This window comes from Pseudorca crassidens, chromosome 19 (assembly GCF_039906515.1).
Source record: "Pseudorca crassidens isolate mPseCra1 chromosome 19, mPseCra1.hap1, whole genome shotgun sequence".
NCBI classification, from domain to species: domain Eukaryota; kingdom Metazoa; phylum Chordata; class Mammalia; order Artiodactyla; family Delphinidae; genus Pseudorca; species Pseudorca crassidens.
The window spans coordinates 17,107,728-18,261,160 of record NC_090314.1 but is presented as its reverse complement, the minus strand read 5'-3'; the positions used below and the strand labels follow the sequence as shown (position 1 = coordinate 18,261,160).

Sequence of the window (1,153,433 nt, the reverse complement as noted above, 5' to 3'; positions counted from 1 at the left end):
CCCCTACCTCCTGGCTTGAAGGAGGGTACTGTCCTCAGCAACTCACAGAAGACACTGTCAGCCTTTGATAAACTTGCTGGGTGAGTCCAGAACAGACCTCTCACCTCCCTGAACACCTAATACCAGCAGGCTAGAGAGCCACATGTCTAAGGTGTCTGTGACAGCCAGAGAAACCCACTGTCTATTCAGCAAACACGTGTGGGTGATTATCTGTCCCATATGCCTCCTCCACACCAGGGAATACTATGCAGCCATCAGGAAGAATGTGCCAGCCCCGGAAGACTCAGGTGGAAGCCAAGATATAGGAAATGGAAATAGCAAGGTGCTGTACAGTACGTTACTTCTGAGATTAAAAAAAAAAAGGAATATACCATATGTTTGTACACCCATAGAACATCTCTGGAAGCATACAAAAGAAAATAGTGACAGTATTGCATGTGGTGAGGAGCAGGAAATGGCTGAGGACAGGGTGGGAAGGAGAATTCCTTTTTGTAGTGTTTTCTTTTGAACCTTTTCATTGCTGTTTCTTATGTCTGTATTACCTAAAAAAATGACAATCAGAAGAAGACCCTTCTCCTTAAGGAGCTTAGGGTGAAGGCAGACATGCAGACACTTATCAATACAGTATTCTCTGCTCGTTGTTATCATGGAGATGAAGACAGGGTAGGAAGGGACTATAGGCGAGAAGTCATCCAAGTCAGCCTGCGGGTGTGTGAGGGATTTGGGATCATCATAGGGAACGCTGGAACCTCTCTCAGCTCAGCCTTGCCAGGGCCTAAAGTGCACAGTGAGAAGGGACCCGCAGTAGAACTGCAGGAGCAGACAGAGGCCACAACGCCTACCGCCTTGTGTGCCAAGCTAAGAAGTTGCGATTTTATCCTAATGGGAAATAGGCAACTATTAAAGAATGTTCAGCAGGGGAGTGACTTGTTCAGATTTGCTGTTTAGAGAGAGGATTCTGGCAGGAACACGGAAGGATAGATTAAGAGGGGCAAGGATGGGGTGGAGAGACTGCTTATGAGGTTAATGCAAGAATCTAGGTGAAGGAAGGCAGGTGGACGACCTGGGGCAAAGGGAGTGGGGATGGAGGAGAGGGATGAAAGCTGAGACATGCAATAGGTCTGAAATGTGTATGGAGACCACGTACAGATCCAGCTTTCCTGCTCTTGGTTTTCTCATGCTGGCATCCTCTGCACATTCTTCCCCAAACACCCTCAGCACCCGGCAGGATGGGTCTGCAGGGGCCACTTCCTGGTCGGCCTGCCTGTCTCCTTGCCCCGGGCTCCAGCTCCTTGGCAAAGAGGTGCAGAGGAAAGAGAACAGAAGCCTCTCCCTAGTCATTCAACTCCCAGGTAGGTCTCTCTTATTTATTCCGTGCTCTCTCTCTCTCTCACGATTCGGGTGCTCTCATTATTTCTGAGCTGTACAGCTTGCTGCTTCCCTGGCTTGGCTCTCCCACCCGTGTCTGCAAAGTGTCAATCAAACCATCAGATGAGCAGTTCAGCCTTACATCCTCCACGGCTCTGCCCCAGGACACAGCGGCAATTGCTGACACATGGCAGCGGTGTAGGGCTGCTGGCTCTCCCTTTAGTGGTCTTCCGACCCAGAATGGGTGTTAATGGGGAATTTGAGGAGATCGTTTCTCTCTACCTGCCCCTATCAGGATGGCCACAAGGATGGGCAGCCCTGAGAGAGAGGGGCAGCCTTCAGAAGCCGGTTTGCTTTTCATTTGAAGGTTGGACCATGGCCAGTGTCTGCTTTCAGAGGAGTCGTTTGAAATTCTTAACAAGAAGCAGAATGCTTGAGTCCAGGAATCGAGGGCAGGCTTGTGAAGTAGGGATGGGGAAATGGAGTTGTTATTTCTGAAGTTATATTATATTAAACAAAGAAGATGTGGGATACAGAGCTGCTTTGTAGCTTCCCTGGAGGACAAACAATAAGAAATGTCGGGGGATGGGGTGGGGGGGGCAGCTGGGGAAAACTGAGATTAGAACAAAAAAAGAACTTCCCCAGGCCCCAGAACCGGTGACCGGGAAGATATGAAGCATCTGCTTCCTCAGGGGATTTCTCCTTATCCTTTTACAAATTATGAATGGAAGTGCAATTTTTACAGAATACGGGAATTAATGAGTATTAAGCTCAGTCACCTTGCCAAATTCTCTTTAGATCTTTGACACACACACACGTAACTCATGGTTGTGATCTGTGTGTGTCTATTTGTGTTCTGCTTCTCTTCCTCAGTATGATTTCATATACACAGGTCTGCGGAGCCCTCTGTCCTCACACTTGTCATTTTGAATCCTACCCAGTATTCCATTGTGTCGACGGGCCAGAGTTTGTTCAGCTGTCCCCTGTGGCTGGGTTGTTTCCCATTTTTTTATATTATAAAAGTGCAACTAGGAATGTCTTCATACAAATGTCTTTTTCTTCCCTTGGATATTTCCTTGGGGTACAGTTCCCCAAGTCGAATTTCTAGGTCAGAAGGTTTGAACCATTTTACCACCCTGGAGCTCTCCAGAAAGCCCAGACAATCTGAGTTGCCACCCTACTCTCTCTCCGTCCCCACTGTACTGACAGATTTTATCATTTTTATTTACTTTTGCGCATTTCATAGGCACGTAATTGTACCTTGAAGTTATTTAATCCCCATTTCTTTCGTTGCTAGTGAGACTGGGTGCATTTCCACGTGAGGATTTATAGTCTGCTTCTCCTTTGTGTAAACTGTTCATCTCCTCTGACATCTTATCAAGAGAAATCCGAAGGCTGACCTTATATATTTATATCAAGCCTTTACATACTTAAATAGTCCACTTTTCTCAGTTATGTCTGCCACTTTTTACCGTAAGGAAGCTGTCCCATCGGGAGGTGGATGCTATCTTGTCCCATGTGGGTCAGGGATTGGGGAGAGTTGAGGTGACTTCTGGATCCTAGAGAAATTTTTTTCAGAAGAAAAAGAAATGCCAGTCGTATGGTACCCTCTCCCTGGGCCCCTATCTTCCTAGGAAAGGAAGCCTGGGCTGAAAGAACTGCTAGTTGCCAAGGCCACTCTGGAGGATTCTTTGCTAGGGCTACGCATCTTCCTAGGGTCACATGGATGTCCTGATCTATTATTTTCTCCCACTCACAGTATGGCCATGAGAGAAACAGCAAAATATTCAAATCAGAATCATCATTACAAGTCTGACTACTCCTTGGTATAGCACGGGGGTTAAGGGAACAGGTTTTGGAACAGGCAAACCGAGGTTCACACCTCAGTGCATATGTTTACCAGGTGCGTGGCTTTGGGCAAGTTATAACCTCCGTAAGCCTTCATGTCTTTGGCTGTGAAGTGGTGTTTCAGTTATGGCTGCATAAAAAACTACTTCAAATCTTAGCGGCTAAAAACACCAACTGTTTTATTCTATCTCATGATTTTGTAGGTCAGGAGTTCAGATGGGTCTTGGCTGGATGAGTCTTCTGCTCCACGTGGCATTAATTGGGTCACTCAGTGGTATTTAGCTGGTGGCTGGGCTGGGCTGGAGGGTCCAAGATTGCTTCACTCTGGCTCTCCATGTAGTCTCAGGGCCTCCCCATGTGGTCTCTCCAACAGGTGGTTGGACTAACATGGAGGCTCAGGGGTCCAAGAGTGGGTGTTCCAAGACAAGAAGAGGAAGCTACTTTTAAGGCTTGGGCCAGAAAGTGTCCCAGTGTCACTTCCACCATATTCTATAGGTCAAGCAGTCACAGAGCCTGTGATGGGAACAGTGACCAAGAATTGGGAGCTATCTTTAATGTGACAAAAGTAGGGATAAAAATATTTACACCTAGGACTGTGAGGATTAAAGTAAATAATGCATGAAGAGTTTGATTTATCGGGAAGCTAATGAAACTTCAACCACAGGGCTCCTTAATTGCACAATCTCTTCCAAATCCTAGCACTTAATTTTGTATTCACAATTTTTCTTTTCCTTTTCTTTTTTCTTTCTTTCTTTCTCCTTCCTTCCTTCCTTCCCTTCCTTCCTTCCTTCCTCCCTCCCTCACTTCCTTCCTTCTTTTCTTTCTTTCTTTCTTTCCACCAGGTCTTAGTTGTGGCCGGAGGCTCATCACTTGCAACTCCAGGGCTCTTTAGTTGCAGTTCACCAGCTCCTTAGTTGCGACACATGGACTCCTTAGTTGCAGCTTGTGAGATCTAGTTCCCTGACCGGGGATCGAACCTGAGCCCCCTGCATTGGGAGCACGAAGTCTTATCCACTGCACCACCAGGGAAGTCCCTCTTTTCCTTTCCTTACAGAGGCCCCCCCACAAATTGTATGGGAATTAGGCCTGGGCTTCCCTGGTGGCACAGAGGTTAAGAATCCGCCTGCCAATGCAGGAGACACGGGTTTGAGCCCTGCTCCGGGAAGATCCCACATGCCGCGGAGCAACTAAGCGCCTGCACCACAACTACTGAGCCTGCGCTCTAGAGCCCGCGAGCCACACCTACTGAGCCCGTATGTCACAACTACTGAAGCCCGCACGCCTAGAGCCCATGCTCTGCAACAAGAGAAGCCACGGCAATGAGAAGCCAGTGCACCGCAACGAAGAGTAGCCCCTGCTTGCCGCAACTAGAGAAAGCCTGTGCACAGCAACAAAGACCCGATGCAGCCAAAAATAAATAAATTAAAAAAAAAAAAGAATTAGGCCTTACAAATCCCAGCTCTGTCCCACATGCATGCAAGAGTACTCATTTAGCACACTGCCCTGCACAGAGGGAGCCCTCACTCCAGGGGCCCTCACACCCTAGGCAGATGCCTGGTCTGTACCCTCTAGAATCTCCAAAGGAAATCAGGCTGGAGAGAGGGAGGCCAGCAGGGGGAGGCAGCATTCCGGGTGCCCAGCTTGGTCTAGGAGGCATTGAAATTCCAGGGCCGAAGGCCTGAGACAAAGATCATAATGAGACAGGAAGGTGGCATAGGAAGGATCCATTTGCATGACAATAATTGAGCCAAGAATAGAAAGCTAGAGGGATGCAAGGGTGAGGCTGGCAGCTGAGCCGGGCTAAACCTCACAAATCATACTACCCAGCTCTGCTCCGCAGGGGAGGCGGGGGCTCAGCCCTGTGCCAGGTTTTGGGGGTTGGGAGGAGTGGGGAGAAGGACAGGGCCCAGGGAATTGTGGGAATGCTGGCCAGGTTGGACTTTGCTTTACTCCTCCTCCTTCAGGCTGGAGCCCGCCTCCGCTTGCCTTCTCCTTTGTATGTGGTCTCTGAGGCTGTAGGGCTAACTCAGTGGGCAGGATGGCTGCTCAGAAAGATCTCTATGACGCCATTGTGATTGGGGCAGGCATCCAGGGCTGCTTCACTGCGTACCACCTGGCCAAACACAGGAAGAGGGTCCTCCTGCTGGAGCAGGTACCGTGTCCCCTCTGCACTCCTGACCTCAGGGACTGTCCCTTTCTCCTCCCCCAAGAGGGTTTTCTGTGGGGTGAAGGCCAAAGGGCCTGATCTTCACAAATTCTATGCAATTTGTAACTTAGCTGCCTGGTGTGTTTCATGACAATGTAAAGAAAGTTCCACCCTCCCTAAGACCCAGTTTGGGTTTCTAGGCACATTTCCTCCTTTTGCTGCCTCCCAGATCCTGCTCTTGACCAAGAAGCACCCCAGACCCCATTCTCTTCTTTCTTCCCACCCAGTCTCTTCTGTGCCAAAATGGTTGTCCTGGCCCAGAAAAGTAATCAGTTCTGCTTTGGGTAACCTTAAATAGAGATAATTTGCCTAGAGGGAAAGGCTGATTTGTCAGTCTAGGAGGTAGGATTCTTCCCTGCATATTTCTGGCCTCTCACCCTGGAACCCAGCAGAAGCTTCTGTTTTTTCTGCCACCTCTGGATAATAGCAGCCTCCTTGTTTGATACACAGGAAATAAGACTTAGGTATTTTTTTTTCCTTATAGAAAAGTGACCCCATGAAGTGCAGGCTACTGGCCACTGTACATAGGCCTGGGCCCTGTATATCCGCAGCCTTCCCAAGGCAGGTGCACCCAGCCCACCTTCCAAAGGTTTCTACCCTCCCATTCTGCCTAAATCTATCCAGGCTGGTTTTGGTTTATTCTTCTTGGTAATGAGCTGGATTGGTTAGAAACCTTTTTCATTTCTCTATCAGTTTTCTCAAAGCCTGAGGGATTCCTCGTCCAACCTTTCAGGAAACACTCCATCTTTTGCTAAATCTCAACATGGTTCTCTTGTCCTGAGCAATCTGAAACTACAGAGAAAGAGTCAGCATCAGTTTTCTTGTGCATAAAAATGAGGAGCCTAGACTAGAATGATCTCAAAGGTTCTTTCTGCTTCTCCATGAGTCTAAGTGGGGCAAGGTTGCAGCAGGATGACTGAAGACTAACTCACAGAGGGACTTCGGGAAGTGAATGATGTTAGCAAAAAGGATGCCTGAGTTAGAGCTACTGAAGAAATTCTATCCTGAAGCCAAGTCAGTAACTTGGCCACAAAGGGAGACTGTATGGAAATATTTGAAGAATAAGTGTTCCTTGTTGACAGCACATGATGAGTGGGCTCCGAAAGGGGAGGGGTGACAGCTGCAGTTGTCTCTTGTCCTCCTTCTCCAGTTCTTCCTCCCGCACTCCCGAGGAAGTTCCCATGGGCAAAGCCGGATAATCCGAAGGGCGTACCCTGAAGACTTCTACACCCAGATGATGGCTGAGTGCTACCAGATATGGGCCCAGCTGGAGCATGAGGCGGGAACCCAATTATACAGGTTGGGTTGGTGGGGGAGAATCCCTTGGATCGTGGGGCTCAGCACCTGGGGGTGCTTTTATTATGCAAGAGGGCGGTGCCAGGAATACCTGACATGCAACGGAGGGACATGGGGCCTCCGGAAGTGCCAGACACGTGGAAGCATTCTGCTTGCTGTCCTCATGGTCACCCGACAGGTCCAGCTGGCTCTTGACAGTCTCTGAGTTCCAGGGCTGGGGTTAGACCATGTGTCCAAGGCTTGCAGAGGTTGTTTGGGGAAAACTGCTGGAAAGACACTGGGCAGATGCTCAGAGCTGGAGTTTGTATCTACATCTCCGTGGAACCGTCAGAGAACCTCTCAGGGCAGGGATTGAAATAGAGGAGAAGGCCTCTGCCTGATTCTTTATATTTCTACTAGTATCACAAACTTTAATGCTGGGTCTTCTCCCCCAGAACAACCCTTATAAATCCATTTGATTCTCTGAATACCTCCTCCCATAGGAGCAAATGGGGATGCTCCTCAGGCTGCATTGCTGACCAGGGAGTGAGCCTGCAGCTATTTCTCTGTTGCCTGCATGGCCTTCTCTGACCCTTAAGACCCCCCCTCACTGACCTTTCAAATATTCATGGGGAAGAAGGCAGACAACCCAGGAGGCAAAGAGAACTTTTACCAACCATGCTACCATCCCTCCCGCCTTCTCTGTGGCTCTTAACTGAACTTCCTACAAAACCACTGCTCGACCCTACAGGGTGGCAGTTATTTTAATGGCCAGGAACCAAGAGGTTACTGTTCTGTTGCAAAAACACCATTAACTTAAGAACAAAGTGAAATCCATTATGCAAATACAGCTAGGGCAGCTAATTACAGATTTATTCCAGACGCAGCTAATACACCCAGCACCCAAATAAAGGAGCATGTCTTGCTGAGGCGTGGCCTGGCAAAGGAACCTCTCTCTGTCAGCCATCTGTGAATACTGCTGAGTATCTTGTGTTAAAAGAACTGCTGAGGCCTTAGAGGGCACACTTCATCCCAGCAGATAAGGAGGCAACTAGAAGATGTTTGGAAAGTGTCTGGAATCTTTCAGAGGGGAGACAATTCTGGAGTCAGACAGGCTTGAATTTGACTTTGTGCTCTACCTCTTACCAGCTGTGTGACCTTGGAAAAGTTTCTGTACCTCTCTGCGCCTCATTTTTCTCACAGGGCTTTGTGAGGATTAAACGAGACTCTTGGCACTATGCCTAGCACTTTTGAATAAATGGCAGTTCCTGCCACTTATTCTGGGTCAGCTGTATCCTATCTCCATTGAGCAAGGGGGGAAGAAAGGCAGAAGGAGACAGATGGGATGCAGCAACCATGGACATCGAGGGGAAGGGCTGCTGGAGAGAGGGAAAGGGACCCTTGGATAGGAGAATCTCATAATCTCACAATCCCTCTCTTTGGCAGGAGGACAGGAATTTGGAAGGGCTTTGGAACCAGGCAGCGCTGGCTCTAGATATCATCTTGCTCTGACATATTTAGCTGTGTGGTTTGGAGCAAGCTGTCTAACCTCTGTGAGACTCAGTTTTCTCATCTGTAAAGTAGGGGTAATAATATCTATTTCCTGTGTCTGTTGTGAGGATAAAGTTTGTAAAGGGCTTGCAATAGTGCCTGACAAATCATCATCATCATTATCATTATCACTGCGTGTTTTAGTGCTTAGAATGAGAAACTAAGGCTGTTCTAAAAGTACTTGATCCATGTTAACTCATTTAATTCTCCCCACAAATTCATGAGAGGGTTGCTACTGAGTAGTCAGGGTCTTAACCTGTAGTGCAAGTCACAGAATTACTCAACTTTCAGTCTAGAACAGGGTTTGTCAAACTTTTTCTGTGAATGGCCACATAGTTTTACAGGCTTTGCAGGCCATATGGTCTCTATTGCAACAATTCAACTCTGCCAGCAACTCAACTGTGCCATTGTGAAAGCAGCCACAGATAATATGTAAACAAATGGGCATGGCTGGCTTCCAATAAAACTTTATTTATGGACACAAATTTCAGATAATTTTCATGTCATGAAGTATTCTTTGGGACTTCCCTGGTGGTCCAGTGGTTAAGAATCCGCCTTCCAATGCAGGGGACGTGGGTTCGATCCCTGGTCAAGGAACTAAGATCCCACATGCTGCAGGGCAACTAAACCCGCGTGCCACAACTAGAGAGCCCGTTTGCCGCAACTACAGAGCCCACATGCTCTGGAGCCTGCATGCTACAACTAGAGAGAAGCCTGTGTGCCACAATGAAAGATCCCACGTGCCACAACTAAGACCTGATGCAGCCAAAAATAAACAAACAAATAAATATTTAAAAAAAAGAAATATTCTTCTTTTGCTTTTTATCAACCATTTAAAATTGTAAAAACCATCTTGGCTTGTGGGACAGACAAAAACAGGTGATTTGGCCCCTGGGTCATCGCTTGCTGCCTCCTGATTTAGGAAATACCACAAACTGGTTACCTTGTCCATCCCCTGTTTCCAAACAAGTTCATGCCTAAATCATCCCAGGTCAGAAGGCTGCTAACATACATTTAAAGACTGGGACATATCATAGCTCCTCTTAAAAGACTATCCCTATGCTTTACAGCCCCAATTATGGAAAATGAAGAGTAAAGTGAATGTTCTTTGAAAAATCTTTGAAGTTCTATATAGTGCTAGGCATTATTATTGTTGTTGTTGTTGTTATTATTAGCAAGTCCTTTCTTATGGCCAAACTAATTTACTCAGGCACACTAATTTATTTGGTTCTTTTACTTAGTAGAGACACAGAACAGATACTTCCTATTCCAATTCCTTTAGCTTTTGTTCCTAATTCTGATTTTCTAAATGATTCATTAGCTGTGTGATTCTTATTCTCCTAGGTTCTTCTGGAAGAACCAGCACAATATCATAATTGAACTGATAAATATGAACATATTAACTTAATGATATCTGATGATGATTTAAAAAAAAAAAAACCTTCAGGAGTTGATAAGGTGGTTGTCCAATTCTCTTCATTCTGTTCTGCTGCTTCCTGTGACAGAGGCATACTAAATATGGGTGGCTCAGGATATTTGCATATATTCTGGGAACAGACGATGACACATGTGTCAGATCACAAGGTCTGAATCTTTTGTGATGTGTACAGCCAGGATGCTGATACCAAGAGCAAATCCCAGCTCTGTGGCCCATCTCTTTCCTGCCCCACCTTCTCCCTTTGAGTCCTACTATCTAGCTCCTGACCCGGGCTGCCCCTGCTTAGCTGACAATATCAGACAAGATCACAGCCGTAGGCAGTACAGCTGCTGCCAGAACCTGGTGGCCCCCTGCGCAGCTGCTGCTTCCTGTGTCTGCGAAGTGTCTGGCTTGTCAGCCACATCCCCTCCCTGGAGCAGTCTTTGTTAACCAATTCCACCTCGGCCCACTGAGCAGAAGATGAAACGCCAAGAGCTCCTCCCAAACCAACAAAGACAGCAGCCATTACCAAGTCCCTGTTGGAGTCTCTTCCCCAAGGTGACTCTGAGAGCTGGCTTTCCTGGCACTTTTAACCCAGAGCGGGGAAAGCTGGAGCTTGGGATGGGAGATGGCAGATGCAGGGAGAGCTGTCTGCCCCTCCCAAATCCTCCCCACTCCATCCTGCCTCCTGTCCTGCTATAGTAACTGGTGGAAATCCCTCATCACCAACTCCCTACATCATGTCTGAGGCTTTAGTTGGGCCATAGAGAAGTCAACAAGGCCCTTGGGAGGAATCTTCGATTATCTCTTCCTAGGGCCGGATCCAGCTAGGGTTGGGAGGAAGGCACAGTTAGTACCAAATGCTCTGAAGGTGTTCTGGGACTTGGGAGCTGCACTCTTTCCAGGGATCCCCAGCACCCCGGCCTCACTACAAGGTGCCGTCTTTCTAGACCAGCCCTGACCGCTCATTTCCTGGTCTTTTTTTTTTTTTCCTGCAATGCCCTTGTCCCTTCTCACCCTCCTCCTCCTCAAACTTCGTAGCCTGGATCTGAGCAGAAAAAGAGGAAAGGGAGGCCCAGAGCATAGGGGTGAGAAATTGATGCAGAATGAGCAGACTGTTTATTGGGATCTAGGAAAAGCCATTAAGAAAATAAGTACTTAAATGATTTTCAATCTGCGCATGGAAGTCATCTATCTTCATACTGGGGGAAAAAGGCCCGTTCTCTGATCCCGGTTTTGATTGACTGCTTTCCAGTTCTCTAAGCATCTCCCACAGGAGCCTCTCACCTATTTCCCATAATGACAGGCCTTTGCATTTCCAGGCAGTGTTTTACATTTATTTCCGATTTGCTCATAATGGTCAAAAATCTCTCTCCGATCCAAGGCATTTCTCTGGCAGTGCATGGTTTCCCTCAGGCCAAATGGTTCAGCTGTGATCCACGGAAAATGAGAATTTCCCAAACGCACCTCCGGACTAAGGGAGGGTCCAGCATCACAAATTCAGATGGAAAATTTCCCACTGTTAGATCAATATCTGGGCTGAGAAATAAATGCCACAGGGGCAGAGAGCTGGAGCAAAATGATTACAATTGGCACAATTACATTCACCAGCAGAATCAACTTGCTGATTACTCCTAGGGATAGGGAGCTCCCGCTTCATCCACCGCAGGACGGCTTGGGAATTAGAACATCACTCAGCATTTCATAATTCAACAGATTTGCCCGTTGCTTTGGCGTGAGTTCATTTCCTCCATATAGTACATTCCTGAAAGAGGAGTTCTTATTTCAAGGAAAGAAGGAAGGAAGGAAGGGAAGAAGGGAGAAAGGAAGGGAAGGAAGAGAAAGTAACTGAATCTCAGAGTATGTGAGAGACCAAGGCTAGTATATTGCAGGCAGAGGTTAGAATATGCTGCTCTGGAATTTCCGGGCCAGGGATCTGACATTGTGACTGCTAAGGTGAGGTCTTTCCCAGAATTCTACACAGCTACAACCTCATCAGGTACAAAGGGCTCAAGAACGTACGCTTGGGTGCCTTAATTATCCTGTTGACCAAGGAGTTTACTAGGCAAATTTTCATTAACTGAGAACCAATCTGAAGTTCTTTTGGGGCCACAGGAAAAAGACAGTCTGCTGGCTAGTGGGGGTTTCTACAGCATCTTTCCTCTGTTGAGCTTTGAAGAGGCAGAGGCGTTCACTGCTTTCTCACCAGTGGTGAATGCTGGGTAGGCGGGGGCCATGGCAAATGGATTGGGCATGCTGCGTGGCTCTGTGTACTGACACTGGCCCCAGGGCCCGCTGTGTCCCCACCCCCTCCCAATCTTCTCTTTAATCCCCCCAACCAGATAATGTGGGATTTGGAAGCATGTAATATCCATGAGACTCCATTATAGGCTATTACGAGCTTTATATACAGTACCTGGGGGATGTGTCGGGCTGATGCTTGTCACTGTGGCTGCTGAAACCGAGAGGGACTACAGGAATGGTCCCAAGGGCCAAAGTGACCCTTCTATTGTTTTGATCAGTTACCCCCAAAAGGGAGCTCTGATCTCTTGTGACATAGAGATGGAAAGCGTTAAAGAGAAACAGCTCTCATTCTCTTATGGTGGAAGAAACACAGAGGGATGTATAGGGAGAACAAAAACATTAATCGCTGAATTAATTGCTGGAGTCCTAAGAGGCCATCTCACCTACTGGGGTTTCTGCATGAGGGCACTATTGGCATTTGGGTGGGATCTTCCTGAGCATTGCAGGTTTAGCATCCCTGGCCCCTGCCCACCAAATGTAAGTGGCAACCCCCAGGCATTGTGACAAGCAAAAATATGATCCATGCCATTTCCACAACTCCCCTGGTGTGGAACCACCAACAGTCCAACAGTCATGTGTTACAGAGGAGGAATCTGGGATCAGCGAGCAATCAGACCAAGGTCACAGAGGGGATGCTGGGACTGGACCCAGAGCCAGAGCTCCCAACTTAGGACCCTTTCCACAAAACAGGCAGCCTCTGAGAAGGAACTGAGAGATAGATCACAAGAAGAGACAAAACATTATATGACAAGAAAAAGGAACAGGGAAAAGAAACAGCAGGGAATTGGGGAGGGGAAAAGGGATAAAGAATTGAGATCAAAACAGTGAGTGGGGTCAGGGGACTGGAGGAAAGGGAAATCTTATCAAGTTCATTGAACATTTACCACCTTCTAGGTGTGGAGATAAAAGAGGACTTAGGGTCTCTGACCTCAAGGGCAGGATGGATCCTGATGAGGGAAGATGGAGGGATAAGCAAACCAATAGTGAGAGCCAAGGGCAGACTTGGGGTTGGGCTGGAAACCAGCACAACAATACTGGACTGTTACAACAGAATGTAGATGTCTTTGCCTGTTTTTTGAATGTGAGGCCAGGACTCCCCTTGATGCCTGGTCTGGGCCCCTTGCTGAAAAATGACAGAGAAGGCCCAGGGCCCGGACGCAGACTCTCACTCAGGTGTCTTTTTTTTTTTTATAGGCAGACTGGGCTACTGCTGCTGGGAATGAAGGAGAATGCAGAATTAAAGATAATCCAGGCTACTCTGTCTAGGCAGGGAGTGGAACACCGGTGTCTTCCATCTGAGGAACTGAAGCAACGTTTCCCCAATATTCGGTTGGCCAGGGGAGAAGTGGGGCTCTTGGAAAAGTCTGGAGGAGTTCTCTATGCTGACAAGGCGCTCAGAGCCCTTCAGGTGATACCGTGCAGCATTAGGGGCACTGCAGCTCCTGCTCTGGGCATCCTGGGTCCCCATCAGCCATCCCCTGATGCCCAGTTGGATGACAGCCTTTGCCCTGCCAGCTTTAGTCTTGACTTTTTGGACTGGGCAGTTTTATATACCCTGCTAGGCCTCACAATATGGGAGAGGAGATCTAGATTCTGTCCTCTCTTTTCTGCACTCGATGAAGGATTCTTTGTCCAGGGTGAACCACATACATAACTGATTTGCCCTTTCCTGCTCCTGCCCTTTCAGGATGCAATTCGACAGCTAGGAGGCATAGTGCATGATGGAGAGAAGGTGATGGAGATAAAACCAGGGCTACTGGTCATGGTGAAAACCACCTCCAGGAGCTACCAAGCCAAGAGTTTGATCATCACAGCAGGTCCTTGGACCAACCGGCTCCTCCGTCCCCTGGGCATTGAGCTGCCTCTCCAGGTAGAGGGAGCTGAAAGCCTGAGAGGTGGTGCTTAAGAAAAGAAGCCTTGGACCCAGATGGACTTGAGTCTTCCATCTGCCACTTGCTAGTGGATGACTTTGGGCAAATTTCATTCATCTTCACCTCACTTAGCCTCAATTTTATAACCTGTAAAGTGGGGACTAGGGCTGTTGGAGAATTAAATTAAATTTTATATATATATATATAAAACCTAAGGAGATGGCCTGGCCTATAGTAAGCACTCAATAAACATGAGGTATTATTAACTCCTGGAGAGAGAGAGAAGTAGGCTGGATGCAGTTTTGGGAGAAGATTAAGAATAGGGGAAGAGACAGATTCAGCAATTTTTATGCATCATAACATAATGTAACATGTAAATGACATAAGAATTGAGTGAAACAAAGATGGGTGAGTTAATCAGGGCATCTGGGCTTATATTAAAGGGCTACGGGACCCCAGAAATGCTTTCTCCCTTCATTTCCCACTTCTTCTTCCTGCTCCAAGACCCTGCGGATCAATGTGTGTTACTGGCGAGAGAAGGTTCCCGGAAGCTATGGTGTGTCCCAGGCCTTTCCATGCTTCCTGGGCTTCGGCCTGGCTCCTTACCACATCTATGGATTGCCCTCCGGAGAGTACCCAGGGCTGATGAAGGTGAGCGGAGAGGCCAAGAGAAGGCTAATAGGGGCCCAGGCAGATGTGGGGCAGCTATTCTAACTTTCCTCTCACCAGACTCCCTCAGATCCCAGTGGGCAGGAGCAGGAACGGACTTCACTATTCACTATGCGCAACACAAGACCCCTGGCTGTCCTGGAGCCCTTCCTTTGCAATCATAGGGTTGGCGGGGGAATGGACAGCTAGGCAAACTCATGTGGCAACAAACAGCATCTGTCAGGACTGGGGAAGGCTGGGATGATGGATGGGGTGCATTCTGTGTACAACCTGCCCCCCTGGGTTGGGGGTGGTGTGCAGGAGGCCAGCCATCCCAGCTCACACTGCTCTGATCGGGAGCCAGGTCTGCTATCACCACGGCAACAATGCAGATCCTGAGGAGCGGGACTGCCCTGCAGCTTTCTCAGACATCCAAGACGTCCACATCCTGAGCTGCTTTGTCAGAGATCACTTACCTAACTTAGAGCCTGAGCCTGCTGTTATGGAGCACTGCATGTACACGGTAAGGGTGTGGGCAACTGGGCCAGGCTCTCTTGCAGCCCTGGAGAACAGGGGAATGAGACAGACTGGCCTTGTGCCGCTCAGGCTGGACTCTACCTGACCCCTGACACAGTATGTGACTTGAAACAAATGAGCTCATTCCTGCGGGTCAGTTCACCTCCACCAGAGAGGGCCCACTAGAGGTTATTCGTATTCTTTTTCATTAGGAAACTAGGCATACGTCTGGCAGTCCTTCACTATATTTCCCAGAAGAGCTCTAAAAGAGTTTTTGGCAAGATGTTCTAGTTGAGCAGGCCTTAGGGACAAAGAGAAGAGACAGATGTCACCAGGGCCTGAGGCGTCTTCGCTAAAGTTACTTTACACGCGTTAACTGAGCACCTACTGTGTTCATAGCTCTACATGAGAAGAGACAGATGGACAAATGAGAAAGACTGGCGTACCCTAGGGCACTGGCATGCAGAAAGCATTCCTGTGCCCCATTCCTATTCTTTCTGGAAAGAAATCCAGCTGAGTCTCCTCCCCTCTGAGCCTGCAATTCTTCTTCCTCCCTCTATCCTCAAAGGACACAGGTGTGATTGTTTCTTTCTAGAACACCCCTGATGAGCACTTCATTCTTGATCGACACCCAAAGTACGACAACATTGTCATTGGTGCTGGATTCTCTGGTGAGCCTGAGCAAGGGAAGACGGGGTGCCTTAAAGATGACCCACCTCAGTGCCAGGCAAAATGGTGTTTTTCATGCTTTTAGTTGGACAGAGAGGGGCCAAAGCATAGACCTTGAGTGTATAAGGGGGTTAAGAGGGGCTATCAGAGAAGAAAGGGTTCTCACGGTGGGAGGCAACTTCCAGCTTTGGGATGCGACCAATGGGGAGGTTAGCTCTATCTGGGGACTGTGTAGGGGACGTCCAGGGAGTCCAGTACCTGTCTCTGAGGATGCCTGACCACCTGTTCTCCTTTCCCTAGGGCATGGGTTTAAGCTGTCCCCTGTTGTGGGGAAGATCCTGTATGAATTAAGCATGAAATTAATGCCATCCTATGACTTGACACCTTTTCGAATCAGCCGCTTCCCCCGCCTGGGCAAAGCCCACATTTGACTGGCCAGCTGCTTCCCTTCTGTGCACAGGAGCTCGGAACAAAGCCCTCTTCTGGGAAAGACTTCTCAGAGGAAGGAAGTGTCTGTGAGATGTTATCCTTTTTTCTTGCCCCTCTTCAGTTCCCCATAAACACCAGCTGATTGAATTTACCTTCTTTCCCTAGCCAGCTCCCCAATCCCACACTTTTTTTGCTTCAGAAGTTAAATCAGATATTTTATGATCACAGAGTAGCAAGGACCTTGAAGCTGGATCTCTCAATAAGGAGGGGGCATAAGGACTGGCTCAGGAGACCAAAGCAGTTGTTAAAATTCTCTTCATGGGGGCATTTGATGAATTTGGGATAGATTTGACTAAGGCTGCCTGGGGGAGAGTAAATAAGATGATCTGTAGACCACTAAGGCCCTTGGCATTCCTGTTCATAAAACTAGAGCCACCCTCTATCACAAACTCCTGTAAAATTTGGCTCATCTTGGGTGCACAGTAAATGTTTGTTGCAAAAAATGTGTTGAACAAACAGATAAGTAAATGACTGCATTGCACGAAAGCCTGTGGTGGGCTTTATTTTCCATGTGACCTTATTTCTTATAGACTTTAACTGTCTAAATTAGCACCACAGAATCCATTACCCCAGGACTCCTTGGGGTCTTTATCCCCTCAGTGCACCACACCCTCTTTCTCTGGATTCTTTGTTTGGTTCTCATCCTCTCTCTGGTTCTATAAAGATGCTCAGCTCCCCAGTCTCTCATTAAGGTGTATTGTCAGGTCTTTATGAAGATGGAGCTGTTCTACCAGAAAGGAAGAGAGAGACACACTCGCTTAGAAACCCTGTTCAATGTTTGAATGTTAAATGTGCCATTTTATTATCATTAGGATTGCTCCCACTTAATGAAACGGCATTAACACCCAGTCGGCTGGCCTCCTTGCACTAATTGCTTTGGAAGGAAACAGGCTCATAACTGCCCCAGGGTGGGTGGAGGGGTGAGAGGTGTAAATAGAGACTCAAGCAAGGCTGAGTGCACTCAGATGAAACCCAAGCAGGAGCATTTCTAGACAGGGCCAGTTTGACCCAAAAGAACAGGAGTTAAAGTGCTCTGGGGAGAAAAAAACTGGGACTGGGTGGGGTGGAAATGTTCGAAGGAATCGCTGAGAGGGGAAGAGTGGGAAATGGAAATAAGAGTAAAAATATTCCCAAAGGAAATAACAACACAGAGGAAATTACTCTTCAATTGCCTTATAGGCCTAGGCACATGGATTAGTACTGATTTCTCCTGGGAATTATAAAAGCCAGCCAATCCTGTCAACCCCATGCCAAGTCTGCTTCTTGGGTGCTCTCACTTAGTTCCCTGAACCACAGCCTCTGTAAAGTGGGAATAATCCTATCTGTAAAACGGGAATAATACTATTGATACATTCCATGGATCAACCTTGAAGACATAATGCTAAATAAAATAATCCAGACATAAAAGGACAAGTATTGTATGATTCCATTTGTGTGAGCTACCTAGAGTAGTCAAATTCATAGAGACAGAAAGTAGAATGGTGGTTGCCAGGGGCTGGAGGGAGGGGGGAATAAGGAGTTATTGTTTAATGGGCACAGAGTTTCAGTCTGGGAAGATAAAAAAGTTCTGGAGATGGATGGTGGTGATGGCTGCACAACACTGTGAATGTACTTAAATGCCACTCAACTGTACACCTAAAACGGTTAAGATGGTACATTGTAAGTTATGTATATTTTACCGTAGTAAATAAAAAGGGAATAATAATACTGACCAACTCTACAGGAGTGTGTGAGGATCCAATAAGATCATTCATTCATTCATTCATTCAACACACAAATATTTGTTGAGTTCTGCTGTGTGCCAGGCACTGTGCTAGGCATGGTGGATGTATCTGTGAACAAAACAGAAATCTCTACTCTTGTGGTGTTTACAGTTCAGTGAGGAGAGGACATGTTAATAATACGTATAAATAAATTGTATTGTACATTAGAGGGTGACAAGTGCATTGGGGATAAAACAGAGCAGAATGGGGAAGGTAGAGAATGCTGGGGGAGGGGCTGCCCTTTTCAATGGTGGTCAGGGTAGGACTCATTGAGGAGGAGGCATTTGAGCAGACTTGGAGGAGAGGGAGTGCACCATGCAGATACCTGGAGGTCTGTAAGAGAATGTGGTAAATTGTAAAGCAAGGTACCGTGTTATTACTGAGAGAGAGAAAAATGCAGTACAGAGAGGGATCAGTGTAAGATCCTGCCAGCTCCCAAGCTGGCAAAGTTGGGGAGGAAGGATGTTGGGAACCTCTCTCTCCCTCTCATTCCATGGCTGCCCGCAGCTCCCTCTGCTCCTGCTTCTCTCAGTGCCACCCTCCTCCCCCAGCCAGCTGCAGCTCCCCTTCCAAAATATCCAGTCTTATTCAGCTTGCCGGTGACAGCTAAAGGAGGGGACAAGTGTCTAGAGGAGGCTGAGAAAGGACAAGTGGGGGATGCTGACAAGCCCTGCCTGGGCTGGCAAAGTCTCTTTAGAAATGAGCCAGTGTGTCCTAGAAACAGAGTGCAAGCAAGGGCAGGGGCAGGGGCGTGTGGGGTGGGACGGGTGTGTGTGGGAGGGATGAGGTCAGGGAAGAGTGGAGAGAAACAGGAATTGGATAAGAAGAGACTGGCAATGTGCAGGCCAAGAAGGCAGGTGAGGACCTGCAGGGGTGCTGCACACAACCCAAGTGGGAGGAACTGAGCATTTCTTACTGAGCGTGGGATGGGGTCATAGAGGGGAAGAAGGGATGTAGGAGATAGAGTCTGTGGATATGGAGAAGAGGACTAGACATTGTAGATGGGCTCGGAGGACAACCTGAGGGTTTTGGTAACTTTGAAGGATTTGCCAAGCAGACCCACCAGCGTTATCTCCCTGCCTACCTTCTGCTTGAGTGTGGCCAGGCATCCACTTTCAGGCCGACCCTACCTACCTTCAAGATGGGAGAAAATCAAAATAAATCAGGCAGGCAATAAGAGACCTCTGGAAGGGCAACTGGGGTCCTCACAGGCTGCAGGGGAGAGATAAGGGCAGCGAAGAGAAAGAGGCGGGCATGGTTGCCAACCAGACTAAGGAAAACAGAGGCAGGCTCAAAATAGATTGGGGTTGGGGGAGGGAGGAGAGGCAGCCCAGAAAAGAAGGGAAAGCAGAGGCAATCGATGCCATTGCGACTCTGACCCAATTCTTCATTTCTCAGCCTCATCATCTGAAAAATTAGGGGGTGATGGGGAAAAAGGGAAAGACTGAGGAGAGTCAGGGGAAAGTAATTTGAGTCCTAAGGCCTAGGCAATTGTGGGGTACAAGTCAGTAATCCCAATGTGAAAAAGAGGAGGTATATGGTGTAGTCAGTACGAGTTAAACACTAACCAGAGTTTGGTATCCCAGGACAGGTTTAAGAGCTTAAGGAGTGTGATTGTAACTTGGAATGAGGTTCACCTGTCTAGCAAGGTAAGTGGCAGCAACAAGGACGAGTTAATCTGGGGGTACTAGGCTGGAGTGACTTGATGCTTGCATTTAACTTCTCAAAAGAGTGATTAAAGAGAATTTGGTTATTGGATATTCTATTTCAGTGGTGGGCTTCCCATGAAGCAAGAGGGATTTAGGTTAGAACTCGGGGAATCCATCCCACTAAGTAGATTTGTGAGATATTAAAACATGTACATAGCACTGCTTAGGGTATTCTTTCCTTGGAAATCTTTAAAACCGAGAAGCCCACCTATTTGGGTCTGTATAGTCTTGCCTGAAGGCCAGGACCTCCCAACAAATCTCTGGAAGACTTCTGGCTAGAGACGAGGTAGGGTCTGAGAAGAGATTCTGGGCAGGGAGAATGAATGTAAGCACCTTGGAGGAGAGGTGAGGCATAAGGCAGGCTGGATCTGTCAGGCAGGAAGAAGCAGCAGGGACAAGGGGCAGGAGTCTAACAAGCAGGACCCAGTGGCATTTACATAACTTTGAATAATGAATAAGCCCAGCTCTGGGGCTCCTAGTCAACATGCTCATCTGCATCTTTATTAGGCTTTATAAGTGATTCAGCTCCCTACCCTTTCCCCCCAGCCCCTGCCCAGCCTGCCCCAAGCATCGGGTAGTTGATTGCTCATTATTTTAGACTAGATTTGTTTCACCAACATTCAGTGAGGCATGGAGTGGGGGACACAGGAGGGAGGAATAAATCCAAAAGGCAGGTGGAGCGGAGGGGTAGGGGAACGAACAGAAGCAGCAGCCACAGGAAGGCAGGCAGACGGCTGCGAGCTAGGAACGTGGGCATAATTCTCTGAAATGCTCCTGAGGCCAGCATCTTCAGGAGAGGAAGGTTTCTTAGATTCCCCAAAATGTGCTGGGTTCAAGTCCCACTCAATCCCCTGTCTCCCTTACATCTGTTGCCAAGCCCCCAGCAGGCTTCTCTCTCAGCTCCAGTGCAGTGCTGAGCCACTTGAGCAGCCAGATGAAAACTGCCCCCAGGGAAGTTCTCACTTTTTCCTGAGGCAGGAATTTTGCTATTTTCATGAAAAAAAAAAAAAAAATCTACTATGCTTTGCAAGGCCAGAACAGGCACCAGGCATATATTAGGGGAGAAAGTGATAGGAACAGGCCTACGTGGTATGTGAATTTGTAGAGAAGGGAATGCTTGTGTCCATAGAGAGTTTCAGCCCATCTGGAAAGAAAAGCCTGGAAAAGATGGGCAGCCCTCGACTCCTCCAGGTAGGCATATTAGGGCCAACTGCTCTGGTCTACTGGCAGGAGGCAGAAGAAGTATTTAAGAGCCTGGACGAGGAGTTGGCAGGAAACTGGTAGGGGGAAAGGTAGAGCACTTCTCAACCCTGGCTGCACATTAAAACCATCAAGAGAGCTTTAAAAAATATGATGCTTGGGCCCCACCCAAGGCCAATTAAATCAGAATCCCCGAGGGAGAAGGCCTTGGGCACAGTAGTATTTCTTAAAAAGCTCCTCAATGATAGGACTTCCTTGGTAGTCCAGTCCTTCTACAGCAGGGGACATGGGTTCGATCCCTGGTTGGGGAACTAAGGTCCCACATGCCGTGCTGAGTGGCCAAAAAAAAACCTCCTCAATGTTGTTTGGATGCTGATTTGAACAAACTAACTTAAAAAAAATATATATATATATATATATATGTAAAATTTATTACATTATTAATATTTAAAATCAGGAAAATTTAAACACTGAATATTTGGTACTAAGGAGTTATTGATAATTTTTTTTAGGTGTGATAAGAGTATTGTGATTACATTTTAAGGAGTCATTTTCTTTTCTTTGAGGGGTAGATACTAAACAAATATCTTCATTGTAACAAAGTGATATCATATCTGGGGTCTCCTTCAAAATAATCCAAGGGAATGGGGAAGTGGGCCAGGTTCAAATGAAGCAAGATTCACTGTGTTGAAAATTGTTGAAGCTGTTTGGTGGATAAGGTTCATTATACTATGTTTTTTACTCTTTGTATACAAAACAAAAACAGTTCCTTGAGTGTTTCTATTATACAGCAAGGTGAGAACCCCAGAGCCAGGCATTCAGCTGGAAATGGGCCACCATGGCACCTCTGTGGGCACAACCGACTTTAAGGAGACCAGGTTTGTGGGACCCTAAATGATAGGTGAGAGCCCTGTCCTCCAACGCCCTAGGCTTCAGGCAGAGTCACAGGGACCACTTGTGAGGAACCAGAGCTGGCAGTCAGAGATGCACTGGGGGTGTCCAAAGGGCCCTTCAGGCTTCCTCCCCCACCCCAGCACAGCCTCTGGGGACTCAGGCTCTATGCACCAGGCCAGGAGGCTGGACCAAGGGGAGCCGCCTGCCTGCGGCACCCAGAGCAAGCAATCAGCCTGTCTCTTCTCTCTCAATCCCTGCCCTCTCTCGATTGACTCCACAGGAGCCAGGCCCCCATCTCAGCCGGCAACACCCCCTCCCCCCCGCAAGCCGTCACCACTGCTTCCCAGCGCTGTCACCCTCCCGACGGGCTCATCTGCCTCTGTCAGGGAACATTAGCCCAGCAGACTTCATCAAGGACGTGAGGGGAGGCTGAACACCAGTCCACAGAAGTATGGGCACCCAGGCAGCCACCCCCGGCGGCTGCCGGCAGAGCTGTCTGAGCTGCTGAGAGATTCGCGGGTAGCTTGATCTCATTTGCATATCACTTCTTTAACGAACACATTCACAAGAATCCCAAATTCTCAGTTTTCTACTCTCACCGACAGATTGGATCTCCTCACACTTGTCCCTGACACGGATCAACCATTCCCACGTTCTCCACATGCTCTTGAGAAATAACTTCCCGCCCTGCCGAGGTGCAAGGTATTCCCTCCCCCACCCCGCCCCCCCCTCCGAACTCAGCCCCGCCCCCATAACTCAGCCCCGCCCCCGCCCCACCTCCACCGGAGCAACCACCAGCTCCACCATCGCGCTCAGCTTGGGGCTCGCTCTCTCTTCTCCGCTCCATTACCTTCCCCTGATGGCCTCTAGGGGCTGGGCAGGGGAGAGAGTTGGAGGGGGTCTATTGAAGAGATTTTTGGAATCTGTGCCTGCGTATCACCCGCTGCCATGAGTTATTTCAGCGCCGATGTTTGTCTCGAGCTGATTATTCCAACCCGAGAACAGGTGGAGCAGCCTGTGGTGGCTTATTCGTCAGCCAAGGCCATCTGTTCCCAACAAGCTGAGATTTGTAGCTGATTTCTACTGGGGAGCAAGGAGTGGGGGCGGGGAGGGAGATGAAGATCACCTCCAGGCCCCAGGAGACTTACTCCTCCCAGACCTTATGCGAGGTCTGAACCCCTAGTCCTCCCCTTCTAAAATCAATACCTTCTCATTTTCTCAGAGAACTCACCGGTCAGTTGACTCTCTGAAACAGCGAAAATACTTTTTCCTTAAGGGGCTAAACCTTCTTAGACGGAGTCAGGTATGAGAAGCAGGAATCCATTAGCTAGGCACAGTCTGGCCATTGGGTCATGTCCACCCTTACAGATCTTAAAAAAAAAAAAAGTATATAACCATAACACAAATATCCTAAATGACCTTCTTGACTCTCAGCTTCTCCTCACCCCACTCCACCACCGGTCCCTTCATCAACACGAGTCTCCTTGCCTAAACCTGTCACCTGCAGGGCTCCAGGCTGCATGGGAGGCCATGACTGGATCCTCTTATCTCCCCCTCCCCCACTGCTCCTCTCCCCTAAATACCCTGTTCAAGTTCCACCCTCCAATCTGTTCCTCTTCCAGCTTCCATTCTCAGCCATGCCAAGAGATGCCTGCTGCTTTAAGAATGGCTTTCCCTGAGCAAGGGATCTAAGCAGTTTCTAAGCAGCTTTGCCACATGGTTTACCCCTCCCCGCCCAGGGCTACTATTTCTATATATGCAATGCTGGGAAAGACGCTACTCTTATAGTCACACTAATATGACAATTGGGGGCCTTCTTTGGTGTTTGACACAGATACACATCTGTACTGACTTAAAAGAAAAATTGTATGAAAACTTTATTACAAGCACAGATATTTCATCTAGAATCCCACACCCCCAAACAAAGCTATTTCTATTTTTCAGCAGTCTCATCTAACGTTTATCTATTTATCTGTTTTCACATGTACTTTTGTTATGTGTACATGTTCCCTTAAGAACCCATTCAAAGAGCTTAAGACTGCTTCACTTTCGAGTTGGTTCTCTAGGCTTATTTTGCCAGTGCCTGGGAGCGGAAGCTCCTTTTCTCCTCTTAAATCCTGTCCAGTGGCTCAGTATGTGGTTCACTGGAAAGACAAGCCCCCACAGATGAGCTCCTGGACCCTCAAAAGCAGGCCATGGACCTGTGCTTCTAGTGCAGAACCTTCCAGGGCAGTGCCACTCACTAGGGTCAATCTCCCTTGCTCTCCAGAGGACACTATTCCTGTGGGGGCCAGAAGCAGCCCTTAAGCAAGGGTGCCAACCTGTAACTGATGCCAGTCCCCAGGATTAAATATAAGCCACGAGGCCTATTTCATCATGTACAGTTTCATATTTGCCTCGTCATCAGTTGTTGACCTGTCTTTCAAAGAGGTAAAATTTCTGAAGCTATTGGCTGTATTCCCGTACCAGGATTTTTTTTTTTTTAATTCTCCACTTTCAAATTCCCTAGTGTCCTTTCTTCCGCAAATCCTTTTGCTTCTTTTTCTAATCTAGTCAGATCGTAGATGTGGCACAAAACATATAAAAATTTATTAAAATGTGGAAACTCTTTGACTCTTAAACCACCGCAAATATAATTTGCCTGGATGGTGTCAAAACTTAATATCCTTTTTGAGGTTGTTTTTTTTTTTTTCCATACTGTCATAGCTGACTTTTGATATCTAAAGCAAATTCTATCCACGCATTTAAGTATTCCGCTGGGAGATTTATGTCACTGACTTCAATTGCAAAGCACACATCCTTTTCGGAATCTCCCTCATGTACATGACCCATCACTGGGGCTGACGCTACAGAAGATTCAAGTTCTCTGTAAAATTCCTTCTAAATAAATCTAGCATCCTTGTTAACTTCAAAATGGCTCCTGCTCTGGAAATCACTCCTCCCAGATCAGATCCCAGAGAATGGTCTGGATTGTTCCATTGTACTGTAATGAAATTAGATTGAGGTGAATAGAGCCTAAAATACGCATTCCAGGCCATGTGGAACTGTTATTCATGTTGTTGGCACCGTTGTTGAAACACAAATGTGATCATGTATGGGGGATGCTCTGAGAATTGTTAAGGAGCAACACAAACGTGAGGTTGACATTCCCCCCCCCCAAAATTGTCAAGAAGTGCTTCCTTCCTAAGGGCAGGCCTTGGTGAATACCAGGCACACAGTGATTTGAGATGAGGATCATGACAGCAATTCTTGGCCTTCTCGCCTCCCCCTTCACCCTCTGACAAGGCCAGAGTAGCTCAAAGACGCCTGGCCAGTTGCTGGAACCAAGCTGAGGACCCTGCTAGGCCGGATGTCACCTCTCTGGGCCTGTTTCCTCACGGGGACAATGATACTTCACTGAGTTGTGATAAAGGTTAAATGAGATGTAGGCAAAGTGTGTAAGCACTGGGGACATAAGTAGGTGCTCACCATGGTTATATTGATTTTGTCCTCCTCATCCTCTGGGTCACTACTGACAGGCCGGGCAGGCCCCTCAGCCCCAGTTGCTACACAGCTTCAGCTCCTGCTGAGGACTTCCAGTAGCCCTTAAAAGGGCGGGGAACAGTATCGTCGGGTTGCTGCGCGAGGAGACCTGTCCTTATGCTTCTGGAATCCTTCAAGGGCAACGCCGACGGGCTCGGCCCTGTCACAGGCTCAAGGACCTTTTAAGGGGCATGGCTTCCGGGAAGAGCGCGGGGGCGGGTGGGGGACGGGGCGGGGAACCTCCAGACGGAGGCGGAGCCAGAGGTTCCGTGCTCCGGAGGCCGAGGTCATGCAAATGAGATATGAATATGCTAATACGCCCGGGTTCCCAGTGAACCGGAGGGTGCTTGCCTGGCCAGGCAGAACCAGCCCGGAAAAAGGAAAGGAATTGAAGAGGACGCGGAGGCGCGTGGGGCTGCTGGACGGAACCAAGCCCAGACAGCCCTCGCGCTGGGAGAAGACGTCTGTCTTCTCCCGGCCCCACTTGCGCCACCCATCGGTCCCCTCCGGCTCCTCACCAAGGGTGATAAAAAGGTGGGGGTGAGAGGTTCTGTTGGCAGCATTGAGGGGCTCTGTCCGAACCTAGGATCCAAAAGATTCTTGCCAGCAATTCCACCTTGTTTTACAGATGGGGAAACTGAGGCCCAAGCGGTCAAGGCTCTTCTCCAAGGTCTCAGTGCTAGCGGCAGAAGCGCTCAGTTTAGCAGGTTTTATTCGTCTGGTTTTGTTTTGCTTCCACTAGGGTCGGGGGACACCACTTGGTAGGTGAAAGAAGCAGCAGCCCCAAACGTGGCAGAACTTGGTACATTACTAAGCATGTCCTGGACTGCCCACCAGGCTGGAGGATTTAGAAAAGAAGACTTCCTGGGGAAAGATGAAAGGCGTTGGGGGTGGCAGCCAGTAGCAGTAGCAGGCAAGTACAAATGATCATAGACTGGTCTGGAATACGTTGCTATGTAAAAAGTGTCGCAGCTTCCCTGAGAACCAGCTCAGAGGAAATGAAAGGGGAACAGAAAGGATTAGGGTTAGATTTAAGGCAGCACTTTCTCCCAGGGGTGATAATGGGGCCCTTTCTTCAATGACCAAGGAAGGTTGTGGACTCACCCTGTCCCTCCCACTTCTGAGGCCTTTGGGAATCCATCTCCCTCCAGTCCCACACGGGCCTGTTTGGAGGACAGGAGTGAATGATTGACTTTGAAAAGTCCCCATCACTCAGGTAGGAGATCCTTCGCCTGGATGGGCCTCCTGGGCTCTTTGCTGAGGGTGAGGACAGCAGACGGATGCGCTGGCTCCAGGGCCCTGGGTGGGGAGAAGCAGCAGTCATGGCATCTCTTGCAACACACTCCCTGCCAAATGGATTCAAATTGGCTTGGATATGAACATATGATTAAAGGAGAGGCGCGATTCATTTATCAGGAGAGATTAAAGAGCAGCATCTGCGCAGCCTAGCTGGGGGACAATTAAGGAGCAAATTGCTAAGTGTCTGTGCCACCAGGCATGGGGGTGGGGCATGGGGGAAGGGCAACTGGGATCATCTGCCAAGAGGACACAGGACAAAAGGAGGTAGTTCGGGAGTCACCATGTGCTGCTGTCGTCTCTGGGCACAGACTGGGCACCATGCGGAGCCTCACAGGGTCCCCCCCTCCCAATGCCTCTTATCCAGGATTCAGAGCAATCCTGAGGGTCTGAGATTAGAGAGGAAAATCTAGCGAGGCGGCTTTGAGCGTGGCACAGGGACAGATTTGCTGCCTGTTTTGTGGGAATCACTTACATTTTAGGGACCAGAGCGACCATGAGTGCACAGGTGAGGGCAGGAGCTTATAGAGCTCTGAAGGCATACCCCAAACGAAGATGGGCTCTGATGGCCTTGCAGGTCCCTGGACTTCCCTGAGGAGTTTGTGCAGAGGGAATTGACTTCCTCCCAGCCTGGAGCCCAGAATGCTGGCCGAAGGCCTTTTGCTGAAGCTTGGAGAAGTGTTGGTCATGTGAGGTGATGTCCAGCTTCCCCAGACAGCCTGTGGAGTTCCCTGCCACCGCCTCTATTTCCCAGCCTCAGGGCCTTTGCTCAAGTTCTCCTTTCTTCCCAGCACACCTATCCCAGCAATATCTACCTGTGGAAGTGCTATCCTTTCTTCAAGCCCCAGCTCAAAATACCAGCCCCTTTTAGAAGCCTTCCCAGTCCCTCCCCACCCTCTCTCAGTGAGAGTGTCTCCCCTCATAACTTGCCCAAGCAACTTCTTTGTCCTTTTATGTCTCATGTAATTATTTCCAAAGGGATCTGCCCTAACCCTAACACATGAGCCCCTGGAGGACAAACACTATGATGTACTCCTTTCTACTCACCCAAAGCTTGCACATATTAGATCAGACACACATATTTTTTGTGTTTAACTCCTCCACTAGAATATCCGCTTCTTGAAGGAAGGGACCTCACCCATCCCCAGCACTTAGAAAAGTGCCTAGACCATAGCGGCAGTTATGAAATATTTGACTGTTGAGTGAATGAGCAGATGAATAACACATATTTTCCGACTTGAACAAAGCCCTCCGCCCCAGGGAAGGCTATTAGAGGTTGATGCTGGGACTTTCTATCAATAATTAACCAAAGGCCTGAGTCAGTGTGGGTGAGCAGAGTTGGGATCTTGTCTGTAGGTAGCAGGGACTTTTGTCACACTAGTTCCTGGGAGGAAAAAAGTGCACCGAGCTATCTGAAAGCAGGAGTAAAAGATGTGAGTGACAGAACTGAACATGAGGAGCCAGCAGTTTAGAAAAAAAGTGACTTCACTTTGACTGCCTTCTCTATTCCACCTTGGGGGCAGCTTCTTTTGTTCAAGGTGCAGCCACTTCACACTTCTCTCCCATTCATTTTGGGGATGACATTTCCCCCTCTTTCCCTTTCTTGCCCCTTTCTGGGTGGGTGACATCACCAGAGCGTCAGCATCAGGCCTGTCTGATCCCCTTTCTTGCCTACCTGTCCAAACCAGAGGAGCCTGATCGGCCAGCTGTAAATACTTCATGCACGCAGGGATTATAACTGGTCACATTACAGAAGGTAGAGGAGGAGGAGGAGGGAGTCATTTGTTTCTTGCCCACTGCCTCTCAGCTGTCAGTGAGGGAACCACGTGTGGACTGGGGCATGAAGGCGGAGACTGAGCAGCGTGGAGAAGCCGGCAAGCCCAGCCTATTCAAGTTGCCCCGTGGCCAATGGGGTTGGAGGACAGAGAGAGTTCTGCCAAGTGTTGATCAGAAAGTCATCTTTGGGATGACTAAACTTAAAAAAAAAGAGAGAGAGAGAGAGGAGATAGGATCTCTGTAATTGGCAAGATTTAACAATCAGAGGGACCTCAACATTCCCAAGTGGAGGCCAGGGTAGGCCAAGGCCTGGACGGCTCTGCCAACCTGAATTACAATCCACGGGCTCTTAAAATAAAAGGTGGGGTTTGTGTCTTCCTTGACCAGCCCTCTCATCCACTGCCTCCGCCTGCTCCAGAGGACCTGCCAAGCTCTCTGAGCAGCATTGGTCTGATGTGGGAGCAGGTCAGGGATGAGGGTGATTCCCCCAGGTCCCCACCAGGGTCCTCACTCTGCTCCCCTGTGACCACCCCTGGACTTTACCTGAGCCTGAAGGAACAGGCAGGAAAATTGGCAGAGCCAGGAGAAGAAGGACATTTATTTCCATACATCAGGTAAGCGGGGAAGAGAGCACAGCCCAATGAGTACAAACCAATTGCAGGAGAGAAGGGGAGACAGCAGATGGGAGCGGCACCAGGCACTGCCCTTGGGCCCCCGTCTGGTGGTGTTGGTGGGATGATCTTTAGGGTGGGAGCTGGGACTGTCAGTCTGCATGTTGTCATGTCTGGGATAAGTGTGTGTGGGCAGGGCGACTGGAAGAAGAAAAATGACTCAGGCTTAGGACACAGGGTGAGGACTCGCATCTAATACACACCAGTACCGACCAAAGCTTCCATCTTCAGTTTTTCTGACCACAAGCCCTCAACCCAAGGCCTTCCCTCTCAAGCTGAGCTTGTGATCCAGGCAACTTGGACAGAGGGGGAGGGAGGCAGTGCTTGGATAAGCCCTGAATTGGCATTAGGTGGAATGGGTTTACTCTTCAATGGGTCATTGCACTTAACACACTGATGAGACAAAGAAGGGTAGGGGCTAGAAGTTCTGGCTGGTACAGATGCACCCCCGTCTGTGTAGGCCTGCTCAGCTCGAACCCAGAAGCACCTGAGAGCCCCTCCCCACACGGACTCTTAAGAACCTGGGCCCAGCTCTGCTCACGGGTCTCTCCAGCTGCACAGAGAAAGGACTGCTCTCTTAAGAGTAAAGATGAAGCTGAGGTTCCCCTAGTCATTCCCGGTGCGGGGAGGCGGGCCAGCTGCCACCACAGCCCCCTCCCCCTCTCAGGGATGCAGCTGTGATGGAGAGGTTGGGTATTTAAATTAAAAAGTAGTAAGACAGCAGGCACTGAGAAGAGAAAGCCCTCCCCCAAGTCATGGGGAAGGAATTGCTGTTCCCACCCCAAACTCCTCCCCATGGACCCAGCAACCCGAGAATGTCCCAGTAGGCAATCTGTCCACCGTCCCTGAGCGGGGGGAGGGGGCTGAGATGGAGGTCAACTTGCCGGCTCTATGCAGTGCCAAGCCACTTGCCATCCACGGTGGCCCAAGGCAGGAGCAGAAAGTTCTCTTTTCAGAACTGCTCTTCCCTCCACCTCTTCCACGTGGAAACGTCAGATACCCGCAGCCTGGGAAGCCCCCTGACCGTAGAGGGTCGGGTGTTTCCCATGCAGATCAGCAGTCAGGTGGGGGAGACCCGTGCCCCGCCATTTCCCGGGAGAGGTGCCGTGGCAGCAGTAGCCCGTGGGTGGGAGGGGTGCACACCACTCCCCTGGGCTATGCGTTGGTCTCTGTCTGCTTGGCCTCTGTGTCGCTGTCACTCAGATAGTTGTGGGAGTATCGGGGCCTGGAGGTGCTGTCGAGCGGGTCGTGCTCATCATCTGACCGGTCAGGGGCAAGGGACTTCCAGTAGCTGGTGGGGCTGCAGGGAGAGAGGAATGAGGTCACAGAGGAAGGATGCTCTTTACCTTCCGCACCAAAGCCTTTGGTCCTGGGGAGGCCCCCCAAACCCTGTCACAAATTGAGAAGTAGAAGACTTCCCTAGCTTCCCCAGAAGATACTCAGAGTAGTAAGAGAAAGGAGCACATTGTTTTGACTCTGAAACCTTTTACAACTCCGAGGAAAGCAATGCTGAAGAGCAGTGGGTCTCGAACTTGAATGTGCATAAGAATTGGCTGCAAGATCCCCGGGTTCTTCCCCTGAGAAGTTTTGATTTGCTAGCTCTTGGGTGGAACCCAGGAATTCTGCATTTTCAACTCCCTCCCCAGAAGATTCTGATACAGGCAGTCCATGGACTGCATTGACTTGGAGACTGCAGGTCTGGTGATTACACGACTACAACCTGTCTTAGTAAAGTTCCTCCCAAAAAGATTCCTTCTAAGAAGGATGGGCTTTCCCCATTGAATACTCCCAGATCATAACCCTTCTTCCTGATCAGATTTTCCTAAGGCCGGAGAGAGTTTCTGCCCTTGACCATGATATCATCTACTCACAAGGAATAGAGACTCAGGATGTAGGAGCTGGTTAAGACCTCTGTTTCAGGGTGGCATAGTCATCCCTTTCTTGGTACCATAATCCAACCCCAAGGCTTTCATCAGGCCAGTGGGAGCCTCTCGCTCTCCCCTGACCAAGATATGAAGAAGCATTACTCCCTGGATGGAGCAGACTCATGGCGTTGAGCATGGATGGGATCTCATTTCCACCTCTAGTCACCTTCTCTTTTCTTTCTTTTCCAAAGTCTTAGAGCAGCCTTCCCCTGCCCCTCCCACCTCCACTGCCTCTGCCAGTCCAAGTGCACTGTAATTTCAGCAATGTTGGAGAAAATGCAGCCCGGGGTGGCTCCACCCCTACCAGTGCCCTGCACTCAATGGGCCCCTCCCTGCCCAGTGAGCTCAGGAACACAGCCCTGCTTCCAGATCCTAGAGAGCTTCTGCTAGGATAAACAGGAATCCTGTGATCCCACTGTCTACAATTCTGATTTAAGAATCTGAGGAAGGCCCTTGTTTACTAGCGCTTTCAAAGTTCTTCTATCTCCAAACCAAAAGAGGAGGACACAGCGTTCTGCAAGAAAGAACCACATGCTCAGGTTTTCCAACTGTGTTGAAGAAAGGATTTCATCACTGAGTATTTCCTGTGATGTGAGACACTGTCTTAGGCACTCTGGATGTGCTATCTTATTCTTCACCACATGAAATGGCATGAGGAAGCTGGTTCAAAGAGACGAAGCACCTTGCCCAAGGTCACACAGCCTGTGTGTAAATCTGAACCTGGGACCTTAGACCTCAAAGCCTTTTGATGACTCCACCTTGCTGCCAGACCGCTGACCTGAGGAGAAAACCAGATGAAACCTGCATTCTCCCCACTGGCCTGGGCAAGAGCCCAGGGGGTGTGTAAAGACAGGTCTCTCTTTCTCTCTCCCTGGGGAGATGGAACAGTCTGATAGAAGAGCTTGTTCAATTATGCAAAACGGTTTAGGAATGGGGCAGTGTGGTTAATAGTTATCGTATTTCTCATGAACGAATTACCATTTTTAAAGGAATCAGAATAGCACAGAACACATTTAATATAAACTAGTCTGAACATAAATGAGTTTTACTTTGATGGGCCAAAGGCACTTAAGGACTCTGGGACGTCTCAGGGACAGAATTATAAAGCTCAATGATGACTGTGCAACATAGAAAAAACTGGGGTTATTTTAGCTTTTGGATTGTTTTTGAATTGTGAATTAGCGGGAGCCTGATTTTATTTTCATTTTTTTAGACAGAACTTCTGGGCACCCAATGCTAAGGTCTGCTGTTGGGCAAAGGAAGGAATGGCTCTGTGGAAAGACAGTGGGGTTATTTTGTGGGGAGAGGGGGGGTGAGGCAGGTGCCAGGGCTGGGACCCGGATGCAAATGGGGTGCTCCTTTCCATCCTCCCACCTCTCCTCAGAGCGGAGCTGCAGACCCCACTTCCATATTCCTGTGCCGGCCAGGCAGACACCTGGATGAACGACAGCTGGGTTTCAACACTGTTCCGTCCAGATGCTGGGTGCAGTGGCAGAGGCAGCCGGGAACGCTAAATGCCACGCCTTTCTCCCCTGCTCTGTGCAGCCACGAGACACCCCTGCTCCCACCCTGGGTGCTCTTTAGCCAGCTTCCTTTGCGGCTTCTACAGGCACAGCTGTCAGAGAGTCAACAGCAGGCAGCTGGCCCCCTTCCCGGGGGCAAGAGTCAGGGCTGCAATGCGAACATTTTAACCACATTGTTTCAAAAGCTTTCCTCCTCACAAGCCAGCGTCTCCTGCTCAACACGGTCACAAACGATTTGGTGCATAAGCTAATTCCCACTGGGCGAGCAGCCCCCTCCCCTTGCCTTTGCTACGGATGCTTTCAGTGTTCTGCATGCTTGCAGAGCCCCATCACCGGGTGGGAAGTTAAACTGCCCCCACTCTTGGCAGTTTATTCACCCCAAGCCAGTTCACGCGGAGTCCAACTAGGTCCTCCCTCCCCTGGACCTTCTCTGCCAGCTCTGTACTGGGTGGCTAGCTTCTGGCTTGGTGCCCACTCTGGCCGCAGTGAATCCAATCCTTGCTGGAGGTGGCAGTGTGTAGGGTTTCAGGACTACTCCTGTTTTCCTGGTGGACAAGAACTGTGCTGGTGGCTGAGGGAAGAAACAGGCTTTCTGTGTTCTTGTTCTTGCTGGGTCAAGGGTGATGACGGGCTGAGTCACTGGGGTCTGAAATCCACCAGTTGCTGGTCGGTGTGGGATGGCCTGCCTAGGCCCACATCTCCCTCTTCAGGTACTGGTACCGTGCTCAGAAGGGCCTGGCCCTCTCTGCTTTCCAAACCTCCTCCCATGGCCCATCAGCTGACTTCCCGTGCTAGGGGAGCAGGGCACTCAGCAGGGCTGCGGAAGGAAGGGCTGAGATGGTAGACACAATATTATGACCCCTGCCTTTTCTCACTGTGTACTGACAACAGCTCCCTAGTGCAACTGAGATGCTTCCTACTCTTCCCAGAGCATCCTGCAACCATCTGCCACGTGGAGGGAGTGACAGAGCAGGGGTAAGCCCAAGGGCTTGGTTTCTGAGCCGCTCAGCGCCCACAGAATCTGAGTTGGCCATGAGCCTGGTCTGGGTTCAAGTTCCACCTCCCCCATACCATCCCCTCAATCCCATCCCATCACCATCTCCAAATAGCTGCAGGTAACATTCACTTCCATGGGCTCCATTCCTTAAAACAAAACTGGTCCCTTTTGGTAGAACCCTGCCCAAGCTGACAGTGTGCTTGGGCAGCTGCTCCACTGCACAAGAGGCCCACTAGCACGCGACAGGTGTGTGTGTTAGTTCATGCATCTAGGAAACATTGCCCGTGCCCCAGGGGCCTGCGCTCTGGGGTCATACCTCCTGAGAAGCAGCAAGCTTGCCCTGGGAGGGTACCATGCCAAAAACAACTTCACATAACCAGGGTGATCCAAATGTCACCGCCCACCAGGGAAACTGGCAACAATAGTATTCCTGTGAGTCAGTCTTCGCCTTTCTTCCAAGTGGGGGTGTGGGCATAAAGGGCCTAACAGCTAGATCTCCCTCCCACAGGGAGAAGGCTGGGGGAGGCAGGAGAGCCAGGAGGGGGCTGTCACTCAGCAGCTGCTAATTTCTATTCATTAAAACTTTACAAGATGAGCTGAGATGAGGTGACGCTCATGTGTGGGCTTCGGGTAGGAGGGGTGGGGAGCGAGTCAGGCATCTCCAGGTCTGCTGCAGGGTGCGGTGATGTGGGTGCTGCAGCCCTGTAAGCCTTGCACTCTTAGGCTTGAGACGCATGCCAGAGAGGAGGGTGACATTGCAGGTGGGGGAGAGCTGAGCAAAAGGCCCCTTAACAGCTGATGGCCAGTGATGTACCAACCCACGCCCGGGGGTCAGCTAGAGCCCTTTCCTGGGCCCAGCATGTCAGGGTCATGGACGGAAGTTCCATACGGGTGCTGCCAGGCACACAGAGGAAACATTTTGCCCATGTGCTCCGCCTTGGGTCGTATGGAGGAGTAGTTGAGGGCAAGCTGAATAGACTCCATTCAGATCGTGGCAACATCACTTACCAGCTATGTAACCTTGGCAAATAACTTAACCTCCCTGAACCTCAGCTTCTTGTTCTATAAAATGGGGCTAATCAGACATTTGTTGTGGGGTTAGTGTGAGGATTAAGTGAATAAAATATGGCACGTATCTGGCGGGGGGTGGGGTGGGGGGTGGTCCCTGGCCCAGGGTTAGGACTTGATAAGTCGGAGAGGTGACGGACATCACCAGCGAGTTCAGCTGATTGGGCTCAGGGCTCAGAATGACTAATCAGCTCAGCTGGCCCCCGCTCTCTGAGGTAGCCAGGAGGCTCTCCGAGGCCAGGCCTGCCCGCGAGGAATGCAGGAAGGGGCCTGGGTGGTGGCGGGTGGGACGTTAGTTCACACCAAGCGGCACACACCATGCTCTGCACTCCACGCCAGGTGCTACCTACTGCACTAGTCGCTCTCGGGACGGTACAGGTACCGCATCATCAGGCTGTCCACCTCTTTCTTGCGCTTCTTCTCCTCCTTCCGAGACTGTCGGCGCGCCTGCCCAGCCTCCTTGTCCTCCGCAGCCGGGCCCTTCTTCACGCTCGAGCAGCTGTGGCCTGAGACAGTGGAGCCACTGGATGTCGATGAGGAGGACTCAGACTCCGTCTCTGTTCTCTTCCTTCTCGATTTGGACTTCTTCTTGCTTTTTCGAGAGCTCCCCTTCTTCCGCCGCCTGTGCTCCGAGGAATCTTCGGAGCTGGAGCTGGAGCTGCTCGTTCTCTTGCTCCGGCTCTTCCGGCTGCTGCGGGACCGAGAGACGTCCGCAGCAGAGGCTGAGCGGCGGATGCTGGTGGCTCGTGCCGGGGCGTCCAGTTGGGCGCTCCGGGTACTTTGGATGCTCTTCCGGTCATCCTCCTCAGAGTCAGGCTCCAGGCTGCTCCGGTGGAACGGGACGGGCTTGTAGCTCAAGACCTCATGGATGGCAGCCTCCAGGTCTGGGTCTAGGTAGGAGTGACGGCTGATGGGGCGGACACTGGAGTCGAGAGACTCGTCCGTGGCGGAGGCGGAGATGCGGGGCTGGGGTGGCACCGACAGACTGCGGGCCAGGGATGGGTAGCTATACTGTGAGCGGGCCTCACTCAAGGCCACACTGGCTCCATCGTCCCAATCGTCCAGGCAGCTCCGGCCCAGGGACAGGTGGGAATCGGGGCTCTCCCGGCTGAGGGCTGAGACCCGGCCCAAGGAAGGGCTGAGGGTCCTTGACAGGCTGTCGAGCCTCGAGGTGCTGCGGCGGGAACCGGGGGAGCCTGACAGCGAGAAGCTCATGGAGGAGCAGGCCCCATCCTCGCCGGAGCCACGCTGTGTGGCCGAGGAGGCCCGGCTGACGGCCGCAGAGATGGCCGAGGCCCGGTCAAAGTCTGAGCCCCACGGCTTCTCCAGCCCCCGGCTAGAGCAGCCCCTGACCCCGGAGAAGACGGAGCCACATTCCTCAGGCTCCTCGGACTTCCTGCCCAGGCCCGGCTCCTCCCTGGGGCCCCCGCGGGCCTTCCGGGAGGGCCTCTCGGGGGAGGCTGGCCGCTCGCTCAGGGTGGTGAAGAGCGAATCCTCATCCCCAGTGCCCCCGATGGAGTCCTTCAGGGTGAGCCGCTTCCGATAGCTCAGGGAGCTCAGCACAGAGGCCGGCCTCTCCTCCACCCCCTTGCCCTCCTTCCCCAGGGTGTTGAGGGCAGCTCTGCTGTGCGGGGGTGAGGCCAGGGAGGAGAGAACCAGGAGTGGATTAGCAGCAGCAGAGAGAGAATGAGAGAGAGAAACAAGCATTAAACATAGAGAATAAAGACACCGGGGGAGGGAGAAGGGAGGAGAACTTGGCAGCAGCCCTGGCAAAGTGGCCGTGAGAGCGTCGGAGGAAATGAAGCAAAATAATTTGCGTCAGTGAAAATAGCTTCATGGAGAATGTCATGTAAATTAGACTATTGTTCTGTTTCATCACTTTTTCCCCTCGCAAACGTTTAGTTCAATTTATTTCATTGTCAACTACCTGGAGCCTGGTGCCGGGCCCTGGTGAACGGCAGTGGGGCGGGGAAGGTGGCATTATCTGCAATAACAAAATGTTGTTTGGCCGAGTAAATTAAACCAATTAGAGGGGGCTGCTGGGTGCTTGCGGTGAGGGGCTGGACTTGGGAAGGGGCCTCAGGGGAGCTGGAGAAGGAGAGGGATTACTTTTTCTACCCAGCTCACCCAGTGCTCTCTGGGAGGAGTGGAAAGGCGAGCCCTGGGGGATCAGGACGGCTCTGAATTGGGAGGGCGGAGTCAGCAGGGAAGTGGCCACGGGAGGGGTGGGAGCAGAGGACCCCGGCTGGCCCGTAGGTGAGGGATGGGAATTGGAGACCTGGATTTCAGGGGTAGCTAGCTGCCTGTGTGATCAGAAGACTGTGACTGGGCTGGAAAAGAGGGGAGCAAGTTCCCCCAGTGGATGGGTGTTAGCAGAAAGCATGGTGGAGGGTGAGTGAAGAGACCAGAAGAAGAAGAGAATGGGCAGAGAAAGACAGAAATGTGTCTGTAGCTGTGACAGGGAAGTCAGGGGAACTGGGGCCTTTTCTGCTGCTATTCCTACTAAGACCTCAGAGGTCCACAGCCAGCCCGGACTGGCCTTGTCCAGGGTGTGGGATCCAGAGTCCCCCCTGCGCCCCATTTCAGTCTTGATTCCAAGGGCCCAAACCGTCAGGTAGTTCGTTCAACATCTGTTGAATGAGTAAGTGGGGATGAAGTTAAACCTACACCAAACCAAAGCCCTGAAGCCCGGTAGGAAAACATTACCTCGGAAAATTAAGGGTGCCGCAGACCCTGACTAAGAAGAAACCAGGCCTCCTGTGCTCACCCCATGTGCCAGGGGCAGGCCTGGGCCCCTCATGCACATACCAGGCAAGAGAGAGACGCAGGTGGCGTGAGGCCCACCCTCTTTGGGATCAAGGCGCTGCTCATCCATCCCTGGGGCACGAGGTGGCCTTTCCTCCCACCTAAGGCCACACGCTCACCTAGAACTCTTCAAGCTGCCATCATCGGAAGCCGCCTTGGAAGGCCCCTTGTTTTTGGACAACCATGACTTGACCCCGTCGACCCGGTCCTCCAGCTCTGAGTCCACATCTGAGTCCCCCTCGCTGTGGGATGAGGAGCAGAAAGGTAGGCAAGGCTGGGAAGAGGTGATCACCTGGTGGCCCAGGAGGCAGCACCAAAGTGGCAAAGCAAGTTTGTCTTGGGTGGGGGTGGGATGCAGGGCGGCATGCGCATCAGTGAGTCAGAGAGAACAAGAGAAGTTAGACGGAGGAGCGCACCATCCACAAGGGCCCTGCCCCGCTCAGCAGGCCACATTGTGTGACAGCCACCGAGGAGACCCTGAGGAGCACGGAGGCATCTCCACCCCACTTTCTGTGACAGGCTGCTGTGCAGCCAACCAATCCAGTGAGAACGACAGGGAGACCGTCCCTTCATCGATTACAGCTAAATGGCTTTTGGTTAAAAAGAGGAGTCCTGGGCCCTTCAGCTCCTCCCTGAGGCCTATTCTGCTGTTCTTGTCTGCCTGTTCCCAAAAATGTGGCTACAGCTGCTGCCACTTTCCATGCCTTTGCTGCAAGAGCTGGGCTGCTGGTGATGGAACGGAGAATAGAAGGGCTTCGTTATGACTTCACGTGAGCTTGAACCCGGAGTCTCCTGAGCTGATGCAGTGCCAACTCGGGCACTACAGGCCATATCGCAGACCCATCCTGCGACTCCCCTTGGCCCTTAAGAAACAGAAAGGACAAGGCAGGGACCGCAGCATTTCCCGAGGGGTTCGTAAGAGATTCAAGCTGCACCTGGAGATCCAGTGGGGCCCAGAAATCCCAGACAAGAGCTCTGTCTCTCCCAGTCTCCTCTTCCACCCTCAGGAAGCCTCCAGCTCTTGCTCCCCCAGGGCTTTTTTCTGGCCAAGCTGGCCTGAGCCCTCTCGACTTGCAAGAAAGCCCAAAGGAGTCAAATTCTGAGGCTGGAATCACGGTGACCTCCTCGCACAGCAGCAGGGGCTTGGAGATATAGCTTCTGAGTGAGACTGCTTCTAGAATTCTGCAAGATGTCTGCTCACCACGTTCCCTGCTATGGATATGCTAGGATTGCTCCTTGATATAAATCTCCTTTCATCTGTGTCAACAGGAGCAGCCCCATTCCTGATTTATGTTCTTGAATAAATAGCCACACAGGTGTGCACGCGTGCGCGCACGTGCGTGCGGGTATGTATGCGCGCGCGCGCGCGCACACACACACACACACACACACACACAAGAAGCCACCAGGCTCTGTTCTGGGGGTGAGACAGCATGACTCGTGGGGAGGGGAATAAAGAAGCACATTTTATGGGCTTCCGTCAAATACAGAATTATAACAAAGACCAGGCTGGCTGATGCCCCGGTTAAACGGGAGTTTAGCAGACAGCCCCGAAACGGCTAATGCAAGCCCTGTGCCTGTTCGAGCCTGGCAGATTTACTATGGTGCACAGGCCCTGTGGAACGCCAGTACCACCTGACTTATACACCCGTGCAAAAAACCTCCTTCTCTAGCTTCAAAGCCTGTAATTTATCACCGCTGTTCATAACCATACTGATTGTCATTAGAAAGGAGGTGCTGTATGCATTGCAAAATCTATGTCTACATGTTAAAAGCGTTTCTGTATAAATCTCCCTTAATACTGTGCTGTTTACTGCTTTCATTAGGGTTATGGCAACAACAACTGTATCTCTAAGTAAATCGAAACATTATTTTTCTGGCTGCCTTAGCACACTCGCTCAATAACCTGGAGCAGGGGCCCAGAGCTGCTGAGGAAAAGACCCCCTCTGCCGTCAGCAGGAACCCGGCTAGGACTGCAGGCCCTGTGTGCCTGCATGAGTGCACGCTGGTGTGTGTGCGCGCGTGTGCAGTGGTTTAGAATATGATCTGAAATGCGCATTTTGTCAGTCCTCGAAGCTCCTCCAGCCCAAGGATGGCAGGGCTGGAACACACAGGGGACAGACAGTCATGGGCCCAGAATATGAATTTGCCTCCTGACATTCAGAGCAGCGAATGGGTTGAGAAGCTGGCCTGCCCGCCCTTGCCTTTCCTTTAGTTTCAATCCTATAGAGAATGTTTGGATTCTTTTCCTTAAATAATCAGGCCCGTAAACAAACTCCAGGGGCAGGCAGGCTCGGGGGGCAGTTGAAATTTTAAATGGTCGGAATTAAACCTCGCGTCAAATACAATTTATGTCCAGGCTCATGTGCTATTAGTTAACTGGGAGCTGAATCCCGGGGGAACAAACAAACGGAGACAGAACGGCAGGGGATATTAACTGCGTGTGACAACCGGGCTCCAGCGGCCCTCTGTCACTGTTACACACTATTACATTTATCATTAGCTCTCACGGAGTCCTTTGCGCTGCTGCCAGCCCATCCTGGCCAGGGGAGGAGGCCTGCCAGGCAAGAGAGAGTGGGGGAGGAAACCCAAAGCGGCGCTAGAACAACCACCTCCAAAGACCAGCCCTGTCGGACCTGAAGGAGGACAACCCCGATCTGCCTGAGGGCCCGCACATCTGCCCCAGCTGCCCAGCTCCCACCCAGAAAGAAGGAAACGGACAGGGGGTGGATTTACTGGGCTTCCCGCCACCTGACTGACAGCAGCACAAATGCCTGGGGCCTCCTTCTGCCCAAGGTGCCTGCGGAGAGTAAAGTAAACACATCTGGCTGTGTTCCCTTCCCCTGCCTGGATGCTTTCTCCCAACAAGTAACTGTTAGACGCCCCTCACCTTCTACCCTTGTCTGCCAAAAGAAGGTGGCGGACCTTTCAAAATGAAACATACCCACTTCTTTCAGGCAGCTCAGGCTCCAAAGGAGCCCAAGGAAGGGGAGAAATCCAGCCCAAACAGACTTTTCCCCAGAGAAAGAGGCCGGGAAGCGGCTACACTTGGTTTCTGATGGGGCAGAGGCGGAGGCTCATGAAGGCAGGCTGTGGGTACCACCCAATGAGGCTGAGCTCTCCTTTCTTTTTTTTTTTTTTTTTGCTGTACGCGGGACTCTCACTGCTGTGGCCTCTCCCGCTGCGGAGCACAGGCTCCGGACGCGCAGGCTCAGAGGCCATGGCTCACGGGCCCAGCCGCTCCACGGCATGTGGGATCTTCCCGGACCGGGGCACGAACCCGTGTCCCCTGCATCGGCAGGCAGACCCCCAACCACTGCGCCACCAGGGAAGCGCGTGAGCTCTCCTTTCTGACAGAGCCCCCAACCTGCCGACCAAGGATGTGGGGGCCAGTGAGCCTTCCAGGTGGAGTGCACCCTTGTTGCCTGCGCTCTACAGGGCGCGGCCTGCCCCCTCGCCTCCCTTGGGACAGAGTGAGCCGTGTTAGCATGAGGGACTAGCTCAGAGGAGGAGAGGAGGCTGTGTGTCCACATGCGACATGCAGCAGGGCGGGAGCCCAGGGTTAGGGGGAGGTTAGACACCACGCGAGGAGAGGCAGAGAGCGCGTGCGCTCCAGTCCTCACGGTTTATTCTTTCTTTTCTGATACTTTGTCACCATGTCCTGCAAACTGGAAACAGAAAGAAAATGGTGGGCAAGGGGGCCGGAAGAACACAGAAAAGTCAACCAAGGTGGACCCCTCAGCCGAGGACCCCTCCTTCCTCAGCAAGACGAGGCTCTGGCTGGCTGAGACCAGGAGGTGGGACAGTGCTGTCCTCAGAGGGAGGTCCAGGCCGCCTGGGGCACCACTCCCCTGCCCTAAAGGAGCAGGCTCCCCGGGCCTCCCAGGAGCAGGATGGGGCCTCGGCCTTCAGGTGGGATGGGGGCAAGTCTTGGGGGGTCTGCTCAGGGCAGCCTTGGGAGCTTCTCCAGGGTCTGATCCCACCCCCACTGCCAGTCTGCCTGCCTCGAGACTTCCTCCTCGGCCTAAGACTACAAATCTCTATGCTAAACCATTCCCTGGGTGGGTCTTACGTGAGGAAAGCTCTGGCACGGTAACAGGGCACCAGGGCCCTTAAATCTCTGCTCTCCCCAGAGTGGGGCAGGTGCCATCAGAAATGCAGCTAAACGGGGGAATAACTCATCTTCAACGGGCAGAGCTGGAGAGCCAGGTCCCTGGGAGGCCTGGGGAGAAGGACAGGGAGGAAGTGGCGGGAGGGGGGGGGTCTCACCCGGGCAGCAGCTGTCCAGCCCTCAGCTGCTGCAGGACAGGGTCCATGCTGGGGTCTGGCAATGAGGGGAGGGTGGGCTGGAGGCTCAGTGGTGGGGAGACCCAGACTGCAGCTGTTCCACATGGTCTGGAGGCAGTCAAGAGGGCCTCCGAGCCGGCCACGGTTGCCATAGAGGCCCCTCACCTGTTGATGAGGTCCTCGTTCTCATCACTCTCCATCTCGTCCTCAATGGCGGCCTGCAGGTCCCCGATGCGCTTGAACGCCAGTTTCAGATCAGCCTGCAGGCTCTGGTTAGCAGCTTCCAGACTCTCCAGATCCATCTCCTAGGAGGGAGAGGGGGCAGTCCAGTCCACAGGAGGGCTAGTCTCTCGCCCAGCTGCCCCAGAAAAGGCCGGCTTCCAGTCTCCCTGGGCCAGGCAGCAGCGACGTGGGTGCCGCTGAGAACCTGCAGAGCTTTGTCTGCTCTGCTGTTGCTGGGCTGTTGAGGCCTGGCCTTGCCTGATGGAGACTCCGGTACCACCCTTGGCCCCTGGCCTGCCCTGAGGCTTTGTGGGCTGTGTTCTTGACATGTTCTCTTCCCTCTAATTCTGGTTTAGAATTAAACCATGCTTTCTTTGCAGCCCACCTCCACAAGCCCACGGGTGAGGTGTGTGCTTAGCAGCTTCTCAGAGGGCCGCCAGCCTCAGGCCTCGTGGGTAGGGGGCATTACCAGTTCATGCTTCTTGCGGCTCGCCTCGGCCTCCTTTCTGGCAAGCTCGCCCATCTCCTCCTTGGTGTCCCGGAGCTGCCGCTGTAGCCGCTTGTTCTGCTCCTTCTCCCGGTTCTCGGCCGCCGTGCGCTGATCCCGTTCCTCAGTCAGCTTCTCCATGTTCTCCTTGAGCCGGCCGGCCAGGTTCTGGACAGGGAGGTGGGAAGAGGGACCCATCAGCCAGGCAGAGAGCGGGGTGTGGCAGAGCTCCAGAGTCAGGAGGCCCGGGTCCAGCTCCGGCTGCCCCGCTCACTGGCTAGGTGGGCAAGCCACGAAAGCCCTCGGAGGCGACGTCCTTTGTCCTTCTGTGAAAAAGGGAGAATAACACCTATTCCCCAGGGGTCTTTTAAGGCCCGAATAAAGTAATGCATGTGAAGGGGCTCCGGAAGATGAAAAGTGCTATTATCATCATTATCACCACCTAGGTCGGAGGAGAGCTCTGGCTAGAGTCTGGGCCTGTCCACACTGATGCCGTGTGCGGGGCCTCCACGGGCAGCAGGGTTTCCCTCAGAGACCCTAAACCCAGAAACTCCAAAAGCTAGGGCCTGTGCTCAGAAGTAAATGGCTTTACTGAGAATTCTGGATGAGGAGGAGACTCAACAGTTGTCACATGCCAAACACAAAGCCATTCCTCTAAGCCTGATGAATCTCTCTTTCCCCCGAAACGTGAACACATTTTTCCCTTCTGCGCCATAGGACGCTGAGCAAAAAAAGCCCCGGAGATTGGGGCAGAGCGTGAGGGAAGAACGCTGCTTCTGGTTCTAGTCCTTGCTTCTACCACTGACTGGCCGTGGGGTCGCCACTCTCAGCCCCCAGTCTCTATGTCTCTAAAATAAGGCTACATCTCTAAGGGCTGTATGTGTTTAGCATTCTGTGCATCTAAACCACGGTACTGCCTTTCTGAGCAGAAGGGAAAATGAGAGAGTTGAGGAAAGGGACTGGGGCCCATGAGCAAAGGAGGCAAGTGCAGCAGGTCTGTCCTATTTTACATCCACCAGACCAGTGGCCTCCTCTGCCCCTTGATAGCTTCGGGGCCTTAGGCAACCTACTTAACCCTTCCTGTGTGTAAAACGTGGATCAAAATATTACCAAGGCAGAAGGTGGACTATTACTAAGTCTCCTTCACTCTCTCTAGCTCGCCGGAGGACTGTGACCCTGTCCTGGGAGGTCCAGCCATATTTTCTTCGAAGGTCAAGGGTACTAATGCCCTCCGAGGCCCACTGCCAGCTCCATAGTCACCTATTTCCATCCCCACCCTCTCTCCTGCTCCACCGACTCAGGGGTTAACGGGGAGGTGGCAGGGATGTCCCTCAGCACCCACCCATGAACATACTTCTCATGAAGGCCTGTCAGTGCTCAGACAGATGTCTACATGCTTGGGATGGAGGAGGAGAACTTAAAATAGGATGAGAGGGGTGGAAACCCGGAGAGGTCATTCTGCTGGCCTCTTTCTTCCTACCTGCTCTGCTGGAGAGGGAGGGGCCGGAGCACGCTGGCTTCAGGAGAGTGGAACCGAAAGGATTAAATGCGGAGGTTGGAGATTACAGTTGGGAGGAAGGAGGGGTGGAAAGGGAAGATGGAGGTGAACAGAAAAAGGAGAAGGGTCGAAGGGAAGAGGGTGAAAAGTAGAGGGAGAGGACAAATGGGATGGGGAGAAAGGAAGAAATAGGTCAGGGTAAGAAAGGGAATGAGACTGGGGAGAAAATAAACAGAGGGAGAAGAAAAAATGGGGCCAAAATGGAGGAAAATGAAGAGGGAAGGAGAAAAGGCAGAGAATGCAAGCATGGGAAGAACTGAGGAAAAAAGGGAATAAAAAACGGGAGGGAGAGAAAGAGCGAGCGGAGAGGCGAGAGGACAGACTCCAGCCCTTGCAGAAGTGGCGCCACCCGCTGCATATTTACGACCCTGCCCGAGAGCGAGGGAGGGGACCGGCGGGGGGAGTGCACGGTGGAGGAAAACATGAAGACGAAAAGCTAAGCTGCTCTGGTCCCTTGGCAGAAGGCAAGCACAGGGTCAGAATGTAAAGCGGGCTGGCTCCGCGGTGCCCAGAGAGCAGGCCTGGCGAGCGGGGGAGAAGGCACCCGCCCCGTCAGCTGGCCCGGCAGCTTGGCAGAGGCCTCCGTGGAGCAGAGTGGCTGCGGGCCTGCCGGGCCCTGCTGAGCATGCGTGGCTCCAGCCGCTGGGGCCGCTCAGCCCTGCCTGCTGAGGACTGGACGGGGAAGTGTGCACCCACCTCTAGCCGCTTCACTTGGGTCCTTTCGAACTCCAGGCGTGTCTCCAGCTCCCGGATCTTAGCTTCCTGCCTGCTCACCAGGGACCTGTCCACCATGGACTGCTCCAGGAACTCCACTTGGCTCTGGAGGGCTTGTAGCTGCGGGGTTGGGGGGGGGGGCAGGAAGGGAAGAAAGAACTGAGCCTGGAAAGGGAAGGGGCAGGTTCTCTCTCTCCCTACCCCCCAGCAAGATCACCATGGTGACTAGAAGGCTGAGGGAGGGAGGGATGCACAGGGAGGTGGAAGGATGGGGCCCCGAGCCAGGGGCATTCCCCACCCGGCCCTGCGCGGGCACAGATTTTGCCCTTTGGAGAGAAAAGAGAAAGCTAAGGACCAGAGAGGGCATAGAAATGTGAAATGAGGCAGCTGAAGCCGTCTGCTATGGCGACACGGCTGCAAGCCTAGGCCTCTGCGCTTGCTGACGCTGACTGACGGCAGAGAGAAGCACGTGCTCGCCTGTGAGCTTGGGAGTTGGTCCCCCACACAGTGACCCTGGCACCCTCTCTCTGCCAAGGGAGACCCTGGTCCCCACCTTCTCCTGTAGCTCTTGCTTCTCTTTGTTGGCTTCTTCTAGCTGAGCCTGGAGATCATTCATCTGAGCCAGATCCCGGGAGGCCTGGGAAAGGAGAGGGTGCGAAGCAGGATCCCCCATGAGCACCAAATCCATCCCACCCCACCCCTCACTGAGGCCAGGGCACACAGGCACCATGACCCCCCCGAAGAAGAGGCTGTGCCAGGGACCTAGAGGAGGACCAGGGGACGGTGCTTCTGCAGGGTGCGGTGGGGCACTCCTGGGCAGGGTACCTGAGCCACGGCTGCCTTGTGCTTCTTCATCAGCTCATTCATGTCCTCCTGATCCTCCTCCAGCCGGCTCTGCATCTCATTCTTCTCACGCTGAAGGCGGCTCAGCTGCTCCTCCAGCTGGACAGAGGCGAAGACAGATCAGAGAGCATCAGGCCTGGCCTGCCTGATGGCCCTTGGTGGAAAGACTGAACCTCCCTAGGCCTCCTCCAATGGGACGGGGTGATGATAGGGCCAGGTCCACCCGCTGGAGGAGGTTCCAGGACCAATGATGCTCAGGGAACTGCCTGTCCTGCTGTGGGCCAGGGAGCTGAGGGAAAAGGGCTGTCTCTGCAGCTCAGGCAGACCCTGGGCTAAATGACAGCTGCTTTCTGACAGCTCTTTGGAGGCTAATGAGAAGGCAGAAAAGGTCTGTCCAGAACCAACGACCCATCATCCTAGCACTAGCGTTCAGGCCCTAACCTGTGCGCACTCTGCCCCCTTCAGGCCACAAGGAAGGACCCCTCAAATCTGTGAAACTCTCCTGGCATGTTTCTCCTGGGACTGCCTGCTCCCTGGCCATCCAGCGCCCACAGCCAAGTCCACTCCTGGCGGGGGGAGGAGAAGAGACAGCCAACAGCAGCTTCAGGAAATGAATGAATCTATTAGCCTGTAATTCCAAACCAAAATGACTGCGCTGGCTCCTTCTCTGCCCCATCCATCTTGTTACCGGGACGTGGGGAGCTGCGGAAGACTCCGCCAAGAAATTTATTAACTCGGATTTAAATAAAATGGTAATTTTATAACAGCCCTTTTTAACACAATTAAGGAATTTGAATTACTCACCTGAAAACTGCTGAGGAGCATAAATGTCACGGGGATAAATCAAGCCAGGAGATTGGCATCTCTCAGCAGTCAGGTGACTGGCTGGGGGGCCAGGGAGCCCAGAGCCAAGCCCAGCCTCCTCCCCTGCCCCATTCCCCGCCTGAGGAGGTACCGATGGCCGTATCCCAGTAATGAGCTTTCGGCCGATGGATGGGCCGTGGGAGAGGTGGGGAATTAAAAGCGAGGCATTAAATAAGCGCTCTAATTAGCTGCCGCTTGGGCTTGTCAGTGGGCTGGCCAGGGGCAGGGGAGGGAAACGGAGCCATCCCATCTTCTTATCGGTGCTTCTGCTAATCTCTAGGTACCTGTTTACATCCCTCAGCCACATTTGCTGCCTTTATTTATGGTGTCGGGGCCTGTGGCCAAGCGCCCACAGACAGGTGGTTAAACAGGGAGATGGGCCCTTGCTGGCTCCCTCCTCCACCTCACCCCCTCCCAGGCCTCTGCTCTGAGTGGGGAGAGGCAGAGGAGGGGAGGCCCGCTCTTGCCGCAGAAAGCCCTGGCGTGAAGGGACCGGGCTGGGGAATGAGCCCTGTTTGGGGTAAAAGCAGCCACTGTCACAGCTCCATTCTCCCTCAGCCCCCCGAATCTGGCCCGGCACACCCCGCATCCTCACCGCCGTCTTGGCTTTGGCGATGTCGTCAATCTGCAGGTGCAGGTCTTCGATCTCCACCTCCATTGCTTTGCGCGCTTTCACGGCTGCTGCACAGGTGAACTCTGACTCCTCCAGCTGGACAGAGAGCCACCCCCGCCCCAGGGAGAGACGTCAGCCATTCCCTGGGGGCAGGAGGGCTGTGCAGGAGGCTCGCAGGGGAGAGAGAACCCAGGAGCTCTCCTTCTCCCCTGTTTACTTCAGACCCCAGGGCTGTGATGTGTTGTGTGTGTACCGGCATCTCCTCCCGTGACAGGGGTGGTGGATGCTGAGCCCGTCCATACCATCCGGGGCTTGACAGTCATGCATATCGCATGCGCAGACCCTGGGGAGTCTGGCTTCTCCCCACTTCCCTGTCACCTCCCTTCCCGAGGACTCAAGAACCACTGACAGGGGCAGGAGGGAGAGAGAGAAAGCTGACGGCTTCCTGTCTGCAGGTACCTGGTTCTTCAGCTGGGCGATCTCCCTCTTGCTGGGTGCGTTGTTCTTCAGGTGGTCCAGCATGATCTGAGCATCTGCCAGCAGGGCCTTGGTGCGTTTCAGGTCCTTCCGGAGCCGCTTCTCTGACTCAAAGTCTCGCTGGTTCACCTGGGTGGACACCAGAAGCTGGGGCTCTGGGCTCTGCCCCGGGGCCTCCTCCTGTCTTCCCCAAGCCCACTCCTCACCCTACCCTCACTCTCAGAGATGCCTAATGAGCAATGACAGAGGAAGTGCCAGGATTATGCCAGCTGGTGAGAAACCCCAGTGTGCAGGGGATGTGATCACCCATCCCACAGGTGATGACAGCGGGCCCTACGGAACCAGCACCCCTCCTGTTCCCAGCTCTCCCTGCGGCAGCCAGCAGTCTCCACTCACCTGGTCACTGAGCGTGGCCACCTTGTTCTCCAGCTCCCGCTTTTCCCGCAGCACCTTCTGCTTGTCCTCATACTCCTCCTCGAGCTGTACTTCCATTTGCTTTAACTGGGAACAGGGGCCCGTTCGTCCCTTCAGTGTCTGGTGCCAGCTAGCCCCTTCCCTGCTGGATCCTCCCACCCCACGAAAAGAGTGGGGCGGCGCTGAGCATGGATGACCCCAGAGGGGCAGACCCTGAATTCAAAGTTCCTAGGGTTTCAAAGCGGCCTGGGAGGGAGAGGAGGGACGGCAGGCCATGCACAGGGGCCCAGGCCCGTGTGGGAGCCCTTGCTCCAGAGCCCTTGTGCCTGCTTCTTGGCACAGAAAGCAGGGGGCATTAACTCCTCAAGGGCCTGAGCTTCTCTACAGACCCTGAGAACACACATCCCAGCCAATGCCAGGATCCCGAGCAGAGATTCCTGGTCCTGAATAGCAGTGGAAAATGGTGTGGCTAAGGTAAAGAAACAGAAAAGCCCTTACTTCAAAGCGGTGATGGGGGAACCGGCATTTATATTAGACAGGTAAGCGCCCATTGCTTCACCTTTTTCTGACACGACTGCCGGGACTCCTCCACCTCCTCATCCCGACTCTCCATCTCCTTGGAATGGGTCTGCCTCATCCGCTCCATCTCCATCTCAAGCCGCAGCTTGGCCTGGAGGTGGGTGGGAGTAGGGACTGGGTTTCTTTCCCAGTAGCACCCTGACCCCTCCCCACTGCACCCTCATGGGCCGCTCTCCCCAGGCTTGGGAGCAGGGAAGGTCTCCCTTCGCTCCCACCTTGTTTCTATGGCAAGTGGCTTCTCCAGAGAAGCTGAACTCCTTTCCTAGATGTCTGGCACAGGCCCAGAGAAGGCTGCTGGGGGTGGGGGCAGTCCTGCAGCTTTTCCACTTGGCCTCCAGGCTCTAGCTCCCTGAACTGACACGGTAGCTCAGTGGCAGGCTGGATGGGCTCATGGCCTTCCTGCTGCCATGCACTCTGAGCCCCTCACCAGTGGAGGTCAATTAAGATCTGTTCTTGTGGAAAGTACCATGAAAGCTTAATTATCTTCACACTGTGGTTGGCACGGATCAGGTGCTCCCTCAATACTTTGTGAATAAGAGAAGGAATGATCGACTGAATTTGGGATCTTGTCCTCCTCTGGCCCACACCCCAGGGTAGCTGTGGGGACGGCAGCCAAGCCCTCAGCACCTGCTCCAGCATCTGGATGGTCCCCGCCTGCTCATCCAGCTCCTCCTCCTGATCCTTGACCTTGGCCTCCAGGTCTCGGAGCTGTTTCTTGACCTTGGCCAAAGAGGCCTCATCCTTGGACTCTTGGGAAGAAATGTCCTGGAGCTCAGCCTCCAATGACACAACCTTCTGGGTGAATCCCGCAATGTCCATGTCTTTCTCCTGGAGCAAAAGAGAAGATGAGGCTGGCCCTGGGCTGGCCCGAGCCTGTGACGGGGTTGGGGTATGGACGATGGGAAGCCCCACGCACCTCCATCTGCTGCTTCAGGCTGAAAGCCTCGGCGAGGAGCATGTCCTTCTCCCGCTGCAGCTTCTCCCGCTGCAGCTTCTCCCGCTGGGCCTCCTCATGCGCCTGGGAGAGCTCACTGTCAAACCTGCGAGGGAGCGTGGCCATGCGGCTCCGTCAGATAAGGGAGGAGTCCAGGTCTCCAGCACCCAGAAGCCGCCCGGAAGTGGTGCCACAGACGTGGACAGGACCCAAGTCAGGGGGAATCATGCAGCCTGAACTTGGGGCCAGTGGTCAGGTGGCATTCAGGGGTTGCAGGTCAGGCCACCTAGGCCCTGCTGAGCAACCTGGTCTGGGATGGGGTGGGTAGGGATTTCATCACACAGGTCCAAGGAGGCTTTTCACCAGATGGGGCTGAGAGGGAACCACAGACTGCTTCCAGGGAAGAGGTGGACAGACTCTCCTCTGGCATTGTCTCGACCTTTTCCCTTTCAACAGATCAAAGAATGGGAAGAGGGACCAGGGTGAGGGCAGAGCGGGCATCAGAATGGGTAGAAATGGATGTCCTGCCGCGTCTAACTCACTTTCTACAGTTCAGTCTGGCAACTTTAGATAGAGCAGCTGGCTGCTGCCCCACCTCTGAGCACTAGGCCCTGGCCAGGCCCACCTGCTCCAGCAGCACCCTGTCACCCCCAGGACACCCCACACCAGGCTGGAGGCCCCAGTCCCACTGTGCCCGGCTGGCAGCGTGCTTCAACGGGCACACGGTCCACGGTCGGGGGCCTCTTTCTTCACTTCTCCACTTCCCAGCCTTCCATTTCCTGCCCAGTGACGCTACAGAAGGAGCAAATTGCTGAAATTCCTCTTACCACCTTCACTGAAGAGCTAATCGGCTTCAGGTCAAAAACTGGACAGCTCATCCCCATCCCAACTCCACATCAAAAAAAAAGTAAGAAAACTCCGGGCAGCTGAAACCTAATAAGGTGCCCAGCGGGGAGTGCAGTGAGACGGTAACTAGGCCGAGCTGGCACTGTCAGGGGGGTGCTCTGAGCGGGGGCGGGGTGTCCCGCTAAGGGTGTCTGCCACTAAGTAAAAGGGAAGGTGGGGGTAAAGATGAGAACTAGGGAAGCAGAGAGTCACAGAGCTGGGAGGGAGAAATATAAGGCCTTCCTACCTCCCCCCACTCTCTGCAAAGCAGCAGCCTGGCAGGCCCGAGTGAGCCCAGGAGGCCAAGGGTAACCCTGGGTCACTGAAAGGACTCAGCCCTGCCGTCCTCACCCCCAGGGCGTGGGTGTAGGGCTGCCCCTTCACAAAGGCAACTGGTGCCTCTGCTGAGAACCCGACCCCTGCAGCGGGGAACCGGGTGCCGTTCCCACCCCCTGGGGCACCCTGCTGTTCCCAGGGTGTGAGGGTTCCTCCCTGTTACTAATAGAGGCATCCCATTCCCATCCCCAGCCAGGGAAGTTAATTTAGATTGGATTTTCTCCTGTGAGGGCTACACCTGCCCCCCTTTGTGTCATTACATTTACCATAATGAGATGGAAGCGGCACGATAGTTTAACAACATTAGTCAGGAGAGTGTGTTTGTGTAGCTGAGGCAAGGGAGAGATGGGGAGCCGGGCGAGGGCAAGAGGCAGGGCCGCCGTGGAGAGGTTCCTGCACGGGCTCTGGCTGACACCCATCCTTCCCGGCCCCAGGCAGGGTGACAGCACATACTGAGGGGAGCGTGTCCAAGAGCGAAGCCCTGAGCAGGCCGTCGGTGGGGCTGTGGTCTGCGTGCTCCTTAGGAGTGAGACTCTGACTCACATTCCGGGATGAGTGACCATGCAGGCAAAGCCCCTGGCCAAATTCAGGCCCCCTCTTCTCTCCTCCCCGGAGGGAGGCAGGGAGCCCTGTCTCGTGCTGCTCTAGGAAGTCCTCTGTGTCCAGGGCAGGGGGCCCACCCACCTCCTCTGCTTCTTCTCCAGCTCGTGGCTGCGGACCTGCTGGCCCTCCAGGTGCAGCTTGGTGTCCTGCAGCTCGGCTGCCAGCCGCTGGCACTTCTTCTTGAGCTGCTGCAGGGCCCGCTGGCTCTCATCACTATCTGCCTGCAGGTCTCCAAGCTAGGGGGCAAGATGGGGTGCAGGCTCAGCAGCCATTGAGAGGCCCAGAAGTACTGGTCAAAGAGGTGAGGAGAAGGGAGTGGGTGGATGAGGGGGAGACGTGGGGATGGGGGATGAAGTCAGGGTCGTCCAGGGAATCTAAGACACTCTTAACAACAGCTTGCCTTTGGTTGTCCCCCGAACCGAGAGGCGAACATGTCAACCAACCCTTCCCCGTTGCTCCCAGGGCCTGCCTGGCTCCGGCCACTCCCTGGGCCAACACGTGGCGCCAAGCCCCTCCCAGCTTCTCCCAGCTCCTCCTAGGCACAGACCTCCGCTTCTTCCACCAGACTCACCCGCCTCTCCAGCTGCCTTTTGCTCTGCTGCTCCACCTCCAGCTTGTCCTCAAACTCCTGCTCGAGCCGCTTCTTGGTGAAGTCCACCTCCCGCACCGCTCGCTCATACTTCAGGCGCCACTCGCCACCTGTGGGGTGGGGGCAGACAAGGGAGGACCGAGCTGCTGAGAGTCCCTGAGAAGGGGCCGAGGGGACGAAGGATGGGGCAGCAGGTGGAGTCAGCTGGAGGGACTCAGAAAGGTCCCTGGAATGGTGGCTTCCTCCCAAGGCAGAAGGAGCCACTAGCTGGGAGAAGCCTAGAGAGGGTGATGTGGCCACGTGTGCCGTCTTCTCCCCAGGGACCGGCAGACCGTGGTCCTCAGACATCATCATTATCATGGCTGTTACCGCCCTCCACGATAATCGCCTGCACTTACTGGCACCTCTACTTTCTCATCAGTTTATTTCACGTAGCCTTAAAACAGCCCTACAGACAGGAGACAAGGGGTGTGGTTCCCTAGGGGTGGGCATCGGAGGTTGCCACTCAGGCCACTTCCAAGTCCTCCAGCCTCTGACCCACCTGTGTCATCATCATCCACTTCCCCGTTGATCTCAGCTGCCCGGATGAGACGGGCCTCCATCACTTCCATTTCCATCACCTCCATTTTCTTCTTCAGTGCATCATACTGGGTCTGCAGAAGAGGAGGCTATGAGGTATGCCGATCCCCCCCTCGCGCAGTACCACCCGCGCCCCTGAACCACCGAGACCACAGTCCTAAGCTTACCCGGGGCAGACAGGGGTGCTGGGCTGGTGGCAGAGGTGCCACCTATCATTGGGGGAGCAGTGGGCACTAGAGTGCGGCAGCCGCTAGCACGGTCCTGCCCTCACCTGCAGCTCCTTCATCTCCTTCTCAGCCCGGAGCCTCTCAGCGGTCTCCGCGTCCAGCAGCTGGGAGGCGGACTCTCCCGTGTTACGTTCATCCGTCAGCTCCGATGTCAGCTCTGAGATCTGTAGTTGGGGGAGGGAGTCGCCACCAGTTGAACTGCCTGCCTCACTCAGCTGGAACAGCAGTGGGGGGCCTCCTGGGCTGGGCGCCCTGCGGAGGTGGGCCGGTCAGTCTGGTGCTGGGAGGCACTCACCCGGGTCTCCAGCCGGTCACTGCTGAGACGCAGCTCGTTCCGCTCCTTCTCCACCTTCTCAAGCTTGCTCCTCAGCTGCTGGATCTCTTCCTAGGGTGCAGTAAGGCGGGCAAAGTGAGCCAGAGGCACTGGGAGAGGTTGGGGCCCAGGAGCTGCACCCTTGGGGTGCATGAAGCTGGTGAAGCTTGGGCCGGGACACGAGGGCACTGGAAGCCACTGCCTCCCTGGGGCTCCATCCCTAGACCCTTCCCCGTATGCTGAGGATGCTTGAGGTCTTATCCTAAGAGGATACCTAGGGGCTCAGCCAGCACCCCAGAGGGACGCCTTCTGTTTGCTGGGCATAGTTCAAGGATACCAGCTCTCTGGACTAAACAAAGGAGCACTTGGGAGCCCAAGACAAGCTGGCAAAACTCTTGCCCACGTGGATCAACTACAGCCCTTCCCTCCCAGCAGCGTGGCTTTCCCAGGCTGTTACGTACGTCTTTGTTCCGGATCTGCTCCTCCGACAGCTGTACCTCAATGAGGGGTCGCACCGTGGTGAAGAGCTTCCACCAGGGCCAGTCCTTCACCCCTTTGTTCTTCTTGATGTTCTTCTGCACACAGCGAATGGCCAGGTCTTGGATCTAAGTTGGGGTGGGGCGTGGCACACAGCAGGCTCTCAGTCCTGAGCCCACCAGGACCCTCCCCACCACCAGCTCAGCTGTTGGGCTGCTCCTCTGGCCAACTGACCCCGAGTCAAACACTCCCTAAGCCACCCCTTGCCCCCAGCCTCCCTCCGTTCCTTAGAGAGTGGGAGGCAGACAGCCCGGCCCTGGGAGCACCGCACTGGGCGCTAACCGCTCCGCCCTCATTAGGAATAACTTTGTCTGCTTTATTTGCTGCCTGATTATTTCCAGCACCTTGGCCGAGATGTGCTCTAAAACCTAATCTTGCTGAAACACAAGAGTCGGAGGTACTGGCTGTTTTATGGACCTGCTAATAAGAAAAGGAGACGCTGACGCAGCTCCTTAACCCTCACGGAGCAGCCTACGATCCGGAGCCCACCTTTGCCCGGGCCCTGCTCCCCACCACCCTAGCCCTCGGACCAGGCCACACAGCCCCATCGCTGGGTACACGAGCACTGTCGCTGGCACCAGGGAGCTGCCCATCCCCTGCCCTGGCCCAGGGCACGCTGCCCCGGGACGTCCAGCCTCTTCTCCCCCAGATAGCGATAACTCACAGCCCCACGACCTCCTGCCCGCACGTTCCCTCGAGTGTCCCTCCCCCACCCCCAGGAGCTCAGCTCTGCCCATCTAGGCTGAGGAGTGGGACGGGGATGGCCCTGCAGCAGCACCTTTTTCTTCTTGAAGTGCTGACGGGCCAGGTAGCCCCTGCAGGCTGCCTGGAACAGGGTCAGGTTCCTGCTGGTTTGTTCATCCCGCTGTTCCTCCAGCCGTGCCAGTGTGCCTGCCCGGAAGAACACCTGTGGAGACGCGGGCCAGGTGAATGTGGGAGCCTGGGCTGGGGGCAACCCGGTGGAGGAACGAGCAGCTGGCACAGAAAGCCAGCAGGCCCAGAACCTGGCCCTTGGCCTGGGAAGAGGCTGAAAACCCCAGGGTCTACGAGGAGGGAGGAAGAAAGAGGCTGAGGGAGGAGGGCCAGGCTGGGGGCTGGGGAGGCTTTGGAAGGGGAGGAGCAAGGTGGGAAAGAGAAGAAAGGAGAGGGAGGCCGGAGGGAAGGTATCTGGGACAAGAAGGACGTGAAGCGGCGGCCGGTCATATGGGGAGGCGCCCCTCAGCAACACCTATGGTGGCTTCTTCCCCCAGGGCTGCCAGCAGCACTGCCCACGCCCCTGTACCCACGGCCACTGCAGGCCCGCCACGGGCTCCAGCCGCCTCTGGCCTCCAGCTGCCTGCGATCAGGCAGATGGTGGTGTATGTGTTTAAGAAGGAAAAGGCCCAGGATGCAGTGTGCAGAGAAGGGGGAGGCCGGGGAGTGGGCCCCTCCTCTGCATCCTCCCAGCTCCGTTTCATGTCGGACTGTCTCCTCTTTCATGTGCCAACACCCTGCCCCCACACCCAGGTTTCATCTCGTGAAAGAGCCAGTGGGGTGGGTGAGGGTTGGCCCAGGCGAGGGACCTGTCACACGGGTTTGGGGGCCGGAGGGCAGGCGTGAGAGGAACCAGCTGGATGTCCCCACACCCAGCCTTTCCTCTCACTCTTTGGTGCCCTGAGCTGGGACTGGATAAAATGTTCTGTGCTAAGAGAAAAAGAAGAGGGGGAATCGTCAGGTGAAAAAAAGACTAGTATCCTTGCAGAGGGCAAAGGCCATCTAGGTATACACCACCTCCACCTTGCCCAGAAGACAGAAAATTCCCTTTTGTGGGGCAAAGAGAAGATGTGAACTCCACGGGAAACATTCAGAACCGATAGGCACGGCGTCCCCAGGCCTCCCTCCAGGGAAGAAGTGGGGAGAGAGCCCGCACTTTCTGCTGAGAAAGCTCCGCCTCTGGCAGGAACCTAGTTCCCCGAGGCTGGCCTGGGAGAAAGCCAGCTCAGTCCTCTGCAACACGCAGGGCTGAGCGCCTGGGATCTCCAGTGGGTCTCGAGCCCTACCTGAGCCTCTGTTTCCCATGATGCGTGAGCCTGAGATTCCACAGGGGGTGTGAGAGACCCAAGTCCCCCGAGAGGGTGGGCCAACATGCTAGTGGTCAGTCTGACTAGGCAGACGTGAGGTGTCAGGGAGGGGGATGGAGAAAGGCCCAGAAATACACTGAGAAGCGAAAGGATGGTCTGGAGTCTAGAGCAGTGAGCCTCAAACCTCTCTCAACCTCTGTACATTTGTGGGGTTGAGTCTTTTTGAGTATCAGGTGACATCTCAGGGCCGTCTCTCCCCGTGAAACACACCTATCCATACACGTTTTACAAACATCAGGAAGCTCTCAGACACCCAAGCTTCCCTGCCTGAACCCTCAGGGTCCGGTGGGTTCAGGTTGAGACCCCCTTTCCTCTGAAGCAATGGGACACACACACAGGGAATCCTCACTCACCCGCCAGTACTAACCACAGCCCAGAAGCCCTGACACTTCTCTCCCAAACCAGATGTCAGCAAGCATCTGACTTTGCCCCTAATTCTGCTCTGAGCGTGAGTGGGCCCTGGGGTTCTCCTGTTTCAGCCAGGCACCTGGGATGATGCAGAGAGTCGGAGAGGGCAGCTGGGAAGAGGACCAGTCTGTGCAGGCCTTCTTCTACCCAAGACATACCTTGGAGGAGGTGCCAGCCCCAGGGCCAGCCAGCAGCGGCTCAGCCTGCCAGAGTTGACAGGAGCCCACCCAGGGAGAGAGCAAGAGGCTGCAGTGAAAAATCTGACTGCAGGCCTCCCAGGGAGGAAGCTCAGCTGGCCGCTCCTGAGCTTAGAGACAGGTGGGGAGGAGGCGAGCAAGAAGGTGAGCCAGACAACGGCAGAGACCAAAACCAGAAAGACGACATGGAAAGAGGCTGGGACCACAGAAGGCACAGAGGACAAGGAAAGAAGCAGAAAATAACAGATCTGAAACCAAGGAACAGGGACCAGCAGGGACAGCCACGGCCCAAAGGAAAAGGATAAACCAGGGACAGCGCAGACGAGGGCAGAGGCAGGGGACAGGAAACGGATCCCCAGTGAGCGAGGGGGCAGAGGAACCAAAACCATGACTCAGAAGCAAAGCAGGGAGAACAGAGCTGACAAGCAGTACGCAAGGCTTTTTTGCGAGCACCCCCTTCCACCTCATACTCCCACGCGTTCCTTCCCTCTCTGCTGACAGATAGACAGTCCAGAACCCTCCCGGTGGCTCCCAACTGCTCTCCGTCCCACCTTGGCCCTTGAAGCACAAACGTGGATGCCACCTGTCAAGCCTCCCAGTCTCGGGAGAGAGGGGTGTCCAGGCTCCCTGCCCCGCGGGAGGGACGCTCGGCTGGCCCTCTGGTATGGAGCGACGCGGCAGACTGGCACCTGGGGCCGGGTGTGCCTGCCTTTTCTGCACGACGTTCCATTCAGGTGAGGAATTCGGCCTGTTGGACGGGTGGTGCCGGCACAGCCTCACCAAGCCCTGCTTGCTCTCTGGGACCCTGGCAGCCCCAGACGACTCACCCAAGGAGGCTCTGCCTTCCTGCCTCTCCCAGCTCTCCCTTCCGTCTTCCCCATTCCCCACACCAGGACTCAGGCCAATTCTGGGCCACCTTCTGACCCACTCCCTCCTGACATCACAGAGGTGTTCCGTGCACTGAACAAGACAGTTATGCAGAGGGAGGGAGAGTCAAGTTTGCTGCAGCTGGAGTATTTTACTTCCTGGCCCCCAGCCCCGAAGGGGGCAGCTTGAGAGGAAGGGCAGCCCCAGAGTGGCTGGGGGGGGAAGGGGGCTGGCGGGGGCAAGACCCAGCAGGGGCCCCAGGAGACTCCTGAAGTTGGACTGAGCAGGGAGAGCAGGAGGGGAGGGGCAGCCACGTGGACAAGTGTGACCAGAGAGTGAGAGCGGCCGCCTTCCTGTAGGGACAACTCACCCGGCTCAGGCCCATGCAGCAGCTGCTCTGCTCCAGGTCCAAGGACTCCAGCAGCTCCTCCACCGCCTACAGAGAGATGCCTCTGTCAGGGAGCCCACCCGGGGACTCCCCACCTCCACGCAGGGCTTCTCCCAGTCCCTCAGCCCTTCCCGTCCTCCGTTCAGTCCGCTCTTTATTCAGCGAGCACGTTCGGTGGCTTCTGCAGCGTCAGGCCCCTTGCTGGATTCCGGGGATATAAAGATGACTGCGAGAGGAACACGCTATCTTGTTGGGGAGCGAGACAAGAAAATTGGTGAAGTACACAGAGGAGGAGGCATCTAAGCCAGACAAGGGAGCTGTGGAAGGCACTCGGAGGAGGTGTTGCTTGTGCCGTCTTTAGATACAAGTAAGAATTAGCCAAAGTAGGGGTGAGGGCATTTCAGGCAGAGGTACTAGCATGCGCAAAGGCCTGAAAGCATAAGGCAGCAGGGAGCACCGAGGAAACTCCAAGTAGTTCAGTATAACTGGAGGGTGGGGCGGGCAGCAGTTAAGGGGCGAGTAGACAGGTGGGCAGGGGCCAAAGGACGTGAGCCTGTGTGCTCCGAGAGCCCCTGGAGGGTCCTCTCGGGGAGAGGCACGGTCAGATTTGCTCTTGATAGAAATCCCACTGGCACATGAGTGGAGGATGCAAGGACCCCTTAGGCAGGAATCCATAGGAGAGAAGGCTAGAGCCTGACCCAAAGGGAGGAGAGGAGGGGGAGATGCGAGAGACCTTAAGGAGATGAAGCCTTGCCCGATGTGGGGGGGTGGTTAGACGAGAGGGAGGAAGCTAGGGACACATGGAGGTTTCTGACTTGTGTAGTAATTAGTTACTGGTGCCATTCTCCAAGGTAGGCAATACAAGAGAAAGAGTAGGTTTGGGAGGAGATATAATCAGTTTGGTGTGAGCGTGCAGAGTTTGAGGTACTATAAGGGCGTACAGGTAGAGCAGCCCAGAAAGCAGCTAGATAGAAATGCACGTCTGGCGTGGGAGGGAGGCCTGGGCTAGAGGCATTGATCTGGGAGTCATCAATATATATGCGGTAATTGAAGTGATGGGCATGAATGAGGTCGCCCAGGAAGAGGGTATAGAATAGAAAACAACGGCCAAGGAGGTAGTCTTAAAGAAGAGAGAGACCTTTACTTCAGGGGGGTGTGAAAGACGGGAAGCTTAGAGGGACTGAGAAAGAAAGAACAGAGAGACAAGGGGAAAACCAGGAGTGGCATCAAAGAAGCTGAGCAGAGAATGTTTCAAAAAGAACAGAGCTGTCAACAGTCACATGGCAAGAAGCACAGAAAAGTGCCCATTAGCTCTGGTAACATGGAGGGCTTGGGAGGACAAGACCGGTCCCAGGTGTCAGGGGTGGCAACCAGGCAGCTACCGGTGGAGGAATGAATGGCAGTGGAGCAAGGGCAGCAAGAGGAGACTAAGTGTCGATGGTGCAGGGCACGAGGGAGGGTTGATGGAAGGCTCCTTTCTGAATGTAATGTCTGTGGAACGTTTCTCCACTGAGAGAAGAGCCGGCAGAGGAGAGGCCGGAGGAACAGGAGAGAGAGAAGACGTATCGCTGATGGAGCAGGTCTCCAGAGAGGCCAAAGGGAATTGGTTCCAAAGCACGGGAAGAAGGGACCGGACAAGGGGAGGGAGGATACTTCTCCCACCCAGACAGGAGGGCTGGGGAAGAAGGAGGCACCTGGAGAGGAGTGTACAAAGGCAGGAGGAAGTTGGAGCCTCGATTTTATCAGCGTTTGGAGGCAAGGTCGACTGCTGGGAAGGTGCAGTGGGGGAGGATTTGAGGAGAAAGACGGAGAATGGAATAGCAGAGAAGGAGCTCGGAACAGGGGCCAGGTAAGGATGGAGCATGTGGAAAATGGGGCCCAAGGGTCCAGTGAGCCTGGAGACTACGGACCTATAGGAATTCAAGTCCCTGCAGTTGTATAAATTTCTCCCACAGCCCTTTGGGAGCCCCAAGCCAAGGAGAGCAGACGTCCAAAGGCGGCCCTTCAGGGCTGGGATTGAGCAGGGAAGGTGCTATGGGAAGCTCAGGAGAGCTGAGGGTGAGGAAGGCCGAGTGACCGGAGGGCAGGACCACGGCGTCGAGACTGAGAGGAAAAGGAAGTGAAGTCAGAAGGGAATGGACAGAGCAGAGAAAATGGAGTGGGGTCCAGAAATGAGCGGTGATGATGGAGTCATAGAGCCGGTGTCCTGAGGGAGGGGTCAGATGCACAGGTAGGAGGCTGTGGTGAGAGATTTCAGGAGCGGAGAATTTCCAGGGATGATGAGGCGCTGGGTGTAGCCATGAGGGCGAGGTGGGAATGGAGGTCAAGGGTGAGAGAGAAGGGGGTGTGGGTGGGTCATGTATAGCCACACCAAGGTCACCCTGCACACTGGCAGGTCCCGGATGGAGAGGGTAGGGAGAAGGTCTTTGAGGCCTCCATCAGTGTGGGTCTGTGACTCGGGGGGCAGCAGGAGGCAGGGGGCTTCCTGCCCTGTCCTGCACAGCATTCTCTCTTTGAGGAGAGCCGTCCTAAGGCCTGAGATGCCTTCCAAGTCAGGCTGAGTGCCTGAGGCCAAAGCACAGTGCAGGAGGGTTCCTCGGCTCAAGGAGCCCTTTGGCTCTCTGAGGAGTTGCCTCTGGGGGTCAAGGTGACAGCCGAGAACGGCAGGGAGACATCCCTTCACACAGCCAGGAACTCACCAACCTGGCTGACAAGGGGCCTGCCCTGGGAGCCTTAGGCTCACCCTGGCACCAGGAAGGTGCTGCCACATCAATCTTCCTCCAAGGAGGGATGCCTGCCCCTCCCCTGGACAGCTTCCTGCTGAAGGAACTAGGTCCTGGTGTGGAGGTCAAGGCTGAGGGGCCCAGGTGCTACCAGTGGGGCACCCAAAACACTAGTTCTAATCTGCCACCTGGGAGGCTCTTGGGTGACTGTCTGGCTCACCGGAGAGCAGACACCCTCAGCTCGGGCCTTTAAAGCGGGTGGCTCTCCTGTGATTCCTACAGGCCGTCCGTGCCCCGGGCTGCCTTCCCCCCACCGCCACAGCCTGGCTGCCATGTGTCCCTGGCTTGGCCCTGGTTGGGCAAAACCAGGCACCTGACCCAGGGCCAGCCTGGCTCTCTCTAGGGGAGGAAGGGCAGCTGCCTGGAGGGGTCTGACCAGAGGGAGGAGGGTCTGGCGGGGCCGTGGGGACCCAGACCTACCCGCTTTTCATCCACCACAATGTAGTTGCGCCCGTGTTTCTTGGTCAGGTGCGGGGCCAGGACGTCGAAGCGGCGGCGGAACTCAGAAAACACCATGTGGTCAGGGTAACCTAGGGAGAGAGCGGCCCGGAGCCAGGACCGTCAGCCTCGCCTGCTCCCAGAGCCCCCAACAACCACTGGTGCCCAGGCAGTGTCACCTGAAAGCGAATAGACTGCGGGGGGAGGAGAGCCCGCGGTCGAGGTCGCCCCGGGAAAGGAGAGTGGAGAGGAAGGAGGCAGGGGCGACGGACAGGAGGCGGGAGGACAACCAGGCTGCCCCACGCTGGGACTGCGGGGATTAAACAGGGAACAGGTTCTTTTAGAAGGAAGCAACTTCCTTGTCGGTGAGGATGCAAACGGGGGACGGCTGACCACCTGGAAGGAATGCTATGGAGGTAAGAGCCTGGATGACCCCTAAGATGCTTTCTAGCCTCCAGGTCTATGACTCTGTGATAACCCAGAGAAGGATGTCTTGAGGAATTAATAAGAAAAAAAAAAGAAAATAGGGCATCAGAGAATGGCAGAGAGGAGAAGTGCGAGGGCTTAGGGTTGGAATCCTGCCCTGGTTCTTGCTATCATGTGACCTTGGACCAGTCACTCAACCTCTCTGAGTCTCGGTTTCCTCGTCTGTAAATGGGGGCCCTACCACTTACCCCACATGGTAGTCATGGTGCTTAAATGGGAAAATGTGTAGAAAGCACAGGTTGGCTCACTTGGCGGGTGTTCAGAAAGGGCTCCCTTCCTGCCACCTTCCTGACCTTGGGCCCTAGGCCCAAGGTGACCAAAAAGGCTTGTAGATTCCCTTTCCCTAAAGAGTGTTACCTCTAACGGAGATTCCCTACTGTCTGGGCTTGAGGCTGGGGCAAGGTCAGGATTGTGGCTAGCGAGAGGTTACCCTGAGGCACCCCGAGGACACCAGAGCCCACGGCAGTGGACCAAGAGACCCACTCCTATGGAATCACAGAATTTCAAGCCAAAAAGAGGTCTTACACCGGATATAACTCAGCCTCCAGACGTGGAAACTGAGGCCTGAGATGGGGAGTGACTGGCTTGCTCAGGGTCACAAAGCCTGCGGCTGGAGGCAGAGCTGGATTCCAAACCCAGGCTCCTGACAGCCCGTCGGGGGCTCGCTCCACCTCAGCGGCCTAGCTGGCTCTGGGAAGCCCTCCAACTGCGAGATGGGGCTGACGCATGTGCCTGATGATTGAAACAGGAGGTGGGGGCCACTGAGGGGCCAAGACAAAGTGAGCTATTGATTGTATCTGAATTGCAATTAAATTGATGGGCCAGGATAGCAGGTCCGGACGCCTGGCATCTTAATTAATCATCAGCGCCATCGATGGTGGCTGGGGGCTGGGGGAGGAGAGGGGGTCTGCTGCGGCTGGCCTCATCGATCTGCTTGTCTGAGTAAAGCACATTGATTTTGGTTCAGAGCGGTAACAATCTGGTTTTGAAATAATAAACAGCAACTCCTTACCAAGACGTGGGGACAGATCGATGATTTATTTAGAGCAGGGCTGGGAGCCCGTTTCCTAGCTTTGGCTGCTAAGGAAGTGACGGTGCCCCTGTGGAATGCCTCAAGGGCACCTGGCTGTGGGTCGGTGGGAGCCTGCATGCTCTTCTAGCTACGGGAGAAAAGGGCAGAAACCTGGCGATTCATAACTTTTCAGGCAAACGAAACCCTACTCAGAAACTGGTCTGTTTCGGTCAAATCCTGCTCTGCCACTCACGCGCTGTGTGACCTTGGGCAAACTACTTAACCTCTCTGAGCCTCAGTCACCTCATCTGGGGATGATACTAGTACCTACATCTCATGAAGTTGTTGGGAGGATTAAACGAGTTACTGTGTGGGACGAGTTTAGAATAGTGTCTGGTATACCGTAAATGCTCTAAGGATGTTAACCACTATTGTTATCGTCCTGTCTGGCCCCTCGTCCAGATGGGTCCGTAAAAAGGGTCTGTCTGACCTTTCTTGGGAATTCTAAGTTCTTCAGAAAGATTTAACACTTCATTTCTCATTGCAGGGCTGGCCCACTCTTAGAGGCAGTTGCTCCACAAGGACACTGAGTCTGCTGCTGTGGGCAGAGCTGACCTGTCCAAACCAGGGAAGGCGGGAGGAGGGAGCTGTGGGAACAGGGCATGTGGGCTGGGCAGGGGAGGGGATGAGGAGGGCTGGAATGTGGAAGGGAGAGGATGGTCAGCAGGCTGGCAAGAAAAAGAGAAAGGAACAGACTGGGCTGGAGAGATGCACGGAGAGACCCCCAGAGGAGGCAGCAGCAGAGATGAGGGGGATCTAGGGCCAGTCGGAGATGGGGGGGAGCAGCACCCCTCCAGCCCCACAGGCCCTGTTAGGGAGGTGGGGAGGGGCAGGGGCAGCTCTAGGAGGGAGAGGTAGGAGTTGAGAGGGAAGGGGCCCCACCTTGGCGGTACATGCGCACGGCATCAAGCAGGCGGGAGCCTCGAAGCTGGGCGCGGAGCAGGGGCACGTCCAGCTGCAGGAGCCCGGCCTCGCAGTGGTCTCCCGGGGGCAGGTCCAGCTCACTGCTGCAGCTGACTCTGCGGGAGTGGGCAGAACGGGGCTCCCCCGCCCAGCCCTCTGCCACAGGCAGGAAGCAATGCACGAAATGCAGCTTTGACTTCTTGATGGTGTCAATGAGGGCGTCCTGCCAAAGGGGAAGGGACAGCCTTCAGTGGGCTCCGACAGCCCGAGCCAAGAGACCAGGGACTGGCGCCAGCGTCTCCACTCTGTGGCAGGATGGCAGGTGTCCCACCCCTGGCTGGGCAGGACATGCTAAGCCTGGACAACCCTGCTCGTACTAGGCCCGGGGGGCCACGCACAGCGGGTAGCACTGCAAGAGGACCCCACCAGCAGCAATCAAGGTGAGTGGGCTGCCGAGTGGGCACTGGTGACCGGAGCGTGCCCAGAAGGCCCTGGCCCCCTGCCAGCGGTCGGGAAGCGCCCCAGGGCCTGCACTGGCACACTCACCACCTGCAGCCTAATCTGGATGCACAGGGACTTCTTCTTGACGGCCGCCATCCCTGTGGTGAAGGTCTTCCGCATGCTGGTGGCCCGGCGCAGCGCCAACTGCGAGCCGCCCTCCAGGCCCGCAATGGAGCCTGAGAGCACCGTGGCGCTGCCCGCCCGGCCCAGAAACAGGTTGCTGATGATTTTTCTGCCAGAGGAGGAAAAGGAGGGAAAGAAGTCATATTCAGGCAGCAGTAGAGGCCGTTCCTCTTCCCAGCTCCTAGGTCACCGTGGCCAGGGGCCTGGGCTATCTGGGCTGGGGCTGCACGTCTCACACCCGACAGAGACACTACAGAGAAACCCTCAAACAGCAGGAAGAGAAAACCGGGGTGGGTGGACGGAGTGGTGTTCTTACTTCTGGGAGTCCTGCAGGAGCCGGGGGGCGTTCTGGGTGGCCGGGTTCTGCTTGGTGTAGCTCAGCCAGCCGGCCGTGTTGTACTCTACCCAGTTGGTGCAACGGCTGTGGCCCAGGAGAAAATGGTGCGCTTTGCTGCTGCGCAGGAGGGGGCTTTGGCCTGAGGGCGGGGCAAGCAAGGTTCAGGTCATCAGGGCACAGGTCCCCCAAAAGCCCATGGACTCAGTGAGCCCCCCAGGCAGTGCCAACTGGACTCATATATACATAAATGGGTTCTCAGGAGAGGAAGCAGAGGAGCTGCCCTCCAGGGGTACCACCTACCTTTTCGGTCACCTTCCTGGGGGCCATAGTAGGAGAAAAGGCGCTCCAGGAGGTCGTCCTCAGTGGCCCCTGGCACCAGCACCTCCTCTTCCAACAACCATAGCAGGCCCTTCGCCTCATCCGTGTGGGCCAGTGAGCGAACCTATGCAGAAGGAAAGAAATCCCGCAGTGTCACATGGAGCAGTGTGAAGGGGGCTAGGACCTGTGGTCCCGACCGCACACCATAAACATGCTACACAGATACACACGCTACAGCTCCTGCCACTCATGGCTGACATTCTGTGGAGCAGGTGGCCAGCAAGGAGAAAGAGGGGCCAGAAAGAGATCAGAGAGAGAAGCCCACAGCACAATATGATTCCTGGGACCTGTGTCCTAAGTCCCCAGAGACTGAAGGCTTCTTATTGACGCCCAGAGCCTCTCCTCCATCCTCAACCCCTTGGAGATCAGGGGGGCTTGGGTGAGCCCCGCGTTGCCCTCACTCTCTGGGCATCACCTCCCACGCAGATAAAAGGAGATGAGGTCTTTAAGGCCCTGAGCACAGGGCATGGCCCAAAGGAAGCTGTCAACAAGAGACAGCGGTGATTAATCCTGGTTCCCCGCCCGAGAGGGGAGAACCCAGAGAGGGCTCAGAGCACTGCAGGTGGGGTCACTACAGGGTCCTAAACTCAAGTGCCAAAAGCCTAAGACAGCTGACTTAATGGCTGTGGCAGCCAACATGGGCAGAGCTGGGGCGCCTGGAGAGCAGGTGTCCCCATCTAAAGGGAACAGCCACCACTCAGGAGCAGCCAACTGCTGTCCCGGAAGAACGGTGGCCTAGTGTCGGCAAATCCTCCAGCTTTTCAAGAGAAGGTGGAAATACTGAATTCTGATGTCTAATTCCCCACGCAAGCCAAACAACCAAGGGTGAAGGTGCCTTTTTTACGGAATTCCCAGGTCTTCCTTGGGCAAGGAGGACTCTGGCCTGGCCTCTAGGAACTGGGGACAAGAGAAGTCAGAGAAGTACCCTTTTCCCTCTCTGACCCAAGCTGCCCAAGGGAGTCTGTGTGCTGACCAGGAGGACACAGAAGGTGGCCGAGGACCGATGGGCAACTAAGGCCCCCGAGCAGCTGGAGCTGTACGGCAGGAATGAGCAAGAAGCCACTGGATGGTGAGTGGCAGGCTGGGCACTGAGGGGCCCCCGTGCCCAGAGGTGGAGCTGCCCGATGCCAAGGCCCATCAGAAAGGGGAGAGCAAAGGAGGGAAGGGATGGCCAAGCCCCATTCAAACACACTGTCTGACCCACCGCTGCTGCTAAGCCAGCCGGGTCAGCTTGCCCACACCTCCTGGGAACGGCAAAGGCTCTCGGGGGAGGCCTTGGCAGGGGCCTAGGTGTCAGGAAGAAAAGCCAGCTTCCCTGGGGAGATGTGGGACTTGGGCACTTTAAGCCCTTGTCTCAGGGGGACGCTCGCTCTCCCGGGGCCCCACCCCCTGGGCCAGGGCCTTCCCGCAGGGAGGCGGGGGAGAGAGAGGTGGGACTCAAAGCAGAGGAGGGAGATCAGCAGCCTGGCAAAAATGCCAATTCTCCAATAAAGCGCCTTATGCAGCTTCCCTAATTGAAGACAATGGCCAAATGCCAGGCGCTCGCCGGGCAGCCAGTCCCCCAGGCGGCAAGGTGCCCAAGACGCTTGCCCAAAGGGTGACAAGGCCCGTCCCCAGACTGAGCGGCGAGGACTCACACCCACACAGCCCCTCAGTGGGCATTTTATATCTGGGTACTGTTTCTGTGTTTGGGTGAATGCCACCTCCTCGCCCTGCTCTGCTAGGCTGCACCGGTCCTCCGCTTGGGGACGATGGGAGGGGATGACTGTGTCCTCTGGGTCCAGCCAGGCCCTCACCACTGAGGAGGTGGTAACAGGGCTCCTGGCAGACACACCGGAGGCACGGCTGGGACAGGGCCTGAGCTCAGACACCCGTGGCAGGTGCTCCCCACTGCACCAGGGCAGAAAGAAGTACCACCTTCCCGGCCAGACTGGCTGGCAGCTGAGTGAAAGGGCGCACAGCTCGGAAGCGCTTGGTGTCTGGGCCTGACTGCTGGGCCCCCCAGCCCATCGTGTCCCCACGCAGCAGCAGCTCATATGGGGAGGGCTCTACCAAGGGAGAGGAATGGGAAGGGCAAGAAAAGGCCAGCCCAGGCCCTCCCTGGAATTCCTACCAGGGACTGATGGGAGGCCTGGTCCACGGCGGCCACGGAGTCACCTGTGGCTGGCTCCAGGTCGTCAAACGCCAGCTCGATGTTCTCCTAGGAGGGAAGGTGGGGAGGTAGTGAGCACGGGGCCGTGTGTGGGGTGCAGCCCTAGGAGCAGGCCAGGTGGGGACGCTGGGGTCAGCAAGTCCAATGTCCCATCCGGGCAGGAGCTCCCCTCCAACAGCCCGACTGACAGATGCTCACCACCTCTCAAGGCACCGCATCGTGTCTTCGGACAGCTAACCTTCTCCTAACCTCCTTTTACAGCGAGCTAAAGTCACGTACACACTCCTGTTACTCCCACCTGCTGATCAGGCTGCGTGGAGTTAGCCCACTCTCGATTTCACACACTCATCCTTGAAATACTTGAAGACAACCGTCATTTTCCTCCTGAATCTTCTCTCACCCAAGATAAATATTCTCCCCAGCTCGTTCAGCTCACCTCCACTTGAGGTAGGATTTCCAGATCCATCCGGGACACCCTTTTATGGGGGCAGAGGGCCTAAGTAATCAGTCACCATACCAACAGCTCAGGAGACAGGGAAGGCCAGGCCCGACACACGTGGAGGCAGGAACTGCACGGTGGCAGTTCACAGGGCCTAGGCAGGTGCCTTGAAGGTGGGCAGAGAGGGGCTCCCAGGGACCCTGAATGCATCTTGGGCTTCTTGGAGAGCAAACTCTCCATAAAGAAAGAACGTAGCCTGGGCAGGAAAAGCGTCCTGCTCCAGAGACCACAGGGGGACATAAAGTCAGAGAGTAAAGGGCTGGGAAGGGAGCAGCCAGAAGGGAAGGGGTACCTTGCTGCATCCACAGATGCCTCCCCCCCCGCACTGAGGGTGCCAAGGCCAGAAGGTGAGCCTGGGGGCGTTAGGCGGCAGGGGCAAGGTCAAGCGCTACCTCCTTGTATCTTTCCAACTCCTGCGCAAAGGTGCGCTCATGGAAGAGCCTCTGCAGCCGGTCCTGGGTGTAGTTGTGGCACAGCTCCTCAAAGGAGGCCCCGCGGGCCGACCCACCCTGCTCAGGGTTCTGGAAGCCGGGAGTGTCCACAATCATCATAGAGCAGAGTGAGTGCTGGCTGGACTTGAGAGCCCTTCACAGGGAGAGCCTGGGTCAGAGCTGCCCAGGGCAGTGCCCCCGGTGCCCAGGTAGCTCACTCCGCCCCCATCCCCATCCCCACCCAGGTGCCCAGGACCCGTGGGGAGGACGTGCCTCTCCTGCCTGCAGGGACAGTGAGCTCTCTGCTGGTGGAGGATGGCTCTGCCTCGGCAATCACACAAGCCCAAAGGCATCAACCCCACCTTCGTCAAGGCAGCAAGATGAGAGCTCCTAGGCCCTGCCTGGCACTCACCTGTTCACCAAGGAGATGAGAAGCGTGAAGAGTTCGCTGTAGAGGCCGGACGCCATGCCCTCCAAGCACTCCAGTGCACTCAGTTTGGGGCCTGTGGGCAGGAGGGTCAGTTCTATCTCCAGGTCCCTGGGACTCCCCACCTGGGTGTGCTCCCTACCCACCCAGGCCAAGGCAGCATGGGGCCCTGGGGCTGGGCCTCTCCCTCTAATGGGAGCATCTATTCACCTCAGGAGTTTGCCCACCCCAGAGATGGCAACGAGCCCAGGAAGAGGCCTCCAATCACATCCAGCAGCTAAGGGGCTCGGGTACCTGTGCCGTCCCCCAGGCTGCTCTCCTCGGGACCCTGGCGGAAGGAGGTGGAGCGCTGCAGGGTGCCGCCCTGGTGCTGGTGCTTGAAGATGGCCGAGGAGAGCTCTTCCAGGCTGCAGCCCAGCAGGTACGCGGCCTTCTGGGCCCACTCGTGGCGGGCAAACTGCCTGCGCCCAGCTATGGGGTAGAAAAAAGGACCTGACGTCGTGGGTCTTCCTCCTTAGACTGTTTGCTGACCACTGTGCCCTTCAGCTCCCTTGCGCCCATAGCACTAGGGAGCAGGCATCTTCCAGAGGGAAAAAAACGAGCCCTGATGACACCAGCAGGGCTTCAGGCAAAACAGGAAGAGCCAGCAGCTGCCAGCGCTTCCTGTGTCCCTTGGGGTTGGAGAGAACGAGCAGGTCCTAAAAGAGGAGGTAACTCCACACTGCGGCCACCAGAGGGCTCCCAATCAGCTGCAAAAACCCCTTTAGAGGGCTTGGCTCCAGGCGCCAACGTGGGGAAGGACAGAGCATGAGCCAGCCCACCTAGGATGAACACAGAACTGCCTGTGCCTGGTGGGGGAGTATCAGGAGAGCACTGGCGTCTCCCCCTTCCTTGAACGCATTAGGACCCTCCCGAATGCGTCCGCCAGGCGAGACCGCAAACATCCACGGTGGCCCAACAGTGGAGAGGCGAGAAAAAACTGCGGGGGAGAGGGAACAGCCCACGCGGGCAGACGCGCCTCAGCCGACACGTGTCTAATCGCGGCAATTAGGGAAAGCTAACAAGAAACAAGGTTTTACCTTCGGCAGCTTCTGTAAGGCAAAGGACCAGCATGCAGCATGCAAAGAAAAACAGCATGTTAGCAAACAGTCATCAGCTGAGCCTGCCAGGCCCAGTGGAAGGGCCCGTGGGGGTGGGGCTTTGGAAAGATGAGCAGGAGAGAAAACACAACCCCATTCAGACTCAGAAACACAAAAACACACACGCGTGCGCGCGCACACTCACAGCCTCAAAGGAGTATGTTTATGGATGTGATCACACTGACACACAAGGGAAGAGACCTGCAAAGACTTTCTATCACACACACATGTGCACACACACACACACACACACACCCCGCCGAAAATACTGGAAGCTCTGAGGAGGTAACAGACACTGCTCAACAAGGTCCACGTACTGACGCACCCAGAGCTCTCCACCTGCAGGCAGCGCTGAGTAGGGTTACAGGAAACCTGCACTGTTACCTCCTTGGAGTGAAAGAACTTCCTCAAGACACAGCCACACAGCCACCCACCTGCCCACCTACAAGTGTGGAGACAACTTCTTTAACTCAGAGTCTGCTTCCTCTTTGGCAGGGATGTAACCTGCTGGGATCATAAGGAACCTAACACCCAGACGCATGTTCCTCCATGCACCCGCCCACCCTCCCACCCACCAGCGCTTCCTCACTCCTGCTGACAGCCTGGGGCCCTTCACATCCCAGAGGAAGATGAAGCCAATGCCCAAGGTGCTGTTCAGAAGCAGCATCCCTTTCCCTGAACCGGAGGAGAAAGGGGTGAAGAGGAGCTCAGAGCACCTGACCGTCAATGGAATCTCAGAGGAAGGCAAAGGAGCTCTTCCAAGCCAGACCAAGCTCCAGCCCTTCACAAGACCCCAAGCACTGATGCTGAAGCTGCAGCCCATTCAATACCACGGTGCCTGCTGCCCCCTAGTGGCCTCTACCCTGACATGCAAGAGGAAGAGGCACCTACTACCAAACCAGTGGAGAGAAGGGAAGACTGAGGGAAAACTGGCCTTGGGAAGCCCCAGGAAGCAACACACCCTTCCCCACATAAGCCCCATGGAGGGCATCCTGAGAGATTCCAGGATCTGAATGCAAAACAGGTAGAAGCAGCTATTCCTGGGACTCTGAGAAGCCCCACTGCCAGTAAGCACCCTCTCCACCCTCAACCCTGGGGCTTCTCCCAGGCCAGTGTCCTCTGCTATGATAGAACAAGCCCAGCCCCCAGAGAGAGCCCAGGGCAAGCACCAAGAGGGGGCAAGGTGGCCCCTACACCCCAGGACGGGGTCAAGGTCAGTTACCCGCTTGCTCCTCGGGGGCCTCTGTCAGAAAGGGAACAAGAAGGAGAGTTATTCCAGGGGGACTGCTCTGAATTCGTGCCCTTCTCTTTCCTCTCAGCCTCCAACCCCCAAGCCCCCTGCTCTTCACAGCGCGCCCGGTCACTGCCACCTCAGTCCAGGCCTCTGACCATCCTTAGCAGAGATGCTTCTCCGGGGGTTTGGAGACTTCTGCTCTGATGAAGGGGACGGGGAAGAGGCACAAGCCAAAGAGGGGTGTCTGATGACAGGTGTGTCTGCGCTGGGCCAGGACAAACTGGGAGTGGACTGGGCCCCCACCAGCTCTCCCAGGTGACCCGCTAGGCCCGTTACCTTTGGTGGCGCCTGCAGCCCCCAGGTGGTAGATGGCAGCCAGGATGAGCCAGCAGGCTTTCTGCTCATCGGGGGAGATGCCCAGCACCTTCATGGCCGCCTGGAGCTTGCTGAACTGCTGAGCCGCCTTCTGCTTCTCCTCAGGCTGCAGCGACAGATGGGCACACTGGCAGCAGATCTCAGAGGGGCTGTCCCTCTGGTATCTCCCATGCTGCTGGAGCATCAGGGCGGCCAAGCTAGAGGACAGCCGCCCGGCCTGGGCTGGGCTCCTGCTACTCCCATGAGGCAGTCCAGGACATTCCAAGCTTCTCCGACCCCAAGGCCCAGGGCTGCCCACCCGTCCCCAGAGGCCCCTCACCTTGGCCAGTGGTACAATCCCAAACACATTGTTCTCTGCCAAGTGGTTCAAGTGGAGCTCTGTCCTAGGGGTACAAACGAGGCATCAGCACAGCGCTTGGTCCCCACGCCAAGTCCATCTCCCTGCCGGGCTGGAGACAGAGACTCCGCTTCCAGACTCAGTTCTGTCTGCCCATCATGCCCTCCTGTCAGGCCAGCTGCTACGGCCTTTCCTAATTGGCCTGGACACCAGGCCAGAGCACTGGCCTCCCTAGGACAGGTCACAGACAGGCCCTGGTGAGAGTGTCCAGACAGACCCCTGGAAGAGAGCAGGCAATCTGCCTGAAGGGTGAGTCCAGCCAGGACTGAGACCGTGCCCTCAGTGACAAAGAGAGCTCAAGACAACAGTGCCCTGGGCTGCTTGCTCAGCCTTATCATTTATCCTCTTCTCAGTGGACACAGACAGCAAGCCCGAAGGTCTAAGGGAGGAGCCTGGCGGAGGAGCCAACGTGGATGCAGGGAGGCCAGCATAGAGGGCACTGGAAAAGGCTCGGGCTTTTGGCCCCTGTGTGGACTCAAACACCTGCTCAGCCCCATACTAGCTGTGTAACTGCGGGCAAGCCTCTGACCACCTGCATCTCGGTGTGCTTTCCTCTCCAGATCTGGCTTCCCAGGAGCACAGATCCTAGCTAGGCCCTGGGAACGCTGAAGGGTCAATGGTGCCCCTCACATATAGCCAGGTCCCCCATGCCCGGGGCCAGGGAGCTCCCGCCGGGCAGGGCCTATGGCTCATTCATCTCGCCATCCCCAGGGCCTAGCTCAGAGCCTAACACATGGCAGGCGTGAAAGAAACAACCGGCATGGGATGCAATCAACTGGCAAAGCCCAGGAGCTGTCAGTGGTGGGAGCCCAGAGCACCCTCCTTGTTCCCTCTGTCCCGTCTCACCTGAGGGTACCATCCCCGCAGGCCAGCAGGTAGTAGAAGATATTGAACGTGGCCTCACCGGCTGGGCGTCGTGCCACACGCAGCTTCTCCAGAAGCATCGTCTGTGGCACAGCATAGAGGGTATGTGGGCAAGGAGGCAGTGCCAGGTCAAGCTTCTCCCACCCACACCAGAAAGAACCAGGCCCATGGGAGCGAGCGGCTGCATCTGATTCTCCAGGTGCTCAACCAGCGGCCAGATCACCTCATGGTCAAACCTGGGGCAGACACCAGAGCCAGGGAAGAACACAGGCCCTGCCACCCCGCCCAGCCTCCAGGCACAGTCTTCCTGGGGAGCTGGACACTTTGTGGTGAGAGACTTCATTAGCATGGAAGGGAATCAGCCTCAGCTGGGCCTTACTTTACTGACAGGCCAGTCCTGCCTGGGTGAATCAGCCTGAGAGAAACCCCCGAGCAGGGGCCAGGGCCCCAACTAGGGTGTGGGCAACCCCAGGACGGGCAGGAAGCTGAGCCGTGCCCCATCCAGGGCAGGAGGCACAGGGGGCAGAATGTGGAGGCTCAGGGCAAAGTAGGCCAGCCCTGCCGGGCCCAGGGTCCATTTCGTTAGGGAAGAATCCCAGGAAAATGAGGTGCAGGGGAGAGTCTGATTTCTAGGGCGTGAAATCAGGCAGCCAATCTCTTACCACCCTGAGTGTCCCCCCACCTGAATGGAGGCTGAGGCCACCTGGCCGGCTTGGTCAAAGTCCAGGGAGAGGATCTGGGAGAAGCGGGTGGCGTTGCCGTTCATGATGGTGGGGCTGTTCCCAAAGGCTTCCAGGAGGGTGTACAGAGCCTGCCACTTGTCCACTGCAGAAGACAGGCCCAGGGCCCATCAGGAAAGCCACGGGCAGCTTGCCCCCAGCCACAGGCTCCAGAGGCCCAGGGCGAATGGGAGGCCCATCCCATGGCTGCTCCTCCAGCACCCGAAGGCCCAGGTACTTAGACAAGACTGCTGAGGATCGAGGGGCTTTGTGGACACGGAGAGGCCAGGGAGAAGAAGAACTGGCACCTCGGCGGGGCCTCCATCCCCACACCCCTCTCCAGCCCATTCTGTTTCCCCAGCTGCCCCTGCCTCACCAGAAAACACCTTATTCCCGCTGGTGCCTGCGATGGTGGCCAAATATTGCACCAGATGCTGGCAGCTGGTGGTCTTGCCACTGCCACTACTGCCCAGGAGGATGATGGACTGGTCCTGACGGCTCATCAGCATTGCCCTGTATGCGGTCTGAGCCACGGCATAGATGTGGGGGGCCATGTCCTCCCGCCGACACCCCTTGAACATGTGCATCACCTTGGGCGCGAGAGGGACGGAAGGAAGGGATAGGCGCTCTTAGCTGGCTCCACACGGACAGCCCTCACCCCCAAGGCCCACATCTTTCTGGGCTTTTCACTCCAGGGGAGCCAGAAGGTTCTGAGGCTAAGGTCACGCATGGAAATGCAGATACCAGCCCAGTCCTGGCCTCTGTGAGGTCGGGGGAGGGCCTTCTGTCTCCACCCCTTGAAATGACTCCTCTTCCCAAGGCCACTGTGAGAGTGGACAGGAGCCCCGTGGGATGCCAAGGGGAAGGGGTGGAGTCGGGGAAAGTGGGCAGGGGGGAGGGGATAGAGGGGGCGGTCTGTGGGGCCACGTGGTAGCTGAGGGGGGCTGCACCTTCTCCGAGTACACAGCGGGGGCCCCCCGGGGGCTGAGGACCAGCAGGCTGGGGCCGGCGTACGTGTGCAGCAGGCTGGCGCCATAGCGCTGGCGCAGCGTGTGCAGGACGCTGGACTCATTGAGGTACACCAGCGAGGCCAGATCCTCCAGACGGTCGCAGGAGGGAGCATTAGCCTGTGTGACAGGACAGGCGGGCGGGCACTGAGGAACAGATCCAGTCTGCTCTGCCAGCGGACAGCCTGCCCAGCCCGGCCCCCCTCCTGTGCCCTCCACCAGCCTCCTGCAAACCTTCTCTACGTCATCCTCGTCCACATCCAGGATGGCTCCATCATGGTCTAGCTTCACGCGCACCTTCCCCTCGGGCAAGCTGAGCTCCTTGGATTTGAGCTGAGTGGCTGCAGAGCAGGGACAGACAGACAGACATGGGCCCGGGAAGCCGTGGCAGCCTTCTTTGGGCCCTTCATGGTCCTGCCTTCTCCCCACTGTATCACCAGCCTCTCCTTGCTCACCACTCAGGCCTCTCCAGACCCAGAGGCCCACCCACCACCCAGCCCTGAAACCAGAGAGGCCCAGGCCCTGGGTCTCCCCAGACTCACCCAGTGAGAAGCCATCCTTATGGACCAGCCACACCTTCTCTGTCTCATACCAGGCCTCCTCAGCTGCGATCTGCTCTTCTGTCTTCACCTATCAGAGGGAGGGGAAGAATAAAGAGTCAGACCCTGTTCTGGAAAGCAGACAAGGACAGCAGGAGAGAGGAGACATGTGAGGGGAAGGGCTTCCGGATGAGCCACTGGGCGAGGGGGACAGGTGGGTGGCAGACACAGAACGGGAGACATCAGAGATATCAAAGGAAGAAGCTGGGGAAGCCAGGAGCTGGTGGCGGGTGGTCCTGAGGAGCCCTGAGGACAAGGACACAGAGCTGGGGACCCTGACAGCCCTGAGGGTCTGGAAAGACAGGGACACATGGAGTATGTGCCTAGGAGAGAGCAGATCCCAGGAGAGCAAATCAGCAGCCACCCTCTTGCTCCCTCCCTGCAAAGACTGTATGATCAGTACCCCGAGCCTCCAGCCCTCACCCTGGGCCACAGCTGCTGTGACCTTACAGGCCTGGCTTCTCCATTCACCCACCTAATAGGCCCTCCTTCACCAAGCTGGGAAAGGGCGTTTCCTCAAGATCTGAGAATGTCTTCCAAGGGCTTCAGTACAACATGATGGGTGAGTCCTAGCCTTGACACTGGTCTTCCCTCCAGAGGATGCTCTCTTGGGCAGGGGCAGTGCCCAGATGCACATGCTAGCCTCCCTGCTCCCCCTCCGTGCCTCCTCAGAAGGAGCACAGACCCATGGGGACGTGCTAAGGCCATACAGGGGCATGAAGCAGCATGGCCAGGGACATGAGGCAGGGGCAGGGGTAGCAGTGCTCTGTCAAATACAGGAAGAGACTTGAATGCCACATGGATGGGCATGGGAATGGGTATAAAGGGGCTGGGAGCCCCCAGAAGCCCAGGTGGTCACCGATCAGGAAGAAGCATTCACGGGCAATGTCAGGGTGTAGGGTTGCCAAACCTGGCACCCCTAAGAGACCTGAGCTGGTCAGCAATGGTGCCTGGGGGAGCTGGGCAAACAGGAGCGGGGCCTGGCCCCCATGGCCCATCAGGCTCCTTTTGTCATGTGGGCAACGGGGCAGCAGGGTCATCCAGTGTCCTTTGGTGGGTGGACGGTCACCCCCCACATGAGCAGCCCCCAAGCTAGCCCCATCCCCCAACTCTCTGGGGATCCCCAGCTGCGAGGTACAGTTAGTCTCCTAGGGTCCCCCACCCTCATGAAACCGACCTGGGGCCAAGGCGTAGACACTGCTCTGTGATACTGACCCCCTGGGTGAGGGATTGGAAAGGACAAGAAACAATAATAACAAATACGTTATTTGTTACATTTCTTGGAGCTGAAAGAAAAAAGATCTGGGTTCTACTCCCAGGTTGGATTCTGGCTTCAGATAACTCCCTCTCCCTCGCTGACAGCCCTTCTGGGCTATAGAGTCAGAAGGCTGACTTACACAGCAGGCTCCAGACTTTGCATATCATGGGCCAGTGAAATTACCCCTCAAATAGGAGGATCACTATGGGGCTGTCAACGTTTTCAGTGAAGACATCCAAAAAAGGCTAGTTCTTTATATGTGAAAAAATTAACTTTATAAAACAAAATTCCTTCTTTTTTTCAAATCATGAGACAGGGGAGCCTTTGTCTTGAATGGGCATGTTGTATGGGTCCAGGGTTTGGAGACTGATGAATAAGGTGACATCAAAGGACCATGGCCTCCAGCTAGTTCCTTTAGAGCTAATCTGAAGACAGGTTCCCATATTGGCCAGCAGGGGGAGACAGAGGATGCGCAGCTTCAGGCTTCAGAGTGGGGAGCGGGTGGGGGTGGGGGTGGTAGGGGTTCAGCCTTTCCAGCTTTCTCTACCCAGAGGGAGCAGAATTGAAACACCTAGAAACCAAAGCTCTGGCCAGGCCCTTGGGCTTCTGTGGCTAAGAACCATGCGCCACAGAGGCCAAACTGAGTGGCGACCCTCAGTCTAGACACTCCTCCAGGGCCTGACACAGAGCTGCCCCATGTCCAGCTCCCGGCACTGCCTCCCCCAGGGGTCCCCCCAGATACCACGTGAGGTGGGAGCCAGAAGGGGAAAGAGGCCTTACACTCCAGCACAAGGCCCGGGCACAGACGCCAGCCCAGGTACCGGCCGGGGGTGGCAGGTGGTCACCAGAGGAAGCGGAGGGCTCCTGAGGGGGGCAGGAGTACCCTACCTGGCTGTGGGCAGGAGAGGCGGCCTCAGGGTCCAGCTACCAGCAGCAAGCAAAGAAGAGAGAGAGAAGAAGAGGGGTGAAGACAAGCAGGCCGTTGGCATGTCCCCTTCAGCAAGCACCCGGGGCCAAGTGGAGGGGAGAGGGGCGTAGCACCAGGAGGTGGACGGTAGGAGGGCTGGCCCGGCAGGTGTACTGTACCTAGTCAAGGAGAGGCCAGGCCGGGAAGGAGAGGCCCTGCTTAGTGAAGAAACACTTGGTACCGTCAGACTCCTCAGAGGAGATGCTCTGATAAGTCATTCCCTGCGGCAGGAGCGAGCCGCTCTGCCTCAGGCTACAGTCCCTCCTGGGCTGGCCATCCAGTCCATTCTGAATTACCCTCCTCTTCTGTGTTGCCAGACCAGACCACCTCACCACACCCAGGGCCTGGGACCCCTGGGAGCCTCTGGCCTTATCTCCAGGGCATTTCCCAGCCCAGCTCCCCTGTAGCCACCGGACCCCCGTACAGGCTGCCCCTGGCCTCCAGACACACACCCAAGGGTGCCACTCCTCAGGCCAAGGGCGGCCCTTCAGAGCTGTCACCCCTGCCTAGCTCATCAAACAGGACCACCAGCAGCCCCAAGCCTAGGACCCCTTCCTCAGACTCCCACTGCACCCCTGCACCACTCCCACCCCATGGCAAGCAGAGGTAGCACCACCCATCCAGGTCCACCTGCCAACTGCCCAAGAACCAGGGGACTGTGGACAGACCCGGTGGCCAGCCTCGACCTCCCCATCTTTGTCTGGTTACTTAAAGGCCTTTCTGGAGAGGAAGAGGAGTCAGCCAGGCCTTGGACCTTGCCTGTTAGAAATGGGCAAGGAGTTAACAGGCCCCACCTGGGACTGGAGAGCCAGGGCATCAAGAAAGGGGAGTGTCTTCTCCCTGCCTCGCACCCACGAGGCCCTGGAACCAAGATACGCCCTCCGGGGCAAGAGACTGGGGCCAGAGAAGGGGCTGGATCTCTAGCCAGAGGGGTCCCTCCCACAGGTTCCCTGGAGGAACAGGCCTCACTGTGCGCAGACCCTCCACAGTGCCCTTCTCTCATTTCTCCAAATGGGAAGCCCATGTGAGGGCCCCCAGGCCTCCAGGGAGCCACACTTCCACTGTCAGGTGGGCCTACACACACAGACACACACAGTCTGGCCAGCAGCCCCAGCAAAGAGGAGACCAGGGACTGGCAACCACACGTGAGAGGCGGCATTACAGGAGCTGCGAAGATCCTCTCAAGCCGCTGGTGGGCCTCCTCTGCGGGGGTCAGCTGGACGTCGGGGGCAGCTCCTGCCTAAAGGTCAAACCACTATTAGTCCCGGCCTGGGGAACTGGGGGCACAGCACACCAAGCTTCTAGCTCAGGAAGCCACTGGGATCCCCGTGGGTTAGTGGAATAGGGTCAGGGAGGCAAGCCGGGCACCAATTTGAGTTTTTAAGCTCTCAGATGAGAATAAAAACAGGTGCCTGGGAGTTCTAGGGTTAATTCTTCCCACCACTTTAACCATTCCAGCACCAGGACGGCCTGTTCTCACACGCATCCTCTGGCCCCTGCCCTGGGCCCAGGCGACAGGTGGCTGAACTCCAGGTTGGGGCCCATCTCAGCCCCAACTCCACCAGAGTGAGAGGCAGAGGGACAGGGAGCCATAGGGAAGGTAGCCGGCCCAGGAACGGGCGCGTGACGCTCTCTGGCTCCTTGGAGGTTCTTCTTAGGGGCTAGTGGTTCGCCTCACACCAAGACGCCCCTGCCAACTCCTGTGTGCCAGGAGGTCCCTTCCCTGATGCGGAGTGGGCCAGGAGGGGTGAGGGAAGCTGCCGCCTGCTCTCTTCTAAGTTCTGCAAAGCCCGGGAAGAATGGAATGGGGAGCAGGGCGAGTCTGAGACCTTAGGAATCCTAGCAGGCAGCAGGCAGAGAGGAGGGCCTCTAGGGCCTGGGAGACAGGACAGGTCTTTAGGTGGTCCCCTGCCCCACTTCCCCCGACTGTACCCTTTCAGCCAGAAGGAGCACGCAGGAGCACAGAGAAGCAGTAGTGAGACTTGACGCGTCGCTCCACCCACCCACCCACCCAACTCCTGAGGCCCCAGAAGGGTCCACAAAATGGGAAAGCTTGAAGAGAAATGCCCCCCAACCCAAGGACCAGCCAAGCAGGCATGCCTTCCAAGGGAAAGGGCTGGACAGATCATCCTTGGCCCTCCCCTGTGCCTCTCAGCCTCCTGTCCCACCCAGAGGGCACTTTGTGGACAGACAGGACCGCCGATACAAAGGGGACCCACTGTGCTCCTCCGCCACCCAGGCCCAGAGCTCCTCAAGAGTCCTGCTGCCAGAGGGACAGCTGGCCAGGCCTGAAGAAGTAGTGATGGCGATGATGGTACCAATAAGCACTGTTACCAGCATCACTACGGATGCTACCGTTTACGGAGCACACACCACACCAGGGATCAGGCTCAGAGCATTCATTCCCTGTATCCTTTCTAATGCTCACAGCAACACTTCAAAGTAGGTATTATCCCTTATTTGCAATTCTAAAATCCAAAAAGCCCTCCAAAACAAAAGACTTTTCCTAACGGTTTTGGTGGCAAAACCTGACTGTTTAATCCACCCCCCCCCCCCCCCGCCTGCAGCATGAACATTCATAATTTTCCTGTGGGAATATTAATGTGTTTGGTCACGAGTTGCTGCTCATTATGTACATTGCATGACAGTCTCAAATATAAAAAATCGCTAATTTCCAAAATACTTCTGGCCCAGGGGCTTCAGAGGAGGGATGGTAGACCTATGTGATCCCCACAGGACAGATGAAGGCTCAGAGATGCTGAGGTCCCACAGGAGTGAGTGGCTGGGGATGGGATGTGAGCACAGGCCACCTGACCCCAGAAATTCTGTCTTTCTACCCTCTCACTGATCTGCTAAGACTCTGATCCTCAAGTTGGGATCTGGAGCCCCAAGCTGATGCCATGTAGCTGGGGGCCAGGCCCCAACTCCCTGGCAAGTGTGGAAGAGCAGCAGCATGCAGTTAACGGGTCCCCTGGGTTCTGGCATTCGGTGAAGGAAAGCCGTGCAGCCCTGCCATCGGCACGTGGCCCGGGCCCAGCTTCGCCGTCATGCGGGGCCTGTGGAAGAGCCTTGGGAAAGCTGGCTGCCAGTCCTCAGGTGAGGGTGGTAAGGGAGGGTCAGAGGTTAGTGACACACTCAGGTACCTCCTGCTGCACGTCAGGGGCTGGTGACTTGTTCTGTTGCAATCCAGTGAGGTTTGACTTGAGGTTCGGGTCGGCGGAGCCTGGGGCCGCCAGCTCTTCCGACTGGGCTGGGGAGCCTAGCTTCTCTGAGGCGTCCACTGTCTCTGGGGAGACTGGTTTCCCCGAGGAGCCTGGCTCCTGGCTGGAGGGCTTCTCCCCCTTCCCGGGAGCCTGCCTGCTACGTGGCCTGTGGTCCTTGCCCCTGCCCCGAGACATCAGGCTCCGCAGGCCCACGGAGAGCTCATCCTTGGCGGCCTCCTTCTCTGCTTCGGACTTCGGCCGAGCAGGGGGAGTGGGAGTGGCTGTCTTTTCTCCCTTCCTGCCTCGAGCTGGGTGCTCAGGAGACCTGACCCCTCTGCCCGCAGGTTCCTTGGCGCTCCCAGGCTCCTCGCCAGGCAGCACCTTGCTCACCACCTTCCTCACTGCATTCGCCACCCTCTTCCGGGACAGGCCCTGGGCCTCCTCGCTGGGGCCTTCCGCTGAGGCAGTCCTCGGGCCGTTCATGGCGAGTGTGGATGCAGGGCTCTTGGCTCTCTGGGGAGTCTCTGAGGGTGCAGGGCTGGTGGAAGGCTGAGGACTCTTAGATGGGCCACTGCTGCCTTTTGAGCTGCCCTCTAGCTACAGTCACACAAATACAGGGAGACATTAGCATCAGCCCGTGTCCCTGCCCGCCCCACACAGAGGAAGTAAGAGGTGTTACCTCACATCTAGTCGTGGAACAGACCTTCCATTCATCCAACAAACACCACAAGCTCCAAGAGGCCGCCCCAGGAAGCCCTCTTTCCATCTTCCAGATAGAACAACTGCATCGAAGAGTTTGGCTTCTCTCTCCCATAAAGCACAGCAGGTCACCTGCTGTCCATCTCCAGGCTTAGCAAGGAGCGGTGAGAGGCCAGCACAGGGTGCCCAGAGGCCCATGAGGTACCCCAGAGTTACTGGCTTATGTCAGGACAGCAACTAAGCCCGGATCCCAGGAAGCCCGCTCCCTCACAGCCCAAACATAGCAGAGACGGAGCATGGTGAGGTCAAACACCAATTCCTATCATCAATCCTGGGCCTAACTCTGGGGCTTCCTGCCTTGGTGGTCCCTGGTCCTTCAATCACCCAACTTCCTCTGTAGTCAGACCCAGAGCCTGCCCATCCCAGTGAAAACCGTAGTTAGGAAGTAATTCTTGGCCCGCAGACATGCCAAGCCTCCTCCCTCCTCACTCCTCTGGGTTGAGGCCACTGTCTACCTCTCACCCACACCCTCCAGAGCTGCAGAAACCCAGTGCTGGCCCAGGAAGCTTCCACCTCAGCCTGCTTTCTGCCAGTCTCCCTGCAGTTTTCCTTGTGCAAACCTCTCAAGGGCTGGAGGCCTCCTAGCTCCCAGAGTGCACGTGGAGGAAGAGGTGGCAGCTGCAGCACTCAAGCGACCACAGCTCCACCCTGTCTAGGCTCAGCCAGCCTCTGGGCACCCAGGAGTCCACTGGAGATGCTAGCACACTCTGCCTGGTGGGGACCGTCTGCGGTCGCGAGGGACCGCCACTGGGCAGGCCCGGCTGGCTAATGGCAGGGCAGTTTCCTGCAAAGCCAAGCCACATGGCCTGGGAGAGCCAGGTCAACCTAGGGGCTCCTTGCTGGTCAGGCAGTGCCCTGCCACTAATGAGCTGTGCTTGAGTCCTCGTTCCCCAAACAGTGACCTTGGTTCTAGGGTATACCTGGCGGCCACCTCTGTTGAAATGCAGGAGGGCGCTCACAGAGCGGACAGACCTCTGGCTGCCGTGTGGACAGAGACCCACGTCCTGAGCAGAGCTGAGCCAAACGACCTCAGCCCAGGCCTCAGGTACAGGGTGGCCCTGCTGCAGGGGTGGGAAAGGGAGGCCTTGAAGGGGCCTCTTCCTCAACCTCTTGGGCCAAGAGTGTTCAGTGGCATGTCAGGGCCCTGCAGAGCTGCCGTGGCCCCAGCTGCTGGGCCTTACTCCCTGCCCCCCACTTCTGGCTTTCCTCCCATGCCTTCTAACTGAAGCTCATGTTGACAATGACAATGATGATGATGATAGTAACTGCTAACACTTAAACGGAGCTTATTATGTGCCAGGCAGTCTTCTAAGCACTTTACACATAATTTCCCCCCCAAATCTGGCATTCTCCAAGGCCCCTCCTTCACCAATCTCAAACATATCCCCTTGAAATCACCCTGACCTTGCAGCACTGCTTACAGATCAGGTGGAAGCCATAACACCTGGCTAATCAAATCTCCACTCAAGTAAGGGGTGTGTGTGGGGGGCGGGGGCAGGCACCACGTGGGGTAACGAAGTACAGATCTGTTTTGTGATCCAGCTCTGTTCCCGAGCCCTGGGCACTCCTGCCCGCTAGATCAACAGCAGCCCTCGCCTGACTACACATCTCTGGACCTGGCTATTCTAGAACCGTGTCCCCTCTCTTGCCTTAAAAGTGTCCAACTTTATTCAGGGTCTCTGTCCCAAGGCAGAATGACTTGGTGGGGGGGGGGTAGTGGCACTGCACGGCTGGGGCCTGCCTCTAGGTCACCCGCGCTGAGCAGCTGACAGGGTCTTGGGAAGAGACAGCAGCAGCTGCAGTGAAACCCCTCCCTGCCCTTGGCTTGTGCCACCCAGAGCAGGACGGACAGTCCCAACAGCTGAGCTCTCATTTGTCTGCCTAGGCCTCTCCAGCCCCAAAGAGTTCAGGAAACCAGAACTATAGGTAGGAACTAAAGAGGGGGCTTAGGGAGAGGCCCCCAACATGCCTTGGCATTGCCATCTCCTTCACACACACCAGGTTGGCATCACACATGCTGCACTTTGTCCCTTTACTGCAATTCCCTCTAGCCACCCCACACGGGAAGAGGCACCCTGCCGTGCCTGCCTGCTCCGTGGAACTGCCTCCCAGACTAGGCCTGGGCTTGTGGACACAACCCACCTGGACACACAACTCTCTCTCTCATACACACACACACACACACACACACACACACACAACACACACACACACACACACACACACACACACACACACACACACACACACACACACACGTCTAGGAGAAGCACTTACAGCCCCTTCCTCCTTGGCAGGAGGACCAGGCTTCGGCAGAGTTTTGTCCTCCTCTTTAACCTGAGGGAGCAGACAAAGAAGTCACTTTGCAGGTCAGAGGTCAGGGTGGGGAGACCCAGCACTAAAAGCACAGAAGGAAAACATCCAAGCAGTCGCTCTCTCTGAGAGGCAAGAGCTCCTGAGTGCTTGGGAGTCCTGGGCCTATGGACTTGAGCAACAGATAGCCTATCCTGGGGTCAAAATTGTCCAGTGACAACTTCAAGAATGAAGTCTCTGGGGGTGGTTAAAGCCAAGTACCCTTTGCCCTCAGTGACCAGCCACGTGACCCACCCAGGCTGCCTAAAGAGGTCCACCCATGAGGGCGACATCATGGCCTTGGTTACAGGGTAGAGAGAAACTACAAGAGCCATTCCCAGCTCAGACAGGAAGTGGTCTGAACAAGAGCCTCCCTGACCTAGGGACTGAGGAGGAGGGAATGACCCCAGCGTGGGGGGCCGGCTGGGCCAGCAGAGCTCAGTGTGGGGTAATAGGTGGTCCCTATCAGCCTGGCTCAGGCTTGCTTCTAGGTCCGTATGATTTCCCTCAGCACAGAGCCTGCGTGCCTTCCCAACCAGAGCGCTGAGCTCTGGCTGGAGGCAGGAAGTCGGGCAGAGGCGGGGATTCAGGAGGCCAGATAACTTCCCAACCTCAGACCCACAAAACTCTGCCAACCATGCAGCTGAGGGAGGCAACCCCAAGGTTCGGGGTGGGGCGTGGAGGAAGGAAAGATGCCTGGGCTCTGGGGTTTGTGCCCAGCCCGGGAGCTGGTTGGCCCAAGTCAGAGGGGAGGAGTAGAGTCAGGGCCAAAGGGCAGAGACCATAATATATCCGGAAAAAGGACAGACAATATGGCCGCTCTGATGGTTCTTTCAGCTCAGAGCCTGGCTCAGAACAGACCCAGAGGACCCGGCCTCAATTCTGGGAGAGGCTCCTCCCCTCCCCCTCACCAGCATCTCTTCCTCCAAAAGCTCAGGCAGTCCTCGTGGATTTCATTTCTCTTCTTTCCCCAGTCACTTAGGACTGTAGGAAAAAGACAGGTCTGCCACCAGCCCTACCCCATCCTCAGCATGACTCCTTCCCAGCACAGGGGGCAGGAGCATGGGAAGGTGTCCTTGATTCCTAATGGAAAAGATCCTTTGAAACTCATCCAAAATCATTTTAATCATCCACCTGGGGGGACTCTCCATTTGCAACCAGGGTCCATGGCTAATTTTGAGCTCTGATTAGCGGTGCCTGGGGCACTGACCAGCATGACAGCCGCTGCAGTGCTGAAGCTAAGAGCCCACAGAGCTTTTTACAATGGGCTCAAGCTTCAGCGTTAGTACACAGTGCCACGGCCAGAGGGAAAACGGCGATTACTCATCAGAGTGGACTCCACGACTTTAGAAATTAGGATTGGAGCGGAGAAAAGGATGGAGAGGAAAGGAAGAGAAGTGGGAGAGTCTAGGTCTGCACCTGCTGCCCCTACAAATGCCCATCACTGCCCACCCCACCCCCCGCACCATCACACCGTGCACGAGCTCCCAGACACACAGGTTAGAGGGACAGCAAGTGTTCACACCCAGACACACTCATTACTGCACGCAGTGCTGTTAGCTCGGGCTCAGGGATGGCCCAGATTCCAAGTCCACTCCGTGTCCTTCAGCAGCTCCAAATCTGTCCTCCTTCCACTGGCTCAAGCTTGGGACCTCAAGGGTCGCCCCCCCAGTGGCAAGGCATTGAGGGAAACAGCGGCTGCCCCCTGAAATGTGTGGGACACTAGACCTAGCTCTGAGCTCAGCTCTGGATTTAGCCGGAGGCTGACTCACTGCCCCACCCCCACCCGAAGGGTTCTGTCTGTTGTAGGTCATTGCCCAGCTGGGGACTGAGCACAGCACAAAGGCACGCCCAGGTCTGCAGCCTGAATCACCCTCTGGCCCCAGGTGGCCCACTGGCCTGGTTCCCCTCTCTTGGCTCCTCTCCCCCTATCCATCACAGCCCCCAGACTCGGGGAGACCCAGCTCTGAGGCCTCAGAGCCAAAGCCATTCCCAGCGGCCCCTTCATAGCAGCTCACATTCCCAGGGGTGAGTCAGAGCAGCAGCAGTGGGAAGGGTGTGAGGGGTTAACTTGGAGGGGCACCAGTGGGACAAAAGGCAGCTCAGCTCACCAGAGGTGGAGCTCAGGGGAGGAGCATGACTCAGCGCAGGAGCCCATCCAGACAGAAGAGTGAGTTCCTGGACCCCCTGGTCATTCTCCTCGGCCCCCAAATACACACACATGCCCCAACCCGTCTCTAGCTTCCAAAGCTCCCACTCCCACAAGCCAGTCTCCTGCCTGCACACACCATGCCAAGCACATAAGAAAAGCATAAAGAGTTTTGAAATACAACTTTCCTTTTGCTCCCAGAAGGCGAACCTTGATGAAAAGGCCATGGTGCCGAAAGTAGCCCGCACTCTGGGCCAGAGAAGAAATGGGGGGCAGGGTCTCCCAGGGACTTGGAGTCTTCCTAAAGGCCAGGACCTGCCGGGACAAAGACTGTGGGCAACAGGGGAAAGGAGGGATGCAGTGGAGGGGGAAGGATTACAAAGCTCAAAAGGTCAGAGAAGGAGTAAGGGATAAAATATTAGAGAAAAGAGAAGGCAAGGTAACGTACAGAACATCGACACAGCCCTTGGAAGCTGTGCGCCCTTGAATAAGCCACTTCACCTCTCTGGACCTCTCTGTGGAATTAGGGGATTGACTAGTCCAGGTGATGGTTAAAGTCCTTTCCAGGTCTGGCACCCTAGGAGGCTGGGTGGGTGGTGAGAGGCACGCAAGCCCTTAATTCAGTGAACCAAAGCTGCGGGCCTGGGAGCCAGGAGGGGATTAAGGAAGCTGCTCTAGGACTCCTGTGGCTTTGCCTTTTACCTGTAACTCACCAGCACCTGCCAGGGGCAAGAGGCCTGGAGCACTGCACAGCTGCCCCGTCTGGGGGTGAGAAACTAGAGCGGGTCCTCTTGAAATTCAACAGGCAGAACTGGCCTCAGCCCAGGGAGAGGCTTCATCTCAAGAATCCGTTCAAGTCAGTGGAGTTAAAAAAACTGGTTCATTCTTATTCTTACTTATCCTGAATGAATAGCGAAAAAACAGAGAATGTTTTGTTTTCAGTGAATTACTTTAAATTTGCTTTGTTGATGTTTCTATCCTATTATCCAGTTCATATGCTAGGCTTTGTTCTTTTTTTTGTGTTTTTTTTTTTAAGAAGATGTTGGGGGTAGGAGTTTATTAATTAATTAATTTATTTTTGCTGTGTTGCGTCTTCGTTTCTGTGCGAGGGCTTTCTCTAGTTGCGGCAAGCGGGGGGCCACTCTTCATCGCGGTGCGCGGGCCTCTCACTATCGCGGCCTCTCTTGTTGCAGAGCACAGGCTCCGGACGCACAGGCTCAGCAGTTGTGGCTCACGGGCCTAGTTGCTCTGCAGCATGTGGGATCCTCCCAGACCAGGGCTCGAACCCATGTCCCCTGCATTAGCAGGCAGATTCTCAACCACTGTGCCACCAGGGAAGCCCCAAGTTTGTTTGTTTGTTTAATTAACTCATTCGTTCTTTGATGTCCTGCTCCAGTTCTCCTGTGTGTCCAGAGAGCAGCCCATCAGCCTCCGGCTATACGGACACCAGGCCGTTCACACCTGGGCCTGTTCCTCATGAGCATCACTGAACGCAAACATAGGTTTTTCCCTGGAGGAAATTCTCTCTGTGGCTTCTGTGCAAAATTGCCTGGATCTTTCTCCTCTCTTCCTTATCACTAGATTTTAACTAAGATTTGCTTAGGATCAAGAATAACCTATCTTTGGGCTTCCCCAGTGGCGCAGTGGTTGAGAGTCCGCCTGCTGATGCAGGGGACACGGGTTCGTGCCCCAGTCCAGGAAGATCCCACATTCCGCCGAGTGGCTGGGCCCGTGAGCCATGGCCGCCGAGCCTGCGTGTCCGGAGCCTGTGCTCCGCAACGGGAGAGGCCACAGCAGTGAGAGGCCCGCGTACCGCAAAAAAAGAAAAAGAAGAATAATCTATCTTTATCCAATACAGAACAGGTAAGCAACACAGTCCCAAAGATGGTGGCCATATCTCTGGCACAGTCCCCTCAGAGCTGAGAACTTACGGTTCTCAGCAAGGGTGCCTGGGAGCCAGAGCCTCTCTTCCCTGACCTGTTCCATCTCTGGAGAGTTCAGACGTTTCCAGCAACATTAATTACTGAGTATGGAACATCTACAATGAGATGGGCCCCGTAAAAATATTTAAAGTATATTTTCGTACGTAAATCTTATGACAGCCTCGTGACGTGGGAATTATTATTATTCCCACTTTACTGATGAGGAGAAAGACTCAGAAAGAGATTAAGTCACAAAGCTGGTAAGTGATGGAGCTGGGATTTGAACCCAGGTGGCTCTGACTGCAAGCTTGTGCTGCTCCCTTGGAGGCCCCCCCTTTCTGCTATGTTAGGCGGGGTCAGAGGGGCTGAGTCATCCTTAGTAGCCAACTCTGGTTAAGATCTGCGTCCGCGTTGAGGTTCAGGGGGTCTGGGTCCAGCCACAGCATGGATCGATAATGTGGAGCTTACTAGCATTCAACGTGCCCAAACTGAGTTTCTGGACTTGCAAAGGAACCACGACCCTGCCATTCTCTGAGGCTCTGACCACCTCCTCCCTCTCTGGCACTTCTGGCCTCTTCTCTTCGGGGAAGGGAAGAGAAACCAATGCTCACCAAACACTCACTGTGGTATCTGGCACAGTGGTAGGCGCTTTACGCTGTCTCCTCCTCCAATCCTCACAAAAACCCACTTTCTAGGTAAGAAAACCGAGAAGGCGAGTACCTTGCTGAGGGCCCCCCAGCTGGTAAGTGGCAGCACTGGGATTCACACCTAGGATGGATCTTGGGGGGCTGTTTGTGTGTCTATAACACTCCCCGGACTGTGATTTCCTCACAGGCAGGACTCTGTTTTACTCATCATACTGTGGGCACTAAATAAATGTTTGCTGCCTGACGGTCCTGCAGTGGGGGTTCTCTGTACAAACCTCTTATTCCCATCTGGTCTCTTCTGTCAGCTGTAAACTACGGAGAATAAGACTTGTTGATCCTGATTCCCAGGGAGGTGGGGAAGACAAGGGAGGTATAATCTCTAAATGTAGCAAGAATAAGTAGATAGTAAACCCGATTGCCATGGGGATGAAGGGAGGGCAGGACACTCTGAAATTGCTTAGTAGCTCTTCCTGGAGCCAACAATAGCCATGAGATGCATCAGCCTCTGGCCTGGCTGTCCCACCTTCAGGAACGTATAAGCGACGAGCTGACTTAAAGAAAGGAAGAGAAAGAAAACCTCCACAGGCCGATACAAAAATGCACTGTCTATAATAGCCCTAAATTGGAGATAATTAACTCCCTAGAGTTAGGGAGGGGTTAGGTAAACTATGTTACTTCAGTACAATACACTGTTGTGTTGCCATTTAAACGAACAAATATGTGGACAATGTAACCATATGGAAAACTCCTCCTAAAAGAACAGTGATTCAAAAAAAAACTAGCACCTAAATAGAAAGCAAACAGTGATCCTAACAACCTTGTAAATTGTGCAAATTAGACATAATAGAGACATTTGGTATTTATTTTGTTATGTATTTGTCACTTACTATTTATTTCTCTTATAAAGATGGCTAAACAGTCAATAAAAAAGAAAAAGCAGAGGAGATAACAGCTAAAAGCATTTGTTCTCAAAGAGGAGAAATCCAAGAAATGTGCTAGGGACCCATCTACCCTCAGCCCCGAAGGCTTCCAAGGCTCAGGGGTCTGGGTCAGGCTGGGTTTTACCCTCTACATCGTGAGCAAGGACCATCCACCCTTCACTTATCATCCTCTGTGCCCCGCACAGGAGGGTACAGGTGCACAAATGCCCCCAGGGGGATCGTTCCACCCAGCAGGCACCCCTCAGGCATGGAGTGCTCAGCCTGGACAAGTGTATCACGGACATCCATGCCAGGTGTCCACCCACGGCAAGCCCCCGAGGGCAGTGGACACCCTGAGAAAGACTGCCTAGGGGAAGAGAAGATCCTGCTGCCTGTGGCCAAGGGAACGTGGCAGCTCTTCCCTCTACCAACTCGCACACACACGCTCCGGGCTTCTCATGGCATCCTCCTCTCTCTCCTTTCCCATTCGAACACAGAAGGGAGCTCCCACTTGACCCTATCCCTGCCAGTCCTAGCCTAGCACCGACTAATCTAAGGATGTGGAGGAGGATGAAGGTGCAGGGAAGAAATAACAGTAAGAACAGTTAGTCTTTCTTGAGCATTACTGAGTGCCAGGTACTGTGCTGAACGCTTTACACGCATTACCTCATTTAATCCTCACAACATCCCTCTGCAGTAGATACTAGGATGATTCCTACTTTACAAATGAGCAAAAGGAGGCTCAGAAATGACCTGCCCAAGGTCTCACAGCAGCGAGTGGCTGATTGGGACTTACGCCCAGGTCTGTCCTCCAGCAAGAACCTCAGAGGCTCATGTTAGGGGATGGAAGGAAGCCCTGCCCCCACCTCCCTTGGTTCACCTGTGCCATTGTCCTTCCATGACATCACCTGCCAGAGCAAGAGTTTGGGTAGAAAGCTGGGGTTTCCAGAGATGGCCTCTACCCCTCCAGCCACCCATGACTGGAATAAGCTTTATACAGAGCCGCTTGGGAGGGTTCTGCAGGGAGTGGCCTAAAGGCCATGCTGTCAGAGAAGAAAGGGGAGAAGAGCTTGGCAGGGACACCCTGGCCCCTTTGGTCCAGCCTCCAGCGAGAGCCCCCCCCCCGCACCCAGGGCGGAACAGAAAGTAGCCAAGCGCGCGGCCACTGTCGGCCAGGCCAGCCTAGAGGAAGCAGGTGCGCTGGGATGGCTTCCTGCTGCCACTGCAGTTGCAGAAGGCCCGGGCTTCCTCCTCCAACGGCCAGACCTGCTGGAGGCCCCCCCTTCTCTGGGGATACTCACTGCCCCTCTGCAGGGCACTTTGCCAACTGCCTGGCCACCGGCGTGCATGGCCCCAAGTCTGCGACCTGGTGCCGGGACCTGGAGGCCCAAGGTGGGGTGGGTTATAAGCTCTACCAGGAAGCACCCACTCTCAGGGTGAGAAGCCTCTCGGGCCCCACCCCCAGCCCGCCCACACACGTTGGCGCTGGCGCCAGTTTTGTGGCTGGAGCGGGGCAGTCCTTGGGCACAGGGAGATACAAATGCTCCGAGGCACAGCTCAGGCTCCTGATACACCTCCGCACCAGGCCAGCCCATACTCGCTGCCAGCTGCTGACACAACTGAAAACCTTACCCTTGGTGGCCGGGAGGGGCGGCGTGGGGGAGCGGAACGGGCTGGGAGGCCGCTGTGTCTCTCCTCACTTGCTTTTTTAAGGAACTTACTCTCCAAGATGCCATCTGTGGCCCTTCCGAGTGTCCGATCCACAGAAATGGAGGAGCCCATGTTGAGTCCACTCTCGGGGACAATGAAAGGGGGATCCCTGACAACTCCAAAAGCCACCCCTCTCAAGCCCCTCTCTCGTCCACCAGGGGGAAGCGGGGGTGGAGGGCCATGCTGGCAACGCAAAGCAGGGACAAGACCTCCCAAGTCATGAGTCAGGCCCGGGAAGCCCTGCCCCTCGCCTCTGAGAGGTAGAGGCTGCGGGGATGGAGGATTCTCTCCCCACCAAGGCAGCCTCACGCCTCCCTCCCCACCTACTTCAGCCACCTCGAAGGAAATAACAAAAAGTCCCCTCCTTTCCTAAATGAGGAAACAGCATGAGGAGCCTGGGACATTTCCGGGGTGGGGGGTCAGAGGGACACTCACCCGCATAGCCTGGCCTGGAGCAGGCCAGAGCAAGGAGTCTCCTCTCCGATGCTGCTCCGTTAGCAGCTCAAAATAGCACTGGCAGCAGCCCCGCCCCTGTTCCCCTCCCTCTCTCCAGGCCCCTCCCGCCCAGAGCTGCCCAACCCAGGCCAGAGCCAGTAGGAGAGAGTGAGAGAGTGAGTGGCCTGGAGGACTGCGGGTACCAGGTATGCCGGGAGGAGAGGGTGATACGGCACGCGTGGAAACGACGGAGGAGGCTCTTGGAGTGAGGACGTGGGGTGGGGGGCAGGCAGTGTTGGAGGGTTAGGGGCAAGGGACGCGGAGGGTGAGACTTTCCGACTGACACACACCCAGGCTCCCGACAGCTGAGCTGATATGGCCCCTAAAAATAGCAGAGGAATTTGAGACCTGCAGCCCCCCAGCCCCACAGGCCAGAGTCAAGACATGCACATGCGCGTTCACGTGCATACACACACACACACACACACACACACACACACACACACACACCAGCATGCATGAACACTCGATCACAGCACAGCGCTCCTGAGAACACACAAATCATAGGCTCACCCCAGCCATCTAATTACTGCGGCAGAGGCCAAGACAACCACTAACGTCACATCCAATACAACACACAGGGCCCACTGCCCACTGTGCGCAAACACAGCCATCCTATAAAGTCCTGCTAGAGCAGAGACCCGCACCATCAGTCTGAGCCCCACTGTGGCCGCCCCCCTGTAACAAATACACCGGGGACGTGCATAGGATCAATCGCACGCTCTGCGTAGACATCCCTCCCACACAGCCAGTGACCGCACAGGCACAGAGGAGGGTGGGGTAGGTGGCGTGGGTGGGGTGGGGTGGGTGGGCCTTGGCCCTGCAGACAGAGGAAATCTTGGGTGTCTGGCGGATGAGCGAGGGCTGCCAGTGAGAGGCCAGCATTCCTCGTGAAGAGAAACCTGGCCTGGCTCTTCAGTTAGCACCACAGGGTGCCCAGACCAGGGCTGGGGACACCGGTGAGGCTGAAATGGGAGATGGGCGCAGGTGGGAAGGAGCCAAAAGACAGGTCTTTTGAAGCTGTCTCAGAAGCTGTCAGCTCTGCAGCAAAAAAGGAAACAGTGGTTGCCTCCCTCTTCCTCTCCAGGAAGAAAAGGGGTGGGGGGGGGAGGGGGAGGGGGAGGGGGAGGGGAGGGGGAGGGGAGGGGAGGGGGAGGGGGAGGGGAGGGGGAGGGGGAGGGGAGGGGGAGGGGAGGGGAGGGGAGGGGGAGGGGGAGGGGAGGGGGAGGGGAGGGGAGGGGAGGGGGAGGGGGAGGGGAGGGGGAGGGGGAAGGGGAGGGGAGGGGGGGTTGCTGAGAAGCCAGAGCAGAGCTGTCTCCTAACCAATGCCCAACAGGGTGTCTGGAGACCCCAGGCCTGTCACCCTGGCCGGTCCTGTGAGCCCAGCAGGTCCTGTAAACAGTATTACTTTCTCTATGAAGAGGTTGCTAAGCACTGCCCAGGAGGACCGAAGCCCAGCTCCTCGTGAGTCTGCTCTCTAGGGAGTGGTGTGTCTTCCCGGGGAGATGGTCTGGCCCTTCGGGGGCACGTGCCATGTCACAGGTCTTCGTACCTCCAGTGCTTTCTTGACACAGTGATGCCACTTGCCTCAGTGGCACACTGAAATCCCCAGTGGGACTTTAAAAATACCGATGCCTCGATCCCACCTCTTCCGCCTAGTTTCTGAGTTAATTGGTCTGGGAGGGCGGCCCGGGCACTGGGATTTTTAAAAGCTCCCCCGGTGATTCTTACATACAGCCACAGCTGAGAGCTGCTTGACTGCCAGGTCAACGTGAGGCCTAGTGCAGAGGTGCCCATTTGTTATATCAATGAGAGAGTCAGTGAATGAAGGAATGAATGACTTAGCTGTGTGACCACGGGCAGGTGACTTAGACTTCCCTCATCCGCAAAATGAGGATTATGCCGCACTGACTCTCTTAGCATGAAATTGGTGAAGTCTCAGTCAGGGAAAGGGCTTTGGTTTTCAAAATGTGGTCTCCAGACCGACAGGATCAGCATCACCTAGGAACCTGTCAGAAATATAAACTCTAGGGCCCCACCCCAGACCTACTGAATCAGAAACTCAGCATGTTTTTATGCTGAGTTCTTACCAGCCCTCTCTAGGTGATTCTGAGAACCACTGCTTTAAAGGAATTATTCACACTGTACTGCAGTTAAGTTAGGGAGGCCTTCAGAGCCAGACTGCCGGGTTCAATCTTGGCTCTTCCATGCAGTAAACTACACGACTTCACTCTGTGCTTCCGTTTCTTCACCTATTAAATGGGGGAAATAATAGTGCCTACTACATAGGGTTATTGTAGGGATTAAATGAATTAGTACTTGCAAAGCCCTAAGAACAGGGTCCAGCCCCTATGTTTTCGATAAGTTTTAACAGTTATTATCTATCTGTGATCACTGGGGTGGGGGAGAGGCATCACAAGCAAAATTTTCAGGTAACTGAAGCCCACCCTCTTTAAGGGACAAAATACTTTCTCTTTTAAGTAGTTTTCTAAATTCTATTACTATTTCCAGTCATAAAAATAACAAACATTTTATAGACTCTCTTTCTTTGGTAAAATACTCTGAACTCATCTCTAACATCTTAAACTCTGACCTCCCGACTGACAGCCTGGCTTCTGCCCCACCAACACCCCAAACCACTCTCCAAGGGCACCAGCCCCGACTCGGCACCGCAGTCACCCTGAAGCCTCGGGCTACCCCCATGTTAGGAAGGCCAGACGCCCTTTGTGTCTGTGTATCTGCTGCTTAGTTCTTTTGTCCCCTGCCCCTGCCAGACCATCGGCTGTCACTCTGCCTGTCAGCACGCCTGTCTTGCGCAGTCTCACCTCCTTCTAATACGCTGTTTCTGCCAAAGGCTGTAAAGCCAAATAACCAAGCCTGACAGAAGAGTCCAGAGCAGAACACGTGGGATGTCAGCGAACACACAGCCTCTCCTGTGAGTGAAAGGCCTGGGTTCTCACACGCAGACTCAGTGTTCTCTACGCTGGCTGCTTGAGGGCCTTCGAGGCTCACCTGCCATTCGGCAGTGCCCTGGAAGATGACTTCTGGGTGACCGAGTGTCACTTCATCTGCACAGTCTCGTCTGACTTACTAGTAGTAACCGTGGGCCCATCCGTTCCGAGTTTCTACTCAGATGACTAGATCCTGTCCATTCTGTCTCTGGGATGCTTGGTGTTACTGACGGAGACCATCTCAGGGCATTTCACTTCCCTTAGTGAAAAGGGAAACCTCTTCATTCAGAGGGGGAAACTGGGGCCCTGGCAACCCACTCAGCTTCACACATAATCACCATTAGTCCCTCTGCTGCTCAAAGCTCAGTACTGTCTCAGGACCTGGTCCTTAAGCCTGTCCTATGGCTCTGGGGGCCACGTGGTCACTCCCACAGCCAGCCAGACCACCTCCAGGCACCTCAGCCTCCCTCTAAGGACAGCCACAATCTGGGTCCTCCTCAGCGCTTCACCCTCACCTTCCTCTCACCCTCGCCCTCTCCCCAGCACTCCAGGCTCTCACTCTCTCAGGAGGATCTTCCCACGGCTCCCTGCCCTCATCTCCCACAGAGCCTTTACTTATGAAAGTTTCTCCACCAGTCCCTCCACCTTCCCCATTTCTCAAAGTCCATCGTGAGTTCCACCTCCTTCATGAAGCCTTTCCCAAAATCCAAGACCTGCGTGGTAACAGAGTGCAAAGTCTAAATCCCAGCTCGGACTCTTTCTTGCAGTCTGACCTAAGGGAAAGTTACTCGATTTTTTAGATTTTCCACTTTTTGCCTTATAATAGTACACTTACCTTATGGGGTTGTCGTGAGAATTAAAAAAAAATAAATAAATAATAGTGGGACTTCCCTGGTGGCACAGTGGTTAAGAATCCACCTGTCAATGCAGGGGACATGGGTTCGAGCCCTGGTCCAGGAAGATCCCACATGCCGCAGAGCAACTAAGCCCGTGCACCACAACTACTGCCTGCACTCTAGAGCCTGCGAGCCACAACTACTGAGCCCGGGCGCCTAGAGCCTGTGCTCGACGGCAAGAGAAGACATTGCAATGAGAAGCCCGCGCACCGCAACGAACAGTAGCCTCCACTCATGGCAACTAGAGAAAGCGCAAGTGCAGCAACGAAGACCCAACACAACCAAAAATAAATTAAAAAATAAATAAATTTATTAAAAAAAAAAAGAAGTACATGGAAAGCACCTAGCATTAGGCCTGGCAAATTGTCGGTAGTGATTCAATTATTATTAAAAACCAAGGTGTAGTGAAAAGAAAAAAACCCAAAAAACCCCCAGTGTTCACTGTCTATACCTATACATCAGCACATATGCATGGTGGTTCTTGAGTATACTCGACACGGTGCTCTATTACATACAGGGGAGTCACATACCATGTGGAATTAGATTCTAAAGTCAGCATGTAAGGCAAAAATAGAATATAGTCAAAATTACTCTTAAAAATCCCTAAACTTGCTCACAAAGTATAGTACACATGGGTTTGTATACACCATTCTATATATCTGAAAGCATAATGTATACAGTCATGTACAGCATTGAATAAAAGTATACAAAATACAATGGTTATAATTTCAGACTACAGTAATATATAGTTTCCTACACAACCACATACAGGTATCCTCCATTTTTTGAAGGTTTGTTTTATGCCACTTGGCTTTTACGAAAGGCATACATTAGTACCTGTTTCCGATAAGCAAAAGAAATCTGAAGAGGATTTTCGCTTTTACAAAAAAATCCTAAGAACAAAAATAGTGTCCAGTGTTTGTTTTGCAGCAAGCGTTATAGCGGCAGGACACATGCCAGGCAGCACTGCCAAGCTCCTTCCCCAGGAACTACACTCAGCATCTCAGCATCAAACTGTCATAGCTTTGGGCTACCCTGGTGGCGTAGTGGTTGAGAGTCCGCCTGCCGATGCAGGGGATACGGGTTCGTACCCCCACGTGCTGCGGAGCGGCTAGGCCCGTGAGCCGTGGCCGCTGAGCCTGCGCGTCCAGAGCCTGTGGTCCGCAACGGGAGAGGCCACAACAGTGAGAGGCCTGCGTACCACAAAAAACAAACAAACAAAAGAGACTGTCATAGCTTTGAAGTGAATCTGTATGTGTGCTTTATCTCGATTTTTAAAAATGCATCCATTAGCAAAATGTGCCTTAAGGTCATTGCTTCTTTACTTTGCACCATTTCAGCTTCCAAAAGGTTTCACAGGAACGCTGTACTTTCGGATTGCGGGGGGGAACTGTAATTGAATTTATTGAAGTTTAATGAGTATATGCCATGACTAAACTGATGTTTTGATGGTAATCTATTTGTGTCACGTGTTTAAGCCTTCTCCCCCTGGAGAACAGGGACGATTTCCTACTTCCTTTAGATACCATCCTACTCCCCAGAACCAGGCACATAGTAGGTGTTCAATAAATATCCATTGGATTTAACTAACTGATCTGAAAGGTACATGTGTAATTAGCCACGCAGAAAAGAATGGGGAACAAAGGAATATCCAGATTGAGTAACAACTTCAACTGCTCTGCTCTCCCACATTGGTAGTGTTGGGTGAGTGAAAGGGCCTTGGCTCTGTTTCCCGCACTGGGTTAGGCAAAGTGGTTAAGCAGAGCTGGGAGCAGGCTAGACAGGAGGCTCTGAGGAGTAAGTCGTTTACTCTTGCAACTAATGATGATGTGTAATACCTCACGGTGAACACTGCGGGGAAGCACAATGCCTGTTTTGGGGTTTTTTGTTTTTTGTTTGTTTCATCCCCTTACCACTAGACTGTGAACTTCTTGAGGCTGGTTTAGAGGGAGGTAGTTTGTAAAACATTGAGACTGAGGTTCTAATTAGCATTTTAATGAAAGAATACTCCTCTGACCCGATTTGTCTTTCTAGTTCCCCTTTAAATCAAAACTCTTAAAAGAAAAGGGGGCGGGGGTATAAACACTGTCTCCATAAATGGATACTAATTATGTAGTGCTTGTGTTATGACTAATTTGCAATGTATAAAGTGTCACTAATAGAACTCTTTATTTAAGGAAGTTGTTTCCAGCGCTATGCTCTCAGGGCTGGGGAGGGCCTGGAGCATTTATTTATGCTTCCTGGAGACTCCCCACCACCAGACAGATGCATTCTTCGGGATGATCTGTTCAAAGGTTTCTCAGCACCTGTGCCTTCCCTCTGTTGGCAAGGATTAGCCTTTATTACCTTTTTTTTTTTTTTTGGTGTGTAAGAAATGTCTTCTCTCCTATAAAGTAACAGTGTAAGTGTGTCAGTAGACAGTGACTGGTACTCTTTGAGATACCAAGGTTTTTTCTGAAATTTTACTGGGCATCAATAACCAGTGGATCCCAAAGGAAGGGAACAGACCCTCTTGAAGCCTAGGGATGGCCGCAGGGAGGGGGAGGAGGTCTGAGGAGAAACCCGCCGAGACCAAAGGTGCAGGCGCAGGGATGGGCCCAGACAACCATGCCCAGGAGTTGCCTCGCTGGGTTGCGGCCAAGTCAGCCCCCGGCCCCGCCCCCAACCCCTGAGGCCTACGCTTCCTGGCCCCAACGGGCCCCGCCGCCAGCGCAGGGGCGGAGTCGGGGGCGGGGCCCGGCCGGCACATGCGCCTGGAAGCCCGGTGTGCACCCGCCCTGTAGTGCCGCTGGAGCCCGGCAGAGGGCGGCCGCCCCCTTCTCAAGGGTCAGCCGGCGCCCAGGCCGCGGGATAGCACCTCCTTGGGGTCGCCCTGCCGGCCCCGCCCCCAAGAGGCGCCTCCTGGGAGCTGGAGGCTGAGGGGGGCAGAAGCGGCAAGATGGCCTCTCCCTTTACCCTGGAGGGATACGTCCAGAAGAGGCAAAGATGAGCTCGGCGCAGACTTTGCTTTCATCACTGCTCCATCCCCACAGCCCAAAACAGTCCCTATGTATAGCAGGCACTCAGTAAATGCTTATTGATGGACTAAAATGGATGAATGGATGACTTCATGAATAAACAGAAGACTCCAGGGATGCCTTGAGCCTGTGTCGTGGGGAGAGGTCTGGGACAAGCAATCCAGGAGGGTCAGTGGGCTCGGAGTGGCCAGCCCCACATCACTGCCCCAGAGGTGGTTACTGAGGCTTTGGGCTCCCCCTGCCTTGGCACACCCAAGCCCCTGCCTTGGCACACCCAAAGGTTTGCTCAGAGCCTGTTGACACCACACCATCTCGTGGGCACAGAGCCCAAGCAGGGAAGTCTGGGCTTGTCCTCTCTGAGAAGACCAGGAGACCATCCCCTCGAAGTCAGGTCCCAGCTGCCTGCGGGGACGGACCACCTGACTGGTGGCTCCAGTAGGCCTGCTGCTCCCTGAAGACTCTCAGCTGCTGGGGATTTCCTCCTGGCCCCCGGGGACTTCCAAACTGCCTCTGCTTGCCAAGCTCCCACAAGGCCCAAAGCCAAGGGCCAACCTTGAGGCTGGTTGTCCAACATCCTCCACCCTCCTGCCCCAAATCCCACCAAGACTTGGGGCACTTCTGAGTCTACTAAACGCACCACGCGTGATATTCCCATCCCCACCCCCTCTGGCAGACAGGAGAGAATAAGCATAATGAAGAAGCGTTCTTCTCTTTTTCACATAAACGACAACTCTTCTCTATTTCCAGAGGATAAAAAAAAGGAAACCCAGTTTAAGGGTCAGCCACACCAAGTTAAAATATCAGTACGGCCTCCCGGAGTGTGAGTTAGAGGCCTGTGCTATTTATTCTCAGAGGCACTCCTTTAGACAAGTCTCAGTGTCCTCCAAACACTGGATATTCAATAAATGTTTGAGGATCTGTGTGTTCACCTCTGGAGGCCCCTGTTGGGCTTGTTTCTAGCACTCTTTGAAGTCAAAATAAAGCACAGACCCAATCTCCATAGAAGCAGGAAGGAAGAAGCAAAAGCTTCTACTTTTCCTACTAACCCCCCACCTCTGCATTGACAACCCTGGCCAAATCCACTGGGGCATGCGAGCACCTGTGCATTACCAGGCTGGGCAGAAAACATGCCTGGCGAGCTGGGGAAGCACTGCCCCAGTTGTGGTGGCACACGGCCAGGGACCCGTTGGCCCTGGGGCATCAGGATTCCTGAGTTGGTGAAGTGTAGAAATTGCCCGAGAGAACAAGCCTTCCTTCCTGAGAGGAAGAGAAAACACCACCCTCCCAGCCTCACCAGGGGGACGGCAAGACGAGACGAGGTTCAAGAGCACCCCACCACTTCTTTCTGAATGAGCTGTCTAGAGCCGCACTGTTCAATACAGTAGCCACTAGCTAAGTGGGGCTATTTAAATTGAAACAAGGGAATGCTTCTGATTAAATTAAAAATGAAATAAAATTTAAAATTCAGTTCCTCAGTCACACTGGCCACATTTCACGTACTTAATAGCCACGTGTGGCTAATGGCTACCAAGTTGGAAAGCACAGACTATCGAACATTTATCACTTTGCAGAACTTTCTACTGGACAGGTCTGGTCCAGAGGATCCCCCTTTCAGCTTGTCCTTGTCATCCTTGCCGAATACTCCTTCAGGTGTTGTCCCTGACCACCTGCTGTTCTCTCCCACCCCTGCCCCAGAGTCTGCTTAGACTCCTATCCCCATGTGCCATGCCTTGACCCCCAGGCCTCAGAAAGAAGTGGGGGAGGGGACGGTAGCCACACTGTAACCCCCAGCCTGGGAGCAGAAGCCAGATGCAGAAGGGCTGAAAAGGCAAGGCTGAATGGAAGCCAGCCCCCACCCCAAGGCATCCCAGGCCTGGGAGAAAGCCCCTCAGTGCACACAATCACTCCTTGTTTCTGCAGAGTCTCTGGGCCATGCATGGGTAAGACATCTGGAATGTAGTGGCCTGAGGGCTTCCCCACATCACCCGCTGCTGGACTCATCTGATGTTAGTGCTCCCAGAAAAAGAAGTGCCAGCAGAACCCTGAACTTTGAAGAGCAAATAAGGCAATGAAGCCTGGTACTGAACAGAACGTTAGGAGTTCTCCCACAGGGTAGTGGGGACCATAACCGGACACCTGCCTGTGGTGCCAGATGGATAAAGCAAATGAGGAAGAGGGGGAGGAGGACGTGGTGGAGAAAGGACTCCGGGGCATGCTCACCTCGCTAGAGAGGCTCAATCGAGCTCCCCAGGGAGGAAGGAGGGACCAGGGCATGGATCCGACTGCTATCACATTCTACCACCGGCACTTAATTTGAAAGGTTTTGATACAACAGGAGCTAGAAAATCCAAGGTGGGAGCGTCTGGGGAAGCTCATAAGTGTGAGGGAGGGAGCAGAGAACAGACCCGGGAACTGGCAGGTCAGGGCTGCCTCTCAGTTCTGTGCCTCAATTCCTGCTTAGCCCTAATCCACGTGGGCTGTCAGAGGCAACACAGGTGCGAGGAAACACAGTAAGTTGTAAAGAGACCACAAGAAAGTAGAGTTTGTTTGTTCAACTGGAAAACAAATAGGAAAGAAGTCTGGTCGTCGAAAGGTATCGTTATCAGCCAAGAAGTTGACGGAAGGAAATCACAGGCAAAGTAGCACAGTTTTGAAAACTGGCATCAAACAGATTCGACTGGATGTCCAGGGCAAAGCAATCCCACTCTGAGGCTACCATGCGGCCCTGAGTAAGCTTGGGGACCAGTCTGGGCCTTATTTCCCTATCTCCACCTGGAAGGCGCTTTGGGCAAAAGCACCATCCTAAGGAGAAGAGTAAAGCCCACCCCACCCTCCATGAGCTGAGCTGAGTCGTTAACAGGCTGTGGCGTTCCTGTGGGCAGATGACCCATCAGGCTCCCAGGCACCAAGTGCTTCTCAGCCCTCAGAGACACATCAGTGATGATGACAATAACACTATTCTAAGCGATTTACATGTGCTGATTCATTAATCCTCAAAACAGCCTCACAAGGAAAGTACTAGTATTCTTATTTTACACATGAGGAAAATGAGGCACAGAGAAATCAACTTGCCCACGGTCACCCAGCTGGTCAGCAGCAGAGCCAGGATTCAAACCCAGGCAGTCCGGCTCCAGAGTCTGTGCCGTGCCCAGTACATACCAATGGATCAACAACACATACACAATCATACACAACTCCCGATTTGCGGGCCCTTCTGCCTATGCTGGCTTCCTCTTCCTTCTCCTCCCCCAAATGAGCTGAAAGTATTTCGTACAGCCAAAACCAGCCTTCCCATCCAACTTCTATTTGCCAAGCATCTGGTTCTACAGCAACAATAAGAGCTGCAGTTTGGGGATTTTGAAGGGAATGGGTGGGGAGGGAAGATGGGAGACCCTTTATAGCAGGGGCTCCTCTTTCGGAGGCACAGAGAGAGACCTCAGAACCAGTGGTCTGGACTTCCCTGGTGGTCCAGTGGTCAAGGCTCCGCGCTTCCAATGCAGGGGGCATGGATTTGATCCCTGGTCGGGGAAGTTCCACATGCTGCATGGCGCGGCCCCCCCAAAACACCCACAAAGAAAACAGTGATCTAAGGAAGACACAGGGGCTGGGTGGGGAACCCAGGGCCCTGATAAAAAACAGGAAAGCCGTGCCTTCTTCTGCCCCAGAAACCACGTCCTCTGGTTTGTGGCCAGCCTTCCTCTGCACAGAGAAGGTGAGGGCTGGTTAGAAGGGCTGGAAGCTGATGGCAGAAATGCTTTGGAAGGGTCTGGGTGAAAAGGACAACCCAGACTAAATTCTGCTGAGTGTGTGTGTGTGTGTGTATGTGTGTGTGTACGTGCGCCAAGCCATTTCCAAGCTGGGTGTCCCGTCACAGAGCCTGGTTCTTCTCCCCAGGTCAGGGCCAAGAAATAATGGGTGGGGGCAGGAAACAATAAAGAAGCCCTGGGAGAGGAATGCAGACAGGCATCTGTGTGACTAGGCAGGGTGGCTCACCTCCCATGACGGAGGGTGAGGGCCTTTTACCAAGCAAAGGTGTTCAGGCTGGTACCCCTCACCTTCTCCAACCCTAGGCCTCATTCCCACCTGCCGCCCCCAACCTCATCTAAACAAAAAACTCCCGTCATTGTCCAGAAATCCTGAAGCCAGAATCAGGATCACTGCAGTCTGCCAGAGAAATGAGGGCTCCTCCAGGCAAAGCCAAGTGCTACGGGGAATAAGGATTTTGCTGGCCACTTGATTCCAGGAAGACAGCCCACAGCCGTACCCCAGGTTTCTCAGGCGGTGCGCCCAGTTTCCCTCTCGCCTCTATTGACCTTGATGCATGGCCAAGTGAGTGGGGCCTCAGCCTTACCCTGTGCCCGTGTCCTTTAGGTAACCTAGGCTGCCTGCAGAGGAGGATGCAAGGCTGTGCCAGGCCCAGCACAGGCTGGGTGCCCTGTGCCTGAAGCGCCAGGCACACAGGCTCTCACAGCCTGGACCGCTCCAGGTGAGATAGAAGATGCCAGCCCACCCAGGGAGGAAACCTTTCACTGCTCCGAAGCCAGTGCTTCTGCAGGCGGCTCCACAACCAAACCAGTCCACGGATGAGGGACCTGGGGGTGGGCAGGGACAGGATGCAGGCCGCCAGCGGGAACAAGGACATTGTATCAGACCCCTCCCCTCGCCTTGTCCCCGGAAGGCTCCACCGGACTCTCCAGACACTTTCCCCCTGATGGGATGGGGCTGGGCATGAAACTGGGTGTCACAGAGAGTCATGACCGTCTCATGCTGCCTGACAGTGCTGTCACTGCTTGGCCTCCAGCCCATGCCACTCCGGGCTGAGATCTATCTTTTCGCAGATGTCTTCTGTTCTAGAGAAAGCACAGGCTCCCAGATCACAGTGGTGACATCTTCAGCCTTTCTCCTCCACAAAACCAAGCCCACAGGGTGACAGGAAGCAGGTGCTCCTCAAGGTTTCCTGACCTCCTGCCTCGAGTGTGCCAAGGCTTGGGGGACACTGGCACCTGGTCCCTGCAGCCCAGAGCCAGGCCCCTCCCCAGCCTACCCCACCTGCAGCCCTCTTCTGCCCACAGCCGGGGCAGCCTCACAGTCCTGCTGCCAGAGAAGGGAGCCCAGGAAGTGCCCTGTGAGAAACCTCCCTCCCTGTGGGTACCCGCTTGCCCTAGGACCCGACAGTGAGAGAAGCTGGGCAGGGAGGGAGGAAGTGAGTCAGCTCCTTGCAGAAATGGGAACTGGAGGGAGGAGCCAGCAGAATGGAGCTCAGAGAGCAGAGGGCACAGGGGCTGGAAAGGTCACTAAGAGAGGGAACCAGGCCCTGGAGGTGCTGTGTGGTCCACAGAGTGGAGGACGGATACAGGTGACAAACTCAGCGATGCTACCTCCTGCCGAGGCTGGGTGGCCCCTACAGGTCCGAGAACCTGGGTGTGGCAGGCACAGCCCCACCTGAGGATGGAATCGAGGCAGTACCCCTTCCTGATGCACTTACCGTCTGGAGGAAGTGAGGCCCTGTGGGATACGGCCAGCCACGTTCTCGCCTCACTGAGGTTGAGTCTCTGGTCCCCAAGGCCTCCCGCTGCCTCTCCTGAGCCCCGCAGCTCCAGAAGCCCAGGCTCCCCCTGGCCTGGCCCAATGGGGAGACAGATGTTTGCATTTCCCAGAGAGGATGGGAACTGAGTCCAGGCCCCAAGAGCAGAGCAGCTGGGGCTGCCCCGCATCTGCCCCCGCCCTCTCCGGCAGCCCCTGCCCCTTCAGGAGCTGTCCCCAGGCTCCAGCTGTAATCTGTCGCTCTGACTGGGAAAAATCCTTGCTGTGAAAATTCCCAGCCTGCCGACATTCCAGCACACAGGCAGCCCAGGGAAAGCAGAAGGAAAGAAGGCGCCCTGAGCCCTGTCAGGCCACATTCCACCCCCTCAGAGACCTGCAGCCAGTAAGACAGGCACATTCCTCCAAGGTCCCCTGGGCCGGACACTGTGTGACCTCATGTGACCCTGAGTCTGCTTCTCACCCATGCCTGGTGCCTTCCTTGGCAGGCTGTCCCAGGGACCCTCCTCCCAGAGCCCCCTCCCCAGGCCCCTGCTCCTGGCTGTCTAGAGCCCATCTCCCCTCCACTCATGTGACGGATGCCGAGGGTCCAGGCACACGAGAAACAAAGTCCTAACACACTGCAGACAAGTCACCAAGCACAGTCAGTGGGGAGGGTTCTAGGAACCCAAACTGAGCTAAACAAGGGAACCCAGACAAGAGAGAATGGGAAACCAGTTCCTGACCAGAGAACCATCTTCTTTCCTTCCACAAATATCCACTGCTCTCAAGTGCTCCAGCATGGCAGAAAGAAGAAGATAACGAATTAATTACAGTCTTGATGCAAGTTATAAAGGAGAAAGGGGACGTGCAGACCTGACATGGTCTGAGAGGGCCAGGGAAGGCTTCCCTCAGGAAACGATATTCAAACCAGGGCCGGGATGTATGAGTACATGAGGATGGGCAGGGAAAAGCATGGTAGACAAAAGGAACAGCAGAGACTCGATGGTAGAAGCCAGTGAGAACTCTGCGTTGCACACCCACCACCTGCCAGGCGCTCTGCCAGGCCGTGCTCCTCACCTCTGTCCCACAGTGCACACTAGGAGAGAACACACTCACCCCTGCGCCACAGAAGAGGGCATGTTGTTGGTCAGAGGTGACATTCCGGGGATCTTGCTACCCCAAATGCTGCAGAGGTCAGTACCAGCATGTCAGTAAGGGCCAAAAAGGTGAGGGGGCAACGTGCCTGGCCTCCAGGATCTAGAAGGGGAGACGTATGAGGGGCAAAAGCACAACCCTCCCCCACCCCGGGGGACCACACCCGAAGGCTGACAAGACAGATGCCACTTGTCTTCCTGCGGCTTCCCTCAGCCACCTTTCCAGTACCTCTCCCAGCTCCCACAAGGTTACATCCCACCTGCTGCCACTTGGGCTCACTTCCTCTGGCTAATCCTCTACAGAGACTGAGAGCAACAGTCACACCCTTCTGCAGCACGCCATCCACAGAGCACGAGCGTCAGTCACTCCTGGCTGCTTCCCCTTTCCTTCTGGAGAAGAGGCTTCTAGTGACAGGGCAGCGGGAACCAGAAGGCCCAGGCCTGGGCTGGGCAGTGGATGTTTAAGGATATCCAGAGACTGCCTTCCCCTGCCCTATATAGCTATCTATATGGATATACAGATATCCATCTCTCCTATGCATAGTGAAGGGCAGGAAGCTGATACCTTGAGTTCAAATCCTGACCAGTCACTTAATAACCGTGAAACCGTAGGTAACTTAACCTTAACCTCTCTGTAAACCAGTTTCCTCATCTGCAAAACAGAGATGATTATAATACCTACTTCAAATTTAATGAGTTAATATGTGTGAAACATCTAGAACAGTGTCTAATGAAAGCAGAGTGAACGCCAGCCAGGATCTTTGTTCTTGCTTCTACTTTTCATGCCCTTCCCTCAACGCATTTCTGTTCGGCTGAATCTTTACCAGATCAATTAAATACCACTTGGGGAGCATGTACATGCTACGCACTGTACTGGGTGCCGTACAGAACGCTGGGCAAACACCCCACGTCCTTCCCTGCCGCAGAGTTTGTGCAAAGCGGCCTGGCTCAGCCATGCCCTGATTCTGAGGAACATATGGCGGGAGATTAAGGGAGCCAGAGCGGTGACCCAGGCCTAAGGAAATAGTTTCCCAACCAAACTAGAGCCAACAACTGAAAAAATAAGCTTTGCTGACACTGTCCCCTGTATTTCACAGGACGGGAGCTGCTGCCAAGCACCACGCAGGACTCTAGGGTCGGCTGGCCGCCCCCCACAAACTGCACAGCAAGAGGTGGGGGGCCATGAAGGCTCCATTCCTTGGCAGTGCCTGTCTGGCACAGTGCGCGCCCACAGTGCTGCAGATGCCTGGGGCACATCCGTACCCGCTGCCCGGACAGACAAAGGAGGCGCCAGGCAGCCTGCCCAGGCAGCAGGGGAGCCCTCACCCCAACTGGTCACCGGTCCCCACCCCACGATGCTGCTCTCCACCCCAGGCTCCAGTGAGGAGAATCCAGCAGCTTAGTGTAGCGGGGTGGCGGGAGCTTTGCTGGCAGGCGGAACGCGTGCTTGTGGTTTCTGGGAAATGCTGTAGAGATTTGCAGCATTTTTAAAATACTTGTGTTCCCACCCGCCACACACGCCCCCCTTCACCCCACTCCTCACCCACCCCCAGTCTGGGTGTTTGCATATCTGGTATTTTCCAGAACCACTTCAATGTAAATAAGAGAGATTAGAAGGGAGAGGAGGACAAGGTGGCCAGGGGTATCAGGATGGGCCAGAGGAGTTCTGGCCAGGGCTGGAAGGGGCCGGAGCAGGCTACCTCAATCAAGGCTCTGCCCTGCACCAGGACTCCAGGCTGTGCCTGCAAAAACAACCGATGACCATGACATGTCCCCACACCCAGTCCAGTGTGGCCTGGGCACTGTGCCCACCACCCACGGGCTGGGTGGCCAGGGCACTCTGGGACTGTAGTTCATCTAGCATCTCACTGGGAAAAAAGCAGAATGGTCCTCTGAAGACAAAAGGGAGACCTAGCAGAATAGAAGTGACATAGTCTACATGCTGGTCCCACGTACCCCACTAATCCAGGACAGACAACCCCCCAAAATGCTCCCAAAGACCTTTCACCCACCAGTTCTCACACCCTTGACACCTACCCACCCGCCTCTCATTACCAAAAGGATATAGTTTGGGTTCCACCCTGAGCCCCCAAACCAGGGCTCTCACATGGTGAGACTCTGATGCCAGAGGTGCCAGAAGCTTTGGCGCAAAATGAAGTAAAAAATTCCTGGAGTGGGCTTCCCTGGTGGCGCAGCGGTTGAGAGTCCGCCTGCCGATGCAGGGGACGTGGGTGCGTGCCCTGGTCCGGGAAGATCCCACATGCCGCAGAGCGGCTGGGCCCATGAGCCATGGCCGCTGAGCCTGCGCGTCCGGAGCCTGTGCTCCGTAACGGGAGAGGTCACAACAGTGAGAGGCCCGCGTACCGCAAAAAAAAAAAAAAAATTCCTGGAGTAACATTAGGAACAGAGCATTTTAGAACCCTGAACTCAGGCAGTACCTAACTTCACCACCAGAAGCCCCTGGGAAGGCCACTGCCCAGAAGCTGGCTGGCCTGGCAAGGCCTGGAAGCAGCACCATTTCAAGTCTCCCCTTGGGATCTTGCAGGCCCCACTCCTGACAGCACCCAGGGACCCTGGGGACAAGGTTGGTGAGGCTCATACCGTTTCCGCCCAGGGGACTAGGGCCTTCCACTACAGCAAGGGGGCCCCTGCCTTCTCCCAGATGCAGGCAACCCTGACCAGCCAGTCCCCTGCAAGGCCACTGATGACCATGCCTGCAGCCCTGAGAAGCCAGACTCTAGAAAGCTGGAAAAAGAAAGAGAGCATCCAGCGCCCCATCTTTCCCGCCAGCTGGCTGTTTTTAACAGAGCTACAGAGAAAGTTTGGACAAAAGCGTTAGGCGTCCCGTTGGAAAGAAAACCTCACCAGGGGCAAGAATGGGAGAGCACTAGGACGGATTAATTAAAGAGGCTGCAAAATTATCTTTCCTGGATGGCGTTAGAGACTGGGCAGAGGGAAGGGTACTAATCTTCCTAAGCATTTACTACCGGCTGAAGTCTATATAAGTGACATCATCTAATACACAAACATGTTTATCTTAAATAAAGGCCCACAAAGCATGGTATACAGAATAAGAAACAAGTCTCCCTTTAGCTCCAATCTTATTCTCTTTCTCAGAGAAAACTGTAGTTGGTTGGGTGTGCATCCTTCTCTGATTTAGTCCTCTCAAATTCCGGGAGGATAGAATAGAGCCGGTTTATAGAGGTCATGGGTCACTTTGCCTCGGAGGCCCCTCCTAATGGCCACCCCTTTTCTCCCTAGCACAACTGGCCACGTCCTCCTTCTCACCCCATTGCATAGCTGTGCAGACCTCCGGGATAGCAGTCATGGTGCTTGGTTGCATTTCTTCACTTAGGTCTATGCTCCCTCAAGGAAAGATTATATTTTATTTATTTAATCCCCCTGTGCCTGGTACAGTGCCGGTTCTTAAGCAGACTGCATTCAATGTTTAAGGGAGTTGGTAAACTGAGGCTCACAAAGTTTGGTAACTTTAGTAAAACTCAAACACAGGTCTTTCTGACTCCAAAGTCTACGCTCTTTACACTATAACATGCTCTCTTCCCGATTCTGGAGTGTGGATGTGGTTTAGATGGACACGACGACCTCTTAAGGAACCTGACAGCCCTATAGCCTTTGTTTGTTTGTTTATCTGTTTATTTATTTATGGCTGAGTTGGGTCTTTGTTGCTAGGCGCAGCCTTTCTCTAGTTGCGTCGAGTGGGGGCTTCTCTTGCTGTGGAGCACGGGCTCTAGGTGTGTGGGCTTCAGTAGTTGTGGCTCGCGGGCTCTAGAGCGCAGGTTCAGTAGCTGTGATGCACGGGCTTAGTCGCTCCGCGGCATGTGGGATCTTCCCGGACCAGGGCTCAAAACTATGTCCCCTGCGTTGGCAGGTGGATTCTTAACCACTGCGCCACCAGGGAAGCCCCCTATAGCCTTTGAGTAAAAACCCCAAGGTCCAACAGAAGAAACTGTACCACGGATCTCGGGCAAATGCCTGACAGATCAGGAAACTAGCCTTGACTGGGAGGGAGTGGTAGGCCTTCCTTTAAACCCCCATCTCTCCCCTCCCACCACATCCTCAGAAGCTCAGGGGAGCAGTGCTTTCTAGGTACGGCTCCCATGCAGGCCAGCTCCTCTAGCTCTTGGTGGCAGGGGGACAACCACATCGGCCAGGGTTTAGCCAGCTGGGCTTTTCTGAGCTCAGCAGAAACATCTTACATTCCCAGACAACACATTTGTCCCCCATGAAGGGCCCACTGAGGATACAAACAGAAGGGACCGCTCTCCCAGCTCCCAGGTCCTAGTCCCGGCCAGGCTTCTACCCCTTCTTAATGGTTATTGACTTTTCCACTCAGACTCATGGACCTGGAGGAAGGAATTCTGAACCAACTGGGGTTTTAAGACCCTCATCATTACCAACACCTCCCTCAATCTCGCCAACTCAAGGAACTCTTTGCCTTTAGAAAACTTAAGGGTAATTGATCCCAAAACAGATGTCCCTAGAACATTTTTCCTGAGGAGCCAAGGAAAGAACGTAGCATCTTCTCCTAAACCTGGCAGTCATGCTTGACCCCTCTTCTCTTCCTTCTCCCACACCAACCAATCAACAAGACTACAATGCACGCCAGTGTTCATAGCAGCACTATTTGCAATAGCCAAGACCTGGACAGATGAATGGATAAAGAAGATGTGGTATATATGCACAGTGGAATACTACTCAGCCATAAAAAAGAATGAAATAATGCCATCTGCAGCAACATGGATGGACCCAGAGATTATCACACTAAGTGAAGTAAGTCAGAGAAAGACAAATATCCTATGCTATCACTTATATGTGGAATATAAAAAAATGATACAAATGAACTTATTTACAGAACAGAAACTGGGACTTCCCTGGTGGCACAGTGGTTAAGAATCCTCCTGCCAATGCAGGGGACATGGGTTCAAGCCCTGGTCTGGGAAGATCCCACATGCCGCGGAGCAACTAAGCCGTGCACCACAACTACTGAGCCTGCGCTGTAGAGCCCGTGAGCCACAACTACAGAGCCCATGTGCCACAACTACTGAAGCCCCGTGCACCTAGAGCCCACGCTCCACAAGAGAAGCCACCTCAATGAGAAGCCAGCGCACCACAACAAAGAGTAGCCCCCCCTCGCCACAACTAGAGAAAGCCCGTGTGCAGCAATGAAGACCCGACACAGCCAAATAATAATTAATTAATTAATTAATTTTTAAAAAAGAACAGAAATAGACTCACAGACATAGAAAACAAACTTATGGTTACCAAAGGAGAAATGGAGGGAGAAGGATAAATTAGGAGTTTGGGATTAGCAGATACAAACTACTATATATAAAATAGATAAACAACAAGGTCCTACTATACAGCACAAGGAACTATATTCAATATCTTGTAATGAACTATAATGGAAAAGAATCTGAAAAAATATATATTTTATATACATATATAAAACTGAATCACTTTGCTGTACACCAGAAAGTAACACAACATTGTAAATCAACTATATTTTAATTTAAAAAAGGCTGAAATAAAATAAAAAAGACAACAGAGCCTACCTCAGTTGCTCCCATCTGATACATCTCTCCATCTCCACTGCTTCTACCCAAGTTCACGCCTCCATCCATCCTACTGAGATTACAACAGCTCCCTCACTATTCTCCCCACAGCTATCCTTGCTACACCTGAAAGCATTCTCCATACGCAGAGAGATTTTTCAAAAACCTGTTCCCATCACTCCCTAATTAAATTGCTTCATTGCCCTTGGGTTAAAGTTCACATTCCCTAGCGTGACTCACAAGGGCCTTTGTGACCTGCCCCTGCTTGCTTCTCCTGTTGCTTCTCTCAATAATGTCCCCACACTGTCCCCCAGTCTTATTCCCCAGATGTGTCATTCTCTCCAACCTCTAGACCTTGACATGTGTCTTACAGCCTTCCTCTTCCTCCTCTCGCCTCCCTGACACTCATCTCCCACCCAGATGTCAGTCCTCCCTGACTCATTCCCAAGGCTGTCCTAGAAGTCCCTCTTCTGTGCTCCCTAGGGCCGTGTTCTGGCCCCTGTCACTGAGCTTCTCAAATGGCATTGCCCTTGTCTGCCACTTGACCATCCCTCCCACCACACTATGAGCTCCTTGGGGCTGGGGGTATGTGCTGCTCACTGCTGGACCCCAGGACCTAGCACACAGAAAGTGCTCAACAAATGTTTGTTTGATAGATAGGTGAGCGGAAGAAAAGACGCAGAAGAGTTGCTTCTCTCAGGCCAGCTGAGTGGTTCCTATCAGGCCCCAAGTCTATCTTACTACCGTAGCTCACCCCTGCTCCCAGTGGAACCCTGTCTAGCAGCCACAGGGATACACGAAGAAGGTGTGAGCCAAGCATTCTGGACACACACCATGTGAGAGGGAAACCCAAGGGGCTGTCTCTCCCTGGGGCCTTCTGAAGAGGCCACGGAAAAAGCCATGGGGCCTGGCCCCCATCTGTGTGCCGAAAGAGAACAGATGGCTAGCCAGCTCCCTCAGAGCTCCCTGGGGACAGGCAACGTGTGGACACAGTTGATGGATGGCCTGATGGGCAGGGTGGCCGCCAGGAGCTGTACCCGTGGGGCTGGAGTTGTCAGGGTACCCCACCCAGCAGCCTGGAGGAGGCGGGAAGACTCTTTTCTTGGCATGGAACTGGGATTAGAACTGCTGCCAAGAAAAGGAGCAGGAGGAAGAGGAGGAGATAGAGGATGAGAGCCGCAGAAGAGGCTGCAGCACTCCCACACCCGCTCCGGGGTCTGTCCCAGGAAGCTGGAATGCTGGGCTCACTCCACTCCCCTCTGCTGTGGCCTGAGTCCCCACCACCTACCCAGGTAGGAAAAGATACAGGGCTTCTCTTAACCTGTCAGAGGGCTCTAGGAGACTCATGAGGATGGGGCTTTCAACTACGCCCCCTGCCCGATCCCTCAGGTCGACAAAGACGTCCTCTGGCCACCAGCTGGGTTTGCCCCACAGGGACGAGAACAAGCCAGCATTTCAGGGATACCTGCTGTAATGTGGAATCCACCAGGGCCTCCAAAGCGAAGCCATCCACTTCCCCAGGGATGAGGTAGCAGCAGCTAGCTGGGAAGGGAGAGTGGCTGGGAAATATGAGATACCAGGATGATCCCTGTGCTATAAAGACAAAACTAAACAGCATCCGAGATGCCAGGCCCAGGGCCCCACAGAGGCCTGTGCTGTGGTTCAACAGGGAGCTGGCAACAATCCCCCAGGGGAGATTCATTCTTTAAGAAGAAGAGAGTTCCATCTGTTAAAAGCAATGCTAGCCCGGTAGAAAGCAGACAGACATGGCAACACGGTATGATTTTTGGTTCTGAAATAAAGACTACTCCCTCTAAGTTGCACTTCCCTGAGTTCAGTCTAGCCTGATGGCTACCACACAGTAGGTGCCTGATGTGTGTTTCCGGAATAAATGGGTCCAGGTCTTCCCCTGGATTCCACAACAGGCTCCCTTCCACTCACTACCCTTTCCTGACTAGCAAAGCTGCCTGACCCCACCAGCCCCCGGGTAAAGGAAGGCCGGGAACCCAGCTCCAGTGCTTCCCGCCAGAGCCTAACCCTGCCGCTCCCAGGCCCCCCTGGCCCGAGACGCTGCCAGGCTGAACAGCCATCTGAGCTCCCACTTCCCCTCCCCAGGAGAAAGCCAGGACCAGGACTCTGCTTGCTTCCTTAGCATTTCCTCCCGCTTCTGACTTTGACACATCTGGCTGGTCACTTAGTGCTGAAAGGTCCTGGCCAGGCTATGCAGTGGTCAGGCTGCAGGGACCAGATCGGAACGATCCTAAAACCCACAGCCAGGACAAAGGGATGGCTAGAGGCCAACCTGTCCCTCCTAGACTGTCTCCAGGCAGAACACTCCAAACTGATTTGTAGCCACCCTATCAAAAGTCCCCTGGGGTTAGAGATCTCCATCCCCTCAGAGACCTGCTCATACATCTAATCTCAGTCTCTTCTGCTCCTATGTCACCCCCTTCCACTGCTGTTTTGTGTGGGCAGGATAAGAGTTGGGATCTCAGGGATAGTCAGGTCATACTATCTCTGTAGGCCTGATCCCTTTTGCCTTTCCAGGGCCGTGCTTTTTCTTCTTCCAAGAGATAATAAAGACTCTTGGAGGCCTAGTGTTCTTTATAAATCAGATCCAGTCACTCCCCTGCTGAACACCCTACAATGGTCCCGTTTCACTGGGATAAAATCTGAACTCCTACCATTATTTACAAGGTCTTCGATGATCTGGCCACTGATTATCTCTGCAACCTTACCTGGTATTCAGCTCCTCAGTCACTCAGGGGTAAAAGGAGGCCTGAGGTCATCTCCCCAGGAGCTACCAATGTGAGCCCTGATTTAAAATAATTTATCTTTTTTTCACCTCCAATATCTAAATAATGGAAATCCTATATTTTAGTCCAGATACCAGTCTGGACCAGTAGTAGCCCAGAGTGGCTCTCACATCTGGAAGTGGCACATGTTAGCCCCCATGCCCCAATTTAGGGCTCAGGACATATTAGCCCACCAGGGTATCATGAAGCTTGTATCGCTGTGTATCACACCACAGGCCAGGTAAGTCGTCCCGGAGCCCAAGGAGTGGCACGGCTTCACCGGTCACACACTCGCTAGGCTCTGACCGTAGCTCCTGGGTACCCCAATCATCCACCCAGGTACAGTCGCAGGAGATGCCAACATCCCCAATCCCTGCTTGCCCCCGGCTGCCCAGGCCAAGACTCACATGGGCTGGCTCCCTGCGGGGTCCCTCGCCGCTCCGCAGCCAGCTCCGACTCAGCTCGCTGAGCTCCGGGATGGGCTGCACCTTGAGCTGCACGCTGTCCCCAGACTGCCGGATCATCTCCACAATCTCATCCCTGGACTTGCTCTCCACATTGTGCCCATTAATCTCCACCAGACGATCACCCGGCACCAGCCCCAGGGCCAGGTCCTTGGTGCCCGCGCCGGGTTCAGCAAAGTGAACCACCTTCCGATAGACCTGGCCCTCGGGGCCCCGATCCAGCATGGTTGTGCGTCGCAGGGAGAAGCCAAAGTCCCCCGTGGGCCGTCGCTGCAGTTCCAGTTCCCGGAGGGCAGGGGGCAGCGGGGGCACCACGGGGGGCAAGCGCAGGTCAGCCGGGAACCTTTTAGTCACCAGCTCAGGGGCTCGGGACCGAGGTCCTGGTCGAGGGATGCCTGGGCCGGGATGCTGCATCAGCTGTCCCTCTAGGGTCCTCACCTCTACCTGTGGAGACGGGGCGGCAGAGTGCTCTGAGGGGGTGGAGGTTTCTGAGGCGCTCTCATCCCGGCTGCGCTGGGAGAAGGAGAAGCGCTTGACAATCATCTGTGAGTTCTGCTTGGCCAGGGAGCCGAACTTGGCTGCCCGCTGCAGCACCGAGCCCCGTAAGCTGCCTTCCTCACCCTTGAGGTCATCACTGGAGCTGGCTGTGCTCAGGTGGCCCGAGTCCAGGATGACACTGCCCCTGTTGCTGTCGGAGTCGATGTCAGTCAGGTGCAGGTCGGAGCTGCTGGCCACCTTGATGGGGATGGGGTTGGAGATTTCCAAGCGTGTCTTCGAGTCACGCTTGGAGGAGCGGCTCAGGTTGAAGAAGCCACGCCTCAGGCTCATCTCTTCCAGGCTCCGCAGCTCCGCCGCTGACATCCGCTCCTTCTTCTCCTTTTTCTCCTTCTTCTCCTTCCGCGTGCCATCCTTGTCCTTGTCTTTCTTCATTAGGTTAAACATGGTGGGGTGCTATTTTTAGGGGTGGCACCCCAGAGGACTACGGGTGCTCAGCACAGGGCCTTCGTGCCCCACCTTGCCGCTGCAAACAGAAACAGGGAGAAAGGTTATTCGAGCAGAGCCTCTTTCTGTGTCTCCAATCCAGACACGGCCAACTAATGAGCACAGCTTTCCCTCACTGAGTGCCAGTTATGTGCCAGGTGCTCTGTTTTACACGGTACTGTCTCAATTAAGGTAATCTTCACAACACTGCTACGGGTAGGTCTGTCATTACCCCCATTTTACAAATACGGAAACGAGGTTTAGATCAGTTTATAAAAGCCCAGACTCCAAAGTCTGTCATTTCCTGTAATCCCTGAAAGACCCAGGCTTAGCTGTGCATGGTGGTGGCATCTGGGAGATCTAACTTCCTGGTTAGAGGATGTCATCAAGCCAACTTGGGATCTGACTTAAGATTCAAATGCAAGGGACTTCCCTGGTGGTGCAGTGGTTAAGAATCCACCTGCCGATGCAGGGGACACGGGTTTGAGCCCTGGTCTGCGAAGATCCCACATGCAACTAAGCCCGTGCGCCACAACGACTGAGCCTGCGCTCTAGAGCCCATTTGCCTAGAGCCCGTACTCCACAAGAGAAGCCACCACGCGAGCCGCAACAAAGGAGCCTGCCTGCCACAACTAAGACCAGATGCAACCAAATAAGTAAATAAAAATATTTAAGAAAAAAAAAAAGAAAAGCCACCACAATGAGAAGCCCACACACCACAACGAAGAGTAGCCCCCGCTCACTGCAACTAGAGAAGAAAAGCCCGCGCACAGCAACGAAGACCCAACGCAGCTAAAATTAAATAAATAAAATAAATAATTTTTTTTTAATTAAAAAAAAAGAATCCACCTTCCAATGCAGGGGACGCGGGTTCGGTCGGTGAACTAAGATCACGCGTGCTGCAGGGCAACTAAGCCCGTGCGCTGCAACTACTGAGCCCACACGACGCAACTAGAGTGAAGCCTGCGTGCCACAACTAAGATCCAACACAGCCAAAAATAAAATAAATAGATAAATAAATATTAAAAAAAAAGATTCAAACACAAAGGAAAAAGGAAATGGACTCTGTGCACCATCACCTCCCCATAACCAATGTCATTAAGGCAATAGGCATCACATGCTACTGGACTCTTTCCTAAACCTGCTATCCCTAGAGCAGCAGCCTTAGCCACTGCCTGACAGAAGATCTTAAAGAACCAACACTTATTTAATGACTGCTACTCACCAGGCATAATGCCAGGCACTTTACACACACTATCTCATTTGAACCTCACAGCATCCCTGCAAGGTAGGTATCATTATCTCTACTTTACAAATGAGAAAACAGGGCTCAGAAAATTAAGGATATGTTAGTTGTCACACAGCTAGTAGGCGGTGACCGCAGGATTCAATGGCAAATGTTGTTTTCTTTCTAGGGCCTGGGCGCCCAAAGTGAAGCAGGGAGGGAGGTAAGGGGAAGTTCCAGACTGAATAGAGGACAGACAGCTGCAAGGTGGGGGTGGGCGTGGGGTCTGCTGGATAAACAGGATCCTGAAAAGCTCACATCCTTTTCCCCAGACCAACACCTAAATATAGCCTCAGGAAGAAAGTCGTGGCAGCCTGAGAGAAAACCCCAGCTCCAGGGCTTATGCGCCTAGGGCGCCAACCTACTCCCACCCCTAGGCACACCCATCTGGGGACAGGATGGAGAAAAACCTGGTGGGGTGGAGTTGAGAGAGCCTTCCTTGTTCTAACCAGCAGGGAACAAGAAGCAGGCTGTACCACCTAATTAGAAATTAAATGTACTTTTTTCTTTCTCCATGAAGGCCTCCCGCTCTGAGTTCTAGACACAAGACCTACAAGCTTACCCCTTGCAGCAGCGAGCTCTTGCCAAAGCCCTGGAGAGGCCTTTCCTCTCTGTGTACCCCACTGCCACAACCAAGCAGGGCATTCCAGGCCCCCCAATTCTACTGAGAAGGACCCCCAACCCAGGTACAATGCCTAGGAAGGCATCAAGGCCAGAAGTGCCCAAGGGCCCCGGTACTGGCTAACTGCTTTCCCCCTGCCCATCACATGTGGCCCCTGAGAGATCAGAGTATCCTTTCTAGAGCAGCGCTGTCCACAAGAAATATAATTCAAGTCATATATGGAATTGTAAATTTTCTAGCAGCCATATTAAAAAAGGTAAAAAGAAACGGTTAAAATTAACTTTAACAACATACTTTATTAACGTAGATATCCAAAATATTGTCATCTCAACATGTAACCTATGTAAAAAATATTGGGATATTTTACATTCTCTTTTCCGTATTAAGTCTTCGAAATCCAGTGCACATTTAACACTCGGAGCACATCTCAATTCAGACAAACCACATTTCAAGTATTCAACAGCCCTGTGCTTGGGCAGTGCAGTTCTAGAGAACTCTTGAGTTATAGAGCATATCCAAAGAGGTGGGAGATCTGGCCCAGTCATTGGTTCCCTGTGGACCTAGCAGGCACCCCTCTCCCCCTCTGACCTCCGTGCCTACCTGGTAAAACAAAGTTCCCTCTGAACTTTTTAGTTCTTAATGTTCCAAGCACAGTACCTGGGAGTGGGAAGACAGAAAATCTAGGGCCCAAGAAGTGCAAAGCCAGGGACAGCCTCGGCTAGCTGAGCCTGGACTGATTCAGGGTGAAGGGGAGTCTGGCAACAGGCATCCTCTCTTCAGGGCTCTACTGTAATATAGGGGGTCTCTCCCTCTCCTCCTGAACGCTGATGGGGGTATGGACAGACCTACCATATGCTAGGATGCAGGATCTTTGGTTGGTCACTGCTCACCTTACCTCTCACCCGTCACTACCTGCACTCTCTTAAAAGGCTAGGTTAGAAGATGGCTCCAGGGGGACATGTGGGGGAAATGAAGAAAGAAACCCACCTTGGGGACTTGGAGGGAACAAACCAATATCTCAGCCTCAGCCCAACCACAGAGAACCAAACCGCCTACAATGCTATCCCACCAAGACACCTTTTATGGTCTCTAATTCTCACTCTGCAATCCTTACCCAGTGCCGGCTCTTTGCTGGGGACTAGATATCTGAGCAGTATCAACGGTACACAGCCCCCAGAATTCTAGAATCTTTGGGCTGTCTCGGCAAAAGCTTGTCCCTCACTAGCATTGCATCAGGCAGAAACAACAGACAGTCACAGCAGCAGCACAGGGGGATAGTGCTGGCAGGAAATGTTAGAAGATCTGGTATCTAGGCCTGGATCTGCCAACAAATCGCTAGGGGACCTTGAGCCTGTCACTTTGCTCAAGGTTGGACTAGATGATCTAGGTCTCTTCTAGCTATAAAATTCCAAATATTTAAGTCTCTTGTGGACATAAGTTATTTATTAACTTTCTGCCAGAGTCACCCCTCTCATCCCAACCCTGGGGCCTTTGGAGACTAGGTCCATTTCAGCCCTTCCCTCATCAGCCCTGTCCTGCCACTGTTATCTACACAGCTCACAAGGTACCCCTTCCCCACTGTTGTCCCTACAATTGCCAGGCCTGGCTGTGGCCTGGGTTCTCTCCTGTGCCACATGTCTAGAGCTACCTGCAACCTCCCCCTCCAGGGTCAGACCTGCAGTATAGCTGCAGCTGCTCCTATGCATCTCAGAGCCCAATTCACCAGAGACCTGGGCTCTGTCAACTTCCTGTGGACCTTGGACTTTCCCGCATCTCCTGTCCTTACGTCCAAAGTCTCCAGCAGCAATCACTACCTCCCCACTCCCATTCCAAGCTGCAGTTTCTACCTGCCTTCCCTTCGTCTCTTACCCCCCCCACCGAAGGTAACCTTACAGTTTTTCTGACCTCCTTCTCTGCCTTTCACCCCTCACCCTACTCCAGGAGGCCTTTCCTAATTTTAAGTGGAGGGAAGGTCTGTGTGTAAATTAGGGTACATACCTAAATCATCTTGACCCTACTATCCCCCAAATCAAAGCAAAGTACCACTGAATCAGTCAACTCAGCTGCTTTATTACTTTAAGACAGAAAGCATTTTGAGGGCAAGGAACTTTCAATTCAAGTATGCCCCTATCAATTCATCAACAGGAGAAACAATTTACATATTCATATCATGGAATACTACTCAGCAATAAAAAGGAAACTACTACTGATATACACAATAGGGATGAATCTCAAAAACATCTGTTAAGTGACAGTAAAAGAAGACTTCGACATACTGGTATGGTACTTTCTATATGAATTTCTAGTATAGGCAAAAGTAACCCATGGTGAAAAAAAATCAGAACAGTGGTTACCTCTGGGAAGTGGGGGTGGAGTGGGAGTGGGGATTACCTGAGAAAGGGCATGAGGGAACTTTCCGGGGTAATGTTCGTGTTACATATCTTGATAAGGGTTTGGGTTGACAGATGTATACATTTTGTCAATTGTCATCAAATAGTGCACATAAGATTAGTACATTTCATTGTATGAAATATTCACTCAAAAGAAGAAAAGAACAGTAAACAAATATCAAACTCTAGTTCATGATATGTATGCTAATGTATTGGGGGTAACGTATATTGGTGTCTGCAATTTACTCTGAGATGCATCAAAAATATAAGATGCCTTGAGGGTTGGATCAAGGGATAAAGATGTGATAAACAAGGATAGTAAAGTGTTCACTGTAGAGTCTAGGAGATGGGGTGTTCACTGTAAAACTCTAACTTTTCTAAATGTTTGCAGATCCTTGTGATAAAATGTTGGGAAAAGTATGTATTTATCAAGCACCTACTAAATGTAGGGGATATAAAGATAAATAAAACCCATGGAAGAGTTTAGGCTTCAGATGTCAGGTAACAAAGCTGAAAACAAATTTGGGTTAACAGCGATGCAATCTTGGGCAAGTCACTGAAAGCCTCTGTGCCTCTATTTTCCCTTTTTTTTTTAATGGAAATAATAGTACCTACCACATAGGGCATGGGAATTAAATGAAATGTGTATATATGCCCTTCATATAATGCCTAGACCAAACTAAGTCCTCAAGAATGGTACCCAGTGGTAGCAAGGCACATTCATGCCATTTAATGGGATGGTAGAGAGGATAATAAAGTACACAAATGACTATCAGCACACATATGACTAAAGTAAGTCTAGACATACAATCTTAATGCTCTACAGAACCTTTGTGTATGGAAAGTAAAGCCCAAAGAAGTGAAGGCAATCCAGTTAGCACACGGCCAAGCTGGATCACACTGGCTCGAGTCCAGAGGCCCCATATAACTACTGCCAAGATAAGGACAGGCAATTCATAGATGCGGAAATACAAATGGCCAACAAACATGAACAGGTATTCAGCCTGAGTAATGGTCACAGCTGTGCGAAATAAAACAGAGGTATACTGCGTTCACTTAGCAGTTTAGTAAAAACTACCAAGCTAACATCAATCAACTAGAGGATGAGAAGCAGGGTGTCCCAAATGTGTTGCTGGGAATATAAGTTGATAAAAGGAGGGCAAGTGTGTGGTACCTACGAAAATATTTAAAGGTACATATTCTTTGACAGGGCCATTCCATTTATAGGACATCTATAGATATATTCACACAACAAACACAGCTAATCTTTGCAGCACAATAAACATGGCTAATCTTTGCTATTTCATAATAGCAAAATTCTGTCTCTATAAATGCCCATCACTAGGGGAGTGGCTAAATTATAGAACTTAGCAGTTATTTAAAAGAATGAGGTAGGGGCTTCCCTGGTGGTGCAGTGGTTGAGAGTCCGCCTGCCGATGCAGGGGACACGGGTTCGTGCCCCGGTCCGGGAAGATCCCACATGCCGCGGAGCGGCTGGGCCCGTGAGCCATGGCCGCTGAGCCTGCGCGTCCGGAGCCTGTGCTCCGCAACGGGAGAGGCCACAGCAGTGAGAGGCCTGTGTACCACACACAAAAAAATCTATTTATATAACATATAAGTATTAAACTATAAATACATAATATATAAAATATTCATAACAAGCTTTTAAAAAATAGTCTGGAAAGATCTGTTACACAAATATATCAGTGATTTTTCTCTGTGGAATAATGGCAAAGAGGGGTAACACTTCAGCTTTCTACCTCATAGACTTGCTACAGATAAAACCTTTTTTTAGCATGTTACTTTTGTGATTTTAAAGATCAAAGAAGAAAAAAGGAAGGTGTGACAAAGTAATAAGCAATGCATTTGGCATTAAAGCTGTAAACCGGTTTGCAACGACAAGTTCAAAGCTGGCCATCTCATGCTTTGAAAATGTTTCAGTGACTTGGGGGACTTGGTTAAAATAGATCTCACTAGTGTCTTGTGGCTTTAAGTGGGGACAGATTTAAATGGGTCACCCTGCAGCTGGCAAAGTAGAAACCCCAGGAAATGGAAACTATAACATTAGAATCCCAAGAAAAGGGCGCCCAGACTTGGCTGCTGTGGGTGTATACTTAAAACGGCCAGTCCTCCCACCCTCGACCACACTCATAAATAAATACAAAGGAAATACTTTCCCAAGAGAGCCGGCCTCTCTCCCTTGGCCTCTGACCTCCCTGAGCGGCCGTTTCCTACCGCCCCGAGGCCTTGATGGGGCGCTCGCCCGCCTGCCAGCCCGGACCGAGGAATTGCACGCGTGGCCCAGGGGGGCTCGCCCGGCCCGGGCAGCGCAGGGTGACGCCTGTCGCCGCCGCCGTGGAGCTTCTTGCCGGCGGTCCTGCTGAGCCCCGACGCGGCCCATGACTCACTGCCAGGTCACATGGAGCTTCTCTGGCTCCAGGTGTGCTCACTCACTCCGTCTGCACGCTTCTCACATGACATCAGCCGGCCCGGCCGCCCGGCAGCCGGCTCCCTGCCCTGCCCGCCGCAGCGCCGGGAACCCTCGGCCCTCGGCACCTCCAGGCAGCCGGGCCGGCGCAGACGCAGCCCCGCGGCGCCTCCGCTGCGATACCGTCTCCCCTGGAACGCAGCAATCCCGCAGGCCCCGGGAGAAACGAGAGCGGGAGACGTGCCAGAAGCCCGGCCAGGTCCCCGGCGGCTCTTCCAGATGCACCTCCTTGGCCCCCCGCGGGGCCTGCCGCAGCCCGCTGGGCGCTAAGCTCAGCTAACACCCCAACACCCCACCTCCTGTGTGACCTTGAGCAAGTCCCGTCCTCTCTCTAGACCTCAGCTTTTTCAACTCTAAAATCTCCATGGGCCTGAGACTTCAGACTCGGGCTTCGCTGAAGAGGTATTCAGCTCAACCACAAACTTGAGGTTCTAATCCCGCTCTCCCTCTGATTTGCTGTGTGACCTACAGCCCATCATCCAACATCTCTGAATACTAGAGAATAACAAAAATAATTCCTTGTAAGTGACTATGAAGTACCTGGCTGCGAGAAAGGGCCCTGGGCCCTGTAAAATCATCAGTCCACAATTTAAACTGCTGCCTGACTGTAAACTATTTGAAATGTCAAGGGAATGTGGATAATTTACAAGCCACACAATTCCTACCTCAAGAGAAAGGGCAGGAAAGTAAGGGGCGGAGGGTGAGGGGGTTTCCAAGTCTGCTCCCCACCCTTCCCAATCCAGTTCCCACTACTGCACCACCTGACCCTCTAATTCAGGCTGCCTCAGAAAATGGTGATGGGGGGTGAGGTGCAGTGAGCAGATCTTAAAGAACCCCGGGGCCTGACCCAAAGCAGAACTTAAAAGCTCCATCAAGCCCCCAACCCAAGTCCTGGGGAAACCTGTTCATCATAGCACAGGGTGGGCTGGGCCCTCCCAACCCCGCAAACCTTTAAACTATATCAGGCCAGAGCCCCTCAGCTTTACCCACCACACCCAGGAGAGGCCTAGGACAAGGCCTGGGGCTCAGGGCCACCAACAGGACCCTGCTCACGTGGATCCTCTGGCTCCAGTCTGTGGTATCCACTCCAGGTGAAGGAGGTCTGGCTGGGGACAGACCTCTGGTTGAGAAGGAGTAAGAACAGCCCTGCTGCCCTGGAGATCTGTGACACAGCAAGTCTGAATCAAGCCTTCCTGAGTTCCAACAACTCCCTGCTCCACCTAAGAGGGTGGATTCTTCCTTTCACACAAGCCCCACTTCTGCCCCTCCCAGTCAACCTTCAGGTACCTGCCACTGGGGGACCCTGGAGTTTTCAGGCCCAGCTTCTGAAGACACATGTACCCCTCAATGAACAGCCTCAAGCTAGGCCAGTGAAGCGGTCTCCAGCCAACAGGCTGGCTGTCCAGACTGCCAGGCAGTGAGGTTGAGGGACCAGGCAGGAGTCAGGAAGGGCACAATCCACCTGAAGATTTCTGAGGAGAGCCTGGATCGTGAGAGGAAGCCCTGGGACACACACCCTGGCACTGAGTCAGGCCAGGAGACAGGAGTAAACAAACTAGATATTCAGAGCTGCCAGGTGCCAAGTCATCAACTGTTCAAAGCTCAAAGCTCCCACAGGAAGTGACCATCAGCATTCTACCCCTTCCTCACCCACCCTCCACTCCCACCTGTGATGCTTCTCATTCCCCTAACCCCCCAACACAATAGCTTCCCCCATCATCTTCCTGGAATTGAGGCCCCAACTCCAATGTTCCTAACCCCAAATGTACAAGCACACCTCCACCCAAAGCTATATATAACCAGTCATGTCCAGCAACCAGGAGGATGCTTCCTGGAAAGTCCTCATCACAAAAGGACAGAGGGCAGGCCACTGACAAAGAGCCAGTGAGGTCTGTCCGGAAACCAGAGACCTCAAGAGAGCAATTTTCAATATCTCCAACTAGAAAGTAGCCCCTGAGCTAATAGGGTGGGGAACACGAGGCAAGGCCAACTCCATTGCCATGACAACAGGATACCAACCTGCCCAAGAAAAGGGCTCCAGACCTGGTAAGCACATGGCAAGGCAGCTTGAACCTCTAGGTTCAATGTCTTGCTAAGGTGTTCTTGCTCTTAATCACCTGGACAACCTTCCATCCCTTCCAGCATGGCCGCAGTGCAGACACACTCGGCACCATTCGCTCTTCATAGGGGGATTTACTAGGCCTCCTCAGCCACAGACATGCTAGGTACTCCAAAAGACAAAACGAACCTACATAAATCATTGGCAAGGTGAAGAGGGGAGGGAATCCAATTCCATAATTTGGGGGGACCATCTGAGGGCAGGAAGGCCCTAGGCAGGAAAGCTCTTCCCAGGAAGCACCATCCCAGGCCTCCCTACACAAACACAAACCATGAGGACACTGCCAAACACATGCCCCATTGGCCAAGGGACCAGGCAAAAGGAGTACTGCTTAAAAAACGAACTGGCAGCCTCCCCCATCCTCACCCTCCCCGCCAGCTCATTCTGGCCGGCAGCCTTTCCAACTAATCAGCAGGACACACATGCCTTGCAACAGGGTGACACCGCCATCCCCCACTGCACCCCTACCCCCAAACAAAGCTCCAATGTGCGGTGTGTCCCTGCAGGCCTTATCTCAGCCAGGAACAGGACCCACTCCTCACCAGGCTTGGTACCAGCGGCACCCCCAACAAGGGGGTGGGGGGCAGCGAACCTTACCATCTCCCCTTCCCATTGGCGAAGCAACTGGCATGACAGGTTCGCAGGGCGGGGCATCAGGGCAGTCTCTCCCAGAGGCCTGGGGCAGATAGTCCAACCTTCCCACACGCACCCCACCCCTTGGCAGGGAGAGGTGAGGTGAGCAGCCATTCGCAGGGGACAGCTGGCACACCCTAATCCCCAAAGCCTACCGTTCACCCACCCGCCCCCCGTCTTCTGCCCCAAGGGGAGGGGGCCCAGGGAAGCAGGGTCTCCATTGTTTTGCCAGCTGTCTGGCAGCTGCTCCTTTGAGAGGAGTCCGGTGTCGGCCTGGCAATGAAAGGGTGAAGGCCGCTGGGAGGGATAAAGGACTCGGTGGAGGTGCTCGCCTTCCCCGCTGCCTTCCTCAGAGCCTCGGTCCGTCAGTCTGTCTGGGGGGCCTGGGCCTGGCCTCGAGAAGCCCCCTACGCCCCGGGCTGCAGCCTCCATCCCGCAGCTCGGGGCCACCTGGGCTCCCCCGAGCCCCGAACGCCCCCCCGAAACTGAAGGCCACCCTGTCCGGCCTCCCCCCGCCCCTCGAGGTGGCAAAAGGGGCCGGAGCTCGCCCTCCCGCCCCACTCCCGCTCGGCCCCGCGTCCCGGCGCCGAGCTGCGCGGCACGGCCAGGGACCGGAGCCGGGAGTCCGGGCCGCCGCTTCCAGGGGACAGGGGAGGAGGAGGAGGAGCCGGCGGGCCCCGCCGCCCGCCCGCCTTCCCGGCCCGAGCCCGCCCCGCCGCACCCCCCACCCCCACCCCGGGCCCGGCCCCAGCCCGCTACCGAGCGGCCATCCCCGCCGCCCCGCACTCACCGGCCGCCGGAGCCCGCCCGGCAGGCAGCAGGAGCGGAGACGCGGCATCCAGCGGCCCCGGCCCGGTCCGGGCAGGAGCGCAGCACGGCGCAGCGCAGCGCCGCCCCCCGCGGCCGCACGAGCCGAGCCGAAAGGGAGCTCCCTGCTGGCGGCTCCGGGGATAAACGGCCGGCCTTCCTGGCAGCGCCTGGGCGCGCCTCCAGAGCGGGCCAGGCGGGCACCGGGAGCTGCCCTGGAGGCCTCGGTCCGGGTCCGAGAGGCCCTGCCTGGAGATCCTGTCTGCACTGGGCACTGGGGGCTGCTGAGCGTGCCCAGGGCAGGCCCCGGGGTCATGCTGAATGTATGGAACAGGCTCTGTCCGCGGCAGGCACTGGTGGACTCTGCTGGCTGTGTCCAAGAGGGTGCTGCCCAGGACAGTGCTGTCCAGAGAAAACAACTGAGCCTCGCGGGCCACATCTTCCCAGGGTGGCTCTGCAGAGACAGACATAGGGTGCTGCTGGAGGATGCCAGTTGGCCTAGTCCAAAGCAGGCACTGCCAGCCATGCCCAAGGTGGCACTGGAAGAATGTACTCCCCAAGGTGGACACAGCCTCCTGGTGGCTTGGCCTGAGAGAGCCCTGTCTCAGGTGGAGTTGCCTAAAGGATGAGCCAAGGCCCAGGAGTCATAGCCATAAATGGCACTCACTCCCCAAAGGAGTCCCGCAATGCCAAGATTAACAGCTTTCAGAAGCTCTTTGGAATGAGGTCTGCCCCTGGGTCCTCATGTCCTATCAATATCGGGTGAGCTGCTCTACCCATTGAGAAGGAATTTTAGACTTTCTGGAAGAGGCCAGAGACATTTAGAGACCAGACCTCCAAGAGAGGTGCTATGCCTTGAGCTGAGAGAGCGAGGTGGGCATTTCTACGGGCAGTGTCCATACTGAAGGGAGGTACCCCAGAACGTGGAAGAAACTGAGTGGGGTGGTGCAGGTAAAAGGGTGTCGCAGACAAGGGCAGCTGCCTCCATAAACAGCCCAACCAGGAACTTCTGGCAGGCGTGGCCCAACCTGACAGACCAGGGAAGGTTCAAGCAAGGGGGCTCAGGAGCTAAGAGCTGAGTGAGAACTGAGAGATCCTGAGGAATAGACCAAACCCAGAATGTGCATGTTGGATAAAGGAATAGCATGTAACGCAAACTCAATGCAGCACACTTTTACTGAGATCCTGCTAAGTGCCAAGTGCAGCACACTCTGAGGGACATAGAGCTATCAGACCTGGAGCGTCTCTCCAGGGAACTCACATGGTGAGGGCGGGGGCTGGTAGTGAACTTTGACTGCAGGGGGATTCACCACGCTGTCATCCCTTGGATGATGAGATGACGCTATAATGGACGGCTTATTTGGCTGGAGGAATGGAAGAAAGCTGCTCTGAGGACATGCCATTTGAGCGGAACCTTGGAAGCTAAGTAGGACAATGATTATCACTATTGCTTTCTGAGCAGCTACTATGTGCTAGACACTATCTCTATTCCTCACAACAAACGTATGAGGGAGACATTTTTTTAAAAGATCTTTTTGATGTCAACGATTCTTTCTTTTTTTTTTTTTTTGTGCGGTACACGGGCCTCTCACTGTTGTGGCCTTTTGCATTGCGGAACACAGGCTCTGGATGCGCAGGCTCAGCGGCCATGGCTCACGGACCCATCCGCTCCACGGCATGTGGGATCTTCCCAGACCTGGGCACGAACCCGCGTCCCCTGCATTGGCAGGCGGACTCTCGACCACTGCGCCACCAGGGAAGCCCTGATGTCGACCATTTTTAAAGCCTTTATTGAATTTGTTACAAATATTGCTTCTGTTTTATATTTTTTGGTTTTTTGGCCACGAGGCATGTGGGATCTTAGCTCCCCGACCATGGATCAAACCCGCACCCCTGCATTGGAAGGCGAAGTCTTAACCATTGGACCCCCAGTGAAGTCCCTGAGGGAGACATTATTTTTATAGATAGGGGTTGAGTGCATGGACTCGGGAGCCAGGTTGCCTGGGTTCAAATTCCAGCTCGGTCAAGGCTAGCTGTGTTACTCTGGGTGACTTACAAAACCTCTCTGTGCCTCAGTTTCCTTATCTGAAAAAGTGGGCTAATAATGCCTGCCTCAAAGTCTATTTTGAAAATCAAATGAGTTTAGTGTTTTCAACAAATGTTGCTGGAACAGCTGGACATCCACAGGCAAAAAGAGAGAGTCTAAACACAGACCTTACACCCTTCACAAAAATTAAAATGACTCATAGACCTAAATGTAAAAGACAAATACACAAAACTGCTAGACGATACCATAGGAGGAAACCTAGATGATCTTGGCTACGGCAATGATTTTTTGCATACAACACCAAGGACATTTATGAAAGAAAGAACTGGTAAGCTGGACCTCATTAAAATTAAAAACTTCTGCTCCGTAAAAGACAATGTCAAGAGAACGAGACGACAGGCCACAGACTGGGAGAAAATATTTGCAAAAGACACGTCTAATAAAGAAATGTTATCCAAAATAAACAAAGAACTCTTAAAACACATCAATAAGAAAACGAACAATCTGATTTAAAAATGGGCCAAAGACCTGAACAGTCACTTCACCAAAGAAGATATACAGATGGCAAATAAGCATTTGAAAAAAGACTCTACATCGCGTGTCATAGAGAATTGCAAATTAAAACAACAAGGTACTATTACACACCTAATAGAAAGGCCAAACTCCAGAACACTGACAACACCAAATGCTGGTGGGAGTGTGGGGCAACAGGAACGCTCATCCGTTGCTGGTGGGAACGCACAATGGCACAGCCACTGTGGAAGACAGTTTGGCAGTTTTGGGTTTTTCTTTTAATTTAATTAATTATTTTTTTATACAGCAGGTTCTTATTAGTTATCTGTGTTATACATATTAGTGTGTACATGTCAAACCCAATCTCCCAATTCATCCCACCACCCCCACCCCCCGCCCCGCTTTCCCCTCTTGCTGTCCATACGTTTGTTCCCTACATCTGTGTCTCACTTTCTGCCCTGCAAACTGGTTCATCTGTATCATTTTTCTAGGTTCCACATATATACGTTAATATGCGATACTTGTTTTTCTCTTTCTGACTTACTTCACTCTGTATGACAGTCTCTAGGTCCATCCACGTCTCTACAAATGACCCAATTTCGTTCCTTTTTAAGGCTGAGTAATATTCCATTGCATATATGGACCACATCTTCTTTATCCATTCATCTGTCGATGGGCATTTAGGTTGCTTCCGTGTCCTGGCTATTGTAAATAGAGCTGCAATGAACATCGGGGTGCATGTCTTTTTGAATTATGGTTTTCTCTGGGCATATGCCGAGTAGTGGCATTGCTGGGTCATAGGGTAGTTCTATTTTTAGTTTTTTAAGGAACCTCCATACTGTTCTCCATAGTGGTTGTATCAATTTACATTCCCACCAACAGTGCAAGAAGGGTTCCCTTTTCTCCACACCCTCTCCAGCATTTGTTGTTTGTGGATTTTCTGATAATGCAGTTTGCAATTTCTTATACAACTAAACACACTCTTCCCATGTGACCCAACAATTGTCCTCCTTGTTCTTTACCCAATGGAGTTGAAAACTTATATCCACACAAAAACCTGCACACGGATATAACAGCTTTATTTATAATTGCTAAAACTTATAAGCAACCAAGATGTCCTTCAGTAGCTGAATGGTTAAACTGTGGTACATCCAGACAATGGATTATTATTCAGAAACCAGCTATCAAGCCATGAAAAGACATGGAGGAAACAAATGCTTATTACTAAGTGAAAGAAATCAATCTGACAAGGCTATATGATTCCAACTCTGTGACATCCTGGAAAAGGTAAAACTAAGGAGACCATAAAAAGATCAGCTGTTGTTAGGATTGGGATAAGGGAGGGATGAATAGGCAGCGCACAGAGGATTTTTAGGGCAGTGAAACTACTCTATATGATACTGCAATGATGGATGCATGTCGTTATACATTTATCCAAACCCACAGAATGTACAACACCAAGAGTGAACCCTAATGTAAACTGCAGACTGGGTGGTGATGATCTGTCAGTGTAGGTTCATCAGGTGTAACAAATACACCACTGTGGTGTGGGATGTTCATAGTGGGGTAGGCTGGTGGTGGGGAGGGTGAAGGGGGTATGTGGAAACTCTGTACTTTTAGCTCAATTTTGCCATGAACCTAATATTGCTTTAAAAAATAAAGATTATTAACAATTCAATGAGTTAATATGTAAAAAGAACATTTCCCAGCATACAGTAAGCATTCTATAACTGTTAGCTTTGTTTTCATAACTTTCCCAACTCACAGCTAGGGAAACACAGCCTGCAAGTGGCAGAGTGAGGATTCAAACTGAGGTCCCCAGGACTCAAAGCCCATGTTCTTTCCCCTGTACCACGGCAATGAATGAATAGACATATTAACATTTGTGTTATTTATGTGCGTCCACATCAGGACACTCGGGGGTAGCACACGGTGTTCCTAAGAGCTCCCCTAGCCTGAACCAGGAACCAATTTCAGAAACCCGGCAAGAATGAAACACCAGAGCAACGCCCACAGTGACTCTGGCTCATGGTCACTTGTTTATTAATCTTTTACTTCTCAAAGGTCAGAATAATCCCTGCCCTGGCTCTAAGTAAAAGTAAAAGTAAAGCCCCATTCACCCTTCAAAGAAAAACGTCACAGCAGTGTCCACATAAAATAGCCCAGATGACCACGGAAAGGCCAGTTTTTTCCAGAAAATTCGTAAGCTCCTAAAGCAATCTGACTCAAGTCGAGAAGCCCCTAAGGGAGAAGGCTGGTAATAATAAATATCCCTTACAGCAACTGAGCCTTCACTATGGGTCAGCATTAAGCTAACCCCTTGGCTGGCATTGTCCCATTTAGTCCTCATCCTCACCCTATTAGGGAGGTGATGTTCTTATCCCCATTTTGCATATTAGAAACCAGGCTGAGGAAGATGAAATAATTTGCCCAAGGCCACACGACTAATAGATAGCAGAGCCCGGAACGCTTGCTCTTAGTCACTCTGCTGGGCTGTGTCCTGGGCAGAGTGAAAAGAGCATGGACTTTGGGGCCACGCGGCTTGAGGGGACACGTGGCCTAGCAGCTGCTGGCAAGTTCCTTGGCCTCTCTAAGCCTCAATTGCCTCATCTATAAAATGGGCATAATAATAGTGCCTACCTCATAAGAGTGTGAGGATAAAACAAGCAAATTCATTTAAAGCAATTAGCCTAGTACTTGACAGGTAGTAAGTGGTTAATAAATGTTAGCCCTTATTAATCTCTCTGACTTTCCTCATCTGTAAAATGGAGGCTGGTAATAATGTGTAAGTCATAGAGTTATTGTGAGGCTTAGAGGAAATGGCACAGGTAAAGCATGATGATACTCGTCACACAGTAAGCTACCACGATATGACACTCCAGAAAGGATCGCAAATAAGCAAGCCAGTTTTTTTTTTAAAGCTCACGGAATTGCATATCTGTGTGATAGCAAGTGATGTTCAGGTGACAAGAGCACATGTTGAATATTGTTCCTCAAAATGCATTAGCCGAAGATCCTTTATTCCTTTGCATAGACATTTGCAGTGTGGATGCAGAACCCTCTCTAGGAGACTTGAAGCTAAATTCTTAGAAGAGAGTACCTGCCGAATACCAGCCCAAAAAAAGGAGCATGTCTCTGAAATGACATAAAAAAGTTTAACTTGGGAAAGTTCAAACACAGACAAAATAAAAGAAACAATATAACAAACCCCTGAGTACCCATCATACAGCTTCCATCAACTCCTGGAAATCTTGTTTCAACTATACTCCCCCCTATAACTGTAACTTTAAAACAAATCCCAGATCTCATATCACTTCATCTGAAAACATTTTGGTGTGTATGTCTAAAAGATAAGGATTATTTTTTAAACAACACCACATACCATTGTCACACGTAAAGATTTTAAATAATAATTCCCTCATATCATCAAAGTTCAAATTTCCAATTATCTTCATAAAGTTTTTTTTAATTGCTTGTTTGTTTGAATCAAGATTCACATGTTGCAGTTAGTCAACTTCTTTTTTTTTTACAATTAATTTAATGGCAACTGGTAATCATCAAATTAGCAATAGTTATCTTCAAAAGTTATTACGCTAGTTGTGCTGTAATTTCTCGAGGTTGATCAGATACCTAGAGTCACAGACATTTCCCACATAAGATGCATTATATAAATCAGGATTGATTTATCACCAGCATTTATAAAACCAGACCTAGGGAAAGAACTAGGTCTGGGGATACATGCGTGGTCTTAGTGTAGCAAATTCTTAGCCTGCTCTGATTATTATAAAATCAGAATAGCAAGAATATTTGCAGGATGTGACTTTTAAGTATCTTTTAACCTACAGGTTTCTCTTCTATCTCTTCCTTTTTTCCCTCACAGCTCATTTGTGGGAGAAACTAGGTCATTTATCCTACAGATTTTCCACAGTCTGGACTTTGTTGATTGCATCCCCATGGGGTAGTTTAATATGATACTCTGGCCTCTGTATTTCCTATAAATTGGTAAATAGATCTAGAGGCTTGAGCAAATTTGAGTTTTATTTTGGGGGGAAGGATACTTCATAGGTGGCATGGTCTTCTTTCTTCAGGAGGCATATAGTATCTTGTTGTTTCTAAAATGATACTTAAAAACATCAGAAATATATGATTATCTTTATTAGAAGTGTAAGAATATGAAAAGAGCCCATCCAGCAACAGATGAATGAAAAAACAAAATGTAGCATTTATACAATGGAATATTATTCAGCCATAAAAAGGAAGGAAACTCTGACACATGTTACAATATGATTGAACCTTGAGGACATTACGCTAAGTGAAGGAAGCCGGTTACACAAGGACAAATGCTGTATGATTCCAGTTACATGAGGTACCTAGAATATGCAAACTCATAGAGGCAGAAAGTAGAATAGAGATTACCAGCATCTAGGGGGAGGAGGAAATGGGGAGTATTGTTTAATGGGTACAGAGTTTCTGTTGGGGATGATGAAAAAGTAATGGAAATGGATGGCAGTGATGGTTGTAAAACATTGTGAATGTACTTAATGCCACTGAATTGTACACTTAATGGTTAAAATGGTAAAAATGGTAAATGTTATGTTATGCATATTTTACTGCAATAAAAAAATATCTTTAAGAGCCCAGCTATTGGAAATTCCCTGGCAGTCCAGTGGTTAGGACTTGGTGCTTTCACTACTGGGACCCAGGTTCAATCCCTGGTCAGGAAACTAAGATCCTGCAAGTCACACAGTGCAGCCAAAAAATAAAAAGTGTCCAGCTATTGCATAGAATATGGCCCCTCTTCAGTTTATATGTCGGCCTTTGTCTGAATCTGCAGCCTTACTCCTTCTGTATCGATCTGCACATAGTTGTGGGACTCCTTCCATGCTCCCAAGAATCTCACGGGCTCCGCCTGACTCCACAATGAGCCACAATCCCACCAGCCTCGAGCCCAGCATCCTAGACTATAGACATACACAAGCAGAGCTGTGGAGGCAGCTGGAGTATGTGCTTCTGGAGATATAAGGCTTGAAATTGAGCCTCTCTTTGCTACTTACTTGTCATGAGAGCTTAGTCAAATCACTTAACCTCTCAGTTTCCATTCTTATAAAATTAGGGCTATGAACTCCTACCTCACAGGGTTGTGTAAGGATGGCATGAGGTTGCATAATGGTCAAGGGCTGTACAAAGAGAGGGCTTCATGTTGTTATTATGCTTGGAGTGATTCAAAGAGGATCCAGCTAGGACATAGGTTTATCAGCTCATTGGGAAAATAATGTCTCCGGAAGTTAGTTACTTTGCAAGCTAAACTTTTCTTGACGTCATTCTTGGTGAGGACAGCAGTAGAGTCACCAGCTGTCAGTGCCAACACTGAGGGCGTTCCCAGGATGTGGGATTTTCAGTGCTAAAACAGAAAGTTCCAAGCAAAATAGGACAAATTGGTCACCCAAGCCATGACCTACAAATTGCTAATGCTAGGGACTGCCTCTCAGGCTTGCTGACTACTGCCTATTTGACCTGCCTTTTCTTCTCAGCTTGGCCCCGGAACCTCTTCTTCTAAATCTCTTTGCTGGACCTACTTCCTCTGTTTGCCCTTCAGTGTTGGTGCTTCCTAGGATTTCTTCCTCCACCTTCTGCTCTTAGGATCCTACACCCCCTCCTTGGGAGATCTTGTAAAGCATCTGATAGTAAATATTTTAGGCTTTGCACGTGTCTCAACTACTCATTTCTATGACTGTAGCACAAAAGCAGCCATAGACAATGCACAAACGAAGGAGCATGGCTGTGTTCCAATAAAAATTATTTTTAAAAACAGATGGTGGGGGCTTCCCTGGTGGCGCAGTGGTTAAGAATCCACCTGACAATGCAGGAGACACGGGTTCGAGCCCTGGTCTGGGAAGATCCCACATGCCTTGGAACAACTAAGCCCATGCGCTACAACTACTGAGCCTGCGCTCTAGAGCCCGTGAGCCACAACTACTGAGCCCGTGCACCGCAACTACTGAAGCCCATGCACCTAGAGCTCGTGCTCTGCAACAAGAGAAGCCAACACAATGAGAAGCCCGTGCACCGCAAGGAAGAGTAACCCCCACTCGCTGCAACTAGAGAAAGCCCAGCGAGCAGCAACAAAGACCCAACACAGCCAAAAATAAATAAATAAAATAAATAAATTTATTTAAACAAACAAACAAATATATGGTGGGCCAGATTTGGCCCAAGGACTACAGTTTGCTGAACCCTGGCCTAAGGACTGGAATCCAAGCTTATTAGCATAACCCAAAGGCAATTGGTCCCCCGCTACTCAGGACCAAGACACCAATAGCCTGAGGCCCAAGGAGAACAGCTTCCACTGCAGCAAGCAGGACTCCAATTAGACTTGGAAAGAACTTTCTTAGCTGTTAAAATTGCCCCAAGTTGTAGGAGACAGGGGAATGTCCATCTCCTCTGGTTTGCTGACATGCCTCAGGCAAAGCCCTTTCTGGCCACTCCTAATTCTGGTCTGAAGATATCAACCTTAAATTAAATCAGCATAGATGAGTCCAGCCACTATTCCATGCAAAGCACTAAGTTAAGAGCAGGACTGTGTGTCCTCTTCCTGCAAAGCTCAGCATCTCTGCCCTGCCTGCAACGGAGGTGCAAAGACCAGTCAGAGATACGTGCAAAGTTACACAGCAAGATGGATGTAAATAACTGCTGAAGGTCACAGTCAAGGGGAGTCACAACATGCATGACTAATTATCGAGTGGAATCGTCCTGGAGGTTCAGAGGAAGAACAGATCAGAGGAGGGGTCAAGGAAGGCTTCACAGAAAGAGGCTAGGATTTGAGCCTATAATAGTAGAATTTCGACGGTCACAGCACCGCTGAGGAACATTGTGCACCTGGTGCTTTATACCCCTGTGATGTGGGTATTATTAGTCTCTTTTTATACAGAAGGAAACTGAGCCTCAAAACCCCAAGCAGCTTGGCCAAGGTCACACAGCCAGTGAGTGGCAGAACAGGATTTGAACCCAGTTAGTTTGGCCCTGAAGCCAACCAGGGCAGAGCTCCCCAGGAGGGACTGTAGCAAAGGGTGGGAAGAAGCGGGTGAAGGTCCGGGCATAGCTCCTACTGTGGCTGGAATGGGAAAGAGTGGATAGCGAGGTCTGGACTGGCTCGTGGAAGATGCTGGATGCCAGGCTGAGGAGCTTCAAGGGGTTAATTCAAGTGGAGAGCTGAGCGGGAGGCAAGTGCAGGTTAGAAGGGAGGGAGGGGACAGTGCAGGCAGGAAGGTGCTGGCAGGTTCAGCAGTAGCAGTGCAGGCAAGTCTGAGGCAGGGAGGTGATGCGGGGACTGGGTAGGAGAGACTAGGAAGGAGGATTTGTGTGGGGACTCTGCTACCAACAGCCATAGGAGCAAGTGAGGGAGGAGTTGGCAATTGATCCCACAGTTCTCCATGGGCCAGGCAGCAAGGCAAAAGCAACCCTCCAGATAGCTAAAGTTAATACAATGGCTATGGGATAGGGAGGGTGGGAGGGAGACGCAAGAGGGAGGGGATATGAGGATATATGTGTACGTATAGCTGATTCACTTTGTTATAAAGCAGAAACTAACACACCATTGTAAAGCAATTATACTCCAATAAAGATGTTAGAAAAAGAAAACAAGAAAAAGAAATACACACACACACACAAATACAATGGCTTATGTTTATTGTGACCAGCTACTATTGGTGAGTACTTGACATATATAAACTCATCTTATCCTCACAACACTCTTAGGAGGTAGGGTTTATTATTCCCATTTTTTTCAGGTAAAGGAACTGAGGCACAGAGAGGTTAAGCAACTTGGGCAAGGCTATGCAGCTGGTAAATGGCAGAACTGGGATTTGTTTTTCGTTGTTTTTGGGTTTTTTAAAAATATTTATTTATTTAAGCTGCGCCAGGTCTTAGTTGCGGCATGTGGCATGTTCCCTGACAGGGATCGAACCCGGGCCCCCTGCATTGGGAGTGCAGAGTCTTACCCACTGAACCACCAGGGAAGTCCAGAGCTGGGATTTGAACCCAGACAGTCTGGTTCCAGAAGCCTTGCTCTTAATCACTTTGCTATCCTACATCTGTTGAGGTAATGCTTTCAAGAGGAAGCAGGATTCCCCAACCTCAAGGATAAAGCAGGAGAGTGATGGCGATGGCAGGGTTTTTTGCCGGGTGGCATTGCCCAGTCAGACCTCAGGTCCCTGCTGCTACCTTGAGCCGGTTGCCTCTTACCATCAGGCAGGGAGCCTGAGGCGTGCTGCGCTGGGGCCTGCACTGACCCGGCCTACACCTCCAGGCAGAAGGGCACCTGGAGCCCAGGGCTGTCTCATCAGAATGGAGCAGGGGAGCATGGGCAGGCCACCCCATAAGTGGCAGCAGCTGGTACAAGCCACAGAGAGGGGCTGGCAGGGGAAGACCCAGCCCCAGTACTACAGCTTCACCAGGTTCGGGAGAAAGAATTCCACTCCCACCTCAAATATGAAATTCAGAAACATCACCTTCTCTGCGGCCCTGGACACAAAGGAGTCAGTACTAGGGGGACAGGGATAGGAGTGGTAATGAAACAAGCATGGAACATCAAACCCAAACAGGGAGTATTGCCCCAGCAGGAAGGCCAACCCCGTAAAGGCCCGCAGTGCCACGTGGGCAAGGTTGATGGCCAAGACTCTGTGTGACCTCAGGCTGAGGTCCTGGGCTGCAGCCTCAAGGCATTTGAGGAGAATCCTCTCTCCCACCAGGAGCTGTCCCTCTAGGAAGTGAGAAGACTCCAGGAACCCCAGTCTGGGTACCTGTGGACACAGAAATCACAAGGTTTAAGGGAGGAATTGAGGTGAGGGAAGGAATAGGGAGGGAAGGCGGGGGGGGGGGGGGGGCGCGGATAAATATAAAGCCCCAGCAGCCAGATATTTGCATAACTATTTCTGGCCCACAGCAAGAACTCCAGTTCCATCTGTGCCTGATACCCAGGCATGCCACTTGCTGCCTGACAAGGACAAGGAGAACAAACTGGCAGAGAAAAGGACATTGAGGAAGAAAGGATGGAAGCAGCAACTCTCCAAGTTTCTCCCCAGCACAACCCCAAATTAACCAAGACAGTCTGAACACTTACACTGCAATTAGGCTTCCACAGAAATGTTCCTGACTAATGGGCTTTTGAACCTTCCAACCGTCCTGGGCATTTTTTTTTTTTCAGACTTACAAGGCACCAGGCCTGTTTTTCTCAACATGCCACAGCAGACTATTCATAACTTAGATTGTTTCTCCTCCAGGTTCCGGGGTCACATATAACTTTTTGTCACCATGCCAGGATGTGGAAGAGGCAAGTCTCACAGTCCCCATTCTTGCCTCCCATTGCAAAAATCTTATCTAACTTTACATGTCTGTAGCTTCTAATCCTAGGAATTACTGAAAAGCTTGCCAAGGCATAGTTTAGAGGGGGGTATTGACACCCCTTATCACCATCAGCCCCCTCTTTCAGCCTCCCAAATGCGAGTACAATCTAAATAGAGCAGCAGCATGCTTACTGTGCAAACTCAGGGGCAAGACAGGACCCTAGCCTTCACAGCTGACTTGATCGTCTTCCCTAGTCCCCTCCTAAACAGAATCCTGGAGCTGCCCCTGGAACCTCTCTCTATTTCCCTTAACTTTCAAAAAGACAAGCTGTCCACATGAGTGAATGAGGGTTGAAGTTTCTGGTTGCCGGGGCTTTAATACAATGGATGAGAGCACAGTCTCTCAGGAGAACTTTGAAAATAGGGCAGAGATCTATCTGCGCAGGCCCAGGTTTCTCAACCTCAGCTTCAACCTCAGCACATTGACATTTTGGACCTGATAAGTCTCCGTTATAGAGGACTGTCGTGTGCACTGAGGGAAGTTTAGCAGCATCTCTGGCCTCTATTCACTAGATGCCAGTAGCAACCCCCCTTCCACCCCGAGTCATGACAATCAAAAATGTCTCCATTGCCAATGGTCCATGGGGAACAAACGTGAGAACCTGGTCTAGGCTAAGCAAAGTGTTTTCCTGTTTGGAGGCAGGGGATGAAAACGTTGACCTCTAGATTCTAAGATCCAAAAGGAAAAACTCCAAGAGGGGTAAACAAGATGCTGTGACAGGCTAGAAGTCAGGGAGTAGAGCAAAGACCCCGTATCATAGGATATTGTGATGCCCCAGCCAGCCAGCCAAGGTCACGTAACAAGGACCCTGCAGAGTCAAGAGTAGTGAATCCCCAGGTTTTCAGCAGCTACAGGCCTTATCATGCAAATCAGTTCCACCTCCAGTGTGTCCAGCTCTTCCTCTGAACTCAGATCTTCGGGGGTTGGGGGAGACTGCTGGGTAGACTTCTCTGGGTGTTCCTTGGAACCACACAGATCATAGAGGCCTGCAAGAAGAACCAAGGCCTGGAAGGGTTTCCAGGTCCATATCTTAGAGTATCTCTGCCCGCCCCAAAGCCCTAGAACACAGGGCCAGAGAGGGGCACTGCTGGCAGGGTTCTTAAGCTCCTCTAGTTCCAAATCAGTAGTACAGATTCTTCCTTTTGCCTCAGCCCCCCACGTGGCCTGGCACAATACCGTTACTGATCTTTTCTGTATCGAAAACATTATTTTGTTCAACATGGATTTTTTCTTTGCATCAGTTTAAATTTTTGAAAATATTCCAGTAAAATATTCTTTATCTTGATTAGTGAGGTTTTTAGCATTCCTTAAATTTTGTGCCTGAGGCTACTGCCTCCCTCACCTCATTCTCACCCCAGCCCTGCTCACTGGGTCCCCAGCAGGACAGCCCATGAGGCACATGTGAAGGCAGAGGTCACAAATGGAAGCCCACAGGCTGAATTCTGCACATAAATGTGTTTTGATTGGCTAGCACTGTGTTTTCAAAAATGTCTTGATTTGTAGCCAATTTTTTTTAAGTCAAGAGATTCACATAAAAATCCACATTTCTGGTTTCTTTTGAAACCTTGGGTGATCTAGCAATACTACATACCATGGTCAATAGCTGGCGGGACCTGCTTAGTGGTTTTCTGTTTAGGGTAGGGGGTGCTGTCCAATTTCCCTCAGCCACACTCACCCGGCTTCTCCTACTTACAAGACCCATCTGATCTCCTGTGCAGTGGTATGCTGGAGCTGGCTGGTACCCATTCACAAGAGTTGATTGTCAAATTTCTAGAGTCAGTTGTTGAGCCATTATAAAAAAATTAAATTATATAAACTTACAATTAAGTACACTAAATTGAAAACAAAACTCAACTTCCTAATGACTATTTTTACTATTATGTTTACTATTTTACTAATACATTTTACTATTATCTATGCTCTTGAGGTAATTTACATCTGTTGTGCCTATATGGTGGAAATATTATATAGTGGTGTGTTACTGCATCTCTTCCCAACACTGTGTTCAGTTTTGTCACATTGGAAGCATGAAACTGGCCACAATAGGAGTATTTACACCATGGAAATCGGCAAACACCATAAAACGGGGCTTGATTCATTGTGTTGATGATTGTCTAGACTTAAGTTTTTTGGTTTATTTTTTGGCCGTGCTGCAAGGTATTGTGGGATCTTAGTTCCCTGACCAGGGATTGAACCCAGGCCCCCGGCAGTGAAAGCTCCGAGTCCTAACCACTGGACCGCCAGGAAATTCCCTAGACTTAAGGTATTGATGGAGAAAATATTAATAACATCAATAAACTTAGTGTGTCGCATCTGTAGCTGTTACATTATGATTAGCACAAAAATTTGAGGAACTAGTCTTTCAGTATTTGAAAACTACCATGCAATTCAGCAAGGAAGTTGCTCAGTCATTGACTAACAAGTGAAGTTCAGACAAAAGAAAAAATCTTTATTATTTCACTTTCATCTTATGCCTTAACTTCAACAAAAATATCAACCAACATTCACGTCAAAAGTACACCTGTTTATCAGTTGTAACCTAAGGCTGATTACTGATACAAGCGGCCCTTAAAAATCAATGAAGGCATTTTGTGGGAATGAATTGGCTAAATGGAATTGACCATAAAGAGTACTGTATATTTTGTTATTATTTCTAAATTGTGTGCTACACATTCTTTATACAAATAAAACGTTTTAATAACCTTATGTATTTGCACACATCTTTCCAGGGAGCCAGTTTTTAAACGCTTACCAGCACACCCCTCTTGGCATCTGTTTGCCACTCTTACTGTAAAGTTTCTGGGCTAAGAAGGCAGTTACCTTCTCTTCTGTTTCTCCCCAATTCTTTGTGCCACATGGTCCCAGGGTGGGCACCCAGGAGTCCCCCAACAGAAAATCTCTCAGAATCCACCTTCCTTCCAGCAACCACCTGCTTCATGCCAGCCTTCTCACATGTGCTCGTATCAAAGTCCTCCAACAGCTAATTGAGATGGATGCGATTATCCCCATTTCACAGACGAGAAAACTGAATGGCAGAGCCAGGATTTCAATCTAGGTCTGCTGCCTCCAAAGCCTGTGCTCTTTGTACCATGCAGCCTCCCAAAGGAGAGAGAAACATGATTTAGAGCAAGCAGGGCACAGGAGAAATACCTATGTATCTCTCTGATCCCAGATTAAAAACAATGCCATTGCACCTGTGCCATAGACAAGGGCTGCCCTGGAGCCTTCTCCTCCTTCTATAAGCAAGATATTCCTTCAGTCAATTCTAAATCCTTATTATGGCTCTGGATTCTGGAGACCCCTAGAGCCAGGCCCACAACTCTCTTACCTGGAAGGGAATAGTTGTTGCTGAGAGGTGGAGGCTGAAAGAAATCTGCTGCCTGCTCCGGGGTGCTGCAGACCAGGAAACACGCAGAACATGGGCTTTTGTCCCCAAGCTGTGGGGGACTTGCAGGAGGTAAACTCAGAAAAGGATGCCACCAAAGCTAAGACCCACAGTGTGTGTTCTTTGTGTTCAGAATCTTACACACTCGGCACAACTGAAGCCACGAGTATCCCCCTACCCTCCAGTGTTCAGGACCAAGCTGTGGCCATGGCCTGCCGGGTTCAGGAAATTCCCTCCTCAGGTATGGACACCCTGACGTAGTCACCCTTGCAGAGGTGCAGGTGAGGCCCAGCTTGGAAACCACCTGGCTCCCAGGAGTGCTTGGCTGGCACTGACAGGAATGGATCAGGAGCTAGGGCTGTTCCGTTCCCAAGGCGGAAGTTCCTACCAGTGAAGCTCTTTTCTCCCAGTTTGGTGGAGGGGCCCCGGGGAAGCTTGGGAATGAGGTTTAGGAGTGCCTCCCCAGGAGAAAGCCCTGTTCCCCAGAAAGACTTCCCAGTTTGTCTGGCCTTCCTGATGTCTCTCGGCATCTGAGTCTGAAATCAGGGGCCCCAGGCTCTATCACTTCTTGTGTGACTTGGGGCAACTCACTCCACCTCTCTGGTCGTCATTTGTGTAACAGAACCAACAAATATTGGATGGCCAGGGCCAGACTCAGGAACATCACATTCCTTACCTCATTCATACCTTCTCTCCGACCCTGTGAGGTTAAGATTAGGATCCCTACGTTGTAGCAGAGGAAACAGAAGACCAGAGACGTTAGGTAATTTAGCTGGGATCACTCAGCTAGAATTCAAACCCAGGTCTAGGTGACTCCAGCTCCACAGATTCCTGTCATAAACTATAAAGTACTTGACACAGAATAGCAGGAATGACTCTGTTCTCTACTGCAGGGTATAAGAAATAGATGTGAACTTTATATCTGTATTGAACCATAGAGTTTAGTTTAATCCCAGGCCATTTTAGGTTCCCCTTCCCTCTGCACACAGGCCTCTCACTGTTGTGGCCTCTCCCATTGTGGAGCACAGGCTCTGGACGCGCAGGCTCAGCGGCCATGGCCTACGGGCCCAGCCACTCCGCGGCATGTGGGATCTTCCCGGACTGGGGCACGAACCCATGTCCCCTGCATTGGCAGGTGGACTCTCAACCACTGTGCCACCAGGGAAGCCCTGCACCAGGATTTTGTCAAGGTGTCCCAAGGCAAGTGTGCAAGCGCTCAGCCCTCTATGTCATCTGCCTCTATGTCAACTGGTAGAACCAGGCCATTGGTTGTCCCACACTGGGTTACTGCTGAGATGTCCTTTATTTCTTGGCTTTCTCTGTTATGTCCATGCCAGGCTTGAGGGTCCTGGGTTCTTGGCAGCCAAGTTCCCATCTGCCCCACCTCCCCAGACCACCATTTCCTTTTTGCTGCCCCAGGCTCCAGCCCTAGTACACCACAGGATCCCTCTGGCTAAGACTCATGGCCACCTACAGAGTCATCCTTTCCCCTCTGTCTCTTCTCCTCCTTAGCCTGGAGGAAGCTTCTCCAGTTTCTGAAAGGAGCCCCTCTCCTCTCAAACACCCCATCCGGCTTTCACGTATGATATTTTCCTCAAATATTCAGTCTCTACTCAGAGGTTCCTCTATTCCCCTGAAGACTAGATTTCTGGAGAGGGAGGCCAGAAAGCAACTTTATTTCTGAGGTGTCATCCTCTGAGGCAATGAGCACAGGACAACCCAGCTCCTTGAAAAGCAAGAAGTGGTGGGGATGAGGTGTTAAAAATACCAACAGGAAGGAGAAAAAATGGGTAAGATCTCAAACAATTTTACATCAATAATCTTGTACAAACTTACTGTTCTTTCTCCCAATTCCCCTTTCTTTGGGGGCAGAGATATAGCGTTTCAGGGCTTAATACTAGTAGTAGCAGTAATAATAATAATAATAGCTAATATATGTTGAGGCCTTTTTATGGGCCAGGCACTATGATAACTGCTACATCTATATTACTCCATTTAATTCTCATAAAAATTCTGTGAGGCAGTTCTTATTATCCCCATTTTACACATGAGGAAACTGACCCTCTGAGAGCTCTGCCCCAAGTTCTTACAACCTGTACGTGTGGAGCCCAGTTCTCACCCAGTTTTCCGACTCCAGAGACTGTGCAGCAACCACTGGACCACACTGTAGTTGGCTGACCGGTATCACTCCGACTGCCCACTCACCAGCATCGAGAAATATTGTCTACAAGCAAGTCAGGCACCTCCTCAGGTGAGGATTTAATGGAACTTTGGTGTGAATGGGTTTCACCTGCAGAAGCAGGAAGTTGGCTGGGAAGGAGGTTACTCCCAAGGACCAAAAGACCAGACTGTAAGTCCTTGGCCCACCTGGCAATGGGCTCCCCAGGCCAGACTCAGAAGCATTGCCTGGGGTTCCAGGCTGGACCCACCTCCAGCCTGTCTTCCCTCTTGTCTAGAGGATGCTGAGAAATCACTGCCCTAATCCAGGGTCCCCTCATCCACCCAGAATGTGGGTACCAGAAGTGGTGTCAGATGAAGCAGGTACCAGCAGTCTGGCCCCGGGAGGTGAGGGGTCAGCCTGGGACCAGAGCTGCATGTTCCAGGTCCAGCTGCTCCCTGGATACACACACGCACGCGCGCGCACACACACACACACACACACACAAACACAGAGTGACAGACTGTTAATCTTCCCCTAATATGAGATGTTAATCTTCCCCTAATATGAGATTCCTTTTCTTCTATAGTGATAGAACTTTTTATTAACAGCTAGGCAGTATCTACCCAGAATAAAGACCTCATTTCCCAGCCTTCTTTTCAGGAAGGGTGGTCATATGACTATTTTCTGGTCAATGGATGTACATGGAAGTGGAAGTGCAACTTCCAGGCAGGGCTCACCTGGGTGATTTTCTTGCCCTTTGTGCCACTGACTGAGGTCACCTGGTGGTATTCAGCCGGTGCATGGGTTGGCTTGGAATGTCCAAGTCAGCTTCACTCACATGTCTAGCATCTTGGCATTGGCATGGGGCAGCTTCTGGTGAAAGGCTCAGCTGGGACAGTCAACTGGAGCACCCACGTGTGGTCTCTCGAGCACGATGGCCTCGCGAGAGTTGGACTTCTTATGTGGCAGCTCAGGGCTGCACGAGAAAGCGTTCCAATGATCAAGACAGACACTCCGTGGCCTTTCACAACCAAGCCTTGGAAGTCACTTGACATCACCTCTGCCTATGCTATGGGTCAAAGAAGTCACAAGCCCACCCAGAGTTGAGGAGAAGGGTCATAGACCTGCACTTCTCAATGGGAGGAGAGTCAAAGAATTTGCAACTTTGTTTTAAAAACACACCACCAGCCCTGGACCACTAGGTCTGGACTTGAAGTCAGAGAAAGAAGAAACTTCTATCTCATTTAAACCACTGTTATTTTGACTCTCTCTCACGCACAGCTGAATCCAACCCCAACAGACACACATATATACACAGACATATTCACAATATGCACAAGACACGGAGGGTGGGGGTGTGGGCAGATACTGAAATCTCACAGGATTAGGAGTATTCATTTACTCACATTTAGTCATTCAACAAACCAAGCTCAGCAGCTGTCTTTCCCCAAAGCTCTTATCTCACTCCATACTTCCCCCATCATAACACTTTCCATAACCTATTGTAATTACCCATTTATTTGTCCATATCATCCTTGCTCTGCTCATCTCTTGGACCATCTCTGTCTTGTTCATCATCATTCACTTATCACCAAGCACAGAACCTCCGTAAATATTTTCACAGGTTCATATTTTACAAAGAGACAGCGGGTGATGCTTCAGACTGCTGGGGTCTGGAGATCAAGTGGAGAGAAGGGACACTGGTTAGGAGTCTGCATGATGCCTGGAAATGATGAGTTCCCGGACTGAAGCGTCAGCAGCTTCAGGGGGATGAAATGAAGAGAGAGCAGGAGGTGGGACTGCCAGGCCTTGGTGATGACGGGTGAGGGAGAAGCAGGAGTCAAGAGTGGCACCCACAGGAGTTCCCTGGTGGCCTAGTGGTTAGAATTCCAGGCTTTCACTACTGAGGGCCCGGGGTTCAATCCCTGGTGGGGGAATGAGATCCTATAAGCTGTGGGGTGCAGCCAAAAAAAAAAAAAAGAGTGGCACCCAGGTTTCTAATCTGAGTAGAAGAATAATAAACAGTGGCATTGTTTGCTGAAAGAGAAAAACAGGAAAGGGAGGTAGAAGACTCAGGGAAAGTAATGAACTCAGTTTGGGCTATCTGCATTTCAAATGCCTGGGGGCCGTCCAGGCGGAGTCATGCAGGAGGCAGCTGGACACACAGAGTTGGACAAACCCAAAGACTGGTAAAGACATGAGCACACATTCAGAAACATTTCCACTTGTGTGCGTTCATCGTTCGTTTAAAAGTGCTGGAGGAAGCAGGGTCCGGAGCAAGGCCCTGGCATGGAACTTGGTAGACTCACACGCCCGTCTCCACCACAACCTGATGTGTCATCTTGGGAAGGGGCTCTGCCTTCCTGGCTCATAGTTTTCTGCTGTGTTGTAAAAATGGGAGGATTGTTTCTGACTTCTCTTTCCTTCTAGCTCTCCTGGGCCACGATTCTTAGTGAAATATTTGAAGGTCTACGACTTGCAGGCTATCACGCTAGACACTGACCCCAGTCCTGCTTCTCACACACACAAAAAACAAATCGACAGCAGCAACGAAAAGAAGCTCACCTTCAGGAGGAGGGTGCCAGGTGAATTGCATTGTATCCCTGCACCCAGTTCTCTGGCCACTCAGTACTCACACCTGAATCCCACCTTGGCCTCCAGGCTCCTCCAGCTATTCTTGGCCTAATCCTACCCCAACAGCTGTTTTCTTAAAGACCAACTAGGATTAAAAATTATCCTAATTCCTCACATTTGTGTCACACTTTATATTTCTACTTTCTCAGTATAAATGATATTTATTGCACAGGAGCTATGTGGTAGGCAACGTGCCAGGCTCTGAGGCTCCAGGATGAAGAAGACATGGGCTCTGCCTTCCTCACAAAAGGCAGGGAAGAGAATTAGCAATGTAATCTGGTGTGATACAATCACACAGGGGCTTGCAGGAACCACACAGGGGCGGCATAGGTGGTGTGTGTGTGTGTGTGTGTGTGTGTGTGTGTTTACGAGGATCCTCAAACCCTGTGAAATTTTCACAGAACATCAGCACTGGAAGGGATCTCACAGACCACTTAGTCCCACTTTCTCATTTTATTTGTGCAGAAACTGAGGCCCAGGTAAGTTAAGTGACTTGCCCAAGGACACACAGCTGGTGAGAGCAGCAAAGCCTACACTGGGAGCATATATCCCAGACTTCTTCCAGGTCTCATCGACTGTGCTCTTTCCCCCTCACCGCACTCCCTCCTAAGATCATTCAATAATAATGATATATTTTTAATTAATTAATTAATTTTTGGCTGTGTTGGGTCTTTTTTGCTGCACGCGGGCTTTCTTTAGCTGTGGCAAGCGCGGGCTACTCTTCGTTGTGGTGCGCGGGCTTCTCATTGCGGTGGCTTCTCCTGTTGCGGAGCACGGGCTCTGGCGCACGGGCTTCAGCAGTTGTGGCACATGGGATCAGTAGTTGTGGCATTTGGGCTCTAGAGCGCAGGTTCAGTCGTTGTGGTGCATGGGCTTAGTTGCTCCGTGGCATGTGGGATCTTCCCAGACCAGGGCTCGAACCCGTGTCCCCTGCATTGGCAGGCAGATTCTTAACTACTGAGCACCAGGGAAGCCCCAGTAATGATAATTTAAGCTTTATAAGTGCTAAGACACTGTCCGGCACCATGCTAAGCTCTCTACATGAATTGTCTCATTTATTACTCACAGCAACTCTAAGAGTTAAATCTGGTTTTATGATCCCCTTTTATGATAATATTGAGTCTCAGGTTAATTGACTTGCTCAAAGTCACCCAGTTAATATGTGAAAAAGTCAATATTTGAACATGGGTAGTCTGAACACAGAGCTATGTGCATGAAAAAAAAAATCACCTGGTGACCTTGCTTAAGGTACAATTCCTAAGTTCTACCCGTGGAAAGTCTAATTCTATGGGTCTAGGCTGAATAAGCTGGAGCCTGCATTTTAGCCATGCATTCTAGGTGATTATGATTTGGTGGTCCTTGGACCACACCCGGAAAAACCCAATTCTCTTGTATCTTTTTTCTAAATTCAGAGTTTTCTGACAGACCCCTCTCTTCCCCAGGGAACTGGCTTTGGGAGAACGAGGGTGCTCTAGGGACAGAAGTGTGCCCCCTGGTGGTCAAAGATTAGAGGCCAGGAGCTGCAGCCAAGAGGGCCCCGGGTCAACATCACAAATGTGGATTTTTCTACAGTTCTGTTCAGCCAATGTTCCTGAGGTGCCACTATGTGCCAGCACTGAGCCAGTGTAACTCATGGTACACTCGACAGAAGCAAGATTTCTGGGAGCAGAATTCTTCACGGTGACCACTCACTTGTTTTTACCCGCCGATACAAAGGCATGGATTTCTGGCTGCAGTTGGGCAAATTTCATCTGCTCCAGGTAGTCATATCTGACAGTACATGGCTCTGTATTTTAGGTCTTTAGGGAGGTGCAAAAGAGGTTTTTGAAAAAAGCTGAGCCCACACTCTGGCAGGAGGATGCAGGAGCGTATTCGCCGTTCAGAGTGAAGAGGCCAGGCTTCGGAGTTAAGCTGCTACAGCTCTGCTGCTTCAGGCTCTGGGGTCCTGGGACAGTTCTTTCATCTTCCTGAGTTGCAGCTGCCTCACCTGAAACATGAAGCAATAATAACGCCTACCTCATAGGGTCGTGACAAGGAGGAAACGGCTTCCTGGAACAGTGTCTGGCACATGGTAGAAGCTTGACAAACTGTACTGTTTTTGATATACTTTGTAGTTATATATCATGAAGTATAAAAGAGATAAACCAGGGCTTCTGATATCAATCTTGATTTATTCTCCTTGAAAAGGAGCAGTAGTAATTCTCAATCCCGTGTAATTGAGGGAAAAGACCTACTCTAGTGCCGAATCCTCTAATATGTGCCCACAGATGTGAAAACTGCTCCACACTGTTTGTGGGAGTGTAAATTAGTACAACAACGTTGGAAAATTGTTTGACGATGTCTGCTAAAACTGAGCGTATGTGTGACCCAGCAATTCCACCCCTAGGTATCTTCCCAAAAGCAATGCTTCTAGATCTTAACCAAAAACATATATAAGTATGTTCACAGCAATACTATTTATACTATATTATAATACTATTTATAATAGTCCCAAAGTGGGAACTACCCAAGTCTCTATCAATAGTACAATAGTACAAAGGATTTAAAAACTGGTATTTTCATAGAATAGAATACCATGCCCCGGTCTGGAAAGATCCCACATGCCGCGGAGTGGCTGGGCCCCGTGAGCCATGGCCTCTGAGCCTGCGCGTCTGGAGCCAGTGCTCCACAACAGGAGAGGCCACAACAGTGAGAGGCCCGCGTACCACAAAAAAAAAAAAAAAAAAGATTGTGTAATTATTAAAATAAAAGAAACAGAATGTACACTTTTCAAACCAGTGGAGGAAAAATAGATAATTTAAAAAGAAGGCAGGAGTGAAGGGGGAAATGCACAGAAATCATGATAAAAAAAGACACAAAGTAAGATTGTAAATTGCAGTATATTCATAGTATGGAATATTATATAGTCCATAAAATGAGTGAACATGATCTACATGTATCAATATGGACAGATTTCAAAAATATAATGTTGAAGGAAGAAAGGGATTTGCAGAATTTATATGTGTTATGTACATTTATGTGTATACATTTTCTTTTTTTTTTTTTTTTTTGCGGTATGCGGGCCTCTCACTGTTGTGGCCTCTCCCGTTGCGGAGCACAGGCTCTGGACGCGCAGGCTCAGCGGCCATGGCTCACGGGCCCAGCCGCTCCGTGGCACGTGGGATCTTCCCGGACCGGGGCACGAACCCGCGTCCCCTGCATCGGCAGGAGGACTCTCAACCACTGCGCCACCAGGGAAGCCCATGTGTATACATTTTATATGTACATTATGTACTTTTTTTTACAAAACAAAAAAATACACATATATTTTTATAAGCATGTAAAAGAAATATACAAACATAGATGGGAAACATCCATAAGTTCAGAATAGTGGTTGCTTCTGAGGTGGGATTGAGGAGAATAAGACTGAGGGAAGTACAAAGGAATCTTCAATTTTATCTGTAACGTTTATTTTTTTAAAAAGACCTGAAGTAAATATGGCAAAATGTTCACTCTTGTTAATTCTAGCCAGTAAGGCACAAGTTTTGGATATTGAAGTCTACTGGGAAAGTTCTTCCTTACTCTTTAGGACGTCACAGGAAGCCACTCTCTCTCTCCTGATGGATGGGAAAAATGAAACACATGGCCCCAATTGCTACTGGAAAACATCCAATAATCATGAAAGCAACCAGGCTTATGATGAAGCCAGTAGAATAAAGATGGAAAAAAAACCCAGGTCATGGGCTTCCCTGGTGGTGCAGTGGTTAAGAATCTCCCTGCCAATGCAGGGGACATGGGTGGCACATGGGATCCCATGTGCCACAGAGCAACTAAGCCCAGGCACCACAACTACTGAGCCTGTGCTCTAGAGCCTGCGAGCCACAATTACTGAGCCTGCGTGCCACAGCTACTGAAGCCCGTGTGCCTAGAGCCCGTGCTCCGCAACAAGAGAAGCCACCTCAATGAAAAGCCCAAGCACCGTAACAAAGAGTAGCCCCCGCTCGCCACAACTAGAGAAAGCCTGCACACAGCAACAAAGACCCAATGCAGCCAAAAATAAATAATTAAAAAAAACCCCAAAAAACCCAGGTCATCAAAACATCACTGGATCAACCAAGCCTGAAGCTTACCTTACTGCATTATTATTATTATTTTATTTATTTATTTATATATATCTTTATTTTTGGCTGTGTTGGGTCTTCACTGCTGTGAGCGGGCTTTCCCTAGTTGCAGTGAGCTGGGGCTACTCTTCGTTGAGGTGTGTGGGCTTCTCATTGCTGTGGCTTCTCTTGTTGAGGAGTACAGGCTTCAGTAGTTGTGGCACATGAGCTTAGTTGCTCCGCGGCATGTGGGATCTTCCCAGACCAGGGCTCGAACCCATGTCCCCTGCACTGGCAGGTGGATTTTTAACCACTGAGCCACCAGGGAAGTCCCCTTACTGCATTATTGTCTGTTAAATGAACTAAATAATTTTCTTAGTGGCTAAGCCAGTTTGCATTAGGTTCTCTGTTACTTGCAGCCAAACTTATAATAACTGATAAATGGGATTGCAGAAGTGGGGACATATAGAACTATTAAAGAGGTAGAATTAGCAAGATTCAGCCAAAGGTTGGATATGATGGTGAGAAAGAGAGAGGATTCAAGATTGATCCCAGGTTCTGGCTTGGATAACTAGGTGGATGGTGACACCATCTCTGAGACAGCGAAAACCAGAGGAAGATCAGGTTGAGGGGTAGGAGTGACAGTGGAGATCATCTGAACCGCTTGGCTCTGTTGGGTTTGAGGAGTCTATTGGGAGCCATCTGACTGCAGATGTCCAGGAGGAAGCTGAATACTCAACACTGGAGTTGAATAGTGAGCAGTGTCTCCCCAAAATTCATGTCCACTTAGAACCTCGGAATGTGACCTTATTTGGGAATACAGTCATTGCAGATGAAATTAGGTGAACTTAGATGTGGTCATACTGGATTAGAGTGGACCCCAAATCCAATGATTGGTGTCATCAGAAATCCATGTGAAGCCAGAGAGACACATTGGGAGAACAGCATGTGAAGATCAATGAAGGCGGAGACTGGAGTGATGCATCTATAAGTCATGGAAGGCTGAGAATTGCTGGCAACTACTGGAAGTTACGAGAGAGGCATGGGACAGTTTCCGCCGCAGAGCCTCCAGAAGGAACCAACTCTGCTGACACCATGATTAAAACTTCTGGTCTCTGGGGCTTCCCTGGTGGCGCAGTGGTTGAGAGTCCGCCTGCCAATGTAGGGGACACGGGTTCGTGCCCTGGTCCGGGAAGATCCCACATGCCGCGGAGCGGCTGGGCCCGTGAGCCATGGCCGCTGAGCCTGCGCGTCCGGAGCCTGTGCTCCGCAACGGGAGAGGCCACAGCAGTGAGAGGCCCGCGTACCGCAAAAAAAAAAACAAAAAAAAAAACTTCTGGCCTCTGGAACTCTGAGAGAATAAATTTCTGTTGTTTTAAGCCAAGTTTGTGGTTATTTGTACAGTAGCCCTAGGAAACGAATACACAGAGAGATGTCTGATTTGAAATATAGCTCTGAGGGTTATCAGAATAAAGTGGTTGTTGAAGTCTTGGGAGTAGATGAGATTAGCTAAGGAGAGTCTAGAATGAGACGAAAAGGAGGCCAAGAACAGAGTCAGGAAGACTGACCTAGAAGGAGCAGGAAGGGGAAAGGGAAGAGACTGAGAAGATTGAGAAGCAGCAGAGAGCAGTCACTCAGACGGAGGTCAAGGGAGAGTTTCTAAAGAAGGACACGTTCAATGAGTCAAATATTGTAGAGAGAGAAAAAAAAGGGTCCGTCGGATGTGGCAATATGGAAATCACTGGTCTCCCTTGCCAAAGCAGTTTTGGAAGAAAGGCAAGGACAGAAATAAGATTGCTGTTTTTGAAGACAGAGAGGGAGGTGAGGAAGTTGAAATAGTTACTTTTTTTTAAGACCTGTGGTTATGAAGGCAGAGAGAGAGAGTAGGTGACATCCAGAAGGGGAAGCAGAGTGTTGGAGGGGGTAGGTCGGGGTTTTGTTTTCAGATGAGGAGGCTTAAGCATGTTTATAGGCTGAGGAAAAAGAGTCAGTAGGAGAGAGGTTAAAAATTAACATGACATGGAGACCAAAAACCAGAAACAAACTCCATCACTGATGAAACCAGCAGACATATGTAACTTCCAATCAGATCTTTGAAACAAAAAGTGAACAGGAGCCTTTAAGGAGGTGCAGTATAACTCACCAGTCCCTGTGTTTGGGCTGTGCACAATGACACAAAGAGTGCAGTATGACTTCCAGGAGGGGAAATTGAACCAACCCAAGCAAAACACCTACAGTTACTGATTTTTAATAATTACCAACCAAAAAAGCTGGCTGACCACCTTTTGTCATATAATGAAATCTACAGTTGACAGTGTTCACCCAGCCATCCAGACTTTCCAATCAGTTTTTCCCAGTGCACTTTTTCTTCAATAAGAAAGGACATCCACAGATCATGACACATGTAGGAAAAGTCTCCAACATAAAATAATAGTAGTAATAAACAAACAGAAGTAAAGGAACCTGAAGAGAATAGAGATATTGTAGGGAGATGAGGAAACTTCAAAGAAGCAAAAATATGCACAGGGAGATGAAAGAAAATACTGCATCTATGAAACAAGAACGGGATGCTTTAAAAATGAAACAATCAGAAAACAAAACTGGACTCTTGGACATTAACAACGTGATAGTTAAAATAACAAATTTGGTAAAAAGTTTGTGGTAGACAGAATAATGGCCCTGCAAAGATACGTCCACATTCTAATCTCCACAGCTTGTGAAAATGATCTTACATGGCAAAGGGACTTTGCAGATATGATTAAGGAACTTGAGATGGGGGACATTATGCTGGATTATCTGGGTATATAATCACAAGGGTCCTTTTGAGGGAGGCAGGCAGGAAGACCAGCGTCACACAGAGAGAGATTCAAAGATGCCATGCTGTTGGCTTGAAGGAAGGGGCCATCAGCCAAGAAATGCAGGCAACCAGCCTCTAGAAGCTGGAAAAGGCAAAGAAAGAGATTCTCCCTGAGAGCCTCCAGAAGGAGTGCAGTTCTGCTTCCAGAACTGTAGGATCATACATTTGTGTTGTTTAAATCACTATGTTTGGGCTAGTAATTTGCTATAGCAGCAGTAGGACACTAATATAGAATTAAAAGCTAAGATCAAGGAAATCTCTTAGATGTCAGAACAAAAAGACAAAGAGACATAAAAATAGAATAGGAATATAAAAAAAAACTAGAGTATCAGTTCGGGAGGTCCAATGTCCAACGAATAATAGCTGCAGAAAAAGAAATACATTAAACAGAGGTGAGAAAATGATCAAAGAAGTAATACAGGAACATTTCAGAGAATTGAAGGACCTGTCTTTTCTGAAAGTTGAAAAAGTCTACTAAATGCCCACAGAAATAAAGGGAAAAAAAGATTTTACCAAGGCACAGCCTCAGGAAATTCAGATCACTGGGAATTAAAAAAAAAAAAAAAAAAACTTCTAGAAAGAATGAAAAAACGTCTCATACAGGATGAGGAATCAAAATGGCATTATACGTCTCAATAGCAACATTGCACGTAGAAGACAAAGGGGAACCGCCTTCCCGATCTGTAGGGTACTAGCACTCTATACGCAGCCAAACCTTCAATCAAATGTGACCATACAAAAATACATTTTTAGATATTTTGACCTTAAAAAATTTATGTTCATGTGCCATTTCTCAGGACACTGTTAGAGAATGTGTTTTCCTAACACAAGAGGGTAAACCATGAAAGAGGACACAGATTCAACCCTGGAGCACTGACAAGGGAGTTCCCAGGATGTCAGCCAAGAGAGGTCTCTGGGCAATACCTATGCAGTAGCATAGACAGAAACTTCTTCAGTCTGGAGCAGGAGAACAGAGGCTTCTAGATGGAAGTCTCCAAGGGGAAAAGATGCAGCCAATAGGAGGTTCTGATAGGTTGAGCATGTAGGACATTGTATTAAGAGGTATTTCATGAAGATGCAAGAAAACTGAAGCTATGACAAAACTAGGGAATGTTTAACTCCAGGGAAAACAAAACACTGTTCAAGAAAGGAAACGTTATCATGCATTACTTGGTCCAGTAGTAAATAATATTTACAAAGTCATAGAAACTAATTCACTGAATATGGATTTAAGCAAAATTTGTAATGGATCTATAGGACAGTGGGGAGGGGAAGAGAGCTAAAATCCTGTCTGCCAAGATAAGAAATCAGTATATAATGTCTAAAAATCAATGAATACGAAAGGAAAAGCTAAAAGAGTTGAAAATGGTAACCTTTGAAAAGCAGGGTTCCTGGATTTGTAAAAAATATTTATTGTACAGTTAATATATGACTTCTTCAGTTACATATGTTTTTGTAGTAAAATATGGACATTATTTTTTAAAATACTAGAAAAGAGAGGGCTAATCGATTAAATAAAATTCCTAAGAAGACAGAATGGTATGTTATCCAGGACAGGAAGTGGTGAACATCTGGGACTGGAGGTGAAGAGGTGAGGGTTGGTGTGGAAGTAGATAGTGCTGCAGTTACTGTAGGTTCCAGGGTCAGGAAGTTGGGGAAATCCATGCCTGATGAAATAGGATGTAAGTTCTCCTGCTGGGGGTAAAGGGAGCACAGGTGGGTGAGCAGCATGAAGAGAGCAGCGAAGTAACACACCCATGTTAGAGGATGTGAACATGGACATTTTGGCTGAGACATTAGATGTTAGAAACCAAAGTGAGGGGACTTCCCTGCCAGTCTAGTGGTTAGGACTTCACCTTCCAATGCAGGGGGTGCTGGTTCGATCCCTGGTTGGGGGGAGATAAGATCCCATATGCCCCACAGCCAAAAAACCGAAACATAAAACCAAAGCAATATTGTAACAAAATTCAATAAAGACTTTAAAAATGGTCCATGTTAAAAAATATATATATTAAAAAAAAAAAGAAACCAAAGTGAGTTATGTGACAGAACACTATGCAGAAATTCCAAAGGAGGTGTTTGAGAACTGATTCGACGGCTCTTAACACTTCCTCCCGACACCGAGGCTGTGCAGTTGGAGAGATGAGAGACAGACTATGGAGAGAGTTTTTTGAGAAGCTGTGCTGTGAACCCCATCATCCTTCAGGGAAGGAGTGAAAGAGCTTCACCTTAGGTGAAGGCTCCAGGGTCTCCACTTAGAAAGCCTGTTATGTGTCCCTGCAGTTAGAAATCTAAAGGTCAGAAGTTGAGCTGGGCAGTTGCTGAGGGATGAGGCAAAGCAGAGGAGGCTAAGTAAGAATCAGCCTACCTTCTAGAGTTTGCTGTGGTAAAGTACATGTAGTGTTTCCTGAGGCATGGCGTGGGTCATGCCTCAGAAGGAACTGGGATGGAGCTGGAGCAGATTCAGTCCAGCAGAACTCTTGGAGGATTGATGGGTCCTCAGCAGAGTAGAGCTAGACATAGACCACCAGGGGCCTAGGGGCTGTAGAAGGAACAATAGCCAGAGTGGAGATGCACAGACCTGGGTCAAGGTTACTGCAGGTGGTGGTGGCGGCGGCGGGGGGGCGGGGAGGTCGGCATCTCCCAAGAACCAGTAAGTGCCCACAAGACGGGCAGTTTTGAAGATTTGCTGGGCACAGAATGTGAAGCCATCTTATCACAGGACCATCAGGTAAGGAATGTTCTGCTCTCCTTCTCCCATTCCCTCCAATCCTAGAAGGATCAGAAACCGGTGAGTAAGCAGGAGAAAGAAAAAAGAGTGCCCTTAACCTGGGCTCAGGCTTTCTGCCTAACGCAGGTCCTATCTGGGGTAGCAAGGAGAAGACACCTTTGAATGGAGATGGACGTTTTGGTTACTAGTGGATTGAACATTCTCACTTTAACTTGAGACTGTCTTTTATGATTTAAAGTACATCCAACTTTTTATTACCTAAAAATGGCCACAAAAGGTCTTGGGACTGCCCAAGTTTACATCCAGGGCAAGGGAAAGAAATTAGCCCCAGTGGAAAAACATAATGAGGCAGAGGAGATGAAAATAAATGTGCTTTTATGGCTACTCTCTATGAGTCATGCTGTTCAAACAAATGAAGGGTGAGGGATTCCTATAAACAACACGGTAAAGAATATAGATTTTGGAACCAAAGAGAATCAAGTTTGAAACCTGATTCTGCCACTTCCCAGCATTGTGACCTTGGGCAAGTAACATAAGCTCTCTGAGTCTGATTCTTCTACTGTAAAATGGGGTTAACTAAGCATATCTTTCAGCGATACTTGGGAGGATTAGATAAGATAACATTTGGGAAAACACTTAAAAACATACAGATTCTCTCCCGTTCTCCACTCTATCAAAGGATGTTGTAGGGTGGCTGGTGGGACGGGGTATGCCAGGGAAGTGATCCTGAGGATGGTGACTTTCTTTTTTTTTTTTTTGCGGTACACGGGCCTCTCACTGTTGTGGCCTCTCCCGTTGCGGCGCACAGGCTCCGGACGCGCAGGCTCAGCGGCCATGGCTAACGGGCCCAGCCGCTCCGCGGCATGTGGGATCTTCCCGGACCGGGGCACGAATCCGCGTCCCCTGCATCGGCAGGCGGACTCACAACCACTGTGCCACCAGGGAAGCCCGGGAGGGTGACTTTTTTACACTGTCTTCTCCAAAGGACAACAGAGAAGCAGATTGGCAGAGGGGTATCACCTCTGGATCCAGACAAATGTGGAAGGAGACCGGTGTCGGCAGATCAAAAGCAGGACACCCCGTTCCATTTGAATTTCAGATAAAAAGCAAATAATTTTTTAGGATAAAAAATGTTTAGGACCTATTTATACTTCAAAATATTAATTGCTTATCTGGAATTCGAATTAACCTGGGCGTCCTATATTTTTATCTGCTAAATCTGGCCGCCCTAAATGAGACACAGAGTTGAACTACTTGGCTGTAGTTGAGAGAATGGGCTGAGTGCCACCCAATAGGATAAGTCCCATCTTTGTTCCTATTTTTCTAATAGTTTCATGGGGTTCCAGTTGAGAGGAAATGACAAGCTGCAGTATTGAGAAATTCAGTAAGACCGAATGGAATTGAGATGCCCTCCAGCTAGTTACACACAGGAGAAGCAGGTTACGAGGCTGGGCCCTTAGGACCACGGCACTCCCTAGCAGGCAAGCGGGCATCCGTTTATGCCTGGAAGCAAAGGGATAGATGAACACAGAAAGAGCTCAGAAAGAACCAGAGACTTGAGATGCCTCCCAAGTTCTCTCCTAGCGCTTGCGCCTTCTCAGGCCCAGCCAGGCCCTGGCTCTCCTACTTGTTTAAAGGTGTAGTAAGGACTAGGGCAATAAAGGTCCCCCCGAAGCAGCCCCTCATGGGGGAGGTAGGTGCTGGCTGAACGCTGACTGGGCCCTTTGCTTTGTACTCATCCTGCTTATTCCCAAACAACAGAAGTGCTGCTCAGCCGCCTGGTCAGCCCCATTATGCTCTTGCCAAAAAGTGCTGAGTCCAGGGGCTGCCCTGGCCCCATGACCTCACCCCTCTCACCCTGGGCCTCATCCTGTGAGGCTCCCTGGGCCCAGAGACAAGGTCAGGGTGTCCAAGCCATCCATAAAATTCTTCTGAGCATCTACCATGATTGTCATGTAGCCTTAGTGCTGGGGAACCCAAGGTTCAAATCGACCACGTTACATTTGGGGACTGTCTCATTCTCCTCAACGCCTGTCATCACCTCCACATCTAAAAGCCCCTCCCGCTGGGTAGACAGTTGCCCCACCTGTTCATGTGATGAGTGTGTGGACTGAGAACAGACTTCACAATCCCTGTCCCCCATAGATCAATGCCCTGCAGAAGATTAGACTGACAGAATGCGCTGTTAAAATGGAATAGAGAAAACTATTGGAAAAAAAAAAGAAAACGGAAAGAATGTGGTCTTTTTGAAATTCAAAGACAGTATTTTTTATCTGATAAATGTTTCTAAAACTTTGTTGCTTGTTCCCACTCATCTCTATGAGAATCTGGCACAAGATAGTATCTGACTTGGAACAAGCTATAATATAGTTACCATTTATTGATGGTACTGGGTCCCAAAGGCTACCCTAAACACCTTCATTTCCCTTCATCTGACAGCCGTGGGTCAGGTAGGTATTATCATCCGACTTTACGCCAGAGAGGCAGGGTTGCCAGTAGGAAAAACTCTGTGCTTTCGAATCAGAGAGATGTGCATTCAAGTCCCTGTTGGGTTCCCTGGCCCAGAACTTGGCCCCTCAGATCTTCAGTTAAGTCACTGGTAAAATGGGTATCATAATGATCTACTTCATGGGGTTGTTTTGAGAATAAAGAAGGTAGTGTCTGGTTCACAGTAAATGCTCTGTACACTGTAGTTATTGTTATTAAGGATGAAGAGGAGAGACCCAAACCCAGCTTGGGAGAAGGGAATACAAGCTGGTTGCTCTCTTGGTTCCCACTCCTGGAGTGGCTGTGCCCTGACTTTCCTGGAAAGAGACAGCGGAGGGAGTTGGAGCTCTGAGGCCATAACCATCATGGGGCAGGTGAAGCAGTAGTTCCAAACAATGTCGGGGGGGAATCCTGTAGAACTTGGTTAAAAATCATATTGAGGGGACTTCCCTCAATATGACTGGACCCACTGGTCCAGTGGCTAAGACGCCACGCTCCCAATGCAAGGGGCCCGGGTTCAATCCCTGGTTGGGGAACTAGATCCCACATGCCTGCCGCAACTAAGATGATCCCAGGGCTTCCCTGGTGGCGCAGTGGTTGAGCGTCTGCCTGCCAATGCAGGGGACGCGGGTTGGAGCCCTGGTCTGGGAAGATCCCACATGCCACGGAGCAACTAAGCCCATGCGCCACAACTACTGAGCCTGCGCTCTAGAGCTCCCAAGCCACAACTACTGAGCCCATGTGCCACAACGACTGAAGCCCAGGCGCCTAGAGCCTCTGCTCCACAACAGAGAAGCCACTGCAAGGAGAAGCCCGAGCACCGTAACGAAGAGTAGCCCGCGCTCGCCACAACTAGAGAAAGCCCACGTGCAGCAACGCAGACCCAATGCAGCCAAAAATAAATAAATAAAAATAAATAAATTTATTAAAAAAAAAAGATCCCGCGCGCTGCAACTAAAGGAGCCCACACGCGGCAACGATCCCATGTGCCGCAACTAAGACCCAGCGCAGCCAAATAAATATTTTTTAAAAAAACATTGAGGTGCTATTTGGAAAGCATGATGGTTGCACTGGAGATTTGGTACTCCTTCTCCAGCTTCCTTGGACTTAAGGTAATTGAGGAAAGAGGATAGAGGACAGGCTAGGGATTCTCATGACCCCAGGAAAATTGGATGGATATTTGTAAATTGTTTGCACAGTGACCTTGATCTTCCCCCTTACAGTGGTTTTGTTCATGGGTTTGGGCTTTTCAATCAAACATGAAAGCCCCATTTTTCTGCAAAAATTAAAAATTGGCTCAATCAGCCTGCATGGCTCTAACACTTCAGTAGTGTGTAAAGCTCCCAAATTGAGATGCTGAGCATGTAAGAAGCACAAACACAACACAAGCAGGTCGGCTGTGGCTAGGGTGGTGAGGACTACGTCAGTTTCACCTCTGCCCCCAGAGTCACAAAACTCCATCATTGGATGTCGTTCATTCATTCAAAACATATTTACTGGGCTTCCCTGGTGGCGCAGTGGTTGAGAATCTGCCTGCTAATGCAGGGGACACGGGTTCGAGCCCTGGTCTGGGAGGATCCCACATGCCGTGGAGCAACTACGCCTGTGAGCCACAACTACTGAGCCTGCGCGTCTGGAGCCTGTGCTCCGCAACAAGAGAGGCCGCGATAGTGAGAGGCCCCCGCAACGTGATGAAGAGTGGGCCCCGCTTGCCACAACTAGAGAAAGCCCTCACACAGAAACGAAGACCCAACACAGCAAAAATAAATTAATTAATTAATAAACTCCTACCCCCAACATCTTCTTTAAAAAAACAAAACAAAACAAAACAAAAACATATTTACTGAGCTAAGAGTTTTGCCCAGAGCCAAAGATATAACAATGAACAAAACTGAGCCCCGGCCATCATAGAGGATGGCGTCTAGCAGAAGCAGCAGATAATTAAGCAGTTTCTTTATCTTCAAAAATAACTTTGTTTTGATAGAAATATGTCCACATTGTTCAAAACTCAAAAAGTACAGAAAACTATACTATGAAAAGTTTTGTCCTATACTCGAACCCCAAGTGCCCAGTTTCCCTCCTCGGAGCCCAATATTTCTAGTTTCTAAAACAATTTCTAAGTGTGATCCATGCCATCATCGGTAAGTGCAGGGTGTCATGAGAGCACTTGGTGGGGGTACCTAAGCCAGTCCAGGAGTTAAGGAATGAATGAATGAACAAATGAACAAATAAGTGTTTTCCCAAGACCCCAGTTCTGAGGAGAGAGAAAAGGAAAGTCGAGGAAGAATCACCAGCATGGACAGCTGGTGCCTTAAGCCCTTGCACAGCCACCAGCCGGCCACGATCCCCAAGGCGACTCTGTTCTCGCCAGCCATCGATCCAGATGCCATCAATTAATCAAGCAGCAGAAACATCCTAGGGTGGCACATCACGCTTATCATCAGACCAGTGGATTTGGAATGTTCTGCCTGACCTGCAAATACTTGTGTGTGTACCATAACTGGCCCCTGGATTTTTGGTTCTGAGAAAAGGGGGCTCAGACAAACCTGAGTTCCAGGCCAGAGAGATTGGCAGAGGGATTGGGAGAACTTTACTAGGAAAAGTTTCTTCCTCTCTCCAAGCTGCTATGAGATTTTCTACAGGATCTGTCACCAGAAGGAGAGTAGGATAATATGTAATAATAAACCTACGATGTGTCAGGCAGATAGTATCTCCTTTTTGGGGGTTGAGAGAAGCTGAATAACTTGCCCAGTCACCCACCCAGGGGGAGTTGGGATCTGAACTCACATCCGCCAGGCTCACCCATGGCAACCTCCACCCATGCACCCTCCTCCTTCTCACAGTAGCTATGATTCTTGAACCACACATCCTCCCCTTCAGGGCTCCTGGGGAGGCCCCCAATCACCACACACTCTTCTCACCAAGAGCCCTGAAATTCCAGGGAGAAATCATTTTACCTGTTTGGGTACCTTGGGCCTGTGAGACTGCTAAGGGCCTAAAGCAATATATTTTTTAAAAACCTCAAAAGATTTATTGGCTCCAAATTTGAAAAAGAAAGCTGCGAAATTAAAATGAATATTTAATAACATAGCTACAGAGAGAGTCCTGTCTACTAGCTGACCATAACTGAATTCGGCTCTTGCATAGTTATACATATAAATATGGTATAATGAAGATTTCCAAGCACACACTGAACCATTTTTTTAAAAAATAGAGTTCAGAATTGTAATAATCCTTTGCATTTTTAAACAAAAACAACCAAAACGTATATCCTGTATGAGAAGGGAGGTGCGTTTTGATGTGTTTGTTACGACATGGGGTCTTAGAAGGTCCTGGGGTGGCGAGAGGAAGAGAATCTGGAGAAGAGTAGGGGACAAGATGCACGCAGAGGCCTGTCCTCACCTCCCAGCTGCTCTGAGAGCAAGTCCACAGCAGCCAAGGCCTGCACAGCCAGCCTTGCCCACAGCAGCAGGGCCTCTCTGGATTTCTGTATCCCAGGTTTAAACAAAGCCCTGAGGGATGCCCGCCCAGCAGGCTGAGCCACCAAAGCTCTGGGATCAGGGGGAACAAAAGCAGAGGGAAAGCAGAGTGCTGACAGGGCCGGAGGGCATCAGCCGCAGGGCTATAAAGAGCAGGGCCATAGAGGAAGTGGCACCAGATGGAGACCCAGACTGTGCAGCAGGAGCTGGGTGAGTAAGGCCTTGAGGGGTGCTCTGGTCCTTCCTTTCCTTCCCCTGCAGAAACATGCCCAGAAGGGGGACCCCGTCTTCCTGCCTTGTGGTCAGAGCCTCTGAAGATGGCTGGAGAAGACTGGGGTACTCTGGGGGAGGTAGTCTCCTCTTGCCACCCCAAGAGGAGTCACTTACATGACAATAACCACTGCCCTAGCAACCACGGCTGGGAGGGGGCATGGGGCCCCAAGAAATGACGGGCTCCAGGGGCATAGGGAGAAGGTAGGGGGGCAAGAGCTAGGAAGTGCTTGTTCAGAGGTTCAGAACGGAGAGTTACGTCACAGAGTTTATATGCATCAGTCCCTGGGCCAATACCAGCCAGAGGGAAAAGCTATGAATGGCTGTTCTGAGTTAAGAAAATTGACGTCCACCTGCCTGTCTTCTTTCTTCCCTTCCTCCTTGACCTCTGCCCCCTGTCCTTCCCTCCTTTACTCTTCCTACCATCTTTTTCTATCTACCTCAGCTCTATGAGCCTCCTCACCTGTAAAATGGGGACAATGATAGTGCTTCCCTCATAGGCTCATTGTGAAGATTAAATGTATTAATGCATGTAAAGCATGTAGGACAGGGCCTGGCATAGGGTGGGCCACTGTTCAGTGTTAGCTATTATGATCATCCTCTTTTCTTCCTCACTTTCCTTCGGTAAGTCTTTCAATGCCGCCCGTCCCCCTCCTTAAACACGCACCACCCCAACGTGGGCTCAGCATGGTGCTACACCAGTCACTCTGGAGACCCAGGCCCTGCCATGGAGATGTTCACCCAGGACATATTCAATAGGAAGACAGCTCAGTACTGTGATGAGCGCTGGAAATGAGGAAAGAAAGCAAGTCACCATAGGCTGGGGAAAGCAGCAAAGTCTCCGGAAGCAAGACCAAGGCTGGGTAGGTCTAGAAGGCAGAGAAGTAGGGAGGGAATGGTGCATGGCTGTGCACAGCTGGTCCGTTTGAGGGCTGTGAGAAGCCAGGTGACAGTGGTAATATGAAGCGTCTGGACTGGATGGCTGCCAAGGGGTTTATACTGGGGTATGTAAGACTGAGGCGATGCTGCCACCAGCAGCGGGTGCCTGGAGGCAGGCAAGAGGACGAGAGCCACGTTTATCAAGTGGTCATGGCATCTGTTCAATGCTCTACCTGCGTTATTGCTTCTAATCCTTACAATAACTCTGCGCATAGAAGTTTTACCGATGGAAAACAACTGAGGCTCGGCTAGTGAGAGGCAGAGCCAGCGTCCCAACCAAAGTCTGTTTACTGGACTTCAAGCCTCCTTTACTTCCGCCTGTGCTCCTCTTCCCTCACCCCAGAGACCATGTCATTGGTGTGTGTTCTGTCTTCCAGAATCCCTTCCAACCACCAAGATGGCTCAAACTAACCCCATGCCGGGGTCTGTGGGGCCATGGAAGGTAAGCCCATCGCTATCACAGGGAAAATTGAGGACTCCATCAGGGCAGGGGGTATAATACCACCTCAGAGCAGGCCTCAGAGCTGTGCTTTTCCATGGGACAGTGACCGACCAATAAAACACCAGCTTGTAGGGGAAGGGTTCACCCAAAATCCAGATGCTGTCTCAGGAAGGTTCTTCTCAGGGTGCCCCATTCGGACAGAAGAAGGATGACCCCGGAAGCCCATGATGGGTGGGAAACGATACCTAGTTTTCTAGGTCAATTTTCCTCCACACCGCTAAAATCATCTTAAAATAGAGCAGCCCAAGTGAATTATGACATGGAAAAACTGAGGGCCCAGAAATGAGGACAGATTTGCCACCAGATCCCAAATAAATGGTTGGACTATGGTCTCCTGACTCCCAACGTGAGGTTGGTTGTAACCACTGCCTGAAGTGGGCTGGTCCTCAGCCACTGTTTCCCTTAACACCCCTACCTTCCTCACTGGGTCAACTCTTGAGTCCTGTTCACAGCTTTGGGAGTTGTCCTCTAGCCAGGTTCAAGAGCCAAGTTCTAGTTCAAGGTATGAAAGGGGTTTATCACAACTCTCCCTTTACTCTTTAGGTTTCTATAGCAGGTGTGGCTGGAGAAGCTAAGAAATAATTCACAGGGAGGCCCTGGGTCTCCCAGATTCATGGCTTCTGGCCACACTTATGCAGGAAGCATGGTGGAGTAAGAGTCCACAAATCATTGGTACGCCCACTAGGTCGGCTATCACCCCCGGAGGACAATTCCTGTCAGAAACCAATCCCCACGCCTCATCCTGGCTGGGCATGTAAACACCGCCAACCAGTGCTATTAGTTCAAACCCCTTCTTAACCCAGTCTACACTAGAAGAGACCTCATCAGGCCTCCTGGGCTGCAGCTAGTGATGGAAAACATAGTTTCAGACACAGGTTAAGATGTTGGCCTGGGCCTCTGTTCTTCCTGATGTACCACTTTCTAGCTCTGTTTTCCCATTTTAATCCCATTTCAGATAACCATCTATGACCAGGAGAACTTCCAGGGCAAGAGAATGGAGTTCACCAGCTCCTGCCCAAATGTCTCTGAGCGCAGTTTTGACAATGTCCGGTCTCTCAAGGTGGAATGTGGCGCGTGAGTATAGACCTCAGCAGAACATCAGGCCCCTTATTTCTGGTCCCTTCAGACATGTGGCCATAAAGGTGGAGATCAGGGAAGAAAGATGTTCCCCCAAACTCTAATCATTTCTGGGAGAGCAGCCTCCATACTTAAGTAATCTCAAAAAAAACCCAAAAGTCACTACATACGTAATTTAGTAACTCAAAGCTGGAAGGAACATGAGGTTCTTAGTGCCTTGGTATTAGATTTGGGGGGGATTAAAGAAATATATACCATGGGGTGGGGCAGTGATGGTATCAGTTCTGTGCTTCTGGAGCCCAGAGGCTTCTGCCTGGGATTCCCTCAGAATAGCCACAAGCCCCTTGAGTTTTTCTTTCCTACAGAAAAGAGAGAGGAAAATATCAAGCTACAGCTTCACAGCTAACTCCCCTCCATGTCCCAGAGCAGACACTGTTAGCTAATTTCTCTTTGTAAAAAGGAACTCAACTCCAGAGAGTAATTGTAGTTCCTAGCTAGTCTTTCAGGAGTTTCTTGGTGGTGGTTAATCTCCTTGGCAAGGAAGACCCTCTCTTGTCTTCTTACTCTTGGCAAGTTAGTTGAGGCCTTGATCATCAGCCTGAAAACACAAAGGCAAGGACTCTACTTTGGCCTAGGCAGAACTGGCCGTGCATGTAGATAGGTTTCCACAAGTTGCTCACCCCCAAAATTGAGCTCTTCAACCCTTAAAGTAAAATTCTTTAAGGTGTCATCAGTAACTGAGACCTGGTTGTGAAAAATCAATCTGAGGTGTTTTAATAAATAAGGTATAGGTATATATAGGCATGCAGAAGAACCCACAAAGTGACAAGGAAACAAGAGACTAGTCATTCATCAGCTGCCTGTTCATCCCTTTGCTTCCTTAGAAAGAAGTCAATAGGTTTGGCTGGAGCCAAAGCAATAGTCAGTCACTAGATCCTGAACCTGGAGCTCCAAGTAGAGAATAAGGTAACTTGGAAAGGAAATATAATTTTAAACTGACTTTGTCAATACTCATTACTCAGGCCAGTGAAGTACACCTCTTCAGTGGATAACCCCAAACAAATATATTTACAAACCCACATAGTGCAGCTGCCATTCTCCACCTCTCATGATAAAAGTATTACTTTGTATGGCTTTAATTGGATATTTTACCCCACTGTTAACATCTAAAACAAAAGATGCCTTCTCCATGAGGCCATGTAAGCTCTGAACACCATGAACAAACACCATTACTTGTCTTTGGCAGCTGGATTGGTTATGAGCATACCAGCTTCTGCGGGCAACAGTTTGTCCTGGAGAGAGGAGAGTACCCTCGCTGGGATGCCTGGAGCGGGAGTAATGCCTACCACATTGAGCGCCTCATGTCCTTCCGCCCCATCTGTTCAGCTGTGAGTCCCTGAAATTTTCATTTCTGTGCATGTGGGGGATGGATAAGAGAGGGTGCATATGGACTGACACTTATGTTATTTCCCATCAGTTATGCTGAAATGTGGCAGGAAGGAAAAAAGTATAAAAAGAAAAACGCTGCTCCCTTAGTTTCTAAGTTTACCATTTGATTTTTTCCTCTCCTAGATGGTATTTTTATTAAGCTAAAAGTAAGGGCTTCTTATAGGTGTCAGGAAGCGGGTACTCAGGAGCCCAGATCTTCAGAAGTGCAATAGGATAATTAGTGAGAGCACTTACCATGTAATAAAAGTAAATCCTGGGCCAGTTAAATTTCAATCTGTGTATCATTTTACCTAGAAACAGGGTAATGCTGAAGTAACCCTTTAGTACAGTGCAATGACTGAAGAAGTAGGCAAGAGCTCCAGCACCTCTTATCTTTGATTCCTAACTCTTGTTTCTAACACTAAGCAATATTCAATTATGCATCAGAATGGGATGCTTTTAGTCTTTTGGAGAATTCAAGCAGAAGCAGGATGACCTTGAGGGATGTGTTGAAAAATGATCCCTACATTGGGAGTAAGGCTAGGCTAAAACCTTTTCAAATGTTCATCTATATCATGTGATTTTCTCATGATTTTAGCTGTTAATTATCTCATCTTAAAGTCCTACCAAAATTCAAGTAGTGGAAATGGTAAACTAAACTGTTCTAGAACTAAAAGGTATTTAGTATTTCCCTATCTGGATGTGTTTTCATCTCACTTTAACTCCGATTTTTTTCCTCTAATGTATTGATATAATGTACACATAGTGAAATGCACAAATCCTAAGTGTATATTCTTATGAGTTATGAAAAACATGTATACCCACATAACCAACACCCTAACCAGATAGAGAACAATTCCATTGCCCCATAAAATTACCTGGTGTCCCTTTCCAATCAATTGCTCCTTTCCACTTGCTATCACTAAGGCTAGTTTTGCCTGCTTTTGAACTTCATAAAGGTTAGTCTCTGCCTTCTTAATGCCTGTGTAGTCTTCATATCCCCTACTGGACATTTACATTGTTTCCAATGCCATGCACACACACAAACACTTAGGCACACATGGACTTACTTTTCCTATCAATTTGTGGGATCTTTTCCACATTACAATTAATCCTTTGGTTGGCTGTGTGTTTCAAATATTTTTCCTGCTGTCATAATTTTCCTTCATTGGTCTTTCGTTGTTCCAAAGTATATCAGTTATTTGTACATCTTAAATGTTATGGTATTGGGACTTCCCTGGTGGCGCAGTGGTTAAGAATCCGCCTGCCAATGCAGGGGACATGGGTTCGAGCCCTGGTCCAGGAAGATGCCACATGCCACGGAGCAACTAAGCCCGTGCGCCACAACTGATGAGCCTGCGCTCTACAGCCCGCAAGCCACAACTACTAAGCCCACGTGCCACACTACTGAAGCCCGTGTGCCTAGAGCCTGTGCTCCACAAGAGAAGCCACCGCAATGAGAAGCCCGCGCGCCGCAACTAGAGAAAGCCCGCGCACAGCAACGAAGACCCAACGCAGCCAAAAAGAAAGATCTTAAAAATCTTAAATGTTATGGTATTAAACTGGATTAAACAGGATAACCCAATTTTTAAAATTTTTTTTTGCGGTACGCGGGCCTCTCACTGTTGTGGCCTCTCCCGTTGCGGAGCACAGGCTCCGGACGCGCAGGCTCAGCGGCCATGGCTCACAGGCCCAGCCACTCCGCGGCATGTAGGATCTTCCTGGACTGGGGCACGAACCTGTGTCCCCTGCATCGGCAGGCGGACGCTCAACCACTGCGCCACCAGGGAAGCCCAGGATTACCCAATTTTTAAAATCTCTGTATTGCCTGAAATATTTTTACAATTAATGATCATGTACTTCCTCCTGTAAACCAGGAGAGTTTTGAGTTTGATAAATGTGGTAAAGAATTACAATGACAGCCTTAACACCGGTACTAAACTTAAAAAAAAAATTTCTGCATTATAGAATCATAAGGAGTCTAAGATTACCATCTTTGAGAAAGAAAACTTTATTGGACGACAATGGGAAATCTGTGATGACTACCCCTCCTTGCAAGCCATGGGTTGGTTCAACAACGAAGTTGGTTCCATGAAGATACAATGTGGAGCGTAAGTGCATCTCAGTTTTTCCTCCCCCAGACATTCCTGTATGGAAGGATTTATGTTGACTACTCTCATACCTTTTTTCATAATCAAGGTTAATTTTCAGCTGGTTGTAGGTATCTGCTCACAAATGGTGCCTGGCGTATTTAGGATGGCTCTTGTTTTCTAAGCCTAAAAGCCTTCCATATCATTGTGTCGAGGAAAGAGGCTCAGGTTTGGGGGTCTTGACCAGGTTCCTAACTAGTTCTAATAATCCAATCTGCTTTGGCTTTCCTAGCTGGGTTTGCTACCAGTATCCTGGATACCGTGGCTATCAGTATATCTTGGAATGTGACCATCATGGAGGAGACTATAAACACTGGAGAGAGTGGGGTTCTCATGCCCAGACTTCCCAGATTCAATCAATTCGCCGTATCCAACAGTAGTGGATTAGAAGCTCCAAGTAACAATTCCCCAAGCACGAGTCCTTGCTAAGCAATCTAGAATGAATTTTATGTTCTGCTCAGATACTGCTTCCAAATGTTAGCTGCTGAAATCCACAATAAATGTCATTAAAAAAAACCCAACAACTTTGTAGACTGAATTAACTACCATGCTTTATAGAAATCACATTTACATGTCTGAGAATCTTAAAAGACAAGCTTCAGTAAAACCCCAAGTTCCCTTTTGTGTCCTTGCAAGTCACTTACCTGGCCAAGGACAATGATTCCCTATTTCAAAGAACATGAAAGCATATAACCCAAATGCATCAGTCTATATAGTGACACACACTTTTGGTAAATGTTTTTTCATCTTTTCTAACCCCCACTCTAATGTTGATGTTAGCACTGTTTTTTTTTTCACTTGTGACAAATCAATGCTAAACAAACTTAGGAAGTTTCTCAAATATGCATTGCCATATTGCTTAACTGCTTAGCTCAATTTCAGTTTCTTATTTCAACTGGAAGAACATAAGGCTCAATGTCATGACAAAAGGCAGGATAGCTGCTCTCACAACCGATTTTTCCATACATATGGCAATTCTTAAGTACCTTAATAACCTGTATGATTAGAAAAAAAACCATGACCTATGACCATGCTATATTTAAGACAAATTATTTGTACATTTGACACTTTGAAAAAAATATTATCAATGTCATGATCTTAACTTAGTTTTCAGTAGTTTTTTTGAATTAAAGCACACAAAAGATGATAACACAAACACCTCAGAAACTTTAAAATTTTTTATTCAACAATGTACACTTATTGTCTCTTAATTTGATCTACAAATTTCTCAAGTTTTTTTTCCTGATAAAATAAGTAAATCTGGGTATGGATGTAGAGTGTTTGTAATTTGTATTTTTAAAACACTGAACATGAAGTAAGACACCAATAAAGGAAGATCATCATGAAACTGACACTTCCTCAGAATCCATGACATCAGAAACAGCTATGGCAAATACCTAAGCATTTAGCAAAAGGGTAAATTTCTGGCCACTGTTCTTGTATCTAGAAAAGACCTATCATTCTGGACTGGTCAAAACAAACACTGAAAAAACATTTTTTAAATTGGGAGATGGAAGGAAAAAAATCCTCTAACATAATTGTAGCCCATTAATTGTCCTCTCCCCCAGATTAAGAGGTAACTCAGCTCCTAAGTGCTGATGCACACAAGACACAGAAATTACTTTGCTCCTCCAATAATGTTCTAAGACTGAACATGTGAACCACTGACAGATGCTGAGGAGTAGTCATAGCCATCAAAGATGATGCTATACTCCTGCATTCATGCCTTTTAAGGCCATGCATTATGGGCCACCTTTCACATCTTGATTAGTAGACTTAGATTTTAACTGTCACTTTCAGTGAAGGTATAGAAGGGTTTTGCTGTGTTTTCAAAGACAACAACATACATTAAGAGCACACTTGATGATAGAGAAGTAATATTCTTCTATACATAGGAAAAAGCTATAAAACAGAAATATTTCTTTTATATCTAGGAGCAAGGGGAAAATACCATTAGTATTATCTCTACTTAAACATATTAGCCTCTTCTACAAAGGTCCGGAAGAGAATATAAAACAATCTTTTAGAAGATGATTTGACAAAACCTGGCCAGTACATCTACACAACCTTTAAGTACACATACATGTGAAGTAAAGCTATTTAGTACATGCAGACTGCAGCAATTAAACCAAATCAGCTCAGTTTCTAACTTGTTCTAATCAGCTTGGGCAGTTTTAAAAAGATACACATCATCTTTAACCTGTGCTTTGATCTTTAAAGAATTGAATGATTCTTATCTCAAGTCAGTCATTCATTCAGTAAACCAAATTTATGCTAAAGCAAAGGTAAAAAGGCTATCCTACCTTTAAACCAGGTTTAGAGGTTTAATATAGAATTGTCACAGAACTCCATGTGGCAAAGGTCCTTCCTTCACTTCAGTTTCAATTACTTCCCATTTCTATTTGATCAAATCAACGAAAATTTCATTGAAGAGTATCCAACAGTTTGGAAAGCTGATAAAACTGCCCTGTTTCAAAAAAAAGCCCTTTAGCAGACATGAGTCAAGCTCTCATTTTAAACCTATGTTATTAAAATAGGTGCCAATTTTCCTCTCTTCTAGTTCCACTGATGAGCTAGCCCAGAACTCTAACTTTGAGCCATGTTTCTAAACATGGTAAAGCTAAGAGCAGCAAAGTAATAAGGATAGGTCACTTTTGGTAATGACACACAAATTAAACTTTCAAGACATGTGCATAGCTTTATTCATCTACTTAGATCTAACCTTTTCATGGAGCTTCGGCAAAATTCGAGTGTGCAAAATGCATTTCTAAAACGTAATGCAAGCAAAGCTTTTCACATTTACACTGGCAGGAAATACAGAGAAACTAACAAGTCACAGTAGGGAGAGTTCAGATCTTTTTTTTTCTTTTTTTTAATGACAGAATTGCACAGTTCATTATTTTGAGACAATTGTTGCAGACATAAATATTTAAAATTTTCTAAGCAAGGTGCTTTAACAATAAAAAATTTTAAAGTTGGAAAGAGCCAATAACTTGGATCATAGCTCACATAGAATTCCAAATGAAAGTGGACTCCATTATCTCCCTAGATTTTGCAAACAATGCTTTTTATAACACTAAAGGAAACAGCAAGCTGAAACTTCTTTCAAAGCACACAAGAAATGGTGTCATCACATTACTTGAAGAAGGTGCTGAGCGGGGAGGGAAAGAAAGTGAAGAATCCTTTTACTATTTCCCACTACAGAACAGCCACTAACAGACTAAGAACTGAAAAAAAAAAAAAAAAGGAAAAGATACAACCAAAAAAGTAAATCAAATCACTTCCCAGTTTATAAAATAGTTCCAGTTTGTGACGAGATCTGTAACTTTAAACAGAGAGCACCAGTTGGGTGATAGAATGAGCATTTCATACTGCATAAAAATTAGTGAGGTGGTAAGAACCATCAACTATCTCAGGCATTGTAACATGGCCTTTCCAATTTTTTTTTTTAATATACATGCAAGGCACATTGATATAAAAATAGATCTCTGGCCAACAAATATATTAAATAAGCAAATTAAAATTTTGGCTTTGCAATATTGGCAACATCAAAATATAATCAGATAGCTTTGGACCACATCTCTCTCTCATATTCTTCCACCCCATTTGGTGTTTTTCCTCCATCATATTGGGTTCAATCTCCTTCAAGTTTGAGTACGTGCTTGAGAAACGACTTTTCCTCTTGTAAAGTAGCATAAGTTTATCTTTCCTAAGTAAAAGTACGCTAGAGAAGAATAGCTGGTTTTGATTGATTTGATTAAACTAAATCGGATTGGCTTGGGGCAACATTATTTCTCCTCTGTATACAAACAAAAATAAGCTCCCAGTATATATAGTAGACAATTGTTTTCTTTCTAAAAGATCAGCAACAAACCAATGATACTTCCTTTAAGCCATTCTTCCCAACTCCTCTTTTTGAGGCAGAGGGAATAACAGAAGCAAAATTAAGATTTAAAAGATTTTCAGTAGTAGAAGACATTTTAAGGCCAAAACGTGTAATACTAACAGAATTTGTATTTTCCTAAGTTAATGTCCTTCATAGGCCAATACCATAAATAATTTGTACTGATTCCCTCCCAAAGAGAATTTTTAAATTCATTCACTTTTGTTAGTGGCTGTGCTACAGGAAAGGTATCAAAGCAACCTATAAAGGTATGGTATATAGTAATGTAAAAAGTGCATCACATTCTTGATTTTTCAGTTTCTCATAGCAGCAGCAGGATTAATCCAAGACAGAAAATAGTTGTATTCTCATCCTAAAAATGCAACAATACCTAATGAAATGTATTCAGTATCATGAAAGGATCCTCCTCCACGGAGGATAAAGGAAACAAACAGGGGTAAACTAAAGGCATTCATTCATATTTACATATTAAACCACTTTTGTTAACACCAAATCTTTACACCTAGCAAAAGAAATATTTAAGAATAAAGCAGACATTACTAAAGCAGTATCCATTTTTGGAGCCTTTGTTTAGCACCTGAGGAGAAAAGGATTTATGGAAAGCTCTGCAATTTACCTCAAGTTGGTTTTGTTGGTCTACAGAGTAAAATTTTGATATGCAATCAAAGTGAAACTGAATTGGAAAATGTCTGTAACTATTTTAATAAGGCTGCAGAAAAGGGATACTGCAGTACTATAAAATGGCTTTAGAACTCTGGACATAAACAAAATCTTACGGATAAATAGGGAAGTCTGAATCAGCAAACCCACTTGTGAGGATGGCTGTTCCATAGGTTTCTAGCACATAACTGCTATTTGACACTCCCAGTAATGCAAAAGCAATATACCATTCATGCTTCACTGAGTGTTTTTATCGTGTAGACAACTTAAAACTCTATTTATTCGTAAGACCCTTCTTGAGTAGCAAAATGGTGTGAAATTTAGTTTAAAACTCGGTAAATTTTGAGTGAAGTGAAATTTTGCTTTTCAGTGAAGCCAATGATTCATCATTCTTTAAACCAACCCAGGGTGGTCCTGGTTCTCACACATCTGAACAGACTGATGTATATTTAAAAAGAAACATTTTAAGATACTTAAAGCAGAAGCCCATCTTTCTCAAAATAAAAGAATCCTGGTGCTCTGTCAATTAATTACATTAATGAAAATAACATCAATATTAAGAACTAATGATAACCTAATGCATCTCTGCAAACATAAAGCAGTTATTATTCTTTTAGTCTTATCCTCTGCCCCTCCCCTTTAAACAAATATCAACATTTTTTGGGGAAAAAAGCTGAGCAAATTCTACCCTTTCTTTTAAAAATTCAACAGTAAAATTATGGGTAGGACTATTAAAAGACACTGCCTGATCAGAATCTACAACTGGTGCAGCATTAACAGACCTGATCATAATATGTATTTGTCCCACTATAGTGTCTGTTTTACACAGTTAGCACAGGTATACAAGAGGGATCATGTGTTATTTGAGGATATGGCTCAGTGGCATAACTATTCTCATAATCCTTGGAAAGTGTAGACTTTTAATCTATTTCTAGAACTTGAGGAAGAAAGCCTTGAAAGAATGACTTCCTCCTTATTCAAAGTCCTCTTCTAAATTTCCTTGACTGTGGCCATTTGGTACATGACATACAATTTCACTAAAAAAGTTTACAGCAAAAAATAAACCATTAGATGCCTCCAACTGGGTTAGCAACAAGCCTAACAACCAAGTACGGAACTACCACTGCTATGTAATGTTTTGTGAAAGAAACACATTTTGTACTGTGGACAACACTCATTGAGGTTTGTCATATTTTCCCTAGAAACGGTTATTTGAAAAAACAATGCAGCACTTTTTTTCCTTTATAAAGTTTTTGCAGATTCTGTGATGATTAGGGTAAGCAGATGATTAAGGAAAACAGCAAAATTCTAAACCTCTCCAGCCATTTAAGGAAAAACAAACTGCCATTAACAAATTCCTAGTTATTGTCTATCCACTCCTAGAAAGTAGAGGAGGAGGAAGGGCTGACTACAGATGCTGTAAATACATTGTATGTGAAAGCTCATTATTACTGAAGTCAGAGGGAAGGCTATGGAATTAACTTCAGTTCAGCAAAGTGGGGTGAATGAAGAGAAAGATAAATACACCCTGTCTTTTGTGGGGAAGGGGAATTATTCAAGACATCTACAAGAGAGTGGTATGTGACACAGACACCTACAATCAAGACAGATTTAAAAAGAAATCTTCACCCTTAATTAGTATCTTCATAGCTATTAAAAAAATAGGTCATGATTTCATTCTTAGTGCCATTTTTCAAATACTACCCTTTTAAGGATTAAAACCACCTGACTTTATTCTGTGTAATGAAAACAAATGGCACAAAATAAATACAAGTTCATTCTCTGAATACTAATATAATGTCTTACACACATTCATTTACTAATTTTTAATATCTCCCTCTCTCTCACACACACAAGCACTCAACAAACACACACACAGACACACACCTTTTCAGTCTTTATAATGGAGGGATGTTAAAAATCCCCTCTAGACTGTATTTGGTTTATGCTACAGTACTAATACTCTGAGTTGAAGAAAAATTCTTTATACCGAACAATAACACATCAATGTTATTTAAATGTGCTAAATTAATCACAGCTGAAGCTTACACAAAATAATCAGAAAACATCAACTCTTAAGATTTTTCTTTTTTTAATAAGTGCTCTGTAAGGAATTGTGTGAGGACCTAAGAAAGATTGCGACAAGTAGAGTTAAGTGTTACCAAACAGCACAAAGGAGACATGTCTCAAAAGTCCTGCTTGTACCTAGGCAAGTAAGTCCATTAACCCAATGCCCCCAAAATACTGACAGTTAATTATAGGGCACTAGGGTTCCAGAAGGTTAAGAGACATCCCTAACTCTATACCTCTAACCATATAATCAAGGAAATTTCAGTGGGGAAATCAAAGTGAAATGTTGCATTGTTTCATTTAGAAGTGAGACTCAAAAACCTTTGGACAGACACAGAGATGGGGTACATTCTCTTTTTGGCTTCTCTAAACATGGAGGCCTGAGGGATGTGGAAGGGAAGTAGAAAAGCAATGACAACTTTCAAAAGGTATTTTCAAGTAAGTGTTGCTTCTAAATTAAAAATTCAGATGCGGGCTTTTTTTTTTTTTTCCTTTTAAAATATATATTCATTCAACCTCTGTATATCACAAACCCAGAAAGTTTCTTGTGAGTTGTGACACAGAAGAGCTTTCAAATTCCAGGTAAGCAAAATGGATGTTTAAAAAAAGGAGGGTGACAAGGGGAGAGGGAGAGAATCTGGCCCTAAGGCGACAAGTGGTTACACAAGGCAATTGAACACACAGCAGAACTTTAAAACCTGTAAAACAAACTGGAGCCTTTTTTTTTTCCTTTAATCAACCTTGTATCTTTTTTTTTAACCTTTTGAAAATTTTTATTTAAAAAAAAACACAAAAACACAGACTTCTTTCACTTCAGTATGTGGTATGATGCATTTTCCAGTTTGTTCAATGCTTTAAAGCTCAAGGATGCCTCTGCTTTCAATTGTACATGGGCCTGAAGCATCCTAGCTTTTGGCAAGCAGGCAGGAGACTCAACAAAAATCAAAATAGAACAAGGCAGACTAAATGCAGGGCACATCTGTAAACATATTATACATTTGAAAATTACAATATCTGTAAAAGTGATACAGTTTACAGGGGAAATGAAACTATCTGGAACTGGCCTACCACAAGTTTCTGAACCTGGACTGATACAATAAGTTATTATATATATATATTATGTATAAAAGTTTTGTTTACATCAAGTGGAATTGGCAATCCATGCTTATACTTTTAAAATCTAAGCAGGGCAGAAATCCAGACTATAAAGATATTTTCTCTACTCTATGCTGAGTCCAACAGCTTCTTTCACAAACTACTTGTTAAAAGCCTCAAATAATCAACAAAACAAGAAAACTCATCCATACTACAGTCGCTCAAAACTGGACATTTCTTAAGCAAAAGGGTTGAGCAAAAGTAGTTACTTTCTCCCCAAATACCCCTGGGGATCCAGTCTACTTTTATTAGAAGACTACATCTCTCTATATAAATGCCCTGCTATTTTAACCTGTATTTGACATACATGGATATACTAATTTCTATGTGTGTGTGACGCAATGCTATGTCAGGCCAGAGAACTTGTTTTTACGCCACTAACACCACCCAATCTTAAATTGGACCCTTAGTTTCTGCACACACAAAAAAATTTATTTTAGCATGCTATATACAAGCTGCAGTGCAACAGGATGGTAATGTGATGATAAGACAGGGCTAATGCTCTTCTCTGCCCAAAAGAAAATTTCCAGAATTTCACATTATTTTCTTTAAAAAACCCATTTGCTCTAGTATTAAAATATATTTATTAAGATATAATCAGAAGCTAATAAGCTCAGAAGTATAGTCTGAATGGAAACACACCTTCTATAGGCAGGGTTTATTACCTCCTCACTGGCTAAAAACATGAAGTTTCATAGTTTTCATGGACTTTTTTCTTCCCCCTTTAGATTATTTCTGAGAAATTAAAAGAGAATTTACAGAAAGGTACAGAAGCTTCTCTTCAGATGTTTGATGAAAAACAAGAAAAACAGCACATTTAGTGTTAGTGACAGAGAGCAAGTCCGGAGCACCTACAGTTGAAAAGCAGAATATATTTTTGCTCCCACTTACACAATTACATTAAAATATGGGCACAGGAGTATTTTTCCATATTAAATATCTAAAGCCAATTGTTTGTTCTGTAACTTTTCTTTAAATGACACTCATGGATTCTTTACTTATTAAAGTCCAATATGTAACCAAAGCCAAGTGAACTATGTACCACCAACTATTCCAGAACTGTAGAACTTCAATGCCCTCCCCTATCCCCACCCCACAAAAAAATAAAAGGAAAGAAAGAAAATATTTCCCCAACACCCCACAGAGGTTGCTTAACTCCTGGCAAGACATGCAAATCATATTCTCTAAAAAAATACACCCCTGCAAACTTCAAGGCATTTTATCCAGCATTCTCGCAGGGCTCATAGTATAACCAAAAGATCAAGGGAGGAGTGGGGAAAAATGTTGAATCATTCTGGGTTCCCCGTGATTAGTGTATCACTTTAGTCACAGAACAAGATACAGAGATCTTTTAAGTGGATTTGCCTTTCCAGTGGGTCATTTGTTGCCCAAGTTGATGACAGCAGGAACTTTAGAACCACGCTTGTTAATAAGTCCATATTCATTAATCACTTGCATTCACACTTAAAAACGAAAACTAACAAAAGAAAAAAGAAAAAAAACTATTCAGTACCAGAGATTAAATAACCATGTGTAGTCTCTTGAAATAAATTTGATTCCTTAAGAAGTCTAATTACTTTCAGGTGCCTTTTTTTAAATAACTATATATATATATGTGTATATATATATATTTGTATATATTATCCTGTGATTCTACTTATGGTTCCTCTGCTGCGTTGAAGATCTAGGAGCATAAAAGCCTTGTGTCCCCCATGAACGGTGGCTCTAATGCTGCAGAAAGGTTACAAATAGGCAGTCTGGTCCTTCATTGATCTGGACTATCCATGGCTTCATTGTAAGTGATTATCCTTTTGGGATCTGGAGGGAAGTTTAAAAAATAAACACATAAATAAAAACGAAGTCTGAAATCCCCAAATGCCCATGTTCAAAAAACAAATCCCAAATAACCATCATCATGTAAACTCCTTTTATGAAAACACAATTTAAAGGCCATTTCCTCTTTGTATCAACACATGTGTGATTCACTTTTTCTCAAATAAATCCGCCTCAATGGATTCCCAGCATAAAGGTCCTCGAGCCAGTGAGGGGCCTCAACGCCTACAGGTTAAGAGGGTTGAGTTCAATTAACCAGGACAATGTGCTTCTCCTGATTATAAAAGTAGCACATTTGAAAAAAGCAGACAAAGGTTAAGTCATCAATAATCCAATACTAAAGTAAACACTTAGATTTATTTTCTTTTGTTCTTCTCAGCAAAATGAAGTCAAAATTTATTTAAGAAATGTGGATTGTCTATTAAGGAACTGTTCAAGAAACACCTAGCACCAAAAATTTCAGGTTAAATTAAAGCAAAACTACCAGTTCCGTCCTAATTATTACTTATTTCTTCCCTCTAATTTCCCATAGCACCACCAGACTTGATTCTCAGCAACAGCAAAAACCTGTGGATATCCTAGGTTGAAGTATAAAACAGTCAGAATGTGTCTGGGCAAAGACTCCAGTGTTATTTTAAATTCCCATTATTTATCTGTATGCCCCCCTCTTCTGGAGAGCAATGTTTTTATTACATACTATGTCTATCTACCCTAAGAACTTTTTGAAGTACACATGCTTTAATGAAAATAAAACTTGTCAACCTAATAGAAAAGTATAAAGGCCTGAAAATAATATCGAAGAATTCAAGCTCACCTGAGGCTAAGAATCAATCTAACTTAGTCCAGAAACAATATCCTTTCTAGAACTCCAAGGGACATCCATTAGCAGCTTGCCAGGAAGGCAACGCTCAATTCTTAATAGTTAATAACCATTTTAGAGTAAAAAACAGGTAGGTCTACTTCTGCAGGGTATATTTTCTAGTCTATGTTTTAAATGTGTGTTTGAATAAGGAGGTACACAGAAAGCAATTCAAAATAATTTAAGAGCTTGCTAGTTATTTTCAGGTCATGGCTGTGTTAGACAAAAAAGACCTGGCCTAAGAATAAGAGAGAGGATGGAAGAAGAAGCAATGCTGGAAAATCGGGGAATCTTACTTTCTAGTCCGGACACTTTCTAGTTTATATAGTAACCCCTCTGTGCCTCAGTTTCCTAATTTGTAGTAAGAAAACAGAATTTCTAATGCCTTCAAGTTCTGAAATTCTAGGACTTTCACATTCATCTGAAATTCACTTATTTTAACTAGCAAGGTGCATGGCAAGTGGGATCCAGCCCTGTAAGTGGGCTTACAGGGCTCTGAAAGCCAAAATCTATTATTAGTGACTGACTCTCCAAACCAATACTCACTTTATTTCAGGTATCCCACAACTAACATATTTTATTGTATTTGGAAATAAAGCACTCAATAATTAAGATAAGCAATTTTCAGTTTTTTGAAAATTCCAAATTATCCAGATGTGGATTATCCAGTCCCTCTGCCCTCCTGCTACTCACATCTTGTTTACGGGAGTGAAGGAAGCTAATCTGCTATTCTGTAGATTTCTAACCTTCTTTGCAGAGAATATACAGCCCAAATAACGTTTTTAAAACAGCTAATATTTTTATGAACTATGAATTTCAGTTCTTAGGCTACCCTTTGTCTATCACACAAATACAGATAAAGACTGGCCATAAGGACATTTTAGGTAACCTAACCATTCTTACCTTGCTTCTGCAAATTCCAAACAGATTCCATTTCTGCAAAGAAGGAAAAAAAGGATTACTTTTATACACCAAGTTTTGTAGAGCAAAGTTTAAAGCTATGCTTTTCACTTTAAACCTAAAAAACCTAGACGGATTATTGCTGGGCTGGAGGTAGGGCTGGGTTCTATGAAACCCAGACAAAATATTCGTATTTTCCTTTAATTCTTGAGCGTGTCATTGAGATGGCCTTAAATGTTGATTACAGAAAATCAATTATTACCTGAAATCAAATTGCCAAGAGAACAATCTGTCTGCACAAACAGTAAAGATATGCACATGCATGCTACAGATAAAATGTTTTTTTGTAATAGCTCATTGTTATTAAAAAACACCAAGTATTTTTTGTCAACCCAGCATCCTTCAACAAGGTGCCGACGTCTTTTGAATGAAGCAGTCATCAAATTTAATTAAGCTTGACACTTAAAATGCCTTATTAAAATTTTACTTAACTCTGTGTTATAGGTAAGTAGTTCTCTCCTACAAACCCAACCTACTCTTCTTAACCCATAAGGTCAAAATGTCAATCCATACCTATTTATTAATAACACACAACGCTTATCTGTTCCAATTCCATTCAAATGTGATCATTTACCATGTGCCTATTTTAGTATCTTAGAATAAGGGAAGTAGGTACATGACCAAACTGTACTGACATACAGAGAGACGGCAAGAAAAACTCTACCTGGAAGCATAAGAAAAAGCTTCACAGAAGGGATATTTGAAGCCTTGAGGAATAAGACAGTAGACGACTATTACACCACAAGAACCTAAGAACTGTTCCTTGAAAGGAGATTAATGTAAACAAAAACTACTTAGTAATGGGAATGACCTATAACTAACACTGAGAATAAGTGCTCTTCCACGGCCCTATAACTACCATTTTGAAAAGACAAAAGGGTGATTTTTATTCTGTATAACTGGACTGTCTGTAATTGTATTCTATAATTTATCAGCAACCAATTATAGTTAAGGAAAAATAAAACTGGAGCTCATTAAGATCAGATACATCTGAACATGGGTTATAGTTAAGGTACAATATAATAGCTCCCCAGGACTAAAAGGAAGTAAGTGTCGTCTAGATCTAAAATTATTACTTTTTGTTTTATGTGAACGGATGGGGTCAGGGAATGGTAGAATCACATTCTCCCTGCCCCCACCCCATCAAACTCACTTCTAAAAAACCTGCTAAGATTTTTTGAAAATTTGTCAAAATTGGATGTTTGGAGTAATGGGTTAATTATTCAAAATGATCAAAGAATTACCCAGATAAAATCCCATTCAAGGTATCACAGCAATTCCCTGACTAAACAAAGACTGGGAATAATGCACTGGTTGCCACTTGGTCCAAGAGCTTAGATGGATGCTATGGCCTTTAAATTGCTGAGCAGATGCCCATCTAAAGATTGCCAGGAAAATTCCCATCTCCTAGGAGGTCTAAGGAGAGAGAATTGCAACCAGTCTAATCTGGGAAAAAAAAGAAGATATATCAGGAAAGGAATTCTAGTCATGGCACTCATGTATCTATCACTTCAATATAATTTCTAATCCCACTAGTTTCAGGCAATTAGGAGTAGCTGCAATAGTCATTAGAGCTGTTATCTACAAACTTATGGATCTCAGAATGGCTTACTTTAAGAAGTCCGAAGATAAGCCTTCCTTTGGTTGACCTCACTACAGAAAAAATTAATCCAACCACCTTTCCCCCTTTTAAAGTACAGAAATCTCCCATTTTGCAACAGATAAATTCCTGAGTTGTGTATACACAGATTACTTGATGCTCATTATTTAAAGTCTGCTTAATGCAAAGATACATCTATATTTAGTTGTATGTTGAGAAAAGAAAAGAACAATAGAACTTTTCATTGTTATAGCCCGCCTATGCTATAACATTTTCCTTTCTCTTCCCAGCTGAAAACCTCAACCTGCCGCTGCCCCACCCTGTTTTTGGTGGGGGGGGGGGCGGCGGGAGAAGGGCACTACATTCAAGAGTCACAGTAGCAGCATACTATTGTACTTCTAAAGCTGAGTAAACATACACATTTAGAATAAAGACAAAAGTAACTATTTGCAAACATCCCATTTCTTTAGTGGATTGAAGACATTTCCTTAGCTTCAACTAGGACGTTCAGTTTTACATTCTACTCTAATAATTTTAAATTATTTCTGGCAAGAAAATTTTATTACCCTCATATATGGGCTCTGGAGTAGTGAATTTGACTATGACTCCTGAGGAGGGAAAAGGGATGCTGACTTAGCTAAAAAATTAGTCATGGGCCAGCCTAGCTTCCAGCCAGGAAATCAGCATTATCTGCAGTGTTGTACTGAGAAATGAATGCAATTCCCCTTCCTGCTATTTAATATCAATTACTTCTATAACTAGTAGCAACTTGATCTCCTTGACTAGAATTTAATGTTTCCATGAAACTCCAAGTTAAGATGAAAAAGAAGGGGAAATAAATCAAATATTGTTTGCAGGATTATATGCCATGCTTCAACCACTCTAAAAAGACTAACAAGAAGCTAGTGGCAGAGAATACATGGGAAAGAACTGAATGACATTTTGCCCTCTTTCAGGTTACAAAAGTCTGGATTCAGACATTAAATATGAAATGAGTTTCTGTTTAACTTTATAACAAGAGAAGCTGAACAAGTATAAAGAAGCCTACAGAAGGCACCTTCAACTATACAGAATCATAACATAGCATAACATTAATCTTTTTACTTTTAACACTGCCCTCTTCTACACACATGCACTCACACACACACACGTCTAACTTCCCAGTTCTTTTAAAACAGGAATCACATCATCCAATTATGTAAACGGTTATTGAGAAACAGCCACAGGGCCAAACTTGGTAGGCAATTTTGTCATGATTCTATCATTTAAACTACCACCACCCAAATTTGAAATTTTACTGTATCAAAATTTTAAAAATTCAAATATTTAGTAATGCCACTCAAATGAATAAAATGTAACATTCAATTTTCTAAAGCAGACTACCTTCTATGTAGTTCCCTATCTCAAGGCTTCCTGTAGTAAATGCCCAATTACCTACAAGTTCTTAATTCCAAGTGGATTAAAAAGCACTACTTAGGGGATAGGGATATAGATACAAAAACAGAAGGAAATGCTCTGCCTCTGTGAGCTTAGTAGAGTAGGTAGGTAGCTTTTCTAGGTAGAAGAAACATCAGCACAAACAAAGCTTGATGGTATTTTAAACAAGGTGTGCTAATTTAAAGCCGTCAGCCAACTGGGTTCTACATACCACTTGTTTTTGCAAATAAAGTTTTACTGGAACAGAGCCACGCCCACCGCTTTTGTGTACAAGGCTGAACCAATAACAACAGAGACTGGCTCACAAAGCCTAAAATATTTACTATCTGGTCCTTTATAAAACAAGTTTCCTGACCCAGGCTTTAGCAGTCACAGGTAATTTAGTAAGTCACTAAGAGGAAAAGATTTAGACAACAACACTATTCAGGGAACAAAGCTGAAAGTCATCAAGAAGGAAAGATTTAGACAAAGAAAAATGCCTTTTTGCTATTTTGGGGGAAGAGCACAAAGCATTCATAAAGAAAAGTTTGTTATTTAATTACATCGGTGAAGGGAACCTACTGAAGAAATATGAGGTTATTAACTAAATATTAGGAATGATTCCTCAAGGCAGCTGAAGAGAATGGATGAAATGACAATACAGAAAAAGAGCCCAGTAAATGTTACTGCAGAAGTAAAGAATTTAGGACAGTTGTATTAGAGATAGAAAAGAATGGGGATGTTAGAGAGGATCCATATAAACCTAACGATAAGGGCTGTATTTGTATTGTATGTTAATTCCCTGAGAGGGAAGGCAAGAAAGAAAGAGCAGGTTTTAGGAAAAAAATGAATTCAGTTTTACAAACACAGAATTGGTGTGATGTTGAATTGAATATACGTGGTCTGAACTCAGCATAAAAGCAGCTGAAGAAGTCTTAAGCTTAATTCACAGCAACAGAATTAAATGAGATTACCCAGGAGTTCAAAAGCATGAAAAGGGGACTGAAGGAGCACCAACATTTGAGAAAAAGAGAATGATACCAGGAAGGTTATATCAAACATACAGGAAGTAGGAAGAGTGGGTAGAGTTAAGGAAATGGAAACTAGAGAATTCAGGGAGGGAGTGTTCAACTACTGCAACTCTTACCCAAGGTTAAGACATTTGTAACTTTCTAGTTACCTATCCCCTTTTCTCTAGCCCAGTGCCACTGCCCTGGTTCAAGCAGTGGTATCCTATGCACATTTCTGAAATTGTCTTTTAACTGCTCTCTTATGCAGTTAACTGAGCCTCACTTTCTATTTTCTACACCATGGTTATAATTCTCTTCCTTTAAAAATATAAATCTGAAAGTGACCACACTGCTCAAAACATTTCAATGGATTCCCACTTGCCTACATGGAGACTGGTTCTGTGTATGTCTCATATAAAATTTATTTGTAGGGCGTCCTTGGTGACGCAGTGGTTCAGACTCTGCCTGCCAATGCAGGGGACGCAGGTTCAAGCCCTGGTCCGGGAAGATCCCACATGCCACGGAGCAACTAAGCCCATGTGCCACAACTACTGACCCCGCGCTATAGAGCCCGCGAGCCACAACTACTGAAGCCTGCACCTAGAGCTAGTGCTCCGCAACAAGAGAAGCCACTGTAATGAGAAGCCCGCGCACTGCGACAAAGAGAAGCCCCTGCTCTCTGCAACTAGAGAAAGCCCGCACGCAGCAACAAAGACCCAAAGCAGCCAAAAATAAGAAATGAAATAAATAAATTTCTAGCATTTGACACAGTGGCTGATACATTAATAAATTCAATGACTAAGTTAAAGATTTAACTTGCACCATTCACCTTCCTTGAAACAAACTGAATAACTGGCAATCTTCAAACACTATTTCACTTCCACCTAAAATATTCTGACTCTCCTTCTACAAATAAATAAGCCAACGTTCACTTCTTTTTTGAATCCTGACTACCCTCATCCCCTGACCCCACCCATTCACCTTAGCAGTTTCTCTATATTCTAAATGCATTTTTCTATAGAGGAATGACACTAGTAATTTCTTTCCATATGTTTCCCCATCAGACTGAGTTCCTTAATAACATGAACCCTCTCTTTTCATCTGCTTATCACCACACACAGTGCTTGACATAGTAAATAAATATTGATTTGAACGGAATACTACTCATACATCAGTCAAGGAAGTAATAATATAGAAAAGTAGTTTTAGGTAGACCCATTTGAAACTGCTATTATTCAACCTGTTTTGACCTACAAAAACAGCCATTTCATGTGGTTCAACCAAATAGATTAATCTTCTAATTCTAAAATCCTTCAAAGAAAAAGACTGAAGAGGGTTAAAGCTAACTAAAAGCTTAACTGTTTGCCTTTAAAACTGAAAGATACTACTGTCCCAGTTTAATAGAACATTTTAAAAAAATCATTTATAAACATTTTAAGAAGCACGTAATGGCTCCCCACAAAAAGAAATCATATATAAGGCAAAACAAGCTGATTCCCACAAATGAGAACCCCCAGATCAATTTATCAGTAATCATGCCTTCCAACCCCTTATTAAGACATTTTAGATCAATTTCTGTAAAATTCTGCAAGGGTGGTGGCATAAATTTAAATTCTGCTTTTTCTCTAGTTTAGATTTACCTGTCCTTTGATGATTTCTGGCTATCCCAACACTGTGTTTTGCTATCCTGACTTCCTCCTTCTCAACCAGTCACTGTACCTACCTACCTATTCTTTTGCTTGTCAGAAATTTCTCCCCACCCTTTTCTTTTTCTTTTCATTTTGACTATACCCATAAAGAAATACTGTACATTTTCAAGTAAAGTTGATTAAGGTAGTTGTTAAGTCACCACCTTTTCAGTAGATGCTTAATGAACTCTTCAGTGTATCAATCTCAATCCTACATTCCCAATTTGGAGCAACACCAACAGACAACAGAATTGTCTGGACAACCTCTAAATACACACAATCGAAACTTGGAGCACTTATTCTATTCCAGATTACTTTTAAAGGTTAAATATAAAATTCAAGTTGCTTACAATGAAACTGCCACTACTATGAAAGTAATAGACAATTTCTGTTTTTATAGCATGGGTGATTACTTCCCTCAGGACTTCAGCTAATGAAATCTAGGGGTTAAATTTTAGCTTCTATTAAATTCCTTACAAGTTACCTTCCAGATTAGTAGCAAATTACTGTACTCATAAAGCAGAATTAATGAGAAATCAAGTACCCAGTATGGATGTTAAAATGGAAAGTCACTGGGAAAAAAGGATCTCACACAATTATTAAGAATTACTTGTCACATACATTCCTATATGTTCCATATTACAGAGAGGGGAAAAAAGGACTCTTCCCAATAGGATATTCAGCTAGGACTGAAACCAAACTCAAATCTGCAGGTACCTATTAATAAGATTATTAGAAAGATAGCTTTGATGGCACAATTATGGAGCAAATGCAATACAGTGAAAAGGCTTATTAAGCACTGTGTTAACGGGAGAAAATTTAATATTCAGATCTTTTTGTGAACAAATATATAAACTGTATGTATAGTTCCCATCAGTTTTATGGATCAATTTAATTAACCATAACTTGCCTCCTCAATATCCTGTTTCCCTTGGGAGATTGGGATTGACATATATACACTAATATGTATAAAATAATAAGAACCTACTGTATAAAAAATACATAAAAATTTTTTTAAAATCCTGTTTCCCATTATCCTGCAGATGTAGAAATATTTATCAGTTCCCTCTTGCCCTTACCCAATCTAAAAACTTTAAAAAAATAAATGTTTGTTCATTTTTGGATGAATAATACATTCACATGACTGCAAATACAAAGGGGAAATCTTTGTTACTTCTCTGCCGGGACTATTCCAAGAGTCTGACTAATCTTTTACTTCTAGTCACCAGAAAAATGGCTTCTAATCTACTCTACAAATTGGTGCCACATTAATCTACCCGAACAGAGATCTACAAGTCAATTGTTTAATACCAACCCAGTTTTTACAGCAGTTGAGTACAATCTGGTAACACAAAACAAAGGCTGATATACTTATTTTATAAAATTAGAAAACCCAGGCCTAAAAATGATAAATGATTTGCCCAAGTACATAGGAATTAGGAATAGCATTAAAACCCCTGTCTTTTGTCAGTTTAAATTACTTCATTCTACTTGCCTATCTCCCTGATATTCAGTGGCTCCCCCTGCCTCCAGATGGAAATTAAAAACCTCCATGATCTGGCAATTTACCTTCCTTCTCTTTTATATCCCCTCACCACATCCAAAATGGATATCTTCCTACCTTACTTGTTTTCCAACTTTTCTGTTCTTTATCTTTCTGTTCTCTGTATTTTCATTAAGTCAAAAATCTTACCCCATCCATCAAAATCCAGTTTAAATGCCACTGCCTCCAGGAAAACATACCCTGCATTTGCTCCTCCTACCTTTACTCCAGTAAGAAACTCTCTCTCCCCCAACTAAAATCTCTTATTTTTATCCTTCTTATGACATTTAAAATCCTTGCCTTAAAACTTGTTTATTGTTTTCTCCTCTACTGAAGTTCTTTAAAGGAAAAGACTCATCCTGTGAAAGCAAGTCTTCCACAACTAGGCCTATGGTAGGTACAACATTAAGAGGAAAACAAATTATTGCACAACTCCTTAGAAGTACAGAAAACTGTGACAGAAAAGAAAAAAAAAAGAATTAAGCTGAGGAAAGTTCTCTATAGACCTAGAGTCCCAATCCTAGTCGGCAATTAGAACCACCCAGTGAGTTAAAAATTTCTTTCAATCCAGGACCCAACTCGAGTGGATCAAACCACTTATGCCAATAACCTGCCACCTGTGGAGGTAATACATAAACAATTTTTTAAAATTTCATGCAATAGCCTAGAGCTGCCTTAGGAATATTTTATACTAGACAGCTTTCATTTTGACTCACCCCAACCATCAAAAATTAAATCTTACACTATTTATCTCCCCTGCGTCTCTATGTGCTGGGTAAATTTTATCAAATCAAATTATTTAATGAATACTCCAAAATGTCAGCATTTTGAATGCTTAATATCCTTTAGTGCAGTATTAGCCAGGCAAGATAAATTAACTGGTTTAAATTAACACATTAACCACACAACTCACACCAATCAATGTTACTTCTTGGATTCAAATGACTTTAGACCATTTCAAAACTAAAGATATCACCTCAGAAAGTTAGGATCTAGTATTCTAAGCCTTTGACAACAAATCAAAGAGTTCTACTAACTAAGCATTCTGAGTAATTACTTTGAAGGTGGCAATGGTTATACGTCTTGGGTATGTGCATTAAAAGCCATCACCCTAACATACTCAAAGTATCAATGAGTAAAATGCTGATACCTGGAATTTGCTTTTAAAAACTCCTAAGAGTGTGGAGGTGGGTAGATGAAATAAGAATGACAATGTTTTCTAAATGTTCAAGCTGGATGATGGGCACATTGGGGTTCACTGTACTATTTGGCTCCATTTTTAAATATACATAAATATATTTATATACTTATATATACTTAAGTTTTTCATAATCAATTAAAAAATTATCACTTTAAAGTTTTAATTCAAGTGTCACTTGAGATAAATAGGAGAAGACGACCTACCTCTTAACTTAAATACTGGTACTGCTATGTCATGGTACAATATTCCCCCCAAAACCACAAAGATTAACAGTCTTACTTCTTAAGAAAAGTTAGTAGCATATTTATATCAAAAGCTATAAGAAAAATCCCAAGAACAAGAATTCCCATCAATTCCTTTTTTATGCCTCACTGTATCTTCATTTCACATCCCTCAACTAAACATTCAGATTTTTAAAATCTGCAGTAACTAATGTTTAAGACCACAGGTAATTAATATTTAATCTAAAAAATGTGCCATTCCTGTCGAACTGACGTAATGCACCCTCCTACCCACTATTTCCAAATAAAGTTGCTGAAGGGCTTATTTTTGAAGTTAGGAAGTATGCACAGAACTTTTAATTCTAAGTCTAACTTCATTCAACTTACTCAGTACTAGTTTACTTTTGAACATTTAAAGATCATACTAAAGGATCAAGAAAATAATACAAGTGCTCTTTTAAAGGATAGTCCAATAAGCCCCACTGATTATTGCCTCTTTTAGAACACTTGAAAAAAGGGCAAGCCTTCCTTTAAGAAAAAGATCTTCATATCTTCAAAAGGTTGTGACCAAAACAAATTCAAATAAAAGAAAAATTAGTGACCTAATGGATTTGGTAGGAATTCAAAGAACCTGCCACTTTGGGACCTAATTGAACTGAATATTACCTGTTTGTTCTAGGGAGGAAAATAAAAAAATCAATACCAATTTCATCTCAATAATGTCCAATTACAAAACTCAAACTGATGCACTTTACTAAAGCAAATCTTTCAGTTACATCAGCAAAAGTAAGTACAACTGCATCCATGTAGGGGTATTTAGCTTATCTAAATACCATGGATTTCACAGTTAGTTAGCCCATCTATAGGACAAGTGCATACACAGAATACCTAAGAATAAACAGAAGTTAATACTGCCATTTAAAAAGGCCTGCATTTCTCCATAATAAACATCATACATAATACCAACAACCAAGCTCCCAATGGAACAACTTGTCCCAGAATTTTTCCAGGTTGTGGGAGAACATAACACAACCAGATATCTTCTCAGGCTCACACAACCACCACCAGTATAAAGTAAAGATTTTCCAAGTACAGCGGTCTCTGGAGGGCAGATGGCACAGAAAATATCAAAAACACCCAACTCCCCTGGCAGAATTTAACATATAATTAATCAATGTCTTAAGAAACTAAGTATTTCTTTTTTACCCTAACTTTCCTAAAAACACCCAGCTCTTGATTAACGCGTATTTACTTCCGAAGAGCAGTGCTGGAGAAAAGTGAAAACAGGTAATTTTATCTGCCAGGATTTCTACTCCTAAACTCCCAGAAGGCAATTCTACTATTTACTCCTATTTTTTAAAGGAAGAAAAATTTAAAAGGATATCTGCTTATTTTACTAAATGTCTTACAATCTGCAGCTAAAGTATGGAGACTAGGTAATTTGCTTAGAAGTCACATAAATAGCTTTGTTATTCATCTATGAGGCAGTGATTCTTCCAGGGAGAATATGGTAATTACCTTACCCCTATTATCTGATATGCTATCTCTTCGCTGCAGATGCAAATCATTGCCTAAATGAGCTACTGTTAAAAATGGGACTGTGCAGTATATATTAGGCGTGTGCATGCACGCATGGGGTATAGATTTCTGTTAGGGGAGGTGGGGGAGGTAGAGAAGGAAAACTGAAAACCACTGTTCTCCAAAGCACAGAGGTACTTGTAACATCATTTGTAAACATCATTCATGAAACAAAAAACATTGTTTTAAGTGGGAGTTTGGGATTAGCATATGCAAATTGGTATATATAGAATGGATAAACAACAAGGTCCTACTGTATAGCACAGGGAACTATATACTCAATATCCTGTGATAAGCCACAATGGAAAAGAATATGAAAAACAATGTATATATGTATAACTGAGTCACTTTGCTGTACAGCAGTAATTAACACAACACTGTAATTCAACTATACTTCAATAAAAAATAAATTTTAAAAAACGGCTACAAAAATACTGCAAAAACAAACAAACCAAAAAAACATTATTTTAAGGATTTAAATTAGTTATGCCAAATAGCAAATTTTTCCTTAAGACACAAATAAGCCTTATCCTAAGAAGGTTATTAACATGGAGCTTGAAAGATATCTGGTTCTTTTTTAACATGGGCTTTGGGGCTGTAACAGGCGCAGACTCCCAAGAGCCTGGTCCATACAATGATGATTGTACCTGCCATTGTAGTTTGATTATTTTCTAGCTACCTTTTAGCACCCGTTATTCCTTCTTATAAGAGAAAAAATTAGTTGACACTCCACCTTTTTGGACTCCTCCAAAACACTGCTCCTACTCATTTTAAGCAAATTAGAACAAACAAGTGAGCTCACTAATAAAGCAGCATATGATATAAAAAGCAAAGGAGAGGCAACACCTGTTCAAAGAAAAAATTTAATATTCCTTGAACAAAAGGCAGGAGGTCAATTATCCTTGTCTATATAAAAAGAAACACTTTTAAGTTGGAAAAGTGAACATTCCTTCTAAACCTTAACCATACTGTTTTCAAAGACCCTGAATTAGAGTCTGATATCAGCTGCTTATCAACATTGTTATTCTCAACTAAGCTCTGGAATTCTTAAAGAATCTCATAGTAGCTTCCAAATTTCACTCTTAATACAACAGGCAATAAATGTACATTAAAATGACCAGTAAGAACCTTCATATAGGAAACAAATAAGTTACCTTTAGTGTGATATACAATAGCAGCCCTCAGGTCAAAAGAACCCCAGCTATCATTCCTTTCTAGGCCTCTCTGGTATCTCTGTTCTTTGGCGGAGCCTAACAAAGTGTTCGTAGGAGACGCCAGAGGATTTTGATTTTCTATCTCATAGTCCTTTGAGAGAAACACTAAAGCACCTTGACTACTGGTGTCTGCTTTTTGCAGGTCACCTATATGACTGGGTTCCAAGGATAAGGCTCCACTCTCACTAGTAGTCCCAGATTTTAGAAAGTTACCCAGAACTTGAGGACTAGTCCGTTTTTCCAGCTCATAAGCCTTGGGAAACACAGGATGCTCAGTTCCTGAGGGGATTATTTCAGCACCCTGTGAAACCAAAGTGGCAGGATATTCCCCTTGAAATGTCACCTCCATCACTTTATGATCTGATGACTTCCCAATAACAGTCTCAGGGCCAGCACTGGGCTCATTGATAAATGATAAACCCCACTGATTCTGGAAGATATCCCCCAGGTTTTGCTGATCTGTCTGAGAGGGTAGATCCACTTGTGCTGTGCTCAACAGCACAGTTTGCATATTTGAAGGGTAGATAAAAAGGCTGGACTTAATTTGTTCAACAGCTGCTGAAGTCAGACTCATGTCTTGGAGAACTGAATCAGTCCCAGAAGAGATGGGTGTTAGAGTATTAGCAGCAGTAGTTAGCAGTGGCTGACCCCCAGGAGAATACACACTTGCATCAGTCCCTGCTAAAACTGGCCCATTAGAGAAGCTGGCCGAAGTAACAGATTTCAGCGCTGACATAGGGACCTGGGATAATCGACTTGAAGACTGGGTCTGAGTTTCCCCAGTAGATGACGAAGAGGATGAAGATGAAGATGGTGACACGGAAGAGTTCTGTACAGTTTTGTTGAGGTTTTCCTTAACTTTGCTTGCATAACTTATTTTAGGAACTATTTTAGCACTGCTATTGTCCACTGGAAAAACTGGGGGTGGTTTAAATAGGGTCCACGAGTCCTCTTTGGAGGCAACAGCAGAAGTATGCTTTCCTTTGGGCCGATCATCAAACTTTTTGCTGCTTACACCAGGCTTAATATCAGAGCTTTTCCTCAGCATATCACCCACAGCAGGTTTTCCTCGACTTGGTCCTCCAGGCCCAGTTTCATACTTCCAAATGGGCTTTGAACCATCTACTCGATTTCCCTTTTGTTCACTGTAGTCAGGCTTGAAAGTTTCAAGTCCCTGTTTTAAGGTTGGGACATTGGTCTCTTGTTGCATTATTTTGTCCTGCACTAAATTAAGGTTTTCACAACCCTTGGCACTATTGCGCCTAGCTTTCCTTTTTTTAGGAGTGGTATATCCGCTCTCAGATCCACTACCATCATTATCTGCTCCTTTGCCCATATAACCATTAGCAATATAGCCAGAATTATTTGTTACAACACCATTTGGAATTGCTACGGTATCAGTCTTGTCTACAGATTGGTTCTCTCCGGATTTATTTTCATAAGACTTCCCATTCTTTTTGTCCATACTGTTTTTCTGAATGAAATTCCTGGTTTTAATTCCTGCTTTCCCAAAGGTGCTGGACTTTACAGTCTGCTTCAGATTAGTGTCTACAACTTGTTGGTTGCCATTGAGGACCCTGGAAATAGGGTTGGTGGCTTCATCAGAACCCAGGTTCTTTAAAGATATTTCTCTTTCTCCAGCATTACCATTTAGTTCACCATAACCTAGGGAAAAAAAGGTTAAAAAAATTACAATATGTACATAACACTTAACAACTATTCATTTACAACGTACTAGACACTATGACTTCAGCTTTATGTTATTATTTCATAACTATGAGAAAACACTTGTCAGTCCCATTTCACAGATTAGGAAGTTTACTAAGCAAGAGACAGAACTGACCTGGTATCAAACCAGAGTCTAAGGTCAGAAAGAAGATGACATCTTAAGCATAATATCTCTCACCTAACAGGATCAACCTTCCCATCATTCTCACCAGGCTGTTATAAAATTTCCTTTATAGGGACTTCCCTGGTGGTCCAGGGGTTAAGACTCCATGCTCCCAATGCAAGGGGCCCAGGTTCAATCCCTGGTGGGGGAACTAAGATCCCACATACCATAACTAAACACTGCGCGCTGCAATGAAGACCCAGTGCAGCCTAAATAAATAAATAAACAATTTAAATATAAACAAGTAAGTAAAATTTTTTTACAATTAAGAACAGAGCTACCTTCTGGGAAAAATCAAGTTATACTGATACAGTAAATCTAAGTATTACAACAAAATTAAAGATTCCACTTCTATGAAACCATACATGGCTGGTGGTCACCATAAGCAGTTCCTATTGCATTCTGTGAAACAAAAATCTAACACTTGTGAACTTTTTCAAAAGTGGTCTTGGGCTTCCCTGGTGGCGCAGTGGTTAAGAGTCCGCCCGCCGATGCAGGGGACACGGGTTCGTGCCCCGGTCCGGGAAGATCCCACATGCCACGGAGCGGCTAGGCCCGTGAGCCATGGCCGCTGAGCCTGCGCACCCGGAGCCTGTGCCCCGCAACGGGAGAGGCCACAACAGTGAGAGGCCCATGTACCGCAAAAAAAAAAAAAAAAAAAGTGGTCTTAAATTCATTGACACTTCCCAGACATTAAATCATACTACTACTGTATGAAACCCAAGCACCTATGTACTAACTCTTATAGATACATTTTCTTCATTTTATATTTGGGTAAACAGACTCTCAGAGAAATTAAGGGACTTGCCCAAGTCACAAAGTGGAAGAACTGGAAAGCTGAACTCCAGTCTGTCTGGAACATGGTTTCCCATCACTATGTCATACTGCCTAACCAAATGATTCAGTAAGATACTAACAAAACTACAATGAAAGGTATCTAATTTGAAAAAGTGTTATGGTATTCAAGTTTAATTTAAGAACTTCAGTCACCAGAATCAGCTTATTACTATAGGTGATTCAGCCGGGTCAACAACTTTTCTCACTTCCTTACTAGTAAAATAGCATTACAACTTATCTACCTTACTGTGAAATGTTCCCTAAAGCATCTTGAGGTCAAGTCATTAGATACATGATCTAAGAGAAGGATGGATACAGACACACACTCACACTCATTTAAGGCAGCTTTTCAGGGGGTGGGGGGGAAGTCCAATAGTATTTAGTATTCCTAGTATTTAGTATTCCAAAAGGAATAAATAATTTGTCACTCTCATTCATTCTCTTGGGCCTTTAGCCTGTCAAGGCTAAAAGGCACATGAGCTTGTATTTTCTTGTTTTGAGATTTGTTTTAATTTCCAATATGGTAAATATCAACAGACATAATCCACATCAAAAGTTCTTTGTATACTTTAAGAGTAGAAGGGACACTAAGATTTTTTCTAAGGCCTGAGAACCATTGTTTTAAAAGAACTTGATGTGAAACAGAACAAACTGAGAAGATTCACAACACTGTTTACTATAATTTTAAGTCACTCCACATCAGAGAAATGAGCAAATTATATTATATAAACTTTCAGGAAATAACTTAAGAAAACATACTTAAGGCATAATCATTCTTGAGATATAGTGGCACAGAACTTGTTTCATGAGAGAATATATTTTGTAGAAGTTCTTAACTTCTGTAAAGGTACATTTTATTTTTTGGCTGGCTAAAAAAGCTATGATAGCCAATCAAATCAAACTTTTGGTGGAAAAATTCTATGAAACAGCAGAGATCACTGCTTAGGATGTTTTCTAAAAGGTTCTTATTTTTCTCTAGAAAAGCAGAAATTTTGACAGAGACTCTCAACGGTTTTTAACAGATACAAGTTTACCAGTGCACAACTCTAGACCAATGAGAACTATATATACCATTTAACATACTAACAGGCTAAAACAAAGGCTTGTACCCTTGGGCCAATTAGTCATAACTTTTCAGATCTCAAACATAAGCAGTCTTAAACACAAAAATAAATAAATAATCCAAAGTCCAAACTAGCTGGACCAAAGCCAAGACTTTAAAATAAAATTTTTCCTATTTAATGGCTCTGATATCAGAAATCACCAACTTAAAAACCACCCAGAAGCCACTATACTTCCACCCCCCAAGTTTTAACAACAAAAAATATTTCTCATTTAACGATATAAAAATTTTCCCATGGCAACTTTGTTGGTTGCAAAAAGTCTGTCGAAGAGACATTTTCTTTTAAAAATTTAGATATTGAAAGAAAAGGTAAACACTATAGAATTACTGAGAGAAATCAAAAGTCTCCAAGTGCTTTTATTATTTAGGGTTGCCATGCTAAAGCACCTAACCCTACTTCAAAAGGACTCAGCAGAACTGGAGTTCTGATAAATCTAGCTTTTGGATTAGTATCTGAAATTACCGAATGAATTTGCATTTGTCCCTCTCTTGCTCCCTCTTCTGGATAAAGAAAAATTGTTACTCTTTACAGGTTTATGGGTAATGGGTCATAAAAGCCCACCTCCACACGTTACAGGCACATTTCAAAAATCCTCACAAGTTTTCTTAATAAATTAGCACTATGCATGCTGAAGCAACAGTGGTGTGACCAGGCCACACAAGAAAAGCTGCTCACCCCAATTGTTTACATTCTCTCAGAACTGCTAAACCCAGTTTCCCCTATTTATTCCCTTTCAGGATAAGACAAACTATTATAATTTGAAGGATGCCACCTTGAATGGTTCAGGGGCTGCCCCCATAAGTAGAGAGGAGTCCTGCAGGAGTATATTAATACGTGACAGACAAAACTGAATTTTCCAATCTGAACTGTAATACTGCCTTATAGTCCAAGTAACCATAGTAAGATTTTTTTCACCTGAAGTTGAAAAAAACCTAACGTTAAAAAGATCTAGTATTATACAGTTTCTAACAGTTTTTAAACTGTTCCAAATCCTTAGGATTAAATACTCAACAAATTTAATGTTCATTTCTACTGCACACCATCAGTCCCTACCACCCCCCAAAATGGAAAAGCTGACATTCCAATTTCACTCTTCAAGTACTATTAAATCTGCAATAGAAAAGCAGTTTTTCTCCAGCTCTCAGTAACTGCTTATATCAAATTTGACACGCAGGATTTAACATTCATTCTCCTACCGTTTCAACTTATAAAGAACCATTATTTTTTTTAATCTGCGTGGTTATAAACTTTTAAGTTCATTTCTTTTCAAATGTTTTCTAAAATGACTTTTGCCCTCAATTTAACATTTGTTAAAAAGAAGAGTTTGGGGATCCATATCGGTTTTAAAATCGGAAAACACCTTTCCTTTCTAACATGGAAAAAAAGTCTCCTCCCAGGCAAGATGGTAGTGCACCAACCTCATGGATGAGCCACCTCGGTTCACCCTTAAGGGCAAGAAAAAGGGGTCAAAAAAACGTCGCCCTCTCTACCATTCAATCGAACATTTTTCTAATCTCTCTCCTCAAAACCTCTGCCCAAGCCCGGAAAATAAATGTTGGGGTGGTTGGAGAGAGATAGAACAAGCTTTTTTTTTGTAAAAATGAGCTGCTAGAAGGAAAGGGCCCAAGTGAAAGCCTGAGAGGCGGAGTCGTGAGCGAACCTGGCAGGAGACGAGGTTCCTGTGGCAGAGAAACTCGTGACCGGGGAGCCTGGTTCCCGCTGGGTACCCCACCCGGTCTTCAGGCACCGCCTCTACCCAAAATGTATCCCTCCCGCCCCCCCGCCCAAGCCCTCCTGCCCCAGTAGCGCTCGCGGCCGCCGCCCGCGGCCTCCTTCTCCCTCAGCCCCGCTTCGAGGCCGGCTCCCCGCCCCGACCGCCCGCGCCTCCCGCCGCACCCGGGAGCGGGAAATGCGGCCGCCAGCACGCGGGGCCCGGCGCAGGCCGCTCCCCTCGTGGCCGCTTCCCTCCCCCACCCCAACCGCCCCCGCCCCTCACCCCAGGGACCCGCCCGGGGCCGCGCGGCCGCCACCGGGTTACACAACCCGGCCGGCGACGGGGGGAGGGGCGGCCGCGGGCCGGGGGCGGCGGCGCCCCCGCAGGGCGGGAAGCGAGGTGACGCCGAGGGGGATCCCCAGCCACCCGGCTCGGCCGCGCCGTGCGCCCCTCGACACTGTTCCCCCTCCGCTCTTCAGTGGGCCGGAGTCGGTGACAGGAATCGGCTTCCAACATGGCGGACAGGAAGCGGCCCCGCGAGGAGGAGAGAACATTCCAGCCGCGCCGGCTTTGGGGGGAGCGGGCCCGGGGCGCCGGCCTCGGGGGGAGCCGCGGGGATAGACTGCGAGGTGCGGTGCCCGAAAGGGGCGTCTAGGGGTGGAAATGACCCGAGAGTCGAGGGGTCCCAACCGCCCCCCCAGACGGGGAACCCCAAGGCCACAGGTGGGCTTGGGGTGGCGGGTGAGGGAGGACACTTCCTCAACTCTGCCCCCCTACCCTCTCATCGCCGTACGCAAAAGGGTCTCGCGACGCCACCCGAGTCGGAATTCGCTAGGCCTTCCTGAGTTACACCCGAAGGACTTTCCTGGGGGGGCGAGGTTCACCCCCAACTCAGGGCCCCCAAATTAGGGTCCCTCCGGGGCCGCAAGAAAGTAAACGAGAAAGGAATATAAGCCTAGACTTCCAAGGCCGACCCTCCGGGTCTCCCTCCAGTCCGGGCCGGGAAGGTCACACTGGCCTGGTTGGGCCTCTCCCATGCTGAGGAGAAGAGGGCGCTGCAAACCCCGAGGCCCAGCCCGAGCTTTCGGAGAATGAAAGGGGGCTTCCCCAGACCCGCAGGACACGGACACACACGCACACACACCCTGACCCCGTCCGCGTTTCCCCGATCCAGCCCCACCCCCATCTCCCCTACCCCCCACCTCCATCCCCCTTCCCCCATTCGTCCTCCCTCCCGGACCTGTTTTCTTCTTCGGCGTTTCCTGGTGCTGCTGGAGGGCGTGTTTCTGCTCATGTTTCAGCGGCTTTGGCTGGGCCTTGGGGCTGCCCTCGGCTCCATGCTGCAGGTATTGGTGAGGCTGCTGGTGATGGTGGTGGTGATGGTGGTTGTGGCTGTGGTTGTAGAAATAATAATGGTGGTGGTGGTGCGACTGCTGCTGCTGTTGCTGCTGGGGGTGATGGTGCGGATGGTGGTGGCTGTGATGGTGCTGAGGCTGTGGCTGGCTGGGCTTCTCCTCCATTGAAAGCGGCTGGGACTCTCTAGCTGAGGCTGCGGGCTGCTGCACCGTCAGGATCTGAGACTGCTTCTCAGGGCTCACTCAGTATATCTGAGCGCGTCTCGCAAGCGCACTGGTTAACCGAGCGATTCTGCGAGATTGGCAGCCGCACCCCAGCAATCAGGAGCCACGCTGTGCCTCTGGCCCCGCCCCTAGCCCAAATCCTCTTTCCTTCCCCTTAGCCACTGCCTGCTGGCCAACGCCACTTACCCTATGCAACCTTACAGGGCCGGGCCTTCAACGTCAGCACTATGGCTCTCTCTTCTGTCGCTTTCTCTCCTTCACTGCGCAGTCTGCGAACAGCACTTTCTACACTTCTCGCCCGCAAGCTAGCTCATGTTGAGGGCAGCAGATTCCACTGGCGATTCCAGTGGCTCTGGGAGCCATCTGTTGGTTTTGCATCTCCTAGAATCTATTGGCTTTTTTTTTTTTCTTTCTAAATCCTTTTCCGGGTAACCAGAGGGGAAGCTCAATTCCCTTAACCCTGAGACCACTAAAGGGGCAATACAAAAAGAGGAAATAAATACATTTTTAAAAATACAAGAGCTTCGCAATCCAGTAGATCATTTTGTATTCTGGATTCATTTTGCTTTGTATTCATATGCTAATCTCTTCCTTTCCACGAAGGGATTATAGGATTCCACAATGGGGTATCTGTGTAATTTTCTAAAAGAGCACAAAGGGTTTAAATCATTGTTTCTTTGTAGTTGGAGGCAAGGGAGAGTGGGAGGAATGAAAATCTAAAATCTACACTGAAGTAGGTTTTTTTGTTTTGTTTTGTTTTGTTTTAACGCTGCAGGTGAGGTCAACTGTGGAACTAAGAAGGGTTTTAGAATGTGAAGAGTTTCAAGAGAGAAAGAGGGTGAAAGAGCACTTTAAAAGTTAAGTTAAAAAATTTTTTTTGCATATATGGAAAATATTGGAATTTAAAGAAATACTCGGTTGCATTTTCTAATATTGATTTAACTTATCCTGCATTATCACATCACAGCCTGATTTTTAAATGTTTAGTCAGGTCAGTGGTTACTCAGGAAGGAAGAAAACGGTTGTGATGGGGGCACAGGGGTGCACTCTGATAATATTTTATTTCTTGACCTAGTTGGTGATTACACATATATTTGCTGTATAATTATTTCTTAAACTGAATATGTATGTATGTATAATACATTTTTCTCAATGTATGTTATACACTGGATTTTTTAAAATTTACCATAAAATATATAAGATTTACTATTTTACTCCTTTTTAAGTATGCAGTCCGGTGTCAGTAAGCACACTCACACTGTTACGCAACCATCACCACTGTCCATCTCCAGAACTTTTCATCATCAGAAAATGAAACTCTGTACCCATTAAACAATAACTCCCTGTTCCTTCCTCCCCCCCATGCCCTGGTAACCGTTATTTTATTTTCTATCTCTATGATACCTCATATAAGTGGAATCATACAATATTTGTCCTTTTGTGTCTGGCTTATTTCACTTAGCGTAATGTCTTCAAGGTTCATCCATGCTGTGGTATGTATCAATATCAGAATTTCCTTCCTTTTTAAGGCTGAATAATATTCCATTGTATGCATATGCCACATTTTGTTTTTCCATTCATTCAGCAATGGACATGTGGATTGCTTCCTCAGTGTATATTTTACAATTTTTAAAAGTGGCTTGAATTCCTACAGCAGGACAATGTTAAAGGAACAAGAAGCTTAAAAGAAAAAGTTTGTGCTTTGAAATCAATGAATATCAGCACAAAAGCATAATTAAAAGGTAAAAGTCTTTTTCCAAGAGCAAATGTCACTGAATTCAGACAACCATGTCCGGACTTGACTTGTTCTTTATAGTGAGGATTTGCGTTGCCTTGCGGAATTTTAAAGAAAGACCCCTTTGGGTGGTGGAGGAGTAAATTTACCCCATTTTGAGAGCTAAAACCCTAATAATAACACGTTGTGACAGATAAGTCCTTGCTGTTGAATAGTATTGCACCACTTTCCCATCTATTAAAGAAATAAAAGTGTTTATGGAATTTAGGATTATATTGATAGGGCTTTATATTCTTTTGCTGACTTGGGACGTTTGGTTGAAAATCAAGAATCCCTGAGTCATAACTTCTCTTTCTACATTTTCCACATTATAGTTGCAGGCAAACCAAAAGCACTCACTCCGAGTTTCTGACTTTTCAAACCTTGGCCTGCCTTAGTTTCTTCACACACAGTCATATGAAGTTTAGGAAACTAAGCCTTGCTCTCAGATGCTCTAGTTACTATGAATGTCGCTGTAGTAGTATGTAGTAGTATGGAGAAAGACTTGTGATATAATGTAGGAAAAAAATGCAGACTATCAAATTATATGTACAGTAAGATCATAATCTTATAAAAACATGAATCTTTATTTATTTATTTATTTTGGCCGCGCCGCGCGGCTTGTGGGAATAACTATGGAACGATAACAGTAGAATGTGTATCTTTTCTTCCTCCTGATTTTTCTCAAATAGTTTTATGTAAAACATATTTTGAGATTTGCCATGTATTTGAAAATAATAATGCCATAATACCAACCCCCCTTGAAAAGAGAATAATTGGGGGACTTCCCTGGTGGGCCAGTGGCTAAGACTGTGCTCTCAGTGCAGGGGCTCTGGGGTCGATCCCTGGTCAGGGAACTAGATTCCACATGCTACAACTAAGAGTTTGCATGCCGCAACTAAAGATCCCACGTGCTGCAACTAAGACACAGCACAGCCAAATAAATAATTAAATTTAAAAAAAAGAGAATAATTGGGTCTACTTATTTCAAGCATTTTTATATTTTAAATGAAGCCTGCATTAAGGAAAAAAACACAACAAGAAAATATAGCATAAGTCTGGAGAAATTATGGGTGCTATTTTTTTTCTTTTCTCTATTCTCCAAATGTTCTGTTATGTAGTTACTATTTTTCATAATAACATTATTTATTTTTTTATTTTTTGCGGTACGCGGGCCTCTCACTGTTGTAGACTCTCCCGTTGCGGAGCACAGGCTCCGGACGCGCAGGCTCAGCGGCCATGGCTCACGGGCCCAGCCGCTCCGCGGCATGTGGGTTCTTCCCGGACCAGGGCACGAACCCGTGTCCCCTGCATTGGCAGGCGGACTCTCAACCACTGCACCACCAGGGAAGCCCCATAATAACATTATTTTTAAAAATTAAAATAATAAAAAATTGAATCTGCACAATCCTTAAAACTCATTTTACACCATATTTTACCTACAGTCAATGTACAAAGTTGTAATGGAGAGACAGGAGGTTCCCATATAAGGTAGGCTAATGTTTTAACTATCACTGTAATCATAATACCTAATCTTTATGGAGCATTTATGATGTGTCAGGAACTGTACCAACTATTTTATCTTTGTTTTCATTTGCAATTCTTTGAGATAGAGATTAAGCCCATTCTACAGATGAGAAATTTGAGACCTGAAGAAGTTAAGAGACTTGTTTATAATTTAAAAGCCACCAAGTTTATGGTGGGGCCTGAAGTAGATTCCAGGTCAGCTGGATAGAAAGAATTTCTAACACTGTCAAAGTGTGATGTACATTTCTAAAATTTTAGTAAACCTCTAAAAAACATTCAAGCTGTATCATAACCACCATGAAGGTGGTATCTGGTTACCAACAGAGGCATAAGTACTATGCAGCTAATGAAGGTTCAGGGCCACTCAATGCACAGGCCCCTCCAAGCCCTGGAGGGGCCCTAGAAATGGTCTCTTGAAAGAGATATTTTTTCACTGTTTTGTAAAAAATTTTTTTAAGTAACATATTTTTGTAATTTTTTCCTTAATGAGGGCCTCCCTGCAAAACCTGGATTCACCCCTGTTAATAGTCATTTTTAACAGTCATTTGGGAATCTGACTCAGAAGTGTTGTAACTTCAATATGTCCTTTAAAAGGTTCTGGTCATTTTATAACACAGAAAAATGTTATGCTATAACTCAAGGGCAAAGAGCAAAATAAACTATATGTATACATTATGATTGCATATAAAATATGAATTAAAGGATTGTGAGGGAACTTGAAAATGAAAGCAATAAAATCTTTTTATTCATTTGTTCATTCGCAAATATTTATTAGGTACTTTTTATGTACCAGATCTTATGCTTTTTGTTATTTGGGGTTTTTAAAAAATCTGTTTCTCTTATTGATAGAGTTTTAGAACTTGGGTGAATACATTTGCAACACTGTCTTAATTATCAGATGAAAGTCACTTTTCACACACCTGTACTCTTACACTTTGTCTACTTTGACAGCTTAAGAGATACAGAGATAGTTAATTCTCTGGACCTCAGTTTTCTCCTCTCTAAAATATGGAGAATGGGCAAAGTAGCCTCCAAATTTCTTTCTATTCTAACATTCCTTAATCACTATCACTGCTCTTTCTTTCCATATTACTCCTTTATTTCATTATAATAGACGCTACAGCAGCAGAAGTGTAACTGATAAAAATCTAGCTTTTCAACTGTAACAGTTGACTATAACTTTAGAAATTATAATCAGAAACAGAATTATGTAGTTTTATATAAATGGAAATTGGCTCCCTGATGATAGTTCCAGTTTCAAACGAGGCAAATCATTGGTAACATCCACTGTTTTATTTTGGCAGGGAAAGAATTTTATTCATGTATATTTCCTTTAGATCTTAATATTTTTGTCTTGAGACACTATCTTCAAAAAACTTTCAAAGGAATTGAATGGAGGTATGGGTAAATTAGGTTAGTCTTTTAACAACAAATATGATGTCTTTTCTAAATATGAAAGTTTTTTAAATGACATTTTTCCTTTATGAAAAGCATTATGGGAACAAGTTTGAGGGAGAAACTATAGCAGAGTGGTATGAGTATAAATTTTGTAGTCAGACAGAACTGGGATGGAATCTCTATTCTGAAACTGCTTAGCTTTGTGACCCTGTGTGAGCAAATTATTTAACCTCTCTAAGCCTTAGTTTACTTATCTGAAAAATAGAAGTAATATTAGTGCCTAACTCACAAGGTATAGTGAAAGTCAAATTAGATAATGTAAATAAAGTTGTTGGGTATAGTGTTTATAACATTAGTAAGTGGTACTAGGTATTAAATATTAGTGATACTAAATTATTAAATATTAATACATAAAATTTCAGATATAATATTTCATTAAGGAAACTGAGTTTCAGAAAAATCAATTAGCAAGTTAACCAAGAATAGAATATTTTCCCAATTTTTAAAAAAATAAGCAAATAGCCCTTTTGGCCCTCTGAGCAGCACCATGGCAGTGGGCAAGAACAAGTGCTTATGAAAAGTGGCAAAAAGTTTGCCAAGAAGAAAGTGGTTAATCCATTCTCTATGAAAGATTGGTATGATGTGAAAGTACCAGCTATGTTCAGTATATGAAACATTGGAAAAACACTAGTCAGGAAAACTCAAGGAATCAAAATTGCATCTGATGGCCTCAAGGGTCATGTTTTTAAAGTGAGCCTTGCTCATCTGCAGAATAATGAAGGTGCATTTAGAAAATCCAAGCTAATTACTGAGGATGTTCAGGGCAAAAACTGCCTGACCAACTCCCATGGCATGGATTGTACCTGTGATAAACTGTGCTCCAGAATGGTCAAAAAATGGCAGGCCATGATCGAATCTCATGCTGATGTCAAGACTACCAATGGTTATTTGCTTCATCTAATTCTGTGTTGATTTTACTAAAAAACACAATAGTCAGAAATCCAGAAGATGTTGGGAATCATGACCCGAGAGGTGCAGACAAATAACTTAAAAAAAGTGGTCAATAAATTGATTCCAGACAGCACTGGGAAAGACATAGAAAAGGCTTTGCCAGTCTTTTTATCCTCTCTCTGATGTCTTTGTTAGACAAGTAAAAATCCTAAGAAGCAAAAATTTGAATTGGGTAAACTAATGGAGTTTCATGGTGAAGGTAGTAGTTTTGGAAAAGCTGCTGGGGATGAGTTGAATGCTAGAGTTGAATGAGCTTATGGATATGAGCCACCAATCCAAGAATCTGTTTATAATTCAGACATTTAATGGTGACAATAAAAAGTCTTATTTGTGATGTTTAAAAAAAATAGAATAGGCAACTGCTGTCAACTAAAATCAATAGTGCATTCAGTAGCAGTCCTCTCTGAGTAGCAGGTTCAAAGTTGACTTTCACTTTCTTCTTTTTTGCTTCTCTATTTTTTCATTGTACATTTAACATTTATACTTTTTGTTTAAAAAAAGTATTTTAAAAAAATGAATGAATTTAACATCTAACTCTCCTGTGAACATTAATCCAAAAGAAAAAAAGACCAACAGAATCAGTATGCCATTTTGGATTCCTTTCTGAGTCTTCAGTAGACAAAATGAATTTATGTATGAATGAATCAATAAATATTTAGTTGTCAGTGTGTATAATACTCAGTTTGTTGGAGTCCATAGTTAGATGCATCTAGAAGTTAGATAAAATGTCACTCCCTGGGAATAAAACTAGTAAGACTCAACATAAACTGGATGAAATTAACCACTACTAGGGAATCTAGTCAGTGTGATTAGAATGCCTAAGAAGCTATTAAAATAAATAGTGTAACCATGGAAACTACTGTTATAGTTTTTATTCAATTTTATTTCCCTCCTTATTGTCTTTTAGTGTTTTTAAATTAGTATTTCAAAAGTTATATGATTGCTGTTGTGTTAGTTATTATTGCTGTGTAACAATTTACCCCAAACCTTACTGCTTAAAACAACAAACGTTTACTATCTCACAGCCTCTGAGGGTTAGGAATCCAGGTGCTGCATACCTGGGTGCCTCTGGTGAGCATCTGCTTCCAAGCTCACTCATGTGGTTGATGGTGGGACTCAGTTCCTGGTGAGATGTTGGAGTGAAGACCTCAGTTCCTCACTGGTCATTAGCCAGAGGCCTGTCTATAGGGCAGCCCACAACATGGCAATTGTCTTTCCTCAGAGTGAGCAATAGAACAAGAGGGAGCTCTCAAGGTGAAGCCACAGTCTTTTTGTAACCTAATCTCAGAAGTGAAATCATCATTTCTGCTACATTCTATTCGTTAAAAGTGAATACACACCTACACACAAGGGGAGGGGAATCACAGGAGGGTATGAATACTATACTTTCATTAGAGGGATCATTGAAGGTTATCTCAGAGCCTGCCTACTGCAGGTATAAAACCATTTATTAAACTTCTGCTTGCTCATATGTCATCACCTAGCTACATTCTGAATATAATCCCATATTATATATGACTTGTTTATAAGGAGAGTACACTAATCAACACACATAAGTTCATCATTTATTAAATTAATAAATATTTTTAAACACTTGAATTTTGTCACTTGCCAGCCTTGTGAGTGTGGCTAGTGTGATTCAGTCTTCCTAACGCTGATAAGTATATGAACCTAAACTTGTGACCAGGCCCAGGATTGTAGTCTTGCCTTGAGAGGGCCCACCTGAACTACCACAAGGCCTCCTTATGCAATAGGAATGGCAATATAAAACACCTACATGGCTAGTCAGGTTAACTTAACTTGGGTTAAGTTACTTGGCTGTAAGCAAACTTGGATGTAAGAAACATTTCTCCTAACACAGCATCAAATTCTACAGTGACAGCTCTATTAAAACATACACCTATTTACCTCAAGAACTGGGTAACTTAATATCTCAGTCTAATATCTACTTTCAGCTTACAGAAAGATAATCTGATACACACTCTCAAAATCCTTAGTTACATCTTTTCACATAATTTAATATTTAATAATTTAATATTTACTCTTTTACTGTATAAGGTAATAGTCACAGGTTCCAGTGTTTGGGATATGGATGTATCTTTTTGAGGGCCATCATTCAGCCCACGACAGGGCCGTTGTCTGCAAAGAATTTTTAAATAATAGTAAAATTGGCTAAATGTCAGTTCACTTTTTATTATCACCCTATGCAGGCAATTTTAAACAGAGTCAATGATAAAATACTCCCCATGGGGGCAGACCACTTCCAACACCTTCCCCCGCTCTCAGTGTGCCCGTACTGAATATTCCAATATGAGCTATTCAGCCTGGCTTAACTTTTCACAGTCAGATTCTGCAAAAAACAATTTGGTGTTTCATCGATAGCCAGGCACATCCCCTAATCTTGGTATGACTGACCCCTCATCCTTCAGGAATCAAGTAAATGTCACTTACCCAAGGAAAATTTCCCTAAAGACCCTTTCTAAACCCAAAGTGCCATACCACCCCTCCCACTTATTTCCTGGATCTGTTTGTTTCTTTCATAGCACTTGTCACACTTTGCAGTTATTTTATTTGTAGGTTAATTTTTCCCCATCTCCTTTGCTTGTTTGTAAGGTGCAAGTCTTGTCTATCTTGTTCTCTGAGTTATCCCCAGAACCTAGCACAGGGCCTGGCACATGGTAGATGTTCAAAACACGTGTATTTTCATTGCATTCTCAGCTTGTGTGCTACCAGTAAAACACATTGGCTCAACATTGAACAAACTTGTCTTTCTTCATCTCACGTCCATTACCCCAAAAGAAATAGCCACTTGTTGTTTAGGACTGGTGACATAGAGAACCATTTATCTCCATAATTCAGAAACACCTTCAATTTCATGGATCTTAGTAGAATTGTTTCTCCTGATCCAAACTCCAACTCGGACATGACCATGAATGTTTTATCCTGAAAATTCACAGAGATATTGTAAGGCCTCATCACAAAATAAAATATAAGTATGGCATTAACATTGTGAAGGGGGACCTATACATTTTGCCAGGCATCACACTAGAAATGACACGAGTCTAGTCTGTACCTTAAACTTAGCAAGTTCCAAAGATAAATCATCAATTTCCTCTCCTAACCATATGCTCCTCTTAATTTCCTTCAGCATTTCTCTTAGTGGCACAACTATTCACCTGGCTAGTTCTCCATGCTCAGTCTTCAGCTCTCCTTTCTTCTCCCTTTACTCTGTCTTCCTAGGAGATCTCACCCATCTCCAAGTCTAAAATATTATCCCAGGACTTCCCTGGTGGCGCAGTGGTTGAGAATCCACCTGCCAATGCAGGGGACATGGGTTCAATCCCTGGTCCGGGGGGATCTCACATGCCGCAGAGCAACTAAGCCCATGTGCCACAACTGCTGAGCCTCCACGCCTAGAGCCCATGCTCCGCAACGGGAGAGGCCCCTGCTCACTGCAGCTGGAGAAGGCCGGCACACAGCAACAAAGACCCAACACAGCCAAAAATAAATAATTAGTAAATAAATAAATTCATAAAATAATAAATAAATAAAATATCATCCCTACAGTGTTATTTCTAATATATGTCCTCAGTCCTCTCCTCTGAGCTCCAGACTCTCAATTGCCTACTTGTTCTATCTTAGATACATCGCAGGCATTTCAGATTTATCATACCCAAACGCAAAACTGGTTTTTCTTCTAACCTCTTTCTCTCTGATCTTCTCAGTCTGCAATGACACTACTATTCACCAGTGGCTTAATCCAGAAACCTGGGAGTCTTCTGGGACCCCCCTCTTTCTCTCATCCCCCACAATTATTTCATTCACAAGTCCTATCAGCTATACCCACAAATATATGCAAATTGTGATGACTTCTTTACATCTCCACTACCTCCTAGTCTAAGCTATTGGTCTCTACTTTCATGGCATTCCTCGCCAAACTCATTTCATGTCACCCTCTCCTCAACCATTGTGTTACAACCATTCACTGTATCTTTCAGTTCTCTGTACAAGTCAAGCCTTAGCACATTCTGTTTCTTCTGCTGTAATGCTTCTCCCCGGCTCTTTCCAAAGCATGTTGCTTCTCATTTTAAAACTTAATGTAAGTGTCACTTCAAAGACTCTTTTCCTCCCTGCCCTATGTAGTAAGTAGATCTCTCCACTTCTACTCTTTTTTTTAAAGATCGAAGTATAGTTAATTTACAATGTTGTGCTAGTTTCTGGTGTACAGAAAAAGTGATTCTTTTTCATATTCTTTTTCATTATGGTTTATTACAAGATATTGAATATAGTTCCCTGTGCTATACAATAGGGCCTTGTTTATTTTATATACAGTAATTTGTATCTGCTAATCCTGAAGTCCTAATTTATCCCTTCCCCCCCTTCCCTCTTTGGTAACCATAAGTTTGTTTTCTAAGTCTGTGAGTCTGTTTCTGTTTTGTAAATAAGTTCATTTGTGTCACATTTTAGATTCCACATATAAGTGATGTCATAGGATATTTGTCTTTCTCTGTCTGACTCACTTCACTTAGTATGATAATCTCTAGGTCCATCCATGTTGCTGCAAATGGCATTATTTCATTCTTTTTTATGACTAATATTCCATTGTATATATATGCCACATCTTCTTTATCCATTCATCTGTCGATGGACATTTAGGTTGCTTCTGTGTCTTGCCTATTGTAAATAGTGCTGCTATGAACACTGGGGTGTGTGTATCTTGTTGAATTAGAGTTTTCTCCAGATATATGCCCAGGAGTAGGATTGCAGCATCATATGGCAACTCTATTTTTAGTTTTTTAAGGAAACTCCATACTGTTTTCCAAAGTGGCTGCACCAATTTACATTCCATTTAGCAGTGTAGGAGGGTTCCCTTTTCTCCACACCCTCCCCAGCATTTATTTGTAGACTTCTTAATGATGGCCATTATAACTGGTGTGAAGTGGTACCTCATTGTAGGTTTGATTTGCATTTCTCTAATAATTAGTGATGTTGAGCATCTTTCCATGTGACTATTGGCCATCTGTATGTCTTCTTTGGAGAAATGTCTATTTAAGTCTTCTGCCCATTTGTTGATTGGGTTGTTTGTTTGTTTTTGTTTTTTTATTGAGTCACATGAGCTGTTTATATATTTTGGAAGTTAAGCTCTTGTCGGTCACATCATTTGCCAATATTTTCTTCCAGTCCATAGGTTGTCTTTTCATTTTGTTTATGGTTTCCTTTGCTCTGCAAAAGCTTATAAGTTTGATTAGGTCCCATTTGTTTATTTTAACTTTTATTTCTATTGCCTTGGGAGACTGACCTAAGAAAACATTGGTACAGTTAATGTCAGAGAATGGTTTGTCTATGTTCTCTTCTAGGAGTTTTTTGTTTGTTTGTGTTTTTTTGAATAAATTTATTTATTTTTGGCTGCATTGGGTCTTCATTGCTGCGCTCAGGCTTTCTCTAGTTGCAGCGAGCGGGGGCTACTCTTCGTTGAGGTGTGCAGGGTTCTCATTGTGGTGGCTTCTCGTTGCGGAGCTCAGGCTCTAGGCACGCAGGCTTCAGTAGTGTAGCACGTGGACTCGGTAGTTGTGGCTCGTGGGCTCTGGAGTGCAGGCTCAGTAGTCGTGGCACACGGGCTTAGTTGCTCTGAGACATGTGGGATCTTCCCAGACCAGGGCTCGAACCCGTGTCGCCTGCACTGGCAGGCAGATTCTTAACCACTGCGCCACCAGGGAAGCCCTCTTCTAGGAGTTTTATGGTATCCTGTCTTATATGTAAGTCTTTAAGCCATTTTGAATTTATCTCTGTGTGTGGTGTGAGTCTGTGTTCTAATTTCATTGTTTTACATGCAGCTGTCCAGTTTTCCCAACACCACTTGCTGAAGAGACTGTCTTTTCTCCATTGTATATTCTTGTCTCCTTTGTCGAAGATTAATTGACTGTAGGTGTGTGGGTTTATTTCTGGGCTCTCTATTCTGTTCCATTGATCCATATGTTTGTTTTTGTGCCAATACCACACTGTTTGATTACTGTAGCTTTGTAGTATTGTCTGAAGTCTGGGAGGGTTATGCCTCCAGCTTTGTTCTTTTTCCTCAGGATTGCTTTGGCAATTGTGGGCCTTTTATGGTTCCATGTAAATTTTAGGATTATTTATTCTAGTTCTGTGAAAAATGTCATGGGTAGTTTGATAGGGATGCATTAAATCTATAGATTGCTTTGGGTAGTATGGCCATTTTAACATATTAATTCTTCCAATCCAAGAGCGTAAAATGTCTTTCCATTTCTTTGAATCATCTTCAATCTTCTTTATCAACCTTTTATAATTCTCAGCATATAAGTCTTTCACCTCTTTGGTCAGGTTTATTCCTAAGGTTTTTGTGTGTGTGTTTTTTTAAATGCGATTTTAAAAGAGATTTTTTTTTCTGATATTTCCTTCTTAGTATAAAGAAATGCAGCCAATTTGTGTATGTTAATCTTGTATCCTCCTACCTTGATGTATTTGCTTATCAGTTCTAGTAGTTTTTGTGTGGAGTCTTCAGGGTTTTCTATATATAGTATCATGTCATCTGCATATAATGACAATTTTACCTCTTCTCTTTCAATTTGGATACCTTTTATTTCTTTTTCTTGTCTGATTGCTGTGGCTAGGACTTCTAATACTATGTTGAGTAGAAAAGATGAGAATGGGCATCCCTGTTCCAGATGTTAGTGGGAAAGCTTCCACCTTTCTGCTGTTGAGTATTATGTTGGCTGCAGGTTTGTCACAACATAGCTTTTATTATGTTGAGATATGTACCCTCTATACCCACTTTGGTAAGAGTTTTTATCATGAATGGATGTTGAATTTTATCAAATGCTTTTTCTGCATCTGTTGAGATGATCATGTGGTTTTTGTCTTTTCTTTTGTTGATGTGGTGTATCACATTGATTGATTTGCGTATGTTGAACCATCCTTGTGATCCTGGGATGAATCCAACTTGATCGTGGTGTATGATCATTTTTATGTGTTGTTGGATTCGGTTTGCTAATATTTTTTAAACTTATTTTTTATTGAAGTATAGTTGATTTACGTTATGTTAATTTCTGCTGTACAGCAAAGTGACTCAGTTATACACATATATACATTCTTTTTTATATTCTTTTCCATTGTGATTTATCCCAGGATATTGAATATAGTTCCCTGTGCTATACAGTAGGACCTTGTTGTTTTTCCATTCTATATGTAATAGTTTGCATTTACTAACTCCTAACTTCCAGTCCATCCCTCCCCAAAACCCCCTCTACCTTGGCGGTTTGCTAATATTTTGCTCAAAAGGGAAAAATTCTTATTCCTCCATTTCATGTCCATTACTGAAAAAAAAGTCACTTGTCTGAGACCAGTGATATAGAGAGCTATTTATCTCCACAGTGCTGAAACAGCTGCAGTGTCATGGATCTTAATATAGACAATATTTTTTCCCACGATTAGGGAAATTTAATATTGAATCTTATAGGAATTTCAAAAAGAAATTGAATCATAAAATACAGGAAAGATTAACGGTAGGAAGGGATAGAACCTGGAAAATTTGGCCCTGAGGCAGTAAAATATTTTCTTTAAGCTTCTGAAATAACAATACAGATGTTTCTTTTTTGCATACTTCCAAGTCATCTCACAAAGATAGACAACATCTGCTGCCTATGCTGGCCAGAAGTACAAAAGTTGTTTATTAAGGCATGATTCACCCACCCAGAGGCCTTCATTTCCATGAAGAGGAGAAGCAAACTAATTTCAGATAAGCCGGGCATAGTAATTTGACCTAACAGGAAAATGGGTCCACAGTTAACACTCCCTTGCATCTTACACCACACGACAGTGTCCAGAGCAGTGTCGCTTCTTGGCTACACTTCAGAACTGCTTTGCATACCTGGGCTTCCCAACAACCAGACATCGTTTGTTACGCCTCAAGCAGACAGTCTTTAGGCTAGCTTGAAAGTACTCAAAGCTATAATAGCATTCAAACAACAACAAAAAGTCCTCAGATTTCCTTAGTTTCTATATTTGAACAGTTCAAAGAACTTCCACATTTATTTTTTTCTAGTTCTTTCCCTGTCATGGTATGACGTAAGAAGATCTAAGATTAGAGAACCTGAAGTTCAAATAGTTTGTTCAAAGCCACAATGAAATTACATATCACAGTCAGACTCCATTCTCCCAGCTCTCTCTAGACCATGTAGTTTCCCAAGGGGTTTGAGACCCTTTATGAAAAATTTCAAAACTACATATAATTATGAGTCTTGAGCATTTTTTCTAACCTTCTTAACATAGAGAAAAAAATATTACTTTGCCGTTTTTAAATAAAAATGGCTTTGTGAGGACAGGCTTCTAAATTTCCTCATTCTAAATTCACATAGAAAAGATCAAAGGCATAAAAATAGAGGAAAAACCTTCCATATGCCAGAAACTTGGAGGGATGTCTTCTAGTTAAAATGTAAAAGGGCTCAATTAGGAGGAAGGGTCAGTTCAATATTCCACTTTTGTAAAATATATTATCACCCCAGTAGAATTCCATGAGCATCCCCTTACTTAAGGTCGAAGGCTAGATGAAGGCAGACAGGGAGCTAGTCAGGGCACACACTCAGACCCACTTCAATCTCTGACAGAACCCTCTGCCATTCCTACTTAAATATTAACCAAAGCTGGACACATACAGACCTCTCTATGTTAAGATGAGCAAACAGAAAAAACCCATAGGACTATGAAAATATGCTGAGGCTCAAAGGATGAGGTTTCCTTGAAAAATCGGAACAAAGGTGGGTGATATAGAGAGCAGAGTCAGAAGATCCAATCAACAAAAATGTAAACATTTATGTTCCCTAATGATGTATCCCCAGTACCTAAATTAGTGCCTAGCATAGAATAGTTGTTGAATAAATTGACTGAGTACATTAGGAATCTCAGAAGGCGGAAACAGAATAGGAATAGAAGCAATAATTAAATAATTTTCCTAATACTTAAGCCTGCTGGCAAAATGAATGAAAAGAAATCAACACCTAGACTAGCCAGGTGACATTTTTTAATATTTCTGGGATAAAGCAAAAAGCCTTCGAGAATCCAGGCAGGGGAGTGGGAGGGAACAGATTATCTCCAAAGGAACTAAACTCAAACTGGCCTCAGAATTCAGTACTCTAAGACACAAGTCAATAAAGTATATCCTGCAGAATTCTGAGAGTAAATGTTTATAATTTAAGAATTCTACACTCAGCAAAGTTGTCATGAAGTTGTGAAGGCCTCATAAATAAGTACTGAGATAAAAAGGGCTCAAAAGTGACACTACGCAGGTTATCTGCCCTGAAAGAAAAAACTTCTCAAACATGTACTGCTGAATGAGAAGTCAAGAATAGGGAAGAAGGGACTTCCCTGGCGGTCCAGTGGCTGAGACTCCATGCTTCCATCGGAGGGGGAGAGGGTTCGATTCCCTGGTCGGGGAACTAGGATCTTATACGCTGTGTGGCGCAGCCAAAAAAAAAGAGTGAGGAAGAAGAAAGGCAGACCACAAAAAATTTATGCATAAAAGAACTTTATTTAATTGTCTAAAATAACTCTCATAAGAGAAAATACATAATGTAGAAAAAGAAATTTTTCTTTCCAAGAGGGATAATCAAGGTAGAAAAGGCCAAATTGCACGAACAAAAACCAAGCTGAGAGGATGTGGGGAGTGGGAGGTAAAGAATGAGGAGAAATAGTGTGCTACAGCAAAGGAAACCATAAACAAGACAAAGACAACCCTCAAAATGGGACAAAATATTTGTAAATGAATCAATGAACAAAGGATTAATCTCCAAAATATACAAACAGCTCATGCAGCTCAAAGTCAAAAAAACAAACAACCCAATCAAAAAATGGGCAGAAGACCTAAATAGACATTTCTCCAAATAAGACATACAGATGGCCAAGAGGCACATGAAAAGATGCTCAACATCACAATTATTAGAGAAATGCAAATCAAAACTACAGTGAGGTATCACCTCACACCAGTTAGAACGGGCATCATCAAAAAATCTACAAACAATAAATGCTGGAGAGGGTGTGGAGAAAAGGGAACCCTCTTGCACTGTTGGTGGGAATGTAAATTGATACAGCCACTATGGAGAACAGTATGGAGGTTCCTTAAAAAACTAAAAATAGAATTACCATATGACCCAGCAATCCCACTACTGGGCATATACCCAGAGAAAACCATAATTCAAAAAGACACATGCACCCCAATATTCACTGCAGCACTATTTACAATAGCCAGGTCATGGGAGCAACCTAAATGCCCATCGACAGATGAATGGATAAAGAAGATGTGGTACGTATATGCAATGGAATATTACTCAGCCATAAAAAGGAATGAAATTGGGTCATTTGCAGAGACATGGATGGACCTAGAGACTGTCGTACAGAATGAAGTAAGCCAGAAAGAGAGAAAAACAAATGTCGTATATTAACACATATATGTGGAATCTAGAAAAATGGTACAGATGAACCGGTTTGCAAGGCAGAAACAGAGACACAGATGTAGAGGACAAACAAATGGATACCAAGGGGGGAAGGGGAGGTGGGGTGAATTGGGAGATTGGGATTGACATAATATGTATAAAGTAGATAACTAATGAGAACCTGCTGTGTAGCACAGGGAACTGCACTTTGCTGTACAGTAGAAACTAACACAACATTGTAAAACAACTATACCCCAATTAAAAAAGAAAGAAATAGTGTGCTAAACACACCATCTTGCACAAGAGAAATGAAGAGAGATTATTTCATTGTGATATTGAAAATAAGGTGTTTTTCTTTAATCCAAAGGTGAGCATTTTTAGAATAAAAACAGGATGTATACCTTCCAAAGCATGACACAGGATTTGAAAAGCAAAGAATACATAGTTCATATAGCAAGAGACAAGAAAAAGAGAAAATCGTTTCAGAATATGAAAAGAATTAAGAAAATAAGATGACAGAAAGAGTCTGAAACATCAGAGCATCTAAGCAATCCATTCTTTACCAAAGCAGTGTGTGAGAAACAATATTTCATTCATTCATCGATTATTTCAATAATCTTATGGAATATCATAAAGCCATTAAAATTAGGTTAGTAGAGGATAGTGAAATATTATATAGAAAATATAATAAAAAGTCAAAAAGCAGAATCAAAATTATTTCTATAGTAATTCCAATTTGATTTAAGACATGGAAATGTACTGGCAGTCATAATGGTTGAGATGATAGACTTTAGAATTGGATATAGATTTGTATCTCAAATCTACCATTTACTAACTAATGACCTCAGGCAAACAAATGAATACTCTCAGCCTCAATTTGCTCATCTGTGAAGTAAGAATGATAGTATCTTCTCATAGAACTATTGAAAGGATTATAAGAGAAAAACTGTATAAAAAGGAAATCAAGATATCTGGCATACACAGTAAATGATAACTTATATATGTGTGTATATTATTTATATATAATATATATGTATATATACACATAGAATATATATTATACATACATATTACATATTATATACGCAAATATACATATGTGACATGTGTATATATGCATTGTGTATAATATATACAATATAGATGTGTGCCTATGCACACATACACATAGAAATAGAGCCAAGAAAAACTATACAGAAGGTTTTTTTGATTTTTGTCTTTTTGCGGTACGCAAGCCTCTTACTGCTGTGACCTCTCGCGTTGCGGAGCACAGGCTCCGGACACGCAGGCTCAGCGGCCATGACTCACGGGCCTAGCCGCTCCGCGGCATGTGGGATCTTCCCAGACTGGGGCACGAACCTGTGTCCCCTGCATCGGCAGGCAGACTCTCAACCACTGCACCACCAGGGAAGCCCCTATACAGAAGTTTTAACAACGGTTATCTCTAAAACTAACACAACTTTGTAAATCAACTATACTTCAATTAAAAACAACTATGGTGGGACTTCCCCGGTGGCACAGTGGTTAAGAATTGCCAATGCAGGGGACACGGGTTCGAGCTCTGGTCCGGGAAGATCCCACATGCCGCGGAGCAACTAAGCCCGTGTGCCACAACTACTGAGCCTGCGCTCTGGAGCACGCGAACCGCAACTACTGAGCCCGCGTGCCACAACTACTGAAGTCTGCGCGCCTAGAGCCTGTGCCCTGCAACAAGAGAAGCCACCGCAATGAGAAGCCCGCACACCGCAACGAAGAGTAGCCCCCACTCGCCACAAGTAGAGAAAGCCCGCGCGCAGCAATGAAGACCCAATGCAGCCAAAAATTAATTAATTAATTAATTTAAAAAAAAACAACTATGTTATCTCTAGGTGGTGGAATTTTGAGTGATTTTTTTTGTTTGTTTCTTTATACTTTTTGTTTCTCCCTCATGTTTTTCTGCATTTTCCAAAATTTCTGCAAAGAATATGCTTGCTTTTACAATTATTAAAAAGATTAATTAAAATTAAAATACATAGTAAAATTTTGTAGGATAGCAATACAGATAGAAAAATATAACAGTCCAAAAGCAATATCCATTCTTAGATACCTAAAAGGCACAAAATTATCTATAAATACAGCAGTGTCTTTCATATAGCTTGGGTTCAGTTTTAGCAAAATAAAACAAATGTCTTTTCCTCTGAATGGTGAATGCCTTGGAGTTACTCCAGAATAATATTGAATTATTCACATTGAATGGTGAATGCCTGGAGTTACTCCAAAATAATATGAAATCAAACCTTATTTCAGTAATAACTTTTAAGCCTAAAATCCTACAAATTGAATCAGTCCTAGTACATGTATCTGTTCCAGAAACCAGTCTCCAAATTTAGAGAGTCTAGGTCTGGCACTAGGAGATTGGATGTTTTAGACAAACACTCCTTGATGCTGAGGGTAGAGGTTGTGGGGAGTACAGGATGATGAAACCAAACACCAATCTTTTAAATATTGTTAGTAACATCCATTTCCACCTCAGCTATCTTTTACCAGAGTAGTATGCGATAAACAACACTTCATTCATTCATTTATTCTTTCAGTTAATATTTATTTAGGAGCCTATTATGCATGCAGCACTGTGCTAGGCACTGGGTTTACAGTGGAGAACAAAACAGGTGAGGTTTCTGCTTGCATAGGGCTGAGAGCCTAGTGGAGAAGATAGACAAATACATACACTAATAGACATGCAGTTGCAAATTGTGATGAGTGCTATGGAGGAAAGTTCAGAATGTTTTGAAAGAGAATTGGGGGAAGGGATATTTTAGAGTAGGAGAAGGGAGTGGTCAGACATGACCTCTCTAAGTAAGTGACATTTCAGTCAAAAGATGAGTAAGAGTTAGGGGAAGAATGATGAAGAGTATTCTAGGAAGGAAAAGTGGCATATGCAAATGCCATGAGGCAGAAAAAAGCTTGAAGCCTTAGGAGTAATTGCAAGACCACTGCAGTCTCCTATGGAAAAGCATGTCTAGGCTCCACTTTTCCTCATCCCAGTGAGAACAGAGCACAATGCAATGAGACAACGCACAGGTGGCAGCAGCACAGGTCTTAATCACATCTGTCACTTAGCTGTTTAACCTGATGTCTGGGCCTTTTTTCAGCATCTTTGAAATGAGAATTACAGAGTTCCTTCTTGAACCTCTTGTGAAATTTCATTATATTTCATCTGTAAAATACTTGCCCTTTTTATGATGTTACATAATCATATGTGTAATGTAATAATTGACAAAATGTGGCACTTTTACTATTAAAATGCACATTCTGAGGCAAAAGAATAGGAGCTACCCGCCGGTTTAGGAAAGTGAAAAGAGAGAACTATATTCACTCATTTGCAATTGTCATTTAATTCCAGAAGGCTAATTATGATCATGAGCTAGGTCATCTATTTTTGTGAAAGTAAACTGTTATTTGCAAGAAGATGGTCTATTTGAAGCTTTCTCAAGGGGAATCCAGTGACTTAGCCTCAGAGCTTCATTGTGAAGTCTCTAAATCAACATGTGTTTCACTCAAATATACTCCTGCTTTGAACCATGTGGTACTTAGATAAGTGTCAGAGTCAAACTGACAATAATATATCCAGAGTCTCACCCCCACCCCAACCCTGCACTAGTCCTAAGTCCCTTGCTGGGCACAATGCTGAACTCTTGCATGCAATAGTTTTTAGTTAAGCCCTGCTATAACAACCCTATGAGACACAGTCAATTCTCATTATTTTTGGTAGTTATATTCTATTAAAGTGGCCACAAGCACTGAATTAATGACTATCAAACCATTGCTCCTAAGGGAAACACAAGGTTAAGTTCCTACAAACCTCTGGTTATAATATTTTTATCAACTGATCAATATATAACCTTGCTTTATGTGTGTTTCTGTTTAAAGACACCATATTTATTATATATTGTCGATTCCTTAACATTGAACTCATGGCCAACAGCCTTATAACTCATGCCCGAATGAAGCTTATCTAATGTTTATTTTCTCCATCTCTTCTTCATGGCAGCCTTCTTGCACCTAGGAACAATAGACAACACTTTAGCAATAAGCTTGGGGGCCATATTAAGTAGTAAAATCACCAACAGAAAGTGCAAAAATGCAAAAAACGTGGCATTAAATAGATCACTTTCTATGGTTATGTCTACATGTGGTCCCCTGGAACTGCGGCAGCCATCCTGCAGCCATGAGGAGATAAGCCCGAGGACAAAAGCCAACACACTGAAGAGCAGAAAGTTAGGAAAAAAAACCCAAAACCCTACATCCTTGATAACGTTATTTGCTGCTAAATTAACCATCCTAGTAACTATTCTATCTCTTTCCTATTAGGTGAGATAATACATTTTCCTTATTTAAATAATTTGAGCTGGAGTTTTCTGTTACCTGTAATCAAAAGCAGCCTAATTGAGAAAGTCTGCCAAGAGAACTTTTTAGCTCACTGATTTTCAAAGACAGATATAGTTCTCCTAAGAGAAATTGCCCTCTGCCTAGACAAACTAACATGTACCCTATTTCCACAAATTTGGATGGAATTTGAGCTCATGGAAGAAGATAGTGAAATGATCACTTATTTAGCTCACACATGAAGCTTAACATGATGTTTCTAGAAATTTAATGGTTTTTCTTTTTAATAATAAGATAGTCATGTGAAAAATATTCCTCCAAATATTGCCCCCTCACCCAGAAGACCTCTTTCATATATCATTAATTAGAATTACATTACATGCTCATGCCTGAGCCATAATTGGCTTAGATCAATAAAAATTCACATCCTGCAGACAGGAAGGACCCAGATGTCCATATCTTAATAAAACTGGGGTTCTGTTAGAAAACAAGAATGGGAAAAGGGACAACAGTTGGGTAGGCAACGAACAGGGTCTACCACACTGCTAAATAGCTATTATTTGATGTTATCATACCCATTGGCTAATACTAATATCCTATACCCATGATAGATGTTATTGATAATGGAGCTCTGTAATGAGTCACTTCTTCAACATTATAGGTTTACTTTGTGGGGGCGGGGGCGGCAAGAATAATACAAATAACTCCTCCCCCCACCCAATCCATTTAGGTAAAAATTGCCAACATGATGAGCCATTATCCAGAAATACTTCAGAGTGTAGTTCCTACAAACATGGATATTTTCCTATATGACCCCAATACAACCATCAAAACTGATACGTGACCGCCACCTAATATTCAGAATCTATTCCATTTTCAGCCATTGTTCCAATAATGTCCTTTGTAGGTATACAATTCAATCCAAGATCTTATGTTGTGTAGTTGTGACCTTCAATCTGGAATAGTAGTTCCTCAATCTTCCTTGACTTTCAATACCTTACACTTCTGAAGACTACAGACCAATTATTTTGTAGAATATCCCTCAATTTGGGTTACTCTCATGTTTCCTAATGATTAGATTCAGGTAATGCATTTTTGGCAGAATTATCACAAAAGTGATACTGTGTTTTTCTCATTGCATCCTATCAGGTGGTACACAATTTCAGTTTGTCCCGTTGCTGCTGATGATAACTTTGATCACTTGGTTAATGTGATATTTGCCAGGTTTCTCCATTCCAAAGTTACTCTTTTTCACTGTGTAACTAAGTATTTTGTAAGGAGGTATTTTGAGACTATGTAAATATCCTGCTCCTCATCAAATTTTCACCCAGTAACTTTAGTATCCACAATGTTTCTTGGTTTAATTAACTATTACTACAGGTTGCCAAATGGTGATTTTCTAATTCCAGTATTCTTTCTACATGTATTAGTGTTCGAGTGTAAAGAAAATCTTTCTAGTCTTCCCATTGGTTTTCATGTATTTATTTATATCAGTGTAGACTTATGCATTGCTGTTTATATAATCCATTACTATCATCATTTATTTTGATACCCAAATTGTCCCAGATTTAGCCCCCTTGAGGTGGCTTCTGTATCCTTTTGATGTACCCTCATCATTCTTTGAATACTACCTTATTTTTTGTGTACAAAAAGATGTTCCAAGCTTATCTTGTGCTTTCCATATTCCAAATACTTTGGAATAAGCTATTTCTCCCAGCATCCCTGATATCGTTTAACAGAGAGTACTATTTAGCAACCAAGATATGGTACTTGTGTACTCATTGCTATTGGATTGTTGCTGCTCTAAGGCCCTCTAAGCTAATGGATATCTATATCTATATGTAAATATAAATTATGTACACATATATGTCGTATACAATGTATAATATTGTGTACCTATATATGTATTATATGTATATGCATATGTACATTTATTTATTTATTTATTTATTTTTGGCTGTGTTGGGTCTTTGTTTCTGTGCGAGGACTTTCTCTAGTTGCGGCAAGCAGGGGGCCACTCTTCATCGCTGTGAGCGGGCCTCTCACTATCGCGGCCTCTCTTGTTGCGGAGCACAGGCTCCAGACGCGCAGGCTCAGTAGTTGTGGCTCACGGGCCTAGTTGCTCCGCGGCATGTGGGATCTTCCCATACCAGGGCTCGAACCCGTGTCCCCTGCATTAGCAGGCAGATTCTCAACCACTGTGCCACCAGGGAAGCCCTGCATGTGTACGTTTATATCTATATTTGTTTTTATGTCTCTCTCTGTATTTTAAACCATGAGTTCACGCCGATAAGTTCAATTCTAATATAACATTAGAAGGCCTTTCTAGTTTTCTCCCCTTCCATATTTGTAATTCCCATAGTAAAATATCCTCAATATTTACTCATTGAGTCAATTCCCCCCATATTCTCCAAAGTGACTAATTGCCCAAATTCATGATGCTCCCTGCTCAGGCAAACATTCTCTTCTTCCCACTCATACATCAACAACCTGCACCCAGTTGCCACTGCTCTTCACCCCCCTTCCTTGTGGACACCTATCTTGCTTGCACCCCCCATAATGGCTTTTGGATTGAATATTCAGAAGGAGAGGAAGTCAGAAGGGCAGGAAGGCAGGCAAGAAGGCAGTTGGGAAAGCAGGCAAGCCATATATTTATGTTTTAAGAGACAGTACTCTAACCCAAAGGAGAACTATAAGAGTGAGAAATGTTGGACGTTGGGTCAGACCAGTGGAGATTATATTTTGGAGGAAGCAGACCTTCACTACGATCTTTAAATAATAGGGTAAATATCAATACTTAGAGGTTAATGTGAATTAGGATTTTTCCTTCTAAATATTTATGTTCATAATTTTTAAGTTAAAATAAATCACATCTCTTAAGTTAGAGCCTTGATACTCAAAGTAGGATCCACAACCAGCTGCATCAGCATCTTCTGGGATCCTGTCAGAAATACAGAATCTCAGTCCCCACCCTAGATGTTCTGAATCAGAATCTGCATTTAACAAGATCCCCCAGGTGATTCATCTGTTCGCTAAAGTTTAAAAAGCACCGAGTTTGAACATTCACCATTTGTTGGCAAAATCCATCCTGGTCTCACCTACAAAATGTAAGTAGTAAAAATCCTTCTTCACTAACTCCAGAAGTTAAAGATAAAAGTAAATACTTCATCTATCTCACCTCACATGCTATTATTTATTATTTTTATTCCCTCACTTCCTTCTTCCCTTTCTATATGCCTGTCTGCCTCCCTCCTCTTCTCCCTTCCTTCTCTTCTTTTTAAATGTCTAGTTCCCTTAAATAGGGTGTAAACACCTTTAGAATAGAAAACATTTGCCCTATAAGTCTACAGTTTAGTCAAATAACGAAAAGTCTGGCTATCGATTTACAAACTAACTTCTAAGGGAAATATATTCAAAGAGTACAATGAAATAAAACCCAGTTAGATTGCTCTGCTTTCAGAACTAGCTTCAGATCAGAGAACTAAATTATTTTTCTTACTGCAAAATGTCAACATTTTAATTCTGGAATCAGGCAAACCTGGATTCAGATATCAGTCTGTGATTTGCTGGCTGTGTAACATTGAGCAAGTCTCTTAAACTCTCTGAACTTTTATTTCTATTTTTGGAGTGCTCAAACTCATGAGCTTTGGAATAAGAAAACCAAGCTTTGAATCTTGCTTCTTTCTCTTCTTTGATATTTAGACTTAGGCAAGGTATTTAACCTTCTTTATCCTCAGTAAAATAGAGACCCACCTCAGAGGTTTGTCCTGGGAAAATGCATTTCAAGGGCTTAGCACAGTGCCTTGACACATAGTAAGATGACCATTGAACAATGTGGGGATTAAGGGGACTGACCCTTCATGTAGTGGAAAATCCATGTATAATCTACAGCTGGTGCTCCCTATCCACAGTTCTGCATCCGGGGATTCAGTCAACTGCAGATCATATCGTGTAGTACCGTATTATCTACTATTGAAAAAAATCCATGTATATATGGACCTACACAGCTCAAACATGTGTTGTTCAAGGGTCCACTGTATGTTCAGTAATTGTTAAATCTATGTTCTTTTCTCAATTTTGAAATAAGGATAATTATCTGCAACAAACGTTGTAGTGAGAGCTTAGATGTGAAGAGTCTGTGGTACAAAGTAAGCACTCAGTAAATATTAGCTATGATTGGCTCATAGTGTTGCTGTGAGGATCCAGTGGGATAAGATAGTGTGATACTCATAATCATTATTGTTCCCTTCCAATAGGGAGTAATTCTGACTTTGAGTTTTAGAGAATTTTGACTATGTTGTCTGTAACCTGCAAGCTGTTTTAGGGTTGGTTTTTTTTTTAAGCCATTCTACATTTTACTGAATCCCTATACTTATCACTTATATATATGCTGAAATGCTACAGAAAGAAACAGCTGGGCATTTCCACTTGGATCTGGCTTGATTATGCTCCTCTGATCCTAAGATCCTGCTCCTGAAATGGCCAGCACCACCCGGTTCTTCCCAGGTGAGTGGCTGGATTTTGACTGCAAAAAAAAAAAAAAAGGAAAAGGAAAAGGAAAAGCAGGTGGAAAGAAATGTTCCAAAATCTTCTTTAAGCTAAACGGCAAGGACTACATCTGCCTAGGAAATGACTTTTTTAAAGGCCATGCAAAGGATAAAAGGAGGAACAGAGGAAAGAGCAGCATCCAATTGCTATGGCAACTGGAATTTTGCAAATAAATACTTCAGCATAGCTTGTTTCTCAAACAAACTGACCTATTCTTTCCGTTATTTGGTTCCCCTTCTGTTTCCTTATTCTCCCTTCATTAGTGTACAGTCATTCCTATCATACCTTGGAAAGAAAAGGATAAGTATTCCTTTTTGAGACTTTTTACTCCCCCCCCCCACCAAATAAAATCTGGTAACACCTTGTTTGTTCATACACTGAGATGGGAAGTGTCCGTATTATACAGAAACTCTGTCCCTCCAAGAGTGTCATCATGGAGGTATGGTAAGCCAGAAACTTCCCCCAAATCCTGACAGTCGAAACAATGAAGGTCTACTAATGACTTGTGAGTCACCAGATTTCTCTAAGCTTCCCTTTCCCAGTGTGCATGGGGTAAATGCTGCCCCAAATTTTAGGAAATGTGGGCAAGATTTGGGTCATTTGTATTCGTATTCAACTGACCCAGTTTGGACCCAGTCTCCCTTTACAGCTTAAGCTGTCACTGATCTCCGGTGCTTTAGCCAAACACGTCTACGTGCTCCTGGCACACACACTTCTTCTGTGCCTTGGCTCTTCCCATCTCTCTGCCTGGAATGCCCTTTCCCCTTCTCTCGATTTCCTCCTTCTATTTTATCAAACTCACGTCTGTCTTCCTATATGTCTCAAATCAAATAACACCTCTTCCACAAAGCCTTCTCTGATTTCCATAGCTAGTACATTTCTTGCTTTTCTTATTTGTGTTCGTCTCTGGTATTTGTAGTTGTTTGTGTACATCTTTCATCCACTTCACCTTCCCCCCAGAAGAGATTAAGCCCCTTGAGAGCAGAGAACATATATTCTCCTTGATTCTCTATAGCATCCCAAACTATAAATGGCCTTTTTACTTACATGTATCCATCCCCAACAAACCCTTGACTTATAAGCTTTTTAAGACCAAGGGCCGTGTCTCATTCCCTTTTACTTACCCAGTACCTAGCTCATTGCTTGGCACGTAGCTGGTGCTCAAAAAAATAATGGTTGAAGTAATGAATAAAAGTAGATGCTTTTGGAAATGAATTAGATTAATTTGTAAAATAAAACGTTAAATAGTGGGGAAAGTGTATTGAGTAGGTACATGTGCATGAAATTCATTCATTCATTCAATCAGCAGTGAACAAGGCAAATGAGGATCTTGACTTAATGAAGCTTATGTTTTAATGGGACATGCAGAGAATTAACACACAAGCAAACAAAAAGATAAATTCAGGGACTTCCCTGGCGGTCCAGTGGTTAGACTCTGCACTTCCACTGCAGGGGGCACAGGTTCGATCCCTGGTTGAGGAACTAAGATCCTGCATGCCGCATGGCACAGCCAAAAAAAGGTAAATTCAGACTGTGATAAGTGCTGTGAAGGAAATAAACAGGGCAATGAAATAGAGTCACTTTAAATAGGGTGTTTTAAAGTGTTGTTTGTAGGGTTTCTCAACCTCTGCACTACTGTCATTTTGGAATGGATAATTCTTTCTTGCAGGGGGCTGTCCTGTGTATACTAGGTTGTTTAGTAGCATTTCTGGCCTCTATCCACTAGATGCCAGTAACAAACCCCTCCAGTTGTGTTAATCAAAAATGGCTCTAAACGTTGCCAAATCTCTGGGGGTCAAAATCACCCCCAGTTGACAACCACTGTGTTAAAGTACTACCTCTTTGAACTTGTGACATGAGCTGAAACCGGAAGACAAGACATAAATAAACCTTCAGAACTAGTGAAGTGTATTCCAGGTAGGAAAGTAGATTACAGAACACACACACACACACACACACACACACAAATAGACTATAGATATGAAGATTATTCATGTGGAGGGGAGTGATATATGATGTGATTGGAGAGGGAGGCAAGGGCCCAATCATATAGTTGCTTGAAGTCATATAAGGAAGCTCAGTTTTCATTTTAAAGCAATAGAGGCCATTAAGGATTTTAAGCTGAGACGTAGCATGATCTAATTTGTTTCTAAAGCTTGCTGTAAGGTGGCAAATGGATTGGGCAAGAGTTGAAGCAAGGAGACTAATGGGCAGACTATTGGAACAATCCAGGTGAAAGATGATGAGGCTTTAGTCTGGGGTAATAACAACGGTAATGAAGATACTTGAACAGATTTATGATATCAAAGAAGTATAAGACAAATGCTATCACTTAAAATTAAATACTACCAGCTAGAACAAGACAACCTATGGAGTGGTAATCTGGGCTCCTTGCTCCACCTCTCATAGTAATGGTTGGTCTATTGTCTCCATTTGCTCTGCAGATGAGTTTCTGTGCATCCACCAAACTTTAGCCCTCACATGGTTTTGATCTACTGTGGCCTAGCCTCTATAGTACCTTTTCATTCAAGCACCCACCACCTGCTAATTGCCTTGGTCTCTCAGCTTCTCAGTTCCATATTCCTGAGAGAGGGAATCTGATTGGTCTAGTTTGCTTCAGGTTACACTCTCTTCTAGGGAATATGGGAAGAACAAATTCACTAAAGATGGGATTCAAGTGAGGAGACAATGATTGGCACATCTACTGAAGATGGCAGGTTTTTTTTTTTTTTTTTAAGTCTGTGCTAATTTGAAAAAATTTTGCGTGGGGCTTCCCTGGTGGTGCAGTGGTTGAGAGTCCGCCTGCCGATGCAGGGGACATGGGTTCATGCCCCGGTCCGGGAAGATCCCACATGCCACAGAGCGGCTGGGCCCTCGAGCCATGACTGCTGAGCCTGTGCGTCCGGAGCCTGTGCTCTGCAACGGGAGAGGCCACAGCAGTGAGAGGCCCGCGTACCGCAAAAAAAAAAAAAAAAGAAATTTGTGTGTGTGCAGGTAAAATATACACAACACAAAATCTTCCATTTTAAGCATTTTATGTACAGAATTCAGTGGAATTAAGCACACTCACAATGTTGTAGAACTATCACCAATACCCATTTCCAGAACTTTTTCATCATCCCAAACTGAAACTCTGTACACCTTAAACAATAACTCCTTTCTCTGCTCCCCCTAGCATCTAGGAACCTCTGTTATACTTTCTGTCTCTGTGAATTTGCCCACCTTCGTTACCTCATGTAAGTGGAATCATACAGATTTGTCCTTTTGTGACTGGCTTATTTCATGTAGCATAAGGTCTTCAAGTTCATCTATGTTGCAGCATGTATCAGAATTTCATCCTTTTTTAAGGCTGAATAATATTCCACAGTATGTATATACCACATTTTGTTTATCCATTCATCTGTTAATGGAAATTTGGGTTGTTTCCACTTTTTGGCTATTGTGAATAATGCTGCTATGAACATGGGTGTACTCATATCTGTTAGAGTCTTTGCTTTCAATACTTTTGGGTATACACCTAAAAAAGGAATTTTTTTCTTTTTGCTGGATCATATGATAATTAACCTGAACTTTTTGAGGAACTGCCAAACTGTTTTCCACAGTGGCTACACCATTTTTAATTCTCACCATCATTCAGCACTTCAGACCACTGCAAATTCCAGGAGTCAACTCAGTCTATCAGATCACCAATGCAACAACCCAAAATAAATAAATATTTTTAAAAGTAAATAAATAAGTAAAATAAAAGTGAGATACAGATAAGTCTTAAATAAGCAGCGTTCACAACATAATGTCATAATGTCATTAAAGAGGTATATGCAGGGACTTCCCTGGTGGTTAAGACTTTGCCTTCCAATGCAGTGGGTGCAGGTTTGACCCCTGATCAGGGAGCTAAGATCCCACATGCCTTGTGACCAAAAAGCCAAAACATAAAACAGAAACAATATTGTAACAAATTCAATAAAGACTTTAAAAATGGTCCACACCAAAAAAAAAAAAAAATCTTAAAAAAAAAAAGGGCATATGCAAAGTGCTTTTGGAAGCACAGAGGATAGAGTAATGCTGGCAGAGCCAGAGAGGAAGTGACATTTGAGCTGTGTTAAAAGATGAAATGGAATTTTCCCGGCAAAGAAGAAAAAAAACAGTTATACCATGCATAAGTAAAGACATGGCATTTTCAGAATCTGTTATCTAGTTAAACTTTCTCCTGTAGGTCTTAGAAGCAAACAGCAGAAAATTACCTTTTATTATTCGGGTCCATGGTTGATACCTGTGATGGTAACGTGGAAGATAGTTTGGAAGAGGGAGATTCTTAAATCCTGGAGATCTGCAATGATATTGTGGTTGCCTAGACAAGAGGCACAAAGAATCTGTTGAGGTATGGAAGAAAACAAAGAGCTATGAAAGAAGTTGCCTATCAACTGCAGCAGTGAAAGAGGGGGAGTACTTGAAGATAAATTTCAAGTTTCTGGCTTCGGCAACTGGGTGGATGGTACTGCCATTCTCCAAGCTAAAGAACGTAAGAGAAGCAAGTCTGTGAACATGAAGAGAATACACCCATTTCTTTTTTTTTTTAATACCCATTTATTTTATTTTTCTGCCTACATCTCTGGAAAAGAGGATTTCCCTGCAAGTATTACAGATAGTTTAAAAAACTGACTTTTATCTGTAACATAAAATTTTAATTTTGCTCCTCTTAAAAAAATTTTAAACTGTTGCATGATATTCCACTGTATGGATGTAATAATTTCATGACTTATTTCAGAAGTTTGTTATTTATTGTTATCATACTATTGTTTATAGATAATTTTGAATTTTAAAAATTTATTGCTTTCCACATTTTCAGGAATAGGCAGGTACCATTAATAAAGTTTTTAAAAAGTTAGAGAAAAAGCAATGATATTGGAGTTTTGACTAAGGGTACTAGAATGTTGTCATTGAACAGAAAAAGGGAACTCAGAAGGATGAACTTTTTCTTGGGACAGACTTGGGGGTGCTGAATGAGGAGCCAGTGTTTCTAGTCTGGAACAGGTTAAGACATAAGACTAGAATTCAGGAAACAAATGAAATATGAAGATTTGGGGTCATTCACAGAGGGAGAGTTGAAATTACACAAAGAAAAGAGGGTAGAGGGAAAGAAGAGAGGGTGAAGGAAAAGGAACTGAGAACACAACACACAGAAAACATGAGGGTTTGTTGCTAGATTGAGTTCATATTCTAGTTCCATAAATTACTATCTGTTCCAAAAATTACTAGCTAAGAGTCTTCTGGACAAATCACTTAATGTTTTTGAACCTCAATTCTCTCTTTAGTAAAATGGGTGTAAATAATACCATTTACCTAGAGTGCTGTAAAAATAGAGAAAAAATGTAGGAAAAGTATTTTATTAATTATTTTTGTTGTACAACAAATTATCCCAAAATTTAACTGTTGAAAACAATAGTAATTTATTATTTCACAGTTTCTAGGGGTCAGAAATATGGAAGTGAGTTGCTTAGCTGGCTCAGGGTCTCTTATGAAGTTGAGATCATGATGTCAGTGAGGGCTGTGGTCCTCTGAAGGCTGTAGGATCTGCTTCCAAGAGAGCTTATTCGTATGGCTGATAGCAGAGGGCCTCAGTTCCCAGACACGTGAACTTCTCCACGGGGCTGTTGTGTGTGCCACTTCACAATGTGGCAGCTGCTTCTCCAGAGTGATTGGTCAGAGAAAGCTGTGATGTCTTTTAGGACCTATCTCCAAAGTCAAACACCATCACTTCTGTTGTAGTCCATTCATTAGAAGCGAGTCACTAAGTCCAGTCCACACTCAAGGAGAATGGGATTAAGCTCAATCTCTTGAAGAGAGGAGTGTCAAAGATTTTGTGGATATATTTTAAAACCACAACAAATACCTGGCACACTGTTACTTCTTTTTTTAAAAATAAATTTATTTATTTATTTTTGGCTGTATTGGGTCTTCATTGCTTTGAGAGGGCTTTCTCTAGTTGTGGCTACTCTTCCTTACGGTGCACGGGTTTCTCATCGTCCTGGCTTCTCTTGTTGCAGAGCACAGGCTGTAGGCACGCAGAATTCAGTAGCTGTGGTGCGTGGGCTTCAGTACTTGTGGCTCACGGGCTCTAGAGCGCAGGCTCAGTAGTTGTGGTGCACAGGCTTAGTTGCTCCACTGCATGTGGGATCTTCCTGGGCCAGGGATCGAACCCATGTCCCCTGAATTGGCAGGCAGATTCTTAACCACTGCACCACCAGGGAAGCCCACTGTTACTTCTTGAGATTTGATCTTGAATCCTCTTTTCCTCTCTATCAGTCTTGATTTTCTTACAAAACCCATCTTCCCTTAGCTTTCCCTTTCTTCGTAAGTGACACTACCATTCACTCAGTTACGAAAAGCCTGAGTCATTCTTTTTGTTTTCTTTGTTACTATTATTATTTTTTGGCTGTGTCGGGTCTTAGTTGCAGCCCTCGGGGTCTTCGTTGTGGCGCACGGGCTTCTCTCTAGTTGTAGCGTGCGGGTTTTCTCTCTCTAGTTGTGGCACGCGGGCTCCAGGGCGTTCAAGCCCAGTAGGTGGGGCACGCGGGCTTAGTTACCCCACTGCATGTGGGATCTTAGTTCCCTGACCAGGGCTCGAACCCACGTCCCCTGCATTGGAAGGCAGATTGTTTACCACTGCACCACCAGGGAAGTCCCCTGAGTCATTCTTGATTCTTTTCTTTCTCTGACCTTGTATATCCCAAGAAATCTATCTGCAGGTATTGTTGGTTCTACTTCTAAGGTAATGAATATATGAAAGTTGGGGAATTGAGGTGGTAGGGACCCACTGGAGAGATGGGGAAGGAGAGATTTGGTATGGTTCTCCTGCCTTCCTAAGGCAGCTTTTCAAGTGTACAGATCTCTGTTAAGTGTTAAGTATGGAGGGTTGGTGAGATTGCTTCCTAGCATTCATAGCAGCCACCCCTTTTTTCCAGGTTTATTGAGATGTACCTGACATATAACATTGTGTAAGTTGATACATTGTGATGATTTGATACACGTATGTATTGCAAGATGCTTACCACAATAGGGTTAGTTAACACATCCTTCACTTCACATAATTATCATTTTGTTGTTGTTGTTAAAGTGAGAACATGTAAGATTTACTCTCTCAGCCACATTCAAGTATACAATACAGTACTGTTAGACAGTACATGCTATACATTAGATCCCCAGAAATTATTCCTCTTATAACTGGAAGTTTGTACCCTTTGACCACCTTCACTCATTTCCTCTGCCACCCAGCCCCTGGCAGCCACCAATCTACTCTCTATTTCTATGAGCTCAGCTTTTTTAGATTTCACATGTAAGTGAGATCATACAGTATTTGTCTCTCTGTCTGAACTTTTCACTTAGCATAATGCCCTCAAGGTCCATCTATGTTGTTGCAAATTGCAGCATTTTCTTCTCTTTCTGTAGCTGAATAATATTCCATTTTGTGTGTATATATAAATATAATATATATATATTATATATATCACATTTTCTTTATCCATTCTTCCATCAGTGGATATTTAGGTTGTTTCCATGTCTTGGCTGTTGTGAATAATGCTGCAATGAACATGCAAGTGCAGATACAAGATAGTGATTTCATTTCCTTTGGATGAATACCCAGAAGTGGGATTGCTGGATCATATGGTAGTTCTATTTTTAATTTTTTGAAGAACCTCCATACCATTTTCTATAGTGGCTGTACCAATTTACATTTCCACCAATACTGCACTTGGGTTCCCTTTTCACCATATCTTTGCCAATACTTGTTATTTCTTTTCTTTTTGAAGAGGTGTGTAAGAGGTGTGAGGTGACATCTCATTGTGGTTTTGATTTGCATTTTTCTGATATTAGAGATGGTGAGCATTTTTTCCTGTATTTGTTAGCCATTGGTATGTCTTCTTTGGTAAAATATCTATTCATGTTCTCTGCCCATTTTTAAATTGGATCTTTTGGGTCTTTGCTACTGAGTTTTACATGTTCCTTATGTATTTTAAGTATTCAGTATTAACCCCTTATTTAATGTGTGGTTTGCAAATATTTTCTCCCGTTCTGTAAGTTGCCTCTTCATTTTGTTGATTGTTTCTTTTGCTGTGCAGAAGCTTTTTGTTTGATGTAGTCCCTCTACAAATATAGTGTCATTTGTTTATTTTTGCTTTTGTTGCTTGTGCTTTTGATGTCATATCCAAAACATTATTGCCAAGACCACCGTCAAGGAGATTTTTCCCTATGTTTTCTTCTAGGAGTTTTAAGGTTTCAGGTCTTACATTTTAGTCTTTATTCCATGTTGAGTTAATTTTTGTGACTGGTGTGAGATAGGAGTCCAAATTCATTCTTTTGCATGTGAATATCCAGTTTTCTCAACACTGTTTACTGAAGTGACTATCCTTTCCTCATTGAGTGTTTTTGGATCCTTGTCAAATATTAGTTGACTGTACCTGACAGCCACCTTTTATTAAGCATTTACTTTGTACCTTGCACCACACTAAGTAATTTTCATGCATTATCTCATTTAATCATCACACCTCTCTAAGGAGTAGCTGTTACTATTGCTCACCTAACATGTTTGCTTAAAAACTTACTTTTACTATTATCAAGATAATGCATGTTCACACATATATTTTTTTATTCTTCTGTTAAATTATTTTCTTAGGATAATTTTCCAAAGTGGAATTACTGGGTCAAAGAATATAAAACTTTTAAAGCCATCAATAACTTTTTTCTAGGCTCACTTGGAGGACTTGTTTGCTCTCTTTCTTCATAGTCAACTTTTCTATTAAAAAAGAAAAGTGGGCTCCTTCCCTTCCTGATGACCTGCCCAACCCAGAGCCTGACAGACAGTAGATCCTTAATAAATATTTGCTTTATGAGTACCAAATATATTTAGAGTATCTTATCTAAAAGCCCATCTAAGAAAAATGAGTAGGGACTTCCCTGATGGTCCAGTGGCTAAGACTCTGCACTCCCAATGCAGGGGGCCCGGGGTCGATCCCTGGTCAAGGAACTAGATCCCACAAGCTGCAACTAAAGATCCCGCATGCCCCAACTAAGACCCGACACAGCCAAACAAATAAATAAATATTTTTTTAAAAAAAGAAAGAAAGAAAAATGACTAGGTCTGTCTTTAATGAAGATTCAAGGATGAGGCTTCAAGGAATTGCCTGATTTTAATTGAACTCATTCATTCATTCATTCATTCATCTATAGTTTGTCTTCTCGCAAACAAGACCTTGGACTTCCCTAGTGGTCCAGTGGTTAGCACTCGGTACTTTCACTGCCATGACCCTGGGTTCAATCCCTGGTCGGGGAACTAAGATCCCGCAAGTTGCACAATATGGCAAACAACAACAACAAAAAACTTAAGGTGGCTTAGTAAGTTGCAAAAACAAATAGCAAGAGAAAATATATTCCATATAAGAAACGTAAAGCAAAGGGACTATAAGGGTAGGAAAATGGAGCCAAGAGTGAGGAAATCTCAAAAAGTGCATACCACGAAGTTTTATATACACTTGCTAATAAGGACAAAAAACAATTTTGATTTTAAGCTCCCTGGCAACCTGAAAAAAAGATGAGAATGTGATCAGCTGCAACAATATTTGCAGTGTTCATAGGCAAAAACAGTCTGGTTACTTAAGGAAATCACCACCTTTCCTGGAGATAAAACTTGACATAGCCCCTCAACAGACGAATGGATAAAGAAGTTGTGGTACATATATACAATGGAATATTACTCAGCCATAGAAAGGAATGAAATTGGGTCATTTGTTGAGACGTGGATGGATCTAGAGACTGTCATACAGAGTGAAGTAAGTCAGAAAGAGAAAAAAAATATCGTATATTAGTGCATGTATATGGAACCTAGAAAAATGCTACAGATGAACTGGTTTGCAGGGCAGAAGTTGAGACACAGATAGACACAGATGTAGAGAACAAACATATGGACACCAAGGGGGGAAAGCCACGTGTGAGTGGGGATGGTGGTGTGATGAATTGGGCGATTGGGATTGACATGTATACACTGATGTGTATAAAATTGATGACTAATAAGAACCTGCTGTATAAAAAAATAAATAAAATTTAAAAATTAAAAAAAAAACCCCCAAAACTTGACATAAATTTCTGCTGTGCTTTCTCTGACTGCAAATCTTGTGAACAATGTCACCTCCAACAGCATCCTCCTTATAGTAAGCATGGAGATACATTTTGAAGGGCTGTTTCTTATAGTGCCTATAATAAAGGCTGAGAACATGACAGCCATGTATAGTTCAGTAAAGGTAAAGGATGATGATGATGATGATGATGATGATGCCCAGAAGATAAGCAACTCTCCTGGTTTTATTCAATCTATGCTTCTTTTATTTAAGGGATCTCTTGTGAAAGTTCTTAATCTAAGGTTCATGGACAACATTTAGAGTATTTAAATTCTCTGAAATTGTATGCAAAAATATTGTGTCACTTTGAGGGATTATGACATGTCAAGGTAGATTCGGCAGTTGCAACAAATGTACCGCTATGATGGGGAATGTTGACAATGGGGGAGGCTATGCATGTGTGGGGCAGGGAGTATATGGGAAATCTCTGTATCTTAGTCTCAATTTTACTGTGAACCTAAAACTGCTCTTAAAAGGTAAAGTCTTGGGCTTCCCTGGTGGCGCAGTGGTTGAGAGTCCGCCTGCCGATGCAGGAGACACGGGTTTGTGTCCCGGTCTGGGAAGATCCCGCATGCCGCGGAACGGCTGGGCCCGTGAGCCATGGCTGCTGAGCCTGCGCGTCCAGAGCCTGTGCTCCGCAACGGGAGAGGCCACAGCAGTGAGAGGCCCGCGTACCGCAAAAAAAAAAAAAAAAAAAAGGTAAAGTCTTAAGAAAAAAAATTATGTCCAGGAGTAAATGCATTTTCCTAGGAGAAAGTTTAGAGCAGTAGTTCTTAAGCTTAACTGCACATTAGAGCCACCTAGGGAGCTTTAAAACTATAATGGTGGGAACTTTGGGTATCCTGATTTGATCTTGAGGAGCCTGCACATGGCTATGTTTTAAAAGCTCACCAGGTGATTCTAATGTGCAAGGTTGCTGTGAATGCAAAACACCTGAAGATTTTGTGAAAATGCAGATACTGATTCAGTATATCTGGGATTAGGTCTGAAATTCTGCATTTCTTTTTTTTTAACTCATTTTATTGAAGTATAGTTGATTTACAATGATTCTGCATTTCTAAAAAGCTTCTACTGCTGCTGATCTTCAGAACATACTTTCGGTAGTAAGGCTCTAGAGCAGTAATATTCAAAGTGTGATCTGGGGATGCTTAAGGTGGAGGGAATGGCTTATTTGCATAACAAAACCAAGATATTATTTGCCTTTCTCACTACGTTGGCATTTGCACTAACGGTGCCAAAACAGTGGTGAGTAAAGCTGCTGGTGCCTTAGCACAAATCGAGGTGGGTAGCACCAACCGTATTCGTACTCATTGTATTCTTTACTGCCATCTGCTTGCAATTTTTTTTAAAAGTGCAGTTTTACTTAAGAATAAATGACGATGCAGTAAAAATTATGAATTTTATTAAATCTTGACCCCTCGGTACATGTGTCTTTATTTTGTATGACAAAATGGGAAGCATGCATGAGGCACTTTTGTGCTGCATGTGTAAGAAGGATCGATGGCTGTCTTGAGGAAAAACATTTATGTGATTCATTGAGTTGTGATCTGAGCTGGCTGCTTTTCTCATTGACTATCAGTTTTACTTGGAAGAATGACTAACAGACAAACTCTGGCTATTCAGACTTGTGAATTTGGCTGAAATTTTCTGAAAAATGAACAAAGTGAGCCTGCGTGTCAAGGAAAATAACTGATGGGCTTCCTTGCCATTGATAAAATTTGAGTTTTCAAACAAAACTTAGGATTTTGGGAAACTTGTTTTTACCACCATGAGCTCAACAGCTTCCCAATACTTTAAAGACTTTTCTGATGATGATAAATGTGTTTTTTAAAATATTGTACAATAAAATGTGTCAACAGTTGGAAGATCTGCATAGCTCAGTGAACCAATATTTTCAAATGACCAGTGCATATTAAATCATGCATGGTTAAAAGATCCATTCAATGAGCAAGAAAGACCAATGGATTTTAATGAAACAGAGAACAAAAAGTTCATTGATATGGTTTCAGATTCTACACTGCAAGTAACCTTTAAGAAATGACTACTTGTTGAATTTCCATATAATATCAAAAAATAACCACAATTATCTGAAAAGACTATTAAAGTATGTCTCCTTTTTCCAGCTACATAGCTGTGTGAAGTCCAATATTCTTCATATGCTTCACCTAAAACAATATATTGTAACAGACAATGTGCATATATATATATGGGAATCTAGCTAGAGAAGACATTAATGAAATTTGTAAAAATATAAAACATTGACAGTCTTCTTATTACATTTTTTGGAAAATATAGCTACTTGCCATAAAAATATATTATTTATGTTAACATGTACTAATAAGCTTACATCTATTTTAAAATGAAATCATTATTTCTTTAATTTCTAATACAGTAATTACTGATAGATATAACCAACATAAACAAAAGCTCATTAATTTTTAAGACTTTTTGGTCTGAGAACTGCTTGCTCTAGAACTTTCATTAAACTACAAAGAGGTCCAAGACCTCAAAATGGTTAAGAACTTCAGACTTTTAGAAAGGAATGGATGAACTGATGGCATATTCTCCACAAAGCTTATTTTTCTCAGTTAAGATTTTTTTTAATAAATTTATTTATTATTTTATATTTATTTTTGGTTGCATTGGATCTTCATTGCTGCTCACGGGCTTTCTCTAGTCGCAGTGAGTGGGGGCTACTCTTTGTTGCGGTGCGCGGGCTTCTCATCGCGGTGGCTTCTCTTGTCACGGAGCACGGGACCTAGGCACGCAGTCTTCAGTAGTTGTGGCACACAGGCTCAGTAGTTGTGGCGCACTGGCTTAGTTGCTCTGCGACATGTGGGATCTTCCCGGACCAGGGCTTGAACCTGTGTCTCCTTCATTGGCAGGTGAATTCTTAACCACAGCACCACCAGGGAAGTCCCTCAGTTAAGCTATTGAAAAGTATGGAATGGCAGTGTGTTCTAGGATATATTTCTGATAAGAAATTGGAGTACAACAGTTCTGAGCTGCCAGTTATCTACAGTCTTAATATTAACAGTTTGAAAACAACTCTTGAAGCTCAAATCCAATTCCATTTCCTAATATGACATACAAAAATCTTTATGAACTATGCTTTACAAGAATTAACCAATTTAATTCATGACAACCCTGGTAGGTACTCTTCTTTTTTTCCAATAAATTTATTTATTTATTTCTGGCTGCATTGCCTCTTCATTGCTGGGTGCGGATTTCTCATTGTGGTGGCTTCTCTTGTTGCAGAGCATGGGCTCTAGGGATGCAGGCTTCAGTAATTGTGACTCGCTGGCTTCAGTAGCTGTGCCTCACGGGCTCTAGAGCACAGGCTCAGTAGTTGTGGCGTATGGGCTTAGTTGCTCTGCGGCATGTGGAATCTTCCCGGACCAGGAATTGAACCCGTGTCCCCTGCATTGGCAGGCGGATTCTTAACCACTGCACCACCACGGAAGCCTGGTAGGTACTCTTATTATGTCTGATTTGTACATTTTGTTGAGTGAATGAATGAGTGACTACATGAGTAAATAAACTTAATTTTTTTACCTGTACATAAGTCTAATTTATTATAGTAAAGGGTTCTCAGTAATGCTCTACTCATCCAATTAGTGATCACTTCTTATCTTTTTTTCCCTCTTTATTTGCCTATCTTCAGTTTTCATCTGTGTTTTTTGGTTTTTTTGTAATAAATTTATTTATTTATTTATTTTTGGCTGTGTTGGGTCTTCGTTTCTGTGCGAGGGCTTTCTCTTGTTGTGGCAAGGCAGGGCCACGCTTCATCGCGATGCGCAGGCCTCTCACTGTCGCGGCCTCTCCTGTTGCGGAGCACAGGCTCCAGACGCGCAGGCTCAGTAGTTGTGGCTCACGGGCCCAGTTGCTCCGCGGCATGTGGGATCTTCCCAGACCAGGGCTCGAACCCGTATCCCCTGCATTGGCATGCAGATTCTTAACCACTGCGCCATCAGGGAAGCCCTCATCTGTGTTTTTATTACCATCTGCTTCTTTGTTTTATCTCCTGAAAAGCCCCAGAGTTAATTCTTTTCCTTCTTGGGACTTGAGATCTCTTCCCTCTAAATCTCCATGCACCTTTTGAAAATAAATACAAATAACTCAGTCTCCATCATCTAGTCCCACCTGGCTTACTGCACCCCAGTGCTCCTGCTCCCTATATGGGCCATGTGCTCATCCTATCAGGCAGATCTCACCACCTTCTGATAACACTAATAATAACAAGAACTAACATTCACTGGGTAATTACTATGTGCTATGTGCTTTACTGAATGACCTTACTTAGTCTTCATTGGGTAGCTACAGTACTATTTTTATCATCCCTATTTTACAGATGAAAAAAATAGAAGTTTACGGAGCTAACATAACTTGTCCAAGTCTCATAGCTAGATAGTAATAGAGCCAGGATTTGATTTAAACCTTCCACCACCACCCCCACAGGTCTACTGAGGTATAATTTACATATCATAAAATTCACCTATTGTAAATATACAATTCTATGATTTTTAGTAAATTTATAGAGTTGTACGACCATTGCCACAATCTGGTTTTGAAATATCTCCCTAAGCCCAAAAAGCTCCCTTGCGGTCATTTGCAGTCAATTCCTGCTCCTACTCCGAGCTCCAGACAGCTACTCATCAGCTGTCTCTATAGAGTTGCCCTTTGTGGAACACATGTAAATGGAATCCTACATTGCATTTAAGTGGAGCTTTTTGTGTCTGGCTTTTTTCACTCAGCATGATGTTTTTGAAGTTCATCCATGTTGCATAGTGTGTCAGTAGTTCATGCCTTCTTATTGCTGAACAATATCTGTTGGCTGGGTGGTTTATGATGGTTATCATAAACCATCACCAGCTGACGTACATTTAGGTGATTTCTACCTTGGGACTATTATGAATAATGCCGTTATGACATTTACGTACAAATTTCTGAGTGGACACGTATATGGTCATTTCTTTTGGGTAGTTCTTCAGAGTGAAATTTCTGACTCAGAGTAAGTTTATGTTGAACATTTTAAGAAACTCTCAAGCTATCTTCCAAAGTGGCTGTGTCATTTTATATTCCCACCAATGATGTATGAAGGTTCCAATTTCTCCATATCCTCATCAACACTTGGCATTGTCAGTCTTTTGGATTATAACCATCCTAGTGGATGCGAAGTGGCATCTCATTGTGGTTTTAATCAGCATTTCCTTAATGACTAATAATGTTGAGTATCTTTTCCTGCACTTGTTAGCCATTCATATATCTTCTTTGGTGAGAACCCATGACTACAAAGTTAATGCCTCCCAAATATGCCATACTCATTCTTGCCTTTCTGCTCTTGATAGTCTTCCTATAACCTAAAATGCCCTGTTATTTTATGATCCCAAATTTACAATTTTTAAAAATCTATTTCTAGATTTGCATCCCCTATAAGACTAATCCTGGCCCAACCTTTTATACATCCTATCTTCCATCCTTTTTTCTTTTTTCTTTTTTTTAATTTAGGCTGTGCTGGGTCTTAGTTGCATCACTCAGGATCTTCATTGCAGCATGCGAGATCTTTAGCTGCAGCATGCGAACTCTTAGTTGCGGCAGGAGAACTCAGTTGTGGCATGTATGCGGGATCTAGTTCCCTGACCGGGGATCAAACCCAGGCTCCCTGCTTTGGGACCGTGGAGTCTTACCCACTGGACCACCAGGGAAGTCCCTCCCATTATATTTTGCATACAGCAAAAATCCAAAAAATGTTTATTAAGTTTATGCATGGACTTTGCCCCAGTTAAAACATGTGAATTCTACTCCATTTCTGAGCAGAACAGATCCTCAACATATATTTCTTGAAAACTGATACGGAAGATACCAAGTCGAATAGAGCAAAATAAAGTTCATCATCTATTTAATCATCTGGTACAAGGCACAGATACAGGCCCAAACAATGCAAAATACATCTTCTGCAGTTGTGTCATCACTTCAGGCTTAAATGACACCCAAAAGCTTACTATCTATTTATGCATCGGTTTGTTTAACTATCATTTATTGAGCACATCCAATGTATCAGCAACTGTGTAATTGCTACTCTTAGATACTAGAGGTAAATAAGATTCTTCTATTTGTTCATGGCAAGAGGAAGGGAAGTGATAGGTAATCAAATAATTCTAATACAATGTTAAGTGTTGTAATAAAGGTAGTTCCAACGTGGGACCACTGAGGAAAATGTGATCATGCTGTCACAAAAGAGATGACTTTGATTTGGTTCTTTAAGAAAGAATATTAGCCAAGTGAAATGTTGGGCTTCCTGGTAGGAATCTGGCCCATCTCTGGGTTTTTCTCTCACCTCAAGGAAGTCAGACTGTCAAAAAACCATATCCAATTTTGGACTCAGTTAAATAATCAGGGCACAAAGTTGTCCTGGATTGACCTGAGTTCCTAGGGATGTTGGAATAATGTTAACAACAGCACTTCTCTTCACCTTTTCCCTCTCTGGACTCATTTCCGGGCATTATCCTCTGAGTTTTTAGGAAATGAACAGTCGTAGAAATTAACAAGGGCACAAGGGCATGAATACTAGATAACAAATGAACCTCTAGAAAAAGGCCATCTTTAGCAATCTGATCTCTTCAGTCCCGGAGGATAGCCTAAGAGCTGGAGGCTCTGAATTGTAAATAAAGTAAATTGTTCCAAAGTGAAACCATTAGGTTTTTAGGTCCAAAAATTCTGCCCACTTGTGTTTGGTTTTAGCCCATACTGACTGCTATTTAAGCCTTTCTTGGAGGACTTAATCTGGAAAACAGAAGTGGATGATGGGACTTCCCTGGTGGCGCAGTGGTTAAGAATCTGCCTGCCAATGCAGGGGACGCGGCTTCTAGCTCTGGTCTGGGAAGATCCCACATGCCGCGGAGCAACTAAGCCCATGTGCCACAACTATTAAGCCTGCACTCTAGAGCCCGCGAGCCACAACCACTGAAGCCCGCATGCCTAGCCTGTGCTCCACAACAAGAGAAACCAGTGTTATGAGAAGCCCGCGCACCGCAATGAAGAGTAGCCCCTGCTCTCTGCAACTAGTGAAAGCCCGCGCGCAACGAAGACCCAACACAGCCAAAAATTAATAATAGATTTATTTTTTTTAAAGTGGATGATGGCCAAGGAAACAAAGTAAGCATAAATATTGAATAGTAATATTCGTCTTGGGAATTGTTATTCTGAGTAACTCTAAACAGGAATCTGTTTCTCCAGCCATTAACCTGGTGTAAAGACGTAATTTCAGTCCTGACTCTGAAACCTTGGTCAAACCACTTAAATCTCCTAAATCTTAATCTCTTTATCAGAAAAATAATCTGCCTTTCATTCTTTATTGAAAGTTAAAGGAAGTAAAGTATGTAACAACCCCTGGTTATCTGCTTGATGATGGTGATGATGATGCTAATACTAATAGCAAACATTTATTGAGCATTTTCTATGTGCCAGGCAGTGTTCCAAAGTGCTTTTTATGATAAAGATTGTGATTTTTTTAAAAAAAATTTATTTATTTTTGGCTGTGTTGGGTGTTGGTTGCTGCATGCGGGCTTTCTCTAGTTGCAGCGAGCGGGGGCTATTCTTTGTTGTGGTGCATGCATTTCTCATTGTGGTGGCTTCTCTTGTTGCAGAGCATGAGCTCTAGGTGCCCAGGCTTCAGTAGTTGTGGCACGTGGGCCCTAGAGTGCGCCAGCTTCAGTAGTTGAGGCGCATGGCCTCAGTAGTTGCTGTGCGTAGGCTCAGTAGATGTGGCACAAGGGCTTAGTTGCTCCACGGCATGTGGGGTCTTCCCAGACCAGGGATCTAACCCGTGTCCCCTGCATTGGCAGGAGGATTCTTAACCACTGCACCACCAGGGAAGTCCTGTGATTATTTGTTGAATCACTGCTCAGCAGTACATCTATATGAAAGACCAATGGATTATCAATTTTCTTAGCCAGCTTGGACTGTTATAACAAAGTATGTATACTGGGTGGCTTAAACAACAGACGTGGATTTCTCATAGTTCTGGAGGCTGGGAAGTCCAAGATCAGGCTGTCAGCGTGGTCACATTTGCAGTGAGGACTCTCTTCCTGGCTTGCAGATTACCACCTTCTTACTGTATTCTTACATGGAGGTTAAGGGGAAAAAGTCTGGTCTCTTCTTCTTCTTACAAAGACATTAATCCCACCATGGGGGCCCCACCCTCTTGACTTTATCTAAACCTAATTACCTCCTGAAGGTCCCACTTCCAAATATCATCACATTGGAAGTTAAGGCTTCAACATATGAATTTTGAGGGGGATACAAACATTCAGTCCATAACCTCATTCTAGGAATTGGTTCTCCATCTTTACTGCACATTAATCATCTAGGGAGCTTTTTAAAAATATCATTGTCTATATGCTAGACCAATTAAGTCAGAATATCTGGAGGTAGGCCCAGTTCTTCATTATAGAATAAAGGAGAGTTAGAAAGAGGTAGCATTCACATTTTTCCTAAGTAATGAGTACCCAAATTCATAAAGCCCAAGGAGCCCTGATTCACCCAATTTTCACTTTATTCCTGGATTTCTTTGTTTTTCCATATAGGAAGAAAATCCAAAGAGATACTTCTTTAATTATTTCTGTGACTTCTGAAGAAAACATGTATCTGAAGCATGGTTAACACAGCGCTTACTTTTTCTCAGAGTCCTATCAGGTCTCTTATTACTAGTTTCTGGGGCAAGCTTTGAATTTCTTGTAGAGATGTTCTGTTCCAGATTGATTGATTGATTTACTGTGCGGCATGCAGGCTTAGTTCCCCGACCAGAGATCAAACCCACACCCCCTGCAGTGGAAGCAGGGAATCTTAACCACTGGACAGCCAGGGAAGTCCCTGGATTTATTAATTTGATTACGATATATTGACTGTATATCCAGAGCTGTGCTAGGTGGTGGGGATTTAAAGAAGAAAACAAATACTTTGTTCCTAAAGAATTCACCCTCCAGGGTAAGAGACCCACACAAATAACACAGATAAGAAGTGGAAACTTTTATGTAAAAATATTGTGAAAGGTTTGAGAATGCTCATAAGGGAGCAGTTAATTATAGGCTATTAGGGAAAACTGGAGAGGGAGTATGCCATTAGCACTGGGCTTTAAGGACAAATGATAACAAGGGATGGGAGTGGGTAGAGAGGGTATTTCTGGCAGATAAATAATGTGAACAATGGGCTGAAATGTGATGGAATGTTGAGTGGTCCAGTGTCACTCAAATGTAGGGCATTTAAGGAAATTGTAGAAAATGAGAATAGGATGGTAATTTCTGGTTAGATTTTAGAGGAGATAGAGATTAGAAGATGTAGTTTAAAGAGAGTAGTAAAGCTTTGAAACAGCCGTTTTACAGAATGAGAAAGGGAGTTCACTAGGAATGAAGGTAGCAGTTACCATTTCTGAGCACCTACTATGTGCCAGGCAATGTGCTAAATGCAGGATATGCATTGATGAACTAGGTGGACATGGTCCCTGCCCTCATGGAGCCTCCAATCTAGGAAGGGAGGCAGAGAACCAATAGGTGTATTCTAAAATATATATAACATTATTGTTGAGATAAACATATGAAGAAACAAATGGTATCATGTAAAGGAATGGTTAGGGATGAAGGCCAGGTTGGAGAAGGGGAATAGCTTCGGACCAAGACTCAAAGGATAAGGAATAGAACATGACAAGAGCAGAGGGAAGAGAGCTTTTGCCAAAGCTTGTGTCAAGAGAGAGTTTTGCCTGTTCTAGGAATTGAAAGAAGGCCAGTGTGGCTGGAGCACAGCAGGAGAGAGTGGCATGAAGTTAGAATAGATAGCTGGGTAGAGTCCAAATCATTCAGGGTTTCTTCTAGGCCCTGGTAGGGAATTTGAATTATATTCTTAGAGCAATAGGAATTTGTAGACTAGTTTTAAGCAGGGGAATAACATGACTGGATTTGTGTTTCAACATTAGTTACTGAAAGTGGAGTGGATTGTGTCAGAGCAATCAGGAGGCCTCGAGAAATTTTTGGAGGACCAATGCTTCTGTCAAATGAAATCCTGAAGGAAATTAAGAGCACAGAGTGGTTTGGTGAAGGAGTTGATGATGTAGGTTTACGTTTTGTTGACTTTGGGGCGATATATATTAGTTATTTCTAGCATAGCTCCAAGTGGAACTGAGATAAGGAGATTTGTAGAGTCAATATAGAGAATTGCACAGACTGTGGACAGCTAATGTAAGGATAAGAAGGGTCAGAGAGGTAATGCCTTGACTGGAGTACAGAGAAGCCAAGGTATTTTTTTGCCCAGAGCTACTTTTACAGGGCTGTCAAATACCTCACATTATCCTGTTGAAGATGTTCCACAAACTGGACTAGACCAGTAAGATCCAGGTTGTAGCACATCATGTAACCGAGAAGGACCCTACGGGGCCTTCCCGGGACAGGCCTCTCCCCCATATCCTCTGCTTTAGCTCCTCTCTGAAGTACCTAGATAGTATCTGAGGTACATTTCCTGAGTTGTTTTACAGGTGTGAAAAACCCCCACCAAATGGAAGATGTTAACTATCTGATGACCATGAGCACATAGGGCCAGGTATCCTGGAGCCTAAGGACTGATAATGTTAACACCTGTGCCACCGCCCTGTTACTTCACCATCAGCCAATCAGAGAATTGTACATGAGCTGATCACGTACCCTGTGACCTCCCTCCCTCACCTGTTTTTTAAAATTGCTTTGCTGAGGGACTTGCTTGGTGGTCCAGTGGCTGGGACTCCACACTCCCAGTGCAGGGGACCTGGGTTCTAATCCCTGGTCAGGGTACTAGATCCCACATGTGGTAGCTTAAAGCCCCCCACGCTGCAATGAAGACATGGCACTGCTAAATAAATAAATTAATATATTTTAAAAAAATGCTTTGCCGAAACCCTTCTGGGAGCTCAGGGCTTTTTAGGGCGTGAGCCACCCATCTCCTTGCATAGCCCTGCAATAAACCTTTCTCTGCTTCAAATTCCGACATTGCAGTTTGTTTGGCCTCACTGTGTGTCAGGCTCACAAACTGACGTTAACAATAGCAAGTAGTTAATTAAATTTATTGAATGAATAGGATTGATGTGGTAATTCTCTATCTAGCAAGGGTAGTTGAAGGTATAGGAGTGGATGAAACCACTGAGGGAGAAAAGAGAGAGAAGGAAAAGGGAACAGCCAAGAACAACTAAGTTCTGATTGGAATTGATCTGACATAAACTGAATGGTGTGACCACAAGAGAAATTTGAGTTAGACTCTGGAAGATCTTAAAGTTGATATTTTTAGTAAGAATGGAAGAATATCTGTTAAAGAAACATGTTTAATTTTCTATCTCTTACGCCCAAAGAGATTTTTAAGAATAGACAGCCTACTAGATAAGAAGAATCTCAAGCATTTGGGGACACGATTTCAATTACATTGGTGTTTTTTACATAGGTCTTGCCAGGACCAACTAGGTGTTTTTAAAACAATAGAATATTGAATAAAATGGCATTCAGTCATTGTCTCTTGTACAAAATGGCTAAGTAGGGTCTCTATAAAGAACTGTAATTAAAGGGGCGTGAAAACAAATTCTTTGCTTACAGTTTCAGTGGGTTTAATTAAAATATATTTATGTGGGACTTCCCTGGTGGCGCAGTGGTTGAGGGTCCGCCTGCCAATGCAGGGGACACGGGTTCGTGCCCCAGTCCGGGAAGATCCCACATGCCGTGGAGCGGCTGGGCCCGTGAGCCATGGCCACTGAGCCTGCGCGTCCGGAGCCTGTGCTCCGCAGCGGGAGAGGCAGCAACAGTGAGAGGCCCGCGTACTGAAAAAAAAAAAAAAAAAAAAAAAAAAAAAAAAAATATATATATATATATATATATATATATATGGATGAGCCAGCCCATTACACATGTAATATGTATCTAAAGTTATCTGGATTTAGAGTTCTAGGAAACAAACTCAAAGACACTAGAATAGACCAGTTGATTTTCTACTTTTCTATAGGAGAGTTACTATAACCTAATTATTAAGATTGAGGGCATTAACGTTAGACAGACCTGGTTTTGATTCTTACTCGGCCACTTCCTAGCCCTGTGACTTTATGCAAGTTACTCAACCTCTCTAGGCCTAGTTTTCTCATCAGTGCTATATAGAAAATGAAAGAACCTACTTCAAAGGGTTATTGTGAAAATTAAATGAAAAAATTAAAGCGTTTAACCCAGTGCCTTAAAGGCAATCCCTGACACGTTCCATTACAGAAAAACATAATAGAAACAATATAATATCCAACACTTAATATATGCCAGCTACTGTGCTTAGGTACTTTAAATACCTTATCTCATTTAATCCTTTGAGATAGGTACTATTTCTTACCTGAATTTCACTCATGAAGAAACTGAGGTTTGAGGAATTCCAGGAATCAGAGAGCTATATGGATACCTAGTTAGCTCAGTCACCCACAGGTGTGCACATGTAATTTAATGCAAACATATGCAAGGATATTTACACGCTCATCGTTGCCAGTCCCACATTTCCTGGCACTTCTATCTGAAACTGGTGGTGCTGGAATAGCACAGTGGCATTAGTGGAAATGAGTGGAGGAGCACCTACTCAACCAGCATGAGTGTTTTCAGGAAAAAGGTGATGTAATATCGCAAAGAGCACAACTCTGTCTCTAACTTGCCTTAGGACCCTAAATAAGTCATTGAATTGATGCTATGGGCCTCAATTTCCTCATCTGTAAAATGAGGGAGCTGGCTCAGTTCTAGAATCCTCCGAAGCTAAGCAGCCCTCAAGCCTACCACCTTGTATAGGCAGTTCTATACAAACACTCTCGCCCCCATGGCAACGGCCACTCAGCTCTCAGCAGCACTGGTATGCGGCTCTACTCTAGCCAGCAGTACTATTTCCATCTCAAATTCCTGGGTGAATAGAGGGCCTGAATGGGGGAGGGATCTGTTGGTCAGAAATCTTAAAGCCTCTGGCTTTAAAAGAAATTCTGGAATAAATTGCCTGTGGGTGGTGTGTATGTGCTAAATCAGAAAAACAGCATCAGTTTTTAATTCACAAAATCATCCTTTTAGCAGGTAGAGGAGCTGTCTTAGCTGAGATGAGACTTAAAGGGTCACTTTGCCACTAAGTGCTGAGTCAATGAGTGGAGGAGACTGTGGCCCAAGTTCATTAGCGTTGGTGAGGATGCCAAAGGAACGTTGCCAGAGGCATTTAAATCAATCTGGATTTTTGAGAAGCGATTCCAGTATTTATTTCCAAGATCCATACACTTGGATGTGACTCTTTCATTATGATGGGCATTATCAGAACTCCATTTTAGAAGCGTGGGGACTCTGGGACAAAAGGACAAGAATTAAGGTTTGAGAGAAAGACAAAAACTCTTTTCAAGGAAAGCAGGAGATGTCTTTGACGAGGCTACCCTATATCTGCCCTACTCTGTTTTCAAGCCTTTGATAAGTTGTTTTCCAAGTCCGTTACTGGTAATGGTGATGATGACGATGCTGAATTCATGGAAGGGAGGAGCTCCTGCTTTTTCCTCCTCCACATTGCTTCCTTAAGTTTGAGTCCTAGAGTAGAAGGGGGCACTGTCTTTTTATAACTCGGATGCAAATGAAACGGGGGCTCCATAAGATACCAAGTTTAAAGAATTGACTTTCTGAGAGGGAGTGGTTCCGGAAAAAATGCAATGCACACTTCCCTAGGTTTCCACTTGAGGGCAGCAGTGCTAGCTTTTGCAGCCTCTTTAGGGCTGCCCACTGCCAGATCTGCATTTCAAGGGCACTGAAGAGAGGAAGAGTGTGGAGGTGGGGATGGGAGGTTGGGAACAAGGCTGGTAAGAGTTCTCAGAAGAGGGCTTTCTAAAATGGGAGACAGAGCTGTGTCCATGGAACTGGGGGAATCCTGGAATAAATGGATGATCTTTGCTGAAGACGGAGCAACAGAACTTGCTCGGAGATACAAGAGCTGTGACATTCAGGGCAAATCAAAGCTGGCTGCTCCTTATAAACCTGTGGAGCTAGAACTTGCTAATTTTCCTCTTGCCACTAGAGGACAGAATATGAAAAGAAGATTTGAGCTTCATCACCCTTTCAAACTGGCTATACAGCCCTGGAGGAATTCTAAGTTTCAGAAAGGATAAATCTTGGTCTTGCTAACATGTATATCTGGTCAAACCATTTCCCTGATGACACGTTTTCAATGGCTCCCTAAAGTCTCCAGAGTAAAGTCTGAGCTGATGAGAATGGCATACAAAACTCTTTCCTAATTATCCTTGGTCTTCCTTCCTAACTTTATTGGTTAACTCCCTGTTCCCCACCTGAACATACACAACCTTAGAGGGAGTAGTGAGGTGGAAAGGGTGAGGGTGCTGGAGCCAATCACAAGCCAGTAAATCATCCCAGACTCTCTCTTTTCCATCACTCTCACATCCAACTCCACTAATTCCTGTCTATTCCATCACAGATAAACTCTGTGAGGCAGGACCCCATCTGCCTTGTTCATCTTTATATCCTTGGTGCCTAGCACTCATAGTAGGAGCTTATTAAATATGTATTGATCAGAGTAATAAATGAATGAATACATCCATGTCACTGTTACCGTCCTGTCCAACTTACTACTATCTCTTACCTGGTCTGCAATAAGAACTCAAAGGGTCTCCCTGTGTCCCCCCTTTATTCCCTGTAACCCGTTTTATACTCTGCAACCAGAGCAATCTTTCTGAAATGCAAATTCGCTTAAAATCCCTCCATGGCTTCCCCACTGGTCTTAAAATAAAGACAATAACCCTTAATATGGCCCATACACTAAGTATAATTTAGCAGTTTGGACACTTGCTAGTTAAGTGATCATAAGAAAATTATTAAATCTCACTGAATCCTGGTTTCCTCATCTAAAAAATGTGAACAATAATTATTCTTACCTCATAGGGTTATTGGGAGGATTAAATAAGCCAATTCATATATATAAAATGCTTAGCATAATGTTCAGTTCTGTGTTCAATAAATGGTAATTACAATTATTAGGTCCTGAATGACATAGTTCCTGCCTGTCTCTTATTATTCCCTCTCATTTCTGGCAGCTTCATTAAGCTACTTTCAGATCCTGGAATGTGCTATGCTCCTTTTTATTCCTATTCCTCTTACTTCTTTTTTATTTTTAAATTATTTATTTATTTATTTATTTTGGCTGCGCTGGGTCTTAGTTGCCCCGTGCACGTGGGATCTAGTTCCCCGACCAGGGATCAAACCTGGGCCCCCCTGCATTGGGAGCTCGGAGTCTTAACCCCTGGACCACCAGGGAAGTGCCCCTATTCCTCTTTCTGTCCCAGTGTAGAGTTTACTTCCTCTAAGAAGGCTTTCTTGACACTCGCTGTCTGCTTCAGGTGACCCTGCAATGGGTTCCCATAGCGCCCTATATACCATCTATCACGGCATTTGTTATCCGCTCCTGGCACAGTGACTGACATTTAGCAACGCCTCAGTAAATAAATGTCTTGAACCAACTCTACACCCACTGCACTTCTCTTTCCCATGCTCTTTGTTATGTTATTTCTTCTTTCTGTTCTAAACAGAACTTCATGACCGCTACATCCATAGTTCCTTTCCAAGGGAAAATTCCCCACCTACAGCCACTGTTGAAGAGGCAGCCCTAGGTAGCCATAGTTCATGTACAGTTCATGGAGGTACTTTTGCCTTAGCTGACCAGACCAGAATTGGCATCTGATGCAATGGTGGACAATCCAGAACCTGGCCAGCAACTTACAACATACCTGGCACCAAAAAAGGACTAGGTCAATCAGATTCTCTCTTACTCTCTAAACATGAGTTAGAGAAAGGAGAGAATGTGGTTATTTTTTTAAATAAATTTATTTATTTATTTTTGGCTGTGTACGGGCTTTCTCTAGCTGCAGTGAGCAGGGGCTACTCTTTGTTTCAGTGTGCGGGCTTCTCATTACGGTGGCTTCTCTTGTTGAGGAGCACGGGCTCCAGGCGCGTGGGCTTCAGCAGTTGTGGCACACGGGCTTCAGGAGTTGTAGCACTCGGGCTTCAGGAGTTGTGGCTCGCGGGCTCTGGAGCGCAGGCTCTGTAGTTGCGGTGCACGGGCTTAGTTGCTCCGCGGTATGTGGGATCCTCCCAGACCAGGGCTCGAACCCATGTCCCCTGCGTTGGCAGGCAGATTCTTAACCACTGTGGCATCAGGGAAGCCCAAGAATGTGGCTATTAATGACAGGAACAAGAGCTAAAATGACATGTAAAGAAAAGTCATGAGGGCTTCCCTGGTGGTGCAGTGGTTAAGAATCTGCCTGCCAACGCAGTGGACGTGGGTTCGAGCCCTGGTCCGGGAGGACCCCACATGCCACGGAGCAACTAAGCCCGTGCGCCGCAACTACTGAGCCTGCGCTCCAGAGCCCGCGAGCCACAACTCCTGAAGCCCAACGCCTAGAGCCCGTGCTCTGCAACAAGAGAAGCCACGGCAATGAGAAGCCCACGCACCACAACAAACAGTAGTCCCCGCTCACTGCAACTAGAGAAAGCCTGCGCACAGCAACAAATACCCAACACAGCCAAAAATAAATAAAATAAATAATAATAAAATTTTTAAAAAATTTGTATAAAAAAAAGAAGTCATGAGATAAACTCAGAGTCATGAGGGGTCAAGGCAAGCTAGAGCTGTGAGGATATAGAAACTATAAATTAGAGAACATAAATACAAAGCGAAGAATAAGGAACCAGTTGGAAAAGAGGTCCTGCCTGGAGGATAGCTAAGTCGTGCTAATAGTCACTGGCATCCTAAGCATCAGGATGAAAATTCCTAAGATGCTGTCTCTTGCTCTTCTGGGCTGTTAGTTTTCCCGGGTTTCTTGTGACATATATCTTTAAAACAAAATTGTTGAGCTAAATGGGGTGAGTCATCCTTTGCAACCCAAAGTGCGTAACTAATAAGCCATTTGTTTTAGGAAAACCCAGACATCCTTCAAGGTTGAATTTCTGGCCCTCTTGTCTCTTCTGTCTCTCCATTCAGAGAAGTACTTGTCACATTACCTGTAATTATTGGTTTTTCTATCTGTGTCATATGGATATCAGCCTTTGAACTCTTTGAGGTCAGGTAATTTGTCTGTGTTTCTCAGCAACATACTCTGTCCAGAGGCATACTTGATATATAAAACCAGGTACTGATCAAAGTACTTTACACATTTTAATTTATTTAATCCTTATGGAAGCCCTCTGAACAGGGTACTATTTTTTCTATAGATAATATTGAGGATTTATTTATTTATTTATTTATTTATTTATGGCTATTAGCTCCTGACCAGGGATTAAACCCGTGCACCCTGCAGTGGAAGCGTGGAGTTCTAACAACCGGACCACCAGGGAATTCCCAAGGATTTAATTTTTAAAACCACACTCTCAATGCTTTGCTTTAGCAAACTGTAGACAGAACTTTTAGCCTATATTGGTAATTTTAGTTTCTCCTACTTTTTCTGACTGTCATTTGATAGAAGTTCTTTTTTAAAAAAATTTTTATTGGAGTATAGTTGATTTACAATGTTGTGTTAGTTTCAGGTGTACAGCAAAGTGAATCAGTTATACATATGCATATATCCACTCTTTTTTAGATTCTTTTCCCATATAGGCCATTACAGAGTATTGAGTAGAGTTCCCCGTGCTATACAGTAGGTCCTTATCGTTATCTATTTTATATATAGTAGTGTGTATATTGAACAGGGTACTATTATCTTCCCCATTTCACAGATGGGGAAAGTGAAGCACAGAGAAAGCCTTGCCAAAAGTGCAAAGTGAACGGTAGAGAAGGAATTCATACTAGGAAGTTTGGCACCAGAGTCCTATGCAATATAGCTTTGAACTAAAGGGGAATGTGGGCATGGAAGAGTAGTTAAAAATGAATATTTGAACACTCTTCTACAGGGTACAAAGAACTTCCACATGTATTATATGAGGACATCAGAAGTCCCCTCACCCTTTGTGGGAAACTAGCCAGCAGTCCTAGCCTTGAAATACTAAATGCCCAGATTCTCCCTACAGGCACAGGAAAAAATGAAGTATAAGTAAAGGGCACATATGGATGTATTTTGTAAACTCCATGGACCTTTAGAGATGTTAATACTCTTGGTAGGTTGGTCAGGTTTCTAGGCTAGTGTCCAAAGAAAGAATTGTATTAGAATATGGAAACCTTTCATTTGGGGCAAAACAGCCATTTTCTCAGCTATTCCAAGAACTGAGTCTGTCTATAAAACCTACAATTGAGGGCTTCCCTGGTGGCGCAGTGGTTGAGAGTCCGCCTGCCGATGCAGGGGACACGGGTTCGTGCCCCGGTCCGAGGATCCCACATGCCGCGGAGCGGCTGGGCCCGTGAGCCATGGCCGCTGAGCCTGCGCGTCCGGAGCCTGTGCTCCGCAATGGGAGAGACCACAACAGTGAGAGGCCCGCGTACCGCAAATAAAACAAAAAAAAAAAACCTACAATTGAGAGTGTGTATTTGGTGTTGTGAGGAGGGTGGATAGAGTGGTGATGCCACATTATGCTATTGTTTTTAAAGGAATCTGAGTTTAGGGACTCTTGCAGATGCCTATATTGGCAGCTGCAACTATTTCTTCTGAGTTACCATGACAACAGGAAGCCGAACTTCGGGGGCTATATATTGACGAGTGGTAAGGAGCCAATTGAAAGGAAAACTCTTTGAGGAGGCCTGGTGTTGTTTGGGGTGGTAGTGGAGCAGGGTGTGTATGTATTGGTATAGGGTAAATCCAGATGCCTCCTGGCGAGATACACAAGTAACTTCCTCCTAATTGCCTATATCTCAGAGATCTGAGTTACCAGGGGAGAGGTCTGACAGTAGCAACTGTTCAGCATGAGAATGTTCTTAAATAGTAATGGTGCTGTGTAAGAACAGGAAGAGTCTTTAGGTTCCCCAGAAAGTGAGGGAACGGCAGGAGATGCCTATACCTGAGTAAAATTTCCCCAGGAAGTGAGTGCGATTTGTGTTCGGGCTGAATTCCTGGTGACACAGCCATATGGCTTTTGCTGACTGCCATCCTCCAGACAGTATATTCCTTTTGCAGAGCAGCTAAAATGTATAGAGAACTGTGCTTCCCTCACCGTCACCTTTACTCCCTCCCCCATCATCAGCAGGTACTCTTTTATTTATTTATTTATTTATTTATTTATTTATTTATTTATTTATGGCTGTGTTGGGTCTTCGTTGCTGCGTGCAGCCTCTCTCCAGTTGTGACCAGTGGGGGCTACTCTTCATTGTGGTGTGCAGGCTTCTCATTGTGGTGGCTTCTCTTGTTGCGGAGCACGGGCTCTAGGCGCGCGGGCTTCGGTAGTTGTGGCATTCGGGCTCAGTAGTTGTGGCTCGTGGGCTCTAGAGCACAGGCTCAGCAGTTGTGGTGCACGGGCTTAGTTGCTCCATGGCATGTGGGATCTTCTGAGACCAGGGATCGAACCTGTGTCCCCTGCATTGGCAGGCGGATTCTTAACCACTGTGCCACCAGGGAAGTCCCCAGCAGGTACTCTTAAATGAAGATGCCCCAACCTATCCTTTCAGCCTGAATTCCTACTCAAGATGCAGGATCTGGATCTTTTCCCCAAGCCACTTTCCCACATCTCTGATTTTCTCCCAAGAGTAGGAGGCTCCAGGGGACCACAGCTGACTCTGCCAGGCACAGAGGGTTGAGTCATTCTGCAGGCGTCAGAGCTGTTAGCAACAGCTCTGCTGATCTGTATGCAGCTCCAACTCCCTCTCCAGTTCAGAGTTTTGGAGCTGTCTTGTTCAAAAGTAATGAACAGAACACAGATGGCTGGTAACAGGATCCCACAGGGGCCTCCTTTCCCACTGAGCCCATCCTGCTAATCCTTTTATAGGAGAAGAGGAAATAAATGGTGAATGAAGCAAAAAAGGAGTATCAGCTTTTGCTTGGTTCCTTGGGTCTTAGGATCTTGGATCTGAGAACAACCTTAACCTCCTGCTACCCATTACATTTCCCAAGCATTTTCCTGGTCCTTCTTTCTGGTCCTTCTTTCTTCACATCCACTTCTTTTCCCTCCCAGTTCTCTATTCTCTGTAGCATCTTTGAATCTGATGGAGTATTTTGTTGAATGTCTTCTATTTAATCAGGCAATTGTAATCCATACATGTATAAGAAAATCAAATGCACTAGAAATGCATTTATCAGTTTTATCTCTTGGGAATCCCTTTAGTTTCTTCTACTGAGGCAGCATAATGAATTACAAAGAGAACAGGCTTTGGAGCCAGAAAGTGGGTTCTAGGCTCTGTCCTAGGAAATAAATAAATACATTAAAAAAATCTGCTCTGTCATTTACTAGCTGCGTCATCTTGGGCAATTTACCTAACCTCTCTGAGCTGCAGATATGGCATCTGAAGATGTGTATAATAGTATCTACTTTGCCAGTTGATTTATAGATTAAATTAGACAGAGGTAAAACATAGTATCTGGGACATAATAGATGTGCCCAGTAAATGTTAACTCTTTCCTCCAGTCTCCTGTTGCAATAAATACAAGGTCCCTGATTTTCAAGAATCTGAAGAAAATTTTTCCCATTGAGAAAGTCAGCATCCATGCTCAGGTGCTGCAATTGAAGAAAGAAAGGCGAGTGGGAGGTGTGTGTGAGTGTTTTTGCAAGACTAGAGGACCAAGACTTTGTAATAACTAGCATGTGAATACGCTAATGTTGATTTCCCCCAATTTAAAGATTCTTGGTAAAGATTGCTGGTTTCCTCATGTTGCTGCTGCAGTGTGGTTGATATTAATTTATTTTCCTTGGAAGATAAGATGCTGGGTTGCTGATTAGGTAAGTTTTTATCCCTCTCTAAGCGTCACCAGAACAAAGGATCACTGCTCCTCTTCAGTTTAGGAAAGGAGGAGGATTGGTTGAAGTTTGTGTAAATTCCAGGAGAAAAGTTAAGTATGGTTTGGTATTATCCTTGGCACTGAGAATACCATAAGTGTTTGTACAATCAGGTCAAATGCCACTGTTCAATTTATGTGGTTACCAAAGACTCAGCTGATACAGGGCTGTGGTTTGACATGGTCTCTTTGTTCCCGATAATAAACATGTGTAATGTCAATTATACTAATGTGCTTTGCTCTATTTGAAACAAGGAGGCTGATGACGAGGCCAGGACACTGTACCTCATTCTCTCTGACCAGGTGCTCTCTGACAACACGCTTTTCCTGTCTTTCTTTGTAACTGGTAATTAGGTTCTCAGCTGAGCTGTCAGGAATCTTGACAGTTTTCACAGGCAGTCACCATCTGACAGTTTACACCTGTGGGCTTTTCACAGCTGGCATGTTCCCTCCCTGGAAAGCAAAGTTTCTCAAATCCTAAGCTCCTCCTATCATTCAAAGTCTGATGTGAGTGGAAGGATAGCTCTCTCAGTGCATCATCCAATTCCAAAGCAGACTCTTGGGTCCCGTGGTGGTGATGGGGGAAACCTCTGTATTCATGTATATCCTCAGCAGTAAGGGCATATAATTGGGCAATAGAGTGGGAGTGGTCCAAGTCAGAGGCGGCATGGGAGTTTGGGAATTTGACATAATCAAAAAGAGAGGAAAAAAATTAGCTAATAAAGTTGCTTTTTCTTTTGCTCTTAAAAAGCTCAACCCCTGTACACCCAAACAATTGAAAGCAGGGACTCAGATATTTGTACACCATGTTCATAACAGCATTATTCCCAATAGCCAAAAGGTGGAAACAACCCAAATGTCCATTGACAGATGAATGCCTAAACAAAATGTGATACATACATACATGGAATATTATTCAGCCTTAAAAAGGAATGAAATTCTGACACATGCTACAACATGAATGAAACTTGAAGACATTATGCTAAGTAAAATAAGACAGTCACAAAAAGACAAACACTATGTGATTCCACTTATATGATGTACATGGGGTCATCAGATTCATAGCGATAGAAAGTAGACTAGAGATTACCGGGGGCGGGGGGTGGGCAGGACGGTGGAGGTTGTTGTTTAATAGGTATAGAGTACAGAATTTAAGTTTCTTAAAAAATTTTTTTCACTCTTTATTTTATATTGGAGTATAGCCTATCAGAGTTTCAGTTTTGGAATACGAAAAAAATTCTGGAGGTGGATAGTGGCAATGGTTGTACAACAATGTGAATGTACTTAGTGCCACTGAACTGTATATTTTCAAATGGTTAAAGTGGTAAATTTTGTTATGTATGTTTTACCACAGTCCCTTTTGGATTAGGGGACCTAGGTAGTCGATTAAAAGAAATCAGTTCTTCCCAGAAGCTCCTCAGATGGGCTCGCATACTTACCATGTTCGCAGCACTGGCCAGACTGTACCATCAAGCCTATTTTGCTGCTCATGTCTTGTTTTTGCTGCCTAGCATCCACCTCCATTGCTGGGAACAAGCCTGTCCTCTATTCATAGTCTATGTGGTTCTTGTGACATTGCATTCCAGAGATGGAGCACGTTTATCAGGCCTAAGCCCCCAGTGTGTGCAGTGTATGACATTCCCTGGTGTCTGGCTCAGGGATGGGCACATGATCCAGATAGAGCCAATGAGAGGCAATAAAACTTTCTCTGGCATTTTGGGGAAAAAAATTCTCTTATTTTTTTCCTGAAATTTGATGACAATAATGATAACAAAAATAATGAAATAGTTAACACTTATTAAGTGCTTATCCCGTGCCAGGGAGAGTTCTGAACACAATTTATTTTCTTTAGCCCTCACAATAACTATACGGGGTAAGTACAGTTATTATTCCACTTTTACAAATGGTGGAACTGAGGCACAGAGTGTTTCAATTAACTTGTTGAAGTTCTCATAGCCGGTATGTGGTGAGGCCAGGCGTCAAACCAGGTCTCACTCTGAACCACTACAGTCTGTTGCCTTGAAAGGATGTAAGGACTGGAATTGCTGATGCTTCTTGCTGTGAAGCCTCCAGACCAAAGTTAACATGGTGGAACTCCTAGAGATGAAACCAGAGCATTTAAGCCCTAAACTAACTCTGCCTGAAGCCGGCCCGAACTGTGGACTTTTTAGCTTGTGTGAGCCAAAATATTCCCATTTTTTTCTTAAACTACTTTGGGTCTATGTCACTTACAGCCAAAGAGTCCTAAATGACTTAGGACTGTTTATTCATTGGCCTTTTCCATCAGGCTGTGATCTCAAGAATAGGAATTGTATCTTATTCATCTCTATATCCATAGAGCCTAGCATAATGCACATAACTGACATTCAATAATGCTTGCTATCTTTCAATTCATTATTCCATAAACACTTATTGTGGGTTGTCTGTGTGTCAGAAATTGGGTTAGATGTGGGAGATGGAAGTAGAGTGAATGAAGGCTGTTATCCTGGAGTATGTGGAAGAATAGCAACTATAAATGTTAATGTGATAGAGAAATCTAGGAAAAGATGCATATGTGTGCTAGAGTTCCCAGGAAGTTGCAGTCACCTTGGCACTATGTACCTGGATGCTGGGCATTTTCTGGGTTCCTGCACATGCCAGATACTTTCAGAATTGTCTAACGTTCTAAGAATGTCTGGGAAGGCACCCGCCTCCCAAACTGACGTACATACCAGATACATAAATACCAGGTACCTGGTCTTGTCGTGTGAACCATGTGTTTTCCACTGTGCTTCTCTCTGTTGCTTGACTCTCAAAAGTGCATTCTGTAAAATAAGTATGCCCTGACGATTTCTCAGAGTTATGGTGAAGATCAAAAGAGGTCATAGATATGAAAGTTCTGTTGTGTCCAGGTGATAGTTGCTTTCTTTTACCTGGCCACAGCAAGTGCCAATATATTGTACTCTAGCTAGCATCCCCACAACACCATATCATTTGGCCTTGCCAGCAGTTCTATTCTTCTTGTAGTGAACATCTGTTGTTTTTGTCTGTCCAGAATTTCTCCCTCATCTTCTGGCAGAAAGTACCCTACATTCCTTTAAGGAATTTCCTCTCCATCACTCTGTGTAGTTTTGTGGAACTGTTACTCGGAGCCTCTTGCCACAGAGTGGACACACAATCCTAGCTAGGGCAATCAAAATGTCTCACCCCTTGGTGAAATGACTAGCCCAGAGAAGGGCATATAACACAGGGTCCAATTTGGGCCACTCAAAGATGTTCCTTTGGATATTATATACTGTTAGGTGAGAGTGAGAAGCTTTCCTTTGCCTTTAGGGTCACTAAACTGGGATGAACTGTAAATCTGGACTTCTGTGGCCATTCCTCCCATTCCACTCTGCCCCCTGCCTCAGTCCAGCATCCATGCCTCTGCTACATGAATAAACTACTAAGATGAAAGTTCATCTAATATGATCTATGTGAAGCCTGTTTGCACCTCTCATGGAAACACTGTCTCTGGTCCATAAGACCCTAGTTCTGATCTGCTCGTCCTCACAAAGTACCAAATGACTTCAATTTCTACATTTACAATATTGTTATATTTTTGTGTTGAGAACATTTGTGAAGAGGAGAAATAAAGGATGAGTTTCATGATAACCATTTATATGGTGCCATTTGATCACTAGACTAGACCTCTGTCCCCTGCTCGGGGGTTTTGGGCAACAGGTGAGAGAGAGCAGGTTATGCAGGAAAGGCCACATAGCAGGAGAGATTAAGTGGTTGTATAAACCTAAATTTTGGGACGGGGCTCCTGTCACTAGTGATCATAATACAGTGTCATATCAGCAAAGGAAGCATCTGGTTAAAACCAATATTAGAAATGCCCTTGATTCGTTTCCTGTGTATAGACAGTATTAATGGCAGCATTCAGTGTTGGGGTATATTAAACTAGATAACAGCAGTGGGAAGCACTCGGATCCTCAGTTGCATTCCCCACTCCAATACAAACACAGACAACCTTATAACAAAATCCAATCTATGGAGAAAAATAGCCAAGCAATTGGGAGCTAGGTATGGTGCGTGGAGAGACTGAAAACGGGAAACAAAAAGAGGCAAACACCTGACAAAATTCTTTTAATTCCTAAAGCACTGGACTTTTCAGTTACAGGGTTTAATAAACTTCCTTTTTTTTTTCCCCTGTAAGGTGATTTCAATTGTCACTTTCAACCAAAGACTTCTTACCAGTATCATGTTACTGCCTAGCAAAGAGAAGGCTAAAGAGGAGGCCCAAAGACAATCCTAGGCCAATAAAATAACAACTTATTTTAAGTTTTGATTGCCAGCTGTTTGTTTCATATCCTACATATCAGAACTCTGGTAGGAATTTGTGTTTTCAATTGTGGCAGATGTCAGCCAAAGACACGGGCATGACAAAATCACCAATTGGTCCAGAAGATACATTCCAAAAACCTCTCAGTCCACAGACATGCTGCCCAACCCTTGCCACATTCACAGATGTCCCAGACAGTCGTGATGCACTGATCATGGGTGCCTGCCAGAGGGTAGTGTCAGAGCAGTGCAATGGATATTTACCTCCTGACACATACACAATAACAGCTAACACTTTAAAACATTTCCCATGGGTTAGGCACTTTACATGGTATCTTATTTAAATCCTCACACAACCCTGTAAGGAAGGTAACGTTAACCCCATTTTACAGATAAGGAAAGCAACACCCAGCCTGGTTATGAAACTGGCACAAAGTAACATACTCACTGACAGGAGTAAGAGATGGAGGTGGGACTCCACAGTCAATGTTTTTAACTACGGCTGTACTACCTTCACATCCAGTGCCTGATATCTTCAGGGCTGGCTTTCTTTTAGACTCCGGTGCGGCTGCTTTAATTTATTCATGGCTTGCTGCAGATGCTTATCTGATAGATACATGAGACTGAAAGGTTTCTAGGACAGGACTTTCTTGAACTGAATTGTATTCTACCATCCTTAGGGGACCTTGGCCCAGCATTTGTCTATTTCTGTGGGTTAAAATAGAATAATCTGCTGCCTCCACATGCAGGGCATTTTCAAATGTGGCATTTGTAAAAGGTTCACAAAATGAACCCGATAAATACGGGGATGCAGAGCTCAAGAACCAACTCTGTATATGATGAGTGTTACTTTGCAGTCTGTGAAACCATGCTTCTATCAGGCAGCCTTTTGTAGACACATCTGAATGAGGTATGACCACCAGACTTCAAGCTGTCAACAAATTTAACAAGTATTTGTTAAATTGAGTTGAACATGACTTGGTCTTTTAATGAGTGACAATACTGAACAGATAGTTTCATTAGCTAGATATCGTATCAGTCAGTGTACCCACCCACACATTGACAAGCTATCTTTTTGCACACAGATACATGTGCAACAACAAATACACTGACATTACACGGTCAGGCATCTCTTAAACACTCCAAATGTGTACGTGGCATCAAGCTATCCTCGGTTGGTGGTACCAGGAGTATAATATGGTAGAAAGAGAGCATGCTTTGGATTCATTCACAACTGGGTTCAAATTCTAGCTCACCACTTACTTATTAGTTTTTTGATTTTGGGGAAGTGACATAAACTCTCTGAACCCTGGTTTCCTTACCTATAAAACAGAGGTAATAATAATAGTACATCACAAGTTTGTTGTGAGGATTAAATGAGACAATGTTTGGAAAGAACTTATTCTTGGTTTTGCCACTGCTTGGGTAACTTTTCTGTCAAGGTCAAATCATGGTTGGTACCCATTCATCTCCCACAGCTTTCTGACCCCAATTTATAGGCTCAAAAGAATACCTAGTTGAGATATGAGATGGCCTCTCAGGGAGGTGACACTTGAAGCATATTAGCCGTTAGCAGAAGAGTGAATAATATCAGGATGGTAGGAATATCCTAAGGTTAGAGAGGTATGCAGGGGTTTTGTTTGGATTTAATTTGGAAGGCTTTGGGGAGTCACGCAAGAGTTTTAAGCAGAGAAATTAAACATTCAGCTTTTAGAAATTGCACTTTAGGAAGAATAAAACCATTTAGCTCAGGACAGAGAATGGGGCATCCTGAGGGGTAGCAAGGAGAGTAGTTGGAAGGCAATTACAGTACCTCAGGTGAGAAACTGAGGTATGAACCACCACAGCAGAAGCAATGGGGATGAAGAACGAGACCAATCCAAGAAGTGTTCAGGAGTTAAATCCACAGAAAGTGCAATATCTGCAACCATTCTAAGCATTGACTTATTTTCCTACCATCGATGAGTATAATTTTCTTTTTTTTTGATAAATTCTAAAAATTAAATAACTGATATGTTTTGCAGTATCTACTAACAGTACTTTCCTGTTGAACAAATTTGACATTGGGATAAGCCCATGTGTAGGTGTGTGTGTGTGAAATTTGAAGAATTTGAGGAGGGAGGCCTATTTGCACCAGATCATAGGCACAGATCTGGAATAATAATAATAATAATGAGACAGCCAGAATCTCTTAAGATGCCCCATGTGCTGAGGAAATGGGGCGGGGGGAACTACAATTTGTGGTAGAGGTGGAGGTAAGTGTGAGAACGAGGTAGTGGCAGATACAAAATACTATAAAAACACCACACATACAACATCAAATCTTTAGATTTAACTACCAGTTTATAAGAAATATAATCATTGAAGCAAATATGAAATGACATCATGAGGAGGCAACTGGCCAAGTCCAGAATGTGGAAAATTCTTAGGATATATAATCTGATTTCTTCAACAAATAAACTACATATGAAAAAGAAAGAAAAAAGGAAGGAAGGAAGAAAAAAGGAAGGGGAACATGAAAAGAGACTTAAGAGACATATTTATCAATCAAATGCAAAGTGGAGAATTTGTTCAGACCCTGATTCAGATAAATGTGCTATGAAAAGATATTTTGGAAACTATTGGGAAAAACTGAACACGGATTGGGTATTAAATAATATTAAGGAAGTATTGTAAAGGTGTGATAATGAAATCAAGGTTATGTTACAACAAAAGTATTTGTTAGAGATACGTATTAAAGTGCGTACTTACAGGTGAAATGTTATGATGGTTTATTAGAGATTTACTTAAAAGTACATGGGGTGAGGGGAAAGGTTGTGGGAGAATAGGTGAAACAAGATTGATAAAGTGTGATAACAGCTGAAGCTGGATGATAGACACATGGTTTACTATTCTATCTGACTCCTTTTTTTGTATGTGTGAAATTTTCTATAAAAAGATTAAGAACAAATACTATGGGAAAGCATGAATCTCTTTCCATTCCCAAATGTATGAAGTAACTAGAACATTCTTGCTGTATCACTTTCAGAAGATGGGATCAGGACTGGAGGGGCATCATTTAAGGAGTGGGTGGAGGATGAGGGGCTTCAGGGACAGGAAGGTACAAGAAAAACTGGTTTTGAGTGGTGCTGAAAAGCCAAAGAGGAACACAAGTTTCAAGATGGAAGGAGTATCAACTGTGTCAAGTATTGTAGATGTCAAGAAGGAAGGGATTAAAATGAATACACCACTAGACATAACTAAGGAGGACACTCTTGACCTTGGCGAGATCAAATTCTTAGTTTTCTGTGGAGGTGGGATGATAGACAAATTTTCCAAGACTTTGTCTGTGAAGGACAGGAGAGGTGAAGATCCTAATCTTTCTTTTCCCCTCAGAGAAGGAGAAACTTGGGCTTGTTTTTTTAAATTTTATTTTGTTTTATTTGTTTTGTTTTTAATGCTGAGGGGAAGTTGCCGTTTGAGAATGGTTGACGATATAGGTGAAAAGAGTAATGACTGACTGACTTGCAAAGCAAGGACCCTTACTAGGAGAGGGAACATTTAGAACAAATTACATGTACATCCGGCTGAAGCAGAGAGCTTGTTTTTTCTGATCACAGCCAATGTACTTTCCTAGTTTATTGTAACTTCCAACAACTGTTCTGGTGTACATTTTCACTCACAAATCTCACACAACAGATCTATTCATCTCAGTTGTTTTACTGATTGAAGAACCAAGATTTTTTATGACTGCACCTTAGGCATACCTTTTGGTTCTTGAATAAAATTTCTCTTTGTGGCCGACTGGAGGGGTTTTCCCCTAAAAAAATGTTTTTCATTTAAAAAAATGAGAAGCACTACCTCTTCCCTTAGAACTCTTTAGTTTGTTTACTGCACTTGTTACTCAACCTACTCAATCCACAAAAACTTTTCAAGAATTTGTCCCTTTCCTACCATCGCTAACTATAGGATGGTTTAGCTCTGTATTTCCAACTCTTGTTACAGTTCCAAAAATTATTATAAACGTTTAGAATCTGAAAAACTCAGTTACATACTGATTACGCTGACCAGCTTACCTCTGAATTCCACGGAGGGATTGAAATAAGGTGTGTAAGAAGGGGGCTATTCAACATGTCAGGGCAAGCTTCTCATTCGCAGGGTTTTCTGGGGGGGACGGATATTTTGGGAGTGGGAAAAGCAAAGGAGAAGAGCAGATAAGCTCTTCTTTCTTAGATTTCAGGGTGAAATGAATGCACCTGACGCTTCTTTCTTAGATTTCAGGGTGAAATGAATGTACCTGACGCCCACGTGGCAGAACGGCTCCGCCAGGTGAGCGAGGCCGGACTGGAGACAGGACGGAACTCTGGGCCATTCTGGAGACTCCGCCCAGTGTAAGCACTCGCGCGCTCCCGTGAGGGCGTGCACGCGTACGCAGTCTTGCCTCGCGCAGGGTCGAGCCTGTCAGGCGGGAAATCTCGCGAGATTGGAGACTGGGATGACTGTCGGGAGGAGGGGAGTGGTGTCTGGGAAGGGGGGGGAATCTGGGCAGCGGCCGGGCTCTGTGGCTTCAGGGCTCGGAGAGAGAGAGAGGGAGGGTGGCAAAGAGAGTGAGTCGGTGCCGCCGCCTGCCTAAGGAGAGAGGAGGGGTCCTGCTTGCCTGCGCCCTTCGCGGGCCGAGAGCGCGAGGCACCCGCGAACCTCTGAGGCCTCCAGCCCCTGGGGACCCCGCCCCGCCGGCCGGCCGGCCCGGGGCCTCTCTTCCCTTTGTGAGCGCCCCCTTCCCAGGGGTGGTGGTGGCTGAGGTCTGTGCGTGGGCCCGCCCGCCGACGGGCCGCGGCGGGGGACCGAGAGGGCCTCGGCTGTGTGAGGACGGGAGGCGGCCGAGGCCCGGGCCGGTTCCCCCGAGGCGGCGGCGGCTGCTCCCGGCACTTCCCCGCGCCATCTTAGCTGAGTCCAAGCGCTGAGGGCGCCTCCTCGACCCCGGTAGTCCTTTCGCCCCCCCCCCCCCGCCCCTTGTCGCAGAGCTTGGGCTGGGCGGCTTGCTGGGGCTCCGGGGGGGGGGGCGGCGGTCTGTCGCCTGGCCCCCTCCTCCTCCTCACTCCTCGCCCTCCAGCGTAGCGGCTACCCAAGCGCTGCAGGGGGCTGTGGCTGCCTGCTCCGCCCCAGACCTGTCGGCGAAAGGGTAAGGGCACCTCTGCCTTGGGAAAGGGAGACATGGAGGGGGCGGGGAAATTCGGCCCACTTTGGCCGCTGCGCGGAAGAAGGGATGTGGGGGTGGGGTGGGGGAGGGAGACAAGGAGGGTCTGTGATTCTGTGGGTGGGGTGAAGAAGCTGGTGAGCTGGGCGCCCTCCCGTTTTGAGGGGCAAGAGCAATTACATTCCTCTTTCCTGAGGGTTACCGGAAGGGGTGGTAGAAGAGGATGTCTCGAGGAAGGTGTGGCCCTTCTAGGGAGACTGGGTTGATGTGCACCCCGATTTAAAGGCGCGAGGTCCCTTTCCCTTCTGATTTCTCTGCTCCTCCCTCTCCTCCTTTGTAGTGTCTGTGAATTCTTGGGAAGGGAGACCGCTCTGGGTAGTCTACTGGGTGGATTCCCACCCTCCCTCCTTGCTCGGGAAATCTGTACCCCTCTTCTCTAGGGATGATGGAAGCGTTTCTTTCCCTCAACCCTTCCCCATTCTTTAGTCTACTGCAGTGCTGCAGAAGTCCAAGGCAGTTTCTTCATACACAGGCCCGTGTATACACTGAAGGGAGGGGGAGCAAGAGAGGGAAGTAATGGCGCTTCCCTTAGAAAGGTTACCCCTTTTCCTTTGGTTTTAAATCGATAACGGTACTGGTTTAATACTCTTCCCCTGAGATCTGTCCCTGGGAAGTATGTCTGTTACTGTTGGGGGGGCTACGGCCTCTCAAGAGAGACCCTGCCATGTTAGAACAGTTTTGATGTCTCTCTCTTTTCAAAACACTGGGTTGACTTTTTTTGTGTGTGAGCATATTGGGTTTTCGTTAGGATTAAAATAAAATAATTTTGTACTCCCTCATTTCCCTCTTTTTTTTTCTTCCTATGACTTTTGTAATTCTTGAAGAATTATTAAAGATTATTATACACAGACAGGCTGTCTGATGGACATTCCTTCTCCCTGAGCTGTGAATTTTTAGGGTTAATACTATTTTGTATACATTGAAATCGGAATTTTCCGAAAATGATTAGGTTACAAACCTTTCTGTTGAAAATGCCTTGTTTCTTAATGTAATAAAAATTAATAAAGATTAATTTGCCTAATGATATTGTGATAGGATCTGTATTCTGTAGTCAGTAAGTCGTTTTTCCACTTCTTTTGCTTCATGTCATATTTGTTTAAAACAAATCATCTTATCTGGTTTACAGTAGTACTTGTTGGTTTTGTTTAGTAGAGTAGAAATAAATTTAAAAAAAATTAACATTCTGGAAGTGTGTTGCCAAGTTCTTGTGACCAAAGAGTAGTCTTGAAATCTACAGTTGATACTTTTTTCTTTAAGTATTTAGAGTTACTGATGAAGTGATTTCAAAATGTTCCGTACATGAATATTCATATAATTAAATAACTTTTATACAAAGTGATGAAGGTGACTAAACTAACTACAGAGATCTTGTCTTGACGTTTTACTAGCAAGTTGTATTTGGTGTTTAAGCTTTACTTAGTGGGTGACTTGTTTTTAAATACTTCCAAATGCCATCTGCATATTACATTGTCCATCAGAGCTTTTTTGGTGTTTGTTGTATTTTGAAACCTGTTTTAAGACAGGTATTTAAAGATGTTAGTAGTAGTGGTGTTAAGCATTAATTTAGTTTCTGTCATCTTATTTCATGATTTTAATATAGGGAGACACATTAATGGTATGTTAAATCAGTTTTTATTGTTTTTCCTCAGCAAATGGAATTCTCCTTACTTTATTCTCTTTTGATTTTTATCTGAACTCATTTTAACTTAAACAGCACTTCTCATTTGAATCTTTATTTCATGGCACAAAGCTGCATGTTGTGGTGTGTAGTTTTCCCCTCTTTGGCAAATTGTGAGGTAAAGTCTAATTCCTGTGTTATGGCTTGTTGGTAATTAATTCATATATACTAGCATGTATAAACCCAAGCATACTGCTCAGTAAAAAGTGACTGTTTTTGTCTTCGAAAGGTGAAGGCAGAGGGGATTTATCAATAAGGGCTACAAAACTTAAGGATGTACACTGGATATAGGTAAACTACTTGCTATATATCAGCATACTAGAACTAAGAGGTACTCTTTAGAACAACTATGAAGAAACCCTTTTCAGTAGTTGGTAGGAATTCGGTTAAAGGTGGTAAAACTATGTTCATGACCAATTAGATAAATTCATTATTAAGGAAAAACTGTCTGCGGGTTATTGCAGGTGAGTTCTGATGCCCCTGTCAGAAAGAGAAACTAAGAGCTGTTAGTCTGAGTTAATTGATTCCAGATTATATGGTACCTCTTGGGTTTCTAGTTATCTACAAAATGGCAGTGTACATCACTTCCTGTTCTTTCACAACTGATTCTCTGAATTCCCTCTTAGTGACTTAATTTTTGGCATTCTGATACCTGATTTGTTAATTTGGTTATAATTCTCATGTTTTATAGATGGAAGAATTTCTAAGAATCAATTGGGTTTAAAGGCTTTGTATAGTGTAGGATTATCTTGACAGTAACTAAATTTCCTTCCAAATTAAAGGATAGTTTCTCAAACAGATTTAAACTGAGAGGTTTTAAAGAAATACAGCAATATACAGGACCAAAAGTATGAGTGAATTGAATAGAAAATAATTATTGTATTTTCTGTAATATATATTTTGGGAGAACTGTAGATGTGGCAGTTAACTGACCATGTTAATATAAAACAAGTTTTCTTTACATCAAGGTATATACATGATATTTGGTCCCATGCTGTGATGCCATCCCAGTAGTAAGAAAGAAACTGATTACTTACAGAATACTAGGACTGAATACTCTTAACTAACCATAAAAAGTGTAATTTATTTTAAGAATTTGCTGGTACTTAGTAGATATGAATACTTAGTAAATCCAGAAGTTATCTAGGGGGCCAACTGTTGGCATTGAAATTAGATTTGAGATTAATCTGTTATTCAAATTAATAAATTCTTTGTTTTTCATTTGACTGCTCTGTATAGTAAAATCATTTTATTTCTCCTCTGTATATCTTTTTGGTTATCAGTAGTCTGTTGTAATAATTGTACTCATACTGATTTAACCTTTTAGAAATTAGGAGCTTTTTTCTATGTATAAGGTAAGGGCTGCTATTCAGTTCAGGATCATATATGAATGCATCTCTTCTAAAAAGTGTCAATTCTGTAGTTAAGTCTTGCATAAAATTGAGATTGTTCCATTAAGCAGAGTGCCAACGTATGTTCGTCTGCCTTTAGGTTTCTGTACTTGTTCATGGCTGGATTATTTTTTTATATTCTTCAAGATTTCAAATTCTAAAAATGTAAGTGTAAAAGATACAAACCTCTATTCATTCCATTATATTGGATTAAAATATTTTAATTTTAATGATAAAAATTGATATTTAATATCATTAAAGTGTTTCATACCTTTTTAAAAAATCCACATGAATTTAAATGTTGTGTGGAGGGGCTAGAAACAATTACTTTCAATTGGGATGTTCTTTTAACATTTGGTAACAATTATTTCTGTATCAGTCTCTTCTGTTTGTGCTAGAAGCAGACTTTTTGTTCTGAAATACAGTTTAAGGCTGCATTTTCTTAACTAGTGACAAAATTAAGCGGCCCATAAAAGGTGGAAAGGTTTTTCACAATATAAAAAATTTATGTGGCATGTAAATAAAGTTAATAAAAGTACAGGTTACTAGGTACTTTGCATAATTAATATATAGCCTGTTAAAAATGCCAGTAGCAGTGACATTGTTATAAAAGCATAACTACATTTAATTGGCCTCTAACTTATCTTTAAAGCTGAGAAGGGGCTGAATTTTCTTTTTGATAAAATTATTCAATATGATTATGTTGTGCAGATTCAGAAGTAGATGAATTACTTCATTTAGAAAGACATGCAAAGTTTAGTTTCTAAGAAAAACATCAACAGATACTGGAATGGAACAAAATATTCGGGTCTGCAGCCACCAATAATACAACTGTCACTTAATATATCTTAATTTTACCATTTATTAGCTGTGTAACTTCTTTATATAACATTTTTAAGCCTCACTTTCCCTGTCTATAAAATGAAAATAATGCCTACTTTATAAGGTTGCTAGGTTTAAATGGGATAACCCTTGTTAAGTACCTAATGTATTGTTTGATACATAGTAAGCACCCAATAAGTTGTTGGCTGTCACATATTAGCCACTTAATAAATGTTTACAAATGAAAATAGTGTGTCTAATATTTAAGAATGAATTACATTCCATAATTTTGATTTGAAGTTGGATTTATACATTTGGAGCTCAACGTATATTTTTTAAAGAAATGGTTCGAATTTCTAACCAAGAATAGCTTACAAACTTTTTTGTACCTGAAATGGACTACTATGTAGTTCTATAAGAGATTTTCTTTTTCCTTTGCTGGATGTAAAACCTGTCCTAAAGAACAAAATTTCCTTCCTCTTTGGTACTTCATTTGTTTATTTAAGTCTTTTGCTATCATACTTCTACTTCCTGGAACTCTTTTCACCATCCCTGGCTTTGAGGGAATCCAAAGTACTCATGCTCTCCTAAGCGTTTTTTTTAGGTATGTTTTGTAGGTATGTCTCATCTTGAAAGTGCTTTATATTCCACAATATATTAATTCAGCAAATGTTAAGTGATGATTACATGCCAATAAGGTTTGGTCCCTGCCCTGGAGGAATTCTGTCTTCTCACTTTTTCCACTTCCTAAATAGTTTTCTCAAACCAGATATTCAGAGGAAAGCAAGGATCTTCCTGTGGTTGTCAGTTCCTCTAAGCCAGTGCTTTTCAAACTTCAGGTTGTGACCCATTAGTGACTTGTCAGTTCAACTTACTGGGTCACAACACCAATTTTTTTAAATAAAAAATAATGGGAAATACCAGAGTGTGTTGTGTAAGTAAGGGTGAGCATTGTAATGGGAAACTTTTTTTGGCTTTATTTTTATGTGTTCTGGGTTCACAGATAAATTTTTTTGAAGTTTCTTTTTGAACTCATGCTTTTTACTTCTAATTGCATATTTCTGAAGTATGAATATGCTTGTTTTTTCTTTTTCTTTCAACAATTCTCCTTTCAATCTCTCCTGATTCTAGTCTCTAGTCTATTTGTTAGTTATGTTGCACATATTTACCGTTCCTAGGTCTCAAAGCTTGTTGGGGTACTGATAGGTCCTGGGCAGGATACCAGCAGTTTTGGGTATGATGATAACTTCTGAGATTTTTATATTGGGGAGCATGTTATCACATGCTCTAATGTCACGTCTTATGTATGTGAGGGCAATTTCTCATGAATTGCAGGATTTATTTTAAAAAAAAACTTTATTTGGAGCATAATAAAATATCTTTTATTTTTATTTGAGTCATATATAGATTTAATTTTAAACTATTAATTGCACTATATATATGTTTGTTTATTTGTTTGTTTGTTTTTTTGCGGTACGCGGGCCTCTCACTGTTGTGGCCTCCTGTTGCGGAGCACAGGCTCCGGACGCGCAGGCTCAGCGGCCACGGCTCACGGGTCGAGCCGCTCCGCGGCATGTGGGATCTTCCCAGACCGGGGCGTGAACCCGTGTCTCCTGCATCGGCAGGCGGACTCTCAACCACTGCGCCGCCCTATTAAGTATTTTTAAAAAATTTCAGTGTGCTTCAGTGCATTACATCTAATGATATCCTTATATTTTGGTTGATTTTTTTTTTAGTTCACTTATGGTGGTAGTTACGAGTCTCTAGTTTGTATTTTGGACTGATTTTTTCCAGTTTGTTTCCACTGAAGCAGAGAAAGGTTTTAGAAAAAGTTGATGAACAGCATTACTAAACAAGGTCAAGGTTTTTCCTTTTTTACACTTGGGAATTTAGTGTCACTCAAAATTGGAAAACTTGTCTCTTTGCCAAAAGCATCCATATTTTTGATTGTAAAGACTAAAACTACTTATTAACCTGTAATGGTACTTGATAAGGAAACTTTACTCTTCACTGTTGCACTCTGTATAGTATGTGTTACAGTATTTAATATACTGCGGTTAAGGAAGCTCATGCTGTGTAAATGGTAGATGATGATTGTGATGTTTTTTATAGGGAACATCACATTATTGGAGTACGGTATTTCAGTTGGTTTTGTTTCTTACAATTCAAGGGTTTTGAGTCCTGGGGGCGCAGTATAATGTGCTCACTCTCAGATTCTTTACTTTGACATATGTGCTTGTTACTGATGATAATTTTTCCATTACCCAGAAAAGCACAAGTAATTTGAAAATACCGTAATGAAAAGATCCTTTTATCTTTAGTTTAGATACTGACAAAATATTTCTGTGTATTATGTGTGAAAGTTCAGTTCTATGAAATAATGCCATAAAACTTAAATCAAGAGTAAAAAGATTTTAAGGAAAAGATGGGAAAATTTTCTATTTAGGAAAGAAATGTTCTGTAGTAGAGAAACTTGAATGCTAGCAATAGAAAGTATAGAATTTGGATATTTCTTTGTTTATGTGGCATTTTGATTGAACTGATTATGCATATGCATACAAATGTATGGTAAACTGGTTGGAGAGGTCCACTGCCTTCAAGAATAGCATGGTTTTAGGGGAAAACAAAAATATTGATCCACGAATTTTGTTTTTGTAATATGTATTAGATAATTTGATAAATTAGAAGAATAAGTTTCACAAGAGAGTTTATTACTGTAGTAAATGATGTTATACCAAAATCCTAAATAATGCATTGTTACCAAATGAATTTTTTTCTTTCTCTGGTTGAATACATGTGAAATACGTGTTGTTTATTATTTGATAATCAAATAAATGATAAGGGTGGTGGGCTTTTTAAAATTTGTTTTTTGTTTTCTTTCTGCATTTAGTAGTTTCAGTATCAGAAGTGAATTAGATTTTGTGTCTTTAAGGAAGACCAAATGTGATTTTTTTGCAATTGTTTTTTTCAGTCAACAAGAATGAACCTATGTTGGAAGTTAAATGTTTTGAGAACTTTAAATAGGAATCAAATAAAGAACTTTCATTTTTATTTATCAGATTTGAAATGTAGATGTATTAATAATGTATCATTCTCTCAAAAATTTAAGTTGGAGACTTAGTCTCCTAACATTTTACAGTCTGTCTACTCTAAAGAACTAAATTTAACAAGACATCTGGTTAATTTAAGAGCCTTGTAAATACACATTTTCTTTCAACCTTCCTGGAGATGGCATGGAATATATTAGGGGAGGAATGGTGAAATAGATACAGTAAGCAAACATCGAAAATGCGTTTTATGATTATCTTTGAGGTGGTAAATCCAGTCATTAACAATATAATGGTTCTGCTTTTGACGTACGACATGTTTATTAAATAATACAAAAACTGTCTAATTGTTTTTGACAATTAATATATTAAGGTACACCACCATTCTGTTTTTTTTTAACATGAATTATATTGGATTAATATTAGGTGAAATGGTATCCCAAATTTTAGTATCTATTATTCTACTTTATCTCATTCAAGTGGCATTGTGATATGAGATTATAACTTTTTTTTTTTGAAAAAGTGTTCTTTGTTAAATCCTTTTGAAGCATAGTCATTAAGCTCTTTGGTTTACTCATATTTGGTTTAAGCTTAATATAGAAATCAATTTCAGTTTAACACTTTGAGATACATAGGTTATAATTTATGATCTGTCGGTATGTACTATGAAAACACCAAATCAAAACAGTGATTGATGGAATTTGAATTTAAAGACTACCAGTATAACCATTATCTACATAGCTTTAGTATCAAAATAAGATTGTCATAACACATGTACTTATCATGTATCTTTTGAGTGCTGCATTCTAGGCACTGTACTTATCAAAATAGGTTCAGTGATGACACATCTATTTATTATACATTTTTGACTGCTATTTGCTAGATACTGTGTTGGGATACAGAAATGAGTACGATTTAATCTCTCCTGTTTTTTCAGTTCAACAGGGATACGGATTGCAAATAAATATATCATACAATAATGCAATGCAAAGTTTCGAAAACATGACAGTGTTGACATTTTAGGTAGGATAATTTATTGTGTGGATTTGTGCTGTGTATTATTAGATATTTTGAAGCATCCCTGGCCTTTACCCATTAGATTCCAGAAGCACTCCCTCTCCCCAGTTGTGACAATTAAAAATGTCTCCAGATATTGGCAAAAGTCCCCTGGGGAGTAAAATCAACTGTTATTGAGACTCACTGGTGTAGTGAATACTAAGGTACAAAGAACTGTCATCAGACAAGTGAAATAAAGTGAAGGGATGTTTAGGTGGAGTGACCCCTAAGGGAGTGCAGTTTTATATGGGTCTTGAAGAAAAGTAGGAGTGGAAAGGGAATTATATACCTGAGAGCATGAAAGATCAATGTCTATGAATGTAATTAGTAATAGTTTGTGGCTATAGGCTATTTATGTGGTTTGGGATGGAAATTCAGTAAAATGAAGCTGAAAAACTACTTTGGGGCCAAAACTTTTTTTTATTTTAATTTGATTTTATTTATTTTTTTATACAGCAGGTCCTCAACAGTTTTATACACATCAGTGTGTACATGTCAATCCCAATCGCCCAATTCATCACCGCCCCACCCCCACCCCCCCACCTCTTTCCCCCCTTGTTAGTTCTCTACATCTGTGTCTCAATTTCTGCCCTGCAAACCGGTTCATCTGTACTATTTTTCTAGGTTCCACATATATGCGTTAATATACGATATTTGTTTTTCTCTTTCTGACTTCACTCTGTATGACAGTCTCCAGATCCATCCACGTCTCTATAGATGACCCAATTTCGTTCTTTTTTATGGCTGAGTAATATTCCATTGTATATATGTACCACATCTTCTTTATCCATTCATCTGTTGATGGGCATTTAGGTTGCTTCCATGACCTGGCTATTGTAAATAGTGCTGCAGTGAACATTGGGGTGCATGTGTCTTTTTGAATTATGGTTTTCTCTGGCTATATGCCCAGGAGTGGGATTGCTGGATCATATGGTAATTCAACTTTCAGTTTTTTAAGGAACCTCCATACTGTTCTCCATAGTGGCTGTATCAATTTACATTCCCACCAACAGTGCAAGTGGGTTCCCTTTTCTCCACACCCTCTCCAGGATTTGTTGTTTGTAGATTTTCTGATGATGCCCATTCCAACTGGTGTGAGGTGATACCTCGTAGTTTTGATTTGCATTTCTCTAATAATTAGTGATGTTGAGCAGCTTTTCATGTGCTTCTTGGCCATCTGTATATCTTCTTTGGAGAAATGTCTATTTAGGTCTTCTGCCCATTTTTGGATTGGGTTGTTTGTCTCTTTAATATTGAGCTGCATGAGCTGTTTATATATTTTGGAGATTAATCCTTTGTCCGTTGATTTCGTTTGCAAATATTTTCTCCCATATTGAGGGTTGTCTTTTCGTCTTGTTTATGGTTTCCTTTGCTGTGCAAAAGCTGTTAAGTTTTATTAGGTCCCATTTGTTTACTTTTGTTTTTATTTCCATTACTCTAGGAGGTGGATCAAAAAAGATCTTGCTGTGATCTATATCAAAGAGTGTTCTTCCTATGTTTTCCTCTAAGAGTTTTATAGAGTCTGGTCTTACATTTAGGTCTCTAATCCATTTTGAGTTTATTTTTGTGTATGGTGTTAGGGAGTGTTCTAATTTCATTCTTTTACATGTACCTGTCCAGTTTTCCCAGCACCACTTATTGAAGAGAATGTCTTTTCTCCATTGTGTGTCCTTGGCTCTTTTGTCATAGATTAGTTGACCATAGGTGCGTGGGTTTATCTCTGGGCTTTCTGTCTTGTTCCATTGATCTATGTTTCTGTTTTTGTGCCAGTACCATATTATCTTGATTACTGTAGCTTTGTAGTATAGTCTGAAGTCAGGGAGTCTGATTCCTCCAGCTCCATTTTTTTCCCTCAAGACTGCTTTGGCTATTCGGGGTCTTTTGTGTCTCCATACAGATTTTAAGATTTTTGGTTCTAGTTCCATTAAAAATGCCATTGGTAATTTGATAGGGATTGCATTGAATCTGTAGATTGCTTTGGGTAGTATAGTCATGTTCACAATATTGATTCTTCCAATCCAAGAACATGGTATATCTCTCCATCTGTTGGTATCATCTTTAATTTCTTTCATCAGTGTCTTATAGTTTTCTGGTCTTTTGTCTCACTAGGTAGGTTTCTTCCTAGGTATTTTATTCTTTTTGGTAAATGGGAGTGTTTCCTTAATTTCTCTTTCAGATTTTTCATCATTAGCGTATAGGAATGCAAGAGATTTCTGTACATTAATTTTGTATCCTGCAACTTTACCAAATTCATTGATTAGCTCTAGTAGTTTTCTGGTGGCATCTTTAGGATTCTCTATGTATAGTATCATGTCATCTGCAAACAATGGCAGTTTTACTTCTTCTTTTCCAATTTGTATTCCTTTTATTTCTTTTTCTTCTCTGATTGCCATGGCTAGGACTTCCAAAACTATGTTGAATAATAGTGGTGAGAGTGGACATCCTTGTCTTGTTCCTGATCTTAGAGGAAATGCTTTCACCATTGAGAATGTTGTTTGCTGTGCGTTTGTTGTATATGGCCTTTATTACGTTGAGGTAGGTTCCCTCTATGCCCACTTTCTGGAGAGTTTTTATCATAAATGGGTGTTGAATTTTGTCAAAAGCTTTTTCTGCAACTATTGAGATGATCATATGGTTTTTCTTCTTCAGTTTGTTAAAATGGTGTATCACATTGATTGATTTGCTTATATTGAAGAATCCTTGCATCCCTGGGATAAATCTCACTTGATCATGGTATATATGATCCTTTTAATGTGTTGTTAGATTCTGTTCGCTAGTATTTTGTTGAGGATTTTTGCATCTATACTCATCAGTGATATTGGTCTGTAATTTTCTTTTTTTGTAGTGTCTTTGTCTGGTTTTGGTATCAGGGTGATGGTGGCCTCATAGAATGAGTTTGGGAGTGTTCCTTCCTCCGCAGTTTTTTGGAAGAGTTTGAGAAGGATGAGTCTTAGCTCTTCTCTAAATGTTTGATAAAATTCACCTGTGAAGCCATCTGGTCCTGGACTTTTGTTTGTTGGAAGATTTTTAATCACAGTTTCAATTTCATGACTTGTGATTGGTCTGTTCATATTTTCCATTTCTTCCTGGTTCCGTCTTGGAAGGTTATACCTTTCTAAGAATTTGTCCATTTCTTCCAGGTTGTCCATTTTATTGGCATAGAGTTGCTTGTAGTAGTCTCTTAGGATGCTTTGTATTTCTGCAGTGTCTGTTGTAAATTCTCCTTTTTCATTTCCAATTTTATTGATTTGAGTCCTCTCCCTCTTTTTCTTGATGAGTCTGGCTAATGGTTTATCAATTTTGTTTATCTTCTCAAAGAACCAGCTTTAAGTTTTATTGATCCTTGCTATTGTTTTCTTTGTTTCTGTTTCATTTATTTCTGCTCTGATCTTCATGATTTCTTTCCTTCTGCTAAGTTTGGGTTTTGTTTGTTCTTCTTTATCTAGTTCTTTAGGTGTAAGGTTAGATTGTTTATTTGAGATTTTTCTTGTTTCTTGAGGTAGGTTTCTATAGCTATAAATTTCTCTCTTAGAACTGCTTTTGCTGCATCCCATAGGTTTTGGATCATCGTATTTTCATTGTCATTTGTCTCTAGGTATTTTTTTATTTCCTCTTTGATTTCTTCAGTGATCTCTTGGTTATTTAGTAACGTATTGTTTAGCCTCCATGTTTTTGTGTTTTTTACGTTTTTTTCCCTGTAATTCATTTCTAATCTGATAGCGTTGTGGTCAGAAAAGATGCTTGATATGATTTCAATTTTCTTAAATTTATTGTGGCTTGATTTGTGACCCAAGATGTGATCTATCCTGGAGAATGTTCCGTGCGCACTTGAGAAGAAAGTGTAATCTGCTGTTTCTGGATGGAATGTCCTATGAACATCAGTTAAATCTATCTGGTCTATTGTGTCATTTAAAGCTTCTGTTTCCTTATTTATTTTCATTTTGGATGATCTGTCCATTGATGTAAATGAGGTGTTAAAGTCCCCCACTATTACTGTGTTACCATCAATTTTCTCTTTTATAGCTGTTAGCAGTTGCCTTATGTGTTGAGGTGCTCCTGTGTTGTGTGCATATATATTTATAATTGTTATATCTTCTTCTTGGATTGATCCCTTGATCATTATGTAGTGTCCTTCCTTGTCTCTTGTAACATTCTTTAAAGTCCATTTTATCTGATATGAGTATTGCTAGTCCAGCTTTCTTTTGATTTCCATTTGCATGGAATATCTTTTTCCATCCCCACACTTTCAGTCTGTATGTGTCCTTAGGTCTGAAGTGGGTCTCTTGTAGACAGCATATAGATGGATCTTGTTTTTGTATCCATTCAGCAAGCCTGTGTCTTTTGGTTGGAGCATTTAATCCATTCACGTTTAAGGTAATTATCGATATATGTTCCTATGACCATTTTCTTAATTGTTTTGGGTTTGTTTTGTAGGTCCTTTTTCTTCTCTTGTGTTTCCCACTTAGAGAAGTTCCTTTAGCATTTGTTGTAGAACTGGTTTGGTGGTGCTGAATTCTCTTAGCTTTTGCTTGTCTGTAAAGCTTTTGATTTCTCCGTCGAATCTGAATGAGATCCTTGCCGGGTAGAATAATCTTGGTTGTAGGTTCTTTCCTTTCATCACTTTAAGTATATCATGCCACTCCCTTCTGGCTTGTAGAGTTTCTGCTGAGAAATCAGCTGTTAACCTTATTGGAGTTCCCTTGTATGTTATTTGTCATTTTTCCCTTGCTGCTTTCAATAATTTTTCTTTGTCTTTAATTTTTGCCAGTTTGATTACTATGTGGCTTGGCGTGTTTCTCCTTGGGTTTATCCTGTATGGGACTCTCTGCGCTTCCTGGACTTGGGTGGCTATTTCCTTTCCCATGTTAGGGAAGTTTTTGATTATAATCTCTTCAAATATTTTCTCGGGTCCTTTCTCTCTCTCTTCTTCTTCTGGGACCCCTATAATGTGAATGTTGTTGCGTTTAATGTTGTCCCAGAGGTCTCTTAGGCTGTCTTCATTTCTTTTCATTCTTTTTTCTTTATTCTGTTCCGTGGCAGTGAATTCCACCATTCTGTCTTCCAGGTCACTTATCCGTTCCTCTGTCTCAGTTATTCTGCTATTGATTCCTTCTAAATGAAATGTAGATTTCATTTCAGTTATTGTATTGTTCATCTCTGTTTGTTTGTTCTTTAATTCTTCTAGGTCTTTGTTAAACATTTCTTGCATCTTCTCGATCTTTGCCTCCATTCTTTTTCCGAGGTCCTGGATCATCTTCGCTATCATTCTGAATTTTTTTTCTGGAAGGTTGCCTATCTCCACTTCATTTAGTTGTTTTTCTGGGGTTTTATCTTGTTCCTTCATCTGGTACATAGCCCTCTGCCTTTTCATTTTGTCTATCTTTCTGTGAATGTGGTTTTTGTTCCACAGGCTGCAGGATTGTAATTCTTCTTGCTTCTGCTGTCTGCCCTCTGGGGGCCATATCTTTTTTAACTGTTTAATTGAGGCATAATTAATGCAGCAAAGTGTATAAATATTAAGTGTAAGCTTGTTGAATTTTTGCAGATGTATATTCTTATGTAGCCACCGTGCACAACAACATATGGAACATTTCTAGCATCTCTTACGTTTCTTGAAGGGCCGTTGCTGTGCTCCTATTTGATGTGAAAATCATATAAAAGCAGGGGTGTGGTATCATCAGATTTGTGTTTTAAAAAGATTACTCTGGAGTTGTGGAGAATAGATGGGCAAAAATTACACATAGGGAGTTTGGTTATAAGGTTATTAGAGAAGTCTAAATAAGGAGTAGAGCTGACATGATGGATTTTAGAGAGACTAAGGTGGAAATATTGATGGAATCAAGGGTTTACTAGAGGTAAGGGACAGGATACGTTGAGAATGACTCTTGGTAACAAGCAGTTCAAAGATTTCAGTGACTTTTAACAGGACAAACATTTTTTGCTTGACATGATGTATGTGTAGTGTGGGTTTGTGGGGGATTCTGTTTGATCTCACTACGTAGGGTCTCAGACTGATGGAGGCTCCATCACATGGTTCCATGATCTCCGTGGCAATGGGAAGGAGACTGTTGCTAATAACTTATTGGCTCTTAAAGTGTCTACCTAGAAGAGGGTCATGTCGTTTTGGCTTATTGTTCATTGGCCAAAGCAAGTCATATGGTCTTAAGAGATTTCACAGAGAGGGTAAGAAAGTGCAGTATGTCCTGAAGGGGAGAACTGAAATATTTCAGCTATGGTAAATATATGTCGTTTTGATTTACAGCTTATTTAGTCAGTTAAAAAGTGAATAATATTGAAATTTATGGTAAGAATTTTAGTAGTAACAAGAGCCACCATTTATTGAGCATTTACTGTGTGCCAGGTACTATTTATGTATTTTAAGATATATTTTTCATTTCAGTTTTTTACAACATCCCTGGAAGGTAGATGGCAGTTGCATTTTATAGAGGGGAAACTGATGCTCATGAGGTTAAATAACTTAAGATCACATAGCCAGGAGTATATGTAAAGCCTGAGCTAGTTGTACTCTATTTGGTTGAGTAGAACCTTCTTGGCAGTAGGGTAGAAGGAGGGAAAAAAACCCAAAACCTCTTTGATTGAATAATCAATCAAATATTGTTAATTCGACTTGTTGTTAATTAGGCTTAAATGAATTAACAGTGGTATTGTTCTTGTAAATAACATTTTGTCCTCCAAGATTTTTCTGAAATTTCACAAGTGTAGACTATTTAATTGCATTTTAAAGATTCACAGATTAGAAGCTGCTGTTTGTTATTCATTTATTCTGTTTTTTACCGCCTTCTGTCTGATTCCTGCGTATATTGCTCTACTTAACCTGTTCTCTAATTTTTTTTAAAATAAATTTATTTATTTATTTTTGGCTGCGTTGGGTCTTCGTTGCTGTGCGCGGACTTCCTCTTGTTGCGGCAGTCGGGGGCTACTGTTTGTTGCAGTGCATGGGCTTCTCATTGCAGTGACTTCTCTTATTGCAGTGGCTTCTCTTATTGCGGTGGCTTCTCTTGTTGCGGAGCATGGGCTCTAGGCTCGTGGGCTTCAGTAGCTGTGGCTCGAAGGCTCTAGACCGCAGGCTCAGTAGTTGTGGTGCACGGGGTTAGTTTCTCCGTGGCACGTGGCATCTTCCCAGACCGCGGCTCGAACCCGTGTTTCCTGCATTGGCAGGCAGATTTTTAATCACTGCGCCACCAGGGAAGCCCTTGTCTAATTTTCTGATTGTGAGAATCTTTCGTCAGTTCTTTGTATCTGAAATTCTAGTGTATGTGATTTATCTCTCTATTACTACCCTTAGTGAGAATTTCCTTTCAGGTATGTGAATTGCTAGTCATGGGGATGTGGGTAATTAGAATAAGAGGGAGTCTGGCTGTTGGGAATAGAAAATTCAAGTAGAAGGCTGAGTCAGGAGTAGGGATTTTTGTAAGAAAACCTTAGGAAAGATTAAAGGAAACAAGTAAATCTGATCTGTAAAACTGTCTTCTTACCTCCATTGGAAGGAAAGGGCTTATTTTTGAGAAGCTGACAGTACTTCAACATGAAGTTAATGGGCAGAGCTAAAGCTCTCTGTAGTGGGCAAGGTCTGTGAAAAATAAGTTAGTCAAAGCATTTCCATCATCCAAGCTGTCCTTGCATCCTTGGACCATGGTTGGCCTTTGGAAAATCAACTTTTGCCTTAAAAATTTTAAAGTCCTCAAATAATGAAAAAAAGTTAAATTGTTTAGAATAAGTTGTAACAATACATGATATAAAATTCAGAAGGTACAAAAAGATGGGACTTTGCTCGCCGTCCAGTGGTTAAGACTCTGAGGTTCCACTGCAGGGGGTGTGGGTTCCATCCCTGCTCGGGGAACTAAGATCCCACGTACCACGAGGCGCGGCCAAAAAAAAAAAAAGAGAAAAAAGAAAAATACATAGTTAGCAAATTAACTGTATGGTGTGCATAGCTAATATTGGATATATAAATGTTATTAGTATTCTCTTAGTCATTTAGTGTGTCCAAAAACATATGAAAAAACGTTTCTAAGAGCATAAATCTACTTGTGACGTCAGTCCTCCTGACCCTGTTTTCTTTTTTATATCTCAAGTGCCTAAAACATCAATTTGTTTATTAGGTAGATTTTCAGGGAGCAGGACTTTGACTCTCAGAGAGGGAGACTGACTCTCTGTTTGCAAAACACTGTGTTCAGTGTTAGAAAAAAAAATGTTCATAAAAGACAGGTTTAGAATTCACAAAAATAAATTCATGTGTGGTCCTTTATGCCCTCTGTTTCTTTGTAATACTTAACACTATTTACCATCTCCTTCCTTCTTAAAAATTTTATTTTACTGATTCTTCTTTCTGACTGCCCCTAACTGTAGATGTCTCAGCAGTTGATACTTTTCTTTCTCTCTCTGCTCCTCTTTCTCTCTCCTCTTTCCAGTGCCTCTCCCATCCCCATCCTATATGCCCAACTGCCTGTCTGAGATATCTTGTACTTCTTGGATATCTATAGGCACATCAGGTTCAACACATCTAAAATGAACTCATCTTTTTCATCCTCTTTCGCAAAAGGTTCCCCTTATTTACCCACCTGCTTCAATGCTAATAACACTTTTTTTTTAAAGTCAGCTTACTTTACCAAGGTATAATTTACTTGCAGTAAAATTCACACATTTTTAGCGTAGAGATCAATGGCTGTAACCATCAACCTAGTGAAGATGTAGAACAGTTTTATTTCATCTGAAAATTCCCTAGCAATCAGTCTCATTCCACTCTTATTCTTAGGCAGCCAGTGATGTGATTTCTGTTACTATGAATTAGATTTGTCTTTCCTAGAGTTTCGTAGAAATGGAATCACACAATATGTGGTTTTGTGCTTGGCTTCTTTCTCTTGGCATAATGTCTGTGATACTTATCCATTTTGTTGCGTGTATCAGCAGTTCATTTCTTCTGTTCCTTAGTAATATTCCTGAGTTTGGATATACCATAATATATTAATTCACTTGATTGATATTTGAATCTTTTCCAGTTTTTGACTTTTTTTTTTTTTTTTTTTTTTTCGCGGTAAGTGGGCCTCTCACTGTTGTGGCCTCTCCCGTTGCGGAGCACAGGCTCCGGACGCGCAGGCTCAGCGGCCATGGCTCACGGGCCCAGCCGCTCCGCGGCATGTGGGATCTTTCTGGACCGGGGCACGAACCCGTGTCCCCTGCATCGGCAGGCGGACTCTCAACCACTGCGCCACCAGGGAAGCCCTGTTTTGATTCTTTTAATCTCTTTCCTCACCTATATTCATCCAACAGATTGTGAAGTCATGGGGTTTCTTCCTTTGAAATATGTTTAACCCTTTGTTCTCTTTTCCAGGGATCTTTTTTTTTTTTTTTTGCGGTACGCGGGCCTCTCACTGTTGTGGCCTCTTCCGCTGCGGAGCACAGGCTCCGGACGCGCAGGCTCAGTGACCATGGCTCACGGGCCCAGCCGCTCCACGGCATGCGGGATCTTCCCGGACCGGGGCACGAACCCGCGTCCCCTGCATTGGGAGGCGGACCCTCAACCACTGCGCCACCAGGGAAGCCCTTTTCCAGGGATCTTTAACAGTGTTGTGAGAAGCTTTTTTTTTTTTTCTTGAAGCCTTATTTTAGGAGTAAGGGATAGAAGGGTGATTATGCAAATGGAGTCCTTGCTGAGTGAGGTTTATAGTCAGGTGGAAATGCTGACTGAAATTGGTGAGAAGATGGTACTGACATTGAAGGATGGGGAAAAGGAATGTTGCTGCTGAATGCTCTCTATCCCTGGTAAAGCACTGTTTTAGTCCCTGTTTTTGTTGGTAGGTTGAGATTGCCATTTTTTAGCTTGTTTTGATTTTTGTTTTGTTGTATATTCATGGGTATATATGTAGTGTGAGTGGTGAAAAAGAAAGGTTTTTTTCACGGATATTCTCATTATGTGACTACTTAACCCGGGCCTTGGCTTCATCATCGGTAAAATGGGGATAATAATTAATACCTGTCACATAGCGTTGTTAAGAAGATCAGGTGCGTTATTATATGTAAAGCTCTTAGAACAGTACCTGGCATGTTGTGTTCTATCAGTGTTAGCTAGTATGATTACCTTAATTCTAAGTTACTTAAAAGGCTGTCTTTTTCTCTCCCATTTCAGTTCCTCTTACATATTAATGTAAGATTTATCTCCTAACACACCACTCTTTGGCTACCTGTTCAAAGCTATAAAGCTGCTGTATTATTTGGCAACTATTTGTGTGTCGTTTTTTTCAATTGTGGTAAAATATACAAACAGTAAAGTGTAGAAATTAAATTTTACAAATGTATCTACCACTCAGACTAAGCTATAAAAGTTTCTAACATTACAGAAGCTTCCCTCTTGTCTCTTTCCCTTCAGTAACCACTCCTCCCACATCTGTTTTGACTTCTTTATCATAGATTATTTTTGCAAATATGTCCTTTTTAATTTTTCATTTATTTTTAAAAATATTTATTTAGCTGCGTCGGGTCTTAGTTGTGGCAGGCGGGATCTTTTGTCATGGTGAGCAGGCTCTCTAGTTGTGGCGTGTGGACTCAGTAGTTGTGGTACATGGGCTTAGTTGCCCCGTGGCATGTGGGATCTTAGTTCCCTGAGCAACGATTGAACTTGCATCCCCTGCATTGGAAGGCGGATTCTTAACCACTGGACTACCAGGGAAGTCTCTGTCCTTTTTTAAATTGAGGTGTAATTGACATACTAGTATCAGGTGTACAGCATGATTTGATAGCTGTATGTATTGTGAAATCATCACTGCAGTAATTCTAGTTAACAGTTGTCACCATACATAGTTACAGATCGTTTTTCTTGTAATGAAAACTTTTAACATCTACTCTCTTAGCAACTTTCAAGTATGCAATACAATATTATTAACTAGTCACTCTGCTGTACATTACATCCCTATGACATTTGTTTTATAACTGGAAGTTTGTACCTTTTGACCCACTTCACCCATTTTATCCACCCGCAGCCCCTGCCTCTCGCACCTGCCAATCTATTATGTGTATCTAGAGCTCCGCCCCACACCCCAATTCCACATATAAGTGAGATCACATGGTATTTGTCTTTCTCTGTCTGACTTATTTCACTTAGGGTCCATCCCTGTTGTTGCAAATGGCAGGATTTTCTTGTCTTTTTATGGCTGAATAATACTCCATTTTATATATGTGTGTATGTATGTATCGCACATTTTCTTTATCCATTCATTAATTGATGGACACTTAGGTTGTTTCCGTTATCTTGGCTGTTGTAAATGTTGCAGTGAACGTGGAGATGCATATATCTTGTAGTATTTTCATTTTCTTCAGATAAATACCCAGAAGTGGAATTGCTGGATCGTATGGTAGTTCTCTTTTTAATTTTTTAGAACCTCTGTACAGTTTTCCATAGGCTGCCTCAATTTACATTCCTACTAACAGTGTGCAAGGGTTCCTTTTTCTCCACATCCTTGCCAGCACATTTCTTTTCATTTGGGTAATAGCCATTTTAACAGATGTGAGGTGATATTTCATTGTGGTTTTGATTTCCATTTCCCTGATGATTAGTGATGTTGAGCAGCTTTTAACCTGTTGGTTAAAGCAATTAACCAACAGGTTAAAAGCTGCTGCAACAGGTTAATTGAGCAATTAACCTGTTGGCCATCTGTATGTCTTCTTTGGAAAAATGTCTGTTCATATCCTCTGCCCATGTTTAAATTGGATTGTATGTTTTTTTGCTCTTGAGTTGTACGAGTTTTTAAAAATATATTTAGGATATTAACCCCTTATCAGATATATGATTTGCAAATATTTTGTTTTAATAAATTTATTTATTTATTTATTTTTGGCTACTTTGGTTTTTTGTTGTTGTACGCGGCTTTCTCTAGTTGCGGCGAGCAGGGGCTGCTCTTCGTTGCGGTACGTGGGCTTCTCATTGCGGTGGCTTCTCTTGTCGTGGAGCATGGGCTCCAGGCTCACGGGCTCAGTAGTTGTGGCTTGCGGGCTCTAGGGCACAGGCTCAGTAGTTGTGGTGCACAGGCCCAGTTGCCCTGCGGCATGTGGGATCCTCCCGGACCAGGGCTCGAACCTGTGTCCCCTGCACTGGCAGGCGGATTCTTAACCACTGCGCCACCAGGGAAGCCCGCAAATATTTTTTTCCTGTTCTGTAGGTTGTCTTTATTTTCTTGTTGGTACAAATAATTATTTGTTTAATTTTAAGCTTATCCGTGATTGGCCCCTCCATATCTGTACAGTCTTATTTCCCATTACTGCTCAGCACACAGATTTTATTGCATCTGCTCTGCCTGTGTTCATGATGTCCCTTGGATGCCCTTCTGATCTCATCTGCCCTTTTCTCCCTGTCCATTCAAGTGTTCTTCCATGAAATTGTCCCCAACTGTTCCACTGTTCCAGCTTATATTATCCTTGTTTTTTTTTTTTTTTTTTTTTGTCCCCACCACACAGCATGTGGGATCTTAGTTCCTGGGCCAGGGATTGAACCTGTGCCCCCTGCGGTGGAAACACAGAGTCCTAACCACTGGACTGCCAGGGAATTTTCCCTGTCCTTGTTCTTATCTAAGTACTTTTTGGCTCATTATCAGTATCCCAGTTTAGTACTTAATGAGATATTCTCCTTTTTTGTAATTACGTAATTGTCTTAACTTTAGTGGGACAGTGGTTATTTTCTATTTCTCCCGTATGATGCCTAACATAGTATACATAGGACTAATTGTTGATGAGAATCTAATTGAATTTTTAAAGTTTAAGTTCTCCTAAGTGTTAGATAGCAACTAGCAGTCGTAGTAGACAGCTTGACAGTGAACTAGGACAACTATTTATAAAACTACACAAAGTAGGGCTTCCCTGGTGGCGCAGTGGTTGAGAATCTGCCTGCTAATGCAGGGGACACGGGTTCGAGCTCTGGTCTGGGAGGATCCCACATGCAGCGGAGCAACTAGGCCCGTGAGCCACAACTACTGAGCCTGCGCGTCTGGAGCCTGTTGTGCTCCGCAACAAGAGAGGCTGCGATAGTGAGAGGCCCGCGCACCGCGATGAAGAGTGGCCTCCACTTGCCACAACTAGAGAAAGCCCTCGCACAGAAACAAAGATGCAACACAGCAAAAATAAATACATTAATTAATAAACTCCTACCCCCAACATCTTCAAAAAAAAAAAAACTACACAAAGTAAAAAGCACATCTTCATGAACCTATGTAGATCTTGAGGCTATTCCAGTGTATTAGACTGCAGTAGAATGTGAAATTTAGAACTGAAAGGATCACAGAGATAATCTAATTAGGTTATTCTTACCCCCTCCTTAATGCTGAACCCATGGGAATTGCCTTTGTGAGTTCAGTAGGTCTGAACTTCCTGAGATTGTATGTAATTTGCCATGTATATATGTGCACACGTGCATTTTTCTATGGTGATAATCTGTAGCTTAATTGGATTTTCACAGGTATCTGTGGCTCTAGAACTGTTAAATATCCTGTGATCTAGCCAAAATATGACATTTCACAGATGAGACAACTGAGGCTCGGAGATAATTAAGACATAAGACGCTTACTCATATAGTCATTGTTATTCACAGTGATGATCCTGAGTCAACAGGAAAATATTATGTTCGGTGTGCTTTTCTTTAAAAAAAGAGAAACAAGACTGTATGGAAGATTCTCATACAGTTAGGAAATGTTTCTGTCCCAGATGGTTAAAACAAACTTTTAAAAAATTGAGATGAAATTCACATAACATTAAATTAATAATTTTAAAGCGAGCAATTAAGTGACGTTTAGTACACTCAAAGTATTGTGCAACTACCACCTCTTTCTAAGTTCCAGAGTATTTTACTTACCCCAGAAGCAAACCATTTACACATTAAGTAGTTGCTCCCTGTTTTCCCCTTTTCCTGCTCCTGATAACCACCAGTCTGTGTTCTGTCTCTGTAGATTTACCTATTCTCAGTATTTCATATAAATTGAATCATAGAACGTATGTATCTAACTTCTTTCACTAACATAATGTTTTGGAGGTTCATCCACATTTAGTACTTCATTCCTTTTTATGGGTGAGTAATATTCTGTTGTATACAGAATTGTATACACAATTTATCCGTTCATCTGTTAATGGACATTTGGGCTGTTTTTACCTTTTGGCTGTTGTGCTAGTGCTGCTGTGAACATGTGTATACGTGTACTTCTTTAAGTACCTGTTCTCAGTTCTCATGGGTTTATACCTAGGAGTGAAATTGCTGGGTCATACAGTAATTCTCTGTTTAACTTTGAGGAACTGCAAACTGTTTTCCACAATGGCTGAATGCACAGGGGTTCCACTTTCTCCACATCCATTCCAATAGTTGTTATTTTTCATTAACTTTTTTTTTAATGATAAACCATCCTCATGGGTATGAAATGCTACCTCTTTTGCTTTTGATTTCCATTTCCTTAGTGGCTGATGATGTTGAACATCTTTTCATTTGCTTATTGGCCTTTTGCATATCTTCTTTGGACAAATATAAACTTTTGATTCTCAAAGAAGAATATTTTAGTTACCAAGAAAAATCTTTGAAGATGTAAAATATTTGGTGTTACTGTATAATTAAGTGCCAAACTGGTACAAATACAACATACTATGCGTAATTAAAAGATGTGGGGCTTCCCTGGTGGTGCAGTGGTTGAGAATCCGCCTGCCGATGCAGGGGACGCGGGTTCGTGCCCCGGTCTGGGAAGATCCCACATGCCGCGGAGCGGCTGGGCCCGTGAGCCATGGCCGCTGAGCCTGTGCGTCCGGAGCCTGTGCTCCGCAACGGGAGGGGCCACAACAGTGAGAGGCCCGCGTACCGCAAAAAAAAAAAAGGAGATGTGGTGAGACTAGTTTAAACTTTGAGTTTAAAACCCCTTCTAATATTGTGTACAATTATAAATTTTAATGCAGATAAAGTAATTTGGGGGCTTTTCTCACTTCAAATATTTGAATATTGTCCTCTGACTTGGCATTGAAAGATGTTCGTTTGATTTTGTGCATGAAAAAAAGCACAACATTTGAAGTTATGCATATCAAATTACTTGATTTCAGGTGACTAACATAAAAACATATAATACATTAAATAGACAATAAAAATAAGCAGATGAAAATAAAGGTAGGATACTAAGATAAGTGCTGTAGTAAAATACACTGAAAGTATCCATGATGTTCACTTTTTTTTAGGTTTATTGAGCGGTAATTGATATATAAATAATTTCACATATTTAGTGTATACATTTTGATGAATTTGGACATAAGCATACACCTGTGATACCATCACCACAACCAGAGTATCCATCACCTCCAAAAATTTCCTTATGTTCTTTTGTCGTGTTATTTGTTTGTTTAGTCAACTAAACTTCAGTTTTAAAAAAAAGCTGAAGGTTTCCCTGGTGGCGCAGTGGTTGAGAGTCCGCCTGCCGATGCAGGGGACATGGGTTTGTGCCCCGGTCCGGGAAGATCCCACATGCCGTGAAGTGGCTGGGCCCGTGAGCCATGGCCGCTGAGCCTGCACGTCTGGAGCCTGTGCTCCGCAATGGGAGAGGCTACAACAGTGAGAGGCCCACGTACCGAAAAAAAAAAAAAAAAACAACTATGTTGAGTAAAATTTTAAAAAATGATTCAAGATTTTAGTTTCTCTCTTTGGAATTAAATTCAGTACCTTCTTTGGTACTTTAGAGAGGCAGATTTGAACTCATTGATTTTCTAAAAGGGGTATGCTTCTTCAAAGTAGGGTGATCTTTTACTTGTCTTCTATTATTTAATAAGTATTTGTTAAGTGAAATTTCAGTTGTTCGTGTATTTGCCTTCCCACTTAATCATTTCTGAATTCCCACATCTAGGAAAGGGCCTGGGACTTGGTAGCAGCCTAGTAAATATTGAATGAATTTGGTTTACTGGTTGGTTTTTTTTTTTTAATTAAGTTATTTATTTATTTATTTTTGACTGTGTTGGCTCTTTGTTGCTGTGCGTGGTGGGCTTTCTCTAGTTGCAGCGAGTGGGGGCTACTCTTCGTTGGGGTGTACGGGCTTCTCACTGTGGTGGCTTCTCTTTTTGCGGAGCATGGGCTCTAGGTGTGCGGGCTCAGTAGTTGTGGCTTGTGGGCTCTAGAGCTCAGGCTTCAGTAGTTGTGGCTTGTGGGCTCAGTAGTTGTGGCACACGGGCTTAGTTGCTCTGTGGCATGTGGAATCTTCCCGGACCAGGGCTCGAACCTGTGTCCCCTGCATTGGCAGGAGGATTCTTAAGCACTGCACCACAAGGGAAGCCCTTCTGGTTGGTTTTCATGTTGTCTAGTTGTGTCAAATGAAAGCAAGTTGGTTCAAGCTTGACAAATAAGAATGCTTTATCTACATGAAGTTCCTCTTCCCACATGAGTTATTATATATATTTGATATTGGCACTTGGAGCATTATTATACCTTATTGTTAATGATTTGCTAAGATAATTATATCTTTTAATGTATGGTCAAAACTGACATATCTCCCCCTAAAGTTTTACACATTTTAAAGGATATTTTGCCCCTCTTTTTTGGTAATCGTCCTTTTACTTAAAGAAGTATTACAATAATTGCTTAGAATAAAATGCATCTCTCAGTTTGCTAATATTCTGGCATACCATAAAAATTCATTAACTACAAAGGAATAGGTATTGTGAAAATTTAATATTTCTTCCATAGGATTATTTATAAAAATCAAAGTAAATGCTGGAATATCATTTTAATACATAGCTATTGGGTAAGGGCTTATAAGTTTGGTGATTTTACTAGAGAGTCAGGAATTCTTTTTTTTAAAATTTTTATTGGAGTATAGTTGATTTACAATGTTGTGTTAGTTTCAGGTGTACAGAGGAGTGAATCAGTTATACATATACATATATCCACTCTTTTTTAGATTCTTTTCCCATTTAGGGCATTACAGAGTATTGAGTAGAGTTCCCTTTGCTATGCAATAGGTCCTTATTAGTTATCTATTTTATATGTAGTAGTGTGTATATGTCAATCCTAACCTCCCAATTTATCCCCCCCTTCCCCCCTGGTAACCATAAGTTTGTTTTCTACATCTGTGACTCTGTTTCTGTTTTGTAAATAAGTTCATTTGTACCATTTTTAGATTCCACATATAAGCAGTATCATATATTTGTCTTTCTCTATCTGACTTATACTTCACTCAGTGTGACAATCTCTGAGTCCACCCATGTTGCTGCAAATGGCATTATTTTGTTCTTTGTTATGGCTGAGTAATATTCTATTGTATATATGTACCACATCTTCTTTATCCACTACTCTGTCGATGGACATTTAGGTTGCTTCCACGTTTTGGCTATTGTAAATAGTGCTGCAGTGAACATTGGAGTGCATGTATCTTTTCGAATTATGGTTTTCTCTGGATATATGTCCAAGAGTGGGATTACTGGATCATACGGTAGTTTTGTATTTAGTATTTTAAGGAACCTCCATACCATTCTCCCTAATGGTTGTACCAATTTACATTCCCACCAACGGTGTAGGAGTGTTCCCTTTTCTCCACACCCTCTCTAGCATTTATTGTTTGTAGATGTTTTGATGATGGCCAGGAATTTTTTGTAATTTTTTTCTCAGTTTTATTGAGATATAATTGACATGTAATGTATTTTTTAAATTTTTGTAATAATTTTTGTCTTACAGAAAAGTTACAAAGTTAGTAGAGTGTTCAGGTATGCCCTTCATCTAGCTTTCCCTAATCTTTCATAACTATAAAATAATAACCAAGACAAAGAAATCAACATTGTTATAATCCTGTGATCTTAACCTCAGCCCTCCTTTGAATTTTACATTTTTTCACTAATAACCCTTTTCTGTTCCAGGACTGCACTCTGCAGTTTGTTGTAAGACCTTGTTCTCCTCCAGTCTGTTGGTGGAACCTCAGTCTTTCCTTGTCATTCATGACCTTGATTTTTTTTTTTAACCTTGCCATGTTTAATGAGTACTGGTCAGTTACTTTTAAAATGCCTCTCAATTTGGGCTTCTTTGGGGACTTCTCTGGTGGTCCAGTGGTTACGACTCTGTGCTTCCATTGCAGGGGGCACGGGTTCGTGCCCCGGTCCGGGAGGATCCCACATGCCGCGGAGCGGCTGGACTCTTGAGCCGTGGCCGCTGAGCCTGCGCGTCTGGAGCCTGTGCTCCGCAGCGGGAGAGGCCACAGCGGTGAGAGGCCCGTGTACCGCAAAAAAAAATAAAATAAAATAAAATAAAATAAAATACGTTACAACACTAACAAAAATGTGGGACTTCTTTGGTGTTTTCTCATGATTAGACTGAGGATATGTTTTTGCTAAGAATATTGCAGAGTGTATTGTGGCCTTCTCAGTGCATCATATCAGGGATATGATACATGATGTTGGTATGTTTTACTGTTGATGTTAACGTGGTTTTTTTGCTTAAGGTGGTATCTGTTGGATTTCTCTACTGTGATTTTCCCCTTTATAATTAATAAATATCCTGAGACTGTGTGTTTAATAGTACTTTTGTCAAAACTAAGAAAACTGACATGAAACAACAAGGTCTTACTGTATAGCACAGGGAACTATATTCAATATCCTGTAATAAACCATAATGGGAAAGAATATGTATATATATGTATAACTGAATCACTTTGGTGTACACCGTGAAGTAACACAACATTGTAAATCAACTATACCTCAATTTAAAAAAAGAAAGAAGGAAACTGACATGAGCATATTACTTATTAACTCACAGACTTTATTTGGATTTCACCAGTTTTTCCATTAATGTTCTCTTTCTGTCACAGTCTCCTCTGGAATATGATAGTTTCTCAGTCCTGTATGTCCTTCTTGTTTGAAAGAATGTCCGCCAGTCTAGGTTTGTCTGGTGTTTTTCTCATGATTAGCCTGAAATGATGGGTTTTGGGGAAGAATACTGTAGAGGTGTAGTGCTTTTATTTTTTTTTTTGGCCTTGCTGCGCGGCATGTGGGATCTTATCGAACTGCACCCCGTGTAGTGGAAGCACGGAGTCTTAACCAGTAGACCGCCAGGGAAGTCCCTTAGTGCCTTTCTTATCACGTCACATCTGGAGGTACAAGATAGCCACATGACAACACTGATGATGTTAGCCTTCCTCGCTTGGTTAATGTAGTGTTTGCCAGGTTTCACCACTAAAGTTACTAATATTCCCTTTCCCTACTCTGTTCTTGGGAAGTGAGTCACTAAGTCTAGCCCATCCCTTAAATGGGGAGAAGATTCATGTGATTTTGGTTTGCATTTCCTTGATGTCTCTTCATGTGCTTACTTGCCATCTATACTTTTCTTCAGCTAAGTGTCTGTTCAAATTATTTGCCCATCTCCATTTTAAAATTGGGCTGTTTGTTATTATTTAGTTATGATTGTTTGTTATTATTTAGTCATGAATTATTTATTTGTATATAAGCCTTTTATTAGGTAGATACATGTTTTGCCAGTATTATCTCTCAGTCTGTGGCTTGGTTTTTTCTTAACAGTATCTTTTAAAGAGCAGAAGTTTTCAATTTTGGTGAAGTCTACTTTATCAGTTTCTTTTATGGGTTGTGCTTTTGGTTTTATATCTAAGAAATTTTTCTATAAACTAAGGTCACAAAATTTTTTTAATGTATTTTATTTATTTATTTTTTGCTGAGTTGGGTCTTTGTTGCTGCTCACGGGCTTTCTCTAGTTGCAGAGAGTAGGGGCTACTCTTCTCTTCGTTGTGATGCGCGGGCTTCTCATTGAGGTGGCTTCTTTGTTCTCTTCTTGAGCGCGGGCTTTAGGCGCGTGGGCTTCAGTAGTTGTGGTGCACGGGCTTAGTTGCTCCGCGGCATGTGGGATCTTCCCAGACCAGGGCTTGAACCCGTATCTCCTGCATTGGCAGGTGGATTCTTAACCACTGCGCTACCAGGGAAATCCCTGTTATTACCTTCTTTATGTTTGTGTTTAATTTGCTCTTTTCTTGTTTGTTTAAGTTGGAAGCTTGTGTTACTGATTTCAAATCTTTTTTCCTTTTTTTTTCTTTTATATTTTGGCTGCACTGCACAGCACGTGGGATCTTAGTTCCCTGACCAGGGATCAAACCCACGTCCTCTGCATTGGCAGTGAGGGGTCTTAACCACTGGGCTGCCAGGGAAGGTACCCTCTTGTTTTCTAATATAAGGATTTAATGTTATGAAATTTCCCTTTAAGTACTTCTTTAGCTGTGAACCAGAGTTTGGTATATCATGTTTTCACTTTTATTCAGTTCAGAATATTTTCTAATTTCCTTTGTGTCCTGCTCTTTGATTAATCATGTCATTTAGAAATATGTTGTTTAATATACAGATATGCAGCAATGTTCCTAATTTAATTTTTAATTTAATTCTGTGTGGTCAGAGAACACACTCTGTGGGAATTTAATTCTTTTATATTTACTGAAACTTGTTTTATGGCCCAGTGTATAGTCTAGATTGGTTAATGGTCCATAAAGCTTAAGAAGAATATGTATTCTGCATTTATTGATGGTGTGCTTTTTAAATGTGAATTAGGTCAAATTATTTTGAGTGTTAAGTTTCTGTACACCTGTTGCTTTTCTGTACTTGCTCTCTCAGTTATAGAGAGGAATGTTGAAATGTCAACTATAATTATTCATTTCTCTATTTTTCTTTTCAGTTTTGCTTCATGTATTTTGAACCTTTGTTATTAGGTGCATACCCATTTAGGATTGTTGTAAATTCTTGATGAATTGGCCTTTTCTCATTGTGAAATACCCCTTTTTTTCTTTGGTAATTTTCCTTCTCTGGAAGGTCCTTTGGTAATATGGCTACTCCAGCAATCTTTAAACATTTTTTGAAGATTGTGTTAACATATGCATAACACAGAATGTACCATTTTAACCATTTTTAAGTGTACAATTCAGTAGCATTAAGTACACTCACAATGTTGTGCAACCAGAGCCACTATTCGTATCCAGAACTTTATCATCCCAAACAGAAGCTATGTATCCATTAAAAAATAACTCCCATTCCCCCTCCCCCAGCTTCTGGTAATCTCTATTCTACTTTTTGTCTCTGAATTTGCATATTCTAGGTACCTCATATAAATTGAATCATACAGTATTTGTCCTTTTGTGTTTGGCTTATTTCACTTAGCATAATGTTTTCATGGCTGATTCATGTTGTTGTATGTCTCAGAATTTCATTCCTTTTTAAAAGCCTGAATTATATTTCGTTGTATGTATATATCACATGTTTATCCGTTCATCTGTTGATAGACATTTGGGTTGTTTCCACCTTTTGGCTATTGTGAATAATGCTGTTTCCAGCATTGGTATATGTATCTTTGAGCCCCTGCTTTCAATTCTTTTGGGTGTATACCTAAGGCTACCCTGGTACCCTTAACAGTGTTTGCATGGTATGTCTTTTTTAAAAAAAATAAATCTATTTATTTATTTTTGGCTGTATGTGGGCTTTGTTGCTGTGCGCAGGCTTTCTCTATTTGCAGCGAGAGGGGGCTCCTCTTTGTTGCGGTGTACGGGCTTCTCATTGTTGTAACTTCTCTTGTTGCGGAGCATGGGCTCTAGGTGCACAGGCTCTAGGCACACAGCCTTCAGTAGTTGTGGCACGCGGGCTCTAGAGCTCAGGCCCGGTAGTTGTGGCGCATGGGCTTAGTTGCTTTGCGGCATGTGGGGTCTTCCCAGACCAGGGCTCGAACCTGTGTCCCCTGCCTTGGCAGGTGGATTCTTAACCACTGCACAACCAGGGAAGCCCTATGAGAGACATTTTTAGGTACGTAAGATTCAAAGATAAATAAGGTAGCTTCTTCCTTTAAGGAACTCACCTAGTGGTTAGGTGAGATAGATATGTAAACAAATAATTCAGTACAGTGAGATGATGTAAGTGCTAATTGAGTATAAGCAAATTTAATGGAGGTATCACTCACAGAGAAAACCAATTAATTTTGCCTGGAAGAAGAACTGGGTTGGGAAAAGTTTCCCAGTGGAGATGACAACCAGAAATTGAAATGGAGAGGAGTTTGGCATGAAGTGTACTTAATAATTTTGAGCACTGTGTTTTCTGCACATAATTCATTCAGACCTCACAAAATCCCCATGACATAGGTATTATCATTTCCCCTACTTTAGAGATGGGAAAGCTGAGGTCAGAGAGATTAAGTTACTTGCCCAAGAAGTTAACTGCCGACAGCTAGTATGTTGGCAGATCCAGTTTGGGGACTTAAATAATATGATTTCAGAACCTGTGTTTTTAGTCACGTGTGTTCAGAGCTCTGTAGAAAGAGGAGCATAGTGATAAACTGAGAGGCTCATGTCGTCAGAGCACTGGAGGTTTGAAGGAGATGAGGCTAAAGAGGTAGGTAGTGTCAGACCATTCAGTTTCTTGAATGTCATGGTAAGGATTTTTGTTTCAACCAAAGTAAAGTGTAAAAGCATCGAGCACTTAAAGAGAGGGAATGACATAATCAGATTTGCGTTTTGAAAGGTCATTCTGGTTGTAGTAGATGAAATGAATTGGAGGGGGGCCGAGAGTGGATGCAGTGGCACCCTTTAGGAGTTTGTTAATAAGTAGCCCGGGTAAGGTAAAGTAATAGCCTGCATAGAATAAGTAGGTGATTGTGGAGATGGAGGAAAGTGGACCGATTTAAGAAAGATATAAAAGGACAAAACTACAAGACATGATGATGGATTGGGTTATGAGTGAAGGAAAGGGAAGTGTCAAAAAATAACTCTTAGGTTTCTGAATTGTCCAGTTGGATACATTAGATTGGTTCATTTTATTTTATATTTGACGCACAGAAAGAAGATTGATTATGTTGTTGATTGATTATGTTATCTAATCTAAGAGGTTAGATTATGTTGAGTTAGAAGTGTCTTTGAGTTATTCAAGTGGAGATGTCAAACACATGGTGTTAATAGTACCTTTGAACTTTCTATGTAGTGAATAAATAAGCTTGCTCATTCTTTTGTTCCTAATAACAACTTTTTCAGGGCTTCATCACAGTTGTAGTCTCTTGAGTTACTGGTAATAAAAAAGAAAGTAAATAGAGTTTGACTCTTAATCATTAGAGCTAATAAAAGAATGTGGAAAGATTCTGCAGTCTAGAAAGCCACAAGGCAAGTATATTAGGACAGTTCTCCTTTGGAGAATGACAGAACCAAGAATAGATCCTGGAGAAAGACTAGTGAAAAGAAGGCACAAAGTGCTAATCTAAGTCTAAAATAACAATTTAAAAGTAATCTCTTTTCAATATTGAAGTTAAATATTTCCTTCCTTTTGGTAACAAAGGAACTATTCCTGGCTTATCTAAACTACAGTTACCCAAATTACTGTAGATCTGCAATGGGAATAGCTATACCGGAAGGGAAGTGTTTTTTCTTTATTTCCCCATCACATTTGATGATGAGCTGATAAATCACCCCAGTTTTGCTTTATATATTTGGGCATATTGGGTATTTTAATTATTTTAAAATTTTCTTGGAAAACAAAAGAGGTCTGATGAATAGTTCTTAAATAAGTTAAAAACTATTCTCAAGTTGTTAGATTTTTATTGTTGAGCTTAGCTCAGTGGTTCCTCTTTACCAGAAAATATATTGCCGCTCTTGAAAGTACTGTGATACTGAACTAACAAGACTAAGCTTCTGTTGCAGATTTTTAAACTTCTAGGTATTGTAATATTGGCATTTGTGTTACTGATATTTTAAAGTTCTCTGGAAAAAAAGTAGTTTTAAAAGTAATTCATGTATAGGGACTTCCCTGGTGGCGCAGTGGTTAAGAATCCGCCTGCCAATGCAGGGGACACAGGTTTGAGCCCTGGTCTGGGAAGATCCCACATGCCGTGGAGCAACTAAGCCCGCGAGCCACAACTACTGAAGCCCGCGCGCCTAGAGCCCGTGCTCCTCAACAAGAGAAGCCACTGCAATGAGAAGCCGGCACATCGCAATGAAGAGTAGCCCCCGCTCGCCACAACTAGAGAAAGCCTGTGCACAGTAACAAAGACCCAACACAGCCAAAAATAAATAAATAAATTTATTTTTTTAAAAAGTAATTCGTGTATAGATGTAGACCATTTGGAAGATAAAAACCTGATTTTTTACCACCTAGAAATATCACTGTTTGTGTATTTTTCCTTTACTATTGCTTCTCTGTATCTTTAATATGTAGGCAGTATATGGGGTAGTAGTTAAGAATGGGGATTCTAGAATTAAACCTCCTGAGTTCAGATTTCTGTTCTACCACTTATTAGCAGTGTGATTTTAGCAAATCACTTAATTTCTCTGAATCTTGAGTTTCACATCTTTAATGTGGGGATAGTAAAAGTAAACATTATTGTTTGCTTTGTGCCAGGTACTTTGCTAAGTATATTATATGTAAAATCTTAATTTTCATAACATCTCTACTTAGGAGCTACTTAGTGCCTTTAAGAGGATAAATTAAATAATGGATGCAATATACTTAGTATAGTGCTTAAGGCACAATAATGTGCTTAAGGCACATTACTTATTCTTTTTCAAAATTGCATTTATACAATATAGTCAACCTGTTATTAAAGCTTTTATTGTGGCAACATCCCCATGCCATTAATATTCTTGGAAAATGAAAATTTTTAAATGGCTTTAAAGAAGTTCATCAAATGGATTCATTTAGTCACCTCTCTAGTGATAAAGATCATTAAATGGTGTTATGAACATATTTGTTATGATTATTTCTTTAATTCCCAGAGGTAGAATTGAGTCAAAGGGCAGGAATATTTTTAAGGTTCTTTTTTTGTGTGTGTGTGCTATGTTGGGTCTTCGTTGCAGGTTCTTGATACCTTGTCCTGCATTGCTTTCCAGAAATGTGAATCAGTATACATTCTTATTTCTCATACATTCTTTTTTAAAATATTTATTTATTTATTTGGCTGTGCCGGGTCTTAGTTGCGGCACGCGGGATCTTCATTGCAGCATGCAGGCTCTTTAGTTGTGGCATGCGGGATCTGGTTCTCTGACAAGGGATCAAACCTGGGCCCCCTGCATCGGGAGCGCAGAGTCTTAACCACTGGAGCACCAGGGAAGTCCCTATTATTATTATTGTCTGAGTAATTTTACTTCTTGTCTTTGTTTCCTCAGCTAAAAGTATAGGCTTTACTTCCATGGTTTCTTGCAGTTCCAAATTCTATTTCTGTAACCCTGGAGTAGGGTTAAGTTTTAAATTATTGTAGGTTGATTACTTTTTGTATCTTTGATGCCATTTTAGCAGTCTTTGACATCTAATTAATTTCAGTGGTTTATCAGATTAATTATATGGAAAAGTAAAGAATGTTTATTTAGTTCATATTAAAATGAAAAGAGACTGACCAACAAACTCCAAGTGTTTGTGAGGATGTTAACAACATATATTGCTGGTGGGAAAGCAAAATGTTGTGGCCAGTTCGTACTTAGAAAGTTAAATGTATGTTTACCAGCAATCCCTATCCTAGGAATTTACCTAAGATAAATGCAAACACATGTGCTAACAATGACACATACAAATAATGTTCATAACAGCTTTATTCATATTAGCCAGAAAATGGGAAAACTCAAGTGAACATCAACTGAAGAATGGATAAACAAATTGTATTATATCCATACACTTGAATGCTACTCAGCAATAACGTCGATGAATCTGAAAGGCATTATACTCAATGAAAAAAGCCAGCCACCAAAGGCCGTATGATTCCATTTATAAGAAGTTCTAGAAAAGACAAAACTATAGTGACAAAAATTGGACCAAGGGTATTGGGAACTTTTTGGGGGTGATGGAAGTATTCTTGATTGTGGTGGTGATATCAAGACCGTATATACATATATCAGAACTGTACCTTTAAAATGGGTGGATCTTACTGAATGTAAATTATACCTCAGTGAACCCTATTAGAAGGTATTTAGAACAGTTATTTGGGTTCAGTAGCAAATTAATATTTATTGATATATACCAGAGAACTATATAATTGGTATCTTACGATTAAGGAATTTGCAATATTATTAGAAAGAAAATACAGTTTACAGAGTCGTTATATCTCTTAGAAAATAATACTGAACCTCAGATACAAGTATGGTCAGTTCTGCTATAACACAACATGTGTGTTCCTAAAAAAATCACCATGTTATGCTAAATTATGTAGTGAAAACTACAGGGCTTATGGGAAAAATGGGGTTAGGAGCCCAACACTCAAAAACTTTAGTGTCACATAAAAAAAGATAGGAACCTAATAAAAACAGCATAGTTTTACACATGTTAAATGATTAATAAATATATAAATATTACAATAAATACAGAACTTACTGAAAGAGACCTTAGGTTTGTTGTGGAAGTTGATTTAGTGGGAGTTATTGTGAAGTGACAAAAGACAGGTTATCTAAAATCAGATAGAAAACTTTAACACCAGATGTGGTTGGGCATGTATATAACACATGCGGTGAACTAAGGTAGCTAATATATGTTTAAGGTGTATGTGTGTGTTTTGTTTATTCTTATATGGCTTGGTGTTTTAAAATGTAGGTTTTACTATTTTTCAGGTATGATGAGACCAACAGTTCAGAAGATGACTGTCATTGAAAAGATAGTTTGTTTCAGTTCCCAAGAGGAGGTGGGACACCAAGCCATCTAAGGCCACACAGGGAAGCACCAGGTTGGTCAGGAGGCAGAGGGAGCAGGAGGAAAATATGGCAAGAGCCTTTATTGTGGTTTCTGTGGGAGGGACTGGGCGAGGCAGGTTAAGCAGTTTTAGGATTGGCTACTTTTAATAATTCAGTGGTCTCTGAGCTATAGGGGCTGTCCTAAGGAAGGGTCTGGTACCTGGCCCTGGAGTGATTAGGGCAGGGGAATACTGGCCTGGAGTGTAAGAGCTAGGTAAAAGAGGTAGTTGGAAATATGGATTTTGGATTGATTGGTTTACATATGAAAGATATGATCTCAGGTTAGTTGTTTGCTGTCTCTAAGAATTGACTGGCCCTGAGAGGACCAGAACATTGAAAATACAGAAAATAAGAAAACACAATTAATAGACTTGGTTCAGCTGGGTGCAGTTTGCTGCACTCATCTAGTGTTTCTCAGGGATGAAATTGCACATAAGTAAATGAATAATTCACATTGTACTACAATTGTTTTAAAACTAAATGTTATAGCAGAACTGACTGTACAAAGTAGGATACAGTATTTGAGTCACCATTCCCTCCTTTGCAAAATTAATCATGCAAATTCTATTATATAGATTTTACATTAGTGTAATTCCTTGGGACATGACTGTATTTGTAAGCAAAACAATTTAATGGTAGATTTGATCTTGGGAAAGTAATCACAGATTTAAATTTAAATTTTAACTTAGAGAAAAATTTTGTCTTAAAGTACGTGCTCAGTGTAATTCAAGCAATTAAGCTGGATAATATGTGGGGGTGAGAGACAAGATGGTGGAGTAGAAGGACCTTGAGCTCACCTCCTCTCCCGAGCACACCAAAATCACAACTAACTGCTGAACAAACCATCAATAAAAAAGACCGGAACCTACCAAAAAGGTATTCTATATCCAAAGACATTAAGAAGAAACCACAATGAGACAGCTGGTAGGAGGGGTGCACTTGTGATATAATCAAATCCCATACCACCTGATTGGGCGACCCACAAACTGGAGAATAATTGTATTTCAGAAGTTCTCCCATAGGAGCGAGAGCTCTAAGCCTCACGTCAGGCTCCCAAGCCTAGGCGTCCGGCATCGGGAGGAGGAGCCCCCAGAGCATTGGCTTTGAAGGCCGTTAGGGCTTGATTACAGGAGCTCAATAGGACTGGAGGAAACAGACTCCGCTCTTGGGGGGTGCACACAAGGTCTCGTGCACACCAGGACCCAGGGCAAAAGTAGTGATTTCCTAGGAGCCAGACCTACCAGCTGGTCTTGGAGGGTCTTCTGGGGAGGTAGTGGGTGGCTGAGGCTCACCCTGGGGCATGGACGCTGGTGGCAGAGGTATCGGGTAATGTTCTTCTGTGAACTCTTGCTTGAGGCAGACATCTTGCTTGGGTCATTAGCAGCAAGACCTGGCCCCACCCAGCAGCTTGTAGGGTCCAGTGCTGGGATGCCTCAGGCCAAACAACCAACAGGGTGGGAACACAACCCCACCCTTTAGCACACAGGCTGCCTGAAGACTTCCTGAGCCCCCAGCCACCTCTAGACACAGGCCTTGACATGGCCCTGCCCACCAGAGGGCCTAGACCCAGCTCCATCCACCAATAGGCAGACACTGGCCCCTCCCACCAAGAAGTCTGCACAAGCCTCTAGACCAGCCTCACCCAGTAGGGGGCAGACACCAGAAGCAAGATGGGTAATATGTAGGAAGCAGATAGATTTGAAGTTATTTTGAAATCTACATGGAAATAACTGTTATATGCTTAATAAAATTATTTTTATTTTTAAAAAAATGAATTATCTGGTTTTATAATTGGAATGAGTTTAAAAATATCTACCCGTACCTAAACTTGCATAGAGTCTTAGAAATAAATGAAATGATAGGGTATTTAAATAGTCATTCAACAAACTGTTCTTTTTTTGATTGGCTGTGTAAAACTGTTAGGCTCTATGTATGCAGGAGCTCTAGAACCTTATGATACCGCCTGGGAGTATAAGGCATGTAAACAACGAGATTATGAGCTATTTGTAATGAGGTGGATAGACCTAGAGTCTGTCATACAGAGTGAAGTAAGTCAGAAAGACAAAGACAAATACCGTATGCTAACACATATATATGGAATTTAAGAAAAAAAATGTCATAAAGAACCTAGGGGTAAAGCAGGAATAAAGACGCAGACCTCCTAGAGAACGGACTTGAGGTTATGGGGAGGGGGAAGTGTGAGCTGTGACAGGGCGAGAGAGAGTCATGGACATATACACACTAACAAACGTAGTAAGGTAGATAGCTAGTGGGAAGCAGCCGCATGGCACAGGGATATTGGCTCGGTGCTTTGTGACAGCCTGGAGGGGTGGGATAGGGAGGGTGGGAGGGAGGGAGATGCAAGAGGGGAGACATATGGGAACATATGTTTATGTATGACTGGTTCACTTTGTTATAAAGCAGAAACGAACACACCATTGTATAGCAATTATACCCCAATAAAGATGTTAAAAAAAAAAAACAACGAGATTAAAAATATGTATTAAAATAGAGATACAAAATGAAAATTTATATAGTAAAGAGAAAGGAATCACTAATTTCAAATTGAAGTTCTGAAGCTGTATTGGAAATAGTAGGATAGGTTGGTTAAGAATGTAGACAGTATTTCAGGTGTCATGGAGGCTTTTGCTGGACATTGCTATGATTAAGGGATAGATACACTAAGAGAAAAGACTGGAAAGGAAGGATTTGGCCAGATTGTGGAGTTCTTGAATGCCTTATATACCGTTTGAACTTTATTCTTTAAGTGTTATGGTATTATTTGAATTTAATAAAAAGGTGAGCAGTAATTTTGTGACTTTCCTTAAGAATTTCCTGGGAATACCCTGGTGGTCCAGTGGTTAGGAATCTGCACTTCCACTGCAAGGGGACATGGGTTTGATCCCTGGTCAAGCAGCTAAGATCTCACATGCCGCCCAGCATGGCCAAAAAAAAGAATTTCCTGCCTTAGTTTGTACTTATATATATTAATGAAAAAATTAGAGAAACAGTAAGAAAGATGAATTGGAGAGAATGAAACTACAAACAGTCCAGATAGGAGGTACTGCATTAGTCTAGGTGAGATATGATTAAGGCCTGAACTAGGCTACCCACAGTGAATAGAGGAGATGCAAGTCTGTTGGGTTTACCAATGTATTAGCTTGATGTTAGAGGAGAAAAAGAGGAAGGGAAAAAAATTAAAAGGTCACATCTAGTTTTTTGGGGTTTTTTTTAAAACATCTTTATTGGAGTGTAATTGCTTTACAATGGTGCGCCAGTTTCTGCCTTACAACAAAGTGAATCAGCTGTACACATACACACATCCCCATATCTCCTCCTTCCTGCGTCTCCCTCCCACCCTCCCCATCCCACCCCTCTAGGTGGTCACAAAGCACCAAGCCGATCTCCCTGTGCCATGCGGCTGCCTCCCAGCAGCCATCCATTCTACATCTGGCAGTATACACAAGTCCATGCCACTCCCTCACTTTGTCCTAGCCCACCCCTCCCCCTCCCTGTGTCCTCAAGTCCACTCTCCACATCTGCGCCTCTATTCCTGTCCTGCCCCTAGGTTCTTCATAACCATTTTTTTTTTTTTTTTTTTTTTTAGATTTCATATATATGTCAGCATACGGTATCTGTCCTTCTCCCTCTGACCCACTTCACTCCGTATGACAGAGTCTAGGTCCATCCACCTCACTACAAACAACTGAATTTCGTTTCTTTTTAGGTCACATCTAGTTTTCTGACCTCGGAGACACAAGGAATAGCCATGCCATTATCCTGGGTGGGAAATGCAAGATGGATTTGCTGAGTGGAATTGTGGGGTCATGTGGTAATTCTGTGTTTGGCTTTTTGAACTGCCAAACTTTTCCACAGTGGCTGTACCATTTAGCATTCCTACCAGCAATGTGTGAAGGTTCCAATTTCTTAACATCCTCCACAACACCTGTTATTTTCTGCCTCTTTGATCATAGCCATTCTAGTGGGTATGGTATGGTATTTCATTGTAGTTTTGATTTGTAATTAATAATGATGTTGAGAATTTTTTCATGTGCTTATTGACCATTTGTGTATCTTCTTTGGAGAAATGTCTGTTCAAATCCTTTGCCCATTTTTAATTGAGTTATTTAATTGGATTAACCCAGTTAACAGTTCTTTTTAAAAATATTTATTTATTTGGTTGCACCAGGTCTTGGTTGTGGCATGTGGGTTCCTTAGTTGAGACACACAGCCTCTTTAGTTGTGGCATGCAAACTCTTAGGTGCGGAATGCGTGTGGGATCTAGTTCCCTAACCAGGGATTGAACCTGCGCCCCCTGCATTGGGAGTGTGGAATCTTAACCACTGCGCCACCAGCGAAGTCCCAAGAGTTCTTTATATGTTCTGGATACTAGACCCTTATCAAATATATTGCTTGCAAATATTTTCCCCCCTTCTGTGGGTTGTCTTTTTACCTTCTTGATTGGTGTCCATTGATGCACAAAAGTTTTTAAATTTTGATGAAGTCCATTTTATCTATTTTTTCTTTGCGTGTGCATTTGGAATCATATCTGAAAAACTGTTGCCTAATCCAGGGTCTTGCAGGTTGTCACCCATGTTTCCTTCTAAGGGTTTTATTGTTTTAGCTTTTGCATTTTTGGTCCATTTGGATTTAAATTTTATATATGGTGTGAAGAGGAGGTCCAAATTCATTCTTTTTTGCATGTGGATATCCAGTTATCTCACCAACTTTTGTTGAAAAGACTTCTTTTCCCACTGAATGGTCTTGACACCTTTGCTGAAAATCATTTGACCATATATATGGGTTTATTGTCCCATACATTTGACTGTAAATATGGACTCTCAGTTCTTTTCTGTTGGTATATATGCCTATCCTTATGCCAGTTCCACACTGTCTTGATTACTGTAGCTTTGTAGTATGCTTTGAAATTGGGCAGGGTGAGTCTTCCAATTTTGTTCTAAATCCTTAAAGATTGTTTTGGCTATTCTGTGTCACTTGCAGTTACACATGAATATTAGAAAGAACTTGTTCATTTCTGCAAAATGACAGCTTGGAAACTGTTAGGGATTACTTTGAATCTATATATTAGTTTAGGTGGTATTACCATTTTATGTGTTCCAATCCATGAACACATGATGTTGTTCCATTTATTTAGGTCTTTAATTTCTTTCAACAATGTTTTGTCATTTTCTAAGTCTTGCACTTTGGTTAAATTTATTCCTAAGTACTTTTAAAATATATTATTATTAATATTTGTTTTATTTTAGTGACATTGTAAATGGAATTGTTAATTTCATTTTCGGAATATTCATTGCTAGTATATAGAAGTACAACTGATATTTGTGTATTGATATATCCTGAAACTTTGCTGAACTCATTTGTTCTAATAGTTTTTTGTGGATTCTTTAGGTTTTTCTATGTATAAGATTATGTCATTTGTGAAAAGAGATAATTTTATTTCTTTTCCAGTCTACATGCCATTTATTTCTTTTTCTTGTCAAGCCCTGACTTGAACTTCCTGTACAATGTTGAATAGAAGTATTGAGAGCCACATCCTTGTCTTGTTCCTGATTTTAGGGGGCAAGTTTTCAGTCTTTCACCATTAACTATCACGATACCTGTGGGTTGAGGAAATTCCATTCTTTTCCTAGTTTGTTGAGTGTTTTTATCATGAAAGGGTATTGGATTTTGTCAAATGCTTTTTCTGCTTCTGTTGAGATGATTGTTTTTTCTTTCATCTTATTAATATGGTATGGTACACTGATTTATTTTCATATACTACCCTGACATTCCTAGAATAAATCTCATTTGCTCATGGTATATCTTGTTGAAAATTTTTGTATCTGTACTTATAAGGGATATTGGTGTGTAATTTTCTTTTATTGTGATTTAAAAAAAAATATTTATATATTTGGCTCTGCCAGGTCTTAGTTGTGAGTGGGATCTTTAGTTGCAACATGTGGAATCTTTAGTTGAGGCATGTGGGATCTAGTTCCCTGATCAGGGATCAAACCTGGGCCCCCTGCATTGGGAGCACAGAGTCTTAGCTACTGGACCACCAGGGAAGTCCCTCCCTAATCTTAATTATAAAGATTTTAAGTGTTTGTTACATCTAAGATGTGAAAGGTGCGCAAAAGTTTCTTTCACTTGGTTAGTCTAATTGGAGTAACTAATAAGGTTGTGTAAGTAAGGACCTTTTTTTTTAATACATTTTAAAAATTTGTTTTATTTATTTTTGGCTGCATCGAGTCTTAGTTGCTGCACGTGGGGGTTTTTTTGGTTTGTTTGTTTGTTTTTTTTTTTGAGGCACTTGGGCTATTTCATTGTGGTGCGCCGGCTCCTCTCTAGTTGTGGCATGCGGGTTTTTTTCTCTTCTCTAGTTGTTTTTTCTCTTCTCTTCTCTGTCGCAGGCTCCAGGGCGTGTGGGCTCTGTAGTTGTGGCGTGTGGGCTCCAGAGCACGTGGGCTCTGTAGTTTGCGGCATGCAGGCTCTGGTTGAGGTGCGCAAGCTCAGTAGCTGTGGCGCTCAGGCTTAGTTGCCCCGTGGCATGTGGAATCTTGGTTCCCTGACCAGGGATCGAACCTGCGTCCCCTGCATTGCAAGGTGGATTCTTTACCACTGGATCACCGGGGAAGTCCCTGTAAGGCCTTTCTTGAAAAGAGTATTACCTGTATCTCTCTTTAAAATTAAAAGAAGAATAATACATGCATTTGGGGAATAAAAACTTGAAAGGTAGAAAGGATTCATAGGAAAAAAAAAGTCTCCTAAACACCCCTATTTCTGATGAATCCCTCCATAGATTACCTGTGTGTATACAGATATATTTTTTATTTTTATATAAATGGTTACATATTACTTATACACCTATATCTTGTTTTATAAAAAAAATTGAATCTTCATATCTTTATCAATGCTCAAAATTAAACAATATTCATAATACTGCCCTATGCATTCTCTCCTACCCAACAACCCAGTGACTTCTTTAATAATATTATTTTTGCTTTTCACCTTTCTCTTCATTTCAGTTTGAAGTAGTAAACAGTGGTTCAGGTAATTGATTCTGTATTTCCCACCACTAATTTGCCCTGTGATTTTGAGAAAAGGCATTTTCTCAAAATGCCATTTTGAGAAAAGTATTTTGAAACCAAATACTCTCTTAATTTCTTCCAACCTTAAACTTTTTAAATTATAATGTATAATATTTACAAGTAGGTTGAAGCACCAGGCATCAAATCAGTTCTCTGTCAATTAAGGTTGATGTGAATTCCTGTAATGTCAAATTTATCTTACTGATGACATTTCTCAGTTATTGGTAAAGTGATTTGTGTATATGTGTGTTTCTTTTGAGGGAAGACATAGTAGACAGTGTAATCTGTCTCTGCCAATTCTGTGTAAAGAGACAATTTTTCTTTCTCTAAAGTAATTGAACATTTGACTAAGTTGGCTGGTTTCTAAGCCTGAACCCTCTGAGTAACATGTAGGGAAAAGGGCGTTATGGTATTGAAGCAGTTGCTTAAGACCAACAATGTCCTTTTTGTGAAAATCTGAAGGTTCTTAAAAGATGGAATACTATGACATCATCACCGTTCCTCCAAGGAGCATTCCTCAAGTAATACTGAATATGCTGTGATTATCAGCACCCTTCCCCCATCTTCTTTCTGTGGCTTGACTGATGTTATTGTCAATTATTTGACTGTGGTTTGCAAATGTGGAGCAGTTACTTAATTCTGAAAATCCTTTTGGGTCTGAGATTTTAAAGTATATTGGGTTTTTATTCTAGTTTCATCAGCTTTCTTAGCGATCTATGTTTTAGGATTGAATAAAATGGTATCACCTACAAAAATTATGTATCTTTTACATTCAGCCCTCAGTAGCTTAATAAATGATATGCTTCTCTGATCTGTTTTTGTGGAACCAGAAACAAATTAGATCTCATTTGCTGTTTATAGGATTGTTAATGTCTTTTACTCTTCTCTTTTAGTAGGAAGGATATGGTGAGTTACAATAATGATATTTTCCCCGAAGGACAGATTAGGTATCTTTAAAATGTAACCTAATAGCCTATTTTTTGTTTTTTTTTTTTTGAAGAAGATTGTATATGCAGTCTCATAGTACCTTTAAGAACTTTTTACAAATATTTATATCTTTTAAGCCTGATCTGTAGTTTATCAGGCTATATTAGTCCTGTACTTAGGGTATTCATGTACCTAATATTCATTTTCAGCAGAAATTATGGAGTTTATGATTAGGGTTGCTGTGAAAGTTCCTCTGTGCTGTATTCTTTTCCTAGTTTTTCATGACAGCTTATAAAAATGGACAAGATTCAAATCAAGTACCTTTGTCAGTTTTACATTGATGACTCTATTGTAGCAATGTTCTGCATGGGTACAGGGCAACCAGTATGGTGCTGATTTTTATAATAGAGTACTTTACTTCTGGAAATTTGAGGATGTATAGAAAAGAAGCAGTTATGCAGTGGATACTATTAACTCTAGCTTAACAGTGTAATGATATATTTCAGGGATTTCTAACTTTATTGGCGTTCTCACTTTTTATACATTTTATGTTCATCTCTTCTGTCTTCTAACAATCCAAAGAATATGCACAAATGTTGTTGGATTTTTTTAAATCTTTTTTCCTGGTTGTAGAAATCAAACATATGATTATTGTTGAAAATTTGGAATGTAAGAAAGCTATAGACTTGTGAATGTTTTTCAAAATACCAGCCATAATTAACTAAAAATAATCCATATGATTTTGTTGTATTGCCCTCTTTGCAAAAACTACAGTTGAGTCTCAAACAACGTGGACTTGAACTGCACGGGTCCACTTCTACGCACTTTTCAGTAAATACATGTATGTACTGTCAATGTATTTTCTCTTCCTCATGATTTTCTTAATAACATTTCCTTTTCTCTAGCTTACTTCATTGTAAGAATATAGTGTATAATGTATATAACATACAAAGTGTGTGTTAATTGACTTTATGTTATCAGTAAGGCTTCTGTTCAACAGTAGGCTATCAGTAGCTAAGTTTTGGGGGAGTAAAATCAAACATAGATATAGAAAATTCACAAAATAAATGAATTTGTTTAATGAACTATTGTAAATGAAATCCCGTATCTAAGGCAAGAAATAGAACTTTGCCAGCCAGTCCAGAATTTCCTCCATGTGTCTCTTCCCAATCACAACTCCCCCTTTCCCCTAAAGTAACCACTATCACGACTTTTTTTTTTTTTTTTTTTTTTTTTTGCGGTACGCGGGCCTCTCACTGTTGTGGCCTCTCCCATTGCGGAGCACATGCTCCGGACGTGCAGGCTCAGCGGACGCGCATGGCTCACGGGCCTAGCTGCTCCGTGGCATGTGGGATCTTCCTGGACCGGGGCACGAACCCGTGTCCCCTGCATTGGCAGGCGGATTCTCAACCACTGCGCCACCAGGGAAGTCCTATCATGACTTTTTTTTTTTTTTTTCCTTCTGTACGCGGGCCTCTCACTGTTGTGGCCTCTCCCGTTGCGGAGCACAGGCTCCGGACACGCAGGCTCAGCGGCCCTGGCTCACGGGCCTAGCCACTCTAATGCATGTGGGATTTTCCCGGACCGGGGCACGAACCCGTGTCCCCTGCATCAGCAGGCGGACTCTCAACCACTGCGCCACCAGGGAAGCCCTATCATGACTTTTATAGTGATAACATCTGGGAGTTTCTTTATAGTTTTATCATTCAAGTATGCATCTCTGTACTCCATTATTGAGTTTTGAGAGTTCTTTATATATTTATATATTTTATCTATTTTGAGATATGTGACTTGAAATAATGTTTCCCAGTCTTTGGCTTGACTTCATTCTTTTCTTTTAATAGTGTCCTTTGCAAGAGTAAAAGTTTTTGATTTTGATGAAGTCCAAATGATCAGTTTTGACTTTTATGGGTTATACTTTTGGTGTCAAATCTAAGAACTCTTTAACTAACCTAAGGTTACAAAGATTTTCTCCTGTGATTTCTTCTCAACGTTTTGTAGCATTAACTTTTTAACACTGAGATAAATGAACCATGTTTGGACTTAATTTTTCTGTAAGGTATGAGGTATGAGTCAGAGTTCATTTTTATACATATGGATGTCCAGTTGCTATGACACCATTTTTCAAAAAAGATTATCTTTTTTCTGTGTTGTACCTTTGTCAAAAATCAATTGACCAGGGACTTTCCTGGTGGTGCAGTGGTTAAGCATCTCCCTGCCAGTGCAGGGGACGCGGGTTTGATCCCTGGTCTGGGAAGATCCCACATGCCACGGAGCAACTAAGCCCGTGCACCACAACTATTGAGCCTGCGTGCTAGAGCCCGAGAGCCATAACTACTGAGCCCACACGCCGCAACTACTGAAGTCTGCACACCTAGAGCAATGCTCGGCAACAAGAGAAGCCACCACAACGAGAAGCCTGTGCACCGCAATGAAGAGTAGCCCCCACTCGCCACAACTAGAGAGAAGCCCACATGCAGCAACGAAGACCCAACCCAGCCAAAAATAAATAAATAAATACATTTAAAAAAAAATTGTCTTGACTAATTTGGATTCTTTGCCTTTTTATGAACATTTTACAATCAGTTTTTTGATATGTACAAAAACATTCTGTTGGATTTTGATTGAGATTGCTTTGAATCTATGAATTGTCAAATTTTTAAATCAGTTGGGAAGGATTGACCTTATAACAATATTGAATCATTCAGTTCATGAACATGGTACATCTGTTTAGTCAACTTTGATTTATTTCATCAGGGTTTTATCGTTCTTACTATATAAATTCTACTCAAATATTTTATTTTTTTTATTATTTATTTTTTTTGTGTGGTACTTGGGCCTCTCGCTGCTGTGGCCTCTCCCGTTACAGAGCACAGGCTCCGGATGCGCAGGCTCAGTGGCCATGGCTCATGGGCCCAGCCGCGCGGCATGTGGGATCCTCCCGGACCAGTGCACGAACCCATGTCCCCTGCATCGGCAGGCGGACTCTCCACCACTGCGCCACCAGGGAAGCCCCTACTCAAATATTTTAGACTTATATCTGAATATTCCATTTTCTTCCCTTGCTGTTTTGTATGTTCCTTGGGGGTTTTTTGTGTACACAGTAATGTCTGCAACTAGAGGTGTTTTTTTTCTTCCTTTTTGTTATTTATTCCTTTTCTTTCTTTTTCTTTACTTATAAAACTTCTAGTGTGATGTTGGATAGGAGTGATTATAGTGGAGATTCTTACCTTGCTTTCCCTATATCTTTAGGGGAAAGCTTTCCGTCTTGAATCATTAAGTATTGTGTTAGTTGTAGTTTTTTGTAGATAGCATTAACCAGGTTAATGCCGTTCCCTTCTATTCCTAGTTTTTTGAGAGTATTTGCCATGAATGGATGTTGAATTTGTGAAATCCTTTTTCTGCCTCTGTTGATATGATCCTGTGTTTTTTCTTCTTTAGTCTGTTTAGAATGGGAGAATTATGTTAATTTTTGACTGCTGAATCAGCCTTGCATTTCTGGGATAAATGCTACTTAGTTGTGATGTAGTATCATTTTTATATATTTCTGGATTTGATTTGCTAATTTAAAAACATTTTTTATTGAAGTATAGTTGAATTACAATGTTGTGTTAATTACTGCTGTACAGCAAAGTGACTCAGTTATACATATATATACATTCTTTTTCATATTCTTTTCCATTATGGTTTATCACAGGATATTGAATATAGTTCCCTGTGCTATACAGTAGGACCTTGTTGTTTATCCATTCTATATGTATCAGTTTGCATATGCTAATCCCAAACTCCCAATGCAACCCTCTCCCATCCCCCTCCCCCTTGGCAACCACCAGTCTATTCTTTATGTCCCTGATTCTGTTTCTTTTTCATAGGTTCGTGTCATCTTTTATTTTTTAGTTATTATTATTTTTTAAATTTATTTATTTGGCTGCACGCAGAATCTTTGTTGCGGCATCCAGGGTCTGTTTCCCTGACCAGGGATCAAACCCGGACCCCCTGTATTGGGAGGGCAGAGTCTTAACCACTGGACCACCAGGGAAGTCCCTGTGTCATCTTTTAGATTCCACATATAAATGATACCATATGGTATTTGTCTTTCTCTTTCTGACTTACTTTGCTTAGTATGATAATCTCGAGTTGCATCCATGTTGCTGTGATTTGCTAATATTTTGTTGAGGATTTTAGCTATTATCTTCATTAAGGATATTAGTTAGAAATTTTCCCTTTTTTTTCTAATGTTCTTGTCTGGTTTTGATAGGGTAGTTGTGGCCTCATAAGATTAATTGGGAATGTTCTCTCATAATTTGAAGAGGTTATGTAGAATTGGTATTATTCTTTTAATGTTTGATAGAATTTGACAATGAAACTGTCCAGTTTCAATGGACTGGAGTTTTCTATGTGAAAATATTTGAATTTAATTTCTTTATATACATATGTCTATTCTTACCTATTCTTGATTATTTCTTCTTGATTGAGTTTTGGTAGTTTATATCTGTCAAGTACTTTACTTCATCTATATTATCAAATTTATCAGCTTAGAGCTGTTCATTGTACTTCCTTATCCCTTTTAATGTCATAAGGTGTATGGGAATATTCCCCCCTTTGATTTCTGTTTTTGGTAATTTGATTCTGTTCTTGTTTTCGTTGGTTAGTTGGGCAGAGGTTTCAGTGTTATTGATCCCGCTGTCCTGTCCCCCCGACCCACACACCAAAAAACAGCTTTTGGTTTTATTGATTTTTCTCTATTGGCTTTTTGTTTTCTAATTTCATTGGTTTCTACTCTCTTCTTTAGTGTTTACTTCCTTACATTTATTTTTGGTTTTATTTGCTTTTCTCTTTCTAGATCCTTAAGGTGGAGGCTTAGATTATTGGTTTGAGATCTGTCTTGTTTTTCCAATACAGAATCAGTGTTTCTATGTAAACACTGCATTAGCTGTATCCTACAAGTTTTATGTTGTATTTTTATTTTCACTCAACTCATTCTTTTCTAATTTTCCTTGAAACTTCTTTATTGAACCATGGGTTACTTGGGGAAAAACCAAGTCTTTATGTGATAATTCCAACATGAGTCATTTCAAAATAAATTTTTTTTTAAGTTATCTTTCTGTTACTGATTTTAAGCTTAATTACACTATGGTCAGATTACTTATTTTATATGAATTGAAAATTTTCACGCTTAATATATGTTTTATGGCTCAGAATATGATCTCTCTGTGGGACTATCATATATGCACTTGAAAAGAATGTATATTCTGTCAGGTGTAGTATTCTGGAAATGTCATTAGGTCAGGTTGATTGATAGTGGTGTTCTACAGTGTTGTTCTGTGTGTTTTCAGACTGCTTTTTCTTTAAATTTCTGAGAGGAGTGTTGGTGTCTCTCAGTATAATTATAGACTTGTCTTATTTCTCTTTTCATTTGTATCAATTTTGCTTCATTTTATTTGAAGCTCTTTTGTCAGTCAGGTGAATACAAATTTAGGATTTGATAGTGGAATCCTCTCATTATGTAATGTCCCTCCTTATCCCTTGTGATTTTCCTAGTTCTCAAGTCTGTTTTGTCTGATATTAATGTAGCCACTCTAGATTTCTTTTGTTTAATATTTTGCATTTCTTTTAGAGCAGATCTGCTGGGAACGGATTCTCTTTGTTTTCCCTTAGGTAAGAATCTCTCTCTCTCTCTTTTTTGGCTTTCATTCGTAAAGAAGATAGATAAAGGATTCTGTTCTGGGTTGGCAGTTCTTTCCTTTTATCACCTTTAAAAGCTATTATTCTACTTTCTGTGGACTTCATTGTTTTTTATGAAAATCTGTGGTCATTCAAATTTTTGTTTATTTTTGTTTTTTAGCATTTTGATTATGATGTGTCTAGGCCTGATTTTCTTTGAATTTTTCCTGTTTGGGGTTTACTGAGCTTCTTGAATCTCTAAATTTATATCTTTTGTCAAATCTGGGAAGTTTTCTGCCATTACCAAGAAAGTTTTTTTTCTCTACCAATTTATTTTTCCTCTCCTTATATGAATGCCAGTAATGTGAAACTTAGACAATTTGATATAGTCCTATGAGTTACTAAGGCTCCATTCATTTCATTCAATCATTTTTTCTTTTCCTCAATTTAGATAATTTCATTTGCTCTCTCTCCAAGTTTACTGACTCTTTCCTCTATCATCTATGTTCTGTGGTTGACCCCATGCAGTGATTTTTTTTTTTAATTTCTGATACTGTATTTTTCAGTTCTGAATTTCCCATGAGGTTCTTTTTTTATAGTTTCTCTTTCTCTGCTGAGAATTTGTCTTTTCAGTTGTTTCAAGAGTGTTAACCATCATCTCATTTATTATTATTATAATAGCCACTTTAACGTCTTTATGTGGGGATTTCCCTGGTGGTGCAGTGGTTAAGAATCCGCCTGCCAATGCAGGGGATATGGGTTTGAGCCTGTGTCCGGGAAGATCCCACATGCTGCAGAGCAACTAAGCCAATGTGCCACAACTACTGAGCCTGTGCTCTAGAGCACACGAGCCACAACTACTGAGCCCACACACCACAACTACTGAAGCCCGCGTGCCCTAAAGGCCATGCACCACAACTACTGAGCCCACGTGCTACAACTACTGAAGCCCATGTACCCATAGCCTGGGCTCCACAACAAGAGAAGCCACCACAACGAGAAGCCCGTGCACCTCAACAAATAGTAACCCCCACTCGCTGCAACTAGAGAAAGCCCGAGCACAGCAACGAAGACCCAATGCAGCCAAAAAGAAAAAAAAGTCTTTATGTGATAATTCCAACATGCATCATCTCAAAATAAGCATCTGTTGGTCCTCTTTTCCCTTGATAATTTGTCACATTTTCCAATTGTGTGTGTGTGTGTCTGTTTTGTGGTTTATTTGTTTTTGCATGTAGAGTAATTTCGGATTTTATCTTGGACATTTTGAGTATTGTCATTTCTGATCCTGTTACTGTCCTCTGGAGAGTGTTGATTTGTTTGTTTGTTTTAGCAGACACCTACCAGTTTAGATGGCAAGTTGTCTCACTTTCTGTGGGTGGTGGCTCTAATATCAGTTCTGTTTACAAAGCTTTGTTGTGCTCTTTGGATTTGCCCTGCATTGTGCCTCTCAGTGATAGTCTGGGACTTGGGCAGTGGTTTATATCATAGATTAGTTCTCTTTAGCGTAGCCTCTGCTGCACCTCTTTGAGACTGTTTTACACAAACGTAAATCATTATTTGTATTGGTTTGTACACAGAATTAGGGGATCTCTTTTCCAGCTCTCTCCTCTCCATGATTTCCCCCATACTCTTCAGTTTCCAGTGGCCTTTTTCCCAGTTCCAGAAAGACAGGTTTCTCTCAGAGCTTTTACACCTCTGCATTGTACAGTTCGCCGTAACTGGGGCTGCCCTTAAGTGAAGTGGGGAAAGAAGAGAGAGGAGGAAAAAAAATAATGGGAATTCCCCTAATACTTTTTGGATGACAGAGAGTCTGTTTTCCCAGTTTTTCTGGCCAGAGAGATTGGTTTTCTCATTGGGTTTTTCTGTTGCTGGGGCAGTGCAATTCTATGGCTGAGGAGAGAAAAGAAAAGACCAAAAGAAGGCATTTCCCCCCACAATCTCCAGATCACAGGGTTCCCTTTTCCTGCTCCTTTGGACAGGGGGAGAATTTCTTTAAGTGTTTTCTTGTCAGCACCCTGAACATAGTTTTGTAACTGAGGCCACACTCTTCTGTCAGAGACGGGAGATAAAGGAGGAAAATGGAATCAGAAAACTCGTGGCCATACCCATTATTCTTCAAGTTTTGACTTCTCTCCCCAATCATTTGTATTGCCTGTTTATGGCATGTTGATATATATATATCCTTTGGCCATTTATATTTTGGTGGATTAGGTATTTGATTAGTGATTTGGATGATATCTCTATCTTTAAGGAATAATAATAACGCTTAATTTTGGGTGCTCTGGATGTTTCAGTTTTTGCGTTCAACTCAATTTTTTGATATACAGATTTTTTTAATGCATTAGTCTTTTGTAAGTTAAAGTACTAATAGCCTTTTGGATGTTCTCTCTATTTGGAGTGTGTATTCTTCTAGTTTAAAAAGTATTCTATTTTATTTTTCTCAAATTTAAAATTTTTTTAAAACGTTGAAAGTGGTTGCTATAAAAATTCAGGTAATATAGATGTCTAGGTTAACAAGTAATGTTCTTCACAGCCCTACTTTATCAGAGAAAATAATAACATTTTCATACATATCTTTCCATACCTTGTTTATAAATTTGCTATATATATATCTTATATATATAAATATGTATATATACACATATATTTATATACTTATATGTACACACATATATATATATATATAGTTAAAATTAATTTTTAATATTTGGCTGTGCTGGGTCTTCGTTGCGGCACGTGGGCTTCTCTACTTGTGGTATGTGGGATTTTAAGTTCCTGACCAAGGATCGAACCCGGGCCCCTGGCGTTGCGAGCATGGAGTGTTAACCACTGGACCACCAGCGAAATCCCTACATATATTTATCTTAGATTTTAAGACATTTATTTAATTTTTTTAAAGTTATTACTTTAATTGAGGTATAATATACATAAAGGCATCTATTTTAATATAGTTGGAGTTTTGACAAGAGTAATTCACTGCTGCAGTCAAGGTAATAGAAGATTCTATTACCCCAGAAAGTCCTTGTGAGCCCTTTCATGGTCAGTTCCCCTTTTCTTCCCCCAACTGACCCCAAACAACAGTGACTCTGTCACAATACTAGTTTTGCCTATTTGAGAATTTTTCAGGGGAATCATACAGTTTTTACTGTTTGGTTTCTGGTTTTTTTTGCTGGAGCATAATGCTTTTGAAATTCATCTAGGTTGCTGCATGGATCAGTAGTTTTATTCCTTTTTATTGCTGTGAAAAGAATTTCACTGTGTGAATGTATCACAATTTTATTATACATATATTTGTTGATAGACGTTTGTATTATATGCAGTTTGGGGCTATTATGAATAAAGCTGCTGTGTGCAAGTCCTTTTGTGTGCCTTTGTTTTCATTACTTTTGAGTAAGTGATAACTAGTTAAGGAACTGTTCCATCTCATAATAAATGTTTATTTAACTTGATAAGAATCTGTTAAACAGTTTTCCAGAACAGTTGTATCATTTCAAATTCCCATCACCAAGGTAATGAGTTCCAGTTCTTCACTTTGGTTTTTTTTGATCTTTTTATTTTTTTGGACATCTGCATGGCTTATGGGATCTTAGTTCCCTGACCAGGGATTAAACCTGGGCCCCCTGCAGTTGGAAGTGAGGAGTCCTAAGCACTGGACTGCCAGGGGATTCCCCTAGTTCCTCACTTTGTACATTTATCATTTCTTATATTTTGTATAAGTATTTTTGATATGGATTCTTTAAGTGGGAATTTTGTGTGAAATGGTAAGTGCATATTTGATTTTGCTAGATTTTTCTCCACAGGTTTTGTACTGTTTTTGCATTACCACTGCTACTATATGAGAGTGCAGATTTCTCTTCCATCCCACCATCAGTGTGTGGTGAATTTTTGCCATTCTGATAGGTACAAAATGAAATCTTAGGATAGTTTTAATTTATATTTCTTATACTTTGAGTGATGTTGAATGTATTTTCATAGATTTCATGGTTGTTTCTTTCCTTCCTTCCTTCCTTCCTTCCTTCCTTCCTTCCTTCCTTCCTTCCTTCCTTCCTTCCTTCCTCCCTTCCTTCCTTCCTCCCTTCCTCCCTCCCTCCCTCCCTCCCTCCCTTCCTTCCTTCCTTCCTCCCTCCCATATCTCCTCCGGGTTGTTGTTGGTGGTGGTGGTGTTTTCTTGGGGGAGGGGTGCTGTTTTTAGAAACTACCAATTAAGAATGTAAGAATGTTAGGTTATTGTCTTTTTTTGCTTGTTTTTTTGAAATTCTTTACATATTAGGAATACTAACCCTTTGTAAACGTAAGTTTCAGACATTTTTTTCCAAGTTTATCATTTGTCCTTTTTGTCTGGAGTGTCTTTTTCCATGGCCCCTTCTCCCAAGTTTTTTTTTTTTAACCTGTTAAATATATCTGTCTTTTTCCTTATTGTTTTGGATTTGGATCATAGTTAGGAAAGTTTCTACATTCCCTGATTACAGAGGAACTTACATTTCCTACTAGTACTTATATAGTTTCATTTTTCTAATTTTTGCATTTCTGACCCATATGTAATTCTGATATTACAGTTTGAGGAACAGGTGTTATTTTATATTTTTCCAAATAGCTATTGGGGTCTCCCGGCAACACTTATTTTATCAAATACTTTTTTTTCTTCATTGATTTGAGAGGTTTGTTTAAGCCATTTAGCAGTAATGGTTATGTAAGGTATGTGATAGGGATATCATTATATAATTCTTATAATTTTTTCCGAATGGGTTCTTAGTTTTCTTAACAAAATTTATTTCTTCTCCTTTAATTGTATGCTGAATTCCGAGATACACATACATGGGTTTGTTTCTGGACTCTTTTAGATTAATGGTTTACTTGTCTTATTTTAACATTCTACTGATAGCAATAGATTTGTATTATCTTTCGGTATGTGGTACAGCAGATTTTCCAGTTCCTTCATTTCTTTTTTCTCTGATTTTCTGGAGGGTGCTGTCCTTATGAATTTACTCTGTTTCTCTACTATTAACTTAAATATTTCGCATATCATATTCTCATGTATACTATTTGGTAAATATTTGTGGAAACGAAATCATTTTAAGGGGTGTTAGAGAAGAATTAAGTGTGTTCTTTTAGTTCAACAAATATTTATGTAATATTAACTGTTGGAGGTATGGTGTAGGATGTAGACAGGTAATATAAAGATGAATGAGACACATTGTGCCTACCTGTCTAGTTAAAATTTTACACATTACATTTAATCTAAATCTTGAAAGATTTTGAGTGGGAATTTGTTAGGCAGATAGGAATATGCAAATCATGGAACTGGTTAGAGAATTTTAATGTAAAATAATTCTGGTAATAAAGGTACTATAACTTGATCATTCAGAGCTCTTAAATAAGTCTTAAGTAACACTGCAGGTTTTTAAAAAATAGGTGGATTAATTGAATAATAATACTTTGTATGGAATTTACTTCAATCTTCTGTGATCACATATTCTTAGAACTATAATTGAAACACTTTGCAGGGAACTTGCAGAGCAGGAAAATTGGTAAATGTATATGGAGCAGCCTAGAAAGTGTGTTAGAAATGAAATACAAATTAATAATTTAAATGTTTTTATTGCAGTGGAGTGTTAATTTAAGGAGGTACAAAAGACATGTAAATATGTTTTGTGTAGTTACAAGGAAGTTTTCTACCAAAAATTAAAATTGGTTCAGTTGACTTCACTAAAAATGAGACCAGTAGTTACCTGCTTAAAAGTTGTGTGAAGTGGGGGAGAATTGACTAGAGTCTAATGAAATCAATTAGGAGGCAAATGAAATACATTTTGGAGGGTTTTCTTTTTTTTTTTTTGATTGGTGAATTTATTTAGGTTAAAATAGCTGACATTTAATGTAGTGCTTACTATGCCTGAGTACTAGTCTATGCTTGTATTTATTAACTGATTTAACCTTTACAACCACTGTATTAGGTAGGATATTATTTTCACTTTACAGATTAGGAAAATAAGGCTACTCAAGTTCGCAGTTTATAAATAGTGTTGCTAGGATTCATATCCAGGTAGTAACATTCCAGAACCTAGGTTCTGAAGTTTCTCAGTAATGACAGCCATTTTTTAAATTGGGTATCTGATATAGAGGAACTGATAGCAGAACCACCAGGGAATTTATTGGTTATCTGTAATGTCTACTTATCTAATGCAGCAGATTTGATAAAGGCCATATTTTAATGTGAATCAGGTTTACAGGGGAAGCAGTTGTCTGCATTAAATTCATTACTTTCTCCTACTGCATTTTTCTTTGGAATGTTTGTGTTAGAGTTGATTGAACACTGGCATATGGTATCTGAAAGGAAAAGAAAGACAGCTAACTGAGTTAAATCCTTTGTGTATTTTCTTATATTTGAAAATCATCCTGTTGTTAGAAACCTATTACTGGTACATCTTAAGTTGTCATGCATGTTTTTTTAATGGTCTGTGTGTTCTATTATCTCTTCTGCCAATGGGCTCACTACCTCAGAATTAGATAAGGATTAGATAAGCCTTCCAAGATACAAAGATTTAGTTAACTTTTAAAAGTATATGTACAGTAATACCCTATGTATAGTAGGACTCATTTTTTTAAGCACCACAGGTGATCGTGATGATGAGCCAGATTTAGGAACTACTGCACTAGTAGATCACACTTCCTTCTCAGTGAAATTCTAGGCCTGAGATAATTTTATATATACTATCAGAAAATGATCTTATACTAATTATTCTTAGCAGCTTTTGGTTTTCCTGACTTTTTTCTTTTCTTATTTCTCTACAATAGTTTATGCCAGCGTGGCTTCATTCATACAGATGAACCAAGGATTGGGATAGCAATATAAAATTAGAATCAGACAGCTGATTGCCCAGCAGGATGCCATCAACTAACCGTGCGGGCAGCCTGAAGGACCCTGAAATTGCAGAGCTCTTCTTCAAAGAAGATCCAGAGAAGCTCTTCACAGATCTCAGAGAAATTGGCCATGGAAGCTTTGGAGCAGTGTATTTTGTAAGTGTTAAAGGTTTAATGTCAGTGACCAGGATTTACTTAAAATCCAGTCCTGGCAAAATGAAAAACAATAATATAAAGAGACAGACAGAGGCCATAGTCCATTATATAGTTACATGCATAGGTGTGTGTGTGTATAATATGAAAATAGCTTTATTTATTGAGTTTCTTGGATTATTGAAAAAATGGAAACGAATATTACTTTACTTTGACTTAGTGTTTAGAATTTTTAGCACACTGTTTTTAGGAGTCATATGACTTGCATTGCTATAGAATTAAATATTGCAGAACACTGACTTCTGTAAAGTTCCTTACAGAGTCAGTTTTAGTTTTGTGGAAATCTAGGATTATTATTTGGCAGAAGGATATGTACCAAAGTTTTTTTTCTTGTGTGCGTATGTGTGTATTTTGTACTTAAAAAACCCCAAAAAACACCAGATTTGCCATTTTAACCATTTTAACTGTACAATTTGTGGCATTAATTATACTTACAATGTTTACAACCATTACCACTATCTATTTTCAAAACTTTTTCATCACCCCAAACAGAAGCTCTGTATCTATTAGCAATAACTCCTCATTTCCCCCTCTACCCAGCTGGTGGTAACCTCTAATCTACTTTTTGTCTCTATGAATTTGCCTAGTCTAGATATTTCATATAGTGGAATCATACAATATTTGTACTTGCATGTATAGCTAATTTCACTTAGCATAATGTGTAGCATAATCACTTGGTGGGTCTTTGATGTTGTAGCATGTATCAGTACTTCATTCCTTTTTATAGCTAAATAATATTCCATTGTTTGTATATGCCATGGTTTGTTTAACCATTCATCTGTTGATGGGCACTAGATTATGTCTACGTTTTGCCTATTGTGAATAAATGCTACAATGAACATTGGTGTACAAGTATCTATTTGAGTCCCTGTTTTCAAATTTTGGTATGTACCTAGAAGTGAAAATACTGAATTACATAGAAATTCTATGTTCAACTTTTTGAGGAACTGCCAGACTGCACCAGAGTGGCTGCTTCATTTCCATTCCCATCAACAATGTACCAGTGTTCCAATTACTCCATGTCCTTGCAAATGCCTATTATTGTCTGTTATTTTGATTTTAGCCATCCTACTAGGCCTGCAGTAGTATCTTGTAGTTTTGATTTGCATTTCCCTAATGACATATGTCGAGCATTTTTTCATGTGCTTATTGGCCATTTGTGTATCTTCTTTGGAGAAATGTCTGTTCAAGTCTTTTGCCTGTTTTAAAAGTTGGGTTTTTTGTCTCTTTGTTGTTGAGTTGTAAGGGTTTTTTATGTATTTTGAATATTAAATTATTGGATACATGATTTGAAAATATTTTCTTGCATCTGTAGTTTATCTTTTCTCTTTCTTGATAATGTCGTTTGATATACAAAAGTTTAAACCTTGAATGAAGTGCAGTTTATCTATTTTTTCTTTCGTTGCTCATGCTTTTGCTATCATGTCTAAGAATTCATAGCCAAATCCAAGGTCATAAAGATTTACCCCTGTGTTTTCTTCTAAGAGTTTTATGGTCTTAACTCTTCTATTTAGGTAATTGATCCATTTTGAGTTAATTTTTGTATATGTTGTGAGGTGGAGGTCCAACTTCATTCTTTGCATATGGAAATCCATTTGTCCCAGTACTATCTGTTGAAGAGACTGTGTTCCGCACTGAATTGTCTTGACATCCTTGTCAAATCACTTGGCCATATTGTATACATTTATATCTGAACTCTCTGTTCTATTCCATTTGTCTTTATGCTAGTACCACACTAGCATACTAGCATGTTTTGATTACTGTAGCTTTGTAGTGAGTTTGAGATCAGGAATAACTTTATTATTCTCTTTAAGGACAGTTTTGGCTATTTGGGACCCCTCTCAATTCTGTATGAATTTAAAGAGTAGCTTTTCCATTTCTGTGAAAAAGCCTGTTGGAATTTTGATAGGGATTGTTTAAATCTGTAGATCATGTTTGGTAGTATTGGCATGTTAACAATATTAAGTCTTACAATCCATGAACACAGCATGTCTTTCTAAACATTTATTTAGGTCTTATTTAATTTTGTTTAGCAATGTTTTGTACTGTTCAATGAACTATGTTCTGATGAACCTACATTGACGTAGCATACTCACCATAGTTTATATCAGGGTTCATTCTTAGTGTTGTACATTCTTTGGGTTTGGACAAATGTATAATGACAAGTATCATTATAGTATCATATAGAGTATTTTCACTGCCCTGAAAAAAGCTCTGTGTGCAGGTTTTTGTGTAGACGTAAGTTTGCAATTCCTTTAAGCAAATACCAAGTGCTATTGCTGGATAAGTAAGAGTGTGTTTAATTTTGTAAGAAACTGCCAAACTATGTTCTGAAGTGGCTGTACCATTTTGCATTCCTACCAGCAGTGAATGAGAGTTCATGTTGTTCTGAATCCTAACCAACCTTTGGTGCTATCAATGTTACAGATTTTGGCCGTTCTAATTAGTATGTAGTGTTATCGCATTGTTATTTCCATTTCCCTGATAATATATGATGTGGACTATCTTTACAAATGCTTATTTGCCACCTGTATATATTCTTTGATATATACAGATATATACCTGGTATATAGACCTCTGTTAAGGTCTTTGGCTCATTTTTTTAATCAGGTTGTTTTCTCATTTAAGCGCCCAGTGGGTCCAGGGCTTTTCTTTTTTGGGAAATTTTGTTTTTTTTTTTGGGGGTTCGTGGGCCTCTCACTGTTGTGGCCTCTCCCATTGCGGAGCACAGGCTCCAGACGCGCAGGCTCAGCGGCCGTGGCTCACGGGCCCAGCCGCTCCGCGGCATGTGGGATCTTCCCAGACTGGGGCATGAACCCACATCCCCTGCATTGGCAGGCAGATTCTCAACCACTGCGCCACCAGGGAAGCCCTTTGGGAAATTTTTGATGACTTATTCAATCTCTTTACTAGTTACAGTAAGTAATAATAATAAGTAATATTATTCAGGTTTTCTATTTTTTCATCCTTTAGTCTTGGTAGGTTTTGTTTTTAGGAATTTGCCCATTTTGTCTAATTTGTTGGCATAGTACTCTCTTATAATGCTTTTTATTTCTGTAGAATCAGTAGTAATGTTCCCACATCCATTTCTAATTTTAGTAATTTGGGTCTTCTCTTTTTTCTTAGTGTGTGTAGGTAAAGGTTTATCAATTTTGTTGATCTTTTTGAAGAACCAACTTTTGGTTTCAATTATTTTGTCTATTTTTTGATTCTTTCACTTATCTCTGCTTTAATCTTTATTATTTCCTTCCTTCTGCTAGCTTTGCATTTAGTTTTTCTTTTTCTGGCTTTTAAGTTGTAAAATTAGGTTAATTTGAGATCTTTCTTGTTTTTTAATGTGTTTATAGCTATAAATTTCCTCCTGAGCACTTCTTTCACTTGGTTCCATAAGTTTTGATATGTTGTATTTTTGTATTAATTCAGCTCTCAGTATTTCTAATATGCCTTGTGACTTCTTCTTTGATACATTGGTTGTTTAAAAGTGTGCTGTTTAATTTTTACAATTTTGTGAATTTTCCATTTTTCCATTTTCGTTATTGATTTCTGACTTTATCCCATTGAGGTCAGAGAAGATACTTTGTATGATATCTATCTTTTAAAATCTACTGAGACTTGATTTTTGGCATAACATATGGTCTGTCCTGAAAAATGTCCCATGTGCACTTGAGAAGAATGTGTATTCTATTGTTGTGTATAGAATGCGTATTCTGTTAGATCTAGTTGGTTTATTGTGTTAAGTCCTCTATTTCCCTGCTTATCTTCTGTCTGGTTGTCCTCTGCTTTATTATGAGTGGGTTATTGAAGTCTCCAACTATTATTGTAGAACTGTATATACTTACTGATCTGTCCATAGGTGTGTAAATGTTTATAATTGTTATATTTTCTTGCTGTATTGAACCTTTATTAATAAATAATGTCCTTCTTTGTTTTTTATAACCTTTTTTGATTTAAAGTCTTGATTTACAAGTCTTTTTGTGGACCCAATTTTTCATTTCTTTTAAGTAAATACCTAAGATTTGTTGGATCATAGGGCAGGTGTATGTTTAGTTCTATGCCAATTGCCAGACTTTTTCACTAAGTAGAAAGTTTACATTCCCATCTACAGTGTATGAGAATTCTTTTTGCTTCATATCCTTGCCAGCATTAGATGTTGACAGTCATTTTAATTTGAGTTATTCTGATGGGTGTGTAATTGTATTTCAGTTAGGTTTTAATGTACACTTCCCTGCTGATTGATGTTGTTGAGCTCTTTTTCACAGACTTAATGATCATTCACATATCTTTGGAAGTATCTGTTCAAATATTTTGCCCATTTTTTGAAAATCAGGCTTTCTTTTTAAATTGAGTTTGTAGAATTTCCAGGATACTTGGTCAATCAATATATGTTTTGTGAATATTTTCTTCTAGTATGTGCACTGGAAAATTATATATATTCTGCAGTTTATTGGGCGTGATTATCTATGTATGTCAAGTAGGTAACATTTTTTGGTTATATTCTTCAGATCTTTTGGGTCCTTTCTGATTTTACTAGTTTGTTTTTGGTCTGTGTGTTCTATCAGTAACTGAAAGGTATTTAAAAATCTCCACTGATAGTGGATTTATCTAATTTGCTTTTTAGCTGCATCTTGTTTTACTTTATACATTTCTGATCTATGTTACTGGGAATGTACAAATTTAGGATTATTGTATCTTGTTGAATTGTCCCACTATCATTAAAATTCCACTCTTTACCTTTCTTAGTATTTCTTGCTTTAAAATCCACTTTTTTTGGTGTGTGTGTGTGTGTGTGGTACGCGGGCCTCTCACTGTTGTGGCCTCTCCCGTTGCGGAGCACAGGCTCCGGACACGCAGGCTCAGCGGCCATGGCTCACAGGCCCAGCCGCTCTGCTGCATGTGGGATCTTCCTGGACTGGGGCACGAACCTGCGTCCCCTGCATTGGCAGGCGGACTCTCAACCACTGCTCCACCAGGGAAGCCCTAAAATCTACTTTGATATTAATGATAGCTTTCTTTGGTTAATGCTTATGTAGTGTATTTCTTTTTCCTTTTCATTTATTATTTCTGGAACTTTATTCTAAAGTATTTCTCATCTTTGTTGTTTTTTCCCCCACGAATTTTTTTCCACCTTTATTGTGATATAATTGACATATAACATTGTGTAAGTTTAAGGTGTACAGTGTGTTAATTTGATACATTTATATATTGCAAAATGATTACTACTATATCATTAGCTAACACCTCCATCCCACCACATAATTACCATTTCCTTTTTGTAGTGAGAACATTTATGATCTACTCTTTTAGCAGCTTTCATGTATATAATAAAGTATTATTAGTTGTAATCCCCATGTTGTACATTAGATTCCCAGAATTTGTTAATCTTATAACTTGTACCCTTTGGCCATTATCTTCCCTACCCCCAACCCCTGGTAACCATCACTCTATTCTCTGTTTCTCTGAGTTCAGCTTTTTTAGATTCCACATATAAGTGATAATAAACAGTATTTGTCTTTCTCTGTCTTACTTATTTCACATAGCATGATGCCCTCACGTTTCATCCAGGTTGTTGCAAACAGCAGAATTTTCTTCTTTTTCATGGCTGAATAATATTCTGTTGTTTGTATGGACACACACTACATCTTCTTAATCCATTTATCCTTTGATGGACACTTCAAGATATGGTTGTTTCCATGTCTTGATTATTGTGAATAATGCTGTAATGAACATGGAGGTGCAGATATCTCTTCAAATCGCAGTTCCAATTCATTTGGATATATATCCAGAAGTAGAATTGCTGGATCATATGGTAGTTCTATTTTTAATTTTTTGAGGAGCCTCCATACTGTTTTCCATAGTGGCCATACCAGTTTATGACCACTGCACACTCTTGCCAACACTTGTCATCACTTGTCTTTTTCATAATAGCCATTCTGACAGGCGTAAGGTGACATATCATTGTGGTTTTGATTTGCATTTCCCTAATGATGAGTGATATTTTCCTGTACCTGTTGACATATGTCGTCTTTGAAAAAATGTCTATTCAGGTCCTCTACCTATATTTTAATTAGGTTGGTTTTTTGTTTTTGTTTGTTTGTTTTTTGCTATTGAGTTTTATGAGTTCTGTATATATTTTGGATATTAACCCCTTATCAGATACATGATTTGCAGATATTTTCTCCCATTCCATAGATTACGTTTCCATTTTGTTGATTGTTTCTTTCGCTGTGCAGAAACTTTTTAATTTGATGCAGTCCCACTTATTTAATTTTACTTTTGTTGTTTGTGCTTTGGGTGTCATATCCAGAAAATTGCTGCCAAGACCAATGTCAAGGAGCTTTTTCTCTATCTCTGTTTTAACTGGAGTGTTTTGCCCATCTATATTTGATGCTGTTACTAACATAGTTGGGCATAAGTCTGTTTTCCTATTTGATTTTTGTTTGTCCTATCTGTTCTTTCTTTATTCCTCATTCTTGCCATCTTTTGAATTAATCAAGTGTTTATTGTTTTTTTGTTTTAAAATATAGGTTTTAATTCAGGTATGGAAAGACCAAAGACCAGGTAACAACTGCCATTGAAAAGATAGTTTAGGGATTTCCCTGATCGTCCAGTGGTAAAGAATCCCCCCTTTCAATGCAGGGGACACGGGTTCGATCCCTAGTCAGGGAACTAAGATCCCACATGCCGTGGGGCAACTATGCCTGTACACCACAACTAGAGGGAAGCCTGAGTGCTGCACAACTAAGACCCGATGTAGCCAAAAATAAATAATAAGTCTTTAAAAAAAAAAGAAAAGATAGTTTATTATACTCATAGATTCCAAGAGAAGAGGGCATGCCATGCCAGAGAGGGCCACTTGGGGAAGCACTGGTATAAGTGAGAAAGCAAGGGAAAAAGCATGGGCAAGAGCCTTGTGGTTTCTGTGGGAATAAACAAGTGAAGCAGGGTAAGCAAGTTTTGGATTAACTACTTTAATTTTAGCAGGCCGTGGGTAGAGGGGCTGTCCCTGGTTGTCTGGCTCTCGGCCCTGTGGTGATTAGAATATGGTGTAGGGGCTCATAGTGTGAAGGCATTGGAGATACAGGCTCTGGATTTGTGGTTTGTATATGAAAGAAGTGCTTGTTTTTTCTCTCTAGGAATTAGCTAGCTCTGGGAGTATAGTCTCTTCCTGTTAGCAGGGCCCTAGCTGTCAAAGCGTCAGATTACAGCAATTTAGAAGATATGATTAATATATTTTTTCTCACAATTAACCTTTTGGTTATACAGTCCTTTATTATTATTTTAATTGTTACCCTAGAGATTGTACTATATATTCTTGACTTATTATAGTTAACTTAAATGAGCACTTTTACCACTTCTCAAACAATGTAAAACCTGTACAGTATTTGAACTTTCTCCTGTTTTTTGTGCAGTTTTACTCATACATTTTACTTCTAAAATGTCCATTTGATTCCCTTTTTTTTAAAAAAAAATATTTTATTTATTTATTTGGCTGCTCTGGGTCTTAGTTGCAGTGTGTGGGATCTTCATTGAGGCATGAGGGATCTTTTTTTTTTTTTTTTTTAGTTGCAGCATGCGAGATCTTTTAGTTTTGGCGTGCAGAATCTTTAGTTGCAGGATGCAGGATCTTTAGTTGTGGCATGCAAATTCTTAGTTGCAGCCTGTGGGATCTAGTTCCCTGACCAGGGATCAAACCTAGGCCCCCTGCATTGGGAGCTTGGAGTCTTAGCCACTGGACCAACAGGGAAGTACCCCCCCACCCCCCGCTTTTTTTTAAGACTCTGTCAGTAACTCCAGTATTTGAGTCTCCATTGGGCCTATTTATATTTCCAGTTTTTTCCTTTTCAGTATTTGGTCCACTTTTTAGCATGCCTTACAATTTGTGATTGGTTACTCTTCTTTTTAGAGGAGAATTTGTAGATGTTTTGGATGGTTCTATTTTTCTTCAAAGACAGTTGTGGTTTCTTTTGGTAAGCTGATAGTATAGTGTTGAATCACCTTGAGGCTTGGTTTTAGGCTTTATTAGGGCTAGTTGATGTCAGTTTTGCCCTTATTACTAGGCCTTTGCCCTTACTCTTAAACCATGGCTCTTCTAGAATCCCAACTGACTGTCTAGGGTGTTTATCAAAGCTCAAGCAGGGCTTCCCTGGTGATGCAGTGGTTAAGAATCCGCCTGCCAATGCAGGGGATATGGGTTCGAGCCCTGGGCCGGGAAGATCCCACATGCCGCGGAGCAACTAAGCCGGTACACCACAACTACTGAGCCTGTGCTCTAGAGCCCGAGACCCACAATTACTGAAGCCCACGCGCCTGGAGCCCGTGCTCCACAAGAGAAGCCACTGCAGTGAGAAGCCTGCACACTGCAACGAAGAGTTGCCCCCACTCGCTGCAACTAGAGAAAGCCTGTGCACAGCAACGAAGACCCAACACAGCCAAAATAAAATTAATTAATTAATTAATTAATTTATTACCAAAAAAAAAAAAAGCTCAAGCAGTTTGGTGGGGTTTGAATTCCAACCTCCTCTCCAGCACTTTTTGTCTTCTGAAAGCTCTGCTTATCTTTTTAGTCTTCCAACTGCTGTTTTCTTTTGGGTTTCTGGGAGTTTTAGGCAGTACATACTTAGGAGTTGACTGTTCACTTGAGGAGAATTCGCAGATTTTTGAGCTGCTTCTTTTCAGCTCCCTCTTCTGTGATTATGCCTTTTTTTCCAATATATTAACCTTTACAAAAAATTGAAATATTGTTGATTTACAATATTATGTTAGTTTCAGGTGTATAGCAGAGTGATTCAGTTATATATATTTCAGATTATTTTTCATTACAAGTTATTGTAAGATATTGAATATAGTTCCTGTGCTATACAGTAAATCCTTGTTGCTTATCTATTTTATGTATAGTAGTTGTATGTATTAATCCCACACTCCTAATTTATCCCTTCCTCCCTCCCTTTCCCTTTTGGTAACCAGAAGTTTGTTTTCTATGTCTGTGAGTCTGTTTCTGTTTTGTATGTAGATTTATTTGTATTATTTTTTAGATTCCACATATAAGTGATATCATATAATATTTATCTTTTTCTGTCTGACTTCACTTTGTATGGTATTTTCTGCATCATTCATGTTGCTGCAAATGGCAATATTTCACTCTTTTTTATGGCTGAGTAATATTCCATCATATATATACCATATCTTCTTAAACCATGATTGTGCTTTTTAAGTTCCAGACGCTTTGGAAGCTCCTGTCTCTGGCCTCTCTCCTCAGCCTAGCTTCCTCCTTGGACTCTTGTTTTCCTGTAATACCACAAGTTCAAGGATGAAGCTGGAGTAAATTTATTGCTCACATTGGATACTGTTCTTCTCTCAAGGCTTCTGGTCTCTAAAGCTTTGCCTACATTTGTTGCTCTCCAGTAGTTTCATACAATTGTTTTACATACATTGACTGCTTTGATTCTTGTTTGGGCTTTTGGGACAGTCTAACAGAAACATGGCAAAAATTAGTGGTGAAGTTTCCCTTGATTTATGTTTGATATTATTTGTACTTGCGTAGACTTTTCATATATCCTACTCTAAAGATATGTGGTTTTGTTTTTTTATTTTTATTTATTTATTTATGGCTGCATTGGGTCTTCGTTGCTGTGCATGGGCTTTCTCTAGTTGTGGTGAGTGGGGGCTACTCTTCGTTGCGATGCATGGGCTTCTCATTGTAGTGGCTTCTCTTGTTGCAGAGCACAGGCTCTAGGCACGCGGGCTTCAGTAGTTGTGGCGTGCAGGCTCAGTAGTTGTGGCTTGTGGTCTCTAGAGTGCAGGCTCAGTAGTTGTGGTGCATGGGCTTAGTTGCTCCACAGCATGTGGGATCTTCCCAGACCAGGGCTCAAACCCGTGTCCCCTGCATTGGCAGGAGGATTCTTAACCACTGTGCCACCAGGGAAGCCCAAGATATGTGTTTTTGGAGCAATTGGTCTTTCATTGTTGATATTGAAAAGTAGAGAATTTCAGTAGGTTTTCTGTCTTCTTCAGACCTGCCCATATGATCTATCCAGTGAGGAAAGTTATTGTCCTTTTCCTTTCGTTAAAGGGACTGAATTAAATCACGTATTAGCAAATTATCAATGATTTTAAAATTTTAAATAAAACTATAAAATTGCATTATCCAAAATCCAGAACTGAAGTGGGTGTGTTTTGAATTAAGGTTGTAATGAGAACTAAGGATGGGATTAGAGAAAGGTAAAAAGGAAAGACAAGCAAGGCTCCTGAAGGGAACCTCCTCCACTAAATACTAAAAAATGTAGGCTTTAATCTGAAGTCTTGAGGGAACACTGAAGTGCAACAGAAATATTATATTTCCATTTGTGACATAGAAAGTTTATTTGTGTAGCAGTGTAGAAGAGAGATTGGCAAGTGTCAAAGATAAAAGAAGGGAGGCTGATTATGAAGATTTTATAATTGGAAAGAAATGCTGAGAGCTCAAACTAGATAGTGGCAGTGAATTTAAAGCTTAAATTGATAGAATCAAAAGAACTTGTTTTCTGACAAGATAAGAGGGTGGACACTGTGGTGCCTCACTCACGGAAGAGAATTATTTACTGAGGATGGGGGAGTGGTGGGCAGGGAGAGATTCTCTAGTGCTTGGACCTCCCTGTGCAGTATTTCTGGGTTTGTCCTACCCAGGCTGGATTATTTTAGAGAGCTGTGGTTGGGAGAGAAAGTCTCATAGTCCCAGAGTTAAGTATAGCAGGGGCAACAAAAGCTAATTGGTCTAAGCTAGATATCAGGAGCTGGCTTAGGAGAGACCTGGTGGTTAAACACAATGGGTGATCCTGGATTGGGAAAAAATTCCTGTAAAATACATTGAGATAGTTGGTGAAATTTGAATATGGACTATATATGCACTGTATAATAGTATTATATCAATGCTAAATTTCCTATATTTGATCTTTTGTTTTTCAAGAGAATGTTCTTGTTCTCAGGAAATATATGAAGTTCTTTGGAACCAAGAGTAGGAATTTATCTCAAGTCCTATTCAATAATAAAAGAATGATAATGTAATGATAACAGTATATATTTTTAGATAAAGAGTTTCAAAGCAAATGTGGCAAAATGTTAACCAAGGATTTATCTATAGTAGGTGCCATGGTCTATATCTATAGTATAGCTCATGGTCCAGCCTGTGAACTATTTTCATTTAGCTTTCAAACTAAGAATGATTTTTACATTTGGAAAAACAAAAGGAAGAGTATGCAACAGAAAAAGAAGAAATGTATTTGGCCCACAAGGCCTAAAATGTTTAATATCTTGTTCTCCACCCTCCCAACGCAGGGGGCCCGGGTTTGATTCCTGGTCGGGGAACTAGATCCCACATGCGTGCTGCAGCTAAGAAGTGTGCCTGCCACAACTAAAAGATCCCACACGCTGCAACTAAGACATGGCGCAGCACCCCCCAAAAAATGTGTATGTGTATATATATATATATATATATATATATATATATATATATATATGTATGTATGTATATAAAGAAAAGAAACCTAGGTTCTGGTTAGGGCCGCCTGAGGAACCATTGCATGGAAGCTTAGAGGGGTCAGGGACAACTGCTCAGAGCAGGTGTTTTCTGTTAATTGTTTTGATGTCTGGGAAACATGTACCATATAGATGAGCAAAGTTTAACTGTAGCTCACAACTGACTAACTTTGCTGTCATTCTATTTCTAGGTCACTAACATTCATATTTTGTAGTATCAGCTAAACCCATGTGGCAGTGTGTGTATGTGTGTGTTGCATATGTGAGTGTGCACACCTGAAAGTGTGCTTCTGATTTTATGTGCTCTCTCACCCCAGCCTCATGACAGGGCTAAATGTGCAGTGTCTTTCTATAGAGTATATACAGGAAGGACCTTCTCATCAAATTTTTTTAGGTGACTAAAAATAGTTCTTAAAATATAGGTCTGAATTTTCATTAATTGACAGTAGGGGTCACCTTAAATTTTAAAATACTTCAATTGAGCCAGGTATTCTGGCTGTCTTCAGACAAGCTAATCAAGGACTGACATCATAATAAAGTGTTTGAAACCAAACCAAAGAGTCAGATATCCAAAAGGACCACTATCTCTAGATTGCCAGGAAGATAAACGTTCTCTTTTAGTTTCCAGTACCTTACATAGAACCAACATGATGTCTGTAGATGGGCCATAGAACACTGGCTTTGGAACCAAGCTTCCTAACAAATGTGGCAGACCATGTATGATCCCAGTGAAGTCATTTATTTACTTTGTAGAAGTTTTTTTCTTTATTTTAAAAACAGATGTAATATTTACCTCTTATTTCCTAGTGTAAGATTTTATTAATCTGTATTCTTTTAGGGGCTTGGCAAGTTTTATATTTTCACTGGTACAGCAAATTGTTTAATGTTTTAAGAAAAAAGATATAAATATAAAAAAGAAGGGCTTCCTTGGTGGCGCAGTGGTTAAGAATCCGCCTGCCAATGCAGGAGACAGGGGTTCGAGACCTGGTCCGGGACGATCCCACATGCCGTGGAGCAACTAAGCCCGTGTGCCACAACTACTGAGCCTGTGCTCTAGAACCCGTGAGCCACAACTACTGAAGCCCATGCGCCTAGAGCCCGTGCTCCACAACAAGGGAAGCCACAGCAATAAGCCTGTGCACCACAACGAAGAGTAACCCCTGCTTGCCACAACTAGAGAAAAGCCCGTGTGCAGCAACGAAGACCCAATGCAGCCAAAAATAAATAAATAAATTTATTTAAGAGAAAGAATTATAGAAAGACAATTTACATATAATTAATTGATATGGTGATTTCAGATCATTCTTATTAATTCATTAAAATAGCTCCCAAATGGATATTCACAGTTTCCTGGTCTGTAACAAAATGATTGGTTGTATATATTGTCTTTTTTTGCTCTTTACAGCATGAAGTTTGTCCTTAGGCCTGTAGCCAATTTTGCCTTTACTCCTTTACTTTCAGATGGTGAGAAGAGATAACATGTAGTATTGTGCTCTTATTTAATTACTCATAGCTCATTTAATTCTGTTCTAAATAGTATTTTAATTTTTTTATTTTTTGAATTATAATGGACCTACAATACTATGTTAGTTCCAAGTGCACAACATAGTGATTTGATATTTCTATATGTTACAAAATGGTTACCATGATAAATCTAGTTACCATCTGTCACCATACAAAGTTATTACAGTATCATTGCCTGTATTCCCCATGCTGTACATTTCATCCCTATGACTCACTTAGTTTCTAACTGGAAGTTTGCACCTTTTAATCTCCCTCACCTGTTTCACTCATCCCCTCACCCCCATCTCCTCTGGCAAACCACCTGTACCTTCCCTGTATCTATGAGTCTGTTTCCATTTTGTTTGTTTTGTTTTTTAGATTCCACATGTTAAATGAAATCATATATTTGTCTTTCTCTGTCTGACTTATTTTACTTAGCATATAATTATTTTAATTAGCATAATTATTTTACTTAGCATAATATCCCCTAGGTCCATCCATGGTTTCACAAATGGCAAGATTTCACTCCTTTTTAATGGCTTAGTAATACTCCATTACACACACACACACACACACACACACACACACACACAGACACGCACCATTATATATATGTGTGTATGTATATATGCAGCATATCTTCTTTATCCATTGGACACTTAGGTTGCTTCCATATCTTGGCTATTGTAAATAAAGCTGCAGTGAACATGGGGGTGCGTGTAATATTTTCAAATTAGTGTTTTTGTTTTCTGTGAAAAAATACACAGAAGTGGAATTGCTGTATTGTCTAGCAGTTCTATTTTTAATTTTTGAGGAAGCTCCATACTGTTTTCCATATTGACTGCACCAGTGTGCATCCCCAGCAATAGTGCACGACGGTTCCCTTTTCTCTATATCCTCATCAACACTTGTTATTTGTTGTCTGTTTAATAGCCATTCTGACAGGTGTGAGATGATATCTTACTGTACTTTCGATTTGCATTTCCCTGATGTATCTGTTGGCCATCTTTATGACTTCTTTGGGAAAATTTCTATTCAGGCCCTCTACCCATTTTTTAATTGGGTTGTTTGTTTTGATGTTGAGCTGTATGATTTCTTTGTATAATTTGAATATTAACCCCTTATCACATATATCATTTGCAAATATCTTCTCCCATTCAGTAGGCTGCCTTTGCACTTTGTTGACAGTTTCCTTCCCTGTGCAAAGCTTTTTAGTTTCATGTAGTCCCATTTGTTTATTTTTTGTTTTGTTTCCCTTGCCTGAGAAGACATATCTGAAAAAATATTCCTAAGACTGATTTCAAAGTGTGTACTGCCTATGTTTTCTTCTAGGAGTTTTAATCCATTTTGAGTTTATTTTTGTATATGGTGTGAGAGAGTAGTCCAATTTGATTCTTCTGCATGTAGCTTTCTAGTTTTCCCAACACCGTTTATTGAAGAGGTTGTCTTTTCCCCATTGTATGTTCTTGCTTCCTTTGTCATGGATTAATTAACCATATAAACGTGGGTTATTTCTGGGCTCTCTTTTCTCTCTTATTGATCTGTGTGTCTGTCTTGTGCCAGTATCATAGTGTTTTGGTAACTGTAGCATTGTGGTACAGTTTGAAATCAGGGAGCATGATACCATCAGCTTTGTTCTTTCTTAGTATTGTTTTAGCTATTTGGGGTTTTATGTTTCCGTACAAATTTTAGAATAATTTGTCCTAGTTCTGTGAAAAATGCCATTGGTATTTTGATAGGGATTGCATTGAATCTGTAGGTTGCCCTGAGTAGTATGGGCATTTTAACAATATGAATTTCTCCAATCCATGAGTAAATACATCTTTCCATTTGTGTAATCTTCAGTTTCTTTTATCAATGTCTTACAGTTTTCAGAGAAAAGTCTTTTACCTCCTTGGAGGAATTATTCCTAGGTAATTTTTTTTTTGACGTAATTTTACATAAATGGGATTGTTTTCTTAATTGCTTTCTTTTTTTGATAGTTGTTATTTGTATAGAAACTCAAGAAACTTCTGTACATTAATTTTGTATCCTGCAACTTTACTGAATTCACTGTTGAGTTCTAATAGCTTTTTGGTGGCATCCTTAGGATTTTTTAATATATAGTATCAGGCCATCTGCAAAAAGTGATAATTTTGCTTCCTCCTTTCCAATTTAGATGTCTTTTATTTCCTTTTCCTTCCTAATTGCACTAGCTAGGACTTTCAGTACTATGTTGAATAAAAGTTACGAGAGTAGTCATCCTTGTTCCTAATCTTAAAAGAAAGGCTTTCAGCTTTTCACCATTGTGTATAATGTTGTCTTCAGGTTTGTCATATATATGCCCTTTAATATGTTAAGGTATATTCCCTCTATACCCACTTTGTTGAGAGTTTTTATCGTAAATGGATGTTGATTTTTGTCAAATCTTGCTGGCCTTGTAGAATAAGTTCAGAAGCATTTCTTCCTCTTCAGCTTTTTGGAATAGTTTGAGAAGGATAGGTGTTAACTCTTTAAATGTTTGGTTGAATTCACCTGTGAAGCCATCTGGTCCTAGACTTTTGTTTCTTGGGAATTTTTTGATTACTGATACAATTCATTACTGGTAATCGGTCTCTTCCTATTTTTTATTTCTTCCTGATTCAGTCTTGGGAGATTGTATGTTTCTAGGAATTTATTTATTTCTTCTAAGTTGTCCATTTTATTGGACATTGGACATTTATATTGTCCATTATAATATTATTTATTATAATTGTTCCTAGTAATCTCATTTGTAATACATTTGTAGTCTGTGATGTCAGTTGTAACTTCTTTTTCATTTCTGATTTTATTTATTTGGGCCCTCTCTTTTTTTCTTAACGGATCTGGCTAAAAGTTTATCAATTTTGTTTATCTTTTTGAAGAACCACCTCTTATTTTCATTGATCTTTTATATTGTATTTTTAGCCTTTATTTCTGCTCTGATCTTATAATTTTTTTCATTCTACTAACTTTGGATTTTGTTTGTTCTTTTTCTAGTTCCTTTACATTTAAGGATAGGTTGTTTATTTGAGATTTTTCCTGTTTCTCGACGTGGGCTTGTATTGCTATAAACTTCCCTCTTAGAACTGCTTTTGTTATGTCCCATAGCTTTTGGTTCATTGTATTTCCATTTTCATTCGTCTCCAGGTATTTTTTTATTTTTTCAGTGACCCACTGATTACTTAGTGTTTAATATTATATAGTTTAGCTTCCATGTGTTTGTGTTTTTGCAGTTTTTTTCCTGTAATTGATTTCTAGTCTCATACTGTTGTGGTTGGGAAAGATGCTTGATAATAATATTATAATATTTATATATGAATTTTTATTTTATTATTTATTATTATTATTTTTTGGCTGCGTTGCGTCTTCATTGCTGCATGCGGGCTTTCTCTCTAGTTTCAGTGAGCGGGGGCTACTCTTCATTGTGGCGGGTGGGCTTCTCATTGCGGTGGCTTCTCTTGTTGCAGAGCACAGGCTCTAGGTGCGCAGGCTTCAGTAGTTGCAGTATTGAGTATTCGTCACTCAATCCTCTTTTTTTTTTTTTTTTTTTTGTGGTACGCGGGCCTCTCACTGTTGTGGCCTCTCCCGTTGCGGAGCACAGGCTCCGGACTCACAGGCTCAGCGGCCATGGCTCACGGGCCTAGCTGCTCTGCAGCATGTGGGATCTTCCCAGGCCAGGGCAAGAACCCGTGTCCCCTGCATCGGCAGTCAGACTCCCAACCACTGCACCACCAGGGAAGCCCCTGATTGCTATTCTTTGCCTTTAGCTCAGCTTTCATCTCAGCAAATGAGTTTTCTAATTTTAATTGGCTCCTCTTTATAGTTTCTAATTCCTTGTTACAGTGGGTGGCATTTTTATCAATAGCTTTCTTAATTCCTTCAGTATTTTTATTACTTTTTGAACTCGGGATCTCATAGACTGGAGAGGTCTGTTTCTTTTTTTATTAATTTAATTAATTTATTTATTTACTTATTTGGCTGCGTTGGGTCTTCTTTGCTGTGCGTGGGCTTTTTCTAGTTGTGGCGAGCGGGGGCTACTCTTCATTGTGGTGCGCGGGCTTCTCATTGTGGTGGCTTCTCGTTGCGGAGCATAGACTCTAGACGCGCGGGCTTCAGTAGTTGTGGCACGCAGGCTCAGTAGTTGTGGCTTGTGGGCTCTAGAGCGCAGGCTCAGTAGTTGTGGTGCACGGGCTTAGTTGCTCCGCGTCGTGTGGGGTCTTCCTGGACCAGGGCTCGAACCCATGTCCCCTGCATTGACAGGCAGATTCTTAACCATTGTGCCATCAGGGAAGTCTCGAGAGGTCTGTTTCATTGCTTGTTCTTTCAGGACATTTTTCTTGTTCTTTTAATTGGGAGTGGTTCCTCTGCTTCTTTATTTTACTTATATTTCTCTGACTCTGTGCATTTAAGAGAAACCCTTATCTACTGTGGTCTTGAAGGGCTGTTTTTATGTGGGAGCATCCTTGTGTAGCCTGTGTGAGTCTGATATTTTTGGTGCGAGGACTGTTTTTAATATGGGTTCCTGCCATGTCTTTCTTCAGTGTGTAGTGGCTTTTATCCTCTTGATAGGAGGTGTGATTGGTGGTGTAGTGAGCAGATAGCCTGCACTGGATGTTGAGTGGGGCCTCCTATTTGCTCTGTAATTGTCACAGCCCTTTCGGGGGTAAGGTCTGCTCCTCAGTTGTTGTAATAGAAGCCCCTAGATCGGTTTCTGAGCTGTGATGTGAGGTAGGTGGTACTGGAGCACCTCCGCTGGGAGAGGAGCCACTGAGTATTCCTCTACAGGAGCTGTCCACCAGGAACTGCACTCTGTGGTGTTGCCTGCCACGTTATGTGCACTCACAAAGTACACTGTTGTTGGCACTACCTTCAGCCTTGCCTCAGTCAAGGGAATGCAGGCAGTCAGCCTGGATATCCCTCAGGCTCTGTGCTCACAAAGCCAGTAGGGCAGATCTACTGAAGTCAGGCACCTGGACCTTCCATGGGGGCTACAGAATCAGCCCAGGTCCTGGCCCTGCCTCTGCATGCCTGTGTCCGCAAAGCCTGTAGCTACTAACACAGGACCACCCCAGCCTTGGAAGCAACAGTAATCCACTGGGATGTCCGGCAGGCACAGAGCTTACAAAGCTGCCAGTAGCCATGTAAATCCACCAGTCTCACAGCCCCTGAGGGTAGGCTCAGATTTCAGCCCCACTTCTGCATGGGGACAACCCACCAGCACAGAGGTGGTAGAGGTGGAGCCACATTGACTGTGAGCTCAGGTGAGCTCGTGGAGAATGAGGCTGCTATGGTGGGGCCCCGTCCCTCCCTTTACATGTGTGTTTAACTATGTGGCTTCTATTGTGGCCCCAGGCTCTATCCTGCGCACACCCCCAGTTGCAGCCCAGAGCACCCTCCAGCTCCTTCCGTCTGTCTCCACACAGCCATCCCCAGCCCTTTCCCCAGGTCTGTCCACTGAAGCCCAAGTTGCAGCACTCAGCCCCTGCACGCACCAGCAGATGTGCATCTCGGGCTGGGAAGTGCAGCGAGGTGTCCAGGACCATCTGTGCTGGTTTCTCTCTGTTCTGCCTCCCACAGTCTGGTTGCTGCACTCTCCTCTGAGCCTGTGAAGCTCCGTATCTGTCCCAACTGATCTCCCAACCAGTGAAAGGGGTTCCCAGACTGAGGGAACCTTCCTCTTTCATAGCTCCCTCCCAGGGGCACAGGTCCCATCCTGATTCCTTTTTTTTTTTTTTTTTTTCTTCATTCGACTCTGTTACGTGGTGCTCTTTCTTGCAGTTTTAGTTGTATTAGATATTCTGCCAGCGTTCAGTAGGTATTCTGTGAGAATTCTTCCACATGAAGATGTTTTTTTGTTTTTTGGTTTTTTTTGGCGGTATGCGGGCCTCACCGCTGCGGCCCCTCCTGCTGCGGAGCACAGGCTCCGGACGCGCAGGCCCAGCGGCCATGGCTCACGGGCCCAGCCGCTGTGCGGCACGCAGGATCCTCCCGGACCGGGGCACGAAGCCGTGCCCCCCGCATCGGCAGGCGGACCCCCAACCCCTGAGCCACCAGGGAAGCCCTATAGATGTATTTTTGATGTATTTGTGGGAGGAGGTGTGCTCCACGTCCTTCTCTTCTGCCATCTTTATCTCGAGAAGCGGTTTTCTTAATGTCCAAGAAAGAAGTTAGGAGTAAGGAAATGAGGAAGGCTAGAAACAACCCTGTTGTATGTTGGATTGGAATTGGAGGTATCAGTAGGAACTCCTCTCTCTCTCTCTCTCCCTCTCTCTCTCTCTCTCTCTCATGCGCACTCCTCTCTCTCTCTCTCTCTCTCTCATGCGCACACACACACACAGATATACACATATTTATAAAGAATAAAAATTCCTTTTATTAAATGTAGAAGAACTAAGGGAAATAATTGTTGCAGCCAAGATCCACTAGTAGATGCTAAAATTAGTAGGTTAAAGTTTGAGATGAAACAGGATATATGCATAATCTCAAGTATAGCCCCAAAGATATTTATTAATTAAAATGGAAAAATCGGGCTTCCCTGGTGGCATAGTGGTTGGGGTTAGTAGTTAATAATTTTACCAGTGTTAATTTCTTAGTTTTGATAATTTTATTATGCAAGTTATTAACATTAGGCAAAAGCTGTGTGAAAGGTATATGGTAACTCTCTGTACTATATTTGCAGCGTTTCCCTAAGTCTAAAATAATTTCAAAGATAAAAAGTTTTTTTAACTCACTAGTAACCAGATAGGGACTTTTTCCCAAAAAGTGGGGAGGATGTAAGTTGACTCTTTTTTTTTTTTTTTTTACTTCAGAAAGATAATATACACTTCAGAAATTAAAATTTCTAGGAAATAAAATTGGTAGTTAAAGGAATATATTTTATTATTTTAAAGACTGTAACTTTAAGATTGAGCCAGCGATATACTATTCTAAAGTCATAAAACATCTCTAAGTATTCCTTTCTTAATCTATAGTGGAAAACTCCACTCGTTGATCTCTTCTTTGTATAAAAATTGTTTTTTCCCCCTCAAACAGTAAGTATTGTACAGATGTTTAATATTTTGGCAGTATTATGGGTTTAGTCTTTTTTTATGGGCACCTTAGGAATGAAACTACAATTTATTAATTAATAAATTTAGTAATTTATTAATAATAAAATGTTATTTCCCTTGAGAATATATGGTTCAAATTCTTAACAATTTGAGCTTTTGGTTTATACCCCAATTATAAATTGGAGACAAAAATAATAAAAACTCCATCTATAATTTCACTACCCACGGACAGCTGCTATTAACATTTAGGTATATAAGTTGTAGAATTTTGTGTACACATGTGTATGTGTGTGTTTGATGTTGCTCACGTTTGTTTAATTTCTGGATTGGACACAAAATAGAGAAGAGGGACCCAGGATATTGATATTTTAGAAACAACCCTTTTTCTATATTACAGTTTTGTCTGAATTTATGCTTATACCTTTCCTCTCCAAATACACTAATATAGAGAAATATAGAGAAAAGGAAAAATATACATAGAATCTTAGAAATGGGCCCAATAAAAGAACCCCACTGAGAAAATCCCTGAAAAATAGCCATTCAATATGCTGGTAGGAATTTTTTAAATTGATTTTATTTAATTTAATTCATATATAATAAATATCCAGATATTAAATATATAGTTTGATGAAATTATACAACCAAGTTCAACATATAAAATGGTGATAGTTGTAGGAATGGATATGAAGAGATAGAGGATGGAATGATTCTTGTTTGAATATACCTCTTTGGATAATAAATACTTTATATACTTAAAAATTAAAATTAATATGTATGGGGGGAAGGTTGTCACTGACATCAAAGGCAAACAGGAACAATGAACCCAACTGTATTTCAGACATAACCACATTGAAGGGAAAAATAGAACTAATAGGAGTAACTTTTGTACGTAGTATTTTAACTGTATACTCTCAGTCTGGTTGGGAGAGGGAAGCTGTAGGCAAATCTTGAACCCTTCTTAATAGACTTGTTTCATATTTGTATGGGTGTGACGGATCTGAAACTATATGTTAAAGGATTAAGTGGGAATTCCTTGGTGGTCCAGCGGTTAGGACTGGGCGTTTTCACTGCAGTGGCCGGGGCTCAATCCCTGGTCGGGGAACTAAGGTCCTGCAAGCCACGTGGTGTGACCAAAAAAAAAAAAAAAGAAGGAGGATTGAGTAATGAATAATGTTGATGTTGTTTGGGGTCAGGATCCTAACTGTGAAAATATGGAAAGAAATATGGAAGTGGGGAAGGTAAGGAAGAACCCTGTGGGTTTGATTGGATAGGAATTAACAGTGTTAATATGAAATAATTATATCTCATATATGTGTGTGTGCATCTCCTAGCTCTGTCTGCTGCAAGATTCTATTTGTAATGATACCCAGTAGTAATGAGCACACTTAGCACTCAGATCTCGAATTTAATTCCTAACTAAAAGGAACAATAACTTATTGGAGGAATGTCTCATTTTGTTGCAGTGGGCAGGGAACATAAATGATAAGCCTTAGAAGACCTTGTGCCAGAAAGTTAAAAAGTGCTTTAAAGAAAGAAAAAGAAAATGGGGCCTGTCAAAAAGACATTGGAGCCAGCTTAGAGGGGCTCCCACTGGCCAAATCTGGAACAATTTGAACATCAGTATATAAAGATAGTAATGGATTATAACCCATTTAATAAAATAGGACTTCATAATTTCCATGATAGATGATGGATGGATGGATGAAAAGGGGGGTGTTTTCCTTATAATAGAATGCCTGACTGATAAATGTGAAGGGAATGGTAGAGGTGGGGGGAGGAAATGAGCATTTTGTAATTGTCATAGTGAAGATTGTTTTGGGCTGTTATCTTTAATGTTTGCTAAAGCTAAGGGAAAATTTTGATGAGCAGGATGTTTACATGGTTTTAAAGTATCTCTCCACAGATTGTTAGATACAAGGTAGGAAACAGTAACTTTAACTATACACATTGGAAAAACACAGACAGCACCTTTAGTGGGTGATGAAAATTGGTAACACCAATGAGGAGTGGACACATTGTATACCTCCAGATATGATACCCTGGGAAGGACACAATATCACTCTTATAGTATTCTTGCCAGAGGTGTATAATCAGAATCTAATCTTGAAGAAATGTCAGACAAGTACAAATTTAGTTACATTCTCTAAAATACCACTGTGTATTCTTCAAAACTGTCAGTATCATGAAAGATAAAGAGGGGTTATGGAATTGTTCTAGATTAGAGAAGACTAAGTAAGCACAATATGTGATCCTGAAGGGAGGGAAAAACATGTTTGTGAACATTAAGTATTTTTACTTTTTGCTTTTTAAAAACATGAATAAGCAAAAGTCGTATCTCCTTTTAACTTGGTCATTTAATTTTAATCATCATTACTAGTACATTTGGATTTTAATAGTCAAATTTTAGTTTAATTTAGTATTTTAAAATAATATCAGATTTGCAGATTTCACAGTTAGTACAGTGTTTTCCCCTATAATCTTCATCTAGTTCCCCTAATGTTAATATGTTACGTAATCATGGTACATTTATCAAAACTAAGAAATCAACATTGATAGGATACTAGTAACTAAACTATGTACTATATTCTGTGTACTAAATTTTACCAGTTTTTCTGCTGTCTCTTCTCTGTTCTAGAATCTAACCCAGTATACTTCATTGCATTTAGTATACCCGCTTTTAAATTAAGCTTTGTCTTAGGCTAATTAAAAGTGTAGCTGTTTAATGCAAAACAGTGGAATTAGGTCCTTACCTCATACTATAGAAACTATAGAAAAATTAACTCAAAATGGATCAAAACCTCAATGTCACAGTTAAAACTATAAAACTCTTAGAAGAAAACATAGCGGTAAATCTGCATGTCTTTAGTTTTGGCAGAGCATTCTCAGATGTGACACCAAAAGCATGAGCAATAAAAGAAAAAAATAAATTGACCTTAATCAAAAATAAAAATTTCTGTGCTTCAAAGTAGTGAAAAGACAACCTACAGAATAGGAGAAAAAATTTTGTAAATCATATATCTAATAAGGGACTTGTGCCTAGAATATGTAAAGAACTCTTATAACTCAATCAAAAGACAACCCAATTTAAAAATGGGAAAAGCATCTGAATTGACATTTCTCAAAGAAAGATGTACAAATGGCTAAGGAGCACATGAAAAGATAATATCATTAGTCATGGATCTTGAAAAAAGCCAGTCACAAAAGACCACATATTACATAGTTCCATTTATATGAAATGTCCAGAATGGTCATATCTCTAGAGACATGGAAAAGTAGATTAGTTGTTGCTTAGGGCCGAATGGGTTTTTTTTTTTTTTAATGAAGAAAAGAATTTTATTATAAAATACACATAAAATTTACCGTTTGACCATTTCTAAATGAACAATTTGGAGTTTCTTTTTGAGGTGATGAAAGTTGTAAAATTATAATGATGGTTGCATATATCTGTGAATGTTCTAAATGCCACTGAATTGTACACATTAAAATGGGTGTATTGTATGGCATGTAAATTATATCTCAGCTCTTATAAAAGAGCGCAGTATAGCTGTTTAGACATGATTAAAATAAAGAGGTTCGTAGATAGATAAGCAGAGAACATTTTGGAAAAATAAATTTATATTCAAGCAGGATGTCTGTGGATAGATCCGCTTCACCCATTACAATAAGTGGTGCCAGTTTCCTAACCAGTACACCGGTAATTGAAATTGGAATGTGATTAGGTTTCCCAGGGCCCACTTAACTGAGTGCCTTTTTTTTTTTTTTTCCCCAAGCCACTCTGTTGAGATAAAATTCACATATGTGCTGTCTTTTTTTTAACAAGTTTTAAAGTATAAATTACATACCATAAGTTCACCAATTTAATGCCTACATTTCAACGATTGTCAGTAAATATGAGTTTTGCAGCCATCACCATAATCTAATTTAGAACATTTTATCTTTGGGAACTCATTAAAAATCTGAATTGAAGATGAGTTCTTCCAACAGATGATTTGAGGTGGTTCTGATACTTTTAGTGAACCCATTTAAAATATTTTGCAGCTAGTCTCATGTGCCTTCTTAATATATAATCATTTTTTTAACACATGGAAGTTTAGCTTTTCTAGTTAACTGTCGTGTTTCTGTTACATTTTTATTACCTTTTTTCAGAATTACCTCAACAATGTTAAGTAATAATTGTGATAGCATTTTAGCATTCTTAAGCCTGATTAGCAGTAGTTTACAATAGAGGTGATTTATCATGTTAAAGAATTACCTTTCTAATTTGTTTCCTAAGAGTTTGGCCTTCTTTGCAATTGAATACATTTAGAGTTGGGCACTTCTGCATTTTCAGGATTTATTGAGCATTTATAAATATGTGTGTGTGTGTGTATAATTTGTTTGTTCCCCCTTTAACTTTTACAAATTGTGGTAAATTATGAAATGTTTTTTTCTAGTACTAGAATCTTTTGCATTTCTGTAAGTTTATCCAAATGAAAAACTGTATATATTTGTGTATTTTATCCAAATGAAAAATTATTTTAATGCTCTATAATATTTTAAAAATTTTATTTAGAGTTTTCTTGTCTATATTTACAAGTGAAATTGATACCTAACTTTCTATTTTGTGCTGTTTGTGAGTTTTTGTTTTTTTTTTAACATCTTTATTGGGGTATAATTACTTTACAATGGTGTGTTAGTTTCTGCTTTATAACAAAGTGAATCAGTTATACATATACATATGTTCCCGTATCTCTTCCCTCTTGCGTCTCCCTCCCTCCCACCCTCCCTATCCCACCCCTCCAGGCTGTCACAAAGCACTGAGCCAATATCCCTGTGCCATGCGGCTGCTTCCCACTAGCTATCTACCTTACTACGTTTGTTAGTGTGTATATGTCCATGACTCTCTCTCGCCCCGTCACAGCTCACCCTTCCCCCTCCCCATAATCTCAAGTCCGTTCTCTAGGAGGTCTGCGTCTTTATTCCTGCCTTACCCCTAGGTTCTTCATGACTTTTTTTTTTCTTAAATTCCATATATATGTGTTAGCATACTGTATTTGTCTTTTTCTTTCTGACTTACTTCACTCTGTATGACAGACTCTAGGTCTATCCACCTCATTACAAATAGCTCAATTTCGTTTCTTTTTATGGCTGAGTAATATTCCATTGTATATATGTGCCACATCTTCTTTATCCATTCATCCGATGATGGGCACTTAGGTTGTTTCCATCTCCGGGCTATTGTAAATAGAGCTGCGATGAACATTTTGGTACATGACTCTTTTTGAATTTCGGTTTTCTCAGGGTATATGCCCAGTAGTGGGATTGCTGGGTCATATGGTAGTTCTATTTGTAGTTTTTTAAGGAACCTGTTTGTGAGGTTTTAGTTATTGGGCTATACTGCCTTCTTAAAATTAATGGGCTAACTTTCCTTTTTTTCCCCCCTTACATCCTGAAAAGTTCACCTGGTAAAACTATTTTCCACTGAAGAGTAGCTTTTTTGTTGTTGTTGTTTTGTTTTGTCTTTTTGGTACGTGGGCCTCTCACTGTTGTGGCCTCTCCCATTGCGGAGCACAGGCTCTGGACATGCAGGCTCAGCGGCCATGGCTCATGGGCCTAGCCGCCTCGCGGCATGTGGGATCTTTCCGGACCGGGGCACGAACCTGTGTCCCCTGCATCGGCAGGCGGACTCTCAACCACTGCACCACCAGGGAAGCCCACCACTGAAGAGTATTTTATATTTGTTTGTTTGTTTGTTTAATATTTGTTTATTGGTTTGAGTTGGGTCTTCGTGTGGCAAGTGAGATCTTTGTTGCTGTGTGTGGGATCGTCATTGCAGCATGTGGGATCTTTAGTTGTGGCATGCAAGATCTTTAGTTGCGGCATGCGAACTCTTAGTTGCAGCACATGGGATCTAGTTCCCTGACCAAGGATCGAACCCAGGCCCCCTGCACTGGGAGCTCGGAGCCACTGGACCACTGGGGAAGTCCCTATGTTTTGTTTTGCTTTTTGGCTGCTTGTGGAATCTTAGTTCCCTGACCAGGGATCGAACCCGTGCCCTCGGCAGTGAAAGCCGGGGTCCTGACCACTGGACTGCCAGGGAAATCCCCACTCAAGAGTATTTTAAAGACAATTCATTGGTGTTCTTTTCAGTCTGCCACCATTGTTTGTTTTTCTTACATTTTCTTCTTTAGATCAGTTTTAGTAATTTATTCCTTCCAGAAAATTGTCCCTTTCATTGAGATTTCAAAATTGATTAGTGTAGGCTTGTACATATACTAGTCTTGTTTTGTCTCTCTGTTATAGTACTATTCAAATTTCTGTTTTTTCCTCTTAACTAGATCTCTCAAAGATAAACCCTGCTTTATATTTCTTTCCAAAGTACCAGTTTCTGGATGATTTGATAAGTTTCACTATATGGTTATTGGGTTCTTTTGTTTTTAATGTTCTTTAAAGGCAGTTTCGATGTTCCTTTTGACATGGTAGCTCATAAATGCTTTTATTCTCAAAGAAATTATTGCCCAGATTTAATCTGTTAATTTTTACAATAGTTCTTTCTTTGTTTTTTTAGGCACGAGATGTGCGCACCAATGAAGTGGTGGCTATCAAGAAAATGTCTTATAGTGGAAAGCAGTCCACTGAGGTAGGTGAAATATTTATATTCTTCTTGGCATGTTAGAAAAAGACATACTGTTTTGTTTTTTTTTGTTTTTTGTTTTGTTTTGTTTTTTTGCGGTACGCGGGCCTCTTACTGCTGCGGCCTCTCCCGCTGCGGAGCACAGGCTCCGGACGCGCAGGCCCAGTGGCCATGGCCCACAGGCCCAGCCGCTCCGCGGCATGTGGGATCCTCCCGGACTGGGGCACAAACCCATGTCCCCTGCACCGGCAGGCGGACTCCCAACCACTGCGCCACCAGGGAAGCCCGACATCCTGTTTTTAATTGAGGGTAGCTGGGAATTTTTTCAAAAAAGTGTAGCATACCTAAAAGTATATGAATATTAAGAATATATCTCAGTGTATTTTCTTTCACAAACTGAGTGTACCTTTTTAACTTGTACCTAGAGCCATAAACAGCATATTACTGGCATTCCAAAAGCCTACCTGTCCCCCTGCTTTTAATTTTTTAACTGTGGTATAATATATTACTTTATCTTTATCATAGAAGGCTTATCAGTTTCTAAAAGAGTAAACTAGAATAAGATGCATTTAACAGTAAATTATATTGGATGTAATTTTTTTAATGATTCAGACTTTAAGGGCTGATTTAAGCAAACTTTAATCAGCAGACAATATATATCTAGTCTGAAAAATAAAAAAAATACAATTATTGATACTACACTGAGTATACTTTAGTTCACTAATATTGTGAGTAGTGCTTTTTAGTATATTTATTTTGTTTAATTGCATAAATTTATTTTATGAAATATAGTCTACTTTTAAAAAATAGAATCTGTCAGTCTTTAATTTTTCAATGTAATTATTTTTAATTGTGGTAAAATACACATAACAAATTTACCATCATAACCATTTTCTAGTATGTACTTCAGTGGCTTTAAGGGCATTCACATTGTTTTGCATCCATCACCACCATTCATCTCCAGAACTCTTTTCATCTTGAAACACTGCAGTTCTTTACCCATTAAACAATAACTCCCCACTCCCTCCTCCCCTCACCCCCTGGATATCACTCTTCTATTTTCTGTCTCTATGAAGTTGACTACTTCAAGTATCTGATGTAAGTGAAATCATGCAGTATTTGTCCTTTTGTGACTGGATTATTTCACTTTACATAATGTCCTCAGAGTTCATCCATGTTGTGGTATGTGTCAAAATTTCTATCCTTTTTAAAGCTAGTGTGTGTGTGTGTGTGTGTGTGTGTGTGTGTGTGTGTGTGTGTGTAAAACACTACATTTTATTTATCCATCCATTCATCTGTCAATGGATGCTTAGGTTCCTACTGCCTCTTGGTTATTGTGAATAATGCTACTGTAAATATGGGTTACACAAATATTTTTTTGAGTCCTTAGTCTCAGTACTTTAGGTATATGCCTAGAGTTGGAATTGCTGGATCAGTCTTTAGTTTTTAAAGAGTTTGGTTTTCTACTTTTTTGGAATCTCTTTATTTTATGATAAATCTTGTTTTTGTAATGATCATACTATGAATATGATAACACTATTATGATTGTATCACTGTTCCATCATTTTGATACCTAAAAAACTCAGTTTCTTACAGGATTACTCTCATTTATATTCTATTCTGTAGCACAACTTCTGAACTAAGCTTTCATAGGCAAACTTGTACTGTGTTGGAGTCTGTTTGATTAGTCACACCTAGAACAAAAAGTTTCATTTAGGGCATCATCTTTTCACATCTAATATTAACGTCTTTCATGAAATTTTTTTCAATTGAAAATTGCAGGGTTTTGTTTTGTTTTGAAAGTTTCAAATATCATTCAGACTTGAAATTTAAAGGCCATGAAACATTTTCTCAGTTTAGCATCTTATATCTTACACATTTTATATAAAACACTGTGAACATATTTTGCTGTATTTTGTTGAGGGCTTGTGAAATAACATCGGCGATGTATGATCTTACATTCTAGTACAAAACGTTTTTTAAAGTTTCCTATTATGCCAGTTTCCCTGCTTTTAGAAATCTGGCCCAAGTCAGTGGTAAAGGTTGAAAAAACGAAAACAAGAACAAAAAATAGATTCCTCATTCTCACCCCACAGCTGCTAAGCCTCTAGAGTCTCTGGGTGTAGACCCAGTAAACAGTATTTTTAGAGTTCTCTGGTTGCTTCTTAAGAGTAACTATGTTTAGGACATGGCCTAAGTGTCTAAGGTTGTCATGGAGTAGCTTATGGCTGAAGGTTTATCTGTATTTCCTGGTAGGTGTCATTGAGGAATGCTCTTAGTAAAATATGTAGGGAAATGTTTTCATACTGTTTTTTTTTTTTTTTCTGTGAACTTTCCCATATAATAACTAATTGTTCTCTAGCATTTTATTTTAGGAAGTGTGCACTTACGGGTTTAAATCTTCGTTTGAATTTAAAAAGCAAACAAAACCTTAACGTTTGGTAGAACACATAACCCAAAAACACAATAGATGAACTTTATGGTATGTAAATTATACATGAAAAAGCTGCAAATAAGAAGGGAAGATGAACTTTTGAAGAAAAATCACTAAATATGGTATATAGTTTTCATCAGCATGTTTGGTGTGTGGTTATAAAATTTTAATAAGACTCACTGATGATAAGTTTTACCAAACTAAAATTTGTCCTACCTTGAATGAAACAATTTTATAAATTATGTAATTGAGTTATAAACTATATGAACATAACTTTTAAATTTATTATTTATATATTTACATATTACAAATGAAATTTAATGTTCTCAATAACCCTTCTTAATCTGATAACTTTTTTCTTATATAACTTTCTCAGGAAAAGCAGCTGTTCATAATTTTTTCCTTTATTCGTTTTTTTCCTCCCCATAGAAATGGCAGGATATTATTAAGGAAGTCAAGTTTCTACAAAGAATAAAACATCCCAACAGTATAGAATACAAAGGCTGCTATTTACGTGAGCACACAGCATGGGTAGGTATATGCTTCCTCCTTGCTGTAATTTTAGTTGGTTTCTGTTTAGAGTTAATTATTTCAAGAATGTCTCAAAATGGTTGTGTAAGGCCATGCAGAAACACCTTGAAATGTTAGTTCATTCTGAGAGGGAGAGCAGCTTTTCCTAGAGCTCCTAGGCAGGAGAGGGAATGTATGATTTGTGAGTTTACTGCAGAGATTTAGCTGACCTTTATGTACATTTCTTGTACTCATTTTTTAAGGTAAATGGTGACTAGGGTTTGTTTTACTTCAAACACTCTTCTTGATCTCCTTGGTGAATTTATTTTATCTCAAGTAGAATCTTTTTAATAATATATTACATGGTACATGGTAAAATGTTCTCTGACATTTTTTAGTAGTATCATTCTTCAAATGGTTTATCAAACATTGTGAAAGCAATCCTGTTACTTGAGGATGAAAGGTAGCCTATCTTTGACATAAACATATTGTAATCTATTTAACCACAAAGATCTTGGTGAAGTCCTGCTGAGTCCTGGTGAAATCTGAACTGATTATGATTCCTTGGCTGAATAATACTAATGCTAGAGAATTGAGACACTTTGTTACAAGAAGTGGTGATTAATATTGCCCCATTGTTACTGCTGAGGTGACACGGTAGTAATACTGTAGCATTGTGGGCATAACTGTATCTTTTAAGAGAGAGGCTAAATTTTCTTTAAATGGGAATGATCCCTTATTTTGAATAATTAATAAGTCACAGCTAATTATCATTTTAGTATCCTGAACCTAGATTTGTAATGTTTGGTGCATTTTTATCCAGTTTAATTTTGGTGGTGATGGCAGTACTCCTAAATACAAGGCTGTGGTTAAAGAAAAAGCAGTGACATTGGGGAGATTACCTCTCTGTCTCTCATGTTTCTCCATTTGTAAAATAAGAATAGTAATAGGGCCTACCTCATAAGGTGGTTGTGAGGATTTAATTCGTTTTTTTTTAAATATTTATTTGGTTGCACTGGGTCTTAGTTTCGGCAGGTGGGCTCCTTAGTTGTGGCTCACTGGCTCCTCAGTTGTGGCTGGCAGGCTCCTTAGTTGTGGCATGCGAACTCTTAGCTGCTGCATGCATGTGGGATCTAGTTCCCTGACCAGAGATCGAACCCGGGCCCCCTGCATTGGGAGCGTGGAGTCCCAAGCCACCAGGGAAGTCCCTTAATTAGCTTTAATATATATAAAATATCTGGCACATAGAAGGTGCTCTGTGTTTGCTTTAACTATAACCTAAGCTTTGTATATATAGTTCCAAAGGACAGTTTTTTGCTTCCTAGCGATTACTAAAGTATTGCTTTAGTACTATAGATTAATAGTAACAGAATGTGTATATTCCTTTATAATTTTAGTAGTAGTTATATATGAAATACACATCTTATACAAATGATTATATGTTGGTATTGTAAAAGATTAATGTATCATTAGCTTAACTTTACATATGCACTTAATATATTACTAGATACCTAAATACTCATTTTTTAAGGTAAATGGTGACTAGGGTTTGTTTTACTTCAAACTGTCTTCTTGATCTCCTTGGTGAATTTATTTTATCTCAAGTAGAATCTTTTTAATAATATATTTTAATACTTATATAATTTTTCTTCCCATGTAGCTTGTAATGGAATATTGTTTAGGATCTGCTTCAGATTTACTAGAAGGTAGGTTCCCTTTAATCATTAAGAAAAAATAGTATTAGCAAAATAAAATGAGAATTCAATAAGAGGTTTCTTAAGTAATGTACAAATTTTCCAGAAAGAATAAAAATCTTAACCTTTCTATATTCTCTGCATAGTATGCACTATCCTCATTAAATGTAATGTAATAGCATAAAAAAAGGGATTTAAAAAAAAAGGGATTTTTCTCTCATTTTGACTCAAGTTTTTTTGGAATCTTTGTCATTCAGCTCCATCTGTTCCTTCTGTTCAGAATGAAGATATTAGAATAAAGGGAGAACTTTTATTACTTTTGTTTTTGTAATCACCAAATAATTGCTTAATGTTGTTAGCTTAGAGGAAAATTGGCTGTGGACTATATACTTTAACAGCTAGGCACAACTGTATACTAGTTGAAAAGTTCAATAGCATTATTTTCTTATCTTTGGAAGGAAATCCCGTCTTGCTAAATGTTAGTTTTTAAAAATTGCCCTATATATTAGGTATGTATTTTTAAACAAAAATGTTCTTTATAAAAATATTTTCAAATAACTTTCTTATTTTAAGTTCACAAAAAGCCATTACAAGAAGTGGAAATAGCAGCAATTACACATGGTGCTCTCCAGGGATTAGCCTACTTACATTCTCATACCATGATCCATAGGTAAGCACTTTGAAAATTATTATATATTAACAAGCAAATGGCTTGTTATATTATTCACTTATTAACCCTGAAAGTTTTGTTGGTTATAGCCAAATAAAACCATTTCTTATAAACTGAGGTGTTTTAGATTGTCCATGTTTAAAAGTACATACTAGTACACTTGATCTCTTTGTTTAGGATAATTTTTATCTTTGTCTACACATGTTGCTGGATTTTCCGAAGTTCAGGCATACCTCATTTTGTTATGCTTTGCTTTATTGCACTTCACAGATACCTCGTTTTTTTACAAATTTAAGGTTTGTGGCAACCCTGTGTCAAGCAGGACTCTAGGTGCCATTTTTCCAACAGCATTTGCTCACTTTGTGTTTCTGTCACATTTTGGTAATTCTCACAGTATTTCAAACTTTTTCATCATTTTATTTGTTATGGTGATCTGTGATCATTGATCTTTGATGTTACCATTATGATTGTTTTGCCATTTATTAGCAGTAAAATATTTTAAAATTAAGGTATATACAATGTTTTTTTAGAGATAATGCTACTGCACACTTAGTAGCCTACAGTATAAACATAACTTTTATATGCACTGAGAAACCAACAGATTCATATGACTTGCTTTATTGTGTATTCTGTTTGTTAGGGTAGTCTGGAATCAAACCTGTAGCATCTCTTAGGTATGCCTGTATGTGCACTTTATAGATTTGTGCACATTTAATTGAAATTAATTGTAGAATCATTTAATTTGGGGAATGGAAAAGACATTAGGGATTATATAGTCTTACTTTTTTCATTTTACCAGTGAAGAAACTGATGCCCCAATTTGTGACTAATTTCCCAAAGTTTACAAAGCCAGGTGGATTTAGACTAGAACTAAACCTAGACCTTGTCTTCCTGGTAACTGATAATGCCAGATTTATTCCATGATAGGGATAAATAAATGATACTTAATACTTTTTATGCTTTGAGTATTAATCCTTGATGATCCTTGATAATGAATAGTAAAATTAAGCCATTCCATAATGCATTTTTAGCATTGGTATTGGTTTTACCTGTTTTAGAAGGAAATTAACATTTTTTGATTATATATGTGAATCAAGCAATACATGTTAAACTATATAGTAGAGTCAATTGTGAGTTAATGTGATTTTTTTTTTTTTAAGATTAGGATTGTAAGGTCCAAGAGAAATTTACATACTAGTAAGTAAGTGAATAGAAGATTTAGAATTATAACCTAAGGTCTTCGCACCGCACAGCTTGTGGGATCTTAGTTTCCTTACCAAGGATTGAACCCAGGCCCAAGGCAGTAAAAGCGCTGCCAGGGAATTCCCTAAAATATCTCTTCATTTTTAAAAAACAAATGGAAGGAAAATAGATTAATTTAGTATTATGTCCATTACAATAGTAAGAATTGACAAGTGCTCGGAAGCTTAGTTTTTCTGTTTTTGAAAGGTTAAGTGTATGTTATGGTGCCCGTTGGACATACAGTCCCATTTTATAAATATCCATAATTTTCTGGGATCATGGATATTACATTATCCATATGTTTGTTTTCATTTCATATCCTGAGGGTGGAAATGATATGAATAATCCTTTTTTAAAAATTGGGGGCATGAAATTCTTTTTTTTTTTTTTTTTTTTTACATTAAGTAGGTTACTCAGAAATCTTAAAATTATGAAGGAGTGGTCTGCTATTTAAATTTAATTTTTAAAACCATTATTTGTACCAATAAACAGGACCTCAAATGAAGACTATACACCTTAATTACCTGATTTTCTGTCTTGTTTTTACTGCTATTTTGCCTTCTCTTTTACAAAATTGTTACTATATATGAATTCTGTATTTTTTGTATGCTAATTTGGATCTTAATTCTCATCCCAATTGAGAGATTATCCTAGGACTTAATTATTTTGATTTCTCCTTCTCTGTTTTACAAATTTTTATTTGATTTTTATCATTTTTTTACACAACCCAGTGAAGGAAAGAGAAATAATTTTCTGTGTTCCTTAAACCCAGAGATATCAAAGCAGGAAATATCCTTCTGACAGAGCCAGGCCAGGTGAAACTTGCTGACTTTGGATCCGCTTCCATGGCATCTCCTGCCAATTCTTTTGTGGGAACGCCATATTGGTAAGAATAATCTTATCTGGATTTGATCTTCATAATTGATATTGTGTGTGGTTGTGCGTCTTTAAGATGTCTTTCTCCTGAAAATACTATGTTATTTTGGACATTTTAACTTTAAGCATTACAGTTAGTTTCAAATATAGATTTGGAGTGCTCCCCTTACATCCCCCATTTTTAAAATTTGTCCCCCCTACAGTTTCCTTCCTATGATTATCTGCATCATATATTGGGTGTGGGAGTGAAAACATTCAATAAAAATTCAAGTGGGGAAAAGATAGAAATGCTAAGTGGAAATGTGTGTGTTTTCTTTAGATTTATATTTACTATATATCATTGATCTTCAGACTAGGAGTACCTAAAGACTGGTAGTGGACTTGGAGTTCTCTGGGGTTTTTTGTTTTTATTTTTTATTATGGAGAATTTCAAATATAACACTAGACAAAAGTATAATGAACCCTACGTATCATTCATTCAGCCCAGCAACTTTATCCCCATGGCTAGTCCTGCCCTATGCACTCACCTCTCCCTTTGTTCCTCTCCCCTCAGTTATTTTGAAACATTCTAGACATCATCTAATTTTATCCATGAATAATTCATTATTAATGTCAGCAAGTTTAAAGGGAATAATTTTCCAGATCTTCAACTTTCAAATGTATCCTCTTTTTCTATGTATGCTGAGAGCTGTGTCTTAGGCCCACTACGTCATCTTTCTCACCTGCCTTTCAAATCTCCCTTCTCCTGCCTCATAAAAGAAAGGCTTCTAACCCACCCTGAATATTACAGTGATGCATTGCTCTGTGGTGTAAAAGCCTCAAAGTAACACCAGAGGAACAATTTGAGAAGATGTAGCATCTGTCAGATATTGAAGAGTCAGGACAAAACTCTTGGCAGGTCCTTGTACCTTTCCAGTCATCTGCCTTCCATTCCTTTTACCCTTTGCTTTTTCTTTCTCCCCAATTATCTTCCTTCTCTCCTTTTTTTCTAGTGCAGAATTCATAACTGACATGGTTGTCGTGGGGACACATAAACATGTTATTTGCATTGAATTCAGACTTTTTTCTGGCAGAAGGTGATTCTGATTTGACTGATTGATATGACCATGAAGACTGATTTTGCTAACTAGATTATAGGGCAGTGTTTTTAATAAATTGAATGAACTAATTCTGCAGCTCCAAGTTTTTAATATCTTTAAAGCACGTACACAATATACATACATACACTGTGCATTATATCCTTTGCAGCTATTAAATTTATAAAATTTACATATCAACTCAAAAGTGTGCAAGGGATACACAGTTTTTATAAATTCATTGAAGGTAAATAAATGAATAAAAAATTTGAAGACCACTGCTCTAGATGACCAAAAATTTCTATGTAAAACCCTAGTTTAGATAGAGTCCCCCCCATAAAAAAGGGTTCTGTGAGTGTATAATATTTCTCAGTGCTTCCCCTCTTTAGATATTAATGATGAATATTAGATATTAAAAAGGCCCTCAAAAGTTCTGCAATAAAAAAACAAATTACTTGTTTAACTTTTCTTGATAATTTCTCAAACTTCCTTCAGCATCTTAAAGAACACATTGACAATTGAAAGTTTACAATAAAGTAAACATATTGGTTAATTTGTATATAGTGTACTTGGAACAGAGGAACTAGGTTCATATTTATATGTCTTTACACAAATGCACATGTGCACGCACACACAAACACACACACAGGGATACCTGGTAATAATCTTATTGAAGCCGTCAGCAACTGTTATAAGTACCTATCTGTGCTTAATACCAAATACATATGAAGTATAAGGTAAAGTATCATCAAGAACCACAGACTCTAGTTGAAGACGTGAATTAGTGTTTCGTTTTTTGTAGGCTTTTTTGGGGGTTTTTTGTTTTGGTTTTTGTGTTTTTTTGGCTGCGCCAAGTGGCATGTGGGATCTCCCTGACCAGGGATCGAACCTGCCACCCCCGCTGCAATGAATGGAAGCGTGGAGTCTTAACCACTGGACTGCCAGGGAAGTCCTGTGTTTCATTTTATCACCAAGACACCATCGTTGGTTGGTTATAAAGTTGATAATTTTGTGATTGTTTTAGTTGTGAGCTGCCCTAGCCACTTTTATCATGGGACACTATTCTAATTTGAAAGAAAGGCTGACAAGCTATGCTTATTCAGCGTTGGATATTGTGATAGCTACTTCCTGAAATAAATGGAGTGAGTTTGTCATTTCAAGGGAAACAACTGATGGTATTCAATGCCAATGGTAAAATTCCATCTTTCAAGCAAAAATTAGATGGAATCCTGAGACCAAAATGTTTGAGAATCACTGGCCTAAAGGCTATACAGTATTAGAATTTGCAGACTTGAATGGATGCAGAATACAGCCCTCCTCTAGGGCATCCTTCCTTTAGGATGCTGTTATATGATCATGACACATGGTGAGAATGAGTCTCACACTGTATATGCAAAGGTAAATATTTACCTCACAACCTGTAATACATTTATTTCATATTATAAAAATTCTTAATGTCCAGATATATTGCCTGGAATTCACACCAGGTGTTCTCCATGTAGATAGTCATTACATTTTAAAAGAATAGTATACATTTTTTTAACTTTAATTTAAATGACATTTTATTTTTTAGGATGGCCCCAGAAGTAATTTTAGCCATGGATGAAGGACAGTATGATGGAAAAGTAGATGTATGGTCTCTTGGTATAACGTGTATTGAACTAGGTAAGCATGTTCTTTATTACTATGTAGTAAATTTTGATCAAAGTTTTACCTCAATTTCTATACCAAATTACAGCTTTTTATTTTTTATGTTGGTTGCTAAGGGGAGCAATATGTTTATTACATAGTTTTCATTTTGGTTATCTGGTAATTTTTATATATATTAGCTTAGGTATATTGTATTTGCTCTGTTAAATTAGGTCTAAAATAATTTCCACTATAGTATTAATTAAATTTGAGGTATCTATGTCTTATTATTAATGAGTATTTGTTAAACACTTGGAATATGTATGTGATTAGTAGATTTACCATCTATAGATGGTCTCTGAAGCATTTATGAGTTACTTACCTTTACCTAGGATACTTACTACTTTGAGTTAGATTTAAGAATTAGCTGTCAGGCTGCATACATATTGTAGTAGTTTAATTTTATGCACACATTCTGTTGCCCATAAATTGAACTATGCTTAAAGCAGCGGACCACCATAACTTCACTAACATTCCCAATGTAAGTGAGCCAGGTGGGTAATTGAACTGTCACTGTAACTGAAGATGATGGCCATCCTCTTGCTCTTGATTCCCCAGGCTTCCCCCCACAAGCCCAATATCCTTTTCTTTTTTCCTTCTTATAAGAGCATTCCATTAAACTTTATTTAAAAACAAGAATATTTAATTGAACCATTCTAGGAGTGACCAAGAATTGAAAACAACACATTAAAGTAAAAATCCATGTGTAGGGCTTCCCTGGTGGCGCAGTGGTTGAGAGTCCGCCTGCCGATGCAGGGGACACGGGTTTGTGCCCCGGTCTGGGAAGATCCCACATGCCGCGGAGCGGCTGGGCCCGTGAGCCATGGCTGCTGAGCCTGCGCCTCTGGAGCCTGTGCTCCGCAACGGGAGAGGCCAGAACAGTGAGAGGCCTGTGTACTGCAAAAAAAAAAAAATCCATGTGTAATTTTGACAAATCATATTTATTTTAAAGTTTGATAACAGCAGTAAATAGAGATTTGGCGATTACCATAATGCCATTCTCCTCTGATCTCTTCATCTCAGTTTGAGGTTTGCAAAATGTTTCTTCCATTTGAAAGTATCCTTAAGTGTCTTAAATTCTTTTTCTCTTGATTCTTCTTCCTACTGGTAGATCCTAATTACTTTCTTAAGAAACCTGGGTATAAATGTAAAAAAGCTGGTTAATATATTCTGCCCATGGGTTATTTTTACACTCTTATGCTGGCTGATGCATATATGTGCCCCTTGGTGATAGCGAAATTGCATTAATGGTCCTGTTAGATATCATTGATATATTTTAGTATTTATCTGATTAGAAAGTATTCATTGGCTAATTGTACTGCTCGGAAAGAAACCTCTCTAAACTCTGCAGTTTCTGTGAAATGGTTTCTTTTTTCCAGACTTCTCTAGCTTCTTTTTATTGTAGTTCACAAGATAGAATTACTTCACAGTGAGAGTTTTTATGCTTATATAATAAAGCAACTTCAGAAGATGTGACTGCCTTTGGATAATTTCAAATGAGTGAGATGTCTTAAAGAAATTCTTAGAGTTTTAGGCATACATTTGGCATCTTCAACTTTTATAAATAGTCTTTCATAATCACTTTAAAAAATTTTACTTACAAATGTTTTGAATTATGAAGTTGTTCTAAGTTCAGGAACTATATTTTAAGCCTGCTTTGGGTTCCAAGGGAAAGGTCTAGAGGAGCACAAGCAAATAAAACTCTGCATTGGTAGAAATGTTCTGTGTCTCCATGCCTTTTGAGCACTTGAAATGTGGCTAATGTAACTGAGGAACTGAACTTAAAATTGTATTTTTCTTTTTTTTTTTAATATTTATTTATTTAGTTGGTTGTGCTGGGTCTTAGTTGTGGCATGCAGGCTCCTTGTTTCCACGTGTGGGATCTTCGTTGCGGCATGCGGAATCTTTAGTTGTGGCATGCGGTATCTTTAGTTGTGGCATGCAGGATCTTTTAGTTCTGGCATGCAGGAACTAGTTCCCTGACCAGGGATCAAACCCGGGCCCCCTGCATTGGGAGCTCCGAGTCTTAACCACTGGACCACCAGGGAAGTCCCTTAAAATTGTATTTCATTTCAATAAGTTTACATATAAATAGTCACATGTGGCTAGGGGGTACCCTGTTAGACAGTACAGGTCTTATAGGCATGCAAATTAGATTTGTAGTCTTGGGAACTAAATCTGTTACATGCTTTTACTTTAAAATAGTTAAAGATAGTGAATTAAAGCAAACTGTTTTCTCATAGCTTGGTTATGTCCTATGACCAAGAAATCTTAAAGTGCAGGATTTTTCATAGGTGAGTTTATATGTTTGATTACAGTTAATCTGATGGAAAAGATCCCTGGTTTGTTGTTTTCAGGAATGATTGTACAATCGTGTTTATAAAAATAAATTTACCACTTTTTTCTGATTATAAAAGTATATATTGAGGATGTAAAATTTCAGAACTTTAAAAGGAGTAAAAGGAAAATAAATCAAAATAAATATAACTACAGTAATTTGTTAATGTGTGCACAGGATAGAAAGATGTAAACTGTGACATCAAAAACATAAATCAGTGGTGCACCTTGCAGCTATGGCGGCCTTGTGGTGGTGCTGTCCATTCAGCCACTGGTGGTGGTGGCGACTTCCTCTCAGGAAGTCCGGTCTCCACCTCCTGCTCCCACCACGCTTGCTCGGTGGCGGCAGAGGCAGCGGTTGTCCCTGCCTCTCCGCCTCCTCCACCTTGGCCTATCCACCAGCTGGCATTGGCGGAGAGGGAGATGGTAGTTGTAGATGGCCACCCCTGCCTCAGAGAAGATACCACATTGAATGAGCAAAGAATGAACTTTTTACAGATACCTTTTATAAAAGGCTTATAAGGAATAGTGCCATAATTTGAATCACAAAGGATTTCACATTATGAGGTGAATGGGAGTGAAGTATTGGACAAAAATAGATTTTTTAATCTCTACATCATGGTTTTTAGCTCCTCAGTTGTTGCACAGTCTCACTATTTGGGGAAAGTTCGTGCTAAAAAACTGAAGCAATTAATGGGTGAATATGATCAAATTTTTCCACCAAGTTCTCAACCTGATAAGCAGAATCCTTTGTCAACCTAATGAAGTATTCAAGGAAGACATCTGACTCTTTTCAAGATGAACTTGAAGATTATATCAAAGTGCAGAAAGCCAGAGGCTTAGAGCCAAAGACTTGTTTCAGAAAGGTGAGAGAGGATTATTTGGAAACCTGTGGATACAAATAAGAGGTTAATTCTAGACCCAGGTGTAGAATGTTTGATCAAAGACTCCCTTATGAACCCGTCCAGACCTACCGAAGACCGTGCAATATTTCACAAGCAGTGGAGAAGCGGTTACCTCAGTGACTACCAGCTCATGACAGCAGGCTGAGACTGGACTCCCTGAACTACTGTCAATTCACCAGGGACTGTTTCTCAGGAAAACCAGTATCCCTGAACTTTAGTCAACAAGAGTAAAACTGTGGCTCATACAGTGTACGATCTGGAGTTTACAGGCACCTCTCCTCAGAAAACAGTGCCAAGCTAGTTATAAACAGATACATCAGAAGAGAGAAAGATACCCAGAGGAAGGCCAGGAAAAACCAGAGGAGGAGTGGTCCAAGCATAAGAGGAAGAAAGCTTATGAGGAAATAGATTTAGACAAACACAAGAGCATCCAAAGAAACAGAGGTGGAAACAGTCAGAGTCAGTACAGAAAAGCTTAAGAACCGAAAGGAGAAAAAAAGCTGAGGTGTAGCCTCTAAGAAAGAGGAACATAAGCATAGAAAAGAGAAAAAGGAACAAGGGAAAGAAAGGACAGAAGAGGAGATGCTTTGGGACCAGTCTGCCCTTGGATTTTGAAGCTCTTGCATTGGTTCTCCTGAGGTTAAACTGAAGAAATAGTTAAGGAGCTTGGTTTTATGATGTTTATGTTCATATCGCTCTTTTCATGTGAACAGGTACAAAGGCTAAGTGAACAGAAAACATTTAGTGTGCTTGCTCTCCAAAATGGAAATTACTTTTCTGCTCCTAAAATCATTACTACATTTTTCTTATACATAATGTAATTTCCCTTAATGAGGGTGGCTCTGCTTTTATTCATCAAATTGCTATGATGGTGGAAGTATTTTTCCCTTGGGAGGTCATTTATTTTAAATTGGAGGATTAATAGGCTTTATAGAATCTATTTCTTGATTGGGTGTTAGTTTGGGGTGGGTGTTTTTATATTCATTAGTTTTCTCTGTGAAGCAGCTTACATTGATTTTTTTTTTCTTCATTAGATCTAACTTGCAGTCTATTTTCTAGATTGGAAAGTGGAAAATGACATACATTATATAATAAGCTTAAGTTACATACAGTTTTAAATGTTTCAAAAAGTCTTGATACAAAATGAGTTTATATTCTGGAAATGTTTATAATATAATAAAGTTCTAATTTCTACAAAAAAGTACATAAATCAAAACCAACAAACAAAAGATAAAACGTGGTGGTGGGGAGTAAAAATGTAGAGCTTTTTTTTTTTTTTTTTTTTTTTTTTTTGGCGGTACGTGGGCCTCTCACTGTTGTGGCCTCTCCCGTCGCGGAGCACAGGCTCCGGACACGCAGGCTCAGCAGCCATGGCTCATGGGCCCAGCCGCTCCGCGGCATGTGGGATCTTCCCGGAGCGGGGCACAAACCCGTGTCCCCTGCATCGGCAGGCGGACTCTCAACCACTGCGCCACCAGGGAAGCCCTGTGTAGAGCTTTTTTTAAACTTAAGTTGTTATCAACTTAAAATAGACTATTATAAATATGTTGTTTTATATATTTTGTAAGCTTCATATCAATCACAAAGCAAAACCTCTAGTAGATACACAAAAGATATAGAGAAAGGAATCCAAACTTAACACTAAAGATAGTCATCAATTCACAAAGGAAGAGAGTGAGAGGAGAAGAAAGGAACAAAGGAATTATGAAACAGCCAGAAACCGATTAACAAAATGGCAATGAGTACATATATTTATCAATAATTACTTTAATTGTAAGTGAACTAAATTCTCCAATCAAAAGAAATGGAATGACTAAATGGATAAAAAAACAAAACCCATCTGTATGTTGCCTACAAGAGAGTCACTTCAGATATAAGAACACATAGAGACTGAAAGTGAGGAATGGAAAAAGATATTCCATATAAATGGAAACCAAAAGAAAGCTAGGGTAGCTATAGTTTTGTCAGACAAAATAGACTTAAAAAAAAGACTGTAATAAAAGACAAAGAAAGGCATTACATAATGATTAAAGAAGTCAGTTCAGCAAGAGAATATACCTTTTGTAAATATTTATGCACCCAACATAAGATCACCTAAATATATAAAACAACATAAACAGACCTAAAGGGAGAAATCGACAGCAATACAATAATAGTAGGGGACTTTAATACCCCGTGTTCATCAGTGACTAGATCACAGACAAAAAGTCAATATGTGACATTGACCTTAAATGACACATTAGACCAAATGGACTTAACAGACACACACAGAACATTTCATCTCAAAGCAACAGAATACACGTATTTCTTAAGCGTATACGGAATGTTCTCCAGGATAGATCTTATGTTAGGCCACAAAACAAGTCTTAATAAATTTAAGAAGATTAAAATCACATCAAACTTCTTTCCCAACCACAATCGTATGAAACTTGAAATCAGTTATAAGAAGAAAACTGGAACATTCACAGATATATGGAGATTAAACAAAACAATACTGAACACTCAATGGGTCAAAGAAGAAATCGAAAAATATCTCAAGACAAATGAAAATACCTGGGACTTCCCTGATGGTCCAGTGGTAAAGAATCCACTTTCCAATGCAGGGGACGTGGGTAAGATCCCTGGGCAGGAAGATCCCACATGCTGCGGAGCAACTAAGCCCATGCGCCGCAACTACTGAGCCTGTGCTCTAGAGCCCATGAGCCACAACTACTGAGCCCACGTGCCACAACTGCTGAAGCCCGCACGCCTAGAGCCTGTGCTCTGCAACAAGAGAAGCCACCGCAGTGAGAAGCCCGCACACCACAATGAAGAGTAGCCCCCGCTCACCGCAACTAGAGAGAAAAGCCCACACGCAGCAATGAAGACCCAACGCAGCCAAAAAAATTTTTTTTTTAAGTTTTTTTTTTAATTATTAACATCGCATCAAACTTCCTTTCCAACCACAGTCGTACGAAACTTGAAATCAATTATAAGGAGAAAACTGGAATATTCACAGATATATGGAGAGTAAACAAGATGGTACTGAGCACTCAGTGGGTCAAAGAAGAAATCAAAAAATATCTCAAGACAAATGAAAATAGAAGTACAACATACTAAAACATATGGGATTAAGCAGGGACTTCCTTCGTGGTCCAGTGGTGAAGAACCCTCTTTCCAGTTGCAGGGGACGCCGGTTTGATCCCTGGTCAGGGAACTGAGGTCCCACATGCCTCGGGGCAACTAAGCCCGCACACCACAACTACTGAGCTCACGTGCCTCAACGAAAGAGCCCATGTGCTGCAATCTACAGAGCCCACACACTCTGGAGCCCACGCACCACAACTAGAGAGAGAAAACTCTCACACCACAACTAGAGAGAAGCCCGCGCGCCACTGCAACTAGAGAGAAGCCCGTGCACTGCAACGAAGATCCCACATGCTGTAACTAGGACCCGATGCAGCCCCCCAAAAAAACCACTAAGGGACAATGGAAAATCAAAGTAATAAATGGGATTTCAAAAAAAAAAAACAGCGAAACATGGGATGCAGCAAAAGCAGTTCTAGATAACTAATGAGAACCTGCTGTATAGCATAAGGAACTCTACTCAATACTCTGCAATGGTCTATATGGGAAAAGAATCTAAAAAAAAAAAAAACGAGAGAGAGAGGGAGTGGATATACATATATGTATAACAAATTCACTTTGCTCTACACTTCAAACTAACACAACATTGTAAATTAACTATACTCCAATAAAATTTTTTTTAAATGATTAAAAAAGGCAGTTCTAACAGGGAAGCTCATAGTGATAAATACCTACTTTAATAAATAAGAACAATCTCAAATAAACAACCTAACTTTCCACCTCAAGGAATTAGTAAAAAACGAACAAGCTAAGTCCTAAGTTAGTAGAAGGAAGGAAATAAAGATCAGAGCAGAAATAAGTGAAATAGAGACTAAAAAGACAATAGAAAAGAACAGTGAAACTTAAGAGCTGGGTTTTTTTTTAAAAAGATAAACAAAATAGACAAATCTTTAGATAGACTTTCCATAAAAGAAAGAGAACTCAAATAAGAGATGAAGGAGACATTATATCTGATAACACAGAAATACTAAAGAATCACAAGAAACTACTATGAACAGTTATACATCAACAAATTGAGCAACCTAACAGAAATGGACAAATTCCTGGAAATATTCAATGTACCAATACTGAATCATGAAGAAACAGAAAATCTAAACAGACTGATTATTAGTAAGGAGATTGAATCAGTAACCAAAAACCTCCCAACAAACAGAAGTCCAGGACCCAATGGCTTCACTGGTGAATTTTACCAAACATTTAAAGAAGAATTAATACCAGTCATTCTCAAATTCTTCCAAAAAACAGAAGAGGAGGAAACACTACCAAACTTATTTTACAAGGTCAGCATTACTCTGATACCAAAACCAGACAAGGACACTATAAGAAAAGAAAATTACACGCCAATATCCCTGATGAACATAGATGCAAAAATCCTCAACAAAGTAGTAACAAACAGTATTCAACAATACAGTAAAAGGATCATACCCCATGATAAAGTGGTATTTATTCCAAGCATGTAAGGATGGTTCAAAATGCACAAATCAATCAGTGTGGTACATCACTTTAACAAAATGAAGGATAAAAATCATATGATCATCTCAGTAGATGCAGAAAAAGCTTTTGACGGAATTCAGCATCCATTTATGATAAAAATTCACAGCAAAGTGGGTATAGAGGAAACATACCTCAACATAATAAAGACCATATATGACAAGCTCAAAGCTAACATCATACTCAACAGTGAAAAGCTAAGATATTTTCCTCTGAGATCAGGAACAAGAAAAGGATGCCCACTCTTGCCACTTTTATTGGAAGTCCAGATAGGCAAGAAGAAGAAATAAAAGACATCCAGATCAGAAAGGAAGAAGTAAAACTGTCGCTATTTGAAGATGACATGGTATTATATACAGAAAACCCTGAAGATTCCACCAGCAAACTGTTAGAACTAATAAACAAATTCAGTCAAGTTGCAGGGTACAAAATCAGTATACAAAAATCAGTTGTATTTCTGTACACTAATAACAAACTATAAGAAAGAGAAATTAAGAGAACAATCCCATTTACAATCATATCAAAAAGAATAAAATACCTAGGAATAAATTTAACTGAGAAGGTTAAAGACCTGTAAACTGAAAACTATAAGACTTTTATGAGAGAAATTGAAAAGAACACAAATAAATGGGAAGATATTTTGTGCTCATGGATTGGAAGAATAAATATTGTTAAAATGTCCATATTATCCAAAGCAGTCTACAGATTCAGTGCCATCTCCATCAAAATTCCAATGGCATTTTTCACAGAAATAAAACTAACAATCCTAAACTTTGTATGGAATCACAGAAGACGCTGAATAGCAAAAGCAATCTTGATAAAGAAGAAGAAAGCTGGAGGCATCATACTTCTGTTTTGAACTGTATTAGAAAACTTTAGTAATCAAAACAGTATGATATTGGCATAAGACAAACACATAGATCAATGGAACAGGATAGAGAGCCCAGAAATAAACCCATGCCTATATGGTTAATTAATTTACAGCAACAGGTCAAGTATAGACTATGGGGAAAGGACAGTCTCTTCAGTAAATGGTATTGGGAAAACTGGAAAACCACATGCAAAGAGTGAAAATGGACCAGTATCAGGAATTCCCTGGTGGTCCAGTGGTTAGGACTCAGCACTTTCACTGCCATGGCACGGGTTCAATTTCCTGGTTGGGGAAATAAGATCCTGCAAGCCACATGACATGGCCAAAAAACGAAAAGAAAAGAAAATGGACCACTATCTTATATCATACACAAAAATCAGCTGGTTACATACAGGGGAAATTTATCAAATAAGAAAATATATTAAAGATAATGAGAGTGAGGTTTTTCATTGTCAGAGAGGGGTATTACAAATCATGGGAAGAGGATAAGCTGGAATAAATACTATGGTATTGGGTTGGATTTGTGATATTATGGTGAACTCAATTGTTTTCAATAAACAAATATAGATATTTAATGTGCATATATGCCCTAACTCTATCCACTGAGAGGATCTAAGAACAGTGACACCTCAGTAGCAGTGAGTACATCCGTTGCCATAGTTTCTTGGAGTGGGGAAAGTACAAGATGCTCCTGGAACATCTTAGTGTGCCAGAAAGCAAGGAAGGATCAAGGAGTGATGGGGCCACGTGAAAAAAATAGAAGCCATCATAAAAAGGTTCTTAATGCTCAAATGTGAGGCAGTTTGAACATCAAAATAAATGATAATAGCAGGTTATAACTTATTAAATAAATAGAAGTCTACAAGTCCATATAATAAAGAATAAAATGAAAGTTTTATGAAAAACAGGATATTTATATAAGTACCTTCTCACAAAATACTTATTAATTACAAAGACAAAAAGAGAAACTACTGTGAAGAAGCCTGGTAGACACCACCGTAAGTGATCAAAGTGAACACCATCAATAATGAAACCATTTGAAATCATACATCATCTTATAGAATAAATTAGAAAAATATAACATTTACTTCTGTGATATTCCTGCCAAAGTTGTATAGCCCAAATTTAATTATTAGGACCAACCCAAATTGAGGGATATTCAAGAGTCTTATATACTTCAAAATTGTCAAGGTCATGACTTCAGCTCACCTTAAGAGACTGGAAAAAGAAGAGGAAATTCAACCCAAAATAAGCAGAAGAAAGAGAATAAAATATCAAAGCAGAAATCAGTTAAATAGAAAGCAGAGAAGCAATAGAGAAATCAGTGAAACCAAAAGCTAGTTGTTTGAGAAAATTAATAAAATTGGTAAACCACTAGCCAGATTGATCAGGAAAAGAAGAGAGAAGACACAATATCAGGAATAAGAGGTGACATCACTACAGATTTTACAGGTATTAAAAGAATTATAGGGACTTCCCTGGTGGTCCAGTGGTAAAGAATCCACCTTCCAGTGCAGGGGACGCAGGTTCGATGATCCCACATGCCGTGGGGGCAACTAAAACCCATGCGTGACAACTACTGAGCTCGCACACCTCAACGAGAGAGCCCGCGTGCCACAAACTACAGAGCCCCCGCACACCACAACTAGAGAGAGAAAGCACAAATGCCACAACTAGAGAGAAGCCTGCACACCACAACGAAGAGCCCATGCGGCAATGAAAGATCCCTCACGCTTTAACGAAGACACCCCACCTCACCCCCCCACCCCCCCCCCCAGCCCTGTGACGCAACTAAGACCCAACGCAGCCAAAAAATAAAGAAAAGAAAGGAGGGAGGGAGGAAGGGAGGGAGGGAAGGAGGAAGGAAGGAAGGAAGGAATTATAAGGAAATACTATGAACAACTTTGTTAATAAATTTAACAAGTTAGATAAAATAGATAATTTCCTTGAAGGATGCAAATGACCAAAGGACGCTTTTGCTACAGAGGACATTATTGGGATACTCGATTGAAACTTGAATGGGGTTTGAGGATTTAGATGATAGTCATGTATCAGTGTTAATGGTCGGTTTAATGGCTGTGTTATGGTTTTTTAGTATGAGAATATGTTTAGGAAATATACACTAAAGTATTTAGGAAGGGTGGGGCATCATGCCAGCAATTTACTGTACATTGACTCACTTGAAAAAGTTCTTTGAACTCTACTTGAAATTTTTTTTGCTAAGTTTAAAATTATTTCAAAAAAAAACAAAAACAAAAAAACTTTAACAATACTTGTATGTCCCTGTATAACAGGCACATATTTTAACAGGAAAGTTTTCTTTCTTTTACAGCGGAAAGGAAGCCTCCTTTATTTAATATGAATGCAATGAGTGCCTTATATCACATAGCCCAAAATGAATCCCCTACACTACAGTCTAATGAATGGTGAGTATTGCTAAGAGATATATTACTCGACATTGTATAAATTAAATGCTTTTTCATAATGTTATCAAAGTGATTTCATTTCAATTAGGTAAAATGTATTACCTGAAAAGGTATTAAAATAGGTTATATCATGTTTATCCTTTATTATGTCTGCTTTCTTAGCATATATATAACTTAGTTCAGAAACAAAGGATAGATGATGCCACATGGAAACAAAAAGTATTTGCTTTTCACAAAAAAATTATATTTAGTTTTTTGAACTTTAGGAACATACATAACCCTGATTATATAATAAATAGCATGATTTAAACATAATATTTTATAACTAAAATATAGATTGCCACAACCTGTAGTGAAGTTCAGTTGGAGAATGGTTTATAATTTATATAGTATAAGACATAGGTAAAATGGTTTGATTTATCAGAATTACCAGATAATTCATAACTTTGGAATCATTCTAATTGTTATTATGACATTTGTTATTCAGACTGCTTAATGTTTTTTTTCTTCTAGTGCTTCCTTGTTGTGATAAAATTACATTCATTCATGTAAAAAAGTTTATGGAGAACTGATTGACAGTTTTAGAAAATGAGGATTTTTATCAGAAAATTTTACTGGGAAATTAATTCCTCAGGTGTATCTAGCATTTGAAAAATTCCAGGGGTATATGTAGCATATTTAATAAATATTTTTAAAAAGGTAGATGCATAAGTTAGCAGTACTTTATTTTTTAAGGATTAATTAACACACATTCATAGTTCTTAGTACTTTTGTAGATATACATAGAAGGAATCTTTTGGCTCAGACTTTAGTATTATGGTACATATAAGTAATAAATATATTGAACACAGACTGTCTTCACACTGTGTTCAATTGATAGGTTGGGGATTCAAAAAAGAGTTCCTTTTTTGCTTGTAAAGAACTTAAGGTCTTCTTTGAATATTACAAACATCGATGGAGAAATTATTACTGGCTTACTCATTGAACTCTCATCAGTAACACTATATAATAATAATGTGTTAAGACTTCTGATGTTTTAAAAAAATACCTCAATTGGTTTTCTGGATTTAATGGAAGTTTTATCCATTTGCTCTAGGACATCAAATACTTAGGTATACAAAATGCTCCCTTCAAAGCAAGTGGAGTGATATTCTGAATCACTCTATACAGAAGATGATCCAGGGGGCAAAGAAGAAAGAAAGGTGGCTTATAGAAAGGAAAAAAAAATAAAGTTATCTTAGATTTGAATGCTAAAAGGAAAATATTGGCTTTTCTAATTTTCCCTCAATATAGAATGAGTTATGATATTTTAAATGTGGGAGCAGAATTTTAAAATAATCTGTGCAAATTTATCTTCGGAAAATGGTGAAGATTCATTGGTTGCTTTAGATAACTTTTCATAGATATATATGAAATGTATATAGTATCTCCTTTTTTTATCATTTCTTTTCCATCCCCCCTCCCACCAGTAGGCACATGCCTTGTTTTGTGGATGTTTTTAAAGGAAATAGCAATATGTTCACTTGATACTTTCCTTTACAATAGGTCTGATTATTTTCGCAACTTTGTAGATTCTTGCCTCCAGAAAATCCCTCAAGATCGCCCTACATCAGAGGAACTTTTAAAGGTCAGTTAAATTATACTCTGTTTTCTACCCCTAAGAAATTATTTAAGAATGTGTTTTATTTTTCTTTGATTCTGCATCAGTATTAAGTATTCTCTACTAGTTTTTAATTAAAATGCTAATTTTGTATACTGTTCTCTCTTGAGACTCTTCTTAGATGCTAAATTTTTTCATTTATTTTTTGAAAATTGATTGTTTTTACTGTGTCTGGATAGTTATTTTGGATATAGTTAAATATCCAAAATAGTACCAAATGGCTAAATTTTTATATGTGCAATAATATATTCATGAGTTATAATTACAAATTTTAATTCATGTGGAACAATATCATATTTCAAAGTTGGTAAAGCATAGTTTAACTTTGGATCTAATTTTTATATCTACCATACTTTATGTATTTTTCTGTCCTGTATTAAAATAATATGAAAGAAAGAAATGACATGTAATATATTTACAAAAATATTGTGGGAGGAAAGAGATTTTAAAAGAAACTGTTAAAATGGATATCATTTATCCTTTTTGGAAATACATTTTTCTAACTTAGCAATGAAAATATTTTTTAAATCATGTAAATTCTATTCAGTTTTCACTAACTTTCATTGCCTAATTTAAATAAATGATTGGTATATGCTTCCTGTTCTCAAAAATTTTATTTCATTTGGCAGTTGACTGTCTTATTAATAGCAGTAATAGTATTGTTGAACTTAATATAGTTCTTAAAACATCTACATAAAGCAATAGTAAGTAGATTTGATTCTCTTTGTGACCCTAAGAAATCTTGTTGATTTTTCACTCTAAAATTTAAGTAGCCTATTTTTATATGAATGTTTTAGAATTTCAGAGGGATTCAGTTTATTTTCACCAACGCACATCAATTAAAGATACAAAGAAATTGAAAGGATCTTATATATATTCAATAGTATTATTTGCAACTTTAGCATGTAGAAGAGCAGTATAAAGTTTCAGTAATGCTTGGGGAATTTTAGGCAGTAAGCGCACTCATACCGTCAGAAATGAAAGCTTGAATAAATTGGTACTCACAATAGCAACAAAAGATTTAGTAAAGCTAGGAATTATATTAGTGAAAAATAAGCAAGATCTATATGTAGAAAACTGTCAAACTTAGAAATATTTCTAAATATATTATTTTTGGGTAAGAAGACTGAATATTGTAAATAGTGGTACATACCAAGCTAAGGCTTAGGAAAAAGGAAGAATGTGATTTGCTTCTTACACTTGTCTAATATAGGTGAAAGAAGCTCTTTGGGTATAACCCAACCCACCAGGCCTAGGTATTTGGTATTTGGTGATTAGGTCCCAAGTCTGTATATATTATTCATTTACCTGGTCCATAGTGTGTATTGGCACAGCCTTATTGGAAACGATAGGAAGTAGCTATCAAGTGCTTCTTTCCCTTTGGCCTAATGACATTTCTTTCACAATCCATCATAAAGAAAAAAATTAATAGAAAAAAGGTGTTTTTTACATACGAAGCTATTTATCTCAGAATTAAAAGTTGGAAATAAACTGTCCAGAATTAGGGTAATGGTTAAAAAATTATGGCATAAAGATTTGATGAAATACTCTGTAGGCATCATGTTTATGAGTTTGAAATAACAATACTTATGATAGTGAAAGTAGAATCAAATATGATATAGTTAGGACTCTGCATAGAGAAGAAATAAATTTGGCTAACAAAGGACGTAAAAGTGTTACAAAAATTCAAGGGTATCTCATGAACTCAAGGACAGAAGGTATCTTTCTGCAATCTATATACTAACTGTATCTACAAAACAAAAGTCTATACATAGAAAATTTCTGAAAAGAAAGGTATCAAAGTGTAGCAGTGATATTCTAAAGTTGGAATTGTTCTTTCTACTTTATTTGATAACGTTAAGCTTTATTAAATGTTAGTGGTAAAAATCACTAATAATATAATGGCTTTTAATCAACTGCTAGTGTTTTATGAAGAGTATTGTTTATGCAACATACAAAGAAAACCATAATATCCAGGTTTATATTACATAATTCACCATCAGTAAATGCATTTCTGTTGAAACCTAATAAAACTCAGAACTGATGTGCCTTTTCTGTGAAATCAACAGTTATAAGAATATGTAAACCTTTATTTAGCCTTTGTTTAGGGCTCTAACTGGACTTACCTCTTAGTGTTTAATTAAACCCTTTTATCATTTCAACTCTGCATTTTCAGTTGACCAACAAAAGTATGATGTGCAAAGTTTTTATAAAATGTACGGGGGTAGTTACGTAGGCAGAGAGTGAATATATGTAAATGACAGTTTCATAAATATAAGATGTCAGAAATGTAATAGAATTAAATAGCTATAGATTATATGCGTTATCTATCATGATTATTCAGGATAGTATCTCTAGGGTCTAAGAAGGGGTACATTTGTACTAACTGAAAAATATATAGATTTCAACTTGACTTTTACATTCTCTTATCCAGCACATGTTTGTTCTTCGGGAGCGCCCTGAAACGGTGTTAATAGATCTTATTCAGAGGACAAAGGATGCAGTAAGGGAGCTGGACAATCTGCAGTATCGAAAGATGAAGAAACTCCTTTTCCAGGAGGCACATAATGGACCAGCAGTAGAAGCACAGGAAGAAGAAGAGGTAATAATTTAGAAATGATGCAAATATTGAGCTCTCTTCATTGGCTTCTTTACTTATGCAACTTGTCTTTTACATCACGAATCTCTTACATCAGTGGTTCTCAGGTTGTGTTTTCTTAACACTGGTCCTGTAAGATCCCAGGTGGGAAAAAAGGGTTTTGTGTTCTTTAAATCCAGTCCCTTCATAGTGCACATTGGCATACATAGTAAAGCTCTGAGAAGTCTTGTATTAAAGAAACTGGTTCAACTTTGTTTAATCTGGTCCCTCTCAAATATCTTGGACACTGAACCCTTTTTTTTGCCTGCTTGTCCAGTTGTGTGGGACATGCTTTTGAAAGTATTTGAAACTATAGACTCTGGAAGTTGACAGTACTCACTCACAAGTCATTAGAAAGTTACCAAGCATTCTTCCAGGGACACTTCTTTTCAGTTCTGCATACTTTGATTCCATCTACGCAGTTCTAAAATACTCATTTTACAAATGAGTAAAAGCAAGGGTCAGTGGTTAACTCACTGTAGGTAGAGCCATATGGGTTCAAATTCAAATAGCTGTCACTCTTAAGGTCAAGTTCTTTCCCTGTTGCCTTTTAGGGAGAATGGAAATATAAATTTGCAATGGATATGTTACAGAACTTTCTCACATGGAAATATACATATAAAGCTATCTTTTTTACTGTAAATATTTTCAGTTTTCTTCTTTGCTTCTGTCAGAATTCCAGAGCTTTGATTTGTTTTTTCTGTTTTCCAGTGAGAGAGATCACTTTGCATTCTGAAACTAGGAGCAGCAGTTAATTACTTTTATTTTTAATAGTGCTACGTAATTAATGAACTATAAAATGCAAGATTTTATTAACCTACAGTTTTGGGTATTTTTGTTTTATTTTTTAGTTCTTTTGATAGTCTTTTGAAAACTGTTTTGGGTTATTCTAGATATATGAAACAAAGTTGTGGTAAAGTAAAGTTGTGAAATTAATAAGATTCTCATGTAGTTTAATCTATAACAGCATCTCTGTTAGGCTAGAGACATAAGAAAAGTTCCTCTATATATACCATGTGTCCATATTTATTAAATTCTGCATATCTTATAGAATTTTGGTATGGTAAGACTATTGTAATGTTGGTACCCAGATACCATGGCTTGCCTGGTTACTTCACAAAAACATTCTTGTGATTGTGATTAAATATATATGTAATACATAATTTTTAATTTACAGAAAAATAGGAATTAAATTATTTGGTGGTAGAAGGATAGGCTAGAGACTATATTTTAAATAAGAAAGAAAAATACACTTCAAAAGGCTTCAACAAAAAAAATAACAACTAAAAGGAGTTGTTTCTAGGATTTTTTTTTTTAAAGGTTGGGGCTTGTCTTTTGTTTCTTGGAAGCGCAGAATCCTAACCACTGGACCGACACGGAATTCCCGTGTAAGATCCCAGGTGGGAAAAAAGGGTTTTGTGTTCTTTAAATCCAGTCCCTTCATAGTGCACATTGGCATACATAGTAAAGCTTCTTTTAACGATGGGAATCATTGAGAAATGAGCAGAATCTCTCTATATAACCCATGAGATGTGTGGTAAAAATGAATTTCAAAAAGTGTCAAACAATTTAGAGAACATGCTGTACGTTGGAAATAACCCAGAACTGATAAACTGCCTTTTTCACACAGTTGGTTTGGTTTTTGTTATTTACCTGTTGGTCATTTTTATTTGTTTATTTTTCTGTTAGCAGTTGGTTAACTTCCTGGTCTCACCAAATAAAGGAAATGTCTCATGATACACCTCTGACTTTCTAAAGACTGTGTGCCAAGCAGTGTGCTTGGTGCTTATGTTCAAGAAATCGGAAGAGATACAGATATTTGAACCTAATGCTCTTTTTCCTTAGGAACAAGATCATGGTGTTGGACGGACAGGAACAGTGAATAGTGTTGGAAGTAATCAGTCTATTCCCAGTATGTCCATCAGTGCCAGTAGCCAAAGCAGTAGTGTTAACAGTCTTCCAGATGCCTCGGATGACAAGAGTGAGCTAGACATGATGGAGGGAGACCACACAGTGATGTCTAATAGTTCTGTCATCCATTTAAAACCTGTGAGTATTTGGATTTCAGTGAAAAAAAATTTCAACTTCGGTAAATAATTTTCTTCATCTGATTAGTTTAAGAGGAGTTTTTTTTTTTTTCTGGATTTTTGTATTTTATTTTATTTATTTTTTTATACAGCAGGTTCTTATTAGTCATCAGTTCTATACACATCAGTGTATACATGTCAATTCCAATCGCCCAATTCAGCACACCACCATCCCCACCCGCCCCGCGGCTTTCCCTCCTTGGTGTCCATATGTTTGTTCTCTACATCTGTGTCTCAACTTCTGCCCTGCAAACCGATTCATCTGTACCATTTTTCTAGGTTCCACATACATGTGTTAATATACGATATTTGTTTTTCTCTTTCTGACTTACTTCACTCTGTATGACAGTCTCTAGATCCATCCTCGTCTCAACAAATGACCGAATATCATTCCTTTTCATGGCTGAGTAATATTCCATTGTATATATGTACCACATCTTCTTTATCCATTTGTCTGTCGATGTGCATTTAGGTTGCTTCCATGACCTGGCTATTGTAAATCGTGCTGCAATGAACGTTGGGGTGCATGTGTCTTTTTGAATGATGGTTTTCTCTGGGTATATGCCCAGTAGTGGGATTGCTGGATCATATGGTAATATATTTTTAGTTTTTTAAGGAACCTCCATACTGTTCTCCATAGTGGCTGTATCAATTTACATTCCCACCAACAGTGCAAGAGGGTTCCCTTTTCTCCACACCCTCTCCAGCATTTGTTGTTTGTAGATTTTCTGATGATGCCCATTCTAATTGGTGTGAGGTGATACCTCATTGTAGTTTTGATTTGCATTTCTCTAATAATTAGTGATGTTGAGCAGCTTTTCATGTGCTTCTTCGCCATCTGTATGTCTTCTTTGGAGAAATGTCTGTTTAGGTCTTCTGCCCATTTTTGGATTGGATTGTTTGTTTCTTTAATATTCAGCTGCATGAGCTGTTTATATATTTTGGAAATTAATCCTTTGTCCATTGATTTGTTTGCAAATATTTTCTCCCATTCTGAGGGTTGTCTTTTCGTCTTGTTTATAGTCTCCTTTGCTGTGCAAAAGCTTTTAAGTTTCATTAGGTCCCATTTGTTTATTTTTGTTTTTATTTCCATTACTCTAGGAGGTGGATCAAAAAAGATCTTGCTGTGATTTATGTAAAAGAGTGTTCTTTCTATGTTTTCCTCTAAGAGTTTTATAGTGTCCGGTCTTACATTTAGGTCACTAATCCATTTTGAGTTTATTTTTGTGTATGGTGTTAGGTAGTGTTCTAATTTCATTCTTTTACATGTAGCTGTCCAGTTTTCCCAGCACCACTTATTGAAGAGACTGTCTTTTCTCCATTGTATATCCTCGCCTCCTTTGTCATAGATTAGTTGACCGTAAGTGCATGGGTTTATCTCTGGGCTTTCTATCTTGTTCCATTGATCTATGTTTCTGTTTTTGTGCCAGGACCATATTGTCTTGATTACTGTAGCTTTGTAGTATAGTCTGAAGTCAGGAAGTCTGATTCCTCCAGCAAGAGTGGAGTCTCTGTTTCCCCCAGTCCTGTCGAAGTCCTGCAGTCAAATCCCACTAGGCTTCAAAGTCTGATTCTCGAGGAATTCCTCCTCCCGTTGCCAGACCCCCAGGTTGGGAACCTGACGTGGGGCTCAGAACCTTCCCTCGAGTGGGTGGACTTCTGTGGTAAAAGTGTTCTCCAGTCTGTGAGTCACCCACCCAGCAGTTAGGTCATTTGATTTTACTGTGATTGTGCCCCTCCTACCATCTCATTGTGGCTTCTTCTTTGGATGTGGGGTGTCTTTTTTGGTGGGTTCCTGTGTCTTCCTGTTGATGATTGTCCAGCAGCTAGTTGTGATTCTGGTGTTCTCGCAAGAGGGAGTGAGAGCGCGTCCTTCTATTTCGCCATCTTGGTTCCTAATCCCCTTCGAGATTTTTCTTTTATTTTCTTTGCTGTTTCAGAAGTTTTGAACAATTTTAGGTAACTTATTTTAGAATGGCAGTAGGCTTGTTAATTCCCAATGTAATGTCTGCATTTGGGAAACTAATGTTTTGAGAATACAAAAAGAATATTTTTAAAAATCTTAGAAGAAAAAATACAGAAATACTATGTATAATGTATTATTTGAAGTTACTTAGATGGAAAATAAAGTATTTAAAAACAGTAGATTAAAAAAAAACTAGTAGGTTTACTAATGAAATTCATTATAATATAACAGTTGCCTTTGAAGAGTGGGAGAATGGGTTAGGATGGGTGGTGACCAAAAGTGACTTTTGCGTTATCCATAATGTTTACATCTTTAAGATATAGTGTAATTAAAGAAAAGTATAAATTCTGGGTTTAGGAAATACTGGTGTTTAGTACATTAGTCTTCATACTTTCAAATGCAACATTTTGAATTTTCTTGAAAATATTTGAAGATCAGATAACTCCTTTTAGCAGTTAATAGGAATGCTTCCTTTTAAACTTCACAGCTTAGTGTTACCTAGAAAGTTATTAGGAACAATAGCTAAAAGGTGGAACCAATCCAGGTGTTCCTCAACAGATCAATGGATAAACAAAACCATGGTATATACATACGATGAATATTTTTCAGCTGTAAAAAGGAATGAAATTCTGATATATGCTACAACATTAGTGAACCTTGAAAACATTATGCTAAGTGATATACGTCAGATGTAAAAGGACAAATAATGTATAATTCCACTTATATGAACTATCTAGAATAGGCAAATTCATAGAGACAGAAAGTGGATTAGAGGTTACCTGGGGCTGACTGAAGGATGAAATGGAGAATTTTTGCTAATGGATACAAAATTTCCATTCGGGATGATGGAAAAGTTTGGGAAATAGTGGGGATGGTGGCACAGCATTGAAAATGTAATCAGCGCCCCTGAATTGTATACGTAAAAATGGTTAAAATGGAAAAATTTATATTACAAATGTTTTAACACACAGTTTTCAAGAATGATTTAGTTAAGTAGTGTCATTTAGGGAAAAACCATGTTTAATTTTTATATTCTTAGGTAAGAGGATTAGCTGTAAAAAGATTATTCCCACAATTAGTTGGTTGCTAGTTGACTTCCTCTTCAGTTAATGAACTAAGGTATATGTCAAGAAAGACATAAGTTCTCAAAATTTGTATAACTATTTTTTGTTTACTTGGACAAATGGCAGAAGTATTATAAAGATCTTTTTAAACTATATTATTACTTTTAAAGCCCAAGAGCCTTAGAGTAATTAATTTTATTACTGCTGTTTAAAATACTGGCTGCATGCTTTATTATCTTCGTTTTTAAGTTATGTTAAAACTTTTTAATTTTGCATTTAATGACTGTTAATAACTCTAGCCATATACATTTCCTTATCATGAATCTGTGTGCTATTTCATACACTGAGGAAATAATGTCTCCTGATTCAAATTGTGTTGAAAATAAAATGTCAGCATTCCCATTTTTTGTTTTTGCTTTTTAAGATTATGTCTTTGAGATTTATTGATCAAGTTGTGTTTAAACTTTAACTTTCTTGAAAGTTCACGTGAACTGTGTTGGCCTTAGGTCGTAATGTCTGTTTCTTTGCCTAGGAGGAAGAAAATTACAGAGAAGAGGGAGATCCTAGAACAAGGGCATCAGATCCACAATCTCCACCCCAAGTATCTCGTCATAAATCACACTACCGTAATCGAGAACACTTTGCTACTATACGGACGGCATCACTGGTATGTACTACTGCAAATTAGAAATATATTTTTCATGTTGGACCTTGGCACCTATACTCAAGTATAATTATCTCTTTTTTTTTTTTATTCTGGGTTTATTTTGCAAAACATTTATTTAACATTTAATTACCTCTTATGAGAAAGATATTATACAAAGCACTCTGAGAGATGTGTACACAAATAAGAAATATATTTGAATATATTGAATTAGCTTGAGAGGGCTAAAAGGTACTAAATAGGAATTCAGATTACCTTTGAATCGGGGCATAAAGGGAGTATTTATAAAATAAATCATCTGAGCCTTTAATAATTAGTTGGTTTTAGGCGCAGGGGAGAGGAAAAATGTAATTTCCACCTAAGAATTGACCAAAATGAGGGAGGGGATGTTTGGGAAATAGCAGGTAATCCAATTTGATGTACTCAAAATGTAGTTCTTCTGATTTCCCAAATAATAAAAATGGATTATTTGTTCATTACAAGGATGTTGTTTTACTGGGGTACTCATAACCCTAATCAGTCAGATATGTAAGTCCAAAACATGATAAAGGATACTTACTAGGGATAGAAAGAAAATACGTTAAGATATCAAAGGGAAAATAGGTTAGTAGAAAATATGACAGAAAGAAAAAAATATATGGGAGTTATCTGAATTATCAACTACATAGCAGATCTTATAAATCCCATGCTGTGGCCCATGAATCTGAATGATGTCTAAGGTCAAGAACACCATCCCCTGCCATAAGTCAAGTCATTCCTACTATTCTACAACATGTAAATAATTCTTTGAAGAGAGCAAGTAGCAAACAATGATTGCTTAATTTTTTCATGACTATTTTAATAAATACCTGGACAGGGGCCAGCTTGTGGGAAAACATCTTTGTGACTGGGCACATATTAAGTGTTTCCCAAGCAAGCCTTCTGTCTCAAATTTTGGCTCCCTCAAATTAATTAAGGACACTATTTATTTATTTAGTCAGTTAATTAGTTAGTTAGTTAGTTAGTTGTGCTGCGCTGCATGACTTGCAGATGTTAATTCTCCAACCAGGAGTCCTAACCACTGGACCGCCAGGGAGTTCCGTAAGGACAGTCTTAAAAAGTTATGGCTTTAGGGCTTCCCTGGTGGCGCAGTGGTTGAGAATCCGCCTGCCAATGCAGGGGACACGGGTTCGAGCCCTGGTCCGGGAAGATCCCACATGCCGTGGAGCAACTAAGCCCCTGCGCCACAATTACTGAGCCTGTGCTCTAGAGCCCGTGAGCCACAACTCCTGAGCCTGTGTGCTGCAACTATTGAAGCCTGCGTGCCTAGAGCCCGTGCTCTGCAACAAGAGAAGCCACTGCAATGAGAAGCCCTTGTACCGCAACAAAGAGTAGCCCCGCTCACCACAAGTAGAGAAAGCCTGTGCGCAGCAACAAAGACCCAACACAGCCAAAAATAAATAAATTTAAAAAAAAAAGTTTTAGAAAACTTAAGATCCATATCCTTAAACCTAGTAAGTCCATTTATTTCAAGTAAAACATTCAGAGAGTAGGTATATTTGTGTACAAAGATATGAGTAACTATATTATTCAATATGATTACCACGTACCATAACTCAGGCTGACTTATGCCTTGGATTTTTTTCATACAATAAAATGCGTAGATCTTAGGTATTCAATTTGAAGTATTTTTAGTGGTACACATTATGTTAACCATCGACTAAAAAAAAAAAAATTAAAATTTATTGTCATCCCACAAAGTTCCCTCATACCCCTCTTTAGTCAAGTCTCCACTCTCATGACCACCACTTTCCGTTTCTTCACAATTGTTAGTTCTAACTGTTTTTGGATTTTATATAGGTGGAATCACACAGAATGTACTCTTTTGTGTCTGGCTTATTTTGCTCAGCTTAATGTTTCTGAGATTCATCTATATTGTGTTCATCAAAGTTCATTCTTTTTTATTACTGTAAATATATTTCCATTGTGTGAATATACCACAATTTTTTAATCCATTCTTCTATTGAGGAACACTTGGTTTGATTCCTGTTTGGGGCTATTACCCATAAGATTGTTATAAACATTCTTATACAAGCCTTTATGTGAACATTATGTTTTAATTTCTTTTTGGTAAATACCTAAGAGTAGAATTGCTGAGTCATGGGGTATATATATGTTTAACTTCCTCTGTCAAAAAGTTTTCCAGGGCTTCCCTGGTGGCGCAGTGGTTGAGAGTCCGCCTGCCGATGCAGGGGACACGGGTTCATGCCCCGGTCCGAGGATCCCACATGCCGCGGAGCGGCTAGGCCCGTGAGCCATGGCCGCTGAGCCTGCGTGTCCAGAGCCTGTGCTCCATGGCGGGAGAGGCCACAACAGTGAGGGGCCCGCGTACCGCAAAAAAAAAAAAAAAAAAAGTTTTCCAAAATGGTTGTACCATTACACGTGCCTATCAGCAATGTGTAAGAGTTCCAGTTGATCTATATCCGCTCCAGCATTTGGTGTTGTCACTTTTTTTAGCCATTGTAGTGGGTGTGAAATAGAATCTCATAGTGGATTATTTTGTTTGTTTTTTGCATTTCCCTGTGACTAAAGATGTCACCATAATAAGCACCTTTTCATGTGCTTATTGTCTGTTCATATATCTTCTTTAGTGAAGTGTCTCTTCAACTCTTTTGCCTGGTTTCTTACTCAGATGTTCACATTATAATATTGATTTGTACGAGTTCTTTGTATAGTCTGGATACAAGTATTATATCTCATATATATCTTGCAAATGTTTTCTCTTCATCTGTGGTTTACCTAGTCTTTTTCTTACTGTTGTCTTGATGAGAGGTTAAAATTATTTAGTTTTAAATTCCAATTTAAACAACCAAATTAAAACATAGGTAAAGGACTTGAATAAACATTTCTGCGAAGAATGTAATACAAGTCGCTAACAAGCACATGAAAAGTGCTCAATATCATTTGTCATTTGGGAAATGCAAATCAAAACCACAAAGAGGTACCACCTCACATCCACTAGGATGGCTATTTTTTTAAAAAAAGAGGGCCTTCCCTGGTGGCACAGTGGTTAAGAATCCGCCTGCAAATGTAGGGGACATGGGTTTGAGCCCTGGTGCGGGGAGATCCCACATGCTGCAGAGCAACTAAGCCTGTGTGCTACAACTACTGAGCCTGTGCTCTAGAGCCCATGAGCCATAACTATTGAGCCTGCATGCTGCAACTATTTAAGCCCGCACGCCTAGAGCCCATGCTCCGCAGCAAGAGAAGCCATTGCAGTGAGAAGCCTGTGCACCACAAGAAAGAGTAGCCCCCACTTGCTGCAACTAGAGAAAGCTTGCGTGCAGCAATGAAGACCCAGTGCAACCCAAAATAAATAAATAAATAAATTTAAAAAAATAATAATAATGCTGCAGTGAACAGGAAGGTACAAATATCTTTTAAAAAAAGGAGGGCTTCCCTGGTGGCGCAGTGGTTGAGAGTCCGCCTGCCGATGCAGGGGACACGGGTTCGTGCCCAGGTCCGGGAGGATCCCACGTGCCACGGAGCGGCTGGGCCCGTGAGCCATGGCTGCTGAGCCTGCGCATCCGGAGCCTGTGCTCCGCAACGGGAGAGGCCACAGCGGTGAGAGGCCCGCGTACCGCAAAAAAAAAAAAAAAAAAGGAAAGGGCTTCCCTGGTGGCGCAGTGGTTGAGAGTCCGCCTGCCGATGCAGGGGACGTGGGTTCATACCCTGGTCTGGGAGGATCCCACATGCTGCAGAGCGGCTAGGCCCGTGAGCCATGGCCGCTGAGCCTGCGCATCTGGAGCCTGTGCTCTGCAACGGGAGAGGCCACAACGGTGAGGGGCCCTGTGTACCACAAAAAAAAAGAAATTTAAAAAATAAATAAAAATGAATTTAAAAAGGAAAGGAAAAGGAAAAAAACCAAAATAACAAGTGTTGGAGAGAGTGCAGAGAAATTGGAACTCCTGTATATTGCTGGTAGGAATGTAAAATGGTTCAGCTGCTGTGGAAAACAGTTGATGATGCCTCAAAAAGTTAAACATAGATTTACCACATGACCCAGCTGTTCTACTACTAGGTATATACCCAAAAGAATTGAAAACAGTTACTCAAACAAGTACACTACACACATGTTCACAGCAGCACTATTCACAATACCCAAAAAGTGGAAACAACACAGATATTAATATTCACCAGTGGATGAATGGATAAACAAATTATGGTATATGCAAATAATGGAATATTATTTAGCTATAAAAAGGAATGAAATACTGATACATGCTATATACAACATGGATGAACCTTGAAAACATGCTAAATTAAAGAAGCCAGACACAAAAGGTCACATATGATGCTATTTATATGAAATATCCAGAGTAGATAAATCCATAGAGACAGAAAACAGGTTGGTGGTTACCAAAAGGGGAGAATGGGGAGCAGCTGCATAACAGCTGTCTTTTAAGTATATAGAGGTGGTGGTTGCCTAACATCGTGAATATACTAAATGCTGCTGGGTTGTTCACTTTAAAATGATTAATTTTATATTATGTGAATTTCACCTTAATTTTAAAAATCAGTTTATACATTTTTGTCTTTATAGTCAGTGCTTTTTGTGTCCTGCCCAAGAAATATTTGCCTGCGCTATGGTCATGAAGATATTTTGGTTTTTTTTCTACTTTATGATTCTGGATTTTGTGTTTATGTCAAATCATTCTCAATTTTTGTATATAGAGTGATACAGAAGTCAAGATTTTTGTTTTTGCTTTTATATACAGAGAACCAGTTGCGTCCGCAGAATTTGATGATAACACATTTTTTCCTCTTTGAATTGACTTTTTGGTGGAAAATCAATTGACTAAATATATTTGGGTCTATTTCTAGATTTTATTCTGTTCCTTTGATCTGTTCAGCCTATTCTTCCACCAATTCCACATTGTTTGGATTACTGAAATGTGTGTCTTCCAAATTTTTTTCCCTCAAGATTGTTTTGGCTATTGTAGGTCCTTTACATTCCAATATAAATTTTAGAACCAGCGTGTCTATTTCTTTAGGAGACCGCCTGGAAATTTAATTGGAAACTGCTCACTGGAATCTCTTACAGTGATTGTCTACTTGGCTAAGTAGTAGAGTGCTCTAAAATGCTTCTGAAATAAAAATGTTTTCCTTAATTTTATTCTTTTCTCTCCATTGTTTGTGTGTCTAGGTTACAAGGCAAATGCAAGAACATGAGCAGGACTCTGAGCTTAGAGAACAAATGTCTGGCTATAAGAGAATGAGGAGGCAACATCAAAAGCAGCTGATGACTCTAGAAAATAAGTTAAAGGCTGAGATGGATGAACATCGCCTCAGATTAGACAAAGATCTTGAAACACAACGTAACAATTTTGCTGCAGAAATGGAGAAACTTATCAAGAAACATCAGGCTGCTATGGAAAAAGAGGTGGCCAATTCAGTATTACTATTTTATTTACTCTAGATTGTAACCATCTCAGAATTAACCAAGATGGCATTGTGATGTTAGGATATATCTTCCCCAGAACCAAGCAAATCAGTTGGGGAAAAGAAGAAACATTTATATAAATTGTGTAATATTAAGTACTGAGTCTGGGAAGCAACAGATGTGGGATTATTTCCTGACACTGATAGTTTTATAGTATCACAGTGGGTAAATCATGCAACCATTCTAGGCCCTAGGTACCCTGATTATCTGAGGAGTTTGTTAATCACCTATCAATAGGTGATTTAGGTCTCGAAAAATCATTCATGATTCTCTTCTCTGTGATTTTTGGAGACCTATCTTAAATTTATAGCAGCATTTTAATATCAGAGAATAATTGAAGATTATAGAGAATGTTAGAGATAATAAAAGAGGTTCAGATTAAGATTTAGCCCATTTGTGGGTTTTTTAAAAAATATTTATTTATTTATGGCTGCATTGGGTCTTCATTGCTGAACGCAGGCTTTCTCTAATTGCAGCGAGCGGGGGCTACTCTTTGTTGCAGTTCAGGGCTTCTCTTGTTGCAGAGCACGGGCTCTAGGCGTGCGGGTTTCAGTAGTTGTGGCACACAGGCTCAGTAGTTGTGGTTCACAGGCTCTAGAGCTCAGGCTCAGTGGTTGTGGCACACAGGCTTCGTTGCTCTGTGGCATGTGGGATCTTCCCAGACCAGGGCTCGAACCCGTGTCCCCTGCATTGGCAGGCGGATTCTTAACCACTGCACCACTAGGGAAGTCCCAGCCCATTTGTTTTTTGGTGTTTTTTTTTTCATTTATGGCTGTGTTGGGTCTTGGTTGCGGCACGTGGGATCTTTCGTTGTGGCGCCCGGGGTCTTCGTTGCGGCTCACAGGCTTCTGTCTGGTTGTGGTGCATGGGCTCGAGAGTGCATGGGCTCTGTAGTTGTGGCACGTGGGCTCCAGAGCCCGTGGACTCTGTAGTTTGCCATACGCGGGCTCTCTAGTGGAGGCACGTGGACTTAGTTGCCTTGCAGCATGTGGGATCTTAGTTCCCCAACCAGGGATTGAACCTGCGTCCCCTGCATTGGAAGGCCGATTCTTAACCACTGGACAACCAGGGAAGTCCCAGCCCATTTGTTTTTTTACAAATAAGTGTCATTTTACTATATGATTTAAGTATATTTTTTTAGGATTCTTGTTACGTGAGACCTTTTCTTTTAATGTTTTTGATGTCCCATCAGTTAAATTTTATTTTGATAGTCACACTTGTCAGGTAAAATGTAAGCTTCTCTGTAAATTCACACAATATCTAGAAATGTGTCTGGCTTGTCCACATTGAGGCATTATTTATTATAGTTACCCTGTTCAGCCTTTCCCCCTAAAATAGAAGAACTACTCTCTCATAATAGAGAATTTGGCAAAATAATTTACAGAGTAAATAATTATTTGCTTTTGAAGTAATTTGATGAAAGAATGTATAGATATTTAGAATCCTGTTGGACATGGGGTAGTATTTTTAATAACTCGGGAAGAGGTAGATACATATTTAGAAAAGCAAATCATGAAACAGGATGTGCAATATGATTACAGATTTATTTAAAATGTATGTATGCATAGAAGTAAATAGGAAGGGTGTGCGCCAAAATGTTTATATTGGTTATCTCCGGGTGGTAAAATCATACAAGATTTTTTTGTGTTTTCTTGTATTTCCTAAATGATCTACAATGAATATGCATTGCCTATATAATCAAAAATAAAACAGTATGATATGTATCTAATATTTAATATTTTCATATTACTTAATATATAAGTTAAAGGTCAGGGTTTTGGGGCTTCCCTGGTGGCGCAGTGGTTGAGAGTCCACCTGCCGATGCAGGGGACACGGGTTCGTGCCCCGGTCCAGGAAGATCCCATATGCCGTGGAGCGGCTAGGCCCGTGAGCCATGGCCGCTGAGCCTGCGCATCCAGAGCCTGTGCTCCGCAACGGGAGAGGCCACAGCAGTGAGAGGCCCGCGTACCGCAAAAAAAAAAAAAAAGGTCAGGGTTTAATTTGAAGAGGAGTATATTACATTATTTAATATACAAATCAATCTAGATAAAAGGTCATTACTTAATTATATTTGTGGATAGATATATATCTGTTTTATTTTCTTGGGGGAGGACATGTAAAATTTTTAAAAAGGTGAAAACATTTTGATTTTGTAAAAGATCAGCATATTAAAGATGAGTTCCATTTTACTGGTTCTCTGAAATTCAAATAATAAGATGCTGAGTAATTGGTATTGGTAATGCTTATACTGATTTTATGTTCTTAAGGGTAAAAATATCCTTAGTGGTATATATTAAACTGTTGCTTTGAATCTACTTAACTAATTTGATCCATTTTTTAAATTTCCCATAGGCTAAAGTGATGGCCAATGAAGAGAAAAAGTTTCAGCAACATATTCAGGCCCAACAGAAGAAAGAACTAAACAGCTTTTTGGAGTCCCAGAAAAGAGAATATAAACTTCGAAAAGAACAGCTTAAGGAGGTATCTATTTTATAAAAATTTTCACGCCAGTTGTCTACTTATTGATTTTATCTATTGATGTTGATTGACTCATAGAACCATTAGGATAAATTCTTCTTCTGTTGTTTGTGGCCACTAAATGTTTACCAGTTTGAATGAAGGCAAACTTTAATCAGTTATTCTTCAACAGTTACTCTTCAACAGATATCTTCAATTGAGTAGGATCTAAAAAGAATCATCTCCTAAAAATATAAATTATTTTATTTATAATAGTTTTCGTATGCACTTACTAAATAACTGACTCACGAGAAATAAAATACTTGAGCTGTGATCGATGTGGAAGCAACTTAAGGGCGGCTGGCCTGGGCTCAGGGCTAGAATCCCTGAGGACCCAGGAAAGGGCAAGGAGGCGGGTGGCAGGCTCCCCAAGGACGGGTCTGAAATCATCAGGATCTAGACGGGTATTGGGCTTCAGGACATTTATTTCATGTCCCTCCGTACAGGCCCTGGGGCCAGGTGTGGGGGCAAGAGACCAGGCAGGGGTAGCAATAAATAACGCGGACAGACAGAGCTCCCCTCGAGACAGATGAGATTAAAGGTTACAGGGGAGCCACAATGCCGAGGTGGGGACTGGCAGGGCAGGGGCAGCTGAGAGAGGGAGGGTGAGACCAGGCCCTCATTGTCACCTGCAGCATCCCTTTCCTGCCCCAGCCCCCGCTACTTTGGGGAGGAAGGGAGCCCCTCCCAAAATATACTTGAGCTGTGAAAGGAAGCCACACATTTCTTTTTCTAAAAGTAGACCATACCAGGCTTCCCTGGTGGCTCATGGTTAAGAATACGCCTGCTAGTGCAGGGGACACAGGTTCGAGCCTTGCTTCGGGAAGATCCCACATGCCGTGGAGCAGCTAAGCCCATGTGCCACAACTACTGAGCCTGTGCTCTAGAGCCTGCGAGCCACAACTACTGAGCCTGTGTGCTGCAACTACTGAAGCCCACGCGCCTAGAGCCCATGCTCTGCAAGGAGAAGCCACCGCAATGAGAAGCCCGTGTACCGCAACGAAGAGTAGCCCCTGCTTGCCTTAACTAGAGAAAGCCTGCGTGCAACAACGAAGACCCATCGCAGCCAAAAATAAATAAATATATTAAAAGAAAAAGAAAAACTTAGACCATTCCTTCTTACTTTTGGCTCAGAAGATTACAATAATTTGTTCATAGAGTAAGGATAAGAGGCATATTTGCTCATCACATTTTCTTTAATAGCAAAACATGCTGATTATTTATTTACGATTCCACGATTTCATATTTATTTGCTCTCCATGTGCTGCATTTTTGAACTTCTTTTAAAAGCAGATGTAGTCTGACTTTGAAGAACACCTTGATTGTTCCAAGGCAGTTTCTGAAAGGGGGTAACTATTCAGGATAGTAGTCAGGAGAGAGAAATGATATGTCTCAATTTAGACCCCCTTTTACAGACTGATTGACTGAAATTTTTAGTCCATGTAATTAATTATTAGGGCACTGATAAATTAATTGGTCTTGATAAAATAATAGTAATCTCTTTGCTAGTAATGCTTTTGTTTGTGTAGGAATTTATAGTCACTTATTTAAATGTTATTATGGACATATTGTTGGCACAAAAGCTTGCTCTGTATACGCTGCCAACTGAGCTTCATTGAAAAGATTTTTCTAACTCTAAAGGGTATAACCTGTAATATATTCCTGTGACTGTAATACAAAAGCCAAACTCTATATTGGCACATTGGGTTTGAAAAGACTGTAAATAGGTCCCCAACTGTAAATAAATATCCAACAAAATGCAGTTTTACAGATCCGTTTCCCAGTGAAATGAGATTTTCGTTTTATGGGTGCATTGCTTTAGGTAATCCTTTAAGCATATAACAGGTAGTCCAGCTAATAAATTCGTTTTCTTTTAGAAGCCAAATTAGTGTGTATTTATGTGTGTGAGTTCATTTAAAACAATCATTTTTAGCATAGAGGAAGGGATATACTAGAATCTTAGTGGAGAAGTTCCCTGGCAAAAGATTTTGAAAAATATACCCAGGTGATTATTTATGTGCCCTTTCTCTTCCGTGTGTACACATATACCCTTAAGTTTAGAACTACTAAAATTTTTTTTATGTGTTTGTATATCTTATGAACTAAAGTTATAAAGAACTGATCTCTTTCTTGAAAACCAGGGGAAGGACCATAAGGTTAGGAGTCTTTGAAAAATTATCTTATACCTAGGAAAGATGGCTTATTTATATACTGTGCAACATTGTTGCTTTTTAGGTTGAAGATATATTAGTATTAATTATCATCCTAGAGTTTGCCTCATTGAGCGCATTGTCAGTGTTCTCATCTGGCCCAATATAAATGCATTTTCATTTAGATAGTTTGTAAGATAATATATATATATTTTTGAAGTATAGTTGATTTACAATGTTGTGTTAATTTCTGCTGTACAGCAGAGTGACTCAGTTCTACATATGTATATTCTTTTTCATATTCTTTTCCATTATGGTTTATCACAGGATATTGAATATGGTTCACTGTGCTATGCAGTAGGACCTTGTTGTTTGTCCATCCTATATGTAATAGTTTGTATCTACTAACCCCAAACTCCCAGTCCTTCCCTCCCCACCACCACCAGCAAGTCTGTTCTCTATACCTGTGAGTCTGTTTCTGTTTGTAGATAACGTTCATTTGTGTCATATTTTAGATTCCATATATAAGTGATATCATATAGTATTTGTCTTTCTCTTTTTGACTTACTTTGCTTAGTATGATAATCTCTGAGTCCATCCATGTTGCTGCAGAAGGCATTATTTCATTCTTTTTTATGGCTGAGTAGTATTCCATTGTATATATGTACCACATGTAAGGTAATATTTTATTTTCACTTTTATTATTTTTTTATTGGAGTATAATTGCTTTACAATGTTGTGTTAGTTTCTGCTGTACAATGAAATGAATCAGTTATATGTATACCTACATCCCCTCCCTCTTGGACCTCCCTCCCACCTCCGCCCCCCACATCTCCCCCATCTAGGTTTTCACAGAGCACCGAGCTGAGTTTCCTGTGCTTTATAGCATGTTCCCCACTAGCTCTCTATTTTACACATGATAGTGTATATATGTTAATCCTAATCTCCGAATTCTTCCTACCCTCCCCTTCCCCCCCCTTGTGTCCACAGGACCGTGGAAGGTGATATTTTAAATGCTATAGAAAAGCACTGGTTTTGATTTGTTTAGTTAAATACGATTCATAAAAAGGGTTTCTATTCTCCCATGGTTTTGTTGATTTTCCATTTAATTTCTAAGTCTTTTATACTGAGTCTATCCATAATTTTGCCAAAAACTTAATATTTAGAATGTCAGAAACCAAGAAGTGACACATTAGATGTATATTTGCCCTAATATTAATTCATATAAATAATTTTTACCTGAAAGCACTGCCTTATGTCTCTTCTTGGGAAGCATTTAAAGAATGATGTGTTTTACTTCATTTACCAATATTGTATTCTTTTAAAACTAGTAACCATCATAAATGTAGCTGTGTAAAGCTAAAAGGTATGCATGTTTTCTAGCATACATTTCTCTTTCCTGTCCTATTTCACCGGTTAACTCAAGAAAAGGAAAATATTACCTACCTCCTTAAGGTCATTGCCCTGCCTTGAGCATTAGAAAGGACACAGATTAAGTACTTTTATTTAAATGCACCAAATACCAGATGATATATTCATGCAATTAATTTTTATGTATTTTGAACTGAGTTTTGGTTTTTTTGGTTTTTTTTTTTTTTGCGGTACGCGGGCCTCTCACTGTTGTGGCCTCTCCCATTGCAGAGCACAGGGTCCGGACGTGCAGGCTGAGCGGCCATGGCTTACAAGCCTAGCCGCTGCGTGGCACGTGGGATCTTCCCGGACCAGGGCATGAACCCGTGTCCCCTGCATCGGCAGGCGGACTCTCAACCACTGCGCCACCAGGGAAGCCCGAACTGAGTTGTTTTTTATGTTGCCAGGAGCTGAATGAAAATCAGAGCACCCCAAAAAAAGAAAAACAGGAGTGGCTTTCAAAGCAGAAGGAGAATATACAGCATTTCCAAGCAGAAGAAGAGGCTAATCTTCTACGGCGTCAGAGACAATACCTAGAGCTGGAATGCCGTCGCTTCAAGAGAAGAATGTTACTTGGGCGCCATAACTTGGAACAGGACCTTGTCAGGGAGGTACGTTTGAAACGAGAATATTTCCTGAAAGTATGTTTGTCATTTCCCATACTCAGGGTCTTTGCACTTGTACCTCCCTCAGCCTGAATTCTTCTTCCCTAGATTATCTACATGGCTTGCTTCCTCCCTTCATGTCTCTCCTCAGATACCACCTCCTCAGAAGTGCCTTCCCTAATGTCCAAATCCTTCTTCTCTAAATGTTCTTCTCTGCACTTCTCTCTCTTACACATACACACTTTTTGGGGGTAAGTTTCTCGTCCTGCCTAGAATGGAAATTTTCTAAAGTCACTGGTTTTGTTCCGGTCTTTATATCCCCCTAGTATCTGACCCATAGTAGGTATTCAATAAATATTTATTAAATACATATTAAATCTGTGAATGAGAGGGGTGTTCATTTTTAAATACCATAAAATTATTGGATACTTTATACCTTTTGAACTGAAATGGGTGCCATTAAGTATGTGTTATCATTTAACACATTTTTTATAATCATGTAATTATTAATTGAGCAAATGTAGAAACTCTTATGCCAGTGAAAACATATTCTCACTATCAGGGATACCTGTGAGCACAGATTAATTTATTTACAAGAGTGGCTTAAAATAAACTTCAAGTATAGCATAATTGTTCAAATTCACTAATAATTAAATAAATTCAAATTAAAACAGTTGCATCAATTAAATAATATAAAGACTAGCAACATTGAATCCTAGTAGTGGCATTGGGAAATGTGCAGTGTTGCTAAGAATAGAAATTGATACTGATATATTGATAGATATGCTTTTATCTATCAAATCCACTCCTAGAACTCTATCCTAAAGAAATAATAACATGATTATATGATGCATCATGAATAAACATTTAATGAAAATTTCTTTATCAAGCAAAAAATGGAAAATTATGGTATTGCAAAGCAGAAGCTTACTATGAAACTTAAAAAAAAAAGATCTGTATATACTGATCTGATCTGGATGTATATCCATTATATTGTTAGGTGAAGAAAGCACATTATATGCCTATAATGTATGTTATTCAGTTTTTAAAACTGTATGTTTTTGTGTAATAGATGTTTCACGATAAGCATGGGGAAGGTTGGGAAGCATTTGCACCAAACTGTTGGCCTCTGGAGAAGGGGTTTGCAGGGGCAAAGGGGGTAGGTTTGACTTCTGTGTGTGTGTGTGTTTTATGCTTGTTCTTTTTAATCTGAAAAAAAAAAAAAGAATTAGAACATTTGTTGAGCAGCATGTGTGAGGTATTGTTCTGAGAACTTTCCATTTGTGAACTCACTTCATCCTCACATTAAATCTGTGAAATAGCAATATTATTATCTTCATTTGAAAAGTGATGAAACTGAAGCACAGAGAGTTTAAACAATTAACCCAAGGACTGCTCATAGGTAGCAGAGCCAGATCCATGTTCTTATTCACTATACTGTGCTGGGTATACTGCCTGTAATAGAATTGAATAGGATACTCTGAAGAAATTCAAAGAATGGCTTACGAGTTCTCTTCAGATACAAAATTGGGAAACAATAAAGAAAGAAAAGAAAGAAGGAAGGACATTCAGCCTACTGAGATAGATTTGCTATGTCTTAAGCTTATTGCATAAAATAGTATTAATGAATAGTAAATGAATAGAATAAGGAAATTGGTGCTACTAATTGCCCATTTACTGCTGTAAAGGTCATAAAATCTAATATTTACTATGCAGTCATTATTGAATCTGAGGATTACATCTACTTCCTGATTAATCTATTTCTTAGGAGTTTTTTCCCTAGCATTGTAAATTATACCTTTGTCTTTTGTGTTATGGATTAGGAGTTAAATAAAAGACAGACTCAAAAGGACTTAGAGCACGCCATGCTGCTGCGACAGCATGAGTCCATGCAAGAACTGGAGTTCCGCCACCTCAACACAATTCAGAAGATGCGCTGTGAGTTGATCAGACTGCAGCATCAAACTGAGCTCACTAACCAGCTGGAATATAATAAGCGAAGAGAACGAGAACTAAGGCGAAAGCATGTCATGGAGGTTCGACAACAGCCTAAGAGTCTGAAGGTACCTTTAGCCTAAGCTTCTTGACAAAGGAGAATAGGGATAAAAGGCATCCATATAAGCAGTAAAAGTCTAAGACAGAAATCTGTCGTAAAGAAATTGAATAAACCTCTTTCTTTTCATTTTAAGCATGTTTAATTAGTTTTGACATGGAGTGTCTGTAGCTACAGACTTTTGCTCATGTATTTCTCAGTAGAGTACCAAAAAAAATTTAACTGTAGCAAATGCCATAAATAAGAATCAAAGTTCTTATTTTAATGTACCCAAATGTCCAATGCTGACATTACAGTCTACACGTCAACATGCTAACTAACCTGTTGGCTTCTCTTTATTGTTCCAAGTAATACAGTTTTGGAATCTTATTTGCTCCTAGTGTGATTTGTATCCAAAAAAGACAGTAAATTCCTAGTCAGTACAGAAGCCAGTGAATGAAAAAAAATGCCTTTTTACCCCCTCTCCCTTCACTGTGTGTGCTTATCTTAAGAGGAATAGTGGAATCACCACAGTGTTACTCCCATTCTGCTTATTTTCTTTATGTATTTGGTAGTGTAGGTGAGACCATGGCGTGGTAGTTGGGGTATGTTTTGTTTTTTTGTTGTTTTTTTGTTTTTTGTGGTACGTGGGCCTCTCACTGCTGTGGCCTCTCTTGTCACGGAGCACAGGCTCCGGACGCGCAGGCTCATCGGCCATGGCTCACGCGCCCAGCCGCTCCGCGGCATGTGGGATCCTCCTGGACCGGGGCATGAACCCGTGTCCCCTGCATCGGCAGGCGGACTCTCAACCACTGCACCACCAGGGAAGCCCAACACAGTATTTTCTTTTAAAACCCTACCCCCTTATCTGAATAACTGTCCTGGAGTGAAGTGAAATTCATTCACAGGGGTAATCTGTGTCAAAATCTAGAAGCTACACCACACCGAATGGTACCTATTGATTCCCACTCAACTCCATTCAAACAAGCTGTCTTGAACAAAAGTATAGAAGCAAAGTTAAGATGTTTTTACCCTTTCCTTGTGAACCTGAGTAAAATTTCACTTTGTTTTCCGAACAGCTAATTAACATCATTTACAGAGTAGCTTATGTTGACTACTCACATAATCTTCATTAGTCATTGCTTAGAAAATCGGAATTCATAATGATTTTTCAAATTTATTTTGTCTTTGTAGTGGAGAGGTATATACTCTTTTGGCTATAGAATAGACAATTTCCCACCAAAAGATTAGTTAAATAACATGTCTGTGAAATTAATGACTGTTTTAAAGTCAGCAGCACCCAGAAATAAACCAGACTGAAAACTTGTTAGTTTTCTATCATCATACCATAAATTTAATATGACTGCATTTCTGTAGGGCTTGGCATAGAGTTGTTTGATGTTTAACCATTCCTGTTTTTTGTTTTTGCCTTTTCAGTTTGAAAGCTTGTAAATACTAGTGTAATCTTCACAGATACTATACAAAACGTGAGGCAAAAAATAATGTTTCACAATTGTAGTCAGATTTAGAATAGAATGTCTCCTTCTGATGACAGATGAGCTCAAGATTTTCCATAAAGGAGATTGTTCTGTTACTTTACTAGGGAAGAAAACCATCATGTTCCTCTTAGTTATGTATTTCTGTCTGCTTACTCAATTTGAACAAAACTGACTTGATTTTAATGCCAAGTTATCCATTTTTATTTACCTAAGTAATGGTTGCCTCTTCCAACTTTTTCCAGGACTTTAAAGGGAGGTAGGGGGACTTCAGTTTTAGCACTTATGTAATTTGACTAGGATTTGGGGTGGGGGGTTTGGGGTACTATGTCTATGGAATGGGTTGGATATACGCCTGCTCTGTTGTTTCTTCATCTGGCATCCAGATGATGTTTTGTCAGTGTTAAATGAGTAGAAACAACTGTAACTTACATTCATCTTGCTTTCACTTGAGTCAAACATTGAGGGATATAGTTTATTCTTGGTACAAGTATTACTCTTCTTATAGAAAAAACATTTTTCAAGGAGCTTTTCTTTTTCCCTCATTAGGCTAGTGATGTGGAATAATTAGTTTTCTTGGCACAATCCTTTAAAAATAAAAACTTTTAAAAGAATAGAGGCTGTTATACAGAGGTAGAAGAGAATGTCTAAATGTCATTGTCCCATTCCTGGCTAACTTGGAAGAATTTTGTTAACCAAGGACAGTATTTAAGAGTGGTGCCACTGGGACTTCCGTGGCGGTCCAGTGGTTAAGACTTCACCTTCCAATGCAGGGGGTGCAGGTTCAGACCCTGGTCGGGAGCTAAGATCCCACATGCCTCATGGCCAAAATACCAAAACATAAAACGGAAGCAATATTGTAACAAATTCAATAAAGACTTTAAAAATGGTCCACATCGGGCTTCCCTGGTGGCGCAGTGGTTGAGAATCCGCCTGCTGATGCAGGGGACACGGGTTTGTGCCCCGGTCCGGGAAGATCCCACATGCCGCGGAGTGGCTGGGCCCGTGAGCCATGGCCGCTGAGCCTGCGCTTCCGGAGCCTGTGCTCCACAACGGGAGAGGCCACAACAGTGAGAGGCCCGCGTAATGCAAAAAAAAAAAAAAAAAAAGGTCCACATCAAAAAAATCTATAAAAAAAATTTACTTGTAACTAAATGTACTAGTAAAATAATGAGTATGACCTGAAGTCCTATGAAAAAAGTAAGGTTCTTGATATTCTAATGTTTTAAATTAGAGATTTTGTCACAAAAATACATAGAATGCAATGGTTTGACCTAATAACCAAGTGGAAAAGTACTGTACCTGCAACCTTACGGTCTGACCTTTTTGTTTTTCATCTCCTCGTCTCCTAGTAGCCTTTATTTTCATACAAGCATAAGGTATAACAAATGCCATATGTTAAAAATTATATACATCTTTTTTTTCCTTCCCAGTCTAAAGAACTCCAAATAAAAAAGCAGTTTCAGGACACCTGCAAAATCCAAACCAGACAGTACAAAGCATTAAGAAATCACCTACTGGAGACTACACCAAAGAGTGAGCACAAAGCTGTTCTGAAACGTCTCAAGGAGGAGCAGACCCGGAAGTTAGCCATCTTGGCTGAACAGTATGACCACAGCATTAATGAAATGCTGTCCACCCAAGCTGTGAGTTCATTTTATTTAAGCAAAACAAATTCAGTGCCCCTTTCATCCCACCACCTGAATGAAATCCCAGCAATTAAAATACTGGTTGGAAGTGATAGCTCTCCTACAGCTTGAGAAATAGTGGTGGTTATCTATATTTTTCCTGTTCTCTGCATTGCTTGGAGGTAGGCATGATTTATATAGAATTCTCATTGATACATTTAGTCATGAGGTTCTAAATAGGCTCTCTGCCACTGCCTCAGGTGTTCAGCACATATCCCAACGGTATAGGAGGATTAGAGCAGCAGCTTTGTTAAGCAGTGAGCAAAAAGTAGTACTGTATTGGGGATCCAAATGTTCACATTTTAGTGAAGGCAAATACAAAATATTTTCTATATGAGTTTTGCAAACTTTTTCTTAAAGGGCCAGATAGTAAATATTTTAGGTTTTGTAGTCCGTGATACAAAATTGAGGATAATTATGTGGGTACTTATATAGCCATTTAAAATGTAAAAGCCATTCTTAACTAGTGGACTATCAAATTAATTAATTAAAACAGGCAGCTGTCCACATTTGGTCTGGAGGCTATAGTTTGCTGGTCCCTGTTCTGTAGTTATTTCCATTGCAGAGAAGAGATTGAGAGTCTTACATCAGCTAATCAGATTCTAGATTTTTCTTAAGAAAAATATAATTATTCAGGCATCCTCCTAATAGATCATGATAGCTTTTATCTTCATATTACCATCACTGGTTACTGTGCCTTCCTTTTCCAGAGATGTTTACTCCAAGATACAAGAGAGAACAATTGTGTATCCTACAAAAGAGTTGTCTGTCTTTTCTTACACCTCCTTTCCATAGGTCATGGGTAAATAGCTCACAGTAGGATATATCTGGGTTTTTTCCTCTCTTTCAGCTGCGTTTGGATGAAGCACAGGAAGCAGAGTGCCAGGTTTTAAAGATGCAGCTGCAGCAGGAACTGGAGCTGTTAAATGCATATCAGAGCAAAATCAAGATGCAAGCTGAGGCACAACATGATCGAGAGCTTCGGGAACTTGAACAGAGGGTCTCCCTCCGCAGGGCACTCTTAGAACAAAAGGTATAGATAATAGAAGGAAGTTAATTGTGCTAGTATTTGCCTTCATCAGAAACATTTTATAAATACATTTTCATATTAGCAGAGGTGGCGTTAGATTGTTTTCACCATACCATATTTCCTTAATTCTAGTTTTAGTAGTGTTTTTCTTTAAAATTATTGTTTCAGTAATAAACCTTATTATAATTAATGAATTCTAAACATCAGAGGAATGTAGTTAAGTAGTCATTGCTAGAGGAAGGATATGGTGTTATGTGAAGACAGTTGAATTGTGAGAGAGTAGCTCTGGCTCCATGTTCCTCACTTTTTTTGTGTACCTAGCTCTACCTAAAGAGATTGGAGAAAAACTTGGATAGTGAAGAAAAAGAACTTTAGTAATTGCCTGAGAGAGGCAGGGGCAAAGGATCTGGAATATATACTTTACTCTTCTATCCTGGGCCTGGAACTATACAGATTGGTGGAAGAGTACTAGGGGACAGAAGGTAAAGCCAGTTCTACACAAGCTGAAAATGTTACTTCTAGATGTATCTTTTTTTCTTTCTTTCTCTCTTTTTTCACTTATTCTTTGCCAGATATATTAGAGAATAGAACTAAAATCCCCAGATTCACTTCCTTTCCATCCTTTAAGGTATTATAGCTGTGCATGTGTGTGTGTGCGTGTGCGTGTGTGTGTATTTTGGGGAAAGACTGATGGACAGAAGATTTTTAGATTTTGAAAGATAAAGAGGAAAGTTTTGCCATGAGAAGTAGTAGAATATAATTGTATCTAGGATTCAGAGCTATGTTCCAGAATTCCTGAGCCATAAGTTCCCAACAGGTGATAGTCTTAGCTCCATTGATCCTTTTGTATGTTAGTACTTGGCTAACTTAATAAAAGTTGTCATGGTTTCTAGACCATTGCTCCATAGATTTTCCTCTGTTTCCTGCAGTTCTTGTGATAAAAATAGAATTCCTTATTAAATTAAAAAATACATTCTTAAAAAAACCCACCTAAATAAGATGTTACTCTTCTTCTGGCATAGCTCTCATTACTGGCTTCTTCAAGAGGTTCTTGCCTCTAAAAATTGTCTCACTTATGTTTCTCATTCAAGATGGGAAAGATATAAACACATATAAATTTTGAGAAAAATCTAGTTTGTCCCATGTACAGATTTCATAAATCTGTCTGATTCCAACTTGCTTATTAAAATTCAACCTAAAGTTCTGTCTCTTATGCTTCAAAAAATTATCACTAAAATGAAAACTCCCTATAGTGTTGTGAGAGAAATATTAGTACTATTTACAGTCAGCCCTCTCATACCTGTGGGTTCTGCATCCATGGATTCAACTAACCTCTGATTGAAAGTATTAGGGGAAAGAAAATTCCAGAAAGTTCCAAAAAGTAAAACTGCCATCTGCTGCATGCCCCCAGCAACTAGTTACAGAGCATTTACATGGTATAGAGTATTGTAAGTAATCTAGAGGTGATTTTAAAGTATGAGAGTATCTGTGTGGCTTATATGCAAACACTACACTATTTTAGATAAGGGACTTGAGCATCCTCAAATTGTGGTATCTGAGGAATGGTCCTGGAACCCTTCCCCCAAGGATACTGGGGTAGGACTGTGTATTTGTATTTTTAGCTCCACCTAGTGGTTCAGAGTTAGGGCTGATTAGTGTCTTAGGTACAATCTTATTTCACTATATGAACCAAGCCTGTATGTTCTACAGAGCCTAGTAAAATATGAGCATAAAACTGATACACATTGGTGAAGGTGCAGTGGCACTCTCATATAATGTTAATGCATTTTGCAAAGCAATTTGGAAGTGTGTGTGTGTGTGTGTGTGTGTGTGTGTGTGTGTGTGTGTATATATAAAAAACATCTTTATTGGAGTATAATTGCTTTACAGTGGTATGTTACTTTCTGCTTTTTAACAAAGTGAATCAGTTATACATATACATATGTCCCCATATCTCTTCCCTCTGGAAGTATATATTGTACTTTGGAAATGTTAAGTGTTTGAGAATTTATTCTAAGGAAATCCAAATATAGGAAAAGCAAGATGCTAAATATGGTAATTATAGCATAGTTTATAATGGTTTAAAATATATAACCATCTAAGATAGAGATATAATTAAGTAATTATGGCCAAGCCACTTAATAAAATCTTATTCAGCCATTTAAATGATGGCTACAAAGACAGTATTAATATAGAAAAATGCTTATGATGTGTTGACTAAAATAAAAAAGACCAATCACACTTAAAGTGAATTGAAGTAATGCTAGAAGTGGCTATATTAACATGATAGAATAGTTTGTTTTTCTGTTTTACTTCTTTGGTGGGGACTATACCACGCGGCATGCAGGATCTTAGTTCCCCGACCAGGGATGAACCCGTGCCCCCTGCAGTGGAAGCACAGAGTCCTAACCAGTGGACTACCAGGGAATTCCCTATATTTTACTTTTTTAATGTGGTTTATATTACTTTGATAAGGGAAAATACATAAGATTATTTAGTATGACAGATAATAAAGGAACAGTAGGGTGATGAATCTATAGTGCTTTGAGTTGCTACTAGGGCTAATATTTACATTTCAAGTGACATGCATGTAAAGCAGTTTGGGGTCAGTTGGCAGCTACCAAACCCAGGTATCCTCTCTACAGAAACTTTGAAAAATCTTAACTGCTGTATTTTCTGCACTTGGCACTTACTCGTTGTACAGATGAGAAACAGTAATCTGAAAATAAAAAGAGGTGGAACCAGAGTGAATATTACTTGTTTCATGATGAATAGTTCTCTTTGAAGTTTGCTTTAATCTCGAAATGAACCAAGAGTTGTTCCTGTAGGTTGAGGCACCAACAAAGTAAAAGTAGGCCTCACTTGACTCACATAAGGTCCTTTTATGACTTTTCTCATATTTCATTTACATTAAAATTTTCAGCAAAATGACAACATAACTATAAATGTTAAATTCCCTATGAATTTAAAAAAAAATTTATTTTTTATTGGCGCCTAGTTGATTCCCTGTGAATTTTATATGTGCATGAAAAGTGGCAGTATTTCCAAAATATAAATGTTTTCATTTTTTAGTTTTATCATTTCAATTAATTTTCTTTCAGTATTTCACTTAAGTATCAACAAACATGGTTGGTAGTTTTTAAGTGAGAATTGACGACTGGAACATCTTACAGGATCTTTCTTTGTGGAACTGAAAATATTCACACAAAAATATCACATTTGATTTCAAAGAAGATAGGTCGCGAGAGCCTCTCAAGTCTTAAGTATGGTAACTTTTATCTACCCAGTGAAACCACCTTTCTAATTTGCAGTAATAAATAACATGTTTTAAAAGAAATGGGGATTAGTGTAACCTATCACAAATCTTAGGTTTTATTTTTCTTTAATTGAAAAATGTTCTGAGTTTCTTGAATGGCAAAACTAATCAGCAAACGAAATTGAAGCAGTACTTACTGGATAAAAGGTTCATAAGCATTAATGTGTTTAATATTTTTATCATGAGTTTCCTTCAGATTACATGCAAGGAATTCAGATCAGTTACATGCTGAGTGCTTTCCCATCATTTATTAGATCCTTCAAATTAAAATAAGTGCTTTTAAGTAAATGGATTTAAAATTTTTTACATATAACATACTTTAAAAATTTGAAGTTCTCTGAATCCTTAGAGATAAATAAGTTTAATTCCAAAGAATTGGGTATTTTATCTATAGATATGAAAAGAGTGGGGAAATTATTTTATAAATACACAGTCATTTTTTAAAACCTGGCAAATATAGAGAAACAGAAATGTCCTTAATCCTTCCACTCAGAGATCACCACAGTTAACAATTTGATGTCTTTACCTCACAGGAAGCATTCATGTTTAATCTAAGTTCTCCTTCAATCTTCAAATGAATGGCCCTCTCTAAATCTTTGTAACACTAGTATTTAGAACTTTCGATAATTTTCAAACTCTTCTTACTGGAGTCCATCTGGCCGATCTGTAATTCTCCAAACACTTCTTATTTTTACCATTTGTCCATGTTTTCCCACATGTTCTCTCTGCTGAAAATATTTTCCCCTCTGCTTGTCTTCCTGGTAAACTTGTATTCTTCCTTCAGAATCCAGTCTCTACCACCTCCTCTAAGAAGACTTCTTTGCCCTAGTCTCCTTCTCCTGTAGAGTGAATCACTCCGTCCCTTAGTATTTCTGCTATACTTTATAAATCTATTATTACATCTTACCATATTCTATTGTAATTTTTATTTGCATGTGTTTCCCATGCTAAACTGTTTTTCTTAAGGGCACTTAAAAATGGCACATAGAAAGTAAACATTTATTGAGCTAGATTTCTACAGATAGCAATATGACTATTGGCTTAAGTTCTCAAATATCTTGAAACATGATTATTTAATGCTCCTTTACAAATTCTCTTTTTTCCTATCTTTTAAAAACTTTTTTTCATGGAAATTTTCAAACATATACAAAAGTAGGGAGACTTAGTACAATGAAATTCCAAGTACTCATCACCCAGCTTCAACATTTATCAGTATTTTGCTAATATTTTCTTATCTATTCCCCCCACTACATACACACACACATACACACACACACTCTTGGGGGAAAGAATGTCTGGGATATATATATATTTTTAATTAGAATAATGTATTATTCTAACAAAAGTACAAAGTATGGAAAATTAGTGTGTTTGAATCATTTCAGATTAGAGAAAGTTTCACACTTAGCAGATTTAGGCTTTTAGCACCTTTGAAAAGAAACATTCAAAGTTAAGACAAGTGTCAGGACAGGCTCCTGACTACCTTCAGTGATGATTCCTCTGACTTAGGATGTGCAGGTCACAGAACAGTGTGGTTATTTGTTTTTTTTCTCTGCATTTTGAGAGTGCCACAAAAACACACTTAAAGAGAGTGAGACAGGTGATCACTGACTAGATGGCTGGTGGTTAGAAGATGGTAGAGAAACGTTGGGACAAAAGGAGAAAATCACAGGCTGGACGAGGTGGTCAAATGGACAGCCTGGGGCTTCCCTGGTGGCGCAGTGGTTGAGAGTCCGCCTGCCATTGCAGGGGACACGGGTTCGTGCCCCGGTCCGGGAAGATCCCACATGCCGCGGAGTGGCTGGGTCCGTGAGCCATGGCCTCTGAGCCTGCGCGTCCGGAGCCTGTGCTCTGCAACGGGAGAGGCCACAACAGTGAGAGGCCCACGTACCGCAAAAAAAAAAAAAAAAAAAAAAAGGACAGCCCGAAGGCGCTGACAATGTAGTACATGGTCTTGTTCTCCCATCGCACAGTGCAGCTCCCATCAGTAGAGCTGTCCCAGAAGCAGGAACTTGCCATGTGTAATCCCGCTCTGTTCTTCTGCATGATTACACGGGTCACAATGTATTTAAATGGTTTCCCCAGCTTGGTGAGTTGGCTTAGGGTTTGCTCCACTATGTTTGTGGTCCACTGATTCACTTTGCTGTGCTGATAGGCATTGCCACCAATGGCTCTTTCTATGGCCTCTTTTACAATGTTGCTCACTTCATCAACAACAAAAGCAGTCTCCTTGGTAGCCTGGTAGTCTTCCATCTTTTCCTTCAGTGCCTTGCCTCTGCCTTCTGTCTGGGATATTTTAAAGCAAATTCTAGCATAGCATCATTTCACTCCTAAATATAGATAAGGACTTTTTTACTTTAATATAATCATAAGTCCATCATAATATTTAACAAAATTGATAATAAAATTTAAATATTACCTCATACTCAGTCCATGCCTAAATTTCTCCTGTTATCTCAGAAATGTCTTCTTTAAGTTGGCTTATTTGGATTGGGGCCCAAACAAGGTCCAGACATTGCTTTGGTTAATTGTCTTTTAAGTTAATTAGTCTATAATAGGGCCCTCTCCCCTACACTTTTTTTTTCCCTCCATTTGGATTGGATCATTTGTTCTGTAGGAATTCTCAAAATCTGGATTTGGCTGATTGCGTCCTCATGGTGTCGTTTAATGTATTCTCATTTTTACTTCATACTTCCTATATAAACTGGTAATGAGATCCAGAGGCATGATTATATTTAGATTCAGTTTTTAATTTTTGCAAGGAATTTTCATGAGGGTTACTGTGTACTTCCTTTTGCATCACATCAAAAGATACATAATGTCTAGCTGTCCCCCTTTTAAGTGACATTAATATTGATCAGTGGGTTTAGGCAATTATCAATTTGACCAGTCATAAAAAAGTTCTCCATCAACTTTTTTTTTCATTCTCTTGACTTTATTATGAATTATTTTACATTTTAAAAAATATATGTATAGTCAACTACATTTATTTGTAATACCTTTCAGTTTTTCTGAACTGATGATGATGGCTACCCAACCACTAATTTCTAGGTATATAGAAACTAACTTTTTTTTTTTTTTGCACGGTACGCGGGCCTCTCACTGTTGTGGCCTCTCCCCTTGCAGAGCACAGGCTCCGACCACGCAGGCTCAGCGGCCATGGCTCACGGGCCCAGCCGCTCCGCAGCATGTGGGATCTTCCCGGACCAGGGCACGAACCCATGTCCCCTGCATTGGCAGGTGGACTCTCAACCACTGCGCCACCAGGGAAGCCCTAGAAACTAACTTTTTAATGAAAATTTTAGTTTTTGTTTGTTTGCTTTTCACTTAAGGCTTTGGTCTATCTGGAATGTGGTATAAGATGGGGTGCCATTTTTATTTCCTTCCAGATGGTTGGCCAATTGTGCCTGTGTCATTTGTTTAAGAATCCATCTTTTCCCCCCATTGAATTAATTAATTAATTAATGCTTTTGTCCTGCTTTAAAAACCTACAAATTGAGATCTTTATTTCTGTTTCACTAATAGTCTGTCCCTACACCAATACCACATTTATTTTTTTTTTTAATCTTATTTATTTAATTATTTATTTAGTTTTGGCTGCATTGGGTCTTTATTGCTGTGCGCAGGCTTTCTCTAGTTGCTGCGAGCGGGGGCTACTCTTTGTTTTGGTGCGTGGGCTTCTCATTACGGTGGCTTCTCTTGTTTCGGGTTCTAGGCGCGCGGGCTTCAGTAGTTGTGGCATGTGGGCTCAGTAGTTGTGGCTTTGGGACTCTATAGAGTGCAGGCTCAGCTGTTGTGCACGGGCTTAGTTGCTCCGTGGCATGTGGGATCTTCCCGGACCAAGGATCGAACCCATGTCCCCCGCATTGGCAGGCGGATTCTTAACCACTGCACCACCAGGAAAGTCCCCCACATTTATTTTATTAGAGTGAGATTTTGCTGTGTCTGATGAAGCTAGTTTCCCTTCACCCACTTTTTTTTTATTCAGTGTTTTACCTAATGATTTAGTAGCCATTGGTGATAATTGCCTTGATTTATTATTTCAGTAGAGGTTATTGCCTTTGCTTTTAAGAACTTGATTTTATACATTTTAGAAATATAAATTATGTATTATTTCTATAGTACATCTCTTTGATTTTTGAATGTACAGCCATAAAATAGCCAGAGGGAACTTTTTTATGATTCACTTCAAAGCTGAGTAATTATCACTTCCTTAGTTTGTAGATTTTAAAAAATAAATCAGCTTTCTTTTTGCTTCTCTCCTCCTAACCCCCATCAGATTGAAGAAGAAATGTTGGCTTTGCAGAATGAACGCACAGAACGAATACGAAGCCTGCTGGAACGTCAAGCCAGAGAAATTGAAGCCTTTGACTCTGAAAGCATGAGACTAGGTTTTAGTAACATGGTCCTTTCTAATCTCTCCCCTGAGGCATTCAGCCACAGCTACCCAGGAGCTTCTGGTTGGTCTCACAATCCTACTGGGGGTCCAGGACCTCACTGGGGTCATCCCATGGGTGGCCCACCACAGGCTTGGGGCCATCCAATGCAAGGTGGACCCCAGCCGTGGGGTCACCCCTCAGGGCCAATGCAAGGGGTACCTCGAGGTAGCAGTATGGGAGTCCGCAATAGCCCTCAGGCTCTAAGGCGGACAGCTTCTGGGGGACGGACGGAGCAGGGCATGAGCAGAAGCACGAGTGTCACTTCACAAATATCCAATGGGTCACACATGTCTTATACATAACTTAATAATTGAGAGTGGCAATTCCGCTGGAGCTGTCTGCCAAAAGAAACTGCCTACAGACATCGTCACAGCAGCCTCCTCACTTGGGTACTACAGTGTGGAAGCTGAGTGCATATGGTATATTTTATTCATTTTTGTAAAGCGTTCTGTTTTGTGTTTACTAATTGAGATGTCATAGTATTTGGCTGCCGGGTTTTGTTTTTTTGTTTTTGTTTTTTAACTTTCGGAGAAATTTTGAAAAGGGGAATAGATATGTATGTGTGTATACATATACATACACACACACACACACACACACACACACATACACACACACATATATCTCAAGCATGTGGTTACAAGAAATTGGCTAGTTAGGGGGTATTTTCTGAACATTGCAAAAATAGAATGCAGGAATGTGTCTTGAGTCATCACTTTGGGGCAATTATATCCTAAGAAGGTCGTGAAAAAATCTAAAGCCTTTCTCCATACCCCAAATTCTTATAAGCTACTCACAGCAGGCAGCATATGCTGAAACAAGTTATTATGGAAACACATCTGTGTCCCCTCACCAGTGTATTTTCTTTATTAAATTGGTCTGACTTCTCAGCCTCATTTGGAGTGAAAAAGAATGTGGAAATCCATGAACACTAAAGGGTTCCATTGACTTTTTCAGAGAGTAGAAAACAATTTAGTTCTTTTTCTGAATGCTGCATAGATTTGTCAGTGATTTTTTTTTTTTTTTTTTGGTCCATTCAATTGTGCCTTTTTTGTGGCATGGTGAGATGGGAGATGTAAGGAGATGACAAGTTGTGTGGGAATTGCATCAACGAACCTGTGAGCCTTTAAAGGGGAAGACCAGAAGGGTGAGAGAGACCCCTGAAAGTTCATATGGTGGGTATGTTCAGCAGCATAGTGAAGAGATGAAGCCTCTATATCCTGACATTTTGTTGCTTATACTGTGATATCTTATCCTAGCTAAGCTCTATAACTCCCAAGACCCCAAACAGTACTTTTACTTTGTACAGAAACAAAGAACATATAGCCAATACAAATCAAATGCCAGAGAGTTTTGAATGATGCCATATTTGCAAACTGCCATCTATTGGAATTCTCACCACACTACATAGACATAATTTGATTACCCCTTTTGGCTTATGGGATTTCCTGTTTACAAGTAGAATAGCCAATTATTTAAATGCTTAGTTGCCATAGTGAACCAGGAGTCACTGAGCCAATGACTTTACCAGCTGCTGACTAATCCTCATCACCACTGTAGATTTTGCTGCATGTGCAGGTCCTCTTTTTTTTTTTTCTTTTTTTTTTTAATTGCTGTTTTTGTTGCTGCAATACTTTACAAACTTCTAGTTCCTTGAGACTTAGTGACTATTTGGCATCATGTTAACATCACACAACAGGAAACACCACTTCCAGAAGTCTCTAGCCTCAGTGCTAAAGTACTACTGAAAAGGAACTAGCAAGTTTGGCAAATTTAAAAAAAAAAAGTAAAGTAAGTTATAGTGGTCAGGGAATCTCTTGACAAACGCTAACTTTTTTTTTTCCCACAGAGGGGCGTGTTTTGTTTTGTTTTGTTTTGTTCTGTTTTGTTTTGCAATGAAGGATCAACCCAATGCTGAAAGTTAGATGTTACTTGGTATTCCACTGCTAGTGTGGAAATTGAGTTGAAGGTGGGTAGGAAGCTGTGAGTATGACTTGAAGGAAAAAAACTTTCTTTTCAGTGATAAATCAGAGTTTCTTACAAGTTGTCTTGACCCCTCCCTTGTCTTGAAGAACCCTTGCTGCTGACTCTGGATCCTGCTTTTTGTAATAGTCAGAGAACTCCAAGGTAGAATTTTCTGAGTCCCTCTCAATGATACTCTTCACCTAGACCAGGCTAATGACCAAACAGTAATCTATAATTGTTGAAATATTGGCTTTCTCAACAAAATTTAAGTCTTCCCCAGGTATGTCAGTCTAATCTCCATGAATCCTCCCCTTTAGGAGTTTCTGGCATTCATTTAAAGGTAACTAGAAGAAAAATTAATATTTTAATGTAAATCTTTTAAAAACCAAGAGCACAGTAGAATTCACACACAGTTTTAGGCAGTGTTTCAGGTAGCACTCCGGTACATTGTCCTCTTGGCCATGCTTGAGATCACCAGTTTTTAGGTGAACGTGACATGTACTTCTTGTCTATCTAATGAAAGGAGCTTTTAATTTTCTATCATTTTGCATTCACCTATTATACAGTATTTCAAACAAATTGAGATATTTACCTATTTGGAGGAAAATGATAGGAGAGAGCTTTAAAATTAATGTCCAAAAATATGAATTTGATACCTTTAAAAAAATTCTTATTAGGTCTGGCCCCTCTATACTACTGGAGGCATGGAATAGGAGTGCAGCTCAGTTTTACATACAAAACTCTTTAAAATAAAAAATACTACCAATAATACAGGTTAAAGTCCACTTGTGGACTTAAATTAGTCAAATTGAGTTATTGAGTTCATGCAGATCATATGTACTTGTAAAATTGTGATTGAATACTGACTCCAAATGTCTATCCAGTAGGTCTTTGTATCTGATTTAATTGTGTGGCAACCAGTTTTACATGTAGGCCATGACTATACCTGGATTATTCCATTAAGTTCATTTTAATTAAAATATATATAGTTTGCAAAAATGGTTCAACTTAATTGATTTGTGTGTGTTTGCAAGATCTAACTTCTGAGGAATATCATACATGGTAGGAATTATCAAAGAGTAAAGCTTGTAGCAGGAAAATTTGAAAGGTTTTGAGAGATTCTGAAGAAAGAAGCAGGCACTTTCTGAATCAGTGTACAGACGTCAACATTTGATCAAATTACTACTACCTCTTCCCCATTGTTGGTGTTCACTTGATATATATGTGTTTAAGAAAATAAAAAGTATGGGATATTTGTCCAGCATATCAGAAAGTCGTAAATGCTATGTCTGGTATCCAGAGCTTGGCAGTAAAAGTTTCTTGTGTTCACTGTCTCTCCCTTTTTTAAGTTAGCATTAGAAAAATGCAAAACCTCATACCTTGAAATATATTGTTCCTAATGGGGTTCCCTTCCTTTTGCACATATTTTTCCCCTTATTAAAGTCAGCTCTAACCCCAAATTAAAGTATCAAAGTATTTTCATTATATAGATAAAGTTAGTTGGAAAATATGTTTTTATTAGTTTTATTCAGAGCTGCCATTCTTTTTAGTCATTTCTGTGCCTAGAGATGAGTAGTCCTGCATTTGAAGCCACACCCACAGATATGATATGCTTGGTACTCTAGGCCAAGGATTTATTGGTAAGTTGAACTTTTTAGCATAGTCATTATGATTTTCAGCTGCCTAGACATCAGGTAAACATCATTCAGTACACTAAAGAAACTGTCCTTGACTCTCTCCCACTCCCACCTATTTTTCCTCACCCCCTTTTCAAAAATTGAAAACGCTATGAGTGTCTTTTTCAGACCATAAGGCAGACTTTAGTAGCTTTCTACTTCTTTAACTAAATGGCATTTTAAACTTTTATAGAATACATTGTGTTGGACACTGGAATAATACTGTTTATTTTCACCTGTGAAAAATGACTTTATTGTACTTGAAACACCTCCTTTGCATTTCTCCATTTGTGCCATTCACTAGTGGAAATAAATTGTATTATACCATAATCTACTGGCTTTTAAAAACTGTGTTAAATATGCACATTTTTGGTATAGTTATTATCATTTGTATGTATATATTGTATATACATATGAGTGTCTATATGTGTGTATAGATTGATGAATATAATTCATACTGTACATTTCCATCAGGGCACTTAAGGTTCTGTTATTTTGTTTCATTATTTTAGTCCTCAGTTAAGGCAAGAATGCATGTGTTTCTTAACAATGAGTACTCTGGGTTGATATTTATGAGAAGGTGGTCATTAGATGCAATCTTTTCTATTTTAATCCCCTCTTAGCACTTGAGTGGGTGGAAAGAAAGTTAAGTAAAATGTGGAACCATAAGTTGCAATGCAGTAAAATAGTGCTGGGGAAGGAGCCAGTTAGTGTTTCTGTGAGTTTGTGTCATGATGCAATGAAAGATAGGTGATGCAGAGAGAAATGAACCATGGAAACTAAAAACACTGGTGGTGATTCCTCTGCAAAGATAAAAAGAACCAATAAGTCACATAATCTTCATGTGCACTCCATGCATATTTCTTAGTAGTGGTGCCATTGATCCTCTTACCCTTTTTACTCCATTGATAATAATTATTATAAATTTTGCTAAGGACCAAAACATCCAAGAAAGGAATTACTGCTAAAGCATCTAAGGTTCTCCTAAACTATAAAATCAACAGGAAATGGCCACTGGGAGAGAAGGATTTGGTATTGGCAAGGGGCTTTCTCCTTTTAGCTGCCTCCTCTTGCTTGCTAATAGTAAGTTCTTCATGCACCTTCCACCCCTTCGGAGGCACTACTTTTCAAGCACAGATTTGGCCCAACACTGCAACCCTTTCCTAAGTAGTTTATATGGCCCTGCATTTTGTTCCATGCTCACAATGTGAAGTGTCTAGTGTATGTTCCAGTCAGAAAATAATATATTTAAGGTGTATAAGTGTGAATCTCCTATAATGATGGAAGAGGAGGCTCTTATTTCTTAGAAAACTGCTTTCTCTAAGGAACAAATCTAAAACTTGGGCTGTCATCTTGGAGCTGCTTACCAAAATACAGATCCTTATTAAAGAGAAACAAATTCTCTGTTTTCTCTCATCTATCATGATAGTGCCCCCCAACCAGGTTGTAGCATTGCCTATTAAAAGGCACTCACTTACTCTTAGTTGTTAAGAACTGGAAATTTTCCATCCTCAGATTCCTTAAAGGATGAAGAGTGTGCTGTACACTTAGCAGACTTGCCTCTTGTATGCAAGGACTACTGATTGAAGTCTATTTTGCTGTGTGTCTGGTTATGTTGTCTGCACTTTTATTAAATCACTACAGTAAGTCTACATTGGAAGTGACTTAATTTGTAAAGAAGTTTTATTAAACACTGTCTAGAAAAAGAAAGTGAAGCTGAGAACTCTTCCTTTATTGTGCATTTAAAGTCACATTAACTAATTCTTCCCTTGTTTATATTCAGATTTCCAAAATTTCACTCATGCAAGGGAAGAGAATCTATTTGGCCTAATGGTAGTCTTCAGATCATAAGAAATATGTAAATTAGCATGCACCTTATCTGCCTGTTGTGGGTTTCTTAAACTTGCACTTCCCTCTCACGCACCCCAAAATAGATATCCTTTAAAGAAAATAAAGGCAGAGAATTAAAACTGGGGAGCCATTTGCTATGTCACCATCACTGTTAACTGTTACCCAGCAATCAGAACTTTCTGAAGTTTCAGAGCTTGTGTGTGTGTATGTGTCTGTGTGTGTGTGTTTATGTTTGATTGTGTTGGGTTTGTTTTGTTTTTAAATGTACAAGAGAGTCTTTAAATAGAGAAAAAGGTTAATCCTCTCTGAAACAGGATGCCCATTGGATATACTAACCTGGACATCTGTAGGTAGTTTACCATGAAAAAGTAGAGAGAAGATGAGACTTGTGAATGAATGAAAAGGGTATCTTGATACCCCAGAATTCCCCCTAAATTACGGGTAATTCAACCTGCACAGTTTCCTTTTCACTCATAGTTTTTAGCAATTGTGAGTGAAGAAATCATGTAATTATCTGTAAATATTTAGCTAACAAATTGACCTAGTTTCTGTATTTTTTTGTTTTTGTACTAAAGTTTATAAGTCTGTGCCAGCTAGAGAGGAGTTGCTGTCATTGCCAGTTGTGGTCCTAGCATCTAACCCTGAAACCATCCTAGGTAACATTTTTAGAATTAATGCTTCAGTGTTGTTAAACAGGGAGAAATTAAGCTCAACCATTGGTCAGGTTTAAAATCTTTTGAAGCAAAGTCATTTTATTTAATACAATGATTACATGTCCTCAATCATGAATGAGGTAGGGAACCTCCCTCCCCCAGTGGCCATGTTTACAGAAGTGTGTTTTGTCTATAAAGTGCAAGGGTTTTAATGTTTATGTAAATTATGCAGGTGATAACATTATGGCTTGGAATTGTTTATTGGGCTCTCGCTGAATTTTCAAATGAAATGAACTATGCTTATTACTGGCACATTGATCCCATTTCTGGAGCATTTTCCTATTTCCAGAATTACATGTATTCCTTTGTCAATCCTTTGACAATTTCTTTGTCATTAAAGCTGGTAAACATAGATGAGGGAATTGCATTTTTTTAAATCCATGAACCTTCATTTGTGTGCCTTCATTACTCATGTTTCTTTGGCAACTCTGAGGTCAGTGAAGTTTAGAAATGAGATACCAGTGTTAATGAAAAGTGTGTACTCTTCGCTTTTGCATGGCTTGGCTTAGCATCAAGGGTATATTTGGGCCACTTGAAAGCATGAAGACCAGTTGTATGGGAACAGGTTTCTCTCAGTGGCACAGTTTGCTTTCTCTGAGCCCTCAAATACATTGCCTCAGCATGAACATTATTGTTTCTATAAATTACACATGGTCATGGAATGAATTATGTGATTTGAAAGGATGGAACTGCTTAATGTTTGCAGATTCCAGCTGGCCATGTGACTGTTGGGCACATATCAAACAAACCTGGGGGGAAATATTGGAACCCTTCTAACCCTTTTTTGGTCATAGACAAGTATATTTAGTTTATTAAGATGTTGGCTGCCCCTGGTATGTTGCCAGAAAGCTCTTTTTTGGTGCCTATTCCAAATGTGCTTTCTTGCATTTCATAGTATCAAAGAAACCACCACCCCTTCTTCCCAGCAGCATTTTATGTCAGACCTTTTATTCCACATTAAATGGGAGTTGTGCCTACTTAGAGTGCTCCTCCAATTAATTACATACACGTGTCCTAAAATAATCCAAGCAGGAGACACAGGTAGGAAAATTTTTTTTAGGAAGTCCACTCGAGGCCAGTAATCTATCTGACAAGGTATTTTACCACGTTATCTTGCCACTTGATAAATGAGCCTATTAGGAATTGCAGGTGGTTTCATAGGGCAAAATCCAAGTAGAGAGGGATATGTGGGATTTCTATTAAGAGATAATTTTGTTATTGTTTTACCTCTCCTTTTATGATCCTTCTCTGCTAGGTTAGAGTGGGTTAATTCTGCAAATTTATTTTGTTTTTTATTTTTTAGGGAAATTTTTACAAAAGTGATGGTCTGATGTAAATAACATTTTGAAGTATAGTGCACATAAGTTCCCGAGACTATTTCAACCTGATAATTTGTAAGTGCTTTAGAGTTTTTTTATTAACACTTGTGTTGCTAAATCCTATTTATGTAGGTCTGCTAAAAATTTTAACCCATTTAAAACTTAAACATTTAAATAATGGATGAGTTACTCTGAGCAATTTAGCTTTCAAAACCCCCTTGTTTTAGTACATGAAAAAGATAGCCTAATGCGCATTAATGAGGTTGGAGAGACTATGAGAAATATGTATAGTGTATATTTTAAAACAGCTTTGCTTGTATTGTGAAGATTTAAAAACAAACTTGAGATTTTTAACGTAACTATTAACACAGTTTTAACATAAGTTATCCCACTGGGTTTAAGAGCATCTTGAATGTATAATCCTTTTTGTAACCCAGGTTGGTTTCTGCTTTTACCAGTCATCCAAACATATTATTTATGATTTTAGTTTTATATACTCATTTACTTTTGTTTTCCTCAACCAGCATGATTTTTTTGCACATGTATTGTAGAAATTTTTAAAAAGAAAAATCAGTACATCATTTTCTCTGGATTTTCTTCACTTCTCTTCCTTTCTACTAACCCATTACCTTAAAGGCCATATCGCTCCATTTGCATTATTTGTGCAAATGCCAGGGTTGGTTTTTATTTTTATTTTTATTTTTGCTATTTACCTAAAAAAAGAAAAATGCTTCAGTCAATTGCTTTTTTATTTAAAAAAAGAAAAAAGAAAAGAAAAAAAGCTGTAACCTTATCATTTCTGAGTAGACCATTGAGAGATGAATGCACACCTGTAATAGCCCAGGACCAGCTTTGGTGGCTAAAGGGAATATTTTAACTAAGCAAGAGGTTCTTTTCTAAAAGTGGTATATATTATTCACAATCTCTTTCAGTTATTCCCACAAGTCAGGGGTCCAGATAAAATGAGGGTTATCAGCTAACTGATATGTTATCATTGAGGTTCATCAATGAATTTGTACATTTCTAGTTCCCTTTGGTGAAGGGAAGAAAAATGATGATTTTGCAAGACCTAGATTTTGGCTTGGTTTCTTGCCTCCTTTTTTGGCAGCCTTCATCTTCTCATCTCCTAAAGCCCTTGAGCCTGTAGGGTTTTCATGGTGGACAAAGGACCTGTGGTCTTTTAAAACTAGGACTGATTTTTTTGGCAAGAGATTCTCATGTTGAAAGTGATGTTCTGCCACTTTACCGGAGACTAATTTTAAATATACACAGTCCTCTTAATTTTCGGACCAAACAGACACCCACAGGGGAGGCTTATCAAGGGTTGCAATGGGGAAGAAGCCTCTCCCTCACTGTCAGCACCAGCTGGTAAAGGTGACTGTACAGATGTGCATTTTCCTTTTGGTAGAAATGGTCCGCAGCACTAATTGGTAAGGCTTATTGTACAGTATATTGTCAGTATTCTTCTGGTTCAACATACCTTATAGTTCATATATAACCTGTATTAATTGTATAGATTGTGCATTTAAAGCTGTTACCAAGTTGTCAGAACATAAGAGCGAAAACAAGGTCATATGTAATATTTTGTTTGTAAGTATCCTTTGTATCATAGCAAAGGAAATGTTTAAAAAAAATCAACTGTAATAAAGTAATTTTAGTACACAGAGTGTCTGCTCAGTTTTTTTAAGTAATTGTATTCCCATAAAGATAAAGTGTATTTCAGTTCAGTGACTATTTACTAGGTAATTACTGAATCTCAGGCACTGTGCTGTACATTGGGGGGTTACAAAAATGAGTAAGATATGGGTAAGAATGAGCTCCCTAGTGTAGACTAAAACCCTCTAGACTAATTGCCTCGAATTCTGTGTGCCCAGACAGTGAAGTAGCCTACTGTGCTGTGGATGTGAGATGATTCTACTTTAGCTTCTAATGGCTTGTTGCAGGTTCTTAAGTTTTATATAGACATATGTTGTGGTCTGTGTAACTACAGTTCCTCCCAGACACATGGACACATAGGTGTATGCAGTTCTTGGACCTTGTACAAAGCTTCACAAGGTGGTTTCACCTGGGTTCGTTTTCCCAGATTTGAAAATCATCACATTTCAGCCCTGAATGGGGTAGAGTATCTAATCCAGTCCTGTTAAAATGACTTTGTCAGAAGGCTTAATTTGGAGGGAAGGAGTTTCTTGGGCTGGGGTTTATATGTTGTGTTCTATTAGAAAATAGTTTTAAGTGTTGTCATTTTAAAAAGTGTAGTTGAGATTACCTACTTTATTGAATAGAAGACTATCAGAAAAATGGCACTTTTAACTTTTTAACATAGCTTCTAAACTCCTAGAATGTTGATGCTGAGCTATTTTGAGATTAATTAGCATTTATGTAGTGTTTAATTTGCCTGGGTCAAACAACTACGTGGCAGAGCCAAGATTTGATTCCAGGTGTTCTATCTCCAGCATTTCCCAACATCCCACCTTGAATTTGGTTGAGTTAAAAGGGGTTTAAAAAACAAGAGTTTTTTCTGCTTTATCCCCACAATTGAGCGGTTCAAACTACAGTGGATGGAGAGTTAGGTGCTTCTACCATGTCAGCAACCCAAAACAAATGCTGTCATTGACTAAACACATCAGAGATGCTCTGAGTTATGCTTAGGGTTTAAAGCCCATCCTACCTGACTATAAAAGAAATTTTTTTTTTTATAAAAGAAATTTTAACATAAATTAAAAAATCACCACAGTGGTTGGCTAGCTCCACAGCCCCAGGGTTATAAGTTAGTGCTATCATCTACATCTCAGTGATGCCAGCTGCCAAACCAGGGTTTTCCTATATATGTCCTAGGCAATTAGTGACTTTAATTATACTTTCAGATACTTGTTCTTACGGATAAGAGGGAGACAAGGCTGCTGAGGGTGTTGTTTATTGCAGGCTGTGTAATAACTTTAGGGGTGCCATTTATAGATTCATGTTGGCTCCGCCACAAGAGTTGTGCAGCAGCTCTGAAGACAAATTCTTTCTCCTTTTGTTAACACCCTTTACATTATGGAGTTTAAAATGAGCATTATTTACTGTCATCTTAGCCAGTGATTGACTAGGAAAAGGCAAAGTATGGCATAAAGAGCAGTGGTTTAGGGTTCTGGTCTTTAGCCCCATCACTACTAACTGAGATCTTAAAAGTCACATTCTTTCTGACCATCATTTACAAGAAATAGGAAAGCAGATAGTTTTTGGCTGGAACAAATGAACCAATGTATAACCTATTAGCCATAACATGGTTATCAGAGAGAGAGAGAGAGAGAGTGTGTGTGTGTGTGTGTGTGTGTGTGTGTGTGTGTGTTTGGGAAGGGGGTGGGGAGAGTTTGTCCTCAATTGGGCAACCCAGCACCCAGTTTGTAAGCCTCAAAGGTGCTGCTCTTCCAGGCCCTTCCCAACTTTGCAGTGGAATTAATAACTGGAAATCCTTGGCCTTACAAGAATCAGAATATAGACTCTGATCTGAAAGCAGATGCCACCTCATTGTAGAGGTCTTTGAGCTCTGGTTGAGGAATTAAATGGGCTTGAAGAATGGGATCCATCTGCTTTTACTATTTCATTATAGCCTAACAGGCCTTAATTAAGGCCTATTCACAGTCTCAGTCTTTGCATATGGAATAACTCATAACTTGCCCAAACTCATATGAGTCACAAATGAAGTAGAAACTAGCACCCACATCTCCAAACTATTTCAGTGCTCTATCCAACACACAAATTACTAATTGCCCACTGGAAGATATCTCTGTGTAGGTACCACTGATGATCAGGGAATTTTGAGCCTGCTGGGAAATTATTAGCCCAGAGCAGGAGGCCTGGTTGTTGATTAAACAGAGGTTCCGCTGGTTAGTGTTAGGGGACACAAGCCTAGATCTATAGAAGTGAAGCAACAACCAGCAAATAGAGAATGTGCAGTGAGGCTCCGTTAACTCCACAGGTAGGTAAGCACAGCTCAGTACATAGAGGACTTAAGAAGAAGACAAACAGCACATTTGTTTGTGGAGATTTAAAAAAGAATGACGTTCCATTGTTGCAGGGAGACTGCAATTTATTATTCAGAGGCAAACAAGCTGAGAGAATTTTTTCTTCAATCTCACTAGTGATAGACACTAGAGCAAGATACCTTATTACACAGGAAGGCTGGAGGAGCCAGAGACATTTGTTTTTTAAGTGTTAATATCTTTTATTTTTTGTTTTAATGAAATTCTACTTTTCCTCTAAACTTTTAGCTCTTCCTGGATACTTCAAAGCATAATTATTAGATGTCTTAAAACATCCTCTGGTCACTTTGGTAGGGTTATTTTCATTAAAATCTTTATATCATCTCCCAACTCCCAGAATTTGGATCAGGTCTATGATCTGATCCTCAAGCCCATAAACCAACCAGAAGTCTTTACAACCCACTGAGCTCGTTAGCATTATTTCCAGTCACCGACTCTCAGATGAGAAGAGACCTTATATCTAATGTAGGCCACCCTTATTTCTCAGCACATGTCCCCTCCATGATATGTGCCTAGGAGCAGTCTAGCTTGTGTATACCACCAATGATGCGGGACCTTCTGCTTCCTAAGGCATTCGTTCCATCCCTGGGCACTTGGACACTCCCTAGGTATAACTTCTTAATCTTAACTCTACAAACTGTCATAACTAGTGAAAACAGTTTCTGATGCCATCTTTTGTGGCTTGGCTGTAGGATCATTGGTATCATTGAATCATTGGTATCATTGGCAAGTTCTGCCAAAGTGGCCAAGTATCTCTGCCTGTTTAAGCAGGGTGGGAACTTTATACTAAAGTTCATTTCTAAAGGAAGAAACCATGGCATTACTGAGGGTGACTGACTGACAAAGGATCCTGCAGTCTGGGTGGAAGATGAGTACAGAGCAACTTCTGACTCTGGGGTGGTTTTGAGGTTATATATAAAGCTAAGATGACACTTCCTGTGTCAAGACCTCTTTTCTAACAGTACTCAAGTCTTAGCAAGGATATCTTCACTCAAAACAGAGATGACATCTCAAAATGAGGATTTGGTGCTATGTTTTTTTATTATTGTCATCTCTGGCCAAGCCACCTTGGAAACCTATGCATAAATACATAAAATACTAAATCTTTAAGAGAATTAAGTTACAGCTTAGCACAGTCTTTGGTATCAGAGGTCAGAACTTAGTAGGACTCAAGAAAACCTTGAGAAGCAGTTGTCTGCTTCCTGCATTCTGATCCAGTGGGTGGAGACAGATAACTCAGGTCTGAGATTATGCCTCCTTTATTGTAATTGGATTGTGTTTTCTTTTCCCCCTTTACCATTTGAAGGTGTTTATAAATAATGAAGAGACCAAAAGGGAGGCAAGCAAGTGAATGAGACCTGAGAGGATTGCTAAAGACTTGCTACCTGGAAAACTCCCAACTCAGTGGTACTTCTTTGGGTTTTGTTTGTTTTGTTGTTTGTTTCTTGCTTCCCCAAACTCATAATTTGTCACTTCGTTTTTAGGGCCATGCCTTCTCTCAGAATGTGTGCCTGGGGTTCCTCCATCTGGTTTCATATAATTAGCTATTAACCAAAGCAGAGCCAATTTGGGTGATTCCTTCATCGTTAGACTGAAGGACAGGGTCACCCAAACCTGCTTGAACAGGAACTACGCTTTCTTGGCAAAAATGGCTTGAAAAGCAGCGATGTCACCAAATGGTGATGAGAAGATGAGAGAGAGGTAGCTTCCTGAGAATGGCTATGAGTACCTCTGGCACAGGGGCATGGAGGAGAAATACTTTAGGGTTTAGGTCATTAGGGCTGTGGATCCAAGGGGATCCAAGGGACAAGGGCTGTTCTGCTGTTCACAGAGCTTTAAGACTATAACTGGAAAAAAAAATTATATATATATATATATATATATATATCTCCCCTCCCCCACCCCACCCCACAAGCTGGCTTTCCTGTAAAAAAGGAACCATGATTTCTCCCAAAGCTATTATCTTAACCAGAGTCCCGTGGTATCTGGCCTAGAGAAACAATCTGGATTTTAGCCCTTAGGGGCCCTTTAATCCTGGGTGGTGAGGGTGGGGGTGGTTAAAAACCACTGGACTGCTCCCCATTTTGCAGTGAGTTCTGAATGGTTATAGGGTCCTGCATATGGGACTGCAAAACCTAATAAGCTGAAATCCCCACTGTACCAGATGCTGGGGGAGGGGGCTGGCCAGATGTCAGTAATTCTTCTTTGCCAAGCCTTATACCCAGGCGTTAACCAGAAGTAGAACAGCTTCTTTAGGGTTCACTTCCTTATTATCTCTCCTGCTCAGAAATGGTGAGAGAATGTTAGATGAGGAACATAGAGGAGGAGGAACAAGAAGTGGGGAAAGGAGGGAGGGAATTTTTTCATGACAGGATAATGTGCCTTAGACAATTGAATGTTGTCTGCATTTCAGTTTAGATTCTTGGATAGTTCAGAGTTTCTTTTTATTTGATCCAGAGGAACAAGGATGGGCTAAAATTATCCAAACCTAAAATCATGGCCCCAGAAGTTCCTCATACCAAGCCTTAGGATATGGCTTTTGGTAAACATCTCTCCTTCTTCAAATTGCTTTGCTATTTGTGAGGCCAGTATGGAGCTTCCTGTCAAAACAGGTGCCTTCTTTCTTGATGACCAATTAAAATTTCAGGGCAAGGATTTTCTGGGAGGAACTGGATGTCCTATTGTATTGCTTAATGGCCTAATCCAAACCAAGGTGTGGGTCAATCTGTACAATGCCTTATTTTACTCTGATCTTAAGCATTAGTCCTCATAAAACCAAAGAGCCTATCAGTCACTGAGTGGTCAGATCCAGGAGGAAGCTTTTCCTGCATCTACATGGATGGCCTTTTGAATAACTGAGCAGAAAAAGCATGGTAATGTGAAATATTCATAAATCACTGAGTCAGTTCTAGCCAATCTCTTGGAAATTTTGTTTGCTTTCTCTGGTCCCAGATGTCTCTCCAGGGTCTGGAGAGGGAAAGGCTAGTAGTAGTGTCAGAAAACAGGGCAACTAACCAAAAAAACACCTAAGATATGAGGTTTATACTTTTACCACTTAGAGAAAGCCCACATCTCAGGAGAAAAACACCTCTCACTAGAACTCTCTGGAGTAATCCCCCGAAATGGTACTGGAGGGAGCAGCTAGAATGTCTGAGAGCCTGGCTCCTTGAGCCATGGTCAACCAGACCCTGCGAGGATTTCCTCTTCCTAAAATCATCCTTGGGATCTCTCTAGTGAGTCTTGAGGTCCTAGGCTGAAGCCCCAGATCAGCCCCACTCCCAGTCAGGACCTGCAGAACTCAACCGAAAGACTGGCCCTTGGTATTCCAGACGCAGGCGTTCACGCTGTCTAGCTGGTTGCCCTCCCCAACCCAGTCTCAGCACAGCACTTACTGCCTCTGGGCCTATCTCACAGTCAACGCAAGACGCGTTAGCTCTGTGAGCCACTTCCACGTCTGCCACCACATGAAGTCAGCAGAGCGCCACAGCCGCAGAAAAAAACGAGGGAAGTAGCATCGAGACACAAACATCCTGTCCTCACTACATCAAGTGGCTCCAGCTTGAGAACCAGCGTCACAGAGCTGATTATTTATGTGGCACAGACCTGCCCAATGGCTCACAAAACTCATCTCCTTTGTATCTTTGCTGTGAGCGAGCATTTTCTCTTGAGTCCAGGGACGTACATGGAGATATTCTTTGGCTTATGAAGTCGGTGACAGGGGACAGTGACAGGGAATGCCCAGCTGCTGAACCAGGATGAGTTGGCATGTGTAGAGCAGGGCCTGGGCAGGAGTTCTGCTCAGGGGCAAATGAACGCTAGCTTGCTGAAGTTCCATCTCTTTCCACAGACCAGTTTAAGAGAGAAGGGGCTGAATCAGGGGCAAAGAGCTGAAGCTGCCTGCCCCATTCAGTCCTCAATGCCTTTTCAGGACTCAGCCGTGCCCAGCTCTTTCTTCCTCGCAGGGCTGGCGGGTTCTTGGGTCAGGTCTCACCTTGTATACGATCTCTTCCAGCTAAAGATCTCCTCCAGGTTGGAAGAGGGAGAGACCTCCCGCTTTGGCAGGGTTCCCCAGCGACGCCGGCCCCCTAGGAACGAAACTCGGCGCCTGCTCAGCCCTTTCATCCTCTCCTCCGTTCGGAAGAACTCAGTCAAGGCCCGGAAGTACTCCAAGATGACCTCGTGGCTCCAGGCTGGCAAGGGCTCCTGGCGCAGGAAGCCACAGTGGCCTCCATGGCGGCTGAGCAGGAGGAAGAAGTAGGGGTTGCTGTGAAAGAGTTCAGTTGGCAGAAAGTGGTTTGGGGGCCCACACACAGGATCATCGGCGCTACAGATGCATAGCACAGGTACGGCTGCCTCGTCCACATCCCGGAGGGGGTCGTTGTGGTCCCAGTAGGTGTCCCAGCTGATGGGGAAGCTCTTGGTGTGGCAGAAGAGGGTCTCTTCAAACTCTCGCAGGGAGCGGCTCCTGAACAGTTTTCCAGTGTCCACTGTGTCCTCCAGGGCTGTGGCGTACCTGGCAGAAAGAAGTTGAATGGGGAAGGAAGGAAAGAGAGGAAAGAACTGGAAAATAAATTGACAGCAGAAGTTACAGAGTGGCAGCCCACAGGCCAGATTCTGACCACAGAGGCTTTCTTTGGCCATATAATGTATTAAACTTCCATGTCATTGCCATCATTTAAAATCAGGAGATTTCACGTAAAATGCATCTATCTGGCTTCTCGAGGGGATTGGGGAGATCTGGCGACATGGGCTGGCATGGCAACAATGAGGGCATTTCCTCCCTCCTTCCTGTGTTACAGTTTCTACCAGGACAGTCATTCATGGCATTACCTCCCCAGCCCTGGGGCAGCATTTGACTTTACAGCCGCTGAGTTATTGCAACAGCTCTCCTCCAGACCTCATCTTCAGACCCTCTGTAGGGAACCTGCTATGAAATGTCACCTCCTGAACCTCTCTTGGAAGAACTCAGTGGCTCAGACTATCCAAACTAGCAAGTGACATCCCCCAACATTAACATCTTACTTTAAGTTGTATTAGTTTGTTTGCTTTTTAAAAAGATAATATGCTATCCAGCTGATGACAAATGAGTGTGTCCTTGATCAGTGGGGCAGGTATTCCTAGAGAGGACTGAGTGGCGGAGGAAGTGACTGGGAGTGTAATTAATTGGGTGAGGCCCCAAATGGGAGCCTGAGAGCAACTGCTCTGGGAAAGAGGGACATCTTTGCTGTTTCCACCTCCCTGGAGAGGGCCTGGCACCCTGACCAGGAGGCCAAGATGTGCAGCTCAGTCCTTTATTTGGATTAATTCAGCCTTAGCCAGCTGAATTTGGATAGGTGTTTCCTGCAAACATTCAAAGAGGCTTGCCCCAAGTTGGCAATCCCAAAATTCCATGGGCAGGGCAGTTCCTAAAGGCCCAGGTTTCCTCTCCACTTCCCTTACCTTATCCTCCAGCTGGAGCCCAGGGTCAGTACTGAGGGTGGTCATTTGGGGATGGAAACTGGCAGTTAAGCCACGTGAGAGTACCTTGCCCCTGGACTGTTCCAGCGGCTCTGGGTTGCCATGGTAGCACATGGGCTGTTGCTGAGCTCAGGGTTGACCTTCTTAGAACAGGAGGCAAAATAGGGCAAGGAAAGAAAGAGAAATCACAATTGTCACCATGTATTGGTGCCAGGCCCCTTACTTTCATTATCTTATTTCATGCTTATAACCACCTTGGGAAGTGGTTATTATAAACTCCATTTAACTGAAGAGGGAAGTGAGGCTCAAAGGGGTTAGCTAACTTGCTGGAAATTCAGGATTTGAACCCAAGTGGGTCTGACCCCACATCCTAGGTCTTTCTGCCACACCACACTGCTGCCATCATGTCTTTGACCTCGTTCTTCCATCTCCTAGAAAAACAACGGTGTAAGCAGAGGCCTGGTTATTTGCTGTGGGAATGTCACTCAGGCCTTCTCAGTGGAAAATTCTCCCCTGTCACCCTGGTGGTAGATTCTTTTCTTTTTGGAGATTAAAAAAAATGTTTAAATACTCTTAAAATTTTTGCATTAAATATTGAGAATATACCTGGGAATATGCAAAACATCTGTCAGGTCTAAAGAATTTTAATCAATCAAATACCACCAAATTTCTGATTCCTGTCACCTCCAGGCTTAGAGGAAACATTCTGGACAGATAACCAGTCACAATTGCTTCCAGAGCCCTCTTTGCTGATTTGACAAGCTATGGACTAAGCGATGTCCGTGTCAGGTGCTGCCTCTTGTGGCGGGTGGGGCAAGTGCTCAGGTTGCTAGGACACGGTGGGGCTGAGGTGAGTGAGGCCAGGGGGCCCCAGGTCAGGAGTCCCTGCTCTAGCTAATGATGCTGAGCCCGTCTGTGGCTTTTAAACCTGCTTCCCTGATTCTGTCCAGACTAGAGAGTTTGGACGCTTCAGGAAGTGTGTGAGGAAAACTTTGCCCAAATTGCTCTAAACCTGTTTGATTCAAAACCAGGCAGAGCCGTTTCTCGGCCCCAAACCTCTATTCCCCCATTGCTCGTCTGCAGCCGCCGTTACCCACCTGCTGAGGGCGATCTTCTGGTGGAGCAGAAAGCCCCGCTCGTAGGGCCAGGGCAGGCCGGCCTCAAACCACTCGCGGCAGCATAGCACCGGCGAGATGCAGGCTGCACCGGTCATGTAGCTGGAGGAGCCACACTCGCCCAGGTAGGACAGCAGCAGCGCCGAGCCTGAGCCCTCGCTCACCGCGAACAGCAGGGCTGCGGGGTGTCGGAAGCGGATGTAAGTGATGGCCTCTTTGAGATCAGACGGGTCCCCGAAAGGCTGCAGCCGGGGGCTGACCAGTGGGCAGCCGTGGTGGCCGCGACGGTGGAAGATGACCGGGTAGTAGCCGCGCTCCAGGGCCAGCAGGCAGAGGCCGAGCACGTTGCGGGTGAGGCGTCCCCAGGCATTGGGAATCACCAGCAGCACCGCCGGGAGGCCCCCGGCATTGGTGACCCGGCGAACCCGGGCGCAAGGTCCCACGACCCAGTCCAGGGCCACCAGCCCGTCGTCCGCCAACTGCAGGTACTCCCGGGCCAGATCGGACCCCGGCCCCACCGGCAGCACGAAATGGCAGAGGGTCTGCAGGTGGGGCCCGGAGAGCCAGGAGCGCGGGCCCGGCTCTAGCGCTGTCGAGCGTCGCAAGGCGCGCAGCAGGCACTGGGCCAGCGCCGACGGCTTACAGATGAGCCTGCACCCGCCGGGCAGAGGCTCACGCCCGTCGCTGAACTGGTCCGCGGGGCCTGCGCCGTCCACCTCCTCCTCGTGGTCTTGGCCCTGCGCCCCCGGCAGGGTCCTCGCTCCGACGGCGCGCCTCCCGGGGCGCCGCAGCAGCGCGGCGAGCAGGCCAAGCAGGGCGAGCGCGGCCAGGAGCAGGGCGAGGGCGGCGCCCCACGGCGGCATGGCGAGGCCGGAGAGCCCCCGGCGGGCGGCAGCGGCGGGGAGGTCCCCTTGGCGAGCTCCCCGCTCTGGCCGCGGCTCCGCCGGGCCGCGGCAGCTGCCCAGGGCCCTCCCGCGGGGAGGGAGGGGGTGCACTCCGGATTGGCCGCGGCCCCGCAGAGACAGCCAGTTCGGTCCCGGCTCCCCTCACCCGCCCCCCACTCCCGCCCACGGCCCTTTGTACAGTGATTGCGACAAGCAGGAGCAAGAGGTGAAAGGAGCGGAGGCCACGGGGAGGGAGCGAGGACGCGCCGGCGAGACGGAAGGGAGTGGGGAGGGCAGCAAGCCGAGGAGTGGGGTGTGGGGGGCAGAAAAGTGGGGAGACTTGGAGACCGAGGCTTGGGGAACGGGGATGAGTCTCAGAATCCCCGTGGTGTGTAGGGTGTGCAGCTACCGGGGAGACCTGCGTCGCTGCGCCCTCAGGGGCCGCTGTTGAGAAGTAGCAAAAGGGAGAAGTGAATAAACCTCAGCTCCCGGCGCGGGCTCCCGGGCTCCCGCGGGGCGGCTGCAGTGCAGCCGGAGCCACCACCCGCACGTCCGTCGCCAGGCTCGGCTGTGCTCTCTGACCTCGGTGTTTGTCTCGGCCCCGCGGGCACCCGCAACTGCGCAATAACCCGGCCGGGCGGGGGTCCGGCTCAGGGCCAGCGAGGGCCAGGGCCGGCGTCGTGCCCCGACCGCGGGTTAGCAGCAGGAGGCTGGAGAGCCGGGGAATGCTCGTTCCCTTGCCTGCATTAGTGCGCTGTGCCGATACCCCGGGAGCGTGGGGCTCCCCTGGAACCTGGCTTCAGGTAGAGGAAATCCTCACCACCGCTCCGCAGGAAGGACTTCCCCAAAAGAAACAGCCCCAAACCTCCGAGAATAGGCTGGAGGAAAAGACGCACTCAGGTGCCCTTGGAGGGGGATGCCTATCACCCCGCGACCCGGCCGTGGCAGGGGATAGATGGCAGTCCCTTCATCAGCTCAATAACTGGCAATTACCGGGGAATGGGGGAAGGGTAAGAAATACCCCTTGCAAGTCACAGCTATGTGCGAGACGGTCTTGCTCTATTTCAAAGTTTTGGGCTGGGCATTTCAACTCTCATCCTCCACCCACTTTCCCATCTTTCCTCAAAATCCTGAGCCGGGCCGAAGAGAAGGGCACCGGGGAGAGGGCGGCAGAGCGGGCACCCGCTGCAGGTGACGTCTGGCCAGCGCTCCCTGCTGGGGAAGAGGCCTGTGACTCCACCTCACGGTGACCAAAGTCTCCTTGGGCATCTGCTTGTCCCCGCTGGGCTAATTACGAAAGCGGAGGCGGACGTGGGCAAGAAAGCAGCCCCCAGCCCGGCTCCAGCTTCCTGGGACTTCTGGGTCTGGGGAGCGTGGAGGCCTGAGACCCTTGGAGACTCCTCCGTGTTCGGGCGCTATTTGCGAGGGCAAGAGTGGGATGGGATGAAGGTGTAGCTCTAGAGTGGGGACCCTCTTCCTTCTGCAGCTCGGACTTCAGGCTTCGGTCCCTCTTCTAGATGCAGGTCACATTGATAAGTCTGAAGCGGGTTTGCCGAAGGAGCGGACCCGTCTCCCCTCCTGGGCCACCCAGTTCACAGTGGAATCCCAATTCCCGCCCTCCTCCCCGCTCCAAGATCCACCCAGGAGCTGCAGCTGCTCCCTGCAGGCCGCGGAGACCCGCTGAGACGAGTGCCCGGGCGAAGGAGGTGGTCCCGCCTGCCTCGCAGCGCTGCGCGCAGAAGACCGGCTTCCGAGCAATTTTTCCGGCTTGGGGTTGAGGACGCTTGCGCGCACTGTCCCAGGCTGTGGGCGGGCACTGGGGCGGGGCGAGGCGAGGCGAGGGGAGGGGCGCGCGAGCCTGGAGAGTCGCGGCGCGCGGTCTGGGGTCGGGGCGGGACGGCGCGCGCGAGCCCGGGGTCTACGTGGGCACGCGGGCGGCGTGGGTGCGCGGGGGCAGGGCCAGGCGGCGCGCGCTCCCTGGCTTTCTGGGCTGCGGGCAGTGCTGGGGCGGGCCGGGATGGCGCCTCCTCCGCCTCCGCCCCAACTGCTGCTCCTGGCGTCCCTGGCGGGGCTCCTGGGTCCCAGTGAGGTAAGGCGACCCGCTCCCGAGAAGGCTTCGGCCCGGGATCTCAAAGCGCTTTGCCAAAAGTTCGTGCTGGAAGGAGTGGCGCGCGGAGAGGGGACTAGGAGTTCTCCCCTTGGAGGGCTGGGCCTGGGAGGGAGAGGGCAGAGCCCGCGCCGAGGCCAAACGCCCGAGCTCTTCTGCGCCTTGAACCCACAGGTGGTGGCTGAGCCGGCGGAGGAGGCGGGAGCCCGTTGTCCCGAGGGCCTGTGGCCTCTGCCCCCACAGGTGGGTGCCTGGAGGGCGGTGGGAGAGTGGGAGAGAGGAGTGTGAAGGGGCAGCCCAGTCCCGCCCTGGCCTCGCGGCACCTTCCACAGCCACCCTCTGAGCACTTCTGCCGGTTCCTCCGGCCCTCAAGCCACCAACGTCTCCATTCCAATGTGACGGCACGGGCCTGCTGTTCTCTCCCCACCCCACCCCACCCAGAGTCCCCCATGGGCTCTAAGCTCTCTTCTCTCCCCCTGTATAGGTGTCGCCAAGAGTGACCTACACACGGGTGAGTCCACGGCAGGTAAGTACAAGCAGGAGGCATCCTCAGTGTCTGCACTGGAAACAGCGAGCTCCTCGCAGGCTTTCTCCACCTTTTCTGCTCACCAGCTCCATTCTTTACCACTCCCCCCAGTAAGAGGCAATGTTCTTAGTCCCAGGACAGTGAGCCACAGGCCTTGGTCCTCTGCAGTGCTTGTCAGGCATCCTGTTGAGTAGCTGGCTGTGTGGGCAGGAGGCTGCAAGGGAAACTCTGAGGGTAGTAGGAAAAAACAACCTGTGCTCCAGCTCTGCTGTGTGACTTTGGAAGTCTCCTGACTTCTCTGGGCCTCATTTTTCTGTAAGAGAGGTTATTAGTAACGTCCCTCCCCATGAGGAGTTAACAAATAGTGTGGGACAGCACTTTGGAAAATAGGAAGCTGTAAGGAGTGTGTGTACCTCAGGTTACCAACCAAACTGTGGGTTCACCTTGTGTGGCTGCCTATTTTCATTGCCAGTGGTTGGATAGCTTCTCTGTCCCTTTGATTTTCCTTCTGAAATATCTATTTTTTTGATCCTTGTAATAGCTCCAGGCCAAAAGAGCTCATGCCACCCACCTGATTCCTTTTCCCAAACAGCCCTTTCATTCCACTGTTCAGAAACCAGTGGCTCCTTATTTCTCGCCTTATCATGGCCATACTCCCCTGTCTTGTTTTTCAGGCTCTACCTCGTTAAGTAAACCTCATCCAACCTCCCCACATCTTTGGTTCCTCTCGTTTTGTTGGTCTGCTCACCACACGTATGAGTTCGAGGCTTATTCCCACCCCTGTACTTTTGCACCTGCTTATTCCCCTCAACACCTGGCGTATCCTGACTTGAAGGGGGCAGCTCCCTGCCCTCCTGCCATCCATCCCCATCCATCTTCAAAACCCAGCATAGGAGTCAGCTCTCTCTTGAGACCTTGCCTGATCATATTAGCCCTTATTTATTCATCACCTTCTCCAAATTTGTGTAATGCTTATAACCTATCTCTTGTAATTTAACAACTAATCACTTTGAGTTTTATTAGTTTGCGCTTTCATTTGCATTAGTTCTGTTCCCCTGAGTTTCCTTTGCATTCCCTGCAAGCAGAGTCCAGGAGTTCTCTTTTGGCATCTCCTACAGCATCTGGCACAAGTGCTGAGCGTTAGGTCAGCTCAATCAAAGAATAATTCATAACTGATGAAGTGTTTCCATCCTGAGATTGTGCACCTGCTGCCTTTGTGCCCTGTATTTGGATGCGTTGGGGAGATGAGATTGAATATATAGATGGGGCAATACATAGAAGAGCTGGTCTCTATTTGGGGGGTGCTTACAGTCTAGACCGGGAACCTGTAGAGCCACCGTGGCAGGTCCAGAGAAATACAGCTAAAGAGTGTGGTCTGAGTCTGGCAGGGTTAACCACGCATGCTGTCACAGAAGTTGTGAGCTTTGAGGGGTGGCAGTGCATGGAGAGGAGGGATGAAAGGAATGCTCAGAGGCAAGAGGGGGTGCATGCCAGTATCCAGGGCCCTTTGTCCTTTCCTGAGCCCTGAAGGTGGAAGGGTCATCTGGCCATCCTGGGAGTCCCTTTAAGTTGGCCCCCCAGGATGGGAGAACTTGGGATTCTTAGGGAGGGACCTGGCTTGATGTCTCCATGCCTTTCCTCCAGGCTGAGGATGTCAGCTTCCTCTACCATCCCTGTGCCCACCCCTGGCTGAAGCTCCAGCTTGCCTTCCTGGCCCACATTTGCATGGCCCAGCCCTTACTGGCCCCTGACTCCAGCCTCACCCAGGATCGGGTGAGTGGTTGCTGAAAGGTGGTTGTCTGGCACTGGCAGGGGCTGCAGCCCCACGTGCAGGGCAAGGGGAATTCAGGGCCTCCTCTTGCTTGCTCCCCATCTTTGTCTTAGCTCTAACAGTTACCTCCTTTCATAGCCCCTGGTACTGGCAGCATGGGGGGTGGCACTGGAGATGGCATGGGTAGAGCCAGCCTGGGCTGCCCACTGGCTGAAGAGGAGGAGGCGGCGGAAGCAAAAGAAGGAGAAAGCATGGTTTCGCTCTGACAGTTTTTCTGGGCCCTATCCCTTGGTGCCAACACCGGGCAGAGGGAGGCTGTGCCGGAGAGGGTGTGTGCAGGTGAGGGGTGCTGGCCAGGCTTGATGGTCATTGGGTTGGTGGCCCAGGGTGGTGGTGTCATTGGGTAATCTGGGCAGGGAAAGGGTGACTGCTGTCTCTTCTCCTCCTAGGCCACGGCTTTGGCCTTTACTCTGCGGAGCTGGAGGCCCCCAGGCGTAGAGGTGGCATCTAGAGGGCCTAGGCAGCTCTTCCCTAGTGGTGCCAAGAGGCGTGGGCTGCGGGCTGCCCTTGGTCTCCAGCCCACCCCCTCAGCCCTGAGGTTCCGCTCTGTTTCCCCACGGAGCATGGAGGCCAAGCAGCCTGTGTTGGGACCCCAGGGTGCAAGGGATAATGCCCCATCTGTGCCCACTGGCCCACTGCTGCCTGGGGGGCCTGGAAGCAGTGTCAGCTCCAGGCTAGAGGCTCAGGTGCCCAAAGGGCAAAGCAGCCCAGGGGCCTGTGCCTGTCCGAGTCAGGCTTCCCCGGCTGCTCGGGCAGCAGCGCCTCCGCGGGCAGCCCGGGGCCCCACCCCGCGCACGGAGGAGGCCGCCTGGGCTGCCATGGCCCTGACCTTCCTGTTGGTGCTGCTCACCCTGGCCACGCTCTGCACGCGGCTGCACCGAAACTTCAGGCGTGGGGAGAGCATCTACTGGGAGCCCACAGTGGACAGCCAGGACACAGTGGCTGGTGAGAAGCTCCCCTCCTCACCTGCCCCGCCCCGCCCCGCTCCCGATGGCTTCCCTGCCCTTGACAGTTCCCCACCCTGCCCATAGCGGTGCTGAAGCGGAGGCTGCAGATGCCCCCTCGCCGGGTCAAGCGCTCCCGCCGGAGACCCCTCCTCCCGCCCACGCCGGACAGCGGCCCGGATGGGGACAGCTCCGAGTGACCTGCCCCAGCCCTGCCACTGTGGCAGGTCCTGTTACTCCTCCCGCCGGGAGGCTGCGCCACGTGGACCGCGCGCAGGGCCGCCCCCTGGTGGCCAGATGGCGCAGTCCTGCCCAAGCGTTGTAAAAGGGCTGGTCCTTAGTGTGTGGTTTGCTGGGAGGGATGGAGAAGGGGAAAGGGAGGAGAGAAAAAGGAGCTGTCTCAGCCTCCGTTGCAAAAACTCCGTTTTTCTTATTAAATTATTTTAGTAGAGCCTGGAGTTGAGCTTGTGCATCTGCCACACAGACTCCCTCCCACCCAGGGCACTGTCCTAGGCCATTTGGGTCGTGTTTGAGGTAGGGGGTTTCTAGTATCAAGTTGGACGCTCACTGGCCTGTCTCGTCTTGCCAGCCTGGCCTCAGACACTGGGGTTTAGTAGCGTGATAGACCCCTCCCACCACCAGGGGTGAGCAGGTGGTGGGGATGGTGGTGGTATTTACTGAAACATTGTTATTTCCAGGACTCCTCTAAGAGATGACAGGGGCTTCCCTTCCCTCAAGTACAGGGGCTGGAAGAGTCGTGGTCTTCACTTGCTTCACACTTTTGCCAGGTTGGTCTTTCTCCGTTTCACGTCTGCCACCTCCCCAATCCCTCCCACAGTTCCCTAAGCATCAGAAAGGGCACATGGTCACTTATTTATTTTTGATACAAATGTACATGACACACATCTTGACACTCAGCCCACCACCACCACCACACAGGTAGAGCCTGGCCCCCGGGGACAGAGGCGGGACGGGGAGAGGAGCTGGTGGGCGCTGCCATCTGCCTCTCAGCCTTCCCAGACTGCAGCCCAGGCTCCAGGGACCCAGATACTGCAGGCACTGGCCTCTCAGAGGTTACAGGGAGGGGGCTCTCAGCTGAGTCAGGGACCCCGGGGAGCCAGCCCCAGGCTCAGGTGCTCAGTTCTCTGCCCCAACCAGCACAGTCCCCCTCCACAAGGGAGGGGAAGAGAGATGGAGCCAAGTGGTTTTCCTTTTACGTTCATAGTGAAAGGGTATGAGTGGGGGGAACAATGAGGGGAGGCAGAGGGCAGGACCCCAGCTGGTTACCCGGCAGTCCCTGGCCCCAGGATGGGGGGGGAGGGGCCAACGCCCAACACGGGTCCCGCTGCTCTGGTCCCCTCCCCCCCTCACAAAACTCCAGTCGGGCCAGGCCTCCGGAACGGCACTGCCGCCCCGCACACTCACACGCAGGCACGCAGGGACACTCAGTTACCACAACGTTAAAATTAAGGGGTGGGAGAGAGGAGAGAGAGAAAAAAAGACTTTTCCAGTGTTTGTTTGCTGCTGGGGACCCCAGGAGCACAGGTTGGGGCCTGTGCCCTAGGCTGGGGCCGTTTGGCATTGAAGGAGAGCAGCAGGGGGCTGGTGGCTACAGGGTGGGGACATCCACAGGTATTATGTACAAGGGGGGATGCCCCCGCTCAGCCCCCAATAGGGCTGGACTGGCTCATGGGGGTGGGGTGCATGTAAGGGAACCACCCCATTTGGAGTGTCCCCACCCGACCCTTTGCTGAGGGCGCCCTAGAGGGCAAGGGGCTGGGAGTGACGCCTTGTAGGCCCCGGCACACTAGAGGGGGAGGGGATGCTATGTACAGGGAGAGGTGCATGGAATGTAGGGGACAGAAGCTCCTGCCACCTCACCTCCCCATCCTTGGGGGCTTGAGGGGTACGGGCACCAGGGCACCTGGCTGCCAGGTCAGAGTGGCAGCACTAAGGGCACTTGTGCCAGCGGCTCTGTTGGGGTGGGGATTAATGTCTGGAGTGGCCCAGCTCCCATGGCCAGTGAGGTCCCAGGGTGCGGGTGAGGGTGCAGGGAGAGTGGTCACTGCTTCTTCTCTCGGGTGGTGATGGTGACCAGCTGCTTGGCAGCCTTGGCGATGTCGTAGGCGCACTGGATCACCTGCTGAGTCAGCAGCTGGAAGTCCACAGGGGCGCCGGGCTCCGGGGGCACCGTCTTCCGGCACTCGCTCTGCAGCCGGTAGGCGCTGGCGTTGAGCAGCCGCAGGGAGCTGCGCACTGGCTCCAGGGCTGGCCTCTGGAGGGAGGGCAGAGGGAGTCGGGCCTTGGATTTCAAACCACGAGCCATGATATGGCCCAGTGTGTCCATGGCTCCACTCAGGTAGTGTCAGATCCTCTACACCTGCCCCGCCCTGAGGCCCTGCCCCACCTGAGGTGCCGCCCAGTCCTGCTCCCCTCTCTGGCCCCTGTACCTTTGGGAAGAGAGAGGCCATCTCAGTCACAGCCAAGTGGATCTTTTCTGAGCACGGCACAAAGCTATGGGGGGAGGGGAGGGTAAATTAGGAGGGCTCTCAGGGAAGGTTCCCAGGGACAGTGGAACACTGGTCCCTCTCTTACCCTCTGCAACACCCCAGAAGTCCATACGAGCCTCCGCCCACCTCCATACCTGTCATGCTTGAATTCCTGGGCAGCCCGCAGTAATTCCTGAATGTTCTTGGTGACCTGCTCCGTCTTCAGGATGACATCCTCTGTGCTGGGAAGCCCAGGGTCGAGGTCTCCATCCAGGCTTTCCAACTCCGGGTGGAAGTCCTCTTCCTTGCCCAGCTCTAGAAACCTCTTCCCTTCCAGGCTGGGGTTAGAGAGGAGAGAGGGAGGCATTCCAGCCATGAGGCCGCTTGCCTACACCCTCACAGACGCTCAGGGGCCACTCACCCCCCCTCCCCCGGGTGCCTCACCCCAGCAGCAGGTCCCCACTTTGCGTGTTCTCATAGTCACTGTCCGCTCCGCTACCATGGCGGGAAAGCTTGCTCTGGAGGGGTACAGGGAAGGGGTGGCAGGTAAGGTGCACGTTCACAGACCCCCCGCCCATCACCTCCCAAGCACACATCTCACTCAGCCCATCTCTCTGGCCCTGGGGATGCACATTACCGAGTGGCGGCTTCCTTCCTGGGAGCATGACAGCAGTGGGGAGGAGGGAGTGAAGGGCACAGCTGAGGCCGACACCCCCTTCCGGACCTGAAACCCAGGCAGGGCTGGAGTCAGTCTCCTCCTCCCCCCCATGCGGCTTCCCTGCAGTGAGGCTGGGACCATGTGTGTCTAGTCATCCCTGTGCCCAGCGTCCAGCATAGAGCCTGGCACCTGCTGGGGCTCACAACCTATTTGTGGGAACGGACCCACCTCCCTCAGGCCCTGCTTACCCGGTAAAGGCCAGCAGGGACGTGCACTGAATAGATGGCGTCATCCTCCAGCTCCTGGGGGTGGCACAGTGGGCGTCATGGAGGGCCCTGCAGTGGTCCCAGCCCCGTCTCCACCCCCCACCCCGAGGCCCGTAGGCAGCTCACGGTGCTGTGGAAAGGCTGGAGCCGGGTGGTGAGTTCATCCCCAGGCGGGCCTCCAAAGGGCTTCAAGGCAGAGCCCGGTTCATACATGGAGAAGGCCTGGCGGTCTCTGCGGTGGGTGCTCCCGCCAGGCCCCATGGGCGCGTGCTCCGCTCGTTCGCTGGGGAGTGGGGCTGTGGGCACTGGCCCTGGCGGCTGCCGGATCTGCAAGTTCTCAGCCTGCAGCTTGTGGATCTGAGAATGAGAGTGGTGTCAAGACACTCCGGATGGTCCAGGCAGCTCCACCACCTCCAGGAGGGGGTAACTCCTCCCCGCACTGGGGCCCTGGGAGGCCCCCATCCTCACCTCCCGCTGCAGCCTCCGGAGCTCATCACTCAAGCTGCTGTTGACTTTCATGAGCTGCTGCACCTTTGCCTCGGAGGCAGCCAGGGCCTTCTTGAGCTCCAGGTACTCCTGCAGCGTCACGGCCCCGTCCGACAGGTCTGAGGAGTCCATGCTCTGCAGAAGGAGATGTGAGCCGTCAGTCCCCTTGTCCCCGAGGCCCGAGCTACGAGAGGATGGAGCAGGGCCTTGGTGGAGACGTGGGGAGGGGCAGCGCTCAGACCCGAGCACGGTTGTTCCGAGTGGCACCGGCGCTGCGCAGGGGCTCCTGGTCTGTGTCCTCGTCCGAGGCCACGCTGTCGTAGTCGTGCTGGTCGTCCAGGTCACTCTGGCTCCGCACAGACAGCTCGAGGTTGTCTGAGGGCACAGGCCTGTCACTCAGGGCTCACACGGCCCATCTACCATGCCACCCCCAGAAGGGAGCCATGAGAGAGAATATCCTGGAACAGTGCCCACCACCGCGCCCCCATCCACGCCCTTCCCACCTGTGGGGCTGCTCAGGCTCTTGCCCTGCTGTCTCCGCTTGGCCTCACTGAGAATGTCGATGATCAAGGTGGCAAACTCTCGGGCATTAAAGCGGGCCAACTTCTGTCGCCCCTGAGAGGCAGAAAGGGCCAGGCCGGTGTGAGAAAGCCCTTAGGGCTGACACACAGAGATGGGGACAAAGCAGCCAGGCCGTCCGACAGTTGACTTAACCACAGCTAAAACGTGCCAGACCAGCTCGCCGGGCCAGGGCAGGGGGTGGGGAATGACACAGATTCGGGGTGCCTAGGGGAGCTCTCAGGAAGAGGCTGGAACACCTCCCCAGGGGGCTGCTCACCAAATGCTCCAAAGAACAGCCTCCTCCCCATCCCCAAATCCCAGAGCCAGCGGGGCCAGGGAGAGGCCGCAGCCAGGAGTGGGGAAGACTCGGCCCAGACAGCAGCCTGCCAGGAAGGGCAGGACCCATAGAGCTGGTGACCCCAGGAGGGGAGATCATCGCCCCAGCCCCCCGCCCCCGGTCCAGCCCACTCACCTGATTCCGCGTGGCTGAGTATTCAGGGTTAACGGGCAGGAAGGGTACGGCACTGCGCTCCGTCACCAGGGTGCTGTGGTTTTGGGTTGCCAGCCACACTGGGGGGGAGGGGCAGGGAGCGGATGGTCCGCGGTGGCCAGGCCCACGGGGTGGAGGTGGGAAAGCGAGGAGCACAGCCTTCCGAGCTCCTCCCCATGCCCACCGAGTGTTGGTGTTCAAGAAAGGGGTGGTCTCCGGACAGGGGAAGTAAGGCTGGGTCAGGGAGAGGCCGGTTGGGGACTGACAAACAGAACAAGGCGACTCCCTCCCGCCAGCCCCTGCCAACCGGGAGTTTGGGCTGGAATCTGGCTGTGGCCAGGAAGAAGGGATGTAGGGGGCGGAGTGGGACTGGGGAGAGAGCCAAAGTGGGAGGCAGCCAGAGCAGAGGAGCCCCAGTCCAGGGCGCTGGGGGGAGGAGCAGGCTGGCCGCGTCCAGCTCAGCATGCTCTGCCTGCTGGGCTGGGCTCACAGCTGGCCGGGGCTTACGTGCAGGCCTGCCGGGCAGACCAGCCCCCGGTACCTCTTCCTAGTCCCAGTAAAAGGACCCCAAAGCCACACCAGGTCCCAGCCCCTCCCCAGCAGGCAGGCGCGCTGTCCCCTCTGCCCAAGACTTCGATCCCCTCCCGGCTCACCAGCGTCATTTTCTCTTCGATCCACCTCGTCATACACGTCCATGGCAAGTTCCTCAAAAAGCCGGTTGCTGAGCTGGAGGCGGAGACGGGGACCCAGGCTTTGTCAGATCAACTGGCCCCCCAGTGCCAAGCAAGCCAGCTCACCAGGATCTTAGAAGATGTCGAAAACGATTTGTGTGTCCCTTGTGCCGCCCAGCCCTCCCCCCAGTCTCAGAACTGGCAACTGGGGTAGGGGTCTGCCTGCCAAGCTCCGAGGTGGGAGAGGCAGAGGGAGACCAAAGCAGACTGGTTAGTGCCCAGGTAGCTAGAGATGCGCCTCGTGCCCTGGGAGCCTTAGGAGGGCAGAGCCAGGGTCAAAGGCGAGGGGTGCGGAGGTGGAGGACAGGCGACTGAGGAGACTAGAGTGAGGGGCAGGTCCAAGACTTAGAAGAGGGCACCAGGTCAGAGAAAGGGGGAGCCGTCGCAGGGACAGCCGTCGCAGGGACGGGGGCGGGTCAGAGATGGAGGGCAGCTCCAAGCCTTAGGGGCCCGAGGAGACTCACCGCCTGCAGCTTCTTCTTGGCAGCTTTGGCCAACTCGGACAGGTCTAGGCTGTGGACGAAGGAGGGAGACGGGATGGGGAAGAGGGGAGGGGCCAGATGTGAGCGGTGGCCAGGGCCCTGCCAGTGACCTCCCAAACATGCAGGGATCCCAGGGAGACGACACCCCAGGTGCTGCACACCAAACGCCTCCCTGCCCCACCAAACCTCCAGAGCCTGTCCCCGAGCAGGCACCATATACCTCTGAGACATGCACTTTTGCCGAGATCTAAGTCCAGAGGAAGGCAGCAGAGGGAAGAACAGGACAGAGGCAGCAATTACCCAGGAGCAGGGCAGCAAACGCCTTCCCACGTCAAGCTCAGACCCGTCGCCGTGCACACACCAGACCCAGAGTGTACCAAGCCCAACTCGTCTTCCCCCCAGCCCCTCCTCGGCCGGCTCGCTCTTCCTCTCAGTGACCCACCGCACCAGCGGCAGCTCCTGGGGGTCACCTGCAACCTCCCTCAGCCTCAAGCCCTAGCCAGGCTTTCCCCAGGTTCTGCCATTCCATCCTCCTGCCTGGTCTTTTGCAACATTTCTTCACCCATCTTCCCGCTTCCAGTCTTGCCCCTGCACCCCTTTATTCACCCAGAAGCCAAGGTATTTTTGACACATCTGGCTGCGCTACCCCTCGCCTTAAGAACTTTTCAATAGTAACAGGTTATGTATGGCACACTTCAACAAAAAGCTCACTTAAAAATATGCTAGGGAATTCCCTGGTGGTCCAGTGGTTAGGACTCGGTGCTTTCACTGCCGGGGGCCCAGGTTGGGGAACTAAGATCCCGCAAGCCACGCGGTGCGGCCAAAAAAATAAACGAAATAAAAACGCTAAATGCTTTGCAGGCACTATCTTATTTAATCCTCTCAGAAGCCCAGAAAGAAAGTCACCCTTATTTCCAGGAGCAGTAACTAAGGCTCAGAGAGATTAAGGAGCCTGCCTGAAGCCACACAGCCAGTAAGCAGCAGAGCAGACTCCACACGACCGTGTTGGAACCTCTCTGCTCTTGGGGTGGTCTCAGCTCTTGTCGGGGCTCAGGACCGGCCACTCTCTTGCCCCGTCTCTCTTCCAGTCTTGCTCCTGGGATTCCCTGCCTCTCACATGCTTCAGCTACACAGTCTGCCTGTAGTTCCTGGCACAGCATTTCTGACGTCTATGCCTTTGCCTCTTTTGCTGCACTCCCCACAATGGACTACAACTGACTAGGGTGCCTCTCCTCTTGGCTGTGATCTCCTTAAGGGTAGGGATCACGCCTGAGTTACCTCTGGGTCCAGCAGCAAGAACAGCTGGCACTGGGAAGGTGGTCGGTTAACATTTCATTGAGAACACGTTTACAACACACACGCAAGCAGGCAGACACATCAGGCAAAATCAGACCAGAAAAGTAGCGGGGTGTCTTGGGGTCTCAGCAGAGAGAAGATCTGGGCGTTCAGGGATCCGAGGTGCCCAGGTCTGACCATCCCCATCTGGCCACACTGGCTTCTGGAGAGGGAGGGAGCCTCCTCTCCAGATCCAGGCCAGCAGGCACAGCTTGGCCATCGCGGGCAGCCACCAGGTGGCGCTAGCATCCATCTTGTGAGCTGGGTGAGCATCCCCCCCACCCCACCCCCCACCCCCACCCCGAGCCTGAGCTCCTGGGGCCTCTTGGATAAGAGGCAGAAACACCTCTACTGGCCTTGGGCCCGCAGCCCCTGCCCAATTTTGGCCTGGCAGAATCCCAAAGTTAGTCAAACTCCCAGGGCCCACCACCTTTTCACTGAAGAGCAAAAATTTGTCTAAAGATTTTACAGTTGGGGTCAGTGCCACTGGGAACAGAACTCAGTGATCCGCTGCTCCTAGGGGGGCTGTTTCTGGTACTCAAACCCCATGTGCTTGACAGCCACGGGGGTTAGGCTGTGCTGGCCGTGTGCTGAGTCAACATCTCTTACCTGCCTTGGGGCCCAGCATTAGGGAGTGAGGACTGGACTGCGATATGCTTGTGCCTCCAGCCCCGAAGGGGAATGGGGGTGGGGGTCCCAGGCCCCTAAAGCTGAAGAGTTGGGGGGTGGGGGCGGCTCTGGGGGTCTGGCACCCACAGGGCATCCAGCCGCCTCTGGGAAGGGGTGTCAGGTGGGCACTCACCTGTCTGCCATCTGTGGGATGATGTAATGCCCATTCCTGTGATCTGAATAAAAATAAAAATGCCAAGTCACTGGTGCTGGGTGGCCTTAGCAGCTGGGAGCCCACCTCACTGCCACGAGCAGGGCTTGGCACCCAGAAGCGACAGGGGAAGGGAGGAGGGCAGGCCACCCCCAAGAGCCCTGGGAACTGGCTGGAAGTTATGCCCACCCCCACTCCCTACCCCAACACGCTGCAGCCCAGAGCCTGCAGCAATTTCACAGGAGCCAGTTGCCTAGCAACGTTGTTCCCCAGCCGGCTTTGTCACCATGGCACCTGCTGCTGGGGTGTGTCTGGGTCCCACCTGCCTGGCCCAGCCAAGCCTGCCCCACACACTGCTCACCCGGCTTGCGTCCACAGAGGTAGAAGGCCAACCGGTCAGTGAGCTCATACTGGCACTCGACTAGCCTTTCCGCCAGCTCATGGTGCCCCGCCTGCCTGTGGGGAGGGGGCATGGCTCAGCCCTACAGCCGCAGCCCGCTCCCCACACCCACCTGAGCCTCACCCTTCAGCGGACCCTCACCTGGCATAGTCAATGGGTGTGCGGCCGTTAACATCAGGGGAGCCAGGGTCAGCCCCGTACACTACGAGAAGCTCGGCCTGCAGCGTCTGCCCTGCCTTGGCAGCCACATGCAGCGGTGTGGTGCCCTTCTCTGGGTGGAAGAAGTTGGCCTGGGCACCCAGGGACAGCAGGCGCAGACACGTCTCCAGGTTTCCCGTCCGCACGCTCGAGTGGAGTTGCTGTGAGGAGCAGAGTGTGCCACAAATGGGTGTGGGGGGGGCCCCTCCCACCTCCCACCTCCAGCGGCCCCTGGTCCAGGCCCGCCTGGGACTCCTACCAGCTCCAAGGGGCCCAGCTGAAGTTAGGTTGTCAAGGAGACAGAGGGCTTCCCACTAGGAGTTCATGCCAATTAATCACAGCTGCAGTCGGTCACCACCTACCACAGCTGTTAACTCTGTGGTAGATGCTATTTCTTTCCCATTTTACAGATAAGGAAACCGAGGCTCTGGGAGGCTCAGAAACTGCCCAGAGTTTTCTGCCTTTCGGGCGGCAGCTGAAGAATTTTAGCCTCGTGTGTCCACTTGGGAGCGGAGGGGCCTTATTCACACGCGGCCTGACCACGCAATCTCGTCCCTCCACCGTGCCCACCATGCTTGCCTGACCTGGCTGCCTTGGGGGCCTAGGGCTCAGTGGTGATGGCACTGTGGGTGAGGAGAGGAGAGGCCCAGCCCTCCGCTGTGGGGCCCCGCAAACCTTGCTGAGGTCCTTGGCGGTGACTCCGTCGTCGTCCCGGCAGGGCAGCTTGTGCACAAAAGCCAGCATCTGGTACTTGGCTCTGATGAACTCTGACTTGATGGGGCTGCATGGAGCACGCAGGAGGAAATGGGGAGCAGAGCGGGAGAGGCCAGTTGCCCAGCGACCTCCCAGGCTCCTGCCCCTGAGCGCACAACCTCAGCCACCACCCCTCGAGCCCGACTCACTGGACTTTGTCTTGGGGGTTGGCTTTGCGCCGGCCGCTCTGCACCTGCGCGGGGTCCAGCAGGGAATGCTCCCAGATGGAGTTGGCCCCGTTGCTGGCGAGTGTGTGCACCATCTGTAGGGAAGAGGTGCCAGAGTGAGAATGCCCACTGCGCGCTGGGGAACACCTCCGAGCACCAGGCTGGACACAGTACTAAAAGGCCTACTGTGTGCCTGGCACCGCTGCACCCCTACCCAGTCAGGCCATCCCAGCCAAGGATGCGGGTCCTGCTTAGCACTTCGGGTGACATGGTGGGCACACCAAGGCTCTGAGACGTTAAACTCAACACCACATGGCCGAGCTACTAGGTGGCAGAGCTGGGGTGAGAGCCCAGGTCTGTGTGACTCCGGTCCTGGAAGCCTCCTCTCCGTGTGGGCCGGCGCCCGGGTGGAGAGGGTCAGGATTGGGTTCTGCCCTGGGTGGGTGCTGCCCCCGGAAGCTGCGGGATCCAGACAGCTGTGTATGTGGGTGCGGGGGGGAAACGTGCCAGCGCTCAGCACACGCTACGGGGAAGGAAGCACGGCCCAGCACAGCCCGTACCTGCAGCAGAGTGGGGGGCCAGGCGCTGTGGCGAAGGTGCTTGACGATGGAGATGTGGCGTCCCAGGCTCCGGTGCACACTGCAGCACTCGTCACACACCAGCACACCCCTGCTGATGGAGGCCCAGCCGGGGTCTGCCGGGGTGGGGGGAAGGGTCAGCCACAGCCAGACACGGGCGAGGCCTCCTGAACACCGCCCTGGGCCCGCACGACGCTTAGAACTCCACGTACATTTGCTCACTCAGTCCCCCAAGGCTCTGGGAGCTGGACCAGCGATGAGGACGCTGAGCTCTGGAGGTGGGAGGGACTCCCATCAGAGCCAAGCCCTTTCCTACAGGTCTTTGCCCCTCTGGGGAGGTGTGGTCCCCAGGGCCTACTCAGCGGGCAAAGCTTCCTGTCCTGCAGCCACTGTGACCAGTTCCACAGCCTTTCCCCAGGGAACAAGGCTGCCACCCTAGCCCGGCCCCAGGGAGGCAGAAGTCCCCAAGGACTGCACGCCACACATCTCTAGGCACTCCTGTGTCCGGATCAGTGCCACATTTCTCCTACACTCAGGCTTCTTTTAGAACCACTAGCTCACCTGCCTGACCCATCACACCCCTGAGGGCTCCCGCCTCTGTCGTCATCCTGGCAGGTAAGAGCCCCTTTCATGACCGAGTCTCCTGACACCACCAGTGATGGGGTGAGCTGGAGCCCCTCTTAAGGGGGATGGAGAGAGCAAAGGAACTAACACTCACTGAGTACCCACTGTGTACCAGTTGGGTGCCGTAAGTACGGTACCTCTAATGACTGTCAGGCAAGGTGGGAAATGCTACCCCTGCTTTACCAATGAGGAAGCAGTGTCTCAGAGAGGTAAGGGTGCTTATTCAAAGCCACACAGCTAATGAGTGGGATTGCTGGGATGTGAACCCAGGCATTTAGACGCTGGAGACCATGCCATGTCCACACCAGCTGCTGTTGCAGCCCCAAGTGGGTGAGGGCCATGGGAGCCACTCTCCACTCCTTGGGGAGAAGTGAACTTTAGAAGCAAGAAGGGGGACCAGAGCAGGATGGGAACTCCTGGGGTCCTTCTCCAGGGCAGGGGAGATGCCACCCATCCCAGGCCCCTTGGGAGAGGGGGAGGAGACAGCTGCATACAGCTCAGGCTGCAGAAAGGTCACGGGGGAGAAAGCAGCCATTGTGTGCCACTGGAGAGTGGGGGCAGGGAGCCTCTCTCGCAGGACACTGTGCTCTGCCCAGGCCCCCGGCCTGTCTCACAAAGCCCCGTCCTGGCGGGGGGTGAGGGGGTGGGGACTGGCTCTCTGCCTCGCCCCTAGTGCTCATGTTGTCCAGAGCGGCCCCCACCAGGGGAGGGGACAGGCTTGGGGTAATGAGAGCCTCTCCAACCAGAAGGCAATTCTCATACCCTTCCCTGCAAGGACTTCTACCAGTGTTCGCCAGAGAACTGTGAGGAAACTGAGTCAGGATACAGCCTGACCTCTGCCGTGGTGAGTGTCCCCTCCATGGCATGGAAACAGGAGGTGAAAGGAGGAGGGCTCAGTTCTTTGGGTCTGGACTTCTTTAGGGATCCCCCCAACACAGGGCAGAGGGATGCAGAAGGTACCGGCCATACACCTTCCTCGGAGGCTGAGGGGCCCACGAGGAAAGGACCCGCCATCTGTGCCAAGAGGGGGAGCCCTAGAGCAAACTTTAGTGTTGACTTTACCCAAACGGTGAGGCCCCCCCAGGCATGTAAAGCTCCTTTCCCCCCCACCCCCAAACACCACTGGGTCAGGGGTCTGCCTGCCAGCCCCCTCCGCCAGCCCAGGCAGGAAGCTGGAAATGACGCAGCCTGAATTCCTCTTGTTGAAATGGTGGGGTTTCCTGTCAGGAGGGAGCCGCCCAGGCCAGGATCATAAATGGGCAGCTCTAAGGCCTCCACCCCAAGCCCGTGGCCCTACCGGAGAAGCCAGACCTGGGAAGGGCGGCCAGATATCCAGGGCCAGACCAGACATGGTGAGCCCCTGAATGAGGCAGTGACCAGGATCTGGGGAAAGGGGTCCAAGGCTCTGCTCGGCACTCCCCCAGCCTGGGGGAGGGGTTCTCCCTCTCTTCCACGGTGACCTGAAATAGGAAGGGTGGGCAGGGGACACTGTCCTGGTCTGGGGCACACTGGTGCCAGCTCAGTTCTGGATGACACAGATGGGTCACCTTACTACCTACTCCCTATGTCCAAGGGGCCTGGGCCTACCCAAGCAGGAGCCCCCAAGGCCCACCTAGGCCAGTTCCTAAGCCAAAGGGCCAGGAAGGGTTTCTGAGAGTCAAATGGCTATTGTAATTTAAGGTTAAGGGACTCCTGCCCCCAAATAGGCTTCCAGGACCAAACTCAGGGCAGAAGGGTAGGGGGCAGAAGGGTTAGGGGATGTGGTCTCCTCCTCAGTACCCTGCCAACCTTCCCCCTGGGCTTCTGCCTCAGTCGTGGGGTGGGGGGGCGTCTGGTACGTGTGAGCAAGTGGCAGGAGGGGTCCTGGGATAATGTTCACCAGCACCAACCCCATGGAGGCCTCTATTAAGGTGAATACATGTCACCACCCAAAGCCACTGGTGACCTCCAGGGCCCGGAGCCAGCCTCTTCTTATCTAGGGACCATTTCCTCACTAGACAAGAGGGAGAAGCCCACCATCTTGAAAGCAGGCAAGAGTAATCCATGGGGATAGAGGTCAGAATGGCGGTTGCCTCTGGGGGGCGTTGACACAAGAAAGCCCTATAAGGTGATAGGAATGCTCTACCTCTTGATCGGAGCTGTGGTTACACAAGTATATACACAGGTAAAAACTTACCAGGCTGAACAATAAGATAAAGGCACTTTGCTGTACATAAGTTATACCTCAGTAAAAGAGGAAGCCCATCGCTCACCCCACCCCATAATCTACATTATGAAGACAAATGAGCCTGCCGGTTCCCAAATGTCCCTAGCTGGTGGCCAGCCTTGCTCACTCCAGGTGCCTGCAGGATGGGCATCTTGAGGTCTTCACGCCTGTGCCTGGGGCTGCCAAAGTGGGAAGGCTGCCTGAAGGCCTGTGGTGTGAGGCGCAGGCCCCTGACAGAGAAGCCAGGACTGTGCGGCAGGGTGAGTGGAGGGGCAGGAAAACATTCTCCAGGGTTCCCCGACCCCTGGCCCTCTCCTGGATTCCCAAGGCAGGCAGGGACACAGACGGTGCCTAATGAGGTGGCACCAGCCGCCAGAGCAGCCAGGCTATGCCCAGCCGTCTCACAGCATACTCACACTTGTCCCGTGTGCCCAGGCCTGTGAGCAGAGGGAGGACAGGGCCCTTCTGGGTCAGGCTGCATCTTACCTTTCACCTCCATGACCCTGCAAATCAACCAACCACAAAAAGGCCACGACCCCATTCCTAGGGCTGAGACTGCAGGGCTCCTATCACAATGAGAAGCCTACGACTTTGGGTAGGAAGCATATACCAAGGAGGTGGCTCTGGGCCTGGGCTCCAAACTGCTGGTTTCCCTCAAGCCTCTTACCTGGGCTGCTACAGGTCCCAAACTGAAAATGCCACGCCATGCATCATAGGGTCAGGGTGTGGGGTAGCCCCAAAGAGTCAGCTGGGGTCCTGAGAAGCATCCAGACACTTGAAGAATGCCTGCGATGTGCCAGACACCATGCTAGGTGCTGGGGTGGGGGGATGAGCAAGACTTCATCAGCACCCTGCACGCCCCACCATCCTGACCTCACCACCTGCCTCTCCCTGATCTGTATTCTGGATCAGGGGAAAAGGAGATTCCAGGGGGGCACAAATGGCTCTGTGGGATGAGGACTGGGGGTGGGAGCTGGGCACCCCAACACAACAGATACACACCACTCCTGCCCATGCCCACTGGACATCCAGAGGCTTCCAGCCAAACAGTCAAATGCAGCAGAGAAAGGACAACTGCCTTGCTAATGCTGCCCAGTGTCCCCCTGGCCCAGAATCAGGACCACAGACTTGGAGGTGGAACAGTCCTCAAAAACCATTTCTACTCCAACTTCTTTGCCTCAGAGTTGAGGAAACTGAGACCCAGAGTGAGGAAAGTCTTGCCATGAGTCACACAGTAAGCTGGAAACAAAGACAACACCAAAATCCAGGCTTCCCTGATAAGGTGTTTACTAAGCAACCCCCTCCCAGTCCTACCTGCCCTCCCTCACTGCTACGTCTGCCCAGCAGAGGTGCAGAACAGCCTCGGACAGACAGACAGAAGGCAAGCTCTCCTCCCAGCCCTTCCATCCCCAGACCTGCCTGCAGCTGGGGTAAGGAGAGAGTTTCTAACTAATCAGGGGTAGGGACACCCCTTCTCTCCTCCCCTCGCCCCCTGTCTCAGATAGTTTCTTCAAGGCCCTCTAGACCATGACATGCCCTAAGAGGAGGCCTCAGGGTCAAAACCACCCAGATCACCGTGCCTCTGCCAGGCACCCACAGTTCCCTGTTGGGGTCCTGGTCCTGTCCAAAGGGTGGCTGCAAGTTACGGGCCCACAAAACAGCACCCCACTCTCTCACACTTATTTTGTGCCCAGAGGTTCACAGACAACCCCACCCTCCCCCGAGCTTGCCCAGAGGTCTCCCAGGGAGATGGCGCCTTTTCTAAAAAGAAGCCGGTCAAGGGCCAGGGCTTTCCTTTCCCCAGGCCAGCTGCTGAGCCCCATCACTGGCAGTGTCCTCCCACATCAGAATGGAGCAGCCTCTCTGGGTCACTGATCCTCACTTCCTCAGTAGGTCGGGGGGGGGGGGTTTACATCAGCCTGGACCTGACTCTGCTGGGAAGGAGAAGGGAAACACCACGGTAAATATAGCCAAGAGGCAGGCCAGAAAGCCAGGTGGATCCCAGGAATCTAGGCACCCCTCGGCACTGCTCCCTACCCATTTCTGGCCAGACTGGGCTAGGGGATGGGGAGGGGTCTGTGCCCAGGCTGGGGTAACGCCAAGCCCACCTTCCAAGTAGGCCTTACTGGAACCCAGTAAAAGCTGTCTCGTTGCTCCCAGTCACCAGGCCTGGGGACGCCTCGGGGGAAGATGCCCAGGCTCGTGGTGGCCCTGAACACCAGGCCCTGCGAGGAGCCTTGGGAACCCGGGGCAGGGAGTCCTAGGAGTAGCCACCCCGTCATCTGCTCCCGAGGAAACAGTATCCAGGCCCCCCTGGCCCATCTGCCCAGCTCTCTGCCCCTTGCCCTCCGCCACCCCAGCGGGCGCGCAGACCGTGCGAGCAGCAGGTGCAAGACGCGGGGGTGGCACTGAGATGACACAAAACCACACTCGCCCCCACCTCCTAAACCCGGCCGGCCTCTGCCACAGCCCTCCTGCCACCCCAGGCTGGCGCTTCCGTTTGGATACTGAGATGGAAGGGGGGTCAGCCAGCTGCCCTCCTCCCTCATACTGAGGGGTGGGAGGCGGCGCCGGTAATGTCCTTCCTCGCCGGTCCACGGACGCGAGGAAACAGCGGCCCCCCAGGCCTCCCTCCCGCCAAGGACGCGGCTCCGCAGTGGCCCGGGCGGGGGCCAAGACCGGAGGCCGGAGGCCGCAGCCCCCGGCCCGGCCCCGCCCCGCCCTCCGGCCCCGCAAAGCGCTCCCGCCAGGCCCCGGCGCCCGCCCGGCGGTGCCTCGGTGAGCGGTCCCGCCCCCGGCCCGGCCCCGCTTACCCGGGGCGCTGCAGTCCGCACACACCTCCGCTCGCGGCCCCTTCCGGGACATCCTCAGCGGCGACGCGGCCGCAGCCCTCTGGGCCAGCGTGGGGGGCGCGGGCGGCGGGCCCGGGCGGCGACGGCCCCTGCAGCCCGGCCCAGCTCCGGCAAGGCCTCGGCTAGGCTCCGCGAGCCCGGCCAACCGTCCGCCCCCGAGGCTGGCCCGGAACCCGCCGTGCCCGCCCGCCCGCTCGCCCTCGGGCGCCCTCCGCCCCGCACCGCCCCGCGCCGCCCCGCGCAGCCCCTCCGCCGCTCGCCGCTCTCTCTCTCCGCCCCCTGCGCGGCTCCCGGCCGCTCCTGCAGGAAGCGGCGCAGGCCCGTCCCACCGGGGGAGGGGCAGACTGCACACCCGCCCCGCCGCCAGGCCCTGCCTGCCGCGCCTCCAGGAGAAAGGAAGCCGAGAGCGCGGGCGGGAGGGGGCGGGGGCGCTTAAAGGGGCCACGGCCGCCGCAAGGCCAGAGCCGGCAGTGCCTCCTACGGCCCAGGCCTCGGCTCCGGCGCACCCCTGTCCCCAGACGGTGTGAGTTTGCCTCACAGCCCCATCCCCTTCATTTCCGGGGGCAGTGACCCCTGGGGATCAGAGAAGAGAGTAAGGAGCTGGAGGCCCGGGCTCCCCTTCCTCATCAAGGGGCTGTGGTTCAGGGTACCCGCTGTGGTTCAGGGTACCTGTCTCTGTTTGGGGTGAGTTGGGCATCCTGGTCCCCCATGAGTCCGCCTGTGTGTCCAGGTGTATGTGTGGTCACACTCTTGCTGACTACGCACACCGCCAGCAATATGGACGCCCAGGTGCCAGAGGTCATGCAGTGTATCCCCTGCCACCGGGCTAAAAAGACATTTATCCCTCCTCCATGCTTTCATCCAGAGAGGAAAGAATCTGGGCAATTTTTTTTGAAGACCTCCTGAGGAGTGACCACTGTGCCTGTGTGCAGTAATACCCACTTCGCATCGGTCTTGTATATATCAACGGTGTTTCTGAGCCACCAGGGGTGTGTGTGTCCAGGGCGTGTGCATATAACATACAGGGACCTTTTTTGTGGTGGCCTTTTTTCCTGGACTTCACACTGAGACTCATTGGAGGTGGGCGGGAGTGGACAGGGAGAGAAGGCGCAGGCCGCACGTGGGTGCACCCCTGGACTGAGCATGCTCCCCCATACACGTGTGCCCCACGTGCACCCAACCCCCATCCCTGCAGCAGCAAAAGGCCAGAGCTCTGTGAGGAGAGGGCAGGGGTGCCCAGGCCCAAGGGCCAGGTCAGTGGTGACATGATTAAGGGACGGTTCCCCAGATTAGGGAAGGGTTCCCCATCGGCATGTAGTCCTGCTGTGTAACAAGGGAGCAGGAGGGGGGTCCTTGGGCAGGGGTGCAGGAGTTGGTTGATTTTATCCCAGCGGTGCCAGAGCAGCAGTGACTTGTGGGTGGCAGGCTGCTTCCCTGGGGGAGACAAGTAATGTTCATGAGTCACACCACCCGAAATATATGCAAAGCTGCCTCCATCGCCTTTCGCTGCAGCCCAGATTGACAAGTTTGTTTGAGATTGCGATCCACGAGGTATATTTATAATCGCACCTTAGAAAAAAATCTTCTTGCAGGCACCCCCTCCCCCCATAGCCAGCAGCTCCTCTGGCAGGGTTTCTGCGAGCTAAGATACCTCGCGGGGGGGGGGGGGGGGGGCGGCGGGGGAGGGAGAACACCACCAGCCGCCCTGTGCTGCACTCCACCGAGGAGTCTGTCCATGGGCTTGGTGGCCCCATCCCTGGCGATGGGAGGAGCGGCCTGTCCGCTCTTCCTGGGCGCACAGCCCACGAGCTGTGGCCGCCCGTTCACCCCCGATCGACCCCCAGCTATGGAATTTCATTTATTAGAAGTCGAGGCGGCTGCTGGCAACCCCATTGCTTGGCTGTCTTTGTTTCTCTGCTGTGTGGGCGCGTCTCGAGCACGTGGCAGCTGGAGCGCGCAGGCCGGAGGAAAAGCGACCTGAGTTTAGAGTCCAGGGCCGCTTGGCAAAAAGAGAAACTCCGGCTGCCCAGAGGATAGCACCCCCCCCCCCCGCCCAACCAATCCAGGCTGAGCTCCCCGCCTCCTTAAGCCCCAAGCCTTTTCAGGGGAGGAAGGATAAGTCACCCCGTTCCCCCCCACCCCGCTAGCCCCATCTCCTGGTTGGCACTGGGACTACCTGGGAGTGGCCGAAGCAGGGCTCCACTCTCCAAACTTTGTTCCCGAAGCCCCCAGCCCCGCCACAGACGAGCTTCTGGGTCTGGGGCTAGGGATAAAAGGGTTTCAGAATTTCCCTTTGGAGACTTTGCCACCTCAGGAAGCAGGACAGTTAAAGAGAGATCACAAAAAGACTCTAAAAACAATTTAATGAGGAAATGTACAGGCATTCTCCCGGCCACTCCTAGCCGTCCCTTCTCCGCTCCAGCCTCCTCCCCAACTCTGGCAGCAGCCACGACACTCTGCTGACCCCTCGTGGTGGAGGTGGGCAGCGGTCTCCGGCTGCGGGAGACGCCAGCTGGCTCCTCCCAGCCTGGAGAAAGGGGCGAGGCTGTCCACTCCTCCCTCATCCTTTCCCGCCGGGGCCTGGCACTGCAGGGTGTGGAGGAGGAAGGACCGAAGACCACACAAAGAAACCTGAGAGAGGCTCGGAGAGTTTGCAAACTTTTGCTAGCACCTCTCACAAAAATGCTTCCTGGATTGTTCTAAGTAGGGCTGGTATGGAATCCCTTATTCCTGTCTTGTTATAAGGTGGGCTCAAGAAGGCTCTGTGCCTGGTCCCGCCACCTGTCCCAGTCCGCCTGGTTGGGGGAGGGATGCGCCATTTCCAGGGCAGTCACTATCCTTAGCTCACCCGAGGAGGTAGTATTTAGTGTCACATTTTAGAGGTGAGTGGTCCGAGAAACCAGGAAATTTAAGCAATCTGCTTAAGGTCAGGCAGATAGTAAGGAGGAATTCAAACTCAGGTTCTCTCAGACACCCCAATCCCTATCCACTCCAGGTCCTACCAGCCCTTGCAATAGGCTGTCCCAGAGGGCAATTCCACTTTTATCACGGCATCTGCAGGCACCCTTCTGGAAAGACTTCTCTGCCCTGGGGTTATTCAGGAAGGAGTTAGTCTCTGGAATCAGTCACTTCCTCTCCAGAGGGGACCACATGGGGTGGAGGTGGGGAGCTGCCACCTGCTGCTGTCTCTGCCCAGCCCCACTCTGGTCCTTGCAGAGGACAGAGTATGGGGGGAGGGGTCTGTTCTCCCAGTCTTAATAGACATTCTCTTTCTAACGTCAAATGTGGAAGATGGAGTTGAATTTTGAAAGAAGGCAGGGAAGACTCCTACGCAATATTTCAGGTGCCAGATTCCTGGTTGCTCCAGTGACCCTTACTAACGCCCCGCACCTTTCTCAGGATTCCTTCCATCAGTCACTCTTTTCTTGGAATCTGGATCCTGCTCACGTTCCACTAGGACCCAAACTCAATCCTGAAGGCCACACCTTCCCGCGACCCCTAAGGCTTGAGCAAGGCCTTGTAACCCCCTCCTTCCCCGGCAAAAGGCAAGATGCCAGCGGGTGGCGGTGCGCCCCAGTCCAACTGGCGTCAGGATACTGCCTCCGTTCCGGCCAGGCCTGACTCCCTCCCCACTCTCTCAGTGAATCAGGGGGCCACTGCGGGACCTTCTCCGGTCACTCGCCACCCCCAGTTCCACGAGGCGGACTACAAGCCCCATGATGCCGCGGGGCCGAGTTATAACAAGCACTGCCCAGGGCACCCACGTCCCCCTCCTCTCTCCCCCGCATCCCCGCATCCCTAGCCGACCGCTCGGGCTGAGGGCCGGGCTATGCAGCTGCGGGCGCGCGTCCCTGCGGCGGCGGTGGCGGCGTCCCTGGGGCCCTCGCCCCGTGCGCCCCCGCGCCCGCTGTGGGCGCCTGCTCCCTCGGCCGAGCAGCGTCTTTGTACGCGGGGGTGTGGGAGGCGAGGCGCGAGTCCGCGCCGCGCCGCCGAGTGCCCGCGCCCTCTCCGGGCGGGTGGGGGCCTCTCCGCGCAGCCCGCCGCCTCGCGAGGACGCCCGCGGCCCGCGCCGCCCGCACCGTTCCGGGCGCGCCACCCCCGCCCGCCGGCGCCGCTAGCACATGCCCGAGCCGCAGCCCTGCGAGCAAGCAGCGCTGGCCCCCCGCCCCGCGGCTCCGGGCCCTGGCTCTGGCGCGGTCCCTCCTCCCGGGCCGGGCGCCGCGGCCCCGGCATGAGGAGCGGGCGATGATCCCCGCCAACGCCTCCGCCAGGAAGGGGCCCGAGGGCAAGTACCCGCTGCACTACCTCGTGTGGCACAACCGCCACCGCGAGCTGGAGAAAAAGGTCCGCGCCGGCCAGGTAAGAGCGCCGTCGGGGCGCCGCGAGGACCCCATGGCCGGGCACGCCCGCCCGGCTTGGGGAGGGGGCGCGGCGCGGGCTGTCCCGCCCCCCTGGCGAGTTTGCAGCGCTTCTTTGTTCGCAGCCGCCGCTTTTGTGCTGTTGACCCGGAGAGGGTGATGGGAGCGGCCCCCGCCCGCTTCCCTCCGGCCCGGACTGGCGGCCCACACGTGCTCCGGACCCTCCCAGATTGGGGTAGGGGACGCCGTGCCCCTCCTCCGCGGGGGCAGTGAGGGCTGCGGGGAGGGGCTGTCGGCTCCATCTGTGTTCCACGCGGTAGGAGAGTCCGCCCCACTCAGCTCGGCAGCAACACCTCCCGCGTGAGTGTGCGGAGGTGGGCAAGGCCTGCGTAGGGATGGGGTCACGGGTCAAGGATCAAAGAGGCTGTGACACTCCCAGACATTCCAGCCCCACCCAGTGCCCTCTACCCTCACGATGAGCGCTTATCTGTTTGCTCAGACTGGGCAGAGCCCCTGGATCCCTCAGACCCGGCTCAGGAATGGGGAGTAAAGAGAGAGACCCTCTTGGCTTTAGCCCTGTAGGGCCTTGTCCAGGTGCTGAAAGGCGCTCTCCTGCCCTCTGGTGCTGGGGCCTGGCTTCTAGGCGCTGAGGAAGCGAGGGGCCCTTTGGACTCTGGCAGGATTCGAGGGTTTGCACACAGAGCAGGCTACCAGGTTCCTCTAGTCAGTGAGAATGGGTGGGTCAGCCAGCTTTGGCTGGGCGGTGGCCTCCAAGAAGATAAGGTAAGGGATGGGGTCTCCTGGCCGTTCTTTAGGACCAGGGCAGGCAGGCAGGCAGGCACAGGTCACAAGTAGTTCCCAACTCCGCCGTTGGCCTTCAGGCACAGGTAGGCACTCGTGGCATGGACGACTAACCCTCCAGGGTGGGGAGGCAGGAGCGAGAGCTGGGCCCAGCCTGCCCTGGTTTGTCTCCAGTTGAGGCCTGCAGACTTGGCCTAGATCTGAGATCCTGGGGCCCTGGGCTGGGAGTGGTTTGCTAAGGCGTTGTCCCTTTGGGAATATGCCTTTTGAGGGCCACTTCCTGAGTCACAGGAAGTTCAGTTTGAGGAGCTGTCTGCTTCCCAAGGGAAGAGTGAGGTGGAGAGCAGGACATCCCCAGATGGTGAGCAAAGTGAGGGTCAGAGTGTGTCTCTGAATTCCACCACTGAGCCCTCAGACCAGTGCAGCACCCAGCTCTGCATAGCAGTCCCAGGAAGTGTTGGGGTGACCTGAGCCTCCATCTCTGGTCGGGGTGTCTACTTCCATTCTACCTCTGCTTTCACAAGGATGCTCCAGGTTGCTCCTCAGACCACATCTCTGTTTATCCATCATAAAGGAAGTGGTTTGCAGCCACTGGTAACGGAAGCGAGGTCAGAGTGGTGGATCCTGCGGGACAGAGATGAACAAACCAGGCACAGCCCATGCCCTCCAGGAAACCCCGTTCTGGTGAAGCAAGTGTGAACAGGGAAGTACAGTGTGATGTGCAGGGTGCTAAAACAGTCCAGCCTCTTCTGGCTCATTCTCTGCTTTCCTCCCCTTGAGGGCAAGAGAAGACAAGCCTCTGATAGAGGTTACAGCTGGAGGGATTTAAGTATGATCTGAGAGGAACTTCCCAATGGGATGGTTGATGGTTGGTAGAAGAATTGTTAGGAAGAAGGCTAGTGGCTGAATGTCCGGATCACCTCAGTCACACTCCCTTGCCCAAGGGGTGGGTGGTCCTTTTCTTGCAGAGATTGGAGAGAGGCAGAATGCCTTAGAAGAAAAGGCTTTTTCACCCAGGCCTCTCTGATTGACAGTCCTCAGGTCAGCAGTCATCTTCCTGGGGTGAGGCTGCATGGGGAGCACTGGAACCCGCTGCAGGTAGGGGTGGTCTGGACCACTGAGTGTGTTCCTCTTTGCTCCCCTCAGGCTGCCACAGAAACCAGGGACCAGGTTCACCCCATCCCCACCCACTCATCCCCTCACCCTGGTGAGTTTTTGTCTTCCTGAAACGGATACTGCCTGCCCTGATCCAGCCAGGGGGAATATAGGGCATTGGTTGAGATTAAACCCTTCTTCAACCATAAAGGAGTCAGGGGTGCCAAGAAGGGGAATGCCAGTCAGTCTGGGTGGGAGAGCCCCCTGGCTGTATTTCGACTCCAGGACTGACCCAGAGTGATGCTTGCATCCAGATGTGCACTGCTCAGTCCCCAGGGCCTCAGACTCCCAGGGAGAACTGAGGATGCCCACCCCAGCCATTTCCTGCAGTGATGGGTCTGGGGGCAGCCACTTAACATCATAATGAAACCCGGTAGACCCCAGGCATCTCATCTGGGGGTCCCTGATCTCTGGTCCTTCTGGCACCCACTGTCACAGAAAACAGCTGGGTTTTCCTCAAACACACAGCAGCTGGGTTTCCCTGGTCTTCACTTGTCATAGCTGCCTCTTCTTCACTCCAAGAAAGCCCTGCAGAAGCCCTCCCGTGGGCAGGCTTGGCAATGCTGGCCAAGGAGGAGGGGGATGGCACGGCAGGCTTCTGAGCAGGTTCATGGGGCCTGGAAGCAGGGAGTGGCGGGGAGATGGGAGGTGCTCAGCGGGTGTTTTTTGGTGAAGGGAAGAGTCCATGATCACCCCTAGCCAATGCCCAGCAATACAATGGTTGCTGGGTGCCCTGCTTCCTGCCACACACCTGCTCTGCCAGGTTGGGAGGGGGCAGGGGGTTGTAGGGTAGTGGATGTGCCAGTTCCCCCTTGGCTGGCACGAGGCCTGAGGTCCAGACAGCTGGGCATGGCCTTGGTTTTGGAGTCACGCGTCCCTGGTGTTCCCTGGGGGTGGGAGGTGGAGGTTAGACTGAATAGCTCCCTGTGGGAGGGCCAAGGAGAGCAGGATTCTTCCCAGGCAACAGGCACTCTGGAGGGGGCTGGACTGTGGTCCTAGAGAAACATTTTCTTTCTTCTGGCGGCTGCCTCCACCATGGTCCTCCTTCCTGCTTTCCCTGGTTCATCCTTCTGACCTAGAGGCAGGTGAGATGGGATCGTGGGGCCCCCGGATACTCAGACAGAGGCTGCCTCACCCTAAGTACCTGTTGTGCCAGGAGCACCTGTGATCCCTTCTCCTCGCAAAGTAGGCAGTCCTGGGTATGGGCCGTCACCACAGCTGATGAGTCGGGAAGCTCAGGAGAGGGAGCCACAAACCCTAGAAACCAAATATCCATGTGTCTGGGATGAGGGGGAGGGGCTGTGTGGGGCAGGATGGAGGGCTTGGGCGGAGGGGCAGGTGGAGGGGGTGGGCGGAGGGGCGGGTGGAGGGGGCAGGGCGGAGGGGGAGTCAGCAGGTGCCACCCCCACTGGCCCAACTCCACTTGGGGAAGCATCTTGCCTCCCTCCCCCCCGTTGAGTGAGCTCAGGCCTGCCTGGTGGGAGAGCAGAGGAGCAGTGGCCATACCAGACTCTGGCTGTCTTCCCTGGGGCTGGGGGATGGAGCGGGGCAAGGAAGGGAGCCGCAGGCTGAGCAGGCAAGGGGCCCCAGGCTCTGGGCCCCTCACCTTGCTTCTCCAGCACCTGTGTTTAGTCTGTACATTCGGAATGTTCTTATAAGATTTCACCTACCAAAAGGACTCTGCTAATGCTAAACAACTTTGAAAAATACCCTGCTAGCCCATGTGGGTTCAAGGAGTGTGCATGTGCAAATGTGCTGGCAAATACGTGTGTTACATGAGTAGAGGCCAGCTGGGCACACATGTGCTTGTACACTTAGGGGTGCACATGTACAGTGAGTGTGGAGGCAGGAGTAAGAGTGTGTGTCCTTATGGTACGAGTGTGTGTGTGCATGCAGGTGTGTGTGTGCAGGCAGGTACGAGTGTGTGTGTGCAGGCAGGTGCCTGAGGGGAAGCAGGGAGACTCTGCTCAGGGAGCCCCAGCTCCTAAGCTCGAAAGACCCCTGCTTTGGGCTCCAGCTGAGGCCCGCTGGGGTGCAGAGTTTCCGCTCTCTTGGTGGGGAGGGCTGGCTATTGGGTTTCCTGGGAAACCTTTTCATTCCAGCAATTAAATAGCAGGCCTCTGCCGAGGAAGTTAATGAATTCTCCCGCCTGGGCCCCCAGCAAGGTGCTTCTGCCACTGCAGGCCCGGCTTGGGACGGGAGGGGGAAACTCCTCTGGGGCTCGGCTGACAGTACGCAGGGCTGATGTCGGCCCCGGAAGACAGCGGTGTCTTGGGGACCCTGGGGAGTCGGGAGAGTTCCTGTGGAGTGTGGGTAGGGAGGGCACCCCTGCCTGGCAGGCAGTGCCAGCCTCTCTGTGGAGCCTGGAGCTGGGGCACCTGAGGAGGAAGGAGGCAGGCGGCATCTGGAGCCCTGGGACCGGGCCCTGCTGGCTCCCTGGGGCCTTGTTAGCGGCAGCAGCATCTGGGGCGGGGCCGGTGGGAGGCATGGGTGGCTGGGCTGCGGCCCCATGGGAAGGCCTCTTCCTGACACCCCCCATGACCCAGCCAGCTCAGGGTCTATGGATCCTGCATCACTCCCACCCCAGGACTCAGGACCCCACCCAGGTCGGACCCTGAGGGGCCCAGCTCAACCAGTAAGAGGCTCTCCTCCCCTCTGGGGAGCTCATGTAGAGCAGCAGCAGGGGGGCCGCTCACAAGGGCCACGCACAGTTTTGGGGTTTTTTTGAGGCTCCCAGTATATTTAGAAATGAAGAAATGCCAACACAGGGTTATACAAATTATATAAACCTGAATTATTTTAAATGTCTTATTTTTGACGAAGGAGTTCCCACTCATGTTTAAAATATGTAACTGTTGCTAGAAGGTAGCAGTCCTCACTACTTTCCCACTCCTCCCAGAGGCAACCACTTTGAACTCTTTAGGCTGTTCTGGTATTTGCCTCCATAATTATAAGCAATATACCTCTACAAGTATTTACCGGTTAATCAATTTTACACTTTACTGCCTTGCCTTCCTTCCCCATGTCCCTTAAAAAGTCATCTATGCATTTGTTTAATAAGCATTTATCAAGCACCAGTTATGTGCCAGAGGCTGTCCAGAGACTGGGGATGTAGCCCTGAACAAGACAGACCGTCCCTCTGTGGGGCTCACAGTCTAGGAGAGGGAGACAATGAAAAAATAAATAAGCACTTCAATGTTGGGAGAGAACTAGAGCAGGATAAGGGACAATAGATAGATAGATAGCAACTGACATTTGAGATGGGTTGTCAGGACCAGCCTTTCTAAGGAGGTGACATGTGAGCGGTGGCCTGAATGAAGTGAGAGAAGCAGCTTTGTGGCTGCTAGTACCCAGGAGAAGATGGTTCCGGAGAAGGCTGATATGCAGGAGTGGAGCTTGGAGAGATGGGAGAGCATGTGAGTTCAAAGAGATGTCCAGGATTCTTTTCTCAACTGGATGGGAAGCCGTGGAGAGATTTTGAGCTAAGGGGCGTCAGGACCTGAGGAATATTTCACAGAATGGACAGCACCTATGATGGGCCCTGTGAAGAACAGACCTGAGGAACCAAGAGAAGAGTGGGCGGAATGAGGTGACAGATGGGGTGGCCACGACCAGGAGGGTAGCCTGAAGGTGGTGAAAACTAAGATGACTTTGGATCTATTTTGAAGGTACAGCCTGTAAGGTCAAATTTTACTGATGGGTTAGATATGGAAGGTGAGAGAAAAAGAAGAGATAAAAACAGTCCTAATGTTTCTTACCTGGAAAGGGAGTGAACTGAGGTGCCGTTTACTGTGATGGGAGAACTGGGGCAGGTAAAGCTGTCCAGGTATGGCTGGCATAAAGAAAGCAAGGGAGGGCTTCCCTGGTGGCGCAGTGGTTGAGAATCTGCCTGCTAATGCAGGAGACACGGGTTCGAGCCCTGGTCTGGGAAGATCCCACATGCCGCGGAGCAACTGGGCCCGTGAGCCACAACTACTGAGCCTGTGTGTCTGGAGCCTGTGCTCCGCAACAAGAGAGGCCGCGACAGTGAGAGGCCCGCGCACCGCGATGAAGAGTGGCCCCCACTTGCCACAACTAGAGAAAGCCCTCGCACAGAAACGAAGACCCAACACAGCCAAAAATAAATAAATAAATAAATAAATTCATTCAAGTACCCTTAATTAAAAAAAAAAAGCAAGAGAAAGAAGTCACAGGTCAGAACGTCCCCTTTTGTTTCATGAATTCAATTTCCTTTCCATATTTTTCTCAGGGTGTAACTTACTGTCCCCCCCCCCAAATTTTTTTTCTTCTGTTTCCTGCATTGGCAGTTGTTTCCTCTGGGTTTTTAGCATCTATTTGCATGTTTTGGTATCTTTCAGGTTGGCAGCTTTCCTCAAGTGTCCAGTCACCCTCGGCTCTTGGGGCATATTTAAGGATGGGGGGTGTGGAGCTTATTAACGGATGGGTGCTGCTCTAAGATGACTGGCCTGCTTATTGGTAGGATCCCCAGATTTCTGTACCCAGAGGTCTGTGGTGCCTCTGGTTCCTGCAAGAAAGAATTCTCCAGTCTCCTGCTAGGGGTAGGATAGGGGCAGTGTTATGTGCAGTCTGGCTGCCCGTGGTTCAGGACTTGAGGCAGGGAAGGGACTGGGCTTTCACTGTTCACCAGTTTTCAGTCCCGTGACCTCATCCTCAGACCAATGTCCGAGTTCAGTACATCTGAAGCTCAATTTCTATAAAGAATACACCCCTGGCATCCTGTGGAGAGGAAGGGGGGACATCTCCCAGCTTTACAAGATTGGGGAGGGGGTTCTGAATTTTAACCAGACACCCCTGTATTCAGTCCTGAGCCTTTCTCCTACCCCTGCTGTTCCCACTGCCTGCATGTTCTGCACCTGTCAAGGGTGCTAAGGGGGGAATCTAGCTTGCTAATCACTGGGGTTTCCCTCTGTGAATGCTTGGGTTCTAGTACCTTCTGTTCCCTTAAGTCAACTGTGATGCCCCAGCCACTTTCTTGTGGGTTTTAAATATTTTATTGGCATTCTTATACTTACTCACACATTTACTTTTCTTTATTTTTTTAATGTGGTTGTGCCGGGTCTTAGTTGCAGCAGGCAGGCTCCTTAGTTGCAGCATGTGAACTCCTAGTTGCAGCATGCATGTGGGATCTAGCTCCCTGACCAGGGATCGAAGCTGGGCCCCCCGCATTGGGAGTGCAGAGTCTTAACCACTGCACCACAAGGGAAGTCCATCACACATTTACCTTTTGAGGCAATCTTCATTACTTTGTATAGATCTAAGTTTCCATCTGGTATCATTTTCCTTCCACTTGAATAACTTCATTTAACATTTCTTTCATGTCTTCTGGTGATAAATTCTCTTAGCTCTTGTTTGTCCATAAAAGTCTTTATTCCCCCATTTCATTTTTGAAGTATATTTTTCACAGGATATAGCATTCTAGGTTGACAGTTGTTTCGCCAGCACTTCAAAGATTTCATTCTGTTGTCTTCTAGCTTGCATGGTTACTGGTGAAAATTATGTAGTATTTCCTATATTTGTCCTTATATACATAGCGTGTCTCAATTCTCAAAATCCTTTCCACAACATTGTAAATCAACTATACTCCAATAAAAAAAATTTTTAAATACTTTTAAGATTTTCTTTTTATCATTAGTTTTCAGCATTTGATTATGATGGGCCTTGGCGTAGGTTTTTTGGTGTTTTTCTTCCTTGGGATTCATCGAGTTCCTTGGTTCTGTGGATTTATCATTGTATTAGTTTCTGCAACAAATTACCACAGACTGGGTGGGTTAAAACAACAAAAATGTATTCTCTCATCATGTTAGAAGCCCAGCTTCAAGGTATCAGCTCCACTCCTTCCAAAGTCTCTAGGGGAGAATCCTTCCTTGTCTCTTCAAGCTTCTGGCGGCTCCAAGCATTCCTTGGCTTGTGGTTGCGTAACTTCAGTCTCTGCCTGCATCTTCACATGGAACTTCTGTGTGTGTGTGTTTTATAAACTGGATTTAGGGCCTACCTGGATAATTCAGGCTGATCTCATTTTAAGATCCTTAACTTAATTATATCTGCAAAGACCCTTTTTCCAATTAAGGCCACATTCACAGGTTCTAGCAGTTAGGATGCAGACATATGTTTTGTGGGAGCACCACCATTCAACTTACTACAGTAGTTTTTTTAAAATCAAATTTGGAAATTTTTTGGCTATTTCTTTAAATTTGTCTTATTCCTCCACTTCCTTATCCTATCCTGTGGACTCCAATTATACATATGTTAGAATGCCTTATAGTGTCTCACAGATTGCTGAGGCTGTTTGAATGTTTTTTGATACTTTGTTTCTCCTCTGTTCTTCAGTTTGTGCAGTTCTGTTGCTGTATCTTTAAATTCACTGATTTTCTTTTTATTCCGTAGTGTCTAGTCTACTGTTAATGCTATCCAGTGAAAATTTCATTTCAGATATTGTACTTTTTATCTCCCATTGCTTTCCCTGTGAATGTTGTGTTTTTCTTTAAACTTTTGAGCATATTGAGCCATTCATCTTTGTTTCTATTAAATGATTTTTCTCCTTATTATGGGTTTTATATTTTCCTACTTCTGTGCTTGTCTAGTCATTTTTAACTGGATGTTGGACATTGTAAATGCTGTGATGTTAAGCATCGGGATATTGTTGTCTTCCATTAGAGACTGTTAGACTTTGTTCTGGCAGCCTAACTTACTTTCAAATCAGTTTGATCCTTTGGAGCTTATTTTTAATCTTTACTAGATTAGGTCTGGGTGAGCCTTTTCTCTTGGGATAGGATTCCTGCTCCTAAGGTATAACCCTTCTTGGGTCTCTTGAATACCCTGGGTAATCAACAAGGACTCTCTACTCTAGCAGGTTGGAGCTTGAATGTCTCCCTACCATGGGTGAGCTCTGAGAATTTATCAGCCTGTTGTTCCTTTTCTGCCTGGTTTTGTTGAGTTTCACTCCACACATGTGAAGTTTAGTATTCAGCAAAGACTCAAACGGACCATATGCAGATTTCTGGAGCTTTTTTTTTTTTTTTTTTACATAGCTCACTTCTTCCTGGAACTCTGCCCTGCACCTTCTAGCTACCTCAGCCTCCCTGAACTCCTATCTCTCTCCTTAACTCCTCAGCAAGACTACCATGCTCTGCTGGGGATTCCCCTACCTGAACTGCTGTCTGGAATATTCCTCCAAGTAGAAACTTAGGCAATCATAGAGCCCACCTTGTTTGCTTCTCTTACTTCAGGGATCACAGTCCTGGACTAATTGTTGCCTAATGTCTGGAAACAATTATTTCATATATTTTGAAGCAATAGCTTTCTCTGTTTGGTGGGAGGGTAATTTCAGTTATCTCACCATATTGGAGTAGAAGCCTTTTCCTGGCATTTTAATCAAGTTTTGGGGAGGAGAAAAGGAGTTACATACATGTAGTCAGTTCACGTATTTAAGCAGAAGTCGTAGTTTCCTGAAATATATCTAAATATTTAACAAACATGTGCTTTTATCATGCAACAAAAATCTCATGTAATATAATCATGTTATTCACAAAACAATAATAGTATTTATAAAAAATGTTAATACATAGTGTCCCATAGGCATAGGACATGGGTTTGAAGTTGTACCATGAACATATTCTTTCATTCTTATCAATGTATTACTGCAACTGTTTGCTAAACCTCTCAGGGATAATGTCAATGATCTAAATTGGTGGCCCTTCCTGAAGGTGTGGTCTTGGACCCCTAGGATAGGTCCTGTCTCAGGTGCCCTCCCTGGCCAAGGGTCTTTCTAGACCACACTTTGGCCCCAGGCTTACTCTTCACAGGCAGCCCGCTGGGCCTTGGAAGAGTGAACCCAGTCAGGGCACCTAGGTGGACAGGAAAGGAAGTCCTTCCCTTTCTCAGAGTTACTTCCTGCCCTCTCCTGCAAGCCCCTTTCCCCTCACCTGACCCCAGCTCATTGTGTCTGTTTTTTCCATTGCCTTCTGAGATGGGCAAGACAGGACAGCTAGGTGGTTGCTGCCTGCCTAGCGGCTGTTAGGCTTAGATGGGCTACCTCAGAAGTGACCAGGGCAACCTCTTCACCTCTTCCAGGTGGACATCGAGCAGCTGGATCCCCGTGGGCGGACTCCCCTGCACTTGGCCACCACCCTGGGGCACCTCGAGTGTGCCCGCGTGCTCCTGGCACACGGCGCAGATGTGGGCAGGGAGAATCGCAGCGGCTGGACAGGTGGGCACCCCTACTCACCCCTGCCCCACAGCCTGGGTCTCCCGGCATCATATCCTCACCTCTGATTGGCTGAAGGGAGCCCAAGGCAGGGTCCTGCCCTGTGACATCGCCTCTTGCCCACACCCCGCCCCCAGTGCTTCAGGAAGCTGTGAGTACCCGGGACCTGGAGCTGGTGCAGCTGGTGCTGCGGTACCGGGACTACCAGCGGGTGGTGAAGCGGCTGGCAGGCATCCCTGTGCTCCTGGAGAAGCTGCGCAAGGTGAGGTCCAGCTTCTCAGCCTCCCCACCACGGTCTTTGAACACTATCTCTACCGCAGGCTTAGCCACTCTCCTCTTCATCCTCCAGGCCCAGGACTTCTACGTGGAGATGAAATGGGAGTTCACTAGCTGGGGTAAGAGGGGCTGACGGGGGCCTCTCCCACCTCAGGGCTTCTGCACTTGCTGCTTCCCTGTCTTGAGCACTCTTCCCATCGCTCTCCCATGGCTCCTTCTCACCTCTTAGCTCTCAGCTCATTGCTACCTCTTCCTGAGGCCTTTCCACGATGCCTCTATTGATTCCATTATTTCCTTCACTTTGTAATGACTGGCTCATTTGTTTGTTACCTGTCACCCCTTACTAGAAGGTGAGCTCCAAGAGGGCAGGGGTCCTGTCTTGTTCAATGTTGTATCCCCAGTGCCTGGCACATAGCAGGTGTTTAATAAATATTTGTTGGAAGACTAGATGAAAGGTTGAGTGAGTGAATTAAATGGTGGATACTAGGGACTTGGTGGTGGCCGAGTCATGCCTGTCCCCAGCCTCAGGTGGTTCATTTCTGAGTGCCTGTGGTCTACATTTGTAGGGGGGGACTGGGGCAGGGGCTGCTTTCCCACCGGTTCCCTTACCCTTTTCCAGCCACACTCCTGACCCTGACCCCCATGCTCTGAGGTGGCCGAGAGTGGTGGGCCAGACAAACTGAAGCCACCTCTGACCTTCTCTTCAACCTAGTGCCCCTGGTGTCCAAGATCTGCCCCAGTGACACCTACAAGGTGTGGAAGAGTGGGCAGAACCTTCGGGTAGACACCACACTTCTGGGCTTTGACCACATGACGTGGCAGCGAGGGAACCGCAGCTTTGTCTTCAGGGGCCAAGGTCAGGCAGGCGGGAAATGGGGCAGGGTGGGGAGGCTGGGCACAGCCCCCTGAGACCCCTGACCCCCTGTGCTATTCTGCGGCTGGCAGACACGAGCGCCGTGGTCATGGAGATTGACCACGACCGCCGGGTGGTGTACACAGAGACCCTGGCTCTGGCTGGGCAGGACCGTGAGCTACTGCTGGCTGCTGCCCAGCCCACCGAGGAGCAGGTGCTGAGCCGGCTCACCGCACCCGTCGTCACCACGCAGCTCGACACCAAGAACATCTCCTTTGAGAGGTGAGTGGGCATGGCCTCGGAAGCCTGGAGCCAGCCCGGTGGATGCCCCCTCACCGAGACCACGCTGCTTCCCTAGGAACAAGACCGGCATCCTGGGCTGGCGCAGCGAGAAGACCGAGATGGTGAATGGGTATGAAGCCAAGGTGAGGTCATAGCTCCCGGGTGCCAGCCCCACCACACTCTTGCCTATAGCGAGCTGGGCAGGGGTTTCCTGACCATGCTTTCTCGGCCTTGGAGGTGCAGAGGCAATGCAGCGTGGAGGCAAGGTCATGAGACTAAGAGGCAACTGATGAGAATGGCCGGCATTTATTGAGCACCAAATATTATGTTCATGCTCAAGGCTCTGTTCTGACATTTTAAATGTATGTACTTGTATGTATGTATGTGTGTCTATGTACACATGCACACACGTCTATGTATATATGTGTGTATGTCTCTCTCTCTCACACACACACACACACACACACACACACACTCATTTAATCCTCACGACAACCCTTTCGGGTAGATGCTATTATTATTCCCATTTTACAGAGGTTTATCGAGCCCTTTCCACCATTTCCCATTTAATCTTCACAACTCTATGAAGTAGGGTACTGGCGCATTTTATGATGAAGCAGGGGCTTGGAGTGACTAAGTGGCCAGTACAAGGTTGCCCAGAGCTAAACTTCAGACCCAGCTGGCTGACTCCAAAGCCAGGCCTTTACCCCTAAGAAGACTGTTGTGGGGGACGCCCAGCAGTCACTCTGGGACCCCCATATCACCCATGTGGGGCCATGTGGTGAAGGGTCTAACCAATGCAAGTTTCTGTGTCATTGTTTCCTCCTGGAAGCCTTCCCTGCTTCACAGGCTGGGCTGTGGCCTCTGGTTTTTGGTCCCACAGTCCTGTGCTCTCCCCATTAGAGCATGTATCACACTGTGTTATTACTGTCCATTGTCTTCTTGATTGTGAGCCTCAAGAGGGCAAGGATCATGTCTGGCCATGCTTGTTCACCACTGTATCCCTGACGGCTGCCTCAGTGCCTGGCTTATAAAGGCTCCTCACAAAATGTTTGTTGAATGAATAAGAGAACTGAATGAATAACTTCATATAATTACTTGCCCAAAGGCCTGGAGATTGGAACTGACAGCACCCCCCTCCCCTGACCGTTCTTTGTAGGAAGTGTTCATAACGCCCTTAGGGGCAGGGTAGGGGTACCAAAGCTGTCTGTGAGTCCTTTCCTCATCTGTCCCCAGGTATATGGGGCATCCAATGTGGAGCTCATCACCCGGACACGGACAGAGCATCTTTCAGAACAGCACAAGGGCAAGGTCAAAGGTAATGAGGAAGAGGTGGATGGGGGAGTGGGGGGGAGGAACCAGCCCCACTCAAGCACCTCCATCGGTATTTCCTCTGACATCCTAGCAAGAGCCAGGATAGCTTATTCAGGCAAATAGGTTTCAATTCAAGTGCCAAATCCTAGTGATCGGTAGTTGTTGCCTAGAGTGCTGTTAAGATTCTAAGGCAACATTTGGGCTCAACGGGAAGGAATGCTACAATCGATTACTAATATCTGCATTGGATTTGGGGCAGGGGGGAATGTCATGTACACTGTTTGTTGGCCATTCTAGTCTAGTGGGACATACCCTAGGCAGAAGGACAGGGGCCCTGCCACTGATTCTCTGTGCCCACTGATACTACAACTGACTCTCTGGGCACCAGTTAGTCTGTCTAAAGTGGATAGGCATAATTCCCACCTCACAAGAGAACAAAATGAAGTTAACGTGGATGCACCTGAAGGAAAACACATACACATGCATACCCCAAAATACTTTTGGAAGTTTCTCCTGAGCCCCAGGCCTACTTTTATTCCAGCTGTGCTTATGGTGGTCCTGCCCCTGCCCCTGCCCCTTGGAGTCCTCAATCACCTTCAGGTGAAGGTGCCTGGGTGTGTGGTGTGGGCGAGCAATCCTCCCTCCCTCCAGGGACCAGCCTCCTCCCTGGGTCTTGGGTGCTGTCACTTCTGAGGACTGCAGTGTCCTCTGAAATGCCATATTTCTTGCAGGCTGTAAGACACCTCTGCAGTCCTTCCTGGGAATTGCTGAGCAGCATGGGGGCCCCCAAAATGGGGTGAGTGTGTTCAAGGGGTACCCCTCTGTGGAAGGGTTTGGTTGGGGATCAGGAGAAAGTCTGGGAGGCACCCTGTGGGGACTTTCTTTCTTTCCACAATGCCCAAGGCCCTGTCAGCTCCACAGTGGCGGGGGGACAGATCCGGGGCTTGTAATACCAAGTGGCTGGCCTGGCCTCGGGGACTGAGAAGGGCTCATAAGCCCCTCCCTGTGTGGTACAGACCCTGATCACTCAGACTCTGAGCCAAGCCAACCCCACTGCCATCACCGCAGAAGAGTACTTCAATCCCAACTTTGAGCTTGGCAACCGTGACATGGGCCGACCCATGGAACTGACCACCAAGACACAGAAGTGAGGCCCCGTGGTGGTGCTGGGGAAGGGTGGGCAGGGCTGGGAGGCCATGGCTTCTACAATGTCCCTCACCCCTTGGGATCTGGGGTGCAGGTTCAAGGCCAAGCTGTGGCTGTGTGAGGAGCATCCCCTGTCCCTGTGTGAGCAGGTGGCCCCCATCATTGACCTCATGGCCGTCAGCAATGCACTTTTTGCCAAGCTCCGGGATTTCATTACCCTGCGCCTGCCTCCAGGATTCCCTGTCAAGATTGGTGAGGCTCCACCCCCATTTCCCTTGAGCAGCTATTGGGAGGATGGGGCTTAGAGGAGGTAAAGAGTGGGTACCTAAGGTGTGAGGGAGTGGGTGGTGGTGCCTGATGGTTTCTGCATCCTCAGAAATCCCGATTTTCCACATCCTCAACGCCCGTATCACCTTCGGGAACCTCAATGGCTGCGATGAGCCGGTGCCGTTGGTGCGAGGCAGCCCCAGCAGCGAGACCCCTTCCCCGGGCAGTGACTCCTCCAGTGTCAGCAGCTCCAGCTCCACGAGTGAGACCCTGTCCCGCCCTGAGCCCGCCCTCACTTCCCCTCCCCACCGAGCACTTCCCCGGGAGTGGCCGGGAGGGGAGGTCTGGTCCACTCTGACCCACAGCCCGGCGCCCCCAGCCTCGTGCCGCGGCTGCGAGATCTCCCCCGCGTTGTTCGAGGCCCCACGCGGCTACAGTGTGCTGGGCGGCCAGCGAGAGGCCGCCACCCGCGACGACGATGACGACCTGCTGCAGTTCGCCATCCAGCAGAGCCTGCTTGAGGCGGGCAGTGAGTATGACCAGGTGCGTCCCCGCGGCCGCACGGGGCCACCGGACTGCGGTGCCGCCGCAGCTAACTGGCTTACCCCTGCCTCCGCCCAGGTCACCATCTGGGAGGCGCTAACCAACAGCAAACCGGGCACTCACCCCATGTCCTACGAGGGTCGCCGACAGGACAGGTCAGTGCCCGCCCGTCCGGAGAGGGTTTGGAGACGCCTATTCCCCCACTCCCATACACATGCACAGAGAACACCAGGGCCCTGTCACGGTGCGTATGGACACTGCCGCATGAGCACCCCTCTTGGCCCAGAGGAACCGTGGTACCGCCATCAGGGACCCTACTGGTTTCAAGATGGCGTCTACCACCACCACCCGTTCCTGACTCAGGGGTGGGTGAGCAGTACTCCAAACGCGGCCTTAGAGCCTTCACAGACCCTCGCCAGACAGAATGTCGGGGCTGGGGTTCTAGAAGACTGGGAGGATGGGCTTTGTAGGAGCTGGCGTCAGCTCCTACCGGGTGGGAGGGAGCCAGGGAGGTGACGCGGGACTCATCGCTTCCACTGGAGAGTGTTGAGGCCTGCGCTGTCCCGAGGCCTCCACACCGTCTCCCGCCCCGCATACGGGCGCCCAGAGCCCTCGACGTATCTTACCTAACTCCAGGAGCGCTCCGCCCACGCCGCAGCGCCAGTCCACAACCCCTGCGGGCCTGGCGTCGGTCCCCAGCCCTCGGCCGAGCCCGCGCCCAGGCCAAGGCGGCCACGTGTTCCGGAGCTACGATGAGCAGCTGCGGCTGGCAATGGAGCTGTCTGCGCAGGAGCAGGAGGAGCGGCGGCGGCGCGCGCGCCAGGAGGAGGAGGAGCTGGAGCGCATCCTGCGGCTTTCTTTGACTGAGCAGTAGCGCCCACTGCCGGGCCCCTTGGCCACGCCCCGCGGGACCCGCCCGGGAGCGAGAGTCGCCCCTCCTGCGCGCTCTCCGAGCTGAGTCCGGAGACCCGAACCGCCGCCTCGGGGGCGTAGCGGCGCACCCGGCACCAGATGGGGAGGGGTTCGGCCCGGCCGTGGGGTACCTTCCTGGAGGCAGCTGGCACGGCTCCCCTGCTTTGCTGTATCCTGACCCCACCCCACTCCCCTGGGCTCGGACCGATCCAAGGGCGGAGACAGGCCGTTTGAGAGGGAGACGGTCCTTAGAGGAGCACTGTCTCCATCCCTTGCTCCTTCTGGCCGGTCCTCCTTTCTGCTCACTGACCCCACTCCAGGACACTGCCCGTGAAGCCTTTGCATCTCCGCTCTTCACCCCTGGGGGGCAGCTGAGCTCCCCACGTGCTGTGTGGCTGCTTCGTCCTAGACACAAACCAGCACGTCAAGGGCCCAGCTCCTCCCCCACCCCGGCATTTCAGCGTCAAGTGCACTTAGCGGGGTGCCCGGCTCCCCCAGCCCCCACACCCCTCCCGGGTCTCAGGGTGGTCCCAGCTTCTCTTTGGGTGACCAGAGGTTGGAGTCCCCATCCCCAAGGCACGTTTTTGTGATCAGGGAGGGTGCCCAAGGTGGTCCCAGGTCTGGGCAAGGCCTGGCTCCCTCGTGGTGTCTTGGCGAATGGGGAGGCATAGTGGGCGTGGGGCAAACACCAGACTGGACACAGGGGTCGCCCAGGGCCCTGGCACCACCATCCATCCCTTCCCACCAGCTGCTGCTAGCCCTCTGTGGTTGTGCATCCTACTTTCCCTCCACCCAGGGGCTGACTCCGAAACCCTTCATCCAATGGTGCTAACCCCCGGCTCTCCCCTGCCCCACCCCACCACCCAGAGAAGCACAGACCCCGCCAGGGGCAGGGGCCCACTGCACACCCTTGTCTGGGTTCTCTCGGACTGGCCTTCCTGGCTCAGCCAGTGAGGCTTGGAAGGGACACGAAAGCGATGGAAGAAAACAACAAAGGGAAGCTGTTCCTCTCACCCTCTTCCCTGATGCCAGGGGCACCAGACTGATTCTGAGGCACAAATAAAAGAGGCTTCAAACCCGAGGCTTTTCCTACCTGCCTTTACTGGGGAAGAACGCCCATCTGCGGGTTGAGGGTTCCTTCTGAACCTCAGTGTGGGGAGGGCTCTGAAGTAAGAGGATGTCTGGTGGGTCCTGAGCCGAGTGTTGCATTTGTCAGGGCCCCCAGGAGTCTGGTGGTGGCATTTACAGGGGCTGGGGGTCTAGCATCCCCACCCATGCAGGAGGCACAGACTGAGCACTTGGTAAAATGTTTCATTCAGTACGTCTTGTTTTCCTCCTAGAGTCAAGGCCGCAACAGAGGGCTGGGGTGTGTGTGTGTGTGCGCGCGCGGGCGCGCGTGTGTGTGTGTCTGGGAGGGGGGAGGTGTGAACCTGCTTCCTCATGCCAGTTCTCTGGTTGGTTCTCCTGCGGGAGTGCCGCGAGGAAGCCGTCCTCTCCCCTGCAGATGGAGAGAAGGAAGAGAGCCCTCTGCCGTAGACTGCTGGGTGTAGCCCGTGGGTCCGGCTGTACAGCCAACGTTTGTGTATGTCCGTAGCACTCGGATGACGCCCGTTGAGTTTACCACTCAGGGTGGTGGAGTCAAGTGAGCTGATTACAGGGAGAAGCGTTGTAATTTTCCCCAGTCTGGGGAGACCTGTCAAATCGCTACCCCTTTGAGGTCAAGCCCAAGCTCCCCAACATCCCCAAGCATTGCGCTAATACTAAGCACTTTCCCTGCCCTGGGCGGGAAGGGAAACAAAGGGGACACTGCCTGCCGTGCAGCACCATTGTTGAGGCCCCCGTCACCCTGGGCCTTCCAAGGCCAGCTCCTGCTGAGTCCTGTACGAGGCACACAGCCCGGTACGCTGTGTGCCTGTACGAGTCCTGTACGAGGCACACAGACGGACGCGAGTGTCCGCAACGCTTCATTTGTCCAGGACTCCCGCGAGGGGCGGAGTTCCCTCCCTAGTCCCGGCCCAGGCCCAGAGAGGCGGGGTCCAGAGGACCCAAAGCCGGGGCGGCGCGGGAGTGCTTGCGCTCCGCCCCACTTTGCCCTCCCGGCTTGGAGCGTCCCCGGCGCGATGCGCTAGTCCGTGCCGTCCACCAGCTCGCACAGCATGTTCTCCAAAGACGTAATGCGCTGCTCCTGGGCCTGCACCTGCTCGCGCAGGGCCTTGATCTCCTCCAGCAGCGTCTCCAGGGTGTGCTGCTGTTGGACGCAGAGGACGGAAGAGGCGGCGTTGGGCGGGGTGCGGTAGGGGAATGTGAAGATTGGGCCTGGGTGGAGCAGGGCGGGGCCTTACCGATAAGGGGGCGTCGCTGGCTGACTGGCTGCGGCGGGGGCCGGGTGGCGGGCGCACGTCCAGGATGTTGCGCTTGGTGACCCGCAGCTCGCGGTGCTTGGGGGGCATGTAACCGTCCCTCAACGAGATGAGCACGGGTTCGGCGTCCTGGCCGGATAGCCATTCATCCGCTTCTAGGGCCGGTTCGGGGCCTGGCGTATCTGGGTAAAGGTCGTCTTGGAACAGGTCTGACTGCAGGTGTAGGGGAACACGAGAACGAGCAGGGTGCCAGGCCTGCTCCGCTCCTTTCCGCCTCGGAGCCCTGCCCAACCCCTCTCCCAGCCACTCACCTTGCGGGGCACAGTCATGATGATGGGTTCACACTTTCTTTCGTGCAACTTGTAGAACCTACAAGGGAGCGGGGATCGGCACACGCTCAGGCTCCGACTCCCTTAACTTTTGCCCGGGACCAAGGGGTTAGAGGCCAACACTTGCTGAGCGCCTACCATGCATTGCACTTTAAACACCCTAATGGGGTGTTTATCATCATTAAGAGATGAAGAAACTGAAGTTCAGAGAATGTCAAGCCTGTAGCATTGGGGCTGGCACTGGAAACAAGCCCGTATGACACCCCCCACCCCCGAAAACCCACTATTTTCCAGAGACTACACTATTGGGGAAGCCCCCGAGTCTTCCCGGATGGGACCTGGGAACAGAAGCAGGTGAGCGGGAAGGGCAAGGCTGCTGACCGTGCAATCTCGCACTTGCTGACGTCCAGTCCCCGCTTGGGCATGAAGCCCATGCCCCTCTGCGGCTCCTTGCTGCTGAACGTGTTCAGGTAATGCACGAAAGGTGGTTCCTCGGTAATCTCAAAGTACCGAATGCTGCTGTCGCCCTGCAAAACCAGTCGGTTCGGAGATGCTGGGCGGGCCCCCGATATCTCGGTCCAGCCCCCTCTTCTCCCCTCCCGGCTGCGAGCACCTTGCCACACAGGTAGACGATGCTGGAGTCGGGATCGTAGAAGGGCAGTAGGACCCCGTTGCTTGTGTCCATCTCCTGCAGTGCCACTGGCTCCTCGAAGTTGTTCTGCCCGAGCACAGGAGGCGTGACCAGCCCTGTCCCGCTCGCCGTGCCGCTCTGGATCCCCTGAAGCTCCTTTACGCTTCGTGCCCTCCCCAAAACCCACGCATTCCCAAGGCAACTCTGGTGAAGAGAGCTGCAGACCCCACACCTGTACACCACTCTCGGTCCCCCGCACCTATATCCCCTGCACCGCCGCATGCAGTCACCGCAAACCACCCCCAGGGACTCGGCATCACCAGGCGGGGGCGCCAGCGTGGGCTCCTTCAGGCGACGCAGCAAAACTGGGCAGAGGGGTGGGTGTGAGGATGGCAGGCGCTGCAAAGAGGGCAGCAGCCTCCAGCCCTGTCCAGGTGGGCATGCCCTGCGGGTGGGGGGCGCCTGGCCCCTCTCCCGTGATGCCAGTCCCCGGGGCACACACCCCAAGCGTCCAGCTGCGTTACCGGGTCCCACAGGCCCAGCTCTCGCTGGCTCATGCGGGTGAAGCCCGTGGTGAAGATATGACCCTGGCGCGTGAAGACGGCCCTCATGGGCCTCATTCCCTCGTGGGCCGCAAACCTCTCCTGGGGGGAGGGGGAGACAGGGAGAGGCGTCACCCAGCTGCCTGCCCTGGGGAGCCTGGAGGGCCGGGCAACCAACTTGCTGACTTGGGTGTGGGGGGCGGAGACAAAAGGGGTCTTAAATATTCAGTTTCCTGGCGTCTCCTGGCTGGCCCCAGGCCTGGAGAGCGCGGGCCTCTCTCTGCAGATTCTGAGCCCTTAAGCGCCCTCAGAGCAGGGGATGCCTGCGGGCTTCCCAGGGGAGCAGAGAGGCGCTTCCCAGACGGGAGCTCCCCGCTCCGCTTCAGCTGTCTTGGGCGCGGGCCACGGTCTGAGAGAGCGCTCCCGGCTGACCCAGCGAAGGAGCGAGCGCGTGCGCCCGGCGCGGCCTGGCCTACCGGGTCCCAGAGCGCGAGTTGCCGCTCACTCATCCTGCTGAAGCCGGTGCTGAGTAGCTTCCCGTCTGCGGTGAAGACGGCCCGCAGCGGGCGGGCGCCCTCGTGAGGCCGGGCTCGCTCCTGCTCGCGGGGTTAGTGGGTTAGAGTGCCCGCCGCGCCGCCCCGCCCCGCTCCGCTCCCGCCGCGCCCGCCGCGCGCACTCCGCGCAGACGTGCACGTGCCCCGCGCATCCAGCGCCCCGCCTTAGGTTGAGGCTGGTGAGGCAGGTGCCGCCGCCCTCCCTGGGCACCCAGCTGGGGCAAACAACGCGCGAGGGTTGCCTCCAATCTCCCGCCCAGCGGGTCAGCTAGGTTGGAAAGGGGCCTGCCCGCGAGCCAGTGTCAGGCTCAGGCGCCGGAAGATGGCGCTGGGTGCCGGCTGGGAGGAGAGGGGTCCGGGGGCGCAGGTTCGGTTCATGCAGGTCTGGTGGGAGGGTAGAGTTTGCAGCTTCTCCCCTCCTCAGTCACAAATCGAGCAGCCCTCCTCTGAGCTTCTGAGATGCAGGGGAGGGGAGGGAACAGGAGCGGGGCTGAGAATTGCGGGCTGGGGGCTTACTTAGGGCAGGGGCTGTGGCTGCAGACACGGCGGGGCAGGGCTCGTGTCTGGGGTTGAGGTGGAGGAGGTGAGAGCTGGGACGAGGGGCTCAGGGGATTGTGGGGACAGTGGCCTGACAGCTGCTTCCTGGGGCAGGGGTCGGGACGTAGCCAGGCCAGACACTCACCGCCACCACCTGGCCCTTGCGGGGGTCGATGATGCGCAGGGTCTTGTCCTTGCAGGTGGTGGCTAGCAGCCTCCCGTTGCTGTTCCAGCACACGCTGTGGATGACGTCCGGGTGTATGTCGTCTAGACTCAGAAGCACCTCCCCAGTGCCCACGTTCCAGATGATGATCACATTGTCACCACCTGCCCAGAATGGCCAGGCACCGTCACCTGGCCCTGCCTTTGCCACTCCCCACACCCCCCAATCTATGGTAGGGACCCCTCCCTAGGCCCCCAGACCTGCACTGAGCAGGACATTCCGGGCAGTGGGGTGCCAGGAGAGGATGCCCACACGTTTGGAGTGGCCCTCGAGTGTGAGGATGGGTTCTGTAATGTTGCGCATAGGGGTATAGTCTGGAATCTGCCACACCTAGATAGAAGGAAAAGGCATACGGTAGGTGGGATGAGGAGCCCACTTTGTCACTCTGCTGTTCCCTTACTTCCCCCACCCCCCTTCCCCAGGGTCAAGTGCAGGACAAGATGTGATGCTGCCCACATAGGGCAGAAGCAGCTGGGAGCCAGGAGGTGGCACTGTCAGCTTTCCAGAGACCTGCCTACTCACAAGAGCAGGGAGACTTCAAAGCACTGCCCCCCTGCTCTTCAGGCCCCAAGGTAGCCATGGCTAAAATTAGTCCTAAGCAGTTCATCCTGGGAGGGGGCGGACATGTAGCTAAAAATAGCCTGGGAGCTGGACAGGGCAGGGCCCTGGAACTCAGCACCTCCCTCACCACCTTCTGCAGCACAAGTGAGGCAGCCCTCCCTGCTTCCCCCGCCCAACAGCCCAGCAGCATCCACCTGGCTCCTACCATGATGGTGGTGTCATCTGAGGCACTGGCGATGACGTTGTCATTGTGTGGGCACCAGTCGATGTCCAGCACAGGGGCAGTGTGCCCAGTGACCAGTGGGTAGTTCTTATCCACTCGCCCTGTCTGCAGGGGTCAGAGAGGGAGATGTGGGGCCACTGTCCTGTGTGTTTTCAGGGGGTGGGGAGTGGATCTGTTTACATCTCAATTCTCTATTTTCTGTTTTCTCTTTGCAGAACCCACCCCCTTTCTGCTCTTCCAACCCCATCTGGCCTACTTCCTCTACTTCACGGAAGACAGAGTTGAAGTCATTTCACATCAAGGAATCAGACACAGAGAGGTAAGATAACTTAACCAAGGACACACAGCAAGATACTGGTAGAGCCAAGACTTGACTTCTTAGTACAGTGCTCTTCTAAAAACATCTACTTGGAGGAGACTGTTCTTGGGCCTGTTCTCCCAACTGAAATGTCCATGGGAAGCCCCTGGTGGAATAGGTCAAGGTAAGATGCAATGCAGTGCTTGACAGTCCTTTCCTAGCCACAGTTGGCAGATCTCCCCCTTGTCAATGGCTTTACCTTGGAACCACAAGCAGCAGGCATTCCTTGTGCCTGCCGTCTCCCAACCTGAGCTGGGGCCCATCTATTTTTAATCTTTATGGTATGTTTGTGGGGGCTCTGAGGCCTTTGCAGGGGCTGGCATCAACCCAGACCAGGCGGTAGGGGAGAGGGGTGGCCGTGTGGCATTGGAATGGCACTTGTACTGGGGGAGGAGGTGGCTCCGGCTGAAATTTGAGCCCAGGGGATGATGTCCTTGGATGGTGTCTGCATTGTCCTGGAGTGAGTCACTGGCTATTGCCAGGCCTCATCCTGACCTTGCCACCTGTGGGGCCTCCCCTAACAAGGTGTAGGAGCCGGAATCCAGGTCAAGGTCATGCCTTGGAGTGGCCATCCTGTGGGTAGAGATGGCTGAGGGGCTTGAAGCTACTCAGTAAAGGTGCTGGTCATTGCCTGGCCCCCATCCCTGGAGTAGAGGGGGCTCTGGCCTTATATGTCATGTCCCCTGGCCCTTTGCTCTCATTCTACCTCACTGCAAGAACCAGAATGGGGGAGATGGCCAAGAACTCCTTAGACAGAGCCTGACCCTGTCCTCAGTGTGCTGCTCCAGGGTGTGATTTAATCCAATGCTCACCCTGGGCTGCGTACAAAAATCCTGACACCAAAAACATAAGGGGTGTGGCATCAGGACAGATAGGAACAGAATCTGGCCAGCTTCTGTCTCCACTGCTTCCCAACTATCCATCACCTGCTCCTGGTCCCTGCTGGGAACAGGGTGCTGCATGGAGAAGGGATGGGCTGTGAGTAGGTGGGGGCCGATGTGATGCTGCTGTTCTAGGAGGGGTGACAGAGCCTCCCAACTGGTCCCTGAGTGATTGGGGAACAGGGAGCAGTCAGTCCACATAGACTGCCCTCCTGACTGAGGAATGGAACTAGGTGAGAACACAGGCGGCTATCAGGAGTCCCCAGGAGTCACAGCCAGTGTCCTCCACCTGCTTCCTTCCCCTTATCTCTCACCTTGGCCAGAGGCAGGACGATGAAGGCACCTCCACCTCCAGCCTCCACAATAATGGCCAGGAATTTGGGGTTGACGGCACAGAAGGAGCTGTCCCATGTGACCTTGGACACACGGATGTCCTCGTAGGCCTGGTCAGCCTTTGCCGCCTGTCCAAACACATGGCGGAACTTGCTCTGCCGAACCACGCGCCGGCTCATAGCTGGGGGCAGAGATGGAGGATCTCGGTGCCCAAATTTTGGTCCTTAGTCCCGTAGCTGTGGGAGGGAGGGAGGAAGAGTTGGGGGAGTGGCAAGTGAGAAGGGTTATCTGACCAAGAGTCAGCTATAAATTAATATAGAGTCCGGTCCTAGAAGCAGGGAGTTTTCTTCAAGGTGATGTATGGGAAAGTTCTTTGCTTAGTTCGAGGGGCTAGGATTTGGGGCCTGACTTCTCCTTAAAGAGCCAGGCTGGGGGGGCAGTGGAGCCTGACTGGGCCTGAAAGCTTCCTGGAAGTTGAAGTGGTTTGGGGAGGAGCCTCAATGCCAGGCTGCCCTCCCGCTGCCAGGCTTGGATGAGCATCTCTTCACGGAAGTGGTTTATCTCCCAGAGGCATCTCGTCCAGAATCAGAGGCTTTGGCTTAAGGCCATTTGTGGGGCTAGGACTGCAGCCACTCAAGATCCTAAACTCAGCATCTGTGGCATAGTTTAGGTGGATGGGGTTTTGCCTTTTTCTAAAAATTTGCCAAGGAGAAGTTCCTCCTGTTAGCTCACCTGAGCTCTTCCTGCTACTGTTTTCATCAGTTTCCTCCCATGCTGTTGGTGGGGGGGACACAGTGTAAGGTGGATCTCTCCTCCTCCCACTTCTCTCTGCACTGGCTTCTCTAAGAGGCCCTCACCACTGTGTTCTGGCTTTTGCCGGCCATATTTCAGCCCCACTTCTCCTCTGGGTCCTCTCTCCTACTAAATTCTCTTGGGGGTGGGGTCCTCGACCCCCCTCCCCCCGGCTTAGAGCCAGATTTTCAGGCGTGGAGTGGGGAGGGCGAGGTGCCTTTTCTCCCGCTTGGGGCTTGAGCTAAGCTCTTCCCCAGGAGACACACCGAGCTCTTCCAAAGCCCCAGCGACTGACTCCAGCCCCTCCCCAGCCCCGGGCATCCTTGTGCCCTTCAAGACGCTTCTGCGGCTCCCGGCCTGAGGCCCGGCCTCCCCGCACCCTTCTCCGGCCTCCTGCCCTGGCACTGCGTTCTTGCGAGACGAGGTGTCTGCGCCCCGCGGGCGCGCGGGCCGCTGTTCGGCCAAATATAGACACCAAGTCCGCCCAGCCCGGGACCGAATTTGGCGGCGGGTGGGGGGGAGGGGGCGCAGACCTCTGTCCCCTCCAGACACCCCGCCCGCTTCACTGGCTGCGGTGGCGGCGGTGGGGGGGTGGGTACCTGGTCCTGGGCCGGCCGAGGGGCGCTCACGCTGCGACTTCTCTGCGGAGGGGGTTGGGGCTGCGCTGGGGACCAAGGGAGGCGTCAGGGCACCGGAACTGCCTCTCGTGGTGTCCGCGGCGTCTGGGGCCCGGGCGTTCGGCTGCGCGCTCCGGCCGCTGCCTGCGACTCTCGGGGCCGGGCGTCGCTGCAGTCCCAGCTGCCGCTGCCATCAACCTGCGGAGGCGGACCTAGGGCAGGGACGGGGTCACATAGGCCCCGCCCCCTCCGGCGGCGGGAAAGTCGAGTGCTGCACACTCTGCGCGGCCAGTCCGCGGGCCTTCGAGAAGCGTCAAAAGTAATTCTGCGTGTGTGCGCCGGCTGTGCGCTTTCCTCCGCGCTCCGCGCCTAGCGGGTGGGCTGAGGAGGCCCAGGTTCCCAGACCCAGAGCTGGGCGCTGAGAGAGGGAGCCTACGAGGGGGCGCGCTCCCCTCAGAGCCGGCGGCCGAGCAAGATCAGATGCCTTCACGCTGCATTCCTGCTGCAATCACACTCCCAATTTAGACCATACCGGCGGGCCGGGGCTGTGGGACTGCACGTCCAGACACCCCTGAGGAGAGGTCCCGGAAGATGCTCTGGGGGCCCTTGGATGAGGGCCTAGGCTGGCCCAGGGCAGCTGTGAGGGTACCCGACAGGGGCCTGTGAATGTTACTGTTATTAATAGCAATAGCGACCACTGTCACTGTACTGGGCACTTCACCCCGTTAGAGAAGATTCCACGGAACAGGGCACAAAGCAGCCTAAAAACCGGTGATAGGGGTGTGGGAGAAAAAAAGGTGAACACCAGGTTCAAGGGAAAGCGGCTGGCACGGACGGGTCTTTCATTGTTTTTTAAAATAAATTTATTATTTATTTTATTTATTTATTATTTTTGGCTGCGTTGGGTCTTCGTTGGGTGGGCTTTCTCTAGTGGACACGAGGCATGTGGGATCTTCCCGGACCAGGGCTCAAACGCATGTACCCTGCATTGGTAGGTGGATTCTTAACCACTGCACCACCAGGGGAGCCCTGGCACGGGTCTTTTAGACACTCAGCCTGACTCCTAAAGTCTTGAGGGCCTTGTTTGAATTGGTGCCCGACTGTGTTCCAGGGAAGCCCCTGCCCCCTCCCACTCCCTTCCAGACCCGCGGATCTGAGTATTGACCAGGGTTAAGGAGGAGACAAAAAGAAACCTGATCAGAATGCAGCCAGTGAAGAACTAGTCCCTGTAGCTGCTGTCTTTCCAGTGCTCACCCACTGCCTGGATTTCTTCCTTTGGATCATAAGGCCCTGGAGAGCAACAGGGGACCGGTTATTACTTCTCACTCTCCAGGACACACCTGGAAATCAATGGAACACAGCCTTCCAGAGGGTAGAGATTAGCATTGGGGGTAAAGGGAGGGAAGGTGGTGGGAACTTCAAAGGCCCTCACAAGGCTTGTTTCTCAGGAAGAGTCCAAGTATTCAGTGGCTTGTGGGGATCAGAACCAGAAACTGTTACAGGTGCCCCAGAAATAATTATGGCATTGGTGGGGGGGGGGCATGAGGGTAGATGAGGCATCTCCCTTTTACCTGAAGATTCCAGGCACATGATTAGGAGGAAAACACCTGAGTGACTCAGTAGCTCCTTAATAACAATAGCTAGACACTGTACTAAGGGCTTTACACATATTAATTCCATTCTGATACTAGTCTTCTGAGATGGGTACCATTATTACCCCTATTTTACAGGTGAGGAAACTGAGGCACAAAGAGGTTAAATAGCTTTTGCATCACTCAACTGGTAGGTAGTACAGCTGAGATTCTTACCCAAGAGGTCTGGTGTCTGTGTCCAGCTTTTCAGCACCATGCATTTTTGTCTCTCCCTGAAGGCCACCTTCTCTCACAAGTGCTGATATTGAGAGATACGCTTGTGGCACAGAGGAAAGGATGCCTATACTGATTACAAAGCTGGAGTTTCAGCCGTTGCTCAGTCACCCTATTTTTTCAGCTCTTCTGGGCTGTAAAGCGAAAAGGGCCGGGTCAGGTGCTTTTCAAGTCTGCACCACTTGTTGGCAGAGAAGGGATTTGACATGCTGTCTCCTACCCTGAAACGGCAGTTTTTCTTCTCCCATCTCCTTTTCTCCTCTTTAAAGAGAGCCAGGTACTCCATTCTAGAGGTAAGGGTCTGGGACTAGGAAGCAGGAATCCTTTCTTTCCCTCCCTCCCTCCCTTCCGTCCATGTTTGGCTGCATTGGGTCTGCACGCGTGTGGTGCATGGGCTTCTCATTGTGGTGGCTTCTCTTGTTGCAGAGCACGGGCTCTAGGCATGCGGGCTTCAATAGTTGTGATACATGGGCTCAGTAGTTGTGGCTCGCAGGCTCTAGAGCACAGGCTCAGTAGTTGTGGGCATGGGCTTTGTTGCTCCACGGTATGTGGGATCTTCCCGGACCAGGGCTCGAACCCGTGTCCCCTGCATTGGCAGGCGGATTCTTAACCACTGCGCCACCAGGGAAGCCCAGAAGCAGGAATCCTTCAATCCATTCTGCCTTCAGTTCCATGACCTGGGTGGGGGGGTGGTTGCTCTCCAGGTACAAGAGCAGGAACTTACAGGTGTTGTTTAGAGCTGGCATGGCTCAGCCCTGCCCTCTAGCCTTCTTCTGGCTGCCAAGGCCTGGCAGAGCTGGGGGTAGGTGGAGCCAAGGCACAAAGAGCCAATCAGTGGAAGAAGCTACTTGGACTTGGTGCTTTCCCTTGCTGTTATCCATTTGAACTGTTACCCATCTGAATAGCAATCCATAAAAGATAGGCATAGACTTCATCTTTCATAAAGCCGTTTTCTGGAAGAGGTGGCCTGGCAACTTAGACATGATTTGGTCCATTTGCTTTGGCTAGAAAGCCATGACCGATCAGGGTCAGGGACTCCAGGCACCCCTAGAATATTTTGTGAAATGACCTTGCCTTCACCATCATGCACTCTGGCACTCCAGCCAGAGACCAGTGGTGTGCCCATCTCATTTGATATGGACGATCCAGACTGAAGCAGGCTGACTTAATTTTAGTTCAAGGCAGTGTTTTCTCTGGAAACTGAGCTTTCCCTAGATAGTAGAGCTGCTTTATATGTGATGAGTGGCACCACTAAATATCTCATGATGGGTCTGTGGAGGGGTGGGAGAAGTGGAGACCCCTCCCCCCAGCCTGTTTTTGTTTGTTTGTTTTTGTTTTTGGCCATGCCGCAGGGCTTGCGGGATCTTAGTTCCCTGACCAGCGATTGAACCCGCGCCCTCGGCAGTGAAAGCACGGAGTCCTAACCACTGGACCACCAGGCAATCCGCACCGCCCCCCCGCGCCCGTTTTAGGGAACTGCTCTTTGGCCCCATCTCTCTTCCTCTACCACTGACATCAAGTGCTTCTCTTCTCTTCTAATGATGGGAGAGGGTTAAGCTTTTACTTCTTTGGAAACTCATGCCCTGTTTCTAGAAACCTTTCAGTGAACTGAAGTGCCTTGTGCCGAAAGCTTGTGAACTCTGTCTTGTTAATGTCCAGAGAATTCACCTACCCAAGAAATCCAGTCTCTGCTGGGGCGCGTCACGGCAGCTGTCCCAGAACACTTTGTACCACAGATGGTGGCGGAATTTTGGTCCCTTTGCTTATTCATTCTCCTAACGTTCAGGTGGTGGCTTTGGCAAGAGCCTCTTTGACCAGGCAAGTTCCCAGCGTGGTCACTTGATTGGAGCCACACTGTCTGAAATAATCTTTAGTGATCCCATTTCCCATTCAGTCTTCATTTTGTGAGAGGTAGAAAGTTATATTTTTTCCCAGAGCTCAGCTCTCTCCTAAGGGAGGGAGATCAATCAACGGGAATTGCATCATGTTTACCATCAGTGTTCTCTTCCAATCCCTCCACCTTTAAGCAACCCCCTCTTTTGTTGCACTTGATCAAGTACACGTTTCATCTTCAAAATAAAAATTTATTCAATCTGTAACAAGAACATTGAATCTGCACATTTGCGCACAAGTTCACATTTAAAAACAGCGGAGCACATCAGTAATAAAAAAACCTATGATACAAGTGGAACATCCCAACCACCAGGAAGATTAAGGAAGGAGATGAGACCACTCTTTATATTCTGCTTCAAACGCCTCAAAAAGGTCCCAGAGATTCCAGGGAGCACCTGCTTTATTTAATAAAATGTGAGCATAAAAGTTTGGGGTGGCCTGGGGCAAAGGTAACAGTCAGTGGGAGAGTCTTTTGGACTTGTTTTCTACATTTAAAACAAGTCCTACAAAATTAAAGTAGAAAGAAAGAAAAGGCACCTTAAGCTATGCCAAGCAAACCAAATTCCAATAAAACATAAAAACCAAACAGTTCCCTGTGGATTTACTGATTGGGAAACATTTCAGGGCCAGTTACCCAGCTTCCAGACTGGGTCATCAACTTGAGTTAAGCCCTGGGTATTAGCTCTCCATGTGTGCACAGGATGCTGCCACCAGTGTTGCTGTGAGGACACAGATGGCAGCACTAGTCGTATACCCCTTGGGACATCTTCAAGCTGATGAGGGATGATTCCAGTTTAGAAATCCTGTCCCAGATCTCTGGGGCACTGAGAAAGTGAGGCTGGTTCTCTTTTCATAGCAGGAGCCAGGCGCAGGCACCCTCCACTTCCAGGCCAGAAAAGTACAGAAGCACCTTGCAATAGCTCTCCATGGCATCAAGGGACCCCAAGCCCTGGAGAAGGGTTAGGAGTGTGCAGCTTCCTGCTTTGGTAGCAGGAGGCTTTTTCCTGATATAGCCGTCGGATGAGTCACGGCAGCAAATACACTTATGCCTAATACATGCCTTAATCTTTTAGTTTGGAAGGGAAAACAAATCCAAGATGTTTTTAAGTTGGATTGGTGCTGAAATAGCTAAAATTTCATCTCATCTACCATCAAAAAGCAAAACAAAATTAGACAAAAACGACACTAGCCATTCACCATTACAACCATCACTATAAGACACACCATCACTGAGGAAATGATGAATATTTCCATACAGAGTGTTGGATGGGAGTGCAAGACACAGATGGAAGTCAGCTCCAGGTTTTCCCCACTTACCCATAAGGCTGACCTTGCTCAGTGTGAGGGCTCACAGGATGGCCAGGGCTAGGTGCCTGGAGGAGGAATCTGAGTGGCCATCAAGATGATGCACGTTTTAATATTCACAATGTAAACAAAATATCCACAAACAGTTCAAAAAAAGCCAAAGAATGGCTTTATTTAAAAAATTTAAAATGCCCTTGAAAGAGACCCTTTTTGCATAATGCTTTCTTAAAAAAAAAAATAGAGAGAGAGAGAAACAGTTCCCACAAAAACATCTTTACCAAACATGGCTAGATCACTTCAGAACTGAAATCCTCAGATGGAACAAATGAAGATTTCTGTGAGCTGCTATGTCTCAGAAGCTTCAAGTCTATCCAAGAGCCATCTGTCTGGGGCCCTTTAGCAGGAGGGGACCTCAGAGCCTGGGCTGTCATCCTCAGGCTGTCCTTGGGGCTCTTGGTAGTTCCCAAAATGAGAAAGAGGAAATACCAGTTGGGATAAAGGTACAGAACCAGGAAAATGCTAGATAAAGAGCCTGAAATGTTAGGAATGATCCTAAACATTCGGAATCTGAAAGGCAACCAAAATGAGGAGAGATGAGTATTACTACACTACTGTACTGTGTATCTGCTATAGTACAAACTACTCCTAAGTGTTTCTAAAATCAAAAAAGGGGTTTCTCTCCTTCCTACTGACCAGGTAACCATCCAGATTACAGCTCAAAATCTGTGTGCTCCTGGGGCTTTTATCCCATGCACCACAGTGTTACTTTTTACACACACACACACACACACACACACACACACACACACACACACACACACACAATCCCTCCAGAATAATTCTGAGTCAGACTATGATGGTTTTCAAAATAAAGAGAGGCACTGAGCGAGAGGTCCAAACTTTTCCTACTCATCTCTGTCAATCTACCAGACCTGCTGTTTCGGGTCTGGCTTTTCCATGAACAGAAAAGGGAAACAGGCCACCTGAGATTATCCGTTTGAAGAGAATAAAGTTTAGAAAGTTCTTGATAGGCCGTCATGTACTTCCCCTGGACAGTGCTCAGCTACATAAATAGCACAAGAACACTCGGTTTTGGGAGTCTGAGGGCTGGCAAAACCCTATGGCATGGCTGAATTACAGACCTTGTGTAGAGAATGTTTATTTAGGCAGGTAAATTAAATGATAAAAAGTACAATTATTAAAAAAAAAAGGCAGAGCAAGACCTCCTCTACTCTTTAAAAAAAAAAAAAAAGGTTTTGTTTTTCTTCACAGCATTTGAGGTTCCCCCACTCCCAATCTTTGTTGTTCTTTAATGCAGTGAGAGTGAGCATTAAACACAGTGGCCGGGAAAAGAAGAGAGAACAGTGCAACACTGTCGACCCTGTGTGTACTTCTTAATGTGAGGGATGTCACCATCTCAAGGGATTAACTGAGTGGACGCTACTCTCTTAACCTCCATGCAAAGCCTCCTCTTCCCACCCCTGCCACAGTTTCCTCTCCTTTCGCCAACATATTGGTGATGGAACTGCCTCAACAAGAAAGGGCAGTTTAGATGGATGAGCCCTGGAAATTCATAACCCTGTCCTGCAAGCCTCCTCACACTGGAACATGCCACCTAGTAAAACATTTTACAACACATTAAATATCCTGGAGCCACAAAGCTGTGTGGATGACACATTTGAACATTTAAGGAAACTATTTAGGGACAGCACAGGTACATATCATTACTACACCATAAAAACACTTAAGAGCAGGAGGTTTCTGTCCAATCTGCCTCCTGGCAGTGATGTCAGACCCAACTACGGCCTCCACCCGGCAACTGGATTCACAGCTCCTCTTGAACACGTACGAGTGGCCTCAGTCCACCTTTTCTCTCTCCTTTGGGTCACCATACCACCTGTCCTCATCGAACTCTGGCCTCTGACATCACTTTGACAGTCTGTGCATCTTTTTCCTCTAAGTGCTGTGATGAACCCCAAACCTAAATCTTAGGTCTGTGCTCGGTCAACCTCTCAGCAATGGGGACAACCACCAAAGCAAACAGGAAGCAAATTTGCAAACCTCTTCAGTTTTGATGAGCTGCAGTGGTGTTCCATCCCAAGCTAAATATGTTTTCTGTAAGAAGCTGAAATAGGCTTGTTTACGGCAGGTGCTCCTGTGTTAAGGACCTCCACAATAGCAGCAAAGCAACAGCATCCTAAACGCGGTCATTTAAGGGTGCCTGCCCTTGGCCGAGGCCTCCCTGCAGCCCTTCAGCCTAATCCATTAGGAGCTTCCACCCTGGGCAGCGGTAACACTCACATATACTCCCTGGCTCTGGTTCAGCTAGTGGTGAACAACGTTCTGGGATTTCAGTCTCAAAGAGAAATTAGCCTTCAGTCAAACTGTGATCTAATGGGAGCCTTTAGGGGTTTCTCTGAGGAGGAAGTTACTAACGCATAATTTGGCAGGAGCTGGTGATTAGAAGTCTCCATTTTAAAAAAAACCACCATCAATATATACTCTGCAGATTCCTACCAACACCCATCAGTCTTATTTCTGTGGTGTCCGTATGTTTTCCAGTTGCAGCTTTACTATTTCTTAAAATGGATAAGTCAAAAAGACCCTACAACATACAACATTAACAACAAAACAATGTAAGAAAGTGACAACATTATGTACATAAGTACTGTGTATAAACTAGAGAAATGACAAATCTTCCAGGAAAAAGAAAAAAAAAACTTATGTCAAGTGTTAACAGTGATAATATTAAAAAGAAAACTTTGCATTCAATGGAGGTTATACATATGTAATGTAACAATTCAAATACCTACAAAATTAAAAAAAATAGGCAGCACTGGGAGAAACAGCATGAGGGAGGAAAATAAATTGGAAAAAATATGGCCATTAAACTTAGAAGGCCCACAGAATTATTCAAGTAACGAAAGGGTTAAAACCCTACATATGTATTCACTTTACAAGAACACACTGACTTTTAATTGCTGTTTTTCAAACTTGTCCCTATTGTGTTTTAGTTGGGAGAATGCTGCAGGGCACATTTCCAGGGGATGGGGGGTGGGGTGGGGTAGGATGACCACCTGTGTGGAGCCCGTCCACCTGGAAGATACTGGGCAGTGGTGGCCTCTCCACCCCCAATTTCACCTCCTTCTCTTCTTCTGCTTTCCTCTAGAGAGGACCTCTCAGAAATCCTTTGGAGTTCATTTTAAATTTAATAAAATTCTTTGCTTGGGGTAAAAAAGTATTTGCTTGATAAGTTTACAAAGCCAGCCAATTATCATGCCTTTTTGTAATGATACACTCTGGAGACCAGGAGAAATGAATTCTGGAAGACCCTCTTTGAGAGCAAAGCAGAACCTGCCCATTTCGGCAACTCCAAGGGGCTGGGGACCAAGTCTGAGAGCATGCTGACGTTGGGCTGCCCCCTTCAGTGAATCCAATGCATCAGGTCTGGAGACCTAACCATCATCACACAGGCCTGGGGCAGCATTTCCAATTCCCAGCTTCAACCCCACCTTCCCCATCTGCTTCCTTCCTCAATCAAGCAAGCATGCCTTCCCTCAGGGGGCAAAATGAGGAGCAGGTGGCAGTAGACTGAAAAACAGCAATTTGCCTTTGATAAAGGTGTTCTTTGAAAATGAGTATTCTTTGAGGTTTGCATTTTCCAAAAATAAAAAATGATAAAATGGTCTTGCCGTCCAAATCAAACTCTCTCTCTCTCTCACACACACAGAGGAAAAAAACCAAACCCTGCATGCGCCAGGAACAGTAAAATGACCAAAGTATTATAAAATTAACCAATAAAGTGCATGTTCCTTACATATTACACCTGCCCCTTTTACAAACATTTCTTTCAGAAAGTCACATGTAGAGGCTCAGAATCACATGGTATTATAGAAGGGGTTGGTTGTCCGTTTTTTATCATTTGCTTTTTTCAGTCTCCTTAGGGGGTGAGTTCTGCCGTGCTGCTGACGGGGCACTACAGCCAGCCCTGGAGCTGGGCCTGCACCCTGCAGTCCCTGGGTCTGTACCAAAGGAAGGCCTCCTTCAGAACTAGTCAATTCAGGTCCTGCCCTGGGGAGCAAACACTGCTGACTGGAACCAAATTCTTTGGCATACTGTACAAGGGGCCTCTCCACCGGCTTGCTCTGTGCGATACACTCTGTTGTTTTGAGTTGCTCTATGAACCACTTGGTGGGCTCTAGGTTCTGGGGAGCATCTGGGTTTTCTGGGGGCTCCTGGGCCTCCATTCCCGAGCCCATTCTGAGGAAGGGCTGAAGCAGTTTGAGATGAGGGGACTCAGAGCAGATAGGCCCCCTCTCCGGTAAACAGTCTTTACAGAGGTCCAGGTAACCTAACTTGGCGAGGGAAGCTGAATGCCTCATTTGCGATGGTTTGGGGAGCCCTACCTGGGAAATCTCTTGGGACTCGATTTCTTTAGCGCGTTCCTTCACCCCACTGGGGCTGTGACTGAGACCCTTTATACCGTCACTACTAGGGCTGTGTGGGAGCTGACAGGCTACAGGTGATGGGTCCAGTTTTTCTTGCTGCTCCCCAACACTGTCACCGAGTCTGCTAATGAAACACAGGTCTTCGCTACTTACCTGGGAGCCCTGATATGGCACTCCACTGCCCCTGGAGAGGGGGCCCTCCTGACTTTCCTCCCAGCTGCCCTTCTCCGCAGAGGAGGGCTCATTGTCTGTGGTGCTGCTTTGCTCTGTGAAGCCTTCCAGGTGAACCACCGTCTGGGGATGCAGGTAAGCCAAGCTGGCACCAAGTACGTGGGCTGAGTGACTGACAGAAGGCGCTGCCGTCTCCAGGGCAGCTGCTGGGCTGTTGCCCCCGTCTCCAGGGCTGCTCAGGGTGGGGGCTGGGTGGGCGGGCCTGCCGTGCTCAGGCTCGGGAGAGGAAGAGTGAGGCAGAGGTAGCGCTCTGGGGTGCAGAGAAGCCTGGTCGGGGCTCAGTGTCCGGTTCAGATTTTCATCCAGTGCACAGAGGACAGTAACGGACTCCTCCACTTTCACTTTCCTCAGTCCCTGCTCCCCACTCTTTTCGCTGGTGGCTGTTTCCCCCTCTGGCCCGTGATCAGGTGTCGTGACTGTGTGGGTGTATTCAACGATTTCTATCTTCTTGGGAAGAGGCAGAGGGACTGCTGGTGTCTCAGGTCCCTGGCATGAGACCGAAGTCCTCTGCTCCTTCAGGACTCCTTCCTGCTGTGTTCTGGGACCTGACCCTGGGCACTTCTGAGGAGCTGGCAACGGGTGAGACTCCGGCAGCTCGGGTGCTGGAACGATGGCATGCTGCTCAGAATGGGGTAGGGAGCCAGCCTCAGACCCACTGCATTTCCCTTTGCCCTTGCTCGTCTCTGGTTCCCTGGGGACAAATGCATGTTCTAGGGTGGCTTCATCACTCCTCCCTTTTGATGCCACATCTGCCACAGAAGAAGAATCATTCTTGGAATTCTTACGAGTGGACAACGAGGCACAAGCAGGGGCAGCACCGTACTGCTCCTGCTCCTGCCGCAAGCGCTCCTCAAACTCCAAGGTGGCTCGCCTCACGGACCCGGGGCACCACTTGGCACCCGGGGGCATCCCTGGGCCCCAGAGCTCTGGTTCCCCCTCAGCTGGTTCCTCTTCTTCCAACTCTGTGGTGGATGAGTGTGCCACTGGGCACCCTTCTGGCTCCCACTTCCCTGAGTCTTTGGCTAGTTCAGGCTGGGCTGTGCAGGAAACTCCACTCTGCTCCAGATTTCCAGGTTTGTTCTCTGCGGCTTGGGCCCTCTCAAGGGGCAGCTCATGGACGATGTGCTTCTTTGGTGTATGGCATGGAATGGCTAGGATGTCGCCTTTCACTTGAATCTGTCCAACTCCTTGACTGATGGATTCAATCTCAGTGACGATTTCTTTGACTGAAATTGCATTTTCTGAGTGAGACTGCATGAAGATGTCTGGACTGACCAGTTCTGAGATTGCCTAAGAAGAGAAAACAGTGAGATGGTTATGGCTAACTGTAATCTAATTGAAAATGCCAGATTTTTTGCTTACTAATCCTCTGATCCAGGAGAACCTTCTGGCTCTCTGAGGACACAAATCATGGAGTGCCTGGGACTGTCCTCTGCCTGGGGTTGTATTCTGTTCTGTCGTACAAGAAAAAAACGGATTCATCAAAGGCAGAGATACAAAATTAGTCATAGGTTGTGTCACTGTCTAGTAAACTTGTGTTCTGTTGACTCAAATAGGATTCTAATCCAGTATCTTGCTCCAAAAGTAAACAGCAAGTAGCCTTGGAGGCTCCTATAATCCTTATTTTCCTAAGACCATGAGCCTTCAGGATTTAGGCCATACTGGGGTAAATGAAACCTTTCCTCTCTAGCCTATCCCACCTATCCCCTTCCAGTTTGATCCTAACTTGGTTCAAGGGGAAGAGTTCCACTGAAGGGCTCAGTGGCCACCTTAAATATGCCCAGTGTTAGAGGAAGCTGGATGTCTGATTTGGAGACTCACTGCTCTCTTCTGTCCTTTGTCCTGCCAGCTTTCGTCCATATCCTCCCACTGCTTCTCCCAGCAGCCGCATCCCAGCACATGGGGGCACTCTATATCTGACTGCACAGTTCCTAGGTTTCACATGGCTTCTTCCTTGGCTTATGCAGCCACGTGCCCGAGCAAACTTAGAAACTGCGAATCTGACATTTTAGTGTTCCACCAGTTACATATTCCCAGATGGGTTTAGAACAAGGCCAAAGAAAACTGGCCAATGCAAAATCAAGTCCTACTGTAAAAAAATAAGAATTTCAAAATTTAGAAATGGCCCTTGGACATCTCTTAAAGCAACATCATTATGACCATCAATCTACTTTGTTAACATTTTTATAAACCTTCAAGGTACAGTATTTCCCTAGGAATTGTTCTTGTCTTTCTCCTTCAAAAAGAGTCAGAGCTAGTACAAACTAACAAGATCAGTTATGCCTTTGGGAGAAATCTGCTGGGACATCAGGCAGAGGCAAACTTGCCAAGGCTGGGAGAGAAGCCACAGCGGGCCCAGTGTGTGCATGGGCTGCGGAGAGAGTGCTCATATGACCAGAACTTTGCAGAAAAGCTGTTTCTGTCAGAGCCACTACATCCATTAGTCCAAAGGAGAGCTCAGGCATTCTGATTTTCCCGGTAGAAACGAAATAGAGGCATAGCTTTTGGGGAGAGGAGAAGACAGAAGCAGAGGCAACAACTGCCCTGGGGTAGTTAAGAAGAGAGAGAACAGATGAGTGAACGAGGTGGTAAATATAAGTAGACAGCAATCAGGAGATGTCAAGAATCTAGTCAGCTCCACTGAAATCGTGAAATGACTTCATTTATGTTAGAGTAAATCTGTCCCCACTTGCTTCCCAATTACTGTATTATACTGACATAAGATACCATTGTTTTTTAAGATGCAACCCAATTTCAAAAGTCAAAATGAGAATAAGTGTGAGTCTTAGAGTTGATGATATATAGTAATTCTTTCCCTGGTCTGAGACGGCTCATAAGAACTCATGCCACTGAGACGAATCTTGGGATTCTGTCTGCTCCCAAGTCATTTCCCCAAACCATCCCTCAATTCTTGAATACCACAGCGTCTGCAATGAGGAACAATTCAGAGATGTTATTAATAGCAAGAACTCAGCATGGGAATCAGTTGCTACTCCAACAACTATTAACACACGTTTAGTCTTTGAATTTTCTGAGGCAGAAAGAATTTCCCAAACAAATGCATCCTCTCAGAGAGACACACGTCTCACTCAGGCAACAGATCAGTCCCTGGCACCTCACTGTTGGTGAGATTTGATCTGAACTGCGGAGGTCCACAGGGGACCTTCTCCTTGGTCAGGCAGGACATTTGTTTTGGCTAATCCCTTCTTCCCTCATCCCCTCTCAGAAGTGCTTCCAATGACACCAAAAGCCTGGAAAGATAAATTCCTTGAAAGGCAACTGATTTAGAAAAATATTTAAACCCTAAATTTTCACGCCAGACTGTCTCTCTCACATCGCCTTCCTAAATCTTTAGCAACATCAAAAATATAGTGAACATAGCAGAGTCCCAAATATTTTGTCATTAAAGAGAACTTCATTAGGCATAGAACTATAAAGACAGTTTTTACCTTTGACTGTTCCTCATCTATTGAAGATTCTTCAGATGCATGGGGAGTATTACTCAGAGAGCTGCTTCTCTGGTCATCAGCGGTCGCTTCGGAAGGGGCTACTTCGACCACTGACAGTCGACAGCTCTCGCTCCTTCCTCCACCCAGTTCCTCCATCCTTGAGTGAGAAAAAGATCGGGCCCGGGTTTCTTGGGAAAGCTCTACAAACTTCTCTAGCGCGCTAAAAAAGTCAATGCGATCTGTACTGAAATCTGAGACTTCAGCCTGGCAACTGGGTTGGGGGCTCGGTGAGTCAGGATCAGGGGACATGGGGAGATCTTTCAGGCGGGATGTCAATTCTTCCATGGGCAGTAAGTGGACGTTCATGTCTGCTTTCAGTGCGTCTGTCTCCAAATCTTCCACTGTTAAGTCTGGGAACTTGTTGGCCATTTCTGGGTCCTGTCCAGGTTGGATTAAGGCTTTGGATGCATGGCAGTTGTCAAGAGGGAATTTTGATTCATTGAGACAACACCCTGATGAGCATCCATTGATGTCATTTAGGTTTAATTCATCTTCAATCTGTCCGGCATGAAATTCCCTAGAAGTAAACTCCAAGCAGATCATTCTTTCTTTGGTACACAGGCCTTTCTGATTTTCATCCTGTGGGACGACATGTTCCACGAAGACGGGAGGTATGGGTGGGTGACTCTCCATGGTCTTGACCTCGGCAATCTGGTCTGCTGAGGTGGTGATCTCCTTCTTGTTGAGTTCTAGTCCTGCTTTGCAGATGGGTTCGTGGTGGTCCGAGAGGTCACTATCTGAATGAGATCGCCAGAGCTTGTTATGCCGCTGTTTGCTGTGGAGGACATACATAGGAAACGCCTTACTCTGGTTTGTGAAAACAATCAATACCCTCCCAGGAAACCGCTCCCAGATAAACTTAACCTGCAAGATGCTTTGTTAATGCCCAGTGGAAGTAGGTAATCAACAGTTGAAAAGAGGCTCAATTTCACTAACAGCAAACAACAAAAACAAATGAATATGAGATCTGATTTTTTACTATCAGACTTATAAGAGCTAAGATAGTTGTTAGCTCTTATGAAGCTCTTGATGATGGTTTGGTCAAACTAGCCCTCTCATAATACACAGTTGATAGGAGTGTGAACTGTAGAATTTTAAAGAATGAAATCTGGCAATAGCTCTCAAAATCTAACCCTTTAAACAGCAACTCTCCCTTTAAAATTTTTACTTGGAGAAATACTACTACATAAGTGCACAAAGCTACACATATAAGGATGTTTACTGTAATACTGCAACACCAAAAAAAATTTATTTAAATTATGGTCCATACACTTATATGAGGCTATTAAAAACAGTCAAGGGGACTTCCCTGGTGATCCAGCGGATAAGACTCCGCTCTCCCAATGCAGGCGGCCCGGGTTCGATCCCTGGTCAGGGAATTAGATCCCACATGCCGCAACTAAGAGTGTCCTCATGCCGCAACTAAAAGATCCCATGTGCCACAACTAAGACCCAGTGCAGACAAAATAAATAAATAAATACATTTTTAAAGTTAAAAAAAAACCAAAACAGCCAAATATTTTAGTGGAATGATGTTCAAGGTACACTATTAAGTGAAAAGCATGTTGAACACACTTGGAATAGTCAGTTCCCATATTAGAATAAGTATAGTGAAATATCTACAGAACATCACCAAACTGGTAACAGTGTTTCTTTCAAGGAAGGCAGGGCTTTTACTTTTGGGGAGGGCTTTACAATTCTACACTCTGTAGTATGTCTACAACTTTTGAATTAAAAAAATGAGCCTGATTAATATTAATAACTGGGGGGAAAAAACACAAAACATTATCCAAGTAATACAAAGAGAAATAATCAATTGGAGCCCATTATAAGTTCTCATAATTGGGATAAAGAGCTGATATAGGATTAATCACTGATGTGGAAGTGTGAGGAGGGTGGTAATCTTTTTTGAATTAGAAAGCAAAGAACAGGGAGTTCCCTGGCGTTCCAGTGGTTAGGGCTTAGTGCTTTCACCGCCATGGCCCCGGGTTCAATCCCTGGTTTGGGAACTAAGATCCTGCAAGACATGCGGCGCAGCCAAAAAAAAAGAGAAAGCAAAGATGAGGTTAGTAAATCTGGAGAAAAAGGTTGGTATCAGAACGGAAGAGGATAAGCGTAAAGTACAGGCCCTTTCATGAGGATCTGTGGATAAAAACCATCAAGCTAAAGTGACCCCTGGAAAAGGAGGTGGGCCAAAAAGACTATATGCACACATCCATCCTTTGGTTGATTTTATGGAGAGAAGGTCTGATGAGATCTCATTTCAAACCACACTCTAACAAGGAAGCACAGTTCTCAAAGCTCCAATGAAAAAGAGAAAGGTGGCCCTGTGACTGGGCAGGGAACAGGTCGCTAAATGTGGCATCTGGGGGTATGGTTTCCATGACTTACAAGCTGATGAAGAGCTACCTCGCCGCAGGGTGGAATGGAAACAGCCCAGAACAACTAACCCTGGGCTCAGGGCCATACCTGCCTTGGCTGCCTGTGAATCTCTGCCGAGTCACACGCCTGCACTAATGTGAACCCCTGTTTGTGCTCAACTCTGCACCTGCTCTCAGCTCCCCCCCGCCTGCCTGCTGCTTGGGTGGGGCTCTCTCTGACTCAGGCCTGCCCAGCAGAAGGGTGCTTTTCTGGGTAGGGCGCAGGTCAATTTGTTTATGAAGACAAGCTATAATCAAGTAGCTGGGTGTAAGGTGGGGTTTTCCCCCTTTCCAAGCTGCACGAACTCCAGCCACCCCTAGGAGGAGACAACGTATCACACACCCCAAACGAGTGAGTGGCTGTGGGGAGGGGCAAGCTGACTGGTTGGATAGGTGGGCCCGAACTATACTTTGTGACCAACGGGTGCCAATGTGCTCCCCTTAAAGCTTCTTCTTTTTCGTCTGACACCCTGTTCCCTGACCTAAATAGGACTGTGTTCTCCAGTTTCCATCCCTCACCTATCATGAGGATGTTCAAACCTGCACCAAGTCCTCTCAGCCACCCACCAAGGCAGGACAAGTCCTGTGATGCAAATCACTGGGAAGATATCTCAGGGAGTAGCTGTTCTCACCCTAATAGTAAAGAACAGCTTATCTCATCAGACAACAGGCAAACGGGAAATTTTCATGATCCCGAGAACCCTCCAAAGTATGTTTTAAAAAAACTGCCTGTAAATCACTAATAAATTGAGAGGGAACGAGAGACTGATGTTATGCTAATAGGCACCAACAGTGCAAGTCTCAGAGAAAGTAGCTGGCATCACAGCTGCTTTACCCAGCAGGGATTTCCTTCTCTTCTTGGGGAAGATATTCATCAGAAAGTATTGGGTCAGGGCTCTGGAATTAAACTGACACCTCTTGTAAAGGAGAAAGAAAAATCCCAATCCCAAAATAAGTCTGATTCTGCTGCCTTTTTCATTTTTGCAGTAAAACCTGCAGGGAGAGTGGCAGGCGGCTCTCTGACATAGTCATGATACTCATTACCACAGCCTGTAAAGCACTGCTATTCCATGTGGCCCTTCCTGATTCCCCCTTCTCCTCCCAGTGCAGGGGTTAGTAGCCAATCACCTGAATTTTGTGCTTATCATTCCCTCCCTTTTCCTTATTGTGTCATCGCATGTTTTGTTCCAACAATATATAGCTTAGTTTGTATGTTTTGAATTTTACATAAATGAAATCATACTGTATGTATTCTTCTACAACTTTTTATGCCTAACATGTTTTAAGACTCATCGATGTGTGTAGCTGTAATTTCATAGAGTGTAGTGAATATGTCACAATTTATTATTCATCCACCCTGCTGATAAGCAGTTTTAGCTATTACGAACAACACTGCCACGGACATTCTTGTGCCTGGTGCACACTTTGGTTTCACAAAGGTGTTAAATACAGGAGGGGAAAAAAGGTGGGTCACAAGGCCTATGTGCATCATGAGTTTTACTTGGTATCACCAAACTGTCTCCCAATGAAGCCCTTTCTCAAGCCAGATTATTCTAATGCTCCGTCACTGGTAGGAATAGGTGTAAGACATTAGATCATATCTGTTATTTTAAACTGTTAATGTTTATATTCAGCTGACTCCCGCGACCTATTCCAGGTAGGCAGCAAGTGCCAGAAAGAACTTCAGAGCTGGTTTGTGGCCTGGATGATGCAAACAAGTCTCAGGTTCGTGGCCTCTGACCTGAATTTGGATTCACATAAACACACTGACACACGTGAGATGGCTGGGCCGTTCTGGGTAAGAATTTGCCCTTTTACTTAGTAAATGAGCAAGAAGGAAAGCTAAATGACAGGATGCACATGATGTCCCATTCTCTTGCCTCCACTTTCTTTCTTATTGTTATATGTTTGGTAAAGTACCAACTCTGAGAAAATTATATAGAGGAAAATACTGCTAAAAATGGAGTATCAGTTGCAGTAAAATCAGACTATTTATGGTTACTTCTTAGGGCATTAGGCAGCCTGTAGAGAAGAGGAGAAGGAAGAGAAGAAGCATCAACAATTGAGCATTTTCATGCACTGTGCGTGGTCCTAAATACTTGAAGATTATTTCACTGAAAAGCTGTTAAGAAAATCCTTTAAACCTTACTTGTGATTGGCTGTCACCTGACCAGGAATCCATGTCCTCTCATTCTCGGGTTCCCTCCTGCTGGCTGACCATTATGTACCAGCTAACTAGACTTCAATGTCTTCACCAGCAAAGCCAGGGTGAAAGACAGCTCTGTCTCCTCTGGCCCTGGTGACAGGGACATTCAAACAATCAAAACTAACATCTATGAGGACATGTGTCACGAACTCTCCCTGGCCACCACCCAGTTTTTCTTCCTTGCCCCTTATACACTGGAACCTAATATCTCAGACACATGGTCCACCTCGCAGATGCATGAAATCTGAACTTGTCTAATGGAACATAAATCTGCCAGATATCTAAACGATCCAACTCCAGAATAACAAACAGGGTTGCTGGTAGTTTAATGGAGGGTTTCAACACGCACACATGCACACACACACACACACACACACACACACACACGCACACACACCCCTCCTCCTGCCCTCACTCCCATCCCCCGGCTATAAAAACAGAAAAAATAAAATTAGATATGAACAGTATCAGTGCCTTTATGATACACTCACTTTTAGGTCTAAAGGAGACTATTAAATATTAGTCTCCCTGAGGCTTAAAGACATACTAAAAGATGCAAAAAGTCTCTTGTATTTCAGAGGGACTGTCACTGTTTGGTCCACCCTCTCACATTCTGATTAAGAGACTGTAACCAATTCATAAATCACTACAGGGGCCTAGAGTCACTTTGTTAAACTTCTCTTCCACCAAGAGGTCAAAGTACCAAGCTAATACCCTCAAACAGAGGGTTGCCACCTCACGTTAAGCACCCAGTGCCACTCTGGACAACCAATGGTGCTTGGCAATGCTAGGATCAGAGCTCTATCTCTTTGGGAAAACCACCATGTGCCTTCTGGGAGAAGATATGAAATACAAGATATCTAAGCACCTGGAGAGGAAATGGAATTTCTTTGCAAATACAATGAGTGGGATTTTCCCAAGGCCTTTCCTCTCTTGGTGACCTAAGCTGCAAGGCTTGACAGAGCTTCAGACCGTCACAGGAATCTTGGGCTTCTCCTTCTTTGCTCTTCTAAGCAGACAGACCCTGGAGCAGTACTCTAGGGCTGGGCAAGAGTCTGAGAGGCCCAATCTACTCGGCAGTCAGCCTGGCAGGTAGCCTACAAGTGCTGTTTCTTGACAACACATCATAGATTGCAGACCCTAACAGCTATATACCCAAGAGGCATTCCTACTCTTTTTCCTTACTGGCAGAGGCCTGATTTGGTTTGACTGTTCACTGCCCCACAGTTTCAGGGAATGTGGCACTTCCCTAGCACCAGAGAGTGAATGTGAATTTGTTTTAACCAGTCCAGGAAATTCTATTTGCCTACCCAGTGCTTGGTTTTAAGAATATGACCCTGTCCTGGTCAGTGGTCCTGTGGGGGTGGGGTGGGTGGGTGGCAGTCTAGTGGGGAGCTTCTGGGAAAAGTCTTCTCCTCTAATTGAGATGCCCATTCTTTCAGCCAGACGCGGTGGAATTTACATGTAGATGCCTAGACATGTGGCAGATATCTGGCAATCATGAGGCAAATTCAAGGACCAAGCTATTAACTAAGCAAGGGAGAACACAAAGTAGAGCAGGAAGATGAGAGCACCAAAGTCCCTGATTACATCCCCGAGCCCATTACAGTCTTCTTCGGTGCTTCTTGCTACAAAAGAAGGTAAATGGTCCAACTTTTTAACTACCTACAGCTGGGTGCTGGTTCCTGCCGATGCACTCTTCAGCCTTTCTACCCTGCTCTCTGCCCTGGAGGCTGACGTATGAACCACCTCCACTGGTCCCCTTGTCTTCGGACTTCCACAGGGTTTGGCTAATGGGGAGCCCCAGCAGGAGACTGGAGGGAGGAGAGTGAAGGCAGGCCTCTAGTCCTGTAGCTCCTTCCCCGCAGGGCCACTCTGGCTGGCTGGGTCCCCTGACTGAAGGCTACTGCTCCTCTCTGAAGGCGCCTTTTCTCCAGGAGTCTCCGTCCAGGTTCTAGTAACTGCGCCATCCCTCTCTGGGCCCAGGAGCTATTACCAAACAGCCCTGCTGACATAAGTTCCTTGATTCCACTACAGTCCTACACCTTTGTAAACAGTCCCCTTATAAAGTCTTCCCCATATAATCTGCGTGTGCTGCTTCTTGCTGAAATCCCAGTTGATGAAGATGTTCTATTACTTGCAGCTGAAAGCAGCCTAAGTGACACCCCCAGCACTAGATTTTAGTTTTTAAAATTCAGGAAACATCACAATACAGAAAATTCCAGGACACTTCCATTCCAGTTTCTAACACAGTTAGTGTGTCTGTTGGTGGCGGAAGGCAGTGGCTAGAGGAACTGAATGGCACATGCGTGTGTGTTCTCTGGGTAGCCTTGCAGGAGGGGCTTCATGAGAACCACATCTGAATAACCCTTAACGGTGCATAATATACATTATATACACTTTTATTTACAATAACCCTGTGAGCTAGGTCTCTTGATTTTCATTTTATAGATGGGGTCAGGTGAGGATCAGAACTGTGCAAACTTCTCAAAGTTGCAGCAAGGGGGTGAACCAGGAACGGAAACCACATCTACTGACTCAGATTCTGTGGTTTTCTCACTCCCCAGGGCTTGCCCCTCCCTCCGTGAATCAAGACCAGGAAGGCAGGATGGAACCAAAAGGGAAAGGGAAGAGGCAGGGTGACTTGTGGGTTTATGTTGCCCTTCTTATCCTCATCTAAGATTTTTCTGAAATACCTTTAACATCTAAGAAAAACTACATACGCTAAAAAAAAAAACAAAAAAAAACCACCACCCCAACCCAACAGCTTGCCTGGGATTCCAGAAAAAATACTGAAATTGGCAGGACACACAGTATCCTTCCTCTCAACGGGTCACGTGAGGACACTGCCTAATATCCGTCATGTGTGCGTCTGGGAATATACAATATTTGTGTCTCATCCAACCCTCAGATGCGTCTTTCTTGTGCCAAAAAGAACTTCTCTGTCCTACCTTCTGATGTAATCTAAAAATGTCATCAAAATCTGGCCCCAAAGACCTACAAATTCTTTTTAAGTGGAGGAGACTTCAGTATCCTCCCAGCCTCCTAAGAGAATGGCTCAGATGAAATCATGCCAAGTACTGAGTAAATGGGAGGGGTTTTTTAGTGGAAACCGTAATGCTATGCTGTGGCCACATTTTCACAATACTTCGGCGGTGGGAGGGTGGTCACTCTGCCTGGTTAGGCTGGAAGGCTATTTACCATTTTGTTCAGGGGAAACACAGCCCAGATTCAAGAGTCGAGACCAAGTCATGAGACTCACTGGAGTCAAACTCTGGCATCAGCCCCGACTGCTTCTAGGCAGCAGTGCCTTCACCCTAACAAAACCACCTAGAATGTGCCTACATGGAAAAACAAAGCAAAATATGGTACTCCACAGCATGTAGCATCTCAGGAAGTTGATCCTTGAATTCAGTTTACTAAGAGAGTAAACTGAATCTTTTTCCTGAGATCAGCTGAAGGTGGCTTTCACCACCAAAGGGTAATAAAAATAATGTAGTGAAATTACTCATTTTATAACCAATTACCAAATTATTGTTGAAACAGCCAGTTCTTATTGATATAGGAAGATGTTCAAGACCTAGTACTGGGTAGACAGAGAAAGACAAATACTCTATGGTGGTATCTCTTATACATGGAATCTAAAAATGCCAAACTCGGAGAAACAGAGTAGAGTGGTGGTTACCAGGGCATGGGTGGGGTTGTTGAGGGAAATGGGGAGATGTTGGTCAAAGGGTACAAATTTCCAGTTATGAGATTATAAAGTTCTGGGGATTTAATGTACAGCATGGCAATTATAGCTAATAATACTGAATCATATACTTGAATGTTGCTAAGAGAGATCTTAGATAGTCTTACCACAAAAAAGAAACGGCAGTTATGTCAGGGGTTGGAGGTGTTAGCTAATGCTACAGTGTTAATCAGTTTGCAATAGGTAAATGTATGAAATCAATACACTGGACACCTTAAACTTATGCAATGTTGTACATCAACTGTATCTCAATAAAGCTAGGGGGAAAAAAGGAACAGTGGCAGTTAAGTGCAGTGTAAGTGCTCAATAAATGCTGCCACAGTTTAAAAAAAAAAAAAGACCTAATACTGGGTGAAGAAGTAAGGCTGAAGAACAGGTTTTGTGGAAAAAAAAAAAATCCATCAATATATGTGATAAGAGATAAGATAATGTCAACTGCTGTCTGTGGTTATTGAGTTTCTAAATGATTTCTCCCTTTGTAATTTTCTGCATTTCTGCAAAACATATATATATAAAATCAGATTAAAAGATCTTAAAAAAGAAAACAAGTGAGCTATTTCTGGGAAGCCCCTTCATACCTCAAATGGGTTATATATATATCCCAATTCTACAGATTTGTCACATGACCAGAATTACTGTTGAAGGTTCAGTGAAACCAAGCACTGAGAAAAAAAAAAAAAAAGCCCAAAGCAGCAGCAGGTACTTGTTTTAAGAGAATGGGCCAGGGACTTCCCTGGCAGTCCAGTGGTTAAGACTCTGCACCTCCACTGCAGGGGGTGCGGGTTTGATCCCTGGTTGGGGAACTAAGATCCCACATGCCACGCAGCCCGCCCCCCAAAAAAAGGGCCAAAAATTTTCTAAGAATTTCAGCTAGCACTACCCTGGAAGCAATCAGTATCCATTTTGATAAGGCAGCTGCATCTGGCCTTAGAAGCTGTTGAGAAGTATTTATTAAAATCTGCACCTAGGGCTTCCCTGGTGGCGCAGTGTTTGAGAGTCCGCCTGCCGATGCAGGGGACACGGGTTCGTGCCCCAGTCCGGGAAGATCCCACATGCTGCGGAGCGGCTGGGCCCGTGAGCCATGGCCGCTGAGCCTGCGCGTCCGGAGCCTGTGCTCCGCGACGGGAGAGGCCACAACAGTGAGAGGCCCGCGTACCGCAAAAAAAGAAAAAAAACCTGCACCTAATTGAGATCTGAAATAAGGGAACAGTATTTCCACCCTTTAGTTTAATGTCTTTAGTTTAGATTAAATGCCTAATCTTCCATGCTGATCTTAAATACTGGTACTTAATTTTTAAAAACTAGATGGATAGAGGTTTCAATTTTCAAATCCTATCACACACTTAAATTAGGTGAGAACTAGCTGCAGAGGACATTTCACTGTGCCCTGGGGAGCATAAAGGAGGGAAAATCTGAGAAAGTCAATTAAAGACTCACCTTGCCAGCAAGATCCCCTGGTACTCTTCCAGCTGTCTCATGAAGCTGGGGTTGGGCTTGGTCACTGTTCGTCTTTCCTTCACGTAGTCATAGGCTCGGTCCAGATTCCAGCCATACTCCTTCATCGCATAGGCAATCACAGTGGAGGCTGAGCGACTCACCCCCATTTTGCAGTGCACAAGGCATTTAGATCCATGTTTCCTAGTTTGGGGGATTGAGGTAAGGAGGAAAACACAATAGTGAGTACACTTTAAGAGCTAGGTTCTAAATGTGTCCACGTCTCCTGTCTGGCCTTTCCATTTTCTTGCTTTGTAATTCACCCCACCTTAGTGCACTTGTGTGCACCTCTAATCAAATGTGTGGGGCAATTCTGGTGCACTCAAACGATATTCAGTGTTAATATTAAGCCTCTCTAGTTCATTCAGCAAACATTTATCAGGCATTTACCATGTTTAAGACAATGTGCAAGGTCTGGGATGCAAAAATAAGTAACAGTTTTTCCCTAAAGGGTAGGACTCATTGGGAGAAGTAGACAATTAAAATTCAAAAAGGTAATTGCAATGACAGTTGGTCACAGAGCACAGAAGGAAAATTTTCTATTTAGAGACTGGAGCCCATTTTGTGTGTGGCTGGAGGCCAGTCCTCTCAGCCCCAGGGGCACGTTGACGGCTGGCATGCTATTGAATTACAGGTGTGGCAGTGATTCATCTAATTTACCCAAATGTTGTGAGTTGCTTCCAGTTCCAGTTCGAGTAAGAGTTCTGTCCCGGGAGGAAAGTACAAACCAAATGAAACTAACTCTCCTCTTTACTCAGATGTAGCCCTGGATATTACTTTTCACAACACTTTTCACAACCCATGTTCTGTCTAGGGACTGGCTATATAACCCGTGGAGCTGGATGGGACCATGTGATGTACCACATGGCTTTCTCAGCAAGGAGGGTGGAATGAATAATTAGCTGTTTTTGTGTTTTTTTTATGGGGTGGAAGAAAGAGAAAACAAAGTCACCATAAAGTGACACTAACAAACGAAACTCCTCAGTCTTATGCCAGAGCTCATTACCTTGTATCTGAGCATTACTCAGCTCTGCTAATTCTGCTAATAACACAGTGTCTGGCCCAGAGTAAGCCTTCAAATATTTGCTAAATGTATGAACAAATTTATGGATCTCCTGATTACACCTGTCAGTTGTAAGTAGGAACAACATTTTAAAATCTGGAAAAAAGAACATTTACTCTTATCACTAGTGTACGTGGGCTGGAATCCTTCCCAAGTGGTTATTCCAATAAATTAAAAAATGCACACGTCAGCCTAACAGGGGAAATCTATTCATCCACTCACTCACTCTATTACAGGAGACAAGCTTCCTTCCAGAAGCTTATAATCCTTCTGCGGGAGACAGACACACATGAATGAGTTAAGCACCAATGCAAGGAGGCATAAGGTTAAGTGCCAAAATGAGAGGGCCAGCCAGATAAGCTATGGGAATGGAGAGAAAGGTCTGGAATAAGTGAAACAGTCTCAAAAGAAAGGTACAATCTTAGTGTCCTATGGTTGGTGCGCATATGCGTCTCTGTAAGCTTAGGTGATTCCAAATGACTAGGACATGTTTGTTTTGCTTATGTCACCACAGAGTTTTCACTTAGACTCCAGTTGGGAAGCCGAGTCACAGTGACGCAGATGGAAGTTCAGACATGTGCTCTATATTTTCCCATCAAGCTCTGACTTTAGTACATCGAATTTCAGGTCTATGCCTGCAGGCACAGAAGGTGCTCAAACTTAGACAATCTTAAGAAAAATACAATTATGAAATCTACTCCTATGAAAACATTTCTTCATTTTGAACTGGGCTTTTTCAGTGGATGGCTTCTAACTCAGGTAATGAAGGATCTGCAGTTAGTTCTCACCTAGCCCAATTTCACCTTTCAGGTTCATTGCCCACCCCACCCCCTCACTTCAAGTGCTAGATTGTCCAAATTAAGCCCAGCATCACATTAGGAATGCTAAACTAGAGTGGCCCTGAAAGTGTGGAGTCCTAACCACTGGACCGCCAGGGCCCTGATTAGGGTGAAACACATGAGGTGCCCAGGGTGCCACTTAAGGGGAGGCACTCACTCTGAGACGCTGACCTATACTTGCAGGACATGGAGAGTGCATGCCTCTCAGTAAATGTAATGTGGGCGCCTCACGTTATCTCCCTCTAACCCCAGCCCTGCTGAAATCAGGTCTTTCTCTTCACTAGGACTGGGGCCTTGCCTTGATCTCTAGCCTCTTTGGCTGTAACCCTGACAACTTGCCTAGTCTTTTCCAGTCCCCTTTCCTTAAGGAACTAGACTATTCCCATATACTTGATGGACTGAAATGAGACATGATCTTAGGTTCAAGTCCTGTCTCAACCACTAGTTAATATCTCTGAAACTCATCTCTGCAGTCTGTCCTCTTCTGTACAGAAGGAAGACAGCATATGCCTCTCTGGGTTTTGGAACGTACAGGAGAGAATATGTGTAAAGTACATGGCACATGGGAAGCATGCCATGAGTGGCAGAAGCTTCAACAGTATAAAACAGTCTCTCAGGTACTGGTTACTGAGAAAATGGGCTCAGAGCTGGAGTATGGGGATTCAGGACAACTAAGAGGAAGCATTTCCTGACCATGTAGGTCCTTAAGTGAGGTGTGGTATCATTCTTGAAGGAGGACTTTAAAAGCAGAAGTGGGAATTCCCTGGTGGTCCAGTGGTTAGGACTCCACACTTTCACTGCTGAGGGCCTGGGTCTTCTGAGTGTCACCCCACCTGCAGAGGGAATGTGGCCAACATGCTTACTGATGTTTTTTTCTACTGAAGGGATAAATAGGACTGGCACAAAAATCCCCAGGGACTTAAAAAATCAGTGTTGATATATTAATACTAATACTAAACACTAAATTAATACTATGGAATTGTTTCACTAAAAGGACCAATTAATTTAAGGAAGATAACAACAGAAGGGCCAGAGGAAAAATTTCACTATTTAGAGTAGCATAAAAGTAAAGTAAAAGAATGGGAAAAAATTTCCAAAGTGTACTGTTTCTCTCCTTGTCTTCAGAGAGCAGGATCAAGTGTTCCACCTGTCTGGAATAATTTCTATTCTGTAACTTTCAAGTGTCCCTATTGGTAACTTAAGAATTCTTCCTTCTCTCATTCAGAATTTCTCTTCTATTTCAGAATTTCTTCCTTCTCTCATTTCTATTTCTTTCACTGCAGCTTGAGTTTATTTTCTCTAATTTTGTGCTCAACGGAAATAGCCAACATGAGATCATCTTCCAGGGGCTTCATCTACTTAAAGCAAAAGTACTAAGTCACTAGTCATCTTTTCCCTAGTATTAAGAGAGCTCAGTCTCCTTTTTTCTCTACTTCCTTTCCTCTGAGTATCATCAGTAAGTTATCTACAGCTTTCAGACCCCAACCATGTGTGGTGCACAAGGAAGAGGGGTCAGAACGTGTGTGTGGGACCATTACTCACTTTGCTTTAGAGATGAATTTGTAAGTGTCATTCCAGTAAGCCAGGAGATCCGTTGCCTCTTCGTCATATACCCGAATGTTGTGATACTCAAAGACTCCTGGGAAGAAGTTATCTATCTCTCGAGTGACATTCAAGATATATCGCACCCTGTGAGGAAACCAAGGGAGATTATGAGCCCTACTACTCAGGCGAAATCCAATTCCCAGCACTGGAATTTTTCTTATTTAAAACTTGCTTACTCCTGGGCTTCCCTGGTGGTGCAGTGGTTAAGAACCTGCCTGCCAATGCAGGGGACATGGGTTTGAGCCCTGATCTGAGCCCGCATGCCGCGGAGCAACTAAGCCCATGCGCCACAACTACTGAGCCTGCGCTCTAGAGCCCACAAGCCACAACTACTGAGCCCGAGTGCTGCAACTACTGAAGCCCACGTGCCTAGAGCCCGTGCTCCACAACAAGAGAAGCCACCGCAATGAGAAGCCCACGCACCGCAACCAAGAGTAGCCCCCGCTCACCACAACTAGAGAAAGCCCGTGCACAGCAACGAAGACCCAATGCAGCCAAAAATAAATAAATAAATAAAAAACAAGCTTGTTTATTCCTGAGGCTGAAATTAAATACTAAAATATTGAAGAAAGCTAAAAAAAAAAACCCTAAGAGGCTATCCTTATTTAATACAGAAATTGTATAACAGGGTCCTGCACATACCTGGGTATCAGGGAGTTACTGAGAGAAAAGCTGTCTACCAAGTTCAACATCTATATTCCATTTTCAGTTTGTGTTTAGTTATACAATCTCATCTTTCAGAGTCTTTTGAAAATATGCCTTGCATTTTACTCCAAAGAATCAACTTGAGGCCCATGATCTGACAATTTCTCTGCAGTCACTAAAATTACCAGCAACAAAATTTTTTGGAAGTCATCTGTATTAAATCAGACTATTAATATGTACCTTAAGAAAAAAAATAGAAGGAAACATTCCCTCCTATCTTTCTAAATGCCAGGTTGTCAGTTTTTGCTCTATTACTCTCCTTAAACTGCATGAAGGCAAGTGAGGCCAGGCTGGTAGGGTCAGAGGAAAGTTGGACTTAAAGCTCTCTTAACTCTCTAGGCTGCATTCCTGGCTGCTATGGCAGCAGATGTGTCTGAGAGTTCTCCCAGGCTTGCAGAAAATGGTTTCTGTATCAAAAATTTCTTTTGCTATCTCTCTTACTGTGCAATCTCAATAAATGCTTCGGTTTAATCTGCCAAAGGATTACCTTTTCTCAGTGCTGTATGGACTTAGACACCACTGTTGTCAACTCCAACAGCACAGCACAGACTCACTCATTTCCCTCTGCAGAAGCTGCTTCCTGGCTTCCCTGGTGGCGCAGTGGTTGAGGGTCTGCCTGCCGATGCAGGGGACGCGGGTTCGTGCCCCGGTCCGGGAGGATCCTGCGTGCCGCGGAGCGGCTGGGCCCGTGGGCTGTGGCCGCTGGGCCTGCACGTCTGGAGCCTGTGCTCCGCGACGGGAGAGGCCACAGCAGTGGAAGGCCCGCGTGCCGGAAAAAAAAAAGAAGCTGCTTCCTTCTTAGAACCACACGTGGGGTTCTACAAACCCAATCACTGAAGTCAGAGAAATGACTACAAAAAGGGAGAGCCAAGCTAACCAATTCTGTGGTTAAGGTCAAGCAACCAAAATTTTTCTGGGACATGGTTTGAATCTGTTTTAACTTAGCATCAAAGTCCATTACTAGAAAGGATTTTTTCTTTTTAATTTAAAAAGCAAGCTGGGCTTCCCTGTCAGTCCAGTGGTTAAGAGGCGGCGCTTCCACTGCAGGGGGTGAGGGTTCGATTCCCTGGTCAGGGAACTAGGATCCCACATGCCGTGTGGTGCGGCCAAAAAAAAAAAAAAAATATGAAAAAGCAAGCAACATGCACCTGTAGAAAACACTCCAGCAGTTCCCCAAAAGGTTACCACCATATGACCCCGTAAGTCCTCTCCTAGGCATAAACTGAAGAGAAATGACAACATATGTCTACCCAAAGATTCATACATGAATGGTCGTAAGAGTATTCATAATAGCCAAAAAGTGGAAACAACCCAAAGGCCCATCAAATGATGAATGGGCAAATAAAATGTGGTGAGTATATATATCTCCATATAATGGAATACTATTTGGCAATAAAAAAGGAATGAAGTACTAATACATGGTACAACATTGATAAACCTTGAAAATACAATGTTAAGTGAAATAAACCATGCTTGAAAGACTACATATTGTATAATTTCATATAAATGAGATGTCCAGAATAGGCAAATCTATAGAGACAGAAAGTAGGCTAGTAGTTTCTAGGAGCTGAAGGGAGGAAGGGAAATGGGGGTGACTGCTAAAGGGTACAGGCTTTCCTTTTGGGTTGGAAAAAAATGTTCTGAATTGATTGTTGCACAGCTCTGTGAATATACTAAAAACCACTGAAGTACACATTTTAAAAGGGTGAACGATATATGTGAATCATATCTCAAAACTGTCAGAAAAAAAAGGCAAGCACACTTCCTCTTATTTCATTTAAAATAAAAATGAACAACCTTCCCATCCCCAATCCCATACTTCAGTAATGGATTATAGCAGGACAGGGTTTCCCAATCTTTTTCATTACAGAAGTCTAGTCAGCCACTACCAATTGGAAATGGCACTCCTCGAAACTTCTTTGTCATTCTTACACTTCATTGTAAGCTATTCCTTACAATGCTTTGTAAGGAATAGCATTTTACTTGGAGTTCTAAAGTAAGTGGATTGGGAGAAAATGGCCTTATTGTCAAAATTACACTTAAAAATCCCTTATATCATCCACAGGGGGCAATATACATGTTTTGTGTACAGATCCCTGAACTATAATTCTTGATCCATTGAAGTTTTTTTTTAAAAATAAATTTATTTAATTTTTATTTTTTTTTTTTGGCTGTATTGGGTCTTCGTTGCTGCGCACAGGCTTTCTCTAGTTGCGGCGAGCAGGGGATACTCTTCGTTGCGGTGCAAGGGTTTCTCATTGCAGTGGCTTCTCGTTGCAGAGCATGGGCTCTAGGCGCACGGGTTTCAGTAGTTGTGGCATGCAGGTTCAGCAGTTGTGGCTTGTGGGCTCTAGAGCGCAGGCTCAGTAGTTGTGGTGCACGGGCTTAGTTTAGTTGCTCCACGGCAGGTGGGACCTTCCCGGACCAGGGCTCGAACCCATGTCCCCTGCATTGGCAGGTGGATTCTTAACCACTGTGCCACCTGGGAAATCCTTCTTCATCCGTTAAAGTTTAAGCACCAGTGAATTTAAGAAACAAGATCTAAGTAGATGTCTGAGCATCTAACCATACTTGTCTTTTTTCTGTGTTCTATAATTTAGCATTGTAAGTAGTAAATGAGATAAATAGGTCTCATCTCCAGCTGGGGATATAAGTCAAAAGTCAAAGTGAATATATGCATGAAGCGATTCTAATGCATTTGGCAGGCAGTGCTCTATCAAATCTCAGATTTCATATTAAACACTGTATCAGGTGCTAGTTTCCTGCAGGTCACATTCTGTCAATTTTTCTACCATTCCTTCACATTTACCGGGCACCCTTTTGATATAAGGCTCTGAGCTAGGTATGTTTCACACAAAACTAAGATATGGTCTCTGCTTTCAAGAACTTCTGATTCAATCCTTATCAACTTAAATTTTCCAAGTTCTATTTAATTTCATACCTTAATATTAAGTAACCAGATTTCTATCCCCCCCGCCCTAAGAACTCTTTGTATAATCACTTGGCTTCCTTTCTTCTGAGGGAAAAGTAGGAAGTATGCATCTAATCACGTTAAAGACAACCAGAAGGCTGACTTGTAGCTGAGAAAACAGGCAGCCAGCAACCAGTCAGGGAGTCATCACTGTCTCTTGAGTCTCAGTAGGTCTTATCTCTGTCCAAAATGAAGAGTTAGAATGGCCAATTTCCAGACATGATTTTCTCTTCTCTTATTGGAATGATCTGACCTCCTAAGGCTGAGTTCAATGAAAGATTTAGGCATTAGCTAAGAAGTGAAAAGGGAAGAATGGCAGCTTTTTGCTTGCTGAATGTTCACTGTGGTCTCAGTTGCTTCAATCAAACTCATAACCATGCCGCTTAGGAACACATTTCCTACTACAAGGTCAGTCTTCTTGTTCAATTTTACACTGTCTCTTTTATATTTATAACCTACTTAGTCTTCATGCACCTTACTATAAAAGGATAGGAACTGAGTCTTATTTTTCTTTGGATCCCTAGCATCTGGCACTGTGCTTGGCCTACAGAAGTTGCTCAGTAAATGTTTAATACAGACCTGTGAACCCAGCATATGCAGTTCTGTGTACTCTTACATAAAAATAGGAACCAAAGTCTAGAGAGACAGTAAAAAGATCAGTGGTTGCCAGGGGGTGGGGGTGGGGAATAAATGGACAGAGCACAGAGGATTTTTAGGGCACTGAAAATACTCTGTATGATGCCATCGTGATGGACACATGGTGATTATACATTTGTCCAAAGCCATAGAACGTACAGCACTAAGAGTGAACTGTAACGTGAACTATGGACTGCAGATGATTACCAGGTGTCAATGTAGGTTCATCAGTTGTAAAAAATGTACCTCTCTGGTGGGGATGTTGAGAACGGGGGAGACTATGCATGTGTGGGGCAGGGAGTATATGGGAACTCTGTACCCTCCCCTCAATTTTGCTGTGAACCTTAAACTGCTCTTAAAAAAAAAAAAAAAAAAAGGGAGTCAATAACTAGATTTGGTTTTAAACAGCATGAAAGGCTTGCACATTTGTTTTTGAAAGCCTTTCCACTGAAACAGTTGATCTTTCTTCGGAGGTGGGGGGATGAAACAGTGGGAGAATAGCCATTTTAGTTTTTATTAAATTATACCCAGTAAGAATCAACTGGAAGCAACTCTTAAGCTTAAAGTTACTCACTGACACCTCTCTGACGGGAAAATGTAAAGATAAAACAGTGATTTCTGCGACATGGGGGTGTCAGCAATTGCTCTGTGTGCTTACCCTCGGTTCTGTAAATCCTCTAAGTTAGAGGCATTCCATTCCGAGCCCTGTGGAACCAAAAAGACAAGGTTAGAGAGTATTAGCCAATGAACCGAATACAATACTTGAAAAGGAGTCCTGTGAGGGAAGAAACAGTTTCTAAAAAGGCCACTAACATCTACCAAGTTTCCTCTCTCAGTGCCAGGTACTTTATATGCTATCATATTCAGTTTCCACAAATGATAGAGTAAGAAAGTTACCTTCATTTTTTAGAGATATGAAAACCAACCCTTATAGAATTCAGATAATATCTCCTCAAGATCACATTGCTGGAAAGGTTTCTTTGACCATTCTCCAATCTAAGTTAAATGTAGTCTGTCACTCTTGTTTATAGTAGTCTATTTTAGCAATAGCATGCATCACTATTTTTACTTGTATATTTATTTACGTGCTTATTTACTACCTTTCTCCTCCACTATAATACAAGCTTCTTGAGGGCAGCAACCAGGTCTCTTGTTCTCTAAGGAAACTCCTGCACAGTGCCTGGCACCTCGCAGGTATTCTTAAATGAACAAAGTGGCATTATTATGAATTAAAACTGGATTTCATTTTAAAACCCCCACTTTTTCTAGTGCATTATGTTGCATCTAAGAAATTGGGATGGTACGGTGTGTGTGTATGTCTGTGGGGGAGAGAGTGAAATAGTCAAACAAATGAGAGAAACATGATGTGCAAAATTTAAAGGAAAATGTCTCTATAGATTATCTGCAAGATACATCAATTGTTAATATTTTGCCATATTTGCTTTCTTGCTGTCCTTCCCTTTCTTTCAATATACATCATACTTTTTTTTTACCCGAACCATTTAAGTAACTTGAGCATCATGACACTTCAATACTTGATCATGTATCATTTAAGAACAAGAATATTCTCCTATATAATTCCATTTTTGCAACCAAGAAAGATAACATGAATACAATAATAATCTAACATATCATCTATATTTGAGTTTTTAAAATTGCCCTCAAAATGTCCTTTATATTCATTCAATCAAGAATCATACTGTGCATTTAGTTGCCATGTCTTTAATCTAGAACAGTCCACCCCTGTGCCTTTAGTTATTTTGTCTTTCATGATACTGACATTTTTGTAGACTACAGGTTTATACTACAGGTATATACTGGAGAGCTCCCCACAACCTGGATTTATCTGATTGTTTCCTGATGACTAGATTCAGGTCAAACATTCCTGGCAAGAATATGACAAGGGAGGGCTTCCCTGGCGGCGCAGTGGTTAAGAATCCTCCTGCCAGGGGACACGGGTTCAAGCCCTGGTCTGGGAAGATCCCACATGCCGCGGAGCAACCAAGCCCGCGTGCCACAACTACTGAGCCTGCGCTCTAGAGCCTGTGTGCCACGACTGCTGAAGCCCATGTGCCCTAGAGCCCATGCTCCGTAACAAGAGAAGCCACTGCAATGAGAAGCCCGCGCACCACAATGAAGAGTAGTCCCCGCTCACTGCAACTAGAAAAAGCCTGCGCACAGCAACGAAGACCCAACACAGCCAAAAATAAATAAAATAAATAAGTTTATATAAAAAAAGAATATTACAACAAGGGAGATATTGTATACTTCGTACTGCATCAAATCATGAGGCACATAATGTCAGTTTGTCCCATTATTTGTCAGGCTGAGTTTGAATTCTTGGTAGATACCTTTGTGTCTGCCACATCCCTCTATTGTAAAGGTTCCTTTGAAATTAATTAGTTGTCTATAGTAATCTTTGAAGCCGTGTGAAAGGCAAAGTAATCTTTTTGCCCTATGATTTCAGCATCAATTGCCGATCTTGCCCAAATGAATTATTCTACTGGTGGTTACAAAATGGTAATTTTCTAATTCCATCATTTCTTCTGCAAGTTAGCTGACATTCTTCTGTAAGAGTCTCACCTAATCAATCATCACACCCTTTATTGAAGTGTCACTATGGACTCTTGAATTCTTTTTGTATTTAGAAAGTTATAATCCATTACCATCTTTTTTTTTGGACATGCAGATTGTCCGGAATTTGGCCAGTGGGAATCTCTTCAAACAGGTTCCTTTTGATATGATTCCATTAGTCTTTGAGCGCATCCATGCTTTGTGGTACAAAAAGTTGTTCCGGATTCACTTTGTGAGTAGAATCAGCCAGTTCCCCAAGAAGCCCTGGTTTCTTTTAGTGAAGAATGATATTTTGTAACCAAGATCTGGGCAGTAATTAGGTATGCTCCTAACTACTGGGTGTCATTGTTTCTAAAACTTTTCAGTGGTCAGATCTAGGAAATATTTCTAAAAAAATACTGAGTTTATATTTTTACCTTCAACTGAAATTAATTCAACACCACAAGGTTCTTTCTTCCCTCTCCCACACTGTTTATATATCTCCTTACTCCATGGTGAGAACTTTGGTTCCCAACAACTCATTTACTCTACTTACAAAATAGTTTTAACATTATTACACCAATACTAAAACCAATAACAAAAATATTAAGTTCAAATTTTCTTTGCATTTCTTTTTTTTTCCTTATTATATCCCACTAAGGGGTACAATTAGAGTATTATGCTTAAGTTATTTGAATTAATTTCTTTCTGTGAGGTTATCAATTTGACACATATTTGGGTTCATTTGCTCCTGTTTATATTCAATTTTAGGGTGTGTTTTTTCTTCCATGTTTTCCATTTTTTTGAATATACAAGACTTTTTTTTTTGGGGGGGGGCGGTTACGCGGGCCTCTCACTGTTGTGGCCTCTCCCGTTGCGGAACACAGGCTCCGGATTCGCAGGCTCAGCGACCATGGCTCACAGGCCCAGCCGCTCCGCGGCATGCGGGATCTTCCCGGACCGGGGCACGAGCCCGTGTCCCCTGCATCGGCAGGCAGACTCTCAACCACTGCGCCACCAGGGAAGCCCTATACAAGACTTTTATAATATTGAAAGTCAAAAGTTTATTAAAAAGTAAACTTGAAGTCTCACTCCCACCCCCATCTCCTCAATCCCCATGGGTAATCGTTTTTATTAGTTTGTGGCTTATTCTACCTATGTTGTATTTTGAAAAAAATATAAGCAAATATATACTTACCACTTCTGAATTACACAAAAGTACTTTACTACACATGCTTTTATTGTTCTTTGCTTTCTTCACTTTGCAATATCTCCTCAGACCCACTCCACATCACAGTGCCACTTTCCCCATAGCCTTGCCAACAAAATGTGTGGTTAAGCTTTTGAATCTTTTCCAAACTGATAGGCGTGAAATGTTATCTCGGTGTAATTTTAATTTGCATTTCTGTTTAGCGTAAAAGTGAGCAACTCTTCAATGTTTCAGGTCTATTTTCTATCTTTGAGCTATATGTTCATGTCTTTTGAAAAGGCAAACATTTAAAAATAAGAATTTATCTATTTCAGAATAATGCATTAAGTGGAATTTAGCTTTATAAGACTCAGGTTCAAGTCCCAACTCCTCCTCTGACTGGGGGACCTTGGGCAAACTGCTTAACCTCTCTGTTTTCACTTTCCTTATCTGTAAAATGAAACACTCCTCCCACCCTAGTCCTAGGAATCTAATGGATAGCTTCCCCTCAAACTACAAATATAAAGTTTCTCCCCATTCCTTTTGCCATGTAAGAATACAAAGACAAGTCTGTGACCTGGAAGAGGGCCCTCACCCGACCATGCAGGCACACTGGTCTCAAGACTTCCAGCCTCTCCAGAACTGTAATAAGTTTCTATTGTTTATAAGCCAACACCTCCCGCCCCTCCCTCACGTTTCTGTCATATTAAAATGGAAAACCCTCTCTCCATCCTAAATCCTCCTCTGGACACTGTTCTTTTCCTTTTCCTGAAAGGAAATCTAATACTCACTTTCTAAAATTCCTCATCTAATACTTTCTAAAATTCCTCATTTCCCATGTATCTCAACCCACAGCACTGTAGCTTCTGCCCTCATCACTCTTGCTAATGACCTCTTCTAATTGTCTAATCCAGAGGTTACCTTTGTAACCTTATTCCACTGGCCTTCTATGAGTATCTATCTTGATATGGTCATCACTCCCTCCTTATGGAATTAGATCAGACTGCACAAATATCTAGCCTCATGCCTGGCACAACGAAGAGGATCAACAAATGCTTGTTGAATAAATCATCAAATGAGATAAGTAAATGAAGCACTCTGAAAATTGTCAAGTGTTATGTAAGCACTATCTTCGTATTACAAGTGATCTGTAATTTGGCCATCGAACTTGGAGATCTCAAGGATGCTATGTTGAAGTACATTTAGGAAAACTGTCAGTAAGTGACGGATAACTGATCTTTTCTACAGACCAAGGCTCACCTGACTTGCTTTAAAAAATATATAAGAGGTTCTAAAGACTCTGTGCTCAAACTTAGAAAACTGGCTCCCATACCAAAGAAAGAGGCAAGAATTATTTTTTTAAAAAAAGGACTTTCAAGGAGACAGAAGCCAAGCAATAAGGGTTGAGTGGCTAAATTGGAGCCAGGGAAATGTGACCACCTCACAACTTAATTTAGAAATCTAAATCCTCTGCGGAATTCTGTACAGCCAGATGGAAATAACCCTGATGTGATGGTAAAAGTCCATGGTTTTCATCTACCTGTCCAGAGAAACTTCAAACTGACAATCTGAAATGACACATATCCAGAAACAAAATAAATTAAACTCATCAGCTACTGACTCAGTGAAGCCCATGTAAAGTGACTTGGGCTCTGCTTAGGGCTGTTTCAGGTTCAACCTGAAAGAACTGGAATCAACATGGTGTAATTACTTTTCTGTCCTCAATACAAATGCCATGCATATTAGCCCCCTTGGGTCCTCAACAGACTCAATCTCTTTTTTTTTTCCTCCATGCTTCTCAGGCAGTGACATAATTCCATGGGGGTTTTCGATAAGTTCTATGTAATTATGCAGAGCATATTTTAATTGTATGGAAGTGTAAAATGAAATCTTGAAACTATACTGTAATACATTTTAAAAAAATAAATTTATTTATTTTTGGCTGCGTTGGGTCTTTGTTGCTATGCGTGGGCTTCCTCTAGTTGTGGCAAGTGGGGGCTACTCTGCGTTGCAGTATGCGGGCTTCTCATTGCAGTGGCTTCTCTTGTTGTGGAGCACGGGCTCTAGGCTTCAGTAGTTGTGGTGCATGGGCTTAGTTGCTCCGCGGCATGTGGGATCTTCCCAGACCAGGGATCGAACCCATGTCCCCTGCATTGGCAGGCAGATTCCTAACCACCCCGCTCCTACAGTTTTTAAATAAGTTCACTTCCACCTTTCACTCTGGTTCACCTACACTGTACTCTGGCCCAAAGACTGAAGTGACTGATTTCTTTTAAAATGTTATCCTTAGTACATGCACCCCAGTGTTCACTGCAGCACTGTTTACAATAGCCAAGACATGGAAGCAACCTAAATGTACATCAACGGAGGAGTGGATAAAGAAGATGTGGCATATATACAATGGAAGATTATTCAGCCATTAAAAGGATGAAATAATGCCATTTGCAGCAACATGGATGGACCTAGAGATTGTCATACTGAGTGAAGTAAGTCAGAAAGAGAAAGAGAAATATATGATATCCCTTATAAGTGGAATCTAAAAAGAAATGATACAAATGAACTCATTTACAAAACAGAAACAGACTCATAGAGAACGAACTTATGGTTACCAGGGGGGAAGGGTGGGGGGAAAGGATAGTTAGGGAGTTTGGGATCAATATGTACGCACTGCTATATTTAAGACGGATACCCAACAAGGACCTACTGTATAGCACAGGGGCCTAACTCTGCTCAAAGTTATGTAGGAGTCTGGGGGAGAATGGATACATGTATATGTATGGCTGAGTTGCTTTGCTGTGCACCTGAAACTATCACAACATTGTTAATCGGCTATACTCTACCCCCACCTCCCAAAAAAAGGGGAAGAATTCTGTAAGTTCCAAATTGGGATGAAAACTAAAATTGCCTGAAGTAAAAAAAAAAAAAAAAAAAAAAAGTTATCCTTAGGAAATAACCTTGTTGGGGTCCAAAAGTTCCAAGCAAAAAGAGGAGAGCACATCTATGGCAAAGAAGGACGACTGTACTGGGGGTTCTGCGAAGATCATACAACTCGAGATAATCTTCAAGGATTGGTATCCCTGTCCAAATCTTTATGATACCATACCTACAGCCTCAATGCTGTGAGTCACTTTACTGTGGCAGCCAGGCACAGGATCAATAACTTTTTCTTCTAAAAAGTTAATGCTACACATCTCCAGTTGAGAGGCAAAAATCATGACTATGAGACAATTTTTCTTTGAAACCAAAACTCTACTTTAAAAGGATTTGTAACGTCAAATCTTGAAAAAGATACAATCAGCAGTAAAATTCGGACTTCTTTCTCATTCACAAACAACATTACCGGTTGCCTGTCCAATATTACTGTGTTTCCTTAATTTAACTAAGAATGCTGCCTGCCTTTCTGCAAAGGCTCTCTGTTCACATCTAGCATTTTCTCAGCCAAATCGGACAGCCTCCAGGAGAGCTGTTGATACGAGATTTGGTTGGCAAAGGCTTCCAGCTCAGAGAAGTAGTACACTCTTAAGGGTGTGGAAGAACTGCTTTTTCTGGAAATACCCTGGCTTCCAACCAATCAATCCTGGCTTCTCGCTGCAGATTTTCTTTAAACTACGCTTTATACTTTTCTTCTGCATATCAGCTGGACACCTTTCCAAATAAACATCTCTGTGCAGTGCACTACTAAGCCGAGCATTCTTCCAAAGGGAGGGGAGAAATCCTGCTGCATCCGTTCACACAATCTGCTTGCGCTCCAGGCATGGCAGCTACGCACAAGATGAAATGACTTTGCAGAAAATTAACAACACCACTTACAGTTTGGATAAAACCTCTTTTTCTGTGTCAACTGCTGGGAAAGCCAGCAGAGCACAGACTCACTGGAGAAGAGACAGGGGTTTGGACACAGGATATGGTGGTACAAACAAAGGGAAATACAATAAGATGTTTAGACAACCTGTTCATGCACTTATTTTGTTGGATAAGAGTTAAATTCCAGGATTCTCCAGTTTGAAAGTTTTTTTTCCCAAATAAGAAAAATATTCACAATGCAAAGAACATGTCCATTTTTGAGAAAACAGAATTATATCTGAAGCTGAATACATTTTCCTTTTTTCAAAAATATGTACATAGATACATATTAAAAAAGTAAAAAAGAACTAGAAAGCAATATTATATAATGAAAGATAATAGTGCTTATCTCTCTTGGTGTTGATTAAATGTCATTTATTGTCTTCTGAAGTTGCCTAAATTTTCTGTAACGAACATGAATTATTTTTGTAATAAGAGAAAAACCCAAGACAGAAGACTACACCAATAATCATGAAATAATAGGATGAATTTAGTGATACAAATACTCAAATGCATTTCTAGTTGATTAGCAACTAATCTGGGGAGAACTGGATTGTTTTTTCTGCTTAGAGTACTATTAAAATTTATTTATATGTCCTAAAATAGTACCATTTGAGGAAGGGGTAAGGAGAAGGCAGTTCTTGAGAGGGTGGCATCAGAGACACAGGGAAGCATGTCTGAAATTAAACAAGTTAGTGACTGAATTTGATATTCATCATGTCTACCTCCTTTTAGGTATTAAGATCTAAGCTCAATGGGAAAGCAACTTCCAAGTTTATAGCTTTGGTCACTTTCAAACGAGTTATTTTTGGCTACAAGCACTTGCCCTTCATAAAAATTAGTCATGTTACACGGAGACAGTTGGGGGCAGGGTCCATTTGAATGAGTGACTCATAAGTTTTCTATGCACAACACAAAAATTATTTCCAAGGATACAAGAGCAGGGAATACATGAACCCTCATGGAATTACACACAAAAGACAACAAAGCCAGGTGCTACACAAACGGAAAGGTCCATGACAGTTCTGCCGAATGATCTACATTGAGAAATGGCAACACACATTGGTCAAGTTAAAGTAAAGAAAAGAAGCTCCCTTCCCAGCTCACAGCTTTTCATGGGTAATTTCATAGCTAAACACCACCATGAATCACTTGACAAGCATACGTACTCCAAAGTGTCAACAAGTTAATTCAGGGCACAAGTCTTCAATGGCATGAAGTCTGACTGCTTGGTGAAATAAACTCTTATATTCAGGGTGAGATGATGCAGTTTAGTCAGTTCCTGTGCATATTTATTCCTCTTCTCTCCTGTTTCCCACCTTCTAATCACTTCACAAATGTCCTTACCAGAGAAACGAAGTGAAATTAAAACCAATCGATTTAGTTCCTTGTTAGAATTTTTAGTCAAAGTATGTGGGAATTGGAAATAACAGTGAGGTTTTGGTGTTCCCCACTGACTTCAATTATCCTTGTTCCCACTACCATGTACAGATGAAAACTAGAACTCTTTAACATTTGGGAGATAAATAGGTCTTAGGATTTTAGAAGCTTTCCTAATCCATCTGTCAGAGAGATCTTCTTGGGCTAATTAGAAGCCACTGAATGTTCAGGTACCATGAAGAACAATTTTAAATCACTGAAGATTTGGTAATCAAAAAGTAACTGAGGGGGCTTCCCTGGTGGCGCAGTGGTTGAGAGTCCGCCTGCCGATGCAGGGGACACGGGTTCGTGCCCCGGTCTGGGAAGATCCCACATGCCGTGGAGTGGCTGGGCCTGTGAGCCATGGCCGCTGAGCCTGCACGTCCGGAGACTGTGCTCCGCAACGGGAGAGGCCACAACAGTGAGAGGCCCGTGTACCGCAAAAAAAAAAAAAAAAAAAAAGTAATTGAGGGACTAAAAATGTAGCTACAAGGTTCCAAATGTTTTAAAAGTCCAATAGTCTTTGTTATAAGTAGTTTTCTGGGGGGCTTCCCTTCCCTGGTGGCGCAGTGGGTGGGAATCTGCCTGCAAATGCAGGGGACACGGGTTCGATCCCTGGCCCGGGAAGATTCCCACATGCCGCGGAGCAACTAAGCCCATGTGCCACAAATACTGATCCTGTGCTCTAGAGCCCGTGCTCTGCAACAAGAGAAGCCACGACAATGAGAAGCCCGCGCACCACTCGCTGCAACTAGAGAAAGCCTGCGCACAGAACAAAGACCCAACACAGCCAAAAATAAAAACAAGTAAATAAATACATTTAGTAAAAAAAAAAAAATAGAAAGTAGTTTTCTGCTCTCTTCAGATATATCAGATCTTAGACCCATTTGGCAGATTTAAAAGAGTGACCTCAAAAAGGATCATTCTTTTTTGGGGATACACTGTATAAAACTACTGTGGACTGGTCTGCTTTGTGGCTCTATTATGTAGGACAGATGAGATCTTTAACAACCCATGGGCAAGAAAGGCCTGATCTGTAGCATTTGCCAATTTCCTCGGTGTAAATTTTCCCACCATAGTCAATTGATGTCACTGAGGAATTGGGAAGAGATGAGCAGAAGCACACCATTATATAACATTTCCACCATACAATAGATGTAAATAACCTTAAGAGCACAGATAATTGTAAAATGTAGTAAAATACAGGAAGTGATGAGGTTTGAGTATTTATGACCTTTGTTTTTAATGTAAGTTACATTTTATCTAAATATAATAAAATTTGATAATTACCCCCGCCTCCATGAGTTGGTATGGACTAGCCCCAGCACACCCCTTTAAAGTGGCCCTAGGACTTACCAAGAACACGTGCTCAAATATCTGTGTAGGGCTATCCATCTGACCAAGGATCACTATCATTTCATTATCTATAAATTCCTTGAATTCTCGCAAGTTGCACACCATTTGCATTTCCAATTCAGTTCGTATCTGAAACAGAGATGACATTTTGTACTAATCTCTGAAAAGTCCCTCTGGACTTTCAATCACTCACCATTTCTAGCCCCGCTCCTATTATCTTTCTACCTCTAGCCTTGGAACAATGGGGACTCAAGGTCTCTTACCTCTTTGGATGTGATATTCTCCAAGTCCTTCTGCATCATAATCTCCCTTAATTTGGTTTTAATTAGCCTTTCTGTTCGCTCACGTTCAGTTGGTCTGAGAAGAGAGAAATGGTGATTTTTCTTAGGCAGGAATTTGACCAAGTTAATGAATGTGCCACCTGATCATGCTTCCAAACTGGCAGCCCTTCCCTTTGTTACCCTTAAATTTATATTCTGGAGGCACGGGAAAAAGAAAATTGTACTTTAAAAAGTTTCTTTTCAGAATGTATAGAATATAAACATGTAGAGATTATTACTTGAAGAGATTGTACATGTCTAAAAGCCCATAAATATATTCACGTATACAGATCCAAGAAGGAGTAAAAGACAAATAGGCTATACTGAGTGTAATACTTTAATGGAGGACCATTTCCCGTCAAGTACCCCTGAGTACCACTTGCTGAGCTAGAATACCAAGCTGGGAAGACCAGTGGTGCGGCCTACTATGGAACTGGGTCTTCTGTAGCTTAAAAATGCCACCCAATGCTGACCATCTGTTGCTACGGTTCTAGAAAAATGCGAAAGAGAGAAGAGTGATTTCTGCCTTCTTCAATGAAGCAAATTCTCTTCCAAAATGGATTTTAAGGATTAGCTACCTGGAGTACTCCATCCAAAATGTTTTCTTTTTCACAAAAGCTCTCACCAATATCTCTGTGAAATTATTATCCCCATTTTACAGATAAAGGAAATAAACAGCTAAAAGGTTAAATGACATGCCAACCGTCACTTTCACTGGCAGGAGACCCAGAACTCTCCGTCCAGCCCAACACTCTACCTGCAAGATTATGCTGCTTCCCTTAGTCTTCTCTCTTAAAAACAAAAATTTCCCTGGGAACCTTACTATGAAATCAAACTAGGAAGCTGATTCTCCAATTACTGGAAAGATACTGGTTCAACATAACTAGATGCTTCTCTCTAAAAGCATTATTTCATATTATGCAGAATTTGAGTGAGGCTAACAGAGAGTACTTTCTGTCTCATCTTTCCCTCCTACCAACTTGAGAAAGGTATCTGCCCTGTACTTCCTTATTTGGAGATGGAAATGGACTAAGCCTTCAGGCATCCTGCCTGCCCTTGCTGCCTACAGCCTTATCACTGGCTGCAAAAATAGCTTCAGTATAATCTCCAAAGATGGATGCTCTGACCCCACAACCTTGGGGCTCCCCACCACTCGTACTCTTAGCTTCTCACGAACCCTGCAGAGTATAGCTAACGCCTCTGCCATTTCCCTGTCAATCGGCCAAAGCATCCCTGTCTTGACTAGGATTAACATTCTTAACCATGCTCCCCACCATTTTTCCTAGACATAGCTAATGGTAGAAAGTTATACATTTCAGTCTTCTACTAAAAATAAATATTGGTAAAAAACAAATTTTAGCACCTGTGTGCATCGGTTCGATTCCCTAGTTTAGCAGACTTTCTCCCAATCCTTCACACTTGTTGGGCCAGAGTGGTTTGGAAGCAGACATACCTGGGTTTTAATCCCAGCCCTGCTACTTACTAGTGGTATGATCTTGAACAAATACCTTCCCTTTGCTGAACCTCTGTTTCCTTTTCTATAAAATGTGAACAGTAATACTATTTGCCTCACGAGGTTTTTATGAGAATTAAATGAGATACCATGTATGAAGTGCCTGGCATAACATCTGACGTACCCTGGAGGCACCACACACCTATGTTCCCTGCTCTACCTTCCCTGGATTTCAAAATATAAACTTTATTCACAGTAGAGCACTTAAGTCCATTTTGGCATACATTCTCCTCTGTGACCTCAGCATTATTTTTTAGGCTTTTCTAGTCAACTTAGGGAAGAAGAGGGAATGAAAAAGGCATTACAACACAAACATACTTTCTCCCTTGATTTCACTAGAGAAAAATCTGGAAAATACATATATACACAAAGAAAATAAAAATCACTGAAAATCCCCCTGTCATTATTAATACTCTCACCTACAGCTCTCAGTCTTTTTCTACAGACAGACACTTGTTTATTAAATATATCTTAAATTGTGGTTATATTGTACTAGTAAGAATTAACATTTAATGAGCCTTTACCATGTGCCAGGGACTACATTTTACATTACTATTATTATTATTTTTTGCTCAGGGATACAGAGAGATTATGGGCAATTTTATTTTCTTTCCTTTTTGTGTTATAATTTCCAAATCTTCTCTAATAAAATCAGGAAAAATGAAAAGTCTGATTTAAAATGTCCATTTATGAACAAGATGAGACATCCATTTCTCCAATACCCATCAACCAGTCATAAAGCATGAAATCAATAACACTGCCCACGATTCTGAAAGCCATACATACTATCCTTATCTTTTTAGTTACTGTGGAATCTTATTTATATTTGTTTGTTTATTTATTTATTTATGGCTGTGCTGGGTCTTCGTTGCTGCGCGGGCCTTCTCTAGTTGCGGTGATTGGGGGCTACTCTTCGTTGTGGTGCGCGGGCTTCTCACTGCAGTGCCTTTTCACGGGCTCTAGGCGCACGGGCTTCAGTAGTTGTGGCTCACAAGCTCTAGAGCGCAGGCTCAGTAGTTGTGGCGAATGGGCCTAGCTGCTCCATGGCACGTGGGATCTTCCCGGACCAGGGCTTGAACCCGTGTCCCCTGCACTGGCAGGCATATTCTGAACTGCTGCGCCACCAGGGAAGCCCCAGTTACTGTGCAATCTTGAAAGGACTAGAGCTACTAGTACTAACTGGTTCTCGTACCAATAATACCCTATACAAAAAAGCCTTCACTGTTTTTTTTGACTATTCCATTCACACAATTCTTGGAAATTTCACCTTTCCTAGTAAAAAGCATTTATTATCTAAATTAAGCCTTTAAAAAAAGAATCACGAATTGTTTTGGTATCACTTTAGGAATCTGAAGGTGAAGGTTTGTAAGACCATTTAGCAAGTAGCTACTCTTCTTTCCCAGATGTAGAACACCTTGGAAGTGCAGAAAGATCAATTCAGAGCAAAATAAACATCCTGATTAATTTCCAAAGCAGGAACTAAGTGTGAAAAAATTTCCAAAATAGTCACATAAGTTTCAACACATAGACCTAAAAAGGAAATAAACATCAGCTCCACCTTAGGCTATCCAATTTGCAGTACAGCAGGGAGATTTAATAAAAATGTTACAGACCTAACAAGGCAAATGTGGGGCTGAGTAAGACAGAAATTACAATATATATTTTAAAAAATTTGAACAGAAATCAGTTAAAAATTAGCATAACAACGTAGGTATTCTAAATTGACTGGAAACATCTTGTTTTCTTAAGTATTAGCAACATCCTCTAAAAGCTTCTCTATGTCATTAATTTGCTTAGGAAATGCTTCTTTTAAGATAATGGAAGGTCAGACTTCAGCCTAACTCCTTTAAACTCAAATTTCAAATTAGTGGAATCTGAATTAATGGGATTTTATGGTATTGCAGATCTTAACTATGGAGACTCCACTGTGCCCAGGAGTGAAACTCTTCAGGCCTTTGCACACACAGAAAGGACAGGTTTCTTTGTGAGGCAGATGTGTAGTGCAGACAATGACTAAAATCACTTGTAAGGTTAATTCCCTAGGAGGAGAGATTAGGGAGGAACATGCTGGTTCTGACCCCCAAGAACGCAACAGAGAGGACTTCCGTGATCCTCAGCAAGATGACTTACATGTCTGTGAAAAGAGCTGGAGAGTCAGGCCGGTGGGACTGCACATCCTGCATAGCATTCCATTCATTGACTGAGGATTGATCTGAGTTGATATGGCTCTCGTAATAACTCACCCAGGTGAGAAACAGGCTGCCAGGGTAGTAGTTATGCATTCTGGCGACTTCACAAGCCTTGTGTAGACTCTGTAATGCAGACCTGAAAGATATGCTGGGAAGTGAGCACTGGAGAACTGTGGGGATACCAAAAGGCCAATAATCCATGTGCTCCCCAAACTCTTCCAATTTTTAAATCCTATAGAGTTGGGCCTCTGGAGAATCTATTCCTTGGAATTCAAGAATCTCTGATTCTGATCATACTACACTATCTCTTCATAGCAATCAACTAGACATTTCTTGCTGAAAGATATGATGCATTATTAAGGCAGGGGGTAGAGGGGAGCAGGAGAACTGACAAGCTACCAGTGAAAAATAGGTCTGAGTACCTATGGAGCTCACAATCCTGTAGTTGGAACCACGCTGTGGCTACTGCCACTAGAGAAGTAAAGATCTACTTCATTTACTACACAAACATTTGTTTCTCTTGGCACAGAGTCACGTTAGAACATGTATTCCCTATGACTCTTAGAGGTTCCACAAAGATCACATAGACAGATGTTCCTAAGCCTTGAGGACAAGTCCTTTAATGCCCAGGATGTACTGATCTAATGACATCTGTCATTCTTGCTACCTTAGTCTCCTAGTCTTTTTAAACCATTTATTCATACACTTGAGCTACTTTCTAAGAACAGCTCTGGTTATACTGAGACTAATTAAATCTCTGACTCTGAACTCAGGAACTCAAGAAGGGTAAACAAAACTGAAAACTAACTTTTTGGTTATATACTTGGGAAAACTAAAGCCAGAAATGCTAGGAAGAGTTATACAAGAGCAGGCATCTTTCTATGTTTTTGTTTACTGATTTGTCTCAAGTGCCTAAAAGAATGCCTTCTTTTTTTTTTAAAAAAAAAAAAGAAGAATGCCTTCTAGTTCAAAGTTGGAGCACAGTTAAAATTTGTTGAATGAAATGTCTTATTAGCTATAAACTAATGTCTCTCTCCTAAGGGAAAAGGATAGTATGCGAGTACTCTGTGGCCAATCTATACCCATCTTTTTCTTAAAAATGCCTTTTTGTTGTTTTTTTTCTTTCATAACAAATGTGATCATGCTCATTTTAGAAAATTTAGGGACCTCAGGTAAACGGCAGAAATATCCTTAATCTGACTGCCCAGAAATAACCACTGTTGGTCTCTGCAGAGATCAGCTGATCATGTTCTGCACACCATTTAACTTGTTCTTTTACTATACACCTTGCTGTCAACATCTTTCCAGGTCAATAAATATTCTTCAACTAGATAATTTTTAATGGTTGCATAATATTTAGAAACATGGATGTACCATAATTTAACTGATTCCTATTATTTTAGCCATTTAAATTGCTTTCCTTTTTATTTTTTTTTTGCGGTATGTAGGCCTCTCACTGTTGTGGCCTCTCCCGTTGCGGAGCACAGGCTCCGGACGCGCAGGCTCAGCGGCCATGGCTCACGGGCCCAGCCGCTCCGCGGCATGCGGGATCTTCCCGGACCGGGGCACAAACCCGTGTCCCCTGCATCGGCAGGCGGACTCTCAACCACTGCGCCACCAGGGAAGCCCCCTAAATTGCTTTCCATTTTTTGCTACAATTAGAACACTGACAAACATTCTTATAGTTAAAAATTTGCACACACCCTTATTACCTTAGGATAAATTCTTAGAAGCACAATTACTATGTCAAAGGGCATACAAAATGATACAGCAAGCTGGCAAATCATTCTCCAGAAAAGTTGTTCCAGTTTATTTTCCCACAAGTAAGTCTATGACAATGTTGTTCCTTAAGTCCTTGTCAACCCCATAAAATGTAAATTTAAAAATAAAGTCATGACCAACTTCATGAAAAAACATGCCAGTCCATTTTTAGTAGGGAAACAGATTTTCCCGTAAGAACAAAGTTGCAGAATCTTTTAAAATGCCTCCTTTTACTTAACGTAAGCCAAATTCTCAGAATTCTCAGCAAATTTCAGTTTCTTACACAGATTCAAAGGTAAAAGCCAGCTTAGTGCAATGTACAGGATATTCAATGCATGTTTTCTTCATCCAGGAAACACATGCTTCAAAAGCATATGCCACAAGTGTCTGGTGCAAATGTCCTAAACACACTCAAGGCATAACCAGCTCATACTTCAGCTGCAGAGGCTGCAGTAACTACTTTCCTGTGAAGGAAACACCTGGTCTAAATGCTGCTTTGATCCATACATCATCTTTTTCTTTTCTTTTTTTTTCTTTTGTGACTTTCAGCTCACTACTCCTCATGTGGTACACCAAAAAAAGTTTATTCTGCAATAGGCCAGCAGACCTAGGGCTAGTCAGTCTACTTTAGAACATCAAAGCTTGAATTACTTGAATCCCTAAGAATTAAGACTGCTTTGTACTCCGCCCCAAAATATAACTGAAAACACTGCATTTATGGGACTTAGGACTTATGGGTTTTACCTGGTATAGGTCAGTTGCTTTTAATGGACCCTTAGTCAAAAGAGGTCGTAAGTTTTCTATGAGAAATTTATCTGTGAAATATGCCCTAAATCTAAAAATTGGTCTAAACACATAACCTGAAACTCTGTCCTACCTCAATTACTGCATGAAATAAGATTTAATTGTTCAGCTGACTCTCTTTTAGGACCGCACCCACTTCAAGCCTATCAATCCTGTTATTCAGGGGTAAGTTATCTCCCTGGAGTCTTTTTCAGGCTCCTTTATTTCTTGTTTGGCTTGCATTCTGCCCATTCTACTCTTCATGGGGACTTCCACTATAAAACAGGCAACTGAATGAGGAACTGAAATTCAAATCGCTGACTGGGGGATGGCTCTGAATCTTAGAGTCACATCATTCCCTGTTTATACTGGATCATTTTTCTAGATAATCTAGAACAAGAGAATAAGAATCTATTCTGTCTAAACGTAAGAGATACTCTTAGGCCAGTTATATAACCTCTCCAAACTCTGGTTTTCTCACCCATAATAAGGAGCTAATAATACTATTTTGGGGAGTTGGTGTGACGATTAGATGTATTCCATGTAAAGCACTAGGCTCAATGCCTGACATATATAGTAAGTAACCCAGAAGTGTCAGTACACCAGCTGATGGTTATTAACAACTACAATGTTTTTTCTAGGCTTTATTTGCATTATGTAAATAGTCTCACAAACAGTTGCCAGCAATTAAATGGAAACTTATCGATGTATAATATAACTCCATCAATGCTATCCCTGATTACCTGAAGAAAGGGGAAGTTAATGCATAGTTGCGAATGTTCTAGACTCGGCTCTAGACTGCTACTAACTTAGTCAATGTGTCCCTATAAAACTCAGTTCCAACTGGCTATCTGATCCATTGTCTTCCAGAGTCTAAGAGCACCTCTGAGTTTCACTTGTTCACCAACGCTGAAGGCCTTCCATTGTGATAATCTGAAAACTGAACTTCTAGGTCATCTTTAACTATGATGGCCACACAGACAGATCACACAAAATCCTATACACACAAACAGATCATACAGCATTTTCATAAAGAACTGTGTCATTTCAAATACTACTTCTCACAAAATATTGTTCCAATAACATTAAAAAAACTTTCATAGAGATATTAAAAGTCCTCTTACCACATTGCCTGCACAGACACAGGTTTGAATATGTGAACTCTGTTATCTGTTGATACGCTGAACCCACTGAGGAAAACAGAATGAGACAAAAATCCATAAATGAGAGTAGGTTATTTCAGTTGTGAGTTTTCAAGGCTGTTTCCCAGGCTAGCAATTGCTGGCGCAGTAGAAGGTATCATCAGGCACTTTGTGTACAAGTTAACTGGAGTATGGGACTTGACTGAAAAGCTTCAACGAATTGTCTGATTTTATCTACCAAGCAAAATGAATGGACTCCCACATTTGAGTCAGGGAATTGCATACTGTTTCCCAGCTGTAGCTATGGACAAACTGTTCTGCTGTATGTTTCTATTTGGAAGTCTTGTGGGTTCTTAGCAAACCTGACCCTGGTTTTATAAACTGGAGCAAACATCTTGGTCTCTTGGGGACACATTCTAAAAACACCAGTAGGTGGGGGTGGGGGGTCACTGGAAAGAACTGGCACAGGAATGGGTTATACTGTAGGCTGACAGCTGGCAGAGGCAGCAAGAGATTATGTGAAACAGAACTTATCATCCTCTGGGAGAGCACTGCAACAGTCCCACGTGCTCAGACTAAAGAGCGAGCCAACAAACTAGCTCTTCTTTGTGTGGATTCTTACCATAGTCGGTCTAGAGGAGTAGAAGCGAGAGGCTCTGGCAAGCTGTATTTTTCCTCTACTTTACAAAACAGGAGTTTAAAAGGACTCACTGAGCTGCTGACATGACAGTTCAGCTGGGCATAATGGGCCTCCCATTCAGCTGAATGAATGGGCACTAAGATGGAACCCCACCCCTTGGCTTTCTGTAGGAGAATAAAAAGGGAAAGCTCTTACCCATCACCATCCAAATGAATTAGGGTGTCACTCCAGAGAGGCAGGACTAAACCCATGGTACAAGTGCTACTGCAAGACAAGAAATAGTCCATAAATTACTTCCTGTTACTCTAGGAAGCAGCTGTTTATTAACTCTTTCACTACAAAGGATAAGTCCCTAAGCTCGAAATTCTGACATAAGTGCAGAAATTTCTATCATATTACCAGTAACCCAACATATGTGTCCACAAGCTGTTTTTAAACAGGTGTTAGTTAGGTCTCTAGGTATTAAACATAGAGAACTTATTGACTGAGCTTCCTTTACTGCTGTCTTGCAAATGGCCACTGTCTAAAAAGTCCAGGTGATCACTGACTTGCAACTGGCAGGTCTCAGCCCGAGTTCACAGCACCCAATTCAACTCAGAATTATTTCCAATGCCAAGAACTATTGCTAGTTACTGAAGACCTCTGAATATGTGATTTGCTCAATTCTAATCCTGCGGTTTACATAGATTTATTAAATACCAGAACGTACTCAATAGTCTAAAAGGGAAAAGTAATTGTTAATGGTTTGTAATCAAGTTAGAGAGACAAAACAGGCACATTACAACTTAAAAAAATAAAACAGTGCTTGGTGGCTGTGCACTGAAACAGCATTGCTGAAATGCAGAGTGAAGCGGAATGTCAACCACCAAAAACAGAGTAGCTCTAGTATGGTATGTTAAAATATTATTTAAATCACACCCTATCCCAGGGAGGAGACTAGCTTTAAGTTAATGGAACAGGTTAGGATGGGAAGCCATGGACTCCCAATTGTGTCTCTATCACACCACTTCTCTGGACAACTATAATCTACCCTAGAACTCTGCCACTTTCTCTCTTTAAGGCTGCCATACACCATTTTCCCCTCCATCCAGTCTCCCAAAGGCTCCTACACCCTCTCCCTTCCAATATATCTTAGAAAAGCAGCATGGTATGGCAGAAAGAACACCAGATGTAGGAGGTGGAACAGCGAAGTACGGTTAAGAGCACAGGCTCTGGAGTCAGAGGGGCTTTAGAATCTGGATTCTGGCATTAACTGTATAATTTTAGGCAAATTATTTAATTGCGTTGTACTCCAGTTTCCTCATCTGTAAAACTGGGATAAAACCACCTCCTTTATTGGGCTGTTTTGAAGGTTAAATTAGATAACACACCAAAAACAAATGTGTACAACAGTGCCTAAAACACAATAACAACTACCACGTATTGAGCAGTTATACTATATCAAAAGATCTGGATTCGATCTCCTTCAGTATTTCAATTCCTTTTGACAAGTTATTTAACCTCTCACAGCCTTAATTTCTTCATCTTAAAATATAGGTAATGAAACCTAAGCCTCACAGGATTATCATAAAAATTTAAAATATTTAAAGTGAAACAATACATATGAAAGTATTGTCATGTAAAACAAATGTTGAATATGAATCTGTGGTGGGTGCTCTAACACAATGGAAAGTGATTTTGGCAGGGCAGGGTGGGGGACATTATGAAAAGTGCATTAAAAACAACATGGGGGAGCTTCCCTGGTGGCGCAGTGGTTGGGAGTCTGCCTGCCGATGCAGGGGACACGGGTTCGTGCCCCGGTCCAGGAAGATCCCACATGCCGCGGAGCGGCTGGGCCCGTGAGCCATGGCCGCTGAGCCTGCGCGTCCAGAGCCTGTGCTCCGCAACGGGAGAGGCCACAACAGTGAGAGGCCCGCGTATCGCAAAAAAAAAAAAAAAAAAAAAATAATAAAAACAACATGGGGAATACTGAACTCCCACTGCTGCTGGAGTCACTGCAGGGCTAACAAAGGCCACTCCCTAGTTGGGCTGTATCTAAGGCTCTGCACTGCACTTGCTGCCCTGTGTTACTCACAACTCCACTAGTGATTCCAGAGTTCAGGAGATTCAAATCAAGATCGCAACAGCTTAGGCACATTGTAACCTTGGGCCTGAACTCCTGAACAGCTATCAAGCCAGGCCCTGAAGGGAGGAAGACTGCTCCACCACTGTTTCTGTTGACTAGATGAGGTGAGTACAAGGAAAACCTGTTTTGAAAATGGCTTCCCAAGGTTGAGCAAGTTATTTTTAGAGTAGTTTTTTTTTTCCCTTAAGTGAATGCTTAGCTAGGTCCTAGCAGTAAGTATAATTTGGGTATAAACATGAAGGATTTATAGCTTAGTGACAAATCTAGAAATTAAGTAACTACAGAAGATACCAAAGGTCCAAAAGAGTGTGATCTATGACCTTGTGACCAGACACCAGTTAAACTTTAGACAAGTGACAATGATATGCAGGAACCAAACATCACATTTTCTGCTTGTATTCAGGTCAGAATGCTTTTTTACATTAAGAAGTAGCTTTTTCACATGACAGGAAAGAGAGGCCTGAATTAGGCACACCTAGTATTTTTATCTAGTTTATCTTGAGTCTCATGAAAGTTTCTCCATTAAAGTATAGTTACTTATTTTAATAGATACTCATCCCATTAAAAAATTATTTATTGAGTGCCGCTATGTACCAGACATTTCAAGGTGTTGGGGGTATGAAGAAAAATTATAAAATAATACCATAAAACTCTATTACTTTGTAACTTGAAATATATACCAAATGCAATTTGGAAACCAAGGTTATACTTTTTATTTAAAAATTTATTACTTAAAATATAACACAATACTCAAAGAACTTATAAATAGGCTAAATAAATTGGCTGTAACATATCTTGAGAATTACTTGGGATGAGCATGTCATAAACAATCTGGGTTCCACTTTGCTTTAATACTGTTTTTTTTTTTTTTTTTTTTTTTGCGGTACGCGGGCCTCACTGTTGTGGCTTCTACCGTTGCGGAGCACAGGCTCCGGACGCGCGGGCTCAGCGGCCATGGCTCACGGGTACAGCCGCTCCACGGCATGTGGGATCTTCCCGGACCGGGGCACGAACCTGTGTCCCCTGCATCGGCAGGCGGACTCTCAACCACTGCGAAACCAGGGAAGCCCTGGTTTAATACTGTTTTGAAACATTAACTTTTTATATTCTCAGATACAAAAAGATACTGATTCCTTCAAACAGCAACTGAGATAGAAATGATACTAGATTACTTGAGCAACAGTAATCTGAAGTGGGCAGCAATTTTCTTACTGTCCAAGCTCATTCAAACAGAGGATGTAGGGGAATTCATAATATCAAATTTACCAAATAGAATGAAAACTAGTTTCTATAGCTTTCCTTATCACATTTTGTCTTCCATAAATGAAAATTGTCTTTTGTTAGTCAGATATGATTCAGGCAGGACTATTACCAAAGACAGATGCAGTTTACTGGGGATAAATTACTGGGCACCCACATTAATAAGCATTCTTTATGATTTCTGGGAACGTTTAGGGCAAAGTGAAAGAGAGATAAGATTAGACATCTGATTTCCCAGACTCTGGGTCAGGAGAATCTGAAGTTGTCGCCTTCTCTCTCTAGGGCAAGACTCAAATGACATTTCCATGCAGCTCCAGTTCCTGTTTTATGGGATTTCCAAAGGAGGAGTCAGGGAGAACCAAACAAAGGAAATGAGATGGAGAGCAGCCCTGTCCACCTGATCTTTCTGCAATGATGGAAATGTTCTATAAGTGTACTGTCCGACAGGGAAGCCACAAGCCACATGTAGCTAGAGTACTTGAAATGTGGCTAGCTGTGGCTGAGGAACTGAAATTTTAATTTTATTTAATTTTAATTTACTTAAATAGTTACAATGTGATTAGTGGCTATTGTACTGGACAGTACAGATCTAGAGACACAAAAACCCAAATCAGAGGTCTTAAAGTACTAATGAATGTAGGCAAGGTAGGTATTCTTACAGGATAAATGCTTATTGAAAGATCTGTGTTGCTTAGGTAACACCAGGGGTTAAAACCATGCAGGAGAAAAAGCTTCCTAAATGTGGTTTACAAGCCTGTGTAATTTCAGAGCGTACAATTAAAGGCTGTAAGTGGTATACAAGGTAACAACTCTGGCCTTGTGATCCTGGTGAACACACATATCATTTTCAGGTTGACTGCTATGTACAAGCTCAGGTAAACACTAGTTTGGGAATCTTTCTGGTGACAATGTGATTTTTTTTTTTCCTTCCAACATCAGGACAATGAGAATCACTCTTAGTCTCCTCTTCTCTTTGCCACTAAATTCTCCCAGGCCTGGGTCACACCCCTAGCTACTCCACAATCGCATTCTAGTCCTGAACCAGGAAGTCAATGCTTTGAGATATCTGGCAGGATTTCCTGAGGCTTATTATCTACAGTGCAAAGATCTGCTTAGCAGCCACATTCCACAGTCTTCCCAAGGTTTCTCCAAAAAAAATGGGAAAATAAAATGGAAAGCAACAAACCTTAGAGGCACAAAAAAGCCAGGTGATACATGGTATCATCTTAGGTATCATCTTAGGATGTATAGTGCTGCTAAAGCCAAAGGTAAATGATTATAAAAGGTTCTGTTTTGAGTTTAAACAATCATCCCCCCTGCCTTTCTTTAACTCAGAGGAAGAAAAAAGGAAGTGTAACATTTGACAAAAGCAAGGTGCAAGGCCATGGATATAAAAGACTGGAATTAAAGTGGGCTCTCTTTGAACCCAGAACCCACTGGTACACTATCACAAAGGATGTGTGCCCCAGAACCACCAAATGAATCGTTACTGCTTAAAATAAAGAGGACTGCAAAGAAAAGCCAGTTTTTTTCCCCCCCTTGGAGATAGAAATTTAAATCATTTGCTTTATATTATTACCATCTAAAGATGGGAGGAAGAAGGTAAGGAATAGTGGTAAATTAGGAACACACAACCAAAGACATTCACTAAACATTTTTGTCTCTCAAGATTGTGTGACTAAGATACTTTTGATGTTCTCTAGTTTTACGCACTGAACTTTTAGAGTAGAACTGCATAAGGTGTTTTTGTGATAACTCAAAAGGTAACTGGAGTGGGTTGTTTAAAAAGAGGTTTTCTCATTCTCCCCTCTGTGGTACCATACCTGTCATTAGAGGAGAAATCCATTCCTAGGACGATGCTTTCTTCAGTGTCTTGTCTACCGTTAGTTGAAACCACTACCATATAGCGTGTTCGATTCTGGTAAGTACTTTCTAGCCTTACAGCCTGGAGGTTAATAGAAAATAAAGAAATTAAGAAATTTAGAAGATCAATTTTCGATCATTCAACCCTTTTTACATCACCATTTTAAAGCATACTCAAGGAGATAGCAGAGCCAGTAATTAGGAGACCTAAATTCAAATCCCAGTTCATGGATTAACTATGAAAACTTCAGTAAGTTAATTGGAGGGAAATATAATAATACCTATTCCATTGGGTTGTAAGAATCATATGAAATAATGCATGTAAAGTACAGTGCTTGGCATATACTAAATGCTCAATAAATGTTTGCTATTAGGATAATTTATAACAATAACGATTACCAGGGCATGTTCTAATGATCTAAGAGTGGAATGTGAGGTATATGAATGTGAGCACCTGACTCACAGATCCATGTCCCGCAAACAATTATAATAGGAAGCAAAGTTTAATATCTAAGAGGAATATGCTCTATTGCATTCTTACAGATTATACACTACAAGATTTTCTTTAGTTTCAAATATCAGAAGTTTATATTATTTTTATCAAAATTATGGTACTTTAAAAGGTCCTTCAGAAAATTCAAATATGCACATGGTCTCAGATGATATTAAGGATTTACTGTTACTGTGATAATGGCATGGTGGTTATGCCTTTTTCTTAAATATCTGGAGGGAGATGACCTGAGGCCCAAGTTTTACTTTAAAATCTTCCAACAATGGGAAGCAACAAGATATTCTTCAGTAGGTGAATGGATAAACTGTGGTACATCCAGATAATGGACTAAAAAGAAATGAGCTATCAAGCCATGCAAAGACATGGAGGAATCTTACAGGCATATTACTAAGTGAAAGAAGCCAATGTGAAGAGGCTAGATAGATAGTATGATTCCAACTCTATGACATTCTGGAAAAGGCAAAACTATAGAGTCAGTAAAAAGATCAGTAGTTGCCAGGGGTAAGGGGAGCACCAAGGATTTTTAGGGCAGTGAAATTACTCTGTATGATACTCAAGTGGTAGATACGTGTCATTACACATTTGTCAAAACCCATAAAATGTATAGCACCCAAGAGTGAACCCTAATGTAACTATGGACTTTGAGTAATAATGATGTGTCAACGTAGGTCCATCAGTTGTGACAAATGTTCAGCTCTTGTGGGAGATCGTGATAATGGGGGAGGCTATGCTTGAGTGGGAATAGAGGGTACGTGGCAAGTCTCTGTACCTTCTGCTCAATTTTACTGTGAACATAAAACTGTTCTAAAAAATGCAGTCTATTAAAAAAATTTGCTAAGAGGGTAGATCTTCTATTAAGTTCACCACCATCGTCATCATCCTAAGGAGGAGGAAGAGGAGGGAGGCAGGGCTGGAGGGAACTTCTGAGGTGATGAATATGTCTATGATATAGACTGTGGTAATGGTTTCACAGGTACATACTTATCTCCAACCTCATCAAGTTGTATATATAAATATGTACTTTTTGTATGTCAATCGTACCTCAAAATAAAGTGGTTTTTAAAAAGTTCCAGCAAAGAAAGAATAAAAGGGGGAGATAAATGAAAGAAATCTGGCAAAATGTTGATGGTTATTAAAGTTGGGTAACAGGTTCATGCAGACATATTTTCTACTTTATATGTTTGGGAATTTTCTTAATAAGAAGGCTCAAAAAGATACTTTATAAACCTTAAAAATAAAGTAAAATGGCTACTAGTCCACATTCATTCAATTATTTACTCTGTATCTACAGTGTATATCATCAGGGCAGCCATGAGAATTCAATGGTGGAAGAGAGAGATATGGTTCCTGCCCTCACAGACTGTACAGTCTAGACTACTCTTCTTTTTATCTGTTAATAAAAAGCCAGGAAGATGTGCACTGGAGGCAATATCCTCTGTATAACATACTCTCCCACCCCCACTCCTTATCTCAGAAGAGAAACGGTTTCAATCCTATCACCTGGCTCAAGAAATCTGTCACAAATTTGTTAGAAATTTCTATCTGGAATTCTTTCAGCGCTACTCTTCTTGGAGTCTCTTCCTTCATTCTGTCACTATTCCAAAAGTGGCCAGGCAAAGAAAAAAGAGACATCACATGACCCACTTAAAAAGACAGAGGTGAGTCAGTCTCTCCTGGCTATCTTTTCACCTCTATTCTGATACTCCTAGGAAAAGCTACTTGTAAGCACAATCACCTGAAGTAACTACATTAAGCTTGTCTCTAATAAAGAGCTGATACACCAAGAATGTAATTCCCACCATACTAACTCCATGTACCAGGTAGAGAGCTGTACTGCTGACTTTTATGTTCCATGAAATAATAGAACATTTCAAACCAAATTCACTTGTGAGAAGCTAAGAGGAACTACTAGTTAAACTGACGAAGGTCTAGCCCTATTTGGCTGGGACCAAGTGAGCATTATACACATAGAGCTATGAGTAGCAGTAAATGCACATGAGGAGGACTGACAGGCAGCAAAGACTCTATGATTCTAGAAACATTCCACAAAATATTAAACTAACCAAAAACCTGGTGCAGGTAAACTAGAATTTCTTATAAATAAGATCTCAGATATTATTAAATATCTAAACCTGGGCTTGCTTTGGCAAGCTCTGATCTAACTGTTCAGTTTCCTGAATATGTATGCTACAGGTCTTTTATCCTGTCAAAGCTCTGAGAATTTCTGGAAAGGCTCACATGCAAATGACATGGAAACAACTAAACTATGCTTCTGATCATTTATCTATAACTTCTACACCAACTAGTGGGGACTGGTTGGCTAAGTTGAAGCTGATAAAGGTAAAAACAAAAACAAACAAAAGACCTCCATAAATATTACCTATTATGCAAGTTATCAGGCCAAGTTAGCAGGTGGGTAGCAAGTTTCTTTGTGATATTCAAATAAAACATTAGTTGTTTCTCTTTTAAAAGTGAGGTGTGTATCTGTTTATCTATGTATCTATTTAAAATATAAAGAGCATTTCAAATGTTTGGCCCTCCCTTGCTTAATCTAATCAGAACAGAAGATCCTAAACCTAATGGGAAAGGCCCCAGTCATCTCACACTGATTTAGGCTTGAGAAACTGGCACATCACGGATTCATTCCATTTTAAGCTTCTTAGATGGAAGAATAGCACTTAGAGGTCTTGGGATTTGATCATGGACCTCTAGATAGCACCTACAGTTATTACTAAACCTTTACTAAATGGAAGTGGAGCTTTAATCAGTGGGTGAGAAGCCATGACATTAACTTAACACCTACATCCTAATTAGAAGGGCAAGATCAAAAAATTATTTTTCATTAATTAATTTATTTTTGGCTGCGTTGGGTCTTCGTTGCTGCGTACGGGCTTTCTCTAGTTGCAGTGAGCGGGGGCTACTCTTTGTTGCTGTGCATGGGCTTCTTATTGCAGTGGTTTTTCTTGTTGTGGAGCATGGACTCTAGGCACGTGGGCTTCAGTAGTTGTGGCATGTGGGCTCAGTAGTTGTGCCTCACAGGCTCTAGAGCGCAGGCTCAGTAGTTGTGGCGCACGGGCTTAGTTGCTCCACAGCATGTGGGATCTTCCCAGACCAGGACTCGAACCTGTGTCCCCTGCATCGGGAGGAGGATAATTAATCACTGTGCCACCAGGGAAGCCCAAAATCAAATTTTTTTATAAAAATTTTTTTTTGCAATGCCAGGGGACAGACCTGAGGCTTCGAAATTCCCTTTAAGCTTCAAGATTCTAGATTAAGGAAATAAATAAAAATTTAAGAGCCACAGCATAGAGAAAATACTAATACCCACCCTGATTTGAGGTCTATTTCACTCCTGTGTTGGGGAGATTAACAAAATCTAATAATCTAATTTGATTCATTAAGTCAATCAGAGAAATATAATTTAAAATGGCAGTTTGCACATACCCTAATATTAGAATTGGCAGGAATTCCAATGTTTCCTCAGTTTCCAGAACTCACATGGAATAGATGACAAATAAGGCAACAATTCAGATGCATTTGATTAAAGTTCTCACTGAAAAGGATACTACTGAAGTTTACTCTAATCACCCAAATAAAATAACATTTTGTTTTTTTAACGTCTTTATTGGAGTATAATTGCTTTACAATGGTGTGTTAGTTTCTGCTTTATAACAAAGTGAATCAGCTATACATAAACATATATCTCCATATCTCCTCAACATTTTGGATTTAAAAAAATATTTTTCTTACCTATCTATCTATCTATGGTTGGGTCTTCCTTGCTTTCCCTAGTTGTGGAGGGTGGGAGCTACTCTTCGTTGTGGTGCACGGGCTCCTCATTGTGGTGGCTTCTCTTGTGGAGAACGGGCTCAGTAGCTGTGGCTCGCAGGCTCTAGAGTGCAGGCTCAGTAGTTGTGGCACACGGGCTTAGTTGCTCCACGGCATGTGGGATCTTCCCAGACCAGGGCTCAAACCCGTGTTGCCTGAATTGTCAGGTAGATTCTTAACCACTGCGCCACCAGGGAAATCCCAACGTTTTGGATTTTAAAACGTGGCAGCAATAACAACTGAGAAAATTATTCCAAGAAAGTCCATTTATTGCTAAATTTGGAATAGTACAAGTTTCAGGAGAACTGGATCCAGCAATCCTAGGTCTGAGAAGTCATCTCATTTTCAAAGCTCATCTTATCAAAGAATGTTAAAAACTTCCCTTGTTTAAACGCTTAATCTGATTATAAGCAGTTCACAAACCGATACAACAACTTCTCTGCTCAGCATCATCCAGCATCAGGAAACACTCCTTAAGTTTACATTGCACCTTTGTCTTTAATCTATTTCCAACAAGAATCTTACATCATGCCCCTACATGCAATGTTTATCCTGAGGGAAGCCACATTATAAAGTCCCAACGTCAGAAGGCAGCTCACGCAATCCATCAAGAAAGAAAGGTTTCAAAAGTATGCAAATATTAAATTCTAGCCAAAAGAACAAAGTTAATACCTAAAATTAAAATAGACTTCAGATGTGACACTAATGAACTAAAGAACACTGTCTTCAAAAGAAACAGAGCTTGAGGGAGTCTCTGGATTTTATTATTTTAAAAAATCTCTATGAAATTCTTTAAAAAAAGACCCTATGGGAGGACTTCCCTGGAGGTCCAGTGGTTAAGACTCTGCCCTTCCAATGCAGAGGGTGCAGGTCGGGGAACTAAGATCTCTCATGCCACGGGGTGCAGCCAAAAACAAAAAACAAAAAACCCCCGCAAACCCAATGACTTATATCTGTGCAGGCATTAAAAACAGATTTATTTACTGACATGGAAAGATACCCACAGGAAAGTCTGACAAAAGCAGGTTATAAAACAACATTTAGATTTTCACCTGTTTGTTTAAAAAAAAAAAAAAGATAAAAAAGGCACTCTCTGACATGACACATACTTTTTTTCTTCTTTCATTTCTGAGCTCAGATCAAGTACAGAAACCTTAATAGTTATAAAGGTCAGTAGTAAAATCTTTTCATCATGGCTCAGAACTGATTAGCCTTTCATACACACACTGCCCCTGCCCCCAACTTCATTCAACCACTGACAAGTCTTCAGTGATCCACTGTCACCTTATAAGTACATAAGCCCTTACTTATGTTTTAAATTACTTTATACTTTTGCTTCTCAGTACTACAGAGATCATGCATTAGGCAGACTGCAAGGTTTTCTGATGCTCAGATTTGGCTATTTTCATCACTGACCCAGTTCAGTAAGAGCAGATCGCAGAGAATCAGACACATACTCTTACACGTACACTTAAGACTAGAAGGATACCCATCCAAACAGTAAGAATGGTTTTCTTGGAGTATAGGATACAAAGTGATTTTTACTTTGTCTTTATGCCTCTCTGTACTGTCTGATTAAAAATAAAAAAATTAACCCCTTTTTCTTTTTGGAAAAAAAAAAAACAAAACCAAAAAACTCATTTTCTTAAATTCTCCTGCAAATTACTCAAAAACAACTCCTAGCACCTTGTCAGCACCTCACTGCTAGTTAAAAACACTAGCTTAAGTTACTTTAAATGTTAGCAAAGCTCTTAATTTCCCAGTCTATTTTTTTTTAAATTAAATGGGTCTTTGATAATGTGCAAGAGCACTGTAAAACCACTGCGTTCATATTATCAGCTATGGTCTTCCCAAGTACTAAAGCTAACGCTTAAGATTGTATTTACAATGCAGAGCTTCCCTGGAGGAAAAATTAGTTTAGTCCTATTTTCAATGCTAAAGCAAAATGTGGGATTTAGTGCCTTTATTTGTTGTTGGGTTATTAAAAAAAATAAAAGCAGGAATTTCAGTTAACTATCAAACTTTTAACCTTATGCACAATCCCCAGAATGAGAGTTTCAGCATTTCAAATTTAACTCAAGACAAAAGGCTTTGCTTTGAGTCTACAAATGCTCCTTTCAGTTACAAAAGTGCTAATTTGTCCAAAGTCACACAATGTATTCACTCATTTTCTTGAAGATGACTCACTCAATAATCTGAAACATAATGACTATGTGTTTGTAACAATTCAAAACAACTGCTGTAAAATGGCTTGTCACTTGAGCTCTGAATTAATTTAAAGGCGTCAGTTACATTTTTTGAATTTATATTTTATAAATGTAAAGCAGCTGAAGCTGCATACTTCAGCAGGAAGGAAAAAATTTAATTGCCAATTCTGCCTTAGTAACTGCTCCCTTATGCTTTCCCAAGTCTCTTGTGGTTGAAATTACTTTAACATTCAGAGGTGCAACCCAAATTCTGGAATTTTATTAATGAGAAAGAGATAAAGTGAGTAACAGACCTCAGCTTTAGCTCTACCAAAGCAAATAATTTTTGGAAACTAGCCACAAATTTCTATCTCTATTTCTAATATATGCAAGTGACCATTATTATGGGTTTTAGAGGGGTTGTTCTCAAAGTGTGACTCCTGGACCAGCACCATCAGCATGACTTGAAAACTTGTTAAAAATGTAAATTATCATTGCCTCCCGCTCCCCAAATCAAACTCTTCAGGTGGAGTCCAGCAAATGTCAGTTTAACAAAGCTCTGGAGGTGATTCTGATGTACTCTAAAGTCTGAGCATCACTGCTTTAAAATACTAATGCTGTAAGAATTGGACCCCACTTTTTTCACTTAAAAAGAAGTGTTTAAGATAGAAGTATATCAAGAAATATAGACAAGATTTATGTAAGTATAATGCTACATTAGGATTAGGATATAAAATAATTTTGGAGGGATTTCTTATTTCAATTCCTTTAAATTTCAAAGTGAGTTTCTCAACAAAAATTAGTGGCCATGTCAAGAAGGCTATAGAGGCAGCATTCAGGAGAAAAAATGACAGAATCTAAACACAGAATGATCAGTGTAATTACCATAGAGTTCAGAGGGCTGATCATCAACTTTCCAATCATTCATGTATTCTACTCATTATCTCTCTTCCCAGACACAAAGCAGAGATCAGCTATTTGGATTTCCACAGATACATTAAGTTCAATTTCCAAGTTATCACCTTAGCCCAGAAGGGCTCGTCACCACGCACCTGGATTATTGCAATAACTACCCAGCAGGCTTCCTGATTTAAGTTGGCTGCCTCCTCCCCTCTACTCTGTATTAGCTTTTGAGGAATATTTCTTAAATACTGTAGCTGTCAAGTGCTCATGGAACATTCTCCAGGATAGATCATATCTTGAGTAAAAATCAAGCCCTGGTAAATTTAAGAAAATTGAAATCGTATCAAGTATCTTTTCCAACCACAACACTATGAGACTAGATATCAATTACAGGAAAAAATCTGTAAAAAATACAAACACATGGAGGCTAAACAATACACTACTAAGTAACCAAGAGATCACTGAAGAAATAAAAGAGGAAATCAAAAAATACCTAGAAACAAATGACAATGAAAACACACGACCCAAAACCTATGGGATGCAGCAAAAACAGTTCTAAGAGGGAAGTTTATAGCAATACAATCCTACCTCAAGAAACATGAAACATCTCAAATAAACAACCTAACCTTACGCCTAAAGCAATTAGAGATAGAAGAACAAAAAACCCCCAAAGTTAGCAGAAGGAAAGAAATCATAAAGATCAGATCAGAAATAAATGAAAAGGAAATGAAGGAAACGATAGCCAAGATCAATAAAATTAAAACCTGCTTCTTTGAGAAGATAAACAAAATGGATAAACCATTAGCCAGATTCATCAAGAAAAAAAGGGAGAAGACTCAAATCAATAGAATTAGAAATGAAAAAGGAGAAGTAACAAATGACACTGCAGAAATACAAAGGATCATGAGAGATTACTACAAGCAACTATATGCCAATAAAATGGACAACCTGGAAGAAATGGACAAATTCTTAGAAAAGCACAACCTTCCAAGACTGAACCAGGAAGAAATAGAAAATATAAACAAACCAACCATAAGCACTGAACTTGAGACTGTGATAAAAAACTTCTAACAAACAAAAGCCCAGGACCAGATGGCTTCACAGGCGAATTCTACCAAACATTTAGAGAAGAGTTAACACCTATCCTTCTCAAACTCTTCCAAAATATAGCAGAGGGAGGAACACTCCTAAACTCATTCTACAAGGCAACCATCACCCTAATACCAAAACCAGACAAAGATGTCACAAAAAAAGAAAACTACAAGCCAACATCACTGATGAACATAGACGCAAAAATCCTCAACAAAATACTAGCAAACAGAATCCAACTGCATATTAAAAGGATCATACACCATGATCAAGTGGGGTTTATCCCAGGAATGCAAGGATTCTTCAATGTAGGCAAATTGATCAATGTGATACACCATATTAACAAATTGAAGGAGAAAAACCATATGATCATCTCAATAGATGCAGAAAAAGCTTCTGACAAAATTCAACACCCATTTATGATAAAAACTCTCCAGAAAGTAGGCATAGAGGGAGCTTACCTCAACATAATAAAGGCCACATATGACAAACCCACAGCCAACATTGTTCTCAGTGGTGAAAAACTGAAACCATTTCCACTAAGATCAGGAACAAGACAAGGTTGTCCACTCGCACCACTATTATGCAACATAGTTTTGGAATTTTTAGCCACAGCAATCAGAGAAGAAAAAGACATAAAAGGAATCCAAACTGGAAAAGAAGAAGTAAAACTGTCACTGTTTGCAGATGACATGATACTACACATACAGAATCCTAAAGATGCTACCAGAAAACCACTAGAGCTAATCAGTGAATTTGGTAAAGTAGCAGGATACAAAATTAATGCACAGAAATCTCTTGCATTCCTATTCACTAAAGATAAAAAATCTGAAAGAGAAATTAAGGAAACACTCCCATTTACCACTGCAACAAAAAGAATAAAATACCTAGGAATAAACCTACCTAAAGAGACAAAAGACCTGTATGCAGAAAACTATAAGACACTGATGAAAGAAATTAAAGATGATACTAACAGATGGAGAGATATACCATGTTTTTGGATTGGAAGAATCAATATTGTGAAAATGACTACACTACCCAAAGCAATCTACAGATTCAATGAAATCCCTATCAAATTACCACTGGCATTTTTCACAGAACTAGAACAAAAAATTTTACAATTTGTATGGAAACACAAAAGACCCTGAATAGCCAAAGCAATCTTGAGAAAGAAAAATGGAGCTGGAGGAATCAGGCTCCCTGACTTCAGACTATACTACAAAGCTACAGTAATCATGACAGTACGGTACTGGCACAAACACAGAAATATAGATCAGTGGAACTGGGTAGAAAGCCCAGAGATAACCCATGCACATATGGTCACCTTATCTTTGATAAAGGAGGCAAGAGTATACAATGGAGAAAAGACAGCCTCTTCAATAAGTGGTGCTGGGAAAACTGGACAGCTACATGTAAAAGAATGAAATTAGAACACTCCCTAACACTGTACACAAAAATAAACTCAAAATGGATTACAGACCTAAACGTAAGGCCAGACACTATAAAGCTCTTAGAGGAAAACACAGGCAGAACACGCTGTGACATAAATCACAGCAAGATCCTTTTTGACCTGCCTCCTAGAGAAATGGAAAGAAAAACAAAATTAAACAAATGGGACCTAATGAAACTTAAACGCTTTTGCACAGCAAAGGAAACCATCAACAAGACGAAAAGACAACCCTCAGAATGGGAGAAAATATTTGCAAACGAAGCAACTGACAAAGGATTAATCCAAAATATACAAGCAGCTCACGTAGCTCAATATCAAAAAAACAAACCACCCAATCCAAAAATGGGCAGAAGACCTAAATAGACATTTCTCCAAAGAACATATACAGATTGCCAACAAACACATGAAAGGATGCTCAACATCACTGATCATTAGAGAAATGCAAATCAAAACTACAATGAGGTATCACCTCACACCAGTCAGAATGGCCATCATCAAAAAATCTACAAACAATAAATGCTAGAGAGGGTGTGGAGAAAAGGGAAACCTCTGGCACTGTTGGTGGGAATGTAAACTGATACAGCCACTATGGAGAACTGTATGGAGGTTCCTTAAAAAACTAAAAATAGAACTACCATATGACCCAGCAATCCCACTACTGGGCAAATACCCTGAGAAAATCATAATTCAAAGAGAGTCATATACCACAATGTTCATTGCAGCTCTATTTACAATAGCCAGGACACGAAAGCAACCTAAGTGTCCACTGACAGATGAATGGCTAAAGAAAATGTGGCACATATGTACAATGGAATATGAGCCATAAAAAGAAACGAAACTGAGTTATTTGTAGTGAGGTGGATGGACCTAGAGTCTGTCATACAGAGTGAAGTAAGTCAGAAAGAGAAAAACAAATACCATATGCTAACACATATATATGGAATCTAAAAAAAAAAAAAAAAAAGGTTCTGAAGAACCTAGGGGCAGGACAGGAATAAAGACGCAGACGTAGAGAATGGACTTGAGGACACGGGGAGGGGGAAGGGTAAGCTGGGACGAAGTGAGAGAGTGGCAATGGACATATATACACTACCAAATGTAAAACAGATAGCTAGTGGAAAGCGGCAACATAGCACAGGGAGATCAGCTCAGGGCTTTGTGACCACCTAGAGGGGTGGGATAGGGAGGGTGGGAGGAGGATAGGGAGACACAAGAGGGAGGAGATATGGGGATATATGTATATATATAGCTGATTCACTTCATCACACAGCAGAAACTAACACACCATTGTAAAGCAATTATACTCCAATACAGATGTTTAAAAAAAAAAAATACTGTAGCTGTCCCATGTAACTTCTTGGCTCAAAAACCTGTAATGCTTCACTACAGATTACTGAAAAGATAGAGGTACTAAAGGTATTAAATATTAGGGGGTCAGATAGGGAATGTAAATGAGTGGAGTAGTCCACGTGAAGATTAAATGGGTAGAAATACTTTTCACTTTCCACAAAGAATCATACTCATCCCATTTTTACTTTCCTACTTTTATTAGATGTTTTACTACAAGGCAACAGTGAAGGAACGATGACAAATGGTGACACTTGACTTTAGTGTGCAGGAGACAACAGAATATGTACAAATTACAGTAAATTAAGAACCCAGGCCATACTGATGCCCTCCCCCTACCAAGTCTAGCCAAGTTTTGCCATGTAAGAATAAGGTCCCAGTGTTGTCAGAATTCTTGATTTTTCAAGAAAAGCCCCAAGTCTGGATTTCTATGTGAAATCATCCAGCTTTAAAATTCTGGCTCAGATTTAAAACAACGACAACAACAGCAACAAAAACCACTGTGTGGTCCAAACAAAACATATCTCTGGCCTGTGGACTGCCAGATTGAGACCTCTAGTTTGGAGCATTAAGTCCCTATTTGCCTGCCTTGTCTTTTGGTATTTTAACTTCCCTGTATTAACAACAGTCCCCATACGTAGGCAGCATTTTATACTCTGATATGCTTTAGTGTCCATTTGATTCTCTCAACTGTGAGAGGTAGAAAAGAGATAAGGAAGCAGGCACAGACAGACCAAGTGATTTGTCCAACATCATATGGTTGTCACTAAGCCCAGGTCTCCTGACTCTGAGACTAGCATAAACCTTTGGCCACTTAACTCTCTCCCTGTCCCTCTTATGTGTGCTTTTGCTTCAGTCATGCCCTCATCTAGAATGACTGTCTTCTTTCCTTCTGCCAATCTCATCATCTTTCAAGACCCAGCTTAAGCTCTACTGTCTATATAAAACCTTCCTCAACTAGGTTAAGTGGCCCAGTTTCTTTTTTCTGAATTTTAATTGGTGTTATGGTCAATAACTTTACAAACTGGCGCTCATCAAGTCTTGAACCAAATTATTTCACATCATTTCAGATTAACTCATATCCCCAGTTACATTCTAAGCTCTTTGATGATGGGGACATGTCATTCTTCTTTTCTATTCCACACAGTTTTTATGCTGGGACACAAAAATGACTGTTTAATGTTTGCTATCTTAGACAGTCTTTTGAGGAAGAAAGTTATAATAATACCTCTAACTTACCAGCCTGATGTTGTCTTCTGGGCGGAGTAATATGAACATTGCTTGGAGATGCTGTTGGAGGTCACCTGGTGAAATTTACAAAACAAAGGATAATTATTCTCCATTGTAATGTTAACAGAGAGGATTCCTTCTACCCTAATAACTTGTGTAAAAGAAAGTTCTGGTTCACTGAGGGACTCTAATTAGACACAGAAATTGAGTGAGTGTCTTCATATGAATGGTAGACTGGATCTCTATACATTCACTTTTAAGTCTACACTACATTAAAATTTGCTTCGTGTTTGTCCTATGGAAGCTGCACTTGAAACCAGTCAGTTTTGTACAATGATTGATGTTGATGAGAGCGATGGTGAAATGTGTTGGGCAGAGAAAGCACTGGCTGTGCTTTCAGGCCCACTGAAGGTGGAATCAAGGGAATCTTGAAATTGGGATGTATGGTATACAGTGTTAGAATGATCTCTAACTTTTAAAAAGCTAACCATTTTGCCATTCCTATCTCTGTAATTGTGATATTCAGTTGCACTTAATCTAAGAAGAATTTTAGATTCCCCCCTAGAATAATGTCAACAGTTAAAAATGATTTCCACATCAGTAGCTGATATTAAATCCAGCAGATCTCAAGGGATATATATTCTAGTGAACATATTATTAGGTGCTTTAAAATGGCCAATCAGGGACTTCCCTGGTGGCGCAGTGGCTAATAATCTGCCTGCTGGGCTTCCCTGGTGGCGCAGTGGTTGAGAATCTGCCTGCTAATGCAGGGGATACGGGTTCGAGCCCTGGTCTGGGAAGATCCCACATGCCGTGGAGCAACTGGGCCCGTGAGCCACAACTACTGAGACTGCGCGTCTGGAGCCTGTGCTCTGCAACAAGAGAGGCCCTGACAGTGAGAGGCCCGCGCACCGCGATGAAGAGTGGCCCCCGCTTGCCACAACTAGAGAAAGCCCTCGCACAGAAATGAAGACCCAACACAGCCGAAAATAAAAAAAAAAAAAAAAAAAAAAAGAATCTGCCTGCCAATGCAGGGGACACACGGTCGAGCCCTGGTCTGGGAAGATCCCACATGCCACAGAGCAACTAAGCCCATGTGCCACAACTACTGAAGCCTGGACACATAGAGCCCGTGCTCCACAACAAGAGAAGCCACTGCAATGAGAAGCCCTTGAACCGCAACGAAGAGTAGCACCTGCTCGCTGCCAACTAGAGAAAGCCCATGCGCAGCAACAAGGACCCAACGCAGCCAAAACTAAAATAAATAAATAAATAAATAAATAATAGCCAATCATTATTTCAATCCTCACTTGCTTTTATACATCCTATAAAACTAAGTTGAAATTTCTTTGTATTAAACTATTATAGATTTCCTCAATTTCCCTGTTCTGTACTAGAAAATCGGAAGCTTTGGCTAGTAGGAGATAATTAGATAATGTGCTATCATAAACGATAACAATCAGAGAACAAAAAAACTTCATTCCTGACCAACCCTTTTTCAAGAGTCTAAAGTGACTAATGTGGCTGCATAATCATGGATGCCACCGTAACCTGTTCTCACATTGGTCTTGGAATCTACATACATAATTTTCATCCACGTAACTTCACAGCTGTTAATGATGAGATGAAATGCTGATATGTGCAAGAAGTAGAGAGAGACAGGAAGAAAAAAAAAAGTACGTTGGCAAACAAGTATGTTTGTCCCTTGTGGCTTGTGGGATCTTAGTTCTTCCACCAGGGACTGAACCCAGGGCCCCTGGCAGTGAAAGTGTGGAGTCCTAGCCGCTGGACCACCAGGGAATTCTCCCCTTTCTGTTAAAAATAAAAGAATCAGCGTGGGGAGACAAAGTGTTAGGTATAAACAATGAAGAATGACTACAGTTACAATTGAGGTAAGCAGCTCAGGCTTTTAAAAAATTAAGTTTCCTTTTGTTCTCTCAGGACAAATAACCTAAAGAAAGAATTTTCAGGATGGAGAACTTCTAGAGGAGAAACATTTCTGGGCAAACAGCAGCCCTAAGACTCCGCTCCAAGCACTAGTGGCCCAAATATCTAGCTGGACCTTCTTAGAAGGTCCGACAAAAGTCAGGGAGCCCTACCCCTACAGTAGGGCTTCCTACGCGAGCTGGGTATGTGGAAGTTCAGGTTCGCTAGTGGTGAAAAGTACTGCCATGAGGTATTTCCTCTTGGGAAACTGTCCTTCACAGAGACTAATAGAGGCAATATACCCGTACCATTAAGATCCTTTTCCTACATTTTGTTTTCATATACTTCATTGCGGGTAGCCAAGTTTTAGACTTCAGTTTGATTTTAAAGACTTTTGGTTGTTTCTCTTTAAACTGTTAGCAGACATTCACTTATAATATCACTTTTTGATTACAAAAAAGTACTTGGATATTTTTAATGAAGCCCAGATAAAATTCTAACTCGTTCAAGAAATATGCATAAGAAAGTACAATTAGACAGAGTAAGCCCTTGATCTGCTTGCAATTCTGCCATCATCTTTCAGTTACTGCCGGCTCAGCCAAGGGAGCTCCAGCTTATGTGAAGGTCTGGCTCTGTGAGCTGCATTTATACTCACACTGCCTCATCTGTTCTGGTCTGGATCACAAGTAAAGTCCATTCATCTTGTGTTAAATCTGCTTTTCTTTTTGGTATGGAGAAAGCTAAGTGAACAAGGTCAAGTAGAAACCTGGGTGGCAGCTGAAAAGCCACTGACCCCACTTACTATTACATGCCACAGAGCAATTTGCCTAACATCTTAGTCAGACACACTGGATTTAAACCAATATTTTGTCTTCTTTTTACTGTGATAAATACCCACACCAAACAGAAACCCAAAGCTCAGCTGGGTCTACTTCCTCTGTGCATTCAAGTTTTTGTGGCGTTGGGGAGGAGTTCCCCCCTTGATTCTGGTGGTTGGCGTTGAAGAGGAAGGTTTTTAGAAAATGTAGTACAAAGCTAATTTTCCAAAGAGTTTTTTCACCTGCCCCTTTTAAAATTTTTCCACGGCTGGAGAGTTTTGGTAGGAGGATAATACTGTCCAATGAGATGGATTATAATTCTGAGCTGCTACATTTGGAACTAGATGAAGGTCCAAACAAGAAGTAGGGCAGCCACTAAAATAGCTAAGATTACCTGCACTGGAGTTAAACTCACTACTGGCTCCACGGGACACAGTACTTCTGGCTTTCACCTCTGACCTACACACTCAAGGTTTACAGTCTTCTTTCTTCTCTCCTTAGTAATTCCAATTGCTTCCACTCCTGGACATCACACGTCATCAAAATGGCACATTTTGGACAATAAGCAAACACTCTTTGTATAGCACTGATTGGGATTTCTCTAATTGGTGTCCTCAGGACAACTGACTTTTTTTTTTCCCCCAAAATGACACAAGTTAGGCTTGCTGTTAGAAGAGAGGCATAAGGCTGATTATCTTCCTTTAAACTGTGGATATCCTATACCTGGAGACCTCTTTCTCTAGACCAACTTTCTTCAATTCTTTCTTAACCTCATCACCACAATGCACCTGACTTTAGAGAAGTCTAACATATGGAAATATTAAATGCGTACACTACTGTTAGTGGGTGTGATACAGTGATTTATAATAAAATATATATATATTTGGTCTTTGTCCAGTTCCTGGCACAGAGCTGTTAACATCATTGGAATTTCTTTTTTTTTTTTTTAACATCTTTATTGGAGTATAATTGCTTTTCAGTGGTCATTGGAATTTCTTAAGTGATGTGGAGCAAAGAAGGTGTCTTTTGTTCTATTAATGACTTGACTCTATGAAAGCACCTAGGGATGGGGGCTGTTGCCAGGGGAACCAACCGTGTGATTAGAGGGTTGGAACTTCCTTATCTGGGCAGGGGAGAGGGGCTGGAAGTTCAATGGATCACCAATAGCCAACAATTGAATTAATCATACCAGTGTAATGAACCCTCCACAAAAACCCAAAAGGGCAGGGTTCAGAGTGCTTCCAGATTGGTGAACACATGGAGATTTGGGGAGGGCATACACTCAGAGAGGGCACAGAAGCTCCGTGCCCCTTCCCACATACCTTGCCCTACGCATCTCTTCCATCTGGCTGATCCTGAGTTATATCCTTTTATAATAAGCCAGTAATCCAATAAGTAAAATGTTTCTCTGAGTTCTGTGAGCTGCTCTAGCAAATTAAACAAACCCAAGGAGGGGGTCATTGGAACTTCCAATCTACAGACAACCCGGACTTGTGACTGGCACCTGAAGTTGGGGGTAAGGGGGGCAGCCTTATACAACTGAGCCCTTAACCTGTGGAATCTGACACTATCTCCAGGTAGATAGTGTCAGAATTGAGGTGAATTGCAGGACACCCAGCTGGTGTCTGAGAATTGCTTGGATGTGTGGGGAAACAAGCCTCATATTGGTACTGGGTGCAGAATATTAGTGGGTTATTTCAAAATCAGAGTATTACACTTATCCCTAAGTGAACATTTATTTGATGATTCCTTATTTCTATAAAAGTCCTCTGAATTAAATTTCCAGTCTTTTTAGCGTGAACACAATCAAGAAGTAGACTCTGGTATTTAAGAACTGGTATTTTAATATGTGATATCGTAACTCTTGTTAACACAATAGTGCTACTGAATTTATTTATATTAGTAACATGCCATATTAGTCTCCTCATAACATCACTAGAGAGCAGACAGAAAAAAAAAGTCATCTTTGGTTAATCGATTTTGCATAGAGTCTGAAGAAACATCTGAACATCTTTTAGCTGATTACCAAAACCTTAATTGAGATGTCACATAAGACTTCATTAGTGTATTTTTGTGCCTGATTATTTTTCCAACAAAAATTTATTGTTGAACATCTACTTCGTGTATAAGGTATTCTGCTAAGTGCCAGAAATATGGTCCATGAGAGCGAAAGAAAAGTGATTACAGCATAGTACAATGCTTTCTTTCACCATTACAGAACTGTTGAAGAAATGGCGATGAGGTACTCAGTCTTTTAGAACAAAAGGTAAAGAAACCAAGAAAAGGAGTGGCATATGTGGAGCTTTACCTGCATGCTTATTGCGTCTGTGGCTGATTCTTGGTGTGGATGAGCCATTTCCCCGTGGCAGAAAAAGGGCAGCACCTTTGACCGTTAGAAAGCTCTCGCTGATGCTATAAGGAAAAAGTAAAAATAAATAAATAAACAAGTAATTTAAGGAAGAAAATCAAACAGTAAGATGAAGACCGACTTTGGGATTGTTTTCTCTTCCCTTTTCTAAAGTTCCAACCTCATGGGATGAAGTAAAAATAAAATCAAAAGAGCCTCTGATAAACAACAAGGTCCTTCCTACTGTATAGCACAGGGAACTATATTCAATATCCTGTAATAAAGCATGATGGAAAATAATATGAAAATGAATACGTATGTGTGTGTGTATACACACACACACACACACACACACACACATGTATAACTGAATCACTTTCCTGTACAACAGAAACTAACACAACATTGTAAATCGACTATACTTAAATTAAAAAAAAAAGAGAGACTCTGGTTACTCACACAGTCTTGTCTACTATAATTTTTCTGAAACAAAACTTACAATATTCTATATACATTACATGGTAGCAGTTAAGAGTGAAGGCTTTGGAAATATAGGGTAAAGGCTCTGGAACCAGACTGCCTGGGTTTGAATCCTAGCTCTACTACTTCCTACTTGAGTGAATTTTAGGGGGCCTAAGTTTCTTTACCTATAAAACAGGGATTAATAAATAAATTGAGGTTGTTGTGAGGAATCAATAAGAATAAGAAGCTTCTTAGAGTGGTGCCCTTAATAAATATTACTTTAACAAGTAACAGAGCTAACAGATTTATGGTTATCAATAACTAATAGATCTATGGTTGTCAATAATGGTGTTTCAACAGCATTCTAATCAGACGTGAAATTCGATACAATGCTTAGCTACTAATAATAGATCCAAAGTTTGCATAAAAGACTTATATTTAAAATATACACACATCACACTAAAAGTGTTACTCAAAATTTTACTTTCACAAACTTGCATTTCCATATGATTGAAAAGGAGTAGTGCACAGGAAGTCTGGTCAACCCATGGAGTTTGCCCTCCATGTTAACATCCTTTATGTGAATGATAGCTCAACAGAGGTGGGGAACTACTGCTCAGCAGAGAGGCTATTCAAAATACAATTACTAGTGGATATCCACAGAAAACAGAAATTGTATCTAAATTATTTCATATCGACAGACTTAGCCTTTCAATGTTATCTACAGAATCTGAAAAGGATAGAACTTCTAAGTCATTAATGGCAAAGTTTAGAAACACATAATGAAGGATTCCAAGATTGCTTGCGAGTACACCATTCAGTGTTAGCTAATGTATTGTAAATTACACTGTGCTCCCTACTCAACATTTCCACTTGGAAAACTAATTGGCATTTCAAATTTACACTGCCAAAACTATTCTCTTGAGTCCCCTGCAAACCTGATCCCTAGCTTCATCCACCCAAGTTGTTTGGTACAAACATATAACAGTCGTCCTTGGTTTCTCTATTTCCAATAATATATATCTAATCCATCAACAAGACCTATGAGATTTACTTTCAAATACATCTTGAATCTGCCCATGTAGCTCCATTACTACTCTGACAATGGTCCAGGGTACCACTGTTTTTCACTTAGACTACCGTTAAAACGTTTTCTTTTACTACAGAAAATTTCAGACATATACAAAGTAGAGGTAATAATACATGAGCCCCCCACATTCTCATACATTTCAGCTTCAATTCATGGGCAATTCTGCTTTTTCTATATCTTTACCCCTTTCGCCCTATCCCTGAAGTGAAACTAACCCCAGACATTATATCAGCAAAAATCCTCTAAACTGGTCTGTCTGCAACTATTTCTGTATCACTACTATCCACTTACCAAACAGCAACCAGAGTGCTTTAAAATATACAGATAAATATCATATAATGTCACTTTCCTGCTTAAAACCCACCAACAGCTTCCCTTTTTATGTATAAATTAAACCTGAAGTCCTTAGCTGGGACCTCAGGGCCCTGTTAACAGCTGATAAGAAGTTATTTCTCTGGTCTTATACCATCTCCCCTTTTGTTCACTATGACCTGGTTGCACTAGCCTTCTTTCTGTTTCTTCTATATTTCAGGCCCCTTCTGAGGGCCTTTGTGCTCTTTGTTTTCTACTTGGGACACTTTTCTCCTGGCCTGTCACTATTTAAGTCACAGCTCCAATATCATCACCTCTCGCCCCATCCCAATCATACTCTATCCTGTTGTCCTGTTTTGTTTCCTTCAGGATATTTATCATAAGCTAAAATTATATTTATTCACTTGTGTACTTGATTGTGGTCATCTCCCTATGATAGAATATAAGCTCCATGAAGAATAAGACTTTATTTTGCTCAGCACTCTTGTATCTTCAACACTGGAAATAGTGCCAAGCACATATTAAGTGCTTGACAGATATTTGATGGGTAAATGAATTCATTCCAGGGGTTTTTTCCCCCCATACTCTTTTATCTGACCCATCCCTGAAACAGGAATTGTAATTTAGGACAAGAAAATAGAAATTCTGTAATCTCACAGGTAAAAAGTAATGATTACAGAATTCAATATATGTGGCAGATTACTGGGCTGTAAAATACAAATGTGTGATGATAAATTAATCGATTAAATGAAATTAAATCATCTCTATAACAGTTGTCAGTCCTTGATTCAATTTTATCGTTTAATCATGTGGCATGAAGCTGATATACCTTTAAGGTAACTTGCCAAATAGACTGGAATATGTCTTCTAAAAACAAACACAAGACTCCACAGCGGCCACTTTACAATTGTGCGTGCTGGCTGCCTTTGTTTTGTTTTGTTTTCATCTTTAAATAAAGCATTGCACTCTTGTGGTCTGTTGCACAAGTCTTGTCTCTTGTTACATTTGTGGTATGCACATGTCACCCTGCTGTGGGTCACTCTGTTTCACTCACATTACAGGAACAACCTAAATGTCTGAGCGACAGGATGAGTGGGGTACACCACAGACAGGAAATGACATTCACACTGCTGCCAACACAGCAACTGTCTGTTTTACTAAACGAAAATATTTTAAAAATAAAGGCTAAATAGTCTACCTATCAGCAGGCAAGTTACAGCTATGGGCACTTTAGTTTCCAGTACACAAAGGGGTCTCTACATCTACTAAAGAAGTATATTTGTTGAGAGCTTATTTCAGTCATTCTTTTTGTAAGACAAAAGTAGTTTCTCTTTGACAAACACACCAACTTCCTGGTTTTTAGACTTCTGGAATATTATTCTTAGATACATTTGTGGCTTATGCTTTAAAGCATATTTCTTAAGTGTCTTCTTTAAAATGTATGTAGGGCTTCCCTGGTGGCACAGTGGTTGAGAGTCCGCCTGCAGATATAGGGGATGCCGGTTCGTGCCCCGGTCCGGGAGGATCCCACATGCCGCGGAGCGGCTGGGCCCGTGGGCCATGGCCGCTAGGCCTGCGCGTCCGGAGCCTGTGCTCCGCAACGGGAGAGGCCACAGCAGTGACAGGCCCGTGTACAGCAAAAAAATAAATAAATAAATAAAATAAAATAAAATGTATGTAGTGCTTTCACAAGGGGAGGATTGGGGTGGAGGACAAGGGCCCTTGGTTAACTCAAAGCTACCTGGAAAATTTCTGATTATAAAAGAAAAACCAGGAGTCAAAGTCACAATTGGTATAAGGGAAAAGATGCCGTTCTATTTGAGTCATTTATACAAATCTCAATAAACTTTTCTGATACAACAAAATGCACAGCAGGTCCAGCTGGGCCAGGAGACTGACCTAGTAGGTGCGATCTAGGCCCCCAGAGAGTCATGGCAGATACACTCTGGATGGTACGATCAATCCTCTTTATTCTGTGGCCCCAGATTATGACTCCCCAGTTATCACAAAAGTGGCATAAACTGTTGATCACAAGGGGACCAGGAATGAAAGTGTAGCTAATTACAAAAAACCCTTTTCATCACTGAAAAAAAGTCAAAGTTCTATAAACGCTATCAAAGATGGGATGGCAACATGGTGGCATGGAAGTGAAAAAATAAAATTCGAAATCACCAGAGTTTAGCAGGATCAATTTCAACTTGAAAATTATATGCTTTATTTGCATATGAAGAAAATAATATGTATATTTAATCACATGTACTTCAGTGTAAGGTAAAGGCTTAGTATATCTTGCTAGAATAGTGAGAGACATTTATGTAAATATTTGTCTTTCTGAAGCATCTGGCTAAAGATTCAATCAACACAGAGTTGGTCTCTAATTTAAAATCTAGAAAGGCAGGTGAAAACTTTTACATGTTTTCTGAACTGACCAGTTATCTAGAGCCTGGCCCAGGAAGAGGAATGCTCCAGTAAATTCTATGGAGCCATCTGTATGTGATTACAGATGTCCAAGTTAAACACAAACTTCAAAGGACTTAAGAACCCCCATATTAAGGAAAACACAAGATAAAGAACATTCTCCAAATCTAAAGTTGGAGAGTCATTAGCTGCTTGATGAGAAAATGACAAGGATCATCTTTCTAACACAGTGACAGTGACATTCTCCAGTTTTTATTAGAATACGTCTGAAGAACATCTACCCTTCCCTTGCCATAAGATCACTTGCTCAACAAATGGAAAGTCATCCCTAGTTTGATACATGAACTGAGCTAATAACAGCTAACTTGAGTAGATGCCAACTGTATGCCAGGCACTGAGCTAAGCACTTTACATTATTTCATTTAACCTTCACAACAATCCTATGAAGTAGGTACTATTTTTTACCCCCAGTTTACACATAAGAGACTGAGGGGCTCAGAGGTGGTAAATTATCTGCCCAAGATCATACAGCTAGCTAGCAATCCTCTGAGTAAAGATTCAAACCAAGTTCTGACTTGAAAGCTCATGCTCTGAATCACTCACTCTCTATTATGTTGTTCTAGTTTTATGATATAGTTTATGGAAGATGAAACACGATGCCTTCCCTACAGAACTTTTCAACAGCACAGAATTGAAAAGTAGAGACAGAAGTGAAAGAAAAGGACTGAAATCCATTCAGATCTCAACTCTTATTCCTTTTTTGTTCCCCCTATCAAGGCCATGAACAGAAAGACTTTACTGAGGGGAATGAAGAACATCTGGCTGAGAGATGAATCCAGATGGGCTGGACAGCAGAGAAAAGAACTGGGAATGACAGTAGCGTTTTAGTCTCAAAAACAGAGGAAGGAGCACTCTGTTTTAAATAATTTGGGAAAGCACTCTGTGCCAATCTCTCCCAATCAAAAGCACTTTGCAAAGCATGAAACTCGTTTACTGGCAGTTTCTTCTCAGGCAAAGTGTAGAGGAAAAGGTCAACTAAGTGAAGAAAATACTTAACTGTTCTCAAGTTAGAATAACCTTTGAGGAATGTGGCCAGGGTGGTCATCCATGACCAGCAGGAAGGCCAAGGAAGCAAAACAAAGCAATGACACACCTGGCCAAACTGCTACATGTTAGTTTGACAGACAGTCTTCTGTTTTACATGTAACACACGAGATGAAATGAATCATTCACTATGGGAAATCAAGTTTCATAAAGTGGGTGTAATGCTTTTACTTTAACATTAAAATGAAGAAAGTAGATTTTCATGTTTATAATGTTTCTAATGCCAAACTCTTGAGTTTGTTTGGCATTTCTGCCTGAAGCCAAAATTCATAGGTAAATTATTGTGTAATACTGATGGCACAAAATGTTATTGCACAAGGTAAGCTAGTTAGCATTTATGTAAAATTCGAATACACATAATCTGAACTGTTATATTTTTATCTTGAAGAATATTCACTTATGGGAAATTTGCAAATACATTCCACTCTCCTAACAACACTCTCCCTTTCCTGATAAGCTTTCTCTGCTAATTTAGTTGCTTAATTTCAGATTCAAGGTACTAGGGCAGCTCTGTCAATCCCATTAGGTGGAAAGGAATTCATGTCCCCACTCAGTGTGACCACATCCCACAGAAAGGTAAGTTCATAATAAAAAGTTTCAAATATCAGACCAGAGGCCAAAGGACTACAGAGCTATCAATACTAGTGCCTACTGAAAAAGTCTGGCTAAATCCAAAACACAGGAAGGACAAAATCACTGTGCCTTGATGGATGAAACATGGCTACAAAAGTCAAAAGCACACTTCAGGTAGTAAGAAAAGTTTGATTCTGTAATCCTAAAGAAATTTAGATTACAACGGGAGAAAATCCAAACCCAAATACTGTATGCACTATTCTCTGTAATTAAACAATCCCCAACCCCATCTCCAACATACAGGCCATACGTTCAAGTGACAGTGTTGGAATGGCAATGGATACCTGGGACCCTCTCTGCACCCCGGACATAAACTCCCAGATACATGCCTATGAATGCAGGCAGCAGGATTTTTTCTCTATCAGCAGACAAGCAGAGGCTGGTGTACATTAGTAAACTGGTTATTGGCAAAGTGGATAAGAGCTTAAGGCAGTTCTTATTCATTAACTACAACCACCAGACCATTTTAGTTCCAGCTAATCTTCCTCTTAAACTCTGTTGCACAATGCCCAGCACAACTACCTTCAGATGCAGCTATTTTCCCCCCTTTCCTACTTTTCTACAATCTAAGAGGAAAAAAAAAAAGGTCTGTCTGTTCAAGGCTGAGGGACAAATGCCATCAGGACTAATCTTCCCGGTCCTTTCCCTACAGACGATAAATTGGAGGGGGAAAAACCCCAGAATATTCCTTTTTGAATGTTCATTTACTGATAAGATCTTGTAACCATCCCATTTTTGCCTCAAACATGTACATCTTAGAAATGTCCAGATAGAAACACAATCTAGGATCAATAATTTTATCACTGGCCGTACAATTCAACCTTCCAATTACTACAGATGGCGGCACATCTGAGTTGACATTTGTGGTTTCTGGCTGTCCAGCAATAGAGCTCTCCTTTCTAATTTCACCCTAGTCTCCTTTTGGGAATGTGCCTGGTCATGGTGACCCTCCAACTCTGGAACTGCAAGGGGCCTTGCAGGAAGCTGGCATGTGGTTTAAGCTTGGCCAGCTGGAAACTCTCTCCTGAATCTCAGGCAAGTGACCCAAGTGAGTAGGGAGAATGGGGGATGGTCACATTCATAGTGGGGAGAGTAGCAAGGTACAGCACAGTCGACTCCTGCTCCTGGGCGTTCCTCGAATGCCCTTTGCTCCTGCCTGTTCTCTAAGTTTGGTCTTCTAGTCTCCCATCCATTAGGTAAGCTCTGACATCCTTCTAAGAAATATTTTGCTTAAGATAGTTAAAATTCAGGGCTTCCCTGGTGGCGCAGTGGTTGAGAGTCCGCCTGCCGATGCAGGGGATACGGGTTCGTGCCCCGGTCTGGGAGGATCCCACATGCCGCGGAGCGGCTGCGCCCGTGAGCCATGGCCGCTGAGCCTGCGCGTCTGGAGCCTGTTGCTCCGCAACGGGAGAGGCCACAACAGTGAGAGGCCCGCGTACCGCAAAAAAAAAAAAAAAAAAAAAAAAAAAGATAGTTAAAATTCATTTCTGAGCTTGCAACAAAGAAGCTTGCAACTGAAGTTCAGAGATGTGAATGACTTGCCCCAAGTCACACAGCTAGATAGCAGTGGAGCATAGACTAAGGCCCATGTCATCTGAAACCCAGGGCGGCACTTTAACCCTTTATCTTAAGTTAGCGGTTACCATAACAGGACATATTTGCTGACTTAATAATCTGAAGCAACCAGAAGTTAAAAACACATCTGGTCAGTTCATCTAAAGAGAACAAAGGCAGGATTTCATGGCAAAGCCTGGTGTGATATTTGTTCTACTTTTCATGGTATCCTGAAAACAAAGTTCAGGTCTGGATAGGGAAATATTTAGACATACTCCCATGAGGTAAATACTTTCATGCTGTTTCTTAAAGTTGCTTCTTTTTTCTTTTTCCTTTAGTATGTTTGTTGGATATTAAACATTGCTTTAAAAAAATATCAAAAACTAGATGCCAAAAACAAGAAGTAAGAAAGACCATGAGGCCTAGGCAGGAGGGCAAGAAAGCCTACATGGGAAAAGAAGTGGATGCCTGACCAGCCCTTGGTTCCTCTGCAGTCTTCTCTCAGACCAAAGGTGCTTCTTTCTAGATGTTGTCTGGTCATATACACACCCGACCTCCTGTCAGGGATTAAAAGTGTTTAGATTTTGGTTTGGAGTTTTGAAGTACTACCAAATAATGAAAGGTCAGAGCTGGAGGGCCCTCAGAGAGGGTCTAGGTCATGGCTCCAACTGGTAGTAGGCAGGCCTAATTCAGCACATTTTGTGAGACCAGCACAGATGTAAAATCATTTTAATTTCTGAATACCTTTGAGAAGAGCAGCCACTCTCTCCAGTTCCTCCAGGCAGCCACCACCCCTGGAATTACACTGAGAAGTCTGGCCCCCAAACACTTCTGAGTTTGAGCTAAGATTCAGAGACCAGAACTTCTCGTGGCACTACTGCCACCTTCTAATCTCTGTCCCTTTGCAGCCACTCTACCAAGTCTCAGCCTCATCTCCAACAGCCATTTGCCAATATTCCACCTACCCCTCCTCAGAGAAATAAAAACAAATACTCCCCCCTCTCCCACCACCACCAAAAAAAAAAAACAAAAACGAAAACCGCAGGTGCCTATGAAAGGAGTTGGTTTCAGGCACTTCCTAACACAACGGACCCTAGTCCGCCTGATGACTGACAGTGCTGGGGAGTTTTGTTTTCAAGAAGGTCCTCCTCCAAGGAGTGGAGAAACCACCTCAGCTCAAAGGAGCCCATTTCCTTTACAGGCTGAATTAATAAAGCTTCTCAGTCCTGTGGTCCAAAACTCTAGACCTAAATACTTTCCTTTCAAAAAGGTAAAGCCTAAAAGCTGTCTGAACCAAAGACTAAATGACCTAAACAGTTCTTTCTCAGTATTTAAAGTGCTGGATGTACTGATCACCAAGAGACATGACCAACATTACTTAGCACCAAATTTTAAATAGTTGGTGGGATTAAACAAAAAACAAAAGGAGATTAACTAAGAAAAACTGTTCAGCATTTGAAATGTTATTTCATTTGCATGATTCAACAAATGCCTTTCCAGGTATTTTAAACACACCTGCAGAAGGAATGTAAGTTGGGCTTTTAAGCACTTGGCCAAAACATCAACTCCTGCTTTCGGACCATTTCTCTTTCACCTTTACGCAAAGCCTCTTGTGAGGCTCAGGGCACCTTCTAGTCTTTGTTGCTGTCACCTTCTGACATCCTTGTCACTAGCTTTAATTTACTCCTTATTTTGCTCAATCTTCTCTCTTTTAACTCTGATTCCTACTACGATCTTAACAGATTCCATTGTTCACAGAGATGAACATCCAACAGCTTGTCCCCAAATTTCTTGTCCCCTTGATCTTCAAACACCTTCACCTGGACTCCATTTAGACTTCTAATTCCCAGAGTCCCTTTCGAAGGCATCAGAGTTTGATGGACTTGATTTCAGAAGCCAAACTCCCACTTTCTGACTACAACCCCCTCTCTTGTGACCTTCATGTGTTCACTCTCTCTTCAACCTGGTTGAGACTCCGGCCCCTTGATTTCTCAGTTTTTTCCCAAGCCATCTACCTCTTTTTGGCTTTTCTTCCTTCCCTAACCAACCTAGTCCCATGTCCTATTTCCTAACTGGTTTCCCTGCAATCTGTTCTCTTTGTTTCTGAATTCCCTTCATAATACTAACTACAGCTTAAAATTATAGTATTTTTTGATGACTTATTTATAATTTTCTGTATGAGCAGCAAGCTCCTTGAGCGGGAACAACTGCCTTGTTTAATGTTCTCTAACGTCTAGCATAGTACCTGACACTAAGTGCACGTGCAATAAATATATATTGAATAAATGAAAGGCAGCCCAATGTTTAAGGAGATTATGAAACCATGCCTCTGGATGCCGGCGCACATCCATGGTCTCAGTGACAGAGATGTCAGAGATGACAGCAACAACGCTGAGTTGACTCAGCTGGGCAGTTAATCCCTCCAGACACAGCCCCCCCACCATTTCCATCCCTACCTGCTCCAAACCCTCCTCGCTCTCAAGTCCCATCACAACTCCTGTTTCCTTCAACTCTCCACTTAACCTGGTCTTCTACACCATCAAGAAATGGAGGCTAGCTGGTGTGATTTCTCCCAATTATTGATACTTTCCCTCACCTGCGGACTTACCGCCTTTCTCCAATCTGAGAGAATGATGCATCCAGCTGTCAAAAGTCAACCCTCTCACCTGTGTCCTTGACCCCATTCCCTTGTATCCTAGTTTTACCAATTAGTCACCCCTCTCTCTAGTGACCGCTTCTCCTCAGCCCAGAAACATGCTCAACTCTGTTCTTTCACATCCTTAAAACAAAACCCTGACTTGATCTTGTGTCCCCTTCTAAGTTCTCTTCTTTATTACAGCAAGTCTATACTTGCTGTCTCCATTTTCTTCCCTTGTCAGTCGTTTCTTTTCTGCTGCCATCTTGCTTCTGTCCCACCTCTGAAACTCCTCCCCATCCTAAGTCTGCCAGTGATTTCCCAAGTGATAGATCCGAAGGACAAAGATCCTTGTCTTAGCTTGACACCAATTTGTTTTTCATTTAGCACCTGGAGCCTTGATGGGCACTAGCAAATCCCTTTCTCCTTTTTGAGACTCTCTCCTCTTAGTGTCCAAGACACTGAACCAACTTGGTACTTCTCTAAGCATCCCAGCTCGAGATCCTCTGCCAGATACCCTACCCTACCCTGCTCACTGCTCTTACACCAGACAGATTGTCTGACCTTCACAGTGCTCTGAAACTCATTTACAACTAATTGTACTTAAAAATCAGAATTTCCAGCTTCTCTTGAAAGATGAGAATATCTGAACACATATGTCCACCTTCATGCCTAGCAAAAACTGGCCAGAGCTGCACAGTGGCTGCCCCTTTAGATATCACATGATGGTAAGTGCTACAGAGAAAAGCAGCAGAGTAACAGTGAGCGCTGCTGTATGTATTTGTGTTATAAGGTATGCCCAGGGAAAGTCTCTCTGATGACGTTTGAGCAGAGATGTGTAGGAAGTAAGGGAGGTGGCTGTGTGGCTGTTTGGGGAAACAACATTAAAAGTAGGGGAGCAGCAAATGCAAAGGCTCTGAAGTGTACTTGGCTGGTTTGGGAAATAGCAAGGAGGTCAACAGCACTGAAGTGTAGTGAGCCAAAGACGTGTGGTAGAAGATGAAATCAAAGAGATAGGGAAGGGCAAGTGGCACAGGTCTCAGTGTCTCCACTTCATTTGTAATTTGGCTTCCAAGGCACTGTAGTTGAGATTTTCTTTAGTTAGTCAAATCCAATGGGCATTTTTCAGTCCTAATCTTTCTTGACCATTTGATATCGTTGATGACCTTGTAATATTCTTTCTTTGTATTCCTCCTATGCTTCTATTCCTTCACATTTTCATTTGTGGGCTCCTATTCTTTTGCCAACCTCTTAAATATGTTGTCTTCTATCATTTCCTTGTCATTCCTCTTCTTGCTCTATATATACTCTTTTGGATGCCCTCATCCACTTTCATGGCCACCCTGTCCTATAAAGGATAAAGGACGACTCCTGACTAGTTAGCTACTGATAGATAACAAATTACCCTAAAACTTGGAAGCCTAAAGCAACAAAATCATGTATTATCTCACACAGTTTCTGTGGGTTAAGAGTCCAGGAGCAGGCCAGCTGGTGGTTCTGGCTCAGGGTCTCTTATGAGAATGAAGTAATCTAAAGCCTAGACCGGGGCTGGGAAGATCTGCTTCGCTTCCAAGATTGCTCCCTTACATGGCTATTGATAGGAGGCCTCAGCTCTCTGCCATGCAATGGTCTGCTTGACTAACCTTATGACATGGCAGCTGTCTTTCCCCTGAGTAAGTGATCCCAGGAGGAACAAGGCAGAAGTGCGGTATTTCATGTCTTAACCTTGGAAGTGACACACCATAATTTCTGCAATATCCTATTAGTTACATAGGTCAGCTCTAATGCAGGAGGGAACTACACAGGGATGTAAATAGTGGGAGGCAAGAATCATTGCGAACGATCACTGAGGCCTGACTGTTTCGCCTCCCAAATTGGTTCTCTAGCTCAGATTTATCACCAAAGCCCCAGACCTGTACAGTAAGCTGTCTACTGAATAGCTATTGTTTGTTGATGATAATGGCAACAACTCTGCCATTAACTTCACAAACTTTTTTTGTGAAAACCTGGAATTGGGTACAATGGCATGTCCATCAAAACGTTCTCTCCGGGAGTTGTGTGACGGTGGTGGAAGTGGTTAGGTGCTGGCTCTGAGCACTATGAAGTAAACTTAAAGATGCTGTAACTATCATTTACTGAGTACCCGCCCTGTGTCAGGCACGGTGCCTGGTGCTTTACAATCACCCTCTCGCAACAACTCCATGAACAGAAGTTATTCTTCCCATTTCACAGATGAAGAAACAAAGGTTTTGAGGGTAACTTCCCTAAGCTTACCAATTACACAATCAGCATGACAAAGCAGGGATCAAATTTTGGCCTATTTCCAAGTTATGCTGTTTTGTTTTGTACTTTGAAACTCCACTCCATGGCTTTAGTAGTCTTGAGTTCTTTGCCTGTTTTGTACAATGCAGTCTCACTGTAGCCCACCTAGTAGGGTACCGAGAGGGTTCTAAGAAAGAATTCTCAGATTATCAGAAAACCAAGGTTTTATGTTTTGGTTTTGGTTTTAAATTGAGTTAGTTCAGTACTACTTTACCGCAGCCTTACAAGTAATTCTCAAAATTCACTGGCCACAAAAATTTAACCCAGTCTGTAGAACGTCAGTCTATCATTTTTCCTTGCCTAACCAGTTCTTCTATAGCTGTTCTCTACCTTACTAGGCTAAGAAAATGAAATAATTTGCCAACAGGCACTCTTAAAAGTCTCTCAAAGATACTAATTCTCAAACTATCAAACCAAGGGGAAGAGAGAAAGGCATGGCAAAGTATGTTGACTCTTTTTTAAATCTACTCGCTGGTTTTCTTTACTATCCACTGCACTGTCTGACTTTTTAAAAGTCCTTGGGCAAAATCCTTGTATTTGTAACTGTCTTAATGCACACCACAGATCCTTTCAGCCCCATACTGATGCACAGTGAAATCTAGGAAGAACACTGTTGCCAGTGCTTAGGTTCTGACACGTAAAAAAACAGTTAACTTTTGTAAAATAGTAATACTAGTGATGATGATGATGATGACTAAGGAGCAGGAGGAGGAAGAGGATGAGAAGGAAGAGAAAAAAACAAACAGCAAAAGGCAAAGTTCAAAGGACAATTTAAGGAGCTGTCAGAGAAAAGGGAAAAGAGAGAAGCAAATGGCAGGCAGTCTCTGGCCTTAACCAGCTCACATTTTTTAATCGACCTGATGTTTCTTGTTTCCTGTCTTACAGAATCATCACAGAATTGTACCACCAATACAGGTGAAAAAGTTACTCCACTTTTCCTTGCAAATTTAATTTATTGAGCTTTCCTGATGCCTGATTTAATGTTTAATAGTTAATTTTTCAAATTCACTAAATGCACATTTTTAGATAAACTCATGCAGAAGCAATGACCCACAGCACTTTCTTCCCTATTTTCCAGATAGTATTCATAAGAAATTAGAGGGCTAGGGACAAAGAGATCACACAGTAGTATTTTGCAATACTCTAGTGTGCAATATGAAGCAATGAGAATTCCAAACATTTTAGTTAGGATTTGGAAAAACAGGAAAATATTAAAATCAAAATGATTCAAGAGTAAATTAAAATTTTCCTGTGTGTTTAAATGTGGTGGAGGGAAAAATGGTAAATCATCACATATTTGCTCCAGTGTAGGAACAATCACCTAAATGTTTTTAGGTACTGGTTGAGCTAGGTCCTAAAACTACTCCAAGTGGCAACTCAGGACAAAGGAAAACATAAGGAACAAAAGGAAATTATTTTTAACTGCCAAAGGCAGATTTTTTGCACAATAATTGGAAGGAAAGTTGCAACCCTGAGGAGGATCTTTTAACCTTCTCACATGGCCATAGACAGATAGCAAGGGTGTATGTAAGTGTTGCAGACTTCCTTAGTCATCAGGGGACCCTACACACCACAGAGGTCTACCCTTTAAATACCTAAGCACAGGGGACCACAGGAAGTCTAAAAGGAAGGTGGCTGAAGGTATTCTTAAAAGTGCATATTTTTTTTCTTTTTGGAGGGCTGTATGAATTGAAATGTTTGTTTATATTTATGATAAATACTGATATATGGACTAATCTGTTTCTTCTCTTTACTTAGCTTTTACTTTTCTTGTATATTTCATCTATCAGGGTAAAGAATATATATTTCTATTTTTACATGCTTATCAACATTTTAATAAATATATTTAATGCAGCAAATCAATATTTCTAGTTTGTAGATATGTTTCTTCCTAAATGAGGCTTCCCTGGGGTGGGCACAGCAATGTGCCTTGAAAGTCAATATAATGTAAAACACCAGTTTTTAAACGTTAAAATTAAAAATCCTGCACATATATGTGTCTTACTTTTAAGAATAAAGGTTGGATCTCAGCCATACTCTAAACACTAGAATACTTGGATCTAGGAAAGGAAAATAAGAGAAAGAGGACTCACTGACAAAATGCTGATAAGCTGCAATGCCCTTTCAGTAACTCAAGACCAAAAACCAAAAGATGATGCCAGGATCAGGGGAAAAAAAAGAGAAGTGGCTGAATGACAAAGTATCTGAAATTCGGCTTAAGAAAAAGGACGTAACCAGGCAAAACGCTATGCATGTAAACAATAGGAAGGTAATATGGCAGGAGTGGAGATGGCTATTAGTAAGGATGGAGGCATTGTGGGTGATTTTTTTCTTTTTGCAAATTTCTTTTTAATGATGGTTATACTGTGTTTTCAATTTTAAAAAAGAACCCAAAAAAGCGGGGGGTGGGGGGAGCAGTACAGGAAAACACACCGTGGGAACAGAGTCATGCACACAGATGTTTTGCGTAAGCTGCATTTTCAGAGACATCTGCCTTTGTACAAGACTTGAGAAAGTAAAGCTGTCGTCAACAAGTTCTCTGAAGTGATGGGTGGGGCCTGAGAGAAAGTGAGCTGTGAAGAAACCAACAATTAGTACCCTTAGGGCTCAGAAAGCCACAGTTTCTTAGATTAAGTTCCTCATTTATGAGCCACCTCTCTGCCCAAAATGCTTTGCCACCAGCAATGTCTGCTACTCAACCAAGGAGGACTCAAGCTGCCCATATGTCTTCACTCAAGTGACTGAGGTTCTTTGTCAGCAGCACCACTCAGCTCTTTGCAGAGAGAGGCTATCTCTCTGTGGTAGAAGAGATAGGGCACAACCTACTGTATAAAAATCTGAGTGGGAAGCAAGCTTCCCTACTCCTCCCTTCTTGCTTCAATTCCAAATAAAAATGTTTATCATGTACAGAAAAATTCGTGTAAAAGCAAAGATAATACACTTGTTCTGCCACCTTGCTTTGCTGTATGTTAAACTTTACTTCTGTTTAATGAGATGAATATTCCTAGGTCTGTATTGTTTGTTTTTTTGTGTGTGAGGCATTGAAAGGAAAGTCCGTTGACACTGTTTTATATAGTGCCCGCTCTAACACCATGTACGGAGTATTTAATAAATGTGATCTGAAAATGACAACAGAAACAATGCTGAAGACTCAAGCACATTTCGAAGGATAACAAAGTATGAAAGTCACTCACTGTAAAACCTCTTCTCTGGTGTGTGTACATAGGGTGTGTGAGCCCTGAGGTCTGCAACACACATCACAGGGAGAGCCTGCTTTACTTGTTCTTCTTTGCAGCCTTCAATCATGCCTGATGCCAAGTGGGGAACTTCTATTCACAGAGGAACTTTCAACTTACTTGCAAAGTTCTTAACAAAGTTTTATCTGTTATCCTTTCTTGAACTTCCCTTTTCTGAGAAGTTGGGCGTGCTGTGTGGGTTACTGTCTTACATCTGCCTTCTGAGTGAGTTTACTACAAAAGATTTTAGAAACTTCTTGTTCAAGCATAGTAGCCTCTTCTAGGTTCTATATGAGCTTCCCTTACTGCTAACATGACAATGGAGCTGATAATCTGTATTTATATAAATTTGTTTGGATAAAGCTACCAAAACTGCTAATATAATCTTTTTTAAAAAATATTTATTTATTTATTTATTTTGGCTGTGCCGGGTCTTAGTTGTAGCATGTAGGCTTCTTAGTTGCAGCATGCGGACTCTTAGTTGTGGCATGCGGACTCTTAGTTGCGGCATGCGTACTCTTAGTTGCGGCATGCATGCAGGATCTAGTTCCCCGACCAGGGATGGAACCTGGGTCCCCTGCATTTGGGAGTGTGGAGTCTTAACTCACTGGACCACCAGGGAAGTCCCTATAATCTTACTATATGGTGAAAGAGTTAAGAGGGAGGGTCAAAGTAAACAAGGGGAGAGGTAAGTAGGTCATAGATCTGAGTGGTCTTATACTACTGGCCAAAGAATTTGGACTTTACCCTGAGGATAACAGAGATCCATAGTTTGCATTTCTAGAAAGATTCCTCTAACTACAGTATGGAGAATGGATTGGAAGGGATTGAGACTTAGAAATAGGGAGACAGATGTTACTTTAGTGTTTCAGGCAAGAAGTAGAGAAGGGTAGTCTGATCTGAGCTAATGGGAATGAAGAGAAGATGGATATCTTGGGGATATTCGTCTAGTTTACTTTCTGGTACCGATGGAAAATTTACTCTGTAAAGAAATTCAAATTCCAAGAAAAAATCTGAGAGAGAAAGCTTTGATATGTGTCAATTCCTTGCAATCAAAGAATGTCTTTTTCTTTGCACCTCCTGACTCTTCAGACAGATCTTTTCCTTTGAACAAATCGCAAAGCTTTACAGACTCTCACGCAAGAGGGTCAAAAAAGAAGTCTTACTGACATGGACATTAACTTTCATACCACCTGCTTCTGTCCAAACTTTTCTCAAAATAGATTTTTTTCACTACCTCAACTTTCTCTTAAGTTTTACTTTACTAATCCTCAGATTTGGAGGTCAAATTTGCCTTAACCTATCTGCCAGCTGACAGCCAATCATCCTGCATAAGCCAGGGAAACTTACAGGCAATTCTTCCTCACGTCACTTTGTTATCACACATGTCTAAATCATTTCCTGCCAGGCACCAAACTACCAGCATCAAGGAAGAACAGCTGAAGAGAATACTTTTACACAAAGGACTTCCCTCCTTCCTAATCCCCTACTCAACGGATATGACAGTATACAGATGATACAGTCAGGGCTCAACTTAAATGGAAGATAGTGCAGCTAAGCTGTGAAACCACCATCTTAAACCAATCATAAAGAAAGCAAGGTTAATTGTCTGCACATAATAACAAGCAAAAAATGAATCAGAAACCTGAAGCCAACTTCAACCAAAAGAAGGCAACTGAATTTTACAAATTCATCTGTATTACATTAGAATAGGACATCAGTGAAAAACTGCTGAGCTGGTAATGCTAAATCTCTTTGCCGCTCAGCTAAATTAAGTTACCCATTATTAAAGACTATCTATGAGAAGACAGTTCTCATAGATAATTAATTTCCCCACCTCTAAAATCTGTAGTTGTGTAAAACGTAGCTCTGGAGAACGTAGAAAGAATTTATATTAAACATTAACCACAGGCTATCCAGAGGAAAGGACTGGAATAAATATGGGGAATATACTTAAATCACAGTAAAGTTGCCATGTTATATAGAAGCCAACTAACCTTGCTTCTTATTTCTCTTCTGTTAAGTGGGATCACAACACTAAATAAGATGTTAGAGTGAAAGATGATTAAAAATGTGATGAGGTGGCTGTACCAAACCTTTCTTCGTTGTCTCAGGGAAGACAGTAGGGGCACACCTGGCCAGGACTCAGCTGACCAGGGTTTTCTAATCTCACTTTACATATGGTTTGGTGCCTTTGAGTCAGTTTTAGCACTTTAGGCAGATTCTCTATTTACAAAGAGAAGGTTAGTATCTCACCTGCTGCAGGGAAACATGTAAAGGTAGAGAGGAAAAAGCATGGAACTGAGAGTCAGGTGACCTAGAGTTCTTGCTCTGTCACCAATGAATTGTATAATATGACATGAGACAATCGGATCTCAATTTCCTCATTCAACATTATAAACTCTTAAGTTTGTGATTTTAGGAGATTACCACTAGGAACCTTAAAATCATTCCATTAGTTCAAGATGAGATCACCATATTCCTATTAAACAGTCAAAAATACCAACTAGGTTTTTCACAGCAGAAGAGGTAACTCTCAAAGAATGCCCTTAAAAGATTATGTCACAATGGGCTGGATGCCTCTGCAAATGTGACGTTAAATCCTAGAGGTTTCTGCTCAGTAACCAAATGGTTAATCTGTCCACTGGATTCCTGATTCCACTGGAAAATTTTTCTGCAAATGGAATCCCATCCCTCCCCCACTCCAGTGTTGATCAATTAAAAAAGAAAAGGATGAAACGGCTGCTTGAGTCGTTTTACACTCATAAAAGAGGGTACAAGTTGCCTGCCTGAGCTAAAAGGTGGTGTACCGGAGTCACCCGAATTGGCCATATTACTGATTCACTTGGCCCTCTAGAAAGCCATTCTACCTCTGAGTTTCTCCATCTGTAAAACAGGATTAGTTCTATCTATCCTGTCTCACATGCTTAGGGATAAAATATCCTTTCTTCTTAGTTGACAAAAGTTTGTGCAAGCTTTCTAAAAAGTATCAAGTACCAGAAATATATAAATACAAGTTATTATCCTAAAGTACATGAAGCTTAGGCTTTACCTTTTAAATTCTGAATAAATGTTAACTTTTGGTCAATGAAAGAAAAAGAAACCACCCCCAGGCATGTTTTTTTAAAAAAATAAATTTATTTATTTGTTTGTTTATTTATTTTATTTTTGACTGCATTGGGTCTTCGTTGCTGCGTGTGGGCTTGCTCTGGTTGCGGCGAGTGGGGGCTACTCTTTGTTGTGGTGCGTGGGCTTCTCACTGTGGTGGCTTCTCTTGTTGTGGAGCACCGGCTCTAGGCTCCTGGGCTTCAGCAGTTGCAGCACGCAGGCTCAGTAGTTGTGGCTCGCAGGCTCTAGAGCGCAGGCTCGGTAGTTGTGGCACATGGGCTTAGTTGCTCTGCGGCATGTGGGATCTTCCCGGACCAGGGCTCGAACCCGTGTCCCCTGCATTGGCAGGCAGATTCTTAACCACTGTGCCACCAAGAAGTCCCATGGGCATGTTTTCACATGGAATGAACTCCTGGCTTCTTTCTGAAGTGATTTACTTTAGCTTTTAAAATAATTTTTTGGTTTAGCGCATAAAACCTTTTAACCCAAGGAGCAGCTGGAAAAAAGCATCTCTACATATAAGCAGAACTAAAATAGTGTCCCTATTTCTTTAAATATAATTGTAACACTAGTAATGAAGACCAGCTAAGGTCATTCTACTGTCTTTTTCCACATTAGCCAAGTCCACACCTTGCTATATTTAGACAAGGTATGCATACCCCACTAAAGATAGGAGACTCAGTCCTAGGTTTAGGGTCAGAACAGTGGGGTTATTACCTCAGCTGAGGGGGAAAGACACTGAGAAAGAAAACCTATATTGATGCATTCCTTGGCAACCAATAGAACAACCAATGCTCAATTTTATCTCACTGTGAACAGATGTATAATCTCTAGTATGCATAGAACAATCTCTACCATACATAACTCCAGCACAGTCATGACTAAAGCAAAGCAGTGAATATCATTTAGATAACTCGCTGGCCAGGATTGCTCACCATGCCTTAGCCAAAGAGCTGTCTAGGTCAACAGGGTAAAATATTCAGCCGTTTGATCTCTTGGGAACTGGAACAAATAGGTTTTCAACTCGGGAATCCCCACTATGTCAAAAACACCAGGGTCTGACTGGTAGAGTCCTCTAGCAGTGTCCAGCTGACAGCCTCTTGGATCCATCGTCCGGCAAAGGAAGAACCAAATGGAGACAAAACTGACTTACGTATTTTTTTAAAAAAGCTTATGGAACATGGATTTTATAATAGAGACTGTGCTGAACTGAGTCAGGGACATGGTAATGCAGGTAATGGAGGAATCTGCTTGGGTGGATATATTCTGTAAGGGGCCCCTAAACCTGGGGTCAAAAGAAAAAGTCTGGGCTTCGCTGGTGGCGCAGTGGTTGAGAGTCCGCCTGCCGATGCAGGGGACACGGGTTCGTGCCCTGGTCCGGGAAGATCCCACATGCCACGGAGCAGCTGGGCCCGTGAGCCACGGCTGCTGAGCCTGCGCGTCCGGAGCCTGTGCTCTGCAACGGAAGAGGCCACAACAGTGAGAGGCCCGTGTACCAAAAAAAAAAAAAAAAAAAGTAAAAAGTCTGAGGAAAATATCTTAAAGAAAAACACAACTGCCCTCAAGAGAAAGCTAAGAAAACCCCAATAACAATCAGATGTTTCTGGTACCTCCCCAACTGTGAGGTGAAAAAAATTAAATACATTTAAAGAATTCAGTAAACATGCTTCTGAAACATAAGTATAACAAATAGAAATCTGTTTATCTTCATTCAAAGGAAACTGCACATTGCAATTATGAACATTTCCACTGCAGGAAAGATAAGCAGATGTTGGATGTTTTCCCAAAGTTTTTTCAGTGTCACTGAAGAGGCATGTTTTTTCAGATTAATGGTTAATGCTAAAAAGGCAACATTTTGAATGGTGTTTTTTCTCTTCCTATATATTTTAACATTTCTACAGTGACATATTTAACGAACAGTCAGCAAAGAGAAAACAACTACACATACAGCTTATACAGTATACTTGTATATTCATTTTCCAATATTTACTTCTAAACTAAGCAACATAGAAAAATATTTTAAATAGTGTAAATTCTGAAAAAAAACTCCATTCTGTTTCCTCTGCATTTAAAATCCTACTTAATGAAAAATAACTACATCTAAATATTCTCAATTGACACTGAAAGACTGAATCCTCTTGTAGGACAAAATTCTAGTATGTAAATAAATAAGCTTTTTTAAAGGGTGTTTAATTTCTAAGAGAGATAAACTGGTCTGAGTTTTCTCACGGCTTTTTATGCAAAACACAGATTTTTTTTTGCCAAATATGCACTGGATTAGGTCTAAATAAATGAATTACGTGAGATGGCAAGAAAGCAAAAATGGCACATAAAACTTAATTGCTCACACTTCTAAAAATTTGTAACTATACACTGTAGGTGCAGAAACTGGTCTTAAATAGCAAAGAATGGTTTAATGGGTTGGAGAATACTTTGACTCTCAGTGCACAACACATTAAATAGCACACTCATTCCACTAAATATCTAAGCCCAGGGCAGTCATCCCCAAACTTCTCAACAAGCTCTTTATAATTTAATAAGAATCTGGCTTAAATGCATTTAGAAATTCTCCTAATTCTTCTCACGACTTTTACTTTAAAGTAACAACTTTAAGTTATTTCTGCCTTCCTGGATATAGTTCAAAGCACCAGAAATACTTTACCCCAATACTGCTTCTCTTTTCACTCACCACACAGGTTGTGACTATTTGCTGAGGAACAACGAACATTCAGGCTTTACAGTAATATTCCAAATCTTCTTTAGCAAAGCAAATACCATTCTTGGAATATCTACTCCAAGATTATTAGAGAGAGAGAACTCAAAAGGCTGCATAATCCTTCTCAATAGAGAGAAAATGGTAGTTCAAAATCTTTCATTGTGGGGAAAGCATGAGTGATTGTTTAAAAATGGATAAATGAATCTCACTGGGAAGGCCAAACAGCTTAAAAACACCTTACTTAATTTCTAAGTCAAATGCCTAAAATAGTCTATTCCAGGTTCTTAATTTGGGGTGAGGGGAAGGGCATTATGGGCATTACATTCCTTTGAAAATTTGATGAAAATTATGGCTTTTTCCTGCAGAAAAATAAATGTACTAATAATATATACACCCACCTTTGCATATCATTTCATTGTATTCATGAACTTAGTTTAAAACTCTGGATTAAAGGAATCCTGTAGTTGCCCTCAGGAGACTATGAGCAACTGGGAATTAACAGTCCTCCGACCCCCTCCCCCCCACCTCATCTTTTAGCAGACAACAACCCAGCTTTAACAAGAGGCAAACACTGAATGATTGGTGCTTGGATTTAACTTTGAAACCAGAGGAACAGATAAGGCCTGGGGCTTTCTAAGGGTCTTCTATTAATACTCTGGACTCTTGCCATTCTAAAGCACGGAAAAGGCAAATCCTATGAAAAGGCCCTCTTACCTGCCCCATAACGCTGCCTCCTCTCCTCATTTCTGGAAATCCCTCTACAATAAACTTGCTTATATCACAAAGATTCCCAAGCATTAGGTGAAAGTTCACTTACTGAAGCCCTGTAGTACAAGATATAACAGAATTTCAGTACAATAAAGGATTTTGGACAAGATTTTGAAATTCATTAAAGTCAAATCTGACCAGCAAATGAGGTTTTACATTTCCTAAGCCTGCTGGATACTCCAGAATTTTTTAATAGCTACCCAGAGCATGCCATTTCAGGTAGCATGCCATTACTGTACTTATATCCTAACAGTGTGAAAAATCCAAGATCACCAATACATTAAACACTGCTTTACATGGTAGTGATTTAGCACGAAGGAAATGACTAGATTTAGAGCTTTTTTGAGCTTATGATTTTATAATCCATGCTACATGGGAGAGGAGATTTAAATGCAAGGTATAAGTGTTACTGTAGGCTAATGTTTATGTAAGTTAACAATCCTTATCTATTTTTTTTAAAAATTAATTTATTTTTGTCTGCATTGGGTCTTTGTTCCTGTGCGGGGGGCTGAGCGGGGGCTACTCTTCATTGCAGGGCGCGGGCTTCTCATTGCGGTGGCTTCTCTTGTTGCGGAGCACGGGCTCCAGGCTCACAGGATTCAGTAGTTGTAGCTTGCGGGCTCTAGAGCGCAGGCTCAGTACTTGTGGCACACGGGCTTAGTTGCTCCGCGGCACGTGGGATTTTCCCCGACCAGGGCTCAAACCCGTGCCCCCTGCATCGGCAGACGGATTCTTAACCACAGCGCCAACAGGGAAGCCCCAACAATCCTTATCTACTGCTATTATGTCTGTAAATGCAGTGGCCTCATATTGTTTAGATTGTCATACCTAAAAATTGATTTATACATTTATACCACATGTCCATACTTCAGTTTGTGGCTCAAAAAATTTATCAGTTTCCTGACCATTTTCTCTAAAATAGCACTCCTTCTCCCAGGTTACTTTCCATCTTTTTTGTCCTGCTTTATTTTTTCTTTATAGCCATATCATCAGCTGATTATTTACAATAGTTTATTTACATTCTGGAATGTAAGTTCTAAGAGCTTAGAGTTGGTCTTTTTGGATCATTCCCAGTGCCTAGAACATTGTAGGTGATCAGTACATGAATGAACAAGTTATTTACTAAGTGGAGATACAAAATTAATTGGAGGCAAATATAGCATAGTGAAAAAGCATGAGATATAAAGAGGATTTGGATTTTAGTCACCGCTCTTACATTTATTAATTATATAACCTGAATAAGTCATTTAATCTCTTTGAACGTCAATCTCTTTCCTTTAAAATGATGCTAAAGTATTACTACAAAGGGTTATTTGCAAGGGTTATAGGAAATAACAGAAGTAAAAACTTGTTGCAAATATTAATGATTCTATCCCAGCAGTTATTCTTGGAAAATTGGCAGAAAATTCTGTAAAACAGATCAATCTTAAGAAAGCAAGTTATTCTGTCACCTAATCTTTGGTCTTGCAGAACTGTAGAGGCAGAATGAAGTAGTGAGAAAGCACAGCATTACAAGGGATGGACTTGAACCTCACTTACCAGCTGGCTGACCTTGAGAAAATCTCTTAACCTCTCTGAGGCTTACTTTTCTTATGTATAAAATGTGGGGGGAAATGCTACCTCAAAAGTGTAATTGTTTGAACTAAACGATACGTTAATTGTGAAAGCACTTTTTAAACTTTGACACAGAATATGTATTTTTAGTTAAATCAATTAATTACCTTTCCTTAAAGAAAATCCTAACCTTGTTTGTTCCACCAGCCAAATGGAAAGAACAAGCAGCAAGTAGAATAAGTAGCAAAGTTCTGATCAACACTGAGTATATCTGATTTCTTTTTTTCTTTTTTTAAGTTTTTGATGTGGATCATTTTTAAAGTCTTTATTGAATATGTTACAATATTGCTTCTGTTTTATGTTCTGTTTTTTTTTGGCCAAGAGGCTTAGCTCCCAGACCAGGGATCGAACCTGCACTCCCTGGATTGGAAGGGGAAGTCTTAGCCACTGGACCGCCAGGGAAGTCTCGAGTCTATATTTAATTTCATATCCCAAGGTCAGGGCCCACTTCATGGACGTGCGATCTGTGCAGCTGCACAAGGTCGGTGCTTGAAAGGGGCTTGCACTTGATTCAATGCTCTGCTGTTGCTGTCTTGAAATTCTTAATGCTTTTCAAACAGGGGGCTCCACATTTTCATTACGTACTGGGCCCTGCAAATTATGTAGCTAGTCCTGCTCGCAATCTTTCCACTAGACTAGAGGACAGGATAATAGCTTACAATCTTAATGACTGCATACAAGGACCACTACTAACTTAAAGGACAATCACTAACAAGTAGACTTTTAATCAGGTTGCTGATCACATATTTGTAGTACCTAAATTCTGAAGTTAACAAAATACTTAGTAAAAGCCAATTTAATTAAAAAGCAGTAGACCAAATCAGAAATGCAAATATTATTTGCCTTTCCCATTTTTGTGGTCCGTCACGTCCTAATAACAGGCCAAACAGTGACGTCAGCAAATGAAGTACCTGTATCTAACCTAACTGACGTTTCATTGAAACCCAACAAAAGACCCCAGTGATTGTGGATTACCTTCAGTTTTTGATTTAATATCTGCTACCTTACAGTACGCAGAGTGACAGTGCCACAGAAATCATCTCTGAAGTGAAAGCCCTAACACAATTGAGTTCAATTAAAGCACACCCTTTAAATAATGTTTTGTTTCTTTCCTGCTCCTGTGGACTGAGAGACAGCTGGTGGCTTTTCTTTGATTGAAGCTGAAAGGCTGAAGCTGATGAACTGAACATTTCCCATGCCGTGAATTCAATTTTTGATGCCTGCAGGCCAAAAAGATACTTTTCCCCCTTAAAGCCAGACTCACCCCACACTGGTCCATTTTGACCTTTGGACTTCTTATCAGTCACCTTCAGTCTCCGACAGGAGTTGGACTGGCCAACCCACAGAGGTCCACTCTCCAGAGAACAAAGGCTTGCTATGTAAAAGAGATGAGCTGTGGGCAGAGATACCATCTGTAGAGAAGGTGCTGAACTCATCCTCTGTGTTCCAGCAGCATGTCCAGGACTGCTGCCACTACAAAAAAGTGAAACTTCACCCCAAAACTTTCCCCTCCTGTGATTTAAACACACACCTTCATTAAGGAAGGAGCTCGGTTTCAGACAGAGGCAGGCAACCAATACTACTGAATCCAGCATGCAAACGTGGCCTGCATTCTAACATTCCTTTCTCCTTCCCATCTTTTTTCTTTAAGTCTGCCAGAAGCCCCTCTGAGTACTATTTAGATCTGCAGGGACATTCAAAGACTCTTTAAGAGCTTTAAGAAATACGTACACTCTTGGGCTTCCCTGGTGGTGCAATGGTTAAGAGTCCGCCTGCCAATGCAGGGGACATGGGTTTGAGCCCTGGTCTAGAAAGATCTCACATGCCGTGGAGTAACTAAGCCTGTGCTGCACAACTACTGAGCCTGCACACCACAACTGCTGAAGCCCGTGCGACACAACAAGAGCCTGTGCTGCACAACAAGACAAGCCACCGCAATGAGAAGCCCGCGCACGGCAACCAAGAGTAGCCCCTGCTCGTCACGGCTAGAGAAAGCCCGCGTGCAGCAACAAAGACCCAACGCAGCCAAAAATAAAATAAATAAATAAATTTATTTAAAAAAAGAGAAATACATACACTCTTCTCCTTTCTCCTATATTCAATATTCAAATAGCCTCAAAGATGAAAACTTGTTTTTCAAGATTTTAAACGGCTTGTTCCCTAGAAAGTTCACCTCCTCAACTTTGAGAAATATACCCACTGCTTCCTATAAACAAGATGAGGAAATTCTAGCTTTGTAAGTATAGTTACAAGCATTAACAAACTAATGTATATGGTCATCGTTTAAAATTTCAGTATCCTTAATAAGATAGAACTTTGGGAAATCCCAATGATGCTTAACACTTCCTAAACAGAAAACAATGAAATGTTCAAGGTTAATTTGCTGCAGGACCCTAGGTAAGTGTCAGTTATCTTTTGGCTCAGAAATCTCTAAGTCAAAAATGGTGAAAAAAAAAAATGGTGATGATTTTAGAATAAAATAAAAACATGGGGAGCAAACCTAAATTCACAAACACTACAGATATATTCAACACCATCTCGGGATAATTAGTTTCTTCATCTTATCAATGCACTATTATTTCATCTTTCCATAAGGTCTACTCAAATAGCTTACACATTTTCCATCAGTGCTTGGGTATGAAAGCAATTCCTGATAGGAAAGACAAATAAGGATCAACTTTTCTGGGTCTCCAACTGGTTCAGAAGAATTGAAGGATAAAACTGTATCTACCTTGATTTTATTTTTTATTATTTTATCAGCACTATGAAAATGAATTACTAAAATTCATTTTAGTAATGAGTGTAGACTGGTACAACATTTCTGGTGAGCAAACCGGCAATCTATACCAAAAACTCTAGAAATATGTATACCCTTTGGTCTAGCAATCCCAGAAATGAGTTTTAGGGTATTTCCTTCAGGGACATGTGTAAAGATTTAGGCACAAGGATATTCGTTCAGTGAGGCTTTGTTTATAACTGCAAAAAACTGAACACAATCAAAATGTGCACCAACAGGGCAGACAGAATTCAGTTCTATGGAAAACAAACAACTCTCAAAAAGGATATGAAAGAAACTCATTTGAGGACAATGACAGGATGTTCCCAATATGCTAAGTGAAAAAAGAAAAACAGAGTACAAAGCAAACGATAGAGGACAATCCCATTTTTAAAAATATATACATACATAAATAAATAAAAGTATACACATACATAGAAATGCCTGGATGGTATTAACAGTAAACATATTTGGGAGATAAGAATAAGGATAATGCTTTTGGGGGAGAGGAGGAATGCTTCAGTGTTTTCTGTTTTTTCTATAATAAACATGCATTATCTGCAGTATTAAAAAATAACCAATATTTTTGCTTTGTTGATTGTAAGTACCAGTAAGACCAGTTCCATTAAAAAAAAAAAATCACTCACCCAGGACACGTTCACTTTTAAGCTGAGTGGGTGGTAAAGAATGAGATATTATCAACTTTACTGTGTATAAGGTAGACAGGCTTTTTAAAGCAAAAGAGATTCTCCATTTGAAAAATTTCCTCAAATGGATTTGTAAGACTGCCATAAAGAGGAGCACTGATATTCAAAATTTATTGGTTGATTTTGATTTTAGTTGAGGAAGAGACTAGATGTTATCATTTCTTTAAAAAGCATAATAAACATTCTTACGACACTATCATTTTCTGACAAACAGGGCATATGGCCTTGCTGAGAACTTCTCCAAGTGTGTAAAATGGCAAGAAAGAATTCTAGCAGTGTGAGCATAGCGGCGGACTACCAAGATAACTGAGACTGACCACAGGCGAGACACAAAGGTGAACAGGCCCCAACTCATGAATAGCCAGGACCAAGGTAGGTTCTCAACGGATATACTCAAGTATATTTCCAAGGAGGTAAGTAATAAAGTATGATTAAAACAACAATGGCTTTCAATCTTTAAGTTAGAGAGATGATAACTAGCCAGACTATAATCTTCAGTTTTTCTTTAACTCTGAAAAACAATTACACTGGGTTTAAATTCATTTAGTTAGAATCACTAAATGGAAATAAATACAGTCTCAGTTTGGCAATTCTCTCAGTGCAGGAGAGTATAATAAGACACAATCTGCTAAATTTTTAGTAGCTGCAGTAACTCTTCTTTGAATCAATATTGTTAAACTATCATTTGGGCATTTATATAGTCCTTGGTCTTTACTGATATACAATTATAGGCTTACTTACATACGTGTAAAAGATCCCCCTGTCCACTAGGATGGTTTCCATGTGTACTTAAACTAAGGAGCTGTACATTGCTTATACAAGTCTAAATAAGATGAGCCATTAATTGACAACCAGGCCATTAAACTGGTAGCCAAGCCATTAAGAACAAAATCAGCACACCCTTCCCCTTATAGGCTCACTCCACTGGAAATATTACAAGCCCTCTGTGCCATGGGAACCACCTTGCCTACCACATGGTGCTGATGTAACAATATCTAGAGCTATGCACCTGGAGAAAGCAGGGAATGAGGTTTTGCTTTGGAATTCTTGAATGTTTCTTTCTTTCCTCCCTCCTTCCTTTCTTTTAACCATAAAGCCACTAGCAGATAGTTTAATGATTTCTGTTCTTATGCTGCCTATGGGGATTTCACACTGCGCTACCAACCACTGGTACTAATTCAACAACAGCCTTGTAAAATTGGCAGCCTTCCTAAATAAGCTATGTAAAGCCTGCAAATGCTGGTTACTGTGCTGTGTAGTCAGTGGGTACTCGATAAAAACGTGATTAAAATTCTGCCCACATGATATATCCCAAATATGCTCATACCTATTTTTTAAAGAACATTATCAGTCTATACAAAAGCATTTCTGGATTCTCCTTCTTACCACAAATGATTAATAGCAGTCATTCACTGAAAACTATCTGTAATATGGCCCGACATCTGCCATATTAGTCTTCCTTTTCTCTCACCACTCAAGTACCCTTTACCTCTGCTTATACAGATCAAGACATTTAAGAGGGCCAGAAAAAAAGGTCAGCATTCCAGTTCAAATCCTACCATAAAGGCTCATTTACAATAACTTTTTGTCCTCTGAATACCTAAAGCACCAACTGCACCATTCATCTGCCACTTAGCATGTGCTAAATTGTGTTCTTATTTATCCTTTTATTGATCTGTCTCATATCTCTCAACAGACTGAGCATCCTGACTGCAAGAACCATGTCTTATATTTCTTTGTATCTCCCATGACAATTATGCATATGATGGAATTTTTACCACCAGGCTGGCGTACCACTCTAACTCTTTCTCCTATACTTTGGCTCATGTCAAAAGGGCAAAAATATTAGCTACCATTTACTGAGTGCTTACTATTTGCAGTACTTTATAAATATTACATTTAATTAACTTAAATGAACTACATTAATATTAGTAGACACCATAAGTTCCATTTTATTGATAAGGAAACCAAGGCTCATGGTGGTTTTATGATATGTTGAATATACTGAAGGTCAAACAGCTTACAGGTGGTGAAACTGATTGGCACTCAGGTCTGTTTCATTCCAAACACCAGACTATTACTATCAGCCACAAGAACAAATGACAAGTAAGATAATGAATACATGACCCAAGACACCTTTTAAGAATCTCTAAATAGAGTATTTAATGAATGGGATACTTTAAGAATTGAATGTGGGATTTTATTGGGGAGGAATAAGCATCACAGGTATGGGGTTGATAGAATGATCTATACCAAATCTGGCCAAAGGGACGTCCAAAAAGTCGAGCTTCACACATCGTCTAAATCTATTTCATTCCCCTCCTAGGAAGAAAAATTTACACTAATTCACATTCTCCCATAGATGTCCCAACTTCTCAAACTAAATTTCCCCCCCAAAATAAAGACGATAAAATAATAGGAAGTTAAAATTTTTTGTGTTCATGAGAATTGGGTATATTTTAGGAGAAACACAGTAATTTAAAGGTACCTGGGACAGAGGAGAGTCCCAAAGAAATGACATCTCTCTTAAGAGCTCTCTGTTATAAGTGATACTTATTTAAAATCAGTGAAGAAAAATCATAAATACTCTCATTCAGTTTATTCCTTATGAAGATCAACTGGCTTTTATCACACAAAATTCAAAGAACAACAGAGATGAGATGCACAGATAAGATGCTAAGCTCATAAACCTGATCAGCCTTTTGTGGAGGTACTGAAGGCTTCTTGGGTTGTAAACAGGCCTGCCTATCTGTGGCATGAAGTTTTAAGAATACAGACACCACAGACGACAAGCGATATGAAGTCCACAATTATAATTCTCAGGGCTTGAAATGTCCTGCTACGGATCATGAATATCCACATGAATCTTTGTCAATAAACATTAAGTACAAATGATAAAAGTAACATAATCGTTAACTGAAAATGTTATTGTTCTTTCTTATTAACTATCTCATTTGATCTCCACAGTCCCCTGAAATGAGGCAGCTATTATTCCCCCCAAAACATAAGCAACAATTTGAACCATTTCGCTCATCATCCAAAAAAAAAAAAAAAAAAAATCAAATAATTCTATGTCTTCTACATCTGGAAAACTGAACTTACAATTTAAAAAAACCCCACTCTAGTAGAGGCTAACACTGAAGTTTCTCTTTATCTGAGAGGAATACAAGCCTCTGGATTCTGTGGCTTTAACAGACACATACCTAATGCCAAATCCCTCAGGTTACTAAAAGAAGGGTCACACCCCTCTAAAAACAGATTAATGCAAAAAACAAGAGTTGCCCAATTTGCACAACCTGCAAAAAGGAAGTGAGCCCAAATGTGCCCTTTGGTGTGCAGTACTAACAATCTATTTATAAATCATCTGCCACATCCTTTCCAAATCACAGGAACACCTAAAAAGGCCTTGATGTTTTTAGCACATTTCTTCAAGTTAAATCTAATTATGTTAGTGGAAGCAACATCCTGTATAATTCTAACAATGTAAAGCTAACTCTAACTCTATCTGAAAGTAGTTAAGATACTGATTATTATTTTTTTGCTTTCACCTTAGAAATTCAGAAACATTATGTGATAGCATCTACACCACTGTTCTTTAGTCCCAAGGCAATTTTACATAAGGTAATTAAGAAGATTCACATTTACTGGAGAAACCCAAGAAGAGAGGGAGCAAGAGGATCTGTAGTTTAGCCCCTCCATTACTCCAAGGTTCAACAGCTCTTGGAGCCAGCGAATGACAACATCCTTAATTATTTGGCTTTGGGCAATGGTTTCTCAGTGTAAGTCTAAAGAAACTGCCCAATTTCAGGAGTGATTACAGGTGAGCACACAATCTGAAGAACAGTAATTTAGAAAAAAAAATTCACTCAGATTTATCAAAGAAATCTTGCCTTGAGTGCATCACAACCTCACCATTCCTGTTCATCTTTATTATGCAGAGTTACTCTTCAGTTAACTGGTTTCCAGTAAGGCCAAATTTGAGAGCTTTTCTCCTCTCTGTTCCAAGCCAATTACTGCTCTACTGACTTCAAAGCAGCACAAGTACGGATAAAGGCACACAAAGTTATCACTGCTAATGAAAACACAAATGCACCTTTTACTCTGACAATTAACTTCTCCTTCATATTTGAAGGCCATTAATTCACTTGATGTAGAAGATTAATTCACTTGATGTAAACTTATTTGAGCACCTTTTAAATAATATTCTACCTTTTAAGGGTATATTGCCTATTCAAGGATCAGAAACAAGCACAAAAACAGTACTGATTTAAAATCAAACAGACATCTCATGCCTTTTTTTTTTTTTTTTTTTTGCGGTATGCGGGCCTCTCACTGTTGTGGCCTCTCCTGTTGCGGAGCACAGGCTCCGGACGCGCAGGCTCAGTGGCCATGGCTCACGGGCCCAGCCGCTCCGCGGCATGTGGGATCTTCCCAGACCGGGGCACGAACCCGTGTCCCCTGCATCGGCAGGCAGACTCTCAACCACTGCGCAACCAGGGAAGCCCTCATGCCTTTTAAAAATATTATTATTAGTCTCTTTACCCACGAACGAGGGGAAAAAAAGCTCTTAAATCATAAATGAATGCCTGGCTTCAATCACTGAATTATCAATTATTATAATTATGTTTATCCATTTCTGCAGAGGACAAATGTAGATTTTAAAAGTATCATGGACGATAAACACACTTATTCAATACAACAAGGAAATTTAAGAATTTGAAAGGCAAAACAATTTCACAAAATTATAACATTTGGAGTAGGACTTCTTGGTTCTAGGCTTTTAAAGTACAGAATTTCTGCTAAAGAACTGTTTTAGAGCTAGAAAAAGATGGAAGACTATACCTAAATCATTCAACAAATCATACGTAAGCTGGACAAAGAGAGCACCAAAGATTCAACAAATATTTGAATGAAAAAATCTTAAAATATTAGTAAACCAATTCCAGCAATATGTTAACAAATAATGCAAACAGCGTGAAAGGACAATTCAACTTTTGCAACTCAATGTGTCACTGCATTCCCAGGAAAGGGGGGAAATATTATCCTTCCAACAGATGTCCAAAAAACACGTAATAAAATTCAATAACTGTATCTAATTTAAAAATACTTGAGGGCTTCCCTGGTGGCGCAGTGGTTGAGAGTCCGCTTGCCGATACAGGGGACACGGGTTCATGCCCCGGTCTGGGAGGATCCCACATGCCGCGGAGCGGCTAGGCCCGTGAGCCATGGCCACTGAGCCTGCGCATCCGGAGCCTGCACTCCGCAGCGGGAAAGGCCACAACAGTGAGAGGCCCACATACCGAAAAAAAAAAAAAAAATTGAAATTAGGAATAGTAGGAAATATCCTTAACTTGGAAAGTGATCTATGCTGGAACCTACAGCACACAATACATCTATTTAGAAAACATAAAAAGCACCCCTTTTACAATGGAAAACAAGATGAGACCACTAGCATGGCTGCTCTTCAACACTACACTACAGCCTAAGGCAAAGCAATGAAGAGTTACACTTAGAGAAAACCCATTTACAGATGATATAATCATCCACCCAGAGAAGTCAAGAAAATCAACTAAAATATCTATTAGATATTAGGACTAAGAGTTTAGCAAGGTGGTCTGATACAAAAGCAAATACTATAAAAACCAGTTTTACCATACACCTACAGGGACTAATTAGAAAACATCATGGGAAAGAAGAGCTCATTCACAAGAGCAACAAAAACTTTATAAAACACCCATGAATATACCTAATAAGAAATGTGTAACTACTGTATGAGGAAAAGTGTAAAATTTAAATGAAGGACATTTTAAAAACAGTGGATAAACAGACACACATACCACATTCCTCATCGGGAAGGCTCATTTTATAAAGCTGTTAATTCTTCCTAAACCTAGTTCAGTACAATTTAAATCAAAATCCCAAAAGGATTTTTAAAAGTAGAAATTGACAATCTGTTTCTGAGACTTACCTGGAAAATAAGCAAAAGTAGCTCAGATATTAAAAAAACACATACACTGAGGTAGGCCTTGTGATACAAGATATCAAAATGTCCACTAAATCTACATTAAGTAAAAATGTGGTATTGGTGTATGAAAGAAAACATGTCAATAGGACTTAATATATACGAATAGCATTTCAAATCAGTGAAGTGAGAATGAGCTAAATAAATGGTATTGGAATAAATGACTGTCCATTTGGAAAAAAGGTAAAGTTAAAGCTCGACCTCACACAATAAATACAGGCATACCTTGTTTTGTTGTGCTTCTCTTTATTGCGCTTCGCAGATACTGCATTTTTTTTTTTAAACAAATTTAAGGTTTGTGGCAACCCTGAGTAGAGCAAGTCTACTGGTGCCATTTTTTCAACAGCATTTGCTCACTTCACGTCTCTGTGTCACCTTTTGGTATTTCTCGCAATATTTCAAACCCTCCACCACCAAAAAGATCAAGACTTGCTGAAGGCTCAGATGAGGGTCAGCATTTAGCAATAAAGCATTTTAAAATTAAGGTGAGCAGGTTGTTTTCTTTTAGACATAATACTACCGCACACTTTACAGACTACAGTGTAAACATAACTTTTATATGCATGGGGAAAGCAAAAAATTCGTGTAACTCATTTTATTGTAACATTCACTTTATTGTGGTAGTCTGGAACTGAACCCACATTATCTCCAAGGTATGCCTGTGAAGATAAATTACAGTTTTAAAGAGTGAAATATTTTTAAAGTGTAGGCATACTAGAAAAATACAAAAGAGTATTTATAATCCTGGGAGTGGGTGGGAAGGGTAAAAGCCAAATGCAAAACTGAAATCATAAGAGAAAATACTGACAGATTTTACTACATAAAAATTAAAAACTTTTGGGACTTCCCTGGTGGCGCAGTGCTTAAGAATCTACCTGCCAATGCAGGGGACACAGGTTCAAACCCTGGTCCAGGAAGATCCCACATGTCACGGAGCAACTAAGCCCGTGTGCCACAACTACTGAGCCTGCGCTCTAGAGCCCACGAGCCACAACTACTGAAGCCCTCATGCCTAGAGCCTGTGCTCCACAATAAGAGAAGCCACTGCAATGGGAAGCCTGTGTACCGCAACAAAGAGTAGGCCCCCGCTCACCACAACTAGAGAAAGCCCGTGCGCAGCAACAAAGATCCAACGCAGCCAATAAGTTAAAAAAAGAAAAAAAATTAAAAACTTTATACAAGATGCAAAATTAAAAGACAAGCAATAGGCTGGGCAAAGTATTTTTAAAACATATTCAGAATATACAGAGTACTACATGAAAAAAACTACCAATAGAAAAATGGTTAAAGTACAAACATGTAAATTACAGAAGAAAAATGAGCAAGACCAATAAAAATACAAAAGGATCCTAAAGTTCTTCAATAGTAAGGGAAGTGCAAACAGAGGAGTGTTTAAGAGCAGGGGTCCTGGAGTGAGACTGTCTGTGTTTGCATCCTGGCTGTATTACCTTAGACAAATTACTTAAAATCTCTGTGCCTCTTGTGTGTAACTGAGGATACACCTAAGTCAAAGTTGTTAAGAACAGAGAATGAGGTAATATGCATAGTACTCAAAACAATGCCGGGCACACAGTAAGAGCTCAGTAAAAAATTAACTGCTATCTAATATCACTAATATTACCAGGGTTGGTGAAGATACCTATGTAAGTATATAAGTAAGATATACTCTTTCTTACAGCTTGTAAGAGCAAATTGGCAAAGCAAACTGCAAAGCATTTTGGCAGCATGTATCAAAATTTTAACAGGTACATACCATCAGACCCAGAAATTCCACTGCTAGAATTTTATCTAAAGAAATGTTCCCACATATATACAAAGCATCAGGACTTTGAGTGCAGCATCGTTAAGAGCTCTAGATTTGGAGACAGGAAATGCTGCTTCTAGTTTCAGTTCTACCAATAGCAAATCATGTAATCCCTGTGGCAATCACTTCACCATTTTGATTTTTTAGTTTATTTACTCTACAAAATGTGGATAATGACTTGCCCAATCTGCCTCACAGGAATACTTTAAGGCAGTGGTTTCCAAAGTGTGGTCCCTGGATCAGCATCATCAGCATCCTCTAGGAACTTGTTAGAAATTTAAATTCTCTTGTCTCACCCCAGACCTACAGAATCAGAAACTCTGGTGGTGTAGGCAGCAGTCTGTGTTTCAATAAGCCATCTAGGTGATCCTGATGCAAGCTTAAGTTCAGAGATGAGCACATGTGAAATCACTTGCATAACTACACAGCAGAACTGAAAAGAGCATTCGTACTATCACTAATAAACACAAAAAATAAAGCTGTTTCTACCTTTCAATTTCATGAAAAGGTACATTTTGGATAATCATCTCAATATGCTCCTCTGTTGCTGAGCTTGACTTCAGAAAGCACTGATGTGAAGCTAGGAAGTCAAACTCATATACATAACCAAGTAAATAAATACAAGTATTTTGGGTCAAGGATAAAAAGCTCAAGGTAACCTCATTAACAAATCAAGCAATGTCTCAAGCTTCCAAGACTTTTTTTTTTTTTTTAAGTTCCAAGACTTTTGATCAGTGGTTTTCATAATGGGAACACTGCTTTAATGATAGCCTTTGCCAGCATTTCATCTACTAATTCTTGATCCTTCCCTGAACTTTTCAGGACACAAAAATAGTCACCTATTTGTCGATAAGCTATTTGTTTGGCATATAACAATAACATTAGAAAAGCCTTGGCCCCTTGCTTAGCAACTTCACTTCTCAGAGATTGAAGGCTGGCTCTCTAAAAATAACATAGGTTTAAAAAAAAATAACGTAGGTTTAAAAAAAATAACAGGCTCCCATATTTTTCAGAACTTCAGATTTTTGTTTTATTTAAAAGCATATGTAGATTCTTAAAGGGTATGGAACTTTTCATGATCATTTGAGCAGTCTGATCCAAGACTCTTGAAGTTTGATCAGATGATGCTCGGGGTTGCTCACATATATTTTTCTAGTAGGATTAACACTTATGACAGTAACTATTCTTTGTTTCTGGAGTTAATTCAATCACTTCTTAATGTTCTTCTCTGAATACATAAGAAATAACACTATATTTGGTGAGTTTTACACAATGGTAAGGGGAGACCTTAATCTAATAATGATGATATAATTCCCAATAACATACAGTAATACCCAAGCTATTCTCTAATTTCACCTATATGTATACACACACAGTTAAAAGTCAAGAAATTCGAAAGAGCCTGTGAAATCACCAAAATAGGTATCCAAAGGCCCTACTCTAAAGGTCATTAACTGTCTCCATAGGGAAGCCCCTAAGATCTCACTGTGGTCTTTTTACTCTGACACAGTTCTCATGGGATTTGTTACACGGTTTACTTGGTTTCTAAACCCAGAGCAAATCTGAGGCAGCAAACAAGAAAAGGAAAAAAAGCTCTTATGAGTGGGTCCTCAGCAATGACAAGAGAACCACTGGCCTAAGAGTACTCAGGTGTCATGGTACCCCTTGCCCCAAGCATACAGTTAAAATTCAGTCTTCACTTAAGGACCTTAAATCTTAATCTTTTAGTTGCTCCCATTCATCACTGCTATTTACATATCTGGCACCACAGGGAAATGCTCACACCAGTTATGTTTTTACTGTATCAGGCCTTAGAAACAATACTTCCCTTTAGGAAGGAGATTTTTAAAAACTATGTATTTGTTTGTTTGTTTATTTGGCTGTGCCAGGTCTTAGTTGCGGCATGCGGGATCTTTTAGTTGGGGCATGCAGGATCTAGCTCTCTGACCAGGGATGGAACCCGGGCCCCCTCCATTGGGAACGTGGAGTCTCAACCACAGGACCACCAGTGAAGTCCCAGGAACGAGATTCTTAACCTTTTATATCACATGACTTTGAGAATATGATTTTTAAAAATATATTTACCCAACATTTTCATATGATCTCAAGGAGTTCATTAAGCTTCTAAGGCCAATTCATGGCTTCAATAACCATAGACCCAAAATTAAGAACTTCTGCATTAGGTGCCAAAAATGTGTGTAAGTTAACAAAATTTAACACTTATGACAGTAACTATTGTTACTGCTGTGCGCGGGCTTTCTCTAGTTGTGGCGAGCGGGGGCTACTCTCCGCTGGGGTGCGCAGGCTTCTCACTGCGGTGGCTTCTCTTGTCGCGGAGCACGGGCTCTAGGGGCAAGGGCTTCAGTAGTTGTGACTCGCGGGCTCTAGGGTGCAGGCTCAGTAGTTGTGGTGCACGGGCTTAGTTGCTCCGCGGCATGTGGGACCTTCCCGGACCAGGGCTTGAACCCGTGTCCCCTGCATTGGAAGGCAGATTCTTAACCACTGTGCCACTAGGGAAGCCCCTAAGGATTTTTTTTTTTTTTTTTTAACATCTTTATTGGGGTATAATTGCTTTACAATGGTGTGTTCGTTTCTGCTTTATAACAAAGTGAATCAGTCATACATAAACATATGTTCCCATATGTCTTCCCTCTTGCGTCTCCCTCCCTCCCACCCTCCCTATCCCACCCCTCCAGGTTGTCACAAAGCACCGAGCCAATATCCCTGTGCCATGTGGCTGCTTCCCACTAGCTATCTACCTTACTACGTTTGTTAGTGTGTATATGCCCATGACTCTCTCTCGCCCTGTCACAGCTCACCCTTCCCCCTCCCCAAGGATTTTTAAATGATGATGAACTGGGCAACACTATAAATGTAAAATAAAAATGATGGCTAAAGCAATACTAATAAATACACTTTAGAAGAAGAGAATATTAGCAAAACTCTCTTAAGAAAAAAAAAGTGGTAAAAGAGAGACAAAAAGGAAAAGAGAAATATTCTGCAAATTCTTTAAAAGAGTGTCTACCTTAACAGCAAAACTCTTCGTGTAGCAAATGTTTTTACTACTAAGTTGAAGATGTCAGCACATAAAGATAACTCCTAAGACGTAAGTCTCAAAAGTGGCCTTGCAACTACGAAGACAGAAGATCATTTTTCTAGTGGTTAAGAGCACTGGCCTAGGAAACATCTGGATTCTAAGGACATTTTTGTCATTTACGAGCTATATGGTCTTGAGTAATTACTTAACTTCTCTAAGCCTCAGCTACATTATCTGTAAACAGAATAAATTAGTTCATAGGGTGGCTGTGATGATTAAATGAGATAATAATACACATTAAACTTAGCACAATGGCAAGTCGTCAATAAATGGCAGCTAATAGTTTTTGTTTAATTTCAATTACATTTTCCTGGGCAGGGGTTTATAGTTTGTAAATTGTTACCACACATATAATCTTTTACGATCCTCTGGGGTAGGAACCACCGTATCATCATTTTACAGTTTAAGAAACTGAACTCAAATGACTTACCCAAAGTCACTAATTAGTAGGAAAAGAAATCTGTACTTGCTTGACCACACTAGGAAGCAAGATTCAAAACTCCTTTTCCCCACAAAGCTTAGAAGCTCTGCCTTTTAAGTTTTGTTTAAACTTTTTTTTAAACTGTAGTTAAATATATATAAAATTTGCCATTTTAACCATTTTTAAGTGTACAGTTCAGTGCCAATAAATTCATTCACATTGTTGTGCAACCATCAGCACCATCCATCCCCATAACTTTTTCTTCTTCCTCAAATGAAATTCTGTACCTATTAAACACAAACATCTCATTCCCCTCCTCCAACCCCTAGCAACCAGACTACTCTAAGGTCCCTCACATAAGTGGAATCATACAGTATTTGTACTTTGTCACTGGCTTATTTCAGTTAGTATGATGTCTTCAAAGTTCATCCATGTTGTAGCATATATCAGAATTTCCTTCCTTTTTAAGGCTGAATAATATTCATTCTGTTTATCCATGTATCCATTAATGGACATGTGGGTTGCTTCCACTACCTTTTAAAAAGTATTGTGAGCACTTATTTTGAGATTGGTTATCCACTTTCAGATTATTCACTCCAATTGTCTTTTTTTTTTTAAAAGGGAAAATACAAGTAAACAGTTGATTTAATTCTGTAGAGTTTATAATACAAAACAGTAAAACCACGATACTGCGGGGGGATATTGTTTTTTCGGTGCGCCACCATGAATCGACACAAAGAAAAAAAGTTGAAATGCAAATTTGATTTGGTAAGAGAGCAAAACAGTTAGTTAAAATAATAAATTAGCTTTAAGATTATCTATAAATCACTTTACATGCTATTCTTGGGATCTTTACTAATGGATAATGGAAAGTTTCTATTGTTGGACATGAAACTAAAAAGTTCCTTAGGGTTGACCTGGGAGGGAAAGAGAAGTTGCTCAAGTGCCAGGAGTCTGGGAAAACCTCAGTAGGCGACTCCTTGAAGCTACTCCTAATGAGTGCTAATACACTACAAAGATCAAACTGCTGCTATCTAAAAGTAACCCTAAATCACTCAACTAGTTTAAGGATGCAACTTGAATAGATGGGAGTTCCTCTACTTCGCCCTTTTTAACTGTGAGGTGAGAGTTCCTCTACTTCGCCCTAACTGTGAGATGAGATTAACCACAAGCTTGAGCACACAGTTCTCAGAAATAACTAAACCACAATGGAAGGGAGAAACAACTCTAGAGACTTTGAAAACAGTTAAGATTTAAAGATGCAAATGAATCTTGCACTTTGGCGATTGAAGGTGTGCATACAGGCTTGGGTTGTTAGCACGTACTACTACAGGCGAAGACAAAAAGAAAAAGAGCCAAACTACTAAAATCCAGTTTTATGAAATAATTTCAGACTACAACCAGCGGGTGTTAAGAATGAACTGCCTTTCTTTGTGTGCATGGCTTGTAACAGAAACCTATGGTCACAAGCAAACTTATTTGAAACAAGAAAACAGAACAACAAACACGGGAGCTTGAGCACCAGCAGGACCCGCAAGGGAGTGCTAGCTTTTCCGGCCGGCGGTTCAGAGCTACTGACCGCCCTTCAGCCCAAGTCTCCCGAATGCCATACGGCTGTCACTCAGTCATCACAATTTCCCTGGGGCGACCTCACTTTCAGATTCTCTCAAAGTTTACCAGAAATTCTCCCAAAGGATTTTCTGTCCGCCTCCCCACCCCCAGGACACTTTCTCCCTCCAAGAATTACCCTTCCTCTCCACCTCACTATGCCCCCAGACGCCCCAAGACCTGCAAGCAAGCAGGATGCGATTTCGCCCTTGCTTGCTCCCAATTGCCGGGGGAAAGCGGCTGCTGAAAAGCAAACTTTCCGAGCGTTCACAGAGGGTGGGAGGGTGCGCGGCGCACTCACAGCTGGTTGATGGCGTTCTGCGAGATGACCGCGTTGGCTGAGAAGTAGGGGATCATGTCGGGGCCACTGAGGCTCCAGGTGCAGGCGGGGGGCGCCTTCCTCTCGCGGGCCAACGTGCTCAGGGTCATGGGGCCGGCTCAAGGCGCACAGCTCCGCATCCCGGCCCCCGCCCGGCTCCGGCACGAGGCGCTCGCTTTGGGCTCCGCCGGACTTGAGGCGCGGGCAGCGCGGACTCCCGGCGGCAGAAGAGGGCCCGCCGGGTCGCGCGGAAGCAGCTGCCGTAGCCCTGGGGCTCGGCTGTGGAGTCCCGGCGTCCGGGCGCCTCCAGCAGCCCGCCCCAACTCGCGTCCGGGGCGGGGCGGGGCGGGGCTGAGCGCGCCGGCGGGGCGGGTCCTGAGACCCGAGAGGGTCGGGCCCCGCGGGCGCCCCGCCCCGGAGCTCTTAGCAGCCGCCGGATCCGCTACCGGCGTCGGAGCCTGGGGAACAGGGTCGGCCCCAAGCCATCTCGGCTTGGGTGAAGGAGTGAAGGGAGCCGTGGGGTGAGCCAGAAAGGCTCGCATTTCATTGGAATGTTTCAACAGAAAGGTCCTGCCTCATAATCTGCTTTATGCATGAACCTCAACCAAACCCCATTTTTCAAATGACCTTAAAACTTAAAGGCTGTACACTCGCAAATGCAATGTTTATCAACGGCTTCCTATGTGCTACGGACTAGGAAAATGCTGAGATAAACTGGATTTTTTTTTTCAACAGTTGAAGCTATGATGGGGAAAAAAGTCTATCTACACTGTCGATAACATCTGCTAATGCTTGTAAATAAATTTACTAACCATCCTCCAAACCAAGGATTCCCAGCCTTAACTGCACATATGAATCCACCTGTGGAGATTAAAAAAAAATCCCAATGCCCGGTTGCACTCTAGACAAATCAAATCGTAATCTCTTAAAGTTGGGATCTAGAAGTTAGTATTTTTCAAAGCTCCCCTGGTAATCGCATTGCGCAGCCTGGTTGACAACTACTGTGCCAAATGATCTAGAGAGGAAGACGGGCTAGAGGTTATATCCTTACTGTGCCGATGTGGAAACACTGCGGGTCTAGCCAGATGATCTTATTTGTAGCTGACTTAGATAGGAACTTAGATAGGAACTCCTGTTTTATAACTCCTGATCTAGGGCTTTCCCCACCAAATCCTATTCCCTGATGCTTTATGATTTTCCTTAACAACTCGCTGAGCAGTGCCTTTCACCTGAACAGGGACCAGCTCTGTAAAAAGAGAATCTCTTTTCTCTCTCACCTACACACTCTGCTATGTGTAGTGGTTTACAAAAGGGACTGGCCCCCTTCAGGCACTCAGTAAAAGTTAGCTCTCTGGGCTTCCCTGGTGGTGCAGTGGTTAAGAATCTGCCTGCAAATGCAGGGGACATGGGTTCGAGCCCTGGTCCGGAAAGATCCCACATGCTGCGGAGCAACTAAGTCCGTGCGCCCCAACTACTGAGCCTGCGCTCTAGAGCCCGTGGGCCCCAACTACTGAGCCTACGTGCTACAACTACTGAAGCCCATGTGCCTAGAGCCTGTGCTCCACAAAAGAAGCCCCTGTAATGAGAAGCCTGCGCACCACAACGAAGAAGAGGCCCCGCTCGCTGCAACTAGAGAAAACCCATGTGCAGCAACGAAGACCCAATGCAGTCAAAAATAAATAAATTAATTAATTAAAAAAAAAGTTAGCTCCCTTATCTCTTGTCCTCACTGTCTCATCAGAACAAGTATTTTTGGGCATCAGTATTTTTAGCTTTTATGAATACTTGACTAAAATATACATCGATATAAGTTGCTTTAGGAATTCCAGAGCCAAAAATCAATAATTAAAAAAAAACGACTTCACTATCATAAGAGATCATGAGAAAAAATTATAAGAGAAAGTAGAACTATAAAAGAGACTATAATTAGGAAGAACTCACTTTACTACTCAGCATATGCTGAATCAAGAAGAAATAAGCCTTTGTTTTATATAAAATTTCAGACTTCTTTTCCTATTGGGAAGTTTGGCAATTTTCAAAATACTAGTAATGAAATAATCTAAACTATAAATTCTATGTCTACAACCAGAATCCTTCTTTTGTTAGTTGATCCTTCCATAAAACAAAGTTGTTGCCAAGGCACTGAGGGACTGGAAATATTGCAAACTCATGCCAGAAATAGATATCTAAATTAAGAAGGAACTAGTTGGCAAGTGAAGAGTTAATGAATAAAAGGTCTGGACTTCGGAGTCCAGTGCATCATCATCTTCATCCATCTCTAGGAAGGAAAAATTTTGAAAGATTTATTCAGGCTATGTCAGCAGGCACCCAAATGGCAGTGTAAGAAAAAATCTGCTGATACACCCCAAAATAAATTGCTTTAAATATCTGGCAAACTTGCCAGTTTGAAACTTCTTCCAGGCTGTAATTTATTACAGCCTCCTGCAGTGATTAAAAAAAAAAAACCCAAAAAACAAAAAAACCGTAGCAGGCTGTTTGGAACAGCACTGTTAAGGTGAGTCCAGTTCCTTTCATGACACAGCAGTGATAGGATTTTATTGAAGTCAACACTTAAATGACGCCATTTAGGAAAAGATGATGTCATGGTAATCATTTGTATCTGCCGGAAAAAGAACTCAGCAGGAAATGTATCTTACTCAATGCAACACTTAATATCTCTGGCATTTAAAAAAGCTAGAGATAAAGATTTCATAAATATGTATACTTGTCTTTTATAAATAGGTTCCTATAGTGACACCCCATAAGTGCATAGTCCTTTGTTTCTCCTCAAAAGACTTCTGTCAGTGCCCGTCCAACAAAAGGAGACTATTTTAACACCCCCATCGAGGCCTTTTCAAAAGCTTTTCAAAGTTAAATTCTCATTTTGAACTGTAATATAGAAAATTGGTGAAGTGCTAGAACATGCTTCTTGGTTTTTAAGGAAAAAAAAAAAAATCACCTCTGCAGACTGAAGTACCTTTAAGGAAATAGTTCTTTCTACTACTGTTTCAAAAAGTTGAACAAATTCTGTTTCTTTTCACAATCTGCAGAGTGTCAAAATGTCAATCAATTTAGTTTCAGCTCAATTTAATCCTTTACTCTCCAGTGTCAGGAAACAAGGCTCTAGGGAGCAAGTTCTCTGTACCCAAGCATCTGGGAATTCAAAAATGATTCCAAATTAAATTGAGCAGCATGAAATAAACTAAGCTAGTTTTCTACTCCACATGAAGTCAGAAGGGGCTTTCTCTAAAAAAAAAAATCTGCCCAAAGGCCCTGAAGAAATATCACTGCATTTCTTTATACTGTTGCTTGAATTTAGTAGACTTGAAATGAATTTTGTCATGTCATTTGCTGACTATTTCAAGGGTCAGAAATATGAATATTCTAAAATGTTAATTTGGCTCTTGACAGCATTAGCTATGACCAAATTAAATTTTTTGTAGACTCATATATTAATAGCATTGAAAAAATTTAAAGTAATAGATGTCTCTTGTATCTATAAGATACTTCCATTACTATGTTTCCATGTGTCCCTCCATAAGGTATAAACACTGTAAAACTGTATAAAACCAGAGACTTGCATACTGACCTAACTGTACTCCAGGACAGGTCCAAAGGTGAAATGTGAAGGATGTGAACATGCTTTTGTTGCTGTAACAAAATTTCAACATGGGTGGATCACTTGAATTGACAATAGCTAATGAGCGAAAAGGTGACAATGTTATAGTACCAAAAACTGCAGGCTAGAAACCAGAGGACCTAAATTTAGTTCTAACACAGTCATTTAATAATCTAAGATTTTGGCCAAGTCACTTAACTTCATCTGTAAAATGGGATAATAAAACCCTAAGGAAATATCCCAAGATCTGTTTTGGGGAGAGTCGGGAACCTTAGGAAAGAAATTTCATCCAATCTGGAGATCCTGAAAAATGGATTTAATCCACTTAATGCAGTCATTTAGTTCAAAGCAGTACAGCCCAACAGTTAAAAACTCTGGCTGGACTTCCCTGGTGGCACAGTGGTTAAGAATCCGCCTGCCAATGCAGGGGACACGGATTCTATCCCTGGTCCGGCAAGACCCCACATGTTGTGGAGCAACTAAGCCCATGCGCCACAACTACTGAACCTACGCAGGCTCTAGAGCCCATGAGCCACAACTACTGAAGCCCATGCGCCTATAGAGCCCATACTCCGCAACAAGAGAAGCCACCACAGTGAGAAGCCCATGCACCTCAAAGAAGAGTAGCCCCTGCTCACTGCAGCTAGAGAAAGCCTACATGCAGCAACCAAGAGCCAATGCAGCCAAAAATAAATATTAATTAATTAATTAATTAAAAAAAGAACTTTAAAAATAATTTTTTTAAAGTTTATTAAGAAAACCCAACAAACTCTGGCCTTGGAATTAATCGGCTGAGTTTGAATCCTAGTGCCACCAATAGCTATGAACTTTAAATAGCTACTTAATCTAGGGCTCAGTATTAGTACCTAATTTATGAAGTTATTGGGAGGATTAATTAAATTAACACATATAAAGCACTGAAAAGAGTGTCTGGCACAAAAATCTACTTTTTGGCCTTAATGGCTCTGTAAGCTTAAGAGAGCTAAGGGAAAGGTTGAGGAGATTGCCCTTCAGGAATAAAATCAGAGAGTTGGAACGTTCAATGAAGAATCTTAGATCAGAGTGCAGGACTATAATAAATTTTTACATTTTTATTAAAATGTTTCTACTTTCCTAACTCTTCCATGTATCTTACCCTTTGAGTGTTTCTCTAAGGTAAAGGACCTATGTGCTTTTCTTTAGGTTGTTCAGAAAGCGTGTGTGTGCGTGTGGGAGGGGGGCGCAAGGGGACTCTGAAGTCAGTCTGGCAACCTTCAGGTAAAGTCCACTGTGCATTTTAGTTTATTCACTAAGAAAATGAAAACGTTGGACTAGAGATAATCCTCTATGCTCTTTTCCACCAACCTGAAAAACAGCTAAAGCGGGCAACATTAAAATGGCAATGAATCTGATATCAGAAAGTTCTAGACTCTAGCTACTTTGTCCACAGGCAAAACTTACTCTGTTCCAGCCCTGATTCCTTTAATCTTAAAGTGGGATGGTAATGCTTACCTCCCAGGTTTACTAAGATACACAGACACAAGTGCTTTGTAAACAGGACAGCACTAAATTTTTGTATTTTTACCGTCCATAAATTGGCCAGTCAGCTTCCAATAACAGAAAGCACTGTATTTGTTTGTATTTGGAATGAGAAGGTGATGAATGAATGAAAATTAAAATACAAATAAACTTCCCCTATATACCACCATTTCATTCAGGAAGTCTTTACTATTATTGTTTGCCAGGCAGTTAATTATATATTGCCATCTTGTAGTAACATGAGATCTGCAGTGCTTACTGAGATTTTGCTTTCTTTTTTTTTAAGCTTTGAAATAATAGTATTAACTTATATAACTTTATTTTTTAAATACCTAGTCATAAGAAAGAATGATCATACCAATCAGAAGATCTATTTGTATTTTTATGTTTTCTCTAAGGGGCTTGATCTAGGGAAATAAATAGTAAATTAATCTCCTGAGGGTCAAAAGGGAGAAAACCAACACTTTAAAGAGTTACAAAACAAAAAGCCTGTTACCTAGAGTAGCACAACAGTCTGTCTCCTGTTAATCTGTAAAATGCTAGGATAAAACTCTCAAGATAATACCCCTAATTTTCAAACTTGTTGCCCAGACAGTACCTAGAGGTATCTTGCTACACTTAGTCAAAGGCACTCTTCATTCAATACAATACACTGAACTCTGTAAACAAAGGCTCTTAAAAGCGATCAAGTTTTGCAATCACCCCAAGGCTAATAGTTTTATTTAAAAGAATATCTGACAATAGTTTTAAACACTGGATTAAACAATGTCACTGAGCCCTTCCAATCCTTTCTAGGGAACTTTCCACCATAAGAGCAATGGGGAATACCGAAAAGATCTACCTATCAACTCCATGAGAGGCAGATCTAAGGCACTCATCCTTCATAGTCTTAACCATATGCTCTAGTAGGAAGAGATGTTGAAATGCTGCTTTCTTCAGGTTACAAAAGCCTCACACTCTATTCTTTAGTAAAAATAATAGGCATTTATAGATCACTTTTCACATCCAACACACCTTACAAAACATTTAACCATTTAATCCTCACCATCTCTTTAAACATTAAAAAAAATTTTTTAAACACATGCTCAAAAACATTTTTTTTTCAGTATTCAGAAAGATAAAGTAAAAGTCACTAAAAGTCACTCTTCTCATCCCCATCATCCTACTCCCAGGGATGACTGTTAATACTTCCAGAAATTTTCCTTGCATAAGCAAACATTAATATATTGTAGCTGCTCTTTAAGAAACACACATGCACACAAGCCATAATTATATTATGCATATTATTCTGCTTTGTGCTTCCCACACACTTATTACTATATCTTGGACACTTTTCCATGTTTATAAAGATGAACCTCATTTTTTTAAAGGAGTGCATAGTATTCTATTTTACAATTATATATAATTTATTTAAATAGTCCTCTACTGATGAACATTTAAATTGTGTCCAGTCTTTACTATTATATACAGTATCACTATGAACATGCTTTCACACAATCTTTGGGCATTCATGTGAATATATTTGTTGGATGGATACCTAGAGGTGGAATTGGCAGTTAGTTAAAATATTTTAAACATCTTAGGAATCGGCAGACATTATCAAATTGCCTTCCTAAAGGGTTTAGTTTTTTGTTTTCCACTGGAATCTTTGTGTCTCCTCCCACACTGTGATCTATTAAATTAACTCAGGGCCCAAGATTCTCTTCTACACATGTTTCACATACTGCGTTAAAAAAAAATATATATATATCAATATATGTATATATATATACACATGCGTACGTATATGTGTATAATATGAGAAAAGTAAAACATGCTTAAGGAAACTAGAGAAATATACTAAATTATAAAGAAAAATATGAAGAACTATATTATAGACAATTAATTTAAAAGAATTACTTAGACTGTAAAAAATATAGTACATAAACTATTTTGAAGATAACTTTTAATTCAAAAGATGTTTTAAGATCTTGTTTGATGCTAATGATGTAGAAGACATTATAGGTGAATAAGCCAAATGTGGCCTAATACTATCAATGTCCTGAAATGGGGTGAGACAGAGATAGAAAAATGGGAAATAAATTTGGGAGTAACATAATATGGAATCTAGAGGAGCTGAGAAGGTCTTGAAAGTAAAAACAATAACTGATATTTATTGGGCTGACACTCACTGTGTACCAGATCCTCTATTAAGAGTTTACATGCAGTATCTCAATTCTCACAAACAACCCTATGATTCTATTATTATCTTTATGAGGCTCAGAGAGGTTAAATGATTTGCCTAAGGTAATACAGTAGTATTTCAAACTCAGCCAGTTATTCTGGCTCCAGAACCTGTTTTGTTAATCAGTCTTCTACATTGTCTGCATGATTATGTAGGTTCACTACCGAACAGGTTAAGTCTGAAAAGGTCTACTGCCAAAGGAAGAACTCCTGCGGACCTTAAATACCTACCTTCCTGCACCTGGTGTTTTCTCCTCTACTTGATCCTAGCTATAGCTAGCAGGTCCTGACAATAATAGGGACCTAACCCAGTATTAAATATAGCAGTAAGATGATCTTCTGGCTGTTGTATACCATCCTCTTGCTACCAGATCCCTTAGAACTCTGTATTTCAAACTCCTATTCATCCCAAGACATTTTTCAAAGCACTTATATCTAAACATATTTTTGTTTCCCTAGTTTTTTTTTACAGAGCATCTCACATGAAGGAGGCACTTAATGTATTTGTGGATAATCATGGGATCATCATCTCATTTGATGTTTTAAATAAACCTACTAGCTGGGCAGGTATTATTCCTTGCTACAGTTAAGGAAAAGATGAACCAGACTAATGTCTAGGTGACAAGAAGCCTAGACTCTAGGCTAAGGTGTGTCCAATTCATCCAGTCTCAGATCCATTTATCTAAACTGAGATGTGTCCAATTCAATCTGTCAACATACTATTGACAGATTAACTTAAAACAATTGGACTAATCCTGAACACCTTAAGGCCAGGCACTTTAGATACTGATTATCAAAATGAGTTAAACCCTTTTATAATAATCCCCTACTTAAAACCCCCAGATAGTTCCTTATTCCCTTTCAGATCAAGTCCAAGCTCTTCTTCTGGCCTTCAGATCCTCCATAGTTTATTTATTTATTTCCTTTTTTTCTTTAAATTTACTTTTGTCTGCATTGGGTCTTTGTTGCTGTGTGCAGGCTTTCTCTAGCTGTGGCGAGTGGGGGCTACTCTTCATTGCGGTGCACGGGCTTCTCATTGTGGTGGCTTCTCTTGTTGCAGAGCATGGGCTCTAGGTGTACTGGCTTCAGTAGTTGTGGCATGTGGGCTCAGCAGTTGTGGCGCATGGGCTTAGTTGCTTCGCGGCATGTGGGATCTTCCCAGAACAGGGCTTGAACCCACATCCCCTGCATTGGCAGGTGGATTCTTAACCACTGCACCACAGGGGAGGTCCCAGATCCTCCATAATTTAAATCCTACTGTAATCCAGCCATTATGGCATATTATTCTCAACTCCATCCCTTCTCCAACACAATCGGTGTAAATATTTTTTACCCATTCTCCCAAAACAAATCCTTGCCATAATTAGGTGGTTTCTATCCTGTCCTCCTATATCTGAGTCTCCCTCTCCTCTCTGTTCAAATTATTCCTTCTCTGAGACAAAATTACACAGTTATTTTTATCCAGGTTATCCACGTATAAAATATTTTCAAGGCCTGGTTCAGCTCTTTCATTAATTAAAAACTCTACAGTGTTTTCACATACATCCTCACTTGATTCTTACTGAAATCCTGTGTATAGGTAAATAGAGCTAGCTGGGATTATCAGCTTCATTTTATCGGTGTGGAAACTGAGGCTCAAAAATTAAGGGACCTGCCCAAGTTTACATAGCAAGTGTCAGAGTTAGGATTTGAACTGAGGCCTTCTGATTAAGTCCAATGATCAATTCCTGGTTTATAGTATGCTATGACTCTTTTCTAACGCCTTTAGAATTTATTTATTTATTTTTTAAAAAATATATTTATTTATTTATTTTTGGCTGTGCTGGGTCTTCGTTGCTGCATGCGGGCTTTCTCTGGTTGAGGTGATTGGGGGCTACTCTTCGTTGCGGTGCGTGGGCTTCTCATAGTGGTGGCTTCTCTTGCTGTGGAGCACGGGCTCTATGCGCGTGGGCTTCAGTAGTTGCGGCTCGCAGGCTCTACAGTGCAGGCTCAGTAGTTGTGGTGCACAGGCTTAGTTGATCCGCGGCATGTGGGATCTTCCTGGACCAGGGCTTGAACCCGTGTCCCCTGCATTGGCAGGCGGATTCTTAACCACTGTGCCACCAGGGAAGTCCCTCCTTTAGCATTATAATCTGTATTGTTATTCAAGGTCTTATTCTCTATTTTATGTCACATATGCCACATAATTTATCTCTCTGCTGAAGCAAATCACGTACAGTAACTCTCTTTTGTGGACTTCATAGAGCCTAGTACAGTGCCGGGCAAGTCATAAGCATTAAATATATTCTGGTTTGGGCTTCCCTGGTGGCACAGTGGTTGAGAGTCCGCCTGCCGATGCAGGGGACATGCGTTCGTGCCCTGGTCCGGGAGGATTCCACATGCCGTGGAGTGGCTGGGCCCGTGAGCCATGGCCGCTGGGCCTGCGCGTCCGGAGCCTGTGCTCCGCAATGGGAGAGGCCACAACAGTGAGAGGCCCGCGTACAAAAAGAAAAAAAAAAATATATATATATATATTCTGGTTGGTTGATCCTTTACCCCACACCCCACTATATTCTGCTTAGGGCTCTAGATAAATATTCCCTGAAGGAATCAATAATGTTAATGACAGAGGGTCTCTCTCCCTGGGAGCTCCTGATATGGGGAGAAATCCCTAGGACTCCTTTTCATTGCCTCATCTTTCTGCTGCCTCTTGCTCTTTGGGTAGATGCCTCCTTCATACAGAGAATACAGCAGAGGGCCTGGAACACAATCCAGTATGTAAGGGTTTTATTTTTATTTTCAAGCCTGCTCTAGACTTTCAGGAGCCAAAAGTTCAAATCGCAGCAGGATTGATTCAGCCCTTTCACAAGCAATTTAGTACTATGCAGTTTGTTTAGACTGATCAAGTTTCCAGGCCCTGGCTGAGCAGCATCATTATCTCTCCAAGCTTTCATGTATCAGCTTCCCTGGCCATATTTCACTTTCCATGTCTTTCTTCTCTGAAATCAGGTGAACACGCAAAATTACACAGTTATACACAATTTTGTACTTTTCAACAACCTTTAAATATCTTCATGGAATTTAAATACAATACAGGAAGTTTTTTTTTTCTTTTCCCTGCCTCAGGCAAAAATCAAGAAGGATGCAAAAGTTATACTCCTCAATTCTCAGTAGAAAGGGGGTACTCTGTATCATTCTTCAGCTAGTACATCAACTAACTGAGAAGAGATATGGTATTGCTCGATTCTATTCAATCCACCTCAGCTGGAGGCCAACTGGACAATGGATCTTAAGTGAAATGAAAAATACTTTGCCAGGGGAAAAGAAGACTAGGTAGCAACTCTTTCTCTTAATGTTTAATTGTGAAATATTTCAAACATACAGCAAAGAACAGAGAGGATAACACACAGCCAGATACTCAGTAGACAGCAGGATCACGTTCTAACATTTTACTCTTCAGATTTTAAAACATTACAGTCGAAGCCCCCTGTGAACTTCTCTATGAGCACTTTTCCCTTCTTCTAGGCATGTAACTACTCTCCTGAATTTGGTGTTCATCTTTCCATTCATGTGTTTGTATTATGCATGTGGAATATTCTTCTTTAATATAAAACTCATTCAGAAAATTACAGCTTATAAGCATTGAACTTTAAAAATTTTTTTTAAGGTTGCTATATAAAATACACATAAGAGAGTAAATAAAAACGTTTTCCTGCTTAAAAACTTGTAGTCCATGGGCTTCCCTGGTGGCGCAGTGGTTGAGAGTCTGCCTGCCGATGCAGGGGACACAGGTTTGTGCGCCGGTTTGGGAAAGTCCCACATGCCGCGGAGCGGCTGGGCCCGTGAGCCATGGCCGCTGAGCCTGCGCGTCCGGAGCCTGTGCTCCGCAACGGGAGAGGCCACAACAGTGAGAGGCCCACGTACCGAAAAAAAAAAAAACTTGTAGTCCAGGGATGGATAGATGAGTAGATATATGATAAAGCCAATATAGCAAAACGTTAATTGTGAATCCAGGGGGGATGTGTATTTGAGTGTTTACTGTATACTTCTTTCAACTTGCTTGCATGTTTACATTTTTTTCCTTTAATTTTATTTATTTATTTTTGTCTGTGTTGGGTCTTCATTGCTGTGTGTGGGCTTTCTCTAGTTGTAGCGAGTGGTGGCTACTCTTCGTTGCCGTGTGCAGGCTTCTCATTGCTGTGGCTTCTCTTGTTGCGGACCATGGGCTCTAGGCATGCGGGCTTCAGTAGTTGCGGCACATGGGCTCTAGAGCGCAGGCTCAATAGTTATGGCACATAGGCTTAGTTGCTCCGCGGCGTGTGGGATCTTCCTGGACCAGGGCTCGAACCTGTGTCTCCTGCACTGGCAGGCGGATTCTTAACCATGCCACCAGGGAAGCCCTACATTTTTTTTTAAATAATAAAATATTAGGGCTTCCCTGGTGGCGCAGTGGTTGAGAGTCTGCCTGCTGATGCAGGGGACACGGGTTTGTGCTCCGATCCGGGAAGATCCCACATGCCGCAGAGCGACTGGGCCCGTGAGCCATGGCCGCTGAGCCTGTGCGTCTGGAGCCTATGCTCCGCAACGGGAGAGGCCGCAACGGTGAGAGGCCCGTGTACCGCAAAAAAAAAAAAAATAATAATAATAATAAAATATTAGGGAAAAAACCCCCAAAATCTCTAGTTCATATTTTGTCTAAAAATCTCAGTGAGGAAGGACATCAACTGGTTTCAGATGCTTAAGGATCTAGTATACTTACAGAAAACAATTATTAGGCTTGATAGTCTAATTACTATTCAAGCTCTTACTTTATGGTATGTAACAAATAAAAAGAGAAAAGACCAGTTCCTCTAAGATTTATCTTCACAGAGCCACATCTTATAAAGCAGCAATTTCAGCTTTGACCTTTCCATCCTTTTCTGGAGTTCATAAAACAATTTGTTTGTAATCCCTTTCTCACCATGATTTAAGCCCCCAAATGGAAAACTGTTTATGGTTGATAAGCACACCTAATAAAATGAGTGTATTAAAAAATTAGAAGAGCAATACTTTTAAATATTTTTAAAAGATTTTTATAGTCCCTCTCACAAACCTTCTAAATGAACTTATCTCAGGAAAATGCTTTGCTACAAGTTGATCTTGAGAAGAACTAGTACAAAAGACATTCACTGCTGGTAAAATAAATACCACTGTGATATAATATTACACAATAGTACTTTGCCTACTGTTTGAGGTATTTTCATATTTGTATATTATTTTTGCCTGACAATAAGCACACTAATTTTTGTTTTAAGGAAGAGGAAACGGAGTCTCAAAGAATGAATCTACTTGTGTCAAGTCATGCAACCAATACAAACATAGGCCTCCTAACTTCAATACCAGTGCTCTTTTCATGTAACTGAGAACAATGAACTAAAAATCTTTTTGTTTTAGTGGCATTTAAAAAATGACTACATTACCAGAAATTACACTATTTATCATTTGTTTGTAAAGTACTTTACCTTAAGTGGCCTTATTTAATAGTAATTTCTCTTTGGGGTCGATATTTTCATAATTTTACAGGTAAAGTAACATATTCAGAGAAAAGTAAGCTTAATGAAGACTGTTTTTTTGTTTTTGTTGAGTCTTTTTTTTTTTTTTTTTTTTTTAGTATTTATTTATTTGGCTGCACTGGGTCTTAGTTGCAGGATCTTTAGTTGTGGCATGTGGGATCTAGTTCCCTGACCAGGGATTGAACCCGGGCCCCCTGCATTGGGAGCATGGAGTTTTAGCCACTGGACCACCAGGGAAGTCCCATGAAGACTTTTAATTATAGCATACTGCCTTCCAAAAGGAAGGTCCTTCAAGGAAAAGGATTATGCTGGGTTAAAAACAGCAATTCCATTTTGGGAAGTGAGAGATATTGTTGCATCAACACAATTCTTAACAAAAAATTTTTAAGAAAAATTGTGTAGTTATTAAAATTATATTTAATTAACATTTTAAATTAGAATTTAAAATATGTACAAGCTGACTTTTGAAAACTGAGCAAATAAAAAGATATGATAAATGATTGTCAAAAATAAAGTCAGTGAAATTTACTGATTGCTGAACACTGCTTATAATTATAGTCCTTTTTAAATCATAGAAAATAAATTTTGGGCTTTGTGTGTGAGCCTAGTGAGAGATTTAGCTAACAGTGAATGAATTACAGTTAAAGAGTTATTTTCTTCTTATAATATTACCAGGTGTAATTTATTCTAGATATTACTGGAACAGAAGTGGATGATTAAATATGATGTTACAGTTAATTAAACGGTAATAAAAACATAGCCTCCCCCCCTCCCCCGCCCCATTCTGAAACTCTTACAGCTGAATGTAATCCAAAGTGGCACCTAAATACACATTTAAAAGTTAATTCTTTCAGGGGCTTACCTGGCGGCACAGTGGTTGAGAATCCGCCTGCCAGTGCAGGGGACACGGGTTCAAGCCCTGTTCTGGGAAGATCCACATGCCATGGAGCAACTAAGCCCGTGTGCCACAACTACTGAGCCTGCGCTCTAGAGCCTGAAAGCCACACTACTGAAGCCCACATGCCACAACTACTGAAGCCCGCATGCCTAGTGCCCATGCTCTGCAACAAGAGAAGCCATTACAATGAGAAGTCCGCATACCACAACAAAGAGTAGCCCCCGCTAGCCGCAACTAGAGAAAGCCTGCGTGCAGCAACAAAGACACACAGCCAAAAATAAATAAATAAAATAAATTTATTAAAAAAAAGTTAATTCTTTTTTTTTGCGGTACGCAGGCCTCTCACTGTTGTGGTCTCTCCGGTTGCGGAGCACAGGCTCCGGACACGCAGGCTCAGCAGCCATGGCTCACGGGCCTAGCCGCTCCGCGGCATGTGGGATCTTCCCAGACCGGGGCATGAACCTGTGTCCCCTGCATCGGCAGGCGGACTCTCAACCACTGCGCCACCAGGGAAGCCCAAAAGTTAATTCTTTCAAGAAGAAATTTCATCACTTAAAAAAAAAAGCACACAAATACCTGTCTTTGTGGGCTGTAAGTGTTCTTTGTAAAGATGCAATCCCTGTTTAAAGGCATCTTAATTCTGCACAGCCACCCCATCTCCAAAGAGCAATATTGATATCGGACTATATAGAGTGATACCGCTTGAATGATGGATGTATTCCATCAAACATTAAGTTCACATCTCTGAAGGGAGTTCAAATTTTGCTCTGCATCAAAAAAAAAAGCCCTTAAGGGGTAGCCACGTTTTCCTCTAAGAACCCTGTTTTTTTACAAAATCTCAAGGGAAAGAGAGTTTTAGTTAGTCAAACTGAAGCATTAACTACGAAAAAATTTCTGCTTACTCTTTTACATGGGCATAATAAGTACTGGAATGATAAGTACTAAGAATCTAGGGAAAATTCTGTAACAATAAAAAAAGGAACCCTAGGAAGCAGAATATTAAATTTCTTATGCTGAACCTTCAAAATAGGGCTTTTACAGTCCTAAATGTTAATTTATGTTTGGACATATACTATACTTATTGATTATATTTTACAGATGGGTAAACAGAGGCATACCAAAACAGTGAATGCCAATTTTGCCAGGTACCATGTTAGTGGGAGATATTCAAAGAAGTATGAGAATATATAATTATATACTAAACAGCTCCCTGTAAAGCAGGGGAGACAGATGAGATATGTGAAAAAAAATGGCCCTCAGTCCACCAAACATGCTTTTTACAGGTTTGCATTTGCAGATGTTGTTCACTTGATGTGAAAAACCTATTCCTCCCCTCCTCTCATCACTACCCAAAGCTGTCTGGTTAATGCTTTTATTCAAGATGCCTTCTGTAAAGGTTATAGTGGGTTATAAATGTTCTTAGTAATAGTAAATAATTTATTGAGCATTTACTGTGTGCTAAGCATCATGCCAAACTATGTAAATGAATGATATCTCATTTCATCATCACGGCAATTTTATGAGAACTGCTAACCAGCATTCACTTTTAAGGAATTTCCTGGAGTAACTGACAGTCTCCATTCTCTCTGTAAAGCATCCTACCATAGTAGCAGAGATGCTCCTGCCTAACAGGTTATTCCTCTCTAGTATGCCTGTTCACTTCTGCTTTTACAAGTTGGATGCTCATCAAGAATATTTGTATTTGTTTCAAGAACTGTTGGTTCCGATGTAGAGAATGGACTTGAGGACACGGGAAGGGGGAAGGGTAAGCTAGGACGAAGTGAGAGAGTGGCATGGACATATATACACTACCAAATGTAAAACAGATAGCTAGTGGGAAGAAGCCACATAGCACAGGGAGATCAGCTTGGGTCTTTGTGTCCACCTAGAGGGGTGGGATACGGAGGGTGTGGGGGGGAGATGCAACAGGGAGGAGCTATGGGGATATATGTTTATGTATAGCTGTTCACTTTGTTATACAGCAGAAACTAACACACCACTGTAAAGCAATTATACTCCAATAAAGATGTTAAAAAAAAGAAAAGTGACAGAAACAAATCCTTCTCCCCCCCCCAAAAAAAACCTGTTGGTTCCTATTGCAATCATAATTATATAATTTAATGAAACATTATGTAAACCAATTACGTATGAATACAGAAATAACTTATTTCTATGAAAATAAAGTTGGATGCTTTTGAAAAACCTAAAAAGAGAAGAGTTACTTTAAAAATTGCTGTTGAAGGGCGTCCCTGGTGGCGCAGTGGTTGAGAGTCCGCCTGCCGATGCAGGGGACACGGGTTGTGCCCTGGTTTGGGAAGATCCCACATGCCGCGGAGTGGCTGGGTCCGTGAGCCATGGCCGCTGAGCCTGTGCGTCCGGAGCCTACGCTCCGCAACGGGAGAGGCCACAACAGTGAGAGGCCCACGTACCGAAAAAAAAAAAAAAATTGCTGTTGAAGCCTCTTCAATAATTGGTGCTGGGAAAACTGGACAGCTACGTGTAAAAGAATGAAATTAGAACACTCCCTAACACCATATACAAAAATAAACTCAAAATGGATTAAAGACCTCAAAGTAAGGCCAGACACTATCAAACTCTTAGAGGAAAACATAGGCAGAACACTCTATGACATAAATCACAGCAAGATCCTTTCTGCCCCACCTCCTAGAGAAATGGAAAGAAAAACAAAAATAAACAAATGGGACCTAATGAAACTTAAAAGCTTTTGCACAGCAAAGGAAACCATGAACAAGATGAGAAAACAACCCTCAGAATGGGAGAAAATATTTGCAGATGAAGCAATTGACAAAGGATTAATCTCCAAAATTTACAAGCAGCTCATGCAGCTCAATATCAAAAAAAAACCCAACCCAATCCAAAAATGGGCAGAAGACCTAAATAGACATTTCTCCAAAGAATATATACAGATTGCCAATAAACACATGAAAGGAGGCTCAATATCACTGATCATTAGAGAAATGCAAATCAAAACTACAATGAGGTACCACCTCACACCAGTCAGAATGGCCATCATCAAAAAATCTACAAACAATAAATGCTGGAGAGGGTGTGGAGAAAAGGGAACCCTCTTGCACTGTTGGTGGGAATGTAAATTGATACAGACACTATGGAGAACAGTATGGAGGTTCCTTAAAAAACTAAGAATAGAACTACCATAGGACCCAGCGACACCACTACTGGGCATATACCCTGAGAAAACCATAATTCAAAAAGAGTCATGTACCACAATGTTCATTGCAGCTCTATTTACAATAGCCAGGACATGAAAGCAACCTAAGTGTCCATCGACAGATGAATGGATAAAGAAGATGTGGCACATATATACAATGGAATATTACCCAGCCATAAAAAGAAATGAAATTGAGTTATTTGTAGTGAGGCGGATGGACCTAGAGTCTGTCATAGAGAGTGAAGTTAAGTCAGAAAGAGAAAAACAAATACCGTATGCTAACACATATATATGGAATCTAAAAAAAAAAAAAAATCGTTCTGAAGAACCTAGGGTCAGGACAGGAATAAAAACGCAGACGCAGAGAATGGACTTGAGGACACGGGGAGTGGGAAGGTTAAGCTGGGTTGAAATGAGAGAGTGGCATGGACATATATACACAACCAAATGTAAAATAGATGGCTAGTGGGAAGCAGCCACATAGCACAGGGAGATCAGCTCGTGCTTTGTGACCACCTAGAGGGGTGGGATAGGGAGGGTGGGAGGGAGACACAAGAGGGAGGAGATATATGTATACATATAGCTGATTCACTTTGTTATAAAGCAGATACTAACACACCACTGTAAAGCAATTATACTCCAATAAAGATGTTAAAAAAAGAAAAAGAAAAGAGATGAACAGGGTAAGAATTGCTGGTGAAACCAACTGGGATACTATGGGCAGAGGGTATAAGGAGAACCAGCAAAGAATGATGATAAGAAAGCCAAAGGAGGTGAGAACTGCAGAGCAGAATGGTCAATAGTGTCATTTAAGATGGGGATCAAAAATTATTCACTGGCAGTCTTAACAAGAACAGCAGTTTGAGTATTGGAGGGGAAAAAAAGTCAGATTTCATGGGTTAAACAGTGAATGTGAGTTGACAAAGGAGGCAGTAAATACAGACTGTCCTTTCAAAAAATCAAAATCAACTTGTAGTTTGAGGTGAAAACAAGGTTATGGGATGGTATTTTAAAATTATATTTTAATTTCTTTTAGTCTGATAAAGACCTGACCGTGTTTATAAGATGAGGGAAACAAGCCAATAGAGAGAGATAAAACATTGTATTTAACCCTATGACAAATTAAAACATTAAATAATAGTCATAATAAATCTTGATAAAGGATACAATATTTAAAGAGTCTAAACTCCATGAAACAGGAATATTTTTACCAAAGGTATAGATGCCAATAAGACCATTAGAATGCTTTGCAGATTAAAAACCTTCCACAAATGTGTTCACATACTTGAACCTTAAAGATCCATATCAAGTTGGCTCAGAAGTCATTTTCCAGAAATTTCTAGAATGGCAGAGAAATGTAATTGTCTGTGTGTGTGTGTGTGTGTGTGTGTGTGTGTGTGAAGGATAATTTAATTTCTCATTCTCGACATCTGCTTGACATCTGAAGAGATCTGCATAGGCTTATTTTCTGCTACACGGCATTAAGAGTTTAATATACCCCCAAATAAATTACAGTATGTAAAAAATAAAAGCCTAGAGTGAGGAGAGATTAGGAGGTAATTCAGTTAATGAGCTTTACGTGGTGGAATCTGGTATTCTAAAAATTGAGCTCCTGCATAGTTACCTTATCGCACACAGTTAAGGGACTTGGAATTTCATATGCAACTTCTGGCTAGCAGGTTATTTTTTTAAAAATAAGAACCATTTCCTCTTTTCAATCACAGGTAAAATGTCCAACTTAAAAATAGTAACACACATGAACTTCTTATTGGCACCATATTTTTAAACTAATTATTTGTAATCTTCCCAAATATGCCTTTCCTATATTCTACGTGGCCTGTATTTTCCTGTCCCAGAGTAACAATTATAAATATTTTATGTGGCTAAAGACGCAGCAGAAACGTATGTGTGTGTGTGTGTGAGAGAGAGAGTGTGTATGTAACGTATATATGTTATAGATCATCCTTTTAACAGAAAGCTTAGAGTTTGGTTTTCTTAAAATTAAGTCATTTGGTATTCTGTAGAATTCACATACCAATCTACCTAAGACAATCACCATTTAACTCAGTTGAATACTAAAAGTGATTTCATTGATTACACGTTCCAGCTGTTAAGAGGAATAGTTTTGCAAAACAAACAAAAAAACACTGGCCTGCCAGTTATATTTAAATTTAGTTGAAAACCTTAATGTATCAACTGCCTTTTTTTTTTTTTTTTGGGGGGGGGATGAAGAACTAGGCTATAGTGATTCTGAAGGTTTCTGAAATACTGTAAAGATTTACTTGTTTATTATGGACATAAAATTATGATCCTACTTTTAGAAGAGCTCAGTTTATAATAATAAAAAGGAATATTAGTAATAATAATAGTTACCACTTGTTGAGTGCCTATTATTGTGATAGGCACTTAACCTTTATATCTCAAATCCTTGTTTCTGTTACAGAGTTGATGAAATGGGCTCAAAGAGGCTAAGTATCTTTTCCTAAAGCCTGAAAATGGGTGGAAAGTATGGTTCTACAGAAAACTAGTGAGTACCATCTATGTGCCAGAATTTAAGGATACAATCATGAACAAGATATTGTCTTTGCTCTCACTCAGTTTAAGTGGCAAGAACAGACAAGTAATGTGTAACAACAGTGTTGGAAGTGCTGTGAAAGAGAAGCAGAGAGTTCCGTTAGAGCATGAGGTGAGAATTTTTCCACTGAAGAGTAAGGATTATTATAAGCAAAGGTGGCTCATAACCAATTATGTGTTTTAAATAGTTTCTAAATTTCCTGATCTTTTGTTTGGTGTATCGGCAGAACAGCTGTTTTAGGGTTGGTTTAGGTAATCCATAACAGGTCCTTTCTTCTTCCTCCAAATGGGTCCTTGGCTTGGGGAAATTCTCAGTGAATAATTAATACCAGAATAGTCTGCCAGTTATGTTTATTAATACAATCTTTTTGCCTCAGGATGGTGGAATAGCAGTGAGTCAGAGAAGCAAGCAGATGAGCCTGTGTTTAATAAATATTCATTGATGAATGAAGCAAGATGATCAGTACCTTTAAACAGGGTTTTACAAATAGCATCCAATGGCTGTGACTTTAGGTAATCATCCAGGTGGAATCAGATTTGACTTACTGACACAGAGATGGGAAGCTCCCATTTCTAATTCAATACTAGGCTTGTACTAAATAAGAACTTTATTGGTATATGAAGTGTGACAATTTTTCTTCTTGTTTTTCCTCAGTAAATGATCTTAATATTATATGATGTAAACGGTGTCAGTCATAGTACAGAGTTAGAGAAATTAGGCTGTGAGTTTGTGAAATTAAAATGGAACAGAAATTACTAGTGAAAGTACATCACTTTATATCTTGCCTTAATACTTGGTGCTTGATATTCATTTAAGCTTTCCTATAAACAATTTTATTTGCATTTTCAACAATCCTATCGGATAGATGGGCAGATGCTATCCTCATTTTACAGACAGACAGGAAGGCTCAAGCAGAAGTGAATTTTTATCCATAGAAATATTATTATAATGAAGATAGAAAAAATAATGTAGTCCAATTCTCTGCCATTACACAGGTATAATAAAAAATATTTGATGCTTATAATTTATATACATTTATATATATTTCCTGTTAAATTACAGTTTGAAAAACAGATGCTGTGCTGGGGTAAGTTTTCACTTTTACTTGGGAAATCTTTTGGTTTTCAGAAATCTTGTTCTCTAATCACCTGATGAAAGTATAGCAAGCATTTTGAACTATCTTTTCTAAAGACTAATAGTCTACAAATAATACTAATATTCAACACATCAGTTCTAATAAACGCTTTACTCATCTTCTGAGATAATTAAATATGAATGTTGAAGTGATATAGAATTTGATGATGGCGGCAATTTGAGAGTTCATTTGAGTTATAATAGGAAATTTTTCTGTAGTGTTTATTTCCTATAAAATATGTTTAACACAAACGCATACAGGTGATACATAAATACATATCTATAATTTTTCTTACTCTGAAATATGTACTTGTGTGTGTGTATACCCTGTGTGTGTAGATACACATAGGTATGTATATGTAGATATACTTCAGGGTAAGAAAAATCATGAATCTCAGGAGTTCCTACAGTTCATACTGTTTAAACCCATAAGCACAAGAATATCAGAAGGAGAGAAGAAAATAAAAACTTGACCTTATACTGAACTCAGCAGTTCTGATATTAAGTGTTCAGAATAAACCTTTCCTAATAGCCTCTTATCCTTTCATCCAAAACAAATAACTTGTAGTGAACAAGAAAGGAAGTATATTAAATTTATTACTTTTTTAAAGTTTCCTGAAAATTTTCTGGAGGAAGGTAGATTCTAATTTTGGGAACTGCAGTGGGAGTATAGAGAAGTAGGGAAAAGGATGGGCAAATCTTTGATTCTTTTTTGTAGGCTACTTTTTTAAAAAATGAAATTAATTATACCTTTTATTCATTTGGGAAAATCATTTTTGGAGAAGGTACCAGCACTACAGAAAGTTAATCATCCAGCCATGAATTACTTTTAAAGACACAAGATGGATTTTTTTATCAAGCTTCCCTAGCTTCAACTCATATTTATCATTCATTTGCTCAGTAATTTAACAATTAGGTAATGCATGCCTACTAGTTGCCAGGGCTTGGCCTGGATCTTGGGAATGTAAAACCAAGGCATGCATGGGAGCCGACGGCATATGAGGGGAGACAAACAAAAGTGTGAAAAATGATGAAGTCCTTCCTTAGAGAAAATTACTATGAACTTTTCAATGTTAATGTTATTCACCAAATTAATATACAACAGACTTGCAAAATTCAACACAGTTTTAAAGTAGGATTAACAGCAAGTACACTTTTTCACGAGTGAGTGAAACTATTTTCTTTTTTTGGATATATAGTTGTCTTTTATTTGTATGTTCTGATTTGTTGTTGTTGATGATGAAAAGAAAAGAAAATCCCTAATATAGTAGCTCTCTTGTCCTGGATGTATGCATTCAAACTCATTCCCTGGGTTTCCTTGGTTGCATTGTTTTTTCTGTAGCTAGGGCCTTATCCTGAGATTATATCACTTGATGGTCTTGCTGAATTAGTAAAGCCAATGCCAAGACAAGTTATCTCTGCCCTTGAGTTCTTCACAACATGGCTTTATTTTTAAATTTTAAACATAATCTGGAAAAAGCTCTTCAAATGCCTCAAAAACTATGGTAAGGGGAAGACAGCAGGGCTAGCAGGACTTTGGAGCATGAGTAGCCTCTAGGATCAGGCTATAGTTAGTAAAATCTACACATCTGCCTGTTTAGACTCCTTCCAGCAGCAGCTTGGTTGGCATAGTTTCTGCCGAGATCCACTGGAGCACTGCTGCCCCCAGCCCTGAAGGTTGAAGGCCAGTTCAGCACTCAGGAAGGTTCTTTTGGTGGTCTTGGCAAAAAGTGATAGCCCAAAGCCCAGAGCCTTCCCAGGGTTGGCCCCTTTCACATGGTCTGCATAAATAAAGAAAGAAAATGTTGAAGGTGCTCCCTCAAGTGCCACAATTTAGTTAGTCATCAAAGGTTATACATCTATGGAGTAGCCCTCTAATACTTTTGATTTATCTAGGATCTGTGAGCTGAATAGGTCTCAAGACCTTGCCTATAAGACATGAGAAAAATACTTCGCCACCTCTAGGAGGCATCCCCATTGCATAGTCTTTAGTTCGAAGATTTCACACATCAATCTCAAACTGTTTCCACACAGGGCTGTGGTCATAAAGAGCCAAGCAAAGAAGGCTTTGGAGGTAACAGCCTCTACTGTGATGGGCACTGTAGTTGTGTTCTATTAACTCACCATAGAAAGGCCTAGTTGATAATAAAAGGGTGCACTAATTTGGTTTACTTCCATTGGAAAACCAATAATTGTTTTGTCCAGCAGCCTTATGACATTGGCTTCAAAATCTCTGAGGCCTGGGTTGGGGTCTTTGGCCTGGGTTTTTTGGACCTTGATGGGATGGACAGACTGATGCAAGAAGTTGCAACACACACGGCTGAAAAAGTACATCTGGATTGTCATGTGGGTGCCATGGAGGTATTGTACCCACATACAGAGCCCTGGAGATGATGGTAGTACCTGTGGCTTTCTCTCTCTCTTGCAGCTCATTGACAATGTCTTTTTAAAAGGTTAAACTTAAAAAAGAATATTTGCATAGCACTTTGTGATTACTGAAAGTAGACGTTTTCTTTTAACTCAAAAAGGTACAGAAACATATTGGATTGTGGTTAAAATAAAAAATTCATTGCTATTATCAGTTATTTAATTGTCAGATCTTATAACTTACAGCACTATCTAGTTCTTATAGGGAGATGTCTCCTTGGTTTTAGTAGTTAATACATAAATAATTGTTAATTACTGAGAACTTTTTATTTTGCTAGAGGCATAATTTTACATTTTTAACCTTCCTGTTTGAAGACTCAAGCTTTACCTATAAAATGTTATTGTATATTTGTCAATTATTCCTTAATACAGTTTTTTTTTTAAAGTATCAATTTTAAGGACAACCTAGGAATTTGTCCATTTCATCTAGATTATCCAATTTGTTGGTGTACAATTGTTCATAGTACACTTCTATAATCCTTTTTATTTCTGTGGAATCAGTAGTAATGTCCCCACTTTTATTGCTGATTTTAGTAAATTTTTTTAATAATTTAATTTTATTTATTTATTTATTTTTGGCTGCGCTGGGTCTTTGTTGCTGCACACAGGCTTTCTCTAGTTGCAGTGAGCGGGGGCTACTCTTTGTTACGGTGAGCGGTCTTCTCATTGTGGTGGCTTCTCTTGTTGCAGAGCATGGACTCTAGGTGCATGGGCTTCAGCAGTTGTGGCTCGCAGGCTCTAGAGCGCAGGCTCAGTAGTTGTGGCACATGGGCTTAGTTGCTCCGCGGCATGTGGGATTTTCCCGGACCAGGGTTCGAACCCATGTCCCCTGAATTGGCAGGTGGATTCTTAACCACTGCACCACCAGGGAAGCCCAAGTAATTTTTTTTTTAATTTTATTTTTTGACCACGTGGCATGTGGGATCATAGTTGCCTGACCAGGGATAGAACCCGCGTCCCCTGCATTGGAAGCGCAGAGTCTTAACCGCTGGACTGCCAGGGAAGTCCTGATTTTAGTAATTTTAGTCTTCTCTCATTTTTTCTTAGTCCATCTAGCACCAGAATTTGTCAGTTTTTTTGATCCTTTTGAAGAATGAACTTTCTGTTTCATCAATTATCTCTATTGATTTTCTAGTCTCTACTTCATTTATCTCTGCTCTAATCTTTATTATTTCCTTTGTTGTGTTAGCTTTGGGTTTGGTTTGTTCTACTTTTTCTAGTTCCTTCAGGTGTAAGGTTGGTTTGTTGATTTGAGATCCTTCTTATTTTTCAATGTAAGAATTTTTAGCTATAAGTTTCCCCCTTAGCACTGCTCTTGCTGTGTGTGTCCTGTAAATCTTGGTATGCTGTGTCGTTTTCATTTGACTCTAAGTATTTTCTAATTTCCCTTGTAATTTCTTCTTTGATGCACTGGTTGTTTAAAAGTGTGTTGTTTAATTTCCATAATTTTGTGAATTTTCCCGTTTTCCTTTTGTTACTGATTTCTAACTAAATTCCATTGTGATCTTAGAAGACGCTCTGTATGAGATCTATCTTTTAAAATCTATTGAGACTTAATTTGCGGCCTAACATATGGTCCATCTTGGAAAAAGTCCCATGTGCACTTGAGAAGAATGTGTATTCTACTGTTGTTGGGTAGTGTTCTGTATATGTCTGTTAGATCTAGTTGGTTTATTGTGTTAAGTCTTCTATTTCCTTACTTATCTTTTGTCTGATTGTTCTATACATTATTTTCAGTGTGGTAATGAAGTCTCCAACTATTATTATAGAATTGTCTATTTCTCCCTTCAATTCTGTTTTTGCTTCATACATTTTGATGGTTTGTCATTAAGTGCATAAATGTTTATAACTGTTATATTTTCTTGCTGCATCAAATCTTTTGTTAATATAGAACATCCCTCTTTGTCTCTTGTAACCTTTTTGATTTGAAGTCTACTTTATCTGATAATTAGTACAGTCACCCCTGCTCTCTTCTGGTTACTATTTGCATAGAATATCTTTTTCCATCCTTTTACTTTCAACCTGATTGTGTCTCTGGATCTCAAATAAGTCTCTTGTAGTTGGGTCATGTATTTTTTATCCCTTATGTCAATCTCTGTCTTTTGTTTGAAGAGTTTCATGGACTCATTTACACTTAATTACTGATAAGAAAGGACTTGCTTCTCTCATTGTGCTGTTTATTTTACACATGCCTTAAAGCTTTTTTTGTCCCTTATTTCCCGCATTACTCTCTTCTTTTGTGTTTTGTTGAGTTTTTGTAGTGAAATGTTTAAAATCCTTTCTCATTTCCTTTTGTGTACGTTCTATAGCTAATTTCTTCATGGTTATCATGGAATTACACTTAACAACCTAAAGTTTTAACACTCTGAATTCAACTTATACCAGCTTAGCTTCAATAACATACAAAAACTCTGTTCCTTTACAGCTCTGTCTCCACTCCTTTCAGTTTCTGATGTCACAACACCATTATTCATTGTGTCCCAAAACATAAACTAATAATTCTTTTAAATGCATTACTCTCTTAAATTATGTATAAAACAAGATTTGGAGTTATAAACCAGAGTTACAGTAACACTAGCTTTTACACTAATCATTGGGGGATTTTTAGTTTAAATGTATTAGTCTCTTAAATCACGCAGAAAACAAAAAGTGCAGTTACAAACCAAGGTTACAATAATACTAGCTTTTATAATTGCCCATGTATTTACCTTTACTGAGATCTTTGTATCTCCATATGGCTTTGAGTTACTATCTGATGTCCTTTCATTTTACCTTGCAGGAAGCCCTTGGGCATTTCCTGCAGGGCAGGTCTAGTGGTCATAAACTCCCTTGGCTTTTATTTATCTGGAATATCTTAACTTCTCTTTCTCTTTTGAAGGGCAGTTTTGCCAAATATAGGATTCTTGGTTGACTGTTTTTTTCTTTTAGAACTTTGAATACATTGGCCAATTGTCTTTTGGCCTCCAAAGTTTCTGATAAGAAAAATTTTGGCCTCCAGATTTCTGATGAGAAATCTGCTGATATTCTTCTTGGGGATCCCTTGTATGTGATGATGCACTTCTTTCTTGATGCTTTCAAGAGTCTTTCTTTGTCTTTGTCTTCTGAAAGTTTTATTATAATGTGTCTCAGTGTGTGTCTCTTTGAGTTCATCTTACTTGGAGTTTGTTGAGCTTCTTTGATATTTATAGTGTCTTTCAACAAATTTGGGAAGGTTTTTGTTGTTGTTGTTGTTGATTTTTGGCTGTGCCACGTGGCATGCAGGATCTCAGTTCCTGAACCAGGGATTGAACCTGGGCCACTGCAGTGAGAGCCTGGAATCCTAACCACTAGGCCACCAGGGAACACCCAAGTTTGGGAAGTTTTTAGCCATTATTTCTTTAAATATTTGCTCTGGCTCTCTCTCATCCTTCCGCGTTTCCCATGATATATATGTTGGTCCTCTTGAGGATGTCCCATAAGTCCCTTAAGTTCTGCTTGCTTTTATTCAGTCCTTTTTCTTTCTATTCCTCAGACTTGATAATTTCCATTGTCCTATCTTCAAGTCTGATGATCTTTTCTCTTGCCTGCTCAAATCTGCCTCTGAATCTATCCAGTGAATTTTTAATTTTAGTTACTGTACTTTTCAGCTCCAGAAGCTCTTTTTTGGTTTCTTTTTAGATTTTCTATCTCCTTATTGACATTTCCATTTTGTTCACACATCATTTTCACAACTTCCTTCACGGCTTCCTTTAGTTCTTTGAACATCTTTAAGATGGTTGTTTTAAAGTCTTTGTATAGTATATCTGCCATTAGATCTTTTTCAGGGATGGTTTCTGCTATTTTTTTCTTTTGAATGGGTCATACTTTACTCTTTTTTGTATGCCTTGTGATTTTTTTGTTGAACAATAATAATGTGGTATTAGTGTGAATCTAATAATGTGGTAACTTTGGAAATCAGATTCTCCACCTTCCCCGGGGTTTACTATTTTTTTGTTATTGTTTTTGTTTTTCTGATTGCTGTAGGCCATCTCTGTGCCAAGGATCAGTCTGAGATATAAGCTTAAGGTCTTCTCAGGTCTTTTCTGAGCCTTTCCCTAGGCATATGTGGACATATTCTAATTTTCCCCCTATATGAGCTGCTTTTGAAGTCCTGTCTTTAATGTCTGACTCCCAAAAGGTGGAAAGGCAAAAAGTGAAGGGGGAGAAAAAAAGGGTGCTAGCCCTTTAAATCCCTGGATGTCACTTCAGCATGAGGGAGAGGGGCTTGCAACAAAGGGGAGAGATGCAGCAATACTGGCTGCCTGCCCCTTTGTCTGCACCTCTATGATCAGAAGTGGCACTCAGCTATCAGATCACAGATCCCTGATATCTGGAGGACAGGGTCTTTTTTGCCCACCCCATCTTATATGAGCCCTGTGCAAGCTACACCAGGAACATGTGCACAGCTGCCTACCATGTGGCTGAGGGGGAGGGATGGATAGCTACTAAGAGCTAAGAGCTGAAATTGACCACAATTTACCCTCCAGTTCTTCCTCTAGTAGTTGCAGGCCTTCAACAGACTCCAGAGTTCGAAAATAGTTAAGTCAGACAGATTCTGCCAGGTCAATTTGTTGTCGAGATAGAGAGCCAGATTCCTGGGGCTTCCTACTCCACCATCTTCCCAGAATCCTCTCCCAGCAGTAATAGGTATTTGACACTTTATTAGTCTCTGGAGTTTTATACTATAAAAAAACAACTTTTCAAAAACTTACTTTGGCAAAGTCAAGAATTGAGGGGTAATTGCTTTCTGTTTTTTTTTTTTTTTAATACCCTGAAGAATAACATCTGGGGGGGAAAAGTAAAATTATTAAAAGAAAAAAACCAAGTAAAATTATTTACCTAGCTTTAATAGATATACCTAATTTCATTATGTCTGCAATAATTAGTTTGCTTTTCATGTCAGATTTAAGAGGAATGCCTATTGTAGCTACCAGAAGCAGAACATGTCAGATAAATATAAAATAGAATCTGTGAATACATTCTTCAGAAACACAGAGTACTTCAGGGAAGTGAAAATTCTTACTCTTGTTGAGTGGCTAGGAAAAGAACCTTTCAAAGTGTGCACTTACCAATTTAAAGGGGCTACTCCATGCAGTGGCAGAACTCAAGAGGATGAGAGGATAGCTCACTACATCCCCTGGTGGCCACATCAAAATATTTATAAATAGCTGAAAGTTCTCTGGATCAGAATAGTAACCCATATGGTGGGAGGTGGAGATTCAGACTTCAGGAGGGCCAAAAGCAAAAGATGAAGAGCTTCACTATCATCAGTTAGAGACGGTTCTTAAATATATGGAAAGCTCTACTTTTGTAAATCAATCACATACACACATATATTCTGCTATAAGTTCAATAAAAGGCCTCTCCATGAAATATTAATATCATCATTCTGTTTCTTAAAATAGAAAAGTGAGGTGAGGGGGGCATCTTACTATCAAATGGCTCTGGAAAAAAAGTTCCTTGTACTGTATCAGCAATTTTTCTATGAGATTGCTTCAAAATTTAAAAATATACATATGAGGATAAATTATCAGTTCATATTTACAGCAGACTTTTCCTCTTTACCACTTTTTTTTTTAAATTTTAAGTAGAATACTCTTATTCTCTAGGTTAACAAATTCTTTAACTAGAACATATACTCAGGTAGAAGTACATCTGTTTTCCTTCCACAGCCTAAAGATGGGCAATGTAGTATTTACTGTCATTATGATATTTAAATCCATACAAAAATTATTTCACTAAATAGGCTGAAATTAAATGAAGTCATATCTCAAGAGAACCTGACGAGGTACCAAAGAGAGATCTGGAAGAAAGAGTTGGCCACAAAATGAATGCATTAGTAACACAGTACCATTGTGAAATTATATCTTACACAAAGACATGCCCTGATTCCATGTTTTCTTTCAGCTGTCTTCAAGCTGTTTCCACTTGACTACTGCCCTGTTGCTTCACATGTTCAAAGGTGAACTCTTCATATGTGTTCACAGAAGTTCTCTTTTTCAACTATATCATTTCTAGTAAAGATATCAACCAATATTCTATTCTCTTTCATTCATTCATTCATTAAACAAGCACTTACTGAGTGGCAACTACAGGCTAATTGCTGTGGATACTGAGATAAAAGACACAGTCCCTGTCCTCATGCTGCTGTCAGTTGGAGGTGATTGCCCACCTCTAGCCATTTGCCTGCAACAGCTTCCTGAGTCATTTTCCTGCCTCCTCTCATACTGCATAACACTGCCAGACTCTTTTCTGGCATTCATGCCATTCTTTTAGACAAAGATCTATCAAATCAAAACTCCTCTGCTCTTAAGATATAGACAATTGTCTTCTTATTGTCCCTGGAACACATTAGCACCTACTTCCAGACTTCTGGGGATATCCTCCCACTCTCCCCATCCTCCTATATTTGGAATGCTCTTCTTCTGTTCTCCTATCTAATCCCATTCGTTCAAGACCCAACTCTTCCCAGGATATTTTCTGATACTCCTCTGGCCCACACTACTTGCTCTCTCTCTTCCCCACCTGCAACAAAACTTTCATTGTTAGGTTTGAAGTACTTAAGAGAAAATAACATGCTTTCAAAGGTGCAGAACTTTTTCAGTAGATGGTAAGTAATTCTTTATGTCTATGAAAAACTGAAGAGGAAGAAATTACGTTCTAAAACAGGAGAGGTTTAGGGCTAAACATGAAAAATAACTACACATTCAGAGTAATTAAAAATAGTAACAAATATTATACATGTTGCTTGAGTTGAAGGGAGAAAACATAAAAACTGTTCTGAGTGGCTTAAACATTCATTTGTCTAAAAAAAGTAGTACGGGGGGTGAGTGGGATTTCTTTGAGATGTTTGAAACTATATTATTGTACAATACTGTAAATTGCTGAGCCAAAAGACAATTTCCTAAAGGTTATTCTTTCTCTTTACTTTATACAATTCTTAGCTTAGAGTTGATATATACAGAAATGTGAGAATTCTACTATAATTAAAATATTTTCTAAATTTAGATCTAAGGTACTTTGTTTCCTTCCACAACTAGTCACCTTAAAAAAGATGTCTTGGGATTTCAAGATTTATTTCAATGGCATCTTTCTTTTGCTCACTTTTATTTATTATCTTGCAATTTTATTAGGTTGACTCATATGAGATAACCATTTATAAATCAACATGATTGAATATTGGTGTGTTATATGGTTTCGTTTTATAGTCACCTTCCTGGCTGTTCCCCAGTCAGCAAAGTGGGTTATGACACAAGAAGACGAAAAGCTATCAGTTCATAAATATGCAAAAGAAAAGACTGGAGGGACTTCCCTGGTGGCACAGTAGTTAAGAATCTGCCTGCCAATGCAGGGGACATGGGTTCAAGCCCTGGTCCAGGAAGATCCCACATGCCACGGAGCAACTAAGCCCGTCAGCCACAACTACTGAGCCTGTGCTCTAGAGCCCGCGAGCCACAACTACTGAGCCCACGTGCCACAACTACTGAAGCCCACATGCCTAGAGCCCATACTCTGCAACAAGAGAAGCCACTGCAATGAGAAGCCCGCAAACTGCAACAAAGCCCGCTCGCTACAACTAGAGAAAGCCTGTGTGCAGCAACTAAGACCCAACGCAGCCAAAAATAAATAAATTTATAAAGAAAAAAAAGGAAAAGACTGGAACTGAATTTCATCCATTTATATTTTTATCAAAAAGGTAATAATACACAACCTGATTTTTAGTTCTACAATTACGTTTTTGTTTTTGTTTTTGTTTTGCGGTACAAGGGCCTCTCACTGTTGTGGCCTCTCCCGTTGTGAAGCCTGTGCTCCAGACGCGCAGGCTCAGCGGCCATGGCTCACGGGCCCAGCCGCTCCGCGTCATGTGGGATCTTCCTGGATCGGGGCACGAACCCGTGACCCCTGCATCGGCAGGCGGACTCTCAACCACTGCGCCACCAGGGAAGCCCAACAATTATGATTTTTTTTAATGCTTAACTCCTGGGAACAACAAAGCAGCGCCAGAATTAGATATCATAAAAAGGAGCTGGTGTGACATGAGTAGATCATTTGTTTTTTAATTATAGTAAAATATATATAACATAAAATTTGCCCTCTTAAATAACTATTTTTAAGTGTACAAGGCATGAAGTAATTCACTGTTGTTCGTTGTTCAATTATCACTACTATCCATCTCTAGAACTTTTTTCTCTTCTAAAACTGAAATTCTGTACCCATTAAATAGCTCCCTATCCATCCTCCCCTATCCCCTGGCAACCAACATTCTACTTCCCATCTCTGAGAATCCGACTACAGTAGGTACCTTATATAAGTGGAATTATACAATATGTAATCCTTCTGGGACTGCCTTTTTTCACTTAGCATAATGTCCTCAAGGTTCATCATAAATTGCAGGATTTCCTACTTTTTTAAGCCTGAATAATATTCCATTATATGTATATATTACATTTTGTTTATCCATTTATCTGTCTATGGATACTTGGGTTTCTTCTACCCTTTGGCTAATAACATTGCTATGAACATGGGTGCACAAATTTCTCAAGACCCTGCTTTTAGTTATTTTGAGTATATACTCAGAAAGGGAATTGCTGGATCATATGGTAATTTCTAATTTTTTCCCACACATTAACATTTATCAAACATTTTGAGTACTATACACGATAGAAATACTGGTTAGTTATTTCTTTATTAATCAACATTTGGGATGTTTCCAAGTTTAAAAAAATGTTGCAACAAATACTCTTGGGTCCATCTCTTTGTTCTGGATTAACTTCTAAAAGTGGAAGTTCTGGGTCCAAATCCAGAATATTTTGAATTTTAATTGATACTGCTAATTTACACTCTAAAAAGGTTGTACCAATTTATAAGGCAGAAAATGCTATTTTTTTGGATACTAATAATCTAAATCTTTGCTAACACAATGGTTAAAACGTGTTTTAACTTTCACTTTTTAATTCTGTGAAGTTTAGTTTCTAACTTACTAATTTTTGTTTCTAGCAATATTCACTCTCAATTCATTACCTTTGAATTCTTAATTTTAGTGTGCTTGTTACTAGATTACTCTTTTTTTTTGTAAAGAGCAGCCAATTCTTCCATCATTGTAACATCCATGGAATCTCACTGAAGATCAGAAACAGAAAATGAGACAGAATGAAGGGAGGTTGTGAACATGAACATTCTCCAAGAAAAGGGAAGAGTACCCCCAAAAGATTCAGAGATCGTCAAGGTTGCTACTCCCACCACATGCAGAGAGTGCGAGGGCTGACAGGCAAGGCTGCCTCCACGTCAGTTTCAAAGGTGCCAGGTAGGTGGGCCCTTGCCGAACACTGCATGGGTGGTAATCCAAGGGAGCCAGAAGTGCAGGGCTGCTCAGGTGATCCCTGGAGATGACACCACCACTCCAGTGAGTCCTGAAGGCAGGACTACTTCCCCACTGGGTTTAGAAGGCACAATATCAAACCAAAGAGGATTATTCTTGAGCCTTCAGATCTAATGGGATTTGTCTCAGTAAGTTTTGGACTTACTTGGGCCCTGTCATCTTTTCTTTCCTTTCTATTTCTCCCTTTTGGAATGGGAATGTCTAGCCTATGCCTGTCCTACCATTGTATTTTAAAGTGTATAATTAATCTGATTCCACAGGTTCATAGCTGGAGAGGAATTTTGCCGCAAGTCTCACCCATATCTTATTTAGATGATATTTAAGGATTTTTTTTTTTTTTTTTTTGCAGTACGTGGGCCTCTCACTGTTGTGGCCTCTCCCGTTGCGGAGCACAGGCTCCGGACGCACAGGCTCTGGACGCACAGGCTCAGCGGCCATGGCTCACGGGCCCACCCGCTCCACGGCATGTGGGATCTTCCTGGACCGGGGCACGAACCTGTGTCCCCTGCATCGGCAGGCGGACTCTCAACTACTGCGCCACCAGGGAAGCCCATTTAGGTGATATTTAGATAAGACTTTGGACTTTAGAGTTGATGCTAGAATGAGTTAAGACCTTTGGGGCTGTTGGGATGTGATGAATATATTTTGTATGTGAGAAGGAGATGAATTTTGGGGGGCATGGGTGTAATGTTATGGACTAAATGTTTATATGCCCCCCAAGTCTGTATGCTGAAGTCAACCTCCAATGTGATGATATTTGGAGATGGGAACCTTTGGGAGGAAATTAGGGTTAGATGATGTCATGAGGGTGTGGCCAACATGATAGGATTAGTGTACCTTCAAGAAGAGGAAGAGAGCAGAGCACCCTCTCTCTTACAACCATGTGAGGACTCAGCAAGAAAGCAGCTGTCTACAAGCCAGGAAGAGGGTTCTCATCAGGAAGCAAATCTGCCAGCACATTGATCTTGGACTACTAGCTTCCAGAACCGTGAGAAACAAATGTCTGAAATTTAAGCCACTCAATCTATGGTATTTTGTTATAGGAGCCCAAGCTGACTAAGACAGGTTGTTTGTTTTTTTCTTGCTGAGTTGTAAAAGAGTTCTTTTTATATTCTGGATATTAATCCCTTATTAGCTACATGATTTGCAAATATCTTCTCCCATTCTGTGGGTTGCCTTTTCACTCTGTTGTTGTGTCCTTTGATGCACAGAAGTTTTAAATTTTGATGCAGTCTAATTTATCTATTTTTGTTTGTTTTTGCCTGTGAACATTGGTTTTTAAAGGTAGCATAGTTTGAGCTAATTATACTAAAAGACTACTTTTAACTTATGACTTTCCCAATAAATGACATTTGGTTAAAATAAGAGATTAATGCAACATCTTTTTTTATTACCTGGAATTGGTATTAGTTTCAATGATATACTGTTTTTATGGTTCTTAATGGTTTGACAATTCAGTGCTATGAATAAGAAAATAGACTTGCATTGCCTCATCATTATGTAATTTTGGGGGACAATTACCCCAGTAAATGCATAAAGAAATTAACCCAGAGATCTTTAAATCTGGCCTAACAGAAAATTTAAGAATCCTTTGGAATCCTTTTTCATTCTAATGGGAATAAGGTTATGATGTCTCTGGTAAACAATGAGCTAAAATTTCTTCTAGGTTTCTGTCTTGTAGTCCTATGCAAAAGAATGACACTTCACTGTCAGATCTTCCCTAAGAGACAGTGAGAAATTAAGCTTTAAGCCTAAATTTTTGTAATAAGGCAGGAAAAATATTGCCAATAACCTCAGTTACTGATGAAAGGAAACTATTTTTATACTAAGCTGTGGTTTACACAAGCGAGGTATATATATATATCAACAAATACACGATAATTTATCATTAAGGAAGCATGCCCTTTAGCCAGCTTCTCCACAATGAACACATTTATTGTATCCGTTCTCAGTATCATCTAGTGATTGAGTTCAGAGGACACAAATTTGGTAGCATTTAAATGACCATCTAGAACTTACCAAGACTATTTCTTGTGGGAGGGAGTTGATTAAAAAAAAAACATTTTATTCCACAGACATTTAAACAAATATTTTTAAAAGGCACTTATTTCTTACAAAAGATGTACCCTATTGTGTCACAGTATAATAATGTTTATAACAGGAAAGTTGAATTCCATGCAATCTTGAGAAATTAAAATATCATATAATATAGTTTGTTGCATACAACATTGACATTGCTATTACAGACTTTCAAAGTTCTAAGGATTTCAGTGAATTCTGAACTATTGAATCTTTAATACTACCATAAAAAATTTTAAAGAAGATAACAGAAATGTTATTATATATGTCCTAGATGTCTCTCATAATTTTTTTCTTTTAATGGCAGCAGGTATTGGTATCCTTATAACATGCCCACTATTCCATGAGAGGGAGAAAAAAAAGTTTCATTGTATTTTAAAAGATTGGGTAAGTTACTTAGTATATTCTTTGTATTGAGGAAGTGAAATATTAACCAATCTGTAAAAATTGCCAAAACCTATCAAAATGAATGACAAAAATAAGTATAAAACCGAAGGCTGAAATGTTCCTTAGTTGACATTTTCCTAAAAGGTAAAGAAATTTGCTTTTTTATTACCCAAGACAGTTCTAGAGACTTGGGTCAAAGCTGGGCCAATACTGGCCTTTCTGCATTAAAAAAAGAGAAATCTACCACTTAATTAGTTACTTTATTTACTGAGGTATAACTGACGTACAACATTATATTAGTTTCAGGTGCACAACATAATGCAGTCTACCATTTAAAATCTTTCTGAGTCAGTAACTGGATTCTTAATTTTTTTTTTTTTTTTGGCTGCATTGGGCCTTGGTTGCTGGGCATGGGCTTTCCTCTAGTTGTGGTGAGCGGGGGCTACTCCTCGTTGCAGTGTGAGGGCTTCTCATTGTGGTGCATTCTCTTGCTGCGGAGCACCGGCTCTAGGCACGTGGGCTTCAGTAGTTGCAGCACACGGGCTCAGTAGTTGTGGCTCACAGGCTCTAGAGCGCAGGCTCAGTAGTTGTGGCGCATGGGCTTAGTTGCTCCGCGGCATGTGGGATTTCCCCGGACCAGGGCTCAAACCCACGTCCCCTGCATTGGCAGGCAGATTCTCAACCACTGTGCCACCAGGGAAGTCCCAGTAACTGAATTCTTAAAGTAATTCCATTTTGAGAGACCAACTAAGCATCTTGGAAAACGAGGATCAACTAATATGACAAGACTGAGAAAGAATTAGAGAAAACACACTAACTACAGAATACTATAGGATGTAATGAACAAACATACCTCCTGGGCTGTGATCGGCATTCCTCCTCCCCACTGTCTGCCTCCTGTATAGACAGAAAAATGAGAAAAAAAACTTTAAAATCTGAGGTCTCATATCATAATACCAACAATGTAATTTTACTAAGCTTTACATGTAGGAATATCTCATTGATGCCGTGTACTTAAACTAAATTCTCTCTATAAAAAGTGACTTCAACCAATCCAGGGAGTTGATATATATCAACATAATTTACTCCTGGAGGAAACTTTCACAATAGTCTACAAATTTTTTTTAATAACAAAGTGCTCATAATTAAAAGAATTACCTCTGAAAACCAACTGAAGACGCTATGTTACTGTTATGTTACTTAAAATTAAAATGAGTGGGTATTCTGACTTTCACCAACAAATCTCATCAAGATGGTCTATTAATGATTCTGATCCCCAAAGAACCACCTAAACAATGAACACCATTTTGCAAAGTGCTCATGATCACGTCACCATTACCTTAATGGCTACTACTTATTGAGTATAACATGCCAGGTGCCTTGCTCAACACTTTAAGTACATTGTCCAACTTATTCCTTATAAACTCAGAAGGTTGACGGTACCCTAGTTACACTGATTCTAACACATACACATAAATTGGGATAAATTTACAATCAATGTGACTAAAAAGCATTGAATCATAGTTTAATTGCAATATTTATTTTTTTTAGTGGCACATAAAGTAACTGAGGGTGTTATGGCAATTTAATAAGCTCAATGAAATATGAATATTTTACAGAAACTGAAATTCACAGAAAGGAAAGAAGTTGCTCAAGGAAACTCATGTAGTAAAGCTAGAATTAAAACTGATAAAATACTGCCTCCCCACACATTGAAAAAGCATATCATTCACCCCTGCCTAACCTAGGTTAGGAATTATTATATGTTAAGATACTATACAGATCTTCATGGAGACAAGAATAGCAACATGAAGGAAAAGTGAGAAAAGATGAGATAATTAATGATAGTGAGGTGCTAACTTTTTCTTTAAGTTTGCTTTCTGACATTTTATATTTGCACTCTGGTCACTTTTGCCCTATTTGGCAAACACAAAAATAGGAGGAGCAAAACAATCTCAAACAATACGTGTACTGTCTGCCGATAAGTCACCTACATTTTCGAGTTTATGGAACCATCCCCATTCACCTCTACATCATTCTACCTCCACTCCTGGGCAGCCACAACCAGCTCTATAACTTTTATTCCCATTTCATTTTCATTATTGATTTCAGGTATGCCCATTATCTTGCACAAAGGGAAGAAGACAGCAAAGATCCTACCCTCGGAGGGAGGACAGGGGAGGTGTCATGGTATATTACACTCTGCCTACAGGGGAAGTTTTAGGTTCAGAAGTATGCCCTTTAGGAAGTGAAAAGAATGGTGCTAAAATGAAAAGAACCGATCGTCTCTACAGTCAATAGTCAGAACCTGGAAAGTTTGCAAGAATGAAAATGAGAAGACTCATACGCAAAGATAAATGTTAGATTTTGGAGCCCAAGGGAACTGTAATAAATAGAAATGATTTCCTGGAATCTCATTTAACAAATTATTCTTCATTATTGTTATCAGTGGTTAATAGATCTCTACTTCTGATGTATTCTTCTCATTTTTTAATTGTATGAAAAATTATATGACAATAGATATATTTAAAATACATGTAAATTATAAGGCACAATAATAAAATGAATACCTGTGAACAACATTCTACTTAAAAGCTAGAATAGTACCAATACCTTTGCATTTACCTGTGTGCTTATTTCCTATCTCCCATTCTTATCCTTCGCCCAAGATGTGAGTACTATCTTGAATTTTAAAAAAAATATTTATTTATTTATTTATTTTGTGGTACGTGGGCCTCTCACTGTTGTGACCTCTCCCGTTGCGGAGCACAGGCTCCAGACGTGCAGGCTCAGCGGCCATGGCTCACGGGCCCAGCCGCTCCGCGGCATGTGGGATCTTCCCGGACCGGGGCACGAATCCGTGTCCCCTGCATCGGCAGGCAGACTCTCTAACACTGCGCCACCAGGGAAGCCCTTATTTATTTATTTATTTGGCTGCCCCGGGTCTTAGTTGCAGGACGTGGGATCTTCATTGCCCTGTGCGGGATCTTACGTTGCGACATGCAGGATCTTTAGTTGTGGCATGCGGGATCTAGTTCCCTGACCAGGGATTGAACCCGGGTCCCCTGCATTGGGAGCGCAGAGTCTTAACCACTGGACCACCAGGGAAGTCCCACTATCTTGAATTTTAAGTTTATAATTTTCTTGCTTTCATTTTACTATAAAAAATTTCATACATACAGAAAAGCTGAAACATCTTATAGTGAACATGTGTATCCACCATCTGGATTCTACCAGTAACATTTTTTTATATTTGCGTTATCACTTCTCTATTCATCTTTCTGCCTCACTGATCAATCCATCTTATTCTTCTGTTGCATTTCAAAGTAGTTTACAGTGTACTTGCCCTTAAATGCACATAATTAGAATGCGGTATTACAGTTCTTTCTTTTCTTTTAAGGTAAAATGTATATACAATGAAATAAATGCACAAATCTTAAGTGCACCATTCAATGAGTTTTGACAAATGTATGTATCTGTGTAACTCAAACTTTTACCAAGAAATGCAACATTTCTATCAGCTCAGAAATTTCTCTCATTTAATACCTGGCACAACCTAGAGGCAGCCACTGTTCTTACTTTTCTTCCGCCACAATTTTTTTCCATCAAAAATTAGTATATAGCATATGACTCCATTTAAATGGTTTCCCTGTTCACATAAATAGAATCATATAGTATGTACTCTTTTGTGTGTGGCTTCTTTCACTCAGCATAATGTTTTTGAGATTCACCTATGCTGTTGTACGTAAAAGGAGTTCATTCCTTTTTATTCCTGAGGATTCCATTGTATGAATATACCACAGTTTGTTTATTCATCTCCTATTGATATATATACCCTGGATGTTTGAGTTTTTGCCTATTATGAATAAAACTTTTACATAAGCATTCTTTGCTGTTTTTTTGGTGGACATGTGCTTTTGGTTTTTTGTAGGTCATGGAACACATGCACGTGTAATTTTAGAGAAAATTACCAGGGCTTCCAAAGTGCTTATACCACTTTACATGCTTATCAACAATGTGTGAGAGTTGTAACTGAAGTCTAATTGGAAATTTTTTTCTCCTATAGTTACTGTTTTCTGTGTCTTCAGAAACCTTTGCCTACCCTTTAGTCACAAAGATACTCTATAATATTTTCTTATTAAAACCTTTATGGTTTTATGTATAAGGTCTATGATCTATCCTGAATAAATATTTGTATGTGGTGTGAGATGGGGTAGAGGCTCTTTTTTTTCCCCATATCGATTTCAAGTTTTCAAGCACATTTATTGAAAAGACTTTCCTTTCTCCATTTGATAACTTGGCTCCATGTAAAAAATCAAATGACAGTGTAAGTGAGGTCTACTTCTGGGTTCTTTATTCTGTTCCATTGATCTATTTGTCATTCTTTATGCCAGTACTATATCTTTATTACTATAGCTCATAGTAAGTTTTGAAAGAAATATAAATCCTTTAACTTGATTCTTATTTTTCAGGATACCTTTATCTTCTAGTAAGACATTTTATCTTGAAATCTACTTTATCTAATATTAACATAGCTATTCCAGACTTATGCTCACTGATTGCAAGGTATATTTTTCAATCTCTTTATAACTTAAAGAATGTCTTTTATAGACAGAATGTAGTTGGATCTTGCTTTATTTTACCCATTGTGACAATCTTTGCCTTTTAATTGTAGTGGTTAGTCCTTAACATTTAATGTAATTACTGATATAGTTAGTAACATGGTAGAACCAAATCCATTTATTTTCTGTTTGTCCCCTATACCTTTATACCTCTGTTTCTCCTTTTTCTGTCTTATTTTGTATTATTTGAATATTTTTTAGAATTTCATTTTAATTTACATATTGGTTCTTTGCATTATTTTTTATTCCACTATTAAAAAAATTACATGATGTCTATATTGTTAAACAATATATTATTTAGTTTTGATTGTTTGGGGGCTTTAAAAATTGTATTACATTTATGCAGTCTTCCCAATATGTTTATTATTTTTTTATTTTTTGTCACACATACACACTGTATTTTATTTTTACACCAATATGTTTTTTGAAAACTAAATATTATGCTAATAAGATTCATCCACTTATTACCTATAGCTACAGTTCATTCATTTTTTTGCTGGGGTAAAAGACTGCATTATAGGAATATATCAAAGTTTACCCATTCGACTCAGATAGATTGGACTGTTCCTGTTTTTGGTGACATCAACCATGCTGCTATAACTTCCTTGAAATGTCTTTTGGTCTACATGCACAAGGGTGTCAATGGGATATAGGTATACCTAAGGTACCTAGGAGTAGAAATGCAGAGTCACAGAATAACTAAAGGTACAAGTTTACCAGGTAGTGACAAATTATTTCCTAAAGTAGTTGTGCCAATCTATACTCTCACCAGGAAGGAGTGAGAGTTTCAGTTGTGCTAAATCCTAGCCAACACTTAAAATCATCAGATGTTTTCTTTTTCTTTTTTGCCAATCTAGTGTTATATGTATCTCACCATGGTCTTAATTTGCTGTGCCTTGACTACTAGTAAGGTTGAGTACCCTTTTAGATGTTTATGGGCTATTACTAACTTAATATCCTTTCCCTCATACATAAAATGAGCTGACCAAAAAGAGATAATTCAAATTATTTTCAGCATTTTGGTAGATTTTTCTACCTATGAGAATTGTGATGAGAAATAAAAAGCAAAAATACCCTTGATGTTTCCTTAGAGGCCACAAACAGCTAAAACCAGTTACATCTATAGAGGTAAACTAACATCTATTTTACACTACTATGGGCCAGGTACTTTATATGTTATTTTATTTAATGTGCACCACAACCCTATGCAGCTTGCTAAAGGTCACAATGCCAATAAATGCCACGTGGAGTCATGATTTGAACTCAGGTCTACATTTCTGCTATAACCAGCTGCTTCTTAACTAAGAATCTGCATTTGGTACCTATACCCCGGGACAGTGGTTAGGAAGGGAACTGCAGAAAAAAGCATAACTTTTCTCATGGCTTATAATAAAGTAATATCCTTTGTCACCTTTCTTCTATGACTTCTACACTTTAAAATAGTGCCAAAGGAGTGGAAATTCCTTTGGCCCACAAAAAAAGCAAGTCAGAGAAGTGTTTCTAACACAAGATACCCACATGACTTTTTTTTCTTTCTTTCTTAGATTAATATTACAATAGTCAGGCCAATGAATGATTTGCTTCCCTTTCATCTTACTTGGAAAAAGAGATTTAGAAAACAAAAACAAAAACAACTCAGTATGTCAAGGCATTATAGGCCTAAGGTAAAGTGGATTTTTTTTTAATGAAGAGGGTTGATTATGCTTATTTCAATGGAATTCACTGCCAAAAACGCAAAGATACAACATTGCTTATTCAGCAAGATTAATTACCAGATAATACAGTTATCTTGAATAGTGGCATTTAAATGGTAGGTAAAGGGAGAATGCTTACCATTCTATTGTAACAAGTGCATACACCAGACCATATATAACCACCTACCTTGTCAAGTAACTTCACATATTGTTAGTTAAAAAAAAAGAAAAAGAAAAAAGGAATGCCAGTAGTCAACATGCTCAGAACATTAGAAATCACAAGGAGAAAAGTGTAGAGATAAACATTAGTTTCTTCTTAGTAAACAGAGTAATTTCTGATGTATAAGGAGAACTAATTAATTAAATGATTAAATATGTTTGTTGACTTTTTTTAATATTCCAGAGTCCTATTGTTAAGTAGTTTTTATTTAAAGAATATAATTTCTTCTTGATGTTCTTAAGAAAAATTTGACCTATAAACAATATGGTGTGAGATTCTGAATGTGCATTTAATTTTAGGGTATTCAGAAAACACTGACTCAAAAAGACACATGCACCCCAATGTTCATAGCAGCATTATTTACAATAGCCAAGATATGGCAGCAATCTAAGTGTCCATCAACAGATGAATGGATAAAGAAGATGTGGCATGTATATATATATATATATATAAAAAAAATAGAATATTACTCAGCCATAAAAAAGAATGAAATTCTGCCATTTGCAACAACATGGATGAACCTAGAGGGTATTATGCTCAGTGAAATAAGTTAGAGAAAGACAAATATTCTATGTTATCACTTATATATGGACTCTAAAAAATAAAATAAACAAATGTTTGTAACAAAACAGAAACACACTCATAGATATAGGGTACAAACTGGTGGTTACCAGTGGAGGTGGGGGAAGGGGGTGGGTAAGATAGGTGTATGGGATTGAGAGATACAAACTACTATGTATAATAAGTAAAAAGGATATATTATACAGCACAGGGAAATATAGCCATTATTTTGTAATAACTTTAAGTGAAGTATAATTTATAAAAATATTGAATCACTAATGTGGTACACCTGAAACTAATATAATATTGTAAATCAACTATACTTCAATTAAAAAATAAAATACATAATTTTAGGGTACTCGGGAACCATTAAGTATGAATTGAAAAATTAATGTATTCTTATTAGTCTACTTAATACCTGAGCATAAAAGTAGGTAACTAAGTAAAAGATGTTTGGAAAAAACGTAAGCACCCAAGTCATATTTGCTGAGAAGTAGGCTGGAAGTGCTGCCAGCCTTGAAAAACACCAGGCTAGGTAGGTGTTAAGCAATAATTTCCCAAGCTTTATTGTTGCAAGGTTCTTTACACTCTCCATACACTCCAATCCAAGTGGACTCATTCATCAGTTTTCAAAAGCAACTATTAACTTCCTTTGTCTGTGCTGTTTCATCATCCTGGAAGGCCCCTCTCCCCTCTCCTATATCCTTCCCTAGCATTCAAAGCTGGTTTCAAAAGCCAGTAGTTCATGGTATTTCTTCTATCACTTTACTGATAGGCTGTCTGCCTCCCTCCAAACCTGACCGTCACTGTGCATGTTTCCTGTGGCACTACCGAGATCTGTTTCTGGGTTACCACTGGGTTCTTGTTTTATGTTCCATTATCAGACTGTAATCTGCCTTATTTTCCCTCTGCATCTCACTCTGCGTTTAGCACAATGCCCTAGGTGCAGATGGAACTCGATAAAGAGTTGAATGAATGCGTGATTAGAGCGGTGAACTAAAACCATGTGAACACTTGGAGCTAATTGGCTGTGCATTCTCAGCTAGTGAGGACTATGCCAGTTATGTTTTCTCCTTAGCCGGTTAAAAGAATAGTTTTTGTTGCTCAGGAGTTAGCCTGTGACAAAGATCTGGAAGTAATACCTTAGGTTTTCCCTTTGGTTAAACAGACAGAATCATTCACTTGCTCTCATTTATGTATTCATTCACTCATTCAACACTAATTGACTACCTATTATGTGTTAGGTACTAGGCACCAGGAATTAAAATTAAGCAAAACTGCCCTTATCCTTGGATAGTTCACATTGTATTAGGGGAGACAGTTCCATAAGCCAAAAAATTATAATGATATGTCATTTGGCTTACAGCAGCGGATATTCAAAATGCTATAGAAACAACAGAGGAGGAAATGACTAACTGTGGGGCTTGGATATGCTTCATAGAAGTTAATTTTCAGGCTGGGCTTGAATTAGTGGGTTTGTGTTGGATGGAAAATAGAAGGAAAGGGTATTTCAGGCAGAAACGTTGGCAAAAGGAACAGAAAGAGGAGTAAGAGTCTGGACATTTAGGGAATGGTGAGCAGCTGTGAATTGCTGGAGCAAAGGTACGGGTATTGGGGGTTAAGGCTATCAAGTAATATTGATGTTACGAGTCCATAAAGGTAGGAATATTAAGATAACAGTCCTATGATCACAAAAAGTGGTTGTGGATTATCCATTAACTGGACTTCAGATTATCCATCAGTCACTTCTGCCCCTGGGAGAAAATTAATACTGGGAGGTGTCTGTCAGACAGGATAAAGTAATCTGGTAGTCTTCCTAAGAATGGACGTGAGCTTCGAAATCAGAAAAGTCCTGCTTCTGGCTTTTGGAAGAAGCAAACGTGAAGAACACAGGTTTAGGAGGAAGTGAAGGCACCATTTTGGCACTTGGTTACTGGTAAGAGAAGGCTTAGATTCTCTCCTAGAAACAAGAGACAAAGAAGATGGGGATGGAACCAGCAGTTTGGGTTATCCATTGCTTAATAACAAACTACTAATTTATTATATTTCATGATTTCATGGGTCAGAAATTCAAGCAGTACTTAGCTAGGCAATTCTTCTGCTCCACATGGCATTGCTAAAGGTCAGTCAGTGCTACTCAGGTGGTATTTAGCTAGAAGGTGGGCCAGTAGTCAGGGTCCAGGCAGCTTTACTCACATGTCTGACATCTCAGCCTGGAAAACTGGAAAGCGGGGCTCAAGTGGAAAGTCAACTAGAACATCTATGGATTGGGCCTTCTCAAAGTCCATTGTGGCCTCAGGGTTGGTCTTTTCGCATGGAGGCTTAGAACTCCAAAAGGCTAGGCTCAGAGCTGGCACAGTGTCACTTTTGCCATGCTCTGTTGGTGTATTAAAGAAGTCTAGCCCAGGTTCAAGGGGAGGGGAATTAGACACTATCTCTCAGTGGGAGAAATAGCAAAGAATCTGCAGCCATCTTTAATCAACTCTACCAATTCTGGTGACCAGCTAGTAAGTATGTAGGCAAGAGAGTTAATGAAGTAGAACTTCTAAAGACTAGGGCCATAGAGATATCCAGGAGAGTAAAGAATAAAGAAGATGATTCTTATGTCAGTACAAGATGCACTGAAGGCCACAGGGATACTTTTATAGGCTGGTGTCTATAACGAAGTGTCCTCCCATTTGGAAGGCTGAAGATCAGAAAGGACCTGCAAGTGTGGTCACACACACACTCTACTGTCCAGGACCAGAATGAATAACCTGGGCACTCACATCTGAGAAGCTGGTCTGTAAGAAGGTCAGACACCATCAAATCAGCAGTCCCAATATAATTTGACTTTGTTTCAAAGTCTAGCTTAAATTGAGGTGAATAGTACTTGCTGGTATTAGGAACCAAAACAGAGAGTCAATCTAGTCATATTTTAGAGAGATGTAACATGCATTAAAGTAAAATATGGAAGCCAGAATACAGTGCAATACTTATTACTGACATCAAAGCCACACCATGCTCTCACGACAGGGTTTAAGAAGCCCTAAATAAACTTTCTTGCCCATGATTTCAAGCAGTAGAAAACTTCTGTGAGACACCTACTATTTCTCAAGTGTTTCCTTTGAATTCCTTTCAAATACAAATATGTATGAAACACAGTTGGAATGGTTAATGAGGTACTTCCTCAGTGATGAGAAAAACAGCTTGATTAGAATGTGACTTCAATAACTCTGAAGAACACCAAGTCTTTGGTCAACAGCTAGTTTAAGACGTATCACAGTCCAGTCACTGCCCACTAGAAAACCCGAGCTCTGGGTGTAGAGCTGTTATTGGATGCCTTTTGTTTACAATCCTTATTCCAGTTAAACATTTTATTTAAGATATGTGACTTAACCCACCCACTTGCCATAATTAGAGAGTTGCTAGACTGTCTTTTCTACCACAGAGATCCAACTCCTTGAGGCTACTTGGTTTTAAAAAGCAACTAGTCTGAATCTGTCACATCTGACAAGCATGCAATATGGAAACTTCATAGGTCACTGGTTCTTAACTCTGGCTCCATTCAAACCCTTTTTAATAACAAAAATCTCCAGGCCTCATGCCTCCAGGCTTTTATTCTTTAGCTCTGAGGTGAAGCCAGTGGTGTGCTAGAGCCAATTGCTAGATTTTTAGGGATCTTATGAGACTCACATTGGTAGCTTGAAATTAGCCATGCTAGGAGTATTTACCAGGGAAGTCAGCAAATGCTACAAAGCAGCCCTTACCCAGAAAACAGGTTTTTGAACATTTACCAGCACACCATGAGGTGTGGGGCCCAAGGATCTGCACATTTTAAAAGCTCCTGCTCTGACAGTTTAGATTGAAAACATTTGTCTTTAAGGTCTGGAAAAACATCAAAAAGCTCAGAGTACACAGAGCTACTCCTCCTCCAGATAACTGTGCTAGGTGCCAGGGAGATCAGTGACGATGGGAACTCAGCTCTCCAGAAAGATCTTACGTCTCCCTTCCTAGACAGTAAGCTCTGTAAGAGCAGGACTATGTTTGCATAGTGGCAGTCATACAGAAGATGCTCCGTAGGTATTAGATTAATTAATAAGTATTGACCAAGGTATGGTAACCAGTAAGTGGCAAAATTGGGAATACACTTTAGGTTAACTCAGTATATCATGTGCCTCATCTCCATTCAATTATTGGTCATATCCTTGGTTTGTCAATCCAAAATGAGTGCTTAAACATGGAGTAGAGAGCAAGCAGCATCCGTCATAAGATAATAAGACTCTGCCTGTGTGCCACTCCATAATTTAAAGTCTTTTCATGACTATTATCTCATTTGAGCCAACCTAGGATAAATGCAGCACAGGTATGATTAATACTTATTTTTCAGCTGAAGAAACTGCCTCATGAAAGTGAGATAATTTGCTCAAAGTAACCTAAGAGTAAGGAGCAGTCGGGATTCTGTCTGGGAAGGGTGAATATACCTTCTACTGGAACAAACTGCTCCTCTTGCTTAAAGGAATACTCCAGGTACACCAATAGGGGCCTAAGACCTTGTCTTTATCTCCCTGTCCAGATTCTGTTTCCTTCTATTAAAGTGAAATTCCACATCCCACTCTCTGAAGACCTCACACTTGGTCCATTTCCTTCATTGTAGCCTGAGGCCTCAATAAGGACATATGGTCTTATGTTCAGCCAGGACATGGTGGTACAAGTGTACTAATTGTTTACACACTGAAATACCGAATGGTAAAGAGTGGTTACCTAGAGCCCCTCTGAATGTTTCACGATCCAGCAACAATCAGGTTAATGCCTGGTAGAGTAGAGGACCTCCAGGTCTTACTCCTGCCTATTCTGATTGGTTGATAGCTGTGCCATATTGCTAAATATTCTGAATATCACCTCTACCCATGGCAACATCTTTACTGTTCTCTAACCTTTGGTTTAAAATTCTTGACTCTGATCTTAGCTTCACCTTGGAGATAGTGCCTCTATAATCTGTTCTCTTGTTTGTGTGTCCTGCTAGCTACACCCCACTTGCTTAGCTTGGCTTCTGGTTTTATTACTGGTCCTCTGATATACATGATTAGCATTCCTCCACAAGGAATTTAAACTATAAAAAGCATTGATAACACCTGGGGGAGGCTAAGTAAAATCCACGTATGAAGAGTCTTTTAATATTAAATCTTTGAATTGGTTATGGATATAAAGAATTAGACTATGATCAACCAAAGTTTAAGTTGAAACATTATTCAGAAATAAGGTCAAAGAACACATGCAGAAGGGTAAAGAAGCAACACTGATTACTTACCAAATATTACTAAACTAACAGCATGATTATTTTCAAATTTCCAGTCATTTTCAAACTAAGGAGTTGATAAATACCGTCACTGGTTCTGACCAAAAAGAAAATAGAATATTTAAAACAGATGTACTGCTGTCAGTTTTGATTAGGGGGAAATGCATTGCTATTTTGTTAATATTTATATTTAAATCTAGACAATTAGCTTTTCAGCCATAAACAGGGGAAAAGATAGAGGCAGGATGCTCAATATCTTTGAATGGCAAATAAATAATCAACATATTCATTTAGAGCTGCTAGAGTCCACCAGAGACAAAAAGAAATACAAGACAGTACTATGCTCAAGGAGCTTATCTGCCTGAAGAGATAAGGCTGTTATATTTGAAAAGTTGATCCAACAAATACAGTGTAAATTTATGGCACAGGAAGTATATTGCATAGGAGTTCAGAAGTGAGAACACTGTGGGTACAGTGTTCACAGGAACAAGAGAGCTTTGAATCCAGTCTTGAAGGAAGAGGAAGATCTGAAGAGGCACAGAGGCTGACAGAGCATTTGAGACATGAACAAAAAGGAAAGGACAGTGGGAATATGTCTGACACACTGGGGTGGTGGTGAACTGACCAGTTGAGTTGAAACCCAGGGCTTGCCTTGAGGTAAGCTGCAAAGATAAGTTGCAGAAGGCAGGGGTCTAGACCTGATCCTAGGGGGAAGCCAGGGAGGGGATTTATCAGCATCTTAGAAAGTAGAATAAAATTATAAATATGTTGCTTTTGTGGTAATAAAAAATTCTAAGGAAACAGAGGCTAAAATTGGAAAGCCAATTGAGAAAACTTAGGTATTTTTCCTAAAGCCGGGAGACACTGGTTAATTTAACCACATATCTCCACTAGAGGGCAGACAATTCAAAGGTTACACTGTGATGGAACTGGAGAAACAGTGCATCCACAGAAAACTAACACTAAGAGTAAACACCATACATTGTTGCTTAAAGACCATTTTCAGTGCCTTCAACCCTGGAAAGAGCCTTTAGCTAGCAGATAAATCTTTCACAGGTTAGCTTTATGTGGTATAAAATGTGTCTTAATTGCAAAATGGACTGGTGGAAAAGTTATACTTTGGGAATCTGGCTTGGCTGACAGACACATGTGCTTATACATGACAAGCATACCTTGGAATGCCAACAGTAGCACTCATCACTGGCTAATTTACCTCAATCTTCCCCACCCATCTCAGGCACATCCTAACCACCACTCAAGACACAGCCTAACAATGTGTATACCACCTGGACCATGATTTCAATCTGGGTTCTCCTTTTGGTCAACTGGGGAGATGCTTGGTCCTAAGGGCTCATAACCCTTTAAAGTCAGAGTAAGGTGAGGCCACCAGACAGAGGTCCTTCTATGTGCATTTGTCTTAGTAGGCTGAGGAGCTGTCATATAGGGGTGTTGGCGGGAGTCCCTCAGGTCTCACTAACTGGGACACAGCATCAATATTAACATCTAAATAAAAGGACTGAGAATTCCATCACACATTCAGATGCTAAAATAGATCTGCAAAGTACTATAAACACTTTTTCTGTTTTTTTCTCTTACAAAATGTCTCTCGTTAAAGGTGCAAGGGCAATTTTCGATTTAGTAGGTTGACTTTCTGCCATTAGCTGGAAGTAGTTTTGACCAGTGCTGACCAGTGCTCATATCACAAGAATTTTCTTTTCCCCTGGAAAATGACAACATTTAATTTCAGATATCAGGTACTTCAACTGCAGGTGAATTTTGCTATTCTAAAATTCTTACAGTATTTCCAACAAGCTAGGCCACCTTATCTCTTAGACTTTGCCATATTCTTCTCTCTGCCTGGTACACTTCATTCCCGTCTTTGCTTGCCTACTTCTTCTCATCCTTCAGATTGTAGCTTAGGTGTCCCCTTCTCCAGAGGCTTTCCCTGATGCCTCTACACTGAGGCATATTTCGAGAGTATCAATTTTTTGTGTGTGTGTTACGCGGGCCTCTCACTGTTGTGGCCTCTCCCGCTGCAGAGCACAGGCTCCGGACACGCAGGCTCAGCAGCCATGGCTCACGGGCCCAGCCGCTCCGCAGCATGTGTGATCTTCCTGGACTAGGGCACGAACCCGTGTCCCCTGCATCAGCAGGCGGACTCTCAACCACTGCGCCACCAGGGAAGCCCCCGAGAGTATCAATTTTACTTGATGCGAAGTAATATTTTTATAGTAACAGAGATACAGATACATAAAAATGTGCATGAAATTTAAAGTAAATCATAAGAACTCAAATACATTTCAGCCTTGTAATAAGCTCCTTTAAACTTTATATATCCACACTGCCAGGGGTTCCGCATCCACACTGTTCTGCTGTTAGAGCAATTTCTCGTGGAAAGGTTTGAGGAGCACTGCAGAGGACTGCTGTATGTAACTCTGAAGTTAAGCTTGTGCCTAATACTGAAAAATTAAGATAGAAGTTAAATTTGGGGGGGGTATGGTAGTTAATAAATACGAAGAGAAGATCAGGTGCTTATGACTCCTTGGACTAATCCCTAAGACTACAGGCATGTCATTAACTTTATCTGGCTTCCATAAACAAAAGACAAAAAAACAGAAGTTCAGAAAAAGCTGATTCAGCACTTAAACAAACCAACAAACAAACGCAAAGCCTCCAAACTTACTTGAAGTGAAACATAGGTATTGAAAAGAAGGAAAAAATATGAAGTTATAAATCAGAGTACGATCTAATTCCTAATATAGGTTAGGCCTAGCTAGTGATCCTTGCTAACACACTGAACATAATAAAGAAACCAATTATTAGGTCTTCCACAGTTAAAACACTCCTTGCTTTTCTTTATTAATGGAAATAAATGACAGAGAAAAAAGTAATTGGCAACTTAATGCAGGAAGATTTTAATTACACTCACAGTCACCATTAACCTTGACAACCCACCAACTAACATGTAACAAGACAGCATCTCCCCCACTAATATTAGTCTAACTAAAACTTCATGAATACCTTCATAAGAAAGGTAAAATCTTATGAGAAGCATGCAATCATCTGAATTTCCCTCCAACGGTTGAAAATCAGCATCATGTGTTGTCAATATATAGACTAACCCACCTCAGAAGCTTCTCAGTTACTCCCTCTTTTAAGTATTATTTTTCTTTAACTACGTCCACATGTCTCGTTTTCTCCTGTAACCTCACTTTTACTTCCCCAAGGCTCCTTCCTATCTACTATTCCCTTCCATTTTGCACAAACCTCAAGTTCTCTCGTTGGTCTTCTTTTTACTTTTATATCTTGAGATAACTTAAGAAAATATTTATGCTCTAAACTTTGGGAAAATACTGATGCATTTCCCCCTGCCACCCTCTCACCAATTAACAGTCTAAGACAGAAGAAACTGTTACAACCAACTTTTCAATGCAATACTTTTCTTCTGCCATCCTCGGGGAGATCAGAATACAACTCACCAGTGATGCTTAAGGTCATTAGAATCTGACAAGTAACTACAGGAAGCCTATAATGATATAGTCAGATTATTTTGCTAATTATTCTATGTTATCTATTAGTAATGTACTCTTTGATCTAGATTTTCCCCCCAAAACTGAACAGAACTAGGGAAGGGAGAAAAAAAGGTAAACATAAAAGGCAAGATGAGTATACAGTAACTGACAGGAAGCCCTCTCCCCTATTTATAGATTCTAACATAAATAAGCTTAACTATGAAAGCATCTATCCTCATTTTCATTGGTTAAATATTTCTTCTTGAGAAACTAGTACAGACCCGATAGGAAGCTGGCTGAATGTGTAAATTCAAAGAATCAATAAAAGGCACCAATAATTGCATAAAAATGCAATTCCTGTAAGCAAAGGTTAAGTATAAAAAGGCATTCCACAGATAATATCCTGGTCAGTAAATACCTCTGAGCACCTACCAGGAAATATTTATTACTTGCCTAATTTCCTAGAACCATAACTTTCCTGATAAACAATGTCTTGAACACCCCATGAAAAGAATAACCAAGGCTACTAAGTGTTGGTAAAACAAAACATTACACACTGCTATTTCATATAACTTGAACAGAGTCAACTGAAACTACAGAATAAAATAGTAGCTATAAAGTGTGCCGTAGATTAAAAAAAAAAAAACCTCTCAACCTAATAAAGTGAATTGAGATGGCAAACAAAATGCTTTCATGTCATGTTTTCACTTCGATAAAGGAAGCAATCAAACCATCACATAAGCATAACTAAAACTGCAACTACCAATAGCTGGGAGATAAAATAGTACCACCGGTATTTACCACACATACACACTGACAGCATGCCCCAGGTCCCAGAAATTATGCTGTCTGCAGTAAAAATCCTAACTCCCTTCTAGAAGTTATTCCTCAAAGCTTCCTTTCGTTCCTCATCACTGGTTTACTGAATAAAACAAATTTAAATAAAACATTTCTACTGATTGTCTGATATAAGGCTGCTCTGGAGACTACCTCAACCAGAGGCCATTAAGGTAGACTTTAGATTTCAAATTATAAGGAAGCCTATTGGAAAACTAGTAAATAAACAAATAAATAAATAAAAATTAAAATTAAAAAAGGTTTTAATTCTTATGAAATTCAGTTTAGATTAAACTCAGCCCCTTGCCACCTCTCTCTTCCCAGGGGTCCTTGGATTGTGCAGCAATTTTTGCCTTTGTTACTTAGGGGAACCATCAACCATGAGAACTCTGGCACTTTCGCTTTTCTTCTGTACCACCTACAAGCATCTGAAAGAGTCCATTCAGAATTCCAAACCATTTCAAATTATTCTTAGCACCATGTCCCACGGAAATGCCTCAGTCAAAAACATATTACGCTTTGACTCTCTTTCATCAAAGACTTGGTTCCTGCTTCTTAGGAGGAAAAATCATGAAAAATCCTAAAGTCTCTGATCTTCCTCAACTGGGTATGAGCTCTCCTTTCCTAAAAGTCCTGTTCTTTCTTCTCGTATTTCTCTTCTTCCTTGAATTATAATTACATGTAATCACATCTTATCCTGATTAAGAGTAAAGCACCTAATAGATACTCTATAAATATTTATTGGATGAGTGAGTCATTGGAAAAAATAAATTATAAAAAAAATGTTTCTAGGTAAGGAAAGGAAAAATGAGTAAACTGGACTTCAAAATAATGAAAAACCATGGAGGGGGAAAATTGTGATCCACTATATAGAAAAAAAGAATTGGAAAAACAAAAACTAACCAGTCAACCAAGCCAATAATAACCAAAAGGATATCTAAATGTGTTATACCTAATAAGCCTTGGAATTCATGATCATAAGAGACTGGAAACAAGAGCTAAATAATAACCTGGGTCAAATTTGTAGCTAAGGGCAAAGGCCACACTTAATATAATCACAGAACCAGAATCACCGAGGCCCTCTTAAAAAATGCTGCTACCTCCCTGTATACTAGCCTAATCGTTCAGCATCTCCAGTGATATGTGACCTACCAGCTCAGTCACCTGAGACTGGCAACTAGTTAACATAAAGTGCTGCACTTCCTCAATCTCATTAAATTCAGCAAATTTTAAGTCGTGTATATTTCTAGATATGAAAAGCTTTTGTTAAAATGATGTCATATAATCATTGAAGAAAAACTTCATATGAGCCAGGTACTCTTACTTTCCTCTCTACTAATCCTGGTTTCTTCCAATCCTCATTCCCATAAAAGCACATTTTAATGTACAATGCATAGCTCTTGGCTTTGCGAAAATCAACCTGGCTCTAATTCTGCCTGACGATCACAGTGGGATCTAGGTTGGCCATACTTACCACTAATAAAATGGGCTAATCTTGAATAGCTAATCACATTTGCAAAGTGATTGAAATCATATTGTGCTGTTATGTTGGTATTAATGGTGAGCTGAAATTTCTGCTTACAGAATCAAGAGTTTGGGACATGAGTAAGCTTGATCTCTTTCTCTCAAAGGACTATTTTTATCAGGCTTCCTCTGACACTTTTAAAAAGTGCCATAGAATCATTGTGAAAAAATTAAATACTTTAGTTCTACTCCACTGAAAACTAAAATGAAAAATATTTTCTATACAGATGAAACGCAGATTATAATTAATAAAATTTATGCATATAAAAAATAAGCTGACTTGTTGGGAAGGTGAAGTTGCTTTCATCAAACATACAGGTCTTTAAGACATTTCGTGGGATATATTAAAATAAGCAACAGTTTCATATTTTAAAAAGGGGCATTAGGAATGTTAACTTCATGACATTTTCATTAAAAAATGAAAAGAGGTGCATTTTGAACACATATGATTACAAAATCACAGTAGAGTTTCCAGAGCAGTCTAAGCAGGTACTTTCCTCACTCTACTAAGAATCTGACACCTTGCATTGGGCCAATGACTATATATGCCTTCCTCGCATTCCTCAGGCTCTACCACCCCCATACTGGGCCGCCCCTCTGGCTTCCCACAGTGACTCCCTGCTTACCATACACACAGGCTCAAACAACCAGCTCCAGGGCACCTCCCTCATGTTGATGCCCCCTCACCTCGCTTGGGCTCCAATATCCCACCCATACTGGGCCTCAGTGCCCACCTGAAGATACCTACCATGCTTAGTCCTATCTAATGGCTTTTGGATTGAGTTGTTAGAGAAGAAGAAGGGTGTTTTATCTTTCAGTGCTTCGGTTATAAATACAAATAAAGACAACCACATTTATCTAACACATATTTATTCAACTTCAACTATATACATACGAGGCACTATAATAGGTCCAGTGGGACTATGTAGCCCTCCAAGAGCTTCTCTTCTCTCTGAGGAGCCCACAATATCTCTACTTATTACTCAGGATGTTTTCCAATCTCAAGTAATAAAAAAAAAAAAATCCATCAAAAAGTGGCTTAAGAGACTTCCCTGGTGGCACAGTGGTTAAGAATCCTCCTGCCAATGGAGGGGACATGGGTTCGAGCTCTGGTCCGGGAAGATCCCGCATGCCGTGGAGCAACAAAGCCCATGCGCCACAACTACTGAGCTCGCGTGCCACAACTACTGAAGCCTGCACACCTAGAGCCCGTGCTCGGCAACAAGAGAAGCCACCGCAAAATGAGAAGCCCGTGCACCACAACGAAGAGTAGCCCCCGCTCTCCGCAGCTAGAGAAAGCCCTCGCACAGCAACAAAGACCCAACGCAGCCAAAAAAAAGAAAAAAAAAAAAGGCTTAAACAATACAGAAAAGTATCATCTTGATTAATTCAGTAGCTGAACTTTATCAAGAATGAAATTTTCCTTATCTTTCTGCTCTGCCATCCTGATTGTTTCAGCACCGCTCTTAGGCTAATATGGTCCCAAGATTACTGCCACATTCAAGGTCCATCACATATATACCCAACATCATCAGTCAGCTGAAGAAAACAGCTCTTCCCCTGTGTCTCTTAAGTACAAGGAAAACTGTCCCAGTAGTTTCCTCCTCAACCTCCTCCCACATTTTCTCTCATCTGAACTGGATACATGCTCATTCTTAAGCCAACCTCCAGCAGGGGGATGGTACCCTCTGATTGGCTGTTACACGAAACAACAAATAACCTTTATTTTTCTATTTAAGCCAGTTTCTGTTACTCTCAACCAAGATTCCTGACAAATATATTATGAACCACATTTTCCCATGTGCACCAAGGAGAGGTAAGAGAAGAAAAAAATTTTATTTCCATTTTATTTGTTTCCAATTTTTTATTTCCACCTTACAGGTAGAAAAATTAAAGCACCGACAGGTTAAAATTACAGATCACTATTGTGCTTTGCCCATGAGAATATGTTGCCCCTCACGTAAGCTGGAAAGTCCAGCACAGATATTGAAGATACAATAATTTACACACACAAATTATATATATATATATATTTTCTTTTCTTTTTTTTTTTTGCGGTACGCGGGCCTCTCACTGTTGTGGCCTCTCCCGTTGCGGAGCACAGGCTCCGGATGCGCAGGCTCAGTGGCCATGGCTCACGGGCCCAGCTGCTCCGCGGCATAAGGATCTTCCCGGACCGGGGCACGAATCCGTGTCCCCTGCATCGGCAGGCGTACTCTCAACCACTGCGCCACCAGGGAAGCCCCACAAATATATTTTTAAAGCAAAATGCTCCCTAAAATTTCAGTGAAAAAAATTTTATATATCTGCCTTTGAAGTCCTGGACAGTGGAGGGAGGAGAAGACAGGATGTTTTGAACAAATGCCATCACCTCAAAGAGACACGGTTAAAGAGGGTGTTCAGGTCCACAGAGCTCATTGCTGCCTGTATCACACACTCACTTCGCAGAGTGCAGGCACCTTCCTTATGGTTATCTGCCAAAGGCTCTGTTAATTTCAACACTTCCATACTGATACTACATGGCTGCAAATCAGGCTTTTGTTCAATCTGTCCTTAAACCATTTACTCCTACCTGTCTGGTTTCTTTATTTTCAGATAGCAAGGCCTGGTTACGGAGATGCTATCCTTGTCCTGGCCACATAAGAGAAATTCTCATGGGTAAGGCTAGAGTGTTTACATAGTGTCTGAGTTTTAAACACCCGTCATTATAGACTTTGTCCTGCCACATAATATGAAACAAGGCAACTATAATTTGGTCAGAGGTCACATCCCTAAAAGCAGATTTAGTTCCTGTATGGTAAACCAAGAAACACTGCTGTTTACTTCTAGCCTTGCAGCTTAATACTTAACTGCAGTAACTATGCATACTAAATATTTTAATAATCTCATTCTGCAGATATTAGTATTTCTAGATGTCATATTAAAAGATTTTTTCACTTGATTTAGAAAATTTTAATATATAAAAATATATTCCAAACAAGTATCACTTAGATGGGCTACAATAACCTACAGCATTAAAATCTTAGTGGCTTAAAATAATAAGTTTCTCATTTATGCTATATGTCTGTCTTAGGTTGCTGGAGATTCTGCTCCATGTTACCCTCTCTCATCTGGAACATGACTAGTCACTATGGCAGGGAGAACTGAATATAGTGAGTCATGCATCAGCCCTTCAGACTTAAAGGCATCCATCCATCTGGAAGAGACAAAAGTCACATATTTCATTTGCCAAAGCAGTCACATGATCATGCCCCACTCCCAAGGAATTATAATCCTACCATTATCTGGAATAAGGAGGACCAGAAATATTGGCAAACACAAATGACTACTACAATAATAGATAAGGATACCGTATTATACAAGAAGCAATGTGAGTTAAGAAAAACAAAAAAGGTAGTGGTTCATGTAACTGGTAAATCCAAGAGGGATTAAAAAAATGCAATGATGTTATTAGGTCTCTACTTTCTCCTCTCTCTTTGGACTCTGCTTGCTTCCCATTCTTAGGCAGACTATCTCAATGTGGTAGTTAGATGACCACCAACCACACCAAGCATATATCATCCTCTTAATCAGACAGTCCAGAAAAAGAACTTAAACTTTTTACTCCCAGCGTCCATATCTCTCTCAACATGACCCTGACTGGTCCAGCTTGGGTCATGTGCTACCCTGGATCAATCATGGTATCCAAGGAAAAGGGATACTTTGACCAGCCTGACATGGGTCTATGGGCATATGACCAATCCCAGTGGTAGAAAAGCAGGGCCAAGTGATTGTCAGCCCCACCAGAATCACATGGAATAGAGCAGATAAGCTCCCAAAATGAAAGCAGACCATACCAAAAATGTAGCAGCTATCTACCCAGAGAACTCTGTTATTTCATTTCCTACCTCATTCCCCTCAACTCTGATGACATGTGTGAGATTAAATTCTACAAACATAAACTCATGTGTTCTTGGCTCACATTGTACAAATTGTTGGTGATGTTAAGCCAGATCAGCTGTAAAACACATTAGGGAACATATATAGGTAAATCCTGGGACAAAATTCCTTTATTTTGCATAAAGTTCCTCCAAGTACAAACCCAAGCAATTAACAAGGAAATTCATCTTACAGAACCAATGCAAGGGATGACTATTGAGAAACCCAAATGAATGATAACATGACAACACGATTACTAGGCTTACAAGTAAGAGGGTCAAAGAGTGACTTCCCAAGGTCAGAGACAACACGTAGTCATGCTAGATTTGAACCTAGCACTTCCCTTGGCGGAGGCAGAAGGTGAAATGGTAACAGGCATCAAACTACAAGCTTTACAGGGCAGTGCTTTCTGGTTTTGTTCACAGATGTACCTTAAGCAACTAGCATAGTGTATACTACATGCTAAGTGGTTGATGAAGAGGGGCAAGGATAAAGTTCCTTTTCCTATTTTAAATAATAGTCAACACATAAAATAAACTTGGTTTTCCTACACTGTCAGTCTTCTAAAATTTCAGTAAACAAATTTCTACAGGAATAAAATGTTCAGTTCCCAGGAAGTTCCAGGTAACACACACTGTGACTTGGTACACTCCTCAATATAGCTTATTGAAGCTGGGCAGGAAAAACAAAACAATGAAAGAAAAAGAAAAGCAGAATGAATGAGTACATTAAAAAACCAACATAGCTATAGCGTCTATATGTGAACATTTTTTTAGATCAACATTAAGCCCACACCACTTTAGGTTTTAGCAGTAATGCTACATAACACATTAGTTAATCATTTAAAAGAATGTAGTTACATATGGTAGAACCTCTGTTTATCTTCCTGCAACAGCTAGGGAAAGCCCTATTTTTGGCCAAGTGCTTCCTTACCCAACACTCTCTCCGCTGCCAGAACAATTTAGCTAATACTTTTGGGTCTTCCATTAGAGCACTGAGCGACAGAAAAGGCAGCTCTGCAGGTGGAGACATCATGTTAGACAAGAGAAAGAACAAAACACAAAGCTCACTTTTACTTTAAAAATGGAATTATCCACCATCTGCGAACCATCTCACCACAAGAAATCTCTGACAAATTCAGTAAGTAAACTTGATTGCAGGGAACTCTCATTGACTACATAAGAAACTTTTAATTTTTCCCTTGGTAGCAAAATTCCCTTTAAAATTCTGCCCTCTTATATTCTCAAGACAGAAGATAAATTTAAACACAAAAGACTTTCCAGGCAGTCTGAATCCACTGCAAACTTTTAGAATAGATTCCCACCTACCCAAACTCCCCAGGACTCTTACATAAAAATGGCATGCTTTAGCCCCTCTCCCTAGTTCCACAAAACAAATCAAAGGCAGAAATGTATAATTTTAGAGGACAGGCTACGCGCTAACAATAACAAAAGTCAGGCAGTGAGAATTTCTATAAGCATGTGATGTGGCAAACTTTAAAGCAGAAGAAAAAACACATTTTCTGCGTACTAATTTCTTAGAAAACATTAAATTGGAAGATCCCAGTTTCCAGGCCTAGAATTACATCTCACTGAATGAAGAAATCAGTGGCATTTAAACCTTTTGTGAAGCTGGAACAATCTATTTTGGAAAAGTAGTTTTGGAGTAGACATTATTAACATTTCAAATACTGTAAACAATTAACCTTGATCAACCTGAGGCTTTGCTCAGCAGCATAATTACAGACATTAGCTACCTAGTATTGCAGGAAACAAAGAGATACAGCCGTTTCCAAGCAACGACTCCATTCTATTGATTTCCTGCAAGTGTTGGAAACCTCTCAAAAGCCAGCTTCAAAGCAAAACCATAGCTAGGGTTAAAGCAAGCTACCATTCCTCAGCTTTCATTTCCATCTCCAAGTGACATTTGTGAAATTAAACCTTATACATGATGTTTCTCTAGCAGCTGACTAGGCTAGATTCCTACAGTCCAGTGGTGGTGGCTAGACAAGCCCACATGTGACCTCTGGATGGAAAGCTACTCCATGGACCACCAAGAATGGGTGGTTCTCAGAGCAGCAGCTAAACCCTTCATGAGATTATTAGACTTTAACAGTGACTAACATTTATTAGAGGCTTACAATGTGCCAGGCCTTAATCTAAGTGTTTTGCAGATATTATCTCATTCAATCTTCACAATTACCCCATGAAGCAGATATACTATTTATTATCTCCATTCTTTGGATGTAGAAATTGAGACTTAGAGAAGTAAAGTAACTTATCCAGGGTCACACACTCTTCACCACCATACTGCCTTTCTGTCAACCTCCCTCTTATTAAGAGCGCCATTGCCTGACGAATGAGTTAACCAAATCAAATCACAAAAAAACAATGCCCCAACTGTCTATGGCATGCATAAATAAATAAATAAATTGGAAGTCCAATTTTCATAGTAAAGCCAGGTAGATCTTTTTAAACGGTACCCTAATTCACACCCCCAGCTGAAAACTCTTCAATGGCTTTTTCTTGTCTGAGGAATAAAGACTAAGATTCTTAATTTAGTTTACAAGACTCAGTACCATCTAGCCTGTGCTGACCTCGCCAGCATCATCTTGTGTTATTTCCTCCCTTATTTTTTATGTTCCAACCTCATTGACCTTTTTTTGGTTCCTTGAATAAGTTTCCTGACGTCTAAGTATTTTCTTCCCCATTCTCTCCATCCAACTTTTCTCTGGTTGACTCTGACTCCTCTTTCAGAGCACTCAAAACACCAGTTCTCCAAGGAAGCCCTCCCTTGACCACCAACCTTAAGCAGGTCAGGTCCCGGCCTGCCATATTCTCACAGTATGGTGTGCTTTCCTCTTTTCAGAATCTATCACAATCAAAATTTTAAAATTCACTAGCTAAATTAGCTGTTTAATGCCACCTTTCTCCACGAGAATGTAAATTTCCAAGGGAGGAACCACGTTTGCTATATGTACCACTATATATCCCCAACAACCAGCACAGTGTCTAGCACATCAGACGTACTCTGTACATATTTGTTGAAAGAATAACTAAGTGAAAGGTAACCATACACACAAAACATGGAAACTAAGGTCATGCCCTTAAGGCATAGGGGCCAGGCAGGGAAGTGTCACAATAGCCAGTGAAGGAAATACCAAGGCCAGTTCTGCTGCGCTTTTGGTGGTTTAAATAGCTCAGGATAGTGCAAAATAGTTCAAAATGGAGGCATGGTACCAGATCAGTGGAAACCAAGAATGGGGAAGAAAATGAAGCAGTAGTGCTTATGACTTAATGAGAGGTGGAGCTGATCACAAGAACTGGGCCTAACTTTGCATTGTAGAATTTAAATTATTAGGACATAGCACCATCACATTGATTAATATTCCAGTGGATTTTAATTTGTATTTACTTGTTACATGTAGCTCATAACAGGAAGGACCATAAATTCTGAGGGCTAGAATTGCTTAATACAATACTGGCTGCTCTGTAGCTCACCTTTAAGGCATCTAAAAATGGCTCCAGTGAGGGTCTGCTATATTACAGAAGCTCCTTGAGGAGGAAAAAAGCAGTTAAGTAACAAAAAATTTAGAATTTTTGTTTACACACACACCCTCCCCTCAAAGATCACTGAACACTTCTACACATATGACCTATACACTAATCAGTTCCTGAGTTCGGTACGTATTTTGGATATTAACCCCTAATTGGACATATCATTTGCAAATATCTTCTCCCATTCAGTAGGCGGCCTTTTCATTTTGTTGATGATTTCCTTCACTGTGCAAAAGCTTTTTAGTTTGATGTGGTCCCATTTGTTTATTTTTGGTTTTGTTGCCCAGGCCTGAGCAGACAGATCCAAAAATATATTGCTAAGACCAATTTCAAAGAGCATATTGCCTATGTTTTCTTCTAGGAGTTTCATGGTTTCACGTCTTACATTTAAGTCTTTAATCTATTTTGAGTTTATTTTTATATATGGTGTAAGAAAATGGTCTAGTTTCATCATTTTACATGTAGCTGTGTAGTGCTCCCAACACCACTTATTGAAGACATTGTTTTTCCCTATTGTATATTCTTGCCTTCTTTGTCATAGATTAATTGACCATATGTGCATCGGTTTATTTCTGGGCTCTCTGTTTTGTTCCCTTGATCTATGTGTCTGTTGTTTTGTGTGCCAGTATCATACTGTTTTGATTACTACAGCTTTGTAGTGTAGTTTGAACTCAGGGTACATGATACCTCCAGCTTTGTTCTTCTTTCTTAAGATTGCCCTGGTTATTTGGGGTTTTTTTGTAGTTCCATACTAATTTTAGGATTATTTGTTCCAGTTCTGTGAAAAATGCCATGGTATTTGGATAGGGATTGCATTGCATGTGAAAGTTTGCCATTTGTGAAAACATGGATGGACCTAGAGGGTATTGTGCTAATAATAAGTGAAATAAGCCAGATAGAGAAAGACAAATACCATGTGATTTCACTTATATATGGACTCTGAAAAACAAAGCACATGAATAAATATAACAAAACAGAAACAGACTCACAGATACAGAGAACAAACTAGTGGTTGCCAGAGGGGAGAAGAGTTGGGAGAGGGGTGGAATAGGTGAAGAGGATTAAAAGGTACAAACTGCCAGTTATAAAATAAGTCATGGGAATATAATGTACAGCACAGGGAATACAGTCAGTATAACTTTGTATAGTGCAGAATGTATAAAAATATTGAATCACTATGTTGTACACCTCAAACTAATATTCTATGTCAATATACTGCAATAAAATTTTTTTTTAATTTAAAAAAGGACACTATGATATATATTAAATAATCAGTCTCTACCTTACATCTGCTTCCCAGCCAACAAGTTCTTCTCCTTAAAGGCAATTGCTCTTTTTAATTTTTATGTATATTACCAGATACAGTCTAAGTGTTTTTAAGGATCTAAACATATTCTTTTCCATCTGCTATTTTGTTTTTGGGTTTTTTGTTTGTTTTACACAAATGATACACACACTGCTTTGCATCTTGGTGGTGTTGTCTTGGTGTTTTTTGTTGTTGTTGTTGTTTTTTGTGGTACGCGGGCCTCTCACTGTGGTAGCCTCTCACTGTGGTGCGGAGCACAGGCTCCGGACGTGCAGGCTCAGCGGCCATGGTTCATGGGCCTAGCCGCCCCGTGGCATGTGGGATCCTCCCGGACCGGGGCACGAACCCATGTCCCCTGCATCGGCAGGTGGACTCTCAACCACTGCGCCACCAGGGAAGCCCTTGGTGTTGTCTTTTCACAATAGGAGATAATTTCATATTGGTTCATACGGAAACCCTTTGATGGACATCTAGGATATTTCTAATTTTTTTCTATTACAAATGATGTTGCAATGAATATCTCTGACTATATGAATTTTTACACATATAGGAATATTTCTGGTGGATAAGTTTTTACTAGTGAAATTTCTGGAGCAAATATTATGGGCATTCACCCCACCAACAATAAATAGCAAAGCTGCTTCCCCTGTGATCCTGCCAACACAATGCAATTATCAAACTTTTTTGATCTTTGCCAATCTGAGAGGTAAAAAATGGTATTGGTTATGAGAACTATTAAATATCTTTTCATATGTTGAAGAGCCATTTGTATATCTTTCTGTGAAAGTCTGTTAATTTCTTTTGCACATCGGTCTATTATGTTTCTGAGCTTTAAAAAAATTATAGAACACATTAGGTATTTTAGAAATTAGATCTTTGTCATGTGTTGAAAATCTTTCTCCCAACATGTTGTTTGTCTTTGACTTTGTTTACAGGATCTTTTAATGTAGAATTTTTGACTTTATTTGAATTCATCAATGTTTTCTTTTATGATTTCCGAGTTTTGTGTCATTATTTTTAAAAGGGCTTTCCTGCTCCAAGATTATAAAAAAAGTTTCTCCTGTATGTTCTAACTTGTAATATCAATTTTTTAAAATTTAATTCTCTGATCTATCTGTTATTTATTTTGTCATAAGACTTAGGTAGAGATGCAACTTAATTTTTCCATTTATTTACTTTTTCACTTAACATTTCATATATAATTTCTCATAGAACTATATATCAATAGTTTTCATGTTTTTCATTTTAATGGCTTCATTGAGTTAATATTACCATAGTTTACTTAACCATCTCCTCTCTCCTATTATTAAACATATTCACTAATATGTTAGTACATATACTTTTCTTTTAAAAAATTTCCTCAGAGGAAATTTTCAAGAATTAGATTTCTGGGTCAAAGACTTTGAACACTATTATAACTTTTGACTAAACTGTCAAGATTGCAAGGATCGAGTCAATTTATAATCTTCACCAATACAATCATCAAGTAAGATGTATATATGAATATCACACACAAATCTTTTCCAAGCAGAAATTTACACTAGGCACTCTTTACATCTAAACAGTTAGGCTTATAATCCAGAATCTAACAATTTGCATCACACTTCTACAGACTCTGACCAGCCTAAGAATTGTTGTTATTGGGACTTCCCTGGTGGCACAGTGGTTAAGAATCCGCCTGCCAATGCAGGGGACACGGGTTCGAGCCCTGGTCCGGGAAGATCCCACATGCCGCAGAGCAGCTAAGCCCTTGTGCCACAACTACTGAGCCCACACGCTGCAACTACTGAAGCCTGTGTGCCTAGACCCTGTGCTCCGCAACAAGAGAAGCCACCGCAATGAGAAGACTGCACACCGCAACGAAGAGTGGCCCCCGCTCACCGCAACTAGAGAAAGCCCGCGCACAGCAACAAAGACCAATGCAGCCAAAAATTTAAAAAAAAAAAAGTCTTCTTTGGAGAAGTGTCTATTCAGATCCTTTGCCTATTAAAAAAAAAAATTAAAAAAAAAAGAATTGTTGTTATTTCCTGGGAGGAAAAAGAGCAAGTGAACAAATTCTTCCGGAGCAAAGGGCAATGCAGAGGCCTCTGTTGGAAAACCCTAAGACAGTAACTTGGCACATCAAGCATTGCAATAGAGTCAGAAGAAGACTGCAGCATTTAAATTCAAGACTGTATTTCACTGTTCCTCTCTGTCCTTTCCCTTCCCAAGAGCAGTTCCCCTTCCTCCTACATTCTTTCCAAGCACCTTGAGGGTCTAGGCACCATCTAACACTTCTTAGCATCTTCCATGAGCAGTCTTCTGCTTGGTTCCTAAATCAGGGCCTTCAAACTAAGTTCAAGTAAGGACAGGAAATAGGATGTTGATCCAAAGTGGAACATCCACCCCAGCCCATACATGTGAAGAGGGCATTTCTTCATGCAAATGTACCTAGCGCATTTACAGCAGAGATTTTCAGCTTCTTTGTGTCTCTCCATCATTTGCTGAAATTCATATACTATTTGCCACCCTGTTTGCTCTCCCTTCTCTATGCTGCCTCCTAGTGCTCTTTTTAAAGAAGCATTTTAGGAAGCAAGTTTCTTTTTAAAAAATTATCTTACTGTTATAATTTCTTTCTTTATGATGCCCTTCTGGAAATCTGGTACAATGTCACGGTATGAATGCTGGTCAGACCAGAGAGGAGAGTCACAAACCTGGGGTGGATTCCAAGCACATGTCTAACAGGCAGCATGCATGGTGAGTAGAGCTTTAGGAATCAGACTTGAATTTCACCACTTACTAGATGTGATGCTAAGCAAACTCTTTAACTATCTTGAGCTAAAATATCACCACGTTAGAGAGGCTCTTCTTGATTATCCTTTATCTAAATGGCAATTCTGCCTTGTTATTCTTTATTATTATTCCCCATTTGTATTTTTCATAGTACTATCACATTTTGTAACTGAATTCTTATTTGTTTTTTATTATGTGTCTTCCCCAATGGACTGTAAGTTCCATAAGTATAGGGTCTGACTTGTTCATCACTGGATACTCATTTCCCAGCACGGTGACTGCCAGAGAGTAGACTCAAGGAATTGTAGAATAAATGAGCTCAGTTTTCTTATCTCTAAAACAGGGATAAATAACACTACTCACATCAGAGATGTAATATGAGATAATGAATGTAAAAATGTTTAGGATAGAGCCAGGCACATGGTTAGTGCTCAACAAATGTTAGCCATTATTTCATTTATAGTTCTCAGAAAGTCATGGCCTTTGAAATTATAACTCAACTTTCTTAATTGTAAAGTGAAAGGAAGAATTACTACCCCTTCCCTACTGCCAAAGCACACTGAGATTACAAAAACATAAACAAAAGGCATTAGGAGGAACTCAGAAGACAGGATCCACTGAGATTAAGAATTTGTTAAGTTTACAACTCTCCCACAGCATCTGTCTTAATCAGGGCCATCCACTGCTCTCTCCAAGGTTAGCAGTTCTTGCCTAACAGCTCTGAAATCGCGACTTCACCAGGACTTCACCCCCAGCACTGAGAAAACAGATTACCTGGGAGAGCAAACTAGGGTTGAGAAAGACTGCTTGAGCACAAAAGTGGCAGCACTCTAGAAATGCATAGAAAGAATGGAGAATCAATCCTTCTATAAAATACCCCAGTGATATATCCAATTTCCAGTGATAAACACTATCTTACCTCCTGAAACATGAAACTTGATTGTTATTAAGCTACCTCCTCCTTCTCTACACTTCTAACAACGATGTGTCTCTACAATATTCCAAATTCAGTCTTCAAATGCCCCCAAATCTGTAATCTTATAATTCCTCTCTAGGGAACTTCTATGAACCACTATTCTTAACTCTGGCTGCAAGAAGAAACACCTATGGAGCTTTGTAAAGAATAAAAATGTTGAGCTCATCCAAGACCCACTGAATTAGGAACTTCCTAAAGTGACATTTGAGTGTCTATATTTTTGAAAAGCTCCACAGATTATTCTGCTGCAAAGCCGGAGCTGAGACCCACTATTCCATTTGCTCCTGATCTCCTCGCATGAGAATAACAATATTCTGTTCAAGGGTAAAGGCAATCCAGCATAAGGTTAAGGGCTCAAGCAGGGAGTGTCAGGCAGACTTGGCTCTCAATATCAGCACTGTCACATACGTTAGGCAAGTCTCTGTTTCCTCAGCTTTAAATGGGAAATACTAAAAGTACTTAACCTCAAAGACTTGGATTTAAGACTAAATTGTATGAAAATCACTTAACACATCTGGCAAATAGTAAGTGCTCAATAAATTATCTTGCTAACCTTCCAAAGGATAAATTGTTTCCAAACTATAATCTTTAAAAAAAGTCTGTACAATTTTATTAATGAAAAGCCTACAAGTCCTGCCATCTCCTGTTTTGCTTGTTCTCCTAAACCAAAATAAGGGGAAAATATACCTGAGCAGGCCTGACCTCAGATCATGGAAGCAGAATAACTCAGCTAGTTAGAGCTTTTATTTTGTTGATTTTATAAATTAGGCCAAGTTCTTGGTTTCTGCCTGCAATTGTTTAACTGCTACATTCTGTATGTTCTTGTGCTAGATGTCTCAAAAATATGTCTCTGGTCAAAAGGAACAGAAATCAGACCAATACAAATCCAGCACAGGAAAGCAAGATGTGCAGGAAGCATCATTTTCAGATTCCTTTATCCAAGGCACGACACGACGTGCAACTTGTAAATCATTGTGCTAGGTGCTGTGGCAAATATATAGATGCATAAGAAGACGTTTCTGGCCTTTCAGTAATCACTTTATGAATTTAAATAACATATTTTAGAAGTTGCCACAAGTTAGTCATGTCACAGGCCAAATCAAGGATGGTGAGGAAAAGGAAAGACGGTCAGGATGCCCACTTTTTCCTCCTCCTTCCCTCCCGAGCTAGACTACGAACTAAATTGTGCCCACGGACCATAGTGGCATTGTCCTGACTCTGCTGAAGACATGATGACATCAGGGAATACTATATCTGCCTCTGCTCTCAGCACAGGTAATGTGCCAGACCCATAAATTATCTCATTTAATTCTAACAACTCTATGAGACAGGTCCTATTGTTACACCTGTTTTACAGATGGGGCAAGTAAGGCTTAGAGAAGTGGAGTCACACAGCCAGTGTGACTTACTATGAGCTGGGACTTTGACTCAGGCTGTTGGAACCTTGAACCTGAGCTCTTTAAATATTACATGATGCTGACCCCTGATTCTGGAGGTCAGAGAGGTCATCTAAAGGGCATAGCCTCATGCCCACATCAAAATCATATGGTCAAGAAGTCAGGAGAGTAGTTATCTCTGGGAGGTGATAGCCAGAGGGTGAGTAGTGACTGGAAGGAAGCAAGGAGGGGGTGTTGGAGGAAGGGGGAACTGGTGGAGGGGAGTAGTAATATTCCATTTCTTGATCTAGGTCCAGGTTACACAGTTTCTTGATGTGTGTTTGTGAAAACTTCAGTTTGTGAAAATTTACGATATAAATAAAAGTACAAAATAAGTGCACCTTTCTGTGTGTATATTTTATTTTAATAAAGTTATAATACACAAAGTATAAAAGTGCTCTTTGATTCTTTTCTATGCCAGCTCCTAGCAGTGTTGACACAGGAAGTGTAAGTCTTAATAACCTCATGGAAAACTTTATCCTTCATTGACACAGGTTTACTGAGGATTTGACTTACCTAATTTCAGTATGTTGCTCCTCTTTTAACAGAAGCCTAGCCAAGGAATTTCACTGAATAAAAGTTAATTGCATTGTACCTGAGGTAGTACATGCATACAGTCAACTCATTATTCTAATCAATCTCATATTTTATTCTCTCTTCATGTAAACAGATGTTACAAATGTTGCAGATTGGAGCTCTGATTTGGAGGCAAAAAAAATTAGCATAGCTAGAGATAAAACAGTGGTTCTGAACCCTTGATTCACATTAGAATAATCCTGCGAGCATTTAAAAAATACTAATACCTGGGTCCCACTCACAGAGATCCTGGTTTAACTGGACTGAAGTGAGACCCTGTTATTAAATTATTTTAAAAAGTCACCAGGTGATTCTAACGTGCAGCCATGATGAGAGCCACTGAGTTAAATTATAAAGCTAATTTTTAAAGTAGACTTTGTACCCAAGATTACTACAAACCTCATTTCTCTTCAAATAAATCGCTTAAGAGGGTAAGACTTCAAAAAAAGAAAAGTTGAAAACTGTTTCTCATTTGTTATTCTAGGATAAAATAGTCGAGCTATGCTTTATTCTGGAATAAAGAAAAATAATTTTAACATCATAGGAGGCTTTCTACCAGCGTTACCATTTGGATCAGACTCCCTCCAAAGGAAAAAATAGGAATACTGTTCATGGTAAAACTATGTTTCTGCCACTAGCAACACTTTTAACCTCTTTTCTGACCAGGTGCCCTAATCAGCAATCTCTTTACTATGCAGCAGAGGTGAGGCAGAAACAATTCAAATCATCCTGAACTCTGGTCTGACAGCTGTTCGCTGTTGGCTAAATGGCCATTTGAAACTCGTAATAAAAACCACATCTCCTTAGCAACGAATTTTCCTTTTTAAATTCTTTTTACATTTGTGTGCATTGGCTAGTGAAATGGTGTCTCTGCAAGTGAGTCTGAAAAAAGAAATAAAAAACACAGTACAGAGAGCTGAAAGGGAGAGAGAGAGCTGAAAGGAAGAGGGTAAATACAAATCAACAGAAATGACCAGATGCACATGCTCGTTGGCCCACATACCATCACCACCTTCCATCCAACCAGTTGGTTATCATTGTATCTGTAGGTTCATCCACAAGCATCTTGCTTGTGCTTACAATCTCTAGAGATTTACAAAAGTAGATTTCCTGACAACAGCGGTTCTCCCCTTCTAAGTGTAGCTTTACTTTCTAAGCCAACAAATCATTCACTGTTTTGATCATTCCATACACCATATTCTAAAACTTAAAACACACAAGAAAAACAGGATGCCTCCAAAGAATCTTGAAGATTAAAGCTCCTTCTATCTTCAATCCATAGGTTGGCTACTCATTTGAACCAGCGCTTATCTTAATGCTAGTAACTTTTAAAAATTCTTAAATCCTTCATCTTGAACTTAGTATTAGCCACGTCATATATTCTTTCTCTCCCAAAGCCATTCTCCTACCCCACTACAGATGAAAACCTCCGCTGAAGTTGCCATCTATTCTGAGACATCTGTCCTGACCTAGAAGAGAATGCAAACCTAAAGTTTAAAAATGTAAAGTATTCTAAACCAAATAGTTTCTACATTTTAGATTTTCCTTTCTTTTCATCTGCCCTCTTCACATTCAATTCTAGAGGGTAGCTTTCCCTTTTTACTTTTTTTAATAACAGAAGGCTAATACCTTTCCCTTTCACTGGGCTATTCAAACATAAAATCTGTTTTGATCGCACAGAGGGAAAATGCATTCCCTACAAGGATATAATATCCAAGCAAAAGAGCGAAATAGACCATAAAAATGGTATGACCACCTATATCCATCCCTCTTCCTGCTTGGTAGGGTAGGGGTGGGGTCAGAAGAACAAAGAAAGGAGAGAAAGAATTAAGTTGTATTCTTAGGAGACAAAATAACACAACAAGCATTTTCCTGACCTACAGGCTAGGGAAGAAATAACCCTACAATGGTAATGAATCCAGTTGTTTCTAGCTGAACCCCACAATCACCATAATGGGAATCCCAGCTCAGGCTGAGCTCTTTCTCCTTTAAGGCAGGATAGCAGTAGGTATGGGGATGGGAAATTTGAAGAGAACCCTCAGGAGTCTCAGTAGCTGCTGCAGCCACTAGTAACGGAACCTGCTCTAGTCACTGCCCACATTCTTTCTTATCTGGAGACAAAGTGAAACTCCTGAGCTAGGGCCAGTGTCTTCTTCCTCTGTGACCTCTTCCAGTCACACGGTCACCCTGCTCTAGGGCAGGCAGTCCCTCTTCCCATTATGGAGGCCTCCAACAACCCTGTGCATAGCAGAGGGAGCAAATAGCTTCTTCTGCTTCTACCCTTTATCTGGTTCCCTAGAGGATGAGTGGGACTAGAGAAGGGGCAGAGGTCTCTCTACATTCCTCTCCTCTCTTCCGGGAAAGCCCCAGGAGATGTAAGGCAGCCAGCCCTCTTCCAGAGAGAGCCATCCCTTCTTTGCCTCCAGCCAAATTTCTTTCCACTCACCCACAGATTTCTTCTCTCCTCCCCATGTACTGCATTTCCGTGAATATCCATAAAACTAATCTGTTGAAGAGTAGATTATACATTCTCCTAGAGTAATTTTAATTTCAGCTTTATTGGGGTAAAACTGACAAGTAAAATTGTAAGATATTTAAAGTGTACATTATGGCGATTTGATATATGAATACATTGGGAAATGATTCCCCCAACTGGTTAACTAACACGTCAGTCACCTCATATATTTATCTTTTTTTTTTTTGGTGAAAACATTTAAGTTCTGCTCTTTTAGAAATTTCAATTATAAAATACAATGTTAACTACAGTCACCATGTTTTACATTAGAGCCTCAGACCTTTTTTACCTTATAGCTGGATGTTTGCTCTTAGGGTCGATTTGATATTTTAGGCCTAACCCCCAATGCCTTGGGCCTGGTAATTTGTACATGAGAGTCAATCAATGCTTGGTGAATGAATGAGTGCGTGCATAAGGGAAGGAATGAATATAGCTAACCAAAGTTCACATTTCTGTTATTCCAAGGTTTATTGAAAAAGTTCTTTATCTTCTACTCTTCATAACAACAGTTAACTTCTATTTCAAATAGTTATCAAGATTCCGTACCACTTCCTTTGAAAAAAATTTGAAGTGGCATTTCAGTCAGTTTGCTCTGCAAAAACTTTGGTTTTCAAGTTTAAGTCTTCAAATTGGGAAGGAGCTTTTCAATCTCCTTCGATGTGGGGGTGGGAATGGGAAGGTGAGAAAAGAAATAAAAAGTATGGGAAACACTTCTTGAGCACACAAAACAGGATGAAGATCCAGTACCTTTACAGGTAAAGCCAGCCAAGTACATGTAACCGCTTTTGCCTCTTGAAGAAGAAAAGACAACAAACCTGACTTAAATGAATGAAAGTTCTGGCGATAAAATCAAGCAATCCTGAGTAATCTGCAAATATATATACCCATCTAATTTTTTCTAAGAGAGAAAACTATTAAAACTAGAGTCTTTTCCCCACGTGTCCAACTTCATAAAAATATTCTTTACGTGGACTGCCATGCACTGACCTCTGTAAGACAAAATCAGCCAAAACAATAAGCCAGTCCAAGTCTAGAAGACTCCACTGCAGACTGAACAGGATAAATCTTGTAAGGCACTATATATAAGGAGACTGGTACACATTCCATCACTGAAGATGCTGGCTGCTGATAATGAGCTCACTGATGGCTGTCAGCTGAGATCTGATGTCATGCTGCCTGCTGATAATGAGCTCACTGATGGCTGTCAGCTGAGACCTGATGTCAGCGCTGCCCCTGATTATCACACAACGTTGGGCAAAGAATATAACATTTCCACCCTCAGTGCGTCATCTGCAAAATGTTGATAATAAATGAGTGTTCATATGAATTCGTCAGTTAATGTTTTCAAGTACTAGGGAAGTGAGCACCACTCCAGCTATTAGTGAGTCACAATAACTGACTTCATGCCATTTCAGACGCTTCGTCAGTGCTGAATGAAGTGCAACCAGATAAATCAACATAACGGTTGAATGAGGTCTTAAAATAGTGATCACCTTCACTGCGCCATGAAGGTGAAGTAAAGACAGTTTAAAAGCAGGCAGTACTATGGTGATATACTTGAGAGGCACAGCTTCATTCGAGAGAGAGTTTCCATTGATGAAACTTCAGCGATATTTATAGAATACCTACTATGCACAATAAGCCTTCTGGAATAGACAGAACTCAGATTTTATCATCAAGGTTTGTAGAACCTAGTTTTAGCCATGGCTAGCAAAGGCAGTTATCCTACTGGAAGCGATACGTAGTTAATTTAAGTCATTCTCTAACTTCAGCCTGATTCTGTGGGTAATTTGCAATAATTAAGCAACTCTGCCGGGGGTCAGATGAGATCAATACAATTTATAACACCTCATGAAATGTAGTGAGATGGTTCTACGTTTGAGATGATCTGGATGACTCTATAGTCTAGGATTTATAACATTTCTTTGGCTTAACATTATCAACAGCCAGGATATGTTAGGTCTTTGTATGTGGGGAATAAAGGTCCAGTGGCAGCACCAATACCAAGCAGTTGTCACAGGGAAAAGACCATAAAAAAAAATGTGAAAAACCCACAAAAACAATCATATTCCTTAGTGAAGGAGACTCAAGGTTTCAGGGTGCAACATTTATCTACTTTGAGAGATATGCTTTGAATGGAGATTATTACACATACAAATATACCATATATTTATACATACACTCATTCCAAGTCACTTATTTGCCTTCCCAGGCTATTTGGATGAGTGAGGCCAAATAGATAAAATAATAGGCATTATCTCAGATGCATTTAAGAGCCAAATTTACTCAAAAAGCTCTCACTTGAATCACCAAAGGCTGTATAAAGACAAATACCTACGTACATTGGAATCACTAAAGATTTCTGATTCTTCACGTTCACAGCAAAGTAATGCTGCGGATTCACTGTCTTCCAAATGAGAGCTCTGTAATACAAACAAGATCATTTCAGAGATCCAGATAACAGGGCCATAAGCATAAGGGAAAAGGCCAGCAGAAATCACAGTGTCAGTGTTAGCCCATAGGTGAGAAGGTGCAATTCTGATTAGTAACGGCTGTTTTGAAGAGAATAAACAACACGATGATTGGTTAGGAAAACTGAGGAATATTTGAGTAGCAGAAGCATTTTCCGTGGTTTCCAAATTGGGCAATGGGATGTCCTTTTTCTGTAAAGATGGTGCTACTAAGCCTTCAGAGTATGTACTCTGGACTTTTTCCAGAATGGGGTAGGTTTGTGTTCACTTACCCTCATATTCAAAGGTATATATTTGATGACTGTTTGGAGACAGGCTTTAGAATGTAACATAGTACATGATTAAGGGATCTAACTACTAGCCTGGCCTCGTTAGCCCTCTGCTAACAAGTGTTTATAAGAAGAGCCAAAAAACATGCCCTACCCAAGTCCTACTGACAGATGACAGAAAACAATTTAAAACATTTCTTCCACTCTCCAATCTCTTTTTCAAAATCTGTCTAGAAGACAGATAAGAAAAATGAGACAAAGGAGTGAAACAATGAGCTGGTAACACAAGAGTATTTTTCCCTTATGACTAACAGCAACACAAAAAAGAGAAGAGAAAAAGCTCCAACTCTGACCCATTAAGTTCCTTCAAATGTTTTGGGTAACAGCTGCTGGAAACTGAGTTACTCCTACATAGAGATATATAAACTTATGTCATCAAAACTTCACACTACCATATGATCCACCAAATCCACTTCTGGGTATAAATCCAAAGGAATTGAAATCAGGATCTCGAAGAGACATCTGCACTCCCATGTGCACTGCAGCATTATTCACAATAACCAAGATATGGAAACAACCCAAATGTCTATTGACAGATGGGTAAAGAAAATGTGGTATATACCTACAATGGGATATTATTCAGCCTTAAAAAAGGAGGAAATCCTGCCATATGTGACAACATGGATGAGCCTGGAGGACATTATGATCAGCGAAATATGCCAGTCACAGAAGGACAAATATGCATGATTCCACTTATTTGAGGTATCTAAAATAATCCAACTCACAGTAGCACAGAGTAGAATGGTGGTTGCCAGGGGTTTGAGGGGAAGGAGGAAAAGGGGAGTTGTTCAAAGGGCATAAAGTTTCAGTTATGCAAATGATTACGTTTTAGAGATCTGCTGTACAACATGGGGCCTACTGTTAACAATACCGTGCATTAAAATTCTTTGTTAAGAGGGTAGATCTCATGTTAAATGTTCTTACCGCAAAACAAAAAACCAACAAAACCCCTAAGGGGCACAAGGAAACTTTTGGAGGTAATAGATTATGTTTATTACCTTGATTTTAATGATGGTTTCATGGGTGTACGCATTTGTCCAAACTCATCAAACTGTATGCATTAACTATGTCAAGTTTTTTGTTTATCAATTACATCTCAATAAAGCTATTAAACAAAAAATGTCTCACTACCGGTGGCTGAAACTTAATCATATACAACTACTTTATTGCTCTCATGGTTGACTCATATTTTGTATTTTCAAAACTGAGACTGTGTTTCATTCAACTCCCAGAATACCTGCAGAGACTGAGTTTTAGAGTGCAAATAAACAAAGTAAAGTTCAGAGTTCCTACTTCTCCTAACTGCCTTCTCCTGGTTAATTTCCTTCTTACTTTTTCCCTACCCTGATCCTTTACCTACTTTTGGTTTCTGTCCTTACAACCCAGTCTCATATTCCATTTCTCCTCCCTCTTCCCCTTTCAGAAAATAAACAGAAACAACTAAATATTTAAAATCATTTTTAGGTCCTGCAAACGCAAAGTCTCTTTATTCCTTACTCCCTTGCATTTTGGAGGAGGAAAAAATAAGAATATTTACTCTGTCTTTTCAAAAAGAAAAAGTCAGTCTACAAAATATGTGAATACTTCTAATATTACAAAAGCTAAAGGCTTAATAAATAACAAACAAAATACCTGAAGGAATAAGGTAGAGATCAAAGCTGCATTCAATTCTCCCAAATTCCCATATCACAACAAAATAACATAGATAATATTAAGCATATCAAAAATGGCTTGTCACTGTCAAGGTGTACACAAACTGAAAAACGTACACATTAATTAATCCAAATTATACTAGTTAAGATTTTTAAGTTTTCATTCTTGTATATACTTCAGCATGTTTACATGAGCTCTTTCAAAATGACCTTTCAAGAAAGAGGTTCTTTTATATAAAAAGGAATATTACTCGGCCATAAAAAAGAATGAAATTCTGCCATTTGCAACAACATGGATAGACCTGGAGTGTATTATGCTTAGTAAAACAAGTCAGACAGAGAAAGACAAATATGGTATGTAATCACTTATATGTGGAGTCTAAAAAATAAAACAAATGTATATAACAAAATAGAAACAGACTCACAGATATAGAAAACAAACTAGTAGATACCAGTGGAGGAAGGGAAGGAGGAGGAGCAAGATAGGGGTATGGGATTAAGAGATACAAACTACTATGTATAAAGTAGATAAGCATAAGGATATACTGTGCAACATAGGGAAATTATAGCCATTATTTTGTAATAACTTTAAAGGGAGTATAATCTATAAAAATACTGAATCACTACGCTGTACATCTGAAGCTAATATAATATTGTATCAACTATATTTCAATTAAAAAAAGAGGTCCTATAATGACACTTGCATTCCTAAAGTTATTTTAAGACTTTACTGCATACTTTTTTTTTTTTTTTTTTTTTTTTGCGGTATGCGGGCCTCTCACTGCTGTGGCCTCTCCCGTTGCGGCACAGCCTCAGCGGCCATGGCTCACGGGCCCAGTCACTCTGCGGCACATGGGATCTTCCCAGACCGGGGCACGAACCCGTGTCCCCTGCATCAGCAGGCAGACTCTCAACCACTGCGCCACCAGGGAAGCCCTACTGCATACTTATTAATTGAAATTCAATTCATTAAGATACAAGGTATCAATTTAAGTGTGCTGGTAGCATTAAAAATAATTGGTTCCTGGAACAAGTATTTACTTGCAACCAACGTATTTAATTCTAAATTAAATCCTAAGAATCCTAAAGGAAGACAAAGAATATTTCGATTTCTTTCCTCTGCTTTCTGAGGTACTTGGTAATTCCAATTCCTGAGTTGTTTCTGGGTTCTGCAGATTGAACTGTCTTGCTTATGAATTCATAGAAGGAACTTTCACATATTGAGTCATGGGGAAGTCATTCTAGCTTGTACATGATTGAACTTGAATTTTATGCTAATTTTATAAGCCTATTGTGGCCTATCAAACATACATTGTACATATGCTTTAATCACTTAAAAAAAAGGTGCTTTTACCAGAAGTAAGGAATGTCCGTGTTAAAAATAAAGATTAAGGGCTTCCCTGGTGGCGCAGTGGTTGAGAGTCCGCCTGCCGATGCAGTGGATACGGGTTCGTGCCCCGGTCCAGGAGGAGCCCACATGCCATGGAGCGGCTGGGCCCGTGAGCCATGGCCGCTGAGCCTGCGCGTCCGGAGCCTGTGCTCCACAACAGGAGAGGCCACAACAGTGAGAGGCCCGCGTACAGGAAAAAAATAATAATAAAAAAAAAAATAAAGATTAAATGCCTCCCTTCCTGCAACGCCAATGCTGGTACTCCTTCGATGATAAAAGTTCCTTCCCAGGTGCCAAGGTCATATTGATTTGCTGTGTATATGCTGATCTGGTTTTTTTTTTTAAAACCTTGAAGAAATATATCTCTGACCTGTCTGATGTTCTTTGTTCTGACAAGATATAAAACTGTGTTGAAAACCATGCTCCTCCAGAGCAGCTCCCCAGGGTTATTTGAGAGGCTGTCTCTTGGGCTATAGTCCTCAGTTTGGTTCAAATAAAACTCTTTTTTATTCCTATTATAGACTGTTTATTGATTATTTTCATTGACATTATAAAGGGTTTATTCTAAGAATGAATGCTTAGGAACTCTATTAATATAATTTAGCATGTAATTAAGAAAAAAAATAAATGATTATCTAATAGATATCTAATATGGCTCTGTGGAAGTATGCCCCTTTGGTCAAGTATCATTTGGAGAAAAACAGGGGCTAAGATTGGTTAGGAAAACACATCCGTATATAACAAGAAGTTTCAATCCAGAACAGCTTCTGAGCAACAATTATTGTAATAAAATGTTGCAATCTTTATATGGAACTTATGACGTAAAGCATCATGTACTACGGAGGATGTTTTGAAGAGTGTTAAAATCTAACTTGTGCAGTTACCTAACAATTTGCAAGCAGAAGTCTTAAAAAATAATCCCAAAAAAGTCAAAACCTATTCCTACTGTTGTCTCTTTTATTCTATTTTTGTTACAGCTTATGTGATTTTAAGAAGTAGAAAAATTAACTATTATTACATTTCTATCTTTCCTTTTTTCCTGCATCTTTTCTCCCCTCAACTCTTTTAGGGGTTCTAATTAAGTGAAGAATCGCAGTTGTTCCTTCTTTTCTCTTTCTTTTGACTGCCTTGGGTCTTCGTTGCTGTGTGCGGGCTTTCTCTAGTTGTGGAGAGCAGGGGCTACTCTTCGTTGTGGTGTGCGGGCTTCTCATTGCGGTGCCTTCTCTTGTTGCGGAGCACAGGCTCTAGGCACACAGGTTTCAGTAGCTGCAGCACATGGGCTCAGTAGTTGTGGCTCATGGGCTCTAGAGTGCAGGCTCAGTAGTTGCGGCACGGCTTAGTTGCTCTGCAGCATGTGGGATCTTCCCGGACCAGGGCTCAAACCCATGTCCCCTGCATTGGCAGGCGGATTCTTAACCACTGCGCCACCAGGGAAGTCCCTGCAGTTGTTCTTAAAGAACTAGAGACTTTGAAAATATACTTTGGACATCAAACAATAAAATACATGTGTACCCTAAAGCCTGATGACCACTTTCCGATAAAAAGCTTTTAACCTTTAAAGGTCAAGACAAGAAGTAGATCTTATTTATCCTGACACTTATGTGTAACTGGATTGAACAAAGCAATTTCATAGCCTAAGGATGACCCAGCTGAGAAAACTCTCTGCAGTCGCTAACCCCAAGTTACACATTTAAAACCATTCTTTCTTTTCTTTCTTTTTAAAAAATTACATTCCCATGACTTATCTATTTTAGAAGTTTGCACCTTTTGACTCCCTCACCCATCCTGCCCACTCCCTGCCTCTGGCAACTACCAACCTGTTGTCTGTATCTGTGAACTTAGCAAAAAACATTATTTCAATAAGTACGTGGTAAACAAGATTCAGAAGGTGTCAGAGAGTATTTATTTTCCTCCCATCATTGTCCCCCACACCTCCTAGTTCTCTACAACCCCATTCCCAGAAGTAGTCACTATGCTAGTTTCTTGGGATATCTTTTCAGAGATACAGTGTACACATACAAGCATTACATGTGTATATATCCTTTCTCTAAAATATACAATGGAAACACACTGCACCTATTTTTCTGTCGCTGCCTTTTTAACTAATCTTTGTTTAAAATTTTTTAAATTGTGGTAAAATAACATAAAATTTACCATCTTAAACATTTTCAAGTGTAGAGTTCATTAGTGTTAAGCATATTCACGTTGTTGTTCAACCAACCACTGGAACTTTTTCATCTTGCAAAACTAAAACACTACACCCATTAAAAAAAAAACTTCATTTCCTTAGAAGAAGTAAAACTGTCACTGTTTGCAGATGACATGATACTATACATAAAGAATCCTAAAGATGCCACCAGAAAACTACTAGAGCTAATCAATGAATTTGGTAAAGTTGCAGGATACAAAACTAATGCACAGAAATCTCTTGCATTCCTATACACTAATGATGAAAAATCTGAAAGAGAAATTAAGGAAACACTCCCATTTACCATTACAACAAAAAGAATAAAATATCTAGGAATAAACCTACCTAGGAAACAAAAGACCTGTATGCAGAAAACTATAAGACACTGATGAAAGAAATTAAAGATGATACCAACAGATGGAGAGATATACCATGTTCTTGGATTTTAAGAATCAATATTGTGAAAATGACTATACTACTCAAAGCAATCTACAGATTCAATGCAATCCCTATCAAATTACCAATGGCACTTTTTACAGAACTAGAACAAAAAATCTTAAAATTTGTATGGAGACACAAAAGACCCCGAATAGCCAAAGCAGTCTTGAGGGAAAACAACGGAGCTGGAGGAATCAGACTCCCTGACCTCTGACTATACTACAAAGCTACAGTAATCAAGACAATATGACACTGGCACAAAAACAGAAACATAGATCAATGGAACAGGATAGAAAGCCCAGAGATAAACCCACACACCTATGGTCAACTAATCTATGACAAAGGAGGCAAGGATATACAATGGAGAAAAGACAGTCTCTTCAATAAGTGGTGTTGGGAAAACTGGACAGCTACATGTAAAAGAATGAAATTAGAACACTCCCTAACACCATACACAAAAATAAACTCAAAATGGATTAGAGACCTAAATGTAAGACCGGACACTATAAAACTATTAGAGGAAAACATAGGAAGAACACTCTCTGACAAAAATCACAGCAAGATCTTTTTTGATGCACCTCCTAGAGTAATGGAAATGAAAATAAACAAATGGGACCTAATGAAACTTATAACTTTTGCAAAGCAAAGGAAACTACAAACAAGATGAAAAGACAACCTTCAGAATGGGAAAAAATATTTGCAAACGAATCAACGGACAAAGGATTAATCTCCAAAATATATCAACAGCTCATGCAGCTCAATATTAAAAACACAAACAACCCAATTAAAAAATGGGCTGAAGACCTAAATAGACATTTCTCCAAAGAGGACATACAGATGGCCGAGAAGCACATGAAAAGCTGCTCAACATCACTAATTATTAGAGAAATGCAAATCAAAATTACCATGAGGTATCACCTCACACCAGTTAGAATGGGCATCATCAGAAAATCTACAAACAACAAATGCTGGAGAGGGTGTGGAGAAAAGGGAACACTCTTGCACTGTTGGTGGGAATGTAAATTGATACAGCCACTATGGAGAACAGTATGGAGGTTCCTTAAAAAACTAAAAATAGAATTACCATATGACTCAGCAATCCCACTACTGGGCATATACCCTGAGAAAGCCATAATTCAAAAAGAGCCATGCACCCCAATGTTCATTGCAGCACTATTTACAACAGCCACGTCATGGAAGCAACCTAAATGCCCATCGACAGACGAATGGATAAAGAAGATGTGGTACATATATACAATGGAATATTACTCAGCCATAAAAAGGAACGAAACTGGGTCATTTGTAGAGACATGGATGAATCTAGAGACTGTCATAAAGAGTGAAGTAAGTCAGAAAGAGAAAAACAAATATTGAATATTAACGCATATATGTGGAACCTAGAAAAATGATACAGACGAACCGGTTTGCAGGGCAGAAATTGAGACACAGATGTAGAGAACAAATGTATGGACGCCAAGGGGGAAAGTGGCGGGGGTGGTGGTGGTGGTGGGATGAGTTGGGAGACTGGGACTGACATGTATACACTGATGTGTATAAAATGGATGACTAATAAGAACCTGCTGTATAAAAAATAAAATTAAGTTAAAAAAAATAAAATTAAATTAAAAAAAAATTAACAACAACAAAATTCTTCATTTCTCCCTTATTAGCCCCTGGTAACCATTATTCTACTTCCTGTTTCTATGACTTTGATAACTCTAGATGTCTCATATAAGTAGAATCATATAGTATTTGTCTTTTTGTGACTGGCTTATTTCACTTAGCATAATGTCCTCAGTGGTCATACACGTTGTAGCATGTATCAGAATTTCTTTCCCATTTATTTATTTATTTTTGGCTGTGTTGGGTCTTTGTTGCTGCATGTGGGCTTTCTCTAGTTGCGGCAAGCGGGGGCTACTCTTTGTTGCGGTGCACAGACTTCTCATTGTGGTGGCTTCTCTTGTTGCAGAGCACAGCCTCTAGGCACATGGGCTTCCGTAGCTGTGGCACATGGGCTCAGTAGTTGTGGCATGTGGGCTCTAGGGCACACGGGCTTCAGCAGTCATGGCTCGTGGGCTTTAGAGTGTAGGCTCAGTAGTTGTGGCACACGGGCTTAGTCGCTCCACGGCATGTGGGATCTTCCTGGGCCAGGGATCGAACCCATGTTCCCTGCACTGGCAGGCGGATTCTTAACCACTGAGCCATCAGGGAAGTCCTTCCTTCCCTTTTAAGGCTGAATAATATTCCACTGTATGTATATACCACATTTTGTTTATCCACTCATCCATCAATGGACATTTACTTCATGATTTTTGATCACTGCATGATATCCCATTGTATACATATTCCACAATACAGTTCATCAGTCTCCTATTGGTAGATTCAGGTTACTTGTATTTGTTTTCTCATTTGCTATACCGAATCATCACAAACTTGATGGTTTAATCAACATAAATTTATTATCTTACAGTTCTGGAGGTCAGGAGTACTAAAATCAAAGTGGTGGCAGACCCATGTTCCTTCTGGAGGCTCTAGTGGAGTGTTATGGGCTGAACTGTGGTCCTCCCCAACCCCAAATTTATATGTTTAAGTCCTAATCCCTAGTATCTCATAGTGTGACTGCATCTGGAGATGAGGTAATTAAATTAAAATGAGGTTATTAGGGTGGGACTTCATCCAGTACGACTGGTATCCTTATAAGAGAAGATCAGGACACAGATACACACAAAAGAAAGATCATGTGAAGACACAGGGAGAAGACAGACACCTACAAGCTAAGGAGAGAGGTCTCAGAAAAATATCAACCCTGCCAACACCTTGATCTCTGACTTGTAGCCTCCAGAACTGTGAGAAAATAAATTTCTGTTGTTTAGGCCACCAGTCTACAGTACTTGTTATGGCAGCCCTAGCAAACTAATACAGAGAGAATCCATTTCTTTGCCTCTTCCAGCATCTAGAGGCCACCTGAATTTCTTGGCTTGTGGCCCCCTTCCTTCATCTTTAAAGTTAGCAAAAGTGGGTTGAGTCGTTCTCATATCAGTCCGACCTCTTCTCTGTCTCCATCTTTGACTTTTAAAGATCCTTATAATGACACTGTCCCCTACTCAGATAATCCAGGATAATCTGCCTATTTTAAAGTCATCTGATTAACAACCTGAATTCCATCCAACCTTAATTTCCCCTTTACCATGTAACATAATATATTCACAGGTTCACAGATGAGGACTCTATTGGGGGAGCCATTATTCTTCTGCCTACCACAGACTCTTCTTTTCTGCAAGTTTTACTGGGGAAAACAATTGTGCTTTAGAGCCCAATATTCACACCAGTACAGTGGGAAGCACAAAATTAAGGGACCAAGCAATGCTAGAGCTATATATTTTGCACTTAAAGAGGATTCTAAAAACTTAGTAGCAACAGCAGGATGTTTGAAATAGCTTTTTCCAAATGATGAATTGGATTTGATCCAACCACAGTATTTTACACAGGCCTCTTTATAATCAATGGTACAGATCTGCAAGATAATTGGTTAGTATTAAGGATATAATCTATGGCCAGTAATAATTAGACTGGGTCAACTTGACAGATTAAATCAGAACGAATTGGTGATTCCTTCTTCTAAGCATCCATAGTTCCCTGCACATATATTTTCTAACGCTTACCTCACACTGCCGCAATTATTTCTACATATATTGTTTCTCTCTCTAGACAGTGAGCTTCTCAAGCTGTATCTCTAGAGTCTAGCACAGAGTAAGCATTCAGTAAATGTTCAATGAATGAGTTAAGTGACAGCATTAGTTGTTACAATTCTTCCTTGTTGCCAATAACAATAACACAAATTAAGATGAGTTATAATCTTTGTGTATAGTTTTGGTTAAGAGACCAATAGTCTTCACTACCCTAAACACATGATGTTTGTCCATTAATTAGTCATAGTAGCAACAGCTCCTATTGAAGAGCCAACTGTTACATGAGACACTGCCTCCCCTGGGCTCCAAGTCAACGTGGAGGCTTTAAGCCAAAAGAGCATCTTCATTTCTCAGAGCTACTTAGCAGCTTGGCTTGTCAGTGGCTGAGACTGTCCAGGTATTCATGCCACAGGACTCCCTGACTCTGGCTTGCAGTTAGTCCATTTCATCTGCAAAGGTACTGCTGCTCTCTACACTCTGTATGTAATTCACAGCTCTTTTATGGTAAGCATCACAGGCTTGTTTCTCTACTCACTTCTCCTTTCAGAAGGAATATAATCTTTCAATCTAAATTTTAGCCATCCTTCAAAGAACCTCTCAAATCCCAGAATTTCAGGAAGCTTCAAAATGATGACTTCAGCCTCACTGGCCTTGGCAGGGGTTAGCCATCAACAGCCTGCTTTCATATGGCCAGCAAGCTAAGAATGGTTTTCACATTTTTAAATGGTTGTTTTGTTTTGTTTTCTAAAGAAAAGGCAAAGAAGAATATGCAACACAGACCATTTAAGGCTGGCAGAGCCTAAAATATTTACTGTCAGGCTTTTAACAGAAAAAGTTTGTCAATCCCTGGCCTAGAGCATACAATTTAACTCAGGCTAATGAGAATACTGCCTAGAACTGTCTCTAATCTTTGTACAGACCATAGTTTTATCTCCCTGCGGTTTTATGGAGATATAACTGAAATATAACATTGTATTAGTTTAAGGTATACAGCATAATGATTTGACATATGGATATTTTGTAGATATAGAGATTTTGCTTTTAATTCTTTGAATATTCACTTATGATAGTATTTCAGATCCTATACAAATGCCACATTACTTGTATCAGCAAATTCACACTCTCACACAGAGATAATCTGAAAATATTTTTTAAAAAGCCCACCAAATCCCATGATCTCCATGAGGTTTGGTTTCCTTTCTCTTCTCTTTTTCTGATATAACCATCTGTCCTACAAGGGCATGTTTCTGAAATAGGAGAAAAATTCCTATTTTGGAAGAAGCAGTGATTCTCAAAGTGTGCTGCCCAGACCACCAGGCGCAGCCTCACTTGTGAACTGGTTAGAAATGCAAATTCTTAGGCTCCATTCTAGATCTATCAAATTAGGAAATATGGGGTTAGGGCCTAGAGATGTGTTTTTAACAAGCCCTCCAACTGATTCTGATGTACATTAAATATATTAACTATAAGTTAAAGTTTGAGAGCCACTGGACTAAAGTATTTGCATCTGTAGATAGCACATATATCACTGCTTTAGAATCGGAATGATGGAATCGTATCACTCCAAAACTAACTCCTGATAGCAAAACCAACAAAAGGAAAGTAGTGAGTAAAGAAGAGTGGCAAGTGAGATATAAAAGCAGTTATTCATATGCACAGGTTATTCAATTTACATAAAGGGGCACCACCTGTATTTAATGAATGTGTATATAAGGTAACTAAGCTAGGTACCATGATGGATTCTGAGAAGTAATCATCCACAGCAGTAAGAACAAATTAATAAACGAGTAATAAGTCCATAAACACAGAGAAAAGCCAAGAAGCTGGTGGTAGATGCTCAACCTTCGCTGAAAACCCACAAAAAGAATGAGAGTAAAACAGCTGCTGCACGGACTTCCCTGGTGGTGCAGTGGTTAGGAATCCGCCTTCCAATGCAGGGGACACGGGTTCAAGCCCTGGTCCAGGAAGATCGCACATGCCCCAGAGCGACTAAGCCCGTGCGCCACAACTACTGAGCCTGAGCTCTAGAGCCTGCGAGCCACAACTACTGAGCCCACGTGCCACAACTACTGAAGTCCGCGCGCCTAGAGCCCATGCTCCACAACAAGAGAAGCCCCTGCAATGAGAAGCCTATGCACTGCAACGAAGAGCAGCCCCCGCTCACCGCAACTAGAGAAAGGCTGCGCGCACCAACAAAGACCCAACGCAGCCAAAAATAAATAAATAAATTAATTAATTAATTTAAAAAATAGCTGCTGCAACTCAGAACTTCAAGATCTGGAATCCCAAGATACAAAAGGAAAAAGAAAACTTCTGGATTTATGTCTCTAGTTGATAATTAAGTGGCTCAAAATTGATATGTAATCTACAGAGAGATGAGTTTGTCTCAATTTAGGCAAACCAATATTCTATTATTTTCCATTTTCGGTTAGGCTTCTGCTATTAACTAGTTAGCTGCTTACTTCCCTCCTGTTCTGTGTAGGAGTTAAAAAAGAAAAAACAATTCTGTCGACTTCATGAGCTGAGAGCAAGCTAGCAAAACAAGGAGGTACAGAAAGCTTAACTCCACATCTGCTGAAAGCATACAATTCTTGTTGACCCCATTTATTTGTAAATCATCCTACATATTGTCTTATGGCCCTTAACACCTTAGAATTATAATTCTTTATTTCCCGCCTCAGACCAATGTATGAGAGCTATCTGTGGTTTAAACACAACCATTAATCACCCCCAACTCCCCTCTCACACACACACACATACACACACACAAACACCTTTAAAACTTTTTTGTGTAGCTTGATTTGGAACCTGGGCTATGAAAGTGAATTAGGTTTTAGAGATGCTAATGTGTATGCCATGTAATATGACCACTGCATGCTTCTGTAGAGTGTGCGGAGAGGTGAAGCTCTTTATTCCTTTGGGGAACACAGGTTTGAAGAGCAAAGAGAAGGCTATTTTAGAGAAAGTAGGAGAATTCAGGAAACAAGAGGAATCTGAAGAAGACACTGAGTAAGAAAGGAGAGAAAAGCCTCCCTTGGACAATTGTCTGGGGATGTGTGCCAGGAAAGAAAGATTGCTGTTACTGAGATAGAATCATGAGACATTACCAAGTCAGGTTTCAGACGATTGTGAAAAGAACAGTTTTTTACTGAGAACCGAGGATTAGGCCTATTTTCCTGTAAGTAAAGAGCTTGATTCCTTCTGCAATAAATAAGAGAACTAAAAGATTTAGCTCTAGTACTGGAGGAGGAATCTAGGTTGATCAGCAAGGAAGGCTAGAGATACCTAAAATTAAGAACTAACAGGCTGAACTGGGAGTAAAGTGAGTGATGGTTTTGTATTTGTAATTAATTTCCTATACAAATTCTGACCTCAAGATCTCTTCACACAGCAGAAAGGTCATTTTTGCATTTTAATTGATAAACTGGACTATGATGAGAGAAGCTGCCCAGAAGGAGCTTAAAGGTTGTAAACCTCAGCCTCTAATCTTTCAAAGAAATTCTCTCTGGAGAAATAGTTACCACCAACAGTTCAAACTATCCAAGGGGAACCTCACCTGAATACCATTCCAGAGCTCTCCTTTCCTGATCCAAACTTTCAACATGCGCTAAAAAAATCACATTCAGCTTTGGGTACGGCAGAGGTAGGGCCTACCCCTCAAGATCCTTGAATTCTTAAAGCTATTTAAAAGTGAGAGAAGCCCAATTACAAAATCTGTCCTAGTCTTTTTCTCCCTAGTCACCCATATTTCAGAAGCTGACACCATAGTGAGATTGCCAAGCTCCTTGGGGAAAACTCATGCAGGTCAGAGACAAAGTGATCACATAAAATTCAGTTTCCACCAGAGAATTCTGAGAAGGATCCCTATCAAATACTGGTCATGGGCCTGTGAAATCCTCCCCACTCCCCTCAGTGAGGAGAAAAAAAGACGGACTTTTCAGCCTCTCTCATCCTGCATCATAAAAAATAATCTGGAGAAGTGGGACTTTGGACTTTGTGAAGGGCTAATAGTGCAGAGCTGACTACAAGTTGAGCAACGTAAGGAAACGAGCAAAGAGATGAGAGTGGAAGTGTCTCAAGAGATTCCAGACATAAAACAGCAATGCCCCAGAGCGAGAGGAGCAAGAGAACCTGGAGAGAAGAACCCATAAAAGAGGGCACTTCTCTAAGTTTAGTTTCTACTTTAGGAAAAGGATTTTAGAGATCAATTCAGAAATTGCTTCAAGGGCCAGAGATTCCAGGGCGATGGTCAATACCAAGGGGGTCTTATCTCCTAAACCACAATTGGAAGATATCATAAGAGCCATTGTGAGAAACTCCCAAAAGCTGAAGTGGTCTATGGGCTCCAGCAACAAAGCAGTGTCTCCTACAACCAAGAATGCTGGTTGCCCCAAATCCGAGCCAACCATGCTTTAAAAAGGAGATTGCTGGTGAGTCAAAGCTCAAATTTGAGGTAGGGCTCCAGTACCAGTCACTGGGCTGTCCCCTTGCAGTGCTCCTTAATTCAGTTGGGTTGGCTTCTAAGGTCTCAGAGTCCCATCTCCAGAGTATTTCCAATGGGGCCATGGCAGCTTTCCAGGTGCTGTGTGTCCTTATGGAGGCCAAAGGGAAACACCTTGGGTCCCTAAGCTTCAGGCCAAAGGGAAGAGCCAGGACAAGGATTTTGCACCAACTGACAGAAGCAAGGATACTAGACTAGAGACTCAAAGGAGGAGAATATCAAGGACGGATGAAGGATTGGGGGACTCACAAGGGAAGAGTTACCCTGCCTAGGCCAGGGCATTAGAGACCCTTGTGAACAAGGCCCGCTGATTACTGCCACAGAAGGAAGTTCCTCCGAAAAGAAACTTGCAGAAAAGGATGACTTGCTTTTGAGAGTGGCTTTTTCTCAAGAACAGAGGCAAAGTGCAGGAAGGTCCCCTGTAGAAATCAAAGTCCATGTCAATCTCTGCACAGAGCCCAGGGCCAGTTGAAACCAGAGCTCTTTACATGAGCAGCAGGGATAGATACTAAAGCACAGGAATTTATGAGAGCCACTATCCTGATCCTAGAGAAAAACTGGAGCTTATGCATGGACTTCTTATATGGGACATCAGTCAGCACAAGGAAGAACTCCAGGCCCATGCAGGGACCCTGAGCAAAGCAAAGTGAAAAGTGCCATGTCTCACAGACATGAGTCAAGTTCTGACAGCCAGAGTTGTCTGAGCCTGGTCAGGATTGTCAGAAATAGGGATATTCCAGCAGAAAATCCCCTCCCAGGAGGATAACTTCTCTGAAGGAAAATGTTCATTCCATGTAGAGAAAGATCTTAGTTCTCATGTTAACATATCCTCTAAAGATGATGGTCTCTGTTTCTCATAACCAAGGAATTTCTTTCCAAATACACTAGTTTCTTCTAACTGGAGAAACAAAACAAAACAAAAACCTGAGAAGCCTTAGACTTGGGAACTGTCCTAAGCCCATTTTGTTATTCTCACTATTCCCACTGTCTAGATGGAGAACAAATATTTGTATGAGAACACTGGTATTCTTGGTTGGTATTTAAACCACGTGCATCTTAGAAAATTATTGTTTAAAATACAATAATTTACTATCACCCCTTTGCCACAATAAAATAATTCCATTAGAAAGGGGACCAGGCCATCAGGAAATACAACGGAAACTTACACCCTCCAGAAACTTTAAATCTGGACCATATTTTCTGTAATTCCTCAAATCAATGTTAATTAGCTTATGTGGATTTGTCAAAGGAAGGTGGTTAGAAAGATTCAAAGTAAAAAAGCACCCTGCTATAGTGTTACACTCCCATTGGGAGTTAAAAAACAAAAATCTTCACTACCAAAAACTCGACTTTTAGGTCCATTCTGAGTAGAAATCAGACTAAAAAATGTCACAGAATAAAACTTCCTCTGATTAAAAGTCTCTAATTTCAAATTTCTGAAGCAACATCCTTTCTTCTCTAATCCTCAAATAACTGCAAACTGAGATAAATGGATAGACCCCTCTCATGTTCTGAAGTTCTGAATTGTCTGCTTAAAAGGTAAGAAGCAGTTTTATATTTTGATAAAAAGGTCACTTGTGGTGAGGGTTCATAAAACTCCCTTCTCTGAGGACTGTTCATAATTTATATCCAGCCAAGTAATACCACTCAGGATACCCAGTTTCCTCAATTCCAAACAATCAATGAAGAAAGAAACTTTTAAATTTTCTTACTGAAACAGTTTTTCAGGTTTCTGTGTATGTTTTAGCATTAGTTTGAGCGACAAATTTCCTTAGCTAGTTATTTCCCACTTATTCCTAAATCTATAATAGGCCTCATAATTTTGTGAACAAGAAGAGAAGCATTGTCATTTCCAGCACTACAGAATCTTACAAAGGAAGTAAGTAAGCGCTTCCTTTGAAATTTTGAAAGTTTTGGTGTGTTTAGGGGGAAAGTATAGTTATACTTACTGTCCCACTTGACCAAAGGGCAGCTGGGAATCTAAAGAAGCAAACACTATATTCATGTTCTCCCAGCAAGCCCCCTGGCAACAAACCACAGTCTGTAAGTCTTCCCAAAACACAGTAATGAACCAGCTTCTATTCATTTTTTTTCAAACTGCAGGCTGAGAGACCCATGAGCAGCTTGTGAAATCAATTTAGAGGTCTGTAGCAACATACTTTTTTTGTTTTTTTAAACTAACTAGAATAGAAAATATCAGAGTACACTGACTGCATGAAGGAAAAGGAAGAACTGTTTCATGAAACTTGTTTTAGATATGTATACAAGAACACCTACACAAGCATACCAGGTCATAATGTAAAATGTATTTATTACTGTGAATCTCAGTCATAAGAATTTGAAAGCTACTCCTTTCCAGGGGTCCCCAACCCCCAGGCTGTGGTAGCGTCCTCAGCCTGTGAGGAACCTGCTGCACAGCAGGAGGTGAGCCACGGGCAAGCAAGCAAAGCTTTATCTGCTGCTCCCCATTACCACCTGAACCATCCCCCCACACCCCATCCGTGGAAAAACTGTCTTCCACAAAACTCGCCCCTGGTGCCAAAAAGATTGGGGACTGCTGCTCTAGACTATAAGTTTCATGAGGAAAAAGATCAAGTGTACCTAATTCATTCATTCTATATATCCAGCAACTACACATAATGCCTGGCATTTATAATAAGCACTCAATAAATATTTGTTGGCTGACTATTCAAGATGCATTCTTACATTACTAATACTGTGGTCCATAAATCAAAATTTGGACTGAATCTAAGTAGTTAGACAATATCTTTTATGAGGCACTAAGAAAATAACATTTGATTTTAGTAAATTTAACAACTTCTCCCTTGCTTGCCCTCTGATTGATGGGCTAAACAAATGGTAGATCCCAGCAGGAAATGAGAGAAGGCAAGGTCTTGGGAACTGACAAACTAAATGATTAGCCTTAGGATATGTCAGACCAGCATGGTTTATGATCTTCCTATGTACATATTCTGACATAATATGCACAAACTTGTACAGCAAGAAAAGCACAGAATTTAGAATTAGTTAGAGATAATGACAACTAACGACTAAATGACCTTGGGCAAATTGTTTTAACTTCTCTGAGCCTAATTTCCTCAACTGGGAAAGCAAGTTGTGACAACTATAAATGGTTACCAGAATATAGGTGTAACTTCTACAAGAACATACAGGAGAAAATCTTTGCAGCACTGGGTTAGGCAAAGATTTCTTAATGACACAAAAAGCACTAACCGTAAAAGAAAAAGTTTGTAAAAACTATGCTCTTTGAAAGACACACTTAAGAAAACAAAAAGTAATCCACAGACTGGGGAGAAATATATGCAAAATACGTCTGACAAAGTGCTTGTCAACACAATATATAAAGACATATATCTTAATAAAAAATAGGCAAAATATCTGAACAGACCCTTCACCAAGAAAAGATACAGACTGCAAATAAGCATCTGAAAATATGCTAGCCAAGTGTACCATTTATTGATGGGAAAATAAAGAAATAGATAAAGTACAGATCATGATACGTAACACTAAAGAATGAAAAGAATCCTTTCTGAATTTTTGCCCAGATTATAGACTACTAATATAGTTTATATTACTATATTGAGGGCAAGGACAATGTCTTCAAAGATTAGGAACTAAATAAATGTTTATACCTAGTATATTGTGAATGAGTTTAAAATCATGATGCTATTTAAAATGTCGATCATTAATTTTTTTTAAACTGCAAAGCAGTATTTAGGATGGTAGCAAGTTGAATAAGTGAACTTTCTTAGAATTATGTAATTGCCTTGAACTATCTGTGGTAATAAGGAAGTAATTTAAAGTGCTGAATTAGTGTTATTGGTCACCACTGAAAAGTAATCATTACTGAAAGTAATCCTTTAGTATTTTCATTGCCTTTTTTACTTACATAAAGAAAAATATTTCAAAGCTATCTCATTTAGTGATACAGATCAGAATCTCTGGTCAGTTAACTATGACCTCTGTTTCTTTCCAGGTTTGGCTTTTAAGGTTGAACCCTTGGGTCACATTCTAGCTTTATACCTATTGAAAATAAAACTATACCTTCCCTTTGGCCCAGCAGCTCTATTTCTAGAAATTTATTATAATTATGTGAAATGACATTTTCCTAATGTTATTCACTGCAGCATTTATTATAAAAACAAAAGCCTGGAGACTGGAAATTAAAGTACATCTATGCAATGGAATCCTATCTAGAAATAATAAAAACAAAGGAGCTTTTTATGTACTAATATGGAGCATTTCTAAGCTAGACTAAGTGAAAAAAAGCAAGGTACAGAATATTGTAGATGGTATGGTACCATTAGTATAAAAAAGGGGAAAGGCACGCGTGCACACACACACACTTGCTTGTCTATACATAGAGTACTTTTAGAGACACAGAAAATTGATAACATTAGTTGTATGTGAAGAAGAGGAGTGAATGGCTGGGGGACAGAAGTAGGAAGACTCTTCACTATATACCCTTTCATAACTTCTTGAATTCTGAATCTTATGAATACATTATCTAGTGTAAAAAATTAAAAAATAAACTTAAAAATCAAATAATAATAATGAAGGAATTTAGTCTTTCAGCAGTAAGCAAGTCCAAGAAAAAAAGAACAGATTTGACTAAACTCTGACATTTGAATGAAGATACTGACAAGTGTCACAGAGGCACCCATCTGGGCCTGTGTGAGTTCCTTTGGAGACCTGAAATACTGATACAATAAACCCAAAACCTGTACGTGGCATCATTCAGACACTGATTCATCAAATTCCTACTGGAATTACCACTCCTTCATCATCCATTTGATTAAAAAAATAGTTTTAAAGTTTCTTTTCATTACCTGTAATTTTTACCTCAATACTATATGAAGAAGCAGGCTTTTTTACGATGGATATAAGACAAATGAAGTCTGGGTATCTTTAAAGGTCAAAATAGAATCTTTCATGGTGAACTCTAATTGTACACAGAGTCTTCTAAATATGACAACATCATAGGGTGGCAACTAAAGGAGTATCAAGACTTTCTGAAGTTGTGAGATTCCCTTAAACATTTCTAAAACTTCTCACATGAGGAGGAAGGGAAGTAATATATGGAATTCTAGGAATGAAACTCTGGCTAACAGGGTTATGGGGCATCTGAGAAGTCACGGGATAGGTCTGACTTTCTCAGAGGGGAGGCTGCATTTTTTTTTTTAATTTCCATCATCTGCTATTAAAATTAGTTCTGCACAAATGTTTGCAGATGCAGAGCAGCTGGCAGTCTTGCTGCATTTTGCTCATTGGTAGATCATAAGCAAGTCAATGAAGAAGGGCTGTTGAATTTTCCATCTGTGTTCCAGTGTTTTCAGAGAACTGTCAAATTTATGTTCTGGGACACTGGATTCACAATGTTAATATCCTATTGAACACTGGCTAGAGCTTGAAAGTTTACATCTAGTCTCTGAAGATAATAAGATTTGAAAACATACTCTCTTGCAGCCATTTGTAAGCAAATCCTTTTTATACCCATGTGGAATAAACGTATATTATCGTATCTACATTAGTGCTTTCTGATGCATTTGATTTTTTAAAAAATATCAGAACGTAAACATATCCTACTTCATTAGTTAATCAAAAATGCAAAATAAAACAAGATACAATTTTCATCCTTCAGACTGGCAAAGATAAGAGACTATAAATGTTTCCAAAGCTATTAAGGAAAAGAGAAAGAGGAACTCTCATATACCAATGGCTGTGAGTATAAAATAGTAAAATTTTTCTGAAAAGTAATCTGATATTGTATCAAAAAAATCTTGAAGATGTTCATTATCTTTGACTGAGGAAATTCCAGAATTTATTTTAAAGAAATAATCTGAGATGTATATAAAGATTTACGTAAAAAAATAAAAAATTAAAAAACCAGAAATAAAGTCACAGATGTAGAAAACAATCTTATGGTTACTGGGGGAAAGCTGGGGAGGGATAAATTGGGAGATTGGGATTGACATATACACACTACTGTATATAAAAGAGATAAGTAATAAGGACCTACTGTATAGCACAGGGAACTCTACTCAATACTCTGTAATGACATATATGGGAAAAGAATCTAAAAAAGAGTGGATATACGTACATGTATAACTGGTTCACTTCACTATAAAGTAGAAAGTAACACAACATTGTAAATCAACTATACTCCAATAAAAATTTTTTTGAAAAGATTTATGTCCAAAATATTCCCTATAGAATTATACACATTACAACTCAAATATCCAACAACAGGTAAATAGTTAAATTATAGCACATTGAAATGAATACCTTAGTAAAACATAGGGAGACTCTTATTTCAGCCAAATCCTTTAATAAGTCTGATTCTTTTTTTTTTTTTGCGGTATGAGGGCCTTTCACTGCTGTGGCCTCTCCCGCTGCGGAGCACAGGCTCTGGACGCGCAGGCTCAGCGGCCATGGCTCACGGGCCCAGCAGCTCCGCGGCATGTGGGATCTTCCCGGACCGGGGCACGAACCGGTATCCCCTGCATCGGCAGGCGGACTCTCAACCACTGCGCCACCAGGGAAGCCCTGATTCATTTTTTAAAAACAGAAAAACAGTGATGAAAAGCAGTGGTCCATTAGACATGCTTGCTTTCTGGTTTTCAAAGTGATAGAAGGATAAAACAATTTCTTTTGAATTATGTACATGTTTGTTTTAGACTAATTCCAGCTCTGATTCTAGAAAACTGAGAGTTTAGAGATTTACGTTTGTTTTAGCATCTCACAAAAGGAATTGGTGACTATTAGTACCCACTGGACATAACGGCACAGTACAACATTAGCATGAAAACTTGGCTCCTATCCAAGAAACAATACAATAGCAACAATAAAAATCAGTGTGTATTCCTATGCCTAGAGCCTGCACTACAAAAAGAAAAGCCAACGCTCCCTCCCCCAGCAAAAAAGTTTAATAATATTTACATAAGGTTAGGTGGGTATAGGAACAACTAGAGATAGTGCTCTCTTAACATGGTGATATGGAGCACAGAAGGAGGGCCCCTGCCTACTTCTCTAGTTTTTTAAATTCTGTCTCACGGCACGTTGATCTAGAAACACTGGCCTTCCTTCAAATTCTCAAATATGCCAAACTCTCTCCACCTCAGGGCCTTTGAATACGCTATTCTCTTTGCTTACACTACTCTTTTCCTTATTTTCTTATGGCGGGCCCCTCCTCACTAAGTATGACTTCTTCAGGGAGGCCTTTCCTAATCTCCAATTTAAGCACTGCTCCCTGTTGTTTCAGTCAGAGAACCATCACAATTTGTAATTACAAATTTGCGTACATTTAATTCTATCTTCACTACTATATAGAATAAGCTTCATGAGAGAAGGAACTGTCTGCTTTATTCATCAATGCATACATAATTGCCTAGAACAGTATGTGCTTATTGCCTAGCACAGTATGTGACACATAGTAGTGTTCAATATATATTTTTAGAATTAATAAATCAATGAATGAAGATATTTTAAAAGCAATTGGAGAAATGTATGAAAACAATGAGAAGATCAAGAGAAACTGGGAGGCAAATACTACCATACTACCTGTTTGGTAGTATGGGAGTATTTAAAATTTCTTCCAGATTTCTACTATAGTAGATATTCCATATTAAATAGTGCATTACTAGTCATAAGTATCAGTGAAGGCATATGGAAAATATGAGATAAAAATCTAGCCATATCCTACTAAATACATTACACTATGATTGTAACTAGTAAACTCTAATGGTGCAATATGATACTCATGATCTCAAATTATTAATTATCTACATAATTAAGAATAGGCATAAGCTACATAAATTATGAATAGGCAGAAAAATAAGCTCAAAGCAGCAAGTGAACAACTGAAAAAGTCTGGTTCAAGACTCGTTGATTTTCTGATGTGAATCATAGGAAATCTTTAAAAACATAGCATTTGGTGTTCTTATTTTTCATAATTATACAAATTGGTGACTAAATTACATTGATTTCCTCTAAATCTCATGTCTGTACATTTCATTTTTAAAAATGTGTCCAGGAGTATATCGTTTTAAAATTCCATGGTGAAAAGTCTAAGAACTAAAATATGATGACCATATTTCCAGACAAAAAATCAGAATGTATGTTGACAAATATTTTAAAACAAGAGTATCAAAAATCTTAAGTATCATCATCTCCATATTACAGATAAGAGCACAGGGACTCAGTCAAGTAATTTATCCAAGATGAAAATAAGAGATAGAACCAGTATTCAAACTAGGTTTTTCTTACTCAGAGGCTCATGCTATTTCCACTTTGCTACAATGCTTTCTGCTGTTCATTTTTTCATTTACTCCAATATTAATTGAGAATCTACTAGATGCTACTGTGATTAAGTAGATATAAGAAAGGAAACTATAACTTGTCCTTGAAGCGCGAGAATATTTCCAGAATCAAAATAAACCTAACAGGGGTGGGGGTGGGGGGGGAGGGAAGGAGGGAGGGGGAGAGAGGGAGGCTCCTTGAAACAAAGAGGGATCAACTGTCTGTCTTTTTCTTTGTTAGATCTGCTCAAACAGCATGTGACATCCATTTGAGGCCTCTGGCCCATCAGAAAGTCATCAAAACAAGATGCATTGTTTCCAAGTCCCAGCCAAGGCTCATGAAAATTAAGCTGGTAAAAGCAATGCCATAAATATAATGTTGGAATTCTAAATTTTGATACCTAAAGATGTAAGAGAATTAGAATGTTAGAAAGATGAAGGCTGTTTTTAAAAACTTCATGTTATAAAATAATTTAAGAATCAAATAAAAAAATAAAATGCAAACCAAGTACAAGGCCACACTTAATATAGTTATGTACATGCTGCTAGGAAAAAAAAGACTTCTAGGGCTTCCCTGGTGGCACAGTGGTTAAGAATCTGCCTGCCAAGCAGGGGACACGGGTTCGATCCCCTGTCCGGGAAGATCCTACATGCCGCGGAGCAACTAAGCCCGTGTGCCATAACTACTGAGCCTGCACTCTAAAGCCCGCATGCCACAACTACTGAAGCCCGTGCACCTAGAGCCTGTGCTCCACAACGGGAGAAGCCACCGCAATGAGAGGCCTGTGCACTGCAACAAAGAGTAGCCCCTGCTCGCTGCAACTACAGAAAGCCCACACCCAGCAACGAAGACCCAACACAGCCAAAAATAAATAAATTAAATAAATATAATTTTAAAAAAAGTCTTCTAGTCATTCCTTCATTCATCTATCAGTCCATTATCTATCTCACCAGCTGACCATCAAACATCATTGAGTGCCTATTACATGGGACACTCTGCTGAATGGTACATAAGGATGAATCAAATGTGGATTGCACTCTTAAGTAGTCTTCAGTACTAGAAGGAAAAAATAATTACAAGGTAGAAAGGAAAGCTTACTTTCTGCTTAAGGATTAGGGAGGGCTTTGTGGAGGAGGGGTGTTTAAACTGGACCTTGACACAGAAAAGATGTGGACATATGGAAACGTGAGGAGAGTGTACTTGTGTATTCTGACCTGATGGAGGCAGCAGGTTGAATACGTAAGGAGGTTAGATGGAATCCAGGCTTCATCCTGGAGTCCATGATTTTGCTGTTAACTCAGCCCACTTAGCTCATAATATTAAGATACTTCCCACTTCTAAACTATAAAATGGAGCTAATACTATCCTCCTCCTTGCCTTGGATTTTGTGAGGAGTAATTAATACTTACAAAGGAGTAATATTTATTCTCAGAGGAAGTTTCTTTTCCTGAACTTTAAAAGACAGAAAATCATTTTACACATTACATTTTCTTTCCTAGTTTCTCCTTAATAAGTTTTGCATCAGTCATAGTTAGTTTCTCTAGCCAAGCCAATCTAATAAATAAACCTAAGATAATTCCTCAAAGTATCACAGAATTCTTTGTCTTCCTTGGATCTGTGTCTTAACCCTTATTAGGCTAACAACAGAAGTAAGACAGAGCAACTGCCTAGGAAGGGTAATAGTGAGATAGAAAATACACTCAGGTGAATTAGTTTGCTGCCATCAGAATATAAGCTTCTTAACATAAAAGAGAGTAATTCTCAGAAACTGGAAGGGTTGTTACAGATGGATTTAGTTCAACTTACACAGATGAGGGAACTAAAGCTGAGGGAGATCTAATGACCTGCCCAAGATTGTTCAGCTAGTTAATGGCAGACCTAGGACTTCCATTTCTTGTCCAGCATTCTTTCCTTTAAACCAGAGGTCGAAAACCAGGACTTGCAGGAAGAATCCTGCCTACAGAATTGTTTAGTATAGCCCCCATGGTATTTTATTAACCTGAATTTTTAAACAAGAGACACACAGAGATTTGTCACAGACTCCATCTATTCCCTAAGTCTTAGATAGTCCCAATTCACATATTCATGCTACCTGCCTGGCTCTGGTAGAATGAATCCTGACCAATTTTCTCCGTGCTGCCTTCTCTAACAGTACACACTGAATTAAATCAAGGAAGTTATTTCCCTACCATCCCAAATCTCAAATGCCAAGTTTTTTTTCTTTTCCCTAGTAGTATTACCTCATATTTGAACAATACTTTGATATAAATTATATTCTTTGTGTAGGACATTTTATGAAAACACAGAGATAAGTGATATGCTCAAGGTTACAAAACTAACTAGTGACAGAGCTAGGGCTAGACCCGAGGACTCAGTTCAGAGGTCTTTTTTTTTTTCCTTCCAGTTTTACTCATATATTTACAGCACTGTATAAGTTTAAGGTGTACAGCATGATGATTTGACTTACATACCTCATGAAACAGTTTCCCAATAAGTTCAGTAAACATCCACCATCTCATATAGATACAAAATTAAGGAAATAGAAATTTTTGTGTGATGAGAACTCCTAGGCTTTACTCTCTTAACAACTTTCATATGTAACATACAGCAGTGTTAATTATATTTATCATGTTGTACATTACATCCCTAGTACTTATTTAACTTATAACTGGAAGTTTGGGTACTTTTGACTGCTTTCATCCAATTCCCCTTCTCCCCACTCTCCGCCTCTGGTAACCACAAATCTTATCTCTTTTCCTGTGAGTTTGTATGTTTTTGAAGTAGAGTTGATCTACGACACTATGTTAGTTCCTGTTATACAAGATAGTGACGTTTTTCTATACATTTCAAAATGATCACCAATGTTGAGTCTATGCTATGTTATCATACAAAGATATTACTTAGTTATTGACTATATTCGCCACACTGTACATTTCATACCTGTGACTCATTTATTTTGCAACTGGAAGTTTGCACCTCTTAATCTCCCTCACCTATTCCTCACCTATTTCTTTCTTCCCCCATCCCCCTCTCCTCTGGTAACCACCTTTTTGTTCTCTGTATCTATAACTGTTTTGTTATGTTTGTTCATTTGTTTTTTAGATTCCACCTGTAAGTGAAACCATACAGTATTTGTCTTTCTGTCTGACTTATTTCACTTCGCATAATACTCTCTAGGTCCACCCATGTTGTAGCAAATGGCAAAATTTCATTATTTTTTATGGCTGAGAAATATTCCATTGTATATATATTCCACATCTTTTTTATCCATTCATCTATTGATGGGCTGCTTCCGTATCTTGGCTACTGTAAATAATGCTGCAATGAATACAGGGGTGCATGTATCTTTTTGAATTAGTGTTTTTGTTTTCTTTGGATAAATACCCAGGAGTGGAATTGCTGGATCCTATGGTAGTTCTATTTTTAATTTTCTGAGGAATCTTCATACTGTTTTCCACAGTGGCTGCACCAATTTACATTCCTACCAACAATGCACAAGGGTTCCCTTTTCTCCACAGCCTTGCCAACACCTGTTAAATGTTGTCTTTTTGTTAACAGCCATTCTGACAGGTGTGAGGTGACATCTCATTGTGATTTTGATTTGCATTTCCCTGATGATTAGTGATGTTGAACATCTCTTCATGTGCCTGTTGGACATCTGTATGTCTTCTTCGGAAAAATGTCTATTCAGATCTGTCCATTTTTTTAATTTTTTATTTATTTATTTTTTGCGGTGAGTGGGCCTCTCACTGTTGTGGGCCCTCCCGCTGCGGAGCACAGGCCCCGGACGCGCAGGCTCAGCGGCCATGGCTCACGGGCCCAGCCGCTCAGCGGCATGTGGGATCTTCCCGAACAGGGGCATGAACCCGTGTCCCCTGCATCGGCAGGCGAACTCTCAACCACTGCGCCACCAGGGAAGCCCTGTCCATTTTTTTCTAATAGAGTTGTTTGGGTTTTTTGACATTGAGTTTTATGAGCTCTTGCATATTTTAGATATTAACCCCTTATCAGATATATCATTTGCAAATATCTTCTCCCATTCAGTAGGTGGCCTTTTTACTTTGTTGATAGCTTCCTTCACTGTGCAAAAGCTTTTTAGTTTGATGTAGTCCCATTTGTTTATTTTTGCTTTGTTTTCCCCTGCCCGAGGAGACATATCCAAAAAAAATATTACCAAGACCAATGTCAAAGAGAGTACGTCTATGTTTTCTTCTCGAAGTTTTATGGTTTCAGGTCCTATATTTAAATCTTTAATCCATTTTGAATTTATTTTTGTGCATGGTATGAGGAGTCCAGTTTGATTATTTTGCATGTAGCTGTTTTTTCCCAACACCATTTATTGAAAAGGCTGTCTTTTCCCCATTGTACATTCTTGCCTCCTTTGTTGTAGATTAATTGCCCGTGTAAGTGTGGGTTCATTTCTGGGCTCGATATTCTGTTCCATTGATCTGTGTCTGTTTTTGATTACTGTAGCTTTATAGTATAGTTTTAAATCAGGGAGCATGATACTTCCAGGTTTGTTCTTCTTTCTCAAGGTTGTTTTGGTTATTCCTGGTCTGTGTCTTCATACAGATTTTATAATTATTTGTTCTAGATCTGTTAAAAATGCCCACTGGTATTTTGGTAGGGATTGCACTAAATCTGTAGATTACCTTGAGTAGTATGGTAGCAAGATATACTGTGTTCATGAATTGGAAGAATTAATATTGTTTAAATGGCCATACTACCCCGGGCAATGTACAGGTTCAACGCAATGCCTATCGAAGTACCAATGGCATTTTTCACAGAACTAGAACAAATAATTCTAAAATTTGTATGGAAACACAGAAGGGGCCTTTTTATTAAGCCTTGAGCTCACAGGACCAAACAGCATATCCCCCAATAATTCATCTATAGCTCAATTCCTTATTTTCTCAAAAATATTTATATCAAACTAAAAGTGAACATATTTTACTCAAGAGTATATTTCTCACTAGGTATACGGGGTCTAAAATATAGAGAGCAGTATCTATGTGCCCATTATATATTCCAGGTTGTAATTAATGTCTTCAAATACAAATATAAAATCAATTATCACAAATGGAATGTAAGATGAACAAAGTGTTAAATGGCTAAAGATTAAAAAAAACAAACCAAAAAAACCCTAAAGACTAGAAACTAGAATTTAATAATACACTGCCAACATCTACACATATGTGAAGTACTGAAGATATCCCAAACCTTAGCTACAGTAGATATAAGTTTATTGTCAACTGGCCACCAAAAAATAGGATGGTTTTTAAATGAAAAACAGAAATTAAATCCTTATATTAAACAGAATTAGGGAATTGTAAACCATCTGTAGCAGCCACTTCCCCAATTTTTTGTTAATAACAAAATAATTATGTAAAGTACACCTGGGGGATGAAATCAGAACTTGAAAATTCCCTAAAAACTATAAAATGAACTCAAACTTTTAAAGGCTTCAAGGAGAAAAAAAACATTAAACATATCCATTGAGAAACAGACTGCAAAACTGGCTTCTTAAGATGTATAGGAAGTAGTTTGGTTATCGAATTCAATGGCTAGAGGATTCTGGGACATACAACAGGTTGGTACACAGCTATCAACTTTGTCATCTGAATAGATATACAATGACAAGTTTCTTAACTTTTCCTAAAATGAGAATATAATTTTTAAGTTTTGGAAAATGATGTTTGGGGCACACTCAGTGTCGTTACTGGTAGAAGTGCAAACTAATATACTTTTCTGGAAAGTAATGTGGCACACTTACCAAAATTCTTTTTTTTTTTAAATAAATTAATTTATCTATTATTTATTTTTGGCTGTGTTGGGTCTTTGTTGCTGTGTGCGGGCTTTTTCTAGTTGCAGCGAGCGGGGTCTACTCTTGGTTGCAGCGCATGGGCTTTTCATTGCAGTGGCTTCTCTTGTTGCGGAGCACGGGCTCCAGTAGTTGCAGCATGCGGGCTCAGCAGTTGTGGCTCACGAGCTCTACAGTGCAGGCACAGTAGTTGTGGCGCACGGGCCTAGCTGCTCCATGGCATGTGGGATACTCCTGGACCAGGGCGCGAACCCATGTTCCCTGCATTGGCAGGTGGATTCTCAACCACTGCGCCACCAGGGAAGTCCCACCAAAACTCTTTAAAAAGTTATTTGCCTTTTTTCTAGTAAATCTATCTTGTCATGCCATTTTTCTTCCCTCCTACTATCATCACCATCAAATGAATACAACAAATTTGAATCATCAAGGATTTATAACTGAACAAGCCAGGATTTTTTCCCCCTCATAATATACTCACTGTAGCATCCTATTCTCACATAGAACTTTACAATACTTGCTTTTTAATAAACATGCTTCAAGCTGGAAGTCTACCAAGTTATCATTAATGACAGTTTTTTTCTTAATGGCCAAATTAAATTCTTTTGCCTAGTGACAAGTTGAATTCTTGTATAACAAAAGGCACCTATTAAAAACAGTTTGGTACTAATTTTTAGAGTTAGTAAGTTCAAGGAATGTAAACCCTGAATGATGAGTACCTTTTATATTTTAGGCTATAGGCCTGTAATTCAAACATTCTCCAAATCCTATATGAGGTGCCATTTTTTTGGGTGTCCAGTATGTGTTGCATGACTGCAAAAAGAAAGGAAGAACATAAAAAGAAAGAGAATACACATTTTCCTACCACGTTTCAGAAAGGTTTTTGCTAATCTGTACAGAAGTCAAGGCAACAGATTAGTATTAACCTAATTATATATGACATACTATATTATCTAAATATTGGTTATTCGTAGGAATTTTTATCTATGTACAGACAGATTGATAAAACCACAAATAGGATATATTTTAAGTTCTAATGAGAGTAAAAGAATGAGAAATGTCATCCTATATAGTAAGATTCAACCATAAGAGGAAATAGATATTTAAATCACAGAAGATGAGGTAGCTCTTTTCCTGGTTCAGACTAACTCCTTATTCAGGGTTCTGGACGCCCCCCCCCGCTTCCCCTGAGACTTGGACCCCATCAATTATCCCCTCCCTCACTTTTATCTTCTATATCTTCCCCTGCTCACAACACTTTGGCTCATTTCCCTCAATATATAAACATTTTCAAGTCTATCTCATACTTCAAAAACAAAAACAAGACGTATCTTCATCTGATCCTACCATTCTTTTTCTCCTTGCGTTCACAGCAGCACTTCTGGAAAGGAGTATTTTATATTCACTGTTTCCACTTGATCAATTTCCTCTTCTACCTACTACAATCAGGTTTCTCTGTCCCACCTCTCCAATGAAACTACTCTAGCCAAAGTCACTGGCAGTCTCCATTCAGAGCACTTCTCTTGGTCTTACTGGATTTCTCAGCTGCATTTGACAGAATTGGACCATTCACTCCTTCCTAAAACTCTCTTTTGGCATTTGTGAAACCACTCTCTACTGGTCTTCCGCAAACTGCTTTCCAGTTGTTCCTTCTCAGTCTCTGTCGGATATTTATTTTCTACTTTTACCCCTTAAACATGAGGGCCCTCGGGATTCTGCCCTTGGTATCTATCTCCATGGGCATTCCTTCAGTGATCTCATCTCTCTGAGTTTCAACAAAAGCCTACAAACTAATTACTTCCAAATTTTCATTGCCAGTCCTCTTGGATATCCTACTGCCTAATGGGAACATATCTGCTTAGATGTTCTACAGGATTACACACTCAACATGTCTACAACTGAACTCATCTTCTTCCCACGGAAGTTTTACTTCTTGTACCCTTGTTAATGGAATTCGTCACCTACTCAGCCCAACCAAGCTAAAAATCTTCAAGAGTCAACTTAGGCTTCTTCTTCTGCCTCACCTCTCACAATCCACCATCAAGCCCCTACACCGCTTTACTTTTTATATTTTTCTCTCATCTGTCTCATCCTTTCTATCCCAACCACAACTGCCTTAGTTTGGGCCTTTGTGTTTAGTTCTAAGACTTGGCTACTGCAACGATCTACCCTAAGTCGCAGTTCTAACTTTGCTTCTGTGAATAAAGCCCTTTATGTTCTTCATTGCCAAAAGCAGCGTTTCCTGTGTCAGAGTTACCCAAGGATGCTTATAAAAATGCATATTCCTAGGCCAATCTGCAATTTTACATGCTTCCCAAGTGACTGTGATACAATCTAAAGCCTGAGAAATAAAGGCTAAAGTTTAAGTCCAAAATTCTTACCAAGGCACACAAGGCCCTGCAGGACTTGGCTCTTGTCTACTTAGCTCTCTAAGCTAGCATCTCCCTCTCTCTCCCATCAAGTGCTTTATTATCTAGAATATTGAAATTTTCTGCACTTATCTCCATGTCTTTGGCTTCCATGCCTTTGTTGTTCTCCCCGTTTCTTCATCAAGCCTTACTCAACCTTTATGGAATTATGAAAGAAGGTCCACCACGAAACTGCCTTTATTCTACCAAGCTGACACTTAGCTCCCAAATCCTATTAACCAAAGACTGAGTTTGGCTGTCATGGTATCACAGAAAGATATCTGGTCTTTGTCCCTGGTTCCAGGCACAGAGCCTAAAACCCTTGTGATTTCCTGAGTGGCAAGGGCGATGGGAGCATCTTTTGTTCTAATGAGGTGACTCTTACTGGGCCTCTAAATAGCTTCAGGATGGGAACTAGTGGCGAGAAAGACCAAGCCTTAATTAGAAGCTTGGAAATTTCAGCCCTACCCCTCAAACACTAGGAAGAGGAGAGAGGATGGAAACTGAGTTAATCATCAATAGCCAATGATTTAATCAATCATGCTTAGGTGTTGAAATCTCCATAAAAACCCCCTAAACGACAGGGTTCAGAGAGCTTTCAGGTTGGTGAACACATCAAGGTGCTGGGAGGGTGAAACACCTGGAGAGGTCATGGAAGCTCCATGCCCCTTCCCCCACAGCTTGCCCTATGCATCTCTTCTTTTTGCCTATTTCTGAGTTGTATCCTTTACAATAAACCGGTAACAGCAAGTAAGGTGCTTTCCTGAGTTCTATGAGTCATTCTAGCAAATTACTGAACCTGAGGAGAAGGGTTGTGGGAATCCCTGACTTTGTAGCCAAGTTGGACAGAAGTGTGAATAATCTGGGGACCTGATACTTGAGACTGGTGTCTGAAGTAAGGACAGTCCTGTGGGACTAAGCCCTTAAACTTCTGGAGTCTGATGCTAACTCTGGGCAGTTAGTGTCAGAATTGAATTGACACCTAGCTAGTGTCCTCAGAGAATCAGAGAGTCAGGAGGAAAAACAATTCTCACTTGTCTTTAGAAGCATATGCATTCTCCGAAGGAGATGGAACTTATGATTAAGAAAATAAGTAAAATTATTATCATTCTCCATCTTTAAGAATCTACTGCAAAAAAAAAAAAAAGGCATCTCACACTCTAATACAACCATAAACAATGAAGGAAGACTCTCCGGGAATTTCCAGTGACCACATTTTCAAAAACAATTCATGAAGTACCCCCACTTGACCTGCTAAAATTGCTGATAGGAAACTGGAATTCATTAAGAGGAAATGTAACAATGTCTTTCAAAGTACTGAAGTGGATTAAGTCTAATTCTACAGCTTCCTGAGGAAGAAAGCCCATGTTTATGTATGTGTTACTACCACCCTCCAAACTTAAACTCACATCAGTAAATGTTAGATTTGATTAAGAGTAATTTTCACAAAAACTTAAATATCATGATTCAAGTGAATTTTTAAAAGAGGTTTCAACCTTCATCAGAGGGCCTCTTTGTTTTCTCTTTAGATAACTGCTTCTGTTATAAAAATGTGTTGTTCACTGTGAAAGAAAAACATTAAAAATATAAAAGCATATAGAACACATCAAGTATTAAAAACTACCCATGATTCTACCATCCAGAGAGATTCAATGTTTTTATGTATTACCTTCTAGTTACACACATATAAAAGTATTTTATTGGGGGCTTCCCTGGTGGTCCAGTGGTTAAGAATCCGACTTCCACTGCAGGGGACGCGGGTTTGATCGCTGGTCAGGGAACTAAGATCCCACATGCCTCCAGGCAACTAAGTCCGCGCACTGCAACTACTGAGCCAGTGCGATGCGCCTTAGCTAGAGAGAAGTCCATGCGCCACAAGTAGAGAGAAGCCCAGGCGCCGCAGCGAAGAGCCCACATGCCACAATGAAAAGATCTCCCATGCCACAACTAAGACCCGATGCAGCCAAAAATAAATTTTTAAAAAGTGTTTTACTAAGTAAAAATGATTCCACACTGTAGAAGTGTTTTCAAATATACTTTTTTAAATCAAAATTTCCTATCACCATAATTTTTAAAATTAAGTTTATTTTAAATTAAACAAATGAGACAAGAATACACTGTTTAAAAAATTCCAACTACACTTTAGAAAAAGTCCAACTTTCCCTTTAGAAAAAGCCCAGGCTCAGTCTCCTCCCAAGGTAAGTGCACCTATTAGCCAGATTTTTATTTTTTTATTATTTTTAAAACATTTATTTATTTATTTAGGCTGCCTGTGTCTTAGTTGCGGCATGCAGGATCTTTGTTGTGGCATACAAACTCTTAGTTGCATCATGCAAGCTCTTAGTTGTGGCATGCATGCGGGATCTATTTCCCCGCGACCAGGGATGGAACCCAGGCCCCCTACATTGGGATCATGGAGTCTTACCCACTGGACCACGGGGGAAGTCCCCAGCCAGATTTTTAGATATGTGTACGTGTGTATGTTTATACAACAGAAATGTTTTATTTTACATAAGTAGTATTATATTGTATTTACTGTTCTGTAATTTGCTTTCTTTATTCAGTGTTATTTGGAAGACCTTTCCCTGTTGGTACACATAGATTTATCCCATTCTTCTTAAGCACTACCTAGTGTTCCTGAGTTTAAGCATTCCCCTATGAATGAATATTTAGGTTTTTTGGTTTTATTTTGTCTTGTTTTCCTATTACAGATAATGCTACAACAGTCGTTCTTGCAGCTCATGCTTGTATTACAAGTAAGAATGTTTTTCCTAGGGTAGATAACAAGAAAGGGAACTGCTGAGTCATAAGGTACAGGTATTTTAAGTTTTAACAGATACTACATCAAATTGCCCGCCAAAGTGGCTGTACCAAATTATATGTCCACAAACAGTTTATGACAATACTTCTTTCTCTATCCCCTCATCATACCAGATATTATCACATTAAATATTTTTGCTACGGCAATGGGTGAAAATTTTTATCTTATTTTTAAATTTCTCTAATTACTAATGAACATATTTCTCTAATTACTAATGAACATATTTTCTTATGAGTCATTATTATTCCCTCTTCTATGAATTTGTTTTTTACTATTAGGTATATTTTGTATTATTTTTAGGAGTTCTTTATGTATCAGGAGTACAAAGCATTTGCTATGTATATTATGAATACTTCTCAATTATTGCTTGTTTTCTAATGTAATTATGGTGTCTTATTTTATTAAAATTTATATTTTGATATAGTCAAATTTATTAATCTTTTTTTAGGGTTTTGTGTTTTGTCACCTACTTAAGATTTTTTTCTTTCTCAAGGAAACATAAACATACTTTCCTGTATTTTTCCTCTAATAACTTTATATATTTAAAAATGTTTAGGCCTGTGATCCATCTAGGATTTATTTTTGAGTTTGATCTAATGTGGAGCTCTAATTTTATTTTATTCCGTTTGGAAAGTTAATTACCAACTCCAGTTGTCATTCTTCCTATCACCACTGATTTGAAACATTATTTCTATCATGTAGTAAATCCCTATATATACACATAGATCTGTATCTGTTCCATTAATTTATACTGCTTTAGTAACGGTTTATAATATATTTTGCTCTCTGCTAGGGCACATCTCTCACTCTCTTATTTAAAAGTATCTTGCTATTCTTGAGCATGTCTCTTCCACATGATTTTCAGAATCAAGTTCTAACAGAAAGCCTGTTGGGATTCTGACTGGGATTGCCCTGAAGCTGTAAATTAATCGGGGTAGAAATGGCATCTCTGCAATATTAAGTCTTCTCTTCAAGGAACATGCATAGATCTCTACTTACTCAGGTTTTCTTTTATATCCTTCAATAGGGTTCATACAGGTCTTACAGATTTCTTGTCAAAATGCTGCCATGCACAGTGGGCACTCTGTAAGTGGTAGCTACTATTATTACTAAGGGTTTATTGGTTACAGTATACTAAAAATAACCAAGGAAGCATATTCTAGAAACCACTGTCAGTTTCCCAGACAAAACTAAATCTGGATCCTAAATTATCCTTCAACCCCCATCTCGCTTCCTATTCTTACCTCTATTCATACCAAAAGGTCCACTTTTAAGAATTATTTTAAAAACAAGTTTTTAAAAATCTAATTTTAGTCAGTAATATATTAACTCATTAGAGAATATATTTAAGCCTTGAACAGTCTCTGGGCAGATCTTAATAGAACACTAAGACCAACCAAAAATACATATCCAAAACATAGCATGTAAATCACATTTCCTGTGCAGGAACAGAGGTTTCTACTCCAAGGATCCACAGGTCAGTTAACAGAATTATCTCTCAGCCTGTTCTGCACGCCTGCCAATAATTACCATAAAACCCAAGGAAGAAAACCCAATTAAAGTACTCGTTCAAATTACATTTCATGGTTCCAAAGACACTTTACCAAGAGTACATAGTATCTTTGAATGCTAAAACTGAAAAGGACCTTAGAACTTCAACTCTTATTTCTTACATGAGAAAACTAGTGTCAGACAGATGAAGAGACTGGCTAGGGTCACAGAGTTAAATGGTAGCAAAGCCAGATGAATGGCTCTCCTACCACGCCAATGCTACTTCTTCCAGGTCATGCAGCTTGTGTTACTTTGGGGCCACCTGTTTTATTTATTTAATAAAGTTATTTATTTATTTTTGGCTGCACACAGGCTTTTTCTAGTTGTGGTGAGCGGGGGCTACTCTTCGTTGTGGTGCAGTGGCTTCTCTTGTTGCAGAGCAAGAGCTCTAGGCGCATGGTCTTCAGTAGTTGTGGCTCGCGGGCTCTAGAGCGCAGGCTCAGTAGTTGTGGTGGGCAGGCTTAGCTGCTCCGAGGCATGTGAGATCTTCCCGGACCAGGGCTCGAACCCCTGTCCCCTGCATTGGCAGGCAGATTCTTAACCACTGTGCCACCAGGGAAGTCCTGGGGACACCTGTTTTATTTGATAATATTCCTATGGATGATATTTTGGTAACAATACCCAGGATTAGTAATTAATTAATGTTATAAAAGCAAACTGTTAACCATAGAATACATTTAATACCATAAAAAATGTCTTGGAGCACATATGGGGATCTTTTACATTTGGGATATTATCATTATGGAACTGTTTAATGAGGATTAATGGAGGATAAGATTGAGTTTTAGAAGGAAAAAAAAACCCCCAAAACCCCAGGGCACTTCAGGTGTATTTCCTAGATCCTCTTTCCTAGACCCACCAAAAATGACACATGGAATTCAAGATTAGAGTTTAAGACACGAAGGATAAAGCAGGCCAATCTTCAGCAGGAGCTATTAAGACAGTGGGATCGAAGTCAGACTACCTGGATTCTAATCCTGTTCTACCCCTTATCTGTTCCTCAATTTTCTCATCTGTTAAATGGAGATGATAAGAGCACCTATCCTCAGAAGGTTGCTGAGATCATACCTACAAAGAGCTCAGAACAGTGCCTGGCAGAGAGTAAATGCTCAGGAAATGTTGGTTATTCTTATTTCTGTCTCTTTGGAAAGAAGAAACTTTCTGGTCATCACAGAACAGGGAATAGACCTATTTTTAAATGGTCTTCTGCACTGGAAGTTAGGGGATGCTATTGCTAAATATTAATTTTAGGAAAGAAAGAATTTTCAGCTTTGTAATTTTTAAAAAATTAATTAATTTATTTATTTTTTGGCTGCACTGGGTCTTCGTTGCTGTGCGTGGGCTTTCTCTAGTTGCGGCGAGTGGGGGCTACTCTTTGTTGCGGTGCACGGGCTTCTCATTGCGGTGGCTTCTCTTGTGAGGAGCACCGGCTCTAGGCACGCAGGCTTCAGTAGTTGTGGCACGCGGGCTCAGTAGTTGTGGCTCACGGGCTCTAGAGCACAGGTTCAGCAGTTGTGGTGCACGGGCTTAGTTGCTCCACAGCATGTGGGATTTTCCCAGGCAGGGGCTCGAACCTGTGTCCCCTGCATTGGCAGGTGGATTCTTAACCACTGCACCACCAGGGAAGTCCAATAAAGTGGAATATTATCCTGCTATAAAAAAAGAGTGAAATACTGATACAGGCCACAATATGGATGAAGCTTGAAAACATTATGGTAAGTGAAAGAAGCCAGTCACAAAAGACAACATATTGTATGATTCCATACATATGAAAGTTCAGAATAGGGAAATCTATAGACAGAAAGTTGATTACTGAGACTTCCGGGAAGATGGCGGAAGAGTAAGACGCGGAGATCACGTTCCTCCCCACAGATACACCAGAAATACATCTACGCGTGGAACAACTCCTACAGGGCATCTACTGAACGCTGGCAGAAGACCTCAGACCTCCCAAAAGGCAAGAAACCCCCCACGTACCTGGGTAGGGCAAAAGAAAAAACTAAACAGAGACAAAAGGATAGGGACGGGTCCTGCACCAGCGGGAGAGAGCTGTGAAGGAGGAAAAGTGTCCACACACTAGGAAGCCCCTTCGCGGGTGGAGACTTCGGGAGGCGGAGTGGGGGAGCTTGGGAGCCGCGGAGGAGAGCACAGCAACAGGGGTGCGGAGGGCAAAGCGGACAGATTCCAGCGCAGAGGATCGGGCCGACCGGAACTTGCCTGCCGAGAGGCTTGTCTGCTCGCCCGCCGGGGCGGGCGGGACTGGGAGCTGAGGCTCCGGCTTTTGTCGGAGCGCCGGGAGAGGACTGAGGTTGGCGGCGTGAACACAGCCTGCGGGGCGTTGGTGCACCACGGCTGGCCGGGAGAGAGTCCGGGGAGAAGTCTGGAACTGCCGAAGAGGCAAGAGACTTTTACGTCCCTCTTTGTTTCCTGGTGCACGAGGAGAGGGGATTAAGAACGCTGCTTGAGAGAGCTCCAGGGACGGGCGCGAGCCGCGGCTAAAAGTGCGGAGCCCAGAGACAGACATGAGATGCTAGGGCCGCTGCTGCCGCCACCGGGAGGCCTGTGTGCGAACACAGGTCACTGGCCACGCGCCCTTCCGGGGAGCCTGTGCAGCCCGCCACTGCCGGGGTCCCGGGATCCAGGGACAACTCCCCCGGGAGAACGCACAGGCGCGCCTCAGGCTGCAACATCTCGCTGGCCTCTGCCGCCGCAGACCCGCCCCACACTCCGTGCCCCTCCCTACCCCCGGGCCTGAGTGAGCCAGAGCCTCCGAATCAGCGGCTCCTTTAACCCCGTCCTGTCTGAGCAAAGAACAGACGCCCTCCGGCGACCTACACGCACAGGCGGGTCTAAATCCAAAGCTGAGCCCCTGGGAGCTGTGAGAACAAAGAAGAGAAAGGGAAATCTCTCCCAGCAGCCTCAGAAGCAGCGGATTAAAGCTCCACAATCAACTTGATATACCCTGCATCTGTGGAATACCTGAATAGACAACCAATCATCCCAAATTAAGGAGCCCTGTGGATGAAAGGCTCTTGGGGCTGCAGCCAGGAGTCAGTGCTGTGCCTCTGAGGTGGGAGAGCCAACTTCAGGACACTGATCCACAAGAGACCTCCCAGCTGCACATAATATCAAACAGCAAAAATTTCCGAGAGATCTCCATCTCAACGCCAGCACCCAGCTTCACTCAACGACCAGCAAGCTACAGTGCTGGACATCCTATGCCAAACAACTAGCAAGACAGGAACACAACCCCACCCATTAGCAGAGAGGCGGCCCAAAATCATAATAAGTCTACAGACACCCCAAAACACACCACCAGACGTGGACCTGCACACCAGAAAGACAAGATCTAGCCTCATCCACCAGAACACAGGCACTAGTACCCTCCACCAGGAAGCCTACACAACCCACTGAACCAACCTTAGCCACTGGGGACAGACACAAAAAACAACAGGAACTACGAACCTTCAGCCTGCAAAAAAGGAGACCCCAAACACAGTAAGATAAGCAAAATGAAAAGACAGAAAAACACACCGCAGATGAAGGAGCAAGATAAAAACCCATCAGACCTAACAAATGAAGAGGAAATAGGCAGTCTACCTGAAAAAGAATTCAGAATAATGATAGTAAGGTTGATCCGAAATCTTGGAGATAGAATGGACAATAGAATGGACAAAATGCATGAATCAGTTAACAAGGACCTAGAAGAACTAAAGATGAAACAAGCAATGATGAACAACACAATAAATGAAATTAAAAGTACTCTAGATGGGATCAATAGCAGAATAACTGAGGCAGAAGAACGGATAAGTGACCTGGAAGATAAAATAGTGGAAATAACTACTGCAGAGCAGAATAAAGAAAAAAGAATGAAAAGAACTGAGGACAGTCTCAGAGACCTCTGGGACAACATTAAACGTACCAACATTCGAATTATAGGGGTTCCAGAAGAAGAAGAGAAAAAGAAAGGGACTGAGAAAATATTTGAAGAGATTATAGTTGAAAACTTCCCTAATATGGGAAAGGAAATAGTTAATCAAGTCCAGGAAGCACAGAGAGTCCCATACAGGATAAATCCAAGGAGAAATACGCCAAGAAACATATTAATCAAACTGTCAAAAATTAAATACAAAGAAAACATATTAAAAGCAGCAAGGGAAAAACAACAAATAACACACAAGGGAATCCCCATAAGGTTAACAGCTGATCTTTCAGCAGAAACTCTGCAAGCCAGAAGGGAGTGGCAGGACATATTGAAAGTGTTGAAGGAGAAAAACCTGCAACCAAGATTACTCTACCCAGCAAGGATCTCATTCAGATTTGATGGAGAAATTAAAACCTTTAGAGACAAGCAAAGGCTGAGAGAGTTCAGCACCACCAAACCAGCTCTACAACAACTGCTAAAGGAACTTCTCTAGGCAAGAAACACAAAAGAAGGAAAAGACCTACAATAACAAACCCAAAACAATTAAGAAAATGGGAATGGGAACACACATATCGATAATTACCTTAAATGTAAATGGACTAAATGCTCCCACCAAAAGACACAGATTGGCTGAATGGATACAAAAACAAGACCCATATATTTGCTGTCTACAAGAGACCCACTTCAGACCTAGAGACACATACAGACTGAAAGTAAGGGGATGGAAAAAGGTATTTCATGCAAATGGAAACCAAAAGAAAGCTGGAGTGGCAATTCTCATATCAGACAAAATAGACTTTAAAACAAAGACTATTAGAAGAGACAAAGAAGGATACTACATAATGATCAAGGGAGCGATCCAAGAGGAAGATATAACAATTGTAAATATTTATGCACCCAACATAGGTGCACCTCAATACATAAGGCAAATACTGACAACCATAAAAGGGGAAATCGACAGTAACACATTCATAGTAGGGGACTTTAACACCCCACTTTCACCAATGGACAGATCATCCAAAATGAAAATAAATAAGGAAACACAAGCTTTAAATGATACATTAAATGAGATGGAGTTAATTGATATTTATAGGACATTCCATCCAAAAACAACAGAATACACATTTTTCTCAAGTGCTCATGGAACATTCTCCAGGATAGATCATATCTTGGGTCACAAATCAAGCCTTGGTAAATTTAAGAAAATTGAAATTGTATCAAGTATCTTTTCCGACCACAACGCTATGAGACTCGATATCAATCACAGGAGAAGATCTGTAAAAAATACAAACACATGGAGGCTAAACAATACACTACTTAATAACGAAGTGATCACTGAAGAAATCAAAGGGGAAATCAAAAAATACCTAGAAACAAATGACAATGGAGACACGAGGACTCAAAATCTATGGGATGCAGCAAAAGCAGTTCTAAGAGGGAAGTTTATAGCAATACAATCTTACCTTAAGAAACAGGAAACATCTCGAATAAACAACCTAACCTTGCACCTAAAGCAATTAGAGAAAGAAGAACAAAAAAACCCCAAAGTTAGCAGGAGGAAAGAAATCATAAAAATCAGATCAGAAATAAATGAAAAAGAAATGAAGGAAACGATAGCAAAGATCAATAAAACTAAAAGCTGGTTTTTTGAAAGGATAAACAAAATTGATAAACCATTAGCCAGACTCATCAAGAAAAAAAGGGAGAAGACTCAAATCAATAGAATTAGAAATGAAAAAGGAGAAGTAACGACTGACACTGCAGAAATACAAAAGATCATGAGAGATTACTACAAGCAACTCTATGCCAATAAAATGGACAACCTGGAAGAAATGAACAAATTCTTAGAAAGGCACAACCTGCCAAGACTGAATCAGGAAGAAATAGAAAATATGAACAGACCAATCACAAGCACTGAAATTGAAACTGTGATTAAAAATCTTCCAACAAGCAAAAGCCCAGGACCAGATGGCTTCACAGGCGAATTCTATCAAACATTTAGAGAAGAGCTATCACCTATCCTTCTCAGACTCTTCCAAAATATAGCAGAGGGAGGAACACTCCCCAACTCATTCTACGAGGCCACCATCACCCTGATACCAAAACCAGATAAGGATGTCACAAAGAAAGAAGACTACAGGCCAATATCACTGATGAACATAGATGCAAAGATCCTCAACAAAATACTAGCAAACAGAATCCAACAGCACATTAAACGGATCATACACCATGATCAAGTGGGGTTTATTCCAGGAATGCAAGGATTCTTCAATATACGCAAATCAATCAACGTGATACACCATATTAACAAATTGAAGGAGAAAAACCATATGATCATCTCAATAGATGCAGAGAAAGCTTTTGACAAAATTCAACACCCATTTATGATAAAAACCCTGCAGAAAGTAGGCATAGAGGGAACTTTCCTCAACATAATAAAGGCCATATATGACAAACCCACAGCCAACATCGTCCTCAATGGTGAAAAACTGAAAGCATTTCCACTAAGATCAGGAACAAGACAAGGTTGCCCACTCTCACCACTCTTATTCAACATAGTTTTGGAAGTTTTAGCCACAGCAATCAGAGAAGAAAAGGAAATAAAAGGAATCCAAATCGGAAAAGAAGAAGTAAAGCTGTCACTGTTTGCAGATGACATGATACTATACATACAGAACCCTAAAGATGCTACCAGAAAACTACTAGAGCTAATCAATGAATTTGGTAAAGTAGCAGGATACAAAATTAATGCACAGAAATCTCTGGCATTCCTATACACTAAGGATGAAAAATCTGAAAGTGAAATCAAGAAAACACTCCCATTTACCATTGCAACAAAAAGAATAAAATACCTAGGAATAAACCTACCTAAGGAGACAAAAGACCTGTATGCAGAAAATTATAAGACACTGATGAAAGAAATTAAAAATGATACAAATAGATGGAGAGATATACCATGTTCTTGGATTGGAAGAATCAACATTGTGAAAATGACTCTACTACCCAAAGCAATCTACAGATTCAATGCAATCCCTATGAAACTACCACTGGCATTTTTCACAGAACTAGAACAAAAAATCTCACAATTTGTATGGAAACACAAAAGACCCCGAATAGCCAATGCAATTTTGAGAACGAAAAATGGAGCTGGAGGAATCAGGCTTCCTGACTTCAGACTATACTACAAAGCTACAGTAATCAAGACAGTATGGTACTGGCACAAAAACAGAAATATAGATCAATGGAACAGGATAGAAAGCCCAGAGATAAACCCACGCACATATGGTCACCTTATCTTTGACAAAGGAGGCAGAAATGTACAGTGGAGAAAGGACAGCCTATTCAATAAGTGGTGCTGGGAAAACTGGACAGCTACATGTAAAAGTATGAGATTAGATCACTCCCTAACACCGTACACAAAAATAAGCTCAAAATGGATTAAAGACCTAAATGTAAGGCCAGAAACTATCAAACTCTTAGAGGAAAACATAGGCAGAACACTCTATGACATAAATCACAGCAAGATCCTTTTTGACCCACCTCCTAGAGAAATGGAAATAAAAACAAAAGTAAACAAATGGGACCTAATGAAACTTCAAAGCTTTTGCGCAGCAAAGGAAACCATAAAGAAGACCAAAAGACAACCCTCAGAATGGGAGAAAATATTTGCAAATGAAGCAACTGACAAAGGATTAATCTCCAAAATTTATAAGCAGCTCATGCAGCTTAATAACAAAAGAACAAACAACCCAATCCAAAAATGGGCAGAAGACCTAAATAGACATTTCTCCAAAGAAGATATACAGAGTGCCAACAAACATATGAAAGAATGCTCAACATCACTAATCATTAGAGAAATGCAAATCAAAACTACAATGAGATATCATCTCACACCAGTCAGAATGGCCATCATCAAAAAATCTAGAAACAATAAATGCTGGAGAGGGTGTGGAGAAAAGGGAACCCTCTTACACTGTTGGTGGGAATGTAAATTGATACAGCCACTGTGGAGAACAGTATGGAGGTTCCTTAAGAAGCTACAAATAGAACTACCATATGACCCAGCAATCCCACTACTGGGCATATACCCTGAGAAAACCATAATTCAAAGAGTCATGTACCAAAATGTTCATTGCAGCTCTATTTACAATAGCCCAGAGATGGAAACAACCTAAGTGTCCATCATCGGATGAATGGATAAAGAAGATGTGGCACATATATACAATGGAATATTACTCAGCCATAAAAAGAGACGAAATTGAGCTATTTGTAATGAGGTGGATAGACCTAGAGTCTGTCATACAGAGTGAAGTAAGTCAGAAAGAGAGAGACAAATACCGTATGCTAACACATATATATGGAATTTAAGAAAAAAAAAAATGTCATGAAAAACCTAGGGGTGAAACAGGAATAAAGACACAGACTTACTAGAGAATGGACTTGAGGCTATGGGGAGGGGGAAGGGTAAACGGTGACAAAGCAATAAAGAGGCATGGACATGTATACACTACCAAACGTAAGGTAGATAGCTAGTGGGAAGCAGCCGCATAGCACAGGGAGATCAGCTCGGTGCTGTGTGACCGCCTGGACGGGTGGGATAGGGAGGGTGGGAGGGAGGGTGACACAAGCGGGAAGAGATATGGGAACATATGTATATATATAACTGATTCATTTTGTTGTGAAGCTGAAACTAACATACCATTGTAAAGCAATTATGCTCCAATAAAGATGTTTAAAAAAAAAAAAAAAAGAAAGTTGATTACTGATTGCTTAGGGTTCAGGGGAAATAGGATGGTGATAACCAAAGGGTAAGAGGTTTCTTTCTGAGGTGATAAAAATGTTTAAAAAATTGGGGCTTCCCTGGTGGCGCAGTGGTTGAGAGTCCGCCTGCCGATGCAGGGGACACGGGTTCGTGCCCCGGTCTGGGAGGATCCCATGTGCCGCGGAGCGGCTGGGCCCGTGGGCCGTGGCCACTGGGCCTACGCGTCCGGAGCCTGTGCTCCGCGACGGGAGAGGCCACAACGGTGAGAGGCCCGTGTATCACAAAAAAAAAAAAAAAGTTTAAAAAATTGACTGTGGTGATAGGTACACAAACAGTGACTATACCAAAAACCAGTGAACACTTTAAATATGTTAACTGAATAATATGAATTCTATGTCAATAAAGTTGTTAAAAAATAATAAGTCTGAAAAACACTTTAAAAGATCATCCTGGGAATTCCCTGGTGGTCCAGTGGTTAGGACTCCGCGCTTTCACTGCCGAGGGCCTGTGTTTGATCCCTGGTCGGGGAACTAAGATCCCGCAAGCCGTGTGGCCAAAACAATAAAATAAAGTATAATAATAATAATAAAATGGATACCTTAAAAATATATATATATCATCCCATGAAAAGCACCTGGACACATACTCATCTGATTTAGGTTCTAACCATGAATACTTTTGCCAACACTCAGTGGAAGAACCAGGATAGGTCAGACTTAATCACAGGCTGGATCCCCTGCACCAGTAGTTTTCATATGTTTAGTGCCTATCAGAATCACCCAAGAGCCTGTTAACAATACACAGTCCTGAACTCCATCAAGAGAGATTTGGTAGAACAGAGATGAAGACCATGAATCTGCTTTGCTATATACCCACATGTGTCTAGTGTAGATGGAGAGCAAACACATTTAATACAAACACTTCCCTGTACTGTGCTATCTGGATGAAACCCATCAGATTTAATCTACATTTCTAAATAAATTCCAAAATGCTGAACATATACCCTAGTTAACAGAAAAAGGGGAAAAAATAGCCTCCAAACTTTTGAAAAGTAGTCCAGAGGTAACTGCATAATTTCCAGATTTCTCATTTGAACAAAAGGGCTAGCTAGCTCTAGAGAAAGAACCATAAATAGCCATAAAAGCACAGAGCAGGACTACATCCTTATATAATGACCCACTTAAATCAAAAGGCCTCAGTATAGACCACACCACAAATACCTGGTACTACTAACTGGAGAATATTTACTCTTGCACATTTTAATGGTTATAATTTAGAACCTTATATCCTGTCATCCCATTACTTTACTAGACTCTAGTTAAAAACCATCTTCAAACTGAAGAGATTTTGTATGAACAATATATAGTTTTTTTAAATGAAGGAATGGCTTTTGGAATTTAAAGTAGAGAAATGAAGTACTAGCAGACATTTTCAATAGAAAATATATATAAATAAAAAACTTCTAGAAGTTCCTTACTTGGTATTTCATCCGGAAAATGTAGAAATTTCAAAGCAACTCCCTTCCACCACCTCACCTAAAAAAAGGGGGATTCTAAGTACAGAAGAGACACGTCCCAAAGCTTATGAACTCCATCCCTTGGGGGTGGGGCGCAACATGCTTTCTAGACCTTCGGGTTATTTACTCTTGCTTCCTATTCAAACCTGAACAGCTTATTTCCTGGTTTTCTAGTTGGAAGCAGATACGAAGCAGCAAATTAGAAGTAAAGAACTACTAGAAGACACTATGACAGTAGAAAGCGACAGCCAACTCTGTGACAATCAGGAAGAAGACTCAGTAAGGCTATAAAAAGTAGACATAGAGGGCTTCCCTGGTGGCGCAGTGGTTGAGAGTCCGCCTGCCGATGCAGTGGACACGGGTTCGTGCCCCGGTCCAGGAGGATCCCACATGCCGCGGAGCGGCTGGGCCCGTGAGCCATGGCCGCTGAGCCTGCGTGTCTGGAGCCTGTGCTCCGCAACAGGAGACGCCACAGCAGTGAGAGGCCCGCGTACCGCAAAAAAAAAAAAGTAGACATAGAAATACAACCTTACTTGGAAAAGAAGCTGCTAAGGGCATTACTGTATTAGAGCTCAGAGTAAAACTTCCCATTCCTCCAAAGCTAATCTCTCCATCTTCTGCAAACTTCTCCCATGTCCTCCAGAATCTTGCTCCATGAATCATCCTCTCTTCCTTCCATATATTGGCCCTCTTCTTGCCTAAGGACTCCTTCCCTTCATAAGAAAAATATTCTCAAGTCTCTTCCAAATAACACAAAAGAGCCCTTCTTTCACCCACACTCTCTTCTAGTTAACTTTCTTCTTTCCTTCAGAGGCAAGGTTTTGGTAAGAACAGCCTCTACTTGCTACCTCTCCTTCCTCACCACTCATTTATCTTCTAGCCAGCTGCAACACAATTGTCTTCTGACCTCTTACTCCACGGTACCTGCTGCTCTCACATAGGTCACTGGTGCCCTGCTAATTGCCAAAGTCAACTGACTTTCTACTCTTGGCTCCGTTGAGCAATCTGAGACATCAGATCCAACAGTGACCAGTTCCTTCCTGAAACTCCCTCTTTGCTTAGAGTCTGTGATGCCACACTCAGTTGGATTCTTCAGTTCTGGGATGTCAATGGAATGTACGCAAAAAAGCGGAAGAAGAGTTCATGATCAAATAGATTTGGGAAATATGGTATTAAGTTAAACAGGTTTCTCCACTACAGGATTTCTCATATTTCTCAGGATTTCTCACATCAATACTGATGCGCATTGTGACTCTACAAGATGGGGTCAGCATTTGTAGAGTCAAACTTACATCCCAAACTTACTTGATTCTAGAACCCCCTCCCTTTTAAAGAACTATCTCATAGGACAAATGGAGGAACATATTTTGGGTAACATTGTTCTTGATGTTCTTTTTCAGTCTTATCTGCAGGATCTTCTTCCTCCACTAGCCTCTCAAATGTCTAAGTTTCTCAAAAGTTCACATTTAGTGCTTCACTTATCTCATGCCTTAGTCCTCCACTTATCTCACCTTATACATTCACCATAAGTGACCTCATTTACCCTCATGGTTTCAACCCAACTCTAAAGTCCACAAGTGACTCTGACGCTTACTAACTTGTGCAACCACGGATCTTGGTTTCATAATCTATAAAATGGGAATAATGATAACTAATTCATAAGGACCAAATGCATGATGTATATAAAGTATTTACCACAGTGTAGTCACACATTTACACCTTTAAGCAGAAGCTCAGTAAATGGTCACAATCATTTTCTCTGTCTCCAGTCTAGATCTTCTTGCTGAGCAGCAGATGGATTTATCCAACTTGGGACTTTCCCTCAGTTGTTTCATATATACCTTAAACTCAGGATACTCACCTCCCACCCTACCATCTAAACTGACCCCTGCACACCCTAGCTGGGTGAACAGCACTATTCTCTCCACCCAGCTGCCCAAACCTGAAACACTGAAGCCATACTCTAGACTCTTCCTTTTCAATTACCATCCTTCCCTCTGCCTACCAATTTAGTAACTAAGTAGACTTGGCTTCCCTCCAATACGTTTTCTGATGGCTAACTTTCAAAAGCACGAAATCTGATCACACCACTCCTCCTCTTAAAATTCTTCAATATTTCCTCATGGTTTTCAGGATAAAATTCAACCTGCTAATGTATTACAGAAGCCTCTTCATAATATGTCCTCTTTAGTTTCATCTCTCTCCATGCCCCATCCTGACATACACTCCCCACTCCAAACAAATCCAATCATGTGTATTTCTACAACTGATCATACTGTCATGTCTTTGCACATCCTATCTTGTCCATAAAGTCAATTCAACCCTACTCCTACCTACTTTATTGATGGTTAATTCCAAATGGTCTTTTTCATGAGTTTATTTGTTATCTCATTCTTATCCTTTAAATTTTCTCTGTAACAAATGTAAAACACAGCCTATAAATTTAAATATCCATCCTCAACCTATTTAATGCTATGAAATACAAGCAATCCATCCAATATGCTTAGGTAAAATTACCAGCCCCAGAATTGTCTTATTTTTGTAATGAGGAAATCTATAATTAAATTAGATCAACATTCCTTCACTGACATATATTTATTACATATTTATTACATTCCGACACTAAGAGGGTTACAAAAAGGAGCAAGAAAATTTCCTTACCTCAGTCTAATGAGAGAGGCTGACCCTTAAACAAATAACCCCAATATAATGCTATAAATACATGTAGTTGTATAAAATTTCTATGAGAAAACAAAGGAAGAAATGACTAACTTATGTGAGGTAGTTTCAAAGAATATTAATGGGAACAAATTCCAAATAAAATATTTTCCCTCTCAGTAAACACTCACCCAATAAATATCAAGATAAATTCCAGTTCTATCATAGAGTGGCCATATGTCCCAGTTCGCACTTCCTAGTTAACATGTGCCACGCAGTGAAATGACCACTTGCACCCCTTTCATTCCCATTATCATCCTGGTTTGGAATAAACTATAAGGTCACTTTATCATCCATTTCCTGTTCCCCTAAAACCAATCTCAATAATTTGGTTTTTTTGCTCTGAAGGTTATTTCTATCATTTAACATCTTTAACATTTTGAGGGGGGGAAAAGTATCTAATTTTAACTACTCTGTCTCTGAGATGGATCAGCTCAAAATATTCTTCAGTTTTACTACCTCTTTCTCCCTCTCTCCCCCTCACATTTGCTGTGAAAGGAGACTATCTTCTTCAGCCTTAGGTAGGGAGAGGCATCTAGGAGAGGTAGGAAACAATGGAGGAACTCTATGTTAAATTTACATGTTGAATACTTTTTGAGAATATCTCTTAAGGTAAAAATAGAGAATTCAATTTAAGCCTCCAAAAAAATAAACTAATGAAAGTTTTTTGTTTTTTGTTTTTTTTTGTGGTTCGTGGGCCTCTCACTGTTGTGGCCTCTCCCGTTGTGGAGCACAGGCTCGGGACGCGCAGGCTCAGCGGCCATGGCTCACGGGCCCAGCCGCTCCGCGGCATGTGGGATCTTCCCGGACCGGGGCACGAACCCGTGTCCCCTGTATTGGCAGGCGGACTCTCAACCACTGCGCTACCAGGGAAGCCCTGAAAGTTTATTTTTTAACCAACACAATGAATGTTCTTTTTAAATGGTCATCTTAAGAGGTTCTATGATATCCCACTATTGGAAATATTTTTGGAATATCTGCTTGGAAACTGTGTTTAAGCCAGTTCATGACTCACAAAAATTTATCTCACTAACTTACAGACAGGCCTATCTTCATTTCCTTTCTTTTACTAAAATTATTAATTTTGTAAATAGGGCTTTAGAGTCCACTTCTCTGCTATGCATCTCCCTGCCAAATCCCTTAAACAGTCTCTCGTTGTGCCATCTGCCCCAGGGTTATGTACCAACTCTTGTCCCACAACTTTGAAGGCAGGGCCTGATTATTTTAAACATTCTTACACCCTTAGGGCCTGAAATATGAAAGACACTCAACTAAGCTGTTTTAGATTGGTTAATTAATATTCATCAGATATGGATATGAGTTATTTTTGGCTATTTCCAAAAATCAAGTTCACCTTCAAAGGAGATTTGCTACCTTTGGAGATACTTAAAAGAACTGAAGGCAATGCCAAAAAAGGAGCTCCAAAGATACTAAGCAAAGTTGCAACATTTGCACAAATACATTGTCCACTTCCCTTGGGGACTAGACAACAGTCTTTTGAATGTATAAGCTAATCTTATTACTCAAATCCTGGAACTCCTTAACTGAAATCTTCCAGATAAATAAAGAAAAAACTTAAAGTCCAGAGCCAAATTGGCTACTCTTCATCAACATCTGCCTTAAACGTTTTCTTGCTTTTAAAAACTCTCTAATTCTCTCCAAGATAAGACTAGCAATCAGAGTCAAAGTGCATCAACGCTGCCAAAACCTTAATTACGTTTAATTCTTTCCCTAAGTTTTTCATCAAGAGTTTCTCCAAACCTCTCTTAGCTTTAGAAGATTTATTATTAAAAACTATACTCTTCCTTATTGTAAAAACGACTTACGTTTCAATACAACTTCTCTTATAGGAAATTCAAAACATCTCCAAATCTCTGTAAGTAGGAAAAGAAATGTCTAAGTATCTTTCCAGTTATCCATACTTCTTCCCCTTTTACTAGCAAACAGTATTTCCTGGTATCATGGCAATACCTGTACAGCTATAAAGATACAAAAATCAAGTCTCCATTAGACCTAGTTCCATAACCACAGTAAGATTAAAAAAAAAAAAAAAAGAAACACCATAAAATAAGACTCAGTAGCTGAATTTAATTAACTCTAAATGGATAAATCATCCAATCGAAAATGAATGGGTCTCAAAGGACATTAGGAGAAAAATAATCACAGATAAGAGAGACTGTTATATATTTGAAGTCTTAAAAGTATAAGCTAATTATAACTCATATATTGTAAATGCCACACAAATTCCCATGGTCATATAGCAGTGATATTTAACGATTCTTACTATTAACCTTCTGGAACCAGGTACCTACCTGTACACAGATTCCTAAGAATTCCCAATGTGAGTTAAATTCTATGGGAAAATTGTCAGTATCTGTTATTACTAGTTCTCATATTGAGCAAAGAAACACCCACCCCATTACTCACATACTACATCACTACATGAGTCACTTTAAAACAAGATTTTCCTCCCTCGTTTAAAAACAAGACAACTCTATACCAAGCAATGAGTGATAAGGTACAAATTTAGACAACTTTACTTCCAGTAGAATATACCTGATAGCACTTGAACAAAAGGATATTACTGATCTTAGAGTTTTACTTTCTATCACGGTTATTCTTACTTTTAAATTCTGGATCCTCAAGAAAAACATTCAGAGGTTGCATCCTTGCCCATAGTAACCTGCAAAATAAGTACTTCCTCTGAGAAAAGGGGGGTCTATTTGTCTTCCTACATGGCAATTTCTTAAGCTATGCCTTACTCTTTATATGATTAATTATATTTGAAGCACCACAATCTGACCCAAGTAACTAAAGTCCCAAAGTATTTTAAGCAACAACTGCATGTTATTCAGAGAGTAAGTGTACAAAGATTATTATATTATTATATACATAATAAGTACTTTTTGTCAGTGGTATAAGATCTTGTCAGACATATGTGTCAATGCTGTAATACAGATCACCTGTATCATTTACAGTTCAGTGTAGCTTTACTTGAATACGATTAACATCCTTGATGATTGACTTCCCACGTGAATTTTATCATTAGGGCTTCCTGACATCTTGCATTCCACTTAATATCACTTTGTCTTTTAAAAACCTTTACATCATAAATTTAAAAGCAAGCAAAAAATTTTTTGCATTAAAAAAATCAAAATATTCTTCTGTGTAAATGACATACATCCAACTTGAACAACAAAAAAGAAAAAATTAGCATATTTGGGGGAATCATGTTAATTTGGGCTTATAAATTTGGAGGCAGTAATGTTAGTTTTCCCTTGAAATACAATTCATAACCCTCATCTTAACCCCTAAAATAGTGACATTATTCCCTTGGCTACACTCATCTGTTATAAATTTTGGCTGGTGTGGCAGGAAAAAAGAATCATCACTGGCCATGTTGCACATCAGGAGTCAAGCTGAGCCCTGGACAACTTCAATTTCTTCATCCTAAAACAGCACATGTTATACCTATGCTAGCAGCAATAGCTACCATTTATTGAAGGCTTAAAAGGGCCAGGTTCCATGCTAAGCATCTCACAAATAATAACTCTCGAGTTGCATCAAATATGCATTTAATTTATGCTAATTTGATTACATGTGCTCATAAGAGAATAAATATGAATGAAAATATAAGTTATGTTACAGCTCACATGACTTTACATGCCATTACATTCAACAAGTTCATGCAGGGGCTTCTCTGGTGGCCCAGTGGTTGAGAATCTGCCTGCCAATGCAGGGGACATGGGTTAGATCCCTTGTCCGGGAAGATCCCACATGCCGTGGAGCAACTAAGCCCGAGTGCCACGACTACTAAGCCTGCACTCTAGAGCCCGAGAGCCACAATTACTGAGCCCACGTGTCACAACTACTGAAGCTCACGTGCCTAGAGCACGCGCACCTCAACAAGAGAAGCCACTGCAATGAGAAGCCCGCGCACCACAACGAAGAGTAGACCCCACTCACCGCAACTAGAGAAAGCCCATGTGCAGCAACGAAGACTCAACGCAGCCAAAAATAAATTAATTAATTAATTTTTAAAAAATGCATGCAACAAAATGAGCATGAGATGGGAGAAACTGTGTCCCCTCAGACAGTCTCAGTTACAGAGTTGTATGCCCAAATCATGAATACTGTTCTTTATGGGTGATTTAAGAGATGCTTTTCAAGGGTAATTTTGACTATAATTTGATTTTTTCCTATATGTTAACTTTCAAACCCTGCTAAGTTGGGACTTCACTGTATCTCATTTGGTCTTCATAAAGAATCTGTGAAATAAGTACAAATATTAACCTCATTTTGCAGAAGAATTAACAAGCAGAGAGACCGTGCAACTTGCTTGGCAGAGATAGGATCCAACTTAGGTCTTTCTGATTCCACAGCCTCTGCACTTAACCACTGTGCTATACCGCAATATTATATGCCTATTTTCCAGATGAAGAATGAGAGGCACAGAAAGATTAAGCAAACTTGTCCAATATTATACTGCTAACAAGTCTTCATACCAGGACTTAAATGCAAGCTTTCTTTTTTTTAAAAAATATTTACTTATTTATTTATTTATTTTTGGCTGCTTTGGGTCTTTGTTGCTGCGTGTGGGCTTTCTCTAGTTGCAGCAAGCGGGGGCTACTCTTTGTTGCGGTGTGTGGGCTTCTCATTGCAGTGGCTTCTCTTGTTGCACAGCATGGGCTCTAGGCACGCGGGCTTCAGTAGTTGTGGCACATGGGCTCAATAGTTGTGGCTCTCGGCCTCTAGAGTGCAGGCTCAGTAGTCGTGGCACTCGGGCTTAGCTGCTCTGTGGCATGTGGGATCTTCCCAGACCAGGGCTCCAGCCCATGTCCCCTGCATTGGCAGGCGGATTCTTAACCACTGCGCCACCAGGGAAGTCCCAAATGCAAGCTTTCTAATTTCAACACTCTTTCTGCATTATGAAAAGATATCTCTTTTCCACTAGGCTACCCTGGAAACCTAATAAAATAACTAACTGATAGAAGCCAGAGCAAGTAGTAGAGTACTAAACTAGGGTGGGGCGGGGGGGGCTGTGATAATGTGTCCACAAACTAGTGGCCCACAAGATAAGTCTGTGCCATGGATGTGTTCTGTTTAGCTCTCAAGATACATTTCTTTAAATTTCATTAGTTGTTATGATAGATAAAGTTTGACAACAGACATTCCAAACATCCTTGTCCCTTGCTGCCACTCAATGATTATTATGGAAAGTCATATAACTGCACTTCCCAGGCTCTCTTGCAGCTAGAGATAACCATGTGACCTATGTTCTGGCCAGAGGCTTAAAGAGAAGTCGGCTAGGAATGGGGTTGGTTTCCAGGAAAACTTTTGCTTTCCTAATTAAAAGTAAAGCTAACTGCTGGCACTGTACCTTTCACCCCTTCTTGCATCAAACATGGATGTACTGCCTGGAGCTACAACAGACATCTTTTATGTGGAGACAAGTATAAAAATGGGAATCCAACATACTATCAATGGTAGAACCTAAAGACATAGAGAGCTTGGATCCTTATGGTATTGTTAAGCTGCTGAATGAGTTAGTCCTGAACTATATATCTTTGGATTTCCTGCTAGACAAGCCAAAAATATTCTTATGTTTTAAACGGTCTTTTGTTACTTGTAGCCAAAATATCATTCCCAGACAATTCAGTTGCCAACGCTGAAAAATCAAGAGATTTCACGTAACATTACTAGTGTTTCTTGAAATAGAAGACTTTTGCCACAACACTGGGTCTGCACTCTCACTTGGTCACAATTGGCAGCCCCTGACATTACTAGTGTTTCTTGAAATAGAAGACTTTTGCCACAACACTGGGTCTGCACTCTCACTTGGTCACAATTGGCAGCCCCTGACAATACAGCTTAAAGTCTCCAACTTGCCAGAAGCCTCATTTGGCTAATTTCATTAATTTTGGTCACCTGCATAATCCCACCACCACATTTAAATGTGTGACCTTCTGTATTATACCTCTCAGTAGGTCTAGCCTAGAACCCAGGTGCCTACTTGAATGCCTAGCATTGCAGAAAACCTCCAATCAATTCCTACTAAAGATGTAGTACAGAGCTTTTACTATAGCAAAAACTCTCCTGAAGCTGCCCAAAAGATGAGTTATTCTGAACTTTATCACTAGAACCAAACTAGAAACTATTTAACAGGAGTTAGAATAGTCAATTTTCTAGTTCTGGAACTCTGTGAAACCCAAGGAAGCAATATTTATGAATAAACCCCAAGAGTTCAATAGTCATCAAAGGTCCAAGAAACCTGCTGGATTTGTTCCATAGAAGTAGCAAGGAAATATAAAAATCACTGCATCCAAATTCCTCAAACAAGAGACTGGGTTGTGATTCAGTAATCTTAACAATAAGGTGAGCTTGCACCACCACTGTACATTACTGGTAAAAGGTTTAGGGTTCTGATGTCCAAAACTATTAAGCCAGAATTTTACAAAAACTCAAATGTCACAGGTGAGAGATGATGTTGGGGGACATTTCAAAAAGGCTGTCATTTAGGAGAGCTAAATAATGGAGACTTTCACTAGAAGCAGTCTCAAAAAATGACACACAACTCTCAGAAGAAAATTCCTTGTCAATTCTTTGGACAAATAATATAAATGAATGGCTGAATTATTTTAAATATCACTCATGTGTGTCACTGAGCATTAAATTTTGGACTCATATGCTTAGTGCAAAAGGTCACTGCATCTTTATCTAAAAAGAATTTTAATAGCTTTAAGGGTAGCCGTAGATAACCACAAACTACAGTTTTCACTATCTTCAAGTGCACTTCATTACATATCACTTCATTACCATTACAGAGATGGTTGTGCTCATTTCAATCCAGGGTGTACAACTTCTCATAAAGTGACCCATGTGAAAGTAATACATATCTGACACAATTCAGTAAAGACCCAAATATATCACCTATAATAAGTTCACTTTGGAAGCCAAGCTTCCAAATCATATAATCATATTAAATTTAAAAATTAAATACTATTATATAATAATGTGCAAAAAGCAAAGAATTAAATCTACTTAACATTAGTAATCACTAGCCGCTACCTAACACTATGCTATAGTCCTAGACATTGTGCTAAGCTTTCATTTAGTTATTTCATGAAAGCCAACATAAATCCTGTAATATAAGGAAACTGAAGCTTAGAAAGGTGATTTTCCCAAGGTCTACGCCTAGTAAGTGGGAGAGCTGGGATTTTAACTCCAGAATCTGGCTCTAGAACTTAAAGTCAATTTAACCACTATGCTATGATACAGCCTACTTCCTTAAGAACAAGAATTTAAGACAGAAAATCATTATTAAGTTAGCCAGAGAGAGAAACTGTCCTTTGAGGTCTGGATTTGGCAGTGAAGAAAAGTATACTCAGAGCCAATGTACAGAATACTTTTCTTCTGAGGAATATAATCAAGAAAGTTTTAGCAGCATTAAAAAAAATTCATTATTTCAATATCACTGTCACATTGGCTACTGATCTTGAAGAAATTCTGCTCTCAATTTCCTGAATGGTATTTCAGAAAGTCAATAATAAATCAAGTGAAGTAGGCAAAAAGGAAAATGAGAAAAGAGAACTTCCTAATTTTAGGGAGGCGTCAAGAGATAATTATCTTATAAGGTATTTTCTCAACTATTGACCCAACTATTGTCAACTATTGACATTTTCAAATAACATTTTCGTATATTTGAATATCTTCCAAAGGCAACTGTCCATTTCAATAATGTCTTTCCTTGTCTTTGAATTAGGACCACATGTAATCCCATTCTACACTACAAGGTTTCACTTTGGAGTCCACACAACTATTGCAGAAAAGTTATTTCTAATTAGAAAATCACTATTACAGTTATTTCAGAAATGTGAGCCACAAAATAGAATACAAAATTTTAAAGTACAAAATCAAATGGGAGATTTCAGCATATAAGAATAAAGAATAAAACACAGAACCTCAATCTTCCAATTTTCTACATCACACGTTCAAGATAAGGCAACTTGTTTTAAAAAGTACACTGTACTAGAAGCTTAAATGATATAAAGTCTTATGCACAGTAGGAACTTAATAAATGTTTGCAAGTGAATGCTATTCAGTAAAGTGAAAAAAAATCTATGGAAAAAACAGAACGAAACAAAAACATAAGCCTGGGACCTGTTAAAACACTATCTTCCTCTAAATGCCATGAATCACCTGAAAAGACAACTGGAAACAAACCAAAGACTAATTTGGTGAGTAATACCTCTCTTTTTAACTTTCCATGTACTGGCATTCTAAACAAGCTCATGAAACAGAGAGGTTCAAATCATCCTTGGGCCTTTAAACTTTTTCACTTTGCACCACAACTATAGTCTTCTATAAGACAATTTTAAGAACACAAGAAGACTTCTCATGGTTTTGTTTAATAAAATTTTCTTGTTTTAATCTTATAGATTAAAATCCTACAAAAAATGGTGCTTAAATGGAAATCTCCTAAGCATATGTTCTTTCTCCTAAGAGCCCTATATTTAATTTTCAAGGTTCTATATCCCACAAGAATGTTTTGTAGGCAAGTGGAGGAGTTCCTGGATTTTTCAGCCACACCTTGCCTAACCAGACTTCCTTTACAGCCAGCACAACTTCCTTTGAAGTTTAATTGGAAACCACAGAATCAGCATAAAAATGCTGAGTTGAGAAATTTGAAGCTTGTATAGACAGATCAAAAAGGCAAATCAAAATATTGTGCTTATAGAAATCTTAATGCAATTTTTTTCAGTACTCTCTCTAAGAAGAAATAGGTTGTTTCTATTTTCTGACAGGTTCAATAATAAGAACTGTAATCAAAGCGCGACCAAAGTCTGAACCAAAGCTCTCTTGTTATATCATATGTGAGTTCATCCAGTTGCTTTAGAAATGCATCTTCAAAAAGCTGCATTCAATTTCTACTGTCAACTGCTTGGTATAGCTGGATTAGACAGATCATTCTTCTCACCTATTGTTTCCTTATACAAAGATATATTTAAACCCATAAATACATTCAGTGTCCTCAGAGTCTCCATATTTTAAAAATATCTATTTACAATAGCCAGGACATGGAAGCAACCTAAGTGTCCATCAACAGATGAATGGATAAAGATGTGGCACATATATACAATGGAATATTAGCCATAAAAAGAAACGAAATTGAGTTATTTGTAGTGAGGTGGATGGACCTAGAGTCTGTCATACAGAGTGAAGTAAGTCAGAAAGAGAAAAACAAATACCGTATGCTAACACATATATTTGGAATCTAAAAACAACAACAACAAATGGTCATGAAGAACCTAGGGACAAGACGGGAATAAAGATGCAGACCTACTAGAGAATGAACTTGAGGAAACGAGGAGGGGGAAGGGTAAGCTGGGACAAAGTGAGAGTGGCATGGACATATATATACTACCAAATGTAAAATAGATAGCTAGTGGGAAGCAGCCGCATAGCACAGGGAGATCAGCTTGGTGTTTTGTGACCACCTAGAGGGGTGGGATAGGGAGGGTGGGAGGGAGGGAGACGCAAGAGGGAGGAGATATGGGGATATATGTATATGCATAACTGATTCACTTTGTTATAAAGCAGAAACTAACACACCATTGTAAAGCAATTATACTCCAATAAAGATGTTAAAAAAATCTGTCAATTTCTGTTTTATTTTGCTATATGATTCATAACCTCGATCATTAAAAACACCAACATATTCAGTCTATGATACAAACTAAGGTGGCCACTTACAGTGGCTACCATATAGCCAAACATTCAACAGATGAATATGCTGCTGGACTTGCCTGGTGGCACAGTGGTTAAGAATCCGCCTGACAATGCAGGGGACACGGGTTTGAGCCCTGGTCTGGGAAGATCCCACATGCTGCGGAGCAACTAAGCCCGTGCGCCACAACTACTGAGCCTGTGCTCTAGAGCCTGCGATCCACAACTACTGAGCCCGTGTGCCACAACTACTGAAGCCCGCACGCCTAGAGCCCGTGCTCCACGACAAGAAGCCACCGCAGTGAGAAGCCCGTGCACCACAACGAAGAGTAGCCCTGCTCACCGCTACTAGAGAAAGCCCACGTGCAGCAACGTAGACCCAGTGCAGCCAAAAATAAAATAAATAAATTTAAAAAAAAATACTGCTAAGCATGGCCTAGAAAACTGATAAGCTCTCAAGTGAAAAAATTTTTTAAAGATTACAGTTACATTATTATTCTGTATGGTGCTCTAGGGTCATTACAAAATCAAACACAACATACTTTGTCATGGAGATTGGCATCTAGAGCTGAGATTCCCCAATTTTTTAAATATAGCTATTATTGAGTTAAAAAATACAAAAGAAAGAAAAAAGGTAAAGAGAAACTAACCCTTGAAATAGGCTATTCATTTGAATTATACTGCCATAAAACAAATATCCTCCCCACCAAATTTGTGTTATGACGAAAAATTGCTTAACAACCAAACAGCAACTCTAAATCACCATCATTATAAAAATGACTAATACTTCATAAGTGCATGCTTATTTGGTGCCAGGCATGATGCTAAGGCATTCTCTCATTTAATGCTTATTTCTGTGAAAGAAGTACTATTATTACCCCTATTTTACAGATGGGCAAATTGAAGCATAGAACAGTTAAGTGAGTTGTCTAAGTCTAGTAAGTTGTAAAGGCAGGGTTCAGATTCAGGCAGGCTGTTTCCAGACCTTACACTCTTTACCACTATGCTAGACTGCTTCATGTTGCTACAGGCATTTCTGAAGGGCTAAGAAGAGAGAAATGAAAATACTTTTAGGGATTTCCCCACTCCCATGTGATTTATACTAGAATCATTGGCAAATACTATTTTTATTCTAAACCACAATCACTTTCTTAAACTCCAAAGAATCAATGAGCTTCCCTAATAGACTAAGATAATGTGTTATGAGTTGCTAACCTGTGGTTTACTTTAATTCCTGCCTGAGATGTGCTAAATATCGTAAATGTGAAAAAAGGGCTCTCCCAAATTGTTGCTCTTTTTATAAAACTGTCTGAAGCAACAAGTGGAAAATCATTGCTCTAATAATTAACTTGCACAGAAATGTCTTCCCTTAAAGTTCAATAAATATAATTTCATACATTCACCTATATGAAGCAGTAAAAAAGAGGTTGTTGTTTTTCTTTAAGTGGGGGAAGGTATAGAGGTGGGAGAGGAAGAACAGGCAAGGGGCAAGGTAATATCTACAAACACACATTTTGCAAAAATAGAAGCTTCAGTATCTGGTTACCATGCCTTAGACAACAATATCTTACAATAATCATCCTGTAGAGAAAACTGGCTTCTAATTGTAAATGGAACTGAAAGAGATTAATATTTAGAAGTAATAAACGTATCTTTCATTTTCTTAGCTGCAAAAATCTTTTGCTCCTCCAACTTTTCCAATTGATCTGTTAAACATTCCCTGTCCAGCATGCCCTACAGAATTGGTATCTTCTTCCCATGTTCACACTTGGTTTGTGCCTCTCCTATTGCCCTCACCATACTAGGGTTTGCTTTGTTTTGTTTTGTTTTAATTCATGCTTAGCTTATAGCTGCCTTCCCCTACTAGACTTTTAAATTCTAAGGCAAGGATAATGCCTTATATCATCCCATAGTGCTTGAGAAGGTTCTCAACAAACTTCTGCTGAACTGAGTTTATCAAGTACCAAGGCATAAGCAGCAAAATGACTCAAATTGCAGTGACTTAAACTAAAGGAGGACAAACAGGAAGCGAAATGGTCCAAAAAAAAGAAGAAGAAGAAATCAAACGGCACCTAGTAGTTGGTCTCTGAGTGTGACAACCAAAGTTTAAATCCCGGCTTTGCCACTCCTAGCTGGGGGAGTCTAGACACCTCTCTGAAAAATCAGTTTCTTCATCTGTAAAATGGGAACAATTATAGTACTTCTTCAAATCATTGTTGTGATGCCTGTTAGTGCTGAATCCAGTGTCTACAGCACAGCAAACACTTGAAAAATGGTAGCTATGCAGTTATACTTTAAGGTTTCTTGCTCATATCACAAATTTTAACAAATTCACTTTAAAGGAAAGCCAAAGTAAGGGCACATGTGTTACAGTTCAAAAGAAGTTATCTTTGCTTCTTCAGCCCCATTTTCTGCACTTTACACAGCATCAACACTGTACTGCTTGTGGCTTCCAGCACACACGTGCCATTTCTGGCCCTGTGCCTTAAGTTCATGCTTAGAAATGCCTGCCTCCCTCCTGCTACTCACCCTCTAATTGCTGGTCAACTCCACTCACTCGTTAAGGCTCAACTCAGTAGTCCTTGCTGGCCTTCCCTCTCTTCCTCAAGGCTTATACATCAATTGTGATTACTACATTGTAATATAATTACTTATTTAATACCAATCTTTCCACTATACTCTAAGCTTCCTGAGGCCAGGGACTAACTGGCTGCTGGATCCCCAATCCTGGCATGAATAAGTAAAGAAATAGATACCTTCAGAATCAAGTATAGCACAGGATACAAAAAGGTGCTAAATTACCTTTTTTTAAAAAAATGAATCAAACAGCTCCAAAAAATCTAGGCTGTAACACAGTACATTATTTCTGCCCATTTCTTTCTAAGCATATCCTCTCCCACCAAGTAAGTGAAATTATTTCACTTTCAGAAAATCAAGGGAACCATGGGACTTTCATTACATTTCAGAGCCAAGATCACCTCACCTGACTTTCTCTTGACAAACAGGAAAATGAGGGGCACTGTGAATAGCAGCTATACTGCTCAGCTGCACAAGAAAATGCAGGGCAGTTTGTAAATGTATCTGAAAAAGACACGGTGCTGAGAACCAGAGTAAGAAAATGGATTGCATTACCTGCACAAAACAGCACTCAGTACCTATTTGCTGATTAACAAGATTCCTTAGGTCTCACCTCCCATGTACACCTGACCTCTGGCATATTTCAAATTGGGTAGAGTCATATCAATAATCAAACTGCTTGGTTTTTTTTTTAAATAGTTTCCCTACTACAGCTAGGTTTCCTGAATGAATGAACAAATAAATCAAACACATGGACATGAGAATGCCTACTATGGGCTAGGCACTGTGTAGCCAACATGACAGCAGGCATTTAATGGAAAAACTGCAAAGCTCTAAGCTGCTGGAACCTGGAACGATATGCAATGGTGATACACAGAAAGGTAGTATGGGCTCTGCATGGTGCCTTTTTCAGACAGGGCATAATCTAGAATCTGCTCCCTCTCACTAAAGCCAGATAGAAAGGACAAGAGACTTGAAGACACATTTTAAGTACCAAAGAACCGCTCTTCCTCTGGACTTTCCAGATACCAGTCAAATTTTAAAATCTAAGCTAGTTTAAGTTTATTTTCTGTCCGCACAACTTTTTTTTTTTTTATAAATTGACTTATTTATTTTTGGCTGCATTGGGTCTTCGTTGCTGCGCACAGGCTTTCTCTAGTTGCAGTGAGCGGGGCCTACTCTTCATCGCGGTATGCGGGCTTTGCACTGCGGTGGCTTCTCTCGTTGCGGAGCATGGGCTCTAGGTGCACAGGCTTCAGTAGTTGTGGCTCGCAGGCTCTAGAGCACAGGCTCAGTAGTTACGGCGCATGGGCTTAGTTGCTCCACAGCATGTGGGATCTTCCCGGACCAGGGATCGAACCCGCGTCCCCTGCGCTGGCAGGCATACTCCTAACCACTGCACCACCGGGGAAGTCTCTGTCCACACAATTTAATGAATACTAAATAATATGTGCTAACCTAACTAAAATCCTGTGGGAAGAGCAATGGAACTTCACTGGAACACACTCTAGCTTATATCCTAATGTAGTATTTCCCAGAGGTGGAATTAGAAAAAAGGAGTGATTGTATCATAAAATGAACTGGGACAAGTTAACTATTTGGAACAAAATTAATTTAATATTTATCTCACACCATGCAGTAAAATTAAGTATAAAAATAATCTATAAAACAATTTAAGAAAATATCAGTGAATATTTCTCTACTCTGTTGATGGAAAATTGAACTAAGTAGAAAAACAATGGAAACACACATACAGACTTTGAGATGACAGCATTAAAATTTTTTAATGTCTGTACATCAAAATGAATAAAAAACAAATAGAACAGAATGGCAAAGGAAAACCAAGGCAAAATGTGTAACATAACAGAAAAACGTTAATATTATAAGTATACAAAGAATATTTACAAATCAATATGGCAAAAATAACTCCATGAAGAAAGCTGGGCTAATCACATGAATGACTTAAAAGACAGGGACTATAAAATAAATAATGGTAAGTATTTGAAAAATGTTTAACCTCTGACTTAAAAAAAAAAAGGCAACTCAAAACAATAATAAAATACTAGTGTTGAAGAGAGTTCTGGGGTCAGACACCAGACCTATAATCTTGGGCAATTCATTTTACTTCCTTGAGCCTCAATTTTCTTTGTAAATTAGAGACAATAATACCTAAACCACAGGAGTGATGTAAAAATTAAACAATATAATGAACGTAAGGTACTTAGCACAGTGTTTGGCACACAGTAAATGTTCAGTAAACAAGAGCTCTTAAAATGATAAAGAAAACAAATGATGACAATATTCAGGGCTGATGAGGGTACAATGAAGCAGACATTTTTATACATAGCTCATCAACAAAATTTGATTCAACTTTTATGGAGGACAATTTAGCAATATTTATCAAAAGTCTTAAGGGTAGGGACTTCCCTGGTGGAGCAGGGGTTAAGAATCCGCCTGCCAATGCAAGGGACACGGGTTCAAGCTCTGGTCCGGGAAGATTCCACATGCCGCGGAGCAACTAAGCCCATGCGCCACGACTACTGAGCCTGTGCTCTAGAGCCCGCGAGCCGCAACTACTGAGCCCGTGCGCCACAACTACTGAAGCCCAGGCGTGCTAGGGCCCGTGCTCTGCAACAGAGAAGCCACCACAATGAGAAGCCCACAACAAAGAGTGGTCCCCGCTCGCCCCAACTAGAGAAAGCTCACGCACAGCAACAAAGACCCAATGCAGCCAATAAATAAATAAATAAATAAATTTTAAAAAAAGTCTTAAGGGTGGTCGTATTCTTTGGGCTTCTAGAAACAAATCAGTGCTTAAAAACAATGGAAGAACTCAAAATGGAAAAAATTGCTAAATATGACTATATCCATCGATCCATCCATTGATCCACAGTCCAATATTTTTGACCCTGGTGATACAAAAATATGTAAATAGACCCAGTCCCTGGCTTAAAGGTTAGTTGGAGAGATAAGCAATCAAACAGTACAATAAAGAGATAAGAGCCACGATGGGTAAGTATAGGGTGCTATGTTGCGCACAGAAGGAGCACCTACCATAGTCTGGGAGTGGAGTCAGGGAAGCTTCCCAGAAGAAGTGACATTTAAGCTGAGACCTGAAGGACGAGCAGGAATTAGTCAGGTAAAGAGATGAAGGGAAGGTTTCCAGGAAAAGGGAACAGCATGTGCAAAAGCCTAGAGATCAAAGGGAGCATGGCATGTCAGCGTGACTTGAGCAGTGTGCAAGGCAGGGACTTGGGAAGAAACAAGGCTGAAGAGGTAAGCAAGTAAAAGCCTTAGTAAAAGTCTTGCTAGCAAAACTCTGGAGTATAGACTTTATTCTAAGGGCAATACAAACAATTAAAAAGCAAACAGTTTTAATAAATAAAGGGGTAATATTCATAACGTATCAAGGGAATACACAGATTGAAAAGAATACATAGCTCATAAAATAGAAATACAGGATTATAGTGAAGGTGGAACAACTCTGTAGGTTTATTAAAAAATCACTGAATTGGGGCTTCCCTGGTGGCGCAGTGGTTGAGAGCCCGCCTGCCGAGGCAGGGGACACGGGTTCGTGCCCCGGTCCGGGAAGATCCCACATGCCGCGGAGCGGCTGGGCCCGTGAGCCATGGCCACTGAGCCTGCGCGTCCGGAGTCTGTACTCCACTATCCACTACGGAAGAGGCCCCAACAGTGAGAGGCCCGCGTACCGCAAAAAAAAAAAAAAAAAAATCACTGAATTGCACACTTTTTAAAACAGTTTATTTTAGGGCCTGTAGTCTATACTTCAATAAAATTATCTTTTTAAAAAGTTAACAAAAATGCCTAATAAACATCTAAAAAATATTCAACTTGTCTAATAATAAAATGCATATCAAGCCAACTAGGTACTACTGTTTACCCTCAAAAATTACCAATGATTAACAATAAAATGAGAATAAGGCTAAGCGTTAATAAGGCTAAGAGAAATGAGCATTCTTACACTATGTTGGTTGGAATAAATGTTAACTGGGAACAACCGTCCTAGGAAGTATAACTATGTAACAGGAATCTTAAAATTGTATGTACTCTGTGATCCAGTAATTGTATTTCTTGAAATCTTAATAAATGTTCCAAAATGCAGTCAAATATTTGACTACACAATGATGGTCACTGCAATGTAATTTATAATAGAAAAAAAAGTTAGGAAAAACCCGAGATATTCACCAATAATGGAATGGTTAGAATGAGTTATAACTACTCAACGCAGCCATTTAAGTGATTTGGCAATACATCTATGATATATATAAAACTTTTAAAAAGCATACAAAATTATACATACAGCAGCATTTCAGCCATGTAAAAATACACGCTCAGCTGTATGGCATGTATCTTTTATTCTCTTTTCTGTGCTTTTCCATATTTTCCAAATTTCCTACAACTGGCATGTATTATTTCTACAGTTCAAGAAACTTTCTAAAGCTGTCTTCAAAAAAATTAAAAAGTGTCACTTTTAAGTATATACTTTATATAAATCAATTTCATATTTGCTATGGCTTTATTTTCTCTGACTAGGGAGAGAGGTGTGGTCATATCTGAATATACATAATTCAATAATATCTATTTATCCCACATCCCCATTTGTTTATATATATATATATATATATATGAATTGCCCAATTAATTAAAATGTGCATCTTTTTTTAACATCTTTATTGGAGTATAATTGCTTTACAATGGTGTGTTAGTTTCTGCTTTATAACAAAGTGAATCAGTTAGACATATACATATGTTCCCATATCTCTTCCTTCTTGCGTCTCCCTCCCTCCTACCCTCCCTATCCCACCCCTCTAGGTGGTCACAAACCACCGAGCTGATCTCCCTGTGCTATGCGGCTGCTTCCCATTAGCCATCTATTTTACGTTTGGTAGTGTATATATGTCCATGCCACTCTCTCACTTTGTCACAGCTTACCCTTCCCTCTCCCCATATCCTCAACATCAAGACCTTGGTGAAACTTGGATGGATCTCTATCTGAAAATACACTTCACTGAATCCCGACTGCTTAAACCAAGACAAAACAAGATTAAGCCTTCTTACGATGATTTGGGGTCATCACTATAACCATATAATAGTTGCTCTGAAGGAGTACTGGGTCTTAGAGGGGTATTTGTCCTTACATTAAGTAGTCCCTAACTGCTAAATTTTTTCCTTGGGTCAGCTATTTATAGGTTTTCTTCCTCCTCCCTTGCTGTAAAACCATTCAACTATTATTTCCCAGAACTTTAAGGAGCCTGCCTTTAGCAGCACCTGCCCCTTTCCATTCCTATTTTGCTGCTGGTAATCTTCTATGAGCATGGAAACTAAATATTCAAGTTTATAAGATTTCTATGTAAACCAAGAGATAATAGGCTTCAAATAAGGGTATCACCGAAAAATGATTTGTACAAGACTTGGATGATTCTGTTCTAGACAGTCAAGACAGAAAGTCAAAACAGACAATATATAAATGGACTCAAAAGACAGTGTGAGTTCTTGATTGCATCTCAAGTCTTGATTCCTTTTCTCTATTGGCAGTCAAGTTCTCAGGATCAGAAACTAATATGCTGTCTCTCTTATCACTCCGTGGACCAGGAGCCAAGGAACTTAGTTCTACTGCAGGATCTTATACCAACCAGTTTTCCAATCTTCAGCAAGCCTTTTAACCTTGGTATTTGTCCTGCGTAACTTATGAGGCTATTCTAGAATTAAATTAGACCATGAACACAAGACACTCTGAAAAGCATAAAGCACTTTTACAAAAGTAAAAGATTTTTATGGTATTTCACTGTATTTATATAACCCTGGACCAATACAGGTATCCATTCAGAAAATTCATACCAGATAGAAGAGATAATTCTTAAATTGCCCCCAGTTAGTTAGAAACATCTAGAACAATATATTCCAAGAGTTGGCATCTCTGATTCCTCCTCCCCTATATCCAATCCCAGGTCCTTTGCGTCTTCTCCACAATCCCTTGCATCTGTCCTTTTCCTTCCCTTCTTTCACATTCCCAGTTCATGCCTTTATTATCTCACACCTGGGCTACTGTAACAGCCTCTAACCTGCTCCACTCATGCCCTACCTCTCAACTCCCTCTGGCCCACAGCTGCTAGATCAGTTTTCTTAAAACACCACTGTGATCATATCCGCTCAAAAACCTCTGAGGACTCTCCATTACCTTCTCTATCAAGTTCAAATTCCTAAGCTCAGCAGTCCCTTTGCAGCCCTAGCTGCCTCCCCACCTTTATCTATTACTACTCTTCGAAACAAATCCTTCTTCAAACTGGTCTATTTAATAAGTCCTTCAGATATGCGTTGTACGTTCCTGTCTCTAAGTCTTGGTGTATACAGCTTCTTTCCACCTGGAATACTCTCTACTTCCCAGCTTCTATCTCGGCCTATGAACATTCAACCTATCCTTCAAGGCCTAGTTCAAGAGCCACCTAACTATGTATACTTCTCTTTGATTACCAGGAAGGAAAAAGATGGAAGATTCTAAAGTTAGACACATCTGTGTTTCAATTACATCTTCAACAGGTGAGTGTCACTGGGTACATTCCTTAATAGCCCTTTGCCTCAGTTTCATCAGTAAGATGGGGATAATAGCAATTTCCCTTGGGCATACTGTGAGGAGTAAATAAGTTAATCCATGTAAGGCACTTAGATGTTACATATTATTATTACTACTATTGCCATTAGTGAATTTATCTTAATTTGAATTCAGACAATACTTATGGCCATTTACAAACTGGCTGTTCATGTACATACAGTAGCATCCCCTCACTCTCCTTTTCTACTCTCACATGTTTGTTCCTCCTCCAGTCCCTGTCCCTTCCCTCACCCCCTCCCTCCCAAGATTACAGACCCTGATAGATAGGGTCAATATTTTAGATAGGGTCAATATCTTATACATCTTGATACTATAATAGTCATTCACACCCAGTAGATGATCAATAGATTTGTTTAATCTCTAATGAAAGAACACTGAAGAGCTGACGGTATTAAAATGTCTTACCTCCTACAGTGAAAAAGCGTAACAGAATGCTTAATATGATTAATTAAAAAACCCTAAATTTCCAGCCTCACAAAATTAAATCTCTCCTTTTGAGGTTCTGTAGATTCTTTCTGTTCTCTTTTAAAACAAACAACTCAACTTATTCATGCAGCAAGAGATGCAACAGCAAATATATTCAAGTCGGACAGCAGTCAAATACTGGAACACAAGGACCATGAGACAAGTCAACTGAAAAAGCTCTGGATAAAGTGGAATAGGAAAACAATTTAAAGGGAAGGGTAACTGGGTCATAGTCATGCTAACAATGCTGACTGTTACACACACACACACACACACACACACACACGTCCCAGGATTCTTTTGCTCCCAGGGCCACATATAAACTGAAATACCCAGGTTACTATAGCAAGTAGATGTAGAAATATCAGTCACTTAGCTCAACAACTGAGCTTACCACATGATCAATTTAATTACCTATGTCAAAAGTGCCTATTAACATACCTCCAGATTCTAAAATAACCAAATGTTGGCTAATTAAGTTACATCAAGTAGATATGGTACTACTAATCATTCACCTCAAGAAAATTAGTATGATAACGTGATACACATATATTATTATTACAGCATAAACTGCTTCCAACAATGCCCAGGGAAAATCATGTCAATATAATACTGGTTCCTGGTTTGCCTACATGACTCAATTAACCTTCAGTTGCTTTCTCAGCCAAAATCTGGCATGGTAACCACTTTCTTCCAAAGGTTTACTGGTGGAGTGAATTAAGATGGTCTGATGGTATGTTAGTGACTTTCCAAAAACTAGCATAAAATACCACATATAAGAATAAAGTATATTAAATTTCCATTCCTGTGATACTTGTCTTCAGAGGACCCTTAAATATTTTACTAGCTTTCAAGTGCAGTTATTCTCAAATCACATAATCTTCAGAGTTGGAAAGAGCCCTTTTACCACCTCCTAGGCAAAAGGCCCTCCAGCCTTTGCTTGAACCTTTCAGCAATGGGCACTCACTATTTTGCAAGGCAGTCCACCCCACTGTTACAAAATTCCTCCTTAGAATGATTGGAAATCTGCCTCCCTGAATTTCTTTCTATCCAAGGATCCTAGCTAGTTCTGCTCTCTGGAAACAACACGAAGTAAGGTAACCTCTGAAGTATAATCACTTCTAGAATTAGGATACAGCTGCCAATTTGGTCACACAAAGTGCAAAAGCTAGCTCAGGAAAAAAGAAACCACCACTCTACACAACAAAATTTTGAAATTCAGGAAACTACGTTGAAATTACAAACCAGCACACTTTCAAGACGTCAACATTCACACACACCTCAGTTAACATATACATATGAAGAGTAACCCGAATTTTTACAGTGGAAGGTAGTACAGCGTTTACTGAATATGTTTTTGCAAGCTGAAACCACTACATCCACCAACACAGTTTTTTAAATTACTGTTCTGAAGGAAGTTCAAAATGGTTTTTCCAATTTCTCATATATTCATTCCACTTATTCCCTCTAAAACATCTAGTTTTTTTTTTTTTAAGATCCCATTTCCCCCCACTGGTACAATATTTTATTTAAAAAAATAAATATTTTCAGGGGAAAAAAAAGGCTAAAAGAATGGAGCGTAAAGGAGTGGGGGTGGGGCGAAGGTAAAGAAGGGCCCAGCAGGAAAAGGCTGGTTACTGGGTATTTTCCTTCTGGAAGCACGCTTCACTGGCACAGGCATCTGAAGTAACGAGCCATACAAACACGACCCAAGAACAAGAACGATCATGAGCAATGAGTGTAAGGCATAAATGTCTGTGAGATGTAAATGAATTGGCACTGGTCATCAAGCAGCGCCAGATGCTTCGGGACCTCGAAGAGGTAAGAGATCCAAAGAGCAGAGACCACGGCCACCCTTTGGAGGAGAGGAGGAGGGGAGAAACCAAGGAGTAACTACCGTTCAGCCGTCCAATGAAGCCCAACGGACAGGGCACAAAAAGACAGCGAGTGACCAGGGTGAAGAAAGACACCCGGAGAGCCCGAAGGGCGTGCAGTGTGCGAATACGGAACGGGTCCCTGAAATGGGCGCGGGTAAGGGGATGTGGGTGTGTGTATGGGGCAACGCAGGAGTCCCAGGGTCCTCTCCCCGCAGCGGAGCAACAGAGGGTAAAGGAAGGGGGAGGGTGAAAAGCAAGAATGACTCATTCCCGAAAGGAAGTGCTCAAGCCAGAGGAAGGCATGCCACAGGGGGGTTCGGGGCGAGGACTGTGAGGCGCTAGGTGCTCAGAGTGATGGGGGCACAAATCGACGTTCTGTAGTTCCTGCAGCTCGTCTTTAAGATGGGGGGGTGTGGGGGGTTCGCGGCAGCAGAGTGCCCAGGCCTGGGAAGCGGCGCGGCGCGTGCGCAGTGGCGCTCGGCGGGACCCGCTGAGGCAGAGCGGAGCCGCAGTGACAGAAGCGAGCAGAGCGGCTGCCGGGAAAGACTCACCGAGGCGCAGGGGCTGGAGGTAGTGCTGGGGGTAGGCGACCGCTGGACTGTGACCAAAGCCATCTAGGCGCTGCTGGGCTGTTCCGGGCAGGGCATTCTTGTCCTGAGTGTGGGGGGCGGGAGGGTGACGGAGCCGGGATGAGGCAAGGGGTGTGGGGTGGGGATGAGGGGGGCGGGGAGAAGGAGGAGGAGGAGGAGGAGACCGCGCGAACGGCAGCAGGCTCCGCACCCACCACCGGACTCTCGCAGACTGACGCGCTGAACTGGCGGCTGGCGGGCGGGCGATTCGGCAGCTGCGGGGCACAATGAGCGCTCCCAGTGCGCAGGCGCCACCTGTCAGCAACCGCCTCTCCCCTCGGCGCGCGCCGCCGCCTGGCCGTAACCCTTGAGTTGCCGGAAGCCGGCCGGGTGCGTGCGCCAAGGGCCGCCGCCCCCTCCCGGGTTTCCTCCTTGCCTCTGGAATCACGCAGTTTGGCTGCGCCGGGGGCTGTGGAGTGGGTTGGGGGGCGGGGTCTCGGAGCTGAGGGTCGCTGGAGCCCCCACTCCTGAGGGACGACCATTTTCTGAGGTGGGGTGCACAGCTTAACCCACCTTCGTGAGAAGAAACTGAGGTAAAAATCCTGAGGCAAACATGTTTCCGGATGGGAAAGGGCGCCGCGGGGTTTCAAACGCTTTCTCTGGGCGTGGGTGGGGCTTACTGGGCTAGAGACCCTCCCTTTGACCCGGCCCTCGGGGAGGCTTTTTCTGAGCTTTCCCACCCTTCCGTCTCCGACTCTATGTTTTGGGATGAGACTTTTTGAAAGTAAGAAAGATTTGTAATTTTATACCCCGGGAGTCTTTATGGTACCCTCGTGCTTCCTCTATTATCCTGGCCCCTGTCTTAGGACTCATTCATTATTCGTGAGGTGCAGAGAGGCCGAGCGAGCCTGGGAGGCCGAGCAAGCTGGGCTCACGGAGTTGGAAGGGTCCAACCTGCTATTTACCTCCCACTTGCTTCCTGCTGGCAAGAAGTTCTCTTGACTAAACAGGATTTGCTCCTAGGGGTTTCCTCTCCTTCGTCTTTAGATTTCATTATTTCATAGACACATGCGGAATGCCGATTAAATAGTTTAAAGAAATCGCTTTCTAAAAGATAAATCAGCTGAACATAAGTCAAGAATGTAATGAAAAATCAAGATTGAAGGTGGGGGGGGAATCGCACTATGCAAATGCCATTGATTGATTACACAGGGCAAGAGAGTTGACAAAGCTGTTTCTCAATTTGAGTGGATGTGCTGGTAAATACTACCATACATATCAAAGCTGTAAAACACACACATTCAGCAGTTTGCAGTTATTAACCCACCGCCTTATCGCTCAGACTCTCTTGGATCTTATTGCTTCTTTTAAACTGACAGAGCTGTCGTGAGCTCTTTCTGGCCGCTTTATGGTTAAGTGCCACTAGAGCCCTCTGTGCTGAGCCTTTGTTGTCTCCTTGGGGCCCTGTGGTTGAAATAATTAGCAGGGAGGTTCCATCAAGAATCAGACACTGAGGGTCCCTGTACTGTACAGTCCTATGTAGAATGCACTGCAGAGAAGCTAGCTGGTAGGCTTTTGCCCCCTGGTGGTGGTCAAGAGTGCCTGCGAGACAAAATTAAACAAAGATGTATGGTTCACAGATTAAACAATCTGACTTGTGTTTTTCCCAGAGCTACTTAGTAAACAGGAAAAGAGAAGACAAAGTTCAGAAGTAAGAACTTTGAACCAAAGCTTAGGAGACAAAACAGGAGGCTATATGCGTAGGTAAGAATTATACATAGCTGAAAGCTGAATGAAGGCAAATAAATGAAACGTGCTTTATAAACCAAAGTATCATTCTAGAGAAAAGTATTATTCAAATCAATAGGTCTTAGTAATGTACTTATATGTTAATTTTCTTACTGACTCAGGGACAGCAACACTGATTATCTACTTTTATGTAGCATTATGTAGCAACATTATCGGAAGATGATAATCTTACAGTGTAAGATAATCCTACAGTGGGAAAGAGCACTACCCTAGGAATCAGAGACCTGGCTTCTAGTTCCAGCTCTGTAAAACCTTGAACAAATGGCTTAAACTTTTTGAGCTTTAGTTTCTTCATTTCTGCAACGGAGCTCTAACTCACAGGATTCCTGTGATCAAATGAGAAAAAAAATGTAAAGTGCAATATGAACTGTAAAGCCCCATATATAATTAAGATAACTTTATTATTCTCATAAGTTTGTTCCAAGTTCAGTGAGCTTTTGCTGAGTGTATCCTATGTGTAGAAAATAGCATCAAGCAGAAAGGTAATAAAAAAAAAGAATGAAAAATACATGATTCCATGCCTTTTCTTAACAGTAGGAGAAGTAGATTAGTGGTCAAGACATGTCTCATTTGTATGTAGGTATAGTACATCATTATTCATCACATCTGAGGTGATAAAATCCTGGTCAAAATTGGGATTGTAAGGTACCCAAATTCACATAAGGCTTGTAACAGAAAGTTAATTTATTTACAGGAGAAATATCTCTTCCTGGCATATGCCTTTTAAGGAAACTAAGATTTGGAAATTGTTGGTGCATGTTCATTGATTTATTCACCATTAATTGAGAAAATACCAAGGGTGTATTATACACTAGTCACTGTTTTAAAAACAAAAGTCTATCTACCCCTCATAGCTTGTTAGCAGGAAAAAGCTCATCAAATAATTACAGTAAGGTTTAGTGGTACTGTTGCTTCAGTTGCCTCTGCTAGGCCCCAGAAGTACACACACACACACATATATATATGAGAAGTCTAGATATGTACAAAGTGCTTTAGAAACACAGAAAAGGTCTGGGCAAATAAATGTATGCTTTATGATATTGGATTTCAGGCTTTGCCTACAGATCCCAGTATAGCCACGTTGTGAAATGATCTGGATCACATGTGAGCATTTGCAGTCTATGCTCTCTGCACCATTTATACCCATTCTTTCCTGGGCTCCACCCTGCTTCCTACTTGGTCTTCTGGTGATCTGAGGGAAGAGGTCATAATATGCTAGCTGAATTCGAGAAGACAGAGGCCAAGAGCAGGATTCCCAAAAGAGGGAGCCAAAGAGAAAAGTTCTCCTAGCTCTATTTAGAGCACCTTTCTTCTTCCCACCTGTGATAATGGAGGCCTCCTTGTGCCATTGGAGTTCATTTAACCCTTAACTTGTATTATCACTTCTTCAAGGTGAAATTATAAGGGAGCTTTTGAAATTTCTGAGATCAGCTGGTTCTTAAGCTTTGAGAACCTGATGAAAACTGTTAGCCATTTCTCCAGAAAGATACATTTACATATTTCACACACACACTGAAATGCATTAAGGGGTCCCAGGTTAAGAATCCTGGTTTAAAGGTTAAAGCAGTGCTTCTCAACCTTTTTTCATATCATGACATCCATAGAAATGATATTGTTCAGCACACTGGGATAAATTAGAGGGGATTTGGAGGCAACAATATGGGGCTTGGTGAAAAAAGTTATTTTCTTTTTATAATTATAATGAGAAAAATAACAAACATATTTAAGGGTGATATTAAATATTGAATTTGTATAAGCTTCCAAATAAAGTCTCTCAAAAATTTAATGAAAAACCCGAGATTGCCTCTATAAACATGACATTTTCTATGTAGGGTTTTATGACCGAAATGACTGCATGTAATTTCTGAACAAGACAGTTTAACAGTGATCAATTAGTAGTCATTATTGATGAGAATTTAGTTCATACAAATAGGTGATAAATTTAAAATAATTTTCACAACTATTCAAAATTTGCAAGTATAAATTATGTGTGACTCCAGTAGCTCTTACTTTTTTCCCACTAGAAAATGTAATGTGGTAATATCTTATGATAGCATGACTGGATTTAGAATCCACTCAAACTTTTTCATATTAAGTATATTTTACCAAATAATGACAAAACTCCCATTTGCAGGGTAGGACTGTGTTACGAGAGCAATAATTCTGCAGCTAACTTGGATGTAACTAAAAGGGCACATCAGCCATAAACAAAGGGAAGAATTCAATATATATGAAGAGAGATTAAGAGCTGAGTCCATGAGGAGTATCTGGCAGACTTCCCTGCCTTTCCTGGCCACAGCTTAGGCTCTGAGTCCTGCTCCTTGAGTGCCTGGAGCATGCACTCCTCCAGCAGCTCCAAGGTTCAGTGTTTATGATGAGCAGCAATACACACCGCAACTGGCCTCTGAAAGTGATGTCTTAGAGATAGAACATTCCTTTGCTTTGCTTCTTTATTAGAAGATACTTCCTTTAATAAAGCAAGTCCGCCATTGTGTTTGCCTCCTGTGGAACCATGGGGCACACTAGGACGGATCATCAGACTCTGATTCTTTGGGTCACTCTTTGAGAATCCTTAAGTCAAACTGCTTCTGGCCAGGGGTGAATTATGTAGCGGCACCAACCACCATACTCCTTTCAGGCCACTCCTAGGGCTGAATAGATAACTATCTTGCAGTACGTCTGTAACTGATTGATCACAGGCCAAATGAAGTATGTCATTTAAAAGACTGTATAGCTAAGCTTGTTAAAATGTGGGGGGGGAAATCATTCTTTATAATCCAACCCCTTACATTTGAAATGACTAGTTACAAATTATAAAACAAGTAGAAATATATAGAGATAGAATATAAAATAGCTAAGAGTGAGTGGAGTATGATTGAGTCATGTATTGCCTCTACCTGGTTGTAATTCTTAAATTTTAATAATCTTATACTAATTTATTGATAGTCAGTGTCCAGATAGGAGATAAAATTCACACCAGTTATTTGAACAGATAATTTAACAAGAATTGTTAACTAGGTATGAAGTTAAGTAGGTGACTGAAAAACTGAAAAGAGAAATCTAAGGTGTGACAGAGGTAGCAACTGTTATTACCTTTAGGACTGAAAAACAACCTAAACAAAGGAATTAAAGGGAAAAAAATTACAAACTTGGAGGAGTGAGCCCACAGAGCTGAAACTCAGGTCTCTGAGAAGAAGACACTGCCTGGCTGCCGTTGGTGTCTCTGAGCTTAGATGGGGTGCTCCATGGGACCCAGCAGTCTGGGGCCCAGACCTCTGCAGCAGGAACACTGGCTGGCTGATGTCAATGAAAACTACAAAACTTTAGAAAAACTGCAAACTGGATTCAGCTGCTGCTACCAGGTTAAAGAAGCATAGCTGGAGTGAAGCACACTGGAACCAAAACACCACAGGAAGCAGTCGTGAGGTAGACAGGAAGGAACAAGTCTCTTGTCCTTCCTCAGCCTTGTGGTCTCCATCTGATGCCCCCAATTAGCAGAGCTTAACAGAGCCAGCTGGCAAGGCAAAGAAATGTGGTTTTCATACTCCAGCTCCAGCATGAAAGAAAAGTACAAAAGGGTGAATTTGGAGCTGAGAAAATAATCTAATAACTGGCACTTGGCTGATGTAGAAATTGATACCAGAAGTGGAATTTATCTTCCATCCGTTGGTTTTGCATATATTTCATGAAGACAATTAAAGACCTCGCTCCTTTTGTTCCCCGGATCCAATCAGCATAATGTCATCAATGTACTGGACCAACTTAATGCTGATTGGAAGGTGAAGATGCTCAGTATCTCTGTGGACTATATTATGGCAGAGAGCAGGAAAATTGATGTAGCCATGGGGCAAGACTGTGAAGTTATATTGTTGGCCTTGCCAAGTAAAAGCAAATTGCTTCTGGTGTTTCTTGCCAATTTGTATGGAGAAATAAGCATTTGCTGGATCACTAGCTGCATACCAAGTGGCACTGGCTGTGTTGATTTGCTCCAGTAAAGTTACTACATATGGAAGAGCAGCTGCAATTGGAGGCATCACCTGATTAAATTTATAATCACCCACACTCATTCTCCAAGATCCATCTGCCTTCTTCACAGGCCTAACAGGTAAATTAAATTGGCGAGAGATAGATTTCATCACTCCTGCTTCCTTTAACCTTTATTGGTGTCACTAATCTCTATAATCCCCCATTCTGCCATCCCAAGGAAGCAATAATTTTTGTTTACTCTTCTGGTGTATGGGGGAGGTGGGAGGGGGTTCCCAAGGGCTTCAACATGGCTCTTCATTGTCCTTATTCCAGGATCAAAGAACCAATATGGAAATTCTGCCAGTTACCAGGTATCTATTCTAATTATACATCCAGGAGCTGGTGAAATCACCGCAGAGTGGTTCTATGGGCCTACTCTGCCCACTGTGATACAAACTTGAGTTAAGGGGACTTCCCTGGTGGCGCAGTGGTTAAGAATCTGCCTGCCAATGCAGGGGACATGGGTTCGATCCCTGGTCCAGGAAGATCCCACATGCCGGGGAGCATGTAAGCCTGTGCACCACAACTACTGAAGCCGGCACACCTGGAGTCCATGCTCCACAACGAGAAGCCTGCGCACCACAAGGAAGAGTAGCCCCGGCTCACAACTAGAGAAAACCCATGCGCAGCAACGAAGACCCAACGCAGCCAAAAATAAATAAATAAATAAATTTTAAAAAGCAAAACACAAACCAGTTAAGACTCCATCTCTCACCTGTCCAATACAGGCCCCACTTAAACTGGTGGAATGCATTTGGGTCCCCAGAAATTAACACCAATTAATGCCAATGTTTAGAAGTCCCTGAAATACCTGAATATTAATCTTTTTCCTCATTACACAGTCATTTTAGGAAATGGCCTAAGGTCTTTGTGGAGAAGACTTGGAGGAAGATTTTCAGTATATGCTATGGTAGTGCTGCAGAATCCTTCCTTAAGGGGATCCAGCCTGCCCTTTCAATTAAGAGGCTCAGCTCTGGAAACTGGGTGAGAGAAGTCAGAACTCTCCACTATGGTGACTAAAGTCATATTTTTGGCTACCATATATAGATTTTTAAATATTATGTGTAGATGATCAATACTTTATTAGGCTGCCCATCTATTTTAATCCTGGGACCACCATAATCATTTAGCTGAATGTCAAAAATAATCTGATTACCACTGTATCTCTACTTCTCTTTATGGTAAATGTGCCTGCCTTGTCTTTGGTGGATAAACACTGACATCTGGCTTCTGCTGCCTGAAATGGGTCATCCCATCATGCCTTGCCTACAGAAGAAAGCCAACATAGAGCTTTTCAAGGATATAAGTACTTCCACTCACTAATGTATTTTTCAGTGCTTTAGTAGAGGGACACCCCCCAAGTTCTCTTGGAGAATATACTTGTGGGGAGTGGATATGCAAGTCAAAATGTGATAAATCTACTCCAACATTCCCATATCCCTAAGACTTTGGATTCCTCTTACATTATCCAAGGAAGTTCCAGTATCTCCACTTAATTAAACATAGGCCACTATGGAGTCCAAGTTTCAGTGAACTTACCAAGTAAATAGTGAGTGTCACTTCCAGCTGTAGGTGCTAATACATTAAATCCTTAATTTCTGATACGGGTACCCATATCAATAAATTCCAGCCAACCCAGTATTATATTTTGTGCTCCTTCCTTTAACTCCCTTATAATATACTCATGTATGTTCCCTGGGCTTCTGCCACTAAACAAGAAAATAATGAAAATATTTTGCCATAAAACCTATTTCCACTTGGTTAGACTTTGTATTTGCCCTGCTGGAGCATTTTAATATCTGATTTTAGCTTTTTTCGCAATGGGTTTGCCACCAGGACACAGGTGTCATGAAAACCACCGCTAAATTTAAGCCACAATGGGAAAGGCGAAGCCTCACATCAACATCACTGTGGACATGTAGATCTGGGCAAGTCTACCACTACTGGCCATCTGATCTATAAATATGGTGGGATCGACAAAAGAAGCATCGAAAAGTTCAGGAAGGAGGCTGCTGAGATGGGAAAGGGCTCCTTCAAGTATGCCTGGATCTTGGACAAACTGAAAGATCAATGTGAGTATGCTATCACCATTGATATCTCCCTGTGGAAATTCGAGACCAGCAAGTACTATGTGACCATAATTGATGCCCCAGGACACGGAGACTTTATTAAAGACATGATTACAGGTGCATCTCAGGCTGATTGTGCTGTTCTGATTGATGCTGCTGGCACTGGTGAATTTGAAGCCAGTATCTCCAAGAACGGGCAGACCCGTGAGTATGCTCTTCTGGCTTATACTCTGGGTGTGAAAGAACTAATTGCTGGCATTAACAAAATGGATTCCACTAAGCCACTCTATAGCCAGAAGAGCTGAGAGGAAATTGTTAAGGAAGTCAGCATCTACATTCAGAAAATTGGCTACCACCCCAACACAGTAGCATTGGTGCCAGTTTCTGGGTGGAATGGTGGCACCATGCTGGAGCCAAGTGCTAACCTGCTTTGGTTCAAGGGATAGAAAGTCACCCATAAAAATGACAATGCCAGTGGAACCATGCTGCTTGAAGCTCTGGATTGCATCCTGCCACCAGCATGTCCAACTGACAAGCCCCTCCAGTATGTCTACAAAATTGGTGGTATTGGTATTGTCCCTGTGGGTCGAGTGGAGACTGGTGTTCTCAAACCGGGCATGGTGGTCACCTTTGCTCCAGTCAACGTTAAAACTGAAGTGAAATCTATTGAAATGCACCATGAAGCTTTGAGTGAAGCCCTTCCTGGGGTCAGTATGGGCTTCAGTGTCAAGAACATGTCTGTCAAAGATGTTTGTCGTGGCAGTGTGGCTGATGACAGCAAAAATGACCCACTGATGGAATCAGTGGGCTTCACAGCTCAGGTGATTATCTTGAACCAACCAGGCCAAATCAGTGCTGAATATGCACCTGTGCTGGATTGTCACACAGCTCACATTGCTTGCAAGTTGTCTGAGCTGAAGAAGATTGATCATCATTCCGGGAAAAAGCTGGAAGGTGGGCCCAAATTCTTGAAATCCAGTGATGCTGCCATCATTGATATAGTTCCTGGCAAGCCCGTGTGTGTTGAGAGCCTCTCTGACTATCCTCCTCTGGGTCATTTTGCTATTCGCGACATGAGACAGACAATTGCTGTGGGTGTCATCAAAGTAGTGGACAAAAAAAAAAAAAAAGTGGGCAAGAAGGCAGCTGCAGCTGGCAAGGTTATCAAGTCTGCCCAGAAAGCTCAGAAGGCTACATGAATGTTATCTCCAATACCTGCCACCCCAGTCTTAATCAGTGGTGGAAGAACGGTCTTAGGACTGTTCACTTCAGTTGGCCATTTAATAGTAAAAGACTGCATCACAAAACCTTCAGAAGGAAAGGAGAATATTTCGTCAACCATTTGTTTTATGTGTGGCAGTTTTTCCTTTATTTGATTTTATTTTTCATTTTTTAATTTTTATTGGAGTATAGTTCATTTACAATGTTGTGTTAGTTTCAGGTGTACAGCACAGTGAATCAGTTATACATATACCTATATCCACTCTTTTTTTTTAGATTTTTTTCCCATGTAGGCCATTACAGAATATTGAGTGGAGTTCTCTGTGCTATACAGCAGGTTCTTATTAGTTATCAGTTTTGTATATAGTAGTGTGTATATGTCAATCCCAATCTCCTAATTTATCCCTCCCCATCCCCATTCCCTGGTAACCATAAGTTTGTTTTCTACATCTGTGACTCTACTTCTGTTTTGTAAACAAGTTCATTTGTACCCTTTTTTTTAGATTCCACATATAAGTGATATCATATGATATTTGTCTTTCTGTGTCTGACTTACTTCACTCAGTATGACAATCTCTAGGTCCATCCATGTTGCTGCAAATGGCATTACTTTGTTCTTTTTTATAGCTGAGTAATATTCCATTGTATATATGTAGCACATCTTCTTTATCCATTCCTCTGTTGATGGACATTTAGTTGCTTCCTCATCCTGGCTATCGTAAATAGTGCTGCAATAAACACTGGGGTGCATGTATCTTTTTGAATTATTATTTCCTCCAGGTATATGCCCAGGAGTGGGATTGCTGGGATATGTGGTATGTGTGGCAGTTTTAAGTTAGCTTTTAAAATCAGTACTTTTTTTTTGTGGTACGCGGGCCTCTCACTGTTGTGGCCTCTCCCATCTCGGAGCACAGGCTCTGGACGCGCAGGCTCAGCGGCCATGGCTCATGGGCCCAGCCGCTTCGTGGCATGTGGGATCTTCCCGGACCGGGGCACGAACCCGTGTCCCCTGCATCGGCAGGCAGACCCTCAACCACTGCGCCACCTGGGAAGCCCTAAAATCAGTACTTTTTTATGGAAACAACTTGACCAAAAATCTGTCACAGAATTTTGAGACCCATTGAAACAAAGTTTAATGAGAAAATAAAAAGACCTGATTTGAGTTAACGAATCTACTATAAGTAAGAGGTGGTTGTGGTGAGTCTTGAGGAAAATGGGCATCCTCATGCAAGGCAGTTGCCCCAGATGATATTATTACAAAATTTTCAATTAAGAGGATATTCTTCACAAATACAAGAGGACAAACTGCTTTCACTGTCAAAAAAGGCTCAAAGTGACTCAGAAGTTTGAGATTATCAGTCTCCTAGTCCAACTAAATGTCCCCATTCCAAATTTCAGGGTACTCCTTCCCAATCAATCCCTCAATTTTGACATGAATAACTTGGCTGGAATTTGAATTCAATTAATATTGTAATTCTGCAACCCATAATTCTTGATTAATTGACTCTTTTATCATTAAACGATGACTTCCTTTGTCTCTTATTATAGTTTTTGGCTTAAAGTCTATTTTGTCTGATGTAAGTATAGCTATCTCTGCTCTCTTTCGGTTTTCACTTGCCTGGAATATCTTTTTCCATCCCTTCACTTTGAGCCTATGTGTATCCTTAAAGCTGATGTGAGTCTCTTATAAGCAGCATATAGTTGGGTCTTGGTTTTTTATCCATCCAGCCACTCTATGCATTTAGATGGAGAATTTAATCCATTTTATTGATAGGTGAGAACTTTTATTAATCAACATCTAATTAAATGTCATCTTATTGTTTTCTGGCTGTTTTGTAATTCTTTTGTTTCTTTCTTCCTGTCTTACTGCCTTCCTTTGTGAATTGATGATTTTCTGCAGTGGTATGTTTGATTCCATTCTCTTTATCTTTTGTGCATCTACTATAGGTTATTGCTTTGTGGTTACCATGAGGCTTACATAAAACACCTTATAGATACAATGGTTTATTTTAAACTGATGACAACTTAATTTCGATCACATACAGAAACTCTACCTTTCTATATCCTCCCCCCATCTTATATTTTTGACGCCACAGTTTACATCTTTGTATATTGGATATCCAATAGCAAATTATTGTTTGCAAAGCTATAGTTATTTTTAATACTTGTGTCCTTTAACCTTTATTCTAGAGGTAAGTGATTAACACACCACCATATTACAGTATTGGAATATTCCGAATCTGACTGTATAGTTATACTTACCAGTGTGTTTTCATGTTACTAATTAGTGTCCTTTCATTTCAGCTTGAAGAACACCTTTTAGCATTTCTTGTAAGACAGTTCTGGTGGGGGTGAGCTCCCCTCAGCTTTTATTTTTCTGGGAAAGATTTTCTCTCTCTTTCATTTCTTTTTATTTATTTATTTAAATTTTTAAAAGATTTTTTTGATGTGGACCACTTTTTTTAAAGTCTTTATTGAATTTGTTACAATATTCCTTCTGTTTTATGTTTTGGTTTTTTGGCCACGAGACATGTGGGATCTTAGCTCCCCGACCAGAGATCAAACCCGCACCCCCCTGCATTGGAAGGCAAAGTCCTAACCACTGGACCACCAGGGAAGTCCCTCTCTCTTTCATTTCTGAGGATAACTTTGCCAGATAGAATATTCTTGGTTGACAGGTTTTTGGGGTTTTTTTTTTTTCTTTCAGCACTTTGAATATGTCATCCTACTCTCTCCTGGCCTGTAAGGTTTCTGCTGAGAAATCCTGTGATAGTCTTATGGGGTTCCTTTGTAAGTGGCAAACTTCTTTTCTATTGCTTCTTTCAAGATTTTCTCTTTGTCTTTGATTTTGACAGTTTTATTACAATGTGTCTTGGAGAAGATCTCTTTGAGTTGAATTTGTTTGCAGACCTATGAGCTTCATGAACTTGGATGTCCAAATCTCTCTTCAGATTTGTGAAGTTCTCAGACATTATTTGGCGGGGGGGGGCTGTTAAGGATTCTACATATTAATTTGTGGGGACATGGTGGAGGTTGCACATACAAACATTTAGTATATAATAAGAAGAAAGTTAATGGACCAGGAAGGAGACTTGAAGATGGAAGTATGAGATTTTCTAATCACTTGGAGAAGTTGAGACAACAGCAGTTAATTGGAGAGGTCAAACTTACACCACTGTATTTTTATGGCAGGCTGGTGGTATAGGTCAGACATTATTTTTCAAAAAGTTTTCTGCCCCTTTCTCCCCTTCCTTAGACTCTCATATTGTATAGATTGTTTCTCTTAATGGTGTCCCATAAGTCCCATAGGCTTTCTTCATTCCCCTTCAGTTTTTTCTTTTTTTCTCCACCAGCTGAATATTTTCAAATGATCTGTGTTTGAGCTTACCGATTCTTTCTTCTGCTTGGTTTAGTCTTGTCTACTGAATTATTCATTTCAGTCATTGTATTCTTCAGCTCCAAAATTTCTGTTTGGTTCTCTTTTTTTGTTTTCTCTTTGTGGAACTTATCATTTCATTCTTGTATCATTTCCCTTATTTCATTAAATTGTTTACCTGTGTTCTCTTGTAGCTCTCTGAGCATCTTTAGAACAGTTATTTTGAATTCTTTATCAAGCAATTTGTGAATCTCCACTTCCCATTACTGGAAGTTTACTGTGTTCCTTTGGTAGTGTCATGTTTCTCCGATGTTTTGTGATCCCTGTAGTTTTTGTAGGTGTCTGTGCATTTGAAGAAGCAGTTACCTCTTTCAGACTTTATGGACTGACTTTGGTATGGAAAGACTTTCATCTGCGGGCAGGCACATGCTGGAACATGCTGTGACCCTGGGTCTAGTGGTGCGGAGTGCAAAGTGTGAGGGCATGTAACATCTCTGAATGATGGGGAGGGGCGTGATGTCTTGTTGGTTTAGCAGCTGGGGTTCATGACGTCAACAACCGCATAATGTTTGGTGAGAGCTGTAGGCAGTCCACAGTGGATTCAAGGACTGTTGGAGTCTTTAACAGTACCTCCAGTCCAGTGGCTAGGGATCAGGCCAGGCAGTGGTGGTGTCCAGAGCCAGTGGTATGCACAGGCTTGGCTGCAGGGCTAGTTGTGGGGACTGGCTGCAGAGGCACAGTGGCAGGGGCTGGGGCCAACTGGGGGTGCACAAGCAGCTGCAGTGGCCCTGGCTGTCAGTGTGTCCTTGAGTGACAATGGGGCTAGCTGAAGGCACATGCTGGGCAGTGGTGGCCAGTGACGGGAGTTGAGGCTGGTGTCTTGCAGGTACACAACTTTAAGGTTAACTGCAGGTAAGCAGAGCCATGCAAGCCAGTGACAGGTGTCCACATTGAATCCAGGCCCTCCAGCAGCTATGGGGGCCTTGGCTGTTGTTGTACACTTGTGGGGCCATAGGGGCTTGCTGTGGGCATGTGCACGGCTGTAGCGGCTGGTAGTGGGAGTCAGGCCAGCAGTGTGCAGGTGCACAGCTGCAGTAGTCTCCTGCCATTCTCAGCAGTTATCAGTATCTTTCACTGGCTCTTCTTTCTTAGCCCTACTTTTAAGTGTTCATCAACAAGGGTTTATTTTCAGCCTTTTTTTCCCTTCTCTTAGCTGTTATTGGGTGAGCCCCACTAGCATCCTCCTACAAATGTATCTTTCTATCAATACCCAGGGGTTCAAGACTCACAAGAAATCCAGGTAAATGACATTTCTTATCCTCTATGAGTCTGAGAAATCAGAATGATGTATGATTTCTCTCATACTGAGAAACTCCTTCCTCGAGGATAATTGGCTACTCTTTCACATGTGACTGACAGTCTTACTAATGAAGATGCTATTGGAATTTCCCTGGTGGTCCAGTGGCTAAGACTCCACGCTCCCAATGCAGGGGTCCTGGGTTCGATCCCTGGTCAGGGAACTAGATCTCTCATGCCACAACTAAGAGTTCGAATGCCGCAACTAAAGATCCTGCATGCCGCAACTAAGACCCAATGCAGCCAAATAAATATTTTTTAAAATGCTATCAAGCAGGTGTCTTAAATGTAATACCTTCAAACTCAAACTCATATCATTCTTCAAACCTGTTTTTCTCTCCTTTCCTTATTTCACTTAATGGCATCATCATCCATTCAGCCTTCTAAATATTAAAAAACGCTCAGTGAGCCTTAACTACTCCTCTTTCACTCCTTAGATCTAATTATGCCCCCAGTCCTGATCATTCTATCTGTTGTAAATAGTTTGGGTTCCCTCAGAACAGACCCTGGTCCAAGGAGTTGAGTGCAAGTTTATTTGGGTGGAAACAATGGTAAGGGAGTAGGGAAGTAGACTACAGTCAGGGGCATTCATCTCAGGTGCAATATTTAAGGTACAAAATTTACCTTCATTCTATCTTTCCCCACTCTTTCACACTTCCAGTCTTTGCCGGCAGAGTCAACTTTTTAAAAACACCGATTTCATCGCATCTTGTCCTATGCTTAAAAAGCACAAAATAAAATCCAAACTCCTTGATTTATTGTGAAAAGTTACCTTTTTAGCCTCATCTTCTGCCACTTTCTATTATATAACTATGCTCTGCTATGAATGCTTCAAACACTTTTTGAACTTTTATACTCCAGCGTATAATGTTCCTTCTGCCTCAAATACTCTTTCCCCCCTCCTTTACACACACACAAAGTCTTATTAGTCACTTAAAATCTAGCTTGGAAATCTATTTTTCTGTGAAATCTTCCCTGACCTCCCTGAGAAAATTAATTGCCATTCCTCTGTGTTCCTTAATATTTTGTATGTACCTCTGCTTTTTTTTTTATTCATTTATTTAATTTTTGGCTGCATTGGGTCTTTGCTGCTGCACGCGGGCTCTCCCCAGTTGCAGCGAGCGAGGGCCACTCCCCGTTGCAGGGAACAGGCTTCTCATTGTGGTGGCCTCTCTTGCTGCGGAGCACAGGCTCTAGGCACGCGGGCTTCAGTAGTTGTGGCACACGGGCTTCAGTATTTGTGGCTCACGGGCTCTAGAGCGCAGGCTCAGTAGTTGTGGCGCACAGGCCCAGCCGCACCGCGGCATGTGGTATCCTCCCGGACCAGGGCCCGAACCCGTGTCCCCTGCATCGGCAGGCGGACTCTCAACTACTGCGCCACCAGGGAAGCCCCTGTACCTCTGCTTTTGCACGTACAGATGGAATTGCATCTGTTTTTCCCTTTTTCCTCTCACTAAACTAGGAACTCTACAAAAGCAGATCCTATCCATCTTTTTAACCCCAAAGTCTGCCTGCATATAGAAGGCACCCAGTAAAGGTTTACTGAGTTGAATTTATCTGGGTGCATCCAAACAAAACAAATTTTAAAAGAAATGGGGAGACTTCCCTGGTGGTCCAGTGGGTAAGACTCTGCACTCCCAGTGCAGGGGGCCTGGGTTCGATCCCTGGTGGGGGAACTAGATCCCGCATGCCTGCCGCAACTAAGAGTCTGCAGGCTGCAATGAAGATCCCACATGCCGCAGCAAAGATCCCATGTGCTGCAACTAAGACCCGGCACAGCCTAAATAAATAAATAAAAATAAATAAATCTTAAAAGAAATGGGAGGAAGCTTTTTAGCAATTTCAGGAGATGGACACCAGAAGCAAAAACAGCAGTCTGTGAAAATGTACAATTGGGACCTATCAAAGAAATCTATTGTGTATTATTTATTATTTATGAATTGCTTCAAAAAGGTTTTGAGGCAGGCATTTTTGTGTTGGAAGCTGTTGTCTCCAAAGGCCGTACTTTTGGTTCATTCAAGCAGAACATATGTTGATAAAAAGAAAAGTGAATACTCTAGCACATTATAAATAATACCATTTCAAATTAAGAAGTCCCTAGATTGTAACTGCCCTAGCAGCAGAGGCCATGTATATAAAATGCATTACTTTTTACATAGAACCTAGCTTAAATATACACAAAGTCTTAAATATACACAAAGTCTTACATGATTTTTGACACAACAGTGATTTTGATCATCTGTGACTGAATCTATAGTCATTTGCAATTGAAGTAGGGGATGTGGTAATTATCCATTTTTATTCCTTAGCATAAATAAATAAACCAGATAAATCTCATTCCTCTCAGAACTCCCCCCTCCAAAAATACTTTTTAGCAAGGTGATTATTCTAATGTCTGACTTTCTCACATGAATTAAATAGCAATCAAAGTTTCATTTCACCTCACTTTGTAATTTCAAAAACTAATGAGGATGATGATAATGTTTTAAAAATTCAGTTGCATTACTGTTGCTGTTTTTTTAAACACTAATGGTGATGATTACTGTGGTGACTTTTCCTGTCTCCCTGAACCCTGGCCTAGCACTAATCGAGCTTTGATCAGTAACCACAGTAATACCAGTAGTACAGTCAGAAGTTTAGCAGCTGAGAACTTATTATCATTCAGTAGAATGGTGGGATGAGGTTGGGTGGGGGGAGATTTTGATCTTCCAGAGTATTTCTGTTTATTAATATTTTCTTTCTCTCTTTTTGTTATAAATAGTGGTCTGGTAATACTTTTCCTTACCATTTGGTGATATCTTTTAGTGGTCCAGATGAGTGAGTCGACATCTCAAGAGGAACCCAAACCTGCTCAGGTACCTGGTCTACATAGGTTTCTAACCATTTAGCCATGAGAGGATTTGAGATTCAACATTTTTGGGAAAATGGAGATGCAATATCATATTCTGTCATTGAATTATTTCTCTTTTTAGTTGAACTTTTCTGCATGAAGTTTTGACAAAAATGGGGTCAACTAATAGTTGAGTCACAGTGGCCTGCTTCCAGTTGCTTTGTATTCTTTATACCTAACAAGTCTAATACTGTTTGAGTTTGCTAATACAACTACTTTATGTGATTTTATTTGGTATGATGTTTACTCATTATGTGAATTTTTTTACATAAAAAGCTTGCTACACTAGAGTATAAAATGTTAGTTTTATTTCCGGCTCCTGTTGGATACCATTTACTAACACTATTTCCACTTCAGGAAAATGGAAAAGAAGACAAAGAAAGGAACCAGGAAGCAACCAAAGTAAAAGAGCCTATGAAGGTAGAGTTTTCATGAGTAATCAGATGTTAATGCTTGAGAGTAAACTGGAGAAATTAATTTTCTCACAAAGAAAAAAAAGGAAAAGATGTGGGTATTCAAAAAGATAAAATGGCAAATGGGAAAAAGTAAACCCATGTTGATCATTAAGCTGACTCATTTGAGTCAGTTGCAGAAAACTTCCATTGACAGGTAAATTATTTGTGAAGAGCTATTATGAATTATAAGTAAAGTTTACTTTCTAAAATCAGAACTGTTACCCTGAGTACAATAACCACCAGTTTTTAGGGGAACTTCGCTATCATTCTGAAAATGTAATCTCCATGTTAATCGTTTAAGTAACTTTGTGTTTAAATAAATAGAAGATTTCAATGAGGAAAAATATTTTATAGAAAAGGGGAGGCAAGTGAAAATAGTTATATGATTCACCATTAAGTTGACTAATGTGAGTCTTAAAGTATTCTGTTATCATCCTTTTAAAAGTACATCAGCATGAGTACAAAAAGCTATTTTGTCACCATTTATTCATAAAACTAACCTTTACTTTCTTTAATTAAGGTGAAAACGTTTTTCTTTCCACCACAAACGTGGAAGGTGATTCTAATAGTAAAAGAAACCAGCAGCAATTTCAAATGTCCTATTTCACTGTGTTGTGGTCTCAAATTATGTTTCTAGAAAGTATTATATAATTCAAGGATTCATGTACATCTGGAATAATATTCTTAGCATATTTACTACGTTAGCAATAGAAAGATGTGATGACATTCTGAGCCAATGAACTTTATCTTGTAAATGCAGTAAATAGACTGTGATTACTGCTTTGCTTCTAATATATAGCATTAAATCCTAGCAAAATTAGGGAGGAATGTTTGGTGATTTTTACAAGGGATTTGTGTGCATTCTTTAATTGGGAGAGTTGATGCAACTTTGATGAAAAGCATTTCACTTTTTAATTGGTGTTTCTTTTCTCCTTTCAGAGTTCACGGAGTATACCAGACAGTTTGGCATTAGGCATCTGCAGCAATGTGGCAGGAACAGCAGCAAATAAAGTCAAATCCCAAGGTAGAGAACTAGACTTTCTCCTACACAACAGAATGCAAAACTATTACTAAATTTTAGTTGGGGATGGGTTCCTCAAGATTTTGCCTTTTAAAGATATAATCCCAGGGATATTTTAAATGCGGTTTGGGAAATAGTTTAAAATATATTCCCGTCATCTTCTATTGATACTTAGAGGCAAGTTTATAACCATTCATCTTGTGCTTAAAGAGAAAATTTAGCTAAGAGAGCTGACTGACACATAGCAGACAACCCATTAATACAAAAATAAAATGAAGAACCCTAGTGATTCAACCTGCCTGCTGTTTTTCTATTTCTTCTTTTTACCTCTGTACTTGACAACACATTTATTCTATTTGACTTCCAGCCCAATCCTTAACCCAAATCCCACATAATTATGCAGGTTGAAAATTTATATGATCAAAAGGCAACAAATAACTGGGCAAGACATTCATCCCTTTCACTACAGTTCTTCTAATTTTAGATACTTAGTGAAATCCTGTATGACAGAAAATTTTCACAATATTTAAAATTTAACAATTTCAACTTATATTTTAGTTAATTGAAATTCTTTTCAATTTGGTTTACAACTATTGAGTGTTTAGTATGTGCTAGGCTGAACTATAATAATAATTTTTTAAAATAAATTTATTTATTTTATTTATTTATTTTTGGCTGCATTGGGTCTTCATCGCTACGTGCGGGCTTTCTCTAGCTGCGGTGAGTGGGGGTTACTCTTCGTTGCGACAGGCGGGCTTTTCATTGTGGTGGCTTCTCTTGTTGCTGAGCACGGGCTCTAGGCGCGCGGACTTCAGTAGTTGTGGCACGTGGGCTCAGTAGTTGTGGTTCGCAGGCTCTAGAGCGTAGGCTCAGTAGTTGTGGCGCACGGGCTTAGTTGCTCCGCTGCATGTGGGATCTTCCCGGACCAGGGCTCAAACCCATGTCCCCTGCATTGGCAGGTGGATTCTTAGCCACTGTGCCACCAGGGAAGTCCCAACAATAATTTTTAAAGCATTTTCTAAACTATAAATTGCTATATAGATGGTAGTTATAACTTGTAGTTGCTTACTTTTCTCCAAAGTGTTTTTCTGTCTTTTAAACCAATTATAAGTATTATTTACTATTCCTTCTTATTAGTAAATATATAATACATACACATTAAGAACCAAACTTTTCAGCATTTATTTTGCCTTTATTATAAACTTAGTACTGTTTTCACAGCTTCACTAACTTTTAAAAAGTTTCTTGGCAAGTCCCTCCCTACCTGCCCCCTACCACCAGTTTCTTTCTTTCTTTTTTTTTTTTTTGCATTTGTCAACATTTTTTTCTTTTTACATCTTTCTTGGAGTATAATTGCTTTACAATGTTGTGTTAGTTTCTGCTGTATAACAAAGTGAATCAGCTATACATATGCATATATCCCCATATCCCCTCCCTTTTGAACCTCCCTCCCACCCTCCCTATCCCACCCCTCTAGGTGGTCACAAAACACAGAGCTGATCTCCCTGTCCTATGCAGCTGCTTCCCACTAGCTATCTGTTTTACATTTGGTAGTGTATATATGTCAATGCTACTCTCTCACTTCGTCCCAGCTTCCCCTCCCCGCCCCGTGTCCTCAAGTCCATTCTCTACGTCTGCGTGTTTATTCCTGTCCTGCCACTAGGTTCATCAGAACCATTTTTTTTAGAGTCTATATATATATATATGTGTTAGCATATGGTATTTGTTTTTCTCTTTCTGACTTACTTTACTCTGTATGACAGACTCTAGGTCCATCCACCTCACTACAAATAACTCAATTTCGTTTCTTTTTATGGCTGAGTATTCCACTGTATGTACCACCAGTTTCTTGATTTTACTTCCTCCTCACTCCCACCCTTCACCATCACCCCATAAATACACTTTGCCTTTACCATACTCACTTGAGCCAGGTTTATAAATGAACTCTTGCGTTTTAAACATGCCAAACAGAATCACGATCTAGGTAATTTGCTATAAATTTAATTAGGTGTTCACTTTAATCAGTTTATGGCCATATTTGCACCTACAAATCTTCACACATATATTCCAACATGTAATTTATTGCCTCTCTAGAAAACATATCAATCAAGAGTTTATGGTCTTTTCTGTTCTTATACTTTCAATTTGTTATCACTTTTCAATGTATGGTAGAGGGAAATGTGTTTTGTTTGTTTAAGTCTGTTCATCCCAGTTTATGATATATACTGAAAACATTGCAGTTGCTTGTTGCGATATCAAATGCAATGCAATGTACTTATTTATTCAGTGATCAGTCACTATTAATCCTAACATTTCTAAATCACCCTTTGTAAATACGTGTGTGTGTGTGTGTGTGTGTGTGTGTGTGTAAGAAGTGGGAAGAGGAACTGTTATTTTAGTCTCAACATGTCAAAGGATGTATCTTTATCCTTGTTACATACTTGTCAAAATTAAAAGGATGTTATCTTGCCAGGCAGCTCCCAGAATACACTCAAATACATATCTTTGCATAGAAAATATTGTGGTTAAACGTACCATGTGGGGCTTCCCTGGTTGCGCAGTGGTTGAGAGTCCACCTGCCGATGCAGGGGACACGGATTCGTGCCCCGGTCCGGGAAAATCCCACATGCCGCGGAGCGGCTGGGTCCGTGAGCCATGGCCGCTGAGCCTGCGCGTCCGGAGCCTGTGCTCCGCAACGGGAGAGGCCACAGCAGTGAGAAGCCCACGTACCGCAAAAAAACAAAACAAAACAAAACAAAAACGTACCATGGGAATTCCTTATTTCTTTCCCTGGTCATTGTATTTTTTAGGCTATGAGCTTAACTTGTGTTTTGAGAAATCTTATTTCTTTTTTATTAATTTGCTCAGCTTTATTCTTACTACACAGCCCTAAGTTTAAAAACGTTTTGTAGGAAAATGCCTTTTCCTATAGTTATTGAATTTTAATTACAATAGTGTTTAATAGTGCTTCTTTTCTTCCTCCTTTCGTAGTAGTTATTCTACATTATGTACAAATGGTAAGAAATTCTGGTAAGACCAAGACAGCTGAGTTTCAAACAGGACCTGTGTTTAAAGGGAACATCACACATCTGTTAAGTAGCCTTGCTGCGTCAATTTTCACCAGTTTAATCAGCAGCCAGTCCCTGTAATGTTATATGCCTTCTGTGAAGAAATAGTCTGTTAAAGCTTATTATAATGTGGGTTATAATTCATTCCTATTTATGTCCTTAAATAGGGTTGTACTGAGGCCATGCCCAGCAGTGAGCCATGCACTAAGTGCAGGAAATGATAAAAGTCACTTATAAGATTGGACCTTTCAAAATATGAATAAGGAATTCTTTTGTGTTCCTACTTATTTAGTTGAAAGCATTTGTGCCCATATTGCCTGAATAGGACTTTGTATGTTAGAAGGTGGATTGATACAGGGGTGAAGGTGTGCATATTGGGAAAGAATGTGAAAGGCTCTTAATTCCGCAAGAGTTTAGGAAGACAATCCTGAAAAAGAATTTCAGTGCTTAGCATAGTGCCTGGCACTATGACATCAATAATTATTTATTGAGTGAATATATAAATGAATCTATCTATCTGTAAAAGGTTTAGGAATGTCCAAGCATAGACCTGCTAAAAAACCCAGTACCCATTTGAAATTATATTCAATTAAACCTCTTAATTTTCCCTTGGGGCAGTGCTGTAATTTATGAATTCAGAGATCACCCAATCAAAAGACAACTACAGATAGGCTTGTTCAGAATTCTGATTTACTGACCCTGCTATTGCTGTGCCTCCTTTTCTTTTCTTGATTTTATGGCTCTAAGACAGAAGTGTTTGACCAGAGCTGTAACCAAACACACATCTACTTCCATTCTGCATGTCGGTGGGAACAATGCAAGCACGAGGATTATTGCTTAGCAACCTATAATAGCCAAGCACACTAGACGAGCACTAGCAGGCTGCAGCAAAGATAAGACAATGCCCCAGTTCATGTGTGAGTTTACTAATGAGCCATGCAGATGGCTAGATATTAAGTTGCTATAAATCTGTAGCACTCCCCTTAAAGCAGGAGGAGGAATATCTGCCTTGGGTTATGCTAGAGAGGTTAAAAGCAAAGAGAGTACATTAGAACCTGCAGACTTTAAAAAAAAATTGGTCTCTATCACACTTATTTAAAATAGAAGTAAAAGTATTGTATATTAATGAGCATTGTGACAAAACAGAATGGAAACACTACCCGCCCACCCCCCAAAAAAAGAGGTTAACTTGTTTACAAATCCAACTGAGAGGTAACGAAGAGCATTATACTACCCTCCTCATTTCCCCCATATATGAATAAGCCAAGAGGAAATCAAAACTTGGGAGAGATATTCATAAATGCTATCCAATATTGGACTTAAGACATTCTTTAAATGAAATGTTGGCTTTTCAAGTGTTTTAAAAAATAAACCACTTAATATTTTTCCTGGTTAGAAAGATGGACACTATGTAGGTAGAATTTTTTTTTAATATCTTTATTAGAGTATAATTGCTTTACAATGCTGTCTCAGTTTCTGCTTTATAACAAAGTGACTCAGTTATACATATGTCCCCATATCTCTTCCCTCTTTCATCTCCCTCCCTCCCACCCTCCCTATCCCACCTCTCTAGGTGGTCACAAAGCATGGAGCTGATCTCCCTGTGCTATGTGGCTACTTCCCACCAGCTATCTGTTTTACATTTGGTAGTGTATATATGTCCATACCACTCTCTCACTTTGTCCCAGCTTAACCTTCCCTGTCCCCGTTTCCTCAAGTCCATTCTCTAGTAGGTCTGCATCTTTATTCCCATCTTGCCCCTAGGTTCTTCTGACCATTTTCTTTCTTTTTTTTTTTTTTTTAGATTCCATATATATGTGTTAGCATATGGTATTTGTTTTTCTCTTTCTGATTTACTTCACTCTGTATGACAGTCTCTAGGTCCATCCACCTCACTACAAATAACTCAGTTTCGTTCCTTTTTATGGCTGAGTAATATTCCACTGTATATATGTGCCACATCTTCTTTATCCATTCATCTGTTGATGGACACTTAGGTTGCTTCCATCTCCTGGCTATTGTAAATAGAGCTGCAATGAACATTGTGGTACATGACTCTTTTTGAATTATGGTTTCCTCAGGGTATATGCCCAGTAGTGGGAGTGCTGGATCATATGGTAGTTCTATTTTTAGTTGTTAAGGAACCTCCATACTGTTCTCCATAGTGGCTGTATCAATTTACATTCCCACCAACAGTGCAAGAGTGTTCCCTTTTCTCCACACCCTCTCCAGCATTTATTGTTTGTAGATTTTTTGATGATGGCCATACTGACCAGTGTGAGATGATATTTCATTGTAGTTTTGATTTGCATTTCTCTAATGATTAATGATGTTGAACGTTCTTTCATGTGTTTGTTGGCAATCTGTATATCTTCTTTGGAGAAATGTCTATTTAGGTCTTCTGCCCATTTTTGGATTGGGTTGTTTGTTTTTTTGATATTGAGCTGCATGAGTTACTTGTATGTTTTGGAGATTAATCCTTTGTCAGTTGCTTCATTTGCAAATATTTCCTCCCATTCTGAGGGTTGTCTTTTCGTCTTGTTTATGGTTTCCTTTGCTGTGCAAAAGCTTTTACCTTTCATTAGGTCCCATTTGTTTATTTTTGTTTTTATTTCCATTTCTCTAGGAGGTGGGTCAAAAAGGATCTTGCTGTGATTTATGTCATAGAGTGTTCTGCCTATGTTTTCCTCTAAGAGTTTGATGGTGTCTGGCCTTACCTTTAGGTCTTTAATCCATTTTGAGTTTATTTTTGTGTAGGGTGTTAGGGAGTGTTCTAATTTCATTCTTTTACATGTAGCTGTCCAGTTTTCCCAGCACCACTTATTGAAGAGGCTGTCTTTTCTCCACTGTATATTCTTGCCTCCTTTATCAAAGATAAGGTGACCATATGTGTGTGGGTTTATCTCTGGGCTTTCTATCCTGTTCCATTGATCTATATTTCTGTTTTTGTGCCAGTACCATATTGTCTTGATTACTGTAGCTTTGTAGTATAGTCTGAAGTCAGGGAGCGTGATTCCTCCAGCTCCGTTTTTCTTTCTCAAGATTACCTTGGCTATTCGGGGTCTTTTGTGTTTCCATACAAATTGTGAAATTTTTTGTTCTAGTTCTGTGAAAAATGTCAGTGGTAGTTTGATAGAGATTGCATTGAATCTGTAGATTGCTTTGGGTAGTAGAGTCATTTTCACAATGTTGATTCTTCCAATCCAAGAACATGGTATATCTCTCCATCTATTTGTATCATCTTTAATTTCTTTCATCGGTGTCTTATAATTTTCTTCATACAGGTCTTTTGTCTCCTTAGGTAGGTTTATTCCTAGATATTTTATTCTTTTTGTTGCAGTGGTAAATGGGAGTGTTTTCTTAATTTCACTTTCAGACTTTTCATCTTTAGTGAATAGGAATGCAAGAGATTTCTGTGCATTAATTTTGTATCCTACTACTTTACCAAATTCATTGATTAGCTCTAGTAGTTTTCTGGTGGCATCTTTAGGATTCTTTATGTATAGTATCGTGTCATGTGCAAACAGTGACAGCTTTACTTCTTCTTTTCCGATTTGGATTCCTTTTATTTCTTTTTCTTCTCTGATTGCTGTGGCTAAAACTTCCAAAACTATGTTGAATAAGGGTGGTGAGAGTGGGCAACCTTGTCTTGTTTCTGATCTTAGTGGAAATGGTTTCAGTTTTTCACCATTGAGGATGATGTTGGCTGTGGGTTTGTCCTATATGGCCTTTGTGAGGAAAGTTCCGTCTATGCCTACTTTCTGGAGGGATTTTATCATAAATGGGTGTTGAATTTTGTCAAAAGCTTTCTCTGCATCTATTGAGATGATCATATGGTTTTTCTCCTTCAATCTGTTAATATGGTGTATCATGTTGATTGATTTGCGTATATTGAAGAATTCTTGCATTCCTGGGATAAACCCCACTTGATCATAATGTATGATCCTTTTAATGTGCTGTTGGATTCTGTTTGGTAGTATTTTATTGAGGATTTTTGCATCTATGTTCATCAGTGATATTGGCCTGTGGTTTTCTTTCTTTGTGACATCTTTGTCTGGTTTTGGTATCAGGGTGATAGTGGCCTCGTAGAATGAGTTTGGGAGTGTTCCTCCCTCTGCTATATTTTGGAAGAGTTTGAGAAGGATGGGTGTTAACTCTTCTCTAAATGTTTGATAGAATTCGCCTGTGAAACCATCTGGTCCTGGGCTTTTGTTTGTTGGAAGATTTTTGATCACAGTTTCAATTTCAGTACTTGTGATTGGTCTGTTCATAGTTTCTATTTCTTCCTGGTTCAGTCTCGGAAGGTTGTGCATTTCTAAGAATTTGTCTATTTCTTCCAGGTTGTGCATTTTATTGGCATAGAGTTGCTTGTAGTAATCTCTCATGATCCTTTGTATTTCTGTAGTGTCAGTTGTTACTTCTTTTTTATTTCTAATTCTACTGATTTGAGTCTTGTCCCTTTTTTTCTTGATAAGTCTGGCTAATGGTTTATCAATTTTGTTTATCTTCTCAAAGAACCAGCTTTTAGTTTTATTGATCTTTGCTATCGTTTCCTTCATTTCTTTTTCATTTATTTCTGATCTAATCTTTATGATTTCTTTCCTTCTGCTAACTTTGGGTTTTTTTTTTTGTTCTTCTTTCTCTAATTGCTTTAGATGTAAGGTTAGGTTGTTTATTTGAGATGTTTCTTAAGTTTCTTATTTGTTTCTTAAGGTAGGCTTGTATAAAACTTCCCTCTTAGAACTGCTTTTGCTGCATCCCATAGGTTTTGGGTCATTGTGTTTTCATTGTCATTTGTTTCTAGGTATTTTTTGATTTCCTCTTTGATTTCTTCAGTGATCTCTTGGTTATTAAGTAGTGTGTTGTTTAGCCTCCATGTGTTTGTATTTCTTACAGATTTTTTCCTGTAATTGATATCTAGTCTCATAGAGTTGTGGTTGGAAAAGATTCTTGATGCGATTTCAATTTTCTTAAATTTACCAAGGCTTGCTTTGTGACCCAAGATATGATCTATCCTGGAGAATGTTCCATGAGCACTTGAGAAGAATGTGTATTCTGCTGTTTTTGGATGGAATATCCTATAAATATCAATTAAGTCCGTCTTGTTTAATGTATCATTTAAAGCTTGTGTTTCCTTATTTACTTTCATTTTGGATGATCTGTCCATTGGTGAAAGTGGGGTGTTAAAGTCCCCTACTATAATTGTATTACTGTTGATTTCTCCTTTTATGGCTGTTAGTATTTGCCTTATGTATTGAGGTGCTCCTATGTTGGGTGCATAAATATTTACAATTGTTATATCTTCTTCTTGGATTGATCCCTTGATCATGATGTAGTGTCCTTCTTTGTCTCTTGTAATAGTCTTTGTTTTAAAGTCTATTTTGTCTGATATGAGAATTGCTACGCGTGCTTTCTTTTGATTTCCATTTGCATGGAATATCTTTTTTCATCCCCTCACTTTCAGTCTGTATGTGTCCCTAGGTCTGAAGTGGGTCTCTTGTAGACAGCATATATACGAGTCTTGTTTTTATATCCATTCAGCCAGTCTATGTCTTTTGGAGGGAGCATTTAATCCATTTACATTTAAGGTAATTATCGATATGTATGTTCCTATTACCATTTTCTTAATTGTTTTGGGATTATTACTGTAGGTCTTTTCCTTCTCTTGTGTTTCCTGCCTAGAGAACTTCCTTCAGCATTTGTTGTAAAGCTGGTTTGATGGTGCTGAATTCTCTTAGCTTTTGCTTGTCTGTAAAAGCTTTTAATTTCTCCATCAAATCTGAATGAGATCCTTGCTGGGTAGAGTAATCTTGGTTGTAGGTTTTTCTCTTTCATCGCTTTAAATATGTCCTGTCACTCCCTTCTGGCTTGCAGAGTTTCTGCTGAAAGATCAGCTGTTAACCTCATGGGGATTCCCTTATGTGTTACTTGTTGTTTTTCCCTTGCTGCTTTTAATATTTGTTCTTTGTATTTAATTTTTGATAGTTTGATTAATATGTGTCTTGGCGTGTTTCTCCTTGGATTTATCCTGTATGCTCTCTGTGCTTCCTGGACTTAACTATTTCCTTTCCCATATTAGGGAAGTTTTCAACTATAATCTCTTCAAATATTTTCTCAGTCCCTTTCTTTTTCCCTTATTCTTCTGGGACCCCTATAATGCGAATGTTGGTGCGTTTAATGTTGTCCCAGAGGTCTCTGAGACTGTCCTCAGTTCTTTTCATTCTTTTTTCTTTATTCTGCTCTGCAGTAGTTATTTCCACTATTTTATCTTCCAGGTCACTTATCCGTTCTTCTGCCTCAGTTATTCTGCTATTGATCCCTTCTAGAGAATTTTTAATTTCATTTATTGTGTTGTTCATCTCTGTTTACAGTTTGCTCTTTAGTTCTTCTAGGTCTTTGTTAAACGTTTCTTGTATTTTCTCCATTCTATTTCCAAGATTTTGGATCATCTTTACTATCATTATTCTGAATTCTTTTTCAGGTAAACTGCCTATTTCCTCTCCATTTGTTAGGTCTGGTGGGTTTTTGCTTTCCTCCTTCATCCGCTGTGTGTTTCTCTGTCTTCTCATTTTGCTTATCTTACTGTGTTTGGGGTCTCCTTTTTGCAGGCTGCAGGTTCGGAGTTTCCATTGTTTTTGGTGTCTGTCCCCAGTGGCTAAGGTTGGTTCAGTGGGTTGTGTAGGCTTCCTGGTGGAGGGGACTAGTGCCTGTGTTCTGGTGGATGAGGCTGGATCTTGTCTTTCTGGTGTGCAGGTCCACATCTGTTGGTGTGTTTTGGGGTGTCTGTGGCCTTATTATGATTTTAGGCAGCCTTTCTGCTAATGGGTGGGGTTGTGTTCCTGTCTTGCTAGTTGTTTGGCATAGGGTGTCCTGCACTGTAGCTTGCTGGTCGTTGAGTGGAGCTGGGTCTTGGCGTTGAGATGGAGATCTCTGGGAGATTTTCGCCGTTTTATATTACGTGGAACTGGGAGGTCTCTTGTGGACCAGTGTCCTGAACTTGGCTCTCCCACCTCAGTAGCACAGCCCTGACGCCTGGCTGGAGCACCAAGAGCCTGTCCTCCACACGGCTCAGAATAAAAGAGAGAAAAAAAAAAAAGAAAGAAAGAAGAAGATAAAATAAAATAAAGTAAAATAAAATAAAGTTATTAAAATAAAAATTTAAAAATAATTATTAAGAAAAAAATTTTTAAGTAAAAACAAAAAAACGGACAGACAGAACCCTAGGACAAATGGTAAAAGCAAAGCTATACAGACAAAATCACACACAGAAGCATACTCATACACACTCACAAAAAGCAAAAAAGGGGAAATATATATATATATATCATTGCTCCCAAAGTCCACCTCCTCAATTTGGGATGATTCCTTTTCTATTCAGGTACTCCACAGATGCAGGGTACATCAAGTTGATTGTGGAGATTTAATCCGCTGCTCCTGAGGCTGTTGGGAGAGATTTCCCTTTCTCTTCTTTGTTTGCACAGCTCCCGGGGTTCAGCTTTGGATTTGGACCCACCTCTGTGTGTAGGTCGTCTGAGACCGTCTGTTCCCGCTCAGACAGGAAGGGGTTAAAGGTGCAGCTGCTTCGGGGACTCTGGCTCACTCAGGCTGGGGGGAGGGAGGGGTGCAGATGCGGGGCCAGCCTACGGCGGGAGAGGCCGACGTGACGTTGCACCAGCCTGAGGCGCACTGTGCGTTCTCCCGGGGAAGTTGTCCCTGGATCAAGGGACCCTGGCAGTGGCGGGCTGCACAGGCTTTCAGGAGGGACGGTGTGGATAGTGACCTGTGCTTGCACACAGGCTTCTTGGTGTCTGCAGTAGCAGCCTTAGCGTCCCATGCCCGTCTCTGGGGTCCGCGCTGATAGCCGCGGCTCGCGCCCGTCTCTGGAGCTCTTTTAAGCGGCGCTCTTAATCCCCTCTCCTCGTGCACCAGGAAACAAAGAGGCAATAAAAAGTCTCTTGTCTCTTCTGCAGCTCCAGACTTTTTCCCGGACTCCCTCCCGGCTAGCTGTGGCGCAGTAGCCCCCTTCAGGCTGTGTTCACGCAGCCAACCCCAGTCCTCTCCCTGGGATCTAAGCTCCGAAGCCCGAGCCTCAGCTCCCAGCCCCCATCCATCCCCACAGGCGAGCAGACAAGCCTCTGGTCTGGTGAGTGCTGGTCGGCACCGATCCTCTGTGCGGGAATCTCTCAGCTTTGCCCTCCACACCCCTGTTGCTGCGCTCTCCTCTGTGGCTCCGAAGCTCCCCCACTCCGCCACCAGAAGTCTCCACCCGCGAAGGGGCTTCCTGGTGTGTGGAAACCTTTCCTCCTTCACAGCTCCCTCCCACTCATGCAGGTCCCGTCCCTATTCTTTGTCTCTGTTTTTTCTTTTTTCTTTTACCCTACCCAGGTACGTGGGGAGTTTCTTGCCTTTTGGGAGGTCTGAGGTCTTCTGCCAGCGTTCAGTAGGGGTTCTGTAGGAGTTGTTCCACATGTAGATGTATTTCTGATGTATTTGTGGAGAGGAAGGTGATCTCCGCGTCTTACTCTTCCGCCATCTTGAAGTTCCACCTGTAGGTAGAATTTAAAAGTATTCTTCAGAGTACTCTCAATAAAGCTAAGAAAGAAATTTTAATAAATAAAAAGAATTTTAAAATATTTATGGATAGCCTCCCCCAAAATGAGAATGAATAAATACATTGCAATGCAGTCATATAATGAAATATTATGGAGCAGTGAAAAACGAACACACTGGAGCTGCAGTTATCAATATAGATGAATTTCATAAACGTAATATTAAGTATTTAAAAGGTCACAGAATACACATATGAAATAATTTTTATAAAAATTAAAAACAAGAACAATATTATATTGCTTATATATAATATATACAAATGCAGAAAAATGATAAACATGAAATTCAGAATAGTGTTTCTATCAAAGTAGGGGTATTTGAGAGGTTTTAATATACAGGTAATTTTTTTCTTAAGCTAAGAGTAGATATATGGCTACTTATATCATCATTATATTTACAAGTCTCAAATATTTCATAATATGTAAGATTTATAAAAACACTGCTCTAAGTTGAGGAGGTTCTGGTCTCTTACCCTTTTATTGCACTAGTACTATTTATTGAGAGTTATTAATGATTGAAGCATGGCTCAATAACTACTTTCTGGTTATGTTAAAAACAGTGAGTATGGGGACTTCCCTGGCCGCCCAGTGGTTAGGACTTCGCCTTCCAATGCAGAGCTAAGATCCCAAATGCCTCGTGGCCAAAAAACCAAAACGAAAAACAGAAGCAGTATTGTAACAAATTCAATAAAGACTTTAAAAGTGATCCACATTAAAAAAAAAATCTTTAAAAAAATAATGAGTATCAAAATAATTTACATATCTATTTCTTCTTTTCTCCTGAATCCACGAAGTAATAGAGGCAAAGAACTTTAACAGTGTGTGGCCCTAATCCTATTGTGGTTCAGTTTGACATTAATATTTTTTCAGTGGAGAGAAGCAAATTGACTAGTAGATAATATTTGAAAGACCTGGAACTACTTCATCTCTATGGCCATATCAGAAAAAACCTTAAGATTCTTACTAAGTTTTTCATTCCAATCACCTCAGCAATCATGGCTGTAGAAAAAAACATCTGATAGCTTATTGATCAGAGCCTGAACTAGCTAGGTCCTGGGAACCTAATTATATTTCTATTATATATTAACAACAAACAATTAGAAAATGAAAATTTTAAAATACAATTTTAATGGCATAAAAAGCACTAAATATCTCAAAATAAATCTAACCAAAAATGAACAAAACCTGTACACTGAAACTATAAAACATTGTTAAAAGAAATTAAAGAAGACCTAAATAAATGAAAAAGTATACCTTATTCATGAAGTAGAAGACTTAATATTGTTAAGAAAGTAGTGCTCCCTCGATTGACCTCTAGATTCAGTGTAATTCTAGCAAAAATTTGTGCAGGGTTCTGTATATGTGTCTGGGTGTATATAAAATAATTTGATTCTAAAATTTATGTAGAAATGCAAAAGACCTAGAAAAGCCAAGGAAATCTTGAAGAACAACAAAGCTGGGGGATTTATATTACTAAATATCAACATTTATAATTAGGTTACAGAAATTAGGACAGTAGGACATTGACATAAGGATAGACAAATAAGCCAATGAAATAGAGTCCAGTTGAAAGTCCTGTATTGAAAACAGGAGGTGTTTTCAATAATGATGCCAAAATGGAAAATATGTATTTTTGAGTCCTACCTCACCCCACACATGCAAATAAATTCTACATGTATTGTAGATATAAATGTGAGTGATAAAACAGTAAGTAATTTTAGAAGATGACAGGAGAATATTCTCATGATTTGCTAATATTTTGTTGAAGATTTACATCTATATTCATAAGGAATAGTAGTCTGAAATTTTCTTTTCATGTGGTGTCCTTATCTGGCTTTGGTATCATATCTATGCTGGCCTCATAGAATGAGTTAGAAACTGTTATGTCCTCTTCAATTTGGGGGGAGGAGTGTTGAAAGGATAGGTTTTAATTCTTTAAATGTTTGATTAAATTCACTGGTGAAGCCATCTGGTCCAGGACTTTTCTTTGTTGTGAGGGTTTTGATTACTAATTTAATCTCTTTACTTGTTATGGGTCTGTTAAGATTTTCTATTTCTTTTTGAGTCAGTTTAGATATTTTTTGTGTATTTTTTGTCCATTTATTCTAGGTTATCCTTTTTATCTCTGTGAGATTGGTGGTAATGTTCCCACTTTCATTTCTTATATTAGTTTTTTTGTATCTTCACTCTTTTTCTCTTTGCCAGTCTAGCAATTTGTCAATTATGTTGATCTTTCCAAATAACCAACTTTTGGTTTCATTGATTTTCTCTGATGTTTTTATAGTCTCTATTTTGTTTATCTCCACTCTAATCTTTATTATTTCCTTCCTTCTGTTAGTTTTAGGTTTATTTTACTCTTCTTTTTCTAGTCCTTGAGGTGTAAACTTAGATTATTGATTTGAGATTTTTCATCTCTTTTAATGTAGTCACTTAACAGCTATAAATTTCCCTCTGAGCATTGCTTTCACTGTATCCCATAAGTTTTGGTATATTGTGTTTTCATTTTCATTCATCTCTAAGTATGTTCTAATTTCCCTTGTGATTTCTTCTTTAACCCATTGGTTGTTTAAAGGTGTGTTTTTTAATCCCACAGATTTCTCCTGTATCTTCAAAGAAGACACTTTGTATGATATTTATATTTTTAAATCTATTAGGATTTGTTTTGTGGCCTAACATATAGTCTCTCCTGGAGGATGTCCCATGTGCACTTGAGCAGAATGTGTATTCTACTGTTGTTGGGTGGAATACTCAGTGTAGATCTGTTAGAGCTGGTTAATTTTTGTTTATGGCATGAAGTATGGGTCCAACTTCATTTTTTTTACATATGGATACCCATTTGTTACAGCACCATTTGCTGAAGAGATAATTTTTTCCCCATTGAATGATCTTGGCACCCTTGGCAAAAGTCAATTGGTCATATATTTATGGGTATATTTCTGCTCCAGGCTCATCTTGAATATTTCTTGCCCCAGTCCTAGAATCAGCCATTTTTTCAATGAGTCCTGATTTTTTTTAATTGGAGAATGATATTAGAAACCAAGGTCTGGGGACTTCCCTGGTGGCACAGTGGTTAAGAATCTGCCTGCCAATGAAGGGGACACGGGTTCGAGCCCTGGTCCGGGAAGATCCCACATGCCGCGGAGCAGCTAAGCCTGCACGCCACAACTACTGAGCCTGCACTTTAGAGCCCATGCTACACAACAAGAGAAGCCATCGCAATGAGAAGCCTGTGCACCGCAACGAAGAGCAGCCCCTGCTCGCCGCAACTAGGGAAAGCCTGCACGCAGCAACGAAGACCCAATGCAGCCAAAAATAAATAAATAAATAAATTTAAAATTTCAATCCTATTAAAAAAAAAAAAAGAAAGAAGCCAAGGTGTGAGCACTAGGTTTACAAGGTCTCGTAATTTTTAAAAATAATATAACTATATTTTTAATTTCCTCTAATTGCTCTGAGGATATTAATTACAGCTCTTTTAGAACTCCTTATATTTGTTCTATTAGTGGTACTTCCTTGGATAGTATTAATCATTGCATTTGTTTAGTCATGGAGTTGGTTTTCGTTAAATATTTGGTGATCCTTATGTGTCTGTTTACATTTGCATTTGGGAATCCCTGTTTGCTTTTCTCTGGATGACGTTTCTGTTTTCTGTAGCCTGCTGCCAGTGATTGTGGAGGAGGGGTAAGATATGCAGATTGTGGAGGAGGGGTAAGATATGCAGACAGTGAAGTCTGTCAGCAATTCATTTTCTCTGTGTGTGGAGGCATTATTCTGCCTCTCTTGCCCGAATCCCCTTGTCCCATTTCAAGGGTGAATGCCTCTGGTGCCCGATGATTAGCTCAAATGGGGATGAAGATAGACAAAAAGGTCAGTCATTCCCCTGCTATCCGTATCTACACCCTTTAAACTTAAGGTGGCCCAGAGCTGCTCCCAAATTTCACAGTCATCTTCTGGATCTTTTTAGTCTTATAGTTTCTTTAAGCAATCTAATCCCATCTACCTTATATTTTTCAGAGACCCTCAAAGTTTCTGAAGGCCCTCTTCATAATTGATTGTTAGCATTCTTTTTTTTTTTTTTTTTGGCTGTGCCACCTTAGTTGTGGCATGCAAGGATCTTCGTTGTGACATGAGGACTCTTAGTTGTGGCATGCATGTGGGATCTAGTTCCCCAACCAGGAATCAAACCCAGGCCCCTTGCATTGGGAGCGTGGAGTCTTACCCACTGGAGTCTTTGCCCACCAGAAAAGTCCTTTTTTTAAAATTAATTTTTACTGGAGTATAGTTGCCTTACAATGTTGTGTTAGTTTCTACTGGTTGTTAGCATTCTTATGTTCATATTAAAACACACACACACACACACAAACACACACACACCCTTTTCTATCATTTCTAGAGATTTTGGTAGGGAGGGCGTGTAGGTCCTGACCTCAGTCCACTATCTTGGTCTAAAATCTCCAACATGAAAGAAGTTGGAAATATGAGAGTGGGAAGAAATATATTTATTGGGTTGGCCAAAAGGTTCATTTGGGTTCTTCTGTAACACCTTATGGAAAACCCCGAACAAACTTTTTGGCCAACCCAATACACGTACATGTCTGGTAGTCTCTCTTCACTGCCTACTCAGCAGACATTTTCCCACCTTTTGTCTGCCAATGGAACTTCAGTTTTGTAGCAGATGGAAATCACTTGATATCAGAGAATTTGGTCTAAACCCTGACCAAATTTGGTCTAAACCCTGACCAAGGAATAAATTATGATTGATCAAAACTATTCTCAATAACCCTTTTATCTTTACCAGCTATTGGCCTAGGGTGGGCATGTAACCTAATTAGGGCCAATGAAATGTAAAGGAAAGTCTTAGAGTGAGGAGTCTGGGATCTTCTCTTCTTGAATAATATAACAGAACCTCAAGAGGAGAAAGCCCCTTCGTTCTCAATCCTTTTCTCCTGTAAAGAAGTGATGCCTGGGCTTCCCTGGTGGTGCAGTGGTTGAGAGTCCGCCTGCCGATGCGTGCCCCGGTCCGGGAAGATCCCACATGCCGCAGAGCGGCTGGGACCGTGAGCCATGGCCGCTGAGCCTGCGCATCCGGAACCTGTGCTCCGCAATGGGAGTAGCCACAACAGTGAGAGGCCCGAGTACCAAAAAAAAAAAAAAAAAAAAAGAAGTGATGCCTGGAGCTGCAATAGCTATCTTGTGATCCTGAGATACAAGCACAAAAAATGAATAAAGAACAATAGAAACATGCTAGGTACATAATAAAAACACTGAGCTGTTGAATGGCTTCTGATTAAGAAAACAGTAAATGTCCTTATGGTTAAAGTCACTGCTGTCTAATTTTCTGTTACTTTTAGCTGTGTTCGAATATACCATGTAAATGGATGTAAAATAATTTTCTAATAATATTCTAAAGTAACATAGATTAAAATCTACTTCTAATATTTCTTACATTTCAATTTTTGTCCCCTCAGAATTAAACCTGGAGCAGCCAAAAATCTCTACTTGTTCACTAGAGGACTCTAGAATCTCAAAGAATACTGTATTTAGAAAACCTGCAGAAGTGATTTTCAATTTAGATCAAACTGCACAAAATTCAAAGCTAGAACAGTCATGGAAGAAAAATCTTTTTGAAAGAGTGCAGGCAAGAGCCCAGGCAATGCAGCAGAAAATCATAGATAAGGAAAATCTGAAGAAGGAACTAGAAAAAAAGGCTGAAGAAAAACTCCCCACGGATAATTTGGCCAAAGAGTGGTTTAATACTGAAAATATGACACTGAACACTCGTGCGTATTTACTCGACAAACTTCTACCCACCTTAGTTCCTGGAATGGAAAAAATGTTAATGCAAGTGGAAAAGAAAAAGCTTTTGGCAGAAGTTGATATTCCAACCAAGTTTGATCCAATTAACCATTTGGGGGAATACTTAATGAGAAACAACCCTAATTACATCAAAGACTCAGGAATGTCTGGTTATCAGAGGGTGATGAGAAATATTGCAGAAGACCTGAAGATAAACGTTCCAAGCACTACTTACAACAGGTACAGTTTGTTGTATTTTCAGTTGATGATCTAGCTCCTTATGTTGAAAAGCAAGTAGAACAATAACATAATCATACAAATAGGACTTAAAGTAACTTTATAGTTCTTCAAAAAGTATTTATTGAGCTACTACTATGTGCTTCACTATTTATGAGGCACTGTGAAGACTAACGAGGTATATTAAGTAAGTTCCTTGTACTGATGAGTTTAGTTATCTCACTAGGATCCCAAGTGTATATTTATTTGTTTATTATTTGTCTTCTTGCATTGGAAAGTAAGCTATATGAGAGGAAGGACTTTTTAAAATTTAACTTTTCAGATAGGTAATATGTTCGCCTGGTTCAAAAGCTGAAACGTATAAAGTGTTATATGTTAAAAACTTTCTCTCCCATTCTTTTCCTCCATCCACGCAGTGCTCCACCTCTGCTATAAATAGCTACTGTTCTTAGTTTTCAATGGATCCTTCCAGAGTTTCTTAGTGCATACATAAGCAAATGCAAATATACATTCTTAATTTTCTTCCTTTTATCCAAAGCATGTGAATGAGTTACAAATATTTTCCTGTTTTTCACCTGTCATTTATCTTGTGTCATGTATAGGATTTTTTATTTCTATGTGGTCAAATTTATTTACTTTTATTTTATGGCTTCTGGGCTTTGAGTCATTGTTACATTTCATTTCAAGATGTTAAAAGAATTGTCCCATGTTTTCTTCTGGAATTATTTTAATTTTAATTTAAAATATTGATCCATTTAGAATTTATCCTAGTGTAAGATTTAAAATATGTATCCAACTTTTTCTTTTCCAAATGGCTACATAGTGAGCCCAATAACAGTTACTGAATAGTCTATATTTGTTCTTTTCTAATCACTACTGTCTATTCTTGTGTGTTTACTTTTCAATATGAACTTTAGGATTCGTTCATCTACCTGAGAAAAAGAAGAGTGGGGGAGAGAGAACACCAAAAGAAACGTTATAGGAATTTTTATTGAAATAAGATTAAATTTATTCATTATCTTAGGGAAAATCAACATCTTTAATAATGACAAGTGTTTCTATATGAGAATGCTTGTCTTTCCATTTGCTCATCTTATTCTGTATCAATCAATGTTGTCTTAAAGTTGTTAGGAATATCATGAAAGAGTTAAAGTATTTAAAGATGCTTTCTTTGCTGAGATTATCAGAATTAGGGTTTCATCTTCCTCTGGCAAAAATCCAAGATCCATATGTCAACACAAGACAGTTTCAGGCATTTATAGAATATTCAGAAATCCTAGGGATGCTTTACAGCAGCACAATGTCTATTGACTTAAAGCTTGGATACCCAGCAATCTTAGCAAAAACAGTCCTGCTTTTAAATTCTCTGAACTATATCACTGTTTGTGTTGTTCTCAATCCATTAGAGAGCTTTGGAGAAGTCCGTTCATTTTAGGAATGAGTTTTCCTTACTTATGCTCAAGAAAAAGGACACATAATATTTTTGTTTGATTTGTCAAGACTTTATCTTCTGGTGATAATGTTAAAGTGTCTGTTTGACTCAACCTGATCTGAAAATTTTTCATCTGCCTACTTCCCTGGACAAAAATGGATTCATCTTTGTTTGGTGTCTAAGTACGATAGATAGAGAAGACACTTCTTACTGATTCGGAACAATTTATATAGTGGTAGCCACTTATCTAAAAAATAAAATATCACTGCCATTTGTAATTTTACATATGCAATATACTTTCATTGCTTTCCCTCAGGGTTCCTGAAAGACAGGTATAGAATTGAAGTGGACTATAATTCTTACATGTAAATTTGCAAAACTGATAAGGAGGGTAGGTTTGTGTCATTTTGTTTTTCTTCATATTTTCTTTTCTTTTAGCATCTTTTCCCTCTGATTCTTGATCCCTCCAATTCTTGAGAATGCATATTCTATGTCACTACTGCCTTATTGTGAATTGATAATGAAAAATATTTGCACTTAAAGTAAGATTACAGGGCTTCCCTGGTGGCGCAGTGGTTGAGAGTCCACCTGCCGATGCAGGGGACACGGGTTTGTGCCCTGGTCCGGGAAGATCCCACATGTCGCGGAGCGGCTGGGCCCGTGAGCCATGGCTGCTGAGCCTACGCGTCCGGAGCCTGTGCTCCGCAACGGGAGAGGTCGCAACAGTGAGAGGCCCGCATACCGGAAAAAAAAAAAAAAAGTAAAATTACAAACTTTTGATAGCTTGATTATGGTGATGGTTACACATATTTATATGTGTTGAAATTTATACAACTATGCACCAAAAAAGGTTAATTTTACTGTATGATATATTTTTTTAAAAGTTAAACATTAAAAAGGAAGTGTAGAGAAAGATTATTAGTGTTAGAATTTTACACTGTTGCAGAGAAGTACACTATTGCACACTATTTTCTATCATATTGCACACTATATTGCATGCCATCTTCTATCATATCTATATTTCCAACACTGAGCGAAGTATTTGGCATGAGTTGGGCCTCAATAAATATTTGTTAGATGAATGAATTAATAACTTAAATTTATTGAGGAGTCTTCACAGTCAATCAGTATTTATGGCATAATTATTCAGTGCTTAATGTTGAGCCATGCCTTATACAAAAAAGAAATACAAAATTTGGTTCTTGTCATGAGGAGCTTATACACTCTAGTTGAAGAAATATGACTAAAACATAGCTAAATTTATCAAAATAGTTGTCCAAATAGCACTCTCCCTACTTCCTACACTTTTATCAACCTGTTCCATCTGGTCTTTTTTCCAGGCTCTCTTCAATAACTGTCACTTACCAATATGACAACATTCTCTCTGCTTCTAGGCCCAGTGGAAAGTTTGCAGTCCTCATCTTACTTGACCTCTTAGCAGTGTTCAATTGTGTTGGCCATTTCCTCCTTGAAATGCTGTTTCCCTTCCTTCCATGATATCATTCTTTACTAGTTTTCCCTCTACCTCTGTTTAATCCTTCTCAGTATCCTTTGCTGGTTCATTCTTTGCTACCTGATCTTCAAATATTAAGGTTCCTTAAGGCATAGTTCTCCTATCACTCCATAATCCATCCCTGAGTGCCCTCATTACAACACATGTAACTATCTATTCAGTATGTGCACTTGGATGTTTCACGAGCATCTCAGTTTCAACAAGTCATTGTCTTAATTGATCATCCATCCAGATTTTTAAGCCAAAACCAGAGGGATCAACCTTGACACTTTCTACTTCCTCATTGATCACTTCCAGTCAATCATTAAGTCCTGCTGATTTTACCTCCTTCTTTCAAATCTATTCATTTCTGACCCTCCCCACTGCTGTCACCCTAGTCTAAGCTACCATCATCTGTCACCTGCAATATTGCAATAGTCTCCTAATTGTTATGTTTACATCCATCTTGCCCTCTTCCACTCTATCATTTACCTGTAACTGAAGTGATTTTTTTAAAGTTTAACGTTTTCATATTTTTCTCCAGTGTGAAACCTTTCAATGGTATCCCTTTATTCTTAGGATAAAAACCAAAATCCTTAACTAGACCTATACAAACTTTCTTGTATGACCTGGTCTCTGACTTTCTTTCTAGCCCGGGCTCCCACCTCTCTCATTCTCACACTCTATACCCCAGGCATATAGGATTTCTTTCAGTTCTTCAAACATACTGTGCTTCTTTCCACTTCAGGATCTTTTCACATGTTGTTACTTCTTTCCCTTCCTCTTTATCTTATCCTCCCAGTCCTTCAGAGTTCAGCTCAAATACCACTTCGTCATGAATTTGGGTTGGGGTCTTCCCTTATAGGCTCTCTCATTGCATCCTGTGTTTCTTCTTCATCGCACTTATCAAAATTGTAATGGTTGTTTCTCCTGCTGTAATGTGAGCAGGAACTACATCTGTCATATTCACCATTGAATCCCCAGCATCTAACACTGTGTTGTGTAAGTAATGCTCAATAAATATTTGTTAAATGAATTAACTGACATATTCTAATCTGGCTTAGAATGATGAAAGTTTTCTTGGTTTTTTTTGATACATAAGATTATTTTGAGATATGTCTTAATTTGGAGTAATTGAGTATTTAATTTTGAAATCTCTATGATTAATCATCTGTACTTAAGTGGGAGGCTATAATAAATGTTCTTCATCATTTTATAAAATTCCAAATAGGTCTAATTATTTAGCTGTTCAAATATCATTGATTAACCAGTAACTTAGATTTTTCTTAAGTCATTGAACCTTATGTCAGGAACTTCATTTCATAATAAGCTGTATATTGAATAAACAGAAGAAAATGGGTTAAGTACAATAACTAAGTAGACACATATCATATATGTATTTTTATAGGAATACTCATCACAGGAATAATGTGGACATGCTCCAAGAATGGCAAGAAGTCCAATTTAGCTCTGTGAAACTAAGACCATCAGAGCTTAAAAACAAACAAACAAATAAAAGCTGAGTTTATTAACTTGCCAGGCAAAGGAATCTACACCAGTGAAGAATTCACTGACTAGTGTGCTGAAGGGGAAAATTCTGGAGTTTTTAAGTGTTAGGAAGGGAGCTTTATAGTGGTTATAACAACTGAAGACGATCACACTGTATATAGGACAGAGTGAGTCCATAGGTTTGTACATGATTGATTAAAACAAGTTCTATTGTTTAGCAGTTGAGAAAGAGTCCTCCCTTAGGTCTAGTAATGGTCTGGTGTACTGGGGTCACTCAAAGTTCATGATCAATTATGCACTTAAGCTGGTTAGAACCAGTTTTTATGAAATACAACATTCAGTTTTGATATAATCTAGGCAAATACTCTGAGTGGAAGATTTTCCATACACAGCTTGAATGGATGGATAGGATTTGGATTGTCACAATTAGGGTAAGGAAGCATTTTTATTTCTTTAATCAGTTAGATTTATACTGTACTTTTCTTTAAAAAAGCTCAAAACAGTTGTTAAGATGGCAAAACTGTTTCGTTAGTTAGCTTTTGCTGCATAACAAAATACCTCAAAACTCAGTGGCTTAAATAAACAATCATTTATTTGCTCATGATTTTGGACTGGGCTCATGGCTCATCTCTGATCCACATGGTATCAGTTGGACTCACTCATACATTGCGGTAAAATGGCAATGATAGTCTTAGTCATTTGTCTATTAGTTGGCTGACTGTTGGTAAAAGCAATGGAGGTAACTGGATCATCATCCAGCAGGCTAGCCAAGGCTTATTTCCAAGGTGGTGGTAGAAGTGCTCTTAAGTTCAATACAAGAGAGCAAACCCCAATGTTTAAGCACTTTTTCTTCCAGTTTTATTGTGATATAATTTATAGCACTTTTCAACTTTCTGCTTCCATCATGTTTGCTAATGACCCATCGGCTAAAGCAAGTCACATGGCCACAGACAGACACAAGAGATGCAGAAATAGACTCCAGCTCATAATGGGAAAAGCTGCAAAGTTACACTGCATACAGACAGACATGCATACAGGAATGGGAAGAATCTGTGATAATTTTTACATTTTACCACACTGCAGGTTTTTTTCTTTCAGGTCTCCTTAAATGTGAATTTATACTTAGAATCTGCTTACAGATTATGGCTACCCTACACTACCCAAAGTTATGAGTTTTGGATGCTATGGAATTCTGTTGATTAATTTAGATATCCTCTTGAGATAATGCAGACCACTAAAGAGAAATTTTATTCAGTCCCTGAATGAGTTACCTAGTAAATTAAAAATCCATCTGGATTATATTTGGAGTCTCATGTGCAGTAGCCCTGAAGCACAAAACTAAGTTTTGTTTCTAAATGTGGGCATTAATAAGAGGGAGGAAATGATGTCTGAACTGAGACCTAAAGGACGTGGAGGATCGAGTCAAACAAAGAGAGGGAGGAAGGCTTTTCAGGCAGATGGAAATAGGACAGAAACTCAATTTTGTTAATCTATGTTGATTAATACACATGAGAATCTGGAGACACCGAGTACTTATTACACAATATCACTTACTTATCTGTTCTGCAGTGGACCCTAAGCTTTATAATGGCAGAATCTATAGTAGGTGCTTGATAAATGTTTGTGTAATGAGTAAATAAGTAACTGACTTAGTGAGTGAGTGTGAATGAGTGAATAATGAGAAAAAGCTAGAAGAAGGACGCAGACACAGAACAGAAAATCATGCAGAAAAGACAGAAGTTGAGGAGAGTGCTGTATAGAGACAGGGGAAAGGGGAGAGGAGGATAGAGAGAGAGGGAGAGAGGGAGAAAGATAAAGCAGCAGGGGGAGAAAGAGTAGGGGAAGAGCAGAAGAAGAGCCAGCCAAGAATAGACTGGGGGTTCTGAGGTAAGTGATGGCGGTTTGGCTAGTTAGTAGTCGCATTAGAGGAACTTAGCACATCCTTTAAAATGCTAATTAATCTTCCAGCAGTTCAGAAACAAGCCCTTCTGCACTATTTAACAACTTGCCTATTTTTATTTTCAAACTTCAAAGTTTATTTTTGAAGGCTTCTTTTCTTAGAGAATTTTGAAGGCCTTATATGGGCATAAAGTAATGATTTAGATTTTAGTTGTTTCTTTTGGATTATTGGAGTTCTCCAGTTTACCAGTTCTTACTGAGAATTCTTTTGCATTTCCAAATCTGTCAGATTGCCCTAGTCTCTCTTCTTTGAAAGATGAAGACCTGACTCAAACATTACTTGAAAATTGTATTTGAAACCAGCAGCTATTTTTATTATTCTGAACCATTTTGGTGTTTCAATCAAAACCAGTTTTGGGGTTTTGAAGTCCTAGTAGGGATGATAAACATAGGAATGACTAAAATCACATTCTTCCCCCATTTTCAACCTGGGTGATGCAACTCTGTCTGAGTACAAGTTAGCTATTATGCTCAGAGGCTGTCAAAAGTATTTGACTCCGGCCGGATAAAAGAAATTGGCAATAAATTTTCCTAGACAGAAATCAGAAGTTTGGTCCAAGGCATCAGAATTACCTGAGATGCTTTTCATAAATGCAGTTTCCAGGCTCCCACCCTAGACTTGGAATTAGAGTCCTTCCAAGATGATTTACGTGTCCAGGGAAAAAAGAGGCCCACCACCTTGAGGCTTTAGTGCGTTCAACCTTGCTTTTATATGTGGCAGGTTCTAGAGCTATTCTTAGTGCTTCTTAAGTACAGTATTTAGTTGAGTAAAATAAGGCCTACCTCTATAAAAAGTCAAATAATAGTAGAAGGCAGCTTATCATTAATGCCAAATTCAGTATGTGCTGGGGGAAGGAGGGATCCCTACAGGCTTGAATGAAGGAAAATTTCATGGAAAAAGACAGATCCAAAGTTTAAATGAGGCTCTGAACTCCTGTATTCTGCCATTTGAACAATCTGAGTCAAATCCAGTGGTCTCAACTTGACATTTCTTCTGTTTCTACATCCTTCAGAGTATCCAAGATGAAGGAGAATATTAAACAGAAACGAGAACAAATAGAATGCATGAACAAAGTCAAAGCCAAGGTGGCCAACACATGGAAACAGGCTCTGCAGGAACAGTTCAATGAGTGGATTCTAGACCCCAAAGGAATGATTCCTATGATAGTGGTAAGGAAGAGGGTATCTGTGAAGGGTAGGTGGAATGGGTGATAAGAGGGTGATTGCTAGATACTGAGCAGAGTGCTAGAAACCTCCCTCTAAATTTTTGGTCCTGCTGATGTAAGTCTAGCCCATGAAAGTCAATTTCTTCAATTTTCTCTTGAACATTAAAAAGAAAATTCTAGGTAGATTTCCAAAATATTGACTCTGGCTGAATTTCACAAACTCTTCCTTACAGACAGACATAGCTTTCGTTTGTTTTTTGTATGTGTGTGACTAATTACTTCTGTGGACTAAAAGACCATATCCTTTTTTGGGGGGGAGACCGTGCCACACGGCTTGTGGGATTTTAGTCCCCTGACCAGGGATCAAACCCAGGCCCTCGGCAGTGAGAGCACAGAGTCCTAACCACCAGACCGCCAAGGAATTCCCTAAGAGACCATGTCTTTAGCTCTGAAAAATAACTGTACTCTAAGAGTTATATATGTTCTCTTAGGTGTATATAGATGTGAGAATAATTATTGCTTAGATACAATACCAAGCATATTTCCAGTTGCTAAAAATAGACCAAGGAAGACAAGCCACAGACTGGAAGAAAATATTTGCAAAAGACATACCTGATAAAGAACAGTAATATACAAATAACTCTTAAAATCAACAATAGGAAAACAAATAACAGATTTTAGAACGGGCAAAAGACCTGAACAGACACTTCACCAAAGATATACAGGTGACAAATAAGCATATGAAAATGTGTTCCACATATGTCATCAGGGAAATGCAAATTAGAACAGCAGTGAGATACCACTACACACCTATCAGAATGGCCAAAATCCAGAACATTGACAACACCAAATGCTAGCAAAGATGTGCACCAACAGAAACTCTCATTCATTGTTGGTAAAATAAAAAAAGGTGTGGTCACTTTGGAATACAGTTTGGCAGTCTCTTATAAAACTAAACACACTCTTACCATACAATCAAGCCATGGTAGATGGTCCTTTGTATTTACCCAAAGGAGTTGAAAATTTATGTCCACACAAAAGCCTACACATGGATGTTTACAGCATAATTGACAAAACTTGGAAGCAACCAAGATGTCCTTCAGTGGGTGAATAATAAATAAATGTGGTACATCCAGATAGTGAAATATTATTCTGTGCTAAAAAGAAATGAGCTATCAAGCCATGAAAAGACATGGAAGAACCTTAAATGAATATTACTAAGTGAAAGAAGCCAATCTGAAAAGGCTATATACTGTATGATTCTAACTCTATGACTTTCCAGAAAAGGTAAAATTATGGAGGCGGTAAAAAGATCATTGGTTTCCAGGAGTGAGGAGGGGAAATAAGGATGAATAGGCAGAGCACAGAGGAGTTTTAGGGTGGTGAAGCAATTCTGTACAATACCATAATAATGGATACATGTCATCATATAATTTTCAAAACCCATAGAATGTATAACACTAATGTAAACTATGGACTTTGGGTTATGAGTTTCCAGTGTAGGTTCATTGATGGTAACAAATATACCATTGTGATGGGGGATGTTGGTAGTGGAGGAAAGCTATGTATGTGGTGGTCGGGGGCAGGAAGTCTATGGAAACTCTCTGTACTTTCTGGTCAATTTTTCTGTGAACCTAAAACTTCCCTGAAAAATAAAGTCTTATTTTTAAAAAATGGACCAAGGAACTTCCCTGGTGGCACAGTGGTTAAGGATCTGCCTGCCAATGCAGGGGACGTGGGTTTGAGCCCTGGTTCAGGAAGATCCCACATGCTGTGGAGCAACTAAGCCCATGCGCCACAGCTACTGAGCCTGCACTCTAGAGCCTGTGAGCCACAACTGCTGAGCCCACGTGCCACAACTACTGAAGCTCTTGCACCTAGAGCCCGTGCTCCACAACAAGAGAAGCCACCGCAATGAGAAGCCTGCGCGCCACAACGAAGACCCAATGCAGCCAAAAATAAATTATAAAAATAAAAATAATAAATAAAAATAAAAAAATAAAAAATGGACCAAGAAGAGCTCAGAAATTTTGTTTTTAGTCATTGAAGACTGAAGAATTATAGAGGATTCTTTGGATTGCCAAACTGGTTGCCAAATTTGCCTTAGCTCCGTCATGCCCAATGTCTGAGTGTTGTTAGAAATTTCCTTAGAGGGGGCAAATGGGATCTGCTCAGCATCCTAGTTCTCACACAAAAAGGTTGAAAATCAGTGAGGAAATATATGCAAAAGCATTTTATATACTTTGAAATCTGCTATAAACTAAATGTTAATTATTACTATTTCTGTCCCTGGGTTAGAAGAATTACCTAGGACTTAAATTAAAAGACTACAGATGGCTTTTAGTCTAAAATACTTAATATATGCTAATTGAAAAGTAGTATATGGTCTCTTTTCTTTGATTTGCAGATTCAGAATGTCCTTCATGAATTTTTTCAAAATCCAAATTTCCAGCTTGGTAAGCCTGCCTGTTACTGCAGTGTTTATATTTTTCTCTGTCCTTTTTTTTGAGGGTGGAGGGATGCTGAATAAAGATGAAGAGTCATGTAGTCAAGCTCTTTTGCTCTTTTCAGTTGGAGAATGTAGAAAAGCAGAGATGCAATCAGTGATTTTTAATTCTTTCAGTCAAGTGCCCCATTTTATTACAACTATTTTGTAATAACCCTTTATTATCCTATCAAATTCCTAGAAAATATTGCTTACATACACAGAATTTTAAAAGAAAGATATAATGTCATAACTGTGATATGAAGGAGAAATACAAGTAAAGACATAAGAAAATTAAATTGTGCTGTATTTCAATATATAAATGCTTAGTTACAACTTCGCTAAAAGTCATATGGAATAGTCAGACATTTGTACCTATTTATAATGAATGTTTAGACATAAGAAAAGTAAAATTATATCCAATCAGTCATACTCTTTGTATCTGGCATTTTGAAATAAGAGCAAAATGAATGGATTTTTATATACATGTAGAATCCTCGGGCTTCTCTGGTGGCGCAGTGGTTGAGAGTCTGCCTGCTGATGCAGGTGACACGGGTTCATGTCCCAGTCCGGGAAGATACCACATGCCGCGGAGCGGCTGGGCCCCTGAGCCATGGCTGCTGAGCTTGCGCGTCTGGAGCCTATGCTCCGCAACGGGAGAGGCCACAACAGTGAGAGGCCCGTGTACCACAAAAAAAAAAAAAAAAAACTTTTTATGTACCAGCCCATAATAGGCAGGAAGAGTTATTCTTAGAAGTAGGAGAGGAAACCAGTGTATTAATTCTTTTATCATGAGCTTTCATACAATTTATGTGTCCTAGTAAGGTCAATAAGGATCATGTAATTGTCATATCAAATAGAGGTTTAAAAAAGTCTTTATTTCAAGTTTTGCTGTTTATATTTTTGTATTATTTGAATCTTTTACCAAAAGAATATATTCATATTTATTTAATTTTTAAAATATTAAAGACAAAATTAAGTATTTAAAAGGAAAGTTTGTGGAAGTGTTGTGTTTTAGGACCTTCTGGCATAAATGCTAGCATAAACCAACACAGATATTTTTGCGGTCTTTTATACTATTGATGAGCCTATTTATTTCTGCTTTATCTTGACATGGTCATTAAAAATGTAGGCATGTTCTTTAGTGTTTGAGTTGCTTAGTTAAATAGAAGTCAGGAAAAATAATAATTTTGTAGTAATTGGAATGTTACCCAACTATATATCATTTACTCTATTATAAATATTGATGGACATTAAGAATTTTATGTTCTTTTGGAGTACTATGATATGAATATAAAATACGAATGTATCACAACCAAACTATCAAATAACCTTTGTTCCATAATTAAAAGCATGCTGCCAACAATTGGATATTGCTGACTCAATGGAACCAAGACTGAACAAAATGGAATTTATAGAAGTAAGTTACATTATTCATTATTTGAATCAAATTATTTTGCCAGTTTCAGTTGTCTTTTGGTGGATGTCACACATACATTAACTTAAATGAAAGCATAAAAACTTATTTTATCGATTCTAAGATATACACTTTAAAATATTTTAACCCCTCTGAAGTTAGGTTACATCTTATAATCAAAGGCATGTTGCAACTTCTTTCAGTCAGTGGTACTCATGATGTGTGTGAAAAACTTCCACTGACACCTTCGGGTAGGGCCAAGAAAAACCAGCTTGTTCTATTCAGTGAAATCTGGTTCTACAAATAATAATGAGGTTTCAAACTTACAAAGCATTTCCTATGGGCCAGGTGCTGTCCAAAGCTATCCATATATTAACTCAGGTAATCTCAGCAATCCTTATTCCTACTTTTATAGATGAAGACACTAAGGTACAGAAAAGGTAAGTAACTTGTACAAGGTCTCAAAATTAGTGGAGCTAGGGAAATTTGTATTCAGGCAGTTTGGCTTAGAAGTCTACATAAAATTACACCTGAGAAAGTATGATTCTACTGTAGTGGAATAAGCAAAAGAAGCAATTTAATAGTACCAGGGTCCTAAGTCTTCTATAGCCTGCTTTTATATTTTTTCATGTCTCTCCTCTAATTCCCCTTGTTTTTCTCTGAGTCCCAGAGTCAAGGTAACTTTCTCCTCCTCTCTTATACCCTGGCTCCATGGAAGGTGATGACTATGCACTATATACAATTTCAAGGTTCTATATGAAGGATTTCTGGAATCCTTGAAATGATTATCATACAGATAAGTATTTGTCAATCATGTCTCAATTATGTTCTGTTTTCTTAGATTCTGTATTTGTCTATTTGGCATCCATTAGTCACAGGGCCAAACTAATGGCCAAAGTTGTTTATATGTCCTCCGTGATCCAGAGCACATACTCTAAACCACCTCCTTATTTAAATCTCACTCACCAAACCAATATTTCCCCTGCACTAAATCAACCCAGGGCCAGATAGATACCAGATAACTAGGGACTGCCCCTGTACCCCAAGGCCTGCTGAGATTATTCAAGCTAGCCAATCCTAAACTGTTTACTCTGCCCTACCTTGCCTTTCCTGAGGAAATCCCAAAAACGGCTCTGGCCTAGGCTTTCCACTTACTCCTGCTTCTGCCTCCAGACCCAAACCTGGTGCTCCCTCTGTGGCTTTGCATGGCATGACATGCTCCCTTCTCTTGGAAACTGTAAATAATAAAAAAAATCTTCTGTCAGTGACATTAGCTTCCCCATGCCAACACTCAGCCATCTCCATAAACTATTGGATTGGCCAAAAACTTCTTTCGAGTTTTTCCATAACCCAAATGAACTTTTTGGCCAACCCAATAAAATCTTGTGAGCGCAAATGAGAAAAGTTACTCAAAGAAAAATATGCAGAAGAATAAACTATAGTATTTAAATGGTTTAGAAAAAGTCAAGGCTTTATCACTTTAATGTAGTAATAAATGTAACTTAAATATCTTTGCAAGACACTGATTCTAGATGCTACTTGCCTTTTTGTCTTATACTAGTTTCCCTAAAATGGGGCAATTTAGAAAATTTTCTTATTTTTTAAAATATATAAGTAATACTATATGAATTTTATGGTATGTGAATTATATCTCAGTAAGAAAGTAATATTCAGTTTAGAAAATTAAAAATATAAAGAAGAAAAAATTTTTAATCCATAATTCATTTTAATGGAAACATTATAATATAATTATTATAATTTATTTAATCATTTATTTATTGTTGGACATTTCTCATTATTCACTATAAATATGATGATTAACATCTGCATATAAACTTTTGTTTACAGCTTGATGTGGACTGAATTATGCCCCCTGCAAATTCACATGTTGCATTCCTAACCTTCCCAATGTGATTTTTTTTTAGGAGATAGGGCTAACAGAGGTAATTAAGGTTAAATGAAGTCATAAAGGTGGAGTTCGAATCCGATAGGATTGATGACCTTATAAGAAGAGAAAGAGAGAGACCTCTCTCTCTTTCTACATGCATGCACTAAGGAAAGGCCATGTGAAGACATAGCAAGAAGGCAGCCATTTGACACCCAAGAAGAGAGCCTTCACCAGACACCAACCCTGTTGGCACCTTGATTTTGGACTTATCAGCCTGCAGAACTGTGAGTAAATACATTTCTGCTGTTTAAGCCGCCCAGTCTGTGGTACTTTGTCATGGCAGCCCGAGCTAAGACACAGTAATTTCCTTAGAATAGGTTCCCAGAAAGAATTACTAGGTCAAAGAATAAACATTGGAAGGATCTGGGTATCTATTGTCAAACTGTGCTTTTGATTATACTGATTTGTTCTCCCATTAGCAATATGTGAGAGCTTTCGAAGCACCATATTCTCACCAATAGTGGGCATTATTGCATATAAGAAATCTCTGCAATTTAATGGCATTTTGTTTTTTAACTTTTATCTTTTTGATTACTAATGAGGTTAAATATTTTTCTGTGCAATTAAAATTTTTTTCTTCTGTGAATTATCTGTTCACATCCTTTGCCCATCTTACCTATTGATGTTTATTTTTTCTTATGGAATTGTAAATGCTCTTTATGTACTAAAGACATTACCGTTTATGCTGTAAATTGCATGTATTTTTCAAGTTTTTCCAATTGTTTAAAAAATTTTAATGTGTTTTCTAACTTCCAAAAACTTTTTTTTTTTTTGTGGTACACGGGCCTCTCACTGCTGTGGCCTTTCCTGCTGCAGAGCACAGGCTCTGGATGCGCAGGCCCAGCGGCCACAGCTCACGGGCACAGCCGCTCCGCGGCATGTGGGATCTTCCCAGACCAGGGCACGAACCCGTGTCCCCTGCATTGGCAGGCGGACTCTCAACCACTGTGCCACCAGGGAAGCCCTAATTTCCTGGACTTTTTGAACTCCATGAATTCCCTTTGTTTTGGTAAAGAATTTCCTAATAATCTGTTTCAAGAGAAGTCTGAGAGATAAGTATGTCTAAATTTTTCTTGGTACATTTTAAGGCAGAGATTACCTTGAGTTGTCAAAAAGTGCCCATAATTTTTTTTGATAATAGTCCCACAAATGGCTGTATGCCCCTCTCCAAAAAAAGTTTCTGTAGGTTGATTGGTTGTTTGGAACTTGAAACCCATTTTCCAAATAGAAGTAATATTTTATATAGTGGTCGGGGTCCTTGTTTTCAAAGTTCCTGAAATGGAGTTCTTAATAATCATTAAGTAACTATTTCTGTGGGGGAAAGTGCTACCTGAAGAAGAGGGCAGGGCTTCCCTGGTGGCACAGTGGTTGAGAGTCCGCCTGCCAATGCAGGGGACACGGGTTCGTGCCCCGGTCCGGGAAGATCCCATATGCTGTGGAGCGGCTGGGCCCATGAGCCATGGCCGCTGAGCCTGCGCGTCCGGAGCCTGTGCTCCGCAACGGGAGAGGCCACAGCAGTGAGAGGCCCGCGTACTGCAAAAAAAAAAAAAAAAAAAAAGAAGAGGGCATCACCATGCACTACCAGGGAAAGGAACTTCCTTATTTCTAATCCATTGGTGATGACTATATACGATACCTTTAGTATAACAAGGTTCATGGAGTAAAGGGTAAGGATGGCCTCAGGTAGAAGAGAGCCTCCGAAGACCCCACAGTGAGGAACTGAAGGAGGCTGTCCTCTTATCAATGCAGATCATCCTTTCCCACCTCTGGGGGGTCCAGAGATTGACACACTTCTATTTCTACTGATACTAGCAATCGGCCCTTGACTGATGGATGTTCTTTCCCTGATGCAGTTTCACAGTTAGTCCCCTAAACCAGGGGTCCCTAACCCCCAGGCCGCACAGCAGGAGGTGAGAGTCCAGAGAGCCAGCGAAGCTTCATCTGCCGCTCCACATCGCTTGTATTACCGCCTGAACCAACCTCCCTCCAACCCCCCGCCATGGAAAAATTGTCTTCCACAAAACCGGTCTCTGGTGCCAAAAAGGTTGGGGACTGCTGCAACTGTTGCCTCAAAGTAATACAAAGTATAGATTTCTCAGACAAGAGTGAATCCTTTTAAAGAACTATTCTCTAGGGGTATGTGGCCTACTTATCAGTTCTGCTCACTCTAGGCACCAGAATCTTGACTCAGATTGTCATTTGTGTTCACCATTCCCAGTTATTTGTAACAAACGTTTAGGTGTTCTTTATCTTGTAATTATCTAAATACAACAGAAGTATAAAGAATGGGTGAATGCATACCACAGAATAATAACTCTCTATATAGTTTGCTTTATGTTTGTCCCAGTGGATTGGAGATGAAAAGATGCCACAGACACAATGCCTGCAAAGTTTCGTTTACAGATACTTACAGAGAAAGTTTGTTATATAAAGCAGGATACAACACAGCATGCTTCCAGAGGATCCCTCGAGTTCCCCACAGGGATTAGACTATTGGCATGAATCAGAGTAGAGGGTTTCAAACCATCCTGGTTTGCCTGGGACTGAGGGATTTCTCAGTATATGGGACTTTCAGTGCTTAACCAGGAAAGTTCCAGGCAAAGTGAATCAGTTGGTCACCCTAATTGAGGAGCTTACTTTGCTTACTTTGCTTTTCTTTTTCCTTATCTCCCACCTGATCATTGTGGATGATCTCCACGTATCTACCTGCTCACCAAGGACAAGTGAAAACAACCCAACACCTTCCTGTTTACTGTGGAACTGGCTAAGGTTGAGGGTCAGTTTCCCAGCAGCATCCTTCAGTAGACATAGGCTTCAAGCAGTCTGAGGTCTACACCTGAATTATAAAATGGGCTTAAGAATAATTATATACAAAACTGCAATTTACTATACAGTGGGATTCAGATGTTAAGTTTTGATTCTGCCACACTGAGGAACCAGTGTATCCCTTGGCCAGGTGTAAATAAGAGCCAGGCCTCTGCCTAGACTCTCTTTTATGGGATTCTTTGTTCTTGCTCCAAAGTGGTCTGCTTTGAGATGGTCACTTCCTTATGCTCAGTTGTTTTATATCAATCAGACAGTCTGAGGCCTTCAAACTGACACAGCTCAAAGTTTAAACTTTAAATAGAGAGGCTTCATCAGCTGTACCCAAAGATTATACTTTAACATATTCTACTAAGTCCAGGCTGTGCATTTTCCTTGAGATGGTATGCATCTGAGTGGCTTTCTATTCTCTCTAGTTCAACTGTATTTTGTAATTTTTGTTTGTTTTGTTTTGCTCATTTTGTTTTCCATGTGCTTTGAGCTATGGCAGAGAAGGACAGAAGATGGAAGAATGATGGCTTTGGGAGAGGTAGAGGCAGCAATATGTTGTGAAACTACCTGAGGAAACCTTAGGAGGAAACAAGGGAATTTTAAGCCAGGGAAATGGGAGAGCCTATGGTAAACTATCCTCCAAGTTGGTGTGTGTCTTCCCAGGTGGCCTTCAACTGTAAGAAACACACAACTCAAGGAACTGTCTGATCAGCAATTCCTTATTTTTTGTATTAGTTTGCTAGGGCTGCCATAACAAAGTACCATAGACTGGGTGACTTAAACATCAGAAATTTAATTTCTCAGTTCTGGAAGCTAGAAGTCCAAGACAAGAAATTGGCAGGGTTGATTTCTTCTGAGAGTCTCTCTCTCCTTGGCTCGTAGATGGCCATCTTCTCCTTGTACCGTCACGTGGTCTTCCCCTCTGTACATGTTCAAATTTCGTCTTTTAAAAAAAATTTTTTTTGGCTGCACCGTGCGGCTTGCAGGATCTTAGTTCCCTGACCAGGGATCGAAACTGTGCCCCCTGCAGTGGAAGTGGGGAGTCTTAAACAGTGGGCTTCCCGCCAGGGAAGTCCCAAAATTTCCTCTTTTTTTAAGGGTACTAGTCAGATGAGGGCCAACCCTAGTCACCTCATTTTAATTTAATTACCTCTTTAAAGATCCTATCTCAACATACAGTCACATTCTGAGGTCCTGGGGGTTAGGCCTTCAACATATGAATTTTGGGGGCACACCACTAAACCCATAACGTTGCCTAAGCCACCTTTCACCAGTATGGGTTAGACTGTGTGTTTCAGTCTGTCACTTTTAGTATTATTGGATATGAAATGAGGCCTTTGTTCAATTCATTTGTTAAGCAAAGTTTTTAAAGATCAGAACATTTTTCTGCTTTGTTGAATATATAATTAGCATTAATTGTTTTTAAAAGTTCCCTGTCTGAGACTGGAAAGCTAATTTGCAGCCCAAATGCTATATGAACATATCACTTCTTCAATGATAGATAGCAAATATACTATGTGTATTTCAATATTCTATAGTTCTTGCTTGCAGACATTTCTGAAAACGTTATTTACTACCAAGGCTTCCAAACACAATTTGGAAGTTAATACCTAACATAAATAGTCTCCAAACATAGTTTTCTTCCTACTGCTCTCAGATCACCTACTTCATCAATCTTCCAGTATGTCTATAATTAAATAAGTGTGAATCCCAAGGCTGTAGAATCTAACAGTAGCTACCAACCTGTTAAGTGTGACATTTACTGCATTCTCAACATTTTGATTTTCCTGTCAGAAAGGAAAATCTTAGAATTCATTATGTTGGGATCCAGCACACACAGACAACTTAATTAAGTACAGTTTTAATGTTTAACAGCTCACAAAGTGATTAAACTGAAGGATATTAGTAGTTAATCATATTCTTAAATTCATCTAAGCAATTATTTCAGGACTTATGGATATTAATTGACTCATTCCTTGGGAGGATGTGAAAACACAAAAGCTACCATATGTTTTCATTTTTTCTGTTTTTACAGGAGATACTGGCAAACTGCTATAATTGTTCTATTTGGAATTTGATTTGTAGTTCAGTTGGCATCTGGTTGTCTTTCATGTCATATAGCCCATGCTTACGGAATATGCTCACTCAGAAAAGCCATAGGCTATAAATCTAGAATGTTAAAGTGTCTCTTGGAGAAACAGTTAAACTAATTCTTGATTTAATAGCATTCCCACAGCCAGAAAATTCATATGGCTTTGAGGTCAATTCCCAAAAGCTTAATACAAAACAAGATGAATCTTTTCATGAATCAGTAATTTTTATTTCAGCATTAGAGCACTGAGCCACAATATTGCCAGAAAATGTCAATTATTTGGAAATTCTACCTTATCAGTAATTTAGAAAAGTACCTACTATTCAAGCAAAAAGTCATTAAGGATTGAACAATAGGATCTTAGAATACTGGTATACTTAGGACCAGTTGCCTTAGACCATCTAATTCAAACTTAAGTGAGTTTGAGCATAAGAATCACCCAGAGGGCTTCTAAAAACAGATTCTAGTTCTCACTCCAGAGTTTCTGATTCAGTAGGTTTGGAGTAGCGTCCCCAAATTTGCATTTCTAACAAGCTCTCAAGGGACCACACTTTGAGAACCCCTGATCTCATTGAGTTTTTCCTTCTAAGATACGTATGTCAGCTGAGAGGACTTTTATTTTATAAAGAAAACCTTCTTGATCAATTTCTTACCTAGTTCAAAAGGAGACAAGAGCGATGGCTGCAGAGAACTTATTGCATGAAATACCTATACTCTGTACATATACAGGGTCCTCTCCATGACCCAGTGAGATAGCGACTGTGATAGCTATTAGGGAACAAATTAAGGAACTGGGAAGTCCAGCGACTCATCCCAGGTTACTCAACCAGTAAATATGGGAACTGGGATTTGACCCCAGACAAAATGTGAGGTCTTAACCGGTATACTATTCTGCTTCCCAAGTAACAGAAAAGAATTAATTATGCTCACTAATCCATCAAGAATAATGACAATTAGGTTGTTTAGGCAGTTAAGGAAATGAAATATTTAGAAAAGCTCCTTTGCTCTGTTTAAATTTTCCTCTTTTGATCTCTAAGCCAGTTGAATGATGGTTTATGATTCATTAGCATGGATTCAAGTCTAATATTTCTCTTACATAATACATCCTAAATTTGCCTATATGATATTAATGAGGAAGTGAAATATCGACTATAATCTTCATTTCAAAGATTATGTCAATGAAATATGCCAACAAAATGTTCCATTTCAAACAAACTGTATTAGTTGTTATTCTTTAATTGTAAGAAACAGGAACCAACCTGAGCTAACGTAGCTGAAAATGCAATGTGCAGAAAGCAAGGGCAGGAATTTGTTCTGGCTTCAGGAAGAGACTGGAATAGGGAGTTGGAGAACATCAAGACTCTCTTCTCTCTGCTTTTTGTTTCATCTGTCTCTGTGTACAGACTTCTTCTGCATCCTTAGTTCACATGGAGAAATCTGGCCTCCCAACAAATCTTAAGTTTACATTCACAGGTCCAGCCCCTCTCAGAGATCAATTGGCCATTCCCCAGTCCTAATTCTCAATTCGCAGTATAGAGAATCTGAATGAGTTTGTTTAGGATAAGTATCCTCCCATGGCCTAATCATTTCTAGCTATGGAAGCAGGGTCATTCAGTACAAATTTGACTGCCACTGTGCTTGGGGCAGAGGAAGAAATCATTGACTTGTGAGGTAGGCTAACACCTAAAGAGGAGTTCACTCAGAAACTCTTCTAGTGGTTGATACACTGCTCTCTATCACAAGATACTTACAGTCACGTGTAGATCAAGATTGTAATGTTCCTGACCTATCAAATTAGCAGAAATGTGGAAAGCAATACACACTGATGATGAGGCTGAAGAGAAACAGCCACTCATTCATTAGTGGTGGGAGTGCAAAAGGGTACAAGCCTGACGTCAAAACCTACCAAAAGTACAGATGCGTTTACCTTCTAAGCAAGCAATCCCACTTCTGGGAATCTATTCAACAGGGCTCAAGAGGAATAGCCCAAGAGCACAGGTGTTTTCAGATTCTAGACTTTCAAAAGAAAAAACAAATCATGGACAAAGGATACTTTATTGCAAAATCAGAAGATAAAAAAAACCACCCACTCTCCCCATCCCTTCACTCCAATAATTAAATGTAGCCAGTCTTGGAGCACACATGCTCTTATATCCCCTACATCAAAAGAAAAACTACATTCAATTTTTAGAGCTATTCATTTATAGGCCACATTTTATGACTGCTGCTATTTCATACTGTGAGGTTAAAACTGCTCCCATATAAGACTGATGTGATCTAGAGGGAAATTGTTCCAAAAATATCTAGTCCCGCTTGTATATGGTGTTGGGGACTGTATTGATCACCTCTCTCTGCAGCATAACCTTGTATAATAACACTAACAAGAAAATACTTTATCTAAGTGACAAGCAAATGATATGGAAAAAATTGCAGTCAATAATTTCATGCACATCAACTGAATCCTTGGAAAAAATCCAAGTAAAGAGCACGGTTTTAAATCAATCATTTATCCTCTTTTTCTCCACAGTTCATCTATTCTCACATTGCAGGCTTTAAAAGTGAAATGTTTGAGGAGCTCCTTAAGCACCTTTGCCACTGTGCAGATGAATTCAGGGAGGTTATAAAAACTGACATGCGGAGACAGATGTTTGCTGAACTCTTCTTACATTGTGACCATGGGAAGGTAAGGTAAGACCCTTAAAACAGTGCTTCTCAGACTATTTGTTATGAAGGACCCGTTTTTAGGTTGTTGTTGTTGGTGGTGATGTTTTTAATATCCAACCTGTTGTGGACTGATGAAAATGGATTACTAGGAGGGAAAAAGGACATACAAAATACAATTCACGTTTTATTATCAGATTCAAATCTGATTTATTATCATTTACTTTCTCAAGTTGCTATAACATTCTAGATGTTATTCTCAATTTCTGCCTTTCTCATCACAGATTACCGCTCGAGTGGCACTGTATTTCATGATTTATAACTTGTCCCTAAGTTTCTTTCCCATTCTTAAGAACAGGTTGCTTAGAATTGTTTTTGCTTACTCTCTTTGCTGGTGGCTTCCGATAGAAAAGAGCTGCTGGGAATAGAAAGCCTACCACATTTTATTCTGCTTCTTAAAAACAAGAAACATTTATATCATAAAGTATTTCTAGAAATAGGATTTGGGAAGGCATTAGTGTGCCAGGATACCAAATGGATTTGCAAAAATAGATACAAACTTTACTGAAATATATTTGTTTATGAACTTTATATTTATTTGTTTGTATCCCCATGTTACTGAAAAGATTTAAGGAAGCTTATAAGAATAGATAAAATACAACAGAATAACATAGATTAAAAGTAGGGTGAAAGAAGAAAAAAATAAGAGGCAGGATACTAAGTGAAGCTGGGAACAAAGCCCAAAATGCATACCAGAATGACCTAAATATTTGCTCTGGTTGTCTACAGGTCTGAATCTAATCTTCCTAGCAGTGAATGTGAAAGGGAAACATGACGAAACACACTACTGACAATGCTTTTAAGATAAATATAAACTGGAGCTAAGAAGAAGTGCAAAAATTTGGGATAAAAAGTATAGTCAGGAGTTTCTTCTGGAAGTACCCATTAAAGGGGCCCTAAGTGATGAAGTGAACATCTTTATGCTGGACGTACAATAAGTGAAAAAATGACTTTATTAGAACAGTTTCTTTCCTTTTTTTTTTTTTTTCTTGCGGTACACGGGCCTCTCACTGTTGTGGCCTCTCCCGTTGCGGAGCACAGGCTCCGGATGCGCAGGCTCAGCGGCCATGGCTCACGGGCCCAGCCGCTCCGCGGCATGTGGGATCCTCCCGGACCAGGGCACGAACCTGTGTCCACTGCAAAGGCAGGCGGACTCCCAACCACTGCGCCACCAGGGAAGCCCTTTTTTTTTTTAATTAATTAATTTATTTATTTATGGCTGCGTTGGGTCTTCGTTGCTGTGCGCGGACTTTCTCTAGTCACAGTGAGTGGGGGCTACTCTTCGTTGCAGTGCGTAGGCTTCTCATTGCGGTGGCTTGTTGCGGAGCACGGGCTCTAGGCACATGGGCTTCAGTAGTTGTGGCACGAGGGCTCAGTAGTTGTGGCTTGCGGGCTCTAGAGCGCAGGCTCAGTAGTTGTGCACACAGGCTTTGTTGCTCTGTGGCATGTGGTATCTTCGCGGACCAGGGCTCGAACCTGTGTGCCCTGCATTGGCAGGTGGATTCTTAACCACTGCACCACCAGGGAAGCCCAGAACAGTTTCTTAAAACCACCTTACCTGTAGGTAAATGATACCACACCTGACCGCAATTCAGAAAAAGCAGTTCTTAAAGGAGCCAATGCATTACAGTCTAGGTTCTCAGATACCTACTAATTTGGCTTGTCAGGAATATATTTTATAAAATCTGAAATGTCTGTGTGTTTTTCAGGCAATCCTTGAAAATTGTTTCTTTTAACAGAGCTAATAATAAATATTGGGTAACATGGGTCAAGATTTTACTCCCTGACAAATGCCTGGAGAACAACTATTCTCTGTTGGCCAACTTAATACCAACTCATGTGCAGTACAAAACATTACCTCACATAGTGGGATATCCCACACAGTGGGATAATATTTAGAAGAATAACTCAGGTTTGCTTATGCTTTTTGCTTTTCTTCCCATCGTTCAAACAATAGTTATGTGCTGATCTTCGAAGGAAGGTAGATACAGTCTAGAGCAAAGAAGTTAATTGAGTTTCTGAAAATTTTCAATGAGGAGCTGAGACAAGAGTTCAAAAGCCTCTACTTTCAATCGAAAATACTGGGATCTTGAGAAAGAATGGAGAATCATAAGGTGAAGAAGAATGCAAAATATGACATCAAAGCACTTTTTCTGTCAGTGGGAAGTTGTGACCAGCTGATGGGAGAAGGAGGTTGGAGGGGTTGTGACTACTGCTTAGGGGTTGCCTGGATCCCTAAGTCAGAGTTAATATCTGATATTACACCCTTATACCCCAACCAGGGTTGTATGTTGAAGGCAACATTATAGACACTTAGAAATTCCAAGTAGGTTGAGGAGAAATTTAAGAACACCAGGGCATCATTATGCATAATGATCATTATGCATCATTTCCTGGGTGTAGCTCAGAGACTGCAAGCTTCATTGAGAAGTCCTGAATGCAACATGGCACTAAAGAGGAAGGTTAGCCACTGCAGAAGGAGGGGTCTAGGTGGATGAGCCTGAGGGTAGTCCCACTCCTGTGGCTAGAGGAAAGATAATGAGTGTTCCTAAATACCTGTGTGTAAAGGGGGTGGGTGTGCAGAGATGACAGTAAAAGTTCTGGAAGTACCCCCAGGAAGTGTCCAACACTTGAAGTTGGGACAAGGAGAACCATGGGCATTAACAAAAAACACCAAAAAAAAAAAAAAAAAAAGTCCACTTCCAAATGATTCAGTGGGACGAACTCCATATGGTCAGAATCAACAAGTACTACTGGCACTGAACTAATTGCCCCTTTATTTGATGGTAGGACACTGTGTAAGCCCCCAAAGAAAAATGGGCAAAGGATATGAACATAGAATATGTAGAATCACTGCATACTCAACAGATGAGCAAAAACATTTTAAAATTACAATACCAAAAATAAATAAATAAAATGATAATACCTATTGCTGGTAGGGATAGAGGAAAGGCATTTTCTCACACATTCCTGGTGAAAATTTAATAGTATAGTATCTTTGTAAAGCAATCTGGATATACCTATTTAACTAAAAATTATACACATCCTTCAACCAAGTGATCCCATTCCTGAAATTTTTATCCCAAAGAAATAAAAGCACCAGTAGATAGAAAATACATGTACAAGGATGATTCCTATGGCACTGTTTACACACGAAAAAGAGAGAGAGAGGGATAGATAAAGGGAATGTTTATCTGTAGGGAAATGGTTTTTTTTTTGCGGTACGCGGGCCTCTCACTGTTGTGGCCTCTCCCGTTGCGGAGCACAGGCTCCAGACGCGCAGGCTCAGCAGCCATGGTTCACGGGCCCAGCCGCTCCGCGGCATGTGGGATCCTCTCGGACCTGGGCACGAACCTGTGTCCCCTGCATCGGCAGGCGGAGTCTCAACGACTGCGCCACCAGGGAAGCCCGGGAAATGTTTTTTAAATGAGGGTACATCTACATCTTGGAATATCATGCAGCCTTTATACAAATTGAATAGATCTACACCAGCTGAGTTGGAGGATTTTTATATATTATTAATGAGTAAAAAAAAGTAAAAGATGGAGAAATGTATGTAATAAAATCCCATTTTTGTAAAGCAAACAAAAATGTACATATACATTGGTACACATGTTTGTATATCTATAGCTACATGAGCGTAGAGAAATGTTTATAACAAGACATGTGGTTAACTGGAGTGAGGCTCAGAATCCACCATTCAGAGTGGTCCTTAAAGGCAGAAATTCTCCTCTGAGATATTTATTCAGTTGAAGTTTTCAGAATTAGGTACAGCATTAAAAAAAAAAAAGCAATACTACTTCTTAGTCAGAGGATGCTATTAAAAATATATATTGGGGCTTCCCTGGTAGCACAGTGGTTAAGAATCCTCCTGCCAATGCAGGGGGACACGGGTTTGAGCCCTGGTCTGGGAAGATCCCACATGCTGCAGAGCAACTAAGCCCGTGTGCCACAACTACTGAGCCTGTGCTCCAGAGCCCGTTAGCCACAACTACTGAAACCAGTGAGCCACAACTACTGAAGTCCACGCAACTAGAGACCGTGCTCCGCAACAAGAGAAGCCACCACAATGAGAAGCCCACGTGCAGCAATTAGGACCCAATGCAGCCCAAAATAGATAAATTAATTAATTTAAAAATACATATATATATTATATATATATATTATATATATATATATATAGAGAGAGAGAGAGAGAGAGAGCGCGCCATGCTTTGTTGAGTGAGGAGCAATGATCTTTTAAGTGTTAACCAGGATCTTGAATCCACAGTGCCATCCACTAGCTTCTTGTTTCAACCAGCCATGTTCCAAATTAAACCCCTAGAGATAAAAAATATATATATGTGAAATTAAAACTTTACTACATAAGATTAGCATGAAATTAGACACTGAAGAAGAAAATATTAGTAAACATAAGGGCATAGCAATAGAAACTATCCAAACTGAAGCAGCGAGAGAGAAAAAGAAAATTCCTGAGTGGTTATAAAAGACTTTTCTCCTCATTTAAAATGTTATTTAAATGATCATTTACTCTTTGAAGCAAAACTAATAATGTATTGTGAAGTTTACAATATATGTAGAAGTGAAATGTATGACAACAATAGCAAAAATAATGGATGGGAGAAAATAGAAATAAGTTTCTTACATTAGGCATAAAGTATATAATATTATTTGAAAGTAGACTGTGATAAGATAAAGATGCATAATGTTAAATTTTAGAGCAATTACTAGAAAAAAGAGAGGTATAGCTATTAAACCAATTGTGACAATAACGTGGAATATTAAAATATAATCAAAAGAAGGCAGGAACGGGACTTCCCTGGTGGTGCAGTGGTTAAGAATTTGCCTGCCAATGCAGGGGACACGGGTTCGAGCCCTGGTCCGGGAAGATCCCACATGCCATGGAGCAACTAAGCCCATGTGCCACAACTATTGAGCCTGAAAGCCAAAATTACTGAGGCTGTGTGCCACAACTACTAAAGCCTGCAAGCCTAGAGCCCCTGCACTGCCACCGCAACAAGAAGCCCGCGCACCGCAACAAAGAGTAGCCCCCGCTCTCCTCAACTAGAGAAAGCCCACGCGCAGCAACGAAGACCCAACACAACCAAAAATAAATAAATAAATTTATTTTTTAAAAAGGCAGGAAAAGAAGCAAAAAAAGAAGGAGAGAAAGAGGAAGAAGAAGAAGGAGGAGGAGAAGAAGAAGAAGGAGAAGGAGGAGAAGAAGGAGAAGGAGAAAGAAGAAGAGGAAGAGGAAGAAGAGGAAGAAGAAGAAGAAGAAGAAAGAAGAAGAAGAAAGAAGAAAAAGAAGAAGAAAGAAGAAGAAGAAGAAGGAGAAGAAGAAGAAGAAAGAAGAAGAAAGAAGGAGGAGAAGGGGAAGGGGAAGGGGAAGAGAAAGAAGAAGAAGAAGGAAGAAGAAAGAAGAAAGAAGAAAGAAGAAATGGGACAAAAACAAACAAAAAACCCAAGTAGCAAGATGGTCTATTTAAAGCTAACCATAGTGATAATTACTTAAATGAATATGGACTAAACACTGCAGTCTAAAGACAGAGATTGTGAGGCTGGATAAAACCAATATAAAGATACAAATAGTTTAAAAGTAAAGGTATGGAAAAAGATAAATCTTTTGGCTACTTTAGTATAAGACAAAGGAGCCTTCAGAACAGGAGTATTACCAAGGATTAAGAGGGCTACAGTATAATGATAAAGGGGTCAATTTGATAAGAAGACATAATAATTCTAATTGTCTATACACCTAATAGAGTTTCAGAGTACATGAAGCAAAATATGACAGAACTGCAATTACAATTGGAGAATTAAACACTACTTTCTTAGCAGTTGATAGAACAAGTAGACAGAAAATCAGCGAGGGTATAAAATACTTCAAAAATGCTGTCAACCAACTTGACTTTGAGTGTTATAGATCATTCAACTCAACAACTGCAGAAAAACATACTTTTCAGTTGCACTTGAAACATTCACAAAGATGATCACATGCTATACCATGAAACAGATCTTGATAAATTTAAAAGAATTAAAATCACACTGTAGGGCTTCCCTGGTGGTGCAGTGGTTGGGAGTCCGCCTGCCGATGCAGGGGACGCCGGTTCGTGCCCCGGTCCGGGAAGATCCCACGTGCCGTGGAGCAGCTGGGCCCGTGAGCCATGGCTGCTGAGCCTGCGCATCCGGAGCCTGTGCTCCGCAACAGGAGAGGCCACAACAGTGAGAGGCCCTCGTACCGCCAAAAAAAAAAAAATCACACTGTGTACGCTCTTTGACTACAGCAGAATTAAGTTAGAAATCAATAAGAGAAAGATAGTTGGAAAATCCCCAAATATTTAGAAACACTTCTAAATAACCCATGAGGAAAAAAAAATCACAGGAGAAATTAGGAAATATTTGAAACTGAGTGATAAGTAAAACACAATGTAATAAAATTAGAGAAATGCCACTAAAGAAGTGCTTAGAAATTTATAGCTTTGAGTGCTTATATAAGAAAATAAGATCAGTCTAAAATAAACAAATGGGTCCTAATTAAACTTAAAGCTTTTGCACAAGAAAGGAAACCATAAACAAGACAAAAAGATAACCCTCAGAATGTGGGAAAATATTTGCAAACGAAGCAACGGACAAAGAATTAATCTCCAAACAGTTCATGCAGCTCAATATCAAAAAAACAACAACCCAGTCAAAAAGTGGGCGGGGGCTTCCCTCGTGGCGCAGTGGTTGAGAGTCCGCCTGCCGATGCAGGGGACACGGGTTCGTGCCCCGGTCCAGGAAAATCCCACATGCCGCGGAGCGGCTGGGCCCGTGAGCCATGGCTGTTGAGCCTGCGCGTCCAGAGCCTGTGCTCCGCAACGGAAAGACAATGGGGCAGGGGGGGACTTTCCTGGCAGTCCAGTGGTTAAGACTCTGTCCTTCCAGGACTTCCCTGGTGGTCCAATGGTAAAGAATCCGCCTTCCAATGCCGGGGATGCGGGTTCAATCCCTGGTATTCGGGGAACTGGGATCCCACATGCCACGGGGCAACTAAGCCTGTGCCACAACTACTGAGCCTGCGTGCCTCAACTAGAGAGCCCACGTGCTGCAAACCACAGATCCCACGCACTGTGGAGTCAATGCACCACAACTAGGGAGAGAAAACCTGCACGCCACAATTAGAAGAGCCTGCGCCACAACTAGAGAGAAGACCGCATGCAGCAAAGAAAGATCCCGCGTGCCTCAACTAAGACCAGACGCAGCCAACAAAAAAAGGAAGGAAGGGAGGGAGGGAGGGAGGAAGGAAGGAAGGAAGGAAGGAAGAAAATAAATAAGAAGACTCCGCCCTTCCACTGCAGGAGTTATGGATTCAATCCCTGGTCAGAGAACTAAGACCCCTCATGCCGTGTGGCATGGCCCAAAAATATTAAAAGAAAAAAAAATTTTTTTAATAAAATAAAAAGACAATGAGGGAACATTATGAACAACTTTATGCCTATAAATTTGCCGCTTAGATTGAGTGGACAAATTCTCTGACAGACACAAATTACCAAGTCTATCTCGAAAAGAAATAGAAAACCTAGATACTCTCATATGTATAAAGAAATTAATGTCATTAAAAACCTTTCCACAAACAAAACTCCAGGCCAAGAGGCTTTACTGCTGAGTCCTAGCAAACATTTAAGGAAGAAATAATTCCAGACCCACACAAAGTCTTCCAGAAAATAGAAGCGAGAACATTTTCCAACTCATTTTATGTGACCATGATTATTCTGATATAAAAGCCAGACAAAACTATCTCAAGGAAAAAAAAAAACCTGTAGGCTATTATCTTCCATGAGCAAGATACAAATATCTTTAAGTTAATTTTAGCAAATTAGTTCAGCAATATATTAAACAAGTAATATATTAAGATCAAGTGGAGTGTAATCCAGGGATGTAAGATTGGTTTAATATTCAAAATTCAATCAAGGCAATTAACCATATTAAGAAACTAAAAAAAGAAAAACTATATGGCCATCTGACCAAATTCAACACACATTCATGATTTTTTTAAAAAACCTCTCAGCAAACTAGAAATAGAATTTTTTTCAAAATGTTAAGGAGCATCCATGGAAAGCCTACAGTTATACTTAATGGTGAAAAAATTAATGATTTCTTCCTTATATCAGGGACAAGGCAAGGATGTCCATCCTCACCCCTTTTATTTAACATTGTAGTGGAGGTACTAGCCAGTGAAATAGGCATGAAAAGAAAAAGAAATCCTCTTAATTCAAGATTACATGATCTTCTATGTAGAAAATCCTAAGGGATATAAAAATTGAATTCACTAGAACATATACGTGAATTTAGTAAGGCTTCAGGACGTAAGGTCAATACATACAGATCAATTGTATGTCTATATACTAGCAATGAGCAATTGGAAAATGAAAATTTTAAATGCCTAAATCACACACATGAAATACAGATAAATTGAACAAAGTATATACAATACCCATAGACTGAAAACTACCGAACATTACTGAGAGAAATAAAAAACCTAATTCATTGAAGAGACCAGTCCTCATTTCTCTCAGAGACCATACTCATGAATCAAAAGACTCACTGTGTTTAGTCAGTTCCCAAATTGATCTATAAATTCAGCACAATTCCAATCCAAATCCTAGTAAGCTTATTTATAGAAATTGACAAGGCTAATTTTAAAATGTTCATGAATTTCAAAGGATGCAGAGTAGCCAAAATAATTTTGAAAAAGAACAAAGTTGGAAAATTTACACTAGCTGATTTAAGGATTTAGTATATATCTACAGAAATCAAAACAGCATGGTATTGGCGTGAGAACAGACAAATAGATCAGTGGAACCAAATAGCAAGAAATGTAACCACATGTACGTGGTCAGTTGATTTTCAACAGAGGTTCCTAGGATAATCTTTTCAACACATGGTGCTGGAAAAACTGGCTACCGACTTTGGGGTGGGGGGGGCAAGTTGTACTCCAAGCTTTGCCTCACACCAAACATAAAAATAAGCTTGAAATTGCCTTTAGACCTAAATGTTTAAAATCACAAACTTCCAGAAGAAAACATGAACCTTAAAGGAATATTTGATAAAATGGACTTCACCAAATTTAAAATTCTGTTCTCTGAAAGACACTATTGAGGAAATGAAAAGACAGCTATAGACTGGGATAAAATATTTACAATAGATTTAATGACAAAAGTTGTGTGTCCAGAGTGCATAGAGGACTCCTACAACTTAATGAAACAATCTAATCAAAATGCCATGGATTTTATTTTTAACTTTCAGGAAAGAAGATATATGTATGTCCAGTAAGCACATGCAGATATGTTCAGTGTCAATAGTCATAGAGAAATGCAAATTAAAACCACTATGAGATAAAAATTACACCCACTAGAGTAACTAAAATTAAAAAGCCTGACAATACCAAGTGTTGGTAAAGATGTAGAGCAACCAGCATTCTCATACATTGCTGATAGAAATGGAACAACCACTTTGGAAAACAGTTTGGTGGTTTCTTTCTTTCTTTCTTTTTTTTGTCCACACCACACAGCTTGCAGGATTTTAGTTCCCCGACGAGGGATTGAACCCGTGCCCTCGGCAGTGAAAGCACTGGAAGTCCTAACCATTGGACATCCAGGGAATTCCCAGTTTGGTGGTTTCTTAAAAAGTTAAACATATACTTACCATATGACCCATCAACCAGCAATTCCACTCCGAGATATTTACCTAGGAGAAATAAAATGGAATGAGAGAAACCTGAACATATGTATACCCAAAGACATATTTAATGTTCTTAACAGCCTCATTCGTAACAGCTCGAAACTGGAAACAACCCAGAGGTCCATAACTTGTGGATAAACACACGGTAGTATAGCCACACAGTGGAATTACTACTCATCAGTGAAAGAGAATAACTACTGATATATATTATAACGTTGAGGAATTTTTAAAATATTATGGGGCTTCCTTGGTGGCGCAGTGGTTGAGAGTCCGCCTGCCGATGCAGGGGACGCGGGTTCGTGCCCCGATCCGGGAAGATCCCACATGCCGCGGAGCGGCTGGGCCCGTGAGCCATGGCCGCTGAGCCTGCGCGTCCGGAGTCTGTGCTCCGCAACGGGAGGGGCCACAACAGTGAGAGGCCCTCGTACCGCAAAAAAAAAAAAAAAAAAAAAAATTATGCTAAGTGAAAGAAGGCAGTCACAGAAGAGAACACACTACATGATTTCATTATATGAAAATCTAAAACACAGAAAACTAGTCTACAACAGTAGAAAGCAGATTGGTAGTTTTCTGGGGCCATGAGTAGAGGGGACTGATTGCAAAGTGGCATGAGAGAACTTTCAGTTTCATGAAAATGTTCTTTCTCTTCATTGTGGTGGTAGTTACTTGGGTGTATACACTATCAAAACTCATTAAACTGTACACTGTTTTTAAAGATTGTTTTTGATGTGGACCGTTTTAAAAGTCTTTATTGAATTTGTTACATTATTGCTTCTGGTCTATAGTTTGGTTTTTTGACCTCAAGGCATGTGGGACCTTGCTCCCCGACCAGGGATCCAACCTGCATCCCCTGCATTGGAAGGCGAAGTCTTAACCACTGGACTGCCAGGGAAGTCCCTGAACTGTATACTTTATTTTTATTTTATTTTATTTTATTTTTGCGATACACGGGCCTCTCACTGTTGTGGCCTCTCCCATTGCGGAGCACAGGCTCTGGACGCGCAGGCTCAGCAGCCATGGCTCACGGGCCCAGCCGCTCCGCGGCATGTGGGATCTCCCCAGACCGGGGCATGAACCCGTGTCCCCTGCATCGGCAGGCGGACTCTCAACCACTGCACCACCAGGGAAGCCCTGTACACTTTAAATTGATGCATTTTACTGGATGTAAATTATGTTTCATTGAAATTGACCAAAAAATCCAAAAAATGTTCATAATAGTCAAAAACTAAAAACAATACAAATGTACATAAACAATAAAATGATTAAAATTTCATATATGTATTCATACAGTAGAATATTGTGTAGCAATGAAAAAAGAATTACAGTCAAATGAAACATGAATAACATTCACAGATAAAATGAACAAAAAAAGACACAAAATGTCATATATAACTCCAATTATATGAAATTCAATAACAGATAAACTAATCTATAGTGATAAATATCAGAATAATAACTACCTTTGGGAGAATTATTGACTAACAGAAACCATGAAGGAGCCTTCTAGTGATGATAAAAATGTTCTATATCTTTATCTGAGTAATGTTTACACAGTATATAGATAGGTAAACATTTATTCTGCTGAACATTTAAGATGTATACCCTTTATTGCATATTTATTATTCCTCAATGAAAAAAATTTTAAACGACCACTTATGGTTGCTTGGGATGAAGTGCCTTGGGCTTTAAGACACCAAGTGGCTGCTGCATTTTATCATAATTGTAATAGTGCTGACTACAAGGGCTGTCGGTGGTTGAGCTTCATCTCACTGTATTGGAGAGATTATAGAAAGTAAAAGACAAGCTCAGGGCTTTAAATGCTCAGCTCAAGTTGCAGTCACAAAACCAGAAAATGTCCATGATGACTCTAAAGGAATCTCTATTTCTTGTAGCTTCAGAGCAGATATAGATTTTAAAAAATCAGCCCTCAAGTTTAATGGGACAGAATGAAAACATAAGCCAAATTCATAAGTCTCTCATGTGAAAGTCAGCACATTGCTTGGAAAATAGAGAGATCCTGAGACTTGGAATGTTTACATTTGGATGGAAGCTGAGACTTGTGCCACAAACCTCCCTAAAGACTCCCTTGGCAGCAAAAGCAATCCCTTCTCTCCTTTTTTTGAGGATATAAGCTTTTCTTTCCTTACAGAACCTATAACATCACTTGGGGCAATTAGCTATTTTCCTTAAGGCCCACCTGTGTATCATCCATTGCCTTTAGACCCAAAAGTCAGATCTCAGCATGCCCCAAGAGGACTAGTCAAATCTGTAGAGAAAGGTGATTGTTAGTATTCCAGGAGAATAGCAAGTTTTTGCTAATTCATAGCAGCAGAAACTTGGGGAACATGTGTGGGAATTGATTATAACAATTTTTTTTTGGCCACGTCACGTGGCATGTGGGATCTTAGTTCCCAACCAGGGATCACACCCATGCCCCCTGCAGTGGAAGGTCCCATGCCCCCTGCAGTGGAAGGTAAAGTCCTAACCACTGGGCCGGCAGAGAATTCCTGATTATAAACCTTTTAGACTTAGGAGGATGGATATAACTTTGGATTAGCCCAGATTTATCAATATCATTATACTTAGAAGATTTGCTAAGCAGTAATATTTTTAGTATCTTGGAAATGGTTTTAACAGTTTTCTTGGTAGATTAACTATAACCTTGACTCAAATACAGCCTGCATTCAATGAGATTGAGATGCTAGAGCCTTCATGGCATGCTATAAAGGAATAAATCCAAAGGCTTGTAAAATTGACAAAGTTGATTTCTAATAGGTAGCCTACCCATATTTACCTTCATCCTATTCCCCAAGAGTGCCCAGGTGACAATCCCTGAGAAATCCATTAATGACGGGAGCACTAACATCCCTACAGAGGTAGCTGTCCTCTGTAGGTTGGGAATGATGGTAGGAGATAGTGGCATTGAAGTGGGCTTTCTGGTTTCAATGAACTGATGGGATTCCTAGAAGACAAGTGGCATTTAACTACCAGAGTTAGAGTCTACTGGTCAAAGTTAATATCATAGATAAATGGTATTTTGACTTAATGCCCAAGGTTAAAGGCCATATTATAATAGGCCTTATTTGTATATGACTCATACTGTGGTTTTTTACCTAGTTCCTGAACGTATGATTGGAATTACCACAATGAACAGCAGAAATTAAAGTGGCCATATGAATGTTTTGACTCATAGATTTTCTGTAGTGATCATGATTTTCTTAGGAATTACATAGGTAGGATATCTACTAAATTATTACTAGAACTATTTACCGAAAAGCTCTAACTGTGGGGCCAGAAACATGAGATGAGACACCACAATGGAGAGTTTTGGCTTCTTATCCAGTTCGTAGACAAGCAGTTGATACACCCAGAAGGCTTTGGTTGAAGTGGAGGCTGGCCTTCTTGAGGAAGAATTCTGCTATGAGCATATAGTCTAGATCTTACTTCAAGCCTTCCTCAAAGGGTATGTAGCCCTTTACTAGGGTGAATATGCATTGGAAAAAAGGAAATATCCCACCAGACTTTCAGAGATTACCAGACTCCAAGTTAACACTAATCCCTGGTATCCCAAAGTGCCCCAGTGGACCATTGGTTAAAGTTAGGGCTTATGCATGTCAGGTGATAAATGCTGTTTTGGTCCAAGGTTATATCATAGACCCAGTTAATCTGCGGGACCTAGCTATATTTATTTCTGGTTCTTGAATGTACAACTGGAATAGACATGTATAGCAACTAGCAGAGTTCTCACAAATTAGGGGCTGAAGGCTATCATGGTGAACTTTCTCTGCCTGCCAAAATGGTAAAAAATAAACGGATAACAAAAACAAATGAAAAAAAAACAATTCCACAAAGATTAGATATGAAAATATATTAGTGATATGAAGGATTCAGAAAATAGCATTCTTATCTAGTTCTTCTGTTTTGCCTATGCAGAAGGTAGGTAGATCTTGAAGAATATTTGTAGATTACACTAACACCATTTGCAGCTGCTATTCAAGATGTGGAACCTTTTTTGGACCAAATTGACACAGATCCATCATTCACAACAACTGATCTGGCAACTACTATTTTCTCTAGAGCAGTTTGCAAGGACCAACAAAAGAAGCTTGATTTCACCTATTAGGAACAGCAGTATCCTTTCACTGCCTTGGCATAGGGCTAAGGCAGCTCTTTTTCTTTCTATCATAATTTAGTATGCAGAGACATTGATTGTGTTGACATATCATAGAACATCATACAGTTCACCACCTTGATGGTTTCCATTGTGGTGATTGGATTGGATGAGCTGGAAGAAGCATTAGATGCCTTGGTAAGTTCCATGTGTGTCAGAGTGTGGAAGATAAAAACCATAAAAATTCAGTGTTTTCTACGTTGGTAAAATTTTTAGCTTCCAGTAGGTGGAAGCATGACAGGATATCTGTTTCAAATACGGGGCAAATTGCCATATCCTGTGCCACCTACCACTAAGAAAGAAGCATAATGCTTATTGGACCTTTTTACATTTTAGGAACAACCTTTACCACATTTGTATCAATCTGTGCTGCTCTTTTGTGTTAACTGAGCCATCAGCTGGCAAAGGGGGTCCCAGAGCAAGAAAAGGTCTTGTAGGCTTTCTAGGCTGCATTACAAAGCCTCTTCTTTATCTTGTGCCTTATCACCTAGAAGACCCTACAGTACTTGAAATGAACAGAGCAAATTAGAAAGCTATCGCAAGTTGCAATAGTAGAATCACAATGTAGATCCCTCAAGTTTTGGAGCAAAACCATGCCTTCTACTAAAGTTAACTATTCTCCTTTGAGAAACAGCTCATGTGTATGTTTATACTGTGATAATTCATAAAACCATGCGCTTATTATTTGTGTACTTTTCTTTATGTTATTTTTCAAAGCTTTAGTTTTTAAAACTTGTATGGAAAAATGAAGGTCCAAATATAGCAAAAACAATTCTAAAAAGAAGAACAAGTTGGGGAGAATTTTCCTGATTTATAAAAATAAAGTTATATTAACAGAATATTGAACCTGGCATCAGACCCATGAGAATGTGGGAATTTAGTGTATAACATGGATGTAAACTAGTGGGAAGGGACTAATCAATAAATGATATTGGGATGATTGGCTTCCATATTGGAAAAAAAATAAAATTAGATTTCAGTCTCCTTAATGAGGAAAAATAAGTTCCATCTGATCAGAGACCTAGATATGGAAAACAAAATTTTTAAAGTTTTAGAAGCAGATATAGAGCATGCCTTTTGACCTCAGTATAGGTAATACTTCCTAAAGAATACAGCAAGTAAGCACAAACCATAGAGGAAATGATTGATGCATTTGACTACTTCAAAATATAGAACATTGATATGGCTAAACTCACCAAAAGTTAAGTAAATAAGAGATTAACTGACACTGATAAACTGAGAAAGACTATTTGCTATATAGATAAGAGAATGATCACTATCAAAAATTTATAAGTTAATAAGAAACAGACTACTCATGCCAACTGAAAAAATGGGAAAGGACAAGAAAAAGCCGTTCACTGGGGGACTTCCCTGGCTGTCCAGTGGTTAAGACTTCCCCTTCCAATGCAGGAGGTACGGGTTCAATCACTGGTCAGGGAGCTAAGATCCCACATGCCTCGTGGCCAAAAAAACAAAACATAAAACAGAAGCAAGATTGTAACAAAATCAATAAAGACTTTAAAAATGGTCCACATCAAAAAAATCTTAAAAAAAAAAGCCATTCATTGATCAGGAAACCCAAGTACATAATAAACATATGAAAATGTAATATATTTAATCTCACTAATAATCAGGGAAATGCAAATTAAAATAATTAGATACCATTTTTTATCCATCAGATTATAAACTCTAACAATATCAAATATTGGCATGGATATGGAGAAATTATATCCTCATTCAGTGCTGGTGAGAATGTAAATTGGTATAGGTGTTTTGTAGAGCTATTTGGCAATAACTACTAAAGTTGAAAATGCACATTATACACAATCCGTTAATTACACTTTTGTTCATTTACCCTAAGGAAATGTTTACATATGTATACAAAGAGATGTATATAAGGATATCCGCTGCAACATTATTTTGGTATCAAAATACTGGAAATAATCTAAATGCTGATCCATAGAGGGGTGTTTTTAAAAATTAGGATGTTTTCATATTATAGAATACCATGCATCAATTAAAGAAATAAAATATATTTCCTTAAATACATGAATCATATCTCAGTGTTGAGTAAATAAAAGCAAGGGAACGTGTATTATATCAGTATTTAAAGTACATACATAAAATGTTAACAAACATAATTTCTGGGTGTTGGGAACACAAGTGTTAGTTTTATCATTTTCTATATTTTTCTCTAATTGAAATTTTTCTTGAAATAAAAACAATGCAAAAAAAGAACAAGTAGAAGCAATTAATTGTTCCGAATGTCATACTCAGGTCAGATTAGATAAGAACTGAACATTATATAATGGTTTTAGCAATTAAGTAAGTAACAACAAGTATTTATGCAGCTACTAAGTGTTACAGAAAGGGGAAGTAGAGTATAAGCTTAAAGGCAAGATATAACTTTCCTGATTTTGACTCTGCAGCTTTTACTTACATGATTACGGTGCTGGTGGTAATGATAAAATCTTCAATATTCCATCTACATAAAAATTTCAAATCTCCTGTAACAACTAATTGCCAACTTTCTGCTTAGGTGGGGTTTTTGGATCGGCAAAGGACATTGGCTTTGCTGGAAACATTCTATGACCAAAGTTCAAAAGTGCTCAGAGGTTTACTCCGAAACCCAAGACAATGTAAGTGCCACCCAGAGGGAGCATGCTCAAGCTGGAGTGATGCAGTACACTGAAATGATAATACAAGGTCATTCTATCCCCATGGAATCCCTTCATATAACATCTCCCTTAGATCATGATAGCTCTATCTAGTTGTTCATTCCACACAAAATTCAGTCTTCATCACAACTAGATGTATTTTTCACTATGGTGTAATACTAAAAGTTGTTAAGTCAGAGCTCAGCTAGAATTCAATTTTAAATTCAGTCAAATGAAGGGGTGCTTTAGTGACAATCTGAATGTTTTGGAAATTAAGTTGGTAGTGGTAATTCCAGTTTTAATGTCCAACTTAGAATTCTAAAGTTTCTAAGAAAAATGTTTCCTTCTCCCAAGCATTTTTAATTGAAATATAGTTGATGTACAATATTATGTTAGTTTCAAATGTACTACATAATGATTTGACATTTTCATGTATTAGGAAATAATCACCGTGATGAGTCTAGTAACAATCTATCCCCCTACAAACTTATCACAATATGATTGACCATATTCTTTATGCTGCATATTACATCCCTGTGACTTATTTATTATATAACTGGAGGTTTGTGCCTTTTAATTCACTTCACCTGTTTCACCCACACCTCAAACCCTTCTGGCAACCACCCATTTGTTCTCTGGGTCATATGGCAGTTCTACTTTTAATTTTTTGAGGAATATCCATACTGTTTTCCATAGTGGCTGCATCAATTTACAATACCACCAACAGTGCACAAGGGTTCCCTTTTCTCCATATCTTTGCCAGCACTTATTATTTGTTGTCTTTTTGATGATAGCCATTCTGACAGGTATGAGGTGATATCTCATTGTGGTTTTTATTTTATTTTTTTTATTTTTATTTTTTTACGCGGGCCTCTCACTGTTGTGGCCTCTCCCGTTGCAGAGCACAGGCTCCGGACGCGCAGGCTCAGCAGCCATGGCTCACGGGCCCAGCCGATCCGCGGCATGTGGGATCTTCCCGGACCGGGGCGCGAACCCGTGTCCCCTGCATCGGCAGGCAGACTCTCAACCACTGCGCCACCAGGGAAGCCCTCATTGTGGTTTTGATTTGCATTTCCCTGATGATTAGTGTGACGTTGAGCATCTTTCATGTATCTGTAGGCCATCTGTACCTCTTCTCCGGGAAAAAAGTCTGTTCAGGTCCTCTGTCCATTTTTTAATCAGGTTGTTTTTTTGATGTTGGTTTGTATGTCTTCTTCATTTTGGATATTAACCCTTTAGCAGATATATCATTTATAACTATCTTTCCTCATTCATTAGGCTGTCTTTTTGTTTTGTTGATAGTTTCCTTTGCTGTGCCAAAGCTTTTTAGTTTGATGCTGTTCCATTTGTTTATTTTTGCTTTTGTTTCCCTTGCCTAAGGAGACATATCCAAAAATACATCACTAAGGCAGATGTCAAAGAGCCTACTGCCAATGTTTTCTTCTAGGAGTTTAATTGGATTCAGGTCTTAAATTTAAGTCTTTAATCCATTTTAATTTTATTTTTGTACATGGTGTGAGAAAGTAATTCAGCTTGATTCTTTTGCATGTAGCTGTCTAGTTTTCCCAACACCATTTATTGAATAGACTGTCTTTCCCCATTGTATACTCTTGCCTTCTTTGTTGTAGATTAATTGACGATATAAGTGTGGGTTGATTTCTGGTCTCTCTATTCTGTTCCATTGATCTACATGCCAGTTTTGTGCCAGTACCATACTGTTTTGATTACCATAGCTTTTGTTTGTTTGTTTGTTTGGGTTTTGGGGGTTTTTTTTGGCCACACTGCACGACTTGTGGGATCTTAGTTCCCTGCCCAGGGATTGAACCCATGGCCTTGGCAGTGAAAGTGCAACGTTCTAACCACCAAACCTCAGGGAATTCCCTGTAATTTTGAAATCAGGGTGTGCGATAGCTCCAGATTCTTCTTTCTCAAGTTTGTTTTGGCTATTCAGGGTCTTTTGTGTTTCTATAAAAATTTCAGAATTATTTGTCCTAGTTCTGTGAAAAATGCCATTGTTGTTTTGATAGAGATTGCACTGAATCTGTAGATTGCCTTGGGTAATATAGTCATTTTAACAATATTGATTCTTTCAGTCCATAAGCACAGTGTATCTTTCCATTTGTGTCATCTTCAATTTCTTTCATCAATGTCTTATAGTTTCCAGGTACCAGTCTTTAAGGGCCCTGCTGCCCTTCAAAGCCAGATGTTCTGGGGCAGGACCTCCAGTCTAGGATCCTGACGTGGGAGTTAGACCCCTTGCTCCTTGCAGAGAACCTCTGCAATTGTAATTATCCTCTTGTTTGTGGGTCACCTACCCAAGGGTGTGGGTCTTGATTATACCACATCTCTGCCCCTCCTGCCTGTCTCATAGTGGTTCCTTCTTTATGTCTTTAGTTGCAGAAAATCTTTTCTGATTTCCTGGATAGTCGCTCTGTAAATAGTTGTAATTTTGGTGTGCCCAAGGAAGGAGGTGACCTCGTGGTCTTCCTAATCTGGCCTCTTGGCCACACCTCTCTCTCTCAAGCACTTTTACTTGTACACCTCTACTGTACTTATACAGTAAAATATCTTTTTTATATTACTCCCAAAACAAAAGGATTGTGATTTATATTTTTATTTTTTAAAGAGAAGGTCTTTGAATGGTTGAGTTTTCCAAAGAAAGTGAATATTTTACTTGTGTGAAAATTTATTACTTGGATACTTAAAAATCTATGGATAATGTACATAGAGTATCCTGAAAATTGTGGGAATCACAGTTTTAGAACTTAAATACTAACTGTTTTGGGAGGAAGGGGTACAATCTTGTGGCATGAGTCCCATTTTCTGTAGTCCTGGATATCAGGGTTGTTTTGTTGTTTAACAGTGGGATTCTCATGAGTGCTATCCAATCTTTCCCTAGAATTCTGAACCAGGTGTCCACATAAGTTGTGGAGAAAAAGAATTGAGGAATGAAGAAGAAAGAGAGGGAAGAGGGAAGGGAGAGAAAATGAATATTGGAAAAATATAGCTCAGTGAAAGATTATCATAGAACTTTGCTCTTATTTTGGTATTGCAGATACTGAAAAGGTATATGAGGTGAAAGACATTTGTCGCTTTCCTCAGCCCTATGCTATGCTTACTGTGGGAGGACTAAGAGTAGAGGATAAATTCTATTTGCCTTGGAAGTCTAAGCAACTCTCCTAGTAGCAAAAGAAGAATCATGTTCATTTCCAAAACCATACCTTTTAGGAAGGGATTATTTCTAATTTACAGTAGTGAGCATCTTTTATGTTCCTTTAGATACCTTTTTGTTTTTTATTGGGTTGCTGGGAAAGGTAACTGATATTTATTTAAAGCAATAGGTCTATATTACAGTCACTGTGCTGATTGCTTTTTTGTAATTTTTATTTTATAATAGAGTATAGTTGATTTACAATGTTGTGTTAGTTTCAGGTGTACAGCAAAGTGATTCAGTTATACATATACATAAATCCATTCTTTTTCAGTTTCTTTTCCCATATAGATTTTTTTTTAATTGGAGTATAATTGCTTTACAATGTTGTATTAGCTTCTGCTGTGTAATGAAGGGAATCAGCTATACGTATACATATATTCCCTCCCTATTGGTCCTCCCTCACACCCCTCCCATCCCACCCATCTAGGTCATCACAGCCCATTGCTTTTTTACATTAATTTACTAGCTCTGATTCTACACTATAAGATCAATTGTTTAGGTAAATGTTTTGTTTTCTGTGTTAGGGCCATTTGTTGAATTTGGAGAGATAGACTTGCCTGAGTTCTGGGGAGACATGGATAATCAGAAGCACATTTATGAAGACTTTGACAAAGTACTCTTAGAGATGAATACATTACATGCTAGCAAACATACAAAACATGCTAGCAAAAGCCAGAGTAAATTATTAGCAAATCCAGAAGATCAACATAAACATGATAAACATAGAAAATCAACACTACCACAAAGCCCACCAGAACAGCAGAGAGGGACAACTGCAAACCAAGAACCAAACAGAATTTCAACCAAAGAACAAGACAAAGAGTCAACTGGAGAGCAAGAACTGAACAAAGAATCAGTAGCAAAACGAGGAACCTACACAGGGTCAACTCCAGAACAAGGATCAAGTAGAGAGTTAATAATAGAACAAAGACCACATATTGAGTCAATAACAGAACAAGGAGAACCACCAGGAATCCACACTGAACCAGCTGCAGAGCAAGGACTTTACAGAGAATCAGTAACAGCACAAGGACAGCATGAAGAGTCAACAACAGGACAAGGATCACACAGAGGGTCACCTGAGGAACAGGGACCACATAGAGAGTCAGTATTAGAACAGGGACCACACAGAGGGTCAGTTGCAGAACAAGGAGCACACAGAGAGTCAGTAGTAGAACAAGGACCACTCAGAGGGTCAACTGCAGAACAACAGCCACCCATAGAGACAATTCCAGAAAAACAAGAGGACATAGACTCAACTTCACAATCAAGAAAAGGTAGTATCTTAAGAGAAAGTGAAAAATCTAAGGAGGCTATTTCCTTTGAGTACACTGAAATCCTTCCACAGGAAGAAAGGACTCAGGGGCAAATCTATGAAGAGCAACTATTCATGAGTCCTGAACTGCAAGAGAAAATTTCAGTATCAAGCAGAAAAGGTCATCTTTCAGGTATTAATATAGTTCTTCTACATCAGCTCCTTGCTTTGTAGAGTGGTTTTTAAAGTCCTTTCAGGAAATATTCATTTCAATTAGGATCTCTTCCTGACATATAAGGTCATGCAATCTTCAGATATATTTTGCTACTCAACATGAGTCTAGACCTTGAGTAATCAATTACCTGCAAACCAGAAAGTCTCTATTATCAATTTACCTAGAATTGCTTTAACACTAGAAGGCCATTTGTAAGGAAGAAATCTGGTAATGTTACACGTAGAAATTTTCATTGGACCTCTGAAAAGGCAGTAGAAGCCCTTTTATTTTAACTGTGGTGTCTGATATCAGAATAAAAGAAATAAATTTCTTTTATTTCAAATTTTAAAAGTATCTCACTTTTTTCAGTTGTATATAAGAGTTTCTGGAGGTCATATTTAAGACTGAAAGCACCCCACATTTCAAATATTTATTCTGAAGAAGACTTTTCCTCTGAATTGCCTATGCCAATTTATGCCCTTTTTGTTGAAGAATTCTAATCTTTTAGAGAACCAATCTCAATGCCACTTAAGACCTCAGTTAGGCATAATTTTTTAATTCTAAAGTTCTACAGTCCCAAAGAAAATTATTATTTAAAACTCCTAAGAGATGGGTAACCTATGTTCTAGATTCTACACTAACATTAACTAATTTTAAATCTTTCATTTTTTTCAGCATTATATTTATTTCTCCATGAAATAAGACTGCTAATTTCTGGCTCTCCCTGCATAGTAGGGATACAGCTTAAAAAGTTAGTGAAGTTTCTATTCAGTCAGATGTATTATTAGTGAGGACTTAATTTTGACTATCTGTAACAGTGATCTAAAATAACAGTGTCTAAAAAACCAAACAAAAGCAAAACAAAATAACAATGTCTAAACAAGACAGGAGTTTCTTTGTTTCTCATGTAAAAGTCAAAATTTATATGACAGCTCAGCCCCATGAAATCAGCAGAGGCTCAAGCTCTTTCTGTCTTGTGTCTCCTCCAACCACATGGTCCAAGATAGCGCACCACCATGTCCACATTCTGACCACCAGGTGAGGAGAAAGGATAGGTATTACATCATTTCCCGTCACAACTCATTGGTCGGAATTTAGGCATATAGTGACACCTAGCTGCCAGGGAGGCTAGGAAATATAGCCCTTAATTTGCATGGCAAAATTTGGGTACAACAAATAGCCTTTGTCACAGAGCTGCTCCCAACAACTAAAGTTATTAAGTGATACCATTATGATACAGCATATATAGGAAAGGACCTGAAAGAAAGTTTTTGTGTTCTATATGCAAGGCATTTCTCTCATTTATTAACTTTAGAATATATAATAGAATATATAATGTCCAACTCATAGGCATTTTATTTTGTACCTTTTAGAAACTGAAAAAAAGGAAGTTCAGAGAGACAAATCCTGTGAACCCAAGTCCCAAAAAATAGAAGGAAAATCATGGTCAGGTAACTTCTCATTTAATCCTCCTTTCATTCATACTCTAGAGCAAAACCATTATGAAAGTGAAGTTACGCTGGCTATATTATGGAACGTGTATTTTATAGGTGAACTTTTGACTTGTAACTGGAACACGAAGTATGCCAAATGTGAAGAGGAGGAACAGGCAAACTTAATCTATGGTAACTCCAGGTTCACAGGTACATGTTAACAACAAAACCAGGAAGAATAGATGGCACTCTAATTGATGAACTTAATTTACTGTGGTACACGATGATAAGGACTGGACTTAGCCAAGGCACAATGGCAGAGTGATACTTGCATTATTGTGTCCCTGAGCTGATGGATCTAAACATATTCAAGATGACTGTTTTGGGTGGTAGTGTACATGCAGTGCTATTGATGAATGCTCTTTAACACATATGCATTAATACAGTTGTCCCTCAGTACCTGCAGGGGTTTTTTCCATGGAAACCACCCCCCAGAGCTCCCCCCATGAATACCAATATTCAGGGATGCTCAAGTCCCTTATGTAAAATGGAATAGTATTTGCATATAACCAGTGCACATCGTCCCATATACTTTAAATCATCTCTAGATTACGTTTAATACCTAATACAATGTAAACACTATGTAAATAGTTATAAATACAATGTGAATGCTATGTAAATGGTTGCCAGTATGTGGCAAATTCAAGTTTTGCTTTTTTGGAACTTTCTGGAAATTTTTTTTCTGAATATTTTTGATCTACAGTTGAATCCACAGATGCAGAACCTGCGGCTACAGAGGGCTGTATCCAATTTTTTTTTTCTTTTTACTGTTAAATGGCCCTGAAACCACTTTGAAGCTATCATCAAGGTATACAAAGGGAATCAGATGTTAGATATTAGAAAAATAGAAATCATTCCAGCTATTCCTCTCCCTGGTAGTTCCACATCCAAATATGCGAGGCAGGTGAGGATCTATCTTGTTTTTGAAGACTTACAAAGGAAGATCTACTCAACAGAGACAATAAAGAGTAGATGTTAGCTCTCAGTAAACCATGTCTTTAACAACAATTATCCCAACAAGTACTATTTTATCATTTTACCTTTCATTAACAAGTAGTAGAACTTATAAGATCAAGATATTTTCCACCTATCTGTAATTTTTTTCTCATTTAAGCATGGATCAAATAACAAATTTCTATCCTCCAAATATTTCATGGAATTACATGGCATTGATTAAGCTCTTGTTGCCTGCTAATTCATGTTCCTCTTCCCCTGGTCTTACTTCTTTATCTCAGTTTTGCTTTACCATTTTAACAGTTGCATGGGTGATCCTTTTTAAGTCACATCAAATCTCATATGGGAAGCATAAGGGCATGAACGATTGAATTAGTTAATAAATCAAACATAAATCACTGGGCTTTTTCATGAAATATGCTTCATATTATAACATTGAGCTTCAAGATAAATATATTAGTCAAGACTCTTTGGGGGAGAGGTGGTAGTGGTGGTATTTACAGACTTATTTAACTAGTGAGTCCAGACTGCAGCTGGCTTCAGGCACAGCTGAATCCAAGAGCTCAATAATAGCAGCAGGACAGTGTCTCTTTGCCTCTCAGCCCTGTTCTTCTCTGTGTAACTTTCAGTTTTAGTTTTCACTGTATTGTGGCAAAGATGTCCATGAGAGCATCTCTAAGCCTACATCCTACTAGTTCAGGAATCAGAATATAAGAAGAGTGATTCTCCCCCAGTAGTTGCCCCAAGAGTTCTGGGGCTAATTCTCATTGGCCTATAGTGGATTCCATTGCTGTCCTATGTGAATCATTGGCCGGACCTATATCACATGGCCATCCTTGAAGCAAGGATGGAGGAAGCTCAGAACTACCTGATACATCTAAACTGACAATGGGGGAGAAATGTTTTCCTAAATCAAAAAAGGAGGGTGCTGAACTCATGAAGGGAGCATGAATTCCTGACAGGAAAAAAAGGAGCAGATGTCCATTACAATAAGTACTCGTATATTTTCCAGAACTTTGATAAAATTGTTCACTTCACTGTTTGATGTATGTTTCTTCCTTGATAGACCTACACTCGATGATCAGAAATATTCAGTCTTACAAGGAAATAAAAGGTAGGAGTGCCTTCAATGGAGTTTCCTTCAATCTGCTCCAGTTTGTGCAACTCCTGGAGACATTTGTTGGTGAAGATGCCCCCTTGAGTGTCAGCGAAGCCCTCACCTCCTTTTTTAAGAAGGGCTTTGTTGAAACAAAAGAAGAGAAAAGGAGTGGCTTAGAAGAGGTGAGTAATATTATTTATCAGTAAAACAGGTGAGGTCACTATTATAAATAAATCTATCAATCTCAGTTGCTCCTAGTCTAGCTCTTCTTAAATAACTTACAACCAAACCTATCCCTTTAGTTCAACCAGCATGGCCATTAAATACTTCATTTGAATGTCAAATATTCTAAGATCACACTCCAGAGAACTCATTCTCCTAGTAAGAACATGATTTCTGATGGCAGGTGATGGTTTATTTTACAGCTGTGTTTTTGCTCCTCTGAAGCTGGAAGAGCAGATTCCGAGGAACAGAAATGTGTATATACAAAGATGTGTGTGTGTGTGTGTGTGTGTGTGTGTGTGTGTGTGTGTGTGTGTGTGCACTGTCTGCTGTGTGAGTGCATTTGCAAATGCACATACGTAGGGGTAGAGTTGTGGCTTGAATATATATTTTTATTCATGTGCACCAAGGTAGTACATATTTCTTAAGAAATTACTACTTACTTAGGTGATAAATGCAAACACATTAGCTGATATAAACAACTTATGTATTCTTATACGAAACACATAAATCAGGTTCACCAGGCATATTCAGTAAACTTATCAGTCTTATGAGTCTTCTCAACCTAATCTAGAGTTGATATTCCTTTTGCCTCCTCAACTGCTATTCCCCCCATTTAATCAAATGGTATATGTTCACTTTCTTTTAGCAACAAAATTAAATTACTGTCTAGTTGACATAATCTAGTAAAAAAGTCTAAACAGTAAATAAAACTAATATCAAGTTAGGTCAATGTTAAATATAAAAAAGAATTTTTGAACACAGTCATTTTTTTGTTGTTTGAACACTGCCATCCAACCCCCTTTACTACAAAACATATTCCATCAAGAAGCCAGGCAGAGCACCCCATGTTTTATCACATTCTTGAACAACTAGTAAGGGAGTGGAAAGGAATGAATCAAAGATTCTCAAGGAGTGAGTCCCCTTCCTAAATTAATGTGTTTTAGCTCAATGCAGAGAATGCCTGCTTCTTGGCTTAAGGTGAAACAAAGAAATGATATTTAGAGAACTAAAATTAAATGCTTCATTTAAAAAATTTTTTTAATTAAAATTTTTTTAATTAAAATTTTTTTAATTAAAAGAAGATGTGGCACATATATGCAATGGAATATTACTCAGCCATAAAAAGAAACGAAATTGAGCTATTTGTAATGAGGTGGATAGACCTAGAGTCTGTCATACAGAGTGAAGTAAGTCAGAAAGAGAGAGACAAATACCGTATGCTAACACATATATATGGAATTTAAGAAAAAAAAAATGTCATAAAAACCTAGGGGTGAAACAGGAATGAAGACACAGACTTACTAGAGAATGGACTTGAGGCTATGGGGAGGGGGAAGGGTAAACGGTGACAAAGCAATAAAGAGGCATGGACATGTATACACTACCAAACGTAAGGTAGATAGCTAGTGGGAAGCAGCCGCATAGCACAGGGAGATCAGCTCGGTGCTGTGTGACCGCCTGGAGGGGTGGGATAGGGAGGGTGGGAGGGAGGGTGACGCAAGCGGGAAGAGATATAGGAACATATGTATATATATAACTGATTCATTTTGTTGTGAAGCTGAAACTAACATACCATTGTAAAGCAAATATGCTCCAATAAAGATGTTTAAAAAAAAAATTTTTTTTAAATAATAAAAAATTAAATGCTTCATTTTACCATTCATATTTATGCTTAGTCCCAAAGCAAAGCTGTTTCTATAAAAAGTGCTGCACTTTGGGGGGAATAAGCCTAAGATGCCAGCTAGCACAATACGGTGTATCTTCTGTGCTTTGTTATCCTGTTTGTATCCTAGGCTAGACAAAATGCTTCCCAAGTCCGACGGGGACTTCTCCTAAATGCCCTCTTTCAGAAGTGGGACTGTGATAGCTCAGGCTTCCTGGATCTGAATGAAGTTGATGAACTCTTGTATACATACAAGGAGGGAATGGAAAAGGAATCTATGAAGAAAGGTAAAAATGTAAGAATTTTCTTAAGTTGTGGTAACAACTTGGCTTCAAGTTTCCCGGTATTATGGCATATATACAGTTAAAACACTGGTTGGTCTAAAACCATGAGATACCACTTCACACCTACTAGTGTGGCTATAATTTTTTTTGAGCTTTATTGAGATATAATTGACATGTAACATTGTGTAAGTTTAAGATGTACGATGTATTGATTTGATGCACATATATTGTGAAATGATTACCACAGTAGCTTAGTTAATACTTCCATCACCTCACACAATACCATTTCTTTTTTTGTGATGAGAACATTTAGGATCTACTCTCTTAGAAACTTTCAAGTATACAACGCAATATTAACTATAATCACCATGCTGTACATTTAGAATCCCAGAACTTTTCTTATAATGAAAGCTTGTACACTTTGACCAACATCTCCCCATTTCCCCCACCCCCAGCCCCTGGCAACTACCATTCTACACTCTGTTTCTGTGAGTTTGGCTTTTTTAGATTCCACATATAAGTGAGATCATACAGTATTTGTGTTTGTCTGACTTATTTCTCTTAGCATAATGCCCTCAAGGTCCATCCATGTTGTTGCAAATGACAGGATTTCCTTCTTTCCCATGGCTCAGTAATATTCCATGGTATATGTGTCATTCACATATATACATACATATATATATAATTCATATGTCATACACACACACACACACACACACACACACACACCATGATTCTTTATCCATTAATTCGTTGACAGACACTTAGGTTGTTTCCATATCTTGGCTATTGTGAATAATCCTGCAATGAATATGAGATGCAGATATCCCTTCAAGATAGTGATTTTATTTCCTTCAGATATATAGCCAGAAGTAGGATTCCTGGATCATTTGGTAGTTCTATTTTTAATTTTTTGAGGAACCTCCACCTGTTTTCCACAGTAACTATACCAATTTACATTCCCACCAACAGTCCACAAGGGTTCCCTTTTCTTCACATCCTTACCAACACTTGTTATCTCTTGTCTTTTTGATGAGAGTCATTCTAACAAGTGTGATGTGATATCTCATTGTGGTTTTGATTTGCATTTCCCCGATGATTAATGATGTTTGAGCATCTTTTCATGCACCTTTGGTCATTTGCATGTCTTCTTTGGAAAAGTATCTATTCAGTTCCTCTGCCCATTTTTCCACCAGATTTTTTGTTTCTATTGAGTTGTATGAGTCCCTTATGTATTCTGGATATTAACCCCTTATCAGATATATGATTTGCAAATATTTTCTCCCATACTGTAGGTGTTCATTTTGTTGCTACTTTTGCTGTGCAGAAGGTTTTTAGTTTGATGTAGCCCCACTAATTTATTTTTGCTTTTGTTGCTCATATAGTATGACTATAATTTTTAAAATGGAAAATAACAGTGTTTGCAAGGATATGGAGAAATTGGAACCCTTGTGCATTGCTGGTGGGAATATAGAAAATGTCAGAGCAATCAGGAGTTGAATTGTTGTCCTGGCTGAGTGGTAGAATTAAAACAAAACAATAACAGATGACATAAGAGTCATCTTGAGTTCAGTATAGGAAGTCACTGTAAGATGTTCCAGTGGACTTGAGGTGCCTTTGATATGCCTGGTTTTCCATGGGAAGCAGTTGTCAGAGGCTTCAATTTGCTGTAAGAGAGGAGAATGAAAATTTCCCCCACAGATGAATGAACTTTTGATTAGTTCTTGGTTTTGTATTTATGTCTTTTAGCTAAACTACACATCCAATTTCCAAAGCCACACCCTGGTCACGAAGTGAGGTTGTCTTCCAAACAGTTTCAGAAATACATAGAATTGGTTGTATCTGAACTCAGGGGCAATGAAGATCAAGTTCTGGAAAGCGTTGTGGAGTTTCTGATGAATACTTTAGAAAGGAGCCGTGTTGAGAGTCTGAGAAATTGTGCCAGACAAAAGTGGCTGCACCAAATCCAACGTGCTGCAGAGACAAGTGGGGTATCCCTGGAGCCAGTGTACGCAGAGACCTTTAAGGCCCTCACCCAGGTGTGTTTTCTAAAATGATATACAAGAGAAAAATTTTCTTACAATAGGTGATGTGCAATGGTTACAAAGGAGGAACACACTAAATTCTCTTGAGAAATTGCTGCTATAGATGTTTTATTCACTCCGATACTTTACAATGACCCAAAGCCTAGTAAAGTTGCAACTGGAATGATTGCAAGTTGGCAAGCAGAGAGGAAAGGTATAAGAAATAAAATTATGTCTTGGGATTCCTAATTTCATTTGTGCCAAAAGTCAGATAAGCCTAGAACAGACAATAAACTGACATTAAAAAACAACCGTGGGCTTCCCTGGTGGCGCAGTGGTTGAGAGTCTGCCTGCCGATGCAGGGGACACGGGTTTGTGCCCCGGTCCGGGAAGATCCCACATACCGCGGAGCGGCTGGGCCCATGAGCCATGGCCGCTGAGCCTGCGCATCCGGAGCCTGTGCTCCGCAACGGGAGAGGCCACAACAGTGAGAGGCCCGCGTACCGCCAAAAAAAACCCCAAAAAACAAAAACCATGAGGAATGTTCATTGCAGCACTATTTACAATAGCCAGGACATGGAAGCAACCTAAGTGTCCATCGACAGATGAATGGTTAAAGAAGATGTGGCACATATATGCAATGGAATATTACTCAGCCATAAAAAGTAACGAAATTGAGTTATTTGTAGTGAGGTGGATGGACCTAGAGTCTGTCATACAGAGTGAAGTAAGTCGGAAAGAGAAAAACAAATACCGTACGCTAACACATATATATAGAATCTAAAAAAAAAAAAAAGGTTCTAATGAACCTAGGGGCAGGACAGGAATAAACACGCAGACGTAGAGAATGGACTTGAGGACATGGGGAGAGGGAAGGGTAAGCTGGGACGAAGTAAGAGAGTAGCATGGACATATATACACTACCAAATGTAAAATAGCTAGCAAGTGGGAAGCTGCATAGCACAGGGAGATCAACTCGATGCTTTGTGACCACCTAGAGGGGTGGGATAGGGAGGGTAAGAGGGAGACGCAAGAGGGAAGGGATATGGGGATATATGTATACATATAGCTGATTCACTTTGTTATACAGCAGAAACTAACACAGCATTGTAAAGGAATTACACTCCAAGAAAGATGTTAAAAAAAAAATAGCCATGAGGAGATGTACATGCAGTTTAAGCTACATTTCCCTTGCATGATGTTTTGGGAGTCAGTTTTAAAAGGAACTATTTAAATCATAAAGTCATTATAAAGTAGAATCCAACATGACACTATATTTCATAGCACTACCTAGAAACAATCTGAGACTATCACAGAATCCTGTCACTTAAAATACATGACCTGGATGGACCACTGTCCACAGCTCTACTGCCACCTCAGACACTCCCAGCTTGCTGCTCTTTCCAGGCAGAAATAGCATGGCTGTCTTCTACATATATCACAGCTTCCATTGATCCAGGGAAACTATGTCATTCATCTCAGCTAAATAGCAGCACTTGATTATGGGAATCATCTCCTGAATGGCTGAATTTTCCAATATAGTTGGAAATGATGTGACCAACAACAGGAGGACAATCAAGAAAAAGAGATATTGCTCCAACTTGCTTCAGAGATCTGCAGTACCCTAAGATACATCTTTTTTTTTAAAATTATTTATTTTTGACTGTGTTGGGTCTCATTGCTGTGTGCGGGCTTTCTCTAGTTGCGGTGAACGGGGGCTATTCTGTTGCAGTGCGCGGGCTTCTCATTGCGGTGGCTTCTCTTGTTGCAGAGCATGGGCTGTAGGCGTGTGGGCTTCAGTAGTTGTGGCACACGGGCTCAGTAGTTGTGGCTCATAGGCTCTAGAGCGCAGGCTCAGTAGTTGTGGCACACGGGCTTAGTTGCTTCACGGCATGTGGGATCTTCCCAGACCAGGGCTCGAACCCATGGCCCCTGCGTTGGCAGGCAGATTCTTAACCACTGCGCCACCAGGGAAGCCCACCCTAAGATACATCTTAATACATCTTTGTTAGTTAGCCTATTGATCTTCTATGTAGAAAAGGAGGAATCAAGGCAGAAGGGAAAAGAAAAGCACAAAGAGCAAACCCAAGTACGTAGAAAGAGGAGACAAATATCAGAGAAAGTGTCTCTCATGTCCCCAATTTATGGGCATATTTAATATATGTGTTAACATATAATATTGTTATAATATTTTAGGTACAGAGAATTCTCAGTTATTTTAATTAGAAATAGTAGTTGAGTAAAGTCTGCAATCTGTATCCCCAAGTAATACTTTCCTGAAATGATGTAAATCAAATGTCATAGCCAAACAATGTTAAGAATTTCTTGAGAGCATTTTTTCCCATATTCACATCATAGTAGATGGTTAAGAAATATGAATGAAATGAAGTCATCTTGTTGCCCCAGCTCTCTAAAATAAGTACTTTTAACTGAAGCCCATACAACATGAGTATGGTTCAAAGGGATCCAAGTTGTAAACCTCTAAATTTAAGTAGACCTGGCAGGTTTTTTTTTTTTAAGTAAACTAGTCTGATTGACATAGTGTATATCTATTCCACTCACTAAATCTCAGGTTTCAGGAACAGCTGTGGTGTCAGCTTTTCCCCCACTGCCTATGAATGGTAATATCTGCATCATTTATTCAGGAAAGTTAAATTATCGGGTTCAGATACACAAACTGGCTAATGAAGGGAGACATGATTAAGAGAATAGCTCTTTGGCTATTGGCAAATAAATGGTCAGAAACATTCTGCCATAGGATGCTGAAGCCCATGGAAATAAGAAGATCAGTGCTCACATTTCCCTCTTAGAAGAAAACCTACTACTGCCTGATAGAGGGAATGTTCTATTGAGGAACATAGCTTGTACTTTAGACGATGCTCCATTTGTACTGAACAAAGTGCTCTACAGGGACATGAAGGGGATCAGGTAAGAATATCTTGAAGAGGTTGGTTTCACCCTTCTAAAAAAAATAATTCCTTTTGTGAAGTAAACTAGCATTGAAATCCTAGTTAGCTGCCCAAGAGAGAAATGCCTCAGATCACCAAACTTTCTAGAGCAGGAGGTGATGGGTTTCCAGTCTTGGATGGTTTCACCTGGTTTTTTCTAGAGTTCACTCTTAGGCATTAATTTTCCATGTAGGGACTCTGCTTCACAGTTTCAGTTCAATTATTTCTGCCTACTCTGTAAGTTATGTCTCCTGCATCCTTTTTATATATGTTTTCTCTGTTATGATCTAAGCTTTTTTTTTTTACTCTGTGTCAACTTTTATTGATATTATTTTCCTTTGTAGCAGTCTTTCCCCAACAACATTTAGAGTCCCACATCAAATGCAGCTGGATATTGCAACCATTATAACAATATAATCGCTATTAATTCCTTGCACTTTCCATCGTGTCCCCCGAATCTGACTGTATCTGGCTCATCCATCCTCATTTTTTCTGAGCAACATCTTTCTTCTTCTATATACACACCATTAAGCTTATTTTTTAAATCTTTCTCTCAAGTCAGACTCTCCTAACTGGTAATTTTATCTGAGTCCACTTCTCTGACATATAATACTAATGATTATAAATGGTTGGATCTAGTTTCCTGCATGGTTTAATATAAAACCCCCTTCTGTTGCCTTTCTCCCATCCTCATATTCCTATTTCTCAGCTTTACAGTAGTGGATGAAGGGAAGCCAATACACGTCCCCCAAGTTCAGAACCATGGGAACATCTTTTTCTGGAACCATTCCCGCAAGAAGAACGATCAAAATGGGTCATTCCTGGCTCTGCCTCTTCAGGATGCATATATGAGGATCTTTGGGGTCTTGGCTGTCGACACCTTAAGAGATCCCCAGAAAATAAACATCTTCCTACCCCATGAGATCAAATTCTATCAGGTAAGGCACAGAAAAATTCTTCAAGGTCTATGGTAGGGTAGTCTTTCCTTCTATACTTTTTAAAAAACGAAACCTGAAACCAGATGAAAGTGAAGCTATGTATACAGATAGTGTCATCATACTTGTATCAGTCTTTGGAGAGGCTCCCCATTACACATGGAAGGACTCAGCCTCAGTTGTCCATCTATGTCTCAGCCTGTCTGGGAAGATTGTTAATATGTGTCTGATTGCATTAATCATAGGAACAGCATTTTCTGCTATAGAACTGAAATCCAACTATTAGACTACTAACTAAAACCCCAAAAGTAGGAATGAACTTTTAGAAGGGACATATTAATGTTTTATTAATAGTGGTACCTTGAAATCCTTTGCTGTTTCCACAAGTGGTTCTAAATATGATATGCCTTCTTATAGTTCTTATTTCAGTGTTATAATTTTTGAGGATAAAGAATGAAGGAAAGCCTAAATGTTTCTCGAGTATTCGTGTTTTCATGTTAGATCTCAAAAAGGAGAGACACTTTTAAGACTATAAAATAACTGGACCATTTCTACAAGCATTTAAATTTAATTTTATGAATAGAAATTTCAGTGAAGGAAGATTGAAAACCTTTATGGAGGCAATGGACTGGGACATAGCAGCAATCAGGAAGTTGCTATCATTTGTTCCCCTGTATGCTCTTGATGTTTATTTACCATTATTTAAATTTTTCTCCTCTCATTTACTGGATGTACAACTGAGGAAAGTGGTAGAATCGTTTTCCCTGGACATCTTTTTTAATAATAAGTTTCATTCTCATCAGACCTAAGAATCATGTGAAGATATTAAGAAGCAAAATGGAAGAGTATGGAGCTCTCAGTAGGTGAACTATATACGGTCTTATTAGAGAATATGTCAAAGTGAATTCCAAATTGACTCTCTAGCCCTTGGAGGTAAAGGCTCCTAGGTTACCCTTAGATGCCTTGGGTCCTAATATAAAATGCAGATATTTTTGAAGAATTTTTGGTTCCTAGAGTTTCTTGACAAGAAGACCACAGATGGGTTCTAAGGACTTCCTGTCCCTTCTCTGTAGAACAGGCTCTCTTTACGTATCTAAGACGATGGAGTACTCTAGCATGTTGCAGGCCTTGGAACCCAGCACACCTGTACTGCTTGCTGATCTGATGACAGTAGCATTGTAAAGATGCAGACATTAATATTGCATCAGATCAGGGCAGCTCTTACCCATCTGTCCAAGGTTGGCATCAGTTCTTGGCTTTTAAACCTTTTTTTCTCATTTCAAAGTTTATCTTGTTCTTCTGACACTATTTTCTGATAGCACATATCACAGATTTCACTGGATGATTGTCAGGAAACACAGTAAGTTAGGTTGATCTTATGGTAGATCTCTCCTTACTTTTGATTTCACTGTGATTGATCCTTTTTTCATAGTAGAATCTGGAACACTGCCTTTTGAGAATTGATGAATAATTTGTAGGAAGTAGATTATCAATTAAAAAGATAATCCAATTGATGCATTACTAATTATTTTGGTGTTTTAAATAGAAAAGGCAATTTAAATTTTCTGTCTCTACAGGGAGTTGCCCATGTTTTTAGTACTGCCTATCACTACGTCCACAGCCGAGAGCATATCCTGCATGTTGTGATCACTGGCATCAGCTGGCTCTACAACATCACATCCAGCATCACTGCCATCACTACATACTTCACTGAGCCTAGCCCAGCGAAGGTAGGCAAGGCTGGGCAGTGTTAGACCGCCCCAGGTTAACAGAGTTTCTAGATACTATTGTCTTGCTCGTATTTTAAATCATATTCAGTTAGCTATTATGCTATGACCCCAACTCAAGATCCTTGGTTGTGAGTGGCAGAAATCCATCAAACTGCCTTAGGCAAAGGGGGGCAGATTGATTAACTCAGGTAACCAAATGAAGAAAGGGCAGGAGTCAGGCTGGCTTCCGGGACGACCATCTGGGCTCTCTCATGTTATTTCTCTTCCCAGTTCTCACGTTTGCTTCCCTCTGCACTTTGGCTTTGCCCTTCTGGCTAAAGACAGGTTTTTTTCTACAGGGCAAGCCTGATGCTTAGTAACTAAAGAAGAATTTTTCTTTCCTGTTCAAGTTTGGAAAAACCAAGGAAAGAAAACTCGTTTTGATCTATCCTGAGATATGCCCCTCCTGGCCAGGGTGGGAAATTTACAGTAACTGGCAGACCCCACCAGGATCGTATGGGTGAACTGGGAAGGGATGAGGCACCCCTGTTTTGGAAGGACACCTTATATCACGCCAATCAAAAAAAGAAAAAAAAAAGGCTCCCTATCTACAATGTGATGAGTTTTTTTTTTTTTTTTTTTTTTGCGGTACGTGGGCCTCTCACTGTTGTGGCCTCTCCCGTTGCGGAGCACAGGCTCCGGACGCGCAGGCCCAGCGGCCATGGCTCACGGGCACAGCCGCTCCGCGGCATGTGGGATCCTCCCGGACCGGGGCACGAACCCATGTCCCCTGCATTGGCAGGCGGACTCTCAACCACTGCGCCACCAGGGAAGCCCTGTGATGAGTTTTTTTTTTTTTTTTAACATCTTTATTGGGGTATAATTGCTTTACAATGGTGTGTTAGTTTCTGCTTTATAACAAAGTGAATCAGTCATACATAAACATATGTTCCCATATGTCTTCCCTGTTGCGTCTCCCTCCCTCCCACCCTCCCCATCCCACCCCTCCAGGCTGTCACAAAGCACCGAGCCAATATCCCTGTGCCATGCGGCTGCTTCCCACTAGCTATCTACCTTACTGCGTTTGTTAGTGTGATGAGTTTTTGATGAATGTTTGCTTTGCTTCTTTACACTTAATGTTAGGATTTTTCATGTGATAAGAAGGGATGGAAAGGGGTCTTCGTTTCAAGAAGGCTAAACTATTCTGCACGGTGCCTGATCAGGTGGTGGCAACACGTTGATTGTCTTTCAGTCCTTTACCTGGCCGTCCCACAGGTGCCTCTCCCCTTCCTTTTTGGCTTCTTTTCCTTCCTTCCCTCCAGGTCCCCGCTTCCCTCCTTCAGTGGCTGGATCAAGCTGATGAGGCCTTGGCTAAAGAGGGCAGAATCACAGAGCTCTCTGATGGGGTGACCAGGCCAAGGAGGTGGAGAATGCCTAGTTGTGGGTGCTGCTCCTGGGGTGGGGTGGAGGTGGGAGCCTTCAAGTGCCTTCTGAACTGGGGCGGACCACCTGGTGTGTATGTGTTGGGTGGGCGGCGGTGAGAACCTCTCAGTATAGGGGGCAGACCACCAGGTCCCATAGGCCACAGACACAGTGGGGCCATAGCGTGTGGGGTCTGGGGAGCATTCCACTTGGCCAGCGTCTAAGCACTTTGTTGGAGCCCTCAGAGAAACAGCACCTAGGGCCCATGAAGAAGGTTAACATCGCCTATAGCAGTCAGCAAGAAGCGCAGCTGAAGGGGCGTGTAGTTTCAGAATTGTAATGCTGTGGACAAGACCACAAGGGTCACTATCCATCTGACCCAAGGCCATCTTATGGAGGTGGAGACCATATCCCGACGGGGAGAGGAGGACCACTCAGCAGCCAGGGTCTGGGTGGGGTCACAGCCAGGTAGAGACCAGTACAGCCTGTCCAAGCCTGTAGTCAGGGGTTTGTCCTAGGTGGGAGATACTAGGTGAGGTTTTGATGTTAAAAATGGCTGAGGATGGCTGTAGGGATACCTTTTTTTAAAGCATTCAACTATGGTAACTTAATAAGCCTCTCCCTTACTTTATGCAGCCCCTCCAGATCTACTCTCCTCTCTTCTCCAGCTCGCTCTGTACCTCAGAAAGTAGACTGAATCAATGGACTCCTTGGCCTTTAGCTTCTTCTTGGGATTGTCCAATGAGAGGCACCAGTAGGAGACTGGTGGGTAGAAGGAGAGGGAGGCTCTCCTTCTGCTTTTGGCTCTCCCCTCTGCCAGGTTGCTGTGGGTTAACTGTGTTCTTCGACTAAAGGCCACTGTACCTTTAGTCAAGTGGCCCTCTCCCTCTCCTGTCTTCTCCAAGTTCCAGGAATTGCTTCCATCCCTTGCCTCTTCAGGCTAAAAGTGGTAGCAGCTCCCCATTGTTACTAGGCCTGGGATTCTAAGTACTGCCCATGCTTTCATAAATAGTCCCTTTATTAAACTCTCTTCAAATTAGCCAGTACTGGTGTGTCATCTGCTTCCTCCTGACATCCTGACTGATACAAATTATAAAGTAGATTCTGAGACATCCCACCTCACCTCATGCCCATGTTTCTGTAAGGTACAGAGTCATGGAGGAAAAAGAGTTCTCACTCTTTTGACAATAACTATAAATGAGGGAACATAGGAGTTTCAATTTCTCTTAGATATGAAACTCAGGCTATCTCTTTTATTGTGAATAATAATAAATATCATTATTATTATTATTTATTTAGTTTATCACCCCAAAGCACCTATGTCTAACTATTTCTTTGGAGCACCGAATTTGTTAAATATTTAACTGTGGTAGGCTGAATAATGTTTCCCCCCACCAAGACGTCCATATCCTAATTCCTGGAACCTGTAAATATGTTACCTTAGTGGCAAAAGGAATTTTGCAGACATGATTAGTATTAAGGACCTTGAGAAAGGGAGAATGTCCTGGATTAGCCAGGTAGGCCCTATCGATTATACGTGTCCTTAAAAGCAGATAACCTTTTCTGGCTATGGTCCCTGAAAGGTGAAAAGATAGAAGAAGAGTCAGAGCGATGGCAGTGTGAGAGAGTTGACACTCTGTTGCTGGTTCTGAAGCTGTACAAAGACCCAAGGTCGCTAGGAGCTAAGGGCAGCCCCCAGCTGACAGCCAGCAAGGAGACCAAGACCTCAGTCTCTTACTTTCCTGAGGTCTAACATGTGCCTGGTTTGCTATCTTAAGTTATATCAAGTAGGCTTTTGAAAAAAGAGATTAGCAGGTGATTTCTGCTTTCCACCTCTCCACATTTCTTTTCTTAGGCAGCACAAACTTTCTGCTTGAGTGGGGAGGAGGGTGGTATACAATACCACAATTAATGTTTCACATCCCACCATACATAATAGAAACCTTTTCAAAAATTTTTCTTTTATTTTGGCTGTGCTGGGTCTTCGTTGCAGTGCGCAGGCTCTTTGTTTCCGGCTTCTCTCTAGTTGCAGCACACGGGCTCTCTAGTTGTGGCACGCAGGTTTAGTTCCCCCACCACATGTGGGATCTTAGTTCCCCGACCAGGGATCAAACCCCCAACCCCAGCATTGGAAGGCAGATTCTTAACCACTGGACCACCAGGGAAGTCACGAAACCTTTTTTTTTTTTTTAACCTCAGGGACTTCAAAAATGCTGTTACCCTGCCCAGAACATTCCCCCCACTTCACTCCATCACGCTTAGGTCCTACCTGAAGCAAACTACAAACTTTACCAAGGGACATAAATTTTTTTCATAAAGTTAAAAAGTCATATCATGATTATTTTCACAAGAAGACCACTTTTTAAAAATATAATTTCTTACCAAAATTGTTTTTAAATTTAACAAAATTCCAAGATAAATTCCAGCATGATTTTTTTAATTGGCCAAATGATTTTAATCTTCATTTGGAAGAAGAATAAATGCATGAGAATAGCTAAGAAAATGAAGGATAGGAGGGAATTTACAGCCATGGTCTGAGGAAGGATGGCTGATTCTATTTCAAAGATTGAAATGATTAAAGCGAGGTTGATACATTGATGACATAAAAATGTAAAACTTTCCTGCATCAAAGTTATAAGCACAACTAATTGCCACATATCTGACAAAGGATTAACAGTGTTATATAAAAGTCAATGAGATTTTGAAAATCCAAAATAAAAATAAGCAAAGGACAATTTTATTTAAACAAAAAACCTCATGCAAATGGTCAATAAACATGGGAAAAAATGTTCAATTGTTCTCATAATGAAATAAATACAAAGTTAAGTAGAAGATAATTTCTTACCTAATAAATTGAAAAAGATTTTTTTTAAATATAATTTGAAATGTCTGTTAGACATCTAAGTGGAGATATTGAATAGGCAGTTGGTTATATGAGCTTAGTGTTTGGGAGAAATCCAGACTGGTAAATAAATTATATTTAAAACTACTCGAGTGGTTACACATTGTGACTGTATTTAATCCCACTGAATTGCACACTTATGAATGGTTAAAATGATAATATTATGCTGTGTATATTTTACCAAAACAAAACAAAAATCATGAGACTGGATGGGATGACCAATAGAATGAGTGAGGATAGGAAAAAAAAATTTCTGAGACCCAAACCTTGAGGCCCAAGTGTTTGGCATCATTGTGGCTCAAAATTATATTGACCTTAACCTATAATTTGAAAAACATTTTATATTACCTAAGCTTTTCTAATTTTTTTCTATTTATTTGTCCCCAAAAGTCTTAATGAGAGTATGAAGTCTGGGGGACTTCCTGGTGGTCCAGTGGTTAAGAATCTGCCTTCCAATGCAGGGGACAGGGGTTTGATCCCTGGTCGGGGAACTAAGATCCCACATGCCTCGGGGCAACTAAACTGGTGCACTGCAGTTACTGACCCCACAGACCACAACTAGAGAGAAGCCGACGCGCCACAACGAAGAGCACGCACGCTGCCCATGCACCACACCTAAGACCCTGATGCAGCCAAAAACAAATAAATATTTTTTAAAAAAGAGAGAGAGTATGAAGTCTAAGTACTCCTTTCTCTAATGATATCTCTGCCTCTTTTCAAGGATTCAGACTATGTTTTACGAAATATGATGGTCACAGGGCACCTGGGTCTAACAGAAATCCACAGGAATCCCCCTATCATCTTTAGGAAGACTTGCATCTTCAGGTATGAGACATACCTCATGGTCTGTTTTATTTGACTGCCAGCTTCTGCCTCTTATTAATATACACTGGCTCTCATTCTGATTGGGTTTTAAAGAAAAATTACTGCAGACCTTTGTCTGCCTGGGTCCTTTCCCCCTCAAGTCCTTTTTAAAACAGATTTCAATTTAGTGTTTTATTTTCTATAATTGTCCTGTAAACATGGAATTAACAAAAACCCACCATGGTTATGAAAAATACACCCACATCACTTAATCAGAGCTCATCCTCTTAATGTTAACTAGCCTGTGGACTTGTATTTTTTATTTAAAGAAGACAGTCTGGGGCAAAGATGGGGAGGAGGCAAAGAATGTTGCCTTTAATAAACCCCCAGTTCTAGATAACCTTGAATGCCTCTCACCTGTGGAATGCAAAGACTATTAAACTGTGGACAGATGCAAAACAGATCTTAACTAGAATACATCTTTTGCAAAAAGGGACCACTGCTTCTTAGAGGGTCAGCATAGTTGAATAGGCGGTAACCTATCTCAGACTAGTAGGCTAATTTGACATTTAAGTACCTATGTTAATTCAATTTCAGTTTGGCCTCATACCAGAATGTTCATTCAGTTTTAAGCTCTTTTCCATACAGTTATTCCTTGTGCTGGTCAAGAGTTCTACAGGAGTCCTTGTAACATCCAGACTTATAACCTCGGATTTCTGTGTGTAACTTAGAGTAGGTGCTATTTTTTTTTTTTTTTTTTGGCTGTACGCGGGCCTCTCACTGTTGTGGCCTCTCCCGTTGCGGAGCACAGGCTCCGGACATGCAGGCTCAGCGGCCATGGCTCACGGGCCCAGCCGCTCCGCGGCATGTGGGATCTTCCTGGACTGGGGCACAAACCCGTGTCCCCTGCATCGACAGGCGGACTGTCAACCACTGCGCCACCAGGGAAGCCCAGAGCAGGTGCTTTTTGAGGACCTCTGTTGACCAAGAAAGCTTAGCATGATGCATCATTACTATGGTTATCATAAAGACACAAAGTGATGGCTCAGCTGCAGCAAGGGGTAGGAATAGCAAAAGAAGGACATAACCTTCCCTATCATCATAGGATTGATGTTATGAACTATAAGTGTGCTTTTTTTTGGCCATGCCCTGCAGCATATGGAATCTTAGTTCCCCGACCAGGGATCGAACCCCTGTCCCCTGCAGTGGAAGCACGGAATCCTAACCACGAGGGAATTCCCTCAACGTGCTTTTGAGGCTATGCAAAGCACCAACATTTTTACAAATACCTCAAAGGAATGACATCTCAATATCATGTAAGGACTTCCCTGATGGTCCAGTGGTTAAGACTCTGGGCTTCCACTGCAGAGGGCGGGGGTTTGATCCCTGGTTAAGGAAGTTCCGCATGCCAAAGTTCGGCCAAAAAAAAAAAAAGATACACTCAATATCATGTAGATGGGGAAAGAGAGAAAGAGATAAAAAGAGATACCTCACTAGAGAAAAAAGAAGCCACTACATTTCTATGAAAACCGCAGGTCCCTCACTGAAGCAGGTGCCCTGCCCAGATCCCCATGTACCTTCTGCGAGGGGCCAGGTCCTACTGCTAATGACTTACACTGTAACTTTCTCTGGAGGAGCACCCTTGAGCAATGGGAGCCTCTCACCAGGAGGTGCCTAAGAGTTCTGTAAACACCCTCTCCACACACAACCCAAGCAGATTAGAGCTCTAATGACTGACAAAAGGCCTCTCCCCTGCCTCAAGGTGGAGCAGAGTCTGGGCACAATTTGCCTTCCAGAGCTCCCCTTGGGATCAGACTGAGGCTAGAGTTCACCTGAAATCACATTCTTGCTTAGCTCCTCCCCCTTGCCTATCGTGCTTTTCTCAGACCCTTACAGGTTTCTCCTGAGAGCACTCCCTCAATAAATCATTTGCACAGAGCATCCCTTTTCTCAGGCTCTGCTTCTAGGGCACCTGACCTAACACGCTCATTGTTCCTTCAGGCATTCAACCAATACGTATTGGACAATATTTAAACAAAAAACAAATACCCTCAGATAAGGATAAGTATATAGTAAAAACAATAAGGCAGAGTATTAGGGTGGAGCGAGACTCAGGTGCAGCTATTTTAGATTGTGGGGTCTGGGAGGGCTTCTCTATGAGGAGCTGAGGGAAAGACCCCTGTGAACTCAAGGGGTGGAGTGGTCCAGGCAGACGAAACAGCAACAAGGGCTGGTGCGGCTGGAGTGTAGTAGGCACAAGAGAAGATGATTCAGTATGTTTGGGTGGAATGTTATGAACAGGCTGTTGTTTTATATCCTTATGCTTATTTGGTTTTGGTTTCAGAGATTTCCTCTTTAAGTGTACAGACAGTTCAGAAGTTGTTTTGGCCTCTGTCTGTGGAGAAAACCACATAGTAGTTCCACTTCGTGAGAGAACAGGAGAAGCTTTGGGAGCTCTCGATGTTAACATTGGCAGAAGTAAGATGTTGTTGTATCGAGAATTTAAAGATCTACAGAAAATGACGAAAGTGATCCAAGTTGCCTGCAATGAAATACTGGGCGAATTATCTGGAGAAATAAAGAAAAACTATATCTTAGGTATTGTACATGTGGCGACCATCTGAATTCATGGATTTAAAAAGTTTTGGGGAAATCACAGACAATGCAATGCAGGATGCATTTTCTAAAATGAACTGTTGCAATATATAGATCTTTCCACATGGAAGGATTTCCTTCTTGCAGTCTTGGGCTGATGAGTATGGGCTATAAATTCTAGCAAAGGGTAAGGAATCACATTTTCTTGGCTAGAGTCATGGTTTTAGAACTGGAAGGACTCATAAAGGCAATATACAAGTAGCATTTATTGGGTTGGCCAAAAAGGTCATTTGGGTTTTTCTGTAACATCTTATGGAAAAACCCGAATGATCCTTCTGGCCAGCCCAATATTAAATGTCACATCATGTGTCAAGCACTTTAAATATGTTATTTCAATTGGTCCTTACCATAACTCTATGAGGTGAATGGTGATTATTTCATTTTACAGATGAGGAAAGTAAAGTTCAGAGAAACAACTTGCACCAAATCACATAGTTAACAAGTGGTGAAGGCTGGATTTGCACCCCAGTTTGGGTGCTCTTTTCAGTACATTACACAGTGCTAACTCTTCGGAACATCTCATTTTACAGATAAAGAAGCTAACGCCCGTCAAAACAAAAGTCCAATAGCAAGCTAGTGCACGACAAAGTACAGGCCCCCGGTCCTTATGATTCCACATTCACTAGGCTACCCTTAGCACAAAATCAGTTTGGGCAGAAGGGAGGGAAGAAGGAAGCATGGAAACCTTTGGCTGCCTAGAATGGAATGACCAGAATTAGTAGAGTAACACTCTGGTGGGGTAAAACTGAAAATTTCTAGCCACTACACAGTGTGGGAGAAGAAGAAAAGAAAACTCATGTCTTTTGAGCATCCACTATGTGTAAGACCTGGGGCTAAGCACTTTTACATATACCATCTCCTGTAATTCCCACAGCTCAACAGGGAAGTAGGGATCAGCTCTATCCTCACAGAAAATGAAAAGGAGGCTCAGAGAGACCGCAGAACCAATAAGGGGGAAAGTAGGTATTCAAACCAAGATCTAACTCCAAAAAAGTTTCCACATTTCCTCAAAGCCTCTTCCTGTGAACTTCACCAGGTGTAATTCCATTTTTGCCTTTTGATTTCGTGACTAGAGAAACTGATTGTTTAAAACCATAGGATATGGTCTTCTTCTTCCTGAAGAAAAAAAAAAGTTTTACTATGTTATGTTCAGAATCCTATTAAAAAGTAGTGTGTGTACTAAACAACAATGTGGGATGTCATTCAATCATTCCAGAAATTGAAAATGTGGGAGCAGTCCAGCGGGCAGGCATTCTCTTCTTCCGAGTCATGCTGAAAGAGCTACAACAGTGCCTCCGGCTGCTTACCTCCATGGACTTTGTGTCACTGTTGCTCTATGATTATGATCTTCTGGCAGAGCCAAAATCACCAGACAGCCAGTCCCAGGAGTTGGAAGCCAACATAAGACTAGTACAAGACATCCTAAAAGGGATTATCTTGTTCTTTCATCCAGAATTGGAATTATCAAGTGACTTAGGAAATTGGGATCAGTGTAAACTGGTAAGTTTTTTTTTAAGTACACTTTATTGAAAAATATCCTACACAAGTTTAGATATACAAATCATAATTGCACAAATCCTAAGTATACAAAGGCAAGAATTTTTACACAATGAACATTTGTAACAGGCACCTAGATCAAGAAACAGAACATTAGTGGCATCCCCAAAGCCGTCCTCTGTACCGTACCCTCTCCCATCACCAGCTTCTCACACACACACACACACACACACACACACATACACACTCACCCTCGGGTAACCAGAATCCTGACTTCTAACACCATAGACTGGTTTTGCCTGTTTTGAAGTGTATATAAATGGAATTATGTAAACTGATGAATTGGGCACTCTACTTCCACTTGTTGATGATTCCATAACTTTTGTTCTTTGTTCACAGTACGTTAACCAATACTTAGTCGAGAATATTTGTGACTTTGATCCAACTGCTAGGAAACTGAAGGTTAATTTAAAGCTCATTGATGAATATATCAGAGGTAAATTTCCACTTAATTTTGGTCTAAATCTATACCAAGAGCAACAAAACACAGTTGCAATCCAGAGACTTTTATTAGAATAAAGCAAGTGGCTCATACATTCAATTTTTAGGGGAAAATAGTTCTGATTATAGTCTTCTAAAAGGAGGGGCATTGTCTGTAATCTACTGCAATCCCCAAAGTGACTGTCTGTGCCACACGTATGAGAATTCAGAAGCACCTCTGTCTCCCACTTATTGACTACATGTTCATAATTCGCTAAAAAATAAAAGCAAATAGGGGCTGCAGTGAGACTAGGAGACAAGTATGTTAAGCAAAAAGGCAGCTATTATCTTTAGTTCCCATGAAGAACCGAAGAAAATAATAGATTATGAGTCTTTATAGACTAGTAATGTAGACTTTTTGGGAGGAGCATCAGCAGGAATCAAAGCAGTGAGGCTCCCAGGTTGGAAAAGGTGATGAGCTCTTTGACCACAGAGAACTGGTAACATATAAGGGTAAATATGCATATACAAGCACACATTTCTCTATGTGTGTATAGTACCCCACCAGAGACCTAAGGCCAGTTTTGTTTTGTTCTGTTTTTGTTTTTTGCTGCTCGGCTTGTGGGATCTTAGCTCCCCAACCAGGGATCGAACCTAGGCCCTCGGCAGTGGAAGCACAGAGTCCTAACCACTGGACAGCCAGGGAATCCCCCTGAGGCCGTTTATATGAATAGAACAGTAAAGAGCGAACTTAAAAATTTGGTTCTTTTTTTTTTAACTCATTTAGAAAACTAATCATTAATTGGAAAAATGGCTCTGTAGAAATCTCTTCACTAAGCCTATCCATCTCTCCCCCACTCTCTTTGGAGACTCTGGACCAAGTCACAAGGGTTTCTAGACTTCCGTGACACCTATATTAGGCAGAGTGGCTTAGAATCAGACTCCTAGGACAAGAGAAAGGAAAAGGCAACTCGGGGGAAGACAGCCACACTCTTCAGGCTGTCTGTGGCAGTGGAAGCACGTAGCACAGCGGAAGCACAAAGCAGTGAGCGAGGACGGGTGGATGAGAGAGAGAGAGATCTTCTGGCTTAGGAAGGAGAGATACTCCCAGAAGTTCGGGAGTGCTAGACACGAGATTCACATAAAAGTTAACATGGGGCTTCCCTGGTGGCGCAGTGGTTGAGAGTCTGCCTGCCGATGCAGGGGACACAGGTTTGTGCCCCAGTCCGGGAAGATCCCACATGCCGTGGAGCAGCTAGGCCCGTGAGCCATGGCCACTGAGCCTGCGCGTCCGGAGCCTGTGCTCCGCAATGGGAGAGGCCACAACAGTGAGAGGCCTGCGTACCGCCAAAAAAAAAAAAAAAAAGTTCACATGAATTCATGTGGACCGAGAGTGGTGTGAGTAAAGATTAGAATTCCTGTTTGGAAGGTCTTCTGTGTGCCCTCAGGGCCATGGACTGATTCACAGAGCCTCTGCATTCACAGGTGTTGCAGTTATCACTTCTAAGGTGCTGTTTAAGGAAAACAGTAACGGCAGCAACAACAAAAACGAATACGTGTTCACTATATATTTGTATACACTGTACTTGGTCTATACTTGTTCACTGTTCACTGAGGACTTAAAACTCTAGCAGAAATATTTTCTATGTCAGTGCCTAGTTGCTGCTCTTCCCTTTGGAGTAGATTTAGTCCCTGCCTTGGGCCTGGCACTGCCCCATGTGTGACCCGTTTGTCTAATTGAGATTCTCCCTGAGTCCCTACTCCACTTTGGTCCCCATCCAACCTGCCAGCCCCTTGGCCTAGAACCAGATCCTGCTGCCACTTGTGTCCCTTCAGACTGATGTTCCCCTTCTTGGGCAAGGACTCAGGTACCCCCCCAAGTGTCCAGTCCAGTCCCTCTGTCAGATAGGAGCTAGGGATGAGGATCAGGCCCCTCCCCTCTCCACCTTGAAGGCATGTTCAGGAATTGGCTCTCAGCCCTTAATAAAGGCATCATCCATGGCATTGTACCAATGCTTCAAGGGAGTTTCTTCAGGCTCACCTCCGATTTGCCTATCAGAACTACCTCCTGTTGTCATATATAGCTCTTTTGTTTCAGGAAAACATGCAAATTTCTGTTTCCTTTGCTTGCCCCCACTTTGGACTGTGCTAGCTGATTCCTGAGTAGCCTTGATCTCCAATGCTCCCCAGCACTTTCTCTTCCAGCAGTGTCCTCAGGTGCCAGGAATTCCAACTGCAGTTAACAGCTCGATTCAGCCAGAAGCTAATATCCCCTAGGCTCCCCTACCACGGCCACCAAACCTTTAGCATTACCACAGTCTCTGAATCAATCAAGAAAGTTCAGACCACCCAGGTACCAACCCTCTCTCCTTCAGATGCAATTGTATCAGGAAATTCTAAGCTCCGCATTTGGGGAAAGGAAAGAGAACTCTTGGGGCACCCTTCTGCTTGTGCCAGAAAAAGAGGAGTCTTCTGGCAGGGCACTCTGCTGCCCAAGTTTATCTGAGCCTTCTTCTAGAAGTAAGTAAGGCCCCTACTCAATGACTCCACCCAGCATGAAATGCCACCAATACCTATAGGTTCTGCCCAGGATGGGGAGGGACTTTTGGCATAGCTCCAAACTCACCAAACCTTCCAAACTGATGATTTTGCCAAGAAAACAGAGTCAGGGCTGGTGATGTGCCCACACTTTTTTAGGGCTTCTGCTTCCAACTCTCACTCCACTTCATCCTAGCTCTAGCGAGATCATACGGTATTTGTCTTTGTCTGACTCATTTCACTTAACCTAATGCCCTGAAGTTTCATCCATGTTGTTGCAAATGGCAGGATTTCCTTATTTTTTATGACTGAACAATATTCCACTATATGTATATATCACATTTTCATTATTCATTCATCTGTCAGTGAACACCTAGGTTGTTCCCACGTCTTGGTTATTGTAAGTAACACTGCAGTGAACATGAGGGGTGAAGATATCTCTTCAAGATAGTGATTTCATTTCCTTCAGATGTATACCCAAAAATGGAATTGCTGGATCATATGGTAGTTCTATATATAATGTTTTGAGAAAACTCCATATTGTTTTCCATAGTGACTGCACCAATTTACATTCCTACCAACTGTGCATAAGGGTTCTCTTTTCTCCACATCCTGGCCAGCATTTGTTATTTCTTGGGGTTTTTTTGTTTGGTTGGTTTTTGTTTTGGTAATAGCCTTTCTAGCAGATGTGTTGTGATATCTCATCGTGGTCTTGATTTACATTTCTAGAAAGGGTTATTTTATATTCTGGTGGAATTCCAGGCAGCTGTGTCCCACCTTTATATTGAGACTGTCACCTTTGCAGGAGCACTGGGCAACTTTGTTCAGCAGGCTTGGCTTCCCAAGACTATGCCATTGCATGTGAATGTTGCTGACATACTTCCCTGTGGGGGACCCACTGACTCCAGTGACCACTCCCGGACAGCTGTGCATAGTGCATCAAAAGCCTGCTACCCTCTGTTACTCTGCCTAAAGTACTCATGTAGCTAGCCTTCTCTACCTGAAGACCTGTGACCTGACCACCTTGTAATGGATCTGTTCTCCTCACTCCATTTTGGACCTCTGATGCCAGCCTTGCCTGGTTTTTCTGTCCCATGTCGCCTTCCCAGTGGGTTTGGACAGATGTTTTCTACCAGGAAATGTTCTCAGACCTAGAGGTAAGAAGAGCTGTCTCCCATTCCAAGTGTGACCACAATCACTTTGCTATCTAGAAACTGTGTTTCTGCAAGTAGCCATACTTCCTCCCCACACCTAAATCCAAGCGTCTATAGGTGCACAGACACTGGTCTCAGCAGGAGTTCCCCAGGCCCTCCACTTTTCCTGCGAGAGACCCAGGGCTCCTCTTCCAAAGCGGCCACAGCCTCAGTGCTATCACCATCTATAAAGAAACTCACCAGCTTCCTCCATAAAATACCACCATGATCCTCCAAGAATGACAATGGAGGGAGATGCTCTACCATCAGGGGGCAGGACTGCTGGACTCACAGCCCTGATTAACTTCTGTCCTCAAGATTCACCTTTCCCCCCGGGAGATCTTTCCCTAATTGCTATTGCCACCACCGTGGTGGCTCTACTGAGTGCTGTTCTCCATCCCTCTCCACTCCAGAAGTGGGGCAAGACTCTCTCCTTCACCTCCCACTGCACAGCTAAAGATCAGACAGGATTCTACCAACCATCCAGAAATAGCAAATATGAATACAGCACTGAACTGAATCTGCAACTGTGAGGATGTGCCGGGTTCTTTTAAATGAGTCAGAATGAAATGGACAAGAAACCAAGAAAATTGTTTTGTCCTATTTGGCTTGGATTTGGTTACAGTTCCCTACCACCTTTTCAAACCTAGTATTCTTAGATAGTGGCCTCTTCCAAGACTTGTCCCTACTTGTCGGAAAAGAGCTGCTATCACAGTTAGATCTGGGTTTAAGAGGGAGTCTAGAGTGTGATATTTATGAGTTGCTCACGAATTTCAGGCTCTAGAGGTAGAAACATCCATTCCGTTCTAGAATAGATTCCCTTGTCCTGAAAAGAACCGCTTAAAGGGCCCTTTTAGTTAAGATATGAGACAAGTACTCACACACTGTTCAGGAACTATTTTGGAATTTGTTAAAGACCTGGGGCCTAGATGCTTGCCCATTTCCCATGCATTTCCCTTCCAGTTTCAAGTCATCTGGGGGAAAAAAAAAGAGAAAAATTAAATTAGCTATTTTCTTTCATTCCTTATCACTCCTTCTGATGTTAAATTTTGAAGTTTTCCAATAGTAGTTATTGAATTATGAGAAAAATGGTTTTGTCAAGGTAACATCCCATTGCTTTGATATCTGATAAAGGCTGTTGAAAATCAGTTTAATGAGAACATTTTTCTATTTAAGGCAAACATATTTTCCAAGTTCCTTTGTCACTCATTTTTTTCATTTCAGTGGATGTTAAAACAATCTTTTATCCCAAAAGGATTATAAAAATTATATCATACTTTTTTTTTTTTTTTTTTTTTTGCGGTACATGGGCCTCTCACTGTTGGGGCCTCTCCCATTGCAGAGCACAGGCTCCGGACGCGCAGGCTCAGTGGCCATTGTTCATGGGCCCAGCCATTCCGCGGCATGTGGGATCTTCCCAGACCAGGGCACGAACACATGTCCCCTGCATCGGCAGGCAGACTCTCAACCACTGCGCCACCAGGGAAGCCCTATATCATACTTTTTATTAAAGTACTTTAAAAGGTCAAAAGCCTTCTAACAAAGAAGTCACTAGCCCATCCCTTTCCTCTCTTTTCCCCAGTTCCTCTCGCCATGCAATTCTTTTTGACTCTTTTGACTGTTTCTTCTGTTGTTTTCAAATTTTCTATATTTCTAATATTATGCACTATTGCTATCTTTTGAGTCATTAACTTAAGCCTTGTCAAATGATTTTCTTCTTATAGATGAAAGTTTAGTTCTGTTATACCACAATTTTCTTACCTTGCCCTCCCAATGAAATTGTATTACTATTTGGAGTTAAATCCAAATGCAATGTTTACATGATTTTGCCTATTCAGATATCCACAGCTGAGCATTGTAGCATATTTTGATCATTCCTTTTTCATTTTTCTTTTTCCTGAAGTAAATAATTGCCTTTTATTTTTTAAATTGCTTAGTTTTCTTTGTACTTCATAATTATTCTCACCCCTTCTATTTGTCTCTCCGTATTTTTAATTCCCAAAAGGTCAGTTTTACCAGGTAATTTTTGTTGGTTTCAATTTCTTTTTTTCTTGAAGCCATCCTTTCTAGAGATCTTAATTTTCTTTGAATCTGGGGCCTTCCCCCACCCCAGATCTGCTCCTTAGCTGCCTTCCTGAAATTTATTTTGCTGCCGTCAGAGGCATTTACTTTGCCATTCTTTTCGTTCATTCTTCCTCGATCTACTCCCATGTTTTGAGGTAGCATATCTCTAGTAGTTTCCTGAGCACTAGTGCATGAATGGTAAATTTTTTGAGACTTTTCACGTCTGAAGATGTTTTTATTCAACTGTCACATTTGATTTGTAGTTTGCTAGGAAGTGTAATTTTAAAGACATTGCCCCATTGTCTTTTTTTTTTTTTTGGCTGCGTTGGGTCTTCGTTGCTACGCCTGGGCTTTCTCTAGTTGCAGTGGGCGGGGGCTACTCTTCATTGCAGTGCGTGGGCTTCTCACTGCGGTGGCTTCTCTTGTTGTGGAGCATGGGCTCTAGGCACGCCGGCTTGAGTAGTTGTGGCACGCGGGCTCAGTAGTTGTGATGCACAGGTTTGGTTGCTCCGAGGCATGTGGCATCTTCCCGGACCAGGGCTCGAACCCATATCCCCTGCATTGGCCGGCGGATTCTTAACCACTGCGCCACCAGAGAAGTCCCCCATTGTCTTCTTTTAGAAATTGAGATATAATTCACATACCACAGATTTCACTCTTTTAAAGTATACCATTTAGTGGTTTTTAGTATGTTCACCAGGTTGTGCAATCATCACCACTATCTAATTTTAGAATATTTTCATCACTTTAGAAAGAAACCTGGTACCCATTAGCAGTCACTCTCCTTTGCCCCTCCCCACCCCAGCCCTTGGCAACCACTAATCTACTTACAGTATCTATATATTTGCCTATTCTGGACATTTCATATAAATGGAATCATACAATAGGTGGCTTTTGTATGTGGCTTCTTTCACTTAGCATAATGTTTCAGGGTTCATCTATGTCCAAGCATGTACCAGTACTACTTCATTACTTTCTTATAGCTGAATAATAGTCTATTATAAGGATATACCACATTTTATTTATCCATTTATCAGTCGATGGACATGTGAGTTGTTTCTACTTTTTGGCTATTATAAATAATACTGCTATGAATATTTGTTTACAAGTTTTTTTGTGAGTATGTGTTTTCAGTTCTCTTGATACATAACTCCGAGTGGAATTGCTGGGTCATATGGAAACTCTATGGTTAACTTCTTGAGGAAATGGCTCCGTTGTTAGAAGAAACTTGGAAACTTCCAAGCTTGCTGTTGAAAAGAAGTCTGAAGCCTTTCTGATTCTGCGCATGTAACTTTCAGATTCTGTGCATGTTTTGTTTTGTTTCTCTCCAGAAGCTATAGAATTACTCCTTTATCTCCAAGACTGTGAAATTTCATAATGATATATCTTGATGTGGGTCTGTTTTCATCCATTGATCTGAGCACTCACTGGGCCTTTTCAGTTGTGAAACACAGGTTCTTAAGCCCTGATGATTTCCTCCATGGCATCAAGGCTGCTACTTACAGCTGTGCAGTCTGTGCACTGCACAGATGTGCCCTGCTGAGGATGGTGGGGGCTGAAATCTAACCAGAATTCCATACACTAAACTGTGTGCTTCAGCTTAAGGCTATATCTGCTTGGAGGAGGGGTATCTCTTTCCTCACACCTTTTTCTTTCTTTTATTTTATTTTTTTTTTTGCGGTATGTGGGCCTCTCACTGTTGGGGCCTCTCCCGTTGCGGAGCACAGGCTCCGGACGTGCAGGCTCAACGGCCATGGCTCACGGGCCCAGCCGCTCCGCGGCATGTGGGATCTTCCCGGACAGGAGCACGAACCCATGTCCCCTGCGTCGGCAGGCGGACTCTCAACCACTGCGCCACCAGGGAAGCCCTCTTTTTTTTTTTTTTTTAACTTTTAATTTTATATTGGAGTATAGCCGATTAACAGTGTTGTGATAGTTTCAGGTGCACAGCAAGGCAACTCAACCATACATATACATGTATCCATTCTCCCCCAGACTCTCCCCCATCCAGGCTGCCACGTAACATTGAGCAGAGTTCCCTGTGCTATACAGTAGATCATACACCTTTTTCTCCCCAGCAAGCCGTGTGCTTATAGAGTATATTCATCCATGGTAGGTGTCTTTTTCTTATTTACACAAAAATGACCTAGAGGTTAGTGGAGGCCCTACCCTCCCTTTTCTGTGTTCCCTCTTTGGAACTCCTCCTATTATTCAGACATGGGATCTCCTAGATTCAGCCTCAAAAATCCCTGTATTTTCTGTCCTATTTTCCATCTTTTTGTCTTTTTGTTTCACTTTCTGAGACATTCTCTCAACTTTTAATCCTATTGAATTTTTGTTTCTGTGCATTTTAATGTTTGAGAGCTTTTGTTGCTCTTGTTCTCTAAATATTTGCTTTCTACAACATGTTGTTCATATTTCATGAATGCAATGTCTTATCTCACTGAGAGTATTAATGTTAAGTATTTTTTGAAGTTTTCTTCTCCCTGTTGTTTCTCATCTTTCTGTTTTAGTGTTTTGGTCTCTGTATCTCATCTTCTCTACATCACACCACTGGGCAACCTTCCCTCCCCAACCTTAGAAATTTATTCCTCAGAGAAGGTAACCTAGAATTTCTCTGGACTGGGGGACGTCAGACACAACTGAGAGGGAGAGTACCAGAGTGAAAACAGGGAGAGTATTAGTGTGTTTACTGAATGCAAAGACCCCTGTAGGCTTCCCACACTAAGCTCCAAACAAAAAGGAGCAAACAACTGATACCTGTGCCATTGGAATACAAGAAAAAATATCATTCAACTTTTATTTGTAATGGTTTTATCACATCAATAGCGAGTTTCTATTTTTTGTTTAAAAGTGTTTTAAAATAATTTAATTTAAATAAACAGTAAAGGGACTTCCCTGGTGGCGCAGTGGTTACGAATCTACTTGCCAATTCAGGGGACACGGGTTTGAGCCCTGCTCCAGGAAGATCCCACATGCTGCAGAGCAACTAAGCCCGTGCGCCACAACGACTGAGCCTGTGCTCTGGAGCTCGCGAGCCACAACTACTGAGCCCACGTGCCACAACTACTGAGCCCACGTGCCACAACTACTGAAGCCCGTGCGCCTAGAGCCCGTGCTCCGCAACAAGAGAAGCCACTGCAGTGAGAAACCCGTGCACCGCAACGAAGAGTAGCCCCCGCTCACTGCAACTAGGGAAAGCCCGCATGCAGCAACAAAGACCCAATGCAACCAAAATTTTTTTAAAAAGATACACTGCTTGCTGATCTTGGGTTAGATTTTAGTTGAAAGGAGCAGTTACACTTTAACTTTTGGACTTGAAGCTTAAGGACTTCATTCTTTATTGCTTCGCACATCTTTCTAATTGTCTATAATTCCCAAAGGATTAATCCAGTGTTAAAGCAGAGATCCATAAATGGAATTTTAATTATAAATATCCTATAATACCCCAATGTTTTCAGCAGAATGAATTCCCTATGTAATTAAAAGTTTGATTAAGCTAGACCCTACAAAAATACCATAAAGTGTTTCTGAATTAATAGGTTCATAAACAGAGATTCAAAGTTTGACCCAGCAAGTCTTTAAACTCAGATATATTCAAATAATTTACTATATCCTTTACAAAGGAAGAATTACTAAATCTATGCGCATTGGAGCTCTGCTGAACTGCAGAGATCTGGCGTCTATCCACCACAAGAGGGCAGTAACACTCAACCGTTGTTACTGGGAACCCAGCCGACCGATGGAGGCTTCATTAGAGAAATCATTAGAGCCAGTTGTTAAGGCATCAATCTCTCATTGAAACGGGGCAGGGAAACAGGAACCTCCACCAGACAGGTTCGGAGCTTCTGTCCTCGGTAACAGTAAGACAGGAAATAAGCAACAGGGGCTTGTGAAAGGGAGCGACGTCGCTCCCCGTCCTCAAATCCTTGAATCACCGTGGAGATGGCTATTAGCTTAATAATGGCTGCAGATAGGGGTCTGATCATTTGGATGTCGGATAAGAACACTGGCAGGCGTCAATGCAACAGGGCTCTTAATGGGGATCTGGAAAAGGCAGAATAAAGGCTGTGGGCAGTAGCAGAGCTGTTATATCTCAGAAAATTAGTTAGGACTGGTATTAGGAGTGTTCTAGAGTGAAGTTTTATTTAATTTAGATTCATAACATTGGAATATTATGATAATCAAAGTAATCTTTGCAGCCTATAGCATTAACTTTTAAAGCTTCCAGGAAGCTAATTAATACAAAAAGCGATCAATTATAACAAATGCATCTCAATAGTTTAAGTATGTATGTTATTGGTCTAGTATTACCCATAATATCATATGAATCAGGGTTTTGTTTTTTTGGTTTTTTTTTGTGGTATGTGGGCCTCTCACTGTTGTGGCCTCTCCCGTTGCGGAGCGCAGGCTCCGGACACGCAGGCTCTGCGGCCATGGCTCAGCGGCCATGGCTCACGAGCCCAGCCGCTCCGCGGCATGTGGGATCTTCCCAGACCGGGGCACGAACCCGTGTCCCCTGCATCGGCAGGCAAACTCTCAACCACTGCGCCACCAGGGAAGCCCTGAATCAAGTATTTTTAATGTGCTCTCATGACCAGCATCTGTTTTAATTTTTATTCATAATTGTCACTAATGTTACTGAAAAGACAGTATTTGAAAAGCCTAACTTAATTATTCCACAATTTAATGTTGTTTCAATCAACATTTATTAAACACCTACAACTGAGAGAAGACAGTACCTCTGTGTGTGTGCGTGCGTGTGTTAAAACAGAATTTTAGAAAATTGTACCCACGTGTTTTAAAGTGAGCTTCAAATAAAAATGAGACTTGAGTATGTTTTCCATATTTTATGTGCCTTTCCTGTCCCACATTGTACCTTTGTGGTAGTGATGCCTTCAAAACCATAGAAAGTCTAACCCTAATTCAGGGAAATTTGTTCCTTCATGTTGATAGAAGATAGGGAAATAATATACGTTCTGTTTTGTCATCCTAATAGATATCCATAAGTGACATAATTGTCAGTGTTGTTAATGAGCTACTGTATAGAAAGCATTTAAAACCTCTTATTCAATTATAAGTATCACTTAATAGTTTGATTGAACTCAAATCAGCAAACATTTATTGGGTTAGGAACTGTATTAGACACTAGAAGTAACAAAAATGAGTAAAACATAGACCTGAGGGTAGAAGGCACCTGAAAGAAGGAAGGTAATTAACATTTTTTTGAGCAACTACTCTGTGACAGATTTTTGCATATCTTTTCTCATTAATCCTCATAGCAATTCTGAGTTATCTCTGTTTTTTGGAAGAAGAAACAGGCTCAGAGCAATTAAGTGACTTTTTTCAAGGTCACAAAACTAGTTGGGGTACAGCCAAGATTAGAACTCAGATCCTTTCAACTTTAAAGTATATTCTCTTTCCATTGGACCATTCTATCTGAATATTAGTCACTGACTGACTCCTGGGAAAAAGTAACTTTTACGAATGGCAGCTTAATAGTTAGCAGTCTAACAAATGAAATGTTTTGGTGTACAGTGATTATATGTTTAAAAATAATTTTTAATTAGGAAATATTTCAAACACAGAAGTTAGAGACGAACACCTGTGTAGTCATTATGGAGCCATATTCTATATCCAAGCTTAACATTATGCATGGTTGAGTCAGACTTTCTTAAAGAAAGAAAACATTATAGGAACAGTTGAGACTTTCTATACCCCTCCCTGATCCCATTCTCTTCTCTTCCTCCCTAGAGCTAATATTATTATGAATTTGGTGTTTATCAGTTTCATCATGATTTCTTACTTTTACTACATGCCTATGAATCCATAAACAATATAATATTTTCAGGTTTTAAAATTGTTTTTAACTATATCCAAAAGAACATACTATTCTACAACTTACTGTTCTCAACAGTATGTTTTTGAGATTTATCCACAATGATATATGTAGCTCTAGTTCTTTGTTAAATGCTGTGTAGTATTCCATTATATGAATATAAGGAAATTTATTTATCCATTTTCCTGTAATTACATATTTAAACAGGATTCTGCTATGGTTTTGACTCAAAATATATCGAATGAACTTTTGTCATAATTTATATTTTATATTTTAGTATTAAAATATATTTTAGTAATAAAAGTACAAAACTATTCACACTTTCTTTTTTCTTGGTGCAGATCATTCTAGAATTGAAGTATGGACATTTGGTAATACTGCTATCGAATACTTATACCACTGGGCACACATCTGTTCAGCTCTTATGAAGCTGAACAAAAAAATAAATAGTGCCATTTCACCCCCATTGCCATCCGAGACTGACTCCTATGTGTATGCAAAATGCCAGGGGGAAGCTTGCTAGGGAAATGCTAATGGAACTGCTACTGTATTTAGAGTATTTTTGTCATGTTCAGTTTTGTTTGTTAACTATAAAATAAAATATTTTCATTTGGAAAGGAGTGCCACATAAACATATTCTTCTCCTAGACATTTATCTCAGTGCTTTATAAAACCAAAAGTGCTACCTAAGGAGAAATTTGATCTAAAAAATATCCAGTTAAGGTAGCCATAACGAAATGTATGTTATAGAATATATTTTAAAGTTTCCTTTTAGTTTTAGCATTGTATCTGGCATGGGACTATTACGGTTCGTTGGGCAGAGTTATTTTAATTTTTTTAAAGTACAATCGAAGAAAGACTGAGGATTTAGAAATAATGGCAGTTTTTACATCAAAAGAGCACCAAGTAATAAAGATTTTAAGAAATGGACTGGGAATTGTTTTTCTAATTTTTCAAAGACTTATATGAGCACCACTTCCTCCCCATCCCCATCTCCACCCCCTACCCCTACTTACCTTAACAACTTAAAAGTTATTTCAATGAATAGAAATTCTGGGAAAATGTTTGTCCATGACTCACGGAAAAAAGAAGACACTTTTTTTAAATAACAAAATCCTCTCAAGTTCAAGAACTGCAAAAAGAATTTATATTTATTTAAAGCTTCTTACTACAGCAAACTTTACTGCTCTGTTGTGAGATTTCATCTTTGCAATAAGATATCTGATGACAGAGTCCATTTTTAATAAAATTTTGGGAAATTAAACTTCATTTTCTTTATTTGGTTGACAAAATGTGATGTGTTCCAAACATCTTATATTTTGAGATTGGAGGTCCCTTTTTAACCTTTTCTGATAAGATGGCAGTGTTATTACCAGGCCTCATCTCTTGGATGATCGCATGCCCAGTTTTAACCTATAAGCCTGTTTCATATTTGGAAGTGGTCTTTTCAGGGCATTTGCAGCAACATTTCTAGGAACAATGTTCTTGAAGATATTAAACTGATAGCCACATATCGTGATGGCTTCAGATCAAGCTTATAAAGAGTCCACTGTGAATACAAATGGCATTTTAGGCAGCAAGGAGGGGAAATTTTTGCAGACTGCCACCTGTTTAACCATTATCATGGTTATTATTTTATTAGCTCTTTCTCCATAGTTTATAGGTAACAATGATACTGCATGGTGTAGACCATCCAGACCACTTTCCTTTGTCATGGAGTTAACTAAATGGCATCCAGCTTAATGATAAAATTATCACACACTTGCATGGCATTTTAACTTGTTTGAAGTATCAGCATTTTCACATACTAGCTCATTTGATCCTCCTCATAACGTGTAAGGTGGCAGTCTCGATATTACAATACTATGCCCATCTTATAACCAAGGAAATAGGCTCAAAGAGTGAGTTATTTAGGTCACAACAGCTAGTAAGAGGCACACACATGTCCTAATTTCTGTTTTATTGCTCTTGCCAGCATTCCAGACATCTCACCAACACTTTCCAGACTTTACTAGGCTAAAGACTATGCTATTAGTCTTTTGGAAACTACTTTAGAATTAAGCAACCAACAGGGTTGAATTTATCTAACTATCGTCCAAGTAAAATCCTATCCCTTAACACCAGGAGTTTACTCTTTTAGTGAAGAGGATGTTATTTATGCTTGACAAAAATTTAGATGTAGGTTTATATTTAAACTATTTATTTGACTCAATAGATTTATTGATTTATTTGTATTTACATATACTTCAGAAGCTTAGACTTGATTAATTGGATTTTTAAATTAGCTCTTTCTCCATATTTTATAGGTAACAATGATACTGCATGGTGTAGACCATCCAGACCACTTTCCTTTATAATTACAGCTTTCCATGGTCCAGAAACAACATAAGGTTTCAAGACAATGATATTGGAATCCCAGAAAAGCTCCTATTGGCTCTTTTAACAGCTTTATTGAAATATAACATATATATTATACAATTCACATACTTAATGAAAATGCTTTTTAGGATATTCACAAAATTGTGCAACCATTTACAACTATCAATTTCAGAACATTTTCATCACCCCCATAAAAACTCCATACCTATTAGCAATCACTCCCCATTTTTCCCCACCCCAGCCCTAGGCAACTACTAACCTTGCTTTCTCTATGGGTTTGCCTGTTCTGGATATTTTATATAAAAGGAATCATACATTATGTGGTCTTTTGTGACTGACTTCCCATTCCTTCATAATCTAAATGTGATCAAGCAACCAGCTGCCCTTAACTTCCACAGACATCCTCAATCTACGGACTCAGAAGACCCTTTGCAGGTAATTTAGGGAATTTTCATTCCTCTTCTGTAAGGTTTTATGCAATGCCACTCCCACCTAACCCCACCCTACATCATCAACTCTATGTCCCTCCCCTCCCCTCCATGACCTTATTATAAAGACTTCTCAGCAGGCAAGATCAATTCATTAAATATTGCCTATGTCTTTCTCTGTAGGCATTGTAATTCCCCTTGGTGGGTGTTCCATCTCCTAGTCATTAACCATATTTTACCTCTCCTCAACCTACTGCCTGAGCTTAAAGGCAATGGGAGAATACAGAAGCTTGCATTATATAGGATATCGAGCTGGATAACTTTGTGTAACTAATTCCCCATCCAGTCTCCATAAGTAAGAGGCAGACAGCCCAGGCAGGAGGCTTTATTTTTACCCTTTATCGATTCTTTTTATTTTAAGCAAAATAACACATGCTCATAGTTTAAAAAGTCCTTCTGTCATACAAGGTCTATCAAGACCAGAGCATTTCCCAGCTCAACCTCACCCCTACTTTCCTTGCTTCTAAGTCATCTACTTTCAGTTCTTTTATCTCAGGAGTTAATAAACAGCCCACAAGCTAAATCTGGCTAGTTGCCTGTCATGATAAAGTTTTATTGGAAAAGCCATGCCCATATTGTCTATGACTGCTTTCATACCACTGGGCAGAGCTGAGTAGCTGCCACAGAGACCTATGACCCATAAAGCCTAAATATTTACTATCTAACCCTTTGCATAAAAAGTTTGCCAACCCCTATTCTGGCTGTAGTTTTGACATGTGCCTCCATGTTGCAAAATAACATGCTGTGTGGCTTTTTTTTTTTTTCCTGAATTAGGCAATATTTATTAACCTCCCAGTATGCAATACAAAGATTTAGCTCCTTCCCCAGTGTGTGCATCCACACACACACAAACACATACACATTTCCCACTCCTTCCTTCTTCCCAATATAATTACATAGTAACTTAGATCAGAATAGCTGGATATTCAGTGTTTGCATTATCATGATCATGTATGCTATTTAGGGCTTAGCTATGTAGTAAGTTACAATTATTTTCCTTTCCTGAACATCTTTTTGCTTTCCCTGGTGTTTGTGTCAAAAGAAAACTTTTGGAGTGGCTGGAGTGACTATCAAGATATCAGACAAAGTAGATTTCAGAGCAAAGAATATTACTGTGATAAAGGTCATTCCATAATGAAAAAATGGTCAATTAATTAAGAAGACATAAAAATCTTAAATAGTTACACACCTAATAACAGTTCCAAAATACACAGAGCAAAAACTAATAGGACTGCAGGTCCATAGAGAACAGAAGTAGATTACTGGTTGCCTACTGTTGCGGGGGCGGGGGGAGGTAAATGGGAGTGACTAATGGTTACATGGGTTTTTTTCTGGGTATTGAAAGTATCCTAAAATTCCTTGTGATGGTGGTAGCACAACTCTCTGAATATATTAAAAACCATTGAATTGTACGGTTTTTTTTTTTTTTGGCTGCGTGGCATGGCGAACGGGATCTTAGTTCCGGTACCAGGGATCGAACCCATGGCCCCTGCAGTGGAAGTGCAGAGTCTTACCCACTGGACCGCCAGGGAAGTCCTGAATTGTATGCTTTAAATGGGTGAATTGCACAGTATGTGAATTATGTCTCAATAAAGCTGTTTAAAAAAAAGATGTTTATACTAAATAGAAATCTGGTTTTACACAAAGATATGGAGACATTGGAAATGGTAAATATGTGAATAAACATAATATTTTTCTTTTCTTTTTACATTGACCTATTTATTGTATAAGGGATATGATAAAGTATACATATAAACAACCAGATAGAGATACATAGGTGAGGTCAGGAAGGGTGCTTCTGTCCTCATGAAGTTGGGGTGTACCACCCTCTGGGCAGGTAGATATGTTCACCAACCTGGAAGCTCTTAGAATTCCATACTTTTGGGTTGTTTATGGAGGCTTCATTATGTAGGCATGATGGATCATTAATTTGGTTTAAAACCCCTCTCTTCTTCCCGGAGGATGGGAGGTGGGGTAGAAAGTTTCAAGCTTCTAACTTATGGTGTGGTCTCTCGGGTGACTAGCCCCCATGCTGATGCTATCCAGAAGCCCACCAAGAGTTACCTCATTGGAACAAAATAACTCCTATCACCCAGGGAACCAGGAACTAGGGTCAAAGACCAAGTATAAAAACAACAGTTGCTCTTAGTGCTCTAATTACTCAGGAAATCACAAAGGTTTTAGGAGCTCTGTACTGGGAATCTGGGACAGAAACCAATATACGTGTCTATATATGTATATATATTTTTTCCCTCTTATTTCACTGTGCCCCAAGCAGATTTCATATTTGGTTTCTATCTAGCCTTACCCTAATCACTTTGGGGGAAAAAAAGACATTCAGCATATTCCTATATGCAAAGCTATATAATTCCTTTAATAATATATCTCAGCATTAATTCATTTAGAAGAGTGGATATCAAAATGTGGTCTGTGGACTCCCAAAGGTCCCTAAAACACTTTTGGAATTTTCCAGGTCAAAACTATATTTCTAACAATTTGCCTTTTTCACTCATCCTCACACCAGTGTGCAACTGAACTTTGCAGAGGCTTCATGATGTGTGATGATGTCATCGTTCTGACAGCTAATAGAACGTGTGCCTGTGGATTCTTTTGCATTTTCTTTCAACTTTATTTCTTCCAGTTTTATTAAGATATAATTAACATACAGCACTGTATAAGTTTACGGTGTACAGCATAATAATTTGACTTACATACATTATGAAATGATTACAATAAATTTAGTGAACATACATCATTTCACATAGATATAAAAGAAAAAGAAAAAATATTTTTCTTTGTGATGAGAACTCTTAGGATTTACCCTCTTAACTACTTGCATATATAACATACAGCAATGTCAACTATATTAATCATGTTGTACATTACATCCTAATACTTTTTTATCTTATAACTGGAAGTTTGTGCCCTTTGACCATCCAATTCCTCCTCCCACTACCCCACCCTTTCCTGCTAAAAAGAAAAAGAAATCTGGATCTACACAAAGATACGCAGCCATGGGAAATGGTAAATATGTGGATAAACATAACATTTTTCTTATTTAAAAATATTTTTAAAAGATAATTGACTGTTTAAAGCAAAAATGATAATTTATTGTGCATTTATAATATAGGTAGAAGTAAAATGTGTGACAAATACAGCACAAAGTCTCAGGGAAAATGTAACTATACTTTTATAAAGTTTTTATACTATACAGAAAGTGCTTCATTCTTACTTGAAGGTAGACTGTGATAAGTTAAAGATGTGTACCAGAAACCCTAAAGCAAAACCTTAAAAAAAAAAAAAAAAAAAGCAAAGTATGGCCAATAAGCCAACAAAGAAGTTGAAGCATAAAAATCTTAAGCAGAGTCATAAAAATTTATTAATTCAAAAGGCCGGGGGAAGGTGGAGGGGGGAGCACAAAAAACAGATAGGAAAAAGAGAAAACAAATTGCAACTATACTAATAACTGCTTTAATGAAAATGTTCTAAATACCCACGTTAAAAGGAAGAAATTGCCAAACTGGATAAAAGAGCAAGACCCAACTATATGCTATCAACAAGAGAACCACTTTAAATATATAGACACAAACTAATTAAAATAGGTTAAAAGTAAAAAGGACGGGAAAAGATACACTATGCTAACAATGCTGGTTACATTAATATCAGATAAAGTAGATAAAAATAAATAAAAAAATAAAGAGGATCATTTCTTAATGGTATAGGGGGTCAATGTAAGAGGACACAACAATCCTACATGTTTATATATCTAATAACAAAACTTCAAAATACATGAAACAAAACATGACAGGAGTAAAAAGAGAAATAGACAAATCCACAATTACAGCTGGAGATTTTAACATTCTTCTGTCGGTAATTCAAAAGATCTCTTTGCTGTTACTAGTTTGGGAAGGGCCGAGAATGAGTGGGTCCACAGGTGAAGTGTGACTAGCATTTTTTAAAAAGTATCATATATAATTTTACTTCCTATACCCAGTGGTACCACGGTATTTTATTAATCATTTCTGTCCTATAATGAGATAGTTAGCGTACAGATTTTCATCTTCTGCCAAATTACCCTGAGTCGGGTATACTCACGCTGAGTACCTCGGGGGCGGGGGGAAATCGATAGCCTAGGGCAGTGGTTTTCAAACTTGAGTATCAGAATTACCTGGAGGGCTTGTTAAAATTCAGATTTCTGGGCCCCGTCCCAGAGTTTCTGATTCCGTAGATGTGGAACAGACCCGGAAATTTTGCATTTCTAACAAAGTCCCGGGTGATGCCGATTCTGCTGGTCCCAGGACCACTCTCTGCGAACCTCCGGCCTAAAATTTTGCCATTCCTTTCTTCACACTGATTTCGAGGCAGTCTGTCGGTTTTCAAAACAACGCCCAAAGCCAAGCATCAGATTCCCAGCAGTGCGGAAGCAACACAAAACGCGAACCCAGCCGGTAGGCGGGGTCTAGGCCGCCCAAACCCGCGCGAGAGCTCACGTTCGACGTCGGCGTCTGCGTCAGCGTCACGTCGGCGTCGGCCACGTTCAGCGGAGACGGGAGCAAGATGGCGATTCCGGGCAGGCAGTGAGTGACCTGGGAGTTAGGGTTAGTCTGGGGAGTGAGACACCACGGCGACTGTGTCTTTGGCCGAGCAGTAGAAGTGCGCTGGAAGTGAAGGGGCTGTGTCGTCAGGGATAGAGATGGGGGAAAGCGAGAAATCCTGAGGAACATATATTCCCATCCCCCCCCACATTTTCCAGGATGGAAGCCCGAAGTTTGAGGGAGAAACTTGTGAGGAAATAAAGGAAGTTAGGCTGAGGGGCAGAGAGCGAGACTTTTCTATTTTCCAAAAGCTCGGTCTGAGGCCCCTCAGTCTTGCTTCCTACCCCGCGCTTGAGTTTCTCCCCGGTTGGATGCTTTCAGGGGCAATGAGAAGAGAGACAATTCCTGGCTTTCTTAGAGGGCCTTGTTCTACTTGGCAGGTCAAGTTCTGATTACCGCCCTCCCTTCTCGGTTTAGGACTGTTGTGCTTAGAAGCCACAGAAAAGGGTAGGCATATAGGGAATTGGGGTATACGTTGCCACAAAAGAGACAAATGTTATATGTTCTTGGAAGTTTTATCTTTGATGTATAATCCTCGCTTGTGATGCGGCCTTCTGTGATTTCTGCGTCTTAAAGGCCAAAACGTGAGAAACTAAATGAGTTGGATCTGATGGGATGGTTCTTTCAGGTGCTCCAAGACAAAGCAAGTGTGCTTAATAAAGTGTAATGGCAATTTGCCCCGTGGCTACTTGGGTTTCTCAGTTAATGTAATCTTTTAAAAAATTTTCATGGATGACATTAACCTTTATCCAATAACTTCTTTAAAATTGTGTACCCAATAGGAAAAAAAAACAAGTATTTTCTTGACTCTTGTTAGATCACAAGGATAATTTAGAGCATTTTTATTTTTAGTGGACATCAACTGAGCTTTCCACTAACATGTTCTTTTTAAAACCTTGCTATCATTTCACCATCTAAAACATTTCTGAACTCTTCATTCACTTCCCTTCTTTGATTAAAATGGTATTTTGATTTTGGCCCACAAATAATCACTTAAAGTAATAATTATAAAAACTTAGTGCATATTAGAACTTTTAGATAGTTGAAAATCAGAACCAGTGTTATATGTTCATAGGTTATGTGACATGTTTTGACTTGGTAGCTTCGTCTGGAGGAGGTAGTGGCTGTATTATTGTTTAACATTTAAATATAATGGTGTAATTTCTATTTCAAAAAAAAAAATGCAGGTATGGGCTTACTTTGCCAAAGAAAGCACAGCAGTTGCACCCTGTTTTGCAAAAACCTTCAGTGTTTGGGAATGATTCTGATGATGATGATGAGGTAAGGGAAACTGTTTTTCTACTGCATTGTTGGAAATTTTTTTTTTACATTGAACTTGTGAATTTAATGTCTTTGCTTGCTTTAGATATTTGTTAATACAGCATATCTGTAGCATTATAATTTACAGAATTATCAAAAAGAATAAAGAAGAAAGGTCTGCTTTTTTTTTTTGTAGGTGATACACAGATAATCTAAGAGATTTTTTTTTCCCCCAAGGCTATGAACTTCAGTTATTTTTGAGCAGTTATACAGAGTAATTTCAGACAATAATACTGATATATAACAAAATTGTTGCTGTAAAGATCCCTGGAAATAAGCTATTAAGATGTTGCCAGTTTCCTAGAAATTTTTATTAGCAAAGTAGTTTCTTATGAGACTACTTTTGTGGTTACTCAGTGTCTGCTAAGTGTAGTTATTCAGTTGTAATATGGTAGTGTATAAAGTTAGCATTGATGATAATGACATCTAATATGAACATTTTATGTTTTAGCAGCCAAAACAGTGTTTTCCTATGAAGCCCCAGTTTACAGCAGTTCATAAAACCCCCAAATGTGTGCTTATTTAATACTTCAGTTATTTTCTGTATTTCTAAAAGACTTTGTATCAATTTCATACTTCCTTTGCTCTGGCAGAAAAAATCACTTCTCTTTCAGTTTTTACTAATTATATAATAGCATGGTTAGGTAATTGAACATATTTGATCCTTTGCTTCTTTTCTTCTGTTGAAGAAATAGACTCTAGATGGCTTACATTTTTTAAAGTTGATAATTTACATATAATTTGCATATAAACATGGATTTTAAGTGTACAGGTTGGTGACTTTTGACAAATATATACACCCCAGTCAAGATGTATTGTAGAATATTTCTCTCTTCCCTGAAAGTTCTTTAACGCCCCTTTGCAGTTAGTTTGCTTCCCCACATTATGCCCCAGACAACTATCTCATTGTGGTTTTGATTTGCATTTTACTTACGACCAAGGATATTGGCCATTTATGTATCATCTTTAGAGAAATGTCTGTTCATATCATTTGCCTAGTTTTTAATTGGGTTGTCATTTTGTTATGAGTTGTAAGATTCCTTTATACATTCTAGATACAAGTCTCTTATTAGATGTAATTTGTAAATATTTTCTCCCATTCTGTGAATTGTCTTTTCACTTTCTTGATAACGTCCTTTGAAGTACAAAAGTTCAATTTTTAAGAAAGTCCAATATATTTTTTTTCTTAGGTTGCTACTGCTTTGGTGTCATACCTAAGAAACCATTGCTTAATCCAGGGTCACAAAGATTTACGCATATGTTTTCTTCTAAGAATTTTGTAGTTTTAGTTCTAAAATTACATCTATGATCCATTTTGAGTTAATTTTTATACGGTTATGAGATGGGGGTTCAGTTTCACTCTTTGCATGTGGATGGATATCCAGTTGTCCCAACACCATTTGTTGAAGGCTCTTCCCCATTGAATTGACACTACCCTTGTGGTTTGTTTTAATATACAAATAATTTTTTAAAATCACTGTAGACACAACAGAAAAATACGTCTTGGTTATCTTGTAGTTTCACATAAATCATCCTGGCATACCCACGTAATGCAAAGCAACATATACTCCAGTTTGAGAAGGATGGGTTTATACAAGTGATCTAGAAAGTTTACTGATGTGATTGCTGTTTCTTTTCCATTGTGAAATGAGGCTAGTGGAAGCTGGACGGTGGGTACACTAGAGTCAGAAAAGAAAGGCCTAGGGCCATTTTGCTCTTCCCTCCCTTCCTCCCACCCTCCTTCCTTTTACATAGAGAGACTTTAATGCAGATATTGGTTACATGGGTGATGGAAGACTTGAGAAGCTACAAGAGATGGTGAAGCAACCCAGAGATTAGCAGTAGTAAAAGGCAAGAAGTGATAAATGGAGGGATACAGGTAGGAGTTGGACCTGGAGGCCAGAGGCTAGGGTTACTTGGTGGGAACTGGACTTTTCCAAAAGGAGTTGAAGCCACGGGGAGATTCAGTCTTAGGTAGAGAGAGAGGCAGGGAGAAATACCTCGTCTTCTCCCTTTCTCCTACCCTCCAATATACTGTTTTTGTATTCCGTTGGTAGAACCCAGCCAGAAGCCAACTGACAGGGAGATGCGGTTTAGTTCTTAATGAGCAGAGAATATAAAACCGGTCTTTAGAATAATTTCCTTACCTATAAAACATCAGTCTGGTGAATTCCAGCTTATATTATTTGTATATTATTTAAATGTTTGTGAGCTTTGAATATAAAACTCTTCTTTTTAAAATATTTATTTTATTGAAATATAGTTAATTTACAATGTTATGTTAATTTCTGCTGTACAGCAAAGTGACTCAGTTTATACACACACACACACACACACACACACACATACACACACATACACACACACATTCTTTTTCATATTCTTTTCCATTATGGTTTATCACAGGATATTGAATATCGTTTCCTGTGCTATACAGTAGGACCTTGTTGTTTATCCATTCTATATATAATAGTTTGCATCTGCTAATCCCAAACTCCCAATCAATTCCTCTCCCACCCACCTCCCCCTTGATAACCACAAGTCTCTTCTCTATGTCAGTGAATCTAAAACTCTCTTCTTTAAAAATTAATCAGTTAAGAAATAATAAAATTATTGGTGTTTTGGAAAATACAGAGAAAGATATTTTATGTTTCCCCTCCTGAGGAGGGCATTTGATAAACCTGGCGAGGAGCTTCTGAAGCAAATCCAACTATTCTTATTTTCAGGAATTCAGCAGAAGCAACTAAGAGCCCAAATTTAAGATCAGACTTTTATTCCAGTGGTCAAGCAGAGGGGGCCCTAGCAAGCGAATTCTGTTTCAGTGTGTGTTTGTATCCAGAGTTAGTTTAAAAATGGGAGAAAGTGGTAGTCCAGCACTTTAAATTATTATTTAAATAGTCCCTCTTTCTGAAATTATCAGAACTAAATAGAAACAATTATCATTTTGTTCAAAGGTAGAGGAGATGAAGAGTTTTTACCCCATATGAGTAAGGTTTATATTATATCCAAATGCTGCTGTCTGATAATAAGTGTTTGAGTGGTTTTGCTAAGATAGTGTGTTTGTTTCATTTTTTCCCAGTCTCTCCTCTCTTTCCAGTCCCATTGCCACCACCTTCATTACTTCTGTCATGGATTATTATAGCTTTGTAACAATTTCCTTATCACCTCTCTCTCCTCAAATTCATTTCAAATACTGTTGATAGATTGATCTTCCGAAAGCACAGTTCTAATCACTGTTAACTTCCTTACTCTTGAACCTAATTGTATTTAAAATCTAAACTGCTCATCCTGACATTGAAAGCCTTCCCTATGCTTTGGCTTCAAAGGACTTATTAGCATTTTCTCCTAACTGTGCTTCTCCATGCAAAGTACACTGTTATGTTTGTATTCTTTCACAACTCTACTTTTCTTCACACTGGAAGTCTCTCCATCCTGTATGTCCAAATTATAGCCATCCTTTAAAACCCAGTGCAAAAGTTGCTTCCTTCAAGATTTTCCCCACTAGAAAGACTCTTTCTTTTTCTGGCACTCTTTACCTTTCTTAGAGCACTTAGCTTTTTATATCTTGTATTATAAGTTAGTTGCATACAAGTCTTTCACTGTACTAGAGTATGAGCTCCATGAGTTAGGATCCGAATGTTTGTGCTGACTTCTAAGAATGAGTAAAATCATTTACTCAGATGTTTTAGCTGTCTATATTGTAAAGAGCCAGAGAGTAGATGTTTTAGGCTTTGCAAGCTAAGTAGTCAACTTTGATCTCCTAGTGTGAAAGCAGCCATTAGATAATATGTAAATGAATGAGCATGACTAATAAATGTGTTCTAATAAAACTTTATTTACAAAAGTGGGGATGGCTGAGATTTGGCTGTAACTTGCTGACCCATGATGTATACAATTATCCAAAGTATGTGTGACAACCAGTATTTCACAAGTGTTATGAAGTGGCTAGTGACTAAAATAGATGTTGCATGACAAACATGGAACTTCCTTTTAGATATTTCTCCGTGATAAATGCTTGCTCATTTTGCAGAACATAATGAATTTTTCTTTTAGTCTTGGCAATTGAAATGCTCATTTCTAGATAATAATAACCTTGTGAGATCCAGTTTTGTAATATAATTCATATGCCATGAAGAGGTATGATCCATACAAGCTGAGAATAGTCGCTGTTGGATAAAGATGCAAAACTTATTGATCTCTTTAAAAGAGAATATTAAGTTAAAATAGATAGCTTAAGTTCATTAATTTAGTTTTTTGTGTATATATCAAATATGTTAGATAAATGGTAGATGATAATAATTGCACTTTGAGTACTCAGAAGCCATGGTATAGTCCTTTTATAGGTTAAGCTTTCAATTTCATAAACTATAGAACAGTTACAGAAACTATAAGGAAAGCATTAAAACTCTAGCAGAAAACTAAGGAAAATACATAGAGAAATGTAGAAGAAATGGAAATATCTAATAAACATTAAAAATATTTAATCTTAGTATATCTAAGAAATGTAAATTAGGGCAACAGTAAGCTGCCATTTTTTTTTTTTTTTTTACTATGTTAGAAAATACTTTAAAAAATGATAATGGCAAGGTTTTGGTGAAATGGGAAATTCTGAAATTCAAAATTTTGTTCTTGTAAATCATTGCCCCTTTTTGGAAGGCAGTTTTGCAATTTGTATCAATCCTTTAAGAATCAAGTATATTTAACCCACTGTATCAATCAGAAGACAGAGGCTGTGCCAGAATTTTCCCTTCTAAAATTCTCTCCTAAGGAAGTTGCCAGAAGTTTGCATTAAAGATTTATAGGTATTCAGAAGTCTTTATTTCACGGTTGTTTATGATAGTAAAATCTTAGAACCAGTCCAACTTTCAACAGTGAAAGCATGGCTAAGTAAAGTGAGGTGCAGTGTATATTACAGAATTGTTAGAAATAAAATGAAAGGAAAAAAGAGTAAAGAGAGCATTTCAGAATATTAATGGTAGTTGTCGTTGGTGGACCTATGAGTGGTTATTTTGATTTTTATGCTTTTCTGTATTTTCTAAATTTTCCACAATAGTTTTTATAATTAAAAAATAATTTTTAAGAAAAATTTATGGTGAATTTTAAGAATTTCCTGTAAGATACTTAGCTTCCAAATCATATTAAAATATAACAGGAAATAACACATTTAATCTGATAGAAGTCATAATGAGAGAGAGTACTGGAACCATTTAAAAGCATGAAAGAAGATGAAATAAGCAGAATACAAAATTGAATATGTATATATGGTTGTACAGAACTATATGGATATATAAGTGGAAAATAAAAGAGAATTGGTTTGGGTTTTTTTGGTGACAGTATGAGCTTTTTTCTTTTTTTTCAAAATTGTATTCATTTCATTGTTATAATTTTTGAAGAACAGAAGGAAATCAGTGCTTTAAAAAATACATGACTGTATTTGTATATCCCCCAAATTAGAAACATTTGCAAATTACCGGATTACATGGTATATTTTCATTGCTTTTACTATTTCTTTTTTTTAAATTTTATTGAAGTATAGTTGATTTACAGTGTTGTGTTAATTTCTTCTGTACAGCAAAGTGACTCAGTTACACACATATATATATTCTTTTTCATATTCTTTTCCATTGGTTTGTCACAGGATTGAATGTAGTTTCCTGTGCCCTACAGAAGGACCTTGTTGTTTATCCATCCTATATATAATAGTTTTCCTCTGCTATCCCAAACTCCCATTCCTTCCCTCCCGCCTTCCCCACCCCGCAGCAACCACAAGTCTGTTCTCTATATCTGTGAGTCTGTTTTTGTTTTGCGGTACGCGGGCCTCTCACTCTTGTGGCCTCTCCCGTTGCGGAGCACAGGCTCCGGACGCGCAGGCATGGCTCACGGGCCCAGCCGCTCCTCGGCATGTGGGATGTTTCTGGACCGGGGCACGAACCCGTATCCCCTGCATCGGCAGGCAGACTCTCAACCACTGCACCATCAGGGAAGCCCATGTTTTGGGTTTTTAAAAAATATTTATTATTTATTTATTTGGCTGCACCGGGTCTTAGTTGCAGCAAGTGGGATCTTCGTTGCTGCATACGGGATGTTTAGTTGCGGCATGAGAGATCTAGTTCCCTGACCAGGGATTGAACCCGGGCCCCCTGCATTGGGAGTGCGGAGTCTTAACCAGTGGACCACCAGGGAAGTCCCTGTTTTTGTTTTGTAGATACATTGATTTGTATCGTATTTTAGATTCCACATATAAGTGATATCATATGGTATTTGTCTTTCTCTTTCTGACTTACTTTGCTTAGTATGATAACCTCTAGGTCTATCAGTGTTGCTGCAAATGGCATTATTCCATTCTTTTTTATGGCTGAGTAATATTCCATTTTATATATGTACCACATCTTCTTTATCCATTCACCTGTTGATGGACATTTGGCTGTTTGTGAATAGTGCTGCTATGAACATAGGGGTGCATGTATCTTTTCTAATTATAGTTTTGTCCAGATATATATGCCCAGGAGTGGGATTGCTGGATCATATGGTAGTTCTATTTTTAGTTTTCTGAGGAACTTCCATACTGTTTTCCATAGTGGCTGTACCAACTTACATTCCCACCAACAGAGTAGGAGGGTCCCCTTTTCTCCATAGCCTATCCAGCACTTGTTATTTGTAGATTTTTTAATGATGGCCATTCTGACTGATATGAAGTGGTACCTCATTGTAGTTTTGATTTGAATTTCTCTAATAATTAGTGATGTTGAGCACCTTTTCATGTGCCTAGGGCCATCTGTAAGTCTTCTTTGGAGAAATGTCTATTTAGGTCTTCTGCTGATTTTTCAGTTGGGTGGGTTGTTCTGTTGTTGTTGAGTTGTATGAGCTGTTTATATATTTTGGAGATTAAGCCCTTGTCGGTTGCATCATTTGCAGATGTTTTCTCCCATTCTGTAGGTTGTCTTTTCGTTTTGCCTATGGTTTCCTTTGCTATGCAAAAGCTTGCAAATTTGATTAGGTCCCATTTGTTTATTTTTGTTTTTATTTCTATTGCCTTGGGACACTGACCTAAGAAAACGTTGGTATGATTTATGTCAGAGAATGTTTTGCTTATGATTTCTTCTAGGAGCTTTATGGTGTCATATCTTGTGTTTAAGTCTTTAAGCCATTTCGAGTTTATTTTTGTGCATGGTGTGAGGGTGTGTTCTAACTTTGTTGATTTACATGCCGCTGTCCGACTTTCCCAGCACCGTTTACTGAAGAGACTGTCTTTTTCCCATTTTATATTCTTGCCTCCTTTGTTGAAGATTAATTGACTGTAGTTGTGTGGGTTTATTTCTGAGCTCTCTGTTCTGTCCCGTTGATCCATATGTCTGTGTTTGTGCCAGTAACACACTGTTTTGATCACTGTAGCTTTGTAGTATTGTTTGCAGTCTGGGAAGGTTATTCCTATTTCTTAATCTCTCACCACTTTAACTCCAGTCTTTTATCTTTTATTTATTTATTTTTTTATAGAAGCAGTTAGGTCTTTAATTTTTTTAAATTTTTTGGCTGAGTTGGGTGTTCGTTGCTGCATGTGGGCTTTCTCTAGTTTCGGCGAGCAGGGGCTGCTCTTCATTGCAGTGCGTGGGCTTCTCATTGTGGTGGCTTCTCTTGTGGCAGAGCATGGTCTCTAGGCATGGGCTTCAGTAGTTGTGGCACGTGGACTCAGTAGTTGTGGTGTGTGGGCTCAGTAGTTGTGGCTCGCGGGCTCTAGAGTGCAGACTCAGTAGTTGTGGTTCATGGGCTTATGGGCTTAGTTGCTCCTCAGCATGTGGGATATTCTGGACCAGGGCTCAAACCTGTGTCCCCTGCATTGGCAGGTGGATTCTTAATGACTGCACCACCAGGGAAGTCCCAACTCCAGTCTTTTAAAAACACTTTCTTGGGACTTCCCTGGTAGTCCAGTGGTTAAGACTCCGTGCTCCCAATGCAAGGGGTGCGCGTTCGATCCCTGGTCGGGGAACTAAGATCCCACAAGCTGCGTGGCCAATAAATAAATAAAGAGTTCCCCCAGATAAAAAAAAATAAAAACACTTTCTTGAATAACTAAAGTAGTCTTCATAAGTCTGTTTTTCCTAAAATGAATCTTTTTTTCGTTGGAAGCCTGTTTGGCTTGCTAATGGTAAGAAAAAGTTAAAATTTTAATCTCTCTGAACATTATAGTACATCTGAATCAAGGAAGTGTTTCAGTTTCAGTTTTTCATCAGTTATCAGTCTCATAATTTCCTATTTCTCTGGAGATAGTCTTGTATAGTTTGAATAAAATGACAGTTTTATATGGACATGACAAAGCATATTATTTGTGAAAATGGCAGGAAATTTGGGTTATTTTAATGATGGCTAAGAATTTTTTACGTTTTTCTCATATGCTAGTAAACTGAATTCCTAGAGATTCATGATACTGAATATATCTAATAGCAGTATAAGCAGTGAGAGATTTTAAGTAATTGTGTAGCTTTGCTAAAAATTCATCCCTTGGGCTTCCCTGGTGGCGCAGTGGTTGAGAGTCTGCCTGCCGATGCAGGGGACACAGGTTCCTGGTCCGGGAAGATCCCACATGCCGCGGAGCAGCTAGGCCCGTGAGCCATGGCCGCTGAGCCTGCGCGTCCAGAGCCTGTGCTCCGCTATGGGAGAGACCCACAGCAGTGAGAGGCCCATGTACCGCAAAAAAAAAAAAAAATTCATCCCTTAACCTGCTATCCGTGAGTGAAATGGATATGTAAGAAAATGCAAGAAGAGAGCAAAGGACAACATTAAATGATAGAATTTTGTGAGGAGTGGGAGCGACAGCAAGAGGATTCTGTTCTTCTTATGCCAGTAGGATAAGAGCATTACCGAAGTGGCTGAGATCATCCAGATTATGAAGATGAGATGAAGTAGGAATTTTTGTTCTTTTCTAGGAAAGAAATGGTGGTATTAATCATGTGCCCTCATAAACGTAAAGTTGCTTTATGAATCTCTGGTTAAATCTCTTTAGCCAGATTTACTTATGTTGACACACGGGTGGATTATGTTTTTTACATCTCCTTTGTCTGAGATATAATGCATTGTTGTATTTTCAACTCCTGAGGTTTGTTTTTTTTTTGTAAATTCTTTTTATTGGTATTCTCAATTTGGTGAGATATTCTCATAGTTTTCTTTAGTTTTTTAGACAGTTTCCTTTAGTTCATTGAATGTGTTTATTCTGTGTGTGGACTGTACTTTCTTGTTTCTTTGTATGTCTCATAAATTGGGGTTGAAAACTGAACGTTTAAAATAATAGAAATGGCAACTGTGGAAATCAGATCTTCCCCTCTTCCCAAGGTTGGTTGTTTTTGCTGGGTTTTATTGGCTGTTGTTTTTTGCTTAGTGACTTTTCTGAGCTAATTGTTTGTGTTTTGGTTTTTTTGGACACACCACGTGGCTTGTGGGATCTTAGTTCCTGGACAGGAAATTGAATCTGGGTCCACGGCAGTGCAAGTGCCGAGTCTCAACCACTGGACTGCCAGGGAATTCCCTGAACTAATTCTTAAAGTCTGTATTCATAGTTGTGTGTGGCCACTGAAGTCCACTTGGTTAGCTTCATGGTCAGCTAGTGAGCTGACAGAGACTTTCTTAAACACCTGTAGCTAATAAGTCACAAATCTGCCAAGAGACTCTGTGTGCATCTTGGGGTATGCCTTCAACACATAGCCAGGTATTTTACAACTTTGCCTTATCCTTCAGTTCTTGCTTGTGCAGAGCCTGATGTCAGTCCTCAAGATCTGTCTTGAGAGTTTAGGACCTTCTTAAGTCTTTCCTGATCATGCTCAAAGGTCTGTGTATGCATGTGATCTTCATGATCCCTAGGAATATTTTGGGGATTTCAAGCCCATATGGACGGTCTGTTCCTCTGCTTTTCTTCCTTTTAAGCTTTTTGGTTAATCGGTTGTTTTCCCCAACTGTGAAAACTGTTACCCACTGCCTCAGGCCACCCTGAGGTTCAACAGTTGTCTTTGATCGTTTTTCGACAGATACTCCCAAGGAGAAGGCTGTTTTACATCAGCAACTCTGTCAAGTCAGATAAAGACAGCCTTGTGAGTGGTGTCTTCCAGGGAACCACCAGACAGGTCCAATAATTCTCTGGGATGAGGTTTTCAAGGAACTTCATCTGCCCTTTGCAGTGGCTGCCAGACTGCTGATTTTTCTACTGTACTATGATTGTGGTCTCTTGTTTTTAGGCTACCATGGCACTAGGGAGGGGATGATGGAAATAGGGCAAGTTAAAACACCACAGAGTTCTTACCAATATTCAGTTCTTGAATAAATGCTCCCTGGACTACTGTAAGCCTTTGGTTAATTTCCAGAGTTCTAAAAAAGCTGATTCTGACCTTTTTTGCCAGTATTTTCTTGCTGTTTTGGAGAAGAGAATTTCTGTTAGGTCCATACCACCATTTTCAGTGACATCCCAGGTTGTCTTTTGAGCCTCTCCAGTACATTTTTGCACACTTTTGACAAAGTCGTCTTACTTGTTTTAAAATCACTGTTGACTTCCCATTGCTCTTAAAGACCGAAATCTTCATTTTTGATCTGCAAAGTCATTCATTGTCTTGCTATTTTGTTCAGCCTGTTCTCTACTGTAGTGCTTTATCTTATTCTTTAAAATTGCCTTAAGTCATTTAAATGTTTTAGTGTCACCTTCAGTTTCATAATAAAACTAGGGATTTTGATTGGAATTGCATTGAATTTATAGATTAGAAGAGAATTGATATTTTAATATTTCACTCTTTTCATATATAAAGATAGCATATTTTTTTATTTGTTCAGGTGTTTTATATGTCCTTTAGTACAGTTTTATTGTTTCTTCCATGAGGGTCACACCCACCTTTTGTTGGATTTATTTCTAGGTACCTTGTAGCCCTTGTTATCGTATAAGGGGATTTTTTTCTAATTTATTATTACTAGTATGTGTAAAAGCTTCTGATTTTTTTGTTATTGTTGATTTAATTCTAGTACCTATATAGTTCTAATAGTTTACCTGATGATTCTTTTGGATTTCCTTTGTAGACATAGTGTCTATAAATAAGGATAATTTTGTCTCTTTTCAATTCTTTTACCTCATATTTCTTATCTTTTGTTGTGATTATGAGTGTGTCTTATTACGTTGTCTGAAAACTACAATATATAGAGAGAGGCAATGATAGAAACTTTGTTACATTGCTGACTAATGGAAATAGCTTATAAAATTTCTCAAATGTGATGTTCGCTTTACATTTTAGCTACTATTTCTAGTTTACTACGAATTTTTATCATAAATGATTTTAAATTTTAATTTTTTTAGCATCAATGTGAGTTTACATTAATTTTTTAACAACTTTATTGGAGTATAATTGCTTTACAATGGTGTGTTAGTTTCTGCTTTATAACAAAGTGAATCAGTTATACATACACACATGTTCCCATATCTCTTGCGTCTCGCTCCTTTCCACCCTCCCTATTCTATCCCTCTAGGTGGTCACAAAGCACCTAGCTGATCTCCCTGTGCTAGGCGGCTGCTTCCCACTAGCTATCTATTTGACGTTTGGTAGTGTATATATGTCCATGCCACTCTCTCACTTTGTCACAGCTTATCCTTCCCCCTCCCCATATCCTCAAGTCCATTCTCTAGTAGGTCTGTGTCTTTATTCCTGTCTTACCCCTAGGTTCTTCATGACCTTTTTTTTTTTTTTCCTAAGATTCCATATATATGTGTTAGCATATGGTGTTTGTTTTTCCCTTTCTGACTTACTTCACTCTGTATGACAGTCTGTAGGTCCATCCACCTCACTACAAACAACTCAGTTTCATTCCTTTTTATGGTTGAGTAATATTCCATTGTATATATGTGCCACATCTTCTTTATCCATTCATCTGTTGATGGACACTTAGGTTGCTTCCATCTCCTGGCTATTGTAAATAGAGCTGCAATGAACATTTTGGTACATGACTCTTTTTGAATTATGGTTTTCTCAGGGTATATGCCCAGTAGTGGGATTGCTGGGTTGTATGGTAGTTCTATTTGTAGTTTTTTAAGGAACCTCCATACTGTTCTCCATAGTGGAGAGTCAATATTTGTACAGTCGCTTGAATTGTATTTCATGAGGTTAATAATCCTGGTTAATCCTGATGTCTCCAACTAGAAGTACTTGAAGTCAGAGAAATTCTCTTGCAAGACTGTTCCCTTTTCTCCACACCCTCTCCAGCATTCATTGTTTGTAGGTTTTTTGATGGTGGCCATTCTGACTGGTGTGAGATATCTCATTGTAGTTTTGATTTGCATTTCTCTAGTGGTTAATGACATTGAGCATTCTTTCATGTGTTTGTTGGCAGTCTGTATATCTTCTTTGGAGAAATGTCTATTTAGGTCTTCTGCCCATTTTTGGATTGGGTTGTTTTTTTGTTACTGAGCTGCATGAACAGCTTGTAAATTTTGGAGATTAATCCTTTGTTAGTTGCTTCATTTGCAAATATTTTCTCCCATTCTGAGGGTTTTTTTTCCTCTTGTTTATGGTTTCCTTCGCTGTGCAAAAGCTTTTAAGTTTCATTAGGTCCCATTTGTTTTTATTTCCATTTCTCTAGGAGGTGGGTCAAAAAGGATCTTGCTGTGATTTATGTCATAGAGTGTTCTGCCTATGTTTTTCCTCAGAGTTTGATAGTATCTGGCCTTACATTTAGATCTTTATTCCATTTTGAGCTTATTTTTGTGTATCGTGTTAGGGAGTGTTCTAATCTCATACTTTTACATGTAGCTGTCCAGTTTTCCCAGCACCACTTATTGAAGAGGCTGTCTTTTCTCCACTGTATATTCTTGCCTCCTTTATCAAAGATAAGGTGACCATATGTGCGTGGGTTTATCTCTGGGCTTTCTATCCTGTTCCATTGATCTGTATGTCTGTTTTTGTGCCAGTACCATACTGTCTTCATTACTGTAGCCTTGTAGTATAGTCTGAAGTCTGGGAGCCTGATTCCTCCAGCTCCGTATTTTGTTCTCAAGATTGCTTTTGCTCTTTGGGGTCTTTTGTGTTTCCATACCAATTGTGAAAGTTTTTGTTCTAGTTCTGTGAAAAATGCCATTGGTAGTTTGATAGGGATTGCATTGAATCTGTAGACTGCTTTGGGTAGTATAGTCATTTTCACAATGTTGATTCTTCCAATCCAAGAACATGGTATATCTCTCCATCTATTTGTATCATCTTTAATTTCTTTCATCAGTCTTATAATTTTCTGCATACAGGTCTTTTGTCTCCTTAGGTAGGTTTATTCCTAGTTATTTTATTCTTTTTGTTGCAATGGTAAATGGGAGTGTTTTCTTAATTTCATTTTCAGATTTTTCATCATTAGTGTATAGGAATGCCAGAGATTTCCGTGCATTAATTTTGTATCCTGCTACTTTACCAAATTCATTGATTAGCTCTAGTAGTTTCCTGGTACCATCTTTGGGATTCTCTATGTACAGTATCATGTCATCTGCAAACAGTTCTTCCTTTCCGATTTGGATTCCTTTTATTTCTTTTTCTTCTCTGATTGCTGTGGCTAAAACTTCCAAAACTATGTTGAATAAGAGTGGTGAGAGTGGGCAACCTTGTCTTGTTCCTGATCTTAGTGGAAATGGTTTCAGTTTTTCACCATTGAGGACGATGTTGGTTGTGGGTTTGTCATATATGGCCTTTATTATGTTGAGGAAAGTTCCCTCTCTGCCTACTTTCTGGAGGGTTTTTATCATAAATGGGTGTTGAATTTTGTCAAAAGCTTTCTCTGCATCTATTGAGATGATCATATGGTTTTTCTTCTTCAATTTGTTAATATGGTGTATCATGTTGATTGATTTGCATATATTGAAGAATCCTTGCATCCCTGGGATAAACCCAATTGATCATGGTGTATGATCTGTTTAATGTGCTGTTGGATTCTGTTTGGTAGTATTTTGTTGAGGATTTTTGCATCTATGTTCATCAGTGATATTGGCCTGCAGTTTTCTTTCTTTGTGACATCTTTGTCTGGTTTTGGTATCAGGGTGATGGTGGCCTTGTAGAATGAGTTTGGGAGTGTTCCTCCCTCTGCTATATTTTGGAAGAGTTTGAGAAGGATAGGTGTTAGCTTTTCTCTAAATGTTTGATAGAATTTGCCTGTGAAGCCATCTGGTCCTGGGCTTTTGTTTGTTGGAAGATTTTTAATCACAGTTTCAATTTCAGTGCTTGTGATTGGTCTGTTCATATTTTCTGTTTCTTCCTGGTTCAGTCTTGACAGGTTGTGCATTTCTAAGAATTTGTCCATTTCTTCCAGTTTGTCCATTTTATTGGCATAGAGTTGTTTGTAGTAATGTCTCATGATCCTTTGTATTTCTGCAGTGTCAGTTGTTACTTCTCCTTTTTCATTTCTAATTCTATTGATTTGAGTCTTCTCCCTGTTTTTCTTGATGAGTCTGGCTAATGGTTTATCAATTTTGTTTATCTTCTCAAAAGAACCAGCTTTTAGTTTTATTGATCTTTGCTATCGTTTCCTTCATTTCTTTTTCATTTATTTCTGATCTGATCTTTATGATTTCTTTCCTTCTGCTAACTTGGGTTTTTTTGTTCTTTCTCTAATTGCTTTAGGTGCAAGTTTAGGTTGTTTATTTGAGATGTTTCCTGTTTCTTAAGGTAGGATTGTATTGCTATAAACTTCCCTCTTAGAACTACTTTTGCTGCATCCCATAGGTTTTGGGTCATCATGTCTCATTGTCATTTGTTTCTAGGTATTTTTTGATTTCCTCTTTGATTTCTCCAGTGATCACTTCGTTATTAAGTAGTGTATTGTTTAGCCTCCATGTGTTTGTATTTTTTGCAGATTTTTTCCTGTAGTTGATATCTAGTCTCATAGAGTTGTGGTTGGAAAAGATACTTGATACAATTTCAGTTTTCTTAAATTTACCAACGCTTGATTTGTGACCCAAGATATGATCTATCCTGGAGAATGTTCCATGAGCACTTGAGAAAAATGTGTATTCTGTTGTTTTTTGATGGAATATCCTATAAATATCAATTAAGTCCATCTTGTTTAATGTACCATTTAAAGCTTGTGTTTCCTTATTTATTTTCATTTTGGATGATCTGTCCATTGGTGAAAGTGGGGTGTTAAAGTCCCCTACTATGAATGTGTTACTGTCGATTTCCCCTTTTATGGCTGTTAGTATTTGCCTTATGTATTGAGGTGCTCCTATGTTGGGTGCATAAATATTTACAATTGTTATATCTTCTTCTTGGATTGATCCCTTGATCATGATGTAGTGTCCTTCTTTGTCTCTTGTAATAGTCTTTATTTTAAAGTCTATTTTGTCTGATACGAGAATTGCTACTCCAGGTTTCTTTTGATATCCATTTGCATGGAATATCTTTTTCCATCCCCTCACTTTCAGTCTGTATGTGTCCCTAGGTCTGAAGTGGGTCTCTTGTAGACAGCATATGTATGGGTCTTGTTTTTGTATCAGTTCAGCCAGTCTGTGTCTTTTGGTGGGAGCATTTAATCCATTTACATTTAAGGTAATTATTGATATGTATGTTCCTGTTACCATTTTCTTAATTGCTTTGGGTTTGTTATTGTAGGTCTTTTCCTTCTCTTGTGTTTCTTGCCTAGAGAAGTTCCTTTAGCATTTGTTGTAAAGCTGGTTTGGTGGTGCTGAACTCCTCAGCTTTTGCTCGTCTGTAAAGATTTTAATTTCTCCATCAAATCTGAATGAGATTTGATGGAGAAATTAAAACACTTTAAATATGTCCTGCCACTGCCTCCTGGCTTGCAGAGTTTCTGCTGAAAGATCAGCTGTTAACCTTATGGGGATTCCCTTGTGTGTTATTTTTCCCTTGCTGCTTTTAATATGTTTTCTTTGTATTTAATTTTGACAGTTTGATTAATATGTGTCTTGGCGTGTTTCTCCTTGGATTTATCCTGTATGGAACTCTCTGTGCTTCCTGGACTTGATTAACTATTTCCTTTCCCATATTAGGGAAGTTTTCAACTATAATCTCTTCAAATATTTTCTCAGTCCCTTTCTTTTTCTCTTCTTCTTCTGGAACCCCTATAATTCGAATGTTGGTGCGTTTAATGTTGTCCCAGAGGTCTCTGAGACTGTTCTCAGTTCTTTTCATTCTTTTTTCTTTATTCTTCTCTGCAGTAGTTATTTCCACTATTTTATCTTCCAGGTCACTTATCCGTTCTTCTGCCTCAGTTATTCTGCTATTGATCCCTTCTAGAGAATTTTTAATTTCATTTATTGTGTTGTTCGTCGTTGCTTGTTTCCTCTTTAGTTCTTCTAGGTCCTAGTTAAATGTTTCTTGCATTTATTCTATCTCCAAGATTTTGGATCATCTTTACTATCATTATTCTGAATTCTTTTTCAGGTAGACTGCCTATTTCCTCTTCATTTGTTAGGTCTGTTGGGTTTTTATCTTGCTCCTTCATCTGCTGTGTGTTTTTCTGTCTTCTCATTTTGCTTATCTTATTGTGTTTGGGGTCTCCTTTTTGCAGGCTGCAGATTCGTAGTTCCCATTGTTTTTGTTGTCTGTCCCCAGTGGCTAAGGTTGGTTCCATGGGTTGTGTAGGCTTCCTGGTGGAGGGGACTAGTGCCTGTGTTCTGGTGGATGAGGCTGGATCTTGTCTTTCTGGTGGGCAGGTCCACGTCTGGTGGTGTGTTTTGGGGTGTCTGTGGCCTTTGGCGCTGCCCTAGTCTTGAAACTCCCGCCCCTGCTCCTCAGACTGCGTCCCCATCTACATTAATTTTTTGAAGTTAAATCATTTTTGCATTCCTGTATTTTGTATTCCTTGTTTTTTTATTTAATTCAATTCAGTGCACTCTACTAGTCCTTTTACTAGTGTTTTCCATTTCTGAGGTCTTCAGCTTAATTTCATTGTCCCATAGTTTTTCGACATGTGCTTATAGGGGCATTATTTCCGAAATTCTTTTTTTTTTTTTTTGCAGTTCGTGGGCCTCTCACTGTTGTGGCCTCTCTCGTCACGGAGCACAGGCTCCGAACGCGCAGGCTCAGTGGCCATGGCTCACGGGCCCAGCCGCTCCGCGGCATGTGGGATCTTCCTGGACCGGGGCACGAACCCGTGTCCCCTGCATCAGCAGTTGGACTCTCAACCACTGCACCAGCAGGGAAGCCCCCCTAAATTCTTAATTGTTAAGGAGTGATTGATTTCCTGTTGCTTTGTCACCTAAATAATCTATCTGAATGGTTGTAGAATTTCTAGAATAACAATTTATTTCAAAACTTTGTAGACTGTAGTTATTTTCCCTGGCGCTGAGTATTTTTATGAGGAAGTAAAATACTGTCATTATTTTATCCCACTTTCAATGACTTACCTTTTTATTGGCTTGGACAGCTGGTGAGTATTTTCTTTATATCCTTTAAGTTCAGTGTGTTTTGGTGCAAATCATTTTGAATTACTTTTTCTGGAATACATTGTTGTTTTTTACCTAAATATTTAACTATTCCTTCATTTGAATAGAAATTTATCGTCATCATGTCAATACTTTTTCTGATCCATTTGCTTTTTATCTTTTATCTTTTTGGAGGATCATCTTTGTCTTCCATATCGTCATGCATTCATTAGTTCATTCAGCTATTTAGTGATTCCCTCCTCTGTGCCAGTGAAACAAAACAAAGCCACTGCCTTTCTGGAGCTTACATTCTGGTGGGAGGAGGAGAGGTGATAAATAGTTAACCTAACAGATGAGTAAATTACATGTTAGTTTAGAAGATGACAAGGACGAAGAAAAAGTAGAGTTGGGTAAGATGAGAGAGTTAAACAGATATTTGGAGGAATTACTCAGTCTTTGTCTTTTTCTCTGCATCAAAGATCATCATCTTAAACCTTTGTTAATACTTCAGTTAGATCTTTTCTATTTTTTTGCTGTTTCTAATTTATTTGTTGGTTCTAGTGGTGTTGTTTTAGTCCTTGGTGTATTTTCTCAGTTCTTCAGTCTCCCTTTCCATCCCTTTTATTGTTCTGTTATGTGATCATTAACTTCTTTGATTTAATTCATGGTCTTATTTTGAAAGAGTTTGACCAGGAAGAGAGGAGACGGAGTTGATAGAAGGAATAATGGTAGAGTTGGTGGAAATTTCCTTTTTGTTTTTGTTTTCTTAGGATGAAGGTATTTTGTACATGTTTAAAATGGAAGAAGCTGAAGGAAAAGGGGAGATTTTATGCTAAGGAATCTGAGGTGTCAAGAAGTTAATTAACCTGTATCACACACAGAGTACTTAGGTAATAGAGCTAGTTTTTGATCCCAGAAGATCTGCCTGTTACCAAAGTCCATGCTTTTAAACATGATAATATATTGCCTCTGAGAGGCAGTTTGTTTGTAATAGAGTTTTTAAAGTTTGAGAGAGCAATGGAAAAAGGGTTAGTTGAGGAATTGGCAGAGCTAGAGACTTCAGAGTCAACTTGTTTACTAGTTGGAAAAGGAACACAAGCTTATGTTGAGATGTAGTTTTTATCATGTGAAATTACACAACTCTGCCTTCCAGTGATTTAGGAATATTTTGAGGAGATGGGTCTATTAATTTTCAACAAAATGGATAGCTAGTTGTTCAGTTTTTTTTTTTGAACAGTCTTATTCCAGGGGTTTTCGGCGCTTCAAGAGAGGCATTAAGAAACGTATGGGGTGGCTTTTACTTATCACAGTTACTCAGAGAGAGTGTATTGACAACAGTTTGATGTGGGCCAGGAATTGTAAATATTCTTCCTCTCATTTACCCCCATTCATATAGGTGAAATCCCTCTGAACATGTGTACAGATGAAAAGCTATAATTTTATGAGCCTTGGACCTGTTCTTTTTACACGTAAACACAACATATGTTTTGCACATTCTTTTTTTTTTCTTGGTTGGGGGGTGGGGGTTGGCCCTCACTGCGCAGTATGTGGGATCATAGTTCCCTAATCAGGGATTGAACTTGCACCCCCTGCATTGGAAGCACAGAGTCTTAGCCACTGGACCGCCAGGGAAGTCCCTGCACATTCTATTTTTATTAAATAAAAGTTTTGTTTTGTTTTTTGTTTTGGCTACACCACACGGCTTCTGGGATCCTAATTCCCTGATCAGGGATTGAACCTGGGCTCCCTGCAGTGGAAGCACGGAGTCCTAACCACTGGACCGCCAGGAAATTCCCCAAAATAAAATAAAACTTTAAATACTTTTAAAAAGTATTATTTTTATGTGGCAAAAGTATTATTTTTATGTGGCAAAAGTATTATTTTTATGTGGCTAAATTTTCCCCTATTTTTGACTGTCTTATAGATTAAGTGAAGATTGTATCTTATTCTGTTCTTAACTTTACCAAGAGTTCACCAATTTAAGAAAACCAGGTCACCGTCCCCAGTGTCATTTGTGGTGTTTGAGTCACCAGTTCTACAGTCAGCATTTGTATCTGTAGCATTAATGGTGATTACAGTGATTCTGCCTGTTAGAAGCATTTGACAACTTACTGTCTTCTAATGTGGTTATGCATTTATATATTGAAATATAGTATAATTCTCCTATAAATTAATTTCCCTTTATTTTTTTAGTTCTGTAAGGATGTATGTGTGTATCCAAAACTGGGTTAGAAAGAAGAAATGGGTGTGTGTATGTATAACTTTTAAGAATTGTGTGTAGATGTTTATATTATCTTTTCATTTTCTTTCAGTATGGATAAGGAGTATTTACAAAGTCTTCCTATAAAAGAGGGGTATTGAGTATGATAGGATGAGAACTACCATTATGTACCTTCCCCACTGATATAAAATGATTCATTTATTATGTATTAAATTCCCATAAATATGCAGGTCTCTTTCTCTGGACTGTTTATTCTGTTCCATTGATTTCTTTCTCTAATCCTGCTCCAATGCCATTTTATTTCAATTACTCTAGCATCATAATCTGTTTTGATAGATATAGTGGGACAAAGAATAAAAAAACTAATATTTATTGAGAACTTGCTATATGTTAAGTACTGCTCTAAGTGTTTCATATGAATTAGCTCATGTAATCATCACAATAATATTAAATATTACTGTATTTTATCAAATGTAAGATACTTTGATATTGATGCTTTCTTGATGTTACCAGAAAGTGACACTGGAAAGTGTTCATATACTATTGATGCATTATTATTGCTTTCTGGGTGACAGCTATTCTTTCAAGAAATCATCAGTTTCTGAGAGGTTAAAGTGAAAAATTTGTTTTAGAATCAGTGAAATAGGTTGTCATCTTCATTTCACAGTTGAAGAAACAAGCAGAGTTTGCCTAAGATGACGTAGTTAATTGGCTTCATAGCTCATATGCTTGGTTGGGATCTTTTAAATTTATTGTTACATTTATTATATTTTCTAAGTGTTTATTGCTGATATATAACAATAGTTATTTTTGCTCTGGGTTCATGGTAAATACCTTTTTTCAAATGAAGGGAGTTCCCCTTTGTTGTAGATTTATCATCCCCAAGTCTTATTGGGCAACCCTCTCTACTGGGTCCATCTCTGTGGAGTCCTCCCATCAGATGCCTCTCCCTTTGGGAGAGTATACTTCCTGCCCCTTGATACTAGGCTTATTCATGAGACTTGTTTTGGCAAGTGTGGAATGTGAATGGAAGTGATAAGCTATATCCTGATTTAGCCATTGCTTTTTTTTCCCTTTGCCATATGAACAGCATGTTGCAGATAGGTAGTAAGAGCAAGAAATAAACCTTGTGTTGTAAGCCATGAGATTTTCGTGTTTCTTAATGCAGGATAAATTAGTGAAAGTTGGTCAGTAACTCTGGATTGCCAGAAATTTTTATTAGGCATTTCCTCCTCCCCCTAGCTCCTGGAAACCACCATTCCACTTTTGTGAATTTGACTACTCTTCTTACCACATATAAGTGGAATCATACAGTATTTGTATTTTTGTGACCAGCTTATTCACTTAGCATAATGTCCTCAAGGTTCATCCATGCTGTAGCACGTCAGAATTTCCTTCCTTTTTAAGGCTGCATAACATTCAATTGTATGTATATAACACATTTTCCTTATCCATTCATCTGTCATGGACACTTGGGTTTTTTCCAGCTTTTGACTATTGTGAGTAATGCCACTATGACATTTGTGTACAAGTATGTTTTGAGTCCCTGCTTTCACTTCTTTTGAGTATATACCCAAGTAGGACTGTTGGATCATACGGTAGTTCTGTGTTTTTGAGGAACCACCATATTGTTTTCCACAGTGGCTGTACCATTTTACATTTCTGCCAGCAATGAACAGTGGTTCCAGTTTCTCCATATCCTTTCCAATCCTTTCAGTAGTTATTGACTATTTTTTTAATAATAGCTATTCTCATGGTAGTGAAGTAATATCTCATTGTGATTTTGATTGCATTTCCCTGATAACGGATGTTGTTGAGCATCTTTTCATATGCTTATCTGTCATTTGTAGATCTATTTTAGAGAAATGTCTGTTCAAGTCCTTTGCCCATTATTAAATTGGGTAGTTGAGGGGTTTTTTTGTTGTTAAGTTGTAGGAGTTTATTCTGGTTATCAATCCCTTATCAGATATATGACTTGTGAATATTTTCTTCTATTCCATGGGTTGCTTTCTCACTGTTGATAAGTGTACTTTGATACACAAAAATTTTAAATTTTGTTGAAGCCCAGTTTATCACATTTTCTTTTGTTGTCTGTGCTTTTGGTGTCATATCCAGTAAATCACTGCCAAATCCAGTGTCATGAAGCTTTTCCCCTGTTTTCTTCCAAGAGTCTCAACTCTTAGGTACAGGTCTTTGATACATTTTTAGTTAATTTTTGTGTATGTTATAAGGTAAGTATTTGCTCTTAAGTCACACTGACCTAGTTTTCTTGTTCTGTTTTTACCTGGTATTGGTGTAGCTTTCCATCTTTTTTTTCTTTTCTAGAGCAGTGGCTCTCCAGTTGTAATTTGGAGGCCCCTAGATGTCCTCAAGATCCTTTCATGAGGTCTGCAAAGTCAAAACTATTTTCATCATAATACTAAGACGTTGTTTGCCTTTTTTACTCTCATTTTCTCACAAATGTACAGTGGAGTTTCCTAGATACTGCAGTACATGTGAATTGCAACAAATTGAACACAGAGCAATATGAGAAAACCCAAAAATCTTCTGCTAAATAGACTTGCAAAAATATAAAACACCGCCACTCTTCTTAGTAAAGTTTTTTGCTAAAGTACAGTTTTTTTCATAAGACTGTGGTTAGTATGAAATGAGTTTATTGGTGTTTTTCAATGAATTAATAAGTATTTAAAATTTTCTGTTTTACTTTCTAATGTGATAAATATTGATAGGTATAACTCATATAAACGAAAGCTCTTTGGGTCCTAAATAATTTTGAGCGTAAAAGTTTCCTGAGGCCAAAACATCTTAGAGCCTCTGCTTTAGAACATTTAACAGAGGAAATATGTTCCTTTAAAATATTTTAAAATGCACAGTGATACTTTGCATTTGGTCCTTGACTATTTCAATTTCTTCCTTTTTTAAATCTGTTCCAGTTTCTACATTTTCAGCTAATTTTGTTTTTTTGTATTTTCCTAAGTAGTCATTCATTTTTCTAGGGATTCAAATTATATTTGTAGAGCATTTTAATAATAGTTAAAATGCTTTCAAAAAATCTCTTCTGCATTTGTAATTATGTCTCTTTTTTTCCCTGATGTTGTTTATTTGCAATTTCTTTCCTTTTTTCTTGATCATACCTGGCAAAAGTTTACCTATTATATTACCTTTTCAAAGCATTACCTTTTTTTTATTGGTCATCCAACTATCTTTTAGTTTTCTATTTTATTACTTTGTTCTCTGTTATTTCCATGTAATCTTTCTTTGTTCTTAGTCTGTTCTCTCTTACATTCTTCAATTGAACATCTTTTTTGTTTCCTAAGAAATTTATTAATGGCTGTAAATTTTTCCATAGTCCTGCTTTGCATGTCATAGGCTTTGTTATTTGCCTACCTCATTGTATATTTTTTAAAAAGTAGTTCATAATTTTTGTTTTGATTCTCTTTTTTTAATGAAGGAATCATTTAGAATTGTGTTTTTAATTTCCAGGTATCTGGTCTTTTCCTTCCCACTTGCTATTATTAATCCTAGTGCATTTTGCCTGTGAACATGGTCCATGTGACTTCTGCTTTTTGTAATTTCTTGACATTTTCTTAATGGCTCAATGCAGATTTTGTGACTGATCCATGTATATTTGAAATGAAAATTTCTTCTGTTTTCTTTAAAGTACTACACATACTTGTACTATAACAAACATTCATGTACATATATATGAATATATATTCATATTTGTATGTATATTTGTGCATTCATTTATTTAATAGACACAAGCAAGTTGACTGTCTGTCATGACAGTCTTTAAAATTTTTTGAATGTGACTACTTTTAGGTGGGGCTTGTACTCTTTGGTTAGCTATAGTTTCTACCAGTCCCTGTTGATTACTATAGGCTGCATCTCCCTGGCCCGGGAATGAGTTTATATTCTCTGTCCAAACTTAACTGCATTGTTGAAGTCTATACCCTTTCTCACTTGGTATCTATTTGATTTTTCTCTTGAGTATGGTATGGTAGTTTTCCACTATGGTTACAGTTTGTTGCTTTCTCTTTTTAAATAAATTTTATTTTTATATGTTTGGAACTATGTTAATTATGTAAAGATTCATTAATATCTCCATGGGTTGTTCCGTTTTTGCCTTGACTTAAGATTTCTTTAAATTAATTTTGCTGGGTTTTTTTTAGCGTGTTCGTGCTGTGTCTCTCTTCATCTCTTTATTTTCAGCTTTATTGAATTCATTCGTTCGTTACCTTTTTTTGTATCTCTTGGATATAGCTGTGTTTTGTTCTTGTCTTTTAAATAGGTGATTATGATGTTTGTACTTATTCCTGCCATTTTATATCTCTTGTTTACCATGCTTATTAATCATATATTTCTTGTTTTTTCTTCTGTTTGTTGGATTAAGTTTTTGTTGATGTGGTAATGGTGGTTGTTCCATTTTACCCTTCTCTTTGGGAGCTTTACATTCTGTTATTTTAATGTTTACCCTTAAAATTTCAACACAATAATTAAATTATTCTAATGGTGTTTAGAATAGAATATTCACATCCTCTCTTGGACAAGTCAAGAACCTTAGCAATTTGTTTTTAATTTATTTTATTTTTGGCTGCATTGGGTCTTCGTTGCTGTGCACAGGCTTTCTCTAGTTGTGGCAAGCAGGGGCTACTCTTCATTGCGGTACGTGGGCTTCTCATTGCGGTGGCTTCTCTTGTTGGGGAACATGGGCTCTAGGCACACGGGCTTCAGTAGTTGTGGCACATGGGCTCAGTAGTTGTGGCTCTCGGGCTCTAGAGCTCACACTCAGTAGTTGTGGCCTATGGGCTTAGTGCTTCACGGCATGTGGGATCCTCTCAGAACAGGGATCGAATCCATGTCCCCTGCATTGGCAGGCGGATTCTTAACCACTGTGCCACCGCGGAAGACCAAGCGGGGGCTACTTTTCGTTGTGGTGCACTGGCTTTTCATTGCGGTGGCTTCTCTTGTTGTGGAGCGTGGGCTCTAGGCACGCAGGCTTCAGTAGTTGTGGCATGCGGGCTCCGTAGTTGTGGCACGCAGGCTCTAGAGCACAGGCTCAGTAGTTGTGGTGCACGGGCTTAGTTGGTCCGCAGCATGTGGGATCTTCCCAGACCAGGGCTTGAACCTGTGTCCCCTGCATTGGCAGGCAGATTCTTAAGCACTGTGCCACCAGGGAAGCCCAGCAATTTTTTACTTTCTTCCATTTTTCTCTTTTTTCCTCTTTCTCTGTTACCTTATGCTGATTACATTTGAGATTTTAGTTGCATGTATTTTTTTTAACAGTACATGCATTGTTGATTTCTGCTTCCTGCTTCTTTGTTTGTACTTCCATTAGTATTTTCTCAAGTAATTCTTTTAGAGAGTATCTGTGGGTGATAATCTTTGAATCCTTGCAGATCTCCAGATGTCTTTATTTTGCCTTCACTCTTGAAAGATAGTTTGGCTACATACAGAATTCCAAGTTCAAAATTACTTTCCTTCAGAACTTTAAAATAACACTTTGTTTTCCTTTTATATCCACTATTTCCAAATGGAGGCATCTGATATCAATCTGATTCTTTGTAAGTAATTTTCACTCCCAGCTTCCTTCTTAGGTGTTAGGATTTTTCTCTTTATCCTTGGTATTATAAAAATTTCACCAGGCTAACTCAAGCTCCTATGTTCACTATTCTCAATTAAGGGCAGAAATGAATCTTTTTATTTACCTTTTCCAAGAAAGGCAGCATGTAAGGATCACCTGCATTGCTGCTTCTAATGCAAAAACCCCAGCTAATTTATCTTTATCGTCTTCTGCTCTTTGTATCCCTTACCTCAGAACATGTAGTGCCCTTGGAACCATTCCCATCTTTTCTAGCATTCAGCCTCTGGGCAGTTTGGTTTCTAGTCTTCTATCTTCCTCAAGTTTCTAGTCTATTGAAAGCACCGTTTCTTGTTTTTCAGCATAATTATGGATTTCTTTTCTGTCATTCTAAGGGTTTGGAAGAGGAGGAGGCTGCAGCATGTATTTTTTTTTTTTTTGACATCTTTATTGGAGCGCAGCATGTATTAATTTGCCGACTTAAACCAGAAACTTTGCATTGCTTTCCTAGCTCTGAGATCTTGAGCAGATTGTTTAATCTTTTTAGTTTTAGTTCCACATTAAAGAAAATCTCTATAATATCTAAACGTTTATTTTAAGTATTAGAGGTACCTTAAGTGCCTAGTACAGTGCCTGGCACAGAATAGAAGTATAATAAATGGTAGCTATATTGCTACAATAAAAATGATATCTTCTTTGTGTAGAATAACTGTCATCATTAATCATTAGTCGTCTGAAAGTTACTTGTGCTGTCTCCATGCACTTTGTATTAGACTCATATTTGGTAGCCTGGCTTTTTTGTGACTTTTTAATAGAATCTTGATCTTCATTTTGGGTTGTGGCCATTAGCTAAGAACCATTATATTAGAAAAATTTTCTATAAAGAAGGCAATAATAACCATAATTATATTTTTGCATTATTATTGTTTTATTTGGTTTCTATACAATCTCATTGCACCTTTTTTAGTCATCATTTTTAACTGACAATTTCTAATTAGATGATGGTAAAAGCCTTACTTCTAAATTTGCTGTTAAATAACAAAATTAGTTTTCTGTTTTCTAAAACCATACACATCTTTCTCATACACTGACAGGCTTTGATATTGCCTATTCTAGCTTCACCATAAAAAACATTAAAAAAAAGTTTTTCGTTTATTTTCATGTTGTGTTTCAGTGTGTGCAGTCAGACAGAAAGCAATAATCCCCCATCTCATTCTTGGATTTATCAAAAGCTGAAAATAAAATAGATCAGATCACTTTCTGAAACAAAATTACTTTATTAGTTTAGTAATAATTTGAGGTTACTTTAAAGATAAGAAGCAGCATTTGGGAGGAGATTCATTTCCTGCCTTTGGGCTTTATCTGTAAGAACTACATCTTCAATGTCAAGAGATTGTGTATTTATAACTGAACTCTAATAAAGTCTGTACTGGGGTTTACTGCACACCTGACTTGGTCATTATGATTATATATTAGGTGCCAAACTGTTGCTTGTCTTTTGAAAAAAATACATTACCAAATATATTTCATTAAAATTTGGCCTGTGTGGGGAGGATTACAAGACCATCAACTATTGATTATAAGTGTGCTGGTTATTACCAACATGGTTAATGATGTTCCTTTGGGAAATAAGTGGAATAAAATGTAGTTTTCCTTTTATTGGTGAATTAAGCAATAATTGGAAGAGGTGTTATTATAATAAATGTTTTTACTAAATCTTATAAAATGTTTTTCTACCACTCTTTTTGACTGTGCAACATAAGATATCGAGAATCATGTTCTGAGTTTTTTTTTTTCGTTTAATCCTTATCTGTCACTATATGTGGATATTAAAGAACTGTGTTCTTTTCCTTATGAGCGGTCCAAAATTACCCTCTTATTTACACAACTTTTATGCTTCTCCCATTTTGCTGTCTTATCACAGAGAAATTGTCACATGAAACAGATAAGATTGTTATTTCAGAACAGCATCCTTCATGACATTTTCATCTTTGTGTTGTTGGTGCACGTGTGTGTATGTCTTTCTGGAACTGTGACATCTCTGACAAGGAAAGAACTGTTAAGCATGTAGTAATGTGCTTTTTTTTAAACAATCAGAGAATTCTTAGTCATACTTCTCATTTCAGGGCACACTCACATTATCAGCCTGCACAAGACTCTTATTTTATTTATCAGTTTTCCTCTTCATCCCCTCTCCCATTCCCTTTTAAACATACTGTGTTATGTTTGATATATATGCTTGAATATGTGTGTATGCTTTTGTATTGTGTTGTTTTGAGTGTGTATTTTTTTTTTTGGCCACGCCCTCAGTTCCCTGACCAGGGATTTAACCCAAGCCAGGACAGTGAAAGCTCAGAATCCTAACCACTAGACCACCAGGGAGCTCCCGAGTGTGTATATTTTATATATATATGAGCTTCACTGTATTGTAGATCTCATTTTTTTCAATTAATACTACATTATATTGTGTATACTTAGTTGATTCTAACGATAGCATATTACATGCATCATATTTTATCCCATTCCCCCAGAGATAAACATTTAAGTTATCGTCAGTTCCCTATCACAGCACTGTAAAAAACATTCTTGTACATGTCCCAGTAAAAGCCAAATAGAAACCAAAGGGTTTCTTTGGATTTCTGGATCAGAGAGTATATAGATACATTATTTCACTAAGTACTGGCAAATTGCTTTCTGGAATGACTGTACCAATTTGCATTCCATTGGTGGTCTCTATTTCTTCATCTTGTTAACACTTAATAATTTTTCCAATTCTTCATTGTTTTACTTTGCACTTCATTGATTGTTATTTATTAGGCATTTCTTCTTTCTTTTCTGTAAATTTCTCATTCATATCCACTACCCTCCTTTCTATTGTATTTCCTGTCTTTTTTTATGGTATGTAATTTGGATAGTAATCCGTTGTTAGTTTTAGACATTGAAAATCTCTCAGTCTGTTACTTCTTTTGTGGTCCCTATGGTGAGGATTGCTAATTATACACATAATTCTATCCTTCCCTAATGCAATGACAGAGTTTAAGCTGGGCACATAGCTGCTCAGTTAGGGGTTGTGTTTTCTGCTTTATCATTAGCTAATTGAGACCACATGACTAATTTTGCCAATCAAACATGGACAAGGTATTATGTGCATTCTTACCTCAATGTGGGCTTCTTTTCTACCTTGTCGTAAGTTGGAATATGGATAGGTTTATTATTTCAGGCCATGACCCAACTTTCTGTGTACCCTTGTGATAGCTGGAAAGAGCTTGGGTTTCTGAATGACCATATGGAACAGAGAGCTGTCTTGCCAAACTGAACTGTCCCCTTGGTGGAACAATAATCTAGAGAGAAACTTAATTAGCAGTATTTGAGAGCTAATTTGTTATTGTAACTTAAAGTTGACTATAATATAGTGTCCTTTATAGAGCATAAATTCTCTCTCTTTAATATAGTCAAATCAATTATTCCTATATGGTTTGTGCTTAAGAGGTCTTCTTTAAGAAGCTCTTCATCACCCTGAGGCTACCAAGATATTCTCCTATCTTCTATTAGATATATAATACTTTTTATGTATAGGTCTTTAATCCATCTTGAATTCACTCTTTATATATGTTGTGAGGTAGGGATCCAACATTATTTTTCTTAAAATGTACCAGTTCTCCCAGTACCATCTATAGACAGTGTGTGCTTACCTCTTGATTTGTGGGTCATCTTTATCATGTCAAGTTCCCATATATTCGTGAATCTGCTTCTAATCTCTCATTTTATTACAGTTTTTTTTATTATTATGGCTTAGTAGTAAATCTTACTATCTAGTAAGCTGAGTCCTTTATTTTACACCTCTCTTACAAACTTGATTAAACTGTTTTTAGACAATTTAGAGTTGTAAAATTCCTTAAAAATTAAAACTCCAATTTGTATTGGAATTGCCTTGGATTTATAGTTTAGTCTTTAGGAACTACTGATAAATGTGGTATAGTTCTCCATTCATTTAGGCTTTTTAATGAAGTAACTTTTTATTTCATTAATGTTCTATCCCTTATCTTCAGGTTTACTCCTAGATACTTCATAGTTTTTATAGCTATTGTGAATGGTACCTTATTTTCAAGTATATTTTCCAGTTGACTGTTCCGGTGTAGAGCAATGCTGTTGATTTTGTAAATTGATTTTGTATCTGCCAGTCTTTCTAAACTCATTTAGTGTAATAATTTGTTTATACTGTCTGCTTTATCTCTTCTAATCCTTATGCTTTTTTTCCCTCTGTTTTATTATATTAGCCAAGTCTTCCAGTAGTATGTTAGACTACCTAAGTGGGCATTCTTTCTTGTCTGTATTTTAAATGAAATACTTCTGACTGTTCCTGAGTAAAGTTTTATTGGAACACAGCCTTGCCATTTACTTATTTCGTTGTCTGTGACTGCTTCTGTGAAACAGTGACACAAAACTGTTTGCATGTTGCAAACAGTTGCAACAGAGGCCACATTGCCACAAGTCTAAAATATTCACCATCTGGGCCTTAAAGAGAAAGGCCTACTGAATCCTACTCTAGATCTGTGCTAATATGGTAGCCACTAGTCATAGAGACTTTTAATTTTAAACTTAAATAAAATTTAAGTTTAAAATTCGGTCACTGTAGTTACATTTCACATGCACAGTAGCCACATGTGACTAGTAGCTACCATATTGGGCAACAAGTATAGAACATTTGAATTATTTCAGAAAGTTCTGTTGTATAGAGCTGCTCTAGGTTTTTAGTTCTGGATCATTTTGGTTATCTTTTTGCTCAGTTTTAAAGATAATATTAAGTTTTACTTAATCTCACAATATTTTTATTGGGAATAGTTCCCTTAATGCGTATTTTCAGAGAGAGCCTTTATGTGGCAAATCTGCTGAGACTTTGTGTGCTTAAAATATCTTTACTTTTGATGCTAGTTTATCTGGATATAAACTTTTTGGTTTGAAGTTTTTTCCATCAACACTTTAAAATTACTCCACCCAGTAATTTTAAGAATTACTTATTCTTAAATCTTGTGTGGCTGATGAGGTGTCTGAGGTCAATCTGATCTTATTCCTTTATAGGTGATCTATTCTTTCTTGTTAGAAGCTTTTAGAATTTTCTTTTGTCTTTGATTTTCTTAAATTTCATTCTAATGTATCAAGGTATTGTGTATGTATATGTGTTTTATTTATTTTCTGTTCTCTTTGGCATTCACAATCTGTTCAGTTTGACTTTTTATTCTTTAATTCTTGAAAAGCCTCAGTCATTCAGATGTTTCTTTGAATCTGTTTAGTTTATATGTCTTCTTTGTCTTTAATTTTTATGAATGTTGATACTTCTATCTCTCATATCTCTGTATCTTTTAAAAAAATATCTCCTTATCCCTTCTTCATATGTTCCAGGAGCATTTCTTAGCCTAATAATTCTAGCTCACTAAAACATTTTAGAGCCATATCTTTTAATCCATTCACCCATCTCTTAATATTTTTATTTTAACTGTATTTTCTATACATATTATTTCAAATTGTTTCTTTTTAAAAACTGTTATTCTGGGGCTTCCCTGGTGGCGCAGTGGTTGAGAGTCTGCCTACCGATGCGGGGGACGCGGGTTTGTGCCCCGGTCCGGGAGGATCCCACATGCTGCGGAGTGGCTGGGCCCGTGGGCCATGGCCGCTGGGCCTGCGCGTCCGGAGCCTGTGCTCCGCGACGGGAGAGGCCACAGCAGTGAGAGGGCCGCGTACCGCAAAAAAACAAACAAAAACAAACAAACACTGTTATTCTGCTTCATGTTGCCAGTGTCCTCTCTCTTATTTCTGAGGATATGTATTATGGTCATTTAAAATTTATATTCTGTCTCGTTCATTAAGCTGGTTCTTTTTAATGTACATTATTCAGTTCTTTTGTCCGTTTTTTAATCTTTAGAAAGATTTTTATAATCCTTAGACTTCTCCAATGCTGGATTATTATTTTTCTTTCATGAACATATTTTCCATTGGGATTATCAGCCACATTAATTTTGATGGTAATATGTTTGGGAGGAATGGTAAGGTCCGGAGAAAGGAAGAAGAACCTCAGGGCAGAGAGCCTATGATGTTAATCCTAGGCTTCTCTTTGCTGTATCCACCAGGTAACCATATCCCTCAGGGCACTTCCCAGTAACTACATCAGAGTTGCTCTTTATTTGAGAACAGACTCCCATAGAAGTTTAAAGATTGGGGTGCTGCTCTGACATTACCTCAGAACAGTTGCTTTTTTTGCCTCTGGGGAGACAAAGAACATTTCTGAAAAGCTTTCCATCATCCAACCCCTAAGTTGTATGCCCTATCCTCTTTAACTGTGGTTTGCTACTCTGCCCTCCCTCTGTCCAGACTAGTCAGCTTTTTTTCCCCAGGCATTTTTTTCCCCACAGCTTTTATATTTGTTTCTCGTGTCCAACCTCTCTCACTTGTAGAACATCTTCAGAGAAAGAGAGCCTGGCTTAATTTCTTACCAAGAATTGGAAGCTGAGTATGACTAATTCTAAAAATTTTATATATGTGGCTTTTGATTTCATGAGTGTTTATTTATTTATTTTTTATTAGTTTTGTATTTAGGGATCACATATTCTGTTGGCAGTGGTAAAGAACATAGGGAGGGCCTGTGCAATGGAAGGAGACTGGTCTAGGAATATTATTAAGTGGTAATTCAGAAAGTAGATAATGGAGATTTCAATAAAAATAATATGTATATATTTTAATGGTCTTCTTGTTCAACACTTTTTTTTTTTTTTTTTTTTCCCCGGTACGCGGGCCTCTCACTTTTGTGGCCTCTCCCGTTGCGGAGCACAGGCTCCGGACGCGCAGGCCCAGCGGCCACGGCTCACGGGCCCAGCCGCTCCGCGGCATGTGGGATCTTCCCGGACCGGGGCACGAACCCGTGTCCCCTGCATCGGCAGGCGGACTCTCAACCACTGCGCCACCAGGGAAGCCCCTGTTCAACACTTTTAACCATCATTATTTGAGCATCTGATGTGTAGAAAATACTGACCTCCTGTTAGTAAATAAAAGGCTGAACAGGACAATCTCTGCTCTAAAGGAGCTTTTTATTGTACATTATGAACATGAATTTATAGACGATTCAAGTTAAAACAAAAATATCTTCACTTCTGGGAGAAGTTAAAATTTCAGAAACTATTAAGGGTGTTTTGTTAGAATTAGGGCCATTTCTTATTGAGCCACCAGGAATAAAAGCCAAATGGAGCATCCAGCCTTACTTTGAGAAGAATTTTGTGTGAGCTCCTATTCTTGTGCATAGCTTTGCCTCTTTTGTTTATTCGGCAGTGTACTTGACTCTAACCACTCTCTAGCTTCACCTGTTTTTGCTGCCTGCTTTCTGTTCTTAAAGTCAGCCTTAAACCATAGTTTGTTTATGTGTTCCAGGAATGATTTGCTTTATATACGTGGACTGTGCTCTTTAGTTTGTCTCTGCCAGTCTGTTCATCTGTTGCATCATAATTTGCCTTTGCTACCAGGTTCCTGCCTCTGAATTTGCTCTGCACCTGTCCTCATATGTACTTGGCTTGGCATATTTTGATTCTTGGCTTTGGTTTCTAAATATGCCCTCACTTCTCTTTCTCCTGAGGTTAATTCATTGAGGCTTCTTTGCATCTGGTTTTGTAAAACACCTGTCAACCCTGTCACTGGTTCAAATCATCTCTTCCTCCTCCCCAGTATATGAGTCATGATAACCACAGCTCATTTTATTTTAAAATTATTGTTATTATATCATTTTTTCTATTTAAAATTACCCGCCAGAGGTAAATAGTCCACAGTTTTCAGCATATGGCCTGACATTATTTTACTTAAAAAAATACCTTTATTGAGGAATAATTGACATATACATGCACTTATTTAAAATATACAGTTTGCTAAGTTTTGACCTAAGTTTATACCTTGAAACTGCTCTGCAACAAAGGCAATGAACGTCCATCACACCCAAAAGTTTCCCCATGCCCCTTTGTAATTTCTCCTTTCTGCCCCTTTGCACACACACCAACCCCCAGGCAGCTACTGATCTGGTTTTTATCACTATAGTTTTCATTTTGTAAAATTTATATAAATGGAATCATGCACTGTGTACTTTGGATGGGGGTGAGGGGTGTCTGGCTTCTTTCAGCATAACTATTTTGAGATTAACTCACATTGTGTTTCAGTAGTCTGTTCCTTTTTTCTTGCTGAGTAGTATTCCTTTGTATGAATATACTACAACTTGATTGTTTATTCACTGTTGATCATTTGGATTGTTTCCAGTTTTTGGCTATTACAGGTAAAATGGCTATGAACATTTGTGTACAAGTCTTTGTATAGAGTTATGCTTTAATTTCTCTTGGGTAGAACCTAGGCATGAAATGGTCACATGGTAGATGTAACTTTTTAAGAAACTGCTAAATTCTGGGGACTTCCCTGGCGGTCCAGTGGTTAAGAGGCTGTGCTTCCACTGTGGGGGGGCATGGGTTCTATCCCTGGTAGGGGAACTAAGATCCCACATGCTGCGCAGCATGGCCAAAAAAAAAAAGAACAAAGAAACTGCTAAATTCTTTTCCAAAGTTGTACCATTTTACATTTCCACTATTGGTATATGAGAGTTATAATTGTTCTGCCTCCTTTGTACAGACATACTGTTGTTTTACCTTGGAGTAAAATTTTATTCTCTTAATGTTTTGCAACTTCTGTTTGCATTTAAATGTTTAATAACACCTGGCGTGTATTTTGATGTTTGTTATAAGGAATGAGGTGTGAGGAAGGTATCAGTTTTAATTGTTCTTTTTCGTTTTTGTTTTTTTCAAAAGGCTGGATAGTTGTCTCCACACCATTTATTAAATAGTCTGTCATTTTCCCACTGATTTGAAATTTGCTTTCCTAAGGAATTGTTTCAAATGAATACACTTTTAGGTTCTTTGTCTATTCAGAACCTATATGTTTAGATATTAGAGAAAAATGTAGAACAAACCAGAAAATTCTCCATTTATGATGCAATAAGGTATTTTTAAGGAGGTAAAATTATGAGGATCGCATCCTTTATGTGAGATGTGAGTTGTCAATGGGCGAACTATTATAATAATACTTCAAAAAATACAACTCATATCTTTTGGATAGGGAGTATAATTTTTTTGTTTAATTTAAAACCATTTTAAAAACAGCTCTGGATGAAATGAGCTTTCTATAACATACATATCATTCCACTTCTCATCACTATTTCTGCAGTCTCCTAGCTTAGAAACTTTAATACCATGTTTGATTCTATTTTCTACATTCCTTCTATTTCCAAGTTCTTTTTCTTTTAGAATATTGCCTAGATTTACCCTTTCTGTCCACTCCCACCTACCATAGTCTTGTAAACCCTGTGCCCTGAGTCTCCTTATTAACCGTATTGCATTGATTCCAGATCATTTTTCTAAATTACTTTTTCATTAGCTTAAAAAAACCTCTAATAATTCTTTTTCATCTTTGTATCACTTTCAGAGTTCCAGCTGTTTTCATAACATGGTCTTAGTCCAACTTTAGTTCTTAACACCCAAATAGAAGTCATTTGCTATAATCATATTGATTTCTGCATCCTTTGTTTATTTTGTTTTGTTTTTTGGCATGCCACCCATCTTGCAGGTTCTTAGTTCCCTGACCAGGGTTTGAACCTGGGCCCAGACAGTGGAAGCTCAGAGTCCTAACAACTGGACCGCCAGGGAATTCCTGATCTCTGCATTCTTTATTGCCATGTTTATGTCATCATATTTCCTATTGGGGTTTCCTCTATATAATACAATCTATTTATTTATTTGTTTGTTTGGCTGCATTGAATCTTAGTTGCAGCACGCAGAATCTTCGTTGTGGCATGCGAGATCTTTCATTGTGGTTCGCAGGCTCTCTAGTTGTGATGCACAGGCTCTAGAGCACATGGGCTTATTTGCCCTGTGGCATGTGGAATCTTAGTTCCCCAACCAGGGATCAAACCCACGTCGCCTGCATTGGAAGGTGGATTCTCAACCACTGGACCACCAGGGAAGTCCCCACAATCTTTTTTCACTGTTACCCATCTTTCTAAATTTGGCCTCATCCTTCTTCCTCCATAGATGATTCTTTGATTCTCTCAGACCATGATTTTCCTTTCCCTGAACTCTAATACTTACAGTTTGTTTCTTCACTCACTGTTCCATCCTTGCCTTCCTCCTTGGACGTATCTGGTATGTTCTTGCCTATTGTCTGTGCCTGAAAAGCTCTTCTCCAGATCTCATTGTGACTTGTTTTCTCATCTTCTACTGGTCTTGGTTCAAATTTTATGTTCTCATTGAGACCTTCCTCGAAGATCCTATTTCAAATTCAATCCACTCCTGCCTCTAATCTTCTTTGATTTATTTTTCTGCATAGAACGCAACATATCTGACATAAATTTTGTCTGTTTATTGTCTGTTCCCTTATAAGCTCATTGAGGGCAGGGGTTTTTGTTTATAATTTTTCCTCCAACATCTTGAATAGTGCCTTGAACATGGCATATGGTCCGTAAATATTTAAATGAATGAATAAATGCCATTATGTTGGTATTGATTGCTCTTTAGTTGTATAAAAGTATTAGTTGTTTAATTGTTTCCTTAATTAAATGGTAACTTCTTTAAAAAGTAGAGTATATTCTCAACTCCTTCTTGGTGTTGGCATAGAGTGACCTAACCAACATTAAATACTAACTGGCTGAAGGTGTGGAATTAGAAATTTTGACCACACAAAGGCAGGTGGCACTTCCTATTCTGCAAAATTGGTCAAGATACTAAGCATAATTAACTTTCAGTTCTGAGTAGGGTCTTAAAGATGCTTTTGTTAATTAATAAATTAGAATAACTTCTGTTTACTTAATAAATCAGAATAACTTCTTGTTATATAAAAATACGTAGTCATTATAGACCAGTTAGAAAATACAGAAAAGTATGAAAGAAAAATTAAAAGTACTGTTAATCCCATCACTCAGAAGTAACCACTGTACACGTTTGGGCAGCAGCTCCATAATATTTTATAGTATATTTGGACCATAATTTATTCAGCTGTTTTCTTATTGTTGGACATTTCAATTTTTTTTTTAATACTCTGGTGCTTTTATTTCAATGAGATATTTCCATAATGAGGCTTCTTGGTTGAAGAATATGTATGTATATTTTAAATACTAAATAGATGTGCAGGGCTTCCCTGGTGGCGCAGTGGTTGAGAGTCTGCCTGCCGATGCAGGGGACACGGGTTTGTGCCCCGGTCCGGGAAGATCCCACATGCCGCAGAGTGGCTGGGCCCGTGAGCCATGGCCGCTGAGCCTGCGTGTCCGGAGCCTGTGCTCCGCAACGGGAGAGGCCACAACAGTGAGAGGCCCGCGTACCACAAAAAAAAAAAAAAAAAAAAAAAAAGATGTGCAGTATCATTTTAGATGGTCATATCGCATTCCATTATATGAATAAACCATAATTTAACCATTCTGCTGTTGAATCTTAGAGTGGTTACCAGCTTTTTGATTTTACAAATTCCATTATCCCGCAAGGCATTCTTGTACACATTTGAGATTATTTCCTAGGGATGAATTCTTGAAGTGGAATTGCTGGATCAGAAGCTGAGCAAGTTTTTAAAGCTTGTAATATCACACACAGAAAATGTGATAGTAGTGGAAAATACAACCATAAATTGAACTTATTTATTTAACAGATACTTAGTGTGCCAGTCATGTTGCCAGTTTGTGAAGTTACAGAAGTGTTTAAATAAGATGGACAATGTCCCTGTCCTTATGAAACTTTTAGTCAATAGGGGGTACAGCTAAGTAAAATGACAACTTCAGTATAGAATGATAAGTAAAATGAGAAGATATAGATGTACCTAGGAGGGTACAAATATCTAACACATTCTTTGAGTCAGGGAAGATTTCCTGAAGGAGGCCAAGACTAGAAGGATAAGTCACTTATCCAAGCAGAGGGAGTTAGATACACAAAGTCCTGAAGTGGAAAGAGGACATGATGTGTTCAAGAGAATGAAAGTAGCTAATTAAGAATGGATCATAAACACTATAGTGTATACAGAAGTCTAAATAGAATGTTATATTTACATATACAATACATGTATAATGTTATAAACCAATGTTACCTCAATTTAAAAAAAAAAAAGAATGGAGCATAAAAAGAGAGGAACTGATAAGAAATGAGCTTGAGGGAGTTTAAAGCAAGGCCAGGATCAACTAGGTCAGATACTTCTGAGAAGTCAAATAAGATAAATATCAAAACTATGGATTAGGTTTAACAACAAAGGTTTTAGAACGATTTCAATGGAGTGGTAGGGACAGAGGCCAGGTTGCGCTGGGGTTGAGGAATGTTTGTGGATAGAGGCAACAAGGGTAGACCACTTTGGCTCTTATGGGATGCCAGGATTCTTACGGTGGCTATAGGGACAGTAGGGTCGGGGGAAGGGAATCTTTGTTTTCATGTAGGAGAGATTTAAGCATGGGTCCTGACGCACAGGTTTTTAGGTTTTGTGAGAGGGAGTTATAGGAGTTCCTATTTGATGTTTCTTTTCAAAGATGCCAATATCATAGGTGTCATTTTAAAAGGGAAAACACAAGCCATAGGGGAAAGATATTTGCAACCATAAAAATAAGAAAAGATTATTGTCCAGAGTATACCAAGAACTCCAACAAATCATTAAGAAAACAAGAGAACCCAAATAGAAAAATGTACAAAAGACATGAATATGACTAATAAATGTATGAAAAATATATAAATTATATGAATATATAATTCAGCCTCAATAATAAGGGAAATGCAAAACAAAATCATTTTATGCCCATAAAATTGCCTAAAGAATAAAATGTTCCACAATATAAAATGTTCACAAGGATAGAGTAGTGGGAATTTATACACGGTAGGTGGGAGTGTGAATTGGTTAGACTACTTTGGAGAATAATTTGTCAGTATTTAGTGACGTTGAAGATATATCTCCCTACAGTGTAGCAGTTCTCCTAAATGGTTACACATGTGTATCAGGACACATGCATAACAATGTTCATAGCTTCTTTGTTTGCAAAAACAAAGGAAACCCAAATAAATGTTCATCAGCAGAGGCATGGATACGAGTTCAGTTTCTGTAAAGTAAAACATCATTTGGTGAGGTATACTGTAGAAGGAGGTAAGATACTCCTTCATTCTACTAGAGACTCTAGCTGGGGCTGACGTAAAGACAGATGAGCAGGAGAAAAGCATATGAAGTTCTTTTACACATATATGGGAGCCCTCACAAGAAAAAATGAAAACCCAAAGAAGTGAGTAGGCCTAAGTGCTTATATAGTAGGTTAACAAAAAGTAGCAATTGTGGAAAAGTAAACTTTGGGGGAGACTAAAGAAAGAGTTATTCTAACAATGTCTGTTTATAGATTTCTCCTGGCTTTGACTCCCCATCTCTGGTGATAAGAATTTTTCTAACTCCTAGTACAGGGAAGGCACCTTTCACATGGGAATTTTATCTCCTGCTTTTAGGAAGAAAAAGGAAGGTCAGAGTGTCCTTGTATCTGCTGTTTTTCAGGTGTCTTTAACTCAAAACTAATCAATATGCCAAAGCAGCATATTTTGGGGTAGCATGTCCTGAGCCCCTTCAGTATCTATGTAGCAAAACTATTTTTAAAAAAATCAAGGAGGGGGCTTCCCTGGTGGCGCAGTGGTTGGGAGTCCGCCTGCCGATGCAGGGGACACGGGTTCGTGCCCCGGTCTGGGAGGATCCGGAGCGGCTGGGCCCGTGGGCCATGGCCGCTGAGCCTGCGCGTCCGGAGCCTGTGCTCCGCGACGGGAGAGGCCACGGCAGTGAGAGGCCCGCGTACTGCAAAAACAAAAAACAAAAACAAAACAAACAAAAAAATCAAGGAGGGGGCTTCCCTGGTGGTGCAGTGGTTAAGAGTCTGCCTGCCGATGCAGGGGACATGGGTTCGTGCCCCGGTCCGGGAAGGTCCCACATGCCGCGGAGCGGCTGGCCCCATGAGCCATGGCCGCTGAGCCTGCGCGTCAGGAGCCTGTGCTCCACAATGGGAGAGGCCGCAACAGTGAGAGGCCCGCGTACCGCAAAAAAAATAAAAAAAAATCAAGGAGACTGTAAACAAAATTCAGGGTGGAAAGGGTAGGAGATGAGATCAGGGAAGGATATATAGGGACTTCAGGTGTACTGATAATGTTCTGTTTGTTAGGCTGGATAATAAGTTCATAGGTGTTATTTTTTGTGCAAAATAATTTTTCATAATAGTTTTGAAAGGTGGCAGTAATCTTAGGTAATGTCTGTACAGGGAGTTGACAAAGACTAGGAGGTTTAAAAAGAGAGGAGGCCTGGATATAGTTGGTAGAGAAAGAAGGTAGACTTGACTAATGAAAAAGAAGAATTGGTAGGTAGCATTAGGGCCCAGTTACAATTAGAAACTAAGAAATTACATTTTACGGAAGTGCTTGGCAGGCCTAATATAGATAGCAGATGGTTGGATTGATTCAGGGCTTGGGTTTGTCAAATGAGTAATAGAAGATAGGCAGCATAGCAAAGGAGTTAAGATTATTGGCAAGAGTTGAAGATTTACTACTGTAAAGATTCTAATAGAAAATGGAAGAATCAAGGGATTAGGGGCATCCATAGGATCAAAGAAAGGATACGGTGGAAATAAATGATCAAGAGAGCTACTGTATTTCATTGAATTGAAAACATTGTAGGTTGCAGTTATTTTATGTACCACTAAGAAAAAAAGAACACTGTCAATTAAATATGACAGTCTTTCCTGTCACTTAGAATTTTAATTGTATATTTAGTACACGATACAATATTGAAAGGCTTCTTTTAGTCTAAATTAGATACAGATTTTTAAATTTAGGTTACTCTTATACGTACATAAAACAAAATATAAGCAAAATTAATTGGTTAAGGAATTCTTAAAACTTTTTCATATCTAGTATTTTTTGGACTCACTTTTTCACTCAGACAATGTTTTTCCGTGCTATATCATTTCTCTCTGACATCAAACGACGTTTATAAGGAGGGTGTTTGGAGGTGGTGAAGTAGGCTTGTTAAGTAATAATCCCAAATGGGAGTCAAAAGTAAATTATCTCCACAAAATTGCATAATTTTAAGAAATGCTACATCAACACTCAGTGATGCTCATTCTACAAGTTTTGATGCTGATACTTTTTAATATTCACACATGCAAGCAGTAGTATCAACTAAAGTATTAAGAATACCTCTGGGGCTTCCCTGGTGGCGCAGTGGTTGAGAGTCTGCCTGCCGATGCAGGGGACACGGATTCGTGTCCCGGTCTGGGAAGATCCCACATGCCGTGGAGCGGCTAGGCCCGTAAGCCATGGCCGCTGAGCCTGCGCGTCAGGAGCCTGTGCTCCACAACGGGAGAGGCCACAACAGTGAGAGGCCCGCGTACCGCAAAAAAAAACCCAAAACAACAACAACATAAAAGAATACCTCTGGTTTGACAGTAATTCGATGATGCCACTGATTGTAAGGTGTATTCAGATTTCAGCAATGTTAAAATGTGAAATAATGCACATCTTATGTTCAGTGAAATATAGTTAGAAGAGTAGTGGTGGTTATCAGGTGGGTTGCACAAGTTTGCAGTTTCAGAACTGGGGCAGTTGCAGATAGTAACAAGAGTGACCGTGAGACAGGGTGGCTGAAGTAGAGAGGAAACAGTCATTAAACTGCAGTCAGACAAATATATTACTAAAAGGGAGACTTAAAAACCATTAAAACATAAGTGGAGATGAGGAAAACAAGGTTAGTGTTTATGCATTATCTGGGATGATGATGGCATGCCAGGGTGATGGCACGATGTAAAGTAGAGAGGAAGACTGAGCTCAAGATGTCAGAGATAGTAAGTAATAAAGGGTTCATGAATTGAGAGAAGAGAGGGGTAAGGGTAACATAGTCATATAGCATGAACTTCAAAGGAACAGGGATTTTTACCTACAGTGTTTGAGACTAGAATCAGGAGAAACAGCCTCCTAATCTGAAGTACGGGGTATATGAGCCATGAGCAGCCTCAAATGAAAGATGTCTTTAGGGAAAAGCCAGGTTTTAGCCGAGGAAGTGAAAGAGAAGGTCATCAAAGAGGATGAGGATATGGGGAGGTTTGAGTCAAGGTAAAATACGCAAGAAGCAGTGTGGCCATAGTATGAGAGGGAACGATTATTGGGTCGCTTGTTGAGTAGTGAACAAGGACTAGTAGGCATGTAGCCTTAAAGTTTCCCCATACCATTAAATGTTGTTGAAAACAGATTTTCAGTTGGCTACAAAACTTCCTGTTGAAGAGTATACACTTATTTAACCAATCTTATTTTGTTCAAAGTTTTTCACTAATGTGACTAGATATCCCATTATATAACACAGTGAATATCATAGTACCTAAATCTTTTTGTGCATCTTCTTTTATGTCCTTAGAATAAACTGTAAGTGGAATTACTGGATCAAAAGAAATGGATATTTTTCAGGCTCTTTTGATACATTTTGCTAAATTGAAACTATTTCACATTTTCACAATGTAGGAGTATATCTTTGTTCATTACCTTGCCAGTATTGGATGATATAATTTTAAAAAATCTTTACCAATTTGATAGGTGATAAAAGTTAGTATTTTCATTTTTTTAGTTATTGGTAAGATTGAACATTTTTTCATATAGTTAATGGTCATTTATATTTTCTCATTTCTAAATTTTCTGTTCAGAGCCACATCTTTTTCTGTCTGAGTTTATATACTAAAAATTTTCTGTATTTTTCACAACTCTTAAACAGACTTTGTACTTAGAAGAGTCATGTGAATGTGGACAAATAAAGCCCATAATACAGATGACTGTGTTGTAGGACCTTTAATAAATGATCTGTTGCTAGGTTTAAAGAAAAAATAACAGGAATTTTTCATTTCTAAGTTCGAAGAGCACAACAGAAGATTGTAGCCATAAGACATTTGAGGAAGGATTGATTCTTTTTTTATATAAATAAATAAATTAATTATTTTTATCCTTTTTGGCTGTGTTGGGTCTTCGTTGCTATGCGCGGGCTTTCTCTAGTTGGGTCAGCGGGGGCTACTCTTCGTTGTGGTGCGCAGGCTTCTGTCGTGGCTTCTCTTGTTGCGGATCATGGACTCTAGGTGTGCAGGTTTCACTAGTTGTGGCACATGGGCTCAGTAGTTGTGGCTTGCGGGCTCTAGAGCTCAGGCTCAGTAGTTGTGGCGTATGGGCTTAGTTACTCCGCGGCATGTGGGATCTTCCTGGGAGAGGGCACGAACCTGTGTCCCTTGCATTGGCAGGCAGATTCTTAACCACTGCGCCACCAAGGAAGCCCAAGGAAGGATTGATTCTTGAACTGTTTTTTCTTGTAACTGAGATCTGTTTTGGATAAGTGGATAGGTAAACCTCTTTTTTCAGAAATAAGCCCATAGGTAATTTTTTTTTCCCTTTGTGGTTTATTAGTTATGGAATAACAGATTAGTTTCTGTTAAAAAAAAAAAAAAACCCTTTTCTGAATTTTCATTTAATTAAAAAAAGTTTATGACTGAAAAAAGATAATTTAATAATATAAATAATGGTCCAGTATCTGTAATTTTTCCCCAGTGTCATTAAACTATATTTTGTGTATTGATGAAGGAGTTCCAGTAATATATACAGAGCCATTTCTCTTCTGATTGTTACCACAGCTCAGGAGGCAACCCAGTAGTGATGGAAGAAAGGTGTTGCACAACCATGTGCTTTCTTTTCCATTTATCTGAGCTAACTGCAAAGGTTTTTTTATTTTTTTTTTCCCAGTACGCGGGCCTCTCACTGTTGTGGCCTCTCCCGTTGCGGGGCACAGGCTCCGGACGCGCAGGCTCAGCGGCCATGGCTCACGGGCCCAGCTGCTTCGTAGCATGTGGGATCTTCCCGGACCGGGGCACGAACCCGTGTCCCCTGCCTCGGCAGGCGGACTCTCAACCACTGCGCCACCAGGGAAGCCCTGCAAAGGTTTTTAAAACAGTCTCCCATTTAGTCATGTCATATCTGACTGCAATTTAATGAAACAAAACACTAGTAAATAGTTTTTATTCTCTACAAGAACAATGGAGGTAATAAAGACTAAGAAAATCCAGTTGCAGTGTTCTCCTTAATTCTGCAATCATGGTGCTTATACTTGATGATCACATCTTTACCCTTTATAATTGTGTGTGTGTGTGTGTGTGTAGAGAGAGAGAAAGAGAATTGTTGTATATATAAAATGGATGAGGTTTTTATATTCTTTTTGTTCATGTTCATTTTTTATTTGGAATTAAAGCTAATGTGAGTGTACCAACTCTTATATTAGACATAAAAAATTAAGATGTTGACCAAATATGGCTCCTCCTCCACTTTTAGTGCTATACACATACTGGGTGCTCCGAACATGTTTGTTCAATTAAGTTCAAACATTTTCAAGGAACTACTACAGGTTTTTTAAAGGATATTTCCCTGAGATTTTTGGTACAGAACCTAAATATTTTGAAACACCAGTGTAATACAGTAGTTTTTGTGCTTTTAGGACAGTCAGAATGTTTGCACTTCAGGACTTCTTTGGTGGTCCAGTGGTTAAGACTCCGTACTTCCACTGCAGGGGACGCAAGCTAAGATCCCGCATGCTGTGTGTGACTCCCCCCCCCAAAAAAAAGTTTGTATTTGACCCAATTTATAAATTGAATTTTTTTAAAATTTAAGATAAAGCCCCTTTGTCTTCCTAAATTTAAAACTGATCATAATTTGTCATTTTATTAGAAGGCACCATTAATGAATACTCTTATTGCTCTGTGAAGTGGTCCTCAGACATAGAATTAAGATAATTGCCTACCTGCTAATTTGGAAACTAATCAGTTAATGACAGTGTTGTGGTTTGGTCACATTCAACCTCCATCATCAGGTTTTTTTTCTTTTATTTTTTAAATATTTATTTATTTATCTTTGGCTGCATTGGGTCTTCGTTACTGTGCGCAGGCTTTCTCCATTTGCAGCGGGCAGGGGCTACTCTTCATTGCGGTGGCTTCTCTTGTTGCAGAGCATGGGTTCTAGGCGTGCAGGCTTCAGTAGTTGTGGCACGTGGGCTCAGTAGCTGCGGCTCGCAGGCTCTAGAGCACAGGCTCAGTAGTTGTGGCGCACAGGCTTAGTTGCTCCGCAGCATGTGGGGTCTTCCCGGAGCAGGGATCAAACCTGTGTCCCCTGCATTGGCAGGTGGATTCTTAACCGCTGCGCCACGAGGGAAGCCCCCATCATCAGTTTTTAACAGCTATATTTCCTTAGGTCACTTGCAGGCTGGAATATTTTGTGGCAAGAACTGAAGTGTTTTGTAATATGTGTACTAAGCAAAATACATTCCATTAAAATAATGCTGAGTGAAAAAAAGCTAGTCTCAAAATGATTCCATTTATTTAACATGTTACGTTCTTGAAGTAACATAATTATAGAGATACAGAACAGATTAGTGGTTGCCAGTGATTAAAGTTGGGAGCGGGGAGGGGAGGCTATAAAAGGGTATAAAAGGGTTATAAAAGGGTAGCACTAAGGAATATTGTGGTGATGTTACAGTTGAGTATCTTGATTGTGGTGACAGTTACACGAAACATGTCATAAAATAGCATAGAGCTATACACATACACAAATTTTGCATGTAAAATGGGTGAAATCTGAATAAACTTTGTGGTTTATACCAAAGTCTATTTCCTGGTGTTGGTATTTTACTCCAGTTATGCAAGATGCTCACATTGGGGGTGTGCTGGGTGAAGGACCTTCTTGTACATTTCTTTGCAACTTCCAGTGAGTGTATAATTATTTCAAAATAAAGTTTAAAAAAATATACTTCTTTAACAAGAACTCCCACCCCAAACGGGGCAGTTATTAAAGGAGGATGTCCATTCATTTGGTCATTCCTTGCTATCAGCTCCCATCATCCAATGATTATTATAGCAGCACAGCAGAGGACTCTCTCAAAAAGAAGAGTTCTTTCTAATCTCATGCTTTGGGGCAATGTATTTTCATTTATAGTTGCTTGTAAAACCACTCTTAGTTCTAGAAAACCCATTTCTAGCTCTGCCATAGCTCCCATGCCTAGTAAAGGATTCAAATGTTTGCATCCTCTATTTTCCTGTGTTTTGGTGTACTAAGTATGAAACGTTAAGGAATCTTAACACACAAAAGAAAACATGTACAGCCTTTTAAATATTCAACAGGATAGACTCTTCTATTTCAGTAGATGCAAATTGAATCATATTGTCCATCTTCAAGTAAGCCAATCTTATGTTTATTAAACACACTGATAAATATACTATAAAGTGGAACATAGTGTACATGCTTTTCTGGTGAACACTTTGGTTTAACTGTAATACTCCAAGGGAAAAAAACTTATAACTACTGTTTTCACATAACTTAATTTTAATTTGTTTAAATATAAACATTTCTTCAGCCCAAAATGTTCTTAAATATGAGCATAGTAATAATAATGGTAGTAATGATAGCTAACCTTTACTGAGCACTTGCATAAGCCAGATACTTGCCAAGTACTTTTTACATGTTATCTCATTTAATCCTCAAAACAACCTTGTGAGATAGGTACTATTATATAGATGAGTAACATATCTGAAATAATACAGCTAGTAAGAGAGAGGGAATAGTTTGAAAGGCAGTCAGATTCCTGAGCCTACACTTTTGACCGTCATTCTGTACTTCCCCCTTATGCCATGCAGTACAGGAACTCTAAAGTTAGAGGCTGACATGTTGGCAGTTATTACATATTTTAGTTTTGTTTTATTCATAGGGCACATGTATGAAATCTGTTTCTTCTCTTGCTGAGTTCAATAAGGTGAAACCTTCCCTGACTTATGCAGGACAACCTGCTTTTCTCATTTTTATCTTCTCTTGCATATCCTTTTTCATGGAAACCAGACTAAATTAAAAGTTGTCTTAACATTTGTATTGGTATTTTAATTTAAGGATATCTCTTAAAACTTAGAAAGACTTGACCTTTAAAATATAAAATCTTATTGCTCTTGTGTTTAATTTTACCAGTTATTTTGTCTCCAGTATGAATCTAGACTATAGTTTCTTATGTTTGTTATGTAGAAGATAAGGATTAAAATGTCATTTAATACATTTACTGATTTTTATATAGGATCACTATTACTGAAACAAAAGTTTTATTGCTACTATTTTCATTTTTAGTTTTTTGTGTATATGTATTTAAACAGGTTGTTGACATTTTAGCCATCACCACTAATAATCATTGTTAGAGTTCCTTTAGCTAGAAAACTGAGACATGAACTTCAGAAGGAGACAGTCCTCCCTGAGTTTTTCAGCGTAGGTTCAGAGTTACCTCTTCATCCACTGATGCTCTTGGAATTCCAGGGATATAAGTTGGTGGATAGGATCTGTAAAATTACTGTCTCCATATGTTATCAACCCCATAAGTAATAACAACTGATGTTTTTCAAAGGCCAGACTTCATCCTTCTAAACAGCTATAAGCATGAAAACAAAGTCTCTTGAGATATTTCAAAGTATATATCACTTTACATTGGAAGGCCCTTCCCAGTCTGCCTTATCTGTATTATATAAAAGTCTAAAAAGTCACAGGCTTGTGTTTTGTTTTTTCAAGTTCAGTAGTTCAGGTTGAAGCAACCAGTTTGAAAGTAACAGCCTGTGAACTGTGACTGACTGGAGGAGAGGTGGGAAAAAGTAATAAAAATAAGTGAAAGTTCAGCATTTGGGATGTACTCTTTTAGTTAATCCTGAGGACATTACTGACTCAATGATCAAGAAAAATATATTTAGTATACACTAATTAGAAAGACTGAGACATAAAAATGCATTGGAGGGAATTCACTGGTGGTCCAGTGGTTAGAGCTTGGTGCTTTCACTGCTGGGGCCTGGGCTTGATCCCTGCTAGGGGAACGAAAATCCCACAAGCCGTGAAAAAACAAACAAAATGCATTAGAATTTCATGAGATATACTTGCTAGAATATTTAATATTTTCATGTTTAAAATTTATATTCTAATGCGTGAAAAATGTGTCATTACATAACAGGGACATTTGAATTAAATGAGTAATACATGTAATACACAAGTAATAAACTTAGCATAATAGCACCTGCTCTATAGATGTTAGCTACTATTATTATTCTTGTTATCAACATCTCTTCCTTTAGTTGGAGTCAATTTACTATAACCTAAAGTAAACTTAGTCTCTGCCTGTACACTTCTTTTAATTTATTAAGTAAGTGTTACATTATTATTGTCTGGCCTTTGTGTATTAACTTTATTCATCTGCATGGTCATAGAAAACTAGAAATAGGTTTATTTTGTTCTGTTTGTTGCCATGGAAAACAAAGGATGCACCAGTTGATACTGCATAGCTGGAAACAGCAAATGTCAATAGGCTAGAGAACTATAATTCATTAGTAGTCTTTTTTTTAAGATATAATTTACACACCATAAAATGCACCCTTTTAGTGTGTACATTTCATTGTTGGTTAGTATATTTACAAGGCCTTATACTTTTAAGGGAACAGTTTTTCCTAAGCGTTCTAATTATATTTCTTTTCTTAGCTGCAAGTCTTTATTTTCGCCCATGTGGTTACTACTTTCTGTACTCTTCTTGTCTTCTCTGAAATTCCTTTTGATTGAGGTCTAATGTCATATTTCTTTTGGGAAGGCTTTCTTTTTTTTTTTCTTCAGTACGCGGGCCTCTCACTGTTGTGGCCTCTGCCGTTGCGGAGCACAGGCTCCGGACGCGCAGGCTCAGCGGCCATGGCTCACGGGCCCAGTCGCTCCGCGGCATGTGGGATCTTCCCGGACCGGGGCACGAACCTGTGTCCCCTGCATTGGCAGGCGGACTCTCAACCACTGCGCCACCAGGGAAGCCCGGGAAGGCTTTCTTGATTCCTTATACATTTAGTCTCCTGCTCTGTTCTCCTGCAGCCCTTTTTTTAATCCCTTTGTTATATTGCCTATCACATTTATATTGTGATTATCTCTTTTAGTTATCTGTCTTCCCTTTCAGACCATTTATCTCTCAAGCACAGAGACTGTTCTTGTTTTTCTGCTGTCTTCAGGAGCTAGAACAATGCCTGTTATGGTAGGCTTTTCAGTACATATTTATTGAATGATAATAATGACAGATAGTCCTGGCTGTCGCTGAGCCTTCAGCATGTACTAAGAGTTTGATATACTATATTCAGTGGTGAATATTAAAATAATGTGCTTTTTGTTGCTGGGAATCATACCATTTTAGTATTGGAAGGGACCAATTTTCCCCCACTCAACACGCGCACATTCACATATGTACACAAAGCAAATTGAAGTCCGTAGAAGTTGAACAACTTAGTGGTGAAGCTGGGACTGAAAACCCATGTTACCTCATCTTGTCCTGTACCATTTTATTTTCTCTTACACCCTGATGATTTATAATGAAGATTCATTTGTTTCCTAAAGTTTAGGGTGAAGACCTTGAAAATGTTAATTTAATTCATAATATTATCTTTCTGGGTTTTTTTTTGTTTTTTTGTTTTGTTTTTTTTAATATCTTTCTGTTTTTAACCGTAAGTAAGGGACTAGTTGCCAACCAGAATACTGGAAAAGAAGTTTTAAATTGGTTGAAACAGTGACAGCATTTTCCTGTTTTATAGACCTCCGTGAGTGAAAGCCTTCAGAGAGAAGCTGCTAAGAAGCAAGCAATGAAACAGGTAAGGTAGAAGGGTGAATTAAATGCATCTGGTGAAGTAAGTAGTTCAGCTCACATTTTAAAGTATCAGTTTTGGTATTAGGTACCTGAGACTAAAGAGAGTAAGGGTGTATAAGGAAAAATTTTATCTTGACACTTGTTTTCTGAAAATGTGTAAGATGTTTCTTGATTTACATAGATTTCAGGTTTCTTGTATAAATTTTAAAGGAGAAAAACACAGTGAAGAATTAGCTCCTTATTGCCGTGTTGTAGATTAAACCCATTTCTGCTTTCATATGACTTAGTCTGACGATGGATTACATGGTTTAATAATTTCTGCTAATGAGCTTACTTGCTAAAAAAAAAACAAAGGATACAACCAAAATGATTTTGCAGTTTTATAATTATTTGAAACTCATCTAGCAAGGAAGGGGAATGTCAGGTGATTTTCGGTAGACTTGCCAGCACCTTATATTTATGTATACTGTATAGTACTTCCAGGTACTTTTATACATACATTATCTTTTTAAAATTCTCACAAACCTGCCCATGGTCCTGATAAAGAAGTTTGAAACTTCAAAAGGATGTTTACCCCTCATGATCACACAGCTCATTACAGAACTAGGCCTGGAGTTTTAGTAATTTTTCTATTACTGTACCAGTGTATTTTAGATTTAGCTGCAGTAGAAAATAATGAAATTAAACAATGGCAGAGTACCTTTCTTTTCAATTTTAATTCCTTTTCCTCCACATTTTCTTTAATTTTGGGCACCTGTTTTTCCCTTGTGTATCTAGAATCCTGCTTAAGGATAAATTTGTTAAGCACTTTCTATGAGCCAGACATTATGGTAACTCCTTTCTAAGAGTTACCTTTATTTCTTACAGCAGTCCTATTTTAGGATAATTGCTCTTATAATCTCTATTTTGTAGTTGAGGAAATGAAGGCAAAAAATATTTGTGTGACTTTCATGAGATCTCATAGTTAGTAAATGGTCAAGTTGTGTTCAAACCCAGGCAGTGAAATTGCAGAGCCCAAGCTTTTAGCCTCTGTGTTTTACTGCCTCCTTGGGGAATGGGCACAGAATTATGTATTTAGTTACTTTAAGATAATATCTTAGTGTCATATGAGATATAACATGTAACTTAGCCTCAAAATGATTTAATACACACATAACATTAAAAACTTTGATTCTTTAGCTTAAGTGCTGGAGTGCTTTGAATTAGAATTTTAGAGCTCAGTAGAATTTTAGAAAGACCATCAAGTTCAGTTTCTTCACTATGTGGATGAGAGAATTAGTTCTAGAGAGTCTGGTGACTTCACCAAGTCATGTAGGTATCTTGTTTTCTAGTGTTCTTTTCACATTTTTTGCTGCCTTTTTTTTTTTTTTTTTTTTTTGCGGTATACAGGCCTCTCACTGTTGTGGCCTCTCCCGTTGCGGAGCACAGGCTCAGCAGCCATGGCTCACGGGCCCAGCCGCTCCACGGCATGTGGAATCCTCCTAGACCAAGGCATGAACCCGTGTCCCCTGCATCGGCAGGCGGACTCTCAACCACTGCGCCATCAGGGAAGTCCTGCCTTTTTTTTTTTAATTAATTAATTAATTTGATAGACCCGGCTCCTTAGTTGCAACATGCATGTGGGATCTAGCTCCCTGACCAGGGATCGAACCAGGGCCACCCCCCGAACTGGGAGCGTGGAGTCCCAACCACTGTGCCACCAGGGAAGTCCCTGTGTTGCCTTTTCTTATTCACTTAAAGCATAAGTCCCAAATCTGATTTTATTCTTAACTCTGGCTTGTTCAAATCCACTTTTTTGATAGTGGGACTTTTTCATAATTTGCCTGGAAATTGGGGATGCTGCTACAGCTCTTCTGCCTCTCACCTGCCTGCTGCTGCTATACTACCTTTCACCTTATTTTCCCCACTTGAATGATTCAACTCTTCTGCTTTAATCTCAAACTAACTTTTATCATGAAGAATACCACCTTGATTGTATTTACTAAATCTAAGAGAAAATACTCTTAGAAATGGGGTACTTTATCTGTTAGACCTTTCTTCTTTCCTTTTTTAAATTTTTAATTTATTTTTTATTTATTTAATTTTGGCTGCGTTGAGTCTCCGCTGCTGTGCACAGGCTTTCTCCAGCTGTGGCGAGCGGGGACACCCCCCCACTGCAGTGCGCAGGCCTCTCTCTGCAGTGGCCTCTCCCATCGCAGAGCACAGGCTGCAGGTGCGCAGGCCTCAGTAGCCATGGCGCACCTCAGTAGCAGTTGTGGCGCACAGGCTCAGTAGTTGTGGCACGTGGGCTTAGTTGCTCCACAGCATGTGGGATCCTCCTGGGCCAGGGCTCGAACCCATGTCCCCTGCATCAGCAGGCGGACTCCCAACCACTGTGCCACCAGGGAAGTCCTTTTCTTTTCTTTTCTCTTTTTTTTTTTCTTTTGTTTTCTTTTCTCCCCTTCCCTTCTCTCCCCTCTTCTCCTCTCCCATCAGTTTTTTTATCTGGCCATCAGGTGCACAGAACTGATGTTGTCAACATTATTATCTTATTCCCTATTTCACTGGAAAAACTTTTAATATGTCATCATTAAAATAATATTTCCTGTAGGTTTTTGGTAGATATCTGTTTTCAAGCTAAGGAAGTTCTTTTCTGGTCTTGGTTTGAGGTTTTGCTTGTTGTTGTGTTTTATTTTTTGAAAGTCATGCATGAACTATATTCATACCAGTAAAGATCAATTTAACTTTAGAAAATCAGTAATGATCACTTCACATAAATGATATAAACACAATATAGGTATAGAGTATTCTTCTTTTTATGTTCCATTGCATTTGGTTTACTAAAATTTCATTAAGGATTTTTGTTTTAAGTGTTAAGGAGTTTTTCTTTTTTTTTATCATCAGTGAGATTGGCCTGTGATTTTCCTTTTCTTTCACTGTAATTATCCAGATTGAAAAAAATATAAAAGTCTGACAGTCCCAAGATTTAGTGGGTTAAGTTTGTTTCTCATTCATTACTTTCTGTCCTGACAAATTAGTGTTTTCTTCATTCTGCTTTCTTTGGGTTTATTTTGTTATTTTTCTTACTTTTTGAGATGAATGCATAGCTGTTTTCAAAAGCCCTTTCTCTTTTCTAATGTGTTTAAAGCTATACATTTTCCTCTGAGCACTGCTATAGCTGTGCTTATCTCACAAGTTTTTGGTAAGTAGTACTTTTTATTCAGTTCAAAATATTTTATAATTTCTGTTATGATTTCTTCTTTGATCTGTGGGTTATTTAGAACTTAATTTTTTAAACATATAGGGGTTTTTTGTTTCCTTTTTGTTACTGATTTTTAACATGATGTCTTTGTGTTCCAAGATGATGCATTGTATTGTTTCATGTCTTTAAAAAATGTGTTGAGATTAACTGTGTGGTCCAGTAGTTTTTAATAAATATTCCTTTGATGCTTGAAAAAATATTCTAAATGGTGTTTTTTGGCCAGTTGTGCGAATCCATATATATTCATACTAATTTTTTTGGTCTCTTAATTACTGAGAGGCATATGTTAAAATCCCCTATTATAGTTTTGGACTTGTCTGTTTTTCCTTAGATTTCTGTTCAGTTTTTACTTTATATATTTTGGGACTTAAGTTAATTGACAATACCCTATATCTACACACATGCCCTCTTGCCACTCTCCCAGTATACAAAAAAGTAAGTTATCAATTTAAAACAATTTAGTGTCCTGTTTCGCTTGCTTTTTGTTGGTGTGATGGTGATGATTTCTTGGATTCCATGTTTTCCTCCTCTGAGTTTTCCAGGTTGGTTTTGGGCAAGGAGCAGCAGTGCTAATTCACCATGTAGGCAGGAGAATTATTGTTTTTCTGAGGTTAAAGTAAATGTTGAAATGTTTTTAAAAATTATTATTTTTTAATATCTTAAGCAATATTCCAGAAAAAAAGTTTTTAATTGGGCATGTACATCATTCCAGTCTAATTGTTGACACGTAAAAACCTGAGAATATCAGGTCAGTTCTTTGAATAATTTATACTATCCACCCTATCACTTAAAAGAATCACTTTTATGTTCCACATTGCATTAGGCAATGTACCAATTAAAGAAAAAGTTAAAATGTGTACTTTCTGTACCTCAGGAACTTACAAGTTGGGACAAGAGGCTAAGATTTGTGAAATAATTAGAAAATAATAACATCAGGAGTATTCTTAGGAACTATATATTGCAGTACAGAATGTGCCATCAGACCTCAAAAGAAAGACCTAATTGGGGGTAAAAGCCCTCAGAGATGGTCTCGTTTAAGAGGTAGGGGGTGAGCTGGCCTGAAACTCTAGATAAGATTTTGATGGCCTGAAAGCAGGAGGAGGAACATTAAAGTATTTCCCCAGAGAGGACCTACAAACAGCCAGAAAACAATTAACAAGTTGGCAATAAGTACATACATATCAGTAATTACTTTAAAGGTAAATGGACCAAATTCTCCAATCAAAAGACATAGAATGGCTGCATGGGTAAAAAAACAAGACTCATCTATGTACTGTATACAAGAGGCTTACCTCAGATGTAGGGACACACACAGACTGAAAGTGAAGGGATGGAAAAAGATATTTCATGCAAATGGAAACTAAAAGAAAGGTGGGGATACCAATATCAGACAAAATATACTTTAAAACAAAGACTTTAATAAAAGACAAAGATGGGTATTACATAATGATATAGGGATCAGTCCAACAAAAGATATAACACTTGTAAATTTTTGTGCACCCAACATAGGAGCACCTAAATATATAAAGCAAATATTAACAGACCTAAAGGGAGAAATTGACAGCAATACAATAATAGCAGGGGACTTTAATACCCCACTTATATCAATGGGTAGATCATCCAGACAGAAAATCAATAAGGAAACATTGGCCTTAAATGACACGTTACACCAGATGGACTTAATAGATAGGTACAGAATATTCCATCCAAAAGCAACAGAATACATTCTTCCCAAGTGCTCATGGACTGTTCTCTAGGATAGAACATATGCTAGGCCACAACACAAGTCTTAATCAATTTAAAAAGATTGAAATCATATCAAGCATCATTCCAACCACAGTGGTATGAAATTAGAAATTACAAGGAGAAAGCTGGAAAAATCACAAATATGTGGAGATTAAACAACATGCTACTGAGCAACCAATAGGGCAATGAAGATATCAAAGGAGAAATAAAAAATACCTTGAGATAAAAGACAGTAGAAATACAGCATACCGAAATCTGTGGAATACAACAAAAACAGTTCTAAGATGGGTGTTTAAAGCAGTACAGGCCTGCCTCAAGAAACAAAAATCTGAAATCTAAAAGAACTAGAAAAGAACAAATGAAGCCCAAAGCGGAAGGAAGGCAATAGTAAAAATTAGAGCAGAAATAGGCACTAAGGGACTTCCCTGGTGGTGCAGTGGTTAAGAATCCACCTACCAATGTAGGGGACACGGGTTTGAGCCCTGGTCTGGGAAGATCCCACATGCCACAGAGCAACTGAGCCTGTGCACCACAACTACTGACCCTGTGCACTAGAGTCCGTGAGCCACAGCTACTGAAGCCCGCGTGCCTAGAGCCCGTGCTTTGCAACAAGAGAAGCTACTGCAATGAGAAGCCCACGCACAATGAAGAGTAGCCCCTGCTCGCCACAACTAGAGAAAGCCCGTGTGCAGCAATGAAGACCCAACACAGCCAAAAATAAATAAATAATAAAAATTTATTTAAAAAGAAGAAGTAGGCACTAAAAAGACAATAGAAAAGATCAGTGAACTGAAGAGCTGGTTCTTTGAAGAGATAAATTGACAGACCTTTAGTTAGGCTCACTAAGAAAAAGAGAGGGCTCAAATAAATAAAATCAGAAATGAAAGAGGAGAAATTACAACTGATACCAAAGAAATACAGAGGAGCGTAAGAAAATGAAAAATTATATTCCAACAAATTGGACAACCTAGAAGAACTGGATAAATTCCTAGAAACATACAATCTTCCAAGACTGAATCATGAGAAAATAGAAAATCTGAATAGACTGATTACTAGTAAGGAGTTCAATCAGTAATCAACTCCCAGCAAACAAAAGTCCAGGACCAGGCTTCACTGGTGAATTCTACCAAATATTTAAAGAAGATTTAATACCAATCCTTCTCAAACTCTTTTAGAAAACAGAAGAGGGGGGACTTGTGCAGTGGCAGTATCATAGCCAATGAGGTTTATCCGAGGTGTGATATTGCTAATTGAAAACTTTTCCCCATACCCTTCCATGACGACTTGAAATATAGTCGGCACTGGCAATTTTTGACAGTCTCTGCAGAGACTGCATAATAAAATTTTAAAAAAAAGAAGGAGGGAACTCTTCCAAACTTATTTTTTGTGAGCAGCATTATTCTGATACCAAAACCAGTCAAGGACCCCACAAGAAAAGAAAATTATGGACCAGTATCCCTGATAAACATAGATGCAAAAATCCTCACCAAAATATTAGCAAACCAAATTCAATAATACATTAAAAGGAGCATATGTCATAATCAAGTGGGATTTATTCCAAGGATATCAGGATATTTTAACACCCACAAATCAATCAGTGTAATACACCACATTAATAAAATGAAGGACAGAAATCAATGATTATCTCAACAGATGCAGAAAAAGCATTTGTTGAAATGCAGCATTACATTTTTGATGAAAACTCTCAACAAAGTGGATATGCATGGAGCATACCTCAACATAGTAAAGTTCATATATGACAAGCCAACCACTAGCATCATACTTAATGGTGAAAAGCTGAAACCTTTTCCCTTAAAATCAGGAAGAAGACAAGGATGCACACTCTTGCCACTTCTATTCAACATGGTATTGGAAGTCCTAGCCACAGCAGTTAGGCAAGAAAAAGAAATAAAAGTCATCCAAATTGGAAAGGAAGAAGTAAAACTATTAATATTTGCAAATGACATGATTTTATATATGGAAAACTATAAAGACTCTGCCAAAAAAAACTGTTAGAATTAATAAATGAGTTCAGTAAAGTTGCAGGATACAAAATTAATATACAGAAATCTGTTGTTTTTATATACTATCAATGAACTATCAAAAATAAAAATTATGAAAACAATCTCATTTACAGTTGCATCAAAGAGAATAAAATTCTAGGAATAAATTTAGCCAAAGAGGTGAAAGACCTGTACATGGCAAACCATAAGACATTGATGAAAGAAATTGAAGAAGACAAAAATAAATGGAAAGATTCCATGCTCATGAATTGGAAGACTTAATTTTGATTAAATGTTCATATTACCCAAAGCAGTGTACAGATTTAGTGCATTCCCTTTCAAAATTCTAAGGGCATTTTTGATAGAAATGGAACAATCCATCCTAAAATTTGTGTGGAACCATGAAGATTTCGACTAGCCAAAACAATCTGGAGAAAGAACAACAAAACAAGAGGTGTCACACTCCCTGATTTCAAACTATATTGCAAAGCTTTAGTAATCAAAACAATATGGTATTGGCATAAAAACAGACACATAGGTCATGGGACAGAATAGAGAGCCCATAAATAAACCCATGCATATACAGTCAGTCAATTTATGATAAAGGAGGGAAGAATGTACAATGGGGAAAGGACAGTCTCTTCAACACATAGTATTGGGAACACTGGACAGCCACATGTGACAGAATGAAACTGGACCACTAGTGTACAGCATGCACAAAAATTAACCCAAAATGGATTAAAGACTTGAATGTAAGACCTGAAAAGAATGAAACTGGACCACTAGTGTACAGCATGCACAAAAATTAACCCAAAATGGATTAAAGACTTGAATGTAAGACCTGAAACCATAAAACTTCCAGAAGAAAACAGGTGGTAAGTTTCTTGATATTGTTCTTGGTGATATTTTTTTGATCTGACTCCAAAGGCAATGAGCACAAAAGCAAAAATAAACAAATGAAACTACGTCAAACTAAAAAGCTCTACACAGCGAAGGAAACCATCAACAGAATAAAAGGCATGCTACTGAACATGAGAAGATGCTTGCTAGTCATATATCTGATAAAGGGTCGATATCCAAAATACATAAAGAACTCATACAGCTCAAAAACAAAAAACAATCCAATTAAAAATGGGCAGATACATGTATAGCTGATAAACTTTGCTGTATAGCAGAAACTAACGCAACGTAAATCAACTATACTCCAATAAAAATTAATTTAAGAAAAAGAAAAAAAAATGGGCAGAGTATCTAAGTAGACATTTTTCCAGAGAAGACATACAGATGGCCAACAAGCACTTGAAAAGATGTTCAACAGCACTAATCATCAGGGAACTAATAATCAAAACCACAATGAGATACCACATCACACCTGTCAGAATGACTTATGAAAAAGACAACATATAACAAGTGTTGGCAAAGATGTGGAGAAAAGGGAACCCTCATATACTGTTGGTGGGAATGTAAATTGGTACAGCCAGTATGGAAGATGGTATCGAGCTTCCTCAGAAATTAAAGGTAGAGCTACCATATGATCTAGCAATTCCACCTCTGTGTATTTATCCAAAGAAAATGAAAATATTAATTCAAAAAGATACATGCACCCGTGTGTTCGTTGCAGCATTATTTATAATGGCCAGGATATGGTAACAACCTAAGGGTCCATTGATGGGTGAATGGATAAAATATTCCATGCCACACAAATGGAATATTACTCAGCCATAAAAAAATAAAAAGAAATCTTGCCATTTGCAACAACATGGATGGACCTTGAGAGTATCGTGCTAAGTGAAATAAGTCAGAGAAAGACAAATACCATATGATTTCACTTATATGTGGAATCTAAAAAACAAAATGATCAAACAAAACTCATAGGGCTTCCCTGGTGGCGCAGTGCTGGAGAGTCCGCCTGCCGATGCAGGGGACGCGGGTTCGTGCCCCGGTCCGGGAAGATCCCACGTGCCGCGGAGCGGCTGGGCCCGTGAGCCATGGCCGCTGAGCCTGCGCGTCCGGAACCTGTGCTCCGCAGCGGGAGAGGCCCGCGTACCGCAAAAAAAAAAAAAAAAAAAAAAAAAAAAAAAAAAACCTCATAGAGAAAAGATTTATGGTTGCCAGGGAGGAGGGGGATGGGGGGGTTGGTGAAATCAATGAAGGGGATCAAGAAATACAAAATTCAGGGCTTCCCTGGTGGCGCAGTGGTTGGGAGTCTGCCTGCCAATGCAGGGGACATGGGTTCGAGCCCTGGTCCAGGAAGATCCCACATGCCGTAGAGCAACTAAGCCCATGCACCACAGCTACTGGGCCTGTGCTCTGGAGCCTGCGAGCCACAACTGCTGAGGCCCACGCACCTGGAGCCTGTGCTCCACAACGGGAGAAGCCACTGCAGTGAGAAGCCTGTGCACTGCAGCGGAGAGTGGCCCCGGCTCACTGCAACTAGAGAAAGCCCGCGCAGGAACAAGGACCCAATGCGGCCAAAAATAAATAAAATAAATAAATTTATTTTTAAAAAAAGAAAAAGAAATACAAAATTCAAGTTATAAAGTAAGTCATGGCGATGTAATGTACAGCATGGTGACTGTAGTCAGTAATACTGTATTCAAATTTGAAAATTGCTAGGGAAGTAAATCTTAGAAGTTTTTATCATGGGGGAAAAATTTTTTTTTTGGTGACTTTGTATGGTGACAGATGGTAACTAGACTTACTGTGGTGATCATTTCACAATGTATACAAATGTCAAATCATAATGTAAGTTATACTTCAATGAAAATAAATAAGTATTTCCTTATAATTATTATTATTATTATTTTTTTGGCTGCATTGGGTCTTCTTCGTTGCTGTGCACGGGCTTTCTCTAGTTGTGGCAAGTGGGGGCTACTCTTCGTTGCAATACATAGGCTTCTCACTGCGGTGGCTTCTCTTGTTGCGGAGCACAGGCTCTAGGTGTGGGCTTCAATAGTAGCAGCACGCGGGCTCCGTAGTTGTGGCCTGTGAGCCCTAGAGTGTGTGGGCTTCAGTAGTTGAGGCGCGTGGGCTCAGTAGTTGTGGCGTGTGGGCTCTAGGGCGTGTAGACTTCAGTAGTTGTGGTGCACAGGCTCTAGAGCGCAGGCTCAGTAGTTGTGGCTCACGGGCTTAGTTGCTCCGTGGCATGTGGGATTTTCCTGGACCAGGGATTGAACCTGTGTCCCCTGCATTGGCAGGTGGATTCTTAACCACTGTGCCAGTAGAGAAGTCCGTATTAAAATATTTTTATGAAAAACGTATCAGAGACAAAATTTTTTTAAAACTACTTGTATTTCTGTAGTGAATATACTGCTTATTTTAAATTCTGAAGGTGACATCTCTAAAAGTAAAGTATTTTTCAATTACCAAAAAAAAAAAAGTATTTCCTACCATTTGAAACTTGAACATTTTATTTGGTAACACAAGTAAAAATGATATGGAAGTTTAATATGTAATATAGGCATCTCAAAATTAAGGTTAGGTGTTTCTAAGTCATACCCTGGTCCTTTTGTAGATAATTCTGTTTATGTACAAGTGAATAGATAATAATGTTTACTGAACACTTAACTCTCTGTCAGGCTCTATTCTAAGTGCTTTAAGTTTAAAATGTGATTGATAGAATTTTTATGATATATTTCTGATTTATGATCCTGTCTCAAAAGGATTACTTAGACTTTTTGTAGTATCTGTTAGTTGGCTCATATTTTTGAAACATGTTCAATGTTTTCTTTAAAGACCAAACTTGAAATCCAAAAGGCCCTTGCAGAAGATTCTACTGTATATGAATATGACAGTATTTATGATGAAATGAAGAAAAAAAAGGAAGAAAGTAATCCAAAATTGCTTTTGGGAAAAGACCGAAAGGTTTGTAGCTGAAAATACAAAGTTTCTTTGACCTTGACCTGCATTTTGTAACTTACGCTTATTTCAACACGAGAATGATCTGAGAAAAAGCTTTTAGGTATTTGAAGTGTGAAGAGCCCCTAGTTCCAGATAGTATGGATTTGATTGAGAACCTAGGAAACTATATATTTAGTATCCTAACAGGAGCAAGAGAATTATCTAACAATTTTATAAATTTTGGATTTTTGCTTTAAAACTTTTACAGATTATTTTTTGAAAGTTTTTCCTAAGAAAGTCTTTGTACTGCTGCTTCTCCTGTTCATGTTTGTGTCTTATAATTTTTTATTGCTTCCTAGCTGGTAACTGAATCATCTGCGTGTAACATGGTCATATTTTTAGTTTGAAAAAACAAGTTAGGGTGTGGAGATTGAATGAAATAAGTTCAAATTTTCTATCACTCTTATTCTTTCACAAAGCACAGACTGGTATTTAAGGATCTTTACATCTTACAGTATCTACAGATAAAGTGGTGCTCTAAAATGATATTAAAGCTGCTATTTTAAATGATTGTATTTCAACTAATGTGAAAAATTAGTCAGAAGCCTTCCTATTCACGTATCTGTTGAAGTAAGACAATACCGTTTTGTAAAAAGGGAGAGAAAAACAGTGGGAAAATGACCTATTTCGCTTGAGATATTTTTTAAATGCCATTTTGAATAATTTTTTGTTTTTATACTTAAATTTCTATTGAGAAGAATTTTATTATCTTGCTAGTAAATTTATATTGAATTTTGAGAAGTTGACAGTCCTATTTATTTGCATTTCTGTAGTAATAAATTCATGATAAAAATAGAATATTAGCAGTTAATTATCTTTGACTCTTTCCTAAATAATCTTATTTTTTCCCCCTAGCCCAAGTACATTCACAACTTACTAAAAGCAGTTGAGATCAGAAAAAAGGAACAGGAAAAAAGAATGGAAAAGAAAATACAAAGAGAACGAGAAATGGAAAAGGGAGAATTTGATGATAAAGAGGCATTTGTAACATCTGCTTATAAGAAAAAACTGCAAGAGAGAGCTGAAGAGGAAGAAAGAGAAAGGAGGGCTGCTGCACTTGAAGGTGAAATGAAAGAGGGAGAGGAGTAGCAGGAAACAAACAGGAGAGTTCTGCCCTGTGGTTAACCATTTGCTCATCACGGAACTTTTAGATTATAATGTTGTCATAATTTATGTATATGAATGCAGGGTACAAGATATATGATGTTATGTATATTATAAAACAGGAGATTGTAAGTAAAAACACAGTTGCACTCTTAGTAACTATTACTTCTACTGAACTTTTCAATTACATCTCACTTTGTTGCTTAAAACTATGATTATCACAAGTCATTGCCTTAGAAAATGATTTCAAATGTAAAAACATTGATTACAAGGCATGGAAAGCATGACATTTGTCAAAAGCAGTATAAACTGAGATTTAAATCCTAGTTATATTTCCTGGGATGAGAAGACTAGAGTAACATCACCCAAGGAGCATTAACTGGGCATTTACAAAAAGAATAACATTAATTCAAGAAAGAACAAAGATGTGCAGAGGCCAAAGAATACCTTAGTGCTTTACTTCATTGCTTCCTACTCGTGGTCGTTTCTCAAGGTCTAAGTAAAATGTGTACTTACAAATAGCTTAATTGGCAAGTGCTTATCAACTTTAAGTGGAAGAAAACCAAATGTATAAGACTTGGTCTAAGCATGTACTATGTGTTCATCTAGAGCACCACTTCATACACTGTGTTACATACTCTATGCCTGTGAAACTGAACTGCATTTTGCCTTTTTGAATATATTATTCTCACTTTTGCTTTCATTCTCTTAGCACGTTTGGATGTAACCAAGCAGAGCGATCTCAGTGGATTTTATAGGCACCTATTAAATCAAGCAGTTGGTGAAGAGGAAGTACCTACATGCAGCTTTCGTGAAGCCAGGTGAGATGTGGCATATGGAATATTTAGAAGAAAGATACTGTTCATGATTTTTGATTGTGGGATCATTTTAACTCTCTGGAAGTAGAGGATTGCAGTATTGCATATTGTGTTGTTAGCCAAACCTGACCTAATTGAATGAATAACTAGGGATTTACAGTTTTTTAATTAAAAAACTTTTAGTTCAAGTTTATTTTTATTTTACAGTAATTCTACACGCATGTTCAGATAGTATATAAAAAGAGAAGTGTATATATATATTTTTTAACATCTTTATTGGAGTATAATTGCTTTACAATGGTGTGTTAGTTTCTGCTTTATAACAAAGTGAATCAGCTATACATATACATATATCCCCACATCTCCTCCCAAAAAGAGAAGTATATTTTTTTCATAAATAGGACCTAGCCTCCATAAAACATAAGATTCACATAATCAAGGGCTTAGAAATACATTATCCAATATGTAGCCACTAGTTACATGTAGCTGTTTAAATTTAAATTATATTAAATCTAAAATTTTGGTCACAACAGTCACATTTCAAGTATTCCGTTGCCACATTTGGCTAGTGGCTACCATATTGGACAGCACAGATATATGGACATTACTATGTAGACATTTTTTTTTTTCTGGCCTTGCTGCACAGCCTGTGGTATCTTAGTTCCCGAACCAGGGATTGAACCTGGGCCCCGGCAGTGAAAGTGCTGAGTCCTAACCACTGGACCATCAGGGAATTTCCCATTTCTGTAGACATTTCTATTAATACTGGTCTAGAAAGTAAGGATTGGAGGATTTTTGAATAAAATTATAAAATATTATGGGCATGGTGAAATGATTATGGTGTAAGTTTATAGCTGAAGGTAAAATTTGTCTTGTATCTAAGGAAATCATTTTTTGGAATAGAAACATTCAGATAAGAGGGTGTGAGTCTTTGTTGCTAGGGAAATAGGAGATGCAGGAGAATGGAATTAAGGATGAAGAGAAGGGATTACACCCCAACTACTAGGTTTTGATTGTAAAATTGATGAGAATTATGAGTCTCAGAAAGCATATTTGAAGACTGAAGTTTTTGAATGAAAAATTAGAGTTTCATCTGGAATTGTTGTGAGGCCAGCCGTGAAACTTCATAATGTCATATAGTAGTTGCAATTCCCAGAGTCTAATAATAGAATTCCTAACTATTAGTGAGTCCTTTAGCCAAGACACTTTTGCCAGCAATTGCTAGAGAACCATAGTTGTTGCTTTGTTTGTTTGGTAAGTGATTAGTGAGAATAAATGTGTAATGTAAATAAATTAACCATGCTTATTGGCTGGGAAAATGTAGGTGATGTAAACAGTGTTAATGTAACTGATCATAATAGCTGGATAGATTCTCATATTTCCATTTTGTTGTAAAAGATGCCAAGGGGTAGAGCAGGATGCTGGTGCCTTTTCAGTCATGAGAGGGATTATTTAGTGATATTTAGAATTAGGTTTTGTCATCATTTTGCTGTGAAAAAATTTATCTTTTTCTTCCAGGACTATTTTTAAATATTTTTTAAAAATAAAATAAAAATCCAATAAAGCCACAACTTGAACCTCATGTTGTAAACTAGTACTTCAGAATATATCTTTTCCCAATTATTCTTTGTCTGTGCTTGGCAAAAATGAAGACCTTGCACACACCCCTGCCTGAAGGTTCTAGTGGTCCATACAGAAGGGCTGATTTTTACTTTTTCATTTCTACCAATATTGAAAATATTCGGAATGGTTAGAAAATACTAGTTTGCAGATGTTTACAAGGTAAATAGACAGCAGCACCTTTTCGAATTTGGGATAATCAGCAGGTTTATATAATGTAGGTGTATTGACTTAAGTACTGATGAACTTTATATGAACACTTCATTTATTTACTATAATTGATAATGTAGCATTTTCTGTTACATTATTTTTCTTAAGGTCTGGGATAAAAGAAGAGAAATCAAAGGGATATTCCGATGAAGTAAGTTCAGAAGACAGAACAATACCTCATGAGAACTGCATTCGCCAAACAGTTGTGAAAGTAGAGGAAAACCCAGATGCAGACAGTGACTTTGATGCTAAGAGCAGTGAGGATGATGAAATGGAAGAAGATAATAAAGTGAACTGCAGAAGGGAAAAGGGCACAGAGACCTTAAAAAATGACTCCAGGCATCACAGAAGTCATACCCACTCACGGTCATCTAGTGAAGAAAGAGAGCATGGTACCAAATACCACACAAAAAGTTCCAAGTCAAGAGGACATGAGAAAAGGGAAGATCAGCACCAAGAGAGACAATCCAGGGAGGACAACTATTACACTGACCGTGATTACCAAAAAGAAAAGAAGGATTCCCATAGGCACAGAGAGGCCAGTTACAGAGATTCACACTGGAAGAGGCATGAACAAGAAGATAGACTGAGGGGAAGAGACCAGAGAGAAAGAAATGATAGGGAATGGAAAAGGGAGAAAGACAGGGAGAAATACCCCTCAAGAGAACAAGAAAGAGACAGACAACGAAATGATTATGACCAACACATTGAGAAAGGAGGAGAGAAGGAAGAGAAAAGCAAAGAAAAGGAAGAGCATATGAAAGCAAGGAAAGAAAGATATGAAAACAGTGATAAATACAGAGATAGAGAAAACCGAGAAGTAAGTGTTCAATCTTCAGAAAGAAATCAAGAAAGAAAGGAAAGCCCAAATTCTAGGGCAAAGGATAGGTTTCTTAACCAGGAAAGAGCCAATAAAATGAGAAACATGGAAAAGGACAAAGAAAGAAACCCAGAGAAACCCTCTAGTTCTGAAACATCACTGGGAGCAAAACACAGATACACAGAGAAATGCCAAGGGACTGGCAAAGAACAAGAGACGCCACACGAGACAGTGAACAAGTTTGCAAAGCGGAGCAACGAAGAAACTGTAATGTCAGCGAGAGACAGATACTTGGCCCGGCAAATGGCACGGGTTAATGCAAAGACATATATTGAGAAAGAAGATGATTGATAACTGCCCCAATAGGAAGACCTATGGAAACACAGAAAATTATAATTCCTGGAAAATGTTGAGTGAACACATAAAGGAGTGTGTTAACAGTGGTTGGGAGGGTATTTTAAAATATATTTTCAAAATTCATTTTTGGTTTAGGTTTAAGTCAGAAGTCAATCCTTTTATCTTGAATGTTTAACTAAATTAATATATAAAATTTACTTATCAATACCACATTCTTGGTTATATTCAAACAACCTAAAGAGAGTGCTGAATCCCCGTAAGTACTTAATGAGGAAAATTGCCTCCACTACAACCATTAAAAAATAATTTAAATAACTCTTCTATGTTGCATTTGTTGCAGGAACTGTTTGTTTTATAAATGTCATGTTTCAGATAAAAATATGTGGATTTGAACAGAGAATATTGTTTTACTTTATGTTCTAAAATTTGTATTAAAGTGTAAAATACAGATCACACATCTTGTCTAAGTTTTTTAGCCCACAACATACTCACTTAAATGAAAATAAAAATAGTGATATATTTGCATGTTTAATTGATGCTTATATTTTATTTTAAAAATAATGTCATTCCTGTCATGCTGTAATTCCTCTTTTTTTAATTAAAAATCACTTTAATTCTGAAACCCTAGCAAGTTAGTAAATTGGTTATGTGTATAAATCAGTTTTAGCTGAGGGTGAAAAGATGGAGATACCAGCCTAAAGAAATTACCTAAAGATCCAGGTGGCCTGTTTATGAACATGTCTTATTTAATATACTCTAAAAAATATAGTACATCTTATTAGAGTTTCTATTTATATATCAAAATAAAACTAAAATTCTGTACTAAGTCTTTGAAACTTAACCATTTGAAGTTATAAACTGTAAATAATTTATTCATGTGAAAAGGATGAATCATACGGAGAAAACAGTTCTCTTAACAGTCTTCCCATTAAGAAAGTGCTATTTTTATCTCTCATACTTCATGAAGAGTTACCACATTGTCTTATTTTAGAAGGATAAACGTAGTTTAGTAAGAATATTGTCTTTAAGAAAATATATATAAAAGATCAAATTTAGCATTCATAAATCATTTTGTTATACTTTTTAAACCAGAAAGGAAAAGTAGCAAGAAAGCTAATGCCTGTATCTCTTGACTGACATACTAAATATCAGTTATACCTTAATAATTTAAAATATATCAGTGACAGTGACAGACACTTCAAAAGCACTGACTTTGTGTACACAGAGGGGTGTAGTATAATGTAACTGTGAAAGAATTAGGGTGAGATCATGGAAGACCATGAGTGACAGGCTAAAAATCTTCAACTTTGGTGGAGAATTGGATTCCTTTGTTAGGGTTGTCATACTAAAGCCATATATTGGGAAGGTTTCATTTGACTATAGTATGCAAGATAAAGCCTAGGAGAAAGACTGGAGGTGGAGAGATCTGATAAGAAACTGTTGATTTCCCTCTCCCAGTAATTCAGAGACTCAAAGCAGCATGGATGGTTTAGATAGGAAAAGTTACATATTTAAAAAACAAAATTATTTAAGTGTAATTGATTTACATTATTGTGTTTCAGGTATATAGCATAGTGATTCAGTTTTTTTTTTTTTTAGATTCTATTATAGGTTATTAGAAGATACTGAATGTAATTCCCTGTGCTATACAGTAAAGCCTTATTGCTTATTTATTTTATGTACAGTAGTTTGTATCTGTTAATCCTATACTCTTAATTTGTCCTTCCTGTCCTCCCTCTCCCCTTTGGAAGCCATAAGCTTGTTTTCTAGGTCTATGAGTCTTTCTGTTTTGTATGTAGATTAATTTGAATTATTTTTTAGAGTCTACATATAAGTGATACAGTATTTGTCTTTCTCTGACTTCACTAAGCATGTTCTTCTCTTGGTCCACCCATGTTGCTGCAAATGGCAATATTTTATTCTTTTTTATGGCTGAGTAATATTCCACTGTGTATATATACCACATCTTCTTAAACCAGCCTGTTGATGGGCACTTGAGTTGTTTCCATGTCTTGGCTATTGTAAATAGTGTTATGAACATTGGGGTGCATGTATCTTTTCCAAGTAGAGTTTTTGTTTTTTTCTGGATATATACCCAGGAGTGGGATTGCTGGATCATGTGATAGCTCTGTTACATAATACTTTTATTAACCAAGTTTGACTTAACTCAGGGAGAAACTGCAAATTAAGGATTTCTTCTCTCTCCTTCCCCAGATGTACAGATGTTTTTGCCTCTTTGGCATTCACTCCCCCATTTCTGAGAATAGTGCCTTGATTTTCACTTGGGAAAGTACCCTTCACTACTCTTAGTCCAGTGTTTCAAATGGGGCTGTAAGAGCTCCAGGAAGGTATGTGACTCAAGATAGGCCAATTCTGAGACTTGTCATAACTTAAAGTGATGTTTTCCAGTAGAATTCTGGACTGTGAAGATGAAGTAATTCCAGAGTTACATGGGAAAATGAGTGCCTGACTGCCTGACAGAATAAAGCCCACACAAAAGAAAACAGAAATGAGAGGTGAGAAGGACAAAGATCTGATGATTGCTTTTGAAACTTTGGCTCTAGTAGATCATATTTCGATGTTTAAACCAGTATTTTTCTCTTGGGCCGATTGGATTTGGATTTGTACCAAAAAAGCCCTATTTGACACAAAAAGGTTCCACCTCTGATAAGTCTGTGCCAAAAATCACCAGAATATTCTTAGTAAGCTTTTAAAAATTGTAGGATAACAAACATAAAGAAAAGTCCATATATCATTAGTACATAATTTAATGGATTTACACAGTGAACATACCCAGTTCAAAAAGAGACCATTACCTGCCCCACAGAAGCTCCCCTCAAACCATTTCCCAGCATACTCCCTGCCTTTAACACCATAGATTAATTTTGTATAATATTTATCCATCTACTGTTGATGGCCATTGAGTTATTTCCATTTGGGGGTTATTATGAATAATGCTTCTAGGAACATTCTTACATTTGTCTTCTAGTATGTACATATATATGTTTTGATTGGGTAGGTCCTAGGAATGGAATTGCTGATCCATACGGTAAGTATATGTTCATAATAATAGGTAATGTCAGTTTTCCAAAATAAACTCCAATGTATGAGAGTTACAGTTGCTTCACATTCTTGCTTACACTTGTAATTGTTTCACCTTTATCTTTTTGTCCTTTAATTTGAGCCGTTCTGGTGGGTGTGATGGTATCTCATGGTTTTATTTTGGGGTTCCCTGATGACTTTCATATTTATTAGCATTTTGATACCATTTTTGAAGTATCTGTTTCTTTTGCCTATTGTTTTTTAATTTTATTTATTTATTTTTGGCTGCGCTGGGTCTTTGTTGCTGCGTGTAGGCTTTCTCTAGCTGCGGCGAGTGGGGGCTACTCTTCGTCGTGGTGCGCAGGCTTCTCATTGCAGTGGCTTCTCTTGTTGCAGAGCATGGGCTCTATGCGCGGGCTTCAGTAGTTGTGGCGCACGGACTTAGTTGCTCTGCGGCCTGTGGGATATTCCCAGACCAGGGCTTGAACCCGTGTCCCCTGCATTGGCAGGTGGATTCTTAACCACTGTGCCACCAGGGAAGTCCTGCCTAATTTTTTCTTTTTTTTTTTTGCGGTACACGGGCCTCTCACTGTTGTGGCCTCTCCCGTTGCGGAGCAACAGGCTCCGGGCACGCAGGCTCAGCGGCCATGGCTCACAGGCTTAGCCGGTCCGCGGCATGTAGGATCTTCCCGGACCGGGGCACGAACCCGTGTCCCCTGCATCGGCAGGTGGACTCCCAACCACTGCGCCACCAGGGAAGCCCCTGGCAATAGTTTTTTGACCTGGGTGGTAGTTACTTGGCTGTTCACTCTATCAATTGTAAATGTGTTTTATATATTATTCTGTATGCATAAGATATCTCACAGTAAACATTTTTGTAATTTAAGATTTTTAATATATGAATGGAGGAATGTTGGCCATGCTGGTTAATCTTAGTCATTTCTATAGGAAGAATATGTAGATGTTGATTAGTCAAATGGCTTATGCACAGGGCAGCAGTTCTTTGATAACGAATTATTTGGACCAGTATAAACAAGGGGTTCATTATATTTGTTGCTAGATACTTGTTCTTTTAAATATATGAGGTCTAAAATACTGTACTTAAAAGAAATTATCATGAATTGGTAAACAGCTGTTCCTGTGATTCAGTGTCTTTAATTTTCCTTCTCCCTCCCCTTGTTTACTCCTGTTCCAATCATACCAATTACACAATGCTGTTTCAAGGTAACCGTGCCTTCTCACATACTAATCGCTTTGCCTGGAAAGTCATGTTTCTGCCTAACTCCTTATTTTTAAAACTGAAGTGTGATTGCCTCCAGAAAACCTCTTATAATACCTTTCTTTGTTTCAGCCACACCTCTGTTTCCTTTTAATTCTGTGGGTAATACCATCACAGCATTATGGTATAATGATTGTATGTTAGTTGTTTGAAGGCAAAGATCTGGTCTCAACTTTGTATGCCCAGTACCTACTATAATAGCTGGCATGAGTGAACGTTTAGAAAAGTTTTTACTTCATTGTTTTAACTTCATTTACTTTAATATCTGTTAAGTATTTCTTAAAATTAGAATTTTAAAACAAGGATGAACTTAGAAATCATCTATGACCCCTCGAATTTAAAATGTTTTTAAGATGGTATGACATCAGGTTTAATAGCTGAGATTTGGAAATCTTGGGTCCACCACTTGCTGCATAATCTTGGACAAATTAAGTTCTCTGAACTTTATTTTTTCCTTATTTGTAATATGAGGATAATAAAAGGGTCTCTTTCATAAGACTGATGTGAGGATTGCTTGAAACAATGTATGTAATGCTGTGCCTGACGTTAGCACACAGTAAATACTAGTGTGTATATATATCATATGTATATATATTGTGTGTATATATGTATATTATTACCCATGAGGAGATGGGGCCAGTAAAGTTGAGTGACTTAAATAAGGTTCCTTAGCTTGGTAGTGGATGAGAAAGGACTTGAGCTTGTCTTTTCAATTCTATCTAGTTGCTCTTAACACAGGTGCAGAAAAGTTTTTTTGCTTTTGGTAAAATGTATGACATGAGCCATACTTACTATGGAGGGAAACTAGGCCAGACAAATGACATGAAGTATGCATTATTTTCATGTATTCAGCAAATTGGGGGCTATGTACCAGATGTGCTAGAGTCTTCTTAATTGTGTTAAGAAGACAAAGCCTTAAGAATCAAAGGAATACTAAGCAGGAAAGATTTTGGAAAAAGAGTTTAGAGATACACTTTAATACTGAAGTTTCTGTCTTGGGAGATGCTTTGTCCAAGCTTTGCCCATCCCACTATACTGCTAATCCCATTCCTCTCTCTGCCCCTTAAGAAAAGACTATGGGTTTCTTAGGCTATAATTGTAACAATTAATGAATGTAAACCAGTCCTCTTCCTTTTTCACCATCCCTTCCCTAACAATTCAATCCAAAAGCCATTAAGTGGGGCTGAGCAAGGTAAAGCTATCATGACCCAGAGCTGGGTGTCACTAAAACACAGTGAAGAGCATTGTGAAGGAGCAGCCCAAATGAATGTGAGGGGTAATCCATGCAGAAAGGAGGTCCATTCAGGATATCTGAGCCCAAGTGGTGGAGGGGGAGGCATCTGTGCAGTGGATGGTGATGGTGACTGCCCACCAAGGGATGTCAGCTTGAGCACGGTGAGAAGGGCATTTGTACAGGGACAGTCCCAGTATAAGGTGTCAGAACCTGAATGGGGTAAAAAGGGCTATGTAGGGCTTCCCTGGTGGCGCAGTGGTTGAGAGTCCGCCTGCCGATGTAGGGAACACGGGTTCGTGCCCCGGTCCGGGAGGATCCCATATGCCGTGGAGCGGCTGGGCCCGTGAGCCATGGCCCCTGAGCCTGTGCGTCCGGAGCCTGTGCTCCGCAACGGGAGAGGCCACAACAGTGAGAGGCCCGCATACCGAAAAAAAAAAGGGGGGGGGAGGCTGTGTAGACGGCAGTGACAGCAGCAATGGAATATTGCTTACATTCAGGGATATTGATCAAAAGTAAATATATTTGTTATAATGGGAGCCAGGTTTCTCACTGCCCTAGAAGGAGTTATAAACATGAAGAGAGAAAATGAGAATGAACTTCGTAGTGTTGGTTTGGAACTGGAGTTACTGGTATAAACTCATATAGTTTTCAAGATTGAGAAATAATAATAGATGAAAATGTGTGTTTTTGTGCACACATGTGAGAAGACGGGATCAGTGACACTCCAATGAGCATACCTGGCATCTAGATCTCGGTTTCTAAATACATTCTTCACTAAAAGAAACCAGGACTTCTTGGAGAAATGGCTGTGGCAGAGAAAGTACAAGATGATACTGTAACATCTTACTCCAGAAGGTAAGGAAGTGAGTGTTCCAGGAATGATGGGGACATGTCAAAGGATACCGGAGCCAGCTTGAAAGGATTCTCACTGGCTAAATATGAAACCATTTGAGCATCAAAATGAATAATAATTGATTATAATCCATTGAATAAAATAAGAATCCGTAAAAAATGAAAGTTAGATGAGGCACAACAGTGTATTTGCACAGTCTCAGAGTAAACCCCCTACAAAATATTAATTACAAAAACAAAAGGAATTTTACTTTGTGGAAAGTCTGGCAGATACCACCTTAATGAAGTGATTCAAGTTAATATCACTAGTATGGGGACAAAAATTGAATCATACTCAACCTGATAGAATGTGCTGAGAACACAACATCATTCCTGTGATACTTCTGCCAAAAATGTATATTAGCTTGAATCTAATCATGAGTCAAGTATCAAATCAAATTGAGAGAAACTCTACAGAGTAACTAGCTTGTAATATTCAAGTGTCAAGTTCATGAAACAAGGAAAGTCTGGAAAACTGTTGCAGACTGAGGGAGACAAAAGAGACATGAACGTGTGGTTCTAGACTGGAACGTTTTGGTAAAAGGACGTAATTGAATGGTGTCTGAGATTAGATGACAGTAATGTATCAATGTTACTTTCCTGATTTTGATGGTCCTATTGTGGTTATGTAGGAGATGTCCTTGTTTGTTGGAAACACATCCTTCATGATTTTCCTTTTTGAATTTAGCATCTGTATTTTGGCTTCTATGGATGATGTTTTTTTTTAGTTAAGACATTTTTTTAATTGATTTACAATGTTGTGTTGATTTCTGCTGTACAGCAAAGTGACTCAGTTATATATACATTCTTTTTTTTAAAATTATTTATTTTTGGCTGTGTTGGGTCTTCACTGCTGCATGCAGGCTTTCTCTAGTTGCGGCGGGCGGGGGATACTCTTCGTTGCCGTGCACAGGCTTCTCATTGTGGTGGCTTCTCCTGTTGCGGAGCACCGGGCTCTAGGCTTGTGGGCTTCAGTAGTTGTGGCTCACGGGCTTATTTGTTCTGCAGCATGTGAGATCTTCCCAGACCAGGGCTCGAACCTGTGTCCCCTGCATTGGCAGGCGGATTCTTAACCACTGCACCACCAGGGAAGTCCCTACATTATTTTTTTTTTAATATTTTCCATTATGGTTTATCCCAAGAGATTGGATATCGTTCCCTGTGCTATACAGTAGGACCTTGCTGTTTGTCTATTCTAAATGTAATAGTTTGCATCTACTAACCCCAAACTCCCAGTCCATCCTTCCCCCTCTCCCCTCCCCCTTGGCAACCACAAGTCTGTTCTCTGTGTCTGTGAGTCTGTTTCTGTTTTGTAGATATGTTCATTTGTGCCATATTTTAGATTCCACATGTAAGTGATATCATATGGTATTTGTCTTTCTGACTTATTTCACTTAGTATGATGATCTCTGGCTGCATCTGTTGCTGCAAATGGCATTATTTTTTATGGCTTAGTACTATTCCATTGTATATATGTACCACATCTTCTTTATCCATTCATCTGTCGATGGACATTTGGCTATTTGTAAATAGTGCCGCTATGAACATAGGTGTGCATGTATCTTTTCTAACTATAGTTTTGTCCAGATATATATGCCCAGGAGTGGGATTGCTGGATCATATGGAGGGGATTGCTGGATCATATGGTAGTTCTAGTTTTAGTTTTCTGAGGAACCTCCATACTGTTTTCCATAGTGGCTGCACCAACTTACATTCCCATCAACAGTGTAGGAGGGTTCCCTTTTCTCTACACCCACTCCACCATTTGTTATTTGTAGACTTTTTAATGATGGCCATTCTGACCAGTGTGAAGTGGTACTTCATTGTAGTTTTGATTTGCATTTCTCTAATAATTAGTGTTGTTGAGCACCTTTTCATGTGCCTAGGGCCATCTGTAAGTTTTCTTTGGAGAAATGTCTGTTTAGGTCTTCTGCTGATTTTTCAATTGGGTTGTTTGTTTTGTTGTTTAGTTGTATGAGCTGTTTATATATTTTGGAGATTAAGCCCTTGTCGTCGCATCATTTGCAAATGTTTTCTCCCATTCTGTAGGTTGTCTTTCCGTTTTGTTTATGGTTTCCTTTGCTGTGCAAAAGCTTGTAAGTTTGATTAGGTTCCATTTGTTTATTTTTGTTTTTATTTCTATTGCCTTGGGAGACTGACCTAAGAAAACATTGGCATGATTTATGTCATAGAATGTTTTGCCTATGCTCTCTTTAAGAGTTTTATATGGGTGATGATTTTAAAGAAAGACATGCAAGTAATGTTTGGCCTGCAATCAGAAAACCTAGGTATAAGGCCTGTTCTAGAACTTTCCAGCTGTGTGAACCTGGGCAAATCAACTGACCTCTCTGAGCCTCAGGTTCCTTATCTGCAGAATGGGGGAAGTAACACTGTCACCCATGTCACCCAGAGTTCTGATGATCAAATGAGATGATCTATGTGAAAGCACATTATAAACTGAAGCTCTGCACAAATTGCAAAAATTGTAGTAATTTATTTAGCTTTACTGAAATTTAATATCTCTAACTCTAGGTACTTTTGATGCTAAGTATTTGCAAATCACATCCAGTGATTTTATATTTATTTATTTGGTTCTGTCTGGTCTTAGTTGTGGCAGGCACGCTCCTTTGTTGTGGCAGGCAGGCTCCTTTGTTGTGGCAAGCGGGCTCCTTAGTTGTGGCTCACCGGTGCCTTAGTTGTGACATGCGAACTCTTAGTTGTGGCATGCATGTGGGATCTAGTTCCCAGACCAGGGATCGAACCTGGGCCCTCTGCATTGGGAGCATGGAGTCTTAACCACTGTGCCACCAGGGAAGTCCCACATGCAGTGATGTTTTGGGGGATGTGGAAATGTTTTGACAATATACAGTTAAGATTTTTCTTTTAACCTTAAGAGTTTGGAAAGGTTTTTTTGGTTTTGTTCTGTTTTGTTTTTTAATGAGACAGAATCTATTCATCATGATGTTATGAGTTATTACAGTAATAGTTCACAACAAAAGGCATTTACTGATACCTTAAAATACAGTTTGGAACATTTATGACTAAACTGCATAAATGTATACATGGACATTTCATGCATCTTAAAGAGGGGACTCCTATTTTGTATAAATAAAACAGGTTTAATTCTGTCACTGAAGTTTAAAAATAAACACGTTTCATGTAAAAAATAATGTTTCATGGAAAATTTCATATTATCACTGTTGACAGGTGAATAGTGGAAGAAATTTATTTTTCTTAGCTCTAAATAATATGGAAGAAGAAAGGAAAGATGAGGAAAAAGAAATACCATTTATATAATTCAACTAACTGTATATAATCTACACTTTGAAGCACTTCATTGATATGTTCAACACACAAAGTATCCTGAAAATGTTTTTTGTAAATCAAATCATATTTTAAATGCCACTGGAGAAATAACTGCAAATTCTTATGTAAAGTCCCTAATTTTATCCTTTAAACTTTGCATTTTTCATGTATCAAGTTTTAAGATAAGGTACACTTACCATATTAGAGTTTGAGTAAGAATCAAATTGTTTTTTTAAAAAAAAAACAGCAGATGTTCTTATTTATTTATGGAAATTTAGGTATTTTAGCATAGAGATGGGCTAGCTGCTCCTTCCTAAATATTTGTTGTTTGGACTGTCAGTGTTTACAAATTGTTAGAAATAAATTATCTACTATAATTGTAGTCTTCAGTTGTAGAACTGAAGTCTTCAGTTCTACAAAATGACTGAAATCATTTTTTCTCTCTCCTAAATGATAAGGTTCTTCTTAGTTCAGCAGACATAAAACTTTCTTCTGATGACATGCCCCACCAATGCACACTGGTTCCAAATTAGATTTGGCCAATGAAATAATCTCTTTTTGATAACTTAAGGGAAAAACTTGCATTGGTGGCAGAGCAATTTGGTGTGAATTTTATGATGTGTTGGTAAGAGAAATACAACCTGAAATTCCAATTGAAATATACTGTGAATTATTTCCAAAAAATAAAGACTTCTCCTGAAAAGATGATTTGTTTTGAAACACCTAATGTAGAAACAGTACTGAATGAATTATAACTGTATGTAACAAAAGGAAAGACATATTTAAGATTCCATCTTTTCCATTGTGGTAAATGCCTACTAAACAATTGAGAGGGGCATTATTTCATTCTAGGAGAGGAAATAAAACTTAAGCTCACCTTCCTTTAGAAAATTCCAGATCCCAAGAAAAGTAGAGAAATTAGCTAGGTTTGTTTCTGCCTCTAAATGTAGTTATCTGAACTTTAAAATATTGTCCTATCATTGAAATTTAGAGACAGTTAAGCAATGAGGGGAAGAGGTGATACTATAAAAAGTAAGAAAAAAAGATTTAGAGCTTTTAAAATAGTCCTTCCATGGAACTGAACATGACAAATTTTAATAAATATCAGACTTATCTCTGATATTGAAGAAAAGAATTCAGAATGTTTCAAGTGGACCAGGAAAGCTTTCCACAGTGTAAGAATATTCCCTGTCTTAATGGGTTTCTTTCCATATTTGGATTTATAAATTTCAGTCTCTAACATACTTCTCAAGCAAGCATTTTCTAAGTTCCCCTTCCTAATTTAGAGCCTTTTGTGTAACTCTCCTTGCGTTTTTAAATAATGATGACTTTAAAGTATACAACTTCTGGGCTTCCCTGGTGGCACAGTTGTTGAGAGTCCGCCTGCCGATGCAGGGGACACGGGTTCGTGCCCCGGTCCAGGAAGATCCCACATGCCGCGGAGTGGCTGGGCCCGTGAGCCATGGCCACTGAGCCTGCACGTCCGGAGCCTGTGCTCCGCAACGGGAGAGGCCACAACAGTGAGAGGCCTACGTACCGCAAAAAAAAAAAAAAAAAAGTATACAACTTCTTCCACTTAGCATAGGACTATTTTGCTTTTATTGCTTTATGGGGATGACAGGTTGTAGTATAGTCTCTCTGAGGAATCTGCTATTTCACTTCCCCATCCATCTCTGACAATAAAAGAAAAAAGGGAGGGTAGAAAATGCCTTCTGAATACTGCCTTATTTAATGATATCTTAAGCACCAGATGTTGATTTATGAGCAAAGAGACATGCTATGAAAGGAACCAGGTGTGGATTGTACCACTGGGTAGCTAAGCATTGTCTAAAATGTGTAAGAACAGCACAGTTAAGCCACTGCATTCCATGGTTTTAAGCTTTGCTTGACAGTGACCTCCAAATCAGTTATACAACAGATACAATGTATCAGGTCAGCCTTTCCTAATTATCAAAAGAATATGGTTCTAATTCTAGGAGAATAATCTCCCTTTTAAGGGGTCAGGGTGGGGTGGGTGAATTAAATGGAAATTCATACTTACACTTAAATATTGAGGTTGGTGGCACCAAATTAACAAGTTTCCTAAAAAGCAGGGACGATGAGAGAGTGACTCATCTCAAGAATAACTTTTTGCCTTAATTTGAGATTCATTATTTGGTTTGATTGTGATTGTTTGATTTTGGAGCTAATACATTGACTTTGGGTTTGTTGGGGTCTTTGCATTCATCTCTACATGGGGCAGCCAGGGCAATGAATTTAGGTTACAAGTCATATGCATTCCACACAACAAATGGAATAAGTTTTAAATGGGTTGCAAGTTTTTTGGAATAAAGATGAATTCTTTGGACTCCATTACATGTCAACATATAGGAACAACCTCAATCAACTGAACTGCCTCCATGCCTTTGCTTGTGTCTTGCCTATTTCTCAGGTATTTCTCACTAATAAAATCACAGAAAAAAAATTAACTTCAGTACTTAACTTTACAATTCATTCCATTTTTAGTTTTTACTTTTATGTAAATGCTACATTAGATGTAAAAGGTCTTTAAAAGATTATTTTAAAGTCCATTTACCAACTCAAGTTTTCCTTAAAAAAAAATCCATGGTATAGTATTGATAAATAGGGGTCAAGTAAATGCAAACTATGCTGAGGAGAGATGTTGAATTTTTTCCTGTCTAGTGACATTTGAAAACTTTTCAAAACACCTGTATAACACCTGGCTTGACAAAACTTTGTTTGAAAAAGTGCTTTTTAAAAAATGATATCTTTGGAAAATGCATAAGTGTGTGTGGGATGGGGAGAATACATATCTGAATATATTTATAAAGCAAGTTCTTAAATTTGCAAAGCTGTTTACTACTGAATATGCTGCCACTTATATAACCTCTCTCCTTTCAGCATGCTAGAAAGCAAAGAGAAGACATGAGGTAGCAGGAAGGAATGAAAGAGTGAAGATAATGAAGGTAGGTCAGTTAAGAGTCATTTTTAAATCCCCCTCTCTTTTCCTCTAATATTTTGGGAAACTTCTCAGCAGCTAACATCTATGAGGAAAATATTCTGCTAGGAAAAGCAAAGAATCAGCAATAGAAGAATGTAGGGGGAATACAGGAAGATGGCCAGGGAATATTGTTGGGGAAAGGAAGCCAAGGGAGGAAGCTCTATAATTGGATTAAACTAGGCTTCTGCTATATAGATCTTTCTATAAGGTTAGGATTAAGTTAGATTTATATAGAGGACTGATGTGATATGGGGCCAGATCATTGAGTCCTTTTATCATTGACTAGGCTTTACTCCCTTTAAGATTTTGGTAAGGAAATCTCACACTACTAGGTAAAATTTGCTTCTCTACCTATGCATCTGAGAGTCCCAAGCCACTGAAGGTCAAATATACTTGATCTGTATTAAGGGTTTTATGTGGCATGTAAGGTTATTCACTTAACTGACCCTTTTCCAATCAGGCTTACTTAGACTCAGTCTTGAAAATTATCTGGAGGGCTCAGTATCCTGGTAGCCAACCAGGAAGGGTCAAGGGGTTGGGAGGAGGTTCATTTAAGGCTAACCCAGATTCTCCAATTACTTTTGGGTTGAGGATGACCTTGGTTTAGGTCAGGGTACCAGAGCTCTACACTCTGTGAAAATTTGATTTATCCACTCTTCACAAAGCCAAGTAACCTTAATGGTTAAACTGAGTCACTTGAAGTAGAGCTTAAACCAGATAGTCAACTGAACACTGAAGATGCATTTATCAATATTCATCTTCAAAGTAGTTCATAGCCAAGCCACAGTGACTAATGAAATAGGCCAGATTTGCCTGTGGAACATTATCCTGAATGTTTAGCAGAGAGAGACAAGAAGATGGCAGTGAAGTGCAAGAAATACTAAAGCATGGCCCATAAAGGAAGATGTATGGGCTAAAGTTCATTGGAAAAGGAGTGGGTGGCAGAGTGTGTTGTAGTAATTATACCCTTCAAATAATAACATACATACAAATTTCAGTAGGTGGAATTTGTTAATGTAAGAAAAACTAGAGGAAATTCATAAAGTTTGTAATGGGCCCAAAGTATTAGAATGGAGATAGGGATACACTGGAACAACAGTATACACAAACACACATGCTCACATGTACACATTATTTTTCAGCTTAGCTTCTTACATCTTCCTCTCCTGACTCCAGAGCAGTACACAGGTTACAGGGTTCTAGTAGATTCCAGCTATAGTAGAATTCTATGCTACTCAGGAAATATATGGCTAGCAAGACAGTATCCCTGTTTTCTTCTAAATGGTTTATGCATTCATGAACAGTGAAACCTTTGGAAGCAAACGATGTTAAATACTGATGATCGTAACAAGGAATGATACAGGAGACTTTCACAGACTTGATCCTAAACCTAATCCTAACTGACGACATTGTGGTTTTCATCACCTCCATACACACCCTCCCACATCCAACGCAGTCCACTTCAGCTGCATCACAGAGTCTAACATGATAACATGTCTGGGAGATTTCACAGCAATAAGTGGCTGGAGGCCATAAGAGTCTGGGCACCATAGTCTTTTGGGACTGTGTCTCTATGAAGAAGGCCCTTCCATCGGCAGGCTTAGCTGGCAGCTCATTGACTTAGAGGGGGAAGGCGAGGTGTGACTTGTCAGAACTGGAGGAAGAGCTTGTTGGGAAGCCATTTTCCTTTCATTGATGTTTTACACAGCGTTCAAGTGGATATCCCCACAGGGAATTTCTGTCGGTGTTTCTGGAGTGATACCTTTAATAAGACGCTGTTAGGAAGAAAACATGATGTTATAAATATTCTTATAATTTAACAGTTTAAAATTTTTTTCAATATTAATACAAAGGTTAAGTAGCATTTAAATGGCATTTAATAGTAAATTGGAATAGTCTTACTGACTTTCCTTAAGAAAGGAATCTGCAATTTATTTGTTCTCAAATATGGGTAAAAATGGCATATTCAGGAACTATATAAGCATCTGTAAACTAATTAAGAAAGTCATCATAACACTAATGGGAGAAATGATGGACCTTCAATAGAACCTCTGCTGGCCTGTAACATGCCTTTGATGGCCTGGGAAAGGGCATCCTTTTCTCTTGTCAGAGGAGGCTTCATGTGGCCCACAGGGCTTGGGAAGCAAAGTGAGCTCTGGATTCTGGCTCCCCCCACCTCAGCCATGCTCCTTGTGCCTGCATACATGCTACAGGCACAGTGCACAGTGTCATCAGCTACTGTAACAGCCAGGATGTTACTGATTTAATGAATTTACCTGTTAAGGAGCACTGGTTAGTTCATACAAGGGTGCAAATTATTACATAATTAAATTTTAAAAGATGTGCCCATTTAAATCATCATTCGTAAAGCAATCTCATGTTGATGTAGTACTTAGCACAGGGAAAAGGCTGAGAATTTTTACTTTAGAAACAGCTGAGGTACACAGAAGCTTTGGGACAGATCTGAAATATGCTTGGGCTTGGGTATGAAATATACAGCCTGCCTTGCAAAACTTAGCATCAGTGACACGAAGCAGCTCAGGGATGTGGGGAGCACTGCAGAAGCGTAGAAGAAAATCTTTGTTAAGTAAGTTGCTCAGTAAACTCTTTGATGCCAAAAGTCTGTACATATGGTGAGCAAGGCAAAATTGGATCTGAAAGCATATTTTGATTTATTGATTTTAGGTGAAGCTCTGCTACTTGTCCTTTTTATTTTGGATTGAAGAAGTATGTAGTCCCCTTCAGTTTTTTTTATTTCCTGGTTCTGGGGGTTGATTCTTCTTTAGGGAGCAGGGCCTATGGAATTTTAAAAGTTCCCATTCTCATAGGTAATGAAGTTCACAAAATTGTACATGTTGTGTTTCTAATGACCTTAATATTTCAAGAACTAAAATCTCACACTGGAAATCCATTTAAAAACGAGTTGCTGCAGTGCTCATCAACTACCTGGACATGTCAAGTCATAGAAAGCAAAATTTCACAAACCGTCCTTTCCCACAGATGAATCTGTAACCCATAATTGATTAAGGAGAATTAGGCCTTGCTAATTGGGAACTGGACACATCACTGTAACTAGGGTGGAGGCAAGACCCACAGTAAACAACACTGTAAAGTAGAACATTTGGCTTTTGTGCCCTAGCCCCCACCTGCCCATTCTCCTGCCCTTCTGGCTGCTGATCTCCCCAAATGCCAGGTCCACCTTCGTCTTCCATATTTCAGCAGCATTCCAGTTGCCACGTTACTATCGCTCTCAAAATTTGCCAGTCCCTGGCCTTCTGCAAGGCAATCATCTAAGCAATGGATCACTGTTGCCATCTTCATGAATGCTTACTTATTAGGGACCATCTTCCCAGTGTCTTTGTGCAGGTTACTAGGGGCTTCTGGGGGCAGTGACCTAATCCAGTTGATGACTCCAACCTTGAGACTTCCAGGTTGCAGATGCACATGATAGCCTCCAAATTACAGGTGAGTAAGTGGTGGCTCACTCCACAAACTGTAGCCTTGTATATGGCTAGGGCCCAGAAGAGTTAAGAAATTTACTTATTTTCTTTTTAACCATACCAAAATTTTATATGAGTTCTCCCTCCCTCATAGATAGAATGTTCAAGACCATCAAGTCTGGTATTCACAAAAAATTTTAGTCCCTTGGGGTGCTTGGCAAAAACATGGCATGCTTTATTCTTATCAGAAATTAAGCATGCACATAGGCGTGTTAAGGCTTTTGAGAAATCCTGTAGTAAAGAGACCTATTTACCTTGCCTTAATCCAGCATTCTCCAAAATTATTTGACCACGTAACCTTTTTCCCCCAGCAGTAACACTTACTCATATCCCGTGGAACTACTACTACTCCTTAAAACATACTTTGGAAATGTTAATCCAATTCAATGAGCACATTTTAAAGATGAAGAAACTAAGGCCCAGAGCAGGTAAATGACTTGCCATAGTCTTTTCCCTCCTAGTCCCCCTTGACCAGCTATATCATGATGCTTCCTGGTAACCCACTGTTTCCCATCTGGTGGCCTATGACAAACATGGCCCTGCAATCGGCCTTACCTCTACTACTAATGGATCTGAGCTCTGTTAATTATACACCGTTGGGTGGCATTTCCTTGTGGCTAACGGGGAATTTGCAAGAAAGATGGTCAAGACTTGAGGTACAGTCTGTGACCAAAGAATACTGAAATTTATTAACCTAACTAGAGTTCCCACCCCTGACCTTGGACTCTGGGTTTGAGTCAGCTGGGCCAGTGGACTATCATGACTGCCATAAAGGACAACCTGAAGGAGCAAGTACAATGACTCTTGTCTGAGCGTGTATTTCAGGCAACACCAGAGTCCAAGCCCCTTTGGGAGGGATGAGGTTGTGATAGGACTGTTTTGGGTGTAGAAAATTAGTAACTCCTGGCAGAGTTACTAATTCTGTTCACCTAGAATTCAGTTTTTCTGTTTGGAAAAAGAAGCAATCTCAGTTCTTAGAAAAGAGATGATGTTTAATGGCCTCACGTTCTCTTGCTTCGTGTTTCTTGTGAAATGTTTTAGGAAGATGAGTATGATGATCTGATATTTAAGTTTTGCTTCTAAGAGTCCGTAGACTAGCCCACCTATGCTCTCAGGTCATTATAGAGCACAGGTCCCTCTAGCTCTCCCCCAAATACCACTCTTCACCTTTGAGCTTGTCTCCTACAAAAGCACCCACCCACAGACTTCTAAGTGGCCGCTCCTTCAGGCTCTACTGCCACAGTAACCTTACTATGGCAAGAAACACAACCAAACAAGTAATGACCCAAGCATTTTCGATTCTGGTAACATTGCTAGGAATCCTGGCAGCCTGAACACTAACTCTTGTCAGTACAGGATGAAAAGTGGCAACTCATCTCTCCCTAACCTCTAGAGCCAATTTCTACATTAGCAAACTATTAGTACCCTGAGGACACAAAAGAGAAGCTGCACCTAAACATGAAAGAGCATTGGACCAAAAACCAGAAGACTTGGATTCTGAGCCTCCCTGTACTGTGTATCCCTGGACAAGTCACTGAAATAAGGAAACTATGAGCAGCATTATTCCCAGACTCAGTATCTTTGTCTGCTAATGATACCTGCCCATCCACCTCACAAAGTATTTTGATAATAAAATAAAATAGTCTACATGAAGATGCTTTAAAATACATACAATCTTATACAAATTGTAAGATTCTGTTATTGAAATTTTTACAGCACATTATTCATTTACTGACATGAATCTTGCTAAAATGGCAACTTTTTTTTTCATTCCAGTGACTTGAACTAAAACTACGATATTGTTGCAACACCCTTATTTAGTGATTTTCAAAACAGCCCTTGTAGGGCTTCCCTGGTGGCGCGGTGGTTAAGAATCCGCCTGCCAATGCAGGGGATGTGGGTTCGAGCCCTGGTCTGGGAAGATCCCACATGCCGTGGAGCAACTAAGCCTGTGTGCCACGACTACTGAGCCTGCGCTCTGGAGGCCGCGAGCCACAACTACTGAAGCCTGTGCTCTAGAGCCTGTGCTCCGCAACAAGAGAAGCCAACGCAGCGGGAGGCCCACGCGCCACAACGAAGAGTAAGTAGCCCCCACTCGCTGCAACTAGAGAGAGCCCCCGTGCAGCAACCAAGACCCAACGCAGCCAAATAAATAAATAAATTTTTTTAAAAAAAGCCCTTGTCACACTGCTGTTAGAAAATGACCACAGACATTTTCCATCATAATCTTCACTTAAACCAAGTGGATTTAATTTAAATCCACTTAAATCAAATTTGCGTTATTGCTCCAGACACCACTGATCTGATGTGCATGCCCAATGCCATGCAGGAGGCAAAGCAGTTTTCTGATATGTTTAGAATGCTATACACCAAGCTGTGTGCTACGGTGCATCCACCTGGCCAGCTCACTCTTTCGCCTTTGTACTTGTGGCTTATGGGAGATGCCTTAAGGTGATAGTGGCAGCTATTAGAGGCTACACGACGGTATAGTTATATAATTATATAAGACTAAGAGCCTCCTGATGAATTCTTGTGGTGGACTTAACATCCTTTGAATAGAGCATAAGAAGAGAACCCTTTTCTCCCCAAACAGTTACCAATCTGAACACACACACACATACACACACACACACACACACACACACACACTAGCACATACCTCCTTAAGTGTCCCTGGAGTGATGATCAGCCGATAAGTTATATACATCGGGATGCAGATGAAAGATGAGGTTCCTATGCAGTAACCCAGGATGATGCTCCACTGAGGATAATTATACTGAAAAAGTCGTAGCTGTGGTGGGCTCATCAAAAAACTGCAAATGATGAACTAAAACAGAAATTCCAAGAAACATTAAAATTTTTTCACGCTATCCACACAGAGACAGTCCATGTACCACAAACATTGAACACTAAAGCTAAGACACTTTCATGAAATTGCCTAAGTGTGATATATCCTAGATTGAACTCTGACACAAAGAAGTCACTAATTTCTGTGCCTCAGCTGCCAACAATGAAGCGGTTAGGGGCTTATCCTGATTTTCCTCCCTACCCCCACCTCAGCCCCTACAGTGGGGATGCCAAGGCCTCAGAAGGTTATTTAGGGAGGTTACAGCGCCCCTTTCAGGGCAAAGGAGAAGAGACGCATCCATCAGGAGTGGTTCAGGCCCGATTTGTGAGACAGTGGAGGAATAAACTGGGAGACCTCTCCATAGCTCCTGCCAGTCCTAGGGCTTCATATTTCTTTCTGTTTTGTTTTCATTTCCTCCTGCGTTTCTCTGCGGTGATTGTTTTTGGTAAGATGGAAGGTACCTAGGTCCAGGAGACGTAATAAGGTTCTCAAGACCTGGAGAAGACTCAGGCTCCTAGGTAAGTTCTCCTTCTCCCCCCTTTCCTTGCATTAACCCAGGCTAAGAACTGGGATTTCAACAAGGATGGCTCTGCCGTGAGGCATCTTGATAATAAATGACTGCCTGCCACAGGCCCTTGTAATGAAAAGAATAATGGAAGGAAAAAGCAGCTCAATACACTTTTGATGTGAAAATTCAGTGAAGATTCCGACCAAGAAAAATTCCATGGTGTGCTCCCAGTACTCGGTTTATGAGTTTTCTTATTTCAGTTTGGTTTCCAGAGACAGCGTAAATACCAGTTTTTGCCTAGTAACCGCTGTGCTGAAATCGTTATTGCTCTTGATTTAATTTTATCTTATTATTTCATAGTCATAAAGAAGACAGTAATGTAAATTATTTGTGGGCTTAAACATCTATTTATATCTTTTTTTTCTTTCTCTTCACATAATAAAATGGGAAATTGTTAAACACACATTCATCTTCAGAACAGTGTTATCCTAAGTCCAGGAGGAAGCTTTCAAAACAGGAGCCCAGCCAATCGCAAACCTTTCTCTGGACAGACTCTCCTCAGCCCCAGACCCGGCTACTGAGAAAGGTAATTTTGAAACAGGGAAAGGTGGGGTCTGGTTAGGAGCCATCCCTGCTGTAACTCGTCTCATCTTGATGTCAGGTGTGTGAAACCTAATGCAGTTCAGGGAGGCCTCAAGCTCTCACTGTGGCCACTAAGTATTGCTCCAGACACCTCCTCACACATCCCCACCTCCTCTTGCTCATATACGTTATTTTTCTTTTTTATAACTTGGCTTCAGTGAAAAAGAATACTTTTAGTAAGCTACTTGTTGTTTACCTAAAGCCCAAAGCAGGGGATCTGTTAAGTAAACCCAGAAGTGAAGACAGATTTGCCTCCTCTTAATTGGGCCCTGGAGCACTTACCTTTAGAGGAAGTGAGTAGAGTGAACTTCACAGGAATTATGTCATGTCCCTGAACCCAGATCTGTACCTGGGTTTTGCTGGGCACGGAAACTCATTGGCTGTACACCAGGAGTTCACCCAGTTTGCCAGACAACCACAGAAATGAAAATACTAAAAGCCTGGGGCCAGGACTAGGGTAAGGCATATGAGATATTCACCTTGGGCACAACATTTAAGAGGATGTCAGAATTTCAGTAATCAAGAAATAATAATAATATAATATTTTAGTGCAATACTTTAAAAAGACAAGCTCTGACAGGGCCAGATTAGGGCAAGGTGAGTGAAGTGAGACATGCAAGTATATGGTTGGATCCCGTATTTATTTAAAACGTTGGTATTTTGTTCATCAGGGATTTTTTTTGCATTAATTTTGATTTTTAAAAACTACTGCATAAAAATAGTATTTATCGGGACTTCCCTGGTAGTCCAGTGGTTAAGACTCCATGCTTCCACTGCAGGGAGCAAGGGTTCAGTCCCTGGTTGGGGAACTAAGATCCCACAAGCTGCGCGATGCAGCCAAAAAAAAAAAGTAGTATTTATCTTGACCACTGAGTTTTTTGGCACCCCCGGAAATTTTACATCCAGGATGAGTGCCTTGCTTGCCTTTCCTGAGTCTCAGCCCTGAACATCACTCCCTCCCTGTGTGGAGAATATGAAAGTAGACAAACAAACAAACATGGCTTCTTCCCTCAGGGAACTAATCCAATATCTCTCCTTCCTTTGAAAAACAAATGAAAAGATGTAAGTAGATTATCAAGAAGCACTGGTAACAATATAATAACCCATTTATGTCAGGACTTCTGCTTCTACTAATGGCAGATTAGTGATCCAGACCAACCCTCTCACTGAAAACAACTAAAATTTCTGGATTTAAAAATACATTGTTTTAAATTTACCAAAAAAGCAACAGCAAGCTGACAAGGTAATAAGGAACTACCAGGCCAAGATCTAGAGGAACACGAGCCCACAGCACACACCAGAGCCCCCAGGCCCTGAGAGTATCTGCTGCTTGGGGCAAAGGTTGGCTTTGGTTCTGGAAACCTCCAGGGTCCAGGGGAATGGAAGTCAAGGAGGGATTCTGGGGTGGAGAGAGACACGTGCAGCATTATGGAGGCAAGAATGAGCACGCTGTCCATCTTATAGGTTAACATCGAGATGTGCAGGTACAGAAAAGCACAAAAAATAAAGCACCACCCCGAGGGCTTCCCTGGTGGCGCAGTGGTTGAGAGTCCACCTGCCGATGCAGGAGACGCGGGTTCGTGCCCCGGTCTGGGAAGATCCCACATGCCACGGAGCAGCTGGGCCCGTGAGCCATGGCCGCTGAGCCTGCGCGTCCGGAGCCTGTGCTCCGTCCGCAACGGGAGAGGCCACAACAGTGAGAGGCCCGCGTACCGCAAAAAAAAAAAAAAGAACTACCCCGAGAAAGTCAAAATAGAATGCAAAAAGGGTTGTTTTGAAAGAAGGGGAAGGCACAGATGCATACATGTCCTATGATGAAATGGATGGTCCAGATATCCTAATAAGCAGGAGCTGGACTGAAGGAACAGTCTCTGGCTCTAAAAGACCAAAAAGCTCCCCCCACCCCAAATCAAGTTACAGATAAATGAAAGAACTGAGAGTAATCCCTGCTGATGTGCACGGAGTCACTTTACCCCAGGCTACCTCAGAGTGCACTTGGGATGTTAGCATGGTGCTTATCCATCTTTGGGCAAACATCTCCTTCAGACGGGTACCAGGAGGGACGTGGGGGCACACGCAGCAAGGCTGGAGTCAGCACTGAACACGTCCTGGCAAACAGGCAACCCTTGGAGCTGAGCTCTCTCATTCTACAATGAATGGATTCTACTTTTGACTTAGATCTACACCTGAGAAACCTGGTGGGGGGTGGGGGTGGTCTTTAAGAAAATGAATACAGAATTACTAGGACCCTTGTTAGGTCCTTCATGAGCAGCACAGTAAATACTTCCCCGGCCTTGAATAGTTCTTGTCATGTGACCTTGGACCCTAAACCTCAATTTCTCTGAAACTGTGAAATGGGGAACTAGAACTCTACTTCATAGAATTGTTGTGAGAGTTGAAACAGCAATGGGTGTTAAGTTTAGTGTAAAGTCTGGCCTGGCACTCACTACTCAGTGAACATTATGTGTCATTATCACAGAGCAGGGGAGGGATGAAATAATGTGACAGAAACCGGAAGAGTGGTTAACTATGGGGGGCACGTGACTGGGAGGGGACACAAGAGGGGCTTGTGAAGTATTGGTCATGTGTTTCTTGGTATGGTTTTAGCTACAAAATGGTGCTCAATTTATAGAATTTCACTGAGATGTACACTTGTGATTTGCACACTTTTCTGTATATATATGTTACACTTCGATAAAACTTATTTTTTTATGAGTGTTTGAGGGTGAATCTTTCTCCAGGGCAAGAAGGAGAAGGGAAATGACAACTCACCAGGAGAAACAGAGGGCTGATGGCTACCCAGCAGATCCTCCAAAACCATCCAGGGCTGAAGCCAAGCATTTCCTTCACGTCACTGCAGAACTGATTGATGCCTAAAATCATCCAAAAGAGAACGAGATTGACTGACCAAGAGAGGAGCTAGACTGTCCTCCTATCCCTTGACTCTCAGAGAGAGTAACAGCTCAGGAGTTTCTCCAAAGGAGGGGCTTGGGGTCACCAGTCTGGTCTGAAAGTGAGATGGGGGACTTGTCACAAAAATGCACGTTACAGTAAGCAAAGCTCTTTCTACACAGAGTGGGAGGATTGGTGGACATCTGGGGAGGGACCTAAAGCCCCCTCTTGGTGCCCACACTGCCTTTCTAGGATTTCAGCATATATCTGATTTTATCGTTACTGTAGAAAAGGAAGTGGAATTTTGTCTAAAAATGGTGAAGCCACTTGACAGAGACTGACTCTAACCATATGCTGGAAACTTTGAAGAGAAAATTTTAACCACACTGTTGCACATTCATATGTCAGATCAAGATCAAGGTTCTTCTTAACTGGCATGGAAGTGAGGACTGGGGGAGAAATCGACAAGGGGAAGCAAGGGTGCTCTGCAGTTGCTTCCCTTAAAGTGCCCAGCAGGTCTGTAACATCACACACCTTGCACTTGGTCCTCCGAAGTGCTGAGGAGGTGGGGAGGACTTCTTTCAAAAAAAAAAAAAGGGGGGCTTACATGCAACTCAAAATGTGGGCCCCCCCTTCTTTATATTATGTGTAATGACACACATGCTAAAGCTGTTCTGCTATCATAGAAACTAGGAAAATATTTTCAGAATGAAATCACATCTTGATTTTAAAGATGAAGAAAGGCATCTCTGAACTTGGTTTTCTTCATTTCCATTGCCTGTGCCCTCCTCATCCTCGCCCAGGGGCTCTTGGGATCCCTGCCCATGAACCTGTGTCAGCTCTCTCTCCGCTCCTGGTGGTTTCACCCTTATCAGATTCCATCCCACGATTGGGGGGCCGGGGGTGGGGGCGGTGTAAATTGGAGGCTTTACCAAGACAGATAATCCAAACAAGAACATTCTTGCCTCTTCCCTAGAAGATAAGCTCCTAAACTCTGTCTCAGGGCTCTGGAGGGAGTGCTCGTTTGTGAAATTTAAAGTGGGGCCACTCTATGTAACAGCAGAATATTGTACACTCTGCAAATGCATTCACTGTGCACTAGTTCTTTGTTGTCTGTCCAATTCTTAGAGCCTGTCAGGATCGTAAGCAACCACTGTGGATGAGCTATAGGGAACCACTTCAGCCCTGTCTCCACTGGGTAAACATATAAACTCAGAAGAAAAAATCATCCTCCCAGGAGTGCAGGCAGTCTGTTGCACAGAGTGTGAAGGAAGTGATGACCTGTTTTTGAAGAAGGGATGCAGCAGGTGACGTCTTGTACACTGGCCTGCTTTTCCCTGACGACATCGGCCCTTCTGTATTCTGGTGGCTATATGGGCTGGTGTAGGAAGGATCATAGCTAGTGGAAGGGAGCATCTTACCATAGAACCAATACACAGCAATTGCTTCTATCAGGGCAACAGTGAGCACTGCGGGTCCCGTGGCAAACTCCTCCAGCAGCTTCACCACATAGGCCCCTCCCTGGAAATGAGACCACAAACCCTGTTAAAGGCCCTCTAAGGCACTGCCTCCTCTTTACAACAGGAGCAAAAAGAACTTCTTGGGATAATTCTGGAAAATTCTCTCCTTGGGTCTAACATAAGTGTCCCAGAGCCTACTTCTTGGACTGGCCTTGGCAGATGGGCAAGATTTCATCCCATCAGACACACCTCTTCCCGCCCTACAGGTCACTCGTCTGGTTTCCACTCCCCACTAAGCTTTAAGACAAACTCAAAAGCGCCTCTGGATCTGTTTTCAACTTTCTTCAATTTACTGAATACCTACTGTGTATTCTACCCCAGAAAATCTACAATACCAGACACACCAGGCCCAGTGGTCATGGTTTTTGCCTCTGTCCTAACTCACAAATCCCTTGGGTCCTACTCAAGGCCCCACAACCCTGCTGAAGCTCCAGAGCCATTGGGGTCATGGCTTGAAGATGTTTATCTACAAAATCTGCCTTGAGTCAGAAGGATACACGCCTACAATGCCTATGGGTACTATCTGATGCCTGATTTACAGTTTGACAGTATGTGCCTAAGCTACCCCCCCCCAAAAAAATAAATAAAATCACTAGAGAAGGTCTAACTTCTTTACCATTACAAATTCTCTGGAGGAGATGAAGTGACATTACAAACATGAGATGCCAGCCTCCAGATGTTCAGCATATCAGGACATCAGGGCACTATTCCTATGAAAGCAGCCCTAAGGACTGGAAATAGACTGAAAAGACACATCTTAGTTTTCCTCCAGATAGTCTGTCAAGCCTTAAATCTAGTTGGATTTGCTGTAAAATGCTGAGCCTCCAGATCCCACGCCCAGATTCTTCAGACAGATGCCACTAGAAACAACTTTTCTTCCTCTCCTTGATGACTAACTTTTTAACAGCGGTGACAACTTCTCTCCCTTTGGCCCCAAAGCCAGGGCACCATGTGGGATGGAAAGGAACAGCTTCTTGTAACATTCTGTTGCCCTAGGGGAGGTTGACTCTAAGTTTAGGGTTTTGGTACTCACAAAAGTCAGGGTGATCAGGGATCCAAAGAAGCAGGTAATGACCACGCTGAGCACAAACCACTCCCGGCGCTTGGACCAGATGTGTGGAAACTCATCCAGCACGGCTGTGATCACCCCCTCCAAGCCTGCAAACTGAGAGGGGCACACAAATGGTCACTGTGTAGACTTTGGGACAAATCTGCTACCTCTAGGACAGTGAACAGAACGGAGGGGTTAAATTGCCAAGTGACCTGTCAAGCTGATCGTGACCAGTTCCCCCCCTCGCCGGCCCTCACTGGAAACATCTCTCTGTTTTACCCCGTCATTTAGAACCCATTCCTAGGACATCAAGGAAAGAAAGTATAGCACATGGACAGGACTTCTTTACGTGAGGCATCTCGGGGAGACTTTGGTTGCACCAGAAATGCCAACTGAAAGCTGAGACTCATTCCACACTAATGATATGAATGCTGGGCTGCAGGGCACTGAGACACAAGTGTGACCTTGCCCTGGCCTTCAGGTGCTGCCAGTCTGGTCAAGGGACAGTGCACAATGAGTGCACAACAGTTCACATATGCTGAGCTCTTGGCCTGTGCCTGGCACTTTACCCTCAATATCCCATGAATGCCTCTAATGTACTAGAGGGCAGTAAGCACCCAAGTGAACAGGGGCTGAGGGAGCACCAAGAGGGAGCAGCCAACATGGCCTGGGGTGGCCAGGATGGGAAGGAATGGGTACAGCTTCCTTCCCCTCCTCCTCCCCCCCCTTCTCCCTCCTCCCGAGAGCCGGATTTCCCTCCCCATTCACTTACTGTGCTGTCCAAGCCCAGTGTGATTAACATCAGGAAGAAGATGATGGCAAAGAACGTGGATGCCGGCATGTTGGCTATGGCTTCCGCATATGTGATGAAGAGCAGGCTGGGGCCTGAGACAGAGCGGGAAAGAGGAGGAGGTGGTCGCTGAGACCTGCCCTACAAAGATGTCTCAGGAGAAACTTGGCCACACCAACAATTACAACTCCTGTCACGAAACCTTACATGTGAATCAGGGTTGGACACGTACCAAATGCTTCCTCACACCCCACACCATCCTACCTGGACATCCTGGGAGGCAGGAAGGGAATAGTATCCACCTTGAAGAGTATGCGCCCTCAACCAACATGGAGAAATGAAGCAAACCTGAGACCTCAAGACTAGCAAAGCTGAGCACATGAATTGGAGTGTCCGCTATATAATAATTCAGTGCTTTTTTTTTTTCAACATGAGGATTGATATATCTCTGAAGTCTCACAGCGTTTAGCTCTCTCTTTAGCTCCAGAACAGTAGGAAATGTTATACTGATTTCAGAAGAATCTAGCGGCCTCGGAATAAAGACCTCCAGCTATTTTGAAGTCCTTTTTGATAGTATGAGGGACATGTCTTCAACCTCTCATGGACTAGATAGGCCGCCCTTAGTTTGGGGCATGGAGTTCATCAGAGCACCGTGTCGGGCTAAAGACAGATGTATGTTTGCAAGAAAGCCCTGGGACTCCATCCACAAGATCCCAAAACCTCTTCTTCAACGTCTGTCACCCTTTTTCCATGAAACCTTACAGTACAGTAGAGTGCTACATCATCTACATTTAATTTTTCTGCAAAGGATTAGTAATCATTTGCTTACTAGACTTGGACCCATCACAGGACCCAAACACACTTTTTTTGTTCTGTTTTGTTTTTTTTAAATAGGAATTGCTATCTATCTGTTTATTTGTTTAGGCTGTGTTGGGTCTTCATTGCTGCGTGCGGGCTTTCTCTAGTTGTGACCAGCGGGGGCTACTCTTCGTTGCGGTGCACGGGCTTCTCATTGCGGTGGCTTCTCTTGCTGCGGAGCACAGGCTCTAGGCCAGTGGGCTTCAGTACTTGAGGCTTGCAGGCTCTAGAGCACAGGCTCATTAGCTGTGGCACACAGGCTTAGTTGCTCCGTGGCATGTGGAATCCTCCTGGACTAGGGCTCGAACCCATGTCCCCTGCGTTGGCAGGCGGATTCTTAACCACTGAGCCACCAGGGAAGCCCCACACTGTTTTTTAGTTAGTTTGTTTTATTTGGCTGCCGCTGGGTTTTAGTTGCGGCACGAGGGATCTTTGTTGCAGCATGGGGGATCTTTTAGTTGCAGCATGCATGCGGGATCTAGTTCCCTGAACAGGGATCGAACCTGGGCCCCCTGCATTGGGAGCACGGAGTCTTAACCACTGGACCACCAGGGAAGTCCCCCAAACCCACTAGTTTTAAAAGCCATCATCCAAGTCATATTTCCAAGCCCAAAATGTATTCAAGGCCCCAGTACTGGGTGCCGAGGGAGCTGCCCCATTACCACGATGGAAAGGGTTGAAATTTCCAAGGCAGTAAGTTTCTCTAAAACCTTTGAGAATTTTAAGAGGAACATTTAGAAATAATGCAAAAGTTAGATATTTGTAAAGATCCAAAGAGCAGCAAAGCAATTCAGTGGGAGCCAGGAACCCAAACAAAACCCGAGGTCCTACCTGCATCTTTGGCCACCTCAGACACATCTTCGTTCCTCATCTCAGCCATATACCCCAGCACTGTGAAGATGACAAATCCTGAAACGAAGCTCGTCATGCAATTCACCACGCTGGTCACCAAGGCGTCTCTGGAGCAGAAAACCCAAGGGGCCTGAGACATTTCCAAGTCAGGAATCTAAGGAACATCTGTCTCCAGCTGTGACAAGGGTGAGTGGGCTGAGCTCACAGGGACTTCAAGCCTGTCCAGGTGTCTCCTCCCCTCCTCCCAGGGCCCAGCCTCTCAGACGGGTTGCATTACCTTGAAGCACAAGCTGCTGTTATCACCACGCATGGCATGGGGAGAACAGCAGTCAGGGATGGTTTTAAGAGATGATTTTGTTGTAAACCAGCACAGCACAGACCTCTGGATTTCAAACAAGGCTTGCTCTGAAGCAGGGCCTGAGTTGCAGCGGGGGCCAGGAGGAGGCCTTGGCCTTACATTTGTGAAGACCTCAGATTTAGACTTTTGACATTATGTGTAAATGAGGTTATAAGAGTGCCACAAAGATATCCTGACACTTTTAAAAGAGGACTTCATCATACAACTCTAGGCTGGTGTCCCAATGCAAGGCCACACTGCTTAGGGTGTATGTAAATTCCTTTTCTTAAAAAAAATTAATTCTATAATTATCTTACGAATAGCACAATCAGACTGCTGGACATTCCATCTGTGATAGAATATTAAGACAAAGTTAACTCTAAAGATGAGGAGTGATATTTAAATCATAATTGGCGCCATGCTCCCTGTTTTGTCACATTTCTGAAATGAGATTTTGACATAAAAATTATGGCATTCTATGTTGGTCAAAATAGTTCAATCATTATTCTTTTTGTATATATATACATAAATAAATTATCACAATTTTTGTTGTTAAATACATTAACAGGTCAAATGTAAACATTGAATGTATGTTGTGATTTCTGTAAACCTACTTTGGAATTTCTTAATTTTTCCTGACATATAGAGAATCTCACAAAACAGAAGTGGCCTGGAGCCTCTCTCAACCCCTGAGTGAGGCTATGGTCTGGGTGAGTGGTCAGGCACCTGTGGCACCCCTGAGGGTCAGAGTGTCAACGTGGCCTAAGCCTGGCCAGGTTTGAGGCCATCGGTTTGATCGCTTTCCTCCAGACCAGCTGACTGACACTCACTCCACTTTCAAGCTTTGTTTGGGGGGCCCCAGATACTCACTGGTAACAGTTGTTGTTGAATTTGTTGTAGCTCGCAAAAGCCAGCAGGACCCCAAAGCCAGGACCGAGAGAGAAGAAGATCTGGGCAGCCGCATCCACCCACACCTGCAACACAGCAGAGGTAAGGGCCAGGGCCGAGACCCAGGCCATCGCTGAGCACCAGCGGGGCCAGCGCCCTCATCCCTCCATGTGGCTACATGCAGAGGCAAAAAACAGGCTTCTCAGGGCTCCTTCCAGGGCTGCCCACATACCAAGTGCAAACAAATGTGAGTTCTCTTCCTATCACTTAGCCATAAACCAACGCAGTGGCCTCAAGTGTACTTTTTTTTTTTTTTTTGCGGTACGCGGGCCTCTCACTGTTGTGGCCTCTCCCGTTGTGGAGCACAGGCTCTGGACGCGCAGGCTTAGCGGCCATGGCTCACGGGCCCAGCCGCTCCGCGGCATGTGGGATCTTCCCAGACTGGGGCACAAACCCGCGTCCCCTGCATCGGCAAGCGGACTCTCAACCACTGTGCCACCAGGGAAGCCCCTCAACTGTACTTTTCATGCTTGTATTTCTGGTTTAAAGCATCACTGCAGACTTGCCGCTGAACCCAAATTTCAGTTGTTCCTACTGTCCTATTCGGAGAACTAGCTTCGGTTAGTAAAAAGACAGACAGGTGCACACTGCTTTCCTCATTATCTTACCCCTGTCTCCAGGAGTTTCTGCCAGTTGGGTTTCAAATAGAAGAGAACTCCCCTCCAGGCTCCGGGGAGGGTGGCCCCCCTCACCAGCAGGATCGAAAGGATGATGTAAGGGAAGGTGGCTGTTACCCAAACCACCTGTAAGGAAGGAAACATAGGTTATCACCACATGAATGCTGGTGTCTTATTCTTGAAAACGTCCAAGAAAGAAGATCTACCTTTTTTTTTTTCTGTAATTTTAGGAGGCAAGGTGGCAGAAAGATCACAGCCTTTAAAATCATACAGGGATCTGATTCCCTGCTTGCTGGTACTAACTACTTCTAAACCCACTCCCCATCTGTAAGATGGGGAAAATACCTAGCAGGAGACAAAGTAGCCAGTGTATACAAAACACTGTACATGGTCCATGATGGGTTTTCAGTAAATTATTGCCACTATTATTAGTTATGACACTACCAGCGTGCTAAAGGAATTTTTAAAAAATCATATAATGGTTCTTGGGATTGACCCATTTCTAGAATTTTCTAACCGATTTGGTGACGAGACACTGAAAATCATGGAATGTGTTTGGTGTAAAGGAAAACATGTCCCCCTGTCTCTGGCTATCCAGGCCACTGAATTCTGAGTTAGACCCTCCAGGGCCCCTTGGTAGGCCTGGATCAGCAGCCAGAGTCCTCCTCACCTTGCCAGATGTTTTGACACCTTTCCAGATGCTAAAGTAGATAACAGTGAAGATCAGCATGATGCAGAGGGCAAGCTGCCAGCTGATGCCCCCCAGGTCCTGGAGCCCCTTTGACCGGTGGATCTGCAGGACGTGGCGCCTGAGTGAATGAGAAAGAAGGGCCAGTGATGTGGTCTGAACAGTTACCTGAGCATACTGCGTGTGATACCTCTGGGAGGACACCAAGAGGAAAAACGGACACAGTACTGCAAGGATCAAGTGGTCAGCAAGCCTCGGGAAGAGCTGGGAGGGGCTCTGCCCATCCTGAAGGAGAGAACAGGGCAGTCAAGCCGACCAAGCCTGGGAAGAGCGCTCGACCCAAAAGCAGACTTCCAGGTCTCCTTCCTAGGCTGGGACCCAATGAATGACTAACATGACTGGCTTCTGGGTGCATGAGGATTTGTATGTGTGGGCAGTGGGTCCCTTCCCCACCCCAAAACAGCTCCCTTTGGGCTGCTATTGCCTGAAATTCCAGCATTAAAGAAAACTGCCTACTCCAGGCATCTTCTTCCAAAGGGTAGATCCCACGTATTAAGTGAATACATGAAACCAGAAACTCTTTGTGTAGTTTCAAACTATTGAAGTAGTGGGAGGCTTTGCTTCCATGACAGCTGGCTGCAAGGAGGGCCCAGGAAGAAGGGCAGTTTTGATGCAGGGGAATAATTTTGGAATGTGAAGGTAGGGACTGGCCTGGGCACAACAGAAAAGAGGGGGATGGCGCAGAGACCCAGACTGTGGAGCACACAAGGTGGTCTCCCAACTCCCTCACTCACATTTACTCCCCCTCCCCGATAGCTTCATCTCTCAGAAATCCATCAGCCAAGAGGTGAAGAGCCCCTGGCTCCCACCTCCCTCCTAAGAAGCCAAAGCCCAGGGGTGTGGCCTGCCCCTAACAGGCCACCCCCTCGCTTACATGCACTTACGTATAAAATTCTTCTGCAGGGGATGTTGAGTGGAGTGTCCAGGTGACGTTGTCCTCGGAGAAGTAGTTGGTGCAGTTGCCAGTGTTCCAGGAGTTCTTACAGCTGGTCCAGGGCAGCTGGGCCGCAAAAGAGGAGATGAGGTAGTAGAGCGCCCAGGCCATGATGGTGTTGTAGTAGGAGGCAATGTAAAAGGCAATGATGCAGATGGCGTAACCGATCCCTGGGAGAGAGAGGGTGAGGGAGGCCAAGTTTCAAGGGCAGCCCAGCAGTTAGGCAGGGCGTCAGGGGCACTGCAGCCCGGGTGAGGGCTAAAGGTGGGGCTGCCATTCATTTCATCCTCCAAAGACTCCAGGAGACAGTGGAAAAGTGGCAATATGGTAGATTCCTTATTTGTATTTGCAGAGTTACATGTTTTAGAAAATGTGTACATGTGCTATTAATGCTTTTTCTATTTCGTTTATTTTTAATTGCCATTTATTCTATTTTGCTTTTAACAATCTCATACTGCTTGAGCAGTCAAAACCTTAATTACTCAAGTTATCTCCCAGGGATACCTAAGGCCTAACTGATTCCAGAGAAGGTGTCCAGCTCGACCCATTGATAGAAATCATCACTTCCCAGGAGGACCCACTCACCCACCCAAGCCTTTCCGTTACCTTTGAAAATCGGGCAGATTTTCCTCCATATCGAAATGCATCCATTTCGGTGGTACTGGCCCAGCGCGAGCTCCATGTAGAAGAGCGGGATCCCCCCGAAAACGGCCATGATAGTGTAGGGGAGGAGGAATGCCCCTGAGGCAGATAAAAGACAGTTTCACTCCCTGCCCACATCTGACTCAGGACAGCCCAAGTGATCTGGACACACAGAGCCATCTGATGCTCCAGAGTCATGAAGCCAGCCTTTCCTGAGTGACCTCACACGGTGCTCCCCTGGTCTTAATCCTTTGCCAGAAGTAGTCGTAGACAGAGCTCCACAGTGAAGTGAGGTTTGGGAGGAGGCAAAGAGTACGTGGGAAGGAAACTGGGTCTGGGAGTCAACAGAAGAGGCCCTAGGACCAGTTCCACTTCTAACTGCCTGGAGGACCCTTCTCTCTGGGCCTCTTTTTCTTCCACTAGAAACTGACAGGGTTGAGGAGAACTGAGGTTCCCAAACCCAACCACTCATCATAATCACTGGTAAGCTTAAAAACACACACACACACACACACACACCCAAAAAAAAAAACACACAGCCACCCTGACCTCCTGAAGCAGAAGCTTCAGATATGAGTAAAACAAAGATTTTTTTAAGTTCTCCAGGTGATTCTGATGCAACCAGTACATTGACCAGCATTTGGGACCCTTGAAACAGATCTCCTGTGACAACCTGTACAACAGCTGCAATAGTCTGTTGACTACTGCACATCACTGAATTAGTATCTTTGTTCATCTGTATCCCTGGCTCCAGACACTTGACTACTGATGTTTGGTTATACTTCCATAACTCCACGGAGCCAGAATGCTCCCTCCTGAGCCAGATTTGCAGGTGTGGCTGAAATTTGCAGGTAGTTTGCTACAGAATGAGAAAGTGCAGAACTGCTGCATCACTGGAGATGCTGGTGTCTCCTGGCTTTTGTGGCTGAGGCAGAATTTGGGTATGCCGTGCTGGGGATTGCTCACCTGCAGCCTGAGTTTCAGCCCAAAGGGTGAGCCGGCTGTGATATTTCCTTGATAACTTTCCCTCCCATAAAGTGTTCTGAACCTAGAAATCTGAAATCTGTGCAACTCAGAAAGGTTTCATCTAACTTACAATCACACTGGGTAAATCTGGCTTGAGAATAATAACCATGTTGTATTCTCATGATGACATTTGTCCAAAGGGTTTGCTTGACTGGCTTTACAGTAGGGAATGAGTGTAGGGGAAACATCACCGGTGACCCAACCCCTTATATAATGCTCAGGCTACAGGCAGGTCCTCCCAAACTAGAGATAAGATGATTCCAACTTCTGCCCCTCCCAGGCCAGGAACGCTGGGCTTCCCGGCACTCCCTCCACCCCCCACCCTCCCGGAATAGCCTTTGCTGCCGAATGGACCCAGGTCCTTAAAAGATGCAGCAGATCCAGGCAACTCTGTGTCAGGTCATGGAGGAAATGAAGGCGACACAAACGAATTATCCCTCAAACCTCATTTTAGTTACCCTCCTAAATCTGTTGCCAGAGCTCCTGTCAAAATAAATGACTGGGACTCCCCTGGTGGCGCAGTGGTTAAGACTCCACGCTCCCAATGCAGGGGGTGTGGGTTCGATCCCTCGTCAGGGAACTAGATCCCACATGCATGCTGCAACTAAGGAGCCCGTGAGCCGCAACTGAGGAGCCCATGAGCTGCAACTAAGGAGCCCACGTGCCGCAACTAAGATCTGGCGCACCCAAATAAATTTTATAAATAAATAAACAAACAAAGATTTGACTCCCACTTCTGGTCCTTTTCCTATTCTGATAGCAAGTCCATTGTCAAAACAGAGGCCCCATACCTACCTGCTCTGCTCTCTGGGGCTCCCATATCTATGCCTACAATCAGCTACTATTTTTGATAATCTGCAAATAAACTGCTCTGTAGGCATTAGGAATAGTAGGAGGAACAAGAAATCGTCTCTGGCCTCAAGAATCTAACACTCTTGTAGGAGCTATAAGGCATATCCATATATGGTTTGGTGCTGGCATTAATGTGGCTGGGTTCAGCTACGGATCACGCCCAGATTGTAACTTAAGACTGTGGACTTGAGCTGACACCCTCTCTGCCCTCACACGGGTCCAAAGGCCCAGCAGGGTCTGGGAACGTGGAGCCACTTCCCAATTTTTCCTTTCACAGATCTAAGCTCTCTGGACTCTTCTGAGCAGAACCAGCCAGCAGGAGTGAAAGAACTCAGCATAGTGCTGATGCTCATTCCCCCATGTCTCACGTGGAGGAGAGCAGGGCTTGTATAATGCAGGGATGAGAAGGGGGCTCTTCCACAGATGAAGCATTAATGATGCTGAAAATCTGGTGAGGTCAGGTTCAGGAGGGCTTTCATTCAACTTCATGACCCAGAGAGCCACAGATATGCTGACTTAAAGTTTTGGCTTACTGGAGATGTGTCTTTTAGACTAGCTTGAAAGGCTAACAACCATGTTCCCAGATGCATTATCAGTTAAACAAGACAGAAAAGACATGATTTATCCTCTGGCCTCCCAAGAGGATCTACAGACCACCCCTGGGTCACAGCCTCTGCTTGCAGCCCATGATACTGACCCCCTCCATTCTGGTAACAGATGTAGGGAAAGCGCCAGACGTTGCCCAGGTCCACAGCATAGCCAATGACGGAGAGGAGGAAATCCACCTTCTTGCCCCAGGTCTCCCGTTCCCCTGGATGAACCTCAGCCACTAGGGTGGTGGTGGCAGCCGGGATGGAATGCTGAGTGTCTTCTCCTGCACTGGGGCTTGGAACTGCCGAGTACCCATTCGAGATTTGGCTGGACTCTGCCTTATCCCCGGGGACAGGGACACCCCTCTGTAGAACACTGTTTCCTTGACAGTCTTCTCCATCCACATATGCTGTTAGCTCCTTCTGGGAATTTAAGGGTGTGGTCTCCATCCTACTAGCTAGTAGACGATGCTGACGCCCATGTGCCGAGGACCGACCTGAATTCTTGGTGCTCAGATCTGTGAGTCTCCTCAGCACTTGATATCAATGGGGTTGAGAGCTCTGTTGGAAATGCACACAGAGAAAGGAAAACAGAATTAGGCATTTTACTTGTCTTTGGTAACTCATCATACATCTTGAATTACATTAGTTAATGGTATTACGAAGGCATCTGTTAAATGTGAGACACCCTGTTTGCTATATGAGAGTCAATAAAATCAACTATGGCCGCAAAAAAGAAAAGAAATCAACTACGGCCACTCGTCTTCTGAGACAGATCGCATTCTGCCTGTGGAATGTGTATCTCTCTCAATAAACCTGCTTTCACTTTACTATGGCTTGCTCTTGAATTCTTCCTGCACAAAGCCAAGGACCCTCACTTGGTGGCCTGTCCCAGGAACTCATCCAAGACCTGGGACATGACCATCCTCCCATGATCCATTTTCTGTAAACTCTTTTTTTTTTGCGGTACGCGGGCCTCTCACTGCTGTGGCCTCTTCCGTTGCGGAGCACAGGCTCCAGACGCGCAGGCTCAGCAGCCATGGCTCATGGGCCCAGCCGCTCCGCGGCATGTGGGATCTTCCCGGACCGGGGCACGAACCCGTGTCCCCTGCATCGGCAGGCGGACTCTCAACCACTGCGCCACCAGGGAAGCCCCTGTAAACTCTTTACAAAGGATATTAATAAATCTGCTTCTTGCCTATCAAAAAAAAGTTTTAAAGTAAAGTAAAATCAACTACATTTTTCAACCCATGCAAGGTATCAAATCACAACCAAGTAATTGAAAAGGAAAAAACAAAACAACAGCACAAACAAAAATAGCAAATAACCAAGGTTTTGCCTAGGCTCTATTAAGAACAAAGTATTGACCTCAATTTGAGGGACTGGAATCCCACCCTGGAGTTTAGCAGTGACTCAGAAGAACAAAGCTTCACTTCAACAAAGTTTCACAGGGCACTTACTTTGTCTTGGATGCTGTGCTAGGAAGAGAGTAACAAAGAAGCAGTTTCTGGCTACAAATAGATAAGGACAGTCCTCTCCATCATTTAAACTGAACACTCAAAGTGTATTTTATATAAACCATAGGTGTGACTTAAAAAGGAAGAGAGCATAGGAAAGAGATGAAAAGGCCACCCTTTGTGAGGACCCCTAGCTCCTTAGCTGTAGACTTTTTCACTCTTCCTGGAGCCCAGCTCTTAGAAACCTTTGGGCAGATTCTAGCTGCCTCCAGCTGTGTCCAGTCCGTCTGTGCCTTGCCTTTCTGCATTCCCATCATGCCTCTGCAAGTCCCACTGAGCCTTAAATGTCACTGCTGCTCCCCATTCATTCTTCTTGCCACTCCCCAGCAACTCCTGTGGCTAATGCACTTGTGTTCTGCAACAGTGGGCAGGCAGGGTCACCTCTCATCCACGCTGGAAGAGCCAGAGAGAAGAGCGTGGAGGTTACACACGCCAGTGTGACTGGTGTCTCTGTCCCCACATGCCTCAGGGCTGCCATGCCTTCATGTCACTGCCATGGGCCAGGGTACAGGGAAGTCAGCTCAGCCCTCTGAGATGTCAAACATGGGGTAGAAATCCGAGCCGTTTCGGACTTTAAACCTATGGCCTGTTATAAAGGAGTAAGGAGCCAAGACCTACCAGCTAACTTCACTCTTCTGGGTTTGAACTTTGTTTCTGCTTAGCTCAAGTCACATTATACCTTTCAAGGAAAAGATGTCCAGGGATACTGCTACTGCTATGCATAACTGCAAAGATCTGATACTAATCCTCCAAATCCAACAGTAGGAGGCTGGCTAGGAACTGGTAGCTCATAAAAAATGTGAGTGTAAAAAAAAAAAAAAAAAAAAAAGTGAGTGTATGTCTCCTACCCTGGTGGGGCTTTTGATGACTACAACTTAACTATCCACGTGTGGAAATGTGGAGACAAAAACGTAGTGAGTGAAAACTTAGAACACAAAGTATGTAGCTTCACACTGATGGCTATGCACATAAATATTGGCAAGGATCAGAAATGAACACAGGGGATGCAACTAATTAGAGTTTCATGTTTACTGGGTAGTTTCTGTAAAGTAGAAAATAAAAATTTTAAAGGGATTGATTGATGCCAAAAATATCACAGCAACAAAAGAGAAACCATCTCTATGTAGCGAGGGTGTGTGTGTGGTGTGTTAACGGGTTGGGGTAGGTGTCCTGGGTTCTACCCTATCTAACTGGCCCCCGCCACCGACCCTATCCCGGGTTCAAGGAGACAGACATGACCCATAGAAGGATATGAATTTCTGACAGAGTGATCTAGATAAAAACCTGTTCTGCTTATCCTTATGCTGCTGTCCCGCCTTCCCTGCCCCTATCCGTTCCCTGAGACCTCAACTAGACTTGATGGACTTTTTAAATAACCACACATCCTCTCATCCACCATAAGGTACCATCTACCAGGCTAAGGGATTTTTATTTTAAGGTGTTTCTGTTTTTGTTTTTGAGAGAGATGAGTTGTCAATATATTTGTATACACAGCTAAATTAAACCTGAACTTGGCAGTCTCTGGTTGTGTTGTTTGAAGAAGGCCTCTGTACTTCCCTCCAGCCTATATCAATGGCATGTTTTCCACATTAAACAGTGAAGAACTTGCAGACCAGATGGCAGAAATAGAGCTTTACTACATGCGGATGGTCAGACGGCACCCAGTTGACAGATCCTGCCTATGACCGAGGCCCCCCTTCCCTGGTCTTTCTTTTTCCACCTTCAAAATTTTACCCAAAATTTTCTGTAGGAACATCTTCCCATCTTTAATACTGCAACTTTCCTCTCATTTAAATTGAAGCTCAGAGAGCAACTGTATCACCCAACCTTTCTCTGGCATGTCCACCACAGTCTCTAGAAGGGAAACATCCCCCATCTCTGAAGAATACATTGGTGGGGGAATAAACGTTTAGCCATACAGTGGCTCTGTCACCCTCTTGCTGCAAGTCGTGTGAATTTTTCTAGATTTCATTGACTTCCTCCCCTGGGGCACTCTGCAGGAAGTTGGAAAATGTGTGTGGGCTGGTGAACTTTGGTTGGGCAATGTATGTTCTTCAGGGTTCTCAGGGGTTCAGCCCCCAAGGTATTTGATCTTGATTTCTCGGCAATTGTTATGAGCAACTCCTAGAAGAATAAGACACCAGACTATTTTTGCTGAGCATTACAAAAGGTCTTGTTTCCTAAAATATCCCTCAGCATTAAAAAAAAAAAATTCATCAACAGCTGAAATAGCCCAAGTCATAAGAAAACCTGTTCAGAGGGTCCTTTAGCCCAATCATGATTTCAGGTTGCCTCTCCCCTGAGGCTGGTCTCTCTCCATCCAGCTGTGCTTTCTGGGGTTGTCTTATTGGGCTCCTGCCCCAATCATAGAACCCGGGGTACAAATAGATAAGTTACAGCCACACGAAGCCACCGAACAGGCAGGAGATGCACATCTCCTTTGCTTCACATCACTCCTCTGCCTTTGAGAAGGAAGCTCCTCCCAAAGACTAATCTGTCATCCAGGAGCAGATGGCCGGGCCTGGGTGCCCTTCTGCCTGCGGGATGCTGCCTGTGGATCCAGACTCCTTTCCCATTTTCCTGATTCTACAGAGCACTGAGCAGCTTTTCCTACTGAGACCGGCAGATAGCAATAGTTGAGAGCAAGCTGGCCCAGGAATATAGAAGGAAGAGATGTTAAGAAGGTTGCTTTCTAAGAATGTTATCTTGAAAGCTTTCTTTTTTAAAAGGTATTTTTGTCCTGCTGGGTAGAGGGACTGCAAATGAGTCCAATATTACAGCTGTGTCCTCTTCCAGGCAGACTTGAGTTTCTCCATGGCCAGAAACAGCCCCAGAAGCCTTCCTGTGCACCTTGAATGTATGCCATTTTCCCAGGCTGAGCAGGTGACCAGCTGTGGGTGGGGCCATGCACGTCACCCAGCTCCATGGTAGGATGACAGCTTGACACGCAGGAGCCTCATCCCCCAGGGGTCCGCACACGAGGGGCCGAGCAGTGATGCACTTGACAGAAGGCTCGTATTAGCCCAGAGAGTGGGCTAATTCACTCCACCTCCCCCCGGCCCCCCAGTAAAAAGGATTGTTTCTATTTAAACTTCTCCTGATCAAATCTCCATTCCTCTTTCCACAAATTTGGTCTCTGTAGCCAGAGGAACCAGTATCTGAACAAGCATGTAATTACAGTGATTAGTCATGAAACCACCCAGACCTTTGGAAATGCCCGTGACCCTACTTGTCTGTTTGATGCCTCAGCACATCCTAAGCAGAAACATGTAGAAATTTTGTACTTTGACTTCACATGTCCAGATCAAAGTGAGCTCATTTCTCAGGACACTCAATTTTCATTTTCAAAAAAACAAACACAAAAACCAAAAAAGAAAACCCCCCAAAACCAACATGAATTATGGGTTTACCACTGAGATAAGATTAATTATAGGTCATATACTCAAGTGGCAATTGGCACGCTCTATTCAGAGGGAGTCTAGAGTTCCCAGGACACCAAGGATGATAGGAGTTACAGAGTCCTGGTGCCTGTAATGCAGTAAACACTGAACCTGGCCCTCTGCCACGGATTGGCACTAATTCAGCAGACACGTACTGTCTGCCTACTATGTGCTAGGCTCTTGCAGACAAGGCAGGCTCAGTCCTGCCTTCATGAAGTTTATGGTACAAGGCCAAAATATGACTGGTAGGAAAACACCAACATGCAGAACGAGGGAGAGTCTGGTGCTGCTTCCTAGTGCTGCCACACAACCTGTTGTAAACCAAGATTTCCGCTGACTTGACGCGGCATGTTCAGATACCTTGCATTTTTAGCTTCCAAGTTGCCCTTGGGTTTTAAAGGTCTTCCTTTTGTTGCTATTGCACGGCTTCTGTCACAGGACCCTGGATTTTCACTGCTTCTGGCTCATGTCTTCACAGTGCAAAATGGTGGCTTGTATTTGCACCTGTTGAAGGGACCGTTGAGTTCTCTGAGGGTCATAAGCCATGGGACTCCTACTCGCCTTTCAGACAAAATAGAGACTTCATGATCTGAACAGAGAGAGTAGAGAAAATCTTGATTTTTGGACGTAAGGGATAGAAATGAACTCCACTATCACAGCCATCTCCTTATCCAAAGAGTGCCTTGTATGAGACAATTTAATTTTTTGGAGAGGAATTAAATAGGCTATAATCCTCAGGGCCATTTGGGCCAGTTACCATGAGAAAGGAAAAGGGTCTCCGTCCAGAACTTTCCCTGGGGGAGGATAGCTTCGAGCTTCTCACCACACAGGGTGTAAAATTTAGAGGATTAGCCATTTGTGCTGGGGTTGAGATCACTCCAGAGGCTGGGCAAAAGTACAAAGGATTATTTATTTTGACTTTAATAAAAAGAAGTGGATCTGGCATAGATAGGCACAAATAGCCCTGCTGTAGTGAACACGAACAGGAAAGCCTAATTACCTTCATTTTTAACAGTCCTTGTGTGTCCACAATCCATGGCTCTCCTGTTGCACAGATCTGCACTGGAATCCCAGACCCATCACTTACTGGCTGTGTGACTTTGGGCAGGTTGCTTAACCTCTCTGAGCTTCACTTTCCCCATGTGTAAAAGCAGACCCTTAAAATTCCTGCTTCCTAAAGGTTGTTGTGGAAATGAAATAAACGTATGACAAACACTTAACTCAGTGTCTAGCACATGGAAAGCATCAATAAATGACAGTGAATTGATGGCCACTAAGCCACCACATATATGCAACCTATTCTGCTTTTCTACTCCTCACCCCAGTCCGAGAAACTGGGGCCCACAAGGCTAAGTGATTCGTAGCCCACAGCACAAGTGAGCCACTTGAGCCAGAAGCTACAGCCACCATCCCCTTCCATAGGCCCTCACTGGTTCTTGCTTGTTCCTCTCAATCAGTGGCTTGGAGTCACTGGGAAACTTGTAAACAGCAGATTCCTGGGCTGCTCTCTCGGAGATTCTAATAAAGAGATCCAATGCAGTGGGTGCTGCATTGTTAAAAAGTACCCCAGGTTACTAGGGGCAGGTGGGCCACTGAGCATGCCCAGTGCATCGCCACCCTGCCCCTTCGCTCCCTCTAATCATCCTGTATCCTCCAGGCGTGGCTTAAATTTCTATCCACCCCCGCCATGTAGCTTTCTCTCACCACCCCAGCCCAAGATGATCTCTCTCCACTCATTTGTCATTCCTCACTGATTTTCAAGTATCGTTAGTTATCCTTTTATGTCTAGTTGCTTTGCATCCCCCTGGAAGCAGGGGCCATGGCTCATACACTCTGTACTCAAATACTTGCTGACCCGTGTGTGCACTGCACAGCTCCCAGCACAGAGGGTCTATTTCAGGTTTCCCAGGCATGGGACCCAGGGGACCACAGCTGCCATGCTGGCAGGTGTAAGCCTCAGGTGAGGCTCTACTCTTTCTTCCCAATCTCAGGGGGCTGCCCCGCCTCCCTCCTCACCCATTAGGAAGATCTGCATCTCGGGGGCCGAGGGAGGACTGTCAGAACAATAATTTTAATGAACTCTGGATTGGAAAAGACTGACATGTCTAGGATTAAAGAAGAGCCCAGGTTGTGCTTTTAGACTTTGAAACAAGTACCAGCAGGCATGCCCGTCAAAGGTCTGTGTTCCAAACATTCATTTGTGAGTTGTTTGTTTGGAACTTGCAATATATTTTCTACCTACAGAAAGAAATGTCGTAAATGGTGGTTAATTTCCTAATCTAGTTTACAAAATCCTAGTTTAACCATAAAATGCAAAAACACCTAAAATGCAAGCTGTAGAACACAGCATTGTTAAGTACTACAAAAGGGGGTGGGAGGTGACAAACTGATTAGAAGTTGTTTATGTGAACATTCTTCCTGGTTCCTGAGGAAGACTAAATTTAAGGAGAGAAGGATAAGGAGGTAGAGAAGCTTGTGTATAGAATCTGTGGAGGTGCCTTTAGAAGTTGAGGACACAGATCCCTTATTACATTTAACTACACAATTTACAACTTTTTGCAGAAAACAAAACTGCCTTCACTCTGTTTCAACATGGACAAGGCCAGGAAAGAGGCTTGGGAAACTCGAACAGGTGATGTGTTAGATTAGGCAGAATGAGGAGTACCGGGCTTCCTTTGTGGCACAGTCGTTAAGAATCTGCCTGCCAATGCAGGGGACAAGGGTTTGAAACCTGGTCTGGGAAGATCCCACATGCCGCGGAGCAGCTACGTCCGTGCGCCACAACTACTGAGCCTGCGCTCTAGAGCCCGCGAGCCACAACTACTGAAGCCTGCACACCTAGAACCTGTAACAGGAAAAGCTCTGCAACAGGAGAAGCCACCGCAATGAGAAGCCCACGCACCACAACGAAGAGTAGCCCCTGCTCGCCACAACTAGAGAAAGCCCGCACAGCAACGAAGACCCAACGCAGCCAAAATATAAATTTAAAAAATAATCATTAAAAAAAAGTTAGTTTCCTTTAAAAAAAAAAAAAAGAAGAAAAAAAAGAACAAGGAGTATCACTTACACCTTCTAAATACTCTTTTATTGTTATAATGCAATTTATGCAATAAATAGAAATCAAGATTTAAAAAAACATGGGAGCACTTCCAAACACAGATTTTTCTTTTCCTTAACACAGGTATATTACTAAGACTACTTTTGTGTGAAAGACATGATTAGACCCACAAAGAAAGCCGAGAGAGGCAGAGACAGGAGAGAGAGAAAACCAGCCCCAGGGAGAGGGTGTTATGAAATGAGGGCAGATTTACCTGTGGCAGCTGGTAGAAGAGAGAAGGGGAGGAGAAAGGGATTCGAAGTGGAATTAGATACAATGTGAGTGAAGAGGAAAGGAAGGGGGAACCGGGCCCATTTCTCTGGGTGGGGCAGGGAGGGGGAGAACTAAATGAGGAGAGAGATGGGGTCCAGCAGCAGAGCAGGGCGGGGGATGGGGGCCGCCTCTGCAGCCACAAGCTGTTTGTGACTTGGGTAACATTGCTCAAAGGTGCCTATGCTCTTAGGTCAAGTTCTGAAATGTGCTTTACAATGTGTCACACACACATGGTTCGGGAACATTCATGAAAAATCAGTTCATCATTACACAGAATTGATCTAGTTCTCAGATGCATTGACATGAGGGCAAGAGGTAATTTCCCATCCCTAGGATCTGATAGTCTCAAAAAGTAACCCTCTGAGGGCTTCCCTGGTGGCGCAGTGGTTGAGAGTCTGCCTGCCAATGCAGGCGACATGGGTTCGAGCCCTGGTCTGGGAAGATCCCACATGCCACGGAGCAACAAGGCCCGTGGGCCACAGCTGCTGAGCCTGCGCGTCTGGAGCCTGTGCTCCGCAACAAGAGAGGCCGCGATAGTGAGAGGCCCGTGCACTGCGATAAAGAGTGGCCCCCGCTCTCTGCAACTAGAGAAAGTCCTTGCACAGAAACGAAGACCCAACACAGCCAAAAATAAATAAATTCATTAAAACAAAAAAAAGTAACCCTCTGAGCTAAAACGGACATCCCTGAGATAGTGAGGGAAATCTGAATATGGGCTGTATATTTTATAAAATATTTTATCAATGTTAAGTTTTCCAAATGTGATAATTATGGGGCTCTGGTTATGTAGGAGGATGTCCTTGTTCTTAGGAGACACGAGCTAAAGTATCCAGGGGTGAAGTATTTGGAAATCTGCAAATTCTCACAGGTTCAACAACAAAATTATATACATGTACATATATATAGTATAATTATTACATTAGTTATATTATACATAATGTATCAAGTTATATATATGTTAACATGTGTAAAAATTAGATATGTGTCTAATTAGAGAGAAAGCTCAGGCCCAAATGTGGCAAAATGTTAACAACTGGTGAAGGTTCACTGGGCCACTTCGCCAACTTTTCAGTTGAAATATTTCAAAATTAAAAACTGGGAGGAGATGGGATCGGGCACATTCCGGGTGGTATGGTCGAGGGGTGGGATAGGGAGGGTGGGAGGGAGACACAAGAGGGAGGAGATATGGGGTTATATGTATATATATAGCGATTCACATTGTTACACAGCAGAAACTAATACAACATTGTGAAGCAATTATACTCCAATAAAGATGTTAAAAAAAAAAAAAATTAAGATTACCAGGGGGTAAAGGAGGGAGGGATAAATTGGGAGATTGGGATTGACATATACACACTACTATATATAAAAGACATAACTAATAAGGACCTACGGTAGAGCACAGGGAACTCTACTCAATACTCTGTAATGGGCTACATGGGAAAAGAATCTAAAAAAAAAAGCCTGGATATATGTGTATGTATAACTGATTCACTTTGCTGTACACCTGAAACTAACACAACATTGTAAGTCAACTATACTCCAATAAAAATTTTCTTTAAATCATAAAACAAAAAAAATTGGGGGGAGAAAAATAATTCTAGCCCTCAGACGAGCTGGGAAACTTCCAGTCAGTCAAACCTCCCTGCTGCCTGGAATAGCATATCTCCTCTCTCTCCGTCTCTTCCCTCCCCTTTCCTTCCTGCCCCAGCTCCTCTCCTCTGAAACAAGGGAGAGAGCCAGCTAATTTAGCGTTTAAAACAACACACCCAGCGGAGAGAAAAAAACAGATGCGCAGGAGACTCAAGTTCGAGGCCTGGCCTGGAACTCGGGGCTGTGGGCGAACTTCAACGAGCCACGGAGGACTCTGACTGGCTCTCCGGAGAGGCCCCTTCCAGCTCTGGCCTTCCTAGTTCTAGGGAATCCCTTGGTTAGAGGGAAAAAAAAATCAGTTTATCTTCTTTTCGTGCAGCAGCTCCATAGCAAAGGAAATACCATCTTTTTCCTTGAATATGCCCCGAAAGACCACACGACAACATGAGAAGGGAAAGGCCCACTGACTGGCTCCCTCTCGCTGAGCCCACCTACCAGGCTCCAGCTCTGGATCTGCCCAGGGCACACAAGTGGCTCTCCTGCATCTGCCACCGGCCTCGTCACAGATCCTACCTCTTCCCTTTCTACCTCAAATAATGACACGAAGAACTGGACCTCAGGATTCCAGGAGACCTTCCAGTGCCAGACCCCAGGTACTGGCAAGTGGCATGGGGACCCTGGCAGTCGAGCTGGCCCTGGGACACCACCTCCGTGTCTCCACGTCGCTGGGGTTCATCCCTCACTTTGCAGTCCAGGAGTTTTGGGGGTTAATGGAGAGCTATCCTGTCCTGGCTTTTAGAAAGCCTAGGGTTTACAGTACCCACTGTCAAGTGCCCTTGGTCCCGGGCTGGGGTGGCAGCAAGGGAGCTGCTGCCAGGTTCCAGGGGAGCCAAAGGAAAGAGGAAAATAAGGCAGCCGGACTGCCTCTGCTTGCACAGGCCTTATCTCCACTCGTTTCGTCACCCCATTAGACACCCGGCTGGCAAAACACTTGGTTTACAAAAATGTTGACGTTCAGTAAGTGAGCCTTCATCTTCCCAGGTGCTGACAGCTGACAAAGGTCAGGCAGGAGGAAGTGCCCCGTGCACAGAGCCTTTACTCAGAGATCATTCCTGCATGTGGACCCACGTCAGTTCGCTGAGCTCTGCCTAGAAATGGGGGGCTGTGCTGGCCGACGTTGGGTCTCATGCCCACCCTAGAAAAGCAGGTCACCCTCTGACCAGGGGAAGTCATTTATGCCAGGGTTCTTTAAAATGCTAAGTTTCATCTATTTTCCACCTGGGTCTATTTTCCATCTTTCCCTCCTAGAAAGATGGCAGTTCCCTTTCCTTAGGGCGCTATTTGGCCCGGTTAAACCCAGAAATGGGATTCCCCACAGGAGCAGGTGAGTCGGTATCACTTGCCTGAGGAACAGAGAAACGGGACGCTTTATCAGACCTCTGACTCCACTCCCAAGCCTGTCCTGTGGAACACCACCAACCTCAGTGGAGTGCAGCCCACTGGCAACAGCTCAGTGACTGCAAAGCAAACCAGCCCAGCCCAAATCTCTACCATCTGGGGGCCGTTTCTCCTGCCCCACACCCTGGGCAGTTTGCAAATGGGATTCGAGGAGTCTAGGAACTCAGGCCCCTGTCAGCTGGACAGGGTTGAGGTGCAGGACTTAACTTGTGCATGTCAGTGCGCAAAGCCCCTGCCTTAGAGGGAAAGCCGGGGGCCCTCAGAGGACCCTAATCTGATGGAAACATCTGGGTAGAGAGTCCTGGCCCCAGGCATTTTGCACCACCACTTCAACTCGTGTTTGCTTAGAGCAGAGAGGCCAGGCTCACAGTCACAGAGTGAGTGGAGGGGACGCGGACATCCTGTTAGGCAGGCCCCCACCCCTCGCTTAGAGCTGAGGACCTCAAGACCCAGAGGAGCTGATCTGTGACGGGGAATAATTAAGGTCTGAGGTACCTTCTTAAACTGACAGAAACATGACTGCATAATTTTCCCTTTGGCCATCCAAGCATCTTTAAAAAGTCAAGTCATGACCATATCCTGTTGATTCATTAAAGCCAAATTAAAATTAAACTTCTTCAGGCAACCCTGCCTTTGTTCCCCCGAATTATACCATTCGAGGAGTAGGAAGGAGAAGAACTGCCGTTTACTGGCTTAATGTCTGGAATTACCTGCATTTCTCTTTGGAGGGGGACACATCCAGGATGTTTTTGCAAGCCTGCCATAAGAGACAACACCCTCCAGCCAGCACCCCATTCCACGGTCACCTCACCCATTTGTGACTCTTTGACATGCCTCTCCGAGTTTCATCAAAATGCTCAGACAACTCTAAGAATTCCCCAAAGAGGAATTTCTGAGGTTTTGCTGATTCCATTAAAACTGCAATGTTATTCCGTCCCCACCGCCCACCCCTAGTATAAATATTTTTAAGCAAGGAGACAAAAGAGATGGGTTTGAATGTCTGTGCTGGTGTCACATCTCTGAAATGTCCTAGATGGATCACCCGAGCGTTGAGGGGACTTTTGATTAATTGTGAAGCAGTTGCAAGTAACCTGCTCTTACTCAGGTTCAGTGAAAAAACAAGGAAAACCCGTGCCCAAAACAGCTTGCACAAACCCCATAAGAACCTGCATCTCATCCACGCTGGAAGCGGCCACCCCAACCCGAGTCTGTGGTAGGAAAATCTGAACCTTTGAGCACCAGCGGCTTCACACAAAAGCGAGCAATGGGACAGAGTCAAAGCTGTGTGTTTCCCTCCACTCCCCAAACCCAAACGGCCATATGCCATGGCGCCCTCCACTTCATTGAACACAAATCCCAACGTTGTTTACTTAGACATTTTTCCTATGTAACTGAAGGCAAAACACATTAAATATTTGATCTCTTCTTACTCTGATGAGAGCTAGCAGGCTCATAAATAATCCATTGACCTGGTTCATTTTTCTGGACAAAATTGATCATAAAAATACATACACACAAGCCTTTGTAATGTCTGACTCTTAGAAATTCCACCCCTCTGAAATTCTTTAGAACCCCAACTGAAAAAGAAATTCATTATGCAGAAGACCCAGGGCAAAAAGAAATGTTTCTTAGTGTTCTTTAGCTCCAGAGATCCTTTTCAAAAGCAAATTTGAATATACACATTTTTCAAGCAACTGATGGTTACACACTTCAACCATGTAAAACAGCTCGCTGGAGTTTTGGCTTTCACATAAATTCTGAATGACTGAGCATGCATCGGCTCTGCCAGGGAAAACTACCCAAGGGCACGGAGACTCGTCCCACTTATGTGTCATTCAGAGACTTCTCTAGATATTTGGGCATTTGCATCCACCAGGACTCTCCCCCAAGAGATGCCTGCACACAGCCCCCTGCACGCGATGGCCGTCAGTGAAGAGCAAACAGAAGCCATGGGTTGAAAGTAAAGCAACTTTTCCTCCCGACCGCAGGACCGTCCTGAAGGGCTTTCCTGGGCTACTGGGCCACCCGAAGCCAGGCAGCCGGGGACGAAGGAGCGCTCCGAGCCGGTCGCCCGCCCGCGTCCCCTTGTCCCCGCTGCCGATTCCGCGCGCGCCCACCCTGCCCAGAGCCCCCGCGCCGGTGCCCGGAGAGGCCGGGCGGGATGAAGTTCGGGAGAGAAGTGGGCATTAAAAGCCGGGAGGAAAGCGGACCCACCTGCCGGGAGTCCGCGGAGGCCGGTCCGGAGCTTCCGAGGCGGGCGACCCTCGCGCCCTCGAGGCACCGGGGCGTCGCTGCTTGTGCCGACGCCGACGCCCGCGCGGCCGTATTTGTACTCTCGGCCCCTCACATGGTCTGATCTCTAGATACCCGCCGCCAAAGAGCTCTTAAAGAATTTGTGCGTCACTTTTGAGCTGCAGAAACTTTACGTTTCCCCGCGGCTGCGGCTCTGCGTTCCTCCTGGGGAGGGGGAAGGATAGGGGATGGGGGGGTGGGCGCGCTCACCGGGGAGGGGCCGCTGGGGGTGGGAGTGGAGAGGGAGCCGGGGCCCGGGGAGGTGAAGGACCCCTTCCCCGCAACACACACACTGACACACACACACACACACGCACACTCGCACACACGCTCCCCGGAAGGGGCAGCGCCCTGGGAAGAGAGGGAGCCGGGGGCGGTGAGGGGCGGGCAGCAGGCCGAGAGGAGCTAAGAATCCTGACCCTCGTGTTCGTTAAGCTTGCGGGGGAGGAGCTGCTCCACAACCCACAGGTGTAGTTCCTCCCCCAGCAAATTGCTCCCAAATGTTTATTTAGTTTTCGGCTCAATGTCACTTTCTCAGAAGGATCGCTCTTGACCACTGACACACCCCCATCACCCTTACCCCGCATCCTGCCCTATTTTCCTTCCTGGGACTTAGCCCCTTGCTCTCCGTCCGGCTCCACCGCTGGGAGGTGAGCGCAGCCAGAGGGGACCTTGTTTAATTCCTCGCCCTCCCCGGTGCCTCCAATAAAGCCTAGCCTAATGACTCACAGTAAATACTTGCAGAAGGAATGAATGAATGAAGAATTCTTTCCCATTTTGTTAACCAGCTACAGTTAAAAGCAATATCAGAACAGTAGGTGGTGATCTGGAAAACGTAGTATATGCCGGTGGTGTTGGGCGAGTGGCTGAATTGTTAACAATATTTTAATTATCTGAAGAGGGTCAATGGAGCCTATTGTGTTGAACCATATGAATACATTGCTTCGATAATTTTTTTAAAAATTAAGTTTAAAAGTGAACTTAATGTCATTATATTTTCAGTAAAATTATTTTTTACATTTGAAAAGAACAGCTGCAGTACTTGCTCTGTGATGTCCCTGAAGCTGAGATGGGAGGGTGAGGGCTGACCCACCTACTTTTCCCTAGAGGAGGCCAGGGTCCCAGCCAAGTAGAAGGCAGAACAGAAACAACAATTGCAAGTTTGCAGCCCCTGTACTTGGACGGAACGGAACCCAGAAAGCTGAGCTGGCAGCCAGCTGAGTTGAGCTGGAGTCTGCAGGGACTGAGTTGGAACAACTCCGTTCCCGGGCGTGGGCGGTGCCCCAAACTGGGAGAAATCAGTGTGAGGTTTTGGCGCCACCTAGACGTCAGGGTGGCGATTGCAAGGAAAGCGGGACGGGCTTCATAGAGCACCGGGCTGCTCTGGTGAGCTGGCTGGCGATTCCCCATGCAATCTTGGGCATTTCACCCCGTGGCCAAATCCCGGGATGACAGGGTCCACATTAGGCAGCGCCTCCCTTCAGATGAACACAATGTGTGAGCACTGTGTGAACAGGGACTACGCAAGTGTAAGGTGTGGTTCTGAGGAGGGGACTGGGGGCAGTGGGTGACTCCAGCCCTTGGCTAAGGCTCTTGTCTCTCCACCCAGTCTGTCCTCCACGTTGGGTCAACGTGACTTCTTTTTCTAAGATTTTTTTTTTTGATGTGGACCATTTTTAAAGTCTTTATTGAATTTGTTACAATATTGCTTCTGTTTTATGTTTTGGTTTTTTGGCGACGCAGCATGTGGGATCTTAGCTCCCTGGCCAGGGATCGAACCCACACCCCCTGCAGTGGAAGGCGAAGTCTTAACCACTGGACCGCCAGGGAAGCCCCCTCAACATGACTTTTTAACACCATTCCAGAGTCTCATGAACTTGTTGAACCTCCTGGCCTCCTTTCGGGGACCTAATACCCATTCCTGCCCAGCCACCCCGGCCCCTCTCAGAACTGCTGTTTTTGCGGGGGAGGGGGCGGCGGCGGTGCTGGCCTAGAGAGTGGGACTCCCGAAGACCTGGGTTAAATTCCAGCTCTGCCTCTGTGCTGTCCGTGGGGGTTTGTTCCCACACAAGGTGAATCCCTTCATCTCAGCCACTGCGGCCTTCAGCTCCTTTGTGTGTAAAATAGGGATCACAAGGATGGTGGGCACCTCCTAGCCGCAGGGAGGGAAGGGGCTGGTGTGTGCAGTAACACCAGGGCCCTCTCCGCCCAGGGAGACTCCACCCTCCCTCCCTCCTCGGCCTTGGACCACCCCAGGCCAGTCTTCTCCCCACTCGCTCCCTGGCTGAGGGGTGGTATCAGAAAGACATTGGGATTACCCAGACTGGACCTTTCCCTTATTCCTCACCGCCTCCCTGGCACAGTCCACACAGAACTATTGCAGACGGTCCATTCTCTCTCTACACATGTGCTGTCGCTTCTTCTTGTCCCTGTGGGTGTCATCCCACAGAGACCAGTTGGCCTCAGCTGCCCCCCTTCCCCTCAACAAATCCAGCCTCTCTCCTCCCTAAAGCGAAGTCTTCCCTGTCTTGCTTCCCATGCTCGTTGCCACGTCTGCCCTGTCTTTCTCCAGCATCTGGACTCCCTCCCTGGTGGAGCTCCTTAGTTCCGGCACCTGGTCCCACTGCCGGAGGGCGGGGGGGCCTCCACTCAACCGCCCTTCCTCGCCTCCCGATCGGGGTGAGTGGACAGACATTATCCACTGCCCAAGAGAGGGCAGCCCTGTACCCTTCCCAGCTGTCCGCCTCCATCAAAGCTCCTTCCCGACTGGAGCACCAGCTCCACGCCAGTCCCGAGGACACACCCTCTGCCCTTGGGGGTCAGGGAGAAGGGCTGTGCTGAGCATGGAAGGCATTTGGGAGCCCTGAGCGGGAGAGGCATTGACGAAAGCAGTGTTCCCAGGGAGGACTGACATGGGCTAGAGGAAGCAGACGGGTTCCTTAGACCGTGAGTGCAGTTGTGAAGCAGGTGTGAGGCAGGCAGGCACCAGCACACACAGGGAAGAGACGGGAGTCAGACACCGAAGGAGAACCTGTGGGGCTCGGCGGCTGGTGTCTGGGAAAACAGTGCATCTGTCAATGATGCCGTGAACCTGGGTGATCATGGTTCAGCAGGACTTTCTCTTTGCTCCACTAGCTCTAGATCAGAAATAGCAGGGCCTCCAGCCTGCTATGAGGCTGCAGAATAAGCAGTCTCGCTTTGAGAGGTAAAGAGCACGTTTAAGTATTTCCAACCTCTCCCCAGCTCTTTCTCCCTCACCACACACAGACACCGCCACCAAGGAGACCCACTTCCTGCGCGTCTCAAGGCCCAGCAACTGTTCCCCTGTGGAGCCAGGCTGGGACACACGGTGTAAATCACAATAATGGAAGACAAGGCCCACCCACCCCTTCTTGTGGGCTCTTTCTCAGTACTCCAGTCTTTAGAGTGTCTCACAGGACCCCCTTGTTTCTCCTGGGGCGTGGCATAGTTTTGGTGATGGGGTCCACGGTCAACCATGCGAGGGGTACAGCACCTCCAGGGCAGGATTCGCTGCCACTGTGAACCCTGGGCTCATGCCCACAGAGATCTACGTAGGAGCCCCCCATGGGAGGCTGTGTCTGATCCATGAAGCAAGGCCAAGGGGAGGAGACGAAAAGCCCTTTCAGGAGTGCCAGGAACTTGACATGCAGGGGGGGTGGGAGAGGAATGCCCCGAGGAAGGCAGAGAACATCTGGAAGTAGATGACTTGTGTCTTTGGTCACCTTTTCCTGGCCCCCTCTCTCCCATTTCTTATGAGCCTACTGCCTTTGCTAAACAAACCCTGTTCCCCCAGATTTTACAGGTATTGTGACTTCCCCGTGCTCTTTCTATGATATTTTTGAACCAAGGTTTTTGGTTTTTACTTCCTTGCTACAGGATTCCCTCCCCTGACTCTGAACACCTTAGCTAGGGCCACATTCTGGAAGGCAGCTGTTTTTACTTTCCACCTTGGCAGAGAAGTCGCAGCCGGGAGCAGCACAGAGTACCAGGGCGGGACGCCAGCCTTGTGCACGCACAGACCTGTGAGAGCCCTCAGATGTCTCCTAAATGCCCACCTCCTCCGCTAGGCTCTGAGTTCCCAAGGGAAGGGGCTCTGCCTCTCTCCACGTCTCAACACCCAGCACTGTGTCTGCATACAGCAGGCCCCATAAACGAGAACTGGCAATGAATGACTAGGAAAATGCCTTTCACTCTTAGCAGACTTAAAGTGTCCTAAGAACCAGTGCCCTTGGCACTGGTGAGTAAACCGTGGCATATCTGACAATGGAGAAACAGCCAGCAGTGAAAGGAGTGAGGCAGTTTTCTCTGCGTATTGAAATCGCTTTTACGTATGTAGAAGAAACTGGGAATCGTAAGTGCCTTGGAGGGAAGGGACATTAAAAGTAGAAGGGAACCCTGCTTTTTCACTGTATTCCCTTCTGTATTACTTAAATATTTGCCATGTGTAGGTAATATTTTTATAAAACCTTTTCAGAAAGGCAACATTTTAAAACATTTATAAAAGTTTTTTTTAAAAAAAAAAGGAAGGAAGAAAGAAAAAAAAGAGAGGGGAAAGAAAGAACACAGGAAGATGTTCTAAGGGCCCCGAGCTTGTGGCAAAGCAGGGGAAAAGCCTGGAAGATTCTCAGCTCCACTTCACGCAGCGCAGACATGTTTCCTTCCCAAACGGGGCCAAATTACTCAGGACCACTGTCATTTTCTTTTGTTCCCTCAGGAAGGAGGCAAATATTTTCTCTAATTTTCTAACCAGGATGCTGTGAGCCAAGAGGTGACATCCAGGGCTTTGCTCAGGATCCGATCAAGAGGGACAGGACTATTTTTAGAACCAAGTCCTCTGCTTCCAGCCCCCGAAGTCATTCCTCTCCCCTCCGTCCCACTCCCAGCTTTCTTGGCCTGCTCAAGATTACACTCACCCTCTCTTTAGCTCTTCTCCTCCTCCAGGAACTTCAAGATAACTTGGGCCTCTGCATATAGGGAGATTTTCCCTTAGTCTCTTCTTGGAAAACTGATTACCCTCATCCTTGATGTCTGTGGTCACTGTGGTCAGAAGTTAGTTTAAAACCGGTCAGCTTTTCTTTTCCTTCTCCAACTTCAAGCTCTTTCCTAACAATTATGGTATTTACTGGAAAACTTCAGACAAGTCATCTGCTTTTGCAACCGGCTCATGTATATACATCTTATTTTCCCAACTACACGGCACGTTTCTGGAGAGCAGGGAATTGCTTTAAGCCTCAGAGGGCCTCACACAATGGACACACTGGAGAAGCTCTGTGAGAACTGGTTATTACCAACGGCTCCCACTTACTGAGCCTCTATCTCCCAGGCACATTATCTGCAGCCTCTTTTGTTCTTTTCCTACCACATATGGGTAATATGCAGTCTTTTCAACCCTTTGGCTATATTTTGCTGCAAGTGTTATTTAAGATATAGTTCTTTTCAAGCTGTGGCTTTTCCTATCTAATACATTTCAAAATGCTTTTCAATAAAGACGGTGTGGAGACCGAGGCTCAGAGAGGTTTGGTGACTTGTCCCTGCTTACATGGCTCCAGGCAGATCAGCCGAGCCGTCTGCCTGAGTCCAAAGTCGCTGGGATACTCACTCTGCTGGGCTGATTTGAAGAAAGAAAGGTGCAAGCAGTGAAAAAAGTGGAGTAAACTTTTGAGGGTTTCCCCCTCTCTTCTACTCCCCTTATGCCCGTCACCAGGAAAGCTAGACCTTTCTGTTAAGCACTGAAATATGAAGACCCACGGGGGCTTTGTTCTCATTCTAACTGTCCCTACTCGGCAAGTTATCGGGAAGCCCACTTCCGATCTATGTATAAACTTTTTTTTTTTCCTTTGGCTGCGTTGGGTCTTCATTGCTGCGTGAGGGCTTTTCTCTAGTTGTGGCGAGCAGGGGCTACTCTTCGTTGCGGTGTGCAGGCTTCTCATTGCAGTGGCTTCTCTTGTCGCGGAGCATGAGCTCTAGGCACGTGGGCTTCAGTAGTTGTGGCACACGGTCTCAGTAGTTGTGGCTCGCGGGCTCTAGAGCACAGGCTCAGTAGTTGTGGCACACGGGCTTAATTGCTCCGCGGCATGTGGGATCTTCGCGGACCAGGGCTCAAACCTGTGTCCCCTGCATTGGCAGGTGGATTTTTAACCACTGCACCACCAGGGAAGTCCCTATGTAGAAACTTTTAATTGAGTATAGCTGTCAGAATTTAGGGCATTTTCAATCAGGCAGCCAACCGTATTTACGGTGAACCAGGCTTGTGAATGCAGTGGCAAGCAAGACAAAGCCCCCGCCCTTGGGGAGCTGACAGGGAGTATTGACTTTGGGGAAAACAGAAGTAAACATACAAATAAACAAGAATTTCAACAAGGCGGAGGGCGGTTGGTTGGAACAGAAGAGAAGGGAGGCAGCTGAGTCCCGAGAGGCGGGTCAGGGCCACAAGGGAGGAGGCTGTGCGCTCCTGTCACCGAATGTGTCCAAGGAGAACTTAAAGGGTTCCTTATCCATCTTGGGGCAGTGTGGACGAGATAACCTGTAAGGGCCCTCCCAGGTGAGCGCACACTCTGGTACTTTCCACCATGTACCCACCCTGCCTCAGATGCTCCATTCTTCTGCAAAGCAGATAATTTTAAAAAATAAAACAAAAAACTGTCTTAGGATAGCCTGAGAGATGATTCCAGAGCCCATTCCATCCACTTCAAGAGGAGCTACTAGAGTTTTTCTACAGGAGTAAGCAAGAGAGAGAGAGCAGGGAGCATTCAAACCGTACCAAGAAAGACGAGTGCAGAAGGGCTTCCCATCTTCACACAATCCTGTTCCCAAGTAACTGCAGCTTCTATGAATCAGACATTCCCTCCCTCTCTTCCTTTCCCTTTGTGGTAATGTGTAAAGGGCTTGGATTTTGAAAAGGAAAACAAAGCAAAACAAAACAACTCTGGCCAACTGATTCCTAGTTCTCAATCAAATTGTGTCACAGACCCCAAGGAAGAATAGTCATCTTCCTAAGAAGCAAGACTGGTTCTGAACAAGTTGTCCTAACTATGGGAATGCTAATCTGATATCACTTAAAAGGAAAAATCCAACTTAACCAATGACTATGGCATAGTCAGCAACAAGGCTCACCCATGCCACACGGCCGGAGAAATGGGAATTAAAGCGCAAGTGCCCTGGCCCTGCCAACAGCAAATAAGAATTCAGCTACTCTTTGACGACAAGCCAGAGCACATAGATGGATCCACAACCACATCCTAGAGGAATGTCTCATCATCAGGTCCCGGCTTCTGGGATGTGTAGGGTCAGCATGACTCTACATGTCTCAAGAGGAATCCTGGGGCTGGCAAGGAACTTCCAGAGGTGAGAGTGTCATTCAAAGAGTTACAGGGGAAGACAATTCCTACCTTCTCCTTTCCGAGCTTACCCAAAGGTTAGCAAGTTCTTCCAATTCAGATGTCTGGCTAAAACTCTGGCCCATTTCCTTTAATCTTCAGCAGAGAAGACATACCCGCCATCCTTTGTTTCTCTACACAGGATCCTAATTTTATTTGGAAAATAGATTTTATTAAATATTTGGTTATGAAGATTATCTTTTTTATATATTGTTGGATTTGGTTAGTAATATTTGATTAGGAATTTTGCATCTGTTTATGGGGGAGATTTGCATGTATTTTTTTCTTTTACTATCTTTGTCAGGCTATGGCAGCCTCATAAAATAATTCTTTATGCCATAAAATAGTTCTTTACATCTTTCCTCTTAATCTAATCAAGATTCCCCAGAGAACATTCCCAATCTCCTGCGCACTAGGGTTCTGGGAGCCTAGTATGACTGAGGGCACAGAACCCCTTAAGGTACTTTCATCCTCAACTCAGTTTCTGACCTCTAGGCCATAAACTACTTTTCTCTATGGAGAATAAATCTTCAATTGGCTGCTGCGGAGATGGGGAGGGGCAGTCACCTAGCTACCCAAAGCAGGGAGGGAATCTAACAGACATTCAGTAACCCTCTTTTTACTCCCAATTCCCAGAGTAATGCTCTCTGGTGCTACCATATCTGAGATTTGGGGCGATTATGCAATTATAAACTGGTTTGCTTATCACTAGCTATCTCCACCACTGGCTCAGGATTCAACTTTTTCAGTTCTGCTAAACCTTTCAATGTCTCAATCTGCTTTTCTGTTTATTTCTTCTTTCCCTTCTTCCCGGGGTTTGGGGATTTATGTCTTCCAAAAAAATCCCTTTACTGTCACTTTTGACAACATTAAGGGTATCTTTTCTTTTTCAAATATCTGCAGTATAATAGTATCCTCCTTTCAATTTCTTTAATGTCTGTGTATGTACTTTTTTGGGATCAGTCTTGCCAAATATGTTAATTTGCTTCCTTTTTTTTTTAAGAGAACCACTTCTAATATAAAATGGGAAAAAGACAGTCTCTTCAGCAAGTGGTGCTGGGAAAGTTGGATAGCTGCATGTAAATCAATGAAGTTAGAACATACCCTCACATGATGCACAAAAATGAACTCAAAATGGCTTAAGGACTTAACCATGAGACATGACACCATAAAACTCCTAGAAGAGAGCATAGGCAAAACATTGTGACATAAATCGTACCAATGTTTTAAGTCAGTCTCCCAAGGCAACAGAAATAAAAACAAAAATAAACAAATGGGACCTAATCAAGCTTACACGCTTTTGCACAGCAAAGAAACCATAAACAAAATGAAAAGACAACCCACAGAATGGGAAAAAACATTTGCAAATGATGCAACCGACAAGGGCTTAATCTCCAAAATATATAAATAGCTCATACAACTCAACAACAACAACAAAACCACCCAGTTGAAAAATGGGCAGAAGACCTAAATAGACATTTCTCTGAAGAAGACATACAGATGGCCAAGAAGCATATGAAAAGGTGCTCAACATCACTAATTATTAGAGAAATGCAAATCAAAACTACAATGAGGTACCACTTCACACCGGTCGGAATGGCCATCATTAAAAAGTCTACAAATAACGAATACTGGAGAGGGTGTGGAGAAAAGGGAACCCTCCTACACTGTTGGTGGGAATGTAAGTTGGTGCAGCCACTATGGAAAACAGTATGGAGGTTCCTCAGAAAACTGCAACTAGAACTACCATATGATCCAGCAATCCCACTCCTGGGCATATACCTGGACAAAACTATATTCAAAAAGATACATGCACCCCTGTGTTCATAGCAGCACTATTCACAATAGCCAAGACATGGAAACAACCTAAATGTACAACAGATGAATGAATAAAAAAGATGTGGTAGATATATACAATGGAATAGTACTCAGCCATAAAAAATAATGAAATAATGCCATTTGTAGCAACATGGATGCACCTAGAGATTATCATACTAAGTGAAATAAGTCAGAAAGACAAATACCATATGATATCACTTATATGTGGAATCTAAAATATGGCACAAATGAACCTATCTACAAAACAAAAACAGATTCACATAGAGAACAGACTTGTGGTTGCCAAGTGGGAGGGGAGAGGGGGAAGGATGGACTGGGAGTTTGGGGTTAGTAGATGCAAACTATTACATGTAGAATGGACAAACAGCAAGGTCTTACTGTATAGCATAGGGAACTATATCCAATCCCCTGCGATAAACCATAATGGAAAAGAATATAAAAAAGAATGTATATATACATATAACTGAGTCATTCTGCTGTACGGCAGAAATCAGCACAACATTGTAAATCAACTATACTTCAATAAAAAAATAAAATGAAAAAAAGAAAGCCAAAAAATAAAAAGAACCACTTATGGCAATGTTGATCCTATGTTTAATTTCTGCACATATCTTTCCTATTTCTTTCTACTTTCTTCAGGATTTTTTGTACTTCTAATTTCTTGAAATAGATGCTAAACTCAATTTTTAGCCTTTCTTACATTCTAATAAACTTTTAACTGTATAAAATCTAAGTACTATTTTATCTGTATCTCATTTTGATATGTATTTTTATTATTGTTCAGGTTAAATTTCCTTTTAATTAGTTATTAGTTATCATTTTTCTTTAGTTTTTATAGCTTTATTAGTTATCTTTTAATTTTTGGTTTCTAACTTGATTGCATTGTGGTTTGAGTGTGGTCTGCATGGTAACAATCCATTGAAATTTGTTGAGATTGACTCTATTGCCCAGCTACTGCTCAATTTTTGCAGAAGTTCCATATGTGCTCAAAACAGAATTAGTAAGGACTTCTCTCGTGGTCCAGTGGTTAAGACTCTGTGCTTCCACTGCAGGGGGGCATGGGTTCAATCCCTGGTCGGGGGTGAATGAGAGATCCCACATGCCATGTGGCATGGCCAAAAAAATTAAAAAAAAAAAGAATTAGCCAAAAAAAAAAAAAAAGAAGGGCTTCCCTGGTGGCACAGTTGTTGAGAGTCCGCCTGCCGATGCAGGGGACAGGGGTTCGTGCCCCGGTCTGGGAAGATCCCACGTGCCGCGGAGCGGCTGGGCCCGTGAGCCATGGCCGCTGAGCCTGCACGTCTGGAGCCTGTGCTCCGCAACGGGAGAGGCCACAACAGTGAGAGAGAGGCCCGCGTACCGCAAAAAAAAAAAAAAAAAAAAAAAAAAAAAAGAATTAGCAGTTGTTAGATGTGGTAGGATACTAGACGTCTATTATATCAAACTTATTAAATGCTTAAATCTTCACCTGATTTTTTTGGTTGCTTGATCAATAATTGAGAAGTGTTAAAATCTTCCATTATGATATTGGGTTATTTGTTTTTCCATGTAGCCATCAGTTTTTGTTTTATATATTTTGAGGTTATTAGGTGAATACTAATTTAGAATCCTTCAATTTTCCTGGAGAATCAAGTGGGCATATAATTATGTACTGATTCTATCCTTAGTAATGCTTTTTGTTTTAAAGACTATTTCCAGAGCCACTGTGCTGTACAATTCCAGGGAGGCTGTGCAAAACATACCCCAGAATTAGTCTGAGTGGCCATAATTTTACTGGTCATTAAGATAGCTATACCAAATTTATTTCGGTTAGTACCTGCCTGATATATCTCTTCTATCCTCTTTTATCCTAGGTACTGACGTCTCTTGTAATCAACTTATGGCTGAATTTCTTTTAAAAATCCCATTTGACAACTTGTCTTTTTTCTGAAACATTTAACCCATTTATAGACATTGTAATTATTGACACATTTAGATTTCTATCTTATTTGGACATGGTATTTGTCCTGTGTTTTCTTTTCTTCCCCCCATCTTGTTTTATTTTAAAGTTAATCAATATACTTATCGTCTTCCTCAGTGACGTGAGGACTTCAGAGTATGTTTATTTTATTCCAATCATCTCCCTCATTATCTATTTTCATGTATTTTGGTTTTATCTTTTTTTGAACCCTGTAAGACTACCCACAGTCACTTCTTGTTTAGATGGTGCACGTGTTTATCACTTTGATTCTACATTCTTTTGTTGAATTTCAGACCTTCTATATTAGATCACTATTGTTCTGCTTGGGCAACAGTTTTTGACTGAAAATGTCTTATTTCACCCTTGTTTCCCCCCTCCCCACCCTTGTTCTTGAAAGACAGTTTCACTCAGTATAAAATTCTAGGTTCATGGTTAATTTCTAATTGTACTTTGAAGGTACATTTCACTGCCTGCTGTCATATATAGTTGCTGATGAGAAGTTAGCTGTCAATCTGTCTTTTCTTTGCAGGCAATCTGTATTTTCTTCCTGGATGCTTTTAAGACCTGTTCTGGGGTTTCATCATGATATGTCTAGAAATGGATTTATCCTGCTTGGAACAGGATTATTAGAATATTGTAAACACTGATTAACGCTTGAGCCTTTAACTAATGTTATCTTGGAAAGTGCTATGACAAACAATATTCCATGCTAGAACTGAGAAAGTTCTTGGAGAGCCCGAAAGGTAGGGACTCAGGCACTGATGGAAATGTTGATTAGGGTGCTGTATTTATTTGCTTTCAATGAAAGAAAGGCCCAGTCTTAGTAAAATACATACTCTTCAGCCCATTCTAAGGCTGGACCTAACAGAGCCTTACTTCCCACCCTTGTAGAGACCCTGGATCTTGGTGAAAGAACGGTTAAGTGGCAGGGGCACAAGCCCTCCTAAATATGGTGCCTGGAAGCCCTCTGCAGAAGCCAGTGAAGATCAGCACAGGCTGGGAAGGATCACACATCCCACAGAGAAGCTAAAGCAGGGCAGCCCCGAACCATCTTGCTGTTTTTTCACTGTCAAGAACACAAGTCACCTGGCTGCTTTCCTTTGTAGCTAAACAAACACACACTTCTTAGAGCAAATAAGCCAACGTACTCTCATTTAGCAAAGTGTTTTATTCAAAAGCTTCTCAGCACCATCTAGTTGTCAGAAAGAATGGATATCCCCTTTTCATGCCCACCCAACTCCCAAACCCAGAGGCAGAAGTTAAACCACTTGGCGAGAGCTCCCTCTAATGGTTATAATTCAGATCATGATAAGCTTGTGGTTGTTCTCTCACCTACTTTCTCCAACCCTCTACTTAACCATGACTCAAGTAGAGCTGTGCTCCCCCACAGTTCAGAACAACAGGAAGGAATCATGTCAGTGTTGATCAACCTCCCAATCCTGGGCTATTAGAGGCACATGAAATTACCTTGAAAAATCCGAATTCAGTGACTGCCACCTAGGAGGGACAGTGTTACTGTCAGGCAGCATGCAGTTTTGAGAGCTCAAATATTAGGGCACCCTCCCCCCACTCTACTCTAGGAACAAGGAGCAGTAAGTCCGTTTTCTCTCCACACACCTCAATTGCTCATCCTCTCCTGCCTTGTAAAACAGACACTGAACCGAACTGGTGTGACAGAGTTAAGACAAACAATTACATCTGATTAAAATGCTAAGAGATCCTGAGCTGTTGGAGATGAGGAGAGTAGATATAGTACGACCTGATCTTTCCCTTTTTTTCTTTAGAGAATATTTTGTTTCACTATAAAGCACACTTTCCCAAAGAGGTTCCTGGAGGAGAAATCCAAGAGTCTGACTGTGTCCCGTGGGAACACACAGTCACCTGTGTAACTCTGGCTTCAGTCCCTGGATCTGTCCTTTGCAGCTACTTCAGGTCCCATGGGAGGAGGAAAAGCTGGAGGCAGTATCACTCGGCCAAAGCCCCCATGGGGTCCCAGGCTGGCAGGACAATGGGTTCCTGCTCTAGTACAGCTAGCACCTCTTCAGGGACATGCTTCCTGTCCACCACCACTTCGTAGACATATTCAGAGAACCACTCATCTGTCATGCACAGGTAACCTGGAGAAAAGAACAGAAGCCTCATGAGTCCAGAGGGCGGGGGGCAAAGAGCAGAAGCCTTACTGGCACTACAAGAAAGTCTTTTACAAGCCTCATGAGTGCAGAGGGCGGGGGGGCAAAGAGCAGAAGCCTTACTGGCGCTACAAGAAAGTCTTTTACAAAACTAACATTTGTACATGTTTCTCAGCTTTCCCATCTATAATCTCACTTAATCTGATTAAGTCTTATTAGCAACCCTGTGAAGCAGACAGGACAGGATGGCTATATTTTTACCAATTAGAAAACTGGGGCTCAGAATAACTAAGTGATGTACCCAGGTCACATGGGTTCAGAAGTTCAGGGCTGGGCCTTGGACCTAAAGCTGCTACCAGATCTTGCTATTCCACTGGCCAGGCTGCCTTGCTGAAGGTGGGTCAATGACCCTAAAGGTAGGTGGAAATGTTTCTTGTTCATACAGCCACACATACATAGGGGGTTAATCTCTAGGGTGAGAAGGGCAAGCATACCAGTTCGATTCTTACCCTACCCACCTTCTCAGCATCCGAGGCTGCTGTCTCTCCTTCCTCTCTACCATAAATTCCTACAACAACCAGCTAAGCCATTAGGGGGATCCTGATGGGGCCTGATCATCATTCCCAGGTAGCCACTTATTTCCAGATGGTACTGGGGGAGTCGCTGCTTTCTTAGGAGGAAATCTGTGGTGAGGATCAGGCAGAACGGACGACGCGACAGTTGCTCGACCTACATTCCTCACAAAGGCCCTGGGATTTGTGGATCTCTCCAGTGGCAGGACTGGAGAGGGGCTCAGCTGTACGAACACTCCAGGCTGAGAGCTTAGCTGAGAAAAAGTGTGGTGTCATCAGGTACCTATCCTAGACACCTGCCTCTTCCCCTCAGGGAGACTGCATCTCAGGCTCCGCTAAGACAACACAAATTCCTCTTCAGGATCACACATCCAACAAACTGAAACAGGGGGGGAAATGCTTCACCTGAGCCACTGCTAATACAAAGAGCAAAATTAAAGCAAGAGATGAAAGAGCGTGTATTTAAAACAAGGATGGGCCAGGGAAAGAGCACAGAGGACAAAACTGTGTACCTGCACAGGGGTACTGCGTGCACCTACACACCCAAGGACTCACAGGAACTAGCAATCTTCCTCTTCATCCTCATCATCATCATCTTATCATATCTGGCACCTGCTGTATACTAGACACTTGAGCAATTTTTCTCTGAAAGTGTCCGTGCAAATCTAGGTCTATGCTATAGCATTTCCCACTACACAGGACCAAGAGGAAGGGAGAGGAGGTAGTATTTCTCCTAAGGTGATCTTCTAGTATGTTGGTTCTCAAACTTCCTGGCCCCAGGATCAAGACTGTACACTTAAAACTACGGAGGACCCTAAAAAGGTGTTTATGTGGGTTATACTTACTGATATTTACTGTAGTAAAAATTAAAACAGAAAGTTAAAAATATTGGTGCATTTAAAAATAAGAATTAAAAAACGTGAATATTAATAATATATTTTTAGGAAAAATAATTATATCTTTCAAAACAAAATAAATTTTAGTTAGGAAAGTGGCATTACCTTACAATTCAGAAGAGAGCTAAATTCTTGTACCTGCTTCTGTGTGCAATCTGTTGTTTTGGATGAAGTAGATGAAGCAAATCCGGCCTCACACAGATACGTTGTTGGAGAAGGAAGACCTTGTAGATGCCCTAAAAGGGGCCCAGGGACCCGGCAGGGGTCCTCAGACCACACTCTGAGAACTGCTGCTCTAAAAGCAAGACTGATTTAAATAATTAAAAGGCATCATGACGGTTAAGTCTAATTTTATAAGCTAAATGGTGTGACAGAGGACATTATTTAACTTGAAAACACAACTGCTTCGGGGAGCTCGTCTATGCCCAATTCTGCTCCTGCGACAGCAGTCAAAGATAGCTCATCCTGATGTGGCACCGCACGTTTACCCTCACCAGAAAATGCCCGGGAAAGCGCGCAAGGGCTCTCATCCCCTCACGATCCAGTGTTCCTTTCTCAACAGGAGATTCAGGGAAGAAGAACACAGATAAACGCTGTAGCCCGTGCCATTCCAAAGTCCCTGGCCCCTACCATCACCTACATTACTGCCACTAAGTTCTAGCAGCCAAAGCTTGGTCAGCTGAAGGGCCAACCAGTACCATTTCTTGCTGCAAGAAATGTAAGTAAGTACTTCCTGAGAAAGTCAGCATCTGCCTTGTCTAAGAGTTCTCGTGGGCAGGAGACCAGGCTACTAAACGCTACACCATTTGAGACATTAGGCATCCTTCCCCTCACCCTAATGCACGCTGAATAAATCCTTAGAGGAGCTCGGGGCAGTGAGGCAGGTGAAGGATAGAGGCAGATTCGTGTAATAAAATTCTGTATCCTTATGACAATACTATCATCACACAATCAAATGAGTCTTCAAAGAATGCCCAGAGAAAATGGACAATAAGTATATTTACACCATCTTGTTCCAAAAGCAGGAGATAAGAGTAAGTCCTTACAAATTAAAACTCCTATCAATTGTAATCCACCCTTTCAGTGTCCCTGCCAAGAGGGCCTGCCTTGATTAGTCTCTCTTTTCAGGATATGAGTTCTTTGGGGGCCCACAGAAACCTCACAGTCTAGGTGGCTGCCAAGTAACTGCGCCCTGGGTAGGTAATGAACTTGTGGCCGCTGTAACTGTTGATACTGCGTGTCTTGGAGTTTGACTGAGAAGATTAGGATCAGTGTGTCTAAAACCCAAGTGAGGGCTGTGCAGAGGAGCAGTAAGGTACCCACTCAGGCAGGATGAAAGAGGCCATTTCGATTTGAGGAAAGTTGCAGCTTCTAGCCCTTATGTACTCTGGCCATTAGAAACTGGTGTTCCCCAAAGGAAAAAGGAAAAAAGAAAAAAAAAAAGGAAAACAAAAAATCTGCTCCAAGGATCCCGAGGTTCAGGGAACAAGGCATTCAGGGAAACAGATAAATGGATAAAGAAAGCTTTAGGAACTAAATTAAATTTTGTTTAAACTTTGTCTTGTTTACATGCTATGAGGAAGAAATAAAATAAGTGAACAGGCCCTCAAAGACACTGGCAATGTTTCTGTATTTGTTAAAGAGAAAGGGCAGTATCGGTCTGTAAGGGGAAAAAGTGTCTATGGATACAGCTCTAGGCCGGTTAGGCCAAATTCACTCAGAAACAGAAGAGTTTCGAATGGGTTCGTTTAAGGGAAAGAAGAACTTTACCCTAAGAAAACAGTTTTCTGAAATCCTGCTAAAGGTCTAAATTTTAAACCTCTCAGACTAAATTAAAGTGATAAATATATTATCATTTACGAATTAGATATATTTTTTGCTTTGTTCTATGAAGTATTTCACCTCAATAACAAACTATTTGTGGTTTTCATATATATATATATATATATTTTTTTTTTTTTTTGCTATTTTAAAATAAGGTATGACAAAATCAAGTCATCAGCTCTGCTGTGATGGATCTGTCTGGCAGCACAGACCTAAGGAAGCCAGACGACTGAAGCCTCATTAAGTCACTGCCAATCTTTCACCTGATGCAGATAACTCAAGGCTGAAGAAAGGCTCCCAGAAAGGAAAGCAAAGCCTTTACTGACACTTGTTTCGTATTTCAAACTTCCTAATAAATACTGAGAAACCACTTCATCCAACATTAATCAGTCATTTAAGATGAAGTTGCAAAGACTACATAGCAACATGGATACAAAACATGGATATAAAAACAAGTATATAAAAATGGCATATCCTATATAATTATGTTAAAAATCCAGATACACAGGGGGAGAAAACATGAAAAAAAAAAAAAAAAGGCAAAATGGTAATTTTATATCACTGGGTAGGTGATTTTCCCCTCAAAATTCTGAAATGTTATATTGCTTTTTGATTCCTTAAAGATTACCCAAATAAATAATGCCCATTATAAAAAAGTATGGAAACACAGGAGGAGGAGGAAGATGAGAAAAAGGAAGAGGTGGATGGTAAGAAGATGAATATACATTTTAAAACTCCTACAATCCCACCACCTTGGGATAAGCCCTATTCAGATTTATCATCCTCTGATGAAAGTCTCTACATACACTCTGTACTTTTAATAAAAATGAGACATCACACGTGCTCTATTATTAGAGTACCACACATGCTGTTTTCCAATACTGCTCTTTTCACATTGATAAAAAAATACATCTATCTACATCTTAATTTTTAAGCTGAATTTGTATGAATAAAACCAAAATGTATTTAATCAATCCCTTACTGTTGGAATCTGGATTGTTTTTTTAGGCTTAGAAACAACACTGCTATAAACATTTTTGTAATTAAACCTTTGTGTACATCCTTAATTATCTATTTAATTTCTTTATATCCTCATCAATACTTGGTATATATAACTACAACTTTCTTTTTGGTTCAATTTGAACTTCTGTCTGTGTGTGCTTGCTATTTACAGTTTTCTTTTATAAAGAGTCTGTTTCGGACCTCTGCCTAATTTTAACTGGTGTGTTTGTCATTTTCACAGTGATCAGTAATAGTGCTCTCTATATTAATATATTATAATGATTGCAAACTTTTTATACTATTATGCAATTTGCCTTCTAATTTAGTTGATGATGTATTTTTCTAGTATACTAAAATTTTTTATATTTTATGAAGTCAAATTTATCAATCTTTTCCTTTATGACTTCTAACTTTTTTGTTATGCTTACAAACATTTTCCTGCTACTATATTAAAAAAATAAATAAGAGAGAAAAGTAGGGTTAGTGGTAAGAAAACATAAGAAACACAAACTCAGTGAAAAATCCACCACTCAGTAAGGCCTCGGCACAGTCTAGTCCCCAGCTATGAACATACACAATTTCAACAGGTAATTAAGTAGAGACCATCTGTCAACCACTTCTGTTGGTTACCCACTGTGTAAAGCATGCCTTACATTTGTACAGAGTATGCTGCAAATGTACAAAAAGACACAATCCCTATGGAATGGAATTTGGCAACCTAGAAAAAATTCAAATGCATTTACCCTCTTCACTAAGCAATGCCATTTCTGGAACTTCATCCTACAGACAAAACAGTACTTACATGCAGACAATACATGTTTATTTAGGCACAATAATAGTTAATATTTATTCAGCTCTTACTATTGTCAGGCACTGTTCTAATCATTGTATGATATTAACTCACTGCAATATAGTTTGTAATAGCAAAAGCCTGGAAATGACCCAAGTTCCATTAGTAAGGGAACTGGCTAAATAAAGTACGGTACATCCAGACAATGGAAGATAATGAAGCTGTACTGATGTGAAAACATACTGACAGGCCCCAAAGGCATGCTGTTAAGTGAAGTGAGAGCAAGATGCAGAGTGGGGCATAAGGTATGCTACCTTTGCTGCACTAAAACACACTGGAAGGATACAATAGAAATGAACAGAAATGGGAAACTGAAAGAAGGGGAGGTGAAAGGAGTAGAGAGTGACAGAGATGGAAACAAGATTCCCCTTTTATACTTTTTTGTATTTTGATTTTGGAACAATGTAATTTTATTATTTATTAAAAGAATTATACCTTAGAAAGCAAAATAAAACAAAACACACACAGGGATCTGTAGGGAGCTTAGACTTCAAAATGCAATTTTAGGGCTTCTCTGGTGGCGCAGTGGTTGAGAGTCCGCCTGCTGATGCAGGGGACACGGGTTCGTGCCCCGTGCCGCGGAGCGGCTGGGCTCATGAGCCATGGTCGCTGGGCCTGCGCGTCCGGAGCCTGTGCTCCGCAATGGGAGAGGCCGCAACAGTGAGAGGCTCACGTACCGGAAAAAAAAAAAAAAAAAAAAAAGGCAATTTTACATCCACTATCCTTGTTTTGATTTTAATCCTCACAGCAACACTACAAGGCAGGCGGGGTTGGTATGAGCTGTTTAAAGTCACATAGCCAGTAAGTAAAGCCCAAACTGAAATCCAGGTCTTAACTTCAAATTCAGTCTTTTCCATGGGGCTCAGCTTCTGCACTCAGGGGGGCAAAGAGAGTGGCAGGTAGTTATGACTTTGGCCAACAGATAACTGCTTAATCTAGCTCCTCATCTAGGCACTGTCTGGAACCAGGTCCCATCTGCTCACACACTCCACATCAAGAGCCATGAGCCCAGGTTTTGCGGGGTCCATTTATGAGGTATTTTGTATCTTTAAATCAAAGAGATGTCATGTGTTCTAAGTGCATTTATTTAGAAGGCTGGAGAACAGGATGGGCTGGACGTTTTTCAAAAAGAAACAAACCCACTACTTATGAGACAGATATCTGGACACTGATCTGAGGAGAAGCTTCTTTTTCCTCCAGAGTATAACACAAATGTCTGGTCTGTAGTTCAAGTTCCTGAACTTTTTGCTGATAAGAGAAGGGATACTCTTACAGCTGGATATTACTTGTAGCCTCTTTCAGAAACAAAGGCTACAGAAGATTCTGTTTCCCTGGTAAGAAGGCAGAATGGAAAATGTGGTTGGGAAAGAGGGTTGTTTTGGTTTGTGGGTTCCATTTTTTTAAACCATCAAACCACAACAAAGTTCAGTCTGCAGAAGTGCACACTTCCTGAGGACGTGCCCTCTGCTAAGGAGTCCAGAAGAAGCCTGTCCACCTCTGGGCTGAGGAGAGAAGGCAGCACACCAACCAGTCTGATTTTTTGTTTCCCTGGACTGTGGGCATGAGCCAGGCAAGTCCGAGATCACACAAAATCCCGCCAGGGTCTCTGATGTTGGACAGGAGGAGAAAACACAACTTGAGGTGTCATCCAAGGGTCTGTTTCCTCACCAAAACTCAACGACTTCTCTCTAACCCCAAACATCATTACTCCTATTTGGTTCAGACAAAGCCTGCTTTCTGATCATTCCTCAAAAGCTCCATTGATGGCAGGCCACATTATTTCTTGGCCCCAGGCCTCGGACTGGCCTGAAGCATGCGCCACAGGTCAAGAGCAACGCTTCTCAGCTCCCCTTTCCTTGGCCTTCCACTTCGCTTCCCAAAAGAGCCACAACCCTAACACCTTTCCTAAAACTCTGCTCATCTTTGAAGAATCACTAAGGAGCCTTCCCTGTTCCAATCACTCACCATCTCTCTCGTAGTTTACCCCCTTTATTATTTTGCACTTGTAATTATAAAAGCAACTTGTTTTTATAATAAACTGCAAACACCATACGGAACAAGATTTACAGCCTCAATGGCCCCAGCTCAATTCCTGGCCTCCCCACTCCCTGTACCTAGCATTTGAAAGAATCAAGTACAAAATGTTCCTGATGTGGCATTAATAGCACAGTTGGGCTTCTACCCTCACCCCTCCTAAAGGTTCCAAAATCTGCCTTAAAGTCCAATCCCAAAGCCTCTCCCACTGACTCATTTTCTGGCTGCCCTGCTGCAGCACTATTTTTTTTTTTTTTTTGCGGTACGCGGGCCTCTCACTGTTGTGGCCTCTCCCGTTGCGGAGCACAGGCTCCGGACACGCAGGCTCAGCGGCCATGGCTCACGGGCCCAGCCACTCCGCGTGCCCCAGACCGGGGCACGAACCCGTGTCCCCTGCATCGGCAGGCGGACTCTCAACCACTGCGCCACCAGGGAAGCCCTGCAGCACTATTTACCACCAAGTTCTCGCTGACATCACCTAGTTCCATGACTTCTCCCTAACCCCTCACCCATTTCAACAATCTCAGCTTCAATGTCTTTCTATTGTCTCCCCACTGAGGGGGCTCTACCCGGTTCCCCCTCTTTTGTTGTCATCTGCCTTCTTGGAGAAATCATCCCTTCTCTTGCTTTCCTTGGTCTACTTATCCTATATCTTACAGTCTGAGGAGCACACCATGAATGCCACTTTTGTCCTATCACAGCCCTCTTCAAATCCCCTTCCATGCCCCAGGTGAATAAGTATAAATTCCTCTGAGGGTCAGAGACATACGTTCCACCATGGTCTGTGCACGGTTCCCTGCATCCCATCAATAAATGTGAGGTGATGCTATTGCTAATGGGTTTTCCTGGGCACTAGGTTTACTCGCCTCCACTGCTCTCTTTCATGCAACTAAGCCCACATGACGAGTCATCCATCCAGTAAACTGGTATGCAGTCCAGTGGTCACACGAGGGTCTTGAATTCTTAGAGACCTGACGCTAGAACCATGGGCAAGTTAAGACAGCCCTCTCCCAGAGGGAAGGATTAAAGAGCCTTATGTTCTCACTCTCCTGCTCTCACCTGTCTACAGATAACATTAACAACAGTAACAACAATAGCTAATATTTTCATGCACCTCTTATATGCCTGGCACAGTTCTCACAACAACCCTATGAGGTAGGTACAATTATTAACCCCATTTTACAGATCAGAGAACTAAGGCTTATAAAGGTTAAATACCATGACCAAGGCTACACAGCCAATAGGATGGACTGCCAGGATGTGTTCCCAGGCATCTGGTGCCAGGTTCTGTGCTTAACCTCTATCCTCCTCAAAGCAATACGAACACACCTGGGAGACAATCTGGTGAAAATGACAGATCCTCTCTACAGGAGAAAGCAAATACACACACACAAATCTGTATTAAATGTGAAGAGATTTCTCCCTGAAACCAATGCCTGCTTGCAAGTTAGGAGGAGCCTCTGTTCCATAGTTTGTCCCCCTCTCACAAATGTAGCCCTCTGCTAGTCACACACTTTGATAAGGAAGCAACGGTCAATCTTCCTCTGTTCCACTCACATGAACTATTTTTTAGCTTGAGTCATGCAGGTTCGTTGGTGAATGGAGATGGAGGATGAGGAGTCCCTCTGAAAGAACTCAGATACCCGAATCTGACAGTAGCAGCGCTTTTTCCAAGCCTGGAGAGACATGAAAACCCTGAGGTGACAAAACAAATTTGTATCTTGCTCTTTTACAGGAAATCAGAAGCATCCACTTTTACCTCATATAATTTTCTCTTATTTCTGCAAGTCCAGCTCAATATTGTCTATAATTATATTATCTGTGCTAGAAATCCACTAAATCTCAAACTGATCTGCAAATAACCGGTTATCTTTCATAGGTAATATACATTTTTAGGGAAGCTGCCTGTGTCACATTAAGAAATCTGAATTCCAATCCTCTCTCTGACACTGTGCAACCTGAACAAGTTAAAACCTCTCAGCGTGTTTTCATTTTTTCACATCAAACATGGGTGTTCATATCCTGAGTTACTCTACATGATGCTGTGAGGGAAAAAGAGACAAATACATTAGCAAATGTTGAATTCTTATGAAGCAAGATGTTATGAACTCTATGTCCTGAGTACCTCTGACAGAAATATGGAATATTCATTGAACTTTTTAGAGTTATATAACAGTATACAGTTTGATGGCTATATATAAACTATAGGGCCTCATAAGGAAATTAGTCATTATCCGTGTTACTGACAGAGAAATGTGAAACCATAAGGAGACAAATGACTGCGCAGGATCTATAATCAAGAAAGTAGTAACTGTCTCTCTTGGTTCCACCATATAACGTTATATGAAGGATATGATGAATTTTGTGCCTGGCTTTGGACATACTGTTCCCCAAATCACATGGTGAGGCAATTTAAAGGCCATTCTTTTGGTTTCTGGAAAGCAGCAGAAGTCCAGATGTAATGTGAATCAGCCACATAAGTTTCTTTCCAGATTAATCTCTAACATGCCAAAGCCTCTTTAACTGAAATCATCAAGAGACTCCCTTTTATGAGGAAGTCTGGAAATTTTACTAAAATAAAATCAGGAACAGAAAGGCTGATTTGTAAGGAAAGATGAAGAATGTGAGTTAAAAACAACTTCAAAGTTGAAGCTGAAAAAGGCACAAAAACAATTTGAAAAATGAAAACTAATCTTGGTTCAAAATGAAAATGTAGAGAAACAAACTTTTAAAAGATAAAGGTTTTCCTTCAATGACCATTGCAGAGTTAGAAAATAATATTCCTCCTAACTTTACTAAAAAGTTGTATTATTCAGCATATTAAGAAACTAGACTATAAGCATTAAGAACTATATTATGATAATTCTACCTTCAGAGCTCTAATGTATCAGACTTTAGAACTGGAATATCATCTCATGACTAAGTGAATCAATCATAAAAAGAAGTTCCGTAATAAGACTGGTTCATTAGGGAGACCATCCAAGAATTTAATTTACTGAGTATCAACACTTTTGTTATATGCATGGCAGAATGTTGATAACTATTGAAGCTGGGTTATGGGCACATGGGGACTTCTTAATACTATTCTGTTTGTATATGCCTGAAATTGTCGATGATAAAAAGTTAAAAAAAAAACAGAAACAAAAACAAAGAACCATTTTATAAAGCAGCATCGACAAAATAATCCTGGGAAATTTTTGGTGGTTACATACAGTTTTTCACTTGCCCAACTCACGATGTGCTAACTCTGGACACAAACCACTCACGAGATGCTCCATCCTCCCCTCCTTGTTCAGATTCCCAGACATAAACAGTGCTCTAAGAGCCCTTTCTCCTGACAGCAGACATTTACTCGTCTCCAGATACTTTATACAAGTTTTATGTCCCCGTAGCCACTAGTTTCTGGTCACCAAGTTCATAAATTGATCTGGTATGTCCATGAGTAGACTAGATGTTACTAGAACAGAGAAGCTTGGAGGAAGCACAGTTTAGTGATTAAGAAACAGGCTCTAATGTCAGACTGAATTATAATTCTGGCTCTACCACTTTTTAGTGAGATGACCTGTAGGTTATTTTGGCTTAAAGATTATGCTCTTCTCAGATGAATTTCTGACTAAGAGTAAGAAGCACCAAAGGTTATCACCCCTATTTTAAATTTTTAAACATTTTACAAACTACTTGATTCTAACAAGCCTATCAACTTTTCAAAATGAAAGACAATGTACCAAGTCCCAAGGTCTGTTCTCTCATTCAACTATGAAATCCATTTCTAATGTGATCCATAAACATACAGTCAAGTACTTCAAGAAGTAGGGGAGAAAAGAAAGCCACGTTGGTTGTACACCATCTTAGATATGTATCCGATTTTCAGTCCATCTGACTAAGAATACTAGAATTCTAGAATACTAGAATACTTCCCCAATATGAAGTAACCCAATGGCTTCAATAAGATAAGAATTTATTTCTCCCTTTATGTGTCTAGTGGTCAGAGGTAATATTTGTCCCCTTTAGGAAACAGTCAGGTTACCTGATTCAATTATTAGTCTCATGACCAATGGGAAAGACCAAAGCCAGAACTGGGCAGAGGGAAAAGGCAGCCTGCCCAGGTATCTCTGCTCTGTTCACCTCCAGCTTGTAGTATTATCAACATTGCTTTTTGAGAAACCATCAATCTTAACAAGCAGAAACCCCATAGAGAACAGTAACAAACTGTTAACAATGTTATCTACAGAAACAAAATCCTAGCGATGCTGTTTATGGTTGTCCTGTCTCCTGAAAGAGCATCAAAGAGGTTCTGTCTCAGACATGGCAGCTAATGCCCACCAGGATGACAGACGGGAGGGCCCTGCTGGGGTAAACACACATTGCCCGCATAATAACATACTACGTATTCTCCTAAGGTCAGGCCAAGTGTGCCAATTAAATTAGATCATGTTTTCTTTCCTTCCTTCCTGTTAAGTCAGAAAGAACATTACCAAGAAACACATGAGAATAATTTATTTGGCTCTGAATGAACTATTCGCTACCCCCACTCAGTTCAATTTATCTTTTGGCTCTCTACTGAAATGCTTTACTCTGTATAATCTCAGGCATTTCAGTTATTCAAGAACAACAAAAAAGTTAGTTTAGTCTTAACTAGACAGGTTTCACTAGGAAGGATTACAGGCAGACCACAGGGATCAAGACCCCAGCTCTTGGGACGAAGTGAGAGAGTGGCATGGACATATATACACTACCAAATGTAAAACAGATAGCTAGTGGGAAGCAGCCGCACAGCACAGGGAGATCAGCTCAGGGCTTTGTGACCACCTAGAGGGGTGGGATAGGGAGGGTAGGACGGAGACGCAAGAGGGAGGAGATATAGGGATATATGTATATGTATAGCTGATTCACTTTGTTATACAGCAGAAACTAACACACCACTGTAAAGCAATTATACTCCAATAAAGATGTTAAAAAAAAAAACTAAGAAGGGAGTATCATTGTCATTAAAGTAAATTTTATGAAGTAAAATGGTGATATAATGCAAATGTAAAATGAACACGTGTTAAAGATTTTTATTCAACTCACTACAAGAGTGAACCAGTAAGATAACACAATCAGTTCAAAGAGCCAAAGGACATTTGAAAATGTGTGTGTCTGATATAATTATGTGTGCTTTATAATATAAATGATAAAATTCGTATAATTATGTAAATAATTAAATATTAGACTTCTGGGTTGGAAGCAAAACTGGTTAATGTTTTATAGTGCAATAAGCTATAACCTTTGAACTTAAAAAAAAAAAAAGACCCCAGCTCTCTCAACGTAATAATAGAATGAGTAAGTCAGCAGAAGCAAAACTTTTATTGAGTTAGGAGTAAAGAGGTACAGTTGAATGGAAAAAAATAAATTAGCAAAGTGGCCTAGAATCCTCTTTAAGAGTAGGTATTTAGGTTCAAAGTAATAAAGACAATAACTCACACTACACAGAACACAGAGCTTTTGCCTGACTTTACAAGTGTTTATCCTCTCTTAAATGGGTATCACTACTAACTACAAACTCAGTGACTGTTATAGATAGAAAAATATCTCAGAAACAAGCCAATGGGTCCAGGCTGGTCTAAACAAACCATAACTTTAGTCCTTTTCCTAGACACTAATCTTTATAATAACAAACCATTTACAGGGACCAAATAAGACCAAAAATGAAACAGAAGCTACAGAGTTTCATCTGAAACAATAGCTTATGTTTTAAAATGTTACAAATACCAAATCCTTCCAATTCAAGACAAGCTTTTCCTTTGCATCCACTTCTTAACCATCATCAACTTAACGGATATAACTGAATTCTGAGTTGTTTGTTTTTAATCTTTTTGCTAGTTTCCTTATACCCACCTCTACCTGATCCCAATGTTTTTGTGTCTTAAAATGAATTTATCTTATAAGAAATCACCAATTAAAAAATATGTTGCACTTTAATTCATAATAGTTAATTTAGCAAGTGCCCCATAATCACAGAACAATAACAGAAATCACAGATGGGGGACATGCAACTACCTGATGATGAACAGATCCACACCAACAGCGCTAATATTCGTTTACATATAATCACTGAGCTGAGTTTCACAGCAGATCCCAGGGATAGTTTGCCAAAATCCACCAATGAGCATTTCATGGGGAGATGAAAAGACTTGAAATGACAGATTAAATGGCCTCTAGGTGTTGGCTATCACCTACTAGCCTGTGCCACTCAATCGCAGCACACTCAAGTCTTGTCAAGGCTCTTCTAAGACAGTAGTTTTCAAATATAAACGACTGAAGCCCCATCTGCTCCCTTCCAAACCTCCACCTTTCACCCGTGGAAATCTTAGAGCTCTAAAGAACTTAGCTGGAAAATCACTTAAACAAAGAGGGAAGCAACAGGTAAAGAGTTGCTGAGATCGCTATTTTGTTTTTCTTGTTTTTCTTTCATTTTGTTTTACTTTTTTTAAAGAAAATTTCTGGCTGATTGCTGCTTGGGTGAGATAGCTGAAGTCTGATTCCAAGTGTCTGGGTCATCTCACTGGATTCCCTACCTATTTCCTTCCAGTCTTCTAACTAGTCTAGAGAGCTGTGGTTTATGTGTCCTTCCTAGCCAGAATCCACTGGCTAAAAGTAAGAAATATGGACTCTGGGAAACAGCTGCTACAAGATGTGACCAGCGCATAACACACAAGCAAATACATGCTGACATGCATAATATTCTCTGGTAGTTGCCACTTTTTGGTTTGAAACTCTAAAAATTAAAGCATAACAATACCTTAAAAGGCTTTTATCTACTAAATCTATTATGAAAAACAGTCTTAAGAAATATGGTCTCTAAGATTTGCAAGAATATACCCTTAACAGTTAATCAATGGTGATCGCTGGGTAGCAGGATTATTAGAGATTTTTTTCCCCTCTTTTGGCTTATCTGTAGTTTTTATTTTTCTACAATTCATATACTACCTGTGGTTTTTCTTTAAGCCTAATTACTATAATTTACTTACGACTTCTGCCTGCGTTTTGATTGTCAGAATAAAAGCATCTAAATGGTAACCACAGCATTTAGACTTCACAACTTCTCATGAGTCTCCAATACATGCCTAAAGTTTCTTGCCAATCCCATTCTCCCACTAGAAAGCTTCTGATTATTCTAGAGTTAGTGCAGTAAATGAAAATGCACCAAACTCCATAGAGCAAGTGTCCTGGCAAAGGGCACTCAAACTTCTTACTGGCCAAGTGATTCTGGTACGAAGGTCTACTAGGGTCAGTACGGTTTGGAACAAATGCCAGCACATACTGATCTCAGAGCCAACCAGGGAGCTCAGGCCTACCATGCTGGGCATAGGGATCCTGGGGGCAAACGAGATCCTCAGATTTTTCTCCAGAATAGTCTAGCTAATAATCTAGCTAATGGGACCAATTACTGAAAAATAAAAATGATCCACACTAGGGCAGCTTTTTCTTCACATTAGGAGGCAGAGAGTAGAGCACACCTAGTCACTCTGAGTTAGTATTACCAGATTAAGCTTACCTTTGTGGCCATGGTCTTCACCCCACGAATTTTCCACTCTCCATTTCACGAAAGCACCCTCCTGATCATCCTGCAAAAGAGTGGATGACAGTGTGTAGTCTGAAACTAGATCCGTCCTGATGAGATGTCATGTAATTTTAGCTCTTATTCAGCCACTCAGAAGAAAGAGCCTTCTCTATACAGCAATGATATACATGACCAGGGCCGTATATCTTCCACTATAACCAAAGGGATACTCTAATAGAAGTGGAGTTTGAATATCTTGGGGTGAAAATGCAATAAACCCAGCAAAGCGATAAATACTATTTTCTTCTTTACATTCTATTGTATACAGAAAATAAGCACATTAAAATGCCTCTTGGCTAAGAAAAACAAAATATTAAATTACTGAAAGCAGTGAACACCATCTGAAGCCAGAGACTCTTGCTTTTAATTAATCAGCATTCTTTGCAGAGGTATCCCACTGTATTTATTTTAGAAATGATTCTAAGACATAGTCAAGAGTTTAAAAAAGAAAACAAACACATTCTCATCAATACAGCCTACTTTTCTTTCTTAGGGGAACCGAGTAATGACACTCTCCTATGTGTTCTTTTATTGATTCAGTTACACAAATATTGAATTTAATACAACAGAGGTTGAATGGCAAACCAAACACTATTTTCATAAAACAAAACCCAAGCAGTTCCGTTCTCCTTCTATCTTCATTAATAAAATAAGCTCAATTTTCATCTTCTTAAAGGGACAACGATACTCATCATGATAACCTTCATTTATACTCTTTATTACAGTGACACAGAGAGGGATAAGAAGGCTGCACTTGGGAAAAGACTGTTCTCTCTCATGTTTACCCAGGGCATTGGCTGATGTCAAAACAACTTAAATCTTGGTAGCATGAGAAGAGAGCTGGCTCCTGAATTATCTCCTAATGATTTCATCTGTCAACTCCCACCTGCATAAAACTGCACGAGTCTCATCTACATGGGATTTGATTTTACTCCTGAGAGTTTTCTTGAATCTCAGCAATTTTCAGTCTCAGAAATAGCCAACAATCAAACCCACAAGTTTCAAACACCCTTATCTATACTACCTACCCCTTAATCTTAGCCCCAGGTACCTTTAAAACCACATCAATAAACTATACATTCTGGGGCTAGCTTATTAAATGTTTTGGTTTTCTACTCCCTGCATTATAGTCCATCTTTACTTTCCTTTTAAATATAACTGTTAGAATCTATATCACCTAAAGTCATTTATTATAGTAAGTTTCAAAATGTTTCTTCTTTCCTTTGCCAATGAATTCCTGCATGACCTAGATCAAGCCATGTCATCTACAAATATAGAATAATATCTGGACCTCCCTCAGAGGGATTCCAAGAAACCCGAAACAAGAAAGAATATCCCAGAATACTTACTAGCATTTATCTCTGCATTATCATTCAAATGCAGTGCAAACTAGTTATGCAGTGGTCAAAAACTCAAAGTAGAAGGAAGAGAAAAATCTCAATATAAAATTCCAGTTATGATAGTATCGATTCTGCTTTATAATATTTACAGGTAATGTAGCTCCGTTTCCCAGAGGGGAAAAAAAAAGCACATTAATAAACCATGCCAATGAAAGAATGGAAGTTCCAGAGAAAATGACATGGAGTATGTATGATTTTTATTTCTGAAAAACAGGAATACTCTATAATAGAGATGGAAAATGATAAAACCCAAAACTCTCTTGGAAATTACAAGGTTTTTAGTTTGTTTTCCGTTTTAATAATCCTCTGAATAGTTTAAAAGTTTAACTTTAAGGAGCTTTAGTTACAAATCCACTGAATTTTACAATATAGGAGGTCCAAACATAAATATGAACCACTTAATAATATTTTATTCTAAGTATTTTAGTAGTATTTTATTCTAGTTTATTTACTATAGAATTTTATTTCATTATTTACAGTATTTTATGAGAAGTTCCTTCTAATATTTTGCTTCTAAGGTCAAGGTAGTTATTCTGTGACTTTCTTTCCAATTAGGCTAGGAAAAGAACACTTCTGCTTGCAGTGGTAAAGAACTAAAGTATTTTGAAGTCTTCTCTTCTTTATGATCCCTGAGCACAGGAGTAAATATCTATTCTACAGCCTAGAAATGGGAAGGCTTATTTGTGAAATAAAACTGCAGTTGTTGTTTCCAACACTGTGTCTTAGAAACAGTGATATTACTAGTCAGAGTATTTCATAGGAAATTCAACATACTTTTTACATCCAATTTCCTGAAGCTCTGCATAAATCCAGTAATGGGCATGGAGTCTACAAATTACTGTTATTGACATTTTACTGCAGAAGAATCTGGTTTGACAAATGAAAGGAAGGTGAGTCTGAACATAAGTCATCAAGATATGAACACTTTCAGGGTACATTTTAATTCCTTATTAAACTGAAGTTATCCTCTCCCAAGTTCCCTTGCTGACCTCTTTTCACACCAGGAATTTCCAAAGTTACAGAAAAGCAGTTACTTCCTTACTCCCTGCTGACACAAATTCTGCTCCTCATGGAAAGTTTCTATTTTTATTACTTCTGAGCATCCAGCCAAACCCCAAGTGAGGCAGGTACAATGTCTTGCTAACTTTTAACAGAAATCATATACACTATGAAGAAGCTCTGCTGGAATAAACGGTCTGCAGGAGCATGTAGATCCATCTATGCAAACACTGGAGTGGGCACGCTGAGGGTCATACCTTTTCTGAGACAGCAGTGAAGGTCATGGCGTGGGTCATAAGTGACTCACCAAAAGTCAGCCTCTCAGCTTTATTCATGTTCTTCATGGAGACACCAAACACTAACTCATGGTCATAGCTGTAAAAGAGAACAATAGCACAGAATATACAGAGTACAATCATGGGGGATAATTGGCTTCTGGTTGTAAAAGGATCATAGAAGAACCTGAAGGGGCTTTGCAGCTCCAGATATATCTGGGCTGTAGCTCTTTGCAGAACGTGGTACATGCAAAATTTAGTCTCTTAATGGGATTCCATTCTCTCTGTGTCACAAGAGTACTCAGAAAAATACAAAGTTATTAAACATAAATTCCCCAAATCAAAAAGCTGACAAGATAAGCCTGCATTGTCATTTTGGCAAGAAAACTTAAAAGTTTCTGAAGTAATTTCTTTCAAAAATGCTCTCTTTTGAGACGGCAGAAGCACTCAGTTTCTGAATTCATTTAGACCACTGCTAACTGTGAAATTTAAATAAATAGTGTCAAAATATTGAAGAATATTTTCAAAGTTTAAAAAACCTCATGAATTCTCTCTTTTAGCAGATTTCCTTTCTCCTGTTGTTAACTGTCAAGATATTTACTCAATTTCCTACGAGTAATAATTACTTACAAGTAACACTAAAGTGATATATTTTAACAGTCAAGGAAGTTGAATGATTCAGTTCACAAATCAATCTTCATTGTCATAAACAAACAGGAGGAATGCTTTAAAGTATGTATGCATATTAGTCCTAGTTGTCATAAAGACAAAATACATAAGGTATCAAAGCAATAGAAGTAGTTAAGAAGGCTCAAATAGCAAACAAGAGATCTGGAAAACCTTTAATTATAACCCCAAACGCACTAAGCAGATTTACACAGTAATCAGTTACTATTATTTTTATAACCTTTCGTAATCCAACTTTTTTTTCTTTTTTTTGGCCGCGTTGGGTTTTCATTGCTGCGTGCAGGCTTTCTCTAGTTGTGGCGAGCTGGGGCTACTCTTCATTGTGGTGCGCGGGCTTTTCGTTGCAGTGGCCTCTCTTGTTGCGGAGCACGGGCTCTAGGCACGCGGGATTCAGCAGTTGTGGCACACGGGCTTAGTTGCTCTGTGGCATGTGGGATCTTCCCGGACCAGGGATCGAACCTGTGTCCCTGGCATTGGCAGGTGGATTCTTAACCACTGTGCCACTAGGGAAGTCCCAGTAATCCAACTTTTAAGTTGCCTTTTTTAAAAAAAATATTTATTTATTTGGCTGCACCAGGTCTTAGTTGCGGTACACAGGATCTTCATTGCCTCATGCAGGATCTTTAGTTGCAGCATGTGGGATCTTTTAGTTGCATCATGTGAACTCTTAGCTGCAGCATGTGGGATATAGTTCCCTGACCAGGGATTGAACCCGGGCCCCCTGCATTGGGAGCGTGGAGTCTTAGCCACTGGACCACCCATGGAAGTCCCTTAAGTTGTCTTTTAAAAAGTAATTATTGTACAAAAATAAAGACAAAAAGTATGTGGTATCTTTGATAAATACTTGGTATCAAATACTTGGCATCACATTGATTGTATCTTTTACAATATTACTTTGAGTGTTACATTATTTTTTTTTTATATCAAAATAAATTTTTTTTTAAGTGTCTTTCTCATGTAGGATGACTTTTTAGGAACATCCAACAATTTCAACTCAGATATGAAGTACGATCTTGACTTCCCAGGTTAGAGCATATAAATATGTGGAGTTTCTGCTGTGAATCCTCAAACTCTACAAAATAGAAAGAAACAGACCCACCCTCAGGCCAACCTTAATCTTTGAGTGAACCTGAGCTGAGTCACTTCGTACCAAGAATGCACTCCAACAGTCACAACCCACAAATGATTTTCTGTTTTAAATTTCTTGCACTCACACATTCATGTCACTGAGGCCCAACTTGCCACTGAAGTGTTTTCCAACATCACAGCCAAACCATACAGCCTAGAAATAGAGGAAAGAAGAAGAAAGAAGTCAACATAAGTTCTTCCTATTACACCAAAAAAGTTGGAAGAAAAGGTTTTAACCCCTATGCAGAAGACAAAGAAACAATACCAACCTCTCCATCTTTGATGGAGGCAGCAACCATCTTTTTCAATAAGTCAATGGGCTGGTTGTTATATAGAGTTTTCCTCCCTCCAACCATGTTGCTTAAGTAGTCCACCGTGTAAAGTTTGCTGTACTTGTGGTGGGGCCGAGGGTCATTCACTAAACAAATCTATTGAGATCAAGAACATGTTGATTAGAACATAAAACCCGGAGTGTCAAGCAAGATGCAGACCTCTCCTTTAAGTTCATATATTTGTTATCAAGCTTAGCGCCTCTGCCTACAAGAACAAGCATTACACATTGTTAAATGAGAAACAAAAGGTGGCAAGGTCATGTGAGAGAGGTCCCTGTATATTCTAATAGTATAAGGGACATATTTGGGAGTTGCAACAACCTGTTTCTCCTACTGGCAGGAATCACCCCAAAACTAATTCTGCAGAGTTGTGTGCACTGAGTAAGGCAAGATGGCAATTCACGAGTCCATCACTACAAGACCTCTGCTCTCAAGTTACCAGAAAGGCTCAACATCTGGCAGTACCACAATTGAGTTGGGACTCCAATCATAAAACAACGCCATGTGCTTTTAAGACGGTCAAGATGCCAATGAAGAAGGGGCTCTAGTCATCTTGCTAGGCAGGTGGAGAAGCCCTGAAGTGAGCGGGAAAAACGAGGATGGGACACTGCTCCCTTCTGCAAGAGAGTCCCGAGAGGGGCCCACAGTAGAGTGATGCTCTGAACCCACGGTAAGAAACACCCAGTATACTTTTATTGTCTTCGCACCTGAGAATGACTCAGGGCCCAAATCAGGGGAGCATATGGGAATTAAACTGACAGCTGGCCCATAGTTAGAAAAATCTCTGAAGAGGAGCACTGGGGATCCTAATATGACCAACTGAATTGGTACATAAAATACCTCAGAGGAAGGAGGAAAAATTGTGTTTAGTGTCTAGTTTGATGACCATGCATGGTAACCCAGGAATCGTGTATTCTTTCTTGTAGTCAACAGGCATTTGAAAGTAAACAGCCAGTGGCTGCCAGTGCCAGTCTCCAACCTTATCTTCCATATTGAAGAGTGGCTTGACATGTTCCTTGTAAAACTTCAAGGGTGTTATGGGGCCAATCTTCTGATAGTTTTTATCTTTGTCTCGATACTCCCAGGTAAACGTCTCTGGTGGATTACCCAAACAGATGCACACCACTCTGAATATCTGGAAAAAAGGAGGACAGATGAGCGATGGCTAGGGAGAAGCAGTATTTTTTACCTCTTCATTTTCTTCTAGCTTCGGAAACACAAGAAATCAGTGGCTAAGTTCAAGCCAGAAATTTCACAGGAAATCTAATATTGCTCCAAAAATTGGAAATCTAATATTGCTCCAAAAATTGCTCCAAAAAAGGATTTGATATCAGCTAACTTCTGAGTTCTTAAATAAACACTGTGAACAATACAATTCTGAAATGTTAATATTTAGTGCTTAGTATTTGCCCTGCAAGTTAAACTTCCTTAGCCAAGAAATCACTCACTACTGATACACAACAAGACCTGGGTTGCTGCTCTGCTGATTATATTTCTTATTTTTTTTAATTTTTTTTTTCCGGTACGCGGGCCTCTCACTGTTGTGGCCTCTCCCGTTACGGAGCACAGGCTCCGACGTGCAGGTTCAGTGGCCATGGCTCACGGGCCCAGCCGCTCCGCGGCATGTGGGATCTTCCCGGACCGGGGCACAAACCTGCGTCCCCTGCATCGGCAGGCGGACTCTCAACCACTGCGCCACCAGGGAAGCCCTGCTGATTATATTTCAAGTAACAAATAATTATATACATTTTATGGATTTCCTTCCCTTTATGCTTCTAGGTTTTGCTTTGATTGTGACAGGGGTCTCTACTCACAGAAAAGTCATTAACTTTTTGGTGGAGCTTAGATGACAATGTCTATTAAAATTATTATTAGAACAAGACTAAATTTAGTAGTAAGGTACCAGTTTTTGGGTTGTGAGACCTAAACATACTATCCAATGATGTCATAAAACCTTCAATTAGCATTATTACAATCCAAGGATATTTCAATATTTTATATTATTTTCATCTTATAGAAAGACAAAAATAGAAGTATAGAGACATACCTTCCTCTTCTGTATCAAATTTGCTTTATCTTTTAAAAAATACACACTACGATCTGCTTCTTCTTTCTCCACCCCAGGCACCACCCTAATCCAATCTTATTACCTGTATTATTTGCTCCATACATTTGTATTGATATACTCCAATACAGTCAAAAGAAACGGATCCTGTATTTATTAAGTGTGACTATTTTGTGCTAGATACTATATATCTGCTAGGTTAACTTAATTCTCACAGAACTCTCTCAAGGCATAATTTCCCCTCCTTTTTCTTTTCTTCCCCCAAAAGAGATTGAGACTCAAAGAAACTAAGTAACCTACTTAAGATCACATAGCTAGTAACTGGCAGAACCATGGTCTAAACTGACGTCACACACTGTCCAAAAAAAAAAAAGTATTGCTCCATTGGTACAGGGTTTAAAACAAAAAAGGGAACATTTATTGACTGTTTTCTGTGCTGTACTACAATTTTTAAATATCATATCTCTCAATCCTCTAAAAAAAATGGTAGGTATTGTTCACATTTTACAGATAAGGAAACCAAGGCTCAGGGAAATAAATAGCTTGACTGAAGTCCTAAAGCCAATAAATCGCAAAATTAGGATTTGAACCCAGGTCTGACCTCAGCACTATTTCTATAACACCATGAATTAAGCATTTATCGTTTACTGTAACTTTCTGAGTTTCCTATAACCTGTCTCTTACAAAAGGTCATAAACTTCTCAAGGATAAGGACCAGGTCATGGATATTTTGTATCTCCTATAGCATCTAGCACTATATCAGACCTAGATATGATAAATGATGTGAACACTGTTCCACTCTCCACCACAGGATGAATAATTTCAGAAGTACCACCCTTTCTTCAAGTCACTTCTTTGTTGAAGATTCAATAATGCTTTCCTATTACCTCCCATAACAAATCTAAACTCCACGACCTGATCTACTTGTCTTCTTTTTTTTACTTCGGCATAACATACATTCAACAGGTATGCAAAGTGCACTAATCTTACATATACAGCTCAGTTCAATTTTTTACATAGGTATACACCCATGTAACCACCATTCAAATCAATATACAGAATATTTCCAGGGTCCCAAAGGTTCCCTAGCTCCCTTCTAATCAATAACCACATCTTCCCCAAGGTAAGCATCATTTTTTTTGTTTAAGCATCATTTTGGCTTATATAACCACTGATTATTTTTGCCTATTCTTTAATTTCATATAAATGGAATCACACAGCATATTCTTTGCTGTGTATGGTAACCTTTGTTGACATAATGCCTGTAAGATTCACTCATGGTGCTGTGGGTATCACTAATTTGTCTTTACTGCTGTGTAAATATATTATAATTTATTCACTTGTGTTGGTGGACATGTGAGCTGTTTTCAGTGTAGGGTTATCTATAAAGCAGCTAAGAGTATTTTTATCCAAACGGTTTTCCAGGGGCTTGAAGGAATTTACATACTCTCCAGCAAAGGAAGGGAGTTCCAGTGGTTCTAACAATACATTCTTGCCGAGCCTGGCACTGTATTTTTAATTTTAGCCATTTTGGTGGGTAAGTAGTGGTATCCCCAATGTGGCTTTAGCCTGCATTTCTCTGATGAACACGGCTGGATTTTAAAGGCTCTCTGTAACTTCACCCAACCTTATTTCCCATCATGAAGCCTGCTCACCCGTCAGGCCTGTCTATGTCTCTCCTTACTGTCCACTCAATGCACTCAGCTCGTTGTCACCTTCATAACTTTACTGTCTCTTCTGTTCCTCAAAACCCAATCCTACTCGCATGCTATAAAACTCAGTGCAGGGAATTCCCTGGCGGTTCAGTGGCTAAGACTCCACACTTTCACTGCCGAGGGCCCGAGTTCAATCCCTGGTCAGAGGACTAAGACCCCGCAAGCCATGTGGCACAGCCAAAAAACAAAAATTAAAAAAAAAAAAAAAAAGCTCAGTGCAGGACGACCCTTTTCCAGAAAGTTTTCACTAATTAAATTTTTATGTCAGAAGTATTCAGAGAAGGGAGAAATTAGTGTGAGCTAGAAAAATTAACATTTGATTCCATAGTGTCATTTGTGTTTCTCTACTGTCTCCCCTGCTAGACTTAATCTATCAGGGACAGAAACTAGACCTTAGACGTATCCCAACAAACACTAGAAGAACCACATTAAAAACAGTTTTCTTAAATTGAAAGTTCTTCTCCAGTGACTGGTGTAAAACTTAAATTTAGGAGTTCAAACTGGGCAGACCCTAAAAGCAGAACAAAAGGGAAGGCTTAGAGAATAAAACAAAGCTATAGCCTGTAAGAAATAAACCTTTCCTTCCCCTCCTCTCCTTGGACCCCAACTCTGGAGAACTCTGCTGTCCTTAACCTGATAGACCCCACCCTCTTCCCTCACTTTACCCTCCACTCCCTTCAGAAATGTTGGCTCCTGCCTCTGCTCTAGAAAGAATCACCAGAGAATGATTTATGACGGCCTGATTTCTTAATACGCCCAACCCCACCACTTTCAGCCAGAAAGACCACTTAAGGAGCTTAGTTTTTGACACTCCTTAGCTGTACATTAGTAGTTGTTTTGAGTAGCCAGGACTTCTCCCGACTGACCTTTAGGTAAATTCATTAGATACCCCAGTCCCTATCGGGCTTTAGGGAACACATGTCCAAGATCCCCCAATTCTAAATCGGCATCCATATGTTATCATCAGCCACTGAAATTGTATTTATTTCTCTTCATCATCTCCAGTGCATTCATTCTAGGCCTCAAAAAGCCTTGGGACAGACTGGAACCTGATACCAAGACTCAAACTTATTCTCTGAACCAAAGCTAGAAAACTAGATGTAGGCCTGCCTATGACATCAGGCCTATAATTAAGGATAAAAAGACTCTTAATTCATGTGTTATTTTGGAAGACAGAGCCTGACTCTACCATCTTAACAGAAACAGATTAGCCTACAGATGAAGTTATGTTTGCCTTTCATTTTATGTTTTGTTTCCCAAGAGAGAATCTTCCTTTACTAGGATTTACTTTGTGTTTTATAAGCCTGAACAGCTGCTCCTTAAACCACCTCTCTCTCTTTTTTTTTTTTTTGCGGTACGCGGGCCTCTCACCGCTGTGGCCTCTCCCGTTGTGGAGCACAGGCTCCGGACGCACAGGCTCAGCGGCCATGGCTCACGGGCCCAGCCGCTCCGCGGCATGTGGGATCTTCCCGGACCAGGGCACGAACCCGTGTCCCCTGCATCGGCAGGCGGACTCTCAACCACTGCGCCACCAGGGAAGCCCCACCTCTCTTCTAATGTTGTATCATTCTCAGGTTGGTTTCTAGTACAGAAAAGCAGCAGCAGGGCATCACATTAGCAACTGTAATTGAGCTAATCTAGCCATGGACTAATGAGCTCTGCCTGGGATTCATAAGGACCAGAGAGTCGTTTTGTATTTGCTCAGCACCAAGGCCACAAATGGCACCTTTCATCATGAGGACACTGCCACCGGTAACTAAACACAATGACAGTGAAAGTATATAATCAGAACATGTTTAAATAAGGAAGGTTTTATAGACTTAAATGATGTGTATTTTTAACTAGTAATCATTGTCACATGTGTATGAACATTTTATATGGGGTCATCTTGATTAATTCTCAGTCACCCAAGGGTGGTTTATCCAGTTCAGTTAGGCTCTGGCCAAAAAAAGGAGGCTAGGGCTAGGCCTAATGAAGATTTAAGACAACTAAGTGAATTTCTGTTTACTTTTAAACACATTCTAAATATAAATGAGTGTTTTACACTATAATTTACATATACCTCATTATGCATTTGACTCCCTATCTAAAGTAAAAAGTGTTAAATCATTCCTTCCTTCTCCCCAAAAATGCATTAAAGGAAACCTGCATTTTAGTTATCTAAATGAATTCTATGATTAATCTTTTTGGAATACAAATACTTATGCCCTACTGCATATGATTTATAAATCTGGAGTTTTATCAAAGGTACACATAAGGCATGAATGAGGATAAGGGTGACATCTCTTTCTCTTGGATTTTAGTAAAACTGTAATTTGAGACATGTTGCTTTGTTTACCATGACTATAATTATCCAAAGCCATTCAGATTCAAGTCAGTTTATAACACTTTGGAAGGAATATTTGGCTCCAAGTCAACTAACAATAGTTAAACAAACTCTAATTTTTAAAAACTCTCCAAAGTATAGTCTCCAGGGCCCCTGCTGATACTACATTTCTTGATAAGAGACTCTGCTGTTCTGAAATAATATTCCCGGTTCCCAAAGTACAAAGCTGGCAGTGCGCTTTGGATATCTGAGTCTGCTCTCTGGTGGGCAACTTGGGAGTGTCACCTGTTTCTCACAAGATGCACTTGGTATTCAGGACAAAAAAAGATACTGGACACTGAACACAAGTCATTATGCAGAACTGAATACTGGTAAATAATAAAACCAGGAAAGGGAATGGAAAAAAGAAAAAGGACACAGAAAGCATGAAATACAGGACATAGGGAAAGAATGTGTAACCCCAATTTAAAGACAAATGATGTGGGATGGAGTCAATTCCTATACCCATGGCTAAACTGGAGACAGGCATCAAGTGAGAGGAGGAAGGCAGGATGCAATAGTTGAGAGTCAGTCATGAATACTTAGAAGGGTGAGAGTTGAAAGCCAGCTACAGGCAGACGCAGAATGGAGGAAACTGTAATAATTAGAAATGTTAGAATGGGAAGGTAGTGCAATGGTAACAACCAAGCTACCTGAAATGGAGCAAAATTGGTAAAGCTAAAAGATTTCAGTGCTTGGAATGATTACTGCAGAAGTGACAGAATATTAGAATCTTCATTTGTATTTACAATACTGTATTGCCTAGTAAAGTCTAAAGCACTGTAGAAATATTACTTACTTCTATTGTTATAAAAACACAAAGCTACAGTGCCATTAAGAAATCACCTACTCTGACTTTTTAGTTTCACTGATGGAGAAATTAGGCTCATAGGTAAAATGACCTATTGATCACAGAGTAGAATGACTGCAAGGACACAAAAGTGGTCAGAGAATATAGCTGAACTTTGAAGAAAGTTCAGTGCTAATGGTAAATGAACCAGTTACAAGAGGGAAGGAGTAGAGACCTTAGTGACTGCTGATAATGCAGAGAAAGGAGAGAGAAGACAGCTCTCTACTGCTTTCTGGTGGGGAATGAAAGAAAGGCAAGGATCTGTTTTAAAAACAAAAATCTTACCTGTGCCTGCAAAAGCAGGCAGAGAAGGAGATACTTTCTGGGGGCACCAAATATATTTTCAGGCAGGGAAAGACATAAAAAGGTACACTTAAGGGGTATGTGCCCTTCTGTGATGTTAAGGAAAATGAGGTCATACAGATGGTAACTAAGAGTCAAATGATCATCTTGAGACTCCTTCTAGAGTGGTGGCTGAATCAAAGAAATAGTTAGAAATTCAGACTCTCTAGTCCCACCCAGACCTACTGAATCAATCTGCACTTTAACAAGATGCTCAGGGGATTCAACTGTACATTAAAGTTCGAAAGCACTACTTTAGAGCACATTTATTCTTTCCCTCCTCCAAAACCCTGCTTCTTCAATTACTGCTTCTCTCATTCGCATCTGCTATCCCTTACCACACACAGGTTTCCTCATCACTGCCAAAAAGCCCTCTCTCCTATCTGTAACCCCTCCCACTTCAGACACCATACATCACTCCAATTCTTCCCTCTTCCTTGTCCTCCACATCAGCAAGTCCTGGCAGCTTCACTTCCAAGATACACCCCCAAATGTATTCATTTCTCTTAATCCTCACTCTCATCAATCTGGTCGGAACCACTAGGATATCTCATCTACACAACCACAAGAGCCTCCTAACTGGTCTCCCTACCTCCTCTCCCACTGTTTTACCATCCATTCTCAAAACAGCCAGAGTGTCGTATTTTTAAAACAAAAATTAAACCATGTCACTCCTCAGCTTAAATTCCCCGGTGCCTAGCTCACTTAGAATAAAATGCAATATCCTTACCATGGCTCACAGGTGCTATATTAGCCGGTTCTCATTTCCTCTGAAATCTATTCCAGCCATTCCCACTCTCTTTCCAAGCTCGAATCACACTGCCTTCTTTCTGTTCCTCAAAAATACCAAGCTTCCTCCTGTCTTAGGGCTTTTGCACCCACTGTCTCCTCAGCCTGCTATGCTCTATGTCCAGATCTCTGAATGGATAGATTCTTCCTGCTATTCATATCTCAGCACGTATTTGACCTCAGAAAGGCCTTTTTAGTTTTTTGGCTGTGCCACGGCTTGCAGGATCTTAGTTCCCTGACCAGAGATTGAACCCCGGGGCCACAGCTGTATAAGCCAAGCCCTAACACTGGACTGCCAGGGAGCCTTTCTTAACCACCCTATCAATCAGCACATTCTATGTTCTTCAGAGTACATATCACATCAGATTGTTTATTTACTTGTGTATCGTCTGTTTCCCTCCACTAGTATGTAAAATCTATGTGAGCAGGGACCAGGTCTGTTTCGGTCATCACTGCCCCCACAGTGCTTAGAACATGCTTAATATTTAGTAGGTACTCAATGAATACTTATGGAATGAATGCGTATCAACTTCTCTCCTCCACACTGCCGAGCTTCTTGAAACTCCCTGCCTCTCCGTGCCGTGGTCTGACTCCTCTCCACCTAGCTCCTTCCCTTCTCCATTCCACACACCCCTACTCAGGAATCAGCAGCCTTTCCGCAGTCCTCAGAGTCTCTGGCCTGTCTGCAGCATCTGACACTGATGACCAGCACCTACATCACACAGTTCTGGCACTCACTTTTATAGAAATAGAAGTTTTATGGAAACGGATTATTTTCCAGAATTCTTTACTCAGACCTATTCTATCCTTCCATTCTCCCTCAGGAATTTCAAAAATTCGCAAGGCTTCAGCCACCTGTACTAGCATCACTATCACTTTTCTAGATCATTTTCTTTCCTGAACTTTGGAATTATTTCCATATGCTTGAAACCCATTTCCAACTGGACAGTGCCTTGGGACTAGGCACTCTGAAGTCAGTATTTCTCCTCTTCACGGTGGCCTCTGCAAAGAGCTTCTCTTACTGACGTGTGCGACCCACAGCAGTATTCCCCCAGTTGCCAGGCTTAAAACCTTAAAGTTATTTGTAATGATGAACGCCTGGCAGATAAGTTGCCAAGTGCTACGGATTTTTCCTCTGAGATGTCTCACATTTCTCTCACTTCCATTTCTATCTTCACTACCCTCGTTCAGGCCAAATCAGTACCACCTGGACTGCTGCAGCTTCTAACTGGTCTTCCTACCTCTCTTCCTTCCAGTTTCACCTATTTAACTAACAATCTCCTGAAGTGCAGCTTTACTTCAAAAGGGAAACGCAATTTGTGAATATAATCTATTTCCTTTAAGAACCTCAAGGGAAAGGTTAGTCCCTATTCAGTGTCAGAAATGTCCTCTACGACTATCAAAATAATAATTCCTTTCCTCTTCCAGAATCCAAAAGACAAGACCATATTAGAAAATGTGACTTCTTAGCAGCAGTGGCTCTTAAACCAGAATCACCTGAGAAGCTTTTAATGGTACAGATGCCACAATTCGACAAATGCCAAAACAAAATTCACCAGGAAAACAGTAAGAGAACAATGAGATGGGGCTAACTCTACAAACACTAAAACACTGTAAATAGCTTCAGTAACTAAAATACAGAGTTACTGGCAGATGAATAAACACACTAAACGAACAGAATTGCATGCCTGGAGACTTTGGAAATGATGGATGGCATCTCAAATTAAGGGGTAGGGAGAGGATGGACTATTTGAAAAGATGTGCGTCAACTGGGTAGCCTTGAGAGGAAAAAAGTTAGATCCATACCTCATACCCTATGCCAGGATAAATTCTAAATGGATCAGAGATTCAAACACAAAAATCAAAACTATAAGTACTAGAAGAAAAATTCTTTTTTAATTTGAGAAAAGCTTTTCTAATTAAAAACCATAAAAAATTTCAAATTTGACTATATATAAGTAAAAAATTCTGCATAGGGCTTTCCGGGTGGCACAGTGGTTGAGAATCTGCCTACTAATGCAGGGGACATGGGTTCGAGCCCTGGTCTAGGAGGATCCCACATGCCGTGGAGCAACTAGGCCCGTGAGCCACAACTACTGAGCCTGCGTGTCTGGAGCCCGTGCTTCGCAACAAGAGAGGCCGCGATAGTGAGAGGCCCGCACACCGCGATCAAGAGTGGGCCCCGCTTGCCACAACTAGAGAAAGCCCTAGCACAGAAACAAAGACCCAACCCAGCAAAAATAAATAATAAAATTAATTAATAAACTCCTATCCTCAACATCTTCTTAAAAAAAAAAAATTCTGCATAGCAAAAAAAAAGCATATCACAGATAAGCAACAAACTAAGAAAAAAATTTTGCATCTCCTATCACAATGGGCTAATTTCTATAACATTTAAGGAATACCTAGAAATTGATAAAAGACCAAGAAAAAAACAAGGATAAGAGTTCACAGAACAGATGCTTAGCCCCACTCAAAGTAAGAAAATATAAATTAAAATTACAATGAGATAGTTTATCTATCAGACTGTTTACCTGTCAACTGTGTACCTTATCAGATCGGTAAGGATCCGATTGTTTGATAAATGCACTGCCTTGATAAATCTAAAGGGAAACAGGTTCTGTCAGATATTGCTGATGAGAGCGTAAACTGATAGACCCTCCAAAGAGGTTAATTTGGCATTATATATCAAAATTACAAATGTATATTCTCCCTGACTCAAAAATTCTATTTCTATTATGTTTTTTAAAAAAGAAATCTCTGGAAGGATGACTAACAGCTAAAACTAATAACAAAAACTAATAAAACTAATTTGGGGGTACATGGTAATTGGAAGGATGGAGAATAGGGTGAGAAGACTTCTCACTGTATATCTTCTTCTATTTTTGATATTTATGCTAAGTGAAATGTCAGATAGAAAAATACTGTATGATATCACTTACATGTGGAATCTAAAAGATACAACAAACTAGTGAATATAACAAAAAAAAAACAGACTCACAGATACAGAGAACAAACAAGTGGTTACCAGTGTATGTGGGGGGGAGGGGCAATATAGGGACGGGAGAGTGGGAGGCACAAACTAATGGGTGTAAGACAAGCTCAAGGATGCACTGTACAACATGGGGGATATAGCCAATATCTTATAATAACTGTAAATGGAAAGTAACCTTTAAAAATTGTATTAGAAGAAACTATAGGCTTTAGAGAAAGACAAAGAAAATGAAAAAACCAAGTTATAAAACAGTGTATAGGATCCATTTTTAAAGCTATTTTTATATGATCTTAAATGAAAAAAATATGGAAGAAAATGCACCAGAGTGTTAGCAGTGATAACCTTTGGCTCACAAGGACTTTCTATGTCATCCTTCCCTGTGTTAGTATGTAATTTCTTATATTTATGAAGTTTAAAAGCACAAGCATTATTCATGCTCCTGGTGTAACACTCAAAAGCCTCTAATGTGCAACAGGGTAGAATGATTAGCAAATGTAATTCAAATATGTTGTATGTTTCAAACTAAGAAGTTAATTGTTCAGTTGAAAAAATAAATGGGTATACCTCCAAAAGAAAGATAACTAGGCCTTAATCTCAAGGAAAATGACCTTGACCTTAGGTCTGAAGCAAGCCTAAGCCCATATATTGTTTTTTTGGTTTTTTTGAGGTACGCGGGCCTCTCACTGTTGTGGCCTCTCCCGTTGCAGAGCACAGGCTCCGGACGCACAGGCTCAGCGGCCATGGCTCACGGGCCCAGCCGCTCCGCGGCATGTGGGATCTTCCCAGACCGGGGCACGAACCCGTGTCCCCTGCATCGGCAGGCGGACTCTCAACCACTGTGCCACCAGGGAAGCCCCCATATATTGTTTTTAAGAGCTGAGAGCCACTGCTATAGAATTTCCTGAGTAAATCATAATGACTCCCTGTCTCTTCCTATGGCACTGATAAATATTGTTTCTGGTCTTTGTTTTATGTTTTGCTTTTTAACAGACAGAGTTTTGGTAGAGAATACACTTAATAATCCTAAGGGAATCTGGAGGCTAAAAGAGAGTAGACACACTAAGAAAACACTACAACAGAAGTGACTACACCGGGGGCTTCCCTGGTGGCGCAGTGGTTCAGAGTCCGCCTGCTGATGCAGGGGACACGGGTTCGTGCCCCGGTCCGGGAAGATCCCACATGCCGCGGAGTGGCTGGGCCCGTGAGCCATGGCTGCTGAGCCTGCGCGTCAGGAGCCTGTGCTCTGCAATGGGAGAGGCCACACAGTGAGAGGCCTGCGTACCACAAAAAAAAAAAAAAAGAAGTGACTACACGGTTCCAGATCTGCCTTGCCTGTCATCACAACAAACAACCTGCCTTTCTCTTCTCTTAGAAAGAATGCCTTTAGCATAAATATATTTCATTCAAAGCTATCTGAGCTTCATGGCTGTTAAGTCATCATTTTGATGTGCCTACAAGGCTAGGCAAAACATACGTACTAATTTGTGGCTTTAAAACCACAGCTAGACTCTTCATTACATAAGAGTCAGGTTAAATAAAGAGTTATCTATGGAATGTAAAAATCTAAAGACCTATACCACACAGAATTCTGTAGTCAACAGTTTACCTAGAATCATTAAGTAAACAACCCTATTTATAAAACATCCATACTCAGGACTTGGTAAGGTAGTGGTGTACTATTTTTCCAAGGTTAAGAACAGGAGAAAAAAGATATGTGAAATATACCTGCCCTAATTCTTTTTTTTTTTTTTTTTTCTTTTGGCCGCACCACACATGTGGGATCCTAGTTCCCCAACAAGGGATCGAACCTGCGCCCCCTGCACTGGAAGCGCAGAGTCTTAACCACTGGACCACCAGGGAAGTGAACCTGCCTTAATTCTTATCAGCTAATCCCAGAGTCAGAACATGGATTTTAGACATATCATTTAAAAGATCATTAAAGCAAACATCTTAAGCCAACAGAATGCTTGTTTTTTGCAATAAGTATTATCTGAGCCTGTTTCCATGACTCTTTATAGAAACTTCATCCTTACTACACCCCACCATCTTACTATAATCATAAATAAAGGCAAATTATGCAGGAGGTATGGCCTCAACAGGAGAGATCATTCCAAGGAGTAAGGGAAAAAACTAACATTTATTGGACCACTGCTATGTACCAGGCACTATGCCTTATACTCTTATACTTAATTCCTTATTTGATCCCCACAAAAATCCAATGAGAAATATATTTTAAACCCCAAACGGAATCTCAGACAGGTTAAGTATTTTATCCAAAATCTGTTAAGCTGTTAAGTGATAGAGCCGGAACTGAAACCCATGTCCTACTCCAAAACCTATTTTCTTCTACTACAATCAGATACCTCTCTTAACAAAGAACACTTAAGGAGTAAATAAAGAGGTAAATATGAGATAATTTAAATGTATCTAGCAAAATGAAACCTCTGTATTCATCCACTGAACAATATTTAAGAAATGAATATTGTATCAAGCTGGACGTGTTACACTTGAACAAATTGAGACTTCAGAGCTTCAGGAACCTGTCTCAGGTCACATGGCTGTTAAATGAGGAGATTAGATAGCCTGACTCCAGAGACCATGCTCTCGACTACACTATGCTGCCTCTCTAAAATTCAAAGGAAAACACGAGTGAAGCATTAATGTTGTGCACTGCAGTGAAAAAATTTAGGCCATCTTAATTCCATACAAACAGTCTTGAAAGGACTGTTAGTTGAGTGATTCCTAGTAATGGGCCCACTAGACGAAAAAGGGAAAGGTTTGTACTTTTCTCAAAGTGATTTCACAGTTTTATACATATTCATCTGGATTATGAATAGTATTTAATAATAAAGATTTTTAACTGCCTTGATAATAAATATTACTGCCTTATATTTAATGCTTTTTAAGTTTTCCAAAATATTTTCACACACATTATTTTAACTGTTATAACCATTGATAGCTTCTCATCTTTATTCCTGTAGAATAAACCCAAAAGACCTGGCATCTACTTAAGATCCCTCACAGCTCTGCCTTTCTAGCTTAATTTACTACCAAACACACTCACAAAATGTTATGTTTCAGCTACCCTGTTCTCTGAAGATTCCACCTTTGTTCATGCCACTGTACATGCAATTCCTGTTGTCTGGAATGGTTTTCCCAGTTACCCATCTGGTACATCTTTACTGCTCTTTCAAGAGCTGGTTCCAATATCTTCCCCATGAAACCTTCAGTTCACTGAATTAGTCACTCCCTCCTCTATGACCACCAAATCCTTTATAACACATCTCTAGCATAGGATTTATTATAATTATTCATGTGTTTCTTTCACCAAGAGATTGAGCTCCTTGAAAGTAGAGACCATGTCTTTCTCATCTTTGTATTCCCAGTGGCAAACTCATAGCACGTAGTCAATATTTATGAAATGAATAAGAGTGAATTATAGAATAATAAATTGGGAAATAGAAGATATAAGCCTCATACTAAACTGCAAAGTTTATACCTCAGCCTTTTCAGCTGTAAAATAAGTAATTTTCTTTCTTTTATTTTTTAAAGATTCTATATTTATTTATTTTTGGCTGCATTGGGTCTTCGTTGCTGCACGCGAGCTTTCTGTAGTTGGGGCGAGTGGGGGATACTCTCTGTTGCGGTGCGTGGGCTTCTCATTGCAGTGGCTTCTCTTGTTGCGGAGCATGGGCTCTAGGCGTGCAGGTTTCAGTAGCTGTGGCACACGGGCTCAGTAGTTGTGGCTCGCAGGCTCTAGAGCACAGGCTCAGTAGTTGTGGCACACAGGCTTAGTTGCTCTGTGGCATGTGGGATCTTCCTGGACTAGGGCTCAAACCCGTGTCCCCTGCATTGGCAGGCAGATTCTTAACCAGTGCGCCACCAGGGAAGCCGTTTTTTTTTTTTTTTTAATATTTACTTATTTATTTATTTTGGCTGCACCAGGTCTTAGTTGTGGCATGCAGGATATCTAGTTGTGGCATGCGGACTACTTAGTGGCGGCATGCATCTGGGATCTAGTTCCCTGACCAGGGCTTGAACCCAGGTCCCCCACATTGGGAGCTCAGGGTCTTACCCACTGGATCACCAGGGAAGTCCCTAAACTAAGTAATTTTCAATTCAATTCAACATTAACTACAATGACCACGCTTCCCAATCAATGTAACACATAGGACTATTCTGAGAGTTCTTTAGAAGGGACACAAAAAATCCAAATAATTGTTATTACCTCCTCCATCATGGCATCCTGTGTGGCTGAGATTTCTCCTTTGGTTGCGCCGCTGTGTACCAGGTTCCTTAGTCGTATACAGAATTCTCTCATCTATGACAGAAACTTATTCAGTTACCCATATTCAACTATAAATGAGCCTAATAGACCAGTGCTAGCTCTATTTTGAAGTATAACTCAGCCAAGACCCCGGGCAAAGTTCATAAAAGCAAATGCATTTTTCCCCAACCAGTCCACTTAAACACAGAGCTAAAAACACTCTCCATAAGGAGAAAAGACATCGATCACTCCCCAAAAATACTAGATGGAACTGCTCCTGCTCTGCAACTGATGGCACCCTCTGTGATACATGTCTGGGGATGGGGAAAACATGTAACTCCATAATGCCATCGCCCTCTGAAAAAGCAAGAGACAAGCTGATTATGCCACTAAGTCACTCTAATAGACTTTAATTTACAATTTTACTGGTTGTCCATTTCTTCCCTGTAAAATCATTGTGACCATGGCTATGCCAACCCCCAATATACTTTTCATTTTTGTTGTTTTCAATTTTGAGAGATGCCAAAGATAAAGGTGAGTCATAAACCTAACCACCGTGCTAAAGAGAATCTTGCTCCCACCTGAAATGGAATCCAATGCTATACTATTTTTTTTTTTTCAATGCTATACTATTAATGACCTTTTAGCCTGTGGATAATAATCCCCAGTTTCCTGGGCGGAAAATAACCTACTTCTAATATTGAGGAAACACATTTACAGTTTATTTTAAAATGTAGTCTTTCTCCCAGGGATGACAAATCCAATTTTAGCCTCATAGATCAAGACAGCAGATTCTGGCAACTCCCAGTTCTTAAAAAAGATGTCTGGCTGGCAGAGCAGCATCCCTGTAGGATTCACAATCCTCCTTGGGAAAATGGGTTATGTAGAGAAGAGAGAATGATTCATTAAGACAACTGAGGCAATAAAAAGCAGTTCAGTGACTACATCAAATGTTAAGTGAATGGATAAACTACACTGATATAGATTGGGGAAGCCGCAGAACTCTGCACACTCTTTGAGGAAGTCTTCCAAAGAGTTCTTTTTGGTTTTACTAGAACATAAAGCTGCCCCAGTCCACCTCCACTAGAACCAAGTTAGCATGCTTGTGGCTGAGAATGGGACTTTCTTTCCTCAGTACCCATAAGAAAATATTAAAATCAATAGAAATAAAAGTGGGAGATTTTTAAAGAGAAGGAAAAAAACCACCCTAATCTCAATTATTTTTAAAGTTAATATGAGACTACATTGCCTTGGATAGACACTGAGTAGCTATCTTATACATAGACTGTGTATACTGAAATGCCCAGCAACGTCCCTGGAAAATCAGTTAGGAGTTTTAAGGTAAGCATACTACATGCAATCCCACCCTGCTCCATATGCTGTACCTTGTGATTCAGAATATCATTCATCCTTCTGGTTGCCTCTGTTGTATAAGATTCAGGGAAGCACTTCTTAGGGATAACACCATATTTTTCTAAAAGAAAACAAATTTTAATGTTCAATAAAGTAAACGTATACTCCAGTGACAGGAACCCTGGCAAAAATAACTATTGCTTTTTCAAATAGGCCATATTGGGCTTCCCTGGTGGTGCAGTGGTTGAGAGTCCGCCTGCCGATGCAGGGGACACGGGTTCGTGCCCCGGTCCGGGAAGATCCCACATGCTGCAGAGCAGCTGGGCCCGTGAGCCATGGCCGCTGAGCCTGTGCTCCGCAACGGGAGAGGCCACAACAGTGAGAGGCCTGCATACCACAAAAAAAAAAAAAAAAAAAAAGGGCCATATTTTGCTAGTCTAACTCAGAAAACTTAATGAGCTTACAATATTATTAAACAGGTCATTTAATCTGCCTATTTATCCATTTATCTTGAATTAATTCTTTTTAATCTAACACACTTTGTAAAGTATTCAGCATGATGAAGTTTCTCCAAAAGACAATTTTTTGAATGAGGACATTTTCAAACAGTTGCAGTTTCAACGCGTTTCTTGATTACATCAATGGATAAGAGATAAACTTTTTCATAGAAAGTTAGTTCTACTTAATACAACCTTTTCTTCTCTAACTCAACCTTCACAGTACCTATCTCCTTACCTCTAATTTAAGAAAGGTACTTAATAGGTAAGAGTGTGAGATAAAGGTTCTTAGAGCTAACTGTATACCCCTCTGGGGACCAATTCTACTCTGTACTTAACCACCAAAGAAATGGCCTATGCCTAACTACAGAGCCGTGCTTGATCATGCTGGGTTTCAGTTTCATTAGAGAAAGGCTCTTACCAACAATATTGACAAGCATATCCCATTGTCCTCCATCATTTGCAGGATTCGTAAGCAAATACTGCACCAGCCTACCATCCTCAGGCTCCTTTTTCTGGGCTGTGTCCACAAAAGCATTTAAGAAGAAATAACAGCGTTCAACCTAGAGTAAGAGAAGTTAAATAAAATTAAAGGAGAAGAGAGCTAATATCTTTATTGGCATTACAGAATATGAGTCCTGGAACTACTGTAGACCCAACAGTGTAGGTATTTTTACACTAAAGTTGGTAATTACATAGCAGTATCTCTAGGGCTTCCCTGGGGGTCCAGTGGTTAAGACTCCGCACTTCCACTGCAGGGAGCATGGGTTCGATCCCTGGTCGGGGAACTAAGATCCCGCATGTCACGTGGTGTGTGTGGGGGGGGGAAAAAAAAAAAGCAGTATCTGGCTTCATGAGAATGTCTGAAGTGTTTTCCTTTATCTGTGTGTACACATTGTAATAGTTTATCCAAATCAAGGCACTGCTTTATTCTGAAACAGAAAAATCTGATATTTAGAGTCCTCAATCAATAAAGATCTAATGGACACATATAACATACACTTTAAAGATAAAAAACTGGAATAAAATTATTTACTGTTTTTCAGACAAGTATTACCCGGAGAAAGGGAATTAGGTCCTAGAAATACAAATAATCTACTTAAAGATGCTAAAAGGGGAAATCACTGAAAACAAAATAAAAAATTTTAAATACGAAGAAACAAGGAAGTAGTAAGGTGAGTCATCAGACTTATTATTTCATTGCAAAAAGTAGCCACCTACCAACCAAAAGTAGTTCTGCCTTTGGAAAGAGTCAACTTTTGATACTTTGGAAATCAGAATAAATGCTGTCCCATCTATAATGGAAGGCAGACTACAACTAGAAAAGCAAGAAACGAAGAGATAGTCCCTACCAAGGTTGATATTGAAACAAAAAGAATATTTCAAGATCAGTCCCATACCTTGTCCCAGAAAAAGAGGTAAGACTGACTAAATTCAAATTCTTCAATATTTAATTTTCTCATGAATGGAAGTCTCATAACATTCAGACAAGAAAAGATCCAGCATCGCCCTGAAAAAAGAAAGCAAATCAAGAAATTATGATGAATGTTCACATAGATTCCATTGTTCCAACTGTATTTCCCAACACTGAATCTATGACAAGATCTTGGACAATTTAAGACCAAATCAGAAAGAGCAGAAAGATACAAAAACAAAAACAAGAAAGGTAGTACTTACTATCTGCAATGTATATGCAAAGGTTTATATCCTTAACATATAAAAAAATCACTTTACGTATCACATAAAGAATCAATTACAAATCACCTAAGAAAATTACATTAGAAAAAGAAATACTGGTAGAGAAACATGAGCAAAGATCATGAACAGCTAATTTAATAGTCAAAAAAGATACAAATAGCCAAGAAACATTTTTTTAAAGTTCATCATAAGACACCTGCTAAATGGAGAAACGTTATTTTTCAATTAATAATGCCCAATATTGGCAAGGACCTGGGGAAACAGCATTATTATATACCCTGGATAGGAATCTAAACAGGTAAAAAATATCTGAAGGCAATCTGGCAATATGTGGCAAAACCTTTAAAAAGTCTCCACCCTTTAATGTGGAATATATAGTATATGCTTCAGTGTAAGATGACTCTAACATAAGTCAATCCCCATGCCCCCAACGAGAATTTTTTTTAAGTTATTTAGTTAACTGGATTATATAAACACTTAAAAATATAGATGAAATAGTAACTGTCTGCCTATAATATTTAATTTAGTAGCTTTAATATTTAGATATTTCAAATCATATTAATATAATAAATTGATGCAGAAGCATTGTTTTTTCCACTTTCACATGTCATTTTCACACTGATACACACTTTTCATGTGCATCTTGGCATCAGTGCCTTTACCATTATTAGATCCACTCTTTCAAACAGAACACATCATCCTTCTTCCATCTACTATGTTTGAGTCACAGCAATGCTTTGAATCCATGCATAATGCTGTCCCTAAAAAATGTTATGCCACCACCATATAATCATATTCGTCATTTGTCCTGTAAGTGGATAATCACACACTCCACAATGTCACCATCTTCTGTACTTCTGTACTTCATCTCTCACCAAGTGATCTTTAGAGGTCTATTTACAAGGATATCCAACATTTCCACGTGAGGTCATGTCCTAGAAAAATACTGCATTCAAATTTTCTGCTTTTTAAAAAAACGGATTCAATCAAATGATCTCCGTAAGTATCCCAAACTAGCATGGATCAAGGTCATTTCAGAGTAATTAATGTCTTTGCCAAAATGTACTTTACTTCAAATTAAATTAACTGAGAATGCTCATTATCAAAGTCTTTGTAAAGCCTCACACATAGGGTAACTCTTTTCTAAGGAAGATTCAGAGGGGAAAAACCTTGACTTTTATCTGGGAATAACTTTTTTACTAATATGAAAATACATTCATAATATATTGGTAAGTGAAAAAGGTAGGGAGGTTACCTAACAATATGTAAGGTATCACTTATGTTAAACACACACACACAGAATAAAGACCTGACAGAATACTTACTCATCGGTATTTTGCAAATATTCTACAATTGAACAACAGTAATCTTACACGAAGAAAAAATAATTAAAAATAAGTAACTACACACAGTGTTTTTCAAAAGTCACTAATGGGGCTTCCCTGGTGGCACAGTGGTTAAGAATCCACCTGCCAATGCAGGGGACACGAATTCAAGCCCTGGTCCAGGAAGATCCCACATGCTGCGGACCAACTAAGCCCGTGCACCACAACTACTCAGCCTGCGTTCTACAGCCCGCGAGCCACAACTACTGAAGCCCGCACGCATAGAGCCCGTGCTCCGCAACAAGAGAAGCCACTGCAATGAGAAGCCTGCGCACCACAATGAAGAGTAGCCCCCATTCACCGCAACTAGAGAACAGCCCGCGCGCAGCAATGAAGACCCAACACAGCCAAAAATAAATAAAATAAATAAATTTTTTTTTAAAAAGTCACTAATGACTTAGTATAGCTCATCTCTACCTTGGTTTTATCTGTATGCCACCTCTCTCATAAGCACACTATTATTTTCTAGTGAGGAAATCTGGATGAACTGTTAATGTGAAAACTGCAGGAAAATAACCTACATAGCTCATGTGCTATTTGTACCTCTTGCAAATAAAAGTGACATTACAGGATACATAAGACATGATCTGTTCTAGATGAACATTTCCAGGCTTTTCCCTAAAAGGGCACTGCAATCTAAACCATGTAGGACCACTAATAACATTACTAACTGGATCTAACTGGATAATTTGTAGCCTGACAGGCCACACCACCACAAGCACTTTCTACTGTGGCAAAACATTAATTACTGCAAGATCATAATTTTTTTCTTAAAATTTAAAAATAACCTTTACTGAGGTATAATTTACATACAATAAAATACATCCATGTTATAAATGTACACTTTGAGTTCTGACTGGCTTTAAGCAAGCAGTGATCTACTTTCTGCCAAAATAAATAGACTGGGAGTAGTTTTAAAATGGATAGACTTTAAAAAGTCCTTTTAGTACAATTCTGCCATGAGAATGTCCTTATTTACATTCCTGGATAACCCATCTTCCACTGTAGCTGTTTTTCTGTTTTCTAGTGGTGCTAGATAGCAGATAGCAAAGCAAGAGCTCTTGACCAACAAGGCATGAGAAATGAGTATTTTTCTGTATTACAAACTAGTCTACTGGTGGTAACTTAGCCCATCAGCACATGTGTTCAAATTGCAACCAAAAGGTACACTTAAAAATAACATTTGATGACATTTTGATGCAATTACATTGTGTCTTTTCCATCCCATACATTTGTACATGGCCTTCAGGGAAACGTGGAGGTGTCCTCTAGAGCATGAACCTTTTTGCATGATCTGTTTCGTACCAAGAACATATATCTCCAAGACATGGGGCTGCAGTCACATAACTTCAAGACAGAATATCGTGAATTACATTCAAACAGATGACCATGGGCTAGTCAGTCACTTTAGTGCTCAAATCAAATATATTAACGAACCACAGAGCACGAAAACAAGTTACAAAGTAACCTTCTTGGACCTGCCTGTACTTGGCGCCTGTTCTCTAAAAATTCACTACAACTTCTTTCTATCCAAACCTCTTCTCCCCAAGGCCATTCTTAGGTAAGACACCACAATGGGACGCTGTCAATAAAGTCAAGGGAAGTGTGCAAGAAGTTTGAAGACCTCACCTGAGCTCTTCTGGTTGGTGACGGGCTTGCCTTCAGGATGCACGGCGTGCTGGAACACATGCTGAACACCCTGGACCGTGGCCCTCTTCAGACAGATGTCCAGGAGGTCGTGGGTGGTGCCGACATTCTGGGCCAGTACGAACTGAGGATCGGAATTCAGTTTCTGAAGCAGAGCAGCTACCTTCTCCGAATTCAGTCCTGCTAAAAGACCAAACGGGATTGATTATAACATCAAAAAGAGGCTGAGAAGGGCTGATCCGGGACTCCCACACTCGGGTTCTAACTTGGTAAGAGCATCCCGTGGTGACCATAGCAGCGGAGAAGCCCTTCACCGGCGTCCTCGCCCACGATGCTGCCTCCCTCCGGGCCGCTCCAGCCCACCCAGAAAGCTCTACCCTCACCATCGCCCCGGGACCCGGCCCCGGCCCTTCCCCGCCGCCCCGGCCCTTCCCCGCCGCCGGGCCTCCGGGGCGCAGCTGAGTCCCCAGAGGCCACCCGCGCCCCCCGGCTTACCCTCGGCGGGGAGGAGTGGCGCCTCACCCGCGTCGTTCATGGCGCCCACGCTGCCCGGCGGGGGAACGGTAGTTTCGGGGTCCTCAGGCAAGAGCCGGGGCTGCACAGCAGCTCGCTGCCTAAGCGGCCCGACCTGGCTCTCGCACCCCGACCGCCGGAAAAAGGAAACCGGCTCAGCGGTGGCGGACGGCTGAGAGAAACGGGGTCCGCGGAGGGACAAAACTCCCCCCACGCGTTGCTGAGTCAGCGCCATCGGGGCTGGCCCCGCCCGTGGGAGGGCCGAGGGGGCGGGTCGCTGACGCGCTGCAGCCGCCTGCGCCCCCGCCACGGGCGGGTTCCCCTCGGCTCAGGCCCAAGCTCTCCCTCAGCGCTGCCAGCCGTCGGCCCCGGCGGAGCCGGCGTCCACAGACAGCCGTGATTACGCTTCCTGACCACCGGGGCGCCCGCCTGGGATAAGGTCAGCCCCGAGCGTGGAACTCGAGGGGTTACATGCTGGGCCCGGAGACCGAATACCCTAGCATTGTGAAATTGGCCCCATGAAGCCTTTTCAGAGGCCAAAAGGGGGCTCCAAGGCGGTAGGGCGGGCTCAGGGGCCGCATAATTAAGCACTGGGCTTAGGATGGGTTGACTCGTTTCAGAAATGAACCCGAAAGCTCTTCCAATAGGTATCCTTGGCCGACCAGCCACAGCACTTTCAATGGCAATGTTTTTTGTGTTTGAGGGGAAATGGAATCAAGCTCTTTCTTACCCACTCAGTTGCTACCAGGGTTCAACAAACATACAATTGCTGGAACCTCCCTGGTGGCGCAGTGGTTAAGAATCCGCCTGCCCATGCAGGAGACACGGGTTCGATCCCTCGTCCGGGAAAATCCCACATGCTGTGGAGCAACTAAGCCCATGCAAGCCACAAGTACTGAGCCCGCATGCTGCAATTACTGAAGCCTGCGTGCCTAGAGCCCATGGTCCATAGCAAGAGAAGCCACCACAATGAGAAGCCCACGCACTGCGTGGAAAAGTAGCCCCCGCTCGCGGCAACTAGGGAAAGCCTGCGCGCGGCCAAAAAACCCAAAGCAGCCAAAAAAAAAAAAAAAAAAAAAAAACCAACAACATAAAAAACATACAATTGCTCATTTCGAGGAAACTACCCATTCTGGGCTTCATGGAGTCAGTGAGTGTCTCCTACCTAGCTAAGGGAAGTGACAGAAGTCAGTCTGATGCATCGATACTGTTTGTCCAGCCCTCTACAAAACCTTCAAATGAGCGGGCCCTCGTCCCCAGGCTTTCAGGATAACTGAGAAGTTTAACAAGGTTTTGAGATAGTGAAGCCTTTTTATGTTGTTTTTCGTGCTCTAAAATCTCAAACTTTAGTGAGATGTTGGGATGGGACCCAAAGGTGATGAAACAAATCCAGATAGATCTACCACTGAAAAGCCTGACTCTGCTACTTAGAGCAGTGAGAGTCTTCTGTGGAACCTAGCATGTAGGTCCTAGATTGAAAATAATCTCTGATTCTAAGGAACTCTAATATCTGGGGAAAAACCATACTCAGACACCAATCAGTCATTTGAGAAATCACAGTCTCTGTGTCCCTAGAGAGACCTAGCCAAAGTTTGGGGATATGACATAGCAACTGTCTCCAACAGGGCCCATCAGCTGTCCCATTCTGAGAATCTTCTGATGTCTGAAGAAAAGGAACAGGTTGAAAATTATGCTGAAAGAAATCATTGGTCCTTTCACAAAATGATGTTCACGCATCCTGCCCAATTCAACTCAAAATTTTATTCAATATCTACCATGTACAGTCACTGGGCAAACTGCTGATGATATGGAGACCTTAAGCTTAACCTTGCCCTTAAGAAACACACAATGTAATGAAAAAGATGCAAAATAACTTTTGGAGAATCTGTATTAACATAACAGTAGAGATGTAAAAGCAGTGAGGAAGGAGCTGTTAGTTGGACCAGAGGTGCCTGAAAAAAGGGGTCACAGTGAACATAGTCTTAAAGAGTGGATGATGGGCTTTCACAAGGCAAAACACAGAGGAAGGGCATGCAAGGCACCAGCAAAGGCACTGGGGCATTAAAGCATGTGGCAAAATTATGTTCAAGGAACTGTGCATCATAGTCTGATGTGGTTAAGATCAGGGAAGGTGTTGAGATCAGGGACAAAGTGTAGGACTGGGAAGGTAGATTTGGGCCAGAATATGAAGGCTTTTGTATGCCATGCCTGAGTATCTGGACTTTATCTTATGGTTAACTAGAAGCCAATGTAGGTTTTTGAACAAGGGAACCATATCCTCATTTCTATGTAAAGAAAGAAATGCAAGAGCAGTGGGGAGAGTGATTTGGAGGGGAGAGATTCTGGACCTAGGGAAACTAGTTAGAAGGCTAACCCAGCAGTGCACTTGGGGGATGATAGAAGCTTTAAACTGTGGAAAAGGAGGAAGCACAGATAATCTGGAAGTTTTCACTTGAGGAGTGGATGCATGGTGGTGTCCTTAACTTAGAGAAGGAATACAGAAAAATGGATATGTTTGGGAATATGCAAGTGAGTGGGTAATGAAATTAGTTTGGGCCTTGGCAAGTTTGGGATGCCCACAGGACACCCAGGAAAAGAAGTCCAGGAGGCAGATTAAAAGATGTCTAGAATTACACAGGGCTTCGAACCATGGAAGTCAACGAGGTTGCACAGGGAAAGAGAATAAAGAAGAAAAAGATGAGCACCAAGATTATACCCTGGGCAGCTGCATGCTGTTGTGCAGGGTGTTAATGGCACAAGGGTACCAGGCTGAGTGGGGTGAATGGGACCTGAAGCCACATGCCCTGGCCCAGGGCTGCGCCCAATCAGAGTATGGTGAACCTTTTACTGCTTGTTACAAGGATGCCATAAAGGGGTACCATTAACTCTGGAAATAGTGGCATTAAAGAATGGGTGAAGACAGAGAAGCTAGCAGTAAATCACAGAAAGAGCACTGAGAGAGGGAGGAGAAGACCCGTAGAATTATGCCCTGGAATCCCAGGAAGGCAAGGAGAAGATGGTGAATGGGACTGAAAGCTCCAGAAAAGTTTGGTAACTACGTCAGAGGCAACCTTAGAGAGGACAGCTTCAGTGAATGGTGGGGTGGGCAGAAGCCGCCACACTGCAGTAAGTTGAGAGGGAAGGAAATACCAGGGAAGGTCTTTTGGGAGAAAAGGAAAACTAATGTCTACCTGGAGAGTGAAAGGCAGGAACCAGTACAGATGAGAGATTAAATATGTGGCAGAGAAGGTACCATGGCTAGAATATAAGCACTGGAAAAGAGGAGGGATGGAATCACTGGAGAAGGTGGAGGGGCCAGTTTTACTGCTACCCTTTTCATGCCAATGACTACATTTCCCCACCCCGTGCCCAGAAATTCCTATCATCATCACTTTGCCAGGTCTCCTGCTCTGCCCTCATTGCCAGGGTGTCACCCTTAGTACCAGTTTCCCACCGAGCAACTCAAACCCATACACTCGGCCCGTGTGTGGGCACGGAGAAGAAGAGCAGAGGAAAGCTGGTTTTGCAATGGGTCTGCCCCAGATGACCAAGCCAGGAAGACGTTTCCCTAAGAGTAGGATTGTTCAGACCTACCCCTGTAACTCCATCCAGAAAAGATACTGTTGAGCCCTGTGACATCTCATGGAGCAAAGCTACAAGAAGCAGGATTCTAGCATGAATTCACACTTTTAGAAAAGAAAATGCATATAAATTCAGTGAGTGGCATCACCTGCCTTTGCAGATATGCCTTCTGCCTGTTGCTTCTATGGGGCTTCCCTAGTTAAACAGATCCAGTGTCAAGGCAAGTTAAAAAATAATACTAAAAATATGTAGAGAGCTCCTCAGCATCAGTAGGAAAAAGACAAAAAACCCAATAAAAAATGGAAAAAAGACCTAAACAGGCATTTCACACAAAAGGAAGAATGAATGGCAACAGTAATGTTGGAAATGCACAATAAAATTTTAATAAGATGCCATGTTATCTCTTGATAGGCAAAAGTTTTAAAGGCAGGTATTAAAAAGTAATATTGGCAATCGTTACATACTGCTTGAGGAGATATGAATAATATTACCAAGTTGGAAAACATTTGTCAAGTTGAAGATGCAAGTACTCTATAGCCCAGAAACTTTATTCGTGGGTTTGTATTTGAAAACTACAGTGTCCAGTATGGTAGCCACTAGCCACTAGCCACTTGTGGCTATTTAAATTTATTCATTAAGATTAAAGTTAAAAATCTACTTTCTCAATAGTAGTAGTCACATTCCAAGTGCTCAGTAATGACGTGCGGCTACTATATTGGAGAGCATAGATATAGAACTCTTTCATCATCAGAGTAAGTTCCATTGGACAGCCCTGCCCTAGAGAAATTCTTGCATACGTGCCCTAGGCGTCACAGTCATGACTGTTTATGTGAGCATTGCTGGTGATTGCATAGAACCTGGAAAAAACCAAATAGTTCATCAACAGGAGTGTGTGTGAATTGTGACATATTCATACAATGGACTACTACAGAGAAGATGAAAATCAACGTGGGTGAATTTCAGAAACATAGTGTTGAGTGCAAAGAGCAAATTGCAAAGCAAATGACACACAACCACTTTTTAAAAGTTCAACAACAAACAAATTTACATAATGTATTGTTTAGACATACAGACATACGTGGTAAAAGAATTTGTTTTTAAAACAAGGGAATATACAAGCAGCTCATGCAGCTCAATATCAAAAAAACAAACAACCCAATCCCACTACTGGGCATATACCCTGAGAAAACCGTAATTCAAAAAGAGTCATGTACCACAATGTTCATTGCAGCTCTATTTACAATAGCCAGGACATGGAAGCAACCTAAGTGTCCATCGACAGATGAATGGATAAAGAAGATGTGGCACATATATACAATGGAATATTACTCAGCCATAAAAAGAAACGAAATTGAGTTATTTGTAGTGAGGTGGATGGACCTAGAGTCTGTCATACAGAGTGAAGTAAGTCAGAAAGAGAAAAACAAATACCATATGCTAACACATATGTATGGAATCTAAAAAAAAGTTCTGAAGAACCTAAGGGCAGGACAGGAATAAAGATGCAGATGTAGAGAATGGACTTGAGGACTCGAGGAGGGGGGAGGGTAAGCTGGGATGAAGTGAGAGAGTGGCATGGACATATATACACTACCAAATGTAAAATAGATAGCTAGTGGGAAGCAGCCGCATAGCACAGGGCATAGCACAGGGAGATCAGCTCGGTGCTTTGTGACTACCTAGAGGGGTGGAGTAGGGAGGGTGGAAGGGAGACGCAAGAGGGAGGAGATATGGGGATATATGTATATGTATAGCTGATTCACTTTGTTATACAGCAGCAACTAACACAACAATGTAAAGCAATTATAATCCAATGAAGATGTTAAAAAAAGAAAACAAGGGAATATTAAACATCGAATTTAAGGTAGTGTTTGCCTTTGGGAAAGAGACACAGCCAGCTTCAAAGGTATTGGCAATATTGCGTTTCTTAAACTGGTGGTGGGTACGTGGGTTTTCATCTTATCTGTTACACCTGATTTCATACGTTATCCATATTTTTGTATATATGAAATATTTCTTCTTAAAAAGGTCACTCTAGCTGCAGTGTAAATGAGAGACTGAAGGGAGATGGGAATGTAAGCCAGAGACCTGTTAGGAGACTATAATTGTCCAGGCAAAAGGTGACTGGTGACCTTGATCAAGAGGGCAGCAGTGGAGATGAAAGGAAGTAGATGAAAATGGGATATGTTTTGGAGGTGAATCACCCTAACCCCAATCCTAACCCTAACCATTATGCTCTGGTAGAGGTTTGCATGGTGTAATGTGGAGCATGAAAGAGGAATATGTAAGTCAGACCGGGAGGTTTAGGGAGAGCTCCTTGGAAGAGAGGAGAAATGATTTGAATTTGGGGCACTTAGGGGTTTGTTAAATGATAATGATTGAGGAAAGGCATTCTACCTGGAGGTAATTCTTCTTTTAAGAAGAATTTAAGGCAGCAAGTCTCTGTCTGGGAACTGAAGACACTGAGCATGGTTGGAACTAAAGAGCGAGAAGGCAGGGGCCAAACGCGGAGAGCCCATTGTGTCCATTGGGGGTTAAGACCTTATTCTGGAAGATGCAGGGAAATTGCCCTTGTTTTTCTTTCCTTTTGCCAGATTCTTGTGAACAACAACAAAATAAGGAACCGATATAACGCTGTGAAGATCTAGCCACAAGGAGGCCCTAGCTGGGCTACTCTGAGAATGCTTCTCTTTGAACTAATCGTTTTTAGAAAATGATCACCCGTGATCACCAAAACCTAAATTGTAGAATCACAGAAAGATTGAGATGAGTATGAAAGGAAAAGAAAGGCACATGGAAGAGAAAATGATAGAGATGAAAAAGGAGAAATTGGACTTGAGAGAAAATAATAAGCATCATTGGAGACCATAGATCCCGGTTTCCTTTTAGGAATGCTGTTAGACTGGTTTTCCTTAATGGTGCAATGAACAAAACCAGAGCTTTCTTTATTTCTTCTTTTGTTCATGAACTACATTCTTTGCTATCTTAAGCAAATATTTAAGTGTAATAATTATGACATTCTTGTACTCTTTTCAGAGGTGTTTCTTGAGACAAAGTATAAAAATCTGAGAAATATAGTTAATACGAAGGAGGTGGTGACTCAAATCTACCTTTTCTAATGCACATTCTTTATAATATTTTCTCATCAGATTCCCATTTGTGCATCTCATTCTATTTTTCTTTCATTTAATTTTCTTTCTTCCTTGTTCCAAGAATAATTCATCAGATAAAAGTAAAACTGGACACATTCACAGGGCAAATAAAAAACTAAAAGAGGATAACATGCATCTCACCCTGAAAGTAGATGAAAAACTTGTCCTCTCTTTTAAGGACTAAAAAAAGAAAAGAATATGTTCCTTAAAAGCTCTCTGTTAGAAAGCCTGGTTTCTTCTCTTAAATAAGAAAAGCAATGTGGAGTTAAGAGGCAAAGGTTTGAAGTTCATTCGACCTTGTTTTTAAGTCCCAACTCCTGTTTATAGGTGTAAAAAATCATTTAATCTGAGGCTCAGTTTCTTCTGTAAAGTGGGATAGTAGCTATAATAGCTAAAATTCAGTGAGTGCTTAGTGTGACTTACAGTGTACACATCTCAGCTCATTTAATCCTCATAGTAACCATAAGTCAGGAGGTAGATTCTATTTCTATCCCCATTTTATAGATGAGGGAATGCAGGAACAGAGAGGTTAGGTAACTTGCCTATCACCACACAGCTAGTAAAGTGGTAGAATTTGGATATATACCTAGGTAGTCTGATTCCAGAGACTAAGAGTTCAGGCTCTCTAAGCCTAAGGATCAAAAGATATAATGTAAGTGAGAGAATTTTGAAACAAGTACTTGAGACATGTCAGTTTAAATAATAAACTTGCAGATTTATAAATTGCTGAACGTTATTTTTCAATTTGCAATGAAGTAACCATTGTGGATATTCCATTTGTGGATGGTTTAGTTTTATGGGTGCTTTTACTCTAGGCTTTGACAAATAGAACATAATCAGGAAGTTTTTCTTGGGCCCATACATATGCAGCTGTTAAGTTTTCGCATTGGCCCATTTTAATTGGTCTAATATAGGTAGAAAATCAGGATAACCACTCATCATGACAAAACAAAGTCAATGATAGAAGCCTTAATAGCTTAATAGATGCTTAACTTTTTTTTAAATTAATTTATTTTATTTATTTATTTTGGCTGTGTTGGGTCTTCGTTGCTGCACACGGGCTTTCTCTAATTGCGGCAAGCGGGGGCTACTCTTCATTGCAGTGCGCGGGCTTCTCATTGTGGTGGCTTCTCTTGCTGCAGAGCATGGGCTCTAGACGCGTGGGCTCAGTAGTTGTGGCTCACGGGCTCTAGGAGCACAGGCTCAGTAGTTGTGGCGCACGGGCTTAGTTGCTCCGCAGCATGTGGGATCTTCCTGGACCAGGGATCGAACCCGTGTTCCCTGAACTGGCAGGCAGATTCTCAACCACTGCGCCACCAGGGAAGTCCCAAGATGCTTAACTTAATAGCATTGTGGAATCATAAAACACATTATGCCTACATCTAGAGTGATTGAAAGAGGTTGTGCAGAAATCTTAAGCAGAAATATGAAATTGTTAATAAATCGTTAAATATTTTCTTAAAAACAAATATGATCCACATGTCAGATTGGGGCAAAGTCCTTTAGACTGGTGATTTCCAAGTGAGCCAAGTTTGTTATTAAACACTTTTATGAGTACCATAACTATAAAATTCAGGAATTCAAGGCTATGATTCTTTATCGACACCAAAGTCTATATCCTCTTTAGTGCAGTGTTTTAAATGATGCCCTTGAGCTGCCTATAAACTGCCTACAAATGACAGCTGGAGTGAAAAATGACCTGTTTTGGGATGAGAATCTGTTGCAAGAGGAACATACAGTTTGCAGAATGACGCACAAGGAGGTAAGGCTTCCTAAGTTTTGTTACCATTAAATTATTTTTTTAAATGTCAGTCATATAATATGAGGACTTGCAGGATCTTAGAGATTATCTTTTGGTATAGTCCCTTAGTTCAGAGTCTCTGAAAGATTATGTGACACCCTTGAGCTGAGCAGCTCTTTAGTGGCTGAGCCAGGAGGAGAGGCCTGTTTTTCTGTTCGTACATGTGGTAGCTTCATGTACATCTGGTAGCTGAAACTTTTCCATGAGCAATGTTGAATATATGCAGCAGAGTTGCGTTACAGCTATAGGAATCCAGCTACTCCCTTTGACCCGGCTCATGTTCAGTGATACAAGTGGGTTGCAGCTTACTCAGAGATAAAGTTCCAAAGTCAGGCAAAAATAGACTATAGTCAACACTATCCTTGGAAATTCTTTGGGAAAGTATCACTTCAGAGACCCAAACACCTCCTCTTAATAAGCACTGCAGGGCAGGTTTCTATTCCAGTATGGGAAGAGATTGCTGTTTCTTCGGTTGAGAACCAAATGAAGTAGTTGACAAATCTGTGAGCACTAGATTCTTCCTCAGCACATGAGATGCTCACACTTTGAGAGCCATGAGGGAATTAACTGGGACTGGCCAGGGGAGCTGATTCTCCTCCTCATCTCATGCTCACTTCAGGGCACATGTTCTTTCAGTTGAATGGCAGGTCTCATTGCAGGCACTTTTAAGTTGTTCTTCCTGTCTGTCTGTCTCTCTCTCTCCGCACCCCTCCTTTTTTACCCATCCTCTTTTTCCTCCCTATCTCCTAAATCTAATTTCGATTTGAATTCAAATGTTAAATGTGTTGCTTATAGGGATTAAATGAGTTTATATATGTTTGTTCCTGCCATGTAGGAAGTACTATATAAGTTAGTCATTAATGTAAGAGGCAATTTTGTCTAATGGTTAAAGACCCAGGAACCATACAACCTTGGTCTCAATTCTTATTCAGCCACTAACAAACTGTGTGACCCAGGACGTGTGACTTAAATTCTCTGTGCCTCAGTTTTCCTCCCCTGTAAAATGGGTGTGATAAAAATAGGACCCTTCTTATGTGATTGTTATAAAGATTAAGTAAGTTATACATAAGGTGCTTAGCATAGTACAATATAAGGGAAGTGTTTATTGGAGTATAACTATTGCTATGTGATGTCACTATACTTCAGGTAACTCAGAGAACTCAGTTTTGAGAAGTTCTAAAAATTACATGTGTTAGTTTAATTTCTCATCTCCTATCTCAATTCTTACTGGCATACAGTGATTACCCATAAGGCAAAAGGGCTGAATGATTGTCCTGTACAAAACCGAGAGCAATTGTAGTACTCACCTAGAGCCAAAATCATCATAAATAATGATATCACTACCTGTCTCACAGAGTGACTGTGAGGATCAAACAAGACATGTGTAAAATGTTTTATAAACTATAAGGTAACATGAAAATGTAAGAGATTGCTGTTAATACCTATAATTTAAACAGAGGCTGACACTATTGTTACTACCAAGATTGCCCAGAGAAATAAAGACAAATAATTCATGAGTTTCCACAGCAACACTTTAGGAATCTGTTGGCAGGAACACCAGATCTCCAATTTTTTCTTAATATGTACACAATCCTCTGAGAGCACAGGTTTTTGAGAATTCACAGTAGTGTCCTTCATGTTTTCTAGTATTACATACAAAAAAACTACCCATGATGTTTGCTATACAACAACCTTGATGTTTCAGAGATAGGCTCTTGAAACAAGATTATATGAGTGTTAAGGAATTTGTCATTAACATATAGATTTTATTTTCTGTAGTTGCTGGCATGAGATTAAGTATAATTTGTCTTTTTTAATAAAATGAAACAAATGAATTAATTTTTTTCTAGCTGCACTACTGCTGCCCTATTTCCTTAAAGATGTGTTGTCAATAGATGTAAGTCTATTCCGAGGGAAAATTATGATTTTACTGCAGGTTATTCAGCATTTTATATGACTCAGGGTCCCTGGTGGGAGGGATGGGGATTATTATGAACTTGCCCTTGAAATTAAGCAGTATTTCATTAAACTAGATTAAACTTTCCCCTGAATTCTTATTATAATGAAAGTTTTCTGAGTATTTGAATTATGCCAATGAAAATACCTGTGTTAGTCAGGATAGGCTAAGTTATGCTACAGTAACAAATTAACCCTAAAGAATAGTGGTTTAACACAAGGATCTACTTCTCACTTACATGTGAGCAGGTAGCTCTGTTCTACATCATTATTCAAATCCCAGACTAACAGATGTTCTCCCCAGTTGCCATGTCAGAGGAAGGAAGAAGTGAAAGACTATGCATCCCTTCTGCTTTGCTTTGTCTGAAAGTGACACCGTTAATTCTATCCATAGCCCCTTGACTAGAACTATTCACATGGGCTAGTTAATGGCAAGCGAGCAGGGAAATGTGAAGAGCACAAGGATATTCAGTGAATGATGAATATCTCTGCTACAACCCCCAAACTCCTAAAGCAGTAAGATGTTCTCAATCGCTTTCTGGTAGCTTTATCCTAATCCTTAGTCTCCAAGATACTGCAATGTAGAGGAAGGAGCATGGACTGTGGGGTCAAACTGCCTTGAGTTCAAATCCCAACTACACCTCCTGCTAGTTGTGTGAGTTTGAGCATGTTGTTTTGTTTCTCTAATCCTCAGTTTCCTCATCTGTAGAACGGGGATTCCAACACCTACCTGTTAGGGTTGTTGCAACAACAGGAAATTATGAGAGAGGTGGTTTGTCTTTATTATTCAACTTTTGCCCCTTCTGTGATAGCTTCTCTCCTACTCCAGGTCCCAGGCTTTGGATCAGCTTGGTATGAATTCCAGCTTAGTCCCTCTCTATTACTTAGTTAAGCATTCTGAGCCCAAGTGTCCTCATCATCAAAGTTGAGACAATCATGACTACTTTGTAGGGTTGTTCACAGGATCAAGTAATGCAGGTAAAGTCCTCAGCACAGCGCAGGCATACTTTGTTTTATTGCCCTTCGCTTTATTGAGCATCACAGATATTGCGATTTTTACAAATTGAAGGCTTGTGGCAACCCTGCATCGAGCAAGTCTATTGGTGCCATTTTTCCAACAGCATTTGCACACTTTGTGTCTCTGTGTCACATTTTGGTAATTCTCACAATATTTCAAACTTTTTCATTATTATTATATTTGTTATGGTGATCTGTTATCAGTGATCTTTGATGTTACTTTTGTAATTGTTTTGGGGTGCCACAAACTGTGCCCATATGAGACAGCAAACAGTTGATAAGTGTTGAGTGTGTTCTGACTGCTCCATCGACCAAGCTGTTCCCCTGTTTCTCTCTCTCCTCAGGCCTCCCTATTCCCCGAGACACAACAGTATTGAAATTAGGCCAATTAATAACCCTACAGTGCCCTCGAAGTATTCAAATGAAGGGAGATGCGCGTATCTCTTACTTTAAGCTTAACGAGGAAGGCATGTCAAAAACCAAGATAGGGGCTTCCCTGGTGGCGCAGTGGTTTAGAGTCCGCCTGCCAATGCAGGGGACACGGGTTCAGGCCCCGGTCCAGGAAGATCCCACATGCCGCGGAGCGGCTGGGCCTGTGAGCTATGGCCGCTGAGCCTGCGCGTCCGGAGCCTGTGCTCTGCAAAGGGAGAGGCCACAACAGTGAGAGGCCCGCGTACCACAAAAAACAAAAAAGAAAACAAAACAAAAAAACAAAAGATCAGAAACTGCTTCGAAATATTTCTAACACTTTTGGGGATTATACTCATAATCTAATAAAGATTATGAACTAGCACAATCATTACTGGGGCCAACATTTCAAAATTCGCCAGTCAAAGCTAGCACCAGGAGAGTATTATACACATAAAATTGAGAAACAGATAAACTTTACTTCAGAAAATAACAGTCCTACAGCGTATTGCTCTCATTATTTAGCTAGTATAAGGCTCAATCTGTCTCACTGAGGCATGTATCTATCTTTGCGCTATTAACATCTTATCTGAAATGCTTTCCAGTTTTTTGGTACCTGTTGAAAACCTGTGCTCTATAAATGGAACAACAAAGCCTGGATGTCAGCACATCTGTTTACAACATAGTTTACTGAATATTCGAAGCCCACTGTTGAGATCTATGGCTCAGAAGAAAAGATTCCTTTCAAAATATTGACAATGTTCATTGACAATGCACCTGGTCACCAAGAGCTCTAATGGAGATATACAATGAGATTAATGCTGTTTTCATGCCTGCTAACACAACATCCACTCTGCAGCCCATGGATCAAGGAGTAATTTCAACTTTCAAACCTTATTATTTAAGGAATACATTTCATAAGGCTATAGCTGCCATCGATAGTAATTCCTCTGATGCATCTGGGCAAAGTCAATTGAAAACCTTCTGGAAAGTAGTCACCATTCTAGATGCCACTAAGAACATTCATGATTCATGGGAAGAGGTCAAAATATCAACATTAACGGGAATTTGGAAGAAGTTGATTCCAACCCTCATGGATGACTGAGGGGATCACGACTTCAGTGGACAAAGTAACTGCAGATGTGGTGGAAATAGGAAGAGAACTAGAATTAGAAGTGGAGCCTGAAGATGTGATAAATTGCTGCAATCTCATAATAAAACTTTCATGGGTGAGGAGTTGCTCCTTATGGATGAGCAAAGAAAATGGTTTCTTGAGATGGAATCTACTCCTGGTGAAGATGCTATGAAGATTGTTGAAATGACAAGAAAGGATTTAGAACATTACATAAACTTAGTTGATAAAGCAGTGGCAGAGTTTGAGAGGATTGACTACAATTTTGAAAGAAGTTCTACTGCAGGTAAAATGCTATCAAACAGCATTGCCTGCTACGGAGAAGTCACTCGTGAAAGAAAGAATCAATTGATGTGGCACACTTCATTGTTCATTACTGCCTTATTTTAAGCGATGGCTACAGCCGCCCCAACCTTTCAGCAGCAACCACCCTGATCAGTCAGCAGCCAAGAACATTGAGGCAGGACCCTTCACCAGCAAAAAGATTACATACAACTCACTGAGGCCTCAGATGATGGTTAGCATTTTTCAGCAATAAAGTTTTGGGTTTTTTTCTCTGCTGCACCCCGCAGCATGTGGGAATCTTATGTCCCCCGACCAGGGATCGAACGCGCACCCCCTGCATTGGCAGCCCGGAGTCGTAACCACTGGACTGCCAGGGAAGTCCCGGCAATAAAGTATATTTAAATTAAGGTATGTACATCGTTTTTAGACATAATGCTATTGCACATTTAATAGACTACAGTGAAGTGTAAACCTAACTTTTATATGCACCGGGAAACCAAAAAAATTTGTTACCCACTTTTTTGAGATGTTTGCTTTATTGCAGTGTATCTGCAATATCTCTGAGGTATTTCTGCAGAACTAACTGTCCTCTGATTTGGTTCATCGTGATCATGCTTGAGCTTCGGGGAATAGTAGACTATGAGTGAAAATTACAAGAGCTGTTTCACAAAAATCTCCATGAAACAATGAAAGCCCAAGTCAACACCAGGTTTTAACTTACCTAACAGAGAATGACACATATTGGGGTGAGAAGATTCTTCTACTCCTAGATATACAAGATTTTTTTTAAGTTTTTTTAAATTAGGAGGACTACACATAAAAATCCAGATTTCTGACTTCTCTTACAGAATCAGAAGACCTGTCCCCAGTGGTAACTATCAGCCCCCTTTTAGACATAGATGTGCTATTTGCCACATTCTCCACCACTCCCTATTGTTGTACATCTAGCCTGCTTCACTCATTGATCTGCTTGACCCCTGTAAGAATTTGACTTTATGACCCCTGGCTAATAGGTTCAGGAAAGTAGTCATGATCATGGTGATGAGAGGCGTAAAGTTGGTGAACTATTTGGTAATAGTTGTAAGCTATTTTCAATGATTCAAAAAGCCTGATTGCAATGATTATATCGTTAACCTCTAAAAAACTGCACAGGTTAACTATAGTACGAGATTTATTTTCTTTTAAATGGAATTACATCAAGTGGGTAATTGTATTGTCATAAAAGAAGCTTAGACTGACAAGTAGGTATTATTGATAAATGTTTTTTAAATTGGGAAAACAGATGACTCTTATTTAATAAGTAAAATTTGTTTGATAGACCAGTTCTTTCAAAATATGGGGCCCAAGAAGGAGAAAAATAATAATTATGAAAATTGTCCTTATTGATAAAAAGGTTGAGAGGGGAGCAACTGGATTTTTCTGTCACTTCTCCACTGGTATTTGTAGTCCAAAGGGTCAAAACCAGATGAGGGAATGTTGGAATTCCCCGTACCTCACAGTAGGTAGAGAAAACACTGGGGAAAGGTTATGGGGTGTCTTTATTTTTTTAATTTTATTATTTTTTAATTGAAGTATAGTTGATTTACATATGGGGTTTCTTTTGAATCCTGGAATTTCACATCTTTCTAAGACAGGCTCTAGGCTAACTTCTAATTTTAAATAATAGACATAGTTTTAGTACAGACTCTGTTTCAAAACTGTAAGGCAAAATGAGAGGCAATGACTATTTATAATATTGCTGTGCTCTGTTAAAACTAGTTAAGGTTCCTTCTCTGTGCTAATGTACAAGGTCATTGTATTTAACAAGGGTGAAGAAACTCTTTCCTGATGACCTGTAATTCTCAAGGATATTTATATGTCCTAGAACAAAGCTGATTCATAACTCTGCTAGGCGGGGCAAAGGTATTACATTTTCAGTCTTTCTTGCCAACTCCTTTAGACATTAAACTATGTGGGAATCTTTTTAGGATCACAGAATTTTCAAGCTAAAATGAAAATGCATCTTAATCCTCCTCTTAATCCAACCTCCTTATTTTCCAAAGGCCCAAGAGAGGGAAAAGCACTTGCCCAAGGTAACACAGCCAAGACTGGAACTCAGATCTCCTGATTCCAAGTCCAATTAAAAAAGTTAAGTTTTTCTGTTTCCTCTTCCACTTTAAACTATCCCAACCCACCGTTTTTTAATTTCTCGTTTCCAGGGTTCTACTTAATTGTCTAACCTTTCAGATTTTCACAGTCCTCCTACCTTATCCTTACAGCATTTTCACAGGGCTTCCAAATTCTAATTTGAGAAATCCTGAATGAGGGACATGATCTGAAGGCTTCCCCACAAAACCTACTAGGGCCTCCAAGAAGACAGAGAAATCTGTGAACCACAGTTTTTAATGGTCTCTCTCTCCATTTCATGCTGACGTTTCCAAGGAAGCAAAGAGGAGCCTAACAGGAGGATGTGTCTGTTCTTCTTAGAAACAAAACACTGTTAAGATTTAATACATTCTGCTCATTTCTTCTCTTTGCTTCTAAGGCAATAAAGGGATTTTAACCACCTGTCTGACAGCAAGCAGCTCTCTCTCTTTCTCTTTCACTGTGGCACATTTAGCTCCTGCAACATTAGACAAAAAATTTTTTTTCTAAGATAGAGTGAGAGCACAGCAGAGACAATCAAGGGTGCTTCTGGCCAAGGCTGCCTCTCCCTATAACCCACCCCAGCTGTGTGGGAAACTGAAGCAGAGACTCTTACAGGGAAAAAAATGAAGAAAGAATGGAAGTGGGGAAAGTCAGCGATAAATAATAAGAGAGCTGCAATTTTAAATTAACGTATATGAGAAGAGTACAGGCTGATTCATAATATCGCTGGATCTATGCAAATGACTATGCAAAAAGAACAAAGGATACTAGGAAACAAACATGCTATCCCCTGTCCCCTGCCGTTTTCATCTTCCTCACCACACAAAACTCACAAAGTTTGTGACTGTCAACCACGGTAAGATGAGAAAAATAAGGACATATGTTGTTTTTTATAATACTGAATTTTTTCCATTTAAAGGAATACTTTGTATTCTGAGATTATATCCTTCCTTTTTTAGTCCTAGAACATTTCTTTTTTGAAATGACAGTGAAGGTAGATATAATTGATATTACTTATGTGTTTCCTTGGCAACTTTAGAAATTGATCCCTCTATGTTGCCCCCATCCCCCAGTTTTTTTTGGTAGTGTACTGATTTGTGAAACCCAAATATCTGTTAATCTCCTACCTAGAAGAATACACACTAAATGTAAATGGTTACCAATCTTTTCAGGACAAATTTCAATTAATTGACATATCCTTCAAGGAGAAGACTTTAAAAATCTTATCTTTCAATCTTTACAGCTTTCTTCCTGAAAGTGTTCTTGCAAGTATATTAAATTAGTCATAATAACTACTTCTAAGTGCTTAATGAAACACTTCTTCATAACCTCTGACAATTTGACAGGAATGAACTTAGTAATAGCAATAAATACAGACGGGACTACATAAATCAAGGAGGTCCTGATGCAAAACTCTTGCCGTATTAGATGTCATCTTGGCTTTTTCATCTGAAATGAATCAAGAAATTAATTATAAAGGTGATCATAACACTAAGAAAAAAAATCACAACAAAATTCATACTCTTGGAAAGTATGCCTCTGTTCTTTTTAGCCACTGCCCGCTTCAGGTATGCTGGAGCCAACAGTCTAAAGGAAGCTCCAAAGAGGAGGCGGTATTTAGGATGAGGAATGTGGCTTCTGACCTGGTTGAGAAGGAGAATGCAGCAGTGGCTTCCCCCAGGGTAAGCTCTCTCAGACATTTACATTGTGTGGCGATAAAAGGCAGTTTGCACAAGAATTAGCCTGAAATTGCTTAAAGAGTAGGCTCAAGACCAAAGGTGTGGTCAGTTCCAAGCAACCTTCCAACCTAGCCTCACCTGTCTTCCTCTAAAGGGGAGGCAGATTCTCCTCCACCCTCCATTCTCCTCTGAACCACTTCACCTTCTAGCACCTTCCATCTCAGGAGGAGTTTGCCCAGGATGGGCTTTATGATGCACACCACTGACTGCTACCCATCTGCTTATGGAAAATCGTTGACCCCAGCCCAGAGTACTTACAGAGCTGTTCTGCTTTGAAGATCTGTATCCTTTACGCAGAGCTAAAAGCAAACAGGACAAGGGCAATGAATTTGCCTGTTTTGCTAAGGCCCACGCATAAACATTTTGAATGCATCAAGGTGGCTCAAGGGACCGGAAACCCAAATGTCTGTTAATCGTCTATGTAGAAAAATACATACCAATACAGAGGTGGCTGGCAATACAGCCACCTCTGCACTGGTCGAGGTCTTGTTTCTTTGACCACATTAATGATTTTTATTTAACCTAAGAAAAGGTAATTCCACACTGGCCTTTCCTTAGAGGCTTTCTGCCACATTTGCCTGCCTTTGGCACTGGATTAACTGGTGGAGGCAAATGCATAGCATTAACCTATGCATGCAGGTCCTCTGCATCATGCTAACCAGCAAGGTTAACCATTCAACAATTCAAACTCCAGCCCACCACAGCCAGGGCATGTGGCTGTACTCAAGAGGTGAGCAGTAAGTGCCGTCTTTTTCACACAGATCTCTGAATCCAGAGCAGATGCGCCTCTATATTTATTTATTTATTGTACCAAAGGAACCATAGCAACAATAAAGAGAAATTTAAAAGGAAGAAAAATCAGCACCTACTTCTAACACCACAGCTATTTTCATTCAGGTCTTGTCCATATGCACTTCTATCCTTCTTCTACTCTATTCTTCGTAAAGCTGTACTCATAATAGATGTACAATTTTATTCCCTTAAGCAACTTCCATTTTAGATCTCATGGGAGAGAGACCAGATCGTTCAAGTATGGTTCCTAATTCTATAGTCACTTATATAGCCAGTTCTCTGCTTTTGTTTAGATGACTTTTTAGCTTAGAATACTTAGATACCTTCATCATTCTTTTTCTTCTGGCAATCAGTCCAAATAACAAGGTCAGAAAGACCACAATACATGCAGCAATAATGGGTTCTATTGGTACAGATGAAGCTTTATCTGTTGGAAGTGCAAACACAGGAAACGAGAAAGTTAACATCTATATGCTTCTAATTTATGTACTTCTAGTATGTCCCAGCCACGGTGCCTTGCACCTAACATTTTTCCTCTTAATTAAATTCTCCAAACAATCCTGAAGAATTTTATTGTCATTCTTTTTTATAGGCGAGGAACCAGGGGCTTTGAGTTTACTTGTCCAAAGTCACAGAACTAGTAACTGGCAGAGACAGGCTTTGAATCCATTCCTCTTTGGAAGGATAATTTATTGTAATATGAATAACTCCCCAAAGTCAGATCATTTTGTGCTTGATCCATAATTTTTGCCATGCGGAAAGCAGAAGTAAGCTGAAATCAATGCTTTTTCCTAACATTTGAAAAGCCCGAAAGATGTTGGGAGGTATCCTCGAAGGAGAGAGAGAGGCAGGAAGGTTTTAAGAGGAAGAACAGAAAAGGTGAGGAAGCTGCTGGACTAAGGAGGGAGGAACAGTGGGACCCTTGTAGCTGTGCTGTGATTGTGCCCCAGGTAGGTGACAAGACATTATACAGGGTGATTGCATAGTGCCTGCCCCTAGGAAAGTAGAACTCTAAGCATCAGCCTTCCCAATCTTGGCAAAGATTTTTATCTTTCCCTAAATGATATGGAAGAACAGAGAGTCTACTTCTAATTTGGGCTAGGAAGACACCAGCCACCTAGAAGTGAAAGCCCATTCCCTTGTTTTGTGAACACCAGGTAAGCTCAGAGCCATTTTGTACTATAGGTGCAGTCCCTGTGCTTGTAAGCTTTCCAAGAGCCTATGAAAATATTTGAGACTGGAAAAAAAAGTATTGGCTCCAAAATATGAAAATAAAGTGGCAAAGTTAATCAAAATGCATAAATGTTTAAGCATCTATAAAATGTAACTTTGTGTCGACTATCACCGAACTGTTAAATAATAATAATAACATTTAAAACTTAAGAACCAAATTAATAACTTATTTATAGAAAAATTTAAAATGTATGCAAGTTTTAAATACCCTTTCAAATTTTTACAGCCAAAAAGTATACTTAATACTTCATGTTAATATATTTGATATGGGGTGAAACGTACAAAAGTAAGAGTGCTAAGGTCAACAAAGGTATTTAAATGACTCTGTCTAAGCTCCTGGATTCTGATGCCACCCTAGGAGGGAAAGGGTCTCCAATCATGGCTAAGATAAAATTTTTGGAATTTATAGGAAATAAAGAGTGTGCTATTTATTGTATAATTGAGTTTGTAGAGTGAATGAAATCAATAGATTTTTGCTAAATGACTACTGTGTGTTAGGTGCTGTTCTTAGCCCTGAAAAAATAGGACAGGCATGGAAGGCTCCTGTGTCTGAGGAGCTCATATTCTAGTGGGAGAGACTGACATTAAAAAAAAAAAACTGCTGCAGATTGAGATAGTGTTGTAAAGGACAAAGTGTTACGAGATAGTATATGAAGGGTGAAAGGAAGAGAGAAGGGGAAGAGAAGACTTTTGATTAATCTAATTTCAAAGCCCAAGCCCTATATGCCTCAAGATTATGACATGGGGTTTATCCCTCCATAATTGTATGACACACTATTTACCTTTCAACTGTTGTCTTCTCCATTATGTGTCCGGCTCAGGATAATTTTAGGGAGTAGATTAAGCATCCTTTACTTTTGCTCTCTTTTGGCTGTTGCTAAAAATTATTCTCATGACGGTGTGGGTGACACCAACCCTCTGGAGAAGCTCTTCTCAATGGGATTTCTTTCTTTTTTTTTTTTTTTTTAAAAATATTTATTTATTTGGCTGCACTGGGTCTTAGTTGCGGCATGTGGGATCTTTAGTTGCAGCATGTGGGATCTAGTTCCCCGACCAGGGATTGAACCCGGGCCCCCTGCATTGGCAGCACAGAGTCTTAGCCACTGGACCACCAGGAAAGTCCCTGGGACTTCTTGTAAACCCTGACTCTGTAATAGCCAGCCCTGGGACACACCAAAGGGCATCTTACTGGGGACCCCATGAACTTATAGTGCCAAGGAAAGATGTCAAAATGAAGGAGAGGCAAAGGTGGTACAGTTGGGGGAAAAAATCAGAACTCAGTCACAGATCAGAATATTTTTACCAAGCTGAATAAAATGAAGCCACACGTGACAGCTTTCAGTCCATAAACAAACTGAAATAAACTGCCTGACCCACTGGCTCACTTTGGATTCCAAGTTTCTGTTGAAAGTGAGTTTGGAAAGTGTAACTGCATCTCTTCCCTTTACTCTCTTATTTATAACCAGATCTGGTATTTCCCCCCAACCCAACCCAGCCCATATTCATTACGGTAAAATAATCTCAACACGTGGCTAAAATCTTGTGCTCAAGAAAAGATCCGTGATGTCATTTCTCACTTTGCACAGCCTCATTTATAAACTACCCCACTGAGCGGTGAAGCTGGGAGAGCTCATGGCAAACCTGGCATTTAGCCTGAGCACCAGCATCGGAGTGCTTATGCTCCTAAGGCAGCCAATAGCCAGGCAAGTAATAACGCAGGAAGAAATGAGAAAAACCAGTTGGTTTGGAAGAGCTCAACCCCAAACAGGATTCTGCCCATGAAAGCTAATTTGCCAAGCTGGCATCCTGCTTGCCACACAAGCTGTATGTTTAATGTGACATAGAGCAATTATGATTCCTTCTTAACCAAGAGTTTGTGGGTTTGGTGGGGTTTTTTGTTTGTTTTTCTTTTCTTTTTTTTTTTTTTTTTGCGGTACACGGGGCTCTCACTCTTGTGGCCTCTCGCGTTGCGGAGCACAGGCTCTGGACGCGCAGGCTCAGCGGCCACGGCACACGGGCCCAGCCACTCCGCAGCATGTGGGATCCTCCCGGACCGGGGCACGAACCCATGTCCCCTGCATCAGCAGGTGGACTCTCAACCACTGCGCCACCAGGGAAGCCCGTGGGTTTGGTTTTTAAAGCAAGTAGCCCCTGGGCATACTGTCACTGTTCTGCAGGAGAAATTACTGAAAGCACCAGTAATCACAGTGATGGGCATTCAACTGGCAGCCCTTCCTACCCACCAGCCACTCTATTGGTACAGTAATAAGAAGCCCTATGGTCACATGTCCAACGCTTCTGGCTGGGGTTCAATTGGCTTCCTGAGGACTGGCAAGAAAGGCAATGAGTGGCACAGAGAGGCAAATGACAAAGTGAGTGATGTTCTAACAAGATGTGGGAGCCTCAGCTTGTTCGGCTGCTTCTAGCATCCTGGCCCCAGACCAGGAAATGTATGCGTGAGCATTATCTGCATCTGCCTCTCCAGGTATCTCGCCTTCCTCTTTCTGTATGAGTGAGAAATAAGAGGAGGGAAAGACACGTGGAGCTTCTTTTGTTCCTTGTTATTGCAGAGATCATAAACCTGGGTAGAAGAAGTATGAAGCCAAGAGAAAGAAGCTGTTTCCCCCATTCTCCCTCACTCACTTTTCTGATTAGCCTATAGGTTACAATTTCAGAGTTAGGAGTGATTTTATAGATCTATTTTCTTATCTAGTCAGTATATTTTTCCTCTATGTGTTTATGACTTCTCTTCCGTTTGTCACTAAGCTGTTAACTCAAAAGTCCAGTTCTGGATTTCCCTGGTGGCGCAGTGGTTAAGAATCCGCCTGCCCATGCAGGGAACATGGGTTCCAACCCTAGTCCGGGAAGATCCCACATGCCGAGGAGCAACCAAGCCCGTGTGCCACGACTACCGAGCCTGCGCTCTAGAGCCTGCAAGCCACAACTACTGAGTCCGCGTGCCACAACTACTGAAGCCTGCGTGCCTAGGGCCTGTGCTCCACAACAAGAGAAGCCACCTCAATGAGAAGCCCACGCACCGCAACGAAGAGTAGCCCCCGCTCGCCGCAACTAGAGAAAGCCCGTGCGCAGCAATGAAGACGCAACACAGGCAAATAAAAAAAAAAAAAGTCCAGTTCCTACAAACCTTGTTGCCTAGGAAAATTCATGGAAATACTCCTCCATAAAAGCCAAACAGAACTGTCTTCTACTACTTGATTCTAGAAAAGGACCTTTGCTCAAAAAGCAGTATCCTGTATGGAATGGGAATAATTCCCCTAAAAGAAACAACTAGAATTCCTTGGATCGAGATAATTCTCCAAAGAAAATCCTAGCTACTAATCATAATTGTCATCATCATTAGTTGTCACAAAAAATATTTACTGAGCATCTCTCTGAGTTTTGTACTATGCTAGATATTACTTAAAAAAAGAGTTACCGGGCTTCCCTGGTGGCGCAGTGGTTGAGAGTCCGCCTGCCGATGCAGGGGACGCGGGTTCGTGCCCCGGTGTGGGAAGATCCCACATGGCGCGGAGCGGCTGGGCCCGTGAGCCATGGCCGCTGAGCCTGCGCGTCCGGAGCCTGTGCTCGGCAACGGGAGAGGCCACAGCAGTGAGAGGCCCGCGTACCGCAAAAAAAAAAAAAAAAAAAAAAGAGTTACCTTTGTGGATGGACCGCAAAAGTATTACGCTCTCTGTCGATTTGACAGAGAAAGACAAATACTGTATGTTATCACTTATATGTGGAAAAAAAATAAATGAATGTATAAAACAAAACAGAAACAGACTCACAGATATAGAAAACAAACTAGTGGATACCAGTGAGGAGAGGGAAGGAGAGAGGGGCAAGATAGGGCTATAGGACTATGAGATACAAACTCTGTGTGTAAGCAACAAGGATATATTGTACAACACTGGGAAATATAGCCATTGTTTTGTAATAATGTGAAAGGGAGTATAATCTATAAAAATATTAAGTCACTATGCTGTACATCTGAAACTAACATAATATGGTAAATCAACTATATTTCAGTAAATAAACAATAGAGTTACCTTTGACAATAAGGTGAAAGTCCTTGGTCTTCGTTTCTATAAGTGAACTTGCAATACAGCTGTAGGTTCCATTGTCAGATTTCTTGACTTTGGTGATTGACAGTTGAAGATACTCACTTGTCTGTTGGATTTGGTGATGGTTTTTCTCTAAATTCAAGAAGCCACTGTTTTTGTACCACATCATTTGAGGCTGGGGGTTGGATTTCACATTGCAAACCAACTTCACATCACTGCCTTCCTCAGCTGTTTGGAAGTCGTTTCCACTTAGGAGAGGAGGAACTGCAAGACGCAAGCATTTAAGTTTAATTAGCAGATAAGCAGTAGTTTATTGCCAGTGTTCAAGATGTCCCTTCAGTCTATCTCATGTAGTCATTCATTTATTTGACAAAAATTTATTGAGTACCTACTGTATGGCAAGCACTGGGCTAGGAACCAGGGGTACAATGGTAAATAACATACATCCAGTTTCAAACGTAATAGCACTTTTAATGTGGTGGGGAAGACAAACCATGAAACAAATGTATATAATAATGAATCTGTATTAAGTAGACAATTTGTAACACACGGAACAATAACCATACTTGTCCTGGCCAGAGATTTACCAACGCACATTTGCATTTCCTCAATGATCTTCTAGAAATAATGTCCTTCTATCAGAAGGCACTCCAGTCGTGGCAACTCTGGCATCCATGGAAGGTGACATAACCTTGAGTCCCTCTCAACCTTCTGTGTGAGCAACTTCTTATTCCCGTCATGATAAGGACATCTGTAGACCCATAGATTGTCAAACACATTTATCTTCACCAAATGATTCCAACCCTTACTACCACCAGGGCTTTCCAACATCTAGGGGGAGAAATGGCTGAACTGACTCTCCCCTCTTCTCCATGCTCCTTGCATTTTTTTGGCCAAGGTACAGAAGAGCAATAAAATGCATGAAAAGTGGGCAGTGGGAAAGAGATAGACGCAGAGAAGGAGGGAAAAAAGGAGCTTGTATAATCTGCACGCTGAATAATTAGACCCTGAGTAGGCTGTGCTATTAATAGCTCTCTCAGAAGAATGACATTTTATTGCTCTTTGGAATGTGTTTGAATTCTGTATTCATGTCCAACAAGAATGTTATATGGTATTCAGATAGTTGTTCCTTTTTATTTAACTATTTAAAATTAATTTTTAAGCATATCGGCTCTACATGAGCATTCCCTTTTAAAAGTGTTAGTACATTGCAGATAAAGTTAAGGTCCTCCTTGACTCCATCCTGGTCACTTCCTGACTCCCCAGAGACACCCAGTGCTATGAGTTTGATGTAAATACTTGCAGATCTTTTTTTTTTAAATAGTATTTTAAAAATACATATGATATTCCCATAAGAAATATATTGTATTGTTCTAGGAGGGTGAGAAGTGTTTACATAAAAGACTTCACTCTCTCAACAATTGCACGCTTTGAGATATATTCATGTTGAACCACAGAATTCCAGCTCATTGCTTTTAGAGTGCTATAGTGTAATATCTGACTCTTTAATTATTTTATTTTGATGGGCATCAGGTTATTTTCATTTTAAAATGCTAAACAGTGCTTCAATAAATATCCTTGTAAAAAAAAGTATGGGCTCAGGACAGAACCCTGTGTAGTGACTATAATCTAAAGACTAAAAGCAAAAACAAGGAGAAAAATGTGACCAGATGTTTAGCAAATATTTAAATAAAATCTAAAAGGAAAAGTCCAAAAAAATCCTTGTATATGTGTCTTTATGCATATGTGCACGTATTTCTCTAAGGTTAACATCTCAAAGCAGAAACGCTGGGTCATAGGGTAGGTACACTTTAAATTTTGATAGATATTGCGAAAGAGGTGGTCTCAATTTATACTTTCAGCAACAACGTTATAAAAGAAGTTTCTGCACACCCTCCTCAAATAGTGTATTATCAAGTTTCCATTGAGTTCTTGGTCTGCCATTTATAACAATAATCCATAATACACAAGATTGTACATGATATTCTTGTCACTTTATGACCTTATCTTAATTTATTGATTGATGAGTTTGTGTCAATTATTGTCACTATGAATCACTGACCAATTGGTTTTTTTTCTATATATGTGCAACGATGATAATATTAAATGTGGAATCAGGCTGGGAAACTGAAAATCATTTTTTTAAGCCACTGAATCATATTATCGGCATTTCTACTGCGTCTCTCTTAAGAAGGTTACAGTGGGAAGAGCACTAGATTAGGAGCCTGGGGATTTGTTTTCTGTTCTCAGCTCCAGATGTGATAATTAGGGCCTTCATTCTGGGCCTCAGTTTTCTTGTCTGTCATTTTATAACGATTACAAAAGCTCCAAGGTATGCTGATAGTCTTGGATTCTAACAAAGTTGCCAAGAGATAGCTTGTTAAAAATCACATTTTATCAATTCATAGGAAATAAAAAGCAAAGCTCCTTTGCCCAGAAACATGTAAGTGATTCACTCTGGAAGCCCAAGCTGCAGGATGCCAGCAGATTCCAGTACTGGATTCCTTGGCATTTTCCCCACCCTTTTATCTCAGGAACAATGGCATCAATTTTTCACAGAAAAGTTTGCTGAGCTCATGGGATCAAATGGCTTTGACATTTTATTACTAGGTTCCAAGTCCAGAGCTCTTTCTACCAGACCACACCATATTATCACCCTTACTCACATCACCCCTCACCACACTATCCACACCCCCCTCACGTAGAACCAGTTTTCCACCCAAACCACCTACGTGATCACCTCCGTAGACTCATTCGAAGGACGACTAACCTCAGATAGTTCCACCAATGGCTTACCAGTACCTGGAACCCAAATATCAAAGAGCTTCACCTTTGAGGGTTTAAGGTGATGTTAAAAGATTGCCAATGAATATCTTTCTAAGTAGAACACAAAAGCTAGAAAAACGTTTAAGAAAGAAAAGATTGGTAATTTTAAATACACAAACATTTAAAATTTCAATATGGCAAAAAAAAAAAAGAACTATTTTAAAATGTCAAAAATAAATAGACGAGGGGCTTCCCTGGTGGCGCAGTGGTTGAGAGTCCACCTGCCGATGCAGGGGACACGGGTTCGTGCCCCGGTCCGGGAAGATCCCACATGCTGCGGAGCGGATGGGCCCGTGAGCCATGGCCACTGAGGCTGTGCGTCCGGAGCCTGTGCTCTGCGACGGGAGAGGCCACAACAGTGAAAGGCCCGCGTACCGCAAAAAAATAAAAAAAAATTAAAAAATTAAAAATAAAAATAAAATAAATAGACGAAATACTTATCATTCAAAATGACAAAAGGCTAATTTCCTTAATGTACAAAGCGCTTATACAAATCAATAAGAAAAAGGCAAATAACCTAATAGAAAAATGGGTAAAGGACATGAGCAAGCATTTTGCAGACAAGAACCGTGAAAAGCTAATGCATTTACGAAAAGGTGAACACCCTCATTCCTGATTTAGAAAATGAAAATAAAATTTCAAGTCAGGCTGGCAGATTCTTAGCGCTTGAGGATACTCAGGCTCATGAGGGTGTGGGAAACAGGCACCCTCATGCAATGTTGTGGGATCATAAATAGGGCAATTGGGCAGTATCAAGCAAATGTTAAAATACACATACTCTTTAGACCCAGATTTCATCTACCACTTAGTGTAGTACACACAACACAGACTAACTAGCAGTTTCTTTCCCCTCACTCACAAATGACATTCAGCACCACTGAGATGGATGTCGACTGATTCCTCCTCAGCTTGCAGGTAAAGTTGATGCCGTTGTCATTTTCACTGATGGAAGTGACACAGACAGAGCTTGAGTTGATTTTGTTTCCAGATTTCAAATCCACTCTCCCATCTTCGCGGTACCAGAGAAGTTCTTCTTCTCTGGTATGGTTTTGAACAGCACAGTTCAGAGATTCTTCGAGACCAGGCTCAGTGTCCAGAATGTAGTTTTCAGTTTTACCATTCACAGTTAAAACAGAACCTGGGAGTGCAGGAAGAAACTATTAAGATAGAGTGAACAATCTAAATGACCATAATTAGAGAATTGGTTAAATATGTTACATCGGTACAATGAAATGCTCTGCAATGATTAAAAATAGTCATATTGAGCTATGCGATTTTACAAGGAAAAGATCGAAAAAGGATTATTAATTTAAAAAAGGAAAAGGTTAAAAAATGAGGGTTACCAAATTTTGCTGCACATTGGAATCATCTGGGGATCTTCAAAAATGTACTCATGCCTGGCTCCCACCCCCAGACGTTCTGACTAATTAATATTAGTGTAACCTGGGCACTGGGGTTTTTAAAAAGCTCCCAGGTGATTCTAGTATGCAGAGAAGTTTGAGAACCACTGGGTTAGAAAACAATATGTATGGAATTACCCCATCTATACACACAAACACACACACACACACATGCACACACATATACATATATATATATGTATACATATATATATATGGACAAGTCTTGGGAAAATCCTATCTATATATTGACTAGGATGGATAAAAATAGAGAAAACGGTGGAGAAATAGTTACCAGATCTAAATTGTTTATTTCAAGTGCTTGGAAATAGCATAGTAAGGGGATGGGAGTGGGGAAATACAAAGGAGAAAGAGCAAAATGGAAAAATATTTAAGACATAATATTAGGTGAATAGGCAGAATGTAAAGTACGTCTCTAACAATTCCTATAAATATATCAAAATTGAATATGCATATGGGCAAAAGCTACTTTGAAAACATTTTTGATTAGATGATGGGATTATAGACAAATTTGGTTTTGTATATCTGATGTTTCGCTGTTATACTGACAGTGTAGTACAATAAGATGTTTAAACATCTGTGGTTTGTGTGGTAAAGCTGTTGTTGTGGGGTGGATGATCAGGATATATAGCAGTTAATTTTTACCTCTGATTTTTAGAAATCCATTGTAACATACCTAAATTTCAGTTTGTACTTTCCTCATTTAGAAGCAAGTAACAAAGCTAAAAAATGACTTTAGCTGCCACAAACTTGCCCCTGTGTATCATTTGTTAGTATATTCTGTAAATGCGTTAACTTTTCCTGTAAAAAGCATGAACTACTGGTGATTGCTGCCTAGCATTTTTTTAAAACCTGGAAGAATATACATCAAAACATTGAGTGGTTATCTCTTGATGATGGGATTTGGGGGGATTTTTACTTTTCTTTATTCTTTTATATATTTCCTAACTTATATTACAGTGACTGCTTATCACTTTTTGAATCAAGAAGGAAAAAGGTATTTCCAGGTTGGGGTGGGGAGCAAACATAGAAAAGATTTTCGTGTATGTTGTACGCTCAGATAAAGAGCAGAGGTTTATTTTAGGTATGATTAGTAATGAAATGCATTAAAATGTAGGAAAATTCTGGCTGTGGCTCTGGAGAGAATAAAATACTTCAACCCTGTCTTATAATATCAGAACCATAAAAATATTTTTCCACTTAATTTTTCACTGTTTTATCTGACTTCTGTACTCTGAGCCATACCAACTGTGTAATCATTCCAGTTTGGATTCTGTATTTTCCCAAAGCCCCCAATCATTTTATAATCTGAAATTTTCTTTATTTAAAAAGAAGCCCAAAAGTATTAACTTACTTGTCATCTCATGTGGCAGAAATAAAATCACTAAGAGAAGAAATCTGTACATTTGCATTAGGCTGCTGGTCTTCCATGCCATGTTTAATGAATTTAAGTCTGATCTGCTGGGGGAAAAAGAGTGCATTTGTTTCTGCACTTTGGTCTACACTGAGCTTATGAACCTCCTCTTGTCTATTATATATTTAAAATAAAGTCCCAGATGAGTCATCCCAGTTATAATGGTACTATTTCTAGTTTTTAATTAAACAATCTTGTTCTGACTACTAAGTTCAAAGTACTTCTAGTATTAGGTTTCTGTTTTTTTTTTTTTTTTGCGATACGCGGGCCTCGCACTGTTGCGGCCTCTCCCGTTGCAGAGCACAGGCTCCGGACGCGCAGGCTCAGCGGCCATGGCTCACGGGCCCAGCCACTTCGCGGCATGTGGGATCTTCCCGGACCGGGGCACGAACCCGTGTCCCCTGCATCGGCAGGCGGACTCTCAACCACTGCGCCACCAGGGAAGCCCGTATTAGGGGTTTTTTAAAAGACAGCAAAAAAACGAAACCACAAGGAAATAGGCCATAAAACAGAGGGTAGCTACAGAGCAGCCCCGGGGAAGGTGAAACCAGCCTTCCCTAGAGACATTGATAGAATGTCATTTTAACAGTAAGAAAAGTGAAATTTCCTTTCTGCTCAGATAGCCTCTGCTGAACAAAGTAATTCTTGTCTTGAAAGCCTCCCTTGGGTCATTTTTCATAAAGTTGCTCTCTGCTAATAGAGGGTTTTTGAAACTGTTCCAAATCACATAGATTCAAATGGTTTGTACCTTAGAAAAGACTCAATTCGAACATGGCCTCTAGTCTTTTTTTAAAGATTTATTTATTATTTATTTATTTAATTTATTTTTGGCTGTGTCGGGTCTTAGTTGCAGCACACGGGATCTTTGTTGTGGTGCGTGGGCTTCTCTCTAGTTGTGGCGTGCAAGCTTAGTTGCCCCATGGCATGTGGGATTTTAGTCCCCTGACCAAGGACTGAACCCGCGTTCCCTGCATTGTAAGGCAGATTCTTTACCACTGGACCACCAGTGAAGTCCCAGCCTCAAGCTTTAAACCACATTAATCTCTGCTTTCCCCCTTCCCTCCACCCCTCATAACACTCTTCCCCCTTGACCCAGTATAGGCTAAAAAGAATAAATAACAAAGGCCTCTTTTCTCCCTTCTTCTGCGCTTTTCCTGCTGCCATCTCTCTCCCAAAGATATTCCCTGCTTCCATCTGGGAGAAACATGTACTTCTTACTTCCTTTTAGGAGTATCACTATAAATACAATAGAAACACATATGGAATGTTTTCTAAGCAACAGGCAGTGTGCTAAACACTTTACATACATTATTTCAATCCCAGTTAAGCCCCTAACAAGCTTCTTGAGGTCATTTCTAAAGGTTTTGAGAGATTATATAATTTGACCAAATGTCAAATTACATGATCTGTAAATGTCAGGGTGACGATTCTAACCCAGGACTCCTAAAGCAATGTTCTTCACCATGCTGCTGCCTAGGTAAACATTATCTCCCTTAAAGAAACTGCTGTTAATCCCTTCCTGTCCCTGTCCACTCCAAAGACCTCAGCAACTTGGAGTTTTGTCCTCTTAACACAAATATAAAACTTCAAGAGCTGGAACATACCTATGACTTTTGGGGGCTGGCTCTGCTCCTCCCCATGCCAGGCCTGTCCTGCCAGGAGCAAGTTTCATTCCTGCCAGGCTCACTCGTTCTGGCTGGCATGTCTTCATCAATCTTTCAGTAAGATGCTATTAGAAATAATATTGATTCTTTTATAATTTAAAAATTTTGTCAGTAAGATTTCCAATACTGCACTGTTAACAGTGATGATTTCAGAATTTGGTCATTAATAGAGTTTTCTCAAGCACTATCCACTGTAGATGCTGAGTAAACGGTGAGAGTGTGAGCTTCTTAGCAGACCTCACCCTACCCTATTAAGGAGGATGATTGCTGTCTCCCTTTCTCTTCCACCCCATTAAGACAACAACTTTTCAAAATGAATTTCTCTCACTTGATTTGTTTTTAATTTTCATGACCCTTTACTTTCTATACAAGACAAAGTCTTACCGCTTACCCACTGAGCTCTGAAAGCTGACTTCCTTGGCCAATCGTTCCTCCGTCTGGGAACCCTGAATCCTTTTCCTGTTACCATCTTTATAATACTTGAATTTGAACACTTTATGACAGTAGGGTCAAGTAAATAAGGTACATTGGGTTCAAAGTCTGTTTCTCTTTGTGGATTCTTAGAGAAGAGAGTAATTGGGAAAGGCATCTTCTTAAGATCCAAGTTTTTCTGTGTACTTAAGTTACTGGGTGGGGCCAGGTATTACTAATAAGGATGTAATTGTTCCAAGAAAGCCTGACCTTGTGCAAAAATTGTAGCAAACCTCACTGAGAGTTGTCATGCTCAAGTTAGAAGGCTGTGCTTGATAATCTGACAGCCTGAGAATTGTGATAGGGCAAGTCTGAGGGGAGTCTGATTTTCATAGCAGCTGAAACACTGGAAGATTCCACACAACTTAAATAATGCTGGAAAAATATTACTTACCACTGGCAACCCAAGTGTAGTATATAAGCTGTGCTAAGACAGGCATGGCAGGGGAAAGTTTTATCCCTTTGAGGCTCTCAACTGACTGAGAATCCTTGCTTTACACTTTCAAGAATTAGTAATTTGAAGATAACATTTTTATTTATTTATTTATTTATTTATTATACAGCAGGTTCTTATTAGTCATCAATTTTATACACATCAGTGTATACATGCCAATCCTACTCTCCCAATTCAGCACACCACCATCCCCACCCTCCCACGGCTTTCCCCCCTTGGTGTCCATATGTTTGTTCTCTACATCTGTGTCTCAATTTCTGCCCTGCAAACCGGTTCATCTGTACCATTTTTCTAGGTTCTACATATATGTGTTAATATACAATATTTGTTTTTCTCTTTCAGACTTACTTCACTCTGTATGACAGTTTCTAGATCCATCCACGTCTCAACAAATGACCCAATTTCGCTCCTTTTTATGGCTGAGTAATATTCCATTGTATATATGTACAACATCTTCTTTACCCATTCATCTGTCGATGGGCATTTAGGTTGCTTCCATGACCTGGCTATTGTAAGTAGTGCTGTAATGAATATTGGGGTGCATGTGTCTTTTTGAATTGTGGTTTTCTCTGAGTATATGCCCAGTAGTGGGATTGCTGGGTCATATGGTAATTCTATTTTTAGTTTTTTAAGGAACCTCCATACTGTTCTCCATAATGGCTGTATCAGTTTACATTCCCACCAACAGTTCAAGAGGGTTCCTTTTTCTCCACACCCTCTCCAGCATTTGTTGTTTGTAGATTTTCTGATGATGCCCGTTCTAACTGGTGTGAGGCGATACCTCATTGTAGTTTTTTTATTTTTTTATTTTTTTGCGGTACGCAGGCCTCTCACTGTCGCAGCCTCTCCCATTGCAGAGCACAGGCTCCGGACGCGCAGGCTCAGCGGCCATGGCTCATGGACCCAGCCGCTCCGCGGCATGTGGGATCCTCCCAGACCGGGGCATGAACCCGTGTCCCCTGCATCGGCAGGCAGACCCTCAACCACTGAACCACCAGGGAAGCCCCTCATTGTAGTTTTGATTTGCATTTCTCTAATAATTAGTGATGTTGAGCAGCTTTTCACGTGCTTCTTGGCCATCTGTATGTCGTCTTTAGAGAAATGTGTATTTAGGTCTTCTGCCCATTTTTGGATTGGGTTGTTTGTTTTTTTAATATTGAGCTGCATGAGCTGTTTATATATTTTGGAGATTAATCCTTTGTCGGTTGATTCGTTTGCAAATATTTTCTCCCATTCTGAGGGTTGTATTTTCATCTTGTTTATGGTTTCCTTTGCTGTGCAAAAGCTTTTAAGTTTCATTAGGTCCCATTTGTTTATTTTTGTTTTTATTTCCATTACTCTAGGAGGTGGATCAGAAAAGATCTTGCTGTGATTTATGTCAGAGAGTGTTCTTGCTATGTTTTCCTCTAAGAGTTTTATAGTGTCCGGTCTTGCATTTAGGTCTCTAATCCACTTTGAGTTTATGGTGTTAGGGAGTGTCCTAATTTCATTCTTTTACATGTAGCTGTCCAGTTTTCCCAGCACCACTTATTGAAGAGACTGTCTTTTCTCCATTGTATATCCTTGCCTCCTTTGTCATAGATTAGTTGACCATAGGTGCGCGGGTTTACCTCTGGGCTTGTTTCTATCTTGTTCCATTGATCTATGTTTCTGTTTTTGTGTCAGTACCATATTGTCTTGATTACTGTAGCTTTGTAGTATAATCTGAAGTCAAGGAGTCTGATTCCTCCAGCTCCGTTTTTTTCCCTCAAGACTGCTTTGGCTATTTGGGGTCTTTTTTTTTTTTTTTTTTTTTTGCGGTACGTGGGCCTCTCACCGCTGTGGCCTCTCCCGTTGCGGAGCACAGGCTCTGGACACGCAGGCTCAGCGGCCATGGCTCACGGGCCCAGCCACTCCACGGCATGTGGGATCCTCCTGGACCGGGGCACGAACCCGTGTCCCCTACATCAGCAGGCAGACTCTCAACCACTGCACCACCAGAGAAGCCCCTATTTGGGGTCTTTTATGTCTTCATACAAATTTTAAGATTTTTTGTTCTAGTTCTGTAAAAAATGTCATTGGTAATTTGATAGGGATTGCATTGAATCTGTAGATTGCTTTGGGTAGTAGAGTCATTTTCACAATATTGATTGATTATTCCAATCCAAGAACATGGTATATCTCTCCATCTGTTGGTATCATCTTTCATTTCTTTCATCAGTGTATTATAGTTTTCTGCATACACGTCTTTTGTCTCCCTAGGTAGGTTAATCCTAGGTATTTTATTCTTTTTGTTACAATGGTAAATGGGAGTGTTTCCTTAATTTCTTTTTGAGATTTTTCATCATTAGTGTATAGGAATGCCAGAGATTTCTGTGCATTAATTTTATATCCTGCTACTTTACCAAATTCATCGACTAGCTCTAGTAGTTTTCTGGTGGCGTCTTTAGGATTCTCTATGTATAGTATCATGTCATCTGCAAACAGTGACAGTTTTACTTCTTCTTTTCCAATTTGTATTCCTTTTATTTCTTTTTCTTCTCTGATTGCCGTGGCTAGGACTTCCAAAACTATGTTAAATAATGAAGATAACATTTTTAATTGGTTTAAAATACATATGTTTATGATATCACTTATACATGGAATCTAAAATATGACACAAATGAACTTATCTACGAAACAGAAACAAACTCACAGACATAGAGAAGAGACTGTGGTTGCCAAGTGGGAGGAGAGAGGCAGAGAGATGGACTGGGAGTTTGGGGTTAGTAGATGTTATTATATATAGAATGGGTAAACAACACGGTCCTACTGTATAGCACAGGGAGCTATGTACAATATTCTGTGATAAACCGTAATGGAAAAGAATATGAAAAAGAATGTATATATATGTATAACTGAATCACTTTGCTGTACAGCAGAAATTAACACAACATTGTAAGTCAACTACACTTCGATAAAAGAAATTTTAAAAAATACATGTTTATGGTGTTGTTGCAACATGAATTTTATCTGGCAAGTACTGTTGTTCCCATTCATACAAGAATAGAATAAAAAAATATTTATGGTCATCTGTACATTTTAATACATTGGTTAAGAGCACCAGAGATCTGCTGCTTGCTAGCTGTATGAGTTCATAAACCTTTTTACACCTAGGGTCCTCAGGTTCTTCATCAATACAATGGGAATAATAATAGTGCCCTCCCTACAAGGTCACTTGAGGATTAAATGAAATAAAGCATGTGAAGCAGCCACACAGTAAGCTCTTATTAAGCATTAGCTATTATTATTATTAATATAGGCTGGGCAGGGCATAATAAATAAACACAGCCTCACTATAGCATTCTTCCAGTAAGAATCATAACTAAGAGCATTGCCTGTTGACTGGGTTGCAAGCTCCATCTAAGCAGATTTTGAGTTTGCTTCTGTATGGATCTAAGGGCACTGTGTTTTGCTATCATTTTAAAGATTTTTACATTTATTTATTAATTTTATTTATTTATTTTTGGCTGTGTTGGGTCTTCGTTGCTGCGCGCGGGCTTTCTCTAGTTGCAGCGAGCGGGGGCTACTCTTCGTTGCGGTGTGCGGGATTCTCATTGCGGTGGCTTCTCTGGTTGCACAGCATGGGCTCTAGGCGCACGGACTTCAGCAGTTGTGGCACACGGGCTCAGTAGTTGTGGCTCACGGGCTTAGTTGCTCCACAGCATGTGGTATCTTCCCAGACCAGGCATGTGTTATCTTCCCAGACCAGGATTTGAACCCGTGTCCCCTGCATTGGCAGGTGGATTCTTAACCACTGTGCCACCAGGGAAGCCCTTGTTCTCATTTTAAAATGAACTTAGCAGAGGATTGATATCTTGGTTCTGGGTCCCTCCAAAACAGACCTGAAGATAAAACTTTGCATGCAAGTAGTTTATTTAAAGGTGATCTCAGGAAGCACAGTAAGGTAGTGAGATAGGGAAGGAAGGAAAACTAATAAAGGATGTGTTAATGAACAGGTTACTATGGGCGACTGTTGCTGTGGACCCTTTGACAAGCTCTGTGGAACACACCTCAGAATCAACTCATGCAGGGGAAGGAAGCTTGAGTATCTATCTACCAACTTTCCTCCATCATTGGTTAAGGGGCACTTTTGGGGTGTTGACTCCCCAGCACTTCCAGCCCACCCTGTGAAGGCAGAGTGCACTCTCTTGGTCTGGCTGTGAATGTCCAGGCAGACCCTCAGGAAGTCATTGGCTATACGGGAATTGTTTGCGGGTGACCTCTAGGCAGGCCAAGGGAATGTGAGTAGGGCACCAACATCAACTTTTACAAGTGGGTACTAGGTGGTTAGGAAATAACGGTTAATTACTCTTACGTGTAATAATGGTATTATTGTTATATAGGAGAATGTCCTCATTCTTAAGAGATGCCTACTGAAATACTTATGTGTCACAGTGATTGCAACTAACTTTCAAATGATTCAGCAAAAATAAATAAACACACTCACAAAGCAAATACAGCAAAATGTTAACATTTACTGAATCTAGAGTTAGGTAGTGGTCTATAGATATTCATTGTACTATTCTTTCAACTCTTCTGTATGTTTGACATTTTCATAAATAAAATGTTGAGGAAAAGTATTTAGTATTTATTGAGTGTCTGCTATGTGCTGAACACTCTAAGCAATGGGGTTGCCAGTCCCATCCAAACCAAGATGGTAGCTTTGTCATGAATTAGTAAGACTTGGCTTTTCAAGTCACTCTCCTGCCATCTGTGGAGAACTGTTTTAATAACTATACAATGGATAATGTCTATAAAACGAATGGTGCTCCCTTAACTCCACAACATTAGGTTGGTACCCTGGGAGATACAAAGATGAGCAAAACAAAGCTCCTGGTCTTCAAGCGTCTTACATTTCTAGAGGGTTAACAATGATTAGGAGCCAGTTAGAGTGCATTTTCAGATTAAAAAACGTTATCATGGCGCCCCTTCTAGAGAGTCAAAGAAGTGACGTGCTTTGTCCAAGAACATATAAGTTGTCCCTGGAACATTCCTCTTTCCTAGGACCGACGAGAGAGGAAACCATTTTGCCATAAGTAGTTAAGCCCAGTAGTTAACCATTAAGCCTAAGTAGTTTCGCTGGTTGGAGTATTAACAGAGTCCAATACTCCACGTCCTCCACAAGTGGCTCAGGCCCAGAGGGACAGAAGACAGGCAGCCTCAAATGTGGAAATTCCTGAGAGTAGAAACAGTCTGCTCCACATCAGGCCCATGTACTTCTGGGCAGAGGAAGGGGTCCAAGAACTGGCAGCCATGGCCATCTGATTTAAGTGAGCCCAAGAAGCACCTGTGGAGTCTCTGGGCACCTTTCCTTCATCAGGAATCTCACCTTTAACAAACTCCCAGGTGACTGACATGGTTGTTCAGGGGTCTCATTTTGCGAACCGTGGACTATGGGACTAAGTATTGATGCGGGTGATGAAGGTAGAAGCCCCTCAGCTCAGGGTAAGTGCCTAGCACAGTGCCTAGTGCATGGTGGGTACGCAGGAAACAGTAGTGAAAGGAAGGAAGGAGGGAAGGAAGAAAGGAAAAAAGGAAGGGAGGGAGGGGGGGAAAGATGGGGAGGATGCCTACTCGGAGGTAAATTGGGTGCTCTGCCCTGGAAGAGAATGTGTTCACAGGGCTGCCCCGTGGGAAAATGACTCTGCTGGTGCACAGACCTCACAGTACTTCCGCTGTGTGGGAATGAAGAACAGAGAGGGAAACAGACAACGAGGAGGAAAGACCCGATGGGCAGCACAGCTGACTGCTGACACGTGCCATCCCCAAAGGCCTTTGAGCTGCAGCCTTCACATCTGCTGTCACCAAGCTTGATGTGACAGAGGCAGCAGCTCAGCAAATGGGTGGAGGGTCACAGGCCATCAGGGTCATCTGGCCAGTCACTGGAAATACAACTGAGGGTTTTAATGTAAAAGAAAACTTAGAAATCTGGTAGTCACAGCCTTGCAATGACAGAGTGGTTCTTTGAGCAATGCAGGGACCCAGTGTGGTGCCTTTCCATCTAGAATCCGACACAGTTTCAACTAAACTGCTTAAAATTGGTCATGGAACTTCAGAATTTCCAGCTTGTAAACAGTAATTAATGATCCTCTAACTTCCCATCCTCCATTAGGATTCCTTCATCCCCAAAAATCCTAGACCTTAAATCAAGACCTGAAAGGCCACCTATCTAGGGTTGCCAGATTAAAAATACGACACCCATTAAATGTGAATTTCAGATAAGTAACAAATAATTTTTTAGTATAACTATGTCCTGTGCACCTACTATCTGTTAATTTATGACAAAGCCAATATTTGGAATATACTTATACTAAAAAAACCCTTTATTTATGTGAAATTCAGATTTAACTAGGTGTTCTGTCTTTTATGTGGCAACTCTACTTCTGTCTAATCTTCCTGTTTTTTAATAGGTGAGGAAGTGAAGTTCAGAGGGGTAAAGCGACTTGTTCCTAAAGTGACACAGGGTTAGAATCCATTCAGGATTCCTCGCTGCCACACTGTATCCTTTTCCAAATGCCTTACTTCAGAGTTTCTTAACTTGGCTTCTTGAACCACTAGGGATGAATTTTAGAGTGTCAGTAAAATCCCTGAATTTCAGGCAAAAACGTGTGTGCGAGTGCGTGTGGATATTTCTCTGGGGAGGTCATCTCTGCTTTTTCAATTAGCTTCTCAAGAGTCAAGATTTTAATAAAATATTAAAATATACTATTTCAGGGACTTCCCTGCTGGCGCAGTGTTTAAGAATCCACCTGCCATTTCAGGGGATATGGGTTTGATCCCTGGTCGGGGAAGCCCACATGCCGCGGAGCAAATAAGCCCGCGAGCCACAACTGCTGAGCCTGCGTGCTGCAACTTCTGAAGTCTACGCACCTAGAGCCTGTGCTCCGCAGCAAGAGAAGCCACCGCAATGAGAAGCCCTTGCAGTGCAACGAAGAGCAGCCCCCGCTTGGCGCAACTAGAGGAAGCCCATGCGCAGCAACAAAGACCCAACGAAGCCAAAAAATTTTTAAAAAATAAAAAAATAAAACATACTCTTTCACAGTACTACGTTCAGCTTTCAAAATGCAGACATCTACTACTTTGGGCTGAAATCACATTTCTGCTTCCCCTATATCCCTTCATTCCCTGGCACAGCACTGGGTCCAATCATGCTAGGAGATGAATAGATTTTGAGTGCAAGTATACAGAAAACCATCCACTACATCTTCTACATGCCATGCAGTGGAAGCCATCTTACCCTCCACACCCTACCTATATCAAAATGCAAAATTCCTCTTAACTATCCTATATTTTACTTCCTCCACTTCTTAGACTGGCAACCCAGAGTTGACAGGTCAGAACACCTTTCAGAGGATAGGTAGAAGGTCGCAGTGATGTGACCTTTGAGATTGACCACTAGAGGTCCCTTTTTATCCACAGTGATTCTGAAGTTAGACTTTGCTAGGGGTTAGAGAAGATATGTCCTTGGACCAATGGGGCAGATCTCTGCCTGTTACAGGCATAACTGGCAGTGGGGAAGTATCCATGTGATACAGCAGGAATGATGCAGAATAAAATGGCTTTCTAAGAAGAAATCGGATAATGTCTTCCAGTGTCAGGCTCGCAGGCAGAGTTTTTAAACAGAAGCAGGGGTCTGGAGCTTCCTCCTCAACCGAAAGGAAAAAAAATACAGGACATTCCACCACTCACCAACACCAGGCAAACATCCAATTTCCTTCTGAGTGTAGTCTGGCTCCAGGGGCATATTTACTGGAAGCCAATGATGCTTCAGCTGGAGACCCTCATTTGCACAGGCTCATTCTAAAGGCCCTGACCTCAGTAGCTTTATATTTGTAATTATATTTGTAATTCTTTTCCTTAAAGAAGACCCCTGAGTATATAAACATTAGGCCCCACAGGGCTTGGATCTAGCCTGTCTGGCTCCAGGATACAGGATGTCAGGGAGGAAGGAGGTGGGGGAGAGTTTCAAAGTCCCTGGAGACTAACCAGAGTTTTCTGTGGGATGAGGAAGAGATTCATACATGTGCCAAAGAACCAGACAGCAACTTAATTTCCAAAGAATTGTAACTGTGAGGGCACCAGAAGTGAGGGGGCTCCTTCTTGCCTGCTCAGAGCTTTCCTTGGCCAGTAGAAGTTTGCCAAATCTTCAGGTGAACTAACAAGCCTGTAGCATCCTGTTGGCTGCTTTCTGAATAAACAAATGGTCTTGCCAACCATTGTGTAGATTTCGGAGGAAAAAACCAACCAAACAGAACTCTGGTTCCAGAATTCCTGTGAGCTGGGATAAGCCATGAAGTTTACAAAGGATTAAATAATCAACCAGGGTTGAATGAACAATTCTGTTTGGGATTTATGGATTGGATTTTGGAATACCAGTTAAAGCAATATCCACAAATGTAGAAGCAGATGAGTGTAAGGAGTTGCTTCTGTTTTTGAAAGAGAATATGGTGCTGGAAACTGCAGCCAGCAACGTGGTGGAACTGCCAGTACCGACTAGTAAGAGCTGCCTCTGCGCTTTTCTTCTCAACTCTGCATTCAGTGACTTCAACTTGGTACATTGAAATTGGCCTCATTGGGAGCATTTACACCATTGAAATTGGCAACCGTTACAAATCAGGGCTCTCCTCTCCAGGATGGGCTGTTAGACCTTTACCAGCACATTGCTGCTTGCACCCCACCCCTAACCTACTCTCCTCCTCCTGCCCCACCCCACCCACTGACACATCACAGAACCTGCAGGCACATCCCCCTGCGTATTTGTATATGTGTAGACACACAGAGGATCATATATGCACACTTTCCCCTTTACGGCCAGCTTGGATGTCAGCAGTCGTCCTTGCTCTGTCGTGCTGACATCTTTGGTGTTTTTCTACTAATTACATCGTGATCTCACACAGTGATCTCTCTCTCTCTCTCTCATTCACAATTGTTCTCTCCCTTGCATCATGAGGCCCTCAGTGCTTCAGGGATTAAAGTAGCCAATTGTGAAAGTTCTGAGGCAATAATACTGGTCAGGATAGGGGATTTACCTTAGCTATCCATAAGTGAGCAGTAAACAGGACACGAATAACTGCACAGTATCATCCAAATGGAAACCATGTTAATACTGGGTCAGTGTTCTTTCACAATGCTCAGTTTTCACCAGTGTACATCCCGTTCTTGTAGCACTCAGAGAAATTTGAGATGAGCAGCTTTGTGTCAGATGGACAGAAGCAGGCAAAGAAAAGTCATGTGACTTGCTCAGGCCAGTCAAACCCAGGAACGGATGTCACTTCTCCGCCTGAAGACCTTGAGCTACAAAATATTACATGGGAGACAGAGTGGAGGGACTGACATTTTCATGCCTACTTTATGCCAGGTACTCCTGTAATAAATAGTCATTATTCCCAATTTCCAGACAAAAGAACAGAGGCCCAGGGGATTTAATCTATTCAAGGATATATAGCTAGTAGGTAGTAGAATATTTTGTTGATAATTTAAAATTTTTTATATCTAAGAAAGGTGTGTATATACATATCCTAAATCCACTCCCCAAAGGAACTCTTTTCAGACTTTCACTGTTTCTTCTGGTAGTCATCTTAATGTCTCCACCTTTAACCAATAGGCTTATTAGTAGAATAATGAGTACAGTGGCTTTTTTTAGTTTAGTATTTTATGTTTGTATCCTGGATACCTAGAACAGTGCTTGGCACGTCATAAACATGTGTTGAAAAAATATCATTATTTCTTTTTAAAAATTCTTTTCCATTGCAGTTTATTATAAGATATTGAATACAGTACCCTGTGCTATATGGTAGGATCTTATTGTTTGTCTATTTTATACACAGTAGCTTGCATCTGCCAATCACAGACTCCTAAGTTATCCCACCCCCCTTTCCCCTTTGGTAACCATAAGTTAGTTTTCTATGTCTGTGAGTCTGTTTCTGTTTTGTAAATAAGTTCATTTGTATCATATGTTAGATTCCACATATAAGTGATATTATATGATATTTGTCTTTCTCTGTTTGACTTACTTCATTTAGTATGATAGTCTCTAGGTCCGTTCATGTTGCTGCAAATGGCACTATTTCATTCTTTTTTATGGCTAATATTCCTATATATATACACCATATATATATACGTATATATATACATACATATATATATATACACACCATATATATATACATATATACACACACATATATATATACTACATCTTCTTTATCCATTCATCTGTCAATGGACATCTATGTAGCTTCCATGGCTTGGCTATTGTAAATAGTGCTGCTGTAAACACTAGGGTGCATGTATCTTTTTAAATTAGAGTTTTCTCTGGATATAAGTCCAGGAGTGGGATTCCAGGATCATATGATAACTCAAGTTTTAGTTTTTTTGTTTTTGTTTTTGTTTTTTGCGGTACGCGGGCCTCTCACCGCCGCGGAGCACAGGCTCTGGACGCGCACGCCCAGCGGGCATGGCTCGCGGGCCCAGCCGCTCCGCGGCACGAACCCGTGTCCCCTGCATTGGCAGGCGGACTCTCAACCACTGCGCCACCAGGGAAGCCCCTCGATTTTTAGTTTTTTAAGGAACCTTCATACTGCTTTCCATAGTGGCCGCACCAGTTTTCATTTCCACCAACAGTGCAGGAATATCGTTTCGTGATTTATCAATTGACCTCCTGCTGTGAGAGAACAGGCTCTAGTGCACTAACAGCATTTCCCTTTCATCTCCCAAGCTGCTTCCCGGTAAGATTTTATCAATATTTTTAGTTCTTCAGCTGGTCATCTTGTAACTCTAAGCAATGGATGTACCCCTTCATTTCTTGTTCCACAGCTACAGATAGTATCTTTGGACTCCAGTGTGAGAGTCTTGATCTCAGTGCAGGTCTGCCTGACTTGAGGACCCAAACACTTTGTATTCCACACCGAGCCTCCCACACTGACCCCTTCTGGACCAGTGAAGGTCCCTTTGCCTGATTTTTGGGAAATGTATTTTAAAATAATTGGCACTGGTAATGGATTTTGAACAAGGGGTATTCTTGGGCCAGTGCATACCAAGATAGAACAGTCTGAAGATAATGGAGTAAGTTTATCAAACTAAAGTTAAATTTAGTTCAGAGCATTCAGAAAAATGTGCATGGTCTAGAATTTTGACAGTAGGTAATAAATTTGCTGAAACTCTCCTGTTCCTTAAGGTGAATTCCTGCTCTTTCCACAAGGCTGGACTTGCATTTTACAATAGGAATACTTTGAACCTAAGAAACTGGTGGATACCTTGGATTCTCCACTGCTCTCATCGGCACAAAATGCCCCAGAAACATCCCCTGTGTGTGCCCTGAGGCAAGTTATTTCTTGGTATGCCGTGAAAAGGAGAGTGAGAGCTGAGCATAGCCCTGGCATAAGCCTGGGTGTGGGTTTCACTAGAGAAGGTCATTGATACCGTAGAGCAGAGGCTGTGAAAGGAAAACAGACATGGCCTTTGTTTCCCAGGGCCCTCTGGCTGGCATTGCATACACAACGCAAACACTGTGCACGTTGGTGCTCGATATGGGTTTTTTGTTTGTGTCTATTCCCTGCCTACTTTCAGAAGACAGCTTTGCTTATCTTTTATCTGTACTTCCTTGTCCCTGGCAACTCCCACCCCTTGTTCTTAAAGGTACCTGCTGGCTCTGCATATCTGAGTTAGACAGGGACTTGACCTACAGATTGTGAACCTGTCAGGCCTTTGGACTTAGGCAGCACCCATGGCAGATGGCAGGAGAGCTCAGGGTCCCACAGCCTCCTGCTAGCCCTGCTACCCGAAGAGAACCCCAAGGACTAGCCCCTGCCCTGATGTAGCCCCACCCCTGGGGTTCAACATGTACATCCAGCTCACTGCAGATTGCCCCATAATCTGGATACAGCCAGTCAGCCCATCCTAGGTCCTCACCCATTACCAGTGGGAACCTGGCAACGTTTGCTATAGCTTTCTGCCCTATACTTGGAAACAATACCTGCCCATTAGAAGAGAAGTAGGAAGTAGTGGGGCAGCTCAGGTCATAGCAAGACTAGATGTGAATTGCATACATTTAGGATCTGCACTTGGACAAAGCCACATCTGTAGTTAGGATTAGCTTCAGTCAGGAGTAACAGAAAAATCAAGACATGGCTCAAACAAAAATGCAAATTTATTTCTCTTTCACATATAAGAAATCCAAAGATAGTCATCCCAAGATTGATGTGGTCTGCCAGAGTGTCCTTCTTTCATGTTGTTTCATCCTGCATAGCTTCTACTGCCAAGGTTAACTCAATATGACTGCTACAGTTTCAGTCATTACGTGCATATTCTAGCTAACATAAAGGAAAAAGGCTATAGAAGGGTATACTGCTTTCCTGTAGGGTCACTTCCTCAAAATTGCTCACACCATCTACTTATATTGCTTATACCAACTATGCTTATATTTCATTGGCCAGAACACAGTCACATGACCACATCTGACTGCAAGAAAACTGACCATTGTTGTCCTTTCTCCTGGCAGCCATGTGCCCAGCTAATAATTGAGATTTTTTTTACTAAGGACAAAGAGGAAAATGGAGATTGGAGGATGACCAACAGTCACTCATCCCTGGTAAAGCAGATCGATGAAAGGCTCACTGCCCTAATTCAAGCCACTCTTATTTGGGCTGACTGGCCGAAACAAAAATGCCTAAAGTTTGAAAGCCTACTCCCAATGCATAACGATGGAGAATCCTCTCAGGTCAAACCCACTCTACTGCTGTTTCAGTCAGGTCAGACCAACTCTATTTGAGGAACTAGGATGAATCCATTTCTCAATGTATCCCAGCTGAAATGGCACGCTAACTGAAGACAACCTTTATTCCTGCCATGGGAAGGAAGAACAATAGGTTTAGACCTCTCCCACCAAACAGCCATCCCAGCTGAAGGGGGTGGAGGAATACCCACTAGCTCTATAATACAGGTGTATGCACAGACACTGGACTTCTAAATGAGGTTTTGATTTAGACCTTACACCCATCTTCAGCAACTGACATGGCTGGTCAAGTTTGGCCTCCTGGATCACAGAACACTGAGAATTCAGCCCATGCCAAATGGAGGAGTAGAGAGCTTCACTGATCAAGACCTGGTGAATTGTGTGACACCTGGTCCAAGTAAAACCACTCCCACGAAGTATATGGTTACTGTGGCAGGCAGCCTCTGAGAGGGCCCTAATGATCCCTACCTCCTGGTCCCCATACCTGTGTGTAATCTCCTCTCCCTGTGCATGGGCAGGACCTACTGACTCTTTTCTAACAAATAGATTAGGGCAGAAGGGATGGATGTCACTTCTGAGATTAGGTTACGAAAAGACTGTGGCTTCCGTCTGGCTGGCCTTCTCTTACTCTCTTACTTACTCTGAGGGAAGCCAGCTGCCATGTTGGGAGATGGCCTCGGGGTGAATGGAGGGGCACGTGGCACTGGATGAACTGCCATCTCCAGCCAACAGCCAGGGATGACTGAGTCCTGCCAACAGCCGCCCAAGTGAGCTTGGAAGTGGATCCTTCTCCGGTCGAGCCTTGAGACAACTGCAGCTCCAGCCAATAGCTTGACCGCTGCCTTGTGAGGAACCCTGAGCCAGAGGCACCCAGCTAAGCTGCACCCAGATTCTTGCCCCACAGAAACTGTGAGATCATAAATGTTTGTTTGTTTGTTTGTTTGTTTTTTTGCGGTACGCGGGCCTCTCGCTGTCGTGGCCTCTCCCGTTGCAGAGCACAGGCTCCGGACGCGCAGGCTCAGCGGCCATGGCTCACGGGCCCAGCCGCTCCGCGGCATGTGGGATCTTCCTGGACCGGGGCACGAACCCGGGTCCGCTGCATTGGCAGACGGACTCTCAACCACTGCGCCACCAGGGAAGCCCTGTTTGTTGTTTTATACTGCTGAGTTTGGGGATAAGTTGTTATGTAGCAACAAATAATTAATTCAGCTTGTTTATATCTTCTTAAGAAATTCTGCTGGTTTATTTTCAACTTTTAAAACTTGTTGCTATATCCATCTTGAAGTGACAGGTTCAGGCCATGCGAGACTGTGAACACAGAGCCGAGATAATCCACTTGAAAATAGAGAAATGTCTCTGCAGGCATTATGAGTGTCACGAAGAAATACCAAAAATCCCTTCCTTTATTTAAAAAAATGTGTGGGAGTGACTTTCTTCAGCAGACAACATGTCTCCACTTAGAAAAGCAGAATCTTGTTTCTTCTCGCTAAAAAGACATTCACTCAGTGGTTGTGACCTGAACATATCTGCGATCTTCACTCTTGCCTTTATCCTTGATTCAAGGTCAGGGTGCATGTTGTCTGCTAATCATTCTCTAGGAATGAAGCAGAAGATTGGCATTCAAGTGCAACCTTTCTTTGCTAAACATATGGCCAGGTTTCCATCAGTACCGACTCCAACATATATTTTCTCAGAAAATAATTTTTGTAGATGAAAAATTTCTTCTCCTGTAGCATGCATCTGTAGCGATAAATAGAATTAAATGTCATGGAGCGTTTTCCCCTCATATATGTAGCACACATATGTCAAGGGCTGATTTGTACATAGCATATCAGCCGTTTCCTTCCTATGCAATGGGCAATAGCTTCCAGGATGCACACATGATAGTAATTGCTCTTTCACATTGTATGCCATTGAATTTTTGCAATTGCCTAGACTTTATAAAGGACTTTTGTTCCCTTTCTCTTCAAGCATAAAATGTGTCATTAGCTTCGTAATTGGATTTATACCTATTTGGCAATAGAATGATTTACAGCCTGATTTTGCTGAAGAAAGGTAGATTTCATTACTATAGCAATGATGTTACTATAGTTTTGATATTTTCTGCCTGCCTTTAGAAACAAAATTCTTCCATTTGGAAAGTATTGTTTTGTTCTTATTCTAGAAAAATATTATTTCTTTACTAGGCAGGTCACTTTTGTTTGAAAATGACAATAAAAAATCAAGGGTGGCTTTATGCTCATATATGAACAAGTTCATAATAAATAATACACTGAGGAATACAGATGAATAACTTGCTAGCCCAGTAATATCCAATTTTCAGATACTCATCATCCCTTTTACTATTCGCACTGTTATCTTTTGCTTACCTGTGCAATTTAATCGTATTTTCAGATGCTTATTCTATAACACACAGAATCATACTCTATATTTTCACTAGAGTCCTGTTCACTATTTGACTTTATAATGCTATTCTGATTTATGGTATCACATTACCATATTAATGATTTGTTTAAAAAACTTTAATAATAGGTTTATTGATATAAAATTCACATAAAATGTGCCCTTTTAAAGTGTGCAATTCAGTGGTTTTCAGAATATTCATAGTGTTGTGCAACCATCACTATCTAATTTTAGGATATTTTCATCACTCCAGAAAAACCCCTGTGCCTCTTAGTCGTCACTGCCTATTTCCTCCTTCCCTCCAGTCCCTGAAAAACCACTAATCTACATTCTGTCTCTATGGATTTGCTTATTCTGGACATTTCTTATAAATGTAATCACACAATATGTGGTCTTTTATGTCTGACCTCTTTTACTTAGCATGATGGTTTCAAAATTCATCTGTGGTATAGCATGTATCAGGACTTCATTTCTTTTGATGGTCAAATATTACTCCATTGTATGGATATACCACATTTTGCTTATTCATTCATCAATTCATGCACAATTAGATTGTTTCCACTTTTTAGCTATTGTGAGTAATGCTTCTATGAATATTCATGTACAGGTTTTTGTGTGGACTATGTTTTCATTTCTCTTGGGTATATACTGAGGAGGGGAATTGCTGGGTCATATGGTAACTCTATGTTTAACATTTTGAGGAACTTTCAAAGTGACTGCATCATTTTATGAACCCACCAGCCACGTATGAGGGGTGCAATGTTTCGACATACTTGTCATCATTTGTTACCGTCGGTCTTTTCTATTTTAGTCATCCTAGTAGGTGTAAAGTGGCATCTCATTGTGGGTTTCCGGTGATGGCTTTATTAAGATATAATTCACCTGCATACAATTCACCCATTTAAAGTGTACAATTCCATGGGTTTTAGTACATTCACAGTTGTGCAACCATCACTACAATCAGTTTTGGAACATTTTCATTGTCTCCAAAAGAAACTCGGTACCTTTTAGCAATTTCATTGTGGTTCTCATTTGCATTGCCCTAATGAGTAATAATGGGGAGCATGTTTTCATGTTCTTATTGGCCATTTGCAATTGTTCTTTGAAAAAATGTCTATTCAAGTCTTTTGCCAAATTTTCACTGAGTTATTTTTCTTCTTATTTTTGAGTTGTTAAGATTCTTTATATATCCTAAATACCTTATCCCTAAATCCCTTATCCCTAAATCCCTTATCCCTAAATACCTTATCCCTAAATACCTAAATCCCTTATCCCTAAATCCCTTATCCCTAAATCCCTTATCACTAAATACCTAAATCCCTTATCAGATATATGATTTGCAAATATTTTGTGGGTTGTCTTTTCACTTTCTTATTTATTCATTTACTTTTATTTAGAAAATATGCTCCTATGTTGGGTGCATATATATTTATAATTGTTATATCTTCTTCTTGGATTGATCCCTTGATCATTATGTAGTGTCTTTCCTTGTCTCTTGTAACATTCTTTATTTTAAAGTCTAGTTTATCTGATATGAGTATTGCTATTCCAGCTTTCTTTTGATTTCCATTTGCATGGAATATCTTTTTCCATCCCCTCACTTTCATTCTGTATGTGTCCCTAGGTCTGAAGTGGGTCTATTGTAGACAGCATATACATGGGTCTTGTTTTTGTATCCATTCAGTGAGCCTGTATCTTTTGGTTGGAGCCTTTAATCCATTCATGTTTAAGGTGATTATCGATATGTATGTTCCTATTACCATTTTCTTAATTATTTTGAGTTTGGTTTTGTAGGTCCTTTTCTTCTCCTGTGTTTCCCACTTAGAGAAGTTCCTTTAGTGTTTGTTGTAGAGCTGGTTTGGTGGTGCTGAATTCTCTTAGCTTTTGCTTGTCTGTAAAGCTTTTGATTTCTCCATCAAATCTGAATGAGATCCTTGCCGGTAGAGTAATCTTGGTTGTAGGTTCTTCCCTTTCATCACTTTAAGTATATCATGCCACTCCCTCTGGCTTGTAGAGTTTCTGCTGAGAAATCAGCTGTTAACCTTATAGGAGTTCCCTTGTATGTTATTTGTCATTTTTCCCTTGATGCTTTCAATAATTTTTCTTTGTCTTTAATTTTTGCCAATTCGATTACTATGTGTCTCGGCGTGTTTCTCCTTAGGTTTATCCTGTATGGGACTCTCTGTGCTTCCTGGACTTGGGTGGCTATTTCCTTTCCCATGTTAAGGAAGTTTTCAACTATAATCTCTCCAAATATTTTCTCAGGTCCTTTCTCTCCCTCTTCTCCTTCTGGGACCCCTATAATGTGAATGTTGTTACATTTAATGTTGTCTCAGAGGTCTCTTAGGCTGTCTTCATTTCTTTTCATTCTTTTTTCTTTATTCTGTTCTGCAGCAGTGAATTCCACCATTCTGTCTTCCAGGTCACTTATCCGTTCTTCTGCCTCAGTTATTCTGCTATTGATTCTTTCTAGTGTATTTTTCATTTCAGTTATTGTATTGTTCATCTCTGTTTGTTTGTTCTTTAATTCTTCTAGATCTTTATTGAACATTTCTTGCATCCTCTCGATCTTTGCCTCCATTCTTTTTCTGAGGTCCTGGATCATCTTCACTGTCATTATTCTGAATTCTTTTTCTGGAAGGTTGCCTATCTCCACTTCATTTAGTTGTTTTTCTGGGGTTTTATCTTGTTCCTTCATCTGGTACATAGCCCTCTGCCTTTTCATCTTGTCTATCTTTCTGTGAATGTGGTTTTTGTTCCACAGGCTGCAGGATTGTAGTTCTTCTTGCTTCTGCTGTCTGCTCTCTGGTGGATGAGGCCATCTAAGAGGCTTGTGCAAACTTCCTGATGGGAGGGACGGGTGGTGGGTAGAGCTGGCTGTTGCTCTGGTGAGCAGAGTTCAGTAAAACTTCAATCCACTTGTCTGCTGATGGGGACCGAACACTGGTGCCTACCCGGGCTCTTCGGTGGGGCTAATGGCGGACTCTGGGAGTGCTCACGCCAAGGAGTACTTCCCAGTTCTTCTGCTGCCAGTGTCCTTGTCCTCACTTTGAGACAGAGCCATGCCCTGCCTCTGCAAGAGACCCTCCAACATTAACAGGTGTATCTGGTTCAGTCTCCTGTGGGGTCACTGCTCCTTCCCCTGAGTCCCGATGTGCACGCTACTTTGTGTGTGCCCTCCAGAGTGGAGTCTCTGTTGCCCCCGTGTCCTGTTGAAGTCCTGCAATCACATCCCGCTAGCCTTCAAAGTCTGATTCTCTAGGAATTCCTCCTCCCGTTGCCGGACCCCGAGGTTGGGAAGCCTGAGGTGGGGCTCAGAACCTTCACTCCAGTGGGTGGACTTCTGTGGTGTAAGTGTTCTCCAGTTTGTGAGTCACCCACCCAGCAGTTATGGGATGTGATTTTATTGTGATTGTGCCCCTCCTACCATCTCACTGTGGCTTCTCCTTTGTCTTTGGATGTGGGGTATCTTTTTTGGTGAGTTCCAGTGTCTTCCTGTAGATGATTGTTCAGCAGTTAGTTGTGATTCTGGTGTTCTAGCAAGAGGGAGTGAGAACACGTCCTTCTACTCTGCCATCTTGAACCAATCTACTATTAATTCTTTTTAAAATTTTGGAAATATGGTGCACTGTGATAGAAACAATGTAAATGCAAATTTGATCATTGTTCAGTCAGAATTCTTAGTTGCAAGCAACAGAAACTAGGTGATTTAAGCACAAAAGAAAATTTGCTGAAGAGCTATTGCTAGGAAGGTTGGAGAAATAGGCTCTGAAAATGGTCAAAACAAGAAGTCGGGGTGGCAGGGGGTGGCGGCAGTCCCAGCAGCAGTCAGGACCACAGCCTAAATGTTGCCATAAGTCAGTCCAGGGAGATTCTGTGACAAGTGCTGAAACATTGAATGCCACAGGTTGGACCACGGTCCCCAGAGGCACTGGACACTACCCCACTGCTGAAACTGTAGCCCCTGCAAATGGATGTTTCTCCCACCAAAGCTGCCACTGGGCACCATATGCAATTCTGGATTCATTGTGTCACTTGCTCTAAACTCAAAGTTGAGGGGAGGGGCGTGCAAGTGCAGGCTTACTCTTGTCTTTCTTATCTGTTGACACTTGCAGTGGTGAGGAGGTATAGCGCTCCAGCGTTAAGAGTACACCTTTGGAATAAGACTGGACCAGATCAAAGATACAGCAATCTGGAGGAGGTCTTGTGTTGAAATTGCATTCACAGAGTTGTTTTTCCTTAGATTGTATATTTATTTGAGGTATTTGAGGTGGCTTTGGGCAAACTAATAGAAATTATGGAGAGACAGTGGTTGGAGCACTCCTCCACACCAAACCATCCTTTAGCATACGTAATTCAGACATACCTAGGTTCAAATCCTGGCTGAGCCACTTAGTTTAGCCATGGGGCTTAGGAAAATGGCTTCATTTTTCTAAGCCTCAGTTTCTTTGTCTAGAAATTGAAGTCATAACAGTACCTTCTTTACAGGGCCACCGTAAGAGTTAAAGAGACAATGAACATAAGGTGAATAAGACAGTGTTTGGGACATAGTTAGCATTAACAACTGGTGGCTATTGTTTGTATTCCTCTGTCACCCTATTCCTTGGCAACCAGATCCTTTTCCTTGGACTCAACCACAGTCTCTGTTTTTCACTCTAGCTTTTGAACCATTTCTGGCTCCCAGTCTTTTTTCATATTTCAACCCCCAACCAGTGCCAGCGTTTCTGAACTTGAGTATCTGATCCACTCAGAAGCAGCACTGCCTCATATTGAACTTGGGATCAGCCATGTTATTGGCTGAAAGCTGTCTGACTTAGCAATGCCTCTCCACCCCTGTTACAATTAGCCATGACAAGTTGGCGTGAGACAGGGCAGAACAATGAAGTGCTATAAGCACAGGCTCTGGTGTTAAACTGCCTAGACTCCAACCCACCCACCTCTACCATTTACTAGTCAGTGACTTTGGGGAAGTTGTATAATCTCTGTGTCTCAGTTTTATCTTCTGTAAAATGGGGATAATAATATTATTTTAGAGAGTTACGAGGATTAAATAAATGTATGTAAAGCACGCAGAACAATACTAGGCAAGGAGTAAGCGCTGTAGTATTTGCTATTATTGTTGTTGTTATTACTTTATCTATTTACCTATCTATCTGTCTATGTATCTATCATCTATTTATTTTCAATCCGGGACTCAATCCCAAGCATTGACGAATGAGGACACAAGGCGAGAAAACCATAACTGGCAACTAAGTTGCTAAGGTCAGACTGTGCCCAGTAGAAGGACTGGCTCAGGCCAAACAGTGCATTGCTGACGTTGGCCTCCTGGCAGAAGAGGGACAGGGTCAGAGCAATGTTTTACTACAGTGACCTCCAAAGGGGGTACCTGTGCTCTTTCCTGAGTGTACATTAGATGCTGCCTTAGGATACAGAAAAAATATTACAATTTCTATTTATTTTTCTTTAAAAAAAAATTAAACTTTACTGATATCTAATATATCAATTCATGCTGGTACCCACACTTGTCTGTACAGAAGTTGTGTCATAATGGTAAGAGAAATCTCCTGAGAGGAATTTGTGTGCTCTAGGGTGTCATTGTTAAGAGCATTTTCATAAAAACAAAAACAAACCCCCCAAATTTTTAAGTGGCAGAACCTTTATAATATTGTAATGAGATGGGGAGCAACAGTAAAAATCAATTGTATCAAACAGGTTCACGGGTCACTTGAGGGTGAAGGAGTTAAAAGAATTGTCAATTTAAAGATGAATTACTTATTCTCTTACAAAAAGACCGGTGTTCCAAAATTCCTGACCTTTTCTGTTATGACAAGTGACTTTCAATACTGTGCTACCTAACAGATATTAAAATAATAAATACATTTATTTAACCAGTACCTTTAAGGAAAAGATGGTGTTAACAATGAATGAAAAAGTAACTGCTTTTGCAAATAAACACTTTTTATTGAGAGAGCATTTTATTTGAAATGCCTGGAAATGTTTCCATTATTATTTTATTCCTGAAATTAATACAACTGTATCATTGCCTATGAAAAATTTATATTTACATGCTTAAAAAAATTGGAAACAATCTTCTAACCTATTAATATTCCAGATGTAGACTTATAATATCTTTCAATGAGCTTGCAAGAATAACTCTTTGATGGGACTTCCCTGGTGGTGCAGTGGTTAAGAATCCGCCTGCCAATGCAGGGGACACCGGTTGGAGTCCTGGTCTGGGGAGATTCCACATGCTACGGAGCAACAAAGCCCATGCACCACAATTACGGAGCCTGTGCTCTAGAACCGCGAGCCACAACTACTGAAGCCCACGCGCCTAGAGCCCATGCTCCGCAACAAGGGAATCCACCACGAGAAGCCCATGCACCCCAACAAAGAGTAACCCCTGCTCGCTGCAACTAGAGAAAGTCCGCACGCAGCAACGAAGACCCAGTGCAGCCATAAATAAATAAATAAAAGATTAATTGTAAAAAAACCACTTTGCATAGTTGGTGGATGAAAATGAATAATAGGATTCAGTAATGCATTTTTGGTGCATTTGGTACTATGTAACTTTGTGAATATCTTCTTCAGCTATGATGACAATTAAAACCTATTTTCAAAAGACAGTGAAGTTAGAAACATACTTGTGAATCTCTGCATCACAAATTATTAACCAATAATTTAAAAAAACAGTGACATTTATTCAATTATAGGGAGAACAAAAATGATTTTGTACCTTTAAGAAAGCAAATAAAAATTTAAAGTATTCATTTCCTCTCTATTTCCTTTTACTTTCTATTTTTCTGTACATTTTACAAAGTACATGTATATGTGTACAAAGTCATATGTATACATTAGTTAGAAATAAATAACTATAGTAGGAATTCATGCTCAAGCATTTTTATTGGTAGAGTGTGCTTTCAAAAGGGTTTGAAGACCACTGCTTAGAAGGACAGGTCTGAACCTGTGTATGAGATAAAAGTAGAGAGAGGGCAGAAGGATGACAGGACAGGAGATTAATCAAGCCCTCGAACAATGCAACATACCATGTCAGAGCAGAAGCTAAATTAGAGTGGTGACATTTTGAATGGAAAGGAACAGATTCAAGAAAATGAGGGAATGATGGGAGTTCCCTGGTGGTCCAGTGGGTTAAGACTCTGCGCTCCCAATGCAGGGGGCCTGGGTTTGATCCCTGGTCGGGGAATTAGATCCCACGTGCATGCCGCAACTAAAAGAGTTCGCATGCCACAACTAAAGATCCCTCATGCCACAACAAAGATCCCACGTGCCTCAGCTGAGACCCAGCACAGCCAAAATAAATAAATAAGTATTTAAAAAAAAAGAAAAAGAAAATGAGGGAATGAAAAGACAGGAGCAATAAATTTTGATGACTAATGGTACGTAGAAAGCAAGGGAGAGGGAGGTGTCAGTGAATAAACTGGGAGGAAGAAAAAGTCCTTGGGGGTAAAACAATGGATTTCCCTTTAAATATGTTGAACGTGAGTGCCTTTTGGAACATTAACTGAAAGGATCTAGGGAATAGTTGAAAAAAGGCCGGGTGACAGTGACTAAAAATGACTTTTTAGAGAAGTTTTACAGTCCATATGTTTTACAATTCTGACATATATTGCTGTAAAGATAATATGCATTCGTGGGAACAAACAGATTTGACTTCTTAAAATATGAATACCCTTTAGAGGCACACACATCTCTTTTTGTCCTTCAGGACTTCCCACTATAGCAGAAGATGGGAGAGAGAGAGGATTAATGTGGAAACACTGCTTTGGGAAACTCTGGTTCCAAACCCACTCTACCATTTAGCAGTGAGGCAACTCTGGAAATTTATTTAACTTTCCTGAGGCTTGATCTCTTTATTGAATGATGGTCTAATAATATTTGTTTTGTATAGTTAGTTTGAGCATTGAATGAGTTAACACATGTAAAGTGCTTATGTCTTTGCCTTGTACAGTTTTGAAGCATTATTTAACGTTAACTAAAAATTAGTTCTAAGTATTGCTTGGTCACTGTAGTTCTTGGAAAACAAACTGACTACTGTGTTATCTTTTATCTCAGCCTACAACACCATTATCACACATTCACATGCTTATAAAACCTGGACCTTGTGGTATGTCTGTTCCTAAATAAACATTATTTTCTCCCCTTCAATATTGCTGTAAACAGTGGCACACATGTAGCATATGCTTGATTTTTTTTTTTACTGTTTCATAAGAAAAGTACATAATGCTCAAATGTGTACACACACACACTCAAACACACACTAAAGGTCATTCACAAAGTTTTTAGTATCTGAACTGAGAAAGAACAGTAAAATTCCCATATTTGGATCACACTTGTAACAATAATTATGATCCTTATGTTCTGGACTAAATGTTTGTGTCCTCTCAAAATTCATATGTTGAAATCCTAACCCTCAATATGATGGTATTAGGAGGTGGAGTCTTTGGGAGGTGATTAGGTCATGAGAGTGGAGACCTCATGAATGGGATTAGTGCCCATACAAAAGAGACTCCAGAGAGTTCTCTTGCCCCTTTGACTGTGTGAGGATACAGTGAGAAGATAGCCATCTATGAACCAGGAAGTGAGCCCTCACCAAACACTAAATCTGCTGGTGCCTTGATCTTGGACGTCCCAGCCTCCAGAAACGTGAGAAACAATTTTCTGTTTTTTATGAGCTACCCAGTCTATGTTATTTTGTTGTAGAAACCTGAGCTAAGACACCTTACAACTACATAGAATTTTGCAGTTATAGAAATGATATACATTGATAAGTGACAAGAGAAATCCACTATATATAAATGTATTTGGTGTCCCTGAGGTGGAGAGTACAGCAAATGGAGAATAAAAGTATTCAAAGAGAAAAGTATACTTTCCTGAAATGAAGAACAGAATCCACAAATTTAAAGGATACACTGTGTTGTAGGAAAAATTAACACAGAAGCATAGAGATATGACATGACCACATGAAATGACTAAACTCATGAATTAAGTGAATAATCCTATGTATATCTAGGCAAAAAAACACAAGCCATGTGTACTAGGAAGAGGTAAATCTGGGTTCAAACTTACTCACAGCAGTGATCCTCACTAGGAGATGATAGAGCAATGTTTACAAAGTTCTAAGGAGAAATGAGGTGACCCAAGAATTTTATACCCAGCCAAATTTCTGTGTATGAAGGAAACCAACAAATAGTCTCAAAAATGCCATGGCTTGGGTCAGGTAAGGCACATACAAATACTTTTTGAAAAAGCTGGGGACTTCCCTGGTGGTGCAGTGGTTAAGAATCTGCCTGCCAATGCAGGGGACACAGGTTCGAACCCTGGTCTGGGAAGATCCCACATGCCGTGGAGCAAGTAAGCCCTTGCGCCACAACTACTAAGCTCGCGTGCCACAACTACTGAAGCCCACAGGCCTAGAGCCTGTGCTCCACAACAAGAGAAGCCACCATAATGAGAAGCCTGTGCACTGCAACAAAGAGTAACCCCTGCTCACCGCAACTAGAGAAAGCCCGCGTACAGCAACGAAAACCCAATGCAGACATTAAAAAAAAAAAAAAAAAAGCTACCTGATGATAAAATCCAGCCAATTAAGACATTTCAGAACAAAAAACAAGGGAATGGGGAAAATAGGATATAACAAGACTTGTCGTGAAGTTGAATCTATGTAAATCTAGAAATAAGGCAAAACAATTACAGATATTGCAAAATATGACCTACATGTTTGAACAAGGAAGATAAACTGACAAGCAAAGTGAGGAGGACATCCATGCAATGGTGCAACCCAGTATGGGGTGTCAGAGCCTGAGTGGAGCAAGGAGAGCATCCCCTCAGGGGAGCAACTCAGCACAGGGTGGGTGTCCGAATCTGAGCAGGGTGCCTCTGGTGGAATGCAAGGAGCTGGAGCCTGTGCAAGGTGAGAATGGTGTCCTCATGGAGCAGTGGTGATGGTGGTGGCTCAGAGCAGGGTTTAGAGTCTGAGCCAGTTGAGGAAAATGTCCGTGCATAGGGGTGACCTGGTGAGGGTATCAGAGCCCAAGGAGGGTGGAGGAGAGCCGTCCTATGGGTGCACAAACTGGCATAGGGTTTGAGAGCTTGAGCAGGATGAAAGGGAATCCCCACTGGAGGGACATAAAAAAGTTTTTGTTCTTATTTATGATTTTTCTGAAAGTATGTTATTTTTTAAAATGTGTCGTAACCCATCAGATTTTTTTTCTGATATCGCAGCTACTTACCTGGGAGGAAACAACATACAAAATATATTTAAAGTCTTATTTGATGTACTATATGTCTACAAATGCTGGGATTATCATATTAAATCACACGACACTGATTCCTTTCAACTGTATCTTGCTCTCATAATACATAAATCATTCTGGATGTATCAATAAGAATTTTGTTGTGCTAATTTAATAGAATATTTTAATGCTACTTAAAGAATGTGAAGTCAGTAGAATGCATATAGACCCTGAAAATTCCTGGACTTCGCAATGCCTGTTCACCTCTTTCCTAAACGGGCACATGAAACTTAGCGTTCAGGCACCCAGAATTTTCTGGGACACCACTCACTGCAAAGGTTGAACCTTGGAACCAGCTCTGAATTTCCTTGTGGTTTCACACTTACTGCATTTTCTTCTCACCTTGCCACTTCCCACGCAGACTCAGCCTTCCTGGCTGTGTCAACTTTGGGTTGCTTCACTTCCTGGCTTCTGTGAAGCTGCAGCTGCAAGAGCTTTTGCATGCTAAGCAGGCGCCCTATATAAGGCACACAAATTAGAACATAGATGCAGGAAAGTCACAAGTGTGCTTTCTGAGGGTGTCAGGGTGAGAAGAACATTGTGTCCCCAGTCCTCACTGTCATCCTCTGGTGAAGAGGTCTCTCTGATCTTCAGTCTTTCAGAAGCTGTCTCTGGGATATTTTTGTGTGATAGTCTCTACACGTGAATGAAAACATGGTTTCAGGACACCGGAAATGTCATGTTGGGTCAAATAATGGTTCGGTGGGCTCGGGCTTTTTATCACTGCTTTTGATGCCATCCACCCCTACTTTGTAGTAGCTAGTGGTAGCAGTTCCAAACTCTGGTCTCCAAACAGCTGCTGATATGGGAATTTTTTTTTTAATTAATCTGTAATGAAATAAGAAGAGTAAGAATAACATGGGAGAACATGTCCAAATGTCATTTTGGGGTAAAGAGCTGTTCTTTATTGTGAGACTATGTCCTTCTTCCATTTTTTTTACCTTCAAAAATATCCCTCCTTTTGTGAAATGCAGGTAATAGTAGATGGCAGGTTGTTTGTTGTTTTTTTTTGTGTCTCACCTGGCAAAATAAAAAGGAGACAATCATAGTCCCTGTGCAACTTTTTTCAATACTCTTTTTAAAAAAAGTTGTGCTGACAGGGAGAGCAGCTCGGTGCTTTGTGACCACCTAGAGGGGTGGGATAGGGAGAGTGGGAGGGAGGGAGATGCAAGAGGGAGGGGATATGGGGATATATGTATATGTATAGCTGATTCACTTTGTTATAAAGCAGAAACTAACACACCATTGTAAAGCAATTATACTCCAATAAAGATGTTAAAAAAATTGTGCTGAGATACACATAACTTAAAATTTACCATAATTTTACTGAAAAATTTTCAAATATACAGTGCAGTGGTATCAAGTACATTCACAATGTTGTGCAACCGTCACCAACATCCATCTCCAGAACTCTTTCCATCTTGCAAAAAGGAAACTCTGTACCCATTAAACAATAACGCCCATTCCCTCCTCCCCTTCCCAGCCCCTGGCTACCATCATTTACTTTCTGCCTCTATGAATCTGACTGTTCGGTACTTTATATAAGTGAAATTATACAGTATTTTTCTTTTTGTGACTGGCTCCTCTCACTTAGCATTATGTCCTCAACGTTCGTCCATGGTGTAGAGTGTGTCAGAATTTCCTTCCTTTTTTTTCTTTTTTTAAATAAATTTATTTATTTATTTTTGGCCGTGCGCACAGGCTTTTTCTACTTGCGGAAAGTGGGGGCTACTCTTCGTTGCGGTGCGTGGGCTTCTCATTGCGGTGGCTTCTCTTGTTGCGGAGCACGGGCTCTAGGTGCACGGGCTTCAGTAGTTGTGGCGCACGGGCTTAGTTGCTCCGTGGCATGTGGCATCTTCCCAGACCAGGGCTCGAACCCGTGTCCCCTGCATTGGCAGGTGGATTCTTAACCACTGCGCCACCAGGGCAGCCCAGAGTTTCCTTCCTTTTGATAGCTGAATAATGTTCCATTGTATGTATACACCACTTTTGTTTATCCATTCTTCTGTCAATGGGCACTTGTATTGCTTCCACCTTTTGGCTATCGTAAATAATGCTGCTATGAACATGGGTGTACAAATATTCTTTTTTATTGAGGTATAATTTACATAAAATGCACAAACTTTAATGAACTGTTTGATGAGCTTTGACAAATATATAGATCAATGTAACTGCCACCCTATAGAACATTTCTACGACCTCAGAAATTTCCCTTGTGCCTATTTCAGTTAATGTCTCCTCCCAAACAAACTCCTCCTCCCACTCTCCTGATTTTTATCACCATAACTGATTAGTTTTGCCTGTTACTAGAACTTAATACAAATGGAATCATACACTATGTACTCTTGTGTCTGGCAGTTTTTGCTCAATGTAAGGTTTTTGAGTTTCAGCCACATTATTGTAATTCATTACCCTTAATTGCTAAGTGTTATACCATTTTATAACTATATACAATTTGTTTATCCATTCTCATTTGAGTTGCTTCCAGTTTGCAGCTATCATGAATAAAGCTGCTAAGAACATTCTTGTACATCTTTTTGTGGACATATATTTTCATTTCTTTTGGGTAAAGACCTAGAAGTGGAATCTCTCTCATAGGAAAGGTGTATGTGTAACTTTATTGGAAAATGACAAAAAGTTGTTTTATTTTATGTTTATCATCTTACCCCTTGTCCTCAGCAATGTCTGAGAGTCCCAGTTTTTCCACATTTTTGCCGTTTGGTATTGTCAATTTAAAAAATTTTAACCATTCTAGTTGATATATGGTAGTACCCGTGCAACTTTTAATAAATTCCTCAGGCAATTAATTTCCTTCAGTAATATTGCCAGATGCCTTTGCTAGGATAGGATTCTTTGGATAAAAGTTAAAGAAACACAACTTAAACTAGTCTAAGTGGAAACAAAATGTATTGCCTTTTGCAACCAAACCATGGAGGTCAGAGGTGGAACTGCCCTTCAGATCACTCTCCCTGTGTCCTCTCCTCTCTACCTCTCTTTGCATGTTGGCTTCATTCTCCAAATTCCATTGTCCCCATGAAATTGGAGTTTGTCTTCAAGCAAGTCTAAGCTTTCATCCACATGGCCTTCCAACTGAACAGAGAAGAAATCACCTTTCCATCTGTTGCAGTTAGAAAACTCCGATTATCCTGGCTTGGGATTCATGCCATCCCTGAAACCAATCATTCTTTAAATCACTGACAACCACAAGTCAGAGATACAGCCCAAACACTTCTTCATTTTTTTCTTGGCCGTGCTGCACAACTTGTGGGATCTTATTTCTCCGACCAGGGATTGATCTTATTTTCCCAACCCAGGCCCTGGACAGTGTGAGCACAGAGTCCCAACCACAGGACCGCCAGGGAATTCCCCCAGACACTTCTTTTCAAAAAAAATTTTTTGTATTGAGTATAGGTGATTTACAATGTTGTATTAGTTTCTGGAGTACAGCAAAGTGATTCAGTTATATATATATATATATATATATATACACACACACACATATATACATATTCTTTTTCATATTCTTTTCCGTTATGGTTTCTTACAGGATATTGAGGATAGTTCCCTGTGCTATACAGTAGGACCTTGTTGTTTATGTATTTTATATACAGTAGTTTGTATCTGGTAATCCCAGACTCCCAGTTTATCCCTCCCCCACCCCTTTTCCCCTTTGGTAACCATAAATTTGTTTTCTATGTCTGTGAGTCTGTTTCTGTTTTGTAAATAAGTTCACTTGTATCATATTTTAGATTCAACATATAAGTGATGTTATATGATATTTCTCTTTCTTTTTCTAACTTACTTCACCTAGTATGATAATCTCTAGGTCCACCATGTTGCTGCAAATGGCATTATTTCATTCTTTTTTATGGCTGAGTAGTATTCCATTGTATATATGTACCACATCTTCTTTATCCATTTGTCTGTCGATGGACACTTGGGTTGCTTCCATGTCCTGGCTATTGTAAATAGTGCTGCAATGAACAGTGGGGTGCATGTACCTTTTCTATTTCTTTTTTTCATGTATATGTTTTGAATTAGAGTTTTCTCTGGATATATGCCCAGGAGTGTAGTCTAGACACTTCTAATCTCACTTAATTTGTTGCACATCTCTCAGCTATGGGCATACTAACCATCCATGAACCAATTCCATTTAGGTTTCGGCTTGTATGGCCTCTCAGGTGAACTTAGGAACTGGAAGAGAAGTGCCACGTAAGCAACATTCTGTTGGGCCCAGTAGCCAAAATCCCATCTAGGCTTCCTAGCAGGCCTGCCACACCTTACTAACATGTTGACATTCTCTCTTTCATATTCTCCTTTGATTATTTAATCTTGCCTTTAGAACCCAACTCTACACAGTAAATCATTGGCTTTTAACTCCTCTTCCACTGTCCAGCTTTTTTTAAAAAATAAATTTATTTATTTATTTATTTATGGCTGCATTGGGTCTTTGTTGCCGTACACGGGCTTTCTCCAGTTGCGGCGAGCGGGGGCTACTCTTCATTGTGGTGCGTGGGCTTCTCATTGTGGTGGCTTTTCTTGTTGCGGAGCACAGGCTCCAGGTGCATGGGCTTCAGTAGTTGTGGCACTTGGGCTCAGTAGTTGTGGCTTGCGGGCTCTAGAGTGCCGTCTCAGTAATTGTGGTGCATGGGCTTAGTTGCTCCGCGACATGTGGGATCTTCCCGGACCAGGGATTGAACTCGTGTCCCCTGCATTGGCAGGCAGATTCCACTGCACCACCAGGGGAGTCCCCAGCTTATAACTGGAAACTTTCTTTCTTTACAGTTCTCAGGTTCCAAGCCTAATTATTTTAGCTGTTGGAGGCCATCTCAGGAACTCTCTTTTCCTCCCTGGTCTTGACCCATACCTATACTGCTTTTCTGTGGACCTGCCATTCTTCAAGTTCTGCCTGTTTTAACATTATTCCCAGACTTTAGCCACTGGATTCCAATGGTCCCTGAGGTCGTTTATAAGAAGTGATCTCTAATTCTAGTGTTCAAGGATATGATGGACAAGGCCACTTTTGCCGAAGCCATAGCTTTATGATTTGGGTCATATAACCTCCCAATTTTTATATGTTTAGATAGTGTTAAAAGTATGAAATGATTTAGTTTATCATTAGGATGGAAGTCATTTCATCCCTCTGATATCTCGGTGTTCCTCCTCTCAAAACCTTCGGCACATCTTGAAGCTCAACTACCAAAAGTTCATTCAGTGTCCTGATGTGAGAGCCCAGATGATTCTGTGGGATTTTTGTCATCAAGAAAGCTGGCCCCTTTTCCAGCATATTAATTCCTCCCCTTGCTGCCATCCTATTTTCCTTCCACTCATTAACAACCATGGTGGTTACCAGAAATTGGGAAAGAGAAGAGCAGCCATTGTACCCAGAAAGGCAAGCATCATCCTCCCTCTTGAGAGCTTTTTAAGGGCTGGGAAAAGGCCCATAGCTAGGTTACCCCTTAAGGCACTGGCAAAGCAGGAACATCAAATGAGAGAAACATTCATCTTTAATGTAATCTGAACTTTCTCATCCTCAAATCTAGAAGGAAGCTATTTTGATTTTGGAATATATATAAGGTTTGTGTCATTTTGAAAAATAAAATTCTAATTTGAGTTTTATTTTGGGAATGGGATACCATAATTCTTTAGTTCTTAAGGTGCTGAGGCTCTTCTTAATCTGCTCTTAATTGTGTTTTCCTTACTTCTATGTCCAGAGCCTTGTACTGGATCTGGCACAGAGACTGTGCTTAGTCAAGTTCTATTGCATGAATTAATAAATGGATGGAAGACTTGTAGAGTAGAATGAAGTGCTGGGTAAGGAGCAAAGATGGGAGTTGGGGGGTAGGATGGCATTGGGAAGCAGCATTAGAGAACCTGACAGGAACATCTGCTCTGGTGTCCCTAGAGATTTGCTATAATTGCCATCTATGCTGTCTTGTCTTTGGTTGCATCAGTTCCACCTGTTTTATCTGGTTTCCTTGTCATTCTTTCCTTTCTGCATAAAGTGTTTCCCTTCTCTATTGAGCATATGAGCTAGTAATTCCTTCTTATAAGGGTCATTTTGCAAACCCACTGCTTTGTTCTGTGTCCCTGGCACTCAGGGTCTCCTGGGGAGCCTTGGCTTTTCTGTGGGCTTGCAGCATTTCAGTAACTGCTTTGTCCTGGTAACTGCTATCATTCCCTTACACCGTTTTCACCCAGACCTGTAACAGAGAGATGACTGCAGATTGTTCCCATAAATAGTATCAATCTCTTCACCTTCTGGAAATTCTTCATCTTGTGCTCTTGAGATAGAGTCCAGCTGGCTGGGTGTGAATGTGCTTTGTTTGTGCCAATCCAGTCTCGGCAAGTATTTTCATCAAAATTAGAGGCTGCAATTGCTGACTGCCAGAGCCTCCCTGGTAACAATATTTTTCTGGTTGGGAGGTGTGAGTTGTGCTCTGGGGCCTTTATGTAAGAGCGCACAGTCCTAGTTTATTGCTGTTTTTATTGGAAGATGTCTTTGGATCAGGGCATACCTGACTATGTCTGGGCAAGAGAGCGCTTGGTCTCATTTGAATTTGTTGCTAGAATCTAGGACCAGCCTCGGGCAGACTTATACAATAGGTATAAGGTATAACCCAAGTAAGACTAAGCTCTACTCAGCCCTGTCTCAGCATGGTCACATCCAAAGGAAATCCAAATCCGATTCCTGAAAAGTATGGTAAGTCTTCACTGAAGTTATCTTAAAGGTGTGTCTCTCCTAAAGTCTCACACTTCTCAGGAACTTCCTCCAGTCTTCCTTTTCTCTCTGAAACTCCCCCACCCTCATACATGCTCTTTATTACCTCCCCACTCTCAGGGAATTCAGGGTGTTAGTTTGTTTTTTTTGTTTTTTTTAAATTTTAGCTCACATAACATAAAATTAACCATTTTAAATTGTACATTTCAACGGCATTTAGTACATTCACAATCTTGTACAACCATCAGTTTTATCTAGTTCCACAATTTTTTCATTGCCCAAAAGGAAACCCTGTATCCATCAAGCAGCCACTCCCATTCCCCCCTACACTTGTATTTTCAAAAAGCTCTCAAGGTGGGCTTCCCGGGTGACGCAGTGGTTGAGAGTCTGCCTGCCGATGCAGGGAACACGGGTTCATGTCCCGGTCTGGGAAGATCCCACATGCCGTGGAGCAGCTGGGCCCGTGAGCCATGGCCGCTGAGCCTGCGCGTCCGGAGCCTGTAAACAGCTAGAAAATGGCTGATCTAGGATTTGAACTCAGTTCATGGTCTAGCAGTATTGACGAACTTTTCTCTGACTCCCCATCACAATTAGTTGCTTTTTCCTCTGTGTTCCAATAGAAGGGTTTTTTTGTTTTTTGTTTTTGTTTCATTTTGTTTTGTTTTAGTTCACTACATAGAAGCAGTTTTATCATAGAGTAAACACACAGACTCTGAAGCCAGACTCCCTGAGTTTGAGTCCTGGATCTTTGGCTTGCCAGCTGTGAGAGATCTGGTGCCTCAGTATATTTATTTATCTTTGAAACGGGGAAGATAATAGTACATAACTCAGGATTGTTGTGAGGATTAAATGCATCAACCAATGTAAAGGGTTTAGCACAGTGCCTGTTACATAGCACTGGCCTCATGGGAATATTCTGTCCTGTCTATGTTATATCTCCCTCACTAGACTCTGGCCTCCTAGAAGAGGACAATCCTTCATTCATCTTCCAATCCTAGTGCACCCAGCACAGCAGACCTTTCACTAGATGGGTGCTCCATAAACATTTGCCAAATTGAATGTGTCAGTCTGTGGGTGTTTCTGCCAGACAGTGTGACATTTACAGGTTCATGATCTATGGTGTGCTTCAATTACCCAAGAGTCTTTTTAGAAAAAGTGGTTGCTGAAGTCGGGCAGGCCATTCAAAAGCTCTGCCCTGTTTCCAAAAATCCAGGTCATTACCACTCTGCTTCTGTGAACCAGAAGCCTTTCCCCAAGTTCCCTCACTTGTGAGGCCAAGACTTTCCTTGTGGGAAGGAGAAAAGGGACACCTGTCACAAGGTTAAGATTTCTCAGGGGCAGCTGGAGGTATTTAGTTGGAGTTTTCCCCTCCAGTGAGCAGTGACCGGGTTGGGAGCTTTGGGTTTCATTTCTAACCACCAGCACAGGGTACCTGCTTAGGATGGAGACTCCAGACCCAAAAGAGGCTACAATCACAAGGCAGGAGGCCCAGGGATTCCTGGGAGGGTGGTGGCTCAAGTTACATCACATTATTTCACTGCCTTCACACGTTTATTTATTGCCTCACTAGGTGAGGCTGCAGGAGTGAGTTGGCAGGAAGAGGCTTCAAAGGAGAGTGAAAACGGTAGAAAAGGAAATATTTGATTAGAGGTTAACATGTCCCCTGGGGCTTCTTTGATTTGGATTATTCTAAAAGTACACAGTGTAATGATTAAGTACTCCGGGTTGGAGGGGGGGAAGGGAGGAGTGGTCTCTGTACAGAGTTGGGGCTCTGTTTCTGATGAGTTGCAGCTGCTGTGTAAAAGGCGCACTAAACCAAACAGGCAGGGAGGAGAAGAGGAGCTCACAGGACCAGAGTGACTGTGTGCTAAAGTCATCATCTTCACCTAAGCCCGCGCTTTCTCCTGTCCTACACCTCAGTGAACACCTGCAAGTTGCTTTGGCTATAACCTGAAGTCAGCCTACAACCCTCTGTCTCTCTCTGTCATCAGATCCTGTCCACTTTCTCTCCTAAAGGTCTTTCAAATCCATTTCCTTCTTTCTACCTCCACTGGCACTGTCCTTGAGGGTTCAGAGCCTCATGTCTTCTCGGATTATATCTTCCTTACAGGGTTCTTGGTCTCGAGTCTTAGTCCTTCCACTCCATTCTCCATGTTACTGTCAGAGAGATTTTTCTAAACTAGCTTAAAATCCATCAGTGGCTCTCCGTGGTCTTACAGATCAAGTGCTCCCCAGAGTCTGGCTTGTGAGGCTCTTTGGGTTCTGGTCCTGCTTCTCTGGCTTGTGTCCTCCATACCTGTGAGCTCCTTCACAATCCTGCTCTGCATGCAGTTCTCAGAATGTGCAGTATTTGCTCTCAAGCCTTCGGCGCTTGCTCTTCCTTCTGTCCAGAATACCTCCCTTCCTCCCCTAGTTTCTCTCTTTCTCCCTTACTCCTCCTTGGGTTGAATGAGGTTTCCCTCACCTGGGCCCCCATACCCATATTGTACCACTTACCACAAACTGTATCCAACCTCTAACTGAGCAGAGTGAATTGCTTACCAGCACGTAGCTCTAGCACACAATAGTTGCTCAGTAAAAATCTGATAAATGAATGAACCCTTTACTATTCATATTAGGGTTCAATCATAGTTCAAGGAAGGAGACTTGAATCGCTTGGCTCTGAAAGAAGGAACCAGAACAGTTATTGCAATTATGTTCTTTGTTGGGTAGAATTTCACACTTGATAAAAGGATTGTGAGGTTTTGTGTTTCTTCAAGCTAAAGTGATTTAAGCCTACTTTGAAGACCAGTTTAAAGGCCTCTTCTCCAGATGATAAAACAGGGTACTTGTCAGTTTTGAGGTGTTCCGGAATTATTCTCACCAAGCGTCTCCAGAAATGTCATACCTGCTGCTTTTAAAATGTTATTCTAAGGCCACAGTTAAACAAGTATCTCGCTCAGGAGAGGTGTGAGAGGTGGGCAAGTGAATCATGAAATGAAATCTGCCTACAGGGCTGAGAATAGCACACACAGGAACCAATGGCAGTGAAATAAACTGGGGTAACACCAAGGAGATATATCCATTAACACAAAGGGAGCCTACTACATAGCAGATTTCCACTGTACATAAAGGAGACACCTTCTTTCAACAGAGACTAAAAACTGAAATGAGGTAGTGAGCCCTCTGCCACTCCAAGTGTCCCAGTCTCTTCAACCGCTGCCGAGGCGCTGGGCGACAGACTCCGATGGAAGGGGTGCAAGGTGCAAAGGGCTGAGGCGTCTTTTAGCTCTTCCAAGGTAGATTCTTTAGAACCTTTGGGTTTTTTCGAGTCCTTTGAGTCTTTCTAACCTTTTGATTCTTTCAATTCTCGGTTCTACGCGTTAAAGCGCCGCTAGGAAAAGCTGCAACAAAGATGGGAAGGAAGCTAGTGAGAGTACTCAGAGAAAAAGGGGTGAGAATTTAAGGGGTAAGCCAGAAAGAAGAGACTGAGGGAGTAAAGGAGAAGCGGAGCAAACGCAGAAGGGAAACGGGGAGGAGGGAAAGAGAGCGACAGGAACCTAGACCGATGAAGAGAGTGACCAAACTCTTCCCCGAGAGAAGAAAGGCACGCCCAGAGGGAATCGGCTGCTTTAAGGACAGCCCCGCCCCTCGGCGTGACGCCGCAGCAGGGCCGGCCACGATTGGCTGCGGCCTGGAGGGCGGGATGGGGTTGCTAGGAGCGGAGGGGATCCGGCTGGCCAAGGCCTCCCGGAGCGCGGAGCCGAGGGAACGGGGTCCGGGTTTGCAGCGCTGCTGGAAGATGGCGAGAGGCTGGGACGCGCGGCCGCCCTGGCGGCCAGGGCGCGTCTCGCTGCTGCTGTGTCTGCTGTTGCTGCTGCGGAGCCCGGCCCGGGCAGCGCACATCAAGAAGGCGGAGGCGACGACGACGACGACGAGCGCGGGCGCCGAGGCGGTCAAGGGCCAGTTCGACCGCTACTACCACGAAGAGGAGCTGGGCTTGGCGCTGAGGGAGGCGGCGGCCGCGGGGCCCCCGGGCCTGGCCCGCCTCTTCAGCATCGGCACCTCGGTGGAGGGCCGGCCGCTGTGGGTGCTGCGCCTCACGGCGGGCCTGGGGCCGCCGCCTTCTGACGGCGATACGGGGCCCGACGCGGCGGGGCCGCTCCTGCCCGGCCGGCCGCAGGTGAAGCTGGTGGGCAACATGCACGGCGACGAGACCGTCTCGCGCCAGGTGCTCGTCTACCTGGCCCGCGAGCTGGCGGCTGGCTACCGCCGCGGGGACCTGCGCCTGGTCCGCCTGCTCAACACCACTGACGTGTACGTTCTGCCCAGCCTCAACCCCGACGGCTTCGAGCGCGCCCACGAGGGCGACTGCGGCTTCGGCGACAGCGGCCCTCCCGGGGCCAGCGGCCGCGACAACAGCCGTGGCCGCGACCTCAACCGCAGCTTCCCGGACCAGTTCAGCACCGGTGAGCCCCCGTCCCTGGACGACGTGCCCGAGGTGCGCGCCCTGATCGAGTGGATTCGCAGGAACAAGTGAGTGTCGTCCTCCCTCCACCGCCGCCTCCTCCCCCCCGCCCCCTCCCCATCCAAGTGAGCCTCCAGAGCAGAGGCTGGATCCGGCACTCAGCAAGCGCTCAAACGGTGCTCTCAGGCCTAAGGGACGGGGGTAGTGAGGGCGGAGAGCGACACCCCGTAACGGGGACAGGGCCCAGGCCGCTTAGCCTCCTGTCCGGCTAATTGTCCGAGAAGCGCTGCCTAGAGGCTGTCATTTATTCAAAGGATGCAGAGAGCGCTGTTTGGCCGGAGGGGAGACTCTTCTAGCATCCTGGCCCCTGTTCTCACAGGATCGTAGAATATGAGCGACGGAAGAGACATTAAGGATGACCTAGGTCAGCTCACTTATTTTATACATAAACTGACAAGATTGCGATTATCTTATAACTACAGGCACTGTGCTAAGCCCTTTCCGTGGACTGCATGATCTCAGTTTATGTTGGCCACAACCTGATGAGACAGACAGCATTAACATCCCTGTTCTGTAGCTGGGACTTCAACTCACGCATTTAGTCAGTGCTCTTAACGGGCATGGAGGGAGACTGTAGCCTAGAAGTGACAGATGACACTCCCGGGGTCATCTTCTTGGTTATTTAACCGAAACTGATTCACTTCCAGTCTTTACCTCTGACTCAGCTGTGGAGCATATAGGTATGGCTGGCTGGAGAACTTGTACAGATCTGGAACCTTCATCTGTAAGCAGCTTCATTTTAGACTCTGAAGGGTTTCTGCTGCCACTTGTGCACATTATTAGTGGGCCAGGGCCAAATGGCTAATTGTCACACTTAATAGACACCTTAAGTGTTAGTAACCGCTCTGTGAGATTTAAAAACTTAAAGGAAGCACGAGGACCTGAAGAAATTGGTGTATAACAAGAAAATATTATAAATATATATATGGTGTGTTTATGTACCCAGTTAAACCTTACAGGAATTGTTCCTACTGGCAAAATGTGTGTGGGCTACAATAATATGGGTCATCTTTGTGGAGAAGGTAGAACTTGAACTGAGTCTTGAGAGATGGGTAGGATTTTCAGCAAAATGGTGGAGGAGAGGAATAAAGGAAGAAGGAACTTATTCCAGGTGGAATAATATCTGAAGTGACCATGCACCTCTTCCTTTTGTCAAGCATCGGCTTTGCCAGCATATCCCCATTTTTGTGTCTTCATAAGGCTTGTGAAGCAATTAATCTTTCCATACTGATTTGAAGAAGATATCTGAGTGACAGATAAGATACAAGCAATAATGAGCAAAGAAGTTTCCCTTTAGGACTTGGAATCATCTCTTCTACAAGGTTCAGCATATATAGCAGACCTTGAAAAATTCATGGCCATTATGACAATTCTAGATTCTTTTTATCTCCTACCTTTCACTTTACTCCTTCTGAGATCCCTTGTAGGTATTAATTTCACATGCTTTCCGGGAAGATTTTTCCTTTAAAGATAGTGGTGTCGGGACTTCCCTGGTGGTGCAGTGGTTAAGAATCTGCCTGCAAATGCAGGGGACACAGGTTGGAGCCCTGGTCTGGGAAGTCCCACATGTCGCAAAGCAACTAAGCCCACAAGCCACGACTGCTGAGCCTGTGTGCCACAACTTCTGAAGCACACGTGCCTAGAGCCCGGGCTCTGCCACAAGAGAAGCCACCGCAATGAGAAGCCCCGCTCACTGCAACGAAGAGTAGTCCCAGCTCGCCGCAACTAGAGAAAGCCCAAGTGTAACAATGAACACCCAATGCAGCCAAAAATAGATAAATAAATAAATAAATTTAAATAAAATAAAAAATAAAAAAATAAAGATAATGGTGTCAGGGCCTCTGAACATTTACATAAGAAGTGTGACTTTAACATATAGCTTATTGTCAGAAGCTGTGATGGCCAGGGCCTTTCTGAGATGATATATCAAATTCACTGTTTGTATTGCTTGAAGGACACGTTTAAAAAGCCCCATCATGACCTTTGCAGGGATGTAAATTCTGTGAGTAGATTTTTCTATTCAGTATTACTTCTGCTGTGACCAGAAATAAAAATGAGCTTTGTCTTGGTGCAAGTCACCTTGAGACTATACTGAAAGCTTTAAATTTTAAATCTAGGACCAAAAATGTGCTCTTTGGATAACTCTTTCATATCACCAGTATTTAATGATTAAAGTTATGGTCTGGGCTGGCTATTCAATGATAGAAGCTTGTGAAGATTTTAAAAGCTCATCTGTGTCAGTTGGTATTACAAAGGAAGTGGCTCTATTTTGTGGCTATGGACTACCCTAATCATATCCGCCCTCTTTGCAAATGTAACTCTAATCAGAAGGGAAAGTATGTGAGTATATAGGGTGAAAAGTACATCCTTCCATCCTCGATCATAAATAACTCAAGGTGCACATTATTTAATGATTAATCAGTAACAAGGGACATTGATATGTGAATAAAGTAAAAACAACAAGCACATACACGATTTGAGATTGATTCCTAAATATATAGAGACAACTTTATGGATAGGAAATTCTAAAACCACAGACATCCGTCTGTACAGGGAAATTACCTTTTTCAATGTATTTCGTGAAATAAATCATTTGAATAATTTCTTGATATCCTATTCACCCAGCTGTATTAGAAATAGATTTTTGTTGTTGTTTTGGATATGTAACAATTTAACACTCATTTCCTCCTGCTTGGGAAAGTGGAGTTTATTTTCTTTGTTTCACTTTATACTTCATCCAATCCATGATTTTGTACTACTGATAATTGACTCATCTGCTCAAGAAAATATACAAGATTTTAACTCCATCATTAAAATAAAGATTTTATAGTTTACTTCACCCTCATATTTTTGGCACAGTTCTTTAATTAAATATACCTGCTTAGACTTTAATAGGAGATTAGCATATAAATGATTTTTTGGGTATGTTTGTGAGAAGCATTATCATATTGTTGGGGTAGGTGTATAGCTACAATTTCCTGAAACCTTTAGAATTTAGTTTATCAGACATCAAATTTTCTTAATTTTTTTAAAGTTATTTACAGGGTTATCTGGGGACCATAATAAAGTTAACTTGGAGATTGACTTTTTAATATCTACAGACTCTTGTTTATAATTTTTATGATATATTTACCAGTTACTTTAAATCTTACGCAAGGAATGATATATGATATTGAAGTCAAATGTGAGAAACACTTAAGAGAATTGATTTGATTGGAAACCATAAAATACCCTTCAAATAAAATTGGATCGATATACAAAGTTGGTTTGACAAAGACTAAAAGAAATAATCTTACAACCACTATAATAGATACCACTTTCTTTTGAAATCGCCCTTACCAGAGTGGCATTGGTGCTTTTAAAACTATGTGAGTAGAGTAAGGAAAATTTAATAATTTAATTTTATCACTCAAGTAGATTGCAAATATTTCATTGTTCTAAAAGTATTTGATTAGGCCATTTTAACAGTATTTCTGAGAAGTGTTACAAGAAATGTCAAACAAAGTGAAAAACAGCATTTAGTAGAGAATCTTGGAATTTAAAATTTTAATTGAACACGTATAAAGTAACATGCTTCACTTATTTAGAATATTCAGTTACCCTTTTTTTTTTTTTCCCACTAGACTATGAATGCCATGAGGGCATTTTTGTATTTGTTTCTTCAATAATATATTCCTTAGTGCCTGTAGAACATTTGGCTTATAGTTGACACTCAAGAAAATTTGTTGCTCAGTTGATTGTCTGAACTGGGCCAGCCTTCTTGTAACTTTCCCAAAGTCAGTGTGGGGTGGTGGTGGGGAAGTACTTAAATTATTTTAGGCATAGAAACCAAAAAGTAAATTGTTAATAACTTGCTATGGAGGAGGGATGGGTAAATTGGAGTTAGAATAGATGCTTAGTTTTTGTTTCTGTAACATTGTAGAATTGGAACTGGTGAGTAGAATTATAGTCTGTAAGGCAGTGATTCCCTAAGCAGGATGCTAGAGGTCTCCAAAGGAATGAACATTTGCTGAGCAGGGGCTATAAAGCAGTCATTGTGCTGGAAGATAATTGTACATGTATTATCTTATTTAATTCTTGTAACAACCCTGGGAGGCAGGTAGCATTAATCCCCGTTTTACAGATGAGAGAGAAACTGGGGTTCAATGGATTTAGAGGCAGCAACTTCTCCTGATCATGTTACTAGTGAGTGACATGTCTGCGAAACCAAATGTTCTTACGCATATTTGCCTGGTTTTAAAGCCTGTGCTATTGCCACTATACCAAATGGCATTCCCCTCTGGTATCTAGAACTGTGCTAATTTTAATTATGTAAAACTAGTCTTCTTTCATAGTCTATTCTGGTGTTTAATCACTGTCTTTATCAGCTAAATTCTGTCTTCTGATGAATAGATTCTGTGTTACAAGTAATTTTCATTGTTTGACCTCCTCTGGGAGGTACTGATCATACCTAACCTTTCAAATTAAACATATCGTAGACTTAATTTTCTTTCAAACATATAGAAAGAAATGTTATAAATCAACCCCCTTTAGAATTACTGTAGGTCAGTTTATTTCAGCCACAAAAAGGCAGAAGCAAAAAATCTAATTTTGAGTGCAAAGAGAAAAGTGTTTAATCTCCACTCATAGTAATGGTTTGAACTGTTACCTGAGTGAAAAATGTATAAATAGGACTTTGGCATGTTTTTGCCTTTACCTTTTACCATAAAAGGCATTCTTCAGTATTTCTATATCTATAAATTTGACCAAATTGTAAATGGATTCGCTTAAAAGTATCAATAAAAGTGCAAAAAGTTTAAAATGTTTCTTTTATAGAAGCAGCCTTGTCTCCATGTCAGTTTATTTTTTAATGGTCCAACCAGGAACCTTGCACCTAGAAAGAGAGCTGCTTTTACAGTGATGCAATGTTCTGTATTGTTTTTATCTGAAAGCAGCTCAGGTCTTTCCCCGCCCCTGAATTTTCTCAGCTATGGCTTCTCTCCTGAAAATGTGAATTTAGTGTACTGTGAAAATGGAATGAGGCAAAGCACATCCTGTTTTAAATTAGACTCCCTATCTATCTTAAAAATTCTCTCTGGACAGTAATATAAAAAGCATGAAACTTATTAACCTAACTCGTATATTCAACAAATATTTATTTATGCCAGCCATGCTTTCTATGAAATTAACACAATATGAAGTACAAGAATTAGATTGAACTCTATGAAATTGTAATTTTTGTAGGTCAAGACATGGTTGAATAGTGGCAAGTTCATATTGTTCAACTTAATACATGATTTTACAGTTCCCTGAATAAGACGTCTCCTGAAACATTAATTTACACTGTGTTATTCAGCTATTTTTTTCAGTGATGGGGAAATTATTTAAAGTTATTTGAAGTTAACTTGGACTGTAAAAACTGTTTGAAATTTATTGAGTTAATAATACTTTCCATTTTCTTTTTTTTTTATTGTTGTTAGTCTGACAGCTGATAGAGTTGTCTTCTAGGTATCAAGAGGAATATCTAAGTTCATTTATAAAAGATGTAGAATTTTAAAATACATGTTTTCTGTTCCCTTGAAAAAATGATATGTGATTTGGTTATGTTTTCAAAGGTTTGTGCTTTCTGGAAATCTGCATGGTGGCTCGGTGGTAGCAAGCTATCCTTTTGATGATTCTCCAGAACATAAGGCTACTGGAATATATAGCAAAACCTCAGACGATGAAGTATTTAAATACTTGGCAAAAGCCTATGCTTCAAACCACCCCATAATGAAAACTGGTGCCCCTCATTGTCCTGGAGATGAAGATGAGACTTTCAAAGATGGGATCACAAATGGTGCGCATTGGTATGATGTGGAAGGTATGTAAAGCCCTGAATGTGCTGTATTTCCCCCTGTGTGCATTTAGCATTCCTAAGTATACTCTGGTGGAAAGAGGAAATTTCGAGGAATTCTGATTTTTTTTTTTTTTTTTGGCCATGCTGCCCAGCATGTGGGATCTTAGTTCCCTGACCAGGGATCAAACCTGTGCCCCCTGCATTAGAAACGCAGAGTCTTAACCACTGGACCACTGGGGAAGTCTGAATTCTGATTTTTTTAATCTTTTGTTTTTTAATTTTGAAAATTTCAAGCCCACAGTAAAATTGAAAGAAAACTACATGAACACCTGTATATCCTTCATTTAAATTCACCAACTGTTATCTTACCCCAAATGTTCCCCCTCCTAACCCCTCTCACGTGTATGCGCACACACACACACACACACACACACACTCTTTTGCCAAATGGTCCAAAAGTAGGTTGCAGATTTTATGACACTTCACCTGTAAATACCTCCCAAGTATGTATTTCCTAAGTACAAGGACATTCTCTTGTATAACCCATGTACCATTATTGTAACTGAGAAATCAACAGTAATTCAGTACTATCATCGCACATGCTGTTCATAACTCAAAATTCCTCTATTATCCCCCAGATATCTCTTATAGCTCCTTTTCTTCCAGATCAGATGCAGTCAAGGTCCCAGCATTGCATTTGGCTCTTGTGTTTTTTTAGTTTCCCCCATCTAGAACAGTCATATCAACAGTCTCTTTTCTTAATGATGGTGAAACTTCTGAAGTGTCCAGGCCAGTTGTCCTACAGAACGTCCCATATTCTAGATTTGCTGCTTTCTTCCTGATAAGATTATCAGGTCAGAATTTCCAGCAAGATCATTATATCAGTCCCATCAGGAGGCACATAAAGTGAGGCTGCAAGTGGCCAAGTTGGGCAGCTTGGTTAATGTGATGACCACCACTTCTCTCCATTTAGCATAAAGGCACATTTTCCCTTTGTATTTTAATATGTGGGATGATTGTGGAATGCTGTTTTTTAAAAATTGTGGTTGAAAAAAATATATCATAAAATTTGACATTTTTAACCTTTTTTTTTTTTTTTTTTTTTTTGCGGTACGCGGGCCTCTCACTGCTGTGGCCTCTCCCATTGCGGAGCACAGGCTCCAGACGCGCAGGCTCAGCAGCCATGGCTCACGGGCCTAGCCGCTCCGCGGCATGTGGGATCTTCCCGGACCAGGGCACCCGAACCCGCGTCCCCTGCTTCGGCAGGAGGACTCTCAACCACTGCGCCACCAGGGAAGCCCTTAACCATTTTTAAATGCAGAATTAAGTGGTATTAATTATATTCACAATGTTGTACGTCTGTATCACTACCGTCTACTTACAAAACTTTAAAAATACCAGACAGAAACTCTGTAACCATTAAGCAAAAACTCCCTATTCCCCACTCATTTCCCACCGCCCCCACCCCACCCCACCCCCAGCCACTGGTAACTTCTAATCTCCTTTTTATCTCTGTGAATTTGCCTACTCTAGATATTTCATATAACTAGAGTTAATATATTTGTCCTTCTACATCTGGCTCATTTCACTTAGCAGAACGTTTTCAGGGTCCATCCATTTTGCAGCATGTATCAGAACTTCATTTCTTTTTATGGCTGAGAAGTATTCCATTGTATGTATATACTACATTTCATTTATCCAGTCATCCGTTGTTTCCACCTTTTAGCTACTATGAATAATGCTGCTATGAATGTTGGTGTACAAGTATCTACTTGAGTCCTTGTTTTCAAATCTTTTCAAATACTCAGGAGTGGAATTGCTGGGTCATATGGTAATTCTGTATTTAGCTTTTTACACAGTGGCTGTACTACTTTACATATCCACCAGCAATTTCTCATGAAATGGTATGTTTATGTTAAAGTAAGCTTGAATTGTTTACCTTTTCTTTTAAATGTTACAAAAACAGCTATTGTTCTTTTTAAACTTTTGGTATCCTTTGAATAATGACTTTTTCATTTTTATGCCCAGGCTTAGACAATTTAATTAAGAGTAATCAGAAGGAACAAGTCACTCTATGGAAAAGTCATCAGTATAAACTTCTTTCTCTTCTTAGAATCTGCCCACGGTGAATGCCTTAGATTTCCCCTTACCTTGTTGTTGGCAGTTAGTCACATTATAAAGTATGTTACGACGTTTCTCTTCATGTGCCTTCATATAAATATTTGAATAACTCTTTGACTTCTTATGTCAAGCCAAGTGTACACAAATTGGGTGCTAAGTTTGAGGACTTGATACTTTCTAGAGTCTTCTTATTCCCGTATAGTTTCTACCAGTGTTTCTTATATATAACTAGTGATTTGAACTATTTAGAAAGGGCTTTGAAATATTTAGAAGCCAGACTTTCTGCCCGGAACAATTAGAAGTGGTTTGAAAACCATTAAAAAATTTTAAAGATAAAGGACGTACTTTAATGTTTAATCTCATTTCAATCTTTAGCAAATATATTTCTATTTTTTCTTTCTTTCTTTCTTTTTTTTTTTTTTTTTTTTTTGGTGGGATCTTAGTTCCCCGACCAGGGATTGAACTCACGCCGTCCGCAGTGAAAGCACAGAGTTTTAGCCACTGGATCACCAGGGAATTCCCTTTAGCAAGTATATATAATAAAACCTGATTTCATGAACTAGTGGTTTTGTGATGTAGTCAAGTTGCTTCATTATTTGAGATACTATTTAAAATAATGGACTAAAAAATAATTAAACTTTCATTTTTGGAGAAAGTTGTAAAAGGTTAGAAAGTAGTTTCTAATTGACAAATAATTAAGGAAGGTAAATATATGTTATACTATTTAAAAAGTAAGTGTGCTTCCTTCATAGTAAGATTACTTGGTTAAGCCAGGCAACGGGTTTTTCTGAGTCTTCAGACATCTAAAGGAGCTAAATTTTGCCGTTGCCATTATTATTGTTTTTATGAGCATCTACTTCTCTCCTGTTTCAGCTGGATGGTCAGGCATATTTTATTTCTACAATAGGTAGCTTATATCTTTTACTGCCTTAGCAATATTGAGCAGTTTCGGTAGTTTCTTTTGTGTGTGTGTTTTAATAGCTTTAGCAAGGTATAATGGACATACAATAAACTGGACACATTTAAAGTGTGCAATTTCATAAGTTTCAACGTATATGTGCACCCATGAAACATAAGTATTAAGTTTCAGTAGTTTCAACAGGGTAAATTCATTGTTTGTCTTATACTGGACTGCGATAAGATGTTGTGAAACCTTGTGAGTAGGCGTATATTCAGACCCGGATGTCCTGGAATAACTTGACTGACATTTATGTGATGTATTTAAAAATTCTAACTCAAAGAAGTTTAGAGCTGAAAATGAATATATTGATCTAGTCCAACCCTTCTGCTTTATAGGAAATCAAGGCCTTAGAGAAGAAATAACTGGTGCGGAATCATTTATTAACCTAGCAAATATTTACTGAGCACTTGCCACATCCCATACACTATATTAAGTGATGGGGTACAGTGTGAGCAAAACAGAAACAATTCCTGCTCTCGGGGATCAGATAGTGTATTAGTAATGGGGGATGTGAGGTAATTTTGCCCCCACCACCTTCACCTTCATTGCCAGGGTTGATTCAGCATATCTAGCTGCCTACGTGGGTGGCCTTGCTTCTCTCAACATGTCTCTCAAACCTCAGGATCCATCTGGGGAATGACTATCCTAATAAGGCCTGTGAACAGTCGTGCTCCTCTGCTAAAGCCTGTTACTGTGAGAGCCTAAGCTGAACTTATTCACGGGGCAGGCCTTCTTCTATTTTTTTTTTTTTTTTTTAACCACAGTGTGCTGATTTGTATGCCTTTTGTTTACCATTCTTTATTATTTTCTTTCTTCATGGTTTTGAAGACATTATAAAAATCATCTGATGGTTTAATATGTTTATTCCAAAGCAAACCTAATGAAACTGAATTATAGTTTCAGTCAACTTTTAAGAATTGCCCTCTTTCAACTTACAGAAATTTTTAAAAGGGCAAGTAACCACCTAGAAAGAGAAGAGAGCTATGAAATGTGACCAGATAACATATCTGTAACTAATTCAGGATTTTTGGTGCGACTTTAAACTCCTTTGATCATGTGGGCAGCCCTTCTCTGCGTAAAGTGGAGGTCAGACTGAGTAGCACTGATGTGCTCTTAAATACTGAGGTATGTTTGGCTTTAAGTAGATTGCTGACAGAAAGGAAAGAGCCTGGGGAAAATAATTACCAAACTGTTTTGAACAACATAAAAGGTTAGTTAGATTTGGTCCAAAAATGGACTGAAAAGCTTATTCTTGTGCAGCATTTTCTGTGTCATTAAATAGGGCATTATGTTGTAATTCTTATGACACCAGGAAATTGGAATCTATATAAAATAAAAAAAAATCAAATGGATGGCACAGAACTGAAGAAATATAATATCTGGTATTAAGAAATAGACAAATCCATAAATACAGTAGGAGATTTTAAACATGCCTTTCTCAGTAATTGTTAGATCATGAAGACAAAAATATCAGTAAGGACACAGAGGATTTAAATAACATAAACCAATCTGACCTAATGAACATGTACAAAATACTGTCCTCATATCTAATTTTCCTGCAGAGTCTGTTTACTAATCCAAAGTGTATATGATAAGTGATTTACCATTGGTCACACTTAAGGTAGATGTGTCTAGTTCTATTAGTGCTTGTGTTAATTTTTGTTTTAAAAATTACATATTAAAAGCAAACTAGCAAACACACTAAAACTTAAAGCATTCTTATATCTTTGCTTGTTTCACATTTTAATTGGAGCAAGTCTAAACTTTTCACAGTCTGACTCAAGCCTACATTTCTAGTCTTCTCTCCTTCTTTTCACCTACCACTGAATGACTTGTCCTTCCTGCAAAATGTGAACCTTCACATACTAGGCTATTCTCTGTCTGAAATGCTTTTCTCCAGTTCAGCTGTAACCTTCTCTGAAAACTTCCCCTGTAGTAACTGTCACTCTTACCTTCCTAGAACATTTTGTTTAACATCAGTGTAATGCTTATCTACTTATGTCGTTAGTTTTTTGTGTCTCCTGCCAGAGTGTGAATTCTTTGATAAGGACAGTGTGGTGCTATGCATTTTGTAGTTATCTTTATACAAAATGTATTGGCAGGGAAAGGGTCCTACAGGAAGTGAGACTAGGGAGGTTTTTACGGTTATTTGGAGTAAGGTCTTTTTTTGGAGATATGGGATTTATCTAGAGGGATGCCATGGGAATGAAAAGGGAGTATGAGATATATAAGAAATTGTGCAAGAAAAGTTGCAGAACTGACCGTCAGTTAGATAGTAAAACAGAGTGTCAAGGCAAAGAAAGACTTAATTAAAGATATAACTTGGAGATTTTGAGCCTGGATAAGTAAGAATGATAATGGAAATGGGAAAAAACTAATTGGAAGGGGTGTGTTTGTGTGTGTGTGTTTTCTCTTTAGATGTGAGAGGAGTGAAAATTGGAGGTGAGGTGGTACTGGATGTACTAGTATAAATACTTGATGTACAGTTGTGAGATAGGCTCTGGAACTTGGGAAAGAGGTCAAGGTTATAAAGAGATTTAGGCATTATGAGATATGTGGAAAGCATATGGCAGTGTGCCTGATTTTGAAAATTGAATTGATATTGTTTCCTAGCATCATTTAATTGCTTGGAGCAAGAAATTCAACTGGGGGAAAAATATATATATATATATGAACAGATGGGTGCTTTTTCATCTCCAAAGTGAATGTACTTCTGGCATTTTGTACTGGGATGTTTTCTTTAAGGAATGCCAACAGTTTAGATATTCTCAGCCTGTTGATATTTTAAGAATACTATTGATAATCAAATGTGCATTAATAAAGGGCTTTTGGTTTTATCTGATCTTGTACATTAAGGAGCTACTTGAATCTTTCTTCCTTTCTCTCTTTCTCTCTTTTATCTGAGTGCCACCTCATTTAAAAGGAAAGCAAAAACTTAAAATGATACTCAAACGGAATTTTTTCTTCTGCTTGAGTCATAAGTTTGTTTGTTTTAGTAAACTGAAGTATAGCCTCATATAAAAATTTAACCTTTAGGAGCAGTGTGCTTGTATATTTTGTAATGTAATAGTATACTTTCATCAAGGTTGAGAACCAAACACTGTTTTAGGATATGGCCCCTAAATCTTCAGATCCAAAGTCTAAAAATTAGATGTGCTTTTTTTTTTTTTTTTTAAATACAGGTGGTAGAAAATAGGAAAGTACTTAAAAACAACAGCAACAACAAAAAACCCAAAGGAAAATACAGTTCAAAGACCTGCCTGAGAGAGAGTGTTGACCAAGTTAGACAAAACTGAAAACAGATACAGGACTGTGTAATGTAGTTTAACTTTGTAGAATCATATCATTAGCAAATGTATATTCAGTGGGAGTGGTGAAGGAAATAGATTTTCATAAGATAAGTTGTTCAGAATATGAAGACCAAGTTCAGTTAAGATTTGGTGAAAGCAAACTTGAATTTAAAGACCAGGAATATGGGAAAAATTCTTTCAAGGGCAATCTCTGTTTTTTCCATTCATTTAATGCAGATCTTCCACTTAAAATTTTTTATGACCATCATACTCATTAGCTTTTAAAAATATCTCAAGGAGTGCAAAATTATCATTTAATAACCCACTTATTTATAAATAAATTGTTCACAGAAGTCAAAGTTGTGAGAACTTTTCACTATCCCTTGAAGTAGTTTTTTTTTTTTTTAAATTTTATTCCACCACATTCTTTTTTTTTTAACATCTTTATTGGAGTATAATTGCTTTACAATGGTGTGTTAGTTTCTGCTGTATGATAAAGTGAATCAGCTATACATATACATATATCCCCATATCTCCTCCCTCTTGCGTCTCCTTCCCACCCTCCCTATCCCACCCCTCTAGGTGGTCACAGAGCACCGAGCTGATCTCCCTGTGCTATGCAGCTGCTTCTCACTAGCTATCTATTTTACATTTGGTAGTATATATATGTCCATGCCACTCTCTCACTTCATCCCAGCTTGAAGTAGTTTTATTAAAGAAATAACAGTAAGCTCCAAATTTAAATATAGAATAGAATTTGCCTATCTATATTCCTGCATGCTAAAATGCTTTTCCTAATGAAAAAAATACATTGCATTTTTTTTTTTCTGTAAAAGGTTTATGGGGTTCTTGTGTCATACAGTTTGATACTTTATAGTTGGCCTACTGAGGCAAGTTAAAAAAAAAACTTGCTCTGTTCAAGTCTTAACATTGTAGCATTGGTTATATTTTTTTTCCATTGGCTTTCTGCATGAGGCATAAGAGTGAGTTGTTAGTGCACCATCTTTGAATGAATGGTTGAATTTATTTAAATACCCTCCACTTCCTTAAAGCTAGATCTCTCTAGTGAAAACAGTAATAGGGATTGGTTCCATGATAAAGATGAATTGAGTATCTTCAGGCATACGAAGATTAGTTGTGAGACACATGGATTGAAGGAGTTGAATGGGTATGAATAGATTCTTTGATCAGAAGATTTAGCCACCCATAACAATTAGTATTGATCACAATTTGTTGTAGTGCTGGACAGATTCCTAGTGATTACACTTTTAGTCTTATTCTTTAATATTGGTAAAGGAATGAAAACATCATAGCTTTCACAATACATTGCATTCAATATTTTCTGAGTATAGAAAAATTAGATTGGTAGGTAGGCTTAAAACCAAAATATATACCTTTCGTCTTTCTTTGCCAGTTTCCCTTGGGAGTAGAGGAAATAGTCTAAATCAGTGGTTTTCAAGCTGGGTGTGTATGGGGAGGAGGAAGAGACCAGTTAGTTTGGATAACTTTAAGGAAATAAATTTCCAGATCTTCCATGCCTGAGAAAGATACTGGCTGCTGAGGTTCAATCTCATATCCTCTTCTTCCACTTGACTGAAGATAGGCCTATTTTTTTCTATCCATCTGAATCACACTATGATATGTTAACTCAGGGTTTTACAAAGTGCACCAAAAACAAAAGGGACAATTTGGTGATTACTTTAATGGTATCATAAAAGCATCACTGAAACGTCTCATGAAAAGATATATTTTCAGTAATTATTACCTGTTAGGTTTATTATTTATTGAAATTGATAATAAAACTATGCCTTTATTGATAAATTGTATACCAGTAGTTATTGTCATACTTCAATCTATAAAGTTTTTTTTGATGTGGACCATTTTTAAAGTCTGTATTGAACTTGTTACAGTATTGATTCTGTTTTATGTTTTGGTTTTTTGGCCTCGGGGCATGTGAGATCTTAGTTAACTCCCCGACCAGGTATACCCCCTGCACTGGAAGGCGAAGTCTTAACCACTGGACTGCCAGGGAAGTCCCAGTAATTCAATCTAGAAGACAAAAATTTAATAGGGCATTAATGTCATTGGAAATTAAGAGAAATTTAAATTAGCATAATACATATTATAGATTGAAGTATTATAGGATGATCAATGAAGGACTTTCAAGCATAAAAGTATATCCCATTTGAAGCAGCAGCATAGCACAAGGAGATCGGCTTGGTGCTTTGCAATGACCTAGAGGGGTGGGATAGGGAGGATGGGAGGGAGGCTTAAGAGGGAGGGGATATGGGGACACGTGTATTCATATGGCTGATTCGCATTGTTGTGCTACAGAAACTAACACAGCATTGCAAAGCAATTATACTCCAATAAAGATCTATTAAAAAAAAAAGTATGTCCCATTTGAATAACAATCTGTGGAGCAAGTGGAATGGAAATAAAAGTTCAAGTTTCTTTTACAAAAGAAAGCTATAAAATTCCTCCTGTTGAAGAAGAGTGTTCATGCAAGTTTTAAAAGATGATTCTAGGAATCAAATCTCTGTAGTATTTTTATTTATTTGAATCCATCTAAAATAACAATGTAAAGGCTTTATTTAAAAAATAAAAATTTACATTATGCAAGAAATTACATTGTTACTATTTAAATTTAAAATCAAAACTTTTAGGTACCAACTTTAGAATGTGTGAAATGTTGCATAATTTTTCAAGATTATTTTCCTATGAATAAAAAAGTTTGAAGGTCATTGGTTTAGATAGCCCAGTAAGAGACTAATGGATTTTAGAGGCTTGATTATTTATGATTGTTAATGAGTAGGATAAATAGCAGATCCTTTATACTGTTAATAAAGTGCTATATTGCTTTGAGATATGCCTATGGTGAATGTTTCATTCCCAAAATTAAAATTTTCTTTGACTGGATAATGTTCTGAAATCAGACATTTTATCCTTTAGTCTATGTTGAGCCACATAACATGCCAGCTTAAAAAAATAAACTGAATCTGGTAGTAGCTGCAGCTGTCAGAAATGTCAGGCCTATCTGCAGATCAGTGTTCTCTGTGACAGTGAACTCTAGCTCTAGCTTTGCATAAGTAGGTTTTCTGTTAAGGAAAAAATCAAGACAATGGATCTGGACCAGCTACTTAGCTAAGATTACTTATACAGTCTTTGACATTTAGTATTGGAAAAATAATGTGAAGTTTAATACAGATGGCAAATAATGCCTATTTGTGGCATCTTGAAAAAAAATCTTAAATTATTCATAACTCAGTTAATATCCCATTTGTTTCCAGTTTTTTAGATGATTTTGAAAAGTTTTTTTTTTTTTTTTTTTTTTTTTGCGGTACGCGGGCCTCTCACTGTTGTGGCCTCTGCCGTTGCGGAGCACAGGCTCCGGACGCGCAGGCTCAGCGGCCATGGCTCACGGGCCCAGCCGCTCCGCGGCATGTGGGATCCTCCCGGATCGGGGCATGAACCCGTGTCCCCTGCATCGGCAGGCAGACTCTCAACCACTGCGCCACCAGGAAGCCCAGACCTTTAGTTTTAGATTGTTCGTAAGTTATATGCTACAAAATCATTATTTATATAAAATGTGATCTGTAGGACCAGAGGCCACTGAATGTAGTTTCTTCTCTGAGAATTAGGTCATATTTTTAAAAGACTTCTGTCCTTCCTCCCTGCCCCTTACCCTGGGCATATGTTTGTATGTGTTATTGATTGGAGCTGGCTAGTTACAGTCCTATTAAAGTTACATCTAAAAAGATGATTAGATAACACTCTAAAATATGACTGTAAGCTTTGTCTTCTTGTTGCTGTTAGCTAGTATTTCTTAAATTATTGCTGAAGTAAGACAATTAAGGGGTAGACAAAAGAATGCTAGGACTCAAGCCTGGTGATTATAGTATTATAAGTAGTCTACTTCACTGCATTCTGACATAATTAAAGCGTGAGTTGACTGTGTTTGCAATTTAATTCAGCTATTAAGTTTTTTTTTCCGTAAATGGGAAGATTTTTTTTCTATTAACTTTTATATATGCAGAAAAATAGATTAGTTCACATTTGTATTGCTCTGAAATTATTTGTATGTGTTCTGTGTTTCTTTTCCTCACCAAGACTCTAAACTCTGAATGGAAATATGTCTCCTATTTATAAATCCCTATAATCTTAGTTTAATGATTTACAATGACCATTGTACTGTGACCAATACAGTAGTAAATATTGGTGATTAATAAATATGATATACAATGAATAACATATGTATGTTCACATGTGTACATGTGAGTCAGAGTTACCAAAGATGATCAGAGGTCAACAATGACTGAAGGTGACTTACGTCACTTAATGACGAAATATGACTGGTAGGGATGTGAAAATCAGCATCTCACCATTTTTCTTCCAGACCCAAAGTAAGTGCCAAGATGCTGGAAGATAAGAGAAAACCAAAAGATGGATAGCTTGCCTTCTAAGAAAAAAGGTTAAGACAAAGTTACTGGGCTTGTGGTAGTGGTAAACCTGCACATATATTTTACGAAGACAAAGTCTATTTGACATCTCCACATGGATGGTCAATGGGAATCTCAAATTTAATGCATTCAAAACAGAAGTCTTAACTTCCCACTGATCCAGCCTACTTACTTTCATTCCTTCAACAAATATTTACTGAAGGAATACGATGTGCCTGGTACTGTTCTTGTGCTTGGAATATCCATCAATGAGCATAACAAATATTCTGCCCTTGTGTTGCTTATAATCTAGCAAGGAGGAACAGGCAGTAAATAAGAAACATAATAGGTAAATTGTTAGGTACCATAGAAAAAAAAGAAAAAAGTAGAAAAGGGTGAGAGTGCTGGTGAGATGGGCTTGGGGACAGCGATGGGGAGAAGTAAGTAGCAACTTTTAAGTGGGGAGATCAAGGTGAGCCTAATTGTCAAGTTGAAATTGGAGCAAAGAGCTGAAGGTGAGGGGAAGGCGTTAGTGAAGTAGAGATATGTGGGGGAAGAGCATACCAGGCAAAGGAAACAGCTAGAACAAAGACCCAAAGTCAGGAGGTACCTAGTGTATCCGGTGAACGGCGGGGAGGCCAGTGTGGCTGGTGCACAGCCAGTGATGGGGAGAGTATTAAAGGAGGTTAGAGAGGGAAGGGGAGTGGTGGTGGACAAATCATGCAGAGGCTTAGGCTTTGGCTCTTAGTCTGAGTGAAATAGAGAGTCATCGTATAGGGGAATAACATCCGACTTACATTTTAGCAGAGTTTCTCTGGCATCTCTGTTGAGGAAAGAACATAGAACGGTTAGGGCAGGGACAGGGAGACCTATTAAGAGTGATTGCAGAAATCCAGGTGGAGAAACAATTGTGGCTTGTATCAGGGCAGCAGCAGTAGAGGTGAGGAGAAATCTTGGGATTCTGGATATATTTTGAAGTTAGAACTAGCACGATTTCCTGATGCTTTAGATGTGGGATGTGACTCCAGAGCTTTGGGCCTGAGCAACTAAATTCTTCTAGTGCCATTGACCATCATGGGAGAGACTGGTTTAGGGAATATGAGAATATGTTAGATTTGTGATATCCAAGTAGAGATATTAAATAGGCAATTGGATGGACAAGTCTGGATTCTGGGAATGAGGTGTAGGCTGGACATAGAAATTTGAGAGTTGTCAGCCGGTAGATAATATTTAAACCCCATGGGGCTGCATGAGACACCAAGGGCATAAGTGAAGAAAGAGAAGAGGATCAAAGACAGAGCCTTAGGCATGCCATATCTGTTTCCTTTGTTCTCCTTCATCCTCTCAGTAAATGACACTAATAACACTGTCTCCCTAGTTTCTCAAGCCAAAAATCTAGACATCATCCTTGATTCCTTTTAAACAAGTCCTTTCTGCATCCAAATCTCTCTGCTTTATCTCCATTACCAGCAACCTAGTCAAATCCATCATTCTCTTCTAATTCATCTTCCTGCTTTCCTTTTCGTTTCCCTATAGTCATTTTTCACTCAGCAGTCAGAATGATCTTTAAAAAAGGCTGTTCAGGGCTTCCCTGGTGGCGCAGTGGTTGGGAGTCTGCCTGCCGATGCAGGGGACGCGGGTTCGTGCCCCGGTCCAGGAAGATCCCACATGCCGTGGAGCGGCTGGGCCCGTGAGCCATGGCCACTGAGCCTGCGCGTCCGGAGCCTGTGCTCCACAACGGGAGAGGCCACAACAGTGAGAGGCCCGTGTACCGCAAAAAAAAAAAAAAAAAAAGGCTGTTCAGATTATATCACACCTCTGCTCAAAACCCTTCAGTGTTCTGTGCAGCAAGGGAGACAATCAACAGAGTGAAAAGGCAGCCTACTGAGAATATTTGCAAACCATATATCAGATAAGGGGTTAATATTCAGAATATATAAAGAACTCCTACAACTCAACAAGTAATCTGATTAATAAACGGGCAAAGGACTTGAATAGACATTTCTTCAAAAAACATATAAATGGCCAACAGACATATGAAAAGATGCTTAATATCATTAATGATCAGGGAAAAACAAATCAAAACCACAATGAGATATCACCTTATACCTCTGAGGATGACCACTATCAAAAATACCAAAATAGCAGGTGTTGATGGGGATGTGGAGTTTGCACAGTTGGTAGGAATATAAAATAGTGCAGTTGCACAACTTTGCACAGTTGGTAGGAATATAAAATAGTGCAGTTGCTATGGAAAACAGTATGGAGCTTCCTCAAAAAGTTAAGAATAGAATTACCATATGATTCAACAATCTCACTTCCGGGTGTAAATACAACAGAATTGAAAACAAGATCTTGAAAAGATATTGTACACCCATGTTCATTGCAGTGTTAGTCACAATTGCCAAGAAGCAACCTAAATATTCATTGACAGATGAATGGATAAAGAAAATTTGGTATATACATACAAAGGAATATTATTCAGCCTAAAAAAGAAGGCAATCACATCTGATAAAGGACTGTTATCCAAAATATATAAAAAAACTCTTAAGACTCAATACTAAGAAAACAACAACTGGGGCTTCCCTGGTGGCGCAGTGGTTGAGAGTCCGCCTGCCGATGCAGGGGACACGGGTTCGTGCCCCGGTCCGGGAAGATCCCACATGCCGCGGAGCGGCTGGACCCGTGAGCCATGGCCGCTGAGCCTGCGCGTCCGGAGCCTGTGCTCCGCAACGGGAGAGGCCACAAGAGTGGGAGGTGCGCGTATCACAAAAAAAAAAAAAAAAAAGAAAACAACAACTGCATTAAAAAATGGGCCAAAGACCTTAACAGACATCTCACCAACAAAGTTAGACAGATGGCAAATGAACATGAAAATATGCTCCACGTCATATGTCATCAGGGAAATGCAAATTAAAACAAGTTACCACTACACACCTATCAGAAAGGCTAAAATCCAGAACCCTGACAACAGCAAGTGCTTGTGAAGATGTAGAACAACAGGAACTCTCATTCATTATTGGTGGGAATGCAAAATGGTACAGCCATTTTGGAAGATAGTCTGGTGGTTTCTTACAAAACTAAACATACTCTAATCATACAACCCAGCAATTTTGCTCCTTGGTATTTAACCAAAGGAGTTGAAAACTTACGTTCTCACAAAAACCTGCACATAGATGTTTATAGTAAACTTTATTCATAATTGTCAAAACTTGGAAGCAACCAAGATATCCTTCAGTAGGTGAATGGGTAAAATAAACTGTGGTACATCAGACAAAGGCCTATTATTCAGCACTAAGAGGAAATGAGCTATCAAGCCATGAAAAGACATGGAGGAGGGAATTCCCTGGCAGTCCAGTGGTTAGGACTCTGCACTTCCACTGCAGGGGGCCCAGTTTCTATCCCTGGTTAGGGAGCTAAGATACCACAAGCTGCGCAGCCCAAAAAAAAAAAAAAAAAAAAAAAGACGCAGCGCAACCTTGAATACCTATTACTAAATGAAAGAAACCAATCTGGAAAGGCTACATACTATATGATTCCAACTATATGACACTCTGGAAAAGGCAAAACGATATGGAGATAGTAAAAAGATGAGTGGTTGCCAGGGGTTAGGGAGGAGGTTGGGATGAATAGGTGGAGCATAGAGGATTTTTAGGGCAGTGAAACCACTGTGTATGATACTATAATGGGGAAACATGTCATTATACATTTGTCAAAACTCATAGCATATACAACACCGAGAATGAACCCTAATGTAAACTATGGACTTTGGGTGGTAATGATGTATTGATGTAGGTTCACCAGTTGTAACAAATGAAGATTTTTGCATCTGTGTACATCAGGGATATATTCTTTTTCTGTAGTGTCTTTGTCTGGTTTTGGTACCAGGGTAATGCTGGCCTTGTAGAACAAATTTGGTAGTGATTCTTCCTCTTCAACTTTTTGGAATAGTGTGAGGAGGATAAGTATTAACTCTTTTTTAAATGTTTGGTAGAATTCAGCTGTGAAGCTGTCTGGCCCTGGACTTTTGTTTGTTGGGAGTTTTTTGATTACTGATTCAATTTTATTATTGGTAATCAGTCTGTTCATATTTTCCATTTCTTCCTGATTCATTCTTGGAAGATTGTATGTTTCTAGGAATTTATCCATTTCTGCTAGGTTGTCCAATTTGTTGGCATAGAATATTTCATGGTAATCTCTTATGATCCTTTGTATTTCTGTGGTGTCAGTTGTAACTTCTCTTTCATTTCTGATTTTATTTATTTGGGCCGTCTCTTTTTTATTTGTGTCAAGGTATTTATTTATTTCCCCTTTGATTTCTTCATTGACCCATTGGTTGTTTAGTTGCATGTTGTTTAGCCTCCACATGGTTGTGTTTTTCCCATTTTTCTTATTGTAATTGATTTCTAATTATTGTGATCAGAAAAGAATGCTTAATATGATTTCAGTTTTCTTAAATTTATTGAGACTTGTTTTGTGGCCTAGCATGTCATCTATTTTGGAGAATGTTCTATGTGCATTTGAAAAGAATGTATATTCTGCTGTTTTGGGATGGACTATTCTGTATGTATTTATTAAGTCAAGCTGGTCTAATGTGTTGTTTAAGGCCAGTATTTCCTTATTGATTTTTCTGTTTGGATGATCTATCTATTTATGAAAATGTGTTAAAGTTCCCTACTACTATTGTGTTCTGTCTTTCTCTTTGTATGTCTGTTAATATTTGCTCTCTATATGTATTTAAGTTCTTCTGTGTCGGACACACAGATATGTACAAGTGTCATGTGCTCTTGTTGGCTTGATCCCTTTATCATTACGACATTCCCTTTTCCGTCTCTTGTTACAGTCTTTGTTGTAAAGTTTATTTTGTCTGATATAAGTATTCCTCCCTCAGCTTTCTTTTCATTTCCATTTGAGTGGAATATCTTTTTCCATCTCTTTACTTTCAGTCTGTGTGTGTCTTTAGATTTGAAGTGAGTCTCTTATATGGGTCTTATTTTTTTATCCATTCAGCCATCCTGTGTCTTTTGATTGGAGCATTTAGTCCATTTACATTTAAAGTAATAATTGATAGGTATATACTTATTGCCATTTTGTTAATTGTTTCTCTGGGTTTTTTTAGTTGTTCTTTGTTCCTTCCTTCTCTTGTCTCTCTTCCCTTGTGATTTGATGACTATTTTTAGTGTTATGTTTGGATTCCTTTCTCTTTATTTTTTGTGTATCTCTTACCAGTTTTTGGTTTGTGGTTACCTTGAGGTTCATGTATAATGACCTTTGTATATAGCTGTCTATTTTATGATGATCTCTTAAGTTTGAAGGGATTCTAAAAGCCCTACATTTTTACTTCCCCCACCCCTACACCACGTTTTATGTTTTGATGCATATTTTATATCTTTTTATTTTGTGTATCCCATAACTATTTATTGTAGATATAGATGATTTTACTACTTTTGTCTTTTAACCTTTCTACTAGAGTTATAAGTGGTTGATCCACTACCTTTTACTATATGTTTGTCTTTGCCATTGAGATTTTTTTCTTTATTCATTTTCTTACTTCTAGTTGTGGCCTTTTCTGCTTGGAGAAGTCCCTTTAACATTTCTTGAAGGGCTGGTTTGTTGGTGGTGAACTCCTTTAGCTTTTGTTTGTCTGTCAAACTCTTTATCTCTCCTTCAATTCTGAATGATAACCTTGCTGCGTAGAGTATTCTTGGTTGTATTTTTTGTTTTCAGCACTTTGAGTATATCATGCCATTCCCTTGTGGCCTGCTAAGCTTCTGCTGAAAAGTTAGCTGATAGTCTTATGGGAGTTTCCTTATATGTAACTAGTTGTTTTTCCTCTTGATACTTTTATGAGTCTCTTTATATTTAATTTTTGACATTTTAAATATGTGTCTTGGTGTGTACCTCTTTGTGTTCATCTTGTTTGGGACTCTCTGTGTTTCCTGGAACTGGATGTCTGTTTCCTTCCCCAGGTTAAGGAAGTTTTCAGCTACTATTTCTTCGTATAAGTTCTCTTGTTTTTTTATCTTTCTTCTCCTTCTGGGGCCCTATAACGCAAATGTTAATATGCTTGATGTTGTCCCAGAAGTCACTTAAACTATCCTCATTTTTTTTTTCCTGTTCAGCTTGGGTAATTTTTACTACTCTGTCTTCCAGATCACTGATGCATTATTCTGTATCATCAAATCTACTGTTGATTCCCTCTAGTGTATCTTTTATTTTATTTTTATTTTTTTAAAAAAGTTCATGTGTCCCTTTCTATTCATTTATTTATTTATTTATTTTAAATTTTATTTATTTTTGGCTGCATTGGGTCTTTGTTGCTGCACACGGGCTTCCTCTAGTTGTGGCGAGCGGGGACTACTCTTCGTTGCGGTGCACAGGCTTCTCATTGCGGTGGCTTCTCTTGTTGCAGAGCACAGGCTCTAGGTGTGCAGGCTTCAGTAGTTGCAGCACACAGCTCAGTAGTTGCAGCATGCGAGCTCTAGAGCTCAGGCTCAGTAGTTGTGGAGCACAGGCTTAGTTGCTTCTCGGCATCTGAGATCTTCCCAGACCAGGGATCGAACCCATGTCCCTTGCATTGGCAGGCAGATTCTTAACCACTGTGACACCAGGGAAGTCCTGTTTTTCATTTTAGTTATTGTATTCTTTAGCCCTAATTGGTCTTTTTTATATTTTCTAACTCTGTTGAAGTTTTCAGTGTGTTCATCCATTCTGCTCCTGTGTTCAGTGAGCATCTTTATGATCATTACCTTTAACTCTTTATCAGGCAGATTGCTTATCTCCATTTCATTTAGGTCTTTTTCTGAGGTTTTGTCTTATTGTTTCATTTGGAACACATTCCTCTGTCTCTTCATTTTGCCTAATTTTCTGTGTTGATTTTCTTTGTATTAAATAGGTCTGTTATGTCTTCCGATCTTGGAGAAGTGACTTTATGTTGGAGATGTCCTATGGGCCCAGCAGCTTGCTCCCCTCTAGGCAGACACTTCAGGGGTGTTCCCTATGAGGGGTGCTTGTGCCTTTCTGTTGTGGCAGGGCCAACTGCTTGGGCACGTTGATGGTCAGGGCAGGCCCGGGCATGATTGAGTGTGATGCTCAGCATTGTTTGACCACTGTGGGCATGCTGATGGGTGAGGCAGGCCCCTGGCTCTAATAGGCTCGAAAGAGGATTCCAAAATGGTGCCTGTCAATGCTGGTGTCAGCATAATAGAATGAGATCACAAAAATGGGCTGCTGCCAGCATCTCAGTCCCCAGGGGGAGTCCCAGCTGCCTCCTGCCTCTCCCGGAGGCTATCCAATATCAGCAAGTGTGTCTGATTCAGGTGCCTTTCAAACTGTTGCCTCTGTGCTGGGACTTGGAGCAAGTGTATTTTTGCATGTACCCTTATGAGCAGAGTCTTGGTTTCCTACAGCTCTCTGGTACTCCTGAACATAAGCCCCACTGGCTTTTAAGCCAGACATTTTGGAAGCTTGTCTTCCTAATTCAGGACCCTGGTCTAGGGAGCTCAGTGTTGGTCTTGGACTCCTTGCTCCTCAGGGATGACTGTCACAGTTGTGATATTCCTCCTGCTTGTGCGTCGTTGCATCAGGGGTGTGGGCCCTGACTAGACTGCATCTCCACCCACCCACCCCATTTTGTTGTGTCTCCTTCCTTATGTCTTTAGCTGTGGAAAATCTTTTCTGTTATTCTTCAGGTTGTTCTCAGAGGTAGTTGTTCTGTAAGTAGTTGTAATTTTAGTGTGCCTATGTGAGGAGTTGAGCTCAGGATCTTTCTATTCTACCATTTTGATCCAGACCCTTCTTGTCACCTTTGTGATACAGGGAGTACAGTTAGAATAGTAAGCCCTTAATAATGCTTTGGTGTGAATATCCTTTATAACTTTAAGATCTTGAGTATTCTTCATGTTCATTCTGTCAAAAATCTTCACCTCTCTGTGCCTTACTTCTCACATCTGTAAAATGGGTGAAATAGCAATACCTACCTCAAAAAGTTTTTGTAAAGATTAAATGTTAATACACATAAAGGTCCTAGAACAGAGCTGGCATATAGTAAACACTCAAATGTAGAGTGCTTATCATTATTGCTATTGTTATTAACAATTATATTCATGCTCTTTATAACTTTATCCTATCAATCAAATATATTTCCTTTATGTATATTCCTTTCCAAGGTGTATTCCTTTCGCCTTCCTTGTTAGTGTCCTCTATAATTCAAGAGCCTTCTCCAACTTCAAACAATTTAATTAAAAGAGAATTTATACATGCAGAGATGACTGATTTAATTTCTATGGTCTTTTTAAGAGTAGAATTCTGAGAATAAACTTATTTTTTCCTTCATGTTTCAGGTGGCATGCAAGATTACAATTATCTATGGGCCAACTGTTTTGAAATCACATTAGAACTGTCTTGTTGCAAGTACCCACCAGCTTCGCAGCTTCAACAAGAATGGGAGAACAATCGTGAGTCTTTGATCACATTGATTGAAAAGGTAAAAGCTGAATGGAAGGTTGGCGTATGGTAATAATTGATTAAATAAGGGAGAAATTTGTGTATATGAACAACAGTTTATTCTAGATACCCTTTATTTTTCTGTTTTTATTATTTAAGATTGTAGATTATATTTAGAAATTATTATATTAGAATCTGTTAGAACATATTCTGGCCATGCCTCTGTTATCCTTCCCCCCAGCTCTTTTCCTCTGGAGGGCTTCTTTTGACTGTCTTACAACACTTTTACCACCTGAAATAATTAGCAAAATTTGTAGTACCAGATTCTTACAATGCCATTCGATCATGTTTGCTAGAGAACCTTTACCATTATATGAACCATGGACATAAGTTTAATTTAAATATCAGGCAGGCTAATATACTACTGGATAAATCGGAAATGATTACTTATATCTTGCTGATAAAAGCAGAAGTCTGGCTTTGAGGAGAAGGAATTTCAAAAGCATTTTACAGTCTAGATTTCAGATGACTTAAGTTTAAGGATTTAATTTTTTTGGTCTATATTTTATTTCAACTTGGAGAGATTGAAAACTATTTCAGGGAGCTAGAGGAATAAGCTTATTTTTAAAAAATTCTAGCATCAATGCAGAGAGGTTATTTTCTCTTGCCTTCCAAACTGATTGTGAGCAGTCTACTTTGATTCTTGTTTTTTTTAGGTCCACATTGGAGTTAAAGGATTTGTTAAAGATTCAGTAACAGGAGCTGGCTTAGAGAATGCAACCATCTCAGTGGCTGGTATTAATCATAATATCACAACAGGAAGATTTGGTGATTTCCACCGATTACTTGTTCCTGGAACTTATAACATTACAGCAGTTTTAACTGGGTAAGAATTTAAACTAGACTCTTAAAATGTCAAGTTTCCGTTTATATCTAAGAAGAGAAATATACTCTTGGAGATCTTATTTACTGTATCTGGCTTTTGTTTTTCCTTGTTTTCTGATTTTTTTCCCCCTTTATAACGAGAAAATACTATGGTGGATCTTCTGTCACATTAACAATACAACTGGATACGAAGCATCGTTGTAAAATTGGGAGGAAGGACAGTTTTTTTTTTTTTTTTTGGAAGGACAGTTTTAAAAGCTTGATGGGGCTTCCCTGGTGGCGCAGTGGTTGAGGGTCCGCCTGCCGATGCAGGGGACACAGGTTCGTGCCCCAGTCCAGGAGGATCCCACATGCCGCGGAGCGGCTGGGCCCGTGAGCCATGGCCACTGAGCCTGCGCGTCCGGAGCCTGTGCTCCGCGATGGGAGAGGCCACAACAGTGAGAGGCACACGTACCGCAAAAAAACAAAAAAAAGCTTGGTGGTCAGCTGTGTAAAGCATTGCTGCAAGGCTAATTGAATACCAAGGTAGAAGAAACTCAGGGCTCTATGAAAGACATTTTGAAGAGCTGTCTCACCATCAGCTTTCTAATACATGACATGAGTGGTTCCCCACCTCCTCTGGGAGCATTTCTGGAAGCTCATTTTGCTAAGGATTTACCTTTAGGAAATAAATTACCTTTAATTTTGAACTTTCCCATTTGGTAAAGTAGTTGGAATGTCAGTCAGATAAGGCACTACAAAGAATTGGATCATTTATCCCTACTTTGAGTATTGTAGCAATGGTTACAATGGATTAATGACCTTCATTTTTCATAATATTCTCTCCTTTGAATGTAATTTTTTTATTATTTATTTAATAAATTTATTTATTTTTGGCTGCGTTGGGTCTTCGTTGCTGTGCACGGGCTTTCTCTAGTTGCAGCGAGCAGGGGCTAATCTTTGTTGCAGTCCGCGGGCTTCTCATTGCAGTGGCTTCTCTTGTTGCGGAGCACGAGCTCTAGGTGCGCAGGCTTCATTCAGTAGCTGTGGCACGTGGGCTCAGTAGTTGTGCCTCTCTGCCTCTAGAGCACAGGCTCAGCAGTTGTGGTGCACGGGCTTTGTTGCTCCCTGGCATGTGGGATTTTCCTTGGACAGGGCTCGCACCCGTGTCCCCTGCATTGGCAGGCGGATTCTTAACCACTGCGCCACCAGGGAAGCCCCTGAATGTAATTTTTTATAAGCATTCTAATGTGTGGAACCTGAAAGGATGGTAAGAGAAATAGTTCTTTAAATACTTAATCTGGGATTCTTTGTGAGATAATACTCTAAAAGTCTTGAATTTACACATTTATCTTTATTTGATTTGATTTTCGATAGACTAAGCGCAAGAGTATGAAAAGGCTATTGTACTTTTATAATGTTAATGCATTGTCTGTTTCAATTTAACTCCAAGCCATCTACTTTTTCAAATTTTTCTCTTCAGGTATATGCCACTGACTGTTAATAACATAATAGTGAAAGAAGGACCAGCCACAAAGGTGAATTTTCCCCTTCGGCCAACTGTGGCTTCAGTAGTCCCTGACACAACTGAGGTTGTAGTAACTGCTAGCACGGTTGCTATACCTAATAGTCCTCTTGGAACACAGTCCTCCCACCAGCCAGTTCAGCCACAGGACTTTCACCACCACCATTTCCCTGATATGGAAATCTTCTTGAGAAGGTTTGCCAATGAATATCCTAACATCACCCGGCTTTATTCATTGGGAAAATCGGTAGAGTCAAGAGAACTTTATGTAATGGAGATATCTGATAATCCAGGTGTCCATGAACCAGGTAATTGGTGTAGTTTCACACATAATTTCAGATTGCTTCTCAGAGCTATGTGCTATATTGCTTTGCTTCATCTAGAAAGGTCACCTATTGTATGTATAACTGGATCAAAGAAAACGTAACCAATTTTTTCCTAGAAAAGAAGAAAATCCATTTGATAATCCATATTATGCACAAAGTTTAACATACTGCATAATTAGATTCTTTCTGCTAATAGTACTTTTATTTTCATATTATATGGCATATATACGTATGTATATATATCTATATATCTATATATATATACACACATACGTATATATGCTTTGAGCTTGCTCAGACATATATATTAGTAAGGACTGCTTTATAAGATGCTTTTTCCTGTTTCTTTTGCCAAAATACATCTTAAATCTTTGGTTTAGGGTCTTTGTATGTGTTGGGGAAAAAGTAGAGAGAGTCTAGGATTAATGAAGAGGAAAAAACATCTTCCATGTAATTACTTTATTTTCAGGTGAACCAGAATTTAAGTACATTGGAAATATGCATGGAAATGAAGTGGTTGGAAGAGAACTGTTACTGAACCTCATCGAATACCTTTGTAAGAACTTTGGAACAGATCCCGATGTAACAGATTTGGTTCTTAACACTAGAATTCACCTGATGCCATCCATGAATCCTGATGGGTATGAAAAGGCCCAGGAAGGTAAAGAATAGCTGTCTACTAATGCTTAACCTTTTTAATTATTATATGGCATAATTATTTGGGGATAGAAAAGAATTTGAACTGGTTGTTTCCCTGAAATTTCTTCCTATTTTTATACTTATAATTTATCATTGGTTCTAGCTTTTGTATTCTTGTAAGATAGGCTAGTTCATTCAACAATTATGTCATCAAGTTTATATTTAATGAAGTTCTCCACTTTGGTAATGGCTCTTATTTACTAAAATAATGTAAGATTTTTACAAATTGTTCCACTTTAACAGTAATTTTTGTTAAATTATTGTATTGGGAACTTTATCTCATAAGTGAAATCTCAAACTAAATATTTTTTAAGCCAGTGACTCTGTTTTGACTCCCATTTCTACTCCCCATGCATGTATAATCTAAACCTGCTAAGTTATTGACTTCCCATTCCTCTGCCTCCTCTGGGCTAGCCCATCTTTCCTAGGGCATTATAGTAAGGGCAGGGAGAGCAACTTTCTTACATGGGCCACATTATGCAGAACACTAGGAGAGTGAGAATCCATCTTTTCCCAGCCTGTGATTCCTTCCAGGCAGTGATACCAGTGAGTAGAAAAGATACCACAATATGAATATGCAGCCACGTGGTTTATTACTCTCACTGACTGAACACTGAGAGAATCGATTAGTAAATGACCAGGTTAATCCTTATATATATCATTTAGATTCTTTCGCTAAGGACCTTATTCTCTGTCAGCCTCACAAATTCCTTCCACATTCCTCCCTTGAGACCTTTCTGAAAGATGGAACTACTTACTACTAGTGAGTCCTCTGGTAGGTTTTCTTCATTCACTTGCATTCATTTTCTCATTATAATGACAATAATAGGGCTCTCATCCCATAGTAAAATGGAATAAGCTTAAGTTGAACCCTTTCTCCTCCTCCCTTCCAACTATGTTCTTGACTAACTTTACCTTTTTGTTATCACTTTAATGTGAGCATACTGCAACTTTTTTCTTTTCATTTGGTCTGTTTATTTACATTGTTTTAGTGACCCGTATGCCAGTACAATAGAGTCCCCCCTCACGCCAGTCATGCCCACTCAACATTGTGATCACGTCACTGTATGTGGATTATTGACAGATGAGCAATATGTTAATATAATTCGTATGGTTGGAGTTTTTCCCCTCAAAGTATGACCAGAGGCAGAAATGAAAGGATAATGGTTTTACGTTTCTATTCAGAAGATCTAGAAGAGATACATTTTTTTTAATGTACAATGTAAAAACAATGTGTGTTTTAATCACGTTACCCAACTGAACTTGGATCCTCTCACCTGCTGCAGAGCAAAGCCAATTTACTGATATGAGGTTGTGGTGAAGGAAAGTACAGGATTTATCTGCAGGCACTAAACAAGGAGAATGGGCAGCTCATGCTCAAAAGACCTGAACTTCTCAATGGCTTTCAGGGAAGGATTTTTAAAGGCAACATTTGGGGTGAGGGTACAGGGTGCATGGCTTTCTTCTGATTGATTGGTGGTGTGGAGGTAGCAGGGTGATGTTTCGGGAATCTTAATCATCAGCCTTCTGGTTCCAACCAGTCTGGGGTCTACATGCTTGTGCTCAGCACATAGTCACCTCCCCCTACTGGGTCGGGGTCTTACATCCTGCAGAACAACTCAAGGATACATGTTAGATTGTTATGTATATCCCTTGAGTAAGAACTAGGACTCTTGTTTTTAATCGGGAATCGTTGTCATTACTTTTCTTGCTTAACTGCTTTTCGTTTACTTCTGAATTTCCTCACTTCCCTAATTAGTAACTGCTTATACCTGCTCTTTGGAACTCAGGGAAGGCCTAGGAGACTAAAGCCTTTTTTCTACAAACAAGAAATATGGGATACAGAGGGGCTTTTTTAACCTGGGAAGGCCCCACAGGGTCCTACTCGGTTTCAGTCATAGTGTGTTTGATCATAGTGAAGCCCGATGTGTTCACACTTACCTTTGAGTTAAGATAGCTGAAGTAGTATGTATTGGATTAAAATATAAATGAAACATGGCTTAAATTTGAATCTTTTATCATACAGGAGATTCAATAAGTGTAGTCGGCAGAAATAACAGCAACAACTTTGACCTGAACCGAAATTTCCCAGATCAGTTCATTCAGATCACAGATCCTACCCAACCAGAAACTATTGCTGTAATGAGCTGGATGAAGGCCTATCCATTTGTGCTGTCAGCAAACCTGCATGGAGGTAATAGCAACTTGATATTCCACTAATTAATTCTTGTTGAGAGCATTTGAAAATCCCAGTGGAAGTTTATCTGTTTATAGTCTTAGGCTATCTTAAGCCTGTTATTGCTTTTATGGCAGACAACAATAAAGGTCTTTTCTCATTACTTTTTAAGCCAGTTTCCTGGCTGTTTTCCCCATTCCTCCCCCACCCCTCCCCTCTCCCAGTACTCTTCCATTCTCCCTCCTTCCATCTGCCCTGCCTCCCTCTCTTTCTCTGTCTCTCACCCTCCACCTCTCCTTCCCTTTTCCTCCTTCTCCCTCCCTGCATTTCTTTCTCACTTAGTTCTTCAAGTGTTTTATATTTATCCCTCAGAAATGTTTTATATTTATCCCTCTCACTGGGAATTTGGTAACATGTTCTTTGTCATTTATAAAAATTAAACACTAACAGATCCAAATGTTTAGTCCTATTTCTCCCTAAAGTTTAATATGCCCTTTTATGTAGGTTTAGATTTTGACATTCTCTTATCTTTTATCTGCTGTGTATTTAACTGTAGCACAATGACCTCACTCTCATGTAGTATCTGAGCTTATACACCTCCATATAATTCAGCAGGAACTTAGTTGAATAGGATGAGAGGTCAAGATTAAAAATCATCACAATGAGGCTTCCCTGGCGTCTCAGTGGTTAAGAATCCACCTGCCAATGCAGGGGACACAGGTTCGAGCCCTGGCCCGGGAAGGGCCCACCTGCCACGGAGCAGCTAAACCCGTGCACCACAACTACCAAGCCTGTGCTCTAGAGCCCGTGAGCCACAACTGCTGAGCCCAGGTGCCACAACTACTGAAGCCCACGTGCCAAGAGCCCGTGCTCTGCAACAAGAGAAGCCACCACAACAAGTAGCCCGGGCACTGCAACAAAGAGTAGGCCCCCCTGCATGCCACAGCTAGAGAAAGCCCGTGTGCTGCAACAAGGACCTAACGCAGCCAAAAATAAATAAATCAACAACAACAGCAAACAATCATCACAATGTCCAACTAGGGTTGTGTGAATAAGTGTCAAAACCCTAGAGACCTGAAAACACATGTCTACATGTAAACTGGTATGTGGACGTTCATAGTAGCACTATTCATAATAACCAGGAAGTATAAATAACCCAGATGTCCACGGACTAACGATCAGATAAATAAAATGTGGTATACAATTGAATGTTAGCTGGCTGTGAAAAGGAATGAAGGACTGATGCATGCTACAGCATAGATGAGTCTTGAAAGCATGGTAGGTGATAGAAGCCAGTCATAAGAAACCATATATTGTATGATTACATTTTTTATGAAATGTGCAGAAATAGGCAAATCCATAGAGATAGAAAATAGGTTAGCAGTTGCCTCAAGCTGTAGAGGATAGTGGTGGAGAGGATGGGGAGTGACTGCTAATGGGTATGGGTTTGTTTATTTTTTCAGTAATGAAATGTTCTGTAATTAGATAGTAGTGATGGTTGTATATTCAACCCTGTTGTATATTCAACAACAGTGAATTATATACTTTAAGTGGATGGATTGTATGGTATGTGAATTATATCTCAATAAATTAAAAAAGAGTGAAGGTATTAACACCAGGGGCAATAGGTAAGAAATTTAGTGTCCACATTTGTTGGATTATCCAAGGAAGTATCACAGTCGAGATTTGATGGCATATAGATTAACCTGCCATTTTAGAAATGACAGTACACACTTATGGATATTTGTATTTAAGAAGTAAATTGAGATGCTCCAAAAATGACTTTGAAAGCTTGCTAATAGTAGGAGAAAATACTTCTATAATTGGTAATCATGGACGATTCTCAAAGACCCAAATAGGAATTATGAAGTTGCAGCCTGGTTAGCAAAATAATTTTTTGGCTTTTTTCTTACTTTATTAATTGTATACCATGTTTGACAGAAAATATGTTTTACTTTGAGCTTTAAAAAATATTCTGTAGTGCTTCCCTGGTTGCGCAGTGATTGAGAGTCCGTCTGCCGATGCAGGGGACACAGGTTCATGCCCCAGTCCGGGAAGATCCCACATGCCGCGGAGCAGCTGGGCCCATGAGCCATGGCCGCTGAGCCTGCACGTCCGGAGCCTGTGCTCCGCAACGGGAGAGGCCACAACAGTGAGAGGCCCACGTACTGCAAAAAAAAAAAAAAATCTGTAAAAAATACATCACGTCATGTTGGCTAAAGCTGAAAACTTAATACTAGTTACATTCCAGTGAAAATAATTGACAGATGTTTACATGTGGTATCAAGACCTTGGCATGGTGGGGGATACTTCTTCAATCACGTAGATATGTTTCTTTCCATGACGTATTTTGCATTTTCATCTTAAAATCTTTAAATGAGTTTTGAAATCTTGGCAAAGAAATTTAACAGAGGAATTCTTTGCTGCCAACTTAACAATTTAGAAGGATTTTGAAAGAATATAGAGAAAAGTAATATTTCTTTTTGTAATTTTTGATATTAATTTTTTATTTAGGTGAAATTCATATAACACTAACCATGTTAAGGTAAATAATTCAGTGACATTTAGTGCATTCACAATGCTGTGCAACCACCATCTCTATCTCGTTCCAAAACATTTTCACCTCCCCAAAAGGAAACCCCTTACCCATTAAGCAGTTGCTTTCCATTCCCCATGCCCCTCAAGCCCTGGTAACCACCAATCTGTGTTCTGTCTCTATGGATTTACCTGTTTTGGATATTTCATAGAAATGAAATCATATAATATATGACCTTTTGTGTCTGTCTTCTTTCACTTAGCATAGTGTTTTCAAGGTTCATTCATATTGTAGCATATGTTAGTACTTTATTTCTTTTTATGACTGAATAATTTTCCATTGTATGTATATACCACAATTTGTTTATCTATTTATCTGTTGATGGACATTTGGGTTGTTTTTACTTTTTACTATTATGAATAATACTACTATGAACATTGGTAGACAGTATCTGAGTCCCTGTTTTCAATTCTTTTGGGTTATCCTACGTTTGGCTTTTTGATGGAAATACCATCATATGGGAATTCCGTGTTTAGCTTTTTGATGAACTGCCAAACTTCCACAGTAGCAGAACCATTTTATATTCCCACCAGCAATGTATGAGGGTTCTAGTTTTTCCACATCCTTACCTTGTTAATTTTTTTTTTTTGATTATAGCCGTTTTAGTGGGTGAAAGGTGATAGCTCACTGAAATTTAGATTTGCATTTCCCTGATGGCTAATGATGCTGAGCATCTTTTTGTGTGCTTGTTTTGGCCGTTTGTATATCTTATTTGGAGAAATATCTGTTCAAGTCTTTTGCCCATTGTTAATTGGGTTTTTCATCTTTTTGTTGAGTTGCAGGACTTCTTTATATAGTCTGGATTCTAGACCCTTATCAAATTGCTGATTTGCAAATATTTTCTCCCATTCTATAGGTTTACTTTAACTTTCTTAATAATGTCCTTTGATGCACAAAATTTTTAATATTGATGAAGTCAGATTTATCTTTTTTAAAATAGCTAATGCTCTTTGTGTTGATACTAATTTTTATTTATTTATTTATTCATTCATTCATTCTTGGCTGCGTTGGGTCTTCATTGCTGCGCGCGGGCCCTCTCTAGTTGCGGGGAGTGGGGGCAAGCCCTTGTTGTGGTGCGTGGTGCTGTCATTGCGGTGGCCTCTCCTGTTGCTGAGCCGGGCTCTAGGCGCGCGGGCTCCAGAGCACAGGCTCAGCAGTTGTGGCGCACGGGCCCAGTTGCTCCGCGGTCCCAGACCAGGCCTTGAACCCGTGTCCCCTGCATTGGCAGGTGGATTCCCAACCACCGCGTCACCAGGGAAGTCCCAATACTATTTATTTTTTAAATAAACTTTTGTAGGAGTATTGTAAGTCTTTTATGACTTTTTCTTTTCCCTTATAAAATTAGCCATTTGAAAGACAATATTAAGTAGAAGTTGACTTTTTTCTGTTGTAACTTTTAGGCATGAGTCATAGATCCAGGGTGAAATTAAATTTTTTTGGAGTAATTTGTCTAAGAACAGGTGTTGAAGTACACTTATCTTGTTAGAACTATTTTGGGGAATAAAATGAGCATATCTCTTCATACTTGTTTCTTAAAGAAAAATTTTTTTAAATATATGAATGTTTGCTGGTATTTATTATCACAGGATTACTTCATCTGGATTCAAGTTGAATTTGTTCCTTCACTTCCATGCCCAGGAAGTGGCATGACAAAAAAGGCAAAGATGAATGGCCTAATCAAGGCAGAATAAATGGGCACATGGACAAATGAAAATGATGTGACTAATAGGAAAATAAGGGATTTGATCCTATGGTGGGGGAGGTGGGCTCAGGGCTCCTGCCTGAGAAGCACCCTAATTGCTTTATGTCCTAGGGGGAGCATGAAGGGAGTTGATATCCTTTATATATGTTTTAAAACATCACTCTCTGTATTTTAGGTCATGAAAAATCATATGATATAACTCCAGTTGACTAATTTATAATATGAGCATAAGAGAAATTTTTAGCATTTTTTTTTTGAATGAAGGTCAGGACTGGCTCTACTATCCATACATTTGTTGTTTAGCCTCTCCATTTTAGACTCCACATCTGCAAAATGAAGAGGGTGGGTTAATCGGACTTCAAGGGTCCTTTCTTAGTTTAAAATTCCATGACATGACCTTATAAATGTCTGAATTTTAGTGAAAAAGTACCAAATTTTGCTCAATTTTTCTGATCCTAAATATTATAAAAGTAAAATTGTTTAAATTGAGGCAGTATACTTCTGGTTTCAGTTCTGACGTGTAAAGTATGCCTGTAAGTTCAGGCAAACTCCCAAGACCTTTCCAGTTAAGGCAGTCTTTAAGTGTCATGCATAGCTATTTAATATTTTATTTATCCACTTTGATTTTCTATTGAGGAAATTAGCAACTTTTTCATTTCTATTGAGGAAATTAACCTCGGAAATTTGTATTGGTTTCCTGTCTCTGGCAGTACTGTGAAAAGCTTACTTTATGTTAATGCTCCATCTTGAAAAAAATAACACAATACATTTTGCTCATTTCCCTCATAGGTTCTTTGGTGGTTAACTACCCTTTTGATGATGATGAACAAGGGCTTGCCACATATAGTAAATCACCAGATGATGCTGTATTTCAACAAATAGCACTTTCTTATTCCAAGGTAGGCTTGTGCTTAAACATAAAATGCTATAAAAATTCATTTTTCATTTAAAAAAATGCGTTAAAACAAAGTCCTACAAGACTCAGGTCAAGTGCTTTCTTCTCTGTTGAGCCTTCCATGATTCCTTTCAGACAACCTTACCTCTTTTTCTCCTCTGTTTCCCACCTCACTTTTAAACATACTGCATGTGTTTCCCCATTAGCCATGAAGTTCAGGTAATGTCTTTTCATCTACAGCTTTTAGCACAGTACCTGGAACATAATAAATTAAACAAACTGCTAGTTTATTTCATTTGAGAAGTACTTAAATATAAACCTTGTAAAGTAGTCTAAGGTGGGGTTGACAAGTTACAGCTCTGGGACTAAATCCAGCCTACCACCTGTTCTTGTAAATACAGTTTTATTGACATACAGCACATCCATTCTTTAAAATATTGTCCATTGCTGCTTCCTTGTTTAACATTTGAAAATAAGTCAGTGTAATTCACCATATTAACAGACTAAAGAAGAAAAACGCTGTAATCATCTCAATAGATGCAGAGGGCAGGGTTGAGTCATTGCAACAGACACCTTAGAGCCTGTAAAGCCAAAAGTTTTTACTATCTGACCCTTTACAGAAAAAAATTGCCAACCTATAGTCTAAGGAAGTGGTCTCCAACCTTTGTGGCACCAGGGACCAGTTTCGGGGAAGACAGTTTTTCCACGGACAGGGGTGGGGAGTGGGGGGTGGTTTAGGCAGTAATGCGAGTGATGGGGAGTGGCAGATGAAGCTTTGCTCACTTGGTGGCCGCTCACCTCCTGCTGTGTGGCCCGGTTCCTAACAGACCAGGGACTGGTACCAGTCCGCAGCCTGTGGGTTGGGGACCCCTGGTCTAAGGTATTTAAGAGCCTAGTAGTAACATTGCAAAGGAGCAAGTAGAAATTTCTGTATTTTCTAAACTTCCTATAATGAACACACATTACTTTCATAATCAGAAATGTTATATTTGTGTGTGTATGTATGTGTGAAATTTTAGTTTAAAAGTTGTTCTTAGAAAGCATGTTAAAAGTTGAGGCTTGGGAACTAGGCTTGTTAGTTTCAGTTTTTGGTCTTACTACTGACTCAGTCTGTGACTTTATTGGTCATAGATAAATGAAGATTATTACTGCAGCTCTATGCTCTGTAATCACACCTTTCTGTCATTCCATTTTTCCCACTCCCTCATTCTCTGCAAGTGGATCTTGTGAGATTGTGCAGAGTTTCTAATAGGGGAGTACATCTATTATTTCACCTTAAAGTGTAGTTGTCTTCTGTTTGGGCATGCCGTTTTAGAGGGATGTACATGAAATAATAAAACAAAAATGAGATACCCTCCAATCATCAAAATAAAAACTAAGTGATCAGATTATACACATATCCCCATCACATTCTGTCCATTATTATAGTTCTATTTTTCATCCTCTTTGTAACTTCTCATTCCTTAGCCTCTTTTCATATTTCTTTGACCTTTGACCCTTTTGATTTGATTTCCTTTCTACCCAGCCTACACCTATGGACATACCTTTCAGTGATGCACTCACCTACACCTTAGGATCTTTTATACCCTTTTGACATACCTGCCTTGCCAATGTCCAACCCTTAGTAATTACAATCATCTCTCTTCTACATCCCAGAAAAGTCACACAGTCATGGCAATTGACTACACTATGTATATATAGTGCTCTCTAACCTCAGCTGAGCCCTCAGTTCTACCTGGCAATATTTCACATTTTGCTACGTGACTCCGTGGCTCATTTCCCACTATGGTGATTCTGAGCCTTCATCCTCTTCCTGAGCCTTCTAATCCTAGCTTTGTCTTAGTCTCAGTAGATCACTTTGCCTTGAACTAAAGTGGAACTGTGAGTAATCTGATGTGTGTTCATTCTGATTCTGTCTTCTCAATTATTGTTTATTTGTGTTTTACCCATATTCCGCATTTCTTTTTTTCCTCCTAATTCTTTTAAATTAAAGTATATTTGATGTATAATATTATATAAATTACAGGTATATAATATAGTGATTCACAATTTTAAGGTTTATACTCCATTTGTAGTTATAAAATATTGGCTATATTCCCTGTGTTATACAATATATCCTTGTACCTTATTTTATACATAATAGTTTGTACCTCTTAATCCCCTACTCCTACATTGCCCCTCCCCCCTTCCCTCTCCCCACTGGTAATCACTAGTTTGTTCTCTATATCTGTGAGTCTGTTTCTTTTTTGGTATATTCACTAATTTGTTGTGTTTTTTAGATTCCACATATAAGTGATATCATACAGTATTTGTCTTTCTCTGTATGACTTATTTCACTTAGCATAATGCCCTCCAAGTCTAACCATGTTGTTGCAAGTGGCAAAATTTCATTCTTTTTTATGGCTGAGTAGTACTCTGCTGTGTGTGTGTGTGTGTGTGTGTGTGTGTGTGTGTGTGTGTGTGTGTATGTATCACAGCTTATTTATCCATTCATCTATTGATGATTGCAGTTTTCTCATGTCTGGTGTCTGCCCCCTGGTGGGTGAAGCTGGTCCACAGGCTACAGTGGGCTTCCTGGAGGGCAGGGTCAGGGCCCAGGGGAGTCTGGGACTGGTGCCTTCTCACTGGTGAGTGGAGCTGGGTCCTGGGCCCTCTGGTGGGCAGGGCTATTTCCAGAGGCAACTGTGGGTTCAGGAGATCTTCTGGCAGCCTGTCTGCTGATGGGTGGGGCTGTGTCTCTGCCAGGTTAGTTACTTGGCCTGAGGCATCCCAGCACTGGCACCTACAGGTTGGTTGTTGGGTCGGGGCCAGGTATCAGCATTAATGAGCCAGAGGGAGGATTCCACAGGGGTGCCTGCCAGCACCAGTGTCCATGCAGTAGAAGGAGGTCCCCGAAATGGCTGCCACCAGTGTCTATGTCCCTAGGGTGAGCTGCAGCTGCCCTCCGCCTCCCCAGACACTTTCCAAGATCAGCAGGTAGGTCTGACCGAGGCTCCTATCAAATTACTGCTTTCGTCCTGGCTCCCAGAGTGTGTGAGATTTTGTGTGCGCCCTTTAAGAGTGAAGTTTCTGTTTCCCCCAGTCCTGTGGGACTCTTGAAATTAAGCCTCACTGACCTTTAGAGCCAGATGCTCTAGAGGCTCATCTTCCCTATGCAGGACCCCGGGCTGGGGAGCGGGATGGGGATTCAGAACTCTCACTCCTGTGGGAAAACCTCTGCAATATAATTATTCTCCACTCTGTGGGCCGCCCACCCATGGGTATGGGACTTGACTATATCACGAGTCTGAGATGGTCCACAACCCATCTTGTTGTGATTCCTTCTTTATGTCTTTAGTTGTAGAAGATCTTTTCTGATAGGTTTCGGTCTTTTTCACTGATGGTGGTTCTGCAAATAGTTGTGAGTTTGGTGTGCTCGTGAGAGGAGGTGAGCTCAGGGTCTTTCTACTCCACCATCTTGGCTGATCACGCTTCTTCATTTCTTGATCCCACAGCACCCTGCCTCCTCTTTGTCTTTGTTTCTTCTGTTGTAAATGGGAAGGTGACAATTAAATTCCTCAATCATTACTCCAGCCTCCTTTCTCTTGACTGTGATCTATCATGATCTGTTGTGCACCCAGCCACCTTCCCCCTGCCACAAGGCTTCATGGTAAGGAAAAGCAGACCAAGAAAATCGGTGAAGACAAAAGAGGGGGCTTTAAGGAACAGCAGGCATAAAGGTGATTCGGAAGGACCACCAAACATTGAAAACACGCTACATCTGAAACCTAAATCTGAAAATACTAAGATAGTAACTGGGCAGATGAAAGCACTGGAATATAGGGAAGAGGTTTCAAAGTACATGCAAATTAAAGGACCTGGTGGACTTAAAGGAATAGGCACAATTTAAAAGGAAAACTGGATTTAAAGGAGAATCTTTCAATCTCCCAACTTCTGGGAGAGAAGAAAAGCAAAAAGAAATGAAGAAGTGGCCTTTGACAATTAGATAGTGAAGGGGAAAGAGGAAAGGGGGGAAATGTAGCGTTGTCCAAGACAGAAGAGAACCATAAAATCAGTGGACTCAGAGCTCCACCCTTATACCAAGGCAAATAAGCAAACAAACAAACAAAAATCACATTAAAATACCTTGACTTCTAGACTGACAGAAAAAGGGCACCATTAACTAGGAATCATGTGAAACAACTCAGTATAATAAAAATGAACAAGAGGGGGCTTCCCTGGTGGTGCAGTGGTTGAGAGTCCGCCTGCCGATGCAGGGACACGGGTTCGTGCCCCGGTCCAGGAAGATCCCACATGCCGCGGAGCAGCTGGGCCCATGAGCCATGGCCGCTGAGCCTACGCGTCCAGAGCCTGTGCTCCGCAACGGGAGAGGCCCACATACCGCAAAAAAAAAAGATGAACAAGAGATAAAAAAAACCCATGAGGAACCATTGCAGAAAAAATCAGGAAATGGAATTTCACACATATCACCTGAGGAAACCTTACCACTACCAAAAAACAATCAAGAAGCAGAAGAAAACTATAAGTTTACACTCCAGGCAGATTGACTATACCCAAACACACACTGAGAATATGAAAAACCACATAGGCTCAGATATTTAAAAAATTAAAACAGGAACGAAAAAAGAAACAGGAAGAAATGAAAGAGAGTTGATAGAATTCAGGAAAGTAATGGAAGAAAAAGAAAATTATCTCTAAAGTGAAGAATAAATTGTAAGGGCTAATGACCTCACATCTCCCAATTTCAAACTTACTTCAAGACTGTGGTAATTAAGACACTGTGATACGGGAATAAAGATGGACATATACATGGCACATATATACAATGGAATATTACTCAGCCATAAAAAGAAACGAAATTGAGTTATTTGTAGTGAGGTGGATGGACCTAGAGTCTGTCATACAAAGTGAAGTAAGTCAGAGAAAAACAAATACCGTATGCTAACACAAATATGTGGAATCTTAAAAAAAAAAAAATGGTTCTGAAGAACCTAGGGGCAGGACAGGAATAAAGACACAGACATAGAGAATGGACTTGAGGATGCGGGAGGGGGGAAGGGTAAGCTGGGATGAAGTGAGGGGGTAGCATTGACATATATACGCTACCAAATGTAAAATCGATAGCTAGTGGGAAGCAGCTGCATAGCACAGGGAGATCAGCTCGGTGCTTTGTGACCACCTAGAGGGTTGGGATAGGGAGGGTGGGAGGGAGGAGATATGGGGATATATGTATATGTAATGGTGATTCATTTTGTTATAAAGCAGAAATTAACACACCATTGTAGAGCAATCAATTATACTCCAATAAAGATGTTAAAAAAAAAAGATGGACATATACACATCAAAGAAATAGAATTGATAGTCCAGAAATAAACTCTTACATTTATGGTCAGTTGATTTTTCAATAAGAGCACCAAGACAATTCAATGAGGATAGAAAAATCTTTTCACTAAATGGTTATGGAAAACTGGATATTCACATACAAAAGAATAAATTTGAACCTCTTCCTCATATCATACCCCAAAGTAATCTCAAAATGGATCATAGACCTAAATGTAAACTGTGAGATTTTTAGGAAAAAATATAGAAATAAATTTTTGTGACCTTGGGTTAGACAATGGTTTCCTAGATGTGACATCAAAAGCACAAGTGACAGAAAAAAGACATACTGGACATCATCAAACTTTAATACATTTTTGTTGCAAAAAATTTTTTTGTTGCAAACTTTAATACATTTTGTTCTAGTTTCCTAGAACTGCGGTAACAATTTTCCGTCTCACAGTTCTAGAGTCTAGAAGTCCAAAATCAAGATGTTGGCAGGGACATGGTCCCTTGAAACCTGGAAGGGAATCCTTCCTTGCCTCTTCCTAGCTTCTGGTGTTTTTCTGGCAGTCTTTGCCATTGATTGGTTTCTAGATGGATTATCCCAGTCCTCTGTCTTCACATGGCATCCTCCCTGTTGTCTGTATCCAAATTTTCCCTTTTAATAAAGATACCAGTCATATTGGATTAGGGCCCACTGTAATTACCTCATTTTAACTTGATTACCTCTGTAATTAAATACAGTCACATTATGAGGTTTTGGGGGTTAGGACTTCAACATATCTTTTGGAGGAGACATAATTCAACATGTAACAGATAATAATCAAGGAAGTAAAAAGACAACCCACAGCATAGGAGAATACCATATATCTGATAAGGATCTTATATCTAAAATATATAATGAACTCTTACAACTAAATAATAAAAAGACAATCCAATTGAAAAATGGGCAAAGAATCTGAATACACATTTCTCCAAAGAAATATACAAATGACCGACAAGCTCACAAAAAGGGAAATGCAAATCAAAACAACGAGATACTACTTTTTACCCACTAGGATGATAGTTTAAAAAAAAAAAAAGAAAAGAACAAGGGTTGGTAAGGATGTGGAGAAATTGGAACCCTTGTGCATTGCTGGTGGGAATGTAAAATGGTACAACTGCTTTGGAAAACAATTGCGGTTCCTCAAAATGTTAAATATAGAATTATCATATGGCCTGACAATCCCACTCCTAAGTATATGTCCAAGAGAAATGAAAACATAGCCCACACAAAACTTGTACACAAATGTTCATAGCAGCATTATCCATAATAGCCAAAATGGACACAACCCACATGTCCATCAAGTGATAAGTGGATAAACAAAATGTGATATATCCATGCAATGGAATACTATCCAGTCATAAAAAAAAATAAAGTACTGAGACAAACTACAGCTTAGATGACCCTTGAAAACATGCTAGGTGAAAGCAGCCAGTCACAAGAGACTACATATTGTGTGATTCCGTTTATATGAAATGTCCAGAATAGGCAAATCCATAGAGACAGAAAATAGACTGGTAATTGCCTTGGGCTTGGGATGTAGGGAGGGGCAGGGAAGAGGTTGGGAGGAAATGGGGAGTGCTGATGGGTACAGGTTTATTTTGGGGTCATGAAAATGTCCGAAAATTTACTGTGGCGATGGTCACACAACTGAGTGAATATACCAAGGACCATTGAGTTGTATACTTCAGATGCGTGAGTTGTGTGGGATGTGAATTATATTTCAATAAAGCAGATTTTGAGAACCTAGAGAAGACTCAGGGGTGGGGTATCCATGCTCAGTTCATATGTAGGCTAAAAAAACGTCAAAAGTTATATGCCAAAATATTAAATGATTGGTGATCTCTAGGTTTATATTTTTTTCTTTTGGCTTGCCTCAATTTTCTAATCTTTCTACAATAACTTTTATTATATTTTAAGTATAATGAAATTCAATGAATTCAATTAAGTGAAAGTGAGAAAATGGAGCTATACGGTGTGACATAAGTGAAGAGAAAATTTCAAGGAGGCATTAGTGGAAGACTGGTGATATTTGAATAAAATATAGGTTTTTTTAGTTAATAGTGTCATGCCAGTGTTAATTTCCTTGTTTTGATCATTGTGCTATGGTTATATAAGATGCTAACATCAGGGAAAGCTGGATCAAAGGCATATAAAACTCTCTGTACTATTTTTGCAATTTTTCTGCAACTCTAAAATTAGTTCAAAAGAAGTCAAAAGAAAAGAATAAGAAAAGTGAATAGTCTCTGCTTATCTCCACTTCATTATTGTTCTCTCATGCCTCAGTTTCTTGTCATCTGTCTTCTGCCTACATTGTTTTACCTGGAAGTGCCCCCTCAAAGGTTACCAGAAGTCTATTTTTTTAAAATGTTCTTGACCTCTGAAGTCTAACGCTCTTGTCTTCTCCCCTTGATCTCTGTTACATTATATAGCAGAGAGCTTTGCTTCCTTTTTTCTCTTTCAGTGGCTCAACCTCTCTCTTTTACTTTTTTTCCCGCCTCCATATTCTGTCCTTAGCCATTTTTACTGTCTTGGCAATTGCATCCAGTTGCTTTAGCTGTCACCACTATGTAAATGCCTCTTTAAAAAGTTGTTTCATATAATGAAAGTTATTATAAAAAGATTAGAGACTATAGCCAAGCAAAAAGAAGAGAATCATTTACTGTCTTGGTATATATTTTAGACTCTATATATGGACTGAGATTGGACACCTACATCCTCACCCCCTATCTTCTTTAAGTTGTCAAACTGCTTTAAAATTTTTAATTAGTTTTTTCAAAAAAGATTATCAAAGTAGAGTAGTGAGAATTAAAGAAGATGGTAAAATACACATGGTAAAACCTATCTGTCACAACGTTTCAGATGCTCATTATCTCTCAGTTGGATTATTTCAGTAGTACTCTGATGAGTCTCCCTGGCTTTGGTCCATTTTTTCACATTATTATTGGAATAAACTTCCTAGAGCCATGAATATATCATCTATCACCCTTCCATCAGAAGTCTTCACAAGTTCCTTATTGCTCTGAGAATAAAGTCAAAATGTTGACAGCAATTGCCTAGAACTGTGGTGTCTAGAGTGGGTTTTATACTAGATGATCCGTTAAGATGTAGGAAGACTATATTAGACGTTCTGTTTTTAAAATGTTTTTTTAATGCAGGTTTGTAATATACATACTATATTAATTAGTACAGTAGTACATCTATATAATTTATAATCAAATGGATAGATATTGATGGAAATGGAGATGGGGATATAGAGACATAGAAGATGTGTGCAAGTGTTTAGTGGAAAAACCAGAGAGCAAAAGAGCATGTACACAAATATTCCAGTAACCTAAAACAATAGCTTTCATTTGATAACATTGGTGGGATCATAAGCCTGTAATTGGTATGTCAAGTTTACGAAAGGGGGTTGTTTTGTATCTTTTAAAGTTAAATGGTTAATTCTCAGTGATGGGAAAGTGAGAAATTACTTTTCTCTTTACACTTTTCTGTACTTTTTTTCTTTTTCTGTTTACAAAAGAGAGAAATGAAGTTTTGACCACCTTTCAAAGCTTAATTTCTTCAGGAAAATTCCCCTGCCACTCTAGTCAGAAATAATCTTTCTCTCCTCTAGCTCCCAGTAGTGTTTATTTGTGCCTCTGTGGCAGTTTTTCTTACTCTCCATTGAACAAGCAATTGCACACGTGCTATGCAGACACTGCTGGATGCCAAGGACGCAAAGACACAAACTATTTCAAGGAGTAGTGTATTGTCTTTAGGGGGAAAAGAGGTGCAACCAGTTTTAACAGGATAAAATAATTGTACAGAGTGCAGTCAAAGCACAGCGGGGCTACCTTAGTCCCCAAGAAGTCAGAGAAAGATGCTTACTTTCCATTGTGTGTGAATTACCTCTTTTGGACTTCAAGCTTCTTGAGATCATGAAATGAAAGTACGAATATGAACAGTGTTGTTTTTGTTTTTGAGAGGGGTTGGGTTGGATTTTTATATTACTTGTAATTACAAGTAATAAATGAAGTCTTCACTTTTTTTTTTTACAGAGCATAAACTGTTTAGCTTTGATTTTAAAAAATAGGTAGAAAGTCACTGCTTCCCATGACTCCATCCACCCCCACATATACCCTATTGTTAAACACTCTTCCTATCTTTCTTTATCCTTCCCATGTTTTTTGATGCAGATACAAACAAATACAAGTAAAGATTCTTTTTTTTTTTCCAGGAGAATTCCCAGATGTTTCAAGGTAGACCTTGCAAGAATATGTACCCTAATGAATATTTTCCTCATGGAATAACAAATGGAGCCAGTTGGTACAATGTCCCAGGTAAACATTTTTTATATTAAGGCCATATAACTTGATGGATTTTCTGTCCCCCTGGATGGTACTGCTTGTTACTGATTTTTTAATTTTGAGAAAGAATCATTCTTTTAAAAATATTGTATAAATAGTTTAAAACATTCAAATTACCGTTTCAACTATTTTTAATATTTGGTGTACTTTGACCTTTGAGTAAAATAATGTACTGAAACCTCATGAAAGTGTTATATTTTACTGCTGGCTATTACAAAGAACTTTAGATGTGCTAAGAAGGAGAGTGTGAGCTACACTTGAATTCTTCCTGAACATGAAAGTACAGATGTTTTACCTGGACCACAAGCATCAGAGAGCTCTCAAATGAACGCATTATTGGTTTTCAGCCATGCTGATAAAAGATGAATTTGGCTTTTTACTAGGAATGTTGCTTACGATTTGGGATCTGAGCTAGTGAGAACTTCTTCAGAGTAACTAATTTAAAATTTTTATCCTTCAGGTGGTATGCAGGACTGGAACTATTTACAAACAAACTGCTTTGAAGTGACTATTGAACTTGGTTGTGTGAAATACCCATTTGAGAAAGATCTGCCCAAATTTTGGGAACAGAATCGAAGATCTCTAATCCAGTTTCTGAAACAGGTGACGATTCTGGAGTGACATGAAATTTCTCCCAAGAGCAAGAAGATTTTTGTGTGTACATGTGGTTTTCATGCATTGATTTTAGAATACACCTCATTTGAATTCCAGTTTGACCTATTCGTGTTTTCGTATATTTATCTAGAAAATTCATGGATGTAAATGAGTTTATTTATATGCGCAGAGAAGAGTTAAAAATGATTAAACAATATAGTGATGATGTTTGGCACTTAATGGTTAGTGGTCACTTTTTACCCTTGTCTTTATAAAGGGCTACTATAGATTGGGTACATGCCTAAGAATTTGTCAAGTGATAAAGATGGGCTATGGGGTAAATTTTTTTTTTTTTTCGCCATTGGTTTACTGTGAAACGATTAATTTCCTTTTGTTTGGATGTGCATCGTGGCCAATAGGTAAAGACTATAAGAAATATGCTAATAGTGGTTAAAATTATTAGGATAATCTGACTAATACTTTGTGCCAGTACTTTGCTGAGTAGAATGGCATAATGGCTGTGAGTTTGCATACTAATTTTTTAGAACATTTTATTCTGAAAATTTCTAAGCATCAGGAAAAATTATAAGACTAACAATAAATACTACTATTCCTTTACCTAGGTTTAACAATTTTTATACTTTGCTGCATTTGTATTTTATATATATATAAACACACACACACTTTTGTTGAACTATTTCAGTATAAATTGCAGGTGTTATGATATTTATCCCAAAGTATTTCGGAATACATCTTCTAAAAATAAGGTTAATTCTCCTACCTGACTTCTCCAATTGCTATTATCTCACCTAAGAAAATTAACAGTAACTCCCTATACTACCTAATACCTAATCCATGTTCAAATTTCCTCCACTTGTCCTCAAAATGTCTTTCTGCAGCTGATAGGAAGATAAAGACAAATCTAACTTATGAAAAACTAGCCTTTCAGAAACTGAAATATTTTGTTTAATGGGCGGTTACATTTAGCTTTACTCTGAGCTCCTGAATTCCTATTTGTTCTACATGTTTACATTATTTAACAATCTGTTATTTTGGATGTGAACTTCCAAAATAATTAGATGATGATCTTTATCAGTAAAATCTGGGTGTCCTTGTGCTTTATCCAGGTTCATCAGGGTGTCAAAGGATTCGTCCTAGATGCCACAGATGGCAGAGGTATATTAAATGCCACCATTAGTGTTGCTGAAATTAATCACCCAGTAACTACTTACAAAACTGGAGATTACTGGCGTCTGTTGGTTCCAGGAACTTATAAAATCACAGCATCTGCTCGAGGGTGAGTTACTGAATGCTTTGTAATTGAGTGCTTGGAGATGAAACAAGCATAGTTCCATTCTAAAAGATTATTGCCAGAAAGCCCTGTAGAGACTAAGCAACCTTGAGTTTAACGCTGAGAAGTCTAGAGCTGGTTACACATTTGACTCTTCTCTGATGGCACAGTGAGTACATGAACTGTCAAATGTAAGGAATCTGTGAAATTATTCACTTTGAACAGTAGCCTCTTTTACCTTCATCCTCTCAGGTCACCTTCCCCTGTCCAGATGTAAAGCCATAGTGACTGATTTCCTTCACTATGGGTAACAGTTCTGGGAAGTACTTGTTAGTAGGGAAAAAAAGACTTCTGTTCTGCATACTTCTAGTCATGTTGTCCCCAAAATACCACCACTTTACATTTGTACCCTTTTAAAACTCTTTCACAGACACTTATTTTTTATTATTGTACCTTTGCCTTCTCGCATCAAGTGAGATTTTCTTACTTACTGCTAATTCTCTGAGAAAAGCCATTTTCATATTTTTTACAGTTTTTCTCACCACAAAGATATATTTACTTGAAAAGAAAAAATTAACTTATGACCTTTTCCCTTGGAAAAAACTTAATATTCCTTATGTTCCTCCTCCTTTACAAATACCTTAGAACTGGAGCCACCTTACTTTTTAGTCGAAACTTATAATTTTTATCCTCTTGTAGTTTTCTTTTTTATATTTGATACATGTAGGTGTTCCCACAGAATATTTTCCCCTCCCCCTACTAGCTCTCTTATTTCTGAAGAGTTAGTTTGAACACTCATTGAAGTAAGGGTAAATACGTGGAAACATTTAAAGTTATTGTTACCTTTTTTTAAAAAATGGTTTTCAAATATCAAGTGGTCTGTAAATGAATGGGTTAGAACTTTAACGAGTAAAGAAGTTTATTCTGGTTTTTTTCAGTTTTGGCATAGTATTGGAAAAACCAAAGCATCAAGGTGTCTGAAAAATGGGGCAAGAATGATGCGTTTGGCAGAGAATGTCCTAAGTTAGTACTTCTCAAACTTTTTCCACCATATTCCCTGATGACAGACAAGTGAACTCAGATTCCAGGAAATATGGGCGTATACACTGCAAGCATGAGCTTTCTTTTGAAGTCATATATTTAATCTTAAAAACTCATTTATGTTTTATAGTCTACCCTTGTATGGTCTTCGTTAATGTTTAAAACAAATCTTAAATTCTCACAAAGTTAACAATTTGACCCTTTAGGGAGATGCACCACATTTATCTCTAGGATTCACATATCCTCTGCACACCTCTGTTTTCCCAGGGTTTGGGTACTCCAGCTGCAGAAGCGTGGCTCTGATCTGTCTCCTTTATTACAGGTATAATCCAGTTACCAAGAATGTGACGGTAAACAGTGAAGGTGCTCTTCAGGTCAACTTCACACTTGTTCGATCTTCAACAGATTCAAACAATGAATCAAAGAAAGGCAAGGGGGACAGCACCAACAATGAGGGTGCCAGCGATCCGACTACTAAAGAGTTTGAAACTTTAATTAAAGACCTTTCAGCTGAGAATGGTTTGGAAGGCTTCATGTTACGCTCCTCCTCAAATCTGGCTCTTTATCGATACCATTCATACAAGGACTTATCAGAGTTTCTGAGAGGACTTGTGATGAACTACCCACATATTACAAATCTTACCAAGTAAGTGTCACCCTTCTTGCTACCTTTTTTTCCTCTTTCTTTCTCTCTTTCTCCTTCCCTCTCTCTTTCTTCCTTCCTCCCTCCCTCCCTCCCTCCCTTCCTCCCTCCCTCCCTCCCTCCCTTCCTCCCTCCCTCCCTCCCTTCCTTCCTTCCTTCCTTCTTTCTTCATTTTAAAGAGGTTACATTTAGCATAAGCCACATTAAATGGTTCTTGTAATTTATTTAGAGATATTTGGGAGCTGAATGTATAGAGAGTTGGATTTCACTTATTTTGAAACAGATGTTTGCTTGGAGATCTTTCTAACAATGAATCTTGGAAACTTTTATGAGAAACATTGGAGCAGAATTACTTGTTAGTTTAGCAGTGTGTGGCTTGTGCCTCCAGAAAATGTAAAATCATTCTTTCTAATGATTACTTTGATTTCAAAACCCTTTCTACTTCTCAGTTGCAGATTCACGTTCTGACTAAATATTATTTAGTTTGTTTCATTTTGCTGGGGGCAGGGACAAATTTGGAACTATGAGCTCACTTGTCAGGGATCATGTTTAACCTTTTCTTCAAATTAAATAATGAAGCCTGGTTGGCTGTCATTTTCTGTGCTTCAGTCTCTACTCACAGTCATGGTTCCCTGAAGCCTTAGGGACATATGTGATTGAGGGTTCTGGGAAAACATGCAGTACCGGCTTATGTAAAACTGATGGCTGAGACAACTTTTACCTTCACTTCTTAGGCTTCTCTGCTTCACTTTCACTGTCTCAAAACTATTTCCTTGATTTGTTGATTCCTATTATTTGCCTATTTTAGGGCCTTTACTTTTTGTCCTGAACTTACAGTTCTCTACTACAAACCTAATGAACATTAACTAGACTTTCACTTTTTCACTTTTTTTCCTTCATTGGTTCTTTTAATTTTACCAGTAAATTTACTTTCTCAAATACTGGTTTATAATGTCTGTAATTGCAAAGACTGATATTTACTTTGGCAATACCAATTACCTCTCTTCCGCAACTGACTCTTGAACATTTCTGCCCAGGTCAGGTTTTAATACTGTCCATGTTAGTGCCATATAGACATTACAGACTTTCTTATTTTAAAACAAAAAATTGGACATTATTTTGCTATCCATTTACTTAGTTCATTTGTTTTGTTTTAACCTTTCAATTAAACATGGACTTCTTAGTTAAATAGTTCCCCAGCAAATATGCAACACCTGCCAGTGGTGGGACACAAGGCAGTTTTAGGTGGTTCTCCAACGGTTGCTAAGTATCATTAAATACCATTGTGAGATAGTGGTACTTTGTCTATTCTATTAATCCTCAATTTAATGCCAATATTTTTTTTTCTATCTAACTCTTGTAAATCTCTCTTTATATCAAAGAAGGCAGGCCTTTTCAATTAGTTTTGCTGTAATTTTGGTACTGCATTTAAAGTATAAAATGTCCTATTTGTGTAAATTAATTTAGATTTTAAAAGTAAGGTGCTCTGCATTTGTGTATATTTAAATATTTCCATAATAAAATTTTAAGTGAGTTAACTTAAAAGACATGTGTTAACTAGAGACTTCCCTGGGACTTCACTGGAAGACTCCATGCTTCCCTTGCAGGGGCCGCGGGTTCGATCCCTGGTCAGGGGACTAGGATCCCACATGCTAGGCGGCACAGCCAAAAAAAAAAAAAAAGACATATATTAACTAAAGAGTAGTATAGATTATAGAAGATTGGGTAAATATCATGAAGATGATAGGAGAATGACAATTTGGAGGAATGCTGAACTAAATCATGATCTTTCCTAAATCTGATAGTATCTCACATCTATTTGACTTTCTTTGATTAAGGGAACCTAATTTTCTTAAAGTAGTCTGACATAAAGATTTACTCTTTAAAGACTTTTTAAGACTTTTCAAATTTTGTTCTCATTTGTTTTTTTAAAATCTGTAAGGCAGCATTAACATAATACTTGATTACTTGCTGACTTTTTATTTCTGGTTTTTGAAAGTTTGGGACAGAGTGCTGAATATCGTCACATTTGGTCCCTTGAAATCTCCAATAAGCCCAATGTATCTGAGCCTGAAGAACCAAAGATTCGTTTTGTTGCTGGCATCCATGGAAATGCTCCAGTTGGAACTGAACTTCTTTTGGCTCTGGCAGAATTTCTCTGCCTAAACTACAAAAAGAACCCAGCTGTTACCCAAGTAAGAAAATAGCCTGTTTTGACATGCTTTAAAAGGAAAAAGCTCAGTGATACACTGATACCAAGGCACCATTTTTTAAAAATTTAACTTCCTGTTAGATTTTATACAGAGGTACATTTAAGGTCATTATACACTTTACTCTTTAAAAATGGACCTTGGTATATAGTCATTGTTAATAGTGTCTTTCTATTATATTTCTTTGTATGTATTAAGAGCCATAGAGGAAAAAAATAATAAAGATTTGCATTCAGTCCTCTATTCCTTTATGTTACCCTTCCAATCTTTACTCACAGTGATGTATATTCTAATTAGAGGGACTTCCATTGCCAATTATTTATAACTAGGATAGTATATTGAAAAACGAGGTAGAAGAGAAATCAGGTTTTTTTTCATGTAATAAAGATGAAATTATTGGACACCTTGGATGCTAAGAGATTTTAGAAAAAGTGATATGGCAGTGCCTACTTTAGTCGCTCGTGACTATAGAATAGAACGTTGATCCAGAAGCTGGTTATGTATGATTAAGCAACCTAGTTTCTGTGTTGTCTTAGGGAAAGGAAGGAAAGAGTGTGCATCTGTCTAGAACACTCGCTAATTGGCGCTGTCTGTATAGAATTTAGGAAAGGGAAAAAGTACTAGTATTTAATACCTACCATGTGCTAGGTACTTTACATACATCATAATTTAATCCTCAACCCTGCAATTATGTTAGCTTCGTTTTATAGATGTGAAAACTGAGGCAGAGATATTTGATAACTTACAGGAGGTCACACAGCTACTAAGTGGTAAAGCAGGGATTTAAACCCAAGCATGTCTCACTCTAAAGCCTGTGCTGTTCTGTTTTACCCTACTGCCTCCCCTGAAAGAAATTTGGAAAGAATTGATGTCATGATTAGGATCCCATGATGTGGGATTAGGTGAGATGAACTTAAATCAGACTTGATAAAAATTATTTTACCATTTTCAGCAAAGCAGATCCCATTGACTTCTTCATGTGAGCTGCAGGAGTATTTCAAAGATTTTTGTTGTTGTTCTTTTTTAAAAGGGAGATTACCTAGGACAGTGGTTCTCTACCCTGGCTATACATTGAAAACATCTGGGAAGCTTTTACAAATACCAGTGCCTGGGCTCCATCCCCAGAAGCATCAATATTTCTTTAAAAGCTCCTTAGGTTATTCTAACATTTAGCCAGAGTTACTACCTACTGATCTTAAGGTTATAAGAGACTATTTATCCCAGGTAAAACATCTACCAGGAATTTCAGAACTCCTAGTTTATGAGAATTTGCCTCACTGGTCTAATTAGGCTTAGATCACTTTAGATTGCCATTTGTTTTGAGCTAAGTGCCAGAATTGTCTGGAGAGTTCAAGAAAATATACATATACCCAGAGACATATGGTTAAGCCCAAGCATATAGGAAAAAAATCTCCCTCAGAGATTCCAGCATAAATGAATTAAAGGATTGCAAATATATTTTCAAGCTATTGACAATTTTACTAGAATAAATAAACCAGGGATCACTTATTCTGATTTATTATTAGAAATATGTAGGATGAATTATATCAGAAATTCATGCCATAAATGTAGGTATTAACACCTCTGGATATGGCTCATTTGAGGGAGAAATTATGAGTAAGACAAATATCCCACCTCATTTTTTCTTGATATGCTGATTTCAACTCTTCTGTCTCATTGTTTCCAGACATACATTGATATTTGTCACATTATATGTTCCAGTTTTTAATCTGGAAGTACAATATTATTATAAATACAATATTATTGTGTTTATTGTATTTGTATTATTTTTATTTATTGGTCAGTTATGATTGATCTAAGCCAGTGGTCAGCAAACTTTTTCTATAAAGGGCCATATAGTATATATTTTGGACTTTGTGGGTCAGATGTTGTGTGTTGCAACTACTCAACTCTGCCATTGCAGAACAAAAAAAGTCATATGAATGGGCAAGGCTGTGTGCCAATAAAACTTTATTTACAATAGCAAGCAGCAGGCTGGGTTTAGCCTACAGACAGTGGTTTCTGACCCTGTTGTAAGATATTGGGAGGTCTCCGGGAACAGCAGCTGTGCAGTTTTTTGTTTCTTTTTTAAGTTTTTTGGAGCAAGAGAGAAATTTTATTTATTTTTCAGTTCTGCCTTTTAAATCTGTGTTTAAAACAAACAATAAAGACTTTCTGTTTGAAGCATGGGAGGGTACCTTTTGATTCTACATAGAGCTAATAAACTCATTGATTTCTGTTTCCGTTTTAGTTGGTCGACAGGACTAGAATTGTGATTGTCCCTTCTCTAAATCCAGATGGGCGAGAGAGAGCACAAGAGAAAGACTGTACTTCAAAGATAGGACAGACAAATGCTCGTGGCAAAGACCTGGATACAGACTTCACAAGTAAGACCAATATTTAGGTCATTAAAGTACTTTGTAGATAATTTTATTTCTCTTTGCTAGGAGATTGGTTGATCCTATTTTATAGATGAGTAAGGGGTGCTTTCTTGTTTAGGATGTACAATATAAATGAATAGAGACATCTAGAAAACTTTTCAAATTCTTCTTGTTATTCATTTGCAAAAGTAATTCAAGTTTTTTTCTTAGAAATTCAATCAATAATATTGGGGGAGAGGTTTTCATCATAGTCATACAGAGATGTATATTCTTCCTCTCTACTCTCTTATATATGAGTGTACACACACGTATACACACACACAATGTATGTGTGTATTGATTTGAAGGGGCCTGTTTCTTATTTACTTAAATAGGATCATCAGCTATACATATTGTTCTGCAACATTTTTATTGGATATATCATTGACATCTAACTATTTCAGTACTCATAGATCTCTAACATTCTTATTAATGGCATCTTATTATGCTATTAATATATGGTGGTACTCTAGTTTATTCAACAATTTCCCTACTGATGTACATTTAGTTTCTTTTTAATTTTTTGCTTTTGCAAACAATGCTTCAGAAATACCCTGATTTCTGAAAATCTTATTTTCTTTCAAGGACAGGTTATTATTTTTTAAAAGAGGATATGTCCATCCCTTTTTGTTTCCAGTAAGAATTTTCTTAAACTTGGTTAGAGTCATTAACCTTTCAACATTATCCTAAAGGGTGTAAAACTCAAAATAACCTGCCTCCTAGGAAGTATCTTTCTTGCGTGAGGTAGTGGCTTATGGAGTAATAAAGTATTTATCTACAGATTTTGTAAGTTAGCCTTTTGACTGTGCTCAAGTAGGGAATATTTTCTTAGCTGCTCATACTAAAATTTTAAAACTTGGTATTTTATGTTTGACATTTCTATATTTTTAGATAATGCCTCCCAACCTGAAACTAAAGCCATCATTGAAAATTTGATTCAGAAACAGGACTTCAGTCTTTCTGTTGCTTTAGATGGTGGTTCAGTGCTGGTCACATACCCATATGACAAGCCAGTACAAACAGGTATGTAGAGTGTCACTTTACATATATACTATTTAAGCTTAAATAGGAAATTTCAATTAGGTAACATCCCTTCTAAAAATTTTTTAAATGGTGAGCATTTGAGCACACTGCATGAATAAACAGCCTAAGAAGTCTGTACATACATCAACAGTTCAGTTACTTGGAACAGGGAGGTCAGATCTAATGATGGCCTAGCTTTATTCAGTGTAGCCATCTTGTCACATCTGCTCAATTTTTACTCCATAAACATTTATGGAACAATTATTATATCTCTGGACATTGGAAATACAAAAGGGAATAAGACAGAATGCCCACCCCAAGAAATCCATATTATGTAACCAAACATTAACAATACAGAATTGCCCTCTCCTGCTTTAAACCTTGACTGACTGGTTGCACCTTGTGGTGAGTTAAACAGTTGCCTGTTGAATCTCTCTGAGGCATTGTATATGGAGATAATTTGTGTTGCTTGCAATGCAGCTTACAAGGAATATTGTAATTAGGCCACAGTTGCCCCCAAATGTAGTAAAACATACCAGAATAGGTTTGTATTTTAGTGTGATAACTTGTTAAACTCGCCGTTAGTGCCTTTTAATATAAGGAAGATGCTTATCTTCCTTATATTAAGGAAGATGCTTCCTTAATATAAGGAAGATGCTTATAGGTTTGTATTTTAGTGTGATAACTTGTTAAACTCGCCGTTAGTGCCTTTTAATATAAGGAAGATGCTAATCTGACCAAGAAGATGCTTATCTTCTTGGTCAGATTATCTTGGAGTGAACAGAACCATGTGCTTAATTATAATAACTCCTCAATAAACTTCAGTGAGGTACAAGATTTACTAGAAGGAAAGGAATATGACTTTTGTGTCCATGAAGTTGAACTTGGAGACAAATCTTTTCAATTTCTCCGCTAACATCTGTATTTTTCTTTTTGTAGTGGAAAACAAAGAGACTCTAAAGCATTTGGCATCTCTTTATGCAAATAATCATCCATCGATGCATATGGGTCAGCCCAGTTGCCCAAACAAATCAGGTAGGTATTTTCCCTACCCTTTGTTATTGTTGTTGCTGTTTTGGGAGAGGATGAGGACTTGCCTTATGATCTTGTTGATCCTACATCTCTCAATGCTTCTATAGATGAGAATATTCCAGGAGGAGTAATGCGTGGAGCAGAATGGCACAGTCACCTGGGCAGCATGAAGGTATGCTTTATAGAATATGGTGAGAATGGAATTATAAATACATATTGGACATTGAGTGAAAGAATAGGTGACTTTTCTGATATAGTAAAGTGAATGGCATCTACTTTGTGGCTTCCTTGACATGATAGCCCTTAAACTAACTAACCCCTGACAGCAATTTTTTTTGCCAATTTAGCCATTTTTAATTATAATTTCAGTGATATTTTAATTACATTAACAGTGTCATGCAACTATCACCATATCTATTTTCAAAACTTTCATTACCCCAAGCAGAAACTCTGTGCCCCAAAGCAATAACTCCCCATTCTCCTCTTCTCCCAGCCCCTGGTAACTTCTAATCTACTCTCTGTCTCTGTGTATTTGCCTATTCTGGATATTTCATATAAGTGGAATTGTACAATATTTTTTCTTTTCTGTCCAGCTTTTTTCACTTAGCATAATGCCTTCTGGGTTCATCCATTCTGAAGCATACATCACCTACTCCATTCCTTTTTATGGCTAAATAATATTCCATTGTACGTGTAGATCACATTTTGTTTATCAGTTCATCTTTTGATGGACAGATGTTTCCACCTTTTGGCTCTTGAAAATAATGCTGCAGTGAACATTCGTGTACAAGTATCTGTTTAAGCCCCAGTTTTCAATTCTTTTGAGTATATACCTAGAAGTGGATTTGCTTGTCATGTTGTAATTCTCTGTTTAACTTTTGAGGAACCACCAAACTTCCACAGCAGCTGAACCATTTTACATTCTTATCAGCAATGTATAAAGGTTCCAGTTTCTCCACATCCTCACCAACATTTATTTTCCATTTTTTAAATTATAGCCATCATAGTAGGTGTGAAGTGGTATCTCACTTTAGTTTTGATTTACATTTCCCTGATGACTAATGATGTTGAGCATCTTTTCATTTGCCCATTGGCCATTTGTATGTTTTCTTTGGAAAAATGTCTATTCAAATCCATTGCCCATTTTAAAGTTGGGGTTTTTCTCTTTTTGTTGTTGAGTTATAAGAATTCTTTATATATTTTGAATACTAAACCCTTACCAGATGTTTGATTTGTCAATAGTTTCTCCTATTCTGTTGTCAATAGTTTCTCCTGTTCTGTAAGTTGTCTTTTCACTTTCTTGATAATGTCAAGAAAACTTCTGATACACAAAAGTTTTAATTTAGATGAAGCCAAATTTGTTTTTTTCTTTCGTTGCTCATGCTTTATTGTCATATCTAAGAATTCATTGCCAAATGCTAGGTCATAAAGATTTACCCCTGTGTTTTCGTCTAAGAATTTTATGGACTTAGCTCTCATATTTAGGTCATTGATATATTCAGAGTTGATTTTTGTATATGATATGAAGTAGGACTTCAGCTTCATTTGTTTGCATATGGAAGTCCAGTTGTCCCGGAACCATTTGTTGAAAAGACTATTCTTTCTTCCATTGAATAGTCTTGCCATCCTTGTCAAAGTCAATTGACCGTAGATGTATGGATTTATTTCTGGATTCTCAATTCTATACTATTGGTCTATATCTCTATTCTTTTTTTTTATTTTATTTTTATTATTTTTGGCTTCGTTGGGTCTTCCTTGCTGCCCGCGGGCTTTCTCATAAGCGGGTAGGCTTCTCATCGCGGTGGCTTCTCTTGTTGCAGAGCAGGGGCTCTAGGCACGTGGGCTTCAGTAGTTGTGACACGTGGGCTTAGTTGCTCCGTGGCATGTGGGATCCTCCCGGACCAGGGCTCGAACCTGTGTCCCCTGCGTTGGCAGGCAGATGCTCAACCACTGTGCCACCAGGGAAGCCCCTATATGTCTATTCTTATTCTAGGACCACTGTTTTGAACACTGTAGCTTTGTACTAAGTTTTGAATTGGGAACTGTGAGTTCTCCAACTTTGTTATTTTCCAAGATTGTTTTGGCTACTCAAGGGTCCTTCCAATCTCACTTGAATTTTGGAATTGGCCTCTCTTTTTCTGCAAAAAGGCTGTTGGGATTTTGTTAGGGGTTGTGTTGAATCTATAAATCACTTTGGGTTGTTTTGACATCTCGACAGTATTGTCTTGCTATCCAAGAATACAACATGTCTTTCCATTTAATGTCGTCTTTAATTTCTTCCTGAGAGCATTTTCATTTGTTGTCCATCCATTTCAAATTAGTCAGGAGTTGTTAGCAGATGGATGGTTAGCTCATCATTCCGTTCACACGTGCAACCAGAAAATTGACTTCATTCCTTTCTCTGCCTGCCTTCCCTCCTTTATTTATTAAGAACTTGCTATGCGTGAGGCACTTTTCTATATGAAAGATAGAGAATATTCTGTAGCCCATTAAACAAATAACTATGTTACAGAATTAATCACTATGATCTAGAAGAGATCTCAATGTGCCATGAGAAATTAAAGACAGAAAAGGTTACACCTAGTCAGAGATGTAGCCTTCTTTTCATAGATGAGATGGCATTAGGGATGCAGAGATGGTGAACCGAGACATCCATAAAGAGGAAGCAGTAAGGGCAGAGGTCAAGAAGCAGTCTTATATGTACACACTGCTATACCAACAAGGACCTACTGTATAGCATAGGGAACTCTGCTCAATACTCTGTAATAACCTAAATGGGAAAAGAATTTGAAAAAGAATAGATACGTGTCTACATATAACAGAATCACTCTGCTGGACACCTGAAACTAACACAATGTTGTTAATCGGCTATACTCCAATACAAAATAAATGTTTTTTTTTAAAGAATCAGTCTACATTAGTTAGAATATGGGATGTAATGGAGAGCAGCAGAAGACAAGAATAGAAAGAGAGTTTGAAGCTTTGAATGCTTTGTTTTTTTAATAAGGAATGGGAAGCCATGAAAGGTTTTGAGCAGGGATATAGTGACATGATCTGAGCTATTCTATGGAAATCTTTTAACAGTGGGTTAAGATGGTTTGGAGGAAGGAGAGACTGTGGCACAGGGAGACTGGTTTAGAAGAGCCTAGACGAGAACTACTGAGGGCCTAGATTAGAGTAGTAGCAATGGGAATGGAATCAAGGGATGAAGTTCCAGAGATATTGTAGAAGTGGAATTCACAGGATTTGGCAAATTCTGGATGACAGCAAGAAATTGAAGTCAAAGACAAAAGATTTCATACCTGTGTGAGAAAATGAGTTACTGTCATTAATTGAATTAGGAAGAAGAACAGGTTTGGGGTGAAAAAGTGGTAAGTTAGATTTTGGAACCTGTCCACACAAGTAGTTCCTACCTAAATAATTGCTATATTGCTGTATGGTAGGTTCGAGCCTGCAGATTGAGGGTATCAGAGAGCAAATACTTGTGCTTTTACCTCTAAGAACTCAAAAACAGCAGTAAGGGGCTTCCCTGGTGGCGCAGTGGTTGGAGTCCGCCTGCTGATGCAGGGGACGCGGGTTCGTGCCCCGGTCCTGGAAGATCCCACATGCCGCAGAGCGGCTGGGCCCGTGAGCCATGGCCGCTGAGCCTGCGCATCCGGAGCCTGTTGCTCCACAACGGGAGAGGCCACAACAGTGAGAGGCCCACATACCGCAAAAAAAGAAAAAAAAAAAAAACAGCAGTAACAGCAGTGAAGTTCCAGGGTTTAGAGGGAAGCTGACCCTCTGCATGTACTTATTCATTTATTCAACAAACCCTAATAAGAACCCCTCTACTGCCAGTCACTGTAGGAAGCACTGGAGATATAAAAATGAATTAGGCATAGTCCCTGATCTTAAGAACTCTCTTAGGGGTGGCCATGTTTGTGACTGGTTATAATACCAAGTGGTTTATTTGTATTTGCTGTAAAATGCTTTACAGATTCTTTGTTTACATCACCCAGCTTTTCTTTTTATTCCATTCATTCCATTTGTCATATTACCTAGCCTCATTCTTACTTTTACTTATTAATTTTCCTACATTTGTTTTTGAATCTTATATTCCAGGATTATAGTGTTACCTATGGCCACTGTCCAGAAATCACAGTATACACAAGCTGCTGCTACTTTCCTAGTGCAGCACAACTCCCTTCGTTGTGGGCAGAAAATAAAAAATCTCTTCTTAGCATGTTGGTGGAGGTGAGTCTTTCCCTTTTAACTAGAAGCAAACTCCCAGGAATATGGTCATTGAAAACGTTTACCAAAATATTTTCTTAATCTTTTACCAAAATTTTGTATTGTTTATTTTAAATGTATATAGAAAGGAGAGTTTTGTTCATTTTTTATTGCCTAAACAGGTGCCATGAGTTCGCATATCTGATGTATATTGAGGTAATTTAACCCTGTGAGATGCTGCAGGTTCTTCCATTTGAATATCACACGGAGTTACTCGAGACAGTGTCCTGTGGTGGGAAGTAAAGCATTCAAGACGTCGGAAGACTTGGGTTCAAACATTTTAGGCTTTGACTCTATCAGAGGCCTCTCTCCCCTTATTTCCATCTCCGTGCCTCTGAAGCAGTGAATGAGTAGCAAACAAGGTCAGAGTCCGTGGGGAGGGACAAATAAGCTAGACTTACAGAGGGTTTTGTTGTTTTGTTTGTTTTTGTCAGGCCTCAAGTTATGGCCTCTAGAATATCTGGCATTATGAAAACATAAATTTATATCTTAAACATGTATTTTTTTAAGGTTCACAAGGGAGTTCATGGATTTGTTAAAGATAAGACTGGAAAACCAATCTCTAAAGCAGTCATTGTGCTCAATGAAGGAATAAAAGTACACACAAAAGAGGGAGGTTATTTCCATGTACTGTTAGCCCCAGGTGTCCATAACATCAATGCCATTGCCGATGGGTATCAGCAACAACACTCGCAGGTAAGAAACTCAACTTGAGTGGTCTCATGTAAATTTTTATTATTAATAATACTTATATTTAATTTGAAACTCTTGTTCAAAAGCTTGTGGGGAATAAAGAAAAATGTGACCGCCTCTTGATTATGGTATTTGTTATCTTTCTATCCTTTAGCAACAAAAGGGAAATTGTTGTAGCATTTTGTGTACTTTAGATGACAATGAACCATCTCCTTGGTTTGCTATAAAGGCCCTAGGAATATAGCAGGGATACAATATACCTTAGGTAAACTTTTTCCTAATTCTTGCACTTTATCTTCCTAGGTCTTTGTGCATCATGATGCAGCCAGTTCTGTGGTAATAGTCTTTGACACAGATAACCGGATATTTGGTTTGCCAAGGGAGCTTGTGGTAACTGTATCAGGTAAAAAAATTTAAATTTTCAGTAGTTGAAGTTAAAACCAATCCTGACATTTCAATTTGAGAGTGGATCACCTCCACAATCACCCGAAAATAATCACTTTTCTTCTAACGTCTCCTATCTGAACATGATTTTCCTGGAACACTATTTTCTCACATGTTCTCATGGCTTGCCCCATCACATTTTCAGGTCTGTACTCAAATGTCACCTCCACAGAGAGGCCTTCCCTGATCACCCTAGCTAAAATAGTACCCCTGTCACTATCTCACCACCGCTTGTTTCTGTTAAAGCACTTATCACTACCTGCCGTTACATTATGTATTAGTCATCTATTTGTCTGTATTCGATCTCTCCCACTAAAACATAAACTCTGAGAGGACAGGGATTTCATCTGCCTCCCAGTGCCTAGAACCATGGGTTGGCATGTAGTGGGTCTTAATGAAGAGTTGTTGATTGAATGAATGATTTGCTTTATACTAAGATCATAAGTCCCTTGGACTTTGACTTATATTAGTTCTATTTTTTCCATGATCCTGGAAGGAGGGAATATTTGTTTTCTCCAGGCTTAATATGTGCCATTGCTTGAATCACTGAAAGTTTAGAAAGAAAAAATGTGGTAAAATAATAAATACTCTGCTGTATTGTATCTTTTGACACAAAGAACCTTGGTTCATTTCTAAGTACAACTTGGACCTGATGCAAAATAACCAAGTTTTATTACAGGGTGTGTTGGGGAGAGATCCTTAGTTGAGAGAGAGTGGTATATTGGAAACATGGTCAAATCATAGAGCCTGTTGTGGGGTGTTTATGGTAGAGTTCTTAACTTGAATCGGATAAAGCATAAATCACTAAGTGCTTAGAAACATAGGAGCTGGGATTCAGTTTAAATCTGGCTCTGCCACCCATTTGCTGTTGTGAACCTAATTTTTTTTTTAATATTTGGCTGCGCTGGGTCTTAGTTGCGGCACCCAGAGTCTTCACTGTCGTGTGTGGGATCTTTAGTTGCGGCATGTGGGATCTTTAGTTGTGGCATGCATGCAGGATCTAGTTCCCTGACCAGGGATCGAACCTAGGCCCCCTGCACTGGGAGCCTGGAGTCTTAACTACTGGACCACCAGGGAAGTCCCATGAACTTAATTTTTATTATGATTTTATTGGTATTATTTTCTGTTACTTAGACTGTTACTCTGATAACCTTATGTAAAAATATTTTAAATAAATGAGGGATTTGGGATGAGATGAAAATTTACCAGAAAGGAAAAGTGGAAGTCATTGATTGATGAAAAGCAGGTTACACAACAGTAGACACAGTTTGATTTCATTGTGGTAAAAGAAAAAATATATGTGTACATACACACACGTGAAGGAAAATCCAGAAAAAATATGCCCTAGGGTTGTTAAAAATGACCTCGGGGTAATGGAGATGTGAAGTGGAGTTTGGGGTATGGGTTTTTAGTATTTTGCTTGTCTGTATTTTTCTAATTTTGCACATGATACATGTACCACTTCTGTAATAAAAAAGGTTGTTTTTAAGTGAATGAAAATAAAATAAAATAAATGAAGGGCATAATATAAAAAGTGCTATTGTAAGCAGCTGCTTATATGTATTCTTCAACTAGAACACCACTCACGTGATGGTTTTGGTTGACAGGTGCCACCATGTCAGCATTGATCCTAACAGCCTGCATTATTTGGTGCATCTGCTCAATCAAGTCTAACAGACACAAGGATGGCTTTCATCGGCTCAGGCAGCATCATGATGAATATGAAGATGAAATTCGCATGATGTCAACCGGCTCCAAGAAGTCTCTCTTAAGCCACGAGTTCCAGGATGAAACAGACACTGAAGAGGAAACATTATATTCCAGCAAACATTGAAACACACACCTTGCATCTCTCCCAGCATAAGTACCAAGCAAAGTTACAGTTCCTTTTGGGAGACACTGCATTAAGAAGAGAGACTATTTTGCTTCTTCAAAGAGCTTTGGGAAGTTAACTTGCTAAATCTGTATTCTCTGTGAATTTGGCTGGCAGTTTTGAACTTCCCCTCCTTAAAGTACTCTTACCTTAAAAAGAAAAAAAAATCTGCTTTCTATTTATGCAGAGATGGGACAGCCACTTTGTTTTTCTTCTTAATTTAAGATGAGCTGTTTGGAGCTTATGCTATAACTGAAGAAAGCCAACTAGTGGATGTTGTATTTTGCACACCAGGTGTTTACTAGTGGCTTTAGCTTTTTCTCTTTATTTTAAATGGCCAAAAGAATCCAGAAACATTAAGGCAGGGACAGCAGTCAGAATCTGACATAAAGCTTTAAAAACTCGAGGTTTTTTCAACCTATTGAGGAGTACTTTTCTCTAGTTATTAAATAGCTGGAGTTTCTCTTATTATTCAGGTTTAATGGAGGCTGAATTGATTTTGAAACTTATGTAACATTAGGAAATGATTAAACGGGCTTCCGTATTTGGCTTTCTACCTGTTCCAGGGCTAGATCAGAACTGGTGGGCTGTGCTCTAAGCAGGATTTCACTACCTCTTGTGTAAGGTTTAGCAAAGCTGTAAACATCCCCATTTTAAGGGAGAACTTGTTGACTGTTGTGAAAGATCTCAGTGTCCATTTGCGTAGAGCTGAGAGGGAGATCTAGCAAAAGCTAAAACTCGTGTTGCCTATCTTTTAACTTGGTAAAAACCCACAGGTGCTGTTGCTTTTATCTGTGAAGCACTAGTTTATTCTAGGAATGCCTAATTCTTTACTATTTCCTAAATTTGAACCTTTTTCTATGTTGTACACTTAGGGTTTTCAGATGACCTGGCAATCGACAAGATCTGAATTCTACTGAAAATACCTGGAAGCGTGGAAGAGACCTACTTGCACATTCTTAACCTACCTTTGAACGCAGAATATCTACGCTCCTTGTTAGCCCAAGCCAGCGCCCTATCATAGCATCCTGTTATTGAAATAGCTTGGCCAACCTTATTCGTAAAGGCCTCTGCGTGTGATTGGGTTCTTTGTCCTAATGTTTCATTTGACGGTCTCTTCTTGATCAACCAATTTTGTTAAAAGTTCAGTTGAAAGCACTTAAATATGGCTCCCTCCATTAAAAAAAAAAGTAACACTGTAGTGAGAAAGTGTTATCTTCAGTGCCAGTGGGGTTACTGCAAAGGCCTAAAAGATTTGCGTTTTATTGTGTCTGTCATATCATGCTATTCAATGGAAATGATGCTTTTTGTAAGTATGAGTCTTACCAATGATCTAATGGTTTAATACCTTTGAATGTTTTAATGGCCAAGTTGCTGCTGAACTTGTACTAATTCAGGGGATCAAAAAACTTGCTCTCATCTTTTCAAGTTGTATTCTATATCCATTAATGTATCTATCATCCCAAAGCCTTCATGTGGAGGTGGTTTACCACCCATCTAGGTCATTCAACCGAGTATTGTGAGAAATGTACCCAAAGTGGCTTCATAAACAGAGATTTGCTTTAGCAGGAATAATGAAGTCATGACATTTATTAATGAGTATCTGTGATCTAATTTGGGTGGTTCCGGGTTAAGCCATTCTGGTATTAATCCTGTTATTAACAACTCGAAATTTTGAGCCCTTGCCACCCCACTCTTAGCCCACCACGTACACAGGACAGAGTTTGTGGGGTGCTAATACTTAATGAAATATACATGATTTAATTTCTTCTAATAATGCTGTACATTTTCCTTAAGGGGATGATGTGGTGGTATCGCTTTTTGCAGCTTTATTTTTGAGTGCAAAGTCAGAAAACCAACAAAGGGCCTATGAGTGGCTGGCTCTGCTTGGGACATTGCAGGTAGAAATGAAACAAAGTTGACATGACAACCTTTACTTTATTAGCATTGGTCTTCACTAGAGGATGCCTTTTAAATTCATCTCTGTCTTAAATTAAACATGTCTTTCACTGTACATCACAGTGGCTGGAGTCCATTGCCTTTTAAGCATGTGTAAACTATTTTTAGAGATGAACATACAGGTAGTTCTTTTAATAATTTTTCCTGAAAGGAAAACCAAATTCTGCTATGAATCTTGAATCTCTAATGAATTTCTAAATAATTGCATTGCTCTGGAAAACAAGGCCTTCTCAGCCTATGTTACCTGTTAACATGAATGTACAGGGTAATGACTACTAAGACTGTGTTCTCTGCCCTGCTTTGTCTTTTATTTGTGGATCTAATCTAATATGAGACCACATCAACTGCTTAAGGCGTTGAAGCCATATGGCATGGGGAATGCATTTCTTCAGTATTTCTCCTAGAGACTTTCCATTTCCTTGGAGTCATGGAGGCAAGTAAGTATCACAGTATTAAGAAATTTGCCCAAGCCTGAGTTGTGCCTTTCTTTACTCACAAGGCTTTTGTTTTTTTGTCCTGGTGATCAGTTTGTAAGCCTTCTTCCCTCCCAGCTCCTTAATAAAAGCAAAGTGATTGAGTAGGTAATGTTCAAAGTGTCTGCCTATGTAAATGCACTTGTACTGATTATGCAGTTCAATAAGATGAACTCAAGTTAATTTCAGAAGGAAAGACCCTTTAGTTTTGATGTATTTCGCTGAACATTTGAGTAGTAGTCGGGATCCCATCCAGTTGAGGAATGCTTGCAATTCTCTTTGGAGGGAATGTGCTTTGGGACTTTGTCATCCTCCAGAAAGGAAACGTAATGTAAAATTGTCCCAGTGTGATTGATTGGTTAATCTTTGGTAACTTTCACCTGAATGGGATTTGCTGAATTAATGAATATTGAACTTAAAACTAATTATGAGTTGACAAATAAATAAAAGGTAGTGCTTATGCCTGAGCTTATTGTGTTTCTGAGCTAACACCAGGTTACTCAGTAACCAGGACCTGTTCTTCTATTTCCATTTATTTTCAGCAGTAAATCATTTTATTTTCTTGTGGCCTGAAGTGCACTTGTGCCAGGTTCTGTCCTTGCTGTATTAAAAGCTTCTTGGCTATGAATGCTGTAATAGTGCCCTATGTTATGGTTCTCTGGTGGAATTGTTTTTAACAGTAGCAACTTTAATGTTACTACAAAAAAGTCCACTATGGTTGATGTTCAGTGATCTTCTATATAGCAAATTTTTGATAAGTATTTGGTTTCTGATTTGCTTTAATTAAAGCAGATTTTGGGGGGGTGATTAGAGCCCTTGATTAATGTCAGCTGAACTTGGATTTCCAGTTCACGAAGAAATGTTTCCCAACATCCAATCCTCCTATTTTTAGCAATAATTCATTAATATTCCACTTGACTTTCAGAATATTATCCTAGTTGATTTCCATTTGGCAGAATCTATTGTGAAACTTGAAAATAGGCTACCATTTTGAGGCATTTGGATATAAATTATATGAATATGTATGATTATGGCTTTTACAAATGGCATAACATGAGTATACTAGCTACCTTCTATGCTGGCCATGCTGCAGACTTTCTGGAGGTATGCCATAATGGTATTTTTTTACACACAGATTAAAAATCAACTTTTCACCTCCCCATTTTTTCAGAGTGACATTCCCCAGCTCCAGAACAATCTATAGCTATTTATATGAGGTGCCCAGAACTCATTCATCTCAAGTGCTTCAGTCTTTGGTTCATTTCCATGCACTGTGCCTTCAAAATGAAATTTTTAAAAGGGACTTTAAACAAAGTTGAATAGTAGTTTTAAAAAGTCAATCTGTGTAATTTATGTGAAATCTAAATGTAATGAGGGCCTTTCTGTTTTTTATATGTAAACAGATCTACTAATCCTGTATAAAAGTTATTTTATGATGTTTGTCTTTCTTTGTGTTTTGTCTCATAATCTTTTTTCAAAAGCAATAGACCAGAAAAAGTTACTGTTCCAATTCGAAAGTTATGGATTTAGTTTTTCTACCTATATGAGGGGAAAAATAGTCCCAGGCAAGGAATACAGGTTGTTAGCTGCAGAGTGTTTCTGTCTTCATGAATTGCCTTAAAATAAAACTATGTTTCTGGAATAATTACATAGTAGCCACAGCTCAGCTAGATTGATATGTGTCCAGTCATTCCACAATGAACATAATAAAAGTGGCCATTGAAAGGTTTATGTACCCATTTCAAGGTTGTTTGTTTAAAATTTGGTTCTTTTTACAGATGAGCCGAGTTAGAGTAATGTGTCCTGGCACTTTTAGGCACAGTGGCAATGAATTTAATATCCCCTTTTCATTTAGCAATAACTTGTCGATACTGCTGCTCTAATAGGAATTGGGAAAACAAAGTTATATAAA

General features: G+C 42.0%; 17 protein-coding genes, 3 long non-coding RNA genes, 4 other non-coding genes and 5 pseudogenes across 71 annotated transcripts; 15 read left to right on the top strand and 14 right to left on the bottom strand.

Annotated features, from left to right (window-relative positions):
* Nucleotides 1-5,196: 5,196 nt before the first annotated feature.
* PIPOX (pipecolic acid and sarcosine oxidase) lies at nt 5,197-17,850 on the top strand. 3 transcript variants are annotated; one of them, XM_067714464.1, is made up of 8 exons: nt 5,197-5,368; nt 6,573-6,721; nt 13,164-13,377; nt 13,657-13,839; nt 14,345-14,491; nt 14,853-15,011; nt 15,600-15,675; nt 15,974-17,850. In XM_067714464.1, the coding sequence occupies exons 1-8, from the start codon at nt 5,255-5,257 to the stop codon at nt 16,102-16,104; spliced, it is 1,173 nt and encodes a 390-aa protein (XP_067570565.1). In that variant the 5' UTR covers nt 5,197-5,254; the 3' UTR covers nt 16,105-17,850. The 3 variants fall into 3 exon arrangements, with proteins under 3 accessions (XP_067570565.1, XP_067570567.1, XP_067570566.1); XM_067714466.1 differs by lacking the exon at nt 13,657-13,839; XM_067714465.1 differs by lacking the exon at nt 14,853-15,011.
* An 11,050-nt stretch (nt 17,851-28,900) lies between these two features.
* On the bottom strand, nt 28,901-124,403 carry MYO18A (myosin XVIIIA). Of its 11 annotated transcripts, XM_067714585.1 has the most exons (44): nt 123,454-123,916; nt 112,915-113,992; nt 76,255-76,398; nt 74,160-74,247; nt 73,852-73,958; nt 73,561-73,737; nt 72,987-73,200; nt 72,574-72,716; nt 71,874-71,974; nt 70,950-71,013; nt 70,592-70,736; nt 68,962-68,973; nt 68,177-68,353; nt 67,868-67,958; nt 67,417-67,609; nt 66,487-66,573; nt 64,296-64,437; nt 63,975-64,134; nt 63,581-63,767; nt 63,014-63,257; nt 60,556-60,665; nt 57,335-57,400; nt 54,151-54,279; nt 53,297-53,440; nt 52,818-52,907; nt 52,567-52,686; nt 52,258-52,369; nt 51,699-51,826; nt 51,209-51,363; nt 49,286-49,409; nt 48,997-49,197; nt 48,350-48,460; nt 47,773-47,877; nt 47,359-47,505; nt 46,882-46,995; nt 45,405-45,521; nt 45,133-45,216; nt 44,562-44,699; nt 42,290-42,475; nt 41,764-41,903; nt 40,935-40,979; nt 37,431-37,553; nt 34,857-36,130; nt 30,152-30,293 (listed from the first exon to the last, which is right to left on the bottom strand). In XM_067714585.1, exons 2-43 carry the CDS (start codon nt 113,911-113,913, stop codon nt 34,861-34,863), a joined length of 7,434 nt encoding a protein of 2,477 aa, XP_067570686.1. In that variant the 5' UTR covers nt 113,914-113,992; nt 123,454-123,916; the 3' UTR covers nt 30,152-30,293; nt 34,857-34,860. The 11 variants fall into 11 exon arrangements, with proteins under 11 accessions (XP_067570687.1, XP_067570688.1, XP_067570693.1 ...); XM_067714586.1 differs by lacking the exons at nt 34,857-36,130; nt 123,454-123,916 and adding an exon at nt 124,280-124,403 and having other exon boundaries at nt 28,901-30,293; XM_067714588.1 differs by lacking the exons at nt 30,152-30,293; nt 34,857-36,130; nt 123,454-123,916 and adding exons at nt 31,917-33,258; nt 124,280-124,403.
* Nucleotides 124,404-130,537: 6,134 nt separating this feature from the next.
* Nucleotides 130,538-130,669, bottom strand: LOC137213718 (small nucleolar RNA SNORA72). Its single transcript, XR_010938340.1, has one exon. It is a non-coding gene; the product is annotated as a small nucleolar RNA SNORA72 (small nucleolar RNA).
* A 29,581-nt stretch (nt 130,670-160,250) lies between these two features.
* CRYBA1 (crystallin beta A1) lies at nt 160,251-166,817 on the top strand. Its single transcript, XM_067715579.1, has 6 exons — nt 160,251-160,281; nt 161,658-161,722; nt 162,738-162,856; nt 164,106-164,247; nt 166,256-166,398; nt 166,670-166,817. Exons 1-6 carry the CDS (start codon nt 160,251-160,253, stop codon nt 166,815-166,817), a joined length of 648 nt encoding a protein of 215 aa, XP_067571680.1.
* Nucleotides 166,818-167,600: 783 nt separating this feature from the next.
* On the bottom strand, nt 167,601-196,535 carry NUFIP2 (nuclear FMR1 interacting protein 2). The gene is made up of 4 exons (XM_067715578.1): nt 196,156-196,535; nt 189,290-191,014; nt 177,822-177,854; nt 167,601-176,044 (listed from the first exon to the last, which is right to left on the bottom strand). The coding sequence occupies exons 1-4, from the start codon at nt 196,433-196,435 to the stop codon at nt 175,992-175,994; spliced, it is 2,091 nt and encodes a 696-aa protein (XP_067571679.1). The 5' UTR covers nt 196,436-196,535; the 3' UTR covers nt 167,601-175,991.
* A 5,206-nt stretch (nt 196,536-201,741) lies between these two features.
* Nucleotides 201,742-202,511, top strand: LOC137212571 (small ribosomal subunit protein eS1-like; annotated as a pseudogene).
* Nucleotides 202,512-261,414: 58,903 nt separating this feature from the next.
* On the top strand, nt 261,415-411,043 carry TAOK1 (TAO kinase 1). 3 transcript variants are annotated; one of them, XM_067715352.1, is made up of 21 exons: nt 261,415-262,097; nt 296,719-296,831; nt 317,310-317,531; nt 344,199-344,270; nt 347,128-347,229; nt 348,869-348,914; nt 349,476-349,572; nt 351,587-351,700; nt 354,340-354,431; nt 365,518-365,611; nt 367,157-367,238; nt 369,706-369,873; nt 371,755-371,958; nt 375,559-375,693; nt 380,876-381,112; nt 383,525-383,653; nt 387,657-387,860; nt 389,678-389,917; nt 392,816-393,028; nt 393,921-394,103; nt 401,696-411,043. In XM_067715352.1, exons 3-21 carry the CDS (start codon nt 317,400-317,402, stop codon nt 402,155-402,157), a joined length of 3,006 nt encoding a protein of 1,001 aa, XP_067571453.1. In that variant the 5' UTR covers nt 261,415-262,097; nt 296,719-296,831; nt 317,310-317,399; the 3' UTR covers nt 402,158-411,043. The 3 variants fall into 3 exon arrangements, with proteins under 3 accessions (XP_067571453.1, XP_067571452.1, XP_067571454.1); XM_067715351.1 differs by lacking the exon at nt 296,719-296,831; XM_067715353.1 differs by lacking the exons at nt 296,719-296,831; nt 317,310-317,531.
* Nucleotides 357,322-364,940, top strand: LOC137212039 (lysine-rich coiled-coil protein 1-like; annotated as a pseudogene).
* Nucleotides 399,336-399,690, bottom strand: LOC137212234 (dynein light chain Tctex-type 1 pseudogene; annotated as a pseudogene).
* A 4,768-nt stretch (nt 411,044-415,811) lies between the features above and the next one.
* Nucleotides 415,812-420,898, bottom strand: ABHD15 (abhydrolase domain containing 15). Its single transcript, XM_067715370.1, has 2 exons — nt 419,959-420,898; nt 415,812-417,917 (listed from the first exon to the last, which is right to left on the bottom strand). The coding sequence occupies exons 1-2, from the start codon at nt 420,837-420,839 to the stop codon at nt 417,392-417,394; spliced, it is 1,407 nt and encodes a 468-aa protein (XP_067571471.1). The 5' UTR covers nt 420,840-420,898; the 3' UTR covers nt 415,812-417,391.
* Nucleotides 420,899-422,793: 1,895 nt separating this feature from the next.
* On the top strand, nt 422,794-427,044 carry TP53I13 (tumor protein p53 inducible protein 13). 6 transcript variants are annotated; one of them, XM_067715373.1, is made up of 7 exons: nt 422,797-422,949; nt 423,142-423,210; nt 423,452-423,493; nt 425,138-425,266; nt 425,403-425,603; nt 425,714-426,269; nt 426,967-427,044. In XM_067715373.1, the coding sequence occupies exons 1-7, from the start codon at nt 422,878-422,880 to the stop codon at nt 426,975-426,977; spliced, it is 1,080 nt and encodes a 359-aa protein (XP_067571474.1). In that variant the 5' UTR covers nt 422,797-422,877; the 3' UTR covers nt 426,978-427,044. The 6 variants fall into 6 exon arrangements, with proteins under 6 accessions (XP_067571476.1, XP_067571475.1, XP_067571474.1 ...); XM_067715371.1 differs by lacking the exon at nt 426,967-427,044 and adding an exon at nt 426,356-426,719; XM_067715375.1 differs by lacking the exons at nt 425,403-425,603; nt 426,967-427,044 and adding an exon at nt 426,356-426,719 and having other exon boundaries at nt 422,794-422,949.
* An 85-nt stretch (nt 427,045-427,129) lies between these two features.
* GIT1 (GIT ArfGAP 1) lies at nt 427,130-442,568 on the bottom strand. 5 transcript variants are annotated; one of them, XM_067715356.1, is made up of 21 exons: nt 442,326-442,567; nt 436,665-436,798; nt 436,087-436,199; nt 435,860-435,965; nt 435,128-435,345; nt 434,948-435,042; nt 434,569-434,611; nt 433,825-433,929; nt 432,414-432,462; nt 431,872-431,944; nt 431,201-431,298; nt 430,671-430,782; nt 430,409-430,542; nt 430,150-430,302; nt 429,808-430,038; nt 429,664-429,717; nt 429,395-429,481; nt 429,202-429,275; nt 428,913-429,095; nt 428,719-428,782; nt 427,130-428,543 (listed from the first exon to the last, which is right to left on the bottom strand). In XM_067715356.1, the coding sequence occupies exons 1-21, from the start codon at nt 442,375-442,377 to the stop codon at nt 428,331-428,333; spliced, it is 2,391 nt and encodes a 796-aa protein (XP_067571457.1). In that variant the 5' UTR covers nt 442,378-442,567; the 3' UTR covers nt 427,130-428,330. The 5 variants fall into 5 exon arrangements, with proteins under 5 accessions (XP_067571457.1, XP_067571458.1, XP_067571455.1 ...); XM_067715357.1 differs by lacking the exon at nt 433,825-433,929 and adding an exon at nt 432,652-432,678 and having other exon boundaries at nt 442,326-442,565; XM_067715354.1 differs by lacking the exon at nt 433,825-433,929 and having other exon boundaries at nt 432,414-432,678; nt 442,326-442,568.
* A 3,616-nt stretch (nt 442,569-446,184) lies between these two features.
* On the top strand, nt 446,185-463,576 carry ANKRD13B (ankyrin repeat domain 13B). Of its 8 annotated transcripts, XM_067715364.1 has the most exons (15): nt 446,451-446,723; nt 456,770-456,905; nt 457,040-457,164; nt 457,252-457,297; nt 457,891-458,034; nt 458,124-458,313; nt 458,390-458,456; nt 459,550-459,631; nt 460,359-460,423; nt 460,644-460,774; nt 460,868-461,025; nt 461,150-461,302; nt 461,420-461,583; nt 461,662-461,738; nt 462,220-463,576. In XM_067715364.1, the coding sequence occupies exons 1-15, from the start codon at nt 446,610-446,612 to the stop codon at nt 462,455-462,457; spliced, it is 1,890 nt and encodes a 629-aa protein (XP_067571465.1). In that variant the 5' UTR covers nt 446,451-446,609; the 3' UTR covers nt 462,458-463,576. The 8 variants fall into 8 exon arrangements, with proteins under 8 accessions (XP_067571464.1, XP_067571461.1, XP_067571460.1 ...); XM_067715362.1 differs by having other exon boundaries at nt 446,445-446,723; nt 461,420-461,738; XM_067715366.1 differs by lacking the exon at nt 446,451-446,723 and adding exons at nt 446,882-446,957; nt 448,670-448,730 and having other exon boundaries at nt 461,420-462,363.
* A 1-nt stretch (nt 463,577) lies between these two features.
* Nucleotides 463,578-471,643, bottom strand: CORO6 (coronin 6). 3 transcript variants are annotated; one of them, XM_067715369.1, is made up of 11 exons: nt 471,419-471,642; nt 470,009-470,263; nt 468,438-468,560; nt 467,872-468,001; nt 467,594-467,775; nt 466,340-466,459; nt 465,798-465,902; nt 465,566-465,711; nt 465,167-465,224; nt 464,838-465,068; nt 463,578-463,993 (listed from the first exon to the last, which is right to left on the bottom strand). In XM_067715369.1, the coding sequence occupies exons 2-11, from the start codon at nt 470,204-470,206 to the stop codon at nt 463,934-463,936; spliced, it is 1,353 nt and encodes a 450-aa protein (XP_067571470.1). In that variant the 5' UTR covers nt 470,207-470,263; nt 471,419-471,642; the 3' UTR covers nt 463,578-463,933. The 3 variants fall into 3 exon arrangements, with proteins under 3 accessions (XP_067571470.1, XP_067571469.1, XP_067571468.1); XM_067715368.1 differs by lacking the exons at nt 463,578-463,993; nt 466,340-466,459 and adding exons at nt 464,447-464,743; nt 466,834-466,953 and having other exon boundaries at nt 471,419-471,643; XM_067715367.1 differs by lacking the exon at nt 463,578-463,993 and adding an exon at nt 464,447-464,743 and having other exon boundaries at nt 471,419-471,641.
* Nucleotides 471,644-475,364: 3,721 nt separating this feature from the next.
* SSH2 (slingshot protein phosphatase 2) lies at nt 475,365-727,578 on the bottom strand. Of its 5 annotated transcripts, XM_067715348.1 has the most exons (17): nt 727,300-727,578; nt 720,830-720,888; nt 657,319-657,399; nt 620,526-620,569; nt 543,930-544,033; nt 538,887-538,951; nt 526,294-526,415; nt 521,281-521,349; nt 520,428-520,493; nt 516,701-516,895; nt 513,001-513,094; nt 512,738-512,866; nt 503,036-503,082; nt 498,003-498,149; nt 494,502-494,702; nt 484,628-485,462; nt 475,365-482,468 (listed from the first exon to the last, which is right to left on the bottom strand). In XM_067715348.1, the coding sequence occupies exons 2-17, from the start codon at nt 720,830-720,832 to the stop codon at nt 480,378-480,380; spliced, it is 4,293 nt and encodes a 1,430-aa protein (XP_067571449.1). In that variant the 5' UTR covers nt 720,833-720,888; nt 727,300-727,578; the 3' UTR covers nt 475,365-480,377. The 5 variants fall into 5 exon arrangements, with proteins under 5 accessions (XP_067571449.1, XP_067571447.1, XP_067571448.1 ...); XM_067715346.1 differs by lacking the exon at nt 720,830-720,888; XM_067715347.1 differs by lacking the exon at nt 720,830-720,888 and having other exon boundaries at nt 521,281-521,346.
* LOC137212235 (uncharacterized) lies at nt 487,307-499,167 on the top strand. Its single transcript, XR_010937404.1, has 3 exons — nt 487,307-487,459; nt 488,765-488,905; nt 497,744-499,167. It is a non-coding gene; the product is annotated as an uncharacterized lncRNA (long non-coding RNA).
* Nucleotides 531,802-531,871, bottom strand: LOC137213739 (small nucleolar RNA U2-30). The gene has a single exon (XR_010938360.1). It is a non-coding gene; the product is annotated as a small nucleolar RNA U2-30 (small nucleolar RNA).
* On the bottom strand, nt 532,010-532,089 carry LOC137213742 (small nucleolar RNA U2-19). Its single transcript, XR_010938364.1, has one exon. It is a non-coding gene; the product is annotated as a small nucleolar RNA U2-19 (small nucleolar RNA).
* LOC137212233 (RNA 3'-terminal phosphate cyclase-like protein pseudogene) lies at nt 606,344-607,520 on the bottom strand (annotated as a pseudogene).
* On the top strand, nt 727,186-841,330 carry EFCAB5 (EF-hand calcium binding domain 5). 8 transcript variants are annotated; one of them, XM_067715338.1, is made up of 24 exons: nt 727,186-727,318; nt 743,936-744,029; nt 744,422-744,484; nt 745,459-745,543; nt 762,686-763,253; nt 770,656-770,812; nt 773,216-773,264; nt 774,646-774,713; nt 784,092-784,247; nt 800,716-800,815; nt 804,572-805,495; nt 806,890-806,967; nt 807,067-807,159; nt 809,030-809,244; nt 811,081-811,237; nt 812,984-813,273; nt 816,017-816,186; nt 816,916-817,144; nt 818,719-818,871; nt 823,896-823,999; nt 826,323-826,576; nt 827,850-828,133; nt 828,530-828,626; nt 840,586-841,330. In XM_067715338.1, exons 2-24 carry the CDS (start codon nt 743,988-743,990, stop codon nt 840,765-840,767), a joined length of 4,518 nt encoding a protein of 1,505 aa, XP_067571439.1. In that variant the 5' UTR covers nt 727,186-727,318; nt 743,936-743,987; the 3' UTR covers nt 840,768-841,330. The 8 variants fall into 8 exon arrangements, with proteins under 8 accessions (XP_067571439.1, XP_067571438.1, XP_067571442.1 ...); XM_067715337.1 differs by having other exon boundaries at nt 727,224-727,318; nt 743,980-744,029; XM_067715339.1 differs by lacking the exon at nt 727,186-727,318 and adding an exon at nt 727,778-727,910 and having other exon boundaries at nt 743,980-744,029.
* On the top strand, nt 735,030-737,262 carry LOC137213010 (elongation factor 1-alpha 1 pseudogene; annotated as a pseudogene).
* A 6,290-nt stretch (nt 841,331-847,620) lies between the features above and the next one.
* Nucleotides 847,621-914,218, top strand: NSRP1 (nuclear speckle splicing regulatory protein 1). Of its 3 annotated transcripts, XM_067715453.1 has the most exons (8): nt 847,647-847,688; nt 848,087-848,153; nt 848,894-848,987; nt 897,892-897,948; nt 908,670-908,798; nt 909,690-909,897; nt 910,651-910,759; nt 912,695-914,218. In XM_067715453.1, the coding sequence occupies exons 4-8, from the start codon at nt 897,940-897,942 to the stop codon at nt 913,755-913,757; spliced, it is 1,518 nt and encodes a 505-aa protein (XP_067571554.1). In that variant the 5' UTR covers nt 847,647-847,688; nt 848,087-848,153; nt 848,894-848,987; nt 897,892-897,939; the 3' UTR covers nt 913,758-914,218. The 3 variants fall into 3 exon arrangements, with proteins under 3 accessions (XP_067571553.1, XP_067571555.1, XP_067571554.1); XM_067715452.1 differs by lacking the exon at nt 848,087-848,153 and having other exon boundaries at nt 847,621-847,688; XM_067715454.1 differs by lacking the exons at nt 848,087-848,153; nt 848,894-848,987 and having other exon boundaries at nt 847,642-847,688.
* LOC137213691 (U4 spliceosomal RNA) lies at nt 904,122-904,261 on the top strand. The gene has a single exon (XR_010938316.1). It is a non-coding gene; the product is annotated as a U4 spliceosomal RNA (small nuclear RNA).
* Nucleotides 914,219-925,062: 10,844 nt separating the features above from the next.
* On the top strand, nt 925,063-937,620 carry LOC137212264 (uncharacterized). Of its 2 annotated transcripts, XR_010937422.1 has the most exons (4): nt 925,063-926,481; nt 929,870-929,981; nt 930,328-930,444; nt 931,793-937,620. It is a non-coding gene; the product is annotated as an uncharacterized lncRNA (long non-coding RNA). The 2 variants fall into 2 exon arrangements; XR_010937421.1 differs by lacking the exons at nt 925,063-926,481; nt 930,328-930,444 and having other exon boundaries at nt 928,287-929,981.
* On the bottom strand, nt 927,509-963,098 carry SLC6A4 (solute carrier family 6 member 4). Its single transcript, XM_067715451.1, has 14 exons — nt 962,264-963,098; nt 948,779-949,232; nt 946,168-946,302; nt 945,512-945,731; nt 944,550-944,688; nt 943,871-944,005; nt 943,185-943,288; nt 941,957-942,084; nt 940,250-940,362; nt 939,460-939,591; nt 938,328-938,427; nt 936,787-936,887; nt 932,676-932,843; nt 927,509-928,291 (listed from the first exon to the last, which is right to left on the bottom strand). The coding sequence occupies exons 2-14, from the start codon at nt 949,119-949,121 to the stop codon at nt 928,217-928,219; spliced, it is 1,893 nt and encodes a 630-aa protein (XP_067571552.1). The 5' UTR covers nt 949,122-949,232; nt 962,264-963,098; the 3' UTR covers nt 927,509-928,216.
* Nucleotides 963,099-974,682: 11,584 nt separating this feature from the next.
* On the bottom strand, nt 974,683-1,017,996 carry BLMH (bleomycin hydrolase). Of its 2 annotated transcripts, none has more exons than XM_067716369.1 (12): nt 1,017,729-1,017,996; nt 1,017,216-1,017,416; nt 1,013,904-1,014,013; nt 1,012,925-1,013,066; nt 1,012,039-1,012,127; nt 1,010,615-1,010,707; nt 996,245-996,400; nt 995,203-995,361; nt 995,020-995,087; nt 993,101-993,218; nt 990,379-990,448; nt 974,683-975,651 (listed from the first exon to the last, which is right to left on the bottom strand). In XM_067716369.1, exons 1-12 carry the CDS (start codon nt 1,017,979-1,017,981, stop codon nt 975,500-975,502), a joined length of 1,611 nt encoding a protein of 536 aa, XP_067572470.1. In that variant the 5' UTR covers nt 1,017,982-1,017,996; the 3' UTR covers nt 974,683-975,499. The 2 variants fall into 2 exon arrangements, with proteins under 2 accessions (XP_067572470.1, XP_067572471.1); XM_067716370.1 differs by having other exon boundaries at nt 1,017,216-1,017,413.
* A 44-nt stretch (nt 1,017,997-1,018,040) lies between these two features.
* On the top strand, nt 1,018,041-1,056,349 carry LOC137212695 (uncharacterized). Its single transcript, XR_010937587.1, has 4 exons — nt 1,018,041-1,018,185; nt 1,026,108-1,026,242; nt 1,030,268-1,031,487; nt 1,056,020-1,056,349. It is a non-coding gene; the product is annotated as an uncharacterized lncRNA (long non-coding RNA).
* TMIGD1 (transmembrane and immunoglobulin domain containing 1) lies at nt 1,035,920-1,046,717 on the bottom strand. The gene is made up of 4 exons (XM_067716371.1): nt 1,046,636-1,046,717; nt 1,044,720-1,044,998; nt 1,041,020-1,041,298; nt 1,035,920-1,036,164 (listed from the first exon to the last, which is right to left on the bottom strand). Exons 1-4 carry the CDS (start codon nt 1,046,715-1,046,717, stop codon nt 1,036,001-1,036,003), a joined length of 804 nt encoding a protein of 267 aa, XP_067572472.1. The 3' UTR covers nt 1,035,920-1,036,000.
* A 28,851-nt stretch (nt 1,056,350-1,085,200) lies between the features above and the next one.
* Nucleotides 1,085,201-1,152,957, top strand: CPD (carboxypeptidase D). Its single transcript, XM_067716044.1, has 21 exons — nt 1,085,201-1,085,990; nt 1,091,577-1,091,824; nt 1,110,954-1,111,096; nt 1,111,773-1,111,942; nt 1,113,404-1,113,753; nt 1,114,241-1,114,432; nt 1,116,497-1,116,664; nt 1,121,734-1,121,843; nt 1,131,424-1,131,526; nt 1,132,014-1,132,156; nt 1,133,275-1,133,444; nt 1,134,802-1,135,125; nt 1,137,122-1,137,317; nt 1,139,584-1,139,719; nt 1,140,644-1,140,775; nt 1,141,715-1,141,810; nt 1,141,915-1,141,979; nt 1,145,912-1,146,043; nt 1,146,590-1,146,775; nt 1,147,076-1,147,175; nt 1,148,824-1,152,957. Exons 1-21 carry the CDS (start codon nt 1,085,257-1,085,259, stop codon nt 1,149,048-1,149,050), a joined length of 4,125 nt encoding a protein of 1,374 aa, XP_067572145.1. The 5' UTR covers nt 1,085,201-1,085,256; the 3' UTR covers nt 1,149,051-1,152,957.
* The last annotated feature ends 476 nt before the right edge of the window (nt 1,152,958-1,153,433 follow it).

Coding starts and splice junctions, on each gene's coding strand:
- PIPOX (XM_067714464.1), top strand. CDS start 5,255: ATGGCTGCTCAGAAAGATCTCTATGACGCCATTGTGATTGGGGCAGGC. Junction 15,012..15,599: donor TGGAGCACTGCATGTACACG/GTAAGGGTGTGG, acceptor GTTTCTTTCTAG/AACACCCCTGATGAGCACTT. Junction 15,676..15,973: donor CATTGGTGCTGGATTCTCTG/GTGAGCCTGAGC, acceptor TCCTTTCCCTAG/GGCATGGGTTTAAGCTGTCC.
- MYO18A (XM_067714585.1), bottom strand. CDS start 113,913: ATGTTTAACCTAATGAAGAAAGACAAGGACAAGGATGGCACGCGGAAG. Junction 70,737..70,949: donor GGATTGTACCACTGGCCAAG/GTGAGGGGCCTC, acceptor CTGTCGCTGCAG/CCTGAGGAGAAGCAGAAGGC. Junction 52,908..53,296: donor AGCAGATCCGGAACAAAGAC/GTACGTAACAGC, acceptor ACTGCACCCTAG/GAAGAGATCCAGCAGCTGAG.
- CRYBA1 (XM_067715579.1), top strand. CDS start 160,251: ATGGAGACCCAGACTGTGCAGCAGGAGCTGG. Junction 161,723..162,737: donor GGTCTGTGGGGCCATGGAAG/GTAAGCCCATCG, acceptor ATCCCATTTCAG/ATAACCATCTATGACCAGGA. Junction 162,857..164,105: donor CTCAAGGTGGAATGTGGCGC/GTGAGTATAGAC, acceptor TGTCTTTGGCAG/CTGGATTGGTTATGAGCATA.
- NUFIP2 (XM_067715578.1), bottom strand. CDS start 196,435: ATGGAGGAGAAGCCCAGCCAGCCACAGCCTCAGCACCATCACAGCCAC. Junction 191,015..196,155: donor AACGCCGAAGAAGAAAACAG/GTCCGGGAGGGA, acceptor TTTTTTCCCTAG/GTTATGGTGAACTAAATGGT. Junction 177,855..189,289: donor TATTGTATATCACACTAAAG/GTAACTTATTTG, acceptor CCTTCTTTGCAG/AAATGGAATCTGTTTGGAAT.
- TAOK1 (XM_067715351.1), top strand. CDS start 317,400: ATGCCATCAACTAACCGTGCGGGCAGCCTGAAGGACCCTGAAATTGCA. Junction 354,432..365,517: donor TATAACGTGTATTGAACTAG/GTAAGCATGTTC, acceptor TTTCTTTTACAG/CGGAAAGGAAGCCTCCTTTA. Junction 394,104..401,695: donor GGGCACTCTTAGAACAAAAG/GTATAGATAATA, acceptor AACCCCCATCAG/ATTGAAGAAGAAATGTTGGC.
- ABHD15 (XM_067715370.1), bottom strand. CDS start 420,839: ATGCCGCCGTGGGGCGCCGCCCTCGCCCTGCTCCTGGCCGCGCTCGCC. Junction 417,918..419,958: donor CAGAAGATCGCCCTCAGCAG/GTGGGTAACGGC, acceptor TCTTTCTGCCAG/GTACGCCACAGCCCTGGAGG.
- TP53I13 (XM_067715371.1), top strand. CDS start 422,878: ATGGCGCCTCCTCCGCCTCCGCCCCAACTGCTGCTCCTGGCGTCCCTG. Junction 422,950..423,141: donor GGCTCCTGGGTCCCAGTGAG/GTAAGGCGACCC, acceptor TTGAACCCACAG/GTGGTGGCTGAGCCGGCGGA. Junction 425,267..425,402: donor CCAGCCTCACCCAGGATCGG/GTGAGTGGTTGC, acceptor CTCCTTTCATAG/CCCCTGGTACTGGCAGCATG.
- GIT1 (XM_067715354.1), bottom strand. CDS start 442,377: ATGTCCCGGAAGGGGCCGCGAGCGGAGGTGTGTGCGGACTGCAGCGCC. Junction 435,043..435,127: donor ACACCCATTGACTATGCCAG/GTGAGGGTCCGC, acceptor CCCTCCCCACAG/GCAGGCGGGGCACCATGAGC. Junction 431,945..432,413: donor CCAAGAAGAAGCTGCAGGCG/GTGAGTCTCCTC, acceptor CTCCGCCTCCAG/CTCAGCAACCGGCTTTTTGA.
- ANKRD13B (XM_067715359.1), top strand. CDS start 446,610: ATGATCCCCGCCAACGCCTCCGCCAGGAAGGGGCCCGAGGGCAAGTAC. Junction 459,632..460,358: donor GCACAAGGGCAAGGTCAAAG/GTAATGAGGAAG, acceptor TATTTCTTGCAG/GCTGTAAGACACCTCTGCAG. Junction 461,303..461,419: donor CAGCAGCTCCAGCTCCACGA/GTGAGACCCTGT, acceptor CGGCGCCCCCAG/CCTCGTGCCGCGGCTGCGAG.
- CORO6 (XM_067715368.1), bottom strand. CDS start 470,206: ATGAGCCGGCGCGTGGTTCGGCAGAGCAAGTTCCGCCATGTGTTTGGA. Junction 466,954..467,593: donor GCAAGGGCCAGGTGGTGGCG/GTGAGTGTCTGG, acceptor CCCCGCGAGCAG/GAGCGAGCCCGGCCTCACGA. Junction 465,069..465,166: donor TCATGACTGTGCCCCGCAAG/GTGAGTGGCTGG, acceptor CTACACCTGCAG/TCAGACCTGTTCCAAGACGA.
- SSH2 (XM_067715346.1), bottom strand. CDS start 727,362: ATGGCTTTGGTCACAGTCCAGCGGTCGCCTACCCCCAGCACTACCTCC. Junction 538,952..543,929: donor CAGACGCAATAAGCATGCAG/GTAAAGCTCCAC, acceptor AAATTTCACCAG/GTGACCTCCAACAGCATCTC. Junction 520,494..521,280: donor ATTCATTTGGATGGTGATGG/GTAAGAGCTTTC, acceptor TGTTTTCCTCAG/TGGGTTCAGCGTATCAACAG.
- EFCAB5 (XM_067715338.1), top strand. CDS start 743,988: ATGAGTGAGTCGACATCTCAAGAGGAACCCAAACCTGCTCAG. Junction 773,265..774,645: donor AAATCCAAATTTCCAGCTTG/GTAAGCCTGCCT, acceptor CATAATTAAAAG/CATGCTGCCAACAATTGGAT. Junction 817,145..818,718: donor ATGAGATCAAATTCTATCAG/GTAAGGCACAGA, acceptor CTGTCTCTACAG/GGAGTTGCCCATGTTTTTAG.
- NSRP1 (XM_067715452.1), top strand. CDS start 847,669: ATGGCGATTCCGGGCAGGCA. Junction 847,689..848,893: donor ATGGCGATTCCGGGCAGGCA/GTGAGTGACCTG, acceptor AAAAAAATGCAG/GTATGGGCTTACTTTGCCAA. Junction 848,988..897,891: donor ATTCTGATGATGATGATGAG/GTAAGGGAAACT, acceptor CCTGTTTTATAG/ACCTCCGTGAGTGAAAGCCT.
- SLC6A4 (XM_067715451.1), bottom strand. CDS start 949,121: ATGGAGACCACACCCTTAAATTCCCAGAAGGAGCTAACAGCATATGTG. Junction 942,085..943,184: donor TTCAACAACAACTGTTACCA/GTGAGTATCTGG, acceptor TTTCTGCTCCAG/AGACGCCTTGGTGACCAGCG. Junction 940,363..941,956: donor TGAGGTGGCCAAAGATGCAG/GTAGGACCTCGG, acceptor GCTCTGTCTCAG/GCCCCAGCCTGCTCTTCATC.
- BLMH (XM_067716369.1), bottom strand. CDS start 1,017,981: ATGGCGCTGACTCAGCAACGCGTGGGGGGAGTTTTGTCCCTCCGCGGA. Junction 1,017,417..1,017,728: donor GCCACTCCTCCCCGCCGAGG/GTAAGCCGGGGG, acceptor TTGGTCTTTTAG/CAGGACTGAATTCGGAGAAG. Junction 995,362..996,244: donor TCTTCAATATGGAAGATAAG/GTTGGAGACTGG, acceptor TGATCTCAATAG/ATTTGTTTAGTGAATGACCC.
- TMIGD1 (XM_067716371.1), bottom strand. CDS start 1,046,717: ATGGCATGGAAGACCAGCAGCCTAATGCAAATGTACAGATTTCTTCTC. Junction 1,044,999..1,046,635: donor TCTGCCACATGAGATGACAA/GTAAGTTAATAC, acceptor CTGCACTCCCAG/GTTCTGTTTTAACTGTGAAT. Junction 1,041,299..1,044,719: donor AGTGGTGCTGAATGTCATTT/GTGAGTGAGGGG, acceptor TGCGTCTTGCAG/TTCCTCCTCTCCTAAGTGGA.
- CPD (XM_067716044.1), top strand. CDS start 1,085,257: ATGGCGAGAGGCTGGGACGCGCGGCCGCCCTGGCGGCCAGGGCGCGTC. Junction 1,140,776..1,141,714: donor TGACAAGCCAGTACAAACAG/GTATGTAGAGTG, acceptor TTCTTTTTGTAG/TGGAAAACAAAGAGACTCTA. Junction 1,147,176..1,148,823: donor GCTTGTGGTAACTGTATCAG/GTAAAAAAATTT, acceptor TTTGGTTGACAG/GTGCCACCATGTCAGCATTG.